The 997,775-nt window shown below is 34.2% G+C and overlaps 4 protein-coding genes, 1 long non-coding RNA gene and 1 pseudogene across 7 annotated transcripts; 3 read left to right on the forward strand and 3 right to left on the reverse strand.

Moving 5' to 3' along the window:
• Positions 1-32,736: 32,736 nt before the first annotated feature.
• On the forward strand, positions 32,737-46,746 carry PRDM14 (PR/SET domain 14). Its single transcript, XM_051973605.1, has 7 exons — positions 32,737-33,514; positions 35,501-35,554; positions 35,698-35,855; positions 38,361-38,631; positions 41,541-41,743; positions 44,040-44,141; positions 46,508-46,746. Exons 1-7 carry the CDS (start codon positions 32,737-32,739, stop codon positions 46,736-46,738), a joined length of 1,797 nt encoding a protein of 598 aa, XP_051829565.1. The 3' UTR covers positions 46,739-46,746.
• Positions 46,747-73,454: 26,708 nt separating this feature from the next.
• Positions 73,455-468,536, forward strand: SLCO5A1 (solute carrier organic anion transporter family member 5A1). 2 transcript variants are annotated; one of them, XM_051970066.1, is made up of 12 exons: positions 73,455-73,688; positions 85,390-85,471; positions 100,907-100,979; positions 305,658-307,224; positions 360,058-360,190; positions 378,427-378,638; positions 388,194-388,358; positions 427,316-427,514; positions 447,852-448,011; positions 451,190-451,431; positions 457,338-457,402; positions 460,629-468,536. In XM_051970066.1, exons 4-12 carry the CDS (start codon positions 306,213-306,215, stop codon positions 461,084-461,086), a joined length of 2,646 nt encoding a protein of 881 aa, XP_051826026.1. In that variant the 5' UTR covers positions 73,455-73,688; positions 85,390-85,471; positions 100,907-100,979; positions 305,658-306,212; the 3' UTR covers positions 461,087-468,536. The 2 variants fall into 2 exon arrangements, with proteins under 2 accessions (XP_051826026.1, XP_051826027.1); XM_051970067.1 differs by lacking the exon at positions 85,390-85,471.
• Positions 145,165-149,343, forward strand: LOC127543787 (p21-activated protein kinase-interacting protein 1-like; annotated as a pseudogene).
• Positions 185,324-212,678, reverse strand: LOC127543790 (uncharacterized). Its single transcript, XR_007949304.1, has 3 exons — positions 212,509-212,678; positions 193,257-193,454; positions 185,324-187,526 (listed from the first exon to the last, which is right to left on the reverse strand). It is a non-coding gene; the product is annotated as an uncharacterized LOC127543790 (long non-coding RNA).
• A 5,641-nt stretch (positions 468,537-474,177) lies between the features above and the next one.
• SULF1 (sulfatase 1) lies at positions 474,178-679,289 on the reverse strand. 2 transcript variants are annotated; one of them, XM_051970068.1, is made up of 22 exons: positions 678,810-679,289; positions 634,368-634,460; positions 567,850-567,923; positions 567,319-567,548; positions 553,616-553,855; positions 545,347-545,498; positions 542,250-542,419; positions 523,717-523,867; positions 520,962-521,137; positions 519,038-519,166; positions 518,713-518,769; positions 517,725-517,854; positions 499,057-499,273; positions 493,929-494,184; positions 492,515-492,611; positions 491,574-491,668; positions 491,172-491,237; positions 489,911-490,083; positions 487,891-488,033; positions 487,661-487,784; positions 484,917-484,950; positions 476,500-476,621 (listed from the first exon to the last, which is right to left on the reverse strand). In XM_051970068.1, exons 4-22 carry the CDS (start codon positions 567,488-567,490, stop codon positions 476,591-476,593), a joined length of 2,613 nt encoding a protein of 870 aa, XP_051826028.1. In that variant the 5' UTR covers positions 567,491-567,548; positions 567,850-567,923; positions 634,368-634,460; positions 678,810-679,289; the 3' UTR covers positions 476,500-476,590. The 2 variants fall into 2 exon arrangements, with proteins under 2 accessions (XP_051826029.1, XP_051826028.1); XM_051970069.1 differs by lacking the exon at positions 484,917-484,950 and having other exon boundaries at positions 474,178-476,621; positions 678,810-679,282.
• Positions 622,835-623,553, reverse strand: LOC127543788 (cathepsin B-like). Its single transcript, XM_051970070.1, has one exon. It carries the CDS (start codon positions 623,483-623,485, stop codon positions 622,850-622,852), a length of 636 nt encoding a protein of 211 aa, XP_051826030.1. The 5' UTR covers positions 623,486-623,553; the 3' UTR covers positions 622,835-622,849.
• Positions 679,290-997,775: the final 318,486 nt, after the last annotated feature.

The following is a 997,775-nucleotide window of genomic DNA, read 5'->3' on the forward strand; positions in this document are numbered from 1 at the left end:
ATTGCTTATGTTTCGTTTTTTCCCCTCCCTCCCTCCATCCCCCCCCCCAAGATGGCAAGCAGTTCTATATATGTTAAATATGTTGCAGTATATCCTAGATACAATACATATTTGCAGAACCGAGCAGTTCTCCCGCTGCACAGGGAGAATTGGATTCAGAAGGTAAAAATAACCCGGGAAGAAAATCAAAAATGCAAATAGTTCACATTCGTTTCCCAGTGTTCCTTCTCTGGGTGTAGCTGTCTCTGTCCATCATTTATCCATTGAAACTCAGTTAGGTCTCTTTGTCATAGAAATCCACTTCTATCAGAATACATCCTCATACAATATCGTTGTTGAAATGTATAATGATCTCCTGGTTCTGCTCATCTCACTTAGCATCAGTCCATGTAGGTCTCTCCAAGCCTCTCTGTATTCATCCTGCTGGTCATTCCTTACAGAGCAATAATATTCCATAACATTCATATACCACAATTTACCCAGCCATTCTCCAATTGATGGGCATCCGGAATGAATCTTTATCTTCAAATTATATCTCAGCTTTTGCGCCTGGCAAACTCCATTTTGCTTTATCTTAAGTCCACACAAAAATAAGGTCAAATAAGTAATTCTTTTAAACCTTCAATCATTGGTTAGTTACCAAAACCCTTGACTAACTTATCACAGAAAAGCTTGGTGACTTCACTCATTTCAAATCGAGAGTTAGTTAACTCTTAAGTGCCTGTTCTGGGCAAGGCCCTCCAATCCCTCATTATAGCATGGAAAGTGACCTTTTGTTTCTCAAAGATTATGCCAGCAAAGTCCCAACTTTAGAAAGTCTTATCAAGCTTGGGAAAAGATTTGGTTAGGAGTCTGATGTCAGTTGTCTGAGGATATAAGCCTAGAATCTGTAATCCAAGAACAAGCCTGGCTAAGTTTTCAGAGATGTTGGCCAAAGGATAATATTTTTAGCCATAAGAAATATAGTATAAGAATAAGAAGAAGCACACCTTGTGTGTATATTCAGCTCAGTCCTTACTTTTCTTTGAAACTACCCAAGTAATGATGACAGTCCCAAGAGTACTAATAACATTTTCACATGCAAGAAGTAAATAGTTTGACCTTATTGAGTTCCTTATAACTGGTCTTTATTGTTTTCCTTATATTTCTTCTGGATCTTATATATTGAATTTTCTATTGAGTTCTGATAGTTTTGTCACAAATACCTGAGAGCCAGTTCTTTAAATTTTTTTTTTCATTCAGAATTATACTCAATAGAAATGATATAAGCAGAATAATCCACACATTAATAATCAATGAAAATGAAAGCAATGCTAAAAACTTATGATAAATTGGAGATAATATCTAAGAAAGGCACTAGCATTAAAGGGTTCTGGGACAGACTTGCAGAAAGCAGGCATTTTAGTTGAGACTTGTAGGAAGTCAAGAGGTAAAGCTAAGAATAGTCCAGTTATGACGAGTGTCTTGTTCAAGGAACAGTAAGAAGTCCAGTGGTAGTGGATTATAGATTATATGGAAGTGTGAGATGCCTGGAAAGATAGGAAATGATCAGGTTAGGATTTTAATTTGCTTCTGGAAGAAAGAGGAAACCATTGAAATTAATTGATAGGGATTGAGGAGGGTTAGCCCTTGCTTTAGGAAGATCACTTCCATAGCTGAGTGGAGAAGAGACAGAGGTGTGGATATTAACCAAAAGATTATTGCAATTACCCATGAGAGGATAGGTCAAGGTGATTGATAGTATCAGAGGAAAGAAGAGGTTGCAAAGGGTATGAAAAATGTTGCAAAGATAGAATCAAAATGGAAAATCAAAAGGAGATCAGAACTGAATTTAGGACTGGATAAATAGATCTGAGAGTTATTTACAGAGAGATGATAATTTATTCTCTGAAAGCTGATGAGGTTACTGAAAAAAACAGTATCAAGGGAGAAGAAAAAAGGGCCCAGGACAGAGCCCTTAGGGACACTAATGATTAACATGCATCACCTAGAAGAAGATCCAGTAAAGAAGACTGAAAAGGAGCAATAAGACAAATAGAAGGAAAACCAAAGAGAGTAGTGTCTTAAAGACTTAGAGAAAAGAGAGTAGCAAGAAAAAAAGAAAGATCACTAATGTCAAAAGGGCTGCAGAGAAGTCAGAAAAGATGAGGAAGAAAAAGAACTGATTGTGAAAGGCTTTAAAATACTTTCTATTATGTCCTTGAGACAACAAAAAGTCATTGGAATTCATTGAGTTAAGGAAGTGACAAGATCAGAGATCTTCACTTAAGAAAAATCCCTTTAGGGGCATTTAGGTAGCACGATGGATAGAGCACTAGCCCTGAAGTCAGGAGGATCTGAGTTCAAATTTGACTTCAGACATTTAACACTTCCTAACTGGGTGACCCTGGGCAAGTCATTTAACCCCAACTGCCTCAGCAATTAAAAAAAAAAGCAAAAACAAGAAAAATATCTTTAATAACCATTTGGAGACTAGATTGGAAAGGAGATGAGGCTGGAAGAACAATTAACAAGCTTCTGTTAAAGCTGTTAAGCACCTATAAGGTCTCAAGTTCTGCTGATTGCAATAGTACAAGTGAGAGATCATGAAGGCCTAGTTGGTGAGTGGTAGTTCTCTCACCTACCAGTGAGAAAGGGACAGTTGTGAGAAATGTTCTGGAGGAAGGAACTGGAAGTAGATTTGACCACTTTTTGGGAAGGTGAGTTGACAATAAAGAGTCACAGTTACAATGTAGAGAGCTGACTGAGGGCATTAAGAGCTTAATCAATTATTTCCGAGGTCATATTGTTCACTCAAACCCAGAATGTATTTCGTAGTGCTAGACACAGGACTTGTGCTCTAGCCTCTTCTGGCTAAACTACAGATCCTTAATGTGTTGTTTTAAAAAAAAAAAAAAAAGCATGTCCATTGTGGCTTTTTTCAACATTGAGGTTACTCAGGCTAGTTCCAAGGGTCTTGTGATGAAGAGTCATCTATACCCAGAGAGAGGGCTGTGGCTATTGAATGTGGATCACAACATAGTATTTTCACTCTTTTTGTTGTTGTTTGCTTGCATTTTGTTTTCTTTCTCCTTTTTTTTTCTTTTTGATATGATTTTTCTTGTGCAGCATAATTATGGAAATACAGATAGAAGAGTTGGACATGTTTAACATATATTGATTATTTGCTGTCTAGGGGAGAGAGTGGGGGAAAGGGAGAGAGAAAAAAATTGGAATGCAAGATCTTGCAAGGGTGAATGTTGAAAACTATCTTTGCATATATTTTGAAAATAAAGAGCTTTAATTTTTTTTTTTTTAAAAAAAGTGTATCTAAGGCACTATTAGACGCTGAAGATAGAAAATTGAAAGAAAAGTCACAATAACTGTCTTCAAAAGGATTATAATCTTCTACAATATTTAAAAGTCCCATTACCTCTAACAAGGAATATACCTATTTAATAATTCATAACTCCCAATTCAATCCATTATATTGTGGGTTTGTTTGACTTCCTTTGTCCAGGATCAAAAAATATATTGTTTTAATAGTGTAGTGTTTCCTTTGCTCTTTTAATGACCTTTAATGACTTTTAAGTCTCTCATTGTGATTAAATAACAGATGATTCCATTGCCAAGCTGATCTACATTAGATGCTAGACTAGCACTTTTACTGGCCATAGCATTTCAACTGGATAAGTCAGTCTTAAGAGTTGCTTCTCTGATGTTACACTTATTTCTTTCTTTTTATTTATTTATTTTTGTAAGGCAATTAGAGTTAAGGGACTTGCTCAGGGTCATACAGATTGTAACAACAAAGTATCTAACACCACATTTAAACTCAGATCTTCCTTACTTCAGGGCCTGTATTTTACTGTGCCAAATAGTTGCACTTGATGTTATACTTCTAATCCAGGAATTGACATTTTTGTAATTGAAGGAAAAACTATTTCCATTATCTGTTAGAGAAAATAAAATATAATATCTTTTACAAATTCAAAGATCCCCATCCACAGGTATACCCAAGATTAAGAACATGGGTTCTAAGCTATTCCTTTGGTTTGCTGGTTTTGCTCTTTGAAGGCACCTGTATTATCCATTGCTTCCAAGCTTCCAGCTTTAGTTGATGCCTTCAGCTAAAGTAATATGCTCTTTAGTGTCCACTAACTGTATAATTTTTAAACTTTTCAATAGTATTATTTTATTTTTCCAATTACCCATATAATTTTCAACATTCGTTTTTGTAAGATTTTGAGTTCCAAATATTTTTCCATTTCTCTTATCTCCCTCCCTCCCAAAGACAACAAGAAATCTGATTGATATATGTTAAATGTGTACAATAATTTTAAACATTTCCATATTCATTGTGTTGTGAAAGAAAACTCAGAACAAAAGAGAAAAATCATGAGAAAGAAAATGCAAAAAAAAAAAGTTGAAAATAATATGATTCAATCTGCATTCATTCTTCTTAGTTGTCTTTCTAGATGCAGATTTTCCCATCCCAAATCTATTGGAATCATCTTGGATTATCACATTTCTGAGAAGAGCTAAATCTGTCATAGTTGATTGTATCACAAAATCTTGCTGTTGCTATGTACACTGTTCCCCTGATTCTGCTCACTTCATTCACCATCAGTTCATATAATTATTTCCAGGATTTTCTGAATTCAATCTGTCCATCATTTCTTTTAGAACAATAATATTCCATTACATTCATACAGCATAGCCTATTCAGCCATTCCCTTAACTTAAGGGCATCCACTCGATTCCAGTTCCTAGCCACTGCAAAAAAGGGCTGCTACAAACATTTTTGCACATGTGGGTCCTTTTCCCTCCTTTATGATCTCTTTGGGATATAAGCCCAGGAGAAACACTGCTGGATCAAAGAGCATTCACAGTTTGCTAGCCCTTTGGGCATAGTTCCAAATTGCTCTCCAGAAGGGTTGGATTAGTTCACAACTCCAAACTGTATAATAATATTGCAAAAGCCATTCCAATTCTGCTTTTGCAAGATTCTTCTCTTCCACCTCTCAGCAACAGGTGACAATGCTTAGAAATATCTTTTGTCTTCTCAGTAACAGCAGATGGCAGTATAGAGCAAAATATATATCCTCTCCACTCCTCAGCAGCAGGTGACCACGCAAAGAACTTCAGCTTTTTTTTTTGGCCAACAAATCTGCCTGGTAACAAATGACAGTGCAGTGAGAGACTGACCTCACTTTACCTTATGGTTAGTAACCAAATTCTCACCTCTTACTGAGCCATACTGAATCAGCTGAAAATACATTAGTCCCATAATTATAAAACAGTTCTGGTGTTCGTATTTTCTAGATGTTAATTTCAAAATTCTTCAATGTTCATATGCAAATGAACCTTTGAAATAGAGTTTGTCTAAAAAGAGTAATTGCTGTCTGATAGTACTTAGACTGGCTTAACTCCTCAATCCCTTTCTTAGAACATGAAGCAAATTTATGTCCTAGAGAAGTGGTTTGTCAAGTGTGTCACACACACACACACACACACACACACACACACACTGATATAAAACCATATCATTTATCAATATTTATTCAATCAAAGGTACATTTACCATTGACCTCTCCATTCACCAACATAAAAGACATAAAAGCTGTTTCCTACAGCCCAAACATGACATATATCACCGTTTCAGTAAAAGTTTGATTATCTCTCCAATAGAATGTAAATTCCATAATAGTATTAGGGACTGGTTTGTTGGTTTGTTTAATTCTCAGCACGTAATACAGTGCTGAGCTGAGCACCTAGTAGGTGGTTTAATAAAAGCTTGTTGATTGATTAGATAGTAAAGCTATATTTTCTAGCTAATTGTATTTCTCAGACTGCTCAATACAGTCTTATGTTTTGTCCCTGAGGCAGGCAGAGATCATATCTTTGTTCACATTTCAGGGGTGATATAACTGAGGATTATTCAAAAAGGTCCAACAATGAATTCAGGTCACTCAGCAAGTTAAGGATAAAAACAGTCCCTACTGTCATTAATAACTAACCTAATACTCTTAGATACTGTGCTAGTCATCTCTTCAGCACAAGTAAAAAAAGGATTTAACAGAGAATGGAAAATGTGGGAACTTGCAAATTAGAACAAATGGAATTAATCCTATGTCCTTTTTCTTCCAGCAATAATCAAAAATCTACTATTTCATATTTTCCTTCCATGCCCAATACCAGGTCTTCATATATGGAGGGGACTTGAGTAAGAAATGGGTAAGTCATTCTCAATGTATTAATAGCTTACGTAAGTACAGGTTGACAGCATCTACTCTCACTAAGCAACTGAAGCATTACAGTTACCATTCTAATGATGGGTTATATTCTTATACAAGATATTTCATTTGCAGTCTTCTGTTGGCAGGAAAGGTTTAACATTTCTTAATGCACCCTGGCAGATACAGATTTGTGTTCATTTACCAAGGCAAAACTATTGATGAATTCTTAGGTTCTTCTCCATTTTCCTTTTTTATCTATTCCCAAACCATGGGAATGAATCTGAATTATAGAATTTGGAGCTTGAGATCTTAAGGAATCATTCATTTTACCCCATCGTTTTGACCAATGGGGAAATTGGAAATGAGATATTATTAAAGGAATTTACCTAAATACCCAAATAAACTATGAAGAATATATGAAGAAAGTTATTATCTGCATTCAAAGAAAAAATTGATAAATGGATATATAGAGAGATAAATTTACATTAACATCTTTATTTCTGTCTAATGGTAGCTATCTTTAGAGTGGGGAGAGAAAAGAAAAAAATTAATTTACAGGATAATTTTGTATATGTGAAAGAAATCACAAGTTGTGTAGAACAGATTTGCAGTTTCATGTGTAATCATCTTTTTTTTAATTGTACTGTTATACACCTGTCAGATTGGCTAGAGTGACAGGGAAAGATAATGTGGAATGTTAGGGGGGATGTGGGAAAACAGGGACACTGATACATTGTTGGTGGAGTCTCCAGCCATTCTGGAGAGCAATTTGGAACTATGCTCAAAAAATTATCAAACTGTGCATACCCTTTGATCCAGCAATGTTTCTACTGGGCTTATACCCCAAAGAGATACTAAAGAAGGGAAAGGGACCTGTATGTGCCAAAATATTTGTGGCAGCCCTCTTTGTAGCGACCGGAAACTGAGTGGGTGCCTATCAATTGAAGAATGGCTGAATAAATTGTGGTATATGAATGTTATGTAATATTATTGTTCTGTAAGAAATGACCAACAGGATGAATACAGAGAGGATTGGTGAGACTTACATGAACTGATGCTAAGTGAAATGAGCAGAACCAGGAGATCATTATACACTTCGACAACGATACTGTTTGAGGATGTATTCTGATGGAAGTGGATCTCTTCGATAAAGAGAGCTAATTCAGTTTCAATTGATCAAGGATGGACAGAAGCAGCTACACCCGAAGAAAGAACACTGGGAAATGAATATAAACTGCTTGCATTTCTGTTTTTCTTCCGGGGTTATTTATACCTTCTGAATCCAATTCTCCCTGTGCAACAAGAAAACTGTTCGGTTCTGCAAACATATATTGTATCTAGGATATACTGTAACCTATTTAACATGTAAAAGATTGCTTGCCATCTGGGGGAGGGGGTGAAAGGAGGGAGGGGGAAAATTGGAACAGAAGTGAGTGCAAGGGATAATGTTGTAAAAAATTACCCTGGCATGGGTTCTGTCGATAAAAAGTTATTAAAAATAATAATAATAAATAAATAATAAATTATACTGTTATGCAAAGGCTTATTTTACTCCATAAATTAAAAACAAAATAATTTTTTTAAAGTCATTTGGATAAAGTGTAACAAGTTGAAATTAAAACTTTGATAATCTGTTTCCAAATCCAGAGTACTTTCTACTCAGGCTGCCTTTTAGTTCATAAGTAGTTGTTCTTTCAGAAATGGACTAGACAAATATGGAAATAAAGATGAGGAGATATCCATTCCTGTGATATTCAAAAATTTTTTTTATTACCAAAGTTTGAAAATGTCCTCACCACTAACTTAACATTTGACAGAATTTGCTCAATCTCAATAAACTTTAAGATAAAGTGCTTATGGTTTTTCCCACTGGGGGGCCCCAAAACCTAGGCTAAATTGGAATTAAAGCGCCAGACCCTGATGTATGGGGAAAGTCATCCTCTAAGATAGTCAGGCTTACTAGGGTCCATTGCACCCAGGTGTATTGTGAATATTCACTAAACTTTTCCTGACTTGGCATTCTCTCCCAGAAACCAGATGCCAACTTTCCCCCCAGAAACAAAAATTGAATTAGTCCAACAGGCAGCTAAACACTGAAAAGATTTTAATGAGTGTTAGAGTTAAAAGAGTCTAATTAGTATTTTAACTTCGCTAGTATTGGTTTTCTTTCTTTTGGCAGTACAGTGAGCAAAGGATTCTATTAGTTATTTATCAGCACCTTTTCGATACTTCCAATAATCTTCCCATGCTATGCTTTGGTCTAGATCTGTGATTTCATAAGTGTGTGTCTTGAATTCCCAGTGGAATCTAATCTAATCCTCCACTCAGTTGCCCAAGTGACATTATTTCTCCCCTTCAATAAATTCCAGTGACTCTGTATTACCTCTGATACAAAATACATCTTCCTCCAATTGGCATTTGAAGCCCTTAATTTAAAAAAAAAAAAAAAAGCCTTTAATTTTGATCTACTTTTCCAGCCATATCTGTTACTCCAATCCAGCCTTTGAGGTCTTCTTGATGTTTTCACATACAACATTATATCTCCCTTCTCCATTCATCCTTTGCACTGGCTATTCCCCAAGCCTGAAACTAGAGTCCCTAGATTGCTTCAAAGCTCAGCTCAATGCATTCCCTAAAACATATTGTTCTATTCTTTTTATGTACGTTATTTGTTTATATGTTGTCTCCCTCCTTAGTGAGAGATAAGAGATACATGAAAGGATGGGGTACTTAAAGCTAACTCTAATCTGAATTGGTTCAAAGAAGGAATGAGGTGATTCAGGTCAGTTCCAATGGATTTGTGATGGAGAGAGTCATTTGCACCCACAGAGGATTGTGGGAACTGAATGTGGATCACAACATAGTATTTTCACCCTTCTTGCTGGAAAAATTGTTTGCTTGCTTTTTGTTTTCTTTGTCATTTTTTTTCCCTTTTTGATTTGATTTTTCTTGTACAGCATGATAATTATGGAAATATATTTAGAAGAATTACACATATTTAACATATATTGGATTACTTGTTGTCTAAGGGAGAAGGAGAAAAAATTTGGAACACAAGGTTTTGCAAGGGTGAATGTTTAAAAACAACTATGCATGTATTTTAAAAATAAAAAGCTAAAAAAAAAAAAAAGAAGAAGAAGAAAGAAGAAATTTATCTTACCTAATAGAGAAATAGAAGAGGAAGGAGATAAATAGGAGGAGGTGGAATGATAAAAGGGAAAATTGATTAAAGGAGGCAATGGTAAGAAGCAAAACAAACTTTTGAAGAGAGATGAGATTTTTTTTTTAAAAAGGGAGAACAGTAAAAGAGAAAATAGAATGGAGGGAAATTCTCAGTAATCATAACTGGGAATGTAAATGGGATAAGCTCACTCATTAAATAAAAGTGGAGAGTAGAATGGATTAGAAACCAGACTCCAACAATATGTTGTGTACAAAAGACACTTCAAAAAGAAACACATATACACAGAGTTGAAATAAAAGGCTGGTAGTGTTTCTATTGGGCTTATATCCCAAAGAAATACTAAAGAAGGGAAAGGGACCTGTATGTGCCAAAATGTTTGTAGCAGCCCTGTTTGTAGTGGCTAGAAACTGGAAAATGAATGGATACCCATCAATTGGAGAATGGCTGGGTAAATTGTGGTATATGAATGTTATGGAATATTATTGCTCTGTAAGGAATGACCAGCAGGATGAATACAGAGAGGCTTGGAGAGACCTACATGGACTGATGCTAAGTGAGATGAGCAGAACCAGGAGATCATTATACACTTCGACAACGATATTGTATGAAGATGTATTCTGATGGAAGTGGATTTCTCTGACAAAGAGACTTAACTGAGTTTCAATGGATAAATGATGGACAGAGACAGCTACACCCAGAAAAGGAACACTGGGAAACGAATATGAACTATTTGCATTTTTGATTTTCTTCCCGAGTTATTTTTACCTTCTGAATCCAATTCTCCCTGTGCAACAGGAGAACTGTTCAGTTCTGCAAATATGTATTGTATCTAGGATATACTGCAACATATTTAACATATATAGAACTGCTTGCCATCTTGGGGGGGGGGTGGAGGGAGGGAGGGGAAAAAACAAAACATAAGCGAGTGCAAGGGATAATGTTGTAAAAAATTACCCTGGCATGGATTCTGTCAATACAAAGTTATTATTAAATAAAATAAAATTTAAATTAAAAAAAAAAGAAGTAAAAAAAATGCAGAGGTAGCAATCAAGATGTTAGACAAAACAAAAGCAAAAGTAGACCTAATTAAAAGAGATCATCAGAGACACTATATTTTGCTAAAAGGTACCATAGACAATGCAGTAATATTAAAAAAAAAATTAAGAGCAAATTTCTCTGTTAAAGACTTCATTTCTCAAATTCATTGTCTCCTTCTTTAAAACATAAATTTCTTAAGGGCAGGGATGGTTTTAATTTTGTCCAGAGCTTGTGGCTAATGACAACAAAAATCAATTTGAGCAGAAACTCCTCCCATTGACTCAGATCAACAACTGGTCTGTAACATTAGTCTCACAGATTTACCTGGGGCACTAAGAGATTATAAGACCACACTGCTGGAATGTGTCCCAGGAAAGTCTTGAATCCAAGTCCTCCTTAAGGAGAAGCCAGCTGTCTAGTCATACCTATGGTGTCTTAAACCTATTTGTTTTCTCCCTCTTGAATGCTTTCTTGCCTTTTCACCAAAAATATTCCTAGGACTGAATAATGTCTTCAAGCCTTTAGTAGCCCTTTATTGACTGAGAAGGACAAACTCACAGGACCAAAAGATGATGGGATCAGTTTCTAATCTTAAACACTCCAAGGGCAATTATATTACTAGGCTGGGAAACATCAGCTCTCCCTCCTTTCACCTCCTTCGGACTCCTCAAGGAAGGCTCTCAATTATGGTCCATAACAATGGCTTCCATTCCCACCTCGAACTCCCTCCCTTCTTATTTTTTCACATTTCTAGACAGTTAAATCAAGTAAACCCAGAAGAAGACATAATTAGCCCATTCTCTCTAGCCACAAGGAATCAGCTTTGTAGCCTATGCTAAAACTAACCAGTCTAGAAGAACTGAAGCCTTTCCTCTAAGTCCAGCTGGAATAGTAACTTGAAGGAGACATAAAGTGGACAACTCCAGCTACCCTGCCTTAGCAAATGAATGACAATGAATCAATGAGTGAACCAATATGTAAATAATATTAAAAATATATATGTATTAAGCATTTACTGTGTGTCAATTATCATTTCAAGCAGTGAGAATAGAAATACAAAATCAAAGGCATTCTTTTTCTTCAGGAAACTTAAGTTCTATCTATTGGGGAAGCCAACAAATTTAGGGAAGTATAGGCAAGGGAGGTATGTTTTAATTTGGAAAGTTTTAAGCTACAAGTAGAGCCATTGAAAACTAAATTGACATACTCTTACCAGGAGCAAGACAGAATTGATTTGATTATGGTCCCAGACCTGGCCACAGGATAGTAAAACCATAGTTGATGAGAAGTCACATTTAGAGGAAATTTCTCCTTACTTCTCTTAACCAAGGAGATCTCTTTACTTTTTATGGATATATATTGCTAGGTAACCAAAAGAGGGTATATTTAGATTTGGAAAGGCCCTTCTTTTTTCTCTGGACTGGCTCACTTATCCCAACTTATAGTAAGGAAAAAGCTATTTTCAGAAAGGGAGCTGGTTGGGGGTAGGTATATGGCCAAGTGAATAAAACACCAGTCCTAGAGTCAGGAGGACCTATGTTCAATCCAGCTTCAAGATACTTAACACTTACTAACTCAACTATGAAAGACTTGATTCTTCTCAGCAGGAAAATGCCATCTGCATCCAAAGAAAGAACTGTGGAGACTGAATGTAAATGTTTATTTTTTTTTTCTTTTCTTTTTTTAATTTCTCCTGGTTTTTCCCTTTTGTTCTGATTTTTCTTTCCCAACATGATTCACAAGGGAATGTGCTTTCTTTTTTAAATATGAATGTCTAATAAGTGATTGCAGGGGATGGTGTCGTGTGGAAATTATCCTGGCATGGATTCTGTCAGTGCAAAGTTATTATTAAATTAAATAAAATTTAAAAAAAATATATGAATGTCTATGTATAACCAGAAAAAAAAATTTTTTTAAACCATTTACTAACTGTTTTGACCCTGGATAAGTAAACCCCAATTGCCTCTCAAAAAAAAAAAAAAAAAAAAAAGGCAGAATTTCAATAGAGTTATGATGGACAGAGGCAGGCACATCCAGAAAGAGGAATATGGGGACTTAATGTGTATCACAACATAGTATTCTCACATTTTGTTGTTGTTTGCTTGTTTTTTTGTTTCCTTTCTCATTTTTTTTTCCTTTTTGATCTGATTTTTCTTGTGCATCATGATAAATGTGGAACTATAGAGAGAAGAAATACAAATGTTTACCATATATTGGATTACTTGCTGTCTAGAGGAGGATCGGAGGGGAAAGGAAGGAGAAAATTTTGAATCACAAAGTTTTGCAAGGGTGAATGTTAAAAACTATCTTTGCAAGTATTTTGAAAATAAAAAGTTATTTTTTAAAAAGGCAGAAGGGGAACTGGTGATAGACTACAACTCATTCTGTGTCTTAAGAACAGATAGCTGTATCTTTTTTCTTTTCTATGGCTTCTAATATCTTACCTTCAATCTTCTTGTTTTATGTCCTCTGTCGCTAGCCTTTTCTGAAGTCTGCTTTCATTTCTGACATCGGGCTGCAAAAAAAAAAATCTCATCATGACTAGTAATCCATCTCTAAGGCAAATTGAAAAACCTAAATCCACAGATGTCTCTCTATGGAACAGACAATACATGTATTCTTCATAGTCCACAAATTGTTCTTTGGTTTGTTGTTACTCAGCTATAGCCTTCAAAATTCTGGAAGCAACTGAATGTAAATGAACTGATGGACCACAATGAACTGTATCCATATTTATTTTGTTCTTCCATCTTGCCACTAAACTGCTTATAAATACTCTTAGTACAACTATCTGAGGCACAATTTTCCCTTCTCAAAACTATCCCAAATTCCTTTTCCTCCCATGAAAGTTCTTTTTTTCAACTCCTTTCAGGAGATAAAATGCCCATATACAAATGTCCATATACCTTATATATTTGAAGAAATTGAGACCCATAGGGTCATAAAGGACTTACTTGCCCAAGGTCATAGAGCTAGTAAAGACAAAGTCAATACTTGAAGTCAGATATTGACTCCAAATCCAGCATTTTTCCAATAAAGCAATTTAATGTCTTTTAACAGAATCTCAAAGACCAACCAGTCCAGCCTATATCTAAGCTAAAAATCCCCTCTCTGAAAACAGATAACATGTTATTATGAAAAGAGCTCTGGAATCAGAGATCTTGAGTTCAAATTTTGCTTCTGATGTTTACTCTGGACAAAAATAAGTCACTCAAACTCTGTGGTCTCCATTTTCTTATCTGTAAAAGATAATCTCTGAGGTCTCTTTCAGCTCCAGGACTACCTGTGATCAGATCTTGTGACAAGGAACTCACTATTTCCTGAGGCAGCCCATTCCACTTTTGGATAGCTCTAATTGTTAGGATATTTTTCTTATTTTAAATAAAAATCTTTCCCTTTCCAACTTCTAACCATTTGTCCTCTAGGGACAAAACAGAACAAATCTTATCTTTTAAAATAGCTAGAAAGAGCAATCATGTCCTCCCCAAGTTAACTTTTCTCTAGGCTAAATAAAATGAAGTTCTTTCAAGTAGTTTTTCCTATGGCAAGACTTCAAATCCCCCACTAACATCACTATGACTCTTCCTTCCCTGATGTGTTCTATCCTAAAAGTGGCATGTAGAACTGAGTATAGAAACACATGTATGGTGTGACCAAGGCAGACCCTGGCTTTTCAAGAACTATGAAAATGTTGTATACAGAGACGATGGATGATGAGCTCATATAGTGCTGTAGAACACCTAACTCAATTTGAAGGTGCTCGTTACCAGAAGAGAAACAGCACTTTATGAAAGACAAGGAGGGTCTATGATTTATTTATATTGGAGCAGCTATGTGGTGCAGTGGATACTGCACTGGAGACTGGAGTAAGGAAATCTTCTCTTCCCTAAAGTCAAATCTGGCTTCAGATATTTACTAGCTGTATGACCTTGAGCAAGTCACTTACTTGTGTTTTCCTTAGTTCCTTAGCTGTAAAAATAACCAAGAAGGTAGTGCCAAACCACTACAATGTCTTTGTCAAGAAAACTCCAAATGGAAAAAAAAAAAAGAAAACTCCACATGGAGTCATAAAAAGTTGGGCATTACTGAAAAACACACACACACACACACACACACACACACACACAAAGAGAGAGAGAGAGAGAGAGAGAGAGAGAGAGAGAGAGGATTCATGTTGAGGAAGCAAACACTAATGAAATCACATTCTGAAAAAAATTTGAATTTACATTAGCATTAATATTAGACGGGGGAAAATAACAAAAAAGCTTTGTCCATGTTAAAGAGCAGTATAATAGACATAATTTATCAATTATCCTTATTTGTGTATTTCCCATCTCCAATAAATAAGTATTGAATATTAAAAGAATCTGTGTTTTGCTCTGCTTTTGGGATTCCAGACATTTACTAAGAACAGAATTTGTGATTGAGAAATGGCAGGTTAATGCCTTCTACTCTGTAACATACATTTCTTTCTTTTTTTTTTTTTTTTTAATTTTAATACCTCTTCATTTTAATCAGGTTAGCCAAGGTTAATCAATTTTCTTAGCTTTTTTCATGGCAATGAACTAGCTTTTAGGTTTTTTTTTTTGTTTTTTTAAACAACTCTATAACCTTTTCCAATTTTTTTCTTGATTTACAATTTTTTCTTTTGTATTTCTATCCCATTTGTTTATTCGTTGGTTTTCTAAATTAAAGATTTAAATTAAAAATCACTTGATTTTTTTCTATTTGTGCATTCCCAAATGTACATTCCTAAAGATAGGGGTTTTTTAGCTCGTTTCATACACTTCTTAATATCCATTTTACTCTTGAAACTTTGATATCATTATTGTTATTGTAACAGCTGATATTTATGTAGAACCTTCTATATTCTGAGAACTATGCTAAGCACTTTACAATTATTATCTCATTTGATTCTCACAGCAACCCCACAAGGCAGGTGCTATTATTATCCCCATTTTATAAATAAAGTAAACTGAGGCAAAAAAAGACATTAAGTGACTTGTCTAGAGTCACATAACTAGTAAGTTTTTGAGTTTGAGTTTGAATTCAGATCTTTCTGGCTCTAGGTCTGGTACTTTAGCCACTCTTACCCACTCTCTGCAAAGATGGCTGCCTGAATAGGAGGAGGATCAACCATCTCCCTCCCACCTATGCCAGCAAAACCCTGAAGTTCTCAGAGACTATATAATGATCAAGTAATTGGGTGAGACACCAGAATAAATTATTTCTTTCTCCTCAGAAGTACACAAAATCACCCAAGCTGCCCTAGCCCCAATCCTAACCACTAGGAAAGTCAGCATCAATGTAGGGTAAAATCTTTGGAACCAGAGAAAGCCAGGCACACATATAAACTTTAAGAGTCTGTGTTACAGGTCAGCAAGAATAGAGGGCTCCCTTTAGAAAGATTCAAAAAACACAAGAAGACTCATGATGAGAATTTGGAAGCCATATGAATAACAACAAAGCTTTTTATTTTCAAAACAAAAAAACTTTTTTTTTAAAGAAAATCGTGATAAAAAGTAAATTTTTACATTCATTTCAAGAAATTAGAAATGAAAATTACTGAACTTTTTAGAACCAAAAAACAAAGAGGCAATAAGAATTCATCAATTACCTCCTGGGGAATCTGATGATAAAAATGAATTATAAAAAATCACTTCCTGAAAGAAACCCAAAAAGGCAAAGGCTTAGGAATGTCATAGTGAAAATCCAGAGCTTCCACATCAAAGAAAAGAATCTTTGAAATATCCAGAAAGAAGCAGCTCAAGTACCAAGAAACAGGATCTGGTATCTTCTCTTAAAAACCAAAAGAAATACTATAATATAATATTCTAAAAGGCAAAAGACATAAGCTTATAAATAAAGATAATTCATTCTTTAGTGTAGAGTATAATTCTATAGAGGAAAAAAATAAATCTTTAAATAGAGAACTTTCAATTTTTCTGATCAAACACTGAGTAAGAACTTTAAAATACAAATATAATTCTAGTCAAGTGAACACAATATGGAAATCAAGTTATATAATAACAACAATACTATAAAAACCAACAGCTATAAAAAATAAAAACTCTGTTTAATGAGAATACAAATGCAAAAATCTAGAGAAATTCAGAAAGATAAATTTATTTTAGCATTTGGAAGGGGCAATATGCATTAGATGAAATGGCAACAGTCTAATGGAAAAAGAAGCAAATATCCTTTCAAAGTTGTAAAATATTCAAAAGGTTTTGAGGGCATTAAGAAAAACAAGAGGTCTATTGAAGTGCATTTGTTTTGTTCTGAAGATTTGAAGAGAAAAAAATAGAAGGAAGGGAAAAGGAAAAATGTACTATTAGAGAAAAGATATAAGGGTCATAATTCTTATTTCCCATAATTAGAGGGAATAAAAGAATATCCAAACATAGAAGAAGGAATTAGGGAATAGACATGGGATAAACCTCACTCATCTGAACAATGGAAAACTGAAGACTTCTCCCCTTCAAACATACATACCTACATAAATAGTTCAATGTAAACATGACTAATATGGAAAAATGTTTTAAATGATATATCTTATATTACATTGTTTGTTGTCTTGGGAAGGGAGGAAAGAAGGAATGGAGGAAGAAAAAATTTGGAACTCAAAATCTTACAAAAATGAATGTTGACGAGTGGATGCCCATCAGTTAGAGAATGGCTGAATAAGTTATGGTATATGAATGTTATGGAATATTATTGTTCTATAAGAAACAATCAGCAGGATGATTTCAAAGAGGCCTGAAAAGACTTACATGAACTGGTGCTAAGTGAAATGAGCAGAACCAGGAGAACATTATATACAGCAATAAGATTATATGATGATCAATTCTTATGGAATTATCTTATTATGAAGAGAGACATCTACACCAAGAGAGAGAACTGTGGGAACTGAGTGTATATCACAACATAACATTTTCACTCTTTTTGTTGTTGTTTGCTTGCATTTTGTTTTCTTTCTCATTTTTCTCTTTTTGATCAGGTTTTTCTTGTGCAGTAAGATTATTGTGTAAATATACATATATTAGATTTAACATATATTTTAACATGTTTAATATATTTTGGATTACGTGCCATGGGGGAGGAGAGGAGAAGGAAGGGAAAATTTGGAACACAAGGTTTTGTAAGGATCAGTGTTGAAAAATTATCCATATATATGTTTTGAAGATAAAAACTTTAATAAAAAAAAATGTTGAAAACTATATGTAATCAGAAAAATAAAATACTATTGAGAAAATTTTTTTACAAACAACAACAAAACATCAAAACAGTTTAGTGTAGGAATATATCAAACTCAACAAGGAAACAAATAGTACTGAAGAGTGAGGATAATGCTGAGGAGGGAATTGTCATGAGCAAAATAAACTTCTGCTCTTGAAGGAGGAATTAAAAGGGAAGAAGAAAAGAATGAGAATATGAGAGAGTATCTTTGCCTCTTGTTGTTCATCCTCACTTTTCCAAGAGGACCAGTAATATCACAGGGTCATTTACTTGCACATGAATTGGATTTAAATGAGCCAGTTGTACAAAGTCATCAGCTTCTCTTTTCCAAGCCATCAAAGTCCAGTAGCAAGACAAAAGTCAAGACAACTGTTGATGGGTTGGGATACAGTGGATGACCTTGGAGTCCTATATGCCAGGCTCCAAATTCTCCATAGCACCTACTTCAGTATCCTTTTATGACCAGAGAACATTTTCACAGGTTTGAGGTATTCAACCCCCTAACTCACTGACAGGTTTAAGGCCTATCACTTTCCCTCAGCCTGGCTTAATTCAAATGACAAGATGGTTTGCCAAGGTATGACCACTTGGAATTCTACAGCTCTTTGGAGCCACAGGTGAGAGTTGGGTGAGAGATGAACAGGAACAGTGAATGAGTATCCCTGAAAGGAGCTTAATAAGCCCTCACACAAAAGATGTTCTTCCTCAATACTCCAAGATTGCCTCTTAGACATTTGGGGAATAACCAAACAAATTGTGGTATATGAACACGAAAAAATGTGAAATAACGAAAGAGATGATCTCAGAGAATCCTGAAGATTATGAAGTGAGCAGAACCAGGAAAACAATTTATAGGCCAGCACATTGTAAAGAAAAATAATTTGGGAATACTTGAGAATTCTGATCAAAGAAATGGCCATCCATGTTTTCAGAGGACCTGTGATAAAACGTATTACACCTTTCCTAACAGAGATAATATGGACAAAAGATACAGAAACTTAATTTTTTGGAAATGGCTGCTGTGCAGATTTGTTTTGTTTTGTTATGCTAATTTTTACAAGTACCTCTCTCACCCCCTTCCTTTCCCTCTGTTAATTGGAGAGGAGGAAGAGAGTTTAGCAATACCAATACTCCTCTCCTTTAAAAAAATGGACCATGGTAATATATACATGCACATGCATATATTTTAATGTACAGAAAAATACAAAAACAAATTCAGAAGCACATACATGCAGGATAGTTTTGAAACTGATACGTAGATTGTATACCCTTAAAAATCTGTGAAAAATTTCGTAGTTTCATATAGAATTCTATTTTTGCTTTCTGCTACATACAAGGAAATGCTTTTTGGTATTTACATTCAAAATTTAAAAAACAAAAATGTTGGAGAGGCTGAAGAAAAACAAACATACCAATGACTGCTACTGGATCTATTGTTTGGTCTAACTTTTCCAGAAAACAATTTGTAATTATCCCAGAAAAGTCAGTAAAAAGTTAAAAAAAAACTCTTTTATCCAGAAATATTAATATCAGCAGTTGGACTGAGAAGGTCAAAGACAAAGAGAAAGATCTCATATATGTATAGAATAATTATAACAAAATGTTTTAAATCAGTAAGGAACTAGGAAAAAAGGTGAATACCAATCATTTGGCTAATGGAGAGCTGAATGGGTCATTGAATAAAATGCAAGGTTTAGAGTCATCTTCCTGAGTTCAAATCTGGCCTCAGGCACTTACTAGCTATATGTTCCTGGGCAAGTCACTCACTTAACCCTGTTTACCTCAGTTTCCTCATCTGTAAAATGAGCTGGAGAAGATGGCAAACCACTGCAGTATCTTTAACAAGAAAACATTAAAAGAGATCATGAAGAGAATGACATTCAACTGGAAATAACTGAACAACAATAACACATGTAATGAAATAAAGTTGAGATAAAACAAACAACTAATATTAATCTAGCATTGAGGGGTGGGTAGTAGGGTAAAATTAGAGAGAAGACAGTGTTATTCACTTCTTCCATCTGATCTCTGTCTCAGGCCTAGCCACTTTACTTAGTCACTCATCACTACCTCAGCTCCTCTCAGAAATGGAATGGTTTTTCTTTGATACTGGGGGAAGAGTAAGACAATGTAAAAAAAAATGATCAAAGCTTTACCTCTCAAACTAATAAAAGTCAAAGCCTTTAAAGATCTGAATTTTTATTTTTCCGTCATATTAAAAAAAAAAGCTTAAAATTTATTTTTATTCCGGAAAAGATAAAGCCAAAAAGTGTGAGTACATGTTAGTACATGTATATATGCATACATATATGTATATACATATATATACATGCAAAAAATATTTGAAGCAGTGTCTTTTTTTTAACAAAAAGAAAAATTGGATATAAAGTGGATGAATAGATGAACAAGCTGTGGTATATATAAATATATATAACTTCATGAACAATTATTGAGCTATAAAATAGATATGAAGAATTCAGAGAAACCTTCAAAGACTCGTCTGAGAGGATTGGGGAAAAGAAAAGTCATGGGAGGTATGAGGAAGAATGAAATAGTTTGGAAAGTCATCATGGTGAGTGAGATAGTAGAGAGATTAGGTGCAAAGTGATTGCCTTGCTAGAGTGAGGACCCATTAGACTCTATGTCACATAAATTTGTAGCAGATCTAGTCAGGATTTTATGATTTTCTCTTTTCATTCAGCAGCACATGGATAGGAGTGTCAGAATAATTTAAGGCTGGGGTTTGGCAAAGCAAAACTGGTGCTAAAATAAGGAAACAAAGAATATGGTATATACTTGTACTGGTTCACCAAAAGGTAAAAATGAGAAAAAGAGGAAAATGTAGTCAGTGCATGGTCAATGGCTTGGGAAAGAACTGAGGGATATTTGAAAGAGAATCATATGTTTGTTGAAGTCTTCGGATATGAGATCAGCAGTTGATAAGGAAAGACTGAGCCAAGCATTAAACTCATTGAGACAGAACACAGGAAATCCTGGAGACTTATAGGTAATACCTACCAGAACCTTGATTGAATGATAAGTATGAACCTCAAAGAAGAATTCACTGAATGACAGAACAGATGAGAAACTAAGACTTAGTAAAATCACACAAGTAGTGGGTTGTTGTTTATATTTTAATGTGTTTAGAAAACTGTATCTATTCTTTTATAGAGTTGTAAACTTCTCCCATAGATTTTTGATGTCAGGTTTTATCTCAAATATGCAAATACTGTGATCTTATTGATAGGTGATCTTATTAACTGAATCACAGTTCTAGTCCAATACAAGATCCAACAAAAACTCAATTTCTCTAATGCATCTATTTAAAATCATATATCATAGGGATTTGGGGGGAGCTTTTTATTTTTAAAACACGCATAATTTTCAGCATTCACCCTTTCAAAACTTTGTGTTCCAAATGTTTTCTCTCCCTTTCCCTACCCTCTCCCTAAAACAGCAAGTAATCCAATATATATTAAACAAGTGCAATTTTATACATATTTCCACAATTATGATGATGCACAAGAAAAATCAAATCAAAAAGGGAAAAAAAATGAGAAAGAAAACAAAATGCAAGCAAACAACAAAAAAATTTTAAATACTATGTTTTGATCCACACTCAGTCTCCACAGTACTTTCTCTGGGTGCAGGTGGCTCGCTTTATCACAAGACTATTGGAACTGGCCTGAATCACTTCGATGTTGAAGAGAGCCATGCCCATCAGAATTGATCACCATCATTGTATAATCTTGCTGTTGCTATATAAAATATTCTCCTGATTCTACTCACTCAGCATCATTTCATGTAAGTCTCTCCAGGCCTTTCTGAAATCATCCGGCTGATTGTTTCTTCTAGAACAATAATATTCCGTAATATTCATATACCACAACTTATCCAATCATTCTCCAACTGATGGGCATCCACTTGGTTTCCAGTTCCTTGCCACTACAAAAAGGGCTGCTGTAAACATTTTTTGCACATGCGGGTCCTTTTCCCTTTTTTATTATAGTTTTCTTTCATAACATACTAACATGGAAATATATTTTACATGATAGTACATGTATAATCTACATCAAATTGATTGCCTTTTCAGTGGGGAAGGTGGTTTGAGGGTGGTAGAGAATTTAAAACTCAAATAACTTTAAAAACAAATGTTAGACAATGTGGAAATATGTTTATAACCTATATCAGATTGCTTGCTGTCTTGGGGAGGGGAAGGAAAGGGAGAGAGGGAAAAAAATGTATATCACAATCTTTTAAGTAAATCTTAAAAATAAATGCTGAAAACTAAAATAATTCAAAAGAATGTTAAAAAAAATAAAAAATAAACATTAATGGAAATGTTTTGTATGACTTCACATATACTTTCTCAATGAAGAAGAAAGAAGGAAAGGAAGAAGGGAGAGAATCTGGAACTCAAAGTATTAATAACAAATGTTAAAAATTGTTCTACATGTAACTGGGGGGAATTAATTAAAATACTAAGTAATGAAAAAAATACATTAGAAATTGTTTTATATATAATTAAGAGAAAAATAAAATATTAAATTATTTTTAAAAGTAAAAAATTATATGTAGCTAGTAGAGTAGCTAGGTGATGAAATAGACAAGGGCGCTGGTTCTGGAGTTAGGGAAATTTTGAATTCAAAATCCAGCCTCAGACAGTTATTTCCTTTGTGACTACTGAGCAAGTCTTTTAACTTCTGTTTACTTCAGTTTCCTCATCTGAAAAATGGGGACAATAATAGCATCTATCTGCAGGGTTGTTTTGAGGATTGGATGAAATAATATTTATTAAGTATTTTGTAAACTTTCAAATGCTATATAAATGCTAGTTTTTATTATTAAATCTAGGGGGAAAGTTTGAATTCAATGTTTTCTTTTGAAATCCCCAACTCTACTCCAGTACTTTGAAAAGTTAATGCTTAAATCTGTTTTTATTTTATATTACATTACTGTTCTGCTCAAAACCATTTAATAATTCCCTAGTATCTCATTTTTTAAAATTCTAACCTGATATTCAAGATCCTCTTTATCACTACCACTCTATTCCTTGTACTCTATGAAATAGGCAAATTAAACTATTTCTCAAAACACCCTAACCCCAAGGAACACACATACACACAAAGACACAAAGACACACACATACCTCTCCCTTTGCCTAGACTACCTGTATACCTGCAATGTCCCTTTTCTCCCCTCCTTTAAAATCCATAAAAACTCAGCTAAATAACAGTTTCTCTAAGAATCAATCAACAAATCAATAAGCATTTAATAATACAACCATCCTACATTCATCTGTCAAAGTGATTTTTTTCTAAAATATAATCATATAACCTTCCTAGCTCAAGAAGATTGAATGGCTCCCTATTACCTTCAGAATTAAATGTAGCTTTCTGTATCCATTTCAAGCTCTTCCTAAATTCGCCCTTCCCTACTTCTCCAACCTTCATTCTGCTCTAGGCTTTTTATGATTCAGTGATATTGTCCCATGTGCTGGGATAATCCTCATTTCCTCCTCAGTTTCCTTCAAATCTGAGCTAAATCTTGCCTTCTACAATAGGCTTTTCCTTGCCCACCTACATGCAGTATCTCCCATTTGCTCACCTAGTTATTTACTTTTGGTCTCCCCTATTACAAAAGGAAATCTTTCACAGAAGGGAAATTCTTTTTGCCTTTTCTTGTATCCCAGCACTTAACACACTACCAGACATGTAGAAAATCACTTAAAAAATGTTTGCTGACTGCCTTATAACTACCTAATAATACTGAGTGCAGAAGATGATTTTATATAGAAAGAAACAATATAATAAGATAATAATTTATATCATATATACATGAATATGTAATGTATTTTACATATAAATCTATTATTTACTAGATAAGATATAAAAAGAGAATTATAAATATTATATTAAAGAAGATATAATAATATAAGTAGCCTGTTTTGTTTGCACATCTCCATGCATTTGTTTAACTTTGTGTTGGATTTTTGAATAGTTTCCTACCAGACTATTAACTTCTGGAGGACAGAGATCTAGTCTTAAAATCTCAATAAATATTCATTGAATTGGAATTTTCCTCTGGTGGAACATAAAAATGGTCCATTATCTCCTTTGCCAGTGGTTTTTGAAGATCAGCTAACCGGATAAGATAAAGTTGTTTGTGTTATTGTGAGTTCTAAACTCTGCAGCTACATTTAGGACTTGAGGCATTCTATCTCAAAGGACTTCTGAGATCCAGGAAGGTCTTCTGTGACTAAAGTAGCAAATTGTTTCCCTAAAGCTCTAATCAACCCCATTTTACTCATTTCAGTTTGCAAGCTTTACTGTACCTGTATGACTTGAAGGGTGGAAATATTTACACAGAAAAAATGAAAGTCTGTCTCTGGAAGCGTTGGGCCCCAGTAGAGGGTAATAAATTTAAAACTATTGTCTGGTAGGGGGAAGTGCCTCAGACTTATCTAGAAGGTCCCTTCAATTTCTCAATTGATTTGATTAGCAAACTGACCTTGGAGATAGGCAAGCACTGAGTTCTGATTCTGTTTTTGGCACTTGCTATCTGTGCAAAATGGGTATAATAATTAAATGCTTTTTTCTATCTTCCTCTAAGGGCTGATGAGAGATGTGTGTATAACATATTGCAAATTTTTAAGTAAATGTCACTTGTTATTTAATCAATCAACAAACATTCATTAAGTATTTACCTTGTGCCAGATATCTTGTTGGATTTCAGTGATTACAAACTAAAAGCAATAAATTGTCCTTATCCTCAAGGAGTTCATAGTTTTTAATATAAGCAGAGATAACCAGTAGATAAATAAGCAAGTAAACACAAGATATTTACTGAGTATAAAAAAGAGAACCTTAAAGATAGAGTCTACTTAAAGATAAAGTAGCTTTTGAGCTGAGCCTCAGAAGGATTCTAAGGGGCAAAACTGTGGAGGGTGTGCATTCTAGGCACAGAGAGGCAATAAGTAGAAAGGCAAGGAGAAAGATGATGCAATTCTGTCTTAAAGAAATAGCAAATAGAATGGATTACAGAACACATGGAGGGGAATAACAACAGTATTCCGAATAATAAGAATAAGCATTTATATGTTACTTTCAGGTTTGCAATGCACTTTATCCATCTTATCTCATTTGATCCTCTCAAAAACCTTGTGAAGTGAGGGCTATTATCATCCCCATCTTACAGCTGAGGAAATTGAGGCTGATTGAAGTAAAGTGAATTGCCCAGTCACAAAGCTAATTAATTGGTGTCTAAGGCAAGAGGATTTGAACTCAGTCTTAGACTCTAAGTCCAGTACTCTACATACCATACTATCTATTATCAAAAAACAAAAACAAAACAAAACTTGGAAATATAGGAAGTGACCAAGTTAGGAAGAGCTTTAAATGCCAAATAAAAGAGTTTGCATTTGACCTTAGAGGTAATAGGCAGCCAGTAGAGTTTATTGAGATGTGGAAATGACATGGTCAGACTAGCTCTTGAGGAAAATCACTTTAGGGGCTAAAAAGGGGATGGATTAGATGGGGTGTGTGGGGGAAATGAAACAGGAAGACCAATTAGGGTGAATAGAGAAAGCTATCTTTTGATTTATTTTCTTTTTAAATCTATTTTTCCTAAAGAAACAATTCTTTCTCAGATGCCATTTGAACACATGTAGAGATACTGGTCATGGAGTGCCTTTTTCCTCTTTTTTTTGGGGGGTGGGGAGCAAAATATATACCTATTTCCTGAGAAGGGGGACATACTACTCTTGAGAAACCATCCACATCTAAATTGTAAGAAATTGTACCCACATCTAAAAACCCAATGTGGAGGTTACTTTATACTTATCTAGTGTATCCAACAGAAAGAGGTTCTTGTAATTTTGAGAAGGTACCTGGGAAACTTAAAAGATTCTACTAGAAAAACAAAATTTTTAAAAATATAATTTCAGAAGCCAAACTACAGATTTAAAGCTTAGAAATCAATGTTTCAAGTTCATCTTTCTTAACCCATTTTACTGACACAAAAATTGGAGTACAAAGATGTGGAGTGACTTTCTCAGATTCACACAAAGTCTTATGCCACTTCTTCCTCCCTCGTCTATTACCTACAGTATCATACTGTCTCTAGTTCAAGGCCTTTTGAGAAAAATCCTGACATGTCAATCTAAAAACAGATTGAAAAATACTTTGTTTCATATAATTTAAATGTGTTTTAGGTGCTTTGTCTTGTAAATAACAATTCCATAATTGCATATATTATAAATAAATTAAATGAGAAACAGATACATTTCAGGAAATATTCTTGTCCTATAATGTAGGCTTTTAGCCATGAGCTTTGTATGGCCTCTAGGATTTTTAAATGAAAATTTAAGGAAAAAGTTCTATTACATTACAATTCCATTTATTCTGATCAGTTATATTTGCAAATAGGTAAACCAAATATGATAGAAAGCACAGTGAGCTTTAAAAAATTATTTCTTAATATCAGTAAAATCTTATTTTTTTGCAAACACAAAAATCTTTTTTTAAAAATCCTATTCAACCCACAAAAATTCAATATTTCTTTGTTGCAGAAACAAGTCTATCCCAGAAAAATCCAGATCTGGTCTCTTTGAGATTTTAAGAGGGGAGGGGAGGAGAGACCACTGGCAACTTTATTCATAGCATTTTTGTTTCTGTGGCTAGACAACACTTTTCATCTTAACCTTCCATCTTTTTGTTTCTGAAGCCCCTTTGAGCTTAGTCTTAAGCGTCTACAGTTAGAAGGGAAAGGAACCTGAATTCAGTTCTAAGTGCTATTTAAAATAGCACAGTCTCTGAGGTGGCCCGGGAGTCATTCCCCTTCCCCACCTCCAACCTCCATAACCCCCAGCAGAGGCAAGTTAATAGTCCCCTTCCCTTCCCTTATGCATCCTTCTCTCAGTTGGGCTCCTGGGGGCCTGGGATGCAGCAAAAATGGGGGGATGGGTATCTGAGGAAAGTGCTAGGAGAGGAGTAGAAAGGGGTCCCAGCTTCCCCTTACCTGATCTTAGAAGTAAAATTTTCAACTTTGAAACCTGGAACAAAGAGATCTTTAGGATCTATCTTGAAGGTAATGTCAATGTTGGAAAATCACAATTGAAGGTGAATGAAGGATTATGGAGGGTTTTTTTTTTGGGGGGGTGAAAGAGGGTTGGTTTGGGGTTACTGTGTTTCCCTATCATATTGAGCAAGTTGCTACCAGGAAAGTAGACTTGAGGAAAGGAGGATAGCAAGAGATCTTTTTGGAGTGGGAGCTACCCCAATTCCCTTTGGGATCCAGATTGATGTTAGCCAAAAAAAGAAAAAAAACAAACAAACCAGGAATGCTGGTTTATGGGGAGGCTGGCACCTCTTCCTCTTCCTTTGAGTTGTATGTTAAGGATAGTCAGAGTAGTTTCCTTTCCCCAGCTTTGCTGATATATCTAAAAGTGGTTTAAAAAAAAAAAAAAAAACACCACTCTAAGACAGGAGCATGTATTACCTTGTTCAGAGACCTAGTGTTGTGAGAGTCTTGGAAAATCCTGCTGAGGATTTGATATGTATCAAAGAGATAGGATCTCAGCTCCCCAGGATGGAGCTCTCTTCTCCACCTCCTTTACCTAGCCCTAGGAGCCAGGATAGTCCATAGTTGAATTATTCCTTAACCCTGAGCCCTTCGAGGTATTTAAGTGGGTGCTGAATGATAATACAGCTCTTGATTGTCACATCCTCTGTCTCCGGGGAAACCCTCTGCTCGGCTCAGATCACATCTGAAGTTTGGTGTTCAGTTCTGCATGTCACACTTTCAAAAGGACATTGATAAACCAGAGCAACTTCAGAAAAGGAAGAATAGGATGATGAGAGAGTATTTGAAATCATAGTTTTAAGTGGAATAGTTGAAAAAACGGGAGAGTTTTAACCTTGAGGAGAAACAATTTTTGGGAAAGACATAATTGTTCTTTTCAAATATTCGAAGGACTCATTAATTGGTCTTCCATAAGAATTATTAAACCACCTATATTCCCTACTTATGTATACTTTTTATGTGTGTTAGGTATCTGCGCTTCTTTCCATGGGCGATATGTGTATCTAAGAGTATGCCCCCAATATCAGGGGAATCTGTTCTATTGATACATTTTAAATGAAGTTATTTCATCAAATGCCTTTATTTTGATCTAATTGTTATTAATAAATTAATAAAAATCAGCTTGAGTGGGAAAAACCCAAATATTAAAAGGACAACATAAGGGAAAATGAAGCTTGTATGGTTTGTCCCTAGAAGATCAGTGAGAGTTGCAAGGTAGGTAATTCCAATTCATTAGAAGAAAAGACTTTTTCGTTAATGTTGCTCAAAAATGGAATGAACAGCCTCAGGAAGTAATGAATTCTTCACAACAAACTATTTATCAGAGAGAGTATAGACTTGCAGATGCTCTTATGTTTGGGATATTTTGATAACTATATTTCAGTATATAAATATATATTTTGCAAGCCGATTTACTTGGGGAGGGGAGCACTTAAATTGCATAAAATTCTCATACAGTGGAAGGTTGATCCGTGGGCTGCCCTAGACTGCCCGAGGGTTGATGACACTGAAAAAGTTAAGAACTTCTGCTCTGGAAGGTTTTCCTGCTTTTGGGTATGGGTTGGACTAGATGACATTGCAAGATCCTTCCAACTATATGATTCTAAGATCACATTCCATGATATGATAAGCCCAAGACTTGGGATATTCTGGACAGCCCTGAAGCCCTATGGGTAGCCGGTTGGAGACAGGATATCCCTCCAAATGGAAGTCCAGCCTCCAGGACACAGTTATGCTAGTGCCGTATAATGAATCATGCCCCGAGAGACCACGGAAGCGCTGTCCTGGGCACTCCATATAAAATATGCAACCAGGTGGTAAATTGGTTCACGGAGCCTCGGGGTGAACAATAACAAAGGATCTTTAGCGCGAGCCTGGAAGATAGAGCCTTACCCAAGACTTGAGGAAGCTCTAGATTCAAATCCCTCCTCAGACACTAGCTAAACGACTCTGGGTAAGTCACTTAATTGCTCTGAGCCTTAGTTTTCCAGTTTGCGAAATAGAGATAATGGTATCCTCTCCTCCCGGGCTTGGAGGCTTAAATAGGTTAATTGCTACACAAATGTGAGCTATTCTTATTCGTTTCTCCTTTTTTAAGGAAATCTTGGGTAACCAAACTCGCATAACTATTCCCGCAGCTTTTTCTGAATCAAAGTACTGTGAATCGCCCATCGATCACCGCTAATCGGTTATAGAATGAAAATAAATGAAAATAAGTCAAACTTTGGCTGCTTTATAATCGGTCCCTCCCCCTCCTTACTCCTTTTTTTTTCTTTTCCTCTCTTCTTTTCCTTTGTCACCTCTTTTCCCTTCTCTTATCATTTCCTCTAATTCATTCCTTTCTTCCTTCTCCTTTCTCTCATCCTTTCTTCCTTCTCTCCTTTCCTCTTTCTTTCCCTTCCTTTTCTCCTTCCTCGTTTCCCGTTCCCCTTCCCTTCTATCTGTATTTCTTTGCTGGACCTCCCGCCAGGAACAATTCGACCCCCTGCCTCCTGCTTTTCCATTCAGGATAGTCCCATCTACCTCTGGCTCCCAGCCGGCGGTGGGGGAATCCACACTTGCTTTTTAGGGGTTAGTGGTGATCTTAGGCTTCAGAATGGGGCTCTGATGGTGAATTAAGCACTACAGATAGCCGGAGCCGTCCCGTTTCGTTGAATGCCGAGGGTTTGTGGGGTTTGTCTTTTGAGGTTTTTCCTTGGGTAAATGAACTCAAAGCTGGGCTTTTCTGCCGTTTGTCACAAAGAGAAAAAGGGAAAAGAAAGCTCCTAAAGGAAAACTGCCGGAATTGTGAAGAAGTCGACAATCGAGTTTGGGGGGGAGGGGAGAAGTCCTTTACTCATTAAAAGATAACATATTCTTAGTGAAACAATAATAATAATAAGTCCTTATTTCTCCTAACGGCTAAGGTATTCCCGGGATCGCTGATGCTGACCAGACCAGTGACTCCTGAGAGCCACTTTGGGCTTATGATTTGGTTTTCAGCATAGACAACGAGGTTTTGGGGTTGGTGAGGTCACGAGGGCAGAGTGACTTTATTTTCTCTATAAATTTTTAGGAAAGAGAGAGAAAGAGGCCGGGAAAGGAAAAAGGAGGGCTTGAGAAGAGATATTAGAGAGACATACAGATAATCATAGTATATCCCAAATCTTCGATTTGATTAGCCTTGATTACTATTGAATTCTTGGAGCATAAGAATGTTCTGTAAGCATAATCTGATCTTTATTTGTTGTATCTAGATGTCCACTTTCATCTCTTTATTATCAGTGTACTTAGAGATATCTGACGAGACAAATAAAAAATGCATACACCACTGTGCAGTCTGGTAAAACAGGCTCTCGGGCCAGATCCTCCTCGCCTCGGGTGTGCAGGTAGTTGGTAGCAATATAGCAATAATATGTTAAGTGAGCTATTCCCTAGTGGTCCAGAAGATGAGTAGAGCTCTGGCCAATAGCTATTGCTGGGGGTGGGGAGAAGATGGGTTTCTGGACTTGCGTGGATAACAGTCCAATTCCCCACCCCCACCCCTTCATCCCTTTCCTTCCATCCTTTTCATCACCCCACTCCCAATTCTGCCGGTCTTTTTCACACCATCTGCTTTGGTTTGTCCTCCAAACCGGACCTGCTAAAGTTAAGCAAACAACGGGTGTCTGAGAATAGCAAAAGTAGCTTCGAAAACGGTTTCTCCAAACGGATATAACCCTCCATAAGAGGAACCATGTCGAGAACATCGAGAATTGATGCTTCAGACTGAAATCCACAAGTTTGGTTTTTTTTGTTTGTTTGTTTTGTTTTGTTTTTAGTGAGTAGAAGAGGGTTAACCCAGGGCAGAACTGGAGCCTAGAGCAGCTCTTGGTCCAGAGTGAGCCCTTCCCAAAGAAGAGCTGGACCCACGAGGAATGAGACAATATTTAGAACTGTGTGAAAGATGCTGTTTTGTGGATGTGTGGCTTGTGTGTGTGTGTGTGTGTGTATGTGTTCCTGTTTATTTGGAATCTAGATTGAGCCTGGGGAAATTGTGATCCTTGCAACTCAGGAGAAAAACAGCCTGTTTACCTATCTTCCAAAAGAGGTGAATGAAACAATTTTGAGGGGAGGAGGGGAGGACGCGAGCATTTCAGAAATTTGTTTTGCTCGATTAAACATATTTGTCAATAGTTTTTTTTTGTTTGTTTGTTTATTTTTTGCTTTCCAAGGAGGAGAAGAGGTGATAGGGCGAGAAGAGGAAATCTTCCGGGGTGGGGGGGGTGGAGTGGTTTGTGCAATTGTTATGTGTTATGTACAGGTACACTGCACAATTTATTAAACGCTTCTAGTGCCTTGTATATGTCAGGTGTTTGCAATAAATGTCGAGATGCAGTATTTCCTGGATTTTATGTAAGGTTTTTAATGCTTTCTCACTAAACATGCATGTTCTTTGCTGCAAGTGTAATTCTAAATTAAATAAGAAGTAACATATTTTTAGGTCCAGGAGTTGTGAAGTGATAACTGGAATAGAATTATCTCGGAGCCTTTGGTGAAGAAGTTGGAAACAGATCAGGGGGAGGAAACATGCCCTCATTGCTGCGCACCTCTTCCCCTGACCTCATGTTCTTTAACTCCAGAGTCACGACCCTGCTTGGTTTTCTTTACTGGATCCATTGATCTTGTCCATTAGATCAGATCCACTGCATTGAAAAAGGGTCTTCATGCCTCAGGCTTCCTTAACTTGTTTGGTGTTCATTAAAAAGCCATTTTTTTTAGTGCAAGTTGACTGGATTTTGTGCAGTTGAGAGCAAGGAAGAAGTAGGCAAATTAGTGTCGTGAAAAGGGGAATACAGTTCCTTTGCCCTTACTGGTTCATTCTTTTCCTTCCACTCTCTCGCCCCTTTCCACTGCCGTTGCCTAGCATAGGTCCTGAAACTTTCCACCCTGCACACACCTTGCCCTCAGTAAGAGGGAGTTTCCTGGGCACCTCTGGAATGGGGCATAAAATGGAGATAAAGAAAGGGCGAGGAATAAGCATTTTACTAACCATTATGTGCCAGACTTTGTGCTAAGCGCTTTACAAACTATATCATTTGATGCTGGGAAAGGTCAGAGCTCTTCGAATAAAGTTTCCAGAGGTGCTCGTGAAATAATGGGGTTAGAGAGAACTGTCGATATATTTGTCTCTACCAGTTAACTCTACTTCACCAGCTCCCGCTTCCTCCCGGGAGAAGGTGAGGCCTGGAATCCCGCTGTGGGCACTTTAACAGGTGTCAGTGGAGCAAACTTCGGAATTACCGCCTTCCCCATCTTCCCTTCCCCTCTCTCCCCCCAATTGCTAAAAAGACTCGGGACACTTTGCAGTCTGAGTATTTTCCCCTAACTTGTCGCCGGCACGCCCCTTGACCTTCTATTTCTTTTCGCCCCGGACCCTAAGTAGTTTCCTTTGTTCTAGAGCCGTCGGGCTAGTGCCTGCTGCTGCCCTCGGGGCTTCAGGTGCCCCAGGTCCCGTTAGCCCTAGCCCCTAAGCTCAGTTCAAAGATTCCCCGCCCCCAGCTCCCAGGTTCTGCCCCAGGACTGACCTTTGCACGGGTTTCGAGTGCGTGGGGTAGAGAGGCGCAGAAAAGGAGGAGGGAATCTGATATTGACCTGTGGGGAACTGGAGGGGTAGTGTCGGTGTTTAGGGTGGGAGGTCCGAAAGAAAGCCCCAATCAGAAGGGCCCTGAATTTGACTGCTTTGGTTTTATTAACCTGGTTGTAAACGAGATCCAAAGTTCTCCCTGCCGTCTCAGGTAGGAAAAGAGATGTTAAGAAACTAGGTGTGTCTCTTGTTCTGCTCTACCTTCTATAGAGATTTACTTCGCTAGACTGGGAAAGGGATGCTCTCTGCATCATCCTCCATTGACTGATTTTCCTCTATATATTCTCCCGCAGATTTTCTAGGAATTTTCGGTCCCCAAGGACGCAGACTGAACCCTCTCCACTCCCAAATCTCCCACCTTTGCCCTGAGCATGGCCCTATCTCTGACTGGAGAGCTGGGGCCCCCGGAAAAGGTGTACTCAGAGGAAAGTCTTCGGAGCAACCCTACCCACGTGGCTGGCTACTACACTCCTCTCCTGCCCCCCAGCCTATATGGGGATAGCTTGGCAAATTCGCCTCCGGGTAGCTCTCCCCTGAGCAGTTCCACGGAGTTTTTCCATCAACTCAAGACTTTGGGAGGACCAGTGATAAACTCCCCTGCGCTGCCCCACTTCGGCTTCAATGGGATGCCCACTTTCCTGAACCACGGTGCTACCCTGCCGAGAGAGCCTTTTTATAACTTGCCTCCAGGATCCTTGCCCTTCTTTGGCAGTATGTCCCCAGAGGAAGGCCATCCGCCTTTCCCCAAGGAGGGTCTCCTCCCGGTGGATTGCAGTGGTGTTGGCAGCAACAGCAGCAGCAGCAGCAGCAACAACAAAGATTGTCAGAATAGCAGCCACAGCCTCAGCCTCATCCTTCCGCTGGCGGAGACCTCGGCCGCCTGGCCGACCAAGCTCTCGTCACCCAAGATCTCTCCCCCGTGGCTTCCCGGCCCCGTGTCCAACCGGTTCTTTTCCTATTCTCCCCGAAAGAGGCGCTATGTAGATATAGTCCCTAGCTCCCAGAGCGCAGAGCCCGAAGCTCCGCGGCAGTACCAGTTCACCGAGGAGGAGTTGCGCCTAGTCTTATATGGGGCTATCCGCTCCCAGCAGCAGCCCACTAAATTGCACTGCGCTATCTCCGGACTCCGGGTACCAGAGGACAGCTCAGGTAAGAGAGGAGAGGACCAAAAGGATTTGAGAGTTGGGCTGAATTGGCCGGGAAGAATCAGTGGAAGTTGGAATCCCTAAAGGGATGGGAGGCATCCAGGGGGTGCTGGGGAAATTTTATCTTTTGCACTTAAAGAGATGGAGAGGAAGTGAAAAGGGTCGGCGAGGAAGTAATAATTACATGATCGATCTAGGTAATCTGGAGGTTTTGGTCTGTCAGTTACTCAACCAGCATTTATTAAGCGCTTTATTCTGCAGTAAGCCTCTTTGGGCACTTAAAAAGTCCAAAACCTCGGTCCTTATCCTTTAGAGGAGTTCATTTTATTGGGGAAAATCACTTGCTCTAATTACTTTGTCCATACTAGATTTTAAAAAATTAAAAGCAAAGAACTGCTTAAATTGATCACAATTTCTGAGGGAAGGCACTAGACGTGATGTCTGGGTAGAAGCACTGGGGGAAAAAAATCTTTCTGCAGAAAAGTGGGATTTGAACTGGGAAGGCCGGAAAGAGAGCATTTTTCTAGGCGAGACGAACCGCCGCCTGCCGATGAAAAGGCCGGCTTTTTCATTAATGAAAAATTTGGGATAAGGGAGCTCGCGGTTCAAAAGAACTGCTAAAAAAAAAAAAAAAAAAAGTCAGTGTCATCGAATGACAATGTATGTGGATGAATCAAATGGAACACTCCTGGAAAAATAGGAAAGGGCAAAGTTATTTAAATGCCAAACAGCGTAGTTTGAATTTGAACCGGGAAGAATTATGGATTAAGATCTGTATGCTGATGAGAAAATGCATCTGCTTAGTTTGGGTAGAGGTGGAGAATAAATGCATCAAATTCGAAACCTGGCTCGTATCCACCTCCGGGATCAAATATAAAATTTTATCTGGCGTTCATAAATTGATGCTCTCTCCATGTGACATTGCCAATCTTCACACACGGTTCGGCATTCTCTGTCTTTACCTCTATGTCTCCGGGTCTCCCGGCATGTTTTCTGATATCAGTGACACTGGCATCCTTGCTCTTCCTTTAAGACCACTCATCTTTCGACTTTACATCGATTGTTCTTCATGCCCAGAATAGTGTCCCGGATCTCTAGGTTTTGTCTTCCCGGGCTCTCTTCAAGCGCTAACTAAAATTTCGCTTTCCACAGGAAGCCGATGCCACTTAATTCCAGTGCCTTAAAAAACAAAACAAAACAGACAAACAAACAAACAAAAAAACTATTTCTCAATCTTTTGCCTCTCTTTGTTATCCCTAGATCTGACTTAGCACGGTCCTTGGCACATTGTAGGTCTTCAATCAATAGGCACTGCATTTTTCCAAATCTCTGCTGACTAACTGAATCATAGTTATTCTTTTGTTTTTGTTACATTCTGTTTAATTAAATAACAACTTAAAAAGAGAAGGCATGGGCACACGGATCACAGGAGAAGAATATCTCTCATTTAGGTACTGATTTGACCTCACCTAGCCCCTCTGGTATGTAGGTTTTGGAGTCTGCACAAGTTTTGGTGATGTATTTTTGTGAGTGTATGCTGGTAAGTGGATTGTGTTTGTGCAAAAGCTAATTGAATTTATTGTTACTGAAAATTATTCTGTGGCAATGGATTCTTCTATCATTTGGCCAGTGTGCACATCCATAGATTGAGCTCCCTGGATTTTGTGAAGCGCTTTTAAGTTAGTACTCACATGGGTACTGGGTTGCAGTCATATAGAGAAAACATTCCTACTTAGATCTTCCAACACTCAAAGGGGAAAATTAAAGCATTTCTGTGTCTTGGAGGAATGTTTGGGTGAAAGATAATTGACTTAGTTTGTTACTTAATGTATCTTATGCATTTAAAAACATTCTGAGCCTTTACCAGACTGCCAAAGGGAAGGTTTACCACAAAATAGAAGCCCTGACCTGAACTATTGGTCTCAGAGCCTAGTCTCCTTCCTCTTAACCTAACTCTCAGATCTTTTATGAAAGCATGCATGTTTTGCAGGGTCAGAATCAGTGATTCAATCTCTGGATAAAGACTCCCTGAAGTTACCTGAAGGTAAGTAGAACTCTGGGGCTTTGACAAACTTTCCCTGAAAGCTGGGGCACTTCCAACTTTTCCTACTCCCTCCCCCCTTTGGCCATCAAAGTTTTATTTTCCTCCTTTCAACTTTTTCTCCTCACCTTGGGTTTTTCATTCAGGTCTATGTGTACTGAAGACCATGTGTGGTGATGTCCCTCAGTTTGGTGTATTCTGCAGCAACCTTGTTCCCAAGGGGGTTAGATTCGGGCCCTTTCTAGGTAAAGTGGTCAATGCAAGTGAAATCAAGACCTACGGTGACAATTCCCTGATGTGGGAGGTAAATCAATCATCTCCTTTGATTGTGGCTATCCAGGGGAAGGGGTGGGGTTGGGTTGTTGGGGGGGAGGGAAGGTCTTGGGCTGGGGGCCATGAGGGGAAAATTCAGGGAGGGGATCTTCTAGAGACCCAGTGGGAGAGCCTTCTGGAGAGATTTACATATGCACATACATAATAATCTGTCTGGACTGTCCCTTTTATGAAACTTTGTTCTGGGAAGGACCCATGCCCATTCCTATTAGTGTATATGGGAAAACACTCTTAGCTAAGAATTGGCAGATAATTATGAATATGAAATAATAATTAGCAAATAATAATGAACCTCATTTATATAGTTTTGAAAGTATGCAGAGAAGGAAAAAATCAATAATTTATGGATCTCCTAATCCAAAAATTCATAATGATAATAAATAGTATTTAAATCATGCTTTAAGGTTTACAAGGCACTTTTAAAACTGTATCCCATTTTATCTTCACGAGCACCCCTGATGAAAGTAGGTTGCTATTATTCACATTTTTCAGATGATGAAATTCTGGCTGACCGAGGCTAAATGACTTGTTCATTGATCACAGAGCTATTAAGTGTCTGAGGCAATATTTGAATTGAAGTCTTTCTGATTCAAGATCCAGTTCTATGCTATCTAGCTGTATAGTTTTTGTTAATAGATATAGAAGTAGGATTGGAGAATTTAATTCACTGGCTAAGTCACATCACTAAAAAGTTGACCAATAGGTAATAAGATTTTGGTGGAGAAGGGTTTCAGCTCCCCAGGAAGATTATAATGTCTAAAAGCATATCATATACATATGTGGTTGTTTTGTTATATCATGTTAAATATATTTTATTTTAATCACATATAAAAATCTATAATTTTATATATCCCCATCTTATGGACTATCTTCTTGAAAAATAAGGAAGATCTATGTAAAGGCATATTTTTCTATTAGATAAGTACATTATTGTCTATGCATTAAGGATTTAAATAGATACATATCTTAAGAATCATCTCTTTATGCCCTCCTCTTTTTTTTTCCCCAAGCCTTTATCTCCCCATCTTATTAAGGCTGGAAGTACAGTGGTTATTCATAGACCTGATTCCACTGCTGATTGGCATGGGAAGTTTGAACTTACTGTATTGGACCTGGATCCATTTACCCTTCCTTAGACATCCTGCTAGCCCTCTGACCCTAAGACACTTAGGTAGAGTGTAGAACTCGTGCAGATACCCAATTGGCTTTAGTCTTTTTGGCTCTTGAGATATCTACTACTAACCTCAATTTCCCCCAATAATGGGATTATAAACTTGCATCACCTCTTTAACATTTTATACTTTCCTCCAGAGAGACAGTCTAAATTAATGAATGAAATTGCAGTCAGGAAAACCTGAATTCAAGTCTTGATATTTATTTTGTCATCCTGGACAAGTCACTTAACCTTACAATTTCTTTAAAAATACAAGATGTTGCAGAGGGGGTGCTGACTTGCATCAATAGAGGGAATTTACTTACTGGCAATAATGCCAGTGAACTTAAAACAAACAACAAAAAAAGAACTTGCTCCCCAACTTATCAGTCTTCTAAAGTCCAGCTGCAATGACAGAAGGTGATCCTGGGTTTTTAAAGGCCATTGGTGTGGAGAGTTCAGAGGGCAAATTCTGATAGGTCCTACCAAGCTCAAAAGCATCAGTCAACATTTAAGCATCCTCCTGTGTACACAAGTAGGCATTGTGCTAAGCACAAGGGTTGCAAAAAAAAAAAAAAAAAAATGTCTGCCCTCAATGAACTCACAATTTAATGGATCACAGTCTGGTAGATGAGAAATTTTAGAGCTAGAACAGAATTCCTTTTGTTTTTAATTAAAATAACTTATTAAAGAGATAAAGTGATGATTTGATTCTACTAAGATCTTTTATGCATATGTGTGGGAAGCACAGTGTGGCACAATAGAAAGAATACTGAACTTGGGGGAGGGAGGGAGGTGTCTCTGGATCTGAAGTTGCATCTAGTATCTTCCACTTATTAACTTTTTCTAAAGTTTAGTTTCTTCATCAGTACAATTAAGCTTCTTACAGAACTTCCATGAATTGTGTTTCTAGAAAGAGCTAGATTCTGGGGAATATTTGGAGTCATCACTATGGATAGATTCTTAGTATATTAAGCTCTTGGAGGACAAGGAGTATTTTTGACTTCTTATGTGCTTCTAGAACTTAGTACAATGTCTAACGCACACTAAAATTTTAATAAATGCTTGTTGACTGACTCTTATCACCTAGCACAGTGCCTTAAGGTTTACTTTGAATGGGAAAATCTGTATTTAAATGTCACTGTACTAATGGGGCTGGGAAAGAGAAGGATCATAGGATTTTAGGGATAATCTGGAAGATTTAATCCAAAGCCCTCATTTGGAAATAATCATACAAACAGGTTGGGAATATTACTTTTCCCCAGCGAGTTCTCATTCATTTCTTCTTCCCTGCTTCTTCACTGCCTCCCTTGTCTGGTTTAGATCTTTGAAGATGGCCATTTGAGTCACTTCATAGATGGAAAAGGAGCCAGTGGGAACTGGATGTCTTTAGTCAACTGTGCCCGTTTTCCAGAGGAACAGAACCTATCAGCAGTCCAGTGTCAAGGCCAAATATTTTATGAAAGTTGCAAAGAAATCCTCCCCAATCAGGAGTTGCTGGTGTGGTATGGAGACTGTTACCAACAGTTCCTGGGTATCCCAGTGAATTTGAAAGTTGTGGACAAAGGGAAACAACAACTTGAGCCCCCAGAAGGTAAGTTCCCTCCCTCCTAACTTCATTTATTGTCCTACAGATTGCCATTTTCCTTATAAAGCAGTTAGGAGCACATGATTTGGAAACACAATGGACCTCAGTCTAGCCTCTGAGTTCTTAACTTAATCTTCTTTTGTGTCATGAACCCCTTTGGCAGTCTGATGCCACTGAATGGCAGAAAGTAAGACCTATTGAAGAGTTTTTCTAGCCTTCATTTAAATAAGCATAAACATCCTGTGGAGAGGAAGGTGTATTGCTAGTTAATGGCTTTCCTCTTTCACCTAAAGCTTTCCTTTACAGCCTCCCCCAATAAGCTATACATGCAGAGGTAAAGAAGGTGGGAACTGAGACCAGTGTTTCTGGTTCTGTTTAGGAGAATGAAGATGAGATACACTTAATAGGCCTGGGTTGAGTGACTAGATGGAGTTCCTTCCTAATCTTTGCAAATAGAGCATTTGGGAGGGAGGAGCACCTACGGAGGTTAGGAAAAGAGCTGGCCAGATAAGAGGATGTAAAATTCCAGAGACATGATTCAGTAGCGGCCCCATCAATTTTTAATCTTAAAACAATCAGGTTTTATGAGGCATATATTATATGTCAGGCACTATGCTTATAAATATAAAGAACGAAACAATTCTTACCAGCAGGAAGCTTACATTCTACAAAGAGAGGCAAAAAGAATTTATATGGCAATTTTTTAACAACAAAAATTTAAACAAAAAGGTTTTTTCAGCATTTAAAAAAATTTTTTTGAGTTCCAAATAATTTTCCTTCCTCCCAACCACCTCCCATGGTGACCCATACATCAAGTATACGTGTGAAATCATGCCAAACTTATTTCCAATTAGCCCACATAACAATTTTTCAATGAGCTCCAAGTTTCATTTGTACAATTACTGAATATTAATGTCATTGGTATATTTTTCTTTTGTCTATTTGCACACTGTTCAATAAGTATCCTTTTTCTTTGTTGACCTTAAATTTTATTGTAGTTTGGCAGTTCAGTCTGAAAAGATTGCTTGACCCCTCCCTGTCAGGTTGCCTTTCCCATTGCCCCAGGGAGCAGGAAGGCTTTTTCTTCATCAGTGAAAATTCCAGCTCTGAGCAAAATGCTCCCAGCAGGAACCCAAGGAATAGTGCCACCTCATTGAAAGTGATAGACTCTCACTCTGATGAAAAAAAGCTAATCATAAATTTTGTGAGTCTCTTCTCTTGTCATTTGTCAAGTAGCTTGGTTATTTCCTTAGCCACCTGTTAAATATGCCAGGGTTCTGTTGTCAATTCATAATGAACTTCCCTTAAGCTCTAGAGAAGGCTTTCAATTGAGATTCCTGAATATCCCAGATGCATGCATGGGTTTTTCCCCCCCACCTCCACTCCTATTCCTTTGCCCTTTCTTTCTGTATTTTATTCTGAACTTACAAAATAAAACAAGCATTTCCATAACATGGTAAAAAAGCAAAAAGAAAAAAAGATTGTACATGAAACTGCACATCTATTATTTACAACTTAGTATTGCTTTTAAATATATAATAAAGTTATCACAGAACTTTCAAGAACATGGGAACATAATCCCTTACTTTCTGTTAGCTAGCTGGAAGGTCCCAGGGACTGATTTGTTTAAAACCTAAAAATTAAAATAAGAATATCCTTTAGAACTCTACCAGTTTAAGAATGATGCCCTATTAGGTGTCCTTGTTCTTGATCCTTTGATTGCTACCACTTACTCTCTGAGACTTTGGATTGCTCCTCCTCTATGAAAATGAGGCCTCTGGTTCTGACCTGCTTTTGTGTAGTTGAGTTGGCAGTAAAATAAGGTTGACTAAATAGGAGTAAAATATAACTTGGAGAAACAAATAAATAACCAAATGATCCTAGATTGCCACAGGAAACAACTTTTCCAGGTAGATGGCCAAAGCTTGGGAACTAGAGTTTTAATAACTGCTTTTTTTTTTTTTAAATAGGATTTTTAAAATAGGAGGAAGTATATAGTGTAGTGACTGATCCTGAAATAAGGAAAACTCGAGTTCAAATCCTGCCCTTGACACATATGGGCTAATAAGCATGAGATATCTTTTATGATTATAATACAGTAGTTCTCAAACTTTTCAGTCTTTGGACCCCTGTACTCTCTTAAATAATTGAGGACAGCAAAGAGCTTTTGTTTATGTGGGCTGTGTCTAACAATATTTACTGCTTTAGAAATAAAAATATCAGGACAGCTAGATATGGTGCAGTGGATAGAGGACTGGCCCTTTAGTCAGAAGAATCTAAGTTAAAATACTGTCTTAGATATGTAATACTAGCTGTGTGACCCTGGGCAAGTCACTTAACCCTGTGTTTACCTCAGTTTCTCAGCTATAGAATAATATGGAGAAGAAAAGGGCAAACCACTCTAACATCTTTGCCAAGGAAACACTAAAGAGTCAGAAAGAACTGAACAACTCACATACATTGGGAGAGATCTTCACTGAGTGTTCTTTATACATGTGAAAAAAAATCACAGGTCCAGTTTCTTAAAAAGAAAAGAAAAACTTTCTACAATGCCTGAAGTATATAATGAGTATAATTATTATAGCTAGTAAGTTGTAGCCCCTACCTGAAACCTTTCCTTTCCCTAGGCAATGGATTACAATTCTAGTGTTCTTTCTGAGATATTAGGAAGGACTACTGGTGGGTTGGCTGTTGGGATATCTTGCAAGCTTAGTTAGTTGAAGCAAGAGTATTATAAAAGTGACTAATTAGGAAGCTTTCCTTAATGTATTTGAGAATCATCAGGTGGTATGAAGCTTAACGCCTTTTAGAACTTTTATGACAAATGTCCTTAGTCTTATGACAGCTAAGAAAAGAAAGAGTAGAAACCTCTTCTGCTTCTGATCTCTTTGGGCTTTTTTGTTTTTATTGGACAGAGTCTGGAGAAAGTCACAAATGTGAAAGGTGTGGCAAAGTGTTTGCCTACAAATATTACAGAGATAAGCATCTCAAGTACACCAGATGTGTGGACCAAGGGGACCGTAAATTTCCCTGTAACCTATGCAGTAGATCCTTTGAGAAGAGGGACCGGCTCCGGATCCACATCCTACATGTCCATGAGAAGCACAGACCTCATAAGGTAAGAGAGATGGCCTACTGTTGGCAGCTGGGGTACCTCTTCTCCATTAAAATTCCTTCCCTAGCCACTTTTCTCCCTTTGCTATTGCATTCTTTCTTTATATTATTTCCCCTATTCATCCTTATCTTGCTCCTTCCCATCATTCTGTCCTCTTTAAACTTTAGGTCTCCATTATTCTTCTGAGGCTTAGTTAACAGATCTGGTTTGGAAACCATTTTGGAAGAGAGGACTTAGAAATCATGGAAAGAACTTTAAAGATGAAGACCCTTATTTTTTACAGATGTGGAAAATAATAAATGACTTGGCCAGAGATTTACAAGGCAAATAAGTGATTAAACTGGATTTAGAAATCCCATTCCTAATTGATGCTCTTCTTTCCTAGGAAAGGAGAGTATAATTTAGGGCAAAGGGAGCAGCTTCTGAAGTTGCTGAAGTAAGGACTTTGGAAGGAGAAAGGAATCAGTCAATCCACAAACATTTGTTAAATTCTGACTGAATCAGACCCACCCTAAGTGCTGAGATTACAAAAAAAGGCAAAAGGTATCCCTGCCCCCAAGGAGGTTAGAGTCCTACTTTGGCTCCTCTAGGACCTCTTTCTCTTTCATGACCCTTCAATTAGAGTGTTTGAGGACTTCTGGAAGAACCAGCATCTCTGGTGTGAGGGCTTGCCAAACCTTTTTCAGGGCTGTTTATCTATCTTTGGTGTTCATCTGTCACCCAACTTTAGCAGCTAGCCTAAACCAGATTGAGGTTTACAGGCCTCAAACGTATCAGTGCTTAAGGGGGATGCTTAGCATGTGAAGACTTTCCCTGTTGGAATAGGTGGATAAGAACCATTTGTTCCAACAGCCAGGAAAGGGGCTGACTTGAGTGCTGTGGAATGCTTAGAACTTAGTCAGCATAAAAGATAACAAGGTCATTTACTACATTTGGAACCTTCGATGGTTTTCTTGTCACTAGACTCTGGAAGAGAGAGTGAAGCTGATGATTTTATGCAACACTGCCTCGTTAAATCCAAGTCATGTGCAAGTCAAGACATTACCTACTACATAATAGATCCTTTTCGAAAGTGAAGGACTAACATTAATTGGGCTTAAACATTGATGAGATTAGTCCTTGAAGGTCCTTAAACTCAGGGAAAGCATTAAACTGCTGAAGTGAAAGAATCAGATTTTAATCACAAATTATTTAAAAACTCCAGAACTAGGAGATTTTAGAAAAACCATCTGGATCCCCTAATTTTACAGATCAGGAAACTGAGGTGCACTTCCTTTATAAAACCTTTCCCACTCCCCGCTCCTCCTTCCAGCCGAAAGTTTTCTCTTTTCTAATTTCTCATTACACTTGGATCCTATTTCTTTTGCGTTCTGGCTTACAAATTATTTGTGCACATGCCTGAAATCCACCTGCTCTCATTAGGTTGTGTGCTCCATGAGAGAAGAGATCAGGGTATCTTTTGCTAGCTTCTATCAGGGTACTTGAATCATAACCAAGATTAGAGGCATTGCCAAGGTTAGAAACTCAGGTTTTCATTGCTATTTTCTGTTACAGTATATACTGTCATGTAACATGTAGTGGAGAGAGGAAAAGGAAGAAAAATTAAAGGAAAGGAGGGGTACAGTATTTTACCTAAAGTGTCCAGTTTTGTATTAAACTGCATTAAGATAGCTAACTCTTGAGTAAGAGACAGATGAAAATGATAATTCTTTCACTCCCCGCAGAAATCTAATTTTTCCTTTATCACCAGTGTCTGTCACATAGTAGATGCTTAATAAATGGATATTAATTGATTGATTTAAGGGTTCTACAAGATGAATGGGCTAAGAAAATTTGTGGTCAGTGGAGGAAGTATCAAAGTCAATAATGAGATTCCAAATCTAAGTAATCACCTAGCTTGATATAGCTTTTATTATTTTCCCTTGAAAAACCTTGTGAATCACAAGTAGTGACAGCAGGTGCAATTCAGAACTCATTAATCTGTTCTCAATTAGATGATCGTTCTTAAACTACAATGAATTTATGCTAAGGCTATAAATCCAACTTTTGTATTGATCCCAACATTGGGCACGGAGTCTAGAGAAGGTTAAGAATGTGAAAGGTTTGTAGCTATGGGTTGGACTACAAATATTCTGGAGACAAGCACTGAAATGGAGGTCATAATTCTCAGCTTTATCTCTTTAACAAGCAGCTTTCTTCACACATGGAGCTTATTTTGAAATGTACTTTTTTGGGATTGGCAATGTATGTCAATGGCATGTGTATATAGTTAACTAATTATGACCCTCTTTGTCCACAGTGTTCTATGTGTGGAAAGAGCTTCTCGCAGTCCTCTAGTCTCAATAAGCACATGAGGGTCCACTCTGGGGAGAGGCCTTACAAGTGTGTCTACTGTAACAAGGTAAATGGAAACTTCTCACACTCTCTTGTATTACCTAAACTTCCCAGCTGGTGAAAATGGCTATTATCCAAGAGATCGAAAGAGTCCCCTAAATACTAATTTGAAAGTTTTATTACTAAAGTCATTAATTCTTCTCATCCTTTTTCAAGTTTTGTTTATTCATATATTTAAATTCAAAGTCTTGTTTATTCATATATTTTTTAAATGTCTGAAAAAATATGAAATCAGCAAAAATACTGATGTGGCAAGTTGCTATATTTAAATTGGGTTTTCAGAAGTTAAATGTTGATCTAGGGCATTTAGGATATAGTCTGATGGGAATAATGGAGTTCACCAAACCAAACAAAAGGAATAGAAACAGGCATTTATGACATTTATGAGGAGTTAAGAGATTTGCAAATAACACTATTGCCATAATGAACCCTCTAAAGGAAGTCACAGTGTTTTAATAGAGTGTCTTTAATGGCATTGTTGATATCTATAGCTCTGGGATCATGGACAAATAAGTTTACCTTACTGAATTTCTTTAAGAGGGGGATGATTATATCTGGCTGTCTTGATGCAAAAGTTTCCTATAAATGTCAGTTGAAGAAAATTTTATCAACTCCATTTCATAAATGAAGGAGACATAGCTTAACCTAGATCAGTGAAGTGACTTGTCTGTAGTCACTCAACTAGTGTTAGAGCTGGGAAATGAATGCAAATCCTTTGAAGGCAAGACCAAAGGTTTTTTTTTCTACTTTGCTCATTGGAAAAGGGAGAGGAACCAAGTCTATACATTTAAGAAGTATAAGGAACTTTCTTTTTATCAATGTTGGTCAATTCCTTCTCAATTTAAAGTCCTTTAAAAAATAATCATTCATTCATTTATTAATATTTATTTTTAAATTTTGAATTCTAAGTTCTCACTCTCCCTCTTGCCCTTCCCCAACCTATTGAAAAGACAAGCATAATGATACCCATTTTACACTTGAAATCATGCAAAACAAAACATTTCCATGTTGGCCATGTTGTCTTCCAAAAAAAGAAAACAAAGAAAATGAGTTCAACAATTCTCTCTGGAGGTGAATAGCCTTTTTTCATCATGAGTCCTTTGTAATTGTCTTGGATCATTGTTTTATTCAGAGCAGCAAAGTCTTCCACATTTAATCATAGTTACAATATTGCTATTTTTGTGTACAATGTTATCTTAGTTCTGTTTACTTCACTTTGCAGGCGTTCACTATCAGCATATTTTTTTAATAGCTTTTTGTTTTCATCATTCTCCCTTGCAAAACCTTGTGCTCCAAATTTTTCTTCTCCTCTAGACAGCAAATAATCCAATATATTCAATGTATAGTCTTTTAAAAATATTTCACTTTTTCCCAATTATGTGTAAAAAAAATTTTTTTTTAAAATTTTTGAGCTCCAAATTCTCTTTCCCCTCCCTCATTGAGAAGCAATTTGATATGTGGTACATGTGCAGTCATGTAAAACATCTCCATGTTAATATGTTATAAAAGAAAATAGACTCCCCTCTCACCCTCCCCCCCCCCAAAAAAAAAAAACCCAAGAAAAATAAAGAAAAAGTGTGCTTTGATCTACATTCATAGCCCATCAGTTCTTTCTCTAGAGATGGAGAGGATTTATTGTTATAAGTCCTTCAGAATTCAACATACAGTCAGTCTTAAAGAATTAACCTGGAACACTGAGAGGTTCAAAGAATTGAATAGGTTCTCTCATATATATATACTTTATATGTATATGTGTGTGTGTGTGTGTGTGTGTATAATGTATGTATTATATGGGGGGAAAGGAAAGAAACATATAAAGTGATCTACTAGGTACCTGGCACTGTGCTAAGACTATCTCATTTGATCCTCATAACAACCCTGGGACAATAGATAGTTATTATCTCCATTTTGCAGCTGATTCAACTGAGACAGACAATTAAGTTAAAATGATTTACCCAATGTCAAACAGATAATAAGTACTTATCGGAGGTGATATTTAAACTCAGATCTTCCTGAGATTTCAGGCTCAGCAATTTTAGCCACAGTACTAATATTCATTAATTCATTAATAAAAGTAATATTTCATTTCGAAATTCATAGGATGCCTTTCACTTATTCAGTAATGATAATAGTAATAAGAATGCTTCACTTTTATGTTGTGTTTTAAGGTTTACAAAGTGTTAATGTTTTCCATGTATTGTCTCACTTGATACACATCTAACCCTGTTTTCTTACCCATTTGTGGCCACACAGTGGAAATGTTTAAGTCTTCTTGGCAAACAAGATCTCTTAAGACCCAACCTCAGTGTGACATTTGCCACTACCATCAGAAATTTAATTTGTCCAATTTTCCTCTCTTTCCTGGCACTTTAGGCCTTCACCGCTTCCAGCATTCTCCGAACTCATATCCGGCAGCATTCTGGAGAGAAACCCTTCAAATGTAAATACTGTGGCAAAGCTTTTGCTTCCCATGCTGCCCATGACAGCCACGTCCGGCGCTCTCATAACAAGGAAGGAGGGGGCTGCTCTTGTGGAATCTGTGGGAAAACTTTTATGGAGCAGGAGAAATTCCACTGCCATATGAAGTTCCATGGTGTCCTTTAACTCCTGGAGAAGAGCACCAACCTCTTCTAACCCATGAACTGAGTTTTTCTTTCATATCTTTTCCCACATTTTCTTCCATGTGTGGTGTGTAATGCAGGTCTAGAAATGCAGTGGATGGTGGGCTGCTTGTTTTTAGCATGGACCCTACATGCCTTATTTGCTTAGCAGAGGCATTGGGAACTATTTATATTGTAAATAACAAAGGCACTATAGGTGCTGAAGCATCTTTTGAAGATGTTGTTTATGTTGTAATTAGCAAATTAAAGAGGCCTTTTCTAAAAGATTTGTCTTTGTACCTAGAACTGAAATTGTTCCTGGCTGTTAGGTTTTCCTGTTCTCATTAGAAGGAACTTTAAACTTCTCAGAATCTACAAATCCACTTAGGATAGATGTAAAATACGGAATTAATAACTAGTACAACTAGTTTTGTTCCCTATCTGTCCTTCCAAAGCAAGTTTAAGGCCCCATTCTTATTTGGATTCATTTTAGTAGTCATAGGTGATTGTGCTTGGGTGGTTTTTGCAAGTGTGAGAAGGTTATTTCTAATTTATTTTGTGTTAAGAGAACCAAATCAAATCACTTTTGAAGAAAAGTTACCTGTACCACACAGGTCCCAACCATTTGAGGGAAAAAATTTGTTTATTGACATAATAAAGATTATACTTAAGCTTCTTACTAAACTATATTTTTTTCTTGGACTAGTTTTTATTATAGTTTTTTAGTGACAGAATATATGCATTGGTAATTTTTTCAACATTGATCCTTGCAAACACTTCTGTTCTAACTTTGCCTTTACTTTCCCTCCACCCACTCCCATAGATGGCAGGCAGTCTCGTACATGTTAAACATGTTAAAGTATATCTTAAATACAATATATGTGTACCTATTTATATAGTTCTCTTGTTGCACAAGAAAAATTGGATCTAGAAGGGTAAAAATAACCTGGGAAGAAAAACAAAAATGCGCAATCCACACTCTAAACTATATATTTTTAAAGAAATTCATTCCTGATGGATAGACAAATGACTATCTCCTGTAGTACATGGCTTCTCATTCATACTAGTGCAAAGAATTCTTGAGAAAATAAATTTACAGTTGAAAGAAAGCACTTTGAAAAAAAAATAATAGGAAGTCAACTCTGAGTTGTACTGGCCTTGGACAAATAACTTAGCTTTTGGGGGACCCAAACAAAATTCTTATACCATATTAAACTGAAGAAAAATTGGCAAATCTGCCTTAGTAGAGGAATGGTTTTTACTGGGTATTTGCTACCAGTAAAATTTGAGGTCTGTATCCCTCCAAAAGGAAAGCATGATTGCACAGTATCTTAAAATAAAATACCAGTTGGCTTGTTAAGTTTTCTATATTTTTATCTGTGATTTGGGTGAAGGGTATAGATGACACAGATTTCAAATTTGTAGCTGACACAAAGTTGAGAGATCGCTCTTAATTGGTCTTTGAGATTCTAAATACTTTAAAAAACATTTCTACATTTATCATGCTATACACAAAAAAGGGGGGACCAAAAAGAGGGAAATGAGAAATAAAAAAGGTGAAAATACCAAGTTGCACTATACATTGAGTACCCATAGTCCTCTCTGGAGACTGATGGCTCCATCACAACACTTTCAATTGTCCTGAACTACCTCATTTTTGAAAAGAGCCAAGTTTATCACATTTGAGTCACATAATCTTATTTTGCTTTGTATAAAAATGTTCTGGTTCTATTCACTTCACTTAGATCAATTCATGTAAGTTTCTCTGGGCCTTTCTGAAATCATTCTGCTGATCATTTCTTGTAGAACAATGTTATATTGCATTCATATACCATAAACTCATGCAGCCCATTCCCCAAACTGAAATGAGGTTCTAAAACTTAAGAAGTGAAAATGTATGGACTATATTTTATGAAGACATGCACTGAGTTAAATAATAGGTACGTATATGTACATATTGCATATGTATATATTTTAATCCATGTTTCTATAATGCTTTAAGAATTATAAAATTATTCATAAGAGCAAAATGTATTTCACTTGTGAGGATTCATAATCCTTCCTCCACCAAAATAGGCGCTGTTTTTTTTTTTTCCTGAACTTAGTTTTCTGTAGCTCAAAAGAATCATTTTGGAGGCCAGCATTTTGACTCTGAGCTCTCTGTGAGCTAGGCTTTGTACTAATAACTCATCAGATATCAATCCTCTACTCATTTTCAGAGGTTTGGAAAAACCAGAAACATGTAATTTCTCCTACTATTCTCTAACTTGATTGGATTACATCTATAATGTGTACAGTTTCTCAAGCTATCTTTCAGGAAAGAACATTCAGATATGAAGAAGAGGAATTAGTTAAAATAATAATGCCATAAAGAGATTGGTTGAAAAAACTTGGTGATACTTAACCTAAAGAATTTCTTGATTGGTGTGATTTCTTTATTCAAATATATGAACAACATTTGGTTTGTATCCTAGGAGAGCAATACATAGAAGTTGTAAGCAAAGAGATTTCAAATCATGAGGAAAATCTTTTTTTTTTTTAAATATTAAAGTTACTTATTTTCAAAAGATATGCATGGATAATTTTTAAACATTAATCCTTGCATAGCTTTGTGTTCCAAATTTCCCCCATCCCCTTCCCCTAAATGGCAAGTCATCCAATATATGTTATACATGTTAAGATATGTTAAATCCAATATATGTAAACATTTGTACAATTGCCTTACTGCACAAGAAAGATCAGATCAAAAAAGGAAAGAAAATAAGAGCAAAACGCAAGAAAATAATAGAAAGTGAAAATGCTCTTATGATCCACACTCAGTTCCTTAAGTCTTCTCTCTGGATATAGATGTCTCTCTTCACAAGATCATTGGAACTGGCCTCAATAATCTCTTTGTTAGGAAGAGTCATATCCATCAGAATTGATCATAGTATAATGTTGCCATGTACAATGATCACTATAAGGAAAATCTTAACAATGAGAACTTTCTAGAAAGTGAAATGGGCTATTTATCAAATAATGAGTTTCCTGTGACTGTGTATGATCATTTATTTTCTGGGATGTGACAGTGAGGATTCTTGTATTGAATAAGATGATCCTTGAGGCATCTTTCAGCTTGGAAATTCTACCAAAAAAAAATCCTTAATTCTCAGAAAAGCATGATTAGCAAATGTTGACAGTAGGTGTTATATCACATAAAAATATATTTCAAATACATTTTACAAATATTATCTCATGTCTTTCCTGTCCAGTTAAGAGGGCACTATTTACCAAGTGCAAACATTAAGGCAATTCCAGGTCTTTATATTGGAAAGAACTCTCTAGAAAAGTCCATAACATTTATGTTTAGATTTTATGATTTACTTTATGTTTGTATTACCTCTTTGTACAGCTCAGTCTATCCAAACCTTGTGTATAATTGCATTTTTTTTTTTCTGAGGCAATTGGGGTTAAGCAACTTGCCCAGGGTCACATAGCCAGGAAGTGTTAAGTGACTGAGGTCCCATTTGAACTCAGATCATCCTGACTTCAGGGCTGCTGTTCTTTCCACTTCACCAACCAGCTGTTCCTATAGTTGCATTTTGTTACCACTTTTCATTTCATTATTTATCTGCCTACTTTTGAGATGTATTTGTTTCTTGACTACTGCAAGCGGCAAGATTGCTGTTGACTTCATTTTTTACTAATCCATTTTACCTCATTTTATTGGATTGTTGAATCCTTTCACATTTAAAGTTATGACTTTTAGGTTTGTGTTTTCCTTCATTTATTTTTGTATTGATTGTTATTCCCCCCCCCTCCTCTCTTTTGTCACTACTTTGTCTCTGTGATTAGTTGCCTTCTATATAATTAGTTGCCTTCTGTGTGATTTTCAAACATGTTTTCCCACTGATGACTTCTCTTATTCCACTCTTGAACCTTTGCCCAAGGAGAAAAATTGCCATGGAAATTAAAAAGGCCGAGAGAAGGAAGAGCGGTCGAAACAGAATTAAACAATTCGGAATTCTCTTTGTTCTCAAGTATAGTAACCTGGTCATTCCTCTTACAAATCTTGCTATTGATGACACCTTTGAGAACATTTCTTTCTACCTTTCTCTTAGGATTGAGACGGTATATCTTAGTCCTTAGGGACAGTTCCTGCTAATATAAATGTATTATGCTAATTCCAGAGGAAAATCCCTTATTGAAGCCAAATTCTTGAAATTTCTATAAGCCAGGTAGAAATGCATTGATAGGTTTTACTTTAGATAATGCTTTTATTCTCCCTCTCGTTCCTTTGTCCTTCCCCCAGTCAGCCATTATAATTTGCTCTAATGAGGTTGTACCCTGTGGTTTTAGAAAGTGCTTTTGATTAAAGTTAATTTTTAATATTATTCAATTTTCAGTAATGTTTGACTCATTTGGGGTTTTCTTGGCAGAGATTGGAGTAATTTGTCATTATCTTCTCCAGCTCCTTTTTCAGATGAAGAAACTGAGACAAAAAGGTTAATCTTGTGTCCAAGGTCTCACACCACTAAAAAGTGTCAGAGGCTGGATATTAATTCTGGAAGGTAAGTCTTCCTGACTCCAGGTCTGGTGCTGTATCTACTGTACAACCTTGCTGCTCAGCTACATTCACTAATACATGTTGATTATGGTAGTTTAATATTTAGATTGAATATATTACCAGCATTGCTTATATTCTTATTTGAAAACTATACACAGAACATTTTTATTATGGATTTCTGGTTTTTAAAATTGCTTTTAAACCCAGTAGAGATGTAAGCGTAATGGGCCAATGATGCGTCTCTCTTCACTTGCTAAATAATTTATATAAGAGAACCATAATGGTCTTGAGCCCAGAAGACAATAGTTTTTTGGACTTAAGAAAATCCAAATGCTATTAATCTAACTTGTATGCTGAATTTTATGTGGTGTTCCAAAAAAAGTTTGGTGACTATTCTAATATAAATGAACAGCTCCTCGTCTGGAAGAACCTGAGTTAAAGTCTTAGAAAAGTCAGATGACTGAAGCTCCTGGACTATTATAGAAGTTACATCAGTTTAAAAAAAATTATATTATTTTTTAAAAAGAAGTTACTTCAGTGGGTGGGATATTTCAGTGCCACAAATTTCTAAATGAAATCATTTATCAGGACTAAAAATATATGCAAGCATATTTACCTGGATGTACAGTATATTTCAGTACTTCAGGTACTATAGTCTATAAATGTAGAATGCAATCTTCCTTATTTTTGTTATTTTTTCAGTAATTGTTGTACTAAAGCAAAGTGGGAAACTGAGAAATTAAATGAATGGGCTTGGCAAAGCCAAAAAAAAAAAAATCATGAAATCAGTTGTTAGGAAGCTCTGAATTCAAAAGCAGACATCTTCATTCCTAAATTGATCTGGGCTCTTTACTTTTTCAGCATGGAAATGTCTTAGGGTCTAGAGATGGATAATGAGGTAGATCTAGAATTGATTACTTAAATCATAAGGAAGAATTTGGGTTGCATAGCATTGTTTAATGATTTTAATTTGTTCTTTGATGCAAAAGGCCACTTCTAAAGTCAGGATTCTCTTGGTAGATTATATAGTATGGCTTTAAATTTTGGAATATTTGGACCTTAGAAAAAAATTTAAAAGACAGAGAATTCAAAAGAGAAGGAAAAAATACATGATAGCCATGACAAGCTGATTACTAGAATATAAGAAGTGATGTGATAAACATTTGATATATCTACATAGATATATGTAGAAACAGAAAGAAGGGAGTGGATCTGTGATTTCATTGGGATAGGAAAACATATCATTGTGGTTCAACACCTCTGCAGCTTATAAGTGACTTATTTAGGGTCACACATAACCCATATATGTCATAGAAGGAACCTTATTCCAAGATTTCCTAGCTCTCTAGCCACTATTTTTTATTCAGCTGAAAAGAAGCAGACAAATCATAGAGTGAGTTTAGGAAAATGGACAACTTCAGTCTTACACTGATATTCCAAAGATACTAGCAACATTGCTATTTGGTCTATACTTTCAAAGAGAGCAAAGAAAGAGGGAGATGACCTATATGCACAAAAGTATAGGAATTCTCTTCATGATGGCAAAGAACTAGAACTTAAGGAAGTTGCCCATCAATTGGAGAATGGCTGAACAAATTATGGTACATGAAGGTAATGGAATAATACTATGCATAAGAAATGATGAAGGGGATGGTTTCAGGGGAACCTGAGAAGATTTGTATGAATTGATGCAAAGTGAACTAACCCAGAACCAGAATGATGAGATACAACATGATGGGAGAAACAGAGAAGTTATCCTGAGGTCTCCTGATCTTAGAGTACTATTGTTCTAACAATTTGTCAATAATTCTAAAATCTCCTGGCCTTAAAAATATAGTAATATAGTTACAATCTGTTGGTCAGTGATAACCAAGTTCCTGAAACAATAGTGAATAGACCATTTCTCAAACCTACCTGTAAGCCACAGAATTAGCAAATAAGTAACAAGAAGCTCTGGTTTCTCACTTTTCCTATAAATTTGTCTTATTGCCCCTGGTTCTTTGCTAAATCCTTTTAGCAAATTAGCTCTCTTCAATTGGGATTACAATTATGGTCTTCTTCCTCTGAGGAACGTCTTTCATATGCTCTCCCACTATTTCATATTTACCCTTCCTGGTGTTTGTTTTATCATTTCATTTTGTCTCTTACCTATTCCCTAAATAAATCTACCATTTGCCAAAGAGAATGGCTGTTGTGAATTCTTCCACATGATTGAACTCCAACTTTTGGTGTCAAACCCCACATTATAGATCCCATCAAGAACAACAGTTTGTACAGTAATAGTAGTATTGTTATAAACTTGAAAAAAGTTTAAGAACTTGGATCAAAGCAGTGTTCCAGCATTTGGGTTAGAAGAATACCAGAATATGGAAACATGGTTTTAACTAGAGTGATGTTTTTATGTTTCAACAAATCATTCATATTTCATCAATTCTGAAGCAATTAAAATATTCAAGACATTTTATTTGTACTGCATTTCTAGTATTTATGGTTAAAACATTTCAGAAAACAAAATTTCTTAAGAAAAATAAAGGAATGGAAGACAAGTGAATTAATGGTATTTTGAGGTAAGGGACTTAGGATACAGTATTCAATTAGTGGTTTGTTTGTTTTTTTTTTTTTTTTTGCATGTGATCTAAATAACATTTTTTTTAGCTATGACATCTTATTTCAATTACTGCATTTAGATGGAATTCTTATTGCATTTTTGATGAAATTGGGCATTAACTTTGAAATAGGAAAAAACTTAAATGTGTAGCATAAAGGATATTTTTTTAAAAAATAATGCCTATCAGCAGATACATTAAAGAGTAATTAGTCCTGGATTTGGTTTCTAGCACCACTTTTTATTGTGAACAGTTGCAGAAAATAATGATTAAAGTTTCATCCAGACCCACTTGTATAGAACTCCCTAAACCACTTGAACCTGTATTATTTGGAAAAGGACAAATTCTTCCTAGAAAGTAGGATCCGGTTTTTAAATCAAATATGAATTTATTCACTCTTTTTTGGAAGACTCTATAATTTATATATACTTTTCCCACAGCTAGTCTAGATGTTCCATTCAGTCAAAATCACGATTTTGTAAAAGTAAGATTTAAAAAAAAAAAAAAAAAAAGGCAAAACAATCCAGATCCTGAGGATAAGAAGCTGAAGCATTTGGAAACTATTCCTGTTTATTCTCTACCTTTTAGGAACTCAGGCTTCTTTTAAATGACAATAAACGTCAGACTTCTTTTAGAAATAAATGCCCAGGGCCTTTAGGCTAGGTTAACTGTCCCTTGGGGCTCTGGCCTTTGAGCTGGCTGAAACCAGACAGAAAAGGGGGTGGTGGCAAGACCTGAACCAAAGCATTGGAGGAAGAGCTCAAGGGAAAAGGGAGGGGGAACCCCTGAAGTCCAAACTAAGAATGGGTGGAATGACAAAAACAATGGACTGGCTGAAAACAAAAGCCTTTTCTGGGACCATCTGTTGCCTAGCTGTGGGGTTCTAGACTAGTTGTATTGCTTGGGGGATGGGAAGAAGTTAGGGTTAGAATTACTTATAATAAGCCTGCCCCGGACTTTAATTTCTTTTTAGTTTTCAGCATTCACTTTTATAAAAATTTGAATTCCAAAATTTTCTCTCCCCCCAAGACAGCAAGCAATCTATTATTATACATGTATTGTTATGTTTAACATGTACAGACATGTTATGAAAGAACAATCAGAGAAAAAGGAAATATTATGAGAAAGAAAAAAAAGTGAAAATAATATACTTCGATCTGCATTCAGTCTCTATAGTTCTTTGTATGTGGATAGCATTTTCCATCATGAGTCTTTTGGAATTGTCTTGCAATACTGTATTGCTGAGAAGAGCTAAGTCTGTCATAGTTGAATATCGTATGATAGATGCAATGTTCTGGTTCCACCCACTTCACTCACCATCAGTTCACATAAGTCTTTCCATGTTTCTCTGAAATCTGCCTGCTCTTCATTTCTTATAGCACAAATTGTATTCCATTACATTCATATTATTCAGCTATTCCCCAGTTGTTGGGCATCCTCTCAACTGCCGCTTCTTTGCCAACACAGAAAGAATTGCTAGAGATATTTTTGTATATATGGGTCCCTTCCCCTTTTTTATGATCTCTTTGGGATACAGACCCAGTAGAGACATTGCTGGATCAAAGGATATTGGACCTTTTATTCCCAAGGCCTGCCATCCTTCGCATTCCACCCTCCCCCTTTCCTTGAGACCTCTAGTCTCCTTTTTAAGCTGTTAGCTGGCCCAGCTGGAGACTTTAAGGAAGGATGAAGCTAGCACACGAAGGAAACAAAAAGTGCACTCGGAATCCCTGGCTTCTTACACTTCATTCAGCTAAGAGATCCCTGAGGCCTAAGTCTCTATCTGCATTTCTATGGAGTCTCTTTAGCCTAAGGTTTTAGACTTCCTAGGAAGACAGACTTGTAAAGTGATGCCTTTCCCCATCACTTCCCCTCCCCTACTCTCTCCTCCAGTCCCTAGGACTGGAGGGCTAAGAGTGAAACTGAGCACCCTTAACTTTAGGAAAACCTGGCTCAGGGGGAAAAGCCAAGTTGAGGGGCAGTGTGATGTGCTGATATTCCTCTACACATAGCTCCAGTAATTATTTCTTGCCACTACAGTCATTGGCAGTATAAAATGATTCAGGATCACAAACTGCTACGATTTTTATCAGCGGAAACAACATTCAAGATGAGATGTTACCATCTGCATTGTCCCTGTACTTTAAAGGATCACGGGACTTTTCCATCTGACTCAAAGCTGAAACTTTTCTAGTGTGTTGTCTCCCTCAGTTAGAATGGGAACACCCTGAGAGTAAAGACTATACATTTTTGTAGAAAAAAAAAAAAAAAAAAAAAAAAAACAAGACAAAAGCAATTAGGAGAAAAGCAGGAGTCTGGGAGGGAGCGGGACTTTGCAGTAAATCTCTCTGATAAAGTTTTCATTTCTAAGATATTTATGGAATTGAATCAAATGTATACAAAAATACTGATAAGCGGTCAAAAGAAATGAAGAGGTAGTTTCCTGAGGAAGAAATTCCACCTATTAATTACCAAATTTAAAAAAAAAAAAAACACTCTAAAGTACTAAGAGAGAAATACAAATTAAAACAAATCTGAACCTGATTTGACAAACCTGATGAGTTTGTCAAAGACAACAAAAAGGAAAAATGACAAATGCTGATGGGGCTATGAGAAAACTTATTTTTCCAAAATATTTTTAAATTATGGAATAAAAACTGCATTCTCATAACAGCATAATAAAGATGATTGCATATGAAAGTATATGCCTATTATATACAACTTACTATTCTTTATATATAATTAAGTTAAAATGTAAATTTTCCCCTCCCATCTACCCTAGAGATGGCTATCATTAGACAGAAATATGTATATATATATAAGTATATATACTTCTAGATGTATGTAAACATATAATATGTATATAAAATCATTCTATACATAGTTCTATTTATCAGTTGTTTTTCTGGATGCAGATAATGCCCCTTCCTTCATTTCTATGTGATTAATTTGGGCATGAGTCAAATTAATTTGGTAATTTTTAAAATGACTTAAAATGTTCTTAAAACAATATTGCTATTAATATATATAATGTTCTCTTGTTTCTATTCATTTCACTCTTCATTATTTCATGCAAGTCTACCCATGTTTTTCTAAGAATATCAAGCTCATCATTTCTTTTTTTTAAATTGAGGTTTTTTTATTTTCATAACATGTGCAAAGATAATTTTTCAATATTGACCCTTGAAAAACCTCGTGTTTCCATTTTTTCCCCTTTCCCACACTTTCTTCCCTAAATGGCATGTAATCCAATATATATTAAACATGGTAAAAAAAAATGTTAAATCCAACATAGGCATCCATATTTATACAATTATCTTGCTGCACAAGAAAAATTAGATCAAAAAATTTAAAGAGAGAGAGAGAGAGAGAGAGAGAGAGAGAGAGAGAAGAGAGAGAGAGAGAGAGAAAGAGAGAGAGAGAGAGAGAGAGAGTCAAGCAAACCACAACAAAAAGAGTGAAAATGCTATGTTGTGATTCACCAGCAGTTCCCACAGTCCTCTCTGTGGGTATAAATGGCTCTCTCCATCACAGGTCTATTAGAACTGATATAGGAAAACATTAATGTACCATTAGTGGAATTATGAACACATCAGTCATTCCTGTAAAGAATTTAGATTGTGCCCCAAAAGTTATTCAATTGTGCATATCCTTTGACTCAATGATTCTGTTATCAGAATTGTATTCTCAAAAGAGATTTTAAAATGAAAAGGACTATTGCTACAAAGTGAAGTGAGCAGAACAAGAACAATTTTTTGTTATTTTAAAAAAAAAAAAAAAATATATATATATATAATGTATATCTGTGCTTAACTATAGCCTGCTTGGAAGAGGTGTAAGGGGTTGATGAAAGGGGGAAAAAGAATAAAGTAAAAAAAGTATGCAGCAGACAATAAAAGAATAACTTATAAGGAAGCAAAGAAAAGATAAATGCCTCATGAATATAATTTTCTTCTACTATTATATGTCCTTTCTTGAACTAGTAACTTATTATTATATATTTTGAATTCTCACAGATATTTGCTGGGACCTTGACAATGTTCTGTTCTGTTTTCCTTTTCTGTTTTTCTTTTTTCTATTCTGTTTTTATAATAAAAAAAAGAAAATATTTATCAATGTTATTTTCTTTTTAAATTGATTTCCAAAATTTTTCTCACCCACTGAGAAGGCAAGCAAAATTATACCAATTACACGTGTAAAATGCAAAACCATGCAAAACATTTCAATAATTAGTCATATATTAAAAGAAGCAAAAATAAAAATGAGAAAAATTATACTTCAATTTGTACTAAAAAATTCATCAGTTCTCCCTTTGAAGGTAAAGGGTGTTTTTTCATGGTAAGTCCTTTGGAATTGTCTTGGATCATCATATTGATTAGAGTAGCCAAGTCTTTTATAACTGACATTGTTACAACATTGCTTTTACTATTCATAATCATCTCCCATTTCTTGTTTCATTTTGCATCAGTTCACAAAGATCTTACTATGGGGTTTTTTTTCTTTCTGAAACTACTTTATTATGATTATTTATATTGCAAGAGTATTCCATCACAATCATATGCCACAACTTGTTCAGCTATTTCCTCAACTGATGAACATCCCCTCAATTTCTAATTCTTTGTCATCACAGAAGGAACTGTTATATTTATATACATATAGGTCCTTTTCCTATATATTTGATCTTTTTGGAGTACAGATCTAGTATCAGAATTGATGGGACAAAGGGCATACCTAGCTTTCTTTATAGCTCATTGGTTATAGTTCCAAATTGCTCTTCAGAATGGTTGAACCAGTTCCCAACATCACCAACAATTCATTTTTATTGTCCAGTCATTTTTTCAGTTCTATCTGATGCTGTGACCCCTTTTGGGATCTTCATAAGAATTCTTTATAAGATGTAGGTATGTCTTGCCATTCCCTTCTATAGATCACTTTGCAGATGAGAAAACTGAGGCATAAAGGATTAATTGACTAGGATCACATAACTAGGTAAGTATCTAAGGACAGATTTGAACTCAGGATGATGAGCATTCTTGGCTCCCAGCACTTTATCCACTGAGTGGCCTACCTGCCTAATTTCCCTCATTGCCTTCAGCCTTTGTCATTTCTGATTGGTATGAAGTAGTATCTCAGTTTTTTTTTTTTAATTTGCATTTCTCTAATCAATAATGACTTAGAACATTTTTTCCTGTGACAATAGATCTCTTTGATTTTTTCTTTTGAAAAACATATCCTTTGATAATTTATCAATCTATATTAAGCAATGGTTTTAATCTTTACAAATTTGACTCAGTTTCCTATGTATTTTAGAAATGGGGCCTTTTTCAGAGAAACTTACTGAACAATTTTTTGATATTACTTTATTGTCTAGATACTTTTTTTTTTTGTTAACAAAATGTAATTTCCTAGATTATTTCTTTTAATGAGTTTATTTTTACTTTTGCTTTGCTACCTGTCTGCCTTCTTTAATTGACACTCTTCTTTTAGTATCCCCCTCCCCAGTATCTCTCATTTCCTTCCCCTCCTTTATCCTTATTGGGTAAGATAGATTTCTTTTCCCAATTGATTGGTTCCATATGCAACTTCTCTCTTTGAACCAATTCCAATGAGTATTAGGTTTAAACATTGTCCACTCCTTCCAGCCCCCATTTCCCCCTCCATATAAAATCTCTTCCTTGCATACCTCTTTTATGTGAGATAATTTTCCTTATTCTTCTTCTCCCTTCTCTCTTCTCCAAATACAGCTCTCTTTCTCTTCCCTTCATTTTTTTTTTTTTTGAGATGATTCCAACATAATGAACTCATATCCAAGGCCCTTTGTCTATGTGGGCTCCTTCTAATTGCCCTAAGAAAAATAAAAGTTCTTAGGAGTTAGATGAATCATCTTCCCAAACAGGAATATACATAGTTTAATTATACTGAATCCTTTATTATTATTCTTTTATGTTTACCTTTTTATGCTTGAGTCTTGTATTTGAATATCAAATATTCTACTCAACTCTGGTCTTTCCATTAAAATTCTCTATTTCATTAAATATCTATTTTTCTCTTGAAGGATTATATTCAGTTTTGTTGGATAGATAACTTTTGGCTGTTATCTTTTACCTTTCAGAATATCATATTCTAAGTCTTCCATTCCTTTAGTGTGGAAGCTGTTAAATCTTGTGTGATCCTTTGACTCCTCAATATTTAAATCATTTCTTTCTGGCTACTTGCAATATTTTCTCCTTGACTTGGGAGCTCTAAAATTTGACTCTGATATTCCTGGGAGTTTTATTTGGGCATCTCTTTGAGATGATCAAAAGTTTCTTTCTATTCCTATTTTACTCTCTGTACCTAACTATGGGAACAATTTTCCTTGATACTTTCTCGAAAGATGCTATCCAGGTTCTTTTTTTGATCTCGACTTTAGGCTTATTTATGGTACATACATTTGCGCTTTTTGATTACCTGGGAATACTCCCTTTTTAGAAAGCTATAATTATTAAGAAACTCTTCCTTATTTGAGAGCTGAAATCCACTTTCCAGTAGCTTCTATTGGTTGGTCTTTTCTTTTTGATAGCTAGGCAGAAAAATATCTATTCCTTCCAAAACACAGTTATTTTTTCCTTTCTTAGAATTCTATTGTAGGGTGAACTTTTTCTAAGTTAAGACTTTTTAACCCATGTACCACAATTAAGATTTTTTTTTAATTTTCAAGATTTAAAAACTTATTGTTATATTTGTATTTCAATTATTGATTTCCTTTGTAATCCTATTTATGATATGCATTTAACACTATTCTAATAAGTAGTCCAGAGACTTCAGTAGACTGCCAAAGTAATCTGTGATATATGGGGAAAAAAAGGTTAAAAATCTCTTGTTGAAGTAATTACTTTTAGTTATCCAAAGACTTATTTTTCCTCAAACAGAAAAATCTGATTTATAATCAAAAAGACCTGAAGACTTCTAGAAATCTGCAAGATTAGTTTTTGTTTTGTTCTTTGGGTTCTTTTAGAAACAAGAATAGGTAAGAACTGATCTTTGCCTCTGTGCACAGTATATCAAACCATTTCCTTTCCCCTTACTCCCCATTAGTAGGAGAGGCCCTGGTCAGCCTTCAGGTAGGGAAATCAAGTGCTGTCATTTTAACTAATTTTATTCCTCTCTGAAGGAATGGGGAAAAAAATTAACAAGGAGAGGGATATGTATTTTTAATGTTACAGGAATATAGAATTAATATAGAGACTTTAAATTTAGGAAGGAAAAAAATCCAGCATATTGATCACAGATATAACTTAATGTACAATATAGAAAATTATCTCTTGATTCAGGATAGCTCCAATGGTCTTGTGATGATATGAGCCATCTGCACCCAGAAAGAGGACTGTGTGTACTGAGTGTAGATCACAACATAGTATTTTCACCTTTTTTATTATTGTTTGCTTGAATTTTATTTTTTCTCATTTTTTCCCTTTTTGATTTGATTTTTCTTGTGCAGCATGATAATTGTGGAAATATGTAGAAGAATTGCCTATGTTTAACATATATTGGGTTACTTGCAGTTTAAGAGGGTGGAGGGAAGAGAAGGAGAAAAAAATTGGAATATAAGATTTTACAAGGGTGAATATCGAAAATTATCTATGCATATATTTTGAAAATAAAAAGCTTTAATAAAAGAAAAAAAAAGAAAATTATCTCTGAGAAACCTGATCTAGCTGCCTGGCTGTCAATCATCAATCAATTTGCCTAGCTAGGCATAATAACAGATTTCAGCTGTAAAGTGAGAATAGGTTTGTGGTCATGGTTGTATTTCTTTCAGCCTTGAAGAAGTTATTTGATGCATATGTAACCACAACAAATTAAATACCATACAGATGATGATGATGCTTTTGTTTAGAAAGAAATACAACTTATCCATCATTTCTCTAGCCACCTGATGTTTTAACTAAGGTAAAGAATAGCAGAGTCAGAGTTTAGCAGGATATCCAACTAGTTCAGTAACATGGTGCAGGGGGAAAAGTTCTAACTTGAGAATAGAGGGATTCTGGTTCAGATTGAATCTCTGACACTTCTACAATCAGGCAACTATTTTAACCTCTTTGGGCCTCAGTTTTTCAGTTTACAAATGAAGAGGCTGAATTACTAGGTGATCTCTAATAACTCTCTTCATTCTCATTTCGTGAATCTGTGGCATTAGTGAATTGGGGGAAGAAGAAATGACAAATAACTGCTGGTGAACCAGACAATAGCAATCATCTAGGTTTAAAATATCTCCCCATCTGGTTTGAGGATATGCTTCTAATACTCTTGGTTGTGTTTTCTAGGCATTGGGTCTCAGTGCTTTATCTCTTCCTATCTGATCTTTTTAATAACTGGGCCTAAGATGACAACACTCCCTTCTTTCCCCAGAGAAGTTTCACTTTTCAAAGTGTTTGCCCCACAGACTCTCTCTAAGTGGCTACCTGTCAGTTTCCATTTCAGCCCTACCTATCTATCTACAGGAGTGCTGACCACTGGCTGACATATTACCTGTATTGATTGTCTAATAGCTGTCAAGGTGGAAAGAAAGACAGCCCCCGAGCTCTTAGCTGAGTAGGATCATAAACGCCCCATTAAAGGTTTCATTCAATAACAATCTTTGCCAAAGTAAATGGACATCAGAGTCTCCTACCCCCACTGCCTAATGCGAAGGCTACTATATATAGGCAGAGAGCACTGAGCTGGTGTTGTATCAGTTTCCACATTTTCGAATGATTCCTTTAATGAAAAGCTGCGTTCTTTTCAGGTCATAAAATAGCAAGGAAAGCTCTATTCATTTGGCTATTATTGTACATATTAATTTATTTATTTATGACTAATGTTGCCATCAGTGAATATCCCCTAGGCAGATTGTTTAATCATTTAGTGATTGGCAAGATTAGTTGCTGAAAAGCATACATATTGAAATCTGTTATGATCTATATTTTACTAACATATAGAGCTATGTGCCATGTGAAGGAAAATTCATGTGTGAAAGTCAACATATAGAGATAGTATAAGATAGACAATGAGGTGAATAGATAAGAGTAGCTGGTTTTAGAGTTAAGGAAATCTGAGGACAAACCCCTCCTCTGAAACAACTTGTCTCCTTTGATCATGAATAAGCAATGATAGACAATTAAGAATATAATGGAGCTACACATAAACATCAGTGGAGAATGGTTCTCTATTCACTCCTCACCCACACCCCTAAAACTGTTCCTATAAACAAGGAAATTTTCAATTAATTTTCTTTTCAGATTCAAGTTCCATGTACTTTTTTTTTCACCCCAAAGCTCTTCATCCTTGGCTGTCATTTTAGCTTAAGAGTGACAAGGTCTTAGTTGCCCATTGTTATAAAATGTGTCCTATTTGTATTTTCACCAAGAGAAATAAGAGCAAAGAAGGTAACCTTTTTTTGTTAGTAATCAATGGATTCAGGAATTGAATTCGAATTCAGACCTTGGTGTTTTGTGCCCTGAGGAATAGGCTTCCAGAGACCCCCCCCCCCACCTTGTAGTTTGTCCTCATCTTCTTCTGGGAGTCAGGCTAGTGCTCAAGAAAGGGTTCTCAGCTGGAGTTAGGGGAGATCTGTATTTAAAAACTGAAAACGAAAATCCCCAGGCTTTGCAAACTATATTCACTTCTCTAATAGCTGTTGATAAGCCTGTGAAGTCAAGAGTTTGGTACAAATCGGACTGTGGTTAATACTTCCAGGCTACTGGTTCCCCTCTGGACTTCATTCAGCAAATCACCACTTCATGAATCACACTAGTTGTATGTGTGCCAGAGGCAATTTCTTTCATCTCTTGAAGTTCAATTTCTTCAACTATAAAATGGGGGAAATAAATGTAGGATCTATCTTTCAAGGTTGCAAATATACTAATATATATATATATGTATATACATATATATATATATATATAAATTTTATGTTGTTTTTTGTTCTTGAAAAAGATCAATAATATCAAGGGGTGATATCTTGACTTGTACCTCAATTGGATTTATGTTAGGCAAACTTTAATAGTCACTAGTCTTACTCTCTCTTCCAGCATCCAATGACTACACAAAAACCAGGATAATTGTTGATGACCATTGTTGATGGCATCTTTGATGTCTGAGTAAGTTCTAAGCTTGGTTTTTATCTACCTAGTCTGAGAAGGAAAGTCTTCACAGGCTTGGAGTAGATATTTCCCTTAATGGGTTTGAGGTCTATAACTGACAAAAGACTTTATAGACCTTAAAGTTCTTTATAAATGTGAGCTGTGATTTTCCCTTGTCTACTTACAGCTGTGGCACCAACCCCAAGCTGCTTACTTTTGACAGTCTTTTCAGCTTTTGCCAGACTAAGGTATGGTAGTTAAAAGACTTCTCTTGGAAATCTTCCTACAGGATCCCATTTTCCTAGAATTTGTGATCCCTAAAAAATAAATAAAAAATAAATTTGTGATTTGGGGCTGTCTTAGAAATTGTTACTCAATCAAGAATTTATCTTTTTACTATATATGAAATATGTGATATGGAGCACACAAACATTCCCTCTCTTTTATTTTTCATAATTCCCACCATCAATCATTCTGCCTAGGTTCTGGTCTTGACTATTACTTGATTTGACTACTCTGAGATCTTGATTTCCCACCCACCTACTCTCCTTAGTTTCCTTATCTGTAAAATTAGAGTTGGACTAATTCCTTTCTATTTCTAATATTCCAAGAATATATGAGAATAATAGTCAAAAAATAGTTCTAGCTTATATTTATATAGCACCATATGGGTTTATAAAGTGCTTTTATTAGAGAAAATTAACATTATGTTAAAACAACTTTTTTTGTGAACTTGACATATATCAAGAAAAATGAACATTTTTCACAGATGCCTTTGGCAGTTTAGTATAAAGCCTATCGACCCATTTTAAGAATAACATAAAAACATTACATGCATAAAATCAAACAGAGGATTGCAAAGGCAACCAATTCTGTTATAAAGATATAATCTTTTCCTAACCAAATTCTTGAATTCCCTCACATCCTAGACTAAGAACCTTTAGAAACAGAGGCTAGCACAGAATAGGAGCTAAATAGGAACAAAGAACAGAAGAATAGAGGCAAAAAAGAAATTATTGATAACTCTGATTTGAAAGGATAATTGAAGATCATGCCTTCTATATCTCTGCAGTAAGGTGGTAAACTACAGGGGTAGAATGAGGCATACATCTTCCCATATAGCTTGATTGGTTTTGCTTGATTAAACTTATTTGCTCCATAGCACTTTAGTGCTATGCCTAGGGAGAGAAGTTAATGAGAAATCATTTGAGATAATACATAATGTGCTTTGTAAATCTAACATGCTAAGTGTCACTAAAATGTTAGCTATTATTACTAAATGATATAAATTTTATCTTATTTTTTATTTACAAAATATGCGCATGGATAATTTTTCAACATTGACCCTTGCAAAGCTTTCTGTTCAAAATTATCCCCTCCTTTCCCTCACCCCCTCTTCTAGATGGCAGGCATCCAAAACATGTTAAATGTTAAAATATATGTTAAATCTAATATATGTATACATATTTATACAATTATCTTGCTGCACAAGAAAAATCAGATCAAGAAGGGAAAAAAAATTGGGGAAGAAAACAAAATACAAGCAAACAACAGAAAGAATAAGAATGCTATGTTGTGGTCCACCTCAGCTCCATGGTCCTTTCTTTGGGTGTAGATGGCTGTCTTCATCACTGAACAATTAGAATTGGTTTGAATCATCTCATTGAAGAAAGCCACTTCCATCAGAATTGATCATCAGATAGTCTTGTTGTTGCAGTATATAATGATCTTCTGGTTCTGCTCATTTCACTTAGCATTAGTTCATATAAGTCTCTACAGGCCTCTCTGAAATCATCTTGCTGGTAGTTTCTTACATAACAATAATATTTCACAACATTCATATACCACAACTTATTCAGCCATTCTCCATTTGATGGGCATCCATTCAGTTTAAGTTTCTTGCCACTACAAAAAGGGCTGCCACAAACATTTTTGCACATGTGGGTCCCTTTTCCTCCTTTAAGATCTCTTTGGGATATAAGCTCAGTAGAAACATTGCTGGGTCAAAGGGTTCGATAGCTTTATGAGCGTTTCAGATTGCTCTCCAGAATGGTTGGATCCATTCACAGTTCCACCACCAATGTATCAGTGTCCCAGTTTTCCCACATCCCCTCCAACATTCATCATTATCTTTTCCTGTCATCTTAGCCAATCTGAGAATTGTGTAGTGGTATCTCAAGAGTTATCTTAATTTGCATTTCTCTGATCAACAGTGATTTGGAGCACCTTTTCATATGACTACAAATAGTTTCAATTTCTTCATCTGAAAATTGTTCATATCTTTTGACCATTTATCAATTGGAGAATGGCTTGAATTCTTATATATTTGAGTAAATTCTCTCTATATTTTAGAACCTTTGAATGTAAAACTATTTCCCCAGTTTATTGCTTCCCCTCTAATATTTTCTGCATTAGTTTTGTTTGTATAAGATCTTTTTAACTTAATATAATCAAAATTATCTATTTTGTGACCAATAATGATCTCTAGTTGTTCTTTGGTCACAAATTCCTTTCTCCCTATAGATCTGAGAAGTAAACTAAGTGATATAAATTTTAAAAGAAACTGATGATTATACAAAAAAAAGAAGCAAGAATCAATAAAGCATTTAAAAAGAAAAAATATCTAGAAATTACAGATACAAAGAGGGAGAATCAAAAAGGAACATGTTTCTTTATGCCAGTTTTGGTGCAGGGAAACCTATACAATATTAATGCTATTGATATAGCTTTAGACTGGACCATAGGCAGAGATGAAAGATCCTTGCAATATCTTCTATAAACGTAGTGACCTAGCATCTTCTCTGAAAAGTGTGTGTGTATATGTATGTATAAAATCAACATTTATGGTTAAAAACTGAGGGAATTAAGATACTAGAGGCTACAGATTGAGGATACATTCCAGGATTCTGCACCTATCTTTGTGAGGTCATTAGACAATATACTGCTTTCTTTGCTCAGAGGGGTTGGGTTAGCACACAAGGTTGTTGCTCTGACTTACTCTATTGCCCCCTTGCATGTTCCTATTAAGACTGGGCTGAGCAGTACACTATGGCCACAGCAGTGAAGACAGAATAATTCTATGTAAAGAAAGTCAATTGAACCCCAAGGATACACCCCCTCACTCTTTCTGAAGCCTGGTAGCACAGTCTGTTGCATTCATTTGACACTTAATCCCATATACTGCCATTTATTGTTTTTGTTTTTGTTTTTTTAATGTGTAGGTGTTTCTCCAGTCAGACTACAAGCTCATTGAGGGCAAGAACATATCTTACCTTTGAGAAAGTAAACAATAAATGTTGTTGATGATATTTGTGATGATGACAAGGGATTAATTTAGTATGATTACCACAAATTTTTCTGTATAATCTCAGTTATCCACTCCCTCTCCCATATTGATATGAAATAAAGTACAGTCACAGGGATGTTCCTATGTAAATATCCATAGTGATGATTACAGCTAAGTATTGATATGGAAAAGAGAAATATGGCTTTGAAGGACTTTAAAAAAATATCCTAAAGACAATAACAAAGTTATATTCTTAATTTCCCAAGAAACATGAATAAATGGTTGAGATAGAGAACCTAAGATAAATGTTAATATACTTAATTATTCCAAACAATCTTCCCATTAACTTTAATACCTTTTTAATTGAGTATGGAAGCAAGACCAGTAGCCTAGGGAAGCAGGTTTTTAGTTGGTGGGTGGGGGAAGAGAGGAATACTGGAATTTTTTAAAGTTGGGCTACTGAAGTATTAGTATTTATTTACTTTGAAGATTTACATCTCTGACAGCTTCAAAAAGTCCCTGGTATTCTTTTTTTTTTTTTTTTTTTTTTCCTGATGAGGATGTTGTCATTAAAAAAAAAAAAATTCACCTTGGAGTGATTTTAGTTAGCTCTCTTTTGATGGATTTGCCTAAAAGTCCTATAGGTTAGCTCTTGGCCCAGTTGTAATTATGACAAGAGTTCAGATTCAGATCTGTATGATCAGTGTGAGCACTGAATTCGGAGTCAAAAGATTCAGGTTCAAATCCTGTCTTTGTCATTGCCTGTGTGACCCTAAATAAGTTACTTTGTGGGATTCAATTACCTTATCTGTAAAATAAAAGAACTGGTCCTTTCTAAAGTCCCATCAGTAATTAGTACATGGCAGAGCTAAAAAATAAGTGAATGAATGATTGAAAAAATAAGTAAAAAATAAGTAAAATGAAGACTAGTAAAAGAGTTCAGACTCAAACTTTCATGGAGATAATAGAGTCTTCATTATTCACTACCCATATGACCCTAAAATCACTTAGTCTCTCTAGGCCTTATTTTACTCAAATGTTAAAAAAAAAAAAAAAAAAAAAAAAAGATTAGATTGCATGGCCTGTAAAGTCCCTTCCAGCTCTAAATTGTTATGTAATCTTATCAAAGATAATTTAAAACTTCTCTCCATAATCCTCTGATGTTCTTCTCTCATGTGCAGTGTTCTTTCTACCATACAGGATGTTTCTTAACTCATAGTACCTTCCCATGTCATGCTACCTGCCTCTCCTCAGGAGACATCTAAAACATAATTCCTAAGATCAGAGTGGGAAGAGGAAGCCCTTGACATATCTGCAGCTTCATATCTGTGCTCCAATGCCTAACTCAGAGGCCTCAGTAAGTGTGCTATGTTACCACCCAGGCAGTGATGGCCAAATCCTGGAACACACTCAGGGAGTCCTGGGGGCATTCCTTGTGTTTCTTATTTAATAGGAATAACGTTCTTTTAGGGTATCTAGGTGGTATAGTGAATAAAGCATTGGATCTGGAGTCAGGAGGACTTGTGTTTAAATTTAGTTTCAACACACTAACAAACCTGCTTGCCTCAGTTTCCTTATCTGTAAAATGAGCTATAGAGGGATCTTCTTCAGCCAGATAACTAGATAACAGATAACTGATAACTAGAGTAATCTCAGAGTCACAGAGAGACAGTAAAGTTCCTTTACTCCCTATTTTTGATCTGGTTGTGGCACTGAACAGGCAAGTCTCTAGGAGACAAAACTGCTCTAACTTACTTGATTCTTATCCTTTGTTATTTCTACTCTCTAGCTCTCAGTAGGTTTCTCCTGTACTTTACAAGTGCCTATTGGATTAGTTAAACCTTTTTCAGAACCCTTGATTGTCCAAACCTGAGGTCTGAAGATTTTTTCCTGTCAGTGATTGATCACATGAGGTTCCCTCCCCCCATCCTCTGGCAGGAGCTCTTAGAGAAAACACTCCAAGCAGCCTATAGCCCAAGCCAGCCATCAATTACATTCATGGCCCAGCTGTTCTCCTTCTGGTGGCAGCTTTTTGGTGAACCCTGACTAGATCCTGCTTCCCAACAGGCCCACTTAACAAAGCAGGGATACAAGAAAACTTCAGGAAGCTGTTGAGGACAGATAATTGTTCAAGAGACCTCCTGGGTGCTCCCTAATGCTAGTGAATTTTATAGAATATAAATTGCACATAGGATTTTAATCCAACAAGAAAACTGCTTTAAACAATAATGTAGAGAATAGGATGGTGTGAGGAATTCTATGAGGCAGTATCATGTTCCATATCACCACTTTGGGGGGGGGGTTCTCTTTAGAATTTCAGGGCTAGGAAATAGAGGGGTTTGCTGCCTCTATCACTGAGAAGCATGATATAGTTCCAAATCACTTCTTAATACACTGCAACATTGACATGACAGTTTAAATAGAAAGTAAAATGAGAAATGTGAGACAGAAGTGGAAAAAATACACACAAAAAAGGACAAAGGGGTAAAAAGTAAAAGATGATATTTTAATACAAATAACAAATCAATGCCTATTGAACAATTAACACGTTTTACTGAGTGACTACTATGAGCTAGGCCTTGTTGTACTAAGGATGCTTCCACTTGAAACAGTAGTCAATGGACTTCTATTAAGTATCTACTAAGTATTAAGTGTAGCAAAGAGTTGCTAGATTCCTAAGTAAAATTAAAGTAATTATCCAAATACACAGGAAGAACTTAAGGAAATGAAAAGAGGGGGGGAAATCACAGAGAAAATGCTTATTTTTACAAAAAGGGGAAACAAAATATAAAACCAAAGAACACAGTATCTAAAGATCCATCTTACTCCTAAAGAATAAGAATCTTGGACAATGATCAGAAAAAGATTTTAAAGGGTCCCTACAAATCATGAGGGTCTGAGAGAACTTCTTAGTGACTAAGTAAGCATCTTCTAAATGAGAGAATGATTCAGAGAAATAATGGGAGAAGTAGAAAGAGAGAGAAAAAAATGGGAAAAAAAGGAAAAGAAACATATATAAAGGATTAAGCTATGAGATGAAGGCAAGATTTCCTAAACATTTTTTTCATCATGGACCTCTTTGACAATCTCGTAAAATCTATGAACTCCTATTTTTAAATGAATAACATAAAGCACATGGGATTACCAAGGAAACTACATTGAAATTTAATTATTAAAATTTTTTTTTCAATAGGGATCCACTGGAATTTGTTGAGCAGTGAATAGCTGTATAGTCAGCTATGTATTCTCTGTGTGAGTGTATTCATGTATGTGTATATTTTTTTAATTAAAACATTTTTAAGTTCCCAGAACATAGGTGAAGAACTTCTGAAATGGGGTGAGCTTCTCTTCACAGTACTTACTATAAGCTTTCTGAAACCATTCCTCAGGTTCTATCTAGACATTCTAACTCCCAATAACATATATTTTTGATAGTCTATGTAATTTTATATTTGGGACCCCTAGAACAACATTTCCCAAATTCTCCATTCAGGCATGGAGCACAAACTATCCAGAAATATATTCTTCCTGACTTTAGGGCTTCCTCACTAAACTACAAAAAAGACAGTGTTTGAAAAGTCAAAATACAATGTAAAGAAGAAATAAATTTTTAAAATTTAGCCAACCACAAAAGGAAAACCAATTGTATACTATTTTCTGATTAAACTACGCAAAATAAAATTAGTCTGGAAATAGTCTGACACTGAAACACTATTTCTTAAGATATTCCAAAGTCTCTCTCAACATGAAAAGAAAGAGGGTCACATTGTTTGTAGAATTAAAGTAAGATGTATTGTGGTTCTAATACTTTCCTAGGAAAGCATAAAGCTAAAGCACTGTTGTAGCATGTTTTGGTAAGCATCTGGCTCTTGTTAGGCTCTAGACCTGGGATTTCATAAGTGTAGGAAAAGTTCTAGTGAGGAAAGTCCTTCTACCAGTAGAAATCTGCAATTATTCTGCAATTTAGAATTTAAAGAGTTACCTAGAGCCAATGAAGGGTTAAATTATTTGCCAAAGATAATCCTCTAACCACTTTTCCATGCTGACACCTGCCTCTACCATGTTGCTGAGTAAAAACAATTAGTTTCACTAAATCGAGTTGCTATTACTAAATTACTAATGTTACTAAACAGTAGTAGTAGTTCATTACTAATTTTTTTGTTGTTATATAGACCAGTTTGTATGAACAAGTGAACTTGTATTTTAAATTTGCCCAATTCCCATTTCAGATACAAAATATATTGAATCTCAACAGAAAAAATCAGTAGAAGTCTTCATATAGAGACTGGATAACCTCTTGAGTGTGTTTATAGAGGAGATATTTGTGTAGATACAACAAACTAAATTAACTTCTCCTGTATTGCTTTTCATGAGCAATGAAAAATTTGAATTTTCATGAGAATATCACTTTTTTTTTGCACTGATCTATGATTTTATTGGTATATTGGTATATATTGGTAACTCCCAGATGCACTGATATATGTCAACACATGGTTTTATTTTGCTTTGGTTATTGTTTTTGTTGAGCTTAGTTCCAAGTACTCAGAGGTTAATTAATTCACCCAGGGTCACCAAACCACTAAGTCTTAGAAGCAATACTTAACTCAGGTCTTCCAGGAATACCTGCTGGCTTTTTATATTTAAATGCTTTTCTTGGCTGCTTTTAGTATTTTAAAAGGTTAGGTCACGTAGTACTTTTCATATAAAGTTAAAATCAGGTTAAGTGTGAAAGTTTGGGTTTTGTTGTTATTATTGTTATTTATTTACTGTAGTAATTTTGAAGCCTCCAAAGAACTGAACATTTGTGGAATTTTCCTGTTCTAATAATTTGTTATTTAAAAGACTGGTTGACATTATCAGATTCAATATCGAAATAAAAGTAAGGCTAGCACCAACTTATAAGAACTCTCAAGCTTAAAGATATTTGAGGATACTCTGTAAAAACACAGGAAAGGAAATCTCTTTTATCCAGATCTTTTAAAAAACGTTTACTCACATTTACACCATACTTTTCTATGTTTGTAGAGTTATATTTCATTTGGTCTTCATGAGATAGATGTTATCTTCATTTTTACAGATAAGAGATCATCAAAGAGCCTGAATGTCAGCATTGATAAAACATTTCCATAGGAATGGGACTACCTAAAATTTTTTGAATAAAATGACTATGGGGAAAGATAGAATTAGTTGTACTGAATAAAAGATTATTGCTCAAGTCAAGGTGATCTGGATTCATTCAAGTCCTTCTATTGACACATAGTGGCAGCAGAATGATGCTGGGCAAATCCCTAAACTTCTCAGAAAACCAATCTAATCTAATTTCTAAGACCCTTCAGTTGCTGATGAATTGTTGATCTGTACCAAATAAATGACATATTCACACTCGAACATTTTTTATGCCATGAAATCATTATTCTTTCCTTCTGTTCCTCCCCATTCTATGTATTCCTGAACTATATGACCCTGATCAGGTAACTTTAGATAATCTGTCTCAATTTCCTCATCTGTTGAATGATAACATAGCTCATTCTACAAACTGGAAGGGATGCTTCTAAGGTTCAATCTGTACCCTTATTACTCTCTTTTAATGCTTGGTTTATGCAGGAGAATTTCACAATCTCTAGAATCCTAGCCTTTCCTACTTTAATATAAAACTCCCGTGAATCTATCATTCTTTCATTACTATAACCCTTCACCCCGTTCCTTCTTTAGAAGAAGCAGAATATATTCTCAAACTGTCCAAGAACATAGTAATCCCCAATGAGACAATTGAGTAAAGTCTCGAAGGTCCCATTCCGAAGGGGATAGCAGATGTTCCAGCAACAGGGCATCTGGCAGATAACTGCACCCTCTTGAACTGTCTACAATCCCCGAGGCCTGAGGGGGGAGGCTGCCTGATATTACCTTCCGTGCGGTGGCCTGCCCGCGCAGGAATATCCACCGGATATCCCTGCAACGACAACGGCATTCTAGCCGAACTTCTTGTTCTGTATCCGTGCGGCCCAATTCCTCGAGGTGGGAGAATCGGGAACTCTCCTGTCTGCAAGAGGCCGCTGCTCAGCCGGCCCCATCCAGCCTCCAGGAGACCAGCTCCGGGCCACCGCTCAGTCTCACGGCATAATCGCCCATAGGTTACCACCTCTCTGGGACCATTGTGGGGATTTCTGAAAGAGGGGAAAGTCAAAGGTCACGGCATGATAGAGACTATCCAGGAGGGCAAAGGGGCCAGTTGAAAGCTATTCAAGCCCAATCAGCTCTAAATCCGCGGGCATTTAATTGGCCTTGTAATTTCAGATCGATCCCGAATTTAACACACTTTCCTCAAAGTCAGATACCTTCAGCTGCTCCATCCCAGTCGCCCAGATCTGCTCTGACACCCCCATTCACCCTAAAGGGGGAAAGAAAGAAAAGAGGTATGAGTCATTCTCTCTTCCTTGAGTTCCAAACATTCTCCCTTAGAGGGAGGAAAGAAGGTGGAAGGGAGAAAACTTGTTCCCTCCTCTTGATGCATTGGACGCTCTCACGTCCCATCCAGTGCTAACATACTGTAGTTAGCACCCTTCGTTTAGTTCCCTCCCAAACCCCAGCAGGTGTTCCCCTTCGGGAACATTTGTCTGTCCCTCCTTCCTTTCTCTCCACCATCCTCTTATCTTCTAGTAGCTAAGATGGATCTTAGGATCATACTTAAAGCCCCACTTCTCAGGATCATTGACACATAGAGGCAATTCCCTGGGGAAATCTACCGGTTCTAATTTTAGTTCTGGAGTCCTACAAGAACTTCTCTCTGATGTTTTCTTCACCATTTCTTACCTTCTTTACCCCTCAGTTCTCACAGAGCCTAAGTAAAAGATTAATCCTATCCAATTCAAAATGAAAAGGTGAGAACAGGACTTTCCCATAAACTATCTCCACCATCTCTTTCAGTTCTAGACAGCTAAAATGATAATAACAATGACAATGATGATTATAATTCATGTTTGCACAAATTGGCTTTAAGGCATAAAGAGGAGTTATCTCACCATGATCCTCTGGAGTTAGATTGTGCCAACTTTATGGAGAGCCATACTTTTACTGAGAGGCAGCATGGCTTAGTATAAAGACAATAGAAGGTAGAGACTCCAACCCTGAAGAACTTGGTTCCAAATTTGCCTTTTTGATACAGACTGCCTGTGTAGTGGTCTAACTCTGGTCAAATCGTTTAGCTTCTCTGCTGTAGATAACTCGAAGGTGATGGATAATATGTAGTCTTCATCTGTGGGTCCCCTCTATCAAGAAAATCATAGCTGCAGTCCATGTCCATACTAGTGAAATGTACAAAAACTCATGGGCAGATAGATGGGAGCAATGGGTAATTTATGAGAAGCTGCTTGACTCAATTTACCAGGATGAGTATAGGAAATATATCTGCTGGTCCAATGAACTGTATGAAATCAGATTCCCTGAGATAAAATAAGCACTTCAATAGGAGAGCAGGCATTTTGGTAGAGGCCACTTGGTTATCTCTCCTCCCCAATACCTAGTCTTCTCTCCTTTATACCATCCATCCATTGGACTGTGGAATTATTTGTTGTTGGTGGGGTTTGTTTGTTTGTTTGTTTTTGGTAAAGATCATTTATAAGATAGTAGACTAAAGGGGCAATAGGGAAGTGAAATGGGGGAGGGGCAGATAGGAAGTGAAAAAGAGTGGGGAATACCTGAGGGAAATCTCACCTTGCTAAAAACACATGGTCAGTCACCAAATGCACAACACTTGGGCAGGCAATGGATAATTTATCAGGAAGCCTGATAGGGAGGAGTGGAAGACCTGAGAGCTTGGGTTTATCAGTAGCTGTCAAACAAATATTAGGCAACATGGGGGGCAAGGAGATAATGCCAGGGAAACTAGTAATAAAATAAATGAGTGGAAGAGGCCCACCTTCTTCTCAAGTAATCAAGCTGCCTATTCCTCCCTTCCACCTCTCACCCCCAATCTTCCAGTAGCTGAGATTTTAGGATCAGCCATAAAACCCCACCTCTCAAGATCATTATGTGGTTTCAGGCAGCTCTCTGGATTTCTTTAAGCCCCAAATAAATTCCCACCTTCTACAGATAGTTTCCCCCAACCCCTATTAATTCTAGTAGTTTCCTTCTGTTGTTTCCTATTTATTCTGTATATAGTTTGCTTTATTTTCCCCATTGCACATTGTTTCATTCAATAAATTTTAAGTTCCTTGAAGACTGAGTCTTTTTTAAAAATTCTTTTTGTATCCCCAGAACTTAGCATAGTATCATGCATATAGTAGGCACTTAATAAATGTTTATTGACTGAATGATTGATTATGGCAAGAGAGGCAGGAGTCTGTACAGGACAATGGCTTTGACAAAGTCGATAATCCCTCCCAGAGCTCTGTTAGTATCCAGCAGTCTTCCCTACTTCCTCTTCCTTACCCCTTTCACCTTACCCCCTACCTCCTACCCCCTTCCAAATACAAAGAGACCAGAAAAGGGTCTGGCCCGACAGTCCCTAGTCCCTGCTGTGAATAGTTTAGTCTGCAGAAATCCCAAGCACTGTATTCTCATTGGTCTCCTCCACCCCAGGTTTCTAGCCTGGGGCTCTTCAGGAAGACGAGATGTCTTTGTGTAACCAGGAGTAAACAGCTTCTTCTCCCTAGACTGAAAAAGATAAACTTGTTTAACACAGTCTCTCTCCCTCCCCCAATAAGGCTGGAATCTAGATCTTCTCTACTCTCTTTCCATCTGAACAACTCCCATTATTTTGTAAATACCAAGGCTTAAGACCAAAATACCGAAATATTCTTTAGTCATGGGGAAATCCATCTGTTATAACTTGGATTAAATTATTTGTGTACTTGTTGTATTCCCTCATTAACAGGTGGTAAATGCCTTCAAAGAAGGCACTCTGACCCACCAGCCCTTGGCAATGTGCAATGTACCTAACAAAATTGGTGTGTGTAGAATTAATTTCTTTCTGAGTAGGAAGTAACTGATTGTAGAATGCACCCCTTCCCCCACCCCCACTCCCACCCCCACCTCTACCTCGAGCCCCAGCCCCAGCCCCAATCTCTTTTGTCTGGCTCTACCTGTAACAAGACATAGCACACAACTATAAGAAGGAAGAGCCTTAACTTAGTGCTCTGAGGGTTTGCAGGCCAAGGAATTGGAGTATGAGACTGGTGAACCTCAGATTTGAAACAAAAGCACTGGGGAGACAAAGATGAAAACAGTCCATCATCAAAGAGAGTATATATTCAAAGAGGGAGAAAACATGTAAATAACCAAGACAGATATGATCCATACAGAATAGATAAAAAGTAATCTAAGAGGGGAAAGACGCAAAGTAGTAGAGAGACTGGTTATAAAAGGCTTCCTGTAGAAGGTAAAATCTGAGTTCAATCTTGAAGGAAACTAGGAAATTAAGAGGCAGAGATAAAGAGGCAGAACTTTCCAGGCAGAGTAGACAGCCAATGGAGACATGGTGTTTTATCTAGTTGTATATAGACACAGTGTTCTGGTTAAAAGAGGCCAAAAAGTTGGATCTTACAATTCCCAAAGACTCACTAAGGAAAATATTATCCATATCCTGAGAAAGAACATAATAAATATCATGTGTGTGTGTGTCTTTTCCTTTTTTTTTTTCTTTCTTCACAACATGACTAATGTGGAAATAGGTTTAACATGATTGCACATGGATAACCTATAAGAGATTGCTTACTATTTTAGGAAGGGAAGCTTGGAGGGGAGAAATATTTAGAACTTAAAATCTTATCTCTATCTTTTAAATTTTTATTTTTATTTTGAACTTTTTATTTTTTTTGCAAACTATCTTTATATGTAATTGGAAAAAAATAAGACTATTTACTAATAAATAAATAAATAAAGCTTTCCCTTAGTGTTTGTAGAATGGATTCAAGTAGATGATTGGAAATCTATGAAGAGTCCAGGTTGGATAGAGTTGTTTTTAAGAGGCAATCAGAATTAAATGACTAGCCCAGGATTACACATTATCTATCTGAGACTGGATTTGAACTGAGGTCCTCATGACTCCAGAACTGGTTCTCTGTCTACTGCTGAACCTACCTGTCCCTTGAGAAGAATTTTAAATGCTGCACAGAGAACTTTATATTTTGATCCTAGCAGTAATCGTGCTCATTAAACAAAAGGGAAGATGGGGATGTTTGCTCTTTGAGATCAATGATTTAGAAAAATTTTGGCTGCTGATTGGAATGATGAGCAATATGAAGCAGGGTGATTAATTAGAAAGCTAATACAGTAGCCCTGAAGGGGGAGGTCAGCTAAGTGAGTAGTAAGGAAGACATGTGAAAGTGGAGTTGAAGGTAGAAATGTAAGAGTTGAAGAGATTTTGGTGATATGTTTCTTGATCAAAGCTGGGTTTCTAGAAGGTTGGTGGTATTCTTGATAGGAAGTTTGAAAGAAGGGGATAGATTTGAAGGAAACCTATTCAAACTTCTGTTTGAAATATATTGATTTTTAATATGCCTATAGAACATTTAGTAAGTTATCCAGAATGGAAGTAGATAATGCAGTCCTGGAGTTTAGGAGAGATACTGAGAATCATCTACATAGAGATGATAATTGAACCTTCTAGGAGCTGATGAAACCACCAAATGAGGGTTTGGAGACAAGAAAGAAGAAAGCCTATGATAGGATCTTAGAAAAATATACCAAGTAGTGGGAATGACATGGGTGAAGATCCACCAAAGGAAACCGAGAAGGGATAATCAAACAGGTAGTGGGAAAAGTAGAAGAGAGCAGTGTCAAAAAATCCTAGAGGGGAAATATACAGGTAGGATTGATCAACTATATCAAATGCTGTAGAAAATTCAAGAAGGATGAATATTGAGAAAAATCTATTAGATCTAATAGTTAAGAGTGCCCAGATGTATGAAAAAGAATACAACTGAGAAAGTACAAGGGGCAATATTTTTGGAATTAGAAAAGATTTTGTTTTCTAGCTATTATTTAGTGCCTCCTTAAGTTGTGTCCCCTTTAATCTTTGGAGGGGGGGAGGGTGTTCTTCACTCTCAAACCCTGCTGGCATCCTATGGAATTTTAGAGTAATTCCTCCCCCAGGGATTATTTGGTGTTTATAGAACCATAGACCCCTAGACTTAGGAGGAGAGATTTCTAGGAAAAGGAATTCCACAATAGAAAAGTGGAATGAATTTGGGATCAAAGCACCTGAGTCCTGTCATCTTAAACTTGGGCAAGTACTTCTCTCACCTTCCCTAGTCCATTCCTTCTCTGCAAAATTAGGGGGTTAAAGCAGATCAGTGATTCTCTAACATTTTGGTGTCAGGATTCCTTAAAAATTATCGAGGCCTTTCTCAAAGAACTTTTGTTTATATGCTTTTATATCTATTGATATTTGCCATATTAGAAATGAAAATGGATAAAATTTTTAAATGTTTATGAATTCATTAAAAATCATGAACCCATTATATATTAATGTAAATAACATTTTTATTAAAAATAACTTTTCTATAATAAAAAAAAAGCCTAGCAAGAAAAGTGGCATCGTTTTATATGTTTCCTACTTTAATGACTTAATTGAAGATAGGTGGCTTTTCATGTATGTTTCTACATTTAATCTTTTATAATATATTATTTTGGTTAAAGTATAAGAAGAAAAGCTGATTACAGAAATATATATATTGGGAAAAGGAAAACATCTTAATAATCAAATGAAATTTTAGTGTTATTATGAATATGGTTTTGATTTCTTAAATTCACTGAAAGTATCTGAAAGGATCTCCTGAATCTACTGGCTACACTTTGAAAACTCTTGAATTAGATGACTTCTAAAGATCTCTTCCAATTCTAAAGCTATAATCCTAAATTAGAGAATGAGAATCAGAGTAGCCAAAAGAATGACAAACTACTAGAAGCAGTAGTCATGGTTAAGTGGTCATGTGTTTGCTTCTGTTGGTGCTAAATTGACTCAGAATGTTTGACTTTGACCAGATGAAACCAAATTGATCTCGTTCCCTCATCATTAGTTCTCTTATCAATTGAGTTTCATGATAATTTCACACACTCCTCATCTCTATTTTGTTTGTCTGTGGTTTTAAAGAATAGATATTTATCAACAAAAATTTATTGAGATAAGCAATAATTTGGATATAGTTTTATTTTGTGATAGCAGTAGTCATGGTTAAGTGATCATGTGTTTGCTTCTGTTGGTGCTAAACTGAATTAGAATGTTTGACCTTGACCAGATGAAACCAAATTGATCTGGTTCCCTCATCATTAGTTCTCTTATCAACTGAGTTTCATGATAATTTCACACACTCCTCATCACTGGTTTGTTTGTATGTGGTTTTAAAGAATAGATATTTATCAACAACCATTTATATTAGTTCTAGGAAACATAAAAAAGTTACAGCTTTTAAAGATACTCTTCAAATACTGTTAGAAGCCAGTTCCAATGGCCTTGAGATAAAAGGAGCCATCTGCATCCAGAGAGAGGATGTGGGAACTGAGTGTGGATCACAACATAATATTTTCACTTTTGTTGTTGCTGTTTGCTTGCATTGTGTTTTCTTTTTCATTTTTTTTCTTTTTGATTTGATTTTTCTTGTATATCATGATAATTGTGGAAATATATATAGAGGAACTGCACATGTTTAACATATTGGATTACTTGCTATCTAGGGGAGGGGGATGAGGAGAAGGGAGGGAAAAAATTTGGAACATAAGGTTTAGCAAAGGTGAATGTTGAAAATTATTTATGCAGATGTTTTGAAAATGAAAAACTTTAATTAAAAAAACTTAAATAATGTTAGAGATATTGCAATGATTATTTGGTGTAAGAAAGCCATATTTTTCAAGGATCATTCAAGTCCATAACAAAATCAACCTTTGCTCTATAGAGCAAAGTGTAGTAGAAAACAAAAAATTGATAAAACCTGAAAAGCAGCCTAATTAATCTTTAGAAAAGAAACAAATGATCTTTGAAGGAATCTGGTGGCAGAAGAGATTGTTAAATTACAATTGTAGGCTATTAAAGTTAGTTTAAAAAAAATCAACTGCTAACTGTTTCTATGAAGAAAGAGAATGGGCAGGAGAATAAAAAGACTAAATTTGGAAGATGATTTTTTTTTACTGTGAAATAGACTTTTTCATTCAAGGCTATGCAAAACAATTGCTAGAGGTGAGACTAAGATCTGAACATTTTCATCAGAGTGTAAAATATGAATTAATTAAAAAACACTAAAAACTTACTATGCAGCAAATATTTTGTTAAGGATTATTGGGTTAAAAAACAACAAGAAGACAGAATCTACCTTCAAGGAACTTACATTCTAAAGGGGAAGTCAAATACATAAAGAGAAGCTATCAGTGAAAAACAGCAGATTATTCAACTTAAAATGTTGGGGAATTTTTACTTCTAAGTGGGTCTGGAAGTCTTGCCCCCATTGAGGAATGATAAACTCAAATGAATATTGTGATATATCAAGAAGGAGAATTGTTTTGGAATTATTTATATAACCAAATGTTGGTACAATACCACACCATGAATAAGATAACATATACCATGTCATAACTCCAGAGCAGATGAAGAAATCTATCTAAAAGATGGAGATTAACATTTTTTGGTGTCTTGAGAACTCACCTGCTGTGAACTCTTTGAAAATCTATGGACTAATCTAGAGGAGGGGATGGAGGGAAAGAGGGGAAAATCTGAAACACAAGGCTATGCAAGGGCCAATGTTGAAAAATTATCTGTGCATATGTTTTGAAAATAAAAAGCTTTTTAAAAAAGAAAAGAAAAGAATATGGACTATAATCAGTGCTAGACTAGAAAAATGGACCATTTATTTATCAAAGATATACTTAGTGTCCAGTGTGATAAAAATGTGATTTCATGGTGAAGAATTAAGGAATGTATTAAAATCTTAGCCAAATTGTGTAAAAACAAATGTTTAATAGCATTTCCACTCCTTCTGTTATTGTTTGCTTGCATTTTTATTTTCCTTCTCAGGTTTTTTTTAACCTTCTTTCTAGATCTGATCTTTCTTGAACAACAAGATAACTATATAAATATATGTGTGTACATATATATATGATATATATGTACACACACACACACACATATATATATAATATATATAATATTATATTTAACATATTTAGCATGTATTGGACAACCTGTCATTTAGGGAGGGAAGTAGGGGAAAATTTGGAAAAGAAGATTTTACAAGGGTCAATGTTGAAAAATAATCCATGCATATGTTTTGTAAATAAAAAGCTATAATAATAATAAAAACAACAACAAATGTTTAAAGCAAAAATATATATCTATATCTATACACACACATATATAAATGCACAAATATACATATATGTTTGTGCATTTTTGTTGTTGAATAGTTATGAATTGTGCAATTCTTGGTGATTTTATTTAGGGTTTTCTCTGTAAAGATATTGTAGTGGCTTGTGCATTATTTACTGACATAAAAAATCAGTCTGTCAAGATCTCCTACCAGTGTTCACTTTTATAGTCTTTTAGCCTCTGTAAAATATAGACCTCTAATAGAAATTCTGAGAAAGACCCTTAATTATACTAGTGTGAATGCTACCTCTATAAACAGTGAAAAATCAGTTAGGGGGCTATTTGTTTTTATTGCATTGTTAAAAGAGCTTAGGATTGATTAGTTTTGGTAATGTAGCTCTGGTACTGAGAACCTGATGACCTAATTTGCTTCTCCCGTTGTTCTACAGCATCGGGATTTGGGATATATATCTATGCTGCTGTCCTAAAATATATGATTTCTATAACTTATAACTTGATATGTGGTACAGTATTTCTACATTTTCTCCAAAGCTTCAAATGTATGTAGGTTTTTCCTCCATTCTGTAAAACAAATTTTTCCAAGTTAGAATAATTCTTTCTTGGTCTTTACTAAGTAATTATATTAATTCTTCAGAGACCTTCACTGGATTGAAAATGTTTTGTTTAGTAGCATTTCTACAAGTGTAGGGAATATTTCAGTTTGAGAACTTTTAGAAAAGATAATTGAATAAATCAAGATTCTTTTTTTGCTTGAGGCATAGATTTTAAGAAAATATGTGTCCTTGACAATTTCCCATCAATAAACTAGTATAAATCTCTGACTAGCACTTCCTTCAATGTCTGTAAACAGTGAGTAGAGATTCAAACACCTGCTCTACCCCATGCAAAAGGCTTCTTACTAGAAATTGATTTGTTGATTTTTTAAATGCCTCTAAATGCCTAAGAATGGTAATCATCTCCATTAAATATCAGATCGGTAAAAGTAGCAACATGTATGATTGACATGATCAAGAATGTCTATGTGCTATTTACATATATTTATTTTTTTCTCCTGACATTATATTGAGGATGATGTATTTGAAAGAGTATGTGACCTTGAGTTATCATTCTTTTTGAAAACTCAGACTGGTTAGGAAGCCTCCATTAATATCCTAGACCAAGAATGAGTGTTAAGAGCAAAATCCCCAAGGGACATAAGGAGAGGCAATTTTACTGGCTTCTGGACATAGAAATCCTTTTGTTGAAATGTATGCTAAATCCATCGAATTAGATATTAAAGTTAATTTCTCTATAAAACTAAACTAAACTAAGTGATATACATAACCACCGAATAATTTTTTGAAGATTTTTGGAGATATCTTACAATTATTTATTATAATTTTATTCTTTGAAAATAAATCTATACTTTTTATGACTACCACATTTTAAAAAAAAGAAAATCACAAAATTTGGCACATTAGGGTTATAGAACTATGGATACATTTAGACATTGATGACATAATTGCAAATCAATAAAATCTTTTTGGAAACTATAGTGTTTTAAAAGGCTTTAAAATTATTAACCTAAATAGGTAATTAACATATCAAATACAATTGATTTGTATTAACCTACAAATTCTTGTAAAAGAACAAATAATTCTTTTATTAGGAATATACTCTAAGAAATTTACCAAAAAGAAATACACACACACACACAAATTTTATACATTAAAAAAACACTTTATAAAACTACTAGGCAGCATAAGGTAAAATTGGAAGAAATTGGTCTTCTGATTCTATGTGACAGTGATTATTTGAACATCAGGCAACTCTTAGAGAGATATATAAGTAGAGAAATATAGAGAGAAATATAAGTAATAGGTGGGGAGAAGGGACAGAAGAGGGGTAGAGTTCCTATACTGGAATATATCAGGCCTTTGACTGATGACTAAAGAACTGGAGGTCTTTGTGGGTAAGTTCATTCTTATCTAGATGCCGTTTCTCCTCCCTCATCTAATTGTGCTCAGCACACAGTTCCTTAATTCAAATTTGTTACAAAAACAATCACCCTGGAAGCAACCTAAAGGACAATAAGGAAATAAACAAACTGTAGCCTATTATAATGTAATTAGGAATGAATGACTAACATGTCAGTTAGGTGGCTCTGGTGATAGAATTTTGGAATTAGAATCAGGAAGACCTGAATTCAACTAAGACCTCTTACTAGCAGTATGACCCTAAGCAAATTTGCCAAGAAAATCCCTAAAGATGGTATGCTCCAAGGAATCAGAAAAAGTAGAATATAACTGAAGAACAATGTGAAAAATAAAATCAAATATGCAAAGACTGTAAGAAATAATGCAAAATAATGGAAAGAGAGCCAGGAATTGGTATCCACATCATTTCTAATTACAATAAAAGGAAAACACATATATGGGGGATTCATACTGACAATAGAAAAAGACACCAAGAGGGAATAACTGAGAAATGCTTATATAGTCTGCCTATACATGGAAAGTCTTGGAGTTTTGTTTCAAGAGCTATAAATTTAAGTTTGCTGTTTAAAGTTAAGTTCATAATAAATTCATTTCTCCAGTCCTCCAAGCTTTTTGGTTTAAGTACTTCTTCCAAAATTGTAGCTCTACCACCTTGCATCCTTGCTTTCTGATCACCTTGCAGCCAAGCTTCCTGAAGATCTCTGAAGGCAGGGAGACTGGTTCTTGGACAACAGATACCATATTCTTGCTTTCCTGAACCTCAATCTTGAAGCCTTTCCAGCTAGGTTGGACCTGCTTGAGCTTCTGCTCTTTTGGCACAATCTTCAAGAAAACCCAGGACCATCTCTGAACCTTTGAAGAAGGCATTGGGGATAGGATTTTATGGGTTGTCATATATGAAAGAATTTTAGGATTTGACTGGATCTCAAGAACCATATAGGTCAGCCACAGTTAAGGAAACTCCACAGCATCTTTAGCCGGTAAACATCCAGTCTCAGGCTGAAGAACTCTATTGAAGGAACTCATATATTTTTTCCCCCTCTGAGGCAGCTGCAAGTCTACTTTCTGTAAGTCTAATTTACAAGAAAAATTTCCTGATGCTAGACCTAAATTTGATTCTATGGAACTTTTACCTACTGTTCCCAGTTCTGTTTGACCATATGAGATCAAATAGAACAAATCTAATTTCTCTCCTATATGAAAGTCCCTCAAATATTTGAAGCTATTCTCCTGTTTACAACTCTACTCCTACTGTCCTTCAATCTTGTCCTCCCACAGGCTAAACACCCCTGGTTTCTTCAACAGACACTTAAATAGCATGGATCCCAGGTCTATCATATCCTTGTTGCTTTTTTTCTAAACCTTTTCCAGTTTATCAGTGTCTTTTCTTAATCTGTGACTCAGAACAGAACACAAAATGTTTTCTGTTCTCCAGCTGGGGTCTCTCCTGGGAAGATGTTAATATTTTACTTATTAAAAACTTTTGAAAAATGCATATTATATTGGGTCACTTGCCCACTGGGGGAGGGGGAGAGGAAGAGAAAAAAATAGAACAGTTTTGTAAAGGTGAATGTTAAAAATTATCCACGTATATATTTTGAGAACAAAAAGCTATAATTAAAAAAAAAAGCTTCACTGCATGCTGAATGTATTTAATAACGATCATAATAAAATTTAACCTTGACTTGGGAAAAAATGCATATTGTGGGATTTCTTATGTCTTATGTTTTTGTTTTCTTTGGAATAGACAAGTAGAAAAATAATCTAAATAAGAGATCAAATTCAGAATCCAGGAAGCTCTTACTTTGAACATTTTAATTCCAGATTGTGCAACATGCAGAGCAGGGGAGATACATGCAGAGCAATAGGAAAACACTGGATAACACTTTTTTTCTGAAAGCATCCTGTAAGTATAAAATGCTGTTAAATGATGCCTCCTAATGGTATAGTAGTTGGATAATGCCTGGTGGTTGTAATTTTTAATGCAGAATTGCCTTGTCTTTATCAATCAATTAATAGTTGGAATTTTAAATCTAGAATTGCCTTACTTAGAGGAAATATTTGTTCAATAAAATATGAATTCTTTGAAATCCATTCCAGGTGACTTAAAAATTATTTTAGTTTACTAAACTTAATTATTTTTTCAATTACATGTAAAGAAAGATGATTTTCAATATTCATTTTTATAAGATTTTGAGTTTAAAAATTTTTTTCTCCCTCCCTTATTTACTTCCTCCCTCCCTGAAACAGCAAGCAATCTGATATAGGCTATATATTTACAATCATGTTAAACATATTTCTATATTAGTCATGTTGTGAAAGAAGAATCAGAATAAAAGGAAAAAACTATGAGAAAAAAAAGCAAACACAATTTTTTTTTAAGTAAAAATAATATGCCTTGCTATGTATTTGGTCTCCATATTTCTCCCTCTCTGGATGTGGATGGAATTTTCCATCCTTAGTCCACTGAAATTGCCTCAGACAATTGGATTGCTAAGAAGAGCTAAATCTATTATAGTTGATCATCACACAGTCATCTTATTTCTTTGTACAATGTTCTCCTGGTTTTGTTCCCTTCACTCAGCATCAGTTCATGTAAGTCTATCTAGGTTTTTCAACATTTCTTATAGCACAAATAGTATTGCATTATATTCACATACCTCAATTTGTTTAGCCATTTCCCAATTGTTGGGCATCCTCTTAATTTCCAATTCTTTGCCGCCACAAAAAAGAGCTGCTATAAATATTTCTGTACATGTTGATCAATTTTCTTTTTTTATATTCTCTTTGGGATACATATTTAATATTCCTTGATCCAGCAATATACTACTAGGTTTTTATGCCTTCCTCCTCCCCCTCCAGTTTTTTGAAGTGAAGTTATGTGATCATTTTAAATGTTTTTGCTTCATCAGGGTAAGGGAACAGTATAAAATTTGCTTTACTAATATTTCTTAATTTTAAAAAATAAATTACTTTTTCTAGATGTGAATACTCTGTATTACAGTAGTTTAATTGTTAGAAATGGTACAGTGGAAAGACCACTGAACCTGGAGGCTTTGGAGACTTCCATTGATTATGTGAGGGCAACTCTTCTAACTTTTATGAACCTGTTTCAGCTGTAACATAGCATCATAGAATTAGAGCCAGAAGGCAGTAAAGAAGGAAACATGCATTTATTATATACCAAATACTGAACTAAGTGCTTTACAGATGTTATCTTACTTGATCTTCATAATTGTAGGAGGTAATCCCCATTTTACAGTTGACATGGGTTAAGTGATGTGCCTAGGGATCATACAGCTAGTAAGTATCTAAGGCTGTATTTGAACTTAGGTCTTACTAACTAAAGAAAGATCTGGCAGACCAAATAATGTGCCATCAAGCTGCCTATCTGGTCCTTTCCTTGTCCAAATTGTAACATAGAATTTTATTTATTTTTATCGGTACTTGAAATGTTTACATAAAAGCATTTCTTTAAAAAATCATTTTAAAATATTGCAAGTGGCCATATTTTCCTTTATGTAGGAACAATCTCATCTGCAATCATATTCAAATATAATAAACTTAACATTTCATGGCTCTCTTTGGTCCATAGAGACTTAAATACAAATCTCTGCCTCTTTATGTAACACAATATAATAATGTAAGATTAAGTCAAAAGAAGAATAAGGACTTTTAAGAATTTATTTAGAATTCAAGTAGAAAAATATATAACAAATATTATGGAACATACAGATTTTATTTTTTTATATCACTTTAAAATCATGATGAACTATTGGATGTGGTCCTTATATTGACTAAAATGTGAAAATGTCATGAATAGAATACCACTTTAGAGTGAAATAATGTTATATGTTCTGCATATATTTTGATGTACAGAATTTGATTCTAAACTTGGAAAATTTTACTTGAGTTAACCATACTCACTCAGCTAGTTAGGGAAAAATCTAGGATCTGAACTTAGGACAAGTTGAGCTATGATTATCGTTATTTGACTGACTAATATTTACTTATTTTGGTGGGGTAGACATTCCGGATTAAATAACTTGCCCAAAATCCAAAACTAGTAAGTGTCTATTGCTCTATCCATTCTTCCACCTACCTCTCCCTCTATTGTACTATTGATTTAACAAAAAATAAAATATATTTTATTACTCAGAAAAAACCTCTTTTGTTTTACTCCTATTTAGTAATTATTTTATGAGTCATTGACATGACTGTAATCTAGCACTAATATATCACTAGACTGGTTTGGTACCCATGTTCTGATTTAGAGATTTTTAAGAAATCAAGAGAATTATTAACATCAGTTTTTTTTTTTTAAATGGGAACTAATTAAGTATAAAAATAATGGCATTCAAATCTGGAAAAACCTTTGAGGCCACTTATTTCAAACTGAGACCCAGAAAGATGATTATTTAAGTAGTAAATAGAGTACCCAGGATTTAAACTGAGTCCTTCTGACTCCAAATACATATTTTATTCTGAGGCATTATTCAGGTGATAAAGTGACTAAATGTTTGGCCTGGCATCAGAAATACCATAGTTCAAATTCAGCCTCATACATTTACATTTGTTTGAACTTGGACAAATGATTTAACTGCTGTCTGCCTTGGTTTCCTCAATTGTTTAAAAAAAAAGGGGTGGGGGGGGAAGGGGGAGGTTAGGGGGGATCCTAATAGCACCTATCTTTTAGGGTTGTTGTCAAGAACAAGTTAGGGAATAAATTTTTCAGCATTGACTCTTGCAAAACCTTCTCTTCCAACTTTTCCCCTCCTTCCCTCTCCCCTCTCCCCTACATAGCAGATAGTCCCATACATGTTAAATATGTTAAAGTATATGTTAAATACAATATATGTATCATATTTATACAGTTATCTTGTTGCACAAGGAAGATCGGATTTAGAAAGAAGGTAAGAATAACCTGAGAAGAAAAAACAAAAATACAAGCAAACAACAAATTAGGTAATATTTAAGAACAACTTCACACACTTCTTGGCACATAATAGGTGCTAAATAAATGCTGGTTTCTTGTCTTCCATTTATAAATCCTATGATGGCTATGATTTACACAACACTTAGAGTTTACAATGCCTGAAACATAATAGGTACAACATATATGCACATTCTTTTCTTCTATGCCATAGTGTCTAATATTTCTATATTGCTTTAGGGTTTAGAAAGTCTTTTCCCCAAAAGGATGCAGAGGTAAACATTTTTGTCCTCCTCTATTCAGATAAGGAGAAGGGAATTGAGAGGTTAATTGTTTTGCCCATATCACACAGATAACAAGTATTAAGGCCTGGTCCAATGATCTTTCCCACTATCTCCTGAAGCCTTTACATTTGTAGAGGCTAAAGGTCAAGGCTGAATAGTATAACACAATGCTCTTTGCCTTTAGGGTTTAAACAATCTAGCAAAAACTGAGGAGATTCGGGGAATTTATTTTCCCCAAATAGAGCAGCTGTGTTTTTTCAATGTTATCTTCTTATGGATTCTCAAACTCACTTATATGGATATTCTCTCCCTCCCTCCGTCCCCCCCATCACTGGTATTGCAACACTTATTAGTCCCTCCTTACCATCTTTTGAGATTCTTGTCCAAATCATCTTGTGTATAAGTCCTTCACGAGTCCTTCACAAGAAGTCCAGAATATGTTAGCAGATTCTTATAATTACCTAGACATTGTGTGCGTACAAATGAAATCTTGAGTTGTTTCTTGGTGAGTCATCCCACTTTATAAAGTGTTAATGTCTTTCTAGTATGCTAAATGCCCAAGTGGGCTGGAGCCAGACAGCTGATTGCTAAATTTTCAGTGTGAGCGTTTACACCTCAGATATCAGGCTACATATCAGAGCTTGATATCTTATTTTGTTGCCTGAATTTAGTAAAGAATGCAGATTAAACTTAAAAGTATATATGCAGACATTTCTTCTTCCTTCCCTCTCTCCTCAATTTTTTAAACATTTACCTGAATACCATAAACATTTTGCTCCATAAAATTGCTGGAGCTCCACAAGAATGCAGTAGAAGGCTTAGGTAATAAAGTCAACGCCAGACTGGAGGTCTAATAACCACAGGCTAACAACAACAACAATAATATATCAACTGGTGTTTATTTAGTGCTTGAAGATTTGCAGAGTGCTTTATATCCATTATCTTATTTAAAGCCTTAAAACACTGCTGCCTAGTGGTAGTTATAACCAAAGATAACCTCCCTGGAAAGAAATCTTATTTGTAGGCTGAAATTTATGCAAATGATAGGAAAGAGAAATTTGAGGCAACTTGGCAAAGATGGCCAAAAATGAGAAGAGTGTTGGAGGGATTGTGGAAAGATAAGAATACTATCAGCTGTTGATCGAACTATGCATTGATCTGGAAGTTCTGGAAACCAATTTGAAATTACATTAAGAAAGTGATTAAAATGCCCATATTCTTTATCCCAGAGCATCTATTCCAACAAGAGCAAAAATTGAAAGGCTTCATATATTCGAAAATATTCCTAACAGCATTGTGTGTATGTGTGTACTTGTATCTCCACAAATGTGATATCCATCAATTAAGAATTGGCTAAACAAATGGTAGTATTACAAAATATGTAGTATATGTAGTATATGTAGTAATGTAATAAAATATCATGACAAGGAATTTTGAATATGAAGAATACAGGAGGGGATATGTGGTAGCTCATACTAATAATCCTTGCTTTTGGGGAGGAAGAGGCTGGCAGCTATTTGGAGATCTGGAGTTTTAAGCTATGGGGTGTGCTAAGCTGATTACTTGTTCAAATTAACAGTCTGGTTGAGACAGATCTGTTCTCCCCATTGCTCTCTCCACTTTTTAAAAAAGAAAGTTTTAGAAAGACATATGAACTGATAAAAAATTAAGTAAACAGAACCAGGAAAACTCAATACAATGACTATAAATAATGTACATGGATAAAAAAAAATTAAATTGAATACTGAACAATCTTATCATGCCTAAAAGACAAGAATATGTCCATCCTTTTTTTTGCAAAGGTGGGAGACTTTGAATGTGAAACACTTTATTATGTTGCTGTGTTCCACTGATTAATGGCTAGTATTATGTATGTTTTTTTTTCCTTCTAATTTCCATATTAATCTTGTTTGTAAGGGATAACTTAGTGGGGGTAGGAGAGGGAAATAGCGGGGAATTGTGGTAATTAAAAACAAGAGCTCAATATATATGTTTTTAATTAATTAAAAAGAGGAAAAAGAAAAGAAAATTGAGGCAATTGGTACTTACCAACTAGAAAAATGTCTCTTTCCACAATTTATAACACTTAACTGAGTCTTAATTATGTGACTTTGACATAAGGGAGCTAGTTTCCCACAAAAAAGAAATGGAAATGTTTGCATATTATATAAAGTACTCAAATCTTTTTGTTTAGATTCAGCAATAAATAACATCTATTTCTAGACGTGGTTCTGCGAGTATTTTAGACTGAAGCAGTATATATGCTGCTCTAAACTCAGGATTTCTAATAAAGACATAATTCAGTTTGTTTAATAACTTCTCCTCATTCCTAACTGAGTGACCAATGGGATATAAGACACACAATGCAGTTTTCAACTGATATTAGATTTATAAATTTATAAAATAAATAAAAAATTATAAATTTAAAAATAATTTATAAGTTTAGTGGGTCTATTTATTAGATGCTGAACTCAGAAACACAAGGTTTGAATATTAGCATCTTAAAATGTGAATACACAGTCAGGAGAAGACTAAAGCTCCTACATTAAGTGGTTTTCTTTTTAATGTCCTTTTGCTTTTGGTGACCACCAAATGGTTTTCACTACAATTAATTCATTTTTTTATTATTATTGTAGCTTTTTATTTACAAAATATATGCATGGGCAATTTTTCAACACTAACCCTTGCAAAACTTTCTGTTCTAACTTTTTCCCTCCTTTCCCCCACTAGATGGCAGGTAGTCCAATACATGTTAAATATATTAAAATAGATGTTAATTTTTATAGCTAAAGGTTCTGATAAAAGCCTCATCTCTAAATTATATAGAGAATTGACTCTATTTTATAAGTAATCCAAGCCATTCTCCAATTGATAAATGGTCAAAAGACATGAACAGACAATTTTTGGATGAAGAAATCGAAACTGTTTTTAGTTGCATGAAAAGGTGTTCCAAAACATTATTGAACAGAACAATGCAAATTAAGACAACTCTGAGATACAACTACACACCTGTCAGATTGGCTAAGATGACAGGAAAAGATAATGATGAATGTTGGAGGGAATGTGGGAAAACTGGGACACTGATGAATTGTTGGTGGAGTTATGAATGGATCCAACCATTCTGGAGAGTAATTTGGAATTATGCTCAAAAAGTTATCAAACTGTGCATACCCTTTGATCCAGCAATATTACTACTAGGCTTATATCACAAAGAGATATTAAAGAATATAAAGAACATACAGTTCACCATATGTGCAAAAATGTTTGTGGCAGCCCTTTTCGTAGTGGCAAGAAACTAGAAATTGAAGAGATACCCACCAATTGGAGAATGGCTAAATAAACTGTGGTATATGAATGTTAGGAATATTATTGTTCTGTGAGAAATGACCAGCAGGATGAATACAGAAAGGCCTGGAGAGACTTACATGAACTGATGCTAAGTGAAATGAACAGAACCAAGAGATCATTATACACTTCAACAACAATACTACATGATGATCAATTCTGATGGAAGTGGCTCTCCTCAACGAGAGGATCCAAATCAGTTCCAATTGATCTGTAATGAACAGAACCAGCTACACCCAGAGAAAGAACATTGGAAAATGATTATGGGCCACGATATAACATTTCCACTCCTTCTGTTACTGTTTGCTTGCATTTTTGTTTTTTTCTACTCAGGTTATTTTTACCTTCTTTCTAAATCTGATCTTTCCTGTGCAACAAGATAACTGTATCAATATGTACACATATATTGTATGTAACATATACTTTAACATATTTAATATGTATGGAACTATCTTCCATCTAGGGGATGGGGTGGAGGGAAGAAGGGGAAAAGTTGAAACAGAAATTTTTGCAAAGGTCAATGTTGAAAAATTATCCATGCATATGTTTTGTATATATATAAAAATTTTGTATATGTTTTGTATATATATATATGTTAAATTCAATATATGTATACATATTTATATAGTTATTTTGCTGCATAAGAAAAATTGAGTCTTTTGAAAGAAAGAAAAAAACCTGAGACGGAAAACAAAAATGCAAGCAAATAATAACAGAAAGAGTGGAAATGCTATGTTGTGTTCCACCCTCATTTCCCATAGTTCTCTCTCTGGGTGTAGCTTATTCTCTTCTTTACTAAACAATTGGAACTGATTTGAATCATCTCATTGTTGAAGGGAGCCAAGTCCATCAGAATTGATCATCATCGTAAAATCTTGTTGTTGCCCTATATAGTCATCTTCTGATTCTGCTTATTTCACTTCAGCTAATTCATTGTGAGTAGAATGGAGAAGTAGGGAGAAGATTGGTAAAGGCAGGTAATATACATAGAGAAATGCTTTCTCTTCTATTCCCTTGACTTGCCTATTTCTTTCTTTGAGGCATTCAATTCTCATTTTTGGAGTACAAATGGGATGTCTTATCTCATTTAATTCTCCTTGACATTTTGGCATCATTAGGAATGGGATAGGTCTTGACTCAGTGAACAAAATATTTCTAGATGGTCATAAAAATTTAACTCTGTCTCAGTCACCTGCTAGTCTCTTGGTTCTTTTCTTTCTCAAGAAGTTTAGGAAATTATTCCAAATCTTCTTCTCAAACTTAATCCCTGTCTTCGAACACAGGGACTTCAATACACATTGAATTCCCTTCAAACAATTTATCCTATTAGTTCATCAACTTCTTAATTTTAATGAACTGAATCTGTACTGCCCTTCAGTCATCCACAAGATATTCCTACCATTCATTGAATCCTTATTGTCCTTATCTCTATTAGGACCTTGAAATCGAAAAGACATGGAATAGTGGACAGAAGTCAGAGGATTTGGTTTTAAATCTTTAAAGAGTCCTCTAAGCTGTTTGGGTTTCAATTTTGACATCTGTAAAATGAGGGGCTTAGAATAGATGCTCTAAGCATGTGATCTATGCTCTGATCACAGCCTAGCATTGTCCAATTGCTTCCTCAATCTGACTCCTTCTAAATCTGACTTTGACTTGGGATTTTTCCACACTTATTTTTGTCACTCAAAAACCCCCTTATTCAAACTTTCCCTCTTTCATAGCTTTGACCCTATAAATTTTTCTTATTTAAAAAAAATATAGAATTGCTATTTTTTTGTCTCTATAATTCAGTCACTTCACTTCTTCTCTAGGACTCTCCCATGTGACAAAAAAAAAAAAAAAAAAAACATTTGGCAGTGACCACATCTAACAATGTATGTTATGCTCTTGTATTGTGAGAGAGATGCTATATATTCTCTAGGACCTTCTTTTATTGCTTTTATTACTATTCAATATGACTTCTTCTTTTTTTTTTAATAACTTTTTATTGATAGAACACATGCCAGGGTAATTTTTTACAGCATTATCCCTTGCACTCACTTCTCTTCCGATTTTTCCCCTCCCTCCCTCCACCCCCTCCCCCAGATGGCAAGCTGTCCTTTACATGTTGAATAGGTTACAGTATATCCTAGATACAATATATGTGTGAGAACCGAACAGTTTTCTTGTTGCACAGGGAGAATTGAATTCAGAAGGTAGAAATAACCCGGGAAGAAAAACAAAAATGCAAGCAGTTTATATTCATTTCCCAGTGTTCTTTCTTTGGGTGTAGCTGCTTCTGTCCATCTTTGATCAATTAAAGCTCTCTTTATCGAAGAGATCCACTTCCATCAGAATACATCCTCAAACAGTATTGTTATTGAGGTATATAATGATCTCTTGGTTCTGCTCATTTCACTTAGCATCAGTTCATGTAAGTCTCACCAGAATATGACTTCTTTTTGATGATCTTTTTATTTACTTTGTTGTGATCATAATGAATATAGTTCTCTTGATTCTATTCATTTCATTTTGTATCAGTTGATAGAATTCCCCCTAGATTTTGCTGCATTCTTTGTATTCATCATTTCCTATTGTATAAAAATATTTCTTCATATTCATATGTCATAGTGTTTTCAGCTATTTTCCAATTGATGTTAATAGCTGAGAATAAAAGGTTCTTTTTTTCTTTTCCTTTTCTTAATTTTAAAACTACAATGGAAAAAAAGAAAAAAAATTAAATAAAGATAAACAGAAAAAGAAAAACAATTGTCCTGTGCACAGCAGAACATACAAGAGGATTCAAAATATGTAACAATAAATTTCCATTTCAAAGAACAAAGGATTCTTAAACTAGAATAATTTATAAAGAAGTTTATTAAATCATTCTGCATGGGAGAGAGTCAATAAAGGAGTGGCTCATTCTCCTTGAGTGTCTGTCACAGTTGTTGGTGCTCAGTTGTTCCATTATGTTTGATCCTGCCATAGTACTTCAAGCCTATTCATCCTTTAATATCTCCCAAAATCTATCCAAATTTATATTCCTTGCTGCCATGACACTATCTAACCATCTCTCTTTCTCTGCCATCTCTTTTTCTTTTTGCCTTTTATCTTTCCCATTAGAGTCTTTTCTAATGAGTCCTGTCTTCTCATTATGTAGCCAAAGTATTTAAGATTCAGCTTTAGTATCTGACCTTACAGTGAATAATCTGAGTTTATTTCTTTACATATTGACTGATTTTAATCTCCTTGTTGTCCAAGGGATTTTCAAAATTCTTTTCCAGCACTACAATTCAAAACCATCAATTCTACAGTGCTCAATTTCTCTTTTCTTCCAACTCTCATAGCTATATATTATACATTACTACTGGAAAAATCATAACTTTTACTATATGGGACCTTTGTCAGCCAGGTGATAGATCTGATTTGTCCAGATCTGCCATAGCTTTCCTTCCAAGGAGCAAGCATCTTTTAATTTCATGGCTGTAGTCATTATTTTCAGTGATCTTTGAGCCCAAGAAAATAAAATTTTACATGACTTCTATTTCTTCTTTTTGAGAAGTGTTGGGACCGGTTGCCAAGATCTTAGTTTTTTTGATATTCACCCTGAAGTCAGCACTTACACTCTTTCCTTTCTCTTTTTTGAAGATATTTATTAATTCTTCATTTTCTATCAGTAGAATCATATCATCTTCACATTTGAAATTGTTGCTATTTCTCCCAACATCCCTAACTCCAGCTTTTTTGTCATCTAGCCCATCATTTCCCATAATGTACTCTGCATATAAGTTAAGCATATTAAGTAACAATATATAGTCTTGTCATATTCTTTTTGCAATCTTAAATCAATCAGTTGTTCATGTTTGATTCTAACAGGTTCCTCAGAATACAAGATAGATGATCTGGTATTCTCATTTCTATGAGGATTTGCCACATTTTGTTGTGATCCATACAGTCAAAGGCTTTAGTGTAGCTAATAAACCAAAGTAAACGTTTTTCTGAGAAGGGAGTTTCAGTAGATGTTTTTCTGAAACTCCCTTCCTTTTCTCCATAATCCAGCAGATTTTTGCAATTTGGTCTTTAGTTCTTCTACCTTTTTGAAAACTAAATGGCTCTTCTGGTAATTTTTGCTGAAATCTAGCTTATAGAATCTTAAGCATAACTTTGTTGTCCTGTGAAATAAGTACAATTGTTTGGTAATTTAATGTTCCTTGGTTTTGCCCTTCTTTAGGACTGGAATGTAAACTGATCTTTTCCAATCCAGTGGCCATTGTTGAATTTTCCAAATTTTCTGGCATATTGAGTAAAGCACTTTAACAACATTATTTTTTAAGATGTCAAATATCTCAGCTGGAATTCTAAGTCATCTCCATTAGCCTTATTATTAGTAATGTTTCCAAGGATCTATTTAACTTAATTTTCTAGGACATATGGCTCTAAATCAGTTAGCCATGCCATCTTGGTTAGCAGTAATGTTAAGACAGTTCTTATATAGTTCTCCATGTATTCTTACCACCTCTTCTTAATGTCTTCCACTTCCGTTAAATTCCAACCATTTTTTTTGTCATGCCAATTTTTCATGAATTGTTCCCTTGATATCTCTAATTTTCTTGAAGAGATCTCTTATTCTCTTCCCATTCTATTTTTTCCTTTATTTCTTTGAATTATATTCATTTAAGAAAACCTTATCTCTCCTTGCTGTTCTTTAGAATTCTGTTTTCATTTGCCTATGTTTTCCCATTTCTTCTTTCCCTTTCCTCGACTCTGTAATACTTTATCAGATAGGTCTTTTGTTTTCTTGCTATTTTGAAAGTTTTGAATGTATTGCTTCACATATAATATTGGGAAGTCCTGTCCATAGATCTTCAAATAATCTATCTTCAAAAGATAATCCCTCAAATCTATTCATTTCTTCCACTTCAAATTCATAAGGCATGTTATTTAGGTCATATCTAATCAGTCTCATAGTTTCCCATACTTTCTTCAATTTAAGCCTGAATTTTCCAATAAGAATTTCATGATCTGAGCCACAGTCGACTCCAGGTCTTATTTTAACTAATTGTATAAAAGTCCTCCATCTTTGGCTACAAAGTTTAAAGTCAGTCTGATTCCATTATTGATCATCTGGTGATGGCCATGTATAGAATTGCCTTTTGGATTGTTGAAAAAGAATGTTTGCTGTGGCCAGTTAGTTATCTTGATGAAACTCTATTAGTCTCAGCCCTGCTTTGTCTGGTATCTTATTCTACCAGGTGATCTTCAGAATCTTAAGACAATTCACATTTGCAGATGACTTGTGCACCCAGTGCAACCTTTGAATCTGAGAGGCAACAAAGTATGGGTTGATTCTTTGCTGCTTGTGCTAATTTTGGCTTAACAATTAACGCCAAATTAAACACAAGTACTCTGTCAGCCAGCGCCACACCATCCATATGTGGAACCATTAATTATAGCAAATGGAAAAGTTTGACACTGCTGATTCACTTACCTTAGCAGTGAACTTCCCAGGGATGTCCACATTGATAATGAGGTTGAAACACACAGTGCAGAGCTAGCTCAGTGTTTAGGAGGCTCTGAAGCAAAGTGTGTCTATCAAACTGAAGCTCTACAGAGCCATTGTATTGACCTCATTGTTGTATGCCTGTGAAACTGGACAGTATACTAGCCATGCCAGGAAACCTAATCACTTCTCTGTTTGTAGAACTGAAAGACACAAACAAAACAAGACCAAAATTCTAAACCAGCTTCTCAGGGCAATTTGGCATGGGGAAGAAGGTAGACCTCATGTTCTTCCCTTTAATTGCATGATGTCTCTGCAGTATTTGTAAGTATTCAGAGCAAATGAGTCCTACGGGAATAAGTCACTATTGGACTGGAGAGAGATTGTTCCTGTTGAGGTGCCTTGTGTCTCAGGCTCAGACCACCTCCAAATGAAGCAAAGGCATGTATTTGGGGGTAATGCGCCCAGCAGGCTTTCCTCTTAAGGGAGGGAGAAGCAGCATAACCAGGACCAAGAGTGTTTCTTTTATTGGGTAAGAATGCCTAGGATGGACTGATTAAAAAAAAAAAAAAAAAAAAAAAGGCACTAAGCCACAATCTTAGAAGACAAAGGACTCAGTGTGCATGTGATTTCCCAGGGGCATTGTGGTTCCCTTGTAAGGGATGGAGGAGGAACTTGCAATGCTAATTATATTATAAAAATCTTAGGGTCACTAAATATATTATAATGAGCCTAAGGCCAGTAAAAGATAAGGAGGGTAGACAATGTACAGGTGTCATTTGAGGGAAAGTCCCTTCTGTGGTTTTATGCTTAACATCTTATTCCATGCTAGGTCCTCATTGGAGGGGGCCTTTATTTTGTTTCCTGCAGGGCCCCCTGATCATCTTATTATCTCCAATCAGGTAGTTTTAAAGACACAATCAGTTCCAAGTACATACTTAATAGAGACTACTCCCAAGCAACTGGAGGATGTATGATATTCACATATGTGCCAGGTTTCCTACTTCACAAAGACAGGTTCCTGGAGCCTCCCATATGGGTACCTCCCTTTTAGGTGATCTGGATATGCACCAAGTCCTTGCTATACATATGTTTTGTTTTGTTTTGATTTGCAAGGCAATTAGGGTTAAGTGACTTGCCTAGGATCACATAGCTAGTAATTGTTATGCGTCTAAGGCCACATTAAACTCAAGTCTTCTTGACTTCAGGGTTATCATGTGTACCAGAAAGGTTATTGCCAGGTAGCCAGACTTCTAGTAACATGTCTCTTTACTGATCCTTGGAAAACAAATTCAGTCTGTTTGCTGGGACCATATGCAATCTTTTTCATCATATTAAACTTTTGTTCCATTGGCATAGTCTTCAAGAATCCAGAATTACCCTTTGCCATGTAGAGACATTGGAGTTAGGACTCCATGAAAGACAATGATGAGATAGGTGGTGGGTATTGAGCAGGTTGTAACATTATAACCACTGAAAAACTCCAAAGAACAATGGGGATGTAATCAAGGAAAGGAATGATAGGAAAGGGTGACTATATAGTGTTCTGGTTAAAGTACTGGTCCTGAAGTCAGGAGAATCAGAGTTCATATATGGCCTTGGATACTTACTAGCTTTGTGAACCTAGAGAAGTGACTTAATTCTGTTTGACTTAATTTCCTTATTTGTAAAATGAGCTGCCCAGAAAACTCCATGTGGAGACACAAAGAGTCAGATAAGACTGAAATGATACAACAACAAGAAATGATAGGAAAAGAAGATGGGCTATCCATTGTAATGGGCTGAGGCTTGAGTTGATGCACTGAGGTCCCAAGCACATGAGGCTAAATAATAATTGGACCATACTCTATTAATATATAAGCTTGGAGAAAGAATGGCCCCCGCCCACTCTTTGTGCAAGTCCTGATGTGTTGCATAGGAAATGACGATTCTGGTGGGTGAAGGCAGGGGAGTGAAAAAGAAAGGGTAGGAGAGCTCAGACCTCTCTCTCTCTACTTTCTGTTTGTTTCTCTTCTTCTTTTTGCTTTTTGCTGAGGTAGTTGGAGTTAAGTGACTTGCCCATGGTCACACAACCAGGAATTGTTAAGTGTCTGAGGTTGGATTTGAACTCAGGTCCTCCTGACTTCAGGATTGGTGCTCTACCCACTGAGCCATCTCCTCCCTTTCCTTTTTTACTCCCCTGCCTCCACCCAACAGAATCGTCATTTCCTATGCAACACATCAGGACTTGCACAAAGAGTGGGCGGGGGCCATTCTTTCTCCAAACTTATATATTAATAGAGTATGGTCCAATTACTATTTAGCCTCATGTGCTTGGGACCTCAGTGCATCAACTCAACCCTCAGCCCATTACAATCCATATAGTGAATATGGGATAAAATAGGTAGACAGCTTATCAGTGCTGCTACCTTCATAATATTAGAAGAAAATGAGACTGCCAAAGTTTGAGATGGATCCCTATAGTGAATATATGGGAGAACATGGGCAAAGATTCACAAGCTGGACAGAGAGAGGATGATTGTGAGCTGCATTATTGAAGGGTACCTTCCAAATGGATGAAATCACAAATTCATCTGAATTTGAGTGTAGAATTAGAGCCATAGGTTTGGAGATGGATGGGACTTCATGTTATGTTTTGTGTTTAGTCACTTCAGTGGTGTCTGATTCTTTGTGATCCCATTTGGGATTTTCTTGGCAAAGACACTGTAATGGTTGGTCATTTCTTTCTCCAACTCATATACAGATAAAGAAACTGAGACAAACAGGGTTGAGGGTCACACAACTGCTAAGTGTCTGAAGTGTCTGAAGCAGGATTTGAACTCATGAATAGAGCCTCTATATTTTATATGTAAAAAAAAAAAAAAAAAAAAAAAGTTGCTCCCAAAGGTTAACTAAGTTGCCCAGAGTCATACAGCTCATAAGTGCCGAAACAGGATTTCAGCCTCCCTAAGCAGAACACTCTCTCCACTATTTCAGAGCTGTTGCATTCAGCTAGCATACACTACAAAAATCCTGAGTGCAGTCCAACCAGATTAACATGTAATCAGAAAATGTTTTAACAAAATAATTATTATACAATGCAACATAATATTAATTTGTTTTACTAAGTCAAAATGCAGCTTCCACTGGGATCTATTTTCTATGAGTTTGACACTACTGCACCATACCATGCTCTCTTTCCCACCACAAAATCTTAGCTGTTAAGGAGCTTTGTCTTATTATCCCTAGTACCTAGAATAATGTTCACATGAAACAGATACTTCATAAATATATGTTGAATTGAATTTTTCCGTTGTACAGATGTGGAAAACGAAGTCGAGAAAATTTAAGTGACTTATCCAAAGTAAACAAGAAAGATAACCTGATCTAGAAGGTAAGTCCTAGGGTCTGAAGCTATGCTCTGCATGAATGGGTGAATGAATGCGTTTATTAAGCACTTACTGTTAGCTATGCAAAACATTAAGCTATGGGTTGGAGATACTGAGAGAAATATAACATTGTTCCAGATGCCAACAGAAAGGAACCATTGTCCATTGTTTCTGCTATAAATAAGATGGAAATGTCCATTTGTACTTAGGTGTTTATAGCAAAGGAGATGGTAATATGCTGATAAAATCATGACAATTTCTGAAGTGTAACCATTTGATTGATTAAAGATTTTGGTGGTTACAACTTTCTTTTCTGAGTCTTTAGAAATGAAAATTTCAGAACCAGGAAAAATAATCACCAAGCCAAGTCTCTAAAAGAGGTTGCTTTGAGAGATGATTAATAAAAGGGCGGTGCTTGGAGCTGGAGGGTTGCCTAGGAGGGAGAAGAACACTCTCACTGGGGGGGTGTGGTGACACTCTTCAGACTGTTGTTGGTCTGCTGTGATTGCTTCTCTCAAAGATAGGAGGTGCTGTGCTCTGTGATTTGAATTAGGTCAGAAGCACAAAATCGTCAGTTTAGAGAATCCACCCCAAATGTTCATAGGGACTATTTGTGTCTGACCTGTGGCAAAGCATTCCGAACTCATATTGGTCTTGATCAGCCAGACATTGTAATGTGACTTTAACATAGTAAGTTCTCTTCAAGAACAAAGGGCAACTATCAACCAACCAATGATGTCTATAGTGCTCATGCAGGAAACAGGGCTGCTCGGAGGGTGGGGTACTTAAACTGCTATTCTCAAGACTCCAGAGTTCAGAGTCTTGGGCCATCTCCTTTGGAAAGCTGAGGGAAGGTGGTGGTCAAGGTGGTGCCTTGACTTGCTACCTAGAGCTGACACCTTCAGCTCTCCCAAAGGGCGCCTTGTAGCTGCAGCTCCTTGGGATTGCCTAACTCTTTGGGCCATTTGTATTTAGGACGTTTAAGTGTTTACTATGTATTTAATTGTACTGGGGTTTAAATCTACCATTGTTATTTAGAAGGTTATCTGCTATTTAGATTGTAATCTCATTTAGGATTCAGATAATGCTCTGCATAGAGCAGGAGTTTGGCTCCTAAATTACTAGTTTGCAACAATTTCCTCCCTTCCAGTCCCAGACTCTTTAGTACCTTTACAATCTCATTCTTCTTTACTCCCTCTCTGCCACGTACTCTAATATCCTGGGACCCTCCCACATGGAATTCCATCTTCTGTCTCCTCACTGACTGTCCTCAGGCTTCGAATGCCCTCCCTCCTCACAAAAGTCAGTGCATATTTCCCTTTCTCTAAGGGGCTTCTCAGAAGAACTCTCACTGCTAGTTTCTTCCCCTTGAAATTACTTTTCATATACATTGTATATAGTTTAAGTATGCAGGGGGTTTTTTGTTTCTATTTTTGGATTTTGTTTGTTTTGTTTTTAGTGTTGGTTCTCTTTCCTTAAAACATAAGCTCTTTGAAAGCAGGATTTTTGCCTTTCTTTGTACCCTTTACACTTTAGCCGAGTGCTTGGCTACTGGTAGGCACTTAAATGCTAAACAGCTTGTTGTTTCCTGAGATAATGGAAATAATGTGGGTTCAAAACCCACATCTGATACTTTTTAACTTGGTGACATAAGTGTGGTCATATTATTTATTCTCTGAGCTTTGGTTTTCTTCTATGAATTGAGGGTAATAAAAATAGGTTGCTCTGAGTACCAAATGAGATATATGTAAAAATGGTTTCAAACCGTGAACTTTCTATATTATTGTCAGCTATTATTATTCTCATGATTTAATCCCCATAATTATAATAGTGTAACTGATATAACAGTTATTATTACCATACATTTAATTTCCACGACATATCAATTGGTACAATAAATGAGGAATTATGCTTGGTGATTGGGATTCAAAGACTGTCTTAAAAAAAAAAAAAACTATGGCAACTATATAGGGTGGGAGAAAGGAATCTAGGATGACCCCTGTGTTACAAATCTGGGTGACTGAAAAGATGGTACAGTGTCTCATCCCTATCCCCCCCAGTTCTATCCCTCATAATAGGGAAAGTCCGAATAGGTTTGGGTTTGGGAAGAAACTTAATCAATGAATTGTTTTGAACATGTTGAGTTTGAAGTATGTACAGGATTATTTAGACTTGTGACTAGTTCTCAGGAGTGACACCAGTGTTGAATATATAGATGGTAGGAATCATCTGTATGGAGATAAGTGAATTAAAGGCATGGGTAGAGCACTGGACTTTGAGTCAGAAAGATATGTTTAAATTGAGCCTCAAATGCTCACTAATTGTATGGTCCTGAATAAACTGCTTGTCTTCTTGGAGTCTCAGCTTCCTCATAAGTAAAATAAATTTATTCATTCATTCAGTTGATGAAGTTACTGAATGAGAGCGTATAGAGGGGAAAAAAGAATTCTGAGAAAATAATTATTGGAGTATACTCCATTAGTGAGAGAACCAGCAAAGGAGGCCTGGCCATACAGGTGGGAGAACCAAGAAAAAAAGTGTCAGGAAAATACAGAACAGAGATATTGTCCAACGGGAGGAGAAGGGTGCTTAACCTTGTCAGGTGGTAAAAAAAAAAAAAAAAGTTACAAGTAAAAATCAAAAAGGATGAGGACTGAGAAAAGGCCATTAGGTCTGGCAATTAAAAAAAAACATTGGTAACTTTGGAAAAGGCCATTTTAGTTGAAGGATGAGGTCAGAAGCCAACTGGTGACGATTTTGAAGTTAGAGGAATCAAATAAAGCATTATGTGTAAATGGCTTTTTCCAGTTTAGCTAAGAAGAGGAGGAAAAAGAAAGATAGTTTTAGGGATAGTAGAATAATATAATAAAGATTTTATCAAGGGTGAAAGACTTGAGTATTGCAAGCAGTAGAGAAGGGATAGACAGAGACAAAGAGAGACAAACAGAAACAGAAAGATAGACACACAGAAAAGATGTTCAAAAGTACATGTAGTATATAGGACTGCTTGCCATCTAGGGGAGGGGGTGGAGGGAGGGAAGGGAAAAATCGAAACAGAAGCGAGTGCAAGGGATAATGTTGTAAAAAATTACCCTGGCATGGATTCTGTCAATATAAATTATTATTAAATAAAATAAAATTTAAAAAAAAGTACATGTAGAGTAATTAGTCTTGTAAGAACAGGCTACGTTTTCATCAGGGACTATATTCATGGAAGAGAACACTGGGGGATATAAGATGAGAAAAGAGAACTTTGGATAAATGGATTTTTCCCCTTAGTAAACTTCTAGAGCTAAGGTGGGGTGGAGTGGAAGGTTAAGTGACCTGGCTATTGTAAAGAGCTAATGAGCATCAGAAGTGAGATTTGGAACTAAGTCATCTGATTCTATTTTTTCCACATTCCTCCCAGATAATTTTGGATTTCCTGGGTATCCACCCTTAGCCCCTGGGCTCTTTCAACCTGTGCTGTCAAGGAAAAAACTAGAAGGGTAATAATACATATCTCTAGGTTTATAGATAATAATTACATGAAAGATTCTGAATCACTTCTCATTCAGAAGTCTTTAATCTTCTTCAGAGTAATCATTCATTTCCATCTGCCCAAAGTGTTACAGGTACTATTTAATTACACAAAAGGTACTTTGAGGCACTCATTCTTATTCAGTATACTTTAATATTCATTTGCTCTTGAGATAGGCCTACCCTATTTTAATGATCATTTAACTTTTTCTTTTTTTCTTTTTTTTTGTTATTCAGTTGTTTCAGTCTGGCTTTTAAAATTTCAACTCTTTGTGATGCTATTTGGGGTTTTCTGGGTAAAAGTGCTAGAGTGGTTTGCCATTTCCTTCTCCAGGTCACTTTACTAGTGAGGAAATTGAGTTTAGTGACTTGCCTAGGGTCACATAATTAGCGAAGTGTCTGAGGTCAAATTTGAATTCAGGAAGATAAGTCTTCCTGACTTTAGACTCACCTAGCTGCCCCAAACTCACTTTGCTTTATATCTGAGCCAGAAATGAGGCAATGGGAATAATTCTCTTTCTAGCTGACTTTAAATCAATGAAAAAGCATTTATTAAGCACTTTTTAAAAAAAGCACTTAACTCTAATGTTGGAGGTATTGTCTGAAAATAACAAATAACAGTGGTGAAATAGTTAAATCAGAAAAGCTAGAGTTAGGGTAAGGAACATATTCTCTGGATATAGAAATTAGCCCTATAATTTTTTTTTGTATTTCTTTCTTTCTTTCTTTTTTTTTAAGTTGTAAAGAATTATTTTTGGCAATCACAATAGAATTGTGATGGAAAGTGCCATCCACATCCAGAGAAAACTATGGAGATTGAATGTGGATTAAGCATAGAATTTTCACTTTTTTGTGTGTGGTGGTGGTATTTTGTTTGCTTGGTTTTTTCCCCTTTTGATCTATTTTGTGTGTGTGCAGCATGACAAATATGGAAATATCTTTAGAAGAATTGCATATGTTTAACTTATAACGGATTGCTTACTGTCTTGGGGAGGGGGTTGAAGGGAGTAGGGGGAGAAAAATTTGGAATAGGTTTTGCAAAGGTCAGTGTTGAAAACTGTCGTTGCATATATTTGGAAAAATAAAATACTATTAAAATAAAGAACTCTTAAACTTTATTAATTTTAAACATTTATTTTAATAAATTTTTAATTTGAACAAAATACCAAAAAACAAACAAAAAACAGAATAGAAAGAAAAGGCAGAAAAAGAAAACAAAAAAAAAGAAACAAAAAAAAATTCATGTGCCCAGTTGAATGTGAAGGAGGATTCAAAATATATAACAATAAATTTCCATTTCAAGAAAGTTTATATAATAATAGAAGGAATTATATTCATAAATGTCCATTTTTTCTTTGCTTTCTTGTAGATTATCTTTTGTTCTCTGTTATGTACTTTTTACTTTATTCTTTTTTCCCCCTTTCATTCCCCGCCTCTACTTTCCCAAGCAAGCAATAGTTAAGCAGAAATATTTTTATGTATATGTATATAATGTACACATATGTATTCAGACTATATATATGTGTGTGTGTGTATATATATATATATACACATAGACCTACATGCATACATATACACATGTATATATGTATATGTATACACATAGACCTACATGCATACATTCCCACATATACTCAGACATATATATACACATAAGCATTTACCCATATGTAAATATGCTTATAAAACATGAATATGGTTGACATATAATATAGATTTTCCCCTTAATCTAATAATCTTTAAGTTTGACTTTGTTTAAGGCTAAATACTAGCCTTATTTTATTTTTCTAATAAATTCTATTCCTGATCTTCATTGTAGTGTTTGGGTATCTCTCTTATTTCCTTTCCCTGCTAATTTTTCTACTTTAATTTTCTTTCTTTCTTTTTTAAAATTTCTTTTTTAAAATAGCTTTATTTATAAGATATATGCATAGGTGATTTTTCAGCATTGACAGTTGCAAGACTTTTTGTTTCAACTTTGCCCCTCCTTTCCCCCTCCCCCTTGCCCAGATGGCAGGTTGACCAATACATGTTAAATATGTTAAAGTATAAGTTAACTACAATACATGTATACATGTCCATACAGTTATTTTGCTGTACAAAAAGAATTGGACTTTAAAATAGTGTACAATTAGCCTGTGAAGGAAATCAAAAATGCAGGTAGACAAAAATAGAGGGATTAGGAATTTTATGTAGTGGTATATAGTCATCTCCCAGAGTTCTTTTGCTGGGTGTAGCTGGTTCAATTCATTACTGCACTATTGGAACTGATTTGGTTCATCTCATTGTTGACGAGGGCCATGTCCATCAGAATTGCTCATCATATAGTACTGTTGTTGAAGTATATAATGATCTCCTGATCCTGCTCATTTCACTCAGCATTAGTTCATGAAAGTCTCTCCAGGCCTTTCTGAAATCATGCTGCTGGTCATTTCTTACAGAACAATAATATTTAATTTTATTTCTTAATTTGTAAATCAGTTTGTTCTTAACTTGCTATTACTTAACCTCTCCCTACCCATGGTTCCCTCACTTATCTTCTCCCTTACCCCTTCCTTCCCTCTTTATCCCAGTCTTATTAATCTATACACCTTAGCCAACTCCTGTTGATCTAAACACCCTTTTGTACCTTACCTTACCCAATGCCACCCTTTACCAACCCTTTATCCCTTTCCCATTAATTTATACTTGTCCCACTACTATTACTCGACATATCCTTCTATATTCTATCATATCCTATTCCTTTCCCTCGCGTCTCTAATATTGGTTAATTGGGGAATAATAATCCCCCCCCATCTCTAATATTGATTCTAATGTATTTACTTTCCTTTCAAGTTCAGATTTAGTTGAAACAAAGTTCTGAAAATCTGCAAGTTCGTTGAATATCCATCTTTTTGGTTTGATGTTATAGATAATTTTGTTGATTTTTTTTTTTTTTTTTGGTTACAAGCCTAGTTCTTTTGATTGTCAGATTATTCCAGGACCTGAGGTCTTTTATTGTGACTGCTGATAAGTCCTATACAACTCTCATTATAGCTCCAACATAATTGAATTAATTGATGTTGTTTCTTCCAAAATTTTTTCTTCAATCTGGGGTTTTTCAAAATTTGGCAAATGATATTCCCATATGTTTTCTTCGAAGAATCTCTTTGAGGTGGTGATCAATGGGTTTTTTTCTATTTTTATTTTCCCTTATGTTCTATCATTTCAGGATAATTTTCTTGGATTATTTCTTGCATTATTGTGTCAAAGTTTTTGTTTTGTTTTGTTTTGATCACAGCTTCCAGGTAATCCAATTATTCTTATATATTTTTTCTTGATCTGTTGTCCAGATCTGATTTTTTTTTTTTTTTTTTTTAATGTTTCACATTCTGTTGTATTTTTTCATTCTTTACATTCTGTTTTGTTGTCTTGTTCTCTTCTAGATTCACTGGCTTCACCTTGCCTGATTCTAATTTCCTTCTTTAAGACTTTCTATCTCCTTTTGTAGTTGATTAACTTTTTTGGGGGGGTAATCTTGGTTTTCTCGGATGATTTTTATCCATTTATTAATTTTTTTTTCATTTTTCCTTAATCTCTTTTTTCCCTCTGAGGCAATTGGGGTTAAGTGCCTTGTCCAGGGTTACACAGCCAAGAAGTATTATGTGTCTGAGACCACATTTGAACTCAGGTCCTCCTGACTTCAGAGCTGGTACTCTATTCCTCAATCTCTTTTGATTTTTAAAGTCTTTTTTTGAATTCTTCTATAAATTCTTTTTGGATAGGGAGCCATTTAATAGAAGAATTTTTTTTTTTTAACTTCAGTATCTTCTTCTGAAGATGAACCTTGGTCTTCCCTATTCCTATAGTAAGTGTCTATGTTTAGGTTCTTCTGTTGGTTCATTTTTAATTTTTTTTGGTAATAAGAACTATTAATGTATGCGCCTCTAATCATGGGGTGAGGTAATGATGCCTCTAGCTTTACTTCAACTCTCTCCTCTGACCTGGAACTCCAAATCAAGTACTTCCCCCTCTGCAACTGCCCTCAGCCATCATTGTTCCTGTTCTGCTATCTCTGTACTCACCTAGTGCTGGTTCCTTCTCTCCTGGGGCCATGTTCCTGCAGCACAACTGGGCCTGGTGTTCTAATCAGCCAAGCTTCCCTTAGTCTTCCCTGACTCAGACCTCAGTTCCACAAGCTATCCAAGAGATGAAAGTTTTTGTGCTTCCTGCTGATTTTAGCCAAACCTAGCTAGCTCCTGAGCTAGTTCGTGATGACATACTCGCTCAGGTTCTGGAAAATGAGCAAAGATCCTTTTTTTAAAAAATTTATTTATTTATAATAGCTTTTTATTTACAAGGTATATGCATGGGTAATTTTTCAATATTGACCCTTGCAAAACCTTCTGTTCCAACTTTTCCCCTCCTTCCTCCCACCTTCTCCCTTAGATGGCAGGTAGTCCAATCTGTTAAAATGTATGTTAAGTACAATATATGTATACATATTTATACAGTTATCTTGCTGCACAAGAAAAATCGGATTTAGAAAGAAGGTAAAAATAATCTGAGAAGGAAAACAAGAATGCAAGCAGACAATAACAGAAAGAGTGGAAATGCTATACTGTGGTCCACACTTATTTCAATGGATAAAGATCTTGAGCTTTCTCAGTCACCAATGGAGTAAAATGAGGCTGTGTGCTTCCCATGCTTTTTAGCATGATGTTTTCTTCTTTATTTATTTAGTTTTTATTAAAGCTTTTTATTTTCAAAACATATGCACAAATAATTTTTCAACATTGACTCTTTCAAAACCTTGCGTTCCAATCCCACTCCTCCTTCTCCTCTCCCCTAGATGGCAAGTAATCCAATATATAACATGATGTTTTCAGTCATGTTATCAAAAGCCTTCAACAAGAGCAAACATGGAATCAAAGTCAGTTACCACACTGATGATAAATTGTTCAATCCAAAATCAAAGTAAAAGGAGTGCTAATTTTGGTGTTAATTTTGGTCCAACAATTAACACCAAGAAATCACAGGTCCTTAATCAGCCTGCACAAGACCATACGTATATGGGACCATCAATTATGGTAAATGGTGATGTTTTGAATGCTGTGGGTAAGTTCATTTACCCTGGTAGTATACTTTTCAGGGATGTCCACCTTGATAATGAAATTTACACATGCATTGCCAGTGTTGGCTCAATGTTTGGAAGACTTTGAAGGAAAGTGTGGGAGAGGAGAGGTATTAGACTAACTCAAACTGAAAATCTACAGAGCTGTTGTGCTGACCTCATTGTTGTATGCCCGTGAAACCTGGACAATGTACCAATACCATGCTAGGAAACAGATTTGCTTCCATTTGAATTGTCTTAGGAAAATTCTGAAGATCATTTGGCAGGGTCCTTTCTCTCTCTCTCTCTCTCTTTTTTTATTGGTTATTAGAAATATGTCTATATTTCTAAAAATATAACAAATATGTCTATGATAATGTCTAGGATAATTGTAACATATATAAAGACTGAAAAAGGAGAATTACTCACAAATTTCCAATATTAGGATTACAAAAATCTGTCTCGGAAGGGTCCTCAAAAAACAACTAGTTCAATCCCTTCATTTTTTTTAAATTTAATTTTTTTATTTTTTTAAACTTTTTATTGACAGAACCCATGCCAGGGTAATTTTTTACAGCATTATCCCTTGCACTCACTTCTGTTCCGATTTTTCCCCTCCCTCCTTCTACCCCCTCCCCCAGATGCAAGCAGTCCTTTATATATTAAATAGTTTACAGTATATCCTAGATGGAAAATATGTGTGCAGAACCGAACAGTTCTCTTGTTGCACAGGGAGAATTGGATTCAGAAAGTATAAATAACCCAAGAAGAAAAACAGAAATTCAAGCAGTTTATATTCATTTCGGCAGGGTCCTTTCTCAATCTAAACTGTGAAGCATTCAAAATCTATTGCAGAGAGTACAACTTTGTTGGGCTGGCCACATTATTTGAATGCTAAATGTAAACTTGCCAAAAAAAGTATTTTATGGAGAATTCACACAAGGCAAGTGCTCACAAGGTGGTCAGAAAAAGCTAGGCAAGGACACTCTCAAGGTCTCTCTTAAGAACTTTAGAATCGATTGTATGATGTGGGAGACACTGGCACAGGACAGCCCAGATGGCGTGCCCTCATCAGAGAAGATGCTGTGCTCTAAGAGCAAAGCAGAATTGAATTACCCCAAAAGAAACATATCTATATGTGTATAGTTTTATATATATATGTAATAGTCTATACACACACACACACACACACACACATATATTAGTCTATATGAAGTCCTTCATTTATACAGTGAAGGGAGGAAGATAAATTTTCTCAGTTCTGTGGGGGCAAGCTTGGTGGGTCATAGTCTTTGATGTCATCTTTTGATAGTCATTTTATATGTTGTGATCCTGATTCTGCTTACTTCACTTTGTATTATGTCTTGTAAGTCTTATACTTCTGTGTTCTTCCTATACATTATTTTAATTGTACATTATTTTATTTTTATTTTATTTTGTTTTTTATTATTATTATAGCTTTTTATTTATAAGATATGTGCATGGGTAATTTTTCAGCGTTAACAATTGCAAAACCTTTTGTTCCAATTTTTCCCCTCCTTCCCTCCCTTGCCCAGATGGCAGGTTGATCAATACATGTTAAATATGTAAAATATATGTTAAATACAATATATGTATTCATGTCCACACAGTTATTTTGCCGAATTTTACATTTTTTTAAAAGAGTCACTTTCAATTATTGGCTTTTACAACAGAATAGGAAACAAAGTTCTTCAAGAAATATGATGACAAATAGAGTACCAACCCGGAAGTTAAGAGAACCTAAGTTCAAATCTGGTTTCAGACACTTAACACTTCCTAGCTGTGTGACACCCTGGGCAAGTCACTTAACTCCAATTGCCTCAGCAAAAAAATAAATAAATAAAAAGAAAAAAAAAAGAAACATGATGACAATACTGCAATCTAGTTGAGTAAAGTGGATTTTACATGATAAATAACAGCACAGTGCCAAAAGCACAGTCAGAAGATGTAGCTTCCATTCTTCCCTCTGTCACGTTTACTTTATGCATCCTTAGAGAAATCATTTATCTCTCTGGGCTTCTGTTACTGTAAAATGAGGGGATTGGACTAGTGACTTTTAAAGTTTTTTCCAGCTTAAAATCTGTGGTCTTACTACAAGTTTCAATTGTGTCCCACTCTTTGTGACCTCACAAAGATTTTCTTACAGAAATTCTGGAAATTTGCTCATTTTATAGATGGAGAAACTGAGGTTAAGTGACCAGCCCAGGATAACAGGGAAAAAGTGTCTGAGGCTGGATTTGAACTCAGGTCTTCCTAACTCCAGTCGTGGTGCTCTATCCACTGTGTCATCTAGCTAGCTGCTATCCAATGCAAGGTAATATGCACTAAATGAAAATGATTTTGAACCTCTAGGAAGCCTGGAGGACTGGAAGCCTGGATTGTCCCTTTTATTAATTGCGAAGTTTTGGACTTCTAACTTGTCTGTTTTTTAAGATCATAATTTTAGAGCTGAAAACTAGAGGTAATCCTGTGTAGTGGTTTCCAAAGTGGATGTTGTGCATTCTCCAATTGATAAATGGTCAAAGGATATGAACAGACAATTTTCAGATGAAGAAATTGAAACTATTATCACTCATATGAAAGAGTGTTCCAAATCATTATTGATCAGAGAAATGCAAATTAAGACAACTCTGAGATACCACTACACACCTGTCAGATTGGCTAAGATGACAGGAAAAAATAATGATGAATGTTGGAGGGGATGCGGGAAAACTGGGACACTAATGCATTGTTGGTGGAGTTGTGAACGAATCCAACCATTCTGGAGAGCAATCTGGAATTATGCCCAAAAAATTATCAAATTGTGCATACCCTTTGATCCAGCAGTGTTTCTATTGGGCTTATATCCCAAAGAAATACTAAAGAAGGGAAAGGGACCTGTATGTGCCAAAATGTTTGTAGCAGCCCTATTTGTAGTGGCTAGAAACTGGAAAATGAATGGATGCCCATCAATTGGAGAATGGCTGGGTAAATTGTGGTATATGAATGTTATGGAATATTATTGTTCTGTAAGAAATGACCAGCAGGATGAATACAGAGAGGACTGGCGAGACTCACATGAACTGATGCTAAGTGAAATGAGCAGAACCAGGAGATCATTATACACTTCGACAACGATATTGTATGAGGACGTATTTTGATGGAAGTGGATTTCTTTGACAAAGAGACCTAACTAAGTTTCAATTGATAAATGACGGACATAAGCAGCTACACCCAAAGAAAGAACACTGGGAAACGAATGTGAACTATCTGCATTTTAGTTTTTCTTCCCGGGTTATTTATACCTTCTGAATCCAATTCTCCCTATGCAACAAGAGAACTGTTCGGTTCTGCAAACATATATTGTATCTAGGATATACTGCAACATATCCAACATATAAAGGACTGCTTGCCATCTAGGGGAAGGGGTGGAGAGAGGGAGGGGGAAAAAAAAATCGGAAAAGAAACGAGTGCAAGGAATAATGTTGTCAATATAAAGTAATCATTAAATAAAAAATAAAAATTTAATAAAAAAAAAAAAAGAAAAAAAATAAAAATAAAATAAAAAGTGCTGTCTGAGGTCAAAAAAAAAACAAAAACAAAGTGGATGTTGTGGCTCTTTGAGAGACTATGGAATTACTTCATCAGTAGGAAGGTGGAAAGATAAGTGGAATATATTTTCTGCAGTAACTAATTCATCTCTCCATTTATCCATCCACCCATCATCCTTCGATAAAGAATTTTCTATTCTTACTGTTTTTTGTTGATGCTTCCAACTTCCTCCCCTGTTCTGGATCCTTAGAATCCTTAAAAACTAACTTATATTTAAGTATTCATAATACATATCACTGGGAAAATCCAATTCCCTCCTCCCCTCCATTTTAAACATACCTACCCTACTATCCCCTAAATCACTTTGTATTAAGAAAGTCTGTTCTTTGGCAATAACTGATGAGTAAGAGCCCCTCCTTTCCCTCTATCCCATTTTGTCTTGAGTTGGACAGTATGAATTACACAGTAGTACGTATAGTATGTACGTTTTTGCGTTTGTATATATGTATATCTTGAAAAAGATTGGGTGTACTAATAAAAAGCTTTTGCTAAAAGGAGGTTCAATCAAAAAAACTTTAGAAACCATCTCCTTGTACAGAAGAGGAAACAGATCCATGGGGATTAAATGGGCTCATGCAGTAGAAGGAAATAGTACTGTAGGCAACTGAAACCTTAGTCCCATATGAAGGAAAAACTAGGATTATCCTTTGGTTTTTTGATTTCATGAGGGAAATAGTTATTAGCCACATATTTAAAATTCCTGTGGGTTTTGAGCATTGCACATTTTTGTTCCTGATGAGAAGGAATAGGAGAATGTATTACTTTTTTTTTTTTTTTTTTGATGTTCTTCACTCTGGCTATAAACACTGTTTATCTGATGCATCAAAAATGGAAGCCCTGCTCCTGAGTAAACTGTTTATCTTTTCTAAGTTAAAAATCCAGGCACTTGGTCTAAGAGTGGATATTTTGAGGATATTTTCTTCATCTTTAAAATGAAAGATAACATTTCTGAAAAATCTAGAATTGTCCTATCTAAAAGAGAAGTTTTCTTAAAATGAAAATAAAGAAATGAGACATAATTTAGCTATTTTGCAAGCATTATAAATTGCAGCAATTGGAGCATCTGGCTGATCTGAGTAATCCTAGCTGTTTAACTTATTTGATGATTTCAACTTTCCTTTTCTTAAAAGGCAGGAAAAAGAAGAAGAAAAGCAATATCAGGGCCTCTCCAGCTTGAAATAAAATTGCTATCCTTAGTTTGCCCTTGTAGTGTTCAGCAGCAGTGCTTTATTGATCAGAATTAGGAAGTTAATAAGGTTTGGGCTAATTAATCAGATGGGTAGGGACTGGAACTGCCCTGCAAGGCTTAATCAAGTCATCAAACTCTCAAGCCATGAAGAAGGTAATTAAAGGAAAAGGATGTCTGTTATATAGTAACGGGAGTCTAGGAGAAGACAAGAAAAAGATAGAGAACCTCCATTTTCTTTTGTACACTTTTCTGATATAAATCAGACTGAAATGACCAAAGTACAGTATTTGGTTTCCTACTGGAGAATTAAGTTGAATGAATTTATAAATCACATTCTTGAGTAATTTGCTTGCCCTAGACTCTTCATCGATGAGCCTGTGCTTATTTCTAATAGATTTATTCTTCCCATGGCTTTTGGAGGACTGGGTCTTTTCACATAAACAAGGGCAGTCTTGGACTGTTTCAGGAGTTTGATCTATAATCAACAAATATTTTTATAATCAATTAACAGTTATCTATTAAAGTCTAAGATATGGTGTTTGAGGCTAAGCAGTGGTCCTGCTTCATCTTATAAAATGCTGAAAAGTGATTCCATAAAATCATGAATGATTTTATGGTTTATATTTAGTTAGATTTTACAGTTGAACATCTGATTTTTGGGAGGAAATGTCTCCTTGTTGATATTACGTTACTACTAATAAATGGGCTATTGAGGCTGGGAGTGGGAGTGATGTGCAGCCAGATGGCCCAATGAATAGAGTTCACAGGCCTAGAGTCAGGAAGACTCATCTTCTAGAGTTCAAACCTGGTCTCTGATATGTAAAAGTTGCATGGACAAGTCACTTAACTCTATTTGCCTCAGTTTCCTCATCTGTAAAATAAGCTGGAGAAGGAAATGCCAAATTGCTCTAATATCTTTGCCAAGAAAACCCCAAATTGGAGTCATGAAGACTCAGATATGACTGAATAATAATTATAAAATAAAGAGATGTGCATGCCTATTTGTCTTATCTTTTCATCTTTCTTTTCCATTTTTTCCTTTCTTTCTTCCACTCTGTAGGAGAGAGGGAGTAATGTAGAAAAACAGTTGGGTTCCCTGAAGAGGCTACAGTACTATGCATTTGGGTCTAACCATGGGGAAAATGGGATATATAGCCATTTGATTCATTTTGGCTTAGTGTAGCTGTGGTTTTTAGTTTGTTTTGTTTTGTTGAAATTTAATTTTAATTTTATTTTTTCTTAATTACATTGTAAACCAAAAAAATTTAATATTCTTTTTCTCTTAATTTTGAATTCCAAATTCTCTGTTGCCTCCTGCTTCCTTGAGAAGATAAGAAATTTGACTTAGATTATATATGTGTAATCATGCAAAACATTTCCATATTAGCCATGTTGCAAAAGAAAACTGAGACCCAATAAACAAGAATAATAAAGAAAGTGTATATCAAGCTAAATTCAGATGCCATCAGTTTTTGTTTTTGTTTTCTGGAGAGAAATGACATTTTTTATCCTAAGTACTTTGGAATTATCTTGGATCATTGTGCTGCTGATAATAGCTAAGTCATTTATGATTAACCCTGTATAATGTTGTGGTTACTGTATACAGTGTTCAGGTTCTGTTCACTTTATTCTGCATCTAGCTGAATAGCATTCCATACTAATCATATGCTACAACTTGTTCAGCCATTTCCTAATTGATGGGCATCTTCTCAGCTCCTAATTTTTTGCCATCACAAAAAGAACTATTATAAATATCTTTGTACATATGGGAACTTTTCCTTTTTCTTTGAACTTTTTTTGGGGGTACAGACTCAGTAGTGGTATTCCTAGGTCAAAGAATATTCATAGTTTATAGCCCTTTGGACATAGTTCCAAACTGTTCTCTAGAATGTTTGGATCAGTTCACAACTCTATTAACAGTGAATTTAGTGTCCTACTTTTTTTTTCTTCAGCATTTTTCATTTTCCTTTTTTTTTTGTCATATTAGCTAATTTGATAGGTGTGAGGTAGAACTTCAAAGTTGCTTTAATTTGGATTGCTTTAATCAATAGTGATTTAGAGCTTTTTAAAAATATGACTATAAATAGCTTTGATTTCTGTCTGAAAATTGCCTGTTCATATACTTTGACCATTTATCAATTGGGGATTAATGCATATTCTTATAAAATGACTCAATTCTCTATCTATTTGAGAAATGAACCCTTATCAGAGAAATTTGCTGTAATTTTTTTTTCAACTGTAGGTTTTTTGTGTGTGTGTTTGTTTTGTTTTTTTGCTGAAGCAATTGGGGTTAAGTGACTTGCCCAGGGTCACACAGCCAGCACCTGAAGGTTGCTTCATGTATTATCTATGAATCCTTACCCCCTGACTCTAGCAAGTTTCATCAAGGATTTGATCTTGGTCCCAGTGACAGCCTATTCTTTCTGTCTCAGGACTGGCCTAGGAAAGTGACTGAGAAGCTCACCACAAGCACTTAGTAAGCAGTTAAAACTCCTTTGGCCATGACAACCTGTAGAAACTTGTTGCTATTTATTTTGTTTGTCTTTTAGTTTGTATCTGACTTTTTGTGACACCATTTGGAGTTTTCTTGGCAAGAATATAGGGTTAATTTGCCATTCCTTTCTCCAGCTCATTTTATAGATGAGGAAAAGGAGGCAAATAGGGTTAAGTGACCTACCTAGAGTCACATGGCTACTAAGTGTCTGAGGTCAGATTTCTTACAAAGTTGACATACACTTAATTCCTTAAAGGTGATCAAAACTCCCTAGCCCATATAATAATTTGGTTTTCACTAAATTGCTATTCTCCCCAATCAAAACCCTTTCTACCTCATGTAGATCTAATTAATAATTCCAATCATTGTGAAGTAATTGGATTAGATGGTTTCATCAAATAAATTTACGAAGTTACATAATTCATATACTGCTAGCAGAAATTCTTAATTTGGGGTCTCTGAACTTTAAAATAATTTGCTAGCTGTTCCAACACAATTAATTTCTTTTGTGATATAATGTATTTTATTTTATGAAGTTGGAAACATTCTGAAAAGATATCCCATTGGCTTAATTGGTCCATGACAGAAAAAAAAGATTAAACACCCTTGAAAGGTCTTGGAGGAATAGCAGGGCATGTGGGTAAGACATTCATCCTAGGCTTATAAGAATCTTTGAGGTTTATTAATATCTTGGTCTTCCAATTCCTCCTTGAGTTTTTAAGCTGTAAAAAAGTCAGTAGGTGACTTGACCATAGGTACTGCCAGTGCCTTAAGTGGATGAATCCATAATGCCTCCTGTCTTTTCCCCCCCCCCCCTTAAATGGAGAAAAATACCCTTATTCCCTTAGTCGGCAAACAAAATGAAAACAAAGTAGTTTTGGAATGGAAGTCGCAAGTAGCCATTAGGCTGAAGGAAGGTTTAAAGTAGAAGGTTGTACTTAGGTTGAATCTTAAAGGAAACCATCATTTCCAAAAGATGGGGATAAGGATTCATGGATACATAAAGAACTAGAGATGGGAGATGGAATATCTGCAGTTGGTGGAAAGAGCCTAAGAGCCTAAAATTTAAAAGTCATGAATTCAAAACCAGGTTCAGACACTTCCTGACTTTGAGCAAATTTCTTAATTCTGTCTTCCCCAGTTTCCTTAACAGTAAAATAAAGATAATAATAGCATCTACTTAGCAGATCTGTTATAAAGATCCAATGAGAAAATAAGCATAAAGTACTCAGCATAGTGCCTGACACATAGTAGGCCCTCAATAAAAACTTATTTCCCTTCTCCCCCTGCCCCCTTTAGGGTGAATTTATTTACCCCAATTAAATTAATTCTGAGTTTCTGCCTACTAGAAATATCACACATTTTATTAATCTGCTTTATTTTCAATGAATCCTAGTTACCTGACATTGGAATATTGTTGGTTCCCTATGAACACAGTCGGGCTTAGATATTAATACAGTATTTTACTCCTTTGCATTGTTGTTGTTATTTTTTAGTCACATCCTATTCTTTGTGAATCCATTTGTTTTTTATTGGTTTCTTTTCTTTTTGGCAGAGATACTGATGGTTTTGCCATTATCTTTTCAAGTTAATTTTACAGATGAGGAAACTAAGGCAAAAGGATTAAATTATTTTCCCAGGGTCACACAGCAAGTAAGTGTTTGAAACCAGATTTAAACTTAGACCAATCAATCTTTCTAACTTTAGATCTGGTACTCTATTCATTGCACCACTTAGTTATACTTTTGCACATAATAACACAAAATAACAAATAGCAGATAATAAAACATCCTTTTGTAGCTTCTCCTAGCCCAAGCCATTCCTATAGTGAATATAAGAATTAGGTGTACTGGAGCCAGCTCTACCAGCTTGCAGGAACCAACTGTTAATTTCTAGCAGGAACTTTTATATATCAAAAATCCCAATTGCTACAAAGATCACTTAATTTTTTTTTGTTCATTTCTTTAAAAAGCAATGGAGAAAATATATAAAGTATTCAGGCTAAACTTAAAAGCTTTGGAATTTAGTTGTTAAATATTGATCATCACCCTATTGATGAGAATGCTTGGTATTTAGGAGTTGTAGAAAATATATGGTTCAGTTGTTTTTCTCTATCATGGTCACTCCTCTTGTAGGCAAGTAAAGAATATAGGAAATACAACAGAGTTTTCAACTGAGGCTGGACTCTTAGAATCCAATAGAGATAGTCAATAGAGCAGGGATTCAGAAACTCTAGATTTGGGACTTGATCACTCCTTCTGGCCTAAGATTATTGATTTGGTCCCAAAGTAAACAGAAATTGAATACTGTGGCTTTTCTATATGGTATCTATTTGCTGGCATGGATTTCCAACTGAATGTCTTTAGATCTATATCTCATCTACTTCTGTCCCTTAGGAAAATCAAAAGTATAATGGAAAGAGTCTTATTTTTGGTCCTAGCAGGTTCTAGATTCAAATCCTACCTCTGCTACTTTTTTTTAATCTTTGTGACCTTGAGCAAATCACTGTACTTCAGTTGCCTCATCTGTAAAGTAAACAGATTGGACTAGCTGATTTCCAAGGTCCCCTGGAATTCTAAATTTATGATTCTTTGTTTTCTACTTTTCTGCTTTATGGATGGGGTTGATCTGAGTTAATGAATTGTGGTCCTTAAATAGAGTTTAAATTTTTAACCCCAGATTATGTCATGCAAATTGAAAAAAAATATAGAACTGGAAGACTGGAGTACAAACTAACTTTGATTATACAAGAGGAAAAATATCCCAATGAGGACTGAATGATGAGTGATTAAAAAGCATTAGGATTCTTTTTAAAGAAACCAAATGTGATTTTACTGGTATAAGGATCCTTGAATGAGTAATTCTCTCTCTGCCAGTATAGTTTGGCATCTATCCCGCAATTCAGAAGGCTTCCTGCGATATGAGAAGTTGAGTAATTTGTCCAAGTACACATAGCCAGTATGTGTCAGGGGCAAACTTGACTGCAGGTGTTCTTAACTCTAAAGATAGCCCTCTAGCTACCATGCACATTGATTCTCTATACTTATTGCTGAAAATATTTCATTTAAATATAAATTGTTACTAAACAAGTTTTGTTAATGGTATAGATTCTCATATTAATATTTGTAAATTACTGATAACTGAATATTTTCTATAGGAACCTGTCCCTGGAGAACATGAAATGAATAATAGGCTATTTCCTATAAGAAATGCAAACTTAAAAACACTGTTGAATAAACTCCTACCTACTGACAAAACATTTACCTCAAAAAGCAGAAGTCAGGGGAAAAAAATTCTGTTTCCTAAGGAGCTATGAGGTTTCTGCAATATTTATGACATTCTAATCCATATCCCATTTGCACATAATGGATCTTTGGATTTTTACCCTTGTTCTATTTATATAGAGAAGAATTTTTAAAAGCACCAGGCTGAGCTTTAAAAAGTCCCTCACAATAGAGAACAGAACTGGAAAACACTAAAACTGCCATTCATTTGATTGAAAGGAGATTTATGGTGTCCTTTGAGGTTGGAAAATCATGGAGGAAGATATACCATCTGGCATCACTCTGTCTTCCCAACCTTCCGTTTTCCTAGATGATCTTTCTCCCAACATGCATTCTATCCTCCAACAGTCTCTATCGAGCTACTTTCTGACTCTCCCAAATGTTCTGTGGGGTTGAGAATCCCAGATCATTGGAGCAGGACAGGAGACCAGAAGAAATTTTGTGCCATTAGCTGGAAAGCCATCCATAGGATGAAGGTTAGGGAAATACACAACAGAAAAAAAGTCTGTGCACTAAGACAATCAGAATTTTTTTTTTCCTACCGAGGAAAAGGAGCAGAGTGAAAGGATAGCAAAGATCTTCCATAGCTATATAGCATCCCTACTTGTAGGCTCTGGAGACTTATCTCATTGAGGCTCTCTGATCTAGTTCATTCCAAAGTTATTGAATTATCATGAAGCCTTTGCTTGAAGAAAATGAAAGGATATTTTAGCAACTTTAAGTTCCTTCTATCTCTAAAGCTATCATGCTATGAACTCAAGAGAGAAAGAGCTCCCTACCACCTCCATTTCTGAATAGGTGTTATTAGGAAGTTTTTCTTTATATGAAGCCTACATTTTCCCTTTTGTCTCTGCCTTCTCCTTTGCTCATACTGTTCTCTATGCTTTTCCTTCACTTCTTTTTCTGTTGAATACCTGTCCTTCTTTTATATTAGAATAATTTTTTTAACCCATTCTTTAAATAGGTAAAGATCCTATAGAGTTCAACTCAAACCCCACCTCCTCCAGAAAGCCTTCTGACCATTCAGTTGAATGATTTTCTTTCCATGTGTGAACCTCACATTATATTGCGTGTGTTGGAACTTACATTGAAAGCAGGGACTTTTTTTTATTTAACTTTTATGGCTCTACAATAACAGCATTCTCAAGCACTGTTTGTTAAATTGAATTACTGGTCTCTTTAAAAATCTCTAAGGCTGAACAAGAGACAAGGAGAAAATGTGAACACCATGTACTTTGTATATGATTTCTTCTGTGACTTAAAATTGATTCAGGCCTGATTTAAAAAACAATGACAACAGTAATTTAACACAGGAGGTGCACCCCCCCACTCACCCACCCACCTACACCAGCAGAAAACTTGCTCAGATGATTTACTTTCAGAATAATTATTTGAAAGGGTTCCTGGATGATGTATTCTATTTAGATATTTTCATGGCTCTGTGATCTCAATGTGGATGCTCTTTGAAGACATAGCCTCATTCACTCTTTCTTATTGTGTGTAAACCTTGTCTATGGCCTCCTGTATGTCTAGGGAGGGTATCCATGGATATCAAGGGAAATATAAACTACCAGCTATACCTTGGTCATCTTATTCATACATTATTCCTCTTTTCCAGTGAGACATATCTCTGATTGCCTCTCTCACAATTCTTCATTGGGAACATATTGAGCCATCAAATACCTACTATGTATCTCCATTGATCCTGAGGGACTTGTAACTTTAAATTTTTAAAAATTGTGGTATTCTATGATTTTCAGCCATTTAGGATCACCAAAGGAATACTGTTGTTGAGTAAGATGGGCCCTTGCTTCAGGAGAAAGCTTGAAGTTATTAAAATTCTGACATAGGCTTATATAGAGAAGAATTTTTTAAAGCACCAGGCTGAACTTTAAAAAATTCCCCACAATGGAAATTCAATTTGATCTTTCCTCCTCCTATTTAATCCCATGGCAGTTTCTTGTTCATTCACTGTCTGTCTAGGATGATTATATGCCTATCAATTGTTAAGCCAATTGCATATCATGGATGGACAAGGAACATTGATCCATTTTGCTTTTCCTTTGTATATATCTAGGTCAAATTCTCTGAAATAATTATAGGTCTCATCTAGAAAGAAAGTAAAACAGTGTGAATTTAGACAAATAGCTTAAACTCTCTGAAGCTCTAGTTTCCTCTGCAAAGGTAGGGTTTGGAATAGATGATCAATCTCTTAGGTTTCTTCCAAAGTCTCCAAGTAATAAGAATTGGATTATATGCTTCTATAATTCCAGGATATGTACTATTTACTAGATATCATCTTTGGTCAGTTAGGATTCAAAACTCAAACTTTCAAAGTGAAAAATTTCTACTGATGTGCATTTTCCTATTTTCCCATGGAAAGATATTATAGATTCTAATTAGAGTTTTATACCAAACATTACTTCTATATAGCAGTGTTGAACAGTATCTGTAAGTTTGTATTCTCACTATAAATATTCAGAGTTGATAAATCATGAGACTGTACCTTCCAAATTTGGAAAGCATTAGTTATACAGAGGTAGCAGTGACTATATATCCTCTGGGTTAGTGGTCTTTCTTTAGCATTCTCATTTGTCAGCAGTGCAATGGTGCTGGGAAAATCTAATAAGAGTAAGCAAAAGTAATTGGGATTTATGGATTAATCTAAGAGAATATCAGGAAGAGCCTACAAATTTAGAATCCAATCATAACCATTTGAAGTTTACAATATCCTTCTTGAAGAAGATGAAGGAAATCTGAAAGAGAACTGACATCTCTCTATTCATTAGTTATGAATTTATCAGAATCCTTGCCTTTGTATTTGTCACATTTATGACAAGATATTTGGAGTTTAGAAAAAAGCAGATACAATAGCAATAGAAGATGAGAGGCTGTGTGGGAAATTTGAAAGAATACCAAACGTGGAAGCAATAGACTTGGGTTGAATATGGTTCCTAGTAGGCAAGTCATCTAAACTCTCTGACTCTCAGTTACATCATCTGTAGAATGGGAATAATGATACTTTTACTCTATATCTCCCAGGAATGTTGTGAAAAAGTACTTTGTAAACCTAAAAGCACAATATGAATGTGAGCTACTAATATTTAAGTACCCATATTCATTTATATAAGATACATTTTTTTTAAAAAGGTTTGTTCTTTAGGTATTAAAAGCATATAATTTCAATATTTCATTAACTCTTATTTAGATATCTGGTACATAAAATAATTGATAAACTTTCTTTTGAGTTTCAAAGTTATTTATTAAAAAATATAACAAAAGATTGAACAACAGCATGATGTATACATCATGGGGCAACATGGCATACTGAATTGAGGGTTAGCTTTGAAATCGAGAAGCTCTTTGTTTAAACAGTGCCTGTGACACATATTAACTGTGTGGCCCTGGAAAATCTATTTTACCTCTGAATACCTCTAGCAATTTTCTTGATACCACATATTATAGAAGAATTTTCAACCTGCATCTAAAAAGTGAATTTCCCATCTAGAATTGAGACACCAATGTACTCTCCAATACCACAAGGATGGTCTATCAGTAAAAGAAGAATTCTGTCCACATAGCAATGGGTGATAGGATCTTGGTCATTTGGTATAGTTAAATTGGATGTTTTTTTCCCTAGTTTTACAGCAGTCTTAGTCAATGATTTTAGTTCAGATATCTACAAAGTTATTCCAGATTCCCATTTATTTATTTCTGGAGATATAATTAGCTTTGTATTGTTTACATTACAAAGTTTCCTTTCTTTTTTGAAAAAAAAATTCATATTTATTTAATATTTTCCTCAGTTACATTTAAAACAACTTTCTTTTACATTTTAAAAAACTTTTGGATTTCAGATTCTCTCTCACTTATACCCACTATCAGTCCTCCTTAAGAAACCATATGTAAAGTTTTTTGTTTTTGCTTTTGTTTTTTTAAATAGCAGCTCTTTTTGTGGTGACAAGGAATTTGGAATTGAGAGGATGCCTGAATAAGTTATGGTATTTAAATGTTATGAAATATTGTCGTTTTATAAGAAATGATGAGCAGGCTGATTTCATGAAAGTCAGGAAAGGCTTACATGAACTAAGGCTGAGTAAAATTAGCAGAACCAGGAAAACAGAAAGACTGTGATGATCAAATATGATAGACTTAGCACTTCTCAGCAATAAAGTGATCTAAGAAAATTCTAGTAGACTTGGATGGAAAATGTCATCCATTTTTATAGAGAAGTATGGAGACTGAATGTGGATCAAGGAATACTATTTTTATCCTTTTTTCATTTCATTTGATTGGTTTTTCCTTTTGTTTTGATTTTTTCCCACAACATAACTAATATAAAAATGTTTCAAATGTTTGTACATATATTACAAACTATATCAGATTGCTATCTTGAAGAAGAAAAAAGGAAGGAGAAAAATTTGAAACTCAAAATCTTACAAAAATGAATGTTGATGCGCAAAAATGTTTTTGGCAGCCCTGTTTGTAGTGGCAAGAAATTGGAAACTGAGTGGATGTCCATCAATTAGAGAATGGCTGAATAAATTATGCTACATGAATGTTAGGGAATATTATTGATTTGTAAAGGAACTACCAGCAGGATATTTCAGAGAGCCCTGGAGAGACTTACATGAACTGATGATAAGTGAAATGAGCAGAACCAGGAGATCATTATATACTTCAAAAACAATACTATATGATGATCAATTCTGATGGCCATGGCTCTCTTCAACAATGAGATGATTCAAACCAATTCCAATTGTTCAGTGATGAAGAGAACCATCTATACCCTGAGAAAAGAACATGGGAACTGAGTATAGACCACAATATAACATTCTTACTCTTTTTGTTGTTGTTTGCTTACATTTAATTTTCTTTTTCAGTTTTTTTTCCTTTTTGATCCAATTTTTCTTGTGCAGCAAGATGACTGTATAAATATGTATGTGTGTGTATATATGTGTATATATATATGATTTAACATGTATTTTAACATATTTAACATGTATTGGACTACCTGCCATCTAGGAGAGGGAATGGGGGAAGGAGGGGATAATTTGGAACAGAAGGCTTTGCAAGGGTCAATGTTGAAAAATTACCCATGCATATATTTTGTAAATAAAAAGCTTTAATAGAATAAAATTTAAAAAATAATAAGAAAAAAATGAATGTTAAAAACTATCTTTATATGTACTTGGAAAAAAACAAGATAGTATAAGAAAAAAATTCCATTATAAAAATATCCATTATAGGTTTAGGGTACAGAATGAGACATCTATATCTATATATGTGTGTTTGTATTTATTTCTTATCAGCATGTATTTATTTTTTATCTAGTCTAATCTATATATCATTATATATATTCACTGATTGAATTTGTTTTGCTTGATAATGAATATTTTAAATGAGAAAATTATCATTTTCTCTCCCCTTCCCCTTCATGAGACAGGGAATGAGAAAGAGAAAAATAGATTTCTCTATGTGTGTATGTGTATGTGTGTGATTCTTTTGGAAGGAACTCCTATTTCTTCTTTCACAATAGGACTAACATGGCCATATATAATCTATAGCAAATTGCTTACTATATTAGGGAGGGGATGGTGAGGGAAGGAGGAAGATAATTTAGAACTCAAAATTTTTTTTTTTAAATGAGTGTTAAAATTGTTATATATACTCTTAAATGTGATCTCTGTTATAAGTTTTAACTCCTTTGCTTATTACAGCAAGAGAGCTCTCACAAAGTCGAAATCATCTATAAATATTTCTTAATATAAAAACAAAACACATCAATAAATAAAATATTAAAAAAAAAAAAAAAAAGAACTGGAGGGGAAGGTGATGAAATTCCCAGGTAGGATTCCTTACTTTGGTTAAATCAAATATTTGAATCACAACAACACTAGGAAGGTATATGTGGTCAATTTTGAGAATGTTGTGAAACCATTCAGCTTATATACTCAATACAATGCATATAATATGATGTACATAATAAGTGCAGGCTATATAAATATAATGACTTCACAGAACATAGAGTTGGAAGGCACTTGAGAAATCACTTGGTCCATTTCTCTTTTCACAGATGAGATGAAATTGAATGATTTGCCCACATCATAAAAGGAGTAACCATCAGAACTAGAATGTGAATCATTTGATATAATTTCTACCTTCTGTTTAGGGATCCATATGATTGCTCTTAATTGCAAACCATTCACACATATCCCAACAAAAGACCAAAAACAAGGGGACTTAAATAGAAATTTGAATGAGCTCTCTTCATTTACTATTTATCAATACCATGAATGTTCTAGACATAATAAGAGTTATTATTAGGCCCAGGCTCTACTCTACATAATGAATTTAGGAACCAAGTAATAGGAACTAACATGTTATTTCTTATCTATTTAATATTTTATTTTCCCCCAGTTACATGTAAAATAATTATTTTAAAATTTGTTTTTAAAACTTTTGAGATCCAGATTTTCTATCTTCTTTCCTCCCTATCCCACACTGAGAAGGCAAAACATTTCCAAAACATTATGTAAAACATTTCCAGAAAAGATATGTTGCAAAAGAAAATCATAGATTTCCGCTCCCCTCCAAAAAAAACCTCAAGAAAAATAAAGTAAAAAATAAACAATTGTATGGTTCAATCTGTATTCAAACACAATCAGTTCCAGGAAGTGATCAGTGGATTCTTTCAATATCTATTTTACTCTTTGGTGCTAGACTATCAGGACAGTATTTCTTGATAATTTCTTGAAAGATGATGTGCAGGCTCTTTTTTTCTTTTTTCTTTCTTTTCTTTTTTTTTTTTTTTTTTTTTTTGACTTTCAGGTAGACCAATAATTTTAAAATTATCTCTCCTCGATCTATTTTCCATGTCAGACATTGTTTTCTATTTTTTCATTCTCTTGGTTTTGTTTTATTGTTTCTTGATTTCTTATAAAGTCATTAGCTTCCATTTGCTGAAATCTGATTTTTAAGGAATTATTTTTTAAGTAAGCTTTTGTATCTCCTTTTCTATTTGGCAAATTTTGCTTTTTAAGGCATTCTTTCACTCATTAGCTTTTTGAATGTCCTTTTGCGTCATTCTCATTTCTCTTCCTAATTTTTTCTCTATCTCTCTTACTTGATTTTTAGAATCCCTGTTGAGCTCTTGCATGTCCTGAGACCAATTCTTATTTTTCTTAAAGGCTTTGAATGTAGGAGCTTTGACTTATCTTCTGAGTTACATTTTGATCTTCCTTGTCATCATATTTCTATGCTCAGAATCTTTTTCTGTTGTTTGCTCATTTTCCCAGTCTATTACATGACTTGTAACTCTTCATTAAAGTAGGGCTCTGCTTTCAGGTTAGAGAGTTTATTGTCCCAGTTTTGTGTTTTGTGCAACTGTTTTCAGAAATTCTTTTAGGAACTTATAAGTTTTAAGTTATTCCAAGGTGGTATGATCCAAGGAGAAGTATGTTTACTAGTCTCCTGCCCTATGCTCTGGTTATGAATGACTACAAGCACTCTTTTCTGCCTTGGAACTGTGAGGAAGATCCCTGATTCCACTCTGGCTAGAAGTTCTAGTGTGCTAGGGCTCCTTTTCTCTCTGAGACTGTGAGCCAGGATTGTATCCTGGATCTAAGGTATGGGCAACGAAACAGAGTCCTATCTTAATACTAACTAAGAGACCCTGCAATCTCCCTCTGACCAGCTATTTTGATGCCCCTTACTTTCTATGGTCTGACACCTTTGGAAGCTATTGCCACTACTGCTGCTACCACATTTGATTTAGTGACTTCCAAGGTCTGCTTCTGGTATGTTGGGCTCCCCTCACACTCTAGTACAACAGGACCCTTTCCTGCTGACCTTCCAAGTCATCCTTTGTGTCTATAGGCTGAGAAGGTCTGGAAACCACTGCTGCCAGTAAATCAGAGGTCCTGGGTTTTTTGGGACGAGGACTGAACTGCAGTCCCACCCTAGTGCAACAGTCCTTTCCTGCTGATTTTCTAACTTGTCTTCAGCTGGAAATTTGTTTCATTCCTTTTTTTTTTTTTTTGTGGGTTCTGACACTAAAATTTGTTTAGAAAAATTATATAAAAGTATTTGGAGGGACTTGGGGGAGAACTAGGCAGGTCTCTGTCTTTGCTCTGCCATCTTGGCTCCCTAGAATGTATTTCTATGACTATGACCTTCTTACATTTTTATGGGATAGGTATGCTTTCCATTTTTAAGTGTTTTATCTATAACTATTGCTAGGTTAAGTGTTCAAATCTTTTCAAAGCATGTTTTTTATTATATGTAGCCTACTGCAAAGCCTTGTGTTGGCTGCCAAAGTTACAAAACTAAAATTAAATAGTCCTTAAAGAATTTGTATTTTTCTGAGAATGAATGGGGGAGCTTTGTGTATATGTGTACAGATACTGAAGCCCAAGGTAATGTGAGAAAGGAAAGAGCATTAACAATTGAGAAAACTGGGGCAAAAAAGTTGTATATGCTAATGAATCTATTAATTCTCTTTTTAAAAATTTATTTTTTAATTTTGGAGTTAACCATCAAAAAAAAAAATTTCTATGTATAATAGAATGCAAAAAAAAAGAGGAAGGGAGGATTGAATATAAAACTGTGAATTTCTCTTTCATATCTCTTGCTTTTTTAAAAAAAGTATTACATTTATAAATCACATATATCATTTTCTCATTATGAGAAATAGGAACCTTTTTCCTTTTTTCTATATAAATTCTGCCTTTTGTCCTTTCTTCCTTTTTCCCTGTTCAAACCCTCAGAACATAACCAATCCATCTCAGATTCTATTTTTCTTGTTTAATTATTTTAAATGTGCTTTTACATTTGTTTTATTTTTCTAAAATTTAATTTGATTTTTAGGTTTGCATTTTTTTCTTCTATCTTTTCCTTCTAACTCTCCTTATTGAGAAAGCAAGAAAACCAAAATCTTTTACAAACACATGTAAGCCAGAAAAACAAATTCCCATATTAACCATGTGTGTGTGTGTGTGTGTGTGTGTGTGTGCGTGTGTGTGTGTGTGTGTATGTGTGTGTATTTAAAGGCTTAATTTGTGTTCTGTCCAGTCTGGAGGTAGATAGCATGTTTGACTCATCTGATCTGAGTTGGTCTTTGTGTTAATACCTTTTGAAAACATTAAATTTATGAAGAGACATTTGTTTCTCTCTCTTGCAGAGAGGTTCTTAGGTCTTTTTATGGATTCTTTTTTTTTTGTTCCATTGATCTGAACCAGACTCATACTGACCATTGACATGTCCATGTTGGTCGTTGTTTGCCAAGGCTTTCAATAGCCCTGCTATGGGTTTACAATCCCTCTGGACCATTCTTATGGGGAGCCTTCTGTTCAACAATATCTCTGGCCTTCCTCTGGTTATAATGGGAGACCAAGGGCTTATTTGTCCATACTGGATAAATTTTGCTGATAGGCCCTTTTTCTGTTGCCTATAGACTACTGGCTGATTTTTTTTATGATGTTTTGGGGTGGATGTTGACATTTATTATAGTTTCTAATTTATTTTCTTACTAATTATTTGGTCTTATACGAATTTTAGGATTTTAATGGAGTAGATATGGGAAAGCTGGGGCAGCTATTTTGGGTAGAAGACCTTTATTGATTTCTGAGTAAAGTCTAAGTAAAGTCTAAAGTAAAGTAAAAAAAAGTTAAGATTTCTGAGACAAGAGAAGAATGCATTCCAAACATGGTTTGTGCAAATACTTGTAAATGTTAATTTGTGATATATCAGAAATAGACTGAGAATAAACAAAACAAAGATGTGGGATGTGCTGACATATCTAGAAAGTTTGGTAAAAGTGCAAATGACTGAGAAACAAGAAACAAGATTTTGAGTTCATCACAAAATCTTATAACTCTAAAGGACCTGAGAGATTATCTAATCTTATTCTACTCATTTTATAGCTAAGAAAATTAAAGTTTTATGACTCAGTGACATGACTTGGCCAAAATTACATAGTTAATTTATGGCAGAACTTCAACTGGAGGCAGATAGCTTAGTGGAGTGCTAGGTTTAGAGTCAGAAAAACTTGACTTCAAATCCAGCTTCAGATACTAGCTGTGTGATTCTGGCCAAGTCATTTTAAAAATCCATCTTTACCAAGAAAACTTCATGGACAATATTGGCTTGATATATTCCATGGAATCACAAAGAGTCAGATGCAAGTAAACAACAATAAAGAACTGGAACTGGAGTATTCTGCCTTCTCTTTCCACTAATAATGCTAATGAGAGCTGAGGTGAGCCAAGCAAGAATAGATGCCCAAAGAAAGGAAATATGCTCAATAGTAATACTGAGTAACAGCTAGTGGGGAAGTTTCTGGTTTTCAGAAGGAACATGACAATCATTTCTCTAGTTGTCCAAAATTCAAGGGATTCAGAGAATCTTCCTAAGAATCAGGAAAGAACCTTAAGTAGAGGGATTATTGCCTTGTGGAAGTGGCCAAAAAAAAAAAAAAAAAAAAAAAAGAACAGTGGCTCTGAAACCAAGTGACTTGGATTCAAATCCCATTTTTGCTACTAATTACTTGTGTCCTTGGAGAAGCCACTTAAATTATTGGACCTTAGTTTCTTCATCTATAAAATAAAGGATTTGGACTAAGTGGTCTTTGAGGTCTCTCAGCTCAAGCTTTCTGTAATCCTGTGTTTAATAAATGATGTCTTAAGTTCTTGCTAACACATTTCAATTACTTTTCAATTACACAATTCAATATGTCTTCATGTCTTGCCTCCTCTATGATGCTTTCCCTGAATATTCCAATCTAGCCTTCATTTATCTCTTCCTCTCTCTGCCACATAAGCAGACTCCTATTGAGAGTGTTTAGTCCCCAGTGAAGGATGTTGATCAGCAAACATCTGCAGCTCCAGTCTTAGTTTGGATAGTGTTCCTTATAAATATCTCACAAACACAGAACCTAACACATAGTAGGCTCTTACTAAATGTTTATTGGAGTGAATGATAAGAGATTATACCCTTATAACTCTTTTTGGCTTACTATCCATGATAGCAGGAACAAGTCTTAGAATGACATTGAAACTCTGCTCTCTGTATGAGTGCACAAGCTCTTTCTTTCTTTATCTCTTTCTCTCTCTCTTTTTGTGTTTATCTGTCTCTGTCTTTCCCTCTCTCTATCTTCCTGTCTTTCCCTCTCTCTGCCTGTCTCTCTCTTTGTCCTTCTCCTTCTCCTCTCTCCCACTATTAGATGTTTAAAAGATAGTAGCAAAATTGCTATTTGTGTTCCTTGATGTAATTTTTTCCTTGTATGTATTTTAAGATTTTTTTTTTTACATATTTATGACTACTCACTAATCTACCACTTCAATCCCTCTAGTTAAGCCTCCATTGTAACAAAGGTGTAGTCAAGTGAAATAGATCAAGATGTTGTCCCTGTCCAAGGATGCATGTCTCATTATGCACTTCTTTCTTGTCCATCATTTCTCTATTTTTGATTATTTGGGGGCTGACACAATCTTATACAATATTTCTGTAGTCTCAGCCAATAACTTCCCAAGTTTTCTCTATTTCCTTCCATAGTCACCATTATTACAGTCAGTCACTTACTCATGCTAACTCCTATACTTTTCTTGTGAATGGAGCCTTTTTGATTAGATACGTTGCTACATTAATAGAACTAATCCTGAGTTTTTCAATAATCTCAATCATACCACTGAAAAGGAATCATTTTTTATTATCTTTTTTTTCTTTTGTGAGGCAATTGTGGTTAAGTGACTTGCCCATGATCACACAACTGGAAGTGTTAAGTGTCTGAGATTGGATTTGAACACAGATCCTTCTGACTTCAAGGCCAATGTTCTATCCACTGTACCTAGCTGTTCCAGAGGAATCATTTTTTATCTTGAGAAGGAATTCAGATTAGGATCACATTCATAGCTATTTTACCCCAGCGCATCATATCCACTATCAACTGTAGTCTACATGAGGGCAGGAACTATGTTTTAGCTAAACTTTTTTATCTCCCCCAGCATTAATTAGGTGTGTAATTAAGAATTTTTATATCTGTGACAAGAGATAGGGAAGATAGCTTTAGTTGGAGACCAGTAAGACAAGATAGACAGAATTAAAACATAGTGTGAGGGTCAATGATGCTGGGGGTAGAGATGCGGGAAGGGGAAAGAAGATCTTGCTATTTTAAATTATCTAGTAATTTTCAATCCAATCCAACAAACATTTATTATTTGTTTATTTTTTTCATAAATAAGCATTTTCCCTCTTTCTCTCAGTACTCCATTAAAAAAATTGGAAAAGAAAAAATTCTTGTAATAAATATGTGTAGTCCAGCAAAATAAATTCTCACATTGACCAGGTCCAAAAATTTATGTCTCATCCTACATTTGAAGTCCATCACCTCTCTGTCAGGAAGTGATAAGTATGTTCTATCTCTGGTCCTCTAGAATCATGGTTGGTCATTGTGCTGATCAGAGTTCTAAATGTTCGATATTGTTGCTCTCACAGTGTTGTTATACTATAGTTTCCTGGTTCTGCTTACTTTGTAAGATTTAAAGATTGGTTGCCACTCACCATTTTCATTTCAATTCTTATAACCCCATCCAAGATCTTCATGGGAAGCACTCCCAGCATACTGTAGCTGTCTGCCAACTGAGGAAGAGTGACTGGCTCTGATTTTCTTAGAACCTGGCAAAAGATACTCTTAGCTATAAGTTCTTACCACTTTGTCATTTTCCCTGTCCAGCAATAATTCTACCCCTTTCTTTGAGGAATATAAGCACTATAAGGGATCCCTTATATATACTGCCTAAGACACATTTCCTGCCTTCATCCAAATTTCTATTTTAGGCAAAGCTTCACTCACCTCACTTTAGTTATGGCCCTGGGCTCAACTGAAGGGTAAGCCCTTAAGAGATGTTTGTTAAATTGATTTGAAATAATGGCTCAAGAGTTAAAACATTTAGACCTGAAAGACATTTCACAACATCTTTTCCCCATTTGGCTCTATGAAGCCATGGTCGATTTTAGTGGAAGACAGCTGCTACTCTGGACTTTAAAAATGCAGCATAAAATATTCAATCCTCACTTTATTAAATAAAATTTTGAGTCTTCAAAGGTAAAAAAAATTTCAGGGTTTCCAGAGAAAAATGAATATGCAGTCCATTCAGTTCTGGCAATCGTTGTTAAGGAGATTCATTGACTTTGTTATTCATGAAAATAACATGAGTTGTATCATTCAATGCTACCTTAGAACTCTCTGCCAGTGTGACTAACATCAGCTGATACATGCCCATTTTTTTCCAAACCAGTGATCTGAACAGGAAATACACAGAGGTGTATTCCCCAGGTGGCTTATTAATAAAACAACTACTTAATTTAGTAATCTAGCATCCAAAGAAATTGGCCTAATGAAAGTTGATTTTTGCCCAAGTGACCCTCAGTCATGTAATTAATATTGTGAATCTAAGGGTATGGTACAATACAAGGTTTCTTCAAGATGTTATTTCTCTTTATTAAACAAACAAGCAAGATTGTTCAACTTTTTTTGAGACAAAGAAAAAAAGTTGGGGGGGGGTTCTCTCTGTAAATGGTTTTTGTTTTTTTTTTTTTTGTTTTATTTTTGTTTGACCATTCCTTCTGCATTTGTGTTTTAGAATAGCATTTCCTTTCTTTAGTTTAAAAAAAGTTTCAGTCTGAAAAATCCCAGTTTCTTACGGTATCTATATGCATCTAGAAAGTGCAGTAGTGTGCTATACATTAGAGTAAGGCCTGCCTGAGTTGAAAGCCTGCCTCAGTTACTTACTAACTGTGTAATTTTGGGAAAGTCACTTAATTTTCCTCATCTGTAAAATAGAGATTTAAATAGAATTTAGCTCACAGGGTTATTGTGAGGATCAAATAAAATATATATACAGTGCTTTGCAAAATAAAGCGCTATATAAATATTATTATTATTATTTAGATAGATAGGAACTATAAATTTTTAGGGTTAAGTACTAATTTCCTTTACTAGTATTCTTGCTGCAGACTTTTAAAATACTAATTTAACAAAAAGCTGCTTCTTTACTATTTCTCTGAACTCTTTCCTGTTAATTTTTTCCATTAATAAAACATTTTTATTTATCTTTTTTGTACATGTATTCTACTTTATATCACCAGATGCAACAGGGATGTTTCCTATTGCCTAGTCTAGGAAAAAAATGGGGGAGGGGGGGTATAATTTAAAGTTGTACTCAGAGGAAGCTCTCAGGTTCTAGACATTTAGAGCATAGTAAATTCCACTACATCCACATGCTATAATTTGCCTAATACAGAAAAAAGATGGGGGGAATGTCATTTAAAGATATACTCAGAGAAAGCTCTCAGGTTCTAGGCATTTACCAGTGACAATGAGTTTTTTGGTTTTTGTTTTTTCTTTTTGCAAAGATCTTCTCTATCTGAACAGAAACATTTTCTCTTCTTGAACTCATAAGAAAGATGGAGAGTGGCTTCCATTGTTAAGAATTTAGTTCTATAATGCTGAGTGAAATGAGCAGAACCAAGAGATCATTATATACTTCAACAACAGTACTATATGAGGATCAATTCTGATGGATGTAGCCCTCTTCAACAATGAGATGAACCAAATCAGTTCCAATAGAACAGTAATGAACTGAACCAACTAAACCTAGGGAAAGAACTCTGGGCGATGACTATGAACCACTACATAGAATTCCCAATCCCTCTATTTTTGTTCACCTGCATTTTTTATTTCCTTCACAGGTTAATTGTACACTATTTTAAAATCCGATTCTTTTTGTACAGCAAAATAACTGTATGGACATTTATACATATATTGTATTTAACTTATACTTTAACATATTTAACATTTATTGCTCAACCTGCCATCTGGAGTAAGGGGTGAAGGGAAGGAGGGGAAAAATTGGAACAAAAGGTTTTGCAACTGTCAATGCTGAAAAATTACCCATGCATATAGCTTGTAAATAAAAAGCTATAATAATAATAATAAAAAAAAAGAATTTAGTTCTATAACTAGGAATTTGGTCAGCTAGAATCAGGGCACTCTAGATATGCATGATGCTAGTAAACTGAAAACAGGGTAACTGTGAATTGAAGCAACATAAGGAACTGGAAAGCTCTAAAAAGGGAGAAAGGTTAGGAAAAAACACTTATGGAGAATAAGAAATGTGACCTGGGGAATCATAGAAGAAAACAATCAATTTCTGGATAAGAAGGGAATGAACTCTAAAGATTGATGAGTGATCATCTGAAAATAGCAGGTCACCAAGGAGTACAACCAGCATCTTCTCCTAGTCCTATAGATCAGGAGTAAAAGAAAGAGACTTGAAGGGGTACCAAGACCTGGGATAGCTTCAGGAGAAAACTTGCTGGGATGATCTGGAGGAACTCATAATGTGGGCATATTCTTCTGTAGCATAAGTAACCTGTCCCCTGCTAAAGGATATGCAGCTCTTGATCTGATGTAGGAGCTCCTTATTGGTTATTGTAGGGTTGTGTTGAAGATTAGTTGACTGATTCAGGAGCTGCTTACTCTGTGAGTTAGAAGAGATGAAGTTGAAGCAACTCTTGCCTTTTTAGAGACATGTTTTCTCTCCTTTGGATTTTCGACAGAGCTCTTTGGAGGAGGACCCCTGGGCTTTGGGTCATACTAGGCTTTTACCATATGGCCTAGTCTGTTTTTAAAAGTTTTGTTTTTTTCAGTATTTTTTTTATGTCTCCTTTACCAAGCTATTGACTTGTTTTTCATGATTTTCTTGCAACTTTCTCATTTTTCTTCCCAATATTTTCTCTACCTCTCTCACTTGATTTTCAAGATACTTTTTGAGTTTTTTCATGGCTTAAGACCAATTCATATTTTTCTTGGAGTCTGTAGATGTAGGAGTTTGACTTTGTTATCTTCTGAGTGTGTTTTAATTTTTCCATGTCTCCATAGTAATTTTCTATGGTCAGAATTTTTTTTTCCTGTTGTTTGCTCATTTCCCCAACCTATTACTTGACTTTTAACTACTCATTAAAGTAAGGCTTTGCTTTCAGAGTGGAGGGCCTACTGTCCCAAGCTTCAAGGGTTTTGTGCATCTGTTTTTAGAAAAATATATCTAGAGACCTATAAGTTTTCAGTTCTTCCAAGGTATATTATCCAAAGTATGTTTACTAGTCTCCTAGTCTATGCTCTGATCTATGATCCCCACATGCACTCTTTTTTGCCCTGGAATTGTGAAGAGGTTCACTGATCAATTCTGTGGCTATAATTTCTTTCTTTCTTTCTTTTTTAATTAAAGCTTTTATTTTCAAAACATATGCATGGATAATTTTTCAGGTTTTTTTTTTCTTTTTTTTTAATAGCTTTTTATTTACAAGTTATATGCATGGGTAATTTTACAGCATTGACAATTGCCAAACCTTTTGTTCCAATTTTTTCCCTCCTTCCCCCCGCCCCCTCCCCTAGATGGCAAGATGACCAATACATGTTAAATATGTTAAAGTATAAATTAAATACAAAATAAGTATGCATGACCAAACCGTTATTTTGCTGTACAAAAAGAATCGGACTCTGAAATATTGTACAATTAGCCTGTGAAGAAAATTAAAAATGCAGGCAGGCAAAGATATAAGGATTGGGAATTCAATGTAATGGTTCTTAGTCATCTCCCAGAGTTCTTTCACTGGTGTAGCTGGTGCAGTTCATTATTGCTCTATTGGAAATGATATGCATCTCATTGCTGAAGATGGCCACGTTCATCAGAATTGATCATCATATAGTATTGTTGTTGAAGTTTATAATGATCTCCTGGTCCTGCTCATTTCACTCAGCATCAGTTCGTGTCTCTCCAGGCCTTTCTGAAATCATCCTGTTGGTCATTTCTTAACGAACAATAATATTCCATAGTATTCATATACCACAATTTATTCAGCCATTCTCCAATTGATGGGCATCTACTCAGTTTCCAGTTTGTGGCCACTACAAACAGGGCTGCCACAAACATTTTGGCACATATAGGTCCCTTTCCCTTCTTTAGTATCTCTTTGGGGTATAAGCCCAGTAGAAACACTGCGGGGTCAAAGGTATGCACAGTTTGATAACTTTTTGAGCATAGTTCCAAATTGCTCTCCAGACTGGTTGGATGTATTCACAATTCCACCAACAATGTATCAGTGTCCCTGTTTTCCCACATCCACTCCAACATTCTGCATTATCTTTCCCTATCATTCTAGCCAATCTGACAGGTGTGTAGTGGTATCTCAGAGTTGCCTTAATTTGCATTTCTCTGATTAATAAGACTTGGAGCATCTTTTCATATGGCTATAAATAGTTTCAGTTTGTCTGAGAACTGTCTGTTCATATCCTTTGACCATTTATCAATTGGAGAATGGCTTGATTTCTTATAAATTAGAGTCAATTCTCCATATATTTTGGAAATGAGGCCTTTCATGGATAATTTTTCAACACTGACCCTCACGAAACCTTGTGTTCCAAATTTTCCCCTCTTTCCCCCGCCCCCTCCTCTAGATGGCAAGTAATCTAATATATATTAAAGATGTTAAAAAAAAAAAAAATATATATATATATATATACATATTTATATAATTATCTTGCTGCACAAGAAAAATCAGATCAAAAAGGGGAAAAATGAGAAAACAAAATACAAGCAAACAACAGCAAAAAGAGTGAAAATGCTATGTTTTGGTCCATACTCAGTCCCCATAGTCCTCTCTCTGGGTGTAGATAGCTCTCTTCATCACAAGATCATTAGAACTGGCTTCAATCATTTAATTGTTGGAAAGAGTCATGTCCATCAGAATTGATCATCTCATAACTTTGTTGTATAATGATCTCCTGGCTCTGTTCATTTCATTTAGCTTCAGTTTATGTAAGTCTCTCCAGGCCTCTCTAAAATCATATTCCTGGTCATTTCTTGCAGAACAATAATATTCCATAACATTCATATACCATAATTTATTTAGCCATTCTCCAACTGATGGGCATCCACTCAGTTTCCAGTTTCTTGCCATTACAAAAAAAGCTGCCACAAACATTTTTGCACATGTGGGTCCCAAGGGAAACTTTTTTGTTACCTTCTCAGAGAAAGATGAGTGGTTATGTTCCTATTGTTTAATGATGGTGAAACTTGTTTTTAAAACAAACCATTCCAGTTTTAAGTAAATTCCCTTTGGCTTTGCTTTACTATATATGTATCATAATAGGGGATTTTGTTTACTTACTTTCTCAATTGGATGGGAAGGGAAAAGGAGGAAAGAGAAGGAAAGAAGTTGGATCTTTAAAAAAAATTTTAAAAATCCTCAAATCTCTAGACATCTTCTGGACAATCTTTTTGACCTGTTTCATGTCTTCTCATGATTGCTTTTTTTTTTCCATTTTATTGTTGAATGTTTGGAAGTCATTTGTGTCAATTTCATTTTTGGTGGATATATGCCCACCATTCCCTTCATTTTCAATGGGGAGACCTACAGGATTAGCAGAGATAAGAGTTTCAGAGAGAGAGAAAAAGGAAGGGAGGAAGGGAGGGAGAGAGAGAGAGAGAAAGAGAGGGAGAAAAGGGAGAGAAGGAGAGAGAGGAGGGAGGGAAGAGAGAGGGAGGAAGGGATCTAATTGGTATTAGAGCTCAAAAGAAAGATTGAGGCTGAGTATAGAGATCTGAGAATCATCTGCAGAGATGATAATGGAACCCATGGGAACTGATGAGATCAATAAGTGATATATTATTGTTCTTCCTTCATTTTTGAAAAAGACCAATGCTAATATGACTGATGTTTTGGTTAGTGTGTGAATTGGATTTAAGTGAGGCAAAATTATGTAAAGTTATTAAACTCATTCTATTTTTGTGAGTCATTTTAAGTCTAGCGGCAGGAAAAAAGTCAAGATGTCTGATACAGTAGAAGGAAAAAAGAGGAGAGGGATTGGGGAGAGCTTTAGAAGACACCATGATTAGTGGGTATGAGCTGGAGGATGATTCAATAAAGAAGACTGAGGAGATAGATGGAAGGAGAAAGAGGAGAGAGTAGGAGAATAATATAAAAACATGGGAAGGAGAGATTAACGAGGTAGAGAATGTGCTCAATAGTGTCAAACGCTGCATAGAAATAAAAAAAGATTAAGATTCAGATCCTATCCAAGTTGGCAATTAGATAATGGTAACTATAGATAAGGCAGTTTCAGTTAAATAATGAGGTCAAAAGCCACATTGCAGAAGGCTGAGAAGAGATTGAAAGAGGAGAGTAAGTGAAAACAGTCTAGAAAGCTAAAGAAATTTATCAGACAAGGGGAGGATAGATAGAGGGTGACAGTGAGTGGGGGAATGGTTAGATCAAGTCAGGGTTTTTTTCAAGATGAAAAGAGATGACATATTTGTAAGAAGTGGGGAAAGAATCGGGGAAAAAAAGAGGCAGATTTAGTCTAAATATAAAGAAAAAATTGCTAGCTGTCAGAGCTCCTAAAAGTTCAATTAATGGGCTACCCAGAGATAGTGGGTCTTTCCTCTCTATACATCGGGTCTTCAAGTAAAGATGGCTGGACACTTGTTGGGGATGTTGTAAAATGGATTTTTGTTCAAGTATGAATTTGACTAGATGGTGTCTGAAGTCCTGTTTTCAAAATATAATTTAATAGGGAAGCTTCTAGGAGATAACCCAGTTCTTTAAAGTTTGTTCAAAATTAGATTATTGAAAGGATATAACAGTTTTCTCTCTTAAATTTTCTTAAAACTTTCAGTATAACATTATTGTTATTATCATGACTTTTACAAAACAGTTAAGAAAGTAATAAATTCTAAGATGAACAGAAGAATGTATTCTTTTCAACTTTTAGTTTTCCACATGTTCTTTCTGAGGTATAAAATTATTGGAATGCATACAGGTCTGTATATTATTATCACTTATTTTTGGTAAGGCAAATTGTTTTTTTTTGTTTGTTTTTTTAGCTTTATTTATTTTTTTAAATTTTATTTTATTTAATAATAACTTTGTATTGACAGAATCCATGCCAGGGTAATTTTTTACAACATTATCCCTTGCACTCGCTTATGTTTCGTTTTTTCCCCTCCCTCCCTCCACCCCCCCCCCCCCAAGATGGCAAGCAGTCCTATATATGTTAAATATGTTGCAGTATATCCTAGATATAATACATATTTGCAGAACCAAACAGTTCTCCTGTTGCACAGGGAGAATTGGATTCAGAAGGTAAAAATAACTCGGGAAGAAAATCAAAATTGCAAATAGTTCACATTCGTTTCCCAGTGTTCCTTCTTTGGATGTAGCTGTTTCTGTCCATCATTTATCCATTGAAACTCAGTTAGGTCTCTTTGTCATAGAAATCCACTTCCATCAGAATACATCCTCATACAATATCGTTGTTGAAGTGTATAATGATCTCCTGGTTCTGCTCATCTCACTTAGCATCAGTCCATGTAGGTCTCTCCAAGCCTCTCTGTATTCATCCTGTTGGTCATTTCTTACAGAACAATAATATTCCATAACATTCATATACCACAATTGATGGGCATCCATTCATTTTCCAGTTTCTAGCCACTACAGACAGGGCTGCTACAAACATTTTGGCACACATAGGTCCCTTTCCTTTTTTTAGTATCTCTTTGGGGTATAAGCCCAATAGAAACACTGCTGGATCAAAGGGTATGCACAGTTTGATAACTTTTTGGGCATAATTCCAGATTGCTCTTCAGAATGGTTGGATTTGTTCACAACTCCACCAACAATGCATCAGTGTCCCCGTTTTCCCGCATCCCCTCCAACATTCATCATTATTTTTTCCTGTCATGGTAAGGCAAATTGTTAAGTACCTAGGGTCATACAGCTAGCAAGAACTCAGATCTTTCTGAATTCTGAATCCTGACTACAGAACTGGTACTCTTAATCATTAAACCATCTAGTTGCTCCTGGTGTGCTGTACTTTATTGAAAAATATGTGATCAGATATTGTATGGCCAGCACATCTAACTGGCTCAGTGTGTAGAGTGTTGAACCTAGAGTCAGGAAGATGCATCTTCCTGAGTTTAACTTTGGTCTCAGACACTTACTAGCTGTGTGACCCTGGACAAATCACTTACCTGTGTGCCTCAGTTTCTCATTTGTAAAATAATCTGGGGAGAGAAATGGCAAATCACTCTAGCATGTTTGCCAAGAAAACTACAAATAGACTCATGAAGAATGGGACAAGACCAAACAAGTATAGTGGTTACCCCCATAACTTATTTTCTGGAGAAACATTTTAGTGTCAGAGGATCTGTACTTAAATTCTGGCTTTGCTACTTTTCTACTTGTATGACTTTGAACAAGCCATTACATTTCTCTGGTTTCTTTCCTCATATATTAAATGAAAGTGTTGAATTAGATGAATTCTGAGGTCCTTTCCAGGGCCTATACCTATGAAGCTATGATTCTAGAATCTCATGATTGCCCCTCCTCCTTTTATTTTAAAAATATTTAATACCTTCCCTTTTTATATTGACTTTATTTCTTATTTTTTAATTAAATTTTTTTTATTAAAGCCTTTTATTTTCAAAACATATGCATGGATAATTTTTCAACATTGATCCTTGCAAAACCTTGTGTTCCAAATTTTCACCTCTTTCCCCCACTTTCCCCTAGATAGCAAGTAATCCAATATATGTTATATTAAACATATTAAATATATGTTAAATCCAACATATGCATATATATTTATACAATTATCTTGCTGCACAAGAAAAATCAGATACTGTGGTTCACACTCAGTTTCCATAGTTTTCTCTCTGGGTATAGATGACTCTCTTCATCACAAGATCATTGGAACTAACTTCAATCATCTTATTGTTGGAAATTGACTTTATTTCTTAATACAATCTCTCCTGCCTCTCAGAGAGTTCTCTTATTACAAAAACTAGATTAAAAGCAAAGCTTAATCAACATGTTAAACAAGGTTGACATCGTATATAACATTCCTGAGTCTCTTTATAGAAATTTTTATTCTTATATTTTTTTCTTGGGAGTTGGGAACAAGCTTCCTCATTATAATTACATAGCATTCAGTTTTGATTTTGTTGTTCTTTTGATTGACATTATTGAAATCAGTTTTCCTAGTTCTTTCTTCACTTTGCATCAGTTTATATCATTCATTCCATTCTCCTCTGTATTCTTCATACACACAATACTTAGCAAAATCTTCAATGCTTTTTTAGCACAATGCCTGGAAAATAGTGGTGCTTAATTAATTGCTTTGTTTTAATTATGCTTTTAAAATTTTATTTAATTGTGCTTTAATTGTACTGACAACATTCATTGTTTTTTTATAGATTAATATTCCAGTTGATGGAGAGTATTTGACCCATTATATCTAACTTGGAATATATTAAGTTTGTCTAAAACAAACAACTGTTAATTTAAGTATGACTAATACTCTGTGATGGCAAAGATCAAAAAGAAAATACTACTATTATATATAATACTCTTAGCTTATCAAATGCTTTCCTTGTGAAAAACCTATAAAATAGGAAATATAACCTAAGTACTCCCATTTTATAGTTGACAAAACTGAGCTTCAGAGAGGCTGACTGATTTGCTCAAAGGCCTAAGGATCCATACTCTAATTTGGAATTTTCTTTCTTTGTACTAGGTCTTTCCCCTAAATTGATATTAAGTAGCTTACAACATGATAGCAACATTACATTTCATCTTTAATTGTTTCTCTGTAAGGTTACATTTTTAAAATGACTATCATGTCAGTAGGTGTCATGACATATCATGAAGATGGTTTATCTAGTGGTTATTTCTAAAGAGAAATCCTTTACCCACTGGGATTGATGCTTATTAACCTTGACCTAATTGTGGTCTTGGACTACCATTCATTTATTATTTATCTTCATACCCTCTAACCTGGTTCTCTATCTATTTTAACCCAACAAGACAGCCCTAAGGGCTCTTTTAAGCCAGCCTCAAAAACAGGCAGCCTTCCAGATGGCTGTGGGCCCTAAACTCTATCTCTGTAGCAGGATGACTTTACTTGTACGGGAGCCAGAAATAGAATTCACAGGGCAAATGAAAACCTGGGGTTTTTTTTGGATTTTGACAGAAAGTATAGCCTCAAGCTACAGAAATGAAGTTTTAATGAAGCTACTTAAAGCCTCAGCCAGTGCCCTAGAGAGGTATTTTAGGAATAGGGCACTATACTAGTTCCCTATAATCATTCCTGCTTGGGACTATTTTATTTGCCAGGCAGTTCCTAATTAATGACACCATTTTCCATAATAAAGTTGTTGTTGTTGTTGTTTTAAGGACCTCTGCCTACTTGTAGTTTAAATGATGTAGCTGCAGCTATTAGAATAATGGAAGTAAAACTTCAGTTATTAGGATTATCTTATTATTAGTCCAGATGTGGCATCCTTATTCCCCTGCCTCTGGGTCATTCTTCCTTCTTTTTTTAAGTTTTACTACCTGACTTAATCTTCTTTTCAGACCTAGGCCATGCCCTTGCACATAGGAACTTTAGTATGCATTCTTCTCACACCTTAGTCTCTGTCTTTTCAGTTGTAGTGTCTCAGAACTTCACTTTATCTCAGCGGGCATTTAGTAGGTGCTTAATAAATGCTTGTTGATTTGACTCAATCTCAATCTTCCCAGGTTTAGATCTTCCCATTTCCCACAATGGTGCTCTCTATCTTAAATGTTAAAATTTCCAATTATATAACCTCTCAGTGTTTTCTCTTTCCCCTACTACACTTCTAAATCTATTCTTTGTCCTCATTGTGAGCTGTAACTCCCTTCCTTTTTTTGTTCTCTCAATCTATACTTCTGCTCTGACTTCACCTTTTTTCCTTCACAATATTTACCCTATAGTTGAACATCATCTGTATGATGAATCCTTTGCCTCCTTAGTCTATCAGAACTCTTGTCAAACTCTAATCTTCCATTACTTTCACCATCCATTTTGTCTTCTTTCATGTGCTGCTAAATGCTGAAGAAAATCACACACGATGTCTTAAATGGATCTGCTTCAAATTTGTTATCTAATTTCAAATGGGTCTTCATTGCTATATATTATAATCTTTTTGTTTTTCCTCGATCAATTCTCTATCACACTTTCCACAGCTACTATTACAATCACCTCTCCTTTTTTTCTGCTAAGGATCCCTGTACCATTCCCTGACTCCTTTTTCTCAGCAGAGCTTATTTCCTACTTCACTAATATAATTGAATTTTGAGATGAACTCCTGCAGATAGGGAGAAGTGTGCACAATTTGGCTACTTCCAGCCACATGACAACTCAACACTGAAGGATGTCAGGCATGTCTTTTGAAATGAAGAAGAGATTCCTTCTTTGGCTCCTGAGCTTGAGGAGCAATTACCAGAAGCAGGATTAGGAAAGATTGTTAATGGTTGTAGTAGCAATGGATATAGTATAATGCAGTTTGAATAAGGAGAGAGAGAGAGAGAGAGAGAGAGAGAGAGAGAGAGAGAGAAGAGAGAGAGAGAGAGAGAGAGAGAGAGGAAAAGAAAGGAAAGGAAAAGAGAGGAGAGGAGAGGAGAGGAGATGAGGAGAGGAGGAGAGGAGAGAGGAGAGGAGAGGAGAGGAGAATGTCAGTTTGGACAGGTCTGTAGAGAGTGAGAGGAACACTCAGGTCATCGTAGCCTATTGGATTATAATCAAATATTTTGGGGGATTGCAATCGTCTCTGCTTTCAGCCAACAGTATGGGACTAGTAGTTGCTGACACCCTCCATTTTGGAAAAAAGCAAACAACATAACTGTAGATTATTATAGTCTCCTCTTCCTTTTTACTTGTAAAGTGGCAGAATCTGAATCTAAAACCTATTCTGTTCTCGGAAACTACTTATCTAATTTCTATTTGAATTTCTTTGAGAATAGTTTGAATTTTACTTTCTAACTTGATAAAGTTCTTCAACTTAATTGCTTTTGATCTACAAATTGCCTTATTTGTGAATAGGAGCTAAAGCTAAAGGAATGGTAAGTGAATGTTGGTATAATGAGTCCAGAAAGGTGTAAGTAGTCCAGAAAGTTAAGTTAAGAAAAACCTGGCAGGTTTTCTGGGGCCTGAATCAAATTGAGAGAGAAAATGTTATGATTTTAATTTATTAGTGATTTTTAGAATCGATTTCTCAATTAGTAGAACTAAACAGGATTGGAATTTTTCTTCTTTTGCCTAGGCTAAAAATAAGTCAACGCATAATTTTGCTAAATTGATAAACCTGGTTTATTAGGATAAATGACTTCATTCATTCCTTCCACCCTCTTTTTTTGTGCATACAAAGAGAAAACTCTGCAGGGAAGGAATTGAGAATAATTAGTAGGGAGAGAAACTGCCTGGTGGAAGGAGAAAAAGTGGTCGGAACTGACCAACTTTGCCAAATTCTAAAGGCAGAGATCTGAGGAAGGAGTATCTTTTCCCTTTTTATTCACTTTCTACCTCAAAGGCATACCCTACTAAGAAAAGATAGCCATCAGCTATGAGCACATTTTTAAAGCCTTATGTATTTTAGCCTATCCTTATTTATTATAGTTTCCAAGGAGAAGACAGGCCTTTTCCTTGAGTTGATTCTTTTTTTCCTTATATTCTTGACCCTATTCTTTCCCATTTCTTCTGGGAGCTTATATCTTCAATTTCTCTATGTGTTTCCCTTCTTCCCTTCTTCAATTTCCCCAGCTCTCTCTTCAATTTCTTTTTATCTACTTGTTCTATTTTCAGAGCCCACAAACCTACCTAAGTCTCTTTCAATCTTTATGAATCTTTGATTTGATCCTTTCTTCTCTTTGAGCCATCACAATATAGCTCTTCTTCCTTTTCATTTTGCCTCCATTTCACACCTTTCAATCACAAATCTTTGAATCTGACTTTGGACTCTATCACTTTCTGAACCTGCTTTCCCCAAGATTATCACAGCTTTTTGATCTGTTAAATCCATTGCCCTTTCCTTAATTCTTATCTGCTTGCTATTATTTTGGCTTTTAATATTGTTGCCACCTTCTCTTGAGGATGAGTACTCCCTCATCCCTTTACTTCTTTGGAATTGATCTCTACTTCTCCTATCTGTCTGATCATTGCTTTTTGATCATTTTTGTTGAATCAGCATCCATTTCCTCCCCATAACTCATGGTGTGGACCAAAGCTTTGTTTTGGGCACTCTCTCTATACTTTTTCTTGGACATTTAATCTACTGCCAAAGCTTCAATGATCATTTTGGTCAATTATCATTTAATTTCTATACTTACATATTAGTTCATCACATTTCATCGTTCTCTTGCTCTAATATCCTATTATTAACCCAAACTTACCATGTCAAAACCAGAAATGACTTCTCTATTTCTACTGAATGCACTATCAACCTATGTATCCAGTTTTCATAACCATGAATCATCTTTAAGTGATTTTTTTGTTCTTTCACCTACCATATTTAATCAGTTGCCAAAATCTTGTAGAATAAAAATTTATAACATCTTTCACAACTTTCGGCTATTCACATAATCACCCTAATTGAGGACTCTTTCCATTTCTTGGCAGAGTACCCAAGAACGTCTTAATTTGTGCTTATGCTATACACAATTGCCAAATTAATATTCCTATCCCACAGGCCTTATCTGCTACTTTCTTGCTCAAAAAAGTTTTAATGGCTCCTTATTTCTTCTAAGATAAAATTTAAACTTTCAATTTACCATTAAATTCCATTCCATTACCTGTATGCGCCAAAACGTTTGTAGCAGCCCTGTTTGTAGTGGCTAGAAACTGGAAAATGAATGGATGCCCATCAATTGGAGAATGGCTGGGTAAATTGTGGTATATGAATGTTATGGAATATTATTGCTCTGTAAGGAATGACCAGCAGGATGAATACAGAGAGGCTTGGAGAGACCTACATGGACTGATGCTAAGTGAGATGAGCAGAACCAGGAGATCATTATACACTTCGACAACGATATTATATGAGGATGTATTCTGATGGAAGTGGATTTCTCTGACAAAGAGACTTAACTGAGTTACATTGGAGAAATGATGGACAGAAACTACACCCAAAGAAGGAATACTGGGAAATGAATGTGAACTATTTGATTTTTGATTTTCTTCCCGAGTTATTTTTACCTTCTGAATCCAATTCTCCCTGTGCAGCGGGAGAACTGTTCGGTTCTGCAAATATGTATTGTATCTAGGATATACTGCAACATATTTAACATATATAGGACTGCTTGCCATCTGGGGGGGGGGGAGGAGGGAGGGAGGGGAAAAAACGAAACATAAGTGATTGCAAGGGATAATGCTGTGTAAAAATTATCCTGGCATGGATTCTGTCAATACAAAGTTATTATTAAATAAAATTTAAAAAAAATTCCATTCCATTATGGTTTTCACCTACCTTTCCAACCTTACTACACATTTCTCTTTTTTGTGCATTCTTTGCTCTAGTCAAATAGTCTCACTCTTTATTTCTTGAACTTGAAATCAGAGATTGTGTGCAATATCCTGATGGTACCAGTAATGGATGCAATTTACCTTGCCAATCAATCTTTGCTTTCTTCTCTTCCTCCTCAAATTATTTTGTATTACTTCTCTGTATATATGTAGTATGTATCTCAGAAAAAGACAATCTTCTTGGTGGCAGATATGTACTTTTTTTTTGTCTATACTGTTAATATATCTAGTTATTTACATTTCCCCCATTAGTATGTCAGCTTTTTTGAGGTCAGGAGAAGCTTTTATGCTTGCTTTTCTTTGTTTTTAGCAAGACTTAGCACAGTGCCTGGTACAGTGTAACCACTTAATAAATGCTTGTGGATTCATTGATTGAAATATCCAGATTTCTTTTTAAATTCACTGTGCACAGAGAGTCCAGCCTGAGCAGTCAGAGTGAGAACTGGACTCTTGTGGCTGATTTCACCCACCACAGCCATGTTGTTTCCTTGTCATCAATGGCTGTAAATAACCAGTTTGTTGTCACTGGAGGCAAAGATGAAACAATTCACACCTATAACATGAAAAAAAAAGGTAGAACAAGAAACACTATTCATCATCATAATGGCATAATTATTGTTGTGGTTGTTTGCTAGCTTTTTTTTTTCCTTTCTCACCCCCCCTCCCCGATCTGATTTTTCTTGTGCAGCATGATAAATGTGGAAATATATTTAAAAGCATTGCATATGTTTAACCTATATTGGATTACTTGCTCTTTAGAGGAGGTGGAAGTTGGGAAGGGAAGGAGAAAATTTTGGAACACAAGGTTTTGCAAGAATGAATATTGAAAACTATCTTTGCACATATTTTGAAAAATAAAAAGCTATTATTTTTTGAATGGCACAATAAATTGCCTGAAATTCTTTGGTAATGGGCACTTAATTAGTAAAAGAGAAGATGGACTAATTTGTGTTTGAGATGCAAAGAGATGGAACTGTTTGAAGTCTATTAAAACACAAAAGAGACTTGTGACTTCTCTTTCTGTTCATCCATCTGGCAAATTAGCACGATCAGTAGGAAGAGACAAGACATTACAAACATGGAACCTTATTGAAGGAAGATCAACATTCATAAAAACAAACAAACAAAAATGGTCACATATTTAAATGGTCCCCCGTATGTATGTAGTTGAAGTATGTAGTTGTTAAAATAAACAAGAGGACATCTACCAACTTGAAACTGCATCCATTACTGGTACCATCACTGCTAGGAAAAGAATTTTTTCTGTTACATTTATTTCAGATTTCATACTTGTGGCTAAAGATGAAGAAATTATAAGGTTGTTTGACTGTGATTCAATAAAATGTCTCTGTGAATTTAAAGCTCATCAAAACAGTATTAAAGTCACTTGCGTCTTTGAAGTCGTAGAGTATCATGTTATTGTTATAGTGTCAAGTGATGGCTTCATCAAAATGTGGAAACACAATCCAAGTAAGAAAATTTTTCCATCTTTACTATGCGAAGTAAATTCTACAGCCAGACATACCTGAATATCAGAGATCAGCTTCTTACAGCTGTAACCCTTTCTGTAAACAAAGAAAAACAAGAGTTCAAAACTAGCCCTCCCAAATCTAATAATTAAGCAGGAAAGCAGCAACAATCCAAGAAATTTGGTTGGACTAAGGATAATAAAAACAAACACCAAGAAAAGCAGAATATGTAGTGTCAGTCAAGAAAAGAAAATTGGAAGGTATACTAGAAAAGAAGAGGGAAAAGTAAAAATCATGAATATATCTTTCAAAATTCAAAAAAAAATTCAGATGTTCTATCTTATAGAACTCTGTACTCATTAAATGCTTAATAAATTTGCTCTCAAGGCAGTTTGTGATTACATTAAAAAAAATTATATTGAACTAATACTCTACTAAATTCACCGGTAGAAAGTATTGCATTCCGCTCCTCTTCATCCCCACCTCCTTACTTTAGTCAGAATTCAGTTAATTCTACCTCAGGCAAACTCTTTTTCACTTGTACATATACATCCTTATAATCCCTACCTCAAATTCTAAGGAAAATCTAGCTACCTCAGGGGAAAAATAAAACAAGGAAAACCGTCTCTTACTCCCACCTCTTTTCTGCCTTCTATTTATGGGCCAAAGAAATGTTATTAACCGGAGATTTAGGCAGTCCCAGAATCTCTGAGTTAGAAGAGAGGATTTAGCCTAACACATGTTTGGAGTGTATATATAGGATATTAAATATGAAAAGGAATACACTTCGGAATAGTGGTAATTGTTAAAAGTTTCTCCTTATATTGAACTAAATAGGCCTTCCTATAACCCCAACCCATTGCTCATAGCTTTGCTGAATGGGGCCAAAAAGAGTAAGTCTAGCCTCTTCATTATATTATAGACCTTCACTATAAGACTATTTATCTTGTCTGTACTAAATCTTCTCTTCTCCATGTTTAAAATAACATTTCATAAAATTTCAAGATTGTAAGGGACCTTGGTAGTCATATAGCCCAATTCGTGTTTGAAAAAGAATTCCCTTCTACCACATGCCCAAGGAGTAGTCTCATCTAGCTTGACAATCTGTGGGGTGTAAGTGTGTGTGTGTGTGTGTGTGTGTGTGTGTGTGTGTGTGTGTGTGTGTATGTAGGTGGTAGTGGTGGTGTGAATGACCTTCTGTTTTCCTGGACTGTGAATTCTACTTTGTGTTGTTTTTCTTGTACTGGTTAGGATTTTTTCCTAAAATTACATCAATCTTCATCTACATTTTAGCAACAATCATAGACCACTACTACTTTTGCCTTTTGGGGGCAGGCCTAAAAGTAGAATCCCTTTTCCATTATAATAGCCCTTCAAATAGTTAAAGACAATTATAAAACACTTTGAATAATTGAAGCTGGAATCCAGTCAATTCATTTTACAAATGAAGGAACTGAAACCCAGATGCAGATTTTGAGTGATTTGCCAGTCTTGAATAAACTATTCAGACTGGTGCTCCTAGTACAATATTATCAAGGAAAAGGAACATCCTAAGTTTTGAAATAAGATAGAATATCGTTAAATTGTTGTGTGGGGTGGGAGAGAGAGAAAATAAATGCTTGTTAAATTGGGAATATTTCCATCCTATAGCCTTGAAATATTAAAAAAAAGAACATTGGCTACCAACCTTGAATGAATGTTCTTAACTGTGCCACCCAAGTCTCCAGGTTTCTATTATAGTCTTCTCCTCAGTGTCTTAACATAATATGGCCTTATTAATTATTGAATTGAATTCCTCCTCCTCTGATTAAGCCTAAATTATCTGTATTTAAAAAAATAAAACAAAATTCACTTTTGGCTGTGTCTATTCTCCTGATCAATAATTATATCTGTTATCTCATTTAATCCTCACAACACTGAGAGCTTCATGCTATTCTCATTTTACAGATGAAACTGAGGCAAAGAACAGAATGCAATAATCTTCCATAATATTATTTATAGGGAAAAATTAGCTTGAGGTTCAAATAGGCCTTTTTAAAAGCCTCATTTGCTAAGAGGAACTTTTAGAACTCAGCAGATATCTGTAAAAAAATAGCTGGTACTTCCTGTAGAACATTTGCAGCTTAAAGAGGCAAGGTGATGCTATGGAGAGATTGTTGGATATGGATTCAGGCATGGGTTTGAATTTTGCTTTGTCTTTGTGACCTGAGGCAAATTTTAGCCTACCTGGATGCTGGGTTTTTTTTTTTTTTTCCATCCTTAAAATTCGAAGTTTGAACTTTGAGGCCTTTTCCAAATCCATGACCCCTGTATGATCCTTGCATATGCAATATGGCAAGACTTAACCAGTTACTAGAAACAGATGGCATCTTGCTGATCAATTAGGCATTGACCTGCTTGCTCCTGTAAGTAGGTCTTTGGGGAGTGACTAAATAAAGGATTCAATACTTTGATTCAGTGCTACTTTGCAGACATTATGGGAGTTAATAAAACTCATTATCTCTTGGCCATTTTTGCTTCCTTCTGGCTAGGGACAAAATGTTAATTTGACTTAGTTATTTTTAATTAAAATTACTTCCATACAGAAAACAGAGCTGTAACCAAAACTCATCAGTAATATGTTAGTGAAATCTTTTGACTTTTCTGCTATAAAATTATTTTCTTTTCTCCTACAGAGAGACCTTCAATGTCTAAAATATCTAAGAGGATTCCTGAATTAGCATTTTCCTTTACTTTTGCATAATTACAAAATTTATGCCCCATGATCCTAGGGTGAGGAGAGAAGAGAGTTTATTAAAATTTTTGTTCCATGGGCAAATGTATAGTTAAATAAAAGGAAAAAATGTAGCAGAAGTGGAAATATATAAATATACATATATATTTAATTGAACTTATTTCAAGAAGAATTCTACTTAAAGAGAAAAAAGAATGAATATTATAAAAATTAGCTCAATTGCTTTGAACAAAGTGATTAGGCTGGATTTTCAGTACTTCATTTTTTGAAAGTCCTCTTGCATATGGGATTTATATTCAGAAGATAAATATTTTAATTAAGCTAATAAGAAGTAAAGTTAAAAGCAATAGAATATGCTAATGAACCTGACTTAACAATGTAAGTTAAAAATAACTCCATTATCCTGATTTATTTTAAAAGGCTATAATAGATTTTCTGATTTGTCAGATACTCTAGTAGGCCCAAAGGACACTTGATTATGCAGGGAAGTATCAGAATTGTTGACTAGCTTTTGTGTACAAAGCTGGAAGGAAAACCTTAGAGGAGAGCAGGGGCAGAAAAGACAAATAGTATGCAGGAGAGCAACAGATCTCTAGGAATCCCTGGAAGTGAAATTCTCTCTTTGACCACTTGTACTAGCCAGCCTTACTTGGCTGATGCTTGGTGGGTGGCAGATATAATATACTAACAAAATCAAATCTTGTCTCTGATTCATTCCCTGTTGATTGTCTCTTCATTTCTCTGGAGCTCAGTGTAGATAATCTCCAAATTTCCTTTAAATTGTAAATTCTTTGAACTATTACAGAACTCTATCACACATAAATCCCAATCTAGACCCAGGAGGAAGGATTAGACTCACCATTTAATTAAACATCTTTCAATTATTTCTGTAGAGTCTCTATAAAGGTCTTATGACATAGGTTATCCCTAAGATTTCCATTTTACAAATCAGAAAACTGACTTTTGGACATTTTTTAATCATCAGTTTGTTTTATGACCTAGAGGGATTGGCTTCTTAGCAAACTCCTTTTAGGGCAGCTCTCTGCCTCCCAGGCTGAAATTTATAAAATGTTTATTTTATAACTATAGTGCTGGGTTGTAACCATTTAAGAATAATAATGACCTTGCAGAGTTGGACATTAAAAAGTACCTATCAGTTAATCATTCCTTTCAAGCATAAATTATTGCCCACAAATGTTCCCCGCTCCCTTTGTGGTGTGGTTAATCCATTCATTGATGAATGGCTCATAAAAAAGTGAAGAGATTTACCTCCAGGTGAGCCTTAGTGGAATAGAAAGACACTTTGTGAAGAAACCCCACTAACCAGCTTGGCTCAGGGAGCCAAAATGCTAACTTGAGGTAGCTGATGTCCCTAAATATCTGTCTACCAAATGCTGGGCCTATGTTAGTCATGCAAGGGACTCCCCAGAGCTGAATCCAGGTTCTTTGCAAGTTTCAGGGGAAGAATTTACAAAACTTGCCAACCAACTCTAATTGCCCTAAAGCTTTCGAAGCATAGTGATTATCCCTTTGGGTTTCAGTGTCTTTATTTAAGTAAAAGGACAAAGCACTTAGTAGATCTTTTAAACAAAGCTTCTTATAACCTTAACCCCGCTGAGCTTTTGTCTTGTTTCAAGTACATGCTCGGAGCAGGGCAGCTGATGGATGTGGGTAAATAACAAAACCTTTTATTAGGCAAATGGATGGGATGCAAAGAAGTATGCAAGAAAAGATGCCAATTAAAAAGTCCTTAACTAACTTTACAAGCTCACTTTAGAGTCATCTTTATTTTTTTTTAAGAGGAATCTCGGTTAGCAATATCTTGGCTTTGTAAAATGGAATAATAATTCCTTTGGCCCAAATTGTACTGAATTCCCTTTTGATTTTAGTATATATGAGAATATATGAGGGTAAGTAAGGAAACTGGATTAACTTGGAGGAAATTGTCCTGTTTAGCAATCTTAGGAAATCATCTAGTCCTGGGGTTCTTAACCTGAGGTTCATAGAAATTGGTTAGATTTCAGAGGAAATTTGCGGACTTATATGAGAAAAAATGCATCTTATTTTCAACAACCTCTAACTGAAATGTAACATTTCATTTAATTATTTAAAAACATTTTTGTTTCTGAGAAGGGAGCCATAGTCTTCACATATTGCCAAATATGTTCATGACAAAAAAAAAAAGAAAAGAAAAAAAAAGTTTATATAGTTCATATCTAACCCACTCCTTCATTTAAAAGATGAGACACCCAACTCAAGAAGCTAAATGATTTCAAAATTGCAAATTTAGATATTTTATCTTTTTACTATACTTACTTAGATCTATTTATTTTTTCATGTGTCATGAATATAAAGACAAGATTTGCCTGGTACTACTCTGTTTGCACTTATAAGATATATTCCCATTCCTTTTGTAAAAAAGCTGTGGGGCCCTTATCTTAAGTAATTGGGTCCCTAAAATGTAAGCTTATTTCTTAAAGACTTCTAAGTTAATATCAGTTAATATCAATCAGCTGGCTAGACTTAATTAGTTTTTAGTTAGGGATATTTACCACAGTGGTAGAGTTAGAACATTTGGTACAAAACATTCCCCACACAAAAGCCTAGGGAACAAACATCATCCACAAATACATATGGAGTCCAGGGGAAAAGTGGGCTCAAGCTTGGAGAGAACTTACAGCAAAGGCTTGGAGTAATTCACACTTCATTGGACCATCTTGAAGTTTCCTAAAGGAATCTTGGAGCTTTCTGCTGTACTCCTTATAGAATCTTAAAGCTATATTTCTTCAATATATCTAGTTTGTCCTTGCCTCTCAATGCAGACACTTCTGCCAGTCACTGCTATTCTAAGGAAACTGTTAGAAAGTCAATGAAAAGTCTAAACCTTTCCTTTTGAAATTCACTAAATCTTGCTCAAGAGCCTCTTTTTCCTAAGTGATTTCCTTCAAGGGTTTGGGTGAAATTCATCATCTTCTGTACTAGACAGACACTAGGATGTGTTTGGTTTCTGAATTAGCTCACTATTTTATTACAGAGCATATTGACTTACAGTCATGTATTCAGTAGGCATGTTCTTACCTGATAAAAGGTATCAAGCTAACTTGTCTTTTGCTCTCGACACTTTATTTAAAGAATCAAAGTAGTATAGTAGTCACATTTCAAAAAATGTGTTGGATACTAGAATTATGGAAGCACTTTGATATATGTGTAGTCTCAAGAATGTGGATACTGTCTTCCCTGGTGACATTTTGAGTTAACTCATCCATGCCAGAAACCTTCCAATAGTTCCCACCCCCCCTTTTTTTTTTGCTTCTTAATATAGCTATTTGTTATCCTTCACTCTTGCTTACTTTCTTGTCTGATGATATAAGATACTTGATAATATTGCATATACATCTTGCATGTAGATTATCACTGAAAATATGCAGCATGTTACCAGTATTACCTCTGTAATCCAGTAACATTGGTCTCCTTACTATAGTTTCTCACAAGGCATTCCATCTCCTAAACTCTAGTGATTTCAATGGTTTTTCTCCAATGCCTAAATGCTCTCCTTCCTCATCTCAGCCTCCTGGCTTCCTTGATTTCTTTCAAATCCAGCTGAAATCTCATCTTCTAGAGGAAGCTTTTTCCTGTCCCCCTTAATTTTAGTGCCTTCCCTTTGCTTTATTTTCAATTTGTCCTTTATGTAGTATATATATTTGAGAGAGTGAATTGTTTGCATATTTTCCTCCTGATTAGACCGAGAGTTCCTTTAGAGCAAGAATAGTTTTAAAATTATATTTATCACTTAAAGTTTTTAAAAAATAAATCATTTTGTAAGTGAACTATTTAAATATTTAAGTCACTGAAAATTTAAGTAATTTTTAAAGAAAAACAATTATGATAGTTCACAACCCCAAATAATCCACACCCTGGTCACATGAATGATTTTCCATGACTATAGAACATGACCTGTGATATTATTTCTTAAAGTGTAAGCCAACTGCCTACACAATGCTTTGGTATTCATCTACAATCGTTGCTGAAGTCATGGATTCACTTCAGCTTTTCTACTGTCAATTAAATTTTTAGGTCTGAAACCATTTTTTTCTTCCTTTTGTTTTCAATTAGTTAATGATAAAAGTCATCATCCTTGTAACAAGTTTTTGTTTTTTATACAAGGAAAATATCATGACTTAGTAATTAAATATTTTCTTCTTTTTTCATTAACTGAGCTTGGCATAATTTGGATTTTTTTAAAGAAAAAAATTGGACTCAAGCTTTTTTGTGTATATGTATAAACCAGCATTTTTAGTTTTATGTACAGAAACTTTATTTTTGAAATATCAATAATTAAATTACCCTGGCATGGATTCTATCAATACAAAGTTATTATTAAATAAAATAAAATTTAAATTTAAAAACAAAAAAAATGAAATATCAATAATTTTATTTGAAAAGAAAAATTTTGGAGTCAGTTTAGGGCTTAATAGAGAGACACTGAAAAATGTTCTCAGACAAATAAGAAAAGGCTGAGTTAGGTTTCTTTTTTTCTTCTCGTGAACATGTGAAACAATCTTATTTGCTAGGGATTTTTTAATCTCAACAACCAAAGAAGAATCTATGATCTTATGATTCCAGTATCTTTTCACTAGACAGTATTACCTTATTTGACTAATTAGCTTCCCATTTTAATAGTATTTTATTTTTCTCAAATATATGCAAAGATAGTTTTCAATATTCCCCTTGATAGTCCTTCCAACTTCAATATTCTATAAAACTTGCACTAATTTAGGCCTTCATCATCTCTTAACTAGACTATAGTAACAGACCCCTAACTCCTTTCTGCCTCCAGTAACTCCCTCCCCCAGACTAATTTATCATTAATATTGCATGTCTTTTTTTTTCTCTTTTCTTTTGGCTAAGCTCTTACTCAAAATCCAAGATATTTTTTCCTGTATTGTGATCTCAAGAAGACATAGACTTATATTTCAATTCTTCTTTTTTGCTGTTATTGAGTCATATTTTATTTTTTGTGACTCCGTTTGGGGCAGTTATTGGATTGGCTTTTCCATTTCCTTTTCCACAGATGAAGAATCGAAGCAAACAGGGTTAAATTACTTGCCTAGTGTCTAGGACCAGATTTGAACTCAGGAAAATGAGCCTTCCTGACGCTGGCTTATCTACAGTGCCACTTAGCAGTATTTCATTTCTTTCTATCTACTAATAATGTGATCTTAGCCAAGACATTGAATCTCTTGATCTCATTTTCTTATTTGAAAAATGAGGATGTTTTGACTACCAGGATATTTATGACCTCTTCTAACTTTAAAATCTTGTGATCCTAATTCTACTAAGACCTAGTTCTATTAAGATTGCAGTAGAAATGGATTGTAGATGTCCAGCAGTTAACGTTTTCTCATATAACACGTATAGCAGCTTACCTTTTCTGCTCATGTATTTCATTACTGCTATCCCTTATGTCACTGACATAGGACCCTTATGACTAAAAAATTATCTAAATCATTGGAGTTGTTTCCCTAGTACTCAATACAAAACTAGTCACACAATAAATATTTATTGATTAGTTGATAAGCCATCATTGGAAATATGGCACAACCTATTTACATTTCTATGTGTCTTTCCATTGTACATTTAAAAGGAGGGCTTTTAGGTTTTGGAACATCTTGGAATTGGTTAAATTCTGTCTAGTTTTCTCAATGCAATTCAACCTTTTTCCCTTTCTTTAGTTTTAGACCCAACTCATTGTCCAATTTGTATATGTAATGTTGTACTAAATCAATGTATAGACATTCAGCTTTATGTCATACTACTGGTTTCCAAAATGAGATACATGTATCCTATAAAATGTACAAGATTGTACATTGAATTCAGGAATATTAGACATTGTTTTTCAATTTATTTTACTGGATAATTCCAAATGATAGTCTTATCCAGTCAATCTTACTCTCCCATTAATAAAATATTAAAACTCTCTAATCTCCTGCCTTAGTTTCTCCGGCATTACATTAAGAAAGAATGGAAGTCATATATATATATATATATATATACTAGGATATACTATAACATTTAACACATATAAGACTGCCTGTCATCTAGGGGAGGGGGTTGAGGGAGGGAAGGGAAAAGTCGGAACCGAAGTGAGTACAAGGGATAATGTTGTAAAAAATTATCCATGCATATGTTCTGTCAATAAAAAGTTATAATAATTTAAAAAAGAGTGGAAGTGCCACAGGATAAAAAGTTCTTTTTCAGTGGAGATTATTTCATTCTTTATACTTGTATTCCCAGAACTTTATACTGTGTGCCTGTCACATGGCAGTTACAAATAAATTCTTGTTAATTGGTTTTATTATGTTAACATATTTTGCAGTTTATGTGCTTGTTTAAATGAATTTTAGAATTTTAACTCAACTAACCTTTACAAAATGGACAACTTAAAGCAATTCCTACAAAGAAATCAAAGCTTAAAGATGATATGAATAATGTGAACATAAACAAGGAATAAGAAAATGGTGGTACTGATACATCTCTCACTTCCTGTAGAAGCTCTTTATCAGTTTTCCTGAAGTGACCTAGTTTACCTAAAGCTGCCCGAAAGTTTGAGATGTGGTCTAGAGCCCAATTGCACCAATTGTTAGGATGAAAGATATGGTTACCAGATATATCTCTAGCCTGTACATTTTAAATTTAACATCTCTAAGCCATTTCAGATTTAGCATATTCAAAACAGAACTCATTATCTTTTCTCTCTTCAAGCCCAACCCACCCCTATTATGAAGGTCTCTATTTCTATCAAGGACACCACCATTCTTTCAATCCATCAGATTCCTGATTTTGACTTTATATTTGAATTTTCTCTCTTTCCCCATATCTCCATTCAATTCTTTTTTCCTACTCACAGAGCTACCTACCTTAGTTTAGATCCTTATTCCCTCTTAAGTGAACTATTGTGATGATCTCTTAATTGTTCTTCCTTCCTCAAATATTTGAATTTTCTCTCTTTCCCCATATCTCCATTCAATTCTTTTTTCCTACTCACAGAGCTACCTACCTTAGTTTAGATCCTTATTCCCTCTTAAGTGAACTATTGTGATGATCTCTTAATTGTTCTTCCTTCCTCAAATCTCTTCCCACTAACTTTTGAAGGTCCAACCTATTTCCAGCTTCATTATTCATTACTCACTTTTCTACACTTTTCAATTTAGCCAAAACAGCCTTATTTCTGATTCTTATGTGAGGTGATTTATCTCTTTTCTCCATGCTGATACCCAGGTGTTCCCTATGTCTTGAATACATTCCCTTCTCATTTCTACCTCAAAGAACTCTTCATTTCCTCCGAGAAACAGCTCAAGCACTCTTTTTATAGTGAGGCTTTTTGGTTCTTCTCAACTGCTAGTTCCCTTTTTTCTAACTTGTATTTATTATTGTATTGCTTGTTGATGAATTGATTGTGCAGTTGTTCAAAACATAGAAATATGCCTTAAAGGACTAGAGAAGAAAGAGAAGGGAGAAGAGAAAATGTTCATACTTGGAGTATTTCTTCATTCAACTCAAGTGGCTTCAAAGTAACTATGGAGACTTGATTCTTTGATTGTCTCTTTGGGGAATTCTCAGAAAAATTCATTATTTGGAGAAGGTTGATTTTCAAATAACAGCCTTCTTCTATATTCCCTCACCTTTCAGCCTCTTATATTGTACTGATCATTGAATTGGAAGCTCTGTCAAGACCTCTAAATAGAGAAGGAAAAAGATATAGAATATAACTAACACTACAATATTTGCCACTTACTACCTATGTGCTCTTGGAAGAAATCCTGAACATCTTGGGATCTCAAGTTCCTCACCTGTGAAATGAGAGGAATGGACTAAGTTTCATATAAAATAGTTCCCTCTGGATTTAAATGTATGATCCTCTGATGCCTTTTGACTTAATAGCATAATAATTTCTGTATATGTGTTTGTTTAAGAGAATTCCCTTTGTGTAACTTGAGCTCTCCCTTGTAAAAAATAATAGCTAAGCAATGTTTCAGATACAATGATATGTAATAATGTCTGTAACATCTTTGTGTAGTTCTTCCCTATCTTCTGCCATGCTATGTTTCATTATGTGAAATTTGGGGTCTTCAATTACTCAATGTGGCTTTTTTGGTGGCCTTTCCATTTACCTGGTAGTGAAGACACTCATTCTTTTAGTTCTTCTTTGAATCTGCAGTTATTCATCTTCCCATTTTCCTCTGAATTCCTTATTTGTTATTGCATAATTATGTTCCATTACATTTATGTACCTTAGTTTTTTGAGCCTTTTACCAGTCAGGGACATCTACCTTGTTTCCAATTCTTTGTTCCTACAAATTGTGATACAGTGAATATGCTGGTATATACTGGTTCTTTGTTTCTATCTTCGATTTCCTTGGGTTATATGACTAGGACTGGTATCACTGCTTCAGAGATTTTTCTTGCATAATTCCAAATTAATGTCTAGAACAGTTGACGTAATTCCTAGTACTTTTGTCTTCTCATGTCCTTCTCCTGTACTCACTCATTTAAGAGGAAATATATAGTTTAGCCAGCACTTGACAATTAATCATATGCTGAGCTGCACACAATGTTATTTTTTATTTTCCCATGACAGTTCTTAGCATAAGCAAAGTACATTGTGATTCTGTATATTCTTAATAATATACTGGTATATTATTCTTCCCTTGGGGGAAAAAGGCACTAAAAACATTCTCTGCTAATGCTTAAGTAAAAAAAATAGGCCATTTTCTGGCTTTGTGTTTACTCAGAGAGAGGAAAAAAGTATCCTAGTTATAATTATTTATGCTTCTATCTTGTTTTTCATCAACCCAATCATATACATAGTATTAGTCAATTAACAGCAAGAACCATTTGCAGTGAACAATCAGATAACTCATTAAGGAGATGTTTCATGCCCTATGCACTTAACCTTTTTCATTCCTGTATCACATCCAAGAGACATGTGGCAGAGAAGACACAAGTACTTAGTAATACCTGTAGTTCCTTTTTCACATATGGGACAGGAGCTCTCCATGTAGGTTTTTGTTTCAGTGAAAAAAATAGAGAGGCACTTGAGGAATGGAGCAGTTGTATTCTACTTCCTACCTAACTGCTGAAAGGCCAGAAATAGCTTTCTTTTGGGGGAATTTAATTTTTATTTTATTTTTTCTCAATTACATGTAACCAAGAAATTTGTAAACATTCTTTAAAAATTATTTTTTGAGTTCAATTCTTTTTTTTTTCTTCTTTCTGACCTCTCCCTCAGAAGGCAAGTAATTTTATATCGATTTAACATGTGCAGTCATACAAAACATTTCCATATTAGCCATTTTGCAAAAGAAAATTCAGGGCTTGAAATATCTTAATGACCTTTGAGGAAACACAGAGGAGTGAAAAAGTCTAATGAGCTTCTGAAGCCACCTGTGTTACTTCCTCTAGTCAAGTGAAAACTTTAAAAAAAAAAAAAAAAACATGGAGGATGTTGGTCTGTCTTCTGCCAATTAACATTTCTTTCTGCTCTTTGGGTTGTTTGTACCAAAAATTAATCAGAATTATGTAAAGTAAGTCATTTGCCAGGAGGAAATAATTAAAATGTATGATTAGAAATTATTTATCTATGTCAGATAGATACAAATTTCAAATTGAGGGCATAAGCAGCTAAAAAAATCTAAAATTTTACTTGATCCTTACTTTCCATACAAAGTCTTCTTCCAAGGCTCTGGAAATATGGACACACTTTTGGTAGAACACAGGAATTGGTCCAAACATTCTGAAAAGTAATATGGAACTATAATAAGGAACTAAAATATTATTCAGGGCCAGGTCTAATTCAGTTCAAAGAATTTCTGGTTTAAACTCAGATATGATATGAGACACTCATATCATTTAAGAAAAAGAGGTTTACTTAACAATAAGATAATTAACAAATATTCAGCATTAGTTCAGTTGCGTTTAGCTTCTCTGATCTCCATTTACCATGATGGAGCCTCAAGTCTGAGGACTTACTCAAGTGCTTGGCTTTTGAACTGAGACAAAACTATATTAAGAGTTCAAGTCTTAGCTTCCTCGATCAGTTAAGTCTCCAGTCAATTCAATTGCTTTTTTAGGGAAAAACTAGTCTAGTCTATTATCAAGGACTTTCCAGGCTTGTTAGATGTTGTATCTGCAACATGCATCTATGCTCTTTGAACAGACATCTCACTAATAGAGACATGCCCCAGGGAGACATGGGCAGGGAGGTCAAACACAGACAAGTTCTACATATATCAGAAAATTTGCAAAAGAGGTTTTTGTATAGCAAGAAATGGGAAATAAAGTGGATGTCATCAATTGAGAAATGGTTCAGCATAGTGATATACGAAAGTATCGGGATATTATTGTACCATAAGAAATGATGAGTAAAAAGAATTCAGAACTATTAAAAACAATATGCAGAATGATTACAACAATATCAATGGAAAGAACAAAAATTTAAAACTGAAGGAAATATGATTATAATAATCACTCTTGACTCTGAAAAAGATATGAGACACAATACCTTTCATTCATTGTAGAGATTGATTATAGATATGTAATATTGCATACTGTCTAAATCAATTCATGTATTTGGTTTTGCTGAACTGCTTTGCTACCAAAGCAAACCTTTTCTTTTCTTTTCACTTTATTCTTTGTTATAAGATGTGGCTCATTCAGGGCAAGAACTTATTTGAAAATGAAAGTGATATGAAGACAAAAGTTCTCAATGAGAATGAAATATATTTAAAAATAAATTGTTCTCTCAGTACAAACTTGAGAGCAAATTTGATTATGCAGTAAACATAGCGATCTAGCAAACATGTTAACATCCATATTAACACATGTTTCCCAGTCCAATTATCCAGAGGCTTTTATGCCTCAACTTGCTGTGTTAATCCCCTTCAAGTTTAGCTTAGCTAATAACCACTTCAGTTCTTTACTTCACTCAAGAAAATACTGGTGCAAAAAGGTGTTGACATCAAACCAAACCTCCTGAGAATCAAAGGAAGTTAGAGCTGGAATGGATTTTTATTTCATCTGATTCAATTCCCTAAATTTATAGGTGAAGAAAGTGAGGTCTGTTAAGGTGCAACGACTGGCCCAAGGTCATAGTGAATTAATGGCTGAGTCTAGACAGAACCTTGGCTTCTTGGCTTTTCATTAAGTACTTTCTCCATTATGCCTCCTTGCTTAAAAAGAAGACATCCCACACTGGCAGACTCTATCGCCAGCTTCTTTTTTCATCATTTCAATCTGACAGAGAAGACACGAGAAAAGCAAAAAAGATATGATAAATTATCTGTCCTCAATTAATACTTTTTTGAAAAATATTTTATTTTTCCCAATTATATGTAAAAACAATTTTAAAATTCATTTTAAAAAATTTTGAATTCCAAATTTTCTCCCTCCCTCCCTTCTCTCTTTGCTCCTTGATATACTTAGTTCAGATAGTTCAAAACCATTTTTTATTTAGCAAAAAGGTGATGTTTTGCTGAAGTATGACAGACAATCATTAATTCCTTAGAAGAGTTAGAAATAGATTCTTCTTTACAATTTCTATGATTGAACTATCCTATGAAACAGTTGTCTTTGGGGCTACCATGGTGACATTCACCTATCAGGCACAGTATTCAGGTTGAGTTTTCAAAAAGACAGGAGATGGAAAGTTGAGGCAATCATGCAAACAACCGTGAGTTGGGAGAGTCCTTCCTCCTTTTGCCTGTTATTTAGATTGAATGGCATTTACCTGGATCAAAATATATATGTTATGACAATCTTTCCTTTCACTTATGAAGACAGCCTACAAACAAAACATTTCTCTGGAATAGTCTAGGCATTTTGAAAATATGCTATTTTTCTCCTCTCAACATCCCTCCCCCTCTCTTAATAGTATTTTATTTCTTCCAATTACATGTAAAGAATTTTCAACATTCCTTTTTGTATGTTTTTTTTTCTTCCTCTTCTTCTTGTTTCCCTCCCCAAGACAGCAATCAATCTGGTATTGATTATGCATGTACAATAATTTTAAACATATTATGTGTGAAAGAAAAAAATCAGAACAAAAAGGAAAAACCACAAGAAAGAAAAAACAACAACAAACCTGAAAATAGGATGGTTTGAACTTCATTCACTCTTTATAGTTCTTTCTCATTTTCAATCCCAAGTCTATTAGATTATCTTGGGTCACTGTATTACTGAGAAGAACTAAGTCTATCAAAGTTGATAGTGACACAATTTTGGAGTTACTGTGTACAATGTTCTCCCAGTTCTGCTTACTCCACTCAACATCAATTCATGTAAAACTGTTAAGGAGAGACACTTAAGTCATTTGACTTCTTAATCTATTTTGCAGGGACAAAAGCCCTCCACAGTTACATGAGTTACATCCAATTCAGTGGGGACAGAGGCCATGGTAAAACACTGAGATTTCCCTGCTGATGGACATACAAGACCTCATCAGAGGTAGAATGGGCAGAAGTTAGTGTACCTGTATTGTACAACATAACATAAGCTATGTGTTCAACATAATTCTCTACTCTTTCTTTAAGAGCTTTCTAACTTAAAAGTGCTATATTAACCCTAGCTATTAATTGTCATTATTCCTTGGCCTCAAAAAATGTGGAGCAGGGATATGTTAACTGGAACCTTATAAACCAAAAATATCCATTAAGGATTTAGAACTTTGAGCTAAACTTTGGGTCAAATAAAGAATCTTATTAGATAGAGAGGGAATATTCTTTTCCTCTATGGAATTCTAGGAGTACTTTGATATCCTTTGGAACAGGATTGCAGAGATGTTTCCTCCCATATTGAGGGACACTATCTACTGTAAAAACAAAACAATGTAAATGACAAATTTCTGTAAGAAATAGAAAGCAATGGAGTTTAAAAAATAGATATATAATATACTTATTAAAAAACTTTTTTATTATAGCTTTTTATTTACAAGATATATGCATGTCAGCATTGACAGTTGCAAATCCTTTTGTTCCAACTTTTTCCCTCCTTCTCTTCACTCCTTCCCTGAGATGGCAGATTGATCAATACATGTTAAATATGTTAAAGTATAAGTTAAATACAATATATGTATATATGTCCAAATAGTTATTTTGCTGTACAAAAAGAATCAGACTTTGAAATAGTGTACAATTATCCTGTGAAGGAAATCAAAAATGCAGGCAGACAAAAACAGAGAGATTGGGAATTCTATGTAGTAGTTCATAGTCATCACCCAGAGTTCTTTCCCTGGATGTAGCTGGTTCAGTTCATTACTGCTCTATTGGAACTGATAAAAAATGTTTTAATCAAAGATATTGGTGTTTTAGAATGGTGGTTGTTAAGATCATTGGAACAAACATAACTTAGTACTTGGAACTGAGGGTAACCATGGAAAACCACATACACAGCAATCTCAAAACTGTGTAATTATCAACTATGATAGACTTGGTTCTTAGCAATTCAGTAAGCCACGGTTATTCCAATAAACTTTGGAAAGAAAATGCCATTCACATCCTGAGAAAGAATTTGGAGACTAAATATGGATTGAAATATATTGTTTTCACCTTTTTTCTTTCTTGTTCTGATTTTTCTTTCCCAATATGACTCTTATGGGAATATATTAAAAAAGAATGTACATGTATAACCTTAAAAAAAATAAATTAAAAAAAAGAGATGGGATGGAGACATCTACATCTACTGGAGACAGTAGAATACTGAGAGAAAATGAAGTAGCTTTGAAGATAGAGGTCTTGGATTCAAATTCTGACTTGGTTACCCATTTTGTTTATGACTTTGGATATTTGCTGCCTTTTTTTCTGGGCCTTGGTTTCCTCATTTATAAAATAAGGTAAATTGATGATGGTTTTCAAGACTTTTCCTGGCTTAATTCTTAAGATCCTATGATCTATGACTTTAAAAATCATCTAGTCCCATGCTTTCATTTGACAAAGAGACATATTAAAATCCAGGATGTGATTTCCTCCTCCTCCTCCCCCCCATTCAAGATCCCACAGCAAAAGACAAAGGCAGCTCTAGAATCAAGTCTCTTAACCCTCAGTATTGTGCACTTTTAAGATTAAAATATCCTTACATGTTAGAAGGGAAAGTATGAGGATGAGGATGAATGAATCATAAGACCTGATTTTTGTATCTTTCCTTCCAACTAGTAGAACAGATAATCTGAAGATCTCAATTTAGGAAAGGTCATTGGTATTTTGCCTATTAAAAATAACACATGGATGCCACCTACAGGATTCTTAGAAAAGAAGAACATTTTCCCATAATATGATACCCTTTGAGAGCACATAGGTATAAGTTTTAAAATACCTAGAAGCTTCTAAAGATAATATCTAAAGATAACTGAATTCCGCTCCTTCATCACCGATTACTTGCTGGACTGACTTGTTTGTCCAATTGATAACTCATTGATAACATGTTTCCTTTGTTGTATCTTCTTCCAAATCATTCCCACTAAACAAGGTGAACCCCAACTCTATCTTGGTCTACCTTCTTTGCTCCCTCTATACCATTTCATTTGATGATTACTTTAGCTTCCAGGAGTTATCATTTCAGTGAAGAAAATCCTCAAATCTAACAGTCCTAACATTTTTCTTGCACTCCACTTTAGATGTTTATTAGACATATCACAGTTAATGTATCTCAAATAGAATTAATTATCATTCTCCTTAAGCCTCTTCCCTTTTTCAAACTTTGCTATTACTGTTAAGGGGACCACCATCCTCCGAGTCATCCAGTCTTTCTACCACTGTATCTTCCTTGATTCCATGCTTGCACTTATTTCATAATACCCAATCTGATGCCAGCCTTGTCATTTCTGCCTTCACAACACCTTTCATAGATGTTCCCTTCTGTCTACTCACAAGATAGCATTCTGATATAGGCTTTCACTATTTCACATCTGCACTATTGCAATAATTCTCTAATAATAATAATTCTATCTCCCTACCCTAAGTCTCTCCCCATTCTAATTTATCCTTTGATTAGCTGCCAAGATGATTTTGCTACGTTTCCAGACTTGACTCCCTTCCACGCACCCTAAGATCCAGCAGCATTGGCCATCATGCTGATCCTCAAATACAATACTACATCTTTGGACTTTTCTTTGCATTGACCTTCCTCCACCAAGTCTGGAATGTTTTTCCACTTCACCTCTTCCTCCATGCTTTCCTGGCTTTTTTTCCAAGATTCAACTCAATTCCTACCTTATGTAAGAAGCCTTTCCCGATTCCTTCCTCCACCCCCCAACTCCAAATATCCATTTATCAGCCCTTTGAGGTTACCACTGCCTATTTATATTGTATATATCTTCTATGTAACTAGTTGTTTACATCTTATCTTTCTTTTAAGAATGTGAATTCCTTGAGGGTAGGGATCATGTTTTTGCCTTTCTTTGAAACCCTATAACTTAGTACAGTGCCTGGCACATAGCAAACACTTGAATAAATACTTGTTGAATGACTTGTCCAAAATAGAATCCATTGTTCTTTAGGGATTCCTTAAGTAATTCTTTATTGATTGATCGATTGGATAATACCACCATCTTTCTAGACATATAAGTTTACTATCTCAGAATTATCCCTGATTCTTAATTCTTTTGAACAACCCCAACCTCATTTCTGATTATTTGCCAAGTCCGTAGATTGATCAACTCTGTTGTATCTAACTTATTTTCCTCACCCATATGACTATCATTACCAGTTCTCATTCTTATTATCTCTTGCCTGGACTAGTCCAACAGACAGCTATTGCTTCTAGCCTTTTCATTTCACATAGCTGTTAGGTAATTTAAAGCACAGGTCTGACCATGTCTCTTACTTAAGAAGCTCCAGTGTGGATCCCAATTTTTCTTTGGATAAAGTACAAACTCTTCACAGGTATTATTTTAAGCCCTACATAATTTTGCTTTTAGTCTACTTTTCTTGACTAATTTGCACATTATTGCCTTTTGGGCACTCAGGCTCCAGACAAACTACACTCCTTGCTATTGTCTGAACTGGCATTCCGTCTCTATCTCTATCTCTATCTCCATCTCCATCTCCATTTCCAATTCTAGTCTTTGTGCCTTCAAAAGATTTCCCATACCTGGGCCATAGCTTTCCCACCTCAGTCTCTCAGAATCTTTAGTTTAATTTAAGTCTAAGTTCCAGTGTCAAAATTTAAAGAAATATTTCTTGATTTTGCCATCTGTTGGAAATCTTTTATTTTTCAACAGATTATATCTCCTTATACAAGGTAAATGCCTTGAGGGTAGGGATTTGTTTTTCTTGCTTTTTTAAGCTCCAACTCCTAGTGTAATATCTTGCTAGGAGGGAAATGAGAAGATAATGAAAGTGGAGTAGAATTGAATGATTGACAATTAGTAGTTTTCCTTTGGAGAAGGAATATAGCCAAATGAATGGAAACCCAAACTAGCCATAGTTGAGTCTGCAGTAACTATAGTATTTGATTTGAGGGTTGTAATGGAAGATAATCTCCTAACTACTCTAACCACTCATCTATCCTTTCCTCCAGGCTTACTGATAGTTAATTTTTATTCATTTGCGTCTTGAAAGCTTTTCCTCTTAAGATCATTCATTGAAATGAAAATATCCCTGACAGGTATTGTAACCCCCTAAACACCTTAGAGCTCCTTATGACACCTTTTAGGACAGATCCTTGGAGTGGTCTCTCCAGTACCAGCCCAACAATTTAAGTAAGAATTCTGTGTGGTATAGTTTTCTGGGTCCCTAGTTCTATAATCACCCAAATCTGCCCTTTTGAGGGCTCTGACATTTCATAGTTGTAAATTTATTCAGTTTATAGTCTTTTAATTTAAATTATTTCTGGAAGAGGGAACTTATAAACAACTTCCTCCTTTGAGGAGATGGGAAGCCTGGGGTTATCTTGGATTCTCAAAGTCTATACCTGTGGAGTCTGAGACCTATAAAACTGAAAAGGTTTTAGGTCTGAGATGGCATGAATGTTAATTGTCCCAGGACTAAGTAGAGGCTTAACATACATCAGCCTTAATTATAACAATTCAATGTCAAGTGAACTCAAAGAGTATTTACCAAGTGCTTCCTATGTGCCAAGCCTTTCTGATATCTAAGAGTTAGAGATATCAAGAAAACAATCCCTGCCTTATGGGAGTTTATGGACTAATGGGATGTTGGAAGAAATAATACAGAAAGCTTGTGATTTGCATTGGTGGAGTGTATCCAAATAAATGAATGAAAGCATATATCTTTAAAACAACGGAATATAAGAATTCATTTATTAAACTTTGCATCATTTTCTCTTTTGATCCTCACCACAACTTTTATGAGATACTATATGACTTTTATGAAATCGTATAATATAACCATGAGTAAATCTGTGATCCCTATTCTATAGGTGAGGAAGATAAAATAGTGGTGGTGGGGATTGACCTAGCTAAATTGTGGTATATAATGCTTCCTCCCTTTCAGATTATTAACTGAGAATAGGGTAGAAAATGGAGACAAAAACAAAGTTCCTAGATGTATGCTAGGGGAGGTATAAGAAACGAGAAATTAGTATTATGAAAATCGATGCTTTATCTTTACAAACCTTTAGTGCAGCAAGAACTAAAGAAGTGCTAGTTTTTTTTTCTTTTTTAAAAATTTCAATCTGTGATTTAAACTCTATCTAAAACTCCAACAGAGAACCATAGTAATTTAGTATCTAATAGAGTAGCTTGTGGGTGCTAAGAGATAATAACTTCTTTGTGTTCACAGGATTAGTGTGCCTCAAGTGCTTTTGAATTTAAAGCTAAGTCTTGTCCACCTTTCTATCCACTACTCCACTCTGGTTCTCTAATATGAACTCTTAGATTTGTTACTACACATTTTTTGCACAGGTACAGGAAGAAGGGAAAGCTGGAGATAAGAAAGGGCAAAATTGACTAGTTTTAAAAAGTAGCCTATTAGATAATTTTGCCTGGGGAGTTGTATATTTGCTTTTCCTCCTTGACAAATTTAGTATCTCCTTCCGGAAAGAAATTGGGCTAAATGACTCTTGGCTAGCCCCCTAGGCTTTTTGTAATAGAATAGGTGGAGTTAGGGATAATCCTTACATCTCTAGAAATTTTTGGACATTCTTTTCTGTGATCTGATATTTGAAGAATTTGACCTGCCTAGTTAGGGAGGTTATAGAGTTGGAAGGAACCTCTGGTGTTATCTATTCTTACCCCTTCTTTTTGTGTCTGGTATAGAGTTATTATTCAATAAATGCTCTCTTCATTTATCTGTTATTCCTTCCCTTAAAGACCAAATCTGGATCCACACCTTTGGGATGAGAGAATGGGAATTTGCAGTTGATGAATGACTATTTTCCTTTCTGTAAAAATTGCTTTAACTTTGAATATGTAAATGTGGCTCTAAAAAATCTTTAGTACAATTAGTAAACATTTATTGTGTACCTACTATGTATAAGACATTCAGCACTAAGCTCTGGAGATACAAAAGGAGGCAAAGGATAGATCCCCATCCAACAAAGAACTTAAAATTTAATGGGAGAGACAACATGTAGATAAATACATACTAGGCAAGCTATATGCAGTTAGTTATCTACATCATAAGGACGGGTTTTAGTGGCAGTGGCTTTCATCTTCCCTGTCATCTGGAAAATCTGCATAAAATTTTTTCACCTTCCCTTCATGTGAGAGACGTCTGAATTATTATAGTATCAAAAGATAAAATGTGCTGATATTATACAATAATATACACACATACACTTGATGCATTTCTGAATTTCTAAATGTTTTCTATGTTGTCTGCTGGCCTTTGCATATCATCTTGTTGAGGATCAGAAGGAGACCCCAAAAGGTTGGGGTCACAGATCAATGTCATGAGCTATCTCAAAACAATTTGCAAGCTTGAATCCATCTCCAAGTGAAGGGACAAAATTTATTGTAATTGTAAATGTAAAAAATGTAAAATGTAAGTGAAGGGGAGCTAAGTTCCAAAAGAATTTAGTGAAGAACTAGGAGAAAGAAGATAAATGTATAGGACAAAGTTAGAGAAATTGTGATGGGGAAACTCAAGATGTGATAGGGAAACTCAAGATGTGGAAGGGAAACTGTTAATTAACAGTAGGAACGCATTGCAAGTAAGAATAGGGAAAGACTTCTTGTAGCAGGTTGGATTTTACCTGGGTCTAAAAGGAATCTAGGGAGGTCAGTAGTCAGCACAGAGAAAGGAGAGCCTTTAGGGGCAGTCAGAGAAAATGCCTAGAGCTCAGAGAGCAAGTATCTTGTTTGTACAAATGCCAGTTTATAAAAATGCTAGTATCACTGGATTGAACACTGTCTATGAAGAAGGTGTAAGAAGATTGGAAAAGTAGGAAGAAGTTAGGATATGAAGAACTTTGACATTTTTTCCTTTTTTTTTTTTTTTTTTTTTTTTGCTGAGGCAATTGGGGTTAAGTAGACTTGTCCGGGATCACACAGTTAAGAAGTGTTAAGTGTCTGAGATCAGATTTGAATTTAGGTCCTCCTGACTTCTGGGATGGTGCTCTAACCACTGCACCATCTAGCTGTTCCTATCACTTAGAATTCTAAATAGAATATTTTATGTTTGAAGTTGGAGGCAACAGGGAGCCACTGGAATTTATTAAGAGAGTGTGTGTGTATAATGGATCTGTGCTTTAGGAAAATCACTTTGGTGGTTAAATGGAGTCTGATTAGAAGTGGGCAAACACTTGAGGCAAGCAAATTTGAAAGGAAAATTCATTTTGGGCTTTTACTCTGATGAGGCAAAACTCAGGACAAAGAAAATTAAAAGGGTTAAGTCAAGAAAGCAACACATTACTTCCAGCATCACTGGAGATCAGCAATGACTTTAAGGTGGGGCCAGCTTTTGCTTGGACTTGCTTAATGAGATAAAGACAGTTCAGATAGGTCAATGTCAGCAAAAAAGTTTGGACTCTTAAATCTCAGTTTCTCCTCATGGAAGCAAGCCTGAAACAATTTGTAGTACGCCTAAAGTCATAGGTAGGGCGTGTGAGATAATACAAAAAGCTGCAGACTTGTCATTTCTTCAGAGCTTCCCCCAATACTGATTCATAAATAGGAGTCAACATAACTTTCAATAAACCTCTCTAACTGGAAGAGGTTAGGTTTACAAGACAAAATAGTCAATAACTATAGCAATCTAGTGTTTGACAAACCCAAAGATTCCAACATTTGGGATAAGAATTCATTATTTGACAAAAACTGCTGGGAAAACTGGAAATTAGTATGCCAGAAATTAGGCATGGATCCACACTTAATATCATATACCAAGATAAGCTCAAAATGGATCCATGATTTAGGCATAAAGAACGAGATCATAAATAAATTAGAGGAACATAGGATAGTTTGCCTCTCAGACTTGTGAAGCAAGAGGAATACAGAGAGGTTTGGAGAGACTTACATGAGCTGATGCTAAGTGAAACGAGCAGAACCAGGAGATCATTATATACTTCAACAATGATACTGTATCAAGATGTATTCTGATGGAAGTGGATTTCTTGGACAAAGAAAAGATCTAATTCAGTTCCAATTCATCAACGATGGACAGAATCAGCTACACCCAAAGAAAGAACACTGGGAAATGAATGTAAACTGTTTGCAATTTTGTTTTTCTTCCCAGGTTATTTTAATCTTCTGAATCCAACTCTTCCTGTGCATGTATGTGTTCGGTTCTGCACACATATATTGTATCTAGGATATACTATAACATAATTAACATGTATAAGACTGCTTGCCATCTAGGGGAGGGTGTGGAGGGAGGAAAGGGAAAAGTCGGAACAGAATTGAGTGCAAGGGATAGTGGTGTAAAAAATTACCCAGGCATATGTACTGTCAATAAAAAGTTATAATAGAAAAATAAACCCCACTAACAGGCTACTGTAATAATCCAGGCACAAAATGATAAAGACCTACACTAGAGTGTTGGTGATTTCTGAGGACAGGAGACAAATTGGTGAAATGTTATGAAGTTGAAAATGACAGGCCTTGGTGTAATAGATGGGATACAAAGGGGTGAAAGATAGTGAAGAATACAGAACAATTTCTGGTTTACAAGTCTGAAGGACTGAAAGGATAGTGTTATCCTCTATAGTAATAGGGAAGGTATAAGTTGGAACGGTTTAGGGAGAAAGATAATGACTTCCATTTTAAGCATATTGAGTTTAAGATGTCTCATGGACATTTATTTTGAGATGTCTGAACAGTTGGAGATGGCCATTGAAGTCAAAAAAGAATTTGGAGTAGGAAAGTTTGATGGAGAATCATTGAAATGGTAATTAAATCTTTGGAAGCTGATAAAATCATTAACTTGAGTAGTCTGGAGGGAGAAGAGAAGAAAGCCCTGAGGGAAACCTATAGGTTAGAGGGTGTGATCTGGAGATAAATCCAACAAAGGTGACCTAGAAGGAGAAGTCCGATAGGTAGAAGGAAAACCAGAAGAGACTATCTAGAGAGAAGTGAATATCCAAGAAGAGAAAATGATCAGTGGCATCAAAGGCTATAGAGAAGTCGAGAAGAATGAAGACTGAGAAAAGGCCATAGGATTTGGCAACTAAGATATCAGAAGCCAGATTGTAATGAAGAGAGTGAGAGGGGAGAAAATAAAGACACTTATTATAGATAGCCTTTTTGAGGAGTTTAACTACATAGCAAAAGAGATATAGGATAATAGAAAATGATAGAAGGCATCAGAGAGATAGGAGATGAAGAAACAGGGAAAAGAGGAAATTTACTATAAATGATCTCAATTTTTTTCTGTAAAATATGATACTAGACTCTCATCTGAGAGTGGAAGGAGTATGAGCCATGGAATTTTTAAGAAAGGATAAAAAATTTTGGAAGAGCTGCTGTGGGATACTCAATAAGGAAAATAAATTTGCCTAGCAGCAATGAGGACCCACCTGAAGTTATAAAACTGTAGTAGACACAGAAGGGGTTACATGTTATTCTTTACCTTCATTTAATAGCACATGTGTAGGAAAGAAGGTAATAAATGGTAGGAATGATCCAAGATTGAAGCTTAGCCTGGTGTAATTGTTGATATGATAAGGGTGGGAAGGATTCAAGAGAGAAGGACTGTGTATAGTTGAATTGATTTAGCAAAGAGTCAGGATGGGGGGAATTGGTTTGTATGGCCTGGAAAAGAATTGATGGGTCAAGGGATTGGTAGTCATGGTGTGAAGAAGAGTGTAGTTATGTAAAGGAAGGCATAAGGAAAGGTGAAAAGCCAATAGATTGATTTAGCTAAGGAGATTTCAGAATTCTTGAACACAGAGGTATGGTACATTTATGCGTAATGGCAAGATCAGGGTATGACAATCTTTGTATGTGGCTGAAGTGGGATGGGGGTGAGTAGGTTAAAGAACTAAGTAATTAGAATATTTTAAGGGAGAATAAATATATATGTTGAAGTCTTCTAGTGCAAGAACAACAGTAGAGAAGGAAAGAAAACTTGTAAGCCACGTTTCCAACTCATTGAAGAAGGAAGGGGAATGATCTGGGGATCTTTAGCCAATAGCTACCATGATTTTATTTCAATGATAGATATAAATAGCATGAACCTAAAATGAAAAGAGGTTACTGAGTGGTAGAGGAAGGGGGAAAACCTGAAGGTAGCAAGTGAGGAACAAGGAATAGTCCAGCTCCCAACCAATGAGATGAAGAGAATGAGTAAAGATACTGTCAGTTTCGGAAAGGATGATCAAGATAGCTGTGACATCAAGGGAAAACCAGGTTTCAGTAAGAGCCAATAGATGGAAGGAGTGGAAGAGGAAAAAGATTTAAGATGAAGGGACATTTGTTGCCTATGTAATAAATATTCCAGAGAGCACAATGGAAGGCCTGTATGGAATTAAAATGAAACTTTGAGGATGAAAAGTTGAAGGAAAATGGGAATGAGGAATCAAATGGTAGTGGGTATGTATAGCAGAAGTTCAGAGTCATGGGGATATGAAGGGTTTGACAAGGTGTGGGAATGTTCATCTTTGAGTGGAGTAGGAGGCCTGAAGTCAAATGGAGTGCTATTGTACCAGCAGTAGGAACAAGATGCCTAGTGCTGGTACAGATGAAAGTGGTTACTTTGGGGCAGGTGGAAGATGCTTAGACCAGCTCTTTCCTTAGGAGGCACAGAAATTATTCCTACCATCATCTTTACTTCCACCAACTCATGTATGTTCCTGAACATAGATGTCTGAATAACAATGGAGAGCTGAACTCAGTATTATGTCAAATTTATGGCAATGTGTTTATTTCTTAAATTAGTTATAGTGAGAATTCCCTTAGGTATTGGGTAGAAATGCAAGACCATCAAGATCCCTTCCAATTCTAAAATTTTCTGATTCCTTCCTAATATGTAATACCCAGGATATTGAGCACACTATTATAGACATGAACTGACCAGCGCTTTGGCGTTATATAATTACCCCTCTCACAGACTATGTTGCTATGCTTCTCAACATAGCCTAAAATGGAATTGAGTTTTTCTGATTGCTATATTACACTGTTGCTTTATATTAAGTTTGCAATCCATAAAAAAATAACACAGAATTCAGTCTTCTGTAAGATTTATATCAAAATAGCTTGTCATAAAAGTTCCTTTAAGATTCCTTTTTGCTTCTCCTTTGGGCAGAGAGATGCTGGCAAGGGGGAAAAAAGATTCTGAAATCGTTGTTTAGAAATGAATGAGATCCTTATAGTTGGTTAACTCTTGTAATTATAGCATAGTGAGGTCAACTTATGGTTTCTATTTTTGTGCACTGGTTAGTTTTGTCCTGTTCTCTAGTTAAGTTATAGAGACTATCTTTTGTAGTATTTGTAAATAGAAGAGCATTTAGAGTCAAGAAAATATGGATTTTAATTCTGACTCAAAAAATATATTAGTTATTTGATGTTGTACAAGTAATTTAACCTTTTAGCCTTAGTTTGCTCATTTGTCAAGTTGATATGATAATTGTATGATCATTATGGCACCTCCTTTATAAGGTTGTTCTAAAGATCAAATGTGATAATGCAAACAACTGTGCAAACATTAAAATATACTAAGTAAATAATAAGGAGGGGATTAATAGTGTCATTGTCTACAAACTCCAGCAAAATTTTGTTTCATTAAAGTCAGGAACTGGGCATTTATCAGCATGTCAGAGATAGAAAGACCTTAGGGCCCATCTCTTCTGCCTACATTTGAGTAAGAATGCCTTTTACAATTTATCTGATTAAAGGTCATCTAGTCTTTATTTTAAAACCTTTCCTGAAGGGGACACTACAGGCAGTCTTTTCCATTTTTGGACACTTGGGAGGTTAGAAGTTTGTTCCAATATAACGCCTAAATTTGCCTTTTTGTAACTTCTTCCCATTTCTTCTTGTTCTGTCCTTCTGCAAAAGAACTCTTAATTTTTTTTAAATTAAAACTATTTGTTGTCAAAACACATGAGTAGAACCTTTGCAAAATCTTGTGTTCCAAATTTTTTCCCTCCCTTCTCTCCACTCCCTCCTCTAGACAGCAAGTAATTCACTATATGATAAACATATGTAATTTATAATTACATAAACATATGTAATTCTTATAATATTTCCATAATTATCATGCTGCATAAGAAAAATCAGATCAAAAGGAAAAAATGAGAAAGAAAACAAAATGCAGGTAAACAACAACAACAAAGTGAAAATATTATGTTATGTTATGATCCACACTCAGTCCCCACAGTCCTCTCTCTGGGTGCAAATAGTTTCCTTCAACACAAGACCATTGGAATTGGCCTGAATCACCTCATTGTTGAAAAGAGCCAAGTCTATCAGAATTGATCATTATATAATCTTGTTGCTGTGTACAATGTTCTCCTGATTCTATTCACTTCATTTAGCATCAGTTCTTGTAAGTCTCCAAGCCTTTCTGAAATCATCCTGCTGATCATTTCAAATAGAGCAATAATATTCCATAACATTCACAACCATAATTTATTCAGCCATTCTCCAACTGAGGGGCAGCCACTCAGTTTCCAGTAAGAAGTCTTATTCTTGACAATAATGACCTATACTAAACATTCCTAATTTCTTTTAAAACTCTTTCCAAAAATATTATTGTTATTGTTAAGTCATTTTTCAATCCTATCTGATTCTCTGTGACCCCATTTGGGGTTTTCTTGGAAGAGATATCAGAACGGTTTTTCATTTCCTTCACCAGCTAACTGAACTCAAACTCAAAGCAATCATTAAAAAAAAAAAAAACCCTCTTCCCCCTCAAAAAAAAACCCCGAGACAATTACCAACTCTTATTCCTATTTTCTATTCAGTAATCCAGAATATAAATGTCTGGATTTTATAATTAGAATTGAAAGAAAGAAGTATTTTAGGATAGGTAGGTAGTACAATGGGTAGAGTATTAGACCTGGAGTCAGTCAAATACAAAATTGAAAGTATGCTTATCAGTTGGGGAATGGTTTAACAAGCTTGTGGTATATGAATGTAATGCAATACAATTGTGCAATAAAAATGATGATTATTGTTTTAGGAAGAGGGGAGGGAGAGGGAAGGAAGGAAAAATTTGAAACTCTAAATTTTCTAAAAATGAATGTTAAAATTTATCTTTACATATAATTGGAAGAAAATACTATTTAGAGAAATGTACCAGAGTTACAAAGAAAGGCAAAGAAAGTTGGTTCCTATTCTTATAATGCCGGAGAAAATGAGGCAGGAGAGAGATTAGAGAGTTTTAATATTTTATTAATGGGAGAGTAAGATTGACTGGACAGGACTCTCGTCTCAGATTATCCAGTCAGACAGAGATAAGTATACTGGGACCAAGGAATCCATATTGGTCCCAGGGCTGGAGGACCCAAAGAATCCAGCGTCCAGCATACAGCTGCCAGATGCCATTCTCCAGCAATGAATGGAAGAACCCCAACTTCTTAAATACCTTTTTGGAGACAAAGAAGAGAAAGGGAGGGAAGGTTTTTTTAATCAGGGAGGGGAAGCCATAAAAACCTAAAAATTCCAGAGACAAAGAAGTAAAGATATCATGGGTTGATCTTGGAATATTCTAAAGGAATATTGTAAATCCATAAAAGAATCAGGAGATCTACTCTTTTATCTTGCTAATTTATAACCCAAGAGCGAATAATCCTTAGTTTTACTGGGTCAGAGACAGAACAGTTAAGGTAACTGAGACAGGGAAACTGAGTCAGGACAGTTAAAGAAAACTGTGGCATAACATTCTGAATCCTGCCTCAGCTGTGATTGTAATTTAATATGACTCAGCAGAAAAATGGGGATAATAATAGCACCTGTCTCTCCCAAAGTGAGAGCACAAATATAAAGTGATTTGCAAACCTTAGCTATATAATACTAGCAATAATTGTTTAAGAATCAAATTCAGGTAAGTTTGTTGTCTACTTTGAATGGAACAGTTTCAGTAGGATGATAAAGTTGGTAGCCAAATTGTAAATGATTAAGAAGAAAATGAGTGGAGAGAAAATGGAGGTATTTATTGTAGAGGGCCTTTTTCAGGAGTTTGGCTACCAAGCATAGAAAAGGTAGAGGATGATAATTAGCAGCAAAGGAAGGATAAAGTCAGGATTTTTTCAGGATAGGAGAAATTTATGCATGTTTGTAGGCAACAGGATATAAGCCAATAGAGATGAAGATATTGAAATAATATGGTGACATAGGGGTGGGTAATATGTTGGAGAAAACAGAATAGAATGCGATCTATTGAATAAATAGAAGGGTTAGCCTTATAAAGAATAAGGCCACTTCATTATGTGAGATAGGGATGAAGAAAGAGAAAGTGGAAGACACCTGAATGAAAGGAGCTGAGGAAGAAGGGAGAAGAGAGTTCATTGTAAATGACTTCAAATATTGTGTCAAATATGAGGCAATATTCTTATCCAAGAGATTTGGAGGAGTAGAGTGCTAGGGGAAGTTTGAAAGGGGGCAATGAAGAGACTTGGAAGAGCTGCTGTGGAGAGTGGGATAGTGAGCTGATAGGGAAGCTATAATTGGATTAATTAGCAGCAGTGAGTAACATAAATCTGTAGTGCTCTCTGTCAGAATAGCTTCATGATTTTCTCCACCTTCATTCAGCAGCTCATGTGTAAGAGTGAAGACAATGACAAATGGCGGGAGTGATCCAGGGCTGATATTTGGCCAAGCAGATAAGCAATATGTTAAAGAGACTAGGGATTCAAGAGAGGAGGACTGCATAGGATTGTTTCTCCAAGAAGTCAAGATAGGAAGGAGAGAATGGCTAATGCAGGGGAGATGACCTGGAAGAGAATTGAAGAGTAGAGGGCTTATGGATGAAGTGTCTGTGTGATCCTGGACACGTGATTTTACCCCAGTACCCTAGTCAATTCTCTCTGGTTCCATAAATTAAAGAGAAGGTACACGATTCCATGTTAGTAGAGAGTTTCCTAATTATCTATCCTCATCTACATCAATAAACTCACAAGTTCAGTTCCCACTTTTATTATTATTATATATGATAACATTTTATATAATACACATTAATTACACAATAATATGTTACTTATAACATATATTAATATTACGTTACATAATTATACACAAACTATTATATCATCATATATGATATAATATATAATTACACATGATTACATATATATAAATATACATATGCACACGCATAAAATTTGTTCTCATTCAGTTGTATCTGCCTCTTCATGATCATATTTGGGGTTTTCTTGCTAAAGATAATTGAAGTAGTTTGCCTTTTCCTTTTGCAGCTTATTTTACAGATGAGGAAACTGAGGCAAACAGGTGTTTTTGTTTTTTTTTTTGTTTGTTTGTTTGTTTTTTTTAACTTAATCAATAAGTGCTTAAAGTCAAATTTGAAATCAGGAAGATATCTTCCTGACTCCAGGCCCACTATTCTATCCACTGCCCCACCTAGCCACCCTAATAGCAAACATCCTGTTTTACTCCAGAGCTTAATTTTTTGGGTGGTTTTAATGTGTCTTCATTATGAATAAAAGTAACTTTTGTTTTTAGTTAGTTCCTGATAAGGCAGTTAGTAGGCTCTGAAAAGTGGTCTCCCACCCTCTCCATTAATCCTATTCTTTATGGATTAAAGTGACCTTCCCTAGACACCACTCCCTTATGTAGTTTCCCTGCATTAGAATGCAGCCTCCTTGAGGCTGAAGGACTCTTTGCTTTTGTATTTGTATAAATCCAATCAGTTAGTCTATAAACATTTATTCAATGTCTGAATTAAGATCTGGGGATATAAAGAAAATTAAAAGAGAATTGATGTCTTGTAGGAGCTCAATCTAAGACTACATAAAAATAACTGTGTATGATAAAGAAATGTCTTTGGAATTAAGGGGATCAGGAAAGGCTTTTAGTAAACAATGGGATTTTAACTAGCACTTGAAGGATGCCAAATATTCCAGGCATTGGGGACAGCCAGAGAAAATGCCCAGAATCAGAAGATGAAGAGTTTGTCTAAGGAACTTCAAGGAAGCCACTGGAACAAAGAGTACATGGGGAAGGAAATGTGAGGAGTAAGAAGACTGGAAAAATGGTGATAATGGGGCAAGTAATAAAGTTCTTTGAACCCTAAACAGGTTTTATTTTTGATCTTCAAGATGATAGGGAGCCACTAGAGCTTATTGAGTGGGTAGGGATGGTGATATGATTAGACTAGCACTTTAGAAGGATGACTGACAGTTGAGTAGAGGGTGGATTGGAGTGGGGAGAGTGGTGAGGAGACCAACCAGAGAAGGGATTGTATGTGAGAGATTTTGTGAAGGTAAAAATGACAAACCTTAATGACATATGGGGAAGATGAGAAAATGAAGAGTTGAGTATGACACCTAGATTGTGAGCCTGGGTGACTGGGAGGATGATGGCACCTCTCCAGTAATAGGGAAGTACAGAAGGGGCAAAGTTAACAAGTTCAGTTTTGGACATGTTGAGTTTAAGATTCTTATGGGACATACAATTCAAGAAGAGTAATAATTAAAAATGTTTGACTAAAGGTTAGCAGAGAGGTTAGGGCTAGATGAATAAATCTGAGAGTCATTAGCATAGAGATGATCATTGAATCAGTAGCCCTACTCTACCTACACAGCAACCTAGGTACCCTTCATATAGAAGCTATTGGAAAATCATCAAATAAGATGGTATAAAGGAAGAAGAAAAGAGAACTAAAAACAGAAGCCAGTGGAACATCTATGATTGGTGGGTGTGACTCAGAAGAAGATCCAGCCAAGGAGATACAAGAGTCTCAGAACCTAAGAAGGAAAAAACTGGGACAGAGGAATGTCCTGAAAATCTAAAGAGAAGAGAATAAAGGAGAAAGGAATGAATCAAAAGTATCAAAGACTGCAGACAGACCAAGAAGGATTAGAATTGTGAAAAAACCATTAGTTTTAACAATTAAGAGGTCATTAGCAATTTTTGAGAGAAGAGTAGCTTTGTTGATTAAGGAACTCAGAAGTAAGACCATGAAAAATTAAATAAGAGGTAGGCAGTAGTGGAGATACCTATTGTAGATAGCCTTCTCCAGGTGGTTAGCCACAAATGTCAAAAGAGGTATGAAACAATGGTGAGTGGTAATGGATAGATCATGAGGGTTTTTTTTTTTTTATAATAGCTTTTTTTTTTCAATTTTTTTTCAAAATATATGAAAAATATGCAACATTCACCCTTGCAAAACCTTGTGTTTCAAAATTTTCTTTCCCTCCTTCTCCCCTAGCAAACATCCAATATAGCTTAAACATGAGCAATTCTTCCAAACATATTTCCACATTTATCATGGCTGCACAAGAAAAATCAGATCAAAAAGGAGGGAAAAAAAAGAGAAAGAAAAAAAATAATCAAACCACCACCACAACAAAAACAGGTGAAAATACTATGTTGTGATACACATTCACACTCTCTGGACACAGATGGCTCTTTCCATCACAAGTCTATTGGAATTGACTTAAATCACCTTATTATTGAAAAGAGCCATGTTCATTATAGTTGATCATCACATAATCTTGTTGTTGCTTATTATTGTCTAGAGCAATATTTTCTTAGTTTCCCAGGTTTGGGATCTCAGTGTCATTTTCATCTCCTCCCTTTCACTTTATCTTATGTATTCTGTTACCTGGTAAATCTTGTCATATTTATTTTTATAACATCCCTTTTTTAGCTCTTTACTTTCCACTCATGCAGCCACTATCCTAGCTCAGGTCCTGTTCTGTTTTCTCTTGGATGATTACAACAATAACATCCTAATTGGCTTCCCTATTTCAAATCTCTGTATTACAATTCATTTGCCAAAGTGACTTTCCTGGAGTTTTGACCATGACATTACCCTATCTACTTCAATAATTTCCATTAACTCCTAATAATTTTCAAATATTAAGTCTTTGATTTGGCATTGAAAACTCTGCCCTTTCTTGCCTTTCCTAATTTTCCTGTCTTCTGCATATTTACTCTTTTCCTGCCAATCTCTGGCCCATTTAGCTTGGCCTTTCTTGCTGTTCCTTACATATGACCCTTCATCTCTTCTTGACTGTCCTTAATTCCTTCTAGAATTTCTAGCTTCCTTAATGACATAGTTCAATTACTATTTTCTTCAGGAACCCCTTCCTAGCTATTGGTATCCTTCCCTAAGGTTACTTTTCATCTACTTTATATGTATCTTTACATATCCATATATATATATACATATATATGTACACACACACATATATACTGTTGTCTCCCCATTTTATAATGTAAGTTCCTTGAGAGAGAATAAATAGAGGGGAGGGGAGAAAGGGAGGGAAATATAGTTAGCAATAGTAATTGTAAAAAAGAATTTTGAAGCAAGTTTCTCTGATAAGGCCTCATTTCTCAAACATAAAGAGAACTGAGCCAAATCTATAAAAAATAAGAGCCATGTCCCAATTGACAAATAATCAAAAGATATGATCTGTGCCCAAAAGGCTATAAATTCATGCATATCCTTTGACTTAAAAACACCACTACTGGGGCAGCTAGGTGGCGCAGTGGATAGAGCACCAGCTCTGAAGTCAGGAGGACCCGAGTTCAAATCTGGTCTCAGACACTGTCTAGCTGTGTGACCCTGGGCAAGTCACTTAACCCCAATTGCCTCAGCAAAAAAATAAAAATAAAAAAAAAAATAAAAACACCACTACTAGGCCGAAATATCAACAAAAAAAAGATTTAAAAAAGAAGGAAAATGACCTTTGTATATGAAAAAAATTCATTGCAGTTATCTTCTAGGGAAAAAAAATTGGAAATTGAGAGGATGCCCATCAACTGGGGATTGACTCAATAAATTGTAGTATGTGTTTGTGATGGAATAATATTGTTCTATGGGAAATGATGAAAAGAATGGTTTTAGGAAAAAAACACAGCAAACAAACCTGGAAAAGTCCTCCATGAGCCCAAGAAAAGTGAAACATACAAAATAATAGCAATGTTCTGGGATGACCAGTTGTAAATGACTTTGCTATTCTCAATAGTACAATCATCCATGACTAACTACTCTGAAGGACTTATGATAAAAAATCCCATCCATATGCAGAGAAGGAAATGAATGTATGAATACAGATCGAAGCATTCTCTCTTTCTCTGTCTCTTACAAAAACTTTTTCTTGAAGCTTTTTATTTTCATTAGGGTCAGAATCTGTGTTTTCTTTCACAACTTGACTTTTATGGAAATGTTTTGCTTAGTTTCACATAAAATTTCTTAATTGTGGGTGGGGGTAAGGGAGAGAACCTAAAGCTCAAAAAATTTAAAAACACATGTAAAAAATTGTTTTGAATGTAATGGGGAAAATAAATGAAATACTAAAACAAATAAATAAAATGAAGGAATTAGGAAAAAAAAGAATGTAAGTTCCTTGAAGATAGGAATTGTTTTTGATTTTTTTTTTTTTTTTGGTGTCTCTAGTACAGAGAATATTTCTTGGCACATAGTAAATGGGTAGTATGTATTTATTGACTGCTTAATTTATTATGTTTATAATTTTTCATTAAAGTGAATCATTGCTGGTATAAATCTAATCAGGTCATAATGAATAATCTTAAACTTGTTATTGTAGCCTCTTTGCTAGTAATTTTTTTTTTTTTTTTTTTAACATTTTTGCATCAAGAAACCTCTGTTCAGGTCTTCTATCTGAATAGGGTTAAGATAACAGCTACCTCAAGGGCATATATGAATGGGACCACCCTATATATATATTGTCTATACTATGCTTCCATAGCCAAACATGCTTAGCCAGTCTCCATTTTTCACCCTCAATCAACTTTAATGTCCAAAGACTATGAGATTTAGATATTGAAGTAGAGGAATTGGAAAGAGAACCGGATTTGGAGGATCTGAGTTCAAATTCTAGCTTTCCCACTTATATAATTTTGGGCAAGTCATTAATCTTTCAAGATTTCATCTTTGAAGTCTCAGTTTCTTCTCATGTAAGATGGAGGTAATCTCTAAAATCGTGTCCAATCTTGAATCTGTGTCCTTTTGACACTAAGAAAATACCTCACAAGTAGCATCTCCTCAATCAATTACCCAAAGGATACCCAACATGTAGAGAACCAGGAATAAAAGATAATGTCCCTAAAAGTCATGCTCACTAAAGCACAAATTCTAAGCCATACTTTGTACTGATTTTTCAATGGGGAGGTTTTGATTTGTGAAATGAATGACCTAAGCTTAAGAAACATACCTCTTAGGAAGATGGGGAGAGCCCTGGGTTATGGGTAGTCTAGAGTCAGGACACTGATTACTGTAAGGTGTGTATTATTGATGTTTTGCTATATTAAAGTAAACTAAGAATGTTTAAACATGTATGTGCCATAAAATTCTAATTTACAACAAAAGATTATTTAGGTTGAGCTCTGAGCATGATCAATTTCTTAGGGCTATTGATGATTCTGAAATAATTGGATCCAAGACCTTCTTCTTGGTCAAACATCTCTTTACTCATCTGCTAGGATTTTTTATGGGGCTTTGGAGGGCACTAAAAGGTGTTACAGGTTTGTGATTGGTCATCTTCTGAAGCAGTAGATCTCCTATGATTGGCTAAGGGAGATATCCATCAATTACTATATTGTCAGCAGTATTCAGGGGTTTTCCACAGACCTTAAGGCTTTGCCAATAATGCCTTAGGCTCTTCCACTTCTCAGGAGTATTCTGAAGCTACAGCTGGAAGAACATTTATGACAAGGCAACTGGTTTTTCAAGAATGCTTCTCATTGGGGTGAGGTGAGAGAGGTAGTAGTGCATATACAGCAAATTCCTAATACAAGTTAATTTAAGTTTTTATATCAGGTCTAACTAATCCAATATAAATTTATGTAATAAAGTATTGAGCCATCAAATAGAAATAATATTATCATCAATTCATGATGAGTAATTAATTCTAACTCCTATTCTTACAGCATTAACCGAATAGGTTATAAATAAATAGGTAATAAAATTCAACACAGCCAAGGTGTTTGTAATTTAGAAATCATTTATTGTTTATTTACCAGGCCAGGATAGACTCTCAGTAGAGTACTGTGCTGAACCCAAGTAGAGACCGGTTTATAAGCAATTCTAGTTCTGCCTTGTGGTTACAATAGTGACTTGACTTCTCATTAGAGAAGGGGGATGCTGGGGAGCTTACAGGATGTCTGACATTGTCAGGCAAGCATTCTGTCTGAACATAACACTCCCCTTAATTTAGTTTAAGCAACATTTTCCTATAAGCCTGAGTCCCCTTGACCCAGGGATGAGGGGGGCCAGTCTTTTGTCCATTTTACTCCTCCCTTTTTATGTTCATAGTTGTGACTCATCTGAGGTCAACTGGGAATAAGTCATCAAATAAGTCATCTTGAGGGTGAAAAGTTTCAGGATCTGTAAGAAATAAGGCACTTAATTATGCAGGGAGCTATGAGGAGGAGGAGAAGTTATAACAGGACTGGACCCACATGTGATTAGAGTGACTGATATCAGGACATTGAAGCCTTACAACTGGCCTCCTGGTCATCCAATTGCTTACGCAAGGAGGCGAGGGATTCCCTAATGATCCCCGACTGACTTGACAACCCCCTCTAGGTAGTCCATTGATTTTTCTAAATGGGTGATGAGACTATCTAGAGTCTGCATCAACACAAGAGCTAAGAAAGCAAATGTAAGGCCAAAGAAAATGAGGCAAGATAAATATCAGAGAGCTCCCAACATTCTATTAATTGGAGAGTTTGATTGACTGGACAGGACTCCATTCTCAAAGTAAGCAGTGGTGAATGTGAGTTACACCAAGGCCGAGGAAAAGTCAGAACATTGAGAGTGGGAACAGCAATCTGGTTCTGACAGTATGGTGGGAGACATTGAACATTCTGATAAGAGCCAGAAAGTCTGAACTCCCCCTTATCTTGAGTCTCACATTAACAATTTATAACTTTAGAGCAAGGTTCAGTCTTCAATGAACCAGAGTGGGGTTTTGCAACTAAGGGGATTGAGGCAGAACAGTTAAGGAAACCGAGGCAGAACAATTTAGGGAAACTGAGGCAGAACCAATTAGGGAAACAGAGTCAGAACAGTTAAAGAGGACTGTGGCACAACATTTCACACTCTCTCTCTTCTGAATCCTATGTGAAGCAAAAAAACCAAAATAAAACTAGAAAAGAAAAAAAAAAAGGCAAGGACAAGTCTTTCCCTAATAACCCCAGAGCAGTACAAAGGCTCTCTGTTGCAAACATGTTAGGTCCTCTGCAGCTGGGGCAACTTCTCAGCCAGAAAATCCAGTTTGAGATGGAGAGTTCACTGTGAGTTAGGTGGTCTGCAGTCATTTGTGCATTTAACTCAGTCTCTGCTTACAGAGCAACAGGGCTCAAGGGCTCAAGGCCCATTCAGAAGGGCAACTCTCTCCATGGGATAAGAGTGAGGCTTGGAGTAGCTTCATCTGCCCCCGCCTAGAGGAACAGACAGGGCTGCAGAAAGGATCAGATTGTAGAGCAGATTATGCACAGTTAGACCATCAAGGCAGGCAAACCCCAAACTTTTAGATGCCTGATATCAAACTACAAGATCCTTTAAGATTGCTGAAATACTAATTAATGAACTGGGATTACAGGACTGGAAAAACAGATCAGAGAGACTGCCAGTCCCAAGACAGGTGTCTGATTTCTGGTTGTTTCTAAAAAAAAAAATAATAATCCCAAGAACTGAGTCCACCAGGGCAATTCTGACAATAAAGGGTTCCTATTCTTTCAGGTATTTTTTAGAAAAATATACCAGTTTCCCCAATATTCTATCTCTTCCTCCCTTTTTTTTTTCTTCATAGAGAGGAATTATCAAATGACCATTCCACATATAAATCCCAAGAGTGAATCCAAAATCCCTATATGTAAGAGACTAGCACAGTAGTGTTCCTAAAAATCCCTCACACATCACAGAAATAGTTACACAGTTTTAACAAATCCCATCCCAAATCTTAAACACACACTAACAGATGACCCAGTCAAGGTTTAACAGTTAGTCATCAACTATTCCCACAGTCCCCCATATCAGTCCATCAGGTATGAGGAGATAAAGCTGCTCCTGGTGAAGATGGTTGGTGGCTCTCAGTTCATGCATAGTGTGGGTGTGCCATACTGACAATCAAAGCTGATCAAGGTCCCAGAAGCAAGTCAATATCCTTGATTTGACACAAATCTAACAAATAAAATAAAAAGTCTGAAATAAAAAGACTGGTCTACAAGACTGCTGCAAAATGTGAAGAGCCAGCAGCTTCCTATGTGAAGAGATGACTGCTTTATTTTTTATTTCCTTTACAGGCTAATTGTACACTATTTCAGAGTCTGATTCTTTTTGTACAGCAAAATAACTGTTTGGACATGTATACTTATTTTGTATTTAATTTATACTTTAACATATTTAACATGTATTGGTCAACCTGCCATCTAGGGGAGGGGGTGGGGGGAAAGAGGGGACAAATTGGAACAAAAGGTTTGGCAATTGTCAGTGCTGTAAAATTACCCATGCATATAACTTGTAAATAAAAAGCTATTTAAAAAAAAGAGAGAGAGATGACTGCTTTACAGGACAGGCACCAGCTGTAGTCTCAAGTCTTAACAGCAATTAGATCTCACAGACCATTGTTAATTGTCCTCTTATCATTTAGAAACCTTAAAAAAAAAAACAGAAATACCCAATAACAGACAGATGACTAGGCTAAATACTTATTTGCCTAAGCATTTAGGATACAATGATTACATATAATCAGACTGAAAACAGCAAGGTATGACATAAACAAATTGCATTAACATTTCTATTGATCATTGCTCTGACCATAGAGATCAGTTAAGGGAGGAAAAATTGCAAGAACTTAACTATAGCATAACATAAGCAGTCAAAACTCAATCTTCAGCACGTACAGGATAAAATAGCTTTAACCCAGTTTTATTCCAATAAATTGTCCCACTAACTGTCAGAGAGTGGAGCTTTAAAACTCCCATAAAGCATTAATTAATTAACTATAAGCCCAAGAAATTTTACCTCCAATAACAGGTTCCATTAATCAAATTTCTGGTAAATCCTAAACAAATATTTACCATAACCTTATAGTCATAACAGTAAGAAATTTGTCCCAATAAATTCACAACTTAAACAATTTCCAAGTAGATGTTTCATAAGTGAATATTATACATACAAATCAGTTTGCTTTTAAAATACCCAATACATAGAAAAATATCCCAAATTGCATATTGTCCATAACAGAAACATTTTCAAAAGGACAAAGAAAAACTATTATTTTCAGAGGTCCTTTAAATAACCTCAGGATGACCCAATACAATCAATTTAAAACTTATACAGAATGATCAAATACCACATAAAAGAATGTGAAAGATTCTTAAAATAGCAATTAAACTTTTAGAAATAATCCTACCAAAGTATGGATCACATTCATGACCATCTCCCTCAAACAAGAAAACCATTATGTATCAAGAAACAAACATTCAATCAATTAACCTAAAAGTAAGCCTGTCCCTTTAAATCAGTTTGCTGCACTGGCAGTAACTTGATTAAAATAAAAACAGCTGGAACACACTTAGGGTGGTGAGGGGAGGAGAGGATTCCATGTGGCCACCTTTCCCCCATTCCTGCACTCCTGGACAAAAATTTCCTCAGGTTCCCCACTCAATTTCTTACAGGGGAATCCTTCTCAAGATATAGCCCATCAGTTTATTTATTTTCTCCTAATATCAAGTTTCTTCCCAAGTTCACCAGTTTCCCAACTTTCTCCTTCTCTTATGCTACATACTTAAACAATCTCCAACAACTTTAACTAGACACTCCACTGCTAAAGTAGCAGAAAGCAATGGGGAGTGGGTGAGTGGAATCTTTATCTTTGAAGGCAAAAGATCCTCTTCCTGTTTCTCTCTCTCCCACCTCTTCTTCCTGCTGCTAAAAACCTTTCTCTTACTTCCTAAAATCATGCAAACCTTTAATTGTTCCTACAAACCAATCCTTCATAAATCACCTGCATTCTTCTTTCCAGTTCTCTTCAAAACTTTTAAGATTCACAATATAGTGAATAGCTAGATAACTCCATAAAACATAACTTATAATGTTAACAAATAAACTGAATCAAATCAAACTTTTTTTTTCTGCCTGAGTGTCTGACCACAATTAGCATCTCTCTTATCTGTCCAGGCAGAGTTTGAATTGTATTGCTCTTTCTCTTCCTCTTTAACTAAATCAGGCTGCTTTTTTTTCTTTTTTCTTAGTAATAAAGGTATCAATATTTAAACAAATTCCAAGATCTTATCCTCAGGATAAACAGATCTAGCATGCAAAGGCAATAGCAAAATTATTTCTCACAATTTTCAGAATCATCCCAAAGTTCCTAATCAATATTTTTTTCTTCCTGAGTTTCAATCAGATAAGGTTTTATTGCCCTCTACTCTAGAAGGCTCTGAAAATTGCTTTAAGGGAAAAACTTTCCTGTCAGTTTAAAATGGCCAAGTTTCATTTACTTACAAATTAGTTCAACAGGTTTAAAATCACAAGCAAATTTTCAAATAACCAATTCCCAAATTTCTCAATCATTGTTTTTAAAACTTAACAGAGTTCTTAAATTAACAAAACAGACAGACAAATCACACAGAACACATACAACTAGAAGAGTGCCCCCAAAAGGTGCTCAGAATCAGATCAGACCAGATGTGTCCAGATTTAGACACCCAGGACCATCACACAGTGTCCTATGGAGGTCAGCAAGGGGGCTTTAGCACTGTGTCCAGCTTACCACACTTGCTAGTGAGGAGTACTCACTAGACCAGACAAGTGGCTGCAGGATAGTTAGGCACTTGCAGTGGCCCCTCAAAATCTTATTTTTTTAAATAGCTTTTTATTTACAAGTTATATGCATGGGTAATCTTATAGCATTGACAATTGCCAAACCTTTTGTTCCAATTTTTCCCTTCCTTCTCCCCACCCCCTCTCCTAGATGGCAGCATGACCAATACATGTTAAATATGTTAAAGTATAAATTAAATACAAAATAAGTATACATGTCCAAACAGTTATTTTGCTGTACAAAAAGAATTGGACTCTGAAATAATGTACAATTAGCCTGTGAAGGAAATTGAAAATGCAGGTGGACAAAAATAGAAGGATTGGGAATTCTCTGTAATGGTCCATAGTCATCTCCCAGAGTTCTTTCACTGAGTGTAGCTGGTTCAGTTCATTATTGTTGTATTGAAACTGATTTGGGTCATCTCATTGCTGGAGATGGCCATATCCATCAGAATTGATCGTCATATAGTATTGTTGTTGAAGTATATAATGATCTCCCCTCAAAATCTTATTAACCAGAACTGGCTTTTAGAATGTCTGTGCCAATTTTGAACTCAATTCAAAAATCTGGGTCTCACTTTTCCGGTCCACAGAAAGTGATTTCTGGAAACTGGGGCAGAGGAACATCTCTCGGTGGCCACCCCCTAGGATCCATAACCTCTTTTGTCCTCCAGGGAGAGGGACTAGCTGTCAGACTGAGCCAAAGGCTTATCTCGGTGGGACCTCCAAATGAAATAAGCCAGGCAATAAAATTCAGGACAGCCAAGGTGTTTGTAATTTAGAAATTATTTATTACCAGCCAGGACGGACTCTCAGTAGAGATCCACCTCAAACCCGAATAGAGAGCGGCTTATAAGCAATTCTTGTTCTGCCTTGTGGTTACAACAGTGACTCGACTTCTCGCTCGAGAAGGGGGATGCTGGGGAGCTTACAGGATCTCTGACATTGTTAGGCAAGCATTCTGTCTGAACATAATACTTCCCTTAATTTAGTTTAAGCAACATTTTCCTATAAGCCTGAGGTCCCTTGACTCAAGGATGAGGGGGCCAGTCTTTTGTCCATTTCATTAACTAAAGTAAACTTTACTCTATTTAACTCATTGATACAATCATTGGTACCCAATAAATCAGTGAATTGAGTAAATACTGATTAAATCAAGTAGGGATATCAAAATGAGTCTCACAGATGTAATGCATTGCTGCATTTCTATGCTTTTCTCTGAAGAGCAGAATTTGGCATATGGAAAGGGATAAGTAAAATCCATTCCTCTTGTTAAAGGCTAAGCATTGTGACTGCTCATTTCTGTGCAGTATGATAGCCTTTAGTCAATCCAATATACTTCTTTTTGGATTTTATGTCCTTTGAACTTTGGGACATCTCTCTTGCTATATTCCCTAGGGTTTGTAGTATCTATCTTGTGGGTCTGCATAAGTAAATTTCTTCCTCCTCCTTCCTTTTCAGTTTTACAATACTTTTGGATTAGATTTATAAGACTCTAGGCAAATATGTTACTATTAAAATTTGTATTGAGATCTGCTATTTTTTATATTATCTTCTTTTGTAAAAATATTCCTTCCCCTTCCTCTGACCAGTAAATTATCCCTATTTACAAAGAATAAAAAATAAAGAGGGGACAGAGCAATTAAGTACAACAATTGTGTCAGCTGAATAAAACATAACTTCTGGCATGATCTCTTTTCTCTCTTCATTATATAATTTTCTATAGTCTATTTTTAAATTGACAATTATTTCTTTAGTTTGCAGTTATTTGCTACCACAAAAGTGCTGCTACAAATTTTTTGATGCATATGATGCCTTAACTTTCCTGGGCTATATGATTTAGCAATAGGATTGGGATACTGACACTTTAGTCATGATTTTAAAAAACAGATAATTCTAAATTGCTTTTCAGAATGTTTAGACCAGTTTATAGTTTCACTAATTTTCTTAGTGTCTCTCTATAACTCCCTCAACATTAATTGTTTCAATCTTTTGTACTTTTACAAAGTGCTGGGTATGGTATAAAATCTCAGAGTTCTTAGGATTTACATTTTTCCTATTATTATTAATAGTTAATAGTTCACATTTTTTTCTTTTGTGAACTGTTTGTCCACATCCTTAACCTTTATTCATTGGTCTTTTATATATATAATTCCTCTATAATAGCACAAGTGATCTCATTCTATTTCATTTTCTCCATCAGTCTTCTTCTTTAATCTTCACTTCTAATAATTACTTATTTTCAGTATCTTCCTATCTATTGGCTGCTTCCATATTGCTTACAATCTTGCCCATGTCATTCCCACTCTCATTTGATTAGTGCATCCCTGACAGTTATCATCCTAAACTAAACTTCTTGAAATGGCAATCTTTAATACCTGTCTCTCTTCCCTTCCCTGTCATTTTCTTCACAACTCTGTAATCTCAAAGTTCATTTTAAAAAAACATTTATGATATAAATTCTTCCATTTTTGCTCATTTCATTCTGTATCATTTCATTTCTCTTCCTATGTCTTTTTCTATTTTTGAAGTCATCTATTTCTTCTTTTTTTATAGCACAATAGTATTCCATTACATTCATATACCACAAATTATTTAGCCTTTTCTCAATTGAAAGACATCCTGTTGTATCTAGGGTTTTTTGTATTTTATTTTTTACTGTTTGTTTGTTTTTACCACCACATAAAGAGCTGCTGTATTTGCAAATATATCTTCTTCAATCTCTTTTTGGTAAAGGTTTAGCAATGTTATTGCTAGATTGAAGGGCATACACTAATTAGTAATTCTTTGTATAAATTTTCATACTGCTTTCTAAAATCTACGCATAGCAATTTTCTAAGATCTACCAATATCAATTTTCCTATGGCTCCTCAAACATTATTTTCCTTTGCCTGTGTGAAGGGTGTAAAGTGGATTCTTAGAATTGCTTTCATTTGGATTTTTCTGATTACTCTTTATTTGTAATATGTTTTTTATGTTTCTAGTTAGTCTGGATTTCTTTACTTGAGAAATGCCTGTCAATATTCTTAAATCACTTATCAATTGGGGAATGGCTCTTGTTATACATTCAAATTGCTTCCTTACTTGACATCTCCTTGACACTGGTTGTACTTGTTGTCTTTATTAAGCAACTTTTGAGGTTGGCTAGGTCCAGCTGCAGCTGCTATTGTCAACAACTGTAGTCAGCTCTTCCCAAGTGAAGGCAGCAGTGTGCAGGATTGTCAGGTTGTAGTCCATGATGTTGAGGTTGTTCTTGTTGGAAGGCAGGTCCCAGGACATTTCCTGCAAGATGATATGATTGCACTATATAGCTCTCAAAACAGTAGTACTGAAAGGGGCATGGAGTGGCCAGTATGCTCTACAGGAATAAAAGCAGCAGGAGCCCAGGCAGAAACAGTGGTGATTGTGGAGGACCCAGGACTCGTGGCAGCCCTGAGCCCTGACCATAGCTTCTTCTACATCCAATCACCCCAAGCCTCCAAGGAAGCCTGGATGGGTGAGGGAAGGAGAGGTTGCTGTTCCTTTCAGAAAGTTAGTTGGGTCAAGGAGGGAGAAACCTGGCTTGTTTCTCTGCAGATGAAAGACCCACTTACCACTTTGTGGAATTGGGTGGGGAGAGATGGTTAGACTTTAGATTGAAAATGTACTCTCATGGGAAAAATTCATATGGTATTCATTTTTGCCACTAGTCATGCCTCCTGGAACCAATTATCAGTGAACACCAATTACTGTATTTTTATTGACATATCATCCTCAAAATTCTGAATGATTTTGAGGAGTGAGTTGGAGACATTTTACTATAAAGGGGCTTGTAAGATAGCACTTTATTCTATAGAATCAATCTGTTCACTAACATTTATTAAATACTTGCTAATTGCCAGGTACTGGTCTAGGTTATGGGATTTCAAAGAAAGGCAAATACAGAATCAATTTTTCTTAATCAATACAGAATAAACCCAATGGGATCTTATATTCCCTACATTTTTCAGTTAATAGATAAACAAGTGAAAAGATATTCATTGATAAAAAACACCATTGTAAGTGCTGAGGATTGTAATGTGAGGAGACAATGCATACAGGCAGTTTAGCTACAAATCAGAAGGTCCCGCGGTCTTTAGAGCAAAGAAGATAGTAATGAATCTTCTTAAATGTCATCCCTACTAAAAGTCAGATTTGTTTCTGATGTTAAACCATCTGATGGTGCCTAGGCCTTTGGTGGCAAAAAACTTATTTTTTGGTTCTTCAGCAGAAGTTGTTTCTAGTGAGAGAGAGAGACAGACAGAGACAGAGAAAGAGAGAGGGGGGAGAGAAAGGAAGGAAGGGAGACAGAGAGAAAGAAAAAGTGAGAGAGGTAGAGAAGCAGAGAGAGAGAGAGAGAGAGAGATTGATAATCTCTGTCTTTGAGGTTTCTCAACATTGTAAGAAATATTGCATATGATCAACATGTATTGTTCCATAGTGTGGGGGTAAGGTTTAGGGAAATTGCCTTCTTAGAAAGTACAGTTTGGTGGTGGTGGGGAACAAGGAAAGAGGAAAGGGATATAACCTTCCCCCCCAACCTTGGACCAAAATACTTTCCTCTCTCACTTTGATTCTCTACCTCTACCCCCAAACCAACCTAGGTCCAGCTCATCCAGAGAAGGGAGAAAGAGCGAAATGGGTGCTACCCTCTCTATCATCCTATCCTCATGAACCATTATGCAAAAAGTACCCTGAAAAGATTTTATAGGTAACAAACTCCAAATTATGTACAGGATCTTTGTGGATATCAGAATCCCCTCTCTGTCCTCCACTACCTTCCCATCTCACCCAGTCCCAGGAGGAGGAAGCAGTGGGAGAAAGGAACTTTACTCCTCTTTTCTTTGGAGGGAGGCTTAATGTACCCAGCAATCCATCTTCTCCTACACCTCACAGAGTTCTGCCCTCACTCGATCATATGCAGGGCCAGCTCAGGGTCCTCTGTCTCTCTGATGGGGAGAGTTATTCTCCAGCAGAACCTCACCTAGTCCCTGGTCCGTAGTCCAGGGGTTGGATGGGAAGGCTGGATGGCCCCATACTGGCTGGATTCATAGAGTGCTGACTCTAAGGAGTGGGGAGGGGCAATTGAGAAGACAGAAGTTAAGGAGGATTCTGGAACTGATAGAGTCAGGGCACTCTGTGGGGGCAGGGAAGTAGTCACCCGGCTTGCCCGCCGGGCTATTTGATGGGTGTGGCAGCTTGCCGAAACTTCTAGTACGAACTTCTCGGATCTTCAGTTGAGGAGAGCCTTTGGAGTGGAAGCTATCTACGTAGTGGTCCTAGAACTCTGGAACGAGTCTGGAAGTCCGCAGTAGTCCTCGCAGAACTCCTCGAAGAAGTCTTCCTGACTGGAGCCCGCTGCTAGTCCAAGGTGCGGCCCAGGGACGAGCGGGGCACCTTCTCCCAATATATCCTCCTCCTCCAGGCCAGTCCTGTCTAAGGTGAAGATGTCTTCTTGACATTTGGTTCTTCCATTTGTTGGGCTCAAGAGCACAATTCGAATGAGGCCCCATTTTGCACTTGGGAGAGGCAGCGCGCTCTGGGGCCGAGTCCAGGTCTGGTGTTCTTCCTCTTCTTGCAGTATGAGTCCATGATGGCTGGCTAGAAGTGGCCAGTAGATGCAGGTAGGTGAAGGCGGCACTTCCTCGGCCCCCCTTCTTCTTCTTCTTCTTTTTTAAAATAAGTTTTTATTGATAGAATCCATGCCAGGGTAATTTTTACAGCATTATCCCTTGCACTCACTTCTGTTCCGATTTTTCCCCTCCCTCCCTCCACCTCTTCCCCAAGATGGCAAGCAGTCCTTTACATGTTGAATAGGTTACAGTATATCCTAGATATAATATATGTGTGCAGAACCGAACAGTTTGCTTGTTGCAATGGAGAATTGGATTCAGAAGGTATAAATAACCCGGAAGAAAAACAGAAATGCAAGCAGTTTATATTCATTTCCCAGTGTTCTTTCTTTGGGTGTAGCTGCTTCTGTCCATTCTTGATCAATTGAAACTGAATTAGCTCTCTTTATCGAAGAGATCCACTTCCATCAGAATACATCCTCATACAGTATGGTTGCTGAGGTATATAATGATCTCCTGGTTCTGCTCATTTCACTCAGCATCAGTTCATGTAAGTCTTGCCAGTCCTCTCTGTATTCATCCTGCTGGTCATTCCTTACAGAACAATAATATTCCATAACGTTCATTTACCACAATTTACTCAACCATTCTCCAATTGATGGGCATCCATTCATTTTCCATCTTCTAGCCACTACAAACAGGGCTGCCACAAACATTTTGGCACATATAGGTCCCTTTCCCTTCTTTAGTATCTTTTTGGGGTATAAGCCCAGTAGAAACACTGCTGGATTAAAGGGTATGCACAGTTTGATAACTTTTTGAGCATAGTTCCAAATTGCTTTCCAGAATGTCGGCCCCCCCCTTCTTAAAGTCCATCTGGGAGAGGACCCTTTTACTTAATCGAAAGTCTTCTTCAGGGGAGGGGTAGAACCTTCAGTGTCTTGCTGGGAAATCCATTTGCCTGAGCAAGTGGATAGAGTGTTGGGCCTGGAGTCAGGAAGACTGATTTTTTGGAGTTCAACTCTGGCTGCAGACACTTATTAGCTGTGCGACCTTGGACTTAACTCTGTCACTCAATTCTGTTTACCTCTGTTTCCTCATCTTCAAAATAAACTGGAATGAAATGGCAAACCACTCGAAGTATCTTTACCAAGAAAACCCCAAATTGGGTCATGGAAAGATTGACTTGAATGAAAGAACTGAACAATGGTTATCTCCATAGAGTTGGTTCCTGATGATAGATATGGAGGCTGGACTGGAATTGGGTCCAGTGTTCTAGGATATGTCATCAGTTATTGGTGATAGTTGGTTGCTGGTTAAGCCATTGGTGAGGATATGAATTCCTTTCTCACAAAGGACCTTCTTTTCTCCCCAACAATGGCTCGAGGAGTCTGAGTTTAATGGAGAGCTATTGGTCTTGAGGCACATACTGCTATTACCAGGGCTTTTAGGTTCTAGTTCCTGGGATATCTCCAGTGGGGTATGGAGGAGATTTGGTTACTGAGGTGGAGGTTTGACATATATGGTATATATTGCTTCCTGTCTCTCCCAATGTTGCCTAGAAGTAGCTAATTAGGCAATCTTGTCTTGATGGTATAAAAGATGTGAATTGTTGCTGAATTTCACATTTCACTTGCAAAAACCTGCTTGGTCTCTGCTGATACTTTCATTGAGAATACCCTTGATTCATGTATAGATGAATCTAATAACATTGATAGAAGAGTAGGTAATTATTTGTGTTCTCTCAGTCATCAAGTTATCTTTTCCCTTCCTTTAAGGACCTTATGTCTCTGATTCTTGCTATTGTATTGTCTCAGTATGGATCCCTTCTCTATATTCCTTCCTATATATTATATACCCCTTCTCTACTTACTTTTATCTCTGGGGCATCTAGGAATCATAATAGTGTTGAGCTTAGATTCAGAAAGTCTTTTCTCATGAGTGCTAATCTTAAGTGTGTGACTGGGCAAGTCACTTAATTGTGCTTCAGTCCTTATCTGTAAAATGATCTGGAGAAGAAAATGGCATACTGCTGTAGTATCTCTATTATCAAGAAAACTCCAAAAGGAGAAATGGAGATCTGGGCTGGAATGAAAAGTAACTCAACAACAATATCATAACTCTGCTTGTCCATTTTTCTTTTCTTCTACATTTCCATATTATAGTGTTTCTTAGGGCTTTTGTCCTTTACCTGAAAAGTGCTTTTTCTTCTGGGAGATAGATCAGCCTATACTTTAAACATAAGTAATATCTATCAGACCATGGAACTTGTGTGATTGGTAATTTGGTACAAGATGCTGACCAACTAAATTACTTCCTGATCTCAGGTATTTGGTTTTTGGCTTGGTAGCCAATCTTTATGGTTAATTCTCCTAGCTATAGAGGAGAAGAAGAAACCTCCCCAACTCATTTTTATCCTAATATTGACATTGACATGATTAGAAAATTTCCTTTTCTACATTGGTCTTCCTATTCCTCTGCTTTTTGAATCTTTTTCCTTTTCTACTTTGTCCTCTTTCTCTCTACCATGATTCATTTCTCTTCACCCCTTTTCCTCCTCTTCTCCTTCCTTTCCTCCTGTTTCTACTACTTTGCTTTCCTCTTTTGCATTTTTTCCCTTTTCTTTCAGCTCTGGGTAAAAGTCAAGAAAGTCTCTGAGAGTTAAGGCTATTATTAAAAGGAGACCTGACTGCAGTGGTGAACAACACTTTACTAGAATGGGCTGTGAAGTATAAGATAAAGTTTTTTTTTTCTAAAATGATTTTTTGAGGCATTCCCCCAACACTTTGTACAGACAGTATCTTATCTAAAGAGCATTTAATAAATGTGTTTGCTGATTGAATATACAGTGGTCAGAGAAATGAATATCACCACAATTAAGAGGTTTCACTGAATATCTAATACATTGAGCAAAGTAGTCAAAACTGAAAATTGTTAAAGGGACTATCTGAAACATGAAAGGCTGTAATAAAGAGCTGCTGAGAAATTGTTTAACGAGTAAATTATAATAAATTGATATTTCAGTCACTAGAAAGTTTTTTAGTTTAGAATAAACTACAAAAATAAGTTTTTGGGGGCTTTAGTCTTTTCAATGACTGAAAATACTACCTAATAATTTCTTTCTAGTTATACTATAATGCCCTCTGCTGGACAGTTCCAGAAGTGATAGAGTAGGAACACACACTATTGGCTCTTTACTTAGCCACCAAGAGAGGGCTACCTTCCCCCAACTCAAGGGAGGGGAAGAAAGATGAATGGCTCTGGGTTGCTAATTTTCTTAAAATTAAATTTGTCACCTCCCTCAGATCGTCACTTTTATACTCTTCTTGAGGAGAGAATATTTATTTCTTTGTGAAGCAAATGCCTTAAACTACAAAGATAATCACTAATTCAGTAAGGACTGAGCTTTTCATAAAGAATGAAGCATTATCCTAGTTATGTACTTGGGAAAGTACCACAGGATAAAGCACTGCACTGTTGTCTCCCCAAATAGATTACCATCTCTCTTCACGATAGAAACTATGCTTCTATGTCTGTATTACTTACTGCATTTTCACAGTGTAGAACACACAGTAGGTATTGTTAAATGAATGGAAAAAATGAAAAAATAATTAATAAATTAAGGGAACCTAAGTTTTTGACTTTGCAGAAGATGTCTAAGGAGGAGGAAATGTTTGGATTGATTATAAAATATCAGGTTTCTAATAGATTTTTATCTTTAATGACTTTAATGAAAATTTATTGTCCTTTTTTGAATTAATCATAAACACTTCTATTAGATTCAGTGTAATAATATTTACATTTCACTTTGGGTAGAAGATGTGCATGAAAAGTTCTTAAATTTTATAATGGGAATACAATTTAAATATTCACATTGCAAAGTTCTGTATATATTTTAAAGGACTGATCAGTTCAATGATGAAATATATATTTTTTGAAAAAACTCAACAGTGTTACCATATTATAGAAGATGATTTACAAATAATTATATATTTGTCTGGCCATCCAATTTCAAGAAAGAATACACAACTACAAATGCATGCAAAAATTCTGAGAATACTCTAATAAACTACATATATTATATAAACTTCAACTTTATAACCAGACTTCAACTTTAAAAGAATTTTACTTTTGGATTGTGCAGATATTGCTAAGCTTGCCAATGTTAGGGTAAAATGAATTTCTTATTGAGAGCTTCCAAATTGTAGGGGAATTGTAAAATATACCACAAGAACTTCTGTACACTGATTTCCCTGGTCTTGTTTGTGCAGAAAAATAAAATAAATTTTAGAAGGAGAAACTTCTCACTTGGTCAACTGTTTGACCCTCTGTAGCTCTTCAACAGATTCCCATTTTTGATAAATTGTCATAAGCTTTTGAGACAAATTTAAGATTTACATTTTCTGAAGACTCTGGATTTTTCTTTCTGTTAATGTTCATCAGTTTTGAAAAGGGAATATATGAACATGTAAACTGTTCTAAACTTATAAATGCCTCCAAATTCACATATTTGAAGTTTTTTTCCCCACATGAGTTGTAAAAGGTTTGTGATTGGGACTTTTGGGGTAGCAGTCTACTTTATAAGAGCGATTTGTTAGAGTTCAGAACTCTGATATTAAAAAAATATGACTGACATTTCTCAAAGACTAGTCTCCAGCCTGATCCCACTCTTCTTTTACAAAGAAGTAGAACCAAAAGAACAACACCTCAGCCAAGTCTAAAAATGTATTTCTGGGTCCACATTGATTGTTAAGTGTATTCTCTATGAAGAAGCATTAAAATACCATAGTGGATAGAGTCCTGGACTTGGAGTCAGGGAGATCTAAGTTCAAATACTGTCTCAGATACTTGTTTTGTCATCTGAACAAGCCATTGCTCTGGCTAAAAATATACTGACTTAAGAAATCTGGTTAATGTAGTGATCAATCATTAATTTATAGGACTGATGACAAAACATGTCAATGAATGGGTAAGGATCATAGAGCCTGATGAGTCCAAACCCTCATTTTACAGATTAGGAAATTGAGGCATAGAGTGATTTACTGACTTATTTGCCTAGGAAAGATATTTCAACTTTAAAAGTATTTTCTCTTGCTGTCTCAAATTGACCTCTTATTAGGAACTACTGGCATATTTTAGTGGTTCAATTTTCAGATGCTTTATAAGCATTTATTGAGTTCCTACTATGTGCCAGGCACTATGATAAGTGCTAGAGATACAAAAAGAACATGGTCAAGTGGAACAAAACCCTCTAAGGCATGCAAAATTTGAGCCTAATTTTATTAATTATCTTTTGGTAGAATTTGCAGATTTGCATGACATCAACTGAATTTTGCAATCTCAAAATGATGAAAAATTCTTATGATTGGAATTTGATAGAACTGGACTCCTGTCCAAAAAACCCCAAAACAACCCCCCACCAAAAAACCATCACCGAATTGACAAATAATCAAAAGATATGAACAGGCAGATTTCGGATAAAGAAATTAAAACGATAAATTCTCATATAAAAAACTACATATTAAAAAACACTATTCTTTAGAGAAGTGCAAATTAAAACAAACAAGAGATCACTTCACAATCATAAGATTGGCTAATATGACAGGAAAGGAGAGAGATTTTGGAGAAGATGTGGGAAAAGTGGGATACTAAGGTATTGTTGGAGATATGAACTAATCCAGCAGTTCTGGAGAGCAATTTGGAACTATGACCAAAGGGCAACCAAACTGTGCATACTCTTTTATCCACTAAAATCACTATTAGGTCTCTACCCCAAAGAGAACATAAAAAAGGGAAAAGGACTAACATATATAAAAATATTTGTAGTAGCTCTTTCTGTGATGGCAACAGATTGCAAATTGAGGGGATGCCCATCATTTGGATAAAGGCTGAACAAGTTGTGGTATATGTGAATGTAATGGAATATTATTATTCTATAAGAAATGATGAGTAGGCAGATTTCAGAAAAACCTGGAAAGATTTACTTGAACTGATGCTAAATGAAATGAGCGGAACCAGAAAAATGTAGTCCACAATGACATGATGATCAACTATGATAGACTTGGCTTTCCTCAGCAATACAGTGATTGAAGACAATGTATATTGAAGCATACGATTTTGACTTTTTTTTTATTGTTTTTTCTTTCACATGGTTTTTCCCTTTTGTGATGATGATGATTCTTACAACATGACTAATGTGGAAATATGTGTAATGTAATTATACATGTATAACCTACATCAGATTGTTTGCTCTCTTGGGAAGAGAAAAATAAGTTGGAACTTAAAATCTTATTAAAAGTGAATGTTAGAAACTATCTTTACATGTAATTAGAAAAAGTAAAATGTTATTAACTAGGGAAATATTTTTGTGCATATGGATCCTTTTTGTTTGATCTTTTTGCTAGAGTATTACTAAACTGAGTAGTATTACTAAACTGAGTAGTATAATATTGTGGTCTTTTGGACATGATTTCAGGTTCTCAGAATAGTTGGACCAGTTCACAACTCTACCAGAAATGAATTAGGGAACCTATTTTTCCACATCCTTTCCAACATTTATCATTTTTCTTTTCTGTCATGTGAGTCAATCTCATAGATGTGAAGTTCTTACCTAGAGTTGTTTTAATTTGCATTTCTCAAATTAATAGTGATTTAGAGTATTTTTGGCTACATTGGCTTTTTTTTTTTTTTTTTTTTTTTGGTGCAAAGCCATTTTAATTTCATGTAATGAAGAGTTTCTATTTTACAATCCCCATTTAAAGTCTTTTTTTTCAATTACAAACTTCTCCTTTTTCCATAGATCTGAGAAATAATTTTTCCCATGTTCCCCAAATTTCCTTTTGATATCTTTTCGATCTACATCATGTACTAATTTTTAGATCTTGGTATTTATTGTGAGATGTTGGTTTATACCTAGTTTCTCCAAAACTGTTTTCCAACAGGAACTATATAAACATAACTATTAAACATTTTCCACACAAATAAAGTCAGTTCTAATCAATTGGAAAAATATCAAGTGCGCCTGGGTAGGTCAAGCAAATATAATAAAAATGACAATAACTACCTAAATTAATCTACTTATATTCAGTGCCATACCAATCAAACTCCCAAGAAATTATTTTACAGAGCTAGAATAAATAATAACAAAGTTCATCTGGAAGAACAAAAGGTCAAGAATTTAAGGGAATCAATGAAATAAAAATGTAAATGAGGGTGACTTAGTTGCACCAGACCTAAAACTACATTATAAAACAGTGGTCATCAAAATCATTTGATACTGACTAAGAAATAGTCAATCAGTGAAATAGGTTAGGTTCACAGGACAAAATAATCAATGACTATAGTAATCTAGTATTTGACAAACCCAAAGACCTCAGCTTTTGGGATAAGAACTCACTATTTGACAAAAACTGCTGGAAAAATTGGAAACTAGTATGGCAGAAACTAGGCATTGACTCATACCTATCACTATATACCAAGATAAAGTCGAAATGGGTTCATGATTTAGACATAAAGAATGATATTATAAGCAGATTAGAAGAACAAAGGATAGTTTACTTCTCAGATCTGTGGAGAAGGAAGGAATTTGTGGCCAAAAAAGAACTGGAGATCATCATTGAACACAAAATAGGTAATTTTGATTCTATTAAGTTAAAAAATTTTTGTACAAACAAAACTAATACAGACAAAATTAGAAGGGAAGCAATGAACCAGGAAAACATTTTTACATTCAAAAATTCTGATAAAAACCTCATTTCTCAAATATATAGAGAATTTACTCAAATCTATAAGAATTCAAGCATTCTCCAATTGATAAATGGTCAAAGGATATGAACAATTTTCAGATGAAGAAATTGAAACTATTTCTAGTCATATGAAAAGGTGCTCCAAATCACTATTGATCAGATAAATGCAAATTAAAACAACTCCGAGATACCACTACCTACTTGTCAGATTGGCTAAGATGACAGGAAAAGGTAATGATGAATGTTGGAGGGGATATGGGAAAACTGGGACACTGATACATTGTTGATGGAATTGTGAACTGATTCAACCATTCTGGAGAGCAATTTGGAACTGTGCTCAAAGGGCTATCAATCTGTGAATACCCTTTGAGCCAGCAATGTTTCTACTGGATCCCAAAGAGATCATAAGGAGGGAAAGGGACTCATGTGTGCAAAAATGTTTGTAGCAGCCCTTTTTGTAGTGACAAGGAACTGGAAACTGAGTGGATGCCCATCAGTTGGAGAATGGCTCAATAAATTATGGCATATTAATGTTATGGAATATTATTGTTCCTTAAGAAACGATCAGCAGGATAATTTCAGAGAAGCCTGGAGAGACATGAACTGATGCTAAGTGAAATGAGCAGAATCAGGAGAGTATTGTACACAGCAAAAAGATTATACGATGATCAATTGTGATGTATATGGCTCTTTTCAGCATTGAGGTGATTCAGGCCAGTTCCAATGGTCTTGTGATAGAGCCATTCACACCCAGAGAGAGGACTGTTGGAACTGAGCTTGGATCACAGCATGGTATTTTCACTTTTTTGTTGTTTGTTTGCTTTTTATTTTCTTCCTCATTTTTCCCCTTTTTGATTTGATTTTTCTTGTACAGGATGATAATTCTGGAAATATGTATAAAAGAATTGTACATGGTTAACATATTTTGGATTACCTGCTGTCTAGGAGAAGGGTTGGGGGAAAAGAAGGAAGAAAAATTTGGATAACAAGGTTTTGCAAGGGTGAATGCTGAAAACTATCTTTGCATATATTTTGAAAATGAAAAGCTATTTTTTAAAAAATAAAAACTATTGAAATTGGCCTGAATTACCTCATTGTTAAAAAGAGCCAAATCTATCACAGTTGATCCTCACATAATCTTATTGTTGTTGTGTAATGATATATGTTTAAAAAATAACATGTAATTAAACTATCAGTGGAGTGAAGAGCACTTGGGAAATATACCTAAAGGATTATAAAGTTGTATATTCTTTGATCTAGCAATACTACTGCTAGGATTGTATTCCAAAGAGATCATAAAAAAAGGAAAGGGACCCATATATAGAAAAATATAACAGCTTTTTTTTTTTTTTTTAATGTCATGGCAAAGAATTGCAAATTGAGGGGATGCCCATCATTTTAGAAATGGCTGTTGTGGTATATATGAATGTAATGGAATACTATTGTTCTGTAAGAAATGATGAAGTGGCAGATATCAGAAAAACCTGGAATGACTTACATGACCTAATGTTGAGTGAAGTGAGCAAAACCACGAGAACATAGCCCACAGTAACAGCACTGTGTGATGATCAATTATGACAGACAGCTCTATCCAAGTCAGTTGGATCTAATTGATTCAAGATAATTCCACAAGACCCATGATGAAAAATGCTATCCACATCCAAAGAAAGAATTGTAGAGTTTAAATGCAGATTAAAGCATACTATTTTTACTTCTCCCCCCTTCTTGTGGTTTTGCTCTTTTGTTCTTATTTTTCTTTTACAACATGACTAATGTGGAAATATATTAACATGTTTGTACTTGTATAACCCATATCAGATTGCTTATAAAAATAAAGGTCAAAAACTATCTTTACATGTAATTGGAAAAAATAAGATACTAATAAATAAGAAAACATCCCCAAAACAAAAAAAAAAAAAACTTGCTGCAATTCAAAATCTTATTAAAAGTGAATATTAAAAACTATCTCTGTAATTGGAAAACAAAAACTTAATTAGGGGGGAAAAAGCCATTTTACATATTACATAGACCTATGTAGTACTTTGGTGTAATACAAGTTGTGTGACTATATTGTTTCTACCTTGGGAAGCAAAGTAAGAACTGTGGTAGCCCATATGGAAGAAATTGATCTCAATTCATTGAGATGTTAAATCATCTCCCACCACAATTCCTTCAAAGTTGACTTGGTATAAGATGGAAGAGTGAATATATACTTTGTTATTTTCTTATGGTCAGTATGTTTAAGGGTTAGCTCTGGAAGTAGGTATGGAAGAGGGGAGAACCCTGCTCTGGTAGAGCCCTACTTTATCTCTATTGCATGGGAGAAGACTCCTTATCGAACAGTGAATTTTCACGTGTTATTCCTGTGCTTAGAATTCTCCACTTTGTTTCTCCCTCCTGCTTCCCCTGGTTTTCTTCAATTCTCAACTATCATCCCACCTTCTACAATCACCTTTTTTGTTGCCCTTCACATGATCTCCAATAGAGAGTGGAGGGTGGAGGGTGGAGACTGTATCTTTTGCTTTCATTGAATCCCGAGGGCTTAGCACAGTGTCTGACACACCTAGTAAGCACTTAATATCTGCTTTTTCGATTTGAGAGGGCAAAAAGGTTCATTCTCTTTCCTGCTTGTTCCTGGCAGGAAGGTTCTCAGACTGTCAGTTTAATTCTAAGCTTGACCCAAAGCATCTCCATCCTACCCATTCACCTGTGGAATGGTAGAGGGTCCCCTCATTTGGACTTGTAAATGGCCTCAAACCAGACAAAGGGGGCAGGCTATCAGTTGGAGTCAACTGAAATAGGAAGCCTTGGGTTCTTTGAAGCCAGTTTTGCCAATTATTAAATAAATGATTTTGAGCAAGTTATTTTAACCTTCATAATTTCACTTTTCTCTTCTGTAAAATATAATGATAATATTATTAATAATAACAATGATATTTATGGGTATTTATGGGACAATTAGATGGTGCAGTTGGATAGAGCTGAACTTTGAGTCCGGGAGACTCTGGCCTCAGATACTTACTAGTTTTTTGACCTTTGGCAAGTCACTTAACTCTATTTACCTCACAACAATTCTGAAAGGTAGGTACTATAATTACCCCCATTTTTATAAATGAAGAAACTGAGGTGTACAGAATTTAAATGACTTGCCCAGGATTCTCTAGGCAGTAAGAGTCTGAGCTGAAGTTTGCCTGATTCCAGGCTTACCACTTTATCCACTGTACCAAGTCACTGCCTCTAAGAATAGTGCTTCTTAAACTAGATTCTCTAAAGGCTTCTTGGGTGATAATGTACAGAAAATGTCTTGCAATTTTTAAAGTACTAGATAAATATATATATTTTTATATTATATTTTCTGAGTACAATATTGATGGCAATGAATAAATCCTCTTTCTACAGTCTGTTTTAAAGAGAATTTTTCTATTTCTTACTAGTCAGCCAAAAGAAAGAAATGCATATAAACTGCTTTTGAAATAGAGCAGAAAATTAGGTTGTTCAAACTAAAATGTAAAGCCATCAGAAAAAGGAATTGTTCTCCTGCAGCTGAAATAGAAGAATCCCCAGTCAATGATTTAATAATCTAAAGCTCTAATGTAATATCATCTCTATGCCAAATTTCATTCTTAGATTGATTATAGATCATGAAAATGAGAAGAAAAACATGCTGAAGGTCATATAGATTTAGCCCAGTCAGGATAATTTGTCTGGATTCTTTTTTTAAAGAAAAAATTAGTGATGACTCCTTTCTTTTAAAAATGAAAGATTCATTGTTATTCTTGCTTTGCTTTCTATGCTTAATATGAAGACTTTGAGCATCATATTTGAGGACCTTGGCCTTTTTTTGTAAATCTGCCCAATAGGAGATATGTTACTAACATTGTTATTACAAAAGAATAATATCGTGTTGTTGAAAGAGTAACTAGGGTAGCATCTTGTTTTTGGGTATTGAAAACATTTATGTTCCTTGGCTTGTTGTTGTTGTTGATTTGTTTAGTTGTGTCCACTCTTCTTGACCCCCTGGAGCATAGCATTCCAGGTCCTTCCGTCCTTCACTATTTCCAAGGTCTGTCCAAGGTCATGTATGCTTCCATGACATTATCTTTCTCATTCTCTGTTACCCTCTTCTCCTTTTGTCTTCACTATTTCCCAACATCAGGGTCTTTTCCAATGAATCCTATTTTCTCTTTATGTGATTAAAGTTTAAGATTAAGCTTTAGTATTTGTCCTTCCAATGAGTAGAATGAGTTAATTTCTTTTAAGTATTGACTAACTTGATCTACTAGCTGTCTAAGAGACTCTCAAAATTCTTCTTTAGTATCATAATTTGAAAGCATCAATTCTAGGCTGCTCAGTTTTGCTTATTTTGTCCAATTTTCACAGTCATAGATAGTTATTGACCATAGCTTTGATTATATAGATCTTTTGTCAGCAAGGTAATGTGTCTGATATAGCACCTTATTAACCAGAATAATTAGTTTAAAAAAAAAATCCAAAGTGAGAGGACGGTTCTTTTTATTTACCTCAGTGATTATATAGCAGTTAAGTGCCTTCTTATTTCAGTTCTGTTTCCCACCCACCTCCAGCAGTGACTACCCTAGCTGTAGCCTCATGAGCTTTCCCTAAATATTTGTGGTGCTTGTTCAATTCAGGTGCAACAATTCCTTTTTAGCATTATGAATGTTGGTGTCTGTGGTCAAGGCTCCAAAAAGGTGCATTTCATACATTACTGTGTTAAGTGTGAATTGACTTGCAGTATGAAGTGAATCTGATCTATAGTACCAAATTCTATTATGATGTTTTTTCTAACTTAAATTTACAAATAAAAAATATTCATTTATGTTTTTTCTAACTTAAATTTACAAATAAAAATATTCATTTATAAATAGAACTGAGTATCATTTACTCTGAAACTGAATTTTGTGGGAATTTTATTTTCCCTCAATTTGGTGGAAACTTGTTTAAATGTATATGTATATGTCTTTATAGTTATCTATTTGGGAAAGAGAAAATGGGTTGATCTCCTCATACTTCTCTTCTAGGAATACTAGGGATAGGAGATGGTACTTGGCTACACATTTGTTCTGACTGCTCTCTGCCTTCCCTACTTGTAAAACCAACAGGGAAGCTATAGAGATTGCTGAATTGAGTTAAATGTTATCCTGAAATTCTTATGTAGTTGTAAAGTCCTAGAATTAAAAAATAAATCAACTTCATCATCATGGTAGGTAAAACAGCTAGACGACAACAATTCTTGTGAAAAAGATTACAGGATTTTAATAGACTAAACATGAGTTTAATAGACTCAAAATGAGTCATCAGGTGTGATTTGGGAGCCTAAAAAACCAACACAAGTTTAAGCTTAAATTGCATTGAGAGACAGTCTTCAGAATGAGGGAAATGATTGTTCTTCTGTCCTCCTCTCTCCTGATCATTTTCTTTTTGCTTGTATGTTCACTGTTTAGCACAGTGCCTGACACATAGTTAGTGCTTAATAAATTACTTCATTTCTTTCTCCTTCTCCTTCTTTCCTTTTCTTCTTAACTCCCTCCCTTTCTCCTTCTCTTATATCTATTCTTCCTTCTTTTTCTCCCTCCTTCCCTCTCTCCTTTCTTCCCTCTCCCCTCCCTCCCTCCCTCTCTTCCTTCCTTCCTTCCTCCCTCCTTCCCTCCCTCCCTGCCTTCTTTCTTTCCTTCCTCCCTCCCTGCTTTTTTTCTTCATATCAGATAAATAGCATATATCACATTTGCCCTCATGATAAAGATTTTTTAAAAAAGTAAATAAAAAGCATTTTTATTGAAACAACCTCCATATCCAACAGTATAACAAGATTCTACACCCAAATAAATTCCCCACCTCTGCAATAAATAGGAAAGATGCATTTTATCAACTATTTTTCAGGACCAAGCTTGGTCATTTAAAAAAACACAACTTATTTTTAATCTCTTTTAAAATATCCAGGACTACTTTTCTGTGAGCTTTGAGTTCAGAATGACTGCTGTATAATCCTATAGTAATGTATTTTGAAAATAAAAAAGTATTAAAACAAAAGTAATCCTATATTGGGGGCACTCCTAGGTTTATGCAGGAAGGGGGGGAATATGTTGAACTACTTCTGTGAGTTTCCATGCCTTTGGTACATTCCTTCTGACAATGTAGTTTGCAGGTTAGTACTTTGTGTACACAGTGGGAATGGCCCTGGGGGCAGAGTTATGCATTCTTACCCTGCTCTTTGACATGACATTTGGCACTTGGGCAAAACATTGCAGACAACAGTTGGTTGATTCTGTTTTCAAAGTGGGCATAACTTCATTCTCAGAATAAATAGAATGGAGATGTTGGAAAGTAGGGAAAGGAATTTTTTAAAGCTTTTTATTTTCAAAACATATGCATAGATAGTTTTCAGCATTCACCCTTGCAAAACTTTGTGTTCCAATTTTCTTCTTTCTCCCTTCCCTCCACCCACTTAGACTGCAAGTAATCCAATATATGTTTAAACACATGCAATTCTTCTATACATATTTCCACAATTATCATGATGTACAAGAAAAATCAGATCAAAAAGGAAAAAAAAAGAGAAAGAAAAGAAAAAGCAAGCAAACAATAAAAAAAGTGAAAATACTATGTTTTGATCCACTCTCAATTCCCACTGTCCTCTCTGAGTGCATCACAAAGCCATTGGAATTGACCTGAATCACCTCACTGTTGAAGAGAGCCATTCCCATCATAATTGATCATCATATAACTTTGTTATTGCTTTTTACAATGTTCTCTTGGTTCCACTCACTTCACTTAACTTCAGTTCATGTAAATATCTCCAGGTCTTTCTGAAATTGTCCTGCTGATTTTTTCTTATAGAACAATAATATTTCATAGCATTCATATACCATAACTTATTCAGACATTCTCCAATTGATGGGCATCCATTCAGTTTCCAGTTCCTTGACACTACAAAAAGGGCTGTTACAAACATTTTTGCACATGTGGGTCCTTTTTTTTTTTTTTTTTTAATGCTCTCTTTGGAATATAGACCCAGTAGAAACTACTGCTAGATCAAAGGGTATGAAGAGTTGATAGCCCTTTAAGTATTGTTTCATATTATTCTCTAGAATGGTTGGATTAGTTCACAACTCCACCAACAATACATTAATGTCCCAGTTTGCGGAAGGAATATTATGCTATGTAGGGAACATTCTAACAGTATGGGCTAGAATTAAAAGTATCAGTCTGGTATCAGCAAATCTGATTTTTGATAATGGCATTTTTACTTTGTGATCTTTAACAAGTCTTTTTATTCTCCACCTCTACTCCAAAGCATTTGTTGTTTTTGATAGCAAAGCTAAAAATAAGTAAAAATAATTTAAACAAACTTCTTAAAAGCAGAAAATGAAGTCACTAGTATATGTTATACAAGAAGAAAAATTGCAAATTTTCTTAATATAGAAGATTTTAATCTGGATTTGGTGAACTTTTCAATTTCTTGTTGTTTAAAAAAAACTTTTGATAGAAGAATTTCAATATAATTGGTTTTCTTTATAATTCTATTTATTTTACTGATTTAAAACCATTTTTTCTAAGAGGAGGTCCATAGGCTTCATTAGAATGGTAAAGAGGAGGTCCATTACACAAAAAAGATTAAAAACTTCTGTCCTAATAAAATCTTGTTTAAGGTTTTGACAACATATATAGTCTCACTCATAGTCTGGCACTATGTGAAATAATGGGAGTCAGTGAGGCTATTTAGTTAAATAGATTTCATTAAAAAAAAATTTGGAATTTAAAAACCAAATGAAATGGAAGTTTCCATATACATAGTGTATCAGAAAAAAAAGATGATACATGAAATTGTGAATATTTTATATGAAGTTTGATTTTCTTTTAAAATACATAGTAAATTTCACATGTAACTTTCAAAGTTCTTCTAGTTATCTGAAAATTTCTGGCCTTCCTATTTACTTCTGTACATTTACAAATGAGAAACTGAGGCAAATAAAGTTCATTAAACAGCAGTCACACAACTTATAAGTATCTGAGGCCAGATTTGAACTTATGAAGATGAGATTTCCTGATTATAAGCCAAGTGCTTTACTCACTGTCCACATCTATTCATGTTCAGCTAACACCATAAACACAAACAAAAAACAAACACCACCCTTAAGAGTTCTAGAATTTCATTTTCCTCCTTCACATTCCTGCTTTTAATTAGACAAGTATTCTGTTATGCTCTTACTACGTGTCAGATACTATGCTAGTCTCTAGACATACAACAACAAAAAAAGTCCCCCAAGTTGTCTGCATTCAAGGAGCTTACAGTCTAAAACTGTGATCATTTTTATTAAATCCCTGATGGGACCTTGTCTGGAATTTATTTTGCAGTGGAATTCTTTTATTTAATTTTTTTCTTCCCCTCCCCCCCCTTCAATGGTATTTTATTTTCCCAAATATATGTAAAGATAGTTTTTGACATTTGTGTAAGATTTTGTGTTCCAAATGTTTTCTTCCCTTCTCTCTTACCTCCCCCTCCCCAAGACAGCAAGCAACCTGATATGTGATAAAAGCATTGTATATGTATATCATACTTTTAAACATATTTTCATATTTATCATGTTGCACAAGGAAAATCAGACCAAAAGAAAAAACCCTATGAGAAAGAAAAAGCAAACAAAGATGAAAATACTATGCTTCGATCCAAATCCAGTTTCCATATTTTTCTCTCTGGATATGGATATCATTTAATGGAATCATTTTCTGAGGATTTAACAAGACACATGCTTTGAAACCTTTTTTTTTTTTTAAACAGAGCACACGTTACACACTAACAGAAGCTACTTTGACAGTTAAATATATTTGTTTTTTTTTTTTTCCAAATATATGTCATTACTCTCTACCAGACTGCTGCATAAGAGCTCAAGTTATTCTTTTATCTAGATTTTTCATTTGACCCAAGACCTTGCAGAGTTCTTTGTACACAGTAGACATTTAATTAATGTTTCTTGAACTGACCTTAGAATTATGGACTCACAGAATCACCAAGTTGGAATGGACATTGCAGATTATCCAGTTCAATTCCCTGCACAATTCATGAATCTCCTCTACAGCAAAGTCTTTGAAATCTGAGAGTTGCAAGGGACCTATGTTAACTCAGGGAAATATACATAAGCTGCAAACATAAATGTAAGTGTTTTCCATTCTGTTCTATTCTTTCTTCCTCTCTTGTTGGTATGCAGTGATGCAATCCAGCAGCTAAAATTAAAACCAGTGAGCTCATGCTGGGTTCCAAATAGAGAGAGAGCCAATGACAGAATTTTTTTGTGTCTATCAGTTGCTAGGCAGAGTAAGACCCTGTCTAGCTGCAGTCTTACTCAGGTTCACAAAAAAAAAAAGAGCCAGCTGCTGTTTTGATAAAAGCAAGTAATTTAAAGCTATTAATAATGTAATTTTCATAGTAATAGAAGTTACAATCATTTTTTTTCTTTGTATTAACAATTAACTACAGCAAAACCTCAGTTAACTAAAGGGGAATAAATCAGTATCCTACATAAGCAGTATTTATTCTCTCCAGCTCTACTTTTAACACCTAACATAGAAAATTGTGTTACAGAAATAGGTAGCCATAAATATTTGTTGATTGATTGATTGATGTCAGAAAGGCAAATTCAAATAAGAAAAATTTATATCAGCAATTTAATTTTAAAAGCATAACAGTTTTGGGAGTATATTGTAGAATTAGTGAAGATTTAGCTTAAACTCATATGTCTTTTTATCAGTACAAAGTATCATAGTTTTAGACCTATAAGGCTCATCCAAGTCAGACAATCTGTTAATGAACATTTATTAAGCCCCTATTATACGATGGTCACTGGGCTAAATGGTAGAGATAAAAGAAAAGGTGAAAGATGATACCTAATTTCAAGGAGCTAATGGGAGAGAAAACAGGTAAGTAATTGTATGAATAAACAATTTATAGGATAAGTTGGAAATAATCAATAGAAAAAAGAACCTAGAATTAAGGAGAGTGGAAAAGGCTTCTTGTAGAATGTGGGCTGTTCATTAGGATTTTAAGGAAGTCAGGGAATCCAGGAGGAAGAGATGAGGAGGGAAGTCAATCAGCCTAGCCCCTTATTTTATTGTTGAGTAAAATAGATAAAGCATTTATTAAGCAAGGATAGAAATATAATTATGCTAAACTGCCCCCGCCCTCAAGGAGCTTATATTCTAAAGGGATATGGCCTCAAGAGACTAAATGACTTGTTTAATAGTCATATAGTATTTTTTAATTTTATTTTTTATTATAGTTTTTAATATACAAAACATATGCATGGATAATTTTTCAGCATTGACCCTTGCAAAACCTTCTGTTCCAACTTTTCCTCTTTTCCCCCATCCTCTCCCCTATATGGCAGGTAGTCCCATACATGTTAAATATATTAAAGTATATGATAAATACAATATATATGTACATATTTATACAGTTATCTTGTTGCACAGGAAAGATTGGATTTAGAAAGAAGATAAAAATAAGCTGGCGGAAAAAAAAAAAAACAAAAATTCAAGCCAACAGTAACAGAAAGAATGGAAATGTTATGTTGTAGTCCATACTCATTTCCCAGTGTTCTTTCTCTGGGTGTAGCTAGTTCTATTCATTACAGATCAATTGGAACTGATTTGGATCCTCCCCTTGTTGAAGAGAGCCACATCCATCAGAATTGATCCTCATACAGTAATGTTGTTGAAGTGTATAATGATCTCCTGGTTCTGCTCATTTCACTTAGCATCAATTCATGTAAGTCTCTCCAAGCCTCTTTGTATTCATCCTGCTGGTCATTCCTTACAGAACAATAATATTCCATAACATTCATATACCACAATTTATTCAGCCATTCTCTAATTGGTGGGCATCCCTTCAATTTCCAGTTTCTGGCCACTACAAACAGGGCTGCCACAAACATTCTTGCACATACAGGTCCCTTTCCCTTCTTTAGGATCTCTTTGGGATATAAGCCCAGTTGTAACACTGCTAAATCACAGGGTATGCACAGTTTGATAACTTTTTGAGTATAGTTCCATATTGCTCTCCAGAATGGTTGGATCTGTTCACAACTCCACCAACAATGTATCAGTGTCCCAGGTCCCACATCCCCTCCAACAGTCATCATTATTTTTTCCTGTCATCTTAGCCAATCTGAGAGGTGCAGAGTGGTATCTCAGAGTTGTCTTAATTTGTATTTCTCTGATCAACAATGATTTGGAACATCTTTTCGTAAGAGTCATGTCGTATTTTGCAACAAAACCAGAATTTGAACTCAGTTTCTCTGTCTCCAAATCCAAGAGTATTTTTCACCATGAGATATAAGATAGTAGGCAGAACACTGAACTTAAAATAGAGAACCTCCCATTTCTGACATTTTCTACCTGTGTGACCAATGGGATATTTAAAACCACCTTATCTTATAGTGATTCCTACTCTTCTCTCATCTTCCTTTCTATTCCTTTATATATACTCAAGTACATTCTTTCTTATTTTAAGTGAGACAAAAATTGAGATTTCCAAAGTTGAGATTTTTCTAGGTAACATCAAAGGGGAAAAAAGGGAAAAAGAATATTGAGATTATAAAGTAGAGAAATTTTATCCAAAAAACATAAATGATATAATCACAGATTGGCTTGAACAAAGTAGAAGGGCACCTTTGCCTCCATACCTTTTTATTGCCATAACATTTTCCAGAAATGCAGCTTTTCACAAGATTTGGCTCTATATCTCACTTGCTGCACTAATGGACTATGTAACTCAGGTCATTTAAACTCTCAAAACCTCAGGAAAAGTTAATGCTAAGACAAAGATACAATGTAAATGCTGCTTTATATTATAGAGGAAGTTTCCTTTGTGGAAGTTCTCTGCATCAGTGAAATCACAGGTCTTACTCAAAAGATACCAACATTTGAACATCCTTTCCCTATTGTTTGAAGATTCTTGATTTAGGATGGCTTTCCCCTATATAGCCCCAAAGATTCCTTTTCTGGCCTTCAGGACAGCATGTAGTTAGTTACTCATTGTCGTTTGTCTAGAAGGCTGTATGACTGAAGTTGCTTTGCTATCTTGGAAGGCTTGTATTCATTTTTTTTTTTTCTGTCTTCTTTCTTTTCCTCCCTTGTCTTTTTTCTTTACCACCCCCTCTCTTCTCTCCTCTTTCCTCTTTTCTCTCAAGTTTTATTTTTGTCTTTTGTTTTTACTTTACAGAAATCTCTCTTTATCTTTTTCTGTATGTTTATACACACATATATTATATACACACATATATGTCTGTGTTTCACATACACACACATAAACACACACATACACACACACACATACACACACACTGTACTATGACTCCCTCCACCCCACCACTATGGACCTACTCTTAATAACAAAGCAGATCAACTAAGAAAAGAAATCTGACTTAATGCCTGATAATATAAAATGCTATTTGAATCCATGTACCTCCCCCTCTCACTTCTCCAAGGAGAGGAGAGAACTATATTTGTTTTTTCATCTCTGCTCCAAGTTCAAGTTTGTTCATTACTATTATGAAATTTTTGAACTTTGAATGTCCTTTTAATGGTAATCATTGCATTTATTGTTTCTCTGATTCTGCTTACTTTACACTGCATCCCTTAAAACAAACCTCTCCATGTTTCTTTGGATTCCTGGAAGGCCTGTTCTGACTCACTAAATTAGCAAGAGCTCTACAAGGACAGGGACTGTAACTTAATTTAACTTTGTATTTTCCTGGCATCTCAAAAGAGTGCTCTTCACAAATAAATATTTAATAAATGTTAATTTTATGTGATTTGCCTGTGAATTATTTCTGTCTGAATTTTTTTTGCCTGAAATAACCCAGACAGAAAGAAATAATTCACTAGTTTTAAGTCTAGTTTTATTTTTTAAATTACATTTTTTCAATTAACATTTATTCTTCCTTCTATCCCTCTTCCCCTGGGGAAAAAAAAAGAAAAAAACTTTTGTAACAAATATGTCTAGTCAAGCAAAATAAATTTCCTTATTTGTCCTATCTGAAAAATATATATCCCATTCTGTAGCTTGATTCCATCATTTATTTGATACTTTATCATTAATCCTCTAGAATCATGGTTGGTCATTGTATTGATCAAAAGTTTGAAAGTCTATTACATGAACTGATGCGCAGTGAAATGAGCAGAACCAGGAGGTCATTGTACACAGTAACAACAAGATTATGCGAAGATCAATTCTGATGGACATGGCACTTATCAACAATGAGATGATTGAGACCAATTCCAATGACCTTATGAGGAAGAGAACCATCAACACTCAGAGAGAGGACTGTGGGAACTGAGTGTGGATCACAACATAACATTTTTCACTTTTTTTGTTGTTTCATGAATTTTGCTTTTTTTCTCATTTTTTTTCTTTTTGATCTGATTTTTCTTGGCAGGATGATAATTGTACAAATATGCATACATATATTGGATTTTATATATATATATATATATATATATATGTATATATATATATATTTAACATGTTTAACATATATTAGATTACTTGCCATCTAGGAGAGGGGGTGGGGGAAGGGGAAAATTTGGAATACAAGGTTTTGCAAGGATTAATGTTGAAAAATTATCCATGCATATGTTTTGAAAATAAAAAGCTTTGATAAAAAAGGATTAAGTCTATCAGAATTAGTTGTTTTTATATAAATGTTTTCATATACATTGTTTTGGTTTTGGTCACTTGGCTAGTTGCATTCTTAGATGAAAATGATCATGATCATATCTTTATCTAGTTAGTCACTAGGCCTTTATTTATTCTCTCTCAAAATAGAGATATTTTGAATGTATGTCATTATCTTTTCTTGCTTTAGAATGTGAGCTCCTTGAGAGCAGAAATTGTTTTTGTCTTTTTTTTTTTTTAATATTGCCAGTACATAGAAAAGTCCCTGGTACTACAGAAAACAATAAATGAATTTTATTGATTGACAGAACCTAGTACATGATAATTACTGTTTGAGGTCCCAGCCTGAAACAGGTTTAACAGTTCCTTGCCATTTGTACAAATGAATTGATTTTCTTAACATCAGTAGCTAAAATGTGCACTCCCTGACTTTTATACTAAGTTTTGGTGTTTGGTATAAGGCATTCTCTTAGCTGAGAAGATTTCACATCTTTTGTGGTCCAGGTTATCAATTGTCTTTATTGACATTAATAGGTATTGTCTTTTATCGATATATTCCTTATCCATATGGGAGTGGTCTTTTGGAATTTCATCTTATAATTTAAAAATTTTGTAAAACCATTTCATATGACCGTCAATAAATGAAATTTTCTTTCCTCTTCTTTCCCCCAGAAACCTTGAGGGTTTTCCCCCTCCCAGATTGAATTTTTTTTTTTTTTGATGAGAGAGAGAAGTCATTTTCTGCCTCATTTCTTTTTCTAGTCTTAATCACTAATAGGGTGTTACTTCAGTCAAACTGAAATATGTTAAGGACTTTAACTTAAAAAAGCCAAGGGCGCGTCCAGGGCCATTTCTGGTTATTCTGAACTATATCTGGCTACGATCCCATATGGTGCCAGAAGAGAAAGTGAGGTAGGTGATCTTGTACATGCCTCCCTCACTTAACAGGTATTATCTTTTATTGATATATTCCTTAATAATAATAATAAGAGGTCATTCTCTGCCTTATTTCCCTTTTATTTTGGTTCTATTGTATTTTTCTTTATTTTGTTAAATATTTTTCAATTTTTCAATTGCATTTTTTATTAAAGGTTTTTATTTTCAAAGCATATTCATGCATAATTTTTCAACATTGACTCTTGCAAAATCTTTTGTTCCAAATTTTTTCTCCTTCCCCAATCCCTCCCCTAGAGGGCAAATAATCCAATATATGTTATACATTAAAATATATGTTAAATCTAATATATGTAAACATATTTATATAATTATCTTGCTGCACAAGAAAAATCAAATCAAAAAGGAAAGAAAACGAGTAAGAAAACAAAATGTAAGTGAAACAACAGAAGAGTGAAAATGCTGTGTTGTGATCCACACTCAGTTCCCCCAGTCTTCTCTCTGCCTCATTTTTTTTTTAACCTAGTCTTAATCACTAATAGGATGTCGCCTTAGTCAAACTGAAATATCTTAAGTACCTTAACTTAAAAAAACCAAGGACTCCCATTATGTTCAATGCCATTTCTGGTCATTCTGATCTATATCTGGACATTGACCCCAAAAGAGAAAGTTCCAGAGGAGAAAGTGAGGCAGGTTACCTTTTATACATCCCTCCCTCATTTAAATCTAGTTCATTTATTGTAACTCTCAAAGGAGATTTATTTGAAGTGGGAAAAAAAAATGGTAGACACAATTTTACTATAAAAATGTTTATAGTTCAGTCAAGGTTTTTAATTTTTTAGAAACCTTATTTGGGAGAGAAAAAAAAAATTCCAACCAATAAATTCGGTTTTTTAGACTTAACCTAGGCAGAAAGAAAATGGATCAATACATTTTAAAAACATATTTGAAGATTTGGAATATACTGTTAGTTAAACAAAAACATGCCCAAATTTGTTCCTGGGATATTTCATATAATTAGCATTATTGAAAGTACATTTTATTGATATCTTATGTTTTTATGGTCCCCTAGAGTGCTCACTATATTCTACCCTTCTTCTCCCAGAGATCTGACCTTTATAGTAATGAATAATAATAAAAAAAAAGAAAATAGAAAAAGAAAACCCACTAGCTTTGCAAAACTAACATTTATAAAATTCTGACATTATATCCAATATTCCCCACCTATATTATCCTACCACTGATGTGGTCCACCATTTTGGGTTTCTTAAAGATGACTAAGATTTCATGCTTAATTAGGTAAAGCGATCCTACTTTCCTTCCTTTTCCATGTATATCCTCTCTGCCTCTTCCCCACCCCCCCAAAGTAGTTTTTTTTTATTATAGCTTTTTATTTACAAGATATTTGCATGGATAATTTTTCAGCATTGACAATTGCAAAATCTTTTGTTCCAATTTTTCCCCTCTTTTCCCCTTCCCCTTCCCCCAAATGGCAGGTTGACAATACATGTTAAATATGTTAAAGTATAAGTTAAATACAATATATGTATACATGTCCATACAGTTATTTTGCTGTACAAAAAGAATCGGTCTTTGAAATAGTGTACAATTAGCCTGTGAAGGAAATAAAAAATGCAGCTGGACAAAAATAGAGGGATTGGGAATTCTATGTAGTGGTTCATAGTCATCTCCCCGAGTTCTTTCACTGGGTAGAGCTGGTTCAGTTCATTACTGCTCTATTGGAACTGATTTGGTTCAATCTTATTGCTAAAGATGGCCAGGTCCATCAGAATTGATCATCATATAGTAGTGTTGTTGAAGTAAATAATGATCTCCTGGTCCTGCTCATTTCACTCAGCATCAGTTCATGTAAGTCTCTCCAGGCCTTTCTGAAATCATCCTGCTGATCATTTCTTACAGAACAATAATATTCTATAACATTCATATACCACAATTTATTCAGCCATTCCCCAAAAAGTATTTTTGAAGAGTGCAAATTTCTGTCACTTAGTGCATTCTTTTTGACTTGATCTTGGCTTGGAAAATCTTTTTAGTTATTTGCTAAAATATTAGTGATTTTATAGCAGGCCATAGATTCACAGAGCCAGAAGTATGGTCAGGGCCTCCTCTTGTCCAACCCTTTATTTCACAGATGAGGAAACTGAGACTAAGAGAGAGAGGGAAAACTTACCTAAAAATTATAGAGTATTCAAGCCCAAATTATAGAATCCAGGACATTTTCTGAGCTTTGAGACAGAACCCAATAGAACAGTAAGCCAGTTGCTTTCACCATGTAGATCAGCAGAAAACATTAAATAGAATCTATTGAGATCTCAGGGAAGTTTTTGATTTTGTCCATGTATGTTTTTTTTAGTTATCGGCTATGAATAAAAGCTCTATCACTGTATATGAAGGTTCTTTGTTGGATATCATAGGAAAGGAACAACAACAGCAGCTGCTAAATCCCTATCTATTCTTCTGTCACCATATCTGTTACTATTATTATAGTAATAATAGCCAATATTTATACAGTATTTAAACATTTGAATGGCATTTTATGTAAATCTTATTTGATCTTCACAGCAACCCTATGAGGTAGGTGCCATTATCATCCCCATTTTGCAGATGAGAGGAAATCAAGAGTTTATGTGACTTAATATCAGGATCATGTTATTAATGTTTGAAGGCAGTATTTGAATGTAGGTCTTCCTGACTCCAAGTCCATTGCTTTAGCCATGTAAAATGAAAGGGTTGAGCTAGTTGATCTTTAAATGTCTCTTTCAGCCCCAATGATCTATGAGTTAAGAAGTCAGATGGTTAATAACAATCTTTGACTGTGATGTTGATGGATGATGGACCTGAGAGTATGCTCATTAAATTTGCAGATAATACTAAGCTGAGCCAAGTTGTTAATGTCTTGGAAGACAGGAATAGAATTTGGTGACCTTGACGAATTAGAAATGGTCCACTGGAAAAAGGGACCATTAGGAACTGGTGCAAGGTAGTACAAAGGGGGTCAAACCTCAAACTATGCAGGGTAAAGAAAAAAATTAATCAGCATAAATAGTAAAATAGACCCCAAATTCCAAGTGGATTTTAGGCTGAAAATGACAGAAGAATGTTACATCAGCATGGTTTAAGGAAATATTCACAGAGGATTTGCATGCAAAATTGTGAGGGTGTTACAAGCTATGTGGATGTAGGTAATCAAAGGGGCAAATGTGGTTCAGAGGAAATGATTGTTCCATATTGCTTTTGTCTTTTAGAGGAAATAGTCCCCAACAGGTTTTCATATAATCCACAAGTCTTGTTTAACTATATCCTATTGAAAGAGTGGGCTCCAAAGTGAGAGAAAACCTTGGTCAGATAGACATTTTTGACTGTCTTGAAGAGAATAATTTATTTGAAAGTCTCCCCTCCCAGTGGCAAGAGTACTGGATAAGTAGTAAGAAAATCTGTTTTTAAGTCATTTGCCACTTATTGGCTATATGACCATGGATAAATCATGTAATTGGGTATGAGTTGGTTTAAGTGATTTCTGAGGTCCCTTCTAATGGGGGAAAGAGCTAATTGTTTAATTTTCTATATGAGTATTTACACTTCTGAAATTGACAAAAACTTCAAATTAGGACTTATTGTGTTGTTGATTATACTTAAGTGATGGAAAATATTAATAATGTATATTAAACTTGAAAGTGCCATCTTTATATTTCCTCTGCTCCCCACAAGCCTCTCACCCTAAAGTTTCATCTTAACTCTGCACAAACTTCCTTGATTATTGCAATAGCTTGCTGATTATAGGTCTGCTTGCCTCAAGTCTCTATCCACTCCATCCATCTGCCATTCATCTACTAAGGTGATTCAGATCTGATCATGCAATACTCACCTCTACTCCCCTAATCAATTTTGGTGACTTCCTATTGCCTCAAATACAAATCAAATACAACTAATTAAATATAAGGATCAAATACAAAATGTCTGCTTGGTTCAAGCCCTTCAAAATCTATTGTTCTCCCACCTCTCCAGTTTTCCTACATCTTAACACCTTCCACACAACTCTATGATCCAGTGACATTGACCTTCTTGCTGTTCCACAAATAAGATACTCCATTTATTGATTTAGGACATTTTCTATGGCTGTCCTCCATGCTTAGAATGCTCTCACTCCTCCACTCCAATTATCTCCCTGATTTCCTTTAAGTCCCAATTAAAATTCTATATTCTACAGGAAGTGTTCTCCAAACCCTCTTAATCAGTACCTTCTCTCTCTTAACCTTCCCTTATATATCCTGTATATAGTGCACTTTGCATTTATTTGCTTCAGTGTTGTTTCCCTCACTAGATTGTAAACTCTTTAAGGATAAGGACTGTCTTTCATCTCTCTTTGTATTCCTAGCTCTTAATGCAATGCCTATCATATGCTTAATAGGTGTTTATTAATTGATCTATTCTTTTGTACCCTGAGAGCTGGTTGTAACATTCATCAGTACATCTTTGTTTCTAACTCAAATTCTGTTTTTCTGAGCCTTACTTTATTCATCTGTAAAATAGATGTAATAATATTTTCCTTGCTCACATGACAGGATTATTTCGAGGAATTTTCTTTGTAAATTGTAAAATGGTACAGAATTGTAACTCATCAATTTAAGAAGGGCAACTTAGAACAAGCATCAATTAAATGAAAATGAATCATTGGCTTGATCCATTATCACCAGCGGCTTTTCTCCACATTGGATTTCATTGATTTTTTTTTTTTTTAACTTTGGGATAGTTATCCAAAGATGACAACATTCAAGCTTTTTCCCCAAACATAAATGTATTTCAATTGTAAAAATTCAGTAGGTTTCTATAAAATTATGTGGATTCTAGTCCCATCTCTGATACCCACTAGACTTGTGACATTGATCAAATGACTCTTCTACTCTGTTTCATCTATAAAATGGAAAATAACAACTGTTTCATAGAAGTGCTACAAAAATCAAATGAGATTATAATATATGTATAGTATTTTGTAACTATCAAGTACTGCTGAAGTGTTGTTATTTTTATGATGCTGTCTAGAGGAGATGGTTTAATTGCTTACTCACCAACTCATCCTACTCCCGTTTCAGAATTTCATGATAAAAAAGTAGCTTCTGTATGAACCCCTCTCCCAAAGGCCACTGGTATGGGACTCTCTCATATGGGAGATGAATGCTGTGCCTGCATGAGAAACTGGAGAAAGTTTTCAAGAAGCAAGAGCTTCAGTTCTCAGCCAGTCTCTTTTGGAAATTCAAATGAGAGTTCCCTTTGAGTCTTCCTTCAGGACTCTCCAAGTGACAGTCTCCATTGAGAGTGGTATTTAATTGAATGCCAGATTCAAGAGAGAAGATGGAAGAAGTCAATCCTACTTCAGGTTGCTGAAAGAAAAAACTTTGGGAAGACATGAGAGGAGTGGGATGTTTCCATCATGAATCCCTTTCCCTCCCAACTTGCTATTCTAGAAGCTTTGAAGAGTTTCTTCTTGGGTGAGATCAAGGATATTCTCTTTTGGTTGAGCTGAATTTTCCCAGTGAGAGAGCTCTTTCACTCTGTATTGTCTAGTGCATATCCTCCTATACATATCTTCTTAGATTTCTGTTTTTCTATGTTTGAACAACTTAAAAAATTTTTTTTATTATTTTTTATTTTATTTTTTGCTATTTACTATGTTGTGTTATTGTAGAAACTAGTATAAAATGGGAAAGGGGCCAAGCCTTGGATATAGAGCTTGGGATTTCCTTTCCCCTCAGATGACAAAGTGATCAAAAATTAGCTTGAACCCAATTATATTTCCTAGATGAACAATATTTAAGGGGAACAGATTGATTTGCTTTGCGTCCAAGTCTTTGAACTTCTTTGCTTTTTCTCCTGACAGGAATGAAACCTTCCTTTAAAGGAAGAAGAGACAATAAATATCAGTTCTTCCTCCCTTCAAATCACACACAATGATAAGCTCTTTGACACACACATGGATGGGCCATTCTACAGATATAGGACCTATTAAACGCAGGCAGATGGTGAGGTTCTGCCTTTGACACACATAATTAGCTTTGGAATATAGGCAAATTACTTAAACTCTCAGTGTTCTATTAGTTGCAGAGCAGATCTCTGTATATTTGGCTTGTTTGAGGAAATTTATTTAGAGACTTTTGCAAGTCTAAACCAAGAGAAAAAAGATTTATTTATATAGATTCCCACACACATCAGTAGTAATAATAATACTGATTTCTCTAACAGCATATGTTAAAATGATATTTGAAGGCAAAACTTATGGGAATTAAGCCTTAAATATTATAGCTATTCTTGGTTTATTAAATATCTCCACAAAATAAGGAAGAATAACAAATACAAGAAATTAAGTAGTCCTTGCCCTCAAGGAGTATTGTTATCTAGTTGGGGAGTTAACATTTATAACTTATAAGATCTTTGATGTTAGAGATAGGATTTCATTTTGTCTTCATTTCCTCAGAGTCTAACATACAGAATGCACACAATAATAGTAACAATAGCTAGAATTTATATTGCTCTTTAGGGATTTGCAAAGCACTTTGAAAATACATCATCCTCTGCCCATCAATTGGAAAATGGCTGAATAAATTGTGGTATATGAATGTTTTGAAATATTATTGTTCTGTAAGAAATGACCAGCAGGATGAATACAGAGAGGTCTGGAGAGACTTACATGAAGTGATGCTGAGTGAAATGAGCAGGACCAGGAGATCATTATGTACTTCAACAACAATACTATATGATGATCAATTCTGATGAATGTGGCCATCTTCAACAATGACATGAAACAAATCAGTTCTAATAGAGCAGTAATGAATTGAACCAGCTATACCCAGGGAAAGAACCCAGGGAGATGACTATAAACCACTACATAGAATTCCCAATCCCTCTGTTTTTGTCTGCTTGCATTTTTTATTTCCTTCACAAGTTAATTGTATATTATTTCAAAGTCTGATTCTCCTTGTGCAGCAAAATAACTATGGACAATGTATACATATATTGTAACATATTTAACATGTACTGGTCTACCTGCCATCTGGGGAGAGGGTGAGAGGAAGGAGGGGAAAAATTGGAACAAAAGGTTTGGCAATTGTCAATGCTGAAAAAAATTACCCATGTATATATCATAAATAAAAAGCTATATATGTAAAAAAAAAAAAAGGAAAATATATCATCCTCACAACTCTAAGAGATAGGTGTTTTTATTATCCACATTTTATAGGTGATAAAGTTTAGGCTGACAGAAGTGAAATAATTTGGCCAGTGTCTGTGTCTGAGATAGGATTAGGATTCAGATATTTTCTAGATCCAAGTGCACCATTTTATTTGCTGCCTTAATAAATACTTCTGGGATTGATTTAGATGTATGCATAGGAGAATATAACTGATTGTACAAGGAAATCAGAGGTAAGTACCAAGTGAATGACATACATTAAGAGATTTCAAAGGAGGGAATAGACCATTCCTGTATAGGATGATTGGGGATGGTTTTGGAAAGGAAGGAAGGAAACAAGCATTTATTAAGTATCTACTATGTGTGCCAGGCAATGTGCTAAGTGTTTTGCAAATATTAACTCATTTGATCCTCACAACAATCCTGGGAAGGAGATTCTTTTATTAACCCCAATTTTACATTTGAGGAAAATCTGGAAAACAGAATGATTTACCCAGGCTCCCACAGGTAATAAATGTCCTGAGGCTTCTTTTGAACTCAGATCTTCCTGACTCCATGCTCTATACCCTGTACTACCTACCTGCCTATGAACAGATAGGATTCTAGCTGGATCTCGAAGGAAAGGTAGAATAGGTGCTGTGGGAGTGTCATTCCAGGTGCAGGTAAGCAAAGATGTAGTAGATACGGGATGATATATATTTGGTAGGCAGTTGGGGTTAAATGACTAGCCTGTAGTCATGCAGCAAGAAAGTGATGTGTCTGATGTAGGATTTGAACTCAGATCCTCTTAACTCCAGGGCCAGTGCTCTATTACCCTAAGAGGTAGAATATATTAAGGACTATGTGGAGAACAGCTTTGGCTGAAATTAAGAGTCTCTATAGGCAAACAAGGAAAGATAAGGATGTAAAGACAGATTGGGGACAATTTGTATAAGGTCAATGAGCAGATCTGTTGTTTTCCATTTTTACATCCCAGCTATTCATAAATAACTAAAAGCAATATAAAAACTTCCAGCCATGCTGTTTCTCCACCTGAATTTCAGTCAATAAATTACAGCATGTCCTCTTCTGGGAAGTGTTTTAGAAAATTAAGATCTGTTGATCAAATAAATATCTTTTAGAGTAGCATTTGGTCTGTATAGTTTCCTGCTTTGCTTTTCAATAGATTTTTAGACTTGGAAGGGCACAATTTCTCCCACCTTGCCTTATTCACATCCAATACTGTTTAGTGTGAGAGAGAAACAGAAGATTGAGTGGAAACAAAACCCTCCCCCATCTTCCTCTCCACTTCCCCCCATGACAGTAAGCCACCTGCTTCTGCAACCTCACAGGGGCCTATGTGGCTCAGCATGGGGAGTTCTACTTCCATTACTTTGGTTAGGGACATCAAGCTGGCATTAGCAACAAACATTTCCCGTTAAACAGTAAAGCAAAACCAATATCCTTAATGGCCTAATTGGAAAGGGTTTATCCACTGTTTCCATGGCGGCCTGGCCATTAAATTGAAAAATTCAGATTTTGATGACTGAAAGAATAACTGCTCAGTGTATGAGATTATAATAAATGGGTGGGGGGTTGGGAAGGGATAAAATCTAGAGATTTATTTTCTCCTATGGAAAAAAAAAAGAGTTGCCCAAAGTAATTAATATCTAAATTTTCTGAAAGGATCTGTGAGTTTTCTATTTATCCTAATCATAAGCTTTAGTTTTATTCCAAGATCTGTTTATCTTCTTCTATCCCATTCTAAAAGCCTGACATAGGTACAGCAGCCAAGGATACACATTTCCTTGCTGGTTGTTTTCTGTTAATTGAAATAGGTTCTACTCCATAGGATTGTCTAAATAGAATTGCATTTGTAGTAATCTAGTTCTTGTTGGAAATAAAGATGCCTCAATTCTCTCTGAGTGTCAGTTAACTTCCTTTGAATTTGTTTCAGTTGAACAGTTTCATTATTCATGTCAACCATCTCCACCAAGCACATTTTTCTCAGATATATGAATTCCTTAATCATTTCTTCTGAGGGATGCTAATAATGCCAGAAATGTGACAGCTTCTTTGGGAGTCAATATAAAATCTGAAAAACAAAGGATATCAAATGTAATTTAAGCTCAGGATATGGCATTGCCTTTTGAATATTTCAAAAATAAATGGATTATCTCCTTTTTTCTTTCCTTTTTTTTCTTTTTAAAAACATAATAGTAATTTCTTTTTTCCTCAAGTATATGCAAAGACAGTTTTCAACATTCATCATTGTAAAATTTTGAACTCTAGATTTTTTCTTCTTTTCCTTCCCTCCTGCCCTCTCCAAGACAGTAGGGAATCTGATAGAGATTATTTAGGTACAATCATGTTTAACATTTTTACATTATGACTGGAATTTTTTAAAAAAAGGCTTTGATTTTTAGGTTTGTCAGAAACAATAGGAGTGAAATGTTTGATTCTGAATGCAAATTGTAGCATGGCTTTAGTTTCTCCTGAACCATAAGATGGTACCTAAAAATCAATTAACAATTTGTTTCTTTTTTTCTCCTCAATGGTATATTACTTTTCTCAAAACATATCAAGTTAGTTTTCACCATCCATTTTTATAAGATTTTATGTTTCAGATTTTTTCTCCCTTCTTTTATCTTCCCTCCTCCCCAAGAAAACTAGAAACCAATTTGTTTCTTTATCTTTTTTAAATGTAGTTTGTATTTGCAGGTACCTTCATTTCCAAATATATCTCTTTCCCTCCTTTATCTTATTTGCATATTTTATATAAAATGGAGAAATAGAATATTAAAGAATGAAAAATCAAATAAACATTTCATTAAAATTAACCAACATCTTAACTGCATTTGACATTATTTGCATATTCCATATCTGCAGTAAAGATCATGATGCTTAATTAAATTTGCTTAAATATCTCAGTTATCCACCTAATGACATCCCTAGAGTGAAAATAATGTTTTCTCTTCTTTTTCTTACCTATTTTGTCCAAATTTTAAACTTTTCTTTTAAAAGGGGAGAGTGGAGTCTCAGGATCGTCTTGAGGAAAACACTTTACATAACTTTAAAGTGTGCAACCTTATAAATACAAATCTTGTAAATATAAGTAACTATTACACAGCTACTGAATAGAATAAACAGCAATAATAGTATTTGACATTTCTGCAGGGCTTAAAATTTGCCAAAAGCCTTTACATGCATTATCTCCTTTGAGCCTAAGAACCCTTATGAACAGCCAAGTAGTTATCTGAAACCAACATGTCCCCTCTGGAATGCAAATGCATTCCAAAAAAAGGATTTCCTTTTGGCTTTCAAATGTCAATATGTTAAATATGGATGCTTAGAAATTGATCTGAAACCCAGCTCTTATCTTTCTGACCAAGGAGGAGAGAAAGGACCACAGCTGTGACCTCTAACTTATTGTTTTTGACACAGGGGTCCATTAGTAGCCTCCATAGTCGCCTCTGCCCCTCCTCATGCAATCACCACAGCCTATTCTACAGTACTAAGTGCATTCTGAATGAAAAACAAAAACAAAACAAAACAAAAAAGCAAAAAACCCAAACACATTCCAGGACAGATCATTTTCCCTCTGCATTCTGAAAGAACACAGGTAAATGAACTGGAGGAGAGATTCAAGCAAAATAAGTCTCAAGTCTATGTCAGCCATTTAGATAGTTGTTAACAGGCATTAAGATCAGGAACATCTGTGTAGTTCTTTCCAAGAGAAGTATCTTGAACTGTGTCCATTAAAGAGACTTATTGTAGGCTATTTGCTGAGAGAACAGAACATGCAAAGATAATTATAGTCTCTTTCTTCATGCTTGTCATTATCTCTCCTCATTTTGCTTGCCCACTTTAGCTATGGCCATAAATACTTATTTGCTTAATTTATCTCCAGGTCTCTCCAAAGCAAAAAAAAAAAAAAAAAAAAGACTAAATCATAGATGATACAAATAACTGGAATAACAATAACAACAATAACACAAACAATAATAAACCTATTCACTCAGGAACCATCAGCCTTATGACTGGTCATCCATTCTTTTTGTTCAATAAGCCTTTCACCATGTCACTATTTAAAATAAACTTTGTCTCAAATAGTGTTTTCAGGACAAAGGAGTTCAGGTCCTGTTTCCAGTTTTCTTACTCATGCTGTCAGAAGCTTGGAGAATGGGGGCAGGGGATGAGGCAGAAAAGCTCCAGACAAATCAATTGAGGATATTGAATGTGAGAAACAATTTCACAGCCTTCTGTCAATAGATTATGAAATACTCAGTTCACCTGTCAATAAAAGTTGCCTGAAAATTTAAGGAACTGTTTTATAAGTTATCTTTTCTGTCTAAATATTTTTCTTATTTGTTGGTTGAAGGCCAAGTTACATCATGATACTGATCTCACTGTTAGGAACATTGACAACATTTAGCTACAGAAATTATGTTATTGATAATTGTTAGGACATACATTATATGACTTTTATGAACATTTACAATAAGAAATTTATTAATAAAAGATAAATATAATAATGAAATAAAGATATACAAATTAATATAACATTATGAACACTCACAATAATAAATTTATTAATAAATGATAAATATAATAATGAAATAAAGACATACAAATTACTATATCATTTATAGGATATAGAACATATATATAATTACACATGTGACAATTATAAAATGAAATTAGATATATGTGTAATATGTATACATGTAAGATACAAAATATGATAAATTAATAAAATGAATTTTTGTATGTTAGAGTTGGAAGAGACCTTAGATATAATCTAATCTCAATCCAATTCTCAGTATAACAATTCCTTTCATCTCTTAAAAGGTGGTTATCCAGCTTCTGCTTGAATACTTTCAGGGATCAGAAGCTCATTATCTCCCAAGGAAGGCTATTCCATTTTTGAATAAATAGGAAGAAGACAGCTAGGTGGCACATTTAGTAGAGGTTCGGGCCTAGAGTCAGGAAGATTCATCTTTGTGAGTTCAAATCTGGGCTCAGACACTTCTTAGCTATTTGCTTCCATTTCTTTATCGGTAAAATGAGCTCCAGAAGAAAATAGCAAACCATTCCAGTATTTTTGCAAGAAAACCCCAAATGTGGTCTTGAAGAATTGCACATGACAGAAAATGACTGAACAACAACAAAAAATATAAGGATTTTTTTTTTTTTTATGAAGTAAAATCTTCCTCTTTGTAATTTATGGGCATTGTTCCTAGATCTTCTTTCTGAAACTAGAGAGAATAAATGCATGTTCCAAATCTGTAAGAGTACTTTATAGAGAACCTCTGTTTAGCAAAGGGGCTTAGTACAGTTTTTCTTTTTTGCTACCTACCCTACTTTTAGATTTCTTTGAAAGTCTTCATCCTGTTTTCTTGAGCCAGGACCTCTTATCCATGTCTCTCCCCAGGCTTTTCAATTTTCTTTTGTGTATTATCTTTCTTAGATTGTTAAGTTAACTCCTGGAAGATGAGGATTATTTTTTTACACTTGTATTTGTATCCCCAGGGCTATCCCTAACATTTAGCGCAGTATCTGGTTAGATCTTTAATAAATACTTGTTGAATAGAATTAACCTGTCATACTTAGAACAGATTAGATTTTAAATGATCTTCAGAAAAAGATAGTAAAATAATTTTATTACTTAAGAATAGTTAGCTGTACCTTCTATTAGCTTTGTCAATTCATTCTTGAATTTAAATGTTTTCCTTTTGTTCTGTTTTAACGAATATATATCTGGTTCTGCTTTCTCTCATATTATTATATAAAATTGAATGAATTTATTTAGATCTTTTCTACTTTTTAACTGCATCATAATATTCCTTTATATTGATGTACCTGTTGTTTATCTCCTGCTCAGTTGTTTGACAGGTTGTTTCCAGTTTTTCAAAATTACAAACAAGGGTGATGTAATTGTCTTGAGTCAATATATTTTTTATATCATCAGATTCATAACATTGTGCCATTTTTTCTATTGGGTAAAATCCATCTAAGACCAGAGAGAGAGATATAAACAGAAACAAACAGTAAAAAACCATTTTTTTCCTTTTATATAATTTGCCACCTATACACATAATAGTTGTGCTTTTTAAATGAAAATTAAACCATTTATTTAAAAACCACTATCACTAATATTTTCAAAAAATGAAACTGGGGTAAAGAAATTAGAAAATTGCCTCTACCTAGCAACACCTGCTTAGCTGTAGGATTCAAGGTTATCTTGACTTGTTGACTAGTTTAATTCAGTTACTGATTTTCTGTTCCTTTTCCCATTTCACCTTTCTGAGAAAATTTGGCATATTAGTTGGGTTCATTGACATTGAACTTGCCCCTTAGCCTAGTTAAGGTTTTGTGGTTTTTGTTTTTAACTTGGCTTAATTAAATGTCACTGAAGATTTAAAAAAAACTTAATTGATTTTTTTCAATGAGCAAAAATCTGTTTTCTCTTCTTTTTATTCTTCTCCACTGGAGAAAAAAAGAGAGAAGCAATCCCCTTGTAACAAATATTAATCATTAAGAAAAACATTTCTTCATTGGTAATTTCCAAATATAGAAAAGATATGTATGTATATGTATGTATACACACATATATATGTATATATGTCTCAATTTGCATCCTAAATCTATTCTCTGTCAGGAGGTGGGTAACATCTCATCATGTGTTCTCTGGAATTGTGGTTAATAATTGTGATTAGAATCCCATGCTTTTCTCCCCTCCCCCCTACATAATAGTATTTTATTTTTTTCTATTACATGTAAATAAAGTCTTCAGCATTTACTTTTATAATATTTTGACTTTTATTTTTTCTCTTTTTGTCCCTTTCCTCTTCTCCAAGATAGCAAGCAATCTGATACAATTCCTAAGTCTTTCAAAGTTGTCTGACTTTATGATACTATTATTATTGTATAAATTGTCCTCCAAGTTCTCTCTTCCTTTTTTTTTTTTTTTTTTTTTTTTGCATCAGTTCATACAAGTCTTCAAAAGTTTCTGTGGCATCATTCCTTTCATCATTTCTTACAGCACAGTAGTATTTCATTATATTCATATACCATAATTTTTTTTTAGCTACTTCCTAGTTGATAGGGACTCCCTCAATTTTCAATTTTTTGCCAATAGGAAAAAAATTACTGGAAATGTTTTCATACCTATAGATTTTTTCCTGTTTCTTTGATTTCTTTTGGGGCTATAAATATGGTAATCATATTACTTGTTCAAAGGATATGCACAGCTATAGCTTAATAGCTTTTTAGTCATAGTTCCAAGTTGCTTTTCAGAAGAGCTAGACAAGTTCAGAGCTCCACTAACAGTACATTAAGGTACTTGTTTTCTCAGGCATCCCTCCAACCTTTTTGTTTTCCTTTTGTCAACTTTGCAGTTCTAAAGGGTGTGAAATGAAATCTCAGAATTGCCTTTAAAATGTGCATTTCTCCAATTATTAATCATTTGGAGCATTTTTTCCCCCATCTGCTATTGATAATTTTAATTTTTTTCTTTGAGAACTGACTGTCCAGGTTACTCTTGGAATTACAATCAACATTCATCCCAGAGTTGCTTTTACTTTTCTGTATTTTCTGCAGTCTCCCTCACAGAACCTTATTTGCCACATGATACTCAAACTCCAGTGGCTTCTTGTTCCTTCTAGAACTTCTCTGTTTGGTATTTTAAAACTCTTTACAACCTGGCTCAACCCACCTTACTAATCTTTTTATATACCACTTCCCTTCACCTGTGTTACAGTCTAATCAAACTAGCCTGCTATTTATTCTCCCTACACTACATTTCATCTGCTATCTCTGTGCCTTTGTATGGGACATCCCTCATTCAATATAGGGTAGACTGGAATCCTGGAGACAACTTAGTTAAGAAGTATGAGATAGAAATGAATATATGGGATATTCAGGGAGGACTAGTACCACTGTTAGGAGGACTTGCCAGAGCTCTTTTCAGAGCTGCTAATCCACATTTGATATTTATTCATCTATCACTTAGCTCTCACTTTTGGCTTCAAGAAGCTGTATGCAGCATGTGTATTAACCATATCCTGCTAAAACCCATTTCGGCAGGCAGACTAAACTACATTGAGAGTGACCAATAGATCTGAGATGCATTGGTGAGTTAGCAGGATGTCTGCCACAAGCATGTAAAGACTTTCACTGGTGGAATGAGCAATTGAGAATGATTTATTCTAATGGTCATGAATGTGATGGCTAAAACTTAGAGCTTGGTCACATATCAGAAAAACCAAGGTTCATCTACTGTATCCCAGGTCATTGACAGTCATCTTGATTTTTGACTTGCCATTGGATTTCAGTAACTCTGGAAGAAAGAATGAGGTTGATGACTTTATGCAACTCTGCCTCACTTTAATTCCTATGCCAGTCAAGATATCAATTTCATGATGTCATTGATTCCTTTTTTTATTAAAGCTTTTTATTTACAAAACATATGCATGGATAATTTTTCAACATTGACCCTTGCACAAGCTTCTGTTTCAAATTATCCCCTCCTTCCCTCTACCCCCTCCCCTAGATGGTGTACTCCAATACATGTTAAATACGTTAAATTATATGTTAAATCCAATATAGGTATACATATTTATATAGTTATCTTGCTGCACAGGAAAAATCAGATCAAGAAGGGAAAAAAACTGGGAAAGAAAACAAAAAATGCAAGCAAACATCAACAGAGAGAGTGAGAATGCTATGTTGAGGTCCACACTCAGTTCCCACAGTCCTCTCTTTAGATGTCACTGAACAATTGGAATTGGTTTGAATCATATCATTGTTGAAGAGATCATCAGAATTGATCATTGTATAGTCTTCTTGTTGCCATGTATAGTGATCTCCTGGTTATGCTCATTTCACTCAGTATCACTTCATGTAAATCTCTCCAGGGCTCTCTGAAATCATCCTGCTGGTCATTTCTTACAGAACAATAATATTCTATAACACTCACATACCATAACTTATTCAGCCATTCTCCAATTGATGGGCATCCATTCAATTTCCAGTTTCTGGCCACTACAAAAAGGGCTGCCACAATCATTTTTGCACATATGGTGGGTCCCTTTCCCTTCTTTAAGATCTCTTTGAGATATAGGCCTAGTGGAAACAGAAACACTGCTGGATCAAAGGGTATGCACAGTTTGATAGCTCTTTGAGTATAGTTCCAAATTGCTCTCCAGAATGGTTGGATCCATTCACAACTCCATCAACAATGTATCAATGTCCCAGTTTTCCCACATCCCCTCCAACATTTGTCATTATCTTTTGCTGTCATCCTAGCCAATCTTGACAGGTGTGTAGTGGTATCTCAGAATTGCCTTAATTTGCATTTCTCTGATCAATAGTGATTTGGAGCACCTTTTAATATGACTAGAAATAGTTTCAATTTCTTCATCTGAAAATTGTCTGTTCATATCCTTTGACCATTTATCAATTGGAGAATGGCTTGAATTCTTATACATTTGAGTAAATTCTCTATATGTTTGAGAAATGAGGCCTTTATCAGAACCTTTGAATGTAAAAATGTTTTCCCAGTTCATTGCTTCCCTTCTAATCTTGTCTGTATTAGTTTTGTTTGTACAAAAACTTTTTAACTTAATATAATCAAAATTATTTTTTTTTGTGTTCAATAATGATCTTTTTTGGCCACACATTCCTTCCTTCCTTCTCCACAGATGTGAGAGGTGAACTATCCTATAGTCTTCTAATTTGTTTATAATATCATTATTTATGTTTAAATCATGAACCCATTTTGACCTTATCTTGGTATATGGTGTTATGTGTGGGTCAATGCCTAGTTTCTACCATACTACCATTCAAGATAATCTTGAATACCATACCAATTTTCCCAGCCTTTTTTGTCAAATAGTGAATTCTTATCCCCAAAGCTGGGGTCTTGGGATTTGTCAAACACTAGATTGCTATAGTCATTGACTATTTTGTTCTGTGAACCTAACCTATTCCATTGATCAACTGCTCTATTTCTTAGCCAGTACCAAATGGTTTTGATGACCACTGCTTTATAATTAGTTTTAGATCTGGCATAGCTAGGCCACCTTCATTTGCTTTTTTTTTTTTTTTTTTCATTAATTCCCTTGAAATTCTTGACCTTTTGTTCTTCCAGATGAATTTTGTTATTATTTCTAGGTAAGTAAAATAGTTTCTTGGGAGTTTGATTGGTATAGCACTAAATAAGTAGATTAATTTAAGTAGTTTGTCATTTTTATTATATTTGTTCAACCTACTCATGAGCACTTGATATTTTTCCAATTGATTAGATCTGATTTTATTTGTGTGGAAAATGTTTTGTAGTTTTGCTCATATAGTTCCTGACTTTTCCTTTGCAAATAGGTTCCCAAATATTTTGTATTATATCTACAGTTATTTTAAGTGGAATTTTTCTTTGTCTCTCTTGTTGTTGGGTTCTGTTAGTGATGTATAAAAATGCTGATGATTTATGTGGATTTATTTTGTATCATGAAATTTTGCTAAAGTTGTGGGTTATTTCTAATAGATTTTTGTTGATTTTTTTTTAGGGAATCAGTTGTTTTATCAATGAGGTATTTTACATTTTTTCCTATTTTTTCACTTTGGGTTTTGCTTGATTGATCCTTTGTTGTTTCATTGAGTCATTCATTTCCATTTGTCCAGTTCTGAATTTTACGGAATTATTTTCTTCATTTACTTTTTTTTTTTTTTTTAACTTCTTTTTGTATTTGTCTAATTGAATTTTTAAATGAGTTGTTTTGTTTTTTCCATTATTTTTCCATTTCACAAATTCTTTTTTTTAAGGAGTTACTTTCTTTTTTCTTTTTACAAATTTTGTTTTTCTGGGAGTTGTTTTCATTTTTCCATTTTTATCAAATCTATCTTTTAATGAGTTATATGCCTTTTTCTTTTCTTTTAAATAACATTTTATTAACAGAACCTATCCCAGGGTAATTTCTTACAGCATTATCCCTTGAATTCACTTCTGTTCTGATTTTTCCCCTCCCTCCCTCCACCCCCTCTCCCAGATGGCAAGCCTTCCTTTACATGTTAAATAGGTTACAGTATAACCTAGATACAATGTATGTGTGCAGAACTGAACAGTTTTCTTGTTGCACAGGGAGAATTGGATTCAGAAGGTATAAATAACCTGGGAAGAAAAACAAAAAATGCAAGCAGTTTATATTCATTTCCCAGTGTTCTTTCTTTGGGTGTAGCTGTTGCTGTCCATCCTTGATCAATTGAAACTGAATTAGCTCTCTTTATTAAGAGATCCACTTCCATCAGAATACATCCTCAAACAGTATCATTGTTGAGATATATAATGATCTCCTGGTTCTGCTCATTTCACTTAGCATCAGTTCATGTAAGTCTCGCCAGTCCTCTCTGTATTCATCCTGCTGGTCATTCCTTACAGAACAATAATATTCCATAATGTTCATATACCACAATTTACTGAACCATTCTCCAATTGATGGGCATCCATTCATTTTCCAGCTTCTAGCCACTACAAACAGGGCTGCCACAAACATTTTGTCACATACAAGTCCCTTTCCCTTCTTTAGTATCTCTTTGGGGTATAAGCCCAATAGAAACACTGCTGGATCAAAGGGTATGCACAGTTTGATAACTTTTTGAGCATAGTTCCAAATCACTCTCCCGAATGGCTGGATGTGTTCACAATTCCACCAACAATGTATCAGTGTCCCTGTTTTCCCACATCCCCTCCAACATTCCACATTATCTTTCCCTGTCATTCTAGCCAATCTGACAGGTTATATGCCTTTTTCAAACCCTCTTGCAAATTTTTCATTTCCTTTCCCTATTTTTCTTTTAGCTCTCTTTTAAGATTCTTCTAGGAGAGACTTGTGTGATGGGGACCAAGTTATATCACCCTTTGGGGCTTCATCTGTAGATGAGATTTGCTTTTAATCTCCTCAGTGTTTGAAATCTGTTCTTCTCTTTCACTGTAAAAACTTATCTATGGTCAGAGTTCTTTTTGTTTTTTACCCATTTTTTTTTTTTAAAGTTGAGATGTGCGTGTAGGGCAAAGGAGGTTGTCTAAGCTTCCTCTGTAAGCAACTGGAGCTGTATTGGGTCAGTGCTGACTCACTCCTGATGCTGGGTGGGCGTGGCCAGGTCCTGTGAGATTCTGGCATTTTGAGGTTCACTATTTACTTTTGTGTGTTTGTTTTGGATGTTTTATAACTTCTCTGCTGATCTATCTATTGGCTTGCAACCAGGGCAGAATGGGCAGTACTGCAGTAGATTCTTTCCCATAGATACTCTGCCATGCGGGTTTGTGCATTGCCTACGCTGGGCATCTGTTCTCGGCCTACTTGCACTTGGCCCACCTCCCTCCATGCTGATTGAAACAGACCTTTTCTGGAGATCTTCAAAATTATCTTTTGCTGGTAGTTTATTACATTCCCACTATCTGTGGATTCTGCCAGTCCAGAGCTAATTCAGAGGCTGGATTTGGTAATTAGTGTGAGGGTAGTAGGAGAGCTCAGAAAGAAATGTGTCCTCTCCTCCATCTTGGCTCTGCCTGATGTCATTGATTATTTTAGAAAAAGAAGGAAGAATAATAATAACAAAGTAAGTCTGAATTAGAGTGGTGACATTGGGATTGTAATAAAAGGACATTTAAAAAAGTATATAGGAAATGGAGGTTAAGGGATGAAAGAGGGATTTGAGTCATTTAAATGAGGGTTATTTACGCCTGAATGAATGGCTAGTTCCATGTTCAAGCTCTTGAATCTATTGTGTGGTCTGAGGTAGTTATAACATAATGGAAAGACTTAGGAATTTGAGGACCTGAGTTCTAAAATTGCCACCTATACATCCATAGGCAAATTCCTTATCATCTTTGGGTCTCAATTTCCTCATCTGTATAATTTTTTTTTGCATTAAATGACCTTTAAGCTCTAAATCTTTGATTGAGGCATTAATTTGACCATTTTGTTAAAGCTAATCCATTGCATCATCTTTGCTGTAGAAGGACAGTATATTCATCATTGGTCTCTATCATATAACCTAGAGTTTTTGAAGATAGTCTATTAACTGTGAATTTCTTTTGTTAGGCCAAACAATCTCCAGCTTTTTAATCTTGATTTTGAATCTTTTGTGTCTTTTTCCAGTTTCAGATGGGGAAGTCAAATCTAAAGATAGAGTCAATTCTGTATCCAGCAATTTTCAGGAGGAGCTAAATTTGTCCTGAAATGATCAGTCCGTCCATATGACCTTTTTATAGACTAGAAAGTAGTAAAAGTAATTTCATTTTCTTTGTCATTACCCTGGAGAGGTTCATTGCCCTTTTGCTCAAGCATTCTCCATTCTTCTAAGCAGGAAGTATTTCACTAAAAAGGCTGGACCATATCTTTTATGAGATGTCAAAGATGTAATTTAAAGCAGAAAACTTCAGGGAAACAACTCTGAAACTGCAAAATGTAGCAAAAAGACATCAAGAAATTAAAAATGCAGAAGTTTCTTTCCTGGATTGATTTACCCATTTGACTTTCTTCGAAAATATTGGATTCTATTGATGTTCTATAAGAAATGATCAGAAAGATGATTTCAGAAAGGCCTAGAGAGACTTATATGAACTGATGCTAAGTGAAATGAGCAGAACCAGGAGATCATTGTACATGGAAACAACAAGATTATATGATGATCAATCCTAATGGAGGTGACTCTTTTCAACACTGAGATGATTGAGGTCAGTTCCAATGAACTTGTGATATAGAAAGCCATCAACACTCTGAGAGCGGATTGTGGGAACTGAGTGTAGATCACAACATAGCATTTTTACTCTTTTTGTTGTTGCTTGCTTGCGTTTTGTTTTCTTTCTCATTTTTTTCCTTTTTGATCTGATTTTTCTTGTGTAGCATGAACATCGTGTAAATATGTATACATATTTTGTATTTAACATATATTTTTAACATGTTAAAAATCAATAAATATGGTAAAAATTGATAACAAATAATAGAGCTTTCAATCCAGAAAAAAAATAAAATAGTGGATTCTTAGTTGGGTGATTCTGTGTCTTTGTTTCATATAGCACAAAGATACATTATAAACTATGAATTCTTTTTTAAAAATAATAGCTTTTTATTTCAAAATATATGCAAAGAAAGTTTTCAACCTTCCCTCTTGCAAAGTCTTGTGTTCTAAATGTTTTCCCTTTCCCCTCTCTTCTCCCTTACATGGCAAATAATCCAATATATGTTAAATATATGCAGTTCTTTTATACATACTTCCACAATTATCATGCTGTGTGAGAAAGATCAAATCAAAAAGGAAAAAAATGAGAAAAAACAAAAAGTAAGCAAATGAACAATAACAAAAAGGTAAAAATACTATGTTGTGATCCACATTCAGTCCCCACAGCTCTCTCTCTGGGTGCAGATGGCTCTCTCCAACACAAGACCATTGAAACTGTACTGAATCACCTCATTGTTGAAAAGAGCCACGTCCTAACCCTTTTTGTAGTGGCAAGAAACTGGAAACTGAATGGATGCTTATCATTTGGAGAATGGCTGAATAAGTTGTAGTATATGAATGCTATGGAATATTATTGTTCTGTAAGAAACCTGGAGAAACTTACATGAACTGATGCTAAGGGAAATGGACAGAACCAGGAGATCATTATACACGGCAACAATAAGACTATAAGATGATCAGTTCTGATGGATGTGGCTCTCTTCAACAATGAGATGATTCAAACCAGTTCCAATTGTTCAGTGATGAAGAGAGTCATCTACACCCAGAGAGAGGGCCACAGGAACTGAGTGTGGACCACAACATACATTCTCACTCTCTCTGTTGTTATTTGCTTGCATTTTGTTTTCTTTCCTAGTTTTTTCCCTTCTTGATCCGATTTTTCTTGTGCAGCAAGAAAACTGTATAAATATGTATACATATATTAGATTTAACATATATTTTAACACATTTAACATGTATTGGACTACCTAACATTTAGGAGAGGGGGTGGGAGGAAGGAGGGGATAATTTGGAACAGAAGGCTTTGCAAGGGTCAATGTTGAAAATTACCCATGCATATGTTTATAAATAAAAAGCTTTAATTAAAAAAAAGAAAGATCCACATCCATTATAATTGATCATCACATAAATTTGTTGTTGCTGTCTCCAATGTTTTCTTAGTTCTACTCACCTCACTTGGCATCATTTCCTGTAAATTTCTTAAATCATTGCTAATCATTCTTATAGAGCAATAATATTCCATAACATTCATATACCATAACTTATTCAATCATTCCCCAACTGATGTATATTCATTCAGTTTCCAGTTGCTTGTCACTACAAACATTTTTACACAATTGGATCCTTTCCCTTTTTTTATGATCTCTTTGCGATATAAGCCCAGCAGAGATACTGCTCGATCAAAGGGTATGCACTAAGCTATGAGTTATTAGCAGAAGCAGAAGAGATTAAGAAGAGGTGTCAAGACTACACAAAAAACTATACAAGAAAGATTCTAACATCACTGATAACTGATAGTGTGCTTACTGATCTAGAGCCAGACACCCTAGAGTGTGTCTTAGGAAACATTGCTAACAATAAGGCTAGTGGAAGTGACAGAATTCCAGCTGAACTATTAAAATTTTAAAAGGTGATGCTGTTAATGTGTTGTACTCAATATGCCAACAAATTTGGAAAATACAGCAGTGTCCACTAGATTGGAAAAGATCAGTTTATTTTCCGATCCTAAAGAAGGTCAATGTCAAGGGATGTTTAAATGACCAAATAATTACTTTCATTTCACTTTATTTTACCTTCCAATGAGGTTATGCTTAAGATTCTGCAAGCTAGGTGTTGGCAATATATGAATCAAGAATTACCAGAAGAATTGGCTGGTTTTCTAAGAGGCAGAAGAGCTAGAAACCAAATTGCGAGCATTCACTGGATTATGGAAAAAGCAAGGGAATTTCTGAAAAATATCTAACTGCTGCTTCATTTACTGTGCTGAAGTCTTTGATTGTGTGGATCAAAAAAAAAAATGTGGCAAGTCCTCAAAGAGATCAGAGTATCAGATCATCTTACTTGTCTCCTGAAGAACCTGTATGCGGTCCAAGGATCAAGAGTTAGAACTGAACATGGAACAACCGATTGCTTTACAATTGGAAAAAGAGTCTGACAAGGCTATTGTCACCTTATTTATTTAATTTACATGCAGGGCACATCATGCAAAATGTCAGTTTGGATGACTCAAAAGCTGGAACTAGAGTTTCTGGGAGAAATACCAACAATCTCAGATATTCAGTGATTGCACTCTGACGGCAGAAAGTGAAGAAGAATTAAGAAACCTTTTGATGAGGGTGAAAGAGGAGAGTGTAAAAGCTGCCTTGAAGCTTAACATAAAAAGACTGATATCTTGGCAACTGGTCCCAACGCTTCTTTGCAAATAGAGGAGAAGAAATGGAAGCAGTGTCAAATTTTGTGTTCTTGGGTGCAAAGATCACTGCAGAGAGTGAATGCAGCCATGAAATTAAAAGATGCTTGATCCTTGGAAGGAAATCTATGACAAATCTGTACAGCATATTAAAAAGTAGAGATGTTATCTGGCTGACAAAGACCAGTATAGTCAAAGCTAATTTTCCCCAATAGCAATGTACAACTGAAAGCTGGAACATAAGTTAAACTAAGGGCTGTTGAATTGACACTTTCGAATTGTGGTACTAGAGACTTTTGAGAGTCCCTTGGACAGCAAGGAGATTCATATTAGTCAATACTTAAAGAAATTAGTTCAGGCTATTCACTGGAATATAAAGTACTGAAGCTGAAGCTTAAATATTTTGGCTATAGGATGAAAAGATGGGACTCATTGAAAAGATCCTGATGTTGGGAAAGATAGAAGGCCATAGTAGAAGAGGACAGGTGGATGAGATGGACAGATAGTGTCATGAAAGCAATGAACATGATTTTGAACAGACAGAGATATTAGAAGATAGAAGGGAGCACAAAGAGTCAGACATGACTGAACTACTGAACAACAAAAATGAAATCTAAGTAGATTTTATTTTGTTTTAAAGTATTAGTTCAATTACCTTCATTTTACTTTTTCCTTTAGAGAATTATGAACTCCCAGTACCAAATCAAGGAAAATGGGCATTTACATCTATACTATAGGGCAGATTGTAGATGAAACTACACATTTCTATTCTGAAGAGCTTACTTTTCTTTTTAATTATATAATAACTCCATCATAGAGCTATTTTTGGAAGTTGGTGCGTTGTTTTAAGGAGAGACACAAAATAGAGAACCTTTAGGATTCAATAATTCCTAGGATTCATACATAAACTTTTGACCTGTTGTGGGCTCCATGTGAGGAAATGTATCTGGAAAATTCCTGATGAGAAGCTGTTTGAATGGCATCTCAAGTCCAGGTTTCCTTAATAACATTCTATAATAACCTTAATAACCAATAAAATACTTCCTTAAAATATTTTATTGTTTTCCCTCAATTATAGGTAAAGATGATTTTTTAACATTCATCTTTGTAAGATTTTTGAGTTCCAAAAATTTCTCCCTGCCTCCCTTTCCTCCCTCCTCTTCAAGACAGCAGGCAATCTGATATAGGTTAGACTCGTGCAATCATGTTAAACATATCAAGTCCAAGTTTCCAATGATTATCTGTCTGTGACTCTGAGGGTTTTTTGTGATGTCAGCCAGCCCTGTCAGGAGGTTAAACCAGGCAATCAGAAGCCCAACAGCTGCTGCCAGCTATTAGGATTGTCAACATTCCTTCCAACTCTTGCTGTCTTATCATTGCTAATTATAAGCTGAAATCAGATTTCTTCTGTGAGCAGGGATGGAATGTTAATTTTTATTTTGTGTTTCTACATTGCCTTTTGTCAGGGGATCTCAAAGCATTGTGGTAACTTTTTAAACAGGTGTGAGCCCATACTTGTGGTCTTTTTTTCTGTCTTTATTTTATTTTTTTTTTAAAGAAAGAACCATTATATTGAGAATGTAACTATAAAAGAAATGAACTTTCAATTTTTGAGTGGAAAGAATAAAATATGTAAAACATGATTGTTACACAAATGATTGTTACATAATACCCTTGAAGTATTAAAATCCTGAAACGTCAATATGATAGTTTCTCTTAATAATTTATGAAAATAATTATCAGATACTATCAGACTGTTTTCAAAAGAGAAAACAAATTGTTAATACACACTTGAAAAATTCATCAAGTTTGTCAAAGAGATGCAAATTAAAACAAACCTTATTTAAAAAGCAGTGAGATTCATGTTGGCATAGTTGTGGAAAAAAAATCCACCACATTGCTGGTGGAATTATAAACTTGTAGAATGTCTTTGAAGGAAAATGCTTGTGGTCTTCTGAAAAGTCATTGGTTGAGCTGGGAAGACTAGCTGTGCCTTCTGACTCACCACCTTTTACTTATTAATTTAAAATAAATAAGAATTTTAGTGATGGAGAGCGTTTTATTATCATTTGTTCAAAGACCTCATTTCTTTTTTGTATGTAGAAAACAGAAGACCAGAGAAAAATAAGTGACTTGTTCATCGTCATACAGTGGCAGAGCCAAGACCCAAATACACTCGTTCTCACACTTTGTTAAGTGGTTTTTCCACTATACCAGATGGTACTTTCATTTATTCATTCAACAAATACTTAGAGTATCATCTATATTCAAAGCACTTTGTTAAGTATGGGAATATAAAGTCTTGCAAGAGAACATTCCTGGGAGCAGCTAGGTGGTGCAGTGGATAGAGTATCAGCCCTGAAGTCAGTTCAAATCTGATCTCAGACACTTAACACTTTCTAGCTGTGTGACCCTGGGAAAGTCACTTAACTCCAATTGCCTCAGCCAAAAAAAAAGAGAGAGAGAGAGAGAGAACATTTCTGCCTTCTTAGAGCTAATAATTTTTTTTTTAATTTTGAAAAAATTTAATTTGAGGAGCACTGAGATAAATCTGCTACTATTTCATTCAGGTAATCTAAGATCAAAGCTAGAGCCAGAGTCAATGTCTGTAGTTAAAGACCTAACAATTCTTGTAAGAGAAAAAAAAACTATAATAAAAAATGAAACTCTTAACATATGTGTGATAATACTATACTATATGCAGAATACTATAAGAATTCAGAAGGAATGAGATTATTTTTAAGTGGAGTGACCAGGGAAGGCTCTAGTATGTTTTTGTGGAGAGAGTCCTAGATTTGGAGTCAGAGAAACTAGCTTCTCAATCATCTTTTTTGGTGGTTGTTTTACTATGTTATGGAAATACATGCTTTATTCCATAAATTAAAAATAAAACAAATATGAAAAAAAGAAAATAGTTTCTGATTCCTGACTGTGCTTTTTACTTGCTGTGTAATCTTGGTCAAATTATTTAACCTTTGTTTCTCTCTTGTTCCTTTTTTTTTTTTTTGAGCTGTGCATTGCCTTTCTTAAAAGGTTATTTGCAGCAAATACTTTGTAAACATTAAAGCATGATATAAATGTGAGTTAATATAATTTTTGAGATGAGCCTTGAAAGATGAGTAGGGTTTTTAAGAGAAAGAAATTGAGACTGGACTGAGAGGAGGGAGGGCATTATGGATGAGGAAACAATATTTTGAAAAAGTATAAAGCATGTTTCCAAAAATGTATATGTATGCACACAGTGTATATTCACACACATATCTTTGAGCTAACAATCACCCCCTAGTTATTTTAAAAGCCTACATGATAACATTTCTTTTATAACAGAAAAAAAGAAAACTGAATGAAAACAGAGTAGATTTGGCAGAAATGTGTCCTACAGCAAAAGTAGATTTCATGGCAAAGATTAATGGAAAAATTGTAGAAAGTAGAAAGTATTGATAAAATTTAGTGCAGTTAAAGAAAATAATTTGTATGTAAAGCCTAATTATAAGTCCTCTTGGATTAAGCTAAACACACTAATTGAACTGAACATTCATGATCTTTTCAAAAACTCACTACATTTTATTCCAAAGTACATAAATTATATTCCTTCTTCAGAATAAATCGAGTGGTTTTTAGTCATATAAACATGGATTTATTTAAAACATCTGAAATTAATATATTTAAATAACTTGAAATAGATGACAAGAAAATAAACTATTTATCTCTATGTTTTTTCACATATATTTTGACCTGGTTTATAACTACATAGTAACTACTAAATTTTGAGAAATTCTAATCACATAGAAATACTGACTCATAGCTAGGTTATTTAAAGCCAGCCAAATTGGGCTTCTCTCTGTTTTTCATATGTGATACTCCTGCATTTTCCCCACTTATCCATGATACATTATTCAGACCTCTTAATCTATGTTTCAGATGATGAAGTATCCTTTCTCAAAAAGTGGCTCCAAAAAGCCAAAGTGACCTCTCTAAATGTACCCTTGAATCTCACCTCTTCCCAGCTTCTTCATTGTGTTGCCTCTATTGCCATCCCTACTATTTCTATTATTTTCAGTCTTTTCCTAATTATTAATTCTTTTACCTGTTGCCTATCACCATCCCCATATTTTCCTCTTCCTTAAAAAAAATCTTCATTTGATTCCACCATCCCTACTTTTTGTTGTTGTTGGTTGTTTTTAAATTGTGTCCAATTCTTTGTGACCCAAATTGGGATTTTCTTTATTTATTTTCAGCTTACTATTTTATTTTTCCTCAATTACATGTAAAACAGTTTTTAACATTTGTCTTTAAAACTCTGAGTCCTAGGTTCTCTCTTCCCCCTCTCCCCCCCCCACTCTCCATTGAGAACGCAATATGAAGTTATGCAAAACATTTCTATACATTTTGTTGTGGAAGAAAACATAGATTTCACCCCTCCTCCTCAAAAAAAAAAAAAAAAAAAACTTCAAGAAAAATAAAGTAAAAAAAAGTAAACTTCAATATGTATTTAGACACAATCAGCTCTTTTTCTGGGTATGGATAGAATTTCTCATCATAAAGTCCTTCAGAGTTGTCTTGGATCATTGTGTCGCTGAGAATAGCAAAGTCATTCACAGCTGATCATCTTACAATACTTTATACACATTACATTTCACTTTCCATGAGCTCATGGATGTTTTTCCAGGTTTTTCTGCAAGCATCATGTTCATCATTTTTTATAGAACAATAGTATTTCATCATAATCACAAATCACAATTTTTTCAGTCATGCTCCAATTGATGGGCATCCCCTTAATTTCTAATTCTTTGTCCCAGGGAAAGAGCTACTATAAATATTCTTGTACACATAGATTCTTTCCCTTTTTAAAAAATACCTTTTGGGAAAATTACAAAATCACAGAATTTAACCCAACATTCTGGGCCCTTCCTTTATATCTCCTGACATTGCATGGAAGCCAAGGAGCGTGTAGCCTGGATTTGGTTAAACCTTGATTATTGTTTATTTTTAAAATACCACTCACTAGACCTCCTCCTTTGTTGATAGTGTCCTTTAAGCTATTTTTCCTATGCAGTCTTACTCCTGACTATAAATTCATCTCTACTGATCTTTGGGTGACTTTGCTCTTTAATCTGTGACTCAGACTTACAGAATTACATTGTGGAAAAAAGTCCTGATGTTAAAAGCTTGGGTCGTTTTTCATAGAGAGAAGCTTGAGGTTATTAAAAAAGAACATTGCAATTTCCCAAAGGCAATCCAGTTTACTCTCTTCTGTTATTCACTTTTGGTCTTAGAGCTAGTGTGTCCATGCTCCCTTTCTAACCTAAAATTTTGTTGTTTTTGTTCAGCTGATGCAATCGTGTTTGATTTTTCATGACCCTATTTGGGGTTTTCTTGACAGATACTTGGTCTTGGTCTAAGATATGTGTGCTCCTGGTCCAGTTCTATGGGTTATCCATTCACTTCACATCATATTCAGGCAATAATCTTGCTTTTCACCCATCCTGTAAGCTTACTCTTTCGGATCCAACCAAACTGACTTTATGATACTTCTCAAGTAGGATACTTCATCAGCCTTTCTTTAAACATTTATACTGGCAGTCCCCTGGACCTAGAATATATGCTGTTATCACTTTTACTTCATAGAATCTTCTTCCAAGATAAAACTCAAGCACTAGTTGCTTTTTTTTAATTAATTTTTTATTGAAGTCTTTTATTTTTAAAAGATAAGCATAGATAATTTTCAACATTCATCATTGCAAAACCTTTTTTCCCCTCCTTTCCTCTTCCTCCTCCCCTAGATGGCAAGTAACCCAATATATGCCAAATACATGCAATTTTTCTATGCTTATTTACACATTTTATCATGTTGCACAAGAATTAAATCAGATCAAAACAGGAAAAATGAGCATGAAAACAAACTGCAAGCAAACAACAACAAAAAAGTGAAAAGAGGTCCTCTCTATGGATACAGATGACTCTTTCCATTATAAGACCATTAGAACTGGCCTGAATCACCTCATTGTTGAAAAGAGTCACCGTCATCAGAATTGACCATTGTATAATCTTGTTGTTGCTGTGTACAATGTTTTTGGAGTGTTCTACTCACTTCACTTAGCTGATTCCATAGTATTCATATACCACAATTTATTCAGCCATTCCCCAATTGATGGGCATCCACTCAGTTTCCAGTTTCTTGCCATTACAAAAAGAACTGCTGTAAACATTTTTGCACATGTGGGTCCTTCTCCCTTTTTTGTGATTTCTTTGGGATTCAGGTCCAAAATTTTCTACATGGAGCCTTTCTGGTTTCTTCCAATTGCTAGTATGTCCATGCTCTCTTTCTAACCTAAAATTTTGTTGTTTTTGTTCAGCTAATGCAATCGTGTTTGATTTTTCATGATCCCATTCGGGGTTTTCTCAACAGATACTGGAATGTTTTGCCATTTCCTTCTCTAGTTCATTTTATAGATGAGGAAACTTTTGTCAGGGGATCTCAAAGCATTGTGGTAACTTTTTAAACAGGTGTGAGCCCATACTGATTGCAATGCTAAGTCTAATTGGTGAGTGCAAACTGAACATAATTCACTTGCTGACACTAACTAATATTGACTAACATTCTTGGTGGTTCCTAATGATCTTCCTGGCTTTCCATGGTCCTTCATTTTGGGACAGAAAAATAATTAAAAGATAAAGAAAAACCTGAATGGTTTTCTGATTGGTGGGCTTAGTTCCATCCAACTTTGACAGCTGTCATTATTGCAAGCATGCTGAATCCTGACTCTCTTTCCCTCAATAACTCCCATAAATAGTTTCCAGGCAATGTGCATGTAGTGCTGTACATATCCTGATATCACCAGAGGGATTTATGTGTAATTTTCCATGTCTCATTCTGGAAATGCCTTTGAGGTTTCAACGGTAATATTGTAGTGTGATGTTTCCTCCTTTCCTCTCTCTGCTCCTCTCCTTAACCCCTCCCCAGGGATTGGGTAGGATTAAATGGAGTTCTTTATTTTAAACTGGATACCCCTCTGGATTTAAACCAATATTCATTAAATGGATAAAGCTTGGCCAGCTCAGAGATCACCACATGCACTCATAAATGGGCTAATCTGTCAGCTGAATCATTTTCTAGGCATATTTTGATGAAAGCTCTCAGGCCCAAATGTATAGTGAGGTTAAGGTCCTTTATCCTTCTCTAAGTTGGTTTAGAGTCTGTAATATAAAATGTAAAGCTTTGATAACCATCAAGAATTTTTCAAATATGCCATTTAAGGTGAACCCTAAAGTTTTTGTTAACCCTAAAGTTCAGTGCATTGTCCCTCACCACATAATATCTCTTTAGTTCAAATAAATACAAGTCTTGTTCCAAGTTCCCCTTAAATCAATATGTTTGAAGTTGAAATATTTGATTTATTGTTTATTAGGTTTAGACCTATTTTCATTAAATGAACAGAACTCTGTCATTCATAAACGTCTAAAGCTCTTTACCAATGGAATATATGGTCTGGGAATTGTCTACCTTTGTCTTTTTCTTGTTTTCAATTTCCATCAGTCTGTGTAAATCTTTGGCTATAAATCATGTCAGTTCACAGATTAGAGGTGTGGGAGTTGGGTAGAGAATGTATGAGAAAATATTTTCAGCTACTTTATGTTTATGCTATGTCAATGTCCCTGATAGATTTAATCCCAGTAGTACTATGCATTCTGCAAAATGGCTAATGTCTTTAGAAAGGCTGGTTTTCCAGTACATTTAAAAAATACTAATCGAAAATGGTCATTAATCTTTGCCTGCTTATAATTTTTAAAATGAGGAGTGACTCATGAAAATTCAGCTTTGTATGAAATTTTGTTTTTAGATATGTTGTTTTCTTTTGTTTTTCTTCTTTCCTTCTCTCCTTCCCTTTCTTTCTTTTTCTTTCTTCTCTCTCCTCCATTCCATTCTTTCTCTTTCCTTCCTCCCTGTCTCCCTATCTCCTTCCCTGCCTCCCTATCTCCTCCCCTCCCTCCCTCCCTTTGTTCCTCCCTCTTTTCCTTCCTTCCTTCCTTCCTTCCTTCCTTCCTTCCTTTTTTCCTTCCTTCCTTCCTTCCTTCCTTTCTCCCCCTCTTTCTTTCTCTCTCTCTCTTTTCCTTTCTTTCCTCCTTTCTTTCTTTTTCTTAAAACACCTCTTGCTATGATTAAGCAGAAAAAGACTATTGAATTAACTGTAGCAATGGCTATTTGTTTTTTTCCAAGTCATAAAGATCAGCTTATAAAACACTTTCCAGTTTAGTTGATATAAGGGGCAGACTCAATTTGAAATTACAACATGTACAACTGGGTCCCCCTAGCTGTTCCTGGCTTTAATTGTTTCTAACTCCTTAACTGAATGAGCATTAGACTAAGGGCCACAGAAAGACTTTCAGGCACTGTTCAGGGACATGAAGGGAAGGAGATTCTTATATGGCCCAGACTTACTAGAGATACATCAGAAACCTATAAAATAATTATAAATCTCAGGAAGGTATGAGGTAGAGATGAGGCTAGGAATCTTCTTGGTATCACCCTCTTCAAATGAGGTTCATCAGATTTCTAGAATCCCATTATTGAAATATTTATAATAATTAACTATGCAATAATAATTTAGTAAATGTTTATTTAGTTACTCTTTTTTACATTTTAATCTTATTTCAGAGCTTTTCCTTTGACAAATGTTTTAAAGTCTTCTTAAAATATATAAGCATCTTGGATGTCCAAATAGTACAAAATACTCTGAACTTATTTTTAGAACTACATAATAATTCTAACATCTTTTTATGAATGTGTTTCCATTGACCTATTTTCTCCCATATATTCTCCCATCCTTTATATAGGATTTAAAATTTTTTTTTTTAGTGGGAAAGAGCATTATTTACATTCTTTAAAGATGAATTTATAAGAGGCATTCCTCAGGTGATAAATCTCATCTGACTCAAGAATGCCTGAATAATTTCTTTATCTGAAGAACAATGCAACTAAATAAGAGTTTTGCACTGCCAGACTCCTAGGATTTCTATCATCTTTACTGTCGGGGAGCTTGGGATTTGATTTCCTGCCATTCTTACCCTTTTGCCTCTACTTTAGTTGATGTAGTTATAGAATACAATCACATATGATGAAGAGTGTTGTGCAGAGCAGAAGAAATTCTCACACAGACTCATTGAACCTTGTATCAGAATTTCTATGCATGTAACTTAGAGGAAGAGTTTTCTTGAGGTAGAAGACAAAGATTCAGTACCCTATGTGGGCATCTTCCTAACAACATTAGCCCTTTGCCTACTCAACTGATCTATTAACAGGATCATTAAGCATCTACTATGCGTTAGGTATAGCTAATGAGTACAAACTAATAAAAAAAAAACCAGAAAAAATGGTCCTCAATTTTTTTTTTTCTGAGGCAATTGGGGTTAAGTGACTTGCCCCAGGGTCACGCAGCTAGGAAGTGTTAAGTTTTGAGGTCACATTTGAACTCAGGTCTTCCTGACTTCAGGGCTGGTGTTCTATCCACTGGACCACCTAACTGCCCTCTCAACTTTTATTCTTAAGAAGCTTACATTTTATCAGGCGAATCTTAAGTATATGCAGGATAATATATACATGATAAATATATGTTTATTTAAATACAGACTACTTAGGAAGAGAATTCAATAATTGGAAGGTATAGAGAAAGGAAGTGGACTTAGAAAGACTTCCTGTAGAAGGTGGTGTTTGAACTGAATCCTGAAGGAAGTAATGAATTCTGAGGCAGAGATAAGGGGGGAGTGTATTCTAAATGTGGTAGATGGCCAGTATAAAAGTAGAAGCAGAGAAAATACAGGGCTATGAGTGAAGAACAGAAAGAAAACCAGTGGCTGTAGAGTCCAGTATAAAATATAATATTATAAAGATGGAAGACTATGTTGGGACCAAGTTGGGAAAGGCTTTATAAGTCAATCCCAGCAATTTGTATTTGATCCTTGAGGCAACAGAGAACAACTATTCTCTTATTATGATATAGAATGTGGGTATAATTGATATCCTACTTTTCAGGTTAGGTTAGTTTTTATTTTAAAAGGCACTAAAACTATCCTTGAGAAATGGTCCAGGGGATTGGGGCTTAAAGTAAAACCAACAAGTGTTTATTGATTAAACTAATTGTCACAACCAAGTATCAATTTGTTAATTCTGCCATGTGCTAATCACTGGACAGAACATTGAAGATAGAAAAAAGATAAAAAAAAAAAACCAGTCCCTTCTCTCAAGAAGCCCAAAAATCTAATGAGCAAGACAAGATACAAATAAGTATATACAAACAAGCTATACACAGGGAATCAACTGAAGAATGTTGATGGCAGTCTTAAAGGGAAGGAGAATCAAAAGCTTCTTCATAAGATGATTCTTTATTTGAAACTTAAGAAAGCAATGAAATCAGGAGATGGAAATGAAGAAAGGAGATAGATACATGTGGAAAAGCTTTGTAGAAAATGCATGGATTGGGGTGTGAGCCCTGAGTAAACTGAGGGGGAGAACTAAGAGGAGGAAGAAACTGCTGTTTCTTTTTAAAAATTGTTTCTATGATTTGTTTTTTGATTCACTTTTTTTTAAGGATTAGATTATTCTTCTAAGCATATTTCCATGTACGTCATGCTATGCAAATAAAATAGATCGAAGGGGAAAAACTTGAGAAAGAAAAAAACAGACAAGCAAACAAATAAGTAATAACAAAAGAGTGAAAATATTATGCTTTGATCCATATTTAGTTTCCATAGTTCTCTTTCTAGATGTGGATGGCACTTTTCATCCTTGAATCCCCTCATTGTTGAAAAAAGCCAAATCCATCGCAGTTAATCATCACATAATCTTGTTACTGTCTACAATGTTCTCTTAGTTATGCTCACTTCACTCAGCATCACTTCATGTAAGTCCTTTCAGGCTTTTTTGAAATCCTGCTCATCATTTCTTATAGAATAATAATATTCCATTACATTCATACATCCTAACTTACTTAGCCATTCCCAACTGATAGCCATCCATTCAATTTCCAATTCTTTGCCATTACCAAAAGAATTGCTACAGTTTTGTATATGTGGGTCCTTTCCCCTCTTTTATGATATTTTTAGGATACAAATCTAGTAGAGACACTGCTTTATCAAAGGGTATGCACAGTTTGATAGCCCTTTAGATATAATTCCAAATTGCTCTCCAAAATGATTGGATCATTTCACAACTCTACCAACAATGTATTAGTGTCCCAATTTTCCCACATCCCCTCCAACATTTATCATTATCTTTTTCTGCCATTTTAGTCAATGTGAGAGGTGTGAAGTGGTACCTAAGAGTTGTTTTAATTTGTATTTCTTTAATTAATAGTGATTTAGAGCATTTTTATATGACCAAAAAAAATGACTTTAATTTCTTTGTCTGAAAATTGTTCATATCCTTTGGCCATTTATCAATTGGGGAATGGCTTGTATTCTTATAAATTTGTGTCAGTTCTCTACAGAGTTTTGAAATGAGGCATTTGTCAGAAACACTGGCAGAAAACAATTTTTTTGATATTACTTTATTATGTATTTTATCTTTCTGCAAAATGTAGTTTCCCTGATTTTTTCTTTTAATAAGGCCTATTATTGCTTTGTCTTAGATCATAATTGGTACTGCTGCCTTTAAAAAGAAAACCTTAGAAACATATTAGATTTGACTTAAGCTTTTTATTTAACTTTGTGGATGTCTTTCTCTTTCAAATGTGTTTCTTGTAAAGAACATATTGTTGGATTTGAGTTTTTAACTATTCTGCTATCTGTTTCCATTTTATGAGTGAATTCATCCCATTTGTATTCACAGTTATCATTACTACCTATGTATTTGTTTCCATCCTGTTTTCTTTTATTTATCCTTGCTTTCTTTATTTCTTTCCTTTTTTTTTTTTTTTTTTTTTTTTTTGGTAAGACATTTGGGGTTAAGTGACTTGTCCAGGGTCACACAGCTAGAAAGTGTTGTATCTAAGCTCATTTTTTAATCAGGTCCACCTGATTCCAGGAATGGTGTACCATCTACTATGCAATCTATCTGCCTCATATCCTTTTCTTTCTCTTTTTACCCTGTCCCTCCTCAAAAATCTGTTTTGTTTGTGACAACTGCCTCCCTTAATTCACCATCCCTTTTGTCACCTCTTCTTTCTTTTCTCTTCTCCTTCTACTTCTCTGTTGGATGAGATAGATTTCTATACCCAACTGAACGTGAATATATTCTCCAATGGGAATTCTAATGGGAGTGTTTTAAGCATTGCTTGCAACCACACATTTTCTCTCCATTGCAAAAGCTTTTCCTTGTATGCCTTTTTATATAAAAGATAATTTTCCTCATTCTTCCTCTCCCTTCCTCTTCTCCCAGTATACCCATTTATCACTGTTCATTTTGTCTGAGATCATCCCAACATAATCATCTCACACCCATGTTCTTTGTCTATGTAGACTCTTTTTAACTGCCCTAATAATGATTAAGTTTGTAGGAATTATGTCATTTTCCTACATAGGAATGTAAACAGTTTAACCACATTAACTTCCTTATGATTTTTCATATCTACCTTTTTATGTTTCTCTTGAATCTTATGTTTTAATGTCAAATTTTCTATTCAGCTCTGATCTTTTCATCAAGAACCCTTGCAAGAACTCTATTTCATTAAATGTCTATATTCCTCCCCCACCCCTGCCACGCCTGATAGATTATATTTAGTTTTAGTTATATTTAGATAGTAGATTATCTTGATTGCAATTCTAGCTCCTTTGCCTTCCAGAAGCAACTTAATGTGGAAGGTGCTAAATCTTGTCTCATCCTGATTATGACTTTATGATATTTGAATGTTTTTTCCCCCTCTAGCTATTTGCAATATTTTCTTCTTAACCTGGAAGTGCTGGAATTTGGCTATAAAATTCTTAGGAGGTTTCATTTGGGATCTCTTTCAGGAGGTGATTGATAGATTCTTTCAATTTCTATTTTAGTTTCTTGATCCTAAGATATCAAGGGCAGTTTCTCAAAAATAATTTCTTGAAATATGATGTCTAGGCTCTCTCTCTCTCTCTCTCTCTCTCTCTCTCTCTCTCTCTCTCTCTTTTTTATCATGGCTTTCAGGTAGTCTAATAATTCTTAAATGTTCTGTCTATTATTAAGGTCAGTTGTATTTCTGATGACATTTCACATTTTTTAATATCTTTTTTTCATTCTTTTGACTTTATTTTGTTGTTTCTTGTTGTCTCAGGGAATCATTAGCATTAATTTACTCTCCTGATTGTCTTATTTCCTTGCAGCTACAATCAATAGTGGTTTTTTTTGCCCTGGAATGGTGACCAAGGACTCTGTCCCCTTATGACTGATCACAACCACTCTCTGGAATTGTGACCTAAAGCTATATATAGGCAATAGAACTGACATATAGCACCCCCTTTTGTATCCAATATTAGCTCAGGGTCTCAAGAAATCTCTTTCTGACCAATCTTCTTTTTATCTCTGAGCTAAGAGCTTCTGAAGCTACTACTGATGCTGGTGTTGCAGCCACCTCCAATGTTAGTGTTTCCAACACTTACATTCCAGCCAGTCCCCACCTCTGTGTCACAGAACAACTCATTTCATTGCAATTGTGAACCTGAAATACTAGATTGGCCTGAGTCAGGCCCTGCCTATGGCATAGAATATTATGGTAGATCCAAATATATTAGGTGATAGTGTGGGCACTCCCTTCACTATTGTATATTGCAAATTCCTTGGGATTTAATAAGATACAATTACATAGTGGAGATCCAGTAAAGTTAAAGTCAGGAAGACCTAAATTTGAATTTATCTCAATCTGCTAGCTGTTATCTGCTAGTGAATCTTTTATCTTATGTCACTCATCTCAGTTTCCTCATTCATGAAATAAGAAGATTAATTTTAACTACCTCACAGGTTACTGTAGAGATTAAATGAGACAACATATTGCAAAGCCCTTGAAAGCTGGGTGTTATAGTTGTTAGTGCCCTGGGCTTAGATTTGTATTCAAATCTAGCCTCACTGTATGACCTTGGGCAAGTCACTTAACCCCATTTACCTCAGTTTCCTCATCTATAAAATGAGCTGGAGAAGGAAATGGCAAATTACTCCAGTCTACGTTTGTCAAGAAAACCACAAATGCAGTCACAAAGAGTTGGACATGACTGAAATGACCGAACAGCAAACAGCAGCAAAGTACTTTGCAAATCTTAAAAGACTAGGTAAATGCTACTTGTTGTCATAATTATATTGCATGTAATTATAATTAATTATTGTTATAATTATAATTATTATTATGGGTGGATAGTCTTTGAGAGTTGCTTTGGTTGAAAATTAATCACCTGGAAGCCAAGCAGATGATGATGATGATGATGCCAGATGATAGGCATATAGCTCCAATTTTAATATTTCATCACTATTTTAGTCATTCATTTATATTTAGGATTAGTATTCAGTCACTATTTAAAAAATAATCATAAAAATGATTTTATGATTTTTAACTTCAGAAATTGCAGCATCTTTTAGTTTTGCTTTCCATTTTGTTAAAATAATTAATTGAAAACTTGTGATGGAGAGAGCCATCTGCATTCAGAAAGAGGACTGGATATGGATCACAACATAGTATTTTTACTTTTTGTTGTTGTTTGCTTGCTTTTTGTTTTCTTTCTCATTTTTTATCCTTTTGGTCAGATTTTTCTTATGCAGCATGATAAATGTAGAAATACATATATATATATATATATATATATATATATAGGAATTACACCCATTTAACCTGTATTGCATTACTTGCCGTCTAAAGAAGGAGGGGGATGAAAGGAGGAGAATAATTTGGAACACAAAGTTTTGCAAGGGTAATTGTTGCAAATTATCTTTGCATGTATTTTGAAAATAAAAAGCTGCTATTTAAAAAAAGAATTGAGAAATTGGTATTAATCAAGAAGTATCTCCACTTCTAAAAAATCAGTTAATGACTTTTTTTAAAAAAATGTTTTTAATGATTGTTGGATAAAATGATCCATAAGTTGTTTGTTGAATATTTCAATTTAAGTAAAGTAGCATTCTTCTGATCCCATTAAAGAAATTTTTCTCTTAAAATTGGGGTGGTCTGATGATCCTGATGAAAAATCTTGATAATTTATTCATTAATAAGTTGACCTATTTCTTCACATTCTTAGCTTCTGAACTGTTTTCACAATGCAGCTTTATGAATTTTTTTTTTTTATTCTTCAATGCTCTTGTTTGAGTCATTCTCTTTATTCGTTAGAGCCAACATTTGGCCAACAGGCTATTTTTGTCCTCTGTAGAACAAGTAACAATAACAAAGACCAGAAACTGTCTTTATCTTGAGCAGTTCACTTGTTCCATCTATATAACTTCTGGAACTCAACAAAATACAAGAACGATGAAGAACCTGGTAAACTCTTATTAGAGATCATTGGCCTTGAGAGTTGTTTTCTGACATGTTTTCCTCTCCAAGTTCCATTTTATGCTTCAAAAACAGTCAACAACCAGTTCTGTGTGAATAGTCATTGAATGAACAGGTAACTTGGATATCACTAAGGATGCTATTGCTCAGTAGTATATGTTTTAAAAATCTCTTTTTCTGGAAACAGATTTGCTTATTATAATTATAGAACACTCAATTCTTTTTCTTTTTATGTCCCTTTCCTTTACAAAATTATCATCATTCTGCATGTCATTTTTCTGCTTCTTTTTATTTCACTTTGCATACATTCTTACATTTTCCCATTTTTATATGTGTTCTTTGTGTTCATTTTTTTAATAGTTTTTTTAAAAGTTTTTTTTTAAAATTCTGAACTTAACAAGCACAAAATAAAAGGAGCATTTCACAGGATTGTATATAAGATTGCAAATATTATTTATAGCCTGATTTTCTTTTAAAACATAACATGTAAATTTCAAGGCTCTCCAGCATGTTTCTGATTCTTTCTTGCCTTCTTCTGCTCTCTTCTATGCATTAAACATGATTCAATGATATTCTTTTCTCTCATGATTCCATTTCATATACTCTATATCTATCCAACTCTCAATCAATAGAGGGTCTTCTTTGTTTCAAGTTCTTTGTCAGTAGTCAATAATCAACAGCCATTTAGCAAGCATCTATTATGTGCCAGATACAGTGTTGAAAGTTAAGTTCTCAAATATGAAAAAGTCCCCTTGTCCTCAAGGATCTTAATCTAATGAAATAAGGCAGTAAGACGAAAGGCCAAAAAGCTAGGAGTGGATGGGTAGGAAGAATTAGTGACTATATTAAAATCACAATTTTAGTTACAGTCATTGCCAAATTTAAAGCACACAAAAAATCCATGATACTTTTTCTTTGGACTATGAGTTATTTCTTAATAAATATATCTTGGAGGTAATGGAAATAGCGCTGTACTTAGAATCAGAAGTTTTTGTTGTTGTTCAGACATTTTAGTTTTATCTGTTTCTTTGGGACTCCATTTGGGAATCTCCTTGGCGGTGGTTTGCCATTTCCTTCTTCATTTCATTTTACAGTTGAGGAAACCAAGCCAAACAGGGTAAGTGACTTGCCTAGTCACTAGTCACACAGTCAGTGTCTGAGGTTAAATTTGAACTCCGAAAGACCTGAGATTCCATGTTTGGCATACTTACCCATGGCACCATCTAACTGCCTTAGAATCAGAAGATCCAGGTTCAAATTTTACCTCTGCCACTTAGTGTTTCAATGATCATTTAACCCCCTTTGGGTTCTTCCCTTATGATTCTTCCCTTATGAAATAAAAATTTTAAAATAAATGGTCTTTAAGGTTCCTTCCAGAACTAAGTCTATGATTCCATGTTCTCTGCTCCTCATACTCATTCCCATAAAAACAGTTAAGCAAAGTAATCTCCTAAAGCCATCCTGATGGTCAATGAATGCCATTTTTCACTCATATTGCTAACCCTTTGTTAATAGTGTCATAAAAGAATTTTTTCTGTGTTTGGTATTATTGCCACCATTTTCTTAAAATACCAGTCACATAGTGAGTTAACATCTCCAAAATTAAGCTGAGATATCAAACTGTAGTTGTAGTGATTAACTGGTTAATGATACAAGAATTTCTAGCTCTGCTTTATTAACTCTACTTAAATAAGTCAAATAATTGGATATATCTCTTTTGTTAATGGTCAATCCTGAAATTTCAACTATATTCCCTAGTTTTTACTTACTAACTTTAACATGATAAAAATTGTCCCTTTATATTTCTTCTGTGATAAATAAATTTTTTTCTTCCCTTTCTGTCTTCTGTGAAATTCCATTATATTCAGCCTGCCTATATAACCCAAACCTATGTAATATAATTAAGACTGCTGCTCAGGGCTCCACTGGTGTTAGTAGACAATGGGTCTATGCTACAAGCACACAATAAGCTGGTTTTAAATTTTTTTTTGGCATTTTCATAAGTATGGTTGGAAGCAGAATATACCATTTAATTCATGGACTATTTTTGTATTAATAGTTAGTCTTAATAACTCAGAACTAACATTATCCTTTGCATAATTTGAATTCTTTTGCCTTAAAGTGTTAGATTCCTTTAGATTTTTGAAGTAATGGCATATATTCAATTTCTTTTGGCCCTGCCTTCTTCACTCTACCATAGTTCTTGCAAATCTTTCCATTGTTCAATGAACTCTTGATATTTGTTATTCCTGGTGGTGCAATAATATTGCATTAAATCCATTATGTTACAATTTGTTGAGCCATTTCCCATTTGTTTGATGCATTATTTGTTAATGGCTAATATGGTACAATTGAAAGAATGAGGAAAACCTTTGTTTTTACTGGGTATATTACTCTGTTTAGTAATATGAATCTGGGCGAATCAGTTAACTTCTTTAAAAATGAAGATGATTAGGCTATTTCAAGGCTTGTGAAGAACAAGTGAGGTAATTATGTAAAGTGCTTTACCAACCTTAAAGCACAACATAAAGCCACTTTCTTGTTGTCCTTCAGAATTAGCCTTAGTTTCCTCATCTGAAAAATGAAGGGATTGGGCTCAAAGATCTCTAAGATCTCTTTAAACTCCAAATACATGATTCTGTGATCCTCAGCTGCCTCTTTGCTCCAGGATCCTAGGAGATATTTCTAAATTACTTTTTCCTTTTGCTTCTCTGATGGCTCTAGAGATCTAAACCTGCAATAACAGCCCTCTTTGAGAGATTAGTCTCTTCTGCATTCTGGGCAATGTGATATTTTTTCATAAGTTTAATCATTACCACTTCAAAAAGAATAGCAAAATTTATTTTATTCAGCTTTTTTGTCCCACCATTGCACCTTTGTGATTCAACCATTGTATCATTCCTCTAAAATCCTCTAATGCTGCCATGTTTTAGAAGCTGGGAGATTACATGCTACAGGCACACTGTCCTGCAGTAAATGCCCCCATACTTGCTCTAACACACACAACCTCAGAATTGTGGCCCCCATTCTGAAAACCCAGCACACACAGTATCTGCACTGTGTAAGAGATGTCCATTGCTTAGGAGAGTAGTAGTAGATGTGGGGGTAGGCAACATACCTAGTCAACCTCCCATTCCTGCTGCTCAACTAGGACAACAACCAAGAGGGAGAAGTGCTTTGCAAACATCAATACTGAAGCATCTGTTTTCTTGTTGAAATGCATTGAATATCGAATTCAATGAGTTTCAAAGCAGGTGGGTGGCAAGGTATCATACTGTATTTTAAGCAAAACTAATATATTTTTCTTTTTTCTTTCTTTCTTTTTTATTTCTCTTGCTAAGAGTGGAATGTTTAGCATTAGTATTTACACCTGACTTTCCTGGATTACTTTGGTATCTGCTTGAATGACTACATTGCTCAAGTTTCTGTGTCTATTTCATGTCACATTAGATTCCATACAGTTTATATTTATTTATCACTTACTTTGTGTTCAACTGTAGATGAAGTTGTGGCTTCAAATGCATGTAAAATATGACTATTGTCCTCAAAAAGATTTCGATCTTGTAGCAAACAAGGTAAGACATTATGTTAAGAGAATTACATGAAGGAATATATGATTATTAATTAGCACAATGAGTTGTATGACAAGAAGTCCTTTAAGAGTTCAGAGAAAGGACAGATCAATGTAAACTCTCATTTTCATGTTTAAATTAGCAGTAAAGATCTCTTGGAAGGCTAGTATCTTTTCCTTCACTTAAACAATAGGGTTTTAAAAGCATCAGACAATAAAAATATACCTCATTTTAGATAAAACTATAGCAGTCAAATGAACTCAAAAGAGAATATACAAATTTAAGAGCTCTTAGTAAAAAAAAAATGACTTTGCATTTAAATTGGCATGGTAGCCATGAGTCAGGTTGCAAAGCTTTTTTTCCTCAAGTTTTTGTCTCTAAATTAGATGATGAATTTAGCTTCTCTAATATAGTGTTATGAAAAATAAAAATAGATTTCTTATGAATGGGTAGTAAAAATCTTTTATTTAGTTCCTTGCTCCCAATACCAGTCATTTAAGATTGTATATACTCCTGGTACTTTGCAGTGATATTAACAAGTTCAGTTATAATGACAATCTCTGTAGAAATTCTGTTTCTGTCACCCATTGAAGCATAGAGGTAGCCCTTTGTTCTTTGAGACTATATCAACAAAGTATGAGCTCTGGTAGCTTCTTCCATGCTGGAAAGTGTTTGAATATAGATCCAGTTATAGATTATATCTTCTTTCTAAGTACAGAGATGTTCATCACCACTATATTGGTTGGTGTGATAACCTCTTTGTTCATATCAGTAAACCCAAGAAACAAAGAAAAATGCATAATGGCCCTTCTGTAGTGATGGTGGCAGTATAATGAACAAGTAGCCTTGAGAAAAAGGATTGTTTTCCTTTTTTTTTTTTTTTTTTTTTGATATTTCTGGATCTTAGCACACAGCTTTGTACTAACAAGTGCTTAATGAATGCTTCACTCATTCAGCAGAAGATACTAGAAATTATAACTTTTAGGTCATCTATGAATTTTGACTTTAATACTGATAATTCTAAATATGAGAAACTTGTCTAGTGACAAGCATATGAATAGACTTGGTAAACCTGGGTCATATCAATCATAACAATCTCTTAATTATTTTATTGAGCTCCTTTTTAAAGACCTCACTAAAATAGTGGAATAATTTCCTCCCAGATATTGCTGCTTGTAACAAAGAATTCACATTCTCAATATAAATGAAAAAAGATGCAAGGTAAAAGAAATTATAGCTAAATGGTTGAAAATAGGCTCACTGTTACTTCTTGAAGAGTCATTCAAGGAAGTTGGTAGAGTCAGTTTTATGTTTTCAAAGGAACATCATTCCATAAGACAATTTTTTTTAAATTTTACATTGCTGTGCTCATAATGAACACTAAGAAAATGACTGACATGAACATAATTGCAGCTGAAGCATCAATCTCTCTTGCAGAGGATGAAGAAACAAAGAAATTCTTTGAAGAATTCAGTAGACTTTTTAAAATAAATCAATATAGGTGTATATATGTGGATATATTCACATATATGTATGAAGCTTCAATGCAAAGGTGGGGATATGGGAAGATGGCAAAGATTAATATTGGAAAATCTGGATTAGCATTAGGAAACGAGAAGTCAGTAGTTTGTAGGCTGCTACAAAGAAGCCTCTATGAACTGAGAAATAGAAATATGTATAGAACTATTTTACATATGTGTATACACACAGAGGCAGACATACACAGATATATACATTTGTGTCTAATGTTAGTCATCTCTAGGGTGGGAGAAGAAAAAAAAAGAAATAAGAATTTATATAATAACTATTATATATCTAAAAGGAATAATGAATTGTACACAATAGATTTGCAGTTTCATGTCCACTCTTTTAAAAAATTATATGGAAATGCTTGTTTTATTCCATAAATTAAAAATTAAATTCAAAAATAAAAAAAAAATTAAGAAGGCAATATGAGATGAAAATGTTAATCAAAAGGAAAATTAGAGGTGATAAACATCATTCCACTGAAGTGGCTCTCTCCAATGTTACAAATGACCTCTGAATAGCTAAATCCAATGGCCTTTCTTCTATTTTCATTCTCCTTGATCTCTCTGCAACCTTCAACACTGTTGATCATCCTCTTCTCTTCTTCTTGATTCAGTAGCACTGGCTTCCTTGTAATGCCACGAACAAGAAACTCCCATCTCTTGGCTTCAGGCAAAATTTCCAACTATCTCCCAATATTGGAATACTCTTTCCCCTCATCTTCATCTCCAGACTTTGTTGGCTTCCTTCAGGCACCAGCTAAAATCCCATTTTCTACAGCCCAAGTTCTCTTATTAATTCTAAGAAATTCTACAGAAAGCCTTCTCTCTATTAGGGAATCATCTCTTTATTGCATACTATTCTGTCCTCTTTCTCCTTCTACTTATCTTCTTTGTTAGATCCTCATCCAGGTTATGTTCTCTGTCCATAGATGGTACTATAGGATTCTTTTGTTCTCCCTCTATTTCACTTTTTAAAAATCTCATTAGCTTCTATGGATTTAATTACCATCTATATGGTAATGATTCTCAAATCTAAGACTGTTGACCTTCATTCTCCCATCTGCAATTGACTTTTAGGTTTTTCATATTTTCATATTGAATATTGAATATCCAGAAGACTTAACACTTAATATGTCTAAAATTGAACTGATCATATTTCCCCCAACACTCCCCATTTCTAAACTTCCCCATTACTGTGAAGGGCACCATCATGCTCCTAGTTCCTCAGGCTTGCAACCTGGGTGATCTCAAGATTTTTCATCAAGATTTTTCATTATCTTTTTTCCTCTCTCCCCATATCTATTCTGTTGCCAATGCTTGTTGAGTTCATCTTTGCAACATCTTTTGAATAATACCCTCTTTCCTCTCTACACTGCCACCACCCTAGTGAAGGCTTTCTTGTTTACTCTTGGAATATTGTAATAACAATGTGCTGGTATGAAAGTCTGCCTCAAGTCTCATCTCTCTCCAATCCATTTTCCATTTATCTACCAAAGTTATTTTCCTAGATCACAGATCAGATCAAATTACCACTCTTCTCAATAAACTCCACTGGCTTGCTATTACCTCTAAAATCAATTATAACGTCTTTGATTTTTGAAACACTTCATAATTTAATCGATCTACCTTTCCAGTCTTCTTATACCCTAGACTCCAGATATACTCTTCAATCCAGTGGCATTGGCCTTGTTTCCTATGAACAAGAAACTTCCATCTCTTGCCTTTAGGCAAAATCTCTATCTCCCAAGACTGGAATGCTCTTTTCCCCTCATCTTCATCTCCTGGCTTTACTGGCTCCCTTCAGGTCCCAGCTAAAATCCCATCTTTTACAGGAAACTTCCCCAAACTCTTTTAATTCTAAGACCTTCCCTCTGTTAATCATTTTTAAAAATACTCTCTCTATAGTTTACATAAATTTGTTTGCATGTTTTCCCCATGAGATTGTGAGCTCCTTGAAGTCAGGAAGTACCTTTAGTTTCTTTTTGTATCTTCACTTAGCATGGTGCCTAGTATATAGTAGAGGGTATATTTGTTTTCAATAAATGCTTATTGACTAGCTAACATAATAAAATATGAAATAAATTCCCTTTTGTTAAACATGTGCAATTATTCTATACGTATTTCTATAATTATAATGCTGCACAAGAAAAATCAAATCAAAACAAAAAAATGAGAAAGAAAACAAAATGCAAGCAAATAACAAAAAAGTGAAAATATTGTGTTGTGTGTGATCCACACTCAGTTCCCACAGTCCTCTCTCTGGGTGCAGATTGTTCTCTTCATCACAAGACCATTGAAACTAGTGTGAATCATTGTTGAAAAGAGCCACATCCATCAAAATTGATCATCATATAATCTTCTTATGTACAATGTTTTCTTGATTCTACTCACTTCATTTAGCATCAGTTCATGTAAGTCTCTTTAGGCTTCTCTGAAATAATCTTGCGGATCGTTTCTTTTAGAACAGTAATAATCCCATAACATTCATATACCATAACTTATTCAGCCATTCTCCAATTGATGGGGACCTACTCAGTTTCCAGTTCATTGCCACTATATAAGGACTGCTAAAAATATTTTTTGTACATGTGGGTCCTTTTCCCCTTTTTATGATCTTTTTGGGATATAGGCTCAGTAGAGACACTGCTGGATCAAAGGGTAGGCACAGTTTGACAGACCTTTGGGCATAGTTCCATATTGTTCTCCAAAATGTTTGGATCAGCTCACAACTCCCCCAACAATGTATTGGGGTCCCAGATTTCCCATATCCCTTCCAAGTTTCATCATTATCTTTTCCTGCTATTTTAGTCAATCTGAGATGTATGTAGTAGTACTTAAGAGTGGTCTTAATTTGCATTTCTTTGATCAATAGTAATTCACAGCATTTTTTCATATGACTAGAAATGGTATTATTTTCATCTGAAAACTGTCTGTTCATATCCTTTGACCATTTTTTATCAATTTGAGAATTGCTCATGTTCTTATAAATCTGAATCAATTCTGTATATATGTTAGAAATGAGGCTTTTATTAGAACCTTGTAACATTCCCCCCCTTTCCTCCCTCCTCCCCCCTCCCGCTTACTGCTTTTCTTCTGATCTTGTCTGCATTGGTTTTGTTGGTACAAAAACTTTTAAACTTAATCAAAATTATCCGTTTTGTATTCCATAATATATTCTAGTTCTTTGGCCACAAATTCTTTGTTCTTCTAATTTGCTTATGGTATTACTCTTTATATCTAAGTTATGAATTAATTTTGACCTTATCTTGGTGTATAGGGCGTTAATTGTGGATCAATACTTAATCTCTGCCATATTAATTTCCATTTTCCCCAGAAATTTTTGTCAAATAGTGAGTTCTTATCGTAGAAGCTGGGGTCTTTGGGTTTACTAGATATACTAGATATATACTATTATACTAGATATACTAGATATACTAGATAAGTTCACAAGTCATTGGCTATTTAGCCAATCTTTTTTTCTTTTTTCTTTTTTTTTAATGTTAATAGCTTTTTGTTTACAAGTTATATGCACGAGTAATTTTACAGCATTGACAATTGCCAAACCTTTTGTTTCAATTTTTCCCCTCCTTTCCCCCACCTCCTCCCCTAGATGGCAGGATGATCAACACAAGTTAAATATATTAAAGTATAAATTAAATACAAAATAAGTATACGTGTTGGAACCATTATTTTGCTGTACAAAAATAATCGGACTCTGAAATATTGTACAATTAGTCTGTGATGGAAATCAAAAATGCAGGTGGGCAAAAATATAGGGATTGGGAATTCAATGTAGTGGTTCATAATCATCTCTCAGAGTTCTTTTCCTGGGTGTAGCTAGTTCAATTCATTACTGCTCCATTAGAACTGATTTGGTTCATCTCACTGATTAAGATGGCCAGGTCCATCAGAAGTGATTATCATATAATATTGTTGTTGAAGTATGTAATGATCTCCTGGTTTGGCTCATTTCATTCAGCATCAGTTCTGTAAGTCTCTCCAGGCCTTTCTGAAATCATCCTGTTGGTCATTTCTTACTGAACAATAATATTCCATAACATTCATATACCGCAATTTATTCAGCCGTTCTTCAATTGATGGGCATCTCCTCAGTTTCCAGTTTCTGTTTAGCCAATCTTTTAAAATAAACCATTGATACTAAAAAATGGAATGTGGATTAAGAAATTGAATCCACAGAATATTGCTGCCATAAAAGCTTAACTAACATAAATAAAATAATTAATATATTTTCTTTTTTTTTCTTTGAATAAAATATTTTATTTAATTTTCCCTTAGTTACATGTAAAAACAATTTATAACATTTGGTTTTAAATTTTGAGTTTCAAATTCTATTTTTTCCTCCCTCCCATTTGAAATGATAAACAATCTGATATGGGTTATACATATTCAATCATATAAAACATTTTTCTATGTTATTTTGTGGAAGAAAACTTGAAACAAAAAATGAAAGAAGGAAAGAAAGTGAAAAACAATATGCTTTATTCTGTATTCAGATACCGTCAATTCTTTCTTTGGAGGTGGCTATCCATCTATCATTTTTTATCATGAGAACTTTGGGATTGTTTTGCATCATTGTAGCTAAGTTGTTCATAGTTGCTTATCGTACAATGTTGCCATTAATGTGTAAAACGTTCTTCTGGTTCTGCTCACTTCATTTTGTATCAGTTCATGTAAGTTTTTCCAGGTTCTTCTGAAATTATTCTGTCACTTCCTATAGCACGGTAGAATTCCAGTACAACCATGTACAACTTGTTCAATTACTTCTCGGTTAATGGATATCTTTTGAACTTCTAATTCTTTCCCCATACAGAAAAGAGCTACGATAAATATTTTTGTACAAATAGGTCCTTTCTTCTTTTTTTGGAACCTTTTTGGGGTATAGATATAGTAGTAGTTATAAAATATATTTTCAAATCTTAAAGCATTATATAGATTCCAGCAATACTGATAATAATAATAATAATTCCAGATCGAGAAAACCAAAAGATGCTAAGAGTTGCCTTGGCCAGTAAATACTCTTTTCCTTAAAATGAATCGAGGGAATACCATTTTAGAATAAAAGTTTATGAGTAGGATAATGAAAGATTTTTTAAAAATCAGAAGTAACAGAGGGATAAAACTACAGAAAGTTTGGTAAAAGAACCAATTAAGTCAGATCATTTAAAGCTTATTAGGAATGAATTTATTTTGGTTGGCTATATTTTATTACAAGGAAGTACTTTTTTTTTTTTTTAAAGGAGATGGTGGTAGCAGGATATGGGAGAATAATGATAGTGATATAGGGAAAAAAGGAAAAAAAGAAAAGATCATCAAAGAGATCATTAGAAATTCAAAGAATAAAGCAGAGGTAGATTTGAAAGGGATCATAGTCACTGGCTCACATGCTATTCCTCATATATGACACTGCTCCCAACTTTGGAAATTTTCACTTGCAGTCTTCTATGCCTCCAACACTCTCCCTTTTCACCTCTTATTTCCTGGCTTCCCAGACTTCTTTCAAGTCTCAACTAGTGTCCTATCTTCTACAAAAAAACCTTTCCTGATGATCCTCAAACTTTGTGCTATTCCTCTTAAACTACCCCCAGTTTACCTTGCATGTCTTGTAAGCAAATATTTGTTTACATACTGTCTTTCCCATTAGATTCTAAGCTCTTTGAATGCAAAAATTATTTTTTGTTTTTCTCACTATTCCCCATAGCTAGTACAGTGCCTGGTATATAATAGGTATTTAAGGAATACCAGTTGACTGACTGACTAGCAAGGTAAGATCATATAAAATATAATATATTATTTAAATATCCAAACATTTAATACTAGAACTTAGAAATTTTGTATGCAAGCTTTTCTATTTTTTTTTATGTTGAAATATTCATATTTCTTTTTGTTTCTCAAGATCATAATAAAAAAATTTAATTTTAAAAGAATGAAACTAGGAGGACAACAAAGAATTAAATATATCTAAACAAACTTTTTTTTTCTATCAATGACCAGGGAGCTACTATATTTAAAGTCGTATTCTCCTGTGTTTTGTGTGAGGAAGTAGAAATATCACTAAAGAAATAAATGGGAAAACAGCTGTAAATTAAATTTGTATAGAGGAGATCATTAATGGATGAAGAAAAATTTGAGATTGTTGAGGGTTAATTTGAGATTGTTGAGCGTTTCTCAAGGTAGCTGAAAAATCAGAAAGCTCATGGATAATGGGGGGAAAGGCTTCTAGGAAAATTTCAATGCCTGTTCATCCTTATGTCTACTTTCTGGCAATTTTTATGGCAATAATAATAAAATATTATAGGAAAAATAACAGTAATAATTTTGTTTAGTGATCCTCTAGTATTACTATTAAGTGAGGCAAAAATCTACTACCATGGAGGGTGTCCAGTGTAAAGTCCAGATGGAAGGAAGATAGTGAATTCTTCCAGATGTTTCTATCTGGGAATGCCATTATGCTGATTGCATCAGTCAGTTCATTGCAAAACTTCTTCAGTGAAGATCCATAATTACTTAAAAGAACAGATTAAGTATCCACATAGGAAAAAAACACAGCAGTAAAACCAACTGATTAAAGAAATGGCTTTTGCCCAGACTAGGATATACCATTGAATGGATAAAATACAGAGCTAATCTATCATCTCATTCCAGAAGGGTGTGGCATATAACCAAAGAACTGATCCACAGTTGAGTAGTAGTTGGAGAATGGATTGAACTATATTTGATAAGTTGCACAAAACAATAATAATTTCTAAGGAAACAAGATTGTAGAATACCTGAAAAACCTGTTGTTGTGTATAAGTAGTCACATGTTGACATCAAATTAAATATGAGTAAAAAGCATATTTAAAAAATGCATTCCTAGATTGGAATGTGGGTTGGCATTAATACTATTAATGAGGATTAAAAACTGGAGACCATCTATGGAGGATATGTAGATGGGAAGACTGAGCTACTTAGAATGAGTATCTACAAAAACATGGGATTTTTTTCCATAATCTTGGAATTTTTTCAAGCTTATTATTATAAACTCTGTACTTTGTCTTATTTTGTTTTTATATTACAATCATTTCTGGGAAAAATGCTTCCTTCCCTAACCCTGCCCTGCCCATCATAAAATTAAATCCTTCCTTGCAACAAAGTAAAAATATACTTGAGATAGTGGTACCATCTCATAACTTATGCATCACTTTACTCCGGCAATTCCCTATTTAGTTGCTAAGCAGACGGTAGTGAGTTTTGTTAATTGTCTTTCAGGACCATTAGTCAAGATTTGAAAATTGTGGACTAGCACATTTAAGTGGCTTAAGTGGTTAGTTCATTGGCAGAGCCAGAATTTAGCATGGGTCAATGGGGTTACCTCTTATCTTGTGCAAATGATTTCAGGATATCTTTTATAATGTTATGTGTCCATTAAATAGTACTTTTATTTAAAATCCTATAGAATCTTTTCAAAAAACTATAAATGAGAAAATGCAATATGCAGTAATCAAAGAATGTGATTGACTTGAATTCATTTATTGATATGAGCAAAGGGAGGGCGGTTTGCCTTTCTTTTAAAACTAATCAATCAACATTTATTAAAAACTATGTCATGAGGGACAAAGAAAGATGTACAAGATAGTTCCTAATCTTGTGAGAGGCTCACAATCTAAATAGGGGAGACAACATATAAACAAATATATGCAAAGCAAGCTATATATACAGGATAAATAGGAAATAATTAAGAGAAAGAAGGTACTTGAATTAAGAGTGATTAGATAAAGCTTCCAACACTGGGATTTTAATTAGTGCTTTAAAAAGGTTGGGAGTTTGGTGATCAGAATGGAGGAGGGGAGGGCATTCCAGAAACTAGGGGTTGCTAGAGAAAATGCCTAGAGCTAAGAGATGTAGTAGGGAGGATGGAAGGAACAAGTGAGGATTTTTTCAGAATTGGGAAGACATGGTCATGTATGTAGACAGTAGAGAATAAGTGATGGAAAGAAAATAACAATGGAAAGACTGGATGGAATCTGATGGAAACTTTGGGGGAAAAAGGTTGAGGGGGGCAGGAATGAGGAATCAAATTGTAAGGGGTATGGATTTGGGTTTGGATGATCTACCACAGAGCTTCTTAAACTTTTTCCAGTAGTGACCCCTTTCTGCCTGAGACATTTTTATATGACCCCAGGTATATAAAGTAGGTATACAAATAAAACATTTTCTGGTAAATCACAATTTAACAACTTTTGCATTCAGTTATGAGATCCTATATGGCGTTGTGAACCATATAGTTTAAAAAGCTGGGATTTACAAGAGTTCCAAATCACTACAATGTAAAGAGAATAGGAGGCTTATTTGCTTAAACCTTCTCCGACATAAGTTAAACACTCCCAAACCAATACTAGATGCTCCATTTAAATTATTGATTGCTTTTGCAAATCAATCTTTCTTGTCCCTTGTCTTTAAAACTTAAAAGCTTCCAAGATTCTCAAATAACTGAACCAAATTTCACTTCATCATCAAAGAATGGATGCAGGTGAAATGTGTATGAAATGAGAGGACTGAAGTCAAGGGGACTTTGCAGGGTTTAGTAAGAGGGAGGGTTTAGTAAGAATGTAGATCCAAAGCTCTGGCTATATTTTGGTACTCTCTAAGAATATACAATTGTAAATATCTTCTGAAATTTGGAATTAGAACATTATTGTCTAGAAGCCACTTGAGCTGAAGGAGAAAATACTAATTACCAAAAGGACATCACCTTTTGATGCATAGCTTTTCTTAGTGGCCTTATATACAAACACTGGGTAATTTCAGCACTATCAATTGCAAGGTCTAATAAGCATGGCCTTAAAGAAACATGATAACTTGAAGGGGATTGAAAAGAAAAATGAATAATGCTTTACTTATCCTTAGGCATTTTGTCAGGGTTTTTTGGGACAAGGTGATAGTTTCTACAAGGCATGGCTAAAACATAATGGGACTAATTTTTGAGCAAATATGTCAGAACTCATCCCTATCAGAATTGTGCTCTTCCAAGTAGCCATTTTGGAAAGCTCTACATTTATTCCTCCAATGTAGCCATTGCCCAAAATGCTTCAGGAACTTCTCTTTTCCATTTTTTTTTTAGTGCCAGCAGTGTGACTTTTTGAATACCCTCAGTGTTGGCAATTTTTATGCTTTTAATTTTGGAACTAGCTAAACACCACAAATCAAATGAAAGCCAAATCCAATGAAAACAATGTATGAGCAAGTTGGTAAGTGCTCTTTTACATTAAAAAGTAATAATAAATAAAATTATATCATATGCCAACAAAGTCCTTAGGTTAACTTGTTGGGTCCTTATAATTAGTTCTGAAAACAGTTCCTAAAGAGGAAGTTCAGAAATATTTTGAGCAATGACACCTTTTTTGTGATATGTGATATCCTAAGTTGAAGGAAAGTTACTCATATGGATGAATGCTCTGGTACTATCATTAAAAATTTCAGCCTTTTTTATAGTTTTATTATAGACTTTTATTTTAGAAATTGCTTTTTGTTTTAGAAATGTTAGGAATAGTGCACTAACTGTGTGTATAAAAGGGGCATTTAGGAGATGTGTATCTTAGAGTTTTTTCTTTAAAAATTTGGCAATAGGAAGTGTAACTAAAGTATAGTAAATAACTAATAACAGTAATGGTACTATCAGAAATAATAGTAAAAACAATATGGTTGAGAGCTCAATCAACAAATTTTAGGGGAACCATAGCATATCAGAAACAAAATTGTTGCCCAAATTTCTTAGACATGACATCAATTCAAAGGTGGTATCTAGGCCTTGTTTCTCTCTGGTTCAGATTAATGGTTAATTGATTCAATGTAGGAAAATTTAGCCTCTCTATAAATGAAGTAAGATTATCATTCTTACAGAAGCATATCTGATCAAAGATTTAGGACCAGAAGGGATCTTAGAGGTAATTTAATAAAATCACTTTATGTTAAAGATGAGAAAATTGAGATCCATTTTACAAAGGTTCTTTGAATTTGTCCATTTTGCCATTTCTTATGATATAATAAAATTTTTTTTACATTTATATAGTATAATTGTTCAGCCATTCCCCAACTGATGGACATTCAATTTGTTTTGTTATTTGTTGTTTTTCTAGTGCTGCAATAAATATTTATGTCAGAATGGATCCACTTTGAGATTTATGCCTAGTAGTGATGTTGCTGAATACACACAAGTTGGACCAATTCAGAGCTCAACTAACCAGATATCAGAATGGTTTTAAGGTGATGCTTCATCCTATTGCATCAAATTATTTTGTATAATTAGAAAAATAAGTACAGTGGAATTTTGTGCTCTGCATTTTTCAGTCAGTTGTATGATGGTGAAGAGGTAGTAATATTGTTGGCTGTGAAATATTGTTTGCAAAAGCCTACTTGTTTCATTCTAATATGCTTATCAAGTATGTTCTGGATGTGTATGAAGAATAAAGGTTGTTTTGAACAGATAGGAAAGTATACTTGATGGGATGGTAGACATTCATTTGCTTTTTTGTTAGTTAACAAAATTTTCTATGTCACTAATGTCTTTCAGGCCTTACTTAGGGATTGATTGTTAATTACTTTGCACATTGGGTCACTTCTGTCATGAAACTTCTCTTTGGATGTTGTTTTGGTCCAGTTGCTTTTGTTCTTTTCAGTGACATTTCTACTTCTATAAGCACACCCAGGATTTATAGTAAAGTCTAAATATAGAAGAGCATTTGTTAGATCTCTGCAGATCTTTTCCATTTTTTGTTTATTGCCCTCCTTATAATTTCCTTCTTCAGTGACTTGCATGGCTTGGTTTAGTTGACTTTCTTTAAGCTTTTGTTTTCTTTTCCTTGTGTTACTTAATTGCTATCTTATGAGATAATAATATTCAAAATACTCTACCACTTTCCCCATAAGATTTTACAAACAAGTTTATATTTTGAACCATTATTGGCCTTGAGTGCCATATGATAATGAAAAGTTCCTACTTTTTTTCTTTCTCTACATAGGATGGGGAAAAAAAAAATTTTCCTTTTACTTATAGATCTCTTTGATATTTTGTCATTTCTTTTCAGAACTCATTTCCAAGACTCATTTTCCTTAAGCTTTAAAATTTATCTCAGGGTCACATTTATAAATATCTGCTATTTTTAGACTTTGGCGACAGTTTTATTTGAAAAAAATTCTTCTGCCTCAATGTGAGGCTACATGAGCAAAGAGGATCAACAGAAGCAAGAAAGTTTCAGGTACTGTTTTTCTAGGGAAACCTATCTATTAGTTTGGACTTACAATACTTGAAGCAAGCTTAATTTAGACTATAACAACTATAATTTTCAAAAAGTAAATGGCAGCTCAAAGCAATTGGTTGTAATTTAAATTCCAGTCCTAGACAACAGGTTTTGCCTCTCCTCAAATGGAACATTAAACTCTTTTGAATCCCAACTTTAGCCAGTCTAAGGGGCTCACTCTCATGTTCAGTCATCTTGCATTCATTAATGACAACAAAGAAATGAGAACAATTGTCAGTGTATCACTGACAACCAAAGACTCTGTTGGAGTAGTCCAGTCCTCATGCCAAGAGCATTAGCGCCTGCGCACACATGTGGAAGGCAGCAGCAATAATAATTTTAAAACAGTACATCTTTTCATCTTGGATAGTTGGAGTTTTTCTAAAACCAGGTAATTATCAATCAAAAGAGATAATGTAGTGGAGAAAAAAGAACATTGAATAAATTTAGTACAAAGTAACTTCTATAACTTAACTTTTAAATTTTTGAGTGAATTAATGAGTGAGAGTGTGTGTATGTGAGCTATTTAGAAAGTTTGCCAGCTTCTTCAAGTAATCGTGTTCATTTTCACTCTGAACTCTCCCATTCCTTTGCTTAAAAAGAGCTTTTGTGTAGCATTTGTGAAATGATAGCTCAGGAAACTAAGATTGAATTTTGTTTTACTCTCCTTTGTGGGACTATTTGCATCTCAGAGAATGAGGCCATATTTTTCCTATCATGTAGGATTAGCTAATTTATTTTTAGGATAAAGAGGTGGTTAGTAGTCTGGTTGAGCAGCCTGGCTATCTGTGGGGATGAGACAATTTCTGAAGGAAGGAAATAATGTGAATTTAGCAGATATTTATACAGATTTCTATCATAGGGATAGATTATTGGAAAAAAGAAGTGGATCATAAAGTAAATGCCAAGATGATATCACAATGGTAACATGACCTAACTAATTCTATTCATTACACTGGCAGTGATTGTATTTTAGGATGAAATTTTTTTTTGTTTTGTGTTGCTAACAAATCATTTATTAATTTTAATAGTTTAATAATTAATAATAATAAAATAATTTATTAATTTAATAGTTTAATAGTATTTAATAATACTGTTTAGGTTATCTTACTTTATTCAGTAAACTTTAAAAATTGGAATGAATTGAATTTTTATAAATTAGCTCATTTAACATTAAAAAAAAAACTTTTTATTTTTCCAAATACATGCAAAGATAGTTTTCAACATTAACCTTTGCAAAACCTTGGGCTTCTAATTTTTCCCTTCCCTCCCTTCTTTCCTCCCTCTATTAGATAGCAAGCAATCCACTATAGATTAACCTGTACAATTCTTCTAAATATATTTCTATGTTTTTCATAACATTCCTGTTTTAAAGGAAACTTTTTTTTTTTTTAAAAACAAAGCCATTATCATTACCTGTAACACTTTATATACATCATAAAATATCTTAGGGTCTCAGACTTCTTATTTGTAAAGTGAGGAGCTTGAACCAGAGGGACTTAGTGGTATCTTCTACCTCTATCTTTGATCCTCTAATGCTAAGTAATTTGCCTGTCATTTATTTATAATATTATGGCTTGAGACTTTCCTAGCTCTCTGATCCCTAGAAAGTAGTCGGGTCAGAGATAAACCAATACTGGTAAGATTTCTTTTCACTTAACATCTTGGTAAAGGTGAAATGTGGTAAAAAATGAACCTCCAGGGTATCCTTGGATGGGAATATAAGACACATAAAGAAAGCATGCAGCTTGAAGAGTATGTGAAGTGAGGAAGCTTGTTTTAGGGTAACCAGTCCCAGTTCTTTTGTGCCAGTGGAATTGATGGGCTGATGGCCAGAGATACCATCTTTTCTCTTGGCCTGCCTCCCTGAAACACTGCCCAGCTGCTTGGCTCTGGCACCAATGTGAAATCCCCCCAAAGCACTGGGCCCTGGTAATTCTCCTAATTTGCCAAAATTTAGGGATGGCTCTGCCTACAGATTTTACCCGTCTGAGGTTTTTGCATAAATCAAGGAGACAAAAACAGTTAAATTGTGTCCAGGGATACCATTTAAAAATGCAATTCATTCACTGAACTTAATGTCATAAGAACTAGGCTCTGACAACTCCTGGATCTGTGTGTTTTTGGGTAAATCCCTTAACCTCTCTGAGGCTGTTTTTGATCTTTAAACAGCAGGAAAACTTGCATTGTCTATCCTATTAGAATATTGTGGGGGAAAATATCTAAACTTTAAAGGACCACATCTATGTGAGATTATTGTTATTTAACTAACTGAATGAAAATCATTGTTAACTGGGGCAAGAATGAGTAATATTTGAAGCCTGCAAAATTGTCTTAATCAGTTGTCTAATTTTTCTTCCCTGTGTGCATGGCCATTAACAACAGTCTCTCTTGGCTGGAGAATTTGGAAAAGGCTCTCTCTCTTCCATCTGATTTCTACCTTGTTGATCTTAATTGGGATTACCCCAGATGCTTTCATCAGCCCTGTTGCAGCCTCCTATGCTGTTTAAATTGTCCAATTTAATGATCCTGAATCATTTGCATAAATAAATAAGATTTAAACAGATTCTGCTCTGGCTTACTCTTTTCCCAATCATACTCAGCCTTCCTTTAAAGGAAACCAGTAGAAGCATATTGTCTTCATCATGTAAAATAAACTTTAGGGATTCCCCATAATAGCTGATCTCACATTCATATGAATTTTCAAGTTTGGGAGGATTGAGCTGCAAGTGTGACAGACAAATTTTGAGTATATTCTGTAGTTCAAATCATGAAAGAGAAAGCAGAGGGATGCTTTGTAAAGGGTTTGCTTTTCTGATCCCTACGTAGGTAACTAATTGAATCTCTGTATTCTGTCTATAAATCATTGGCTTTCTATTTGTGATAATAAGGAATATAAATTCTTATAATGGAAACTAATTAGATTATTGTAATTAATCATGAATAAACACAGGGAGTGACTATTTGCTTTTAGGCAGGGAAGCCCTCTGCTGGTATTTGATAGAATGGATTGAATTGGTGATAGCTGCTGATTTTCTGAATCACCAGCTTAAATAAAAGAGATTTGAGCAAGAAATATGAAAGGATGTGCCTTGAAATAAAGCTTGCTAAATTTAAAAGGTCTCAAAAGAGCAGAGAAGAGCTCTTTGTGCATATGAAAGACCATATAGGCCTTTCATTATAGTCATCCCACATATTAAGAAGCTTTGACTTAGGTGATCAGACTGACTTCTACCTATTTTGTCGATAGACTCACTATCCTTATTAATGAAGGATTGAAAATCATCTTTGTCAATAAGTCAGTTGCTAAGTTCTTTCAGTTCTATTTCTAATTCTCCTCTTTCAATTCTTTTATTTCTCCTCCTCCTTTTCCTCCTCTTCTTTCTCTTCTTCTTCCTCCTCCTTTTCCTCCTCTTTTGTCTCCTTCTCTCACCACACCAGTTCTCCTCTCTGATACAGCCACCACCTCTTTAATTTGTGTTCTTATTATTTGTCACTTGAATTTTTGTAATAGCTTTCTAATTCGTGATTCTATCATAATCTATTTATCTTTCAGACCACTGACAAAAGTGTCTTCCTTATACAAGTACAAAGTCTACTTAATCTATCATTTAGAGCCATCTACAGTATCCAGTTTATCTTTTATCATCCAGTCACTCAGTTAACAAGCATTTATTAAGTGTTTATTATATACTAGGCACTATACTGGGAATGAAAGAATCCCTACCTTCAATGAATTTATAATCTATATGAGAGAAACAAGATTTTTACACACAGGTATATGCAAAATTAATAATACAAAATGAATCCAAAGACATTTGTGGAGAACAGGTATTATTGGAAAAGGCTTTGATAGAAAGTAGCACTTGAGCCTTGAAGGCAGATCCTAAGAAGCAGAGGTGAGAAGAGAACACATTTCAGGCATGGAGGACAGTCAAAGCAAATTTATGCAGACAGGAGATGGAGCATCCCAAGTGAAAAGCAGTAAGAGAGCCAGTTATATTTTCCTTTATGTATCTTCTGTTCCAGACAGACTGAACCACTTACTAATTTCTGATCTCATCCTGCTTTCTCTCATCTCTGCGATAGAATAGACCCTCCAGACTTTTTCCTTTGATGGTTGAAATCCTGTGCTCTCCCTTCAAGATTTAAAATCATGTCACCTCTTCAATGAAGTCTTTTCCTGGCGAAATGGAATCACTCCTAAAATGTCTCTAATGCAATTCATCTTTTTTTTTTTTTTTTACTTAATGGTATTTTATTTTTTCAATTACATATAAAGACAGTTTTCAACATTCATTTTTGTAAGATTTTGAGTTCCAAATTTTTTTCTCTCGCCTTACCTTACCTTCTCCCTCCCAGGACAATAAGCAATCTGATATAGGTTATTTATACATATACAATCATTTAAAATATTTTCCTATATTAGTCATTTTGTGACAGAAAAATCAGAACAAAAGGGAAAAACAATGAGAAAGGAAAAAGCAAACAAATCAGAAAAAGGCTTCAATCCATATTCAGTCTCCATAGTTCTTTCTCTAGATATGGATGGCATTTTTCATCCCAAATCTGTTGGAATTGTCTTGGATCACTGTATTACAGAGAAGAGCTAAATCTATCATAGTTGATCATCATATATCTTATCGGTAACCTTTGCGCTATCATGTTTTATAATATGCCTTATTTATTTTATACATATATATCCTGCCACCGTTTGATTATAAACTCCTTTTGAGAGCAGAGAATATATTTTTCATTTTCGTGGCCCAGATACTAGGAAAATGTGCCACTCATTTTAGGGGGTTAGTAAATGTGTGTTAAATTAAAATGAAGCATTTCCTCCCTATAGGAAATATTCCAATTATAAAAAGTTTCATATTTGCTTTTGAGTTTCTCTCTTCCTCCCTTCTCTTTCTCTTTTTCTCTTTCCTTCTTTTCCTTGCTCTTTCTTTCTCTCCCATCCCTCCCTCCCTCCCTCTCTTCTTTCCTTCCTTCCTTCCCTTTTTCTTTCCTTCCTTCCTTTCTTTTTCTAGCCTTCCTTCCTTTCCTCATTTTGCATCTTTTTCCTATATCTACTTATGTTACTGTATCTTAGTTCATACAAATCTTCCCACATTTCTCTAAATTTTTCACATTTATAATTTTCACAAAAACATTTCATTATATTCATATATCAGTTTGCGTAGCCATTTCCTAATCAACAATCATCATTTTGTTTCCAGTTCTTGGCGAACACAAAAAAATTCTACAATACATATGTTAATAAAAAGAGACCTTTTGCCTTTGACTTAAGTATGAATTGTTTAGTCACTTTTCTTATATGAATTAAAATTGCTTTCTGCAATGATCAGAACAAACCACAGTCCTATCAGTGTGTACTGTGTGCCTGTCTTCCTCATAACCTTTCTGAAAGTGCCTATTTCTATTTATTTGTTTTCTTTGTATCTTCATTAATTTCTAGGTTTAACACTTCGAAGTTGTTTTAAGTTGTGTTTCCCCTTAATATTAGCACTTTTAATATTATTCTGATTTTTGAGTTGTCATACATAGTTACTTAATTACTCTCCCCCGTCTTATTGTTAAATATGAACAAACAACCTTTGTTGAGGAAAATAGAATATAGAACCAGAAAAAATCATTGAATGCAACCCCTTCACTCCTTTTTCTTTATGAGAAAACTGACATTTCAGAAGAAGCCTGTATAATTTTATTTAAAACATACTTTGTCTGGTTTAAAATGTCTAGGGGAAGAAGCATCTTGACCTCGTTATAAAGCTAGTTTGCACAAGAAAGGAATTCCTCACTTGGAGGGGCAATGAGCCTGCTGGCTCCATTTTGAGAACAGTTTTAGAATGTCTAAAGATGGTATGGAGAAATTAAGAGCAGTTAGTCCTGATAGAATAACAGAGAAGTGTTAAGGAGGTAATTAACACCTTTATTCTGAAAAGCAGCTGGGACTGGGCCAGACAGATTAAGGCCAAACTGAAGTCACAGCAAGGTCTTGGGACAATTCTGAAGGGAGGGCCCTTCTTGAGGCATAAAGGAAAGCAAATGTTTGTATAAATAGAAATCATAAATAATGAAAATAATGTGCTCTATTCCATTTAAACAGGATGAGCTAAGTTTTCTGATCATGCAAGGACTTCCTTGTCTTGATCTTTGTGCATTTTCCCTAAGTTCTCTCCTCTTCAATATCTCTATTGAAATCTTACTCATCTTTCAATACTCAAGTCAAATGCATCCTCCTCCATCAAGCTTTTTCTGCTCTCCTTTGGCACTCTTAAAAAAAATAGACTTGATTTCTTCCTCTTTTGATCTCTGATACTACTTTGTATATGTTGTCCTTATGTAATGTAGCTTTGACATTCCACTTGATATTATAGTGATTTATAGACATAAATTATCTCTCCTACTAGCAAATATGTAACTCTAAAAAGGGATCTTTATATGGTACAATGTGACTTATACAATATAGGTGCCCTCTTGAATGAATTTAATGAACAAGTTTATGAATGAATGACAAGTAACTATACTTAGGCAGTTTTGTATAGGATGCTAATTAATAATATACATATTATATATATGCTATCTCAATACAAATTCCATTTATTTATTTATTCATCTATTCATCCATCCATCCATCAATTCATCCACTTGTTTATTTATTTGTTGGCAGCTAGCTTTTTGGAGATTTGGATTTGGAATCAAGCAAACTTGAGATCAAATCTGGCCTCAGACACTTATTAAGCCATATGACCCTGAGCAAATCATTTTATCATTGTCTGCCTCAGTTTCCTCAATGATAAAGTGGAGATAATAATAGCACCTACTTTTTAGGATTGTTGTGAAGAATAAATGAGTAAAGTGCTTTGCAAAGTGCTTTGGAAATCTTAAAATGCCTGAAAAATGTTTATATACTTGTTTCTTTACTTTTTAGACACATAATAAATGCTTAAAGGATTAGATTGGATTGAACCCATTTATAGATCAGATGAAAGACCTTGCCAATGTGCAAAGAAGTGTTTGATTCTGAACTTAACTAAAATACAATGAATTTGAATTTTTTGTTGAATTTAAAAGGAGTGAGTTTAAAAATATAATCACGGGTTCAAAAAGTATTTATTTGTATATTTTCTTTGTTGGCAAAAAGAATGACAACTTGAGGCTGTGTATTTGCCTGAGATTTTTTCTTTCCTATTTTGAAAAAGGTTGTGTAGTTCCGAACTGATTTTGGGAAGAAATGGAGACTCCTGATCTTCTACATGCTCTTCAAAAACTAATTTTTTTAATTTATGGATTTCTTCTCAGAAGGGTTTGGAATCAAATGTCTTCTTTTGAAGGAAGGAGAAAAGAAGGTCTTGTCTCTTCTAAGAAAAAAGACTATTCTTTCCTTTCCTAAGCTTTAACGCCAGCTTTACTACTTTGGCAGACACAGAGTTTCTTCACCAGTGAGAATAGTCTTTTTGCAAATATTCTAGTTTTGAGCTGACTATTACAAAAAAGTTAATAATCATAATCAGTTTCACTAAGAAAACTACAAACCAAACCAAAATAAGAACTCACTTAAAATTTAAAAAATGAATTTTATTTCTGGAAGCTCATGGTTAACTCTGAAAGATTGCTGATGATCTTCTATGAGGATACTGATTTTTTAAAAAAATCATATAAATGTGTATTACAGAAGAATGAAGATTTTGTTCAATCAGCAAACATTTGTTAAGGATTTATAATTATGTGCCAAGCACTCTGCTAATCTCTGGGGTTACCCCACCAAAAGTCAAAACAACAAAATAAAAATAAACAGTGCCTTCTACCCAGTATAATACCATTCTACATTTTTTTTTAAATTTTTGAATTGTAAGGTTCTCTTATTTATCCACACTTACAATGAAAAAAACCAGATGTAAAGTTATACAAAAAATTTCCATAAAAGTCACGCTGTGAAAGAAAAAAATAGATCTCCCTTAATTAAAATAAAAACCTTCAAGAAAATTTAAGTTAAAGAGAGAGAGATAAAGAGAGAATGTTTCAATCTGTATTCAGGCATAATTAGTTCCTTCTCTGGGTAAGGATAATATTTTTCATCAAAAGTCCAGAGTAGTCATGGGTGATTGTACTACTGAGAATAGTAAAGTCATTTACATTTGGTCAGAGAATACTGATTTTAAATTTCATAAAAAAATTTTTGATTAATTCTAAAACAACAACAATTCCAAGTCAGACTTTTCCTTACTTGCTCAATTTGTAGAAAATTCATACTATTTGTTCCACCTCTTAAGTTTTTGAGCCTTTTAGGAATAACATATATAGCACTTTCTCATTGCTTTGTCCTAGAAAAAAGTTCCCAGAGCAGCTAAGTGGTACAGTGGATAGAGTACCAACCCTGAAGTCAGGAGGACCTGAGTTCAAATGTGGTCTCAGACACTTAATACTTCCTAGCTATGTGACCCTGGGCAAATTACTTAACTTCAATTGCCTTAGCAAAACAACAACAACAAAAAAAAAACAAAGGAAAAAATCCATGAAGCAAAAATAATATTAAATATATGTATAATCTCTCTTGTTGGTCAACCATCTGTTCCAGGGTATGTGTCCTCATGCCACAGTATAATATTAAGTTGAGTAGTGCAATCTACGTATCACTTCAAATGGGGCAAAATGGTGGTTCTCTCTCTCTCTCTTCTATATTATGAATCAGGACATGTTTGTGGTTAACTTCTTTTTTTCAAGAAAAAAAAGTCTCATTTAATATTTATATGCTTTCTGTTTTTTTCCTTCAATGCATGGATTGATGCATTTACTGTTTTTAAGTGTACACATTTGTTCTATTTTCTATTTCTATTTATGAAATGCTTGAGCATTATCTTCAGATGGACATTGTTAAAGTTGCAGTAATCCCAAGGATTTTGAAATCTGTTTTGTGCAGAATGTTGATGCATATATATGCATGTTTGAACTCATTCTGTTTTCAACATTAACAGAAATAAAGTCAGATATCTGTTCCTATTATTGAAATCTACAGTGATTATTGTCATTTTGTCATTAAAGTTCTGCATGCCTTGGATGCCTGTTTCTTTCTTTAGGGCATTTACCCTCTATTATTTATTAGTATGTTTATTACCTGGATCCATTTTAAAAAAGTAGAAATCCAAATATTCAAGTCCTGCTGGCTTTTCATGACAATCTGTACCTATCTGCATCCAGAGAAGTTGGATTTCATATTTTAATCACTATAACGATGGACTATTATATCTGATTTTATTAGGAATATTCATGAAGAATTTAGTCACAAAGCATTTGAGCAGACCATGTTAATTAAGTACAGATATTAAATAATAACCAAGAAGCAACTCAGATACAGTGACTGTATAGAACAAATTGTCCCCTATACATAGGAGACACAATAAAATCAGCTTTACATTTTGTCTGGTTCTGATGAATTAGCTATTTACATATTTTTTGGGTGTGTGTGTCTTTGGACCTACTATAACCCTGAATTAGTTGGTACCTAATTATAAAGTTCTCATGGATAAGGAAAACTTATTTCTAGAATTTGTTGAAACATATTAGAGCCTATCTGTGATATTATACTAACATTACATCATGACTAGAATGTTTAGAATATTGTGTGTGGAAAAAACCAGCTGACTTAAAGCATATATTCTTTATTTTAAAGTTAAATTTTATTTTTTCAATGAAAAACATTTATTTTCTCTTTAACACCCTCCTTCACTAAAAAGAAAAAGAAAATCCTTATAATAAATATGCATGGGCAAGCAAAATAAATTCCCACATTGGCTACATTAAATAATGTGTTTCATTCTGCATCTTTAGTCCATCTCTTCTCTGTCAGAACATGGGTAGCAATTTTCATCATCATTGGAATCATCATTGGTCATTGTGTTGGTTGGCATTCTTAAGTCTTTTCTACCCAGTTTTTCCTGGTTCCTTTAACTTCACTTTACATCAATTCATATAGGCTTTCTTGGAAAGCAGGTTTCTTGGAAACCATTCATTTCAATAATAATCCATTGTATCCAGACTTTCCCCAAGTGATTGGCTCCCTTTTAATTTCTAGTACTTTGCTATCACAAAAAAGTTTCCATAAATATTTTTGTACAAATAGATCCTTTTGACCCACATGTGCTAAAATGTTTGTGGCAGCCCTTTTTGTAGTGGCAAGAAACTGGAAACTGAATGGATGCCCATCAATTGGAAAATGGCTGAATAAGTGATGGTATATTCAGAAAGGCCTGGAGAGACTTACATGAAATGATGTTAAATGAAATGAGCAAAACCAAGTAGAATATAGCAACAACAAGATTATATGATGATCAATTCTGATGGATGTGGTTCTTTTCAATAATAAGGTGATTCAGGTCAATTCTAATAGAATTATGACAGAGTGAGCCATCTGCATCCAGAAAGAGGACTGTGGGGAAAAAATGTGGATCACAACATGGTATTTTTACCCTTTTTTATTGTTTCCTTTTTTTTTTTTCTTTCTCATTTTTTCTTTTTTTTCATCTGATTTTTCTTGTGCAGCACAATAAAGGTGGAAATATGTATAGAAGAATTGCACATGTTTAACATGTATTGGATTACTTGCTGTCTAGGGGGGAGGGTGGAGAGGAAGGGAAGTAGAAAAAAATTTGGAACACAAGGCTTTGCAAAGGTGAATGTTGAAAACTATCTTTGCATATATTTAAATAAAAAGCTATTATTAAAAAAACAAATAGGTCTTTTTTCCTCTTTCTGCAATCTTCTTCAATTTAAAACACAAAATAGATGCAAATTTGTTCTGAATTGAAATATTGCTTTAATTTGTAAGAAACTTGAAAAGAATTTGTCTACTATCTGGAAACCAATTGCCCTCAAAAAGCACCAGAATGAAAATATATGTTTTGGTCTGGCCAAGTGGTTACAAAACGGGTGCATTAATAAATACTCAAAAATTTTATGCCCGTCAATGGTTGTTACACACAAATATATATGTATATATGACCATGTATGTGATTTTTAAATGTTTTGATTTCTTTTTTAATTTTTTTTTATTAAAACATTTTATTTACAAAACATATGCATGGGTAATTTTCCAACACTGCCCCTTGCAAAACCTTGTGTTCTAAAATTTTCCCTCTTTCCCTCCCCTAGATAGTAGATAATGGTAGGTAATCCAATACATGTTAAATATGTTAAAATATATGTTAAATCATATATATTTTTTCATATTATATATACATATTTATATAGTTAACTTGCTGCACAAAAAAATGGATCAAGAAGGAAAAAAAAGAAAGAAAAGAAAATGCAAGCAAACAATAACAGAAAGAGTGAAAATGCTATGTTGGTTATTTTTCACATTCAGTTCTCTCAGTCCTTTCTCTGGGTCATACATGTGATATTGACAGTATATTTGTGGAATAGCTGGTTGGAGCTGATGGAGGTTTAGATAAGTGCCCCTCAAACAATATATATATATATATATATATATATATATATATATATATATAGCACTAATATGGGAAAGACCTATGTTAGTGTGGGAATAGAATATTATCTACAGACAGAGTGGGATAGAAGATTATCTACAGACTATTTCAGCAAAATGTGACTTATATGTAATTATAGGATTGCCTACTGATTTATTTTTATTCTTATAAGGGAACTAACATTCAAGAGAATTTTCAAGCTCTTTCTATCTACTGCTTTTTCTGTTATCTGAAAACCTACTTAGAACTCTCCTATTCTCAAATAATTCTCACTTGATCTTACCTTCACTACTAGCATAACCAGCAGCACTATACTATTTGTATGGTTTTGTTATTTTCCCATATCTTTCTTGCATTTCTTGTAGTTGAGAAAAGAAATTAAACTTCATGGTTTGTAAGAAAAGATTAAAAAAAAAACCCTAAATCTAACTTCTTACTATATGACATATGCTATAAATATGTTGTTGATATTAACATTTGTTTGCTTGTAAGTCACAAGAACATGACTCAAGACCTTTTTGCCCCACTTGATATTCGAGACTAATTTTTCTTGAACTCTCCGTTAAACTCCTTGAAAAAAATATTTTTTAGTTGGTCCTTCCACCCACTTTATCTCTTCTTACTTTCTTCTAAAAACCTCTGCTATTTGGTTTCTGATGTGACTGAAAAACCCTTTCCAAAGTTATCATTGTTCTCTTAAGTATCAGATATTATTGTCTTTTCTCAGTGCTCATCCTTCTCAACACTGTTCACTACCCCTTTCCTTTCTGGGTTTTAACTCTCTCCTAGTTAACTTTCCAACTTTCTTACCACTTTCTCTCAGTCTTCTTTTCTGGTTTATCATTCATTTCTTGTCCTCAATTGTGGATATTCCTCAAGGTTCTGTCTTGAGCTCTCTCCTCTTGTTCTCTCTTTCTGTATCCTCAGTGACTTCATTAGCTCTCAAGGATTTAATTGTCATCTATCTTTGCAAATGATTTATTGACCTGAATGAATATCTAGCCCCACTATCTCCACTGAGCTTTGCTTTATCACCAATACCTTATTGAACATTTCAAACTGGATTTGAGAATCAAATTCAGCAGGTCCAAAGCAGAACTTATTATCTCCCCTTTTGCCCACCCAGATAGGCTACCATCTTCCAAACTTGCCCATTACTGTCCAAAATATTAACATCCCCTCAGTCATACAAGTTCACAACCTTAATGCCTTCTTCAAATCCCTTTCTTACTCACCCCATATATTCAATCTTGTTTTTACGTTTGTAAGATCTCTTGAATGTTTTTTATTTTCTCCATTCACATAGTGACCACTGTAGTAACTTTATTGACCTTTTACCTCTTACCTGGACAATTGTAATAAGTTAATTTTTTTTACATTTTTATTTAAAAGAAGAATTTCATCAATTTGTGAATGCTTTCCCTCTAACATCTTTTTGTAAATTAGAAATTTAACAGAGTATGGGGCTAAGTGCTTCAGTACAAATTGTGGTATAGATGTGGTTAGTGAGGGAATTAAAATGCTTAGTAGAGACCAAGACAATTTTTTTGAGAAGTAAATACAGGTGAACATGGAAGTTCAGAGGGCTAAATTCATATATTTCTGGTATGTACACACATACAGAGGCCATAGGATTATCTTCTCATTAGATGTAGATGCCCCTGGATATCTGAGCAGACACTTTCCTCTCGGTTATTTTTATTTTTCTAATTACTTCAAAAAAAAAAACTTTAAACATTCATTTTTGTAAGATCCTGCATTCCAAAGTTTTTCTCCTCTTTTCCTTATTTCCTCTCTCCAAGACAGCAAAAATCTTATGTGGGCTATACATGTATAATTATGTAAAACATTTCCATATTAGTCATTTTGTGCAAGAAACTTCAAAAAGAAAGAAAGGGAAAAAAAAGGAAGGAAAGAAAGAAGGAAGAAAAGAGAAAAAGAAGGAAGAAAGGAAGGAGGTAAAAAATAGTATACTTTAATTTGTATTCAGATAACATCAGTTCTTTTAATTGGTCTCTCCCTCCAGTTTCTTCTCTCTGTAATCTATCTTCCATATAATTGCTAGTCATTTTCCTAAAAGGTATGGCCTTTTTTGTCACCTCTTTTCACATAGTAAACTCCAGTGGCTCCCTTTTACCTCCAGAATTAAATAAAAAGTCCATTGACTTTTAAAACTGTTTACAAGCTGGTCTGTACTCTCTGGTATTAGTATATTTTACTCTCTTCTACTCACAGTCCAGTTGTACAGTTATCCCTTCTACATCACAACTTTCCCTTTTACAGCTTCAATATATTACAGCTTCAATATATTATAGGTTAACAGAAGAAATTAGATAGGAATTCTTGAGGAGTATTGTAGAAGCCATAGATGAGCCTCAAAGGCCAGCAGATTACAGAGAAAAAATTTAGAAATTCAGAAATGCATAAAATGTATGTATGATATTATATTTTATAAGGTAGTGAAAATGCTCCATAAGAGAACAGAAATTAGTGGAGGAGAAAGGAATTTGTGACCAAAGAATAACTAGAGATCATTATTAATCATAAAATAGATAATTTTGATTATATTAAGTTAAAAAGTTTTTGTACAAACAAAACTTAATACAGACAAGATAAGAAGGGATGCAATAAACTAGGAAAATATTTTTACATTCATCATTTCCAAAATATTAGAGAATTGAGTCAATTTTTTAATTGACTCAAATTTATAAGAAATCAAGCCATTCTCCAATTGGTAAATGGCCAAAGGATATAAACAGACAATTTTCAGACAAAGAAATTGAAATTATTTCTAGTCATATGAAAAGGTGTTCCAAATCACTATTGATCAGAGAAATGCAAATTAAGACAACTCTGAGATACTACTACACACTTCTCAGATTGGCTAAGATGACAGGAAAAGATAATGACGAATGTTGGAGGGGATGTGGAAAACTGGGAAACTGATTGTTGATGGAACTGTGAACAAATCCAACCATTCTGGAGAGCAATTTGGAATTATGATCAAAAAGTTATCAAACTATGCATACCCTTTGTTCTAGCATTGTTACTATTAGGCTTATACCCTAGAGAGATCTTAAAGGAGGGAAAGGGATCCATATGTGCAAAAATGTTTGTGACAGTTCTTTTCGTAGTGGCTAGAAACTGAAAACTGAATAGATGCCCATCAATTGGAGAATGGCTGAATAAATTATAGTATATGAATATTATGGAATATTATTGTTCGATGAGAAATGACCAACAGGATGATTTCAGAGAGGCCTGAAGAGACTTACATGAACTGATGCTAAGAGAAATGAGTATTATATACAGCAACAACAAGACTATATGATGATCAATTCTGATGGACGTGGCTCTCTTCAACAATGAGTAGATTCAAACCAGTTCTAATTGTCTAGTAATGAAGAGAGACATTTACACCCAGAGAGAGGACTATGGGAACTGAGTGTGGACCAAACAAGGCATTTTTACTCTTTCTGTTATTGTTTGCTTGCATTTTTGTTTTCCTCAGGTTTTTTTCTTTCTTTCTAGATCCATTTTTTCTTGTGCATCAAGATAACTGTATAAATATATATACATATATTGGATTTAACATATATTTTAATATGTATTGGAATACCTGCCATCTAGGGGAGAGGGTGGGGGGAAGGAGGGGAAAATTTAGAACATTAGATTTTGCAAGGGTCAATGTTGGAAAAATTATGCATGCATATGTTTTGTAAATAAAAAGAGATTTAAAAAATTTAAAAAAACTTATCCACAAAAAATAAATGGGAACAAATTCTCATACAAAAAAAGAAAACAAATTGGACTTTTATTCTGGTATGAAGGGAAAGCCAAAAAATTTTTACTTGAATTTTTTAGGTCGTGGGGGTGCCATACTCCTAACCACTCCGTCCCATCTCCATAGCATTTGTACTTTTTCTCTCCCAGGCTTCTCTCCTCGCCTTTACCTAGCTATCTTCATGACAATCATGTCGTGAAATACCACGTTATAAAGGAGCCTTTTTCCAGTTTCCCTGGTTGCTAATGCCTTCTCCTCTAATTTTACTTTTCATCTACTTTGTATGTTTCTTCAGGATATCTAATTATATATTTTATCCCTCATTAAAACTTAAGCTCCTTGAATACAGGGGTGTTTTTGCCTTTATTTATATCTCTACAACACAGCACAGAGTCTGGTGAATAGTAAATGTTTACTATTTAATATACTTTTTGATTGATTGATTAGTCAAGTATTCACCATTCTGGTTTATGAAGAGCATGTTGTATTATAAGAAAACTCTTCACAAATGTTTTCTTCTTTTTGATGTTTTTCAATGCAAATGAAGTTGCCTCATGGATGAGATTTCAGTTTAATGCCAAGAAGTATGCATTTTTACAAACTGATAGTCAAGAAAAGAGAGTAATTCTCTCATAATTTAGTCAAATAAGATAAAATTGCCTCTTGTCATGACAGAGGAAAACACCTATATCTACTTCGGAATTGTTATGGGAAACTGTACTCTTGAATTAGTAATTATGCTATAGCTAAAATGACACAGAATGACAGTTGATTAAATAGTTAGGACTAGCAACCTGACAAAATTTTTTTTATTCTTCTGAGCATCACATTTCATTTAAAGAATAGCAAATTTTCCAAGAGCACTTTTGTCACCCTAGATAGTCCTGTTAGAAAACAGGTAAGACATGATTAACTCTTCCCCAAGAGAGCTATAGTAGAATCCTCATGCCTAAATTGTAAGAGTGTTAGGTTAATTTGTCTTCCATTGACTAAAGATTCCATCATCATCTGGAGTGAGATTATTAGTATTTGTGAATTAGGGTGAATTCTCCCATTCCTTTCTTTGGAAAACAGGCAAAAACAGAGGGAAGCATGATCCTAGGCAACTGAGCTTTTGAATAACTTAATGACTAAATGAAGTGTGATTTTTTTTTTTGCATTACATTTGATCTAATATTGGACATATCTTCACGTGGTTGCTGCCTTTTATAAACAAAAATTAAAACTGAATTGCAAACAAGCAATGAGAATACTGCATTATGGTTCAGTAGATGCCCATTGGCAACTGAAGGAGTGCAATACCCATTAAATCTAATGACATATTAATGCTACAGGCAAAAACTGATTCATAATAAACCCAATCAAGCAAAATTATAGGCAGTACCACCTTGGCTTCTATTTATTTATTTTTTTAATTATAGCTTTTTATTTACAAGATATATGCATGGGTTATTTTTCAGCATTGACCCTTACAAAACCTTTTGTTCCAATTTTCCCCTTCCTTTCCCCCACCCCTTCCCCTAAATGGCAGGTAGACCAATACATGTTAAATATGTTAAAGTATATGTTAAATACAATATAGCATACCTATCCATACAGTTATTTTGCTACACAAGAAGAATTGAACTTTGAAATAATGTACAATTAACCTGTGAAGGATATCAAAAATACAAGCGGACCAAAAGAAAGAGATTAGCAATGTTATGTTGTGGTTCACACTCATTTCCCCATTTCTTCCACTGGGTGTAGCTGGTTCTATTCATTATGGAACAAATGGAACTGATTTGGTTCATCTCATTGTTGAAGAGAGGCGGGTACATCAGAATTGATCATCATATAGTATTGTTGTTGAAGTATATAATGATCCCCTGCTCATTTCACTTAGCATCAGTTCATGTAAGTCTCTCCAGGCCTTTCTGAAATCATCCTGCTGGTCATTTCTTACCGAACAATAATATTCTATAATATTCATATACCACAATTTATTCAGCCATTCTCCAATTGATGGGCATCCACTAAGTTTCCAGTTTCTAGTCACTACAAACAGGGCTGCCACAAACATTTTTGCCCATATAGATCCCTTTTCCTCCTTTAAGATCTCTTTGGGATATAAGCCCAATAGTAACACTGGTCGATCAAAGGGCATGCACAGTTTGATAACTTTTTGAGCATAATTCCAAATTGCTCTCCAGAATGATTAGATTTGTTCACAATTCCACCAACAATGTATCAGTTTCCCAGTTTTTCCACATCCCCTCCAACATTCGTCACCATCTTTTCTTGTCATCTTAGCCAATCTGAGAGGTGTTGTAGTATCTCAAAGTTGTCTTTATTTGCATTTCTCTGATCAATAGTGATTTGGAACACCTTTTCATATAACTAGAAATAATTTCAATTTTTTCATCTGAAAATTGTCTGTTTATATCCTTTGGCCATTTACCAATTGGAGAATGGCTTAATTTCTTATAAATTTGAGTCAATTAAAAAAAAATTGATTCAATTCTCTATATATTTTGGAAATGAGGTCTTTATCAGAATCTTTGAATGTAAAAATGTTTTCCCAGTTCATTGCTTCCCTTCTAATCTTTGTATTAGTTTTGTTTGTACAAAAACTTTTCAATTGGATATAATTAAAATTTTCTATTTTGTGATCAGTGATGATCTCTAGTTCTTCTTTGGTCACAAATTCCTTCCTCCTCCACAGATCTGAGAGGTAAACTATCCTATGTTCTTCTAATTTATTAGTAATCTCATTTTTTATGCCTAGATCACGAACCCATTTTGATCTTATGTTGGTGTATGGTGTTAAGTGTGTGGGTCAATGCCTAGTTTCTGCCATAGTAATTTCAAATTTTCCCAGCAGTTTTTTCCAAACAGTGAATTCTTATCCCCAAAGCTGGAGTCTTTGGGTTTGTCAAACACTAGATTATTAAAGTTGACTATTTTGTCCTGTGAACCTAAACTATTCCACTGATCAACTAGTCTATTTCTTAGCTAATACCAGATAGTTTTGGTGACTGCTGCTTTATAATATAGTTTTAGATCTGGTACAGCGAGGCCACCTTCATTTGATTTTTTTTTTTTCATTAGTTCCCTTGAAAGTCTTCACCTTTTATTCTTCCATATGAACTTTGTTATTATTTTTTCTAGGTCAGTAAGATTTTTTTTGGCAGTCTGATTCGTATAGCACTAAATAAATAGATTAGTTTAGGTAGTATTGTCATCTTTATTATATTTACTTGACCTATCTTGGCTTCTATTTCTTCTAATGTGATTTTTTTTTTTTTTTGCTAAATGATTACATGCCATTTAGCAAGATTATTTCATGTTTTTAAAAGTGGTGTATGATTCTTTGGTTCTGTGATATATTCCTATAGGTGGGGATAGCCTATACTGTGCCAATGTCATCACTGTTTATATAATATCATATGACCTAGAGATATAATTTGTTATTGGACTGGTTAATGAAGACCATCAGAATGCCTGATATCACTGAGATCCATGCCAATCACATAGTTTCTTGATTTAGAAAAAATGGTTTGGTTGGACTTGATGATTTTAAACCAAGACTTTGCCAACCATAATCATAGATACTAGTTTCCTTTGAAAACTTTCGGGAATACCATAGTTGGCAAAAAGTCTAAATATCAATCAGTGGTCAAACATTTGGCTCAAAAATGTTTCAAAGTATATTATGATGCATTGTTTGAAGATGTTGGTAAATCCTGATTTATTTTAGTAATGAACCCAAGATGTCCATTATGAAATTGGTGTTGTGGTACTGTTAATTACTATCCAAAGAGAGGGTTCATGATGCCATTTGATGGAGGCATTTATGTTGAACATATTACTAGAATAAGGCAATTTGATGATTTAATAAGAATAGATACAAAATACAAGCAATCAAGGGTGTAACTATATTTATTAAAGAGCTTTTAGTGAATTTTCTATCATTTATTATTATATTTATAAATTTTTATTTTAAAATTTTATATAAATATTTTAAATAGCAAGACATGCTTGTATTAATTTTTTTCAAATTAGTGATTACTGCCTTAGATTTTACTTGAAGACATAGTATGTTCAAATTACATTTGCTTATATGCATATACTTTAATCATTATGTATTTTGTACAATGTATTGGTTTAAATACTCACTAAATAGTCATTATGTCTGTCCTCATTATTGGAATAGTTGATGATACTTTGTCTGTTCAAAGACAAAAAATTAACTAGCATTTTGGAATAAGTCTTCCACTGATGCTTTCCTTATGGTCTGGAGGCATCCCTATATTCTCAAAATCTATAACAAGAGAAGTGAAAGAATTTGTAATTTTTCTGAAACTGGAAAGGTTACAGATAAAAGTCTAATGGACTGCTAATCACAGAATCACATCATTTGATGGTTGGAAAAGACCTCATGGCCATCAAGTTCAATCCTTGTGTGAAAAGAATCCATACATAATATACCTGATAAATGGTCAGCCTCTGCTTGAAGATCTTTTCTAAGGAAGGGGGATCATGGGAGTGGAGGAAGGAACTATTTCAGCTTTGGCCAGCTTAAATTGTTAGGAAATTAAAAAAAAAAAGATTATTTTTCATTGATAAGCCTAAATTGGCTTCTTTGCAATTTCCATTCATTGACCCTAATTCAAAAACAAAAGGGAAAAAAAGTAAGTAGCAGGACCCTCTGGGGTCAAAGAGAACAAATCTAACCTCCCCGCTGTGGGATAATCTTTCAGATATTTAAAGACTGCTGTCATGACCCCTCAAGTTATTTTCTTTTCAAGGTTTAACTTGTCCATTTTCTTGAACTTATGCTTCTATGACCTGAAATCAAGGCCATTTGCTATCCTAGTTATCCTTCTCTGGATATTCTACACCTTATTAAACAGTGACTTCCCAGAACTGAAGATAACACTTGAAATGTGGTTTGAATAGTCTAGAGTACAATTGGCACCCCCTCCTCCATATTCATAGAAGCTATCTTAATACAGCCTGTGGTACATTAATTTTTTTAGGCTATCACATCCCACTACTGACTCATTAATCTTGTAGTCCACAAATTCCCTCAGATCTTTTCCAGAACAACTATGTCTCTTTCATTTTGTACATATGAAGTTGATTATTTTTGTAGGCAGTTGTACTAAATTTTAGCTTATTAAATTCAACTTAATGCTCTAGCATGTTAAAATCCTTTTGCTCCTGACTTTATCATCCAGTGTGTCAGGGATACCTCCCAGATTTTTCATCTACAAATTTGATGAGTATTCAGTTTATATTTTAGTATGAATTTTATATTTTAAGTATTTATTTAAATTTGTCTCTACAGTTTACTTTTGAATTTCATCTATTGCTTGGAGGTAAAACAATCCTATCTTCATTTTAATCTGCATGAAATATGTTGGTCTTAATGGCGTAGGTATGTACTGCTCCCTTCTAAGGTGGAGAAGATAGTTTTAAATTGAGATGTTCCAAATGTTTTAACAACAGAAAGTAGCCTTCTAAGTCTAGTCAGATGGCTATTGCTGCTTTCCTTTACAAAACATTCCTGTATCTATAGTTGAGTAAGAGCAATAGTGGTGTGTAGAGTCATAACTAGGGAAGGGTTAAACTGGGACTTTGTCCCTTTATGCCAATAGAAACATTTTCTTCCTCCCTTTGGGTGACCTCTTATCCAACCATACTGAACTGGAAACTCTCCAGCAGCAGCTGCTCCCTCTGCACCATGGAAATCTCATGTCCTAGGACATGCTTCTTCCTGGCAACTATGTGCCAGGTATGGCTTCCTTGCCACAGGCAGAAAAAAAATTCCCAGTTGCTGCTCTGGTGGTATGTATAAGTGTTATGATCGTTCCTTTCTAAATAGCTTGAAGGCAATGAGGTATTAATAAAGCATAGTAGGAGCCTCTTCACTCCCGCATTCCAATTCTTTGACTTAACCTGGTGTGGAATGAATACCAGGTCAGTCTAATTAAGCCATTAGCCCAAGGAAGATTTGGAATGGATTCGCTGTGCTAGATCTGGCAGAATTCTCAGGCTTTTCCAGAACCTGTTTCCTAGTTCAATTGCTGCTGTGGAATCCTGGGACATCGCCACTGATCGGAGGTGTTGCTGTACTTCTATTCCATTGTTTTCCTGCCACTCTTGATCTTGTCCTATTTCCTAGCCCCTTGGATGTGAAAATTCTTACCATAAGGTCCTCAAAGATGCTTCCTCTGGGATTTAGGCTATTTTCTGCTGATCTTTTCAAGTTTTATTTTCTCCTTCCAGGGGTTTCTATGGCTTTTTCTATGGCTCCTTTCACTTTTAGTTAGTCCTATTTTTCCTCCTTGCTGTGCCTGATGCATATTCCCTAGTCAATAAAACATCCCTTAGACTGAACCAAAGCTGAACTTCTTCACTTAGTGCTATAAATCAAAGCTTCTTAAATTATGTTCTCCCTCCCATCTGAGATCATGAAATTAAATGGGTTTTGCAAAATTATGTTTAATTATCAATAAATATTTGATTTGTATATCGATTTTATAGATCTACATAACTGGGGCTGCAGAAAAGTTTCCTAGGTGAAAAGGGTCATGAATGGAAAAAGTTTAAGAAGCCCTTAGACTGAGCATATGATGTGTCTATTTGATACTAAGTGCTATCCTCTACCCCCTTTCCCCCCCAATCTCGTCTGTACCACATCAGCATCTTTCAACAGCCAGCAACATGTCTGTCTCCTTCCAGAAAAAACAAATTACCAAATTTTCTAACCTTGTACCATAAACATCATTTATCTAGTCCAATTCTACTTCATGGTGCAGATGAGGAGACTGAAACATAGAGGATTTGACTTGCCTATAGTCACACAGGGAATTAAATTAGATTCTGTTTTAGACTTCTCACCCCTGTCTTAGTTCCCACACTAAGTTCCTGTTTCCTGCCTGAGGAAAACCTAAAGTGCTCTCAACCTGTTTATAATACAGAGATATATTGAGCACAGTGACACTGATCATTCCTTCCTTGGCTTAGCTTACCAGCTGTGTTCACTTCCCTTATTGTTTTTGATGACTCCCCTCTTAGGTATCCCATCTTTTCCCCTACCTAAAACACCCAAGATTATTTAAGATATTAATTTTTTTTTTTTTGGGGGTAGGGTAATTGGAGTTAAGTGACTTGCCAGAGTCACACATTTTGTTGAATGTCAACCACTGTACCACCTAGATATCTCCTCCAGGTAATTTTTTAAAAAATCATTTTATTTTTAATTAATTTAATAAAACAAGAATTTCCATAACATAATATAACAAATGATTGCACATGAAACTGCAAAAATTTTTTGTATAACTTGTAATTCCTTTTAAATATATTATAAAATCATCATGTGAATTTGTTTTTTCTTTTTCTTTTTTCCCCTTTTTTTCTTCCTTTCCCTCCCTTTTAGAATTGTATCACTACAGGTTTACAATGAAAAGTTCTGTATCTACAGTAACATTAAAGCCAATTTTAACCTACAATAGTAATTCAAATCCTTGTTTTATCACTTTTTACCTTTGTTACCTTGTTTGAAGTCATAACTTCTCTGGGTATCAATTTACTCATATTTAAAATAAGGGAGTAGAATTAGATAACCTCTGAAATCCTTTCCAGTTTCAAATCTATGATCCTGTGTAGTTAGTTATCCTATGATATAGATCTTTTTTTTTCCCCCCAAGTAGTTATCTCCTTTCATGGTATGCTCTGGGACTGATAAGATCATAGGCATTAAAGCCGTAAGGAACAATAGGAGACATAATAATCTAACCTTTTATAGATGAAGAAATTGAGGGCTTTAGTGAAGGCAAATAATTTGCCCAAGATTATGCAGTTATTAAGTAGAAGAGCTGGAATTTGAACATAAGTTCTTTTACTCTAAATCTAGTGCTTCTTCCACAATACCAAAATGGGAATGTAATCAATAACAATGTTCTTTTGTTTTGCTATATTGCTCTTCTAACATTATAAGGTGAGACAGAGCCCTTCTCTATTCCAATGACATTCTCCCCTCCTTAAAGATTTTTCAAATACCAATGATGATGGCTCAGTAATCAAACTTTCTAGTTCTTTTAGTACCCTGGGATTTGACTTTTCTAGGAATGGTGATTTCATCAAAGCTAGTGAAATGTATCTTGTGATTTATCTTAGGTTTCAAATCCTTATTGGACAGTTTTGTTTCCATTTTAGCCACAGACTACCCTCCTTAGCCAAAAAAAAGTAAAAAAAAAATTTGAACACTCTTTTGGGTGACAATCATTATCTTGAATTCACTGTCCCTCCCTGATCCACCTTATGTTGGTTCTATCCCTTCTTTGATGCATTGTAGTTCTTAGCATTCCATACTAGTCCCAGCTTATGGTGAACTTTAGCATTGCTAGTAGTAGTATCCTTCTAGGAGCCCTGTTTTTATTTATTTTCCATCCAATCTAATCAAAGGCAAAAAGCATTTTTAAAAACACTTATATGTAGATACTATTTTAGGTACTTGGAGATACAAATGCAAAAAGAAAAACTATTATTGTCATTAAGCATATATTTCAATAAGCTGATATTCTTCATTCCTTGACCTTGTTTCCATCTTCTTTCTTTTTACATTTTATTTTTTAATCAGTAAAAATGTCTTCTCATAGTATCCCCAAACTATGACAAAAAGAAAAATATAATTTTTGTTACAAACATGTGGAATCAAGGAAAGCAAATTTCTACATTGGCTGAGTCTAAGAATAAAATGTTTCTTTTTGTACTTTGAACAACCTAATCTCTCTGTTAGGAAATGGGCAGCGTATTTCATCATTATTTCTCTGGAATCCTATACTGCTGTAGGCTGCTATACTGATCAGAGTTCTTAAGTTTTTCAATGTTGGTTATCTTTACATTATATAAATGTACTGTTCGTGGTACTCTGTATTAGTTTATATAAGTCTTCCCAAATTTCTCTGAAACCATCTTGATAATTTCCTATAGTACAACTGTATTCCATCAAATTTTTATAATAACTTGTTTTTCCATTCCCCAATTGATGAGTACTTCCTCAGTTTCCAATTTTTTGTCACTACAAAAGATCTATAAATATTCTTGTACATCCCAAGAATTTATTTTGCTTTGGACTAATCCCTCCCTTAATCCAAACTCCATCTATTTACTTCTTCTGCCTTCTTTCCTTTTCCTCTGATTTCCCTGTTGAGTGACATTTGTGTGAGTCCATTCCCTTCTCCAATTGTGTGTATTCTTTCTTCCTTTTACCAGTTCAAGTACCAGCTCCTTCCCTCACCCTTTCTTCCTTACTTGTATAGACTTCTACTTGCGCACTCTAACATTGTGAAATAATTTTCTTGAACCTTTCTTTCCCTTTCCCCCTCCAGTGTAGTCTTCTTTCCCTACTTTTCAAATCTTTTAAGATCCTCATTGTATAATAGAATAACTCTTAAATCTTTCATTCAATTAGACTCTCTTTATTACCTGTGATGATCATAGAGTTTAGAAAGGATACATATATTATCTCCTTAAATTAGGATGTAAGCAGTTTGTTCTTGTTAATCCTTTGTCATTGTTCATTCATATGTATCTTTTTATGTTTCTCTTGACTTGTATATTTATACTTTAAATATGATGTTTTGGTCTTTTCATCAGTAATATTCAGAAGTTCTCTATTTCTTTAAACATCCGTTTTCTCCTTGTAGGATTATACTAATTTTTTTCCTGGCCAAGTTATTTTTGGTTATAAGCCAAAGTACCTTCTAGAATATTTTCTAAATTCTTGGTATCTTATAGTGGTAGCTGCTAAATCATGTGTGATCCTGACTGTGACTCCTTAGTACTTGATATCTTTCTTTCTTGTTGTTTGTACTAATTTTTTTTTTTTTGGACCTAACAAAGGCTCTGGATTTTGGATATAGCATGGGTAGGAATTTTCATTTTGGAGTTTCTTTTAGATAGTGACCAGTGGTTTCTTTCTGTTTCACTCTGCCTTCTAGTTTTAAGAGATCTGGACAGTTATCTTTTATGTATTTTTTATATTTTAAAATATTTTTATATGGATTTTTTAGGTTCTTCATTTGGTTTGTGGCTTCCAATAATTCTTAATTTTTTCTCAGTTTGTTTTCCAGAGCAGTTGTTTTTACTATGATATACTTTATTTCTTCTACCTTTTTCCAGTTTTCTTTACTTTAAAAAATATTTCTTGTTATCTTATGGAGTCATTTTCTTCTATTCAGTCAATTCTAGTTTCCAGAAAGTTTCTTGCTTGGGCAAAGTTTTGTACCTTTTGTGTGAACCTGTTGATTTCCTTTCCAATCTTCCATGCCTCTTATTTCTTTTGCATTCCAACCCACTATCTCCTTTCAATTTTAAAAATTTAAAATTAATGTATTAACAAAATTAATTAAATTTAAAAAACTCCTTTTCCATTTCTTAAAGGAATTCTAAGTCGAGTTCGTGCCCAGATTCCATTGCTTGAAGTATTGTTTATGACATTTCAAGTTACTTCTGGGTTTGGGTCTTGAGTGTCCCTTTCATCATAACAGCTTTTTATGGTGAGATTCTTGTTTATATTTGTTCATTTTTCCAACCTACTTCCTTGCTTTAAATTTTATGATTGGTCCCTGTTCTTCACACTTCTGGACTAAAGATTGAAGCTGGTTCTGCTATTGATTTATTATTATTATTATTATTATTTTTTTGGTGTATTGAGTATTAAATTATTCCATGATCTCTGGGACAGCTCATGAAGGGACTTATAAGCTCTCAGTTCTTCAAAAACAAATCCAATTGCTGTTTACATGGTCTGAGTTCTGTAATCTCCTGACCTGAGCTTGAGTCTGAACAAGCTGCCTGAGGACTTGTCCCATTAGTAGATTACAATTTAATTCAGCTATTCAGCAAGCCATCTAGAAAGCTCTGTTGATTCAGAGTGATAGACTTATAAGTTTCCCTTTGGTCTGTGCTTTTTGCCCTGGTTATTCCTTTATAAGCTTTTATTTGGGCTGGAAGCTGGAACTGAGACTTCTCTTGGAGTCTGAACCTCACAACTGCTGCTTACTTCTAAGACTATTCTCTCTCAAAGAGAGGGTCTATTACCTGAAGCTGTTAGGATATGATAGTATCAGTTGGCACCTGTTCCTGTACCCTACAAAAATTTAGGTTCCTAAATGCTGAGTCTATAACCATCTCTTGCTCTCCCATTTTTCCTCTTTAAAAGAAATTAATTTCTATTGATATATGTTTTTAAAATATCATCTGTATTTTCTATTCCCCTCCCCCCCCCCCCCCCTTTGAGAGCAATCCCTTGTAGAATTCTATGCCATGATATGTTGCTTGTTTTTCTCAAGTCCTTAGAATATCTGATCATGAAAAGCTGGACATTATCTTACAAGTCCTTTGGATTTTTAGAAAGATGGTTTTAAAGCTGGAGTGGTCACTTTCTCTAGTCTCTCCCATCATTCCTTCTTCAAACAATTCTTTGATGAGAATTAAATCCAGAATAACAATTTCCCTGATTGATTCCTCTATCTTTGGAAAGATGAAATTTTAATTAAAGTAAGCCAAGCATTTAGTTGATCTACTTTTGGTATACAGAGAAGTTAGCAGATGTCCATATAATTTAAGTCTACTTCTCTTTATTATTATATAATGTTTTTATGCTTAAATTATAATGTTCCCCAAACTTCTCATTTATTCATTCCTTCTGTCAAGGTATTTTATAATAAACACTGATAATATACTCTCTTTCTGCATTCAGTAATCTTTGCTAAGTGCTCCAAATCATGGATTTCCCCCTTTGGAATTCCTCATATAAATGTATAGTCTTAATATAAACGCTACTCTACCAATCTTTTCATATATATTTTTTTGAGATGATTCTTGTGAAGGTCATTTTCTAGTCTAAAATCTTGTTATACAACAAGTCTTAGTGAAACCTTTAGAGTTCATTTGTATACTTGAGTCATGATTTTTAGTTCATCTTATTCTCAATACATTGTTCTGTGCATTTCTAACAAACAAACAAACATGTAAGATCATATTTTTTATTTCTGATTTCTTTCTGGACTTTTTTCTTCTATGGATTTCTGGAGATCTATATTGTTATTATTTTTCTTACATTGTAGCTGTTCTCTTTTGTAAGTAGTTGTATATATGGATCCAATTTTCTCCTACTTTGTTCTTTTTTATTTTTAAATATAATTTGTTTAGATTTGCAAAAATCCAGGCAAATACATATTATAAGAATAATTATAAGAGACTTCTATCATCTCTGTAGTTTAAGCTGTGTTCCAGGAATCTAAAACTGGCTTTCAGATATCATCATTTTAAGCAGCTGTTCACTTCTGAAATTGTTCCTTCCCTTCTAAAGTCTTTATCTTCAGTCTTCAACAGTGATGAAAATACCACTTGCGCCCTTAATGTCTTGATTTTATACTCGTCTTCATAATCCTTAAAAATGCTTTCTAGTGCCTTTCTAATAGTATCATTTGTCTTCACATAAATCATCATAAGTCAGTAGTAGTGATTAGGTTACTATATAGATGTAGTTATATCATTTACTAAACTAATGGCTTAGTAAATGTGGATACATTGTAGCAAAATAGGGATCCAGGAGAAGCCCTGCTAGTAATATGGTACGACTGAAAAAAGAAGATTCTTTTCAAATATATTTCTTTTATTCAGGTATAAAATATTTGAAATTCTAACTTTAGAGATTAATTTCTTTTGGGTTAATAATTGCCCTGTCTTGGTGGCCCTCAATTAAAATAAAATATCCCTGGGTAACATGAACTCATGTATAAATGAATTTATAATATTTTTCTTCAATAAGTGGTATTAGTTGCTAAAGAGGAAGTGTAAGAAAGCAGTATGAAAAATCAAAACTTCTTTGTGTCTCAGGCAGGACTTAAAATTTGTCTCTATCACTTTTTTATTCCCCCCCTGAGGTTTATTGTAAATTATGTAACTTGATATCACACAATAAATATCTAAGTGATATGTATAGTGAAATTTTCTGACATTGGAGGTGTGTGTATTTTTTAAAGTAGTGTTTTAAAATGTTCACCATTATACCTTCATTTGACTACCTATCTTATCTGTTACTATTACAAGATGATATTGGAAGATAGTTGAGTGGATAATTCTTTTTCTCTTAGAGCCAGTAAAAACTAGTGGGAGAAGGTTTTTTTTTTTTTTTTTTCCTTTTTGCTAGGCAATTGAGGTTAAGTGAATTGCCCAGGATCATACAGTTATTAAGTATTAAGTTTCTGAAATCACATTTGGACTCAGGTCCTTCTGACTTCAGGGTCAGTGCTCTATCTATTGAGTCATCTAGTTGCCCCAAAGGTTTATTTTCTATTTTAAAAAAGTATGCACAAATATCTGCTTAATAAAGATAGAAAAACACTGATTGCTAGGGAAAAGGCCATTGGAAAATAATTATAATTATACAACAAAATCAATCACTTTCTTGAGGAACAGGGACCTCATGGATTAGACGACGATTGACTGAAGTTTCCAAATTAGCATCTTTCCTTCTCCCTCACCTTGTGAATTGCTATAGAGAACTTTTTTATCATGCCCTTCTATAGGACATTGACATGACATTGTAGAGACACCTTGATTACTTTGAGAAACTTAGAGCTAGAAAATTGATAAGTAGGCGATAGGATACTGAAATTGGACTCAACACCTAAGTGCAAGTCCTGATGCAGATATTTTAGTTATGTTACCCTGAAAAAGGCACTTCTCTGTGCCTCGGTTTCCTTATCTGTAAAACAAAGGGATTAGACTGTGGCTTCTCAGGCCCCTTTCTGTTTGAAATCTATGATACTGTGAAATATACAAAAGTGTCTTTCTACATGGAAGGAACAACTTGGAAGCTGTTCATCTGTAAAATTGTTGATGGTATGAAATTAAGAACAATTTGTTAATTTGGTTTATTTTCCTATACAAATATTGCAAATGAAATTTGGTTGAAGTACTCAAATTTGTTCTTATTTAACTAAATGCAAACTCAGCAGGTCAAGTTTTTTGGCATTTAATAGAACCTTTCCAAATGTGAATCACTTTCTGCTCAGTACAACTTCATACTCAATTTTTACTACATTTAAAAAATCTGAAAAAGACAGTGAACTCTGAAGTTCCAAATTCTAAAATAAGTCAGTAGTGTATAGATGAATAGAAACAGGTATACTTCTATATATCACTGTGGATGAAGATTATTTTTAACATTCATTTTAAATTGTAGCAGACTTTCCTCATCAGGGCCATTCTAATAAAACTTTTAAGAAGACATTCTATATGTAATGATAACAACTTATCAATTACTCTCTCTTCCAGTGCTCTTTTCCATTTTGTTTCCCCTTGCTCCCCGTTCCCCTATTACAACTATGGGTACATACCATACAAAAGAAATACATCATAATTTAGTAGAAAAAGAATTGAATCTTGAGTCAGATCTGGAGATTAAATCTGGGCTTTGACTCTGGAATACCAGTTCTGAAGCCACAAGCCGTGGTTTCAAGTTCTGACACTCCCTTTATGATCTTAGACCTCACTTTCATCTGGAAAATTAAGGGTTTGGATTAGCTGACTTCTGAAACCCCTTCCATCTCTTGATGTATGATGCTATTAGTCACTGTACACCTCATCTGTAAAATGGGGATAAGAAAACTTACATTCCCAGACTCCCAGGATTTTTTGTGAGGAACTTTTAAAACACATCTGTTTTTTTTCCCCCTTGGTAGATGGGGGGTGGGTCATAGGGAGCTATTCCTCTTCTCATAGTCACCACATGCTTCAGACCAGGAGGAATTCGTTCCTCCAGCTATTCTAAGAGTTCATATAGGGCTCTGGTGTGCGCCTGCGCCCTCTGCTGCTGTTCTCAGTCTTTTTGTGTATATGTGTTTAGAGGGGAGGAGAGTGTTAGGTGACACTCAAGAGGTGGAGGAAGAGTTCAGCTGGAGTCACGCATAGTCTCGTTCACTGATTTACCGGCGCCAGGACTGAAGCAAGAGGCAACCTCTCTAAACAGCACCCATCTCCTTCGCCTCCACCTTTCCCTTCCCCATCCCGGTGTCCCACTTTCAGGCAGACAGATACACGAGTGAGTAGCTGTTGATTGTATTCCTTAGCAGTATTACTTTTCTCTCTTTTTGCTGTTCCTTCTCTCCCTGGGCGGCTCTATTGAATATCACACCTGCTCACTAGCATCCTCTCCCCTAGGACCTCTCCGGCTCCCCTGTCCGGTGGATGTAGTTCTCTTAAACCTGTGCTAACGATCCTTCCTGTATCATTCTTGTGGCTGACATTCATCCTACCCTGGATGGGAGTTTGCTGGGATTCCCCAGATCGGTGCTTCTGCAGCCGGTGGGATTCCCCGAGAGCGCAGCTCTTGCAGGAGCGCGGGTAGGGGAAACCCGGCTTTGTGAGCTCTAGGACCTTTACGCTGCAATCCTGTGAGAGGAAGTGAGCTGGAGTCCGGTGGAGGAGCAAAGTGGCTGCGGCGAGACGGATCTAGGAGTTTCTCCATCTCAGCCACCTCCCCAAAGGGTTATTTATTTATTTAAAATCCAGCAGCACAAAGGCAGAACGGGGACATAAGGATTAGAGTGGAGCTGAACGAAGCCCTCCCCTCCGTAATCCCCTCCCCCACTCCTCCCCCCACCCAGTATTCTCGCTTTGGCTGCATGTATGTCTGTGACCCGAGGACTAATGTGAGGCTTGAGAGCTGGTTATGAGGATTTACAGAGAGCACTTCCACTCAGTTCAGTCCTGCTGATTTCAAGCTAGTAATGTGTATGTTTGTTTTGCAGCAGTTCATCCATCTCTATATGTTGTGTGTGTGTGTGTGTTTGTGTGTGTACGCATGCACACGCCACTGGCGTACAGTCTGCGTTCACTTTGTGTAATTATGAAGCTTCTTCTGTACTTACTGTGCCAGCGCTCAGTGTATATAGTTATGTGTATGTCACAAATGTATGTTCGGAACTGTGTTAGGTAGAGAGAGTAGTTCAATCTACAACAGGCTTCCCCTACCGCTATTTCTTTGTTTCTTGACATTACCCTCTCCTTCGTCAGCATGGAGAATTCCTGCTCTTAAGATGTTCAGTTTCTAGTGGCACTGTGCCCCCAGAGACAGGCTCAGTGTGGGATGCAGCCTTGAATGCCCTTGATAATTGTAATTGAATATTTCTTTCCGTGGGATTTATTTTTAGTATTGGAAATAAAGGCGCGGGCATGCTGACCTTTTGGTATGGCTTTTGGCTTTAAATAAAAGGGCTTCTCAATTGATGAATTAAACGGACATGTATTCAGTAGTGCACACGTGGGTTTGCACAAGTATATGTACATTCTTACATACTAGTAGGTTTTTTTTTTTTTTTTTTAAAGAGAAGTGAACCGAGTCTTCTCTGTGTTAACTTTCCTTTGTTCTAATGGATATTTTCTATTTTGGGAAATGCAGTAGGAGTAGGAAAGGTTACAATTAGTTCCCCCCAAATAAAAGGAAGCTGCTTCTGAGTCATAGCTGACAGATTAATAATTATTAACATGTTAAAACAGATGTGCTGCCCATTGCCAAAGGGGTGAAGGGGCGGGGCAGGGCCAGGGACTGCTGCTCTGGTAGACAATGAGAGAGGATCTCTGCCGCCTGGCTCTTATTGTTTCCGAGTCTAAACACTGAGCCCGACAGCACTCTCTTTCCCCTTCTTCCTGCAGGTTTTTGTCCCATTTGATCCTACCCCCTCATTGGTGCAGTTGGTCCAGTAAATGCCCTGGGAAGGTGGACAAAAACTGCTGGCTCCTCTGACCTTACATTTCTCTTTCTCTCTTTATGCCTTTCAGGTTGGAAGTTTTTCCCCTCGGGGTTTTGGAAGCCAAGGCAGTGAGGACGAGCTCCCCTTCTACCGCTTCGCAGGAAAGGAAGGCGGACGAGGGATGCAAACTACCGGAGAGAGTCTTGTTCACCCTCAGCCAAGCCACGGGTCCATCCAGTACCCCAGCACTGTCCTAGCACTTTGCACCTCTGCATAACCGGCACTGGGGGCCGGAGGGATCCTGCTGGTTACGTTTTGAGAGTGAGAAAGGGAGGGGATGCACCCGGGGCAGGCAAGGCGCCCCCTGCGAGCTTCTGACAAGAGGTGGTATTCAGTCAGGGCTCATTGGAGGACAGCTGGGGGCATGCGGCCTGGAGCCTGCCGGGCTCCCTCTGAACCCGGGATGCATTTGGCTTCTGTCTGCTAGTTACTATGACCTGCCCCGCTGCGCAGGGTCCCCAGTCCCGGTCCCACAGCGCTCCCGCATGGGCCCGGCTTTGGCGCCTTGTGCAGGGTGGCTGAAGAGCTTCAGCGGGGTCCTTGTGTGGGGTCAGTCACTAACTTAATCTGAATTAGACTTGCCATGGCTGCGCCCGAGGGCGAGGGCGCGGGGGCAATGAAGCTTCAGGTGGGAGAGCAGAAGGAGGGAACAGCAGCCTTCGATGCCCTGGAAGAGGGCAAATATGAGACCCGTAGGTCCAAGAGCTTGCCAGTTCTGAACTTCCTTGGCAGGCGGGACCCTAGCCTCCGGAGGGCAGATAAAAGGCATAGCTCTTTAAGGAGGCCCAAATCGGGCTTTTACGGTTTCTCAGGGGGCACTGAGGTGAGGCGATGCATAGACCCGCTTCCGATTCAGCTGGGGACCAGCTGCTCAGCCTCTTCCCGAACTGTATTTTCCCGCAACCCTTCCATTTCTTCTGGGATGGTGGGGACTTTAGACTGCAACCACGTGGTCTCCCTCGGCAAAAGCTTGTCAGTTTCCTCCACCCAAGGCCTGTCGGTTTCCTCCACCCTGGCAACCCTGCAAGATAGAAGATGCCTCCACGTGGTTTTGACGGATTCTCGTTGCTTTTTGGTTTGCATGTGCTTCCTGACCTTTATCCAGTCATTGATGGTTTCAGGGTACCTCAGCAGTGTCATCACCACCATCGAGAGGCGCTACAGCTTGAAAAGTTCAGAGTCCGGGCTGCTGGTCAGCTGTTTTGACATTGGGAGCCTTGTTGTAGTTGTTTTCATCAGTTACTTTGGAGGCCGGGGCAGGCGGCCTCTGTGGCTCGCAGTGGGTGGACTCTTCATTGCAGTGGGGGCTGCCCTGTTTTCTTTACCTCATTTCATCTCTCCACCGTACCAGATTCAAGAAATGAACTCCTCAGTTTCCAACGAGGGTTTGTGTTTGAATAGCAACAGCAGTGCCAGAGATCTTTTGGAGTCATCTGCCTGTTGGAAGGACGCTGGTGGTAACGATCACTCGCTTTATGTAGCTTTATTCATTGGTGCACAGATTCTCATTGGTATGGGCTCCACTCCTATTTATACCTTGGGACCAACCTACTTAGATGACAATGTCAAGAAAGAAAATGCATCATTGTACCTAGGTAAGGCATTCTTGGGGTCTTTAACAACATCCATTCTCAAAACCAATGACCAAAACGAGATTCTTTTTAAGAAGCCACCTTTCCTCCTCACTACCACCATTTTTCAGACTATTTGACTTAGTGATGTTTCACATTCTGTTTGTGCTACATTGATGCTGTTTTTCAGCTAGTTATTTTGGAATGATGGCTGTCATCTAGGGTACAGTGAATAAGTTTTCAATTCATTTTTTTTTCATTCTCCAATCATAGATGACTTTTGATATGAGTGAAGATCATAATGAAGATGTTGATTTTTCTCTCCAGATTATGGTCCTTGGTTATTCTCCCCTTTTATTTTGCCCTGTTATTGTAGAAACTCAGCTCAGTCAGTTATGCTACAACACAACTGATCTAAGGGGCTGTATGGGAGTGTAGCAATGAGCTAAATTTTAGATTATTTGTTGCTTTTATTTCATCCCTCCCCATCATTGCAAGGTTAAACAAAAATTAGTTGCATTGAAAATTTATTTTATTGTAGGCATCTGTATACATATATATCTTATAATTTATTTTACTTGTTCCTCTGTGGGAAAATTCTTGAATGACATCAAGTTCATTAACTTAGATTGGATTTAAAAAGTTAACTTTATGACTACCAAATTACACTATAGTTTTGCCAAGAAGTGGCTTTTGGATGTTAATATTTAGTTGTAACTGCTAAATTCACCCTTATTCCTTTTTTTTTTTTTTTCTGAGAGCAGAGAGGAATATATGAGGTGATATTACTTAAAGAATGGTGTGAACCTTGGCAACTAGTGCAAGTGGAAGCCCGATTTCTCCTTGACAGGATAACTTTAAAGGACTGTCTACACTAGCAGTCCACTTCAGAACTGAGTCCTGTATTTGAAGATTTGGTAAGAGTAGTTGAGAAAGTGAATATGTGAGAAGTTTTTCTACTGAAGTCTTTTCTTATTTTCAGTTACCTTTATGGAGGGACCAAATCAGGATATTATTTTTAGAAGTTTTTAACACTTCAGAGTATTCATTAAACTTAATTATTTATTTATGTATATGAAGAATGCAGGATTTTGGAAGTTTCACAGGCTACTAATAACCATGCAGATGCAATCAAATCATATAATCTTTTCTTCAGATCAGAGATAATTATTGCTAGAATCTTCCATGGGTAAAGTGTGGAAGTTGTTTAATCATATCAGAGAAAAATTTCCTAGTTTTTATTTTCATTTTTGGAGATAAGATCTGGGTAATAGTAAGTAAACAGTACAGAACCATTTCACTTGTCTCAAACTGTTCTTAAAACACAGGGGAAAAACCCCACAGTTTTTCAAACATTCCCTTGGCAATAATTTAAATTACATCAGGAGAACTGGCAGCAATGAAGCTCCTTTATGACACCTGAGAAAATATATCAATATCAAAATGTTAAAGCCCTTTGAGGCAGAGAACTAACTTTTCCTCTCCCAAACAGCGGGAAAAGTAAATAACAACTTTCTAAAAGATACAGAAAGAGAAGTTTTGGCAAAATTTGTTATTTACAGTGTCCTAAACAAACTAACATGAAGTTTTAATCTCTAGGGAACAAGAAGTAGTGGAAAAAGTACTAGGCCTGAAATCAGGGTGATTTGGGCTCAAATCACAACTTCTTACTAGATGTATAACCACAGGCAAGTTATTCCTGACTCTTAGTTTCCTTAGTTTCTCATTATGAGAATAATAATGATAATATGAGTACCAACTACCTCACAGGCTTATTTTGGTGACTAAAATATCATGAAATCTTTAAGCAAGTTATTGATAAATTGTAAATCTTAAAATCTGAATGCTTATGTAAAATTTCAGAGATTTAGACCTACTGTTATTGACTTTTTCAGTCCCCAGGGTGTAAAAAAAATTTTTAATATACTTTTTCAAAATTTGGATCATGAAAAGATTCACCTGCAAGGAGGAAATTAAGCTATTTAGCAAGGTTACATTTGGTCTTGTGGTAGTAGGTTGTTGTTGTGTTTGGGTTTTTTTTTTTTTTTTTGAGACATTTGGGGGAATTTTGGATTGAGGCTTTTTGAATTAGTTATCTTTAAGAAACCTATAGGAACTGAGATTCCCAAGCACACAAAATATAAAGAAACTGAAACACGTTTGAATATGCAGTGGAGCTGTAAGGCTGAGTGCAGAAGGGGAGAAAACTTTTGGAATGATGGAAAGTCCTTAATCAGAAATACAATCATCCTCCACGCCCTTTAAAAGCAATTTTACAGGCTCCTTCAGTGAAAATTCAAAAGTAGATAGAGATTTTAGTAGTTGAAGGTAATCTGAATTCCAATAAAGACTCAGAGATTGCTGATTAATCTTGGTCTTTTAAAATATCTGTCTTCATACATGAAAGTCCTTTTTTAGAGAAAATGGGTAATCACAGATAAGAGGTAGAGTTTTTATTGCTAAATATGTGAACTAATCATGTTTTGGAATTAAAAAGCAATTTGGAATTAAGAAGATCCATCTAGGTCAATTAACATTTTCATATTTTCAAATGGGGAAAGAGGAAGTGATGCTTTTGGGGAAAAGCCAATAACTTCACCATTATAGGAAAACGGAGGCCAAAAGAGATCAGTAAAGTATATGAGGAAGCAGAGGAAAATAAAGACCAGAAAGAAGGTAAATTCCTAACTAAACAGAAAAGTTGAGAGCACATTTGGGCCAGGTTTTTTTTTTTTTTTTTAAATGCAGAAAATAGTAAATGTCACCTTAAAAGTATTTTACAGGGGAATTTTTACTGAAAAGGTATTGTAGTAGTCTCAGTAAGTTCTCCACCTAAGAGTTAATCCCAACTCCTTATGTTTTTCAATCCTTCTTTAAGTTTTGTCTAAAACACAATAATCTGCTTTCTTGTTTTAGTATGATATAATGAAAAAATTTAATTATTTTTGATGACTAAAAAATTCTTACAATGATTCAGAGTGGTTATTCTGAGTTAGTTCATTATAGTGGATTAGAGATGTACAAATTGATATTATGTTTACTGATCTGGGGAATGCTCCCAAAGTTATTATTTGAATAAATTCCTGATATTAACTTATTAATATGTTTCTCTTCTAAAAATAAAGTTTCTAAAAAATAATAATATATGAAACCCAAAGAATCTCAATTTAGCCCCCCCCCCCCCCCCGGAGAATTAGTACACAATCCACTCTAGCGAGAAATGAGGGCAGGCGAAGAGTGAGTAGACAGAAGAAATATTTGGAGACAATTGGAAGAACAGCATAAAATGATACAGCTTGGTTTCTGTGCTTTTGTAAAACAACATTGGTAGCTTGGTCTGAATTAATAATGAGAAACAACTACTTTGAACCACATCGTTGAGATAATTTGGGTTTGAGACATACCTGGGATGAGAAATCTGCAAAAGAACAAATCTGTTCCTTTCATCTTAATAATAATCAATGAAATTGATTCATTCTTACTGTGGTTCCTTATGATTATTAATATGGTCAAAGTTAACATTGGTCACAGAGTTATAACTAATGGCAATGTCACTGGGGCTTTATACCCAGGGTACCAACATCTGGTAGGAGACATATTGTATGGAATTCATGTTTTTCATGTGTAACATAAGTAGAATGATGATTAGTGAGATGATGATCTCGAGAAATGATCCCAAATAGTTCTTTCATCTTTCTAGGTATGAAGTTTCATCACATAAAAAGATGGGGCACCTAGAAAAAGCAAGGGGGTATTCAATACATACAAGAGGAGCAGACAGTTCATTTTTTGGTAGTTTGATAGTTTGACTTTTAAAATTATTAACAGCTTCATTGCCTTAGGGGGGTTGCAGGCAGCTTTTTTCACTAAATGATCTGTTTTATTTGTGGTGGCTTTTGGTTTGTCAATTGCCACTGGTTTTTGCAAACCAAAGTAGTACTATATTGTCATCTTTACAAAATTCATTGACAGAAAACAATTTTGGAGAATTCTTTTTGGTATCAACTTGTTGTTCCTTTAAATTGTCTTTGTTTCTCCCTGAGTGGTAGCTTTGCTATTTTGGAGTCTTATTCAGTGTGTTCTCTTCATAGAGTCAGGTTGAAGTGATGAATAGAGAGCTGGCTTCAAACCCAGAAAGACCTGCCTATGACATGTACTGGTTTTATGATTCTAGGGAAGCCATTTAATTCCTTACTATTCTAAGCAACTCTAAGATTATAAGGTGCTAACCTGTCTGGGTAGAAGGAGTCATTTCATCTAGGAGCTTTCTATATAAATGAAATTTTAGATTTAGTTCCTATTTTAGGTAATGGAGATTTTCCCATATTAAATTTGTCCTGGTCATACCCAACAACTCTCAAATTTTACATGAATTCAATTGAGAGAAAAAAATGGAAGGAATCAAATTTAATAGGGAAGAATCTGTTGATCACCTGATATACCCAGGAGTATCAGTTAGGTCTGCCTATATTTTGGGAATGGGATGTGGAATAAAATTAGAATGGGAACCAAGCTTTGGTCTTTGTCAAAGAAGCAAAAAAGAGAATGACTTGGGAATTAGATCCTGTAGAAAATTCATAGAATGGTCTAATAACATTCATTCATCCATTCATCAAACAATACTAAGTATGTTAAAAGATTGTTTTAATAGTCAAAACTACCAAAAAAATGAATTGACTGCTCCTTTTGTATGTATTGAATACATTATAATTTTTTCCAGGATCCCCATCTTTTTATGTGATGAAACTAAACACATATACACACCCGCATGAACATGCACATACATGTCCTATTTTGTTAAAAGATAAGCTTCTTAAAAGTAATAGCTTATTTCATTGTATCTTTATATTTCCAGCCCCAAGCATAGTGCCTAGAAGATACTGATATATAGTTATTTTTAAAGAAATATTCATTTAGTATTTTAAAGTTTACAAAATATATGTCCTTGGAACTTCATAGCAGCCTTGTGTGATAGCTACCACAGCTATTGGGGATAGCTGGTTGGCACAATGAATAAAGCATTGGATCTGGGGGTCAGGAAGACAAACTCAACTCTAGCTTCAGACACTTATAACTGTGTAACTCTGGGCAAGTCACTTAACTACTGTTTGCCTAAGTTTCCTCATGTGTTAAATGTGGATAATAATAGCACTTACTTTTCAAGTGGTTGTGAGGATCAAATGAGATATTATCTGTGAAGTACATAGCACAGTATCTAGCACTTAGTAAGCACTATAAAAATGTTAGCTGGTATTATCTTTTTTTTTTTTTTTTCTTTAAATAGATAAGGAAACTAAGAGTTAGATCAAAAGAAATATCCATGGAATCAGTCAGAAAGTATTGGAGGAGGGTTTTGAATCCAAGTTTCACCAAGTCTAGTATTTTAGGCCCCAGTTTCTTAAACTATGAATCATGACCCCATATAAGATCTTATAACTACATATGAGGGTCATGAAATTGTGATTTATTTTCAGTAAATGTTTAATTTGTGTATCAGTTTTATATATCTATATATATGGGGTCACGTAAAAATTTCTTGGGTGAAAAGGGGTTGTGTATAGAAATAGTTTAAGAAGCTTTGTGCTAGACAATATCCCATGTTTTGTCTATGTAGAAAGGACATAGGAATAAATAGTCATGAATCATAGTTCCAAATCTGCCACTGGATAACTTTTGATTTTGGACAACGTATTTCACTTCCATGTTAAGTCCCAGTTTCCTCAGCTATAAACAGAGATTGGAGTGGGTTAATTTTGCTCATTTAATTAATGACCTAGTCATTGATGAAGGAGACCTAAAGAGTTGATTTCAACACTAAAAGCAGAAAAAGGGGCCAGATACTGATGAAAAGACATTTGTTGTTCTGATTTTATCTTGTTGACTAGTAAGAAGTTTTCTTTTGCTAGCAATGAAATGTTGACCAGAAATTTCAAGTTCTGAGTGTTCAGATTCTTTAAGAGAAAAGTAATGGACAGTCAGCACAGCTTTTTTTTTTTTTTCTTTTTGTATAGGGTGACTTTTTTTTTTTTTTTAAGATACTAATGCTTGAGGATAAATTTTAGGTACCCTGAGAAAGCATTTTAGACAATAGGTTTTGTTGTTGTTGTTGTTGTATTTTTGGTGTTCCTTCTTCCCTTCCCTTTTTTCTTTTTTCCTTTCCTTTTATGGTATAGGGAATAAAACATTGGTCAGTCAGAAGATCTTACCTCTACTCTTACCTCTACTGATAACTTGATTTTGGGAAAGATGTGTTATATCTTTGAATGTCTTAGTTTTCTCATCTGAAAATCCAGGGTATTGAATTAAATCAGAAATTCTTAATCTTTAGTGTATGTGTCAGGTATCCCTTTGGTTGTCTAGTGAAGTCCATTGAACTCCTGAATTAGATGATCTTGAAGAGTTCTTCTCAACGTAAAATTCTATGATATTATTTTAAAAATCATTTTTAAAAACGAAGGAATCAATTGGTTACAGCTCTTTTTTATAGGTCTGAGGAAGGTAGTAAGAGCATGACAAAATTAGGATAGATTTCTAGAAGCCACTCATGAAAATCAATCTTATAATTATCCTGAGCATTTTATGTATGTTATCTTCCTAAATAGAATGGAAGCTTCTCGAGGGCAGAGACTAGTTTGTATCCTCAGCACTGTACTGACACATAATTAATAAATGCTGATTAATTGACTGATATCATACATATTGTTTTACTAGCATTCATGCATTCTTTTAATAATATTAGGAATATTAGAAGATTGTTATAATTGTTTTAAGTCACCAATCACCAGAAAATTAACTGTTGTATTCTTTTGTATGTATTGAATGGACCATAATTTTTCTTAGGAGCTCCAATCTTTTATGTGATAGAATCTTACGTATTCCTGAAAAAGTTGTAAAGTGTAAGACCTGTGTAGGAATTAGGATGTTTAAACTTTGGCTCTATTACTATGTCACTTGCAAACATAACTTAGCAAGCCTAATGTTAAATATCAAGAATAAAAGTATAGCAAATCCAAGTGGTAAAACCTGTTAGTACATATTTTACTTATTCTCTCAAAGAACTTTTTATACTGACTGAACAGATGTATGCTGAAGTGTAGCTCTGAGACCAGTATGAGTGATGTAGTGACCTTTTAACTTAGAGCAACTGATGCATTTCTTTGATTCCTTTTTTATGTAAATCAAAATTAATTGATGATAAAAAAAAGAAATTCTCAGAACTGGAGTTCTAGTCAGAGGAAAACTTGTCATTATGAAATTAACACTATTGCCTGATTTTGTCTGCATGGGCAGGTGCAGGATTTGTATTCATGATGTGTGAATAGGTGCTCAGAACATGTTTGGTAAGTGAATAAATGAATTTGTATTCTCAGCAGGGCAGGCCAACTGGACTAGGAAATTCTTTCCCATTCCAAGAGGCTGTATAATTGAATTTCAGAAATTTCAAGTATCTGAAACATCATTGCTCACATTTGAAAAAAAAACCCAGAGTATTAAAATTGGAAGGGACTTTACAATTTGCTCTAACCCCTGAACTTTCCATTATTTAGATAGAATTGCTTGACTGTATCAATCTGTTAATGGGTTTGGACTTGACATCCAAATCTGAGGGTGATTTAAGATATGTCTTTTTTTTTTAAATAGAAGGTTGGAAAGCAGTATTGTTTAGGTGATTAGGGTGAGCAATTGGAATTCATACAGTTGGGGCTTTATTATTAATTTTTCAGACTTATTGAAGAATTTATAAAATAGGAACAATCCTTTTTATTTGTATCTGTGCATTGGCAGATGACAGATAATCACTGATGTTTGTCTAGAACTATACCTATGCACCCAAAAGTTTTTTTCCCTGCCTCTTTGTTTCTGTGACCTGGGGAACTGACTGGAATTAAACTGACTTACAATGACATGGCTGTAGGTACAGGTGTAGTATGAGACATCAGCACTTTTTGACAAGATTCAAAATCTTCCTCATATTTTTTTTCTGTATAATTTTCTGTGAAGAAATTGATTCATTTAATTTTTAACTATATAAAACTTTAAAACTGTGATTTCTAGTTTTGGTTTTATAAATCTCTAAGATACCTTCATTATTTCAGTGGGTGAAATAAAATTGTGTGTGTACATTGACTCCCTTCTCCTATTGGATATTATTTCCTTTCTTGGTTTTTATGACATTTCTCAGTATTTTTTTTTTTTTTCTGTTTTTGCTTGTCTAACTGCTCCTTCTTAGGTTCCTTTGGTATATCTTTGTCTATGTCCCACTAATGATGAATGTGTTTTGAGGCTTTGTTTGGATGTTGTTTTCTTTTCTTATTATTCTTTTTCACTTGGTCAACTTACCAGCTGTTATAGGTTCATATAATTTGTATGCAGATCATTCTTAGATTGATATATTCACTCTTGGTTTCTTCCTGAGCTCAAGTGTTGAATTTAGATTATCACTTATTTGTTAGGCATTTTGAAATGGATGTCCTTTAGGCCAAAGCTGCTTTCTCCTCCTCCTTTTCCTCTTCCTCTTCCTCCTCCTCCTCTTCCTTGTCCTCTTTCTCTTCCTTCTGCTTCTTCAAGCTTTTTATTTTCAAAATATATGTATGTATAGAGTTTAACATTTACTCTTGCAAAACTTTGTGTTCCAAATTTTTTTCGCAATCCAAAATATATTAAAATGTGCAATTCTTCTGTATATATTTCCACAATTATCTTGTGGCATAAGAAAAATCAGATCAAAAAGGAAAAAAACGAGAAAAAACAAAAAAAAAACAAGCAAACAAAAAAAAGGTGAAAATACTATGTTGTGATCCATACTTGGTCCCCACAGTCCTCTCTTTGGTGCAGATGGCTCTCTACATCACAAGTCTATTAGAACTGGCTTGAATCACCTCACTCTTGAAAAGAGCTATGTTCATCAGAATTGATCATTGTTTAATCTTGTTGTTGCTGTATACAATGTTCTCCTCGTTCTATTCATTTCATCTAGCATCAGTTCATATAAGTCTCACCAGCTCTTTCTGAAATTTTTTATAGAACAATAATGTTCCATAACTTTCATATACCGAAACTTATTCAGCCAATCTCCATCTGATGAGCATCCATTTCATTTCCATAGGCCAAAGCTTAAATTGTGGGTTACAACCCCATGTAGGGATTCTGTAACTGAATGTGGAGATTGTAAAATTATCATTTATTATCAGTAAATGTTTGATTTGTATACCTATTTTATATACCTACATACCTGGGATTGTGTAGAAATTGCTTAGGTGAAAAGGACTTATGAGTGGAAAAAGTTTAAGAAGCCCTGCACTAGGTAACTGAATTGCAACACGTTCAAAACAGAAATTATCATCATTTCCCTCAAAACCTCTCCTCTTCTGAATTGACTGAGGATGCCACCATCTTTTTTTGGTTTTTTTGGAGTTAATTTTTCATTTTATTTTTCTAGGTTTTTTTTTTATGGCTTTTTATTGACAAAACATATGCATGGTAATTTTTCAACATTGACCCTTAAACACTTCTGTTACAACTTTTCCCCTCTTTCCCCTCCAGCCCCTTCCCTTGAAAAGGGACACCGCCATCTTTACTCAGGTTTACAAGCATAGTATCATCCTTAACTTATAATGCTTGATCAATTCACATGTGTAATCAATTACCCTCCACCATAACTCTTACATATGTACTCTTCCTCTATTGACACAGTCTGTATGAATTAAGATACAGTCTGTATCTTAATTCATGACCTTATCAACTTTTCTTTCCTTCTAATTAGTCTACCTACCTCCAATCTGTCCTCACTCCAATTTATTTTTCATCCAGCTGCAGTAGAGATTTTTCTGAAGATTAGTTTTGACAATGTTAGCCCCCTTCCACAAAAAAAACTCCAGTGGCTACCTATTTTAAAATCAAACATAAAATCCTAAGTTTAGCTTTTAAAGACTCTTCACAACTTGACTTTTTCCTAATTTTCCAGTTTTTTTTTTTTTTTTTCACATCACTCACCTCCATGTATTCTACAATCCAGCCATACTGGGCTCATTATAAGTTTTACATGCCATCGGTTGTTCCTCATGACTGTGATGCTCTTCCTGCTTACCCCTACTTTAGAAACTGTACCTTCCTTTGAGACAATTCAAATCCCAGCATTTGTAGGAAGTCTTTCAAAGTCACTCCCAGATACTAGTATCCATTCCTCTCAGGTTACCTTCTCATCAGCTCTGTGTTTGAATACATACATCTGTCTGATTTCATTGATGTAGGGAGCTATTAGATAAGAAGACTCTCTACCAATGCAGATCAACACCTGTTCTGCAAATTATATATAGTCTTAGAACTGTCAGGATCATTGATAGGTTAAGTCACTTGTCCAGACTCACAGAGCTATTATGTATGTATGACAAGCAAACTTGGAACCTGGGCATCTGGCTTCTGAGGCAAACTCTCCCTACTACACTATCCTGTCGCTCTTGTAGGATGTTATTATTTCTTTAAAAAGTTTGGTAATCACCAATTCAAGAAAATAGTTTTTCCTTCCTTCTCAGGATTTCCCCCTTTGGATATATTTTGTTGTTTTTTGGCTTTGATTCCATAGGTACTCTTTGGAGGCTGAGCTCATAAGTCTAGAAAAAGTTGGGGAACTTTTTGTTTTCTCTTTCTTCTTGCTTCTCCCACCTCAATTTTGACAAACATTACTTTAGATCTCATATCTTTTAAGATGTCCCAGTTGTGTAGTGCTAGTATAATATGTCTATTAAATCTTTGTAGATTGCCAATTTGTAATTCAAAACACAGTCAGTTCTAGATTGCTGAATATGCTGAATAATTTTGGATTAATTACTTAACTTTCTTGCTCCTCCTCCTAATCATTTTTAAAATGAAGTGATTAGGTGAGGTGATCTCTAAGATCCCTTACAATTCTAGATCTTCTTTGTATTAATGGGACAAAGTATTATTTATTTTATAAATTAATATAAATCAAGTCTAAAGTACTAATGGCTTATGCCCTTAACTTGAATAAGATAGTCTTTCTTCTCTCTTTCTCTCTCTCTCACTCTCTCTCTTTCTCTCTCTCTGTTTCTCTCTCACTCTTCTCTCCCCTCTCCTCCCCTCCTCTCTCCTTTCCTCTTCTTTCCTTCCCTCCTCTCCTCTCCTCTCTCTCTCTCTCTCCCCTTCTCCCCCACCCTTTTATCTACCACAGTAGGATATCAGTCCCCATTAAATTTTATAACTTCCTATAGGAGTGACCATTTGTTGGGTAGGACCTAAGCCAGTCTGTAAATAGGACATGTCAGTTTCATGAGGCCAGGTAGCAAACAGTGATATTCTTGGTTGAGTAATATGAGTAATGCTGAAACTCACTCTCTCTTTTGTAGGGAGTTCCCTCTGAGTGATGAGAATGCTGCATTGATTTCTTCATGCTCCTTTATATTTACTTGCATGTATTTATGCTTATCAGACAAATTAAAGATAGTTCATAGGGAGGAGAATGACAAAGACTATGGAGGAATAAACGGCTTCCAAACTATGTGTATGGTTTTTGCTATTAACAGGACAATTATATTAAAAAGTAAGGTCAAATGTAATTACTGAGGAGCGTGAGGAAAGAAGTTTAAATAGAGTCGATATGCTTATCTAAGATAGGGGCAACTCATAGATTACTTTTTGTTTTTGTTTTTGTTTTTAATTCTCTCTAGACTACAAACCTCCTGTAAGCCTCTGACAAGGTCTCCCTCTGTGAGTCTACTAGTTTGTAAGTAAAAATGATAATTATAGAGACCTTTGTGACTCAGGGTGGGTGGATGGCTCTTGGGAGACAGTGTGATATATTATAAAGTACCCCAGATTAAAAATTAGATAACTTGAGTTTGATTAATTAAAAAATTATTCTGCTATCAATTTTCTAATTACTTTCCCTACCTCCTGTCCCCATATAGCTTCCTTTTCTAACAGAGTTCATATAATTAATAAAAATAAATCAACTCATTGATCATATTTGATGACCAAACCCCTCATTTTGTATCACCTTCTTACCAACCTCTGTGGTTGGATTCCAGTTTCAACACAGTAGCCATGTCATTGAGAGCAAATCACCCAACTTTCTTGGGGTTCAGCCTTTTCATCTGTAAAATGGAGGCAATAATACTTTCACTCTTAACAGATTTGTGAGGAAAGTACCAGTCAAATTATAAATGCCTAAATAAATGAGAATTGTTATGATTTGGTGGCCCATCTAGATGCTGTTATTTTCCCTTGATTTTATCCTACAAAAGAGAAGTATGGATAGATTGTTCCTAGGCACTGGGGACCTGATATCTCAGAAACACAGGTTTGTACCTCACTTATGGCTCATTGCTGTTTACTTTGCTCATTTTCCATGCTGGAAAATGGTATGCACCTTGTGGGAGGCAGAGCAACTTGCAAAGCTCCTCTACCATGTTTTTAGGAGACAATCTTGGATAGCACATGGAAGGCGTATTAATTATTTTTGTTTAATAATAATGTTGATAATTATCACCTTGTAACTAGCCTTGGTGAGGCATGGCAATGAAATATTCTGTTCAAACTGGTTTTAATCAACTCAAGTAATTTGGTGACTTTCCAGTTCCTTCTGGGAGACTTATCTACTGTCTGATACTGATGATACTGTCTGGGAAACTGATATCTACTGCCCCTTCTTTATAGGGCAACCAAAATTTTCACAGTTGTTTCATTAGCAATTGGATTTCAACCAAAAATAATATATTTTTTTTTCCTGTGAGGTTGACAGATTTCCATATACTTAATGGTAAATGGTTATTATATATCCTTCAAATGTCACTTACAATCATTAGAGCATAAATTTGAGCTGCCCTGCTGCATATTTTAGAGGTGATGGAATTAAGCCCAGAGAAGTTCAATAGCATGCCTAAGTGGCAAGGCCAGAAGTCAAACTCATGTCCTTTGTCTTCAAATCCAGAAATCTGTTTTGCCCCCATCAGCTTGTACTCAGTTATACATTTTCAAATTTAATTATTTTGATAGCCCTTTTATATATATAGATTACATGTAAAAGTTGACTAGCACTCAGATGGGGGTACAAGCATGACTTCCAATTATACTAAATGGAAGAGAGGATGGAGAGGAGAAGGAAATCTCAAGTAGAGGCATATAAAGGAAGGAACAAAATTTATGACAACCAGCTGTTTAGAATGACTGTTCTGTGGACTTAAGTATAATGAGACACTTATTTTCCATCTGTGTACGTATGTGTATATATATATGTAAATGTGTATGTTCATGTGCATATTTGTGTGTGTATGTATGTGTATATGTAATTTCAAATTTATAAAATATAATTTTTTGCCAAAGGTAGGACAGTTAGTTCATGTTACAAAAGCATTTACCTGAGGATTTGTTCAAATATCAAGCCTCTTTTAGTACATAGTTTTCATCATAGTTAATTAAACCTAATGCAGGTGTATATGTTCTTTGTACAGAACAATCACTTTAAATAGTTGGTTGCCCTAAGTTTTGCTCTCTTCCCTTATACATGAGATTTCTTTTCCCTACTCTATCCCCCTTTTTCTTTGGATGTAACCTAAAGTCATATCTTGTACCTCCATCTGGGTGTTAGTTGAATTTTTTCATTTTGTCCCAGTGTCATTGGTGATCCAGATGACAATATTGGCTCTGATAGATGGGGGAAATAAAGAATTTTGGTATTTTATTCTTGTCATATGAATGGCACTATGAATGGCACTCATTTTTCATGTTCTCAGTAATGTCTTGTATGACACTTCTCATGAAAAAATTACCCTTGGTACCATGATACCATGTACCATGCCATGGTGCCATGACCTGTGTAGGCTTTTTGTGAACTTTACATTGTTCTTTGAGTTTTTTGTAATCTTAATTATTCAGAATAATTTCGAGATTTTGATGTAACTCATTCAAAGGACTGGCCTTGTAGCTTAGTGTCATAGTCTGGACAATATGTGGTTTTATCTACTTTGTTTTTCAAATTTTCTAATTTTTCTAATTCCTAATTTTCTAATTCTATAATTTCAAATTTTCAAATTTGTAATTCTAATTCTAATTTTCTAATTTCTAATGGTTGGACTAGTTTCTTTCATATTACTGTGTAATTCACTGAGAAGATTTTGTAATATTCTGTGATTATATGCAATTAGTATGATGTTGAGAAATAAAAACATTTAGAAACCCTTACCCAAAGAGAGATAGGCTTTCTTTTATTTGAATAATTATTCAGGATTACTAGTTTCCTATCCTTTCCTTTTTTACTGCTAAGTAATACAGTAAATTGAGAGCTGGGCCTGGAGTCAGGAAGACCTGAGTTCAAATGTATCCTCAGATTCTTACTAATTATGTAGCTTTGGACAAGCCACTTTTATCTGCCTCAGTTTCTTCAACTTTTAATGCCTGTCACATAACAGGCCCTTAATAAATGCTTGTCCTTTAACTATGCTTTCTTTTTATTTACATTATTCAAAAGGTTTATGATTCCATTGGTATACATCAACATATAACTTCTCCACACATTATTCAGATCATTTTAATAAAATGACATCCAACAACTTTCAATCAGATACCCACTAAAGTAATTATGTCTTTTAATTCAGTAATCCAATTAAAAAAAAAGAACTTGTTATATCATAGGTTTTGAGTTTTGGAAAAAAAATAGGACTGGGCTTTTTACAGTTTATCATTCTGTTGTCATCTAGTTATTTATAATTTTTCTTTTCCTTTTTGGAATTATCTTGATCAATTTATTTAAACATTTTAAAGTTTACTTTAAGTGGAGAAATAATGTTTTATACATCAACATAAATGGAAGAGGTCAGACATTCCTCCTCCTCCCAATCAATTAGGGATTAACTAGGTGGCACAGTGTATAAAGTTCCAGATTTGCAGTCAGGAAAACTCATCTTTCTGAATTCAAATCTAGCATCAGACACTTACTGGACAATTTATCCTGCTTGCCTCCATTTCTTCCTCTGTAAAATGACTTGGAGAAGGAAATGGCAAGCCATTTCAGTATCTCTACCAAGAAAATCCCAAATTAGACCACAAAACAATCAGAGCAACAATAAAAAGTTGCAGCTCATGAACTGATTTTTGTGCCAAAGGATGAAGTAGAAAAGAAATTTTGATTCTTAGCCCTCTAGTCTGTCTTGCTTAGTACTGCCAAATTAATATTCATAAAGCTCTCATTAGTGATGTGTCACGTCTCTACTTCAGAAACCTTCAAGAATTTCCCATTTTGTTCAGAGAACTTCACTTATATCCCTAGCCTGACTTGATTCCAATCTACCTTTCTGGCATTATCTTTGATTGGTTATCTTTCTAAATCCCAACCCTAGCCAAATATTCTAGAGTTTTCCTGGCTCTGAACTTTTTTATTTCTTATTCCATCTACTCTGCATATATTGCTTTCCCTCTTCTTGCTGTATGTAGAGATTCTTAGTTTTCATGAATTTCACTTGAATTCTTTCTGTTCTGTTCTGAAGTCTCCCCATACCAATTTAGTGTTTGCTTTCCTGTCTCATTCATTTCACAATCATAATATCCTTGTGATATTACTTGTCATTTTACTGAACTTGTACTGAAATCTCTTGTCATTTAACTCTCAATGTGATAGGATAATAAGAAATTAAGATTTGATACTAAAAAGAAAATTGATACTTCTTTATTTCAATCATCTCATTTTATAAGTAAGGAAATAGAGATATACCACACACTACTCTGTCTGAGGCAATTTTTATAATCTCCTATAATGCCAATATAATGCCTTGCCACTTACTAGGCATTAAATAAATACAGTCCTGATTGATTAATTGGGAAACTTTACATTTGAGAGAGTATATGAGTAGGATAAAGAGCTTTTTTTTTTTCTTTTTATAACTAAGCAAAGTTACATTTCAGATGTAGGTATACTTTGCCAAATATATTTGTATATCTTCTATTTATAGTAAAGTTTGGTCCTGATAGATTGAGCTGCTTTCAGCAGTCAGATCAATATCTTCTTAAATATCTCTCAAAGCAAGGAGAAGGTAGTAAAGAGATCCCTTAATTCACTCTTTAGTAGCTATCAATAGATTGCTGAGAGAAGGAATTTCTTTTAATAGTGACAATTCAAGTGCAAATAAGTTTAAAATAGGAGAATTGCTATATATGCATGATTCCTTAGTTACCCTGTGCTACCCTGATCTGGATGCTACTAACATTGGTGTATGGCTGTTAGAGCAGTATTGTGGATCTGGGCAAAGTCTTCCCAGCTTCAGACCCAACATTATGTTCTACTGTGCTACCTGGCTGCCTTTCAGTCTGCAATAGCTATCTGTTATTACTTCTTAAGGACTTATTTTTCATATATCAGTTTTTGATTAATGCAGCCGTGATCTTTAAGTAATTCAGAACATCAATTCTATATGCTTACAATTTTAAGTGGAAAGGCTAATGATATAAGAATGATATTTCTTTTTAAAAAATAAATTTCTTTTTTAAAAAATAGCTTTTTTTTCAAAATACATAGAAAGATAGTTCAACATTCACCCTTGCAAAACTTCATGTTCCAAATTTTTCTCCCTTCTCTCCAGCCCCTAGACAGCAAGTAATCCAGTATAGATTAAACATTTGTGATTCTTCTAAACATATTTCTACATTTATCATGCTGTACAAGAAAAATCAGATGAAAAAGGAAAAAAACCCAAATAAGCAAACAACAACAAAGTAGAGAAAATATTATGTTGTAATACATATTCAGTCCCCAAATTCCTTTGTCTGGATGCAGATGACTGTCTCCATCACCAGTTTATTGGAATTGGTCTGAATTACCTCATTGTTGAAAAGAGCCAAGTCTATCACAATTGATCATCACATAATCTTGTTGTTGTGCACAGTGTTCTTTTTGTTCTAGTCACTTCACTTAGCATCAGTTCATGTAAGTCTCTCCAGGCCTTTCTGAAATCATCCGGCTGATCATTTCTTATAGAACAATAATATTCCATTCCATTCATATACCATAACTTATTCTGCCATCCCCCAATTGATGGGTATCAACTTAGTTTTCAGTTCCTTGCTACTACAAAAAAGACTGCTACAAACATTTTGCATATGTGGGTCCTTTTCCCTTTTTTATGATCTCTTTGGGATACAGACACAGTAAAGACACTGCTGGATCAAAGACTATGCACAGTTTGATAGCCCCTTTATCATAGTTCCAAATTGCTCTCCAGAATGGTTGGATCAGTTCACAACTCCACCAACAATATATTATGTCCCAGTTTTTTCACATTCCCTCCAGCATTTATCATTATGTTGTCATCTTAGCCAATCTGAGAAGTATGAAGTGGTACCTCAGAATTATCTTAATTTGCACTTCTCTAATCAATTAGTGACTTGGAGCATTTTTTCATATGACTAGAAATGGTTTTAATTAATTTTTCTGAAAATTGTTTATATCTTTTGGTCATTTACCAATTGGAGAATGACTTGTAAGGATTGGCATTTCTTAAACATTTAAAATTAGATGCCGTGAGAGGCTTTTGCAATTCATAAGATCATAAATTTGAATCTAGAAAGGACTTTAGGAGTTATCCAGTTCAATTTACATATTATACAGATGAGGAAATTGAAGCCTACAGTGACTTGTCCAAGATCACATAGGTAGTGAGCATCAAAGGCAATATTTGAATTTAGATCATCTGACTTCAGAGCTGGTTCTCTTTTCATTGTACCAAAACCAAAATGGAATAATTTGTTAATTCTTTTGTGAATGAATTGGATTGTGTGAATTTTAACTCTAAATTTTAAAATTCCCTAATTTACTTCAAATGCTCTTTATTTCAGAAATACTACTGTTGTTACAAATTTAAGGTCAGAGTCTTGTCTAATGTAGTTCTTTGATTCATAAGTTTATTTTGTATATCATTTAAGGATTTAAGAAATTATAGTGGAAAAAATGTTTCTCTAGAATGTTTGAAAGCCCTCTGTAGTTATTGTGTCGAGATGGGAGAACAAGTAATTCTCTCCCTTGTTTTACTTTAATTTCTTAACACTATTCTAGTTATATGCATGTTGGGTAGAAGAGATTCCTGATGGAGCATCTAAGTGGCTTAGTAGATAGTGCACCAACCCTGAAATCAGGAGGACCTGAGTTCAAATCTGGCCTCAGATGCTTAACACATCCTAACTGTGTGACCCTGGGCAAGTCACTTAACCCCAATTGCCTCCACAGGGAAAAAAAAAGGATTCATGAACCCAGAACATGAAGAAATATAGATATGAATTTTGAAGTATTACTTCAGGAAAGTTCAGAAAGAAAGTCATTAAAGTCATTGCTTCCTGGCTCTGCATTGTTTCAATTTGTATCCTTATAAATTTTCAACACAAGGGCTACCCAGCCCATTGAGGCTACTTTCTGATTCTTTGAACACAAGAAGAACTGGAATTTATGAGTAACTTGAAGGATCAAAGTGCAACAATCTACTCAGTGAAACGTTTTTATCCTTAAAGCAAAGAAACTAGACATAGTAGAATGACCATTTTTACTTCAAAGTAAATTTGTATTAATTTTTAGTATCAATTGACATTTTAAAAAATGTCAAGTTCTTGTTATAGAATTGACTTTCATTGTATCTTCTGGAAAAAGTAAAAAACAAAAAATCAAAAACAAACCACAAATTAGTTGGCAAATTGAAAAGGTCTGAAAATACATGTAATTGTTAAATTTCCATCTCTTCAAAGGAGTGGGATGAAGGTTTATTCTTATAGGTTTTCTTTGTAGCCATGCTTATTCTTTGTGACTTTGCAATATTCACTTTTTATTCTTTTGTGGTTCTTCTTTTTATTTACATTGTATCTATAGTGAATATTGTTTTCTCATCTGCTTTCTTCTTTCTGTATCAGTTTATGTACATTTTGCTATGTTCTTTAAATTCATCAAATTGGTCATTTCTTACAGCATAGTAATATTATATTACATTCAACTTGTTTATCCATTCCCCAGTGGATGAACATCTTCTCTCTTTCTTTTGTTATCATAAAAAAATACAACTATAGATATTTTGTGCATCTGGGAATTCTCCTTATCAATGATCTCCCTGAGATATATAATTAGTAGCAGACTCTTTAGGTATAAGGGCATGGAATATGGTCAGACTCTACCAATGATATATCAGTGTGCCTATCTTCCCATAAATCCTTCAACATTAACTATTCCCATTTTTTGTCATCTTTGTTAATTTGCTGACTGTGAGGTGGAACCTCAGGGTTGTTTTGATTTGCATTATTATTAATCATTTGGAGCATCTTTTCATATAGTTGTTAATAGTTAGCAATTCTTTTGAGAACTCTTCATATTCTTTGAGCACTTATCTGTTGAAGAATGATGACTCATCATTCTTCAAACTCTTCCCCTTCTTTTGGGTAAAATGTATGTGTGATGAAATAGACTAGATGTCTAGATGGATTAGGATGAACTAGACTGTTTTTTTAAAAAATAGTATTTTATTTTTTTCCATTTATATGTAAAGGTAAATTTAACATTCATTCCAAAAAATTGTTTCAAATTTTCTCCCTCTTACCTTCCCCTTCCCTAAGACAGTAAGCCATTTGATATAGATTGTTATGTGCAATCAGGTAAAACATTTCCATGATAGTCATGTTGTGAAAACAGAAGTAGGCCAAAAAACCCCCAAAAGTGAAAATAGTGTGCTTCAGAGTATATTCAAGTTTTCTTTTTTTGGATGTGACTAGTACTTTTCCTCTTGAGCCCTTTGAAATTGTCTTGGATAATTGAATTGCTAAGAACAAATAATTCATAGGTGATTTTCACATTGTGTTGCAGTTACTGCGTACAATGTTCTCTTGGTTCTGCTCACTTCACTTTGCATCAGTTCATGTAAATTTTCCCAAGTTATCTTGAAATTTACCTGCTCATCATTTTTAATAGCATAAAAATAATTTATTTCATTCATATATAGCAACTTGTTCAGCTTCTCCCTAATTGATGGGCATCCTCTCAATTTTCAATTCTTTTCTACTACAAAAAGAACTGCTATAAATATTTTTGTACAAGTATATCCTTTCCCCCATTTTTTGGATCTCTTTGAGCTACATTTCTAGTAGAGCTGCTGGATCAAGGGTATGCACAGTTTGATTATCTTTTGGGCATAGTGATGAACTAGACTGATATCTAAAGTCTCTTCTAGCTCAAAAATCTATGACACTCTATAATGCTACATCTAGCTTTCTACTCTTTATATAGCATATCTTCTCACAACTTTAAAGCATTAGAAAAAACATTGGTAGGTAATTGGATATGAGTCAATGGTTATTCAGTAAGTCTCCTAAACAAACATTTTTTAGGTGCTTACTATGTTCCAGGCATACATACATATAAAGGAAATAAGAAGATTAGGCTTTACCCCCAAGGATCTTACATTTTAATGAGGGAGACAACATATAATTTATTAGGTACATTTAAGAAAGATACAGAATAAATGCAAAGTAACCTTAGGGTAGGGAATTATTAGCATTTGGAGGGGATGGGGAGAGACCTTTTACAGAAGGTAGAAGATGAGCTAAGTCTTAAAAAAGGTCAGGGAAATTAAGAGACAGATAAGAGGATAGAATATTTCAGGCACAGAAGGCAGCTAGGCACAGAGATGGGAGATAGAGCATTATGTTTGAAGTAACTAAGTAGGCAAATAAGTGGAAGGTAACATACAACGAAATTGAAAAAATAGGACAGGGGCAACTTATGAATGCAAAACAGAAGATCCTAGAGATAAGAGGGTACCACTAGGGTTTATTGAGTAGTAAACTGATAAGGATACCTCTGGACTTTTAGAAAATCACTTTGGCAATTGTGTAGATGATAAATTGGAACAGGAAGAGAATTGAGGGAAGGAATACAATTAGGGGACAGTTGCAATAATTCAAACATGAGATAGTGTCTACAGCAACATAAGGTGTCAGTAGAGGAGTGCAAAATTGCAAACTGCAAAACACAAGACTTTATATAGACCCTAACCAGAAGCCCTCACTTCTGACCTTTTCTCTCATTGGCTGGGGAGTTCTAATTTACCCAGAGCCAGAAACAAAGAATATTAGTCAATAGCATATTCTATATTTGGTACTTAAATTGAAAGTCATTCTGAATAATGATGTCTGTACCACCCTTGTGATAAGCTCTATCATCTAGGAGAGATAAATAGGGAGTAGTATAACTCCACTTAAAACGATCAGCAAGAACCATAGAACCTGCTTCTATCAGCTGCCTCCAGACTAAGGCCATCAAGAAGTATTAAATGGTCAAAACCAGATCTGGAATTGGGACATGGGCCAATTTTCTGATGTCTTTGGCAATTTCTTTCACTAGCTGTCCATTATCATCAATTTTTACACAGCAAGTTGATGGATTTAATTTCCTGCAAACACCATCTTCTTCAGCCAACAAGTAGTCTAATACAAATCTATGCTGGAACATTGCTTCTTTAGTCTGAGTAGCTTGGTCTGCTAACAAATCCATTGCCTTTGTTGTCTAGTTAGTAATTATTTCAATCATGGCCTGGAGTCTAATAAGCCTATTCAGCATACAATAGACAAAATTTGCTGTAAGAGAAAAAAGCAGGGATGTGATTACAATAAAAAAAGTGGTCCTTCATGCTTCAGCCTGAGAGGCTCATACATGTCAGGATAAAGCATCCTTAGCTCAGTTTGACTTCAGGTTAATTATATGCCATAACAATTCTACCTTATAGCCTGACTCTGGAATAATCAGGTGGGTTCTTATCCAAAGGAACACCCCTGGAAAACTGAGTCCCAAGGATCTTACCTTAAGTGGAGGCCAAGATTGTCGTCCTAACCTTTGCCCAGATACTAACCTTTACCTGTGACAATTCAGGATCACATTCCTCTGAGTAGCTTGTGGCATATTCCTTTAACATGGTAAATTAATAGTTTGATAATCCAGACAATCATACCTGAATTCAGCTACAGTCCCAAGAGATTTTATTTCAGATATCAAGTCTCATTAATCAAAGCTTCATATAAATTTAGCTGTCAGGGATTATACATCTTAAATAAATATTGATTTATAATCTTACGTTGATAATAGTAAGAAATTCATGCTAGAAAGTTCACAGTTTATCTTCATATCTAAGTAGATGGTTTTAAATTCCCCATTACACAAATCATTTTACTTTAAGATTCTCAATAACCAAACTATAGCAAAACATGTTTAGGTATTAACCATGTTCAAAGGGACAAAGACATAGATCACTGTTCTTAGAATCTCCCTAAACAATGAGAACAACTTTAAGATGACGCAACACAACCAATTCAAACTCACATAGAATATAGAATATACTATCCTAATTTCACGTTAAAGAACCCTATCAGAATTAACATTAATAATTTCTTCATCCCCCCAAAAAGTTAATTCAACTACTTCAATCAAGGAGTCCCTATAAACTTTTTTTGGAAATATAAATAACAAGTGCAACACTAATACTGTTAAAATTCCTCTAAGCACATTCACCGAAACATTCCTAATTGCCCTGGTGGCAATATCAATTTTAGAGGTTATAAATTGTCCTTAACAGTCTTCCACAAGTCCTTTAACCCTGGTGTTCTCAGCCTTCAGACTGCAGTCTTAGTCATTGTAACATCTACTAACTTCCCATTCTGTTTCTTCCAGGACTTAGTAAGTACCCACTCTCCTGGAACTGCAAACCCCAAAAGTATTGTCTGGGTCAGCAGTCCTTGCAACATGGTCTAATTAGTAAATGCAAACATATGACCTCTTTAGGTAGAACATAACTAGAGAATTTTGTTTTAATAATCAAATTTTTAAACTTCAAATACTGATTTAAACTTCTAGTAATATTTCAATATCAATGCACACATATTTCTAAAATCATATTATCAGAATAAACAAGTTCACAATTTTAGCATACACTAGTTAGTAGTACTTATATAATTTCAGAATCAGAATTCTAATTTAAACACACACAAAGCCTCCAAATTTAAAGTGGCAGAAAATTGCCCTTTTAAATCTGTCTCCAGGGCTTTAAGAAATCGGTGGATTTTAGGACTCTGAGTGAGAAAGTTGGAAAAACTTGGACCTAGGTTTCTGGCATCAGATTTGTGACCCAAGTGACTAGCCTACTCTCTATGCCAGAAATGTTGGGAGGCTATGTTGAAAATGTTGGGACACCAATGCAAAACCCAGAAAAATCCAGGCCAGTCAGAAATGTCAGCTTAGCCAAGACAAATTCCACAAGGGAGAGAACCCTGGAAAACCCAGAGAGGGTATTTTTTTTCCTTTTGCAATTTTTCTGTAAGTCTCAAGCTCATTCCCTCAGAAGGCTTTTAATCATGTAAATTAGACCTACTTAAAAATACAATAGACTAACTTGTTAGCTGATAGAGTGATAGTGCCAAGTAAATTAATGATTAGTCTTAAAGACCATCAGAATCTGCTAAAATGTTTTAGCAGTTCTATAACTTTAACTATTTCTGTAGATCCAAATTGGCCAATTCTAGGTTGATAGAAAGAAATCAATTTTTTTTTTCCTTTTTGGTGTGGCAGTTCAAAACTTTACCCATCTCAGAACTAGTTCTTCCTGCCTCTAGTTAAAAGCCTATTTGCATAAGTCCAACTATGTACAGAACAAGTGCTTTTAAATTCCAAATAGTCCAGACTTTTTTTTTTTTTTTTTTTTTTTTGGTAATTTGGCTGACTGAGAGAGACAGAAGACAAAACACAGGCTCTCTTACATGAAAAAACACAAACTCCTTTTTAAATCAATCAAGCTCCTGTTCTTGGCCTCTCCTTGGAGACAGAGTAGGGAAGTTTTGGAACAGAAAACATAAGAGCCAGGTTAGCCAGGTATTTAAGGCTCCTTTGAATTTATCCTCGGCCCCCAGGGGAATCTTAATCCCAGTCACCCAGGTGGTTCACTAGTTCTTATTAAAGGGAAAGACCTCTTACAGACTCTACCTGGTTGGAGTCTCTCCCCACCCTCATCAGTTTCTTGACCTGACTGATTTAAAACATTTCTCAGCTGGTTTATCTCCTGAGTTGAACTAATCCTTTATCTTTGCTAGTCCACTTCCATTTTTACTTTCTCCAAGTGTCTTTCAATGAGAATTACTTGGTGGGAGTGGTAGTTTCGGAGCTGAGTCTAAGGACCACCAGAGGGCATTTGCCCAAGGATTCAATAGGGGAGAGACCCCCTCACAAACAGGAAATATCCCAGACAAGCCCCCCAAACTGTGTAGAACAACAATCCTTATCCAAATTTAAATCCGAAATTCTCAAGATAAAAAGCAAAAAAAGGATTTATTACACTCTCATGAGAAAGGACAACTCCCAACAGACAAAGTGTGCAAAGTGCAAAATACAAGATTATATAGACCTAACCAGAAACTCCCCTGCCTCTTTCTGATCTTTTCTCCTATGGCTGGGGAATTCTAATTTATGTAGAGCCCAGAAACAAAGGATACTAGTCCATAAAACACTCTTTACTGTATTAGGTACTTAAATGCTAATGAAAGGGTGGGGGTGGGAATGGGGACCGGAGGGAAATGTTTGTCTAAAACAGTGGTCCTCAAACTTTTGTATCTTCATGTTGTTAAAAAACTATCGAGGATCTGTTCAAAGAGTTTTTGTTCACATGGGTTAGATTTATAGCTATTTATAGCTATTTACTATATTAGAAATAAAAAATAATTTTGAATTTGTAGACTCTCTGAAAGTAGGCTTTCAGAGACCCCAACAATTCTTTGGACTACACTTTGAGGACCACTGGTCTAAGATAATTGAACGACTGAAGTTTTTAACTATATTTCAACTTGTTATTGCAGTTTCAAGTCACAATTAGGGCACAGGTCAAAGCCACATTCTTATGAGATGTCTTCACTCATTTTATCCCATTCCCAAAGATGTTCATATTTCTGTTTTCCTTTTCTCATCTCTTAGGTTCTTTGTTTGAAAGCATTAGTTTGGCCAGTGGTGCATACCTACTATTGGGAGAGGCTGATGTTAGGAGAGTGCTTGAGCTCTGGGTTTTGAGATCTAAGACTGATTAGTGTCTGCATTAAGCTGACAACAGTATATTGAATATTTGAAAATTATGGGTTAATGGACTGTCTAATATATGTAGGTCAGAACTCTAGAACAGAACAGATTAGTTTCCATGATGATCAGCAGTGGATTTGAACTGTACATGGCTGCTGTACTTTTATCCTGATTGATTGATTCAAAGTCAAAAAACAAAATAACAATGAAAGTGAAAGGGTTAACGAACCTTTTCTCAAACCTCACTTGCTATCAAAGAGTTTCTTAGGACTAGGGAAATCTGGCTTGCAGAGCACTCAAAATGCGTTAACAATTGGTCAGGACATGAAAGATTTATCAGCAGAAGGCTGATATGTTTGGGGAATGCAGTTTCAAACAGATGGAATTTTTTTTTTAAACAGTTATTTACATTATACTTGAAAAATATCTTTCCCAAAAAGAAATGAGAAATTCTTTGAGCTGTCATCCAGATGATTTCCTTACATATGCACCTATTTTCTGGCCCAAGGGCACACATGTTTAGGGCTTTAATCATTATGGAAAAGCTGGTCCCTTATTATAGCCCAGGTTGTCATATTTGTAAAAGGATAATTTTAGATTATACTAGGCCATGATTTTAGTCAAAATGCTTCTGTTGGTCTATAATTAAGATTACGCAGCTGTGAAATATCTTATTTAAGGAATAAAATATTCACATAGATCCTTTACTCAGTCTGATGCATTATTAGAAGTAAACGAACATTAAAATAATAGTAATTACATGTATAATCAGGTTATACTAGAGTTGTTAAAAAGGATTGTTCATGAAAACTGCAATGTGATGAGTTGCTAACACCAGTTTTTTGATATATTATGGTGTTTGTGATACTTGGAAATCCCCTGTAATGGCATGTTTCTAAAAAACGCCACTGTACTTAACTTTGACTAACAGTTTTCCTAATGAAATGCTAGTGTATTGAAGATACAGGGCCTCAAAATACTAGGCATAAATGGCATGGCAAACAGTTAAGATAAAGAGATCATTTAATCTGTTTATGATTGATGTTGGTAGATTAAGATAGATTATAATATTTCAAAGGGAAGCATAGTTTGAGTGGAATTTGCAAAAATGCCTACACCTACAGTACATGAATCACTCACTAATTCAAATATTGAAATATTGAGCTGATCCTGGTGAAAACTTTGTTATAGAATTGTGCTTTATTGTGAAATTGTGAAAAAAAAAATTAGTCATCAAATGAACCAAAAGGAGGTAGCTGTGATTATACAAGATGGTCTATCCCTAGGGAGCTATGAGGAGATGAAATAGGACTTAGAGAAGCTTCTCACATCTACAGGATCTGTCTCACAACTTCTGCCAAGAGTATTGACACTGTATGAAATGTTTAGAGAGCTTTTCTGTATTGTAAAAATTTCTTAGGTAAAAAGGGATCATGAGTGGAAAAAGTTTTAAGAAGTCCTGCTCTGGAGCAATAATATTGAACTCCAAAAGAAACTGATCCCTATGGGCCACATGTTGATTTAGAAAATCATAAATTAATATTTTTTAAGTTGTATTGTGTTGCTGTTTATTTTCTTAAACATTTGCCGTCTACATTTAATCCAGTTTGGGCTATAGTTGTGAGTTTTATAGATCAGGAGTTTGAGATATCTTCTCTGAAGATTCTTTAGGAATCTTTGAATTAATTGAATTCTTTGATTAAATGGGAGTAGATTTTTTTTTTTTTTTTTTTTTTTTTTTTTTTTTTTGCTGAGGCACTTGGGGTTAAATGACTTGCCCAGGGTCATATAGCTTAGGAAGTGTTAAGTGTCTGAGGCCAGATTTGAACTCAAGTCCTCCTGACTTCAGGGCTGGCACTTTATCCACTGTGCCACTGTGGCTACCCTAGAAATAATTTTCAAAGTGATAAATTATTATTATTATTATTATTAGGCCTTTACTTGTGACTTCATTGATGTGGGAAGTTTTTGTTTGAAGAGACTCCTTTACCACTTTAGATTATCAACTGCACAACAATTTATAATTTTAGAGATCTTCTTGGGATGACAATGGTTTTGGGGACTGCTCAGTATCACATTTGGAAATACAACCTGGATCCAGGTCTTACTGAATCTGAAGCTGGCTTTTTCTTATGGTATGTTGTGATGCTTGTTAGGTATGAAGTCACCTGAATTAATAATAGATTGATAATAACTATGCCTTATGCTGGAGTATGATTTTGGGAAAGCATTTTGCACAAATGGATCTGTTTGAATAAAATACTCTTTTAAACAGCAAACTTTATTTCAGCAAATGATTTTTTTCTCCATGGTCCAGGGGATGGATGCCATTCATCCACAAGAAATGGAATTGTGGTAGCAGCTGGTGAGGTAGTGCATGTCTGTAGATCCAGATGTTGAAGAGGCTGAAACTGTAGGATTCTTTGTCCTCAGGAGTTCTGAGCTGCAGGGCTGAGACTGATCAGTTTCTTCACTAAGTCTCTTAGGAGCTCTTAGGAGGGAAGGGACATCAGACTGTCTGTGAAGAGATGAGATAATCCAGGTTGGGAAAATGGAGCAGTTTAGAATCTTTGAGCCTATTATTATTGGAATCAGTCTCTGAATGAACCCCAGTCTCAATTTAAAAGAAAAAATCATTGTAGGAGTATTCTATGATGATTTAAGGCATTAAATGCTTTCTGAAGTCTAAGGGAGGAAAATAATTATTGATAAAAGTGAGGGTGAGAGAAATTAGATAAGATATCCTAGAAGAGGTAGAACTTGAGTTTGGCTTTAAAAGAGAACTTAGAAAATTTTTAGAAGAATGTGAAATAAGAAAACATTTCAGGCACATAGGGAAAGCATGGAGGTAGATAGTACAAGAATATATTGGAGTATGTGGAAGCTGATATGTATAAATCTTCAGAAGAGAATAATGAAAGTTAAGACTGGAAAAGTTGGTGGTCTCAGATTGGGGGTGGTTCTTTTTGGCAAAGGGTTGAAACTTTTCCCGTTAAAGAGTGAAGTGCCACAATGATGAAAATGCTTTATTGGCTGTTTTCCAAATGTAAGTCCTCTCACATTAAGGTAGCTTTGCAAATAACTGCAATAAATTTTATTAAATTACTAAAAACTTAAGCCAGAAGAATTACCTCAATCAACCAATCAGCAAGCACAATTATCTGAATCCGCCAGTCAATCAGCAAACACAATTATGTTCCAGGAATTGTTTTAGGCACTGGGGATACAAAGACAAAAATGAATGCTCCTGAGCTCTCAAGTAGCTTATATTCTATCAGGGAGACATAATATGAAAATATATACAAAACATATGCAAAATACATTCAAGGTTATTTTGGAGATGGGAGAACAAACATCTAGGACCAAGAGAATCAGGAAAGACCACTTGGAAAGATCCTACCAAGGGATGTATAGTACATTTTTTTTTACATACAACATATTTTATGTAGACATACATATTATATGTAAAATACATAAAATCCATACATGAATGTGTAACACAATACCTACATAAAATGAAAGAATTCTTCCTATTGATCTTTTCTTGCCAGGGATGAGGGAGTGGATTTATATTGTCTTTTTTCTGGATCTCATTTAGATGACCTTTATAAGAAATGAATAGAAGAATTTAGACAGTTTTCTAGACATCTAGTAGAAAGATTTTTGATTCTATGTCCTGGATATTCAGGTGAAATATTTTTTGGTCTTTGATTATCCATATATCCACTTCAGTTTTTTATTTTGTGTCTGTATGACTATCTGTTAGTTTCTATAATCATCTGCTAGTTTCTAAAACCTACTGCTGTCAGTTTTAAATCTGGTACATGAACTTTCAGGATGGGGTAAGGGAGGTAGGTGGTACAGTGAATAGTGTGCTGGGCCTAGCATTAGGAAGATCTGAGTTCAAATTTGGCCTCAGATACTTACTAGCTATATGACCCTAGGAAAGCCACTTAACTCTGTTTGCCTTAGCTTCCTCATCTGTAAAATTAGCTGAAGAAGGAAATGGCAAACTACTATACTATCTTTGCCAAGAAAACCTTCAATGGCTTCACGACTGAACAATAATAAAAACATTAACTTCCTAATAGCTTGTATATGATCACATCTTATTAGTATTCATGGTTATACTTCATATAGTTGCTCTAAGAAGACCCTGGAGAATTTTTTTTTTAAATAGTTTTTTATTTACAAGTTATATGTATGGGTAATTTTACAGCATTGACAATTGCCAAATATTTTTTCCAATTTTTCCCCTCCTTCCCTGCCCCCCCCCCCCCCAGATGGCAGGATGACCAGTAGATAGATGTTAAATATATTAAAGTATAAATTAGATACACAATAAGTATACACATGACCAAACAGTTATTTTACTGTACAAAAAGAATTGGACTCTAGAAATATTGTACAATTAGCCTATGAAGGAAATCCAAAATGCAGGCGGGCAAAAATATAGGGATTGGGAGTTCAATGTAATGGTTCTTAGTCGTCTTCCAGAGTTCTTTCACTGGGTGTAGTTGGTTCAGTTTATTACTGCTCCATTGGAACTGATTTGGTTCATCTCATTACTGAAAATGGCCAAGTCCATCAGAATTAATCATCATATAGTATTATTATTGAAGTATATAATGATCTCCTGGCCCTGCTCGTTTCACTCAGCATCAGTTCGGGTAAGTCTCTCCAGGTCTTTTTGAAATCATCCTGTTAGTCATTTCTTACCAAACAATAATATTCCATAACATTCATATACCATACTTTATTCAGCCATTCTCCAATTGATGGGCATCTACTAAATTTCCAGGTTCTGGCCACTACAAAAAAGGGTTGCCACATTCTTGCACATACAGGTCCCTTTCCCTTCTTTAATATCTCTTTGGGATATTAACTATAAAATGAGCTAGAGAAGGAAATGGAGAAGGAAAATTTGCTAAGAAAATCTCTAATGGGGTCATGAAGAGTCAGACGTGACTGAAATGACCAAACACCAAAATACTTCATAAATGCTTGTTTAAATTGAAGCCCACTAGTAACACTGCTAGATCAAAGGGTATGCACAGTTTGATAATTTTTTGAGCATAGTTCCAAATTGCTCTCCCTTGAATAATTTGTATTTTAAAATTCAATTGTGAAAAATTTGGTAATAAGTCCTTAAAAATAATTTTATGATAATGTTGGTTATGAGTTCTAGAAATGTTGTGCTATGTAAAATATATTAATACATTTCACATAACACTTCGGTTTTTCTTTTTAAAAACTGAAGGTTCTGTTAAAAAAAAAACAGGAAAGACTGATCTAGTTTGTTGTTTTAGATATAGTTTAAGAAAGATGTTAAAAGTTTTTCTTATTAATTTTAAAATCTTTGTACTAATAGAGTACTGGTGAAGAAATTTATGAATCTGATGCCTAGTGAGTCCAAACTCTGATTTATTTATACAATTGCTTTGTTTTTTTCCTCCTCTAAATTCCTATTCTACTGGTAGTGGGAACCACTCATTTAATATTTATATTTGACCATATAATGTTACTTTTGCTTTTATGTATATGTTGCTTATTTACTTGACTATACGATAAACTCTTTGAAGGCAAGGACAATGTTCTTAACTTTTTTGTACAATATAGTATTTCTCTTAGTGTTCACTAAATATTCAATACAATAATAATATAAGCTAACATTTATATAGATCTCTAAGGTTTGCAAGATGCTTTACAAATATCTTTTCTGATCCTCACAACAATTGTGGGATGTAAGTGCTATTATCATCCACATTTTAGATGAAGAAATTGAGTCACACAGAAGTCAAAGTAGTTTACTCAGTCACAAAGCTAATTTGTTTTTGAGGCAGGATGTGAATTCAGGTTTTCCTGATTTCAAGTCCAGTGTTCTATCCTTTGTATCATCTAGCTGCTGCTATATAGATACATGGTGACACAAAATGTTTGGGAATAACTGAATATTCTGCTTAACTGAAACCAGTCATGAAGCTCATCCATTCATATGGAATTGGATGTAAAAAAATACTTAGCCCAAAATTCTTCAATTTAAACAAGCATTTATAAAGTATTTTGGTGTTTGGTCATTTCAGTCACGTCTGACTCTTCATGACCCCATTAGAGATTTTCTTAGCAAATTTTCCTTCTCCAGCTCATTTTATAGATGAAGCATCTACTCCCTGCCAAATCCAATATAAAGATAAGAATGAAACAGTCCCTACCTTCAAAGAGCATGCATACCATAATCTGAGCTCAGTGAATCAGAGGACATTTGTCTTGTTTCAGAGTCATATTTATGACCATTAATTAAGAGATAATTTGCCTCTCTGGATTGTTTTGAGGAAAGTACTTTGCAGAAACCTTACAATACTGCAGAGACATGAGTTACTTTGTGGCCTTTGTTCCTATAAAATGTTTACAGCTATGAATTACATTGAAATGACTTTATCTTTTAAAAAAATAAATTTCAGATATGAACCTTACTTATTGTTTCTTTTTATTTTTAATAGAGTATAAAATATGCAAAGATGAGTGTAGTCTTTATGATTCTAGATAAATGAGCTATGTAAGGGGTCATTTTCCTAAGCTGGCTTCTATATAGCAAAGACAGGGTGCATAGTCCTAGATCCCTCTGCTGTTCCAATTTCATTTGATTAAGGCTGGCTAACAGGTCTGAGAAGAAGATAACTGTTTGAGGTGGGAAAGGGTGTAGTACAAATTGTACTCCAGGACCAGATTATATTGATGTAAATGGCTTTGTTTCTCTCTCCTGGAACAAGGATATTGTTCAGAGGCCAATCCAAAAAGTCAATGGATTAGGGTAGGGGTTGTGAAATGGACATAGGAACAGCTATGCATTTAATCTGTGCCAGTTGTCATGTTAGGTGCTTTACAGACAATTGTTATTTAATTCTTATAACTATCTTGAGAGGTAGGTGTTACCATTAATCTCTATTTTACCATCCAGGTAAATGACTAAACAGGTTAAGTGACTTGCCAAGGGTCACAAAGATAGAAAATATTTAAGGTTGGATTTGAACTTAGATCTTCCTGATTTCAGGGTTAATGCTCTATCTATCCACTGTGCAAAACAGCTGCCCTTATAGTTATGTGTACACACACACACACACACACACACCCTCCCTTTTCCTTCTCTCCCTTCTTTCCTCCCTCCTTTCCTTTTTCTCTTTATTTTTCTGTCTGTCTCGAGACACAATATAAATCTTATTCTTTTCCCTCTATTATATCCATCTTTGAGTCTTCTGTGCTCTCTCCATTTCTAAGTATATTTAAAATAAATATTTTTTGAATGGGGAGAAATTTGTCACAAGGGAAAAACCATTGAGATTTGAATTCAGGACCTAGGATCAGCTTCTAACTCTGATATTTGCTAGTTGGATATGTTGATTTCTCTTTAAACTTTAGTCTCCCTCATCTGTAAAATGACTTGTATTCCAGATGTCTCTAAAATCTCCTCTAGTTCTTAATCTGATCATTTTGTGAATAATCATAGTTTGGCCCCAACCAATTACTTCAAGTTCTAGCCTGTTATTATTTCCTTACATATTCTTCGTAGATAAGCACAGATTGATATTTACTAAAGGCCTGCTCTGCATTTGTACCAATTGGGCAAGTGATGCTGAGATTAGCTCAAGAAATTAGGTATATAGTAGTTATGCAAAAATTACCCATTTAGAATGTCAAGGAAAGATCCCTAGGCTTTTAGAAGCCTACAAATCAGGAATATTTCTTCAAGTTACAGCATCTCATCAAAGTGTATTGGGAAGGGTTTTTTGATTAAATAAACCTAGGGATAGAAACCCTATACAAATCTTCCTTATACTTAATTATCCACATCATTATCTTTGTTACTTGCATTGCCTCCAGTCTAAGTCACAATGTATGTACAGCAAAAGATCATTATGCTCAGCATGGAAAACCTTTCCAAGTTGGTGCTCCCTGAGTTTTCATTCTCTGTAGTAGGGAGGAATGGTAAGTTTAATGCTTATTTCTTATGAGGCCCCCTTACTTCACAAACTACTTGGTCACAGGCAAATGTGTATATTTGTCTGTACATGGTTTACTTGTTTTATCTCTTATCACTGAAGAATTTCCCTTAACATGGGACTTGCCGAACATTCTAATAAATAAGGTAACAAATTTATATTTGGTCACCTTCACATTGGTAGTTGCACTAGTCTAAGAAATGGTTATAGATGAATATAGAAGATCAACTGTAGCAGAGATTTTGCTCTCTCTGGTGCCATCTGTTCTGTCACTTTGAGGTATGTTATATAATAAATGATTCTATGATCTCATTGATTTAGTAGTTTCCTCCATTATTGCTGAATGGAACATACCTGTATCTGCTCAACCTGTGCTACTTTTATTCATGTTTTGCCAAAAGTTTGTTATTCACAGAATGACAAAAAGTGCTGAAGGTTTTTCTTATTTTTTCTTGACATTTTAAGAGTGCCAGTGGAAAACTTCGACTACCTGTCAGTCCATATGACTTACCCCATCTTTTCCTTCTGTCATGAAGTTCCTTGGCGATATCTTTTACTCCTCTTCCTCTTCTCAGTTCCTCAGTAGCCATATATTACATCTTACTAACAATCACTTTTAGCTTTTTCATTACCCTCTGTTTGATACATCTCTATATTTCAAAAGAAGGGATGTTCCAATCATAGAGTATCATAGAGCAACACTGATAAAATATTTGTATTGAAAATATGGGCCTTTGCTTTTGTGAGAAACTTGGGGTCAATAAAAGTGTTTTACAATTTCCCATAAGTGATCCCAGATTGGACCCATGTCTGGAGTCAGATCATTATCCATCTGTCTTTGTCTATTCCAGATATACATGCTGTTGGATGAACTCTGTTGAATCTGCATTCATATATGTGTTTAAAATCTGGGCAATAGACATTCATTCATTGATCTTTCTTTGTAGATAAATAAGCCAATATCTTTTGATTGGTCACGGTTCTCAGCAGTGTTTTAGGACTTGATTCAATTAGCAGTTTCTTCATCTAACAGGAGCATTTACAGGACATTATTCCCTGTGAGTATCTCGTCAACCTTGACCTTAACCTTAACCTTGATTCTATGTTGGATCTCAGTAATGAATATTTTTGGTCAGTGGTGTCAAATTCAAATAGAAATGGACCCATATACCTGCTGTTAATTTAGAAAAACAGAAATTAACATTATTTATCTCACATTGAATTTTTATTTTGTTTAGTAACTCCAATTATATTTTAATTTAGTTCAGGCCCCATTCAGGAATTATACAAGCCATGAATTTGGCACTTCTGCTTTTGATGAATGTATATCTCCCTGTTTTATATTTCCAGTGATATTTGTTATCAAAAGACCAAATAAAAAAAGCTTTTATTAAGGTTACTTTTGTTGCTACATATCTTCCATGACATAATCATTTTGAATGATTTTGATATATAGAGGGGAGATACTTTATTGTAAAAGCTCCTGTAAGGCAGTGGATTTTGTTTGTTTGGTTTTTTGGTAAGCAACATAGAGTGAGCACAATGGGATTCTTATATTCTCTAAATTGTTTATTCTATTGTGATATAGTAAAAGATGTTGAATATTATTTGTGAAAACCTGATTGTTCTCTAAACATTATTGAGGATTCTCTAAATTCACGTATGGAGATGACCTTTATAAAGATTTTGTACAGGTGAGAGATTAGATATAGAGACTGGTAATTTTTGAATTTCATCTCCTCCTTCCCCTTTCCTTGCCATTTTGACAATCGATAATAAGGTCAGAGATTTTTCCCACATTTTTATTTTATCCTCCTTTTTGGTACCTTATAAATAAGTCCCTTACCATCTTTACCATTGCACCACTGTCAGTGTGAATCATTTTTCTCTCTATTTGATCCAAACAAGCTTCTTTTCTTATCTTTGTTCTTGTTAGTATCCTTTCCACTTACTTTGCAGCCATATCAGGGACTCTGATATTAGGGTCTAAATATGGTGATTCCAGTATCTCTGATGGAGAACAATTTGTTGTAATAATTTTTGGAAATCTTTTCCATTCTTCTTCTTTTTCTAGTGCTGTTTCTATTTTATCCTTTAATATCTGGAATGAATTGGCTTTGTTACATATTTTGTCAAGCTTTCTTTATTCTGGCTTAGACTCCTTGCTTCTCTCTACTTTATGAAATAATACTGCTTCTAATCATCCTTTGTAAGATTTTACAGTAGACACTATATTCTAACCCAATGTTGTCTTTGGCAACCATCTGTCTCCAGTTGATGAGTAAGCCATGTTTGCTGACTAAAACACTTTCCACAAAAAAGTGTTTTTTGGTCTGATTGTAGCAATTAATTTATATTGGTTTAACTTCTCAATGAAATTATTATAATCAGTGTCATTGTCATTCCAGTTTGTTTCTCATTTTTGATTTCCAATAACTTGTTTAAATAATTCAGGGTTAAATTTCAATACATTGTTTTAGCATTATTGTTGTTTCTTAATTATTGTAAATCCTGTTCTTATCTCTGAATTAATGGTCTGTATATAGCTATGAGTCAGTGTCAATTCCCTCATCAATAATAGTCCTTTTCTGGTTTGTTAAATGTAGTAAATTTAATTTTTTCAGATATTTGTTGATGTTTGATATGTTTCAACTATGTTAAACATCATTTTTTTTTGGGAAGAAAATATTTATAATTGAGAGGTATGAAGCTTCTGTAAAATCAAATATGTTTTTTAGTCACTTTCATTTCTTTCTCCTGAACCATATTTTAACCATATATTTCTTCTCATCTTTACCTTTTCCCTTCTTAGCATTGAAGCATTAGAAAATATGTTAATTTAATTGGGAATTATTTAACCAGATTCTTTATAGAATTTCACTATCATTTTGACCTCAGCAACCAATGTTGGTATGTAAGCTGCAATTATTTTCATGATAGAATTTTTGCAAAAACTTATCATTAGCAATATAGTATATGATAGCCATATGGCCCATGAAATATAATCTTTTTTGTTCTGTAATGGGGCAGTGGTATTCATTTTTACCTTACAATAATGCTGCTAGATCAAAGAAGATAAGGATATGATTTTTAAAAAATTTACAAATGGTATGTTTTTAATTTGTAAAGCAATTTATATTGAAATATTCTGAGGGAAAGTTCCATATTATAATAGAGCTTATAATAAAATACAGTAATAATAAAAACAGTAAAGTTGACTATTATTTTAAAAACACATGGTAGAGGATGTGGGAGCAGGGAATGGTAAATGTCTTTTGATATCATGTTCTTTTGAATAGAGAAGAAGAATTTGAATTTTAGTTCCTTTGTTACATGCAGGCTAAAAAATATATACTTAAAAAGAAAAAGGTTTTTCTGATACTGAAGTCATCCTGATGATAAGAAATTCCAGGAGGCTTTTGCTGAACACCCATATCTTAGAACTCACCATTAGCCCTTTGAAGGTAGCTGAGGAATGGGGAGCTCTGTGCCAATATTTACCAAATGGTACATTTTGTACCAGAAGGAAGTTGATTAGAGATCAAGTGGATGGCCAGCCCACTAGATTATGAGCGGCCTGGACCCAGACGTCAGTGCTTCCTTTCAGCATACCTCTGAGAATCTGGAAAAAGGTGGAAGTGACTGGGCCTGATTCCACTGTTATAGGCCGTTCAGAGGAAATAGAACTGATGAGGCTGCCACATTCAACCACTGTTACTATGAATAGAATCTTTCTGCCACATGCTTCCTACTACTGGGTTAAACAATTGGGCTGCCTAGTCCATTTATTTGAGAAGCATTCAAAGGTTCAATCACTCAATCAACAAGTTAACCTCTACACTTCCTCCCCCAGGATTGGAAACTCTTTTTACTATGACAAAGTAGTTCAAAGAACAAAATAAGAGGATTTCAGTTTTACTATGAGTTCTGTACTAGTAGGTATAAGGTGAACTGATTTTCCTAATTTGTTTTTAGTATACTATTTTTTTACCCCAAAACATAAAAGGAAATTAAGCTTTGAATCGACTTTCTGAAATTACATAGTGTATGTAAAAATGTCTATAAATTTGAATTTGTATAACCTCCTTTTTTACCAGAATAATTCACCAATGTGATTAGGCAATTAACTTGACAATAACAGTGTGATAGGAATTGTAATGTTTCATTTTACCCAGAGAATAAAAGACTAGCTGGCATTTCTAAAGCCTTTTAAGGTTTGCAAAGTACTTTACATATATCAGATGTCCCAAAAGTTTCAGTGTCTTTTCAAGTTATTAAAGCTTATTCTATCTCATGTTGACTCTTCCAATATCTTATGGGATAACTATTACTGGAAGGAAGGAAGGAAGGAAAGAAGGAAGAAAAGAAGGAAGGAAGGAAGGAAAGAAAGAAACATTTATTAAATGCCTCCTAAAGCTAAAAATTGTGCTGAATGCTTTACAAATGTCATCTCAGTCCCTATTTTACAGATAAAGAAACAAGAGAGAGATTAAGTCAACTGGCAGTGGAGACAATTCAGAGAACCATTAAGTATTAGAAGTGAAAAAAGACTCAGCTCTTTTAGAATCCAAATCCAGGGCTCTCTCCCTTATACCTAACTGCTAATCCCATAATCTATGAAACAGTTAATATCACAATATTGTGTAAATTTAAGGAAATTACTATTTCCTAATTTTTCTCTGTAGATAAACTATATAAGCATACGAACCAAAGTTTTTGAATTTTCCTACTCTTTTCTCTCTTTGAGCTTAAACATTAGATCTTTGTTACTCTCCATTTATGTTCCAGACAAAAATATATTTGGATCTGGATTATTTTAGAATAAGATTTCATACTTTGTTAAATCAGTTGTTTTCAATATCTGTAACTGAGTAGTTATTTACTATTATATATTATTGAATGTCTACCAAAATATGGAGTACAAACTTTGTTTAAAACAATGAAAACTTCAATTTAGAAATGATTTTTATTAAGAGTCATGTTCATTCTCTTTATAATCTGATAGATTGTGAATGACAGTTTTCAAGGGCTCAAAATAAGTCAATGAGAAAAATGTCATTGAAGCAATTTCCAATTCACTGTTATTTGTTAAGACTTATTCTTTACATAATAGATGTCACTTATAGCCCTATTAGCTTCACAATTGAAGTTACATAGCAATTTTTGCTTTTATGTTCCTGGGGAGAAATTAAATATCAAATGTATGTCATATATGTCAGTTATAGGAACTTAAAGATTTTTTTTAAATCCACGAATTTTTAAACAAAAACATTTGATGTCATAGATGAAAAATATTAGCGATCATAACGTAAATTCTCTCTTTTTGCATTTGAGAAGACTGAGGATAAGAGGTTGTATATATATAAGAGGTTGTATATATTCACTCAATTATTTCTATAGCCTGTGACTTTATTACTGATATAGCACCAGAAGTATGTCCTTTCCCAGAATGTGAATCTCCCAGAGGAAGTTTCCCTACATTTCAGGTGCTCAGTCACAGAAACCATAATTCATGATTCCCCCACCAATGAATTTATTTTTAATAATTGGTCAGAAGATACAAGGTAAAGGCATTTAATGGAACCTTGCAGTAAGAAAATTAGGAATAAAATATTTTCCTATCACAAATGCAAACACTATCAATGAGAAAAGTTATGTATAGATATATTCATATATGTTTGTGTGCATGCACATGTGGGCAGGTGGAGAGAGAGACACACACACACACAGAAAGAGAGAGAGAGAGAGAAAAAGAGAGATTGAGAGAGAGAGAGAGAGAGAGAAAGGAAAGAGAGAGAGAGATGTTTAAATATAGAACATAAAAGGAAAGACATACACAATGGGAATATGTTTGTAGTAACTTACAAGGTTGTTGATCTCTTTTGCTAGCATCTTTGGACTGTTCTTCATAACCTACTCTGTATTGATTTCACCTAATTAGATGGAGTGTCTGCCAACTGTTGTCAAATATAGCCCCAAAAGGCACATGGCTAAGAAGTTTTTCTCTGCTTTGAATTTTTGGCTTCAGCTGAACATTTAGCTATAATACTATTTCATTTTCATGAGAAATTAGGCATGTAAGTTCTCTATACTCCTTTAGGTCAAATCTAGAAGCTCTCCTTTTAAAATTATCTTTTAAAAATAGTAACCTGGAACCTGCAAAAGTCTTGGCTTGGCGAAACTTTTTTGCTCTTTTGTCCTTCTGGAATGGTTTGTCTCATCCCCTTAAGAATATTAGCAATGAGGATTCTCATTCTTAATAGGAAATTATTTTCCCTAGATGTCAAGTTCTTTAGTACAAAGAACACAGACACTTACAAGTACACAACCAGCACTCTCAGATTCAAGTTTATCCTTCTAAATTAATCTTTCTTCTCTGATGTTCTTCTCTAGGTGAATAACATTCTGAATGCAACCCAATTTTAATCTCTGAAAGGTTTCCTTGTTCATCGTCCATTTAAAAACTACTTGCCCAATAATTGTCCCATTTGACCCTTGATAGTCTTAGATTCCCTCAGGTCCTTCACTCTCAAATCTCTTTTCTCCTTTTAGTTGTGTGAAGTGAGGAAAGAAAAGCATACTGATAAAGCTAAGCATAGGATCATTCTTTCCTTTTTGCCTAGTTATGTTTGTAGTAACTTACTTTAAATATAAACCTTTAAATGTAAATACAGTTCAGTCAAAGATTTCTTAGGTTTTAAATTCAATCTTAAGCTGATGAAAAATCCCTCCCAGTCAATTCATTTTGATATCTGTGCAGTTTGTTACTCTAGAGAGTACCCAGAATCAACCCAACTCTGGGGCAGGCAACATCCGTTAGCTGAATCAGTTTTACAATGTAATTGGGAAATATTTAACAAAATAAATACAAATGCAATAAAAATAGTTAATGTCAAATATGTTAGGTAGTGAGGGGCACATGATGGTGTAATGGATAGAATACTGGACCTGTTGTCAGTGAGATCTGAGTTCAAACTGAAACTTTTTCTAGCTGTGTGACCTCCTGGGCAAGTCTATAAAATGGTGATACAGAGGAGAAAGAAATGACAAACTACTCCAGTATCTTTGCCAAATAAATTTCATAGACAATGTCTATAAAGTCGTATAGAATCAGACAGAATGAATAACAGAAAAATGTTAATATGTAGTTTTCTAAGTCAATATTTACCCAATAGGAATTCTTATGTATGTTTTAATGAGCACTCTTTTTATTTGAATTTGACACTACTGGCCTACAGCACTGAGATTATCATCAATTCCTCCAATATTCATTAGGGGCAGGATTTGAATCCAGATCATCCTATCTTTGAGAATAGCTCTTGGTACTTGCCACTTTACATAGTCTCTTGTGACTTTGAGTAAATCACTTAACTTCTCCAGATTATAGTTTCTTCCTCTGTAAATTGAGGATGTTAGATTAGGTGATTTCTACGCTTCCTTCTCATCCTAATTGATGATACTGTGAATCTCAGGATTTTAGGTTTAGAGGAAACAGGTCTATTTATAGACAAGGAAACTTGAGTGCCAAATAGGTTAAATAACTTACTCTGGGTGATACAGAGTAATAAAATGCTGTACTAAAAGAAAGAGGATGCAAAAATGAAGTGGCACTATCCCAGTAATGACTGGCTTAGGCAGGGATGTGTTCATGGTTGGGACCAGGTGAGAGAGAGAGAGCTTTGTGCTCTGTGGCCAGAAAGAAGATTGAAGGATGGATCATTTTTTCAGTAATCCATAGTATTTTGGCTTAGCAGCCAATTGTTTAATTAGAAGCTTGACACAAAGTTAGCTTGTGGTAGACCAGAATAATGATGACCCTTTTTGGGGGGCTTCAAAATGAGGGAAGGACCTTTTTACAGGACCTATTTTTTTCTATATAAACAATATATCACATATATAAACAAATATGTGAACTAGTGTTGAGGTCTAGATTTGGGGTACCTAAATGAGATTAGGGTTTAGTTGAGGTCTAGTGGCAGGTTTTGGGTACAGGGAGTCAAGCAAAGCTCCCCTGCAACCCTCTTGGATTCAGCGCAAGGATATAGCGGTAAATGGTATCTAGTAGCAGGGCGAGTCCCCAATAAAAGCACTTATTGGTCGGAGAGCTAGATTGATAAGAGGTTTATTATTGGGTAAGCAAGGTTAAAGTATAGGCAAAGGTAGAGATAAGGAGGGCACCGGACAGAGGGTCCAGTGGACAGAGGGTCCTCACATGGCTAGCATGTTTGGAATCTTTGCAAAGTGGGGTTCCCAGTGTGGCCTTTTTATAATAGGAGACTTAGCTCAGGGGCTTTTGGGTGTAGCCCCAAAGTTGTCTCAGATCCGGGTGGGGCTGGGACAGGTCCAGATCTTCTATTGGAATTCAAAGGGACCAGGATTTGTGAGTCAAAGGGTAATTACATTCACTAGGAGGGGATGGGAATCTAGAAACTAATCTTTCCCACATCACTAGCAGATAGAAGAGCTGGATTAAAATCCCAGCTCTACCTAGGGCAAATAACTTAATTTCTAACTATCTGAGGTCACATTTGAACTCAGATCCTCCTGAGTTCAGGGCTGGTGTTCTATCCACAGCATCATCTAGCTGCCCTAAAAAGAAAATATAAGTATTAGCATATTAGTATTTCCTTTTGCTGGTTAAATCACTACCCCTTCCCATAATAAATACTTCCATTACCTAGTCTAATGGCTTATTAGCATCAGGCATATAATAATACTTTGTTGAACTGAATTGAACTGGTTGGAAAAAAAATCCTCACCAAAAGTTTTGTAGTGTTTATAATCAACAAAAAACCTAAAAATTAACAAATGGCACCCTTTAATACAATTTTACCTTATGTTTAGCTGTCTCATTCACTTTGTTGCTGAGAGTAGAGATTTTCAGGTTATAGTAAAGTTTTGCTTTAGACTTGAATCTTTTCAGGGAAACCGACTGACTAATGTTTCAATTTTCTGGTATTCAGCTCCTTGAGCTTTATCTATTGCTTTACCTATTGAAGGTGTTTCTTGACAGAGTTGCATGCTTTCCAGGGAACATATGTGTATCCAACAGCTGGTCGACATTTTTTTGGTTTTCGCTAAAATTATGAAAGTAAATATTATAAAACATATTCAGAATCTGTCTTTTTCAGATAACAAACATTTTGCTGTCATTTTTACTGCAGCTAATCATTAGGTAATATGAGAATGGAATATCCACAAAGATTGGATTTTAAAATCTTATCATAATATGGGGGTGATTTGAAGGTTTTTGAAGGTCATGCAGCTTGGTCACAAATATCAGGTTTTATCATGATGGAAAAGGCTTACACACCCCCACACACACCCACTATATAAAATTTAAAAAATATATAATACATATAAACAATAACAATGGATTGCATTTGTATATTGTTTTATGTAATGACCCGCGTATTTAAAAGAATGGCGGGGGCCATTCTTTCTCCAAGCCGGAGTCAGGAATTCAGGTTAAGGGAAAAATCTTCAATCTTTATTGAAGTGAAGAGGTGAATAAGGATTGCGATAGCAATATGGGCAAGAAAGATTGCGATAGCAATATGGGCAGCTGCGACAGGAAGCCAGCTAACAGAGGGGGATCTGAGCTCAAAGGGCCTTATCGCAATGCAAGCAGTCTCTCCTTCCCCTTTCTTTTCCACTCCCCTGCCTCCACCCACCAAAATCGTCATTTCCTATACAACACATCAGGACTTGGACAAAGAGTGGGTGGGGGCCATTCTTTCTCCAAGCTTATATATTAATAGAGTATGGTCCAATTACTATTTAGCCTCATGTGCTTGGGACCTCAGTGCATCAACTCAACCCTCAGCCCATTACAGTTTTAAATTTTGCAGAGCTCTTTATATGTATCATTTAATACTCACAATGACCTTGTAAGGTAAATGCTGCTGTTATCCCCATATTATAGTTGAGCAAACTGAGGCTGTCAGAGATTTAAGTAATTGGAGAGTCACCCAGGTTGGATTTGAACTTGTCTTTTTTGACTCTAAGTCTAGACTTTTATTTACTATTGCTTTCCTAAGTTCTAAGGTAAGTTCTAGGTAAGTTGCAGAAAATTCATCAACACAAGAATGGCCATAAAGGAAAACATTTCGGGGGGCGGGGTATAGCACATACAAATTTGTTTATTTAGGCATTACAGAAACTATTCTAATCACGATTAGCACAGTTTCAGGCATATTAGCCTGCCGCCTGTTTCCATACTTGATTTTCCATTTTTTGCCTTATTTCTGTGTATAGACTTTTCCCAAAGTATGGAATTTACCCCTTCTTCACTTGTGCCTTATGGCATTTTTTCTTCCTAAAAACATAGTTTAGGTGCTCCCTCCTATGAATTTCTTCCTCTCCTCCAGATGTTCTCATTCTTTTCCTCTTGAAAATTATTTGATGTTACATTGTATTTATTTGGGGGGTGGGCACATTATATGGTTTTAGTAGAATGAGTTCCTCAGAGAGAGAGACTGTTGTTTTTGTCTTTGTAGCCCTGAAAGATACTTTCAGTATCTTATCATAATAGACATTTAAAAGTCCTTTATTGAATTGATTTGGTACAGAGTGCCAATAGCTATGAAATCATGAATCCTTGAAACACTCCACTAAGTAAAAAGGAAACTTGAATTCTAAGATGATGGAACAGCAACTTGAAGCTCATCCATTTATCATCCAGTTACTGATTCTGCTTATAATTTCCAAGACATTTTGATGCTTTTCAACATTTGAGTTATTTCTTCAGGCTTTATAGGCCCATTTGTTACCATGAAAGATTTTTTTCCCTGTCCTATTCCCCACTGCCTCTATCCTTTTTCCTGTGAGTTAAAGAGTATAGCCAAGACTTTTTTTTTTTTTTTGCCATGAAGTTAATGGTTTAGTAACTGTTAATAGCTCTAAAATGTCTTTTGAAGCAAAGTCCATTTTATACTTTGACTGATCATTCTTTATGAAGAAGACTTTTCTAAAAGGTTTTTCAGACAATTTCATTATCACACCAAATTTGTATCCTAGAGGTTAGGTAAACTGTGAGATCTATGAACTAACTATTCATGTGAATACTTGGGAAACTCAGTCTTTTTTTCCCTTTATATTTAACATTCATTAAAATTTTTTGAGTTCTAAATTCTATCCTTCCTGTTCCTTTCCCAGACATTGAGAAGAAAGGAATATATCAATTACACATGTTAAGTCATGTAAAAATATTCCATATTAGCCTTGTTACAAAGACAGAAACGAACAAACAAAAACTCCAAGAAAAATAAAGGGGAAAAAGGTGTGCAGGTCAATTTTAAGAGTTAAATGAAGGCAACTTGGTGAACACTGTGTGTCCCAAGATGCCTATCAACTTTCATTTCCCTTTATTCCTAACCTTTTTGCTAAGGAAACAATGATGCTAACAATTAATAGGAATAGCTAACATTTATATAGCACTTTAAGGTTTCCAAGTATTAATGTTTTCTTTTTATATCTTCTCATCTGGTCTTCACAATGGCTTTGTGAGATAGGTACTATTGCTATCTCTATTTTATTGAATTTGAATTTAGGTTTTCCTCATTCCCAAGTTTAGTATGTTAATCCATTTTGTCACCTAGTCATCACTTTGTATTCCTGGTATTTATATATTTATTCCTGATATCTATTACCTGGCATACATACATATATACAAACATACATATATATATATGGCACATATACATATATAGTAGATACTTAATAAATGCTTGTTAGTTTTCAAGTGCTTCTTTTATTTTAAAATTAAATTTTATTTTCAGTTCCAAATTTTCTTCCTTCTCCCTCTCTCCTTACCCATTGAGAAGGCAAGAAACCCATTACAAATATGGATAGTCATAAATGAGAAAGGGAGGAAAATAGGAGAGAGAGAGAGAGAGGAGAGAGAAAAGAAGAAGAAAAAAAGAAAAGGAGGAGGAGGAAAAGCAGGAGAAGAAAGAGGAGAGAGAGAGAGGAGAGAGGAGAGAAGAAAAGAGGAGGGAGGGAGAAAAAGAGAGAGAAATTGAATCATTTAATAATGCCAAGGAATTGGGTTACAAGAACTTTCTTTTCTGGTTCTTCTGAATAGTACGGATAAAAGATGCTAGTGAGTTCAGGTAAGAATGAAGTCTCCTAGTTTTCAGGAAAAGACTTCATGGAGGAGCTTTGAGCTGGGTCTTAAAAGACGGGTATGATTCAGATAAAGAGAGAGTTGAAGGATATAGAGGCAGAGGCAGTGAATAAAAAAGAATGGCAGAGCTGGCATATTTGTGAAAGAAGGAATGTTAGATAATGCCAGAAAGTTTTGAGGGCTTTGATCAGTGGGATTATATTTTTAAACTACTTAGCACAGTGCTTGGTGCATAGTAGGCACTTGGTAAATGCTTATTTCCTTCCTTTGAATGAAAGGATATGAAATTTAGCATTTGTCATGTAGATAATGAGGAGGCATTTGCAGTTTTTGAATGATGGAGTAGTGAAGGCCAGATACATTAGGTGATTTGAATTATTTTAGCTTATGAAGTGTCATAGACTCATAGGAGTATTGAATAGACATAGATCTGGAAGAGGAATAGAACATGCATTTATTAAGTACCTAATATATATCAGATACTGTGCTATATGCTTTACAAATGTTGTCTCATTTGATCTTCATGACAGTCTTGGTAGATAAATACAATTATAATTTCCATTTTACAATTGAGGAAATTGTGGCAGGGGCCAAGTTACTTGTTCAAAGTCACAGAACTATCATCTGAAGATGGTTTTGAATTTAGGTCTCCTGATATTAAGCTCCACTTTATTCCCTAACTGCTTCTAAAATTCATTAGGGGTCATCTAGTCCTCCTTCCTCACTTTAGAGATTAGAAATTGGAAGTTCAGAGAGTTAAGAGTCTTGTATAAGGTCACAGAAATTATAAGTGGTTAAGGAAGGATTTGAACTCATATTTCCTGATTTCACATCTAATACTATTCTGTCTCAGGAAATGAAGAAATTTTAGGTTAAACTGCTGACATGAGAATAGATAGAAGAGGATGGATATTGGACATTAAAAAGAGCTAATATAATTTTCTGATTAATGAGAAGAAAGAAGACATGGCTTCAAGCATGAATGATGGGTAGAATTAATGATACTATTAGCATTCAGTAACAAAATCAAAAGAAGAAATTTCAGGATGTGTGTGTGTTCAGAAGATTAATTTTCTTTTGTTTTGCTTTTGTGCTGAAATGAATGCAAGATCAGGAATGGCAGATGGATTAAGTGCATTGTACTATTGCCAGAGCACTAAAAATGATTTGGAAATATTTCCCTTTGATTACAAAGTATCAAATACAATTTTTCATTTAATATTTTTAAAAAATTAGGGATTGTTAAAAGAACAGAGCCGCGAAAGAAGATAGGCCAAAGTTTTCTTGAGTTATATTTTATTGTTTTGTATATGATTTTCTATCAACAATTTTGAGTCAACTATAATATGAACTTCTTTAATCTAAGTTAGATAAGTAAACAAGTATTTCACGTGATTATCCATTCTTATTTGTCTTAGTCTCCAAATCTTTGTCCCTGATGGATGTTTAACTTGAACATGAATTTTTGGACTGGTAATTTAAGATAATAGACCTTAAACTTTAAGAGTGTTAGCAAAAAAAAAAAAGTAATTTAATCTTAAAATATGTTGAAAGAAGTTTAGTGGTCAGATACAATACATGAAATTGTTTTCAGTTTTGGGTACCAAGTTTTAGGAATAACATCAACAAGTTGGAGATCATCCAGTATGGTGAAGTGCCTTGAGTCCGGTTATGTGAGAGCATCAGTTGAAGGAATTAAAGATGTTTAATCTAAAGAAAAGGAGTTTGAAAGTGAGACATGATAAATACATACAATTGTTTGAAGGTTAAGTGAAGGTTATATTTGAAGGAAGAATGTTCCATTCCTTTTGGACCTACAAGCCAAACTAGAAGAAATGTATGAGGCAAATTTAGGTTAAATAGGAGGAAAAATATCTTATCAGCAAGAGCCATGTAAAAATGAGATGTGTTATTTCAAGAGCTTGCCAGTTCTCTTTCCCTCAAGGGCTTCCATTAAAGGGCGGGTGATCACTATGTTTTGGTTGAACTCGATGAATTCTAAGATCCTTTCCATTTCTTAGATTCTGTGGGATCCAAGTTAGTAGTGATAATACAGTCCTATTGTGAGTTTCACCTTTTATGTAAATGGGACTCAAATGTCTAATACAGCTGACCTTCCAATTTTTGTTCAGTTACCTTCTGTTAGACTCTCAGTTGGAGGTATGTGATGTCTGGGTTGGGAAGAGGCAAGAGGCGTTCACTTCAGTAAATATTCATTACAACCTAATTAATTAGAATTTGAATATGGAGATAATTAAATCATTCTACTTAAACTTTAAAAATTCCTTATAATAAAAATGATATATAAGACTAAAAAGGTACATAATAATCCTGACCTCCAAAACAGACTTTACACAAGGTTCCCTATTGTCTTTTTATGTTCCCAGTAGCCAATCAATCATTAGCAGTATAAACTCCAATTGGGTACTGCAGAAATATTTGTTTTGGTTGGAGTACAGATAGCCATGTGGAGTGCTGAAAAATTTTCAGATTTACTGCCAGGATTCTTTCTAGTCCTTAGAAAACTCTGGAAAGCAAATAAAAGGCAGTAATTTACATTATTTTTGTTTTATTTTTAGGTACTATTCCCAAATTTTATTGGGAATTACTTTTAGTACTCTATTCCTACTCCCTAATTCATCTTATATCAAGGACTGTTTCATAGGTATATTTTTTGTTTTGTTTTTGATTTTTAAGATTTTGAACTTAAATATCAAAAAAATAATATTTCCATATACACTGCAGAAAAAGAAAGATAATTGTATCTGTAACCATGAATCTCTATTTTATACTGTTTTAAAACAAAGTGAACAAAAAAATCCCATACATTACTTTAGTACTGTCCTGTCAGTATTGTTTTGAACTTCCTTCTATTCTCTTTTTTCCCTCATCACTATTGCTAACTCTTCATTCTCCATAATTTCTTTTCCCAATTAAAAATAGAGAAAAGGAAAAAAATCCTTAAAGCATAATAAAGCAAAATAAATCCAAATAGTGATTTGTCCAAAGATACTTGTCTCTTTCTGCATTTTGACTGTGTCACCTCTCTGTCAAGTAGGTGAATGATATATTTCATCATATGTCCTCTGAAGACATGGTTGGTCATTGCCTGACCAGAGTTTTTTAAGTCTTTCAAAGATTTTTCTTTATAATGTTGTCCATGTATAAATTGTTTCCCTGTTTTTGCTCACTTTACTTTGCATCAATTCCTATTATCCAAGACTCTCTGAAATTACCTTGTCAATTTTTATGATACAATAATATTCTGTATACTTACATATCACAATTTGTCAACCAATCTGCAGGTGATGGGTATGAGCTCTCTCTCTCCCTGCATGCTGCTCCCCTTCCACATATTTTCTGCTAGTCCCTTTTCTTTAAGTCTTAATGCCCTTTATTGTGAAGGACTGAGCAAACTGAGAAAGTAGAACATCTAAATATTTGGCCAGCTGTTGCCTGGATTAATGGCAGCGAAGTGTTGCAATGGATGTAGTGCGGAGTCTGGAATTAGGAACATTCAGCTTCCAGACTTCAAATATGCATTTACTAGCTGTGTGACCTGAGCAAGTTACTTGCCTCAATTTCTTCATCTGTAAAATGAACTGAAGAAGGAAATATCAAACTACTGCAATATCTTTGACAAGAAAACCCCAAATGGGGTCCTGAAGAGTTGGATCGGATACAATGGAAAAACAACTAGAACAACAAGAAAAAGTTCGGATTAAGAAATAATGCTTCAGATCTTGTTTTTATGTCCTATTCTTCATATCTCTCTCCTTTTTAAAAAACTATATGCTTTTCAATGGGCAATTCATTATATCATATAGATAATATAATTCAATCTTCATAACAACTCTGGCAGGGAGACAGATTTTGGACATTGAGAAATTGAAACTAACAGAGATTAAATGATTCATGTCCATTTACACAGAGCAATTGGGATTCAAATCCATATCTTCTGATTCCTAATGCAGTACTTTTTCCACTACATTCTGTTTCTTTAATGGTAGATAAAATCCAAATTGTGAACCCTTTTGAATGCCTGATTAGGGATTGTAGACTTTATTGTCTAGCTGGTAGGAAAGCTATTGAAGGACTTGGGCATTGGAGGGACTTAACATTGACTTCACTGAATTACTGTTCTAATGTAATAAATCATTTTTAGGGCACTTAATCAGAGCCAGAGGATCACTAATTTTCTAAAATTTTGTCAGGTTTGTGAGAAAATTCAGACCAAAAGGGGAAAACTATAGGAAAGAAAAAGCAGCGCTTTTTTCTTTCTCATTTTCCCCTCTTTTGATCTATTTTTTCTTGTGCAATATAATAAATGTGGAAATATATTTAGAAGAGTTGCATATGTTTAATCTATATTGCATTACTTGCTGTCTAGGTGGGGTGGGAATTGGAGAGGAAGGGAGAAAAATTTGGAACACAAGGTTTTGCAAAGGTGGATACACTGCATGTATTTGAAGAACAAAAAGCTATTATAAAAAAAGAAAGAAAAAGCAAACAAAAAAGATGAAAATACTATGCTTCAATCCACATTCAGTTTCCATAGTTTTCTATCAGGATGCAAATGGTATTTTTCCATTTCAAGTCTATTGTAATTTTCTTGAATCACTGCATTGCTAAGAAGAGCCAAGTCCATCACAGTTGATCATCACATAATCTTGCTATTACTGTATACAATGTTCTCTTGGTTCTGCTCACTTCATTCTACATCAGTTCATGTAAATTTTTTCAGGCTTTTCTGAAACCAAATTCAAATCTTGCGTCTGATACATACTCTCTGTGGGACTCAGAACAAGTCACTCAATCTCAAGTGCTCTAGAGCAAACCTTATTAAACTGTGGATCATGATCCCCAAATGTGAGGGTTGTGAAAAATTTGGCAACAATGAAAGGGATTAAATATTTCACCAAGATCTAATTCTTTCTGTTAAAAAATTAAGGAATCCATCTCATTAGTATATAAATTTGCTTTCATCTTTAATAAATAGTTAAAATTACCAAAGAATTGTTTTAAAATAAATTTCTTTATGATTTATCATCAGTAAATGTTTAATTTGAATATCTATTTTATATATCTATATAGTTGAAGTTGTGTAAACATTTCTTGGACAAAAAGGGGTCATGAGTAGAAAAAGTTCAACAAGTCCTTTTCTATAGACCACTGTCTTAAGATTTTAAGTTGAAGAGAATATGGTGGCCTGACTTTTATTATGTTTTATTTTCACTTAATGGTGTTTAATTGTTTTTCCAATTACATGGAATTTTTATAAGATTTTGAGTTCCAAATTTTTCTTTCTTCCTTCTTCCCTTATTTTCCTTTTCCCTCCTTAAGATAGCAAGCAATATGATAAAGTTGATACATGTGCAAATTGTGCTAAACATATTTGGTGGCTTGAATTTTAGTGGGAGTTTCTTCACCAAAAAGTTTCATGTTCAATTCTCTATTCTTTGTATGTATGAATTTTTGTAATTTAAAATGAACTCTCTGTTCTTTATTTGTAACAGGTAATAAAAAAAGATGGAAGAATTTATTCACCTATGCTTTTTTAAAAAATAAAAAATAAAAATGCCTACAGTGACTATCATCAAATGCTTGCACTTTACTTCTACCACTTATGCATCTGTTTAAAAATGGCAAGTGTCTAATGGCTCAGTCATGGTTGGTGCAATCAGATGTTCCTTTAAGATTCTCTCTTTTGAAATAGTGGAACAAGTGAGAACAGGTGCTAAGAAGCTGCATTGCCAACTGTAGGCATGTGTAACTGGAGATATAAGATTAGTCAACATTTATTTAGAAGCAGATATTTAAGAAAATGCATAGTCACTCTGCTCATTTTCATTTGCCTCACTGTAAGAATGGCATTACTTACAGGAAAGAGCAAAAGTAACTTGATTATTTAAGGATTTAATTGCATCCTAGATGTAGCTCTTTTTTTTTTTTTAACGTTATCTTTGCATCTCCCCTAGTCTTTGCACACAAAATGTTTTTCACACAATAGATGCTTGAAAATATGTATGGATGAATGAATTCCTTATTAAGAAACATAATTCTGATCAGTATCCAGACTGTATCTAAGTTAAGAATGTTTCTAAAATATAAAGGAATTGTAAGAGGGACAGAAAAAAGCCATGGGGATATTAGAGGAAGAATGAATTATCTAGATTTCTTTGTGATCAAGAAATTTAATATTCTAAATTCATAAGTGAAAAAAAGGTCAAACCTGATTGTAACACTTAAAAAACCATGGTAACCAACATTAAGAAAATTTTTTGATATAAAACCACTTCAACCTAAGTCATGATAAAAAAACTTAACTTTACTTAAAGAAGGTGATCTTATTGAACTTTTTTCAGTAGGACAAGAGATTTTTCCAGTTGTTTTCATGTTGTGCTAAAAGATAGATTAACACGGTTCCTAACCCATTCTCTTTACTATTGGCTCCAATTGAGAACTGGGAAAGACCTTAGCTTAAAAAGGACAAGATCTCCCCCTGCATCTGGGGTCATCTCCAGTCATCCTGACTCATGTCTTGCCACTGGACTCAAATGACCCTGGAGGACAGAATGAGACTAATGACTTCGCATAGTTCTGCTTCACTTAAATGCAATTCACTTGCAAGTCAAGATTTCATCCTCCTGATGTCTTTGGTCCTCTTCAAGAAGAAAGGACAAACAACAGCAATGATAGCAAGAACACAGTCCCTTTAGGAATGCAATCCCTTCCAAGTTTAATTTGATCATATACAATTAATCAATTTTTTTTTTTTTTGGTCTTATTGAGGGCTTCTTTGACTTTGAAATAGCCTGTAAGGTGGATTAGAGATTCTGGAATGGAGAGATTTTAGGTTTGTTGTCTAAAGTTCTTCCCAATTCTCTTCACTTTTTCATGTTTTTCATTTCTATAGGAGGCTGTGATCAAAATGTTTCGTTTCTTTGTGACTTATTTTTCCTTTTTTTCTGTCACTGAATCTATCTCTATCTATCTGTGTTTTTCTTTCTTTTTCTCTCTGTCTCTGTCTCTCTTTTCCTCTTTCTCTTTGTCTCTGTCTCTGCCTCTGCCTTTGTCTCCTTTTCTTTTTTCATTACACATTATTTTTGTTTCCTATCTGTTCCTTTTGAATATGTAGCTATTATCAGATAATTTGGGAAACTTTAGGAATAAAGCCAGGAAAATTACTCTGTGTTCTGCTCTATAGGATTTTGCTCTAATCATGTGTTCTGCATATGCTCAGATCACATTAAGATCTGACTAATGCCCATAGATAGTGTCCTTAGAGATTATCAAAAGAATTCTTCCTTCTTTGGGTTTGGCTAAGTAGTCAATGTACCTTGTTGATTTTTTCTCTTTATTATTTTTTAAGACTAATTGCTATTCTTCCCCACACTCACACCCACCTTTGATATCCTAAATAGTCCTAAGAAGACAACAGCCATTAGTTAGTTAAATAAATGGGTAAGGCTTAGAACAGAAATCTTAACATCTGTCAAAGTCTTCCATACTGCCAGTCATTGAAGGACCTTTGCTGGCTCATGGACTCTGATGATGACATATGTCTGCTATAATTTTGGCTGACTTAGAGAAATAGCAAAACTTTCACAAAATACATTGCTGTAGTTCATGATTTTCCCCTTCTATTTTCTCAGCCATCATGTATGTCATGGGAGCACTTGGTCCTGCAGCAGGATATTTATTAGGTGGAGTTCTTATTGGTTTTTATGTTGATCCCAGAATGCCCGTTCATCTTGACCAGAATGACCCTCGTTTCATTGGAAACTGGTAAGAAATAATTTTTTTCCCCCCAATTCACTGTTATGCTGATAGGAGGGATTGCATGTGCTCTTGCAGCACTGCACAGGAAAACTCTCCAAATGGACAGATTGGTGATTTCACTAATGACGTGATATGTCACAAGTGATCTGTAGCATTGGGGGCTTGTCCTTAAACAGCAGAGTGGTGTTGGATCACTTGGCAGCATTTGCACACTTGCATGGCTCTCTCTCTACTTGAGTGCCCTTTCCCTTTCACCATCTTCCTGTTGTACCTTTTTATACTCTTTCTAGCTTACCTTCCTTAAATATCCTGTGTTTCTCATTTATTGTCTCTCCCGTTACTCTCAATCAAACCTTTCCATTACCCACTTTTTTGTTTTTGCTTTCCTCCAGTAACCTTTTATTCTTCTCTCCATGCTCGAGATTGGTAGCCTATAAGTAGATAGTAGCTGTATAAGGAGCAGCTCTTTGCCCAAGACTTGTGGGATCTAAGTAAGTCTAACACTTAAGACTTGAAAGAGACAAGTCAAAGTAGCTTTTGTAAGGTCTTCCCAGAAGCCTTTGAGGCTTTATAGCAAACCTGGAGCTGAGACATGATGGTGAATTTTATGATGGTTTGCAACAAATAGCATCAGAGGTTATAACTTTAAACTCATTTCATGGACCAGATCTCTGATCCTGCCTCTCATACTCATTAAGTATGTAATCTTAAGGAAGTCACTTAACCTCTTTAAGACTCAGTATCTTTATCTGTAAAATGGGCACAGTAATATCTGCAGTACTTATAGAATTGTTGGGAGGTTCAAGTGAGGTAGCATAAAGAATTTTGTAAATGTTAAAGCTGATATGTGCTTTTTATTAGAGGTCACAAAAATACTTAAAAATCATTTCATGAAATCATGAAAGCTAAGAACATAACAAACATTTGTGAGAAATATTATGTTAGAAACTGTGTAAAGGATAAATGCTTATTTTGTGAATATTAACCTGACACTTGTGAAGTTATTAGAATGGTAACATTTAAAACTTTCTATATTCAAAGTACTTTACAAATATCAATTAATTAATTAATTTGCACACTACTTCTTATTTTCACTCCTTTTAAAAGTTATTCACTTTGAAGATGAAAGAGCTCTATAACAAGAAAGCCATGATCATTATGAAAGTCCAAGTACTATTATCTCAGTGTTTACATGTGGGAAACTCTTAGAAGTCTAGCCCGTGACTTAGCTTAAACAGGAAGTTAGAGTTTGGAATTTAAGGCAGGAAGATGATTTATCTTTTAAATCACAGTAAAACATTTAGTTTCTTTTCTTTTTTTTTTTTAATTTTTATTTAATAATTACTTTATATTGACACTCGTTTCTGTTCCGATTTTTTTTTCCCCTCCCTCCACCCCCTCCCCTAGATGGCAAGCAGTCCTTTATATGTTGGATATGTTGCAGTATATCCTAGATACAATATAAAAACATTTAGTTTCAATCCTGGTCTCCCAATCCCTTTTAACTACCCAATTATGTTATTGTGAGAATTACATTGCTAAAGAATTTAGTCAATGATTAGGCATTTATTATGTGCCAGCAGTGTCAGAGCCTAAGGATATAAATCTATACAATAAAAAAAATCCCTAGTTTCAATAAAGCTAGACTGCATAGAGAGTTTACTTTGGGGAGGAAAGGAATCACATCAGATTCCCTGTAACTAAGATTTGATAGAGAATAGAGTTTGTTTGAGGGTAGGATAAGATGTAGAAAAAAGGCTGAAGTTGTGAAAAGGAAAGTTACTACCTTTCCCAGGCTTTTCAGTAGCAGGGTTTAAGATTAGGTCTGTGAAGGCACTATGTGAATTTCCAAGCAGGACTAATCAGGTTGGTTAGTCATTTGGGGAAGAGAGTCCAGAGGGTGTCCAACTCTAAGCAGAGCCAGTCTGTATCAGGCAGGAAGATGAGTGCTGAGATATTGAGTTTGGGCTATGGTTTGTGTTGTGGGTTGGATTTAGTGATGGAAAAGCTTTCTTTACATCAGAGCTTTAGATGTAATAATAATGTCAGGGACAGGAGAAGGGACCTGGCCCTTCACTGAGGATATCTTAGACAGACCCCAAAGCATAATATTGATCCATAATATCATTGAAATTTTCTTAGGCTGTGTGGAAGCACATCTGGATACATTTGCTGCTGCCCTAGCTATCAGTTCCTTTTTCTTTTAAAAAATGTATATTGAAAAATCTGTCATTTGCCTTGTAAATACAGGTCATACATATATAAATGATGTGATGGTTAAATGAGCCTACCAGTATTTATCTCTCAGTCTCTCCATGTGGTTTCTGATCTTTGTGCCTCATTTATTGTATTCTATCTCTTTTTGGGGGAATCTTTCTTTAAATTTTGGATTCCAAAGTTTATTTTAGTATTTGTGTGTGAGATAATGCCAATAATAGTTATCTTATACCTGAGTGGTTTTTCATAGGTAGAATGCTAGGCTTGACAGGATGTTGATGGATCTGATAGTTTTCTTATAATAGACTTTTTTTTCAAAAAGAAATTTAAAGATTTTCTTTTTTCTTTTTAAGAGAAAAAAGAAAACAAAGAAAAAAGAACAAAGAATTGTTGGTGTTATATTGCCCTATTAATTTTAATGACATCTTTTCCCTCCAATCATTGCTTTAATGTTTAAAGATTTAGGGAGGTACTTGATATATTGCTTTAAGTTTCTTTAGTTTTTCATTCTTTCTCTTTTTAGAGATTTTTCCTTTGTGAATATCTTTTCCTTAGCTTATTTCCAGAAATCTTTGTAATCTTCCTGTAAAACTCCATTGTTTCCTTCACAGTCTACTAAGTGATCATACGCTTTTAAAAATGCAAATAAGTATTTGTTCAAGTGAGCCAAACTCTTTTTAATACTTGAATTAGGTATGTTAAATGTGTGTTAAAGTACAATTAGATAAACTTAATTTTTCAATTAAACAAATTGCTTAATTAAAATACCAATGTTTAGTTTGGTTCTATGTATATGTTATAGCTAGAGAACTGAGAGGTGAATGAGAGAGAAACTTGTCATATTAATGAAATAATGCTCTAATATGAGGAATGAAAATATGTATTGATTTCAAGTAACAGTGCAAAAATACTGACTGAACTTTTGTCTCAGAAATGAAATGCAAGATTGTGAAAGTCAATATACTTTTGGAAATCTAATCATATTATCATTTACTGAAGGGATAAATACTTCCAACTAAACCAGAAAATTTTAGTTCAAATAACTGAAAAATGAGAGTTTGCAGTAGAACTCTTAATTCAATATATTAAAAAAACCCAACAACATGGATTTCAGCAGTTAACAGCATTCCCTGTACTAATGTAGACAGCAGTCCTTTTATGCCTCACTAGAGTGTCTTTATGAACTATTATGGCTAAAAAAAAATTCTTCAGCTGATGGCCAGTCTTCTGGTAATGAGGCTCTCTGAATTGAGTAAGGCTGCTCCTTGGATGGCAGCTACATATTCTGTACTTGGACTGCAGTCACAGTCTTGTTGGCTTGTTAGGATCTGTAAGGGTTTGCATTACATTGCCATAATCTTGGAGGATTCAGAAGTCATTTTGATTTCACAATGAAGCACTAGAAATGGCTTTTAGTGAAGGAACTCATAGCCTAATTAATTTACTAATTGGTTAGTAGTCTTCTACCTTTTTTCTTTTCATTTCTATTTTTTAGAATATATGCAGGAAAACGTTATTTCCCCAGTATTTTCAGGGAATCAATTTTCCAGTTAGTTGATACTACTCTCTTCTGGTTTGACTTCTTTCTATCTTGTTCTCAGTGTCTATTGTTGTCTCCTTTTATATGTTATACTTTTTAACTGTGGCTGTTCTCCAGAATTTTGTCCTAGGTCCTCTTCTTCCTTTGTGTTCTTTCTTCTGGTAACCTCATTAACTCTGGAGATGATTCACAGATCTCTCTCTCTCTCTCTCTCTTTCTCTCTCTCTCTCTCTCTCTCTCTCTCTCTCTCTCTCTCTCTCTCTCTCTCGAGCTTTGGTCCTTGGTGTCAGCTATTTCCTATTGGACATCTCCGGCTAGATGCCCTGAAGTAATATACTTATATTAGCAAATTATTTACTTTTTAAACTTCTGCGTATAATATAGTTACTTGTAATAAGGTGGCTGCTATGGAAAAAGAACTGGATCAGGAGTCATAAGGACTGAATTGTACTTTGGCCTTTACCATTTGCTGAGTTATAGTTTCTACTTAATGTAAAATAGGAAGAACCATTCCTGCCTTGCTTATCTCATAGTGTTGTTATGAGGATCAAATGAGTTAAATAAAAAAGTACTTAGAAATGTATATGAAACTGCCAGAAAACAACTCTAGAGCAATATAGAAGTTATCTAATTTTAAACTGTAATACAGTTGTTTTCTGGCAGTTTCATATATTTATTCATGTTTTTTCCAGTTTGGACAATTTACTTTCTTTGTATTCTTTCTAACATTGATATAGTAGTTGTTCAGTTCAGTCTTTTCACTCAACTGATTCTTTGTAACCCCATTTGAGGTTTTTTTGTTAAAGACACTGGAGTGGTTTACTATTTCCTTTTCCACTTCATTTACAGATGAGGAAACTGAGGCAAACAGGATTAAATGACGTTCCCAGGGTCATACTACTGTCAGATTTGAGCTCAGGAATGAATCTCCCTGACTTTAGACCCAACACTGTCCACTGTGACACCTAACTGCTCCATGGACATAGTTTGTGCTCACTTTATAAAACGTTCTTTATTGAGTAACTAATGTTATATATATTTCATATGAATACAATTTCTTTTCTTTTTTTTGCAGAAAATGTTGTAAAAATAGTGCCCACGTAATAAAATGTTCTTTATTGAGTAAATGTATATAGATTTCAGAAAAATACAACTTTTCTTTTTTTGCAGAAAATGTTGTAAAAAAGGAATAGTAATGATGAAATTGAAGATGAGAGAGTAGAATTAGTGTATTTGAGAGTGGTTCTGGAATATTCTGAATAATTTGAAGTAGATTAGCCTTTTGTTTCTAGAATTTTAGGGAAATCAAGTACTGTATATATTTTATTACATTTTATTAAGTGTCAGAAAGCTTATATGCTAAGATTGATCATAATCAATAATATTGTTGTGTCCATCTTCACAAGGCCAATTATGGGCATTTTTTAAAAAAAGAAGGAAGATTATCCTCATACAATGCTAATCTAAAGTGGATCACACTGATCAGTTCACCACTGCACAGAGGGTATGAAATATTTGGCAGGTTCTAGATATATATTGAATTTTCAAAGTAGAAAGCTAAATATTTTTTTCATTTAAGTATTTATTGTATTTATGTATGTATTTAAATCTTCATATTGGCATGTGATATGAGACTGTGTTTTGGAGGTAGATAGTACAAATGTCCTTACATCAATTCACATGAGATCTGGTAGAGAAGTTAGGGTTATGAGGATGTGTGGGAAGTATCAATGAATGATTGTTTGTGGGAAAAAAAACCCAATACAAATGACCTTCTTTTATAATAACACCTGCATTTGTAAAGTTCTTGAAGTAAATTTGTTGTTAAAAAGGGATAAAGAAATATATAATTACTTTCTGACTTGTTTTTTGAAAAGCTGAGACTAGATGCAGAATTCTAGTGAGTTCTCCTTTTTGAGGTGGCAATGGGAAAAACTTAAAAAGAAAAAAAATGTATTAAACGTCTAAAGAAAATCTGCCCATTTAAAAATGCTAACCTTATCTTAGTTTTTCAAATTTTTATTCATTTATTTTTTACCACCCCACTTTCAGCTGATAGGCAGCATAGAACAGTGGAACTTTGTTGTTAGAAGCTCTGGTTTTGAATCCATTCCTTCTTTTACTATTTGTGGGACCTCAAAAGTATTTTAAACACTCTAGACTACAGTTTCCTTCACAATAAAATCAATGGGTGGAATAGACAACCTGGAATGTCTTTTCTATTTCTAAATCTATATGATTCTAGCTCCTTAGTGCTATAGATCCTTTTCCTCTCCCCTCACTTTCTCATGTCTGAGTTGTTTCATGTAGAATCTAGAACTAAGTATGCCAGTTAGAAGAATGCTAAACAGACTTATTGGGCTCGAGATAACTCCATTAATGGCACATTTTGCTTTATGGTTAAGACATTGCTTTTATTGCTATATAGGTCAAGTGATCTCAGTTCTAGACTTCCTTCATTAATCATTAATTTATTTGACTAATTCATGCAAAGCATTGTTTTACACTTAGGGAGATGAAAATACAATAAAAACATGGGGTTTTTTTTGCTCTCATGGAACTGTGTATGACACAGAGAAATGCCCAATGACAATAGAACATAAATGCAATCATTCTAAAATATTATCTACTGTGGAATTATGAGTTCACCAGAAAGGTACAAATTGCTATGCCATATTTAAGGAAAGAAAGCCTATTTATAAGTGTAAAGAAAATAGAGAAGGCTTCATGGAAGCTTGCCCTTGAAGAATGGGGTGTATTTCAACAGCTTGGGAGATAGACTATTCCAGGTATAGGGGACAGTATAAACAAAGGTTTAAAGATAGGAAAATATTGCACATGTATGAGAGAGGGGATAGTCTGTCTGGAGAAGTGAACGAATGACTGTCAGATAATGTAATAAAATAGAAAGGTACCAGGTAACATAGAACTCAAAAAGAGAAAGCAATGAATAGGAACTGTTGTAGGTTCATGAGGCTAATATCCAAGGACTGGGAGTGGGAGTGAGCTAGTCCTCCTCTCCATTTCCTGATATTTAGTAGCTAATGTTCTCCCCCCCCCCCCCAATTTATTTATTTATTTATTTGCAAAGCATATGTGTGGATAATTTTCAAGACTGACCCTTGCAAAATCTTTTGTTCCAAATTTTTCCCATCTTCCCCCCATCACTTCCGCTAGCTGGCACATAGTCAAATACATGTTATATATGTTGAAATACATGTTAAATTCAATATGTATTTACATATTTATACAGTTATCTTGCTGCATAAGAAAAATCAGATCAAGAAGGAAGGGAAAGAAAAACTGAGGAAGAAAACAAATTCAAGCAAATAGTGAGAATGCTATGTTGTGTTCCACACGCTGTCCCCATAGTCCTCTCTCTGGGTGCAGATGTCTCTCTTCATTACTGAACAATTGGAACTGGTTTGAATCCTCTCTTTGCTGAAGAGAGCCACGTCCATCAGAATTGATCATCGTATAATCTTGTTGTTGCCATATATAATGATCTCCTAGTTCTACTCATTTCACTTATCATCAGTTCATGGAAGTCTCTCCAGGCCTCTTTGAAATCATCCTGTTGGTCATTTCTTACAGAACAATAATATCCCATAACATTCATATACCATAATTTATTAATCCATTCACCAATTGATGGGCATCCACTCAGTTTCTAGTTTCTTGCCACTACAAAAAGGGCTGCCACAAACATTTTTGCACATGTGGGTCCCTTCCCCTTAAAATCTGGGATTTTTTAGAATATAAGCCCAGTAGAAAAACTGTTTGGTCAAAGGGTATGCCCAGATCGATAACCTTTTGGGCATAATTCCAGATTGCTCTCCAGAATGGTTGGATTGGTTCACAACTCCACCAACAATGTATCAGTGTTCCAGTTTTTTGACATCCCCTCCAATATTAGTCATTATCCTTTCCTGTCATCTTAACCAACCTGAGAGGTGTGTAGTGGTATCCCAGAGTTGTCTTAATTTGCTTTTCTCTGATCAATAGTGATTTGGAGCACTTTTTCATATGACTAGAAACAGTTTCAATTTCTTCATCTGAAAATTGTCTGTTCATATCCTTTGACCATTTATCAACTGGAGAATGGCTTGATTTCTTATAAATTTGAGTCAATTCTCTATATATTTTGGAAATGATGCCTTTATCAGAACCTTTGAATATAAAAATGTTTTCCCAGTTTATTGCTGCCATTTTAATCTTGTCTGCTTTAGTTTTGTTTGTACAACAACTTTTTAACTTAATATAATCAAAATTATCTATTTTGTGATCAATAATGATCTCTATTCTTCTTTGGTCACAAATACCTTCCTCCAAAATTATTGTTCTGTAAGAAATGACCAGCAGGATGAATATAGAGAGGATTGGAGAGACTTACATGCTAAGTGAAATGAGCAGAACCAAGAGATCATTATATACTTCAATAAAGATCCTGTATGAGGATGTATTCTGATGGAAGTGGATTTCTTTGACAAAGAGAAGATCTAACTCAGTTTCAATTGATCAATGATGGACAGAAGCAACTATACCCAAAGAAAGAACACGGGGAAATGAATGTAAACTTCATTTTTGTTTTTCTTCCCAAGTTATTTTTACCTTCTGAATCCAATTCTTCCTGTGCAACAAGAGAACTGTTCAGTTCTGCACACATATATTGTATCTAGAATATACTGTGACCTATTTAACAAGTATAGGACTGCTTGCCATCTGGGGGAGGGGGTGGAAGGAGGGAGGGGAAAAATCGGAACAGAAGTGAGTGCAAGGGATAATGTTGAAAAAAATTACTCTTGCATGGGTTCTGTCAATAAAAAGTTATGATTATTAAAACAAACAGACAAACAAAAAAACAAATGCCTTCCTCCTCCACAGGTAGTAGCTAATGGTTTTTAATGAATAGTTAATCAATAGAAATATTTATTAAGCATTTACTTTTTGCTAAGCATTGTGCTAAGCATGGGCTAATAAAAGTTAAGATTTGTAGAGCATTTTGAAGTATACACAACACAGTACTTTATATTATATGATCTGAATTATGTGGCAAATTTTACCTTGTGCCACTAAAAGATGAAGTTAAAATTCAATACAAAATTCTCATATAATCCATTGAAATTTATTCAAGAATATAATTTGTGTTATATCAGAATTATAGCTAGCTTGAATCTTGGATGCATAGCTTGTGTTGGGGGATATGAATACTATTCATGACCTCGCTGGTATTTCCAGATGAAGGGCACACTCCTCTGGATATATAGAGTTACTTACCTTACACCAGCTTTTTAACTTTTTTTTTTTTTTTTTTTACTACTGTGATAAGAACTGATATCCATGTGAAGGTCACATTGCAGAATGTGATTTGAGGCCACATTACTTCTGCTTGCATTGTGAAAAAGTTCTGCTTCTTATATACCTCAAGATTCCTGTTCTTCAAATGTTCTTGAAAACTTAAGAACACTAATTGGTTTGGTAGCATATGCTTGAACTTGTGGACAGTCTTCTAGGTATACAAAAGGAATCTAGGTCATGAATTGCCTTTTCCAAACTTATGATTAGCTTTTGGTTTTGGCATGTATTCCAGATTCTTAATAGCCATAGACACAAGCACTTGTTATTTGAGGGGAAACTGATGGGTTAATTCATATAGTTCATTGGATCACAGATTAAGAGCTGTAAAGTACCTTTGATGTCATCAAATCTAGAGCTTCTTAAACTTTTCTCATTCGTAACCCCTTTCCATCTGAGAAAGTTTTACGTAACCTTGGGTATATAGCTATATAAAGTAGGTATACAAGTCAATAATTTACTGATAATAAATCATAATTTTGCCACCCCCATATTCAGTTACATCCCCATAAGCGGGTCATAATCCACAGTTTAAGAAAGTTTTACCTAGTTCAATCTTTACATTTTACAGATAGAGGAAAACTAAGATCCAGAGAAATTAAGTTATATGTCCATGATCAAGTAGAAAGTAGCTGAGATGGGATCGAAACCCAGGTTCTCTGATTTCAAATTGAGTGCTATTACTACTGTTTTATGCTATATTCTTCTTTCATTAATCTAAAGATGTTGTATAGTGATTGACTTTGGGAAGTGGTAATTATTGTTCATTTGTTCAGCTTGGATGCTAAGAACTATCCTGAGGATGACCTTGACCAAAACTTCTGTTATCTTAAAGTAAGAAAGCAAGACTCATAATAGAACTTAGGAAAAAAAAAAAACACCTGTTGCATTTTTGAGAAGTAGATTTACAAGGCAACTATACATCAAAGGGAACTTAACTCTCCTAACATACACATTACAATAAAATTCTTCTTTCTCTTGCTCCTCCTTCCTCTTCCTCCTTGACATAATTTTTAATAGGAAAGTTTCTTTTGCTTTAAAATCTCCCAATATGGGAGATGCACTTAAAATTTCAGTATATAGTAAGTAGTAATATATTTATTACTGAGGCAAACTGGGTTAAGTGACTTGCCCAGGGTTAAATGGCTAGTAAGTATGTGAGGCTGGATTTGAACTCAGGTCTTTCTGACTCTTATCATTGGCACTTTATCCACTGTGCCACTTAGATGTCCGTTTGAATTTGAGATATAGGGATTACCTATTGTAAAGGCACAAGTGATACAGGCTTGATCCACTTAGTTTCATTTATATAATCAATCAAACCTACCAAGATTTTTATTAAATGCTTACTTTGTCCATTATAGGCACATGGAACAAATACACAAAGGATTAAATAATCTTTTCTTCAAAATAGCTTATATTTTAACTGTAGATAACAAGTATGTGTGCATATTTATGTATATATGTAAATACATATATATGCATATGCATATTTGTTCATATACTTGTATATATTTGTATTTATATATATATTGTTCAGCTTTTAACACCCATATATTTAGCTTCTGTAATATCATTGTCCTAGTATTTCTTTTTTTCTAAGTATTCCTTCTCTATCATCTAGTCCTGGTTGGGCTCTTTTTCAACAACCATTGATTTGTTTTGTCTATCATTGAACTAACAGATTCAAATAATATTGCTATATGAATCTTTGAAAAATAAATTTTATTGATATCTTTTGTTTTGTGTCATACAGATTTCCATTTCCATTTTAGAAAGCCATGACAAAGATTTTTTTAAAAAAAAAGCAAAGAAAAAAAGAGGAATAAGAAAAAATACACATAAAAATCAGTATTACAAGCAATGTTCCTCACTCATGGACCCTGACACCTGTGTGAAAAAAAAGAAGAGAGGGAGATGTTTTCGCATATATCTTCTTTGGAGTCATCCTATATATAAATATATGTGTATATAGAGAATAAATGCAAAGAATTAAATACAAGATCATTTGGGAAAGAAGGCACTAGCAGTTGGTGGGGAGAAATTAGGAAAAACTTACTAGAGGAGGTAATATATTTTTGGAGTTGGGCATGATGGTGCCCAATCCCTTGCTACAAGGGGGAGGCTGAGGTTGATGAATTACTTGAATTCTCAAAATAAGAGAATGACTCTATGAGGGTAGAGGTAAAGAAGGGTGGCATTTGAGGTATTTGTTGTGTCCATTTCTTTATGACCTCAATTGGTATTTTATTCTCAAAGACAGTGGACTGGTTTGTCATTTCCTTCTGCAGTTGATTTTACAGATGAAGAAACTGAGGCAAACTGGGTTAAGTGACTTGCCCAGGGTTAAATGGCTAGTAAGTACCTGAGGCTGGATTTGAACTCATTGGCACCATTGTGCCACTTAGATGTCCATTTGCATTTGAGATATAGGGATTACCTATTGTAAAGGCACAGAGAAGGGTCATGGAATATGAAATAAGGAATGGAGAGAAAGATAGTTTGACTCTGTAATAGAGTGTTTTAGGGGTAGTAATTTAAAGTAAAGTGGTGATTTAGATAGTAAAGATTTTTAAAGAGCCAAATAGATCATATTTTATCATAGAGACAATAAGAAACCACCAGAGTTGATGGAATAGAGGTGCTACATAGTGGAATCAGTCCTTAAGAAAAATCTCTTTGGCAACTGTGCAAAGGATGGACTAGAGTGAGGAAAGACAAGAGACAGGGAGATGAGAAAGATGGTGGTGACTTCAGAAAAACAATAAAAGAGGATTTTGTGGGGAGGAAAATATAGTTCTTTGGGGGAGTGGGAGTATGTAGAATTTGTGATGTCTCCAGGTCATTCCATCTTAGATACTTAAAAGAGCACTTAAATTGGAACTACCATACTCTGAACTTCAGTAGCAAGTCTGGAACTGAATATATAAATCTATGAGTCATCTGCATAACAATGATAATTAAATCCATGGAAGTTGATAAGGTCCCCAAATGAGCTAATGTAGAGAGAAAGCTCAGATAGGGCCTTGGTGATCCCACAGTTAAAGAACATGCTTTTGATTAAGCCAGCGAAGGAAAACAAGAACTGGTTGGAAAAGTATGAGAAGGATAGTCAACAGTGTCAAATGCAGGAGAGAAAGATCAGAAGTAAGAAAAGATCATTATCAGCTTTACAATTCAGAGAGCATTATTAATCTTGAATGTTGAAGTCAGAAGCCAGATTGCAAAGGGTTGAGGAGTGGAAGAGGATGAATTAGAGGCAATCAGTGCAGACAGCTTTTTTTTTTTCCAGGGCTAAAATTTCTACTTAATTTCTATATTTCTACTTAATAGTTTCTGGTCTTCATGATAGATCCTTTTAATATTTTAAAGGTCTCTTTCTAATATGATTCTCTGATATTATTTTATCAGATGAAATGAGAGAAGGAAAGAGTTTCTTCATTATAAAATATTAAAAAAAATACTTTGTGTTTTCACCTTAATTTGATAAATGAAACAAAAATATCTTGTGTTCAATTTTGGGCCAAAATTGTATTTCTATTATGAGCCTCTTTTAGATTATGTGAGAGCCATTTTATGAATAAATAGCATATTTTATATGTTAAAATTAGCCATTTTGCTTTATGTCTTATGAATGTGGATCTATTTCCTTATTCTTTTCTTGGGGGTCATATGGCTAGCTTGCAAAAAAATTAAAGTGTTTGAGTCTCTTAGTTCATTTTTAGCCTTGTTAAGTATATGACTACAGACGTCTATCATAATATGAAAAATGTCAGCAAAATTTAGTTGTTGACAATTTTGCTTTAATAATATGTTTTTGGAGGTGGGCATGGTAGTATATACAATGTAATCTCTGCTATTAGCAGAGGCTAAAACTGTTGCATTGCCTGAATTTGGGAGTTTAGAGCTACATAAGGGCTAAAGATAATTGGAGATCCACAGTAAGTATGTCACCAATATGGTGATTCTCCAGGAAGGGACAACCAGGTTGCTTAAGAAGGGGCATACCAACTTAGGGGATAAATAGTGTGGATCAAAGCTCCTATGTTGAGACCAGTGTATTGAGCCTATGGGTGATCACTGCATTTCCAACCTGGATGAAGTAGTGAAACTTACTCTCAAAAAGAAAAAAAAAATTTTTTAAAATTTCTACTTATCTAGGAAGTTCTAGTATGGAGGTGGCTCTTTTCAATAATGAGGAGATTCAAGCCAATTCCAACAGACTTGTGATGGAGAGAGTCATCTGAATCTAGAAAGAGGACTGTGGGGATTGAATGTGGTTCACAATAGTATTTTCATCTTTTTTTTTTTGTTGTTTGCTTTTTGGTTTCTTTTTCATTTTTCCCATTTTTGATCTGGTTTTCTTGTGCAGCATGATAATTGTGGAAATATGGTTAGAAGAATTGTACATCTTTAACATAAAAAAAATGCTTCAGATTTAATTTTAAACCTTCAGTCAATTAACAAGTATTTATTAGGCCCTTACTATGTGCCAGACATTGTGTTAGGAACTGAGAATACAAAGACAAAAACCAAATTATTCCCTGCTTTAAAGGAACTTACCTTCTACATGAAAATAACACATTTACATATGAATAAATACAAAATAGATACAGATATAAACTTTGAAAGTGTGTGTGATGTTTTGAAAGTGCAATCTCATAATTCATTTATGAAACTTCAAATATAAGCAACTTTTCTAAGAATATTTCTTTACAGTTACATATTTTTGTCCAAGGCACCTCATTCTGTTATACAAGGAACTGTAGATTCTTGAAGATTATATGAAGAAAACACAGGCTCTAGCTTGAAATATAGTCTTGGTGACTGATTAAGACAACTGAGAACCAACTTAGCTAAATAACAAGAGCAATAACAATTGTCACCAGGCAATAACTTTTTTTACATGATAACCATTAAAACAAAGAAAAATTTTAAACTCTTTTTCATTTTATGTACTCTCCTACACAGTGCTGGAGGAACATTGAAAGGAGCAGAGAATATTAAGAACCACAATCTTTAGAGCATTCAAAAAGTTAGAAACTGGCTTTTCTATGAAGGATCACAATTGAACATAGATGAGAATCATGGAAGTCAAGAAGACAAGTATGGGTCATGATTTTGGACCAGTGGAGGGACTGCCTATAGTAGATTAGATAACAGATTCAGTGAAGCAGTTTTGACTTGGCTGGTAGGATCCCAGAACCAATTGGGACTGACAAAGCTAGAGTTTATGGTAGAGATAAAATAAGAGGTGTTTAGATTTCTTAAATTTCATAAGAAATTCTAGCTGATTCACATTCATAATTAAAATATATCATCAGATACAGTAAAGCAAATTTAAGAAAAAAATAATCATTCATAGTATCTGAGGCTGCCCTAAGACTTTTTTTTGAGAGCAAATGTGGCATTAATAGAATGTGAAAGGCCTGAGTTTGAATTTTACAGACTAGTTGTGTGCTAAATGTGCTAAAAGACATTTTCTGTTTTTAAGTTTCTTCATTTATGTAGGGTATAGAGAGTAGACTTAGATCTGGGGATTTCATTGGTATAGGGTTCCTCTTGTATGATAAAACTCTTTCAATTCATGCAGGTTGGCATCTTCTATGAAATCTAAATTCTTAAGAAAGTTGCCTGGAGCATGAGTGATTAACTGATTTAAATAGAGTCACACAGCTTGTATATTTCAGAGGCAGAACTTGAATCCAGATCTTTCTAACTTCAAAGCTGACTCTCAAAAAGGAAAACACCTTCCAAAGTTCCATCCCTTAACCTCTTTTCTTTCCTTCAGTAGATTATATAGAGAAGAAAAAATGAACATAACTTTTATTCATTTAGCATATTAACAGGATTGTTGATAGCAAAGCACTTTTGGAAGGTTTAATTATTGTTATGGGAAACAGGGAGATATTGACATATCAGTTAATAAACAAATTAAGCAAATGCCTTCCATATACCAGGAACCATGCTAGAAGTTGGGGGGACAGAAAAAAAAGGAAAGATGCTCTCTTTTCAAAGAAATTGCATTGCATTAGGGGGGAAAATATATACATATATAAATGTTTGCAAAATAAGTATGTTTGAAAGAAATATAAAGCAAGTTGTTTTTTGAGAGGGCAAGGGATGGAAGAATATTAGTGATGGGAAGGTATTGATAAGCCAAAAAGGGATTTTCACTTTTATTTATAGTAAGAGACAGAATTATGTGATAAATAGAAGTTTGGTTCTGTAGTTAGGACACATACATTCAAATCAAGGCTTTGATATTTTGTTTAGCATCCATGACCAGGTTTTCTTCTCCAAGCTTCAGCTTCCTCATCTTTGAAATATTTGTGCTACTTATCCCCCTGGCTATAGTTAAAATTAAAAAGAGACAATAAGTATAAAAGTACCTTGCAAACTTTAAGTTTAATTCTATGTGACTGTGTGTTTTGAAAGCACCTATATTCATCTTTGTCTTCTTCATACTTAAGGAAAGAAAGGGAGTTAGAGGATGGAACTTTGGATTGTGTTTTTCTTATTGAAAGCATAGGATTCAGGGGGCACCAGCACTATTAATGGTTTACATAGAGGCCTCTAGGCGGCTCAGTGGATAGAGCATTGGCCCAGAAGTCTGGAGGATCCCGCCTCCTGCACTTGATACTTACTGAACCTGGAATTCCTTGCCAACTTCATGTCCTCATCCAAAAAGCAAAATACAAAAATCCAATTTATATATGAATAATAATTAATAGACAAAGAGAATAAATGGCTCTTGGGAGACATGAAGGAGTAATTCATAAAGGAGCTAAGATCAGACCTTATATATTTACACTGCAGTGAATACCTGAGATAACTTTTATTATGAAAGCTTTATGACCTTTTATAGCTATGAAACTTCCTCTGTTTGTTATTTTTATCTCCCAAGTTTCTCTGTAGTTACTTAAAGCAAACTCCCTTAGGAAATCTCAGAAGAGCTGCAGTGCTTGCACAGGCGCAGAGGAATATGGGAGAAGTCAGGCATCATATTTCATTTCTGCAGAAGTGGGCCAGGGAGGAGAAAATCTTTAATAAGAGCGAAGAGATATAATGATAATCAGAAGGAAACAGGCTGGTTCTTAAATCCTGTAAGAGAGAAGAAGACAGGGGTGGTAGTGAAAAAAAGTGTTGGCTCAGAGACAAGGATCTGTGGGAGCAAATGAAGAATGAATGAGTTTTACTGGTAGAAACCCCCATTCCCATATATCATTGTGACATTTTATTTGTTTTTTAGGCTTCTGTAACTATACCTGTGATTCTACTAGAATATAAAGTTCTTGAGGACAAAAACTATCACACATATTTTTATTCAAATATGTATCACTTATCACAGTGCCTGGCACATAGTAAGTGATAAGTGATTGACTGAAAGAGGAACTTATTGGGTGATTTTGAATATTAAGAAAACCAAAAACTATTTTTCATTAAATATAAAAAAATATGATTGTAGCATGGTGATATTTAGTTTATATATAGACAGAATTTAAATCCTATCCAGTCCTTGAGGGTCTAGTTCAAATCCTTTGCATTGAACCTTTTCACTACACTGCAGTTTGCATTAATTTTTCCTTTGCTGGGGTCCTTAAACATTTATAATTCCACGTGGCAGGGTGATTGCGTATTGAGCTTGTAGTCAGCAAGACTTTAGTTTAAATTCTTCCCCAAATTCTTGTTAGCTGAGTAACCCTGGGAAAACTTATTCTCTCAATTGTAATGGGGATAACAATAGCCTGTTGTAAGCATCAGATGTGATATATATATAGATTATATAATCTATCACATATATAATATCACATCTGATGCTTACATATATATATATATATATATATATGGAAACCTTAATGCATATAGAAATACTAGTTATCATTATTATTTTCCTTCCCACATTCTAACACTTCATTATAGGCTCTCTTTTATAATTTTCTTACTGTGTTTTGTGAATTTTTTTTTAAACTATATGTTAAGTTCCTTGAAGGAAGGGCCCACATCTCACACTTTTTTTGCATTTTCCAAAGTACAGGATACATGGTAGATATTCAACAGATTCTTCTTAAAGAAAACACTTAAACATTAAAAGGCAGGTTCAAAAAAATATTTCTTGTTAATATCTGAAATGATTTTGTTTCCCCCATTAGACAGAAGACTCATGTCTTCAGTAACCCATATTTTATAAGATTTTATAAGATGAGTTTTAAAAAATTATTTATTTATTTGGTGAGGTATTTAGGGGTAAGTGATGTGCCTAGGATCACACAGCTAGTAGGTGTTAGGTGTCTGAGGTAGGATTTGAATTCAAGTTTTCCTGACTTTAGGTCTGTGCTCTATCCACTATGCAATCTAGCTGCTCCAAGATGAGAGATTAAAAAAAAATTTTTTTTTGGTAGTTTTTCTACTATTTCCCAGTTCTTAAAAAGAGACCAGCAATTGCATTGATGGAAACATGCCTATTGATGCACTTTGCAACATTTCTATGTCTTTGTAGGCATGAGAATCTGAGTATCTTTGGGGGAAAGATGTGAGCTAAATTCTGATGATCTTAGAAAAAGTCCTGAACAAGGCAAATATTGAGATTCCAAAGGGAGAAACCGTCTGTGGGGAAAATGAGTCACAGAGGTTTTGGTAAAAAGAAAAAAAATCCCACAACTCTCAAGAGTGATAGATATGGCCTACTTACACTCTTTTTAATCTGTTGACATAGCCTTGAGAAACCCAGGTCATTTCCATGTCTTGTTATAAAGTTGGAATAGGACTGGAGTAGAAGTTTACTTTTATTTGGTGATTTACCTTTGAATTTCCATTAAGAAGATGATAGCACAATGAAAAACACATTAATTAAGTTCCTTGGAAATATTATTGAATGGCATGAAATTTCAATGGGACTGCTAGAGTGTTTAACTCGACTTTATGGATAGGCTTACCATTAATTTTGCTTCAGAACAAGAGAAATCTTTCTCTTTGTTATTTAGTTTAGCTATTTTTTTCCTTTTAGCTGTTGATCTATGAAGATAAATTATTTTGTATCTCTTTAAAGTTTTATCACTTCTACTATCTTCTTGGTTCACTCTTCATACCACATAAGCCATAATGGCTCTTCATGTTTCTTGATTTTTAGGTGGAGCGGATTCCTCCTTTGTGCCATTGCAATGCTTCTTGTGATATTCCCAATGTTTACTTTCCCAAAGAAGCTTCCACCTCGACATAAGAAAAAGAAAAAGTCCTCTGATGAGACTTCCACTGAGGAAGATGAGATAATGAAGGAGAAATCAAATAGCAGAGAACAAGAAGGAGTTGCTTCTTCTATGGCATTTGGAAAGAATGTAAAAGGTAAAGTGCTCTTTTCAGAGAAACAGAGGCCTAGCAATTGAGAATATTTGAACTTATGTGCATTCACATATGCATTAGAGACCTCTGCTTTTTTGTTTGACTATATCAAATAATGCATACTTAATTTAAGAGAAATATATGAATTAAAGATATATATTTGTCAGTGTGGCTTTTTGTCTATTTAAATGTAAAATTGGTTAAAAATAAGCTTCAAACAGAGTTTTTTTTTTGTTTATGAGTTGGTATTATTTCAGAGATCTTAAATAATATTGTATACCAGTTCTTTTATGTCTTTTAAGGATATAGACTAACCAAGTATAAGAAAATATGTAGACTAAGACATTTTACAAATTTAATGTCAGAAATCTGCTTTTACTATCCAGTGGTTTGAGGTTAATAAAATATTCGTTAATCCAAGTGACTTGTAAATGAATTATTTGCTACTTTTTCATGATTCTTTATCGTACTCCATAATTAATTTTGTTTAAAGAGATTCTAGCAACATTTGAATGCGTCAAGTATTTACAAGATATAGGAATATTAACTGTGTTTGGCTCAGCAATGACATTTAAAAACCATTTAAATGACAATTTGCATCAAAGAATTAGAATTAAAAAGTCATGGCAGTTAAAATGAATAAAACAGGTTTGTTATGTTTTTAATTCCCCTTTTCTTGTTTCTAATGAAGGCAACAATGCTGTCCACCTCCGAGAAATATAGGGGAAGTGACCATCAGGATGTTTTTACTTAATATTCTCCATATTTGAATTCCCATGCCTTTGTACAGTATCTTGTACATTTTAACTTCAAATACTCTGTGACATCAATAGATGTAGGATATTAATGATGAAGGTGTTAAATTCCTGGTACAGATTACAGTTTATCTATGGCTTCTCATCATTTAGCATTCTTATACATGTTCTTTTTTACATATGACATGGATCTATCCAATAGATCCTTTGACATTTTGAATACTACTTGAGCTATACATTTGTTACTACTCATTTCAAATACTCAACTAGTCTCCCTTATTTTTCACTCATACATTTCTTAGGTATTCTTTATATACCATTTGTATTCAAGTCATCATTGTTAATACTGTAATAAAAATGTTTATACTTATAAGTCTCTTTTTGAAAAAAACTATCTTTAACATTAAACGAGTTTTAAGTTGTAAATTTTTCCCTTCCATCTACCCCTCACTCACTCATTAATAAAACAAGCAATATTGTATCAGTTGCATAGGCTAAGTCATGTAAAACATATTACTACATTAGTCATGTCACAACAAAATAAGAAAAATAAAGAGGAAAACCATGATAACTTCAGTTTGCACTCAAAATTCATCAGTTGTCTCTCTGGAGGTAGAAAGCATTCTCTATAATGAGTCCTTTGAGATTGTCTTAGATTATTATATTGATTCTTCTAGCCAAGTATTGCATAGTTGATCATTTCAACAGTATTGCTGTTATCAATGTACAATAATCTCTTGATTCAGCTCATTTTACTCAGGATCAATTCAAGTAGGTCTTCCAAGATTAATAATATTCACAATCATATCCAAGACTTGTTTAGCCGCTCCCCAATTGATAGACATCCCCTGATTTCTAATTTGCCACCACAAATGGAGCTACTATAAATATTTTTGTACATATAAATCCTTTCCCTTTTCCTTTGATCTTTTTGGGATAGTAGTGTTTTGTTTTCTGGGGCAAAGGATACCCTTTGATGGCCTTTGCATATAGTTCCAAATTGTTCTCCAAAATGGATTGGTTCACAACTCCACCACTGTGCATTTGTGTCTCTATTTTTCTACATTCCCTCCAACATTTGTCACTTTTCTTTTTTGTAATGTTAACCAATCTGATACATGTGAGATATCTTAGAACTTTTTTTGGGGGGGGCTAGGTAAAAGAGGCCATTTTTGGTTATTTTTAACCTAGCTTTAATTAGTCTATGGGCATTGCCTCAGACACATTGAAATCTGGGAAAGACTTTAGTTTAAATAGGGCAAGGTCTCCTGCTGCATGTAAGACCATCCCCAGTCATTCTGATTTATATCTACTAGACCCAGATAGTTCCAGAGGAGATAATGAGACTGGTGACTTTGCACAGCCCTATCTCACTTAAATCCAATTCATTTGCAAAGCAAATTGTTGTCATTGGTCCTTTTTGAGAAGGAAGGAAAAATAAAAACAAAAACCACAACAATGATCATCTTAAATATATATTGAATGATGCTAATGTATTTATATGAAACTCCTTGTAGGAGAGCCTTTAAAATGTCATTTGGTTTTATTGACTCACCTTTTTTCTTTATTCAAACAGCAAACATATTGGGATATTGTAATATCTGCAATTTTGATCCTTTTAAATTTGTATTCTTTTTGATTCACACACACATTGGGAGGGTATTGGTGTTGAAAAGATGTAAGTATATCAGGATTGTTGAAAATAACAATTCTCCAATTCTCAAACACTTTTCAGTCAATTTTGTAACTAAAGATGTGATCTACTATAGAAAATCATTTGCAAAAGCTTGATTCCTTCTCATATTTTAATTAAAGAAGGATATACTAAATATGCTTATGTATTATTCTCATAAAGTTTTTTGTGCAGGTGAGAAAGAAAAATGCAAGTCAGTTTCTGATTACCTCTAAATCTCCTTAAAAAAAAAAAAGTAACTGTTGAGGTTGGGAAAGGGATCCCAAAAGTTTGTGGTCACAGACCAGTGTTGTGAGATGTCTCCAAAGAATTTGCAGGCTTGAACCCATATCCAAGTCAAGGGGAAAGTTTTATTGTAATTGTAATGCTAATTGTAATGGGCTAAGTTCCAAGAGGAATTAACAGGGGACCCAAGAGAATGAGATAGATTTATAGAGCAAAATTGGTCAGAGCTTCATATTATTTGCTAATTTTATGGCTTACAAGTAGGTATAAGGGATGGTCTATTCACTATTGTCTCAGGAAGTTGGTTATCACTGACCAACAGATTATCTATAGTCAGTAATGTCTGTAGGATTATTCGAAGGCCAGAAGTCTTTGAAATCATTAACAGATTGTTAGAACAAGAGCACTCTAACATTAGAGAGTCTTAGGATCACTAATCCTAGGCCAGAAAACCATTGACAGATTGTTAGAACAAGAGCACTCTTAGGTCAGAGGACTTCAGGATCACTAATATATCTTCCCTAAAATCTAAGGGAAGAAATATCATTATATTCGTCTACAATTATTGACAGACAGAATTATTAGAACAAGAGCACTCTTACGTCAGAGGGCTGTAAAATTATTGCTGTCTTCCCAAAAGCTATATTATATCAGTAACTATCATTTTTAAAAGCACATAGCCTCTGTCCTTGCTTTGGAATATCTTAAATTTATCTGTTAATGCTTTTCAAATTCTAATACCTCTGGCATTGATTTCCTCAGTGTATACTTGCTTTAGTCCATTCCCAGATTCATCTTTTTGAGTATAATTTCTATTTCTACTTATAATCTTTGGAGTTTTTACACATTAGAGACCAAATGTGGGGGTTCTATTATCATCAAATAATGAGGATAGACAGCCATAGAAATGTTGAGAAATCATTTTCATTTTCTGTTTGTTGTCTTCCCACCAGTTTCACCTATGAATACACCTTAGGATGATCTATCTTAGTCATGCTTTTATCATATTTTCTTTATACTTGTTTCCCAGTTTTGTCGTCTTTGACACAGTATTCTTTAAGAAATGATGACAATCAGAGTGTTTGTCTTTACTATTCTTCCTTCCTTTATTCAAACAGTTTTTTTGAATGGATCAAGTTGTAGTTGTAGGAGATGCATATTAGTTCTCTTTGTCATATTTTGACCTTTAACTGTTTAAAAAAAAAAAAGGCAGCTAATCTTAAAAGGAACCTCCATAAGTAATCAGTTATATCTCGACTAGAGTTAGTTTTATGTTGTTGTTGTGCTCTTTGGGACTTGCCACATCTAGCATATTTTAATTTCTGTAATTCATAATATCCAGGCATAAATCTGTAGGGTAATGCAAACACTTTTGGCCTTTTAAATTTCTTTCTACTAAATATTTTTTTCTCTCCTTATGGCCATCTTGTCATTAAAGTCAATGAGTATGAAGGGACATTTCACACTTGTTTAAAGAATTTTGGTGAATTCTTTATAGGAGTTTGTTATGGTGCAATAATATTAGAAAGATCTACATTAGTAATAGTTTGTTATCATTATTTTGTTATTCTGTTTTCTAGCTTTTGTTATCTCAAATAATGCTCCCAGAAACATTTTTGCACATGTGAGCTTTTTCTTTCTGTTAATAACCTCCTTAGGGCATAACACCAATTTCAGTAGTTAATAGAATTTTGAGACTAAAATACAAATAATTCAGTAACTTTTATTGTATAATTTCAAACTTTTTTATGAATAGTTGAATCCATTTATATCTCCCACAACAGTGAATTAATGTGTCTGCATTTTTATGACCGCTCCTACGTTAAATTTCCCCATACTAATTTTAAAAGTAAAATAATTTGACATATATAGTACTGATGTGCTACCTTCAAAAAGAGATCACAAACAATTGTCTTATCTAATATATTTTAATTTCTGTTTAGAGTTACTAATAAAGAAAAAATCAATGAATGAAAAATCAACTGTTATTAAGTTTCATATGTACTTTTGGAAAGCTGCAGACTTTTTTATATACTAGAGTTAACACAAAGCGTGGGACACTCATAATCAATTGATATGATCAATTTTTCTAGCTATACCATGTAAATTATACAACATGTAACCTGTTTTAAATGTGGTTAAAAAAAAGGAAGATATGATTCTGAGTGTTCTCGCTTCAACTACATATAAGGAGGTTAAGATTTTTATAAGACGTTGATTGCTTTAATATCTTATGAACTACAAGTAGCACTTAAAACATTAAGGATGCCTGATCAATTTTCTAAGAGCTGAGCTCATATCTTTGAAGCCATTACATCTTGACAGTACAACTGCCTAAAAATTCTCTAAGTTATTGCTTTTGATGACTAGAGAACTTGTGGCAGGTCTTTTTATAGTGGCCAGAAACTGGAAACTAAGTGGATGCCCATCAACTGGAGAATGGCTGAATAAATTGTGGTATATGAATATTATGGAATATTATTGTTTGGTAAGAAATGACCAGCAGGATGATTTCAGAAAAGCTTGGAGAGACTTACATGAGTAGAGGGATTGGGAATTCTATGTAATGGTTCACAGTTATCTCCCAGAGTTCTTTCGCTGGGTGTAACTGGTTCAGTTCATTACTACTCTATTGGAACTGATTTGGTTCATCTCATTGTTGAAGAGTGTCATGTCTATCAGAAGTGATCATCATATAGTATTGTTGCTGAAGTATATAATGATCTCCTGGTCCTGCTCATTTCACTCAGCATCAGTTCATGTAAGTCTCTCCAAGCTTTTCTGAAATCATCCTGCTGGTCATTTCTTACCAAACAATAATATTCCATAATATTCATATACCACAATTTATTCAGCCATTCTCCAGTTGATGGGCATCCACTTAGTTTCCAGTTTCTGGCCACTATAAAGAGACCTGCCACAAACATTCGTGCACATACAGGTTCCTTTCCCTTCTTTAAAATTTCTTTGGGATATAATGGTGGCCAATCTTCTAGTGATATCTCTTTTTACTTGGGCTTGTCTTTGGTTAGACATATGACAAATTGCTGTTGAGTTTCATATGCACCTTTGGAAAGCTGCAGACCTTTTCGTACATTAGAGTTAATACAAAGGATGTTCAGGGCCTTTCCAGCTTTTCAGGACCTACTGGAGGTCTTGCCTATTCCACTAGGATAGCCTTCAGAAATCAGTGTCATTTTCAAAATCATCATGAATCAAGTAATAAGAAGTTGATGGAGGTATAAAAGAATAAGAGAGAGTTATTGGAAATTAGGAAAATATTTATGGTTAATGGGATTTCCATATAATCAAGAATGAAAATATGAGCAAAAGATGTTTATTCTATGCAGAAGCAAATATCTGCAATTAGTGCAAGTTCCTATCTCTTCACTTACTATTTTATGTTACAAGTAGATAGTAGTAGAATTAGGGTTAGAAATAATGAGATTTCTTTCATTTTTCTCCTAATAGTTATCTATTCTTTTGTCAGATTTGTAGTTCTTAAAGTTTAACTCTGTACTTTCTATCTCTCATCATGTTATTTATCTTTTTGTTTCATTAGTTATCTTTTTGTTTCATTCACATCTCCTTGTTTCCTTTGGTCTCCTTCTGCTATTGCAGATGCTTCCACCCCCCTCCCCCAATCAGAACCACTGTCCAACTTCCATCCAACAAATCACTCTTCTTTGCTCATTGTAGTACCCTATTTCCTATTTCACCTCATCCATAAAGCTTTTCCTCTCTACTGGAAACTACTTTCTCTCTTTTAATCTCTGATAAAACATTGTAACTCTACTATATGTTCATTTCTATTATAGTGTTTGTATATATATATATTTTATTTTCCTTACCAGATTATAAATTCTTTGGGAGGGGGTGTTGTTCTTTTCATCTTTCTCCCTCCAGTACCTTAAACATGATAGGTGTTTAAAAATGTTTGTTGATTGAATTTAAGACTTTCTCCAAATTCTACTTCAAAGAAGGATCATATTCTAGAAGACTTAGGTAAGGCCTTTTCTTTTCTCTAAACCTTCTAGTGATTACAATTCAGTGTTTAAGATAATTCTTTTTTATTAGATACATTGAAGAATTTGCAACTAGGTAATAAAAACAGAAGGCAAAAACAAAAGCAAAAACTGAGGAGCAAGCAATGAGTTCTTATAAGTATCTGCTTGTGTGATGTGGTCTATATGGCTCAAATTAGAATATGAATTCCTGAAAGGACATGTTACCATATATTATTTATACAGTATCTGTCACATTAAAGAGGTTAATATTAGCAACAGTAACAGCAATATGACTTTTTTAAAGGACTGTTTCTTATTGAATGTCTGTAACTTGCTTCTTACTATAGAAAACCTAGTTAGAATAACTTTTTTTTTTTTCAATCCTGAAGCATATCCTAGTTGTTTGGATGAGTTTATTGTTAGCATAAATATTTTTATCTGTTTTTTTTTTTTTTTTTTTTTTTTTTTGCTATGAAAATTTTTGATTGTTTGGTGAAACTTTTTGACACCTTTTTCAGAATTGTATTTAAATCTGTAAACTAAAATGCTTATTATTACAAAAGAAATTACTATGTGGAAATATAATTATCAAAATATATATATATATGTAAGAAAAATTCTTGATCTCCTGGATAAGAACACCTATTAGAACTTCCAAAGGTGACTGATATATGTCCCAGGAATACCTTATGAAAATCTAGTTTGTTTTCCTACTTAACACCTCCTTTTTGCTGTTGCCATGATCCTTTACAGTGTAGGATTTATTCTGGGGCACACAATAATCATCTCATTTTTTAAAAGTAGTTTGGAGAATATTTCACATGAATTTTTTGTAGCATTGTAAAGGCATCAAGGAGTGGCTAGGTGGCACAGTGGATAAAATACTGGCCCTGGAATCAGTATCTGAATTCAAATATGGCAGCAGACACTAGCAATGTGATCCTGGGCAAGTCATTTAGATAAAATATGTATTTGTTTTGTTTCCTTGAATTTTATTAAATTCTTTTTGACACCATTCCTATGTTTACCTTGCAGTAAACTTTACTTTTGTGCAATGAATTAAATTTTGAGAATTTTAAAACATCATTTACAGTATTGCAGAACTGGATTTTTAGCATTTCAGCTTAATATTAATAACCTTATGTTTTGTGTTATTTTATTTGTCATTGAGTTTTATGTCAATGTTCTAATTGATGCTATTATGCTTTATTTCATAATACAAAAGGATCTCTCTATAGTGATCAATTCAAATACTTTTACTTCATAAATTTATGTTTAATTTTTTTCTTTGAACTTGGCAAAAGAGATAGACATTTTGTTAAGTAGTTATTAACTTCCCCTCCCCCCCGCCCCAATTCCCTTTAATTATAATTTAAGTGGTCTTTCTATGGCTGAGAGAAGAAATCATTTATCTTTTAGGGAACTTCATCACTTTTGAAGGGAGTAGAATTTCTTCTTAAACACAATTTATTAGTTTAGAAAGAAATTGTTCAACTATAATTATCTGTATATATATTTACATTGTAAATATATTATTTTCTTTGCATTTTCTTTTTATTATTTTTATATATAAATTTATTTATTTATTTTTTATTTTATTGGCCTTTACTATACTAAGTAACTTTAATACTAATTAAAAATGATATGTAGAAGTGAGAGGAAGCATGGTGTAGTGGATAGAAGACCAGTCTTAGAGCAGGTAATCTAATAGTTGGGAAAATCAAGTTTCAATCTCCTACAGATACCAGCTCTGTACAAGTTACAACCTCTCTCAGTATCTTAGTCAACTAATTATCTAAGACTTAAATTGTAGAGTAGCTGCTGATCTGAGTCAGGAAAGGGAGTTTCTATACCCAGGAGTTCTGATTGCAAGTCTGGACTCTCACAAAATATATATGTCCATCCTCTTGAATTTTTAATCCTGGTATTCTGGGGAAGAAGTTTTAAATTATATATGTTCAACAAGATTTAGTTTTTTATTAAGGACCATGATTGTGGATGTTATATAGGGCATCAAACCATCATTTAGATGATTGTATATGTAAAAAAGCAATGCATCCCAGTATCTTATCAATGAAAGTATGACACAAGAAAATCTCTGATTAGGAAAATAAAAACATTACTAGGTTTTCAGTGAATCAGTTAGGTGAATGGATTAATAATACGGATCATTCCCAACCCCCAAATTCTTTCCCTTTCTCTATGGGGAAAATCTTCTCCCTGCTCCTTTCCTTAATTCAGACTACATGGGAAATGATTGATTTAGCATGCTGCTCCCCTTTTTCAAATGCATAGTTATTGGTACTCTAAGTTATTTCCTCAGGATATACCATTGTTGAAAGAAGCTATATTCTCTGAGAAGGGTAAGCAAGAAAAGAAGAGGAAAAGAAGTATGATGCTGCTCTCTGGAGTCAGGACTCAGTGAATTTTCCAAATGATAAAAGTATACTATATAGTTGGACTGGTAATACTATTAATATCCTACTTTAGGCACATTGTCAGTTGAATAGCCATTTGTGAGATAGGAACTGAATACTTTATCACATTCTTTCTATCAAAAAATCTATTTTGATTTAGATCAATCAACTTAGAAACATACTTTGGAAAGTAACCTATTTGTATATTGGGTTTTATAGTAATTGTTAATATATTTTTAAAATATTTTGTATCATCTTATTAGACTTCTTTATCCTATTTAATGAAATAAAATATCCCAAAGATATGCCTAAAAAGAAAGTTTCCAGGCACTGTTTTCCCCCCTATTTTCTAAAGGCTCAGTGGTTATTGACAGAGCTTTTGGAAGACTATTCAAATTGTATTTGATTTCCCATCCCTGCTTGATAACATTCATTTGTCATTTGTTTTTGTCATTTTGTAGACCTTCCAAGAGCAGCTGTCAGGATCTTAAGCAACATGACATTCCTTTTTGTGAGTTTGTCATACACAGCTGAGAGTGCCATTGTCACTGCTTTTATCACCTTCATCCCCAAGTTCATCGAATCACAGTTTGGCATCCCAGCTTCCAGTGCCAGCATCTATACTGGTAAGACACTGCCATTCAGGATATCTGAAAGCATTGTCCTGTTGGTCATCATACTGGATTGAGTTCAGAAGAAGTTAAGCCCAAGTTCAAAGTGATGATCTTTATCATCTTATCACCATTAAACTGAAGGTGGAAAATACCACCTTTGTTTCAGGAAAAAAAAATGGCATCAGTGATTTTTAAATAATAATTTTTTTTCTGCTTGAATTGAACAATTGTCTATTCTTCTGTGTTTAAGACTTTTGTTCTTCAAAAAAATAAAATAAAATGGAGGCAACGTAGTGGAAGAGAGCAAAGGGTTCAGCTAGGTGGTCTTATTGTTGTTCTGGACTTGGAGTCAGGAATATCTGAGTTTGAATCTGTCCTTAGATATCTGCTAACTGTCTACTTAACCTTACCTTCTTCACTTAACATCTGCCTCAATTTTCTCATTTTTAAAATGGGGCTAAAAATAGGAATTGCCTCCCAGGATTGTTTTGAGGATCAATTAAGATGATATTTGTAAAGGCTTAGCACAGGACCTGAAACATAGTAGTTCCTATATAAATGTGAACTTTTATTATTACTAGGTGACTGTTCTCAGTGTCAGAAAGACTCGGGTTCAAATCCTCCCTCTGCCTCATATTGGCTGTATGACCTAGATTAATTCACTTAAGTTTTCCAGTTTTACTGACAACTCTCTAAAATTGTAAAATGTAGACAATTTGCTGATCCACTTTGTTGTTGTTTAGTTGTTTTACTCATGCCCAATTCTTTGTCACTCCATTTGGGGTTTTCTTGGCAAAGATACCAAAATGGTTCATCATTTACTTTTCCAGCTTATTTTACCGATGAGGAAACTGAGGCAAACAGGATTGCACAGGTAATAAGTTTCTGAGGCCAGATTTGAATTTAGGAAGAGAGATTCCCTGACTGCAGGCCCAGCATTCTGTGCACTCTGGCACTATGTAACTGCCCACATTGGCAGAGAAAATTTCTCTCTTACATAGGCCTCTCATTTAGATTGGCATGAAATTTTAATATTTGCATTAAAACCAATAAAATGAATTGAAATTTTGCTCATTGTAATATCAGCATTTCCCCTCATTTATCATAATATCATAGTGTCATCGGACTTTATCTAAGCCATAGTACACCTGGCAGAGACTGGCATTCTGTCAGTAGGTCAGTCCCATAAGTCTGAAAGCAGGATAATCTCACCAAAAACACAATCTTAAACTTTAGGAGGAAGTGAATTGCATTTCCCAATACAGATTATGTATTTGTTGCCTATGTATGTGTTCAATATTAGTGATCCCTATGCATTCCTGTTCTCCCCGCTGATAATACTCGTATTCATGGACCCTGAGGAGGTCTTCAATAGACCCTAATGGAGCTAGTTCTAGTTCAACTTTACTTATTAGTTATTTCATAAATGCATTTACCTTGAAATAATTGTGTTTTCTGGCAAACTGAAGAAAAGATAGTTTGATTCAATGATGACTTTCCAGCTCTATGTCTATGGGTCTGAAGGAAGGAAAAATAGAAGTAGTAATAGAATCCATGTCCTTATGCTGCAGAGGAGAAAACAAAACCATCTATCAAGGTTAAATGAATTGTTTGAGATCATATAATTAGTGTCTGAGGCCATCTTTGTACTCAGGTCTTTCTGACTCCAAGCCTAGTGCTGTATTATATATTATATTATATTATATATTATATCTAGCTGCCATCTCTCCAATTATAAATGACATAGGGGTAACAAATGACAGAAATAGGATTAGAACCCAGCTTCCCAGATGTCAAATCCAGATCCCTTTCTGCGGAATCACAGATAACTGTCCTTAATAAGATGAAAAGAGTTCTAACAATGATTAAATTTAGCTAAAATCTGAAAAAGTATGAATGGATTTCATTTTGGAAGTTGTTTTAAGTGTCTGTAATCTATAAACACATGTGTTCTTTTAATTCTTAGGGATGTTTGATATCTAGGACATATATATATATATATATATATATATATATATATATATAGAGAGAGAGAGAGAGAGAGAGAGAGAGAGAGAGAGAGAGAGAGAAAGATAAAGATCTAGGGCACTGATATATAGTATTTAATATCCAAGTTTCCCTCCTTAGTAATTTAGGTGCCTAGGAATGTGGTAGAATTAACTTTTTCAGACTTTAGGGTAATTTTTAGCAGCTCCTGTATCATTCTACACTACAATTTATCTCATTGGACCTAAAGATGAACACATCTCCCAAAGGGCCTCATTTAATACCAGGGACCAAGATTGTAAGTAGGGCTTTGGAATAATCACATTGCAATGTGTCAGTGTCCACATCTCTGTTTGACTTAATAATAATCATGACATTGAGAAGTAATACTTCCATCTTTAAAGTTTGCAAAGTATTATAGAGATATACATATGTATGCACATCTATCTGTATAATCTTATTTGATTCTTATAATAACTTTCTATCAGGCAGCTAGGTAGGACTGGAATCAGGAAGATGATTTCAAACACATTTTTAGATTTTTACTGGCTGCTTCACCTTGGGCAGAACATTTATACCTGTTTGCCTCAGTTTCCCCAAGTGTAAAACAGATAATTATAGCACCTATTTCACATTATTATGGTGAGGGTGAAATGAAATCATATTTGTAAAGTTTCTGATGTGTAGTATGTGCTATATAAATGCTAGCTATTAACATTATTTATTAGCCTTGTGAAGTAAACGTTGTTTTCAACCCCATTTTACAAATAATTGTAATGATTGATGATTGATGTAAATGATTGATGGAGATTAAGTGAATTTTGCTTAAAGTTACACAGCTAGGAAATGTCTGAGGGAAGACTCACAGTTAAATCTTCCCGACTCTCTGAAGTCCAGATCTCTATCCACTATATCTCCTAGCTGCCTAATTATCTAAGTTATCAGTCAAATTTTTTTTTCTTGCAAATGATTGGTAGAAAGGATAGCTGCTTTAAATTATCCTGATAACTTCATTCTTTACTTTTATCTTATTTCTTTTTATTTCTTTGTTTGTTTATTTATTTACATTTTAATGTTTTATTAGTGCTTTTTAAATAGTACTTTCACTTCCCAATGGACTTATAATAATAACAAATAGATACTCAAACACCAATAGTGCCAGCATGTGTGTACTTCATTTCTTACTCATAGTCTTCCCACCCCTCTACCAAGAAGAGGGAAGCATCTTTTATTTCCCACTCTCTGGAGTTAATGGTAGTTACTGTATCATTCTGAAATGATGTATCTTCCAGTGTGACTTTAAGGTTACAATGTTGTGGCGGTTGTCTCCACTTCTGTTTTGTAAGCTTGGTTATGATGGAAGTTGATAGGAAATATTTTGTTAGGTAAGCAAGGTTAGCTTGGTATAGGTAACAATGGCATGCTATGCTTCCACCTGGGCTTCATGGTATTGGTTCTGGTTGTGTTGATTGGGATTTTCCAAACTGATCTTCAGTTGCCTGGCTCGGAGTCTTGAGTGGCTTTCCCAAACCCTTCTATATTGATTGCCACATGGAACAGTTTCTCAAGCTAGGAAGCTTGGGGGAAATAGTAGGTATCCTTTTCATAGATTTGTAGGATTTTAGAGTTAAAAAGAATAGTGGAAATGATCCAGTTCAACTCCCTTTTGAAGTCTCATTTTATAGATATCTTTTCTTTTTATATCACCCATATTTCTGAAAGGAGAGTGGTCATATGAAATGGACTTTTGGGTCAAATCTTCCTTTTGACCCATACTAGCTGTGTGACCTGGACAAGATGGGGGCAGGGGAAAGAGATAAGTAGTTATATTGTGCCTACTGTATGCCAGACACTGTGCTAATTTTATATTTTATATTATTTATAATATATTTAAATATATATAAAATATTAAGATATTTAATAAATAGTATCTCATTTGATCCTCACCACTACTCTGGGAGGTATAGATACTATTATTATTCCCATTTTTAAGTAGAGGAAACTAAGGCAAACACAGGTTAAGTGACTTGCCCAGAGGCACATAAGTACTTAAGTGTCTAAGGTTAAATTTGAACTCATGACTTCAAGAGGCAGCTAGTAGCACAGTGGATGGAGTATTGGGCTTGAATTCAAATATGGTTTCAGACACTTACTAGCTGTGTGATCCTGAGCAAGCTACTTAACCCTATTTGCTTCAGATTCCTCATCTGTAAAATGATCTGGAGAAGGAAATGGTAAATCACTCCAAGAATCTTTGCCAAGAAAATCCCTAAAAGGCATTAAAAAGAATTGAATATGACTGAAATGACTAGTCAGTAGGATTAACTTCCTGATCTCAGGCCTAGTGCTCTATCTACTGTGCCACTTAGCTGCCCTAGTTTATTCTAGAAAACTGTTTAAGACTATTAAGTTTCACAGAAAAGTTCTGATTTGTATTGGTATAGATACTTTTCTTACTTAGATATTCCCTATGCCAGTGAAACAGTCCCTGCCAAAATAAAATACAAGAATTGGCTTTCCAAGGCTATTTATTTATTCTCCTGTATTTTTGTGGGTTTTTTGGGGGTGGTGGTGGTGGTGAGACATTTGGAGTCAAGTGACTAGCCCAGTGTCACACAGTTAATAAGTGTTAAGTGTCTGAGGCATGATTTGAACTCCTGAAATCAGGAATGGTCAGGTCTATTCACTATGCCATCTAGTTGCCCCTATTCCATAGTTATTTATGAGGATCAAATTATTCTATCCTTTCCTCAGCAGAAAACCATCCCTTTTAAGAAAAAAATAAAGAGAATAAAAAAAGCAAGTAGGCAAAACCCAATGGATATATATCAACCAGATCTGATGGTATATGAAATATTTTCTACCCTAGTAGAAATATTTTCTTCTTTTAGAGTAGAAGATGCTTTCCAGACTTTTCTAGCTTTTAAACATTGCCATGTGGGACATTCCTCTGGTTCTAGGCTTTCCCCTTCTATACTGATGCTGGGTTTGCCTTCTCTCTTGCCTCAAGCTCCCTGTGGAGGGGAGACTGAATTGATCTAGATCTAGATCTCTCTTATCACAGCAATCTTCAGAGATAGGCTGGAGATAGACTTTATTGTGGGAGAAAGTAGAAATCAAAGTTTCTATTAAGTTAGGCTCCTTTGTTGGGTGTGACTATAGTGGTAACTTGAGACATTAGTGAGAGGAACCCTATGTAGTGAGATCTGGGATACAAAGCTTATATCCAGTTGGTCAGTGTCATGATTAGGAAAACAACAACAAGCCATTCTCCAGAAATAACTCCTGCATTTCCATGACTTCCTCTTCTGGCATTCTTCATATCTTTATTGCCATCTCACTTGTAAATGGCCTTCTGCAGTGTGTGCTATTAAATAGATTGAATTTCCTTCCTTACCTTATTTACTATTTCCTTCCAAAATAAAGTACAAGTCAGGCCACATATTTGAAGCCATAGGTTCTACTCTCTAAGCCATTACTTAATTACCTATATGACTGGGTGTTTGGTTTTGTTGAACTGGACTTTCTTCATCTGTCAGATGAGGAAAGTGGTTTTAGATAATCTCTAAGGACCTGATAATGGATTGATCTGATTGCTTTGCATACAGAGTCAAGCTGGTCCTTTCTATCTTAAGAAGGCTACAGTTCTATGGTGTAATAAGTGCTGAATGTGGATTGGGGCACCTGGGTTTGAGTCTTGTTGACCTGTGGGCCTTTGGGTGAACCAATTACTGTGACTTCCCTTGTAATGCCAGAGAAACTGAGGCAAGATAAGAAATTAGAGAGTATTTAATATTTTATTTGAAAGGGAGAGATTTACTGGGACCAAATGGATCCATGGTTTGGTCCCAGGGCTGAATTGAGACTATTGTCTCCAAGAATCCAGCAAACAATGTGAGTTCTCAATGATCTATATTCATGTGGCTCAGATACAGGAGGTAGATTGAGGGCAGGGGTGGAGTCAGGGTGCTGAGAGTGGGAACATGGGACTAACAGTCCGGTTCTGACAGCGTTGAGGGAAGGCATGGGGACATCTGATAATTGGGATTACAGAATGGGGAGAGGCACCTAATAATCTGATGATGCCTAAGATCTTTCTCTTTATCTGGATCATCATGATTAGGAGGGGAGGAATGGTTGAACAGAACAATTATAAATCGAAGCAAAACAATTAGGGAAACAAGGCAGGATAATTTAGGGAAAGTGAGTCAGAATAATTAAAGAAACTGAGGACAATAAAAGAGAACTGTGGCACAACACCTTGAGCCTCAATTTCCTTATCTATAAAATGGAGATTATGTATATATTACCTATTTGTCTTCAGACTGCAAAAGTTGTTGAGTACAAAAGCACTTTTAAATTGTAAATGTTATTTATTATTATTAAGTGATACTTTGGGTAATATAGAGCAGCGAGGAAGCATAGTGGATGGAGTTCTGGATTTAAAATTAGGGAGACCTGAGTTCAAATCCAGCCTCAGATTTTTAGTAGCTGAGTGACCCTGGGAGAGTCATTTAACTCTGTTTGCCTCAGTTTCCTCATCTGTAAAATCAGGTGCAGAAGGAAATGGCAAACCACTTCACTATCTTTGCCAAGAAAACCCCAAATGGAATTATGAAGAGTAAACATGACTGAAACAAGTAAACAGCAACATTGGATAAGAACAGAAGATTAGAGTTAGAAAGACTGGAATTCAAATATCAACATTTCCTAGCTGGGGACTGTGGACACACTGTCCTTATCAATTTCATCATCTATAAAATGGAAATAACAATAATACCTAGTTCACAGAGTTTTTGAGGACCAAATGACATAACAGGTATAGTCCATGGCAAACACCAAAGTGCTATTTTTTAAAAATAGCTTTTTATTTTCAAAATATAGACAAAGATAGTTTTCAGCAGTCATCCTTGCAAAATTTTGCATTCCAATTTTTTTCCCTCCTTTTCCCCAACCCCTCCCCTAGACAGCAAACAATTCAATATAAATTAAACATGTGAAATTCTTTTATACATAGTTCCACAATTATCATGCTATAGAAGGAAAATCAGATCAAAAAGGAAAAAAATGAGAAAGAAAACAAAAAGCAAGTAAACAACAAGAAAAAAGGTGAAAATACTATGTTGTAATTCACATTCAGTCCTCACAGCTGTCTTTCTGGGTAAAGATTTCTCTCTCCATCACAAATTGATGTGCTATTTAATGCTGTTATTGTTTTAAATTTTTCAGGATTAAAAATTTTGACATGCTTTATTCCAAATGATTCTACAATTCATTTTGCTTTTGTTGTGTAACACAACCCTTCATTTGTATTTTTTCTTGTAAACACAGACAAAAATAGACTGTAGAATGTTTTTGTGATTAATTGAAAGACCTTAACAATAGACTTAAATGGACTACATTCATGTGTTCACATTTCAATATGTTTCTCTTTTGTTCAGTCCCATTATGTTTATCTTGACTTAAGTGTACAATATAATTAGATGATAATTCACTTTTTTGATAGAACTGATGACTGCAATTACTAGGTGAGCAGTTTTTCTGTCTAGTATAGCTTGTAAATTACACAGGGATTCACTTGGGCAGCCTTTACTTAAACAATAAAAGAGGCCAAAACATCCCTAATTTTATTGTTCTGAACACTTTTTAAACTTTGTTTTTACATTGTAAAGATACAAGTAGAACATTTGGTCTGTTTCTTGATCATCCCTGGACCTCAATATGTTGTCATGTATTCTCTTCCCAGCATACATTTTTCCTGATGATATCCTGTTCTTCTAATTTCCTCATTGGTTATATGTTATAGCCTGCTTTTCCCCAATATGTTTATCTTTATTTTCCTCTGTGTGATAATCATTTTTAGTTGTTTGAAAATTATAGTATTCCATATCCAATAGCCTCAAATGCAGTAGAATATTAATGAAGAGTTGACCTTTTGTTTCTGAACGAAGCTTGGGGGTCAATAAAGGGACTTTTAAATTTTCTTAAGGTACTTGAGCCATTTCCCCTCCTATTTAATTATGGACCCAATTTGTGGGTTATTTGTACCATATGTTCCTGATATGCTTTCTGATGGGTAAATTCACTGTGTTGTTAATTTTATTGCATGTCATAATCTGAGCAATATGCATTTTTTCATCCATTTATCTTTTTCTGTTTGGATGATCAGGGCAAATTCTTTTGAGTCATTATGGAAAGCTTCTAAATATTTTTATGGTATTCTAGAACTTGATGCAATTAGCATAATGTCATTTAAAAATGAGAATATTTGGTAGATCTTACAATCATGAGGAATCCCTCTTCAACCTGAAACTATGGGCTAGATATCTTTCATCATGTGGCAAGCACTTTTGGGGAAAAGACATCTCCCCGTTTTGTGCTTCACATAATGTTGGTAACAAGGGAGTCAATGAACAGAATTAATTTCATATTATATCTTTTAAGGAATTTGAATGAATTTGATTCATGGATAAGAGATACTTTGTTGAAAGACAGATTTTAAAGCAGCATTTTGCTTTATTGAATCAAATATATTTTAATGTTCAACAACAACAAAAATACAGTAGTATGTTATATTCTTTACATTTTTTAGTCACATCACACATTTAAAAATGTAGCTCTTTTTAGAATATCATTGACAAAAACTTGCTTATTGACTTGTAATGATTGTATCAGGGATGACCTTAATTTGTATGCATAGGAGATTCTAAGATTTTATGTAGATCAGAAAGCAGGCATATAGATGGGTAGTTGTTGATGTTTCCTTAGTTACTTTTTAAGGCTATTAATAATTTCCCTTTCCCACTTCTTTTGGTATCTTTCTTAGCTTTAGATATCTTGTGAAAAAGCCCTCCCAATTTTTTTTAAATCTAAACAGAAGTCTTCTATGTACACTAGCTTCATCCTAGATACTTCCAACATCTTTTTTCTAATGCCATTTCCAATTTCAATATAAGTATATTCACAATGGTGATGTTAAAGAGTAAGTATGATGGGTTTGTGATGATGAAAAGTTTATGAAAATTCTTGTAGATCTTTAAATTTTATCTTTTCTTTATTGTTCTCCTATTTTTCTCTTAAAATGCCCTTAGAATAAATATTAGTATTCCATTTTTACATTTTTTAATCTCTGTTTAAAGTTAGGGACTTTTGAATACAAAATGATGAAAATCAATTAACTTAATGATTTAATTTTGAGCCAAAATTTTAGCATTTTTTTAAAGATTATTTTTAATTAATGGAATAAAACAAGTACTTAAAAAAAAAAACTATACCAATGCTATTTCTTTTGGGGAGCGGTAGACCAGCTCACTCAAAAACTTTTCTTAACTGTTCCTGTATATGTAATCAGTTGTTTAGTATCATTAATTCTACTTCCCCAGCATTACTTCCATCACTTTTTTTCTTTCTCCTCATTTGGCCACCCTAGCTCAAATTTCCTTTCTTACCTGAAAAATTGTAATTGCCTCTGAAGTGGTCGCCTTACTTCTAGTTTCTTTTTGCCTCCAGCCTTTCTTTTTCCCGAAGTTTCCTGTCAGCCTTTTCCCAGACTTCAGTCTAAGAAAGACAAACAGAATTAGGCCATATAAGTGCTTTTATTCCTCTCAAGTGGTCAGGCATGCATGGGATCCCCATTTAAAATTGAGTGCAGGGTGAGTTTAGGCAACAGTGGTTATAAGGACAAAAATCACAAGTAGGGATAGCTGGGTCAGATTCAGTGGCCCTTGGTCCCTTGGGTTGGGTTGTTCTTAGAGATTACAACATACCCATTGGGTACAGGGGAGTGGGTCAGTAGAAGGTCCCTAAAGGCCCCTTAATTTGTTGGGGGTCAACATAAAGAAGTTTGAGTGGCTTTGTGGCTGTTGGCAGAGCAGAGGGAGTTCCAGGTTCAACAAGCAAATACTGCAAATGTTGTGTCTATCTTAAGGGATGCTCAATTAGGCTATTTCTGATTCCCAGGTCAATCTAGCCTACTTTGGATAGTAAGGGAGCTCAAGCAAATCAACATGGTTTGTAAAGTCATTAATCATTCTATTTCCACTGCTGCCAAAATAATTTTTATAACACATGGATCTAACCACAACATTTGCTTGCTTAAAAAACCTCCCTATTTTCATTAGGTTAAATATAATTAAAGCTTTCTATGACATGGGTCATATTTTCTTGACATTTCTCCTTTCTGTTCTCAGTTCCAGCTATTTCTTGCACTATATAGACCATCTCTGGCCTTTGTGTTTTTTGTCCAAGCAGTCCTCATGCCTATAATATACTTTCTATTCATCTCTACTTTTCAGAGTCCTTATTTTCCTTCAATGCTTGGCTCACAAGCCACCCTTTTGCTTATACATGTTGTTCCTTTTTCCCTCCTCTTCAAATATGGCCAAACCATTCATTCTGATCTCTTCTTTGCTCCCTTCATTCCCTATCTTGTATTATAAGTGTATCTGTTTACATTCTGAATGTCCCTTGAGAATAGTAATTGTTTTACTTTGCTTTTTTGTAGTTCCAGTGCTTAGTTTAGTGTCTTGATTATAGAAAATACCTTACTAACTGGCAGGGTTCCTTTCAATTAAATTCAACAAAAAGTTAATATTTATTAAGCATCTATTTTTGTGCCAAGATGCAAAAAAGAAACAAAAGACTGTTCCTGCTAAAATTCAGGAAGCTCATAATCTAATGTGAGAAATGACATGTAAACAAATACAAACATACAAACGCAAACAATATACTAGCTAGACAGAATAATTAACAGAATGAAGGCAGTAAAAATAAGGAACATTGGGAAAGTCTTCCTATAGAAGATGGGATTTTATTTGGGACTTGAAGAAGTCAGGGAAGCTAGTGGGAAGAGATGAGGAGGGAGAACATAGCAAAATGGAAGAGTCAGAGAAAATGTCTAAAGATGAGAGATAGATTGCCTTATTTGGAAAATAGAAAGGAGGCCAGTGTCATTTAATTGAAGAGATAATGTGTGTTGGTGTAAATTGAATTTAGAAGCATGACCCTACAAATAAACTTTTATTGGCTGAAGAGACTCAGAATTAGAAAATTCAGAGTATTTTATTAATGTGTATATATCCTCTACTTCAGTATATCAAAAAAAGTCAATCACCAAGGTAGATTATTTTGTGATTTGCTATGTCTTCTCTCCAAGGAAATCATCACTTAATGACCAGATTTCCTAAGCCAGGCTTTGTGCTAAGAAAGCTGGGTGCTAAAAAAGGAGCTACAGTTCATGTTTGAATCCTTTTTTTATTTTAAAGACTTCTTGTAATTATACTTGCTTCCCCTTTATAGGATATCAATTTTCCTTCTAGGCTCAGTTCAAGTAGCATTTTCTACATGAGACTTTTTTCTTATCTTACTAACTGCTGGCACTCCCTCATCAAATTGTCTTGTTTTTATTGTGTAAATATTTTGTGCAAATTTAAAGGTGTTCTCTTTGATAGAATGTTAGCTCCTTAAATGTACTGATTATTTTATTTTTGATTTGAATCACTAGTATTAGAAATATGTTACACAGATAAAAAGGACACAGGAGTATATGAAGTAAATTGGTTTATTGACTGTTCTTCAAGAAATGGGCGATTCATCTAGGGGTAGTCCCTGGGCAGTACCAGAATGAGATTTTATATTTCCTATCCCAAAGTTTAAGGTCCAGTAGACTTTCTGGTCCTCTCTTTTGATGTGTTCCCTGTCTGTCATCATACAACCCATGTTCAAAAATGACAGAAAACTTCTTTGGGGAGGAGAAATTGATATTATTTAACTCATTATGCATGTTCATTCAGTGCTTGTAGTTACCTTTCATCCACTTCTTGTATTGGGATGATTTTTTGTTTTTTTTGGTTTATCAGTTTGGTGGTTCAGTATCTTGTTTTCTACAACTAACTCATCACTTAATCGCACATTCAGGAGTCCCAAGAAACTCAACTGTATTTTGCACAGAAAGTGTTGATTGGCATTTATGAGGAGAGTTCTCTAGTGGGAACTCCCTGTGAAATCATACTGACTAGTCCCCTGAAAGTTCCCAGCATAAAGTAGAATTTTGGCAAATGCCTATTGAATTTAACAAGTGCTTATTAATTGGAGTGGTAAGGACCCAAGGTCACTTACATACATGCCATGAGTCACTGGAATAGGACTGTAGTGGAGAAGTTGAGACAATGGCATTTATAATATTTATCCTTTATTCCCACTTCCTTTGGCAGCATGAGAAATACTTGAGGCCAGTCCCCTGAGCATTTTAGTTATTCACCTCGTCCTGTCTGTGCTACCCACAAAACCCTATGTATGATCTGAGGGACATGATTTAGTATTCTTTGGTTAAGAATAGCATACCATAATGTCAAAACTGAACAAAAATTATCCTGTTACTTAAATAGCACAGGGAAGTAATTTTTAATCTACAACGAAAGAAACTATTCAAGTGGAGTTTGGGTGAAACAAATGATGTTGAATGATATAATTTAAACCTTATTTTTGGTATATATGGCTAATCCCGAGGAACCCTGGAACTCCAAGCTGAGAGCCCTAAGTGCAGTACTAAACTACTTGTTACTCTCTGGTGCAGGTTGTCCAGAGGTACCGCAGTTTTCAGAGAGCACTGATTACAAAGCCTACTTTGTTGCAAAGTTGAAGGTGTCAGTTCAGCTCTACTCAAGGATTTCAGATTTCATAGGAATAGGTTCTCATCATCCCCTTTGCTTACTTGGGATTTACCTTTAGTAGGCAGAGTTATTCTCATGCTGTCAGCTGTCTTTGCAGGAGAAATAATCTTTGAAAACTTTTTTGTGTGTATCTTCACTGAGACATGCTAAAGAATGACAAGCTTATTTAGAGTTCTGTTCTCAGACACTGGCCTTCCCAGGGCTCAGATGCCTTTGACTTTGGTTTCGAATTCATTGTGAGATTTAGGCAGGCTGAATGCCAAGTACAAAGAATAGTTTTGTAGAATGATCAAAAAAAATTCTTTTATCGGATTGCAGGGATATCAGGTTGGTGTTTGTGACATTATATTCCATAAGTCAAGGTCAGATTATTAACCAAACATTTGGGATCCATCTGTTCAGCTAATGATTGACATTTAACTGAACAGTATCAGAGCAAAGTTGCTTATTAAATAACAACAAGATAAACTTGGGAACTTTTCAAATTCATGCATCTCTGGGTCCAAAAGAGAATACAAATAGAAGCATATTTTGCTTTTTATAATTTATTTTAAATGTAACAAAGGCTAAAATTATTTAGATATTTTAATTTTTTGTTTAGATATTCTTACTTAAAACTTATTATTTAAAACTGTAATTAATAAATAGAAATGGGGTTTTACAAGTAGAAAGGATGATAAAAATCAACTACTTCTAATCTCTTTTTAATATGATAGTCTAATATGGGACAATAAAGTCACAGAGCTAGTTAGTGGCAGTCTGGACCAGATTTAGAATCCAGAATTCATGACTCCCAATTTAACACTTATTCCTATCCTGTCTAGCTAGATGGAAATAGAATAGATAGAATGCTGGGTCTAGAGTTAGGAAGACCTAAGGTCAAATTTATCCTCATATATAACTAGCTGTCTGACCATAGGTAAATAATTTATTATATATTTTAATTAATTTTAAAAATTATTTTAATATTATTTTATTTTTCCAAATACATGCAAAGATAGTTTTCAAAATTCACCCTTGCAAAACCTTGTGTTCCAAAATTTTTTCCCTTTCTCCCCTTCTACCTCCTCCCCAAGACAGTGAGCAATCCAGTATAGGTTAAATATATTCAATTGTTTTAAACAAATTTCCATGTTCATCATGCTGAAGAAAAATCAGATCAAAAAGGAAAAAAAAAACACAAGGAAAAAAAAAGCAAACCATTACAACAAAAAGGTGAAAATATTATGCTTTTATCCACATTCAGTCTCTGTGTTTTTTCTCTGGATGCCAATAGCACTTTCCATTACAAGTCTTTTGGAAGTATCTTGAATTACATCACTGTTCAAAAAAGCCAAGTCCATCACAGTTGATTATTTCATAATCTTCTTGTTACTGTGTACAATATTCTCCTGGTTTTCCTCACTTAGCATCAGTTCATGTAAGTCTTTCTGAGCTTTTCTGAAATCAGTTGGGCAAATCATTTAACTCTAATTAACTGGGAGTTCTGAGCTATATGAGAGGATATGATTAGGTGTTACCTCCCCCAAATATGGTATGAATAGCTGGAGCCCTTGGTAAAAGGTGAAGTATGAATGGGGGGAGCAAGTTGTCCAAGGAGGGGAGAACTGGCCCAACTCCAAAATGGAGTAGAACAAGGCTCTTATATTGATTATCAGTTGGATATAGTCTATATATGGACCGATTGAATTTCTACTCTAATCACTTTACACTTCGACAACGATATTGTATGAGGATGTATTCTGATGGAAGTGGATTTCTTTGACAAAGACTCAGTTTCAATTGATAAATGATGGACAGAAGCAGCTACACCCAAAGAAAGAACACTGGGAAACGAATGTGAACTATTTGCATTTTTGTTTTTCTTTCCGAGTTGTTTTTACCTTCTGAATCCAATTCTCCCTGTGCAACAAGAGAACTGCTCGGTTCTGCACACATATATTGTATCTAAGATATACTACAACATATTTAACATATATAGGACTGCTTGCCATCTAGGGGAGGAGGTGGAGGGAGGGAGGGGAAAAATCGGAACAGAAGCGAGTGCAAGGGATAATGTTGTAAAAAAATTACCCTGGCATGGATTTTGTCAATATAAAGTTATTATAAAATAAAATTTAATAAAAAAAAAAGAATTTCTACTCTAGGCAAAATAGGGAGACCTAGTCTCAACATTAAGTAAAACAAAACAATAACACAGAAATTATTTAAAGTAGGGCTCATTAGGTAAGAGAGTGGGAGAAAGTTGATATTGGCCATGGTTCTTGGCTGTGCTTTTCTCCTGCTTTAGCTATGCCAGAAGCATGAGAGAAACATCCTTCATTTTGAGGACTCAAAAGGCAAACTAAGACTTTTGTAATAGGTATCAATACCTAAGCAAGGTGAATTGAGAGGAAGAATCACTTCTGGCTCTTAATGTTTCTTTGATTCAGCTACATTCACAATATGGGAAAATAGCTATGAAACATCTTTCCTATTTGTTGTAGAAAATATTGCAAGTAAAAAGATTGTGGCTTTAATTATGACGCTTTTCCAGATACTCCCCTCTGCCCAGAGAAGAATCATCCTCCTTTCTAGGCTTTAGTTTATTCCTAGTCTCTACATTAATATACATTTACATTTTGATTGGAATGAATTGCCTTTCCAAAGAATGTTTATGTTTTAGATCATGTTTCACATTGTGAGGCAAAAATATTTCAAAGAGGGGTACTTAAATTGAAAGAGAACAGGATTTGAGATCAGACTTGGGTTCAAATTCATACATTCCTATTTACTTGTTAGGTCATTTTAGGCAAAGCATTCAATTTTCTTAGCTCTGTTGCTTCTATAAATCTGAGGGTAATGACTCCTAACTTTTAAGCTACTTAGAATCATAGAATCTTGAGTGGGAAGGCTCAGAAGCCATTGAATACAACTCATTCCTGAATCATGTTGGCCAGTGGATTCAACACAATCTTGACAAGGGATTATTGACTTTTTTTTGGAGGTCACTGGCAAAATCTCACTGCATCCTGATGCAATCCATTCCATTTCCATTTAGGGGTAATTTCATATAGGTCCTGATTAGTGCTAACAATTAATTGGGTAAAATGATCGTATTATTCCAGTTATATGAATTTTATATGAATCCATTATTTGGTTTCATATCATATATTTCCTTGGGGCTGGAGCAAGTTAACACATTTTACATAATTGTAACTTTGAATAGTACAGATTCAGATATTGTGACTATCTCAAGGAATTCATTATTCATATGAATGTGGATCAAACAATTGAAAAAAACATACTGTGTGGAACCAAAAATCATCCTCCCTCTCACACATCAGGCTTATTTCTGTTCTCTCATCAAGATAAGTTGGTAAGCTTTTAATAACCAAACATTTATTAAACATCTACTTTGTACCAGCTATTGTACTAATCAATAGGTATATAAAGAAAGGGAAAAGACTGATTCTTCTCAAGGATTTCTGTCTAATGCAGGAGACAACATGAAAATAGTATGTAAAAACAAGTTATATATGAGATAAATAAATTGGAGAAAATCAGCTGAGGGAAGGCACTAGCATTATGCACACAACATTAGATGAGAATTTAGCTGGCACTGAATGGAAGCCAGGAATACCAGGAATAGGAGAAAAGAAGAGAGGGAGTGGAGAAGGAAGGGAGGAGAGAAGAGATACACAAGAGAGACAGAGATGGAGAGACAGAGTATAGAGAGGAGAGTGACATACATACAGAGACAAAAAGATAGACACACAAAGATAGATGGACACACACACACACACACACACACATAGAGACAGAGACGGAGTGAGAATATGAGAGCATATGAGAGAATGAATTATTTCCAGTCATGTGACCAGAGCTTGGAAATGGAATGCCTTATGTGAAGAACATCAAGGAAGCCGCTGTCACTAGAGAGTATGCATGGGTTAAGTAAAATATAAGATTGGAAAGACAAGAGAAAGTCAGGTTGTGAAAAGCTTTGAATGTCAATCAGAGAATTTTATATTTGAATCTGGAGGTAATAAGGAGGCAATAAGGAGGCATTGTAATTTAATTTGACAGCCAAATGGAAGACAAACTAGAGTGGAAAGAATCTTGAGCCAGGGAGAACAGCTAGCAGGCTATTGCAACTGTCCAGACATAATGGTGATGAGGACATGTATCAGTTTGGTGTCAATGTTCGGGAAGAGAAAGGAGTACTTACAAGAGATGTGCTAAACAGAAATGATAGACTTGACAGCTGATTGGATATGGGGGAAGGGAGAAAATGGAGAAGGATAATATCTAAGTTATTAGTCTCTGTGACCGAGAAGATGGTGGAGTTCTCAACTAATAGTGAAGTTAGGAAGTTTGACATGTTGAGTTTAAGATAGCCACCTACTGGACATTCATTTTGAAATATCTGGAAGACAGTAGGCTCTTTATTAATTCTTGAATGATTGAATCAAAATAAATTAATGATGGCAGACATCACAGACACCCTCAGTGTATAAAGCTTCTCAAATAAGAAGTTAGTACTTTGATTCCTTAACCCTCAATTAACCAGAATTCCATTCACCAGAACATCCTCCTTCCCAAAAGAATTTTAAAATGAACATTTTCCTTTGTTACTTTGTATATTTCTCACTCAAAATGCTTCTAAATCTACTGAGTGCTAGCTTTCTTTATTCCTTTGAAGTTCTTTTCTGCTGCTTCATTTGGGCATAGAGATGGCATAGGATTCAAAGGCTAAACCATTCAAACTCAAGATCTTCTTTCCACCTGGAAGAACTTTAAGTAATGTTGATGAGCAGTGATTTCTAGAATATTTATTCAAGCCATTTTCCAATTGATAAATGGTCAAAGGATATGAATAGATCATTTTCCGATGAAGAAATTTAAACCATTTATAGTCATATAAAAATACTCTAAATCATTATTGATCAGAGAAATGCAAATTAAGACAACTCTAAAGTATCACTACACACCTCTCAAATTGACTAAGATGACAGGAAAAGATAATGATGAATGTTGAAGGGGATATGGGAAAACTGGGACACTAATACACTCTTGGTGGAAATTTGATAGTAAAACTTTGAAAGATGTATGTCTTTTATTATCATAGGAAGACTTGTTAGGGATTGTTCAGAATCTGTTACAGTTGTCCATTTATCTTCATAAGATTCTTGTGTTTGAAGAAGTTGAGGGATGAAATCTGGTATCATTTTCTTATTATACAAATGGCAAAACTGAGGAAAAGAAAAGTTGATTTTTTAAAAAGCTAATTGTCTTACTAACTAGTTAGTACTATACTTGTACCTAGAAACACAACATTTTTTTTTCTTCCAGCCCAGTCTAAAAGACTAGCTTGAATTCTCTGAGAGTACAAGGGAATTTCCCTTTCACTTGCTGAAATCTCATTCTGGGCTAATGAGTATTTTGGCCTTTAAGCATCACTAGGATAGAATCATTACCATGCCGACAGGAAGTACACTTCTCTTTTCATGTAAATTATGAAACATGTGCTTTGGCATTATCAGAAGATGAAGTCATGGTCTTTCTGTAACTTGAATCAGTCCAGGAAGGGCCACAGATAATTTGTTCAGCTGCCAATGTATCAGCTCTCTATTATGGCATCTCTCCATTGGTTGGGAAGGGAAGGCATGTAGTTGCTCTGGAGTTGTTCCTAGAAATACATGGACCAAAGTTTCAAGCAAATGGTTACTTTTCTTCACATCATCGACTTTAGATTCTAACTTAAATGTACTAGAGAAACTGAGTATAATTTTCTCAGGTTTCTAGTTAGAGTAGCTAATTATAGCATCTTAATGTTGGAAAAGATCTTAGTTCTAGTCCTAGACAAGAGAACATTTTTGGTATTATATGTCATTAAAACAAGTAACTTAGAAAGAGAAAGTGTACAATTACTTTATTCACAGGAGGATATTTTTTAAAATAAAATACAATAGATGCTAATTTTTAAGTAATAGTTTATTTCATCTCTGAAGTTGCTCCTATGAATTTTTCCAGCATAAATTCTATACCAAATTCCACGCCCAGCTACCTTTTTTGTAAATCTAACTGAATATAATAGACCTTGTGAGAAATACCTACTATATTCAGTCTGTGAAGGCAAATAATCTTTTTCCCTAACCAGACTTAGTGTAGCCCTTTGAGTGTCTTCTTTGAACTAAAATGGTCTTTTAAAAATGATTTTTAATGTTAGTAAATTAACTTCTATGGACTCTAAGAAACAGATTAGCCATTTGATTAAAAAAAAAACACAGCCAGATTTCATTAATTATGATGTTTGATGAGAATTTGGGAAAAGTTACATTAAATTTACCTTTGCTTAAAATACTAATATAGAGAGATCAGATAAATACTGTAACCACATATAAAAATTTGTGATGGGGGCAGCTAGGTGATGCAGTGGATAGAGCACTAGCCTTGAAATCAGCAGGACCTGAGTTCAAATCTGGTCTCAGACACTTAATACTTCCTAGCTGTGTGACCCTGGGCAAGTCACTTAACCCCAATTGCCTGAGCCAAAAAAAAAAAAAAGAATTAAAAATTTGTGATGGAAATGTTTAAAATACTTGAGAGAATGAACATTTTGAGCAGCCTCAAACCCTTTGGAAACAATTTTAATTTCAATAATGAATAAGCTAATTTAGTCTTATTTCTTCATTAGGTGTCAATAGCTGCAAACTTTCATTTCATCTGAGTTATTTTATATATTTGGCATAGAATTTTTTATAGTCGAGTTAGAAAACACTTTAGAGATCATCTAGTCCAATTCTTTTTTTTTTCCTGAGGCAGTTGGGTTTAAGTTACTTGCTCAGGGTCACACAGCTAGAAAGTGTTAAGTGTCTGAGGCCATATTTGAACTCAGGTCCTCCTGATTTCAGGCTTGGATCTCTTAACTACTGTACCACCTAGCTACCCCTAGTCCAATTCTTAAAAAAAAAAAATCATGTCTAACCATATGTAATGATTGACTTCACTGTCACACCCTGCAATTGTTCTTGTTAAACTTCAGTCTCCCTCACTCATCATTTATTCTTCAATTTTTAAAGGTCAGGATGAATACTAGTCTATTCTCTAAAATGTTAACCTTGGTTTGTGGCATAAACAGTGCTCATGTTTCTCATTCTGTCATTGGGATTTTCTGAGCATAAAAATATCAATTTCACAGGGCTTAGTTTGCCACCCACAAAATGCCATCTGTAGGATAGAGTATAATACTGAAGCACTGCTTTTTGATTATGACCTCCTGACCAGGGGGGCTTGCCTAACAAAATATCAGGCTATATTTTCTCATATTGGTTTTACTTACTTGGAAAGAATGAAGGATAAGCGATGGATGGCCATATACCTAATTAGGATACAGTGATGCCAAGAGGAAGAGAATAAGGTACCCCAGAATGCTATGTGGATACTCTTTGGTGAACTTACTTATGGTAGGGTCTGGACAAGAGTTTTACAGAATAAACAAGCATATGTTGTCATCTCTATCATTAGAAGATATACTTTTTGAGCATTTTAATATTTGCAGTAGTATATTTGACCATTTTAATTTATTATACAAAATTGAAACAAATTGTTTTATTATATTTAGTTTACTTCAGTTTTTAAAGATACATTTGGATCATAAAAGAAAAGATTTGTCTGAGAATTTCTTTTTACATTTCAAATTCAATACATTAAATATACCCTCATGCAAAGCATGGATAATATTATATAAAGAGGCAGTTGAGTGATGCAGCGGTTAGAGTGCTAGGCCTATGTCAGCAAAACTTGATTTCAGATTTATCCTCAGACACTTTTTACTAGCTATGGAACTAAGTCACTTAGCCTATTTCTGCATCAATTTAGTCAACAGTAAAGTGGAAATAGTAATAGCATCAGCCTTCCAGAGTTGTGAGAATCAAATGAGATCATATTTGTACGGCACTTAGCACGTATTCCCCCCCCCCCCTTCCTTTCCTCCCTCCTTCCCTTCTTCCCTCCCTCCTTTTCTCTCTCCCTCTTTCCCTCCTTTCCTCCCTTCCTCCTTTCTTCCTTTCTTCTCTCCCTCCTTCCTTTCCTCCCTTCCTTTTTTCTCCCTCTTTCCTTCCCTGTCCTTCCTTCCCCTCTCTCTCCTTCCTCTTTCCCTTCTCTCTCCTTCCCTTTTTCCCTCTGTCTCCCTCTCCTTCCCTCTTTCTCTCTCCCTCCTTCCATTCCTCTCTCCCTGTCCCTCCTTCCTTCCTCTCTCTCTCCCTTCCTCCTTCCCTTCTTCTTTCTTTTCCTTCCTCTCTCTCTCCCTCCTTTTCTCTCTACTTTCCTCTTTCCCTTCCTTCCTTTCTCTCTTCTCTCACTCTCTTATTTCCTCCTTCCCTCCCTCATTTTCTCCCTCTCTTCCTCTTTTCTTTCCTCCCCCTCTCCCTTTTTCTATCTCTCCTTCCCTCCCTTGTCTCCCTTCCCTTTCTCTCTTCCTTTCTCTCTCCCTTCCTTCTACCTTCCCTTCTCTCCCTCTCTCCCACTCTCTCTCCTGTGTCTAATGGTATCAGGGGATAGGGAGGGAAGAAAAAAAAAGAAATTACATGATAGCTATTCTATATTTTGAAGGAATAGCAAGTTATATATAATAGATTTATGGTTTCATGTACAATCAGATCTTTTATTAGTTTGTGGAAATGCTTGTTTTATTCCATAAATTAAAAATAAAATAAATCATATAGTTTTTGATGCCATGTTTGAGAAAGAGTTGTGGAGGTCATGTCTTGAAAAGATCAATCTGAAAAAAAATGAAGATTATTTAGTCTGGAGAATAGAAGACTTGGGAAGGGGACATAATAGCTGTTTTCAATTAAGAACTGTCATGTTGAAAAGGGATATTGACTTGTTTTGTTTGACTCTAGGGAGCAGAACCAGGATAATAGATGTAGGTTCACAAAAGATAATTTTAAGTTTGATGTCAGAAAAAACTTAAGAGTTATCCAAAAGTAGAGAGGGTTATCCAGGGAGATAGGGGGAATTTTTAAAGTACTACAACTTTTATGTAAAGGCTAGAAGAACATTTATTTGTTGGTGTGTGGTCTGTGAAATGGACAACTTTACTATTTATAATTTGTTCTTTAGAAGGGTACATTGATTTTAATAAGATAATAAAAATGCCCTTTGCTTCTATGTTTTTCTGAATCTTTTTTTTCTGCTGTATATCTTTTTCCAGATTATATTATTTTTATTTAAATAATTGTAATCATTGTTCACATAATTTTTGATGCTTCATTAAGAATCATTTTATGTTTTCTCATGTTGTTTTACTAATAATTATAATGATAATAGTAGCATATAATTTAATACTAATTGCATAAGTCAATAATATTCCCATACATTAAATTGCTACAATTTGTTTAATCATTTATTAATTTTTAGATTTAGGGATTGTTTCTAGTTTTTTATTTTAATTATTGTGAATAAATAATGCAACTAGGAATCTTTTGGTAAATATAGAGCTTTTTTGACCCCCAGCAAAGTTTCTTAAAAATATTATCTTAATAATGATATTATTGGTTGAAATGGTACGAACAAATTTGTACCTCTACTTTTATAGATTGACATTACTTCCCAAGAAGATCACACCTATTCATAGCTCTACCATAACAAACTCTGTCAATTGATGGAGAAAACAGACTCTGTGTTTAGCAAAGCCTAATTATTTTGTATTAGTGGAAGAGAAAGTGGGTGTCAATTAGAGAAAATTCCTATGATATATATATTTTTTAATTTTAATTTTATTTTATTTAATAATAACTTTGTATTGACAGAATCCATGCCAGGGTAATTTTTTACAACATTATCCCTTGCACTCGATTATGTTTCGTTTTTTCCCCTCCCGCCCTCCACCCCCCCCCCCCAAGATGGCAAGCAGTCCTATGTTAAGTATGTTGCAGTATATCCTAGATATAATACATATTTGCAGAACCGAACAGTTCTCCTGTTGCACAGGGAGAATTGGATTCAGAAGGTAAAAATAACTCGGGAAGAAAATCAAAAATGCAAATAGTTCACATTCGTTTCCCAGTGTTCCTTCTCTGGGTGTAGCTGTCTCTGTCCATCATTTATCCATTGAAACTCAGTTAGGTCTCTTTGTCATAGAAATCCACTTCCATCAGAATACATCCTCATACAATATCGTTGTCGAAATTCCTATGATATTAAAAATAGAATAGATTAAAAGAAATCTAGTTTCATTATTTGACTGGATGTCTGAGATCTAAATTCTAATTCTGATTCTGCTATTATGATCTTGAACAAGTAATTACTTCTTCAGGCCTTAGTTTCCTGATTTGTAAAATAAATTATTTAAACTCAGATTCTATGATCCATAGAAATGGAAAATCAATATATAAACAATATTTCCCTCAAATTTGTCAGTGATTTTTCATATAAGCAAAAATAAGGGGAAGAGTCAGAATGGGAAGAGAAGTCAAGAAGTTGCACATTTCTCCCCATTTCCCCTCAGAAACAATGTTAAATTAAGCCTCCAAATGTACTCAGGAGCAAGAGAATCTACAAAAAGACAGAGCGAAATGATTTTCTAGATTAAAATAACTTACAAGGATTTCAGGAAAGGTCTATCTCATTTGTGTAAAAGGGGAGTGCATCCCAGCTTAGGCATGTTCAGGCAAGCCAGTGGGAGACTTTTAACCACAGCATATATCAGTAGCCAATACCTGTTTGTCCTGCCTTAACAGGTTAATGGTACCACAACCCAATGGTGGAGCTTCCAGCTTGTACACAAGGCAAATTGCCAGCTCTAGAAATCAGGCCAACACAGGTTTTATTAGGCTGGGCTGCCCCAGCACAGTAAGAGCTAGCACCTGACACTTCAGTGCTCAAAGTCAGTTACCAGATTCCTGGCCTCCAGCACAAGAAGTTTATGACCATGTCCCCTGTACCTTGAGAGTAGAGTTCAATTTAAAAAGCCATGGAACATGCCAAAAAAAATGAGCAAGAAACAAAGAATCTTGACCAATAGAAAACTATTATGATGACAGGATTGATCAGAACACTTACTCAGAAGAGGTTAAATCCTACAAGCAAAATCTCAAAGAAGATATGAATTGGTTTCAAGCACAAAAATCCTTTTTGGAAGAGCTCAGAGAATTAAATCAAATAAGAAAGGTAGAAGGAAATTGGGAAAAGAAACGAAAGGTTTGAAAGACAGAGTCAACAACTTGGAAAAGGAAGGACAAAAATTGACTGAAGAAAATTATTCCTTAAAAATTAGAATTGGGCAAATAGAAGTTAATAACTCTATGAAACACCAATCAGCAATCAAACAAAATCAAAAGAATTAAAAAGATAGAAAAAGAAGTAAAATACCTCATTGAAAAAAAACTGACCTAGAAAATAGATCCATGAGAGAGAATTTAAGAATTATTGGAACTACTGAAAGCTATTATCCAAGAAGGAGCCAGGACAGCTTCTTTCAAGAAATTATCAAGGAAAACTTCTGATATTCTAGGACCAGAAAATAAAATAGTTGTTGAAAGAATCCACTAATCACTTCCTGAAAGAGATCCCAAAATGAAAACTCCAAGGAATATTGTGATATCTGATCAAAAAGAAAATAATATAAGCAGTAAGAAAGAAATAATTCAGATAACAAGCAGCCACAGTAAGGATTACATAGAATTTAGCAGCTTGAACATTAAAGGATAGAAGGCCTGGAACATGGAAGGCAAAAGAGCTTGGATTATAACCAAGAATCAACTATTCAACAAAATTGAGCATCAGGGGGAAAATGGGCATTCAGTGAATTAGTGAACTTTCCTTTGATTTCTGATTAAAAAAAAAAACAAAGCTGAAGAGAAAATTCAATTTTAAAATATAAAACCCAAGAGAAACATAAAAAAGGTAAATAGGAAAGGAAAAAAAAAACATATTATTCAAAGGTTAAACTGTTTACTTTCTTACCTGAGGAAAAAATACTTGTTACTCTTGAGGGCTATATCTTTATCAGGGCAATTAGAAGGAATAGACATAAACAGAGAGTATGGCTATGAGTTGACTTTAATGTGATGATATAAAAAAGAAATAAGAGATAGTAAAAGGAACTGGGAGATGAAAGGAGAGGCAAAATGGGGCAAATTATATCATATGGACAGGTAAAAATGAGCTATTACAAGGGAGGGAAAGAAGGGATCAAGATGAGCTTTGTTTGAACCTAAATTTGACCCAAAGAGGGAATAAGAAGCACTTAATTATAGAAATTTGTCCTACCTATAGGGAGGTAGGAGGAGAAAAGGGAAAGAAAAATGAGGGAATGGATAGATGGAAAGGCAGAAAAGCCAGCAGAAGTTGTAGGGAAAAGAGAAAAGAGAAAGGATTGATAGAAGGAAAAGCAGATTGAGTGAGGTGATGGTCAGAAGCAAAACACTGACAAGGGAGGGACAAGTTAAATATAGAGAAAAAAGTATAAAGAGGGGAGAAAATAGAATGGAGGGAAATATACAGTTAATAATCACAATTGTAAATGTGAATGGTTTGAATTCTCCTACAAAAAGGAAGTAGATAGTAGAGTAGATCAAAAACTAGAATGTAAAATAGCTTGTTTACAAGAAGCAGAGAGGTATAGTGTAAAGGTAAAAGGCTGGAATGGAATATATTATGCTTCAGCTGAAGTTTAAAAAGTCAGGGGTAGCAATTTTCTTCTCAGACAAAAGAAAAGCAAAAATAAATCTAATTAAAAGAGATAAGGAAGAAACTATGTCTTGTTTAAAAGATACTACAGACAATGAAGTAATATCAATACTAAACAAATATGCACAAAAAGAGGTATAGCATCTAAGGGATGAGGAGAAGTTAAGAGAGTAAAAGGAAAAAATAGCAAAATTATACTAGTGAGAGACCTCAGTCTTCCCCTCTCAGAACTAGATAAATCTAACCATAAAATAAACAAAAAGTTAAGGAAATGGACAGAATTTTGGAAAAGTTGGATATGGTAGATTTTAGGAAGAAAATTACATGCTGTTAGTAAGGATTATGCCTTTTTCTCAGAGTACATGGTATCTACACAAAAACTGACCTTGTATTAGGGCATTAAAAACTTTATAATCAAATGCAGAAATATTAAATGTATCCTTTATAGCTCAAGATACAATAAAAAGCATATGTCATAAAAGGCTAAGGACGAATAGACTAAAAACTAATTGGAAACTAAATAATCTAAACCTAATGAGTGGGTCAAACAACAAATCATAGAAACAATAATTTTATTCAAGACAATGAGACAATCTACCAAAAGTTATGGGATGCAGCCAAAGCAGTTCTCAGGGGAAATTTCATATCTTTATATCTTAGGGGAACTATTTACTTGAATAAAATAGAGAAAATGTGATTAATGAATTAGACATGCAACTAAAAAAGCTAGAAAAACAATAAATTTTAAATTCCCAACTAAATATTAAATTAGAAATTCTGAAAATTAAAGGAGAGATTAACAAAATTGAAAGTAAGAAAGCTTTTGAACTGATAGATAAAACTAAGGGCTGGTTTTATGAAAACCCAATAAAATAGATAGACCTTTGGTTAATTTGATTTTAAAAAAGAAAACCAAGTTACCATTATAAAAAATGAAAAAAAGTGAATTCACCATCAATGAAGAGGAAATTAAAACAATAATTAGGAGCTATTTTGTACAGCTGTATGCCAATACATTTGATAAATTCAGTGAAGTAGGTGAATAGTTACAAAAATATAAATTGCCCATATTAACAAAAGAGGAAATAAAATGCTTAAATAAATGCATTTTAGAAAAAAAAATTGAACAAGCCATCAATGAACTTATTAAGAAAAAATCTCCAGAACCAGATGGGTTTATACATGAACATTTAAAGAACAATTAATTCTGATGCTATATAAACTATTTGAAAAAATAGGCAAAGGAGTTTTATCAAATTTTTTTTGTTCTGATGCCCATACCAGGAAGAGGAAAAATAGAGAACAAAAATATCCCTAATGAATATTGATGCAAATTAAAAAAAAAATTAAACAAAGAGATTATAGCAATTTATCACCAGGAAAATACACTATGACCATGTGAAATTTATAATAGGAATATATGGCTACTTCAGTATTAGGAAAACTATCAACATAATTGACTATATCAATAACAATGTTTAACAGAAATCATATGATTTTATCAAAAGATGCAGAAAAAACTTTTGACAAAATACAGTACATATTCCTGTTAAAAACACCGGAGGAATTAGCAATAAATGGAATTTCCCTTAAAATTAAAATTAGTATTGATTTAAAACCATCTGCAAATATTATCTGCAATGGAAACAAACTAGAAGTCTTCCCAATAAGTTCAGGGGTGAAGCAAAAATGCCCATTGTCAACAGTTATTACATATTGTACAGGGAATGTTAGCTTTAGCAATAAGAAAAAAAAATGGAAATGAAGAAATTAGAATAGGAAATGAGGAAACAAAATTCTTACTCTCTGCAGATGATATGGTGGTATACTTAAAGAATCTTAGAGAATCAACTAAAAACTACTTGAAATAATTAACAACTTTAGCAAAGTTGTAAAATATAAAATAAGCCCACATAAATCATAGGTATTTCTATACATTACAAACAAAACTCAGCCGCAAGAGATAGAGAAAATCCATCTAAAATAATTGTAGACAATGTAAAGTATTTGGGAATCTACCTGCCAAGACAAATGGAGGAACTAAATGAACACAATTAATTACAAAACATTTCTCACACAAATAAAGTCAGATCTAAATAATTGGAAAAATATCAGTTGCTCATAGGTGGGGTGAGCTAATAAAATAAAAATTATAATCCTACCAAAATTAATTTACATATTTAATGTTATATTAATCAAACTACCAAAAATATTTTATAAAACTAGGAAAAATAACAACAAAATTATCTAGAAGAACAAAAAGTCAAGAGTGTCAAGGAAAGTAACAGAAAAAACTGCAAAGGAAGGTAGCCTAGCCATATCACATCTAAAACTCTATTTTAAAACAGCAATCATCATAAATATTTGGTGCTGACTAAGAAATAGAAGGGTTGATCAGTAGAAAATCAGACCAACATTTTACATCTTACATCAAGATAAAGTTGAAATGGATACATGATTTAGATGTAAAGGGTGACACCATAAGCAAATTAGTAGGGCAAGAAATATTTACCTCTTTTATGGAGAAGGGAAAAATTTAAAATCAAATAAGAGATAGAGAACAGTATGAAATGCAAAATAGTTACTTTTGATAAATTAAAGTGTTTTTGCACAAAGTCAATGCAACCAAGTTTAGAATGAAAGCAGAAAGCTGGGGAACAACTTTTACTTCTAGTCTTTCTGATAAAGGTCCCATTTCTAAATTAAATAGCGAACTGAGTCAAATGTATAAGAATGCAAATCATTCCACAATTGATAAGCGGTCAAAAGATATGAAGAGGCAGTTTTCAGATGAAGAAATTAATACTATAGTCATATAAAAATACTCTAAATCATCATTGATTAGAGAAATATAAATTAAAATAACTCTGAGGTATCATCTCACATCAAATTAACTAATAAAATAGAAAAAGAAAATGATAAATGTTGGAGAGGATGTGGGAAAATTAAAACACTGGTGCATTATTGGTGGAGTTGTGAACTAATCTAGCCATTCTGAAGAGCAATTTGGAATTTTGCTCAAAGGACAGTAAAACTTTGCATTTCCTTTGATCCAGCAATGCCACTATTATGTTTGTATCCCAAAGCGATCATTAAAAAATAGAAAAGGACCCACATTAAAAAAAAATTATGAAAACTCCTTGTGGTGGTAAGAAATTGGAAACTGGGGACATGATTATTAATTGGGAAATATCTGAATAATAATATAACAGAATATTATTGTGCTATAAGAAATGAAAAACCTGGAAATACATGAAATAATGCTGAGTGAAATGAGCAGAACCAGCAGAACATTGTACACAGTAACAACATGTGCACTGACCAATTATGATAGACTTAGTTCTTCTTAAAACATAATGATCTAAGATGATGATATACTATAATATAACAATCTATGATGGAAATTGCTATCCACATGCAGAAAAAGAACTATGGACTCTGAATGCAGATTGAAGCTTACTATTTTCACTTAAATTTTTTTTCTTATGATTTTCCCCCTTTTATTCTAATTCTTTTTTCTTGACATAAATAACGTGGAAATATTTTTTTAATATTGTAGTTGTATAACCTATATCAGATTGTTTACTGTTTTGGAGAGGGACTGAGGACAGATGGAGAGAGAAAAAAATTTTTTGTAGAGCAAAAATATACACATATATCACTTTGCTTCCAAGTTTCTCTATTTATTAAATCGAGGAAATAGATTTTGCCCATTAAAACAAATTAATGAGATTAGAAAAGTGTTCTGAAATCTTTGGTAGCATCATGCCCTAGTTAGCTCTGGAGATATTTCTCATCTTAGGTTGGCTTTCTGGACTCTTAATATTTTCTTCCTCTTGTAACATCTCTGTCGATCATTGTTTCTTCTTGGATTTTTCTCATTTAGATCTCTTACTCAGGAGGTTTTATAATTTTAACTTTTCCCCATCTTAATGATATGAATGCAGTATTCTATTTTAGAACATAATATTCTATTATTCTGTTTCTATTTCTGTTCTATGCATATTTCTGTTTTTATTCTATTTTGTTGAACTGTTAAAATGGTAGAAAAAATAGAGTATTTTAAAACAAAACAGGAAAAATTACATCATCAAGTATCTAACAATTTTTAGAAATAGTTTTTCAATGAAAAAATATGAATGAAAATAGGAGACTTTATTGTTTGTTAGCTGCCGCCTACTCTCCGATTTCAATTCCTTTTATGTGTCCCTAGAGTCTTTCTCCCTGGAAGTATCTCTGGCTATGATGTTAGCTCAAGTATCCATGCTTTTAACCCAAGTGAATTCAAAGTTATCAAGTTGGGTCCTAGGATTTTCAGCCCCTGTTTGGGTTTGTTTTTTAAACTAGTTTTATCTATAGGTGTGAGGCCTTTCTTTGAGGAAATGCTTTCTTAGATGGCCTAAGAGATTATTGACTGTTAACTTTGAGCAAACCATTAATCTCTTGTCTCAGTTTCCTCATCTGTAAAGTGGGGGTAGCAATAGCCTCTACCTTGGATGTTGTGAAAATCAAAACTGTTTATAAGCCACTTAGCACTTTGTTTAGCACAGCATTGTCCATTTGTTTCAGACCTAACTCCATTTGGGATTTTTTTGGTAATTGTAAATACTAGAGTGCTATTATATAAATGCTAGTTGCTATTATAAGTCTCAGTTTCCCTATCAGCTTGACGACCATGATTATATTGTGCTAAATATTCAAGTGTAGTAGAAAAGGAAAATCATACATTTTTGTTCTATTTCAGTTACACTCCTGATTTCCTTTCTCTTTCCTACGAAGATACCAAGTTGAACTTCTGGCTCAACCCTAGGTAGATTGTTAATAAACTCAATTAGCACATTAATGAATTAATTTATTAGTTACTGTTTCAGTACACTCTAGTGGCCTGTAGGAGTTAATACAGTTTACTAAATAGTTTAATCTTCAGCCAGGGAGCAGCTTAGGTATGAGGTATGTAAGTATTTTTCTCACACAGAATTGATTTTACTTTTAATGTCCTTGCTCTACTCCCTGTGGAAGTGTAGCTCGCCTAGGTTTCTGTAACTAGGCTATTAGTGAATGTTAAGATCATCATCTGTCTCCATGGGAAATCTCTGAGTGCTGCAGCATTTGGACAACAACAGAAAGGTTAGAATTGAAAAAGTGCTGACTGAAAGCTGATCTTGCCATGGGGCCCTGAGTCCAGCTGTACATTTGGCACTGACAGAATAGTTCCTGTAGGCCACACCCAGCTGTGTGAACTAGAACTGAGGACAATTGCTTGATTATCAGCTGTAGCTTCAGTTCTTGATTTTGCTCAATGAAAAATTAATGCTGTAATAATGAGCTAACCTTTTCTTTTGAAATTGCTTGTAAAAGAGGCCTTAGGTGTATAAGGGAAGGAGGGAGAGGCAAGGAGACTTATTTATTTTTTTTTTTCTGTTTCACCTTTGGTTTCTTGGAGCTTGGGATAATTGGAAGTAAATACTGATTTTGCATTTTATCATTTAAAATCAGCACTGTCCTCTGGTTTTATTGCTTCACTGCAGAAAAACCTTTTAGGTTTATAAGCCATAAATGATAAAATATTAATTTGGTTTGATTTTTTTTTTTTTTTTTTGATTCACATTCAGCATTTGCTGAAAGTACCCCAGGGCTTTTTGTTAGTTGCATTTTTGTAGGATCCTGGAGTGAAAAACATTTTCGTTGAATCTACGTTTTTTTTTTTTTTTTTTTTTGCATTGTAATTCCAGCAGACTTTAAATAGGGTATATCATTCCCTAAGAATAAAAGTCTCAGGTTTCTCTCAGGCTGTTCTGTCTCCCTACTTTTTCTTACTGATAGCAGAGGAGAACCTTATAGGTTACTACTTGAAGAAAATTGAATTAATTGGGCCTAATATGAATTAAATATATATCAAGTTATTGCATGTGATTCTTAAATCTGTATCTCAATGAATTGATTTAGAGGCATCCAAAATATTTCTTAATGGTTTATATTAGAATCCTTTTTGATCTCTTACTGACCTTGGGAAGGGAATGTCATTATATTAATCAAAAGAAACATAAAAAATTTGTTGTACTGTAAAAGGCTCTTTTATACAAAACATTCTAAGAATAAAGTAGACTAGTTTTGTCTCTTGAACGTATTCCCATAAAAGACTTCATTCTATGTGTCTTGAACAAGCACCAGATTTAGAGTTAAAAGAACTAAATTCAAGTCCTAGCTTTGATACTTATTAGCCACATTAGTGTAGGCAAATCATTGAAGTCAATCAATAAATATTTATTGAATGTTTGCTAGGAAGTATTATTTCCATTATATAGAAGTGTTAAGTGATTTTCCAGTGATATAATAAAAACCAGGCTTAGTATATGCAGAGCTTTTAATTCTAGATCCAGTGTACTTTGTAGTATTTTTCTTGAGTTTTATTTCCTTATATAACATTTATAAAGTTGTATTCCAATGCTTTATTGTATCATAGAGATAACACTAAGTTTTTGAAGACTATACCAGTGGAATCCAACCTCTGTTAGATCCACTGTGATAGAAAAGTTTTGAATATTACCTTACTTATGGAATCTTCTTTTTTTAAAGATCCATACAGTGAAGATACTTGATGATGAATGCTTTGGCTGTGGCAACCCATGAAAGAAAGGAAAAGACAAAATTATTCCTTGGCTTGGGAGGCTTTCTTTTGCTTCTTCTTTTTTTTTTTTTTTTTTGCCATTAATTGGGATTAGGTGACTTGCCTAGAGTCACACAGCTAATAAGAGTTAGTTGTCTGGGACTGGATTTGAACTCATGTCCTCCTGACTCCAGGGCTAGTGCTGTCTCTCTACTGCACTATCTAAATGCTCCTTCCTTTTGCTTTTGAATAATGTTAGTAGTAGTTTTGGAAAAGGGAGTAGAAGGTATTAAGAATCACTGGTTGGTTGTTTTTTTGTTTTTGTTTTTGTTTTTTACCATTTGTAACCTTAACTTAATTCTTGGCATGCTAACTGGGAGATCCCTTGTCCAATGATCAATGAATACACATATTATTAGAGAAATTGAATTGCATCAGACAATTTTTGATTTAAACAAAATCAGAAGAAGGAAGTTATATTTTGATGAGGAATAGCTCATGGATTCTTTTTAGAGAGTCAAATAAAGAAATTGATAATTGGTTTTGTTCTGTATCCTCAACAAAAAGAAACGTAATTCCCTGTGGCATTTGCTTATCTCATTTTTGAGAAATCGTGATTTTTTTTTTTCAAAAAGTCCATTGCAAAAACAATTGCAGCTTATGTACCAATAGTTGATTCAAATGGTGAAGAGATAGAAAAGTTCTATCAAGAGGAGAGTAAGATCTTTTAAATGCACAAAGACTTTGTTACTAAGTGACTTCATGCAAAGCTGGAAATAAATAGGTAAGGACAGGGAGAAATTTGCTGGAAAATAAAGAGCAATAATAAGGAATAAAAGATGAACATTGCTGTACCTGGGAATAGCAGGTATTATTATGAGTCCTTTGGCAATTTTGGTTGTTCATTGTGTTGGTCAGAATTTCTCTTTCAAGGTTGATTATCTTTACAATATTGTTGTATTATTTGTTCTCCAAGTTATGCTTTTTTAAAACTTGTTTCCTTTCATACAAATATTTCCCATTTCTTTTTCTTTTTGAAACTATCACCTTCAACATTTATTTTTGACTTTTTTGGAATACATATCCAGTAGTAAACTTGGTCAGAGAGTAGGGGCATTTTAATAATTTTTCTTTATTGATCCCAAGGAGACATACAGAATAGCTAGAATTCTTCATTGTTATGCCAGCATTGATTGATCCCATCTTTTCTTTTTTCTAGTTTTTGTGGTATGAGGTAAAAATCTTGGGATTGTTTTAATTTTTATTTCTAGTGGTAGCATATTTGAGTATATTTTTATGTGGTCAGTTATAGTTTGGAATTTGTTTATATCTTTTGACCACATATCTACTATGTAATGGCTGTTGGTGTTATGAATATTTTTTCAAGAAAAGAATTAAAAGGCATTTGATAATATTGAGCAGTGAGTAACATCACAAAAAATGGAACTGTTTGCATTTTTTGAAATGGAAATGATGTTACTGATGTGAGGGTCATTCCTAAATTAGTGGACTATACATAATTAGACCATTGACTTATTAGTGAAAAGATCAAATTCCGCATGAAAGTGGTATTGTGAATAGGTTGTTGGACCTGGAATCAGGAAGACTTATCTTCCTGAGTTTAATTCTGGCCTTAGATCCTTACTAGTTGTATATTTCTGGGCAAGTCACTTAACCTTGATTGCTTTAGTTGCTCATCTATAAAATGAACTGGAATAGGAAATGGCAAACCACTCTAATATCTTTTGCCAAGAAAACCCGAGTTAGATGTGCCTGAAATGACTTCACAACAATAGAAAAACAAAACTAAGAAAAAGTTAAACTGTGTAATCAAAATTCCATACTGACTTATTAAAACTTACTTAGAATGAAAAATGGTTTATGAACAGAAGAGATTTAGATGTATACTATAATTCCTTTTATCTGACATAAATTTAACTGACATAGATCAATTAGAAAAGTAAAGAGGAAGGAGGGAAAGGAACAAGTATGTATTTAGTTCCTACTATATGCCAGGCACTTTGCTAAGTGCTCTTTATTCAAATATTATCTCATTTAGTCCTAGTAACAACTCTGTAAAGTAGGTATTATTATTGTTCCCATTTTACAGTTGAGGAAATTGAGGTGAACAAAGATGAAGTGATTTATCTAGAGTTTTGCACTTCAATTCAGTAAACATTTATTACGGGCCTACTATGTGCCAGGCACTTTGCTAAACTCTGAGGACTAAGAGACAAAATACAGTGCCTTCCCTTAAGGAGCTTATAATTTAATGGGGAGACAACATGAAAACAAATATTTATGGGGCAAGCTATAACACAGGATAAATAGGGAATAATTTAATGAGAGAAAGCACTGGAATTAGGAGTTTGGAAAGCCTTCTTTTGGGTATGGGATTTTATTTGGTACTTAAAAGTGGCCAAGGGAATCAGTAGATAGATTTGAAGAGGGAGAACATTCCAGACAAGTAGAAAGTCAGAGAAAATGACTAGAGCAAAGAAATAGAATGTTTCATTGGTGGAAGGTTTAGGAGACCAGTGACAATCAGATTGAAGAGTAGATATTGGGGAATAAGATGTAAGAAGGCTGGAAAAGTAGGAGGGGGCTAACTTATAAAGGGCTTTGAATGCCAAACAGAGAATTTTGTGTTTCTCCTAAAGGCAATAGAAGTTGTGAAGGGCAAAACCAATTTAGAGAAAGCTTGGTGAAAAATTTAAGCAGAGGCCTAGAATATTTAAGGATAAAAGTGGAAGAATAGCAAACAGAAGAAAAATGGAAAGGATCAGCAATGCTTTTTTAAATGAAAAGAATTACTGATTTTTTTCAAAATTTGTAATGTTAGAGATAGCTTTCTGAAGTTCCTCAGATCAGCCCGAGTCCTTAGTCTTGTGGAAAAGTGATGCAAGCAGGACAGCCACCACAAGGCTGGTCAAAGATGGAATGAATCATTTCCAGTCCTTCTCAGCCCTTATATACCTTAGTACAATTACATCATTATAGCACTATTGCATCACCATACTAAGAACTAAGTATATATGTGAATTGGAGAGCCATCATCTTATCAATTCCATTGAGTTAACCTCTTGTTTCAAGTATACTTCTCCAGAGTTCCAATCCTCTACAAAAATTATCTACAATTTTCTTTTTTTTCTTTTTCTTTTTCTTTTTTTTTTTTATTTTTATTTTTATTTTTTTAATTTTTATTTAATAATTACTTTATATTGACACTCGTTTCTGTTCCAATTTTTTTTCCCTTCCTCCCTCCACCCCCTCCCCTAGATGGCAAGCAGTCCTTTATATGTTGGATATGTTGCAGTATATCCTAGATACAATATATGTTTGCAGAACCGAACAGTTCTCTTGTTGCATAGGGAGAATTGGATTCAGAAGGTATAAATAACCCGGGAAGAAACACAAATGCAGATAGTTCACATTCGTTTCCCAGTGTTCTTTCTTTGGGTGTAGCTGCTTTTGTCCATCATTTATCAATTGAAACTCAGGTCTCTTTGTCAAAGAAATCCCCTTCCATCAAAATATGTCCTCATACAATATCGTTGTCGAAGTGTATAATGATCTCCTGGTTCTGCTCATCTCACTTAGCATCAGTTCATGTAAGTCTCGCCAGTCCTCTCTCATTTCCCTCTCTAAAAGAGCCATCTCTATTAAGATGAAAAGAAGAAAACAATAGAAAAAAAGAAATCCAGCAAAAAATAGGCAAGCTTTCTCAAGCTATATTCTACAATAGACCAGATCATCAATGTTACTCAATGGACAAGATTTCATTCTAATAATTATCTGAGGCCAGATTTAAACAGGAGGGGAAAAAATGAACTGGTTTCCCTTTAGAAAACTGCAGTATGCCTTTAGTGACCCTAATTTTTACTTGGAAACATTGAAGACCTATTTGAGTATTAACATATGTGCTATTAGCTCACATTTACTGTATTTCCTCACGTCACCTCTATCTAGGCAATGTGGTTCAAATATTATCACCTCATTTTACAGATGAAGAAAACTAAGGCTTAGAGAATTCAAGTAACTCTCCCATAGTCACATACATGATATGTGTTGGAGATAGGACTTGAACTCAGTATTATCTAATTTAAAATCTTTCACTCTTTTAATTTTTTTTCCTTAATCACATTTTATTCCTCCTTTACATATAAAAATAGTTTGCAACATTCATCTTTGTTAGATTTTGAGCTCCATTTTTTTTCTCTTCCTTTCTTTCTATCCCCTTTCCTAATATTGCAAGCAATCTGATTGAAGTTACACATGACAATCATATTAAACATATTTCCAGATTAATCTTGTGAAAGAGGATTCAGAACAAAAGGGAAAAACCATGAGAAAGAAAAACAAAAAAACAAAAAATAATCACTTTTTTTTTAAAAAAAAAATTTTGTTCCTGTCTTTTTTTTTTTTTTTTAAACATCAGACAACCCCTATTGCTTGAATATCTACTCTCTTGGAAGGAGGATAAAAAAATATTTTAGCAAAAACAACCACTATATTAACTGTGTCTGTTATTGTAGGCAACATTTTTCCATGCTCTGCTGAGAAGAGAGAGATATGTTACATTATCTTTTCTTGTGGGTCCAAATTGGTCATTACTATTCATCAGAGTTTGCCTTCCTTTTAAAGTTCTTTTAATTTACATTACTATAATCGTTGTATTACTTGCCCTTATGGTTTTGCATAATTTGCTGCACATATTTATCTCAGCTCTCTGAATTCCTCAAAGTGGTCTTATTTGGATATGATTTTTTTGCTCATTTTCTTCCCTATTAAATTGTGAGCTCCCAACATAAGAGGGAGCTTTATTTGCCTTTCTTCTTATTCCTAAAGCTCAAAGCAGTAAATGACACACAGCAGGCACTTAATAAATGCTTGGTAACTAATAGCCACAAAAAATCATTTTATTCTTTCCCTCTATTCCATGCTGCTGTACTCTTAAAGTTGACTGACAAATCATTAATGAACCTATTTTCTTTGTAAAATAAGAATCTCTCTCTCTCTCACACACACAAACACACACACTCACACACATATTACTTTGCAAATATTAAGAGAACTAAATAATTGTCAACCACCATCATCATTATTACACATGTAAATATTATCATTAACATAGCCTTAGAATAAATATTACAAATGTTTTAAATTTGGGGGGGCTTATTTTAAGGTTATTAAAAAACACATTTTTCCCCATTTGTTTTTTCACTCATAATTGACTTTTATCTTTGAGACCATAAATGTATCTTCAGGGTAGGGGGGACAGACATAAAAGGAAGAAAGGGAGAGCCTTTAGGCAAATCTTGTGGTGATCACAGTTGGAGAGCACTGGGTTAGTGCCCATTATATCCCAATTTTATTCCAGGTACACATTATCATTATAATCTTTTTTTCCCCCAGTAGACTTTTCTTTGAAGAGAGAGGAATGAATAGGATTGGAACTGGAGAGCATAATGACTCCAAATGATACTTTTTATACATCTGTGGTCTTTTTTCATGGAACATGTTCATTTTCAAATAAGGACAGGGGAATTTTAGATTTAGTACATACAAGAGGAGATAATGAATGCCAAGAAAGATAACCTGATTGACCAGAACTAATGAGAACATTACTCTTAGTTTGAAAAAAAAACACCACACTATCATGATATGAAAGAATTGCAGATTTTGTGTGAGAGGCTACTGATACCACATCCTACAACTTTTGAAACATTTTCATCCCAAAGATCTCTAAGCACTTACAAGCTCTATGTCTCACAATATCACTCCTACTAAAAATTTAATTGCTTCCCTTTATCACATTCCAGAGTACTTTTTAAAATTTTAATTTAAAAAAGAGTAATAGAATGTAATATTCTTTGGATTTTCAATAATTATAGGTAATGCTTAAGAGTTCTAGAAAGGAGATCAGGCATCTTGGGGAAAGGAACTGGCTCTTAAACTTTTGCAACACAGTATGCATTTGATAAATGCTCATTAGATCAATGAATCCAGGGTTAAAATAAAGTTTCTAATCCTTCTTTTTGAGGTAAAAGACAAAGCCCTCAGAGAGTTAGCTCACTGGTTTAAGGTTTAAGGAGAAATGATTGATAGCTACAGATCCTATTTTGAGATGTATGGGTAAGATTGTGGGTGGTACTGGGAGAGGATGCTTCTGACCAAGAACATCTTTGGCTCCATAGTTTTGGTCAGTTAAATAATGCTATTTGCACATATGCTAATAACAGTTATGAAGACGGGCTTACTTTAATTCAAGCAAATGAATTACTAGTTTTATAAAAGAAATATAAACAGGATCATAAGGAATTTTCTAATGAATTTTGCCTTTGATTTTGTCTATTATTTACTGAAAGCTGATCTGTAGCTAAAGAAAACTTGGGATTACTTTGTTCTTATTATTTCTGCTTCCTCATCAATATGAAAGCTCTATATCTATATCTATCAATCTATCTATCTATCTATCTATCTATCTATCTATCTATCTATCTATCCATCTATATTTAGTATTCCTGCCAGTGTTCTTCTATCAGAAAGATTTTTGTTTGTTTGTATTGGTTACTTGTTACTATTCCTGGGCTCTTGGCATTTAAATAAAAAAATTTTTATTGCAGGTTTATCTTCAGGTTCATCCTTGAAATACAGTATACTTTCAAGGAGAGGCAGAAAACTCCCATATGACCCATCCGAAATGCCTCCCTCTGGGCTCAGTGATGAATGATATTAATTTAACTGGACTCTCTTATTAAAGCATGAAGATTCAGGTTTCTAAGGGAAGCAAAATATCCTATCTATTCCCCTCCCCCCCAATCTAATACAGCGCACACAACAGGCACTTGGTGTTTGTTGATTAAATGAATCCAAGATTCTATTATATCCTAATGAATTTGTTGATTATGATTATTCTTTTGATATTTGCCACAGTGCCAAAAATTCGTAAAAATAGAATGAGTTGAAAAAGGCTGTTAGTATTCATTCATTTCAACTTAATCTTCTGTTTTCTTTCTTTTCCCTAGGTGTGATTATTGTACCCAGCGCTGGTGTTGGTATTGTGTTAGGAGGTTATATTATAAAAAAGTTGAAACTTGGTGCCAGAGAATCAGCAAAGCTAGCAATGATCTGCAGTGGTGTGTCCTTACTGTGTTTTTCAACACTCTTCATTGTTGGATGTGAAAGTATTAACCTGGGTGGCATAAATATTCCATATACAACAGGGTAAGTATCTCTGAATGACTGAATAATAAATATTACAATTATGGAACACCCTCTAAATACTTAAGTATTCAGCTCTGTTGTAGAATCTAATGCTATGTGCCTTTCTAAATGTTCTCAGGCTAATATTTTATCTCTCTGCCTAGAATGCAGTTTCTTTCTAAGGCAGAGACCATGCTTTCTAATTTTTATCCCTTCCAAGTGCTTTCTACAGTAATTTTTATCTAGATGATTTCTGCTGATGGTGAATAAATAAAATTATTAGCAACCTTCATTTATATAGCACTTTACAACTTACAAAGCTTTTTCCTTAACAATAACTATCCCTTGAGATAGATAGTAAAAATATGACTATTTTCTCCAAATCCAATTCATACAGACATTACCCCATGATGGTATTGCTCCTCTTTGAAAATGAAAAGTAAGGACAAACAATAGTAATCCTCTTCAAATTAGAAAACTGAGACTCAGGTTGAGTAACCAGATTGATTGAAGTCATTTAGAGAGTAAATGGTAGAAACAAGTCTTGATTAAAAGTTTTCCAGACTAAGTCTAGCCCTTTCTGTATAAATAGAAATGTTTCTTTTTGGAGCTCATAAAAATGCAAAACATTCCATCATTTACACACATCAGATATGTTTCAGTGTCCATTCATTACACAGCATTTCAGTGTTTCTTTTTAAATACAAAGTTTCAGTTTATGAATAAAATACTTAGTTTTTGATTGTTTTTATTTCACAGTAGAGATCCATGTTGCAATAGATTTCATTTGAGATTGAAGTTGTAAAAGTTTATATTTCATTGAGGCAATTTAGAATGATGGTAAATTACAATGATTAAATTATTTGTGTGTTATATTGTTAAATATTATTTTGCTTCAAATATTACTTGAAGGGAAATTTAAAAAATATTTTGCAAACAGAAATCATGTCTGAGTTGTTCTTTACTACTGTAGTATTGAACCATGGACAAAGATAATCTTAATCATGTTTTTTTTTTTTTTGATGAAGGATATCATGAAAAAAGGTGACATAACAGGATTATCACTTTTCCTTGAATAAAACATATAACTAAGATAACTTGGTATAGTAGATAGAATTTGGACTTGATGTTGGGAAGACTTTGATTAAAATTCTACCTCTGAGATTTACTAACCGTGTAATTAAGGACAATCAGTCAAGAAATAATTATTGAGAGAACTTACTCTGTTTGAGACACTATGCTAAGTACCAGGGATACAAAAAGAAGCAACAGACCATCCCTTCCTTCAAAGAGCTAACATTCTAATGAAAGACAATTCCATTAATTTCTCTGACCCTTCATTTTCTTACCTACAAAAGGGGAAGGTTGTAGGAAACAGCTTTTCAGGTTCTTTCGAGCTTTCAAATTGTGATCCTATTAGATTAGGGCTTACTTATATAGAATGTACAATAAAATGCTTTCTAAAGAGATTTTCTTGAAAGAAAATAATATATACTTTCTAAAACCAGAAAATTGGTTATTCTGAATATACTTATATTTTAAGTCAAACTGAAGCACTGTACATTCTAAAGACTGTCTAAAACTTGTCAGATATGAGATAAAAATCTTCTACTTTATGTGGATTCCTCAGAGAAATAATTTTCTAAAACTCAGGAATGGGACAACTCAAGCTACTCTCATTTGAACAGTTTACTCATTTGGTTGTGTTGGCAAAACATCTGAGGAAAACAAAGCCCTAAATGATGAGCCACTGATGAGATGCCTACTTTCTGACTTTAAATACGGCTTTGATTTTCTTCTAGATGTAAATTGAATTTCATGTATGTATTGCCAAGTCATTTAGGTTAGAAAAAAAAAAAAAAGAAACAAAATCAAAGCAAATTATCAGGAATACAAGTAAAGAACATTTCTGTGTTGCTACATGGTGAGATCATCTAAGGTAATTGGCAGTCAGATAAACTGTTGCTCATAGACTATAGTATAGACATCAATGGCTAATATTCATGAGATATTCATAAATATATATGATCTTTTGGGCTAAACTAACTTAGGCTCTTAACTTTTTTTTAAATTTAAAACATAGCAAATAGAAAAAATAGCAAAAAAAAAAAGATTGTTATGTTGACAGCAGAACATGAGAGGATTCAAACTATGTAACAAATTTCCATTTCAAGAATGTATATATAATAATAAAACACGTATTCAGAATTGTCTTTTTTTTTTTTTTTTGCTTCTTTGATATAGTTTTCTTTTATTCTTTGCTTTGCAATTTTTTACTTCATTCTTTTTCCCTGTCTTCCCTGCTCCTCCTCCCCCAAGTAGGCTACAGTTAAGCACAAATATATGTATGTTTTTATATATTTATATATGTATACATGTACACACATACATACATGTTATATCTTTTGTTTTCTATCCGTGTTAACTCTTGTACTTCTACTCGCTAACTTGCCCCCATCCCAAAATCCCTCCCTTATCCTCTTCTCCTATGCTTTTCCTTACTCTTTATCCCTTTTCCATCATTCTACATACTTTATCCCTCCCTGTTAATTTAAACACCTTTCTACACACAACCTTATTCTATTCTCCCCCCTCTTATTTCTTTATAGATTTTGGAAGGTGTTATGTATTACTATTTTTACCTTTTCCTATATGATTTTGATTTTTAAAATCACATGATATTCAGCTCTACCCCAATCTTTCTTTTGGAATACCCAATTACTAATGACAATCTTAGACATGTAGTTTATATTTTCATGTATAAAACATAAACAATTTGTCCTTATTGAGTTCCTTAAAATTAGTCCTTGCTGTTGTCTTTTAAATACCAATTTTTTTTTGAGTTCAGGTTTGATTTGCAACAAAACCTTGAAAATCTGATAGTTCATTGAATATCCAACTAACTTAGAATTTTAAGAAATCTTGTATAAATAGTCATATTTACTTCTGGAAAAAATACTTATTTTGAACTTTTTCTTTAAAAATTTTGAATTTTAAATTCTTTCCCTTCTGCCACTCCTTCCTTACCAGCTGAGAAGATAAACAATATGTCAGTTATGTATGTGAAGTCATGTAAAACTTATTCACATATTACTCATATTAAAAAATTGTACTTGATATAAACCCCAAATTCACAAGTTCTCTTTTTGCAGGTGAATAGTATTTTTTTCTCTTGAGTTTTTTAGAATTGTTTTCAATTATTGTATTGATCAGAGAAGCTGAATCTTTCACAGTTGATCATCATTACAACATTGCTGTTACGATGCATAATGATCTTTCTGTTCTTCTCAGTTCTCTTTATATCAGTTCATATAGTTCTTGTCATGCTTTTTTGAAACCACCTCCTTGATCAGATATATCTCATAGCACAGTATTAACACCATAAAATCGAACACTATGACTTGTTCATTATTTTCCAATTGATGAACATCCCCTTGATTTCCAATTCTTTGCAACCACAAAAATGCTGCTATAAATATTTTTGTGTTATGTTTTCTTTGATTAGTGTTTTGTAGAAGAGACTTTACTTACAGAAGCAATAATAGTGGCTTATCTCGGGTGTTTTTTTTAAAAATGAGTTTTTATTTATTTATTTAAAATGAAAATTTATTATTATTTTTAGAATGAATCTTCATTTCAAGCTTGACAGAAATTGTGCTGTCATACATTCAACTGGACATTTTTGGACGTAGTTCCAAATTGTTCTTCAGAATGGTTGGACCAGTTCACTACTTCAACACTTCATTAGTATACCTATTTCCCTACATCTCTTCCAGTATTGGTGATAGGTGTAAAGTAGTACCTCAGAGTAGTTTAAATGTGTATTTTTCTAATCAATAGTTATTTATAGCATTTTTTCATTTGACTGTAGAAACCTATGATTTTATCTTCTGAAAACAATCTATTCACATCCTTTAATCATTTTTTCAATTAGGGAAGAGCTCTTATTTTTATAAATTTGACTCAGTTCTTTACTCAGTATGTATCTGAGCTTTCATCAGAGAAATTTAGCATAAAATTTTTGTTATTGCTTCACTGAAAGAAAATAAAATAGACCCAATTGAAAGAAACTTGATTTTTCACATAATCAAGTTTCTTTCAATTGGCTCTATTTTTGCTCTGATTTTGTCTGAGATACAGAGAGCTACCCATGCCTTTATTATTTCTGTTGAAGCATATTAGATCTGCTCCAGCCCTTTAGCTGAACTCGTGTATATCTTTTTCAAGTCTCTTATAAAGGACATATTATTGAATTTTGGTTTCTAATCCATTCTGCTATCCACTTCTGTTTTATGGGTGAGCTCATTCCATTCACATTCATTGTTATGATTATTGATTGTTTATTTCTCTCCATCTCATTTTCTTCTGTTTACTTTCTCTTTTTATACTATCTTCTTCAAAAGTCTATTTTGATTCTAACCATTGACATCTTTAATTTGGAAATGTCTCCAAACATTCAGCTCTATCTCCATCTGTGATGTAAGATGAAGCAGGAAGGATAGCTTTAGGTATCTGCCACCAATGTTGTACTCTGCAGCTATACTTTTACACTGAAAACACACATACAAGGAGACACAGAAACAAATACTGCTTTGATATAAGCTTTGCTTCCACTTGATGAAAACGGTTATTTTCTATTTAAACAATTTAGAGATTGACATCTCTTTGTTAGATTAATGCCTTTCTCAAAAAAAAATTTCATCCCTTTTCATCCCTTTTCTCCTTTGCCCTTTCAGATGTTAAGTTTGAAAATGATAAACAAAGATATCATCTCTACTGAAATAAGTGGTTTGCTTTCCGGCATTCTTGAACATTGTATTACAAACAGAAACCTGACATATATGTTGTGATTTAGGCTAGAAATAAATGGAATGTTAACAGTTTTCTCGAAAAGAACAATCAACCAGCACATTTAATTGAAATATTTCTGCTTGCTGTGTATTTTGTTCTGTTATTTGAATTATTTTAAATTTTATTTAACTTAATTTTGTATGTGCCTCAAGAATCCTAACCAAAAACATTATCTCCTGCTCCCAATAACATGCCCATGTTTACAGGCCATTAGGTGGCATAGTAGGAGCAATTAAGGTGGCACAGTAGATAAGATGTTAGACCTGGAGTAAAAGAGATTCATCTTCCTGAGTTCAGATCTGGCTTTAAATACTTATTGGCTGTGTGATCCTGGGCAAGTCTCTTAATCATGTTTGCCTCATTCTCCTCATCTGTAAAATGAGTTGGAGAAGGGAAAGGCAAGCTACTCAATATCTTTGCAAAGAAAACCCAAATGGGTTAAAAGAGTCACACAGGACTGAAAAATGAGAGAAAACAACAAACGGAGATGCCAGTTATTTGACCCTGGACAAGTCATGATCTAACTCATGTTCCTCATTTGGGTATGATGGATTTTGTAAAAGTTATATCACTTCTCTCCCAGGCTTGTTAGGAGCTAAAAATGAGATATGTCTATAAACTGTTTTACAAATCTTAAAGTATTATATAAATTATGATGTACTATTATTATAATATTTCAGGGATATGGATACCTTTAAGTTAGATTTCTTCCAATTTTGATTCAACCTCTCCTCCCCCATGAAAATGTTACATATTTCTATAACAATCTTCTATAAAACTTTAATAAATTTCAAAGAACTAAATTCTTTAGAATAAAAATAAAATAAAACTGTGATTCCCTAAACTATGATGATAATAAAGCTTAATCAATTGAAGTCTTGCTTTATATTTCTACATTTTTGTGCAGATTTTAAGAATAAATTTATTGAAAAATGGTTTTCTAGTAAGGTGTAATCTCTTTGAGGGCAGGGACTAATTTTCATTTTTGACTAATTTGACTAATAATAGCTAATAATATTTAAGATTTTTAGAGTACTTACTATGTGCCAAGCACTGTGCTAGGTATATTACAATTTTAAATTTGTTTGATCCACACAACCTGCCTTTCATAGCAGTTCTATAGCACTAATAAGGTGCTATTATTATTCCCATTTTAAAGAGGAAACTGAGGCAAAGAGACATTAAATGACTTGCTTGGGTCATATGTAGTTGATTTCAGAGGCCAAATTTGAACTCAGATTTTCCTGATTCCAGGCCCAACATTCTATTTGTTATGCCATCCAGGATAGTGTCTTCTATTTAGTAAGTGCTTAATAAGTATTTATTATATTAAACTGAACTTTTAAATTGGAGAAGTCACAATAAAACATTTGTTTTACCTCCAGATCCAATTGCTTTAAAGAAGAGCATTGAACAGGGTCACACAACTAGTAAGTGTCTGAGGTAGCATTTGAACTTTGGTCCTAGTGGTAGGCCTGGCACTTGATTTACTGATCCTCCTAGCTGCCTCACCATTAAACATTTAAAACATTTAAAAATTGTTTTTTCAATATATTTGATTTGTTTTGCAAGTCTATATATCTTATTTTATTCACTTAAAAGCATTATTCTGAGAAGAGGCCAGGAAGTTTCCTCAGAATGACAAAGAGATTAAGGAAACAAACAAAAAAGTTAAGAAGCCCAAATATTCCAGAGTATTTTTAAAGCAGTTACACAAACTTAGAGTTCATCTCAATTCCGGGCTATTTTTTAAATAGTTATGCAAACTTAGAGTTCATCTCTTTTCACATTGAAACCCAACAACCAGTGTTGGCTGAATTGAAACAGTTGTTTTTTGTGTTTCAAGATGTCAAGGATGTTAAAGTTCATAGTCAATGGATGCTAACAGAAGGTGATTCAAACTTTGTAATTAAAACTGCAGGGGGAACTTCAGGTGCTGAGAATATAATTACTTGAGTTGGAAATGAGTCAATATATCAGCTGGGGTGTGGATAATGAAAACTCATCAAAAGCTCCGTTCTGAATCCTCCTAGTGTCTCAGTTGATATGGCAGTAAAAATACCAAATGATCTAGTTCCATACGGATGTCAAAGAAAAAAAATCTGATTATTGAATGATCTAAATTACTTTCCACAAAACTTTGTTACCTTGTCTAAGCACTGGTTTTTGATTATGAAATATGGTCAACAATGACTTTATTTGTAATGCTAAAGAATATATTCTCTGTTGGAAACCACAGTGCTTCTTGTTAAGGAAGATAGAGTTGGCCTAAATAAACTTACGTTTTAATAACTTTCCTCCTAAATACTTGATTAAGAAACTTCTTTTTTTTTTTTTTGCAAGATATCAAAACAGAATGTTTTCATTATTAGATAATTATATTGTGGTGGGGAAAATATATACTTCATAGATTTAGTAAATGAAAAGACAGGGTCTCCTTTTTGTCTCCATCGGCCTATCTATCTCTATCTCTGTCTGTCTGTTACTATCTCTTTCTTTTTGTCACTCTTTCTTTGTCTTCCTCTTTTCCCATTGATAACAAATATAAGAATTTTATTGTACTAACATCTTAGCCTTAGAAGAGGTCTCATGGATTTAGTTTGACTCTTTTAAAGATGTGGTAATATGTGGCAGAGTCTGTATGGTTTAAAAATTAAGATTTTTGGCGTTTAATTGCTTATTTTATTACATCACACTGACTCTTTGCAACTAAGCAGTACAACTTCTGTAACCTTATGTATTAGCCCTCTTTGCTAGACAACCCTTACTTCTTGATGTCCTTATTTATTTATTTTTTATTATTATATGATGAATGTTGGAGGGGATGTGGGAAAACGGGGACACTGATGCATTGTTGGTGGAGTTGTGAATGAATCCAACCGTTCTGGAGAGCAATCTGGAATTATGCCCAAAAAGTTATCAAACTGTGCATACCCTTTGATCTAGCAGTGTTTCTATTGGGCTTATACCCCAAAGAGATACTAAAGAAGGGAAAGGGATCTGTATGTGCCAAAATGTTTGTGGCAGCCCTGTTTGTAGTGGCTACAAACTGGAAAATGAATGGATCATCATTTGGATCAATCAATTGGAGAATGGCTGGGTAAAATTGTGGTATATGAATGTTATGGAATATTATTGCTTTGTAAGGAATGACCAGCAGGATGAATACAGAGAGGCTTGGAGAGACCTACATGGACTGATGCTAAGTGAGATGAGCAGAACCAGGAGATCATTATACACTTTGACAACGATATTGTATGAGGATGTATTCTGATGGAAGTGGATTTCTATGACAAAGAGACCTAACTGAGTTTCAATGGATAAATGATGGACAGAAACAGCTACACCCAAAGAAGGAACACTGGGAAACAAATGTGAACTATTTGCATTATTTTTTATTATTATAACTTTTTATTGATAGAACATATGCATGGGTAATTTTTTTACAACATTATTCCTTGCACTCACTTCTGTTCCAACTTTTCCCTTCCCTCCCTCCACCCCCTCCCCTAGATGGCAGGCAATCTTATACATGTCAAATAGGTTATAGTATATTCTAGATACAATATATGTGTGCAGAACGTACAGTTCTCTTGTTACACAAGAAGAATTGGATTGAAAAGGTAAAAATAACTTGGGAAGAAAAACAAAGATGCAAGTAGTCCACATTCATTTCCCAGTGTTCCTTCTCTGGGTGTACTGATTCTGTCCATCATTGATCAGTTGGAACTGAATTGGATCTTCTCATTGTTGAAGATGTCCACTTCCATCAGAATATATGCTCATACAGTATTGTTGTTGAAGTGTATAATGATCTCCTGGTTCTTCTCATTTCACTCAGCATCAGTTCATGTGAGTCTCTCCAAGCCTCTCTGTATTCATCCTGCTGGTCATTTCTTACAGAACAATAATATTCCATAATATTCATATACTACAATTTACCCAACCATTCTCCGATTGATGGGCATCCTTTCATTTTCCAGTTTCTAGCCACTACAAACAGGGCAGCCACAAACATTTTGGCACATTCAGGTCCCTTTCCCTTCTTTAGTATCTCTTTAGGATATAAGCCAATAGTAACACTGCTGGATCAAAGGGTATGCACAGTTTGATAACTTTTGGGGCACAATTCCAGATTGCTCTCACAAATGGTTGGATTCCTTCACAACTCCACCAACAATGAATTCTTGATCTCCTTTAAATCCACTCATTTCAAGGTATTCTAATGATCAAGAAGATCTGAGTTCAAGTTTGACCTCAGATATTTATTAGCTGTGTGACTGGGCGAGTCATGGAACTCTGCTTTGAAACAGCTGAATAACACTCTTCTCTAAAAGTATGGATCCATTTGTACCAATTCCATTTCTCTTTCCCTCTATTTTAAGGCAAATCTGCATAGTGACAAAAAAGTTATTTTTTTCTTTTTCTTGCATTTGTTAGGATTATCTATGCAATTTTTAGGCATGTTTTTTTGGCTTAAATTAGTTGGTTATACATTTAGTCACTTTTAGCAGGACTTTTAAAACTTTTTCCTCTCACTATCACTTTTTGCCTGAGAAATGTTTTAGATGACACTCTCAGGTATATAGGAATTTAAAATAGCTATACAAATCGAACATTTACTGATAATAAATCATAATCTCACAAATAATCTCATAAACTCCACATTTCATTATACTACCCTATATGGGGACATAACCCATAGTTTAAGAAGCTTTGGCCTTTAGCAATTGCTATATTCATGAGGAAAATTAGTATTAAAATGTAGTCAATATTATGGAAGGCCTGAAAATTGTATCATATGAAGATTAAAGGCATTGGGAATATTTAGTCAAAAAGGGAAGAAAATTTGGCAATTCAAATATTTTAAAAGCTATTATGAGGTGGGGAGAGGGAAACTCTTATGGGGAAGAAGGATTAGATTTTTTTCTGCTCTGTCCTATAGGAATGAGAGTAATGGATAGAAAAAAAAAAAACTGAGTCAATTTTAAACTTGATATAAGGAATTTTTTTTTTAAACAATTGGAGCTATTCCAAAGTGGAATGGGCTTTGTTTGGAGGTAATACATTTCTCCAGTGGTAGATCTGAATAAAGCATTGATTCATCTGTATGTGAGGATGTGTAGCCTTTAAATATTTGAACATAGCTATCCTATTTCTCTCTATTCTCCCATCTCTCTCTCTCTCTGACCCAGTCTTCTTTTCTTAAAGCTAAATAAGCCCAGTTCTTAAATAATACCCTTCATGACATTGTCTTCAAGCAAAAGCAATATATGTTGGAGAGGGGATTTTTGCTTAGTTACCAATTAGATTAGATGGCCTCCCATTGAAGTCCTTTCAACTTGGAGATTCTGTGAAAGCAAACATCATAGTAGATGCTCTAGAAATGGATTTTGAATTGAATTCCTCTCTGAGAGAGATCTGGGCATAGAGTTTGAGTCGTTTACTGTTCCACTTGACATTTTTACTGGCCATTAAAATGATTTAACTGTGGCCTCATCATACACTTGTGCCAAAGTTAAGAAACATGTGCACCTTCCATAAAGACAGATCCAAGTCAGACCTAAAGATAACAATCTAGCTTTACATAGTTAGCTTTGTTGAAGAACAAAAGCAGACCTGTTTGTAGTGGCTAGAAACTGGAAAATGAATGGATGCCCATCAATTGGAGAATGGCTGGGGTGGTATATGAATGTTATGGAATATTATTTCTCTGTAAGGAATGACCAGCAGGATGAATACAGAGAGGCTTGGAGAGACCTACACGAACTGATGCTAAGTGAGATGAGCAGAACCAGGAGATCATTATACACTTTGACAACGATATTGTATGAGGATGTATTCTGATGGAAGTGGATTTCTATGACAAAGAGACCTAACTTGAGTTTCAATGGATAAATGATGGACAGAAACAGCTACATCTAAAGAAGGAACACTGGGAAACGAATGTGAACTATTTGCATTTTTGATTTTCTTCCCGAGTTATTCTTACCTTCTGAATCCAATTCTCCCTGTGCAACAGGAGAACTGTTCGGTTCTGCAAATATGTATTGTATCTAGGATATACTGCAACATATTTAACATATATAGGACTGCTTGCCATTTGGGGGGGGGTGGAGGGAGGGAGGGGAAAAAACGAAACATAAGCGAGTGCAAGGGATAATGTTGTAAAAAATTACCCTGGCATGGATTCTGTCAATACAAAGTTATTATTAAATAAAATAAAATTAAAATTAAAAAAAAAGAACAAAAGCAGAAAATGCTGATGTATATATCATTGCAGCATCTTGTTGGCTAGGCAAATTGTAGGCATCTTTTCTTTCTGCACTTTGCAGACTGAAAAAGGAAAGATCACTTGATATTTCTTTAGCTTTAGGGTTAGTTAAGTGTTTTGAATTCCATGAAAGAAATGTGAAAGCTTTTCCTCCTCAAATTTAGCTGAAAGCTTATGATTTTAATTAAGTCCATTGTAGTGTTAAGCAGATATGTATCAGAAATCCAGATGTTGTGGAGGATTCAAGCTTATATTAAGTTAATAACATGGTTCACAAAATTCCTACTGTAATTGGAAGTGTGTAAAATTGTTTTTAAATTCTTATTTTTCAATATGAGCAAGATTTTCTTAGATTTTTAAAACTATTTTCATAAAATCATTTAAAATCCATCTTAAAGCCCATATTTAAATTTTGTTCATGTGTTTTATAAGGAATATACAGTTTGGGGTTTGCATCACAAATGGCTAATCAGTATCTTGGGTTTTCAATATTCTAAATATTCTAATTGGCTTCTGAATTTCAAATCTCTGCTGGCTCAGTAGTTGCCAGTTTGAAAGTCATGGGCTGGGGGGAAGAGAAGAATGACTTTAACAACTGAAAAATGACCACCTTCTTTTTAAAAAAGAAATAAGAATAGAACTCTTAAATTCAGCGCAACTTCATACGGCCATTTTTATGTCTTATTTTCCTCTGTGCACAGAGGAAAGGAGACAAACTCTGATATTAGGAAAGACAAATTAAGACCTTTTCTATGATTAGTAGAAAATAGTAATAAAAAAGAGTCATTCATACTAGAGAAAACAAAATTCCTAGTGAGAAAAAAGCTGGATGGGATAAGTCATTGACTACAAATTTACTACAAATTTGAAAAAAGTATTAGATTTGGATCTGACTATCAGAACTTTATTACTCCTATGATTTACTGCCTTAGCTAGTGGTGTTCCATCAATCTATCAATTGACATTTACTAAGCAATTATGATATGTTAGGCACCATGCTAAGTACTGAAGATATGAAGCAGGAAATAATTAACAGAAGGAGGGTGTGAGAATTAAGAGGGACTTCCTATTGAATAAAGGATTTTAGTTGGTACCAAAAGATGACCAAGGAAGTCAGTAAGTGGAATTGAGAAGAGAGAGTATTCTAGACATGGGGGACAGCCAGAGAAAATTCCCAGAGATGGAGTGTCTTGTTCATGGAATGGCCAAGAAGTCAATGTTATTGGATCAAAGAGTATTTGTGTATGTTGGTTAGGGAGAGTAAGTTGCAAGAAGCCTGAGAAGATAGGAGAAGGATAGGTTATAAATTGCTTTGAATAGGAGAATTTTATAATTGATTTTGTAAGTGACAGACATTCAATAGAATCTGTTGAGTGGTGTTGGTATTAGTGGTGGTCAGAAATATGCGTTCTAAAACTTAAGGAAATGAAGTAGAGTCCTGAACTCTCCTTAAAGCAAACTTTGGAATTTGTTGATAATTTATAAAACATTTGTGTTCATATTTGTAAAAAGGAAGCATGTGCTTATCACCTTCGATAGACACTTAATTTTCCAGCATTCTGTTCTGTTTTTTGAGAGGGAAAACAACCTTAAGGTCAATTCTCATAAAACTAACCCTATCCAGACTTATGGATTAGGTCTAAATGGAAGACCCCATATATAAGGATAGCACTATTCTATTAAGCAGATCAAAGGGAGCTGTAATCCTTTGCCAATACACCAAACTGAGGTAAGCATTACTCCAGGCACCTTTTGAACACAAGAGTCAAGAATAAGCTAGATAAGAATTCACACTAGGTTTGGTTTAATTTCTTTGATGTCAGAAGATGCCACTTGTTGATGCATAATTTATTCTAGTTGTGTTTTGTCTACCTCTTCTCGCTCCCACCACTTCACAATCCTAGAGAAGGGGCTCAGGTTGGTCTTTTTATTTCATTGAGTGTGAATGTCCTTATCACTTTGTATCTATTCTGATAGCTTGTTGGTTGGTCACCCTGCCTCAAGTCTCTTTCTACTTCAGTCTATCCATCACTCAGCTGTCAAAGTGATTTTCCTATGTCACTTCTGCCTTCCCCTTCTTTCTCTGCCTCTGCTCAGTCAACTGTAGTTGCTTCCTATCACCTGCAGCATCAAAATTCTGTAATTCTGTTTAGGCTTTAAAAAATCTTCAAACCCTGCTTTTCAGTAGCACTTTTGTCCCTGTTTTCTGTGGTCCAGTGACATGGACCTCTTTATTGTTCCTCTCATAAGATACTCTTATCCCCTGATTCTGTCCTTTTCACTGGCCATTCCCCATTCCCCCATCCCTCCTCCTTACTATCCTTGGTTTCCTTCAAATCCCAGCTAAAATCCTGTCTTATGCACAAAGCTGTTCTCATCCCTCATAATCCTAGTGCCTTTTCTCTGAGATGATCTCTAATACATACTGATATATAAATGTATACATACACATAGATATACATAATATTAGTTTGTATATATGTATATAATCCTATTTGTACATAATTGTTTGCATGTTGTTTTCTACATTAGGCTATGAACTTTTTAGGAACAAAGAATTCTTTCTAAATCATTCTTTGTATTTCTGGGACTTAGCATAATGCCTGGCACTTACAAGATGCCTTATAAATGCTTGTTGAATAAATTTATTGATTATGTACGTGTCTTCTTCCTTAATGGAATATATGCTACGTGAAGATAGGATCTGTTTTCTTTTTTGTTTTTGTGTCCTTTATGTGTCCTTTATGCCTAGTATAATGCTTGGTGTATATAGTTAGGGCTTAAGAGATGCTTACTAAATTGACTTGAGCTGATTGAGTTGTATCATTATCTGTGTCTTGAGCCAGCTGTTTATCTTTATAGGCTTCAGATTTTCTCATATATAGATTGTACTAGTCTCTGATGTCTCTTCTTCTCCAAATCCTATGACCTGAAAGTTGACATTATAAATTGAATGGCTTTTAAACTCTAGATTGAAAATTTAGACTGATCTAGGAAAAAAACATTTAAACAAAGTCTTTGTATTAGATTAATGCTATAATGCATTCAGCCAGGAGTTGGATTAGGTAGATGATCTTTACTGTCAAACTATGCTCTACAATATTCTATTTTTACCATTCTGGTTATGGATTAGCAGGAAAGGTATGAAAATGTTATATTGAAAGGTCTCAAGACTAGATATTTAGAGTTAGCATTTCTATATTGCTTTCAGCTTTACAAAATGCTTCATCTATGTTATATCTTTTGATTTTCAACAAACCCAGGAAATAAATGCTAGGGTTATCCTCTTTATACAGAGGAGGAAACTGAGGTTAAAAGATGTTTAAATGATATCTCTTGAGATCATGGGCCTAGTTAGAGAGTAAGGCAGTATTCAAACCCAGGTCTTTAATGTCCAAAACTCTACCTATTCACTGTGACACTTATTGCATTGTTAGGGATTTGGGATCTGGCTGGTCCTTGCTTTACTACTAATAATGTGTGATCTTAATCACTTAAATTAATCTCTGAGTCTTAGTTTCTTTCTGTATATAAAACAAGATTATTAGGCTTTATTATCTCTACAAAGTCCTTATTTTAATTCTCTGCGAGTCTGGGAAATTGGAAGTATTTATTTCTTTGAGAAAGTTTATTTTGTTCATCATAATAAATTATTTTATTATTTTTAATTACTTGAGTTTAATCTTTAACATCATTTTACTATTTAAGTTTGTCTGGCTTAATGAAGAACTATTTAAAAAAAATTGCTGTGAATAAAGACTGGAAAATCCTGATTGTCATCAGGATCTTGGTAGAAATATGTACCATGTGTTAAGTGAATGGAAGGCTCGCTCCTGAGGAAGGAAGACCTGGCTTCAGTCCTGAGCTCTGACATATAAAAGCCATATAAACCTGGGCAAGTCACTTAACTTACTGGTATTTCAGACAACTCTCTAAAACTCTTTTTAAGTTATGGAATTTTTTGTTGTTATTGTTCATTTATTTTTCTCCATTTAGAGCTCTTTAAAAACTAGTCCCATTTACCTTTTTAGGTTCATTGTACATTGCTTTTCTCCCATCTACCTTCTGAATCAGCTACACTGGCCATCTTGTTCTTCACAGACAAGACACTTCATTTCCCCTTCTTTGTGCCATTTCAGAGGGCAGTTAGTGGAAAAAGTCACTTAACTGCTGTCTGCCTCAGCTTCCTCAACTGTAAAATGGGAATCATAAAAGCACCTATTTCCCAGGCTGATTATAATATAATATTTGTGAAGTGCTTAGCACAGTACCTATCACATAGAAGGTACTTACATTTCCTTGCCCTTAATCTCAGTGATTCTCACTAAAGACTTCACAACAGTAAATTTATTTCATGATAATTGCCCTGTGGTTTGTGGGAAAATAATACTATTATTATTTTTTGCAAGACACTTGAGGTTAAGTGACTTGTTCAGCATCACACACCTAGACAGTATTATTTTTGAGGGATCATTGTGAATAGCAGCAGCCTGCCATTTTGGGAACCTGCATATTAAATTGATACCATGTCAATTTAATAATTCAGTCAGGTGAACATAATAGAGCGCTAATGTGTTCTCAGTACCAATACAGTAAAAAAGTAATAAAACACAGCAACTTTTCATAGACCCCATTTTTATTATGTGACAGTCAACTATAAAGCATTGATTTATGAGCTAATCTCTGTATACTTGCAATGCACACACATTAAATTAATTATTTCACTACAACTTGCAGATTTTCATGGCTCATGGTAGGCTCTCATTTTAAAAAATCTATTTGGGAAAGGATATATTGTCAAAAATTATTTTCTTTTCAAATGAATATGTCTGTCTGTTAGTGAAATGCCTAGTAATCCTTTCCAAAGGAGTGTCATGGCTTTCTAGCAAATCTTAGTGTATCACACACCCAACAATGCATTCATTTTAGGGTAACAAGAGGTATTGGCTGCTACTATTTTCAGTTTAAAATTCAAGCAAAAAGAAATATGTTCCACTGTGCTTTGTGTACCGAGAAACTTTCAAGTAAGTCATTCTTATCCTCAGGCATGACTTGTGTCAACTCTACTCAGGGATCAACCACTGAAGTTGATTCTCTTTTGGGGGTTGGATTATATTTCCCTCTTTGACCTCTCCATTCCCTCCCCCTCTTTCCCTGCCTAAATCTTTTAATCATAAAATTATGATTAAAAGATAAGCCTTTTAAATCTCTGTCATTGCTATTTATATTTACTGTTTGCTTTTCCTACATTGATTTTTTTTTTACAGTGTTTCATATTTTATAATTTCTTTACATCACACATTATGACCTCATCTTCAAACATATTTTGAGTTGGCCTGGAGGTGTGTTTCACTTCCTGTGTGCCAGAAGGTTTTTGTCTTTCTGGAATCAGTATGTTATGTATTTGTTCACTATTTCTCTTTTAGGTCTTCCTTCTTGCCTGGTTATACATTTATCTATCTAAATGGTGTTTAATAATTATCTCAGAAATAACAAATTGTAAATAATTTTACAGATGCATGAAATCATTATAAAATAATTGTAAATCATTTTGGAAACTATAAATCAGAAAACTAAATTGTTTTGTTACATATGTTCTAAATAGCAATGGCAATAAATATTTTTAGAAGCCATTGAAATATCTTTTATTGGATAGACCTTTCATTGATTTTTATTTTTACTATCAGTTCTTAAAGGCTTGTCAGAGAGAATAGATACACAGAAAAGGATTGTGTTGATGAAATGCTAATATGAAATAATTCATGTAGTTATATGGATCTTTGACAAATTTTCCAAACCAAGTAAGCAATGGAAATTAATTTTAAAATTTATTCTTTCTGCCTTGGTTTAGAATTTTCTTTTGATCAAATATTTATTTATTTATATATTCTTTTTAAACTCAAGAGACTCATTTCTCAAAATAGAAACTAGACAAGAGAAGAAAAACCCTTAGGAAAAAGTAATGTTCTGAGATTTTCAGTTTGCTGCTTGATTTGCTTTCTTCTTTGTTGTCAAATCATTTAACTTGACCTTGTATATAAGAATTTCTCAATAAATATTTGTTGAATGAATGTATCACTTTTCTGTAAATAATTTTTAGCTTTGAGATGGAAGGGAAATAATTGTCTGTGAAGAGCTATGCTGTCAGTTGAGTACACGTATTAAACACTTATTAAGTGGAAGACACAATGCTGAGTGCTCAACACACCACTTCATATGATCCCCTTTGGAATCTGCTTGATATTTATTTTGCCAAATCCTCACATTCTCTCTCAGGACTCATGTTCTTCTTGGCTTAGACATTTTTTGAGAGAGTACAGACCTAGCTCACTGCTTTCTTTATTGTATTACTGAATAATTACACCACTACATTGATTCCCAAGATTTTTGAAGAAGCTCCCCCGCCAAAAACAACAACAATAACAACAAAAAAACTTTCCATTAAAAAAACTGTTAAGATACTGAGGCTTCATTGAATTCATTTTGAACAGTGAGAATAGTTGTACAAAGGTATCCGAGCACAGAAATAAATTCCCACCCACTCCACAGGGGGATTATAAAGATAAATACGAAGATTTGTGAGAGACATTTGTACCATTTGTGACCTTTTCATTTACATTGTTGTAGTCATTGTATATTTTTATTTTATTGGTACTGTTTATTTTGTGTTGCATTTAATTTGTACAAAGCTCACATTTTCTGAATTCCTTATATTTGTCATTTTTGCTATGCTGTAGTATGCCATACCATTAATATGCTATAGTTTATTTAGTCATTCCCCAGACAAAGGTTATCCACTTTGTTTTGAACTCTCTGCTCTCATAAAGAATTTTGTTATGAATACTCTAGCATATGTTGGCCCCTTTGTTTCTGTCTTTGACTTACTTGGTGTGTTGATGGAGGGAGATTCTGGAACTTAGCATAAAGCCTGGCACTTACAAGATGCCTTATAAGTGCTTGTTGAATAAATTTTTGTCACAGAGTATGAATAGTTTAGCCACTTTTTTGTACAGTTCCAAATGTGGAATCCAGAGTTTTTACAGCTCCCCAGCAGAGTATCAGTATGTTTGTCTTTTCAGGGTTCTTTTAGCATTAACTGTTCTCATCTTTTGTCACTTTTTCATTTTGTAACCTGTGGGGTGACACCTCAGGGTTGTTCTTATTGATGTTTCTCTCATTGTTAACAATTTAAAGCTTATTTTCATGTGATCATATTCAGTTTGAAAGAGTAAGGTAGAGGATAACAATTTATTAAAAATTTACTGAATTGGGCTCTGTGCTAAGTACTTTATAATGATTATATATCTTATGTTTAGGGAAATGGCTCTTGAGTCTGTTCTCTGATTAGATGAAAAGGCTTTAATTCAATAAATTTAATTTTTTCTTTTACTGAATGTATTTTTTATTCCATTATAATTTGAAAAGAATGCATTTAATATTTGTGCTTTTCTGCATTGGGTTGTGAGGTTTTTTTTACTTTTATATATTCATGCATTCATTTTTATTTTTCCCCACTTACATGTAAAAACATTCTTTTTGGTATACATATATATTCAATTTTTAAAACATTTCTTTATGAATCATGTTGAGAGAGAAAAATAAGAACAAAAGAAAAAAATCATGAGAGAAAAGAAAACAGAAAAAAAAAAGTGAACATAACATATGTAGATTTACACTCATTCTTCACAGTTCTCTTTCTGGATACAGTTAGAGTTTTCCATTCAAAGTGTATTGGGATTGCTTTGGATCACTGAACTGCTGAGAAGAACCAAATATGTCATAGCTGATCAACACACAATCTTCTTGTTGCTATGTACAATTTTTTTTGGTTCTACTCATTTCACTTAGCATTAGTTGTGTCCCTCCAGGCGTTTCTGAAATCATCTTGCTGACCATTTCTTATAGAACAATAATATTCCATTATATGCATAATTTACTCAGCCTTTCCCCAATTAATGGACATCTACTTTCCAATTCTTTGCCACCACAAAAAGAGCTTCTACAGTTTTGTACATGTAAGTCCTGTTCCTTTATGATTTCTCTGGGATAGGATCAAAGGGTATGCATAGCTTGATAGCTTTTGGGCATAGTTCCAAATTGCTCTCTTAAATGATTGGATCATTTTACAACTCCACCAATAATGCATTAGAGTCTCAATTTTTCCACATCCCATCCAACATTTATCATTATCTTTTCTTGTCATCTTAGCCAATTTGAGAGGTGTGAAGTAGTATCTCAGAGCATAGAGGCCTTTGTGTTTGGTGTCTTGTTAAAGCAGCAGGTATGTCTACCTGCGCTCTCCAGGCAACATACTAGTTTCCTGTGCTGGTAATTAGCCTTCTGTACTGGACTGGAGGTTGCTCCACTGCTCTGCTCTGCTTCTGATCCAGGACAGAGGGTCTCAGTTGCTTATCTGCTGTCATTAAGATCTTCTCACTGGCTTTCATGGACATCATCTGAGCTGGGCTGAACTCCCTTTTCACCCCAGTGAGACTGACCTTTCTTGAAGTCCTTCTAATCTATCTTGAGCTGGAGAGTAGTTTCATTTCATCAGACTCTGTTCAGAAGCTTGATTTCATGCAGTTTTCAAGGGAAACAGGGAAAGCGCAAGCAGTTTCCTGACTTCACTCCTCCAACTTGGCTCTGCTTCTGGAACTCTCAACAAACATTTTAAAAATAATTTTATAAACAACATATATAGCAACTAGTTTGAGGAAGGCATTGCACTAGGTATGCAAATGCAAAAAAGAAAAATAGTTGCTGCTCTCAAGAAGCTCACATTCTACTCTGGGATACAACAGAAACCACAAGATTATTTTGGAAAAAAAGGAAAAAAACACTTAAGATTTGGGGAATCAGGAAAGGCTTAAGATAGAAGTTGGCACTTGAGTTCTTAGCCTTCATAAACAACTATAGATTCTAAGATGGTAATAAGAAAGCATTCCTGGGCAGTTTAGACATGGGAGAGAGCCCATACAAAATCATGGGTGCAGGAAATGGAATGCTGAATTTTGGGAATGGCCCATAGTTCAGTATGATTGAAATGTAGAGTGAAATTGAATAATGCAAAAAGATCAAGTCTGACAAGGAAGGTGCCACATATCTCACTGTCAATAAAGACTCTGGAAAAGCATCTCTTTTTAAAAAATCTATAATTGTAATGATCAAGTACTTCAAAATTAAATTTTATTTCTAATGTTATTTCTAACCTTCCTACTTCTTTTTACTTTTAGACCTTCCCTCACCATGGCCCACAGGAATCTGACAGGAAGCTGCAATGTTAACTGTGGTTGTAAAATCCATGAGTATGAACCAGTCTGTGGATCAGATGGAATTACATACTTTAACCCTTGTCTGGCTGGCTGTGCCAGTAGTGGTAATCATAGTATGGGGGTAAGTGTTCCCAGCAAATTCATATGCTATTATTAATTCACCTTTCCACGACAGAGGACATGTAGGTATTCATTTGCTATTGTGATACTATACATTCATTAGAGGTTTACTCTAATCATCAAAATGCCTACTGTCCTAGAAAGACAATGAAGCAATATTACCTTTCTCCAGAGAAGAGGTCAGCTTTGAGGAGACACCTGACTTCCATACGAGCGCTTTGGCTATTTCCATTACTGGCTCATTGCAACATGATAGTGTGTATCTCCTGGTTAGCCCTCTCTCCCTTACCCCCTTCTTTTCTTTCTTTTGATATCTCTTGTATGCAAATGTGAAGGTCAAGATGGCCATTACATTTGATGCCCACAAAATAGAAAAATAAATGGTCTTTGGTTTCTTTTTCATTACTTTATGGATTAGATCCAGTATGTGACTAAGTTGTACTTTTGACACAATTGGGGTCTTTAAAATATCTTCTTAGGTGTTTTTAGAAGCCAAAAATAGATTACACTTTTAAAAACTTTGGGTTAAAGATAATTCTGTTGGTTCAGCCTTTCAGAGTTTATTTTGAGAATTTTCTTCCCCATGAGTTGTGAATAACACATAAAAAAAATTTTAGCTCAAAGAACATTGGATTCAGAATTGGAGGACTTGGTTTCTAATCCTAGTTCTGCTACTGACTGTGTTATTTCTTCTTTCTTTTAATCTGCAAGTCAATTGAACTCTTTGGAATTTAGTGTCTTTTTTATATAAAATATGTGTTGGATAAGCTTATTTCAAAGTTATTCCTAGCTCTAAAGCCTCTGATGCTGAGAATCTATGATTCTATTAACTAGAAAACTTTCTTGCGATTAATACTTAGAATATTTTCATAGTACTATAAGGTCTGTAAGGTGCTTATGTAGATGTTCTGTTTCCCTCTTTGAATCCCTAACTGTTTTCAAGTCTCAGTTTGAGCTAATTTCTGCAGTTGTTAGTGCCATTGAGAATAGCTTTATATTTTATCTTGAGATTACTTCTCTAAGAGGGTGCTATGTCTCCCAAATAGAATGTAAACTCTTTGAAGGGAGGGGCTGTCTAGTTTTTGTCCTTTTATTATTAGGATCTTGCCACATAATTGGAGCTGAATAAATGCCAGTTGAATTGAATTGAATCATATAATTCCTTTTGTGAAGTTAATATTACAAATAAGGAAATGGAATCTCAGAGAGATAACTAGGTTCAGACTTGCCCAGAGAATATACAATTATTAAGTGTCAGAGTAGCATAAGCCCTTATGTTCTGAATTCAAGCCTAGTACTATTATCCGCTAGGCCAATGGTGTCAGACTCTAATAGAAACAGATTCTTGGGTTGAAATTGACTTAGAAAACCACAGTCATCATTATTTATGCTATATTGCCTCTTTATTTATTTTGTTAAATATTTCCTAATTATATTTCAATCTGGTTGGAAGTTACACTTGGGAATTTTGTGAGCTGTTGGCTATGAATTTGACAGCTCTCTCCTAGGCCACACTTTAATAATACAATGAATCTGTGAGTTTATTTACTTAAGTATTTCTCTCACCATATATGCACATTATAGTTCAAAGTATATTAACTCTTTCAGGGCATGTGTTGAATGAACGACAAGCAGATGGCCAAACAGCTTTATTTTGTCACACTTCTTATGACTCTATTTGATTATGAAAATGTTAAAATCATTTTCTAATTCATTGAATTCAGCAGGTATATTTTTTTCCTGAAAGAGAAACAAAAAAATCAGCCAAATGATTTTTTACTTGTATTTGTCTTGTATTTAAAGTACAATTAAAAATAGGGTTTTTTTTGGGGGGAATGATCAGTGTTTTGAGAAAACAATTCTCTTGCTCAGTTTATTATGCCAATATATAATAATTATTATATATTGCCTTTTAAGAGCTACCCATTTTCCACATCACCTAATCTGTTATGGGCTAGAACTCTGAACTTGAAACAAAAGATTCTTACAAGGTACTAAGTCAATGGAATTGATAGAGACAATAGTTATATAATTTAGCATGATTTAGTATGATTGATTTAATCCTACAAGGAGACGTTATGGGCCAGAACTTGAAAAAAGGTATTAAGTGGAATTGAGGAGACAATGGTTAAATCTAGTTTAGCATTGATTTAATCCTACAACAAATAATGGTTTCTTAGTGACATAATGATTAATGTATACTCAGTGTAGAGTATATCAGCTATAGAGGCTCTCAGAGGCTGAAACAGATCTCTTCCATCTTCTACCTTTATTGTGGCTGGAAGCTGAAGTACAAACCTTTGGATCCGGAGAGATTCAGAGGACAGAGAAGGAGGCAGGAGCCTCAAGCCCATGGAACTAAGGAGAGAGATATCTCTAAGAAAGCTAACTGAGCCCCAGAAAAGGAGACAAGACTTTGAAAGAGACAATAAAGGATTTGAACTTTAACCTCTGACTACTCATGTGGTGATTACTCTTAACTGACATGAAGGCTGCTTCCAGAGACCCTAAGATAACCTCAACAGAGAACATTACATTTTAGAAAGAATATTACACTAATCTACTTGATGAACTGAGATTTTTTTTTTTACTCACAGCATCTGACTTGCTATGACTTAAAAGGAGAAAATTCTGTGATGGTGCTGATAATGATTAATATTAACAATATGTATTAATAGCAAAATGGCAAAGGTAGAGAACTACCCTTAGTGTATAGAAGACACTAAGATTCAAGGGTACCCTCTGACATTCATTGGCTATGAGACTCAGGACAAGTCATTTCATTTTGCAGTGGTCCAAGCAACTATCTTACAGACTTTTAAGTTACAGAAAAGGGACTGATGTGCATTGGCAGAGGAAGTTTCTTTATTAGTAGGTTAGGGATTAACCCAGATTCCATGCCTCTAAGTTTCAGTGCTTTGACTTCTGAATAGGTTTATCCATACCTATGTAATTTTCTACTTAGATTCATTCTTGCCTGTTGAGATTTTTTTTGGAGGCTGATTGTCATTGTTGATAAACACACCTTTGTGAATATATTGTATGTAGTTATTTATTAGGATTCATCCCAAAGCCATTCATTCTGAAATTTTTTTCACACTTATTATTTCCTTGCTATGTATTTTGTTGTTGCTGATCACAGCATTTAACTTGAAAGCTACTTTATTTTCTTTCTTCAGGTTCGTAATTATACAGAATGTGCCTGTGTTCAGAGCCGCCAAGTCATCACTGCACCAACGGTGGGGCAGCGCAGTCAGCTCCGGATGGTTATTGTCAAAACCTATCTCAATGAGAATGGCTACGCCGTGTCTGGAAAGTGCGATCGGACCTGTAATACCCTTATTCCATTCCTTGTTTTTCTTTTCATTGTTACCCTCATAACAGCATGCGCCCAGCCATCAGCCATCATAGTCACACTCAGGTGAGCCCTAGATTATATTTACAGGGAGGCCTTCATTGTCCTTACAGGAGCTAAAGTAAAGTATCAGGGTTTGATCATTATTTATGAACTGAAAGAAGCATTAAAAGTCACCTTGGTTATATAAGCTTAGTCCTATATTGGGAATTGAATGGGATAAGAGAGAAAAGTAAAGAGTTTGGATGAAGTGAGATATAGGTGTAGAGGGCCACAGATAGTGGGGGAACTCTGGGTAAGGTATAAGAAGACCCTTCAGCCCAGAGGGAACCTGCTGACAATGTCTGGTTTGGCTCCCCATCTCCCCTACCAGTTCTCATTCTTCCTGAGAAGTCAAGAAGGGCACAACCACATGTGTTCTACTTGAAACAAGGGATACTTACAGTAAGGAAGCATTTATATTTCAATAGCAAGGTGGTTATAGTTAGCACTTGCTTAGTGTGATATGGTGATATAATGGTTCTCTAGTTGGCACATGCTCAGTGTGCTGTAGTGATGTAATCTTACTAAGGTATTTAGGGCTGAGAGAACTGGAAAGAAAGGGACTCCATCTTTGACCATCCTTTGACAGTCTCCTGTCTTCTTTACTGCTCCACTGCTCCGAGACCAAGGACTTGGGCTGGTGCCGAGGTCCTCCAGAGAGCTAGTCCGGATGACATATTTTGGCACCCCAGTATGTCGGGGGTGTAGAAAGCATAGTACATTTTGGCACCCCAATTTGGGGGCTCTAGAAAGCATTCTACATAGGGAATTTAGGAACTTGCCTATATTTATACTCTTTTTTCAGTTGTGAAAGGGTTGGTGTGTGATAGGCTAGAAGCAAGGACCACAGCAGAGTGCAATCACTAGTCTTACCTCTGAGACAGATTCCTTAGGATGTCTCCACTTCCTCAAAATGCCAACCCTGAAAAGTTGTACTTTGTTACTTGACTGTGAGAATATGTATAAACTATGAAAAACAAATCTGAAAGTATAGGGGAACAACAAGAAGCCTATTGAACTTAGAAAATTATTTATATTAAAGATACAAGGTTGCCCTAGATTTTAAGCAGATTGTGGAGGAACACTCACTGGATGTCCTTGAATGGATTCCTGTTTGGGTCAGTTTCCAAGCCTTTCCAATTCTTCTTCCCCAAATGCTCATAGATTACATATCCTCTCCACTTACATAGTCACTGTTCTAGTTCAGGCCATCGTAGCATCTTATCTGAACGATTTACCATAGCCTTCTAATATATCTCCCTGCTTCAAAGTTTTTCCTCTCAGCAATCCATTTCTCCTCATGGTAAACTCAGTCCACACTTAATTGTTCTGTAAGCATTGACCTAGTAAGCATTCAAGATATAAAGTGGGTGTCAAAGATGTAAAAAGTGGCAATCTCTGCCAAAGCAGAGATCTAACCATGTTGTTTCCCTGCTTAAAAGTTCTATTGGCTCTTTATAACCTCTAAGTTAAAATAAAAATTCTTCAGTTTGGCATTTATAGCCCTGAGTAGACATATTACCCTTCCCCCACACTGTGGTCAATCCAGACCATCCCATTTGCTGTTCCTCATACATTATATCATCTCTCTTTTGTCTCTTTGCCTTTGCATATTCCTCTTCTCTGGAATGTCCTCACTCCTTGTGATACTTCTTAGAATCCCTAAATTCCTTCCAAGCTCATGTCAAGTGCGTAATCTCCCCATTTTAATAGTGTCTTTCCCTCCCAAGTCCTGTAAAGCTTATTTTTTTTTATTTTGTATTTACTTATATGTATATGTTACCCTCTCCTTAAATTCAGGGATTATTTAGTTTTTGTCTTTCTATTGCCAATGCTTTGTGCTGTTCCTGGCACAGTTGGCATAATAAATGCATGTTGATTGGCTGGTGAAACTTAGGGTTGTATTAGATTCTAAGACTCCAAAATTCTGAGATTCTGTGATTCTTTGTTGGATGGCAAGTGTAGTTTATTCTAGACAAGCAATTACTAATGTTGAGATGATTATCTTTGTACTTCCTGATCTGGAATCAATATATTGGCAAAGAGACAGATTTTTTTTTTCACTTGGCCATGCATGCATGCTGTGTGCTCTGCCTTGTTTCTGTCATATCCCAGCTTGGTTTATTTCAGGGATAGCAACTAGACTCATGATTTCATTAGCATAGAAAGCTCCCAGGTGAAACACAGCAAGTATATTTCAGAGGCAGGATCTCATCTCATATCTTCTTGGCTCTGAAATCTGTGTTTTTTACAAAATTGGAAAACAGACACTATGCCTTTTTCCTACTTTAACACAACATGTCCAGAATCTATGTTGTAATTTTCTTCAGTAATTAGATGTAATAGAAAGGACAATTTGGGGTTATTCAGGAACTTATGACTACATTGCTGACTAGTGTACTTAAGGAATAATAGAATAATTTTTGAAGACGTATAGAGATTAGAAAAGTGCTGCAAGTATTTGTAAAGGAGAAAGGATCAGTATTGTGTGCTCTGCATCTAGTAGCCAGTTGATCAGAGAGGCTAAAAGTGAAATATAATTGTTTAGTTTGAATATCAGTGAAAGATTCTCACCCTGCTTGCTGCATTTAGACCATCTAATTCTGGCTGCATTACCATACTCATCCCATTGCTATTATCCTGGACAGTTACAGTAACTGTCTCAGATCATTAAAATATATGCTAATCTACTATTGGTCAGTCAATTAATAAGTGTTTATTAAAAGTGCTACTATGTACCAGGTGCATACTAAAAGCTGGGGATACAAAAAGAGACAAAAGACAATTTCTGCCGTTAGGGATTTTATACTATATTGGGAAAGACAACAAGCAAACAAAGTGACACAGGAAAAATGGGAAATAATTAACATAGGGAAGACACTAGAATTAGAAAGATGGGAGAAAGCTTCTTATAGATGGTTGGATTTTAGTTGGACTTTAAAAGAAACCAGGGAAGTCAGTAGTTGGAGTGGAGGAAGGAGATCTTTTCAAGCTGAGAGGATAGTCAAAGAAAATAAATGCCCAAAGTCAAGAGATGGAACGTCATATTTATGGAAGAGCCAAAAGGTCAGTATTAATGGATCAAAAAGTACGTGGAAAAGCCATGGAAATTTATTGAATAGAAGAGGAATGTGTGACATGATCAGACCTAAATTTTAGGAAAATGTATGAACATGGATTTAGAGACTGAATGGAGGATAGACTGAAGTGAAGAGAGACTTGAGGCAGGCAGACCCACCAGCAGGTTATTGCAGTAATCTTGGTGTAAAGTGATAAAGGCTTGTTCTTTAGTGGCAGCAGTGTTGAAGGAGAAAAAGAGGAATATTAGAGAGATGTTGTGAAATTGAAACTGATAGGCCTTGGAAAGAGCTTGGATATGGGATAGAATGAGAGATAATGAGGAATTCAGGATGATTCCTAGGTTGTAAATATGAGAGACTAGGAGGATGTTGTTCTTTTTTTTTTTTTTTTTTTTAATAATAAGAGCTAGGAAGGGGAAAGATTTAGGGGGAAAATAAGGGGTTCTGCTCTGGACATATATAGAATTTAAAATAACTGCTGGACAGACAGTCTGAGATGTCTGGAAGGCAGTTGGAGGTTTGAGATTGGAGGTTAGCAGAAAAGTTGGGGCAGGGATGATAGATTTCAGTATCATTATCATAGAGATGCTAATTAAATCCTTGGAAGCTGATGAGATCATCAAGTGAAATAATATAGGAGGAGAAAAGAAGAAGGCCCATATCTATCATTAGAGGGTATGATTTGGTGGAAGATGCAGCAAAGGACACTGAAAAGGAGTGGTCAAATAGAGAGGAGAAAAACCAGGAGAGAGTAGTAGAGAGAAGAGAATATCACAGAAGACAGATCCATTAACAGTGTCAAAAGGCTTCGGAAAGGTCAAGGAAAATGAAGAAAGGAAAAAAAAAACTATTGGAGTTTTGGCGTCTGATAAATCATTAGTAATTTTTGAGAGAGTAGTTTTAGTGGAATTAGGTCAGAATTCACATTAAGAAGAGAGTGAAAGGAGAGAAAGTGGAATCATTTGTTAAAGATGACTTTTTGAGTTTAGCTACAAAGGACAGAAGAAATTAGGATGATGGTGGAGATGGGAAAAAATGTGAATTTTTTTGAGAATAGGGGAAACATGGATATATATATATATATATACATATATATATATATATATATATATCATAGAAAATTAGCCTATAGAGAGAGACTGAAAATAATAGAAAGAGTGGGGATGGCACAGAGGAGGCATTCTCTTGCTAGAGATAGGACAGAATAGGATCATTTTAACATGTAGAGAGGGTAGCCTTAGCAAGGAATAAGGCTACTTTATCATGGGAATTAGGGGTGAAGGAAGAGAAAGTGAAAGAAGGCATCTGAGTGATAGGAAATGAAGAAGAAAGGAAAAGAGAGGGAGTTCATCACAGATTACTTCAATTTTTTTCAATATTTGATCAAAACCTGCTAGGAGCCAGAGTTTTTTTTTTTTTTTTTTGTCTTTGTATCTCCAGCTAAGTATCTTGCACATAGTAGTTGCTTAATTATTGTTGAATGAATGAGTATATGATTTTTGGCAAAATTCTATAATTCATTATTAAAGGGATCAGTTTTGAACAGATAGAAAAAGAAGTGATGACTATCAAGGGCTGGTATGGCTTCATCAAGAAAAGATCATGCTGAATTAATCTTATTCTCTCTTTTGACACATGTATCAAACCAGACAGATCAGGAGAATTTTGTAGATATAGTTTACCTAGATTTCAATAAAGCAACTGATAATCTTTTCCTATTCTTCTAGAGAAGATAGTGACATCAGTTAGATAATAGTACCAGTATTAAACTGATGTGAAATTTGTTGACTGACCCATCCAAAAGAATAGTCACTAGGAGGTGTTTCAGCAAATTGGACTTGGTTTTGTGCTGTTTAACATTTTTATTAATGACTTAAAGGCAATAAATAATGTGCTAATTAAATTTGGAAATGACACTATGGAAGTAAAGTAAGTTTACTTCCCTCCTAGTCCATTTCCTCTCTTTGAAATATACACAATACTGTAAAGTTGAAAAGAAATAAAAGCTAACATTATATAGTTGTATGGATTACCAAGCACTTTACATATATTATATTATTTGATCCTCCTAATGATATGAAATAGATGCTGTTACTATTAGCATTTTACAGATAAGGAAACTGTGGCTGAGAGAAGTTAAGCCATTTACTTGGAGTCACACAGCAGGTGAATGTTTGAGACAAGATTCCAAATTTAGCACACTCTCCATTATGTATTATAATTGAAGGATGTATAAAAAAGGCTGGCCCACATGGATAAAGGCCAAGAATTGGTGTCATATAAAAAATAAGTTTAAAAAATGGGGATGTTAAGATTTGAGAAGAGAAGATTTAGGGGAATATAAATACTATCTAAACGCCTTTCATTTAAAAAGAAAGAATGTTTTGATATGCTTTGGCCTAGAGGGTACCATTAGGATCAACATGTGGATTTTTCAAAGAGAAAAATCTAGTTTCCTTCTAAGTATACATTTCTTGACAGTTAGAGCTATTCAGAGCTACAGTTGGATGCTTGAAGAGGTATCTGGGCACCCCTCCGTAGATGTCTTCAAGGAAAAGTTCTGTTGGGTATGTTATGGAGGGATTCTTATACAGATTTAGGGTAAACTAGATGCCTTCATTCCATTTGTCATAGAAATATTGCATTCTCCCTATATTTAAAAGGAATTTTTATTTCTTATTTTGTTTAGATCTAGTAATAGCTTTTCTCAAAGTCACTAGACTTTTCAGATTTAAGGAATACATCTAAATAGAGTAGTTCGATAGACTTTCATGTAAGTGGAATTACTTTGAAATTGTTATTTCAAATCATTCTCCTTTTTTTCTTTTTTCCTTTCCTGTCCTGATTCAGATCTGTGGAAGAAGGGGAGAGACCTTTTGCACTAGGAATGCAGTTTGTTTTATTACGAACACTTGGTAAGTCTCTGAATTTCCAAGTACAATTCTTACTTCCACTTTGCAGGTAACAAACTCTCAATTGCCTTTGAAAATGAGAAGTTGCTTGTTTTCATTAGGGGCTGGGATTTTACAGCTTGACATGGAGGATACTACTCGTTCTGATTTGAACAAATAAAAGGTGAATGATTTAAGATCATAGATTTAGAATTGGAAAGGATCTCAGTGGGTGTCCAGACCAATTCCCACATTTTACAGATGAGAAAGATAAGGCCCAAAGAGGTGAAATTACATAAGTGTCAGAGATGGCATTTGAAACTAGGTCTTCCAACTCCAAATTCATTGCTCTTTTTCCTGTACTACATTATCTAAAGTATCCAATTGGATTTTTCACTTGTCATGAAAGAAAAGCCATAATGAATTTATGTTGTTTAAGGTAGAAATAAAAATTTAGATTTTGCTCCCTAAATGGTAATAATTTTAAGTATCATAGATCATGGCACTATATAAGAGACTTATTAATAGGCTTATGTAAAAGTTCTGTTGTGCATTGTTAATAATTAAAATGATGGCATTTATTCATCTCTCAAAAGTGAATTATTTAGCTGCCTAATTCTTGGGGGATGGTCATATTTGTTGCTGAGTCATGTCAGTTTTGTCTGACTCTTCATGACCCCATTTGGAGTTTTTTTTGGGCAAAGATGCTAGAGTTACTTGTCATGTTCTTCTCCAGATCATTTTACAGAGGGGGAAATTGAGGCAAACATGGTTAAGTATTTGCCTAGGGTCACAAAGCTAAGTGTCTGAGGCCAGATTTGAATTCATGTTTTTTCTGACTTTAGACTCAGTGCTCTATCCACTGTGCCACATTATTGCCCCTTGATGCTGATGGTAGTACAAGTACATATACTCAAAAACTCAATAAGATTTAAAACAACCTTGAAAATCATCTCATTTGACTGAGCTTAATCATATTAATGATGAGGAAGCTGAGGTGTCCAGACCAAGAGAGTGATTTGCTTAATTTTACACAATAATTTTTTTTCTATTTGGGGATAAAAGTGAATTAAACGTTCTGGAAAATTAGCCCAAACTTCCAGACTCTTTTTTAAGAGCTAGGATCATTAACACAACTGAAAATGATGTGGTAAACTGTAACAGCAGTCTTCATTGGTGGCCTAACACTGTTATTTTGATTTTATAAATACTCTTGCCATCATTCATTGAGCTGATACTTCAGGGAAATATAAAGAAAAATAAGTTTAGCTAAAGCATTTTTCTAAACTGACAGCTCTGAGCCTGTTTGCTCCACCAGTTTCATTTTTAAAAAAGACTTCCTCATTTGATAGATGCTCAGTCTTAAATTGTAGCCTCTCATTTCCCTCAGCTGCTGTTGTTCTTCTCAGCAATCAGTACTTTTGTCCACAGGACCAAAAAAATGTGATTTCATGCCTTGAATTTTCAAGTATCAACCACATTTCTACATTAAAGAAGGAAGAATCTTTTACCAAGATTTTGAAATATACAGTGTTACTGGAATCCTCCAATGGGTGTCAGGAGCCCAAAATTAACAAATTGGCTTTCTAGAGATAATCAGAAAATGAAAAATTATTTTTTTCTTATAAATCTGTTATCACTGTTCTACCCATAAGTTTTTTTTTTCCCTGAGAATGTGCTTTATAAACTTTTATAAACTATGTTGTTTGCAAAGTAAATCTGGAATCCTTTGAGAAAATTAAATGGGGGGGGGCAATTTAGACAGGTGTGGTATAGAAGAAAATCACTGTTTTTACAAAAGAAAAAAAATGTTTCCCCAAAAGATAGTATGATAGGGGGAGTAGGGAAGGGTAGAAAAGGAATCTTTCTTCTTTTTGTGTTTTCTCTCTCTCCTGAGCCTTCCTCTTGTGGAGTTTGTTGTCTTGAACGTGATCAACAATTTTGATTTAATTGTCAGGCATTATTGCTTAGCTATCCACAAAAGTTAAAATCCATTACCAAAAATTTTATAGAAAAAAAGAGATTTATAGGTTTTCTAACCTATCTCCTAACAGAATTTTGAGGGGTAGTTTGGAGTAGTAACTAAAGAGTTGGTCTCTGCTTTTGATGTGTTCTGTGGTCCTGGATAAATCCTTTGACCTTCTAGAAGCCTAAGCCACTTTCTTAGACTATCATTTATAGAACAATTGCAAATCTTCATTGGTGGAGAGCATTTGCTCCTTGGGAATTCCCTACAGGACTAAAATCACAAGTCAAGACAAAAAATAAATTAAAATGTTATTATAATAAAACAAACAAATAGCAACAAAAACCAAACCACCTTCTAATCCTCCAAGGCCATAAAGTTTCTTTTTCCTATTCCATGTCAGGATCTCTCGTGTGTATGACAAAGAGGAAGTGATTCCTCATAAGCTTTCTGCCTGAAAGTTAAGCAAATGTTATTCATATAACCACCACAATGCTCTCAGCAATATAAGGAACTAAGGATGTTTAGTCTAAAGAAAAGAAGACTTAGGAGTAACTTGAAAAGTCTTCAAATATTTGAAGGACTGACATGGATGGGTGAGAATGGATTTGATCTATTTTGACCCAGAGGGTAGGTATTGCATCAGTGGGTGGGTATTCCAAAAAGGTAAAAGTCTAATCACAAAATACTCAGTTAAAAATCAGTAAAAGTACTCTGTCCCATGAAGCAGTATCTGATACTTCTGAATGAATCAGCAATATAGACCAGGTGGTCAGAATTCCATGTTATAACAAAGTATTGACACACAATTCCAGAATTTTTTGACAATTTTCTTTACAAGTGGGGATTGGAAAAAGAAAACAAACAAATACATTAAATTGTAAAAATTATTTATGCTATGAGTTTCTGAATATATTTTCATTATAGTGAACATTTTATAGCAATAAATTTTTTATAATAAAGCTTGAGATAAAGTAGTATAGTAGAGTACAGACTGTAAGTCAAGTGGTTCAAGTCAGATACTAGCTCTGCAAGCCTGGGAAAAAAAATTAATGTTTCTGGGCCTCAGTATCCTTATATGTGAAATGTAGATTGTAAAGGCCTCTTTTCTCTTTAAATATATATCCTATTATCTCTCATGAAAATAAATAAGTAAAGCAATCCAAAAGAAAATCACATTAGAAATACAAAGCTTGTATAGTCTATATTCAAAACTTGTAAGCTGTATTTCTCTTTTTTGATATATACTAAATATGAATCCTTTCTTTTTTTTTTAACTTCTAGCATACATTCCTACTCCAATTTATTTTGGAGCAGTTATTGATACCACCTGCATGCTTTGGCAACAGGACTGTGGTGTGCAAGGCTCTTGTTGGGAATATGATGTGACATCATTTCGTTTTGTCTATTTCGGTTTGGCGGCTGGTCTCAAATTTGTTGGATTTATTTTTATTTTCCTGGCATGGTACTCTATAAAATACAAAGAAAAACAGCTGCAGAGACAAAGGTGGAGGACATCTCCTCTTCATACTGTCTGTGAGACAGTTTGCCACACAGATCCCCGTGAAAATTATTCTCGCACTATATCATGCCCAACTTTCAACAACAGAGGGGAGCTCCAGGAAGAAATGGGTCTTGGAAGAGGAATCCATTATTCAGCACAGACATACCCTGGGCCCTTTCCAGAAGCAATAACTTCCTCAGCAGACCCTGAGTTGGAAGAAGCCACTGCTGCCATGTAGCCCCCTTACCTGAAGGTTCATAATGGAAGACTTTGGTTTTGTTGGTTGGATCGAAAATGGCGCCTTGTGAAACACCCGTGCCTTCTTTTCTTTCTTTTTTAAACTCTAAAGACATAATCTATGAACCAACAAAACTCAATGCAAACAGCCATTACTGATTGCGAGTTGGATACCTCAACGTGACTTAAGAGTCTTCTTTATCCCCCTCTCCAGAAAATGGAATTTAAAGATAGGTTATAACTTCAGCTATATTAATTTAATGTTCATGCTCCAATCTAGTATAAATCAAAGGCTGAGATATTCTAAATTGTTAAGCAGAATTATGAGAAGAGTAATAGAGATGCATATCATTAATATAGACTTCAAACAAATAAAGGTGAGATGTATCATCAGGTTTGCATTTACAAATCATAGTTTTTAGATTATAACTACTGTGAGTTCTGCTACAAAGCACAAGTGAATTTGCCTAAACTATGCAATTTGATTAGAAATTTGTATGTATGGCATGTTTTATTTTTATTTTTTTAGAGCCTTTGATCCAGCTCCGTCTGGAAAGGAAGCTAAAAAAAATTGTCCTCTTTTTCTTAAAGTACTATTGATAACTGTAAGCCATAGAAGAGTTAGATATCAGGGAAAGTTTTCAGAAGCTTCAAAGACACCATGGCAAAGCCCAATATAGCAGACACTTGAATTCAGAGTATGTGTTCTGTTTCAGCCTCCTCCATTCTAAGGCTGGGAAAGAAGCTGCTGAATCATAAATGCAGGGGCTTGGAAATAAACTAAAACTATATCTCTTGTAAAAAAGAGCAAGGTGAAAAACTTTGACTCTGAGAACCTCCTGGCTGACTTCCTTTCTAGGATAGTTGCTGGACAAATTCATTGGCTAAAATCACAGTCAAGGCAGCTACATTTGTGACTTTTAAAATGAAAATAGTGAGTTCCCTCCTCTTAGTTTTCCCCACCACCTACTCCTACAACCTACTAGGCAATCATTTCAACACTGTAGTTCCAAGTCTAAGTAAAAATCTAAGTGTTCTAAGAAGGAATCATAGATATGTGTAGTCTTTGTTAAAGAAAATTTCTTTGAATTCTCCCTATATTAAAGTATTAAATCAAGACCGTTATTCTTGGGAGTAAGAAATCCTTTTGAAATCAGTAGAAATTAGATGTGTGAATTGGTACCAGTCAGTCAACCAACTTTCAATTGAAAATGATTAAAATGGATGACTCTATTTTCCTCAATGTCATCTCATGAGATCCTCTTACCATCTTTATTTCTTTCCTCTTTACTATCTTGAACATTGTAAGATGGCCCTAAAGGGAGAGTTTTCTCCTTTTACATCCATTTTATATTTACCATTAAAGAATATTTATTGTGTCCCTTGGGCATAGTTTTGTCAGAAAATAAAGTTCCATCATGATTGATCATAAAATATCTCCTAGTAACCAATACCTAAAATATTTATCCATGCTATAGAATGAATAGCAAGCAAATTTGTAGGGCATGGTAACTTGTGTGTGTGTGTGTGTGGGGGTTTATTTTGTCTTCAGGGCTGGTGTAAGAAATGGTCTCTCTACCAGGTAACTGTTTCCTATAATTGGAAATGTGAGTTTGAGAATTTTGCCTCCTGATTTGGGAGTGAGATTTACCACCATTTATTCCTAGTTGTATTGACAGAGTAATATGAAAACCATATTTGCATGTTCTTTAATAGATTGATTTCTCTTTACTTTTAGTCATGTTAGTTATGTTTTTATGGTGGTTGTCTATAGATTGTAGAGAAATAGTTATTGTTAAAAATGAAAGAGTATTTCTAAAGGAGAAAGCAAGGAAGATTTTTGTCTATTGACATTCACATATAGCAGATGGTAAAATAAATCTGTTTTTGCTTATTTCATAGGATCATCAGTTAAGGTTAGTAAAGACCTCAGAAGTCATGTAGTGCAAGCCCCTTACTTTAGAGACAAGGGAACTGACACACCCAGAGAAGTGCTAAGTAATTTTTACCAAGTTCACCTGGGCAGTAAGTTTCAGGACAGAAGTTGAATCCATGGCCTATGATTCAATAGCAATTCTTCTTTCATCTGTACCACAATGAATGAAATTTGTGAATACCTCCCTATTTTAGTTTCTTTCTGCCATATAGTTAATGGAGTACAATAGCTCCTTGTGGGGGAAATAGATATTAACCAACAAAATAAGCACTAGTAAAGAAGTTGCTCCTTCTGCACTCCCTGTCAAGTTTCTAATTGGGCGAGAAGCTTCTTACCCTCATAGTTTTTAAAACAGAAATTGCTTCTGGTGAGGTTCATGGACATGAACATACTAGGGTACTTGAAATAATTCAAGCCCTTATTCTGAGATATTCAACTGTTTATTTCTTTTTTAAAAAAATTATTTTATTTAAAAAAACCCCAATAAAAATAGAAAAGAAATACAAAACAAAATAAAGGAGGACATTGTCATGTGCCCAGCAGAACATCAGAGATGATTCAAAATATATAACAACAAATTACCCAACTGGTTCTTTCTAAGGAAATAAAGGAGATTCTCTGAAGTACACTGAAGATTTGATCATGCTCATTATCAGATTACTGCCTGAGATTTTCCTATATTTAACCTGAAAGGGTGTGTATGTATGTGTGTGTGTAAAACTGAAGATTATAGTATTCCTTATGTCATCCCATCTTTCTTTCCTCTGGCCCCAGACTTGATCATGTTAACTGACTGCTTCTTCAACCAGTGACCTCATTGGAAAGTACCATTTGATGAACTCCATATTGATTTCTGGGACTTCATTAATAATACACTTCCTACCTATGGATGGTTGTGGTCTTGATGGTGGATGTCCTTTAAGCCTTTTCTATCTTTAAGAAAGTTGGGATTAGTACTTCCCAGTAGGTCATATTACTAAGTGTCCAATTCTTGAGTTTCCAGGTATAGTCTAGTAATGAAACTAAGTATCCATTAGTGAGAAGCCTTTATGAACACATAAGTTTTTAATAATTACCTCTCAAGTAGTGTCTGGAGGAGACTGCTTTCAAGGACTATGCCTATGTGTTTGTCTACCTGGGATGTTTATTTAAGACATAAACATACATGTTTATAATCATATTTCAAATGTACTTTCTTTAGTACTTTGTGTAGAACATCCAAGAAAAACCCTAGAAGTAGGAAAATGATTATTAAAATTTTAATTATATATTTCACTAGATTTTAATGATTAATCTATCTTAATGATCACTTAAGTAAGCATCCTGCTAGAATAAGTTTGTAGTGATATACCTCAAATATGTTTATATTCCATACTGAGTATGTAAACAACCTATTTTAGGCATTGAAATGCATTCTAAATAAACTCCTGACATTAATTAAGCACATGAATTAAGCTGTACTTTGATAATTAACTTTGGAATTGTGGAAAAAAAGTTTAAGCAATTTTGTGTGTGATCATTTTGTCCAGAACATTTTTGTTCCTCTGAGATTTAGTATTTCCATCTACCAGTTCTTTGGTGTATATCAATTTCAAGAAAATTCTTAATGAAACTTTTTTTGAAGATTTGTCAAAAATATACACCAAATCACCTACTTTCCTTGGCTACTAATCATATTCCTATACCTACATAATAAACTGTGGAGGTCATGAGCATATCTTGTGTGAGTAACAAAACCTAAAAAGCATTCAAGTGCCTCTTTTGACAAAAGGGCAGATTAGTGATTGACAATGTAAGTCAAACTCTGCTTTCCAGGATGGATGAACTGAGGATTTGAGTATTTTACAGAGTTAAATTCAGGTGTTTAATGATATTTGTTACAGAATATTACACATTTCCTTGGGTGGATACACAAACCAACTGTATAGGAAGTAGCAAGATGAGGCAGAAAGAATGCTAAATCCTGTGTTCTCTCTGTGGCTTTACTATTAAGAACTTGTGGGGGACCTTGGACAAGTCAGTTAGCCTGTTTGGGCCTCATTTCTTTTTCTGTAAAATGAAGGGGTTGTACTAAATGACCTCTAATGTCCTTTCCAACTTTAAAAATATCATATGTTCCTATGCAATATGTATTCTACATTTTTTACTATTTATATTGGGATAGATATTTTTGATTAAACTCTCTGGTGTAAAGCCTTACCTTTGTAAAGTGTTTACATAGTGCAAAGTGTTTTTCCATCCATTGTTATTTGCTCCTTACAACAAAATTGGGAAGTCAATGGAAGAGATATGATACCTTATTTTACAGATGAGGAAACTGAGGCTTAGTGATTAGTTACTTAGCCAAGGTCACAGGGCTATTTAATAGCAGGACCAGAAGTAGAACTCAGGTTTTCTTGTGACTCTTAAAGGCTCCTCCCCTTATATCATGTTACTCTTCTAAGAGTCAACAACTATCATACTTTTCTAGTGAACAGTGTTCATATTTTAAAAAATGTAATTTCATCAATGTATTTATTTTTATTAGTGCATAATGTGTGAATTAGCTAATGTATGTAAAGTGCTTTCCAAACTTTGAAGAATTATATAAATTCTAGCTATGATTAATTATTATAATTAATTGAGGCAATAGAGCTGTGTATTAGAGGAGAAGCAGCAAATTCAGTAAGATCTCAGTTCACAATCCACACTTAGCATTTGCTGGTTAATTTACCATAGGCAAATAACTACCATAGGCAAGTCATTTAACTTCCATAAGCCTCAGGAAATTCCCTAATATTAATATTAGGTTGTCTACTACATTACTAGATGGAGTTTTTACACCAATTATGGGGAAAATCTGAGCTCCAAGCTTGACCTATTATATAAGTAGAGTGTGCTGTGAATTAGCATTTCTAGTCATTGAGTAGAAAATAGTTAAAATTCATTTTTTTAATTGTCAGGAAATGAGCAATCTGACTATGGGAATTTCACTTCCACTTACTACCACACAAAGCATGGGGGCGTCATAATAGCACAACTGCTCTGTAATGATAATAATACAATAGAATTCTATAACTTGACTTCATAATATAGGATCTGAAGCTTGAGAAAAACTGGAATCTGGTCCAATTCCCTGGTTTTACAGAAGAGGAAATCAAAGCTCAGTGCTTAAGTGCTTTTTCCTCAAGAGCACATGGGATGTAAATAGCAGATTTTAGAGTCAAGATTAACTAATTGAAAATTTAGGACTCTTTCAATCATTCAAATTTCGATATAAATTCATATCATAGCTCCCCAAATATAGCAAGTTCTACATAAAACAAAACTGATTTGACCTGGTTGCCATATCAATAGGTATTAACCCAGTTTTAATACCAAAGTTCTCTATTTACTACATAGCAATGAATACAAAAATATTAACATCAATTTTATTTTCCCTTTTCTATTTCTTTGTTATTTCAGTGATTCTCAAACTTCATTGGTCCAAAAATCACCCTTGTGGAGAATGATCCAATATACGTATCACTTGCTTTAGTGATCAGGAAAAAACTTCTCCCAGAACAAATGTATAAAATGACAATGCTAAGAAGTGATGTTTAATATAAAACTAGGCATCATAAGTAATTTATTCATTTATGCCTCAATTCAGTTTAAAGACTAGAATGTTACAGGAGTCCAAAGACCACTTTCAAGAATCACAATTTGAGAACTACTTTTCTAGTACCAAATTTTGTGCTTTTCTGTGCCAAGATGGACCCAGTCTTGGGAGGCAATAGGCAGTTCAGGACCTACACTTCTGTTTACTCAAAAGAGAATTTTTTATGTGAGACGTAAAAGAAAGACAAAAAGCAAGACAAAAAAGAAAAAGAACCCTTTGGTTTCAGCTTGCATTCTTCAGTAGAACCAGGATATCTTTTCTCCATTCCTTCTTATTTGTCATCAAAGAAATGATCAGTTCCTACTGTGTCATAAATTATCCAGACTTAATAGTACTGCTTTATCATTTCTGGTATCCCCTTCTGGAGATGGGGAGCTTTGGTGATTATGCTTTGGTGTGTATTTTCAACAATGTATATACTACACAGACATATAATGACCATCAATAACTTGCATAATTATATCCCAAATAATTTAATCCCCTAACAGATAGATTTCAAAATGCTGTTAAAACCCAGATTTGCCTCAGACTTCATTTGTCATTATCCAGACCAGTAGGGAGCCTTACACATATTTCCATTATGCATTTCATAACAACAGGCTGTGCAGAATGGCCACTGGGCTAAATGAATAGGCTTTCAGAATAGAAATCATCTGTAACAATCATTCTAATTTTCTCTGTCTCAAACAAGGTCACTAAATATACTATTTTTTTTTTAAGTTCAGGAAAGTTTTGTATGTATCTGATGATCTTTCAAAATGGGGCTTGTTTTACTCAGTTCTAGGAAGGATCAATATTCACTTCAGCCTTGTCTACAATGTCCTTTCTCTCTTTTGCTTCTGGAACATAAGAACTGCATTGGTGCTACTGGTGTCCAAGGATGTATGTTCACCATTAGCTAATCCCACGGTATTATTCCCAGTATTCCAGTGCTAAATGACTGCATGTGCTTAACTTTGGGAAAGCTGAAGTATTTCCAGGGAAAGAAATACTTTTCATGCTCATTAATACAACTTACTCAACATTTAACCTATGGAGACTTTCTGCTGCAGAAATGAACAGTGTGATTGAAAATACTTTTTCTACAAAAAACTCAGTGCTTTTTATATTCATTTTAGCAATTCTAAGCAGATATTAAGAGTAGTTTCAGAAAGAAATAAATAGTGACATAGTTCAGGTTACCTATTGTTATTTTTTCTTGAAGAGATCTATACCATTAAGGTGTTTTTAATGATGGGGTCTTGAAGGGTGATGTTTTTCGTGGTGACCTATGGTTTTTACTGGGTAGAATGGAAGCAGAAAATATTCCTGGAAAGTAAAATAATTATTGGGGCACATTAAATCAAAAAGTTGTACCAAAAAAAATCATTTGGAATTTGTATCAAAGAATGAAACATTAAAAAAAAAAAAAACTGGTTAAGATTTTACAGTGGACATTTTTCATCCAAAGAATACCTCTATCATGAACCCCAATTAGGAGCATGAAACAAGAACACTGGATTCTAATTAATTTTTGAAAAATGATATATAGTGTCAAATAATTTGGCATTAGATCCTTAGTGGTGGTGGTGGTGATGGTGTGTGTGTGTGTGTGTGTGTGTGTGTGTATGTGTGTGTGTCCGTCCATGTAGATCTGTGTGTATGCGTCTTTATAGAAATATATTTGTGATGAGAGGCTGTTTTGAATTGTTGCATACAGAAGGCTCATTTTGTGGTTTTTAAAATTATTATTTATTTGGAGAGCACTTAGGATCATTTAATATATATATATCACTTCGTGTTTAATGAAAGCTACTGTCAATGTACTTGTAAACGTTTGTTTATAATTTCTTGAATACTTGATGATTGAAAATAAAAATTTAAAAAAGGAATAAATGAATACATTGCTTTCTTGGATTGAAACCAGAGTTTGCCTTTTTGGATTTTTGCTGTGTCAGGAGATGAAACAATGGTGAGCCTTTGGGCATTTTCTTTTTATAAAATGATAAAAGGAATTGATTGCCAGGATATTCTTTATCATGCTTGAATCCTTTGCTGATTTGTTTTTCCATAGACACAAACTCAAATATAAAGTCTATAAAACTTGGTCTATTCAAAATCTTCATCACTTGGCCTCAACTTACATTCTTAGTACTATTTCATATATTTATTCATTCCTGTCACCTGAAATTATTTCCTTTTCTCTTCTCTTGTATTGCCTTTCTTCCCTTTATTCTGCTCCCTCACCCCCTGGGTTTTGTCCTCTCCCCACATTCTCATCTACTAGATATTTCCCCTTAAAGATCTACCCATCTCAGATTCAATTTCTTTCATGAAGCTTCCTTCAGAAGATTATTTCCTTTCAAAATCACTCTTTTCTCCTCTCTCTGACCTCACACATCATTCTGAATTCTGTGTAGTTATTTGTGTATGTTTTATCCTTCCTTAGAGGAAAAATCTACTTGGAATTCATAAAGAATTCACTAATTGAAATGAGCATTTCCTAGTTGAACATAATGACTCCAATATCAGAATCTCCCTAATAGATAATCAGAGGAGTTAAGGGGAAGAGCCAAAGGTAATGAAAAAAAGGGAGAGGAGCATTTTGATGTTATGGCCCCGTTTTATCATCCAGTTGGGGATAAGAATAGGAGCTTTTGAGTTGAATAGAAAAGCATAATCTCAAAGTTTTCATCAAAACATTACTAGGACTGGCACCAAGAATAAATTGATTCTTTTTGAACATTGACATCTTCCAGTATCCTCAAACTTTTCAATCAATATGAATTTGGAATGTCATAGTTCTACTTAGATACATCCATGTATATATCTTATTGTAAGCTTCTTGGGATTGAAATTTTTCTTTCTACTAGCAAATATTTAAAAGAATCTTAATGTTTATTGAATTGGTTAAATGCTCCTTTATATATTATTAGGATGGAAAGGATTTATGTCACCTACATGCCACTTATGCCTTCAAGAATTATATTGTATATTCCAGAATAGGGAATTGCCTTAAAAAAAAAAAAAAACTTAAGTAAAGTGATCCCAGTCTTTCTGACATCACATAGGATATATTTAATAAGTTCACCAGTTTTCAAAATTCGATCTGCAGATATCAACTGACTGCCTTTTGGCATATTGAATAGGGTTATCTCCCTCCTCAAATTTTCTTTGAGCAGCAGTTCTTAATCTTTGGACCTAATTTGGAGAAATTTCAGAAGAACCATGAACTTGAGCAGGAAGAAAGATTACATCTTTATTTTCACTATCAAAATAAATTTATCATTTCTTTTAATATTTGAAAAGCATTATGAAAAGAGGTCTGGCTTCACCAGACTGCCAAAGAGATCCATGACAAAAAAAGAAGAAAAATAAAAGGTTAAGGACCTTTGTTATCATTGGATCTCTCTTTTGTTCCCATTGCTTCTTGATTAATGTTACACTTATATGTGTACACATATTTCCCCCATTAAAATATAAGGTCCTTGAGGAGAGAGATTGTTGTGTACTCCTAGAACCTAGCACAGATACTGCCAAAAGTAGATGTTTAATAAATGGTGAGATCGAATTGCTTGAAATGTATAATAAAAATGACTCCTGAGGACAAAATATGCTTAAATTTGATGTTATGAACCCAGTGAGATGTTTGATGCTATTGGGAATCAAATAGTGATTTATTTTATTTAGAGCTGGTTAGCTGGGGATTAGTAATGTGAGGAAACCACTGAATTCTGAGTCTATGATCTAGAGGATAAAAGGGAAAGAGTATAGAAATTAATCAGAGTTTATGATTCTTTCCTAAATGAAAGGAGAAAGAAGGCTGATGCTTTAAATATAGTGTCCCTTAAGAGTTGTTGGAGGGAGGAAGGGAAATGAGAAAGGAGAGGGGAGGGAGACAGGAAGAGAGAAAAGAGGGGGGAAGGAAGGAGGAAAGGAAGGAGGAAAGAGAGGGAGAAAGAGAGGCGAGATACAGGGGAGAGAGAAAAAAGGCACATACATAGAGACAGAAAGACACACAGAGACAGAAATAAACACACACAAAGACAGAGAAAAAAGAGAAAGAAGAAAGGAAGGAGGAAGAAAGGAAAAGAATCATGCTTCAAATTGAGAAGTTATCCAGCTTTGGACATTCTGCTTAGATCACTGTGAAGGGTCTGAAATTAGTTTCCATTCTTCATTCCCCTGTCCTGACTTTCCACCTAAACAAAACAGTGGCAAAACCTCACAAAATCAATTTCGTTGTTTATATATGAGATAGAGAAAGTATTTCTTCATTGTGATCCATCATTTACATAAAGGCCTCTGTCCATGTTTACTTATGGAGAGCAGAATATATTTAAAAAAACCACCTCTTTTAAAACATGTCATTTTTTCTTAATTATGTGGACATTTTTGGCAAAAGGGATTTCTTTCTCTTTCCTACACAATGACCTCAATTGTCCTCTTTGCTTCAGGGACTACAGAAAGCAATATTTGCTGTTTCCTACATGAAATCTTTCCTTATTCTGGTCCCAGCCCCCAGCAGCTCCTTAAATTACCACATATCTATTGTTATTCTTAATGTGTACGTGTTGTATGTCTCAGTATAATGTAAGCTCTTTGAGGGTAGGGGCAGTTTCATTTTTTGTCTTTGTACCTCCCAGAATTTAGTACAGTGGCTGGTATATAGTAGGAACTTAATATATCATTGTTTAATTAAGTAGAAACTACAGGACGCTTGTGGAATAAATAAATGACAAATGCAGTTTCTTTCCTTTAGCTTTTTTCATATAGGATTGGTACAATACCAATGTCATGGGAGCTGGCCAAAATCTTTCTCAAGTGGCTGCCTTTCTTCCTCTTCAGAACAGCTAACGGTGCAGTCCATCTCTGTAGCTGTTGTGATCCCCAAGCCAAAAAGGATTTTAAATTTCTCCAGATCATCGGCCAGTTAGGAGATCAATATTTAGTGTTCATTTTACATTTAATTTCAGAGGCTTATTGCATTTCTAACTCTTAAAACCAATATAAATCAGCCCAAAGTGAACAAAAATATTCTGTGGCTTTTTAGAATGACGAAGATGTTATGTGAGGGAGAAATAGAGAAATCACCATGGATCAGATTCTTTCAGGTGCATTTTGGTTTAATGACAACATCAAGGGAAGTGCTGTTATTAAAAAAAAAAAAAATCAATGAAGATACATTTCTTACTCCCCACCCTGGCAGTAGGATGTAATTTTATTTTTCCGTTGTGCTACAGTGACACCTTGTGCCTGAGAAGAGAAATAATCACTACTTCATTGGAAAATAGCTTAGAGTAGAGTTCTGGCTACAACCCAGAAAGCTGAGCAAGGTATAAAAATTCAGTCATAAATGGCCTTTTAATCCTTTGTCTTATGTCCCGACACAATTTACTGCATTTATTGCCAGCCTAGCCCCATTTCATATCCTCTGATCTGAAGGACCAATACCTTGTGAATGGGCTAGGATGGATTTCATTCAACAAATATTTATTAAATACCTACCTATTCTGCACCTGGATTCTCAACTGTGCTTATAGGTCTTCATTAATAATTTTGTTATCCTTTCTATTTTTTCACATTTACATATAGATTTTATAGATAATTAGGACTGAGTCATTAAGTTTTTGAATTCTAAACTGTACTTCTAGCCTTCATTAATAATTTTGTTATCATTTCTATTTTTTTCAGGCCTAGATGTAATTAGGATGGAGTTACTTAAGTCCCTCCTTTTTGCTCTGATTCTCCCTTTATCAATGCCAGCCTCTTTGAGTTCCCTATATGTCTTCCTGTCTTCAAGCATCTGGGACATTGAAGATTAGTTAGACTCATAGATCTCTAAAAGTATCGATTTTAGTTTTAAATTAGGAAGATTTCCTGGCCATTAGATCTATCCCTAACTGAAATGGGCTGCTTACAGAGGTAGTGAATTCCCTATCTATGGAGGTATTTTAACCAAAGCCAAATGATCACCCATCTAGAATAAGGTAGAATAGATTTCAGGTATGAGTTAGACTAGCTAACCTGAAGTTCCTTCTTTCAAGATTTGATGATTCCATGATTATATGAAGTGGAATAAGGGATGATATTTCTTGCTTAAAAAAAATTCAGACAATAGCCAACAAATAGAAGATTTTTTTTTAAAAAAGAAGAACACTGATTGGACCTTATACTTATATTCAGAAAATACACTAATGAACTTTGGAGGTAAGTCCATCTTAATCTTTTTAAAGTCTGTTGAGATAGAGTATCTGAGTGAAGTCATTTGTTCTCCCTATAGTTCAAATTCCTCCAAGGGCTACAAGGAGGCCACTGAGTACAAGTCCCTCATATTATAGATAAGGAAACTGAGGCTTAAGATAAATGTCTTGTTGAGGGACACATACAGAGAAAGTTTCTGAGATGAGATTTTAACCCAGGGCTGTCTAATTCCTTGTTCACTACCTATTCACTATACAAGCTACCTCTCAAATTCTATCAAACTCTATCCCATATAGGAGATTTAAATTGAAAATAATCTAATCTGGTCCCCATGTCTGAAGCAAGATGCTAGATACTAATTACAGCCACTAGAGAACATAGTGGTTGGTTTCCAGTATTACTTCTGTGTTTTTAGAGCAGCAATGCACTGCATATTTAGGATGCTTTCTAAGACTTCTTTCATACTAAATCAGCAAAGGGAGAGAAAGAAAAAAAGGGAAGGAGGAATTAGATGTAAATGACTTTCATTATGTTTTTCTAGATTCCCTCCTGCTGGGTGGCCAATCTGCTCTTGCCAATGATATTACAGAAAAAAAGGGCATAACCTCCTCCACATGCAGTAAATTCCATATTTTTATGTCATATTAACTATTGCTGAAGTGTTTTCAGTGCATTATTTTTATATCTCTATTGGTAAAATGCCTGGAGATGACATACCTCTTTTACAAGACTCCCAGATGCCAGCAACCTTGAGCCTATTTTTGCTATAGCCTATTCTCTGAGTCACTAATCTTGGCTTCAATTTCTCCTAAAAATGTCATGATATCTTCAGGATAGCAACATTAGTCTCAAGATCGAGGTGTTAGGAAGAAAGTAGGCCAGGATTTCTTTAGGGAAATATTTACCCTCAATGCTATACTCAAAGGGAATCTATAGTCTCCCCTTAATTATTCAAGAACTATCCAATTTTTTCCTTTCTTTTATATAAATGATCCTTTGATACTTAACAATTCCTTAATATCTTAACCAGAGAGTGAAGCAGAAAAGAGAAACTTCTAAGTAGCTCAAGAGACTTGTCTTAGTAAATATAGAATGAAACCAATCACTAAAGTTTAGAAGTTCTTCCCCATCCAGGCTTCCAATAAAGTAAAATATTATTTGTTATTCTGACTTCTATTCATTTAGCAACTATAGAGCTCTCAAGACTTATTCTGCCTGTCCTGTAACCCCCAAAACAAAAATGAAGCAACTTCAAGGAAATCATCATGTTCAAACTGGAAATTCATTACTAGTTGTTCCTCATAGAAGACAATGATTTGAGGTCTGACTGGGATTTAATAATGTAAAATGAGATCAGTTTATTGCAGAAAAATCTTTACTACAAAAACTTGGTCATGTGAATTTATCTGAAGCAGATAAAATTAAAACACCTTTTATTTCAAGAAATATTGCTTCTAGACTTTCCTGAAGCCAGAATTGTTCTATAAAAGTATCACAGAATATTATACAAGATCTTAAAAACACAGTAGGTTTCCTAATGACGGGAGATCTATTTACAAATAGCATCATTCATGACCATAAATACGTTTGTTCTGTCATTCAGCCAATGACACATACATCAGATATGTAACAGTTAGTTAGTTTTAAACATATTTACAAAGTCTATGATAACAGCTTTTTAAAATTAGATTCAACTAAGAGAAACTGAATCTTTTTTTTTTAAAGGAATCTTAAAAACAAAGCAGTTTTTTTGTTTTTTTGTTTTAGTTCTTGAGTTATGTAAAACAAAAGACCAATAAGCTAAACAAAATAACAGGAAACTCTTCAACAGAGGTTGGGAATGATGGTGAAGAAAATGAATGAGGTAATTCTTTTGTTGCTAAGTGAAAATCTACAATGGGAAAATAGTAGTAATTCAAGAGCATAGAGTTTTAAAGGCAATTAATTGAATATTATACTTTTAAAGATTTCAGTATTTGGTGAAGCCCATAAAAATGAAAATATAACAAAATACTATGAAATTAAACTCATAGTGTATATGTGTTGTGTATGTGTGTTTGTTGTTCAAATTAGGAAACATTCATGAGTTTATTTCATTGAATAGATTTCCTGTTATGTAGTCCAGCTCTTAAGGCCCTTATTCATGTTATTAAAACCCTTCCAAATGAAGTCTTTCATAAGATGTCTTCAATAATATACTCAAATTTAGATATTTCAAGGATGTGACAAATGTTTTGATACTCCCCTCAAATGGAGGGAATAGCCAATTTTTCATTCTTTCTTTGTTATTTAAAATCTCTCAACACTTTTAGCCACAATTTCCTTCTGCTACTCAGTTTTAGCGAGTCAAAGTAAAAACATGCAATATTTTTCTGGCAAAACAGTATAAAAACAATATACTTTTCATTTATAACCCATTCTGAATCTCTTTCATGTGACCCTATGGCATGGTATCCCAATGCGCAAAAAAGTGAGGCAACGAAAAGCAAGTAAAATAATGAAGAAATGACACAGGGAATAAAGATCTCAAAGTGCAATATCATTTTACTCTAACCTGTGACATTAAGAAATTCCAGTGGTTAAAAATCATTGATCATAAACACATTATGTAGGCAGTGCGAGTATACTAAGACATTCATTGATGGTGACAACTTTTGGAAGCTATGCAACTCCAATTCTTGGCATCTTGGTTTAATAATTTTTCATGGTGTTTTTATGACCTTCAAAGGGTAATACTGTTTTAACACCAAAAAAAGGTCTTTTTCTACTTGTGAAAAATTGAGAATTAAAAAAAAATGTATATGTCATTGGGTCTATGACACAAACATACATACATGTACTAATTACAACCACAACATATAGTTCAAATAAACTTGGAATGTGTTTTGGCATGATTGCCTTTATTAGTTTGCTAATAAAAATAAAAAAATACTGTGTATAAGGTTTACAATTTCAACTAATTAGAGGACAGTGGAGAACCACTGCCTTCTAAGTTTTGTAAATTCTCTCTTGTATGATTATTTTTTGTGGTGTTAAAAATTGTCTCCATTTTGCTGGATCTGATAGGCTGATCCACTTCAGATGTATTTGCAACCTGATGAATTGATGATTCATCAGCATTCATCTGAAGATACATTTGATCTTCCAATATATTCTCTCTCTGATCATTGTCTTGGTATGATTCTTTCTGATGACTGCTAATGGGCTGTAGAATGAAGCTATTTGTTGCCTGCAGCTCTGTTAAACCATTGCCACTGAAATCCATTTCAAAGCTATTTAATTCTTTATTCCCCATCCATTTTTCAGTATGACGATATTTCCAGTGTTCGGAATTCAAACGACTCATCTCAGGAATATCATTATTCCATTCAAGTTTCCTCTCTTGATTTAATGGTGTTGAATCCAAATCCAGGGTTCCCAAGTCCAGTGGTGCAATCAGCAGCCACTCTTCTGCCTCCATACTGCTTATGTCTTCATCTGACTCAGTGGAGGTCATTTCCACTAGCAGAGGTGGTGTAGATGATGTGTTCAAAACCCCATGTTTTAGAGCAGTTTTAATGTCATTTGTGTTATTATGCTCATAGTGACTGTTCAGCAGTGCAAACACTCTATCTACATCCTTCAAGTAATTAGTCCAGTCAACCAGACTCAGTTTATAGTTGTATCTGTATTCATAGGAGCTTTCATTTATATTGTATAAATCTTCCAGTCCTTGCCAGTTGATGTCTTCGGTGAAGTTTGGCAGCTTAACCTTCCCATCCATCCCATAACTGTCCTCTGTGAAAATACAAACAAGTTTGTGAAGATTCACATTGAAGACAAGAGTTTCAATTCAGTAGTAGCTACAATTTATTACTGTATGCCCAGAGCAGTGCATTAAAAATAGACTTTTAACAAATCTCTTCCCAACAAATTTGGTATGGAAACAATAGTTTTAGTTTATAAAAGTAATTGGGCAAAAGACCCAACCTAGAAAAAGAAGGGGATATGGAGAAATTTCTGTTATTTGAAAGCATAATGACAAAAACTCTGGAGTAGAAGTGAGAATTCTCAGTTCCACTATTCCCTATTGTAAACTTGGTCAAGTCACCAAAATGTTTTATGACATGGTTTCGTAAGTTTTCAAAAGAATATAATAATATCTGTCCAACTTTATAGTGTTATTGGTAAGATCAAATAAGATGTCTATGAAAAGTGATGTGAAAAATGATAAAATAGTTGATACAGGTAGTAATTATAGTATTTTAGAACTAGAACAAAAACAAAACTAGAATCCAAGCAAACACTTCTAACTCCTCATACTACATATATATATATATGTATGAAAAAAATGCTTATATTACTATATGTATTTCATCACATTTTTAACTCTGCTTCCCTCTTTGAATGGTTATTTGTGGTATATAATTTTTAAAAAAAGACCTAAATGCTTTCTTCATTCTGATTGTTCCTTATTTTTTATATTTATTTATTTATATTTATATATTTTCCGTTCTCCTTCATATTGGTGTTTCACTACAGTAGACTATTTTAGTCCTGTAGATAAAAAACAAACAGGAAATAAACAAAGAAATCTTTTGAAAGAGCCAGTTAGAAAAATGGGTTAAGGTTGATGATGCTGAGTTAGTCTAATCGTCCAATGATGTTCATTTCATTACTTTAGACAGGTTATCAAGATAGGAAAAAAAAAGGAATCAAAGGAATCTTTGCATCTCAGTTTCCAAGTGTCATAGTCAAATTATGACTTAGCCCAAAGCAAAAGTATTATCTAGTCTCCTGTTATTAGTCTTCAATGTCAACCCCCATCAGTTCTGAAAAAACAAGGGGAGTGCAGCTATGACTCCTTGCAAGATTGTGTAAACAGTAATAAATTACAGATGAATAAGAAATTATCAGTTTATAATTACAATATTGTTTATTTTTTCTTTGCTTCTTCCTTTCTACTTTTCTTTTTTTCCCTCAGAGTCTAATGAATATGAAAAAGTGAAAAGCCAATGATTGCCATTTGATTTGGGTCAGTCTATTGCTAACCATGATGGAATAGCATGATGTCCTGATACTTATTCAGGAAGGTACCAATGGAGGATTGCTTCCCTTTTTGAAACCAATATCAACTAAAAGAAAAAAAAAACATTATATTGTAATGTATGAAGCATACAAGTTATAGTTTTGAAAAGCGAAGCTTACAAGATGAAGACCTTTTCTTGAAAGGAATTTTAAAAAACCAAGTTGCATAACATCAATAATTTCTAAGGAAGTCATTTAGTTTTGGCTTTATAGGAAGGTTTGCAATTATCAGTCCATTTTACTTAGGCTATCCTTCCTTCCTTCCTTCCTTTTTCTCTCTCTTTTTCCCTTCCTTTCTCTTTCTCTCTCTCTCTCTCTCTCTCTTTTCTTTCTTCCATTATCCTAAATCTTATTGGCAAGTAGCTTGACTCAATAAATCCTTGTTGAATCAGGAGAATTCATGCATATTTATTCATATCTTTGTAGCCATTTCCCCTCTGGGATTAAAATCCACAAGAACCAAAAGTGCAAGAAAAGACTCTAATTATGGGTTCTGTAAGAAAACTCATATCTAGTACTGAATAGAATTGATTTGGTAATGCTATAGTTATCTGCCACAATTGAAGAATGAGTTCTCTCACACACAAATTTCCCTAAAGAATACAGGTTCATTTAAAAAAAATGTGCCAAATACTTTAACTATTTCAGATGGTAATCCCAAAATGTGCTTTCCTGTCTGTGCGTTCCTGCACATATTTCTCTGAAAATAATTTAAACTTTTTTTTCATTAAAATGATTTTTTACACTATTCTATTGCATTGAGTACCTTAGGTGTTCCTAATATGTCTCCAAGGCTGATTGTCCTGACTTTATAGAGTTTATAAACTTTATCATTGGTATGCCTTTATGACACCATGATTCCTTGTATTTCAGAACTCATAGAGCTGCCTTCCTTCTGCCTCTTTTTCATTGGATCCCCTATTCTTTACTGTCATCTCCATTGGGGTTTCTAGCAGCTACTGATTCTTTGAAATAACTCTTAATACTGCTAACTTCTTTGATCCTTCTCTTTTTCCATTTTTTTCTTCTTTCTTATCTTGACTAATTATCCTGCTTTTTTTCTTCATGATTCTTGAGTTTTATGATGTAATGTATATAATGTAATATATTGGGTTTTATAGTCATTGCTGGTCAAGAACCTTCCTTTATTTCTGTTCAGCTATTCAAATAATCATAATATCAGGCTGAATTTTTAGAGCTTTTCAGATATTTTTGTCACTGCTAACTATTCAAAGAGTTGCTTCTTTATTATCTGAGTTGCCTTAAATAAAAAAAAAATAGCCTTTTGAGGTTCAGAGCTAGCTAGATGGTTGATATTCACACAAGGATAACCTTCAAATAAATGAAGCATTACGGTATTAAAATGTTCTCACATTTCAAACTTCATTAACATGTAGAAATCAAACTTTTACAGGGAGGTTGCCATCTTAGGAAGGTTGGATATAAACATCAAAAAAATTTCCTTTAACCTTGCATAGAGATGCAGACAATAGGCAATAAGCCAACTGGGAATTTACAAGGTCTTATATCAGGTAATATTTCCTTTACCTAGTTTTAGTTCAAATAATAGCATTAGATTTTTTTGTCAAGACAATTAGGGTTAAGATATTTGTCTAGGGTAACACAACTGGTAATGTCAAGTATCTGAGGTACAATTTGAATTCAGGTACTCCTGACTCCACTATACTATTAGCTACTCCATGCATTTGATAAAATAGATTATTGCGATAATTTATAGATTCAAAGTACTAAAATATCTAATGCAATAAAAAACAAACAAAAAAATTAAATCTTAAAAATAGGATAGGTAATTGCTTATGATCAGTTAACATGAATAAAATCTAACACACAACTTTCCCATTATGCTCTATGACTAGTTAGCAAATAGGTTACTCTGAATTGTATATATACCAATGTGAAGTACCAACATTTTGGAAATGTTTTTTGACATTTGGATTTTTCTACTTGTGTTCATTAGCATTATTTTTCTCAATTATTTTTCTTGACATTACAACAATTTAAAGGTAAATGTCATTTTTTAGTTATCACAATTCTCCACTGATCTCAGATGTTCCTAAATCAAAACAACAATATAACTACAATATTCAAAAGATTCCATGCTTGAAAAACTTCTTTTCAGTCTCAGTAAGAATATATACACAATTCACAAGATAAATATATGATAATTTAATAACTAGCTAATGTTGATGAATGATGATAACGATAGTGATCAAATGGAAATTTTCTTTAATGTCTGGTCAAATGGTGATACAATTTTGTTCTGGGGCTATATGATCAATTAATATTTGTTTTTAATTATTAAGGACATTGTCAGTTAAAATTTATCTCTTTCTCACATTGTTTTATTCATCTAAAGCAGAGGTTCTTAGATTGGGGTTCATGAATTTGTTTTAAAATATATGTTGATAACTATTTTTCAATATAGTTGGTATACTTTGTAATTCTATGTGTTTTATTTTATGCATTTAAAAACATTCTGAGAAAGGGATCAAGAGATTTTACTAGACCACCAAAGGCATCCATAGCACCAAAAAGGTTAAAAACTAAAGCATGATGTATATATATATATATATATATATATATATATATATATATATATACATCATGCTTTAGTTTTTATATATACACATACCACTTTTAAAGTTTGCAATGCATTTTAAATTAAGGGAGGGCAATCATAAGAAAAGAAATAGAAGCATAGTTTTTGAGTCTGTGACTTGCTGAAAAACACCATCCAAGAAAAAAGCCTGGCACAGAGAGGTGCTGCTTTGCTGCAAATTATAAGTCGAAGAGGCAATAGAGAGATAATGAGAGTGAGTCTGGCTACAAAACAAAGGGTGAAGTAGAAATAAAATGCTGGCAATCTCAGAGAAATCTGAGAGAGACTATCTCTCATAGCAGCTCTGACTTTGTATGTGGAGGAGAACAATATTAATATTCTTATATAACATGGAAAAAGACAAAATAAAACCCAAATAATTTAATGACTACATGCCTATTTTTTTCTCCAAAACAGAATAGTGAGAAAGCTCTCAGTTTTAGCCAAATTTATTTACTAAAGTACTCTCTGAGCTATCTTTTAAAAAAATTTTGGTTTCTCTCTTAAATTAGGGACTACTAGCCTGAGCTCATATGCTCATATGTCTTTTACTTGCATTAAAGGTCAACTAAAGCAATAAGTGAAAAAAAGCAAAATGAATTTGCTGAACTAGGAAATCAGGTTGTTTTGCCAGGGGCTTCTGAGTCACTGTTGCGAATAAAAAACTAAATTATTCCCTAAAAGAAAGAAGTCATACTTGAAAGACTATGGACCTAATAAGTCTAGCCCAATTAATTATACACACACACACACACACACACACACACACACACACACACATATATGTGTGTGTATATATATATATATATATATATATATATATATATATAATGCATACATATATATTTATAAGGACTTGTAGCCTTTCAAATGTCCTTAGCTTGGTTTCTACCACATCTTTAAAAGTCTTTTAAAATCCAATAATTTTATTAATACAAATAGATTGTAAATGTTTTAAATATTAAAGTCTGAAAGAATCATGGTTACTTAACAGCTCTTATTTCGTATGTACCTAGGCAATGGGAAGAATGTCCAGTTTTACTTCCATAGTGATGGAGGAAGAGGGAAATTAAAATTGTGGGAGTGCTTTTGAGCAATTTAAAACAAAATTGGTAATTGTCAAATCTATTTTCTTTCATTGAAAATGCAGACAGGATATCAAGCAAAACAGCATCAAACACAACATTTTGGTGTCCAACAAATTTTCTCAGGCAATAATTTGCCTAATAGGCAAATGATTTACCTGTTTCCCTGATGACTCTACACGCCCTAGAAAACTTGTCCAATGATTTCCTTTTCAAAGGACTGGGACTATGGAGGCAGCACAGACTAATGGAAGAGCCCTTGATTGAACAGATAGAAACCTGAGTTTCAGTTTAATTTCTGCTACTTTTGCCATTTGACCTTGACAAGGTCTGAATTTCCTTGTCTGTGTTGATACATAATAATTAAATATAATACTTATAAGGAAAGAAGTATAAACAAAAGCAAAATGTGAGCTATTGTTGTTTTTCCCAATTCCAAAAATCTTCTGATTTTATAAGTTGTGTATAACCTCAGAATGGTTATTTTAGGGCCATTTTTGTTTGGATATCTATTTCATGGCATATGCTTTATCACATGTGATCCCTGCATGCTATCACCACATACCAGAGAATGAAGACCTTATTCAAATATCATGGATATATGGAGTATATAAAAATATAATTACTTTGGAGTTCCACTGTATTTCTTTCCTTTTTAGATTCCTCTGTTGGTAAGTATGTTGAAAACCCAATGGTTATTATGATTTCATGCTCCAAAGCCATAATGAGATTGTTGAAATAACCATACTATATGACATCATTTCATTTAGCACATCATTACTAAAAGGCAGTATCTAACTACAAAACCCATAAAAATGATTAATTTGGTCTCAGTAAAAAGGAAAAAAAAATTGGTTAGGAATTAGAGATATATAGGCTGATTTAATGCTTTGCATTTGAAGATACAACTTTGAGTCTGCTAATATGTTAAATAACTAATTCTTATTCCTTCCATCACAGGAATGTCATGAAAAATGTAAAAGAATGCAGAATAAAAATTCTTGAATTCTTTAATAAAGCTAGTCAGAAAATAACATTGTGGTGTAGTAGATAGAGAACTACACTCGGAATCAGGAACACCTGGGTCCAAATGTCTCCTCTAACACTTTCTTGCTATGTGATCATGGAAAAGCCACAATCTCTATGAACCTCACTTTGCTAATCTTTAAAATGAGAGAGATAGTTTTCAAGGTTCCTTTAAGGTCAACATATATGATCTAGTCCCTTTGTGGACTCAAAAGAAATGAAAGCCTAATGTTAATATTGATGTAAAACATTATGCTCTGTTTAGGAAATCTAGTAAAAGGCAGAATCAAGAAACTGTGTGAAGTTTTTCATGGTCTATAATCTCAATTCTAACAGTCAACATATTATATGAAAATAACTTAAAATGAATTCTTCTGTTATGTCTAAATGTGTATCCATAGTGATGCAAATGGGAAGGGGAAGGAAAGGATTGTGAAAGCAAGGGGAAGGAAAAAGGAAAGAAGGAGACACAATATCCATCCACTTTTTACCTCTTATCTATTACTCTCTCTTTCTCCTACCTTTAGTACCCATCCCTTATCACTTCTCTCTATCTTTCTCTCCATCATTTGTTATCTATTTGTATTTCTATTTTTATTTCTCTATCAATTTATCACTTCATCCTATTTATCTATCTCTACATCTATCACCTATTTATCTATCTTTACTTATCATCTATTTCTATATTTATCACTTATCATCCATCTATCTATCTACCTATTTATCATCTATTTCTAAATCTCTAAATCATCTATATCAATCATTGATCATGTCTATTTCCACATCATCTATCATCTATTTCACCTCTATTTCTATCTCTTCCATTTCTATTTTTGTTTTTATCAGATACTTATCTCTATTAATAATACCTGATCTCTCTGTCTATTCCAAAAGTACACTGAGAAATTGCTTCCTTTTTATTTTCTTCCTTTCTCTTCAGCTCTCCCAACTGACAGTAAGGTTTTCCAGATGGAGCCCTGGCTGCATTGGCTCTCTGGTTTCAGTATCATAAAAGACGTTTTTTTTTTTTTAATCACTATGAGTCCTATAAAAACATAGATTGTAATCTTCCTTTTCTTTAACAGACATTCTATATGATATGTTGTGGCTAAAGGAGAAAGCAAAATCATCTACTGGCTAAGCTTATGGAATTGAATGTCTGTGAACTCATAAAGTCTGTCACTAGGGCTGTATTTGAAGCCCTTCAATCTTACTAGAGTTGGGCTCACTAGAGCTTGATCTCTTAAGATATAGCCAAGGTCACTGCCATGACACAATGAAACAGTGAACTTTTATTGTAGTGGATAGATAACAGTTGATAGATTCAGTTTTCTTGTTTGTCAAAATGAGGAAGTTTGACTGGATAGATGATCTTTAAAAGATCTTTCATCAGCCTATGTAAAAAAAAAAAATTGGGGGTTTGCCAATTCTTTCTTTCCTTCTTCTTTTTGTCACCTTTGTCTTTTTGTTGTTGTTGTTGTTGTTCAACCATTCTTCAGTTGTGTCCAACTCCTCATGACCCCATTTGGGATTTTCTTGACAAAGATACTACAGAGGTTTGTAATTTTCCTTCTCCAGCTCATTTTACAGATGAGGCAAATAGGATTAAGTGACTTGTCCAAGATCACACACTAGTAAGTATCTGAGGCTGCTGTTTTTGAACTCCTAACTCTGGACCTGGGACATGCTTTAATGTGCCACTTTAGGATTAGACATCAATATTTCTCAACATCCTTTTGAAGCTTAGTTTCTAGAATTTATTAAGTGGTAATATCTAGGGTCTTCTTTGTTTTATTCCCCATTCTTTTCTTTAAAATTCTCATTACTACTGATGCCTAGAAACATTTTTAAACTTATATTCAGGAAATCTTTCCAGATAATTAGCTGCTATGAAATTTCCAAGTACTTAGAGAACAACCCTCCCCCTTCCAAAGAGATTCTTTTGTTTTCCTCTTAGAATATTATTCTCCACATCAATGCATATTTTTCTGTAGTTCAATATATATATATATATATTTAAAGTTTTCAAAAATCATCACGGAATAAGTTAAGTGTGCTGGTTTATGCTTTACTGTGAGTAAGGGGAGTTAAGTGCATAATTTTATTTTTGAAATCAATAACAAAATGCAGTGTAGGATGCTGTTAGAACTTGCATGCATCACAAGTTAGCACTTCTTTGTACAACATGGCAAGGAATAATCATTAGTTGAAATGGACTGAATCATGCAATTATTGGGAAAGCAGCTGCTGGGGAGAATAAAAAAGTCTGAATACCTGTGTGGATCATAGCTTCCTCCATCTTTATTCCCTGATATAGGAAAATACAAGAGTAACTTATGTTAGTGTTTAAATCTGGAAAAACCATTCACAATGTAGTATTCCATGTGTATCATCTAATTCCTAGAAAGAAATACACTTATTAAATATGGACAGGCCTGAGGTCCAAGAGAAGTTTTTGACAAGCTGGGTTCAAACCAGGGGCTGAAAATGATACTTTTGAAAAAGTTTTAAGTTAGAAAACATAAACCAGAAAATTTCCATGAAAACAGAATGAGAAAAAGTAAGGAAATTACATTTAAACACAAGAAGAAATTTCCTTCAAAAGTTCACAGAGATCTTTGTGTTTAGTAGTCAGAACATTGAAAAAGACTTAGCAATGATGATTTCTCTTAGTACTGGTTTAATTGGCACATGGGGCCTTTCAGTGCTACCAAGGTTTGGAATTCTTTCCATGTTATCTCATCACTGTGAAAACTACAAACATCATCAAATTATGTACTTATATTGTAGGCATAATAGTTAAGAAATTTTCAAGCACTGTGTCATGGAAAGAAGATAGGATTTGAAGTCAAAGGACTGGAAATTAAGTCCTGACTATGCCATTTCCCCACTAAGTTATCTTGGACAAGTTATTTGTCTCTCTATGCCCTCTGTTTGTTTATCTGTAAAATGGGGATAATAAGATTCACAGCACTTATCTCTCAGAATTATGAGGACCAAGTGAAATACCATAAAGTGAAATACTTTGTAAAACTTAATGTCCTCCATAAATACCAGTTATTGTTATTCAGACCTCAGCTAGAATGGCAATATCTCTTTAATGGAGACTGTAATTACATAGAAAGGCAGAACATTATCCTAATTTCCTTGCAGCTGGCCATTAATTATTCTCATTCAAATATTAGCTGTTAACTAAAGTATAACTCTTTCTTTGGGGTTCTTGTATTTCACTGGGGTCTCTTGATGAGCTCTTTGGGAACTGAATAAAATTATAATGGTCAAATAATCTAGAGAAGAGTTGATATTTTGGGTTGGTGACCAACCACCTTGTATACCTTCCTGAATTGCATGAAATTAACCAACAGACAACTCAGAAACACAAGTAATCACCCTGAGAACAGGTTATCCCCAAATGACTCAGCTATTTACAGCAACGGTTTCTTTTTGGCAGTGTTTCTCACTGCTAGTTTTCTTGACTTTTTCCCATACAGTGGTAAGTCTGATTGTTTCCTTATCTTTCTATTCTTCCCTATTTCCTCTATAGTTATTAAAATATGGGAAATAGAATCTATATATTAACATTTCTGAATAATAAAGGAAGAGAAACAGGGTATGGTCATTAGCCATGAAAGATGGGGGCAGGGACACGAGGACAACTTGTTTAGTAGTACCCTGGGAGAAAATGAGTTGATTAGTACAGTACTACACCCTAGGGAGGAAATAATCTGACTGATTCCACACAGACCCATTTACTCTGTCTAGATCCCAACTTAATGAGCTGATCAAGAAGCTCTAATTTCAGATACTATTCCAACCGATTGTTTGAAATTTTCATTAAGGGGCATGGGAGACACTTGCAAATGAATTTAATTCACTTTGTCAGATGAACTGGAACTCTTCTGGGTCAATTCCAACTGCAAATTGGCGACCCTGTTATTGTCTGAGCTAGCCCAGTGCCCTTAAAGAAAGAGGATACCCTCATTTACTTAAAGTAGAACTCATGCTGTTGACAAGAATTACAAACAAACCCCCAAAGCTTTCATTCCTGTTAACCCATCCTCCCATAGATGCCTCTTCTGGGAATCAAAGCTTGTTAACAAAATTGGACCCATTGGAGAGAGTGAAGTGAAACTCTTATGAACTCTGCAAGGCAATTGCATTTCATTTCATTAATGCCTTCCTCCAAACCTGGATACTGAATCTGACCATGAACTGCCTTGAGTTTTCTAAAGTATTTTTTCCATATATACAAATGTTTCAGATGAAGATTGCTTGGTAATAAGGGAATTAAAATAAAATCTTTGAAATATGGAAAAATTATACACATATGTGATATATGTAAATAATGAATTATATCTCTACATATATATATACATACATAAACAAGTATAAGTGTGCATATGTATACATGATATACATATTTTTATTTCTATCTCTCTATCTCCCATAGTAAGCACTTAACAAATGATTCCCTTTTATTTACTTTAATAGAAATAGCTCTCTCTCTCTCTCTATCTATCTATCTAATAGATATGGGTGAAAAACTTGGCTTCAAAGGCAAGAAGACATGAAGTCAGGCTCCTGCTTTTTATACATACTGACTGTGTATCAAAACACACAGCTAATCTTAGCGCAAGTATAGCCTGGACAATGTCATTTAAGCATTTGTTTTGTGTGTTTTAGATCAATGGTATCAAACTCAAATTGAAACCAGAGTCTAATTTTCTGTGTACAGAAGAGTCCCTGCAGGCCATATGTTGACTTAGTTTTAAAATGTTATATTGTCTTTGTTTTATTATCTTTTTGTTTATTTTATTCAATATTTTTAATAACATTTTAATCTGCTTCAGGCAGCACTGGGGAGAACTGGACACAGGCTCCACATTCAATACCTCTGCTCTAGGCAATTCTCAAAGAATAAGATACGAGTCCATAGAGCTCAGCATTGCTTTGTGTCAACGAAATCCCACAAATCATGTCCTTTCCCCATACATATACATATATATCTTCTCCCTTACCTGCTTCAAGTCCTTTAGGCCTTGGATTGCATTGTTTATAACCCTGACAGCTTCTCAGTTCCATCAGTTGTACATGCAACTGATTCAAGATGCCTCTTTCTACTGTGTGGACTGTATTTGTGAGCTGGAAGAAAAGAATAGGAAGGGTCAGGCTGAGAAAATTAACCCAAATTCTCACTTTAATTTTCAATTTCTTATAATCTTCAAAAAAAGGAAAGGGCTTTGTTTACCTGGTAGGGATCTGTATTCATATCAAAGTATTCCAAGAAGCCAGTAGCAAACTCACAGAAAAGAAAGTTGTGTGTCTCGTTGACTGTTCGTAAACACCAGTAAGTATTGTTGTTTGAGCTTGTGCAGGCACAGAAAGATCCCACTGTTAGGAAGGAAAAAAGTGAATGAAGTTTAGGTGGAACATTATTGTAGAATTTCTTTAAACAATAAAGTTTTATCAGATTTAAACCCAGTTATCTTCCCAACTTGATCTCTTTCTCTGCTCTCTGGCTACTGCCACTATTTTAGAGCCTGCAGGTAAGGTAGTGCTTTCCTGATTGGTGAGTGAGGGAAACATGTCTATAAAGATGGCTCAGGAATCCTCATGATGGGATTGCACATATATAAACTTTATACAATTCTTAACTTTTTAGGGATCAAGGAAGGAAGGAAAAGAGGAAGAAAATTTGGAAATCAATTTAATTTAAAAATGAATGTTAAAATTGTTTTTACATGTAATTGAAAAAAAAAGCTATTAAAAAAAGAATCTTCATGATGCTTTACCATTCTTGTGATTTCTAAGACTAAAACATGCCTTCTTAGACATCTGGTCCTCTATATGATTAGTCTCTCTTTATGGCCTTTTTCCTCAAGGGCAGAGACTATATTTTGTATCTGTATCTAGCACATATCACAGTGCTTGGCATATAATAAACACTTGCTAAATAATTTCTTACTGATTGATTTATATAGAAAGAACAAATAGTCTTTCTGGGTTGGAAGATGAGCACTCTTCCCCATTGGTTATTTTTCTGGTGCCAATGAAAATGAATCTAGTACCACCATCTGGGAAAGGACTGGCCATGACATAAAAGTGTGGTATGTGTTGTATTACAGTGGTCACTGCCTACCCATGTTTATTAGCATGTGAATTGAAAACTCCATATAGCAGGGGTTCTTAAACTTTTTTTTTTTCTGTATGTCATGATCTACTTTGTCAATCTGGGAAAGTTCATGGACCTCTTCTCATAATGTTTTTAAATACATGAAATGAAATATGTAGGATTACAAAGGAAATCTATTATATTGAAATAGTTATCAAAATATTTAAAACAACAACAAACTTCAGTTATGAAAACCTACCTTAGAAAAACACAGATCTAGTGAATGAACATGGAGACATGTCAGGAGAGCCCCCCACTTAGTTATATTTGATTCAGGTTCTAGGCAAGGAGTCTTTGGGTAAGGCAGTATAGGGACAGCACCAGTAATAAACCTAAGGAGGGAATATAGCACTTCTACTTTCTCCTCTGATGTGTTAGCTATGTAAGGATGTATGACTGAGGCTAGTTAGCTAAAATTCAAAAGTTAGTTTTGAGAATTTTGCTCTCAATAAGACTAAATCCTTTCAAATATTAAACATCTTGATTTATTGTATTTACTGTTCCTGTTTGCTTATCATTCCTTAGTATCTACAAAATCAATAATGACTCTACATATATTTTTAGAATTATAGGGTCACTGAAGGTTCTTATAGAATAATGAATCCAACTGACACCACAATAGCAATTCTTTTGACAATATCCTTGAGAAGTAGTCATACAATGTCTGCTTGAAGAAGACCCCTAGTAAAGAGGATTGTGCTATATTATCAGTACTACAATTAATCTTAGTCATAATTCTAAGAGTTAGGAATTATTTCCTTGAATGGAAAGTAATTTATATGAAAGCCAATGAAAAAATATAAGGATTCATTTCCTTTTAAAAAGTGCACATTTTGCCATATACCTAATATACATCAAATATTTTCTATTTTATTTTGGGTATACAATTTAAACTAAATGGAGATATTTGTAGGCAAGGCATATGTATTATTCTAAGATAGGAATCTGGGATAAAATTAGCCTTGCCACATAAAATTACTTAAGAAAAAAATCAAACTATCTAATTTGCCTTGGTAAAAAAATAATAAAATAGATTCCTTTTGAATCTGCACAGATTCTTGGATTAAGTAACATACATGAAAAAAGAAAGTCTTACAGTTCCAAAATGGTGCTGTTTGCCAGTGGTTGTTGTCATGTGTGAAACAGGTAAGTCCAGGCAGGCTGCATTCATCTCCTTTCTTTTGTCTCTTCTTCTCTTTCCTCTCCTTCTTCCTTCTCCGATTCTCTTTGAAAAGCTGTAGTTTACTATCCACTTCTTGAGCAGCCTCTCTATCAAAGAAAATAGATTTTGGAATTATTTAAAAGTAATTTTCTAAATTTTTTTTAAAAAAGATTCTCACTATGATTCCTACTGTCTAGAAATGTCTAATTAAAAGAATATTCTTTCTCAAGAAGACCCAAATTTCAGTAATAGTAAAAGTAAACATTAGTAAAAGTAAAAACTTAGAGTTTTGTAGGCTATGCAATCATTTGTGAAATGTTATTCCTCTACAGATTTCATTTTATATTGGCCTAGATATTCGATTTCATTAATAAAGAGTTCTTCTGGTCTAAAAATTTTCTCCCTTGATGCAGATCAGTAACTTAGAATGGTCTGGATACATGGAGAAGTTGTTACTTTTGTGACATTGTCAGATACCTTGTATCTCTGACTCAGGCAGGTAGAATTTGAAACCATGTCTTCCTGACTTTAAAGCTGATGCTTTATACACTGTATCGTACTCTTTCCATAGTCTTGCTTATTTAACTCAGTAGAGTAAATGTGAAAGTCATTTTCATTCTTTAATACTACTGACTTGAACATTTTCTCCTTCAGTCTCAAACTTCTTTTCAGAAAGTTTCAAATATAGCCTTCTCTGTCCTCCTTTTTTTTCCTCTCCCCTTTCCTCCTTCTCCCTTTGTTTATCTCTCTTCTTTCTCTTATATAGTTTACAATTAAGTTTCCTTGCTTCCATTTCCCCTTGCCCCCATGCTGCTTTCAATTCTGTTGTGGTGTAGCTGGAAACCTTGGAATTAGCTGAGGGGGTATGAACCAGATCTTCTTATCTTTTTTCTTACATGGCAATATAATGAAGGGAGCTAGGTGCTCCAGGGGATAGAGAATTGAATTGCACTCTGATAATGGGCCTCAAATGAGTGATCTTGAATGAATGTATTCTCATGATACTTTGAGGTGATGTCTCAACCTTTTGGTTTTCCCTTTCTAGAGGAAGTCCTATAGCAATACTTGGTACATAGTAAACATTTGCATTATTTGTTGATGGTCCCACAAAAAATTGGGAAGTTGCCACTTTACACAGTTTCCTTGTTACGTTTCTACCCCCCAATCCCCAATTATATCCAATGTGCCCACTTACTTGAACGGGTGAAGGTGGCTCTTCAATTTCTCTTGGGCTTTCACACCTTTTTCTTTATTATAATAGCTACAGGTAACAGGATTAAAAAGTGAGTTTTCATACATTTCCATTTGATTACATTTAATTCATTTCTGTAAACAAAGCAAAAAATAGAAAGATAATATGGCTACTCTTGGTAAATGCTTCTGTTTAAAGGGACTGTGCCTTATACCTACTGCTTAGATTTATAGTGCATTTAATTTTATTTAAATAGCTTCAGTCATTACTATGTGCAATAGTACATTAAACATAATAAGCTTAGTAATAGATATAACCCTCGCTATAATAACCTCAGCCAGTACCAATAGCTAATGAGTTTCTAGAGCAGATGTTACCAGCAGGCTGCAGCAAAGAAGCCATTACCTCTGCTTGTTACAATCACATTCATCAGGCTTTCTTCTCTTTAGATGTCCTCTCACTTCTCTTAAATTCTTAATTTTATCTTGGAGAGCTTCAATCTGAGGAATACATTGGGGATTAATTACATTTTAAGGCCAATGACCCCTTTGGATTTTCTTTTGAGCAAAATGCTTTCTCAGTTCAGTTTTTTTTTTCTATCACCAAAAGCATATGTTAAACCACTTGAAAAATTTGGGCCTATGCTGAAAAAAGATCACAGTACTCCCTACATTCTATTAAAGGTGGAACACTTTTTACATTTAATGAACATTTGTTTTCTAAAAGATGCATGGTATTATTGGCCTAGAAGGAATTTAAAAAACACACCAAATCATCCTTTATTTGTTTCCTCAAAGGGTTTTATGGTATGGTGGAAAGAGCAGATCCCAAGGCAGGAAGATCTAACTTTAGATTTTGACTCTGCTTATACTTCCTTGTGGTTTAAGCTGGATCAAATTATTTTATCTTTTCTGAACCTTGATTACTGTGTGACCTTAAAACAGTCACAATACTCTTGGGGCCTCTGTTTCTTTAATCTGTAAAATGGAAATAATAATAGTAATAATGATAATAATAATAACAATAATGCTTATCTTCAGGTTTGATGGGAAGATCAAATGAAATAATGTGTACAGTGTTTTGCAAACCTTAATATTCCATACAAACACTAGCTATTATTAAGTGGTTACTACAGGCAAGATCCTATGTTAGACAATGATATTAATACTTGCAGTTTCCTATTCACAGAGTTGTTGATGAAAGGAGAAAGGAGTTGTTATTACTACGTGTAGCATTTTATATGTAATTACAACACATACTAAGTATGACACTCATCAAGTGAACAATAAAAATAGTTTCTTAGCCATCCAGTTGGATTTGTAATAGATGTTTAAATCCCAGCTAACCTCCTTATCGATGTATGCCTTGTGATCTTTCCAGGCTCTGGCTGATTGATAGAGTTCTCTTTCACAATGGATTGTGTCATTTGGAAGAATAAAACACCTATGGAAAAGACCAAATGTTAGATGTGAGGAGAACTTTATTTTTTTTCCTGAACCATTTTATTTAGATACAAGCATCAATACAAGATTATAAGCTGATCAATAAATAATTATAAATGTAATGACTCTGAGCTATAAATGTGAGTATCCAGGAGGGGTCAGTGGGAATCACTGCTAAAGGCATAGCCAGAATTAATACTATTCACAAAATACACAAAGCAACAAAAAAGAAAATTTAGCTTAGAAAACATCAGCTAATACACCTGAAGAAGTAATTGGGATGGGGTGGCATTGATAGAAAAAATTAATATGAGATTTTGAAATGTTACAAAAAAGGACTTCATTTAAAAATCATTTAATTAAAAGGACCATATCTATCTATAATCCTTCTCTATTAAGATCATACTTTAACAATTCCATTCTTTAATGCCACAAAGAAAGAGAGTTAGGGAGATAAGGAAGGTGGATTGATCAATAAGAAATGGGGAAACAACAAGATGGTTAAAAAGCATGACTGCTTTTTAGTACCATAAAGATTATAGGATGCAATAATTAAATTTTTATAGCTAAGCAGTGCTCTTCCTTGTAACACAGAGGGATAAAGTAATGATAAGGAAATTATAAAACATTCCTCCAAAGATGTTTTTTTTTTTTTTTAAGTGAAGATGGTTAGATATAGGCAATACTAGCTCTTTACTGAAACTCTTTATTCCTTAGTTTTTTCTCATGGGCCCAGCCTCCAAAAAGCAAGAATTCATGCTAGACTAGCTGGGTGCCAATCTAATTAACTCAAGTATTTCTCCTCCCTAATTCCATTCCCCTATCTACTCTATTTCCCTGGATACCCATCCAAGAGACCCCACTTTCTGATTATGTCTCAGCTACCATCACCACAAGAGTAATACAGCAGATCCTGACTAATAACAACCACATACCCAGGAAAAAGTGTTGGTTTAGTAGTGCAAATAATTATCCCCATCTGTTTTCTCTTCTCTCAGAACCCCCTGTGGTGATAGCAGCTCAAGGGCATATGCTCCATGCCTGCTATGTTAAGATATAGCAATATTATTGTGGCTTCTTGGATTCCCAATGGAATATGCCTGAATATGAAACTGAATCAAAATCAGACCCTGAACACTTCTGTTCCCTGAATCCCCACTGTTTATTTAGCCACTAGCTGCTAACCAATGCCAATTGTTCTCCCACTAAAGCTGAGCTACATTTCTTTCTTGTAATGGTATGAAGAAAGCAATAATAACAATAATACACTTCAAGTTAACTTGAAAATCAATTTATCTGAATATCTAGGCATCCATACTTATGTGTCACTCGGACCGTATCTGATTGTCCCACTGTGTTAGGACCATCGGCCAGCATTAATTCACCATCACCAACATTTGCAGCAGCATTGTGGACTCCTGGAGATTTAAGGCCTTGATCATGGCGCTTTGAAATACTTCTTGGGCGTAACAATTGCAGCTCTTCTTCCTCTAAGTTTATATCATATATTTCTCCTTCAAATTCCACAGACAGGGAGCGGGTTTGACGAGTGTGGACAAACCTTGGCTTATATTCTGTAAGGAGGGAAAGGCAATTTAATGCTAATACCAAGATATAATTGTATAGCTTAAGAAAATTGAAAGATTGAGATGGTAATTTGGGATGACAGCTCCCTATGAAAGTGGAAAATACTCATACTTTGTATAGATTCCCCAGCAAATTGAAATATTTAAGCATGTGTTTAGGGTTAGGGTTAGGGTATACATTTTTGGTTTGGGTTAAAGTTAGGGTTTGTGCTAACTGAAATTACTTTTTACATGTTAAACAGTCCAACAGGGCAGGACTATAATAATATATACTATCAGTCCTATTGATAGAAATATAGATATGCTTATGTGAGTGTGTGTATATCTGCATATGTGCCAGTGTATTTTAGCATAAATGGTAGAGAATAACTCAGTGAAGAAAATGCTAACTTTTAAAGACATTTAACAACCAACCTATTATTACTATCTTGTCAAAGTTGGGGAAAAGTGTCAGGACTCAATATATATCCTTGACAACTATCTTTTATCAGTTTTTGGAGAGGCAATATAGTATACTGAATAGGGAATATTCATTGAAATCTTGAAGAGCCAGGTTAAAGTCCTGTCCCTGACAAAATCTAACTCAATGAACAAAGACAAGTCATCAATCTCTTGGGCAATTCTAAAAGTTTTTTTAAAAGGGGAGTTTATTGGTTTGCAATAGTAGGGAATTTCCTATATCAATGGAACTACAGGCTTGGATTAAATCACAGCTCCTGTGCCTTGTATGTTATTTACTTTTGTTGTTATTTTGCCTTCGTACATGAGATTAGCCATGTGAGACCCAGTTTTGGTGGGAGCCATCAATGTCTCTTGCTTGGACTACTTTGATAGACTTGTGGTTGCATCAGATTTGTCTCTATTTTAATCTACTCTTCAATTCAGTTGCCAAAGTAATTTTCTTAAAGCATTGCTCTGACCATGTCATCCTGCCACTCAAAAAATTCCAGCGGATTTCCTATTATTTCAGGATCAAACATAAAAATCTTCTGTCTTAAAAAAAATCTTCACAATGTAATTCTTTTCTATTTTTCCAGTCTTCTTATTCTTTATTCCACTCAGTGTACCCTAAGATCAAGAACATGTACCTCCTTGCCTTCTTTCTGTTCCTCACTACACGAATCTCTCAACTCCAAGCCTTTGCATTGTTCGTCCCCTCTACCTAGAATGTTCTCACTCCTCACCTTTTAGTTTCCTTCAACACTCAGCTCCCATGCCATGTTTGCTTTCTTTCCCTCACTGCTACTACGTTCCTTCTAGGATCATCTTCTATTTATATTTCATATTGTCTTGTGTGTACATAGTTATTTGTGTATTGTTTAGAATATGAGCTCTTTGATGGTAGGATAATGTTTTTGTCTTTCTTTGTATCTATATTACTTAAGACAAAGTGATTGGTACCCAATAAATGTTTAATATTGTTTGGTAATTAACTCTGAGGGACCACCTTATACCTATCAGATTGGCTAATATGACACACAAAAAAAGAAAAATGATAAATATTGGTGGAAACATGGGAAACTGGGAATGCTAATACACAGCTGATGAAGTTGTGAACTGATCCAATCATTCTGGAACTGTGCCCAAAGGAGGACTATAAAACTGTGCATGCCCATTGATCCAGCAATACTAGATCTGTGCTCAAAAGTCTTTTTTTTTTTAAAGGAAAAGAACCTATTTGTAGAAAAATATTTATAGCAGCTCTTTTTTGTAGTAGCTAGGAATTGAAATTGAGGGGATGCCCAGCAATTGGGGAACAGATAAACAAGCTGTGGTATATAATTATAATGGAATACTATAAAAAATGACAAGAAGGTATGTTTCAGAGAAACCACAAGATTTACAAGAATTGATACAAAGTAAAGTGAGCAAAACCAGGAGAATATTGTACACAGTATCAGCAGCATTGTATGATGAACAATGTATGACTTAATTTTTTTCACCAATACAATGATTCCAGACAATCCCTAAGGACTCATGATAAAAAAATGCTACCTTCTCTCCAGAGAGAGAACTGATATTGTCAATACATAAATAAAGCAAGCTATTTTTCTGTCTCTGTCTCTCTGTCTGGCTCTCTATCTCTGTCTCTGTCTCTCCCCTTCTTTCATTTGTTTTCTTGAATAAAGTGACTAATATGGAAATATTTTACATGACTGCACATGTGTAACATATCAGATTGCTTACTGTTTCAGAGAGGAGGGAGGAGAGAAAAGGAGAGATAGAATTTTGAATGAAATTTCATTTTTTTCATTTTTTTGTTTCTTTAAAATTTTTTTACATATAATTGCAGAAAAATGAAATATCAAAAAAAAGCTTATTAACTGCCTGAAAAGAATGTAGATTCTATGAGGCACACTAAGATGACATTATTTTCCTAAATCTCTACAGGCCCACCAGCACACATATAAGGTATATATAATGATTGCTGAATCAAAATGTACCACTATCTATTCCCTTTGAGGGGAAGGCACATCAAACTCTAAATGTAAACTAAAATGGTCACTAGAGTACATCAATGAGAAAATAGAATGTTCATACCATTTGATTCCATGGAATTTGGACATTTTAAGCAAATTTTATTTTTATGCTTGAAAAATCTGGTCTCATTTAAAATAAACTAGTCTAAACTTTGCTAACATGTGACTCAGTTGCCAAAATGAATGTGATTTAAAAGGCAATATAACATTATTTATACTTAAAGCCCTGGAAGATAAACTATACATCATCCTAACAAAGCATCTCTATCTCTAAGCTGATCTTGTAAGTTAAACTGTAACATGGGGACTATAGAAAATAATTTTAGTCAGCTAGCTTTGTGGTTTATATTAAATCTGACTTACCCACTAACAAAGAAAATGTCTAGACATTAATATTGTCCTGGAGAAATGCGTAATTTCTAATTCTGGGAAGAGTGGAATAATTACTGCTATATAGCATTCACTTTCCAAAACATCATGGAAATAAAAATCATCAGAGAAATGTCACTTCCCAAAATGTGCCACTAGATGGCAGAAGACATTCATTTATGGGCCATACTCAATTTGCACTTGAATTGGTCTTTTTTCAGGTCTTACTGGCGTTGCTCTCCTATCTGCTTAAGACAATGTTTTAATAAAATTAATGGAGAAGCTAGCCAGGGACAGTGTGATCCTTAAAGTATTCAACAGAGTTCCTCTTGAATCATACTATTTGAATCCTATCCACCAATCTAAATAACACTAATTTGTCCTTATGTTTTAAACTACAGAGAAAATGGACCAGATCAGATACATTTTGAAATAAATGTATTTCACACTGATGTAGTCTCTCATACATTGTTTTTTGCTAAACCTACAAGTTAGGTACCCTATGGGTGATGATGAGGAGTCTGGGATTTTCAGGGTCCACCTTTTTGGTAGATTGTGGGTACTTTTCAGTGACTGAGTACATAATTACTAGGGAATTACTTGAGGCATATAGAGGTAAAATATCTTGACTGAAGCCACACAGTCTCTAAGTGTCTAAAGCAAATTTGAGCACAAGACATCCAGATTTAAATTCTAGTTCTTTTTACAATCCCATACTTCATTTATCATAACTGGATCATATATTTAAACCACCTTAGAAGTCAGCTAATCCAACATCCTCAGAAACTAAGGCCCAAAGTGATTGAGTTGTCAGAGGTCACACAGACAGTTCATTGCAGAGCTAGCATTCAAATCTCTGCCCAGTCCACAATTCCTCTGTACATTCATTTTTGTTATTGGAGGCAAAAGCCTGCTTTCTAACAATTTGCTAAAGCAAATACTTTGGTTCTATGGCTATGTAAAAGCAGCCTCAGTGGTATTCCTTTTAGGTCAACATGTGGGAATTTTGTATCCCTGTAGTTATAGATAAGGGCAGCTATGTGGCACATGGATGGAGCACTAGATCTGATTCACCTTCCTGAGTTCCAAACCAGCCATAGACACTTACTAGCTGTGTGATCTTGGACAAGTCACTTAACCCTGTTTGCCTCAGTCTCCTCATCTGTAAAAATGAGCTGGAGAAGGAAATGGCAAACCATTCCAGTATCTTTGCCAAGAAAACACCAAAATGCGATCACAAAGAATTGAACTCTACCGAAATGATTCAACAACAACAAAACTACAGAAATAGTAATGGGGCACATAAAAACACAAGTGACAAGGGAAAAAGAAGGGGATTCCAATTAGGGGCTGGGGGTTCCAAAAAGGAAAATTTCTCTTAATTATGCCAGAGTGGTCGCCACTTCCTTTCAATGGTCATTTAAGAGGGGATAAGGAGAAAATCCAGCAAGGTATAATGAAAGAGCTCTGATTAATTAAAATTAAAAGAGTCCCAGGTCCCGAGTTTGAATCTCACCTCTATTACCATACTGTAACTTTGAGCAAGTCAACAACTTTTCTGGGTCTAAGTTTCTTTGATGGCAAAATGAAAATACTGAAACTGATCACCTCTAAGTTTCCCTCCAGCTTTAGATTTAAGGATGATTGTACGTTTATATATATGTATGAATCTACATATGCATGTGTGCAGTCTAATCGCTTTGAATCTCCTATATATCATAATTTTATGATTTCAAGTCATTAACTTCACTAATTAAATATACATTCATTTGATATTAGCAGAAATATCTTTACAGGAAAAAAAATTGATGAGAATTCTTATTTTAAACACCATTTTGCCATTTAGGGTTGTGTAATAGAACAAAGAAATCAACATCTAAAGACATATATGTAAATATGTGTGTATACACACATATACTTACACATGTATGCACAAGATTCTATTTCCTTTATACCTCCCATTTCCAAAGACTTCAACCTCCTCCTAGGTGGGCATTAGGTGATCACTTACTTTGAGTGCCTTGATTCCTTAGGAACTGTCGCTGGTTTTTCCTCTGGCTTCTGCTAGCCCGATAATCAGTCTCCCCACAGTTACATTCTTTGTCTTTATTATTGAAGCCCCGAGAGTGGATACTTCGAGTTCTCTTCCGGACTGCAAGCAGATCACTGGATCCTTTACATTTGTGAATTCGAAGTTTTCCAGATGTGTCTTCAATGCACTGCCACTTCTGCATTAGGGAAAGTGAAAGATGTTTACTTAGTTTCAGATGTTATTTATTAGAACTATTGTTTTTGTTTTGGGAAAAATTGGCAGTTCATTCAAGAGTAAGTGAGGGAAGAGCAAGTGACTACAACAATTAAATTCCTTTCTGATCTCTTTAAAGTGTTTCTCCCACCAAAGGCAAATAGAGATGACACAAAAATAACTGGAAATCACAATTGCCTACATTACATGAATACCAAAAAATGATCTATAAATCCTGGGATCTAGACAAAACAAGAATCTTGAATGGGGGAAGCTATAAAACTTTGTCAGGGCTGTTTTCATCAACTTCCCTTTCTTTGTAAAAACAAATCCTACTCTTTTGTTTTCTATTTTGGAATTGAGAATGTGAATCAGGGAAGAAAGACAGAGACGAGTGCTATCAGAATCTATCACAGAGAGGGTTAACCTTCATTTAGCCTGACTATTAGAAAACAGATCAGGTTTTTCTTTGCCATTTTCCTTAGCAATCTCTAAACATTGCATAACTAGTCATTTCAAAAACTTCTTAAGAGAAGTATATTTCATTTTCCCTAGAGGTGTATATAAGAAATTAGAATTGTTTTCTTGTTTCTAGTTCTTTATCAAGATTTTTGGCAGATATTTTAATAAATAATGGATGATGAAAATGTTACAATGTCAGTTTTAAATATTACCTCCTATGTCTTGAATTTCATCTACTTAGTCAATATATATATATATATATATATATATATATATATATATATATGTATTTTTTTTTTTTTTTTACCACTGAAGATATTTCATGGGATCCTCCAAACTGTCCTCCATTGCCCAACTTTTTAGACTGTGGATCACAACCCCATATGGTGTCTTGTAACTGAATGTGGGAGTTGTGAAATTATAATGTATTATCAGTAAATGTTTGACTTGAATATCTATTGTATAAACACATATATGTAAAAATTTCTCAGGTGAAAAGGGGTCAGGAGTAGGAAGAGTTTAAGAAGCCTTGCTCTCTTGAACTTGTCCCACTTTTATATCTCTATAATATGAATCTGGGAAGAATGGAGTACTTGGAGTATCTATTAAATTCAATTACAGAAAAAGGTTAATAATCTAAAGCTTCATTTGCCCTGGAACAAGGCTTTCTGAGATTTGGCAGATAACTTTGCTCTCCCATCAAAAGGCAATGGGTACCATGTGGTTTTCAGTGACTCAGGAAGCTCCAGGAAATAAGAAGCAAGGGCTGAGGAGTCCTAGGGACAATTTCCTGAGTCTTTGATTGTCCGGGAAACTTTTAGAGACTGAACTCAAACTCTAGAGTCCTGGGAAAATAGATGTGGTGCCTATTATAATATCTATTATTATTAATAGATGTTCCTGAAGACTTGGGTTCTATGATGCTCCTGAGGATTTAATGAACCCAAGAATCTGGTATGATTCTATGACCTTAAACAGAATTGGACTTTAGTCTGAATATAACACCTTAGGTACTAGGAATATAAACCACAGTTCCTGAGACCTGTTGTTTACATCCTAGTTTCTTAAATTATGGTTTGTGAGTCCAAATGGAGAATCATAACTGAATATGGGGGTTGCGAAATTACAATTATCAGCAAATGTTTGATTTGTATACCTATTTTATATATCTATATGTCCAGGATCATGCAAAAATTTCTTGGATAAAAAGGGATCACAAATGGAAAAAGTTTTAGAAACCCTGGGCTACATAACTGAATTTTACTCTGGGATAAAGATAAAACTGGTAAGGAGAGGAAAAAGTGAATTATCAATGATGGCCAGCATGCAACAGTTCCAAACAATCCTGCTGTTTTCTCTTCAAGGCATTTTCTAGCCTTGGCACACAATTTTTCAAAAATGAAAAATCTTTTAATGCAAATAATCTAAAAATAAAGTCTTTGACCTAAAGAAACTTAACTTGTATTAAACATTCAATGCCCAAGTTCTTCATCTTACAAAGAAACTAAAATACAAGGCAAAATAACTCCAGACCTATGAAAACAGAGGAGAGTCTACAAATTAAGTCCTATTCCAAACCGTCATTTTTTTTTTTTTTAGCCCTAACCTATGATTTCACTGGTAGAGGGAACTCCTGATGAGAAAACTCTTATTAATTCAGGTCTGTGCCTGCTCTGAAGTTTATGGTCTTAGAAAGTTGCTAAGGTAACAGACAAAATACTTTAAGAGGCAGCCTGCTATGATGGGGGAAAAAACCTTGGTTCAAGTCATATCTCTCACACATACTGCTTGAGTGATCCTCTGCAAGTCATTCAATCTCTCAATGACTCCAGGCCATGCTGTAAGGATCTGCACATAGTAGAAGCTTAATAAATGCTATTACATGAATTATGAATAATAGTGAATATACAATTTATAGCCAAGAGAAATCTTAAAGTAGATTTATATATGCAGAAGACAAATCTGCCCTGCCTTGTTGCTGAAAAATCAGGAGCTCAGTACCACTAGAGGCCAACTATAATGTGCATTAGTCCACATCTTGATTTTGCCTTGTACATAGTAAACATGTATTGAATGTTTATTGAATTGTATTGAATTCAAATAATGAAGACTTCTTAGGCTCTCCCACTACCATACACTTGAAAATCCTGCCTGGCCTTTTACTTGAAAGGGCTAAGGATACAAGTAGATTCCTGTTCAACACAAAGGTGTAGGCAGAATTTTTAGACTTGGCCCATTTGAAATCAAGTCTGCATTTTATTCTTAGCCAAAATGCCTCACTGATTTCCTACTGGATACAGATGAAGGAAAAGGGTGTTTCCTTTCTGAATAGTTGGTTTTTAACCACACCTTATGTCTGGCACTGTCCTTGGCATTGGCAACTGTACCAAACAAAAGTGAGATCTGGGTTTGGGGTAGGCTTTTATTTTAGACTCTGAATAGGGATGTTGATGGTTTACATGTATGTTTATGGAAAAAATGAAGAGAAAGATAGAATTATTGAAGCCTGTTACATGTTTGTAGCTTTAGGATGTTTTAGAAATGCCTATTCCTTCCTGAATAGATTGTGGAAACCTTGAAAGAATCAACAGAGAGTAAATAAAATATTTTTTAGAGGCTATGAAAAATGATATAGTAAAATAATGATCCAATGGCAATAAAATGCATTTCATCCCCTAAAAAATTGTAGGCTAAAGGAATATAAGTAAAGATGATCAGCAATATTCAAATATATATATATATATGTCTATATCTATATCTATCTATATCTATCTATCTATCTATCTATCTATCTATCTATCTATCTATATATCACCATGGACTTGAGTTGAATTGAATAAGTGATCCTTTGACTTTTGAAATCTTTTTTTATATGATACAATGGAAAAATCATGAGCCTTACAGCCAGGATAACTGGGTTCTGGTCCTGACTCTGGGTGATCTTGGAAAAAAAACTTTATCTGTCCAGATATCTATTTTCTCATCTGTATAATCTATTTATTGATTCTTCATTGTCCAAATTATTGGGTTACATGAATAATTTTTAATGTTCCTTTTAGCATTTAGATCTTGTTTCATTCTTTTATTTATGCCTGCATGTATACATGTATACATGCCTGCATGAACCAAGCATTTATTAAATGCCTACTGTGTGTCAAGCACCATGATAGGTAAGAGGGAGACAAATTCAAAACAAGACAAATTCTATTAGGGGAATATACACCCATATATTTGAAGAGGCAGAAAAAGAAGAGGAGGGAAAGTCTGTCAGGCTTCTTCAATAGGACAATAAATTCAATTCTTCTTAATATATCACATGAACACAACTGAGTGTGAACAACATTTACACAGTTTGTGCAAAGGAATGTAGAAAGGAGAAGTGATGTTGTAGATAGAGAACAAGTGGGCCAACTTTGTTAAATTATAGTGTGAAGAGAACATCAGAGAATTTGAGATTGGGAATAAAACTTGATCTCTTTCAAATAATATATGAAGGAATCTCTACTATAATAGGCCTAATAACTAGTCATTCTGCCTCCACTTGAAGATCTTAAAAGATATTTTTATGACTTTCATCTGTTCTTTTTGAAAGTGATCACTGAATGGCTGAACAAATTATGGCATATGAATGTAACAGTGAATGATTGTGCTATACAAAATGATGAATAAGGCAGATTTCAGAAAAACCCAGACTTACATGAACTGATGCTAAGTGGAGTGAGCAGAATCAGGAGAATATTGTACACAGTAACAGCAACATTGTGTGATGATCAATTATGTTAAGCTTAGCTCTTTTCAACAATACAATTATCTAAGACAATTTCAAAAAAGTCATGATGGAAAATGCTATCCACACTCAGAGTCTGAATGCAGATCAAAGCATATTATTTGCACTTTTTTTCTTTCTCATATGTTTCCTCTTTTGTTCTGATTCTACTTTCGGAACATGTCTAATATGAGAATATTTTTAATATGATTATATATGTATTACCTATATCAGATTGCTTGCTACCTTGGGGAAGGTGAAGAGAGGAGGGAAGGAGAAAAATCTGAAACTCAAAGTCTTATAAAAGTCAATGTTGAAAACTATCTTTACATGTAATTTGGGGGAAAAAAAAGCTAATTAGTGAAAAAAAAGTGCTCAAGAAACTCCTTTATGCTAAATCCTTCTCTTATCTTTGATTTCTTTGCTTACTTGTTCCTTTTAAAAGAGATTCTTTGGCCTCTATGAATCTTCTACTGGTTTTCCTCCTATCCTTTTGTCTTTAATACTTAATTTCTTACTGCATACAGGTATACCTCACTTCATTGAGTTCTGCTTTATTGCATTTTCCAGATATTGATTTTTTTAAATTTTAATTTTTTAATATACTAAATATTTATGCCAATTCTGTCAAATAACCATCTTCCCAACATCATGTGACTACATCATGTCTCTTTCTCACATTCTGGTAATTCTTGTAATATTTTGAAAATATTTATCATTATTATATTTGTTATTGTGATCTGTAATCAATGATCTTTGGTATTATTTTTATAATAGTTTTGGAATGCCAAGACATTGCGTCATATAAGAAAGCAAAATTTAATAGATAAATGTTGTATATGTTCTGACTGCTCCACTGACTATTCTCCATCTCCCTTTCCTCAGGCATCCACATTTCCTGAGACACAATAATATTGAAATTAAGCCAGTTCATAACCCTATAATCTAAGTGTTTCAGTGAAAGGAAGAGTCAATTTAATGAGGCAAACTTCATTGTCTTATTTTTAGAAATTGCCACAGTCACCTCAATCTTTAGCAACCACCACCATCTTGATAACTCAGTAGACATTAATGAGGAAAGACCCTGCACCAGAAAAAGATTATGATTGACTGAAATCTTATAAGATATTTGGAATTTTTTTGGCAACAAAGTATTTTTAAAGTATATACTTTTTTTTTTTGGCAAGGAAACTGGAGTTAAGTAATTTGCTGAGGGTCACACAGCTAATAAGTGTAGTGTCCAATGTTAGATTTGAACTTAGGTCCTCCTTATTTCAGGGCTGGTGCTCTATCCACTGTGCCATTTAGCTGCCTCCAAGGTATGTACTTTTTAATGGCATAGCATTAGTATCCATTTAATAGACCACACTATAGTGTAAATATAACTTTAAAATACATTAGAAAACAAACAAAAAAAAGTGTGTGATTCACTTTATTATAATTCTCACTTTATTGCCGTAGCTTGGAACTGACCCCATAATATCTCTGAGATATGTTTTTATACGTCATCCTTGCTTAATTTTTCTAAATTTTATATTCTCAACCTAGACTGGAGCTCATGGTAAATGGGAAAGAGCCATGTATTTTTAAAAATTATCTTATTTTAATCATTTTGATGGACATCAGCTTGAAGTATACTGGGATAAGTTACTATTCTATTATTATTTTTTATCATTAATGTTTTACAAACAATTGCATAGGTGAGTAAAATATTTCCTTTTCTAAAATTGGAAAAAGCAGTGGTAAATAAACTGATTTTCTTTGGGTTCAGTTATTATCATTAAATACATGAACAGCTCACACTTACAAAGTATTTTAATGTTAAGACTTTTGATACTCCTTCCCCACCTACAAAGTGATATGAGAGTGTAAAACATATAATATATTATGTATATGTATGTACATATATATTATATGTGACATTATCATATATGACACAATGTAATATTTGAGTATTGGTTAATTTATCACATTCAGCTGTTATAGAAAACAAGACATGAAGATTACTCAGTAGGAAGATAGTTTTTGTGGTCTAGTAACAATACCTATCATATGCAAGCATCATTTTAGATCCTAAAGGGTCCAAAAACAAAATGAAAGAAAAAGTCCCTCTCCACAAAGAATTTATATTAGGAGGAGCAAATGAATATAAACTACTATATATATTCATTATAGGATGAGAAGGGAGAAAGTATTAAAAATAGATGGAAGGGAGGGTTAGGAAAGGTCAGGAAAGGGAAGTAACACATGATTTTATCGTAGAGTAAAATAAAGATTCTAAAAAGAGATGGATGGGAATAAATTCTATGTCTGGGATAGGGACCAGTTTTTTTTTGAAGGTACAGGAAAGGAGATGGAATACTGAGTTTAGGGAACCACAACTATGTCTCTTTCTAGAGATTAGATGACATATAGGAATAAATCTTGAAATTTAGGCTGGAGTCAGATTCTGAAGGGCTTTAATCACCAAGCCAAGGAATTTGTGAGAGGTGAAGAGGGCTAAATTAAAATGGTTGACCTGCATGGAGATCAAGAATCGATACAAGATATATTCTCATAGAATCAACAGGACTTTGCAGTCGATTGGATATGTAGAGTTAGTGAGAGGGAAGGCTTGAGAGTATCTGAAGATTGAATGACTTCTGAAGGACAAGAGTGATCTCAACAGAATTAGGGAAACCCAGAACTCCATTTTTAGGATGTAGGAATAGTTTAGTTTTATCAAAGATAGTTAAAAATACACACCAAATTCCCTCACAAAACCATACCAAATTTCCTTACAAATATCTTAAAGAATCATAGAACTACAGTTGCAAAAGGATCTCAGCTTAGATAAGAATGCTTTCTATAACAACTCTAACAAGTGGCCATTTGATTTCTTCTGGTCAAAAGCCTCCAGTGAGAGGAAACTCAATATCATCCCAAACTTATCTCTATGAGAAACTCTAATTATTAGAATGTTTTAGTCACTTTAAGCTAAATTATCTTCTCTAATTTCACCTGTATTTCTGGCTCTCACCTGGAAGATGACATAGAGAAAATTTAATTCCTAATCCACATGAGAATATTTCTATTATAACAGCTGCGATTCTTCTTTTCTTTAGGTCATCCTTGAGTGGTCTGGAATATAATTCTTTCACTATCTTGGCTGCCCTCTTCTGGAAATGTTCCAGATTGACAACATCTTTTCTAAATGGCAGCCAACATAACTGAACAAAATATTCCAAACGTGGGCTGAGTGTTCCATGTTTCCCCAATCCTGAACTTCTAGACTTGATTTTTGAACTCAGTGAAGAGAATGCAGAATCTGAAGTTAAGGAAACTGGTCTCATATCCCCCTTCTGATGGTATTACATGTATGTGATCCTGGGTAAGCCACAGGTGTCAATTTCCCCAGCCATTAGATTTTCCCCTTATAAAATGAGGATGATATACTAGAAAGCCTCTGGTGTTTTGTCCATGCTCTATATCCATATATTATAACTCAGGTCTCTCTCAATTGCATTTTTATCAGTCAGGTCATCATTCAAACATGTTGGGATCCTTACACTGTCATTACAACTCAAAATCTTGCCAAAATTCTCTCACTGTGTTGGGTTTTTATTGAATGAAGTATTGCTTAAACTGAGCCAAAAATGATGCTTCATCTATCGATAGAAATATGGATTTTTGTCAATGCATTGATATTTATTACATAATTTGACTAATGTGTGGATTTTATACAAGTTACAGAAGGAATATTTAAGCAAATAGAAAAACTGGAGTCTTGCCCTTGCCTAGCTACTGACTGATAATTCAATTGCTCTGCTTCCTTAGTTTCTTAAAGCATATAATTACACTTGTCAATTTTTTTTTTTTACTAACAGAAATGCCATGAGAATGAAATGGGATAAATTATGTTTAATAAGTGCTAGTTGCCTCTAACCTAATTTAGTGGACAATGTAGTCTCAGGAAGAAAAGTTACTAAAATGGTAAATTGGCAAGCCCTTTGGAAATTTTAAGGAGATATATATTTGTCATTTACTCACTACCACTACCATCATTACTGCAGTGAAAATTACAATTACTATGATTACTACTGCTGGTACATTTATCAGGTACCTCCTATGTGCTAGGTATTATGTGATAAACACTGGACATACAAAGAGGCAAAAACAGTCTGTGTTCTCAAGGAGCAAGTGTCCAGTGGGAAGACAACATGCAAGTTGGGGGTTGATTTCAGAAAGAAAGCACTAAGATTAAGAGGAGTTAGGAAAAGTTGGTTGGAGAGGGTAGGGAAGGTAGGACTTTAGCTGAGGCTTGTAGGAAGCCTCCAAGGAGGAAGCCTGCCTTTTCGAAAGCAGGTTAGTAATGATAAAAAGAGGGAATATTCAAGATATGAGGAGGACGGTCAGTGAAAATACTCAGCTGGGTGAAGAAAGTTGCTTCTCAGCCTTGGAATCTGGGTCAGGCATGGAAAAAATAGAGACAATCTCTGATTACACTACATAAATCTTAAGTACTTGTCATGTTGATTATTATAGTATTGACCAGGCTAATCATACACATTTTAAATATTAGTCTGACATTTTCTATGGTCATCCTTTATAGGTTGGGGATTGAGGCCCAGGCAAGTTTAACTGTATTTTTTATTTCATGGTCACACTGAGTCAGATTTCACAGTTTAATAATACAAATACTCCCTCTTATGCATGTAGTAGAAATCTATTATAATACTTTTCTTGATTCATATCATTTTTGAACCCCAGCTCTACAGCTTCTACCTGTGTATTCTTGGCCAGATCGCTTAACTACTCTGTTGTTTAATCTTTAAAAAAAGAACTTTAAGATTCCTTCCATTCCAAAGCTTCCTTACTTTACACAGTCTCTGAAATCAGAATGATCTCTTTTGCAACATGGAGATTTAGGGATTTCATAGCTCTCTGTAGGTCTCATAGCACTCAAACCCATTTTCTTTCACTATTATGATGCAGGAAATGTTATTCCATTATATTACTCCTTAATAGGAATGTCAGGCTTGGGAAAGAACTGAGGCACTAAAGTAGATGGAGCTCTGAATGTTATATAAATGTGCAGGCAAACTATAGTTAATTTAGAAAGAGGAGCCACAGGACCCATGTTCAAATCTTGCTTCATCACTTTAATACCTGAGTGACCTTGGGAGACTTATTTAATGTCATTAAATCTCAATTTCCTCATCCATAAAATGAAGAAATTGGATCAGATGGCCTCTAAATTCTATCTGTGTCTATGAGAAAAAAAAATTTAAAATTCCTAGTTAGGCTTTAAAAAAGAGATAGACAACAGCAGATTAATTGAGATTTTTCTTTAAAATTAAAAAAAGTAGCTATATAATACCAATAGAAGACTCTTATATTGATAAGCATTACATCAGGAAAAATTGATTAAGATACAGAAAACAAAAATCTAGATTAAAATGGCCATGTGTAAACAACAGAGAGAACAATAGATTTTGAGGCCAAAGAATTGGGTTCAATATCTGGCATGGCTACTTATTAACTGTGGTTATTTTGGCATTATGGGCAGGCCCTACCCTGCTTTGGACTTTGATTTCCTCATAGTGAAATGAAAGAAATGGACTTGGTCTGTAGTGTTCCTTTAAGCTCTAAATATTAAAGTTATAAGATCAGGGTAAGGGTTCCATTGAGTAACTAGCCATAGAATAAGATTTGTGTGATTTGTGTCCTCTAGGACATAACAATTCATGCAAAATCATAGGATTATAGACTATGGGTTAGGAGGGACTTTAAAGAATATTTAGTCCAACCTACTAATTTTGCACATGAGAAAACTGGGGCCCACAGAAGCTGAGATTGCCCATAAGTCATAATATAGTAAGTGGTAGAGCTTGGATTTGGTATCAATGTGATTCAGTGGATAGAGCACTGGGCTTGGAATCAGGAGAATCTGAATTTAAATCAAATCTCAGATATGTGCTGCTAGTGTGACCATGTGCAAGTCACTTAATCCAGTTTGCCTCAGTTTCCTCACCTGTAAAATGAGCTGGAGAAGGAACTGGCAAAAAAAACTTCAAAGGAGTCACAAAGAACTGGACAGAGCTAATCACCAAAACTATAACCTTTGATTCTAGTGTTCTTCCCATTGTATATGTCAAATTATATTCCCATTCCAATATATAAATTCCCATTATATAAAAAAATACAATAATAAAGACTATAAGAAAGTGATAACTTGTGTGCTATAGACAGAACTACAGAAGGTGAGTGAAATCTTGACAGAAGAGAATTTGACCTATGTCTTGAAAAGAGAAAGCATTCATTAGGATAGAAAATAGCCTGCTGGGAAGAGGTAGGAAAAAAAGGCTACAAGGGAAAGTATAGGTGATATTAAAATATATTAATAAACATTTGTTTTTAAAAAAGTGAAACTAGGGAAGACAGAGAAGAGAGCATGAGGTAGGGCAACCAATGTGAATGTAGAGATGGAAAGGGGAGTGAACGCTTTTGCCAGTAAGGAGATTGAGGGTGTGGATGTGGTAAGGCTGAGTCCTTCTGTAAAGCCAGAGCAGCCAGAGCATAGAGAAATATCTATGTGTCACATTGTAGTTTTAACTAGAGCTCCGTAAAGGTCTGGAATCAGACTGTAGACTTCTGGCCAACAGTTTCCTGGTTTCAGCCAGCTTTTCTGGGTCTATGTGTTTTTATTCACGCTCTGCAGCTGGTAATAAAACTGACCTTTACAAATGTACAGTCATTGTTGCATGAGAACATAGATCCTAGAGCCAAACCAGACAACACCCAACAAGCTACATTCTAACTTCCTTTACATTATTATATGCAGCTGGGTTGATTGTTGAACTCCTTTTAAATTCCAAACAGAAATCATTGATATCCTATTGATAACAGTCACTTGAAACAAACCCAAATAAAAAGCATCTTGATGTCTCATCAAAAGAGGAGATGGCATCTATTATATAAATATGAGTGGATATAGTACAGAACTGACACAGAGTAGGCACTTAAGTATTTGCTGATTTCTAGATATTAACAAAAATGGATATCCCATATTCAGAAATATCTCCTCTTTAATAACTTCCACTTAATGAGTCACTATGTCCAGTGGGATATTGTATTTTATGTTGGGCATCACATTTTAGGAAGAGCAATCAAGATGCTGGGGTGGGGGTAGTTAGATGGCACAGTAGATAGAGCACTAACCCTCTGGCCCTGGAGTCAGGAGAATCTGAGTTCAATTGCCCCTCTCCTCCCCCCCAAAAAAAACAAACCCCAACAACAACAAAAAAATAACAACTCAATCCACTTAATCCAGTTTGCCTCAGTTTCCTTATCTGTAAAATGAGCTGGAGAAGGAAATGGCAAACCCACTCCAGTATCTTTGTCAAGAGAACACCAAAGGGGTCACAAAGAGTTGGACAGAGCTAATCACTAAAATAATAACCTTTGATTCTACTGTTCTTTCCATTCCATCAGAAAGAATATAAGAAGATAGACTTCAAGGAAGTGATAACTTGTATCCTACAGACAGAATCAGAACTATAGAAGGTGATTGAGAGCTAAAAGGGACTTGAGTTCAAGTTAGTTCAATCTTGGGATTAAAAGAATTACATCTCAGGTAACAGAGGGAAAATTTATATACAATTTTAAAAGCTTAATGCTTCATATAGGGTTAAATAATATTGTAAAACACCAAGAAATATCTTAGAGAGGTTGCAAAATAGTACTCAATGAAATGTTGCAGGGAATTAAGTAATCCATAGGTTGTTTTTATTTTTAAACCTGAAATCCCTCAAACAATTACACCTCTGACAGTGAAGATGTTGGCAAAGGATAAGAGTTGTCTTCAACTATAAATAAAATTCTATGATGTAGGATTGGGATTCAATTTAGGTTTGTATGATCATAGGTTCATAAAACTGTAGGAGACTTCAGATATTAATTCAAACTCCTTATTTGATAGACCAGGAGACAGAGTCAGAGAAATTAAGAGAATTGCTCACAATCACATAAGTATAAAGATGAGGAATATATGTGCTGAATTTCTCTGACTATAAACCTGGTGCTCTTTCCCCTTTGGCATGTTCTTTTGTTCCTAGAGGGTAGAATTAGGAGCAATGAGTAAAAGTTGAAGAGAGGTATATTTACATGTGACTTCAGAAAAAAAAAATCCTAACAGTAAGAGCTATCTAAATGTGCAAAGGGCTGACTTGGGAGGTTGTTTGTTGATTTCCCCTCACTGGAAATTTTTCAGTGAAAGGCTAGATTAAACACTTGTCAGTTATATTGTAGAAAAGAGCCTTCATCTTTGGAAAGAACAAAATGATGTCTAATAGCTCTTCCATATTTTTAGAATCCTAGAATTTCAGTGCTGGAAGGGACCTCAGTGTCAGTCTACTCCAAGTCACACTTCAAAAAATAAAAAGATCCTTTCTACAATATATCTGACAATTGGTTATCCAGTCTTTGAAAACAATCTAATTCTGAGATCCTAAAATTCTGAAAAAAGGAAAATAGTCATAATCATTTTGGTTACTATGTATGAAATCCCAAAGTTAGTTCTATAGAACCTAAAATCCACAGGAAAAGCTAGGAAAATTGCATTCTAAAATTGAAAAAAAAGAAAATAGAATTTATATCATCTTTGCAGAGATGGAGTGGGATTGTGGAGAAAGTGTTGATTTTTCCAATCTTGCTTGGTAACTTATTTAACCTTTTTGAACCACAATTTCCTTATTTATAAACTAAGAAAAATGTGAAGAGTGGCTTTTGATGGTTCCTTCCAACTCTAAATTTATGCTCCCATAAGCAGGAATCTATTTTTAAGGCTCATTTTGTTATTAGCTATTTAGATGACCTTGAACTAGTTACCTCTCCTCATCTACAAGGTAAAGATCAAATAATTTTAAAAATCCTTCCCAGCTTTGACATTATTATACTGAAAAGGGATTTGTGCTACAAAATGAGCTTTTCTATGTATATATAAGTGCTAAAAAAAAAAGTTCACTGTCCTATTGTGACTGATTGATAGGAATTCAAACCCAGAAGCCTCCAAGGTAGATTAAGGATTATAGAGGTGATACAAACACACATATACATATTGTCTGAACTACTCTTCCTGTCCCATTGCTTCTGTGTTATTGAAACAGTCTGGGATCAGTGCCAAGTACCTCAGGATTTCTAGCACATTTTAATTCTCTATAGGTTTTTTTTCAAGAATGAAAATGACAGGTAGGGTGGTGTAGATAACATGATATGGCTTCCTGTCTACTAAACAGCCCCCAGGTGGCCAGGCATGAGGGGACCTATATTAATGAGTCATGGGATTATCCCTTATGGGATTAACAGGGAAAAGAATGGTGCTGTCAATTTCTCCTCCATACAAGAGCAAGTACCAACAAGGAGATTGGAGGTGACTGAGTTGCCGCCAATAACATGTCCTTTGCATGAAGGCAGTATGTTAGGAGGAGGAGTGGAAACAAGACATAAACCAGCTGTAAACACAGAAGCCAAGTGAATAAACCCATGGAAGTCCCCAGTCAAAGCTTATCCTTGAAATAGAATAATATGTGGCTACCTCAGAAAAGATGTTCTCTTAAAATTCGGTTACCAGGATAGAGTATTATTATAAATCACAAAAGAAAATTTCTTACAAAACTGAATGGTAGGATAGGGTCTATGTCTTAGGTTTTAAATGCAACCTCAGCTAAGACTAGAGTGCTGCTGGCAAATTTATTGAAGTTCTGGATAGTTTCTGACCCCACACGACTGGTTGAGCAATGACTTAGTAGAGGCAGTGGTTAGATCAACAACAGCAACTCCTTACAGAGATTTCTGCAGCTCTGATGTAACTATAGGCTGGAGGCAATTTGAGTATATTCTTCAGTTTATTCTAAAGCATAAACCTGATCCATTTTAGAAATCCTGTAAGGATAACCTTCATGCAATCCCCTTTGTTGCACAGAGTTAGTATTCTACAAAGGCAACATCGATAAGGCTTTACTACTTCCACTGAAATTGAATTTGGACCAATCTATGATGAAATAAAGTAAGCAGAGGGAAATTTTTTATCAAGAATAAATTAAAGCATTTTATAGGATAAAAATAAGAGTAGAAAGAAATTACAAAAGAGCAAAATAAATTTTACAACACAGTTAACATTCAGCTGGCTAGTGGGAAGGTGATGGCAGAGCACTACTGTTTGGTTTAAAAGCACAGCTGGGCTTTAGAGTACATATTAAAATTTCAGCACCAGGCATATGGAGACATTTTCAGAATTACATGCTGGAATATAGGTACTATACCTTGTTTCCAAATGATGATAATGCTTACCACTTAGTGCACTAAAATAGTAACGAGAACATGAATTTGCATGAGATGTATTTAACATAGCACATAACAGACTCCTGAATAACAGTAAATTACTATTCTTGCAGAAATTGGCTCATAAAACAAAATTTCTAATGTTTGGTACTGAGAACACTTAAAGTTGAGTGTTAAGTGATTTCTTTAAAGAGTAGTCTTGCTAGAGATTTTTAGAAACTAAAAATATTAGGGTCTTATTATTTTAATTAGATTAATAATAGGAGGGGCATCTTTTCTCTCCAAAGAGGGGATACCTATTAAGGGAAAATGAGCTCTAATCTTGGTTCTATCATGATGTAGTTACATGTTGTTAGGCAGATACTTTTGAGTTTTTTAATCCATGAAATGATGTTTGGAATGGGATATTTAAGATTCCTCTCAAAAACTATTAATTACCAAGAGGAATATCTGAAGATCTCAAACTCAAAGCATTGACTAGGTCAAAGCCTTCATCTAAATTACCTGAAAATTAAGATGTATGGTCGAACCGAATTCTATGAGTTTCCCTTCCCTTTCAAGCCCAAGGGGATCTATTTCAGTTGCAGAACTTTAAATGACTTCAAAGAAAGCCAGTCGTGTGTGCAAGAGGCATGTAATCATAGAGAGCAGGATAGAAATACAGTTGATTATTTATGTATATTCAGTAAGAGAAATAACTCACAACAAGTATGCAATAAATGTAGCCATTTTCATGGGGGTCAAATTGCATACTTATTGACACTGGTTCCCTTATGTTCTTAACTGCTGCTGTTTTTGGTGGTGTATGATGGGGCAAGATAGTTGAAAAGACATAGTTGATCTAGAGTTCTTTTACCTTCATAATAATGTAGTGAAACTCTTGTAAAAATATTTCTGACACTTGCAGGCATTATCATTTGAGTGTGTTAGCTTTTCAGCCTTGGAATATGGATCGGGCTTGGTGGAAATAAAGATTAATTCTGATTACAACATAGCCTTTTAGCCAGTGAAACTTGATGATCATTTCTCATCTTGCTAGAATTTAATGTAGTGTTTAACCTATATCAGATTGATTACTGTCTTGGGGAGAGAGAAGGGAGAAAGAGGAAGAAAAATTTGGAACACAAGGTTTTGCAAAGGTGAATGTTGAAAACTATTTTTGCATGTATTTTGAAAAATAAAATACTATGAAAAAAGAAAATAAAGAATAAAATGTATGGAAGCTTCTTGGTGATAGAGATGTGTTCCTTTTGTAACTGTAAACCCAGAACCCAGTAAACATAGTGGACAATTGCAAAAACTTATTAAAGTAATACTTGGTTAGAGTAGCTCCATGCCAATTCCTCATGGGGATACTTATTTCATTGGTTTTTTTTGCTATTCTGATGATCTGAGTACTCTTGATTCAATGATAAGATGTATTTCAATAATATTGCTCTTTTCCTAAGGACAGCATGGAAGAGAAATAGCACACTGATCTTGAAGTCAGTAGGACTATGTCAAAATTCTGCCTTGGACACTTTATTAAATGTGATTTTGTGAAATTTCTTAAACTCTTAGGGCTTCAAGAAATTCTCTTAAGATTGAAAATTGCAGAGCAGTTACTAGTCTATTTTGGTAAGTGAGGATTTTCTCACCATCACTTTCCTATATCAGTGAAATTACAGATTCAAATCATTCACAAGTACAATCTTTTTCATGTATTCTCTGGAAATTCGGGCACCAATGAGCATCTTCATTCCTTCCTCCTATCATTGGAAGCTACCTTTGTCAACCTCATCTCACAGAAAAATATAATGTTGCTTTTGTAATATGGTATCACTTGCCTGACATAATTATATGATTACACATAAAGTTCATATGTAATCTTTTAAATAATCTTTTAAAAAACTCAGATGTGAGTTTTACTGAAGATAATGCTATGTAAGCACATATGTTAGAATAGAAAATTCCTAATGGGGCAGCAGGTGGGGTGAGTCATATGCTTGTTAACGCCTCCCCTCCCCAATATTTCAATATACTTGGTTTACTTTGTAATCTTAAGTATTTTATTTAATCATTAAAAAAACATTATTCTGTGATTATTTAGATCTAAATAACTGGAGAAATAATATTTGCTCATGAGTTGGTGGAGCCAACATAATAGAAATGATAATATTTAAATTGATTCAAGCTATTCGGGGATTACTTTATAGATCTTTATAGAAAAAAAATGGTAATGATATTCATCTGGAGGAGCAAAAATGGGAATAAAAGGGACCTAGGAGCAGCAGATCTCAAACTATACTATAAAGAAGTAATTACCAAAACAATTTGTTACTGGTTTTAAAAAAGAGAGATCAGTTAGTAGGAAAGCTTAAATATACCATATATAAAAACAAATGAATCTAGTAGCCTATTGTTCAATGAAAACAAAGACCCCAAGTACTAGGGTAAGAATTCACTATTTCACAAATACTATTCAGAAAACTGGATGGTAGTATGGCAGATTTAGATTAACATTCAAATCTTTAAGAAGACAATGAGTAAGTAACCTGGATATAAAAGGTCACATCATAAACAAATCAGAGAAACAATGAAGAAATTACTTTTCAGGTTTATGTGCAGGAGAAGATAAATTAAACATAGAAGAGAGATTATAGAAGATAAAATGGACAATTTTCATTACAAAAATTTTAAATTTGCATAAGCAAATCCAATATGGTCAAGATTAGAATGGAAACAACTGAAAGGAGAAAATAATCTTTGCAACACCATTCTCTGAATGAAACTTCCCAAGATATATTAAAGAATTGATAAGCATAAGAGCCACACACCAATTTACAAATGGTCAAATAATATGAACAGGTAATTTTCTAAGGAAGAGATCCTTTCTAGCTAGATGAAAAATGCAACAAATTACTAATTGAAGAAATGAAAATTGAACAAAAGAGATGTCCTATCTCATACCCATCAGATTGGCAAGAGTGAGAAAAACGGAATATGATAAATGTTGGAAGGGTTGTAGCAAAATAGATGCATTGTTACTGGGGCTATGAATTGGTCCAGTCATTCTGGTAAGCATTTTGGGATAATAATATCTTGAAAGTTATGAAACTGTATATGCCCTCTCAACTAGTGATATCACTTTTAGGTCTATACTACCAAACAGTTTTTTAAAAAGTAAAGAAGCTCTTGTATATTGAAAAAAAACACATATAGTAGTTCTTTTTGTGGTGACAAAAAACTGGAAACTAAGGTTCTACCCATAAAATTGGGAATATTGAACAAAATGTGGTATATGATTGTAATGGAATATTATTGTGTTGTAAGAAATGAAGACATTTTCAGAACAATTTTGAAAGGCATTTGTGAAATAATAGAGTGAAATGCAGAGAATCAAGATAACAAATTATAACAATAAAAATATTGTAAAAACAAATAATTCTGAAAGACTTAAGAATTCTGATCCACACAATGACCAACCAAGATTCCAGAGGACTGATGCTGAAGAATGTTGCCTACCTTCTTTCAGAGAGATGATGGACTAATATGCAGAATGAAAAACACATTTTTGGATTATGGCCAATATGGGATTTTATTTTGCTTAACTATGCAATTTGTTATAAGGGTTTTAAATTTCTTTGTGTTTTTTAAATGGGGGGGATGAGGAAGAAAAAATGATTGATAATAGAAAAATTAAACAATATTTTATAAAGAAATAAAGACATAAGCCTTACCAGATTGCCAAAGGGAGTTACAAAATACAAAAAGAAACTCTGAATTAGAATTTCCTTATTTTTAAAGCTTATTTTCTTGGGGTGTGGCATGGGAGGAGGAGAGTGAGGTCTTTATTTTCCTTGCCACAAAGTACTAATGAATACAAGTGTTACTCTTTTGCACTCACCTGTCCAGGTTGTTCACAAGCTGTTTGATACCGTGCTTGTTGGCAAAGTTCTTTGACCCTCTCATATTTGGGTAAGTGATTTGACTGCTGGGCATTCTTGCTAGGTTCTTCCTTCTTACGTAGGAATTTGCTTTGATATAAAGGGACAAGCATTAGAGAAGTGGTCTTCCCCACCTTCAATGATTCCTGCCCACCCTACAACCTTACTTTTTAGCAAGAGGAAGGAACTTAAGAGAAAGCTCTCTGAAAGAGGAAGTACTGACAAATTCAGCATTTGGTGAGCTGCTTGGATGAAAACTATCAAGAATTACCAAGAAACTTTCTGGGATGGCAAAGATTCTACTACAGTCACCTTTTCCAAACAGTAACAGTTTAAAAAATCTTTATATCCCCAGTGCTTGGTTTTATAGGTTATAAAGCCAGAAAAGCTAAATGATTATTTGAATATCTTTTAGTTGTGAGAATTGATGTTATGATAAAAGGCAAAACATAGAATTGAATGGATAGAAATCAGTGTTTTTATAAATAAATCTCCATTGTATTTTGGAAATTTATTTTAGTTATCAAAAGTGTAATTTAAAGAAACAAGAAGATCTCATAGAATGGAGATGGGGCTTTGAATGCAACTGAAGAGGTAAACATGGATTTGTTTGTGTTATAAAAGTGATATGATCATTTTTGCTCAAAAGAGTTGATTCATTTTTTCCCCAATAAAATGCTATAGGTGGGAAAAAGTTCAAATCAAAGAATAGTTTGAGGCCCCATATTATAAAAATTCATTGTTGAAAATTCAGATGCAGGAAGGCTGTAATGAGGGATCCACCTTGCTTTGCTGGTCAGCGGAGAAGGATTAGAAATGATTCAACCTTGTGACTAGGAATTACAAAATCTGCAGGCTTGCTCAGTGAAAATGAAAAAAAAAAGCACCCAAGAGGTAGATTTAACCACTAAGAATGTTTTCCATCAGCACCCCAAAGCCAATAATTACCCTCTTTCCACTAGGAATGTATCACGCCAAATTTTGGTCTTTTTGTTTGTTCGAAACCTGAAAGCAAAACAATAATATTTACAGCTGGCATCTGGAAGCCTCTTTATAAGGAGTCATATTAACAGTTTATTTAAAGAAGCACCTCTCACTTCATATGGACCGTAACTGTAACTTTATAAATGTACTATTCACATACAGCTTAGAAATTCCAAGTTTGTGGTGATCCTGATGGAAAGAGCTTGTTTTGCTAGACTTTTTCTCTGTGCCATGGTGGGTTGGCTCAAGTGTACACTGAAACTGGCTGTAGGGAAGGATAATGACCCACCTGTTACCTGGTTTTTCTAGGTCCAGTAGTTTGAGGACAGACTTGCCATCAACATCAGGAGGAGTATCAAGCCCAGCAATATCCAGGATGGTGGGAGCCAGGTCAATGTTCAGCACAATCTGAGACACTCTGCAAAGGAATAGTCAGAGGAGAAATCCATTCACCTAGCCTCAAGAGGACATACAATTCAGAGTACTTTTCTACTTTTCTAAGAGCATAGAAGTAACAATATAAGTAGTTTAAGGTTTATAAAGTGTCAGACTACTAGCAGACTGAGGCCAGGGCCTGACTGAAATGCAATTGGGAAATATTTTATGAAATAAATAAAATTAATAATTTATTAATAAATTACAAGATAATATATAATATTTATATTATTTATATCATATTATTACATAATATGATATATAACATATACATTAAAATAAAAATAATGGTAATTTGCTGCTTTTTAAGTCACTATGAAGCCTCTAGAAATTAGTTTATATTTGACACCAATATTTTACATATATTTTCTCATTTGATCCTTACAATAACCATGTGAAGTCATGAAAAATTGACTTTTACCTATCCATATATTCTTTTTTTGATCTCATTGTGCCAAAGAGAGATATTTATAAACATTTATCAGTGTGATGATTGAACTCTGTAGCTATGGAACACAGCAAAGCTAACTGACCCACAAAGGGATCAGAAGTAGACATCATGGCCTCATTAATACCATTGTCTAAAGAAGCTACCAGCCTAGACAAGGTCAGACATATGGCCTTCACAGGATGTGTACTGGCTTCTCAAAATTCTTTGAGTCAAAGGTTTTTCCTGCAGATGTAAGGGTTTTTAAAAACAGAGCTGTCAGATTCCATCAAAAGATAACTAAAGGCTTTCAAAGTTGAATACTATCCTCTCCTATTCTACTTCTCAAACAGAGAGTCTAAGATTCACTTTTGAGAAAGACCAGACACATCTCCAAATTCTCAAAACACAAATCACTTAAATCCACAACCCCTAAAGAATGCAGCATGATATAGTAGCATAGACATTGGTTTTGTGTCATGAGACCTTCCAATGTCTTGTTCACTCATTCTGTCTGTGCTTGCTGTGAGATTTGGACCAGACACCTAATTTCCCTGAACTTCTTTCAGCTCTTACATGGAGTTAAACTTCTGATGTCTCCTGGTTGTCTATCAATCTAGAATAGATAATTTCATGATTTGAAAAATTAGGGGACCATATTAGATGATCTTTGGCATTCCTTTTAGCTTATTTTCTGGATAGGGAGACTGAGACAGAGATACTTTGTCTCACTCAAGTTTACATAGAATTTAAGTACATACTAGGTATTAATAAATACTTACTAATTGACAACATAAGGCCATGTCTTCTGTTTTTTATTCAGTGCTTAGTTTCATTAGACTGCTCTGTGTTGATCAAATAATTCACATTTTACTACACATACACACACATACATGTATATCAATATAAATAGATATAACTATAGACAAAGAGATATAGATATTATAACATATATGTACAAATAGATGTATTTGTGTATATGTATGTATGTAAATATGTGTGTATGTATGTGGGTCGTCTAGACTTCAAGAAATTGGAAAGAGGCTGTTATGAACTTAAATAAATGAGAGGTTGTTGCACAGTCATGAATCCTTCTTCTTTCCTTTCCCTTTTTACCTAACAGACCAAGAAGTATGAGTTCTTTTTGGTATGCAAAGATTGATTGTTAATAATGTAACCTTTTTTCTCTAAGTTATTTTGAATGTTACTGAAAAAAACAACACATTATCCTTTTCATTTAAATTATGCAATCTGAAGATAATAATGTTTCTAGATTAGAGACTTTTATTAACCAAAATCATTGAATTGCTTTTTGCACAATAGCTAGTGTCGTAAACAGAAGAATACTTACATTGATCCTGGTTCTACACTTGGTCCACGAATAAAGAAAGGAACACGGATATCAAAGTCATATGGCATGGATTTCCCCTTGACCAATCCAAACTGTCCAATATGGTATCCATGGTCTGCTGTGTAAATGATGTAGGTATTATCCAGTTCTCCAGTTTCCACAAGCATATTATATAGCTGAAATACATCACAGAGAAAAATAGAAGTGAAATGGAATGATATAACATGACATCCAGAGGATTTTATCACAATTATTCCCACTTAATCCTCCCTTAAAATTTTTTCTTCATTAAGAATTTAATAATCATTAGACAATATATGTATGCTAATATGCAAAGAAGATCACAAAAGGCAATGGTATGTGGAACTATTAACTTCTGTTATATATACTTAAATCTTTTCCTAAAACTTATCATATTACAATGCAAAGATTGTTTCTTAAAGGTTAAGTAGGGGAATGGGACAGAACTATGATTTCATTGATAGAATAGGCTCCCAAGAGGAAATACCTCTTCTTAATACACAACGGTATCTACTCTATGACTTAGAATCTTAGAGAATTGTCTAAAGATATTAAATGACTAGTGTAGGGTCTAGTGTTTGTCAGAAGCAGAATATAAACTTTGGCATTTCTAATTGGGACTTGCTCTCTAAAAGATTGATATCTTATTTTTTTGTCTTCCAATATTTCCCCCCAATTACATGTGAAAACAATTTCTAACATCATTTTAAAATTTTTTTTGAGTTCCAAATTCTCTCCCTTCCCTCCCTCTGCCCTGCAAAGGTAAGTAATTTGATAAAGCTATGTATGTGCATCATGAAAAACATATTTTCTTTTTCATCATGTTATAAAAGAAAACAAACCCAAAAAAACACTATGAAGAAAACAAAGTGAAACATAGTATGCTTCAATATACATTCAGATTCCGTCATTTCTTTCTTGAGAGGCAGACAGTTTACTTCATCATGAGTCCTCTGCAATTGTTTTAGATCACTGAATTGCTAAGTCTTTCACAATTCTTCATTGTACAATACTGATGTTACTATGTACAGTGTTCTACTGGTCCTGTTCCTTTCACTTTGCATCAGTTTCACGTAAGTTTTTTCAGGTTTTCCTGAAATCATCCTGTTTATTATTTCTTATACTACAATAGCATTCCATTATAATCATATATTTATCCAATCATTCTCTAATTAATGGACATCCCCTCAATTTCTAATTCTTTGCCACCACCAACTGCTATAGATATTTTTGTACAAAGAGGTCTTTTCCCCCTTTTTTGATCTCTTTGGCATATAGACCTAGTAGTGGTATTATTGGATCAAAGAGTATACACATTTTTATAGCCCTTGGGGAATAATTCCAAATTGCTCTCTAGAATGGTTGGATCAGTTCAAAACCAGAAGTATGTTAGTTTTCTCACATCCCTTCCAATATTATTTTTCTAGTATATTAATCAATCAGTTAGGGGTGAGGTTGTACCTCATAATTTTTTTGCTTTGCATTTCTCTAATCCATAGTAATTTAGAGTATCTTTTCATATGACTATATACAGCTTTGATTTCTTTATTTGGAAAGTCTTCCCTCATACATATTCTTTGACCATTTATCAATTGGGGAATGATGTATTCTTATAAATTTGATTAAATTCTAGATACCTGACAAATGGGGCATTTATCAAAGACACTTGATATAAAGTCTACCTTCTCCTGAGCTGTTTTCCTTATAATCTTGGTTGTACTGGTTTTGTTTGCAAAAGCACTTTAATATATCAACATTATCCATTTTACATCCTCTAATGTTGTCCCTTTTTTCAGTCATAAAGTCTTCCCTTAATCAGATATCTGTCATTAAATTATTTAATGCTTCCCAAATTTGTTCATTATATCATGCTTTATGTCTAAATCATGTACCCATGATCTTGATACATAGTATAAGTCTATACTTCAATTTCTGCCATACTGCTTTCCAGTGTCCCAGCAGATTTTGTCAAATGGTGAGTTCTGTTTCAAAAGCTTGGGTCTTTGGGTTTATCAAATATTAGGTCACTGATTATTCACTACTGTGTCCTTTGTATTTAATTTATCCACTTACCTACCACTCATATTTTAGCCAGCACCAGTTTGTTCTGATGATTACCACTTTTTAATACAGTTTGAAATATGATATAGCTAGGCCACCTAAGTTGATATTTTAATAAAATGGTTTCTTAAGCTTCTTTACATATCTATTTTACTAATTCATCTTAAGAGTTGAACTCTCTGTCTCCCTGGAGGATAAAATCACCATTTGACTGATTTGCTTGTCTTCATTAATTTCACTATATGTTCATCTGAGGCAGAGGAATCAAATAAAATAACATGTTTAAAATTTAGCCATTTTTTCAAATGTTTACATTTTCATAAATGTTAATTTTTGGCTAAGAAGAAAACTTTCTGTAACATGTCATTTTGAAGATGCATTGAGGAAACAAATTACTTTATTGTTGCTTTTATATTTACATGTTCTTCCTGTTTTTCTACAAGCTGTGACTGGCTTGGCTTCCCTCAATTCTATCTGAACCATAAATAGAAAAATATGAGGAGTGGGAAAAAATATGAGGAGGGGAGAGCCATGATGAAGATGGGAAGGTATTCACAAATCAATGTCCTGAAATGCAAGGAAAATGTGAAAAAGCAAAAAGTTTTCATGGAAAAGGCAGGTGACACTGGAGAGAAAATAGGAGGAAGCCTCCTTGTAGATTTTGTGTGCTTACCCTTTCTACAGAGTCATCAACTGACATCAGAGTCTGAAGCCTTTTCCGCTGCAAAACATTTGTAAATTCCATGTGGATGGGCAGCATGGGTCCTGTGTACTGCATAATCCAATGCTTATCCATATTTGGTGCATAGTTGTAACTGGGAGTACTGAAAATAGCCAGGAAGGAGTCTTAGTGTATTTTTATACTTAGTCACTTACAGAAACTCAGTAATAAGAGTCATGAAATAATCTTTCATGGGAAGCAATTAAAACATCACTAACACATAATTTTTTTTCTCTCCAGACTATGTCTTCTTTGCTTACAGGAATTGACAAATTACATTGAAAAGTGCAGTAGGAAGTCTACTCTGATTCCTCTGGACTGAAGAACTCTTTCCCTTCTTGGATCTCTTATAGCACTAAAAACACATTCTGCCTATCCTTTCTTTCCTATTACTCTACCAAGTCCTAGAGGGTAGGAAACATGTCTTATCTTAAATCCTAATTTCCCTAGGCTATGCATAGAGTTTAGTTCTTTTTATTTTATTTTTTAGGTTATAGATGTACAATCATATTTTATATATTTCCAAATGAGTCATGTTAGGAGAGAAAAACATATAAGGGAAAAACTATTAGAAATAAAAAAAGAAGGAAAAAAGGTAAAAATAGTGTGCATTGATCTGCATTCAGTTTGCATAGGTCTCTCTCTTGAAGCAGATGGTGCTTTCCATCTAAAGTTTATTAGGATTGCCTTGAATCAGTAAATTGCTGAGAAGAACCAAATCTATGATAGTTTGTCATCCCATAATCTTTTTGTTGCTATGTATAATGTTTTTCTGGTTCTAATTGCTTCACTCAGCATTTCATATAAATCTTTCCAGACATTTCTAAAATCAGCCTGTTCATCATTTTAAAATAGAACAATAATAGTCTATTACTTTAATATACCATACTTTATTCATCCACTCCCTAATTGATGGGCATCTAATATTTTCCAATTCTTTGCTACCTCAAAAATCTTAATTTCTTTTTGTGATAAAAGTGAATTTGAAATCATTGTCATCTGAAACATCATTGAAATCTCTGGAATGATTTCAATTTAAACTTTTAAATAAAGACTCGCAACTGACATGCTCTCATTTTAAAAGACAAGTCTTTTAATGTTCTCTATGATCTCGCTAGAACTTACCTTTTTAGCCTGATTTAATAGGTTTACATTTTACATGCTCTGCATTGTAGTCAAACTGATGCTTAGCCTTTCCTGATGTCATCTCACTCTCTCCTCCCTGTCTATGTACAGGTTATCTGAGTTGAATGAACTCCCTTCACATCCCTGCTGAAATGCTTCTTTTCCTTGAAGTCTTAGCTCAGAAGATACCTCTTCCAAGGTGTTTGTAGGGATATCTCTTTAAAGCTTCATGAACCTCTCACTTCTTTTTCACTTATCACAAAAGTTACTTGGGTAAATGTCTTAGGTCTTCTGATTAGATTGTAATTTCCTTGAGAGCAAAAGCTATGTTGTTTTTATTTCTGCAGTTCTAGTATCTAGCATGGTATATTGTAATAAATTTGATAAATGCTATTGGACTGAACTTTTATTTTGGTTTGTGAGATAAAAGATGCATTATACAGAGTGTTGTTGTTATTGTTGTTCAGTCATTTCAATCATGTCCGATTCTTCATGACCCCATTTGGGGTTTTCTTAGCAAAGATAGTGTAGTGGTTTATCATTTCCTTCTTTTAACAGCTCATTCTACACATAAGGAAACTGAAGAAAAGGGTGAAGTGACTTGCCCAGAAAGACACAATTAATAATTGTCTGAGGCCAGATTTGAATTCAGGTCTTGTTGCCTCCAAGCTGCTCATTATACACAATAACATGAATACAATTATATTTATGCTCAATGTCTATAATGAAGAAATCAATGTTTTCCATAGCAATATGAAATCATATTATATTTGATTCCTTATTAGAAAGTTAAATATCCCATTTTCTACAGGACTCCTTTGCCAACCCCTCTAATTAAAATGCCTTTTCTCTATTAATTGTTTCCTATTTATTCATATAAATATAAATATGTCTATGTATTTTGTATATTTGTTGTCTCTCATTAGATTGAGAGATCCTTGAAAACAAGGACTCTTTTTTGCCTTTCTTTGTACCCGCAATGCTTAGCATAGTACCTGGCATTTAGTAGGTACTTAAATGTTCATTGATTGATTAATTAAATTATGTTTCCATAAATACTTGCTGTAACATGGATAAATTATTACTTTTAACATATGATTTCTTTAAATTTATTCCATTTCTTAAGTGCTATATTTCTATTGTATACAGAGAGACTTCATTTTTCAAGTAAGTTATATCACAGTTAACTAAAATCCTGCTTGCTAAAGAGCATCATGGGGGAAAAGGCAAATCTTACAGCCCCAAAGACCTAATTAGAAGTTCTGATTCTGATACATACTGGATATGTGACTATAGACAAGTTACATAAACTTTCAATTCTCTCTAAAGCTATAAATTAGCATGGGGGAAAGGGTTCTGGATTTGTTATTGGAGACCTTGGTTCAAATTTCAACTCTGCCTTTACTAGCTGTGTGACTTTGGACCTCAGTTTCTTCATTATATATTTTGTATGTACATACACACACACATACACACATTCACACACACTCATAATGAGGGCATTTAGTTTCTAAGGTTCCCCTACATCTATGATTCTATGAAATGTTTGCTAAGTTTCAATGTGAATTACACCTATGCATTTTGCACAATGTTTCTGGCAGTTATTATATGTTAATCCTGCATTTCCCTACTGATTTTAAATTATGTCAAAATTGGAACTGTACATTATTTTTCACCTAGATTACCCAAGTGTTAGAGATATATCTAGATGCACAATGGAAGTAAATCTTACCAAGGGTCAACATATTACTATTGAGTTAAAATACAGCTATGCAAAGAACTTCTTGATCAGAATGAATATCAAAATCCTGGGCGAGTAATAAAGAAAACGGATAGCTAATTGCTGCCTACCCTGAAAAGATCATAGCTAGGATAACTTTTAGGTTTTATTTGTAAGTCCACTTGAATATAATCCAATAATATTATTCAAGAGATTATTATTCCAAATAACAAATTATTCATTTTAGGTTGAGTATGTTCAGATATTTCCAAATGAATTACAGACCTCACATATAAAATTTATCCTATAATGGCCCAATTCTAGTGTGTTTTTTTTTTCCCAAGAGACACCTAAGCCTAAGATAGTATGATTATCTGAGACCCCTTAGAGCTACAATTACAGCAATGAAGAATTTTGAAAGGAAACAAGTCATGTAAATACAACATTTTTATCTTTTCCTCTTCCTCTTTTTCCTACTCTTCCCCTTCTTTACAGGAGATCTGGGGAAAAGCTTTTTGCCCACTTCTATAGCAGATCCTGCTCCAGACAGCAGAAAAGTTCATCCCTGATTCTCCATTCTACTATATTCATATCCCATTTTTCTGTCAGTGAGTAAATATTGTTCTTGAATATAGATGAAAATATCAGCAGAGAAAGTTCATAAACTGGCTCAAATTACAACATGGCACTTATCACACAAATAACAATATCTTCAACAAGGTTAGATCCCAAGTATCCCAAAGTCTTAAACTATAATCTATCTTAGAAATTTCCTGGGCACTCTGTATTATGGCAAAAATCACTAGTGGAAATTTTTAGACAATATTTTCCTATATTGTTGAGGGGGGAATTACAGAACACATTTTCTTCTACTGTCCAGTAAGTGGATGACTCATACTGAATGGTTCCCATGAACAAAGTATGAAGGAATCTTTCCAGATCCAAAAACTGACTTGTTTTCCACCGGCCTGATCAGGGCCACTGAATTTCAAGAACAGATGAAACAGCAAAGGCTCTTTAAGTTAATATTAAGATTTCATGACTTTTATTTAAGTAATAAAGTCTTCTTGTTTATTAAAAACCAAGATTAGGATGGGCTGCAGCATAAGAAGAAAGAGAACTGGTTTAAATTCAGAAGGCTTGGTTTCTAATTTTAAGCCTATCTCTTACTGTCCACATGACTTAGGGTAAATTGCCCTCTTCAGGCTCAGCTATTTTAGCTATAAAGTGTGTAGGTTGTATGAGTGGGTTGTACTAACTGACCTCTGTGGTCTCTTGGTGAGCTAATTCCTATGATCCTACTATTCTCAGGTTGGGTATGTAAGAACATAAAATGTTCCTTCTCCTGGAAAGGGGGTTACGATGCATTCCTTGGGATGTTTTGTAATTAGAAAAATGAGAAATCTCTTTCACTGTTAACAGGTTTTCAAATTGTTTACTGATCCATAATTTTAAAAAGGGTGTTGCTGTACCAGAATAACTTTACCATGTTTATTTTTAATATTCAAATATTCTCTTACTTATTTAATGGCAAAAAACTTTAAATTAAAAATTAATTGGTTAATTTTTTAAAATCACAAAACCAGTTTCACATGATTAAAATTTTATAGTAGGAATCAACTGTGAACTCATAATGGGTTAATGATATTGACACCAAATATACTAATGTGTTTTGCATTATTCAGTCTCATTTGGTAAAATAGGTAAGATTATTGTGAGCTTCATTTAAAAAATTTTTTTTAATTTTAGAGACAATCAGGATTAAGTGACTAGCCCTGGGTCATACAACTATTGAGAGTCAGAGGTCAATTTTGAATTCTGATCTTTCTGACTCCAGGGTCCATGTTCTATATCCACTGTGCTGCCTAGCTGCTCTGTGAGCTTCATTTTTGTAAATTGGGATCCCATATTTGGGAACAGATTATGTTTCATTTAATTTTATGTGGGAATTCATAAAAATACAAGGTATATTGCCAAAATCATTTCTTTTCTTTCCTTTTTTCTTCCCTCCCTTCCTCAACCCTCTCCTCTCCTCTCCTTTCCTTTTCTCTCCTCTTCTCTTTTCTCTTCTCTCCTTTTCTCTCTTTTCCTTTCCCTTCCCTTTTATAGTATGACTTTGTTCTCCAAAGAAGAATTCTTACAGAGGAATCTGAAGCATAAGGTAGAAAAGTCAGTAAAGGAGAATGCAGCTTTATTTTTCTGGAAAAAGACAGAAGACTAATCTCATGAACCATCGGTTTTCTTTAGAGATCTTAGACAGGTTGACTAGTCATTTAAAAATTTATAAACTTTCATCCTTGTAGATCATCAAAAATGTAGCCTCTAAGATAGTATTTTAACACATGGCCTCCTGCCCTCTGGCTTTAACTGATATTTTCTTTTTTTAGACTAAACAAAATTCTTGTTTGCAATTCCCTAAGGCATGTAAGTATCAGATAAACAACTATATTATTAAAGGCTAAAGGAAAAGATACATTTAAAAAAAAACCACTTAAGTGACATAGGCTATGAAAAATCCACATTTATGTGAAAGTGAAAGAAACCAGAAATCTCTCAGGTCATTGGTCCTTCTTCCCTATCACCCAAAGACGGAGAGTTGGACCTATTTCCAATGAAGCTCTGGTAGCTAATTCTGAGGTAATCCTCTGTATGAGTCACCATCAGTCCTTCTTTATTAACATTTAATATGGTTATATGTATCACCTCCTTGTTATTACTTCTCTGAAGCTAAGAGAAAAAAAAGGGGGGAAGTGTTCTCACTTTTCTATTCTTTCTATCTCAAGCATCCTCTATTTTGGTCAAGTTAGAATCTGTTGAGAATCAGATAACAATGTCAGTCTTTTCTCTGAGGACTATGCACCCACTAGGGGGTAGTCAATTGCCTTATTGTTCGAAAATCAAATCTATATCATGGTAACTAGTGGCTGCCATATAGGTAAATAGGGATAATTTCCAAAATATTAAAGGCATCCAAATTTATGTCATTTTTTTTTTAAAGAATGGGGTGGTGGTGGCAAGATTTCCTTTTAATCTTCTTTCTCCATCCCTATTTTATGATTTTAATACCCTTTACTCTTATGTCCTCAGGGATAAAGCATTTGATCTTCCCATTCGCCTACTGACCTTAGGGCATATGCTATTATTTAAATGGTTTGTGACTAAGGCTGGCAAATGTAATCTGTTATATGCATCAATCATGCTAAAGGATTTACTCCTGACCTGAGTTATAATTTGGAGAAGTTACTCAGGCATCTCTAAAATATCTCTGGTAATTTTTGGAAGAGACTCTCTAGAATCGAGAATAAACTAAACTTTCCTGTCCTTCTTGAGGAGATTTCAGAATGACCATTTTATCTGGTTTCCAAGGCTAGAAATGGCATAGACATATAATTATTTCTTTGCTCCTAATAACAGAAGTTAGATTTGAATTCATGGTTTCTGATGTTAGACCTAGGGTTCTATCTACATGCTATCTTCCCTCTCATACAAGTCCTAAAATTTACTCTCATCTACATTAAACTTGAATATAACTACTTTGGGTTCCATTTGAAAATTTCCTACCAACCACTAAATAAATATTTGTTCTAAGTATTAAATCAAACCAGATTGTCAAAGACAGTGGTGTCAGACTCATATAGAGATGGATCACTAATCCATATGTCAAGATCCCTGTGAGCTGCATATTGACTTAGTTTCAAAATGTAATATTATTTATGTTTTATTGTGTTTTTATTTATTTTGTTAAATATTTCCCAATTACATTTTAAGCTGGTTCAGGCAATACTGGGGAGTCTTGTACTCCCACAGTATGTTTAACACATCTATGGCTCTTATAGAATTTGTTGGAGATAGGGTAGGTAGACAACAGAACTGGCTTTTTACTTTTTCCAAAACCAGTAGCAACAACAAAAGGGTGGAATGGGGCCCAATTTTGATTTTTGGAACTCAAGTGGGTTTAGTTTTAAAAAATCTCCCTGAAGCATATTATTCATATAGTTTCTATTCTGGTAATAACTTCTGTTATCTCTCCAGATAAGGTATATTTACTAAGTATAAGGTAGCTGAACTGCATTTCTTCTAAAAGAAAGTATAGTTTAATGATTTTTCCAATGTATTCCATTTTTCTTTTTTCAGCACTGAGTTTCTGGATTTATTACCCAGTTCACTGCATCATTAGATTGTGAGTTCCTTGAGGGCAGGAAGTGTCTTTTTGGCTCTTTTGTATTACCAGTGCTTAGCACAGCTCTTGGAATAACTAGATGGTACAGCGTAAAAAGTTGTAATTTGGAATTTAGAAGACTCATCTTCATGAGTTCAAATCCAACTCAGACACTTATTAGCCTTGTGACACTGGGCAGGTCACTTCACCCTGTTTGTCTCAATTTCCTCATCTGTAAAATGAGCTGGAGAAGGCAATGGTAAATCACGCCAGTATCTTTGCCAAGAAGACCCTAAATGGGGTTATAAAGAATTAAACATGAGTGATATAAAAGAAAAACAACAAACACAGTTCCTGGCACATAGTAGGTACTTAATAAATGCTTATTGACTCGAATGGTAAAATCACTTAAGTCCTTTAGTTTATCCTTTTCTATGTATCTAATTTTCTTTGAAAATAATATTTTCTTTTTAATATGTTTTATTTTGCTGACATGCCTTGAGGTATTTAAAAATCACAGATTCAATCATTAGAGAATCGGAGCTGACAGACATCTCAGCAGCCCAATCCAACACATAATAGGATAAGAATCCTCTATAAGACACCTGGTCATCTAGTGTTGGATGGGAGCGATGCCTATAGACCTAATAATGAGACCTTTTATCTTGGCAGGCAGAGACCCATGGAGAGTAATCAATTCCACCTAAGTGATAGTTTCAACAGAATCTTGGTTTACAGTATATAACACAGACACACAGACACACAGACACACAGACACACAGACACACACACACACACACACACACACTTTATATATATATTTCAGCTGAGGCAATTGGGGTTAAGTGACTTGCTCAGGATCACACAGCCAAGAAGTGTTAAGTGCCTGAGATCAAATTTGAACTCAGGTCCTCCTGACTTCAGGGCTGGTGCTCTATCCACTGCACCCATTAGCTGCCCTTTTAAGTTCTATATTAAAACCATACCAAGTGTCGCTAGGAATTTGTAGTTTTTTTTTTTTTTAACCAACCCACACACTTTGTTATCATTATATTAATATTCAATGTTTTTCTAGCATTTTATATTTGGAAATTATTTTTAACCATTTGTTCAGCCTCAATGAACAATAAGCCGTAACAGTTTCAGGATCATGGTAATATCAACGTTATTTGAAAAAGTCATTTCTCAGGTCATAGAATGAGACAGTGATACTCAACAGGGATAAAAATTGTCTTCTATGTGAGTTTTCACTAACACTGAACTGATTTCACTGAGAATATTTTTTCCTTCTCCAACTAAAATATAGTCACATAGCACTCATCAAGTTTAGATATAGGGAAAAAGCATGTAAAATATGTTTTCCTACAAATTTCCTAAATTAGCTTGCAATTATCAGCTAAAAGATTACACACACACTCACTCATATTTTAACTAGTCTTGTGCCTGAAATTGAAGTAGCATAGAAAAAATGTTGGGAATTTATTCCTTGATCTCTTATTTTCCTATTTTATTTAGACAACTTCTTTGGGACTCAGTTTCTTCATCTGGAGAAAGATAAGCTCAGACTAGATTATCATTAATGCTCCTTTCACTCCTAATTCCATGAGTTTAATAATGACAGGATGTATTTTAAAAAATGATACTGTCATAAAATAATAGTTGATGGGATTACCTTAATATATATTGTTTACATGGAAAATTTCAGTTTAACTAACTTAACGATCAATAAACATTTATTATTCTCAAAAGCATTTTCATTCTTGTATTTTTGGAGGAATTGTAATGATATATCATAAGATTGGGATAGGATAATTATTTATTTTAGAACATTTCGCCTTGAGGAAACTCTGTCAATATAGGATGGAATCTACCACTGATAGTCTTAGAGAGATATCCAGAGATCTGAGATGTTAAATGACTTGTCCAAGATCATATGAGTCACTATGCATCAGAGGCAGAATTTGAACCCAGCGCTTCTTGGCAGGAAGGCTTTTTCTTTACTCACCATGCCCCACTGCCTCTATATCTAAAACAAATTCTTATAAAAATGAAAACATTGTTCAGTATTATTTCTATGGGAGGAAGAATGTATTTAAAAAAAACTTTGTTCCTTATACTATATTAGTTTCCTATTTTATGGATGAACTTTCTCTAACATACTGTTTTTTTTTTTTAAATTATAAGGCAATTGGGGTTAAATGGTGTGTCCAGCAACCCACAGCTATAAAGTAGTAAGTGTCTAAGGCCAGATTTGAAATCAGTTCCTCTTGATTCCAAGCCCTGAACTCTATCCACTGTACCATGTAGCTGTCCCTACACTATGCTTTTAAAGCCACACCAATTTAAGATGATTCTTGTATTTTAGAGGAGAAGTATTGGTATTATGAAGTCTTATGTTTTTCTTCAGTTAAAGTTGTGTAAACATGTGAGATGATGGAAAAAACGAAGACAACTTTCTTAATAAATAAAAAGATGTAAATTAAAACAATTTTGAGGTGACACTTCATATCCAACTTGGTAACAAAAACTATTTGCAGTTAAGATATATAAAATGTAATGCTGGCTATGTCATGGAGAAATAGGTATACATTCTTTTTGGTGAAATTGCAAACTAGTAGAATTGTTTTTTAGAACAGTATAGAATTACACAGTAAAATTACAAAAACAATAATAGTAAGCTTTGATCTGATAATCCCACTAATAAAAATATACCCTGGAAGTGTAATAGAAAACAAAAAAAGGAATGATCTTTTTCAAAGATTTTGATGATGGCATTATTTGTCATTGCCAAATACCTGAAGCAACTTATATGTTTAATAATAGGGGAATTGTTAAATAAACTGTGCTTCATAAACCCATTACAACACAATTAGAATGGACAATATGGGAGAAGTAAAAGAAATCTGGAATAATTTTTATTAAATGATATGAAGAAAAAAAGTATCTGAAAAAACTACCCACTATGATGTTAAAAAGGAAAAGTGAAAGGCAATGAATGGATAAAGAAATCTCTTGGAGATGTACAGGAATATCTGAAAATTTGCTGTCATATCTCATGCCTTGAAAAATCATTTATTTAAATGCAAATAGTTCCTATGTAAATTTAATTGCCTGTATTGCTCTCTCATATTAAATTTATAATAGCTGGTTTAAAAAGGAAGGAATGGAATAGGAAGGAAGGATCAAATCAAATCAAAATAAAATTTGAGAGGAAATTTCTCATGAAGGAGCATATACAGAGTGGTCTAGAAATTAAATTATCTTCCATTTTCTTATTCTACTTAACAGCAGGTACATTTCATATAATAAATATGTCTTCAATAAAGGCTTGTTGATTTGAATTGAAGTAAACAGATAGAATTCAATTATAGAACTGCTCTTAAGAGACAAGAGTTCAAAACTCAGATTAGAGAGAGGGACATGACTGTGGAGATGGGAGACAATTTTCCACCAATTCAGTTGTTCCAATCAGAATAACTGAGTCTAGGATTTAGCAAGGGACTTTATGCAGATGGGATGGCAAAATTCTTTGAGCCAGCAGCAACTGACGGAGGGTTTCTCCTATTGCTGAAATTCTACACTATATAGGAAGCCATGTGCCATTGAACTGCTTTGTTAAACAGTCCTCCTGTCATATGTGACTGATAATCTCTTCTAATTCTTAATCTGTAGGCATAACCTCTAATCTCAGTTTGTAAAGCCAACAAGCTGATATTGAACTGGTTTCCTTCCTTTGTTGGGGGAAAACCCTAAAGAAATCTGATATAATGGCTACATTGCAAGAAGGTCAGATGGCTATAACCTAAGGCTAGATAAAAGGGATCCAAATGGTGCTTGGCCACCAAGGAAGAAAAACCTGAGGGGAAATTATTCATATTACATCTCTCTAGTCCCCAATACGTGGATTCAATAGCTTCTTGCTCTGTTTTATTAGGGTCTTCCAGATATTTCTGTGAGACACTTAACTTCTTCCATCCCTTTGCTTGAAAGTGCTATTTGGGTTTTTGCTGCAGAAACCAGCTATTCAGTAGCTTCACACACCACTATTGGCATTTTGTCTTCAATTTGTCTCACTTCTTTTGTATGCTGACTGAACTCTGAACCTGAGCAGTCACTCACTGGAACAACAAACTCACTCTGACCCTCTCTGGCCCTTTCCTTTGGGGGAGCACGGGAAACTTCAACAACAAAGATGCCAGGAATTCTGGACTGCTGAGACAGACAGGGAGACAGAACTACCAGCCAAGTGTGAGTTCCTTAAAAAGCCTAAGGCTAAGCAGCAAATGGAGCCGGATTAAACATTTACACTAATTCAAATTTTCTCCACATCCTGAAGTTTCCTATATTTATACAAACTCAAAGTCCTCAGATTCTGCACCTGGGATTATAGCATAAACTGGATTGATGCTTATTCTGTCTAAACTTCATATTGACTAGAATGTAGCAGCTGTGTTTTTTTGCATTCTATCTCTGTTACACTGGTCCATTTTGCCATCTCATTTTCCTCCCAAAGAGAAACAGACTGTAGCCTATAGATGCAGTGAATGAAATTATATAGTGAACTCTACTTTAAAATATCTCTAGTTAGTAGTTTGTACCCATAATGAATGAAGGTAGGAAAAAAAATCTTCTTGTTGCAGTAATATGTATATGCTGGTGTTATGAAGATGCTCTCCTTCAGGACCTTAAATATAAATCTGGAAGGATGCGAAGAAGTGATTTTGTCCAGTCCTCACAGTTTACATATAGAGAATTAAATTGACTTGGACAAGGTATTAAATGACTTGGACAAGGATCAGAGGTGGGGACTGAACAAAACTCATTGCTTTGACCACTCTCCCATTCCTGATTGCTATTAGTAGATGCGAAGTTTGATGGGGCATTTGAGGTCTCTACAAGAATCAACTTAATGACTATGACTTTACAAGATCAATTTTGGAAGCACTGCTTAGTTGACTTCTCCTGTGTTCAAGTCCTCTCGATTCAGATAGCATAATACAGAAGAGAAATGTCAGGTTTGAAATTAGTGGTCCTGGGTTCCAGTTCTTAATCTACTACTTACCGCCTGTGCCCTAGGTAAGTCATTTTACCTCTTTAGGGCTCAGTCTCATCATATTTAAATGAGGGGTTTTAGATCGAAGACTTCTCTATCTCTAAACATCACAATTTGTGTCTTCCCTAGCCCCTTCAGACTCTGAAGAATCTTCCTAATATATGGCATCTGACCATAATGTTTTTTTGTTTTTGTTGTTGTTGTTTGTGCAAATCAGTCTTCCTCAGTCACCAGTGATTCCATGTATAGGATAAAATATAAATTTCTTAACCCAACATTTAATTATCCCTTCATTTACTTTATTTTATACCCAAGCTAGATTACTAGGGATTTGCTGATCCACCTTTTTCTTCTGTGCATTCTTGCAGGTGATCATCTATGTTAAGAGTGTAGCTCCTTTGCCACTTGAATTACTTTTTTTTCTTTGAGATCCAGATTAGGTGTGCACCCCCCTCCCCAATGAATTTTCCTGATTTCCCTGTTTACAAGCCATCTCTTCCCTCCTCAACTTTTCCTATAGTACTTTAGACCTCTATTTTCCTCTATCACATTTTATGATGTAACATAACACTTGCTATACATGTGGTACACAAGCTACTTTCCTCCCAATAATTCTTGGAAGTATGAAATCTAAATATTATTATCCCTGTTTTCCAAAGGAAGAACTTGGGCTCTGATAAGTGTCTTGCTGAGACAGATAACTAGGAAGAATTAGAGCTGGCATTTGAACTCAGGACTCAGATCTGAAGATGGAAATTTTTGAACTATGTTGTGGTGCTCCACATGCGCTTTCATTCAACAAGAATTAACTAACATCTACTTTGGGCCAGGCTTTGTCCTAGGTGCTAGGAGTCCAGATGAAAAAGTGAGATTATAGCCTATAGATACGGTAAATTAAATTCCCTGTCCTCAACGAACTTGAATTTTATCTACTTTAGGCCCTATAGTAGACTATAAGCTCTCTATATACAATGATTATTATTTGTCACTTTTGTATTCCCAGTGCACATAGCAGGTACACAATAAATGTTATTTTCATATTGTGAAACTGAATTTTAAGTCAAGAAAATGCTTCTAAACAATTCAGAGACTGGAAATTCAGTAGAGATGTGCTTACATTTTTTTTTTTTTTTTGTATATGCAGAATTAAAAGGGGAGAGAGGGGCCAGAGAAGCTCTTGAATTGACAAGAAAACACATGAGCAGAGCAGATTCCATCAAATTTGGTCAAGTTCAATATGTATCAAAAATTAGATATTTTTATCTCAAAGGATTATTTGAAAATGAAAATTTGTCAATATACTTAAATATGCTTAACCACTACTTCAAGTTACATTTATTTATTGCATTAAATAACAAAACCTTTCAGTCATTCCTTTTCAATCTCTATCATATTCATTCTCATTCATTTGTCTTATATAGTCATAATATGTAGGATCAGAGACAAAAGAGATGTTAGGGATTTTATATTCAGTCTTTCCTTTTTACGGTTAGGAAAACTGAGATAAATTCAATGTCTGGTTGCATAAACAGTAAGTATATCCTTCCAAGGCAATAATGAAAGCCCAGGCTCATAGTTAGGAGGAGAATAACATAGGTAGGAAGAAACAGGAAATGCTGAAGAGCCTTAGAATGGGGTCCTACAGCAAAATCTATAGCCAGATGTGATATAATACTTTAGCCTGTATTGGGTAATGCTGCTTTGATGCATAATTTAATGTATAGTCTGTAGGAGTTTATAGAGTGGCCTAGAAACCCAACTAATATATAACTTCTCCACTCAAAATCAATCAATTGGATTCCAAAGAGTCTTCCCAATTTATGCCATCTGACCATGTCATTTCCCTGCTCAAAAACCATCAGTAATTACCTGGATTCTGCAGAATAAAATATAAACACCATAGACCAACCTTTAACAATTTACAATATGGATCCAAATTCTTTCTTTGTGCAATTTATAAGGCTAAATCAAACTATTAGGGATTCACTGGTCTACCCTCCCTTTGTCCATTCCTACAATTAATGAATGAGACCATTCTGGGCAGACTTATAATGCAGCTCTCTCTCATAGTAGATCCCACTTGCTGGAATCATTTTGGTATTTAATTAATTGACAAGTTCAATTAAAAGCAATAAATTACACACAGAGAAATTTCAGCAATCATATCTTTAAGGGTCTAAAAAGCCCCTAAAATTTTCCTGCAGAAGATTTAAGGATTTCTTCAATGAACAAGAAAAAATAATGATACTCTAGAAAGGTGTAAGTGGAATCTGGTATTGTCTGTTTAAAATGTCTTTACATTATTAATTAAAAATCTAAATAGAATCTAATTTCTTAGCAGCTCAAGAAATTTTCAATGATCTTAGAGTACTCTCAAAACAATTTATTTCACTTTAATCAAAACAGATATTTGCCATGTAACTCTTTGGCACACTGGATGTTGATTGCCTGAAGTTGAACAAATATTGATAAAAGAGTTGGCAGCTCCCTTTGGGTTCACTGAATTGGTGAATCCTTATTGTATACTTGCCAAAATAGGGGAATGAGTGCAAAAGTGGGCTCTTGAAAAATTATTTTTTCTTGACAAAATATTAAAGGGTTTGGAAGTAATTTTTTAAAAAATTTAAAATCATTTGAGAAAACAGGACCATTTCTAAGTTAATATTACTGTGACACAAACATACATATTTCATGATTATTATTTTTCTTCTAAAATCTGATTTGATATCATTCACTGATACACATATACAAATACATACATACCTACATTATATATTTATAAATAAGGGCCAGACTGGTAAATAATTGAATAATGGATACCTTAGCTGTTGCTAAGCTAGCTCACTTCAGAGAGGAACATTACCAAAAAGTCAGTTGCCAGATGATGAATTTTTTCAGTTACTGAAAATCGTGAAGGGTACCTATTTGATCACAGAGGAGTTCAGATTTACTTTATTGGAGGGAATACCTAAAATCAAAAAGCATTTATTAAGCATCTACTGTATATCCTATACTGTACTAAGTGTGAAGGATACAAAGAAAGGCAAAAACAAACTCATTGTTATCAAAGTGCTCACAGTTGAATGGGAGAGACATCATTCAAACAATTAAGACTAAACAAAGCACACATACAAACACATTAGAGTATGTACATACATACAAATATATATTTATCTATTTTGTTTACACAGTTGTTTGCATGTTGTCTCTCCTACATATGTAAATATATGTATATACATACATATACAAATATATACATTGAGATAGAAACATAAATATATTATGGACATATGTTGGAGTGTTATTCATGTTATTTGTCCATAATTTTTGCCAGTTGTTTCCTGATAAATACAAATACAGAAACATGTATTTCTCCACACGTTTGGGTATATATACACAATATATAATATACATATTACTTGTGCAGATATATGTATCTACATACATATATATGTATGCATGTGATTGCATGTTTTCTCTCATGTTAGACTTTGAGCTCCATGAGATCGGGGACCATTTTTTGTCTTTCTTTTGTATTCCTAGCATTTAGCACAATGTCAGATGCCTTAATAAGTGGTTATATGCTTGCTGACTTTACAAATTTCCTCCACTAATATAGATCTGAATATCCTCACACCCAGGGCTTAGTAGATGGTTTTCATCATTTCCCCTTGGCTGAAAAAAAAAACAACTCATCTGGCAACTAATTTGCTTGTAATAACTTCCTCCTCATCTTCCCCCCTCTCCTCAAAGTGAGTTGGCCTGGTCATCAGGTAAAATCCTGTGCCATTTGTCAGTCTAGTGTGCACCTGAAGACTTTTCCAGTCAGACCTTATGATCTGCTGCTCATAACTTTTAAGAACTCAGTCATCTCCACACCATAATGAGACATTGGGGAGGACTTGGGAACATTGCTATTAGCAGGTTTATCTTTTTTTTTTTTTTTTTAGTGTTAACAAGATGAAAATCAATGTAATATTTGAGTTAATAGATCTTTTAGTAAAGATTATCCTCTAAGAACTGTATTAAATAGAGGTGTGTCCCATTTTAAGAAACCTGGATATGTAAAAATCCAAAATGAATGGGCAATTCCTCACATTCCAAAAGGATTGTTTGCTGTATAAAAGGCTTCTCCACAGGGTTTCTTTGACTAGAGAGCTCCTGTGGTGAAGGTAATGCATCACTCAATTAAAAGGAAAGAGTTATTTAAACACTTTCATAATGAAATTCCTAATGCATAATGTGACAAACAAGCAAATGATAAAGGAATGCAATGTCTTCAGATAAGCAAAGGAATCATAAAACACTAAAACTCACACACTTAATGCAGGTTACTCAAGCTAAAATATAATGTGAACAAAAATACACAAAAGGCAGTCCCTGAGAAAAGGCAGCGTTACTCTCTAAACTTTATTCCAAACAGTATAGCTGTGCCCTGCTTCTACCTCCCCTTTTAACTTAAAACATTAATGACTAAGTAATCATCTAATAATCATCAAAAGAACACAAAATAATAAAGAGATACAAAGACTGACAAACCAAAAGGCCAATAGAAATTACTGTTTTGTTTAAGATACTCCTATCTGGGGTATCAAATGGAAATCAGGGCACACATCCAAGAAAGAGCTTTTTCATTAGTCAATAGACTGTGGACTCTGAAGGCCAGAGTCATAGCAAGGTTTTTTTCCTCTTGGTTAAAGCTAATGGGAAATCTCAGAATCTGGGATTGATAAATTGGAAGTGGTCATACCCTCTGGCAATATGGGTCAGCAGAGGACTATGAGGTGAGAAACAATAATGATACTGTGGGAAAAAATAATGCTTCCCTACTCTTAACATCATTTGGGGACAAAAGCTCCTTATGCTCTGTACTAATTATAATTCTAAGGAATACAACATTCATCTCCCAAGTATCTCATATTGGTTACAAACTATGTGGGACATATCCCTAGTCTATATTCTCACCCCAAAGTATAAGGGCTGCCAGCAAAAAATTGGGACGAGATTAAAGATCATATGTTACTTACAACCACCAGAAAGAAAATTTGCCAGATAATATTAGCATAGAAATGTCTGTGCTTCCAAAAAAGCCACACCTTTTGATCAACTAGTCGGTAAAATTAGATTTGGATTAGACTCTTCACCTAAGGGCAGAAGAAAGATATTTGAGTAATACAACTCTGGTACATTTTACAACCACTCCCACCTCCTATAAAAAAGGGAGGCAACATGTTAAAAATGCAAGTATAGTATACAGGTGTGGGTTCATTTTCACTAGTTAAACAGGCAATCAATCAACAAGAATCTATTAATCAGAAACTATGGGGCAGGATCTATGGTATGCTAGGTTTACAAATAATGAAATGATCCTTACTCTCAGTTAATTGGCCAAGTATCTTAGCCTATTCCTCAACTGGAAGACAGAAACAGAACAAAGCAGTAAAGGCAGCTAGGTGATGCATTACATAGGGCAACAGGCTTGGAATTAGAAAGATCCTGATTCCGAACTCATCTTTACGAGTTCAAGTCTGACCTCAGACACCTACTAGTAGTGTGATCCTGAACAAGTCATTTAACCTTGTTTACCTCAGTTCCTTCATCTGAGGAGAATGAATGAAATGGCAAATCCTTCCAGTATCTTTGCCAGGAAAACTCCAAATGTGGTCATAAAGGGTCTGGCAAGACTGAAGTAATTGAACAACCATCATGAAATGGAAAGTACACTCGCTCTATATATAATTAAAGGACTCAACCTCTTAAGCTTACTACTATATGACCTTAAACAGATCATTTAGCAGTCCCTTCTTGTTATGATCTCATGATCCTTACACTACCTATCTCTCAGAATTGTTGTGAGGAAAGTATTTTGCAAATCTTAAAATTTTATGTGGGTGATGTTATTGTAATATCTTCTTATTTTAAAACCATGTTCCCTTTTCTAATATTGCCCCTCCCCCAAAAAACTTTAAGAGAAACAAATTCATGTTGAACAGCTTCAACCAAAATATTTACCTAAAACAAATTCACATTCACTTAATCATATCAAGTTAAAGTCTGCTATTGGGAAGAACATAGCTACCTCGATTTTGTTTCATATCTCTCAGAACAAGAATATAGAAATGAATTCTTAATAGCCCATGAAACATCTTAGGAACTTAGTGAGCTTTCTCATCCTTAACATGTAGCTAGCCTGGGATATTGGAACTAGTCATCAAAATTCCAGAGCTATATATGGCCCTTTAATTCTGCTCCCGGTTACTAGGGGTTATTTATTTAGCCTAGTTCATTCTTTCTCCCATGGTTAAACCCCACATTCCCACCACATTAACCTGCAGCACAGAAAGGAACTTGAAGAAGGTAGGGATTGGGAAGAGGTGAATAATTGAAAATGTCCCATTTTGTTGGAATCCAGATTTTATTTTACTTACATGTGCTGAGAAGCATTTGGATAGAGGTCTGAGAACTGTGGTGCTGAATCCTCAGGGCCATGGGGTGCAGCATGGCTGATAACCATCATTATGGGCCTATGGGGATACATTCTCTTAGACATTTTGAAGTAATTAATGCTCTCGTTAGTGATTAAGTCTGTGAAGTAGTCCTGAAACATACATTTGATACAAAACAAAAATTACAAAAGAGGTGACATCAAGCACATCACATTCTCCTCCTGACTTTCAGAAGAAATTCTGTTAATGAATTACAGTCTAAAATAAGAAACACAATTCAGCCTCCTGGGGAAGTAGTTGCTCTCCCATAACAAACACTTGCCATTTGGGTAAATTATGTGGAAAATTGCTAGATAAGGACATACATGTGTGAATGAGTATACACCCTTACTTATGTATGCTTATACAATATAAATAAAATAATTTTTATCCCCTATGGAGACATACAACTTAGATATCAGGAAAAAAAGGTTGTGTTTACTTAAGATAGTTATCAGAATTGGCAACACACATGTTTCTAGCTATGAAACACCGGATACATATTTCATTCTTAGGTTTCGTTGATGTAATAATTTGACAAGTAATTAATTGTTCCAAGTGCAGGAAACCACCCACATCCAGTCCTAATTTTCATTTACACAACCTCTCCCTAATCCCCCTCCTCCAAAGAAATAGCTTTCCTGCCTTTAAATTAATCTTACATCTCTGGGACTAACACAATAATCACTTTTCCAAAATGGCTGCCAAAATACAAGTGCCCAGGGAAAACACTGATTTTTTTCATCAATGGATTTATATTGAAACCTCTATATGAATTTGGATGTGGCTGATTCCTACTGATCCTGTCCTTTTAATTGCCCAGTTAAAGAAGGACAGATGCCAGGAACAGAGCTGCAACTTGTTAATAAAATGGCTCAACCCAGAGTCAGGGTGGCTAATGAAATGCTATAAGGAAGAAGGAAGAAATGAAATCAAAAAGAGAAAGAAGAAAAGATGGAAACTTAAATTAAACTACCTGCCTCCCCTAGGTCAACATGGCTGATCTGGAGGGCTCTAGTATCAGCTTCATTGAAAAAAAATACGGACAATGTTCACAATTTCAAATGCTTCCAGGCATGATTTATCACATGTTGTGGATTCAAAGTTCTAAACAGCTGCAAAAGCAGTGCCTAAAGGGGCAGCATGAGTTATATGTCAGCACTGGCACAGGCCAACCAGCTGCACCCTTCCTCGCTTTCTGCCATTCTTCTCTCAACATGGAACAATCTTATTTGACACAGTAGTCTTTGACATTTAATCTGCCTTAATAATGAGAAAGAGATGCTAATTTAATATTTTTTTGGAAAATGGTGATTACCTTGTACTCCTCAGAACAACAGGGAGGTAAAGGTTAATAACTTAAGCAGTGAACATGAAAAACACTCCCATAGATAATAAATACAAGAGTATAAATTAATGGACTTAGTTCCAGCCCTATTTGAGCCCTAATTGTGTCAGTAGTTAGATGTGCCACCTTGGGAAGGCACTTCCCTCTCTGTGGTCTCAGTTTCCTCAGGAATGTAAAATGAGGAGCTTGAACTATGTAATCTCTAAGGTTCTTTCCAGCTCTAAAATTCTATAAATCTATAAAAAGAAGTGAGCATTCAGTTCATATTGTTTTTGGAAGCTTAAAAAATTGTAAAAGATAAAATGTAACATAAATTTATCTACATTCAAATAGGTCAATTATATGGCAATTAGCATGAAATAAATCAAGTAGACCAGACCTTCCTATTCTAGTGCATTTTTATTTTCTCTAGAGAGTTATTCATTTGGGAAATTAAGCTTATTTTTGATATTTGGGAACACAATATGATAAATTGGAAAGGGTGGATTTGGTGAGAATATATGCACACAAATCTTTGCTCTGACTCTGAATGACTTTGGGCAAGTTCCTTAACCCTTTTGTGTTCATTTCTTAAAAGAGGAGTAGACCATATGACCTACCAGTTCTCTTCTAGCTCTAAATGGTAGATATGGCACATTTTTAACCAAAAAAACAAAACAAAACAAAACAAAACAAAACAAAACAAAACAAAACAAAACAAATAAGCCTAGTGAGGAAGAAAATGGTTATGACTCAGAGAGGAAAGAGGCTTTAATGACAAATATAGTTCAATCCAATTATAATTTTGCAGATCAGGTTCAAGTATTTTTCCCCTTGATCTTCATCTGTGACTTTTTCACTTTGCAATTGCAAAATTGCAGATCAACTTTTGTATTCAAATATCTAAATTTAAACATATTTATAGTCATTGGTGAGTCATAAAATATATCCTTTTCTGTCACCTTGGAAATCCCAGAATTGATTCCAAGTAGTGAACACTGTGAAATATTTGCAAAGCATAGGTCCTTCTGTACAATACAAGCCAATTATGGTGAAGAATGAATATAGGAAGGGCAGATTTCCAGTCTTTGATTGTTTTACACCTCTGTCTCCATTCTGTCACTAGCAAGCTATAAGACAATAGACAAGTTAGATAACCTCTCTGAGCCCCAATTTTCTTATCTTCGAAATGGGAATAATAATACTTCTATTATCTAGGATTTTAGTGCAGATCAAATGGGGTAATGAAGGTGATGAGTTTTGTTAAGCTTAAAAATGTTCTACATGTAAAGTGTTATTTTCTTTTATTAACCTCATTTTTAATTTATTAAATTTATTATTTATTAAATTAAATTTATTATTACTCCTTTTATTAACTGGAAAATTCAAACTTCATAGACAAAATTCTTTTATAATGAAAAAAAGTTCAAATAAGCTGCTTTTAAAAATGAATAAACAAGGAAAAATTAAATGTCAGTACTTTTCCATATACTTTTATCAAAAGTTTATTTCTCCTCATCATAAATACTTGGAAAATTAGTGTTCCTTGTAACATTTCCCTACCTATATTCCAAAATAATCTTAAAATCACTAATTTTTACTATAAGAAAAAATGCAATATAGGTGGGGCAAGCTCTTTGAAAATGCTTCTTCCCAATCCCCCCAACTTAAGAATGAGTTAATTGATGTTGTGTCAAAGGTTCTGGAAATTACCTTGGCATAATCAAATCCATGCTTCTCTTTGATGCCATTGCGACAAACAGTGTAATTATAGAAACGAGAATTCTTGATTAATCCAAGCCACTCTCGCCACCCAGGAGGGATGTAGCTCCCATTATATTCATTGAGGTATTTTCCAAAGAAAGCTGTAATGTAGGGAAGTTGGGAGTGGAATGTTAATTTTTCACATGGAATTACCAGTCACACAAAGGCAAACTAATATGAAATTATAATTTTATTAAGAAATGGCAAGAAATAATAGAATTTATGTTAACATGACAGAGCAAAATAATATTACAATTATAGAAGTTTATTACTTTGAAAAACTGAGTGCAACAGACATTTTGCTATTGGAAAATGAAAGAAGTACCCAATGCTAGGCATCATATCTGCATAATAAAGCTCACAACTCCCTAACTGAGCTCCTACTATTTTAATGCAGCAACAATTCTACTAGAACTAATTTAAGAGGTGCCACTTAAGTTGAAGAAATCTATAGCAATTACACTCAGAGAGAAACTTGGACTTTAGCGAACCACTTTATGACACAGACCTTAAAGTTTCACTCATTCTTTTCCTCTCTACTTCATCCATTCAACACATATTAAGCACTTACCATGCATGAGTTATGGTGGGATGAATAAAACATAGTGTCTTCCCTTAATTTTAGTGTCATAAGTTTGTGTATGAGGAGGAATATTAGACATGTAAATAAATACCTGTTCTATAAGACAAAAAATGGGGCCAGAAGGTATCTACAAAATGCTATTGGGGTTCAAAGGACGGATAAATGACACATAGTTTGGAGGAGGAGATCAGGAAAGGATTCATGAAAGAGGGGGCATTTGAGACTGAAATATGGATAGGATTTCTGACATGGGGAGGGCAGGAAATAGTATGAACAGTTATGAGTAAAGTGACAAGAAAGAAAGATAAACCAGGCTTATAAGAAAGTAAGATAAATTGGATAATGAAAGTATCATGGAGAGGACAGATTCTGAGTCAGGAAGAAATGAGTTCAAGTCCTGCCACTGGCACATAGTGTCCAGATAAACCTAGGAAAGTCATCTAAATTCTTAGCTTAGATGCTTGGTGCATCTAGCACTGAGACAGGTAGGTGGCACAGTGAATAGAATACCAGACCTAGAGTCAGGAAGACCTGAGTTCAAATGCAGCCTCAGATACTTACTAGTTGTGTGACAGTATTGAAATAAGCTACAGATTCTATGAAGTAGAGATGAGTGAGGAGTGTATGCTGGATATGCAGGACAGTCTATGCAAAAGCAAAGAGATAGAAGAGGAAACTGTATAGAAAGAATAGTAAATAGATGAGTTTGGCTGGAATATAGAGTGCATAAAGAGTAGTAATATGTCATAATTTGAGAAAGACTGGAACCAGATTGTAAAGGACTTCCAAAGTCATACAGAAGAATTGGTATTTTATCCTGGAAGCAGCTGGCTACTGGAGTTTCTTGAAAAGAGTTAGAGTTACAAGATTAGACTGACATTTTTGGAATATCAACTTGGCAGTTGTGTGGAAGATGATTTAGAGAGGAAAGATACTTGAATGAGGAAACTTATTATGGAATCACTACAATATTTTGGATAAAACATTATGAGGTCATGAATTTGAGTAGTTACTATGTTAGTAGAATGTTAAAATTCACAAGACTTGGAGACTGATTATATATGAGGGATGGATGAGAGGGAAAAAAGGCAAGGTAAATTCTGAGTTTTGAAGATAGGTGACTGGAAGGATGGTGATGCTCCCAACATAATTAAGTGAGGTACAAAAAGGAAAGAACTTTGAAGGAAAGATGGGTTCTTCCACAGACATATTGAGATTTGATTTGATGATGTGAAATTCAGTACTGAAATTCAGGAAAGAAATAGGAGCTTGATAAACATATATATATAACAGTAGTCTTCATGGAGATAATAGTAAAGCCAATGGTTCATAAAAGATACCCAAGAAACGTAGAAGATAAATGGGTCTAAGGCAGAGCCTTGGGATACAACCATGAATAAGAAATAGGTTTGTTGATGATCCTATAATGGGACATGTAGTCAGGTAGTAAGTAAAACAAATGAGAGAAATGTCTTGAAAATCCAGGAAGAGCAATATGTATGAATGAAAGAGGAAATCAAATGCTCCAGAATTGCCAAAAGGATGAAAGTGTTTGAAGGCAATTTGATTCACTCAAAAAGGTGCATACTGATGTCCTTTTAAGACTTGACAAATTGTGCCAGCTATCCTTCTTGGTCTGAATAAGTTTCAGCTGTGGACAGCTCCCAGCTTTTGCTAAGTCCTCTATTTGGAAAATACCTTTGCCTGAGAGGTGGAATATTTATTTGGCAGTCAACTCCACTTCATAGAATCCCAGTCTTGCAAGGCTTTTCCTTATGTCCTCAGTTAAGTCATTAACATGGTCTTCCTCAGGAAATTACTTTGTGTATCATTGTATTTACTTCTTTAAATTCATGCTGTATTCCCTGAATGGAATGTAATCTCCTGTTTCATTTTTAGCATTGTTAACAACAATGCCTAAAGCAGAATGGAGGCTTAATAAATATTTTTTAAATTAATACATTAATGTACTTAATAAATGTTTGCTAAATTGTTGGTTGAATTAGGCCAATTATTAGGTTGAATTGTGTTAATAGATAGTTGCTACAACTAAAAATTATAGACAGGATGTAATCTAGGATCTGTATGATGCAAGTAGTTTTCATAGTGATGAAATTATATTTCTTTGATAGTCAAACTGATTAATCTAAATTACCATAATCCATATTTTCATGTATTGTTTGTATCAAATCTTGACTCTAATTTTAAGATAAATGATGTCAAATGAAGGTAATGGAAAAGGATAAATAAAACACTTGATATATATGATGGTATCCTCCTATTAAGATATGTTCTTAAATTAGCTATCATTCAGGACTTAATTCCCAAATTGCTGAAGGTGATCTTTTATATAAAGACCAAAGCTCCTCTCTCCATTATCTTTCCCAGACCCAATAGATATGCTCTTTCCTTTCATAAGATGCTGCCCAAGATGTTTTTGTATTTCATACCAAATGCAGTTTAATTTTGAGATGCAGGCAGCAATTTTAGGCCAAGTACAGAAGCAGCTATCAAAGACCTATCCTGTTATATCATCTAAGCAACATTGCCACCACACTAAAAAGGGACTTTACAACAATTCTCTGAGGTGCTTTCTATTCTTCTTAATACAAATTCATTGAAACATATCTCTGGGGAAGACAGTTCATTCTCTTGAAATGATGATTTAACTATCTAACAGATCTTAATGCAAGGGGATTCTTTTACATTTAGCTGACATTTTCTTTTGGTTAATTCTATCCCATTACTTTAGCTGTATTATAAAATAATTCCTTTTTTTCCTTACTATTTTTCCTCATTTAGATACCTTAGCCTTTTTAGCCAATTCTACTTTAACATCCTTAATTACAAAAATCTTACTCTTTTTTTGCTCATCCCACATAAATTATTCTTTAAGCCACTTAGTGATCTTTGAACTTTACCTCTGAACTTGTAGCTTTTCTATTTCTATTCTATTTGCACTAATGAAACATTTTAAAATAATAAACAGGGTATTACGGATATAGTCTCACCAAACATTTATGGAGAGAGATTTTTAGTGCTATACATTGTTATACTGCACTAGAATATATTTAGAGTAAAATCATTTTAGCTTTTCTTGAAATAGGACACTGTGGACTAATTTGTAATAACCACTTGGAATTTTTTTTTTGACATTACAGTTTCCTTGGCTGATCTCTTAAATCTGGGTTTCCACTTATTTTTCTGCAGATATATTGAGTGTGTAAAATTTCCCTGAAGATGAATTTCATTTTCATATCTATACAGCCAACCTTTTTAGGTATGTTTTAGAAATGGTCTAGTTGGTATTGGAAATTCACCCTAATTTATTTTCTGAAAATTTCCTTAATACATTACTTTTCACTCTTCTATATCCTTGTTTCTTCTGGTATGCTATTACATGATTCCCTTTAAAAAGCAAATGCAAGATAATGGGTGGGGTGTTACAAATGCAGAGGAGAGATGATTTAAGTATTATGGTATTAGAATAATTTCTTATGAACTAGATGTGAGACTTTAGTTAAATCACTTGATTTCAATGAATCTCTGGTTTTTATAAGCTAAGTAATGTATTTGGAATAGATTGGTTCTAAGATGCCTTTAGATCTTTAATTCTACTTATTTCTGCTAAGGACAAGGCCAGGATAGGAAGTGAGATATCTTGATTTCCCTTACAGCAAGATAAAATTCTCTTGTACAAAAGTACTCCAAACTATTTTCTCATAAAGTTAGACCCATTAATGTTTTTTTTCTCCCTTTCACTGAAAAATCTAAGCCCTTAAAATTTTTTGTTAAACAAGAACAATTTGCAAACATTCCTGGTATTATTAAACCAACCACAGATCTTGACTCAATAATATCATCTTATACAGTGACAGATAGATTATTGTATTAATTCAATTGATTTTCTCAAATTCCTCTGTCTTTTCCCAAAGGATCCAATTTAATAATTTGTCACTTAGTCTTTGTTCTCATTCAATTTTAATCTTTCCTTATGCCTTCTTGTATATATTATGATTCTCTTCATTTGGGCAACATACTTAATTTTAACTACATTTTGCCAAATAATACATTCTTTTTAAAAATAAATCTCTCCAACAATGACTTTTTCTTATCTCAGGTTTCTCAGAAATAAATAACTGTCCTGGTTCAATACATGGCCATTAAGTCTTTTAATTTCCTAAGATGCTCATCATTCAGATTGATTGATTTGTATATTTTCAAGTGGGTTTCTGATGGATAAATATTATTCTTTCAAATAATTCATTATTTTCTAATATTCTGGAATGGTTTAACATTTTTTTCAGTGAAAATGGATTTTGACAAAGTATATCTAAATTGTTGCCATTTTAGGGTTTTTACATTTTAATTCCACTCTTATTTATTAATAAATAAGACTTTTTCACTTATCTCATTTAAGCAAAGTACTTTAAAGTAGGACCAAATGCATGACTCTCTAAAAGATGCTATGAGAAGGAGCAGGTTTTCTTGAATCTATCTTACTCCAAATCTGTGTATTTGGGCAAAAGCACTGAATTCTTCTAATTGTCATTTAACAAAATCCAGTCGTTCAAACTATTCTTTGTTTCAGTCCTAGTTTATTTGCTAGATTTTTATTTTTCAAACAGCACCTACTATGTTCAAGGCAACAGAATTACAAAGATGAAAAATGGCACAATCTCTGATCTCAAGGGGATTGCAGTCTACCAGGACATGGATATGTGTATAAGTAAGTATAATACAGCTTAGAATGTTTTAGGAGCCTCCTATCATCCCTAAAATCAGATATAAATAATAAAAAAAACCAATGGCTTATTTAAAGCTCTTAACAATCTGACTTATTTCTATTTTTCTAATATCTTTACATATTACTCCTCTTTCTACCCTCAATAATTTAGACATCCTAACTTGCTTGTTAATCCTCATCCAGAGTCTTCATATTCTGTGCTTTAATATTGGCTGCCCCTTCTGTCTGGAATACTCCTTTTGAATCCTTTAGAAAATTCCCAACTTCCTTCAAAACTTATGTCAATATCTTCTAACAGTAACATTCATATGGTCCTTTAAGGTTCACAAAGTACTTTACATAACCTGCCATGTTTCATCCTCACAATAACCCTGTGAGATAGGAGCTATCATTACCACAATTCTACAGATGAGACAGCTGAAGTTAAAAGAGATTAGATGACTTGCTCGAGAATACCCAACTGTCTGAGGCAGAATTCCAACTCAAGTCTTCTTTAGTACAGATCCAGTGTTATATCCACTCTGCCACTCTGTCCAAATGACCAAACTGCATCTATGAGATGCACATTCCCTATAGCTATTAGTGCCTTCCCTCTCCAAACCAAATTGTATTTATTGTGTAAATATTCTATATTTGTGTGATCTCTTCTGTTAGACTGTGAGCTCCCTAAGGGCAATGACAGTTTTACTTTTCTCTTTTCATTTCTATTGCTTGACATATACCTAAGCACACAACTTAAAGAATACTATTGATTGATTAGTTGATTGTAGGAAAAGTGAGAGACTAACAAAGCACTCTAGCAAAATTTGAGAAGAATTCACTTTCAATTAAGAGAAATTAGGAATGTTTTCATATAATACATTTCCCTTTTAAAACTCTTTCCCTCTTCATTGTCATCTTTTGGCTTCTCTGGATTTCTTTAAATCTTAGCTTCTGCAAAAGATCTTTCCCTGTCTCTATAATTTTAATATCTTTTCCTTAAAGATTATCTTTAATTTATCTTGTACATAATTTGTAGATAGTTGTTTGCATGTTTTCTCCTTGCTTAGGTATACATGTTCCTGAGAACAGGAATAGTTTTTGCCTTTATTTGTAATGTCAGCACTTAGCATAATGCCTACAATACAGTAGATGCTTAATAAATGCTTTTTGACTTGACTTAACAAACTATAAATGTAATGCAACTTTAAAAGAAAAAAAGGAAAACTTGCTAAGATGGTACCCAAATTAAACTTTGAACGTTTAAAAAAGTGGAAATCATGGGCATGTGTTCTAGACAAGGGGAGAGGCCTTACAATTTGCCCTCAATGAATTCTCAAAGCTTCTAAAAAGAGAGTCCTATTTTATTTAATCTTCAAGTCAAAAGGCCCAAGTAGCAGGCCAAAATTTATCACTAAGATATAAGATATGTAAGGGAAGAGTCTATATACGTCAAAGGCAATGTCTGTTTCTGCATGTCTGAAAAGTGGTTATGGGCATGCAACTAAAGGAAAAAAGCTGGCATAAAGTAACCTTTCAAAAGGACTAGCCAACATATGAAATGTGATTGTACATATCCTTTCCAGCTACACTTCTGAATTTCCCCTATTCTACTCCTACTACAATTAGAATACTCTCAACTCCACTCTTTCCTACCCCAACTATTCTCTTATACATGTCATCTACCAGCTTATGTCCCTATTTGTTCATTCCTTGAACCTTCTTATTCTAGGATTTTCATGTGAGTTGAGGTGCAGATTTTCCCTAGTGGATCTCAACTTTCAAACCAGAAACTAGTTCATTTATCTTGGTGGAATATATCCTGTCTTAGCAAAGGTTATTTCACAAATATCTCTGGTTCTGATTTCTATGGTAGCCATTGGAGGGTGGGAATTCAAATTATAGACAATGATTCTAGGTTTCCTGGGAAGAGGTCAGAATTGTAAGGTTCTTATCTAGGGACTCTGTGCTACCAAAGGCCATATTACAAGCTTGTTATACATTTAAAAGGACAACTTTAACTATATGCTTTCCATCAAGAGATATAAAATTTGGTGCCTCGAGGCAGTGCTAAGTTGTTAAGGATCTGATTTTGACTGTGTCATTGAATAGGTCACCCATTTTGAAAGTTTCCTCTTCAGCTATAAAATGTGAAAAGAAAGCTTGCTATCTACTAATTCCTCAGGGATGTTTGATGGATTTGCAAATTGCATTTAAGTCCTTAGATAAAAGGTGTCATAAATTTAAAATTACTAATATGACTAAACACACTTAGGATAAGACCCTAGGGATAACCTTCTCTTCTGTCCTGTTATGGAAATCATAATCACTTTATTAATGTTCTTGGGATTCATTTCCATTGTGAACATATATCTAACAATAACTGTCAATGACAACTCTAAGCATCATTATAATCAACATCATTGCCCATAAATATAACATATTAAATGCTGACAGATTATATGGTCCAGAATCTCATGGGGAAAGATCCATAAAAGATACCTTTCTAGGATATTCTTTTATACTAATATACAATTAAGAGGGAAGGTGTTATAAGAAGAAAGAGGATTATTTTACAATTGTTTTGGGATACATTCTTAAATTCAATTCAAAGCAATTCCACAATATTTAATTTATGACCCATATGTACTCTTTACTAGTTTTATTATACTAGTTTATAGAAATAGAAAGAAAAATTTAAATGGTTCCATTCCTCAAGAAGCTTACACTAGGGGGTAGGGAAATACCACACATAAATGTGTGGGTAAATAGAAATTACAGACAAAATAATGACATTTTAGGAGATAGAGAGAATTAACAACTAAAGGGATCAGGAAAACAGAAAATAGCTCATGAAAAATTAAACAATTTCCATTATTCACTAAGTTTCAAAGGCCACTGTCACTCACCTGTTCTGTATCCGGTGTTGTTGAGGTACACAGCAAATGTGCGTGGTTCGTGCATTGCCTGCCAGGAAGGGGAGGAACAGTTTTCATTGTTGGTGTACACATTGTGGTTGTGGACATACTTCCCAGTGAGCATAGAGGACCGAGAGGGGCAACACATAGGGGTGGTGACAAAGGCATTAATAAAAGTGGCTCCTCCACGCTCCATGATTTTTCTTGTTTTATTCATCACTTGCAAGGATCCTAAAAGATACAAAAGAATCCAGGGTTGGTGGACACAGACAACCAGACACCTTAAAACCCATTTGTGGGTTAATGATTCTTTCTCCGGATTCATTAATTCTTTCCCTGGTTTGAATGAGCCTATAATTTGATCAGCCCTCATTTCTAGCACAAAATTAAACATTTCATATCCTGTCATCTGAGATATTTTGCAGAGTAATAAGCACATTTCAGCCTTTCTCCTACTTAGTCACAAAGGAAAAATGCAGCCTAATCTGATAATTAAAGCTAGAATTTTTGATATGGAGCAGATTCAAAAGCTAGCAGTCCTTTGAAGATTACCTTCCAACAATAGACTAGCCAAGCACCAAAGAACCCCTCTCCAAAACATTAGCAAAATGTTATTGTTCTCAGGATTATTAATCATAGGCCATATTAGCTTTTTGAGAAAATCAAAATGTTTTCTTTAATTAAAAATGAATCCTTTAACAAAAATCAACTCCACTATAATAACAAAATTATTTTTTAATCAAACTGGAGCTCTCCTCCAAGTTATGTAGCGGGGAAACTCCACTAATTTAAGTTTTAACAAATCCAGATGTGGTTCCTAGTGTGAAATAAAATGATTCTGCAATATGCATAGCATCCCAACTGGAGAATTAAGAAACAATTTTTTAATGTACATTTATATGTATTGGTTGTGGGGAGAAGCAGTAAAGGAGAAAAGCATGGATCTGTATCTTTACTATTATGCCCCTTCAAACACTTTACATAACCCTCAGCCAAAGACTGCAGAAAAGCCCAGAACAGAATTCAATAGTCTTTTCAGAACTTGTCAAGAAATGACATGGAGAACTGATGCCAAGGGGGTGGAATTTGAATCTCAAAACCTCAGATTTCCAACAGATTTCCCTCCTCTCTATAATGGGAGAAGAAGCTATGGAACTGTTTTTACAGTTAGAAATTTTTTAGCTAAACCAATGCCAACTCAAGAAATATGAAGGACTACCTACTGAAAAATCAGAAGCCAAAAGAATTAATGTCACCTAACTCTACCTATCCATCTATCTATCTATCTATCTATCTGATTATCTATCTACACACACACACACACACACACACACACACACACACAAATATCTATTTTCCCGGTAAAAACTTTTTTTTTTTCCTGAGGCAATTAGGGTTAAGTGATTTGCCCAGAGTCACACAGCTAGTTAAATAAATACTGTTAAGTGTTTGAAGACAGATTTGAACTCAGGTTCTCCTGGCTACAGGTCTGGTGCTCTATCCATCTAGCTCCCCCTTCCCCAATGTAAAAGCCTTTTCTCTCTTATGTAACACATAACATCAGGAGACAAACTTTATCACTGAGATAGCTAATGGCCTGAGAAGCAATAAAACCCTTTCTTTGTTCAAGAAAATGTTAGCTGCTTTTTCTACTTTGACCTACACACAAAATGGAACCAATTTTGGAATCAATGAATAATAGCATCTAAATAGCATTCACTTTGGGCTAAAGACTAAACAGATGTTATTTGACAGGAAAGTATGTGTATATAAGTGTGCAGATGAAGTGTGGTATTTAGAAAAGAAATGGGCCAACCAGCCCTTTGTGCAAGGACCTTCTGTAGTGGAGAGCCATATAGATTTCTTCTTAATACTATGATATTCAAAAAAATTTCCTCAGTGATTTGAATGGAGGCATAGATGGTATGCTTGTCAAATTCGCAAATAACAGAAACCCAAAAGGGCTAGCTAATTTGTTGGAAGACAGAATCAGTATTCAAAAGGATGTAAATAGTCTAGAATGATGAGCTGAATCTAATAAACTGAAATTTAATGGGTAAAATTGAAGTTTATACTCCTAAATTCAGAATATTTACTACATGATTTACATGATTTGGGAATTATAACTAGATTCTGTTCACTTGGGAAAAAAAAAACAACTTGATTCTTTAGTGGACTTCAAAATTACAGTGAGTCAACAAGGTAACACATCAGCCAAATAAAACAAGCTGAATTAAGAAAACCATAGTGTGCTATCATCACATTTTAATTCTATTGTACTCTGCTCTCACTGAACATGCTGGCTTTAATTCTGGGTACCATTTTGGGGAAAGATATTGGCAAACTGGTAAGAATACAGAGAAAGTCACTTGCATATTAAGGAGATCGTGAAAAACAAGAATCATTTGAATGAATTTGGCATGTTTGGCTAATAAAAGAAAAGAGATGGGTAGAACATGAAAGTATTATTAAAAGGGAGAAATGATGGATGATAACATTTATATTGTATTTATGGGATTTAAGGATTTACAAAAATATTAAATATATATTTACCTGACCCCTACTATATCCCTATAAAATAAATAGTATTATTTCCATTATGGATGCATAAACTAAGATTCACAGAAATTAAAATGCACACATCTAACAAATGTCAGAGAAGAGATTTAAATTAGGTCTCTTGATTCTGAGTTCAGCACTTTTTCCATTACACCAAATTACCTTTTTTGCTTGGCCTCAGTCCAGAAAGTAAAGCTAGAGGCAACTTATAAAAAAAGCAGAGATTCAGATTTATGTTTGATATGTAGAAAAATATCCAGACAATTGTGCAGAGATGAACATGATGTCTCAAGGGGCATGGAATTCTTTGTCACTCTAGCTCATTAAGCAAGAACTGAATGAATGTTTGCTAAGGAGATTCAGTTAATTGTATGGATAAGACAGGTGACTTCTGTTGTCCTTTCCAACCTTAAGATCCTGTGACACATGATTCTTTCTGTCAATTCCAAACATTCATATATTTCTCATGATTGTGATATGTCTTTCATATATCCACTTATTCAAGTCCTTCTTTCCTTCAACTTTTGGTTCATTTGCCCCCTCCTCCACGAAACCCTTTCTCATGCTTCTAGCTGATTTTCCCTGCTGAAATTTTTCATAGACAATTTGATATTTCTTCGTCCATTCCACATTCAACCTTATAAAACACTTAATAAGGTTTTTTAATAATATTATATCTCCCAGTAGACTATAAGGTCCTTGAGGGCAAAAATAATATAAATTTTAGGAATGGCAAAGAGTGTACTGTATAGAATGTCAGAATTAGAATAAAAAAATCATAGATTTGAAGCTCATGTCTGAAATTAACTCCTTATCTGTCCATAGAAATGTTCTTTAATCTCACAAAATCTTAGTTTATTTATTTGTAAAATTAACATAAATAACAACTGTAGTATCTATAATACTAGATTTTCATGTGAAGTTCAAATAAGGTAATACAGTAAAAAGTGCTATAAACTTTTAAATGCTTTGAAAATATTGGGTTTAATTTTTTTTTTCATTTTTATATCTCCAGTGAGAGAGGCAACCTGTCATAATGGACTTAGCCAATCTCAGAGACTTAGGTTCAAGTCCCATCACTGAGAGCTATATGATCTTAGGAAAGTCACTCAAGTTCTTATTTATCTAAGATGATAGGTTGCAGAGATCTGTATCGATCTAATAACTGTTCTGCAATGCAGAATCTTAGAAAGTTCTCTATAGTACTTAGAAATTAAGTCACCTGGTCCAGGATCACATAGAAAAGATACATTAGCAACAGAGTCTTTCTTCATTATTCTGTTAATGTACTGTTAATTACATGTTAATGTAATGATGTCAGCCATGTCTGATTGATCATGTCCTCATTTGGAGTTTTCTTGGCAAAGATACTGGAGTGGTTTGCTGCTTCTTTCTTCATGTGAGATAAACTGGATTAAATGACTTTCCCAGGTCATAAAAGTAATAAGTATGTGAGGCTAGATTTGAACTCAGGAAGTTGAGTCTTCCTGACTCTCAGCCTGGCATGCTATTCACTAAGCCACCTAGCTGCCCTGTATTACATAGAATAACAAATGACATTTGCTTTGCCTATCACCACCATTCTTTCTACTCTGATTCTTCTACTTTCTTCATTTATTATGTTTTCTTTTAGTAATCTATATGTAGAGAAAGGTTGAAGTTAACACTTCATTTATCTAGTAGTCATTTATTCTGGCAACTACAACCATTTGAGACACAAGCTAAGACAAGAAAAATGAATTCTAGTCAGTCAAAAGAGAAGTTGCAAAATTCATTTCCTTAAGTTATGTCCCTTACTCACAATGAAAACCTAAAGCCTTCACTTGAGTCTGTTTCTCAAAAAGGCATTTCTCAAAAAGAAGCTGAAACTCAGAGGAAATGGCAATTATCTTAATGACATTTGGTGGAAAACAGAAATACCCTTCTGAAGATGAAAGATGGCTATGCTTTTGGGCCTTTGTGTCCTTTGCATTGAATGATATCTGAGATCTTCATCACTCTGAATACTAACCGTGGTTATCTTTAAGGAAATGTAAGAGGAGAAAGTGGCATTTTAACTAAAGATTGCTTTGGCTTGTAATATATAAAATTATCTTTATCAGTATGAGCATTCCTTCTAGTGACCCATCCATGACTGCTCCTCCTGTTTGATTGATTTTAATATTATCCCTTAAGTATGCCATATAGTGCCCTATCGAAGTTCTGGTGTCTTTACTCATCTTGTCTTGATTAGCTATTAAGGATACCAATAAAAGATATGACCTACTGATTGGCTATCCTTGGCTCTTACCATATAACTATGTGATCTTTTTCAATTATACATTTTCAGGGGGCAGCTAGTTGGTGTAGTGGATAGAGCACCAGCCTTGAAGTCATGAGTTCGAATCTGACCTCAGACACTTAACACTTCCTAACTGGGTGACCCTGGGCAAGTCACTAAACCCCAAATGCCTCAGCAAAAAAAAAAAAAATGAAAAAATAATAAAAATAAATCAATTACACATTTTTTATGATGTCCTTCACACCATTTCTATTTAATTACTTGTTGCATTAATTAAATTAATTGATGATTTTTCTTGTGATGTTACTCACATTGACTCTATTATTGTCCTTTGGATGAGCCTCAAAGTTGGTTCTAAACATATTTTATGACTTACAGTCATTGGATGAATGTAATGCTAATGATAACTGATGATAATAATAGATAACATTTATGTAGTCCCTATGATGTGCCAGGCACTGTGGCAAGTTCTTTATAAATATTTCATACAACTATGGGAGATATTGGTATTTTTCTTTTTTTACCTTGAAGAAACTAAAACAGGCAAGTGATTAAGTGACTTGCTCAGAGTCACCCAGCTAGTAAATATATGAGCCTATATTGGAATTCAGGTTTTCCTGATTCCAGGATCAGCATTATATCAATGGTATTAAATCAACACTTTTTTTTTGTGTTTGGGGATATCAAAAAGAACTTTGCAATTCCCCTAAGGCAATCTAGCCTGTTCATTTCTTACTGTTTAATTCTTGGTCCAACTATTGTCCATTTGCTCTATTTTTATAAGATATGGATGGACAAGATCTATAGTCTATCTAAATGCATATCACAATCTGCCAGATTCACCCTTCTCTGCATGAAAATTCAATTAGCCCAAATCTCTTGAGTAAATATAGATCTTTTTTAGCAGACTGCAATTTTCTGGAGATCAATGCAATCACTAAAATGTCATCTAGATATAGGAGCATTTAGACACCCTCACTAATGGGAATTATTCTTCAGGTCTACACTGGATTTCCTCTACAAAAGAGGCGAACACTCTTGGTAAGCACTTTCTCTCTCTTTTTAAAGCCTCACTTGCTATGAGTGGTCAGAGGAGCACTTTCTCTCTCTTTTTAAAGCCTCACTTGCTATGAGTGGTCAGAGGATCATTGAACAAGATTTTCTCTACTGATATATCTTTCAAGTTATCAATTTATCAATTTTATATCAAATATCAATTTAATACAATTCTGATATACACATGAAAGTCAGCTGGTTGGAGAAAAATCTTTCAAGTTCTATATTTGTTTTTACCAAATTAACCATAACTGTTAATAAGTAACAACAACAACAACAACAAAATGAAGACCATGAGGGTTTTGTCTTTTTATACCTTTTGGACAATAAAGGTATTTTCTGTGTAGAATATAATTTCTGAAATTTTCCCTCTCTAATACTTACATCAAGTATACCCTTGATGCTCAGAATAAAGATTATTCTCATAGAAATTAAATTTTTATATGGTACGGAAATTAGGCATATGAGTTGATAATTATTAATGTTGCCTTGATCATCCTTTCCCCACATCTCTGATGTCTTCCCTTTCTTTAGATACATTGAGGATCAATCTATCAAAGCCTTCAAAATGGTGTCATATACAGCATGGACCTGTTCTAAGAAAGCTTCATCTGGTCCAAATGCTTTTCTTATCTTTGTTTTTTGATTTGCGTTTTTTTTTTTTTTTTTTTTTTTTTTGTTTGTTTGTTTGTTTGTTTTTTTTTTTTGGTGCCACTTTTACTTCCTGTAGAACTTTATCTTTTAAATGATGTTGCAGTCAAATGTGGGAGATCTGCTATTCCTTAAATCTCTATATAATTTATCACTCTCTTCATCATTTTGTTTTACAGATGAAGAAACTGAGGCTTAGAAAGTTAAATGAAATACCCAAATAAGTACAGTATTAGAATAAGGGTGTCAGGTAGCCTGATACCAAGTACTGATTTCTTTTTACTACAGTGTACTGTCTTTGTGTTGAATTGACTATGACATATTAACTTAAAATATTTCAGAAAGTTCAGCTTATATATCCTAAATACCATGCTGGGAATATGGATTTTGAAAAGGCAGTTTTGGAAAGAATATTTTCCTAAGAAATTGAAAGCTAGTTTCTACCAAGTCATTTTATCCTAAGTCAAGAAAAAATATACACAGAAATTTTGGAAGATATATTGGCATCATTACTATGAACTGACACATTCTCTAGATATCAGGTTTGTCTGATCCTCTCTTAAGTCAACTCAAAAAAGTAGTGATATGCTGAGATTCATGTAGAAACCTGAATCTTTATATCTAATTAGCTCAGTTTTTCACAATGACTTTTGATAGATAATTCACATTATTTTTCAGAGCTCTTTTTGAATTTTTTATTATCTTCTTGTGGGGTAAAAACATATTAAATGTTATATATTCATCTGTAATCTTTTTTTATTTATATGTGATCTTTCCTATATTATTTTTGCTATATCATTATCTTTTTCTCTCCTCTTTCCTTGATCCCATCTAAGCTGAAAAAGTGTGACAAAGTATTGAAGGCTAAAAGAAGGATGATTTTTCTGACTTAAAGTGCTCCATATTGCTTCTCAGCAGTATTTAAAAGTACAAAACCATGACATTCTTAATATACTATTTTGCTGATTTTGCTCCATAGGAAGTGATAATGTTTTCTGCTGAAACCAAAAGAGAACAAAATTTAGACCAGAGGGGAGAAGGGTTAGAAAATAAATCCATCTGGGGACAATTCATATCCTCTCATTTATTAAATGAAGGAGTTGAACTACATGATCTTTTCCAGTATTAAAATTTTAAAGCTATGATCAATCTTAATAATTCTAAAAATGATTAATATTTTAAATATAAATTTCACAATTTTTAATAATTTAAATTTGAAATATATTTTTTCATCTTCTTGAACTATGGAAAGAATACTAGAACTAGACTATAGGATATCTGAATTTTGATGCTGCATCTTTCACTAAATATGATGAAGCAAAATCTTCTCTATATTTAGGTTTTCTCATGTTCCAATTTATATTTTAGGATTTTTATATCAATGTCTTATCTTTTCTACTAAATATAAACTGATTAGGGACAGAAACTTAATCTATTTTATTTTTTATATTTCCAGTACTTACTAAAAACAGAGGTGCCTGAGGGACCAGTGATTTCATTATTGTGTTACTTCCAGAAATCCAGATTAGAAGACTTCTATAACTTACAGTCTTAAAGATGCCTAAATATCAAAAAAGTTAATGATCTGCATATGATCTCCTATGTAACAAAATGTCAGAAGTTATTATTTGTACCTAGGGCTTCTTGATTTTAAGTATAGCAATCTAGTCACTATGTCCTGTTTCCTTTCTCTTGGTCTTTATAGTTACTCACTTTTAAATCTCTTGTAATATGCAAAAAGGGTCCATAATCTTGATTACTTTGCTCACTGTTAGGCCTTTGTGGTATCTTATTGGAAAAACAATGACTATATCTGCATATAACATTCTAGATGCTAATACATGATGATACTGTATAAGGAATAGATTTAAACACTTGCAAGGTCATTTCAGTACAATTGAAAAAAAATTACAGTCCAAAGAAATAATATACAAGGATTTTGGGGAGGAAGTTATTCCTAAGTGATAGGCAGCTACTCCCTCAAAGTAAAAACACTAATCCCTGGACATGATCCAGTCATAGAGAAGGTTGCTGCCTTTTACCACAGCAGTTAAATTTTTAAAAAATACAAAACAATCAAATCTTGTGTTTTGATTATTTTGTCTGTATTCTTTTTATCTTTCCAAATAAAATTTTAGGTCCTTGAAAGCAAAAAGTTATGCTTCATAAAACTTTTCTTTCTCAACAGAAAACCTACTACAATGATGAGTACATACACATAAGATTATATAGTAAAATTCCACATATGGAACTCTAATAATTTTCCATTGACTTTCATCACATAATGTGGGATATATTCATAGAAACATTCATCTTTTTATTTAAGGAACTGGAATTTCATTAGTTGAAAACAGAATTAGTAAAGGAACCACAATGATGGATATCAGGAGAAACTTAATCATTATGAAGCACCATTCAATTAATAAACAAATAATTAGTAAATTCCTACTATTTGCCAACCTTGTAATAGGTATTGGAGATACAAATACAAAAAGGAGGAGCTAACATTTTATTGGATTGGTACCATAGCATGGTATAACAACATGGCAATAGAATCCTGTTGGTCTAAATATGGGAGCAACACAGGGAATGAAAAAAAATCTTCTCTGGTACAGATGATACCCATTACTTCTTCTACTTCTTGTTTTTATACCTGACCAAGAAGTCAGAGAGGAGGAAAAAATAGAGTAAGTTGCCTCAACTTTGTGGTCAAAGGCTGACTGTTCTCCAGTATTTAATTTTTCTTTTTTAAAAAAGGGAGTGTATTGAATTAAGAGAAAGGAGAGAAGTAGCAACTATAAGAAGCAGTTCATAACCTCCATAAAGAGGTGTAGATTCTTGTTAAAATAATTTAAAATAAATGTAACTTTCTTGGGTGATGGGGAAGAGGAGAGGAATAGTATTACAAAATCATGTGATACAAAACAAAGGCATCAATTTTTTTAAAAATTTGAAGGAAAAGAAATGTTAGCAGATAAACATGTAATTGATTTACTCTTCATTTGTTTTGTTCGGCAATATTGAAATGTATTATATAATAGTATTAGGGTTTATGTCTGCTTTTATGATTTATTTTGTATGCTTATTTGACTTCTTTTTCTTTTATTTTTTAGGTTCTGAGGTTTATCAGAATTGCCTGGGGAACCAAATTCGGTGACTTGTTAACAGTCATCTATTGTGGCATTGTTGTTTCATGCAGCTGGATTGGCCAAGTAGTGAATGTGTCCCCCAAGAAAATTCTAAAGATACATGGATTAGAAATAGAGCTTGAAACCAGGTCTTCACTATGCTAAGCTAACAATCAATGTAGTTTATAATAAAAATAAATGTGATAATGTCTCACATTACAATCCCTGATTTATGAGTTATATTAAAATAAAAAATCCTCCTGAGATTTCATATCAAGTTACTATGTCATGAGTAATAATTTTGGAATAATTTCTAACCCTTGTAGCCCTTTCTGAGAGCTGTATTTACTTTTTAAGGCCACTAGTAGTGTCTACTTAATAATATATATATATATGTATATATATATATATATAAACTAAGTTGTATTTTCATAAGATATCTTCCTTTATCTTTCTTCTGTCATTTTGTCTTTTATCTCTAGCATAAATTTTCAGGTTGGGTTGAATTCTTCATTTCCTCAAAATTCAAGTGCCACTTCATATTCCGATTAGTTCACATGCTACTTGATATTCAAAATTTTTCTTGATTTCCCAAGTTTTTCACATTCTTTCCTTCTTACCTCTCATTTATTTATCTACTTGCCAAATTTCCTTAATAGAATCCAAGTTCCCTGAGGAAAAATACTCTTTCATTTCAGTCTGTAGGTTCTGAGCATTCAGGCCAATATCTTACATATACAAGTATTTGCAAAATATTTATTGAATAGGTGCTGGGAACATAAGAATGGATACCACAAAATATCAAGCTTTCAAAAAGTTCAGTTTAAAAAAGAAAAAAAGGAAGGTGCATAAAGATAAAAGCAATAAATATTTGTATAAATATAAAGGAGGAATTCAAATAAAGTGATATGAGAAATATGAGTAGAAACAGATCACTTTAAAGTGGAAGAAAGGTGAAGGGGAGAATCTTAGAAGCCTTTAGTGTAACCAAGTTGGACTTTGAAGGAAAGGAATTTTGATTGTGTGATTATCAATTTTGATAGTTTTTGTTCTTCTCAACAACACAATAATCTAACATAATTCGAAGAGACTCATGATGGAAAATTCTATCTCTATCCAGAATAAGAAATGTGGAGTCTGAATGCAAAATGAAGCATACTATTTTCACATTTTTGTTGTTTTTTCTTCCTTGTGACTTTTCTCTCTCTCTTTTTTTTTTTTTGATTTTTCTTTCCATGACTAATTTGGAAATATGTTTAATATTATTATACATATATAACCTATATGATTGCCATCTTGGGGGAAAAGGAAGTGAGAAAGAGAGGAAGAAAAAATGGAGATCAAAATCTTATAAAAGTATATACTGAAATGCAATAATTCAAGTCAATAGACTTGGAATGGAAAATGCCAATCACATCCAGAGAGAGAACTATGAGGACTGAATGTGTGTTGAAGCATAGTATTTTCACTTTTTTGCTTATTTTTTTCTTTTTCATGATTTTTTTCTTCCTTTTGGTCCATTTTTTTCTTCTACAACATGACAAATATGGAAATATGTTTAAAGGGATAATACATATTATATCTACATCAGATAGCTTGCTATCTTGCGGATGAGAGAAGTAGGGAGAAAAATTTGGAACACAAAACTTTTACAAAAATGAATGTTGAAAACTATTTTTATATGTATTTGGAAAAATAAAATATTACTGAGAAAAATAATCTTAAAAACTAAATTTACATGTAATTGGAAAAAAATAAATTGTATTCAGTGGGGTGGGGGGGAAGAAGGAAAGGAATTTGGCAGTAGGTGCCAATTTGGAAGATTATAAACTATTTTATATTATTGCTGAGGTCCTGGGTCATTAGGTGGGGTTGGCAGAGACAGCCTGATGTACTGATAAAATTACTCCCTGAAGCAAGCAAGAAAGGGCACTGATTGGGATCAGTTCAACCTTATCCTGCTCTCTGTGGAAGTCTTGGGTAACCCCACCTTGCTGTTTCCAGTCAGAAATTCCAAATTATATTAAATTCCTAAGGTTAAATTTCCTCTATAAATCTGACCATGACCTACACTATTTTTGCTGAATCCTTTTTGGGATTAGCTCACCATGGGTTCTGCCTCATGGAGTCTTTCTCCTCACCCCTCTCTCAAATCTCATGATAACTTTCCTCTCATTGTGTCTTTCTTTTTATAGCTAACTATTTTAGGGTGCTAAAACCATTTATGAATTTAGCCTTCCAGTCAATGGTGTAGTCAAACATCATGGCATATTCCTTTAATGGAGTCTTCCAAACTCTCTTCCTTGGTAATGCAATTTCTCTCCCAAATCTATTTCATATTTACCATTCTTGTGTCTATTGTATCTCTTAATTTTATCTGTTACTTCTTCTCATAAATAAACCTACTTTTTGCCAGAAAGAATAGTCATTGTGAATTCTCCACATGATTAAACTCCAACATTTGGTGCTAATTGCTTGAACATCAATCTCATCATCTGATGCTGAATCTCAAACACACCATTATCTCAACTATACTGGTTTTATGATGATCTACAAAGTAACATTGAAGACATGAAGTCCCAGAACTGAGAAAAGATATCCTTCTTTCCAAGTCTGCAGTGATAAGACAGTCAAAGTTCAAAAGATTTACTGGTCTGGCACTTGTTTCCCCTCTCTCTCCTTCCTGGCAAAAGTGAGGATCTAGAGAGGATATTCAGGCAAGGCCATTTTCATTTCGGTGACCAAAGTAAAGGAGGGTTTTTTGATTCATAGCAAGTTGGGGAACATGAGACAATTATCGAGGAAAAGTAAATGATGCTAACTTCAAAAGATCACAAATCTTATTGGTCAATAAATCTACCTCTTCATTTTATAGATGAGGAAACTGAGGCTCAGAAAATTTAAGTGAATTTAAAATGATTATACTGGTAGGAAGGGACAGATTGGGAATTTGAATCAAAGTCTTCTTAAAGTAAATCCAGCTTTCCTACTGTATAATGTTGATTCTCATGCCTGCCAGAAATGGGTACGGGGTTTAGCTAGAGTGAGCTTGACTCTTGAATTTTTCATATGAGCATTTACACCTTGAAAATTGCCAAACACTACAAATCAAGGTTTATCTTACTGTTTTTATTAATTTTCTAGACTTATGAAAGTGATAAAGAAAAAGTTAATTATGCAAATTTGTGTCATTTGGTTCATTTTTTGGACAGGAGGAAGAGCCTCTTGTTAAATATTTATGAGCACACTCCAGTGGAAAACACAAGACTCTGGAAGGAAACTTATCTGGGAAGCCCAGCTTTCTTCACTGGTGACTTCCCCTCTCTGACCACTATTTCAGGAAGGGCTTCAATCATGCTCATTTTAAATCAGTAGTGTATACTCTTTGGACTTTTCAACTTCCTTCCCAGTTATTCTGTGTGTCTGGAAAAACTACTGCCTTGAGGTTATGATCTCCTACTCCTCGGACATTTTAGAAGTGATTACTGCCATGTTCATTTCATTCTTGCTCAATTTACTCTCTGAACTTCTCTATCTCCTAACCAAACTCTTCTCCCTCATATGGGGACCCTTTCTCCTTTCCAGCATTCCATGCTTATAGATGCTTGGCACATAGTAGGCACTTAATAAATACCCTCTTCCCCACACCCTGTCCCTACTGGTATGATATCTAGTTTGCTAAAAACAGTTGAACTTTACAATTTGAGAAATGTTTTTGCCTAACCAGTATTTAATCTGTTTGCCAACAGTTTCCAACTTGCAAGGTCAAATTTTTAGTTTCCACAAATAAAATTTCCCAATTTTATTAGGATTATGTCAAGCTCTACACAGTCAAAGGAAGTGGCGAAATGCAAAATATAATACTTTATGTCCCATAAAATCTCATTTCTAAAACTAGGTCAGTTGATAGGTAACTAACTTAGCAGAAAAGACATGAACTTGTCTTTTGGAGACTAGAAAGTAGTGGAATTACTTGTGCAAAAGAGGTAAAAACAATTTTTCTTTTAAAAGTCTCTCACCCAGCTCCACGTCTTGATCATCTGTAAGCACAAGTATAATATTGGGTCTGATGTTTTTTCGTTCCTGCTGCACACGCCCTCTGAACCGTGGGGATTTGATGGTGGTACAGAAGCTTCCCAGCAATTCTGTACCGAGGACAGCCAAAACCAGAGTCCAGCAATAGGACTTCATTGTAGATGTTTCAGTGTTGCAAAATAGACCAAATGCTTGTTACTTGGTTGTCAGTGATCTGTGGAGTCAGAGAGAAAATAGGAAGAGGTAGAGGAAAGGGAGAAAAGCAGAATAAAACAGAAACCTAAATATCAAAAAAATACAAAATACAAAAAAGTAGTAAAAATAAGTAAAAATCAGTTAAAGCAGCCAGAAAGTGACAAACATACACGTTTTCTACAATATTTTTTTTTACAAGCTTACTCCCTTTTCTTTATTTATGTTTCAAATCACTCCTTGACTATTTCAATTTCATTGCCAGCACACAATCTCCAGACAAGGCTTCACATGTTAATATGTTTAGCGATAGTAGATAGTACCTTGAATTAAGTATCTGGGTTGAGTAATCAATTTCAGTGCTGCAGAGGTGTTTGGAACATCTGTTGATGGAGTCCTATCAGAGCAAAAAAGAAAATATAAAGGAAATATCAGTCACAGACCTTGAGACAAGTTATTCCTATCTGGAATAATCCTTCTGAATAGCCCACAATACATTTTTTCCTTTCCAATCATGAAAAGGGAAGAAAATAAAATATGGGACTGCTACCAATTATTTCAAACATTATCTTACTATTCACATTCAGGCTCAAAGTTGATCATTAAAATAAAGAACTGTCAGGGTCTTTATCTGAGCTTGCATTTCTAAGAATACTTTAAAAAATCCTTAATAAAAGAAACCACTAGACTCTGGTCTGTCAAATAAGCAAGCATTTCATGTGTGTGGGTGGGTGAGGTTGGGGAAGTTAAGAAGTTGGAAATAACTCACCTGCGTAAAATATAGAGCCCCTTTCAAGCTGTAGGGAAGGCATAGCTATCACTTGCAATCTGCATTGGATCACTACCCTGAAGCTTCCTTTCTTCTGACAGAGTTCATCTTAAGTGACTGTCAGTGAAGCCCTCCCCCAGCCTTGACTAGGCGAGCTCCTAGCTGCCCCCGATCTATCAGAAGCAGAGCTGAGCGCATGGTCCCTCTGGTGAGTCCGGGTCCTCCCTCACTGTTTTCTATCTTCCCAGTCTCAGCATTCGGGTGCCTATCAGAGTCCCTCTCCCGACTTGTCGGTCAAACAGCCTCACTATTGTGAAGCCTCAAGCGCTGTGAACACGGAGCTTGGGCTTTGCTGCGGCACATATAAACCTGCAACTGAAAATGATTGATTGGTTTGGGGACTAAAGGTTAGCTACTACACTCTCACGCTTTTTCCCCCGACTTTCTTTTTACATTTCAGACTAAAGCCCAGCAAAGCAAGTCTCCATTGGAAAAGAGAAAGAGGGGGGTGGGGGAAGAGAAAGAGAGAGAGAGAGAGAGAGAGAGAGAGAGAGAGAGAGAGAGAGAGAGAGAGAGAGAGAGAGAGAGAGAGAGGAAGATAGAGACTGAGACAGAGAGAGACAGAGAGACAAATCGACAGAGACACACACACACACACAGAGACACAGAGAGACAGAGAGAAAGACAGAGAGACAGAGACAGACACAGAGAGACAGAAAAAGACAGAAACAGGGAGACAGAGACAGAGAGAGACATGGAGACAGAGAGAGAGAGAGAGAGAGATACAGAGAGACATAGAGAGAGAGAGACAGAGAGACAGAAAGAGACAGAGACAGGAAGATAGAGACTGAGAGAGAGAGAGAGAAAGAGAGATCGACAGAGAGACACAGAGAGAGAGACAGAGAGAGACAGAGAGACAGAAAAAGACAGAGACAGGGAGACAGAGAGAGAGAGAGAGAGAGAAAGAGAGGAGGGAGGGGGGAGAGAGAGAGAGAGAGAGAGAGAGAGAGAGAGAGAGAAGAGAGAGAGAGAGAGAGAGAGAGAGAGAGAGAGAGAGAGAGAGAGAGAGAGAAAGAGAGAGAAAGAGAGAGAGAGAGAGAGAGAGAGAGAGAGAGAAAGAGAGAGAGAGAGAAGAAGAGAAAGAGAGAGAGAAACAACAATAACATAGCCAGAGAAATAAATATCTTTCCACTTTAGAGTACTAACCTTCTAAAACTGTCTCATTTTCTTTTAAATTCCTAAAAAAAAAATTGACGAAAGATCTCACTCATCTCCCCAACTCTCCCATATTTTTGAAGACCTATGAGAAATGTATGGGAGTTTCTGTGTCCTAAAATTAATTAGAAAGAAGCAGACTTCATCAGACACTCTACTCACACACCTGAGGCTTTGTAACTAGGCAGGCAGCCTTAGAGTAGCTTTATACAAGTAAGCATGACTAATTAAATGAAAGCATTGCACTGTGGGAAGAAAGACTACTCATTTCAGTGCTATAGAAAGTTCCAGATGAAAGAAAGGTAAAGTGGGGGATAAGGTGGTAGTATGGACTAAATAGTATTATATACTATTTAGTTCATACATATGATTTTTATTTTCACACACAATACCCCCACACACACATTTTAAGTTTTATGAGATGTTTTCTAAAAAACACTAATGTTGTGCATTCTATAGCCTCCAATTACTTTGTGCATGTATATATATGAGAGGAAAAACTAAACAAAAATCTCAGTGTCTCTAGCATGGAAATTCTAGCATTGTCTATCAACCAGCATTCCACTTCAGACTGACCCTATGCCCAGGCAGAAGTCAATATACAAGATTCAGCATGTCAGGGATTTTGTGGAATTTAAAGGGCATTCTGAGTATGAAAAGTCTACAATTAGTCCACCCTAATGATTTATAGTGCATTTGTTTCGATACATTTATTTAAAGTTACAGATTTGGAAGAACAAGAAAACAGGAGAAGGAAAATGTAGGAATTGTATGACATTCTTACATTTCATTTCTATAGAAATGATTCTATGATCTTATTAAAATATTAAATAGAGCTTATTCCACACAAAGAAGTATATGGATTAGTTTAAAAGGCGGGGGAAAATGAGTTTCATTTAATAGAAGCTTCTCAAACATCACCAGTAATAAAAACTGATAATTTAAAATTTTCAAAACGTTTTGCATGTATTATCTTACTTTAGCTTTGCCCTAATCTATACATTTGATGAACACTATAGACATTAGTATCTCCATTATGAAGAGGGGGAAACTGAGACTCAGGAAATCTAAGCAGGTTGCCCATGGCCATGTAGTATCTCAGAATCAGAATTGTACATTAGATTTCCTTGCTCAACACTACTTTTATCATTCATGATGCCTTCTTAACAAAATATGATTACAGACAAAATCTGAAATGATGTGTGAAAAGTGAGGCTGGATGTGAGTTTTCTATATCGTCACACTCTACACCAAACTTTGCAGATATTCTCAACCCAGAAATTCTAGCCATACTCAATCCACTTCAATAAAATTAATACCCTATGTTGTGAAATTGAAATTTCCTGGTGATTATATCTCCATAGGAAAACAATTTACACTAACCCAAAGCAAGTGATTAATGATTATTACTTATTTCATCTTATTAGCTTTTTAGGGGGAAAAATATCCCTACTTTTTTGGTGTATAGAATACATAAATAAGCCTTTCTTAAAAAAGAAATGGGGGAAAATGTTGCCCTTGCTAAGATGCATTACTTTTTGACAATTTAGTTCCCTTTCCTTTTGAGACATAAAAATATTGCATTATTTTGCCTTAATCTGTTAAATATTCCAGTATTTCATTTATAAACACATAGCAATGTGATTACAAAAAAAAAAAAAAGATTACTCATCCATCCATGCTGGTTGAATGAAACTTTTTTTGTTTTAACTCCACCAAACACACACAAAACTCCTTACAAGAATCTACACAGACAATTCTTTATTTAAAAATGACCTTTTAAAACCTGTCATCCTCTCACAGCCTGGTTTCCAGAACTTAAAGGAAATGAAGTAAAGAAGAAAACAGACAAAATTCAGGACTTGACAGAAGAGACAAGGTTGCAATGTTTGCATTGGATACTTTGTGGTGGACTACAAGTGTCCTTAGAGACATCACAATTTGTCCAGATAAATAAAAGAAAACAAGAGAAATTTAAAAAGAAACTTTTCTCACACATGGAAATTGAGCTTAGGGAACTATATTCTATCCAAGATCTGGACTTGAATACAAGTAGCCTTTATCCAAAGCCATTAAATAAAAACCCCTAATGTAGTTCCCAGTTATCCATTATATGGAAAGTTTAATTGGGTCTTTGTATAGGACAGCTAAGGAAAAATGTAAATATGTCATTAAATGTTTCAAGACATAAAAAAGAATGGAGAGTAGATACCTAGCCAATGGGGGTGGGAGATGTATAGTTCACATATGCTCTTCTTGTGCAACAGAACTCAAGTCTAACACCTCATCATTACCATCAAAATAGATAGGGCCCACAGCCTGTCTGATCCATGCTGTCTTGTTAAACAGTCAGGTCTGAGGGATGCAGGATAATGTCTGAAGCTGATTAAATATTGACTCTTCTCTTACCATGGTGGAATTATATAGAGGACTTCAATCTCTAAGACTGGACATGGGCTGATCTGCAATCTTAACATTCATTTTTTTTTAAACTCTACCTTTCTTCCAATTTCCATATTATCAGAGGACAACACATCTCCCATCCTTCAGTCTCATAATTTAAGTGTCATCCTTGACTTCTTACTATCTCTCATTCCTATAGACCTTCCAATTTCACCTTTTGAATATCTTTCTGGTTTGCCTCTTTTTCTTGGGTGCTACCATTTGGGTGCAGGTGTGCTTGATCACTTGATCGCTTCTAATGTGGACTATTTCAATAGTCTAATGAGGGGTCTGTTTGCCTCAAATCTCTTCCTACTTCAATCTATCCTGTCTTCAGCCACCAAAGTTTACATCCAACTACATCACTGTCCTACTTCAGTGTCTCCTTATTCCTCCAGCATCAATACAAAATCCTGACATGCATAGATTTTCATTATCTAACCACTTCTTTCCTTTCCAATCTTCCTATACCTTACTCCCTGACATGGTGATCTTCAATCTAGGTGGCACCTGTCTCCTGGATGTTCCTCAAAGAAGACACTTTATCTTTCAGCTCTTGCAGTCTTTCATGCCTGGAATCCTCACCCTTTTCATCTTTACTGGCTTTCTTTAAATCTCAACTGAAATCTCATTTTCTATAGGAAATCTTTCTCAATCTCTCTTAATCATGCTTTCCTTCTGTTACTTTCTTCTGTTTATCCTGTATTCAACTTGTTTGTACATTTTTTTGATTGTTGTCTCTTACCTCCCATTTAATTATAAGCTCCTTGAGGTTATGAGCCTCTTTTGCCTCTTTTTTGTACCCCCAGAATTTAGCAGAATGTCTGGTCCATAGTATGTACTTAAATACTTAATGACTAATTGAATAAAAAAGCCATAAAAATTATCTTGGTTGCAAAACACTAAAGGATTCGAACATAATTACAGTCATCCTTTCAAAATTGTGACTTTTCCTATCAGGATTTCTATATTTCTTGTGTCAGAATAAAAAAAAAATGGGAATTTGGGGGGAGTTATGTGGCAGCCATAGATAATACTCAAAGGCCAGAAGATGACACAGAAAAATTTTAAAAACTCAGAAATGCATATATTTTATATGCATAATATGGTGTAATACCAAACATATTTTATCTTTAAATACCATAATAATTCAGAGTCCTTCTCTGTAATGAAGGGAAAGCCAAAAATTTTTATGTGTATTTTCTAGGTTATGGATCCACTATATGGATGGCATAACCATGTCAAATGCTGTCATCTCACTGACATGGGTGTTCCCTCAATGATTCAAATTATAGCCCATCAATGTCTGTCCATCCTCTGGAATCCTTGTTTGTGTCTTCCTATAAATTTATCATGGGGGTTTACTTATCAGAGTGAAGTAGGGTCTTGCCTATTCTTCTTGTCATTATGAGGTTATCAATGAAGGACATGAATTCTGCTTACCACAAAGATGATGTATACATATGTGTTATTTTGTGTTTTTAATCTGAGGATAACACAAAACTCTAAATTGAACCCCATGCACATATCTCAAGTTTGAGAAAGACAGGGTTAGTGTTACTTTAATGATCAATGAGCTATTACCCTACAAGGCAGGTGCCCTATTCAGGGCAGAGGTACTGTTTAATAGCAAAAGACAAAACCACACAACAATTAGAATCTGAAGAACTAAGGAGTCAGTTGAAATTGCAGGGAGGCTTCTGGTCAGCAGAGTGAAATTACGCACAGTAAATTTTAGCCAGAATGCCACAAATTTAATCTCAGAACTATGCAAAAGAGAATACAAGCATCAGGCAGTGGTTCATTTTTTTTCTCCTGCTCATCATGTTTTTTTTTGTTGTCTATTTGCTTAGGCTTTCCTTCTAAGCCTAAAGCTTAAAGATTCTCATTCACAATTTGTTTTCTGTGGAGGTGGCCTTGAGGATGAAACCACTCTTTTAAAAAGGACATCTATAAAAGGACTTTTTTCTCCTTTATTTGGAATCTCATAGCTGGCAAAGAAAGAGAACACATATTCAATCCAAGAAATGTCTATTTCCCAAGTTAATTCATCAAAATTCCAAGCAAAGAAGATAGATTCCATCTGTTTCCTTCTGGAACAATAATATTTTCAAACCATCTTTAATCTGTTCACACATCTTCCATCTCCTGGATTTCCGTTCTATGCTAATTTTCCTGAATGGATACACCATATTTAGCCTCAGGATAAACACCAGTAGAACCAGACTCCAATCCCTACCCCAATTTTTTTTTTAATACAAACATTTACTAAGCACCTACTATGCACAAGTTACTGTGTTAATAAATGTTTTGAGATTTGAATAAAACTTGTTAGGTGCTAGAGACTTAAAGGAAAAAACAAACTAGTTCTTCATCTCAACATACTTAGGATCTAATTGTCCCTTAAATCTGAATTGTAGACTCTTTAATGCATGGTTAAATTCTAGGGAAAAAAGGCTGGATTAAACCTTGAAAATTTTCCCTCCATGCTTTTACACAGAGAAAAGAGCAAATGAGAAGTGAAGAGAGACAACCATGACAAAGTGTAAGGAATAGTTGATTGGAATATTTAGTGGAGATGGACAATTTAAATTCTGATCCTTTAGATTACTGCTGCTAACACTACTTAATGTTGCCTAACTTACCTAGTATCTCTCTCTGCACTTCAATTTTCTTACCTATAAAGTGAAATAATATAATTTCTATATCACACAAGGTTTGGGAGAATAAAATGAGCTAATGGATCTGAAAGGTATTTAAAAGATAGGATATATGCTTTGACTAGCTATGTTATTATTTTAAAAATTCTAATGAAGTTAGAATAAAATGATCAATAAAGGTTCTATTGGCCATTATATTATAATAAGCCAAGATTGGAATAAAACTGTTTGATGCTGTAGACATTAGTATTGAGAATTTGGAATTTCTAATATCACTGAAATAGATCTTATCAGTTTCAAGATGCTATTGAGGATAGCAGTTTTTCTTATTTATCATTAAGTTTTTAATATTTTGGATATGTACCCTCTTAGTTATTTAATATTTTCTCAGCTGTTTCAGATGCTCTAGGTGATTGACTACTTAGTTATTTTTCTGTCTAAATAACTATCACTACCTAGAAGCTATTAAAGGTAAAGAACATGACACATGGGGAAAATGAAGGGGAAAAGTTAATGAGAAAAGCTGTTTTTATTTGTTTGCAAAGTATCCAAATGGAAGTCTACTAGAAATAGAGACCTAGAGGGAGAATAAAAAGTTAATGAAGGAGATATAGATTTGAGAATCATATATTTATTATTGATGATTGAAACTACAAGAATGTATGTGCTTATAAAAGCACTGAATGCATAAAAGGAATGCAAACAGCTCAGTTCTGAACTCTGGACAACTTATAAAACGAGAGAGCAGAGGGAGAAAAGAATCCAGCAAAAGTTGATAGTGAGACAATGAAAACAATAAGAGTGTGGAGTTCTAAGACATGAGTCCCAATTTTGGTTCTCTTGTCTGTGATCAACTCAATTCATTTTGATGTGGTGCAGCTCCTAGGGAAGGATGTAGCAATAACTCTAAGACCACCTGGCCTTGGGGGTGATGTAGTTAGAAATGATGTATTTCTTCTTTTAGGCTGTCCTGCCCCACTTTATTCTATATGACCAGGACATTAAGACCACAAATATTGCTGGCTATCAGATAAGAACCTGTTATCTGTTAACTGGTCTGTTGGTCAGCCATAACTAAGTTTCTGTGACTAATGAGCAACAGTAATGAGGTGCTTAAAGTTGATGCAGGTTGGGTACCTGCCACTTGCTCTAGTGACATTTCAGGCCTAAAGACACACCTCCAGAAGGTTTCCCTTCCCCCTTTCCTCTCATGAGCTCTGCTCAGTGAACTAGGGGTATGCTTCTGTGCCCAAAGTCAAAACTAGACCACCCCTCAATTCCAGCTCTAAACCATAAAATTAGCGTATCAGTGACATGAAGTACTTGATCTCTCTAACTTTTCCTTATAAACTAACCTTCTTTGCTGACTTCTTTTGAAATTTAGCCCACTTTAACTAGAATTACAATTATAATAAACTTTGCCCCTTAACTTGGAGATGGGTCTGAACCTGTAAATTCTTTTGAGACACTTTGAGACATTGGTCTGGAACTTCAACATTTTTGAAATCCATCTTGAATCCCAACAATTTTTCTGAACCTTAATTTCCTCATCTTTTATCTAGGAGTAATGCAATCTATTTCAAAGGATGATCATGGCAAAAAAAAAATCATGTCTAAAGTCCTGTACACATGGAAGTACACATGGAAGCTACTATGACTGTTCTACCTGTCAAATTCCAAGACATTTTTCAACACCCTGTTCAAATATCATTTCCTCCATGAAGATGCTCCTGATCTACTAATATCAAATTATCCTTCCTTGCTAAATAATTATGAAACCACTAATCTTGGCCTTAGAAGAGATCAAAAAACCTTCTCATGTTTGCAGAGAGAGGAGACTATCAGTTTAGAATCACAGAGCAACTATGAGGATTATTGGGTAAACACACACACACACACATATACACATATATACTGCCCAATTAGTTTAATGTATTGATTAGTTAAGCTTAATTGCTTTCTTTTCTCTTTCTTATTATTCTTTGCTATAAGAGATAGCTTTGCTCTGGGGAGAAGGAAGGATTTATTTGGAAATGAAGATATAAAATAAAAAGATCAATAATTATTTTAAGATGATCCTTCTGCTGATCTCGCATACAATTTAGTTTTTTAAAAAACCATTGCTATGTATTCAATTTCTTCTATTTTATTTAACAGTTATTTTTTATTTGCGAGATAGCAATGCTGACTCATACATAATACCTACCCAAGACCTAACCCCTGGCCACTTCCCATTATTAGAGGTAGACAATCGAGTAATTCTACCCATAGAACTTCCAATTTGAATGCTAATCTCATCATTGGACATTGTAGATTGGATATTGAACTTGAAATGAGGAGATACTGGGTTTACATCTTCACCTTGGACACTTACTAGCTGTGTGACTTTGAGCAAATTACTTAACTCCTCTGTGCTTCAATTTCCTCATCTGAAAAGTGGGAAAGCTTGGATTTGATTGTTTCAAGAGCCCCTCCAGCTATGATCCTTTCCCATTTTAGAATGGAATCTCCAAAATGTCTAGATTGAATAAATGTTCTTTATAGCTTGGTGCCCGACATGATGTTGTATACTTAGTTGATGCTTATTAAACTAAAAATTAACAGAGACATAGTAAGCCAAGAAGACATAGCTCCACTGGAGCAGCTGCTGCAGAGTGATAAGAAGCAGATTATGGTTATCATTGCTAAAAGCAAAAAAGTCTGTTAAAAGAGAAGTTGTTGGATTCAGCTAGAAAGAAATAACTGTTAACCTTAGCAAAAGACATCTACACCAAAGAGTGATATTGTTAGCATAAAATATACATTGACATACACACAACTATGACAATAGGTTTGAACATTATTAAATAGATCATTGATTTCAAATCAATTATATTTTCATGAATAGAGAGGCCATTCCAGATATGGACAATGGCATGAATAAAGTCATGGAAACAGGAGAAGGTAGAAGAGAAGAAATGAAGAAATCCAGCTTAGCTAGTAGAAAAGTTGACTTTATAATAATAATAATAGCTAACACTTAAATAGTACCTACTACATGTCAGGTAGCTAAGCACTTTACAAATATTATCTCATTTGATCTTCACAACAACTCTGGGAAGAAGTTAATTTACAGATGAGGAAACTAAGGCAAATAAATATAAGTTAAATCACTTAAAATCTGAGGCCAGCTTTAAACTTACATTTGATGCACAGTGATCTTTCTACTGTGTTATTTGGTTGCTCTTAATTTTGAACCAAATTGTGAATGTGATAGTATACTACAATGGAAAAACCCTGACTTTAGTCTTGGGAGATCCATATCCTAGTTATTTCATCTCTGGGGACCTATCTCCTTTTCAGCAGACCAGATAAAAGGAAAAGAAAGTATGTTCTATCATTGCAGCAATGTAAGTAGAACCAAGAAGCTAAGAAGTGAAAGATATTTATAAGAATATGCTAGTTTTTGGTAGTTGGGTGGTAAACTCATTTTCAACAGATGTTTTAAAAATTTCTGCTGTCTCTGCATTAGTATACTTCTTGTTGCTGAGTTTTTAGTTACTGCTTAAAAAGTAAAATGGGAAAATTGCAGACCACATTATCAGGCAAAAAACATAGACCCTCTAATTCAATTTCCTCTGTGCTATCAAGTCTGTAGCTATTTAAAAAATATCTTTACCATGCAACATGGTAGTAAATAGCAGGACCTGCTGCTTCTATTGGAAGCTTAATCCATTAAACTCAACTATAAAGCAAAAGATTTATAAGGAATACAAAAAAAGGTAATTGGCTATCTACATTTAGTCTATATCTATGTGATTTATAGAACTCTTTACCAATCCATCAAATTTATCTGCCAATCTTCAAGTTATAATCTGGTCATTATTGAGATATTTATCAATGGCTTCAGATGGATTTATAAACCTGTCAACTAGAATTTCTGCACAAGGTCTTAAAGGCATGATTTCATAACATCTTTACAAAAACAATTGCAATTGATGTGAAAATAGCAATGTCTGTACTGAATGAAATAAGTGCACATATTCCAATTTCAGAATTTCAGGTTTAAGTAAAAAAAGAAAATTTCTATGTAAGGAAGAATTTTCTAATAATTGGAGCCATCCAAATGTATGAACCACCCTTGGTCTTGATGTGAATGAAAGTTGGATGACTGTTAAGGATATTATATCACAAATTTCTGTTGGATAGTGGTTGGGTTATCTAACCACTGAGGTGTTTCTTAAATTTATGAGTTATAAATTAGAAGGGTTTTTTTTTTTTTTTGGTTAAAAGAAATGTCATCAGTATCCCATCATCAGGAAATTTTCATATAGTTTTTAAGTTACAGAGATATGAGAAATAAACTTTAGAATACAACTTTAAACAAGTTAAGGGCAGCATCATAATTTATTGGTCAGTCTGACATGTAAAGAATTAATTTCATTAGTGAGGTTAAACTTGTAGTTCAACCTATGTGCATGGACATTACAGAAGCAAAGTCATATCTCTAATCAGTGAAATGTCAAAATTTTATTACTATTCACTCCTTAAATTTATTTTCTTACCAATGAATTTATTTTCAAACTTTTTATTTCAGTGCATGCAAGTGTACGTACAGCAGTGCAAGCAGTGCACTTGCTATACAAAGGAGGTGGGTATGATTAAACCAGATGATGTGCCCCCATAAACAAAATCAGCCATTCATGAAAGCTGGTCACTAGAGGCCATTTCAAACAAAGCATATTTCAAAGGACTCTAACATAATCCCTTCTCTCTACTGATTTGGTTTCCATGAAGTCTCAAGCATATGTGTGTTACAAAAAGAAGGCTTATTAAAACCTGATGTGATATTGGAGAGAATAATGCAATGGGCTCCCAACTGCATTTGGGATCTGAGAGCCATCAAAAAAGGAAACCAATTTTCAATTATATGTATAAGCTTTTCAAAACCTGTGCATACAAAGGTAGAGAATGTTTACTTGCTAATGAAGGCAACTAATTAATGCTATAAGGTATTCATAAGTGACTTTAAGCATAAAATTTGGATCATTAACAAGATGACAGGAAAACCTATCTTTCAATAATGTTCTTTGCAAATGAATAATGTTATATATTCATTTTAAATGAATAATGTTAAAATTATAAAATTTTAAAATCTTTTCATGATTAACATCTTGTGCTTAAAGCTATACAATAATTATACATATGCATACATATATACAGGAATATACATACAAAATCTCATTTAATCCTCAAAACAATTATGTGCTCATTAAGGGCAGAAATTATATAATTTTATTCCTTTATATTTGTATTCCCACTACCTAATATAATTCCATGGAACTTACTGGGTTATTAATACATGCTTCTTGATTATCAACAACTATGTGAAGTGGTTGCTACCTCTTTAGGTAGCGAGGTAACACAGTAGCTGAAACATTGGAACTGGAGTATAGAAGATATATATTCAAATGTAGCCTCAGATATTTACTGTGTGACTGGAAAAGTCGTTTAACTTCTGTTTGCCTTAGTTCTCCCTTCTGTAAAATAAAATAAGAAAAGCATATAATTTGAATAGAACATTTGTCAAATCTTAAAGTACTATATAAATGCTATAATTGTGATCATCATGACCATCACCAACCCAATTTTCCAAATGAGGAAACTGGGATTGAGAAAGATAAAGACGACTTAATCACTAGTAAGTGTCAGATACTGTATTGCAATCTTGTTTTCTCCTGACTAGCTCCCACAATCTTCACTGGATCATGATGTTTTCTAAAAACAATGGTGTATTTCAGTTGTATGTGTCCTTGATTTGGTTCAATAATATGGAACATTATTTAAGAATATTGCTGGGAAATCAATAGCTGTGGGAAATGTCAACACACCAATAAGGAAATGATGATAAATTGAATAAAAATGTAAGGAAATTACAAACTTGAATAAAATTTTGGTGTTTCAATTTAATAGAAATTTAAAGAATATTGCCTAACACCCTGTATTTATCACCCTCAAAAGAAGATCAGGTATCTACTAAAGAAATTTGGTTGTCCTAACAATTTCACCAAGATTCTGGGGCAACATTATGCTTTATAATCAGTTATATTAGAATTAAGTTGTTGCTTAACAGTAGTGGAAGAAAGGCATTTCAGATCTTACCACTTTTAATACACAGGGAACCTAGAAGAATATGGTGCTGATTGTTTATCCAAATTGCATGATGTTGACTGTTTTGAAGTGTACATACAAAAAGATTCCAAACATGGAAATGATTGTGGGTCATATTTACACTATTAGTGACAAGCTATCATGTCTGATCCTCATCAATAGACTTTTGCTCATAGCAATACAATTCTTCTGAACAATACAGGTATGAAGCATGGGTTGCAGTAAGATATCCAATCAATTACTCTGATGTGTTAACTGTAGTATAACACCAGCACAGAAGAGTTCTTTAAAAATACTGACATAAAACTTCAAATAATACAGTCTAACTGTGAACCTTTCCCACACTCTCCCTTCCCCTAAAAAAAAAAAGAAAAAGAAAAAAAAATCCAGCAAGGGATGAAGGTTAGAAATGGGGGCTTACAATCAAAGCTTATCTACTCACTGGTTAGTTAAAATAACAATGAATTTCTACAGAGTCTATCAATGTTGCATTTATCTAACCAGTTCAATGTTATAAATAGTTCTGTGTATAATGTACAGTAAATGTGTTTATATAATAATTTTTATGTATGTTTTATATTGTAGTAGGTCATATATTTGAAAACTGTTACCAAGCATTTTATGCTTGCCAGGAAAAACTCACCAATTTACTGCCTCTTTTAAATTGTTGGGATTAGATTCAACTCAGAGTGCAGCCAATATTTGCACATTCAAACTTATAAATTCATTAGTTTTATTGGAAAATAAAGCCAGGCAAGGAGAGATGAGCTTTTGGCGTTCCAACCTATATTGAACCCAAAATAATTATTGCATTTTAAAATTCCTTAAAGATTTCTCCTTTGTCTTTTTTTCAAGCAACAAATTTGGAGAGCACAGTTTTCTGACCAGGCATCCTTCCCAATTTTAATATAGTGAAAACCTGCAAGTAAATTGTAGCACTTAAACATACTGGTAAGAGGTGAGCCTTCACATCATTAAATAAAGTCCCAAACCCCCATTGTTTAAGTAGCATACAAAGCAGAGCAGTCAACATACTCTTATTAGCAAATCCAGAATAGGACGGGACCAAACATGCTTGTACAAAGAACAGGCAGATGCTTCATGTCATTTTATAAGAAAGCTGATCTGCCAAGCACTTGAGTTAACTGAGGCAACTGACAGGGAATGCCATTCAAAGGAAAGACACTGGGTAAGAAGAGCTTTCTTTGAGGTATAGGAGAAGAAAACATTTCAAATTACTGAAGACCAAGCACTTTAGCACTGGATGCCATTACTCCCTAAAAAGCCCTGATATTAGAGCAAAGACAAAGGCTCAGAAACTTTTTGATAAGTAGCTTTCAGCTAAAGGCGATATCACTTCTCAAGTGTTCTAGTGTTAGAAGCAATGATAAATGAACTACCTAATTCATACAGGATAAAGGAAGGTATAGTTAAATTAAAAAAAAAAAAGCATTTCCTCTAGACACGCTCAGACCTTTTCTATAATACTGTCTGAGTGATCTTAGGCAAGTCATCTGAATTTGATAAATCTCCATTTCTTTAATCAAAAATAAAGGAGGATTAAATTGCCTCTGCAGTCCCTTCCAACCCTAGAAATGGAATCCTAGTCTGTATATGGGAATCTTGTTGTTGCTGTTGGTTTTTTTTTTTTTTTTCTTTTTAGCACAGGCTATTTTGCCACCTACTTCTTGTCTTCCTCAGCTCATAAAGGTATGGCCTTTAGTCCTAGAGTCACTGGTACAGTATGTACCCTCCCTCCAAAATTGACCTCCTAATTTGCCTTACTCTATGGCAGGTGGATAGCACAGTAGATAGAGTGCTAGATTTGGAGTCAGGGAGATTCATCTTCATGAGTTCCAGGCTGGCTTACTAGTTATGTAGTTAAGTCTGCCTTAGGTCCTTAACCATAAAAATGAGCTGGAGAAGAAAATGGAAAAACATTCAATTATCTTTGTCAAGAAAATTCCAAATGGTGTCATAAAGAGTTGAAAACAACACAAAATAACAACAACAAAGAGATGGATTCAAGAATGGCCCATCTACTAGTACCTGAAGTTCACATCTCAAAATAGACTCTCTAATTGAAAATTATATTTTATGTCCCTATCATGGAGACTAAGTTCTAAAGGTAGAATAACTCCCTAATATTTTTCTAGACTATAGTAATAACAAAGGAAAGAGAGGGAGGGATAATTTATTTTAGTGAACTTCAAAATCAGTGACTATCAATAATAGAATATCATGGCCAATAAAGCAGCTGAGATCTTAGAAGAGAACATAATACATGAGACTAGGGAGTTGATAATCTTGTTGTGCTCTGTCCTAATCAAACTACATCTGGAATGTCAGATTTCTTTTCTTTCCTTCCTTCCTTCCTTCCTTCCTTCCTTCCTTCCTTCCTTCCTTCCTTCCTTCCTTCCTTCCTTCCTTCCTTCCTTCCTTCCTTCCTTTCTCTTTCTCTTTCTTTCTTTCCTTTCTTTTTTCTCTCTTTCTCTTTCTTTTTTCTTTCTCTTCCTTCCTTCCTTTCTCCTTCTTCCTTTCTTCCTCTCTTCTTTCTTTCTTTCTCTCTTCCTTCCTTTCTTCCTTTCTCTCTCTCTCTTTCTTCCTTTCTTTCTCTTTCTTTCATCCTTTCTTTCTCTCTCCTTTCTTTTTTCTCTTTCTTTTTTCTTTCTCTTTCTTTCTTTCTTCCTTCCTTCCTTCCTCTCTCCTTCTTTCTTTCTTTCTCTCTCTCTTTCTTTCTTTGTCTCTCTTTCTTTCTTTCTTCCTTCCTTCCTTTCTCCTTCTTCCTTTCTTCCTTTCTTTCTCTTTCTTTCTTTCTTTCTTTCTTTCTTTTTTCTCCCTCCCTCCCTTCCTTCCTTCCTTTTTTTTTTTTAACTGAGGCAATTGGGGTTAAGTGACTTACCCAGGGTCACATAGCTAGGAAGTGTTAAGTGTCTGAGACCACATTTGAACTCAGATCCTCCTAACTTCAGGGCTAGTGCTCTATCCACTATGCCATCTAGCTGCCCCCATCAGGGTCATTTCTAAGTGTTTCATTTTAGGAAAGAATTTGATAAGCTTGATAAAATGCAAAGGAAAGTGAACAATACAGTAAAGAACCTCAAGACCAGGAAATGGGGACTGGAGATATTTAACTTTAGAGAAGAGAAAAAGTGGAAGGCTCACAGGATGGCTACCTTCAAGTATATCAAGGGCCGAGAAGTAGAAGAGTCATTCAAATTGTACTGCTTGAGGCCAGAAGATAGAATTAAGAATTGTAGGTGGAAGTTGCAAAAAAGCAGAATTTGGCTTGATGTAAGAAGAAATTTCTTAACAATTAAAGGGATTAAAAAAATGAAATGTGCTTTCTCAAGAGAGAAGTGGACATCCCCTGATTAAGATCTTTATGTGAAGACTAGATAATAAAGGCTGGCACTCTTTTAGAGTAGATTGTTGCTTAGATATAGGTTGAATTAAATGAATGCCAAACTTTCCAATCTTAGGATTTTGATTTTATGCAGTACTTCCATTGTATCTCCTCTTATTTCAAAGGATCAGGATAAGATAGTGTGATACTAAGCTAAGTTGGTAGGACTTAATGGGCTGGACTAGGGAACCAGCTCTATACTACAGGAAGTACAATTCTGCAGTCTCTTAAACTAGAATTAATCTCTTACTTAAAGTACTTATTGCCACCAAGTTCCTTACCAAAATTACAAAGTAAGCAAATATGTATTTTTGTTCACATGTCCCTTACTTTCTCCCTCGTCCACATCTCTTCCTTTCTCCCTCTAGAGAGTGGAAAACCTTTTTATTCTGTCAAGGACCATTTGGATATATATATATATATATATATATATAACATCAGCAAGCTTACAAAATGATCAACTTATAGAACTCAAGCAGTGAAAAGTTGTATCTAGTTTTCAGCTCATCATTGTCTGTGGTTGTCTTAGCAAATAATTTCATGGGCGCTCTATAGTGTGCAGGTCAATAGTTCTCCACTCCTGCTTTAGAAGAAAGCAAAATCAAGAACAATAAAAAATTTACTTCATGCAAGCTCTGTGCAAGGAAGACAGTTCCTGCTGTCAAGAAGTTTCATGATAGCTTGAGTGATATAATTACAAGAGTCTAGCTCAGGATAAATAGCTTTGTATGCTTTGTAATGGTAGGAATTTAATAAATGCTTGATGAATGAATGAATTATGAATTTTATAAGAGCAGCTAAGCCAAGAACATCTAATCAGCTGAATGTGTGGGGAAGCATAGTTGTTTAAGGTGTTCTTTGGGTGTTTTTTGACTAGTCTGGTCCTCTTCTTCCCCACCCTCATCTACTTTTATGAAGTCTACCAAGGAAAAAAAACCACACAGAATCAACATTACAGCCACATACTATCTATGCCCTTCTCCCTCACCTTTGCCAGAATCTCTGTACCCTTAGGGCATAATAGAACAAAAAGCATAGGTTGGCACAGTGAACCATGAATATTCAAAACTATGAGTCATGAATCTATGAATGCAGAGGGCTCCTGTATTTGTTTCCTATTGTGTACTTGCAAGATCTCTTGCAATGATTAATTAATCCTTACAGTACTGAGGCAGAAGTCACAGCCATTCATGTATCGGAGTCAGCTTCTGGGTTCTTAGGTTCCTAGAAACAGACTATCGCTGACTCAGTTATGGCCTTTGTGCCTGTTGTACTTTCTAGGCCTCATTTTCCCAATCTGTAAAATAAGGGGCATGAGTACAATGATTCCCTTAGTTCCTTTGATCTCAAACAGTGTATAGAACCTAGAGGAGGAAGGATAGGAAGTACAAATGGCTTTCAGTTGTCTTTGATCTCACAGAAATATATATATAATGTGTGTGTGTGTGTGTGTGTGTGTGTATGGAGAGAGAGAGAGAGTGTGTGTATGTGTGTGTGTGTGTGTGTGTGTGTGTATGTGTTAGTAAAGTACATTGGGTTTAAATCCCTTCCTAATCTCTCATTCATCATGAAACAAAGAGGGGAAAATATAAGAATTTTCAGTAATTGTCATGATGGTAAAATATCCACTGAGATACATGCTGAGAAGAAAGTGATAGGAAATAGTAATAGTATAAAGAGTGATAAAAGGAGATCATAGAGAGGAATCTACTCTACTGTCTCAGGTCATTTTCCTTTCAGTAGTCTTACCTGTTGTCTGAATCCAAATATAGCTAGGGCTCTCTTCTCCTTGTGAGAAGCTATTTTTATATCAAAGGAATAATAGGTAGTATTATTGTGATTGCAAGGTTATTATGAAGTATAGACCCCAAAGAAGCTTACCCAACTCCCAGAATTTAGCAGATATACAGATAAAGAAATCAGTACATAAAGATATGTTAAAATATCTGGATGAATGCCAGGGGTATAGACAAATACTGAGAGTTTTTCTGACCATCTACCAGTTGGTATGAAAATTGGATTTAGAATCAGAGGCTTGAGAGAGAGAAAAAGTTCCAGTGGTTTCCCAGGCTTTATAAACTACCCAAGCTGAGCACTTATTCTTGAAATTACATTAGCTAAACTCTGAATAGTATGATTTTACTTGACTTTTGCCCTTGAGCATAGTAGTTGGTTACAATAAAGACTGAGGGGGAGAGGGGAAAAGTTGGAATTATTTGACTTACTAGTCAGTCTTTGGAAGCCCTTTGATAGAGCTTCCAAGGCCCCCTGAGCCAAATAATTCAAAAGCGAAGGCTGATAATTTGGCTTTTCTTCATTTTAAATTACTTATTGTTTAAACAGTCCCTAGACATTGACTAATAATAATAATAATAATAATAAATAGCTTCCATTTCTAAAGTGGTTTAGTATTTTATATCCATTATCTCACTTAATCTTCATAATAACACTGCCAAGTTGATGTTATATTACTATCATTTTGTAGATGAGACAACTGGACCCAGAAATATTAAAGTGTCCTTGGCCATACAGCTAGCGTATGTCTGATATAGAAAGTGAATCCAGATATCTGCTAACTTCAAACCTAGTTACCTTTTCACTTTTCCCTCTGCTTCACAATTCCTAAGCCTGATCTTCATCCTACCCATAAACTTTAATGCTCCACTTTTCAATATTTTCCCAGGCCATCATTACTTCACTTGACTATACTCTCTTCCATTTTCCATCTTAAACCAATTGAATTGATTCAAATTTGTGAAGCAGTTCAACTCTACATTGTTCTCTGGAGTCCTTGGGCCCTTCTCCTCTTGTTGATCTTGCCCAGCCAAGCTCCAGTCTTGAATTGCTCCCATCATTTGCTGCCTTTATTCTATTCATGTGTTGAAGGAATGTAGAGAAAATCATGTAAACACACTGACTGATTTTATTATATATATATGTATATATGTATGTATATATATATATTTTTTTTTTGGTGAGGCAAAATCCTACATCTAGTTAAGTGTTAAGTGTTTGAGATCTGGAATTGAACGCAAGTCCTTCTGACTTCGTGGTTGGTGTTCTATTCACTGTGCCATATAGTTGCTCCTTGAGTAAACTTTTTAAAATCTGCACTTGAGTTTTCTTCAGTTTTCTTTCTTTTCTTCTGCCGGTGTGGAAATATCATCCACTGATTCAGATAGGCAATTCATGAAATTCTAAAAAGTCGTGTGGTCAAAATAAGGTATGTATTACCAAAAAGAAAAAAAAAAGGATGAGAGGAGAAAATTCTTACATATATAAGGTAAGATCTCTAAATTCTTTGAACATAACACCCCTTAACCACACTGATTTGGAAAAGAGAATAGAAAACCAGTTATTTGAAATAAAAAAAAAACTTGGTATAATTCCTAAGACATTGGATCAAAACAAATTTTGGTGGACATCAGAATAAAGCTGGAAAATCACACATTAAAATTAATTTCACTGGACCTTAGTTATGGGTCACACTAAGAAAAGTTAGCTTCTAGGGATGAAACAATTCTATTCCAGTCTATAACCTGTGCCAACTTCTAACTGTAAGAAGGAGTTGACATTATTTAAAAATTATATATCCATATTGGATAAATTTTGGCTTTAAAATCCATTCATTCTCATAATACTAATGATTCATAATACATTATATTTAAACTAATTTTTAGAAATAAGAACTCATTTATTTAGAGAGTTAAGATTTACAAAATGCTTTTGTTACAAGAATGCTTGTGAGGTAGATAGTATATGCATTTTTAATTGCCTTTTTTATAGATGAGGCACTTTCCTCAGGATTGTCCAGCTAATAGTAAGTAGAAGCAATTAAATGGTATAGTAGAGAGAGGGTTGGGCCTGGAGTCAGAATTTCAAGTCCTACCCGAGATACTTGTTAACTGTGTGATCTTGTGTAATGATTAATTTCTCTCATCTATAAAATAGGAATAATAATAGCACCTGTGTCACAAAGTGTTGTGAAGATTAAGTTCGATAATGTGTATTGAACTTTGAAAGCCTTAAAACACACATTCATTCTCTCTCTCTCTTCTCTTTCCTTATATATATACACACATACATACATACTTATTATTATTATTAAGTGTCTGATTTGGGATTTGAACCCAGATTTCCTGATTACTTTTCTATCAATTTATTCATTGTGTCTCTTGAAGAGCTTTGCTACCTGAACAAATTGACCTTAGACAACTGCTTCCTTTTCCCATTATGTTAATTTGCTTCCTATATTCAGTGATACATAACTAGGGTCCAGTGAAAATTTTAGTGTAACTTTTCATCTGATGTCCACCAAAAAAAAGTTTCTGATCCAACTATACATTTGCTTACATATATATATATATATATATATATATATATATATATATATATGTCTAAATCTTGTTGCAGTAAAGAATGGCTATTTAAAACATTTAAAATTTTTTTCAAATAACAGGTTTTTCATAAAACACTGATTAAAGGCTCCCCTTATTAAAAGGAATATTTATATAATTGTAGTTTTTAGTCATTAAATCTCATATTGGAGATGATCTGTCTAAATTCTTTTGGCTTCGCGGTGCACTGTTCGCTCCCCTACGCTAGACCGCTAGCTCTTGATCTGTCTAAATTCTTCAGCTTTCTCCCTTCTTAATCAGATTTTAGAAATGTTTGTACCTGATAAAGAAAACAACCTATGGGGTAGCTAAATGGCACAGTGGATAGAGTTCTGAAGTCAGGAGGACCTGAGTCCAAATCTGACCTCAGACACTTAACATTTTCTAGCTGTGTGACTCTGGATAAGTCACTTAATCCCAATTGCCTCAGTTTAAAAAAAAAAAAAAGGAAAAAAAACAACTTAAGCAGCTTTCTCTTTTGGGTTCATATACTTCATTGCACAGAAGCTAATTCTCTTTTGATATCTATGTAAATGAATATTTGGGCAGTTAGTTCTCAAAAATCTAAGCAGAAAGAGGAGTGGCAATGGAAGTGAGAACTCATCATCCTTATCTATCTTGCTTTAACATCTCTCCAGCAAAGACAAACTACAAAATAAAGAGACCTCCTTTCCTTTAGATGATTTTTTTTCATTTTGCATTACAAGCACATGACATGGATGTCATAGTTAATGCATCTATTGACCTGGATTGGCCAATTTCAGCACCAGTTTTTAGTGAGCTCTGGTCTCCTAGAAACTGGTATCTTTGTCAAGTTATTGTGTTATATGGTGATATTTCTGTGGAATGTAAAAGCCATTTTTTGTGGAATAAACATTTATTTAATGGAATATTAAAATGTGATTGGAGTTCATTCCTCTTTCCTTTTAAATTCTCTTTTCTATTTCCCCCTTTAATTTTACTCATTCCTTTTTGTTCTCAGCTTAATAAGCTCTTTTGAGATGGGATAAAATAGGCAAAAATACATATATTTTAGCTTCAAGGTCAGATAGTGGAATGAAAACAGTGCAGGACCCCATTTTTGATAGGTGTAAAAGTCATGGAATTGCAAGTTTATGGTGATCTTATTTGGTCTAGTAGCAAAGATCTCACTGATTTAATTCAACCTAAAACTATTAAGTGCTATCCTATTCTGAGGCCAGTACTATGAGGAATACAGAAAAGTCTCTAGCCTACAAATTTTATTGTAAAGAATGATGGAATTGTATGCAGAGAACCTGTGATCAAATCCTTCTGCTACCACTTAATAGCTCTGTCACATTAGACAAATCCCTTTGATTCTCTATATGTCTCAGCTTCCTCATTTGCAAAATGAAGAATTTGGACCAGATAACTTCTGCAGTCTCTTCTAGCACTAAATCTTTGATCTAATAATCAATGGGCAGGAGTAATTGACCATAGCATTCATGCAGGAAGATGGCAAAATACAATGGCAAAATTCCTAAGTAATACTTTTTAGTCAAAGTCTGAATCCTCCAGCAATAAATACTATTGCTCTCAGAGGTATTGTGTAATAGAGTCTGGATAATCTACTACCGTGACTGAAAATTCTATACCATGGTGGTATATATTCAGTTAAAAAGACTTATAAAAGTGGGCAGCTCTCTATTGGTCTCTAACAACTGAGGAAGTACAGTGCCATTTTGCTATATCAAAGAAGTGATCAATACACTGATCACTTTAAGTTGTAAAATTTCTAAGAAAATAGTCATTATTTGTTCCACTGTTGATCTTTTCAATATATTGCTCCCTCAGTTAGAATGCAAGCTCCTTGAGATCAGAGACTATCTTGTTTTACTATTTGTTTTTCTAGCATTTAATATAGTATTTGGTATACAATGAATATTAAATAAGTTCCCATTCATTCATTCATTTATTCTGTCACTGTCATACTTGTTCACCTAGAGAGTAATTATTGTTCATAGGATCTCTGTACATATGGATAATATAGAACATCAGAAAAACTAAAACACAAAACAATTCTTTAAAACATAAGGGCCTATTTTACATTAAAATTCTTCCTCCCTCTCTCCCTTTCTTTCTCTTTCCCTCCCTCTCTCCCTCGCTCGCTTCTTTCCTTCCTTCCTTCCTTCCTTCCTTCCTTCCTTCCTTCCTTCCTTCCTTCCTTCCTTCCTTCCTTCCTTCCTTCCTTCCTTCCTTCCTTCCTTCTTTTTTCTTTCTTTCACAAACTAAAACTTCTTGTAAAACATCCTTCTTCACAGAATTGGGAAGATGGATATTTTACAAATATCTGACTCTATGCCAAAATAACATGAATGCCTCTTTTAGCTCTTAAGGTGATCTTATTGTGAACAATAGCCATGGTATTTAGATTTGAAAAGATGCAACTGCCTTTAGTTTTCTCCTAAGTGAACAGAGCCCTGGATGATAGAGATAAAGGTGAATGAATAGGCAAGAGAAAGAATTCACTGACAGATATGTTCCTGTTCTTTGAAAGACAGCAGCATGGACGTTCAGAAAAGACACACAGCTGCAGGGCAAAATCCCGGCTTATCTTATTTTATTTTGGAAACTAAAGCATCCCAAAAGGAAGAAGGATATAAGTCACGGAGGTATTTTTTGGGTAAACATACTCATGTTTAGACATCATAGGATTCTGTTTTTTTTTTCATTGTCTCTTATCTCCACTCTAGCCTTTCTTCCTAAGCTTTTGTTTATCATTTGTACTTCTTAACACAGAGACCATTGCTAAGTCCCCTGTGCCTTACCTTGCCAAACATAGCTTTTTTTTTTTTTTTTTTTTTTTTTACTATTTGTTCTTTTGTAAGCTTTCTAGAGGGATAAGGGCAGACTCATATATAAGATCAGGGGTCTTAGCCCCTGTCAATAACAGCGAAGACATGTTAAGTCTGTCAACCCCAAACAAAATATATCCACCATGACACAATTAAGCAAATGGCCTCAAATGCTGAAGTTTTAAGCTTATAAGTCATTGGAACCAAAGGGGTCAGCCCTGGGAAGCAGATCATTTGTAGAGTAATGTCAAAGGGTAATGCCTTATTTTCTACCAGAATGAAATGATAAATTCCAGCCATGACTCTTTCTCCTACAAAGATTGTGATGATGTCATAACAACTCAAATGTATTATGTAAAGATTCTGACTTAGAAAAGAGAGGCAGAGAGATGCAGTGAAAACAGTGTCAAAACATGGAGTTTTTAATGCAACAAGAATACAGATTCTCTGTATATTTTCACTTGGACTACATTGGACTACACTGTTCAACTTAGCAATACAGGACATTTGGGCATATCCTTTTTTTAGAACTTCCATTTGAGATTTACAAAATCCTAGTTATGGAAATATCAAATGATGACTGCACAAAGTATTAAGAACATGATTATCATCTGAGGAAACAACATGATTTTTTCTTTAATATTTTAATATTGCAGTTGATTTTTCATACAATCACTATAAACCCACAGAGTGAACAAATACCTTTAAAATCCCCACCTTTGATATTTTATCTTTTCTGGGAATAGAGCATCTCTCAAAGAAGAAACCAAACTAGTTAGATTTAGTAGTTCTACATGATGTTCTTGGGAGTACTTAGATAGATCTGCAATATTATTGGTGAAAATAATGAAGACCACAACTATTCTAGGCTTTCCCATCATATATCATTCTCATGGACATCCTTTTATAAATTTTATAGCAAGAGCTACCCAAATGTGCTGAAGACCTTTCTTTTATTTTTTTTCACATTTTAAGAGTTCCCTTGTAATGTTTGGTTTATTCATCTATTCTTCCTTTTGCCACATGACTAGTCCTTTTCCTTTTCAGGTCACTTATGACTTGAATTTTAATGCTGGATCCTATGCACAAATCATGATAAATAGCAGCATGATAAGCATGATAAGATGCAGCCCACCTATCTCTTGTGCCTTTCCAAGTACCATTAGATCACCCAAAATTCTGAGTCTTCCAAGATGATTGTGTTTCATGACTTATAGTCATATATGAGTTAGGATCATGGAAAATCCTATACAATTTTCCAAATATAATCTTAACTGAACTACTCCTCAATTCTGTACTCAAGTTTATTTCTGGAGCAACTCTATGATGAGCTCACTTTCTTATGGACTTTAGACTAGTGAGTGAGTATGCCATGTACTTTTGAGGGATATTTTGTACCAACTATTCTTATTGTACTACTTTAATAATGCTCCATTCTATAAACTATGTCAGGACCTTGGTTCCATTGATTATTTCAATCTCTCTCCACTCACTCTAGCCTCAATTCCATATTCATGTATCTACATTCTGCATCCATATAAATTTCTAGGAATATAAACTATTTGAAGCCAGATAATATATCTCTAGGATTAAATGCCCAGTAAAGTGCCAAACATATCACAGCCATTTAACAGCATTCATAACAGTAATAACAGCAAAAGCACTTATAGATATACAAGATAGATGATAGATTGCTATTATATATATTTTTAGTTACTTTAAGATTTCTAATTAAAAAAAAACTATAATAAATCTGTGATTTCACTAATGGGGATATTCCCTCTCTCAGTACATATAACACTTCATGTATGCTTTTTCATTTTTCATGAATGTTATTCTCTCCAAAAAAAAGGATCCAATTAATTTTCTAGCGGACTTCTAGATCCAACACTAGGGTTGTTCTATAAAGTGCTAAAGTTGTTTGACTCTTTTCTTTTTCTAGTCATACATTTTCTGCATGATATCTCTTATTCAATTCTACATATAGATCACTCTTGGAAAAATATGTTACAGCTTATTTTATCCACCATGATTTTCTCCAGTGCCCTGGATTCACCCACAATGTTGGTGTTTTAGTGAATGGGTTTTCTAAGTTTTGTAGTTATATAGAAATACTGAGTGACTATTTGTGGGTTACTCTGTAGGACAATACCCAGGAATCACTGAGAGAATTATGCAATTTTCCTAGTGTTATCTAGTCTATTCTTATCTCTTCTATTGAATTCTGGGCTGAATTTACTGTCTACTTATAGTGCGTGTCACAAGATAGATGGGAGACTTCCTATATCTAGTTTTTCCTGTATGAATTATTAGGTTGACCTCTTTTAAATAAAAGATCTCATTGAAGAGGCTTATGATGTTCTGGGTCTTGATGCTATCAGCACAACCAGAGCAACATAATCTGTAATCCTTTTGTTTAGGTAATATTAGTGCCATTTTTAGTATACAAATTTAAATACATTGATTAATACAAATTTAAGAATGAATTAAATTAATATTTACTTTAAAAGAGAAGTGGGAATGCAATAAGCATATAGTAAATGAGATAGGAAACTCCTTTTCTGTTATAAATTTCTTTTATAAAAAAGAACTGATTAGCTTATATGAATAGAAAGCTTTGTGTATATACTCATGTATGCACAGTCAAGAGGGATGACTGCCAGGGAAAATAGGAGAGATAGGAATATTAAAATATTACCTTTTAAGGTAAGGAAAGAAACACTGAGAAAATGCATTGAAAATGTTATCATGGCAAATTAACCACCAAAGAAAGATGTACTCTCTTATGAGGAAGGATATATTACTGATGCAATACAAATAACAAAAAGAGATTTTATAGTTGCTGGACACTCCCCTGGATGAACTGCCTTTCTCTCTCCCTTGAGAAATACATATATTTCTTAATAATATATAATTTCTTATTAGATATATTTAGTATCTTCCTTGGTCTTATCTCATATGTTTTGTATCGATGTATTGATGTAAAAAGCTAGGATCTCTCTTGACTCTACATTTATAAAATATAAATGAAATTTTATTTAAAATTAATTTCTTGTTGGCATATGTGATTTTTGTAGAATTTTTGTAGTATTTGTAAGATTATCCTAGAGAAAAAAAAAATGAAGAAATTGGATTTTTTTTCTTCAAATTTTTGAATGGCTATGATGTAGAATAAAGACTATACCTAATTTGAAGCTCTAGAACAGAGAATCAGACTTAATAGGTAGAATTTATCAATTATAACTATAAGTACTACTAAAAAAAAGGAATGTATTGCCTTGGGAGGCAGTGTATTTCCCATTAGTGGAAATATACAAGCAGAAGCTATTGATGGCAGCTTTTAGAATGTCTTAGAGAATATTATGAATCAGGCAGAAGAGTGCTAATTAAGGTTCTTTATAATAGTAGGAGTTTAGGATTTTTCCATTCCATAATAGCACTCCTTCAACTATCTAGGCTAATTTATTCCTGCCACTTTGAGGGTAGTTAAATATAAATAATAACGTTTACAATATGGACAGTAATATGGTACATTACTTGTTAATTATGCATTATATTAATTATGTCAAGTGCAACAGTTTTCTAAATGTTGAATATATGAATGAATGGATAGATGTTGACATTTTATGTCATAGATCTATTAAACCAACATACATTTTCCATCTTTCCCAACTTTTTGGATTGCCTTTGGGGCCTTAGAATTTAGACAACTGTTGAAAAAAATGTATTCACCAACATATGCAAGACAAACTTGCATTTCTTCCATCTGTTGAAGTCTGAGTCAATACTAATGCACATGCCCATGTAAAAGCAATGTAATCCTCTTTCCCTCATGGGATTAGTTCTCAAATACTACACTATAAAACTTTAAATGTCTAATGATGCCACTGAAAATATTTCACCTTACAGCAAAGCTAGCTTTTTAAAGCTCACTCTTTCCTTAACTATCATGAAACAAACTATCATCAAGATTGAATGGATATTAAAATAAACACTAGGCATACACTATTCAGTAAAAATGACCGTCCCATATGACTTATTTAAATATTATCTGGAAGACTCATCTTATTCTAAAGGTACAATATTTTATTAAGAGCTTTTTTTTGGTCATTTGGAATGCTTCCTGAATTCCTCAATTGTTATCTGATCTTTAGTGACCCTTTGGTAAATTAATAGTTGCTTCCTTCCTGAAAGAAATTGCAAGCAAGCCAACTCCAGGTTTCCATAATGAATGATGAGCATTAACAAGTCTGGTTGGTATTCCAGATTTTCTCTGATCTTGCATTCTTCTATGAAAGTCATCAAAGGAGAGAATTTCCTAAAACTGTGATTGCTTCCTTCCCATTCCAATAGCCTGTGTCATTATCACAACTGCCTTAGAAAAAACAAAAAAAAACAAAAAAACTACTCAAGTAAGAAAAGATATTTGACCTTCCAATGAAACTTAGAATTTTTATATCATAGCAGGGACAAAGACCATTCTAAATGCAGTTTCATTTGTTTAATTCTGGTTAAAAATATTTATAAAAGTCCTAGGGATTTCTCAGTGAAGAACTTAATCTTTCTTCATAAATCAAAGAAGCCATCTATTTTTCTTTCCCCACATCAAAGGTCTCTAAGTTCCACTATTTTATGAATTACTATATAAATTATATATATATTATATATATGTATATATAATATATATATGATAAATTACTATATAAAAGCCTAAATACAAAAATCAGAGGCAGAATGGGTACACTAAGTCACATAATTCAGTTTACACCAGGAAAGATATGTTTCCCTTTGTTGTCATGTGATCAACATTAATTTTAAACCTAAATAATAGGAAGATGCCTATAAAATCATTTAATCATTTTAAAAATTTCATTTTTATTTAGATGAAGATATATTAATAATGAATCATGAGTTAATATGGGAATTAATTGTCCTTGATGATACATATTGGTAATATATATATATATATATATATATATATATATATATATATATATATATATATACACATATATGGTTTCTCAAAGGATAAGGAAAGGAGAAATGGAAGGGAAAAAATCTGGAATTGAAAATTAAATAAAATAGCATTAAAAATAATAAACCCAATGGAATTGAGTTGAAACAGTAGGCACTTGTAGTTTTTAGAATCTCACTGATTAAGCATTTCTAGGTATAGATAATAGAAAAAAATAATGGTAACAAGAAGAAGAAGAATAAGGATTCCAGAAAGTAATGCCCACTGTCATGGTGTAATCAAAACTTTATGTATTTTTTCTAATCAGGATCTGACTTTTTATTTTCTTTTCTTTTTAAAGCAATCACTAAAATTAAAAAAAAAATTTTTTTGGGGGAATAGGTTTGTAATTCCTTCATAAGCCATGCTTTTTATAGTGTTAGTGAAAATATTGTATTCACATTTCTGTTCAATATTGAGGATTGGAGTTTTTCTAAATATTGAAAATTCTTTTCATCTCCAATGAAGCATGAATCCTTCTTATACTTCTATTTATATAAATGCAACTATGTTTACAAATAAAACCACTTATTCATCTACTCACCCCAATTTGAGAAGCTTCTTTTTGAGAATATTCCCATCTGAATGGGTACTCTGCTTATCTAATGAAAAACAGTATTCATTTTTTTGCTACTGGAGTGTTCTTGAATGTATAGTCAATGATTTCACTAATATTTATTTTTGTTTCCATACTGCTAATATGTCCTTTTCAGAATTTCAGAAAAGTTAGCAATTATCATATCAAAGGTCATTAGCTAGCAACTGAAATCTCAACTTTCAGTCAAGAAGCCCCAACTGGTGTTAAGGATATGCACCACAACATCAGGAAAACTTTCCAGTACCCTCTTAAGTTCCACCCCACCAAACACACACACTTTTTTTCCCACCTCCATCCTATCCCCATTTTTGGTAGTGTTATTTTATAAGCATAGGGGAAATACTTAGCTTTTCTGATAGCCTCTCCCCACAAAGAGATCAAGGAAAATGAATAACTTTCATTTGTCTTTATAGAGGAATATGAAGATCTTTGTTAATTTCAAGATGAAAATAGTTATGTCTCAAAAGTTCCTCTAGAGTTGCAAGAATTATCCTTCTGATGACTATAGTTAGTAGTATCGATGGTTTTCTGCCACTGTACTAAGCCTTGTTGGATAAAGTGAATTTTTAGTAATAAAACAGTCACCAAAGCGCACACAATTTCAGTTCATCCTCACAAAAGCTCTGGGAGGAGTGCTTATGGGAATTATTTTTCTATTTCCACAGATGATAAACCTCGTATTTATTTATAGAGGTTGGGTGACAAAGTAACATTGCCAGTAACTAGCAAATATGGAACTTCAACACAGATCTCCTGACCCTTCTAAAATATCATGAGTAGTCTGACCCCCAAGCTAAAGTTCTTTCTGCAATATCATAAATGGGATTTTCAAAAATGGGAAATATTTTGGCTCAGAGGAAGGGCATTCTAGGAGAAGACAATAGTGTACAGGAACACTGGTGATATTTTTAAGCTATTTTCAGATCTTGTGAATAAAATCTGGATAAATACCATGCTTCTTAGTTTGAGCCTTTGTATTAGTTCCATAGGATACCATCTTAAGAGACCTTCTCATTATTCTCCTTGGGCTATTAGTAAATAGGTAAGATGTGTCCTCTTGTAGATTGTAGATGAATAACTGGGGATAGAGGTTGATCTTCTTTCCAGTTCTTTGGAACTTTGTACATTTAAAAAGGGACCTTATAATTTGTGAACATCACTTTTGGAGAGATGGTCTGGTTTAGTAGATAGAGGGCTGACCTCAGGGTCAGGAAATGTGATTCAAGTCCTACCTTTGACCCATATTGGCAGTGGGACCCTATGCATGTGACTTCCCTACAAAGAGGAAACCACATATTTTGTCAAAAAAATTAAAAATCCAACCAATTTTTAACTGTTCTAAATGTAAAAGTAATGGATAATACATTTAAAATTCTTTCTTAATTTAATTCAACAAATATTAATATCATACACAAATAAATTAGGATTGAATATACTAATTATCAAAAGGACACAGACCAAGTATCATAGGACATTTGAGAAGGGAGAGATCTTTTTAAAGTATAAATTTATTATATGGTCACTGTAGTGGGAGCTGGGGAATGAAATTCATTTACAATTTCCATTACTAATTTTAGCTATTAAGTTTCAACCTTGGTCCCATAAAACTAGCAGCTATAGCAATATGCTTTGTTGGGGGAAAGCACTAAACCAAGAATAAAGAAATCTTGGCTATTGTCTCACTGCTATCTTAATTCATTCACTCCACTCTCTATCTTTTATTAATCTCCCACCCATAACCTTAAAAGATCATAGATTTTAAGAATTGAAAGGGACCTCAGAGACCATTTAGTTCAACAACTTCATTTTATAGATGGAGCAAGGTGAGGCTAGTGTGTAGAATTTTGAGGCCCAAGGAAGTTAAAATAACTTTCCCAAAATCTTAAAAGCAGTATATGGAAGAGCTGGAATTTGAAATGTTCAGCATTCCATCTGTTGCATCATGTGGTCATAAGAGTTAAGTATAATAACCCCAAAACATCACCTTCTAGAATAAGTATTCACCATTGTTGGGAAAACTGAAAATAATGTCAGAAACTTGGCATGGGATCTCTATCTCACATCCCATGCCAAAATAAGGTCAAAATGGATACATGATTTGGGCATAAAGGATGATACCATAAACAAATTAGGAAAACAAGAGATAACTTACTTATCAGATCTATGGAGAAGGGATGAATTTATGACCAAAAAAGAACTAGAAAAACATTATGGAAGGCAAAATGGACCACTTTGATTACATTAAATTGAAAAGGTTTTGCACAAACAAAACAAACAGAAACATTAAGAGGGAAGTATAAAACTAGAAAAAAAAAACCTTTACAGGCAGTATTTCTGGTAAAGGTTTAATTTCTAATATATATAAAGAGCTGTGTTAAATGTATAAGAATATGTCATTACCCAATTGATAAATGGTCAAAGGCTATGAATAAACAATTTTCAGATGACAAAATTAAAGCCATCTATAGTTATATGAAAAAATGTTTTAAATCACTATTGATTAGAGAAGTGCAAATTAAGACAACTCTGAGGTACTACCTCACACTTCTTAGATTAGCTAAGATGACAGGAAAAGATAATAGTAAATGTTGGAGGGGATGTAGGAAAACTGGGATACTAATGCATTGTTGGTGGAGTTGTGAAATGATCCAACCATTCTGAAGAATAATCTGGAACTATGCCCAAAGGGCTATAAAAGGGCAAACCCTTTGATCCAACCATTACTGTGTCTATATCCCAAGGAAATCATAGAGGGAAAAGGACCTACATATGCAAAAATATTTGTTGTAGCTCTTTTTGTGGTAGCAAAGAACTGGAAAATGAATGGATGCTCATCAATTGAAGAATGGCTGAACAAATTGTCATATATGAAGGCAATGGAATGTTGTTCTATAAAAAATACTGAAAAAAGCTGATTTTAGAAAGACCTGGAAAGATTTACATGAACTGATGTTGAACAAAACAAGCAGAACTAGTAATACACATTTCACAATAACAGCAAATGTATAATGATCAACTATGAAAGACTTGGTTTTTCTTAGTGGTTCAGTGATCCAAAGCAATCCCAATAGACTTTGGACAGAAAATGTCATCTGCGTCCAGAAAAAGAACTAAGGAGTCTGAATGTAAATCAACACATGTTGTATTCTCTTCTATTTTCTTTTTTTTAAATCTCTCCCATTGTTTTCCCTTTTGCTCTGATTTTTCTCTCCCAAAATGATTCATAAAGGAATGTGTATTAAAAATAAATAAATTTACCAGAAAAAAGAGTTAAGTACAATGACAGATTATTCTTATTTGATCTGTTTTTCTTTGAAAGAAATGTAAATATGTAATTTATGTAAAATATATAAATATAAAAAATTATGCAAAATACATAAAGTAACTGATTTTATACAGCACTCAGATCTAAATCTTATACATTTGCCAGTAAGAGGTTATGAGATAACAAGCAGCTGTGATGCCTTTTTCTCTGTCTCCATTACTACTGGAAATCTTACCCAGCCTTCAAAACCCAAATCACATGGCATCTCCTCTTAGGTGTTATCCCAGATCCTTCTAGTAAGAATTTTCCTTTTCCTTTTGTGACTTAGCATAATAATTTGTAAGTTCCTGTCATACATTTTTCATATTTTATTTTGCATTCTATTTTATGTATCTTTTGTTCAAGTACATTTTTATCTTCTCCTGCATTTCATTTTTCTTTCATTTGGTGTTAAAAATTTGGAGTTCAAGTATTTATTAAAGCATCTACTATGTTACAGAGACTGTGTTAGGCAATAGGAATATAGATACAAAAATGAACTAATCCCTGCCTTCAGGAGCTTACATTCTCTTTGTAGGGAAACAGCATGTATACATATGAGTAAATGTAAAATATACAAAGGAATGGGGGCCTCACAGAATAAGAAAGGGAAGAGATGGAGAGGAATGCTGGAAAGATTCAGTCAATGATATAAATGGGTATGAGGATACCACACGTGTCTATTCGCTGAAGGAATGATGCAGTTTACTGACCCCCAAAAGCATTCTAAATATGAAACAAATCATGAGATGTTATTTGGGAAAACAGCATCATCTGTTTGAGATGTTGATTTTTCCAGCTGCAAACTAGTATTCCAGGGTTTCAAAAAGCTCTCTCCTCTCCATCAGCCGCTACAACATTCATAGGACTAAACTACAATCTTTCTCATTAAATATGATTATTAGATCAGTTTTATCTTTTTATTTGGTATGTTTCCAGAATTCTGAATTTTGAGCTGAATTAAGATGCCCAGAAGTTCCAATCCAGTATTAGTTTATCAGTTTATTTGTAAACTTAAAAATTTACTTATAAAGGACAAGCAAATCAGACTCCTTCCCAAATCAAGATTTGGTCTTGTGTCAGAAAGAAGATTGAGCTAAGTGAGCTTTTGGGCTTTTGAATTGGTATTCAGTCTCATTTCTACATAGGAACTGAAGGCTTCTGGGATTTCCAATCACTCCAGTCATTAGCATATTATAGACTATTGCTAACCTATTTAAATTCAAGAAGGGGGAAGGAACCAGAAGGACAGCAGGTGGCTGAGCAAAGACTCTAGACTCCTCATTTTTAAGGTCAAGAGGCAGTGTGCTAGAGGTCACACAGGGTAAAGGGCAAAGAGGCTGGTATAACTCGTGGATCAGAGAAAAAGCTGTAGAATTGGTTTTAAAGGATAATTGGAAGGGAAAGAAAGCTGGGAATAAGCAGGTCATTTGAATGATTTGAACAGGAAAATCATTCTTCCTCTCAAGCAGACTTAAAAATTTGCATTGTATAAGTGTGAGTGTGGTGTTGTCAGTGGAAGTATATATTTTACACAGACCATATATAAATCCAAGAAAAAGAAAATTTCCTTCCTCCTGAGGAAATCAATCTGCCTTCTCTCTCATTTCCTCTCCCATCCCTAACACAAACTGATGAACAGATTTGTATTTTTCAAGCATTACTACTCTTCTGTCTCTCCAGATGGCAGATTTCTTACAAGTATAAAGGAAAAGAAGCAGATATATATAATATGTGTGTACTTATACACATATATTTTAAGGAATGAGACTGTTTTTAGGTGTTAGATTTAAAGAAATCAAACTGAATAGGTTTCAAATACATTAAGAACTTCATGCATTCTAAAATTCTCTATGTATATTAAATATTTTGGTTTTGTTCAGCTTTTTAGGAGCAAAGTGAGGCTAGTGTGTAGAAGTAGACAGCAGCTGAAGTCCATTCCTGCTATCAAATTCTACAATTCACTGAAATACTTTTTCAGAATATCACAAATTACAGCCTCATTCTGTGGGAAGTTATTACCTTGTAATTAATAAAAATTATAGATTTTATTCTATGACACCAAAACTGTTTTAATATTGCCTACTGACACAGTAGAATCCCAGCTTTGAGAATCAGAAGTGAACTCTTGATGTTGTGGTTGCTGTAGCACCAGATGATGTGCTTTAGGAGAGGCAAAAGATAGGTTTATTTAGGAGAAGAGATTACAGACAAAATGAAGGTATACAATAGACACCAGAAATATGAAATAGAGTTGGGGAACATATAGTTAGAAATAAAGGGATTTTTAACAATTAATGATGGAAAGGGCAAATTTCCCAAGGGAACCCACAATTAAGCAGGAGAAAGGGAACATCCCATAAGGTTGGGGCACGCCCTTAGCTGGAAGGCTAAATCTTGAAAGGGATTTAGCACTTTAGAAGAGTTAATTATCTATAAAAAGGAGAAGTGAGGAGATTCTAAGAGGAGAGACACCACAAAGCATAATGAGGTTAGGAGAGACACTGCATGGCATGAGGTAGGAGTAAGGGGAAAGACATCATGAGACAGAATGTCCTGGAGGACTGATTCAAAGGAATGCTGCAACGATGGCATGGAGCATAGACAAATTTATAGAAGAAATTTCACTGCAATGACATGATTGGGATTTCTGACAGGACATAGTAAAGTGAGGCTGCCCATGACCCAGCAGAGAATGGGCCTCAAAAACTTGATATAACTTGAATTTCTTGGCTAGATACAAATGGGGTCACCCACAGTAGAAGAGGGGGGACCTTCACAGAAGGTGGGACCACTAAGCTAAACTAATCTTTATCATAGCCTTTTCTCTGCCCCAGGAAGTAATTCCATCAATGCTCCAGTCCTTCTCTGTGAATCACACTGCTATCCAGGACCTCATTATTGGGTCTTCTCCATAATTCTCTTTATACTTATTGACTTGTGGTTCTTTACTATTGCTCTGATGGTTCACTCCACCAGCCTCTGATGACATTAAGTATCATAAAGTTTTCAAATTATTTTGGCTTCCACCAGAAGCCTTCTCTAGAGCATTTTGCTAGCTTGCCATCTTTTCATTTATTCCTCCATTGTTTCCACTTCCTTTTCATTACAGACACATACATTACCCATAAGTGGATAGTAGGTAGTTACAAAATATAAAATACAGATGCAAATGTGAAAAATATCAACATATTTTCAGTGTTAAAACTATATCTTTATCACTTTGACAGAGTTATTGCATTTCCTAAAGTACTCTGCCTTCAGGTTTAGCTGATGTCATCTTAACTGGATTTTATTCAATCGTGTTTAAGTGACCGCACAAGTCTATTACTGTTCTCGACTGATAGTAAACACAACGTAAATTAGAATGGAAAGGTTAGTTATCCTTTATTATTGGGCAGGACAACGTATTGAAGTATTCTTGGATTTTGTCCCTTTTTTAGACTCCAGACAAGAGATCATCCTTTTAGAATTTTGTGGTCTTTTTTGTTAAAGTAAAAGTTAATATTCCTTAACTTATAACAGAGGGGACTATCAAGGTGAGACCTTTCAATCAGCTCATGAAAATATAACTAATACTAATATATTATTTGTGGATGTAAAAATTGTTCAATAATTCTAGATTGTAATTTGGATTAATGTTTAAAAAGTTACTAAAATGATCATGCCTCTTGACCCAGAAATTTCATTGCCCACAATATCCTAAGGAGGTAAAAAACAAACAAACAAAAAGAATCAATCAATAAGAATTTATTAGTTGCTTATTTTATACCAAGCATTATGCTGGGTTGTTTTGTATCTGGAAATAGACAAATGTGAAACAGTTTCTGACTTCTTGTAATTCACACTTATGAAAGATACAAGTAAATTTATGTATATACAAGACACAAAGCAGATACAAAGTAACTTTGATGGGATGGCACTATAGAGGGTAACATTCTAATTGAGTCTTGGAAGACTGCTAAGAGGTAGAAAGGAAGAGGGAGAGGGTGACATCTTATGGATATAAAATATTAAAAATAGTACTTTTGTGGAAGAGAAGAACTAGACGTCCATTAATGAGGGGATAACTAAAGTAGTTGTGATTCAAGGACATAATAAATTATTATTGTCTTATTAGAATAAATATAGTAAGAATTCAGAAGTGGGAAAACTTAAATGAACAGATATAGAAGAAAGTAAACTCATCATCCTGAGTTCAAATCCTGCCTCAGACACTTATTATGTGACCTTCTGCAAGTCAACTAACTTTGTTTGCTTTAGTTTCTTCATCTGTAAAATGAGCCAGAGAAGGAAATGGCAACCCCCAGTATCTTTGCCAAGAAAACTCCAAAAGAAAACTTTTTTGTCATAAAAGTTGGATACAACTGACAACAAAAACAACAAAAAAAGAAATTCTAGTAATAAAAATAAAATAATAACCATTATTTGCTGTGAATTTTCTAAGTATCTCATAAAATAGAAATATCTTTTTTAAAAAATCTCTGTAAGAAAATTTTTTTCTTTTGCTTTGCTGATTTAATTTCCTCTTCAATTTTATGAGAGATAACAAATATTAGAGGAAAACAACTTTTCAAAAGGCTAGTCAGTTTATGACTTTAATTTTGCATCTTCAACACTTATCACAGTGGCTTGAATACTGTAGATGCTTAATAGATAAATGAGTTTCTTTTCAAGCAAATCTAATAGTTTGGGTATAGCTGAAGTTGCAAAACAAATAACAAATAACAACAACAAAAAACCTTTTATGTCCAGCTACTTGAAAAATTGTTTTTATTGTTTCTCTTGGAGTTTTTGGGAAAGATAAACAGATAAGATTGCATACAAAATCTTTTGTTTTTCTATGTTATTTCCATCAATGCTTATACCTTCTTTTCCTCCAAAATGATCTATCCTTAGTAAGAAAAGAACAGTTAATCAAAAACACTGAATATAATGACTGCTTTTGATTACATATGTATATTATATATTTTTATATATCACATATATAAGATATACTATAAACACACATGTTAAATATATATTAAATTTTATATATACATGTATATATGTTTAATGTTCTTTATCAATAGATTTTTCCTCACTAGTCTTTCAGAGTATGTTTCATTATCTTTTCTATGGGATCATTACTGTTTTTTTAATTGCTCAATAAAGTTCTTTTTAGTGATCTTTTCATTTATGCTGTTGTAATAATTTTGCATACTGTTCTTTGGGTTCTGCTCATTTTATTTTGTATCAATTTATGTGAATCTTCCTGTGCTTTTCTCGATGTTTAATCTCTTGATATGTTTTTGGTTATCGTTGGGATAAGGTTACTTTTAATGTTTTCATGTAAAGAATTTTTAAAAATTTCAGTTGACTTTAGTTATAGTTCTAACTTGAGGGATAGATTGAAAAATCCAAAGATCAGTCTGATTTCCTATAAATGAAAGAATCTACATTTCTAAAAATAAGAAAAGAATAATGGATAAAAGGAGAAACTATTATACAAGATGAGTAAAATAGTAAAAATGAAGTCAGTTTGTTTGGGATCAGGGCATGAATGTCTCAGAAGTGACTTGCTTCCTTAGTGGGTCAGAACAATAGGGGAGAGTATATTCAGAGAAAGAAGACCCAGATGATGAAGTAACTTGAAGGTGTCTTTTCTACAACTAAGTGAAAGATCTGGGATTATGTAGCCTAAAGATGAGAAGACTTATATGGGATAAAAAATAATAATTGTGATCTTCACATAGATTAGAAAGTTGTCAAATGGAAGAATATTATTAGAAATAATAGAGTTTAGGGAATAGAATTTAAGCAGCTAGTTGGTGCAATAGTGAGAGTACTGGCCCTTGGAGTCAAGAGAATCTGAATTCAAATCTGGCCTCAGTTACTTACTAACTATGCAAAGGAAAAGATAAAATACAATGTTTTATTTGATTCCAGAATGGGAAGAGTAGCAAGCACTTGCCCTCACAGAATTGCCATGAGGAAAGTGTTTTGTCATTCAAAAAATTCTGTATAAAAATAGATTATTTTCAATAATATTAATAAAAGTAGGGAGAATAGAGAAAAAACAGGCAAACTTTGACTTGATATAAAAAAATTCCTAAAAACCAGAGCTATGGGGGTAGCTAGGTGGGGCAATGGATAGAACACCAGCCCTGAAGTCAGGAGGATCTGAGTTCAAATCTGATCTCAGATACTTAATACTTTCTAGCTGTGTGGCCCTGGTCAAGTCACTTAAACCCAATTGCCTCAGGGAAAAAAGTATAATAACTCATTGAAAAGACCATGAGCTAGTCATCATTGGATTCTTCAAGTAGAATCTAGATGTCTCCTTGTAAAAGATATTTTAGAATATTCAGGGATAATCTAGCTAGTCTTTGAAGTCTCTGAGACTTGATATTCTTTAGTTTTTTGAATTGTACCCCCTTTTCATGATTTTTTCAAGACAAGTATATTTTTTGTATCATTAATCTTTGTTTTTTCCCATAGTGACTACTGTTCAGAAAGCCTTGAAGTTCTTATATGAGCTATTAATGAATATTTGGTATCTATTTTAATAATTTAAAGCTATCCTACAAGGAATCTTGAAAAATTTTAATGTGTGAATAGGAAGCAGCTTGTTGGAAGAGATTTTAAAAAGCAGCACTTTGCATTAACAAATATAATGCCTTTTCATAATCAATAAGCAAAAAAAACCCAATAGCATCTTGTATTCTTTATATCTTTTAGTCAGTTATGATAGGGAGAGTTACATATAATAATCACTGATGAAAACTTGCTTTTTTTTTCTAATTAATGTACTCATTGAGGATGTCCTTGATGTATGTATAGATTCCCATAAATATTTTATATAAATGTAAAACTAGGCATGTATTCAGTAATTGATTTTTCTTTTTTGCAGTTTGGATAAAGTCCAATGTTTTTTTTTTTTTTTTCTACATTTGGTGTCTTTCCTTCATTCAACCACCTCGTGAATTAATCTCTCTTTATATTCATGTTGCCACTAGCACAGACAATTGGTCTAATTCAATTTTTCTCTCCTCCCTCCTTGCCATACTCATCCTTTTATTCCATTTGTCCCCTTTTAATTGTGATGTTAAGAGTTCATGTGGTGGCTCTCCATGATGGTGAAAAACTTTGTTATGCTTTTGTTTTTTTGCAGATTTTCCCCATTTTTGTTCTCTGTTCTTTTTTCATTTTCATATTTAAATATCTAGAAGATGATTTTGTTCTTGCCATGCTATCTTGAAACTGGCTATCTTGAGATCTTCTGCAAATTGTTAAGAGGTAATTTGGTGCTTCCTTTTCTATTTCTTTTTAGTTAAAAAATAAGTCAAGTATATACTAACTACAGTAGTGATTTTTAGGTTCTTTTGTTTTTGATATGGTGATCAAGTAAAGCTCTATGTGTTAAAAAACCAAACTCTACACAATTATTATAGTCTGTTCCATTCATTACCCCCTTTTCATCATCAATAATTTGTCTGAATAGACTATGTCTTAAGTTGCTTCAGTTGTATGCAATATCTTTCCCCTCGTTTTTTGTTCTCATTTTTTCTCATTTCTCTTTTTCTTTTGTATTCATTTTGGACTTTTTTCTAATAATTTTGTCTAATGAAGTCAATATTCTTACTGATTACAAACAGCACAGCTATTATGAATAACTCACATCAGTAAAGAAATTTTTTTTATCAAAATATAATCATTTTGATGTATGTATGTATGTATGTATGTGTGTGTGTGTGTGTGTGTGTGTGTGTGTGTGTTACTTAGGGTTCACCACATCAAGCAACTATTGATTTATTTGCAGAAAAAACAATAGTGAAGTGTTCAGCTGGCTCCTGAGTGTACTGTGCCAACTCATAGAGGACATTGGTTCGGGAGGGGGGGGAATTGGTGATGTCCAGGTAGTACGCAGTGCCGTGCAGTTGGTAGAGGGGCTTATTCCCAAGACCAAACATTGCTAATTTGACACCAGAGAGCTCCACATCTGTCTCTTGCAGCCAGTTGTAGAAGTCCTGAGCATTGTCTGTGGGGTCTCCCTATTTCTGATTGAGGGGCAAGTGGCCATGCAGAACACTGCCAGGGAGTTCTCTATTTCTGGATGACTGCTCAAAATCACCAAATCATACTCCTCAGGGTCTGCAGCCATACCCTGCATTCCAGAACAGTGGGCATCTTTGGAGAGGTGGTTAGCAAATTCTTCAGCTGTGCCCATCTGGAAGCCACAAAACACAATGATGTTCCTACCCTTTTCTTCATCTTCTCCACAAAGCTACTTTCTTTGACAGTTGAGGCTACAGGCTGAATTTCAGTGAACTCGGGGATATCTTCCTTTTTCTTTCTGAAGAAGAACCAATAAGTCAGGAGCCCCACAATAAGTGAAAAGAGAAACATGTCTGTCATGCTGAAAAGGAAATATCCTCCATTCCAGGCTCCGATGCAGTGGCGCTTGTGTCCACATCTGCCACGTTGATCTATTTTACAATGGCTGCAGAGACAGATCTGGATCTCTCTGGTGTTAAATTTGCAGTGTTTGGTCTTGGGAACAAGACCTATGAACACTTCAATGTGATGGGGAAACATGTGGACGACAGGTTGGAACAGCTGGGTGCTCAGTGGATATTTGAACTCAGCCTGAGAGTCTTGGAGGAAGATTTTATCACCTGGAGAGAGCAGTTCTGGCCAGCTGTTTGTGAACATTTTGGAGTGGAAGCTACTGGTGAGGAGTCCAGCATTCATCAGTATGAGTTGGTGATACACACTGATGAAAATATGAACAAAGTGTACACTGGGGAAATGGGCTGACTGAAGAACTATGAGAACCAGAAACTGCCTTTTGATACCAAGAATCAATTCCTGGCTACCATGACCACAAATCAGAAGTTGAACCAGGGAGGAAAACACCATCTCATGCATCTTGAGCTAGACATATCAAACTCCAAAATCAGTATGAGTCTGGGGACCACATGTACCAGGCTAATGATGTATCACTTGTTAACCAGCTTGGAGAGATCCTGGGTGCTGACTTGGATGTGGTCATGTCTCTGAACAACCTGGATGAGGAATCCAACAAGAAGCATCTGTTCCCCTGTCTCACCATTACCACATGGCGCTCACCTACTACCTGGACATCACCAATCCCCCCTGCACCAATGTCCTCTATGACCTGGCACAGTACGCTGGGGAGCCGGCCAAACAGGAGCAACTCCACAAGATGGCGCCTCACATTGGGCACCAAATGTAAAGTATGGGCTAGCTCTCTACAGGGCCTCAGAGTCAGCCAGAGTCAGGGTAAATCAAAGTCCTTGGTCTTTAGGGAGAGAAGTGAAGGAGGCAGGCAAGCTGCCACTCGGCTTACCAAAGATGTATCCGGGTTCTGGAGTCTGAACTCTCCAGCCTCTCTCCTTCTCGTCCTGCTGCCAAGTGCCTCTCACTTCTCTCCCTCCTCTCTCCAATCCTTGCCTACGATTATCTTACTACCAAACATTCAGCAAGCACCAATGGTGAGGAGAGCCATCATCCAAATATATGCTAATAGAGCCATTGTCTCCAATCAGTAGAAGTAAGTGTGCTCTTGAATGATTCAGAGTTTCAGCCCTCTACAGTGAAGCATCAGTATGATGCTTCTATATAGGATTTAAGTCTTCTTTCTCTCATTTATTTTTCCTAATTTACCTTTCTAACCTTTTTCATCCTTACTTATCCTCATCTTTGTACTGAAGTTCCCAAGTTCCAAAAAATACATTGATTTAATATTAAAAATATTATCAAGTTCAACATAGGTTTTATCTTTATCCTCTGCAGTAGCAGTTGCATAAGCAGCAGTTATTTTTATGATCATCTTTTTGTAATTATTTATCAAGAACACTACACAAAATATGATTATCTTATGAAGTGATAATTTTTGCTGTCTTTGGATATAAATACAATGAAATCAACTGTCAAGATCTGAATTTTTACTGGAGAATTTGTGAGCCATGCTTCCATTTAAGCTGCATCCTTCTTTCTTCTGTTTTTCTTTATAGAGAGAATGTAAAGATCAAATTCTTCTAATTCACTCTGATCACCACAAAGATCTTACATTTACAGTGACAATAGCTATGTAAAAAGTTAGACTGAATAAAAAATGTCATAATCTTTAGTGTCCCTGTCTTCTTTCCTAACAATTAGATATAATTATTTCAGAAAAAAAGGAAGTGGTAACCCAGGACATTTTCATATTTGACTTTTCCTTGTTTTAACAAGTGATCAGTTTATTGGAAAAGACCCTCTCCATACCTAGACACATTAGTCCTTGGAACCAGATTTGGTTACTTATAGATGTTTTGTTTAAAAGTCCTCCAATATGGTAGAACCTATCAGGTCATGAGCTCCAGTGACAGTTATTGAAGTCCACTAGCAGAATCACAGGCTACTTCCATGGTAATAAGGCCCTGGAATTAGACTCTGTAGGGGAAAGATTTCCTATATGTGGATATAATTAATTAAACTTTATAAGAAATTTAGTGTTATATAGTAGATATCTAGCCTTGAATCCATGGAAACCTGAATTCAAATACAATCTCTGTGATATATTGCCTGATTTATTCTAGGCAAATCAATTAAGTTCTCATTCAGTCAGAAAAACAATCTCTACTCAAGGAACACATGGTTTTATAAAGGACACAATATTAAATGATGGTGTGCATATAAGATACATCTAGGCCAAATTGGAAACAATCTTAGTGAGAAAGCATTACATTAAGGGATCTTGGGAAAGTTTTCTTACAGAAGATGAGATTGTAGTTGAAACTTGAAGAAAAGTGGAGAAATTAGGATTGGAAGTGAAAAGGGAGAGAGTTCATGGAATGGAAAATGGTCAGTTACATGGAACTAAGAGATTTAATGTCTAATAAGAAAAACAAAAATGATAATGTTGATGGATCTTAGAACATATATTCTATGCTTTAGGCAATTTTCTTAAGATTATATATTATATACAAGGTATTGACCTGTATTGGTAAAGGGAATCCCCTCAATGTCAGATTTCCTATCACAATATACTTCATATCCATATCCTGTAAGAAATGAATTAAAATCAGAAAAAATAGGAAATGTATGTATGCTTTCTTTCTTCATTCAACTTATATCTGGAAAGTCTATCTACTCACTTGACTCTAAAGCAAAATAGTATTTCTGTGTGTGTGTGTGTGTGTGTGTGTGTGTGATGAAAGAGAGAGAGAGAGAGAGAGAGAGAGAGAAAGAGAGAGAGAGAGAATAACAAAATAGTATATGTATTCTTCTGGATATGGGAGAAAGAAAACATTTGAGATTGGAATTTTAGTTCTGACAGGGTAAATCATTTCATATCTTTCTGGGTCTCAGTTTCTTCATATGGAAAATGAGGTTTACTAAATGCTTCCAAGTCTTCTTGGTCTAAACATCCCATTATATATAATGTATCTTTTAAACACTCATGTGAATATTTATGTAATGTCTATAATATTTTGTAGTGGATATAGACCAACAACCTCCATACCTTAAAGAAATTTTTCTCAAACTTTTTCTGTCACCAAGAATAGAAAATGATTCTTAACAGTTTAATGGATTGGAACATAAGCTCTGGCCATTAACCTTAGAGGCCTTTAAATTTCTTTTACTGAATGGAAAAAATCTGTAATGAAATCATCTGTCTATATATAGATAGACTCATTTAACAATGTTTTTCTAATGTATAAGGAAACAAGAAGGTGTAAACCTATGAAAGGAGTATTAAAATTCACATAATCATTTTCAAGACTGATAGCCTTTCTGAGAGTCCAGAGCATTTATCACTGCTAAGATACTCAGTTTACAGTTGCAATAAAATAAGCTTAGACCACTTATTTTAAAAGTGGTTTCCTTCCTCTGTAAGATTGCATATCAGCATGAAGTAGTTTCATATATTTATTTCACTGTAAAAGAAGAAACAACAAATTACTGCATGGTTTGAGTACATCCTGCAGGGCTAAAAGGGCTAGAGATGTCTGTCTGACGAAATGTTGTCAATTGAAACTCTCATGATGTTTTCAAGTTTGTGAATTCTTATGATATTTTTGAAGAATAGTGTTCTCACCTCTTCAACACCCCTATGAATGTGTTTATGGATTCACCGGTCTCAAAGGAACCTCCTTGCCTGCTAACAGTAGACTCTTTTGTTATAATCTCCAGAGAAGATAACATAATAATACCTTTAGGAGAATCTTTCCAATGATGGATATAAATTTCTTCTACTCTTAGTCATTTAGCACAAAACACTTTTTTCTAGGGAATCATATGATGCTCCATGGGAAGATTTTAAGAACTAAGAATGATGGTGCTTTGCCCTTAACAGAGGTGAAGTATATATTCAGAATGACTCAACATTTATAAAATGTAATTTTTCATAATTCATTATAAACTGAGAAGAAGGGCCAAGGTATATAGTCTAAGAGTACATTAAGCCATTTTGTTATCCCAACAATAAAAGAAAAGCTACATGTCACTATTTGAAGAATTTCATATACTATACTAGTAGAATGTTGTTAAAACTACATTCCTCCTTTTTTGTTTATTTTTATTTATTTATAAAATTAAAAATATTTATTTTAAATTTATGGAACAAAAAGTATTTCTAAAACATGGTATAACTAAAAAAAAAAGATGATTGCACATGAAACTGCAACTCTATTCTAAACAATTTCCTTTTATTTTAAAATATATAATAGAGTCATTATGTAAATTTCTAATTTTTCCCTTTTTCCCTCCCCCCACTAGAGAGATAACAACCATTAGACATATATATGTGTGTGTGTATATTTATGTATATATAATATATCTATATCTATATATATCTTGGTACAACTAGATGGTGCTATGGAAGAGCAGCAGCCCTAACGTCAAAAGGAGCTGAGTTCAAATCTAGCCTCAGACACTTAACATTTACTAGTTTTGTGATCCTGGTCAAGACACATAACCTTAATTGTCTAACAAAAATCAAACCAAATATATATGTATATATAAATATGTGTATATATATTATATATATATATGTGTGTGTGTGTGTGTGTGTGTGTGTGTGTGTATTTGTTCTTTCTCTGGATGTAGATAGCATCTTCCTTCATATGCCCTTTGTAGTTAATAGGAGTATTGATAGTAATCAAAATGACTTACTTGCTCAAAGTTGTTAAAAAAAACCAAACTTCTTTTTGTTTATAATTTAAATGCACATAATTCTATTTGTTTTTCCTTATGGGGAGTTCTTTTTAAAATTTTCACTGATGCATCTGCATTTGTTCTAAATCTTTATATGTCATCTTTCTATTGTGGATTTGTTTTTCAGTTACCTATATAAAAAGCTTAATTAACATTTGTTATAGAGTCATAACCTTTAATACTTCTTTTAATCAGAACATATTGATTCATGCTTTTTCACTATGATGCAACATTCCTATTTAAGCTTGTATTAGACTATGATCATTAAATCTCTTTCTACAAGTGCAAAGCCAAATTGTTCTTGTATGGTTTCATTTTTTTTTCCCTTAATGAACTACCCTGAACTTGTTTTTATTAGACAAAGATAAAGACAAATTGTCTTTCCCCAATTGATAAGCCTCCACTCCTTTTCCAATTCTTTACTACCACAAAAAAGACTTGTTACAAATATTTTTGCATATGTGGGTCTTTTCCCCTCCTTTATGATTTCCTTGGAATACAGACTCAGAAATGGTACTGCTGAGTTAAAAGATGTGCAGTTTTATAGCCCTTTGGGCATAGTTCCAGATTTTTCTTCAGAATAGTTGGATCATTTCACAACTGCACCAACAATGCATCAGTGTCCTAGTTTTCCCATATCCCCTCAAATATTTATCATTATCATTTTCCTTAGCCAATCTGAGAGGTATGAGGTGGTACCTCAGAGTTGTCTTAATTTGCATTTCTCCAATCAATAGTGATTTAGAACATTTTTTTCATATGATTATAGATAGCTGTAATTTTGTCATCCAAAAATTGATTGTTCATAGCCTTTAACCATTTATCAATTGGGGAATGACTTGTATTCTTATAAATTTGACACAGTTTCTTATATATTTCAAAAATGAGACCTTTATAAGAAACATTGGCTGTAAAGATTTTTTCCAGCTTTGCATTTCCCTTTTAATCTTGCTTCTGTTGATTTTGTTTGTGCAAAAACTTTTTGATTTTATATAATCAAAGTTGGCCATTTTGCTTTTCATAATATTTTCTAGTTCTTCTTTGATGATAAATTCCTTCATTCTCCAAAGATCTGACAGGTAAATTATCCCTTGTTTTGCTATTTTGTTTATATCATCCTTTATCATGTAACCATTTTGGCCTTATTTTGATATGAGAAGAACTAAATTTTTAAGAGAGTTGGTGTCTAATTTCACTTTGCTGTCAAGATATCTCTATGATATGAAGAATTTTCTGTTTTCAAGTTCTGGAAAGTATGTCAATTGCCTACTTGCATTTGTTTTCCAAAAGTTCTACTTAGATATCGAGTTGAGGGACAAAGAGGAACCTGGATTCTTAAACACCACATCTAATGAAGTGTCAGTTTGGCAGGCTGTTTACACAAATGGACTTAAGTGTAAGGAAACCTAAATTTCTAGACTTTTTTTTCGATGAATTAATTTAATATTAATCACATCTATTGATATCTTTATAAAAAATAAAGCTGGAAGATAGAATTTGTAGATAAATAGGATGATACATATTTCTTTCTTTGAAAGGTAATGGAGTTAGCAGCACCGGTTTCTTTCTGTACTAAAAATCAAGAAAAAAAAGGGTGCTCCAGGGAACTTTGGGTCATCTTTTCTCAAAGGGTTCTAATAAGCATAAGTGAGAAATCACTATGAACGTGATAATAGCCCATGAGCCAACATCTGTTGTAGAAGAAACTGAGAAATTTAATGTAGAACAACAAAAGTCTTACTTAATTCTTCCTTCATAATTTATTTTACACTTGAACTTTCTCTATACATATAGTCACCAACATAATTCCAATCCTCATTGTGTCTTGGCTGGATTATTAGTCTTAATTGGTCTCTTTGTTTTCAGGCTCTCTTCATTCTTCATACAGCTGCCAAAATACTATTCAAAAGGCAAAGGTTTGACTATGTCACTCCCTTTTTCAAAAGTTACCAATAGTTCTTCTTTGCCTAAATAAACTACTTAGCCTGGCATTTATTGGCCTTAAAAGAAACTAAAATTTGGAAGGGACTTATCTGAAAAGAAATCATCTAGGACAACTCATAGCTGAACAAATATTCTCTACATCATCTACTTGATGAGTGGTTAACCAGCCTTTCCAAGAAGAACGCTAGTGAGAGAAACACAAAATCCCCTACAAGAAACCTTTTCTATTTTGGTAAAAACTCAAATTATTAAGAAGTTTCTTTCATTAAACCTAAACTTGCTTCTTTGGAACTACTCATTTTTCCCACTTGTGCTATCTGGGGACAAGCAAATTAAATCTTATTCCTCTTACAGATGATTGATCTTCAAATACTTGAAATGATTTATTTCCCCTTTCTGTCTTCTTTTCTCCAAGTTAAATATTCCAATTTTCTTCAACCAACTGGCAAATCTTAAGATCTTTCACCTGGCTTCTCTCTTCTTCATGTTCCCCCATCATATCACTGTGTTCTCTAACATGTGGCACCATGAAGGAAAAGGAAGTAAAAAAAAAAGGAAAACTCTCCACAGATTATATGAATGAGATTATCCATTAAACATCAGCAACTACTTACCCAAGACTTACTCTCTTCATATTTATAAAATCTCATTGAGAATGATTGCCCATAGAATCATACATTTAGAGCTAGAAAGGACTTTGTTATTGTTCAGCCATTTAGTAATGTCTGACTCTTTGTAACCCTGTGGACCATACATAGCATTCCTACAGCATTGTTCATAGGGTTTTCTTAGCAAAAATATAAGAGTTGTTTGCCATTTCCTTTTCCAATTGACTGGCCATTTAGAGGTTAAATGACTTACTAGTATCCAAGGGCAAATTTTCCTGACTCCAAGCCAGTGCTCTATCCACTAAGCCACCTAGTTGCCTCCAAAAAAAGACCTTAAAGTGACAGCTAGATGGTATAGTGGATGGAGTACTGCTCCTAGAGTCAGGAGGACCTGAATTCAAATTTGACCTCAAACATTTAACACTTACTAGCTGTATAACGCTGAGCAAGTCACTTAACCCCAATTGCCTCATGGGAAAAAAAGAAAGAAACAAAAAAGACATTAGAGACCATTTAGTTCATCTCTTGTGATGACCGTGCTATCACCCAGGATACCTCAGAATCATCCGGAGTCAGGATAAGCAAAAGTCCTCAGTCTTTATTCTTGGTCCTTAGATGCAGGATTGAACAGGATGGAAGCAGAATCTCTGCGACTGCCTTCTCCCTTGTCTATCACAAAGAGTGACTATGGCTAGTCTTATTCCACCTCCCAGTCCCTCCTACAATCCTTTGTATACACCGATCATTGAGCCAACACGGATAATGGAAAGGACCATTTTCCAAGCATATGTCCATAGAGTATTGTCCAATCAGTAGTTAGCCTCAAGTGCTCAGCAGTCCTGACCTCAGTGCATCAACTCAATAGTTTCGGCCTTCTGCAATCTCTCTCATTTTATGTTGAGGAACAATGTCAGAGAGCTGAAGGGACTTGTTTCAGATCACACAGGTGATAAATAGCAAAGGGAGATTTCAAATGTTAGCTCCTCTGACTCTAAAGCCTCCACAGTATACTACCTACACAAAAGGATTATAATTTCAATGAGAATATATAAAGAGAGCAGGAGCCTTTTCACAAATGATTCTCTAAAACAAATCACAGAAATAGAATCTTCAACTGACTGAGAGATGCAGAAGTTACTAGATTGTCTGAGTTTATTGTTTGGTAATTTTAAAAAATGCGTTGATTTCTTGAAACAAAATGCAATTTTGCAATTGCAAAATGCAATTTAAATATAAAAATTGTAATTAAACAGTGCAAGAAAACTTAAATGCATATATTAAAATCATATAAGATTCTCATATAAACAACCAATTTTAGAAATAAATCTTTTCAATGATCCTCTGATTATTGTCATCACATAAAATTTATAATGCTTAATAGAATATTTGCCAATGGTTACTACCTCTGTCATAACAGCTTCATTTCATTAGCTCCAAAAGAAAAATAAATCCCTATAGGTAAAGATGTATTGCAACTATTCCTGTATATGGATGATATTGTGCCGATTCTAACAAGCCCCAAGGCAGTACAGAGCTTCTTCAATGAGATCCAGGACTATTCAAAGAACATCAGCTTGAGGAGACATCTTAACTAACTAAAAGTATCAAAAATGCCTGTTGTCCAAATTACTTTATGCAGCTGGATAGTCAGTTCACTAAGTTAGTATACTAGTACATATATTTGAAACTAGCAGAGCAAGTAGGCAAATTGGGCTTCAAACTTGAAATCACTAGAGAAGGTTGAATTGCATTTAGAAAGGACCTCAATGCTTTAAATGACACTAAGCTTCTCTCTAACAGGGAGGCCTTTAAAGAAAAAAACTCACCTATGTTCTATCAATGTTTGAATTTTGGAAAATAATCACTTTGAGCCTAAGAGAATGTGTTGATATACTGAGCACAGACTATTAATGGTCAACATATACTATAGCAACCTTAGGCAAATGTGCATCTATCCATTGCTTTGCAGATCCTTTGTAGCTTTGGTTCCTTGGAGATTTTTGTATTCTATGATTCATAAACATGAAGAATCATTGGGAGAATATTTAAATTGGAAAAAAAGGAATGACTTTGACTTGCAGGGTTTGGTTTGGTTAAAAGCATCATATAAATGTACAAATGTGGTACTTTTTAATGACTTTAAGTTTCTTCCTAAAACAAAGGTCCATCTTTTTCACATCAATATTCTTCTAGTTATGCTTCAATCTAGTGATTGTGAGTCATGGAACATTACAATCTCTAAAATAAGAGTTGTGGTTCTCCCAAAGGGCAATGAGAGGCACAGCTGTGGATTATCAGTGAGTAATTGTGTAGGACAAGGTGCACAAAAAATGTCACTAGAAGGGAGTATGTGGAACAAGAGAGGGAGAGCAGATGATAAAACCTCCTGAAGATGATATCCAGAATGTTGAGTAGTTTTTGTGTGAAGGATTTATGTAAGGACATGAGTAAGAATTAGACCTGATAATATTATACATATATATATGTATATATATATATAAAGAATATATATATAATATATGTATTATATATACATATAATATATGTATTATATATATAAGAATATATATATAATATATGTAATATATATATAATATAATATATATATATTATATATATATTCTTATATATATACATATATATATTATCACATATATTATATATATATTCTTTACACTGGATACACACAAACACACACATAAAATCTACATCTTTGGAGAGAGTGCATAATTTAAAAAACATGTTTATATCAAAGAATACATGCTTAAGTTGTGAAATAAATGGTATCAGAATATGTAATAAGAAAAGGAAGTAAGTCTTCTAAGTAGTGAGAGACAACCTGTGTGTTTATTGGGTATCCATGAGTAGTAAAGGACTAAAGTAGTAAAATATTTAACCTTTTCTGTCATGATTAAGAAACATTTGAGGCAGAGTCTAAATCCAGGTGCTCCTTAATTTGCCCAACACTACCCACTTATCTCATGCTTAATCATAGGTTTTTTTTTTTTTCTTGTAAGAAGTTGGTAGGATATAGCTTACGGGAGATTGGGAGATAGTAATGCTTATGTATAAAAAAGATGAAGACAGTCAATGAAGTAGTTTTAACATTTTTTTTATAAATACGTGGAAGAGAGCAGAAGGGAATTTGGAATTGACCAGAGATAGGCAGGGCAAAGTTGGTAGGTTTATGCTAAATTTATAGCTTCATGTTCAATCTTTATAAAAATTTTTTTTTTGGTTTGGCAAGGTATAGGCTCTTTAGTGTTTGTCAGATTCACAATAAAAAAGGAAAAAAGTGGTTATTGAATTGAAAGAGTATTTTAAAAAGATTATTTTATCCCTATTTTTGGTTCTTGCTTCCATATATTCAAATTCTCCACTCCCTATCCCTTTTTTCTCTCCTCTCCCTCCCCAGTCTTATTTCTCTCCTTTCTCTATTTTCCTGTTCTTTCCTCTTTTCATCCTTTTCCTTTCCTCTATCTTCCTCCCTAATTCTTTGTTCTCTCTCTGTCTCTGTCTGTCTGTGTGTTTCTGTCTATCTGTATATGTCTCTCTCTCTCTCTACCTGTTGCTATCTCTGTGTCTGAATCTCGGTCTCTTTGTTGCTATCTCTCTGTCTCTGCTTCTCTTTTTTCCTCCCCCCACCCCCAGCTTTAGCAATATATTGCCAACTCTGATATTTCTTTTTGGCTAAAGAAGGATGGGTTGAATGGTGAGGGAATAGTGGGAAGGAGAAGGTTATTTCTTTCCCACATATTTTTGGGAAATTAGAGTGTTAGTGATTTGACTGTTCTGTTCATGATCTGGTCTTGCTATTCTGACACACTGAGGTTGTATATCTTAGTAGTAAAAAAATATTCATTTGTTGGATTTAAGAAAATAAAATCTTTGAGATTTAATACTATTTGTTTAAAAAATTTTAAAATAAAGCTACAGAAAATGTGTTATAAATCCTAATTAAAAAGAATGAAATGCATACCCAGCAGGAAGCATAAATATAATTTGCTTGGTGAAGACAATTTCTGGGGAAGGTTGGCTTTCTACAATTTGATAACTATCCTTATTCAGACAAATTTTTAGAAGGAAGGGGAGAAAGAGAAAGTCCTTGCATTTGAATGGGGCTTCTCTAGCTTCTCCATCAATATAATTTATTCTTTATTGCCTTTTCATCACTTCTTCCTACCACAGATGGGATATTAGGTCTGGGGAGATTTACTGGGTAGTAAATATGTACTGCTAAAAGTAGTTGACTCTATTTTATCATCTCCCATCTCCAAAAGAGCAAATACTTTTAACTAATGTTCTTAAAATCCATATTTAAGATCCTTTTTTGTTAAGTCTTCAAAAAAGATATATTCCCACAAGGTTGCTGCAGTTGCCATTCAAGGTGAAGTCTCGATGGTTCCCTATAAATAGGATTATAGATTTTTTTGATCCAAACCTGTAATTTCATTAGAAATGACACTTCTAATATAGAAAACCCTTTCATTCATGAAGATTGACAGCTTTTTTTAAACTTGGAAAAAAGAGAGCTTAGAGATCATTTAATCCTGTGTGTTCCTTTTTCATATGAGGAAAATGAGCTCAGGGAGGGTGACTTGCTTAAAATGTTGCTAGTTTTCTCGGGGGTGGGGGAACCTAAAAGATTACGATTATTACATGCCAGATAACATCTCTGTTCCACACTACTCTCTTGGGTAATTGGCTACTAGAAAAAAACAACAACACCCCTCCTAAAAATTGTTTTCTTTCACTAGCTTGAAGAAGGACACCTCCTGTCACTTCTAACTCTTCTGATAGTATCAAATTCATTTCTGAAATAAATTTATAAGTGCTACATAAAATCAAAACTAGGTAAGTGGCCTTATGTAAGAGAATAGGATAAAAAAGAATTTCAAAAACACCTCAGGGAAGGTCCATTGAAAAACCTGCCAAATTTCATGCAAGGCCCATATTTAAAGGAGAACTGGGCCAATTTAAAGTTTCAAATGGAAACTATGGAAAAATGCAATGGCTTTATGTGGTTTTGACCCCAAACCAGGTGAAATTTGAGGTTTTGGCAAAGTTCACCTTAATTTCTTAATCTGGGGAATACAAACCAAAGAAAGAAGTGGGACAAAAAAAATCTCAACAACAGGGAAATAAAACTCTATTTGGAAAATTATGGGACTATAGACTGAGTATCACTACCCTTTCAACATCTTTCTCACCCTGGAAGCCAGCATGATTATGGGTTTTTTAAAGATACTTAGAGTAATTTTGCTTAATAATTGACCAAAGTTTAATCATCCCATTTAGAATTCTAATGGAAATAGGCTTTATACTCATTAATTTATTTCTGTTCATAGTAATTGAGGGAATACCATATGATCATGTAATATAAGGACCATGGATTTAGAGATGAAAAGAACCCCAATGGTTAGCTGATTCCTTATACCAGATGCACTAAAGATCACTCCAAGGAGATGGGTAGAACTAACATTTAATTCACAGTTCAGTACTCTATCTCAAAAAAACAAAAATGCACCTAAAATGCAGCCAAGAAAAAAAAAGATTATACATAGAATGCATAATTAATTCTGTGATCTCTAATAGGGTAGGAAGTATTTTTATTGTTGTTCAATCATTTTTCAATCACGTATGACTTTCCATGACCCCATTCTGGGTTTTCCTGTTTCCTTCTCCAGTTCATTCTATAGATGAGGGACTAAGGCAAACAGGGTTAAGTAACTTGCTCAAGATCACATGGCTAGTAAATGTCTGAGACCAGATTTGACCTCAGGAAGAGGAATCTTCCTGACTCCAGATTTGGTACTCTATCCACTGTGCCACCTACCATCCTCAAGAAGTATTTGTCAGTGTTCAAAAGAGTGGGTTATGGGGGGGACATAGAAGCTGAATATTGTTATAATCAGAATACCTTTTTAGAAATGAGGTATAAGTTGTTTTTTTTTTTTTTTTTTTATAGATGGAAACATGCATGTCCAAAGATTACACGAATGCTAAAATGTTAAGATTTGGAAGAGACTCCAGACATTTTTTAGGCTAAACTTTCTTTCAAAGTAGGAATCCCCTCCACAAATTCCCTGACAGATAGTTGCTCATCTAGCCAGAAGAAAATCCCTAGCTAGAAAATGAAAGGCCTTCTTCCCTTCCCATATTGGCTACTCCCTTTCTGACAGTTTGACCCTGACCTCTGAATATAACAATCCTTCCCCATACTGCTTCTAGATCAACAGAAAAACAGCTTGTTAGATAAGTAAAATCAACTCAACAAGCCTTGATGTTTTAGACCCTCAGATTCTTTTGAAGGACTGAGTTAAAAGATTTCCCTCTAAACTTTACTCTGGAGGTTTAATAATCATCCTTATTAAATGTTTATAGATAGAGACTCTTAAATAGGAACTTCATTATGCTAAATTCACGGAATGATTGCTCAACAGAACTGGGTTTACTCTTAGACACTAAAAACAACTTTTCATTGCTTGTTCTGTGTAATGGGCTGAGGCTTGAGTTGATGCACTGAGGTCCCAAGCACATGAGGCTAAATAGTAATTGGACCATACTCTATTAATAGATAAGCTTGGAGAGAGAATGGCCCCCACCCACTCTTTGTGCAAGTCCTGATGTGTTGTATAGGAAATGACGATTTTGGTGGGTGGAGGCAGGGGAGTGGAGAAGGAAGGGGAGGAGAGACTTTTGGGACGGCCATTGCCACGGTTGGCTCAGCTCACTTTTTCTGTTTGTTAAGTGTCTGAGGCTGGATTTGAACTCAGGTCCTCTTGACTTCAAGGCTAGTGCTCTATCCACTGAGCCATCTCCTCCCCTCCACTACAGGCAGGGCGGGAACCATTCACATGATGCTCACAAGGAGGAATGGAGTAAGGTCGGCAGCCCACATGGGAGTCATAGAGGCCACCAGATACAAGGCCTTTCTTGATCCAATATTTCCAAGCTCCAGCAGGATAGCCACCATTACATCCTTCCCCACACTGTAATCCACAGCAGCTAAGCAGATCCTCAGCAGACACTTCTACAGTGGTATAACCATTAGTATGCACACAGATCCTGTCAGAAATGGCTTCCACAGCTCCAAATGCCCAACAAGAGCCGCAGGAGCCCTGGTCTCGAATTTCTTTGATGGTTGGGCAGTTTGGCCACTGTTCCCGTGCATCAAAGTTTTCTGGTAGTTTCATGTCATCAGCCAACATCAATCTCTGAGGTAGTTGCTTGGCTCCACCCATGATGGTACCACAGAGTTTCTTGACGTAGCTCATGTCCACATTACGGAAGTTATGCCCAGCCTTCCATGTAGTATTGAGCTTGTTGACATAGTTGACCATTTCATCTGAAAGAGGAGGGAAGGACAATGTACTCCGAGCACTGGTCAGTACAACCAGACTGCACAGAGTGGCCAAGAACCGCCACATTTTGGTAAATGAATTCCTGATTTACAGTCCCTCCGAAGCAGCACAGGATGGCTCAGAACTTACAGCAAGAAAAAGCGCAGCAACCGTGGCAATGGCCGTCCCAAAAGTCTCTCCTCCCCTTCCTTCTCCACTCCCCTGCCTCCACCCACCAAAATCGTCATTTCCTATACAACACATCAGGACTTGCACAAAGAGTGGGTGGGGGCCATTCTCTCTCCAAGCTTATCTATTAATAGAGTATGGTCCAATTACTATTTAGCCTCATGTGCTTGGGACCTCAGTGCATCAACTCAAGCCTCAGCCCATTACAGTTCTGTGCCTAGAAACACATGACCTTTCCTCCTGGTGAATAGAATGCTATAGTTCAAAGGTATATTAAATTGGTTGAGCATAGAATCAATCTGACTCTTACATTAATCTATAGCTTGTATAAATTCGATAGTTCATAGATCTTTCTCTGTTGTTTATAACATTCCAAATATCGCTTCTTCCCATTTTTAATAGAATTAGCATTTATAGATTTATGCCAAGTCTATATATCCCTAATGAATATACATAACTTAAATATTATTAATATATCCAAAATACAAATATATGCATATACATACATGTATATGTAATTGCATATTTCTGGGATTTCTACTCTAACTATAAAGAAATGCAATGTTATCTCTTTATTTCTCTGTCTCTCAACACATATAATATACTTATAAGTATATATAAAACATAAAAAACAAATGTTTTGTGTCAAAGAACACTGCATATGTAGTCCTGGCTTTAAAATAAGGAGAGGTGTTTGAATTTGATCCTTGATAATAACTGTGTGACCATGAGGAAGTCACATAGCCTCATTGATACTTAGCTTCCTTATCAGTAAAATGGAGATGACACTTTTTTTCCCTACATAGGTGAGAGATGCATATATTTTAATAAAACTAACAAAGCCCTTTCATAATGCAATCACTATTATCCATGGGAGCAGGATGAAAACATTTGCATTTTTAGAATTTCTCCAGCTCTTTTATTAAATGATATGTCTTGGTGTTCTTTAGCCAGATAGTTTCCACTAGCTATCAACTATCTCTTCTGGGTATGTAAAGCATGGCTGAAATAATTAGATATTTGACCTGGTGCCCTTGCATATGGAATCCTTTGGGTTGGTCATAGCCAATGATTAAAGATACATTTGGTTTATGTGGCTCTATCTCTTTGCTCTTTGAGTTCCAATGGTTTTGCTCAAATTATTCCAGGCGATGACAAACAATTGGGATGCCATGTCTCAACTGTCATTCCTCAAAGACTGACTGAATGATATATTCATGTTGTCTGTATAACACTTATTCCTGTTCAATGTGCCTTCCCATCCAAGGTTCCACTTTATCACAAGTTACAAGTTATAAGTAATAAGTAATAGCAATAAGTGGCCCACTTTATACCATGGCTCTAGCAAAGGCCAAGTTTTCTTAAAAATTCATTGTTGTTGTTAAGTTGTTTTTTTAGTCATGTGTTAGTCTCTGTGACCCTTAGCAGAATTCATACCTTATATGTCAAATATTTGAGGAGACACAGACAGAAGAAGAAAACAGAAGAAGATGATAGAAGACAAAAGAAGATGATAGGTTATATAAAACTTCTCTTAAATTCAGTAGAAGTATCCCGGTTACCATCAATTGAGTGATAGGGCAGTCTAGAGGAATTAATAAATAGTTAAAATTTAAAAAAAAACTAGTATTTATATAACGCTTTAAGGTTTGCAAAGTGCTTTACAAATATTTCCTCATTTTACTCTTACGACAACCCTAGGAAGTAGGTACTACTATTACTATTTCCTTTTTAGAGATGAGGAATTGAGGTGAAAAGATTCTGTGACCTGCCAAAGTCACAAAGCTAGTAAGTGCCTGAGACTATGAACTCAAGGCTTCATAACTCCAAGTCCATTGTTGTATTCATAGTGCTACCTCAAGATTATCTATTTCCTTCTCACTTTCCCTTCCTTCCTCCCTTCCTTCCTTTCTTCCTTCTTTCCTTATTCCCTTCTTTCCTTCCTTCCTCCCTTCCTTTTTTCCTTCCTCCCTTCCTTCCTTCTTTCCTTTCTCCCTTCTTTCCTCCCTTCCTTGTTTCCTTTTTTCACTGTTGATGTAGTTATATATTTAATTGTTCTGTTTTAGATTCATGTTAACTCTGTGAGATGTATCAAAGAATTTTTTGAAGTTGGTGGAAGCGAAAATTCTAAATAATAAAAATATATATAGCATAAAAAGCAGCAATAGATAGAGACAAAACATTTTTACTAAATACTTACTAAGTCCTAGGCACTATTAAGTTTATATGTACATTATATAGCAGAAAGAAAAAAAAAACCTATCAGAATATTTTAACAATCAGTATTCATTTCTGTCTTATTTAGCTATCTATGGTCAACAAATAGTTGTTCACATGTTATATGTATCACTTACAATGGATTCAATATTTGACAAATAAAGAGGGATTAGGATAGACATAAAAACCAGGATGTACTGGCAAATGAAAAGTTCTAAGTTGGGTTTCCCTCCTTTGAACCAAAAGAGATATTTCAGCACTTACAAGCTAATTACTTGATAGCTTACTTGACATTCAATAGAAAAGTCTCTAGAAGACAAGGTTCAGGATAGAAAAAAGAAAGATGAAAAAACAGTATTTCCATATAAGAAGGCATTCTTGCCATGCACAGGCAATGAGGAGAGGGAGAGGACTCATGACTTGAGACTTAGCAAGGGAGCTCTAGATGAGGGCTTTTTCTAAATCCACCTCCCTCAGAGCAGGAGCCAGAAAACAAAGCATGAAATGCAGTAGCATTACAACCTGGTGGGTTAAAGTTAGACATCTACTTTTTAATGCTAGAGATTAATTGCATTCTGGACCTAACTGAGGTCCAACAACCACTCATGTGTAGAGTACATGCTGATTCCTTGCCCCCTCCCTTCTCCAATTCTGCTTTGAATCCTTAAGCTGGGAAAGGTATTTCATTATCGGGACACTTTTTTTTTTAATGGTTTGAATACATAGCTGTAATCCTATGGACTCTATAGAGTTCTTTCTTTATAAAACATTTTTGAGTTTTTGCCAAAAACCAAAAGGACACATTTAGATCAGTTTATTGGTAGCAGGCAGGAGAATAATGGAAGGGGCAAGAGAGGACAAAAAAAGTGTTTTGGAAGCATGGTGTCAATAATGACTTGATGTCTTAAACTTCTTTTTTTTTTTTTTTTCGTCAACAAACTATGACAGCCTATTTTGTGAAAATGCTTTTATTTCTCTCATCTTCCAATCCCCACCACCCCAATCCTTTATCCTACTTTGTCTTCCAACTATCACTGTGTGATATTTACCTCAGGTGCTATTATGAAGATGGGAAAATGAAGTCCAAGGAAACTTGTTTAAAATCACATAGTAAATGAGTCCCTTAACCAACTGGGTCTCAGTTTCTTCAATCACAAAATGAAAATATTGGATTGGATATCCTCTAAGATCCCTTCCAGTTATAAATTTGTTTCTGTGAAGTTTATGGAATATTGAAGATACAAAATAGATCTTTTCATTCTAGTATTTATATGGAAGAAGCCATCCCCAAAGGGATAACTATATAGTCAGTCAGTTCACAAGCATTTATCAAGCATTTACTATAATCTAAGCACTGTGCAGTGGATAAAAAGAGAAGCAAAAGACAGTTCCTGCCCTCAAGGAACTCACAATCTAATGGGAGGAAATGTTTTATAAATAATAAATAGGAAATAATTAAAAGAAAAAATACACTAGACTTAAGAGGAATTGAGAAAGGCTTCCTGTAGAAGAGGGATTTTAGTTTAATTGTACAGACTAAAATATATGTAATTGCAGTCCCTATAAATAGAAATCTATATCCTTTTACTCTGTTGTTTGTTCTAGTCAATAACATGAATACATCATGTGAAGTTTTTTTTTTTTAAAGCCCTGATTTGATGTCAGAAAAATGAGACTAAATTCGGGGTTCTGATCAAGTCACTTAACTTGTCTAAGCCTTAGTTTATCCCTCTGTGAAAAGGCAGAAGTAATCTTTATGCTATCCATGTTTTGCGAAAAAACAAAACAAAACAAAACAAAACAAAAAAAAAAAACAAACTAGTTTGTAAACAGCTCTCAAGGGGACCTTATTATTTATCTACAGGATATATTTCAGTGCTTTATAGCATGAATATCCCTTTCTTTTTAAAGAAGATGTATTTCTGATTTAAAAAAATTAATTTATGATTTTGTTGGTATCTGCATCTTCTTTGAAATTTTAATTTTAGAGCAGAGATTCTTAAACTTCTTTTTGTATCATAATCCCCTTGCCAGACTGACAAAGTTTGCAGATCCCTTCTTTAGAATATGATTTTTAAATAATCAAAGGAAATACTAAATTACAGCTAGTTGATAGTGATAATAAAGACACATTTTTTTTCCCACTTAAGTTTTCAGGTCTCCTGAAAATCTAGTTTTTGCAGATCCAGGGGATGTTTGGGAGCCATTTCAAATGAGATTATTAAATTTTCAACATGAGTGAAATCGACAAATTTGCAGATCAAGGCCTGATTGATTTACCACTTTGATGATCTCTAGACTTAAGAAAGTGATAAAGAATATATCAATAAGGCAGATTAAATTTAAAAGTATGTTAAACTGGGGCTGGTAGGTGGCATAGCGGAGAGAACTGACACTCTGGAGTTAGGAGGACCTAAATTCAAATTTGTTCTCAGACACTTGACATTTACTAGCTTTATGAGGGGGATAGTCACTTAACTCTGAATGCCTCAACAAAAACAAATGGAAAAGACATTTCCCTTAATCTACTCCCCCAGAACAGGTTGTTAAACATTTGTCAGTACAAACCTGATCCTGGGTTAAAAACTTTTGTTTTAGGGAGTTGCCTAGGGCTACTGAGAAAATAAATGACTTCTTCAGGAACAAGAGAATTTGTGTCAGAGAAGGGAAAAGAATCAAGTTCTTTCTAATTTAGAGGCTAGTTCTCCGTTCCTTCTACCACACAATATGCAAACTGAATTATATTTTAAAAATGCTAGAGGAGAAAACTGTTTAAAGCAATTCAATGGTGAATTATTTTAAGAACCTGCCTTTTGTTTATTCATTTTACAAATCTGAGTTTTGTTTAAAGCAAGATACACCTGACTTTGGTTTTTGGTTCCACTTAATCCTGTAAGTCTGTGCTGGAGGCAGAGGGATAGCTCTTTCTGAATGAGTGCAATAGAAGAACTAACCAGAAAGTCCATAAAACTAGAAACAGCAGAAAAAGTTTATGAATATTTTCTGAAATCAAGGGAACTAGATTTAATAGTTCAGGAATTCTATGAGTCAGAGGACATATGGAGAGGTTTTGTTTCAATATTATAATTACTTTCCATTTTTAAATGTGGGTAGAGTAAGCTTTGGTAATGATGGGAATCGTCTTTAAAAAAAAAAAAACTTAATTTGCGTAGCTATAACTTGAAACAACTCAGTAGCAAGGCAAAAGGATTGTATGTCTGTGTAGGAGAGAGGCAGAGCTAGCCAGATAGAAAAAGAGAGAGGCAGAAATGTAATTACACAGAGAGCGAGATGTACAGAGAATGGAAACAGAGGCAGAAAAACAAAGAGATACATAGAGACAAAGACACCCATAAAGGGATAGAGACAGAGAGAGATGGGGGCAGTTTGGGAGACAAACAAAAAGAGAGAGGAGGAGACAGAGGCACAGAAGAGAGAGGAAAAGATAAATATAAAGACTCAGAGACATAGATACAGAAAGACAGCGAGCCAGCTTTGCAGTTCCAGAGATCTGGGTTCAAGTCTTGTCTTGAATACAATATGTGACCCTCAAGCCACGCAACTTTAAGACAAAGAACTGCAGAAAAAGAATTAGTCTATACTGGGGGCTAGAATTTTATCATTTGAAATTATGATTTCATACCAATTAATTTTTTGTCCCTGCTGTTTATGATTTCATGCTGGTAAAATCACAAGATTAGTCTAAATTATCTATCTATCTATCTACCTATCTATCTATCTATCGTCCACTAGGCCTACTCTGGGCTTACACAGACCAAGTTCAATCTTGAAGATATCTAAATAGTAACTCTATGTTTACTCCTGCTCCACTGAAAATTTCCCTTGGGAGTATTTGGCTCATGTCTAGCTCTCAGCAAAAAACAAACAAAACAATCCTCCCACCTCTCCCCAAAGCAACATAAAAAAGGACTTTAAATTTTCATGCAAACACCTGCCCAGAAAAAACGTCAAATTTAGGACAATCTCTATTTAACCTAACAAAATATCACAGAAGGGCTCATATTCAAGCTCAAGGATAGTCCGAAAAAAGTTTTTTCTCTATTTTTTGCACCTCTTCCAAAGACCTGTATAGCTCATGTGACTTACAGTACTAGAGAAAGGATAAGTCCAAATTGGCCCTCTCTAGATAACACATCTCTCTAAAGAAACTCATTCTTTCTGGTTCCAAGTTTCAAAAAACTCATTTTTTGGCGCTGTGCCTTAAGTCTATACCTTCTATCTCTTACTAGATCTGATTCTATTGATCTAGTGCTCTCTCTTTTGCATATAGTCTTTGTTGAGTGCTCTTTGTCTCCCTAGTCCAAGGGTCAGCTCTTCATCAGGAGAGAGCTAACAAATTGATGTTCATTGATTCTTCCTTAATCTCTGTAGTTGTGAACTGCATTTCCAATGCCAGAAAAAACCAAGCCTATATCAGTATGGCATCTACATGTATGTTAAGTGCTTTTATCTGTGTTTCTTGGAAACTATAAAATTCTCTTATGCATTGTTTGGGATTATGCCAAGTACTAAGAATTTTAGGTAAGTGATTCTTAAAATTGGTTAGAAATTCAGTGACAGGACACTATAATATACAAGAGGCATCAGCAGAGAAGTAGTCAGAAATAAATAAAACAGCCAGGAAAATTTTAAACCCAGAGGGAATTTATACTTATTTTTTTTTAAATGATCATATTATCCAGGGTGTCCCAAAATATGTGTTAGATCTGCCATACCTAAAAGATGGCCAAATCTCAAATCTGGGAAGCTAGAAATTTCAGAAGAAAGTGCCATTTTGAAACTAACTGATTTTTCTATGATAGAATGAGAGGAATAAAAGCAGAGCTCCCTAAAACTTCCCATGAGTTTCCTAGACTAAAGTATATGATAAAGCATAATGATACCAGGTCCTCTTAATGGCTTAGAGATCTAAACAATTGTGTTCTATCATTGTACAACTCAGTTTAATTCCTAAATTAGAAGATTTTTGCCTCTCTATTAAGACAAAATGTCATAGAAAGGAGAGAAGTTGTTGCATGTAATATAAAATTGTTAAATAAAAGAGAGAGGAACATTTAATGAAAGATAATTTTTAAAGGTAAAAAGTCAATGCTATTATGAATCACTTATCTTTTAAGATTCTAATACTGCATTACAAAGTGAAGCAAGTGCTACAAGATGCAATTTTCCCATGGAGTACATAAGATGACCTTCATAAGTCTTTTCCTGTCCTATTCCATGAGTCACTCTGAATGGTCTGAGTCGAGTTCTGTATTTCTTTCTTTTTCTTGGGAAACCTGTTGTTATCTCACATTTTTGGCAAATGAGTTCATATACACTAAAAAGGTTCAGTCATCCAACTAGTATTACTCAATGTGATTGAGAAGATAGAAAAACTTTAAGAAAAAAAAGATAAAATGATTTTCATTGCTTCAATAAGTTGATTTAACCATCATATTTTGAAAGGTTAACTATTTGCCAGGAATTATTTGAGACACAAAGATGAAAAATGGAATGATCTCATAAGGATTTAGAGTCTAAAAGCATACTGTCAAGCAAATAAGCATGTCAAACAGTAGACTTGGACAAGAACAGAGGAGAGATAGAAAATGTGAGGAAAAACAATTGGTTTCAACTGCAAGATCAGGAAATCTTTCTGGAGGAGGTGCTGCCTGAGACAGGCATTGTCAACAATTGACAATGAAGAAGAAGGGAGTCCTCTGTAAGTATGAGGAATGGCATAAATATGTATGGAAGGATGTAACAAGGGATAGGCTGATATTTTGAAAGTACTAGTCCAGTTTGCCTGCAATTTAGAGTGAACATCAGGTAATATGAAATAAGGATAGAAGAGTAGGTTGAAGCCAGATTACGTAAAATTTTAAATGCCAAGTTAAGAATTTCTGTGGACAAAAGGAAACCACTGAAGTTTTTTGAACAGTTATTTTTCTTGAGAACTTTAATTTTGAATGGCTTCTTGTATCTCATTCCTTTTGTGATATAATACAATGAGATATATTTCAGCTGAAATTCTTTTATTGAATTTCTTTCGCCTCCATTCCTTTACTCATGATGTTCCCTCTGCCTACAATGCCTTTTCATACCTCCTGTTGCTAAAATCCTGCCCATGTCATTTAAAGCCCAAGTAAAATGTTACTTCCTACATGAAACCTTTCCCAATTTTCCCCATCAATAACCACCTTAGACCTCATGTCACATTTTATTGTATACAACTTTCATACACTTGTTGTGTATTTTATATTGTATTGATGGGTATGTGTGTGCTAAAAGAAAGGATCTCTTAATGGTCAATGGAGAGGCATATCCTGAGTGTGACTAGACTGCAATATATTAAAAAAAGAGGAATTATACAAAAGAAATTACATAATAAATGCCATCAGAGAAATAAATACCTGGAAAAAATGAAAAATTAGTCTCAGAGCTAGAAGACAATCTTTGCACTACATTCATATCTGTGCAATGTCATGACAACTTGAGGAATGTCATGTGAAAAATTGGATATACTCCTTTTAGCAGATTTATAGGGGGAGGTGAACAAGAGTAATACAAGATGTGCAGTTACATGTGGATTGTAATATGCGTTATTGGAGGGAAAACCCACATCAGCAAGAATAAAAATCCACAAAGATTTCTTGAGCCATTCCCTTTGCTTTAACATTCATTTATTTATATTAAAAGGTAGAAAATTGTCTGAAGTATTGATTCCCTCTGATGAGAGGTAAAAAAAAAAGGATCATTCACTTATTGAAACTCTGATACAAACTGTTTTTTATTTGTAAGCATAGTCTTTTTGACTTGGTCATATGGAATTATTTTAATTATCAAATTTTAATTTTAATTACCAAATGTACAGCTTGTTAATTCTTGTGGTTTTTCCTTATGTTTAAAAATTTAAATGTGTGTGTGTGTGTGTGTGTGTGTGTGTGTGTGTGCTTCAGAATTGTTAATAAGTATAAATTCAAAGCTATGTTGCTAAGGCCATTGGATCATGTCATATGCCCCTATTTCACTTAAAAGTCCCATAAGATCAGAGACTAATGATTTTTCTTTGTTTTCTCTTCCAATGTTTAGTGCAGTCCTTTAAAATAACAATACATGTTTTCTGAATGAGAGTTTGATATAATTTAGTCTCATCAAAGAGCTACTAAACAATTAGGAATAATTAGTGAACTTCACTAACATGTTTACATTCTTGATGTGGGCAAAACTCCATGAGATCTTGGAACAACCCCTAAAGACCACAGTCAGTCAATCAGCAAGCATTTATTAAACACTTAATATATGCCAGACATTGCAAGTAATGTTAGGAAACTTATTTCCTCACTACACTAATTTTCAGTATGGGTCCAAGGATAGATTGCAAATCTGTCAACTGAGGCCACACTGAGCTGTTTGGAAAGACTCAACACCAGAAGACTGAGAAACAGATTTTATACAATTTTATGCATAACATACACACACACACACACACACACACACATATTTATTAGAGTAATTTATGACCCTTTGCCGTCATCATAGCTAACATTTACAAGGTGTTTTGAGATTTGCAAAGTATTCTATAAATATTACATTTCATCTTCACAACCCTGGCAGACAGGTACTACTGGTATTCTCATTTTACAGATAAATAAACTGAGAGAGGTTAAGTGACTTGCTCAGTGTCACAAAATTATGATGATGATGATGGTGATGATGATGCAGAGACCCAATATGCCAAAAGTTTTGCCAAAATGTTCATCATTTTTCTAACTACATATAATTCAACATGACTTGAAGATAAACCTTGATGAATGTAGCTACCCTTGCTTCTGAGTATAGCCTATTCAAATATTCAGGTACTGATTAATTGCTATTTGGATTACTTAAATCTTTATTTCTGTTCTTCTCTCTTCTTACCTAACTTTTAGGCATTTCTTTGGTTATCAGCATCTTATCAGAGAGGAGAAAAAGAAAGGAAAAGAAGGGATTTTCAAATTTCCATGCATTTGGTTATTTATTAGCATTTAGATGAAAGGTCTGATAATAAGAAAAGTTGAAATCATTGAGTAAAGTAAGATCGAAGGATTATCTGAGAGTTTCAATTATCCATGATAGCCCTGGCTCTCACTGCCATGTTCATTTCATAGGCGAATATATTTCATTTTTTTTACCTGTGTACTTTAGGTAATCTAAACACCAGGCATATTCCAGAACATTTACTTATTTTAAGTGCTTACTAGATACTATGAATTATAATACATAAGAGAAATATTTCTCAGTATCATAAAAAGATCTATCTTATGGCAAATGTAACTGTTGACTGTCTTGCATAATCACTTAGCAACTTAGTAAATGACCAAGCAACCCAGTTAGCCTCATTTCCCCCTGACTCATATCCTCCCCACCCACTACACAGACATACAGAAACCAGAAAGAATACCTTACCCCCTTCCCACTCTCCTTGCTTAATAATTAGCTTTACTTAATACCCAGGATACACAGCATGTTCAAGTGCCTTTAGGATTTAATTAATCACCAGATAAATATTTGATTTGGGTACCTTTGAAGATTTTCTGCTACTATTTTGTCTTGGTGAACTTGCATGCCATTGACAAATTCAACTATCCAGAAGAAGGTAGGTGGCCTACAGTACCTACAAAGGGAAAAAGAAGAAATGTCATTAGTTGCTCTCTGTCATCTGATTTTTCCCATCGAATGAGTTTTGTCCTTTTGTAACTTCAAAGAGGAATACCATTAGGAACACTACACCCCCAATTTGATTTACACTGAAGATTTTTTTATATCCACTTTAAAAAGTCTTTGAAGCATTGTGGGTGAGTCAATCCTCTTATTTTCAATTTTGTCCCTCACCTGACAGCGTCCCTCCTCTAACCCCTTAAAAAAAGAGCCAAGAAAACAGAAATTCTACAAATACAAAAGACAACCTAACTAATCTAGGTGGATTGGGGTGGGGTGGGGGAGAAGCTTATCAACAAGATTAGTCTCATCTTATTATTCTCAAGAATTGAACTGGCATTGATCAAGAAATATTTGTAAGACTGAAAATGTTTCTAATTTGTGCTAGTTTTTAAAAAAATTATACTTCAAAGGAGAATTTAAGATTTATCATAGATACTTTAAAGCATTACAAAGTTTGTTTAAAAGAAAAGAAAAGAAAATAGATACTAGTGTTTAAAAATGAATCAGTTATTGGGCTATCTGGGTATTTTTAGGAAAGACAAAAATTACTTTAGAGACATTAAGTATGGAATTAAGCAATCTTGCTACCATGAAAATTACAGCACAGTTAGAGAGCTATCTTGTACACACATACTCTGATAAATCAAGATCTCATAGGCACAGTCCAATTTTTTGAAGTTCTTTAAGAAAGTTAATTTTCTTTTTCTCTTCCTGTCTAAATACTATCTTTTATTTAAAAATCCCTTATTTCCTGAGAGAACAGGGAAGAAACATGTAGTCCTCTTCTCAGTCGAAATTTGAGACAATAGGTGAAGAATGTTCTCTGTGTTTGCCTTATTAGTCAGTCTACTATAATTATCTTCTTTTCAAAGGAGGGTTCAAGTGTTTAGGGAATATTGAGAAGTGCCATTTTAGAAAATCAATTAAAAATAAAATAAAAATTTTATATAAAACTTTCTACACTCCACACTGGCAAATATTTTTACATAATCATCAAAGACAAAGAGAAAACTAGCAACACAAAGTCTAGATTCACTGTATTAACTCAGTGACTTTAGATCAAAGATTTAGAACTAGAAAAGTACCAGGGAGACTACTGAATTCAATATCTTCATTTTGCAGAGGAAGTTATTGAAGATATGAAAGGTTACCAAGGGCCATACATCTGGTAAGTGTCTGAAGCAGGTTTTTTAACTAAGAGTCTCCAACTCTGCTATCTACTTGTTTCTGATTCCTAGCTACCTCCAGACTGGTTCTGAGATGATTGTGGTGATTCAAGTTAAACTAAGGCAGATTCATGGACCTCTGGTCAAGATATCTCCTCAGATCTGAATTAAGGATGCAGAGTATGAAAGTACAAATAATGAATCTGTAATCAGAGCATCTGTGGTTGAGCCTGGGCAAGTCAATAAAACTCTCTAAGCGCCAGTTTCATTATTGATCACTTAAACAGGCATTTATTAAGAGCTTACTAAGTACAAAGCACTGTGTTAAGGATTAAAGATACCAAAGACATGAATGAAATTGTTCCCTGATCTCAAATAGCAAGGAAAAGTACAAATATATTATCTATCTCAATGGATGATGATAGGGGTCATAGATTTGGGGATAAAAAAAAAAGCATAAATTTGGCTAAGTCCCTTAATTTTACTGAGGAAACAGAGACCAACAGTCTCATCAAATCAATCAAATCATTTTAAAAATGATTTGTTTTATATTGTATTTAACTTATACTTTAACATATTTAACATATATTGGTCAACCTGCCATCTGATGGAAGGGGTGGGGGAAAGGAGGGAAAAAGTTGGAACAAAAGGATTTGCAACTGTCAATGCTGAAAAATTACCTATGCATATATCTTGTAAATAAAAAGCTATTAAAAATAAAATAAAATGATTTGTTTAAGGCTACTGAAGTAGTAAATTTTAGAGCTGGCTTTTAAACCCAGGACACCCAACTCCAAATCTAGTGGTATTTCCATTATACCATGCTGCTCTCTAATCAAAGGAGAGAATGAGTCAAAATTGCTTTATAAAGTGTTAAATTGACATAAATGGCTTTCCTTCTTCCACTAAAATTCTACTCTAGTTCCTCATCCTAGTGTGAAAGTGGTCCTGGGTTGTTGAAGGCTATCCTCTAGAGGAACATAAAATCTGGCAGGTCCTACCAGGTTGGAAAGGCTTCAAGTGTGGGCCTGGTGCCTGATTCTATGTTTGTTGTCTGAGGGCCAAGCTAGCAAAGTTTGGAGAGCTTCATTACTGGGTTGGCTACAGAATGGCAAATATTTTGGCCGTGGCAATTTGCAAACACCAAGTTGTAAAAAGTTGATGCAGAGAGTATCCATAATAGTGAAATCATTGGACCTTCAAATATTGGATTACTACTACTACCACTACCACCGACACTATTACTGCAATAGCTTTCTAACTGACCTCTTGTGAATCAATCCAACCTTTATGCCTCTGCCAAGCTAATCTCTATTAAACTTTACCAATTTCATGTGACTACTAGCATCTAACTCCTTCAATGGCTTCCATTTTCTTCTTAGATAAACACCAATCTCTTTAGTCTGACTTTCAAAGTCCTTTGTAGGTCTTACTTATCTCCAAATGTATTGCCAATGACTCTCCAACTTCAGTCTCTCTGCTTAGTCAGACTGATCTTATCTTATTATACATAGAACTTGTGTTGGTCTTTGGTGCCTCTTTTTTATACATTGTCTTCCTAAGATTTACAGTGCTTTCCCTCTAGTCTCCTTATCTAAATCCTCCCCACCCTTCAAAGATCAGCTTAAATCCCATCTCTTTCAGGAGGTCTTCCCTAAGAGCTCCAGCCTTTATTAATTCTCTCACTTGAAATTAGATAATACTTTGAAGTTCAGATGCATTATTAGAATTTATAAATAAGTGTTGGCTTGTATAGTTTGTTTTTGTTGGTGCCCTTAGTTATCTGTTCCGAAACAGTTTGCAAACATTTTTTTTTTTTTAGTAATTTTGTAATTTATGCCTCCCCCCCCTTCACTAACTCTGCCCAATGCCATTACATAGTAGGCACTCTCAGGACTTGCTGGTAGATTGTTGTAGTATCACTAGAAAGTTGTGGCTTTATTATGAGTCATTTCTGTTCCTTGAAACTTGTTTCTAAGGCTGATGGGGGGAGAGGGTTATGTTAACTTTAAAAATGGATCTAAGAAGTCAGTTTTATCTAGGCTGTCTAGAACTTTCCTTGGGATAGAACTTTGGTTCTGACACATATGACTGAGAAAGAAAATACTATTTCCTTGATTTTCTTCCCTGACTACTTCCCAGGTTTTCCAGGCCATACTTCTTAAGTTTTTATGTGTACCTATTTAGCATATAAGTTAAATATCTGAATCTATTAAAACTATGGTAAAAGAAATGCTGAATTAAGAATCTGAAATAAATCATGTTTAAACAACCCTTTTTATTTTTTGCACTTCTCAGATTGGATAAAAATGATTGTAAGGAAGCAATTTTTAGGGTGTTATGGTATTTTGGATAGAACTGGACTTTGAGTCAGGAAGTCATGGGTAGGTGAGGATGCTACTGCAAACAATCACTAGGTGAATCACAGGCAAATCACTTAACTATCCTGAACCTAAATTTCTTCATCTGCAAAAGAGAATATTAATAGCATCCCCCCCTCACAAAGTTGTTATATAGATCAAAGGAGAAAGTAAGATAATATAACAATAATGATAATAACAACAAAAATCACTAATGCAAATCAAAAACACTAATAGTTTCAGGCACTAATGTAAGATGGTAATAATGATGATAATAGAGAAAACTTTCAACATACATTCAGCATGCCACATTGCTACAGAGATTACCAGGTATAAAAAAGTAAGAAAAGCAGTGGATATATTCAATAATTCATCAGAGATAATACTTGAGTGCAGCAGTAATATTTATAGCCTCAGAAGTCCATGCAAAAATACACAGAAATTGGGTAATAAAAGGAAAACAACTTAAGGATCCAAATTCAGTCTTATAGTTATCATTGATACTTGGTACAATGTGACTAATGGCAAATAAAAAAAGCTTATTCAAAATTAATAGATTTGATAAGCTGGGTAATATAGTAGTATTATATATCATATACATTTATTCTTTGGAAGAAATCTATAATGATGGAGAAAATTTGTGTGAGGATCCAAGAATGGAAATATACTGTGATAGAATGATACAACAGATCACATGGCTGGAAGTTATAAAGAAGCAATGAGTTCTAGAAACAGATAATAGGGTAGACACTAGACATAATATAGTAGCAACAGGGGGCTTAAACTATTCAAACATTTACTGAGATGACCTTGCTCTTCTAAAAACAGAGTAAATGATATATTTCTAACTTTCTTTGATGATAGTTTCATCCTTTAGAAGGTGAAGGCAAAGAAGCTGCTATCTTAGACCTGATTCTAATAAAAACTGGTTTCTAAAGTAGAAACAAGAGACCTTGTTAAAAAGAGACCATATCAAAAGAAAACCAAAAAGAAGTTACCATGTCATCTGAGATTTTGCTATAGACATGGAAGAGAGAATCAAGTCTAACCTTATGTACATTATAAGTTTTAATATCAGATTTCAAACAATTCAGAGAAATGATAGTAGGAGGCCTAAAAGTCCAGAAGGGAAGTTAGTCCATTCTCAAAGATGAAACTAAGGATAAAAGCACAAATAATTGTGGTAAGAAAGAAAAGAGAAGAGCTCAAGAAAATTTTTGTTTTAATTTAGATTTTTAAATATATATATATATTTAGAAAATGGAAAAGAGGGCTAGTGATTGAGGTTCTATAAGAATAAACTCAGTCATGTGAAAATTCAGAATTAATCTATGAACTATCTTAGAGTCCAACAAAACTTTTGTTGGACATGGAGGCAAGAGAAAGATTAAAGAAGAGAGAAGGCTATTACTGAGAGTGAAAAGTATGATATAGTAATAAATATTATAAAAATTAGAGCAAAATTATTTAATTTTTATTTGTTTGATTTTCTTACCAAGAAAAAAAAAGATCTTCAAACTGAAGGAGAAAGAAGGGAAAAGAATAACTGTTTATTAAATACTTGCTATATGTCAAGCACTGTGCTGAGTGCTGTGCAGCTATTACCTCAGTTGGTCCTTACAACTCTGTTGTTATTACCCTTACTTTGTTTTTGAGGAAACTGAGGCAGCCAGGATCTACTACTAGTCTATTAAACATATGAGACTGAATTTGGATTCATGTCTTCCTGATTCTTGTCCCAGAACTCTATATATTGTGCTATCTAGTCACCTAGGATGTTTAGGGGGAGAGGAAAAGAAATTGAAATCAATATAGGGAGGAGATAGCAATAGAATGTCTAATTGTGTAAATGAATTCAAATCACTAAATCCAAATTAACTATATCCCAGGTTACTAAAAGTATATTTGTATGTTTGTAAAACAGCTGTTGTTGATCTTTGAAAAATCATGGAGAATAGGACAAGTATGAAATGATTAGAAAGATGAATATGGTCCCTATTTTGAAAAAGGAAAGTAGACTTTTCAAAACTTTAGTCTGATTATCAGACTCAAATTCCTTAATAATCTTACTATATATTATTAAATTTATGGCTTATGTATACTTAGAAAGAGATGTTCAAGTCACTGATGAGTCTATATGAGTTGAAAAGAATAAGTCATATCATATTCTTTTCTTTTTTTAAAAAAAATAAGGTTGCCAAACTTGAAGATGAAGAGTACCATACATGCATACATAATGTCTAGGCACCATGCAATACACACATGTATGTGTGTGTATGCGTGACTGCAAATGTAAAAGATATTTATATGTGTAAATGGATTAGGTGATAATACTGTTAGGTATTTAAAAACTGGTGGAACAATCTTTCCAAAACAATGGTGGTTTATGGATTGATGTCAACCTGGAAAGAAGTGCATGGTGGAATGCCAGAAGGCTCTGTCCATGGTGCTGTTTGTTCAACATTTTAATCAATAACTAAGAACACATGTATGACATGCTTATTAAATTTTTTGGAAGACACAAACCTGAAAGAATAGCTAATATGTTGGATGACAAAACTGGTATCCAATAAAGATTATCAGAGGCTGAATCCAATCATATAAAATTTGATAATAATAAATTTAGTTCTATACTTGGACTTAAAAATGCACTATTCAAGTGCAAATCTATGTAACAACTCATGTAAAAAAAATCTGAATGTTTTCCTGGACCACAAATTTACTCAGTGTGGTTTAATAGGGTGTCATGGCAACAATAACAAAACTAAATGGAAATTTAAACTACATTTAGACATATATTATCCAGAGATGAATACTGGTAGTACTGCTGAAATCTGGCCTGGTCAGATTACAACACATTTGGATCTTTATGTTCATTTCTGAACACCAAATTTTAGGAAAAGCATTAACAAACCAGAGAAGTCTGGAAGAGAACAGCCAGGATAGAAAGATTTTTTAAATGCCATATATGGATTGGATGAAGAAACCGAGAGTCTTTAGCATGAAAAAAGGAAATTTTGGGGAAAGAGCATGTCTTTAAGAATTTGAAGAGTTAGCTCATGGAAAAAGGATAAGAATTGTTTTACTTGGCTTCATAAGATAGACTTGAAACAATGGTTGGAAATTGCAAGGAAGTAGTTATACCTCCATAAATGGAAGAATCTTCTAATAATCAAAGTTGTACAAAAAATAGAATGTCTTACCTTGGTGTATAGTAATAGCAGTACGTAGTATTTTTAAAGCATTATGTTTTAAAATTTATATTATTTATAAAAATAGTAAATGTTATTCTCATAACAATACTGTTAAGTAGGCATTATGACCATTTTATAAATGAGTTTAAGTGACTTGCCCAGTGTTACTCAACAAGTAAGTCAAAATATAAACTTAGGACTCTCTGAGTGTAGGTGTAGCCCTCTATCCACTAAACTACATAGAGTCTATCTTCATCAATGGAGGTCTTAAAGCAGAGGCTGGACATTTCAGGGATAAAGAGGAGATCTTTATCCAGTCTCAGATTGAGAAGATGGTCTCAAAAGTCTCATCTCAACTCTGTCATTATATTATTTAATAGGATTAGAATTTAAGAATATCTCCAAGGACCAAACTAAATCAATTAGTGTACTGCCTTATTTTTATCCCTAAAACAAAGTAGAAACAGAATTAAAAATTTTATTTCAAAATAAATATATAACTAAAATGTTTATCATTTGATGCACATGGACCATCAAGTCTTAAATATCATCATCTGACAACTTCAGCTGAAGAATTTAGAAGCCATAATTGGAAAATTTGACTCTATCTAACCTTATCTTTAGATCAGTAAGTCTTTACAGCTAGCACTCGATCTTTGTCTATTGATGGTTTAGATCAACTTAAAGGGCTTCTTCTTAACTATCTTGACTTCTTTAGTTGCTTAGAAATTGAGCTTCATTTTTGGGTCTCAAACTATATGAACATGCTAGAAATTCCTGGGAAACATTATTAAAATTGTAACTCTTGATGTAAAACACTAACACTATTCACAATAAAGAGACTAAAACAGTAACAGGTATTTAAAAACAGTGTTGGGAAGCAATTTTGTGTACAGGATCCATGTAAATATTTAGAAAGACTTATGTATAGTAAATATTTATTTTATTGTCTTATATGCTTATCCTTAAACTCTGTTCTAAGACTGGTCTTGGCTTTATTATTGAAACTTGCTTTATTCTCCCTTTTCCTCCTCAAGGAAAATTCAAATCAATTCAGAAACTGTTTCCCCCTTGGGAGAAGTTGGAAGGTCCAAAATGTTCTCATTAAGGAAGTTTCTCTGAACTACACAAGTCATACCATTGTGAGTGATGAATACATGTGGGACCATTACTTCACACACAGTGACATGAAAGCAGAAAACATGTGAACAGAAAGCCAAACCTAAGAGAAAGTTGGAATATTTTCAGATTTTCAGGGAACATGGAAATCTAACATAAAGAAACTATCCTTGGGAATCAGGTATCTAGGGGATCATACATTTATAACATCACCATTTCTGTCTCACAGAGTGAGTAAGCCCAGTGGCATAGATAGCACCTTGCTGTAACTCATCATGAAGAGGTTGTCTTAAAGCAATAACTGTAAAATCAGGGTTCTAAAAAAAATCTAGCAAGAAGCTCATATGGAGAATGGGGATGCATGTAGGAGTTCAGTATAAGTTTCATATATAAAAATGATAACAGGAAACATTCCCCAATACATCCTACTTCTTATTTAATATTGAATTAATTAATATTGAAATATACACTGACACATGGAGCTGTGATTTCATCAGTATTGGGAACTCCCACAATCCTTTTAATATTGTAATCTATTCATGATTTTCTTAGCAGTAAAGATCTAGAAAATTGCCTGACTTGCTTTGAGTAACACAGCTAATAAGTTTAAGGAGTGAGATTTGATCCCTGATCTTCCTGACCACAGGCCAACTATGGTATCTATTATACCACACTGCCTCTAAACAATTACATATTCTTCCATTAATAATTGGTCAAAGGATATGAATAGGCAGTTTTCAGATAGAGGAATCAAAGCTATCTATTGTCATATGAGAAAATGCTCTAAATAATTATTGATTAAAGAAATACAAATTAAAACAATTCCAAGTTATTACTTTATACCAATCACAGTGGCTAAGACAACAAAGAAGAAACATGTTGGATGTTGGAGGGGATGTGGGAAAACTTGGACATTAATGCACTGTTGGAGTTTTGAAGTGATACAACTATTTTGGAGAGCAATTTGAAACTGTTCAAAGGTCTATAAAATTGTGCATGCCCTTTAATCCAACAATGCTACTGAATAGGTCTATATCCCAAACATAAAAAAGTGAAAATAATCTATGTGTATAAAAATATTTATAGTAGTTCTTTTTGTGGTGTCAAAGAATTGGAAATCAAAGGGACGCCCATCAAATGGGGAGTGGCTAAACAAGTTGTGTTACGATTATAACGGAATATTAAAAGAATTATAAAAAATGACAAATGGGATGATTTCAGAAACCTGGAGAGACTTGCATGAATTGCATAGTAAAGTGAATAGAAATAGAAGAATGCTGTACATAGTAATAGAAATATTGTTCAATCCTACTCAACTCCTGACTTTCTAAGTAGTGATAACTATTCTTTATATTGAAAGGATATGGCATGGGTAACTTCTTAAACCAGCTTCTCAGAGCTCAATGGGCATGGATTACCTTGTATAAAGAAATATCACAGGACTTTGTGATTTCCTATATGGTCTTGGGTTAAACTTCTTTTGCCAAGAAGGTAAATAGCATATGCTGTTTAGTTTTCAAGCAAGGTATAGCTCTAAAACCCAGCAAATATGATGGAGGCATTGCTACAGATTAAGTTCTAAGGCTGGAAAGGATAAAATGTACAAGAAAACTAAAGTGATTTTAAAAAGGGTTGGCTATTGTCTTCAATACAAATTAAATACCATTGAAGATGCTAAGAATTTTGTCACTAATACTGGTCTGGCAATAGGCAATGACTGGAATTATGATGGGCAGGAGAAGATCAAACTCAATTGGTAGTTATAAGAATTTCTGGGCAAGACATTATCTATCTTTATGCCTTCATTTTAAGCTGGATCTCCTGATCAAGTGGCACTAATTATTACTAACTGATTCCTCTTTTGTCCTAGGGGACACCATCTGTAGTGTCCTCCTCTCCAAACTACTTTGCATTGATTGCTGGTTGTTTGAGCATGAAAAGATCATGAAAATGACCATGAAACCCTTTGAACCTTATCTTTTAGTTTCATTCAGTAGGAGCAGTAGTTTTAAAAAATTAATCAGAACTTTTTCTCATTTGACTTGTAAAAGCCAAAACTCAACCTCTCTGAAAGTGTACCTGACCTTTGGCAAAGTTGTTCTTCCTGCTAAATGTGAATCTTTTAAAAAATAATACAATCTAATCAACCAACAGAAGCATGTAAATGATTAGAGTCCAGTGATCACAGAATGAAAGAGTTACTGGACTATTAATCCTTGTGATCACTTTCAATTGTTATTATTCTCCTACTCAAAATTCAAGTAAAATCATTTGGCAGTCCAAAGAAATAGCTTTTCCTTTCTTCACACTTCTTCCCATTATATATTTCAAACACTAATAAATATCACTATTTGATCACAAGGAACTCTCATGCGTGACTAATATTAAATCTGGGGAGAACAAATAGAAAAGTGAAACATTTTTGTCAATATCTCAGAACAATTAAAAAGCAACAATTGTTAACATTATGTATACATGCTGAAAAGTAACTAATGAGAAAACTTTTTGTCTCACTGAAATTCAAATATTAGCCAGGTCTTTAAATCTGATGTTAAAATTATGTCTAATATTGGTATCAACCACATTAGCTAAAGTTTGAACATTAGCTGTAACATCCATTTTTTTCTTAACCTAGGTGCAAAGAAAATGCAAATTCAGCCATATAGAATCCCAGTTAGAAATGCCAGTCATAAAATATACAACAATGGGCAATATTCTTATACTTCCACTGCCTTTACAAATTGGATGTTGATTCTCTACTCAATCCAATAAAGTTATTTGTACTACCACATTTATTACTGAATTTTTATATCACATGAACTTATTTTATCATTAGAAGCTTGGCTATACAATGATTAATTTTTGTCTAATAAAGCAACATGTGAAAGCAATCTGAGGAGGCACATCTTACTTTTTCTTCTAATTTAGGGATTAGAATTTGTCCCATATTTTCTAGACATATTTTGCTTTCATTTACTTTCCTTAAGGCCATTATTTATGCCGGAAAAGTGAATAGCCTGTGAAATACTAAGGCATATAATTATATATACCACTTCACTACTTCCAAACATCCATGATTTTATTGATGAAAGTACTCTCTGAATAAGCATAGATTATTCAAAAGATTATCCTGAGCACGTGCACACACACACACACCCAATCACCTGTGGCCAAGCTTCTAGAGATGAGCCTCTACGAAGAACATAGTTGGACCTCTGACAACAAAAATAAGATCTTAGAATTAAAATCTTTATAACTTAATTAGACCTTCTAGAATTCAGTCTCTTTAGTTAAACCTTAGAGAACCCAGGTCAGTCTTTTATGGCAAGATGAGATATTAAGCAGGAGTTTAAAAAAATAAGTATGTAAATTAACAAATCTAATTAGACGTGGAAAAACACCTTTTTTCCTTTATCATCACTAGTAGACTAGGTACTTAATACTTTGGCCACTGAAACCCAGGAAACAAACAAATAGAACCAAATTTCCCTTAATCCTATGTAGATCCCTATCTGATTCTGTAGTGATAGTAGCAAAATGGTAATTAAATTTTAAGATGAAAATTTAAATAGCATTCCTAAATCTAAATCTACATATTCATAATATCCTTATAAATACACAGTTCTATGTCAGAAAGGACTTTTTAAAGCAATTGTTTTAGTTAACAAACATTAGCTTTTCTCTTTTGTGCTTTCACCTCCAGCTGAAAATGAAAAAAAGAAAGAGAAACTTATCATAACAAGTACATATAGTCAAGCAAAGCAAATTCCCTCATTGGCCTTGCACCAGCCTACATGTCTCATTCTGTATCTTGAGGCAATCACCTCTGAGAAAGGATGAATAAAATAATAAGAGACACAATAACACATAATCTATTGGTTCTTTAGTAAATAATACTTCATAAGCTCTTCAGAAACTGCATTTTGCTCAGTGTTATTCTTCTGCTTCCAAAAAATTACCTTTTGTTGAAAGGCTACAACTTCACATAATATCAAATAATAGAGAACTAATTTATATTAATTTAGCATTCTTTGAAAAAATAGCACACTGATAATGACACTTTGGATTTTTGCCAGTGCTTAAAAAGTTAGGATTCTATTTCTTCCCTTCTAGGACTGTCAAAAATGTAATAGAAATTCACATTTCCACTATGTAGTCTTACTCCATTTATACAAGTCAGTGCAAGCTATGTGCACATACTGAGAAATGGGATGTAATCCGGTGTAAAAAGCAACTTTCAACAGCTGTTTACTCATTGAAATGATAAGCAGTGGAGGTAGAGATTCTGAAGATCAATGTTTGTTACTTTTTGCCTAACAAATCAGGCTTAATGTTTCAAGGAGAGGGAAGAAGAGACTGGCTGCTAGAGAAATAGATAGAGCCAGACAAGCAGACAGAGACAAAGGGAGAGAGACAGAGACAGAGTAAAGAGAGATAGAGACAGAGACAGAGACATAGAGAGAATCAGAAAGAAAACGACAGAAAGAGACCGAGACACACACACACACACACACACACACACACACACACAGAGAGAGACAGAGAGACAGAGAGACAGAGAGACAGAGAGATTGTGAAAGTGACCAGCTCTAGGACATCTGGAGAGAGGAATGGTAGATAATTAAGTTAATTGGCTAAAAGAAAAATTTTTCCTTCCTATTTTTGTTAGGGGAGACCAAGTTGGGTGGAGGATTTTGGACAGGAAAGCATTTTTTCATCACCCAAGAATTTGAAGAAGGGAAAATAGCCCCAATAATTTTAAAATGATAAAATGTGCAAGGTAGTGAAAAAACCAGTTAAGAAGTCCACCAACTCCCTCCCCTCCCCTCAGAATTAAAGTCAGAGGCTCATACTTACTCACAAAGGTTGCCTTCCAAATATTCTCTAGGAAAAATGTCCTGAAATTCAGAAGTTTGCAGAATAACAGAGATATAGTGACAATAGGCTTTCCTTCCCAAAACTCATTGTTTCTTATCTCCTTTGACCTCAGGAGGCTACCCTCGGAGCAAGGGAAACTCTCAATTCTGCTGTTGACCCTTCCCGTGGTCTCTGCCAAATTACTCAACCTCTCAGCCTCAGTTTTCCTATCTGTCAAGGGGGGAAGGGCTACCATCCGATACAGGCCACAGGATTCAGGAGCTTCATTAGTGAAGGTTTTGTCAAGTGCTTGCAAGATGAGAGGGTTACATAAGCACTGGGGTATTATTATCATCATACACCCCCATACAACCAGGGCTGCCAGACAAACAAAAGAACAGTTCCAAGAAGAGGAGGAGCAGAAACAGGAGTTACACTGAGGGTGAATTTAGGGACACTGCTTAAACTGACTGGATGAGGGAAAAGAGCAATTCAATATGTGCAGGCAAAGCTCTCTAAACAAACAGGGAGCTACAGCTGGCAGAGTCCAATGAGGTGAAGAAAGCCACAGGCTCTCATTGTGAGGGCAGGCTGCCTCGGGCAAGGATTCCGTGCATGTGGTTCCCGGCTCCATGTGGGCACAGCACAGTAGCTGTCTGTGGCAGGATGGAAATGACGAGGATGCGGTCTTTGGGGGCTGCAGGGACCAAGTGCTTAGTAAATACAGTTGTTCCTTAGACCAGGTGTTGCTCCTAATTTTCTGACTCTGGACTCCGCATTTTCCTATTGTTGGTTGCCAGTGAGTTTCTGCGTCATGATACAACCTGTCTCTTTTAAGGACCCTACCACTAAGGTGCTTTGTCATGAGGAGTGCAGGAAATGGGGTAGAATATATTGGGAAGGACTTTGGCTCAAATGACTTGGGATCAGCTCTACAACTTGGTAGCTGAGTGAAACAGGGAATAAGGACTGGCCCTGTGATTTTCCTGGTATAGGGAATTTCCTAAAAGGAAATTCCCTCTTCTAAAGCAGGTCAGCACCTACTCTGCAACTTGTCCAGGCTCTCATTGCCAGTATATGTCAGAGATGAGAACTTGAACCCACTCTACCACACCACACTTTGTCTTTCATTTTGGATAAATCACTTTAATCCTTTAGAACATCATTTCCCCCATTTTAAAAATAGGAATATAATGGTCCCACAGCCTCCACATGTTATCCTAAAAAATCTTCAGGGAAGTTGTAAAAAACTTGGGTTACAGGTAGGACCAGCACTAATGTCCCCTTTACTACCATTGAAGTGTCTGAATATCTAGTAGTGCACACAGAAGGCTTTCCTCTCCCTTGGCTGGTTTGAATTAGCACCACTTCCCAGGTATAGATTCCTTGCTCTCTTCCCCTACTAGGTTGACAAGAAATTTGTTAAAAACCTACCAGATTATGCTGATTTGGGGGAGTGCCACATTTTTTCTGTGGTCCTAGTTGGGCGCAACCAATTTCACCTGAGTCCCTGGTGGTTTCCACCAGTTTCTGCCATCTTCCCTGATTGCTTTTCTTACTGTGAGCTTGCCATGTCAATAAAAATGACTTGTTTTACTGTCTTATCTGCCCCATGTTTCTGTGTACTGGACTATTGGTATTTTTGATCTTTTCTAAGTCTGCATTAGGACAAGAAATAATAATATCCGCATTTACTATCCCATTGATTTGTTATGAGAATTAATGAGGTAAAGTAATGAGCACTTTGTAAACCCAAATTGTTATATAAATATTAGCCATTATCATCATTAGCATTATGATATGAAAGATAATGATAACAGTAAATTATGATTTTTGTTATCTTATTTTCTTATGTCACATACAATGCATTCCCCATGTACTAAATAATAACAATTGATAACCAATAATAATTATTATAACAAGAAATCATGTGGCACAATAGACCAAGAGCTGAGTGTGATAGAGCTGTGCTTAATCTGACATTGTCTTTATCAAAACACCTTAAATTGTTGGTCATGACTCCATATGAAGTCATGGAGCTGAATGTGAAGATTTCAAAAAATTTTTGGCAGCAGGAAAGTTTTTGAATGCAGTGACAAAAAATTAATTCAGAATCAAGCATAAAAGGAATCCTAAGTGTTTCTGACAGCATTTGTCCATCTTGCATCCCATGACTTTCCTGCAGCCCTGATTCTAAGCATAGAATGTACCTATTTTGCATTGCACATACATGAACTCTGCCAGAAACATCTTGGCTCAGATTCCAGACTAGGTTGTATTAAAAATGTCTTGAGCAAAAAAAGGTTATGAGTAAAAAAAAGCTTAAGAAACTCTGGTCTATATGATCACTGGCAAGTTATTTAACCTCCCTAAGTCTTAGAGAACATTAACATTATAAGCTACATGGATAAGTCCTTGACATGTTACTGTAATAATAGTAATGATGATGATGATGATAGTGATTTAGATAATGAAAATTTGTCTAGGAACTGCCAAGAATCACTGCATGTTCCTATAGTTTAAATCAAGGTTATGAGAATGTTGGAATATAGTTTAAAAATCTTCTAGTCCAAATCCCTCATTTCACATATGAGGAAACTAAGGCCCAACTTGTTAAGGGATCACACGGTAGTTAAGTGTCAAGTAGAACTAGAATAAGATTTATCACCCTTTGACATACCCCAATACACATAATAATGAGACCTATTAAATTAACTTAGAACCATGACTAATATCTTGGTTGACCTGCTCAGTGGACCTTAATTATGCCCACACCATCTACCTCTATATTCCACATTTTCTCATCCACTAAGAGATGAAAATTATCTATGGAATGATCTGATCTCATGGACATGTGTTCCAGTCAAACATGTCACCAGTGTTTTCTAAGAGTTCAAGGTTTTAAATAATAGTTTTTGGAGGGGAAGATCTAACATTTTCTGGCTCTATGACTGGGGTAGGAAAAAAACAACTTTTGCTTTAAATTAAGTTGAAGCTGAATAAAGACTGCATATATACATACATACATACATATATGCATACATACATGTGGACAATTAATTAAATGCTTCTTTTCCTAATTCAAGCAAAGGTAGGTGAAGGGTTAAGTGGGATGCAGTGTGAAGCGGGATTGTTTTTTTTTTTCCCCACAAATCACTTCTTTCATTCCAGAAACTGATCTGAGAATAAATGAAGAATTTGGGTGTGGGATTCCCAGTGTGGGAATTCTCAAGGTTAAAACTCTCACAGATGAAACTTATCTGTGAGTCAGAAGATAAGACTTGGGGAATTTCTTTAGGCATGAAGAGATTGAGGGGTTTCTCAAGAGTTACATTACTAGTAAGTGGCAGAGGTAAGATTCAAACCTAAACTTCTGGCTAGAAGCCTATCACTGTGCTGCCTTATATACCCCTTCTCATTGGAACAACATAGCTTAAATATTTTGTGTATTTTACAAATATTTTATATTTACACTTTTAGGTACGTGTTACTCTGCCAAAATAGAATGTAAATTCCTTGAAGTTAGGGACTATTTTGTTTTTGTCTCTGTGCTCCCACCAACTAGCACAAGATCTGACCTAGTATGATAAATACTTGTTGAATGGATGAATAAATTAGTTCACTCAAAAATACTTCTTCATATGAACCTTGACTTTCCGATTTGGGTTAGCATATGTATAGTAGTTTATGAAAGGCTATATGAATAGGAAAAGCATTATTTTAGGTTTAAGAAAGATATAATTTTAAATCCCTCTGGTTTCTCCTTACACATCTAGGATAATGTTGTAACAAAATAGAAAATACAGTACAAAACTAAGAAGAAACCTGACAAAAATATGAAATAAACAAGTCATGACTATGTAGCCCCCATTATAATCAAAATATTTACAAATATAGCTCAGTGTAAAGTGACTTCATTATTTGAATTTAAACTATTCAAAGGTATAATTATATATAAAATAATGTCCAATTGGGTTCAGCACAATATGTAGTGCAAAATAAAATAATGGGACTTTATTTGAACTGTAAGAATTACAATGCAAAGATATTGAGTCCATGGGAATTGATGTACTTTAATTTCAGGCTGCCTGGGATTTTTCCTTCTGTGCTTAATTTTTAAATACATAATTTCTACCTGGAGAACTTTTAGAAGAGCAAAGCTATATTACTGGCATGGCTTAACTTGGTTAGCATGGCTCCAGTGCAGTCCTGCCTACAGGCCAAAAAATAAGCACAATGACCTACTGGGATTTCTTCTAGTCCTATCATGTAAATCTTTCTTAATTGTATTCATTTGGTAAAATGAATATACAAATATTTCTCCTTCCTAGACAAGAAATCATTGCATAATAATCATTTTTCTAATATGAAGCCTTCTAGTCGTCTTTTAAAATTATCCATTACAGAAAAACTAGAGATGCCAATTTTTTTCCTCTTCATGAAATTTACTATGGGAAGGTCTTTCATGTTTGCACTAGTCTTTAGGTTCTAAATGAATTTTCTACAAAGTACATAGAATGCATAATATCACTTAATCATTTCTAAAAATTCAATAATTTTCATTTCCTTCCAAATATTTTCATTTTCCTTTTACTTATGAAGTAACCAAGTCACAGAGGTTGAAGAGTCTTGATTGCAGTATATACTAGTCTAATTTGCTAGTTACCAGATCCTCTGATACTGGATGGGTAGATAATGGACTTGGAATCCAGGGGAACAGGTTTGAATATGACATAGCAGGGCAGCTATAAAAAAGTCCTTTGATTTTTCTGAGCTTTAGTTTTCATCTCTTTAAAACCAAGCATAATATCCATAATATCTACTTCATAGGATTGCTGAGAGGCTTTAGTTAGATAAACTATATAAAGGGCTTAGTAACTTTGGTTTTTTTGGTGGAGGTGGAGGATGTCTAGGAAAAACTGGACTATCAATTTCATTGTTATAGATCACATTCAGCAAGATCTATAACTTAAAATCTTAGATGGAGGCTTTGGGGCATGGCAGGTTAAGTGACTTGTCCAGAGGCATCCAGCCAATATGCATCAGTCAAGGTAGGATTCATATACAAGTCCTGATTCTAAGGGCAATCCTCCCTGCTTCCTTAATAAGCATTAAAAGCTCTCTAAATAGACTTTATTTTTGATGCTGTTATCTGTAGGCTGCAAAGTGATAATGAAGTGAGGGTTACAAAATAAACATTTAAATTGGGTCAGTACAGCTTTACTCAGGTCTCAGTACCATTAAAAGGCCTTAATTAAATGTCTATTTGCCTCTTGAATTACCTTATACTTAAAGCTCTGTAGAACAAGTAAACAGATCTAAACACAAGCTGCCTGAATAATGAACCTGCACCATTCACACCCTCTCGCATTTCTTCTATGTGCTGTGAACCAAACTAATCAAAGTAGAGTCTGAGTCCTACTGGATAAGAGTTCATTTAAACCACATCTGTTGCTCATCAAACTTCCATTTGGGGAATGGATAGTTCTCTTTTGCAGTTAGATTTTTTTGGGTCTTATGGCATCACATACCCTGAATTATATTTCACAATACACTACAAGCACATTCAATGCTCTCAGGTCCCTAGTCTGAAAACTGTAGTCCTTATTCCTTCACCCTACTCCCTACTTCAAAGGATTCCTCACTTGACTAATTCTAGAACATAAATTGATTTTCTCTCATTTGTTGTGGTTGACAATAGGGAGGCTGACACAGCAGCATTGCTAAAATGACAGCTCATTTCTATTCCAGGGGAAGGAATTCCTATTAATGCTCTTAATGAGGAGCATCCCTATGAGAGACAGGGAATTGTCTATGCTGAGCAGTAACCTGATTAGGATTGCAAATACTTGGTACTTAGAAAGGAAATAATCAGCTGGGGCTGATTTAAGCAGATTCAAATTAATAGGAAGGATTAGTTCAATTCAGATTTCTAATGGTGTCTTGTGTATTTGATACAGATAAGATCACTAGGTAGAAGGTAGATTTGGAATTGGTCTTCAGATGCACTGGCATTCTACTGGGGAAGAAACTTATTGGATATCCTGATATAGTAAGAGTTTACATTTTCCTAGGGTTGGGGGTGGGGGTACTGGTGATTTTACAGATTTCAAGAAACTAAGGAAAGTTAAAGAAATTACATGTTATGTTAGTAGATATTTTAACAAACTTTTTTTATATGAAAGTTTGTAGTATTCCTACTATGTACAATTATGTCCTATGTGAAAGCAATAGTTTATCTAAAAAATACAATCCAATAAATATTTACTGTGTGCAAGATAATATACCATACCTGAAGGTACAAAAGTAAAAAAAAATTATTTAGTCCTTTTAATTAAGGAGCTTAATATCTAAGAGGGTATATATGTGTGTGAAACATATACTAAGCAAATGTTATTTGTTCTAAGAATTTGTTAAGAAAGGAATATAAATCACCAACTTAGTGTTGGTGTTCACCATTATTCTCTTCCCTTCTCTGAAAACTAGGATGACAGCTACCTTTGTCCAACATGTCAGCACATCTACAATCCTTGAGTAGCTCAGTATCTTTCAAAGATCTCTAATGAGTAAAGGAAGTTTATTTGGTTTGGTTACTGAAAATCATTGAGGACAGGTAGATGTTCTCTTTCTCTTCCTACTTATCTCAGATAGCACCTTCCTATTATCAATCTTTGCTATATCTTTTACCAATTCAAAGATCATTTACCTTGGTAGAGAAAACAAAAGCAAAATCAAAGGTGAGCAAATCTGACTTCTCTATCAATCATTAATATCATCTCATCAATCCTGAGACCAACGATCCCACTCTTTCTTTGATCCCACTGTTGGCACAACATAAGATTTTTTAAAAATCTTTTTTTGTTATTTTTATCTTTGCTCACCAATTCCAAGGCAATTTGGGCTTCAAGCTTCCTGACATTATCCTTAGACTGTGTCCCATGGTTGTATTTATATGAATTATACAGAATGAAGAAAACATAACTAATAAAACAAGATGATTAGAACATTTAAATTAAAATAACAATAAAAGGAAGTAAATCTCAGATGAAATTTAAAGACCAATCTTAATTGGGAGGACAGATGCAGCAGTTTCCCCCTTCTTGAAAGAGAAGTGGGGGATTTTGGAAGACTATAGAATGCTGAATATGGTAACAGACATCATTGCTATAATAGTTTTGCTTGACTTCTTGTTGTTGTTTTTATTTCAAGGGAGGGTTCTAGGTGTGTGTGTGTGAATCTGTGTGTATGAAGTATTAGTAAATGTCAATGCCAAATAACAAAAGTCAATCATAATATATAAAAAAGAAATACAATACAAAATAAACTCCAAATTAACTGATTGGTTCTCTGTACACCTAATCGTGTTGATATTTTAAACAATTCTTTTTTTCTTAACTAGAATTTGGTTTTTGTTTCTTCAAAATTTCATTCTTGAGAATTTTTTATATTTATTAGACTAACTTCTATAATTTTAGTAAATAAGATCCTACTTCTCTTTTTTTCTGAATTAAAATTCTATAAGGGAAGTCAGTTTATGAAATAAACAAAATGAAATAAAATGCAAAAATAAATAAAAGTTGTGAGGATATGTGACAGACTACACTTGGCATTTCTTCTATCACTATTTCTAGATTGCAGTTATGATTTCAGCACTACAATTCCCATCATTTCCATCCCAGTGACAAATTCCTCCTTGTTGGTAAAAATCATAATTCAGAATAGAATTTTCCCTTGTTTGTTCCTCTACCTTATCATTAAGACTAGTCAAGATGTTATTATCTATTCTGCTTTTGGCAGAGACTTTGCTCAGCATATGTTCAGATAATTAAAGTCTCCTATCACTGTTATATGATACTGACTTTTTAGGCCAGGCTTCAGTCCTGTGTTGTAATGGGGTGGAGTACTTAGAATCAACAAGACTTCAGTCCAAAACCCACTGCTGACACATATTAACTCTGCTTCCTTGGATAAGTCACTTAACATGTAAGTATCAGTTTTCTTATTTATAAAATGGGAGTAATATCCTCCTCATAATAGAATCAAATAAGATCACCTATGCAGAAAGAGCAGTAATTCTGGAGTCAAAGGATGTGGGTCCAAAATTCTGTCTCTGATTTCTTATCTGCATGTTTTTGTGAAAGTCATTTAGCATCCTGAGGAATCAGTTACTTCATATGTAAAATGACAAGACTGGGCTAAATGGTCTTCAGGATCTCTTCTAGCTGTAAATATAAGATTCTAGGATATGAACCACCATTATTGTCATCTCTTTTTGACAGTTCTCCTCACTGTTCTTTCTTTTCAGCTATTTCAGAGTACACTCTGATGGTAACATTCTGTTTGAACTTTGTCTAAGTATTCTTTGCCCTCTGTAGCCTTAAGTTAGTCCTTTTTTAATCTAGGTTTGGTATGGTGGGTAATTATCATAGGGATAAGGAAGGGAGGGATAGAATCCAAGAAAGAGTGAGGAAGTATTTTTGTTTTTTAAGAATTCAAAGTTGTAAGCATTAGTCTCCTGGAACTCCAGTCATAGAAAACTCATTACTTTCATTTCATTTTCCTGTAAGTATTGAAATAACCATTAAAAAAATAAAAACAAAAGCAAAAAGACACTGCAGGCTAAAATGCAGTCTGCATCATTCCTTCAATCACTTCTTCACTCCACTCCCAGAAATTCCTAGCACATTAGCTATTTACTTCTAGCACTTCTAGTTAATATTAAATTATCTTCCATGGGAATCTGTCCCTACTTCCATTTGCTATGCATCTTTTCAATATACATTACTGTATGGTCCAATTTGTGATAAATGAGTTTGCTTTATCCTCATTTTACATTGCTAACAAAGGGTTATCTTACAAGACAAAGGAAACTTGTCAACACTAAGTTCTAGTTTTTAATAGTTGGCATATTTCATCTTATACCAAGTCAAGCGTCTCATGCCATAGCAGTCAGGCATTCCTGATAATCACTGGAGTTAGAGCTTCACAATGTGGTTCTTTTATCTGGTTTTCAGTGAATCCTTTGCTCATGTAAATAGTTTCTATTCAAACATAAGCATAAAAATACATCTCAAAGACAAATATTTTGATTCTATTTAATTCTAGAATGTATCAGGCTTGCACTAAATTCAAGGCACTGTGCTAGGTTATGGAGATACAAACAAATAAAAATATCTGCTCCTTGCCCTCAAGGAGTTTAGATTTTCCTGGAGTGGAAGAAAAAAATGATATATGCATAATTAACTATAATAAAAGATAGGGAATAATAGGGGCAAAAACCAAGTACTCTAAGGATGCTTGAGGAAAGTAGGCACATATTCAGGAAGGAAGAATCTGGAAGGAAGCACTGAGAAAGTGATATCTGATCTGAACTTTGATGGAACATAAGGATTCTGAAAGAAAGTACATTTTTAGATGAAGATAAGGCTGGAATGCATTTTAGGTATGGGAGAGGGCCTTTATAAATTCACTGAGGTCAGATAAGAGTTTGTAATTTTTAAGAAAGGAAAAACATAGATCATAAAGTTTTGGGAATGAGGAAAATTTTTCATGTTTCAATTCAATTAAAAAAACCCATTTATTCAGTGTATATATTAGGTATTGATTGAGAAACATTAATGCAGGACCACCCCCCCTCCATGTTCCCTGAATCACTTCTACAATATCTCTGACAGGGATACCCTTCTTCTAATTGGGGACTTCCACTATTGAGGAGCTCACAAATAATGAGGTAGCCCATTTCATTTTAGGATTGCTTTTATTATCAGGCAAAGTAGTGACTGTCAGTGACATTATCTTTGAGAGGAATTTAGTAAAGATTAATAAGGTAATAAGGTAATTAATAAGGTAGTTCATAAGTAATAGTGTTCAATTATTCAATTATCGGTCTATTTTTCTTTGATTCTACAAATTCCAAAAGGGAAAAAATGGTAATAACCTGGACTAAGATAGGTAAAGTAGACTACTAAGAAGTGCCATGATCCAAAAGTGAAGTGCTAATAAAAAAATGTGGTTACTAATTAGAGAGCAAGAAAAGTGAGCAATTGAAAGAAAAGACTGTTTCATTCATTAAGTGAAGCTAAATGATTGATGGAAGTCTGCATATAGGATTTACTTCAAATGAATATATATATATATTTTTTACCTTAAGATTCCCTTACATCCAAGGGTTCGTAACTTAGAATCCAGGAATAGATTTCAAGAAGTCTGTGAACTTGAATGGAAATTATATTTTTATTTTTACTAATGTCAAAGTGAAATTTAACATTTCCTTCAATTGTTGAAAAACATTCTGAGAAGGAATATACATACTTCCCTAGAATATCAATGAGTCCATGATACTAAAAGGCTTCATTCAGCCTTAAATGAAGGACATAGGCATTTATTAAGCACTTATTATATGTTAGGCACTGTCCTAAGCACTTTACAAATATCTCATTGATTTTCACTACAAGCTTGGGAAGGAGGTGTAAGGTGATATAGAAGAAAGAGGCTGGTGAGCAGACTGTGAATATAACAACTGATCCCATTTTTATAGCATGTTCCAAAAGTCTAAAGCAGTTTTAAACTATTAAAACTTAAAATTCCCCTAAGACTTTTGGGACATTTTATAAGGTGCTTAACAAAACAAATCTTTGAGGCATTCAACAGGGTGTTTAACAAAGCAAAGCTTTGGGACATTCAATATAGTGCTTAACAAAAATGAAAAGAAAAATGCTTTCTTAAAACCATTATTAGGCAAGTAGTATACATACTGTCATTTCTACTTGATAGGTCAGATAACTGAGATTTATAGAAATTAGTTTATTATAGTCACATGTATAGGAAGTGCAGATCTACATCTTTTGCTTCCAAGTTTAGTACTTTGCCCATGAAAGTAAGTATGAATATATAAAACCTATTTTATTAAGCATTTTCTATATGCCAAACACTATATTAAGAAATGTTGGTATTCAGTCATTTCAGTTTTATCTGACTCTTTATGATCCCATTTGAGATTCTCTTGGCAAAGATACTGGAGTAATTTGCCATTTCTTTATCTAACTCATTTTACAAATGAGGGAAGTGAGGCAAATTGACTTAAGTGACTTACTCAGGGTCACATAACTAAAAAGTGAGGCTGAATTTGAACTCAAGTTTTCCTGACTACAGACAAGGCACTCGATCTAATGCTCCACCTATCTGGCCCTATTAAGAAATAAGAGTACAAATTAAAAAAAAAAAAAAAAGATTTCCTGACCACAAGGAATGCAGATGCTATTAGGAGTTAACACGTGTTAAAGACTGATTGCCAGGTCTGAGAGGGTCTTTGAAAGGAGGTATGAGCAAGGGCCATTTCCTTGACTTATTGGATGGAATTAGTGGTAGTCATGGACTGGCTATATGTGTGAGAACCTTAGGATCCCTTAGAATCTTGGTGGAGTTGCTTCCTTGCCTGGTCTATTTCCTCATCCCCAGCTGCCACTCAGACTTCCCATAAGCCCCAAAATCTGGGCAACAATGATTGCCACCATTCACATACTCAAGGGATCTTTCTGGCCAGGATCTAAGGGTGTGGTTTTTGAAAGAGAAATCTCCCTTTTAAAAAATATTTAGGTGGTGACAACAAAGACAGACCCTGATATCCAGGCAGTGATGCTATATCCTGTTTTGTCACACCCTGACATACTGAGAGAAACAGATTATAATTTGCTACAGATTTCCCAGTAAGTGTACGATTGTGTCTATAAAATAATGGACAAATCATTTGGCACAGAAAAATGATTGTCCTAGAGCTACCTCAATGAGGAGAGTGCTGGGAGGGAAATTTCCATGTCCCAAGTCCCATGCCTTATCAATACCCTCTCATCTCCTTTCGCCCACCCCAGTAAAGATGAGCTGCAGTGAACTGATTCTCTTGAATTTTAATGTCTAGTCTGATTTGGTTATAAATTTGTATTGTGGTATAACAAAGACCAGAACTGAACACCATTGTCATATGGTTCATTGTGTGATGTTTATGAATGTATGTAGCTCTTGTCAACTTGAACTTTTTTTTGAAAAGAAAACATTAGATATTAAGGACATTAGAAGAGAAGTCGTATTTGAAAAATGGTCCAATCTCATTCAATTACTCAACAACAATAAAATAAACTTTTCCCTTAAAAGTACAAAAAAAGCAACTGATTTAAAATGCCAAATTAGAATCTTAGAATGTTTCCTCCAGAAAGGTCCTGGAAGACTTAACCCTCTTATTTAGGAGAAAAGGAAACCTGAGCATCAGAAAGTAGCTTCCCCATAATCTCTTCTCTAGCTTTCCTTTCCTTGCCTCTATTCACATAGGCACTGACCTACTTCAGGCCCTTATCACCTATTTACTAGAATATTCTAATTATTTCATTATTCATTATATTCTATTTTGTGACAATTTAATCCTTCAATATTTTCTGCTTCCAATTTCCACTTTCCTCCAATCTATCCTCCACAAATTGCAAAAATCTTTTTCTTTTTGAAAGCACAGGCTGACCGTGTCACTCCTCTGTTAAAAAAATTTCAGTGGCTCTATTGCTTTTAGGATAAAAATCATTTTAATCTGCCATGTAAGGCTTGCATAATTTTCCTCCATTTTTCTTTCAAACTGAGTCCCTTTGCATACTCTTATTTCATCTACCCTGGACTATTAGTTGTTTGTAGAACTTGATCTTCCATCTTTCACCTCTGAAAAACACTCCCTCTTCATCTCTGCCTTTTAGAATTTTTTTTGCCTTCAAGGCCAATTTCTTCCATGTGGCCTCCCCTTAAGTCCCAGAAAGCTTATACTACTTACTTCATAGGGTTGTTATAATGAAAATATTTTGTAAGTTTTAAATTTATATATAAATGTGTATTATTATTTAAAATTATTTTGTCTTAGTGGAATTTTATAACAAATACAATGATTAAAGTCATATGGTTAGTTTATAAAGTATAGTGATAAAACAAGTAAGTATAAGTAGTATACTGAATCCAGTAGGAGAAAATGTGGGGAATTTTGCATATTTCAGTCCCATTTCATAAATATCACGTATATGTATGAATGAATGAAAAAATTCACATGAATGAAAAATGAACTTACATATATGAATAGGATACTTCCTCTAATAGAATGTCATCTCCTTCAGGGCAGGGATTTTTTTAAGTCTTTGTATCTCCATCATAGAGTAGGGCTAAATAAATATGGGGGTTTTTTTGTGTGTATTTTAGGCAAAACTTTTTAGTAGATGTTATTGTGATATTTGAGCAAGGGCAGAATGGGCATTTTTTTCTTGAATCACGACCTGCTTCCAGAAGAGAATAAGAAAAAGAATGACAACTACTATTTGCTGATAGCTACGAAAGGTTCCAATTACCTCTTAGCTAGACTTTCATCTTTTTTTGTTGAATACAAACAACATCTAGCAAGACATTTTCATTGTACTGAATGATTCCAAGATGGTAAAGGAATAGAGAAGGCATTTGCTGTAAGAACATTGGTTTGGAAATTTTGTTGTAAACAACTGCATAAAAACGTTCTTATTCGAATTCATGCTAATTTTTGATGACTCTTCCACAGTATTTGTTGTCATGAGGTTTGCCTATTTTTATAAAAAAGGAAGTCAGAAATTATTCTGCCACATTATCCACACATTCTCAATGGAGTTCTGCCTTTCATCAGGAATTATAGTACTTTTAAGTCTGATTTCTTTATAACTTCAACCAGGTTTGCAATCACATTTTTCCAGTGGGTTGAAATGAGACCAAATGACCTTATAAGTATGAATGGAAAAGATATTTTTCCCACAGCACATTTCTTTCATTGCTCTGGAAATCATAATATCTGCTTTTTAAAAAATTAACTAGGGAAAAGGTATAAGAGCTACCAGAAGTTTTAAAAATAATATTTAAAAAAATCAAACTGATTGTTGGAGCTAACATTGCAGAATGGGCATTTCCTATTTGTTTAATTAAGATGACTACTCCCTAGAAAAATTAAGAATGAGACATTAGTGAGGATTAAATTGTCACAAAATAGATACATGGTTCAATAATCATTATTTTAAATTAAACCTGAAAGTGAATGAGCAAGCCTTCTTAAAACATATATTGGACAAATATTCATTTAACTTGCTAAGTTACTGAAGACGTTGCTATTGGCTTTTCTTTTGGGAAAACCCTAGTATCTGTAAGAGTACTTAAACTTTTTATTGGAAGATAGATCTCAATGATAGTATATTTTCTTAAATAGTGAGAAAATGTGACCTAATTTTAGATAATTTTTCATCTGACATTTTTAGGCAACCAAGTACTAAAACAAAGCTATAGCCACATTTGGCACATATCTCATTTTTAACAGAGCTTTGTTTCTCTAGTTACAACAAATTGTTTATAAAGCCTATAAATCTGACTAATAAATGTTTTGTCGGGTCCTTGTCCAATAATATTTATTGAATATGACAGAACACCTCAACAGCATGCTCTGAAAGACCAGAAGGGAGCTTCTTTGGGCTGACTTGGGATATAGTAAGTGATCCTATCACTGGCAATCTGGGAGAGATTATATAATCATTTGTCAGGTGGAATATAGAAGAGATTTCTACTTGTGCATGGGCTGGAATGAACAACTTCTGATGTTCTTTTCAATTCTGAGATTCTATAATTCTATGAAAAGATGATCTGAGCACTCCACAGTTCTTTTATTATGTCATCAAGTAACTCCCATAAGAAAAATCCACCCAGAAAAATCAAACTACTCAGGAAAACAAGGAAAAAAAAAACAATAAAATGAAAAAATCTACTAGTTTAGAAGACAAAAGAGGGTTGGAGTTTGTTGGAGAGGAGAATTTCTGATCATTTCCTATTTTACTTTTGTTATAGGGATGAAGAATAGAAAGGTGACTTTTAGCATTTTTTTTTTGATTTGGTAATGATAATATTCACAATAGCATTTATTGTAGCATGTATAGGTTTGCAAAGGGCTTTACAGATTTTATTCCCATCAGTATGGTATAGATGAGAACATATTTAGGCCCTTGCCTTTAAGATTTATTGTTTATGTCTAACTATAAAGCCTCCTTAGAAGATCTTAGCTGTCTTGGTTATATAGCAAAATCTCATTATAAAGAAACAATGTACAAGTCCTATGGAGTTTATAATGAGATTAGGTCTGTATTAGAAAGTACATATGAAATGAATAAAATAGCCTGAAATGTATCACTGACACTTTTTCTGACATTTTGGATCCATGCGAGGAGCTTCAATTTTTATAGCTCCTTAAGGACTAGATTTATCACCTTCTCTTCAGTTCATCTGTCAAGAGAAGCTAAAAGACACCAGGATGTCCAGTGTGACTGGCATTTGAGTGACATCCTGCTATGCAATTTCACATCTAATCAAGTAAGATGGTAGTTCTCACTGGTCTATTGTATCTGAATCTGTTTTTGGATGAGCTCCAGCTGGCTTAAATTCAACTCTGGAAAATTGTGTGCAGAAGATGGAAAAAATTTGAGCCAGAGTACATAAGAGGATAAGATAGTGCAGGAGTGTCTTCCCACAATGTCAAAATAATATCTATTGTTGGAGTTGATTTGCTGCTGATTAGTTCACCAAGTTTTCTCAATTGCTGAAAGGTAATTTTCCACTTTCAGCTGGCTATATGCCAGAATGGATTGGGAATAGGAGGGGATCGTAAGGCTTGGAAGAGGTATTTTCACCAAGGGATCTCATCAGCCTGGTCTCCTAAATTAGACAAAGCTGGATTCTGTATCTATTTTATGCCCTGTAATTACTTACCCATTTGAGCTCTTCTGGTTTGAAGTATGAAGTTTTTGTTCTTCTAAAGAAGACTGACCTTAGAAGAGAACATGGAGCTATCACAACGATTTGAGGTGAGTTGGGGGTAAAGGAATACTAACATAGGGGCAATATGGTATAGTAAATAGAACAGGGAACTTGGAGTCAAGAACCTGGGTTCAAATCCTGCCTCATATACTTATATGTGACCCAATTTCATTCAACTCCACAATAATTTTACTAAATATCTGCTGCATACAAGTGACTCAGTTTCATTCAATTCTATAAAAATTTTGTTAAGTACCAACTGCGTACAAAGTACCACATTATGCATTGATAACACAGATTAAACAAATAAGATAGTCCCTGCCATGAAAGAACTCAGAGCCCAGAAGAGGAAATGTGACATGGATATGACTGATATCATAAAAAGTAAGATGTTTGAAGAGAAAGGAAAAATCCAGAAAAAAAAAGGCTCCAAGAAAACTAGATGAGGAAGATGTTAACAGTACAGGGGAATTAGAGAAAATTTTATGTAAGAGGAAATGCCATCCAAGTTGAGCTTTGAAGAATGAGAGCAATTTTGCAAGACAAAGATGGGGAAGGGGTATATTTCATGCATGGGGGAAAATCCCTGCAAAACCATAAAGGGGTGCACTAGATAGTGCAGTGGTCCTGGAATCAGAAGGACCTGAGTTCAAATTTGACCTCAGACACTTAACACTAGCTTTGTGATCCTGCATATCTTCCTTGACCCTAATTGCCTCACAAAAATCCCCAAAACAAAAAGCCAAAATAAATCCATAAAGGTAGAAAGCATCAGACTGAGTGTGGGAAATAGTGATTAGTCTGAATGCAGAGTTCTTGGGGAATAGTGAATTGAGGCTAGAAAGGTAAGGTGGAAGCAGATTATGGAGACATGTAGGGCCTTAAATGTTTGTATTTTATGCAATAGGGAAAAATGAGTCATTGAGGTTTTTTGCTAATATGAAAAATCAAAATTTCTTATTTTTTTACATATTTAATTTTTGGAGGCAATCTGACTTCTTTCTTGGGAAGTAAGTGTACTGAAATAGAAAGTGAAGCACATGGGTTTCAATTCCTACTCTGTTATTTTCTTGCCTATATGATTTTGGGCAAGTCTCTTTTTTGAGACAAAGTCTTCTCACTTCTAAAATAAATGCAATAATTGCCCAAGGAGGATCAAAAATATTATGAGAATAAAATATGATAACACAAAGTACAGAACTTTGAAAAGGTTGAGCTAATATCCAAGGATAAAAGTCTTATTATCAACATCAACAAAACTAATAGTAGCAGTTGTTGTATAATTAATTCAGAATATATTTCTTGTTCTTAAATTCTAAAATATTTTTGAGAAACATGACTTTTCCAAAAACAGTTTTGCAGCTGGAGTCAAGAAATTTGGATTCAAATTCTGTTTTTAAATTATGTAACTATAAACAATTCACTTAGCCTTTGGAAGGCTAGTTTTTCCTCTATAAAATGGGTATAATAAAATGAGCATATCTTCAGTGACTCACTCACTGGGAGGGTCCAATGAGATAATGTAGTAGAATCCTTTGTAAAACTCAAAGCATCATATAAATGCTACCTATCATTATTTGTGCTGCACTGTGTTGAATCATTAGACTAGCCACTTTAATATAAAACAGATCATTATTGAAAAAGTAAAAAGTAATAGTATTAAGAGATAGGAAGATTTACATTTCACTGAAGTCTTTCAAGGTCCCATTGCAGTCTTGAGAAGTAGACTGAATTGCTGAATCTGGGAATCTGAGAACTTCCCTAAATTTTCCAAGTTAGAGTTTCATAAGTCAAGTCCATGATGAAAACTTCAGTTGAGGTTGAACAGGTATGACTAGTATTATATGTCAGGTTGCTGCTCTTGATTAATATTGAGATTGAACATAAAAAGCCCCCTAAAAGTGGAATTGACAAGGCCTGACAAATGATTGACTATGGGGTTAGAGTAAGGGGTTGGAATATGAAGCTAGGTGACTGGAAATATGGTTATATTCTCTAGGAAATTTAGGAGTAGAGGTGGGGTAAGTGGGAAGGGTAATGAGTTCTGTTTTGGACATGTTGAGTATGAGATGTCTATGAATCATCCAGGTGGAGATATAAAGCAGGAATTTGGATATGTAGGAATGGAGTTCAGAAGATGGATTCATTTCATTGTCTGTAATAAATCTTGTCAGCCTTTATTTTTTCTCTTTAATTTACTAGTCACTTTCTTCCTTTAGTGATGACACGAAGATGGTAAACAATGAAACCTGTGTTTTCCCCTTATCTAGACAGTGTAAATTACCTGAAGCAAGTAAGGAAGTTATTTCCAAGGTTGTATATTTATAAGATTTAATTAATATATTTATTTTATATCTGCAGTGTTTTATATACCTCTCTGAATCTATGTTGAGGATGGTTTATAAATTTAAATATCCAGTAAAACATAAAGTGAAACTTCCTCAAGGGCAAAGACAGTAGGCTCTTAATAGATACTAGTTAACTAAAAACAAATACTTTTACTGATGATCATGTTACGTTTGGGTGAACTGAGTAGGGTTGATTTTGGCTTACTGCTCTTGAATAAAGGAGCCAATGATGTGGAATTTAAGAGCAAAAAAAAATGTTGTATATAGTGACTGCATTGCTTCTTTTCCCAAGTTGGATTTAATGTTCATCATGTATACTTGATTCTATGGGGAGGAGCCAATCACTTTAAATCAATTCAGAGAATATCTGGTATCTGATAGCAACAGTACCTTCATCAGTCTAATTCTCATTTTTTCTTCACCCTTACTTTTTGAATAGAAAGTAGTATTGGTGAAAGAAAATGTTAGAATAGTCAGTGAGAAAACTTTATTAGAATGTCAGGGAGAAAACTGTCAAGTAATTCATTTAGACAAAAGACTACAAAATACGGCTCCTCTTTACCATAACACACACACACACACACACACACACACACACACACACACACACACACACATTCAAATTTAAGGCTGCCTAGAAATAAGACTATCTAGTCTTCCTGGTGTTTTTTATGGTCCCTCAAGATGTTTTGGGGGAGGGAGAAGAGAAGAGAGGAAGCTTTTTAGCTGTGTATAGTACATTAATATGGAACCAAATTTAGTGAGACAGAGAACTGCTGGTCCAGCCCTTTGTCATTCCTATCCCCAGGGCCAGTCAAGTTTTGACCCAGGGTAGGAATGTGAGCCCAGATCCAGGAAGGGTCTATACTGGAACATTCTTCTCAGTCCAGCCCGGATGGTTTCCAGATAGACTTAAAGTTTCAAGCCCTAGAAAACTGTTTTTGAAGTAAAACCAGTTTTTCTTTGCAATGCTGTATTCAAAAGACCTAAATTCTATATAAAGCAGTTGAGTGGAAAACATTAATTAACAATATCACATATACAACAACCAACAAGACAACTTTTAACATCGGCATAAATGCTCACAGGGAAAGGCAAGAACTTATAATCAGGAAAAAAAATTAAGCCTATCTCTCCAAGAATGCTATGAGAAAAAGAAAAACAGATGTTGGACTGAAACACTCACACACACATACATGCACACAATGTGATATGTATTTATATATATATATATACATATATGCATATATGTGTGAATATATATGTTTTAAAGTAAATGTTACCATAAAAGGGGATGTTTATCTAGCATCATCTAAGATACAGTAATGTTTTTATTTCTCTTTTTTTTTTTCAGGAAGGATATCTCTATCCTGACATACATATACACATAGAGAGAGAGAGAGAGATAGATTTTTCTTTGAGTGTGTGTGTATGTATATATATAGGAATGGATGAATGTGCTATAAATAAGACATTCAGAAAACTTCTTCCTGGTAATGACAGTACTAGATATTCAGCTATCAAAACAAATATTTATGAAATACTAACTCTGTACCCGGCACTGTATTAGGCACTGCTGCTATAAAGTTGAAAGAAAAATAGTCCTTGCTCTCAAGGAGCTTGCATTTTACTTACAAGACAATGTGTTTCATTTTATTAAATGGTGCCAACAATTAAACCCACTAGAAATATCAGGATTAGTAAAAATATCAGGAGCGATTCTTCATGTCAAGAATCTATATTTTAGTTGAGACATCATGTAGTTCTCTTTGTAGCATGTTGGTAACTACCTCTGATATATTAATTAATTAAAATACAATACACATTTATTAAATGTTTTATCTGTGTAAATTATAACTCTACAATAAAGTACAAAACTCTGTTTGACCAGACTAAATAGATATGCATTTACAAAAAAAACCACATATTGTTGGAACATAAAGGCTAATGACTGAAGCAAAAGGATATCATGACAGGAGAAATAAAAGTTTGCTTTCCTTTATAATATCTCCTTTCATTCAGGATGTGATGACATCTTTTCTTATTATTCAGGTTAGTAATGAATTTGAGAAATTGGGTATAACCATGCTACCATTCCATTGTTTTTCCCCTCCAATTTCTATCCTCTTCTACCTTCTCTTAGAGGAACCATACTTCTCAACTCCAAGAAGGTTCTTGCACCATTGAGACAGGATCAAGAGATTAAATCAGTGGTGGGCAGAATCCTGAGAAATCTGAATTTAGGCTCTCAGAAGAAGAAGCAGTCTGTGCCAACTACACATTCAAGTTTATAGTGAGATAAGATTGTTGAACTTCATAGACACTGGATAAAAGGAACTGGTTTTATACCTGGCAATGAAAGAAGATTGTTGGGTTAGCTTTGGCTTACTTTTTTTTCTTACTTTGCTATGATATTGACATATTTTCTTATTGATTCTTTGCTTTAACATAAAACACTTATCTCAGGAAATGCAGACTCAATCTCAGTTCATTGGATTCCAAATGAAAAATGGTTTACACCCAATCAACATTAATGCTTGACTACATTGCAGAGGAAATAGAATATAGACTAATATTCCTTAGATAGGAATTAGGGGAAATGCTTTTTAAAAAATCCCGATGGATAAAGAATCAAAGACCCCATTTAAATTTTGAAATAAATCTCAGTTTCTCTAGTAATATTCACAAGCTTCCAAACTTGTCCCCTCTTAACATGTTTTCATATATTTTCTATTTATTAATTCCTAATAGGAAGTTTTACCTCTAAAATAATCTCAATTGAAAGTATTTTGTAAATTAAGTGGAATATTTTTCAAAAATTGGAGCATTTTCTAAGCCACATTTTTCTTTCTTTCTTTCTTTCTTTTTTTTTTTTAAACAAAATATCTGGTCAATGTTCATGGCTTACCTAGAGTCCATGCACTGCTAAAAGCTGTCCATTCCAATTGCCTTATTATGATTGTGGGCATCAAAAATGATCATGTAGATAAAAATTGCCTTTGAAAAATATAAATCACATTCAACAAATTTTCTTGTTTATTCTTTGGGGGAAAATTGGTGGGCCACAAATCAACATAATTTGAAAATTATGTGGCAGAGATGAACAAAAGAGAAATCACTGAAACTAAATTAGCATGGAGAATATGATTCAAGGTTTTCTGTCTATTCCTTTCATTGGCTTTCTTGAAGGCAGGCTAATGTTTACACTCCCACATTAACTATATATCTTAACTACCACACAGTTCATTGTTTATTTCTAGAGTAAAATATATACACCTATCTAACCAGTTAAATTGTTTGTGGTCTGGCTTCAGCCTCTCTTTCATTTACTTATAGTAAGGACTTAATAAATGTTTTTTTCATTCCTTCATTCAGTCACTCATTCAACATTTGGGCTAACCTCATTGTTTTTACAATTTGATATTTGATCTACCAAATCATGCTTTTTACAGACTGACCCCAATGTTCCCTCAGAAACTTTCCCCTATCACTTGAAACACTTAGAATGCCTAAATACATTCAACACTAAGTCATTATTCCCTTAGTTATTAGTATTTTCTTCTATCTCTTCTCATTTTCACAGATAATACAACTATTTACATTATATTTTTCCAGTTGATTGCTAGGTCCTTGAAGGTAGGTCCTATTTTTCATTTTGTTGTTGTATTCTCAGAATCATGTAATAGATACTAAATTAATGCTTATTAGATTACATTAATTTGATTACCTAATTCCAAAATTTTGGTGATATTAGAATATTTAAATAGTTCTTTAAAATGGGATTAAAAACCTACTTAGATGAGACCAAGAAGATCTAAGAAAATCTATAACAAATGAGAAAAAAGATGGCTATGATTTAAAAGAAACATTTTGTATGGGGATTCTATTTATCTATACTGTATATCCATTATAGAACTCTATTAATCTGTTATTTATAGAATGGACCAGACTATCTTTCTTTCTCTTTCTTGAAGTAAGCTCTAGAGAAGATAGAAATAGGGAATCTGGGTCCTCTCTCCTTTGGAGATACCTCTCATAACTGAAAGTTAAATTCTCAGGTTTTGAGAGCTTCATGATGAAGCATGATACATAATAGTTTAATATGACCTTCTGTTCCGAAGAACATTGATTATTGGCAGGTGAAGGGGGAACTTTAAATAGACATTGGTTCTATTAACAGGATATATTACAGAACAGTGTTTTGGACAGTTTAGCCTTAGTAATGAAATAAAATTGAAGATAATTTTAAAAAATCTGACAATATTAAAATAGGTGCATGATACTGAATCAAATGATCAATCAAAATTTTCCATGTAGTTAATTCATACTTGCTAGAGCTCTATTATAACTATTATCCCACAGCATCCTTTTAACCTTATTTGAAAGTATAGCAGATATGACCCACGAGTTATAGCAAAAATCACAAATTTGGCCTCTATTCAAGTGGTGACATACTGAAGCTGATGAATCTTAATTTTATGGTTTTGTAGACTAAAAAGCTGCAATTGTACAGTGAAAAAAAAAAACCTGAAAGATTAACTATTGGGTAGTTAACAGGAATATTTTCCTACTGCTTTCTTATTAAGAAATGAAATAATTTTTAAAAATAATTAAATTTATTTATTTACGTGCATACTGCCCTGTACTAACCTAGGTGCTGCAGATAATTAACAACAGTCCTTGCTTATGTTCTCCTGGAAGCATATAGGAATGTTTTGGTAACTCTTGAAAGAGACGAGTTGCAGTATTACTTTAAGAGCTCAAATCACATTTTAATCACACATGACATATTTTATGACAGAGAAAGAGAAAGTAGTCTAAAGTCCATATTACACAAGAAAAAAAAATTACAGACTTGAATAATGTAGTCCAGGGTCACAATTCATGATAGTGACAAGAGGCTAAAACGTAAGTACTCAAGATCATATGACAGGAGGTCCTAACTAATGCTGTTTACATTTATATGAAAGCAATATATACACCTAAAGAATTACACCTAGTCTAAGGTTTCCCCAGTCAAACTCTAAATTAAAGTCATAAAATCCTGCTACAATATCTCAGTCAGTGTGGCACTATGGAAATAACATTCAGTTTAGTATCTGAGTTTGAAACTTGCCTATTCCATTTAGAACTTACATGACTTTGGGCAATTCACTTCACTTCAATCACCTCACTTCTTTGGAACACAAGTTTCTTGTCTATAAAATGAGATGAGCCTTAAGATTCCTTCAAGATCTAAATTTAGCTTCTAATTGTCCATTTATACCATTACTTCCAGTAAAATGCCTTAGTGTTTTGCTGAATGTCTTTTTTTCCCCCTTCTCTGTAGCTAATTAACTTTAGTTTGGGATATACCTGTGCTTAGAAGTTTTGTTTTTGTTTCATTTTTGAGGATAAGGAGATGTGGGCTATGAGTATAGCGTATATGAGTATACTAGAATAGAGTATAACGAAATGAGTACAGAGAAATTCTCTGACAATGTAGAACTGAATTCATTTTTCAATTTACAGACTTACAGAGCTGTCTAGGGTGCTGAGCCAGTAGGTTTCAGAGTAGGCATTTGAACCCAAGTCTGATTCTAAGACCGGCTATATTTCTTCTATGCCATGTTTCTCTCATGCTTATTGATTACAAATCACTTGTTATTATTTACTGATTAATCATATTTTGTCTTTCCGTCAAAAGTTTCATGACAACCATTTTGAATCTTTTCAACCTTATATCATACTAGTCCCCTTAACGTAATTTTCCCTTCATTCAAAACGGACTAGTCAGTTTCTCTCTAACACTCTCAGTATTGTTCCCATCCATGCCTTTGCTCATTCTAAAAGCATAGAATGTTTCCATCTCTCCTTAACCTGTTGATATTCCACATATCATTTTAAAGCCTTACTTTAACATCACTGGCTCTGAGATCTTCCTTGATCCCCTAATATCTAATGACCTTCCCCATCTTCCCCTGACTCAACATAGCATTATCTATAACTTTCTCATGTTGTTATTATTGTTTACTTATATTTAATTCTTTAAGACCTCATGGTCCATAGTGCTCCAAAACAATATTATCCATGGAGTTTTCTTGGCAAAGATACTAGAGTGATTTGCTATTTTTCTTCAGTAAACTAAGATAAATAAAGATTAGTGACTTCTCACACCTAACTTAAACTCAAGTTTTCCTGAGTCTAGGCTCAGCACTCTCTTCACTGAACCACCTAGCTTACTTATTTAAATGCACCTGTGGTGTGGATGTTCCCTCAAAAATGAAGATCATAACCCATTCATTTTTGCCCAAATTGTGTGACTCCCATTTCTTCTTGTAAGTTTGTCACTGGAGGTCTACTTAACATGTTGGAGGCCTTCCTTTACTTCTGACCTTGCTTATTTCTTTGGTCCTTATCAGATAATCATCCTCATCTTCTCTTCCTGTCATACAATTCCTTAATGACATATTTTTTTTTCCCCATTCATCTTCAGAGTTCCTCATGTTTTTTTTTTCTTGCTTGCCTATATTATTTTGTAACATAATAGTTTGTGAATTTGCCATTTTCTCCCAATCAAACTGTAAATTCCACAAGAGTCAGGAACAAGTCTTATCTAAACTTTCTGTCTTACCTTGTGCCTAACATAATATTCTTCACAAAGCAAACACTTCTAAAGTGTTTCAAACACTTGTTGAATGATTAATCATTAATTAATAGTAAGCAAATAAAATTCAAAAGTATGTGTGAGGGTAGAGAAGGATGAAGGAGAGAGGTAAGAAAAGTAGAAGTGAAGATCTATGACTACTAGAAAGTAAGCAGAGCAAGAGCTAAATTGGGAACTTCACAAATACTTTCAATTAATTGATTCTGCACTTAAAAATAAATGAGAAATTTATGACATAAAATAATATTCTTCACTCAATTAAAATTTCTGTTTCATAACAGGAATGTAAACACAGAGCAATGGAAAGGGACTTGGATATGTAGTCAGAGAATTTGGATTTAATTCTCAGCTCTTAGTGTGTGTTTCACCTCTGGGACTTTGGGCAAGTCACTTAACCATTCCAAGCACAATTCCTTATCTGTAAACAGACTAGATAAGTTTCTAGCTCTAGATTTATCATCTTGAGATCCTAGGAGCTGTAGAAGAGGTAATATCAATAAATGTCTCACCATGAGGCTACGCTATGGGCAAATCCTCCATCAAAATAGCCTTTCCCCAGCTTTAAACTAGTTCCATTTAACCAAACTTCTGTCTTTTGGTTTTGAACTAAATAGATGTAGAAGAATGACTAGAGTGGATTAGGCTAAATTACATCTTTTTTTTTTTTTTTTTTGACCTTTACTAACAATTTTAGAACAAGAATGGAGGAGACCAGGGCATTCTTGGGACATTGGCTCTATAGCATTTGGTGATTTAAAAAAATACAATTCTCTACTTAGCTGTTCCGGGAATTTTTTGTCACAGACTAAAGATTAGATGTTTGAAGGTAGGTATGATAGAGACTAGACAAGAGTTCAAGCTGATTAAAAATTTAAAAACACACTAATTTTTATCACATATAGTTTAAATGGGAAGAATGATCAAGTAATTTGGGCTCCTTATTTTGTCTTAATGGTTTCTAGTTTTATCAATTATTTCTGGAAGCTTGACCTGACTCTTCACAATGTTTTCCAAAGTTATTATTTCTGTTTAAAAAGTGTTCAGGAGAGGAAGGAAGAGGGCCACATGACACTCCTGTGAATAAAATCTCCCACTGAGAGTCCACTGATCTGATCCTTTGTTTCATCCCAGCACTGGGGCTGAGCTCCTGCTCTCCATTAACCTTTGGTGCAGGGCAGGGCGCTCTCTTTCTCTCAGTGAAGTTTATTCAACTGTCACCATACTATCTATTAGTCCATTAACTCAGTTGCCCCAAATCCCCAAATGCTAAAATAGGTTGACTTTTTTAGAGGCTGAGATAGGTTGGGAAAAGGAGGAATGAAAGGTGCATAGAAATGATGGAATCTATGATTGATATTAATTGGGTTAATGCTTTCGTTCATTTTGGTGTTTTACAATGACTGCAGATGCTTTGAAATCTGACTCCTGAGGGGAGAGGGACATGTCATTTCTAATTGTCTGTGGGAAGAGGGGATGACAAGGATAGATGAGTTTTAAAGAGAGCATCCCCAAACCTCATTTTAAGTAATAATTTAAAATTCTTCTCAATAAACCTATTACCAAAGATGTCAAAATAGTAAAATGGATGAGTTTTGCCTTCTCCCCTCCCCCCATTCTTATCCAGGGTTAGAGATAATAAGTTCAAGTGAAATAGCCCTATTTTAGGTAATTGAAGAAGGGAAGTTCTTAAATGGAATAACTCACTCAACAAGTGGTTAGTAAGTACTTTATATAAGTATAGGATTATGCTAGACTGATTTCTGTCTTCAAGGAGTTTATAATCTAGTCGAAGGGACAAAAGAGTCCCCCTCCCCCCCCCCCCCCACAAAGCAAATGAGGAGAAAAGTTTATGACTATGTGCAAATAGTAAATGCTAAGAGATCAGAGCACAACTGAGGGCATAGAAAAATTAGGGAAGGTTTCATGGTGAAAGTGAGATTGGACCTGGGTGTTAGTGTTTACAAAAGAAGAGAAAAAGGAAAGAGCAGACACAGAAGCAATGTGGGGGAGGGGACTGCATCAACAACACTCTTGGAGGCAGGGCATTGAGTAAACTAGTCTCATTGGAGCAAAGGACTCCTGAGTTAGAGATAGGGTTTCAAAGGAGAGATGTGTTGCTAGATTATGGAAGGTCTGGAGGGTCAGGCTAAGAGCTTTGGACCTTACTTTATAGGTAATAGAAAATCAGTGAGAGTTTCTGAGCAAAGGAATTATATGATAAAAATGGAATTTTTAAAAAGTTCATTTTGATATCTTTTAAAAGAATTCTTTGGAAGGAAAAAAGTGAAGGTTGAGAGACTTAGTAGGCTATCAAGATCTATGAATTTAAGGATGAAGATTCAATCTAGAAGGGAGGGGAAAGAGTGGTAATAGGGGAAAAAAGGAATAGATAAAAAAGAAAGACTGAAAAGAAAGGGTCAACAGGCTTGTCAATTGCTAGGATATGGGAAGTAAGAAAAAAAATAATTTGCCATAAATAATAGAGATTTGTCTGATAATCTTCTAATTATAACATAAACATAATTTTTTCCTTCAAAATACCTCCTTAGAAATGATCATACTTGTCTAGTCACACAATTTCTTTTGGCTTCAGTTTTTCAATTCTATAAATTGAAGGTGTGAGACTGGATGACCTCTGAGATCCTTTCTAAATCTAAATAATTGATTCTAAGACCCAATAGAATCAAATTCCTATGTACTTTGTTTTGAAAACATCTTTTCCTATAATTAGTGTCTTTAAAAGTGAATTCATTTTAGAATATGGACATAGAATTCATTCCATATCAAGACTAGTAAATGCTCCTATTAACTGCACCTGAAGACTATAATAATTTGTCTCATGCCTGAATAGGTAAATTCATGTAACATTTAGTAAGAATCATGAAAATTCTTCAATGAGTAAAGTCAACAACATAGATATTAGGAACAGAAATTTTACATTATGGATTATTAAAATAACTTTTTTGTCTTTGGTCTAAGAGAGACAGAATGAACTTCCTTTTGCTACTAATTTGGCTGGGTTATTAAACAAGGAGATTAAGGCGTCCATATATTATGTCTCTTGAACCCTCAAACCTTTTTAAATGTCTCAGTTATGATGCATTTTGGAGGAAAAGAGGGAGAAACAAAGTCTGGAAATAGCTCTCTCCTATATGGTGAGATTTCTTCACTAGACAAAGGCCCTTTCCTGAGACTCTCTTAAGATTTGACTCCACTCAACCTAAAACTTGGATTCAAAAAGGTGACAAGATGCGCAAAAAAGAAGACAAACTTCTACAAGTAACCTGAGCTGGAAAAGAACAGACAAGAGCCAAAGAACTGCATCAGATATGTCAAGAGGAAGAGAGACATCTACTTTTCCCTTTGTGTCTTTTATCTGTAAGGTCTACTTATCAAAGGGGACTGCCCTCTTTGATTTTTACATTGTCTCCCCTCAAAAGTCCCAAGAAATCCTTGATAAAGTCTTTGGTCTAAAAGTGATAGCCAAATGGTCATTCTTTTTAATAATCTATTGACCTTGTTAATAAAATAATTAAATTTTCCCAAAACTTTCCAGATTAGTCCACCTACCTAGACTACTAGTTCATTTCACTAAGGTTTTAGTTTCTTGGTAACTTTTTTTGGACACTTGTTTATTAAATATGCTTAAAAAAAAACTAGTTTATATGACTCCAATGCTTCTCATAAATAAATTGTAGTTTCCATATGAAAATAAAATAAAATCAAATAACTTTCCTACCTCCAATATCAAATTGCAAAAGGACTAATCCCCTGTCAAGCCACAAACTGACACATAATCAAATCAAGGAACTGTGCCTTCTCTTCAATCCCTAATCAAATCAATCTCTTGTTTCTTGCATTTGAAAAATTTGTATGATATTGTTTATATTATTTTACTGAAAGCGATCATAAGCAAATACATTCCAAAGTTGCATGTCTCTCCAGAGGTAACTAGGGGAAAAAACCTTCTAGCTTTTCCCATGAGTAGTCCCTATACAAAAGTCATAATGAACTTCACAACAGATAATCAATATTTTAGAGCTAGCCTAGAATGTTTTACTATACTGTTCAAAAACAATTTAAGTGCATTATAACTTTTGGAAAGTTTTCATTAGGTTTTCAAATTGCTGAACAGGCAGCAAATTTTAGTGGATTCTATAAGATTCAGAACTACCTGGATTCAAATTTCATCTCTGATACTAGATATGTGACCATAAGGAAGTCACTTAACATCTCCAAACCTCAGTTTCCTCATTTGCAAAAGAAGAATTCCTCTAATAATTTTCCTCATAGGGTTCTGTGACGCTCACAAGATAATGTATATTAAAGTGCTTCCCTTTGCCTCTTCAAATTAGTTATTGTTATTTCTTCCTCCAGAATATTTCACCTTGATCCTAGATCTATAGTATGGACCCCGATATTTTCCCATCAAATAATTGTTACCTTGGCTAAAAGGGACATCCTGTTAGCATGAACACTTTTACAGCTGTTAAGATACTGATGGGAACTTCGTATGTGTTGTCAGCACAAGTGCTGTCAGGAAGAAACCAAATGTCAAATTGAGGTATGTGGAAGTCACCATAAATATGTCTCTGAATGTTTACCATCTGGAGGAGTAGATTTATACTTTGACCAGAAGCTGGATTACCCTATGGGCAATATCTTTGGAACTGGCCCCCTTTTTACATTGAAGAGTCAGTCGTTTCCAATTAGTTTAGATAAGGCCATCCCATGAAAAAAAAAAAACAAAAACAAAAACAAAAAACAAACTGATAACAGCTTGCCTTTTCAAGGTGTGAATTAATGTCTCAACATTTCCTCTCCCTTTTTTAAGCCTATTATCATTATTTTAGTCCTACCATGTCACGAAGTGCCTTTAAAAAAGCACTTTTCTATTAAGCAGAAGGCCTTTTGCTCTGTATACTTTTCAGCTCAAATTCCTTTGACTGCACTTTATCTAGATTTGAATGTGATCAGACATTATCTACAAGGAAGAATTGAATGGCCTTAAGGAATTTCACTCCTCTTCTCCCCCCCCCCTTCCCCCCTGCAATATTACTGCTGCTCTAAAATAATGCCATGTTCATAATAATAGTAATAACAATCATAATTCCTGTTCAGTACTAAAGCAACTCATATTTTAAAAAGTTAAAGAGAGAATTGGCTCCAGGATAAAGCCAAAATGAAATAACTAGAATTCCAAAAGAGTTCAGCTTATGAAGTTTAGACTCATTTTGGTTACGTAATATTATTAGGATCTGTCTAATATTCTATTAGGAATAACTACATGAACATTTATAAGAATATTTTCTTATCAAAGAAGATTAGAGAATAGCTGAGAACCAGCACCACATTACTTTCTTCGACTTTTAATTTTTTTTTAAAAGAAAAGAATAACTCGGTCCAAGAGCCAAAATAGAGATGGATCTTGAAATAGGTACCTTTATAAAGTATAATGCCAAAATCCCAAAGCACCAGCTATGAATCCTGTTATTCAACTTACTAAACAGCTCTCATTTCAGAATGGGATTATATACAGTATTATTTATAGAATCTCTCACCTGCAAGGGGGTGAATTCAGTGTTAGGTTTCTCTTGCAAGTATAAGAGAGTCCAGTCAGACCAATAATTCATGAACACTACAGGTATAAATGAGAATTAATGTATGTTTGGGAAGCAATTAAAGAGTTGTAAAAGCAAACTGAGAACTCACATTCTTTTAAGTTATTTGAATTAAAAAAAATTCTCAGCACCTGTTTAAAGAAAGCAACTTTTTGAGGAAACCATATTACAAAATATAGAAAATACCAAAATTTGTGAGGTTTTGCATTTATTCAATTCCATATATATTTATTTATTTATTCTGGGCAGTATAAATGAAGACAACAGCACTGGCTGACCAGGTATCGGCAATGGGAAAATGATAATTAAGACTCTTCCCTTTAGAATCAAAGCCGGAAAATCTATTTCCATTTAATTAACACTTCAGATAGCCCGTTTAAAACCAATAAATGTAGTGACTTTAATGACCCATTACAGTGATGCTACTTTAGTTTTCAATGACTTGTAAAACTTTCACAAACAGATCTGCAAATGAATTACATCCATCTGCTCCTCTGCAGCTGCGAGGGAGGGCTCGGTTCAATCGTATTTTGCTACTTCCTCCTTTCCCGGTTCTCTTTGAATTCTAAAAATGTAGTTTTTATGCCAGTCTATCTACCCCCCAGTCAGTCTGAAGCCCAGCCCGCGCTCTCTCAAAAGGAGTCCTCACACTTTACAGTCACCTCCAAATTACTTTAAAAACATTATGGTTTGTTCCGTGATGAGTCAGACAGAATCCCCACTGCATAAATCAGCCCAGAAAGCATCTCCATCCCTGCCAGGAGTTCTGTGGTGGAGTGTTACTAGAATCTTCATACACAGTGTTGGAAGTACAACTTTAAAAGTGATCTGCTGCAAAGAGAGGAGAAACGTTCGGTTGGCCATCCCTACGCGTTTCTCGGCAGTGGTTAGCCCCATTGGGGTCCTCTAAAGGGAACACTGGGTAGTTAAAGCACTGCTCCAAAACACATTTTCCATCCTACACCTTCCGAAGCAGAGCATTAAGAGTGTTAGCGCTCTAAAGACAGCCACGCTTCAAGCTCCACTCGCTGTTATCTGTCAGCCATACAATAGCAGCATTGATAAGACCGCAGCAACTGGCTTGACAAGTGTGCTGCGCTAGCATTCCATTCAAAACTATGCTGGGGGAAAAAAGCATCCGATGTCTTTTACTTTACCTGAACAAACTGCTTTTCTTGGAGCTGCTGGAAATGAATCCCTCTCCTTCTTCCAAAAGCTAGAGTTCTATTGCTTGCAACTCACACTTGGAGAAGACCACACAGCTCCAGCAAGGCAGTCTTCCTTCTCTTAATCCCCACTCGAATGTGATGACACACTCTAACCCCAACCATCTGTTGAAACACGTCCTCAAGCACTCAGCACAGTGGTGTGTCAAGACAGGCTGCCCAATCCAATTGCTGGGGCTGGGTGTCTCTTAAGGATTGGAGGCTGAGACCAGGACAGAAACTATAGGTCTGAGAACTCTCAGCAAAGTAACCTGAGATTTGGAGAGAGAAAGGAGGGCTATAAAAAGAGTAGAAGTGGGAGGTGCTAAAGAGAAGGTAGAGGGAGTGAATTATTCTGGTGACCAGTTGTGTTACTTTTCACAACTCCTTATATTCCCGAGGGACCACTGGGTCCCTGAATAGGATGCACAGAAGCAGGATAAAACTCCTAACAATCTTTTATTGCTGGTCTGTTTGGGAGCAATCTCCTCAGGGAAGCACTTTTCTCTAAAGGAGATAAAAGATTCATCTGGACACACTGATAAAGCTAATGTAGGAGTCATTTGCACTGAAATGTGACATCTGTATTTTGAAACCCAAACTCCTACCTTCCTCTGATTAACTTGGGGCTGCCTCCAACATTCCTGGGAGAAAAGGGGGTGGAGTAGGGGGAGGGGGTGCCAAGAGTACTAAAAGCACAAATCTCTATTCCTACATATAGGTCTGTACTGTTATCAACCACAGGCTGTGATTCCCAAATAGTAAATGAACATCATTTTCATTTCTACATATACAAAACAATATCTTTCCCCCCTTGGAGATAAAGGCTATTTTTTATCATTTGCTTCTTACACAGACATCACTTTGTAAAAAGCTTTTGCTCCAAGAGCGCTGGGCTCACTCTGTGATTGATTATTTTTATTGGCTTCCAGCTAATTGCACTTATAATGCCCATATAGTTCAAACAGCTCATTAACAATTTCTCTTTGAAATGTTTTCAATTTTTGATCATTTCAGTGCCCTCCTTCTTGCCTTCATTTTTGTAGCTCTGTGAGCTGTAAGTTTTAAGACCTAATTGCCTTGATGGCAGCCAGGGCCATATATGGCTCTACTCCTTCTAGTACTTTAAAAAGAGATCTGCTAACAAGTTAATTGCTGAAAATCTCCCCTTTTCTGATTTCACAGCCTGTGAAGGTTTTTGGTCACTAGTATAGGGAAAACAAAGTAATTTTCATTGTTCTCAAGCCCACCCCCCCTCCCCTGCCTCACTGTGTTTGTAGCACTGATGCTTTATATCTTGACACCTTTTGAATTTTTGGAAATGGGAGTAGGAAGGCAGAGAATTGTCATAAACTTGCCTAAAGTGCTAAATTCGGTGGTGGGGGGGTGTTGTCAATGTAGACATTGCTGTCATGCAGAGAACACTGACATAAAGAGGGGGGATGGTTTTCCTCTCTAAAGAAGACTGACTTGTTTGCTTTTCGTAATTTATATATACTGTTGCAATACATTTAAAAATGACTATTACTGCTATATTCTGGAACCTAGAATGAGAAAGCTATAATTTGTGTCCAGTTAGTTCCCATAACTAAAATCATAGGATTGGGGGACTTGTGGGGGGTGGTGGTGGAGAATTAGAGTTCTGATTACATTTGTTCAAATTCTTCCCAGAAGTGATTATATGGTGTCTGTTTCAGACAATGTCTTGTGTTCACTAAAGCACTACTCCCTAATCTACTAAATCCAGATAAACAACCAAACAGAAATATTTTCCAACAATGACAAGTGGCAAGATTGAGATGAAATAACTTTCTCTTGGACATTTTAGGATTTTAATAGTACCAATTATTGCTTCAAGCCTTCTCCCCTCCTTTTGTTAATCCAACCTGAGAGGTCTTGGAAAGACTGGTTCTAACTTTGCCTCAGATCTTCAGTTTTGAAATAGAATTGCAAAACCTGATTTCAAGGAACTGTGAAACATGCAGAATCAATATGTTATCTGTCGTGATTGTGTTGATAACAAATGACAAAATGTGCTCTTTGCAGTAAGATTTGGGCACAAGGCATCATAGGGCTTTCTCTAAAATGTTTTTATTTGGGAAAAAAAAAAAAAAAACTTTGATGGTGGTTTTAGATTTAAGATTCCAATGTAAATTTAAAGAAACCTAACTTAGCTCACTAACTCCACAGATTGTTTCCTATACTGAACTTTTTTTTTTCTTTTTCTTTTAGCTCTGAAGCGTTTGAGTGAGAGAAAGAAAGGCCAGACAAAAACCTGAAGCTGGTGCTGCAGGATAACTTCCCAGCCTCTTTCTTCAGCCTAGAGCCAGCTCTCTTTCTCCGGCGAAGTGTCAGTCTAAAAGTTAAGAATTTTCCATTACCTCCCCTCCTTTCTCCTGGCCATCTGCAAACAGTTTATTTTTTAAGGGGAAAAAAAAAAGGTTGAAATGGATGCTGTGTTGAAAGAGCTGCACCTAAAATCGAATGCCTCCTCCAAGATGACGCTTGCGAGTTTACAGTCATGCACGGTGCGGGAGTGGGGGTGGGGGGTTGGGGTGCGGTAGGGAGTTGGGTGTTAGACTCTGTGTGTGTGTGTGTGTGTGTGTGTGTGTACTTCCAACAGAGCGGAAGGGTACAACATCATCAGAATTAAGTAAGAGCACTCCGAAAATGAAAGATTGATGGTAGGTAACGGGGATATTGAAAAATAGCCGCTTCTATTCAGTTCCCACAGTTAAAATGTCCCTTTGCTTATTAGCTCCAATTAGTTTCCATGGTAACCGACCAACCCCTTGTAAAACCCCCTACTCAGAGCTGCGCTCATCTTTGTCTAGACTGAACCCAGAGCCCTTCTCCCTTCGCAGATGGCAGTGTGGCTGAATCTCTAGCTCCGTCTCTAGCTGTCCCCCTCCTTGCACCCCAGGGGCGCACGCACACGCGCACACGCTCACTTTATGGCGCACATAATGGGGGAGACCGGGGCAGCCTGGGGTGGGATCCAGTCCCCAACCTAGGCTGCCCGCATCTGCTGCTACACTAATGTTTCCCCCTCTCCGTTATTGTTTCTCCCGGGCTCTCTCCATTATCAGCTGTTTGCTGCTAGTAATTTCTTTTCAGAGGAGCCAATACAGTATAATAAAAAGCTCATTAAACAGGAACACCTATCAGCCTCCTCAGAAAGCCTGGGCCGGCTCCTTTTTGTTGCAGGACCATTAAAGTGAAAAAAGAAAAACCACTTGTTTGTCATGCTTGGAAAAAAGAGAACAAAGCCCCCATGAAGGGTTACCAAGATAGGGGGGCTAACATGAAGATTTAATGCACTTAAGAAACTGTGGTTCTTTTCCCCCACCGAGGGCTGCCAGTTGGCCAGGAATCCCAACTTGAGCACAGTAAACAAATGATCAGCCAGTCTGAGGAGAGCTTACCACACCAGACAGTGGGAGGGAGGTAACTGGAATTGACAGCATTGAGCCGGGGCCCTGTCACACAGAAGGGCTGGTGGGTGAGCCTGAGACTATGGTCCCCAGTGCAGAACAGCCGAAAGTTGAGGGGGAGGGATTTCAGTCAGTGTTTTAAACTGTGAGAATGAAGCAAGCCATAGGCTCTCATAATTTGTGCTGACTTTACATCTTTGGACCCAGCTCAATTTCATTACAGTAATATTTTGAGGTAAACCATCAGTGCTTAGGAAGAATTGAAAAGGTGCCAGCAGTGTGGAAGCCAAAATGTCTTTTGTGCTGGGAGTGTTAAATATTGGCATGTTGTAGAAGAATCGAAGCTGCCTTCTCTCGTAGACAGAGGGATGGGATGCAAGAGGCAAGGTGCTAGATTTGGAATCAGAAGACCTGGATTCAAATTCTTTTTCTGCCAAATAGTAAATGAGTTTAGGCAATTTTTTTTAACTTTCCCGGGCCTCAGTTTCCTCATTTGTAAATGTGGACATGGGATGTTTAGAGAAATGGTTGATTTCCCCTTCTTGGGGGAAGGTGTCTTTAAGCACAAGAAGAACAATTTATAGGTATATGATATTGGGAATACCTTTCAAGAGTAGATTGGATCAGATGGATACTAAGAGTCCTTTCAACTCTCAAGTTCTGGGATTTGGGGACAGGTCAAGATGACCTGTAAGGTCACCACTAATTCTAAAACAATATTATGAACTCTCAAGTCAGCCACCTTCTGCACTTGTGACATTATAGAAAAAAAATAATTGGGGGTGAGTTCCAGTTAAATATAATGGAAGAGATGAGTTGGCCTCTAGTGGTACATGGAATTAAACAAGTAGATATCTTAAAAAATATTCTGACCAACTGAGCTCCCTCTGACAGGGTGTGGGAATCTGCAAAACTCCACGTAAGGATTCATTTTTCTCCTTCAATGCTTACATTCCTGGAGGCTGCACAACTGATTGCTTTTGTATCTGTCCAAAGACAAATGATATCTATATTCCCACGGCACTGGAAACATGTATAACAATCATCCCTATTGCCACCACATCATAAAACAGCTGTATGTATACAATAAATCTAATAATGCAGAGTCCTTGAACCCTTCTATTCTTCTGTCCTACCTAACTTCAAGAAGTTCTTTCCCCATTCTTTTTTCAAATTAAACTTTCTCTCCTTCATGAAAAATAACCAAATATAGTAATGCACAATATTATCATGACATTATGAACACTGTCTCCATGGGAAGATGGCATTGTATTATTGTGAGTTGCTTGGATGCTAGTGGTAGCATCCTTTACAGATGGTACACATTTTATAGGGTTGAAGTTCTGAAAAAAGTGTCACAGAACTTGGTGAAAAGAGTTGTATGACTTCATTTCCCAAAGAGTCAAATGGATTTAATCACAACTGCAACAATAAGAAATGAGGACTCGCACACATGCATGTACACACACACATACATATTTAACAGGGTTACAAACTGATTGACCTAATACCAGTTAGGCAAGGAGTCTCAGTCAAAAACAATACTTATATTTCTTCTTATATGTATCCTGCATTAATGGGATCCTGTCTCTGAGAATAAATTCTCAGTGGACAAGCAAATGCTTCTGTTTTCCTAGAGAGAAGTATGGAGTAGAGTAGGAAATAGAGGGTGCAGAGTAAGAAGAAGGTGTGGATTTAGACTATGCCCATTTTAAGGTCATGTCAGTCCCATATGGGAGCTAGTGAATAAAATCTTTGAGCAAATTAGCTGTCCTGAATTTGTATTTCCAAGCCCAGTAAATATCATAGAGGAAAGTTCAATAAATGGTCTGGTTGTAGACATTGTGTTTATTAAGAAACTAGAAAATAATTTTAGAATTAGAAGTTAGTTTGAAGGTCAATAGAGATTATAGACAACCCAACTTATTTACTTTATAGATGAATAAAATGAAAGCTAATGAGGATGTTTGATATCGAGATCTTCAGTGAAAGTACAAATGGTTTTCTTATCTCTTCTCCAAATTAGCATGTTTTATTACATCATATTGCTTGGAATAGCTAGGTGGCACAGCAAATAGAGCTCTGGGCTTGCAATAAAGAAAACCTTAGATACTAACTAGTTCTGATCAGATCATTTACACTGTTTATTTTAATCCATTAAGTGTTTTTGCCAAGTCAACCCCAAAAGGTTGAATATGATTGAACAACTGAACAACAATGACAACAGCAATGGTAATAATATTAGCATCTTCCTTGCAAGAACTCTTGTGAGGATCATAGTTTCTATAACACAGTGCTATTTATGTATTATTATTGTTATCTTTAAATATTCCCCCAACCAAAAATCAAATGAAAATTAACTAGAAAGAAAAGCTTACAAACTATAGATAGTCCTTTAAACTATATGCTCTAGGATTTTATTTTTGTTTTTAAGAAAATTGAGAAAAAAAGTCCCTCAAATTTGAGAACAAAACATTCATGTGCAGAAAACAGAGTGTTAGCAACTATCTCTTTGCATTCCACTTTCATACATAAATAAGCTTAGAACAAGATGATTGTTAAATAACTGCTAATCATGGTGAATGATCATTAGAATGGCCAAATACAGCCAAGAGAAACTTCCTGATTTGGAAACATTTTTTAAAAATGGAGTAAGGCCCAAGGAATGAATTATCCAACTTCCTTAATTATAAGGTCATCACATCTATTTCTGTTAATTTAAATTGGGATACTGGATTAACTCACCTGGATAAACGTTATATAAACTGCAAGGGACGTTTTGATCTCATCTTGAATAGGAATTCATAAGACCATATGATTTTAGTCTTAGGGCTGGAAGCGATCCTAGAGATCGTTTAGTCTAATTCCTCATTTTATAGATTAGAACATTTCAACCCATCTTGAATTACCTTGATCTCAGCTTAAAGTCTCTGTTTTAAAGAGGTCTTCCCATAGTAATTAATGCCCTTCTCTCATGTCTTTTCTAATTATTTTTAAAAATTTATTTTGCACTTATTTCTTTGTGTCCATGTTGCCTTCTTACTCCCAGTAGAATGAAAGCTCACCAATCACTTTGCCCAACACCTGATAGGCACCTAATTGATGCTTGTTAAATTGAGTCTTGAAGGTTACATACATTTATTAAGTTGCAGAGTTGAGAATATATCTAAATAATTTGTCAACTGACCCAGGTATGCCATTTTGGCAAATCTTCATAGCAACTAAATTTAATGAAATTGGGCAAAGGACTCTAGATGATCTAGCAGGTAGAGGGGCAGTTTGAAGAAACATCACTTAGCTCATCTGATATTCCTTGAAAAATTCCTTGGATTTAGACAAGTAGAACTGAAAGGTGTAAGATTAGAAAACAAACTTTCATTAGCTAAAATAATGGTATGGGAAGAGAAAAACAATATAATGGGTGAAAGTGAAAATGGATTCAGTCTGTTTAAAACAATGCTGCCCTGTGGAGATTCTTAGTTACCATTATTTGATAGTGAAGACAAGTGGATTTTCCTTTTTCAGATGGGCTACCAGTCTTGATAGGATTTTTAAGGTTTTTTTCCTCAAAATCTCATCTTATGGGAGCTGGAAGAGATCTCAATTTTCATCCAGTCCAAAATCTTTTCTATAGACAAGGATACTGAGGTTCATATTAAATACCCTGTCCGGTCACAAAACAGTGTAGGTAATTTCTGAAAACTATTTGCTGTAGCTCCTTTCTTAGTAATTAATGAGTTTTATTGATCAAATTCAGTTCAATTAATTTGGGGATCTTTCATGATGGATAAAGTACCAGGAATTGTCTTTCCTTTGCCATATTAAGGAAGGGAATGTACTTCCAATTCAAAGTATTTTCTGGGAAGCAAATGGAAAACAGTTGGATGCTCATACCTTTTGGTATCACAGTCTTCCTAAGAAACTAAAGCCCACAGATGTTCATAAAAAAGTTCACTTCCCTGAATAAAATAAACATAATTTACACTTTAAATGCACAAAAATCTTTGTTGACTTTTACAGTAGCTAGGCCATGGCTATGAACCAAATAAAAGCTTGTATTTTCTTTTAGAAAAACCCGCAACATGAATCTACACTATTAGTCTATCGTTATATTAGAATACCTTATTCTTTAATACCATCATTCTAGGATATATAAAGAAATAATAAAATAGAAACCCTTTACCCCTCTCATGATGGTAACACACCAGACTTTGCTTGTTATTCTAGTGGCCCTGCTTTCTATTTGAATTAGCTAAATTTCCCCAAATGACTATTGAAATAGAAGTCATAATATTTTTGCAGTTGTTTTTAAAAAGAGAGCATTTTGTCTGTATTACCAAACAAACTCCTTTCTTAAAAAATAAGACACTCAAAGCTGGGGTTAACTCTTTCTTATGCTAACTAGACCTTGCTAGTTTCACTTAACAAAAGCTTTGATTCCAAGTGTAAATATGTCGGACTGTGAAGTCAAAAGAACTCTGTGGGCCATTTCCTTCGTGCTTTGCATCATAGCCATCTCCAGATAATGATTTAATAGCAGCCACTTCCATCAATTACAATGTCAAAGAAAACCTCAAGGTTCTTGCAAAATGGTCAATATTTTTAACTTCTTGTGGAAACAGACTAAAGTGAACTTTAAAAGACACCCAGAGGCTTCAAAATGTTTTTGGGACAAATAGTTTAAGTAGAAAATCCTCAACGTTTCCATTTTTTACTTTATAATTTTACATTTCATTCCAATTTTTACTACTAGACTTGCCTTTGGGAACATCTTTCCACCAGGTGGGTAGATATATAATTTTAAAAAAATCATTTTATCTCCAATACTGTCTTCTTAAACTTTCATTTTCTTCTAGCTCTGAAACAATGGTGCCCTCCATACATAATTAGTCCTTCCTGTTTTGCCCTGATTCCATAATACCCATTATGAACATTTTAGAATGGCACTGCCTCTTAAAGCTTAGCTCCAATCTAACAAATCCTGCCCAGCTTTATATAGCATTACAGAAGGTTTTAGAACCACTGGGGTGAGCTCCAGGGTGTTGGATATCTATTCCCATTCTTAAAATGAAAGAATAGAGGAAACCATTGGAAAGCACTCCAGAGAAGGATCAGAAATGAGAATCTGGCTCCCTGAAGTTTTTTAGGTTTGGATCTGTATAGAACTAAATACGACCTACAGCACTGGAGGTGCACAATAACCATTAAATAACAATGAAACTAAAATATATATCTACTTTCCACCGGTGTGCACTCACCCTGATTTTGATGCTGGAGTTTAACCTACTCTTTTTAAACTCTTCATCTGTATGGCATAATAGCCATATGTGTTTAATTTTTTAAAATATAGGTAAACACCCCCTTGGTAATCATTAAATATTATTTTCAATCAGTCATTTCCAACTCTTTTAATTAAGCCCAAGAGAGTCTAAAGGACCATTCATTTACTACTCAGGAGGACTCAGTTTAGAGTTTTTCGATGTGTCATTTGAACTAGAAATGAGTTATAATCCCCCAAAGATGTTTGATAACAGTTTAAACTACTGTGAACTCAATTATGGGATTAGAAATTAGATTTAAAAGCAGCCAAAGGGTAAATTTAGGAACTTTAAACAGCCTTCTTAAATGATGCCTGCAATTTTTTCCCAGACCACTTAAAAATGAATGGGCTAAGAATTCTAAAAAAAAGTAATTTGCTATGGTGTCTTCCATATTTATTATACTGCTTTCCAATCTATTTAGGAAATTAATTGAGGCTGATCACTGGTTTTACAGATTACCTGTCGGGGGGAAGGAAAAAAAAAAACAAATATCTTAAAACCCTCACAATTGTGCTTAGCATACTTTTTTTTTCTCTATTGCATAGAAAAAGTCTTTCTTCTCCACCATTTCTTTCTTTCTTTCTTTCTTTCTTTCTTTCTTTCTTTCTTTCTTTCTTTCTTTCTTTCTTTCTTTCTTTCTTTCTTTCTTTCTTCCTTCCTTCCTTCCTTCCTTTCTTTCTTTTTTTTTTTTCTTTCTTTCTTTCTTTCTTTTTTTCTTTCTTTCTTTCTTTCTTTCTTTCTTTCTTTCTTTCTTTCTTTCTTTCTTTCTTTCTTTCTTTCTTTCTTTCTTTCTTTCTTTCTTTCTTTCTTCCTTCCTTCCTTCCTTCCTTCCTTCCTTTCTTCCTTTCTTCCTCTCTCTCTTTCTCTCCCTCCTTCCTTCTTTCCTCCCTCCCGCTCTTCCTCCTTCCCTCCCTCTCTCTTTCCCTTTTTCTCTCCTTCCTCCCTCTCTCTCTTCTTCCCTCCCTCCCTCCCTTCCTTCCTTCCTTGCTTCTTTCCTTCTTTCCTTTCTTCCTTCTTCTTTAAAAAAATTATTATCTTTGAACAAGGAGTTTCAGTGGGATTTGTTATTTGACCAAAAGTCTTTGAGCAGCCCCTGGCCCAAAGATTGTTTAAATAAGTCAGGTGTTATTTTGTTTTTAAAGCAAACAAATCCTCAAGTTGAATTCTCAAGGATTTTATTTGTAGAGAAAAGCTTCTATGGAGCCCCTGGCAGTGGAAGTTACCATGTGTCACAGATTGACAGCTATCAAAGGGTTCAATTGTTTAGGTTTAAATGAGTATTAAAAAAAATTCCAAATGGATGAGTTATCAGTCATAAGTCTCAATTTTCAGAGCCCCTGAAAGTGAAAATTTTAAAAAGGAATAACCTGAGTTTTTATTATCTTTAAGAGATGGTTTTATTGAATAGTTATTTTGTGCTGTCTACATTTTAGGCCCTAGACTAAAATTTAAAGATCCTTTACATGGCAGTCTGAAAATATCACTTAAGAAAAGAACCCCTTTGCATAATGTCTATGCAGATAAAATTCCATGTTAAAGAATTTAGTGTGATATCAATTTTAGTTTAAATGGAAAGCAATTATAAAATGTTGAAGAGATAAATCTTTTTTATATTGCTTACCTATAGGTACTCTCTGTTCCTGTTAAACTGGCCTACTTAAATCATTTAATGGCCATCTCCTGCCATAGTGGTGTTCCATATTTGTAATTCAGTTACTCCTCACCTTTGACTCTCAAAAATCAGAATTTTTTTAGTTGCCACCTCCTACACAAGTCCTTTCCTAATTCTCACTTGTTATATTTCCCACAGTTTTCTTACTTGATTTCTCAAAGCAGAAAAAATAGCAAATTATAGGATCAGGCAAGCACAAGGGCAATGATAAGATGTTGAATAAAGTTTTTTAAGAACTATAAAAAGCAGACTCAAGAACTCATAAAACATAATATTCTGAATCTCTTTAGAGTGGAGACATTTAGACCTTAATAGTCTTTAAAGCAACCATTGTATTTATAACATTGTACACTTAAATACAGTAAGGGACAGGGTGTCTTATAATAGAGAATTGATCTTGGAGTGAAGACCTGTGTTTAGGTCTCTTTTCTAATACCTATCAACTCTGTGACTCTATAGAAGAAGATTCTTTGTGTTTCAAGCAACACTTTAAGACTATAAATTGCAGTACAGATAATGATCTCTACTGATTAGGGGAGATTCTTCCCTGGGAATTCTTTACTGCAATAAAATCACAAGTATGGCTTAAATGGACTTTCTTCTTCAATGCACAATTCTACATTTTTGTCCCTGATACATTAAGAAAAGGCTAAGTTATGTTCAATATTTTTTGATTCAAGAAATCAAGGAAGTGCATAATCCATTTTAAATAATCATAAGAGGGTAAGCAAACTTCAGTTATCTGGAAAATTCACAGTTCTTTCTCTGATGATGCCAGATTACTAAACTAATTAGTTCCTGGATAAAAAGAGGATATTATGCCGGCTACAGGAAAACCTGAAATGGTAAGTCATTTAATGACATTTATCTCTTCCATTATACCATGTTTTGATAAAACAATAGTATTGGCATAGTTGGAAAAGTATTGAATTTGAAGTCAGAGGAGCTGGGTTGAAACTCCCCAAATACTTACTATTTTTTTCACTTGAATTTTTAAAGTCTCTTTTTTTCTCAATAGTGTTTTATTTTTCCAAAAACATGTAAAGATTTTGTGTTCCATTTTTTCTCCCTTCTTTTCTTTTCCCCTCCTCAAAACAATAAGCAATCTGATATAGGTTAAACATGTGCAATCCTTTTAAACATATTTTCATATTTGTCATGTTGTGCAAGAAAAATCAAACTAAGCTAAGCACTGGAAATAAAAGGTAAGGAAAAAGATAATATACAAACAACTATATACCAAAAAGTATATATAGGATTAATTGGAGATTATCAACAGAGGGAGGTATTAAGATTAAGGGGAATTAGGAAAAGTTTCTTGTAGAAGGTAGGAATTTAGTTAACACCTGAAAGAAATCTAGAAGGTCAAAAGGTGGAAATGATGGGAAAAAATTTGGGGACAATCATTGAAAACAATACTATTTTGTACAAGAAACAAGGAGTGTATTACCAAGGAGGTCCAAATTACTGGATCACAGAGTGCATGGTGGTAAGATGTAAAAACCCGAGAAAAATAGGGGCAGGAGAGAGGTTTTGAAGGATTCTGAAAGCCAAAAGGCATTTAACATTTGATCCTGTAGGGGATAGGGAGCCATTAGTTCTTTTTAGGGGTTTGGGATGACATGGTCAGATGTACTTTGACAGCTAAGTGGAGAAAGGTTTGGAGTAGGAAGAGACCAAGGTAGAGAGACATCAGACTATTGCAATAAAGGATTGAAAGGGAATAAACATTTATCTACGACCTACAATGCTTGGAATTGTGCTAAATGCATTACATATATTTCATTTAATCCTTACAACAGACCTGAGAAATGGCTGCTTATTCATATTTTGTAGCTGAAAAAAGCGAGGCAAACAGAGGTCAAGTGATTTGTCTAGCATTACACAGCTAGCAAATGTCTGAAGTCAGATTCCAACTCAGGTTTTCCTGATTCCAAGTCTAGTGCTCTATATACAAGGCCACCCAGCTGCCATCACCTCAAGGCATGAAATTATGAGGGCCTTCAGAGATGACTATCACCACTAGTTGATGAATTTTTTGGCTGTGACAATTAGTGAAACAGATAGGATGTTCTCAGTAAAATTTGAAATGTTATAAAACATATTTTTATTTGTAGCTATACAAATAGCTATAGCTATAATTGTCTTCATTGCTAAAATAACTTGGAAATCCTGTGAATTTCCTTACAGGAGAGGTAGATAGAGGAATCTGAGCCATTGGATTTGGACATTATAGTTACCTCCTTTCTTCTACAATAGTCCAGACACATTTGCCTTGAGTTTTCTACATTTCGCTTTCCAAATACAGCCAAATGAGCAGAAAATGGAGAAATCCTGATCTTGGTCAAGGCACATATATGGTGTTGTGTTTAGTTCTAAATGCTACACTTTAAGGAAGACATTGACAAAGTAGAATATGGGTATCTGAAGAAGATGTTTAGGATGGTGAAGATTTTCAGAATAATGCCATATGAGACTGAAGGAACTGGATATTTTAGTTTGGAGAAGAGAAAATTTAGGGTGGATGTAGTGGCAATCTACAATTATTTGAAGGGATAAATTGGAGATTTTAGTTTTGAGAAGAGAAGATTTAGGGTGAATATCGTGGTAATTACAAATACTTTAAGGGCTATCAGTTAGCAGAAAACAGACCAACTTCACTTGTCCCTAAAGGAGAGAACTAGGACTAGTAGATAGAAATATTGGTAAGGGAGATAAAACTTTAACTTTTAAGAACTTTTAAGAAACTTTAAAGAAAAACCTTGTCCCAAAGTTGTCCAAAATGGGAGGAAGTATATTGAGTCATTGATCATTCTTTGGTATTAACAGGAGACCAAGGCCCAGGAAGGTTGGTTTACTTAACTAGGCTCATTGAGCTCATTGAAATACTAGATAACTAAGCCAAAATTTCAACTCAAATCTAAGAACTTTCCACTTTACCTTGAAATAAGAAGGACACTCAGCATGTTGAACAATGGGTAAAAAATAAACTCTTTCATCTCTATCACAAAGTCTGTGGAGCTAACATTATACTGGGTGTCACACTAATACACATATTTCAATAAAATCTCATTTATCCATTCATTCAACCAATTGGAGTATTAGATAGAATGATGGTTTTGAAATCAGAAAAATATGCTTTCTAATCTTGTTTCACATGCTTAGTAGCTGGGTGATTCTCAGTAAAATATTTGACTTTGGCCTGCTTATTTCCTCATCTGTAAAACTGAGATAATAATATCATCTGCCTTGCAGTGTTGCTCTGAGAATTAAATGAGATAATATGTTTAATGTGTCTGGCAAACTTTAAAGTGTACTATAAATGCCAGCTATTGTTGTTATTGTTGTTACTGTTATTATTATTAATCTGTATTCACAAGTATTCCATAGAATTAAAAGCATGGTCTTTGCCCAAGGAAAGCTCACAGCTTAGTCTCAGACAGCTTGCAAACATGAATTGTGAATCATTGTGAATAGATTACAATTAAATGTATAATTAAGTATGAAACTGATTTTTTTTATATGAAGGTTGAGAATATAGTAGAAATCAATGAAGGCTGAAATGGTCTATAAAAACACTAATATTCCAACAAGTGGAAAAGGGGAATATGGAATACTCTAGGTGAAAGGAAAATAGGGGGGACACTTATGAGTAGGACATGATATATTTTTGCAAAAGTATGGAAACTGTCCTGAATTACAGAAATGTCTGTTGAGAAAAGTAAGAATAAAAGTTGAATAGGTATGGTAAAATAGAATATAAATGGCCTTAAAAGTTTTTTTTAAATGCAATGAGAAATTGGGAGCATTGATTATTTTTGAACCATGGAGTGACATGATAAAACCAATATATAAGGAAGATTAATGTGTGCCAATTTATATGCCTGATTTATTGATGGTTGTGACGGAGTAGAGGAAAGGATGCAATATGAAGTCCAGGAAGTCAGCCAGGAGGCCAGTGCAGTGAGGTTATTTCAGTAATTGAGGCATGAGAGAACCCAAGGTCTGAGTTATAGTGTTGACATAGAAATGGAGATGAAAGAAATGTGAAAGGAACCTCTATTAGACTTGGCAAATGACCACATAAGAATGATTGAGGGGGATGAGTAAAAAATGCCAATGAGATGTTGGGAAGAACACTGGACCTGGATTCAGAAAACTAGATTGTTATGGTAACTCTACCACTGGCTAGATGGGAACAATGCATAAGTCATTTCTCTCTGAGTCTCAGTTTCTTCACCAGAAAGTCAAGGATTTGGGTTAAAAGCTCTGTAGGGTTTCCTACAGCTATAATAGCCTTTGTTTTTATGAATCCAAAATTTTGAATTGAGTTGTTCCACTGAGCTATGGGGACTTCAGCAGATTGTTTTTTGACTTTCTGGGTCCCGGTTTCTATAAAAGAAGGTAACTGATCTGGAAAGGCCTTTTCAACCCTAAATATGTATATTCTGGGAGAGGAGAATTATTTCATTTTTGAACATATTAAGTTTCAGATGACGGCACAATCAAATGAAAATGTGCATTAGGCTTTAGAGACATGTATGTTGAATCCATTCCATATATCAAGATTTTAAGTTTTTTAATGGTACAAAAACTTTTGATGTTTCTATATTAGAATGCTACATGAATACCTTAAAATTCACTTTTTTATACATTGGTGGAGTTGATCAAAGATGCTTTATTGTAAAGAAAAACTAAATTAACATCTCTAATTATTTTGTGTTCTCTGTCCTATTATTGCCCTAGTTCTCTGTTAACCCACAGTCAAAAGAAATTAAGTTGAGAGTAATCTTATATCTAATAGATTTGGGTAAAAAAATATTGGATGATATTTGGTGGATGGCATCTTTTCCCCTCAAATCTGGATTGCATAAAATCTGAATGCAACTAATAATCAGTGCTATTTTTTCAGTGTATGTCTATATATCATTTTCTTTACAAAGAGATCTTATTTTAGGAGTATGGCCTATATTCTGAACAAAACATCTTTTATACATGTGCTTAAAGCATTTTAATTAGTGTATATAAATATATGATCATGGGGTTACTGATAAAAATGACATTCATCATAAGATGTGAATTCTTCAGAACTTAACTCTTGAAAAAGTCAATGTCAGGGTGGCTTTCTAAATATCCACTGAATTGCCTATTTTCACTATCACCAAAGCACTCCTTTCACTATTATGTTGTATAAAATGCTATGACAAGTCACAACTGAACATTGTTATAATTATAAAATAATGAAGAGATGTCTCTGTTAATCCTGAATAACTCTATGTACCATTTGTCACTCTTATACAGTAAATAGAAACACTGGATTGAGTTCATTTCCTGGCCCTTCTTAAAGTGACATGCTGTTGTTGCTTGTCAATTTCACATGTATAATCTCTATCTATTCAGAGCTGATGGCCCGAATTTCCCTACCATTGTCCTAGTGGTCCTATTCTAGCTTCCCCAGCCTTGCATTCTATAACCTTTGCCCTTTTATTTGGCTCGGGCCAAAATGCCACCTAACTAATGTACCAGAGAAAATGGGAGTATGAAGCTACAGAACTATTCTTTTTCCTTTTGTCTGTGAAGTTGTCATTAGAGCTTATTTAAAAAAAAATTAAATCCATTTCATATCTATCAAGGTTTTAAGTTTTCTAATGGAACAAAAGCTTTTGATGTTTGGATATTTTTTAGTGCTACACAAATACCTTAAAATTCATTTTTTTTATACATTGGTGGAGTTGATCAAAGATGCTTTATTGTAAGAAAAAAAGTCAATTGAAATTACCTCTAATTATTTTGTGTTTTTTGTCCTATTATTGCATATTATTCTAAACTCCCCCCCTCTGAAAAGTCAACTTTCTTAAGAACACATCAGTTTTACCTTCTTTTTTTGATCCATGGGTGAAGCCATCTGGAAATGATCCGGAGTGACGTCACAAATCCAGGATTGTAATTTCAATGTGGGATCAAAGAATGGGAAGGGGGGAAATGGGGGAGCAGAGAAACTATGCTGAACCTTTAAGCAAAGACAGCTAGCTTCACATGGGGGAAAACAGCAAGAAAACAGAGTGAAAAAACAAATAAAGAATGAGAGCTTAAGGTTACATCCTTAAATGTTTGCTCTGGCACCAGGTTCCTTAGGAAGATGGGTCTAAAAGAAAGGCCAGTTGGCTTACCTTGAAGTTTAACCAATCTAATATTACAGGCACCACTTTTGTTATTGATGGCAGAAAATGAGGTGGAAAAGCAATGATCCAGCGATAACATTGACTCCTGATGTCAATACTAAAAAGTCTTTGTAATTTAGGGTTCACTTGTGTTAAATGTAGAGGAAGGCTATTCGAAGATTCTAAATCTGGGGCCAGAGGTCATAAGCAAGGACAATAGAAGCTGGAATTTGGAGGACTTCATAGTCTATTGAAGAATTCCTCAACTATTCACAGAAATAGAAAATTGCCTGGTTACTAGGGACACCTAAAAATAGGCCCCTGAAGATTAGGTGAATACCTTCAGTTTGTATTAGCCTATTATATTTTGTTAAGGGCTTTCAGATCCATTGCCTTATTTGTTCTTCATAGCAACCTTGTGTGGTGGGTGGAGCAGGAATTATTAACCCCATTTTACAGATGAGAAAGCAGATTCAGAGAGTTTAGACAATTTGCTCAAACAGTTAGTGAGTGGCAATGCTGGACCTATACCAAGCCATCCTACTTCATTGGAGTCATCTTTTTAGCATGCAACATTCCATTTATTAGAAGGGTAAATTAAGGTGCTGTGAAAGGGTGAAAAATTAGAAATTTTTTACATTTAAACCATAGAAAATATGAGGAGTTACTTTTATGAACCTACTGGAAATGGAAATATTAATGACTGATAGATAGGCTGAAACTTCTGTTTTCTCAGTATATAGTTCAGTACCCAATTAATTTTGTACTTAAGACAATTTTTAATAAATAGTTGGGAAAGGAAGAAAGAAAGGAAGGAAGGAAGGAAAGAAGGAAGGGAAGAAGGAAGGAAAGAAGGAAGAAAGGAATTCCATCATAGTTGATCATCACATAATCTTTTATTGCTGTGTACCATGGTCTTTTGGTTCTGCTCACTTCACTTAGTCTGTGTTTACGCCCATACTTCATTTTCTTGCCTCATATACAAAATCTTTCCTGATATTTCTAGTCAGAAAATTTCATTATGTGTGTGAGCTTGCAAAAGTCATTTAACTTCCTTTGCTTATATATTTTAATCTGGGAAAGGAGGAATTTTAACTATATGGAGCCCAAGGTTACTTACAATTTTAGATTTGTGCTTAGATCCTTCTTGTATGATCTCCCATCCCACCTTATCCTTTTATGGACTTGTGTTTTATTTTCTATAATGATTTAGTTATCTATGGCTTATTCTGCTAGTGTAATGAGAAGTATATGTTTTATCTGTGCAAATATTTTCTCTAGCTTCTATTTGAGTTCTACTTTCATGCCCTCTAACAGCCTGAAGGTGACCTTCAGCTCTTGAAATCTATGCTAATGGAATCCAAATTCCAACAAACTCTTATAAGTGGAAAGGTCTTCTAGGACAGCAACTGTCTATAAATATGAAATATATCCTTTGAAAACCTGCCTTAGTTCAGGGAGTCTACTTGAAATTTGGCCTCTAGCTAATTTACTTCCTTAATCATAACAACTCACAAAGACTGCAGATTGTGGATTGGAAAAGTTATGACCTATATTGGTAAAGAAGGCTCCCTTCTGATGAGATCAAGGATCCCTGAAGGATGGAAGTATTGTTGTTGTTATTTGTTGTTAAATCACTTCAGTCATGTCAGACTTTTCCTGATTCCATTTGAATTTTTCTTGGCAAAGATGCTGAAGTGGTTTGTCATTTCCTTCTACAATTCATTTTACATTTGGGGAAACTGAGGCAAACAGAGTTAAGTGATTTGCCGAGCATCACACAACTATTAAGAATCTTAGGTCAGATTTGAACACAGGGAGATGAGTCTTCTTACCTCCAAGCCTGAAGTCTATCCATTGTACTACCTAACTATTCAAAAGGGGGAATGATGAAGTACATTTTTGGCAGAACAAGTGGGAAATTAAAATATGTGTCCTTGAAATTTAAGGAAAACTGGACCAATTTTCATTATTTGAGTATGGAATAAAATTTCCAAATTGTTAGGCTAGGAATCATTAGCCCTTTATTATTGATTAAAGCTAATGAGACAGATTTGAAAAACTTGATGATTTTCAACTGTTACCTCACAGTAATTTTTCAAAGCTTATCTATTAAAAACCTGGAAACTTCTCCTAATATCTGTTTTTCTCCAAAGGCAGATCCTTGGCTATTGCAGTCAGAGAAAATGACTGGTTTGGGGAGGATAGAGAGAGAATAGATTAGTGCTGAGTTGGCTGTGATTCAGGGAAATGGGGGAGCAGGGAACAAAAAGATGAAAAATAAACATGACAACCAAAAAATAAAATCTACTTCAGAATCTTTTAAAATAAATTTTTATTGATTTTTTTTTAAACATCACCTAAGATTGAGAAACATGAACCCAGAATGTTTGGGCAATCTCATCTAAAAGTAATGTCCTTCAGAGACTAACTAAATAACTTACAAGAGGCTGGTTTCTGAAAAAGAAATAGAAAGGGAAAAATCTTAATCTTAATTTAATAATTGGTCATTAATAGAAGAGAGAAATAAAAGCTTGTCTTATAGGGATGGGATGGGGAGGTTTTTCTGAGGAAGTAGTATCTAACCTGAATATTAAAAGAGATAAAAATCTTGAGGAAGGAAAATAATTTTATTTAAATTCACATATGTAATCTTAAGTCAAGTGCCAGTATTTATGCACTGGAAATCAGAGTACATGATATTTTAAAAAAAATTTCTAATAGCTTTTTATTTACAAGTTATATGCATGGGTAATTTTACAGCATTGACAACTGCCAAACCTTTTGTTCCTTCCCTCCTGCCCCCTCCCCTAGATGGCAGGATGACCAGTAAATGTTAAATATATTAAAGTATAAATTAGATACACAATAAGCATACATGACCAAACCGTTATTTTGCTGTACAAAAAGAATCGGACTCTGAAATATTGTACAATTAGCTTGTGAAGGAAATCAAAAATGCAGGTGGGCAAAAATATAGGGATTGGGAATTCAATGTAATGGTTCTTAGTCATCTCCCAGAGTTCTTTCCCTGGGTGTAGCTGGTTCAATTCATTACTGCTCCATTGGAACTAATTTGGTTCATCTCATTGCTGAAGATGGCCAGGTCCATCAGAATTGATCATCGTATAATATTGTTGTTGAAGTATATAATGATTTCCTGGCTCTGCTCGTTTCACTCAGCATCAGTTTGTGTAAGTCTCTCCAGGCCTTTCTGAAATCATCCTGTTGGTCATTTCTTACCAAACAATAATAGAATACATGATCTAATGTTATCTTCATTTAAAAAAAAAAAAACTTAAGTAGCTGAATGATTGGCTTTTCTCATCAAATTTTAGAATTTCTGGTTGGCTTTTAAATCCAATGGATGTTTCATTTTCCTTACTAAATGACTTACACAGCACATTTTTGCATGATAGATGATCAGAATCCAAATATATGTAACCTTAATCCTCTTGCTTCTTACAATACAATAAGCATTTTTCAAATATTTATTGTATACAGAATACTGTGATGGATGCTGGTGAGATATAAAGTTCAGATCAGCATTCTGCCCACTAGGAACTTATATGACATTAGGATAATAGGACATACACATTTATAGCTATAATATATAATAGAACATAATAAATACTGAGAGAAATATGATTAATAACTAATGATTTGGGGAAATCCAGAGTTCCCCCTTTTTCCCCCCCTAAAGTCCTGATTTTAAAAGTTCAGTCTCTTGAAGGACATGCACTGGGACAAACGCTGTGTTGCTTAGACTTGGGTGGGACATGGCACTCTTTTTGATGTGAGTATACCAGGCTGGGGGGTCCTGTGCCAGTATCTGCCATGTCTCACAGTCTATACACAGAGACTTTGAGAACGTTCTCATACCATTTCTTCTGACTTCCATGTGAGCTCTTGCTTTGTGTTAGTTCTCCATAAAATAGCCTTTTAGGTAAATATATGTTTGGCACTTGGGCTATGTAGCCTTCTCAACAGAGTTCATTCTCAACAATAAAGTTGGAACGCTTGGTAGTTCAGCTTGAGAGAGGACCTCAGTATCCATACTTTATCTCGCTGGGTAACTTTCAGAATTTTCCTAAGACAGTTCAAATAGAAATGGTCCAATTTTTTTGTCATGGAATGGGTAGACTGTCTAGGATTCACAGCATACAATAATGAAATCACCACAATGACCCTATAGATCTTCTAATTGCAGCCTAAATCTTTTCTCTCACACTTTCATTCAGAGTCTCCCAAATGCTGAGCTAGCTCTAGCAAATAGTGCATGGACCTCATCATCTATGTGAACCTCCTGGAAAGTATACTTCCAAGATAAGTAAACTTATCAGCATTCAAGTGAACAGCATTCACAATTTCTCCATTTGCTGTAACCGATGGTTCCATATATGAATGTGTGGTGCTGGTTGTTGGAGAACCTGTGTTTTCTTGGTCTTAATTGTCAGTTCAAAATTTGCACAAGCAGAGATCCATTCTCTGTTGCAATTCATCCTCAAAGGCTATGTTAAGTTCATAATCATAAGGGGGAAAAAGTTATGCATTAATTTTCTGTCCATTTTACAACCTAACCTTATCAAGTTAAATCTTTTATCATTAGTGAAATGATGTGAGGATAGTAGGGAGTGACTCATAATAAATATGAATTGGTTGTACTATTACAAAGTTAAACAAAAGAAGTGAATAGGGTATCATTACAGAAATATATGACTGGGTAAAAAAATGGACCACTTTGCCAGGTCTATAGGAAAACTAAATGATAATCAAGGGTTATTCTGTGCGTTGTGTTGGAATTCACAGATTGTTAATAGAATGTTAGAAATGCACAATATAGTGGGTGGATTTTCTCTCAAGTATGTCTTTTGTTTTTTTTCCCCCGGGGGGAAGCCTATGCAATAGTCTTAGTATTCCCTTCTACTTCATTCTTACTACAAGCATGACAAGCTGCTTCTTTTTTTCCCAAATCATACATTTTTGTGATGATCCCCTTCAGCAGTTCATAACCCCATGAGCCTCTCCAATGTCCTTTGGATGATCCTTACTTTTAGAACCTTGCCCTGTATTATCAAACAGATTTGAAAAAATAACAACTGCAAAAATTTGTAACATCAAACAACTGGTTATTTGGGGGAAGTAGAATTCATCTTGCTATGTATACATGGATATGGTCTAAGGAGACTTCTTTATATTATGAATGAATTTTTAAAAAAACACAAAAAAGTTGAAAACTCATATATCCCAGACATTATAGCTATAATCAGAGCCATATACTTGGCTTTTCAGAAGGAAAAAGGTGCCACATGATCTCTTTATTCAGTTGTTGCAATAATTGTCTACTGTGTTTTTAAGTTGGAATGAATGATAAGGAAAGTAAGCCTTAAAACATAATGTTTTGATCTGAAAATACTTCAGTTTCACTTTTTAAGTGTGATTTTTTTAAAGTGAAATGTTTAATCAGAACAGACTTTAAGAAAATTCTTACTGGGAAACTGAAACTCTTCTCATGAATTTCTTTGGGTTTTGATTCTGTAGCACAAAGGGAGATTGGGAGACTAAAAACCTGAAGAAGAGAAAAGAAAAAGACATTTCCCTAGTCCAAAAGGTCTGAAAAAATGCATTCTATAAAAAGACAATGAGAAATGCTAAAAGAAAATTTTGCTAATTTATCTTTGAATTTTGCTCCAATTATCTCTAATTCTTCTGAACCTGATGAACTGAGTAATAGATAAAGATTCTAGAATACTTTCATCTTCTATAGAAGATGTTTCTAATAAGAGCTGTTGTGAATGTAATCATTTTGGCTTGTCTTATTCAATAAGTAGAATACTGAATAGGAGTTTTCCCCCAAATTCCTCTTTTTCTTTTGTCCATGTGTCTCTGGAAGCAATAAATCCAGCAGAATGGTGAAAAAGTAAGCAGTAAAATTGTTCCATCATCCTTAAGTTATGTTAATTACAAAATTTCTGTTTAAAAGTAAAAAACAACAACAACAACAACAAAAATCCAAACCCCCACCTTATACCACACAACCAAACCTTCTCACAAAGGGAACAAAAGACAGGCCTAAGCTGGGCCTTTGCACCAAATGCATTTCAATGCTGCGGAAACATTTCATTTTCTAGTGATTTCAAGGTCTGTACATCCCCTGCTGTTTGTAGTCTTTATTAAAAAAGAGAAAAAAGAAGAAGAAAGAAAAGGAGAAACCCTACATGACAAGAACATGAAACCCTGAGGGTGGTTCATTTCAATTTTGAAGCTTTTCTTCACTTCTCCAGGGACACTTATGTCAATGTCTTAATAAGGGAAGGAAAGCAGTTTCTATGCCTGAAAGCATGTGCTTCAGCCCAGAAAATCATCCATGGGAGAAGGAGTGAAAGCAACCAATACAATCTGTGTGCTGGAAGGGTTAGTTAAGTAAGGTCTCCATGACTTAATGGGCAAAGACTAGATTGCAATGTTATTCCCATTTAAGGTTGAAAGGGAAAAATCTATGAGGAGAGATTGGGTTCTATACTCCCCCCTCCAAAAAATAAATCTTGTCCTCACCTCATAGTGAATTAAAAAAATTCCATCTCCCACAATTATTGTCCTCTGTTTTTATGTTAAACTAAAAAATCATATACTATAAACTGAAAAGACATTTTTATAACTTGAGTACTAATTTATACAGATGGAACAACTGCTATTTAAGGCATTATATTTCTAACTCTTGTCATTCATTTATTTAGAGAATAAAAAATATAATCAGCAATTTTTTATATCAGTAATTTTTTTTATATCAGTAATTCATTCTCTCAAATATTCTAAAAAGAATAATTAGGGGAAATGGACAAATTAATTAATTAGAAATTTAAATATTTTATTAACATAATTATTACAGAATTTCAGACTTGGCAGGGATCTCAGGGGCCATCTATTCCAAACTATAGAAGAGAAAGCTCTAAATTTAGAGTCAGAGGACATGAATTTAAAACCTGACTGTGATTTGTGTACCTGAGTGACTGTGGAAAAATCACTTAGCCTCTCTGGGCCTCATCCAGGCTCATCTGTAAAATGAACAAGTTGGATCATATATGTCCTGATGTCCTTTCCAGGTTGTAATAGGATTCATCCTATAAATCCTTAGCAAGTTATTAAAGTCCTTAAAGAAATCTTTGCTTGATTAAATGATTAATAATAAAATTCCTTTAACAATGATTAGAACTTTTCACTTCCCCCTCCAACCATGAAACTTGTAAATTAAATCTATAAAAATGAATTGGAAATATTACATAGTTTGTTTTGAAATATATAATTTTAATGTGTTATTTTTTCTTTCTTTCTTTCTATTTGATTGTTCAAGTATTAAATCTGCCTTTCCTGCCTCTACTAATGGAAATGTATTTTAGAACAAGAATTGAATGTTCAGCCTGGAGTCAACAAAGATATGAGTAAAACTGGGGTCTTAGACACTTATTACTCTATAAGTCATTTAATTTCTATTTTCCTCAGTTTCCTCAACCATTAAATAGAGATACTAATATTGCTCATCTGCTAGGATTGTTGTGAAGATAAAATGATGTAATATTTGTAAAGCTCTTATTACTGGCCCGGAACATTGTAGGTACTTAATAAATTCTTGTTACTTCTTTCTCTAATACTAGATCAGGAATAGGCCAATTACAGATATAGGTCTATCTGAGTAAATAAATAACATTTCATTAAATGATGAATTAATAACATTCAACAAAAATTTATATATCATGTACTATGTCCAGGTCTTGCTTTAACTATTAGAACAAATGCAGAGTTCTTCTGGGAGCCAAGATGTCAAAAGCAGTGAATTGCTGTAACCCTCTCATGTTTACCTGCAAGCAACCATAAAATAGCACACAAAGACTTAAAAGAGGAGTACACTGGGTACAATAGGAAGAGAGAGATAGCATGGTGCAAATTATTTTATAAGTAAAAATGCAAAAAATCCTCCAACCCTATTACAATGGAAGATAAATAGGAGGTCAGGCAATGAACAGTACTTGAACCTTACTTTCATCTGTATTGGTTCAAAGAGGGAATACTATATACAATCAGTTGAATATAGAAATCTATCTTACCTGATGGGAAAGTAGGAGTAGATTAAATATGTGGGTGGGGGACTGATAAAAGGAATGGCAGATCAGGGGAGTTAGTAGATAGGAGCAAAACATTGGTGAAAAGGGAAAAGATAAAAGTAGAAAGAGGACAAACAGGAAGAACAATGAGTTGGAGGGAAATATAGAGATAGTAATAAATGTTTTTCTACATATAGGTTCTTTTCCTTTTTCTTTGATCTCTTAGGGATATAGAGTTAGTAGTGGTATTACTGGGTCAAAAGGTGACTGCCCTTTGGTCATAGCTCCAAATTGTTTTTTGGAATTGAATGTTTAAATCTGTTCACAACTTCATTGTGTCCCAGTTTTTCCACATTCTCTCCGACATTTGTTATTTTCCTTTTCTGTTAAATTAACCAATTTGATAATTGTGAAGTGGCACCTCAAAGTTGTTTTAATATTAATTTCTCTAATCAATAGTTATTTAGAGCATTTTTTCATATGACTAGAACTAGCTTTAATTTTATCTTTTGAAAATTCTGCTCACAACCATTAACCATTTATTTAATTGTGGAATGACTTATATTTTTATAATTTTGACTTAGTTTATATATTTGAGAAATGAGGCTTGTTATCAGAGAAACTTTCTTTAAAATATTTCCTCTCAGTTTTCTCTTTTTAAAAATTTTTGAGAAAAAAATTTTTTTGTCTACATTGGTTTTGTGTGTACAAAATCTTTCTAATTTAATGTAACCAAAATTATCCATTTAAAACCCCCACAAAGAATGAAGTTATTGGAAAAGTTTATATTGGTATATGTTTGAAATCTGTATGTTACCAAATAATAGAGCAGTGTGGTAAAATGGATAGAGTGCTAAGCTCATGTTCAAATCCTGGCTTGAACACTTCATAACTCTGGGACTCTGGGCAAGTCAATTAACTTCTCTGTGCCGCAGACAATTTATCAGGAAGTGCCTGCTAAATCATAAAAGGGTTGCCATTTGTGTGGGTATTTCCTCTTCAGAATTCAATTCTGCAGACTTATGAAGTCACAGATCCTTCACATGTTCTATCAACAGGACACAAACTGCTTTACTTGACATATTAGTGTTAATGAAAAAGACTGAGGGCCCATTTCACTTTCCTATATTTGGTTAAAGGCATGGAATGTTAGTCGGCACTATCATGAACTAAAGATAAGTAGCAAGTAACCCTAAGACAAATAGAACAGAGCATTTGCATTTTCCTATGAAATTATGTATAGTTCAGTGACTATACTGAACATAAGGGTGTCACTCAGACTGATTTTTATTATGCTTTCCAGTTTAATAATAACAACAATAATGAATGCAAGGAAATGGTGGAGACAATATGGCACATCACTGCAGGTTATAAAAAATGTAGCACCTACTAAACACTTGGAAAAATATGACCTAGGGAAGGGAAAAGGGAAATGAACATTTATTAAACACTTATGTGCCAAGTGAGCAGCTAGATGGTGTAGTGGATATTGCTGAGCTTGAAATCAGGAATAGCCGAGTTCAAATCTGGTCTCAGACATTTATTAGCTATGTGACCCTGGGCAAGTCCCTTAAACTTGTATGCCTCAGGTTCCTCATCTGAAAAATGGCCTGGAGAAGGAAATGCTGAACCACTCCAGAATCCAGTAATCCTAAATGTCATCCCAAAGACATGGACATGATTAAAATGACTCAATAACAACAGTAGCAGCAACAACAAATGTGCTAAATACTTTGCTAAGTTTTTTTATGGCTATTATCTCATTATGGATATGGTGTCTAGATTCGTTCATTTGAGGCTCACCATTTTTCATGGACTTGTAGATAATACATCTTCATATTATAAATAAAAACCTCAAAATATCCATTAGGACTTATCTGATAAACTATGCTAAAATTGGGTCATTATTACAGAGTAGGCCATTGTCTACAATGATCAAGACAGAGCACTTCTTTGTAAATATTCTTGATAGCTTTTACTTTACCAAATGTTCATAATCTAAGTTTGTTAGATTATGGAAAATTAATAATAATAATAATAAGTTACACAGAATGAAAACCTGGCCAAGGGACTGAAATCATGTGGGGAGAAGATGAAGTACATAGCACTGTCTCTTTTCTGTCACTGGCATCATCCCAAGAATGTGCTCAGTGAGCTTCCAGTGTTTCACCTCACTATACAATACAAAAAAAATTTTTTTTTGAGAAGTGATTGAGATTAAGTGACTTGCCAATGTCACACAGCTAGTAAGTGTTAAGTGTTTGAGGCCAAATTTGAATTCAGGTCCTCCTGACTCCAGGGCTGTTATGCTACCCACGATGCCATTTAACTGTCCTCAAAACAATTATTTTAAATAACCAATGCAATAAACCATTGAATGTTAAATATGAGACATAAGAACAGGATAGTGACTAGCCCTAGGACCATTTGGACCTCATCCTAAAGATGCATGAATGAAAAATGATGAAAGAGTTGACTGTGAAAAGCACTGTGATTTAATACTGGAACTATTAATAGATAACAAAGATGACCTTTCAAGGTGCTTGTTTTCTAATGGGAGAGACAATTCAACACATATGGAGGGCCTCAGCTGTAGGGAAGATGGAAAAGCCAATTCATCATTAGAGTAGTAGCAAAGGGTATTCTTTAATATTACTTCCAGTGAGAATTATGACAATGATAATGATGATGATGATAACTGATATTTATAGAGTTCTTCAAGTTAGCAAAAAATTTTATATACATTATAATTGATTTTCACAGCAATCTCTGAGTTGGGTATTAAGAATTGCCTTCTTGATATACTGCAACATATCCAACATATAAAGGACTGCTTGCCATCTAGGGGAGGGGGTGGAGGGAGGGAGGGGAAAAAAATTGGAACAGAAACGAGTGCAAAGGATAATGTTGTAAAAAAAAAATTACCCTGGCATGGATTCTGTCAATATAAAGTAATTATTAAATTAAAAAAAAAGAATTGCCTTCTTTTATAGATATAGAAACAGAGATTCAAAGAAGTTAAATGACTGTTTCCTGATCACAATAGCTAGGAGATTTCAGCATACAATTTTATCTCAGCTCTTCTTGACATCAAATCCAGGCCCCTAGCCACTAAGCCAAATTGCCCGCTGTCACACAAATTGGAATTCCAGTTTTCCTGTCTCTAAGTTCTGTACTCTTTTCACTACGGTACACTACTTATTAGAGAATAGTGAAAAGAACACTGGTTGTGAAGTTAGAAGCCCAGGATAGGAGTCCTACTTTTTACATTTCCTTGCCTTATGTCACTATTAAATGACCTAATTTTTCTGAGTGTCAGTCTTTTCATCTGAAAAATGGGGAGATGGCATTTGCATTAGAACAAACTGCTACAGTATCTCAATAATCACAGAAGAATACTGTGATATCATAGTAATTAAGCTTGACTTAGAAAAAGAGGTAAAAAAATATATTTTTTCTTTTTAGGGAGTAGGAGATTATGAGTAAGGAATACTACATAAAATATTAGACTTGGTTGATATATTAGTTTTGTTGAACTTTTTTTCTTTTCAATTTTTTTTTTGGGGGGGGTTATAGGGATAGGTCTCTGGCAAGGTTTTGGAAAGTAATTGGAAAGGCAACATTGGAAAATGTAGGTGATATAAAAGCAAAAGATATCAATGGCTTTTTAAAAAAATGTACATTTTGTAGACTTGTGATAAGGAGTCATCTGCATAGAGAGAGAGAGAGAGAGAGAGAGAGAGAGAGAGAGAAAGAGAGCACGAGAGAGAGACAGAGTGAGAGAGAGACAGAGAGACAGAGAGAGACAGAGAGAGATTAGAAGGAAGAGAATAAAAGAGAAGAGAAGAAAAGGGAAAAGAGGAGAGAGGAGAGAGAGAGGGAGAGGGAGAGAGGAGCAATTAGTTTGGATACTGAATGTAGATCAAAGCATAATATTTTTACCTTTTTGGTGTTTTTATGGTTTACTTGTTTTTTCTTTCTTGTGTTTTCTTTTTCCCTTTGTGAGCTGATTTATGTTTTGCAGCATGATGAATATGGAAATGTTTAAAAGAATTGCAATATATTTAACCTAAAAGAAAAAAAAGAATGCATTTTGTAAACTTCACAGCACTATGTAATTTATTAGCAGCAATTTGGTAACAGTAAATAAAATATTGGTCCTGGATTCAGCAATTTCTGACTTCAAATGTGGCCTCAAGAAACAGGCCATGTTACCAGTGGTTTTCAAACTTTTGTTTTCAGTATCTTTATCCTATTGAAAATTATTGAGGATCTCTCCAAAGCATTTTTGTTTATCTGGATTATATTTATAGACATTTACCATATTGGAAATAAAAACTATTTTTGAATTTGTAGACCCTCTAAAAGGGTTTCAGAGGTCCCCAGGATTCTTTAGACCATACTTTGAGAACCACTGCCAAATCACTTCACTTCAATTTCTCTCTATTTCCTCAACTATAAAATAGGAATGGTAATATTTATCTCTCCGTGTTATTGTCAGGATCAACAAGACAAAACAAAACAAAACAAACCCCCAAATTTAGCTATCACAACACCTAGCATAAAGTAGGTACTGTATAAATGCTACTTAGAAGAATAATAGCTATTATTAGTCACACATACAATTATTCTCTATCTGCATTTATATAAAATGCAAAATACATGTCTATATATAGAAACATAAGCTGAAAATATTGAATGATTCACTTTCGTGTGTTGAAAATATAACCCCAGGCCCAAAGCCCTTTGGTAAGAGGATTCTATCCTAATCAGTGAAGATTAATGCAATTTTTTTTCCTGAAGCTGGAAGCCAGAAAAGTCCACAGCAATTTGAAGCTTAAAAAGATTGAAGAGATTCTTATTTTCCTTATTCTGGACAACTCTAACCTACCTCCTACATAAGTAGGCGGCATTGATCTCCAATAATAAGGAAAGAATCCCATACCAATGAACTTTGGGACTGTGGTTACAAAAATAATTGGGATTTGGTTACTTTTTAATTTTTATTGTAACCAGCATTCTACTCATGGTCTACTTCTCTTTATTCTAAAACAGAGATGTCAAACATAGCTTACAAAACTGCAACCTAAATTAGATTGAAATGTAATTAGGAAATATTTAGCAAAATAAATAAAAATACAACAAAACCAGATAATATTACATTTTAAACTAAATCAATATGTGGCCTGTAGGGATCCTTTATACAGTTTAATTTCTTTCCAATTCTATTTGAGTTAGATGTTCTATAACATCAAAAAAAAATGCCCACTTTAGCTAGATAATAAAAATGAAGTTTTCCATTAAAATGAATTATCTCTCTATTGGTCAAGTAATGAAATATAGTGACCCTTCATTCCTCCCTATATGTGTCAGAGATTGATTGCTCTTGTATAACTCTGACAGAGGATGGGAACATAAACCCCAGAACATGAGCAGGCAGACAGACAGGAGTGAAGATGGCCTTGCAGACCTTTTGACAGTCTCCAAGGTTCATCATAGCAGCTACTCTGTTTTAGAGAAACAATTTCCCACAGGCCTTTGAAGGGCTTTTATGAAAATATGTTAGCAAGTGCCATATGAGGCTGTCAGCTAACTCTCCTCTCAGTTTGGGCATAAGTCTGATTAAAGCAAGTCATTAAAAATAAGGCACAAAGGAGCATCTTTCCTGCTCATGTAACAGCTTTTCTAGTGAGGTTCAAATAGTCGCTTGACAAGGGGCCTAAGTTACTAAAGACCCTGAGTTGTATTTCATTGTAACTCTGAGTGGTTATATTCAGAACCAAACTATTCTATATATCCTGTAGAACTAGAAGGGAAGAATAAATTTGAGTTTTTCATAGAATCAAATCCCATTTTGTTGGTTCCATCTTATTAAATCTGGAAGCATAGAGGAGTAAATCTAAGTTTGTGGGGCCTTTCTCTTTTATTCCACTGTTTATCACTGAAAAATATTACAAGTCAAAACCTGCTCACAAAAAGTGTCAAAGGAGTGTTCAAATTCTTTTGTTTGTTGAACTGGAATTCTGTTTTATCAAATTTAACTTGAATATAAGTTCCTCTCTAACTTACATAATATTCTCTCCTTTTTCTATCTCTGCCTCTCTTTTTATATTTACATCTATGTCAACATTTCTATCTTTATCTTTTTTAATATCACTTAATTATAATGATTAGCTCATTTTCATTCTAGGGTAACACATAATAGTTCCTCACATTCACTTTATTTCTTCATCTGTTGCTTTTGGAATTTCATAGTTAGTTAATAAACATTTATTAAGCACCTACTCTATACCAGACACTGTGCTAAGTACCAGAGATACACAAAGAGGCAAAAGACAGTTTCTATATTTGAGTGTATGTGTGAGAGACAGAAAGAGAGACAGAGACAGAGACAGAGACAGAGATAGAGACAGAAAGACAGAGATAGAGACAGAGACAAAGAAAGAGACCATAGATAGAGACAGAGAAAGAGATACAGAGAGGGATATAGACAGACAGAGAGAGATGATAGAATCTACACTTTAGGAAAATCATTTTGGTAGCAAAAATGAAGACTGGATTGGAGTGAGGAAAGACTTGAGAAGGACAGACCATCAGCAGGCCACTGCAAATATTCTACATGTGAGGCAATGAGAGTCTGCACAAGAGTTCATATGAAACAAAAAGTTAGGAGTACAAAATAAAAGTTAGAAGTACAATCATAATTAGCCTTAGCCCCTAGTTAGAACAGTTCCTAACATTTGGGTGAAAGATTTGTTTGTTTGGTCTCTGCTACATGCAATACCTCTCTAATCTCTTCTTAAAGTATTTATGACATATATTATAAATATGGAGTTTCTAATAGCCTTTAGTTTTTAATTTCTTAATATTGAATCATCTTTTTCATTGTCTCCCCCTATGTCCATCTTTACATTGACATCACTGATTATCAAGGTGTATATTGATTTGTACTTGAGAAAGATAATTTTGGCAGTTATATAGAGGATTAGCATAGAAACCATTTTAAAGTAGGGACACTAATTTGAAGGCTATTGTAATGATCCAGGAGAAAGGTGATGAGGAGCTGATCTTAAATGTAACTATTTGAGTAAAGAAAAGGGGTCAGGTGTTATAGAGGTAAGAGATGTCAAGATTTGGCAATTGACTGGATATATGAGTGAGGAAGAATGACAACTTGAGTATATTTATCTGAGAGTCTGGGAGGAAATTAAAAGAAGTAATGAGACTGAGAAGATACTATATTCATTTAAGACAACATTACCTATTTCAACAAGTTGTTGATTTCAAAAAAATGGAGAAAGGAAAAAGAAGAGACACTTATGCAGACAATCACTATTTCCTGAAGAAGTTCAATGCATGCAAACCAGTTGCTGCAGTAGAGCAAAAGAGTTAGAAACTACTTTAGCTAACAAATCTTTGATTTTCTTAAGAAGATAAATATAGGCATCAAGTAAAAGCATTTAAATTTTAAACTAATTTTAAAAGTTTACAAAGATATATGATGGAAGATTGTGAACAATATTACCTCATAAAATAATAAGAAACAGTAGGAAAAACAAGGGAGAGAAAAACAAATTTATAGAAATCTTGGCAAGAGATCCAACTGAGCTAAATCATAGCAAGAGTATTCTAGGGTGAAAATGAAAGAATGAAAAATGTGTTAAAAATTGAAGTGGTCTGTATGAGCTCTATAATAAACTCATTGCTTCACAGTTATAGTGGAGACATCACATTTACACTGTAGCTTTATGGTTCTTGATGTATAGCATGAAAAAAAGGCACTAAGAAAACAAAAAATGGAAATAACATCTATGTAAGTATAAATATAGATAGAAGTCCATGCTGAAGGCAGAACAAGTCTTAGAATGTTGAAAAATTGATTCTCAAGAAGCCAGAGAGAATGTATAATATGAAATATTGAGGAAAAGTCATAGACATCAGCATTAATCAAAAAATCTTATTAAGAAAGTACCACTGATTTTCAGTCATAAACTATTTTCCATCTCTATAAATTTTTCATGAGAATAATGTTATTCTCACCTGAAATAGTCAAAGAAGGGAGGAATACACACATAAATGCATATAGAAATACATTTCATTCAATAGAGAAATAGATAGGGAAAGGGGAGAACAAGAAAGGAGCTAGGTTAAGTGAAGGAATAGTTGTAAGCAAAACAAATTCTGAAGAAGGTGGATTTTACAGAGAAGTTTAAAAGAAAAAAAAAGAACAAGAATTTGGTATTAGCTTCTGGGTAACAGATCAATGGAATCAAAGCAGATTAAACAAACAAAGAACACTGGCATTGAGCTCACTCCTTTCTTTCAACCCATTTCTTTATAAAGCAGGACTAGAAAACAAACATAAGAATAAGATGGACAAAATACACAATTAATTACAATTATGAATGTGAATGTGATGAACTCACCCACAAATGGAAGAGAATAACAGAATAGAAAGCAACATACAAAAATTTTTAAAAACAAGAAATATAGTTAAGGAGAAGATTCTGGGAAGATGGCAGAATAGGTCAGAAAATTTTTGTCTTTCCAAATTTCCTCCACAGAAAAACATTGTCTCTGAGGGAATGTAAAGCAGCAAAAATAAGCAAAAGTCAAAATAAAGCAGCTGTTTTCCTAAGTCACTAGGAAAGACTTGACTTTCTGCCACTGAGGTTTAGCCAGAGTGAAGTGTGAATATCTTCAGAAAACTCTGAGGAATCAACAAACAAAAAGCCCTGGGGGCAGCTAGGATTGGGAGGCAACCTCAGTCTTAGAAACTTTCTTCTCACAGACCATGTACAGGAGGGACCTTCTATTGTCCAGAGATGCCAAACAAAGCTGTATCCAGGACTGGGCTGCTACTAGAGTGAGAAGGATGTAGCACATACTTGGTGAGTGGCTTAAAAAAAGGGCATGAACCCTGTTGACTGTGGGAACTTATAGGAGATCAGAGTCCCTGGTTTTAGTCCCTGGGAAGAAAGGACAATTGTAGTTTGTTGTCACTTTAAGATCAATTTCAGGACAGAGCTCTAACCTAGACTTATTAATGGAGGGCAGAGTCCAATGCTGATTATCAAGACAGAGAACAGAAAATAATAATAAGAAAGAGCAGAGATTTGGGGCATAATTCCTTATACTTTGGGACTAGAACTTGATTATGCAAATAGTAAAAATAAAACAAAACAAACAAATAAATAAAAATGAGTAAGCAAAGGAAAAAAAATCCAACAGTAGCTACTATGGGAACAGAGAAAATCACAGTTCATATTCAGATAATGGAGCTAAAAAAAAAAGCCACTCAGCTCTGTTTGTAGTGGCTAGAAACTGGAAATTGAATGGATGCCCATCAATTGGAGAATGGCTGGGTAAATTGTGGTATATGAATGTTATGGAATATTATTGTTCTGTAAGAAATGACCAGCAGGATGAATACAGAGAGTCTAGGAGAGACTTACATGAACTGATGCTAAGTGAAATGAGCAGAACCAGGAGATCATTATACACTTCGACAACGATATTGTATGAGGATGTATTCTGATGGAAGTGGATTTCTTTGACAAAGAGACCTAACTGAACTTCAATTGATAAATGATGGACAGAAGCAGCTATACCCAAAGAATGAACACTGGGAAACGAATGCGAACTATCTGCATTTTTGTTTTTCTTCCCAGGTTATTTTTACCTTCTGAATCCAATTCTCCCTGTGCAACAAGAGAACTGTTCAGTTCTGCAAACATATATTGTATCTAGGATATACTGCAACATATCTAACATATATAGGACTGCTTGTCATCTAGGGGAGGGGGTGGAAGGAAGGAGGGGAAAAATCGAAACAGAAGCGAATGTAAGGGATAATGCTGTAAAAAAATTACCCTGGCATGGATTGTGTCAATATAGTTATTATAAAATAAAATAAAATAAAATGTTAATAAAATGTTAATAAAATAAAGCCACTTCTTTTTCAAAGAGAAATGCCAAATGATTCCAGACACAAAAAGAATTTTTAGAACTTAAAAAGGATTTCAAAAGTCAGATAAGAAAGATTGAAGAAAAATTGGGAAAAAATAAGAGCAATCCAAGAAAATCAAGAAAATTATGAAAAGAGAGTTAACTAATTTGAAATAGAGAGCCAAAAACTTAAGGAAGAAAATAGTTCCTTGAAAACGTAATTGGATAAAGGGAAACTAATGATATTCTAAGACACAAAGAAATAACAAAACAAAATCAAAAGAATGAAAAAAATAGAAGAGAAAGTGAAACATCTTATCAGAAAACAATTGATTTGAGGCTGAGGACTATTATTATATAGTTGAGCTTCCTGAAAATTATGATTAAAAAAATCTTGATACAATATTACAAGAGATTATCAAGGAAAATTGTCCTGAAGTTCTAGAACAAGAAGGCAAATCAGAAATAGAAAAAAAAACTTATCAATAACCAATCAACACTTGAAAAATTCTAGGAGAAAAAGTTATAATAATATATGATTCAAGCTTTAAAGCTTCCAGGTTAAGGAAAAAATATTGGAAGCAACAAGGAAAAACTAACTTAAATATCATGGAACTTAATAAGTGTTACATAAGATCTAGAAGCTACTACACTGAAGGATTATAGGTTTTGCAATATTACATTTCATATACGAAAGAGCTGGAGTTATGACCAAAGGTAATTTACCCAGCAAAGTTATCTACAATCCTGTATTTTTTTTAAAAGAAGGTAATTTCATGAATCTTCATTTTGCTTTTCCAAATATAAATTTAAAAACCAGAGACTTTTAAATATTTTTGACAAAAACAGCAGAACTTTTGGGGAAATTTGATTTATAACATCCAGGACAAATATAAAGTAGACATTAAAGATCAATTATAAGGGACTCAATAAATTTAAATCTTGTACTTCTTACATAGGAAAATATTATCACTCCTTTTATGACATTTTTATTTGGGTAGTTTGAAAGAAAGACTTGTAGTGAGCTGAGTATGATGGGTGATTCTAACATACACACACATATGTGTGTATAAGACTGTATAGGGAGAGATTAAAAGGAACAAGCACTTCACACAATTGAGGAAAAAAAGGAAAAATAGATAAAAAATAAATGAGTAAGAGGAAGACATGCTAAAACCTTACTTTCATTGGGAATGGGTAAAAACATATGTTTAGAAAGGTATAAAAGTCTTCTAAATTCAGAAAGAAATAAAAGCTAAAAGGCATAGGATGGGGGAAAGAATAAAGGAGGGAATAGGAGGGCAAGGTTGTGGGTGTATGTAAAGTAGAAGAGTCAGGAGGGATAGGGATAAGATGAGGGGTAGAAAGGCAAAGTAGAAAATTGAGAAGGAGTAAGACTAGGGGGAGAAGGATAGAGAAGAAAATAGGAATGAGGAAAATAAACAAATGATTATAGCTTAGAATGTAACTTGGATAAATTCACTGATAAAATGGAAAGAGTAGATTAAAATTTGAACTCAATAATATGTTGCCTTCAGGAAATGTTATAAAAATAAAGATCAGCTGGACACGCTCTCTCTTCAACCATGAGATGATTCAGGCCAGTTCCAATTGTTTAGTGATGAAGAGAGCCATTTATATCCAGAAAGAAGACTGTGGGAACTGAGTTTGGTTCACAACATAGCATTTTCACTTTTTTTGTTATAGTTTGCTTGCATTTTATTTTGCTCCTCATTTTTCTAATGGTTTGTTTTGATTTTTCATATGTGACAAGATAATTGTATAAATATGTGTGCCTATATTGCATTTAACATATATTTCTACCATGTTTAATATATATTGGACTACTTGCCATCTAGGGGAGGGATGAGGGAAGAAGGGGAAAATTGGAATACAAGGTTTTGCAAGGGGTAATGTAGAATAATTGTCCACCCATATGTTTTGGAAAATAAAAAGCTTTAATAAAAAAATAAAGATCAACAATAGAATTTATTATGTAAGAAAAGCAGATCTCATACATACTTAAAGATACAATAGATTTAATCAAAAGAGAAAAATAGGGGAACTATACTACATGTCAGTCATATTAATATTATTTTAGGTGATTTAAAATAACTAGACAGTATAAGGTTGGAATATTGCTGTGGTGAGCTGGTAAATGTAGAAAAAATATGTAAAGACTTGAACTTATGAAAGAAGATGCTACTCAGCTTCAGAAAAACAAAAGAAAGTAGAAATAAGCATAGTACAGCCTAACATTTATGCATATGAATGTATGTGATTACATATTTATATATGTGTGTGTACATATATTCATAGTCACATACATAGATATTTACACACATATCTCCACATTTAGTTGTAATCTATGTGAAGCAGAGAGGAGGAAGGAGGAAAACTAAGGTAAAAACTTATAAGGAAGCAAAGAAAAGATGAATAGCTCTGAACACAATGTATAGTTTTTATCATATAGGCTTTCTTTATCATACACAATGTGTAATATTTATCATATAGGCTAAAAGGAAAATTTATTCCTTTATATTTTGAATCTTATGTTATGCTGTACATGTGGAAATGCTTTTTGCTTCTTTTCTTATTTTGTATTTAAATGTAAAATAAAAAAATTAAAATTCTGTCAATGCAACAAAATATACTTAAAATAGAAATATGCACATAAATCTACATAAAGAGAACTGGTGCAAAATCTATTATGCTTCATGTAAATTAAAAAGATGGGGCAAAAATCATGATTTTAAACAATGTAACAGAAAACAAATTAGATTTAATTAAAGAGATAAATAGTGAAATTACACTTTACTGTAAAGTACTCTAGACAATAAATTAAGATTAATGCTAAATATACATGCATGAAATAGCATGGTATTTAAATATTTAAAGGGAAAAAAATAGATGATTCACTGGGAGATAGAGATGGCCAAATTATAATAACAAGGGACCCCCCAACTATCCTTCTCAGAACTAAATAAATTTGACTACAAATGACAATAACAAAAAAGGGGAAGGACCTAAATAGAATTTTAGAAATGTTAGATAAGATAAAATTATAGAGAATATTAAATAGCAATGGAAAGGAATATACTTGTTTTTCATTGACACATTTACAAAAATTTATCATATATTAGGATGCAAAAATCTTATATGACAAGTGCAGAAAATCAGAATATTGAATGAATATTTTACAGGCCACAATTAAATAAAAATTATATTCAAATAAAGGGCCACTGAAGAAATAATTGATGTTAATTGGAGACTAGCATAATCCTAAGGAGTGATTGGGTCAAACAACAGAGAAACAATCTATAATTACATTAAAGATAATGACAATAATGAGGTAACAAGAAAAATTTCTGGACACTAAGCAGGCCTTTAGAAAAAATTATGTCCTTAAAATTTTCATCAGTAAAAGAAAGAATAGATTAATGTACTGGACTAAAAGAATCTGTAATAAACAATTTAAATATCATTAGGTAAACATTAAAATAGAAATCCTGGAAATCAAAGAAAAAATGAGTAAAACTTAAAGCAACTCCCCTCACCTCTCCTTCACCAAATTAGTAAATAAAACTAAGGAGTGATCTTTTAGGAAAACAACAGCAATAATAACAAAATACTCAGATAAAATCACTGAATAACTTAAGTTTTAAAAAGCAAGAAAGAAACCAAATTGTCAGGATCAAATAAGTTCTAAAAAGTTACTTCACTACCAATGAAATAGAAATAAAATAAAAATGAAGAATTATTTATCCAATTATTTGTCAAAAATATTAGGTTTAGGGACAGCTAGTTGATGCAGTGGATAGAGCACCAGTCCTAAAGTCCTGAAGGAGGATGTGAGTTCAAATTTGACCTCTGACACCTTCCTAGCTGTGTGAGACTGGGCAAATTACTTAATCCCAATTGCCTCAGGACAAAAAATTGTTTAAATAAAATGGATGTATAATCACCAAGATTGACAGAATAAGGATTAAAAACTTCAACCAAATTTTAGAAAAAGAACTTGAATGAGCTATAAATGAGCTTCCAAAAGGAAAAAAATTGATTTTGATAGTCAATTTTATCAATTTTAAAAGAACTATTAAATCAGATATGTCATAACTTTAGCCATTCTCCAATTGAAGGGTATCCCCTCAATTTCCAGGTCTTTGCCACAACAAAGAGAACTGTTATAAATATTTAAGAAAATAGAGGCACTTTTTCTTTCTTTTCCCTCATCAACTTGGGAAACAGACTTAATAGTGGTATTACTGGGTCAAAGGATATACACTTTTTATGCATAATTCCAGATTGCTCTCCAAAATGATTGAATTAGTTCACAAGTCTAATAACAGTGCAAGAATGTTCATTTTTTTCTACATCCCTCCCAACATTTGTTATTTCCCCTTTCTAACATTTTAGCTAATCTGATGGATGTGAGATGATAATTTCAAAGTTGATTTTTCAAATCAATAATAATTTAGGGCAATTTTATGTCTACATTTAGCTTTGATTTCTTCATGTCCAAATTGTTTTCTTTATATCCTTTGACCATTTACCAATTAGGAATGATTCAAATTTTTATAAATTTGACAAAGTTTTCTATACACACACACACACACACACACACACACACACATATCTGTCCCTATATATCTATATCTATATATCTTTATATGAGAAACTGCCTATAAATACCCTCTCCTCATTTTTTTTGTTCTAATCTTAGTTGCATTGGTTTTGTTTGTACAACTGATTTTAAATGTAATGTAATCAAAATTATTCACTTAATATCTCACAATACTATTTATTCATAAAATTATTTTTAAAAAGTTTATAAACAAAGAAAGGGCGAACAAAATTTGAACCCCATTCTCAACTGGTTCAAAGAGGGAAATATATGTATATGCACACACACACACACACACACACACACACACACACATATATATATATATATATATATATATATATACACATATATACACATACATACATAGTTGCAGATGGAAATTCATTTCCCCTGTAAAGAAGGGTAAATAGAAAATAATAGGATGGAGGAAAATACACAATTGGTAATCATAGCTGAGAATGTGAGATAAGCTCATTATAACATGGAAGTGAATAGTAGAATAGATTAAAAATTACAATCCAACAATATATTATTTGTAAGAAATGACCTTGAAATGGAAAACACATGCAGATTTAAAGTCAGGGACTGGATCACAAACTATTATTTGTGAGCTAAAGTAAAAAAAAAAAAAAAGAGTAGCAATGATGATCTCAGACAAAGCAAAAGCAAAAAATTAGACCTAATTAAAAGAGATAGTCACGGAAACTACATTTTAATAAAAGTTCATAGACAATAAAGTAATATTGCTTTTGAACATGTGTGTGTATGTGTGTGTGTATAGATAGTAATACTCAATTAGTCATAGATTTTGAAGAAAAATTAAAGGAGTTACAGGATGAAACAGAAATTAAAATTATACTAGTAGAGAATGTCAATCTATCCCTTTTGGGTCTAGTTAAATCTAACAACAAAATAAACAAGGAAAAAATTATGAAGAGAAATAGAAATTTAGAAAGAGTAGATATGATGCTCCCTAGAGACTATTGAATGGATATAGAAAGGAGTATATACTTTTATGTCCTAAAACATGGCAGTTTAAAAAAAAAAAAGATCGTTTATGAGCACATAAAAACCTTATAAAAATGTATGAAGCAGAAATGTTATATGCATCATTTTCAGACTGTAATGTAATAAAAAGGACATTAAAAAGCCTTTGAAGCATAGATTTTTAATCTATGTAGTAAATGAAAACAATAATCTAAACATAAGTGAATGAGTCAAAGAAAAAATCATAAAAACAATCAATGACTTCATAAAAGAGAATGACAACAATGAAACAAAATACAAAAAGCTGTGGGATGCTGCCAAAGAAATATATCTATATATCTATATATCTTTAAATGTTTATATCAATGATAGAAAAGATCAATGAAATAGACATGCAAAAAACAAACCTCAAACTAGAAAAAAGAACAAATTAAAATTTTCCAATTAACAACAAATCAGAAATCCTGAAAATAAAGGACAGAGTAACAAAATTGAAATTTTTTTTTAAATTGAACTAATAAATTAAACTTTTTGGGGGAGAAAGCTAACATAATAGATAAACTATTGGTTAACAATTAAAAAAAGAAAAAAAGAAAATCATTAGTCTCAAAAATTAAAAAAGGTGAATGTGCAAATAATGAAGATGAAATAAAAGCAATTTTTAGGAGCTATTTTGTCCAATTTTATGTCAATAAAACTGGCAATCTAAATGAAGTGGATGAATATTGACAAAAACATAAATTGGCTAGATAAATGGGAGAGGAAATTATATACTTAAATAACCATAGCTAGAAAAACAAATTAAACAAGGTATAAATGAACGCACTCAGAAAAATAACAAAAATGCAAGACCAGATGGATTTATAAATGAAAATTTAGAAAGCAGTTAGTTCCACAATTATAAAAATTATTTGGAAAAATAAAGAAGGAATCTTATGAAATTATTTTTATGACACAAATATGGTTTTGATATTTAAACCAGATAGAGTAACGGCAAAAAAAAAGAAAATTCTAGACTTTTTAAATGAATATTGATGCAAAAATTTAAATGTAATATTAGCAATTTATCATGATGATAATACACTGTGACCAGGTGGGATTTATGCCAATAATGCAGGGCTAGTTTAATACTAGGGAAACTATCAGCATAATTGACCATATCAAGAACAAAACCACAGAAATCATATGATTATCTCAACAGATGCAGAAAAAGCTTTTGACAAAATATGGTGCCCTTTTCTATTAAAAAAAAAACACTAAAAATTATAGGAAATGATGGAACTTAAAAAAAAGTAATACATTGTATCTAAAATCAAGAAGAAGTATTATTTGTAATGGGAATAAGCTAGAAGCCTTTCTAATAAGATTAGGGAAGAGAAAGGATGTCCTTTCTCATGATTATTATTCAATCTTGTGCCAGATATGCTAATTATAGAAATAAGACAATAAAAAGGACTTGGAGGAATAAATATAGGCAACAAGGAAATAAATTATCACTTTTTTCCTGATATAATGGCATACTTAGAGATCCCTATTGCTTTATCCAGACTAGGTCTCTGGAGGATCTTGGTACCAGCTTGAGTCCTTGGTCTTAAAAGAGGAGTGATGATGTGGGACTCACATGGATGGTCAAACATGAAGTCCGCTTACTCCAAATTCTCTCAGCCTTATATACTCTAATACCCTTATACAACTATAGCAATACTACTCATGCGGTAACTATATATTGTACATGCGGGACTACATAAACAACTCGCTATTGTGTATAAATCTTTTTGCCACTTGGTATCACTCTTTGCCACTTGGTATCACTCTGCTTCAATTACCCATACAGGTTGTCACTGCCTCCTGACTTCTTAGGGAGGCTGAGAGACCTTATGGGAGATGGGAAGCCGAATCAGACATTGTCAGCAGGTTCCTTTTGGGTTGAAGGGAATTATACCTTACCCAGAGTTCCTTCACTATCTGTGTCCCTCTACACTTATAGTGTTAACAAACAACAGCACCAACAACAAACTAGGTGAAATAATTTACGTTAGCAAAATTGTAGGATATAAATCTACATAAATCATCAGTATTTCTACACATTATTAACAAAATCTATCAGGAAAAGATAGAATGACAAATTCGATTTAAAATAACTGCAGGCAGTATGAAATACTTGGGAGTGTAGCTGCCAAGACCCACAGAAACTATACAAACACAATTACAAAATACTTTTCATGTAAATAAAGACAAATCTAAACAATTGGAGGACTATTAATTGCTCATCAGTTGGTTGAGACAATGTAATCAAATTGTTTTGTAAATTAATTTACTTATTATATACTCATTTATGATTAATTTACTAATTTAAATTATATAGTATACCAAAGAATTATTTTCTAGAGCTAGAAAAATAATAATAAAAATTTATCTGGAGAAACAAAAGAACAAAAAGCAGCAGAGCACTACCAGATCTTAAACTATACCACAAACTAGTAATAATCAAAACAATCTTATAATGGACAAGGAGTAGAGTGGTGAATCAATGGAATAGAGCTGAACAAATTTTTGTACAAGTAAAATCAGTGCTGCCAAAAATTAGGAGAAAAGCAGGAACAGTAGAATTTTTTTAACAGTATAAAAATTTCATTTCTCATATAGAAAAGTGAGTTAAATTTATTAAAAATAAGAGCTATTCCTTAAATGATAAATAGCTAAAGGATATGAATGGGCAGTTTTCAGAATAAGAAATCAAAACTATTAATAACTTTACAATATCATATTAAATGCTCTAAATTATTAATGATTAAAGAATGCAAATTAAAATAACGCTAAGGTACCACCTCACATCTATTGGAAAGGCTAACATAACAGAAAAAAAAGACTAATGTTGGAGGAGAAGTGGAAAGCTATGAACACTAATGCATTGTTGAGAGAGTTGTGAGAGTTGTTGGTCCAACTGTTCTGGAAAACAGTTTAGAACTAGGCCCTGTATCACATGCATATCTTCTGACTCTCTGATACCACTGCTTGTTCTGTACTCCAAAGAGATCAAAGAGAAAGGAAAAAGAACTATATATACAATAATAGTTATAGTGGATTATTTTTTGTGCAGTGGTGTCACATCAATCAATTGGGGAATGTCTAAGAGAATGTGGTTTATGATTATTATGGAATATTATTGTATAATAAAGAATGATGAAGTATATACTTTCAGAAAAATGCAGGAAGGGTTATGCTGTGATGCAAAATGAAGTGAGAAGAACTAGGATAATATTGTACACAGTTATAGTAATTTTGTAATGATATTCAAGTGTAAAAAACTTAATTACTCTAAATGAAAATAATGATCCATCTCAATTCCAAAAGAATTGATAAAACTGATGATAAAAAAGTGCTATCCACCTCCAAAAGGAGAACTGATGAACTCTGAATGCAGATTGAAGCATTTACTTTCTTTTTCTTGTATTTTTTCTTTCACAATGTGGCTAATGTGGAAATATATTTTTTCATAATTTCATATATAGAATCCTATCATATTTCTTGCCTTTTCAATGGGTAAAGGAGGAGTAAGGGAGGAGAGAGATGTGGAACTGAAAAATTAAAATTAGAAAAGAGGAAGATATAACTTCTAGATATACTGAAGTGAGAGTTCCACTGTATTCTGACCTAGTCAGACTATATTTGAAATACTTTGTTCAGGTCTAGATGCTACCATTTAGGAAGGAACTTGATAAACTGAAGAACTTTCTTTCTTTTTTTTTTTAATTTAATTTTATTTAATAATAACTTTGTATTGACAGAATCCATGCCAGGATAATTTTTACACAACATTATCCCTTGCAATCACTTATGTTTCGTTTTTTCCCTCCCTCCCTCCTCCCCCCCCCAAGATGGCAAGCAGTCCTATATATGTTAAATATGTTGCAGTATATCCTAGATACAATACTTATTTGCAGAACCGAACAGTTCTCCCGCTGCACAGGGAGAATTGGATTCAGAAGGTAAAAATAACTCGGGAAGAAAATCAAAAATGCAAATAGTTCACATTCATTTTCCAGTATTCCTTCTTTGGGTGTAGCTGTTTCTGTCCATCATTTATCCAATGAAACTCAGTTAAGTCTCTTTGTCAGAGAAATCCACTTCCATCAGAATACATCCTCATACAATATCATTGTCGAAGTGTATAATGATCTCCTGGTTCTGCTCATCTCACTTAGCATCAGTCCATGTAGGTCTCTCCAAGCCTCTCTGTATTCATCCTGCTGGTCATTCCTTACAGAGCAATAATATTCCATAACATTCATATACCACAATTTACCCAGCCATTCTCCAATTGATGGGCATCCATTCATTTTCCAGTTTCTAGCCACTACAAACAGGGCTGCTACAAACATTTTGGCACATACAGGTCCCTTTCCCTTTTTTAGTATCTCTTTGGGGTATAAGCCCAATAGAAACACTGCTGGATCAAAGGATATGCACATTTTGATAATTTTTTGGGCATAATTCCAGATTGCTCTCCAGAATGGTTGGATTCGTTCACAACTCCACCAACAATGCATCAGTGTTCCCATTTTCCCGCATCCCCTCCAACATTCATCATTATTTTTTCCTGTCATCTTAGCCAATCTGACAGGTGTGTAGTGATATCTCAGAGTTGTCTTAATTTGCATTTCTCTGATCAATAGTGATTTGGAACACTCTTTCATGTGAGTGGTAATAGTTTCAATTTCTTCATCTGAAAATTGTCTGTTCATAACCTTTGACCATTTATCAATTGGAGAATGGCTTGATTTTTTATAAATTTGAGTCAGTTCTCTATATATTTTGGAAATGAGGCCTTTATCAGAACCTTTAATTGTAAAGATGTTTTCCCAGTTTGTTGCTTCCCTACTAATCTTGTTTGCATTCGTTCTGTTTGTACAAAGGCTTTTTAATTTGATATAATCAAAATTTTCTATTTTGTGATCGGTAATGGTCTCTAGTTCATCTTTGGTCACAAATTTCTTTCTCCTCCACAAGTCTGAGAGATAAACTATCCTATGTTCCTCTAATTTATTTATAATCTCGTTCTTTATACCTAGGTCATGGACCCATTTTGATCTACTGAAGAACTTTCAAAGGAGGGAAACTACTGATGAGGATCCTTGAATTAATCCTATGTAAAGATTAAATGAAAGAACTAGCATGTTTAGCCTGTAGAACAGATGATTCAAAGGAAACTGTAGCAATCCTCAAATATCTACTAAATAGAAAATACAAAGAATGTTATATGGAAGATAATTTAGACTTGTACTAATTGACATCAATTAGCAGAAATAGTCATAGTGGGTGGATATTTCATTTTTAAAATATAAAGCTTTTTATTTTCAACACTCATACATATAGTTTTCACCATTCACTCTTACAAAACCTTATATTCCAATTTTTCTCTCCCTCCCTTCCATCCCTAGACAACAAGTAATTCAATATATGTTAAACATCTGCAATTCTTCTATAAAATGTTTCCACAATTATCATGCTGCACAAGAAAAAAGAAAAAAAATGAGAAAAAAAACCCAAAATGCAAACAACAACGAAAAAGTAAAATTACAATGTTGTGATCCACTCAATCTCCACAGTTCTCTTTTTAGGAACAGATGTCTCTCTTCATCACAAAACCATTGGAATTGGCCTGAATTACCTCACTGTTGAAAAGAGCCACAGTAGATAGATTTTTTAAGAGGCAAATATAGGGTTTTTTGTATAGAAAAACTTTCTAATAGTTTGAGATATATACAAATGAAATCATCTCCTACTTGGAGTTGCCTCAACGGAAGTCTTAAAATAAAGGCAGGAAATTCCTTTATGTCAAGTATATTGTAGAAGAGATTCTTATAAAAGTAGAAGTTGGCTATGCTTAAAACGTTATCAAACTGTGCATACCCTTTGATCCAGCAGTATTACTACTGGGGCTTATATCCCAAAGAGATCATAAAGAAGGGAAAGGGATCTGTATGTCCATGAATGTTTGTGGTAGCCCTCTTTGTAGTGGCCAGAAACTGGAAACTGAGTAGATGCCCATCAATTGGAGAATGGCTGAATAAATTGTGGTATATGAATATTATGGAATATTATTGTTCAGTAAGAAATGACCAACAGGATGATTTCAGAAAGGCCTGGAGAAACTTACATGAACTGATGCTGAGTGAAACGAGCAGGGCCAGGAAATCATTATATACTTCAACAATAATACTATATGATGATCAATTCTGATGGACCTGGCCATCTTCAGCAATGAGATGAACCAAATCAGTTCCAATGGAACAGTAATGAAGTGAACCAGCTACGCCCAGTGAAAGAACTCTGGGAGATGACTAAGAACCATTACATTGAAATCCTAATCTCTATATTTTTGCTTGCCTGCATTTTGGATTTCCTTCACAGACTAATTGTATAATATTTCAGAGTCCGACTCTTTTTGTACACAAAATAATGGTTTGGTCATGTATACTTATTGTGTATCTAATTTATACTTTAATATATTTAACATCTACTGGTCATCCTGCCATCTAGGGGATGGGGTGGGGGGAGGAGGGGAAAAATTGGAACAAAAGGTTTGGCAATTGTCAATGCTGTAAAATTACCCAAGCATATAACTTGTAAATAAAAAGCTATTAAAAAAAATAAAAGTAGCAGTTGGGCTAGATAACCACTAAGGTCTATTCCAACAGTAAAATTTTATTACTCCATGAATTGGTTAAGTGACCACACCTAAAGAGTAGTCATTAATCATTCAGAGTCAGTTTGAGAACTCTGCAGTAGTATGAAAATTTCCTCTAGTAATCTATGCTTGAATCTGCACTATTTTAACATTATTATATATGACTTGGATAAAAGCTTTTCATGCTTTACAAATTTGAAGACACCAGAAAGTTCATAGTGAAAGATATTACACTGGATGATGAAGTAAGTATTCAAAAAATTCTTGAGAGCTAAGATATTGAGCTGAATCTAATCATGTAAATGCAATATCTCATTTTTTCCCCCAACACTCCCATTTTGCAAGTGCAAGATAGATATGGAATACTTAAAAACAGTTAATATGAAAAAGATCTAGTGGTTTTGGTGGACTGCAAGGTCAATATAAATCAACAATGTGGTACAATAGCCAAGAAAGCAAATGAAAACCTAGGCTTTATTGAAATAGATTAGATATGCAATACTAGTTTAGAGTTCCTCTTTATTTTTTCCTGATCAAAGCATACTTGGAGTATGTTTTCAGTCCTTATATGACATTTTAGGAAGAATTCCAATATGTTGGCTAATATGCAAAGGAGACAACTGGGCTTGTGATAAGAATGGAAGTCATGCTGAATAAGGATACATAGAAGAAACTATGTTTATTTAGTGTGGAAAAAAACACACTTTGAAGAAATATGCTAAATATCTTCAATTAATTGAAAGGCTTCACATGAAGTATCTTTAATAGATTTATTCTGTTTGGCTGCAAAGGGCAGAATTAGGCACAGTATAAATATTGAGAAGAAGCAAATTTTGACTTGATGTAAAACAATTCTTAATAATTAGGGCTATCTGAGAATGAAATGGAGTGTTTCAGCATTAGTAAGCAATGAATCCTTTTTTCATCAGTGGTTTTTTGAAATCAGGATGACCATTTTTTAGACAATTTGTAGAGGAGATTTTAAAAAAATATATTCACTTTCCCAGTTACTTTAGTTTATATTTATTATCTCTAATAAAAAAGTTAAAAACTATTAGGTCAAAAGAATCAGAGGCATTATTAGGTAGCTGAGAAAATTGTGGGGTTTTTTTTCCACTAGGGATTACTTTTTTCTTCACTTCATTTGGCAGATGCCTTTGTGACAAGATGAGGGAGCCAGAGAATAAAGCGTCTGGTTGATCTAAAGCAACTCATCCTATAAGTTTTCTGACTACCTGATTGAGAATAGGAGGTTCTGAATTGTTCAGAGTCATGAGGAATGGGTATAAGTTTCTAAATGACAGATCTTTTTTTACTCCACATTTGGGGGAGGGAGGTCCATTCAAAATTAAACTGATCTCAAGGAAGAATGGGCTCACTCTAGAGTTAATGAATTCCATATCACTACTAAATAGGATATGCAAATAAGTATATAAAAAGAGTCTGGACAATCTGACGGGGGTTGTGTTAGAGAGGGGATTTTTTGTTCTGTAACAGGTAGTACTCAGAGACTTATCCAAGTCCTTTTCACCTTTGAGACTTCATTATCCTGTCTGCTTTGGTTTGGTGGAGGCTATGTTCAGCAAAATATATTATACTTTACTATTATACAAATTAGGCTGTAGGGAAATGTGAAAGAAATACTGCAAGGATACATATACACACCTGTGGCCCAGTTATCTGGGAGTCCAAGTCTTTGTCTTTTTCCTAGGATATGCCATAGCACATATAGATTTTTAAAGAATTGGTCAACTCTGTCCAGCACCACTGATTGACAAGAGTGTTCCAGAGAATTTAGGGCTTACATTCCTTTATCCTCGAGGGTAAACAGGTGGTTCTGGTATGCTTTCCAAATGCACCAGATCTAAGCAAGCAAAGCCCTGCTCATATATGGATATGGGTATTATATTGGTAAATCATAAGTGAGTCAGGCAAGAATGCACACCTGTGTTAGTGCAATTTCTATGGCCACTTGTGGTTAGTTTATTTATTCATTAGCTATCATGGGTTGTTTCTGCTAATGCATTTCTTTCTCTTATTTCCTCTCATCCCTTCTCATCCTCTCAGGATAGGAAAGAGAAAGGTCTGTCTAATCCATATCAGAGTTGGAATATGACTTGCTCTAAAGGAAATCCATTTTAAGTGTTTTTAAAATGCTAGAGGAGCTGGATTGAAATCTATTGTTATCTTCCTACTTGAATCTTCCCTGCTTCCTTGGACAAGATGAGCCTTAGAGTATAGTTGTTAGAAACGATTCCCTTAGTAGTTCTAGATACTCAGGAAAAGGATCTCATCTTGTTGACTTTTTGTCTCTCCCAATAGAACATAAGCTCCTGGATGGTAGAGACTACTTTAATACTGACTAAATACAGTAACTGGCAAAAAGTAGGTGTTCAATAAATACTTGTTTATTGATTGATTGGTACTGTAGATCTAAGAGCTCAAGTTCTTCCTCTATGAGCAGAAACTGACATGAGTGATCTACTCTCTCCTTTTTTTCATTTTAAAACTTTCTTTATTTTATTCTGAACTTAAGAAATAAAACAAGCATTTCAATAATATAGAAGAAAAAGATGATTGTCCATGAAACTACATATCTCTTATGTATGACTTGCTATTTCTTTTAAATGTATAAAAAAGTTATTTAACTTTCTTCCCCCCTTAGTGATGGCTACCATTAGATAAAACTATTTATGTCTGTATCTATTAATATATGTAAAGCAATTCTATATGTACTTCTGTTTATCAATTCTGTGACTTTTAAAAAGTTCAAGAAACATAATTTCTGACTAATTAATCAGGCTAGCATTTAATTAGTGAAAGGGATCAATGATACTCTTGAATATCAAAGACTGATACTCAGAGTGGGAAGGCAATCAGAAGTAGTGAACACTAAATCACTATATAGTTCCATTTCTTTCTCCAAACAACCATAAAATAGCATCCCAGAACAAATGATGGAACAGCAGAACTTCCCCCAAAAAACAGGGTGAAATAATCTTTGAGTCCAAGAAACTTGAAATGTCTGCAGTAAAGGTCTGTCTGATTCAGGAAGAAGGGGAATGTAGGCCAGGATATTAAAAATCCCAGCAAGTCAATCTCAACTCCTACATCAATAAACCAGGAATTCATTCTGAGCCCCAGAATAGTGAATCAGGCGAATACCAATATTAGGACTCTCCATGTGACTCAGCATAGCCAGGGAAACAGTCAGAGTCTGACTCTGAGAACCTCCATGTGCTTCTGTATAATCCCAGGCAAATAGGCATTATCCTTCAGCTTAGTCCTTGGCAAAGAGGCAGTTGCCAGGGTTCAGACCATCATGTGCTTTGGTGTATCTCTTGGGAAACACACAAACACCCCAAGGCCTCAGCACACACCAGACATCACCACTAGGACTCTGACTTAGCATCAGTTAAGCTGCCAGACCACTGGATCTCCAGCAGCACCAGTTATCTCTTACTCACCCCTACCCTCTTATAAAGTAAAAGACACATGAATCCCTATGGACTTCAAGGCATTGCCAATGAAGCATCATGTAGATGGCCAGACTAAAACCCTTGTCCCAAGAAGCTTGTGACAGTACCCCTTCTGCCCCAAGAGCAGAACTCAAATTTAAGAGAAAGGGAAAAGGCCAAAAAAGATGAACAAACAAACAAAAAATCTAAAAAAGAATCTGACTATAGAAAGTTATTATGGTGACAGGGAAGATCAAGGTACATACTCAGAAGAAGACAATATCAAAACACTTATGGACAAAATCCCAAAGAAAAATGGGAAGTGATCTTGAGCCCAGAAAGAATTTATGAAAGCTCAAAAAGGAGCTTAAAATCATTTATGAGAGGGAGGGAAAATTTGGGAAAATAAATGAGAATAATACAAGAGAACCAAGGAAAAAGTCAACTGCTTGGGAAAAAATGGCTTAAAAAATAAAATTGTTCAAATGGAAAATAAGATACAAAAATCCACTGAAGAAAACAACTCTCTAAAAAGGAAAAATAAGTATGAAAGCTAATTGAGGAAAAGTTAAAATTGGGCAAGTTGAAACTAATGACTATGAGGCATCAAATACCAATCAAACAAATTAAAAAATGAAAAAAAATAGAAGAAAATGTAAAATAATTCATGGGAAATACAAGTGACATGGCAAATAGATTCAGGAGTGACAATATCAGAAAAATTGGACTACCTGAAAGACATAATGAAAAGGAGAATCTAAACAGCATTTCTCAAGAAAGTGCCAAAGAAAAGTGTCCTGATATTCTAGAAACTGAGGGCAAAATAGGCATTGAAAGAATTTGCTGATTACTTCAGGAATAAGATTTCAAAATAAAAATTCCAAAGAACATTATAACCTAGTTTGAGAACTATAAGTCAAGAAAAAAATCTGAAATAGTCAGAAAGAAACAATTTAAAAGTTAGGGAACCACAATTGGGACTACATAGGACTTAACAGCTGCAATATTCAAAGATCATAAGTCATGGATCATGATATCCTGAATGCAGAGGAACTAGAACTACAACCAAGAATCACCTATCTGGCTAAATTAAATATAATACATCAAGGCAAAAAAATGGCTGTTCAATAAAATAGAAGATCCAAGCTTCTATAAGAAGACCAGCATTAAACCAAATTTTGATATTCAATATCAAGATTCAAGAGAAGAATAAGTAGGTAAAAAGAGAAGAGAAAAGAAAATTTAATTGATGCAGTAGAGCTAATCTATTTACAACCTAACAAGGAAAGATGATACCTGTAGTTCTTAAAAATTGTACCACTAATAGTACATCTATAAGAAATATATAGAGCAGAGAGTACAGGTTTAAGATGAATTAAAGAGAATGATATCAAAATAATTATGAAATGAAAAAGAGTAGCATTCTGGAGTGCAAAAGGAAGGGAGAGGTATAATGGGATAAAATATTTCCCATGAAGAGGGACAAAAGATCTATTTTAGTGGAGGAGAAAATGGGAAAGTGGGTAATAGGCATTGCTTGAACTTTATTCTCATCCATGTTGGTTCAAAGAGGGAATAATATTCACAATCACTTGAAAATAGAAATCTATCTTGCCTAACTGGGAAGTAAGAGGGGAGGAAATTAAGTAAAGTTGGGGAGGTGGGAAATAATAGAAGCAAGGCAGATTGAAGGAGGTGGTAGACAGAAGCAAAACACTAATGAGGAAGGAAAGGGTGAAAGAAGAGAGTATAAAGATGAGAAAGTAGAGGATGGAGGAAAATACAAGTTACTAATCATAATGGAATGAACTCTTCCATAAAAGAGAAGCAGGTAGCAGAGTGGATCAAAAATCAGAACCCTACAATATGTTATTCACAAGAAACGTACTTGAAGCGGAGATACATAGAGTAAAGATAAGAGTCTAGAGACAAAGGAAGATAATCTAGCAATACCGAATTTCGGAACCATACCCAAAGGACTATAAACTTCTGCTTATTCTTTTTTTTTTTTTCCTGAGGGTTAAGTGACTTGCCCAGGGTCACACAGTAGGAAGTATTAAGTGTCTGAGGTTAAATTTGAACTCAGATCCTCCTGACATTAAGGCTGGTGCCCACTGCTTACTCTTTGATCCAGCAATATCATTATTAGGTCTGATTCCCAAAGAAATAATAAAAAAGAAAAAAAAGTCCCATATGTGCATCGGCAATCCTTTTTATTGTAGAATATTGGAAATCAAGGAGATGCCCATTATATACCACAAACTGTGGTATATAAATGTAACAGAATAGTATTGTGCATTAGGAAATGATGAAAAGTCAGATTTCAGAAAAATCTGGGAAGACTTGTATGAACTGTTGCAAAATAAATGAATAGAACTATGAAAATATTGTACCCAATATCAGCAACATTGTATGATGACCAGAAACACAATGATCCAAGCCAAGTACAAAGCACACATAAAGGAAAATACTATCTATATCCAAATAAAGAACTGATGGACTCTATATATTAAATCATATTTTTTCATTTTATTCTTTCTTTTGTTTTTATCTGTTTCTTGTTTTACAGCTGTGATTAATATGGAAATATGTCTTATATAATAGCACACATATATTATATAAAATTGACTACGATTTTATGAAGAGAGAAAAGGTACGGGAGGTAGGTGAGAAAAATTTGGAACTCAAGATCTTGTAAAAATGAATGCTAACAAATTGTCTTGAGATGTAATTGGGAAAAATACCAAAAAATACCAAAATTTTTTAAGTGCCAAAGGCTTCTCATGGAATCCACTCAAAGCTTGAAAAATTAGGTATTCCTGAGGGTGGCAATTGTCTCTTGTTAACTAATAAGGGGAGAGAATAAAATGAGAAGTGGATCTATTCTTATAAGGGACTGGGACATTTTATCATATCATTTACTTCCAAATCTCCCACAACCTTAGGCAAACTAATCAAATAATTTATCCCTACCCAAACCTGAGTAGAATACAAGGGGTTTCCTCACTTGGGTAAGGTATGAACAAAGTTGAAGCCCAAGTTAATTCAATGTTAATATCAGCAATGTCTTTCTGATTTTGGCTTGGCTTAGCACAGACTAAAGTTTTAGAAAGAAAGAAATCTTATGTCTTCCCAATATTAAAAATTATTTACTTACTAATCATTTCTCTCATTTCTCTGGGTGCAGATAGTGTCTGATGGCTCAAAGAAGAAGGAAAAAAACCTCAGGAAAATATCCTGGACAAATCTTAGGGATAGTTCATGTCTAGATTATCCACAATATAGATAACAGCATCTCCAATTCCTGCATAGGCACACAATGTATAATAAGGGTGCTGATTATGGAATTTCTTTTATTTTAGTCATCAGAAAACAGGAATCAAAAGACTCACAGGAACTTCCATAAAAATGCAAAAACATAAAACACTTAACAGTCATTAAACTATTTAGACTCCCACTCCCAAGAAAAGGTATACATCCTTGTGGGGAAGGAGAGATGTTGCTGGACAGCCAATTGCTCCTCACATCAGACTTAACACTGTCTGACCAACTCATAGCAATAGCAGATTTGCTAAGATCCAGATTTCTGCTCTTCTCCATACCTCCTGCTAACCCCCAAATCCCTTATCACAAGCCAATGACATAGCTTCTGTTGTTTAGCCACAAAACAAATTTTTGTCATGTTGCTGGGTCTCCTTCTCTTAGGATCACAACTGTTAAAAATAGACATTTAATATATTTTTATTTCATTAAATATTTCTCAATTGCATTTTAAAACATTTTAACATTTATTTAAAAAAATTTGAATTGGGGACCCTGATCTATATTATTTATATATAACTTAGACATGACTTATATCTAAGATTTGCCTAAGTATATTTTCCTGGGGTTTTCTCTTCCTTCTTTGAATCATCAGGCACTATTTGTAACCAGTGAAATGAGAGAAATGGTTAGTAACTAATTGTTAATATTGGAGAGACATAGTATTTCTCTTTTTTTCTGAAACCCTATTCTCTCCTAGGCCAAGCCAACGTCAAAAAGACATTGCTGTTGAGATTGGATTAACTTGGACCTCAATTTTGTTCAGACCTCACCCAGGTGAGGAAGCCCCTTATTTTCCATTCAGGGTTGGGTAGGGATAAATTATTTGATTAACTCACCCAAGTCTCTTTTTCTTCACTATTCTTTCTTCATCCCTTGGGCTCAGTCAAACTGAGACCTGGAAAAAGCTTTAAATTAAAAAGGCCACAGTCTCCCACAGTATCTGGGGCCATATCCAGTTGTAATGCTCTAATGTCACTGGATTCAAATGGTTCTGGAGTAGATACTGAGGCTGGTGACTTTGTCCAGTCCTCCCTCATTTAAATCCAATGCTCTTGCAAGCCATGGATGGCATCACCTTCCCAATGTCATGATCCTCTTTGAGAATGAAAGAAAAATAATAATAATCCTTATCCTTTGAGAAAACAAGCAATATGACATCGATTATAAAAGTGATGTCATGTAAAAACATTTCCTTATTAACAATATTGCATAAGAAAACAATTAAAACCAACTCAAGAAAAATAAAGTAAAAAAAAATATGTTTCAGTCTGTAAGCAGAGTTCATTAGCTTTCACTCTGAAAGTAGATAATAGTTTTCATTATAGATCCTTTGGAATTGTCTTGGATCATTATCTTGATCATATGGAGTATACTCTAGGACATTGGTTTCTAAATAGTCATATTTAGCTGGTTTAAATCTGTTTAAAAAAAAGTTCTTCAATTTGCCCATTCTCAGGAATACTATTTCCTGAATATTCTTAGAAAATAAAAATAAAAATAAATTAAATAAATAAATAAAAATAAAAATAAAAAAATAAAAAGGGAAAAAGGACCTGTCATTCATTGCTCAATTTTTTTTTTTTTTTGAGTATTCCTCTTTTGGAAGTGTCTTCTAGAGTAGTTTGTGAATCCTAAAAGACAACAACTTTTGGTTGTCTCAAAAAAAAAAAATCAAGTCCATGTTGAATTCTCAAAAATGTGATTTAGATTCAGAAGGAACTTTTTGAAGAATTCCAAAAGTTTTAAATAATAGTAGCATAAAAGAAATAAATGCATAATTTCATGGGGGTGAATATTTTTGAAAAGATAATGCCTTTTTTTTTGCATGCATAGACTTTAGTGTATTCCTTAAAAATTTAGCCATGACTATAAAGTCACACTTTGTCAACTGGTAGAAAATATTACTTAATGTGAAAAATTGTCATTTCTGCTATTAACTTTAAAATGCAGACTGGATACATGGAGTGTTTTTTTAAATTAATTCACTAAAATTTTTATTTAAAAAATGGTTTAAGAATTCAGATTGAATTCTTGATTATGTGTTTAGGTCATCAGATGAAACTTAAATCTTCCTTCCAGATGAAGAATCTGGCTTTGCAGGTCATATGAGAGGTCTGTTAAAATCTTCTAAGCCTCAAAAATAATGGAGTGCTGATGCTTGGCTCCAGTTTGGAACATAAGCCTAAATATCATCCTGAAATGGAAATTGACAAAGAAAGGAGAAGAAAATGTCCTATTTTATTACAGGCATCCTTCTAACAGATGTCAATGAAATATTTTCCCTGCCCACATTTTTACTAGAATTTCAGAATGTTACCTTCACATGGCAAACTTTGACCCCCTCATATTTTAAAAAAAAATCACCCTTTGTAATGATCCATTCATTTATCAGGGTACAAAATCCAACTTGTTTGCTCAAGATTTAATCTCTTAAATATCTTGGAGGAAAGCTTCCTTACTCAAATTAGGGTGTGTCTTTGGGGGCATTCCTGACCTCTATCAATGAAAAAATTCTGGCAGCCTGAAATGTCAGGGTAAAGAACAAAAAAAAAAAAAAAAAAAAAAAAAAAAGGAAAAAAAATGCAACTGACCCACTTAAATCAACAGTAGGATGTGTGAACTAACACACATAGTTGGTACACACAAGAGGTGGAGACACTCTTTAAGGCTACCCTTCCTCATGGGACTTCAATAATGACAAACACAGTGTTTCTCAAAGCCAAGACAACCTAACAACCAAAGACATAAAAATGCTCAAACAAAACTATCATAATCAATACCATGGATCCTAGTTTCTTGTCTTTAAAACTCACTATAAATTTTAGAGTAAAACCATCACATCATCTCTATGTAATAGGCATGTTATTCCCAAAGGAAACTGAAGTGAAGGAATTTGCTGGTTTGTACAAATTTCTGGAAACTAAGCTCCATCTTTGTTTTTGTCTAGAAAAAAATTTTCCCTAGACATAAATATATGAATAAAACTATAAATTAATTTAGTCTTAAGTAAAAATAAATTAACAATGAAAGAAACATATTTTACAGACAAAATATAAAGATCTAAATATTTGAAAGCAGAGATTTACCTCTGGTTCCTAACCATACCATCAATATTGCACATTATAAATCAATAGTGTGATCATCTCGTATATTCTACTCTGAATTGGCCTGATGCCATTATGCTTATAAAATAAATGATATTGTTTTTATGGATGCTATCAAAATGAGGATGTTTATTTGGAACCACACCCAAGGGAATATCAGACTGTGTATATCTTTTGATCCAGCAGTGTCTCTACTGTGTCTATATCCCGAAGAAATCATAAAAAAAGGAAAAGGACCTACATGTGTAAAAATGTTTGTAGCAGCCCTTTTTGTAGAGGCAAGGAACTAGAAACTGAATGGATGCCCATCAGTTGAAGAATGGCTGAATAAGCTATGGTATGTGAATATTAGAGAATATTGTTTTTCTATAAGAAATGATCTGCAGGATGATTACAGAGAGGTCTGGAGAGCCTTACATGATGCTAAGTGAAGTGAGTAGAACCAAGAGAATATTATACATAGCAACAAAAAGATTATGCTATGATGAATTCTGATGGCTCTTTTCAACAATGATACAAGCTAATTCCAATAGACTTGTGATGGAGAGAGCCAAATGTACCCAGAGAGAAGACTGTGGGGACTGAGTGTAGATCATAACATAGTATTTGCATCTTTTTGTTATTGTTTGCTTGCTTTTTTCATTTTTTCATTTTTTGATATGATTTTTCTTGTGCAGTGTGATGTAAACATAAAATAAATGTTTAGAAGAATTGCACATGTTTAACCTATATTGAATTACTTGCTGTCTGGAGAAGGTGCGAGGAAGGGAGGAAGAAAAACTTGGAACACAGTTTTGCAAGAGTGAATGTTGAAAACTATTTTTGCATATATAGAAAATTTAAAAAATATTTTATTATTAAAAAAATGAGGATGCTCATGGTTTTTACTACAGAACTTTCAGGTTTGTGAATAATAATAATAGCTAGCATTTATGTAGCATTTTAAGGTCTATAAAACCACTTAATACTTGTTTAAAAATCTCATTTTGTTCTCACAGCAACCTTGGGAGGTTTGTGCTTTTATTACCCTCATATGTATATGATGAAACAGCTAACACATGTCTGAAGACAGATTTGAACTTTGATCTTCCTGACTCCAGGTCTAGAGCTCCATCTCTTGCACTATCTAACCACCAGCCAACACAAAAATAAGAATATAAGACAGCCTAAATGATATAAATTGTTATGGAAAATTGTAGTAAGAGGAAAAAGGAAAAGTATAACAACATCTAAAACTGCTACTTTGAGGTTTAAAAAATCAACTCCATAAATGTAGGACTGGGAAGGTGGGGCCAGACAACAAGTTTATGTGAAAAGTATAGGTGCTAAAAGGACTACAAGGTCAATAAAAGGCCAGATTGCATAATGATTGTAAAAAAAAAAAAAAGTTAAAATCTCTGCTTGCGTGATGAGAGACGTGTATCCAAGACTAGGGAGGTAGTAAACTTTCTGAACTCTGTCCTAGCCAGTGAAAATACCTAAACTTTGGAAATAGAGTATTGTGAGTGAAGGATGACAAGAAGGCAATTGGATTGCAAAGTACCTGGGGATATAAGAACACCTGAAATGTAGGAGTTCCTGCAGGTAATAGCAAGCTGAACTTTAAGAAGATCAGTTTGACAACTGAGTATATGATGAATTGAGGTATAAAGAGAATAGAGGCAAGGAGATCAATTAGCAGATATTTCAATGTCTCAGTGTAAAGTATTAAGGGCTTGCCAAAGGATTGTGGCAATATCAGATGGGACAAAAAGGTATAGACAAGGTATGTCATGAACGTACCAATGGTTTTGATGATTGATTACAACATTATGGGAAGAGGGCAGTGAGAATAAGGAGTTGAGGATGACACATAGAGTATGAATCTGAGTAACAAGGAGGATGCTAGTATTCTTAACAGTAGGAGGAAAGTTAGGAAGAGGGGAATGATAATGAATGATGTGCTGAGATTAAGACATTTGCAGGACATTCAATTTCATATGCGTAAGGTGGTTGGGGATAGACTAGAGATTAGGGCTAGACAAATAGATCTGAGAACTAGCTGCATACAAATAATGATCCAGTCACCAAGAAAAAAAAGTATATTTTATATAGAGTAAAATAGAAGGGAAGGAGAAGAAAAGAGGACCCAGGGATACCCATAGTTAAAGACCATGACCTGAATGATGATCCAGTAAAAAATGACTAAGAAGGAATGGTCTGATAGAAAGGAGTAGAACTAGGAAAGAATAGTGTTCAAAAGATCAAGACAGAGTAAAAAGCAAGCTAAAACATATTGCTGCTGATGACATGTGTATGAGAAGTGTCATATAATTTTAATATGGCATTAACCTTATATTTTCTAAGGCCCTATGATGAGAGTGCACATCCTAGTTGTTCAAACTCAATATGCTCAGTAAAATTATGTTTGATTAGAAGAAGAGATGGGTCAATCTCATATCAAATATGAAGGATAAAAGATGGACAATTTGAGTCTTGTACTGTTATCTGCACCAATTCAAAAGAATCAGAGGAAGATCTCAAAACAATCAGGTAGATTCTCTAAAAAAAGATTTTTTTGAAAGACACGAATGGCATAGGATGAGCTGTGGAGAGGTTGTGAATTGCTTATGTAGTGGAACATCTAAATTGATGAGATGAATGATTCATCAGAGTATCAAAGTAAGAATCAATGAACTATAACAGTTCAGAATAATGGAAAAGATTTGAGGGAGATATGCCCGCAGAAAAAAAGGAGACAAATGAGTCCAATAAAATATAGGGGAAAAAAAAGAAAGTGTGTTGAATAATTTGAGTAAAGAATGAATAGTATTAAAATGAGAGGAAATAAAATTTTTTAAAAAGCAAAAATATAATAGACTACATGCAATATGATCAATCACTTAGCAAGCATAATTAAGTTCCTACTATGGATCAGGCACTGGGCTAACTGCTACAGTAAAAAATACAGATGTGACACAGATCTTGTCTCATGGAGCTTGCCTTCTTCTGAGATCTACAAAAATGTTGTAATGGGAATTAACAATACTAGGCGCATGTAATATTATTAAAGGTTGTTTGGGGCCATTATATTCAAGAGAAATGTTCTGTTGCTGACAATTTTTCTTCTTAACATTCAAAATTCTTAATCTAGTTGCTTAAGAAGAATACTATGGGGGTTTAGGATTTCAAACTGGGCTAAATCTCTATCTACTGAAACATCAATGGAAATGATCTTCAGAGATATCTTATTCCCCCAAATCATCCTGTTGGATTTTGCTTAGTTATAATTGATTGCTAGGATGATTTCTTCAGTAGTAGAATGCTTTCAGAGCAATTATTTTTTTATTGTGAATATAATGAGAAGAGTTGGGTAGAATGAAGAAGATTCATTTTTCTTAGTTCAAATCTGACCTCAAATACTTTCTATCTGTGTGACCAGGGACAAACCACTTAACTCTGTCTCAGTTTTCTGCTCTATAAAACAAGCTGGAGAACGAAATGGCAAATCATTACAGAATCTTTGCCAAAAAAAACCTTAAATGGTGTCACAAAGAGTTGGACTCAAATGAAAAAAGCTTAATAATCAAATAAATGAAGGATTTTATACTAGCATTATATCTGCTTATAGGAGTCCAAACCATTCTTCAAAACCCTGCTCAAAGATCATTTCTTTAAGGAAATCTTTGTACCCTCCAAGTCCTAAGTAATCTTTCCTTCATTTGAATTCAGCTCAGCATTTGAACTATACTGATTTTGTTTGCATTTGTTTTACACAGACTTAAGAAATATCTTAATTGTATATATATATATATATATTCCTTCCTCTCATTGACTAGATTATAAACCTTCTAAGGACACTCACTGTCTTCAATTTTTTAGTCACAAATGTCACATCTCTTTCTATAGTGGGGCAAATAATTGGAAAATGAGTGGATGCTCATCAATTGGGGAAATCCTGAATAAGTTTTCTTATATGACTATAATGGAATGTTATTGTTCTATAAGAAATGTCGAGCAGGCTGATTTCAGAAAAGCCCCTTTGCTTCATCTAGTTCAGTTTCCTCATTTGTAAAATGAAGGAACAATAAATGATCTGGCCAAGATTGTATTGTAAGCAAGTAGCAGATCTTAGGTTCAGTGATTTCATGGAAATGTGGAAAGGTGGAAAAATGTAACCACCTTTCTCTTATGTCATATGGTCTTGATGACTGCATGACTCAAAGGTAGCATTCAGGATTCTGACCATTGTGAAAAGAAATGGGATAACATTCTATTTCATCCTTTTCACTCTGAATACTGTATCTCAGAAGCTGGCTTCTTCCAAGAAAGCAAAAACAAAAGCAAAACCAAAAAATTCCTTTAATTCCATTTTGCCTGTTTTTATTGGTCTGTCTTGGCCCATTATCATGTAAATCAGCAATTTCCCTATTCTTTTCATGTAAATGACTTGTCTTGGGGATACTCCATACTGGCATCAGTATTGTAAATAAGAGAAACTATGAATTATGGTGCTGGCAAAAACTTTTGAGAGATCCTTGGACAGCAAGAAGATCAAATCAGTCAATAATTTAAAAAAATAATTAAAACTCCTCATTGAGAGGATAAATAATAAATGAAAGGTTATATACTTTGGCCACATAATGAGAAGGCAGGACTTGTTGGAAAATACTCTGATGGTGGGTAAGGTGAAGGCAAAAGGAGAAGGGAATAAGGATGAGGATGGATAGATAGTGTCACGGAAGTAATGAACATGAGTTTGGACAGAATTCAGGTGAAACTGGCAATAAAAGAGCATGGAGTGCTATGCATAATTCATGGAATCAAAAGAGTTGGACATGACTGACTGAATGAAAAAACCCCCCCAAAGTATGAGTGATTATTGTAATGTCCAGGCTAGCTTTCTGGAGGATCTCAGGACCAGGCTGAGCCCATGGTCTTACTGGAGAAGTGATGAAGCAGGAGAGCCACCAGGAGGATGGAATGTTTTTCTAATCCTCTCAGTCCTTAAATACCTCGGTATGATTACATCATTACAACACACTAAGTATGTGTGAACTAGAGAACAATTATCTCATCAATCACACTGAGTAAACACCTTGGTGTACGTATCCTTATTTCAAGTATATTTTTCCAGAGTTCTGACCCTCCACAGATTCTATCACATTCCTGTCCTTTCCCCCAATCCCCAACTTTGTAAATATTAATTTAGGAAATGAAGTGGTACAGGAAATCAAAAGCATGGGGCTACATGAACAAAAGTAAACTGAGGATTGCACAATGGTAAAATATGAGGCTGTTTAGTTGGACTCAAAGCTTAATTCATATATGAGTGAAATGGGAAACTGAGGACTTCTCAGAATAATAATTGGGCAATTCAAGACTTAGCACCAAGGATCTGTTAATCATTAAGGCTCTGGGAAGAAGAGCAAAAGACTTGCTCTTATAGAGAAAACATCTAAGAGATATTGACCTTGACCTTTACTCAACTGCTTAGAGAAGAACCTGACTAATTATTTAATGGATTGTAGATATTTGAGAAGCCTCCAAACTATCTCTATTTGTTGATTGAGAAAGTCTGAGATAAACCAACTCTCTTTAGTTATTTTATAAAGCTTTAACTCCTCTGACTTAATCAATTACTTACCTCTAAATGAAGCTCCTTATTTTGAGGGATTATGTGGTTTGTCATAAAATCATTAATTAAGGTAGCTTGAAATTATAATCTAAATTTTAGTATATGAAGGTCTGATGGATTTGAGGAAAATGAAATTCTTTGTACAAACCGTTACAATAGAGTGCTCATATCAGCTCAAGCAAGCATTTGCAAATATCGTAACAAGCTGACCACAGTAAACTTAGGCAAACACATCTGCAATAAGTCCATTATATTGGCTTGACTAGAATTTAGCAAACCTTTGCTACTTCCACCTGAGCAGGCAATGAAAATTAACCAGATGAGGGGAAGGGGTCACAGGTTCCTGTGGTTTTTGACAATTTAAGGCATCTCTTAGCCTTTGTAAAATCAGTCTCCTCTCTCTGAGAATCCAGTAAGTGGACTCTGCTTTTCTGGAGATTCTAATAAAGCTTCTGATCTTCACTTTGAGAAATCTTTGAGTGGGGGATTGCATTACAGTTCCACACACATAGAAGTTAGTTTTTGGTGTGAATCCACATTTACATGCATCAGGGCTATATCCCAACATTCAATAGTTACACTGCACAGCTAAATTCTTTCCTTTATTATGTGTGGACTTGTTGATGAATGTCCAGGGTAGGATTCATTCTTCCTTAACAAAACATCTCTCTTCACCAGCTTATGTATCATCATTAAGGCTCCACCTGTAGTTTTCTAAACACATCATTACTCTGGGACAAAAATTAATTTCATCATTTTTTTTCTTCCTTTTTTTAAAACTAGGAATTGGAGTTTGTTGTTTTTGCTAGGGTATGCACATAGCTGAAGGGAAATTTGTAGTTAATCATCCTGCCTTCTGGAGGAGAAGGAACATACAGATATAGGATTCTCTTCTATCCACGGTTTACAGGGCTTAGTTTACTCTCATAATCAGTGGACAATTTGAGAGCCTTTGTTTCATCTTGTTCAGAAGGGCATTTGGGAAGTTGACCTTGAAAGTATTAGAATTAAAGTATTTTAATAGTGCCTTGTTATGTCACTGTGACATTTTAAATATATCACAGCTAAGTTGCTAAAACTGACTGTAGCCTTCTTTAGAAAACTTTTGCCTTACCTTGCTGAAATCATCTTCTTAATTTTTAGGACAAAGTAGTCAATCCATCAGCCAACTAACTAAATTGTTTAAAGATTTCATAATAGATGTTTATTCTTAATCTATATCCTATGCCCCCAAGAGATTTGAACATGTCTTTCTGAAAATTCTTTGCATTTATTTTGTATGTAGCCTGTATTCACTAATCTTTGTGTATATTATTTGCTCCAATCAAATATAAACAAAATCTTGAGGGAAGAGACTTGTTAATTTTTTGTCTTTCTATCCCCAGTGTCTAGCACAGTACCTAGCATGTATGCTTTTTTTTTTATTATAGCTTTTTTATTTACAAGTTATATGCATGGGTAATTTTACAGCATTGACAATTGCCAAACTTTTTGTTCCAGTTTTTCCCCTCCTTCCTCCCACCCCCTCCCCTAGATAGCAGGATGACCAGTATGTGTTAAATCATGTATGATGTTCTTAATAAAAGTTTGTTGAATCAATGAATGAAGAATGAATACTAAGCAATGTGGTGTATACTCTAGAAAACATTGACTCACACCAATTTTCTCCTTGAGAAGTATATAATCTAATTGGAAAGATAAGCTTTGTGTGTAAGAAATAGAGGGGGGAGGGGAAAGAAATAGAGGGAAATACAAAGCATAATTACTTCATTTTCATATCTTGTAAATATCTTGTATAGACTGAATTCAATTTCAAATAAAGAATTATAATGATAAATTACATAAAAAAAGAGGGTGGGGGTGGGGAGAGGGGGAGTGCAGCTATTTAGGAAGACCTGAAATCAAATCTAGCCTCAGTCACTTAGTAACTGTGTTTAGGGCACTTTGTTTAATCTTGATTAACAAAACAAAACTAAAAATTCATTTATTGTACTTTAGAATCTATCGTGATATCTAACTTAATGGTGGTTGCACCTACATCTTTAAATACTTTAAAAGTCTAGTAATTTGATTAGTAGTGGTGGGTAGAACTCTGGACTTGGAGTCAGCAAGAATTGATTTTGTAATGTCAGAGAAACTGAGGCAAGATAGAGATTAGAAAGTATTTAATAATTTATTAAATGGGAGAGATTTACTGGGACCAAATGGATCCATGGTTTGGTCCCATGGACAAATGAGACTATCATCTCCAAGAATCCAGCCCACAATGAGAATTCTCAATGACCTATATACACGTGACTCAGACTCAGGGGGTAGACTGAGGCAGGGGCAGAGTCAGGGTTCTGAGAGTGGGAAGGGACTCTGACAGGGTGGGGTGACCCTTCGGAGAGGGATGACATAATAGGGGGTGGCACCCTGAACATAGGGGGGGCATCTTGATAAGATCTGACATTCCAATAGCTTGGATGGGGAGAGGCATTTTGATATTCTACAACATAGGATTTTTTTATCCTTATCAAATATTCTGATAAAGAGGGAGGGGAGGTTTTGCAGGATTAAGCTTTGAGCTGACAATTATAGAACAATTAGAGAAACTGAGTCAGGATTGGGTTAGGATAATTAGGGAAACTGAGTCAGGACAATAAAAGAGAACTGTGGCATAACAATTTAAAATCTGATTTCAATATACTTCCTAGTTTTGTGGTTAATTTATATCCACAACTATAAAATGTAAACAATTAAAGAAGCTATTTCTCAGAGTTGTGAAGAAAACATCAGATATTTGCAAAAACAGTACAGTCTGTGGTACAGAGTAGCTACTTAATATTTGTATTTTGTCACTATCTATCTATCTTAATGGATTGGATTGGAATCAAAAGTTTTAAATTTGCATTCTAACTTTTCTATTAGCTGTGTGACTTTGTATAAATCAATTACCTTTTATGAGTATTCATTTCCTTAATTTTGAAATGAGAAAACTAGACTAGATGACCTCTAAAATCTCTTTCAGATTCAAAGTTCACGATAGTATGATGCAATACAACTTTCCTATAATATAGTATATAACATAGAGCAGGAACTCGATAAATATTTGTTCAATGACTGACTGATTGAGCATGGCCTATACCCAGTTAGTTAGTATTCTCCTTATCTAGACAAATTTCACTCAAGGAGAATCTTTGGAGAACCTTTTATTCTACTGGTAGACTTCCTTAAATGAGCCCTCAGTAATAACAAAGAAAAACAGGTAAGCAAAAACAACAAAACAATGGAAGTGTCTGATTGTGTTTGGAACACTTGTTATTTGTAGTATCACATCTCCCTGCAAGAAAGTTAGTGCTTTCTCATCTTTTCCTTGGGGCCAAGATTTGTTGTTGAAATTACCTGGGGGGCAGGCAGAACATACTAGTAACTCCTAGAGTAACCCAGTTTGATTTGGGGAGAAAAATGCAAACATCAAGTGTATAAAAAGCTTATGAAATCTATGCAAAATAGTGGTACCTTTCTTATTTTCACTGTTTTGGAATATTACTAGGTATAGTATTATTGTTTGTCCTTCATACTGGATGAGGACCAATGATAGCACAATGTTGGCTCAAGGGTACAATGTGTTTGATTTTAGCTGATCAGTCCAATGCAACCTTGGAAGGCTCTATCACGGGTTGTCCATGTTTTAATATTTTGGATGCAGTTTTCTGTAGATTTTTACATCTTATATTTTTTTTTTATGTTACTGCAATTCTGCTTTGTTTTTGCTTTTTAATATGAGCACATCAAGCTGGCTAGTCTGTGTCAGCATCTCCCAGATCTCACAGTCTAAAGTTCTCCAGGGAAAGTTTGAGAGTGTCCTTGTAACATTTTTTCAGATCTCCATGTGAGTCCTTGTTTTATGGTAGTTCTCCATAAAATAATCTTTTAGATAGTGCATTTGGCATTTGAGCTACATGATCAGCCCATTGGAATTGTGCTCTGAAGTAAAGTTTGAAATCTTGGTAATTCAACTTGAGCAAGAACCTCAGTGTCTACTATCTTATCTTGCCGGGTAATCTTCAAAATCTCCCTAAGACAATTCAGACTGAAGTAGTTAAATTTGTTGGCTTGGTGCTGATAAACTGTCCAAGTTTCACAGGCATACAAGCATGAAGTCAACACAATGGTTCTGTAGACCTTCAGTTTGTTATGTAACCCAATACTTTTCTCCCATACTTTCTTTTGGATCTTCCCAAACATTGAGCTAGCTCTGGCAATGAATGCAATCCTATCCCCTCTATATGAACATCTCTGGAACATATAGTGCTAAGGTAAATGGATTTATCCACAACATTCAAAATTTCTCCATTTGCTGTAATCAGTGGATCCACATATGGTGGATCTACATATGGGGATCTCTGTTTTCTTGGTGTACAGTGTAGGGTTTGGGTAATGACCTGTATGTCCATTGTCTAAAGACTGGCCTGACTAAGACACATCCATCACTAGGTTGGCAGCAAGCTAATGGATTTTTCAGTAACAGGAGCTTTCCCAAATAATTTGCTAAAAGCAAAGTTTTAGGGGAGTACATATTCAGGCCAAAGAAATTATAGTTCCTTGAAGTCTATTTAATTAGTGTTCTGGGTTTTAAAATTCAGAGACTGAAATATTGAACAAGTTTGTTATGACTCAGGACATTACAGGACATTATCCAGCTAAAAGAGTGAAAGGTCAAATAGAGGATACTAAGTACTGTTCCTTTAAATACTGACAAATGCTGATCCAGAGATTGGCATTTACTTTTGAACTGCATTTGACTCTTGCTGTGGAACATCTTTATTCCTTATGTACCTGGAATCTTATCAAAAACTGCTGAGAATTCTTTCCATAGACAAGCATTCTTAGCAAGTGAACACATCTGCAGCAAACAAGGCTGTAATAGTCTTTTCCTCTGATGTGTTTCCATATTTTTTTTTAAAAAGTGACACTACTCTCTCCCCAAGATGACAGTGGAGGGGAAAACAAGTCTCACACCATGACAAGTTTGCACAACAAGTCACAGTTGAATTATAGTGAATTGTGTTCAAGCCAAAGCTTGGTGGGAATGAAAGAGAAAAAGAAACCATATAACCAGACTTGAAATGAAGGTGATAGAGAAGGAAAGGTTCAGGAGTAATGGTTCACTGAAAGTCACTTAGACGCAAATCACTTGGATGGATCTTGAGGGTACATGGCTTTTTATTGAGATAACCCGTGTCTAAGGGGCAGCTTGAATTTTATAAGAAGCTGTGTAGACTATAGGAGAGAAGGTTAGACATGGAGTCTGTCCTCTTGGACTCACTAGAGACATTTTTTTTAGCTTCTTTGAGTTTTTTTTCCCTCTAAAGTGGAGAAAATAATGGAGAAAATAACATCTGTGAGGATAAAACTATGTAAAATATGTCAATTGGAAAGCAATGAATAAATGTGAATTTTCATTATCGTTGCCTTAAGTCTGTCTCACAATGATCTTACAAACATTATCAGACCAATGGTCACTCATTGGAAATAAGTACTATCTGTCCTGATTACTCTCCCTCTGATAGTCCAGTTCTTCTTGGAATTCATTTTAAGACAGTAAGGTCAGTCATTTCTTGATGGCATTCTGGACTTTCTTTACTACGTCCTATTGAATATCTTAATTTCTTCTCTTTTCCCCTGTCTTTCTGTGTTTGTATTTGTATGCCCAGCACTTAGTAGAATTAGGTACATAAGTGCTTAATAAATGCATAAATTCCTGTTGGCACCGTGTTGACTTGACTTTGGGGCAAAATAGAGAAAAATAATCAAAGAGGTAATAAAGAAGAATGAAAGAGAAATTAAACCATAGCTGTGGAAGACAAACCTTCCTTTATTTATGCCCCTTAACAAGTACTACAGGAATCTACTTATAATTAAACTCATGGATAAGGAGCCAAATGACTTGGCCTTTAGTCTTTATTGCCATTAAATAACCGAATGAGCCTGAGCAAGTCCCTTTATCTCTTTAGGCCTCAGTTTCCTCACTATATAATAAGATAGTTGACTTTTATGGCTTTTTACAGCTTTCAGCCTATGTTCCAATAAAAACACTTGCTATTATAAATGATCTTTGCTAACAGAAAAATGCTAAGAACATGAAGTACTTGATAGGTCTCAAATGCAACAACAAGATGTATTTATGACTCTGGGAAACTTTCATATTCAAAAAAGAGGGAAGAAGGAAAAATAGTTTTGTGGTGCTGTTGGACTTTGATCTACAAATTGGTGAATATATTCATGTCTTCCTGAGTTTGCTTTAAAGGACTCAGAATAGCTATAGCCACTAGCCAGGTACATCCTGTTTCTTCTGTGTAGATAAGAAACAAGTTATATCTATTGCTCCCAGAAAAGGCTAAAGACAAAGAAGACTGAAAACTAATCCAAAGGCTTCAGAGACCAAGGGAGCTAATTGCAAAGTTCCTGTGACTCTGGTTGGACACATCTGCATATTAAAGACCAGGTAGAAAAGGGATAATGATTTTGTTTTCCTTGTTTAGTTTTGTTTCTTCACTTACTCTTCTATGAGAGGGAAATGTTTTAGTGTTCAAAAATGGGTAATGCTAAATCCAGAGCTATTTGGTAGCAATTAGGCAACTAGTCTTTACAAGGTGCTTTTAAATTTTAAAATTAGAAACTACATGGATGGTGGTGAAATATCCCATGGAGATCACAAACCTTGTGGCCAGAAAGTTTATTCTGAAGAAAAGAGGTTTGAATTTGGGGAAATACCTATTTAACTCAAGATTACCATCTCTTCATTCTAAAGACTGTATTGTGCCTGGGAAGTTGCTGCTATAGAGAGAAGAGGCCATACAACCAAGAAATAGAAAGGAACTAATAGATTAGAGGAATAAACAATACTAGAAAGTCTTTTTCCTTAAGTAAGAGTTTTTGCTGATAGAAGATGAAAGTTTCTTCCTTCCTTCTTTCTTTCTTTAATTCTAGAAGATCTCTTTGCTTAGGTTAGTTAGGGTTTTTGCTGGTATGATGAAAGTTCCTTCCTTCCTTCCTTCCTTCCTTCCTTCCTTCCTTCCTTCCTTCCTTCCTCCTTCCTTCCTTCCTTCCCTCCCTCCCTCCCTCCTCCTTCCTTCCTTCCTTCCTTCCTTCCTTCCTTCCTTCCTCCTCCTTCCTTCCTTCTTTCCTTCCTTCCCTCTTTCCTTCCTTCCCTCTTTCCTTCCTTCCTTCCTTCCTTCCTTCCTTCCTTCCTCCTTCCTTCCTTCCTTCCTTCCTTCCTCCTTCCTTCCCTCTTTCCTTCCTTCCCTCTTTCCTTCCTTCCCTCTTTCCTTCCTTCCTTCCTTCCTTCCTTCCTTCCTTCCTTCCTTCCTTCCTTCCTTCCTTCCTTCCTTCCTTCTTCTTCCTTCCTTCCTTCCTTCCTTCCTTCCTTCCCTCCTTCCTTCCCTCTTTCCTTCCTTCCTTCCTTCCTTCCTTCCTTCCTTCCTTCCTTCCTTCCTCCTTCCTTCCTTCCTCCTTCCTTCCTTCCTTCCTTCCTTCTTTCCTTCTTTCCTTCCTTCCTTCCTTCCTTCCTTCCTTCCTTCCTCCTTCCTTCCTTCTTTCCTTCTTTCCTTCCTTCCTTCCTTCCTTCCTTCCTTCCTTCCTTCCTTCCTTCCTTCCTTCCTTCCTTCCTTCCTTTCTTCCTTCCTTCCTTCCTTCCTTCCTTCCTTCCTTCCTTCCTTCCCTTTAGACCTAGTTTAAGGATGAAGCTTTTCCTCATTCCCCCCACGGTAAATGCCTTCTTTTTCAGACTGCCTTGTATTTAAGTACTTTGTGTATGTTTCTACTTGTTATCTTTATAGTGACATGGCTATACGTGCAGATAAGCATATATATTTTTATATATAAACACATACATCTATATATGTATTTGTCTTTCTCATTAGAATGTGTCTCATAACTGAATATTTTTTCATTCTTTTTACTTATATCTTCAGCTGTGTCCTAGATTCATGGAGAAAATGTTTTGCTATTGCTTTTTAAAAATCATGCCATTTCATGAAATGCCTGTACTTTTACATAATTGTGTCCACTAGCTATTAACTTTGGGAGGGGTAAGGTTTCTGTGCTATAATTTTAAAGATATGAGCCCACAGAGGACTTTCAATTTGAGATAGCTTGTTGAGCAGAATACAAATAGTAGTTAGAGGATGCCATCAGGAACTACAAAAGTATGTGTGTACGTGTGCATATACACAGAGTGTCTCCAAAGTCTTATGAAAATTTTAAGCTTCAGAGCTTACGGTTAGAGCTTATTTTAAGCTGGGAGAGCTTAAGACTCCTGTAAGATGTTTAGGACATGTTGTATAGTTGAAAATGAGGTGGAAAGTGAGTAAGATTGCTTTTTGGAAATTACAAATTTCCCTTATTGACCTCAAAATTCCTATGAAAGCAAAGGGCCATATTTTCAATACTGATATTCTATTGGTGTTGCTATATAGCAGTGAAAGTATGGACTACAATTGTCTCTGAAGAATTAAAAATGCATATAACACTGAATGTAGTAGTGAAGTTCTTGGTGGGTGAGAGCAGGCAGCAATATCTAACTAATGAGCAGCTCTGAAATCATCCCTTCTGTATTTTGTTCATGCATAGTTGCTTGCATGTTATCTCTCCACTTAGCATGTGAGTGCCTAGAAAATAGGGATTTTTTTTTTTGAGGGGGATATCTTTCTTTGTATCCCCAGTGCTTCATATAATGCCTAACACATAGGAGACACTTAAAATATGCTTAATGGACTGGTTAAAAAAAAGTACAGGAAAAAAGACATCAACAACAAATTATATGATAGGATGAGAAGATGAACTGGTCATGTGCAACAATGTGGGATAACAGGTGGACAAACAGATAGCAACATTAGAAGAAATATGGAAGTCCTCCATTAGGTTGTGTGGAAACCCTGTGGTAAATTCATGAGAGGATCTATAGATTAGAATCACACAGGATGGGTTAGAATAAGTGGGTTATAATCTTCATTACAGAAAGGAGCTTCCAAATCAATAAGTTCACAGATGAATTTGAGTATCTTGAGAACATATACATATATGTGTGTTCCCTACACAATTTTATTGAAAAGTTAATTTAAATTGACCTGAAAAAGAATGTTGATTTTATTCTATCTGCACTAGCATTTAAAATCAGAAATGTAAATCACTGAATTCTGAATTCCTATGAATCTGATATTTCATGGCAAAATCAACCACCAATTTTGGCAATAAAGTGAGGACTACAGAGTTAGAAAATTGTTTGCAATTAACTCTGAGGGGGATATCATTACTAAATTTGTATAGGCTTAGTGTTTATAAATTAGTCATTAAACTAGATTTTCATTCTTTTTTTTTTCCCTCCAACAAAATGGTAAAACCAACTCATGGCATCTGGAAACATTTCCACATTTTAAGTTATTCTAAGGGGGGAAAAAGACCCTTATGTAATTTGAAAGCTCTGTTAAATGAAATAAGCATTTCTAAATGAGAGGATTAGACTATGTTCCATGTGGCAGAAATTGTGTTTAGTGAACTTTGTCCTGCCTCCAACCTTCTGCTTTTTTTCCATTTTTTTAATGAAGGCAAATGCTACTTGACAATGCAGAGAATGCTCAGTATAGAACATCATACTTTCTTTCTTTGACAGTTATGTTGGTGGTTTATTCTCTTTCAAGTTTTTGCCTGCTCCCCATTAACTGGCAAAAACTCAAGAGGTGCCTCAAAGCTCTAGGTGTTCCATTTTTAAGAAAACTTACCAAAAAAAGTTACATAATTAATAAACTGTAATCTTTGCCTGAAGAGATTTTTCTCTTAAATTTAATATACTAAATATGACAATTTTATGAGGTAATCCTATGCACAATGCAGTTTTATGTTCCCTAACTAAAATTTGTTCTGTAAATAGTGGTGCTAAAAAAGTGTTGTGTATATTTCAATTTCCTTATTTCTTGAAGAGAAAATAGAAATGAAGAAGAAACTTCCTTTTCATACCCCCCGTGATTTAATTTTTTTAATATACTTCCATAAAAGATATTAATATTTACAGAAATCATCCATGAGGCTTAAAACTGTGGCCTAGTGAAAATTTGAACAAATGGGTAGGTTCTGTAGCTAGTTTGTTTGTTTTTAGAGGATATTGCCTTCTTTTTAAAGTCTCTCCATTGCCTGAAGGAAAACATTCTTTTAAAGAAAGTTTTCTACTAGAAAACATTCTTATGTGCAGGGGGAGTGACCAGGGGAGATGTGGATCAACTGAGTTCTGGATCATTCTCATTGCATTATTTAAAATTTTTAGCTATCCCTGTGTTTCCATTGTTCCTAGTTGTTCATTTGCTCTAATATCCTTTGGATTTATACAATGCTCATTTACACTATCGAAGAGATAACTTAATACCATGGCCATAGATACTATTGTCAAACAAAAACACTTTGTCCCTTACTTATGTCCCTTATGGGTAAAAATTTCATCCTGAATTTAATGAGTATTTGAAAACATAGACCACATCCATAAATACATATAATTTATTGTACTTTATAAAATTTGTGTTACATTTGTGAATAGAAACACATAACATTAAGTTTTATAAGATGAAAGGAAATAACATACAGCTCTTTTGTCCTTTGTCCATGAATTTAGGCAATCTCTGCAAAGAGAGATTGGTGACATGAGTGGACTATAATAGATTACTTAAAAAAAACTCTTACATGAGGATAACACAATTATGAAGAGCATTGTTGAGTCTGGTATTTTATATGTCCCCAGTTGCTGTTCTGATATATCTGTAGAGTACAAATCTCTTTACTTTTGTTCATGAAACCACAATATGATGACCTAGAAGAATTGTGTGTGTGTGTGTGTGTGTGTGTGTGTTACATGGCTTCCAAAGAATGGTCTTGTGACAAAGAAAGAAGTCATTTATAGTGGTGGGCAGGTACAGCAACCTGTGATGTAATAAAGGGGAAAATAATTACTTTGGCAGTTAATTGGCTGAAATGTCAAAACAGTGAGGGAACAATGATCAGTTTATAATCTCTGTGACCATTCCTTCCTTCTAAATTCTCTTTTAGAGCACACCTTTTTGAATCTGGCACTTGTGTACCTATTGCCAGGTACAAGAAGCAAGCAGTCTACAGCTGTTAACATGAGAATGATCACTCTTAGGTATCTGTCTTCATTGGAAATTTGAGAGTCCTTGAAGTCAACAGCTTTTGCTCTTTAACATAAAGGTGAGGGCATGAATTTAAAAGTCTCCAAGGAGCTCTGGATAGCTCTATTTCAAATGTTCTCAACAGATTGTGAAAAATCACTCCATCTATAAGGCCTTGTGGATTTTAAAAACATTTATTTTCATCAGAGACCTTCATCAGGCTCTTCTGATGAGTTTCTATCAAGTGAAGGGCAAGTTGGATTTGCAGCCAGCTGAATCTGAAACACGAAAGTGAGGCCATAACTGGTTCTTATTAAGCTGTTAAACAGGAATATGAAGAGGTAGCTTAAAATCAGGTGCATTTAATAAAACTCTGTTTGAATTGGCACTGAAGCCATTCCCATGTGCTTTTCAGTTTAGCTAGTACTGCAAGTGGATCACCCATATTACCTATGGTAAAATGTTATTTGGCTCCAATAAAAATAAGCATCATTTGCTATTTCTATCAAGTGTTGTTACAGTAACTGCACAGTTAGATTTGTTAACTTGATGTTGGGGCACATAACACACCCATTAGATTTACTGTATTTTTAACAGAGATTTATGTTTTGTGGATTAGTGGCAGCCATGGGAAAGAGGGCAAGGGCTCTGGAAAGGACTTTGCAATGAAGGGTAAAATATTACAGTGAAACCAAAACTTTAAGCAAGCCTGATTATGAGCATAAAACTCCACCCCCAGTTTACAGAAATAATTCTTCACAAGGACAGCAGACAACATGTTGTTATAGAGGTAAAACAATTCTTTCAGTCTGATACAATCACCCATTTTTTCATCATTTGAACCATATGTAAAACACTATGTGCTGTAGTACTAAACCATGGTTGCTGACTTTAAAGGGTTTACCACCTACTAGGGAAAATCATTATAATATATGGCAGAATTTCAATATTTCTTTCATAGAAAAACAAACTTTTAAAAAAAATCCAATAGTATTTTATTTTTTCCAAATACATGTATAGTTTCCAACATTTATTTTTGTAAAACTTTGTGTTCCAAAATTTTCTTTTTCCTTCCCTTTCCTCCCCCATGCCCAAGATAGCAAGTAATCTGATATAGATTAAAAATGTACAGTTTTTAAAAACATATTTCCATATTTGTCATGTTGTGTTAAAAAAAATCAGACCATAAGGGGGAAAAACATGAGACAGGAAAAAAAACAGCATACAAAGAAAGAAACAAATGAGGGGAAAATATTATGCTACAATCTATATTCAATCTCTACACTGCTCTCTTTGGATGTGGATAGCATTTCCCATCCCAAGTCCATTGGAATTGTCTTGAATCAATGCATTGTTGAGAAGAGCCAAGTCCATCACAATTGATCATCACATAATCTTGTTATTGTATACATATTCTCTTGGTTCTGTTCATTTCCCTCAGCATTAGTTCATGTAAGTCTTTCCGTCTTTCCAGGTTTTTCTGAAATCAATCCACTCATTTTTCTTCCTTCCTTCCTTCCTTCCTTCCTTCCTTCCTTCCTTCCTTCCTTCCTTCCTTCCTTCCTTCCTTCCTCCTTCCTTCCTTCCTTCCTTCTTCCTTCCTTCCTTCTTCCTTCCTTCCTTTCTTTCTTTCTTCTTTCTTTCTTCTTTCTTTCTTTCTTTCTTTCTTTCTTTCTTTCTTTCTTTCTTTCTTTCTTTCTTTCTTTCTTTCTTTCTTTCTTTCTTTCTTTCTTTCTTTCTTTCTTTCTTTCTTTCTTCTTTTTATTTTCAATATATATGCAAAGATAACTTTTAACATTCATTCTTGCAAAACTTTGTGTTATAATTTTTCTCTTTCTTACTCTACCCCTCCTCCAGACAGCAAGTAATCTATATGTGTTAAGCATGTACAATTTGTCCAATATGGTCAAATTTTCACATTTTTTTCCTTGTGCAGCATTCATGCTGTGCAAGAAAAAATCAGATAAAAAATGAGAAAGAAAAAAAAAAGTAAGCAAACAACAATTAAAAAAAGATGAAAAAATCTGTTGTGATCACAGTCAGTCTCCACAGTCCTCTCTCTGGCTGCAGATGGCTCTCTCTGTCACAAGTCTATGGAATTGGCCTGAATCACCTCATTGTTGAAAAGAGGCAAGTTGATCTTCATATAATTACATAGTCTTTTGTTGCTGTGTACAATGTTCTCTTGGTTCTACTCACTTCATTTAGCATCAGTTCACGTAAATCTTTCTTACATATAAGCACAGAAAATAAGGCCTTTCTGAAATCATCTTATTGATTGTTTCTTATAGAACAATAAAATTCTATAACATTCCTATAGATAACTTATTCAGCTATTCTCCAGCTGATGGGCAGCCACTCAGTTTTCCAGTTTCTTGTCATTATAAAAAGGGCTGCCACAAACATTTTTTCACATATGGGTTCTTTTCCCTTTTTATGATCTCTTTGAGATATAGGCTCAATAAAGACACTATGGATCAAAAAGTATACACAATTTGATAGCCCTATGGGCATAGTTCCAAATGCCCTCCAGAATATTTGAACCAGTTCACAACTTCACCAACAATGTATCATCAGTTCTCCCAATTTTCCTACATCCCCTCCCACATTTATTATTATCCTTTCTTGTCATGTTAGCCAATCTGAAAGATGTGTAATGATACTTCAGAGTTGTCCCAAATTGCATTTCTCTGATCAATAGTGATTTAGAGCATTTTTATATGACTAGAAATGGTTTTAATTTCTTCATCTGAAAAATGTCTGTTCATATCCTTTGACCATTTATCAGTTGGAGAATGGCTTGTATTCTTATAAATTTGAGTCAATTCTCTATATATTTTAGAATGAAGGCCTTTATCAGAACACTTGGATGTAAAGATTTTCCCCCCAGTTTTCTGCTTTTCTTCTAATCTTGTCTGCATTGGTTTTGCATTTACTACTGTACTCTAGTTCTTCTTTGGCCATAAATTCCTTCCTTCTCCACAGATCTGAGCTGCTCATCATTTCTTACAGAACAATAATATTCCATTACATCCATATACCATAACTTATTCAAACATTCTCTAATTGTTGGACACCTACTCAATTTCCAGCAACAAACTCCTTTTGCAAGAGCACAGAGGGAGGAAAATTATTTTTAGCTTAGAGATCAAGGAAGGTTAACATAGCATAACATGGTTAACATAAATCATGATGCTCCATCTGATATTATCTGACTTCATTGTCTGTTCTGCATATCTGAAATGCTCTCCCTCTTTATCTCCATCTTTTGGAATTCCTGGTTTTAGTTAGAACACCACCTTCTACCCTGAAACCTCTGCTGATCCCCTCAACTGCTTATATACTCTCTTTCATAAGTATTTCACTGTTATTTTGTCGGTTTTATGCATATTTCACTCTACAGATATGTTGTTTTCTTTGTTGGTCTTTAAACCAAATCAGGCCAGGGATGATTTGATGCTTTTCTTTCTGCCCAAAATAACAGTATAGTACCTAGAATATAGTGATTCATGATGACTGCTTATTGATTGATTGATTGATTGATTAAAAAAGTCAATTCTAACTATACCTGAATGATAGGAAAGATTTTATTAAATATTGGTGTTGGTCATACAGGGATGAGAGGTAGGGTGAGGGGACAGCAGAACAGGAAAAAAGACACATAAAATGTAGAATATATTTAAGTAATGAGAAGTTTATTTGACTGGACCATATGACACATAAAAAGGTGAAATAAAAGACAAGGTAGGAAAGGTATATAAAATCCTTTATATGTTATACTCAGGAGTTTTAAAGTTATCTTGTAGATCCTAGGCAGACCTTAAAGATTTTGGATTAGAAAGCTATATTTTCAAATCTATGTTTTAGGAAGTTTGTTCTGGTAGTCATAATTTCAGAAGGAAAGAAACATTTTGATCTTGGAAGAGAATACTTTTTCTTCTCTGCCCTTGAATTTAGCTAATTTTGTTCTGAGAAGTCATTTGCCATTAAGGGTGGATTCATTAACATTGTCTGTCTTGGTCAGAAGGAGTAGTTCAAGAGGTAACTAGAATGAGAGGTATTTTTACATCATTAAAAATTTCTAGACTTGGAGTAAAGAAGGGTGTCAAATCCCACCTCTTACTCTTATCAGCTGTATGTCACTGACCAAGTTACGTAATCTCTCAGCCTCAGTTTTCTCATCTGGGGAATGGAAATAATAGTAACATCTTCTTCACAGGCTGTTATGCATAGCAAATGAGATAACATAATATGTTTTATGCATATAATATACTCTAAGCCTTAAAGAGACATATACACTTTAGTCATTATTATTGGTAAGAAGAAAACAGGACAGGGTCAGAAGAATCAGTATTTAGGAATGCCAAATTCCTTCCCACAAAGGCAGCACAATTTCTTGCCAGTTTTTAAAAAAATACTATCTTTTTATTTTTCAAAAAAAATGTGAATATAGTTTTCAACATTCATCCTTGCAAAGCCTTGTGTTCCCAATTATTCTCCCTTCCTCCCCTACCTACCTTTGACAACAAGTAATCCAACATAGGTTAAACATGTGCATTTCTTCTACATTTTTCACATTTATTACACTGCACACACAAAAAAAAAGATCCAAAGGGGGAAAATAAGAAAGAAAAGAAAACAAACAAGCAACAAAAAAGATGAATATATTATTCTGTGATCTACATTCAGTCTTCATCGTCTTTTCTCTGGATGCAGATGGTTCTTTCCATGATAAATCTATTGGAATTTCTTGAATCACCTTATTGTTGAAAAGAGTCAAGTCCATCACAGATGATCATAATCTTCTTATTGCTGTGTACAATGTTCTCTCAGTTCTAGTCACCTCACTTAGCATCAGTTCATCTTTCCAGATTTTTCTGAAATCAGACTGCTCATCATTTTGTATAGTACATTACATTCATATATAATAACTTTTTCAGCCATTCCCCAACTGATGGGCATCCACCTAGTTTCCAGTTTCTTGTCACTTACAAAAAGGTCTGCTACAAACATTTTTGCATATGTGGGTTCTTTTCCCTTTTTTTTTAAAAAAATAATTTCTTTGGATACAGACCCAATAGAGACACTGTTCTGCCAGTTGTTCTTCTAAGGCTTCCTTAGACCCACTTCTTAAAGAAAACAATTCTGAATTTTCTTCAGGCCAGAAGTATTTGTATGCTTCCCTGAGAGCTGAACCATTTAAATTCTGTTTTCTCATCTTAGTAAGACTTCTGAGACCTACTGAATTTTTATTCTTTGTATTGAATGAAAAGTAATATATTTAAAAGCAAACCAAAAGTGATTGTTATCAGTTCAGAGGAATAGCAATAAGTTTTTTACGCTGAGTAAAATTTCTGCCCCTGAATTTCTGACTTTCTCTCTGTACTTTGTTTCTAAAATAGTGAAATTGAAATAGATCTCAAATTTGGGTTCATTTGAAAAAAAGTTCTTAGGATGTTTTAATTAGAGATTTAAGTCCATAAATTTCCCAAGGCAGATGATTTTCATTATAATAGCAATGAACTGATATCTTTTAAATGATTTTCCCAACTCAAACCTCTACACATGAAATCTTACTAGAGGTCACTCTGAATTTTGCAAGGAAACATGGACACTTAGAAATTTTCTTAAATCAGGAATTCCCGTCCTTAAGAATCACATTAGAAATATCATTGAAAGAGACTGATAGAACTTTTTTTTAGCAATGGCTATCCTGAAATAAAAGCCACTTCAAATTAAACTTTTACAGGGACAGTTCTTTTGAAGAAATTTTTTTTATATGAAAAAATAATGACCAATCAAAATGAGTTTGGGTGTTAATTAGACTTACATAGACCATATAGTATGATAGAAGGGATACTGATATTTGAGTCAGACAACCTGATTTGTTATCTTGATTTCTCCATTTGGAGATAGTATTGTGGTTTGATGTATAAACATTGCTATATCTCTGTTTCCTCATTGATAAAAATGAGTATCACTATACCTGACAAAGTAAAGAAAGCTGATGAAAGCAGTAGATGAGTTGTCCAATTTTTTAAAATCCTAGTATGGCAAGCATTGATATTCATATCTTAAATTTTATGTATTGGTCGTGTTTCTGTTTCTCAAGAATTAGCTTCTCTTTGCTAGCATAAGCTCCTCACAGGGACAGAGGGAGAAGAAGAAAATAAGTTGATAGAATGCCCATTATGTGCCAGACACTGTGCTAAGTGCTATAAAAATATTATCTCATTTGAGCATTATCACATTGTGAGGTAGATGATATTATTCCTATTTTTATAGGTCTGAGGAAACTGAGACTAAAAAGGGTTGCCATTTTCCAATAATTTTTTTCAGATAAATTGTTATCTAGTCACACTTTAATACATCTTGAACTAGTATGATTTTTAAATACACAAGTGTAGGACTTTGTACTTATTTCTATTAACTTCCATCTTACTGCAGTCCACAATTCTAACCTATCAAAGTCTTTTTGAATTCTGATTGTATCATCCGGTATTGTAGTTAGCTTAACCAAATTTATATTATTTATAAATTTGATAGATATGTCACCCAAGTTATTAATAGAAATGCTAATTTGATGGTATGGTGGTACATCCGTGTAAGGCTGAAGAAGCTGAAGAGGCTGAAACTGGTAGATCTCTTGGGTTTGGAAGTTCTGAGTTTCGATGGGCTAATATAATCTGCTGTCCATACCATAATGTGGTGAACCTCCAAGAAATATGGGGGCAACAGTTTACTTAAGGAGGAGTGAATGAACTAAGATTGGAAATGAAGCAGTAAAAAACTTCTCTGCTGAAATGCAAATTAAGACAATTCTGAGGTATCACTACACACCTCTCAGATTGGTTAAAATGACAGGAAAAGTTAAGGATGAATGTTGGTGGGGATGTGGGAAACCTGGGTCACTAATACATTGTTGGTGGAGTTGTGAACTGATTCAACCATTCTGGAGAGCAATTTGGAACTATGCCCAAAGAGTTATCAAACTGTGCATAGCCTTTGACCAGCAGTGTTACTACTGGGCTTGTATCCCAAAGAGATCATAAAAAAAGAAAAAGAACCTAAATGTACAAAAATGTTTGTGGCAGCCCTTTTTATAGTGGCAAAAAAACCTGGAAACTGAGTGATTGCCCATCAATAGGATAATGACTGAATAAGTTATGATATATGAATGTTATGCAATATTATTGTTCTATAAGAAATAATCAGCAGGATGATTTCAGAGAGGCTTGGTGAGACTTAAATGAACTGCCACTAAGTGAAATGAGCAGAACTAGGTGGTCATTATACATGGCAATAGCAAGACTATAGGATAATTAGTTCTGATGGCTCTCATCAACAATAAGGTGATTCAGACCAGTTCCAAAGGTCTTGTGATGAAGAAAGTCATCTGTACCCAGAGAAAGGACAATGGGAACTGAATGAACACAACATGGTATTTTCATTCTTTTTGTTGTTGTTTGCTTGCATTTTGTTTTCTTTCTCACTTTTTTTCCTTTTTGATCTGATTTTTCTTATGTAGCATATTTGTAGAAATATGTATGGAGGAATTGCACATATTTAATATATATTGGATTACTTGCTGACTGAGGGAGAGGTAGGGGAAAGGGAGGGAAAAAATTAAAAGATAGGGCTTTCTGGGTGGGACTGTTGAAAATTATTCATGTATTTATTTTGAAATAAAAAATTCTAATTAAAAAAATCTGTTAAACAGAATGCGACCAGGCCCTTGCTCACCTAGTCTAACATTGGGAGACCCAGTCTTTAAAATGCTATAAGTAGAGATCTAAAAACAAATACCTAGGGCACTCTAAGTTGATATGGAACCATTAATTACCATACTTTGGTACGTTTTTTGTGGGAATTCCTTTCAGGTATGGATTGGATTAGGTGGCTCTTTTGATTCTTGAATTTAGTGATTCTATGGATTTGGCCATTCTGAGATGATTTAAATGTACTATTGCTAGCTTGCCTCTCTCCTAAATGTAATATTTAAAATATTAAATATTAAAATATTTTAAAAGAATAGCATGAGAAACTCATTCAAATTCTTTGATAAAATTTAGTTAAACTATAATTTTTATCTAGATTTCCTGGATCTAATAGTTTATAATACTGTCAAAAAAATAATTTAACCATATTAACTTACCCATTTTATTAAAATGTAGCTAAAATGAGAGGTTGGTTAATATATGAACATATTCTTATTATATTAAACTGGAAATTACTTTGGCAATTTATCAGCATTGGAATTTTGCCTTTATAGTTATGAAGGTCATCATAAAATTCCCCTCTTCTTCCCTCCCCCCCCCAATACCACTTCATTCTCTAAGTAGGAGGTAGGGATTAGGTTCACAGTTTAGTTGGGTTCCTATATAGTCCCATCAAATTCTAATACCAAAACCCTCTTGGTGACCTCTCTGGGTTTGTGTCCTGGAACCCTGGCTTCTCAGGACTTCACTGCTGAATTAGAAGCAATATTGAGTTTAGGATTATGGCTCCAATGTTTTCATGGCTTTATCTCCCAAGTCTGGAACTTCACTTCCTGCATCTAGAAATGAAAAGGATAAATGAAACGTTCAAATTCCAAGCACATTTCTAAGAGCCATAGAGCATAGGAGGAAGGGATAAGGACCTTTCTTTTATTCAATTTAGACTATGGGATTCCTACTTTGGCTAAACAAAACCTTCATCCCTGTAGGACACCAGAAAGAGAGAAGGAGATTGTCCGAGTCTCATAATTCAAAAGACACAAGCATTTCATACCATGTAGCTAGTTGAAAGAGATTGCTCCCACTCATGTGGTAAGGGAACACAGAATGTCTTCTCCCAGATATAGGTCCCTGGAGTCATTCATATAAGGGATCTGGGGATATGCCAAATCCTGGCTATGTATGAACTACTGTGTAAACATTGTCTTAGGTTCTGTGAGTGGAAACAAGTTCTAACATATCCTTTCTTTCAGGGAGCTTACAATCTTCTTAAATAACATAATAATTTGTTAGCTTTTGCAACTTTTAGGAAAAGGTTAAGATATCAGTCCCTTCCTCTTTCTGTTTTTTCCCAAAAAATGGTGGAGAGTTATTCGTGGATCTGAATGGAAGAATAATTGAGGTCAGAAATTCCCTAAGACATTCAAACTCTATTAAAAAAAACCCCAACAACTTTCTCATTAAAATACCTAAAATTTTGATCATTTAGTTAAACAATGAAAACTTAAAGAAACTTGTCACCACTAGCTGATGATCCAAAGGCAGGCTGGAAAAGCAGATGGCTCACAGCAAGCCACTGAACAACAACAACAACAACAACAACAACAAAAAACCCAAAAAAACATTTCTTTTCTATTTGTAAGTTCTTGGAAACTCATTTCAGTTCCATTGAATTCCAATAGTTCTTGGACTCTTGCTTGGCTAATTTGTTACTGCTCTTAATTTAATACTTTCTCAACATTATATCCTTGTTGTCTCCTTCTGGGTAGTCACAGATGATTTCATAGTGACAAGCCATAGCTTAGAATTGATGAATGCTTCTATTCATTGCACAGAATCTAACACCCATGTTCACTCCCTGTCATTATGGACTCATTCTTAGATGAAAAACCATCTATGTATGTATGTATATATATAGATATATATGTGTGTGTGTGTGTGTGTGTGTGTGTGTGTGTGTGTGTGTGTGTATGTATGTATGTCTTTGTGTATTTATCTATCTAAACTTTACTTTGCCTTCTCTCCTGGGCCAAATTGTACAAAGATAATTTGTTCCCTTCAACCATCAAACCTCACTTTATTCTCTAAGTCCTAATTATATTTTGAGTTTTCCATATACTTCACCTTTTGATTTTGAGGTAAAGAAGTTTGTGTTATTTTTAGAACCATTGGTAGAACCAGGAAAGGGCATACTGTGCCAGCAATTTTGGTCGGGGAGGAAGTTAGGACCTGAGAGTTAATAAACATGAAGTACTTTCTCTTCACAGACTGGCAACTTTCTATAATTTATAGCCTCAGAGAGTTTCCTGGGCTATTTAGAACTTAAGTGACATGTGTATTGTTACACAGCTGGTAAATGTCAAAAGATATTTCTGGAATCCATGTCTTCATGACTGTAAGACTGACCCTCTTATCTAGTAGTAAGTCATGCTTTCTTCTCAGTAGCTAATTAATGGATGAGAGAAAGTCAACGTGTTCCTGGAAGAGAGGAGAAAGGCAAAATAAAAAAAAATGTACTCCATTTGGGGGATCAAAGACCTAACCAATAGCAGTGTTTAAATTTCCAGGATGATGAGACACCAGATCCAGAAAACAAAGAAAGAAACAGTTGTCCAAATGGAATAGCAGTGGATTCAAACTTAAAAGAAGTTACACAGAGCAGAGGGAGGAGAATAATGTGGAAGGAAGAGAATGATGATTTTAATGTCAAAATGGACAGTATTTTGCTATTCTGTTTTGCAACTGACTCTCCTGGTCTCCTTTTTCCCTCTCCTACTCAGTTGAAGGCAATACAGCTGCAGATGTGGCCATCTCTGGAAGATTCATATAATTATTAGTGCCCATTGCAGATAGCAAAAAATAAACATAATTACCATTTCAGGTTCTAATTTCTCTTTAATTTAAGGTGTTCAACTTGATTTCAGGAAAAACACAGTAAAGGCAAGAAACATTTCAGGAGCTCTGAGGCTCTTCTGAATATTTTTGTGAACTCAGGCATGGATTTGACCTAGTTTGTCATTTTGACCCCTTTTAGTTCATTCCTTCAGGGCTCCCTAGGGAGTGGGCAGTGTGATTTTCTCACCCTTTGAGGTTTATTGTGGTAAACATGGCTTCAGGGTCATTCTCTCACTCTTACTCCTAAGTACTCTGGATACCAGACCTTGGGGTTTTGGAGCTTATTTGAGAAGAAGCATACCCAAGCAGTCTTTTGCTTTACAACCTTGTTTTCCCTTTTCTTGGCTGGGAGAGGCGGCCATCTGCCAGATTTGGATTGAGTTGCTTCAGGAAAGCTAGGGAAAAGGTTCCATTTCAAGCAAGCCAGCATTTGTGGTGACTCAGTTACAAGCCAGATTAATTTATACAATTAAATGCCTCTTCCCACATGATTGAACACTTTCTTCCTTTCCAAGGTCTAATACTCCATTTCTGGGATGTTGAGAAAATATTGATTAGGTATCTAATGTGAGGGAAAAAAGCCCTTTGCTTTATAATAAAATGATCAGACTATTCATGTAAAATTGGAACTTAAGAAAAAAAAATTTAACCAGTAGTGTGACTTCAGGTAAGTTATTCCCTGTTTGGGTATTTATAAAAGAAAATTCCTTTCCACTCATAGCATTCTAAGGTTCTGTAAATTTTGGTGTCTATCCTTCCTGTTCCTCTCACTCTCTGATCTTAACAAAGGGGAAAATTAAAAGAAATTTCTTTACTAATGATCAAGGGACCAAATTACAATATCAAAATGGAATAGGAGCTGTGAATAACTTCTTCCACATTTCAAAAGTAATTTTTCCTTCTTCTTAAATCAGTTAATTCATTGTATTAGGGTATTATTACATGTCCACATTTCTCACTTTCCCATTCTATGAGAACAAGGTCTGTGTCATATTAATTTAACTCCCTTTTCCTACATTTCCCCAATCTAGAATAGTCCCTGTCTATATTGCTTCAAATACGGGCTATTGCCAATTGTAAATTGGAGGAAGTTAATATCCTTCTTTCCCTTTTCTACTCCTAGGGCAGTTCTTTATTCAGTTGTGAAATTTGGAAATCCCACTAAAACCATGGGTTCCAACACCCCTGCCTCCTTTCTACATCAGATGGCCCCGGGGTTATTTAAATAGAACTGGGAAGCCACAGATGTTATCAGTCTGAACAAGTGGAAAGCTCAGCTGGACTACTATGGCTGGAGGAAATACAGACCCCTGGCTCCCAGGAATCCCCTTCCATCAATCACCCCAACAGACTTTCCACAGTGGGAGGGAGACTTGATGGCAGCCTTATCCCCAAGTGACTATGACAAAGGTGTAGGCAATCAGTCAGAGAGGTCAAGGGGGAGCAATCTGTTCCTTTATCTTATAGCATCAGGAACAGAGCTTTGTGATGACTTACCAAAGTATCCCAATAAAGTCATGTTCAAACTGGTATCAAAGCACGCAGCTACAAAAAAGAATGATCATTCCCAAATCCTAGTCTGGACTTCTCTTTTGAGACAAATTTCAGATTAATTTCTGTGTCCCCAAATAAACAAACAATAAATTTAAACTAGTCTGTGTTTAACTCTACCAGATGGGTCTCCCTGTAGTTGCTTAGCATTAAAGTTTGGGGCTCTTCTCCTGGTTCATTGGGAAAATTAAATAGCAAAAAAGTTTCACTTGAAATCACAGAATTTCAAAATTGGAAGAGATCTCAGGGATCATTCAGCCTAACTTTTCATTATTTGAACAGGAATCCTCTCAACAAATAGTAGTAAGAGTCCTCTCTTTTGAAGGTCTCCACCAAAGGAGTTACCTCATTACTTTGGGATAATTTCAATTGTTAGGGAATTCTCTTCCTCCACCCCCACCTTATCAAGCCAAAATCTTCTCCTCTGCAGGTTCTACCCATTGCTCCTAAGGGATCATTCAGCCTAACTTTTCATTATTTGAACAGGAATCCTCTTAACAAATAGTAGTAAGAGTCCTCTCTTTTGAAGGTCTCCACCAAAGGAGTTACCTCATTACTTTGGGATAATTTCAATTGTTAGGGAATTCTCTTCCTCCACCCCCCCCTTATCAAGCCAAAATCTTCTCCTTTGCAGGTTCTACCCATTGCTCCTAATTCTGCTGTTTACAGCCAAGTCAAACAAGTCTAAACTTATTTCTCTACATCAACTCTTGCCTCCCACCCTTTTCCCTGCTGACAATTCAGTTTTCAGGTTCTGTAGCCACCTCAGGCACACAAAATAACTAAACTTGGCTAAGCTCCCAAGAGCCCAGGGCCAACAGTTTGTACACTTTATACATATGTCTTAGGGCTATAATGATCTTCCTCAACCATTTGTTTATATTTCAAGATGATCAACTGCCCCTTAAAATAAAATTTCTTTTTACCTTTGAGCACATAATAAAAACAACTCTTCAAACTCCTTTATTTGATTCTCCAAAGAGAACCTATGAGCCATTCATTCACTTAGCTATATTTCCCCCTTTTTCTAGTTTCATGTAAAAACATACTGTTTCATTGATATCTTAAGTCATAACATCACAGTCATCTCTGGAAATGACCTTCCCTTTGTGCTTCTCTGTTGCCCTTTGTCTTCCTCCACCATAGTTCTATAACAAAGAAACACAATTAAACATCAAATACACTGACCATTTACGACTATATGAGACAACTGTTGAATTCTACTTTAATCCTCTCATTCTCTGAGGTATGTTTAATTAATTAAATGTGCTCTAGGGAGGACCACTGTTGATTTTTCATTGTTCAGTTTGGTTTCCTTGTAGAGATTTTTTCATTTTCTTTGCTAGTGAAGGCTTTGGACTTGGAATTAGTAAAACTAAGGATTCTGCCTCATATACTTACTAGCTTTATGATCTTGTGCTGGGGTTTGAGGGTTAGACCTCCTCCAAATATATTGGGGTTTCAGACTGATGTCAGGATCTATATCAAAAGAATTTATAGTTTTAGACTATCTGCAAATAAAGAGATTCACATTTTATTTTAACATGATTGACTGTTAAGCTAAGTTCCAAGGGGCAGTTAGTGTTTAACAAAGGTAAAGACAGGAGACTAAGTTTCCTATTGGAACTTGCTATTAACAAGGGAGAAGATGCCATTAAGACAGGCTAATTCCTAATGAACTGGCTGTAACAAGGGAAAAGATGGCATAAGTCAGGCAAAGTTCTTAGAGAATTTGTTGCCATAAGGATAACAGTTCCTAAGAATCTATAATGTCATAAAACAGTTTAGTGGAGGATTACAAATGCCCTTGACTAGTAGGCTAAAAGGAGATAGCCATTGTGATGCTTAGTAAGTAGAGGAGTTAGCAGGGGATTGCTCAATTGACTGGTGGGTTAACCCTAAAAGGAATTAGTCTCTTAAAAAGAGTTAGCAAAGAAGTAGGGTATTAGTAGGTTCTTTTATAGGAGAAAAATAACATTGGATGTTGACATCATAACTTGGCTTTCTGATTGGGTACAGTAACTGTGGAGTCATGGTAATTTTGTCAATGTAAGGAATTTGAAAGAGAAGGATGAGATCATCCCTTCAGTTCTCCTCCTTGCTTGCCTCTAGGAGTAGCTTTTGAATTCAGCTAGGTCTGGCCCATTCAACAAAGACCCACTTAAATTCTACTTATATTCAACAAACTTAAATTCTCCGGGTCAATATACCTCCCTATGATCTATCCAGACACTGGGTTGCTAGCAGGGGTCTTGTTTCCCCTATCACTTGGGCAAGTCATATAACCTCTTACTCTTAGTATCCTTATCTGGAAAACAGTAATAACAATAATAGCACATATTTCACAGGGTTGTTTTGAGGATGAAAAGAAATCATATATCTTAGGTGCTCTCTGTGCTCATTCAGGGGATGAAATACTGGACCTAGAGTCAGGAAGACCTAAGTTCATTTGCTATTGTGTGACCTTGGACAAGCTCATTTTACCATGTTTCCCTCAGTTTTCTCATCTGTAAAAGGAGCTGGAAAGGACATGGAAAGAAAACTCTGAAAGGATCATAAAGAGTTGGATGTGACTGAAAAAATGACTAGAAATGTGCTTTGTAAACTTGAAAGTAGTGCATAAGTTAGTTATTATCATTTTATTTTTTAAGTTTAATATGTTTTATTTAACATATATAGGACTGCTTGCCATCTTGGGGGGGTGGGGGTGGAGGGAGGGAGGGGAAAAAACGAAACATAAGCGAGTGCAAGGGATAATGTTGTAAAAAAAAATTATCCTGGCATGGATTCTGTCAATACAAAGTTATTATTAAATAAAATAAAATTAAAAAAAAAGTTTTATATGTTTTATTCCATATAAGTTTATAAGAAAGCTCATATTTTTCTAAACTGTTGGTTTCAGTTTATACATTGTGGATATGGTTCCTTTCCTCCAGAATACTGTCTACTCATTGTTCTGTGGAAAACGACAACATATTGTGTAGCCATTAAAAAAGGTGAGATAGAGAATTTCTTCCTTTTTTGGGGGGGAGGGCAACTGGGGATAAATGACTTGCCCAGATCACACAGCTATTAAGTGTTAGGTGTCTTCAGTCACATTTGAACTCAGGTGCTTCTAACTCAAGATCAATGTGTTATATCCATTGTACCATCTAGCTGCCCCAAATAAAGAAGAAATTGACTTCAAAGAGGGCACAGGGAACAATGACAAAAAAAAAAAATTCACTGAGAATAAAGAAGTGAAAGAAATTCAAGACATATAGAAGTTGCACCTCTGTACATCATGGATACCTCAATAACAAAGTCATCAGGGGCATCTGTTAAGGTGCAAGCTTCTTGAGGGAAGGGACTGTTTTACCTTCACTTTTTTACTATGTGTATGTAGCATAGTTATATAACTTAATTGATTAATTAGATATATTGACCATCAAACTATATTTTAATTGTGAAATACACTGTTTTAACAGAGGAAATTATTGGTTAAATATGTAGCCATTATTTCAGTTTTATCTATCAGCTCCAGTAAGATCTATTGGATTAGAGCAAAGGAAGGTCTCAGTTAATGCAAGATATTTTCCCATTGCTGTTGCCAGGACTGTCTCCTCCTTTTCCTGGCAGTGTTGGCTCACAAAATAAGTTAGAATAGTTGAGAGGAAAATTAGTCTATAAAAGAATTGTCATGAGACCTCACTAGACCAGATAATTATAAGAATATGTAATAAGGGTATATTAGGTCCTTAATAAAAGACTTCTAACTAGATTCAAGTCCCTACATTATCAAGGCAAAGGAGCTAATGTTGGAAGATGCTCTAAAATTAACCTCTCTATGTATCATGGATTACTTTGGCAGTCTGGGAATATTATTAGACTTCTTCTTAGAATAATGCTTTTAATTTCATAAAAAAATACTCAAGATTACAAAGGAACCAATTATATTGAAATATATTTATTAAGATATAACAAAAACAACAACTAGCATGTATATACGTCCAGAAGGTTGGGAAAGAGGAAATTGAGATGCAACAACAAGAAGATAATAATGTTAGGATATGAGAATTTTATGGAGCCCTGTCTCTAAATACTATTATGCTTGGATAGAAAAAGCTTAAAACATTTTTCCTACTCAAAATTGACTATTTTATCTTTTATGATCTTTCTATTCCTTCTTTCCTTAAGAATTCCTCTATTAGTCATAGTGTAAAAAGTATTTGATCTCATTCTCTTCTAATTATTTTATGTTGGGAGTTTTTATGTTTAGGGAATGTATACAATTTGAACAAATTCCGGTATATGGTCTAAGATGCCAACCTGAGCCTTATTTCTGCCAAACTTCATTCCAGTTTTCCCAGTAGTTCTTGTTAAAAAAGAGAAATCCTTTCTTTAGTGGATCAGATAGTCTTTTGAAGCAATTTTTATGATCATACAAGAGAATATAAGGTTCTGCTGTGTATGTCATTTATTGATTTGAAAAAATGCATTGATTCAACAGTACAAAATATAGCCTTGAAGACTTTCCTTAAAGAATGTATCTCCAATGACACTATGACAGATGTGACTTCAGTGATTTGCTGAATATTGATATCATTGAAGTATAAAACAGTGATGCATATGTTCACCATATGTGACCAAATAAAACTTCTTAGGTATTTCATTCCATTTCCTTGCTCAAAGATCTTGAGCAGCTCTATATTGCTAATAGAATAATTGTACATTCCTTTGTCTGAAATTTTAGGACTTCTGCAATCTGGTTCTTCAGTCTCTCAATTATTATTATTAAGTGTTTTTTATATTCCAGGAATTATGTGAGATTCTAATGATACAAAGATAAGAAATGAAACATTTCTTGCCCTCAAGAAGTTGACATTCTATGGAAGAAACAAAATATATTACATGAAATGCCACATAAATGTGAACTTCTTTCATATAGATTCTTTCCATGAATTTGACCTCATGTCTTCCTTTCTTGCACTGACTGGATCAGTCAAATCAATAATAGTTATAAATGAATGCTTTGGTCCAGAGATTACTCTTTTTTGAAATCATCCAACTTCCTATTTATATTATTTCTTTTTCATTCCTCATTTGTGCAGAGTATTCTTCAGAACACTGAGTATTAATTTAATGATATTTTATAAATAAATATGTATAAACTACAACCTTGTGATTATTTCTGTTATTATATTTATACTCAGCTTATTTTATATTATTTTTTTGCTATGGCAATTAGGGTTAAATGATTTGTCTAGAATCACACAGCTAGGAGATGCTAAATGTCTGAGGTCTCATTTTAACTCAGGTTCTCCTGACTTCAGGGCTGGTACTCTATCCACTGCACCATCTAGCTGCTTCTATTTAGCTTATTTTTTAAATTATTATTTAGTAATTTGTATATGATTTGTAAATTAATGGTTATTTATCAATAATGGTGTAATGGGTGAAGTGATCAACTTGGAGTCACAAAGATCTAATTTTAAATTCTACTTCTACTACTTGCTACCATGATCATGTCACTTAATCTTCCTGAGTCTGTGTTATTATCCATAAAAAGGAGTAATCATACTTCATAGAGTTGTGAGGTTAAAATGAGATAACGTTTGCAAAATGTTAAAATCTTGAACACTACATAGGTATTAGTTATCATCCTTATCATCATCATCATCACCATCATCATCATGATTTTTATTGTTATGCTTAACAATTACATCATTTCTAGTGACTTGGATAGTCAGTGCAATAGAATTTTCTTTTGAAAATAAAGCAAAACATCAAACAAGATTTTTGGTATAAGATACAATTTGAGGCAGTATGGTGCAGTAGAATGGTGGTTCAATTCCTGATTCTGAGACTTTTTACTCATGCAACCTTGAATCTATAGGCATTAATTTCCTCCTCTGAAAAAAGTAACAGTCTGTATTATATTTAAGGTCTCTTCCAATTTCAAATCTATGATCAGTTTTCCTTCCTCATTTTTCCTTTCTCTGTTGATATCATTTAAAGAATTTGGTAAATATACCTTAAATGTTTTTGTATCCTCACAAAGTTCAGGACAGTAGATACACAAGAAATCTGCCGATGGACTGATTGATTTCAAAGCAGATCCAATTAAAGGGATTTTGTTAATGAAGGTTCACCCAGCAGGTAGCAAGGTGTTAGCTTCCCTGACATAAGTAGGCATCTTAATCAGTTTACAATGGTTCTCATAAAATAATCAGTCTTGAGAACTTCATCAGCTTTAATTTTGAGATCTGAAATGGAAACCAGAAAACAATGTCAACTTTGGCTTCCATAGGAGTAATGTCTTTCTCTCCAACACTACTGTGAAAAATTATAGAATAAACAGAGCAAAACTGATACTTCCCTGGAGGTATTAGGAAGTAGCCACTTGTATGTTACCAAAGGCAATGCTCAATGTAAATACACACTCTATCAGCCTTAGAATACCCAGTCAAAACAGTGGTTGTCAGCTGTTATGGATACTTCCTGTTGCAACTGGTACAAATTAATCATAGAGAATGAAAGGATGATTAATCTTTCCCCATTTGGCAGTGACCCACTTTCAAAGATTAATTTTTTTTTTTCCATGTTGATGATTCACCATACATGTCTCAGAAAAGAATAGCTAGGGCAGGAGCTCAATGGGAAAATGTCATCTAGTTTGGAATTGCCTCATCAAAATAAGGTGAAAAAGTCACATCCGAACAAAGGCAAATCATTTCAAAATGGCAGTCACCTTTCCCACTGGCTATTTCTACTCTGGCAAGAAAACTATTTGTTGATTTACCTGAGCAGCTGCTGGAAGACAAGGTCTGTATTCAGGCCATTTAGATCTTGGAATCTTGCAAATGCAAACAAAATATTCACAATACAAATCCCTGGTTTTACTTCATTAAAATCTAGTTTATCAAGATAAAGACATTGACATGCACACATATGGAAAGAAAGCATGTACTGGTCAGTGCTCATCACAAAGCATCTGTAGTCTTGTATTCATCATTGGAAAAAGGTGCCCTCTTGACCTTTATGGCCCGGGGTAATCTGAGCAGGTGTATAGATTGACACAGTCCATGATAATTTTCATGTGGAAAATGCCCTCAGAACAGTCATACAAGACTGTTTATGAGTCTGTACTCTAAATATGACATTTCTAACACATTGTGTCCACTAAACTGATATACATATCCTTAGGTTTATAATCATAGGGAAAGCCAAGTCAATGGGAATTGTATTTCCAGCCACTCTCCCATAATATGGGAACAATAAAGGAAATGAAGTCTTAGGCCTGATCTTGGGACCATTAGTTTACAAGCTAAAAGAAATGAAAGGAGATTTTGATTTGATCACATAAAACAGGATGAATCAGTCAACTCATTCATTTAGAATTTCTAAGTTAACAGTCGGCCTTTCTCCTTACAGTCACAACGAGGGAGATCATAAAACATCATTATCTCAAACTGATGCACAGATAAGTAACTGTAAGGACAGAAATCGTTAATAACAAATGTAATATTACTTGTCATTCCCTTAAATGATCCTGGTAATGTCAGAATTTAAGTAATGTCCTTGTATTCCTACTCCTAAACTAATTACTCTTGATTAAGTTGAGCTAAACCATATCCTCAATCTCTTTACCCTGAGATTAGCTTGGGCTGGATCTCACCTACTCATGTCCTTGCTCCCTTCCATTGGGATTCATAGCATGAAGGGAGAAATAGTCAGAATAAAGTATTTTTCCTTGCCTGTACTACTAAAGGCCACTGGGGTCTCACTACCAGCTCTCGCTTCCTCACCTATCTCCTCTCTCTTCCCTCTTAAAACCTTTAAACAAATAACAAATACTAAAATTTTATATAAAAATAATTTTTTTTTCATAGGTTTCTTTGGGTGGGAAATACACTGGACCTATCCCGAGGCTGACAGGTTTGCTATTCTATTTCCTCAATTAAAGACATTTTATTTCTCAACTCATGACTTTATTTTAGGACTTGACATTAATTTTGAGTTCAATATTCTTTTTGTTATATTGCTTCTCCAACAAGTAGCACCAAGTACTCACCATGTGTCTGTGGCACTGTGGGAATAGAGAATGATAAGTTACTGGCTTAGGACATATGACTACAACATGATCAATAAGGAAATCTATAAGAGTATAATAAATCATAATATTATAAAGGTGGACTATATCAATTCTTAATAATAATTAAAAAAGAACTGAATGAAAATTAAAAAAAAAAAGAGTCCCAAGTTTGTTTAGAGAGGAAAGTAGATGGTTTATGAGATTTTCTGTGACTGGAAAATTTAACACCTGATGATAAGCACCTGTTTGTAGGTTGGCTGATCCTAGGAAACAAACACCGATACAGTCTTCAAAATTCAAAGCCTTTCTGGATTGATGAACCTACTAAATCAAATTGTCACCAAGCATTTATTAAATGCCACACACTTTGCTAAATGTTAGAAATTCAAAGAAAGATGAAAAAAAAACTCACACTCAAAAGACATAACCTAATGGGAGAAATAACATGCAAACAATTATGTACACACAATACGTATACAAGGAACATTGAAAATAATTAATAGATGGAAGGCATGAAGAGCAGACAAAGCTTCTGGTGAAAGTGGGATTATGAAAGTTTAACGCTGTAGGCATTAACTCCAGTTCTTACCTTCATCTTTCTACTACAAAGAGGCATTCAAGAAAGTATTTAGAGAATTTTATTTTTAGTCCCTTTTCCGACCCTCAAGTAATTTGCAATCTAATTAGAAGACAAAACAGGTACCCACAGCATGAAACAGCTTAAAACCATTAGCAAAGCTTTATATAAACAAAAACATTAACATAATTAGTACTTAATTAAACTTTCTTAGAACAAAATCTAAGGAAACAAGTCCCTTTCTTTTGTTGTTTTTGACTTGCAAATGAAGCTGGTGGCCCCTTCTTGTCTGGAGATGGCCTATTTTGCATCTTACTCCCACCCTTTATGTCTTCATTCTATCTCCATCATCTCTAGAGATAGGAAAACTTTTCATCTTGCTTTTGACCATAGCTATGCTAATGTTGGGCTCTCAGAAGTCTGAAGTTCTTCCTTCTAATCCTAGCATCCTATGCTCTAAGAACTGAGAGGGAAATGACAGAAAAGAATGTTTTTTTGAGAAGCTCATATAAGAACTAATTTAGAGCTAGAGCTTGAGATGAATGCTGAAAGAAACAAAAGGGGAGCTGAGGAGGGAGTGAACACTGTAGGGGACAGTCTATGCAAAGACTTAGAGACTGGAAGGGTTGCAAAGTTTGGATACTATCAAGTTGCCTTGTTTGTTCTCACAAAATAATGGGGTTTGATTTGGAAGTGTCAAATTTGAGATATCTATGACTCATGAGCTTGAACTCTAGACTGGATAGAGTAGCTAAAACGGTGAAGATGTGCAAGCATCAGAGCAAGGCTATCTTGCCGTTTAATGAGCAGTTGACAATATAGGATTGGGACTCGGGAAGAGTGAGTTGCCTCACATTTATTATTTATTACTATTATTTACTATATTATTATAATAATAAATATTACTATTTATTACTATTACTTACTTATTAAACCCCTACTATGTGCTAGGTATTGTGATAAACTCTGTCCAGGGTTGAATATTTAGGAAAAGGAGGCATCTGCAGATATGATAATAATTGTATTCATAGGACCTGATGAGATTGTTCAGTGATCATAGGGAGCACAAAGGTGGGGACCTCAGTTAAGCAATAGACATTTATAAAGTACCTTCTATGTGCCAGACACTGCTAAGTGCTGGGAATACAAATGTGAAAAAAGATAGTCCCTGCCTTCAAGTGGATGGAGGAAGACAACACACACAAAAGAAGTAGAAAAGGAGAGGAATAAAAGAGAACATGATGGAAAAGTCAAAAGTAGTATGACCTAGTAAGAAATGACATAATGGCTGATTTGGGAATTCTCTGTAAATGGAGGTTTTAGTAGGAGCTCTCCTCCAAGGAAGTCTTAGGACAGAAGTTGCTGATATACTGAAGATACTGAGAATGATGTGATTTTTCAGGATAATGAGGTTGGCATGATGGAGAAATCCAAGAGTACAGTCAAGTAAAAAATATCAAATTTAAAAGGTTGATGGGATATTTGGGCTGGGATCATGGGATAACTAAGTCTAGAACTGAATAGGAAATTTGAGGGGAGGGACATTTTGGGGTGTTTATTTTTTTTATTAAAGCGTTTTATTCACAAAGCATATGCATGGGTAATTTTTCGGACATTGATCCCTGCATAACCCCCTGCTGCAAATTTCCCCCTTCTTCCCCTCATTTCCTCCCCCACCTGCAGGTAGTCCAATATATGCCAAATATATCGAAATACATGTCAGATCCAATATATGTATACATATTCGCACAGCTATCCAGTTGCGCAAGAAAAATCAGATCAAGAAGGAAGAAAAAGAAAAACTGAGAAAAAAGGAACAAAATGCAAGTAAATAACAACAGGGAGAGTGAGAATGCTAAGTTGTGGCCCACATTCTGTTCCCATGGCTCTCTTTCTGGGTGTAGTTGACTCTCTTCATCACTGCACAAATGGAACTGGTCTGAATCATCTCATTGTTGAAGAGAGCCACATCCATCAGAATTGATCATCATATAGTTTTGTTGTTGCTATGTACAATGTTCTCCTGGTCCTGTTCATTTTACTCAGCATCAGTTCATGTAAGTCTCTCCAGGCCTTTCTGAAATCATCCTGCTGGTCATTTCTTACAGAACAATAATATTCCATAATACTCATATACCACAATTTATTCAGCCATTCTCCAATTGATGGGCATCCCACTCAGTTTCCAGTTTCTGGTCACTACAAACAGGGCTGCCACAAACATTTTGGCACATACAAGTCCCTTTCCCTTCTTTAGTATCTCTTTGGGGTATAAGCCCAGTAGAAACACTGCTGAATCAAAGGGTATGCACAGTTTGATAACTTTTTGAGCATAGTTCCAAACTGCTCTCCAGAATGGTTGGATTTGGGGTGTTTTTTTGTGCTGATATAACCTGCACCTAGCAGAGTTCTGTGTATATGCTAGGTACTTAAAAGATTAAAAAATTTAATTGACATATAAACAAAAAAATAATCAAGTAAATTTGAAAATAAGACCTACAGCAGTTCAAGGTTAAGAAATGAAGTTAATTCCAAATTCTTTTTTGAGTCTCAGTTAAAGTCTGTCTTCTTCAAGAAGCTTTTCCCAAGTTTAATATTATCATCCCCCCATCATTCCCAATTTATCCAGTATTTCTTTTGTTTGTGCATATATTTATTTGTATATTTTCTTCCCCTCTAGACTCTGAACTTTTTGGAGGCAGGGACTTAAAAAAAATAACAACAACCTTTTCTTTGTATTCCTACCATTTTATACTATGCTTGCCTTGTATATAGTAGGCAATGATAAATGCTTGTGGATTGATTAATCATAATAAATAACTACAATATTTGGTAGAATTATAAAGAATAAACCTATTGTTGTTAAGATTCTTTAGAAGTATATGAGGGGCCTTTTTTCTATTTCCTTCATTCCAAATTTAATCATTGAAATTTAATATTTAGCCTGGTTAAGCTTTATGTAACATATTGAGTTACCATATAATACTTTGGGGAATAAATGAACAGTACTTATCTATGGATACTAGAGGAATTTACACTTTCTTCGAATAATAAAGCTAAGGAGACATTCAATTGGGAAAGGTTGGAAAGGAAAGGAACCCAAGAATACATTCTCTCTTGTCCTTGCCTACTGAGCTTATTGAGGAATCATATTTAAAAATGTTGCAAGAAAAAATACTAATATTTTACTCTATTTTTAGGCTTAGACCTGTCTGCCAGAAGTAATTTAATTTAATTTATTATTAACCTATATCTAAACCATTTCTAGTTTGGAGAGAGAGAAAGATTTCCAAATTGGCAGAGTCCCACATATCATCTGATATGACTTTCTTGACCCAATAGAGTTTTAGATAATTATTGTAGGAAACTTAAACAAGGACATGATGTCTTAAAATTTAACCATATGTGGGTTAAAATTCTAGAATTTGTTGTACAACCAACTCAGGGCAAAACAGGGCTACATATACATCAGAAACACACAGTAAAAAGAACAATATTCTTAAGTGAATAGTAATTTGTTAATACATTTATAAAGATGAAAATCAGAAGTAAATAGAATCAATCACTTATTAAATGCTTTTTGAAGTTTTTTCATTTGCTTCCAACTCTTCTTGACTCTGTTTGGGATTTTCTTGGCAAAGATACTGGAGTGATTTGCGATTTCCTTCTCCAGCTCATTTTACAGATGAGGAAACTGAGACAAACAGGGTTAAGTTGTTGCTCATAGTTACATGGCTAGTAAAAATGTTTGAGGTCAGATTTAAAGTTAAGTTTTATTGACAAGCCAGACACTCTATTCCCTACATCACCTAGCTATTGAATACCTACTATGCATCAGGCACTGTGTGAAGCACTGGTTTTTTGTTTGGACAAATTTGTTTGAATGAATCTTTTGTTTTGGTCCAGTAAGTGCCAATATTGCAATAGAGGAAATTATCTGCAGTAGTTACAGAATTGCTAAAGTCACATAGAAATTTTATAGACAGAAAAGTGCTTGCAGATACAGACTGGCAATTACTATTTATATTTAACTTTTCCAATAGTACCAATAAAGAATTTAGAATTGTAGATTTAGAGATACAAGGGGCTTTATAGGTCACTTCATTTTATAGATAAAGAAATTGAAGCCCAGAGAACTGAAAAAAACAAAAACTGACAAGATTGATTAGCTAATAAGTAGAAGAATAAGTGGAAGAAATAAAGTGCTCTTTCTTTCTTCAAAAATAGCACTCCTAAAAATCAGGTAATAAACACAACGACCTTTCCATCGATTGTATTAGTTTGCAAATACTGTGGCCTCCCCATCACTTAGGTCATTAGAATGAATCTAGAACATGAATGAGAAGTTAAGTCTGAAAATGGAGCAGACAACATTCATTGACTGCCTTCACTTTAAGTTGGTTGATTTTTCTGTATGAGTTAGAATCCAATTATATTTTTAGGGGGGTGATACAGTCTGATTAGACTGGGAACTCCTTAAGAAACAGGGGTACTTATTGCCTTTCTTTATATTTTCAGTTTTTAGGACAATATTTAGTCATTAGTTGGCACTTATAAATGATTATTTATGAACTAACTATAGAACTAAGAAGAAGGTATATTCTTGTTTATGCTACCTAATAGTTTTGCTTTTAAATAAAGAACAATCTGGTCAGAAAGACTTTATTTGGGACCCATTGCTCTGGGAATAGGGATAGGGCTATAAAGCTCAAGCCAAAAGACCCCTATTTGTTTGTTTGGTTGCTTTAAGCTTCTTTACTTTTATAGAGGAACACAAAAGTAAATTTAACTTTGAAATTGAATAATATGATAATAAACTCCACACTCATCCTGGAGAAAGGAGGGGCTCAGTTGAGTGTTTGTTATAGTGGCTCATTCACAAGTGTTATAGGGCTGTCATTGTTTCCATTTAATCATTTTTCTTGCTGCTAGGGATTTAACATTCCCACATTAAAAAAAATCATTCCAAGACAAATACCTAACACACCCCAAGGCAGCTTCAAGAAAGCATGATCTATTATGAATTGTCTGTTAAATCAGCTAGCCTAAAGCTGGCAGCAGTACCTACTGATGATAACATGGTTTATGGATGGTGAGTGGTGTGTAAAGGTCAAGATTTGGGGACTTTTTTTTGAATTTATTGACTTTTTTTTTTAAATGGGAAGGGCACCCTTAATGGTTAGAAAACTTATTTTGGATTTAGAAAGATTTGAATTCAAATCCCCATCTCTAAAACTCAGTAGCTGAAGGATCATATGTAAATCCAATTTTGGTCTTTGTTTGCTGAAGAGACACAGAACATGATTGTTAAGCTTCACATGGGTTTTCGTTGACATTGGTGCAGGGAATCCCCACACTGGAAGTAAATAGCACTGAGGATATCAGAGACTATCAGTTCTTATGTAAGATCAATAACATTTAGAAATAATTTATCTGAATTTTACAGTAAAATAAAAGGCTTTTCTTGTCAGCCTAGTACCTGGCAATGAGAGCAGTCTTTATTCTCAGAAACCCTAACAACCAATGTTATAGTGAAGGACTGAGGTTACCTCCTTGACTCCAGGAATTATTCTCAATGTGGCAACCATATTGAACACAGACATGAGCATATGACCAATCATAAGAGCAAATAACTCTTAGGTAAGCTAGTCTGGTAAATAAACCTTTCTGCTTCTCCCCTATCCTCCACTTCCAAGCATTTGATATAAAAGCTATAAATATACTCATGTCTCTATCTTTTACATAGAGTGAGAAGATTGCTTCCAGGCCTCTTTCCTTCATTCCAACTGAAATTCTATTTCCTAGTTTGGTCTTTTTATACAAATCTCACCAAAACATAATTGACAGATGTATAATCCTACAAAACGCTTAAGATTTGAATCCTGCCTGTGTGACCTCATTGATACTGACACCTTGGTGTAGGGTTCACTTACCCAATGCTCAAATACTTTTTAGAATTAAAAGAAGAACAAAAAACCTTAGGGATTCATGACTTCCTCATGTGAAGATTACAAAAATCCACAACTGCCTTTAATTTTATTTAATTGGAAAGATTATAGTTTAGCAATCTATAACCTATATATCCCAAAGTAAGAAATATCACCAGGCAACTACTTTTATGAAAAGTAATGATATTTTCCAATTATTAAGCCTCTTTCTCAAAGAATTTGGTAAAAATATGAAAGAGAAACCAGATCAGGTCATATCTATGAAAAGCTTATAAAAGTATATGAATCAGACAACATTTAGGTGTAAGAAAGGGAAAGTGCATTTAAAAACTGACTTGGAATGCCAAAAATGCATATTCTCTTTATCAGAACACTTTTAATAGGCTATTAAATGTTAATAAAACAAGGTTATCTTAAAACTGAGTCCTTCAAAAAACATCTTTAGTGTAAGAGAGGTTATTACTTGTACATTTAGAAGTAATTTATCTGAATTTTACAGTAAAATAAAAGGCTTTTCTTATCAGTCTAGTACCTGGCAATGAGAGCAGACTTTGTTCTTCTGAGAGCCTCATTCCCTGATACTGAGATGGGGTGACAGTGAAAAGATTCACTGTGTGAGCCAGCCATCCAGCCTCTTGCCTGCTATTAATTACCTTAAGGCCCCTTCAAGCAACAGAGACACAAATAGAGCTACATGATGAAATAAAACCCATTTCAAGTCTAGGCACTATTATGGAGCGACTGATGGCCATCCATAATATTGGGGAAAAAACCAGATTTTTCTAAGGCTTGACACCAGATGGAATGTTAATATTCGATCCTTTTATTCCAACTCTCCAAGAGATTAACTGGATTGAGAAGAGGAGACCTGGATTAACCTGCTTCCTCATCCACTGGGAAGTGGGGGAGGGAATAGGGAAGGGAGGGAATAAGGAGATTCCTAGGGAGAGAAAGTTTCATTATTGTATAATTACATACTCCAATGAATTTAATTATTCTACAGTTAAATTCCTAGAAGACAAATGTCTTCTCAGTATTTACTTTCAACTCCCTTTTGGTGTATCCATTTCTTCCTAGATATTTAGTGAGAAAATATATTTATGTAATGCTATAAAAGCTGTAAGAAAGGACTGATCTATCTTGCCAAGAATTTCCCTCTTCTCTTATTCTCCTGTTATCATTTGCTGTGTAAATTTTGGATTTTGTTAAGGTCAACTTAGTATCTCAAAACCACAAATGTGTTCTGCCAATTCTTACTGCTCCCCGGTGTTAAACCTCTATGTGGATATAGCTACTGCCCTGATGAAAAAGCCCCTTCTCTCTCCCCACCCACTCATCTCAAGTAGTCCCTCCAGGTTACATGGTCTTATATACTGAGACAGTAGTCTAAGTGTCCAAGGAGTGGTGCTCTAAAAGATTTCTTTTGGGGTTTGCATTAACTTAATCGGGAAGACAATTCTGTCTGAGTTGAAAAGTTAGTCTACTCTGATTTCACCTTAAATTATAATCCTTTATAGTATGGTGAACAGAATGCTATGAGAGTTAGTCTCCAAAGTAATTGTATAATTTAGGTCTGGGCTTTCTTTTCTTTACCTATAAAACAAGCAGGTAATTTTATTAGTACAATATTTTACCTGTGTGTGTATTCTTTTATCCCTCTACTGGAATTAAAAGTTTATCAGGAAAGCGGGGATTAACTCAGACTTAAACACTGTACACTTCTCATCATCTAAAAAATAGCTCTGCACACAATAGGCACTTAACTGTTTTTATGAATGAATATGGATTTTTTTGGGAACATCTCTTATGTCTTGTCAATAAGCATTTATTAAGTACTTACTAAGTGCCAGAAAGTTCAGGAGATACAAATAAAGGCAAAAATAATCCCTGTCCTCAAGGAGCTCACATTTTAAGAGAGGATAAAACATGAAGATGACTAAGTACATATGGTGTATGCACAGGGAGGAGAAGGTAACTTTAGAGGGGAAGAAGGAATTAGCAGCCGGAAGGATCAGGAAGGATCTCTTGAAGAAGGTAGGATTTCAGCTGAGTCTTTAATAAAGCTAGAGAAGCTGAGAGACTGAGAGGGAAAGCATTCCTGGCATTGGAGGACAACCAGTACAAAAAAGATGGAAAGTTGTGGGCAAGGAATTGTGAACAGCTAGACTGATCTACTGTTGAACTGGTTGGGGGTGGATGTGGGGAAGAAATCTGGACCAATAAATTTATCAATGAGCATCTGATGAGGAAATTTGATTTGGAAAAATGATTTGAATCAGCAAATTTTCTGACAAGTATAGCAAGTGGACATTCAGAATTCACTTGACCATGATCAAATAGCTTTTTTTCTTTTTTTCTTTCCCAAAGAAGAGCTTAAAAGCAAGTCTAGTTCTAAGCTTGGCTCTGTGTTCATTTTGTCAGACTGCTTTTCTATTTCATTAATTAACTCATCAATTAAAACCTGTATTTTATTGATATAGGGAAATAAAATAAATTGGGCACTTGGGCAGGGAAGCCAAACATTTGGCTTTTTCAAAGAGTGAACCTAGTGTGATCACTCAAATGCCAACTTTCACCAAGCTCTATTAGCCAGCTTAATTTCATTATTGGTGTTCAAACACCACAGCAGTGAGCCATTTCTTCTTTCCTAACTCACATCAATACCACAGAAACATACTTTGGGAAAATCATTAACCAATTATAAAAATAAATTAAATGTGTCTGTGTAATCAATATACAGATTTTTTCCTGTTTTAAACTTTAATGGAAAAGCTATAACTGATATTTATAATGCTTTGAAAGCAGATCCTAGTCTGCTACCACAGTTTTCAAAAGAAATATCAGAAAAGTAATCCTTAATACCTTGTGGGAATAGGAACAAGAAAAGAGAGGAAGAGTTTTAGGAGCTTAGTTAAGGAAGGATGATCTGGGATCCTTTTCTAGTTAGATTTTAAAGTCATTTGAGAATGGGACTTTGCTCTGGAAATCACTTTTTCTCCAAGGGAAGTCTTTAAGAAAATTTTGAAGTAGCTAATATTATTTGGTACTATCAGAAAAGAGATCTGTTGTGAACTTTGTGGGATGATCTGTATGAGTTGGGGGAGTGATGGGAATATTGCCATTTTGTCTGTATTTCCTTGTTTGTCCCTTAAATAGGGAGAAGTTTATCAAGTTATTGCATAGTAATATTGTCAGAACTGTCTCTTATATTGGGAATTTTCCTAATTGGCTGAAAGTAGACTTGAACTAAGATGAATGGACCAATTAAACAGTAAGCTTCTTGAAAGCAGAGGCTATTATTTGCCTTTATTTATATCCTCAGCTCCTTGAGAGTCCAGACTGTTTGATTCTCTATATTATTTCACTATTTTCTAACCTAGTGCCTGCTGTTTAATAAAAAAACTTGTTGTATTGTCTTGACTCATGTGCTTCAACTAGAAAGATTATGGGATACATGCCTAAAATGATTTTACTTGAAAGTGATTGCTGAGTTGTAGACTCTTAGTGTTGTTGGTGAACTCTAGATCATCTAATTTAACACATATCTGAACAGGAATTTTCTCAGGATTTTGAAATTTGTGATTCAAGATAACATTTTTCTTTTGAGGGTTCAATCCCTTGGCAGAGGGAGAATCATGGACAAACTAGGTTTTAGGTGTTTCTCAGTCTTGGATAAAGTACTTGTATACCTGGATAAGGTAGATGTCATGTGTATGTATTTCTGATTATTATTTCTATAAATTGAAGTATTTTGAATATAATTTATTTTTGTATATTCAGATTTGTATGTAATTTATTTTTTTTATAATTTTTTTCTTATCAATATTTTAGGTTCTGATCTATGTGGGTGACAGTGTTGGCAGGGGCAAAATAGAGAGAGAAGGCCTATATTAAGGGATCATAGGTTATAGGGTTAGAAGAGGGGTTAAAGGACCTTTAATCTAAAACCTTCACTCTATAGATGAGGAAAATGAGAGTCAGAGAGGTTAAGAAATTTGCCCAAGATCACACAGGTAGTTAAATGTTAGAAGCAGAATTTGAACTCATGTCTTCCTGGGGTCAAAGCTAGAACATTATTCAGTAGGTTCTTTTTTGTAACTGGATAGATAACCCTTTTATCACTTAGTACTAGGAGATCATAGAAAGCTAGGTGACATAGTAGATAGAATAGATAAGTCTAAAGTCAAGAAGACTCATACTCATCTTTCTGAGTTCAAATCTGGCCTCAGATCTGTATGATCCTGAACAAGTCATTGACCCTGTTTGCCTCATTTTCCTCATGTGTAAAAAGAACTAGAGAGAGAAAAGGCAAATGATTCTAGTATCTTTGCAAAGAAACCCCCAAATAACATTACAGAGTTGGATATAAATGTACAACAAGAAAAGGAGATCACATACACACTGTGAAGATGTTCTCACGGAAGCATTTTCATATTAAAAGAGGATTTGTGGACCGAAATCATTCTCTAATTTTTTGAGCATCAGGTAGTGAGTCAAAGTCAAAGAAGTCATTTCAGGCACTAATTGGGAGATATTTTGGAGCTGGGAGAAGTTCCCATCACTGTTTAAATTACATCATTTAGCAGCCTGCTTTGAGAACTAGTGATGGGCTAATGGAGTAACATTTTTTCAGTCATTTATTATTGCTTCATCAACTGAACCCTGGACTTGAAGGTAAAACTCCTCAGATTGTCTCCTAAAGAAAAAGGGCATACTCTGGGAAATGACTTCAGATGAGCAAGTACCAAATATCAAGGCTGAATCTTTTGCAAGTATTTACCACCTCTCTTTTGCTTCTTCCTTTCAAGAGAAAAAGCTTTCTTCCACTCTTGTTGTGACTTTTTCTCATTCTAGGTGTTGGTGCCTGCCCCTTGTAATGAATCTAGAGAAATGTGTTGAGAATTGTGAGGAAGGGATGAAGTAAAGAAGCATTTACAGAAGTAACAGGAGGATTTGTATCAGAATGAAGGACAATCTTCTTTTCTCAGGTGGGAAAGTTTTTAGTTTTGTCCCTTTTGTCCCTAACAAAGGAACAATACTGCAATTAAACCCATTCACATAGTAATGAAGAAAATACTTTTGAATTGGTTTTGTCAAAGCAGAGAAAGCAATTTCAGAGAAATTCACTGAATGCAGGATTAGGACAAACATTCATGCAATATCTCTTCTCTGTGATAGATGTTTCAAACAACTGTAATTTTAGATATTTAACATTTAAAACCACAAATTAAAGCTAGGTAACCATTAGATTTAGAAAGAATCCTCCAAACAATGAGTTTTTAGATTTTTATATGTCATGGATCCCTTTGGCAGTTCAATGAAGACTTTGTGCCTCCTTTCAGCATAATGTTTTTAACTAATTGAAGGAAATGACAAATTTCAATCAGAGAACAGAACTCTCAGTAGAAGATACAGAGAAGAAAAACATGATATATTGATATAGTGAAAAAATCATGCATACACCCTTTTTGACAACTAATATATTGAATATATCACGTAAATTTTTGTATTAATTTGAGCAGTACCTAATAGAGATTTGAGGTTTCTAGTACGATTGTCTATTTGTAATTTTAATTGTATATTTTAATTAATTTGTATTTAATTAATTGTATTTGTATATGGAAGTGTTCATCTTTCTTGGTGGTTGTCAAGTTATTCTTTAAAAAGATCACCAATTCAATTAGAGTTTATTGTATATGTTGCAAAGTACAGCTTATTTGAAGCCTGAGAGTTTGAGGAGATAATTACTAAATAAATCTTGGTGATCTTCAGATAAAAGCAGCCTTAAAGAAGAGTGATTAACATAACTTAATGACTTTCGTTTCTTTTCTACTTTTTTTTAAATATAACTATCTGTAGTCTACTTGTACTTCCTAAATTCATCCTTATTAAAAGCCAAACACCAAGTAAGGAAAAGAAAACATAATTAAGCAAACAAATCTATTCATTGAACAGATCCCCGAATATGAGTTTTTATTCTCCCTTACAAATCCATCTATAGGAAATATATAACATGTTTTAATTCATTACCAGTCCTCTGGAGTTGTGGTGCATCAATATAATCTTTTAAAGCTTTCTTTCCTTTTGTAACTTGTACTTATGTGTAAATTGTTCTCTATGTTTTGGTCACTTCATTTTGTGTCTATTCATCTACATCTTCCTAGATTTATCTGAATTCATCTTTGTCATAATTTCTTACTGTGCAATAATATTCCATTATGCTGATATCAAAATTTATCGTTCATCTTACAAATGATGGACAGCCACTTTGTTCCCAGTTTTTTGCAATGCTATATTGTACATATGGATTCATTCTTCCTGACTTTGACTCCTTTGAGAGTATATGTTGATTAATTGGATTGTTGAGTCAGAGGATATGCACAATTTAATTATCTTAATATTGTTTAAAACCATTGAAAACTGAAAGGAAAAGAAATAAAGTATTGTTAGAGAAAAAAATCAATACATTTTTATGCAAGAAAAGCATTTTATAAAACAAAACCCAAATATTTTTAATACAAAAAGAAAAGAAGTAGAGAAAAATATGTCATATAAAGACCATTAAGAATTTATGAAAAGCTGTTACATATACATGCATTATATGTCCAAAGATGCAGAGGTCAAAGTATGTAAACAGATGCTTTTTGACAAGGGAACACAAAGAAACATAAATCAAAATAACTTCAAGATATCATCTTACACGATAGAGTGTCAATTATAGTCTCAAACTGGTGAAATTCAATAAGGGAGCTGTAAGGGAAAAAGTCTATTATATCATTGGTATAATAGACTGAGACAAAAGATTTCGAGAATAATATAATATAAAATGGGTCAAAACAATAATTTCCACTGACTCAAGAATTCCATTATTGGGGCTTTATATGAGAGATATCATGAAAAGGAAAATAAAAGTGAAATATTCATCACAGAGGTTTACTAATAGCAACCAAATGGGAGAGAAACTATATGCCCAATAGTTGGAGAAGCAGAATGATTTAATAAATTATGATATATTTTTGGAATCTAATATAATGATACTAAAAATATGAAGAATACAAGGAACTACAGAAGTGCTTATATAAAGTGATACAAAATGAGATTAGCAGTACCTGAGTAATATGTGCATTAATTGCTCTCTATTTAAACAAAAATGAGGGAGTTTAGGGAAAGTAAACCAAATGAACCAGGACTACAGACAAATGCAAAAGAGGACAGAGAACAATTATCTATATTTGAATTTCTGCCTTTGTCTCTTTGTTTTCTTTTGTCTCTGCCTCTTTCTCTCTGTTGCTTTCTGTGTGTGTGTTCACAGATATGTGGTAATATTACTGATAGATACAAACAAGAAAAACAAGAAATAAAATTAGACATAAAATCTATAAAAAGGGGTTGTGATCTCACTTATTAAGAGTGCTGCCTTTTCCCTTCTGCATCTTTCAGAATAATTTTTTGATTACTTCAGCATTCTGATTTTTATTATTGCTTTCAATTTTCTATAACATATCTATAGCATACTTAATTATGAAATATTTTATATTTTCACTAATTGCCTCATGAGTGTAAGTTGTCCAAAATGATTCTGTGAGGACCCTTTAAACAAAAGTCATAGTTTCAATACTTGTGAAAATTCATAGTTGAAAATAATAATTAATAATAATAACATATGAAAAGGGCATTTATACAGGACTTTAAAGTCTGCCAAACATTTAAAGTTAAAATTAAAATGAAATCTCATTTAATCCTTAAAACAATCTATAATCTCACTTTTAAAGATTAGGAAACTGAGACTAGCAAAGATAGAATGACTTTCCACAATCATTTACAAGCTATTATGTTGTGGCAACTAGGAGGCACAATGGAAAAAATTCTGGGCCTGGAGTCTAGAATGCTCATCTTTGTGAGTTCAAATCTGGAATCAGATACTTACCAGGTCTGTGATCCTGGTTAAGTCACCTAATCCTGATTTGCCTCACTTCCTCATCTATAAAGTGAACTGGAGAAGGAAATGGCAAGACACTTCAGTATAATAATGTCATGAAAGATTGGACATTAATAAAATGACTAAATAACACCACTAATATAGTTTCCTTTCCAGAATATTTTTAGCAGATAACTAGATTTTGACAATCTCTAATGAACAAAATGGTCAGTGTTTTTTCTAATCTCCTATGAGTGGTAGAATGGAAAAAACATTGAATTTGGAGTTAGAGGATCTGGGTTCAAATTCAGACCTTGTCACTCTCTGCACTGTGAAAATCATTGGGCAACTTGACTTAAAAATAAATAAAAATTAAAATTATAAATGGCTGGACTTTTCTTGAGAGCAATTTGGAACTATGCTCAAAGGGTTATCAAACTGTGTATACTCTTTGATTTAACAGTGTTTCTAATGGGTTTGTATTCCAAAGAGATCATAAAAGAGGGAAAGGGATCCACATTTGCAAAAATGTTTGTAGCAGCTCTTTTTGTAGTGGCCAGAGACTGGAAACTGAGTGGATGCCCATCAATAGGACAATGGATGAACAAGTTATGGTATATGAATGTTATGGAATATTATTGTTCTAAAAGAAACGATGAGCAGGATGATTTCAGAGACGCCTAGAGAGACTTATATGAACTGATGCTAAGTGAAATGAGCAGAAAGGGGAGATCATTATACATGGCAACAAGATTATACAAAGATCAATTCTGATGAACCTGGCTCTTGTCAACAATGAAGTGATTCAGACCAGTTCCAATGGTCTTGGGATGAAGAAAGCCATCTGCACTCAGAGAGAGGATTGTGGGAACTGAATTTGGACCACAACATAATATTTTCACTCTTTTTGTTATTGTTTGCTTGCACTTTGTTTTCTTTCTCATTTTTTTTCCTTTTGGATCTAATTGTTCTTGTGCAGCATGGTATTTGTGGAAATATGTATAGAGGAATTAAATGTATTTAACATATATTGGCTCATTTGTCAATTGGGGGAGGAGGAAGGAAGGGAAGGAAAAATTAGAACATAGGGTTTTGTAGGGGTGAATGTCAAAAATTATCCATGTATATATATTTTGCTGAGGCAATTGAGATTAAATGACTTGCCCAGGCTCACACAGCTAGGAAATGTTAAACTAAGATCACATTTGAACTCAGGTCCTCCTGACTTCAGGACTGGTGCTCTCTATCCATTGCTCCACCTAGCTGCCTCTCCATGTATATATTTTGAAAATAAAAAGCTATAATTTAAAAAATCAAGTCATTTTGATAAATCTTCACATTTTTGGCAGTTTTCATGAAACTAATAAGAATTCTGGCATCCACTATATTGAATGAAGCCATCTGAAGTCAAATATTGGGCTTGTTCATGTTCCATTGCCAGTCTCTATCAATTTTTTGAAACTTCATTAATACCTCTTATTTTTATGCAACTATTGTTTTTTTTTGATACAATTACTCTTTTGATACAACCACCTATTTTTATACAACCATCACTTTTTGATATAACCACCCTTATACTACAAATAAATGTACTGACATAGAAATAATTTTTTTATTGCATGTCCAACATTCCATGCCCATATACCACTACTTTCCTCCCAGTAGAGGGGTGTGTGTGTGTGTGTGTGTGTGTGTGTGTGTGTGTGTATGTATGTGTATGTGTATGATTTCATTATATGTGCTCCTGGATGAGGGAACAATTGATTAGGTATATTATCTCTTAGTGTTGTTTTATTTAAATCATTTTTATGTTGCCTTGATTTTGATTTCTTCATTCTAAATCTGTTAACATAATAAGCCTTTCTAAGATTTTCTGAATTCTTCATGTTTATTTTTTCTAATGATGCTATTGCATCATTCAGTTACATTTATAAATAGTTCATTATCTATAATGACACCTTTTATAATGACACCTATCTGTAAGACACCCTTAAAAAGTAATTTTTTAGAAGCTACCCTTAAAATGAAGTTGATAATATATTTGTATAATGCATGTATTTTGTTGTTATCTTTGACTTTCTTGGAGTATATGACCCATAGTAAAATCTCTGGTTCACAGAGTATGAACTTTTCAGTCATTTTTCTAGTGAATTTTTGAATTTTTTTTTAAATAAAATTATTGGACCGATTCACAGATTTACCAGTAATATGTCAATGTACCTATCTTCCATAGTTCCTCCATCATAAATATTTCCATTTTAAAAAATCCTGATTGAAAGGCAGCAAGGAGTAGTGGCTAAGGAATTGGACATTTCATCAGGAAGATCCATGTTGTGGTATTATCTTTGATAAATAATTGTCATGTGACCCTGGACAACTCACTTAAATTTTAGTAGTCTGGCAATCGGTAAGACTTTACGTTATAAAACTATAGCTAGTTTTAGTAGTACAGAGAGTTTTCTGTGTGGAAAGCTCTTTATAATGTTGAGGGCCTGAATTATATTTTTACTAGTGGGTCATAAGCTTGCACTGTAATTATTCCATGTCTACCTTTTAGCATACATTCAGCATTTTACATTTCTTGGGAGGAAGCCTACTGAAATAGAAAGAACATCACACCTGGGCTCTAGTTGCAGATTGGTTACTGCTAAGTTGGACAAAGTTGGTCAACTCCTTAAAAATCCTTAACCCTCAGCTTCTTCCTCTTAAAAATAAATTGAAGAGATGATCTCTGTGAGATCCAGCCAGTTCTAATTCTGTGTACTTTTATTTAGAATTTCTTTTTACTCACTAAGGCAATCTGATTCTCTCACCCCCAAGTCTGATATAGTGAATTAATTTTTAAAATTTTCACTGTATTTGCCTTTTCATTTAAAAGCCTTTTAATTTTTATGTCTTAAAGCATTTTCATAAAGTGATTAGAATGTGCCTGCATCCATTCATTTGTTACTTTTAAACTGGGATGTGCAAGATTGGGAATTCTCTGGTGGAGTGGATAATGTAGGAACCTGGAAGCATTCATTTATGAAAAAAGAATAATGAATGATGCATTTAGTGGCTTATCCAACAAAACCTCAACTTACAGCTTATGTAATGTGGAAGCTGTGGAAAGTTCAAACTTGTGTCAGGGCAGTCTGACCTAGATTAGATCATGTGCCATAGTTGTGATTCAGTCTGGTTGCTCTTCAAAGACAAGCCCCAATGGGAGGAATAGAAAACATAACTACAGGACAAAATTAACTAAAAAAAAAAAGCAGAAGGTAAAAAGAAATGATTAAGGAAAGGAAAATGTAGATAGTGTTTTAGGAAAACATTCCATAAAAAATAAAAATCTATTAAGCAGAACAATGTCCTTCCCCTGAAAGTACTCTTGCTACAAAACTTATTGCATAAAAGCTAACAAGATCTATTGAGAAACAAACCAATCTCCCTCCAATTTTGAGATACTTTACTCAAGAAAATCAATTGGTTATAAACTTGCAAAATGATAGAAAAACAGTGTTAAACAATTATGTTTGTTGGAGGTGACTAGCAAGTAATGAGATTTCTTAGGTAACTTGTGGACCATCCCTTCATGGTATAATCTTGCCTTGTATAATGAGACCTTGTTTATAATTTCAACAACAGGGTTTAAAATTGCTTTAAAAGTATTGGTTTTAAAATAGATGTGGTAATAATGTGGTAAGACTGTCTATGAGCCATGCAAAAAAGTCCTTCTCATTAATTTATTCTCTTACCATGTTGTTGTTGAGTCATTTTTCAGTAATGTCTGACTCTTCATGACCCCATTTAGGCTTTTCTTGGCATAGATACTGGAATGGTTTGCCATTTCCTTCTCCAGTTCATTTTTATAGATGAAGAACCGAGACAAACAGAGTTCAGTAACTTGCCTTGGGTCACACAGCTAAGAAAGTACCTGAAGCTGGTTTTGAACTCAGGAAGATTAGTCCACTGTGCCACTTAGTTGTCCGAAGTGCTCCCACCTTGTAGAGTACCATTGAGTTGGGTCTCTTGTTTGTGATTTCTGTTTATCTATGTCAGCAATGGATCCTATTTCCTGTTATCTTAGAAAAATAAAACAAATGGATTGTGTCAACTTGAGTTTCTAAGGAGAAACTTTTGTTTTTGTTTCTTCAGTAGCATGATATAATGTCAATAACACTAGTTTTGATTAAAAAAAACCTTGGTTCAAATGATGGCTCTATTACTTATTTGCCCTTAAGGAAATCTGAGCCCCAATTTCCTCATTTTTTGAAAAAAGGGGGAGAGATCATAAAGATCTCTTTCAAATCTAAGAAAATACTTCTTTTACATAATTAAAGGATTTTCTAAAGAGGAAAAAAATTAAACTTTTTAGTGTAGCTAACAATGACGCAATAATGTAGTTGAACTTTGTTGTTATTAAGGTTTTTTTTTCAATCATGTCTGATTCTTTACCCCATTGGGGGTTTTCTTGGCAAAGATATTGGGATGGTTTGTTATTTTCTTGTCCAACTCATTTTATAGCTGAGAGAACTGAGATAAACAGGGTTAAGTGATTCGCCCAGGGTCACACAGCTAGTAAGTATCTCAGGCTGGATTTGAGCCAGAAAAACGAGTTTTTTTTGACTCTATCTACTAATACTTTATCTACTGAACCAAATCGCCATCTCATATTAGAACTCATAAATAAGGTAACCCATGTCTAAGAGTTGCAAAAGGTTTTTCTAAGAAGTATATTGCTTGCCCTTTTTGTAGGAAAGGAACTGGAGGATGTCATAAGTTGAGGAGTATCTGAATAGGTTATAGTATATGAATATAATGGAATGTTATTGTTCTATAAGAAATGATGAGCAGTCCAATTTCAGAAAAGCCTGGAAAGACTTACAGGAACTAATTCTGAGTGAAGTGAGCAAAACCAAGAGAACTTTGTACACAGAAACAACAAGATTATGTGATGATCAACTGTGATAGACTCAGCTCTTTTCAACAATGCAGTGATTCAAGGCAAAAGACTTGGGAAGACTCTAGGGGGAGAACTATGGAGATAATGTGGATAGAAGCATAATATTTTCATCTTTTTGTTGTTGTTTGCTTGTTTTTTTCTTTCTCATGATTTTATCTTATACAATATGACTAATATGGAAATGTGTTTAAAAGGATTGCACATATTTATATTAGATTGCTATCTTGGGGAGTGAGAAGGTAAGGAAGGGAGGAAGAAAAATTTGGAACACAAAGTTTTACAAAAATAAGTGTTGAAAACTATTTTTACATGTATTTGGAAAAATAAAATATTATTAAAAAAAAGACTTTGCTGTCTGTTTTGTCATTTTGTAATTGTTCTCCACTTGCTATTCCCTTTGCTATCCACTTTTCCTGCTATTTAATGGTTGTTTGGCTCTAACCCATTTCCCCTTCCCTTCTCATCTATTCACTCCTCCCCGTTTCCTACTCTCAGCCAGCTATTTTTTCTACTTATACACTGTCATTATCAGGAAGCATGAAAACAGCCTTGCAATCCATTTCACCAGAAAAAAACACTAGCCATTGATAAGGAATTATTTTTCTGTTTATTGTACAGTATATTAAACACATCTTCCAAGGAAATGACTCCCAGAAAAATGTTTGCAAACCATTGTTACTTTAGGCAGCCCCAAGTGGGGGAAAAACAATAATCACAGCAGATTGATATGTCAGGAAAAAGAGAGGCACGGAATGAACATCGTGCAACAGATTTCTGGGATTTTCATGTAAATAAATAGGGAAATGATTCGGTATATAAGAAGTCACTTTTTGCAAGATTTTTCAGATTTTGGATTTTTGTGTAGTGAGAGATATATGCATAGGCAAATTTCCAAATCTGGTAGATGGTTGGTTCTACTTCTGCCCAATTACTAATTGTGTACCAAATTTTTCTAATTGATGTAATGATATATATTGATGTAAATGATGGTGTTCCAAGAGTCCTAGTACAGTTTTATGTTTTTAAAGATCCAAAAATGTTCTTCTCCTGCCATCACTAGGGCAAATCAATTGTTCCTTTATGCTTTCTCATCTTATGTGATTCCTTCTGATATATTTTCCCATAAATGTTCCTGAGAATCCATGAAATATGTTAGATGTCTTCCTTTTAATAGTTTGTATCTACAAGAGTAGACTGAGTCTATGCAGCTTAGGATAGTGCTTTTAGTTTTAAAGATAGCCCTAAAGGGAATACTATTAACAAACAAAACAGTTTATTGTTTCATTCCTTCAAAATTACTTTGGAAGGAAGTTTCTAGTGATTTAATTTCAGTGATATGGATAATAGCCTTTTTGGATTTTATTCAATTATTGCCAAACTATTTAATATATCAGGGCAACTAGTAGACACAATGATGGGGCTCAGAGTCAGGAAGACATCCATTCAAATCCAATCTCAGATATTTAACTAATTATGTGATTCTAGACAAGTCACTTAACCCTGTTTGTTTCAGTTTCCTCATCTGTAAAATGAACCAGAGAAAGAAAAAGCAAACTACTTCAATATCTTTGCCCACCCAAATGGGTGGACTTAAGATGAATTGGACAAAATGAAATAGTAACAATAACAATAAATTCAATGTCAAGCTACTTTTCATGAAAGCTTTTCATGAAAGAATTAAATGATCATTTGTAGGTTATAGTGTAATAACAATTCCTTCTGAGTATGAGTTGGACTAGAGAGCCACTGAGATCATTTACAATTCTGTGAGTCTGTAAATCTATAGAAAGCAATTACTTGTTTTATTTTAGGAATCTCTTGACACACTTTCCCCTTACTAAATGGATGTCTTAAGCAAAACCTTCTTCATAGAAGAAAATAAAGTAACCTTTGATTTCTTGTTGTCCATAAATCTCTATGCCCACTCATTCCTTTAAGTTTATTGTTATCACTATTGTTATTGTCTATATTCCCCTGACTATTTCTCCCTTCTCATTATCATCAGAATTCTTTAGACACCAGCAAATAACTACCTTCAGACTCCAAAATTCCTCAGGAATACTTTCTTTCAGTCATTTTGGTAGTTTGCTATTTGGCTGAAGCTAAAGAGAAAACTTGGATATATTAAACCTTGTTGTTACTAAGATGCTCAGCTTTCCTTCTTAATATTACAGAAATCAATTTATTCTGACCACAAAAAGCATTCTCAGTGGAATAGGAATCATATGGATGGTCATTGCTCAGTAGCAGAGGCTTCATATGTATAATTTAAGCATGTTAATACTTACTTGCTAAATGGCCTCCTTCACTACTTAATTCAATACCCTCCCTCTGTTATTTCTTATTTCTCTTGTATTAGTTTGCTTTGAATATATATATATTTGCATGTTAATCTCCTAGTAGGAACTATCTTTTGTCACTTTTTGTATTCTCAGCACTTAACAAGAGACTGGCACATCCAAGGTGTTTAATACATGTCTATTTGTTTATCAATTGAATAGTATTTTTAGATATTAAAAATATTAATGGAGAAAAAGACATAATACATAAATGATCATATACTAAAGCAAGTGCATAAATCATAAAATATATCACAATCCACATATAAGCCAGAAGTGATAATTTTCCCCAAATGCACTCATTGCCTATGGAGGAAAGTGGGTACTTTATTTGGCAGCTAAGCACATAGACAAAGGAAAAGCCAATGGATTTGTGATAACTCATAATTCTGGACTACAAGCTTTAATGTCATTGATCCATTCAAGAACATTTGCAGTATGAAACTACTTCTCTGCTTTCTGTTGTTTGTTGGTCCTCATCACTTTCTAACTTTTTTCTTTTCTAATTCTCTTTTAGGGTCGAATGTTGTCTTTACAATATCTCTTAACTTGTGAATTAGAAGGGAATTTAGAAAGTTTTACTTTTTAATAGGAATAGCAGAGAATTGCAAACCTTATCAGATAGAGTACTTTTGTGCTATACACCAGCTCAGCTACAATTTCTCTAATATTGTGCGGTTCACTCAGAATATACCTATAGCTCAAGAAGCATCTTCAAACCTAGAACACAATTGTTAAATCTAGAAACCTGTTTTCCCCATGCTTTTCCTTCTGAAACCAGAAGAGGAAGCAGAGAGCAATGAAGACACATCAGAAGAGCTTCTTATTCGCTCTTCATGATCCTGTTTGGAGTTTTCTTGGCAAGGATTCTGGAGTGGTTAGCTATTTCCTTTTCCAGTTCATTTTACAGATAAGGGAAAATGAGGCAAACTTGCCCGAGGGACTTGCTTGGGGTCACCCAGCTAGTAAGTGTTTGAGACTGAATTTAAACTCAGGTTTTCTTAAGTTCATGACCCCACTGTGTTACTTAGCTTCATTTTAGATAGAAATAGATACTTGAATCTCCATAGAAAACCAAAAATGAACATTATCCATATTAAATTATGATTTATTTTGTAAAGAATTCCCAAAGTACATTTTAATCTATTTCTGGCTACTCTTTGGAGTTTTGAGGACAACTTAAAATCAACTTTCTCTACTACTAATTAGGAATTAGTGGAAGCCCTCTGTAAGCAGACTGATTTTAGCAGCCATCATTCCAACTACAGAGCTTTTCCATCTTATCCTGTATCTTCTATCTTCACCAGACTTTTCTCATCAACAGCCTCCCTCATGTTCCTTTTCCATGTTCATCTCAAGTTGTTTTTTCTTCAGTGGCTTAAATGAGACTTGACTTTTTTGACTTTTAGTGGGTAGCAACTCTCCAAATTTCCCATATGACATTGATAATTCATTTAAAATCATACTTCATCCTCAAAATCTTAATGCAATTTTTCATTAAAAATATTTTACTCTCTTTATTCATGAAGTAGTTTCATACAGATGAGAAGTACAATAATCTCTTGTAGTACTGAAGTTTTTAACACTGTTCAACATTTACTTTGGCTTATATGAAAATTCATTTCTCCGTATCCATATCTTTTCATCTTTAAGTAAACAAAAGTTCTTTTTTGTGTTCCTTTAGGCCATCAAACTTTTCATATGTAAGTGAAGCATTATTCTACAGCAAAGGTGTTAAACTCAAATAAAAATGGGCCCATTGATTTTTCAAATGTTTCTGTAGGCCTTGTACTAACTTGAAAAAAACATATTAGCATTATCTGTGTCTTATTGTATTATTTATTTATTTGTTAAATATTACCAAATTACAATTTAATCTGTCTTGTCCAATAGAGTGTAGCTGCTGAAGATGTTTGATACATCTTTTTTCTTCATCATTCAGAATGTTGTCTTTATATTTATACTATAGTTAATTTTCTATCCCAAATTGCTGAAACAACACTTGAAAACTGTGTCTTTAACACACAAACTTTACCAAATTTTGTTTTCCTACTCCTTTTAGGTATTGATCTATTCATCTGTAACAGTGATATTATTTTACATCTTTTGAAAAATTATATAATATTTTTCTTTCACACAAAAATGACTTGTATGTACCTCTCACCACTAACTTCTTCATAGGGAATATTTTAAAAGGACAGCACATAAGCAAGGAAGGAATATGGTACAGTGGAGAGAGGACTGATTTAAGAGTCAATAAGACCTGGATTCAAGTCTTTCCTCTGGTACTAGTGGTATGAACATTTGCACATCATAAGTTCTAAGTTCCTCAGATAAGAAGAGTGGTGATCTGTATTGTATCTATACTGGAGTTCCTATACTGGAAGTTCACTACAATGATAAAATCATAAACTGGTTACCCTAAATTAAAATTCTCATTAAAAAAATACAAAATCAACATAAGAATTATCTATAGGAGAAAATGAAGATCAACAATTAGAATTAGGGGAAAGATTATTGCTTTGGACATTAGGTATACATAGTTTTAATTTCAGCTGTCAGGAATAAGATGTGTGGTCTTGGCCAAATCAGTTAAATTTTCTATGACTAATGAGGGAATTGCATTATATTAACCTTATAGGCCCTGTCAATGCTAAAATTCTATGAACCACACAGAGCCAAATATTCTGGTTGGATAATTCTTGATCAATTCAGTGGAAGTAATAGGTTTCTTTGGATCTCTGACAACTCCATCCAGCGTTCAGTTGGCATTTTGGAATCCAATTAGCCAAGGAGATAAGTGTCTTTCATTTGGATTCTGTCTACAGACCATTACAGCCCTAAATAGTAGGTCAATGGTAAGAACAAAAGGATATATAGTATTATAGTATGCCAGTAAGAATATTGAATACTGAAAGACATTTAGCTACTGCCCAGCACCACTGATTGATTCATTTATAAAGTAGACTTTCTCATATTACTAGAATATACATATTTTCTCAGAGAAAAGTTATGTATTTTTGGTCACTGGCAGTGAATATTGCAATGCATCCTTCACATTAAATAGCGGACAAAAATTATTCGCAATAAAGGGACATTCGGGTAATTGGCAGGTTTCTGTTTTTCTTAGGTTCAGGAAAAGTTCTTAGGAACAAGGAAAAAAATTTAGGAAGGAATTAAAATTAATGTGGCAGTGACTAGACAAATGTGGTAAACTTTTTTTTTCTTTTGTTCTGAAAAGTCAGTCTTCAAGAGGCCATGATATGACACAATGCGGGCTTCTTATTCTGACTGTCTAATATCACAAAACTATGTTAACTAATGTATGTGGACAAGAAGCTTGAGGAACTGAGCTGTTTCTATGGAGATGGGAATTAGCGAGGAAGTACTTTTCTTTTGATTATGTTGGATTTTCCAAGGGACAATTGTACCCATTTATCTTTTTCGGAAGGAATAAAGACAATTCTGGGAACAATAGCAAGGATTTGAAAAAGACAGTCCTATTTTAACTAGATTTAATATTCTGAAACAAGACCTTTCAGTATCTCCCAATGGAAACCTAAAACACATGGAAGAATTGCTCTTGCATAGCAGATATGAATGTGGTTGAGCCAGGCAGAGGAATGTGCATTTTCCTAGAGTTTTAAGTAGGAACTTCTCTTCTAGGGAACATTTTATTCAAACACTTATTTGTTCCTTAAAATGCACAGTTTGTTATATGTTTATAACACCTTGGATTTATATTCAGCTTTTCCTTTGGGCTATTCACATAATTTTCACATTTATCACATCATTAATCTTCAGTATTCCTGTGAGGTCCCAAGTGTTATATTTTCATTATTATTATTATTATTGTAAATATTTCATGGCATTGTGAATAACTTACTTTTTATACAGCATTTTGCAGTTCATAAAATGATTTCCTCACCACAACCCATTGAGGTAGGTAGTTTAAATATTATCATCTACAGTTTGTAGAATAGGAAGTTGAGAATGGAATAGATGAAGTAAGTTATGTGGAGTCACAGGATAAGTAAATAACTGAGGAATTCTCATTCCAAAACTAGTGCTGTGTCCATTTGAACCAAACTATTTCTCAGGTAGAAGTTAAAACACCTTGGTCAAAATCTTGGTTCTGCCATTTCCTGTTTACAAGACCTTGGGAAGTCTTTGAATATTTCTTGTGTGTATTATGTATTATCATCTGTAAAATGGGAATAATTATGCTTATCTTAAGAGTTTGTTATGGGGAAAAATAGGCCAAACAATGCATAATTTGCTCACAAGGTTTTATGGTATTTGATTCTCTCAACACACTTGGAAGATAGGACAAGTTGTCATAATGCATTTATCATTTTCTCTCTCTTTTTTTTTTGTTGGAAAAATTGAGGCACAAGTTGAACATTTTTAAAAATTGCCCCTTTTCTTTCAAAAGAAAATAAAGGTACATTGTACTGAATTGATCATCTCATGATATCATTTTAGGAGACATTGTGCTCCTCTTTAATTTTTTTCAAGTACATATAACCTTTCTCCCTAACTTCTTGACAATAGGGTTTATGTCCCTTATTTTGTTCCCCTCCTCCCTTAGCAGGTATCACAATGCTAGACACATAGTGTTAGGTCCTTAGTAAAAAGATGCCACTTCCTATGCAATGTCTTTTCTGATGCCTTCAAGTCTTAGTGCCCTCCCTCCAAAATTGTTTTGCATTTACTTATTTGTGTACATGTTGATTACCCCAATAGAATATAAGTTCCTTGAGAGCAGGAATTGTTTCATTTTTGCCTTTTTGTCCCTGTGTATGATAGATATCAAACACTTAACAAATATTTTGATCTATTAAATTGCTGAATAAAGAAATTGATGATAATTTTATGATATATAAGAACTTAAATATTTAAAATTATTATCATGCCTCAATTGTGCCTCTAAGGGAAAGGCTAACTATGCAATAATCCCAATGATTCACCTTGACTTCTGTTCTCTTCTATTGATTTTGGGTCATCAGTCTTGAATTATGAAAGTTTTATTATTTCTTGGTTGAAACAGATAAAATTCTTTTGACCACATGGCTGTTCTTAATAGTTTTGCTTGCTGAAAAAGAAGCAGGTTTTGAGGGAATTAAAAAATACAGCTTTGTAGATATGTTACCCTGTATTAGTAATTGGTAACTAATTAGTAATTAGCATTGTAATTAGCAAAGCTGAAAACTCAGTAGAAACTTATGAAGACATAGAAACCTATAGTGTACTAAACAAAAATAACATATTTATATAGCACTTTGAAACTTACAAAGTGAGACTTCCTTCAAGAATGGTTTACTCTATCACATCCTTTTTTTTTTTATTAAAGCTTTTTATTTTCAAAACATATGCAAGGATAATTTTTCAATATTAACCCTTGAAAAATCTTGTTTTCTCATTTTCCTCTTCCTTTTTCCCTCCTCCTCCCCAAGATGGTATGTAACCCAATATATGTTAAACATGGTAAAATATATATATTAAATCCAATAAATGCATACATATTTATATAATTATCTTGATGCAAAGGAAAAATCAAATCAAAAAGGAAAAATATGAGAAAGAAAATAAAATGCAAGCAAAGAACAACAAAATAGTGAAAATGGTATGTTGTGATCCATACTCAGATACCACATTCATCTCTCTGGGTGTGCTGCCTCTCTTCATCACAAGATTATTGGAATTGGCCAGAATCATCTCATTGTTGATGAGAGTCACGTCCATCAGAATTGATCATCATATAATCTTCTTGTTGCCATGTACAACAATCTCCTGGTTCTGCTCACTTCATTTAGTATCTATTCATGTAGGTCTTTCCAGGCCTCTCTAAAATCATTCTGCTGGTCATTTCTTATAGAACAATAATATTCCACAAATAGATCTGCTATCTATCATCTATCTATCCACATGTATATGTGCATATATATCTATGCATATGTAGACACATATACGTATATATATACACACATATGTGCATATGTGTAAAATTATTTTTACATATTTCTAGTCATCAGTTCTTTGTGTGCAGCTAAGATTTTTTTTTATAGTTAATCTGAGCATTTTTAATAGACAAAACAGCTTATTTGCTTAGTCATTCTTTTAAATATATTGCTGTTATTGAATTTCTTTTGTTTCTGCTTCTCTCTTTATTTCATACGTCTTTCTACGTTTTTCTAAAATCATTGAGCTCATAATATAAAGCATAGTAATATTCTATCACAATCATATAGCACAAATTCATCAGTCATTCCCCAATTGATGGATATCCCTGCAATTTCCTGTTCTTTGCCACCATAACGAGCTGCTATGAAAGTTTTAGAACATACATGTTCTTTTCATTTTTTTTGAGATATATTTACAATTTATCTATTCATCTATTTACTATACCTTTTCTATACCCAGCCTTTGACTAAATGATAGAGGCCACTGACGAATAATGGAATCATAAGGTTTTTGAATTAATGAGAATAATTATAAGGCCATTGACATACCAATTTGTAGCATATATTAAAAAGTGGTCATTTGATAGTTATATGAGACTTCCTATGAAAAGGAACCACCTATTTCCCAAGCTGTGAATCCTCTACCCACCTTTTGTTATAGTTGTAATTGTTAGAATTTTTTCTTTATATAAAGTCTAAATCTGCCTTCAACTTCTACCTGTTGCTTCTTGACTTTATCATTGTTTCTTATAAAAAGTTTTAATTGATGAAAAATAGCTGACACAAATGAATAGAGCCATGAAACTGCCTCAGGCAGCATTCTTTCAATCTGCCAAGGTATGGTATTCAAGGACAACATTGTCTTATAGTACAAGGTCAACTGCAAAACATCACAGAGGAAGACAAGATTCTGAACAATTTCAGATCCCAGAAAAGTGTGCAGCAGTTGAGAGGAAAATGAGCCTGCAACAATGGTAGGAGATACAATTATGCATGACCATCATTAGAGCATTTATAGATGAAACTGGAAGCAGGACACTAAAGAGAGATGAAATGGAGCAAATTTGCTATTATATCTATTTTCAGTTAGTTTCAACAATAACTGTAGTGATCATATTTGGATTCTATCACTTTATTATATTGTATATATCTGAGGCACAAGCAATTGCATTTGAAAAATGAAGTTGGGAAGAGAGTCTGGAATCGATGAATTATATATAGAAAAAGTCTATACTGGAAGCAACAAAATTTTAAAAGGTAACTAGAGAATGATTTTAAGAAAGAAATTTTCAACTGAATGAAAAAGATAATTGATGGTGCATCTTTTATAAAGGAACAAAGAATTCAATATCCTCATCATTATTTTCTATTCTTTATAAAAAGTTTTTGAGACTAGTCTTTGCATGAACCTACATTATGGTTGATGAAAACATGAGAATGAAATAGACTGACTTTATCGTTGATGTTCTGTTTCAGACAATATCGTCTATAGTGTGTCTACATTTCTGGAGTCACACATCTGGCTGAGAGTTGTAAAAACCACAAAATCCCATTGTGTCCATTATTATTTGGCATCCAAAGAACATGTGACAGCAGAATGAAATGAAATTTCAGAGGTTCTCCTCAAATAAGTTGTCTCATGCATATGGTAAAACCATACAATATTGTATACAAGATGTGACCATAAGACAATGTTTTTTAATGTTTCACTCAATATGAATGTCAAGAGATATATCGGGAGATATATGTACCTCTCTCTCTCTTTTTTTTAATGGATGTGGTTTTGTAGAAAATACAAATAGGAGATGAATTTCTTATTGTTAATGAGGGTCTCCAAATGCTCATATCTGCTGATGACAATGTAACTGCTCTGGGCATCTAAGCCTTCATGCAGAATCTCTCCAGTGAAATCTATAATCACTTGGAAGATATTATCCCACCTAATTATTGTAAAAGCAAAAAACAAAAAACCCCAACTAACCAATATAAATTGAAAAAAAGCACACATTAACATCTATGTTCTATCAAATTTTTATTTATTTTGTTAAGTATTTTTCAATTACATTTTAATCTGATTCCATTTCTCACAAAGTGCTCTGGAGGCAACACAGCCAGTCCACGGAGCTTTTGTTTGCTATCTCTGGTCTAGTCTATCAATATGTTTATAGTTATCTCTAGTCATCTTTTTCTCCTCCTCCTCCTCCTCCTCTTTTTGCTCTTCCTCTTCCTCCTCCTCCTCCTCTTTTTCCTCCTCTTCCTACTTCTTTTCCTCCTCCTCCTCCTCCCTCTCTCTGTCACTCTCTCTCTCTGTCTCTCTCTCTCTCTCTTTCTCTCTCTCTCTCTCTCTCTCTCTCTCTCTCTCTTTTTCTCTCTCTTTCTCTCTTTTTGTCACTCTCTGTCTCTGTCTCTGTCTCTCTCTTTCTGTTTCTCTCTCTGCCCTCTTCCCCCAATTCCCAGACAATCTAGCAGGACTTTAGATAGAGATTAAACATTCAATCAGTGAAATTAATGTTTATGACTTTATGTAATAGAACCAAGTGCCTTAAGTGGCAGATTATTATATTTAGCTTATTTTTGTTCAATGTATTTTCAGACTACTCTTATTATGCTTCACAAACACAGATATTAATTTTTGTAATGGAAAAGAAGCCATTTACTGTGCACAAAGGGCCATTTGTGCTACCCAAATCTATGCTAATCTCCATTCCAAATCCCTTAGCAACTGTTACTTAGTTAGAGCCTCAATTTTCATAAGAGATAAAACTTACTGAATATGTTTTAGTGAAATTGTGCTTTTTGTCTAGTCAGTCAAGTAATTAAAAACTTAAAAATTGACATCAAGTCATAGAATTACTGTTCTAAAATGAGTTTCCACAGTTTTTTTTTTTATATAGTAGATGGCTTTCTGAAATTGAGTGTGAAATCACATGATTTAATTCTTTGTATATCCTCCTTTATATAAAAAGAGGAAGTTGAAAGGGCAGGTGTGACAATGTATATAGGACATGGAATTAAGAAATAAGAACTGTAGCCACCCATCACAACCTGTAAAGAGATTTCTATTAAGATAGAGAAAAAGATAGAATAAGTGTAGAAGATTGTTTTAGAGAATAAAGTATCTGGTAAAACTAGTGATGTACTCACTGCATGTCTTGAGAAATAGTATAAATGCTGAACTACTTGCACTTGGATTAATTTATAATAATAATGATAATAATCACTAGCATCTATCTAGTGTTTTAAAGTTTGTAAAGTTTTATATTCATGATTTTATTTTATTTTCAACTTAATCTATGAGTAAAATAATACAGTATTAGCATATTATTATAAGTATCTCCATTTAGCAGATGAAGAAATTGATTCTTAGAGATATAAAATCATGTGATCATGGCCACAGAACTAATGAGTTAGAAGTGGAATTCAAACCCAGATCTTCTTTATCCTAATTCTAACCCTTTGAACTGTCTCCAAACAGTAGCCAGTTATGTATAGGAGATCTCCATTATCTATGACAATGATTCTCAAAGTGAAGCCCAGAGAATCCTGTAGATCAGTGAAATCATTTTTTATTTGTATTTAGTAAAACACATTCAAAATCAATTTGTATTTCTAATATGGTGAATGTCCGTAAATAAAACCCACTTAAATAAAAACTCTTTGAACTGATCCTCAATAATCTTAATAGTATAAAGGAATGCTGAAAACAAAAGTTTGAAAACTACAGATCTATAATATGCTGGGCCACTTTCAATTAATCAATTTTTAAGCAGTTCTTAAGTATCTGCTGTGTATGATGTGTATTGCTCTAAGCAATTATTAAACACTCACTATATGTCAGGCATGTGCCAAGTATTAGCGATGCAAAAAAGGGCAAAAATCAAAACTTGCCCCTGAATAACTCACAATCTAATGAGAGAAATATGTAAATAGCTATAAACAAATAATTTATATACAGGAAAAGTAGGAAGCAATCAGCAGGGGAAGGCACTAGAATTGAGAGGGACTGGGAAAAGTTTCCTGTAAAAGATGAGATTTTAGCTAGAACTTGAGGAATGCCAGGGAATCTGGGAGGCAGACATGAGGAGAGTGAACATTTTATGCACAAGGAACAGCCAGTGAAAATTCCCTGAGGGGCACATCATATATTCCCTTGTATTGAAGGTATTTGCATGTTGGTCTTACCTTCTTTATTAGATGGTAGCAGTTCAATTCAGATACCATGTCTTATTTTTCTTTGTAATCCCCAAAATATCTATCACAGCCCCTTACAAAGGTCAGGTACTCCAGAAATATGTGTTGAATGATTGTTGATTCACTGGCTAAAAGATTGAATAGCATCTACTGTGATTTTCATCACCCTTCCTAATTTAAAAATTTCCAGCATCCACCTTTTAGAGTTTCATTCATTACTCAAAGAAATTGACCCCAAATTTTGGGTTCATTACCTCTCAGTGGAAATGTCTTGATGAAGGTAATTTCAAGGCTTGAAGTAAGAATGTAAGTGATTTGTTGTTCTTAATCACAGACAGCCACCTCATTCAAAAAATATTCTCTCTCTCTCTCTCTCTCTCTCTCTCTCTCTCTCTCTCTCTCTCTCTCTCTCTCTCTCTCTCTTTCTCTCTCACTCTCTCCTTGTCCTCCCTTCCTTCTTTTTTTCCTTCCATTTTTCCCTCCCTCCCTCTTTTTCTCCCTCCTTTCTTCCCTCTTTCCTTCCCTTCTTCCCTCCCCCCCCCCCCATGTCGATGGTTGTCATATGTTGCTATATTGGTTCTGTTTTCTGGTGATGAGCTTTTCTGAATTTAAAAGTCATATAATTCATTTTCATACCCATAGTAAAATTCTTTGCAAGTTCATAAAATATGGCAAAGCTTGTGTTTGTAAACCTACAGAGCTTTTGGAATTCAGGGTCATCTTCAAACTATAAAGGAGCATTGGAGCAGGATTTTAATTTAGTCACTATATGAAGATTAAGGGTTATTTAATTTGCAGCATAATTGTATTGTTATTTTCACCCGATAACTTTATTTAATTCAATTAAATTCCTCATTCATTGTTAAGTGCTTACTCTTTCCTTACCCTTTTCAGGGCTGCTCACCATCTTTGGTGTTCAGCTGATTCACCCAACTCTTACTTGTGGCTTCAAGAAGTCATACCATGCACAGAAGTCACATCCTGCTAAACCATTTCAGCATTTTGTTAAACCACAGAGAATAACTGACAGGGATCAACCCTTTTGGTGAGTTAGGAAGATGGCCAAGCATGTGAAGACTTCCCCTGATGGAATGGGCAAATGAGAACAGTTTATTTTAATGGCCATGAACGTATGCTTAGAGCTTGGGCAGATATTGAACACATAAGGTCAGTCACTACATCCCAGGCCATCACCAATCATTTTGACTTTTATCTTGCCACTGGACTTTAAAGATTCAGTAAGAATTCAGGCTGATGACTTTGTACAGATCTATTTCACTTAGATCCAATTCACATGCAAGGCAAGACATCACTTGTGATGTCACTGGTTCTCTTCAAAAACAAAGGTCAAACAATAATTCTTTCCTAACAAATAATTTTGGTGGTCACTTGTTTTCATGCATTACAGCAATCCAAAACCACAAGATGATGATTTTAACTTCTATATCAACATGCATTGGAGGATAAAAAACTTGAGAAGTTTTATTAGTAAATTGATATGTACACTAAATTAAGTAAAGCTATTCCCTTGATGCTTGAGAGTATTAATGTAAGAATGTAGCATTTGGAAGAAGACAAAATCCATTTTTGAGAATATAGTTACAAATCAGAAATAAAAGTGGTTAGATGCCTATAAGTTGCTCAGAAGCTTCAGGCTTGTAAATGATCAATACTGTGTTTTTTTGGGGGGAGTTTCATTGTCTTCTTTATTATTTTTTTCATTTGTTCTTAATTTTTACAAGCATATATCTCTCTTTCACTGATCTTAAAATTGAACAATAGGGAAAAAAAGAAAAACAAAATCTTGATCACAAATATGCATAGATCAATAAAACAAATTCCCACATTGATCATGTCTAAAAGTAGAAGATTTTTTTAAAATTAAGAATCTAGTATTCACACGACAAGATAGGCATTGAATGCCATCATTTAAATAAATTTGAAAATAAATTTTAAAACAGAGAAGATTATTGTTAGATATGTAATTTGAAAACTATCAGTATGAGCTTAGATCATAGACTTAGAGCAAAGGTCAAAGTAGACATAAGACAAAGGATAAGAGGACATTGCACAAGATAAGAAAAGTTTCAACAACCAAAAGTTCCTATTTAAGTAAGCTGTCAACTCTAGTAAATGGGGCATAGAATAAAGTCATTTTCATCATTTTTAAAGAAGAAATTGTTCTCAGAAATGGTGTTATTTTGGTAGGTCTTTGATCTCTTTGATATTGGCACTTATTTAAATGGTACATCAGACTTTTTCAGTTTATTTAAATTATTCATGTCCTCCCATAAATCCTCCTTGGAGGTTTGCCCATTGAGCTATGAGCCTTCTATATTACTTAGCAATGAACCAAATTTGTCAACAATATCATGAGTTCCATCCATCATTTGTCCTCTTCTCTCACACATGATGGATCCCGATCCTTTTTTCATTTGTACTTTTATCTGGTGATATCCTTTATACTTTTTCTATGGCATGATTTTTTATTAAGCATGATTAATATGCTGAAGTTTACTCATATGCAACATGTACCTCTTCATTGCTTTTGGTAATTCTCAACTTTGGTTCTTTGGAGATAATGATATTCCATGAATCTCAATTATAGAGCTTCACCAGAAAAATATTGGAAATAAAAAGTTGTAACTTTGTTTTAGGGAGAAACTTGGAACCACTAAAGGCACTGTACAATGTAAGTCTTACATCTCTTGCAGTTCAATTCTGGGTCCCTTCATTGTTCATCTTCAGTGTGAATTTACATTTTTAGGGGCAGTAAAGTGGGGCATTGGATAGAGCACTAGGTCTGGAGTTAGGAAGACCTGAGTGAGTTCAAATGTGACTTCAGACACTTATTAACTGTGTGATCACAGGCAAGTCATTTAACATGTTTGGCTCTGTTTTCTATCTATGAAATGGAAATAATAAGAGTGGTGAAGATCAAATGAGAAATATTTCTAAAGCACTTAATTCAGTGCCTGTCATCTACTAAGCACTAAGTAAATATCATAGTGATGGTGATCACAATGATGAAGAAGGTGATGGTGATATCAAGGCATTCTGAGGTCTGGGTGACACAGATAAAATAAGGCTCATTGCTGCTTTTAAAAAATTACAACCCAATATTAATCTATTAAAAACCCAATAAAAGTAAATAAGTATAATAAATAATGTTATGTTGAAAAAAATTACTATAGAGAATTTAGAGTTGAAACAACTAACAAGGAGGAACCAAAGAAGCCTTTGACAAGGTAGAACCTAGGTTAAGCCATAAAAGAAGAAAGATTTCACTGTATGGAAATGGGGAGAAATTTGACTTAGAGACTTGGGAGATAAGAGCAAATTATGATGTATAATACAGTTTGGGTGGTTGATAGAGAAAAATAAGGGCACTACTATGATGAAACTCATCAGTCAGCTCAGAGTCTGAAGTTGTATGCAAGTTAGAAACCAAAGCAATTTAAATAAAATATGTAATAATAAAATATATGTAATATAAAATTTAAAATAGTAATATGTATTCCTTCTTTGGGATTTCTGAATTTTCCATTATGTCCTAGGAAGCTCATTATTGGGATAACTTTATCATTCTGTAAAATATCATCAGCCTTGTTACTCTTGTTACCCCATCACTAACCTTCACTTGTTGTGAAGTTGTCAATAACAAATTTCCATTTAAGGAATGAGCTCAACTCAATCATCTCATTTCTCACCTGGCTGTATTACTTTGTTACATCTCTGACTGATTTCTTCACCATTCCTCTGGTGAATATCTTCTATCTTTCCCTTTACATTGTAAGATCCTTGGGGGCAGGGACTGCTCCTTTTTCATTTTTGTTTTTTAAGTATTTGAATTCCCCCCAAACTTAGCACAATGTCTGGCACATAATAGGTGCTTTATAAATGTTTAGTAATTATTGAATATTAAAGCCTAGAATGAATTGAGGTTTTGACAAATAATAAAAATATGAAAGTACTTATCCATTTTGAGTATAAAAGGAAGATCAAGGAAAGGACAGGACCTTGGGTGAAAGTGGATAGAATAGAATAAAGGCAAAGGATAAGATGAAGGAAAACTGCTCATTTTGCATTTCTTTCTTCTATCAAGAAGAAATAAAATTGTCATGGATGTATACCATAAAAGGAGTCATTAGGAGATTGAAATCCAAAGGTAATGAATGTGAAGAGGTGATTGCTGAATGGCTTACCAAAATCTCTGAAAAAATTATGGAGAATGGGACAAGCTCCAAAGCAGTGTAAATGGACAAATGTACTTCTATTCAAAAGGAGATTGAAGGTAGCTCATTTAAGCTATAGACCCATCAGTTTGCCATCAATTATGAACAAAATGTTAAAGTAAATTATTCTAGGAGTAATTTACAAATACTTTGAAGAGTCTGGTGATCAATATGAGATTGCCTGGATTCATTTAGAGCAATTCAAGTCTGACCAATTCTACTTTTTTTTTTTTTTGTATATAGTGTTTTCAGACAGAAACTATAGTTCTTTGAAAAGTAAAATGGGTTTGAAGTCAGAGGATTTGGGTTCAAATCCAGACTTTGCATTGTGCCACTAATTTAACTTAGAGAAATTCACTTAACCTTTCTAGGCCTCCTTTATTTTCTCATCTTTAAAATGAAAGAGCCTATAAGTTCCCTTCACTTACATATCTATATTTCTTGGGTATGACAGATGTGGTACCTGAACATCATCATCAAGGCATTTGACAAAGGTTCCTATAATATTGAGATGGTATGATGTGGACTGACTAATGTTAGAAATTTGTGGACTCCATATTTATTAAATAGATCAAATTGTGATGGTGTATATGTCATCTGCCTAAAAACCTTTTTTTTTTTTTTTTTTTTTTTTTTTGCTGAGGCAATTAAAGTTAAGTGACTTGCCAAAGGTCACACAGCTTGGAAGTATTAAGTGTCGGAGGCCAGATTTAAAGTCGGGTCCTCCTAACTTTAGGGCTAGTGCTCTATTCACTGCTCCACCTACCTGTCCCTAAAAATTTCTTAAGGGAAGGGAATAGATCATTTTTGTCTTTGTATTACCAGCTCTTTGCATATAATATATATTAATAAATTATTGAGTTATTGAGTGATAAATAAATTGATGAAAATCAGGAAAGAAGTCGATAACAGAGTGCCACATGTATCTGTTTTCTGGCTATTTTATATTTATCATTTAATTTAATTTTTTAATTTTTAATTTTTGGAGGCAATTGGGATTAAGTGAGTTGTACAGGGTCACACAAGTAATAAGTGAAACCATGTTTGAACTTACTCTATGGTTAATATTCTATCCACCTCTTTCTATTCATCATTTTAATAAAAAAAACTTGCATTAAGACCTAGGTATCATGCTTTGGTACCCAATAGACAAGAGACAGCTGATATTGGATAACAGATTTAGAATTGGAAGGTAACTTAAAATTCACCTAGTCAAACCCCTTCATTCTACAGATGAGGAAATTGAAACTCAGAAAGTTTATGTGTTTTGCCCAGACTCACAGGCTTAGTACATATCAAAAGGGGATTTGAATTCATGTGATTCTGACTCCAAGTCTAGCACAGTAAGCTATATTTCAGCCAGTGAAACTCATGAAACTGTTATCTAAGGCTTAGAGAGCTTATAATCTCTATCTGAAAATGCCTGCACCAATGAAATCATGCATCCTTGAAGAAGATGTGAATAGAATGACGCTGGATTCATCCTCTATTCTGCACTGGTCAGACAGCATCTGGGGTATTTCAGTCAGTTCTAGGTATCCCTTTTTAGTAAGGACATTGATAAACTGGAATAGGTTCAGGTGGAGTTGACTAGAACAGTGAGGGGATTGGAAACCATGCCATATAAGGATCAGTTATAGGAACTGGGATGTTTGACTTGGAGAAGAGAAAACTTGTGTTGGGGGGAAGCAGGGGGACAGGAAGGGGAGTAACAGCTGTCATCAATTATTTGGAGGGTTGTCATGTAGAAGAAGGATTAGGTTTATTTTGCTTGGCCTCAGGGGGGAGAATTAGGACCAATCACTGGAAGTTATAGAGGCATATTTCTGCCCAACATAAATAAAAACTTTCTAAAAATCTGAGCTGTATAAAGTGGAATGGCTGCCTCAGGAGGTGGTGGGTTCCCCATATTTGGAGATCTTTGGCAGAGGCTAGACTACTATTTTGGGGGGGAATGTGGTAAAAAGGATTCCTGCTTTAGGCACGAGCTGGTGACCATCCAGTCCAAGTTTTCTCACCCTTTATTGTATCATGGACCTATTGAATATCTAGTGAAGTTTATGGAACCTATCTCAGAATAATGTTTTTAAATGTATAAAATAGAATGCATAGAGATTACAAAGGGAACCAACAGCATTAAAATAGAATAATCAAATTTTTAAAAGCAAATATATGATGTTCTGGTTAAGAACCCTTGTTGTAGGTAAATTAGATGATATCTTATTATTTTCAAGTCTGAGGTACTGTGATAAGCCAAACAAGTTAAGTTGGAGTCAGTATTTGTAGGGCCCTGAGTGTCAGAATGAATACTTTATAGTTCATTTGGTAGGCAATGGGGAACTACCAAAAGCTTGTCCAGAGGAAGTTTGAGGACATAATGGTTTGAAGGGTAGAATGGAGAGAGGAGAAATCAGAAGCAATTAGGAAACTATTACAATAGTTTAAAGGAGAGTTGATAAGGATCTGAACTAGGATCCTTGCAGTGGTAGTAGAAAGAAAAGGAGGGATTTGAGAAATACTGTGGAACTGAATCAGTAGGAATTGACATGTACTGAGTTCTAGAAATAGGTGGCTTGAGAGAGGGTAGAGTCAAAGATTTCTTTGTTAAGTTGCCATGTTGTAAGTCTGGGTGACTGGTGATGTCAACAACAGAATTAGGGAAATTAAACAGATTATTATGGAAAATACAATGAGCTCAGTTTCTTTAAGACTTGTTTCAAATTTGAAAGTCTTCATTTATAGAAAATTCTTTATTCTCTCAAATCTATTTGCCATTGTGAACTATTCATAGAAGCAAAGCTTAATGTTTTAGAATTCCTCATATTGTTTTCATGCACATTCCATTGATAAGATAACAATTCATTTTATCTTAGGAGAAATTATGTTTGCTCAAGACTCTTCAATCATTTCCTGGCTTTTTTTTTTTTTTTTTAAGGCTGCCACTATATTTTATCATAAGCTGAATTGTAGAATTGGAACAATTAATCAGAGAAGTCTGTTTACACCTCTCTAGATAACTGAGGCAAGCATATTTTCTTTTTTTTTTTCTTCCAGCTTTAAATCCTTTTATTCTTTTTTTAAAATTTTATTTTATTTAATAATAACTTTGTATTGACAGAATCCATGCCACGATAATTTTTTTTTTCTACAACTTTATCCCTTGCACTCATTTATGTTTCGTTTTTTCCCCTCCCTCCCTCCACCCCCCCCCCCCCCAAGATGGCAAGCAGTCCTATATATGTTAAATATGTTGAGGCAAGCATATTTTCAAGGAGTTGGCATATATTATCTAACTAATTTTTAAAAATTCTTTACTTTGTTTGGGATGTATAGATAATTTGCCATAAAAAGAAGAGCAAGGAAGGGAATGGTACTCTCTTTAATATAAAATTGGAGTTTTGTAAAGTACTTTTACAATATTGTAAGGGAGTTAGTGTAAGTCTTACTGACCAGATTTCACAGATGGAAAAACTGAGACAGATGTAGTAAGTAATTAAAGTTCCTTACTTAAAGTTACTAACTGAAAGTTACTTAAACCCAGGTCTTTTAGCTCCACATATAGTGTTATCTTTTACATTGAGAAGAAAGATTTTATGTAAGTTATTTTCTTGAATATACAATGTTCATACAATTTCAAGAAAGAGAACTAGAGAGATCCATTTTTCTTAGGCCAAATGCCATAATCCCAAATAGATGTTAAACTATATTGATAAACAGTTTCTAATTACTTTTACCTCTGGAGGCATAGTCAGCCTTGCCCTGTTCCAATTCGCAAAGCAACAAATTTCATCAGACCTTAATCAATACCTTTTAGATCTCATGGTGACAATCTTGTTCCCAATCCAAGTTAAGGGAACAGGATATTATATACTCTGCTGACCAAATCTTTGAATAACAGTGCCCCCCAAAAAGGGATCTTATATTTGACATTCTTGTTATCATAGCTTACTAGTTTTCTTATAGTCTCATATATTACTAGGTAGAAGTCATGATCTTTCAAAAGACTCAATTCCACTCAACAAATATTAAAAAGTACTACAGTGCTAAGTGCTAGGGATACAAAACAAGGCAAAAGATAGTCCCTGCTCCCAAGAAGTTTATAATCTATTGTAGGAAACAACACTATACACACATATGTGTGTATGTGCACCTGTGTGTAATATATTGTATATATAGTATATTATGTATATATGCATATATATATACATATATACACACACATGTGTGTATATGAAGCTATACATGGGATAAATAGGAAATAATTAAAAGAAGGACATCTCTGGAATTAAGAGGGGTTAGGAAAGGCTTCCTGGAGAAGATGAAATTTTGGTTGGAATTTAAAAGAAATCAAATAGTTGAAGTGAAGGAGGAAGGACATACCAGAAATGAGGACAGCCAGAGATAATTCCTGGAGCTGAAAATTGGCCTATTCATGGTCATATTCTATGTTACTGGATCAAAGAGTATGTGTTGGGAAGTAAAGAATAAGAAGTCTGGAAAAAAAGGAGAAGGTTAAGTCATGAAGTGCTCTGAATGTCAAATAGAACACTGAGTATTTGCTTCTGGTGGCAATAGAAAGCTTATGTGTCAGATACTGTACTGGAGCTGTGAGTATAAATAAAGTAAGACAGTTAAACCCTGATCTTAATGAATTTATATATTAATTTAGGAAATAGAACACAAAAAGGATCTTCAAAATGGAGTTGGAGGGGAGATATTCATATGGTAAAAATGAATGGGAAGGAAAAAATTAGGCTTGACTCCAGGCAAGATAAAGTTAAAGCTTGCTCATCAGAGTTAGGCTTCCTATGGGCAAGACCCAAGATTCCATTGGGAGAGGATGAAGATGATGGGTGGAGAGCTGGTGACATGATAGAGATGTTAGGGAATAAAATTTGCATATAGAAATAGAATGAACAAAAAAGTGAGAGGATGTGGTCTATATGGGTTGAGAGAAAACAAAATAAGATTATAGTCTGGAGAGGGATCAAGAACAACTCTCATACTGGGGACAAGGGCTTCCATCTTCTCTGTCTTTATGATCTCTAGGATGATCTCTTTGGCTATAGTGAGGTATTGTTTACATTCTCAGGACCTTATAAACTGCCAGTAGGTAGGGATAGTAGAAACAGAAGGTAAGGGTTCTTGAGAAGGAACTTGTGTTTGGACTTTTAAAGAAGAAAAGGAAGAAAATGTGTCATAATATGGGAACATATGAGATGAATATTAAAGGGATATACATATATACATATATATGTGTGTATATATATGTATATATGGAACATATGAGATTAATATTAAAGGGATATATATATGTATTATATATTTGTATTTTATATATATATATATTTACACACACACACACACACACAAACATACACATATCATCTTGGCTAGGATGGAGAAATGATGGTGGACAGTACTGAGATATGGGAAGTTCCATAGATATGATGTAGATAGTACAGATTAAGGAATTTAGAATGGGACTTCTAAGCCTTAGCTTCTTAAATTGTGGGTCATAAATCCTTATAGGGTATTGTTATTAAATGTGAGGGTCATGAAATTATGATTTATTATCAGTAATTGTTAGATTTTTATATCCATTTTACATATTTATATGCCCAATCATGCAAAAATTTCTCAGTTAAAAAGAGATTATGAGTGGGAAAAGTTTAAGAAGCCCTACTCCAGGAAACAGGATGCCAGAGGAAGTTTCTGAGTGGAAGAATGGCATATTAAGAGAGTATTTGAGGAAGATTATCTTAATATGTGGATACAAGAACTGATGAAAAGGAGATTAGTCACAAGAACAATTGTGAGATTGGCAAGAAAGCATTGAATCACAAGAGGTTGTGGAATTCACAGTAGACATTTGTTGTTGGTTTAGTTTTATGGGTGAAAGGTAACAACACTTTCCATGCTATATTCATATTAAACTATTGTGCTCAACATATTGAAAACCAAGCTTGTTGTTTTCCCAACCAACTTATCTTATTTTTGATCAAATTTGTGAGGTTGGTAGGCCAAAGGCTTAGTGGAATCATTGACAATATGGGAAAAATTGGTAAAGTCTCATGTTTAGGATGATGAGTTCAGGTTTCAATGCTTTAAATTTCAGATTTGATGCTATGTCCAAGAGGAGAATGTCCTGTAAGATAAATAAAGAAACTGAAACAAGAATGAGAGGTCAGCAATAAGGATTTGGATTTGGGAGTCATCTGCTCAAGAGTGATATTGATGGCTGAAATTTTTAGATTACATTCACTTTCTAAGGGAGTGAGTGTACAGAAGCAGAGGGGGGTGGGGGGGAAATCTAAGCTTTGTAATACATCCAAGAGAGAGGAATGGAGGCTTGAATAAGAACAGAGAATAGAAAGAAAAATCTTTCAGGAAGAAATTCAGGGGAGTGTGATGTCATGGGAATGAAGGAAGGAAAGGTGAAGAGGTTCTTCAAGGACAGAATAGTCAGTATAAAATGCAGCAGAGAGGGTTGTTTGCCAGTTGTAAAAAAGGCATTAAATAAATTTCTGGTGCATACCCAAAGGAAGCACATTGATGAGTACCTTGGCAGCACACTTGCATAACTGACAATATTGGTGGTAACTCAGGGTTTGGGAAAATCAGCACTGTCACATTCAATAGCTTTCTTCATATAGGATACTGGCCACAGATCCTTCATGCAGCATTCCAGGTCCACCATGGGATGAATAATCCACAGGTCAGCAAGCATAAGCATAATGTAAAATTATGTTGAAAGGTCAGGGTGTAATTTCATGTGCCTACACAAGGGGTTTTGTCTGTCTGGTGTAACAGAAGAATGAAAAGGTTCAGAGGAATTTCCACTGAATGGTACCTTTGGGTGTTTCAAATAAACAAAGTTTGATTGAACATTCTTTTTATTTCTTAAATAAGAGCAGGTTTGGTTTTGCTGGGCTATCTCATTTTGCAGAACTTTTCCAGATCTCAATTGCCCTGGGTTTTTTTCCCTTTGAAAATGAAACCCAAGCACCCAGTGTGCAAACATGATATTAAATCTACCTGTTGCCAAACCCTACGGCTCTAATACATCAATCCAAGTCCCTTACCAAAGGAAAGAAACCCAAAGCCAGTGAGCATCAGTGTTTAATGGAAAAATTAAATTGTTCTCAGCTGAGGCACAGAAAGTATCATTTGAAACAGGCTGGGCATCAATTTAATAAAGTTCTTTTGAGCTGTTTTCCTTTACAATGTATGGAAAAGTGGAATAATTTTTCAATTTAATTAATTTTTATAGGAGGGAGATATTTGAATTAACTTCCTATGTTAAAAAATAGTCACTCAGAATTGGACTCTTCCCTCACTATTCAATACGGATAGACAAGTCTATATTCTTATTTCTCTTTCTAGGGAGCAAGGTTCATCCTTTTCTGATAGGAAAAAGCAAAACTAAACTGAAATGAAATCATCCTGGGAAAATACTTCTCAAAAGAGGGGATTTACAAAACATAGCCAGCAGACCATGCATCATTGTGAGAATACCAATTGTTGACAACTCATTTTTATATATGAGTAAGCAAAAAAGAAAGAAATGAGGAAACTGCATATGACCTCAAGATAAATCTATGAATTGTGCTGTGTATGTGTAAAGTTTTTGTCTGTGTACATTTTTTAGCCCTTTACATTGTGCATTTATGGTCTCTGGAGAAAATTGCTCCAGATGATGTTAGACATCTGGGTTTATAAGTCTGGGAGATAACTATAGAAACTGCTAGCTCCTTTATCCATTTGGTTGGGGAGAAACACTTTTGAGGAGTAAAGTGAATATTTAGCACTATAAGCTATTTTAGTTGAAAGATATAACAACTAGCTGAGAGTAGAGAATGAGAATATACATTACATATCAAGGAAAAGGATGGAAAAGGAAATCAGTATAAAAGAAGAATATACATAAAAAAGGCCAGGAATGCATATTTATGTCATTTCAAACACCTGGGACAGTAGGATGAGGTCTATTGAATTACTTAATGGAAACATATTACTGGATTAGCCAATCATGCCAGAAAAAACAAAAGAAGTTTCCAGTTCCACATAGCACACTTCATCTTCAGTATAGTACCATTTGTTACAGGCTGGAATTCAGTATAAGGCAACTCTGTGTTGGATTCCATTTGAACAAGTTTAGGTACTGAAATAGGAAAAAAAAAAAGACCTCTTTATAAGGTAGCCTAATGGTATGAAATCTGAGAACACCGAGGTTCCAATATAAACAAAAGGTCTTAGAGACAAACTTACTTTGCAGTCCAGCTAGACTGAACATGGACCTAAGAAGACATACTATTCCCCATTGAATCTTAGATTGTAACAAAGAAAAAACAGCCAACAAAATAACTACACTTGGCAACATATACTGCATCCCATGGACACTGCATATTTACAATAAACCATTTCTCTACAAAGAAGAAGAATATATAATTTGTTTTCTGTTTTTTGAAGTGAAGATTGGTCACTTTTTGCCTCTATTTATAGTAATCTCTAAGACCTTCTCTCAAAATGTATTGTGGGTGGCTCAATGGCTCTGTTAAATTTGGAATCAGGAAAACATGAATCCAAAACCAGACTCAGAATCTTCCTAAATCACTTAATCTCTGATTGCCTCAGTTTTCCAAATGTGAATTGGGAATAATTACCTCCCTTTTCTCACAGAGCTGTTGTGAAGATAAAAAGAGATAATATTTATAAAAACACTTAGCAAAGTGCTAAGTGGCACATAGTAGGTGATATATTAATGCTTATTCCCTTTCCTACCCCCTAACACTGTCTCCCCTTGAATTCTTGGAGTTATTCCAGTGGGATATAAATTCTGTCAGATTCTAACAACCTAAAATACTTTAAGTATGTTATATATTATTTTAATTATATAAACAATTATAAATCGTTTGCTGTCAGAGGACCTGCCTAGCTGAGCTCACCAGCAGCAGGTTGACCACTAAGTTATGAATTCTTGGGCTAATGGTTAGAGTTTGGGTTAGCAAATAGGATTAGGACATAAAAAATGAATGCTTCAATATTTTAATGAATATTCTCTCTCCCTTACCTTCTGTCAACCTAGCTACTCCTAAAATAATGAAAATCTCAGTCTTTTGCTTCTTGTCCACATCTTCCCTCAGATCTTCTATGCTGTCTACCTAATGTGTTAGGGATATTCCTTTAGAGTTTTTGGCATCATGTGGATACTGGGACAAGAGCTGGATTATTCATTCATTTTCCATTTTTGTGTTGTTCAGTCATGTCTCACATTTTTATGACCCAATTTGGGTTTATTTATTTATTTTTTGGCAAAGATACTAGAATGGTGTGCCATTTCTCTCTCCAGCATGTTTTACAGATAAATAATTGAGGTAAACAGAGTCAAATGACTTGCCCAGGGTCACAAAACTTGTAAGTGTCCAAAGACAGACTTAAATTCAGGAGGATGAGTCTTCCTGACTTCTGGCTTGGTATTCTGACCAGCTCACTTCTTTTTATAATCATACCTCTCCTGGATCTATTTTGTGACACTTTTTGAAGGTAAGGCATCCACTGGTAAGACATTGCTCTCTATTAATGAATGCCATAACTCTTCTTTGTCTTTGGGTTATCTATGATGTGGATTATCTAATAAACCTTCAGAACTATCAACCCATAACGTAGATTCTAACCAACTCTTTCCTTCTGAAGTTAGCAGAATGATGGAAAGAGAGGGCCAGTTGTGCTAAGGATCACAGTTAATGGATTGTCCACAAAGATTAATTTACCTTGAAACTCCAAATTTGTGATATTTGATTTGATGAATGAGTCAAAATACTACTTGAGGAAATGAACTGCATTATGTTAGTAGATTTTGAAGAAGTTAGAAAAGCTGATTTAAAACTGCTCATAAGAGTAATAAGAAATATGACTCTATGGGACACTTGGTCATCTTATCTTAGAGTGCTGATGATAAGTATAGACAATGAGATCACCATGTAATAAATAACTTTTGCTTGTGTATTCACACCTAGTCAAGAAAATATGTATATTAAGATAAGGATGTCCAAAGGTAGTCAATACAGATGAAAATAAAAGCTGAATAAATTAAAAAGAAAGCTACATATATGCATATTAATGTAGACATAATCATATAAATCTTTATATATATTTGGACAAATTTGAAATCAAGAAATGAAAGAAATCAGAAGTTGGTAAATTACTCAGAAGACTTGTGTCTGAATATCATGAATATTTTCTTAGAGTTCTGAATTAGGGACTACTTGGTGACACAAAGAAAATTTCAGTCTTTTAATGGCAAGAAATTACTGACAATTTCAGAATGAACATTTTATGTGTTTAACAGTTTATGGATTGAATAGAAAGAACAAAATTTAAAGTTAAAATTATCATGAAATTTGAAGAAACAATAAAGATAAGATGATTGCACTGTTAAAATATCTACATGTGAACCGATTTCAATAAGTAGTTGACTAAAAAGTTGGAAATCTGTAATGAAAATATATCAATTCTGATTATTGCCATTTCTTGTACTTAAATGATGCCAACAGTTGTTCACAAAAAGGAGGTCAAAAGAGCCCAAAGACCAACCACTTCAACCAGAAAACATTTGATCCCCTTTTAAGCAGAAAGACATGGCAAGCAACACCAAACATTACAGAAGAGGATGGTGGACAATTATATAGTCCAATCATAAGTTCAACTGTGACAGGACAAACTGTGTCCTTTATGGAGTGAGGAACTCTAGGTATTTCTATTTGTGACTGACAAATGTGATGATTGTAGCTGATCTCAAAATACAATAATACTTGCTTAATGATATTCATAACCCCTCCAAACAGATAAATCTTGTAATCCACAATGAAGTTGTTGGCATATATTCAGATGTGTTAGATTCAAAGTTATAATTATATGAAATATGGTATAATTTCAATAGTTTGATGACTTCAGGGGAATTTATTTTTTGGAGTACTAATTGATATCCATCTGTGTTGCTTTAAGTGTTCCCAAGTTGGTTGTCCTCAAATACCATCTTTTTTTTTTTAACCCTAACATTTCCTTTTGCTATCCTATGGCTCCAAACCATAGAATATTCTGAAGAATAATAAAGGATTAGATCTGTTTTGCCTGAATCCGGAGGACAGAGCTAGAAACTTTAGTTAAAAGTTGCAAAGTAGTTTGCTATAAAGAGAAATCTAATGATTGTATTTGTTTAAAAATTGATTAAGCTACTTCTGGAATTTGACTTGACGTTTTAAAAAAAGGATTCTTATTAAGTTATTGGTTGGATTAGATGTAGGCCTTGAAGGGTTTTTACAACTCTTAGATTCTGTGAGCTTAAGAGTTAGTATGAAAGGCAAGTCAAGGAAATTTATGACCATAAAAGGAGGGAGGCTATTCATATGCTGAGAGTGAGGAATAACAGATGTACAATTCAAGCATTGCAATAGCATTCAAGGAATGGTAAAAGATTCAGCATAAATCATTTAAGACTATGTTGGGCACATCCTCTATGAGAGCTTGAGAGAGGACTATGGACAAATATTGGCCAGGATAAGGAGACATGAATGGATTGTCAGGAAAAGGTTATCTTCATTGTCTGAGTGGTACAGAAGGAAGTATAACAGGAAGGATTTTGACTAAAATAATGTAATGTTCTTCTGGGACATACTCTGGATTTACTTTCTCAAAGTTTTGGGGGCTAGAGGGTTCTGTGGATTTTTGAAAGACATTTTTAAATGGAACCTCTGGGAACAATATGTAATGTCTCTCCCCAAACATTGCACTTAATGTAGACCCTATTTAAGAAGCTTTCATTTTTATTTAATTCAATAAGCATTTATTAAGAAATTATTTACAGGGTATTGCAATAACTGTTGGGGATAAGAAGACAAAGAAATGACATAGCCTTTAATCACAGCAGGGAACTTGCTATTTATACAATATTTTGTCTCCATACAGAACATCCAAAGACCCTATTGACAAGAACTAGGCTTCAGGATGCATAAAGATAAAAATAGGGCAATATAGATCTACAACCTTATAGAGTATAGAAGATGGAACAAATCTTAGATATCATCCAATCAAGTCTCATTGAAAATTTGAAGAAAGAGGACTAGCAATAAGGTGATTTATTCTAAGTCACATAGCTAATTACTGTTCCTTTCAATAGACCATTTATTTAGTATGATTCTGACCAAGAGGGATTCAAATAATTTTTATGGGTTATTTTTAGAGAACACAGAAGCTCAGAGAGCTTCTACGCCAACTTTGCAGGCCATTTTTTAAAGATTCCATTGGATAGAGTATTTGTATTTATCCCATTTTACTTTCAATAAGTTCTAATCATTGGGAAGTCTTTCCTTATATTGAGTCCAAATCTTGCTTAATTTCTGCCATCAATTTGTGCAGCTTTCTCACTCTACATTGCTTCACCTGACCTATATTCCTCCACCGTTCTGATCTCCTTCTTCTACTGTGTTCCTCCTGGAGTCTCTACAGTAGGGGTCCACTGACACCTCTTCCCCTCTCCCCTTTTCAGGTCCTTTTAAAATCTTCCAGAATTAGAATGTAAGCCCCTTTAGGGATGATGTGTTTTTCATTTTGTGTATACCTCTATCCTATATCTTCAGTGCTTAGAAGCCTACCTAGAATGTAGTAATAACAGAAAGTTATCTACACATTTCTAGTTTCAATAATGTGCAACAGTTGATTTCACATAAGAACATTTTTTGGTTATTGTATAGATCAAAAAGCATTTAAATAACTCACTAAGAAGTCTTTGAGAATTCAAAATACTCATTTAAATGAACACTGGACAATGCTTTTGTTTAGGTTGTCTGTTTAAAATCAACACATATGTTCTCAGATCTATCCCCCAGTCCAGGTTTTTTGAAGACAAAGAACATTTGCATCAGCCTTATTCATTCCATAATTTCTCCTCAAGTCTCTGTGATTTTCCAGATCTGTGTGGATATTCAATTCCATCTTATATTTCTTTTCTTCCTGTCCCATTTGCATTTCTACACAGGATTGGAAGAAGAGTGATGAGTGAGGCTGACTAGCCATTTCCTTTCTTAGTTTTTTTTCTATTTATGACTCAGGAAGGATGGAGCAACATATAGTGACCAAAAGATGGGATTGAGTAAGTTTTGATGTAAGAAACTTTTTAAGTTCTTGAAAGCCTGGAATCTCTCTCTCTCTCTTTTTAAACAGTTACTAACAATGAGTTACTAGGATAATTTGCTTCTATTTTTCATATACAAGTATTTAGGCCAGGTTTGCACACTATCTTTTAGATCAAAAAGGAAAAAAAAATGTTGTTGCTAAAACACAAGAAAGAAGTAATTTGTATTTTAGTTCCTCATGGAGTTATTTGCATTTTAAGAGAGATCTGAACAAAGAATGCATCAAAGAAATGGTTTTCTAACTATGAAATTTTCTATAACATGGTATTTGAAAGATGGAGAGATTTTTTCCATGATTTTGCCCTACCTTTCAGATGTCCTCTTACTAAGGTAGTCAATAGCTGGCATATAAATGACTGCGATATAACAAAATTAATTTATATTTCAGATATTTTGGAGAGTACAGTATGCTAGATCATTTCAAGGGACTGATTATGGATAAGTTTTTATTCAGTTGAGAAAAAGATTTATAGAAGTGGAAGAGATAGAATTTCAAAAAAGGACTGAAGGAAAAGAGGGTGGAATTTCAAAGGAACAGGAGATTTTGTTGCTCACATTTGAAATCTTTAACCTGATTTCTGTAATTGTCTTCTGCCAAGAAATGTTCATGTATATTTGTTGAGATCACTTCTACTTTATCAAAGAAGGGTATTGAACTTTGGTTTCAAGAAAATCCCATGCATAAAGAACTCATATTTAGAAATAAACTAATTAGGGAGGAATTATTTACCCTTCTCCATCCAAAGTCTTAATGTTTTAAGAAAATAGTTTGTAATCGGTTCTCTTAAATACTAAACTTTTTTTTTAGGACATTGGAAATGTGATTTAAATTTGAAAAGTTCAAATTATAGGAAATACTTATTACACAAAATGAAGCATACCTTTCCTCATCAGTAGTAAACTCATTATCTTTCCTTTTGAGGGTGCCATCTTATGAATTATTTTAAAGGGGAAAATAGTCTCTATTGGGATAAATATTTGTCACAAAACAATTTATTCTTCAAACTTTCTTCACATCCTAGAAACAAATGAAGGGGACTATATTTGAATCAATATTTATTTATCTTAATAAGAAGCATATAGTGTGGAATAAAGAAATTCATAACCCAAACTGAAACAGCGACTTATCTTTTTTAGAATGTTTTATCTTGCTTGAGAGATTTGATTATGTATTAATGTGGATTGAATAAATTGCAAGAAAAATGTATTTCTAACTCAATGTTTGGGATGATCATTTTCAGTTCCAGCCTAGGAGTAATCTATGACATATCCTTTTCCTAAGAAAATAATTCTAATTTTACATATTTTATTGAGGAATGGCACAAATTGTGTTGCTTTTAAAGCCTACAGCTTAAAATTGCAAAGGTAATAAGACAGTGGAAAGAAAGAAAAGGAAAGAAGATGGAAAGCTGTGGAAGAAATGGAGGGAGTGTCAACTCCACTTTGCACAGTAACACTAACATAGTACACAGAACAAATGAAATGAATCATGGAGTAATCCAAGATATAGGGGGACTCCAAAAGGACAGAACAGACGTGACTTAGGCCTCCTTACTTGGACTGCCAAGAATTGAACATGGCAATTAAGAAATTGATACATGCAACAGTGAAGGTATTCACATAATTCCCACAACACAAAACAGACCTTCCAACACTGAATTACTTCCATCTTGTGCTTTATTAGACAGCTATGCTCAAGCTGAGCCCACTGTCAACTCTTGTAAAATGCTACACTATGAATCATTTTCCTTCTATAACAAGGAGAATATGTTACAATTAGTATTGATGATTTATGAAAATGCTAATAAAATATATCTGGATACACTTTGAGTCATAAAGCCTGGTACTATATCTCTCTCTGATAGAAAGAATACACTTCACTTGATTCAATTTGTAAAATTTTCTGAAATATCTGTTTATGAATTTTTTTAAAATTCTAGAATAAACATTCTAATAACATAGCCTAATTTAAAAAAAATAAACTAAATTTGGCCAAAATTCATATTCTTTATCTCCAAAGGTAGATCTTTCATGATTTTAACATTTCAGAGCCTTTTTTGAATTGGATGTTTTCCCAGCTTTGAATATAGACATTTATCTTCATGACTGAGCAGGAAGCTATTGCTATTATGTGAAAGGAAAAGAAGTGAAAGGAAGGAAAAGGAAGGAAAGGGAAAAGAAGGAAAATTTATGAGAAGTACTGAGGCTAAGGAAGAGAATAATTACTTATTTGCTCTGTGTGGAGAAGAGTCCAGGAGCTAATTAGGCCCATAATAAATGGTTTTTAAATGACATATTTTGAAAAATTTTGTCTACTATTATAATAATTTCTCCTATAAATTCTTGGGGTCAGAGCTTGGAAATATGAGATGGGAATTTCCCACAGACAGCATATGTCAGGACCCTAACTGAGAATTCTTCACACCCTTTCTGTCATCTAACTTTTGCTTATTTAGTCTTGAGGTTCTGAAGTAATGCACCTGTTTTCAAAGGAATTTAAAAACCTTTGTCTAAATTTCTATTTGATTCCTGAGACATGATTTCTTTGCTCTAGATCCCAGAATCTTAGTTTCATTTCTTTTCACCTTCTCTAATTTCAGGTGAGGGAACTGCCTCTACCAATGCAAGTCAGCATCTTCTCTGAGATTTAGTCTTAATTTTCTAGACAAGTGAAAGATTAAACAATTTGCCTGGGATCATAGAGAAGCAATTTTCACCCAGGTCTTCTTAACCTCAAAGTCAGTTTTCCATCTATTAGGTGGTTCACTGGGCTTGAAGTCAGGAAGACTGGATTCAAATGGGACCTCAGTCATTTATTAGCTGCGTGACTTTTGAGTCAATCATTTTTATGTGCCAAAGTTTCTTCAACTGTAAAATGGGAACAATAATTATACCACCTATTTTCCAGAATTGTTGTGACATGAAATTATATTTATAAAAGTGCTTAGCCCAGTGCCTAGCATAGAGTAGGCCCTATATAAGTATTACAAATATTATGTTATGATTTTTATTACTACATTGTAAGCTTCTCTACATTCAGAAAATTAAAAAAGAGAATATTATGTGTATCCTGGAAACTACTATGTACCATGTTCTCCAATAATGCAATGGATTTCATAGATGTGGGTATTCACTCCAATAATTCAGATTCTAATGCTTGCTTATCCTATGCAAATTATGTTCATTTCCCTCAAGACATTTCTCACAGGGGTTCTAAAAACCCCTGGTATATTATGTATACCTCATAGAGGTATATACACACACACCTATATATATATATACATATATATATATATATATATATATATATATATATATATATATATATATATATATATATACACACACACACACACACACTCACGTAAATAAACATAGTGATGATACCAATGGACTACATTGACTCTCTCATTAGTTCACCCCTCTATAAAATAAGCTCACCTTTTCTCAGTCACAAATTTCTCTAATGATATCCTTTATATAACTTCACCATAACTCCCTGTGTTACAGATTACCAACGCCTGGGAGAAGGTTTCTGGGAAGATGGAGGAGTAGGTCAGTGAATTTCAAGCTCTCTACATTCCCCACCAAAACAGATTTGTGCTTCAGGACAAACATAGACTTATGAAAGAGCAAGAAGACTTGGGGAAGAACAGGGGTCTTCTTGGTACAACTCAAGAAGCTCTGAAGAAAGACCCGAGGCCATAGATTAATTAACATGAAATGTAAACACCTCTGGGCTAGCTCTTCAGAAACACTAAGAGGTGGCCTCTGTGGTAGCTGGATGTGGGCTGAAGTGAATCTAGAGTAATCATCCTCTCACCCCAAGATTAGAAATGCTTACACTAATACTTCTCATTTGAAAAAAAAAAAAACTGGCAAAGAAGAAAGAACCCAATCAAAGAAATTTACTATGGGAATAGGGAAGATAGAGGTTCTTCTTCAGAAGAGGACATTGAAGTAAAACAAGCCTCTTCTAATCCAAAGAATAACATTATATGGCTCCCTACCCAGAGACAACTTATATAAGAATTCAAAAGAGTATTTAAGAATCAAATGAGAGACATTGAGGAAAAATGAAAACAAAAACATCCAAGAAAAACAAGAAGATTATGGGAAAAAATGTTATCCAACTAAAAAAGGAAATGCAGATTATCAGTGTCTACCTTTCTACTGTACTTTGAAGAATCCACACTTTCAGTTCTTAGGAAAGTATAGCATTGTAAAATTCATCAATATTTAACATCATTGAAAGAAAAGTGGTATTAAAAAAAAGAATTTTTCATTCTTTAGAAAGTAAATTTGGTTCATTACCTTCCCAATTCTAAATTGGTATGTGCCCAAGGCAAAGAAATAAAAATATAAGTGAGTATATGAATAATCTATAGATTTTGTGAATTAACACTTACATATATATGTCAGTTTATATATATGAGTATATATAGTATATATTAATATGATTTGTACATACACATATAGAGTGTATAGAAACTCTGTTCTATTAGGTCAGAGAATATTTACCTTTTTTGATGTATTAATAGTTCTTTTGGCACTCTGGTGAAATCTACAGATTTCTTAAAATAATGGTTTGTTGTTTACTTTCATAATTGAAGGAAATGCTTGTTTCACTCTGCAGTTATTGAAAATAAAGATGTAATTTATTCCCCATTCATGTTCTTGTTGACCCATTAAAATACACTTCAAATCCCAGACGTCAGATTAAAACCCTATAATAGCAGGAGACAACATTTATAAGAACATTTAGCTACAAGGTCACTGATTCTTAAGGTGCAGTGGCTAAACAAATGGCAATGCAAATTCTTTGATCTTATTTTAATTGATCACATTACATCTTTTTCAGATGTTTGAACCATTTTACCAGTACTAAGGCATTTATCAGTGAGAACTTTCTTTCTTGGATTTTTTTTTTTTAGCTCTAGCTGTTGAGGAGGTGAGGACTACGGCAGCCTTAGAGAATTCTAAGAGTTCTCATCCCTCCAAAGGCTGCTTCCCATGGATGATGGTTACTGGAACTAGGTTAGTAGCAGGGTTGGTGAATTGTTGCAGGGGTCCTCAAACTACAGCCCTTGGGCCAGATGCGGCAGCTGAGGACATTTAACCCCCTCACCCAAGGCTATGAAGTTTCTTTATTTAAAGGCCCACAAAACAAAGTTTTTGTTTTTACCACAGTCTGGCCCTCCAACAGTCTGAGGGACAGTGAACTGGCCCCTTATTTAAAAAGTTTGAGGATCTCTGCGAGTGTAAGGTATTACAATTCCCTAGGCTTTTGTACTTTTGTTATTGGATCAGCTCTACTGGTATCCAAGGGGAGTGTGATATCAGTGGTTTGACACACCATGGGGATCACAGTGTGTTGGGAGGATCAAATGAGCTTAACACAGTTCCTAGCTCAGCAGCCATTTAAATAAATGCTTATTGCTTTCCTTCCCTTTCCCTTTTCCTCTCATGCTATTTCTTCTCTTCCCCAACTTGGCTCATGTGATTTCCTGTTTTTCTCTTAAGACACTTGGTTGCCTCAGTTAAGTTGGCTTGCCTGTCTGGTCTTTGATTGATATCAAGTGATATCAATCATTTGATTGATATCAAGTGATAGAGGTACTGGTAGTAATCCTAGTGGGTTCCTTCTTTACACTTTACTCATCTTCTGGATGAGGGCTGAATAGTTCAAGCTGGGAAGAAGGTCATTGAACAAGATTATCTTTTGTCAGTTTTTTCAAGTAGTCTTCTCTAATTTTGGTTTATTCATGGGGAAAACTGTTGGAAAAAATTTTGGGGGTGTTTTTCTCTCTATCTAATCCTATACCTCACCCTATCATTCCTTATTATTTCTTCTTCCACTGCAGTCTCTGATGAAGTGACTCTTCTTGCCAAAGCCATTCATTTTACATGTACCCTTTAGCCCACTCCCTTTATTCTTTTCTAGTAGATTGAAGCTATCATCCCTCTCTTTAATCTTCAGTTGTCTATATCAATACTTTCTCCCCCTCCTATTAAAAACATCTTCTTGTTCTTTTCCTCATCCTTAAACAAAACTTTCATTAGATCCTTCCATCTTCATGACCTATATGTTTCCTCCCCTTCTTTTAAACTCTTCTCCTCTTTGGAATCTTCTGAAATTTGGCTTCCATCCTCTTCATTTAGTTGAAAATGCTCTGAAAAAGTGAAAAGTCTTTTTAACTGAAACATTTAACTGAAAATGAATTAGCATCAAATATATCAACAAATCCTTTCTGAAGCATTTGACATTGCTGAACACTACCTCCTGGATATACTTTTTTCCCTGAGTTTTCATGACATGACTCCCTTGCCCTTCTATCTGTTTTTTACCACTATTTAGTTTCCTTTCCTGGTTCCCCATCTATGTCATGTTCTTTAATATTGGATGTTCCCCAAACTGTGCCTATGTTTTTTTCTCCCTTTATACTTTCTCACTGATTGTGTTGCTTTATCATTTACAGGCAAATGATTCCTCTCTGTCTATTTATGTCTGTCTCTCATACACATAATTATGTGAATATATAAACACATGTGTATATATATATATATATATAATATATATATATATATATGTATTGCTAATTCCTCTCCTGATCTCTTGAATATATTTCCCAAGTCACTACTTAGATATCTCAAATTCACACTATCTAAAACAAAATTCCCCTCCTCTTCAAACAAACAAATATCCCTTTCCCAAATCACTCCATAACTTTTTTTTTTTTTTTTTTTTTTTGCTCAGGTAATTGGGGTTAGGTGCCTTGCCGAGGGTCACACAGATAGCAAGTATTAAGTGTCCGAGGCCAGATTTGAATTCAGGTTCTCCTGACTTCAGGGCCAGTGTTCTAACCACTAGGCAATCTAGTTGCCCCATCACATTATTTTGAGGAGCACCACCTTCTTTCCCATCCCTTAGATTTAAAACCTTAAGAGTCAACCTTGATCCTCACTCTCTTCTTTTCCTGACAGGTCCAGTTAGTTTTCAAGCCTTGATATTTGTATTTCTACTTTATCACTTATATGTGTTCCTTTTTCACTTACACAGATACCACACTTACTAGATTCTCAGCACTTCCCTGGAGTTTTGCAATGACCACCTTTTCTCCATCAACTCTCTTCTTTCATCTGAAATGTACCATTATTTTCCAAAAGAAGTCTGATCATGTTAACATCCTACTCAATAAATCCCAACTTTGTTGAGCATTTAAAGAATTTTACAATTAGCTCCTCCCAATCTTTTCAAGTTGTCTTATATATTATTCATCTTTACACATTTCTCAGCCCACATATATTGCTTTACTATCTGTTTCTCATCAAGAGGCTTCATCTCCCACTTCCCTACCTTTGCACTGGTTCTTCCTCCATGCCTGGAGTATCTTTCTTCCCCACCTCTATCTCTTAGAATTCCCCTATTCTTTCATGAATCTGCTCAACTGTCATCGCAAGAAGCCTTTCTCAGTTCCACCTGTAAGGTTACTTTGTATTTATTCAGCATGAAATTTGTATATGCTTATTTATTTACCTGTTTATAAACTCTTTAATGACTAGGGATTTATAGGCACATTTTCAATGATAATTAGAGAAGAGAACCTATACGTTCCAAATGTTTATAGTAGCTCTTTTTGTAGTGGCAAAAAACTGGAAATTTCAGGGATGCCCATCAATTAGGAAATGGTTAAACAAGCTGTGGTATGTGATTATAATGAAATATTATTGTGCTATAACAAATGACAAGCAGGATGATTTCAGAAAAACCTGGAAAGACTTACACGAACTGATGTAAAGTGAAGTGAATAGAGCCAAGAGAATTTTGCACATAATACCAGTAATATTGCAAGATGAACAATTGTGAATGACTTAGCTATTCTCAGCAATATAATAATCTACCACAATCCCAAAGACTAATCATGAAGCATACTATTTGCTTCCAGAGAAAGAATTGATATTGTTTCAATAGACTGACGCTTGCTTTTTCACTTTCTTTTATTTGAGTCTTCTTGTACAAAATGACCAATATGAAAATGTTTTACATGATTGCATGTGTATAACCTATTTCTGGGAGGGAGGAAGGGAAAGAAGGATAGAATTTGGAACTCAAAACTGTTTTACAAAGATTTTAAAAATTGTTTTAACATGTAATTGGGGAAAAACAAAATATATTAAAAAGGGATTAGTTGAAAAACATTTATAAAAGTGAGTGTAATAACAGAAGTGAAGTAAAATGTTGTTATATGATTACTTCTCAGACTCATTAGAGAGGACTTTAATGAATTCAAAAAGACAAAGAATAAGAAGAAATATTTTGAGTTAATTAACTTCAGTTAAACTTTTAAAAAAGTGGGACACTGAATTTATTAAGAGAAATAGTCTCTTTTAAATCATGTATTATTTCAAACAAACTATTATCAGTATAGTGAGAATTAGCTGCATAGAAAAATCTTTCAGAGGCCTTTTATGAGCCTGGCTATTAAAAACTTTCCTGGGGGGATGGGGTGAGGAAACCTTCCAAAAGGGAAATGGGAATTATAGACATGTAGATAGAACTTAAAAATTCAAATATCACATGGGAAAGTTTTACAAGCCGGAACTTCTTACGAGGATGTTACTGTATTCCTATTTTTACAGATGTGAATGCATTCCTGTGCTCCAAAGTAATGTATTTGCATGTATAATGGAGTTCAAATCTTCCCATGCTTAACTCAGTACCATATATCTCTTCTGATTCAGAAGGGACCACCACTCACTGTAGGAGAGGTGGGGCACTCCATGCTGAGAGAACAGACCACAAATATGTTTCTTTCCCTAAGATTTTTAAAGAAACAAAATTCAATATTCACTACCATTGTAATGTCTAATGCATGGATCATAGAGAGCCACTTTTCCCCCCTATTTTCTAGTGCTGTAAAATTAGTGGTATATTACTTTATCAATTTAAAGAAATATACAGCAAATCTTGATAATAATTTTTAAGTTGAGTGAAATTCTAATAAAATACTAGAATTTTAGGGCCAAATTAATTCTTCTAGAACCTCTAGTCCTAATCCCTCAGCATATAGCTGAGAAAATTGAGGCACAAAAAGATAAAGTAGTTTGCCCAGATCAGTCTCTAGGAGAGATCCACGCCTCTTGGCTCCCAATTTGGACTCTTCTCAGCACTTCATAGATGATTCCCTTGAACAAGTTGTTTTCTTCCAGTGTGCGCCGTTGGAGAACATGGTTGATTTCCCTCATTTCTGTCTCCCCTCATCCTAGAGTGCTTAGGTATTTGCTGAATTAAATTGCTTCAAGAACAGACTTCTTCCAACTCTCAATATTTTCCCCAGTAAGATTTATTTTTGTCCTTTGGCTGATAGCTTATGAACTCTTAATTAGGTGTCTAGGTCAGGCACGTTGGGATATGTGTAATTATCCATTTATGTGGGTGAGTGATGATTGTGGTTTTGTGATAAGGAACACAATTATTATTCTGTGGCTTTCTTTCTCTCCCTCCCCATCAGTCTCTCTCTTTCTTATTCTCTCTCTCTTCCTTTTTTTTCCCCCTTCTCTCTCTCCCACCTTTGCCCCTTCTGTCTGTCTCTCTGTCCTCCCTCTTCCTCCCCACCCCCCATCTTACATCAGCTTTGCCTTTCTGTGAGGGAATCTTTCAGTAAACAAAAGCCAATTTTCTTTCTTTGACCTGATCTAGTCTAAATGTTATACTTAAGTGCCACCTCTCACAAGAGACCTTTTCTGACTCCTCATAATTTCTTTGGCTTTGGTTCATATGTAATTTATACTTCCTCATGTTTTAGCTTTCTCCTAGATGAATGTAATCTCCTTCAGGGGCAGGAACAGCGGCTGTCTTGCTTTTCTAGGTCTAGTCAGGTACTTGTTTCAGCCTCTTCAAGAGCTCATGAACTCTACTGTCTATGAGGTTTGTTTGGCAAGAATACTGGAGTCGTTTGGCATTTTCTTCTCCAGTAAATTTAAAAACAGAGGTTAAATGACTTGTCCAGGATCACACAACCAGTAAGTATGTGAAGCCTGATTTGAACTCAAATCTTCTTGAACTCCAGGCTTAACACTCTATTCATTGATATATGTAGCTGCCCAGGACATAGTACAATACTGGTAATAAATACTAATTGTAATTGCTGCTAAAAGGGAGCAGTCGTTTTCGAGGTTGTATCATAGTGTGTGATGGAGATGGAAATGGTTCTCTTCAGAGCTGGATCCTAGAGTAAAATGGGGACATTTCTGTACGGTATTACAACAGTACTAGCAATAATTGCTTTGAATTATTACTGCCAGTAATTCATCATTAACATGTGATATCTTTTTGGCAACATTGTTGCATTCTCTTCTCCTCCCCCCTTCCCTCCCATTTAGAGTTGATAGGGATTTCTAATCCACTCCTCTCATATCTAAATATAAGAAAACTGAGTTGCAAAGAAATTAAGTTGCTCCAAGTCAAAGCAATAAGTAAGAATAGATACAGATTCAAACTCAGTTTCTCTGTTTCCATATGTAATGTCTTTCCCAATGTATTGGACTTCCCATACAAATAATTAACAGGTACCTTGTTTTGGGTAATTTTATTTCCATCATTGCACAGATCTAACAACCTGGAATGGAGACTTATTTTATCCAACTAAAAAGCCTAGGGATTATGATTAGCTTTTGTGTTTTTCATTAGTGCTACTAAATTCTGTTACAAGAGATTTTCCATGCTCAGGTAAAGAGGTTGACCTAATCACTTAATTAAGTGAACCTGAGTTAAGTTCAAGTTAAGTAAACAGTGTTATGTGCTGAGAGTGTCTGAGAAAACAGACTTTTGCAAAGAAATATGTGTCCTGAAAGTCAGTCTTGAAATTATTCTTTCTTTCTCTTTGAGTCTCTCTCTCTGTCTCTGCTTCTGTCTCTGTGTCTTTGTGTCTGTCTCTGTCTCTCAGTCTTTCTCTCTCTCTCTCTTCTGTTTTTCTCTTTTTGTCCCTCCTCTCTATCTTTGTCTCCTTCTCTCTTGCTATCTCTTATTCTGTCTCTGTTTATCTGTCTCTCTTTGTCTGTTTCTCTTTTTCTTCTCTATTTCTCTTTCTGTCGGTCTCTGTGTCTCCATTTACACACACACACACACACACACACACACACACACACACATATGTCTTTGTCTATGTCTATGACTATAAGTGTCAAAAAACTTCAGCAGAATGCAGTATGGGGAGTTTCCTTGTGCAGGAATTCTCTATACCAATGAAATTATAGGAGCAGAACCAAGATGGTTGCATTGTTGGAAACAATACAACGGAACTCCCCACCATAAAAATCTTTGAAACAATACTAGAAAAATGCATCATTCCAAATCACAGTGACTAAATTTAGAAACAGTCATAGTGATTTTTACAACCCAGGAAGAGAGGTCTTTGTTTTGTTTTTTTTTTTTGTTTTGGTTTTTTTTGAGGTAATTAGGGTTATATGACTTGCCCAGGATCACATAACTAGTAAGTGTTAAGTGTCTGGATTTGAAATCAGGTCCTCCCGACCCCAGAGCTGGTACTCTCTCCACTGTGCCACTTAGTTATCCCCAGAGAGCTCTTTGTAACTGAGAGGGGGGTTGGATGAGGGGCATGAGCATAAAGCACTTCAGTGCCCAGGGAGAGGTTGTGTACCAAGGTAAGGTTCTAGACTCTTATCAAGATATGACAATAGGGACAAGTATTAACAGGCAGCTTTGTCATCCACTATCAGTTCCAGGTCACAAATCCATGGCAGACTGAGAAGGATATCTGCTCATAGGACTGACATTCTGAAGTAAAAAAAAGTCCTGCATCAGATATAACATTTAAAGTAATTGTAGACAAAATACAATATTTGGGTTTCTATTTGCCAAGACAAATGCAGGAACTATATGAACACAATTACAAAACACTTTTTACATAAATAAAGTTAGATTTTTTTTCTGTGAATTATATGAATATATAAACATATATGCATGTATTTATGTGTATATTGCTAATTCCTCTGATCTCCTGAATATACTTCCCAAGTCACTACTTAGACATCTCAAATTCACAATCTCTAAAATAAAAACTCTCCTCCTCTTCAAACAAACAAATATCCCTTTCCCAAATCACTCTATCACTATTTTTTTGCTCAGGTAATTGGGGTTAAGTGACTTGCCCAGGGTCACACAGCTAGGAAATGTGAAGTGTCTGAGATCAGATTTGAAGTCAAATTTGAACTCAGATCCTCCTGACTTCAGGGCTGGTGCTCTATCTACTATACCACCTAGCTGCCCCAAAGTCAAATCTTAACAACTGGAAAAATATCAATTGTTCATGGGTAGGCTGAGCTAATATAATAAAAATGGAAATTCTACCTAAATTAGTTTACTTGTTCAGTGCTATGCCAATCAAGTTGCAAAAAAAATATTTTATAGAGCTAGAAAAAAAATAACAAAATTCATCTGGAAGAACAAAAGCTCAGGAATATCAAGGGTATTAGTGAAAAAAAAAAAGCAGTACCTGACCTAAACTCTGTTATAAAGCAGCAGTCATCAAAACCATATGGTACTGGCTAAGAAATAGAGTGGTAGATCAGTGGAATAGATTAGATACACATGATACAATAATCAAAGACTATAATAATCTAGTATAAATTAAAACTCCAGCTTCTGGGATAAGAACTCACTATTTTACAAAAATTGCTGAAAAACTGGAAAATAATGTGTCAGAAACTTAGTGTAGACCTACATCTCATACACTCCATTAAAATTAGGTCAAAATGGGTACATGATTTAGATGTAAAGGATGCTACTATAATAAATTAGGAGAGCAAGAGATAGTTTACTTATCAGATCTTTGGAGAAGGAAGGAATTTATGATCAAACAAGAAACAGAGAACATTATAAATATGAAATGGATAATTTTGATTACATTAAATTAAAAAAAGATTTTGCACAAGGAAAACCAATGCAACCTAGATTAGAAGAGAAGCAGACAGCTAGGAGAAGGAATTTACAGCCAATGTTCCTGATAAAGGGATCATTTCATTTCATTTCTTTTCTTTTTTTTCTTTTCTTTTCTTTTGTTTTCTTTTCTTTTCTTTTCTTTTTTTTTGCTGAGGCAATTGTGGTTAAGAGACTTGTCCAGGGACACACAGCTAGGAAGTGTTAAATGTCTGAGATCAGATTTGAACTCCTGACTTCAGGGATAGTGTTCTATCCACTATATCACCTAGCTGCCCCTAAAGATCTCATTTCTAAAATATATAAAGACCTGAGTCAAATTTATAAGAATACAAGTTATTCTCCAATTGATAAATGGTCAAAGAATATGAACAGATAATTTTCAGAATAAGAAATTAAGATCGTCTATAGTCATATAAAATACTTTAACTCACTATTGATTAGAAAAAATGCAAATTAAAATAACTGCGGTACCACCTCATATTCCTCAGATTGACTAAGATGACAGGAACAAATAATGATAAATGTTGGAGGGGATGTGAGAATGTAGTTTTGAAATGATCTAACCATTCTGGAGAGCAATTTAGAACTATGCTCAAAGGACTATAAAATTGTGTATTCCCTTTGATCCAGTAATGTCACTATTAGGTCTATGTACCAAAGAAATCATAAAAGAGGGAGGGGAAGTTAAATGATTCAGTGGTCAGGAGGACCTGAGATCAAATCCAGTCTCAGACAATTAACAATTACTAGTCATGTGAACCTTGGCAAGTCACTTAACCTCAATTGCTGAGCCCAAAAAAGTATGAAAGAAAAGAGAGAAAATGACTTACATGTGCAAAAATGTTTCTAGCAGCTCTTTTTGTGGTGGCAAAGAATTGGAAAATAAGTAGATGTCAATTGAGGAATGGCTGAATAAATTATACTATATGAAAATAATGGAATATTGCTGTTCTAGAAAACAATGATGAATGGCCTTTAGAAAGGCCTGGAAAGATTTATATGAAGTGATGGTGAGCAAAACAAGCAGAACCAGGAAAAATTTGTGTGTGTATGTGCAATGATCAAGTATGACAGACTTGGTTCTTTTCAGAGGTTCAATGAAAGGCAATCCCAAAAAGCTGTGGATGGAAAATGCTCTCCACATCCAGAGAGAACTGTAGAGACTGAATGTAAATCAACACATACTATGTTCACTTTTTTTCTTGTTTTTTTCTCTTGTGTTTTTTTTTTTTTGTTCTGATTTTCTCTCCCAACATGATTTATAATGAAAAATGTAAAAACAATAAACGTACATGTATAACCTCTCCTTTCCAAATATTATTTTTATCTAAAAATAAAAAAAAAGATCCTCAATCATGCACAAAGAATGAAGTTCAGATGCAAAATGCTACTGTGTAATTCAGATTCCTAGAGTACTGGTGTCTCAATTCTAGTCCAGACTGCAAAAGAATAACCAGGGCAGGAACTCTAGGGGAAAAAAATAAGAATCTTACAATTTTACAAACTCACCAAGCTTTCCAGCTGGCTGATAAAGATTGAGTCTATCATCACTCTACTGTTATTCAGACTAAAATTTAGGTTGGAAACTTTTAGGGCTTAGACCAAGGAACAATGTCAGACTTTGCCCTATATTGAACTATTTGGAAACATCAAAAGTCACTATCTTGTCCCTAAAACCTTAAATGATACAATATTCTAAGAAAGCATCAATAAAAACAGCATAGGAATTCCCTTCAGAAGTGCTATAAAATCTATTCTCAATAAGTCTGAAGACAAAAAGTAGGCTAGAAGGATGGGTTAAAGAAAAAAAAAGAATCCCATTATAAAGAGCTAGTTATTTGGGTGGCAAGAAATTTCAAGAAACAAGCTCAAAAGAAGATAACGACTCCAGTATATCCACAGTTGATGTCACAGAGCAAAAGCACAAACTCAACTGGAATTCCAAAAAGAGATAAAGTAAGCTTTAAGTTGGAAGAGAAATGAGAGCTATGGAAGAAAAAATTGTAAAGGGAAGTAACAACTTGGCACAAGAGGTACCAAACTTTGCTAAGCAACATTGGACCTGAAACTTACATTCTACCTAATAGAAGTCAATGACTTCATTAGGCAATAAGAAGTATTACAACAATTTATTGAAAATATATAGAAAAATATAAATTATCTCATAGCAAAAATAATTAACTTAGAAAATAGAGTGAGGAGTAAATATTAAAAATCACCAGACAATTTGAACACTATGCTATCTAAAAAGTTTGAGAACTATAGTTTCTGAGTAATTGAATCATTTTATTAATAAAGCTAGCATGTTTATTAATAAAAAGAAGACAGTGGCATTCTTGAATGCCAAAGACCCCTCATGATGGTGGATTTATAATTTACATACTCTTTGAAGACAGTGTATTCTTAACAATGGCAACAATTCTACTTCCGCGCAAGATGGCAGAGAGGAGGCACACAGCTGTGTAAGCTCCACGTTTTCTCTCAGAATTCATTTCATTACAAGCCTCTGAATTAATGCTTGACTGAAAAAAACCCCACAAATAGTTACCAAGAGACGACATCCTTGAAATTCACCAGGAAAGGTCTGTTTTTGCTCGAGGGCAGGGACGGTTTTAAATGGGGGGAGTAAAGGGGAGGCACAGGCTGAAGGCAGGCAGCAGCAGCGAGAGCCCGGAAGGCAGCTCACAGCCAAGCAGACTGGAGTGGAGTGGGGAGTGATCTCAGCCATCTCTGCAGGGAAAGCTCTGCTACAGGATTGGATACTTTGTCCAGGCAGCAAGCTAGCAGACAAGCAGAGAAGCTAAAAACATGGGGGGGGGGATTTGGGGAGACTGGGGTGTGTGTGAAGAATACAACCCCAAACAGCTGGAGTCTCTTGGGACCTGGCCACCCCTCCCCCACAGTGTCTCAGCATGCTCTTGGAGTCTCAGAGAGCAGGCGCAGCACAGCCATCACTGTTCTGCTAGTGCCTCGCTGCTGCCCTGCAGTCTGTAGAGGAAGCTCCGTAACACCACCCAGCCCCTCCCCCCAAAAAAGCAGATTCCATTTCATGTTTTTTTCTTTTTTTCTTTGCTAGTTTGTCTTTGATTCTTCTCTGACAAAATGAGCAAAAAATTGAAAAGGACCTTAACCCTTGACAGCTTCTATATGGATAGAGAGCAGACTCTAAACCCTGAGGAGACTAAAAACAGACTGTCTCCAGGTGAATCCCCAAAGAAGGAGATCATCTATTCCTCAGCACAGATGAATCTCATAGAAGAAATTAAAAAGGCTCTCACAAGTGAGCTGGAAGAAAAATGGGAAAAGGAGAGGGAGGCTTGGCAAGAGAGTCTGGAGAAGTCATCCCACTCATTTAAAGACAGAGTGGATAAAGAAATCAAATCCTTGAAAAACAGGATTAGTGAACTGGAAACAGAAAATAGCTGTCTAAAAAACAAAATTGGCGAAATGGAAAAAAATTCCATAGAACAAAAGAACTCAACTGGACAATTAGAAAAAGATATAAAAAAAGTGGGAAGAAAATACTTCATTGAAAATCAGAATCGAACAAATAGAATTGGATGACTCGAGGAGACAACAAGAATCAGTCAAGCAAAACCAAAAAAATCAAACAATGGAAAAAAATACCTTCTTGGGAAAACAACAGACCTGGAAAATACATCCAGTAGAGACAATCTGAGAATTACTGGACTCCCAGAAATATATCATGAAAAAAGAGCCTGGACACTATTTTCCAAGAAATTATCAAAGAGAATGGCCCAGAAGTCATAGAAACAGAGGGTAAAATAGACATTGAAAGAATTCATCGATCACCTACTGAAAGGGATCCTAAAATCAAAACACCAAGAAATAGAGTGGCCAAATGCCAGAACTATCAGATGAAGGAAAAAATACTGCAAGTGGCTAGAAAAACCCAATTCAAATACAGAGGAGCCACAATAAGGATTACCCAGGATCTAGCAGCATCCATATTAAAAAGATTGAAGGGCCTGGAATATGGCATTCCGAAAGGCTAAGGAACTTGGTATGCAACCAAAAATAACTTAGCCAGCCAGAATGAGCATCTTTTTCCAGGAAAGAAGATGGACATTCAACAAAATAAGCAAATTTTACCTATTTTTGATGAAAAAAACCAGAACTTAACAAAAATTTTGATCTACAAATATAGAACTCAAGAGAAACCTAAAAAAGAGAAAGAAAAAAAAAAGAGAAAGTAGAAAAAAAAAGAGAAACAAAACAAATATAGAACTCGAGGAAACCAAGAAATCTTGGGAACTATATTTCTGCTATAAAGATGTATAAAGAATACATGTATACCTTGTTCTAGAAACTAGAGGTGGAAAGGACATTGTACCAGAAAAAGGGTAAAGTGGGGGTACTACATCTCATGAAGAGGCAGAGGAAACCTATTATATCTGAGAGAAAGAATGGAGTGGGATGAATATAGTGGGTATCTTACTGCCATCAGAATTGGCTTTAAGAGAAAAATTTTAGACATATTCAATTTATGGTGAAACTTCTCCCACCTCATTGAAAAGTGAGAAGGGAAAAGTGAAAAGGGAAGGAATAAGCTTAGTGGAAGGGAATAAGGAAACTGTGAGGGAAAGGAGTAAGATAGGGGGAGGAACTCTAAGGTGGGGGGAGGGATACTAAAAAGGGAGGGCTGTGAGAAGCAAGTGGTGCTCACAAGCTTAATACTGGGAAGGGGATAAGGAGGAAATAAGGGAGAAAAACATAAACAGGGGTTAACAAGATGGCAAGTAATAGAGAATTGGTCATTTTAACCATAAATGTGAACGGGGTAAACTCCCCCATAAAGAGGAAGCGGTTAGCAGAATGGATTAAAAGCCAGAATATGTTGTTTACAGGAAACACACCTGAAGCAGGGAGATACATGCAGATTAAAGGTAAAAAGTTGGAGCAAAATCTACTATGCTTCAGGTGAAGTCAAAAAAGCAGGGGTAGCCATCCTGATCTCAGATCAAGCTAAAGCAAAAATTGATCTAATTAAAAGAGATAAGGAAGGGCACTATATCTTGCTAAAGGGTAGCATGGATTGTTGGAATCTTTACAAACTGCTAACTAATTAGAGTTGATCTGATCTTACAAGAAGATGTTTTGGGCCAGAACCTGAAACAAGGTACTAAGTAGAACTAATTAGTACAATGCTTGCGTTTGCACCTTTACTCATTGGAGTTCACAGGTATGCCAGCTTCACAAAGTAAACTTTGTAACTTTGTGAGTTCATACCTCCCTTGAAGCTCTTTGGGCCAGAGAGCACTATGGGAGAAAACCCACAATCCCTCTCTCTCGTATCCCACAATTCATCCCTCTTGTATAAAAGAAACAGACAGAGGCTCTTGGTCAGATTTCACCGGAATGACATGAAGAGTGGTGCTGGCTCTGGAGGCTGAAGAAAGCAGAGGCAGAAGCAAAGGACAAAGCGGCAAGAGCTCTTGGAACCAAGCAGAGAGATAGGCCTCTAAGCTAACCGGGCTATATTGGAGATAATAAAAGATCTGAACTTTTATCACCTGGCTGTGTTTTGAGAAGAAAAAGCTCACCACATTTTGGCGCCCGAACAGGGACTAACAGACCTTTAAGCTAAACCGGCTGTGATTTGAGAAGAACAAGAACTCCAACATTTGAACTCCCACATTTTGGCGCCTAACGTGTATTTTGACTACAAAATAGTCAAAGTGGAGTTCATACTGCAATCACCTGTGACCTACTAACAGGTGTAGGTCCTTATGCAGATGTCGCAGTACAAATTAATTATTCTGTAGCAGCATATCAGCAAATTGCTGCTAATGCTATCAAAGTGTGGGCTTCTCTCCACAATAAAGATGAAAAAGGGGGGGGACCTTCACAAAAATAACACAAGGAAGGGGAGGAGATGGCTCAGTGGATAGAGCACCAGCCTTGAAGTCAAGAGGACCTGAGTTCAAATCCAGCCTCAGACACTTAACAATTCCTGGTTGTATGACCATGGGCAAGTCAATTAACCCCAACTACCTCAGCAAAAAAAGCAAAAAGAAGAAGAGAAACAAACAGGAAGCCAGCTAGCAGAGCAAGTGAGGGCTGAGTTCTCCTCCCCTTCCTTTTTCACTCCCCTGCCTCCACCCACCAGAATCGTCATTTCCTATACAACACATCAGGACTTGCACAAAGAGTAGGCAGGGGCCATTCTTCCTCCAAGCTTATATATTAATAGAGTATGGTCCAATTACTATTTAGCCTCATGTGCTTGGGACCTCAGTGCATCAACTCAAGCCTCAGCCCATTACAATGGATAATGAAGCAATATCAATATTAAACATATATGCACCAAGTGGTGTAGCATCTAAATTCTTAAAAGAGAAATTAAGAGAGCTGCAAGAAGAAATAGACAGCAAAACTATAATAGTGGGAGATCTCAACCTTGCACTCTCAGAATTAGATAAATCAAACCACAAAATAAATAAGAAAGAAGTCAAAGAGATAAATAGAATATTAGAAAAAATAGATATGATAGATCTCTGGAGAAAATGTAATTGAGACAGAAAGGAGTAGACTTTCTTTTCAGTAGTTCATGGAACCTATACAAAAATTGACCATATATTAGGACATAAAAACCTCAAACTCAAATGCAGTAAGGCAGAAATGCATCCTTTTCAGACCACGATGCAATGAAAATTACATTCAACAAAAAGCCAGGGGAAAGCAGACCAAAAAACATTGGAAACTAAATAATCTCATATTAAGGAATGATTGGGTGAAACAACAAATCATACACATAATTAATAACTTCATCCAAGAAAATGATAATAATGAGACATCATACCAAAATGTATGGGATGCAGCCAAAGCGGTAATAAGGGGAAATTTCATATCTCTAGAGCCCTATTTGCATAAAATAGAGAAAGAGAATAAAAATGCTAGAAAAGGAACAAATTAAAAAGCCCCAGTCAAACACTAAACTTGAAATTCTAAAAATAAAAGGAGAGATCAATAAAATTTAAAAGTAAAAAAAAAACTATTGAATTAATTAATAAAACTAAGAGTTGGTTCTATGAAAAAAACCAACAAAATAGACAAACCCTTAGTAAATCTGATTAAAAAAAGGAAAGAGGAAAATCAAATTGTTAGTCTTAAAAATGAAAAGGGAGAACTCGCCACTAACGAAGAGGAAATTAGAGCAAAAATTAGGAGTTACTTCGCCCAACTTTATGCCAATAAATTCGATAACTTAAATGAAACAAAAGAATACCTCCAAAAATATAGCTTGCTCAAACTAACAGAGGAAGAAGTAAATATCCTAAACAGTCCCATCTCAGAAAAAGAAATAGAACAAGCTATTAACCAACTCCCTAAGAAAAAATCTCCAGGACCAGATGGATTTACATGTGAATTCTATGAAACATTTAAAGAACTCCAATGCTATATAAACTATTTGAAAAAATAGGGATTGAAGGAGTTCTACCAAACTCCTTTTATGACACAAACATGGTACTGATACCTATATTAGGTAGACTGAAAATTATAGACCAAACTCCCTAATGAATATTGATGCTAAAATCTTAAATAAAATATCAGCAAAAAGATTACAGAAAATCATTCCCAGGATAATAAACTATGACCAAGTAAGATTTATACCAGGAATGCAGGGCTGGTTCAATATTAGGAAAACTATTAGCATAATTGACTATATCAATAACTAAACTAACAAAAACCATAAAATCATCTCAATAGATGCAGAAAAAGCATTTGATAAAATCCAACATCCATTCCTAATAAAAATACTTGAGAGCATAGGAATAAATGGACTTTTCCTTAAAATTATCAGGAGCATATATTTAAAACTGTCAGTAAACATCATATGCAATGGGGAAAAATTGGAACCTTTCCCAGTAAGAGCTGGAGTGAAGCAAGGTTGCCCACTATCACCATTATTATTCAATATTGTTTTAGAGACACTAACCTCGGCAATAAGAGTCGAGAAAGAGATTAAAGGAATTAAATTACCCCTACTATCACTCTTTGCAGATGATATGATGGTATACTTGGAGAACCCCAGAGATTCTACTAAAAAGCTATTAGAAATAATTCATAACTTTAGCAAAGTTGCAGAATACAAAATAAATCCCCTAAATCCTCAGCATTTTTATACATCACCAACAAAATCCAAAAGCAAGAGATATAAAGAAAAATTCCATTCAAAATAACTGTCAACAGCATAAAATATTTGGGAATCTATCTACCAAAGGAAAATCAGGAATTATATGAGCAAAATTGCAAAAAACTTACCACACAAATAAAGTTAGACTTAAATAATTGGAAAACTATTAAGTGCTCTTGTATAGGCCGAGCGAATATAATAAAGATGACAATACTCCCTAAACTAATCTATTTATTTAGTGCTATACCAATCAGACTTCCAAGAAAATATTTTAATGATCTAGAAGAAATAACAACAAAATTCATATGGAAGAATAAAAGGTCGAGAATTTCAAGGGAATTAATGAAAAAAAATCAAATGAAGGTGGCCTAGCTGTACCTGATCTAAAACTATATTATTAAGCAGCAGTCACCAAAACCATATGGTATTGGCTAAGAAATAGATTAGTTGATCAGTGGAATAGGTTAGGTTCACAAGACAGAATAGTCAATTATAGCAATCTAGTGTTTGACAAACCCAAAGATCCTAACTTTTGGGATAAGAATTCATTATTTGACAAAAACTGCTGGGATAATTGGAAATTAGTATGGCAGAAATTAGGCATGGACCCACACTTAACACCATATACCAGGATAAGATCAAAATGGGTCCATGATTTAGGCATAAAGAATGAGATTATAAATAAATTAGAGGAACATAGGACAGGAACCTCAGACTTGTGGAGGAGGAAGAAATTTGTGACCAAAGATGAATTAGAGACCATTATTGATCACAAATTAGAAAATTTTGATTATATCAAATTAAAAAGCCTTTGTACAAACAAAACTAATGCAAACAAGGTTAGAAGGGAAGCAACAAACTGGGAAAACATCTTCACAGTTAAAGGTTTTGATAAAGGCATCATTTCCAAAATATATAGAGAACTGACGCAAATTTATAAGAAATCAAGCCATTCTCCAATTGATAAATGGTCAAAGGATATGAAAAGACAATTTTCAGATGATGAAACTGAAACTATTACCACTCATATGAAAGAGTGTTCCAAATCACTATTGATCAGAGAAATGCAAATTGAGACAACTCTGAGATACCACTATACACCTGTCAGATTGGCTAAGATGACAGGAAAAAATAATGATGAATGTTGGAGGGGATGCGGGAAAATTGGGACACTGATGCATAGTTGGTGGAGTTGTGAACGAATCCAACCATTGTGGAGAGCAATCTGGAATTATGCCCCAAAGAAGGGAAAGGGACCTGTATGTGCCAAAATGTTTATGGCAGCTCTGTTTGTAGTGGCTAGAAGTTGGAAAATGAATGGATGCTCATCAATTAGAGAATGGTTGAGTAAATTGTGGTATATGAAGGCTATGGAATATTATTGTTCTATAAGAAATGACCAGCAGGATGAATACAGAGAGGATTGGTGAGACTTACATGAACTGATACTAAGTGAAATGAGCAGAATCAGGAGATCACTATATACTTCAACAATGATACTGTATCAAGATGTATTCTGATGGAAGCGGATTTCTTTGACAAAGAGACCTAACTCAGTTTCAATTGATCAATGATGGACAGACCAGCTATACCCAAAGAAAGAACACTGGGAAATGAATGTAAACAATTTGCATTTTTGTTTTTCTTCCTGGGTTATTTATACCTTCTGAATCCAATTCTTCCTGTGCAACAAGAGAACTGTTCGGTTCTGCACACATATATTGTATCTAGGATATACTGCGACATATTTAACATATATAGGACTGCTTGCCATCTAGGGGAGAGGGTGGAGGGTGAGAGGGGAAAAAGCAGAACAGAAGTGCGTGCAAGGGATAATGTTGTAAAAAATTACCCTGGCATGGGTTCTGTCAATAATAAGTTATAATAATAATAATAAAATTAATTTAAAAAAAACAATGGCAACAACTTTGGTTAGCTAACAATTAATGAGAATGAAAAGTGAACTCATTCTAAGGAAGATCTTGGAGGTATATGCCTTGGATCACCCATGTCCTGATCAAAAAGACTCATCAATTTCCATATCACCTGTTTTACAAAAGGGAGAATACACATTTCCCAGACCTGTCTGAGTAAACACAATGGGCAGGAATTCACCAATTCTCTCGGTCTTGTTGGGCAAGTTTTTGCCCAAGATTTTCAGCAAAAATTTCTGCATAGTTTATTTCTCTATAAGGAAGTGGAAAAAAGCAAACATCTTGGCCTTGATTTCAATAATTAGTTATTAAATACAATACAAAAAGAATTGTTTTTTTTTAAGACCATTAAATCTTAAACTCCTCATTTCTCTTAAAATCGGAGAGCAAAATGAAAGTAGAAAGAATCCCCAAGTTACTTTTTGAAAATATCTACAAGATGAAAACTTCCACAAACACTATAGCAAAAATTCAGAATTTCCAAATCAAATAAAAACTATTGCAAGCAGAAAGAAAAAGGAATTTAAGTAAGAAGTGACATATAGGTTTATGCATGTTTTAACAGTTATCATTACAAGGGAACAGAGAATTTGCAAGGTAATATTCCGGAAAGTAATGCATTTAGACTTATATCGTGAGTAACTTACTCAGCAAAACTGAGTAGAATGCTACAGGGGGAAAACCATTAATGAAATAGAGGACTTCCCAACATTCCTTATGAAAGACCAGAGCTTTCTATTCAGAGATGTATAGAATTTTTCAGCTTCAAATATAAGAAGGAAGAGAACCATAAAAAGATAAACATAAACAAACAATAAAAATTGACTAAACAAGGATAAACTGTTTACATTTACATATGGGGAGGTGATAAATGTGTCTCCTCTACCATCATCAGGGATCACACAGAGAATCTAATTATTAAACCAGGGTGTGGTTCTGTTATGTAATGATTATCATAAGAGAAGAATTGAGAAACAAATGAAAAGGACTGCACTGAGGAAGGAAAGGAAGATTAGGAAAATTTATCTTCCATAAGCATATTTCACAAGTAGAAATCTGAAAAACCAAGGAGGAAGTAAAGCCACTCTGGCTGATACCTGAATCTTATCTTCATCTGAAATGGTCAATAGAAGAAAAATTGCACATTCACAATGCAGTTGGATACAAAAGTATATTTCACTTATCAGGAATATAGGAGGAAAATGAGAGAAGTAAGAAGAGGGAATAGAGAAGTAAGAAAATAGGTGAAAAAAGGGATTTGTCCCCAGCAAAACTAAATAGTTATAGCTTTTTTTGGGGAGGTAAAGAATGAGATCTGAAGGGATCTTTATAAATAGGGCAATAGAAGAACAAATTATGACATATAAAAGTGTTGGAATATTATCATGCCATTAAGTAATGATAAAAGAGAGGATTTCAAGGAAATCCAGGAAGATTTGCATGAACTGATTAAGAGTGAAATCAGGAGAGCATTTTATACAATGAAAACAATATGGTAAAGACAAATCACTCTGAAAGAATTTGAAGAATCCCTAATATTGTTTCCCCATATCCTAATAGAGAGGTAAAGAACATAGAGTATAGAATGAAAGAATTTAAAAAAAACATATGATCAATGTGGAATTTAAAAAATTGAATATATATGTTTATAATAGCTTTCTTTTTCTTTTTTTTCTCATTAGGTGGGAAATGGTTGGATGGGAGAATAGAAAAATTGCTAACTGAAACAAAATATTTTTTAAAAAGGAAATTTCAGTCCCTCTCCCTAATTGATTGCTTATCCCATTCACAAATAAATATACCTGTATTTTTAGTCAACTACTGTGGAATATGGCTGGTGGTCCCTGGTGACTAAGAGTTTGCCAAGAAAGAGTATTGCGAATTCCCCCAATTGTAAGATATTGGCTGATACCCATGGTTTTAAAATACTGTGAAAATAACTCTATGGAAAACATGCTTTACCTACTGACTTGTTTATATAAATAGCTTAGAGATGTTTTCCAGCTGAAATACCTTACTACTGTAAGAATTTTCTTCCCCCAGTGGGAAGAAAATTCTTATTAAAGGAACCATGGACTTATTTTCATGGCAAGGATTTTCAATTCATCACACTGTAATTAATTTGCTTCAACATGCTGAAAAAATTATTTTCCTTTGTTGCAATATTTATTTTTTAGTGTCAGACTGCTAATAAATTTGAAACTGAAGGACATTTTGTCTTTAAGAAGCTATAATGCAAATGATAATCCAAAAAATTTATATATCTGTCCACTTTGAGGTACTCAATGGTGAAAGATTTTTCTCTTTTTGCACTTTTGTTTTATTTTGTTTTAACTTCATTTTATTTTTAATTTATGGAATAAAACAGGTACTTTTATATGATAGTCTAACTTTAAAAAATGATTGTACTTTAATCTGCAATTCTGCTATAGCAGAACTGGTTATTCCTTTCAAATACATAATAAAATTATCATGTAAATTAATTTTTTTTCTCTCCTCATCTCTTTAAAGGTAGCTACCATTAGACACACAGAGGGATAAATATATAAAATTATTACATACATACTTCTATTCATTAGTTCTATCTCTGGATGCAGATAGCATCTTTCTTCTTATGTTCCCTTATATATAGTTAATTTGTCCTTTATAGTTATTTATAGCAGACAAAATAACTTATTCACTCAAAGTTATTCTTAAAACAATATTACTGTGAGTAGATACAATGTTCTTTTGGTTCTAAATCTTTTGCAAATCATATAAATCCCAAATCACATTTTAATAGAGCAATAATATTCCATCTTCCTATAAGACAACTTGTTCAGCTATTCCCCAAATGATGGGCATCCACTCATTTTCAAATTCTTTGCTACCACAAAAAGAGCTGCTACAAACATTTTTGCACATATGGGTCCTTTTCCATTCTTTATGATTTCCTTGGGATACAGACCCAGTAATGGCACTGAGTCAAAAGGTATGTACATTTTTATAGAGCTTTGGGCATAGTTGCAAATTGTTCTCCAGAATGGTTGGATCATTTCACAACTTCACTAACAACACATTAGTGTCCCAGTTTTCCAAATCTACTCTTTCTTTAAAATTGGGCTGTTTAATCACCAACTAGTTTTTAATATATATTTTCTTGGTCCCTTATTAAATATAATTTTTATTGCATTATGTCCTGAAAAGGATGCTTTTAATATTTCTGCTTTTAGTGATAATATTTTTATGTACTAATATATGGTCAACTTTTGTAAATGGTACCATGAACTACTGAGAAAAAGATATATTCATTTCTATTTCCATTCAACTTTTTCTAGATAATTATCATATCTATCTAAATATTATAAATATTATTATTATATTAAATTATAAATAAATAAACTTCTAAACAGATCTAAAATAGATATATTTATCTAAAATTCTATGCATTTTCTTGACATTTTTTCTTATTTATTTTTTGGTTAGATTTACCAACTTCTGAGAGGGGTGCATGTAGGTTCAGCATTGATATTGCTTCATTTTCTATAATACTTTTAACCAAAATGTAGTTACCTTATTTATCCCTTTTAATTATATCTATTTTAGGCATAACTTTGTCTGAAATAATAATTGATATAGTCCTGTATCTTTTACATAAACTAAAACATAATTAAATTCTACCCAGATCCTTCATTTTAACATTTTGTGTATCTCCCATTTTAAATATGTGCTTTTTGTTAACAGCATATTATCGGAGTCTTATTTTTAAATGCAGTTTCCTATCCATTTGCATTTTATGGGTGAATTCATCTCATTCAAATTTAGAGTTATATTTGCTATTTGTAAATTTCACTGTTTTATTTTTTATTATTCTTCCATTCATACCCTGGTTTTATGAGATAACTTCTCCTATTAACCTTTTCTGATCCAATTGTTTTTTAGAATAAAAATATAATTTCATTATCTACAACTCAGCACTAATGTTTCTTTCAAACTACCTTAATAATGATAGTTTAAGAATACTATTACTAATAATAATAATTAAAGATTATCAATTAATAAATTTTTCACATATCATAAGTAAACAGTTTGATCTTAATCAGTGCTTTATAATTAGTCTTTAATGATTTCCTTATATTTCTTTTGGATATTTTATATGGAATTTTCTATTGAGTTTAGCATTAATGCTGTCCACTGAAATAAATTTAGTCCAAATAAAATCATTCAGCAAACATTGGTTGTCTTACCAAAATATTTTTATGATATTAAGTTTTATTTAGTATAGATTTGTAAAACAATGTAGCCATAAATCAGAGGTAAAATAAAGGTACAACTGGCTCTGGAATTAGAGGATCTGGGTTTAGATCTTGGTTTTTGCCACTCTGTGGTAGCTATGGTATTTTGAGCAAGTTATTGAGACCTCTCTGGAATTCAGATTCTTCACCTGGAATAAGTCAACTCTGGGATCTAAGCTACATTAAAAATACTTTTCATTACGTGACCACTTGTAATTTCCATTTAAATGCTAGCAAAGTGATGGAACTGGATGTTTTGATTCCTAATTATTAACTGCTTTCAGAAAAGTGAAAGCAAGATATAAGAGAGACAAAGAGCTCAAATTTCCATCCTTAAAATTGAAAAATATGAGATTTTACATTTTTCTGGACTCATTGTTACAGGAACTTTGTGGATGGTTGAAAGAATATGGTATAAGGGTTTGTTCTCATTTTAGATGTATGATATTATTTTTCTTGAGTAAGAAAATGGATGATTAGGGAAGGATATAGGACATAGTGATTGGTTAAAAAAATGAGCTTGGAGTAGTCAGGAATATATGCAATAAGGTAGAGCTCTTATTCATCCTCTCAGACCTACTTCACCCCCTCCTTTGGTTTCTTGAAACCTTTCCTGATTACTTCTATTCAATTGAATCTCCTCCCACTTCTTAATATTTGTGCCATTTATTTGTCCTTTGGTCACCATTGTCTCCTCTTGCTATTAAACCAGATACCATAACGATGATTCTATGCATATGGTAGATACTCAAGACATATCTTAAGATTTCAAAGGTTTGTAATTTTACTGGTATGAATACTTCTTTCAATAATGCAACATGGCATCTTAGTAGAGAATCTTCACAAAATGTTTTGATAAAAAGAATAAAACAAGAATTTTTTTTTGGTTCTGATGAATACTCTTTCCAGAATCAGCTAGATTACTCCTTGTACAACAGAAATAATCCAATAGAGTTCATACTTTGCTGAAATGATCTTCAAGAATCACAAATTAGCTCTATGACATGATGGAGGAAGGATTTAGAAAATGATTAAATATGTATTTGTTTAATAAATGAATGAACAATATGAAATACTATTCAACTTTCTGCTTGCATTATTATATTGCTTCAATCTTATGTTTCATTCCTTTGGAATGTGGATTTTTTGAGAAGGAAGAATCATTCTTTAGTAATTCTGGAATGAAATCATTTCTGCCTGCCCAAATCCTTCTCTTCCCTCAAGGGGAAATTCAACTGCTACTTTTCTTTGAAACTGTCCCTAACAACCTCCTTCCTCCCACCCCTACTAAAAGTGGTCTCTCTCCTTAAATTTTCCTGGAATCATTTGAATGGATTCATCTTTTGTTTCTATTATATTTTCTTTTTCATCTCTAGGAGAGATGCTGGGGTTTTTGTTTGTTTCTTTTTGTATCCCCAGTATCCAGCACCTACACAGTTTTTACAAGGGTCCTCAAACTTTTTAAATAGGGGGACAGTTCACTGTCCCTCAGACTGTTGGAGGGCCAGACTATAGTAAAAATAAAAACTTTGTTTTGTGGGCCTTTAAATAAAGAAACTTCATAGTCCTGGGTGAGGGGGATAATTGTCCTCAGCTGCTGCATCTGGCTCACAGGCCGTAGTTTGACATCCTAAATGTGATGTCTTTCTCAACCATAATCAAGATCACAATACTATTGGAATAGATATTGATTAGAATTTATAGATATAAGCTCTCACTTATTTGTCTTCTTATAGTAATTCTGGCCAGATGACATATCAATAAAGAGAAGATATTTAATTAAAACAGAATGGCAATGAAATTACAAGAATTGAATCAGCTCTTAATGATTTTGGCATCCATCCAAATAGACTGCCATCTTCAGGATGTCTACTAGGAGCTCTAGCTTTGACTCCTTTTTATCTCTTCTCTCCTCAACACAACAGGAGAGAAACATTATTCAGAGAAAAGAAATAGAGTAACTTGGTATCATGACTGGATTAGATTAGTCAGGTTGTCAAGTATTTATGAAAAGCACTGTATTAAGTGATGAAGGTAAAAATATAATTTAAGTCCCCGACCTCAAGGACTTTACATACACATGTATAAATATATAAAATAAGTAAAAAGATATTTCACATATATGTACATGTTACATATACAGATACATACACACAAACACACATAATACATCCACATATATGTGTAAGGGAGGGGAGGAAAGAGGTACTCACACTGGTGGCTGGGTTTGTAGGAGACATAGTCTGGGCTCTTCCCATAAGGAGGTTTGGGAAGTAGTCAACAATGGAAAGAAGAGGTCAGTATGGGGCATGGTGACTACTGGAATCTCTATCCTCTGGGGATAGCAATTAACATTGTGGAATTAACTACTAATTTCTTTTTTAAAAAATTTAAAATATTATTTCTTTATTTTTCTTTTAAAATTATTTTAATACACATTGATTTATGAATCATATTAGTAGAGAAAAATCAGAGCAAAAGGGAAAAACCATGGGGGAGATTAAAAAAAAAAAACAAAAAAAGAAGTGGACCTAGCATGTGTTGATTTACATTCAGTGTCTTAGTTCTTTTTCTGGATGCAGATGGCATTTTCTGTCCAAATTTTATTGGGATTGTAGGTCTATACTGAATTTTACATTGTTTTCCAGGTTTCCCAGCAATTTTTGTCTAATAGTGAGTTCTTATTCTGGAAGTTGGAGTTTAGGGTTTATCATATATTAGATTACTATAGGCCTTGATTATTGTGTCATTTGTATCTAATCTATTCCACTGATCCGCCACTCTATTTCTTAGCCAATATCAAATGATTTTGATGACTGCTGTTTTATAATAGAGTTTTGAGTTTGGTATTATTAAGCCACCATCCTTTGTAAATTTTTCATTAATTCTCTTGACATTCTTGACCTTTTGTTCTTCCAGATGAATTTTGTTATTTTTTCTAGTTCTACAAAATTATGTTTTGGCAGTTTAATTGATATGGTACTGAAGAAGTAGACCAATTTAGGTAGAATTGTCATTTTTGTTACATTAGATTTGCCTATCTATGAACAATTAATATTTTCCCAATTGTTTAGATCTTACTCTATTTGTGTTAGAAGTGTTTTGTAATTGAGTTTATATAGTTCTTGGGTTTGTCTAGAACTATTAATTTCTTTAGGCATAACAACTATAGCATAGGGCATGCTTATTCATTTTGATCTTATATTATGGATGTGCTGACTTTTCTTGGTGCTATTTCTTGTAGCTTCAATTCTCTGGAATTATTTATAAACAATTGTCTTATTTTTTCTTTATCTCTTTCCTCTGTCCTTTCTATCCTGACTAAACCTTTAAAATTGTGCATGCTGGAAACATGACTACATAATCAGCATTCTTACTGAATTATAGTCACCATGCTAAAAAGCCTATGCATAGACTTATAGGAGATGTGGTTCATAGAGAATTTTTACCAATAAGTAAGACTTTCTTGGTCCCATATTTTGTGGAAAGATGAGGTCTGCACACATACCCTATCACTCTTACAAACATCATTATAGAGCCAAAACTTTGCATTCTTTACTTTATCTTCTTCTAGCATGTAATACTTTATTTTAGAAGAGTGACCAGACTCATTTTCTGGAGTCTGAACATAAGGACTATAATCTCAGGTAGCAAGCAGAAACTCAGAATTCCATATCTTGATGTACCTTGTAAATAAGCATATCAGGGCAGAACTAGAGAACTTTTCCCGTAGGTGGAAGGCAAGCTCATGAAAGATCTGGATGGGAATCTTGGAATATGTAGTCTACATTAAGGCATTAGGCCATGCTTCTCGATCTCTCAATTTATAACTACTTTCTTCCTACATACCACTCAAATGAGACTACCTCTTAGTCTTCCTTTCTTCTATACCTTTATTCACATATTTTCCCATTCATGGATATAGTATAGATTTCATGTTTTGTCCACATGCCTCTAGATCAGTGTTTCCCAAACTTTTGACATATGTGTATCCCTTCTATAATTTTTGAAACCCTGAGTACCCCTCATCAAAAAAAGTATGTATTTTATTTTATTTTTTAAAATAACTTTTTATTGACAGAACCCATGTAATTTTTTACAGCATTATCCCTTGTACTCACTTCTATTCCGATTTTCCCCCTCCCTCCCTCCACCCCCTTCCCCAGATGACAAGCAGTCCTTTACATGTTAAATATGCCGCAGTATATCCTAGATACAGAAGTTAGAAATAATCCAGGAAGAAAAACAAAAATGCAAATGGTTTACATTCATTTCCCAGTGTTCTTTCTTTGGATGTAGCTGCTTCTGTCCATCATTGATCAATTGACACTGAGTTAGATCTTCTTTTTGTCGAAGAAATCCACTTCCATCAGAATACATCCTCATACAGTATTGTTGTTGAAGTATATAATGATCTCCTAATTCTGCTCATTTCACTTAGCATCAGTTCACCAGTCTCTCCAATCCTCTCTGTATTCATCCTGATGGTCATTTCTTACAGAACAATATTCCATAACCTTCATATACCACAATTTACCCAACCATTCTCCAATTGATGGGCATTCATTCATCCATTCATTTTCCAGCTTCTGGCCACTACAAACAGGGCTGCCACAAACATTTTGGCACATACAGATCCCTTTCCCTTCTTTACTATCTTTTTGGGGTATAAGCCCAGTAGTAGCACTGCTGGATCGAAGGGTATGCACAGTTTGATAACTTTTGGGGCATAATTCCAGATTGTTCTTCACAATGGTTGGATTCGTTCACAACTCCACCAACAATGCATCAGTGTCCCAGTTTTCCTGCATCCCCTCCAACATTTATCATTATTTTTTCCTGTCATCTTAGCCAACCTGACAGGTGTGTAGTGGTATCTCAGAGTTGTCTTAATTTGCATTTCTCTGATCAATAGTGATTTGGAACACTCTTTCATATGAGTAGAAATAGTTTCAGTTTCATCATCTGAAAATTGTCTCTTCATATCCTTTGACCATTTATCAATTGGAGAATGGCTTGATTTCTTATAAATTTGAATCAATTCTCTATATATTTTGGAAATGAGGCCTTTATCAGAACCTTTAACTGTGAAGATGTTTTCCCAGTTTGTTGCTTCCCTTCTAATCTTGTTTGCATTAGTTTTGTTTGTACAAAGGCTTTTTAATTTGATATAATCAAAATTTTCTATTTTTTGATCAATAATGGTCTCTAATTCCTCTTTGGTCACAAATTTCTTCCTCCTCCACAAGTCTGAGGTTCCTGTCCTATGTTCCTCTAATTTATTTATAATCTCATTCTTTATGCCTAAATCATGGACCTATTTTGATCTTATCTTGGTATATGATGTTAAGTGTGGGTCCATAAAAATGGATGTATTTTAATAACAATAAAATATATTTATTTTTTTCTTTTTTTGGTACACACACAAAATAATAATAAACAAAGAATAAAATTATTCATAATAAAATATAAATCCATGCCAGAAGGTTTGTTGCATGTGGAAGAAGAGCAATTGTTGGAATTGGCTTCAGATGGATTCTTGAAAAATAAACATAAGGAGTGTACTTTAATATCATTCTGGTTACAAATGCAACGTGTATCCTGTTTTAACAGAAAAAGTTCTGAAATACATCTTGCTTTTTCCAACTTCATGTTTATGTGAAATTGCTTTTTCAGCATTTGTAGACATTTAGAAGAAAAAAAGGAATAGACTATTGGACATGGAGCTGCATCTCAGATTAAAATTAACAACCAGGGAACCAAATTATGACAATCTGTTATCTTAGCACAAACAATTTCATCCTTCTATATAAAAATAATCAAAATCAGTGGGACTTACTAAAGCATCTAACAAACCTTTCCTATAAGAAAAATTGCATAAAAGCTAAAAATACACAGGTGCATGGAGAAGCCACTAACTATTAACGAAGTAAGTTTTCTTTGTAACGAAGTGTAGTATATTCACACAGTGTCACACTGGACCATCTCACACCTCACAAGGTTGTCTTGACTTGACTCATGAGAACGTAGAATTAGATGCAATATATATCCCCATCAAACTCTTCCCATACCCCTGGGTGTATGTGTGCCACACTTTGGGAAATACTACTTTAGATATTCAAATTCTATCTCCACTTTAAGTCTAGACAGAAGTATCATCTTTATGAAACTTAATGCCACTCTTTACATGAAAGTGAGTTGAGCACAAAGAGAATCCTGAGAAGTAGGGATACCTATGTATTTAAGTTCTGTATTATATCCTTTTTGAAACATTGCAAAGGATTTCCCACATTTCATCTTTATTCACCTTATAATTTCCCACATGAGAAGGTATATAGACAAATATAGATAATTAACATTCTAAAAATTATATATTTTGCCTATTTCACTTTTCAACTAATATATATTTGGTTTGCATACTTTTTAATGACAAAATCATTCTAGAAGACTTGATCTAGATCTTTAAAAATCATGTAATGATTATCAGTCTTATAGTTAAAAAATGACAAAACTCCCTTTTAAGAAATTACACAGAAAAATTGTACAGAAATATTGGAAACAGATAAAGTATAAATCAAGAGAATGCAAAAATACCAATATAAAAAAACTCCATATTTATCTCACCAAGGAAAAAATATGGTGAAATTTTAGAATTACAAAAAAAAAAACAATATTCTAGATAGACACACACAAAAAAACAAGTTATATTTCAAGGAAAACCATGAAAAGGGAAAGGAGAGTATAATATTCTCAAAAACAAATGTTCAATAAAACACATTATCCTGATAAGCTGAACTTAGCCAATGAAAAAGAACCTATCTTTTCAGCAAAAGAGAATAATAAGTCATTCCATGAAAATAAACCAAAAGTAGCATGGGATTCAGGAGTTAAGCTCATAAAAGCAAAAGCAAGATTAAATTGCTTTAGAGAATGCAAGGCCAAGAAATTGATTGAATACTTCATCTAACTTTGTGTATGGAGTTTTCTTCTTTTTAAAAAAATTCTTTGGAAAAACTTATGAGACATTAAGAAAAAAAAGAATTACTTATAGACAAAAGAATCTAAGAAATAGAAGACAGGAATGGGGTAAAAAATACTTAGCTATAAGTAGGAGGGAAAAGTGAGTGAAAATTTTCAAGAATAGAAAGCATAATCCTTCAGCAGTAATTAAATATATTTGGTAGAAGTATGACTTCTGAAAACTTCCTATTGAGTGAAAAGGAGGAAAAAGAACAACAAAGGAGTGCATAAGAAACCCAGGTAGGACTTGAGAAGAGCTGTAGATGGCAGGTTTTTAATTTCTTCCCACCTCCAATTTGGAGACTAATCTTTTCTTAAAATAGATGCCCACTGATTGCGAAATGGTTGAACAAACTTTCATGGTTAGATAATACACTATGGATAGTTCTTGAAGAGAGTAGCAAGTTTTCCCCATAGGAAATAGGAAGTAAAAGGTAATTGTGGAGAGATTCTAAAAAAAGCAGGAGAAGGTGCAATGAGTTTGATGCAATTATCTTCAATAGGAAGTTGGAACTTTTCAGAAGAATTCCATTTCCAAGGAAGGGTTGACTTCTTGGAGGCAGGCAACCTCCCATTGTGTGTAGGGGTAGAGCATTTGGGATGAGAGTAAGGCTCAAAAAGGGGATAGACAAGGGTATATAGTTCCAGAGCAACAATGATAAATATTGAAGGGGATATGGGAAAATTGGGACACTAATGCATTGTTGGCAGGTTGTGAAATGATCCAACCATTCTGAAGAACAATTTGGGACTATGTTGAAAGAGTTATAAAACTGTGCACACCTTTTGACCTCGCAATGTCAGAACTGGATTTTTATCCCCCAAAAATCATACAAGAGGGAAAAGAACCCACATGTGCAAAAATGTTTATAGTAAATGTTTTTGCAGTGTCAAGGAACTGGAAATTGAGTGGATAGTCATCAATTGGGGAATGACTGAATAAAAATTGTGGGATATGAATCTTCTATATGAAATAATGAGCAGGTTGATTTCAAAAAAGTCTGGAAAGATTTAAGTGAACTGATGCCGAATGAAGTAATCAGAACAAGGAGAACATTGTGTATGGCAATAGCAAGATTTTTAAAAATTATTTAAAAAATCTTTTTATTTTCAAAACATATGCATAGTTTTCAACATTCAACATTGCAAAACCTTGTATTCTAATTTTTCTCCCTCCTTTCTCCCTACCCTCTCCTCTAGACAGCAAGTAATCCATTGTATGTTAAACATGTGCAATTTTTCTATACATATTTCCACAATTATCATGCTTTACAATAAAAATCAAATTAAAAAGGAAAAAATAAAAAGAAAACAAAGTGCAAGCAAACAACAACAAAAACATGAAAATATTATATTGTGATCCACATAGTCCCCCCAGTCTGGCTCTCTCCATCACAAAACCATTGGAATTGGCCCAAATCATCTCACTGTTGAAAAGAGTCACTTCCATCAGAATTGATCATCATATGATCTTGTTGTTGGTGTGTATGATGTTCTTTTGATTCTATTTACTTCATTTAGTATCAGCAGATCTCTCTGAAATCATCCTGCTGATAATTTCTTATAGAACAGTAATATTCCATAACATTCATGTACTATAACTTATTCAGCCATTCTCCAACTGATGGGCATCCACTCAGTTTTTAGTTTCTTGCCACTACCCAAAGGGCTGTTACAAACATTCTTGCCCCTGTGGGTCTTTTCCCCTTTTTAAGGATCTCTTTGGGATATAGGCCCAGTAGAGCACTATTGGATCAAAGAATATGCACAGTTTGATAACCCTTTGGGCACAGATTCATATTGCTCTCCAGAATGGTTGGATCAGCTCACAACTCTGCCAACAATGTATTAGTGTCCTACTTTTCCCACATTCCCTCTAACATTCATCATTATCTTTTCTTAGCATCTTAGCCAATCTGACAGATGTGCAGTGGTACTTAAGAATGGTCTTAATTTTAATTTCTCTGATCAATAATGATTTAGAGAATTTTTTCATGTGACTAGAAATAGTTTTAATTTCTTTATCAAAGTAGCCCAAACTCAGCTCTCCCCTCTGCCTTGATCCTAGGGATGCAAATAATTGCTTGTAAACAAAAAAAATCATTAAAGGGAACTTAAATTTTAGCATATTTTAGAAGGGGAACAGAATAAAGTAAGGAGTGAAATGAAAGCATATGCTGGAAAGAGTGTGCAACAAATTAATATCATTGAAACTAAGGGGAAAAATGAGATCAACAAAAGAGGTAAGAATAATTCAATAAAATACTGTTATCTGGGAAAAGGAAATATTTCTTTGTATTTATATTCTTGGCCTAGCTCAATGTCTAATATCTATTATGTGCTTAATAATTTTTTTTTTTTTAAGGAGGGAGATAGAGATAGAGACAGACAGAGACAGAATAACAAGAGCATATTTGAGGAATTAGCTTTGGGCAAGGTAATACAAGATAGTCAATGGAAGATCTGGGATTAAATTAGTGTAAACAAAGCAAACCACAGAGACTAAGTGCTGTCTTTAAAGGGGAGGGGATAATATATGTAATAATGAACTCCTAGACCCACATTACATATAAAGAAGCTTAATGGAAGAAGATATAAGCTTAACTATTATAACCCTTAGAAGGAAGGGATTAAACTCACCATTTAGGAAAGAATGGAGAAATGGATTAAAAAGTAAACAATAATTTTTTTTTTCCATCTAAGAAGTAGTGTGTGTGTGTGTGTGTGTGTGTGTGTGTGTGTGTGTGTGTATAAACCCACAGGTTATAAGAGGAGATAAAACAAAATCTATTATATTTCAAGTGATACTTAAAAAGCAAGACTTGTAATCTTGATTTCAAATATGATGTCAACAAATTTCATTATGTGAGAAAATACAAATGGGGAAATTACCTTATGATTACAGATACCATAAACAAAGAAGAAATAATAATATTAAATGTACATGCACTAAATGGTATGGAAAATAGATTTTTAAAAGAAAAACTAAATAAATTGCAAAAAATAATACAATAACATTGAGGCCAAAATATTCCTCTTTCACTATTGGATAAATCCAATAGAAATATAAAGATGCGAGGAAAATTAGACTTGAATTATTTGTAATGATTTCTTACTAGTAATTTTCAGCAATGTCCATGTTTTTAGTATGTCAGCATCTTTAAAATAATTAATAATGAAGTAGTACATAAAGGAATTACAAGCAAGGGCAAAGAAGTAGAAATAATAGCCATATCTTTTATAAATCTTAGCACAATTATGAAACAAATGACAAAGGAAATGACAAAAATATGAACTTAATTGAAATAAGTTTACTGTACCCTGGTTGCTAAATTGGTGGAAAAAACAAATTCTAGAAACATCTTGAACTAAGTGTCCAGAAGACATCTTAAATCAGCTATCTAATACTGAACTCATCATTTTTTCTGCTGAACAGCATCTGCCTCCGTATTTCCTTATTACAGTTAAGGGCACAAGTATCATCCCAGTTTCCTCTGTCCCGAAAAACACAGAAAGAACTAAGCCTTGACTATTTCTGCTTTCTATCCATCATCAAAAACCCATCTTCCAGTTTGGAGGTCTTATCTCTTCTTTGATTCTTCATTTTTCTACTATAATAACTTTTAAAAACACACCACTTGTTGCTGTTCTTAGCATTCCTTACAACTCTTTCTGTGATTAATTATTCCTGATATAATTCATACAAGATAGTGGCATTTGTTTTATCATACCTTTTGCTTCATTGTGTTTAAAAATCTAATTTGATTAGCGATTTCTCTGTATAACTACTTTGGTAGGTGCCCTATTTTTCTCCATATTGATTTTTTTGGTAACAATTTATTTTTGAGGATTACTTGCACACCTTGGACTGTCTTCCTCTGTGGAATTTAAATCCATTGGCTTCTACCCATCACTTAACCAAACCCTTTGAATAGTATCTCTTCAAATTTAGATATCATTCCAGACTATACTTATCTTTTCTATCTTCCATCATATAATTTTAGATGAAGAAGTATTCAACCCAATATTCTCATTATTTATAGTGATTTAGTGTGATTTAAGTCTATGATATTACCCCTCCTCTTGAACTTAGATGTGATCTCTAATCAGAATCAATATGACATCATAGTCAAGAGAAGTATCACTAGTGCTAGTTCTTATCCTTTCAGAGGGACAGATGAAAAAAAACAAAATTGTAATCACATTGCTTGGATAGCAGGTCTTCCCCTGCTGAATTTCTATTTGCTAAATTTCCCAAGGTCTTCCTTTCTTTTAGAATTGAAATTGCTCTGCTCCTCATAATTGTATGGTAAGTGCAACTTTTTGATTGAGTCCATTTGAGGTTTTCTTTCTGTTAAGCATGTCTTTTTAGAAGCTTCAGAACATTTCTTTGTTGGTAATTCTGCAAGCCGATAGGTTCCCCTACAATATCTGGCTCAATACTTTTGAACATGATTTGTATTCAACAAATGTTCACTGAATAAATAAACGAATGAAAACTTTTGGGGGCTGTCAAAAAATTATAGCTCCAAACTTCACAGAGATTTAGATTTGGTTATAAATAATTTCATCTTTAAGAGTTAACTATGGGGGCAGCTAGTTGGTATAGTAGATAGCGCACCAGCCCTGAAGTCAGGAGGACCTGATTTCAAATCTGATCTCAGTCACTTAACACTTTCTAGCTGTGTAATTCTGGGTAAGTCACTTAACCCCAATTGCCTCAGCAAAACAAAACAAAAAAAAGTTAACTGTGACCTGTTATTATTTGGTTAAAAATGCACCTCACAAATAATATAGATGACCATCTTTTCTGAACTGTTTGAGTGTTTGGTTAATGGGACATGGACCTGAAAGTGTTTAGTTACCTTTCCAAGGGAAAGCAGCCCCTAGTCCCCCAAAAAGTGCTTATTCAACAAAGGTTTGTTGATTAGAATGTGCTTTTTGAGTATTAGTGAAAAGAGAAGGGATTTTTCATGAAAAGGGATCCACAGGAAATACCTATTACATATGTATTTATTAAGTCAACTTAAAAAAAAAGAAAACTAAGTACAAGATATTTCAGTTGTGGCTTGTCAACATTTCTTAGTAACACAACTTTAAGCAAATCCTTCAAATAAAACTAAACAAACAAAAACTTAAGCACCCACAACACACTTTAAGGTATTTTCAATATGGCAACACTCTCTAACTGGCATATCAGTTCTTACATATTCTTCTCTTTCAGTATTCTGTAATCTCTTTCAAAAGCCTGAAACTTATGTTTTATAGGATTCCCAGTCTCAGAGAGTTCAAAGGAATCACATATTCCATATAATTTAGCATTACTTATTTTGCCAAACAATTCAGAGAAGATATGCATTTATTCCTTCCCCGTTGCTTTATGAGATGCCTGACTTTCTTAAGAGACCTGTAATTTTCTTTTTAATTTCTGATGTGAAAAGTCTGTCGATAGATCTTAATCTGTTAATTACTGAAGCTTCATACTCGTTTAAACTTGCTTGAAAATATTTATATGTAACATCTGATATGATTAGGGGAGATACTTCCTATGTTCAATTTTTTTTAAACCTGAATGTTGACAAATTACAGACAAAGAACAGTAAAAGAATTTCTGGGTCCCAGGACAAAAGAGATTGATTTTTTTTTTTGATCCATTATAATTCTCCAAAGGAAGAGAGCCTCCTCAGAATCCTTGACAAAACATCTCTGCAAACCTGGACAAATTCAACACTACAATGACTGTTTAGGGATGCATTTTTGGAAATCGTTAGAATACTGTGAAACTTTTTAATTTCAATAGCAACCTTGTTGGTTTACAAAAGCTGAAAAAAAGGGAGAATTGCTCTATTTCGCACATTCCTTTTCACCAACTTTTAAGTCAATTTACAAACTATCAATTTAAAGGAATATAGTCTAAGTCAACCTTCATGTGTATAATGTCTGAGACTACTTGAATTTCCATCTCCTGCAATGCACAGGAGAAAAAAACTTCTGGACAAAACTTCATTCTCAGTTAAATATTCTTCAGGCTTGACTAAGTCTTTTCCTTACCAATAATAAAGTCATTTCTGGGTTTTTGCCAGTGCTATTCTCTCCCACTATAAATCTTCAAGTGCGACTATACTGCTTTAATTCTCAGTTCTCGCCTGATCTTCTTCTCCCTGTGATTTACCAGAAAAATCTACTCACTGCCAAATGATTCTATACAATTTTGGGATTTATGAGGTGCTAAAACAGCCTATGGGTACTGGGACCAAAGAAAAAGAGCTATCCAGTTATTCTCTAGTTTGTAGCTTTGCAAAAGAAAATAGGCAATGTGGCAATTCTTTATTAGCCAATCTAAAGTGATCACAGTTATCCAAGAGTTATCCTTATGCTCAAAGAGAGAGTCTTATGCTACACATCTTTTTCTGAAACAAACCTCATGGTTTTCTGTTAATCAATTCACTTCCTCAGAGATGTGGCCAGTTCATACAGGCTGTACTTGATCTAGAGATTAATAATTAGTCATTCATTTTTACCTTTTCCTACTCAGTAGAAAATGAGAGTGAAAAATAGAAGTATTAAAACTGAAATTGTCTAGTGAACTATGTGAACTATGACAGGAAAAAACCCATTATTATAGTGGATATTTATTTCTTTTTTCTTTACACTGTCAGCCTCCTGCCCCATTTTATTTCACTTTTGTTTTCATTTTTTATCTCCACCAATTTTAGAGGCTATTAAACTACAAACAAATACAGCTAAAGAGTGAATATTGACAAAAGTGACCTAAATAACTGAAATTTCATTTTTGATGGATTGCATTTGAAAAAAAAACCTGGCCTTTAGAAATAGTTTTCTTTGGACAGTTCTATGATAGATTAATTGAACACACTAGAATCCATAGTTGCCATAAATAATTTGCAAGGTTTCAATATTTTTCATTGAATTGTGGTTAGTTTTAAAAATGGGAATTGTGATAGAAAACTGGCCTCAAAGTCTGGAAGATCTGGGTTCAAGTCTTGTCTTTAACACAATACTTTTCTGATCCTGTTATTTAAAGTTTCAGTGTTCTAGACAGCTTAAGATAATCAATTATAAAGGAAGTATCAAGCTTCATTGGTAGATGGTATTTCCTTATTTAGGAATTCCCCATTTCAATGAAACCCCAAGTTCAATGCCTATACTTAAAAAGCTTGGATTTAATATTTTGAAAATAAAGCCAAAGATGGATACCTTCTTTTTTTGGGGGGGTTCCTATAATTGGAAGAAATTTTTGCCACCTTTAATGTATATCTCAAAATGAGAAAGACTTTGAACATTTTTCCAATTATTTCTCATTAGTGTGAACAAAGACTAATATTTTACCTCCATTGCTCTGTTTGCTTTTTCATTTCATTACTCGTAATATTTCCATTAAATTTGAACACAGTAAGTAATGACTGAAACTCAACTCAATTATGTTTTTCAAGTTGTAAGCAGCTCTGGTGAAAAGTGTTGTATGAAATAATTCACATATTACCTTTTTGATTACATATGCAAGAAGTTGGGGAAGGTCATGCAGTTTTTGCATATGGAACAAAGAAGAATTATTGCTTTTATCAATCCCAAATTTCAAATACTTTTCATTGTCTTACTGTTTCCATCCCATTGAAATTTTCCTACTTCTCCTTATGTTCTTCCATCTATGTTAAACCACTCAGACTTCATATCTACATCTATATATAACAAGAACAATAGATTTAAAATAACATTGTGCTTTAAAGGAAATGTGTCATCAGTAACATTCAATATTCATAATTAATCACATAATTAATTCACAATTAATCAGTCAACAAGCATTTATTTTTATTTTTTAAAATTTAAATAGTATTTTGTTATTTCTCCTTAAATGTAAAAATAGTTAGTAATATTCATTTTTGTAAGATGTTTAGTTCCAATTTTTTTCTTTCTCTATCCCTTACTTTTCCCTTCTTCAAGACAGCAAACAATCTGACATATCATTAAAACATATTTCTATATTTGTCATGTTGTGAAAAAATCAGAACAAAAGAAAAAACAAACAAAAAAAAGTTGTACATGGTATGCTTCAATATACATTCAGTTTCCATATCCTTGGCTGCAGATGGCATTTTCTATCCCAGATCTATTGGAATTTTCTTGGATCACTGCATTGCTGAGAAGACCTAACAATTGATCATCATATAATCTTGCTGCTACTATGTACAATGTTCTCCTGGTTCTGCTCATTTCACTCAGTCTAAGTTCATGTAAGTCTTCCCAAGCTTTTCTGAAATTAGCTTGCTCATCATTTCTTATAGATATGGAATATGGTAATATTCCATTACTTTCTTATCCCATAACTTATTCAGCTATTCCTTCATCGATGTTCATCCATTCAATTTCCTATTCCTTTTGACCGCAAAAAGAACTGCTACAAATATATTGGTATATATTGGTGCTTTCCTCTTTTATGTCTTTGGGATACCAACCACAGTGTCTAGTGACACTGCTAGAACAAAGGGTAGGAAGAGTTTCATAGCCTTTTGGGAATATTTCTAAATTGCTCTATAGACTGGCTGGATCAGTTCACAACTCCACCAACAATGCAATAGTGTCCCAGTTTTCCCACATCCCTTCCAACATTTATCAGTATCTTTTCCTGTCATTTTAGCCAATCTGAAAGGAGATAATAATAATAGGAATTTGACAAGTATTTATTAAATATTTATTGTAAGCCTGAAATTATACAAAATGCTGGGATAAAAAGAAATTAAAGCAACAATAACTGAGAGAAAATAATTATTTCTCTCCGATATTAATGATCAATTATTAAAATAAGACGAGGTTTTTTTTTTTCAAAAGTTTATAGGTTGTTCAGTCATTGAAGAACATTGTTGATGGATGAGATTAGCCAAATCTCCCAGGGTACATTCATTTCCATCCGGGGTGGGAGAATCTGTGAATTAAAGAACATTAAAAAGAATTTAATCTAACATGGTTCACTGAATTCTAATCAGAGAGGTCTGAGTGATAAAAATCTGTTCTCTAGCCTCTCATTAGAATAGGTCTACCTCTCATTATAATATTCATTTTCTAATTATTTGTAGCCAATCAGAGTCAATTGCCCTTCTCAAGAACACCCACTAATCCAAGAGCATATCAACATTTAGTGCATTTCATGAGAGCTCTTTGGCATTTGATAGTGTGACTGACCATTTTTATTTTTATTTTTTGTTTTTTTTTGAGAGGCAAGTAGAGTTAAGTGACTTACCCAGGTTCACAAAGTTAGTATTAAGTGTCTGAGGGTGCATTTGAACTCAGGTCCTGATTCCAGGGCCAGTGCTGTATTCACTGCACCATCCAATTGCCCCTTGATCACTTTTATTAATTAACTGCTAGCATGATTAATAAAATTATTAATTATCCTAGAACTATGTTTCTTGAATTTTTTATATGTCATACCATAAACAGTTCTTGCTCTCAGGAAGCTTACCTTCTAAAGAATGAGACCAAATAAATGAAAGTTATAGAAAGTGAAGATGAAGATAAATCTGAGAGAAGAAGGCATTAGCAATTAAAATGTATTTCTTGCAGATGTTATTTAAACTGTCTTTTAAAAAAAATTCTAATTTATTTTTCATAAAGCAATGTGTATTAAATAATGCTGGAGGAGAAAAATTACAACAAAAGAGAACAGTCATGAGAGAAAAAAAAGAAGTGAACAGAACATGTGTTGATTTACATTCAATCTCCATAGCTCTTTTTCCAGATGCAGATAGCATTCTCTGTCCAAAGGTTATAGGGATTGTTTTGGATCACTGAACCACTGAGAAGAACCAAGTCTTTCAGAGTTGGTCATTGCACATTCTTCTGTTATTTTATACAATGTATTCCTGGTTCTGTTTGTTTCATTCAGAATAAGTTCATGTAAATCTTTCCAGGCTTTTCTAAAATCAGCTCACTCATCATTTTTTTAAATAAAAAAATAATATTCTACTACTTTCATATACCATAGCTTTTTCAGACATTTCTGAATTGATGGGCATCAACTCATTTTCCAATTCTTTACTACCACAAAAAGAGCTGCTACAAATGTTTTTGCACATATGGGTCCTTTTCCCTCATTTATGGAACACAGACCAAGTACTGGCACTGTTGGTTCAAAAGATATGAATATTTTTATAGCGCTTTGGGAATATTTCCAAATTGCTCTCCAGAATGGTTGGATCAGTTTGCAACTTTACCAACAATGCATTAGTGTCCCAATTTTCCCATATCTCCTCCAACATTTATCATTATCTTTTCCTGCCATCTTAGCCAATCTGAGAAGTGTGAGGTGGTACCTCAGAATTGTTTTAATTTGCATTTCTCTAATTAATAGTGATTTAGAGCATTTTTTCATGACTATAGATGGCTTTAATTTCATCATCTGAAAATTATCTATTCATATCCTTTGACTACCTACTAACTGAGAAATGACTTATTCTTATAAATTTCTTTATATATTTGAGAAATGAGACCTTTATCAGAAACACTGGCCATAAAGATTTCCCCCCAGCTTTCTACTTCCCTTTTTATCTTGTTTCTATTGGTTTTGTTTGTGCAATTAAAAAAAAATTAATGTAATGTAATCAAAGTTGTCTGTTTTGCCTTTCATAATGTTTTCTAGTTCTTCTTTGGTCACAAATTCCTCCCTTCTCCAATGATCTAGTAGGTAAATTATCCCTTACTCTCCTAAGTTGTTTATGGTATCATCTTTTATGGCTAAATAAAGTGCTCATTTTGATCTTATTTTGGTATGAGGTGTGAGATGTAGATCTATGCTAAGTTTCTGACATTATTTTCCTGTTTCCCCAGCAATTTTTGTCAAATAGTGAGTTTTTATTCCAGAAGCTGGAATTCAGAAGTTTATCAAATACTAGATTACTATAGGCCTTGATTATTTTGTCATTTGTATCTAATCTATTCCACTGATCCTCCACTCTGTTTCTTAGTTAGTATCAAATGGTTTTGATGACTGTTGCTTTATAATATAGTTTTAGGTTGGTAGCACTAAGCCATTATCCTTTGTATTTTTTTTTTTTCATTAATTCCCTTGATATTATTGACATTTTGGTCTTCCAGATGAATTTTTAAAATTATTTTTTCGAGGTCTACAAAACATTTTTTTGGCAATTTGATTGATATGACATTGAACAAGTAGACCATTTTAGGCAAAATTGCCATTTTTTAATGTTAGATCTTCCTATCTATGAACAATTGATATTTTTCCAATTGTTTAGGTCTTACTTTATTTGTATGAGAAATGTTTTATAATTGTGTTCTTATAGTTCTTGGGTTTGTCTTAGTAGGTAGACACCCAAGTGATTTATTTTGTTTACAGTTATTTCAAATAGAATTTCTCTATATCTTGTCACTGGACTTTGTTGTTAACATAGAGAAATGCTGATGATTTGTGCATGTTTATTTTATATACTGCAACTTTGCTAAAATTGTTAATTTTTTCCAGTAGGTTTTTGGATGATTTTTTTGGATTTTCTAGGTATATAATCATATCATCTGCAAAGAGTGATAGTATTTTTTTTTCCTCATTGCATATTCTAATTCCTTTAATTACTTTTTTTTCTTACTGCTAAAGCCAACATTTCTAGTACATTGTTGAATACTGGTGGTTATTATGGGCATCCTTGTTTCACCTCTGATCTTATTGGGAATGTGTCCAGCCTCTCTCATTGCAAATAATGTTTGCTGTTGGTTTTAAATAGATACTTCCAGTGTTTTTAATAGAAATAGTTGCTGTATTTTGTCAAAAGCTTTTTCTACATCTATTGAGTTTTCATGTGACTTCTGTTGGCTTTGTTATCGATATGGGCACTTAATCCCAATTGCCTTACCCTATCCTCCCCTCCCCAATAATATGCATGACTAAAGCTCAGGAAAAAAAAAATAGGATGGGGACATCTAGGTAGTGCAGTGGAAAGAGCACCAGCCCTGAAGTCAGGAGGACCTGAGTTCAAATGTGGCTTCAGATACTTAACATTTCCTAGCTGTGTAACCCTGGGCAAATCACTTCACCCCAATTGCCTCAGCAAAAAATTGGGACGGAATACATAGAGATGGGCATCAATTCCACAGAGATCATTATGAAAGCCATGGGACTCAGTTACTAGGATATGAAATCAGATAATAAAGAATATAAAGAGAAGAATTAGGAAAGAATTTTGAGGGACACACACACACACACACACACACACAGACACACACACATGAAAACATACACCAGCAAGGAGACTGAAAACGAGTATTTAGAAATATAGGAAGATAATCAGGAGTGAATAGCATCAGGAAAATCAAAAATAGATATAATACAAGGTATGATATTATTTATAATTTTGAAAGATAAAACAATGAATGTAGCCACTTTTGTGGTGAACCATCACCAACAAAATGCCATAAAATAAACTGTGGCCATTATTTCTTTGAGAAGACGAGTGTCTCCTCCCAAATTATGTACCAAACATTTTCCTAGGTGAAAGTTAAGGTGAACTCAGTTAATGTAGTAACCTCTAGTAGAATGCAGAAAGTAATTGGTTTTCTTAGAGTTAGATTTTATTTCAGTGCATTGTGTGTTAATATTTATAGACAACCCACATGGCACCATTCTCACTTTTATTAAGGCTATATTCACACCATTCTTAGTCCCCAAAGACATCTTATACAAACATAGCTTTTCTGTTCAAATATGTGCAGTTAAATATACCTGTCTGAAAAAAAAAGAACAAGAACATGTGTTAATCAGTCTATCAACAAACATTTATTTAGTACCTACTATGTGCTGAGAAGTGCACTGATGACACAAAGAAAAGCAAAAACAAACAAAAAAAAACTGAGACAGAATTTTCATTTTCTTCTCCACCTCATCTTACAGTTGAAGAAACTGAGTGAAACAGGATTAAAGGGCTTGCCCAGGGTCACACAACTAGTAAGTACGTGAGGCCAAATATAAACTTAGGAAGACAAGTCTTCCTGATCCCAAGTCCAGTTCTCTATCCACTGTGCCATCTAGCAGCCCTATAAATAACTAAATACATAAAACATATGTAAAGGGTAAACTGAGATTGGAAGACAATAAAAGAGATGTGAGGGTAAGATTAATGAGAGAGGTCAGAAAAGCTTTCTGGGCAAGAAGGAAATTTGAGCTGAGTCTTTAATAAATCTAGGGGAATTAAGAAGTGGAGGAAAATAAGAGGAGTCAGAATAATCTATGTTTGGAAGAGAACAATGGCAAATTTTTAGACATAGGATCTGTAAGGACATGTTACAAGAATAACATATAAGCTAGTGTAATTGGATTGTAGAGAAGGTTGAAGGAACTAATATGGAAGATGACTGGAAAATGCAAAGGCAGGGAGGGTTCAAGTTATGAAAAGCTTTAAAATGCCAAATATTCTAATATCTTGACCAAGAAAACCCAAAATGGGATCATAAGGAGTATAACTAAAAAACAACAAATTATTTATTATGTCTTCTCCATCAAAATATATACTTCTAAAGGATAAAACTTGTTTCTGGCTTTTTAAATTTTCTTTTTGCCTTTCTTTGTATCCCCAGTGCAGCTCCCAGCTCATAGTAGGTATTGAATAAATATCTACTTTGATAGGTATCAGTTGATAGACTGATTAACACATGTTCTTGTTTTTTTCCTCAGACAGTTATATTTAATTGCACATATTTGAACAAATAAGCTATTTGTTTGCATAAGTTGCCTTTGGCACTAAGAATTTGTGGAATATAGCCTTAATAAAAGTGAAAATGGTGTCATGTGGGTTATTCTTTTTTATTTAAATTTTTAAAAAATATTTAATTCTTAAAAAAAAAAAAAACCTAAGCTATTTCTCCCTATCTCATTCTGGCTGGAAGTGCAGCAGCCACTCAAAGATCTAGTGTCATTGCAGATTAGCAGAGAAGTTTATCTGTCCTTAACTTGGAGCTCTTTCTCCTGGAGGCTCATCATATCAGTAGCAAAATCCAAGATGCAATGACTGAAAGGAAAATCCTATTCAAAACAACTACAAAATACATGAAATATTTAAGTCAGTTTGCTAAAATACTCAATAGTTGTATTGATTCAATAATAAAATTCTCTTTAAATTATTTAATGCTAAATATTTAGGAATATTTAGAATGAGCTTTGCCAAAACAATAAAAAATGACAATACTATCCTAATTAACTTATGTATTTAATTCCCTCAATAAAACTACCAAACTTATACTTTATAGAGCTATGTAAAATGATGATAAGATTTATTTTGAAGGAAAGGATACAGAAAATCAACCAAAAATAATGAAAATGTAGGGAAAAGTGGGGCTAGCACTTCCAAACTATATATCATTTGATATTGGTTAATTCTCTTCCCTTGCCTTCCAAAAATAGATGAATTGAATAGACTGGACAAAAGAGATTCAGAAATAATAGTACTTAATAACCTTGTATAAGAGAGTATGAACTATTGTTGCAATAGTTCAGAAAAGAGATGATAAGATTCTCTATGTTCCAAAATTCTAAAATCCCTTTTTATCATAATTATTTTTCATCTCTGCTTTTCCTTACCAAACCTTACTCTTCACCCATACCATACTTGACCCCTCAGTTCTCTCTTACACTATCTTCCTCCCACTAGTTACTCTCTCCTCTTTTCCCTTTCTTGACTCTTTGATGAACCAGTTCATTTGTACACTTCCTTTACTTGATTTCCTGTCCTTTTTATCATATTGTCTTTGCCAATAGTGCTCTGCCAAGCCTTAGCCTTGGATGATTCCCACTGCCAGCCACCTTTGCTCCTATACACATGCTGCTGAACATAGGTAGAAAAAAATTTTGCAACCTTTCTGACTGGATCTACTACATATTGAGATTATGTAATGAATTCTTACAGCTGATATTAGTCCTTCTATATTTCCCTTACCAACTCACTCTCCTATTCTTCACAATGGTCCTTCCATGCTTTTCCATCCTTCCTCAAATCTCCTATTGTTCGCCTTCTACTCACCCTTCAGCTAGGAACCTTGTTTTATATTTTGAAGAAAAAAAATGGTCATTAGCTCATGAACTCTCTCAACCTCATCTAATATCCTTCAGATACTTTTGACACTCTCTTTTCCCTCATCCCTGTTATCTTCCAAAGACATGATCTTACTCTGTATGAAAATTAATCCTGCCATCTGCAGAAATTAGCCCATTCCTTCTCATTTTTTCCAATAATTCCTCCACTTTATTGTGCCCATTTTCACTTATTTTCATCTTCTTCCTGCTTACTGGCTCATTTCCTATTGCCTAAAATATGTCTATGTCTCCTCCATCCTCAAAAAAATTTACTTGGTCCTTTCATTCCTGCTAATTATTGGCATTTTTGTTCAAAGTCCTTAAAAAGGCTTAAAATAGAAACTTCTGCTTTATCTCTCTCACTCATTTCTTAACCCTTTACAATTCATTTTCTGATCTCATTATTCCACCAAAACTGCTCACTTCAAAGTCACCAATGATATTTTTTTTTTCATTTCCTCTCTTTTCCCCTTCTTTTTCTTCTCCCTTTCCAATGATTTCTTAATTGACAAAGCTAATGATCTTTTTTCACTCTTCAGTCTATTTTATCTCTCCACAGTCTTTGATTCATTACTTTTTTCTCCATAATACCCTCCTTTCTCTATGTTTCCAAGAAAATACTCTCTCCTAGTTCTTCTAACAGATTTTTTTTCTTAACTCTTTGCTATATTCTTATCCCAGTCATGCCTGTTTACTATGAGATTCCCACAGGTCTATATTTTGAGTTCTCTTCTTTTTTCCTTCTGTACTACTTCTTTTAGTGATTCCATCATGGATTTAATTATTATATCTATGCTGATGATTCTCAGATCTACTCATCTTGCTCTAACCACTCTGCTGACCTTCAATCTCATTTCTAATGGCTGGTCAGACATTTTAAACTGGGTATCCAGTAGACATCTTAAACTTAATATACCCAAAATGGAATTCATTATTTTTTCCTATATTGCCTTTCTTTATTACTGTTGATGGCAATGCCATTGTCCTTTAGACTCATAACCTAATCATCCTCCTTAACTTCTTATTCTTTCTTGCCATCCCACTCTACCATATTCAACCCTTTGCTAACACTTTGATTTGATTTTTGCAACATCTCAGGGTATATATTCCTTTCTTTCTTCTGATACTATCTCCACCTGGTGAAGAATTTTTATCATCACATATATGAACTATTACAATCACCTGATTGTGGGTCACCTACTTTAAGTCTTTCCCTTCTCCAATCTATCCTCTATTCAACCAAAATTATTTTCCTAAAGTACAAGTCACATCACGTCTGACCATATCACCCTACTACTCAATAAGCTCCAGTGACTCCCTATTGCCTCTACAGAAATCCTGTGCTATGTGATCCTGGGCAAGGCACTTAATCCTGTTTTCCTGTTTCCTCATCTGCAAAATGAATTGGAGAAGGAAATGGCAAATCACTTCAATATCTTTGCCAAGAAAACCCCAAATGGGATCACAAAGTTTTTCCAACTGAAAAAAATGACTGAACTGAAAATGTTTATTGAATGATTGAAGTTCTGAATTAGGGAGGTAGCTTTGTGAGTCGAGAGAAAAGTATATATTTGATAGATGTTCAGATGGAGTACAAAGTACCAGGCAAAAGCTCTATTTTTGAGAAATATGCCAGGGAATGTATTTATAGTTTATATAGAACACCTTAAGAACATATTTCTTTCTATCTCTAGCCTTTATTGAACTTTACTGGTACAATTTCAGAAATCTAGTTGCTTTTTTTTTAAAAAAATATTTTTAGAAAAGTCATGATGTGACTTTACTTAAGAACATATTTTTTTGGTACCATCCCCTTTTAGGGGATAATCCCATAACATCCAAAAGGTTATGTAAAATTTATCCATTTTTCCTCACCATCTGGGAAAAATGAAAATTGAGTATATTTCTATCAAAATTCCAGCAGGTCAATTACTATTTTATCCCAATCATGACAAATATTAATATCTGTAAAATCTAATAGGATCTCATAAAGTTTTGCCCTGAAATTTTATTGTTTTTTTTATTGTTTATTTAATTACTTGAATGAGTCACAAAACTGAAATCAGTTGAAGCTTCTAAGATTTTGGGGTAGCTGAAGGAACAAGAATTGAACTGTGCATCTGTTTCTGACAAGGGCTTGTCAGCCTGACTCTTTAAGTTTTATGATATTGGAGAAAGAAATATGTGACCAAAGATGAACTAGAGACCATTACTGTTCACAAAACAGAAAATTTTGATTATATCAAATTAAAAAGCCTTTGTACAAACAAAACTAATGCAAACAAGATTAGAAGGGAAGCAACAAACTGGGAAAACATCTTCACAGTTAAAGGTTCTGATAAAGGCCTCATTTCCAAAATATATAGAGAACTGACTCTAATTTATAAAAAATCAAGCCATTCTCCAATTGATAAATGATCAAAGGATATGAACAGACAATTTTCAGATGATGAAATTGAAACTATTACCACTCATATGAAAGAGTGTTCCAAATCACTATTGATCAGAGAAATGCAAATTAAGACAACTCTGAGATACCACTACACACCTGTCAGATTGGCTAAGATGACAGGAAAAAATAATGATGACTGTTGGAGGGGATGCGGGATAACTGGGACACTGATGCATTGTTGGTGGAATTGTGAACGAATCCAACCATTCTGGAGAGCAATCTGGAATTATGCCCAAAAAAGTTATCAAACTGTGCATACCCTTTGATCCAGCAGTGTTTCTATTGGGCTTATATCCCAAAGAGATACTAAAGAAGGGAAAGGGACCTGTTTGTGCCAAAATGTTTATGGCAGCCCTGTTTGTAATGGCTAGAAGGTGGAAAATGAATGGATGCCCATCAATTGGAGAATGGCTGGGTAAATTGTGGAATATGAATGTTATGGAATATTATTGTTCTGTAAGAAATGACCATCAGGATGAATACAGAGAGGAGTGGTGAGACTTACATGAACTGATGCTAAGTGAAATGAGCAGAACCAGGAGATCATTATACACTTCGATAACGATATTGTATGAGGATGTATTCTGATGGAAGTAAATTTCTTTGACAAAGAGACCTAACTCAGTTTCAATTGATAAATGATGGACAGAAGCAGCTACATCCAAAGAAAGAACACTGGGAAATGAATGTGAACTATTTGCATTTTTGTTTTTCTTCCTGGGTTATTTTTACCTTCTGAATCCAATGCTCCCTATGCAACAAGAGAACTGTTTGGTTCTGCAAACATATATTGTATCTAGGATATACTGCAACATATCTAACATATATAGGACTGCTTGCCATCTAGGGGAGGGGGTGGAGGGAGGGAGGGGAAAAATCGGAACAGAAGTGAGTACAAGGGATAATGTTGTAAAAAAAATTGCTCTGGCATGGAATCTGTCAATATAAAGTTATTATAAAATAAAATAAAATATATATTAAAAAAGTTTTATCCATATTGAATAAGTACAGCCATTCTTCCATATACTGACAAGTAACCAAATACAGTAAGTTAAAAAATATTCTTGGAATTTTCAAAACTAGCTTACTCTGAAATCTGCATTTATGGAATTTATTTAATTTTACAAAGAATCGGTAAGACTATTAATATATGAAGCAGAGAGCCTTCAGCTCCTTTTAACTTGTTCAAGGAGAGGCCATAGTCTAGATCAAAACATTCCAGGAGTAAGGGCATGGGAGGTGCATGGAAAGAGTTAGGGCATGGGATTCCACATTCACTGTGCTGATGACCGTGATAGGAGGAGGGGTGGCTAACAGTGGCCATTTGGGAAAGAACACTTTCAGACTTGAAACTTCCAAGTCCATTGGGATCTCTATCAACTCTTCCTTTTTAAGGTGTAGGATGCTTAAGCAGAAACAAGCACGGTAACTTCCTGGAATCAACAAGGGATAAAGATTTTGTAGGGAAGGGGACATTTTTCATTTAGGAGAGTCTGATTGGTTTCATTTCTCTGATGTCTTAAGAGAAAAATAGTGAGGTATTTGGCAATTAATTTGACCAATTAATTGAAGAAAATACATAGCATGGACATAGACTTTCTGGATCTGTTAGTAGAGAATAGGAATTATGAACCAGGAGCAAAGGTAATATAATGCATAAATGCTATGGTTCTCAGAGAATCTCATAGGGTTTAGAATGTCACCTATATCCAATACTGCATTCCTCTTTCTTTTTTCATCTCTATCAGTAAAGTAGAACTGGAAAATGAAAAAAATTAGCTCAATTAGATACATTTATGAGTATGGATCATTCCAGGTATAAGACCTTGTATCCAAATAGTTTCATTTTAGCTGAATCATCTATTCAATGTTTTCAATTTGCCACTCTTTTTTATGGTAAGTACAGATTTTGTGTACTATCACATATTGCAAGGGTCTTAAGATATAAGGCTGGAAGTGTACTTAAAGATAATTTTAAAAATAAATGTCATCTTTTATAGATGAAACTGAAGTTGAAAGAAGTTAGGTTACTTTAAAGATGATGTAAGAAGTAATAAGAACAACATTTTAAATTTAGGTTTTCTATCTCTACATTTATTTGCCTTTCCATTATACTAGGGAATTTTAATCTGAAAGCTCTGAACTTTTAAAAAAATATTTTGATAAGTGTTTTAAATAATCAATTTACATCACAAGTCTTTATATCTTTATATTTTATACAATGCACTTCAAAGTATTCCAAGAAAGGATTCAGGGGCTTTAAATGTGAATTTACAATTTACATAAATAAGATTGCTTAGGAACTTTTTGTTAAAGTTAGATCATATCATTCACTTCTGGCAGACTCTTTTTAGATGACTTGAATTTTAATATATTATTCATGTTCACTATTCTATACCTTATAGTATGTAGAAAAATCCAAACATTAGGAACTTCCTGGCGCACATTAATATGTACAAAGTCACCTCAACTTTGCTCTTCCTGCTGCTTTCACAGTCCCATGAAGAAGGTTTAAGTTAGTCATTATCTCAATTGCTTTTGTATTGAGGAATGGTGAAGTGCTTCAGAGGAAAGCTCAAGCTGTATTGCATTGCCAAAGAAAATAAAGCCAGTATCTCACTTATGGATTTGTTTTGCCAAACTCCCAAGGGTTGAATATATTAAAATGGCATTTCTCATATGAAGTTTTCAAAAGTGACTAAGATTAAAGCAGTCACCAAATTTTTCCATTCTTTGGATCTTCTAGCTTTTTTTTTTCAGTCATTCTCTAGTCAGGTACCAAATTGAAGTAAGTAAAGTACAGGTCTGACCATACTATTCCCTTGATCCAAAAGCTTCAGCGGCTTCTGAATTACTTAGTTAAAGTAAAATATAAACCTCTTTCTTTGGTTTGTTTTTTTTGTTTTTTGGTTTGGTGTAACTCTAGACTATTTTCCCAGTTATTTTATATCACTATCCCTCAGAAAATCCATGTTTCAGTAAGACTAGCCTATCTTATATTCACATTGCAACACACTCTCTACTAACTCCATACCTTTCCATAAACTTATCTATTCTCTATGTCTAGAAAAAACTTTCTCTTGGAATAATTACTTACCTTCAGGGCTAAGTGAGAGTGCTCCTTATTTTTTTCCTGATTACCACAGGTAAGGTGGTAACTGGATAGATCCCTGGGCCAAGAATCAGAAATTAAGTTCAAATTTGGCCACAGGTACATACTGGTAATGTGGATTCTATGTAAGTAACCTAATCTTTGTCTGCTTCATGTTTTTCAACTACAAAATGGGGATAATAACACCTACCTCATAGGATTGTTTTGAAGATCATATGAGATATTATGTGTAAAATAATTAGCTCAGTGCCTGACACATAGTAAATACTTAATAAATGCTTATTCCTTTCCCTTCACCCACTTTCTCCCTTCACCTTCACTCTACCTCTCTAAATCTCTCTGAATCTGCCTATGTTTGCATGTGTTGTATAAGCCCTCCCTAGTAGAAGGCAAACTCCTTGAGTTTCATTTTTGTCTTTGTATTTTCAGTATCTAGCACTGTATCTTTCATTAGAAAACACTTAATAGATGCCTGTTGAATTGAGTTTTAGGTATTATGTGAGGTAGTTGTGAGTAAGATATCTTCCTCCCTAGTTAGTAGAAATCCTCAAGGTCATATTGGTGTCAAATTCAAATAGAATTGGACTTCTGCTTTGGCATATTGATTTAGAAAACAACAAATTTATATTATCTGTGTTTTATTAAATTTTTATTTTTTCCTTTAAATATTTCCACATTTTGTTTTAATCTAATTCTGGCAGCCCATGGGAATTTTGCATTACATGCATCAACCTTTGGGATGTACTGACACTTCTGCTAAAGGACATCATGTACATTCCTTCTACTAGAAAAGTCCCCAATATTAAGAAACATTTTTCTAAGAGTAAAGAAATCCTATATATCTGATAGCATGGTAGTAGGTAAATTTTGATCACAAAAGATCCACCTCTAGGTTCTGTTCAGTCTTATAAGGAAGATTTCTCCATTTTGTAGTTATTGCTATAATTTACTTATAAAATTCTAACAAAATTAAAATTTTTTTAAAGGTAAGGAGTTAATTTAGAGAAAAAAAATGGACTGTGAATCTATGAAAACAGATGAGGCAAACTAAAACCAAGAAGTTAGGACTGGCTAAATGAATGATGAATGATCAAGTGGATAGTATTGAATACTATTATTCAGAATTAGAATTTATACTTCATTTGATTCATGCCAAGTTTAATTCGCATGTGAAATACTTTCAGTTCAGAAAGTTATATTTATTGGTTTTCAAGTAACCATTTTCAAAGACTAATTGAACTGCTATACATTGCTTTTAAAAATAATATTTCCAACACATAGTACAGTGCCTGGTTCATAGTAAACTCTTAAAAAAGGCTTATTGACTAAGTTTCAATCTAAGAAAGCACTTCTGAGAGAAGCAGTTAGTCTTTGTGTATTATGTTTCAAATGTTATAAAGAGAATTAGTGGAAACTTCAAAATATTTCCCTTAAAGGGTTCTTATATTTTATCTTTACATAAATGCATGGTGGTGATACATTTAGTATTAAATAACTAATTATCAATAAAAATAACAGATTTAAATTTTATTCAATTCAATACAGAAATAGAATAAATAGCTCTAGGGCTTGAAGGAACCTAAAAGTCTAAACATTTTATTTTACAGATGAAGAAAATGAGGAACAAAGATATAAAATATCTTACTCACAGTTCCAGAGATAGTAAATAATAGAATCAAGATTAGAATTCAGGTCCCTTGTCTCAATGCTCAAAGACAGTATACTGCACAGTCTGGTTTAGAATACACTACAGTTATGTGAAGAAAAAGTTGAAATAACACTGAATGCCAAAGACAAACTTAATTTCACAGTTGAAGATATTAAATTTGTCTAATATGTGGTACACATACAGATCAGAGGTCTAACACAGCACATACCTTCTCTACATAATAAATGATTCTCTGTATTCCACTCTGTAAACAAGGCCTAGAAACTGACATTCTATGAATTAAGGCTATTGAAAATTTATCAAAACAATCACTTAATAGTAATTATAACACATATTTCCGTAGAGTCAAAAGGCTTTTAAAGTGCTTTTACTCCCCTCACAACAATCTTAAGTAGAAGATAGTGCAAGTGTTAGTAACTCCAATTTACAGGTAAGAAACTAAGATACCGAACTCAACCCACCTTCAAACAGATAGTATTTGAATTGAGATCCTTTTAAATTCCAAGTTCAGAGTTTTTTCCATCATAAAACTCTATAAGATTTAAAAGAAGGTTATGGAAATTTGCTAAGTATTGATGATAAGATATACAATGAAGATTATTTGAATAATTTGATTGAAAGAAGAGCAACAATAATAAAAAAGGAGATAGGAGTTAGCTTTAGTTGTCTGTATTAATAAGGGGGAATAGAATCAGAGACAGAGTTGGAAGGAATTTCAGATTTAATCTATTCCAAGCTTCATCCACAGCATTAATCTCCTTTACACCATCCCTGGCACATACTTATCTAGTGTCTGCTGGAATACCTCTCATGAAAAGAAATTCACTGCCTTTTGTGGCAATGCATTCCATGTTGGGTCTTTATTAATAGACATTTTCCTTATGAGGATTAAAAATTTACTTCTTTTTGAGCCAAAATTTGTAACTACCCATTGTTCTTAGTTAAGCCATCCTGAGTTTAATCTGTTTTATATATCACAATCTTTTAAAATATTTTTATTCTACTCTCATATCATCCCCCCTTTCTCCCACCCCATATTTCTTTTGTCCAGGATAAATATCTCCAGCTCCTTATATGGCAAGATTTCAAGTACCATCACCATCCAGATTGTAATTCTTTGGTTATATTCCCAATTATCAATATCCTTTCTAAAATTTGGCACCCAGAATTGGACACAGTATTCCATATAAGGTCTGACCAGAGTAAAGTGTATAGCAGGAGCTCTATCTTCTTTTCTATGAGAATTATTACTATTAATGCAACTTATGATCACAGTGAGGTTTTTGGCTGCCATACCACCCTGTTGACTCATACTGAGTTTTCATCCAAAAATACCCTGAAGTATTTACATGAAAAGTTTTTGCATGATGTCTTCCCCCTCCTTTGTTGGTAAGTGAACTTTTTTGAACTGATTTGTTGTAATTTAAATTTTGTCTTATTTGGTTATGCCCCTTATTCTCACCTGTCAAGAGCTTTCTGAATCCTAGTTCTGTCATTCAACATAACAGTTATGTTTGCCAATTTTGAGTCATCCAACAACTTGTTATATATGCCATTTTTGCCTTTATCTGTGTAATTGATATAAATGTTGAACAGAATCTAGATAGAATGGCATATCACTTTACTCATCAATTTTCCTCTAAGTTGACATTGATCCATTAATTAAAAAAAATTCTTTGAATCTGGTCAAAGGAATACAAAAACTTCAAAGTATTGGATAATTTTCAACTTACACAGTTTAATGAAGTTGTGGCAGTATGAATATTTGCTACCCTTTCCTACCAATAGTAAACAAATCAACAAGTCAACAAGCATTTATAAAAGGCTTGTTCTGTAAGTCAGACATTACTGAATGAACAAGAGGGACAATAGTGAGCTTTCTGAGTATGGTGGAGAAATTAGTTAGGAAAATTCCAAAGCATTTGCTAGGTAATACATAGTGTCTTGGGCCTGGAGTCCAGAACACTCAATCCTCAGTTCAAATCTAACCTCAGACACTTCTACTTGTATGACCTTGGGCAAGGCACTTGACCCTGTTTGCTTCAGTTCCCTCATTTGTAAAATGAGCTGGTGAAGGAAATGGCAAATCATCCAGTATCTGCCAAGAAAGCCTCAAATGGGATCATGGAGAGTTAGATATGAATGAAACGACACAAAACTACAATAACAACAAACTGTGAAGTTCTTGACAAAGTGCTGGAAATTCATATACAGGCAGAAAAATTATTAGTTCCTGACTTCCTGAGTTCAAGTGGCTTAATGATGGGAAAACAATGTATAACGAAATCTGTAAAAGTAGAAGTGACAAAGGTATATAAAACAAAAGTAAGTTTGGAGATTATCTGGAGGTTTAGGAGTGGAGCCTAGAGAAAAATGGAGATCTTAAAATCTAAGATCTGAGAGAAATGGACAGATTAAAGACAAGGATCCATACATGAACTTTCAGTGTGAATACTCCAGGGGTGATGTGAACATTCAAGGTGAGAAAGCTGCTGTGACATGGTAGAAAATCTGAAGTGTCAGGAATGGATCTGAGGGAGGAATTTATTAAAAGTATTAAGATACTGGAGCAGCAAGGTGGCACAGTGGAGAGAGCACTAGCTTTGGGGACCAGAGGACTGTGTTCAAATTTGACCTCAGATACTTGACACTTACTAGGTGTGTGATCCCTAATACATTGTTGGTGGAATTATAAACTGATGCAACTATTCTGAAGAGAAATTTGGAAATCTACTGGGTCTGTAACCCAAAGAGATCATAAAAGAGGAAAAGAACCCACATTTGCAAAAATGTTTGTAGCAGTGCCTTTTTGTAGTGGCAAGAAAATGGAAACTGAATAGATGCCCATCAGTTGGGGAATAGCTGAATAAGTTACAGTATGTGGATGTAATGGAATATTATTGTTGTATATGAAATGATGCACGGCATGAATTCAGAAAAGCCTGAAAGGACTTAGGTGAACGGATGCAAAGTGAAGCAGGTAGAACCAAGAGACCATTATACACAGCAACAACAAGATTATGTAATGATTAGCTATGATGGATCTGGTTCTTCTCAACAATGAGATGATTCAAGGTATGTCCACCAGATTTATGATGAAAGAGCTATTTGCATCCAGAGAGAGGAATTGGAGTCCTAATGTATATAACAACATAATATTTTCATCTTTATTATCGTTGTTTGTTTGTTTGCTTGCTTGTTTTTTTCTTTCTCATTTTTTCCCTTTTGATTTGATTTTTCTTGTATAGCATGATGAATGTAAATATCAGTTTAGAAGACTTGTACATATTTAACATATTGGATTGCTTGCTGTCTGGGAGAGGAGGTGGGAGGAAGGAAAAGAAAAAAAATTGGAGCACAGGGTTTTGCAGTGGTGAATATTGAGAATTATCTATATATGTGTTTTTAAAATAAACAGCTTTAATCAAAAATAGAAAAGAATTTAAAGTTCCATTTCCTTCTATTAAATATAATGTTTTTAAAGAACAAATAACAAAACTATTGTGATATTTTATTATATTTATAGTTTTCAATAAACTATGTGATTCTAAGTATGCAATCTACTATAAAATATAATTTCTAAATATACTTTTTCATACTTTCATCAAAGATACTCCCAACATATTTGTACATTATATTTTTTCTTGAGGCAATTGGGGTTAAGTGACTTGCCCAAGGTCACACAGCTAGGACGTATTAAGTGTTGAGATCAGATTTGAACTTGAGTTCTTCTACTTCAGGTTTGGTGCTCTATTCACTGCACCATCTAACTGCTTGGTACATTATTTTCATAAAGTTTTTGTAGAGATTGAAAGTTAAATATAGAGGTTTCTAGTATTCATATTTTCTGGTCAACTTTTTGAATTTACTAATAATATAATCTTTTTTTCTGGTAAACACTTGGTATCCTCTTCTCTTTCAGATATCCCAAGAAGTAGAATCTCCCTCAGAATTATTTCACCTTTAGCACTGAGTGTATACTCAGTTTAGCTGTTCTTATTTTTAAGGGCTATTTCTTCTTCCCTAGCATTTCTTTGGAGCTCAAAATGTTAAGAGTCAAAATGTGGTGGCTATGCAGTCATTAGTGGAGAAAAGAGTTTGTCATAGGCATCTTGACAGACTCTAAATACATTTTTCAAGTTTTTGTAATCCTACTTATAGTTTCATCTTTAAGTGCTATCCTGATGATCTAGCTTGGTTAGCTCTTTTGCCAAACTTTCTGTGAAATTAGTTTTTCCCTTCACTTCTTGTTTTTTTTTTTTTTAATGAGGTGATATTGCTCATAATCTCCCACTGTTCTTCACTTTAAAATTTTGCAAACAAGTGTATATTGTAAACCAGTGTTGCTATTGGCTGCCATTTCTCTTTACTTGGCAAGTATTTTAAGTGTTGGCTGGCTAAAACTGTTTTTAGCCTCTTTTTGGTTCCTAATTGTGGGCAGTTGATTTACATTAATGTCTGTTCTTTTATCCATTTCTCAGCTCAAATTGGAGCCTTTCTCATTCCCACCTCTGACTTGATATTTGTCTTATGCTCATTTAAATTCACTCTTCAAATTTGGTAATGGCTTTAATCTTTGCCCTAAGAAGGTATCATCAGACTACACAGAGACAATTGATTTGGAATTGATTACTCACTAGTAATTTCTTGGCTCTAGTTATTAGTTTCATTTTTGTGCTGATATTTGTTACTGGCTCAGTACCTTCCAGTTTTCTTTTTGAAGAAAGTATTCATGAAACAGAAAAGTGGGGCTTTTGTGTTGCCTTTCCTTCTCTTATTTCTTTTTTCCTGAAGTATTTTTGCAAAGTATTTTGTCTATTCATCTGGATGTTCACCTTTGAGCAGGTAGGTGACACAGTGCATATAGTAGTAGGCTTGGAGTTAGGAAGAATTGAATGCAATATGTGACTCTGGGCAAGTCATTTAACTCTAATAGCTTTCTTTGCCAAGAAAACTCCAAATAGGGCCATGAAGAGTTTTACAAAATGACTCAATAATAAATAACAACAACAACAGTAACAACATTTTCACCTTTTCATTAAAGTCACTGAGTATTAAAGCATGTGGTTGATGTAATCTGGAGGATCTTAAAAAATTCTTCATAATTAGTCTATCTCCTCATTCTCTATAATGGATAATCTGTCCAAAGCTGTAATCATCATCATAGAAATCGTTTTGTACTTAGTTGTCATGATCATTGTGATAAAAGATAAACAACTGTCCCCTTAAATGATACTTCCTTTCTCTCTTTTGATGTCAGTTATAACCAGCTTCACCAGTTTCTTTATTTGCTTCTTTAAGATTAGTTTTCATTTAATTCTAACTTCTTTTCCATTTTCAGGATTTTTTTTTACTTAACTAAAAATATCTATCTTAGAAAGTGACCTACTTTACGGTTTTTCTCTTGAGCTGATATCAAAATAATCTTTCTGTCCTCAATAATTCATAAGTGGTCAGTAGGCACCTTAGGATAATATTGGATAGAAAGAAGTTAGTTCATGATTAGTTAGTGCCTCCCACTTGTTATTTCCTATTTGTCCATCATATAGCTTGTTCTGTGTGTTTGCATGCCTTTTATCCCATTATATTGTGAACTCCTTGAGAGCGGGGACAGTCTTTTGCTTTTTGTATTCCCAGAGCTTGGCATACAGTAGGTATTTAGCAAATGTTGATTAATTGATTTTTTGATTAAAATCTGCTACAAATCACCATCTCTGAAGTCAGAAGGACCTGAGTTCAAATCTGATTTCAGACACTTATCACTCTCTAGCTGTGTGACCCTGGGCGAGTCACTTAACCCCAATTGGCTCAGCCAAAAAAAAAAAAAATCTGTTACAAATATTCTACAAAACAAATCATAAGATATCTAGCAAATATCATCTAGGTCAATCTCCTTATTGTATAGATGAAGAAACTGAAATTCACAGAGACTTATCCAATATGATACAGGTTAAAGGTGACAATTGAATTCATGTTCTCTGACTCTAAACAAACTACCATAGAATAATCAAGATTTGATTATAATGCATTTCAAAATCAGACATGTTTTTGTTTAAAGAGTTATGCATGCTCAGCATTTTATCTTCATTTTTTAAACTATAATTACTTATTATTAGAGGATTATTTTATTATGAAAGTGGAGAAAGTTTTAAAAATAATTTTAACTGTGGGTCAATAAATTACAAAAGGATTTATTAATTATAAGATAATACTGTATTTTTTATATAAAAAAACAAGCAACAACTCAAATTTGATTTCTTTTGAGAGTTTTTAGCTTTGCTCGAATATAAGTTCCCTTACACTTATTAAAGATTAATTAACAAATAAGCTTGATTAGACTTAAACAATAGTACATGAAGAAAATAATTAATTTTTATAGTAAAAACATTAAATTGTAATGTTCATCTTGTTTTGCTCTTTTTCTAAAGTAGATGAAAAAAATCATTATTTTCTTTAAATTATGGAGCTCAAGTTCTGCTTTGATTATATTAGATTCTTTTGGAAGCTGTGAGTTTTCTTTTCTAAAATCATCGAGTTAAGAATACTTAATAAGGTGAAACTCTATTGTTAAGGAACAAAAGAGGAGGGGAGGTGGTAAAACCAATAGATACATTCTCCTGGGATAGAACAAAGATCCAGCCACTGTAGGAGTCTGGGTCCCATATTGAGGGATTTTTTTGCAGGAGAATGTGATTGCCCTCTATGATATCTATATCAAAAAGTTAAGGATGTTACAAAAATGTCCCTCTCTTCCCTCCATTTATACTTTTAGCCTGTGCCATGCCTTAAGATAATAGGTTCCATATGTTTACTACCTGCTGTGGTAAAGTAGTTTGTTTGCCCTAAAGTTACCACTTTAAAGCTTCATGAAGTGTCCCCTTAGGTCTAATATTTAGGGAGTTGGTAAACGAGTCCATACCTATTCTTTTCTATTCATACCCATCATAATTTTATATATTTAAATCATGCATATCTTTCAGAGTAAGGTGAGCCCTCTGTCTTTTCAGACTCAGAGTAGTTTTTTCTTTAAAAGGAAGATTTTCTCCCTTAATATTTAATCTTTTTTATTTTCCCTTCTCTACACTACATTTTGTTATGTCATTCTTAGGTTGTGGTTATAAATAACATGATATTTTTGACACTGAGAAGACATGGCTTTATCCAAGGATAGGGCCATATTTTATGTTTTATTTAAAATCTTCTTAATGATTCCTGGCCTTTACCTTGTGAAAAGATTGAAACAGAACTTGGAATTCAGTGTAGAAACATGGATGAATCACATCATAAACAGCTTACAAATGAGGACACTAAGTTATAGAGGGATTATCAAACTGATCTGTAGTCACATAGCATGCTAATAGTAGTTAGAACTAGATCCCAGGACTCTAGTTCTCTCAACCAATACTATTTACATTAAATGACACAGCTAGGTGTTTCAGAGCACTGGATGAAGAGTCAGGAAATTCCGAGTTCGAATCAAGCCTTAGAGGCTTACTAGCTATGTAACCCTAGACATATCACTTGACTAGTAGATGCTTCAGTTTTCTTATTGTAAAATCTCAAAGCTCCTAGGGTTATTGTATCAAATAAGATAATATTTGTAAAAGACATTGTAAACATTACAGTACTATATGAATGCTAGCTAAATAGATTTTTTACTCTTACCTTAAATAAAACTTATTTGACATTCTTTCATATTTCCACATTGTTATGAGATCTCTCTTTCCCCTTCCCTTCCCCTCTCCTTTTTTTTCTTTATTGAATTGAAAAGATTGTTGTCATCTGTGAACTTGGAGATTTTTCTAAGCATTTTCTTCCACATCATTTGTAAAAATGCTGAATATTATTAATTTTTTTCAGCATTAGAAATATTTATTCCACTTTTAACATAATTTAAATTGGTATGTAACTAAATATCACAGCTTACAGTAAAAATGAAGGCCTTGCACTTCAAGCTATCTTTTACCTGATTCAGTTCTCCATCTTGGACCCTGGCTAGGAGCTAGAGAAGATCAGAGAGATCGGAGGGATATGGGAACTAAGGAAAGAAAGGATGAAATAACTGAGCATAATAGAGGTTTGGTTATATGAGATTGAGAAATTTCAGAGAATATTCTCCCCCCCCCCAAAAAAAAAAAAGAAAAGGGAAAAAGGATGTTCTGAAAATGAGATTTGAGGCTTTAATGCATTCCAACATAACTGAAGGATAGGAAATTTGGGAGGATGCTCACCCCTATCTCCTCTTTCCCAAATCAGAAGGCCATGTGAACTGGGTCTCTAACACACTGGCAAAGATGAAGAAACACAGAAGAATACTACTGTTGGTAATTCTCCATTTAGAGAAATATTCATTAATCCACTCTGTTATTTTAAGTCAGTTTTCTATCCATGACCAAATAATCCTCATAGTTCCAGGTTAGCTCAATTTTTTAAAAGTAGTTTTTCATGTGAAAGCTTGTCAAAGGCTTTTTTTTGGGGGGGAAGTCTAAATAAATTATGTCCATTAATTCAACCTTTTTCTCAGAAACATATATCCAGTGAAAGAACCCTATTGATCCAGAGAAATGTTTAAAATCAACAAATCAAAACATTTTAGGTAAAATGTTAATCCTGAACATAGTAAAAGGAGGTGATCAAATATAGGGCTTTTCACCTTTCATAAAACACAAAAGTTAAATTTTCTCATCGCACACCAACATTTTGTAAGATAAAAGAAACCAGAATGTCATAAGCATTATTAAATTAATGAAATTTCACAGATTTCTAAAATTATGTCTGGCCCCAGGGTGAAATAAAATACTAGGCTAAGTGATCCTGAGGTTGGTTTTTATTCCTTCCTTTTGTGAAATTCAATCGGCAGATATAAATTGAGCTGCTATTCTGGGCCTTTATGTTCGTGTTTTTAAAAGTTTAGTATATCAGTGAGCTCCTAAATTTGAAATGTTCAAACCTGTATAATGATTACCTTGAAAAAGAGGAGAAAGCATCCCCTCCCTTCTCTGCATAGGTGGGGACTATGTTTGTGGAATTTTTTATTTATTGTCAGACTTTGTTGCTAAGCTACTTTTTTTTTTCCAGGACTGCTTTCCCTCCCTCTTCTTTTTATTCTTTGCTACACACATTGACTCTGCGATGAGAGGAGAGCTATATTTAGAAATTAGGGTAATACAAAATAAAAGTATTAATAATATGTTTAAAATATTTTTCAAATTGAATTCAAAAGAAGATTTTTAAAAATTTTGGAAGCAAAAGCACTGATAACACCTCTGAAAGGGAACAATAAATTAAGCAAATTCTCTTTCTTTTGTAGGTCATCTCCTAATAGAAGGTATGTAGGAGAAAGCACCAATTGTAACAATGTACAATAGAAAGAATAATAAAAAAGATAATCTTCACTTTACCTAAACATCCTCAAGAGACTCCCACTTATTCTAAAGATAAAATAATCCTCATGAAAGAAACAAGAGGTCAACGAGGGCCTTCCTTTTTGAGAAAGGAATATTTCTAAACTTTAGAAATTTTAATTCTGGTTTTGAAATGAAAAAAGGCAATTAAAAAAACCTGAAAGAATATTTCAAGCTCATAGACTTTAGAAAGGGATATTAAATATTCCAAAGAAAATTATCAATAATGAGGCAGTTAAGTTCACTGAAAGGAGCCTTGCCTTCTAAGCCTGAGGGCAGAAATTGAAACCACATCTGAAACTCTCTCTCTCTTAGAAAAAAAAAAAGTTAGCTGGGAAAAGCACCTGGTCTCAACAATGGTATGACTGAACTCATAAAAGAGGCTGGCAATTATGCAGAGAGCTAGTACCCTGTAAAATCCGACAGTGCACATGGAAAAACAGAGGAATGGCCAAAAGCCTGTTACAAATCAAACTGTATAAATACTACAAAACAAGAGGTAACTCAAAGCAAGAGGGAACCACAAATTGGGGCCCAGGAAAGCTCTCTCCCTTCCCAGCAATCACCTATATACCTCAAATATGGCTATAAAATATTATGAACACTAGATGTTCAGGACAGATGAGACAAAAGAAGAAAGAAAATTGAGAAGTCAAATTATTTAGTTAATTCCAGTAATGACAATAAACTTATTCCCGAACTTTAGTTCTGATTTTGCCTCTTACCATTACCTACTTGTGGAGATAAGTTGTTTTAGTAATTCAGGATTTTGAAGACCTCAACTGATAGAACTATTTTGCAATTTGTAAATGATTCAATAACTCCATTGGATATAGTTTAAAATGATATTATGATAATTGCTGCATATAGGACTGGGCTTCTGTGATCATAACTTGAGGGATGACTCATGTCTCATTCCCTATCTAGTCTTAGCCCACCATAGTAAGGAGTGGCAAATTCAGATTCTTACTTATGAACAATCCTTTTGCCATTGATATTGAAGATGAATTGAAACAGGCAGTTTTGAAATGGGGAGAACTGTTCTCATCACAAAAGGGAAAGTGGGATGCATAGGACTATGGGCTATTTTGCAAATGTTTATGGAATTATCATATTCATCAACTCATTTGATTTTAAAATGTGAAGCTTTTAGTGAAATATAAAATATATTTTCTGACTGGGACTCTGTAGCCTTTTTTGTCAATTCATTTTCTGTTTCCTGAATATACAATGATTTATGTATATGATGTTAGAATTAATTTAGAAAGTCAGGCAATTAATCCATTTTCAATATTAGTAACATAAGAATTTAGCTTACATTAGCTTATTTTATTTGCGTGTATGGAAGGAGTAAAGACAGATATAATTTTTGGGTTTGGGAACAACAAAAACATAGGATCTCAGATCCACAAAAACATAGGTTTGTAGGAAGTGACTTGTTCAAAGTCTCACAGATAATAGGAGATACAGGATGTATTTGATCCCAAGTTAATTTTATTTCTACGGTGTCATGCTCCAGAACCATGGAGGTCCCATATATGATTCATTATTCCAAAGTCCTAACCTAGGTGAGTATTACATCAGTGGGGCACTCAAGAGGCTCTGAAAATATTGAACATCTCATATCCAGTGGAGGTGAAGAGGAATTACTAAGCGAGGACTTATACAGCAACACCGAAGGAGTGAAAATACATTTTATTTCCTTTACAATTTTGTTGATGGAAAGTTATAGTTGCAGAGTGCTAGAATGGACTACCGGGAGAAGTTTTGGAAATTCCCAACTGAGGGATTTTTAATAAGGTATCAATCTCTCTGACACAGTTTAGGAGCACTGCTGACAATGATGAATTAAGTGACTTCTTTATATTCTTTACATTCCTCTGATTCTATGGGAATTCATTTGCTTTTTCATTTTTAGATGTCTAGCATATTTATATCTTGAAGTTTTAAAATATAAAAATAATTACATTGGTCTTCTACAAAGACATTCCTCTGATATTTATTTCATTGTAGTTTGGAGGTGACCCGGGTTCTTAAAGGTTATGACAGTAGAATGTTGTAAGCTTTGGCAGCTTCTATCAAACTAACACGACATTGCACATAGGCCTGGAAATATGTTGGATCTGTTTTCTAATGATTAACCTTATAAGAGACTGTTCACTAGCAGGGTAATCATGAGGTGATAAATTGACTATGGCAACCCATGTGAAAAAACATTGTAAAAATATGCAAAATAAGCAATAGTCTCTCATAGCCCACTTTCCCTTTTGTGGTGAGAATAGTTCTCTCCATTTCAAAACTGCCTGCTTCAATTTATCTTTGATATCAATGCCAAAAGGATTGTTCATAAATAAGGATCTGACTATGTCACTCTTTTAACTCAATAAACTTCTGTGTTTCTCTGTTACCTCTAGGATTCTTTTACTGTCTTTCAAAATCCTTCAAAATGTCCATGCACATATCTCTACCCAGACTGCTGATCTAGTTAAACTGGCCCTCTCTGTTCTGCTCACACACAGAATTCCTCTCCCATCCACATATGCCATTGTATTTATTGGCCTAAAACTTACTTATTTAATTTGCCCTCATAAATCCCTCTTTCCATCAAGATTCAGTTCAAACATTACCTTCTATAGAAATCCTTTTCTATTTCTCCACTGATAGTGTCTTCTTTTCCTATCTTATATTTATATACACTCACAACATATTTGTTATTTACTCACAATAGTTTCTATACTTACTGTGGCTGTTCATGTTCTCTTCCTCAATGGGATGTAAGCTCTCTGAGAGCAAGTATTATTTCATTAAAAAAAAAATCTTTCTATCCTATCTAATACAGAGCCTGGCTTATAGTATGTATCTTAGAGTAAGACTATTGATTGCCTGGAGCAGAAAATGAGATAGAGGATGCTAGGAATTATATAATTTTTAGTTTTTCTATAAACTTTAGCTAAAGGGTTACTCCAAATATAAGATCTTTGTCCACTGATCAAGGATCTAAAATAACTTAATCATATTAATTTTGACATTCACCACTAGAAGAATGGAGGAAATTGTAGGTAAATGGAAAGATAGTTCATTAATTCACCTTAGAGGGAAATCAAGAAGTTGAGGAATTTGATTTTATCACTTCACCTACCTCATAGAATCCTCAAAAATGAAAAAAAAGCATGGTTTTCTACACAGAAGCTTTATATCAGGTATTCTTAACTTAGGTTCCATGGACTTCCTAAAAGGTTCATGGATAGATTTTAGGGATTCTGTGCATTTGAATAGGAAAAAAAACCACCTTTATTTTCATTGACCATTGGCTTCCTTTATAATCCTACACCTTTTGTTTTATGTACAAACACATACACACAAACACACATTATTCTGAGAAGCCTATTACAGACTACACTAGACTGCCAAATGGTCCCATGGCACCAAGTTTAAAAACACTTGCCTTAAACCAATATATAACAATTTTTTTTTTGAGAATAGAAACTGATAGTGAAAGTTGCATCCAGTCATTCCATTACTTCAAAATTCATTGAATTTGGTATTCTCATGTATTGAGACAAGTGTAAAAAAGCCTCCAGCATTTGACACTTGCTTTTCATGTTATACTTGGTTGTTATCTTGAGTGAACAGTAGGGATGTGAGGTTGGCCAGGTATACTGCATTCGGCTGAGGGCAGTTCCTTCCTTCCTAGCTAAGATAGTAGTTCCCAGTCAGTTCTTCCAGGACTATATGATTGTAGTCTCCCAGTTCTCAAAATAGCAAAATTGAAGTATTACTTCAGGTACTACAAGATACAGAGAGGCTGGAGTGGTTATCAGGAAGAGCAAGAATAGGAGCAGTGGGAAGCAGGTGGAGGCAGTGACAGGGGAAGACCCAAGACTCTTGATGGTGGACAGAGCTCCAGAAGGCAGAAGGTACAGGACCATAATCCAACCTCTTTTCCCTCTCCTTTTCCCCAAAGAAAAGATTAAACTGGATGCATGTGGGGAGAATATAAAGGGTTTGAGCTTTTTCTCAGAAAATGAATTTATAAAGAAGGCAGGATTCTGATGGGATTGGTCTGGGCTGGCTTGTTTTTCCACCGCTGGAAATCTCACTTGCTCCTTTGTAGAGCTGGGTAAGGAGGGATGGTTAGGCGGCAGAATGGAGATGTTCTTCTTATGGGGAGAAATTTTACTCTGTATTAGTTGTTTTCACCACTCGTGGCAATTGACAATGAGTACCAAAGCACCATTGTACGTACATACATATACACATGCACACACACATATCACAAAATGAATACAATTAACATGTAAATAAGTCTATGCAAGATATAAATTGGTGGAAGGTCTTTTCTGGGGGAAAGCACTAACTGCTGTGGAGTTTAGGAAAACCCTCCTAAAGAAGGTAGGATTTGAGCTATTTTGATGGAGAGCAACTAATCAGTCAACAAGTTTAGATGACTGATATCAGATTTTTCCTGTTTTGACAGAGAGAAGCAAATGGAGAGTACAGAAAGGCATTCCTAGTAAGCCCAATATGGGGATGGGTTTTGCGGAGAAAGGAGGGGAAATATGGAGAAAAGAGAGGCTGGGGACATGCAAGATAAACTTTGAAGATTTCAGTTTTGTCAAGGGTCAGCTCTATTTTCATTAATCTGGATGGGAACAAAGAGATGTTGTATGTGGAGTTATTTTAGTCAAGAGAGACTGCAAAGGTAAAGTTAGCTTCATATTTTTATGAAGTTTTTTGTTTATTTTTTAAACAACCTAGAGCTAATTTCCCAGTGGATTCATTAATTAAAGCCTCATGGTCCTATATAATAAACATTGTGGGAGTCATAGTTAAAAAGTGTTTATTCAGAATTATTGGAATTCTGGGTGAATTACCAAATTACTGAAAAGTCAGAATTATATAATATTTTAACAAGAAGAAATTTTTATGGCTTTTTAGTAAATATAGAAATAAATATTAACCCTTCAAGTTTCTATACTATGTTAAGGTTTGTGAGACTCTTTTCCTATAATACCTTTGTGAAATATATATTGTAATCTATATCTTAGTGTTACCATTTTTCAGAAAAAAAACTAAACTCAGAGTTTGTTTAATATGTTCATGAGATCACACAAATAATAAATAGCAGAGTAAGAATTAGAACCCATATCTCCTGATGCCAAGTTCAGTCCTCTTTTCACTATGGTATGTAGTCTTCTAATTAATTCATTAGAACTACTAACAAAGAATTGTTACATAGACCAGAATATTCTAGTGCTGAGTTGTCTTTGGATGCTATCTCTTTTCATTTGGCAAGCAAATCAAATATAGACTTTTGAGGATTTGCTATATAAACTATATATAGAAGATGAAGATATCAAATATGTGGGGAAAATCTCTTTTGGTCTTGTGTTGGCAATAAATTTATACTGGTTGAACTTTGGAATAAAATTATTATAATTGGTACTGACATTGTTTCTATTTTCCATTACCTAATAGTCCAAAATTGAATTATTTCAATTGTAAACCACATCTTTTTCATTTTTCTTTTTTTTCCTTGCTATTACACATTCTGAATTTTGTTCTGACAAGTCTATGGTTTGTTGTTAACATACCACCGAGTCAGAGATAACACTCACATCAACAACATGTCTTTTACTGTCTCCTAAAAATATAACTTATTTCATTTTTTTGTGATGTTATTTGGTGCTTGTCATGTCCAATACCTAACTTTTTTGTTGAATAACTGACATAAAGACAAGAATTGTGAGGGTTTTGTGCAGTCTTTTATTCCTTCTTCACCTTTGCATTTCAATCATTAAATTTCAGAGTCTCTGTGTGTGTTAGAGTCTTAATGAGTTCTTAATTGAATCATTCTTCTTTTTTCTGAGCAACTGATGTTTGTGAATAGGCTTCAGATATTTTCACATTGATCTTTTTTGAAAACATTTATAATTAATATTTTAATACAAGATATCAAATATCTCATGAAATTATGTTTCTCATTGCCTTTGGAAGTATGATAGAAATAATTTTGCCAACTCCTTTCTTTTCCTCTCTGAGGAGTGCCCACAAATCAAACTTCCATTCAGCTATAATCTTATTGTTTCTTATAGTTATATTTGTTGCATAGATGTCATAATTATTATTTATATATTACCCCAATATACCTACTCAATGATTATTAAATAAGGAGCTTATATTTTAATAATAATAGTCAAATTAAAATTTAGAGATGCAAAAAATGATAATTAGCTACATTTCCCACCACTCTAAAACATAATTGAGAAAACAGTAAGAGTTATGAATAGAAATGAAGATCATTTTTGTATTTTTCTTTGTTTCACGGGTTGCAATAGCCAAAAAACATCATCACAGAGTTATCAGCTTATTTAGTGAGCATCTTCCTCATCTCCAACTTCCTAAATAGGCTGAACCTACAAAATCAGACTCTGTTGTCAAGTTCATACTTAAAGTCTTTTAGCTTTGTATAAATTCCTAGAAATGGTTTGTTATCTAGGTTGAAACTTTAGCTTGTTTGTAAAATATTTAGTGATCTGGGTTTTCAAGCATTTTATTTGCTATTGTTTACTTATAACTTTGTATTAGAGAAAAGATTTCTTATAAATGATTGCATACCTTTGAGGGACAAAGTCTGAGTGAGAATTTTGGAGAAGGAAGATATTCATATTTCTTTTTTTCTTTTAGAGACATTTGATAATACCAGACTTTCCTGGGGACTGAATCTAAAAATAAGGAAGGAGAAAGAAACCTTTGAAAACTTCAGAGATGCAACAGCCGACTCCTCAATATGTCTCTTGACTTTCAGCTTTCCTTTTTAGAAACTTTAGGAATTTTCTTAGGTAGATTATGGACTTTTTCTTGATTGAATGAGATCTCATTTCATTCTCATATTATTGACTCTTACATATTTTGTTTAACGGAATCTATATAATTTCAGCAAGTTCAGTGTGCTGTTCAGTTTGAATAAACTGATTGATCATATCCTTTAGACCATTTACCAATTTGGGAATGGCTCTTGTTCTTATAAATTTGAATCAGTTCCTTATATAATTTGGAAATGAGACATCAGATAAACTTGCAGCAAAAATTATTTTCTGTATTTCATTGTTTACCCTTTAATCTTATTTTTATTGGCTTGTTTACACAAAAATTTATGAATTTTACATAATCAAAATCATCTATTAACCTCACTATATATTATTTAATAATGAACGTTTTTCCTAGTCCTACATCTCAGAATTGTTTATTTTGCTGTCTTGCTCTTTCTCCCTTCCTCTCTCCCCCCCTTCCTCCCTTCTCCCTCTTTCCTTTTCTCTGCTCTGAAGGACACATTTGCTACAAGGAATTTCTTTTCCTTGTCTTACTGTGATAAGCAACATTTAAAATATTATATTGAAAACAAGTGGTTGCAACAAACATTCTTATTTCACTCCTGATTTTATTGGGAAGGATTTTCTTATATATGATCTTAAATCTTGATTTTAGATAAATGTTCTTTATCATATTAAGGGAAGGTCTATTTATTCCTAAATTTTCTAATACATTTTTAGTATAAGAAATGGATATTGTATTTTGTCAAAATATTTTTTCTGTATCTCCTAATCTTGTGATTTTGTTGATTTTTGTTAATAATATGATTAAGTCCATATTTTTCCTAATATTTCTTTTATAAATTTATTTATAACATTCCTGATATAAATTTATTCCTGTGGTAGTTTATAATCTTTTTTATATGCTGTTTTAACCTCCTTGTTAATATTGTACATATTTTTTTCATTTGTGTGCATTAGGGATAGTGTTTTATAGTTTACTCTCATTTTAGGTTGATTCTCTGTGATTTTTATATCAAGGCCATTATCTGTGATACAAAATGAATTTTATAGGATTTCTTCCTTTTCTGATTTTGCAAATAACTTATATAATATTTTCCTTTAACAATAAATTGGGATGGTTCCTTTGTCCTGAACTTTAGACCTCTGGACTAAAGTTCCAAGAATTTGAGGTCTGGCAGGCAGATATTATTCTATGCTAATACTCACGCTTTATCTGGATTGAAGAAAAGAATATCAGGTCTTGCCTGGGCTCCAGAGATCTGCCTGCTTCTCTCTCTCTCTTAACCTTACACTCCACCCTCCAGCTAGTTTTTGAATGGTGTGGGTACTGCCCTTGGCTCACCTACTCTACACAGAAAGGAGTCAGGAGGGAAGTTGCTCTAATTTATAAAAAGAAAGGATTTTTTCAAGAAGTAGCATAATATTAGGTAGAGAGTTGGCTTCAGAATCAGAAATATTTGTGTTCCTATCTGACACTTACAGGCTGTGTGACACTGATTAACACAAGTCTCAGTGACTCCAAACACTCAGACTATATGCTTAAGATTGTGTGCAATCTTCTCTATACTGATAGGAGTTTCCAAAGGTAGTTCCCTACACTGATAAATTTCTACACCAATAAATTCACAGTCAAAGAAAAAAAATTAAGCCTTCAAGTGTATGTAGTGACATGAATATTCAAAAAGAGTTTGAAAATCATAGGTTGAATATTTTCCTTCAAAACTTCTCTTAGGTTCTTTAAACATTCTTCTTGCAAGCTTGTTTATTGTACTACATCTCTTAGTGAGCTTGTATATGAATCATTCAAAAGTAATCTTCAGCATAATTCATGTTTGAGCAATCAAATTGTGAATTAGTGAACTCCAAAATAACAAAGCTTTATAAAAATTCATAATAGTAGATAGAGCAGACCACCAATGGTGAACTAGAGATAATGGACAGAATTTAGATTTTAGAGAGCAGTTAGTAGCTAAACAAAATTCTCTGAGGAAGGAAATTCATTTAAAAGGATCAAAGAACTGACACACAGTGTGTCAGATAAATAAAGGGTAAAATGATTTAATGATTAGCAACATATGACTAAAAAAAATGTGAATCTTTAGAATAGAAATACACAAAGATAAGAATGTATTTCTTATCTTAGAAGAATGTCATATTCTAAATTCCTTTTATAAAAGATAACTTTTCTCCACCTAGAAGCAGAAGACTTCCACCAGTTAAAGTCTAGTTATTTATTAATTTAGACTTTTTTTTTTAATAGATGAAAGAGGAGCTTCTTTGCCTCAATTTCTTCCTAGTCTTAATCACAAAAGGGGGCGACCTCAGTCAAACTGAGACACATTGAATTCTTTAGCTTGAAAAAATCAAGTTCTCCCATTTCATTAGGGACCATCTCCAGTCATCCTGATCTATGGGGAAAGTGAGGCAGATGACCTTGCACAACTCTCCCTTACCTAAATCCAATACACTTGCACATCATGGCATCTCTCCCTGATGTCATGGTCCTCTTTGAAAACAAAAAACAAAACAATAATAACAACCATAATAGCTACTGCTGGTTCTTAGTGTACTTGAAAGATTCCTGAACTAAGAGTTAGGAAACCTAGCTTCAAATTCCCTCATCTGAAACTTGCTGGTTGAGTTCTTCATAGGCAAGGTGGTTAACTTCTCAGAATTTCATTCCTCATTTATAAAATATTGATAATAATGCTAGCAATGCTCACTTCACAGAGTCAATGTATGAACACTGTTGTGTAAAAGTCAATTATTTTTAAGTGGTTTATGTAACTTAGAGCAGAGCTTCTTCAACTTTTTCCATTTGTGACTTTTTACCCAAGAAATTTTTACTTTACCTTGGGCAAATAGTTATATAAAATAGGGATACAAATTAAACATTTTACTGATATAAATCACAATTTCATGACCCCCACATTCAGTTATGAGACCCCCACATGGGGTGACAAACTACAGTTTACGAAGTTGGTACTTAGAGAATTTATAGATTCTCTTTGTATTTAAACTTCTTTGTTACTTGAATAACTGGGCACAGAATCACAAAACCCTACAGAACTGGAAGGAGTGTCAGAAAACAACTGATCCAATCTCTTTATTGAACAGATTAGGAAACTGAGATTCAGTGACGGAAGTGACCTTTTCAAATTCATATGAGAAAGAATTCTTGTTAGTACTCAAATTCTTTGACTTCATTCTTTCCACTGAAGTTCATAGGTTAATTAATTTAGGCCTAGAAGCAACTTTTTTTTCTTTTAAGCACAGAGAAAATGATATAGTCTATTTCTTTTTATGAATTTTTCAAAGTTAATTTTAAACACATGTTTAATATGCTAATTCAACAAGCATTTATTAAGAAGCTACCTTGGGCTAGGTATGGAAATATGAAGACAAAAACCAGTCTTTGTCCTTAAGGAGCCAGCATTCTACTGAATTGCTAAGAATCCTGAAAGAGGACATCAACAACTATTTAAATCAACAAAATATTGGCTTTCTTCAAATGTCAATTAATATCTCACCTTTCCCAGAAACTTTTCCCAGAAAGATGCCTTTCTCAAACTTATTAATGCCTTCCTTCTGAAACTACTCGCAATTTATCCTGTTTATATCTTGTCTGAAGATGGTTTTTGCACATTGTTTCCTATAATAGACCATGAATTTCCTGAAATCAGAGACATTTGCGGGCGGGGGGGGGGAGGGATGGGGAAACGGAGGGGGAAGGAGAGGGGAGGTCTTAATTTGTAGCTTCAGTACTTACTATGTATCTGAAGCACAATAGGATTTTAGTAAATACTAGATGCTTGACTTTATATTAGCCAATTTTAACTATGATATATAGAAGTGCACATATATAAAATGCTAAAGTATTTTAGATACACACAATTTATTCTTGCAGTAATGATCATAATTGCTTGTCTGAAAGGTATTATTTAATTTGCATTTGAGATATTTTACCTCATATGACAGGGACTCTCTTTACATATTTTGGGACTGTAGTACCAGGGCTGACATGAAGCATCACTATAAAGGACAGAATGATTTTATCTGGTATCTGGAAAATTTGCCTTCTTAAAAAAAATATAGGTTCAGTTAAATGAAACAGTGGCTAGAGTACTAACCCTGGAGTCAAGGAAGACCTGAGTTTAAATTAGACCTCAGATACTTAACACCTATTAGCTTTGTGACACTTAACCCCAGTTGCCTCTTCAAAAAAAAAAAAAAAGAAAAAGAACACCAAAATTATAAATGTCTCTTGTATTTTGTACTGCCAGTTATATATAATGAGATCCCTTGCTTCCATTGAATCCTCTGTTGAAAAAAAGAAAAAGTTAAAACTAATTGACAACAACTCTCCATAATCATAGTCCTCCATCTTTCCCCTGAGATCCCTGAGAATATGGAAGTGTGAAACCTGCCTTTATTGCTTGTAAGATCCCATTTCTTTTTCATTTGCAATGATGCCAGAAACCTAAAAGTAATTCTATATTGGAACCTGTTCACAAAGTTTATATGATAGGATTACCTTCGATGTGATGTACCCTATGGAGAAATAATAGAATAACTATCCTTTAAAATTGAGATGTATTCGGTTTAGATGGAAAGAGGGATTTAAGAAGTTTAAGAAAGTGTCTTAGCAAATATATCACAAGGCAGGTAGTTAAATTTAATGAAAACTGAAGTTGGTAAGGAAACAAATTGTAGATTTAATCACCAGATGGCAATTCTATCCATAACCTGGTTTGGTTCACCAAAAAGATTGGATGTTGGGAAGTCCTACAGTGCCCTTGGTGGATTATGCACTCTATACCTATAGTGTTCTAAAAAGAGAAACAGAAAAATGGCAAGATTTCCTATGAATTCTATGAATTTCAGGGAGTAGACAATCTTTCATCTCTCCCACTCTGCCCATACTCTTCTGTCTCTCTTTGGGGGATTGTGATCATTTCATCCTTGGAATAATGTAGTTAGCAACAAATAAACATGCATGCATGGATAATGCATCCAATTTTTTACTCTCCATCATGGATTCAGGAAATAGATCCTACATAATAAGTCATCTTTACATTACCTCAACATCTTCAGACTTCAGCAGGCTTTAACCAGGTAAGAACCATGGCCAAAATCAAGAAATTTTAGGATCCAGATGCTCTACCAGCATACAGATCAACTTGTTTATTTCCCTAAAAGCCACTTTTCCTGGTAACAATCAAAGAAACGTGAGAAGTAAAACAGTTTCCAATTGATGTTCAGCTCAAAGGATTATGGATTCTGCAACTCTGGATTCAGGACTTTTATGCTAGTTGCTTTGTTTAGGCTTTGCTTCCAATTTCTCTTACCTTTTATAAATTATCTCATGGACATTCCAAAGACACCACATTCTAAGAAAGGGTAATTGACATCCTACCAGAGTAGATCTTTTCTTTCTCAAACACCCATTTCCCCCCCACTCTCTTTCTAACTTCTGTATCTTTTGGATTTCAAATTCTTGGTGGCTGATAGCCAACATATCAGTTCCCTGGTCTCTTCCACCTGAGTTTGCCAATTCCCTGTGTATGGGAAAAGAAAGACTGGAGAGCAAGAAGAACAATTGTTTTGCTTATTTAAGTTAATGAAAGAATTAAAATGACTAGATCTAGGTCTCTAGAACAGGAATCAGGCAAGAAAGTATAGTTAGGTAAAGGAAAATTATTTTTTTCTGTTTAGGAAAATTTAGTCACAGGATGAATACTGTCTATATGCATGCCCAGATTGGTAACAATTTCATCCCTGCTTCTGTATTCCAGAAATGTAAAATTTAAATGGGAATGAAGGCCACTGGTCTGCACAAAGGATCACTGGGGGGACACATATTTTTAGTTTTAAAAACATGTTAATTGTGTTTTTTTGTGTTTACATTTATTTTGGTAAATATTTTCCCATTATATTTTAATCTGTTTTATCCCACCCTCAGGAGAAATAAAGGATGCCTGGAAATGCTTCTCTATATGCTCTCACTCCTACCTTGTCAGCAGCTTTGGATAAACTATACACAGAGAAAAACACCCCATAAAGCAGAAATCTTCAGAAATCTTTTTCCCTCCATATATGTAGAAGGGAAAGGAAACAGAGCTGATCAGAGTCCTGGGAAAGATCACCAAAGATCTTTCTTGGGATTAACAGAAAGTAGTCATAAATAATTCCTTTTTCTAGGGCAGTTGGAGATGGAATGGTAGGAAAAAAAACAAGCAGAACACTGAGTATTCCCAGGAACTGATTGAAAGTTCAGGGCTTATGCTATCCTAAATAACACAAAAGAAACTGAAGTTTTCTTTGAAAATAGAAGAGATAAAGCTTAACTAATTTCAGGTGTCAAGTCACTAGAGTATTAGTAAATTAATCTTTTCTGTTAGATATTTCCCAATTAATCTTACCTGAAATTATAGAATTCGACTTCATTCTTTCCATTTATGCATTCCTATTATTTTGAAAAGAACAAAAGCTTAGCCAGAGAAAGTAGGGGGAGCAATTGGGTTTAGGCTCAATTCTTTGTGCTCAGGGAATAGAAATGGAAAAGAGAACTAGGAAGGGAAAGAGAAAAAGAATGACTACTAAGATGCCCACTAGTCTTTAAGATATCATACTAGATGAATTAAGCTTCATCTCCAATCTTTCCTAAGAGTCTTGTAAGGTTGTTGTACAGACTTTTGGTAGTGCCAATTTAGTTCTCAATGAAATCCAGTTCTCTACAATGATTTTGTTTTTCTCTTTTGATTTTCTTTCACTGAAAGCTAACTTAATTTGATCATTGACATTAATACCAAAGCAAAGGTATTAAATCCTGAATAGAAAATCATTGTCAGCTACATGGTGCAGTGTAAAGGGCATTGGCTCTAGAATTAGGAACATCTGAGTTCAAATCCATGCCAGTATCTTTGTTGAGAAAACCCCAAAGGGGGTTATGAAAAAATCTGAAATGATTGAATAACAACAAAAAAAATTAAAAGATCAATCTTCATAATCTTTAATACATAATAAAGAGGTCATATCTGAGTATGCTCTAAATCAGGACTTCTTAAACTTTTTCCACTTTGACCCATTTTCATCTGTGAAATATTTATGTGACCTCAGATATATACGTATATAAAGTAAGTATACAAATCAAAATTTTATTGACAATAAATCATAATTTTATGATCCCCACCTTCAGTTACGAGACCCCATATAGGGTTGTGAACCACAGTTTAAGAATCTAGGTTCTAAATTGTTCTATTCTTTTAGAATAATAGACATAACTTTAGTGCTGAAAATGAATTCAGAGATCATTTAGTTCAACCTTTCACCAAATTGTTGATCCATCTTCTGTTTGAAGACTTTCAGACATGGAGAATTCAACATTCTCCAAGGTAGCACATTCCATTTTTATTGATATTTTTTTCTTTATATTGAGCTAGTATCTTCTTCTCTATACCTTCTATTCATTAATAGAATATGATTCTATTAAATCATAATGATATAATTCATTATAATTCTCTTCTCTAGAGACAAAGGGACAAAATCTAATCTTTCTTCAATGTTCTATAGTGATGCTATTATAGAATCATGAATTTAGAATTATAAGGAACATTGGAAACTTTTTGCCCTTCCTAATCTGCTGATAACCCCTTCCAAATGATTCTTCCACACATGTTCTCAGCATGATCATCATGATTGGTTAAAGTTATAGAACTGAGTTGATTCTCTGCTTCTTGATATTATTTTCTATTGTAATTGACTCCTGATCTTGAAAGTCATGAAAACTCCCTCAAACTTTTTCCTCTATAAAGTAATATCTCAACTTGTCATGTTCAGAAGATGGTTTAGGTTTTTACTTCACTAAGTAGGTGAAAGCTGTTTGAGGGAGTTTCCTCAAATTTCTTTCTTCATTTCTCAAAACTTAGTAATGTGACAATTTCCCCCTCCTTTTCTGTCTAAAAGGACTTTCTACGGTCAATATCCCTTCTTTCTGCTAAACTTTGTTCTAGTAATCATCTCCTGCTTACCATTCTGTAAATATCTTCTACACTATTCTGCTGCCATTATGTTATTATCCATTTCTAGAATCTCCTCTTTTCTTTCTGCTTCAAAATTCCTATTCATCTTTTAAAATCCATTTCAAATGCCAAATCTCACGTGAATATTCCCATGATGTGAATCTTTCCATGATGTGAATCTTTCCTAAGACCTCACACATCACTTGATTACATGTCTCTCATACGCTTATGCATCATGTTCTACTTTAGTTATTTGTCCCTAGATCATATCCAATTTCCCCCTTCATTCAAATTATAAGATTCATGAAGCCCTTTCATACCCTCTCCTATGTCTAGCACAGAACTATATACACAATAGATACTTAATATATATTTGTTGAAGGAAATTTTTGTTGAAATCTGAATGGAACCAATGACTGACCTACTTCATATCTAATTAAAGATGGAGTAACTAGAGGTCTTATGGCATGTTCCTGAAGTAGAACTTGAAGGGACTTCATAGTCTTAGAGCTTGTACTGGAGAATACTTCACTGACCACCTAGTTCAACCTATTAATTTTACAGACGAGACTACTGAGACCCAGGGAATTTACTCAGGGTCCTAAGGGTAGAAACGTTAGAGCTGGAATTTGTACTTAGGACCTTTGATTACAAATCAAATCCTCTTTCAATAGCACACAACTGTTTCTGGGATAATAATGAGGAGTTTTCAACAACTTTCTGTTGATTCAGAATGTTTCATTAGAACCAATCCAACTTAATAGAACAATTTGATCAATTATTTTCATTCAGACTCCTTAATAAAAGGAATATAAATGACAAAGTTAGTGAAAAAAAATTTGTTAATGACCTCATCAATGCATTTTGTAATTTAAATAAATATTCCTTTTCTGAGGAAAAGTATTTCAAAATGCCCAGTCCAACATGTACATCCAAATATGTCACATATGTCCATCCTGGCTTCCAACAGTCTGAAAATATTACAAATAATTTTAGCTTTCATACCATTGTGCTTGTTTTAAACTCTTTCTGCCATGATCCAAATGCAACATTCTTATAGATGCACATATTAAAATTGTAATAGACATATTGCATGCATCTTTTTCCATATGGTGTGAGCCATTTGAATTTTAGTAGCAGTTTTTTATAACTTACAGCTCACTACTAAAATGTCAGTCCTCAGGAGAATAAAACAACTTCTATTTTGGGTTTTAGCCTCATTTGCTCTGATCTCTCAACCAGAAAAGCAGACTCCAAAGGCCTCTTTATTCAAAATGAATTTAAGTCTCAGTTTGCTCCTACCTTTTCAGCCTATTAAAGCCAAGAACGTTCCAGTATCTCCTGTCTTTGTTCATTTATTGAAGTTTATTGAGTTCATGCCATGAGACAGGCTGTCCCCATAGCTAACAAACCAACCTTTATGGCTACCAGAAGCCAGCATAAGAGAGACGATAGGAAAAAAGTCCCATTACTATATGCCTAATTTAACAAACATTTCATGTATTTCAACCTAATAAAGAGCCTCCTGATTTTCAAACTAGTTTTAGAGATCTGGAAGAAACCGAGATGAACTTGCTCAGGCAAAATGGAAAAAAAAGAACATATGATTAAGCCTTTTTTTCACTTTAGAGCCATACAGGTTGGACAGGCCTAAAATATCTGAGTAGCTCAATGTAGATAACCAGTTCTTCAAGTGCTTTGACTGGGTAACACCTGCTTGCTTCAGGAAAGATAGTGTGTTTCTTTGATAGTCCCCTAAGAAAACAGAAAGCTTAACATCTTATAAGATTTCTATTTGTGCTGACAGCTGAGCTCATTATTCCAGCAAAGATGTTTCAGAGGGTGATTCTGTCCTGAAATATATTCAGTCTCTGCTTTCTTGCTTGAGTAAAGTGGCCACTTTATCTATATAGGACCCATGGTTCTTTTTTTGCTGCAACCTGTTAAAAATAATGCAGTATAAGAGGGGAAGGAGGAAGAAAATTATTTTTAAGGACAATTTAAGGCTTAGAAGCTGTTTAAGGTAGTGGTTCCACATGACATGATATCAGGAAGAATGAAGGTAGTTAGTAAATGGGGCAAATGTTCTCATCAATTTCTCTCTACCAAATCACCAAATGCATAGATTGGTTTTGTACTAGAAAGACCCTGGGTGAGTCTGAAGAACATTAGTGGTGCCATTGAAGAATGATGAGGTACTACATACAGTATAGTAAATAATAATCAAGGTTTGATCAACTCTGAATTGAGATTAAAGGCTTCCTAAGGAAATGGAACCTCTTATTCTGTCAGTATCTCCCTTGAATTCCACCTGATACACCCCATACAAATGGAAACTTCTTTTCAGAATGTAAACATAAATAATGATTCCTCCTTATATGGGAAATAGTGTAGTAAAAGCGAAAGAATAGATGTATTCATTGTTATAGGAACTAAGCTTAAGTTACACCTCTGGTATTTCTAGCTGAGCAAAATGGGACAAATTGCTCAACCACTATGAACTTCTGGTTTTTTATTCATAAAATAAAGATAATAATACTTGCATTAATAACCTACTGGATTTGAGATCAAAATCAGAAAACACAAGTATCATGTTTGCCAATTATTAAAAGATACATAAATATAAACTATTATTAATAATACACAAAGATCTAAAATATAATTGTAATTAAGTAAATATCTGAGAATCATTAATTTTTTATTTCATACCAAAAATCACAGTATTTACTTTTTCTTCAGTAAAAGCATTAATGACCTTCTGGTCCAAATAATACTTTATGGTGAATGCATGGTATTGTGGAGTTGTTCCATTTTTAATAGCATCAGTATAAAAAATATCAAGTGAAATTGGAAGGATTTTTGTTTGTGTTATTTGAAGTTTTTGATTTACTGCCTTTTTAAAAAAAATATCTATTCTTTCTCTCTTTTGTTTATTAAAGTGATTATCAATATAAAGGATTGTTTTGTCTGACTCCTAAAACTTTTATTAGGTTGTCTCTATTGCTGGCCACCTTCTTCTCTAAGGTTGCTTTTCATTTACTCTATATGTCTCTATTTTTCTGAATGGTATGTTTCCTTTTAGAATGAAAGTTCCCTGAAGGAAAAAAAAAGTATTTCTTTTTCTTTTTGTTTTTCTTTAATCTCATGTTCATACATAGTTCATACAGTACTCAATACATAGCAAATACTTCAAAAATTCACTTAGATTGATTTTTTTTGAAAGAACCAAAAGCATATCTATAAGAAAAAAAAGTTTATTTTATAAACAAAGGGATATCTGGCCATACTGTACTGGACCATCTCATGAACTAAATTTACTAAATGCATTTTGGAAAGAAAGAAGTGACTTGATTACACAGCTATCCCATTAACCCTAAATGAAATTAATCTGCAACCTTAGCATCCAGATTCAATAAAAGTCCAGAATCCCAAATGTGGACTTTGAACCTATCAATTGAGATCATCAATGTAAAATGCTCAAAGTGCCTCCAAGCAGAGAAAAGGCTGTTGTCTTTCTCAATGTGAGCACTGCTCTTTCTTAAAAATCCTGATAGCTCTGCCATGCAATAGTTTGTTTTGGTAAATAGTGAATAGATGAGTATTTTCTTTTCTTTCCAGCATGAGTTCTAGTCCATAATTTTAGAAAGGACACTTTGATGGTAAAAAGAAATTAGACCCACCATTCAGTAGGCTCTTAATGAAAATAATGAACTGAAGAAACAATTTCTCTAAGAACAATTGACTTTTAAATATCAGCATCAATACCTTCTATTTTTATATCATTAAGAAATGCTTGTTTCTCTTTTGCCTACCCAGTGAACCATACCATGTAAAAGATTTAAAAAAAGAGGTAAAACACTTTAGCAAAGTTATTCAATGTATCAATTGTATTTGATAAAACATATAATATGGTGCAACTATAATTTCCCAGACCTGAAAAAAAGGAAGGGAAGTTCATTTTATCAACTCTTAAACTAAACTTGATAATTATAATTAGCTAAGGTCCAGTTTTTATTTTAAAGAACAATTGATTTGAAAAAGAAACAAATGGAGCCAATTTCATTTCCCACTCAATAAAAGTGAACTCACAATTTAAGAAAATAATTACCACCTGAGAAGATAAATTGGAATTCACAAAAATTAATAATCAAAGATAGGTAGATAAGATCTTTGCTTGGAAAGCTATCCTGTTGTTCTGAATCCTTAAGTCAAAAAACTTCTTATCTAGTCAGCCATTCAGCTAAATTAATAAGACCACATAATTATATAAGTAATCATAGATGTGAATATGTATTTATGTTCATATATATATTTGTCCATATATGTGGATATATATGTATAAGTATATATGTTCACAGGTATATGACAAGGAACTAGATGATTTACTTGCTAGAGAGCCTATAGATTAATTTTTACTTTGAACTGTTCTTGCTTCTCACATATTTTGATATGACTATAAAATGTGTGGAATTTATCTCTCTCATCAAGTTTTCTTAAGGGAAAAAGTCACATTATACATTTATATAAAATAATGCTATGCTTTATTGTCTATACTTTGGGAGATAGTGGATTAATAAAGGAAAGAAAAAAAAAGATGAGCTTTAAATGTGCATTACCTCTTTGCAAAGATAAACCAGAATGATTAAAAATGATATCAGGCAAATTAATTGTTGGGTCCTTTTGGTATTCATTGACAGGGGAGCAGCATTTTCTCTCACAATTAAGTAAATGAGTGGATATTTAAATCTAAATATCTACTGCAAACACCCACTTTATTAACCAAGCAAAGATTTAACTAAGGACATTGTGACACCAAAGCTAGCTCTCTATCTATTATGTCATGCTGCTTCTCATTCTTTTTCTTAGAATTTTGAATTTAATTAATAATTTCTACATTTAGGACAAATGTTAATTTTTTAGTGGTTCTGAATAAGGATGAATAGCAGTTTACTGGACTATTTCAATTAATGAGTTTCTTTATAAATGATTAGATGCTCATTTTCAACATTTTTCTTAAATATCAAATTTAAAAAATGAATAAAACATGGTCCCTAAACTCAAGAAACTTACAATATGTGGTGAAGATGAAAATAAATAGCTACAAATAATTAAAAAACCCTAAGGTTGATTATAAGAAATACCAAGGAAGAGGAACAAAGTAGTGCTTTGGGAGCTCTGTACCAACAGCCATTACTTCTGGAATGGAAGGCTTCATGAAGATAGTTATATTTGAGCTAAATAATGAAGGATAGCTAGGATTTGGAGAGGTAGAGATGGAGGAAATACATTTCTTCTTTTAACTTTTTATTTTCAAAATATATGCATAGATAGTTTTCAACATTCATCCTTGTAAAACCTTGTGTTCCAATTTTTTTCTTCTTCTTTCCCCCACTCCCTCCCTTAGATACCAAGTAATGCAATATAGGTTCATTATGTGCAATCCTTCTATACATATTAACACAATTATCATGCTGCACAAGAAAAATCAAATCAAGAAGAAAAAAAATAAGAAAAACCAAAAAGAAAACAAACAATAAAAAAGGTAAAAATACTATATTGTGATTCACACTCAGTCTCCACAATCCTCTCTCTGGATGTAGGTGGCTCTCTTTATCACAAGTCCATTGGAACTGGCCTGAATCATTTCACTGTTAAAAAGACTCATGTTTATCAGTATTGATCAGAGGAAATACATTTCAAGTGGTAGTCACAATATGAAGAAAGACTTAGAAATGGGAAATCAACATCTTTTCAGACTCACATTATGTTTAAGTGAGGACTGAGCTGTCATTGCTCATTGGGAAGGGTAAGAAAATCAACAATATCTCACATTTGTATCTATTGGGCTTATTGGATATGGGGGCTTAATCAGCATTGATTCCACTCTCTAATATCACTGTTTGCCTTAGAAAGGCTTATTGTTATTAATGGAAAGAATGACAAATCAATTTATAGGCTTGAAAACTTTCTCGTCAATATACTTGTAAGTTTGAGTCAGGTTTAGACAAAAATCTTCCTTTCCTTGTTACTATTCCACTATCACTTAGTGGATATGTAACTTTCCCTCTCTTCATATTCCCTATCAATTCAATTGAGACTTGACCTTCAGCTGTGTCTTCTGGAATAGTTCCATCTCTTCATATTCCCTATCAATTCAATTGAGAATTGACCTTCGGTTATGTCTTCTGGAATATCTGTTTTATAATTCACAAACTATCTTTTGTGCTAAATCATTTCCTTTCACTTTCCAACCACCACCACCATCACCCACCACCACCACTACCTGACTATTTTCATGTCTCCATGGAAATCTAACTCACTCATAACCTACTGTATGTGTGGCCATCCTCTCCAGTATGGAATATGCTTTTCCTTATGTTCCTAGCACATTTTTTGCTCCTATCACCTCCAGACTTTCTCTTTGCTGCCTCCTTTAAGGCTTATTCCATCCATCCATTATGATCCATAAGATCTTGACTGTAGACATTTACTAGCTCCCATATCATTCTACCTCTTTTCTCAAGGATTTTCTCACTTGGCTCAACCTCTGCACACTGAACTTTGCCTTATGTTCATCATCTTATTCTTGATCAGCCTAGAGAATAGAAGACTTGAGTTTACATTATTGTTGTCTTCAAATATTTGGAGATTTATTTCATGAAGATGAATTTAACTTGGTCTTTCAAAGGAAAGCATGAGGAATGATGGGTTGAAGATACAGAGAAGCAAAATTAGACTTGACATAAGGAAAGACTTACTAATGTGAGAAATATTTCATTTGGATCCCTACTCTATTTCAATCAATATTAATACATTTGATAGAATCATATCAAAGTTCTGTATATAAGACCCCAGACTGTGAACTACAGATTCTAAGTTTACTTAAAGGAAATTAATTAGAAGCCCTTGTTTTTTCCTTGTCATGATGACCAAGTTCAATGTGGTGGAGATGACTCAACTACAAATATTTTTATACTCCCCCCAGACTAATTTCTTGTCTAATAGGAGCAGGTGACCATCTTTTGACCACTTAGATCACTGACTATGATAGTTTGTATGATTTCTTCCTGTCTGACTTAAAGAGAAGCCTATCTATCTTGTGTAGAGATATGTCTTTCTTCACCTAACTTGTGACCCGACTTATATAATATTTTGCTTATTTCAGCTTATGTGTCACATGTTAATCAGTGAAATTATTATATGTTTGGTAGAGCTATTTTTGAATGTCTAAAATCTAGCCCTATAAAAATAGGGCCCTGGAAGGAGGAGACATCCCAGATTATGAGGAAAATCCGAGGTCTACTTTAGTGGAAGAGACCACATACTCTTTAATAAAGTGCCATTGGCTCAGAGCTCTGCTTCAGTCTCTTATTGGAGATAAGATATTTTTAATCCCCTATTTTTATTATCACTTTTTTTTCTATTAAATCTATTAAAATAGATTTTAATAACACTAATAATTAGAGTTATTCCAAAGTGGAAAGGATTGTCTGGAAAGGTAGTAAATTCATCATTACATGTCTTCAAGCAAAGGCTGGATCACTAATTTGTCAGGGATATTATAGATGAAAGTCTTTTTCAGATATGGATCAGATGATAGGTCCCTGAGGTTTCTTAATCTCTGAAGTCTGTAGTTGTTTGATTTTGTCCTTTGACCATTGTTCATGATGATGTATTCTTTCCTCTCCACTCTGTCTCTGCTTCTCATCTTCAAATAACAAGATAATCTTCCCAAATTAAGCTCCTCATCTCTAATCCCATCACTAGGCTGCTAACTCAAGGCTTGGTACAGCATATATGTACACCTCCCTCATCTTCCTCAGGAGACAGCTAGGTATTGCAATGGAAAAGAGTCAGGAAAATTTATCTTTGTGAATTCAAATCTAGCTTTTGATACTTACTATGTGATCCTGGACAGTTTGTCTCATTTTCTCATTTGTAAAATAAACTGGAGAAGGAAATGACAAAACTCCAGTATCTTTACCAAGAAAAACAACATGCAAAGATGGTAAGGAAGAGTCTGATAAGACTTAACAATAGTATCTTCTTGTCCTTTCTGATTGGAAGATAGAGGGTCCACTCTTCCCAATGCTTTCCTTTATGTCAGGCAGGAATTGTACTTTGCTCATTCCTCTCTTCATCTACTTCTCTGTTTGATTTCAACTCTAAGGAATAAGATGCTATGCACTGGTAATTCTCTCCCATTCCCCTTCCACTTATTTTTTCTCTCCTTTTGGATGTTGTCTTTTTTATGAGATTTTAAGCATTTTAAGGACAGGCCATATCTCTCTTTTTAAATTATTGTACCTCTACCCTTCTTAAAACTATAAAATTCATCTTGAGCTTGAAAATCACTTAACTCAACAAACATTTACTAATCACCTACTATGCTCAATCTGTTGTTCTATTTTATGGAGCTACAATGACTAAAAAGCAAAAGCAAATAAGAAAATACTCTTTGGTATTTGCTGTTCTAAAAGAGCTTGAAGTTTATTAAAGGGATGCAGCATATAAAAAGATAATTTTAGTAGGTCTCTTGTATAACATGTTTAGTCATCATTCCTAAGTAACATGTGGGATCTTGAGATACGATGGGAGATAGTTTGTGGTCACCTAAGAGTCATTGTTACATTAAGTTCCCTGAAGTATTCTTATGCCCCCAAATCCCTAGATATACTAAGGAAGTAATACATCCCTTGAATCTGACTCAGTTTCTTCCTTCCAATTTCAGAGCATGAGCAAGTGACTGAAAGAGAGCTCTTTAATTCCAGCAAGGAGAGAATATCTAAGCAGTGCTATAGACATGGGGTGACCTGAAGGGAAGAGTCAGTATTAAAGAGAAAAAGAGCACTGGGAAGAAAATGGAATTTGATGTTTGATCAGACTGTGCTCAAGAGAAGTGAAATGGCTAATTAGCAATCTTATAACCATTGTTTCATATCCCAATAAAACCTGAATCCTTTTTTAATCCTTCTTCCCTTTCTAAAGGAAAACCTAGCCTAAAGTTAAAAGTAGTATTGTCTCTGGAATAGCTGGAGTGGAGGTAATGAGTCAATGGATATGACAACTAGGACTCCTACTACTACCTGAGAACATAGGATTAAAAAAAAATGAAGCAATATGCAGCTATATGTCTATGGTACACAGAAGGGAAGTATACGTACCATGAACTCTAGGAACAGCTGCTTCTCTCCTTTATGCCAGATGAATAAATGCAATATAATGTAAGGAGGGAACAATTGTTGACAACTGAGGGATTCACAAAATGATCAGGAAAGGCTTTATAGACTAGAATCTTAAAAGAAGCCAAGAATTCTGTGAGGAAGAGGTGATATATGAGTATATTCTAGGCATGAGAAACACCTTATACAGAAGATGAGATTAATTAATTTTGTTGGAATATGGAATAATATAAAATAAATCTAGGAGCATAGTTGGAATAAGAATGTCAAGGACTTTAAATGTTCAAATGCAGAGCTTGTATCTTTATTTTTGATCAAAAAGGAAGCCACATGGTTTCTTTCAAGACCTCATTCAAGCATCACCTTCTATAGTGCCTTCTCCAAATTTTTGTTTTATTCACTTTTTATTAGAATCCTTACAAGGTATTAAGTCACTGGAATTGATAGAAATAATGCTTGAGTTAACACCTTTGAGAGTTCACACATTAGCTCACACATTACTTCATAGGTTTGGGAGATTTCAGGATTCAGTTTACACCTCCCATAATCCCACTCTCAGAGGAGGAGTCAACCTTTGGGTTCACACCTTTAAGAGATCATATATAAGAAGCTCTTAGAGCTTCAGTCAAGAGACTTGAAGAGATTGAGAAGTGAGGAGTCAGTTGAGGAGATTGAGAAGCCAGGAGTCAGAGTTGAGCTAGAGGCAGAAGCTAGAAGAGCTAAAAGACAAGCTGCAAGAACTCTTGGAACCAAAAAAAGAGATAGGCCTCTAAGAAAACTAACCAGGCTATTTTGAGACAATAAAGGACCGTACTTTAATCCCTGGCTGTATTTGAGGTGATTATTACTTGAACTGAAACTAAGGCTGCCTCCATAATCTCCCCAAAGAAACCTGCTCCCGGAAAACGATCATATTTTAGAAAAGAAGAAGAACACCACAACTTTTCATGAATTTTGTATGCATCTATTTATGTTCATGTTTGACCAATTAGAATGTAAATATCTTACAGAGAGAAATTAGTTTTTTTTTTTTTTCTCTGCAATTCCCATTCTTGGTACTGTTTCTAACACAAAGTAAGTGCTTAATAAAATGCTTTTTAGTTGATTATCACTGATTATTTCTTCTGCTGGAATTCTGTTATGTTGGTGTTGGTGTTATGAGAAACAGAGCTCAATGTTTTGAGCTAATGAAAAATAAAAGCTTTGCAATTGAGATTTCCTGAAGTCCTCTTAGTATCTCCTGGGGGAGGGAGGGAAACCAATGATTTCAAGAATATAGTGAGCATTGTTTAAGCACTATACATTTAAAAAACATTTAAAGACTTCCAGTTTGACTGGGATATTGACTGCATGGATTACCCTGATAATATAATAAACCTGGGTAGACTGGAACCAGATAGTAGCTTCAGTTGTGTGTATTCAAATAAGTAAATGCAAAGTAAATAATAGAATAATTTCAAGAGTTAGAGGGCATGTACGATTTCCATTTAATCATAGATTTAGAGCTAGAATAGATTTTATAGACCATCTAATCAAACTACCTCATTCACAAAGAAGAAACTGATATCAAGAGAGATTAAGTGTTTAGCTCAGAATTATGCACATGGTGTCTGAGGACAGTATTCAAACTCCAATTCTCTTATATAAAGACCAATATTTTCTCTACTTTCTCCCTGTGCTTTTAAAGACTCTTCTGACAAAAGATTGTGAGTTCTAGCAGGTGTTACCCAGTTTGAAAAGTGTTGACTACCAACCTGGACACAGTTTGTATATCTGTCCTTTGAGGAACAACCTGGCCAAGTTCAGAGAGATTCATTTTCAAAAGACTGGCCACACAAAGATTTTTTTATAATTTCGTCTAGGACTACATATTAAGATGATTTATTTACTCAGAGGGATTATGATCTGTGTTGGGTATAGGAAACATCCAAATATTTGATATCACATATCTTCAAAATAATGTGAGAAGATAACATTATTTTCCTATTTTGCTTGAGTCTAAAAAACTCAAAGGTGAATGATCATGTCCACTTGATTGAACAAAAGAATCTAGAATGTAAAGCTATATCTGAAAATTCATCCTCCAGATTCAGCAGCAAGATAATGGGTAGTTCCTTTTGGCTGCACAAACTCTGTTTCCTAACATTTTGTGAACACAGCTGGCTTTTAGAAATAAGCAGGCTGCTCTGAGCAGATGAGAAGAGAGAAGAAAAAATATAGGAAAGGCAATGATCCAAAAAGCAGCAGTAAAGAAAGGATGACTGGAAACACATTTGAAATAGAAGTGAATGAATTAGTAAGGAAATAGAATTTCTGAAATACACAACCTAGTAGATCTAAACATTCAGTGAAGGTGCTCTTCTATTTTTTTTTCTAGTCTAGATCTATGATTTCAATGACAGAGGAAGTCTGATCAGGACTTCTAGTATATCAGGAGCTTCTAGTAACAGAGCTGATTAAGAAGTGAAGTGAGTTGCCTAGAACTATTAGATTGAGAACTTAAATTCAGTCTTCCTGACTCAAAGGCCAGCTCTCTCTATACCATACCATGCTGCCTTTCGGGTCTTCAGCCATGAGACATTTAATGCTAGACATTCATTTATCAAAATAAATTTTATGATAACAAGTTTCTATGTATCAAGTGTATAAATTTCAGTGTAATGAGATAAAACACTAATTGCCAAACATTCACTTCCCATTGTATTTTCAAGACCTCAAATTGCACAATTAATGCTTATCAGTTATTGTTTAGGGACTTATTTGAATCTAATAAGTGAATATTATGGAATTTAAAATCAGTCAGTAAACATTTAAGTTCCTACTGTATGTCAGATAAAATGTTATGTTGGGGGCACAAAAACAGCAAAAACCATTTGTTAATTGATTCTGTGACCCTATTTGGGTCTTTCTTGGCAAAGACACTGCAGTGGTTTGCCATTTCCTTTTCCAGCTCATTTTACAGATGAGGAAACTAAGGCAAACAGGATATAGTGACTTGCTCAAGTTCACACAGTTGTTATCTGTGTGTCTAACTGTTTGAGAGTAGATTTGAACTCAGAAAGATGAATATTCCTGACTCCTAGACTGGCATACTATCCACTGAGCCACAGCCCCTGCTTTCAAAATGTACAAAGAAACAAAAAACTCATAGTCAAGGAAGGCAACATGCAATGAGTTATGTATAGACATGATATAATAATGATAAATTAGAGATAATTAACAGAAGGAAAGCACTAGCATTAAGGAGGATCAAGAAAGTTCTCTTATAGATGGTGAGATTTTAGCTGAGATTTGAGAGAAACAAAGGAATTAATTCATAAGTCAGAGATCAGTGGGGGATTTCCAGGAGTGGGAAATGGTCAGTGCAAATGCCCAGAGCTGGAATTGGAATATTACTATATCACAGAGTACCTAGGGGTGAATAAAGTATAAAAAGAATAGATTGGAAGAAGGGGAAAAGTTCTGAAGGGCTTTAAATGTAAACAGAGGGTTGGTTTATCCTGGAAGTGATAGGGAGCTCCTGAAGTTCATTGAATGGGGAGCTTATATGTCAAACCAACAATTTCAGAAAATCAATTTGACAGCTGGACTGGATTGAGGAGAGTCTTGTGGTAGGGAGATGGACTAGCAGGCCATTGATATAGTCAAGGCATTAGGTAATGGGAGCCTATACCAGTAGTAGTGACAGAAAATAAGAGAAGGTCACAGATGGAAGATTTTATGAAGGTGAAATCAACAGGTATTAACAATAGATTAGATATGAGAGAGCAAGAAATTAAGACTGACATCTAGGCTGTAAGCCTGGGTGATTAAGAGGATGGTAGGCTTTCCTTAATATGAAAGTTTTAGATAGAGGGGAGTTTCTGGGGAAGTAAAACATCCACAGCATGAAATTCAGAAGAGAAATGAGGAACTGATATATAAATTTGGATCATCTGCATCGAGATGATAAATGAACTTTGGGAACTAATGAGAGAGAGAGAGAGAGAGAGAGAGAGAGAGAGAGAGAGAGAGAGAGAGAGAGAGAGAGAAAGGAGAGAGGAGAGACAGACAGACAGACAACACACAGAGAGACAGAGAGACAGAGACAGAGAGAGAGACAAAGAGAGAGAGAGAGACAGAGAGACAGAGAGAGGCAGAGACAGAGACAGAGACAGAGACAGATAGACAAAGATGCAAAGAAAGAGATACAGAAAGACAGAGACAGACAGAGAAAGAGAGACAGAGAAAGACAGACAGAGAAAGAGAGACAGAGACAGAGAAAGATAGAGACAGAAATCAGAGGCAGAGAAAGACAGAGAGAAAGAGATAGAGAGAGAGAGAAAGACTCAGAGACAGTGACACACACACACAGAGAAATAGGCAGAGACAGACAGACTGTAGCCAGAGCCAACCATCCAGAGCCAGACATAGAAATCGATAGATAGACAGACACATACATACACACATACTGACAGAAAGAGAGAGAGACACACAGTGACAGAGACAGAGACTAAGATTGATAGAGACAGACATGGAGAAAGACAAAGACAGACTGAAAGAGAAAGATATAGGCAGAGACACAAAGACAGAGATTTGGAGAGAGAGACAAAGAGACAAAAAAAAAAACCAGATACAATCAGAAAGAGAGACACAGCAGACACAGAGAAACAGAGACAGACACAGATTTTAAACAGAAAGAAGAGGGAGAAAGAACTGAGCTTCATACTTAAGGGATATTCATACTTAGGTGCAGAGTCACATATGGATACAAAAGACTGAAAAGGAGAAGTGGGGGGGGGCAAAGAATTTAAATGGGGATTCATGGAATTAAATTGAATAGTTAAGCTATAGGATTAAAATTCCAAAGTAACTTGAGACAGATATTGAGCTGATATATCTAGGAAACAGAGGAGGTTTGACTGATTAAAGTTTTGGTGAAATAATTCTAGGAGGAGTGAAGCAGAGAGAAAGATGAATGGATGGGAAACTGAAAAGAGAGAGAGGAATTGCAGTGTTTTGTCCAGACCTTGGCAGTCACACTTTCATGGGAGCTGATTAAAAGCAGGCTATTACCATCCTCATGTGAGGCTGATGTGGACTGAAAAATTGTTTCATGGTAGCTAAATAGGGTTGATAAATGGAAAGTGTGTTATTTGAGGGGACATCAGGATGTATATTAAACTTGCTGTTTCTCCTTTCACATATGACTCCTTTTTGCTCACATAGTTACCACCCTAGTTCAAGCCTTCATTACCTCTCAATGGGGATTTTGCAAATGGTCTCTTAATTTATCTCCCCAGATAAAGTATTTTTCCTTTCCAATCCACTCTACCTACAGCTGCCAAAATGATTTTAAGTGCTGATCTGGCCTTCTTTCTATTTAATAAATTTCAGTATCTCCCTATTGCCTCATGGATCAAATATAAATTTCTCTATTTAGCTTTTAAGGTCCTTTACAACCTGGCTCCAACCTATTTTTTGATGCTCACTGAATACTAATCCTTTCCCCATTCTTTGCCACCTAAACTGATCCTTTTCTGTTTCTCACATATAGCACTTCTCCCACTTCCAAACTTTTTCATTTCCTGTGCCCCATGCCAGAAGAGCACAATTTCCTCATTTCTGCCTATAGAATCCTCATCTTCCTTCAAGATGCAATTAAAGCACAACCTTCTACGGGAAATCTTTTGTGATCTTCACCTCTCCTCCACCCCCCCAATGCTAATCACTTCCTTCTCCAAATTACCTATATTCAACTACTTTGTATTTGTTTGCATTCTCTTTATATTTATTCTTTATATACTTATATATTGTCTACTGTTAGAATATAAGTTCTTAGAGAGATAGGATTGCTTAATTCTTTCTTTTTTTGATCCCAACCACTTAGCACAGTGACTGGCATATTAGGTGCTTAATAAAGGTTTGTGGATTAACACCATCAGTTCCTTTGACTGATCTGAATATGGCTTCTCACAATCCTGATTGTCATACTCTTTATGACCTTTAGTTTAAACTATGATCTCCAGAAGTGAACACAATACTCCAGACCTAGTTTGATGATGGCAAAGTTAATTTTCTTATTACTGGAAGGGGAAGGGAAAAGAAAAGAAAAGGGAATCAGTGTATCAAGCACTTTTTTTATTCAAATGTCTCATTTAAACCTCACAATAACTCTGCAAAGTAGATTCTATTGTTCCCATCCTACAATTGAGGAAACTGAGTCAAACAGAAATTGAAATCCTCCCTAGGCTTGGAAGTATCTGCTAGAGGCTAAATCTTATTCAATTCACCCTAATGTCACATTACTTTTCTTGGCTGTCATATCCCATTGTTGATTCACTTTGAATTGTAGTCCATTAAAACTCCCTGAACTTTTTCAGATGAATAGCTGTCTAATTAGCTGTGTTGCCCCCGTTTTGTCCTTTTGAAGCAGATGTTTTTGAATCCATGAACAACTTGACACTCATCCATGTTAAATTCATCTTTTTAAATTCAGCCTAATGTTCTGACCTGTCATGAGCTTTTTGAAACCAGACTTTGCCATCCAGTGTTCCACTTATCACTCTAGATTTGTGACACCTAATATTGGAGAAGTCTGCCATCTATGTTATTCTGACTTAATTCATGCCACAGGTTTATTGTCTACATTGGTATTTCATGTTAACTTTCTCATAAAACATTTAATTTGAAAAGTTGAACAGCACAAGACTAAACACAAATATCTGGGGCATTAACCTGGAGACCTTTCTCCAAGTTGGACTGAATCATTAATGTTGTTAATTAATGTCATATTGGAGACACTCGTGGCAATGAAAGGCAACTTAGTTATTTTGGAGAAAACCTTTCCTTATTTGAATCAATTCAGCTTGTTTTGACATTTTCATTAATGTTTTTTGTTTGTTTGCTTTTTATATTATAAATATATTTATATTTTTATATTTTATATTTATATATATATATATATTTATATTTATATTATATGGATACTTACTAGCTCAGTTATGTTGGAAATATATTTATATTTATATTTCCTATTTTGGAAGATGGAATGGCTGGAAATGTAATGACCATATATGACTTAATCCCTTTACTGATTGACACATAAACTTTGGATTACTATGTGTCTGAGGTGGGCTGGTTTTCCCCTTTGAAGATGACTATGTGACTAGGTGGATGTTTTCAAAGGTTGTTCCCAAGCGTTCATCATAACACCAGACAGCGAAAACACATTATCAGTGTTAGCTCTGTGACAATTCAGAACTCCTGAGCTCAAGTGATCCACCAACCTTCACCTGCCTGGTAGCAGGAAGTACTAATATATACAATCACTTTGTACCACTGACCTTTTATAATACTGTTATATATTTTTGTATTTCATCCTCTGGTCCCCTTCCTTACTTTCATCTTCTGTCCATATCCTTTAAAAATGTATCCACAATAGTTCTGTTGGACATAGATCTTTTTACCCTTTTCTTATCAAAATAGTTTATGTGTCTTTATGTGTGTCTTCAAAATGCCATTGTAGAAGCTTGTTAATCTTCCTAGTTTATTTGGATTGTAGAATTTTAGTCCATAGGATCCCTTGTATCTTGTCTTTGAATCCTTTGAAATCTGTTCTTTTTAAATCAAGAGTGAATAACCATATTATTCCCAGCTTTCATCTCCCTGATCACAAATGTTATAAAAGACAGAACACATCCTCTTATGATTGCCATCATTTCCATGTCAGGAACTAGTTTCCCTACATTGATTAGTAATGTATCCAGACTAGAATTTCCCCTTATTGTTTCCTCCAATTTTGAAGGAAAAAAATGATCATTAAGTCAAGTAAAGAAGTCATTAACCACTCTGCTTTTAACAGTAAATATCCAGATAACTGAAATTCCACCTCATTTCTGTGCCAGGGTTATTATCTGTTAGTCATATCCGTCATCTATTTCTTCTTTCTGTCTTGCAGTTCTATATCATGATGACAATTTTTATTGATCTAGTTTTAACATGACTATAATTTCCTCTAGTATCTCTCTCTCAGAGATTCATTCCTATTTTAAAGAAAGAGAGGAAGAAAAAAAAAAAGAATAACCAATCATACACATTGAAAAAGTCTGAAAATATGTGCAATCTATGAGACTCATGAACCTCCCACATCTTCAAATGAATGGGATGGGAGTATTGTCTTTCAATATCTTCTTTCAAGACATAAATGCTAGTTATTTTGAAAAAAAATAGTTTCTTCATAAAAGCAAGGAAATGGCCATTTTAAAAAATGATAGGAACACTGTCTCCCAAGGCTCAATTATTCCTTTTCTAGTTAGGACAATGGATAGAATTCTGGACTAGAAGTTGGGAAGACTTGAATTCAAATCCTACCTGGATACTTACGAGCTCAGTTATGTTGGAAAAGTCATTTACTTTCACTTACTGTCAATTTCTTTATCTTAAAAATAGGATAAATAATTAATACAGCCCCACAAGACTGTTGTGAGGATCAAATGAGGCAATGAATCTAAAGTAATTTGTAAACCTCAAGTTGCTATGTAAATATTAGCTATGCTGAACCTGGATTCAAATGTGATCTCAGACACTTATCACCCTAGTGGCTTTGGGCAAGTCACTTAGTCTGTTTTCTTATATCGTTGTGAGGGTCAAATGACATAATATTTATAAAGGTTTTGCACATTGTAGAGCATTTACATATAAATGCTAGCTATAATCATTAATATTAATAATAATTACCAAGAAATCATTAGTACCTTCAAAGAAATGAAATATTTATTTTCAATTTTCCTTATTATTGAAACTAAATATTTTCTTCTAATAGCACTTAGAAGTACAGAACAATAATTTTACATTTTAAATGCTACCATTTTCTTTATAGTACTTTCTTTTTCTGTTTTTTTTTTTTTTTTCAGATTTGATGACATTCTATAAAGTTGTCAGCATAATGGACATAATGGTCAAAAAATACTCTGGAAAAGAAAGCAAAAAGACATAATTTCTTATAATACCAATATGAGGTTAACTCAAAGAATAACCAGGGGATGTCCTAAGGCCAGGCCAAGGCAAGATGCCGGCTGGTTCCAAGCTTATAAACTGAAATGTTTTCCCAGCTGAAAACTGTTTGGGTGCACTTTGCACTTAGGGGCCAGATGTGAGGTTCAGCTGAATGGTTCTCTCCTTCCCAAAGTTTATCTGTGGTCCTGATAGTTCAGAGGTAAAAAATAAACTTCATTGAGGTGCTTTGAAATGCAATTCACCTGGCTGTAGTCGGATTTGCTGACAGGATGAAAAAATATTTGAAGTACAGAAATTCAGCATGTCTATTACATGTTGAGCCAGTGTCCTATAAGACTTATCCTAATGGCAGTAATGGCTTTTAATCTACTCTTATCTTTGCCAAGCCCTTTGCCATTTTTTAAAAAGGTAGAACCATTAAGAAAAGTAGCTCTGAGCTGTGGAAGCTGGTCTGAGGTGATGGGAAGGTAAATATTTGCCAATTTTGAACATTTATTGTATCGAGTCACTGAGAAGGTGTGGTAGCAAGTATTCCTTCTCGGACAGAGGATCTGGATTCCTGCTATGCAAGGATCAAAATCCCACTTAGTTGGAGTTGGAGGAGGGAGCCTTATTAGGATCTGGAGTTTCTTGACTAAAAGAAAAACACCACATATGCCACTCCACTTTAATAGAGTCATAAACCTCTCAATAAAGCGTTTGGAAAAGAAGGGAGGAAAGGGAAAGAATATGCATATACAAGGAAAGCAACTAGTCTTCCAGGGACAGAGTGCAAATGCTAAAAAGGGCAAATAAATGTTGGTTTTTGAAGTGAATTAACTCTAATTCATAAAAACATAGTTCAAAATTCTCCTGGAATGGATACAAGGGTCTTTTTTGAAGGGAGCAGGAAGGACTTGAAAAAGAGAGATTCCAGACTATACAGGCCACTGGCCTGGGAGGGGTTAAGGTACATTATCTGATCTTCCACTCCTTCAGCGAACAATTAATGACCGTCTGGAGAAGTTAAAAGCTAGAAGGAAAGCCAAGGCTCCTCAAGACTCCAGCTGGCATTAAATGACAATGAAGAATTCAAAGGCCAGACAAAGCTGTTATTATAAACCATTGGCCAGCAAGAAAATGAAACCTAAAAGAAAAAAAAATAAGAAGAAAAGGAAAAAAAAACCCAACAAAACAGAACCTGGAAATGATGATGCTTTGGAGTTAGGTAAATCAAACTCCAGTTGTTAGACAAGCTTTTTACTTTTGCAGTTACAACTTGTTTAGTGAAGTTTAAGTTACAAGATTTTCTTGATGGTGGTTTGAAAAGTACTGATAATAAAAGATGTCCCCTATAAACTTACAATGCTTTAAAAAAATATCCATGATCAGTTATTTTAAGTGAATTTCTTTCACTTAAAGTCAAAAGGCATGTGTCATTTACTGATAAATATTTAGGAGGTGGTGCTGGGTGTTATCTCAGCAGGAAAAAATGTCTTGAATTTATGCCCTTGATATCTTGTAAAAAATATTCTAATCTTGTAGGCTTAGTTAATAGACTGTCAGAAATCACCAAATCCCAGAAGAAAAGAGTACAGGATCCAGACAGGAAAGTTATATGAAGTTAGTGTTAAAGCACCAGGGAGAAAATGCTGAGTTTCTTAAAAAACAAACAAACTTGGGTTAAATCAGTCTTAGAGTATGTTAAAATGCTTATCTGAGTTTTATCTCCCATCTTTATATGGGCAGAAATATCTGTTATACCATTTTGAGAATGCATAAGCAGATAGAAGAAACCATTGCTTTTGCTTCCATGGAAACAACAAATCCTATATAGCTACAAATCATTTGAAGCAGATGAAGGCAGGTGAGAGATTACTGTGGCTAGTCAGTTTCCTAGGAATGAGGATTTGGAGGGTACCAAAGACCCTTATTTTCTTTCTTATCTATAAAGCATTTATTAAGCTTAGAATTATATAGAGTACTGGCAGATTTTGTACACAGAGGATTATGGGGGTGAAGAGCTTGCCTTCTGGGAGTTTTCAATCTAGGACATAATATAGAAAGGGGAAGCATGGTGGAATGGAAAGAATGCTGGGTCTAGAGTTAGAGGAAGTAGATTCAAATCCCATCTTGGATAATCATCTAACCTCATTAATCTTTACTTTTCTTGTCTTTAAAATAAGGAGACTGGCCTCTGTGTTTCCTTCTATAACTAGATTTATGATCCTATCAAAAGACTTGTATATGACATGCAGTTATTAGAATAAAAAAGCACTGAACAAATTCCTGAATGTATAATAGGACATTGACACTAAAAATAAGAAAAAGGTATCTTTAAAGTCACTTTAACTCTGATATTCTGATTTTATTATACTATACACATGTAAGCAATAGAATTATTAAACAACTATTAGGGGCTGAGTGGATAGTACACCAGGGCCTAGAGTCAGGAAAACCTAGATTTAAATGTGGTGTCAGGCACTTATTAGTTGGGTAAGTCATTTCACCCAGTTTGCCTTAATTTCTCATTTGTAAAACAAGTTGGAGTAAAAAAGGGCAAATTTGACAAGATAACCCTAAATGGGGTCATGATGAGATATATAGAATTTAAATGACTGAACAACAAACAACAGGTGTCTGATTCTGTCACTTCCTATGTGTGACTTGAAGCAAGTCATTTCTCTGGGTCTCAGTTTCCTCATTTGTAAAAGAAGAGGATTGGAGTAGTCTTTAAAGTCTTTTTTAGCTCCAAATTGTTGATCCTGATAAGTGTTTGAAAAAGCCAAACGCAAATCTTTCCTAACCTTCATGTGACTTAAAATCAAGGTACAAACTTCTACATACATATACACACATAGATATGTGTGTGTGTGTATGTGTGTGCGTGTGTGTATATATATGTATGTGTGTGTGAATGTATATATACACACACACATACATATATAATTTCTATCTATCAACCATTTTTATAATGTATTGAGAAGGGATACTTAGGAAAAGTGGTACTTAGAAAGTGGTACTTGAGTTGAGATTTGACAAGAACAAAAGATCCTAAGATCACTCTGAGCAACTGCATGAGGATGGATAGGAATGGAGTAAAAAGAGACAGGAAGACAAATTAGGAGACTGTTGCAAAAGTTTAGGGCTACAAAGAAGGAATTGTAATGAAAGTATTTTTTTTTTTAAACCTGAAAACACTATGTATATAAATGCAAGTTGCTATAATTAGGATAGAGCTGCTTCAGAGTAGGGATTGTTTCATTCTTTGAGGTTGTATTCCCAGCATTTGTTACAGGGCATGGAATATTGTAGGCACTTAATAATTTTTAATTATTACTTACTAATTACTAGCTGATTAATTGGAATCACTGATGTTACTAGATTGGAGGCAACTAGGGCTTTGATACAATTATTGGAATGGAAGGGAATTTTCTTTCTCTTCCCATAGCAGAATTCTAGCTGCCCAACTCCTAGACAGTCTCAGTGTGTCACCAAGTTCCTCCTATCCTTACCTACTTCCCCATACTACCATTGGTATTGTCCCCATCAAGCTACTTCATCTGAGACCTATACCACACCTAGTGCTCCAAATTAGCAGAAATAGCTATATTAGGAGTGAAACCAGTTTGGGTTCATTCTCCTTGTTGCTAGAACCCTTGTCTTTTGTAGCAAATTGTTTTACTCTAGGTCTGTTTTTCTCACATTCTTTCCATCTTTTGAGTTTATCACATTTTAGTTTCTCCTGAAGACACTGTATCTCCTGAAGATACTTTCTAAAAACTTAGTAGCTCTTCATCCCATTCCACTCCATATATGGTTAATTGGAAGAAATGGTATTTTTCTTGGTCCCCGATCCCTCTTTCCAACTTTCTATTTGCTATTTCTAAATTTTTAATTTAATTACTTAATTCTGACAGGATCAATATTGTTCTTATCTGTGGATTTCCATGGCTTCTTCCTTCTCCCCTTTAAGTACTTGGCTCATAATCTTCTTCACCCCAAACCTGCCTCCTTTGAAAACTTTCATTTTTTAGTTTCTCAATCTCTTTAATTTCCATGACTTCTATCTATAGCACATTATAACCATTATGACTTAGATTATCTTTTCCCCTGCCTATCTGAATTGTCTTTGGTACTGGAATTCTCATTTATCAAATGCTACACTTGAAAATAGCTTAGTTCTGGAGCCAGAGGATCTGAGTTAACAGAACATTCCTTGAGCCTCAGTTTCTCCATCTATGAAATTAGGGGATTGGACTAGATGTCCCTGAGATATTTTACAGCTCTAGATGTATCATTTATGAACTCTAGTTGGATGATAAGTACAACAATACTTTTATACTGGCTGAGAATTTTGATAATTTAAGCCCAGTATGCATTTAGTGGCCAATAGAGAATTAAGGTCAATGCTCTTTTGGGCATTGTTTTTTCTTGTATGACAAGTTCAAAGGTTAGGTGTGAGTAGATGACAAAGTCTTGCTCTCTTTCTGTCCATCTCTCTTTCTTTCTCTCTCTCCCTCATGTGTCTGTCTCATCTCTCTCTCTTGTATGTCTCTTCCTCTCTCTGTGTCTCTCTCTCTTGTCTGTCTGTCTTGTCTCTCTTATATGTAAGGTTCCTGTCCTAGGAAAAGATCAGATGTTTTGGTAAGTGGTATTTCAGATTAAAAACAAAGTCTTGAGGTTATATTTTATCATCACAGGCATTTTAAACAATGATGCTACCTTGCTCTCTGTTAGAACCCTCCCACAGCCTCAGGCCCAACAAAACCAGGGGAAATTCCTCAAGCCAACTCTCCAGAGGCAAGTAAACATGGAAGCCATTCCTTGGGTGTTCCACTAAGCCAACAGAAACTCTAGTGAATTCAAAGCTTGAAATAATTGGATTAGGACATGAGGAGTTTGATTTCATGGTAAACTATGTTAACATATAAAGCCTGATATTTCTCTATGCTCTTGTTTGGAAAGATTTGATGTCAGAAAATCTGGATTCAAAACTACTAGTTCTCTCATTTACTATTTATGTGACTTTGGGCTATTAAATTCATTTTAGTTTTCTTAGCTACAGTTGCCTCATCTGTAATATAAGGAGATTACACTAGATCTCAAAATTCCCTTATGCATCCAAATCCAATTACCTCATGATGCACTTCATTTTTGACTTCTGCCGAACTGGCCAGTTTAGTCAAAGCAAACTTTTCCCCCCTGGGGGATATATTCCATAAACATTGTATAATTATTGCTTTTTTAGAGATGCAATTCAATCTCATACATATATGCTTGGTGTCAACTTCTTTGCAGAAGCATACTGCTCTCTAGGCTATAGATTGGAATACAACTAACAGAAATCCTTGATTCCTTTCAGCTGATGTCATAGATCTCAATATCCTTACAGATAAATCTATTAATATGACTACAGAACCCTTGGGAGTGAAAAAAGATATAGAGACATTTACAGGAAGGAAATGAACAAATATCATCCCAAATTTCAACAAAAAAAAAAAAGAAAGAAAAGAAGAGCATTGTTTCAGCAAATATTGACTAAGTTTTGATTTTGACTCTTGGCAAAATACTTAAATGTATTTTTAAAGGGATCATTAGTGAATATTTAGAAAAGGAAGATGTGATCAAATGGAATCAGAATTCTTCTATCAAAAAAGATTAAGCAGATACTTCTTTTTCTTTTTAAGACATGCTACTAAACATAAGAGGAATGTGGTAGATAGCATTTACCTGGATTTTAGCAAAATATTTGGCAATGTCACTTATGCCATACTTGGAGACTAGATAAAGTAATATGGGAAAGACAATAATAGATTCAAAACTAATTGAAAGGTTGGACAAAAAGTGTGGCCCCCAATGGCTAAATCTCATGTTGGAAGGAGGATTCTAGGGAAGTGTCCCTGGGATCTTTGTTTTGCCTTTGGACCAATGTATATTTCTGATCTCTGATTTGGATAATGGTTTAAATGGTATGTTTGTCATATATATATATATCCTTATTACTTGAAGGACTGTTGGGATTATATGAATTTTTTTCTGTTTATTTCCAGTGACTAGAACAAAGGAAAATCATGAAAAGTTGAAGAAGTTGCTCTTGATTTGAGGAAAGTGAATCTAATTATTGAGCTGGCCAAAAATGGAATGGCTTTTCTTTGGTGGTGGTCGGAAGATGTTAACATAGAACTTGGTTAATCACTTGTTAATAAAGCTATACAAGGTACATTCATTGAACTGGATGGCTTCTGAGGTCCATTCCAAATGCTGATTCTGTAAATCTCCCAGAGGAATTCTTAAAGTTCACTTTGAGTCATGTTCATTGATGCTTCTTTTATTTGTCCTGAACTTACCTCACTTGAGTTTCACAAGTTGTAACCTCATTCTAGTGTTTCAGGATTGAGTGATCAAGTTTATTTTTTACCTTATCTAGCTTGTTTATGATTCAACCACATCTTTCTCTGTGCTTCCACAGAGATGGGATGAAGATTTATTAAAAACTTTTTCACCTTTCCTCATGCATTCAACTAATCCTATCACTTTATTTGGTCTTCTCATATGAACTTTTTGTAGTTTCATTCTTTTTCTTTTCTTTTCTTTTTTTTTTTGGAAAAAAAGTTATATAATAGAACTTCATAGACTTCCAGATATATACACACACTGTAGATTTTGAATTAAATGTTTTCTTTTTTTTTTTTTTTCTCTCTTTCACTATCCTTCTTGATGATGCCTAATGATGTGTCATGGGTCCCTTTTCTAGTGTATTTTTGAAATTTCACAGACATCCATTTCTTATGCACAGTTGAAATGCATTATCTTATGTTTATATACCCTGACATTCAGCTACTACTCAAATCCTTCCAATTTTCTATTAAACTTGTTTGCTTTGAGCTCTAAAATCTACTTATTTTTCACCTCTATTTGACAAAGACTGTTATCTTGTTATTTTCAGCTTCTTCTTAGCCTTCTTGCATTACCCATATCCTAGTAATTATTGTAGGACACACGATTACAAAAAAATTATTCTGTGTTTTCATGCTTAAAACATACAGCTGTAGTAGGTGAAGTCATCCAGATCCAAGAGACAAATATTGATTCACAATCTGGGGATAAGGTCAGAAAAGGATAATTTTTGAATGAAGAATAATAAGGATTTACATGTAAAGAATAGGATAAATAAAATATTCTCTGAAACTTCTTCAAGATGCAACCTTGTTTAATACCTGGTCCTTCTGAATTCTTTCTTGGTTCAGTGATATACCATTCTTATGGCTCACCTTATGCTTCTCAAATCTTTTACTTAATAGCTCTCCAAAATACTACTCCTCTGAGTAGTTGCTTCGTTACGTTATTAAATGTATTTGTGTGTGTGTGTGTGTGTGTGTGTGTGTGTGTGTGTGTGTGAAAACATAAAACTATGGATTTTTTGTGAAGATGGAGAAAAATGGATTCAATGACAACCTAATTAGATGAATATAGAGCATATTGGATCACCCAATTACAGAGTGGCTGCTGATTGTGCAAAATCAATGTGGCAGAAAGTCTCCAATGGAATATTTGTTTGTTTTGTGTTATTTAATATTTTTACCAATGACTTGGATAAAGTTATAGATAAGAAAATCATTGAATTTGGAAATGATACAAATCCTGGTAGACTTGCTAACATGTATGGGATGACAGAACAGAGTTTCAAAAGGATCTGGAAAGTTAAATAGAGTACTGGCATGAATCTGATAGAATAAAATTCAATAGGGATAAATGGAAAGTTTTGCGTTTGAATGAAAAATCAAATCAACTCAACTACAACAGGAGAATTTGTTCTGAAAACACCTAGGAGCTTTAGAAAGCTGCAAAATTAACATTTGTTGTGTGTATTATCATATTCAAGGAAATTAATTTGATCTTTGGTTCCATTAACCCCCATTTCTCTTAGTAGATTATTCCTTTTCCTTTTACATTCTCTTGAATGTTATTTGCCTACATTCTTCCCTATTATATTATAGGCTTCTAAGACCAGGGTCCATTTTATAGTTATTTTTGTACCATTAGTGCAAACAGTATCTATATAAATAGGCACTAAAAATGGAATAGACTTTCTAGGAAAAAAAACACTTTAAAATCGCCAATGACTCATAAAGTGTGGATGAGTTTAAGGTAGCACCCTAATATCTCATTAGAAAACCATTCTAAAATGCAACTAATATAAAAGATGATAATTTTGGATCATGGGGCATAATATAATGTAAGGATTGACTCTCTTGATGACTTCTAAGAAATATTGAATGAGATAGTGAAAAATGCTCTTGTTTTTAATTAAAAGTCTAAGGAAGACATATCACTAACAGATGCCCATATTCTGGTCTCTAGAGAGATATGTTCTATAGTAGAATAGGAACAATTCCTTTAACTCCATTATCACCTTAGCAACATCCTACAAAAATTGAAAGTAGCTTTGCTTGATTCTACTCTTACCTAGTAACCTTCTGTGGCTTAATTTGTTCTGTCTTGGAAGGAGGAACTCTAAAAAAAAAAAAAAAAAAAAACTTTGAAGTATTCTTGTCATTGAATAGGTATCTTTCACTGTACATTAGTAAAGAAGTATTCTAATGCATAAATAACTCACTGCTTAGTTTCTCTAATATAATTATGTTCTATAGAAAAGGCTGATAATTTGTGCAGCTGAGGACTAGACTCCACAGTATGTTGTTCCAAATGAGGCATGATAAACTGGAGAGGCCATGTGTGCTGTGGCCTAATGGTCCAGCCTTGTAATTACAAAACCATCAGTTCTTCCCTATGCATTTTTCACAACTGGAAATCACTAAAGTGTTTTTGTCTAATGTCCCAAAACAGTCCTAAAGACTGTACTCAATGGCACACTTTCATTTTGTACATTTATACATAGACCATATGAACATGTCTTTCTTCAAAAGTGGGCACTGCAAGAAGTTTTTAATGGCTCAAATTTTCTAAACTAGGTAAAATATATTCCTGAATAAAATTTTTTAGTTATAATGAACAGAGGAGGATTTATTATATGCCTACTATGTGCAGGGGCAACAAGGGAATCTTTTAAAATTCAAAACTAGCATTAGACACTAGCTGTGGGACCCCGGGCAAGTCACTTAAACTGGTTATCTCATTTTTCTCATCTGTAAAATGAAGTGGAGAAGGAAATGACAAACTTCTTCAATATTTTTGCCAAGAAAACTCCCCAAAAGAGTTCCAAAGAATTAGACAAAATTGAAAATGGCTGAACAACAAGCAATATGTACAGGGCACTATGCTGTTTTGGTCCTCCTAACAACTCAGAGAGGATAGGTGCTATTGTTTTTATACCCATTTTACAATTCAGAAAACTGAACAATAGAGGTTAGGTCATTTGTCCAGGGTTATATAGTTTTTAGCTATCCAAAGCTGAATTTATGTCCTCTTGACTGTGGGACTTGCTCTCTATTCATTGCACCATCTTGCTGCTTTCTTGCTCAGAAGCAATCCATTTTAACTTAGAACATATAATTCAGTTCCAGAAAGAATTTTTATTTATCTTTTAATTATGTCCAGATTTATTAATTTGCCTAAGTTTTGAATCAAATCAACAGCAAGCAACACTGGAAATACAAATATAGGCCAAAAGTGATACCCTTGATTTCAAGAAGCTTACACTTCAATGTGTAGAAACAAAACAGTAAATAACTGAAATGTGAGGGGCAGTACTCAATGGAACCATGATAGAGAAAGTTGAGAGAATCAGGTGGAATAGAAAAAAGAATGAACATATGGAAGAGCTGGATGCTTCATTAAAATATAAATTCTAAGAGGAACCAGCTAGTGAAAGGGGCCACAGAAGTACTGTGCATTTTTCAGTGTGAGAAGGGTTAGTAATAGGGTGAACTTTGAGTTTGAGGATGTTGCTGGGGTATTGTAGAGAAACTCAAGCGATAAGCCAGGAGAGGAATGATATTTTAATAACTGTCATACCAAATTTCTGAATAGTAATATTTAACATTAATATGGTCCTTTAAGATTTGCAAAATGCTTTATGCATCTAAAAGTTCATCTAGTCAATATGGAAAGATAAGGTGACTCAAATGGCTTTTAAACAAACACTATATTGGAATGGTTCTGGAGCTTTTTATACTATTAGGTACCATAAAGCTGTGTCAAGGAAGATAGAAGCTAAGCAAATCCCAGGGGCACCTCTCTTGCCTTTTAGGGAAAACAAATGCCATTTTGGGTAGCCCAGGAAATTTCAGTTCTATCCTGATAGTTGAGGATATTGGGATACAAACATGGAGTGATTTGTTAAAGGTCACATAATTAGCCAGTGATAGAAATGGCATTAGAACCCATTCCCCTTGGTTTCTATATCAGTATATTAGTTTCTACATAGGCTCTATTTTATATAGACCATAAAGATAGAAAAGAGACAGGAAGAGAATAAGCATTTATATGGTACCTACTTCAGGCAGGCATGCTATGCTAAACTCTTTGCAAACATTATTTCATTCATAAAATCTATTGAATGGGTGCCTTTTTTTGGCTCAGCAGTCTATCTTCTCTAACAAAACTTTAATATAGAGAAGGGGAAAGCTGGCATGTGGAACACAACCAAAAACTTTGATTGCCCAAGTCTTTTTTTCCAGGTGCTTACTGGAAAAGGTCAGGACCTATATGCCATTGAGAGATGCTCAGATCTAAGACATGTGGTACAGATGGGGTCTAGTTCCAGCCATGCTCCATAGATATTCTCTAGCCAGATCTGATGGGAGGGGAAGATGCTTTCCCTGAATTCTATCTCTTGCACAGAGAATAGTATGAACTGATGTATAGTAAAGAGCGTAGAATGATGAGACTAATGCACAATGATTATTTCATTTAATAAGAGCAGAAGAACAGAGAGAAGACTTAAGAACTGAAAGGACACCAAAGCTATCGAAAAATCCAGAGAAGTCCAAATTCTGTGTCTCTGTATGTGTGTTTCTATGTAGCTGAACTTTTATCTCCAAAGAGGAAGGCAACTGCTTTATTATGTTTAGTTTTGAGTGGTTGTGCAGAAGGTGCTTTAATAATGGAATGGAGGTACCATGGTAAGATGGGAGGGGAAGGACATTCCAGGCATACTTTGCATCCAGAGAAAGCCCTAGGTATAAGAAGCATGAGGGAGAGGCTCAGATTAAGATAGTGATGAGCTGTCCTATCTGGGTGGAGTATATACACAGGCTGGTGGAGTAAGGAAAAGTGAAATGATTAGGTAAATCCAGAATTACACTGAAATACTTGAACTCAAAGTTAAGATATTTGGTTTGATGTAATGCAGAATTTAAACTATTTTAGACTTTTTAAGAATAATATAATTTTGTCAAAATTCCAGAAAAGTTTTTGTTGATTCACATTGTGTGCATAGGGTTGACCTGAAGAAGGATTTGTTCTCATTTTTATTGGAACAATAAATATTCTAAAAAAAAATAATCAAATGATTACCTTTCTGTATAATAATATAGTATTATGTATAAGTTTTCTCTCAAACTTATAAGATCCAATCTTGATATCTTCCTGAACTTCAGCTGTGAACAACTGCCAAGCTTTCTGAACACCAGCACTTGGTTCTCCCATAGAACCTCAAACTCCTCATTTCTAGAATTAGAGAGTGGGATCATTTAATAAGAACAAATGTAAAAGAGCAATGGGTTTAAAGTTAGACATTTTGCTTTAGAATCCTTTGTCTACTGCTTCTGAAATATATAAACCTTGAGGATATGATTTCCATTTAAAAAATCTTGGTTCCTTTTTTTCTAACATGTAATTTAACTGATTTTTTTCAAACCTTTTTGTCTTGTAATTTCAAAGAAATTACTTTACTTTAAAGAAGTCAAAGAAACTAAGAAAGTTCTTTTTGAGACAGAAAACCTGAAAAACAAAGTAGCTGATAATCAACTGGGGAACTGGGAAATATAGTATATGTAACCAGGAAGAAAGATAATTTTATTATCAGAAATGATGAATATAAGTAATTTAAATGTAACAGATGGAAACACTCTGGACTCATGAAGAGTAGAGTTTCCATCATTTCTTTCAAAGAAATCCCTAGCTCTGCAGAGATTGTGTTCAGTTTTAAGTATTGTATGAAACATTTTGTGAGAGCCAAATTGTCAACTCAACCTTCTTAGAGGTCTACATCTTATGAAAAGCTAGATAGGAACTGGATTCCTCCTCTTGTCAAAAAATACCATAGCAGTTGTAGGCAAAACCTCCCAGCACTGACTGTGAGATTTAAGAATAACACATCTCTAAAACACACAAGGTTGGTTCTAAGATTGGAAATAAACTATCTCAATAATGCTGTTTAGATACCTGTATTGAGGCAAAACAAAAACAATGAAACAAAAAACAACACAAAGGTGAAGAGACAGTTAAGGTCTCTAGCTTCTAAGTATCAGTAAGCCCTTTTCCCCTAAATTTTTTAAGGTTAAGAAAGTGATTTCCGGAGAGAATTTCAAACTACAGAAAAAAGAGAGAATGATAGGAGGAGTTACTCCTTTTAAGGTCTATTGAATGGGTGACTATTTTTGGTTTAGTGGTTTTTCTCTAACATAGCTTTGATGTAGAGAAGGGGAAAGATGGTACATGGGACACAACCAAAATCTTTGATAGCCTGTCTTTTATCTAAGTGTTTACTGAATAAGGTCAGGATCTCTGTGTCATTGAAAGAAGCTCAGCTCCAAGGCTGAGACATGTGGTACCAGAAGGGGCTTAGTTCACGTAATGCTTCATAGATATACTCTAACCAAATCTGAGTATCTGGGGTGCGATGGGGAAGTTACCTTCGATTCTGCCTATTGTACAGAGAATTGTATGAACTGATGTATATAGCAAAGAGAGTAGAATGATGAGAACAATACACAATTATATAATAAAAAAAAATCCTACAAGTCAAACTAAATCCAAATTAATTATAACCACTAATCTTAATTCCAGAAAAAACAAAAACAAAAACAAAAAAAAAGATGCAACATACTTCCCTCCTCTCAGAGAATTGGGAAACAAAAAGAGCTGTATATGCTATCAAATGCAGTTGCTTTGTTAATTGATTTTGCTTATTTTATTTGTGACAAGGAAGGGTTCAATGAAATGGTTATGATGTGAGGGGAAAAGGTATTTTACTAACTGTTTAAACAAGATTCAGAACCTGAAGTCTATGATTTTTTTTAAAAAAATAAGTGTATTTTGATAACTATTTCAATACAATTGATTTCTTTTGTCATTCCATATATTTTATTTTATGCATTTAAAAACATTATTATAAAAAAGAGTCCATAGATTGGCAAAGAGGTCCATATCATTTTTTTTAAGAAAAAGAAAGCAGTCCCAATAGATTGAAGTAACTTGATCAAAATCACAAAGCAAGTTAATGCCAGAAAAGATCTCATGACACCTAATTCAGTGTTCTCCCACCCTTAAAATACACCAGATTCCCTGTTTTTCCACTTTATTATATAGAGATTAGTAAGTAAAATAAAATATTAGTTTCTTCTTAACTATGGATAAAGGAAAGAAAATATATGGTGGCTATTTGTTTTAGCTAAATTGAATCAATTCAACAATAAATTGTGAATTGTAAAATTCCAGATTGGCATGCATATATCTGAGCTGACAAAATATTCTAAAATAATAATATTTAGCATGAGGTAGAATGGGCTTAAGGGGTCAGGAGGTGGGAAGTGGAATATAAGCATCACCTTCAAATATCTCAAGGCTATCATGTGAAAGAGGGATTAGACTTGTTCTGTTTTGTTCTCTAGGGCAAAATTAGGAGCAGTAAGAATGGCAGAGAGATTGATTCAGACTCAATATAAACGGGAAAAAAAAAACCTTTTTTTTTTTTTTTTTTTTAGGTTAAACACATATGCAATTCTTTTAAACACATTTCCATATGCTACACACACATACACACATACAAAAAAAAACAAAAACAAAAACAACACAAGAAAGGAAAAAAACACTGAGTAAACAAACAACAAAAACAACCAAAAAATGTGAAAATACTATGCTGTGATCCACATTCAATCTTCATATTTTTCTCTTTGAATGTAGATGGCTCTATCATAAGTCTTTTGGAATTGCCTTGAATCACCTCATTGCTGAAAAGAGCCAAGTCCATCAGAACTGACCATCACATAATGCTGTTGTTGCTGAATACAATGATCTCCTGTTTCTGCTCACTTCATTTAGCATCAGTTCATGTAAGAGTCCAGGCCTCTCTGAAATCATCCTACTGATCATTTCTTATATAACAATAATATTCCATATCAATCACATACCAAGACTTATTCAGCCATTCTCCAACTGATGGGCATACACTCAGTTTACTTGCCAGTACAAAAAGATCTGCTACAAACATTTTTGCACATCTGGGTTCTTTTCTCTCTTTTATGAAATCTTTGGGATACAGATCCAGTAGAGACACTGTTGGATTAAAGGGTATGCAGTTTTATAGTCCTTTGGGCATAGTTCCAAATTGCTCTAGATGCAAAAATCTTTTTTTTTTTTTTTTTTTTTGTCTGACACTCTCCTTTTATTGATATTGAAGCTGAGGTCCTTGAATAAAAATGACTTACCCAAGGCATGCAAAAATTTTTAATAAGATATTAATAAAGTGATTTCAGTAACTTATCACCAAGGTAACACATTCCAATCAAGTGGGATTTATACCAGGAATGCAGGAGTGGTTCAATATCAGGAAAACTAGAATATTTAACCATATCAATAACTAAATTAGCAGAAAGCATATAATTATCTGAATAAATGCAGAAAAAGCATTTGAAAAAAATCAACACGTATTTCTATTAAAAACACTAATGAGAATAGGAATAAAAGTATTCTTCCTTAAAATGATAAATAGAATCTATCTAAAAACCACATGTAATGGGAATAAGCTAAAAAAATTCCCAATAAGATCAGGGGTAAAACAAGATAATCCATTATTACCACTATTATTATAGAAATGTTAGCTTTAGCAATAAGAGAATAAAAAGAAATTGAAGAAATTAGAGTAATGAGGAAACCAGATGATATAATAGTGTATTTAGAGAATCCTAGAGAATCAACTAAAACACTACTAGAAACAATTAATAACTTTAGCAAAGTTGCAAGAGATAAAATAAACCCATAAATCATTGGCATTTCTATATGCCCAGCAGCAAGAGATAGAGAAACATCATTAAAAAAAAAATCTTAATGATGAGTGCTACTTCCAAATGGGAAAAATCATTTCATAAAATAATGGATTTCCTTTCATAAGTCTTATTGCTCAATGGTTTATCACATGCTGGGGGTGATTATAGAAGAGATTTGTAGCCCAGTACAAATTGACCTAGATGTTCTGAAGTTTCTTATTAATGTGACAGATTAATTATAACAGTATAATGCAACCTCAAACTGTTTATATGAGAATTGTCTTTATTCCTATTCAGTAGAAAATATTTCTTTTCAATAATTTTTTAATAGGAATGGTCCTTAGCCTTCCTTTGTTCAACACCAGAAATCTGAATTATTAATGCTACTTCTACTATTATTAACATGATGACCACAGATAACTTGGCATGTTTATACAGTTCTTTAAGCTATTCTGGTAAAGTTTCAAAAAATTTTCAATAGCATTTTATTTTCCAAATACACGTAAACTTAATTTTCAACATTTGTTTTTGTAACACTCTAAGTGCCAAATTCTTTTCCCTCTCTCCCTTTCCTCTCTCCTCCTCAGGACAGCAAGGAATCTGATATAAGTTAAATATGTGCAATTCTTTTAGGCATATTTCCATATTTATCATTTATGCAAGAAAAATTAGACCCAAAGAAGAAAAATCATGAGAAAAAATATAAACAAAAAGTGAAAATACTATGGTTTGATCTATATTCAGTCTCCATAGTTCTTTCTCTGGATACAGATGGCATTTTCCATTTCTGAGTAAAGTTTTAAGCTTTAAATCTTAAATAAGCACTAATAATATTATTTGTCATTATAATTAATTATTGCCAATGTTATTGTTATGTATATTAAGTTGCTAGCCTATTGTTCAACTATTATTTATTAATTGACAACTGTGTGCCAGTCACTGTGCTAAGTTGAGAACAAAAAGGAAACAAAAAATAGTAAAAAAAAAAAATCCAAACAACCAGCTACAATCAAGATATAAATTGGTTAAATTGGAGGTGATCTCAGACAAAAGGCACTAGATATTCACATTTCAAAATTTTGATTTTCAAAATCTCTACTTCCCTCTTGTGTTTTCCTCACACATTGAGAATAAAGTTATAATTTCAATTATATATGTGATGGGATGTAAAATAATTTCCCTATTAGCTATTGTTGTAAAAGAAAATATAAAAACCAAGAAAAATAAAGAAAGTTAAAAAAAAAGTATGCTTCAGTTTGTACTCACTATTTGTCAATTCTCTCTCTAGAGGTTGATAAAATTTTTCATCAATGATCCTTTGAAATTGTTTTGGATCATTGTCTTGATTAGAGTAAATAAATCTTTCACAGTTGATTCTTATAATATTGTTGCTTTGTTGGTAATATGTGGAAGTGTTGATATGTGTGTGTGTGTGTGTGTGTGTGTGTGTGTGTGTGTGTATAATTATTTTACATCCTGAAATTTTGCTGAAATTATCGTTTCAATTAGTTTTAAAATTGGTTCTCTAAGGTTCCTTAAGTATTCCACACATCATCTGCAAAGAGTAATAGTTTTAGTTCTTTGTTTTTTATTCCTTTGATTTATTTTTTTTCTGGTCTTATTACTATACCTAGCATTTCTGATATAATATTGAATAATAGTGGTGATAATGGACTTTTCTGCTTCATGCATGATCTTATTGGGAAGGCTTCTAGTTTATACCCATGACAGATAATGATTGTTGATGGTTATAGATGGATACTACTTATCATTTTAAGCAAGCCTCCATTTATTTCTATGTTTGCAGTGATTTTTTAAAAAATAGAAATGGGAAAGATTTCTAGAAAGAGGTGGGTCTTTACCTGACTTGAAATAAACCAAGGAAGCTAGAAGATAGAGTTGGAGACGGAGAGAATTGCAGGCATAGGGGGAAAGCAAAGAACAAGGCTCACAGTAATATGAGTGTAAAATATGGTATGTGAAAAATAGTAAGGAGGCCAGTGTCACTAGATAGCAGAGTGTGGGGAGGGAAGTGAAGGCTAAGAAAATGGAAGAGGTCTTCTTAAACTTTCATTCCGATTATTTCTTTCCTAAGGAATCTGACTTCGATAAAACTGGGGATAAGATTGCCTATTTTCCAGGGTTGTTATGAGGATAAAATGAGGTAATATTTGCAAATTGCTTTAGAAAACTTAAAGTGCTATATTAAAATGCTAGTGCTTAGTATGAGTCTTTTTAAATCAAATGAGGCAGCATCTTTTTGATGATTAACTTTTATACTATTCTTGAGTGCTAATCAGAATTGCTTAGTTTTACCACTAAAGTGGATATGAAAATTTTTTCTAAGAAACCATCATGTCTAGATAATTCACTTTGTTCAGCACGGCTACTTCTTTCTTGTCTTTGTGAATCATTCTTGTATGACAAAATTTATTATCTCCTAGTCAGCTCTTAGGTGATAAACTTCTCTGGACGCCATTAGGCTGGTCCTTGGATGATAGACATATAGTCCATGGTCATACTCAATGCATTTCTGACTCAGCAGAATTGGAAAGTATGTGTTCTAACTGTATAGCCCTTGAAATATCAAGGTTATTACTACACCATTCATTCTGAATAGGATTTAAAAATTATTTATATTTAAATATAAAATAGAAAAAGAAAAAAAAATCATTGCCATGTGCATAACAGAACATAAAAAAAGATTCATAATATAGAGCAAAAATTTTCCATGTCAAGAAAGCTTATATAATAAATATTACACATTGTGTCCAGTGCTGTCCATAATTTATTTTTTTTTTTTTTTGGTACATTTTCTTTTGTTCTTATTGTGCCCTTTTTGCTTTGTTTCCCTCTTTTCTCTTCCAACTAAGTCTTTCTACCAACTCATCATTTCCTATAACTGCTATATTCCATTCTTATACTATTTAGTTATTTTAAATAGTTTAAAATGATATTGATTAATATGGCTGACATATAGTATAGTTTTTCTATTTTTCTCTTTTGAATAAATATATTTTAGCTTTAACTTTGCCTGATTACTGATCCTGATCGTCTTATCTTATAAATTCTACTTCCGATCTTCATTATTGTTTGTGTATCTCTCTTATTACTAAATTTCCTTCCTACTACATTTCCTTCCTATTATTTAATCTATCATTACACCCCCTTCAAGGATTTCTTCTTTATTTTCTCCCCTACTCTTTTCCTTTACCCTCTTTTTTCTATCTAATTTCTATCTATTAGCCTTAAAATATACATGTTGTTCCCCCTTTGTACTGTTCCTATTAATCTACAAACCCTTTTATATCCCTTCATCCTGTTCCCTCACCTTCTTATTTCTTTATAAATTTAGAAGACTTGTTGTCCCTTTTAAATGTATGTGTTTTTTTTTTTTGTTGTTGTTGTTGTTGTTGTTGCTGTTGTTGTTGTTGTTAACACAGCTCTGATGTGAGTAGGGTTCTTTCCCAAAATCCTTCCCTTAACCTTTCTCTCCTCACTATATTCCCTTAGACTCTTACTTCTTTGTGAATTTAGAAGATTTTTATATCCTTCTAGATATATATGTATCTTCTTTAATCCATTCCCAATAAGATTAGGGTTCAAGAATTACCAGTACTCCTCCCTCATCTAATTCCTTTGTGTTGGTTCTTTTTCTTGCACCTCATTTGTATAATTACTCTTTTTATGTTTTCCCACATGGCTTTGTGTTTTAGAATCACCTCCTATTCAGCTCTATCACAATCTTTCTTTCTAAGTACCCAATTACTAATGACAATCTTAAATGCATGGTTTGCATTTCCATGTATAAACAGTAAAGAATTTATCCTTATTGAGCCCCTGTATAATTAATTTTTGATGTTTACCTTAGATTTTTCTTGATTTATATGCTATTTTTTCTATTAAGTTCAAATCTTTTTGCAACAAAATCCTGAAAGCCTGGCAATTCATTGAATATTCATTTTCTTTCATTCAGGATTATGGTTAACTTTACTGGGTATGGTGTTTTCAACTACAATTCCAATTCTTTTGCCCTTCAGTAAATCATATTCCAAGATCTCTGCTCTTTTATTTTAGCCACTTATAAGTCTTATATAATTCTAATTGTGGGTCAACTGTATTTAAATTAGTTCTCATAATATTTTTCCCTTGAGTTGAGTATTTAAGAATTTAGCTTTTATATATCTATATGTTTTCTTTGTGTGATTTCTTTCAAGTGATGGAAGGTGAATTTTCTATCCCCTTTTTTTCTATCACTTTAAGACAAATTTTCTTTAATTATGTCTTGTATCATTGTAGCAAGAATTTTTTTTTTATTGTAGCATTCAGGTAGTCTTAATATTCTTCTATTTAATTTTCTTAATCTGTTCTCCAGATTGATTTTTTGAGGGGCAGCTAGATGGCACAATGAATAGAATACCAAACCTGAGGATTTGACTTCAAATGCTTAACACTTACTAGCAATGTGACTCTGGGCAAGTCATTTTCAAAAGCAAAAGCAAAACAAACAAACATATTATTTTCTTTTTTTATTGTAGTAAGTGTATTCATTTTTGATACACATTGCTTCATGAATCATATTGGGAGAGAAAAATCAGAGCAAAAGGAAAAAAACGAGAGAGAGAAAAAAAAAACAGAAAAAAAAGTGAATATAGCATATGTTGATTTACATTCTATATCAGATCTTTTACTGAACACAGATGGCATTTTCTGTCCAAAGTCTATTGGGATTGATTTGGATCACTGACCTACTGAAAAGAACCCAGCCTTTCATAATTGATCATCACACATTCTTGCTGTTACAATGTATTTTTGGTTCTGTTTGTTTCCCTCAGCAACATTTCACATAAATCTTTCCAGGCCTTTCTATAATCAGATTGTTCATAATTTTTTATAGAACAATAATATTCCCTTACTTTCATGTGCTACAGCTTGTTCAGCTATTCCCCAATTGATGGGCATCCAAACCTTTTCCAATTCTTTGTTACCATGAAAAGAGCTGCCATAAACATTTCCGCACATGTGGGTCTCTCCCCCTTTTAATGATATCTTTGGGATATAGGCCCAATAAAAACACTGTTGGATTAAAGGGTATGGACAGTTTGATAGTCCTTTGTGCATACTTTCATATTTTTTCCCAGAATGCTTGGATCATTACACAACTTCACCAACAATGCATTAGTAAACCATTTATCCCACTTTTCCTCCAACAATTAGCCTTATCTTTTCCTGTTATCTTAATCAATCTGAGAGGTTTGAGGTAGTATTTCAGAGTTGTTTTAATTTGCTTTTCTATAATCAAGAATAATTTAAAACATTTTTTCATAAAATAAATGGCTTTAATTTCATCATCTAAAAATTGTCTATTCATATCCTTTCACTATTTATCAATTGAGGAATGACGTATAAATTTGACACAGTTCTTTATATATTTTAGAAAGAGATCTTTATCAGAAATACTGTCTGTAAAGATTTTTTCCCATCTTTGTACTCTTTTAATCTTGTTTCTTGCTTTAATCTGTTAATCTTGTTTTGGGCAAATTTGTTTTTTTAATTTAATATAGTCAAAATTGTCCATTTTGCCTTTCATAATGCTATCTAGTACTTCTTCAGTAATAAATACCTCCCTTCTCCAAACATCCAGTAGGTAAATTTGCCATTGTTTTCCTAATTTGTTTATGGTATCATCCTTCATACATAAATCATGTATCCATTTTGACCTTATTTTGGTATGGGGTGTGAGATGTAGGTCTATGCCAAATTTTTGACATATTATTTTTAAGTTTTCCCAGCAATTTTTGTCAAGTAGTGAGCTCTTATTCCAGAAGCTGGAGTTTGGGGGTTTATCAAATACTAAATTGCTATAGGCCTAGATCATTGTGTTATGTGTAACTAATTTATTCCACTGATCTACCATTTTATTTCTTAGCCAGTAACAAATGGTTTTGATGACTGCTGTTTCAAATATATTTTAGGTCTGGTACTGCTAAGCCACCATCCTTTGTATCTTTTTTTTTTCATTAATTCCCTTGATATTTTTGACCTTTTGTCTTTCCAGATGAATTTTGTTATCATTTTTTCTATTTCTATGAAATTATATTTGGCAGTTTGATTGCTATGGCACTGAACAAGTAGATCAATTTAGGCTAGGTCATGATATCTAGGTTTTCTAGGATTGTTTATTTTGTGTTTAGATTTGTCTGATTCTAAGAGGGAAAGGTTGGGATCCCCATTAAAAAAAGTTTTGCTCTCTATTTTTTCTTGCAACCGGCTTAAAATCTTCTCTAGGAATTTGCCTACTCCACCACTTGCATATACATTTAATATTGTTATTACTTCATTATTTACTATAATCTTTATCAAGATGTACTTTCTCTCTTGATCTCTTTTAATAAAATCTATTTTTACTTTTGCTTTATCTGAGATCAAAATTGGTACTCCTGTTTTTTTTTTTTTTTTTTTTTTTTTACTTCAGTTGAAACATAATAAATTCTGTTTTAGCCTTTTACCTTTACTCTGTATACAGTGTCTCTCTGTCAAATGTGTTTCTTGTAAACAACATATTGTAGAATTCTGTTTTTTAAACCCCTCTGCTGTTTGATTTTGTCTTATGGGTAAATTCATCCCATTTACATTAGTAGTTATGGTTACCAGCTCTATAGTTCCCTCAATCTTATTTTCTCCCCTGTGTATACTTTTGTTCTCTCTTTCCACCTTGCCCTTAGACTTGTTTTTGTTCCCACACCATTCACTACTTTATCACCTATCAACTCTCTATCCTTCTTTTAATAGAGTTTTTTTAACCCATTGCTCCAGCTGCCTTATCTTCTATCAGCCCTTTCCCCCTTCTCCTACCTTTTTTTTTTTCTAGTATTTCTGCCTTCTCTTTCTCCTTCGCTTCCTATTTTGTACAGGAGAAGATAAATTTCTATACCCAATGAAATGATTAAGTCATTCCCTCTTAGAGCCAAAACTGATGAGATCAACCTTCAGACAATGCTCATTCTCCTCCCTTTCCCCCTGTAATGTAGTAAATCTTTTGAGCCTCTTGGTGTGAACTAATTGTCCCATTATATCTTGTGCTCCTTTTCCAGTGCAAACCCCTTTCTACCCTTTAATGTCTTTTCTTTGATGTCATCACATCAAAGTCTATTCATAACCACACTCTCAGTTCATGTGATGCCCCCCATTGTCTGCCACAGTGCCAGATACACTTCTTAAGAGCTACAGATATTAAAAAAAGAGTTACAGATATTATTTTCCCATCTAAGGATGTAAACAGTTTAACCTGTAAATGTCTATTTTTCCCTCTTTATCTTTCTTGGTTCTCTTGAGTCTTATATTTGTAGATTAAATTTTCTGTTTATTTCTGTTTTTTTTTCAATAGAAATGATTGAAAGTCTCTTACTTCATTGAAGCTCCATTTACACCCCTAAAAGATGATGCTGAATCGCTATGAGTAGTTAGTTCTTGGTTGCAATCCCAGGTTCTTTGCCTTCCAGAATATGGTATTCAAGGCCCTCAGATCCTTTATTGTAGAATCTGCCAATTCTTGGGTAATCCTGATTGTTGCTTCTTGACATTTGAATTGTATTTTTTTCTGGCAGCTGGCAGAATTTTTTTCTTGAGATTATAACTTTTGAGTTTCACAACAATGTTCCTTGGGGTTTTCCTTGTGGGATCTCTTTCCAGAGGTAATAGATGGATTCTTTCAATGAGTATTTCCCCCTTGGTTTCTAGAATATTGGGCCAGTTTTCCTTAATGACTTCTTGTAGAGTGCTATCCAGGCTCTTTTTTTTGGTCATGGATTTATGGTAGGCCAATAATTTTAAAATTGTCTCTTCTGGATCATTTTTTAGGTTAGGTATTTTGTCAATGAGGTATTTCACATTTTTTTTTCTTTCAATTTTTTCATTCTTTTTAGTTTGTTTGACTGATTCTTGGTGTCTCACAAAGTTGTTAGCTTTCATTTTTCCTATTCTAGTTTTTAACATGTGATTTTCTTCAATTATCTTTTGTATTTTTTTTTATTTGCTTTATTCTACTGTTTAAGTAGTTGCGTTGATCAATCAGTTTTTTCTTCCTTTTCCAAACTGTTGTCTCTCTCATACATATTTCTCATTTTTCTTCTATCTCTTTTATTTGCCCTTTGAAGTCTTTTATAAGCCTCTTTGCTCTTGAAACCAATTTATCTCACTCTTTGAGATTTATTCTGTAGACATTCTGTCCTTGTCTGAGTTTGTATTTTGGTCTGCTCTGTCACTGTAGAAGCTTTCTCTGGTCAAGGTTCTTTTCTGTTTCTGGTTTATTTCCTTTCCTTTTCTTTTAGCATTATCTTTTTTTTTCTTTTTTTAATTTTAAGGTGGAGCTCTACTCCTGGAGTAAAGTAGGTGCTGTCCCAAGATTCCTGTGCAGTGCTGAGCCTTGGCATTGAGTTTATAGGGGGTAGTTTTGCCTGCTGTTCAGGAAACAGGCTGGTTTTCCAGAGTTTGCCTTCTGAATTGGGAGGCTGCCCCTGCTTCTCTACTGAGCCAGAACTGAAGGTCTTTGCTGTGATTAAGACCCTCTTACTGGTTTTCCAAGAGTATATCTTACCTGTGCTGAATGCCCTTTTCCACCCAGTGAGAATGACCTTTCTTGAAGTTTTTTCAGTCTGTCTTGAGCTGGAGAGGGGTTTCATTCCATCTGCCTCTGTTCAGAGACTTCATTTCATGTGCTTTTTGAGGGAAACTGGGAGAGTTTGAGCAGCTTCCTAATTTTACTCCACCATTTTGGCTCCACTGTCCCCCCTCCCCCCCTCAATTTTCTTATGAGATGTTTTATCTTTTCTTTTCTTTTTAAAAATATATTTTATTTCATTATTTTGTGGTCTTTTATATCTTTCCTGACTTTCTTTTTCTCAATTCTAATCTTCAAGAAATTGTTTTCTTCATTAAAATTCTGTAGTTACTTTTTGCAGTTTGACTTTGTTTTCATAATCTTATTTTTTTTCTTGGATTGTTCTAATTAAAATGTTTTATTCCTAAGTCTAATTAAAATGTTTTATCCCTAATTTGATCTTTAAAGTCTTTTTAAAGTTCATATATATATATGTATATATATACATACATATATATATATATATATATATATTTGGTTAGGTAACTGTAATACTGGAGAAACTGAGGCAAGATAGAGATTAGAGAGTATTTAATAATTTATTAAATGGGAGAAATTTACTGGGACCAAATGGATCTATAGCTTATTCCCAAGGTTGAATGAGACTATCGTCTCCAAGAATTCAGCACACAATGTGAGTTCTCAATGACCTATATACATACACAAACCTCAGACTCTGGGGGTAGGCTGAAGCAGGGGCTGAGTCTGGGTGCTGAGAGCGTGGAACGGGACTCTGACAGGGTGGGGTGAGTCACTGGAGATGGGGGGAGGCATCCTGATAAGCCAGTATCTGACATTCAAGTAGCTTGGGATGGGGAGAGGCATTCTGATATTCTAAAACATAAGATCCTTTATCCTTATCAAATATTCTGATAAAGAGGGAGGGGAGGTTTTGCAGGACTGAGCTTTGAAAAGTATAGAAACTGAGTCAGAACTGGGTCAGGATAATTAGGGAAACTGAGTCAGGACAATAAAAGAGAACTGTGGCATAACAGTAACCATTTGATATTACTCTTTATTGTAGGAAAGAGGTTTTTTTTTTTTTTTTTTTGTTTTTTTTTTTTTTTTGCTTCAGTATCCTCTTCTGAAGATGAACCCTGGTTTTCTATATTCCTCTAGTAACCTTCTGTGGTTGATTTCTTTCTCCTTTGCCTACTCATTTTAAAAATAGGAGCTTGTTATTGTAATCATGTGTAGTCCTAAGATGGGAGTGGAGAGAGGATACTGCCTCTGGCTTCAGGTCCTACTTTTCTTTTCTCCTCTGGCAAGTGTCCATAGCCAGAAGTATCACTACCTCATGTTTGTGCCCTCACTTGGGCACTTCTAATCAGCAGAGGTTCCCTCAATCTTCCCCTACTCAGATGCTTGACTCCTTCCAATGTGCCAGAGGTGAAAATTCCTGTGGCCAGGTTTGGCTACTTCTGGACCCAGCTGGCTCCAGAATTTGTTGTTTACTCTTTCAAGGGATCTAGCCTGAAGGTATTTATACTTCACAGGACAAAACTCTGTCCTGAGAGTTTTCTTTAGTTCTTCTCTAATTGTTCCAAGAAGATCATTGTTCTACCCCAAATTTTGTTTATTTTTACGGATTTATATTTGCCCTAAAGCACTATTTTGTCTTGTTTGTGGAGGAATCTGGTGACTGGAATTTTCTGCCCTACTCTGTCATCTTCCCTGAATCCTCTACTAAATAAAACTGTATCGGGAGGCATGACTCAAATGTACAAAGAAATATTTCTTTAAAAATATAAGAATGACAGGGGAAAACAGAAAATCATTCTACACAATGCAAATCTTATAAGTTACTTGGCTTAATAGTTTTGGCTGATGTTTTCATTTGCCCCAATCATTTGTCTAATATGAACCTAAGGGCAGTAACATTCAAATATCTTTGCAGACCTCTGTTCCTTAGCCAACCCAGCATGAAACTAAATGCCATTATACTATTTATTTATTTGAATGGAAACTTATTTGTGTACTTTTAGAAGAAATAAAATTAAATGTAATAACCAAATTATTCTCTATGTATAATTTTGTTGTTACCTTTAATTTTGGCTGTTTTTCAAGTAGTTGTCAATTATTGAGAATTCCATTAAACTAATGTATTTCTGAATGAATACAGATGTATAGATTGTGTTTGTGCAATAATAGAATTCTAGGTGACCTAGTTTCTTAGTGGCTATTGATTAGTTGCCAGGATATGTGTTTTTCATGACTCTCATGCTTTGCTATATCTCCTTGACATAGAAATGGGAATCAGAATGTTTCACATTTATTGAGATGTGAAGAGACTTTATTAAAGAGCCAGGATTTGGGATTTTTACCACATATTTATCCATATGGCCAAATGATGACATTTCCCCTTCCTTTTTGAGTCTCTCTGAGAAATAGTGTTGGAGTTCTCATTTATTTCATCTTCCAGATTGACAAGTTTCTTGCCATTTATAAATAAAGGAATAGTGACTAAAGTGTTCATTTATACCTTTAGGAAAGGTATAGACAAAACACCCAGTTAAAGTAACAGTTGCATGTGGAACCTGTTTTAATATTTGATTTTCTATTTATACTAGCCATTTCTATATTTCTAGCCATCACAGCTTAAAATATATGATTCCAGGGAACTTTAGATGGAAAAATGCTCATATAGGAATTTCTTTTTCATGAAGTAACTACTAACTGTAAACCCATATTGTAAAATTACTGTAATATATGTAAAGCCCATGACTTTCATGGAAGTTGCCCTCTATTGGGATTCTAGGAGTTCCTAGGGTTTCCATGGAGTAAGTTTTTAGTGCATATAAGAGCTATTTTATTTTATAGGTTGATAATTAATCAATGGCTATTTATTAAGAATCTATTGAAGAGTCCTCATCTTCTTGCTCTCTCAAGGTCTATTACATATATTTCTTTTGGTTTTGAGGTCCTCTGAGGGATTAGAATACTCTCTTTTGTAATGCCATTGGCTAGTACCCTTGCTGGCTACGTTTTTTCCTTCTTACATTTTCCTGTAACAAGAACCTTAGGTTCATTTAAACACTTAACATAAAATTGTTCTTACAAAGGACATTTACTTCAAAGATAATAGCAAGAGAAGACATACAAATTTTTTTTCAGTACTTCTAGAGCGTATTCTGCATTATACCACTTTAATTTCTGATAGAGAAGGCTGAAAATTTAGCTCACTTCCTACATAATGTTGATCCCACCTAGTTCATATTCATTTGTATCATGATTGCCTTTTGATGTGCTGATGAACAAGTGGTCATTCTCAAAGAATATTCTTTGTTTCTTGAAGTATGGATAGATGTTTAGTTGTGAAACTAAATGTGAAACCCAGCTTGTATTCTAATTCCCCAGTTCTTGTGGTTCACTCTCTTGACCAAAGCTAGTGACTCCATTTTACCCTATAGGGAGAATAGAAAAGAATGAACAAGAAAATTCCAAGGATCAAGGCCATTTCCTTGTGCTAGGGGTGGGATTAGATAAGGTGAGGGGAATAAGGCACCAAGAGTTTTTACCACATCTCCTCAAATAACATGAATGAATGAGTCATGAAGTTTCTCAAAACAAGAATGATGTATCAAAGAGTCAGCACTGACTCAGATCTTTTTGAAGATCCCAATAGTTTTGGTTATTCAGCCAATCAAAAACATTCATTCCCAACTATATAATTAGTCAATTGGAACTAGTTGAAGTTCCCTGCATTCCTCACAGTGTCTTCAAGGCTTTCTCTACAAGTTGTTACTATCCTCTTAGAAGCTACCTCTGCAGCATTCTCTGTGTAAAGAGTTTGCATCAGTCAGGTAAACTTAGAAGGTTTGTAAACATGCTAGATCATTAAATAATGTCTTGCCCATAAAGGTATTAAAGAAATCATAGTATCGAGTGTGATATCTGGGATCTGAAAATGGGAGAAACGAGACAAATTTGTTTGTGTCAAAATTACTCTCAGAAAGGTGTTCTGAACCTTTCTGATTATGAAAGCTAAGAAGAGTGAATAATAATGATCGGTTTCATTCATTTACACATTCATTCACTTAGTTGTTTCATTCAACAACACTGCTAAGCAGTGAGATCTAAAGAAAAAAAAGCCACCATATTTACAATCAGAAAACTTACATTCTACTAGAGATAAAACAATTGTCACTATACATAATTTCAAATAAAATTCATATATGCTTTTATCATAGATTTAGAAGTCAGTGAGTAAATAAGCATTTTACTAAGAGCTTATTGTGTGCAAAGCACTGAGAATGCAAATACAAGAAAGGAATATAGTCCATGCCCTAAAGGAACTTATTTTTTATTAGAGAAGAGAATAAATAAAAAGTAGATAAAAGACAGAATGTGTCCCTGTGAGTTATAGTAGAGTAAATCCTGAGAAACAGGAGTAGAACGAAGACATAACTTGGCTTTGAGCATTTTCTTTAAAATAGAGGCCCCTGTGCTTCTGACAGCTCTCTGTCCAAGTTTCAGTGTCATTAATATGCTCAGCATTAGAAGACATAGTAGGCTTAAAGCATTTTTTTTTAAAATGGAGGTTCTGGGAAGAACTAGACAAACAGAGAAAGGGATTTATGGATGAAGGATACAGCCAGTGTCACAAGAAAAGGAGTAAAGGGAACTCTTAGTATTAGTAGGCTTCTGTTGCATGGGAGACAAAATTCTGAGAGTTGGAAATGAAGCCCAGAGAGATGGAGGAGACCTCAGAGGTCCCTTTAACATCTTACTTAACACCTAGACCTTTTTGTTTTTGTTTTTGCCAAGGAGGAAACAGGCCAGATAAGTGGCTTGCCTAAGGTTATATGAGTCATAAATGTCAGAGCAGAGGCTTGAACCAAGGTCCTCTGTCCTTAAACTGGATGTTCTTTTCCATTTTATCATTCTTCCCTGGAACAGGGGGAAACATTCATATGAAATTAGAGGAAAACATCTCATTCTTTCAAAGCTTATTTTGTGTTATCTTCTATGGTTTTCAGGGACCAAAACTAATGGCCACTGGGTTTGAAGGGAAGCAACATCTGTAGACAATTTGTAATGGTGCTAAAATGCAACCCCAAAGCATTTTACACTTCACTCACCCCAACTTAAACTCTCTCACTTTAAATAGCCAGTGTGTGTCCCATTTGGCAGTCACTTTGGAAGAGGCCCCTGTGCTTCTGACAGCTTTCTGTCTGTCCAAGTTTCAATGTCATTAATACACTCAGTATAAGAAGACAAAATCTTCAAAGGGACTTGCCTGAGTTACAAACACTACACTTTCAATTACACACTAAATTAGGCACACGATTGAACACTAACATGTTCCAAAATGTGGTGACTAAGTGATTTCCATTTATCAACTCAGTAGCAGCACTCTGGCCAAATCATCATCCTGTGTCTGAGTTCTCGGATTCACCAAGTGTTTGCAACTTTTTTGTCTGCAACCTTTAAAAAAAAAGAGGTAATGGAAGTTCTTAGGTAAAGGGAAGTGCTTGAATCAAAACTTAAACAACAACCCAACAACAAACGAAGAATTCATTCCCCAAAAATAGAGTAGGGGAGCAAGATTCTGAGTTATACAAGACTATTAAACTAAGGAGAAGAGATTAGTGTGGGATCTCTGAAGCGATTTTAGTTTTAAGCACTGTTTATCCTAAAGATGGACATTACTTCATATTCTTTAAAGCAAGCCCATTTAAGAATACAATTCCCAACCCCATTTAAGAATTCTATTAATTGTTAACACCCTATTGAAATTGAAATAGTTTATAATAGTTTTCATTCAGAAAGATTCTTTCTTGATATCTCTTTAGTGCAACACAACTGCAAATACAGTGTGGATAAAATGAATATAGTCATTCATAGAAATATATAACCTCACATTTAGAAAATGTGAGACACTTTGAGACAGTGTAATACCGGAATAAGAATGCTGGATTTGGAGTTGAAGGATTCCAGTTTAGACATAAGGTCTACTGTTTTGAACTTCTGAAATCATGGACTAGTCATTTAACTTTGCTCAACCACAGTTTTTCATATGTAAAATGAGATAGTTGGAATAGATAACACACCCATTTCTCTTCTCATTCCATAAAATCTAATCAATCTCAATAAAAACCTCCTTTATACTATAGATTACGATAGTCAACATATTGTATGTATGTGTGTGTGTGTGTGTGTGTTCTTGCTATTCATGGTTTCCAAAAAAACCTTTTCCCTGTTATTAAAACTTAAAATTGCACAGAGATTTTTGGGATACTCTGTATACAAGGTACCTACCATTGGGTCTTGCTGGGAATGTGATAATGGTAAACTGTCACTATAGTGAGATACTTACCCATAAGTAGATATATAATGCAGGTATATAATTAGATCTTTATTACAACAAATATTTATTAAAGGCCTAATATGTGGAAGACACTGTATTGGGGCTAGAGTTTCAAAGATACATAGGAACCTCTAGCACCTTATAGTTTATTAATCATATCCCTTCTCTATTTTAAAAATTAAAGAAAGAGGACAAAAGCAGAGACATAGCTACTGCTGGCTGAAGAGGACTTGCACTTGAAAAAATGGTGAGACTGTTTCAATGCTATCATCTTACTTGGGCTCCAGCTTCACACATCATGACATCAAGCAGTGGCTCTTTTGAAGTGAAAACATGAAGGTTAGCCCAGAGGACAGAAAACCCCACCAAGGCAGGGGTGTTAGAGAAGATAAATTCTAATCATGTGAAAGCAAGATCTCTGTGCACAATACCTTCAAGCTGAGATGATATACTGGTACATGAAAGAACCATGAGTTCCTCATGGCTAGAGATCTTCCTATGAAGATGGGATGACCACTTATTGAGGAATTTGTAGAGGAGATTCTGATTCAGATGCAGGGTGGTGTCTGAATTTGCTTCCAACTCAAAAATTTTGTTTTCCTAGTTAATATTGGCAATAATTCTGTCCAGAAGTTTGAATGAAGTAAGAAAGGATAGAGTAGCAAGATAAGTGTAATAATCCTTCTTGCATTGGCTGTCTATTTTTGTAAAAGGTCATTGGTCAAGCTTAAAAGATCACAATTAATTGATAAAAAAACAAGCATACTTCTACTTGATTTAGAATAGTTAATTGAAGGGAGAATGAATAAATTAACAATATCCTTTTTTTCCTTGAAGAATAATGAGATTTTATACTATGTGGGAGGCCTAGTTAGGATAGGACTTACAGGACAATTGATAATAAAACCTTTGCTGTTTAGCTTGTCTAGATTTCCTGTTACTTAGAATATTCTTGGATAATCATCAAAGGTTGATTGATAGTTAAACATATATCCCATTATTCTATGTATTAATTTAAGAGAACATAGCTATAAAAATAACTGACTTTCACATTTATTATATAGCTTATAATGTGTATTCTAGATATTATTTTATTTGAAGCTCTTAATGCTTTTAAAGATAGTGCAAATAAAACAAACCTATTTTTACAGAAAAAGAAACTGATATTCAGAGACAGTTGAGGATGACTTATCCAAAGTCATTCAGGTAGTAAATAGCAGAACCATATAGTAAGCAGACCTTCTCTGATCCTTATCCAAGATTTTTTATCCAGTTCTCTTCCCCACCCCCAGAACTATGTGGTTGACAATGCTACCATTGTTCTCCAGAGGTCACTGGGGCCAAATCGTGGAAAAGGTTTAGTAGAATGAAGTTATGAAACTTGATCTTTTAATCATCTCACAGTAAGAACTAATATTTGGATGAATGTACAGCCCCAGGTGCTTTGTGTTTGACTCAAGAAAATGAAGTATGCCTCTTATTAGTTGCATTTGGAGATGGGGAGAGATGAATTGATGGATAGTGACATAAATAAAAAAAAAGTACATCCATAAAAATTTTCAAAAATTTAAAAAAAAAAAAAACAAATAAAAGGCATTTTACAAGAAAAGTTAGGCACTAGATTCATCTTCTTCATGGAAGCTAGGGAGTGCCAGGAATAAAGGTCTGGGGCTAGAGTCAGATAGAGTTAAGTCAAATATGATCTCAGCCATTTATTAGCTGTATGATCCTGGGTAAATCACTTAGCTGCTGTCTTTACCTTATCTGTAAAATGAGGTAATAATATTACCTGCTCCAAGGCTTATAATAAGGATCAAGTGAGATATTTGCAAAATACTTTAGAACTTTAAAATGCTATAAAGATGCTAGCAATTATCATCATGACAAGAGTCTATGATATATTGTAATGAAACTCTTCTTAAGAATACTGGATATAGGGGCAGCTAGGTGGCGCAGTGGATAGAGCACCAGCCCTGAAGTCAGGAGGACCCGAGTTCAAATCTGGTCTCAGACACTGTCTAGCTGTGTGACCCTGGGCAAGTCACTTAACCCCAATTGCCTCAGCAAAAAAAAAAAAAAAAAAAAATACTGGAGATAGTTCATAGGATCCTAGATTCAGAACTAGAAGGACTGGGATACTAAAGTTCAACTAGACTTATCTCTTCATTTTATGGATGAGCACACAGAGGTCAAGAGAGAATTAAATGACTTGTGGTTTTCCCAGTGTTATATAGATAATAAGTGGCAGAGACAGGATTCAAGCTCAGGGCCTCTAGCTTTAAATCCAATTCTCCTTTATACCAGCCTCTTAAACTATAAGTGGGAATGACAGAGAATAAGCGTTTATATAACAATTACTATTTGCCTGACTTTGTGCTAAACCCTTATTATAATTTCATTTTATCCTCACAATGAACATGGGATATTTGCTATTATTACTATTATTATCACTATTTAATAGTGCTAATGAAACTGAGGCAGACAGAAGTTAAATGCCATACTTATGCATATATACCTACTAAATGTCTGGGACTAGATTTGAACTTGTTATTTTGATTCCGCATTCATTATTCTATGTACTATAAAACCAGCTATCTCAAGTTATAAGACATGCTTCAGACCAGAGACCATCAGTTTTAAGTATCTAAGCTGCTGAGGTAATCCTCTGTCATTTTGTTACCTGTACTATTTTTCTCTCATGAAATCTCTTATTTTACCTTGACCACTTTTAGGGTTATGCTGATCATGGGAGTAGATATGACTTCATCTTTTTATTATCATGATAAATGCAGTTACTTTGTATAATCACATGTTTCATCCAAGTATCAGTTTGCATGATTTCTTTAGAAAAAAAAAAAAAAAGGGTAGAACTTTCATTCAAGGACTTCAAAGCTCCTATTCATTAAACATTTCCTTCCATGAACAGGTTAGCCTAGATGATGTCTAATATCCCTTCTTACTCTAAATTCTATAATCTTAAAAAGTACATTACCTTCAGGGTCTACAACCACATTTATTAATACAGATGTGATTACTCCAAAATATCTAGAAAATATAAAAAAGCTATACTATTTATTCATCCTGATTCTACTCTTGGCTGATGAAAAGGAGTATTCCTGCTAAAATTATCACATGTAAAACATGATAGATTGTAATGAAGCTCTTTTCTCCTCAAGAATACTGAGAGAGTTTATGAGATTTCAGATTTAGAACTAGAAAGAAGGAGAATTAGAGGTTATCTAGTGCAATCTCCTTGTTTTATGGGTGAGTAAACAGGGGCCCAGAGAGTTTAAATGATTTTCCCAAGATCACACAGGTGGTAAGTCTTAGAATGTCAGGTCAAAGTTCATGGCCCCCTACCTAACTTCTCTTGGTGGGCAATAAGGTCCAAATTCCTTGAAACAAATTCTTCCAGTAAATGGACTCTCATTATCTCTTCCTTCCTGACATAAACCCTTTGGGATCTTTCAGTTCACAGAAGCAACTCCAGCACCATATTTTGTATGAAGATTTTCCTGATGCACCAACTACTAATGTCTTCCCCCACCTTGTATTTAATTGATCTGCATTTTTTTTTGTATTTATTCTTGCTACATTCTACATATATTTACATATGCCTCTTTTGTCTATTAAGCTTCTCTTGAGTAGATATTATTTCCTTTATTTTATTTTTATTTGCAACTTCTAACAAGATATCTAGCACATGGCAGGCACTTAATGCTTATTGATTGACTAAGATTGATCTGATGGTAGACAGATCTATGGACATGAAGTGAGTCTAAGGCATCCAATGTCTATTTCAGGCCTTCTTAAGAACAGAGCCAGATAGTAAATAAATTATATGGAATCAACTGTTACAGACCAGATTAATGTTTATCAATGAAAAGTCAAGAAGTAGGATATTTTCTCCATGCTCACCCTAGCACTATTTTGAAGGAGAAAAGATGCTTCAGTCTAGTCTGATTTAAACTTATCTTTTCTAACCAATCATATTGAGCAAATGGACTGGATTTAGAATTGTGCTTATAAATATTTCACAACAGTCTCTGGGAGAAAAAAGGGTTCATGGCATTTAAGTTTAATCTGTATTATTAATATCTCTCCCATCATTTTCTTCAGTCTAGACAATCAATAAAACAATAAATCAAGAGCTGATTTGTAGTGTTTGCTTATTTCCAAAATGTAAATGCTCATATTGAAAATTTAATAATCAATTATTAAGATCTGGCACAAGCTGGTTCCAACACAATTCTGGCTGGCTGGATGCCTTATTCTCTGGATTTAGCCATAATGTCTCAGCTATGTCCTGATACTTCTATGAGCCCTTTCTCTTTTGATGAAGTTTTGATTGTGGTTTTAAAATTTTATTGAAATGTTTTACTTTTTGTTGCAAATATTTCCAGACTACCACCACCCATCAGAGCTCATGTTTTTGAAATAATTAAAAACAACAAATCCTCATCTGAAAGTGCAAATGATACTTCACAAGTGTAGGTTCCCCAAACTATTTTTAAAGTTTAAAAAAAATGAATATAAATCTATTATTTCCCTTCACTCCATTGAAAGAAAGAGAAATAAAAACAAAATTCTTATTACAAATATGCATAGTTAAGCAAAATAAATTCTCTCATTGGCTGTGTGTAAAAAGGTTTATTTGATCATGTATTCTAAATTCATCACCTCACTGATATTTCATCACTGGCTTTCTGCAGGAAAGCCATTGCTTTGATACAGCTGTCAAAGTTGTTTATCTTTTCAGGGTCATTATTATATAAATTTTCCTCCGATTTTCTTCATTTCATTCTTCATAAAATTAAATGTTCAGAATTATAGTTTTGATAATATTGGTGTTATACTAAAATTATTATTCTGGTTCAACTTTTTTCACTCTACATCAGTTTATAGTAAACTTTTCATGTCTCTTTGAAGTCATTTATTCTGTCATTTCTTACACTGCAATGAAATTCCATTACTTTAATATCTTTCATATCATAGTTAGTCAATGATTTCTCATCTAATGACTACGCTTTTAATTTCTGGTTTTTAACTAGAGCTCATAAATATTTTTGTATATATAAAGTAGATATAAATGCAATTTTTTTTCTATTTCCTTTATCTCCTTTGAGTGTAGACCTGTTTGGTGTGTGAATTATTTATTTTTTTTATGTATTAATACAATTTGCTTTCCAAATGTTAGTAGCCATTCAATGGTTCACCAATGATGCATCAATTTGATTATTTTCCTAAAGTACTCATATTTATAGTTTTTCTTTTTTGTCATCTCTGCTAATTTGATGGTTGTCAGATGAAGTCTTGAATTTCTTTAATTTTACATGGCCAAAATGAAAGATTATTTGAAACATTTTTTCATATGGCTATACAAAACCTGGGTTTTTTTATTCTTTGGAGAATGGTTCTTATTCTTGTAAATTTGAGTTCCTTATGTATCCTGGAAATGAGACCTTTCTTAAAGAAACTTGTTGCAAATATTCTTCTGTTTAATTAGTTCCCTTTTAATCTTGACATTATTGTATTTATTCAAAATAAAGCTTTAATTTTTTTAAATAATAAAATAGTTTTCTCTTCTGCCTTTCGGATCCTTGTTTAGTTGTAATTTTTCCTTTTATTCTTAGTTCTTTTTAATCTACTAATATGATCCTTTTTTTTTCTCAGTCATTTATCCAGTTGGAACTTATCTTGCTTTAAAGTATGAGATGTTTAGTTTAAATTAAATTTGTTCCAAGCTACTTTCCAATTTTCCCAGCAGTTTTTATCAAATAGTGAGTACTTGTCCCAATAGCTGTGGGATTTGTGTTCATCCAACACTAAAGTACAAGATATGTTTGTTTCTGTATATTGTGCATCTAATCTGTTTCACTGATCAATGTCTATTTTTAAAGTAGTGCCAAATTGTGGTCAGAATTACTGCAGTATACTGTGAAATCTGCCATAGTTTATTCCTACTTTTTTCTCTTGAGATTTTTTATTTATTAAAGCTGATGGACATCTATTCAGTCTCCAGTTTCTTGCCACTACAAAAAGGGCTGCCATAAACATTTTTTGCATATGTGGGTCCTTTTCCCTTTTCTATGATCTCTTTGGGATTCTTGACCTCTTTTCCCTCCATATGAATTCCTTTATTATTTTTTCTAGTTCTATAACTACTTTGTAGTGTGATTATTCTGACTTAAATGAGTAAATAAATTTAAACAGTATTTTTTATTTGTTTTATATTGACTCATAATGCTTATAAACAATTAATATTGTAATTGTATTTACATAGATCTTATATATATCTTTGTAGGCAAATATTTTAAATATCCTATAATTACTTTAAATGTAATTTCTTTTTCTATATTTTTCTGTTAAATTTTTTTGGCATTATATAGAAATGCTGATTTGTATGATTTTATTTAATATCTTGAAAATTTTGCTGAAGTTATTGTTTTAATTAATTTTAAGCTGACTTTGGGATTTTATATAAACTGTGTTATATATAATTATATGCACTATTATACTATCTGAAAAAATGATATTAAATTTTTACTATATTTATATTTTATATTTGCAAATATATTTACTATATTTATTCATTCTTTTTTTTTTTTGGTGTTATTTCTATGTCCAAAATATGCCAAATAGAAGCAGTGACAGTAGCTATATCTGTTTTATTGTTTCATTGAGGATTCTAGTTTATTTCCATTACAAATAAGGATAGCTCATTAGAGATATGCAATTTTAGAGATATGATATTTATCATTTTAAGGAAAGGTAATTCATTTTTATATTTCTAGTATTTTCTATATAAACTAGTTTTGTATTTTGTCAAACAATTTCCTCCCACATCTGTTCATATTATGTATATATATATATTTGCTGAGGCAATTGGGGTTAAGTGACTTGCCCAGGATCACACAGCTAGGACGTGTTAAGTGTCTGAGACCAAATTTGAACTCAGGTCCTCCTGACTTCAGGGCTGGTGGTTGGTGCTCTATCCACTGTACCACCTAGCTGCCCAATAATATTTTTACTAATATAGTTAATTAAGTTTATAGTTTCCTAATTTTAAACTCCCCTTGCATTCTAGATACATCAAGCCTGGTCACAGTATACAATATTTTTATGTTATCTTTGACTCCTTGTTTAATATTATATTTAAAAATTTACATCAATATGCATTATGATTAGTGTTCCATTGGTTTTTTTTTTCTGTTTTGACTTTCCTTTTTTGGGGGGGGGGTATAAAGGTATTAAAAACCGTAATGTTTTTGTGGAAAGAATTTGGTAGGATCTCTACTTTTTTCTATTTTTTCAAGTTGTTTATGTAATTTTAGAATTAATTTTTTTTCAAATATTTCTTCCATTGAAAATGAGATGTTTAAATTATCTATTTTTTATTCTGTTAATTTGGGTACTTTATATTTTTGTCAATTTTCATTAAACTTGTCAGTTTATTGGTGTATAGTTTGCCAAAATTTCTAAAGATATACTTTCTACATTTGTCATAAATTCTACTTTTAAAATTTTATGTTAGTTTTTTTTAAAAAATTTCCTCTTCTTTTTAACTAAAGTGGGTGATGCTTTATTGAATTTTTTTAAAATAAAGCTTCTAGTTTTACTTACTCTTTTTTTTTGGTCTTGTTTTTAGATTTGTTAATCTCTTCCCTGATTTTTAGGAATTCTATATATTTACTTGAAGCTCTTGGACTTTTTGATTTGCTGGGATTTTTATTTATATTACTAATCCATTGATCTATTATCTGTTTTCCATCTTTATTTATGATGTTTAAAGATAAATTTTTTTCTTAAAAAATGCTGCCCTTAATTTGTTTTTGTTGTTTTTGTTGTTGATCTGAAAATTTGAAACACAAGGTTTTGCAAAGGTGAATACTGAAAATTATCCATGCATATGTTTTGAAAACAAAAAGTTTTAATTAAAAAAAAAAGCATTTTTATCCACAAACAGTTTCTCTAACTATAGATCTTAATCTAGAAATTGCAGAAAAGGTACCACCCTATATTGATAGAAAATGGTTGTTTTGTCTGGAATTATCAATAACAAGGAAATCATATCTAGTTCCACTCTTTCCTAAGACCCCATAAGATATGATATAAATCATATGATTTATTTATCATAAGAATCATATCTAGTCCCATTCCCATAAATCCTATATAGTTGGCCTTTAATTTACAGAGCCTTTTTCTCATTGATGAAGATCGCTGCTATGCATGTGGACGAAGAGCATAACTCTACTTTCCTCATAAAGATTCCCATATGATTGGTCCTTTGAGCAAAGGGTTGCATTCATACAACCAAAATTGTCCGTTTTATCTGGTATGATCCTTTTTATAGTGCATTTTGTCATGAATAGTTCCTCTATACAGAAATCAAAAGCTACAATTCACAGAGAAGATGCCACCCTATATTGAGAGAAATGATTGTTTTGCCTTGAATTATTTATGCCAAAGAAATCATTCCCTACAAGTAAAAACTTCTGGGTTTATTAAAAGTAAAAAAAAAATGAAGAAAAGGATAGACCTATTTCTTGGGAAAATGGAGAAACATAGAATGAATTAAATATTATTTTTGCTTCTGAATTCTTTCCCTACTAATGAAAATTACTAAAGCTCGATGTAAATAAAGAAGAATAGATGAGAATTCCTAATCTAGAAGAATTATAGTTTAGTATATTGAAATCACTTGTAAATATAATCACAAAATTATTGTTGTAATTTTCAAAAAGTAGGAGTGGAAAAAGAAGACCAAAGACAGACTAATGCCATTCTGATTAAAAAAAAAAATTCTCCTAAAAATAATAGGTCAGAGAACAAGATATCAATTTCAGATGAAATTCTAGAATATATTGTTAAGCAGATGGTTTATAAATACTTATAAAATACTTATAAAAAAAGAATGATGATGACTGGAAGCTATATAAATTGATAAGAACAAGACATGACTAATCAGAACCATTTATTTATTTATTTACTTATTTGATTATTTAAGTCAATGGACTGGTAGATCAACAGATTACCATGCAATGATTTCAAAAAGGGATTTGACAAAATGACAAAATCTCTCAAAATGTCATCATTAATATGTAGAAATGTGGAGTGGATGATTATAGTATCAATCATTAGTGAAACAACCACAAACAAAAATCATTGATTTATGTATTGATATCAATATAGTTGCAGTTCTCCAGTGGCACTGCTGGCAGAGTTTCTACGCTTGATTCTGTCCTAATCAGTGTTTTCATCAATTATTTGAATTAAAATATTAAAGACATAGTCACAAATTTTGAAGATGACACAAAACTGAAAGGCATATTAATATAATAACTGATAAAATCAAGCTCCCCAAAGAACTTGGCAGGATAGAAAGGTAGGGCCAAACTACCTAAATGAATTATAATAGAGATAATTGGAACATTTTATAGTTAGGGTCAAAACATCACCTGCACCATTAATCAGAATGGGAGAAACCTGGATTAATAGCAGTTCATGTAAACTGATTTTAATTGACTAAGAGGTCAATGAGTCAACAACATCAAAAAAGCCTAATGCACTTTTAGGCTACATTAACAGAAACCTAATGCCCAGAAAAAGGGAGGTAATAGTCCCACTATGTTCTGTATTTGTCAAATCAAGTCTCGGGGAGTATGTGCAGTTCTGAATGCTACATTTTAAGAGTGATGTTGACAGTCTTCACAGCTCCAATAAAGGAGGACAATCAGGATGTTAAAGGAACTTAAAAAAAAAGTCTATTGAATGGGAAATGATGAAAAGTTCCAGAGATGTTTATAGTGAAGAAGAAAAGGCTGGGGTGGGCAGATGGGAGGAGGAGGATGTGATGTTAAATAGTTCCAGACTTATCATATTGGAGAAGAATTTAATTTGAATAATTCCAGAGGGCAGGATAGGAATCAATGGACATAAATTACAAGAAAATAGTGTAATATAAAGAAGAACTTAATTACAATTGGAGCAATTTTTTAAAAAAGTGATGGTATACTTTGAAAGGCAGTAAATTCCTCATTCCTAGAACTGTTAAGGCAAATGTTAGATGACCATCTGTTAGTATATAACAAAAGAATTGACTTCACTAAGTGAGAAATTACCCCTTCTAACTCTTAAGATTGTCATTCCTCCTACAGTTCAATTTCTCTTCTTTCTGATTTTTCAATGACATTAAAATGTCCTTAAATTGTATATCATAATGGTAAGAATAATGTTCTAGGAATTTCATAATTATTAAGAACACTTGCACACAACCACACGAGTCAAAATCCAGGATGAAATTATCTTAACTGTTTGTCTTTGTAATTTTATATATGTTTGCACATAATCATATGTGTATGCATATGTTGGTATGTGTGTTTGTGTACATTAGATTTGTGCATATGTGTGTGTGGTTTAATATTGAACCAATAATGCTTACCAGAATTATAACAGACTCAATCATAACCATTTTGGAAATCATAGGAATTTTAGGATTTTAGATTTCAAAAGGACCATAGATATCAAGTAACCTAATCTTTTCATTTTACAGATAAAAAAAACTGAGATCCAGAAAACTGAAATGACTTGTTTCAGTTTCCATAGATACTAAGCAGCATAGCGAGGCTTTTTTTTTTTTTTTTAAGTCTTAGGTGTTTATGATATGCCAGGAATTGTGCTATATGATGGGAATATATGCCTGTCCTAAAGGAACTTGCTTTTTATTTGGGGAAGGCAATGCACAAAAGGAGAGTTAAAGAAGGAAAAGGGAATTGTCTAGGCAGGAGCATACTAGTAATATTTGGAGGAGAGGTGACTGAACTAGGGCCTTGACCCAAAACATTTTCCAAAACTAAGTCAATTGGGAGTGTAAATGTGAATGGGATGAATTCATTCATAAAATAGAAAAACTCAGAAGTATGAATTAGAATTCCAATAATATAATGTTTGGAAGAAATATACTTGAAATGTAATGACTCAGAATTAAAATAAGGAATTGAAGCAAAATCTACTATGTTTCAGCTGTAGATTATGGACAATGGATAACTAAAATATTATTAATGTACTAATTAAGATGTCAGAAAAAGAAATGTTTTGTTAATTTGGAATAATTAAAACAATCCTTGTCATGAAGAATTTCTCTTCCTAATGTGAAATAACCATGCAGAAACGACTCATGGCTCAGCTCTATGAGTGTACAAATTCATTCTTAAAGGAGGTCCCCTGTTCTTATGCTTGTCATGACTCATGTTACAGAAGAAAGGCACATAGCAAAAACGTGGCTATGTTAGACATGCATAAATCAAATAGCATTTCTTTTTTCCAGAGACTGATTTCCCTCCTCTCAGCACCTCTACCATGGTTCATTCAGCACTAGGTAATATCAATCACATCTATAGTAGAGTTCCTGTATCATTTCTTTAATATTCATGGTATTAGGCTTTTGGCAAATTTCAATAAGCTATTTTCTTTGCAAATGCATTTCATCTAAAAGACATCTCCAGCAGCTACTTGTCTACTGGTCTGTGTCAGAGAAGGTTTTTGTTCAGTTGTTTTCAGTTATCTGACTCTTGGTGCTCCCATTTGGGATTTTCTTCATAAAGATACTGGAGTGGTGACTATTTTCTTCTCCATCTCATTTAATACACGAGGAAACTAAGGCAAATAGGGTTAAATTACTCACCCAGGTCATGCAGCTAGTAAATATCTGAAGCCAAATATGAACTCAGAAAAAATGAGTTTTCCTGACTTCAGGCCTGATACTCTATCCATTATACTTTCATATTTGTATGTTTCAGAGATTAGCAAGTGAGAATGGGCTGGAGAGTATGTTTATGTAAATAACAACTGATATTTATATGATGCTTTAAAGTTTTAGAAACACTTTAAATATATTTACTCATTTGATTATTGTAACAAAATTAAACAGTTGATGCTTTTGTTATTATAACTTTATAAATTGGAAGGTAAAGATTCAATAATTTGTTTTAGCTCATGCAGTTGCTAAGGATATGAGACAGAATTTGAACTCAGATCTTTTTAACTTAAGTATCCTGAGTGCTAACCACTGTATGACAATGGCTCTTTTAAATAAAAGAAACCAGGATAATGAGAGAAGAGGTTGGCAGCTTCTACTTGGCTCCTCCCACTTTGCTCTCCCAGGATCAAATGGAGAATCATATGTTTTCAATATTATGTATATATATTTTCCAGATAATATAACCTTGAAATCTAACCTCAAAACCTGGGATCAGTTATCAGTATGTTCATATATTTGTTAGTCCAAAAAGACTCTACTACGCACCTCCTATGTGCTCAGAATTATAAAAGGCAGTGTGAGGGTAAAGAAATAGTTTAAGATATGGTTTCTTCCCTTCAAAGAGGTTCTAATCTATCCATGGTATTAAGAAAAGAAATGAATGAAATAATCTGGGAATGGAACACAACTTTGATAACCAAAAACCTGAATGGTGGAGATTATGAGATAATATTCCTGTTCCCAACCAGCTTACATCACTGTTTGAAAGAGATATGCACACACTAACAACAAAATATTTAATACAAAGGAAATTTAGAGAAATTGAAGGTGAAGCTAGATTTCTTTCTTTTTTTATTTATAATTAAAGCCTTTTATTTCCAAAACATGGGTAATTTTTCAACATTGACCCTTGCAAAATCTTCTGTTCCAAATTTTCCCCTCTTCCCCCTCCTCCCCTAGATGGCAGGTAGTTCAATTCATGTTGAATATGTTAAAGTATATGTTAAATCTAATATATACATACACATATACATTTATACAGTTATCTTGATGCACAAGAAAAATAGGATCAAGCAGGAAAAAAAACCCTGAGAACAAAAGCAAAACACAAGCAAACAACAACAGAAAGAGTGAAAATGCTATGTTGTGTTTCACACTCAGTTCCCACAGTCCTCTCTCTGGATGTAGATGGCTCTCTTCATTACTGAACAAAGGAACTGGTTTGAATCATCTCATTGCTGAAGAGAGGCACGTCCATCAGAATTGATCATTTTATAATCTTGCTGTTGCCATGTATAATGATCTCCTGGTTCTGCTTATTTCACTTAGCATCGGTTCATGGAAGTCTCTCCAGGCCTTTCCGAAATCATCCTGCTGGTCATTTCTTACAGAACAACAATATTCTATAACATTCATATACCATAATTTATTAAGCCATTCTCCAGTTGATGAGTATTCACTCAGTTTCCAGTTTCTTAACATTGACGCTAGATTTCTTTTGGGAATCTACAATACTCTCCACCATTGTGAGAGATTGTTCACATACCACCCACCCACTCACCCACACACCCCTTTTAATATCAATATTATTCTGGTGAAGTTATATCACTTTGAATACTAAGAATAATATACCTTGGTGACTCAGAATTTAGTTGATGAAAGGATGCTGCAATTTATTACAACTTATAAACAACAAACAAACAAGAGATTTTCTTCAATTTTTTTTTTCTGTTAGCATGTGTTAGAAGTTTTCTAATTACTTCTTCATCATTTCTGGAAATCAAGAAATAAATCTAGAAAAAAGTAAAAACAGAAAAAAATCTAGAAATAAAAAATATCAAGGTATAAAATAGATTATGGATAATTCCCAAATGAATGACACAGACAAGTGGGACAGGAGTACATAGTAAAAAGATCAATGTCATCTGAAGGGCTTTATTGAATCTCTTAATCTGAATTTGGATTGTAGCATAAAATATTCCATGATAGTGTAAACAGATTTGATGGACATAATTGTCCCAATTTTATGCTTCCCTTGATATTAATAAGCAGACATTTCTTGTACGTTAGTTTCAGAATTATGGTTATATTCTTGCAACAAAATTTATTGAGTACTTACTGTGTGTATCCACATTCTAGGCACTAGGGGGATAAAATGTTACAATGATATTAGTTCTTTACAATATATTTAACAGATTTCATGAAGTATTAAGAGAAAAATTAATTAAAATTTCTTGTATAAAGACCACTAGAAAATAAAAGAAGATGACTATGTAGACAAAATAAAGATAGAATCTGAAATCAAGGAAAGAGAATAAAGATACTTTAAGGGGGAGAAAAATTGAGGATAAAAAGGAGAAAAAAAAGAACCTAATTTCCTTAAATGTCTTTTCAGTGGAAATAATATACTTTCATGCAAATAAAATACTTTCACAATAATGCTAGGATGATTCACAACACAGAGTCTACACATCATGTAATTTTCCTATACATATGCAGTGGAGTTAAGGTAATGCTGGCCATCTCTAACATATAATCATAGAATGCCTATAGCATTTTAATATAATATATTAATGGATTCTAGTTATTTAATTATAGCACAATATAATGGAAAGCATTTATAGTCAGTCATTAAAGCAGATCAAGGTAACATTTTTCCCCAACATAGTTGAAGAAGAGTGGAATTGCATATTGATACAACTCAATGCTATTACCATAGTGAAGAAACAGTTTTTCCCGTCACTAAAAGGACAAACTGTAATCCATCTGCCACATATAATTTGACAATCTACAATGCTTAAACAGTAGGAGGGCAACACAAGTCTTCCCAAACTGCAATGCTGATGGAAAAGATTTTTTAGCAGTTCCAATTACCATCCTGGATAAATGTCTCACTTGAGACGGTTGCTCAGCAGTGAGCCAGGACAACCTGGCACATGGGAACCAGGAGTGTTTTCCAATTAGTTTTGCTCTGGAAGGAGCCAATTATCTGAATAGGAGCAAATCAGAGTCACAGGTCTGTGACTTGACAACTTTACTGGTGTGTCATTCCATGCCACAAGACCTAACAGAAGCTTATGAGGTCATCATCTTTTTGTGACAAAAAGAGGTAAATCTACTATGGAAAGAGCACTTTTTTTAGTATTGAGTTAAATTTTATAATGCATATTTATTTATAAGGAAAAAATCCAAACCACAGAATGCCAGGGATCCATGCTTTTTATAGATAAGGAATATGTTCCCAAGACATTGTTCAATTGATATTTACTTAGAAACTTTCTTCGCACAGCTCTGAGAATGCAGAGCTGTTTGATTCAGGCATAACTCACTTATCCATAGGATGCTTTTATAAAAAGAGATGGTTTTATTAGAGAGAGCAGAGGGGCAGACAAAAGGAATAAGATTCTTTTCTATAATTGGTTGGTTGTTTCAGGTGAATGAATAAATGAAAAAAAACATTTATTAAGCAAGTACTGTGTCACAGGAATTGAGTAAATAAATACACAAGTGAAACAGTTCCTCTTCTTAAATAGCTTATGTTCTAATAGGAGAACACAACACATAATGACGTAGGGTTAAGGAGAGGAGTTTTGCTCTAAGAAATCACAGGACTTAAAAAACGAGCATTAGCAGTCAATTGTCCAATGTTAACATTTATTGGATTCCCAGAACAATGGTAGAAAGCAGAAACTTACATGGTTTGTGGAAAGATTTGGAGGAGAAAGGCTTTGAACCATGCTCTAAAGCTTGTGGGATATTGAGGGTTAGGTGAATTTGTATTAACTTAGTCATTTCTTCCTCAATTAGGACAATTCAGCCCCAAAGCACAAAGGTTATTTAATCCATGATCTTTGAAAATGTGAACCTAAGAATACTCTGGGGAGAAGGAGACAAATGGTAAAAACAGTGGTGAATAGATGTGTATATATTCATATATTGAAGATATTATGATATCTTTGGAAGTGAAATGATATAAAATACATTCTTAGCTCTATACAATAAATTTTCCATAGTCTTTATGAAGCCAGAAACAGCCCTGCTAAACATTGGCCTGATCAATCCACATTTGGAATATTGCGTTTGGTTCTTCAGGTCACATTTTATGAATGACATTTATAATGTTTGATTCAAAGCAGCAATCTCCTCAGTAACATACCTGAGAAATAAATTGCCACCCCTTTGTGACAGGGAACTTACTACTTCTTGAAGTTTGTTCATTTTAGTTTTGGATAAAACTTTGATGGAAGCTGGGCAGTATTCAGGCAACCACATCAGCAGGATGTCTCAAACTGTTAAGATACTTACACTCTATTAGAAATGCAAGGTGGTATGATGGAAAACACTGGGATTGTTATCAGAAGATCTGTGTTAGAATCTTTCCTCCAGTATTTTTTAGATATATGACCCTAGATAAATATTATTTGCATGTGTATGTATGTAAAAATTAATTGTTGTTAAGTGGTGAAAATCAAACTTTGATTCTACTTACTAATATTTTAAAATAGGTGAAATCATATCACATAGTGGCTCAAACCTAAGGCAATAGAGAAGAGACATTCACAAACTCTTCAGAGTACCTTAGAACCCTGTCAGAAAGATATAATAGATCTGATCTTGGGATTTGGGGAGAGAGTATACAAGCAGAAGTTGCATCAAACATCCAGAAAGAAGCAAATCAAGTTCCCATGAACTAGAGTAGAATCACACATATTCTGGAAGCATGTACAATAGAGACACTGGAATAGAATATTTGAAAAAGCAATAAGATACAGGCTTACAACTGAGAATACATTACCTTGATGGCTCAGTATAATAACATGGGGGAAATGTACCTTTCATAGGAGAGAGGGATTTTTTTCAGGAATTTTTGCTCAAAAAAAGAGACCAAAGTTAAATAGAACTTCAAAATATAAACATAACAATTCTGATAAATCATAAAAGCTAAATTTATATGAGCAATAAGGAAAGGCTGTATGAAAATGTAATATTAATTTCTAATAGCAATGACTCTTTAGAAATTTAATGTCTTCAAAAAGTATTGAAAGGAGTTAAGTAAAACAGAGGTACTTGAAAATGGATTAGTTGATTCTTTGAAAATTTTAAGAGGAGAAAAAGAAGGGAGGATATAAGGAAACTTCTCATAATTGGAGCAGGTGAAAAAGAATATTCAATAATGCAAGAAGAGATGAGATGAGTGAGCATCAGATAAGCCTCATTTATCCAAAACAAGGAAGAGTTGAAGACACATAATTTGGTGTAGAAACAGGTACAGAGAAACATGGTGATAGAGAGTTTAAAAAGAATAACATTAGGGAGAACAATTTATGCAGAAATTGCAACACTGTACCAAAAAAAAAAAAAAGAGAGAGAGAAAATCTAAAGAATAGTGATCAAAGCAATGACCAAGAACATTCCTGGAGAAGCTATATTATTCATCTCCTGTTCAAGGAAGGGATGGACACAACATGCAGAACATAAGTCTTTGGAGAATGGCACTGTGTGGATTCATTTGTTCTAAGCTACTTATTTGTTTCAAAGATTATCTCCTGCTCCCCTCCCCTCCATCTTCATCCTTCTTTTTCTTTCAGTTTTAAATTGGGTGGGAGATAGTTTGAAGGGCAATAAGGTTAACAATAACAATACCAAAAAAAGGGTTATTATAATATTTTTAAATGCACAGAAGAAAAAAGAAACATACTTATTATGAAGTGTCTGAGGCCAGATTTGAACTTGGAAAGATGAGTGTTTCTGATTTTAGGTCTGATTTTGATTAGCTCTGGCACACTCTCAATTGCTCCAACTAACTCTCTTCTATACATAGATTCTGTACTAACAATATCCCAATTTTGTTGCTTTTTCTCCTTGAAGAGTAATTAAAAAAAAAAGAAACAATGAAATATCTTGTAGGAGCTGCCAAATAAGCAAACTCCATCTTTTAATTGTGCAAAATGTGGGCTGGATTGAGTTAGTCACTTCATCAGCAGCTTGAATTTTAGCAGTGTGGCTTTTGAAGGGTAAGCCTTCCTATTCGAATGAGCAGATGCCGACAGCAGAATTGTAGGGTGTCTGTTGGCAAGGGCACAAACAATTTCATTTTCCAACTTTTGTCAATATCAAACATTCATGATTTTCATTTTTTTCTCATTTCAACAAATCAAATGTGATTTTGATGCCTTACTAAGAGAAACTCCAGCTCCCTATTGATTCTTCCTTTTTTTGGTGCTCTTCTTAAATTCATCATCTTACATACATCTCTTAATATATGATGTGAACTTATTTTTAAAACCTTGGGTTTCTATGTGGAGACATTATTCCTTTATGAATCCAACCTGATATTAGTAATTGTTAATAAAGTCATTCCCTCTTACCAAGGCTGAATTTTAGTTTCTAGCACATGTGAATGAATGAATTAAAAAGGCTTTTTTTTTTTTTTTTTGGAGTACTTCTTGTGTGCAAAATTCATTGCTAAGAGATAAGAGATAAAAAATAAAAAACACAAGATCATCTCACACTCAAAAAGCTTATATATCATTCAGGGCAAATAATATAATAAGGTAATGGTAGCAAATGAAGGATACTTTGTTTATGAAAGATAGATATGAGTGAGACTGTAAAGAAATAGATTTACACAGCCTTTTAGGAAGAGTGGCAGGAATCCAGAATATAGGAGGGAGAGTATGGATGGTTATAAGATAGTTGATGAAACTTTTGAGAGAACAGCTGAAGGTGGGGGCACATAGGGGATTTTAAAGATATTTGACAAATTTTATTAAATATAAATGAAGATTCTGGCTTATGTGAATACTGGAATTTGTGTATTCCTCTAGATTTATTTTTGGTAAAGTTTTGTTTTGTTTTTGATCCTAATATATGATTTCATTAACATGAGGGGAACCTAGCATGGAAAATCCTTGCAGTGAAGCACATGGGCTCATTTGGGACTTATGGATTTAGAGCATTTTCTCAGAAGGACAAGGAGTTAAATGATTTGCTTATCTTCACATGACTAGTATGTGAAAAAGTAGACCTTGGACTTAGATCTTCATGCCTCTAAGGCCTGCTTTTTGTTCCCAGTGCCACACTTCTTCTCTTAATAATAGCTTTAATTTATATAGCATCTCGAGGATTTCAAAGTGCTTGATAAATATCTCATTTGCTCCTCAAAACATCATTGAGGAGGTGGGTGCTATTTCTCTACATTTTATAAATGAGGAAACTGTAATAAGTAAAGGTTAAGTAATGTGCCCAGGGACATACAGATAGTATGTCTGAGATCATATCTGAACTCAAGTCTATTCTGACTTCAGGTCTAGTATTCTGTCTACTGTGCCACTTAGCTGCCTCTGAATGATCATGGAAAAGAAAACAGAGGTTTAGCTGATAAGCTGATATGTTATACACTTAGTCTTTCGACCAGATGACACAGAAAAATTTAGAAAAGAGAAATGCATAAAATATACAGGTAGTATTGTATAATATCAACCCTAATTGTTTAAATATGGCTACCAAGTAACTTATTTTATTTTTTGCACTTAATAGTATTTTATTTTTCCAGTTACATGTAAAGATAGTTTTCAACATTCATTTTTATAAGATATTGAGTTCCAATTTTTTTCTCCCATTCTTCTTTCCCTCCCTTCTGCACAAGACATCAAACAATCTGATACAGACTATACATGTACAATCACTTTAAACATATTTCCATATTATGTTGTGAAACAAAAATAAGAACAAGAAGGAAAAACCATAAGAAAAACAAATTTTAAAAAATGAAAATAGTATGCTTTAATCTACATTCAGATTCCATAGTTCTTTCTCTGGATATGGGTGGCATTTCCATCATAAATCTTTTGGAATTGTCTTGGATTACTGTATTGCTAAAAAGAGCAAAGTCTTTCATTGGTGTTTATCACACAATGTGTTATTACTATGTATAGTGTTCTGGTTCTTCTCACTTCATTCAGCATCAGTTCATGTAAGTTTTTCCAGGTTTTTCTGAAATCTGCCTGCTCATCATTTCTTATAAAACAGTAATATTACATTGCATTCATATGCTACAACATGTTCAGCCATTCACCAATTGATGAGCATCCTTTAATAAGCTCAAATTTTACAATAAGGTGTCATAAGATCTTATTAAAGAAGAAGAAAATATCAGACTTCTTCTCTGCTATGAAGGGAGGGCCAAAAATTTTTATATGAATCTTCCAGATTGCAGAGATGCTGTGTCCTTATCCCCCTTAATGTGGAAGTGATAACTATATTCTTATGATTTAAGGGTTGGATTTTTTTCAACCTTATTATAAAACTGATTGTGGAAGGAAATTTAAAAATTCATTAGTCCAAACAAATCATTTTAAAAACGAGGAAAGTAGCAACCAAAAATTTAATGTGACTTGCTGAAATTGTGTTGGTAATTAATATTAGAGCCAGTGTTTTAAATTTATGTAATCTCTCTCCTGTTCCTTCTATGAACCTTTCATAGCCTAAGCAATCTCCTTTAAAAGATGTAGACCAGGGATATCAAAATGAAGTTGAAGTGGAGGTTAATTATAATCATAATCATCACAATGATAAAATAGCATTTGTTAAGCACTTATTCTATGCTTAATATATGCCAAGAACTTTACAAATATCTCCTTTGCTCTTCTCAACACTGTCAGGTGCTACTATTATTTCCATTCTATAAATGAGGAAACTGAGGAAACTACCAGACAGTAGTTAAGTGACTTGTTTAGGATCACAGTGCCAAGTATATAAAACTAGATTCTTAGCTACCCAAATTTATATAAAGATTACTAAAGGTGCATAGTGATTTAGAAAACCACATATTAACATTTATGTTGTATTATAGTTTTGGTTTAACAAAATAAACATATGTGGTTTAGAAAACCACATATTAACATTTATGTTGTATTAGTTTTGTTTATTTTTTTAAATACTTTCCAATTACAAGTCACTGAATATGTTTACATATCCATACACCCCACGGATATATTTAATACCTTTGATATAATATTTTTTAGTGCATTATCTACCTTCATGGTGTCATTTTGAAGAAAATGCTTTGATTATTTTAAAGCACTATAAAAATGTGACATTGCAGTAACAATTGTTTTTTAATTAGGCATGGTTTGATTTATTCCTTGTCAATGCATAAACATCTCTGGTGGCCACAGTAGCTGCCTCGAAGCACTTAGATCTTGGTTAGACATGAAAAACATCAAGGTCATCCACTACATCCTGACTCTTATGCTGCCACTGGATTCTGATGATTGAAAGAGAGAGTAAGCCCAAAGACTATGTATAATTGTCTCAATTAAATCCAATTAATGCATGAGTCAAATGACATTACCCATATCATTTAACCATTTTTACCTATCTCAGACTCCTGTGACAATGACAAGTGGCAAAGCAACAGGTGCAAATACACTTGGGAGCTAAAGTTACAATCTAGCACAAAGGTGGACCAGGTCATTGAACTGAAGCTGCAGTGGGATTTGGTAGCCTCTTGGGTGTCTAAGTAGATTTTAAAAATGATTATACTACTCCCTTCTAGCATGAAGAAGGTACTAGACAAGATAACCTAAAAATTGTCTGTTTTACCCAATCTGGCCCTGGCCAGCTTATTTGCAGGTGGGGATCCAAACCTACAGTTGAAACACACACACACACACACACACACACACACACGCACGCACGCAAATTACATAAACTATTGCAAAGGTTATTCTACTTACTATTGGTACATGGAACTTGTATACCTTATGAATAACAAAAATTCAGAAGGTCTGAAAGATAAAAAGCTCTTGTTGTGAGAGAACTCAGCAGATATTATATCTAAATAGCAGCCATTAGTGAAATAAGGCTGGCAAATGAAGGCCAGATTATTGAAGTTGGTTCTGGATACACATTTTTCAGAAGAGATTACAATTATGGCAAATGTTATGAAGTTGATAAAAGTTTTCAGTCAAAACTAATTTAGTCAACAGTCTTGTATGCCTCTCAAAAGAAGTAATGTATGCCTCTCAAAGGGCTCAGGACAATGTAATTGCCACTTGCAGAAAAGGACCATACCACCATCTTCAGTGTATATTGAGGTTAAAGAAAATTTTTATTAAGACTTAATAATCATCAATCATCAATGTGATGAAAAAGAACAAGTTTGTATTCTGGTGACTTTAATACCAGAGTAGGTACAGATTATCAAATATGGCAGGAAGCTTTTGGGAGAAATGAAGTTCGAAAAGGTATCAGCAAAAGTTACTTATTGCTGAAGACCTTTGCATCTCGTGATCTTCTCATCACCAATACTATCTTTCATTTACCTAAATGCAATAAAATTCCAGGCCTACACTTTCATAGTAAACATTCACATTAAATAAACTGTCATTTTAAGGAGAGACAGACAGGATGTGAGAATAACAAAGGAGATGTGTGGCATAATGTGCTTGACCAAGTACAGATTTATCCTCTCTAAGCTAAATATTCCCATTAAACAAAGGCAGCAATTCCGAGGTAAAATGACTACTACATAACTACTTGCTAATAGATTAGAACACTTCTCTCTGTGTGAACAGTTTATAGTTAACCTGGAGGGAAAACTGAGACAAAATACAACAGTGTTTGGCAAGAGTGGAGCAAAAAAGGACTGGAAGTTTTCAGAAATTTGGTGAACAGCATTGCATTTATTCATCTAGTACAAAAATTCATAAGCATAAAGATTGGCTTGATGAAAATGATGGGAAATTCAGAAGCTGTCAAGAAAAGAATGAGAATGCTACAGGTTTTACCACTAGGATAGTTTGTTTGTCTTTAAGAAGATAGCATTAAATTCTATAAAAAATAAAATTCAAGTCAAGCTAAGGGAGAATTCTTGGCTAAGTAAGAAAGCAAATGAAATTCAATTTTACACTGGTAGTAATAGTCAAAATAACTTAGTTTCTCTCAACTACTTGATGCTGATGGAACAATAATAATCCTGGAGAGATGGGGTTGAACACTTCCATAATGTTCACAACAGATCAACATCAGCTAATGCAAAAGTTGTTGACTATTGAAGTCAATCCCTTTGTAGCTGAACCTCCAACTAAAGAGGAGGTTTTAGATGCCATTAAGTTCTTCTGTGGCATGAACCTGGTGCTAATCCATCTGAGATTTACAAGACATGTAAGTCCACTGCTCATATAGAAACTGATGGAAATTGTCTAGGTTACAAGTCAAGAAGAGGTTATCCCAGAATTTAAGGATGCCTCCATTGTCTATCTCTATAAAAGAAAAAAGAAATGTTGTTTTATGACAATCACAGGGGACTCTCTTTCTTAGTCATTGCTAGCAAGATTCTGACTGTAGTCCTTAAAAGGGTGATTCTTTACCTGGAAGATGGTCATCTATGTAAGAACTAGTGTGTCTTCGTAGTTAAGGAATAGTCTATATGATTTTTGTTGCCTGACATCTCTATGAGAAATGAGAGGAACAAAATGGAAGTTTTGTATACAACATTCTTCAATCTGAACAAGACTCTTGATACTGTCAGTCATAAGGTCTTGTTGAAGATCATGGCAAAATTTGATTGCCTTGGAAATTTCATCAATATCATTCACTAGTTTCATGATGGAATGCTTACACAAATTCTGGACAATGTATGACTCTCTTTCAAGCTTTCCTAGTCACCAATGGAGTAAAACAGAGCTGTGTGCTTGCTCCCATGGGCTTTTAACATGATGTTTTCAGCAATGTTGTCAGATTCCTTCACTGAGGATAAAAATAGCATCAAGATCAGCCATCACACTGATGGTACATTTTTTAATTTAAAAAGACTATAAACCAAGACTAAAATGGAGGGACATTCAAGATGATTGTGAACTCAATGCGGCCTCTGAGGCTGAGATGCAATAGAATGTGGATTAATTATCTGCTGCTTGTGCTAATTTTGACCTGACAATTAATATTAAGAAAACATAGCTACTCCACTAACCAGCATTACACCATCTGTATATGGAAACGGGTTATAGAAAATGAAAAATGTGGAATGCTGTGGAGAAGTTCACTTCCCATGGCAGCATACTTTCTGGGGAGGCACACAAACATGGTGATATTGATGCATATATTACTGCAGCTAGTTCAGCATTTGGGAGGCTCCAAAGAAAAGTGGGAGAGAAGTTTTAGGCTATCAAATTGAAGGAGATTTTCTGCTGACTTCATTGTGATATGCCTGTAAAATCTGGACAATCTACCAGTACCATGCCAGGAAATTAAATGTTTCCATTTGAATTGTCTTAAGAACATTCTGAAGATTACCTGGCAAGACAAGATACTGAACAATGAAGTCATTTCCTGAGCTGAACTGCCAAGCTCTACTGCAGAGAGTACAACTCTGATGGGCAGGTCATGCTGCTCAAATATCAAATGTAAAAAACTATTTTATGGAGAATTCATACAAATGCTCATGTGGAGGTCAAAAGAAACAATATCTGCCTGATGAACTTTGGAATTAATTGTGAGACATGGGAGACACTGGCAAGAACTACCAAGGGGCTGTGCTTTATGAGCAACACAAAATTTCAGTAACTCAAAAGAAAGATGAGATGTATAAACTTAAGACCTATGCACTCTAAAGGTTCCTATGGACTACTTGTGCCTTGGTAGAGTTGTCTGAGTTCATAACACTCTAATTGACCACAGTTGGACATACACCTTGATGCTGCTGGAGTGATATCAGTTTAGTCCTCTCATAGCACAAAGGATAAAAATCTGCAAATATATCATAATTTGTGTTTTCCCAGTTGGAAAATTGGACATACCTTTATGTAGGCACAAAGTCTAATTAATTTCTCTTGAGGACCCTTGATGATGATAAAGTTTTGAGAGGTAACAAGTATCATATCACTGTATAAAAAATTAAACAATTTAATCTTTATCAGTCCCTTGTAATTTCTCACTTGTGTTTACCTTTATATGATTCTTTTGACTGGTGTCTTTGTATATCAAATTTTCTACTGTGCTCTGATCTTTTTATCAGTAAAATTTGAAAGTTAATGATTTTGTTGAAAGTCTATTTCTCTCTTTAGTATTATATTGTTTTGCTGAGTAGATTATTTTTGATTTTAAGACTACTTCCTTTGCCTTCTGTAATGTCATATTCTAAGTTCTCTGTTTCTTTATTGTAGTTATTATTAAAATCTTGTATAAATCTATTTATATCTCTGAAGTACTTTACTTTTCTTTCTAACAGCTTGCAGCATTTTTTTTTCTTGACTCAGTATCTCTGGATTTTGGTATCATGTTCCTAAAAGTTTTCATTTGGGTCTTTATTTCAGGGGAAAATTGATAGATTCCTTGAATATTTACCTTTTCTTTCTGGTTCCAAGATATCTGAAAGGATTTCTTTTATGATTTCTTGAATTTTGAGCCAAAGGGTTTTGTTGTTGTTGATGATGGCTTTTGGGTAGTTCAGATCATTATTAATCTTCTTGATCTATTTTCCTTACGAGATAGTCACATTTTAAAAGTCTTTTTACTCTGCTTTATTGTTTTTTGATATCTCATAGAGTCTTTACCCTCCATTTGACTAATTTTAATTTTAAGGACTTATTTTCTTTACAATGTTTTGTATTTTTTCATTAAGCTATTAACTCTTTTTATATGTCCTCTTCCCCTCCCCCAGTTGTCATTTATTTTAAAAAATATTTCTTTCTTTTTCTTTTTCTTTTTCTTTTTTTTGCTCTATAACTCTTCCAAGAATTTTTGCTAGGCTTATGACTGATATTCATATTTTTCTGAGGCTTTACTTGTACTTGTTTTCCAAGTTATTCTCATCTATGTTTGTATCTTGAGCTTCCCTGTCACTATAGTAACTCTTTATGGTCAAATTCTTTTTAAACTTACTTATTGTTTTAACCTGTTTCTTAATTTTGAACTTTATTGTGCAGTTCTAGGAATATAGTGAAGATGTCTGGCTTGAGCTTATGTCCTTTCATGTCTTTCTTATGCTTTCTTGGCTTAAAAGTTTTCAATATTCCCACATTTTGTAATCCAAGGAGAATTTGTTTACTGCTTTTCTAGTCTAAATTTTGCAAATTCTTGACTATTGTTTGATTCTATTGGCTTTCCTTTGTTTGAGTTTCAGTACATTGCTGCTGGGCTCAGTGACTAGCCTGTTGGTTAACAGACTCAGAATGACTGAACTTCTGGCTTTCCTTTGTTCTGGGACTTTTGCCCTGGTTATTTCAATACAAGTCTACATGTTGGGTTGAAGGCTAGAATTGAGTCACTGCTATTCTCCTGGGCTAAGAGCCACACAGTTATGTTTCTGGAATGTTTTATTTGTTCAGTACACAGCTAAGGCTGATACCCACTCATAACTGCTGTTTCTATCCTGGATTTAGAACCCAGAACTGGGCTATAGGTAGCAGATGCAAGATAAAATCCATTTTAATGTTTGGCTCAAGATCAGGGATTCTCTGGAATATATTTCTGCCATGGTGCTTCATGCGCTGCTCTTTCCATCCTTGAAGACTGGAATGCTTCCTGCCACTGCTGGTCCATGCTACTTTGCTGACTGGTTCTCATTGCCAATTTTTCCAGACTTCTATGCATAAATTCCCAAACTTCCCTAAGTTGGAAAAAATAAAATAATTTTTTTCCTGTAAGTTTCTTATTAGAATTCAGGGTGGTATGTTTCTATGTCCTTGTAGAAGGGGTATTATGGATATTCTGAGCAAAAATGCTACCTCTTACTTTATCATGTGGCTACATTAAAAACATCTACTAAAATTTGTATAATGATGGTTTATTTCATTCACATTGGAATAGCTATGTAAACAATCCAGTCTTAGAAAAAGTTTGTATAAGAAAATATTTGTCACTGTTCACACCCAAATTTTTTTGTTACTTACGTTTTTATGTCTTTACTATTGAAACTTTTGCTGGCTCTTTTCCACAAGGATTGCAAAAAGTGTAAAACATTAAATATTCTGTTAGTTTAAATAATAGGAAGAAACACATCCTTCTTAGAAACAAATTCCTTGGAAGGATTTTGTTAGAATATCTATGGGAGATGACTTTTAAAGTTTTCTCAAATGTAAAGTTTTGGATTTCAATAACTTACTCTTTTTAAGCTCTTACTATATTTGAGAGACTGGCATGAGTGCTGCGAATAGAAATAAAACTAAATTTGCCCTTGAGGAGCTTATATTTTAAATAAGCCATGAGAGGACAGAAATATAATATCCAAAAGAAATATAATTATAAAGAACTCATTAAGATCAAATTATTTATTTATCATGTATGAAAATGTTATCGGTATTCTTAAGACTATCATCATTATTAAGACAGTTTGAAAGAAACATTGAATGTGAGTTGAGTATGATTGGAATGATTCTTAAAAAGATAAAATTGGTAAGGAAAAGGTTAAAAGGAAGAATGATCTCATACAAATATGGTGTGAAAAGAACTGATATAGAAGAAGCAGGTTGGGTTGGAGAACTGGTAGAACTTGAACTTTTCTCTCAATGGATCTGGATTAAGAACAGGGAAAGACTTTTATATAAATATGACCCAAGGAAGAATTCTAAAAGCAAGTCTCCAGTCTCCTAGTCATCTAGAGAATACAAATTCATTCTTTATGTTTTTATCGCTTATTCTTAACATAATGTCTAGTACATAATATGAACAGGAATCAAATCTGAGATTTAATTGGTATAAGGTGTTTAACCGATATAAGTAGATTCCCTAGGAAATCTACTCTACCAATTCAGATCAAAGCCTACTCTGCAATTTAGAGCCTTAGAAAATTGCCTGGGATAATGAAAGCTTAAGTTGCTTGAGCAGGGTCACACAACCAGTATGTGTCAGAGAGGCAGAACTTGAATTCAGGTTTTTCTAGTTTTAACCTCACTTTCAGTTCTGTTTTCCCACAATGCTTCTATTCCCTTGGCCCAAATGGAATTTAATGGATGCTTTTTGACTGGTTATGGTTAATATTTAAGGAAGTAGAAAATATTCTGAGCTAAGGGAGGAAAACTGGAAATCAGTAAAAACTTTGTGGAGAAGATTGTTCCTCAGCTGGGCTTTAAAGATAGGAAGGGAATCCTATAGAAAAGAAAAGTGATAAGGTTCCATTCCCTACATGAGGATCTATGAACAAAACCACAATAGAAAAAGAGATGGGAAAGGTTGGATAGAAATAGGGTTATTCAATAGTTACTTTTAAAAATTATTCATCCTCTATTAATTACGTAAACATCTTGAAAATAGAAATTGTTTTATTCTTGGTATTTATACTCAGTCATATTCATGTCATAGACATGCAGGTAGCACAGAAAAAAGTATCAGGTCTGTAGTGAGGAAGACTCATCTTCATGAGTTCAAAACATGGCATAGACTCTGACTAGCTATATGTACCTGGATAAGTCATTTAACTATGTTGGCTTCTGTTTCCTCATCTATAAAATGAGCAAGAGAAGAAAATGGTAACCACTCCAGTATCTTTGCTAAGAAAACCCCAAATGGGGTCATGAAAGAAATATCATTAAGACTATTGAACAAGAACAACATTTTCAGATCTGATTTCCTTCAATGGGGTTGATACCTAATAGATTATTTAGCCTTTCTGAGAAGTTTTGGTCTTCTGTTCTTAGGCTTGTGATTTGAGTAATCACATAAAGGATTCAAAATTGTTCTTCTACTTTAAGACTTAAATATGAACATATGCACCTACTAATATATATATGCATATAATATATTTTTCAGTAATCACTTGAGAGAAAATTACTTCTTGAAAAAAGAATAATACAGATTATAGTTGAAATTCACCTGCCATTTCCTTTGCTTATTTTGTTTTTATTCTCCAACCCTACCTCTTTTTAATGATCAATTTAGACAGATCCAATTCAAATATATTAAAATATATGAACATAGAAGTTTATCTCCCCCAACATTCTATCCATATCATCATCATAATTCTTTTTTTTTTAGACAAAACTTCAGTTTTGGAAAGAGTGTTATTCTCATCTATCAGATCAAGATCTATCAGATTCTCAATATCAGATCAAGGCTGGAGAAAACTTGTAGTGCTTTCAAGGATGTTTTGGCCTAAGTGATCACACTCTAGGCATTCAACAGAATACTTCAGACTCACTGCTTGGCATTTTTGGGAAAGGATATGATTTAGTTAAGTTGTTTTTCTAACTTCCATATGTTTTTGCTTCTTTTTTCTCTTTTTTTTTGTTTTTATTTTATTTATTTTATTTTATTTTTTTATTTTTTTTTAATGATTACTTTATAATGACAACATTATTCCTTGCACTCATTTCTTTTCCGATTTTTTCCCCCTCCCTCCCTCCACCCCCTCCCCTAGATGGCAAGCAGTCCTTTATATGTTGGATATGTTGCAGTATATCCTAGATACAATATATGTTTGCAGAACCGAACAGTTCTCTTGTTGCATAGGGAGAATTGGATTCAGAAGGTATAAATAACCCGGGAAGAAAAACTAAAATGCAGATAGTTCACATTTGTTTCCCAGTGTTCTTTCTTTGGGTGTAGCTGCTTATGTCCGTCATTTATCAATTGAAACTTAGTTAGGTCTCTTTGTCAAAGAAATCCACTTCCATCAAAATATGTCCTCATACAATATCGTTGTCGAAGTGTATAATGATCTCCTGGTTCTGCTCATTTCACTTAGCATCAGTTCATGTAAGTCTCACCAGTCCTCTCTGTATTCATCCTGCTGGTCATTTCTTACAGAACAATAATATTCCATAATATTCATATACCACAATTTACCCAGCCATTCTCCAATTGATGGGCATCCATTCATTTTCCAGTTTCTAGCCACTACAAATAGGGCTGCTACAAACATTTTGGCACATACAGGTCCCTTTCCCTTCTTTAGTATTTCTTTGGGATATAAGCCCAATAGAAACACTGCTGGATCAAAGGGTATGCACAATTTGATAATTTTTTGGGCATAATTCCAGATTGCTCTCCAGAATGGTTGGATTTGTTCACAACTCCACCAACAATGCATTAGTGTCCCAGTTTTCCCGCATCCCCTCCAACATTCATCATTATTTTTTCCTGTCATCTTAGCCAATCTGACAGGTGTGTAGTGGTATCTCAGAGTTGTCTTAATTTGCATTTCTCTGATCAATAATGATTTGGAACACTCTTTCATATGAGTGGTAATAGTTTCAATTTCATCCTCTGAAAATTGTCTGTTCATATCCTTTGACCATTTATCAATTGGAGAATGGCTTGATTTCTTATAAATTTGAGTCAGTTCTCTATATAATTTAGAAATGAGGCCTTTATCAGAACCTTTAACTATGAAGATGTTTTCCCAGTTTGTTGCTTCCCTTCTAATCTTGTTTGCATTAGTTTTGTTTGTACAAAGGCTTTTTAATTTGATGTAATCAAAATTTTCTATTTTGTGATCAGTAATGGTCTCTAGTTCATCTTTGGTCACAAATTTCTTTCTCCTCCACAAGTCTGAGAGATAAACTATTCTATGTTCCTCTAATTTATTTATAATCTCGTTCTTTATGCCTAGGTCATGGACCCATTTTGATCTTATCTTGGTATATGGTGTTAGGTGTGGGTCCATGCCTAATTTCTGCCATACTAATTTCCAATTATCCCAGCAGTTTTTATTAAATAATGAATTCTTTTCCCAGAAGTTAGGGGTTTTGGGTTTGTCAAACACTAGATTGTTATAGTTGACTATTCTGTCTTGTGAACCTAACCTTTTCCACTGATCCACTAATCTATTTCTTAGCCAATACCAAATGGTTTTGGTGACTGCTGCTTTATAATATAATTTTAGATCAGGTACAGCTAGGCCACCTTCGTTTGATTTTTTTTTTCATTAATTCCCTTGAGATTCTCGACTTTTTATTGTTCCATATGAATTTTGTTGTTATTTTTTCTAGATCATTAAAATATTTTCTTGGAAGTCTGATTGGTATAGCACTAAATAAATAGATGAGTTTAGGGAGTATTGTCATCTTTATTATGTTCGCTCGGCCGATCCAAGAGCACTTAATATTTTTCCAATTATTTAAGTCTGACTTTATTTGTGTGGAGACTTTTTTTATAATTTTGCTCATATAGTTCCTGACTTTCCTTTGGTAGATAGATTCCCAAATATTTTATGGTATCAACAGTTATTCTGAATGGAATTTCTCTTTGTATCTCTTGCTGTTGAGTTTTGTTGGAGATGTATAAAAATGCTGAGGATTTATGGGGATTTATTTTGTAGCCAGCTAGTTTGCTAAAATTATGAATTAATTCTAATAGCTTTTTAGTAGAATCTCTGGGGTTCTCTAGGTATACCATCATATCATCTGCAAAGAGTGATAGTTTGGTTTCTTCATTGCCTACTCTAATTCCTTTAATATCTTTCTCGACTCTTATTGCCGAGGCTAGTGTTTCTAATACGATATTAAATAATAATGGTGATAGAGGGCAACCTTGCTTCACTCCAGATCTTACTGGGAAAGGTTCCAGTTTTTCTCCATTGCATATGATGCTTACTGATGGTTTTAAATATATGCTCCTGACTATTTTAAGGAAAAGTCCATTTATTCCTATGCTCTCAAGTGTTTTTATTTGGAATGGATGTTGGATTTTATCAAATGCTTTTTCTGCATCTATTGAGATGATCATATGGTTTTTGTTTGTTTGGTTATTGATATAGTCAATTATGCTAATAGTTTTCCTAATATTGAACCAGCCCTGCATTCCTGGTATAAATCCTACTTGGTCATAGTGTATTATCCTGGGGATGATTTTCTGTAATCTTTTTGCTAATATTTTATTTAAGATTTTAGCATCAATATTCATTAGGGAGATTGGTCTATAATTTTCTTTCTCTGTTTTCAGCCTACCTGGTTTAGGTATCAGTACCATGTCTGTGTCATAAAAGGAGTTTGGTAGGACTCCTTTGATCCCTATTTTTTCAAATAGTTTATTTAGCATTGGAGTTAATTGTTCTTTAAATGTTTGGTAGAATTCACATGTAAATCCATCTGGTCCTGGGGATTTTTTCTTAGGGAGTTGATTGATAGTTTGTTCTACTTCTTTTTCTGAGATGGGACTGTTTAGTATATTTACTTCTTCCTCTGTTAGTTTGGGCAAGCTATATTTTTGGAGGTATTTTTCTATTTCATTTAAGTTGTCGAATTTATTGGCATAAAGTTGGGCAAAGTAATTCCTAATTATTGCTCTAATTTCCTCTTCGTTAGTGGCGAGTTCTCCCTTTTCATTTTTAAGACTAACAATTTGATTTTCCTCTTTCCTTTTTTTAATCAGATTTACTAAGGGTTTGTCTATTTTGTTGGTTTTTTCATAGAACCAACTCTTAGTTTTATTAATCATTTCAATAGTTTTTTTTACTTTCAATTTTATTGGTCTCTCCTTTTATTTTTAGAATTTCAAGTTTAGTGTTTGACTGGGGGTTTTTAATTTGTTCCTTTTCTAGCATTTTTAGTTGCAAACCCAATTCATTGATCTTCTCTTTCTCTATTTTATACAAATAGACCTCTAGAGATATGAAATTTCCCCTTATTACCGCTTTGGCTGCATCCCATACATTTTGGTATGATGTCTCATTATTATCGTTTTCTTGTGTGAAGTTATTAATTATGTCTATGATTTGCTGTTTCACCCAATCATTCTTTAGCATGAGATTATTTAATTTCCAATTATTTTTTGGTCTACTTCCCCCTGGTTTTTTGTTGAATGTAATTTTCATTGCATCGTGGTCTGAAAAGGATGCATTTACTATTTCTGCCTTACTGCATTTGAGTTTGAGGTTTTTATGTCCTAATATATGGTCAATTTTTGTATAGGTTCCATGAACTGCTGAAAAGAAAGTATATTCCTTTCTGTCTCCATTACATTTTCTCCAGAGATCTATCATATCTAACTTTTCTAGTATTCTGTTTACCTCTTTGACTTCTTTATTATTTATTTTGTGGTTTGATTTATCTAATTCTGAGAGTGCAAGGTTAAGATCTCCCACTAGTATAATTTTACTGTCTATTTCTTCTTGCAGCTCTCTTAGTTTCTCTTTTAAGAATTTAGATGCTACCCCACTTGGTGCATATATGTTTAATATAGATAGTGCTTCATTATCCATGCTGCCCTTTAGCAAGATATAGTGCCCTTCCTTATCTCTTTTAATTAGATCAATTTTTGCTTTAGCTTGATCTGAGATCAGGATGGCTACCCCTGCTTTTTTGACTTCACCTGAAGCATAGTAGATTTTGCTCCAACCTTTTACCTTTAACCTGCATGTATCTCCCCACTTCAGGTGTGTTTCCTGTAAACAACATATTGTAGGATTCTGGCTTTTAATCCATTCTGCTAACCGCTTCCTCTTTATGGAGGAGTTTACCCCCTTCACATTTATGGTTAGAATGACCAATTCTGTATTGCTTGCCATCTTGTTAACCCCGGATTATGCTTTTCTCCCTTTTTTCCCCTTTCCCCCCCTTCCCAGTATTAAGCTTGTAAGCACCACTTGCTTCTCACAGCCCTCCCTTTTTAGTATCCCTCCCCCCGCCTTAGAGTTCTTCCCCCTATCTTACCCCTTTCCCTCCCAGTTCCCGTATTCCTTTCCGCTTAGCTTATTCCTTCCCTTTTCACTTTTCCCTTCTCACTTTTCAATGAGGTGGGAGAAGTTTCACCATAGATTGAATATGTCTTAAGATTTTTCACTTAAAGCCAATTCTGAAGGCAGTAAGATACCCACTATATTCATCCCCCTCCCTTCTTTCTCTCAGATATAATGGGTTTCCTATGCCTCTTCATGAGATGTACTATCCCCACTTTACCCTTTTTCTGGTACAATGTCCTTTCCACATCAATTTCTAGAACAAGGTATACATGTATTCTTTATACATCTATATAGTCAAAATATAGTTCCCAAGATTAATCTTTACCTTTTTAGATTTCTCTTGAGTTCTATATTTGTAGATCGAACTTTTTATTAAGTTCTGGCTTTTTCATCAGAAATAGATGAAATTCGCTTACTTCGTTGAATGTCCATCTTCTTCCCTGGAAAAAGATGCTCATTCTTGCTGGGTAAGTTATTTTTGGTTGCATACCAAGTTCCTTAGCCTTTCGGAATATCATATTCCAGGCCCTTCGATCTTTTAATGTGGATGCTGCCAGATCCTGGGTGATCCTTATTGTGGCTCCTTGATACTTGAATTGGGTTTTTCTAGCCACTTGCAATATTTTTTCCTTCGTCTGAGGGTTCTGGCATTTGGCCACTATATTCCTTGGTGTTTTGATTTTAGGATCCCTTTCAGTGGGTGATCGATGAATCCTTTCAATGTTTATTTTTTCCTCTGTTCCTATGACTTCTGGGCAGTTCTCTTTGATAATTTCCTGGAAAATAGTGTCCAGGCTCTTTTTTTCATCATTCTTTTCTGGAAGTCCAATTATTCTCAGATTGTCTCTCCTGGATCTGTTTTCCAGGTCTGTTGTCTACCCCAGAAGGTATTTCACATTTTTCTCCATTGTTTGATTTTTTTGGATTTGCTTGACTGATTCTTCTTGTCTCCTCGAGTCATTCAATTCCACTTGTTCAATTCTGATTTTCAGTGAAGTGTTTTCTTCACTCACTTTTTTAAGATCTTTTTCTAATTGTCCAATTGAGTTCTTTTGTTCTGTGGAATTTTTTTCCATTTCACCAATTTTGTTTTTTAGACAGCTATTTTCTGTTTCCAGTTCACCAATCCTATTTTTCAAGGATTTGGTTTCTTTATCCACTCTCTCTTTAACTGACTTCTCCAGGCTCTTTTGCCAAGCCTCCCTCTCCTTTTGCCAAGCCTCCCTCTCCTTTTGCAAAGCCTCCCTCTCCTTTTGCCAAGCCTCACTCTGCTTTTCCCATTTTTCTTCTAGCTCCCTTGTGAGAGCCTTTTTAATTACTTCTATGAGGTTCATCTGTGCTGAGGAACAGATGATCTCCTCCTTTGGGGATTCACCTGGAGACAGTCTGTTTTTAGTCTCCTCAGGATTTAGAGTCTGCTCTCTATCTGTATAGAAGCTGTCAAGGATTAAAGTCCTCTTCAGCTTCTTGCTCATTCTGTCTAATAATCAGAGACAAACTAGCAAAGAAAAACAGAAAAAACTGGAGTCTTTCTTTGGGGGAGGGGTTGGTTATGTTATCGAGCTTCCTCTACAGACTGCAGGGGGCAGCGGTGAGGCACTAGCAGGACTGTGCTGCGAGATCCCAGAGCGTGCTGAGTCACTGTGGGGGGGGAAGGGGGGGGGCGGCCAGGTCCTGAGAGACTCCAGCTGTTTGGGGTTGTATTCTTCAGCCCCGGTGTTTTTAGCTTCTCTGCTGGGCTGCTGACTTGCTGCCGGAGCAAAGTATCCAAACCTGTAGCGAAGCTCTCCCCGCAGAGACGGCTGCGATCACTCCCCACCCCCTCTCCAGTCTGCTCCTGTGCTCTCACTGCCGCTGCCCGCTGCCTGCGCCCGATCTAAAACCGTCCCAGCCCTCCAGTAAAGACAGACCTTTCTTGGCGAATCTCAAGGATGGCTTCTCTTGGTAACTATATGTGGGTTTTTTTTTCAGTCAAGCATTGATTCAGAGGCTTGTAATGAAGTGGATAGTGAGAGAAAGCGCGGAGCTTACGCAGCTGTGAGCCTCCTCTCCGCCATCTTAACTGGAAGTCTCCTTTTTTCTCTTCATTAAGTAATATGTGTATACACATATACACATACATATACATATACACAAAGAATTGCTGAAGAATTCATTAATAGCATTCACATAATTTACATATAATAGTGTTTATTAATTATTAAATAATTAGAAAAATCACTTATCAAACAGTAAAACATACTTGAATTTCTTTTTAAAGAAGAAATGGTTACCTAGTAGTTTACTTGCTCTTGTAATTATGTTTTAATATGTTTGAAGAATCACATTCAAAACTGGCATCTTTTTCATTCCATTATATATGCAGACTAACAAGTATTTTCATTGCTCTTTTCTCACTATACAAATCTCTTTCAGTCTTCCTGAAAGACAGATTAATACTAGCTCCTCTATTATGGGGGGAAAAACTGAGGCACAGAAATATTGCTCATCATAATGCTTGAGAGGTGCCCCTTTATCTGTTCATTTAAGGGCTTTAGTTATTGGTATAGTGCTAATGCCTTCCAGATATGTTCTATAGAGTAGCTAGTTGATATGGAACATCAGAGTTAAAGTCCAGCCTCAGATATTAGCTGTGTGATTCTGGTCAATCCCTTAATTTCTGCTTGCCTCAATTTTTTTCATCTGTAAAATGGGAATAATAACAACTTCTCCTTCCTAAAGTTGTTGTGAAGATAAAATGAGATAAGACTTATAAAGAACTTAGAACAGTACCTGGTACATAATAAGTAAGGGAATATAAAGATTGCACATTATCTTTGTTACTGTTAATATTAATTAAAGTTTATCACTTATATTTGTTGGTATCTTAATCCCCTTTAAGTCCCCATGGATTATGAGTTCCATGAGGGCAGATACTGACTCTTATCTAGCTTGGTGATCTGCACAGAATGAGCACTAAATAAATGTTCTTTGAGTGCTAGAATTACTGACAAGGAGACAACAAGATTTCTTGATAAAATGCTAGGCTAAAGAAAAATATAGCCTGTTTTTCTGAAAGTCCAATTTTTATTTAACTTCTTTATTCTTACTTCAGGAAGATATTACAAATTAAAATCAAATAGTTTCTTTGAAAGTACTCTGATTTCTTTTTTCCCTTTATTTTTAAAGCATTAAAGGTAGTTTAATTAAATAAAACTACTCAAAATAAAAAAAAAATTAAGTGTCAAGTATTTTCCATTTTTCCTCTTTCCTATTCCCCATACATTTATTCCCAAATTTTAATTCTTCTTTTTAAAAATCTTTTTATTTTCAAAACATATGCATAGATAATTTTCAATATTCACCTTTGCAAAACCTTTTGTTCCAATTTTTTTCTCCCTTGCTTTTCCATACCCCTCCCTAGATAGCAAGTAATCCAATATATGTTAAGCATGTGTAAATCTTCTATACATATTTCCAAATTTATCATGCTGCATGAGAAAAATCAGATCAAAAAGGAAAAAAAAATAGAAATAAAACAAAATGTAAGCAAATACCAAGAATAAAAGTGAAAATACTATCTTTTGATCCACAGTCTCCACAGTCTTCTCCTCTCTCTGGGTGCAGTTTGCTCTTTTCATCATAAGACCACTGAACCCATCATGAGTCACCTAGCTGTTGAAAAGAGCCATGTCCATCAGAATTGATCATTGTATAATCTTGCTGTTGCTGTGTACAATGTTCTTCTGGTTCTAGTCATTTCCCTTAGCATGAGTGCATGTAAGTCTCTCCAGGCCTTTCTGAAATCATCCTGCTGATCATTTCTTATAGAACAATAATATTCTATAGCATTCATGTATCATAATTTATTCAGCCATTCTCCAATTGATGGGCATCCACTCAGTTTCCAGTTTTTTTGCCACTACGAAAAGGGCTGCTACAAACATTTTTGCACAGATGGGTCCTTTGCCCTTTTTTACGATCTCTTTGGGATACAGGCCCAGTAGAGACACCGCTGAGTCAAAGGATATGCACAGTTTGATAACTTTTTGAACATAGTTCCAAATTGCTCTTCAAAATGGTTGTTTCAGTTCACAACTTCACCAACAATGTATTAGTGTCCCAGTTTTCCCACATCCCCTCCCGCATTCATCATTATCTTTTCCTGTCATCTTAGCCAATCTGAAAGGTGTGTAATGAGTTGTCTTAATTAGCACTCTGATTTTTTAAGAAGAAATATATGATTTATGAAAGTTGGTGTTTAAAGAATACCAATGATTGAAATTAAACTCTTCTAGTTCTTTTCATTTGAGATGATTTTTAAAGTACCTTTGTCTTTAAAGATGGAAAGCAACATTTGGCTTTATTCCTGCCATTTTTGTATATGTATTCCTTATTTTTCTTTTCTTTCTAAGTCAAGAAAGATAAAAATTTTAAGGTAAGAGTTAAAAGAACATTCATTTTCTCCCCTTGGGCACTTTTACACAGCTCCTATCATCTGCAAGTTGGATATAAAATGAAGGTTCCCAGAATTAAACCTTAAAATCACTGATATTTTTACACATCTAATTACATCAATGTACCACATTGTTTTGAAATCCACTGGGAAGGAGAATATTATTTAAATGATGATGCACAGGCATAAATTGCCTTTAGAAAAAGGCTCAAGGACATGAAAAACTATCCCCACTTTTTTCATAGAGTCAAATGGTTCATATGTAGACAAATAATATCTCTTGTTAATGTTTTCCAATGACAGGCCAGATGAAGTTAGTATCATAGTTATGTTCACTATGGTTTTTCAAGGTCTAGGTCACTTTCCTTCTTGACTTAGATGAATATAATTGGAATCTTATTCACTACAGCTGCCTTTATTACTCCTGTCATGAACACTTGGGATGGATATCCATAGTGATAGTTAAGAAGACAGAGTTATTTTAACATCTTCGTTGACTTTCCAGTTTCTCTGTTACCACAGTCATCAGAAGCTAATTTACTTTTCTGGGGCCCTCATCATTCCACAGGCAGAGCTGGACAAAAAGAAAATAATTTGTTCGCTTAAGAGAAAGAAAGCCTATACTCCCCAAACAAAACCAGTCAGACAACTAGCTTAAAAATAACAGGCCTTACTGACTGGCTTTTTACCCTGCTTTTCAACAGTCTGGTGGAAGAGGACTCAGAACATAGATAAATGAGAAGTCAAGCTACCCTTCATTTTTCTAAAGGATTATTTTGCCCACAGATAAAGAATAGAAGAAGAAAGTAATATTTCAGAATAGCCTGTAAGACAGAAACAACAAAAAGGATAATTAAACAAAAGGCCATTCTTCCAGCCTTGCTGCCACTCCCCAAGTGGTCATTATTCCCACTGATGTGTGTATTTTTTTGTTTGTTTGTTTGTTTTGTTTTGTTTTTAAAGACAGGGAAAACAAAGGCAAGATCTGCTGAGGATGACTGGGTGTCACATCCTGATTTTTATGTTTCTTTTCATTGATTTGCTGGAGATTTATCAAAAACAAAAGAAAGCAAACTCTTTTCTTCTACAAAGGAAAAAAAAAACCCTTGTCATTTTGTTTCAAAAAGGACAAAACATATGCCCATACTAAAAACATCCATGTAAGAGGAAAAATCATAAACTCCTATTGTCAATGAGTAGATTAGCAGTATAAGTACAATCCTACCAACGTGTGCTCAGATTTGTACCTCCTCATCAACAGAATGAAAAATAGTCAGATATTAGCCTTTGGGAATGAATGGAAGGGGAAGAAGGAAGGATACAATTGCTGAACAGCTATTAATACATTTTGACTCATAATCTCTGTGTTTAAAGGGGAGAGGAGGTTTGAAATTAGGTTGGAAAGGTAGGTTGAAGCCAGATAGTTGAGGGTTACAAATGCCAGGGCTGTGAATTTGTATTTTATTCTATCCTAGTGGCAACAGTAAACCCAAAAGAAAATTTAGTGGAAGAAAAAAGGAGTGACATAGTCAGACCTGCACATTAGGAAGTTTATTTTGGCAGCTTTGGAGGTAGAGAAACCAATTTTGACACTTTCTGTAAGAGTTTAGCTCGCCAAGCATCTTATATTCTTCATGGCAAAATTCTCTTGTTACAGGGACTGGTGCATAAACAGAGCATCATTGATGCAACTCCCCATGTGGAACAGGCTTTGGAACTTGTTTCTGGGAGAGACCATTTTAAAGCAAATACTTTGGGGAGAGTTTGGAACATAGAGTATTTTGTAACTGGTTCAAGTCTCTAACCATATGGTAGACAACAATCTCTCTGATTAGTTGTAGTTGTGGAAACAGTCAGCCTTTGCCTCTATATTCTCTTTAGGTGTACTTTTGTTTTTTATTGGATTCCTTAACTGATGGTATCTGACAGAGACAATTCTGTAAGGAAAGCGACCTTGGCTCCTCTCTCTCTGAGGCAAACACATGGATCCACAAAATAGGACTTATTCTTTGCCTTGGTATTTTTTCTTTCATTTTAGGTAAAAGAATTGGAAGCTATGACCTGTATGTTTCAAAAAAGGTCAGGAGAATTGATTATCCAGAGAGTTTGGGAGTCTAGTGCATGTTAAATTTTACAGTCAGCCCAATAGAGATACCCTAAATACTGAGGAGCTTTCTTTATATCCAACCTTGCAGTACCTAAGATTCACCTGATAGAAATACCACATTTGGTGTGACTAAAGTTACTACAAAACTATGCTAAATCTTTCCCCAAAGATTAAAATGATTTAGGGGAGCATATCTCTAAGGTATAGGGGAAAAGTTTTTATTTTTATTTTTGCTGTAGCTTTGAAGTAAACATCCCTTTCTAAAAGCTAATTGATGTCAAGTATTTAAGTGAAACTGGAGCACTGGTTATTCACTGGGGGAAACACAACTGGTGAAGATTGTATCAATAGCAGTAAAGAAAATGTGTCAACATTTCAGGGTAAACCTATAGCTCTAAAGGAAAGATACAGTGACCTGATTGAGAGAGAAAGTGGGCTAGAACATACTTGTTAGATTATGAAAACTTGCTGTAAAAGTTCTGGGTAATTACTAACTGGAAAAGGAGAGTCTATCTTATCCCAAATCCCTTCTAAATAATACTACCAATCTATTCAAAGACTTCAAGATGCCAGAGCTACTAACTATTATAGGGATAAACAAGCTAATAGTGACAGAGGAGTGGTCAGCAAGTGGGTATAGTCTATGGACTATAGGGTGGACATCAGAGTCAAATACTACTGGGACAAAGTCATTGTATTTAGCAATTGACAAGTGACCTTGGAAAGAACTTTTTTTTAAAGTAGTGTTGGGTAGATAGAAGCCAGATTGCAATGACCATAGCTTATTCTTTTTTAGAAGTTCAAAGGTAAAGGGAACATGAGAGACAGACATTAGTTAAGAAATAGATATTAGATTTAAATAATTTAACTGATTCAAAGATATTTTTAAGGATAGGAAAAAGAAGATGAAATGTAGTGAGTGTGCTAAAGTACAAGCGAAGTAGATATTTGAGATCAGTTTTTAAAAAGTCAATTAAAAATGAAACTTTGTTTTTTGTGGTTTTGTTACAGGTTAAATCAACCACTGGCCAAGTAAGTGACTTTTAAATTTTCAAATCTGATGCTTTGGTAACTTGTAAAGATTGCTTAAGAAGCTTAAGTCTGCAAGTAGAAAAAATACTACAAATAACATCATGGCATCAGCACTTTGTAAATAAGGTAAAAACTCTTAAAATTGAATATAATAAAAGGAAGCCCATGTTTATTGGATAAAAACTTCAGAGGTTATCTAGTCAAACATTTTAATTTTTTATATATGGAGAAATCAAGAGCAAAACAGAAGTTGAGAAATTAGAGCATGACTACAATTTAGCTACTAGCTAGTGGAGGCAATAAAGTCTACTACAGGTTGCTTAATCTCTCCAATCTCACCCCAGCTCTCTGGCAAAAACTGCTTTGGTTTGAGAAGACCTGTGATGAAGTTCTCATGTTTGGATTTTGTGAAATACTCTAGGGAAGCAGAAACATGGACCTGAGGTGACTATGAAACTTGTAAGACAAACTCAATAGAAATTTTAGAATTGGAAAGGACATTTAAAGACTGATTTCTACATTTTACAGATGAGAAAACTGAGACAGAAAAGAAAAATGGCATTCAAAATTACCCTTGGAATGGTAATAATAGGAAACTGAGTTTTATGATTTAATGTTTATAAAACATTTCTGTTACAATAATCGTTTCCTAAATTATGCCAATATTTTTAGTCTTATTTTATAGATTAGGAAACTGAGACTCAGAGAAGTTAAATTATTTGTCCAATATCTCACAGCTAATAAATAGCAGACTAGAACCTGGTCTCCTGAGATCCGGGTGATCCCTGGATCTTATATATTGCATGACTTCATAAAATAAGTTGGGCTATGTTTAGGAATGGTTCAGAGCAGTTTAAGGGATTGGTATAAAATTTTTTAAAATTATTAATTGAATTACATGTCAAGAAATAGAGGCGAGAAGGGCAGATAGAAGAGAGACTGCATAAAGAGAAAAAAAAAACCCTTTTGCTAGCATTATATTTACTGCCACCTAGACCCCTTTAGGCCTAGATTTATTTATATGACTTTTTTTTCATTCAAAAATTTTTCTGATCTTTAAGAAGAATAAAGTAATTTTATTTGGAGGATGAGAAAGGGACAAACAAGAGAATAATAGTTTGGTCAATGAACACTTTGGAAGGAATAGAGGCCTGAATCAAGTACTACAGTGAAAGATTTGGGGCAACCAGTGAGAGAACACTAGGAATCTGAAAGTAAGGAAGTAGGCAAAGAGTAAGTAAAAAAAAAAAGAATATAAAACTGGCCTTAACCCTACCCCTCCCTTCAAACAAAAGGTAAGAAATCATGCTCTCCTTTCAGAAAACAGGATCTAAGAGTAAAAGTGGCCCCAACTTCCTTCTCTAGTTAGCCCAGGATTGAGAAGGTAGTAGTATGGTACAGTAGCCAAAATAAAAAATAGCCTTTCTAGATCTAGGTCACTAATATCTTACCAAGTCTTCTGTCTTTTCAGGATGGAATTGAGTCATGCTATTTCTTCTTCCTTTTGCCATCTGCTAAACTCACTCTTTAGTTAAACAAAGAAGTTACTGCTCATCTTCAAAGAATTAGGCTGAAAGTAACTGAAAAAAAATTAAACAGTGTTCTGAGAGCTATTTTTATTTTGTGTATTTCGAAAAACATTGATTGTATGTTAGATTTTATAGGGTCACATAAACCCATCAGTCTACCCTCCCCCTTCTAGGAATATCAGTTGACATAATTTTGGAGTGTGAGATTTATGACTACTATAACTTTTTTTAAAATTTTATTTAATAATAACTTTATATTGACAGAATCCATGACTACTATAACTAATGGAAATATATGAACATTTGCAACCCTTCAAAATTGATCAAATTCATCCCCTTTCACAATGGAACAAAGTTATGGCTCTTCCAAGCAGAAAGAATGCTAAGATAGGAAAGAAGGAATCATTTGTAAATAAATGACATTCCATTAGAACTTGTTGAGCAAGATTCTCTCTGGGGTTAAACTACTCCTAAACATGACATGGACACCTTTGAAATCCACATTAACTCTTTCAGTTCATTAAGGGATAATTTAGTGAACTGTCCAATGAGTTCAGATGATTTTGACCCCCCAAGGAAGCTTCTGAAAGAATCTCTTCTATTATAAAATTATATTTAGTAGCTTAATGATAAAATAGCTTGAGCAGCTAAGTGGTACAGGAGATTAGTTCTGGGTTTTAGTCAGAAAAATGCATCCTTTTGAATTCAGATCTGCTCTCAGACACTTACTTATTATGTGATCCTGGGCAATTCACTAAAGCCTGTTTGCCTTAGTTTCCTTATCTATAAAATTAGCTGGAGAAAGAAATGGCAAACCACTTTAGTATCGGATCACACAGAGTTGGAAATGACTAAACCTACTGAATAACAACAACAGTTTAATAAAAATGGAAGCTTTGGAAAGAGTACTAGATTTGATGTCAAAAGCTTAGAGTTCAAATACCACCTTTGCTATTTTCTTACTATGTGATTTTGGATAAATCACTTCTCTCTGGGATTCAGTTTTATCATCTATGAAGTGAGGGGATTGATTTTAAATTGTTTAAGCTGTAACTAGTTTCAGGGATTCAGGAAGACCCTAATTTAAGTTTTATCTCTCTTAAATATTAGCTGTGTGACCCTGGACTAGTAATTGGATCTCTTAGTGCTATAGGTAACACTCTAAGGCTTTAAGATGCCAGAAAGGTATCAATTTTCATAGGTAAAGAGAGTTTTTGATTAGTTTACATTTTACCTAGTTCTTTCTACCAATGAAATCACAAGTTCAGTCCATTTTGCCAATTTCAATTAAAAGATAACCTTAGAATTTCAAGCATAAGTGAATTCAGAAACCCAAATTATTGTACTGATGATAAACTCTTCATTTATTACTAGGTAGTCACTTACCAATGCTTAGAAAGTATTCAATTAACATTCTAAGATTAGATATTCACTGTAGGTGGCAGAATAAAAACTTCACAGACAAGGAATTCATCTGATCTAAAGTATATATTATTTATACACTGTTATGAATGCCACATTATGCCTTTTGATGTAAAAAGCCAGATGTTGCCCTTATGGAGTTACTGAAAATCATTTAAATGTGTGAATTGCTCATTTTCATCAAATAAATAGAGTTTTTGATTAAAAGAGTTGATATATTTGAATTGAGATATGCTAAAAGGGCAAGACATGCAGTTAAAATAGCTTTTTAAAAACCTCCATGGATTTCAAATTGTTTCAAATTTTAAAATGTGCTTGCAATACTTTATGAATTCAAAAAGAAATGATAGCAGACTTAGAAACTATCCATAATCAGTCTTGTGGCACTATTGGACTAGAGGTCAATTTTTTATTCTAGCTACACAGCCAGCCAGAAGAGATAAGTCTTTAACCATTGGGAGAAAATGATACCAAATTAGCAATTATGATTACACTTAATATCCTTTTATGCATAGATAATTTATATAATTTAAAAAGTCCTCCTTTAAAAAAAGTCTTTATAAATATACATTTGGGGTTGTATTCATGTATTAATGTGTGCACCAAACTGCCAATAACATTAATTGGAGTATAGTAAAGCCACGAAGGAAAATCACATATTCTCAAGGGACTAATTTTAATTCTGGATCCATTGGTATGTTTCTATGTGTCACTAAGTAAGATAAGATGCTTAGATATGTAGGAGTGATGTTGGTCTTAGGGAAATATCATATATGTGCTGCTGTCTGTTGTGATTAGAATTTATTCCTTGGGGTCCTGACCAAAACAAACAATGCAACAAAAAAAACTTAATACTTTGCTAGTGATTGCACCCTGGAGGCTCTACTCCAATTTCAGATATTTGGATTCATATCACAGTTTACCCAAGAAAATGACTATGGATATAGGGAGGTAATTTTATATTCTCCCCAATTCCCCACACAACAAAACTTATATATTTTCTCTGATAACAGCATGAGTGTCAAATATTATTCATCTCCATCTCCTTTTCCTTGCCAAAGTGAAGCCTGAAATTCCTGACAAATAGCAGACAATTCAAAAGCTGAGAATGATTGAATTTCAGAGGGTCATCTTGTCTAAGACATGTGAATAAGAATCTCCTTTAATGCACTCAACAAATGGTCAGCTGATTTGCTTGAAGGCTTTCAATAAGGAGAAAACTTGTCACCTCCTGAGATCCCTTATTTCTTTCTTGGCTTGCTCTAATTATTCACAGAAAATGCTGATGTACCCAAGTCAACCAGGGAATGGTGATCATTCTGCAGTTGATAATAACAAGCAGGGTGGACAAGGTATATATGACAGCTAATATATATGAATATAAGTTTCATATCTGATTCTGGACATCTATAGAGATATTTTTAATAAGTAAATGATGTTTCTTAAATGCTTTCCTCTTGGCCATCAATTAGTAACATTTGTTATCATTTTAGGATTTATAGTACCCCCAACATATAGGTCTATGTGTGTTTAACACAACACATATATGTGTATGTGTGTGCATATATATATGATATTCATATATATACTCTCAAAAATATATACACACATATATATTTATAAAATGTTTTAAAAAAACCTCTTTTAACAGTTTTGAATTTTTCTGAGTGCTCTTCTACCTATCCTTGGCACTTCACATTTTCACACAATACCACAGCTCATCTATTCACCTCCTTCCTTCTAATACTTTTTCTTTAACCACTTATGATATATTTATAAAACAACCTACTCAGCTGATAACTAACATAGAAGTGAGGTTTAGTCAATTTTTTTTGGCATAACCACTAATAAACTCTTTGAACTGGGGGTTTCAGGTCATGGGGAAGTGATTTAAACTCTCCTGTTTGTTCTCTTCATCATTTAATAGAGACTACTTTCTAAATAAAAACCTTTGTGGTAAATTAATGACACAAAACATTGCTCAAAACTTGAGACTCTGAAGCTAAATTTATTGAACGATATTTTGGTGGTGCAATCATTGCTAAAATGAAACCCAAATAGTTTCCAGGTGGTGATAGAGGTGAAGCAGGCAGCAACATGGGTATAGTTGGAGTGGGGAAAGAGGCATGGTGAATTCATTGCTTAACAACCCTTACAAACAAACCCCCAAACAATATATTACCAATATATCCAAAAGTAAAATGACCTAAATATATGTGAAATATATGTAGAGCCATTATTGAATTGTAAAAGCAAGGGTTATAAGAGCCTGTCTTTAAAAGCCACATTCAGGCTTTTACTGAGAATAATTATTTCAGAAATAAAAAGTCATTCTCACTTAGTGATGGTAGAAGAGTGGAAAGGATATTGATAACTATTTCCTCAGCTGATTGTCTTAGAGAATGCAAGTCCAACCATTTTCTCAAGGTGATTGTTTTCAACAACTGATCATTTACTTTTTTATTGGGTCAAGGAAACTCATTCCCACTTAACCCACATGGTCAATCAATCTGGCTATTTTTATTTTCACAATATCTGTTATATGTCCCTTTTTCTCTACCCATTCAGCTACAGCCTTATTTAAGGCCATCGTCATCTTTCCACTTAACTATTGTCATGGGTATCCTTGCTTTAAGCC

The sequence above is a fragment of the Antechinus flavipes genome, chromosome 1, assembly GCF_016432865.1.
Source record: "Antechinus flavipes isolate AdamAnt ecotype Samford, QLD, Australia chromosome 1, AdamAnt_v2, whole genome shotgun sequence".
NCBI lineage: Eukaryota > Metazoa > Chordata > Mammalia > Dasyuromorphia > Dasyuridae > Antechinus > Antechinus flavipes.

What these genes read in the sequence shown, in the direction of transcription:
- PRDM14 (XM_051973605.1), top strand. Translation starts at nt 32,737, where the DNA reads ATGGCCCTATCTCTGACTGGAGAGCTGGGGCCCCCGGAAAAGGTGTAC. An exon ending in AGAAGCACAGACCTCATAAG is followed by an intron (nt 41,744 to 44,039) that starts GTAAGAGAGATG and finishes CTTTGTCCACAG; the next exon opens with TGTTCTATGTGTGGAAAGAG. An exon ending in AGTGTGTCTACTGTAACAAG is followed by an intron (nt 44,142 to 46,507) that starts GTAAATGGAAAC and finishes CTGGCACTTTAG; the next exon opens with GCCTTCACCGCTTCCAGCAT.
- SLCO5A1 (XM_051970066.1), top strand. Translation starts at nt 306,213, where the DNA reads ATGGCTGCGCCCGAGGGCGAGGGCGCGGGGGCAATGAAGCTTCAGGTG. An exon ending in AAATGCATCATTGTACCTAG is followed by an intron (nt 307,225 to 360,057) that starts GTAAGGCATTCT and finishes CTATTTTCTCAG; the next exon opens with CCATCATGTATGTCATGGGA. An exon ending in CAGTGCCAGCATCTATACTG is followed by an intron (nt 388,359 to 427,315) that starts GTAAGACACTGC and finishes TCTTTTCCCTAG; the next exon opens with GTGTGATTATTGTACCCAGC.
- SULF1 (XM_051970069.1), bottom strand. Translation starts at nt 567,490, where the DNA reads ATGAAGTCCTATTGCTGGACTCTGGTTTTGGCTGTCCTCGGTACAGAA. An exon ending in TGATCAAGACGTGGAGCTGG is followed by an intron (nt 553,856 to 567,318) that starts GTGAGAGACTTT and finishes TGTATCTTTTAG; the next exon opens with GATCCTTGCAAGTGATGAAT. An exon ending in AAGGAATCAAGGCACTCAAA is followed by an intron (nt 494,185 to 499,056) that starts GTAAGTGATCAC and finishes CCCTCCTTACAG; the next exon opens with AATATAAGCCAAGGTTTGTC.
- LOC127543788 (XM_051970070.1), bottom strand. Translation starts at nt 623,485, where the DNA reads ATGTGGCGGTTCTTGGCCACTCTGTGCAGTCTGGTTGTACTGACCAGT.